Below are 1,153,433 nucleotides of genomic sequence, written 5' to 3' on the forward strand. Positions count from 1 at the left end.
TCCGCTGGTCTTTATTCATATTTGTAGAGTTGCTTTAATATTAAAAGAGGAGAGATAGAGAGATTGACATCAAGATTGTAGGCTCATAAAACATTCAAGGGAACTAGGAGATTGTCTGGTTCACCCTTCATATTACTTTATTTTAAAAATTTTATTTGATTGCTTTTATGCTAAAAGGTGTAAGTTCAGTCTGGCCATATTAAAGCACCTCGGAAAATGAAGAAAATAAAAAGGGAAAAATCTCTCATTGTCTTAATGTCCTATTGTAGCTGACATTATCAATTACCCTATTCATATTTTACTGGCCTGCAATTATAATAAACACAGAAGGTTGTTTCCTTTTGTTTTTAAAGTTAAAAGGACAGATGAAGTCACAGAAGCCCTAAACCCAAAATCTTTGCAATATCCACCATTCCAGGGATTTATTTATTCTAAAGCTGACTGAGAACGTGTTTCATTTTCTTCTCTTTCTCTCTGGAGGTGTCCCCCAGTGTGCTAGCTTAGAGCCAGATTCTAGAAGGAGACTACCGGGCATGATTCCTATCCATCACGAAATTGTTAGCCCTGCTCCTTCAACTTGGCTCGGCCTGCTCCTCATCTGTAAACCGCGGAAAGAGTCACGTCAACACACAGGTTGAGTTTGTCATTGGTTCCCATGCCTTCTGGCTTGCAGATCCCATCATTACAAACTTAGAGGTTACAGGAGGAAGCGGGAGAGTGAGGTCAGGGTAGGCATTCTCCAGGTTTTCTCCAGGACAACTAAGCTAGAGCTTGTTGTGTCCTTGGAGCAAAGATGTCTCCTGATTTGCAGGTATCCTGCTCTAAAGAATGCTTTCCAGCAGACAGCATAGCAGCTTCTTCCCTGCCCCTTCCTTCTCTCTATGAAGGTTTTGTTAAGCCACTATTAAGTTGCAGTCTGAGAGACCAACCTTCTGGTTCCCTCACTACCCACACACACTGAAAAGAATCTCTTTGTAAACAAGACCTTGTGAAAGGTTTCCATATTACATCTATTTCCTGGTAGGACCCTGACTGATCAATGCCACATGCCTTATCCTCTTTTGTTGAAGTGAAATTAGGAATTGTGAAAGTCTCACCATTAGCATTATCTCTTGAATGCTTCCAGGTTTGGAAAACAAATCTCCTTGCAGGATGAAGAGTGGGTTGACTGGGAATAGGATGTCTAGCAGGCACCTGGAGCTCACTCTCCCAGAGATGGGATAAGGGCTTCTTGGGGTATATTATTTGTAGCTTTCAATGCCTTGTAAATCTCAGTTTATGCTTTGCAAATGGCAACTCAGAGACTTGAACAATCTCCTGAATTCGGCAGAGCAGACTTCCCCTCCCCAGCTGGGCTTTCAACCACCCCACCTGTGGTTCCCAGATGGGTCCCGGCCAGTATCGGCATCAGTTGGAAAGTAATTCGAAATGCAGGTTCCCAGACCAGACCCAAACCCACTGAAACAGAAGAAACTTTAGGTAACCTTTATTTTAGGAGCCCTGCTGCTGAGCTGGGCACCACCTAAACTTGGGGGACCCTGCTTTACACAAAGATACCAATCCATGGCTGATAATCCCTCACCCGGTCTGCAGGTCACTTTGAGAGTCTGGAATTATACTCAGGATACCACATTTTGATAAATATAATATTTCTAAAAAACACGACTTAGTGTTTATCAAATGTGTTCATACCCCTCACTGATTCAAGATACTGTGTCCCATAGGGAAATAAGCAGAGTCCTTCTGAACTGTATGAATCCTGTCTTGTTTGAAGTTAGCTATCTAGTAGCTAAAAGCCCCAGTTTCTTTGTTCATAAAGTGAGGTTAATGATATTTTGTGTCCACTGAGATTACTAGAGGATTAAAAGAGAACCCCACAGGTACATAGTATTTACACATATGAGTTGCTTAATAAATGCCAGCTACTATGTTTATAAAACCCTAAGAGGAAGGGGTAAGGATGCCTATTGACCATCCATGGACCCGTCTTTAGCTCCTTAGCTCTCTCACGTCATGTTGGCATAGGAACACTAAGTTCACTCTGGACAGGGAAGGGGTCTTCTCCTGCTCAAAACTCTGCAGAGTCCCCAGCATTGGACTTTGTATTTGGGGCAGACAGATATGAATGTACTGAAAAACTAATAATTCTTAAAGTCTTAGTGCCTCTCTCTGGTAAAAACCGATTCTTAGGCTCTTTAGCTGATGTTTTTAAAAGATTTATTTATTTATTTATTTATTTATTATGTATACAGTATTCTCAGCACTCTGCCTGCAGGCCAGAAGAGGGCACAGATCTCATTACAGATGGTTGTGAGCCACCATGTGGTTGCTGGGAATTGAACTCAGGACCTTTGGAAGAGCAAGCGGTGCTCTTAACCACTGAGCCATCTCTCCAGCCCCTGATTTTTTTTCCTTTTAGTTTTTTTTGCATGCATTGTTTGGCAAGGGGATCATCTAACTTGTATGCATTTCAGACAGCATAAAACTTGCACCTACTGGGACCAATGTAAGAATTTTAGACTACTCTGGGGATGTATAATATAACTGTGTTTAAGTTACAATCCCAGGTTATGGGACAGGTCTAATCTATCAGGCTGCTATAACAAAATGACGTAGACTAGGCTGCCTATAGAAAACAGAAATCCATCCTTCAGGCTAGGGCCATGGCTCTGTGCTGAAGCACTTGCTTAGCATGCTCAAAGCCCTGTGTTCAATCTCCAACATTTGAGATGGAGGAGGCTGAAAGGAATTCTTTCTTCTCAGACTGGAGGCCAGAAGCCCAACATCAAAATCCTGGGAGGTTCTGTGTCTGGTCAGTCCCTGAAGGTACCTACTCAAAGTCCTCACACACTGGAAGAAAAACAGAGCCTGTGCCCCCTCCCACCTCTATCATCCAATTGGGACTTAAGTTTTTATATTCAAACTTAGAGGGACATAAATAGACAACTCCTTCCCAGGACTGTGTCTGCACAGCTTGTGTCTAATGTTTAACCCTTCCCCACTATCTTACCAAGCAGTCATGGAAAGGAGAAGTGGGACATTTACCTAGAATGTTTAAAGGTGGAAAGTGCCTTGCTACACCAACAGAATAAATGCCCATGGGAAATTGGCTTCAACTGTACAAAAAAGAACAGTGAAGAATGGGGACAGGGCCCAGATGCATACCAGTTCCCACAACCAGTACAGGCAGGAAGTGCAACATGGCGGGTGAAAATGTGGATTTGAGAGGACTGGAGAGTTGGCCAGTTAATAGGTTAATAATTCTTGTATCTTTCAAAAGACCCAAGTTCAAGTCCCAGCACCCACACAGGGCACCCACACAACTTCCACCTCCAGAGGATCCAGTGCCCTCTTTTGTCCCCTGTGTGCATCTACATGTGTGTCTATACAAGAGAGAAATAAATAAAGTATTTTTTAAAGTTCTGTGGGTTTGGAAGGTGGAACGTTTTCTACCTCTAATTCTATGACCTCCGCCACAGTGTAGCACAGGCTGGAGGTGTAACGTGGTGGCACAGCTTCTGCCGATTGTATTCATGGCTCTGGGTACATCTCCAGCACAGACACAAAACAGTAAGTAAATATGAATGCCAAATCCCATCTTGGTGGGTTTTGAAATGACAAAGTGAAATAACATTTGCACCACACTGCTCAGACTTCCCATCATTACTACTTGCTCTGGAAACAGTAGTCACTGATGTCAATCACTGAACCAGAAAAATATCAGGTTATCCCAGTGGTGTAGGTTTTGTTTTGTTCATCTTCTCATGTTACTCCTTTGCCCCAGCCCTTCACTGATGACTATTATGACTTCACAGTAGTCTAAATGTAGAAAACATGCCCTAAAACAAAGGACAGAAATTTATAATTACTTCAGGTTTACCTCAAATAAATCTCACAATTAGAATTAGGAAATCTAGTCTTAGGAAGCCCAAAGAATTCATGATGGCCGTCAAAATTATTTCACCCTATATTGACTGGTGATTACTATATACAAGCACGTGCTCAAAACACTGGGGAAGTCAAATATGAGAGATTCCCTATTCTCAATGAGCTTGCAGATTTCCGCAGTTGAGTTCTGGCTGTGAAATGCTAGTCAGTAGGTGTTAGAAAGAAGAAGTACTGTGCAGGCCAATACATTTCGGCAATGTGAGGTTTTGTGCACGGGTTTCCTGACCACACATCTGTGCTGTGCAGAGTGCTCAGAGAGAAGGAAAGCTATCTGCACTGCTGTTCTACATAATGGAATAACTAGCATGTTTCCTCATGGGTCTGGTGATCTAAGAAGACATTCTGAGGGTGTCTTCATATATATCATAAACTGTTCTTGATGGATAAGAATAGAGAAAGGAAGAAAAGGAAAGGCAAAGAAAAGGAAAGAAGAAAAGAGAAGAGAAGAAAAGAAAAGAAAGAGGACACAGAATTGGGTGGGAATGGAAGGGTAGGATTTGGGAGGATTTGGGGGTAAAAATGAACAAAACACAGTGTATGAGATTCTCAAAGAACTAATAAAAGAACTGAGAAAAAAGAAGAAGACGTTATGGGAAACACTGGAGCAGAGACACCAGAGAATATCAGATCCAGCTACATCCAGCATGTCGTAGATACTAGCAACAGATGTTAAGTTAGGAAGCATTCAGAAAGGGGTTTGCAAAGGTGTAGTTAGACTGACCAAATAATGTGTGATTATTGATACACAGACAAGAAGATCCCATGAGACAGGTATAGAACAACCAGGAGAGAAACAAAGTCAAGAGTGTGAAACAGTGGGCTGGGTCCAGTGGACAGGCAGAGAGGAGAGTAGGAGAAAGAGCATGGGAAACAGCATAGGGTACCAACAAGCCAAACTAAGAGGCGCTGGAGATACCCAGAGACCAATGTGTCCTTTAGCAGGAAGCTTTACAGAAACACGAGGACTGGATTAGAGCTTAGAAATTTAGGAAATGGGAAAGCAAGCAAAGGCATCTTATTCATCTCGGCAAGAAGTTATCTGTCCTGAATGAGGGACATAGCAACTAGGAAGCTGAGGCTGGAATATTTGGCAGTGAAACATTTTAGTGACAAAGTGGTGGTAGCTTGACAGTTTCTGCATCTTTCGCGACACTGAGTGACATCTTTTAATGGTTGTAAGTGGTCACATTGTGCATGTTGCATTGAAGAGACTGAACCTGGCTTAAGTTATTCTCTGCCAGCCTGCCATGGATAAAAAGAAGACGATGGAATCACTAATCGACCAGTGAAAGATTTCACAAGACAAGCCTGTGAGACAGTGTCAGGCCAGATGGCAGATTCTAGTAAGGGCCCAAAGAGATTCCTGGGTGGAACTAACCAGGAGGTAGACCTGAAATCCAGCATGCTGATACCCTGACACTCGGCTGTCAGGGGCTTCCCCGAAACACTGCTCACTCTGAATTCAAGGTTTTGGCATCCAAAACTCAAACTTAAAACTGACCTCCCCCTCCCCACTCCACAGTGTAGGCTCTGATGTCTTGTGGACTAATTGGACAAAGTAAAGCATGCACTGTTTGGTGGCTAATTGTTCAGAGGGGAATCCAACTCTGTGGAGTCTCCTGACCTGGATTCGGCAGTCCCATGGTGGCTTGCTCACTGCTGTTCCTGGGAGCGAGCCTGAACCAAGAGAGGCTGCCCGGCATCAGTCACAAGCAGACCTTTCTACCCCATATGGTGAACTGCAGATGTTTCCTCCTTAATTGTTGAATATTTGCAAAATAGAAGGGAAAAGCACTTCCTCCACACAACTTCAGCCAATCAAACCACAGGCCTTGGGAAGGAAGATGGTAGTTGCCACAGCCAGTTCATTTTTTTTTTTTGTGAGTGTATTGCTAATCCCTGAGTTTATGTGGTCATGCATTTATTTAAGTCACCTTCTGAGGCCATCTTCTCTCTTGAGACACTTCTGTCCTAAGGATAACTTGACAGCCATGCATCCATACCCATTACCAAGAATGCTCTTCCCTCCTTCCCTCCCTCCCTCCCTCCCTCCCTCCCTTCCTTCCTTCCTTTCCTCCTCCTATCTACCTCTATCTATCATCTATCATTTATCTGTCTATTTATTCTCAGTATATTATTTTCAGGGCCCTAATTAAAAACAACATCAATGAAAGTCAAAGCAGAAATGGGTGTATTTACACTTTTGTTCCTAAATAAGAGAAACCACAGAAGAAGTAACCCTTGGGTTGTGCTTGAAGACCATGAGGAAGGATTTGATAGGCAAACTTGAAAGAAGAGAAAAATAGTGTAAGAAAGCGATTGTCAAGAAATTAAAAGTCCTATTTAAGATCCAGCCTGGCAAATCAGATTGAAGGCACCAAATGAGTAATTATATGCCATTTATGCCTGAATTATGTGAGCAGATAAATAAGCGGATCTTGGATTATTTGCATGACTGATAAAACAGCAATAACCCTATTTATATTTTATGGGAAATTTGCACCATCTAAAAAGGCTTCAAAGAATTAACTTGCTTGCAGAACAATGTGCAAAATCAAATTAGAATTTAAAACACACCCACATACAGAAACTCTAATTGTCCTATGAAAGGGAAAAATTGATGCATCAGTGATCGCTCCTCGTCAGACAAGTCCACTCTGCTGTCTGACTCCCCAGCTGGCAGACACAGTAATCTTTGCATATCTAGACTTGGCAAAAATGAACTCTGGCTCATTTTAAATCTCTCAGTTTGTTTGGGGAGCATAGATACACACCCATTTGGATGTAATGAGATACGTTCTGAATGATGAATGTCAGTTGATTAACATACGCAGAGCTTCCATTTAATAACGTTAACAAAAAAAATTATCTGGCTATTGTTAAAGCTTAATAAATGTTTTTAAATAATAAAACATCCTGTATTTATGACTAGCTATTAGCTGTCTTACATGTTGTTATCTGCTGACATAACTCTTTAGATTTAATATGGAATCTATCATTGTTGATTTCCACAGTTGTTGCTTAGGCCTAGCTCTGTGTTCTTTTCCTTTAGAGTCTCAAAGTCCTTTGCTAAGATTAACAATGAGTTGTCTCTTTCAGAAGCTCAAATGATCTCCACCCAAACACAACTGCCACACTGGGCTTCTTTGAGGAATACCTAACCAAGTGAGGAATCTATTTCCTGGAGTCTGCCCTGGTGCCTGTGCTTCCTGCCCCTCAAGTCCCAAAGCCCCACCCCTGGCAAAATTTAACTTATTTCCATTTCAATCATGCTCCTGAAAGTAGTGATGCCTGTGTGTGAGTCCTGGGGAAGGGGGACTTCCTGCGTGGCTCTCGTCCTCAGTGTGAGCTTGTCTCCAGCCCTTCCATAAGCGGAAGGAGACTGCTCATTTTATATGGAAGAATCTGAGGTATCACAGCACAGTATTGGCTCATGGTACTTGTGTCCCTTGGTGCTAGCTTCCCCCTACACTTATTGGAGCACCCCCCACCACCACATACACACACATTTGAACCCTCAGAAGAGATCTTGGCTCCTTTAAGAACCTTCAGTGAAAATTCCATGATTGTCTCTGTGGAAAGTACGAGTTCCCCCTAGTGCAGCGTGATAAATCATGGATAATAATAGCTCTTTCCAAAATAATCTTGAGGCAGAAGTGAAATCCAACCGAGAAGGTTGTTCTGAGTCAAACCGAGGACCTGGCTCTGTCTCTTACCCTGCCCTGGAATTGCAAGCGCTGACTCGTTCCTTTATCACCGCTGTTGACAGAATGCATTCTTCTTCCTATTCAACTGTTAGTCCCTGAATGGCTGTATTCCTATCTCTTTATTTCTCACTATGCTTTCAGTCAACAGACCAACTCTTCACTGTCCACAGTGAACTCTTGGTCTGCTGCCCAGATTACAGTTCCAAGCCTTGCCACTGTTACCACCAAAAGTCAGAACCATGTTTGAGAGGGATGCTTCAAAACAACAGCTTAGTATGAGTGGAGCAGATGCAAGTTTTCTAAATCGCCCTCATTTTCTCTCCGTGGTTGCTGGAATTACTAGAGATGAGATTTTTTTCCCCAGACATAATCCTCATAGTATTTGTTTGTCATTTTCACAGTATAAAAACAAATTGAACTTTTTATGTCTAGACACAAGGACCCTCAAAACAACCACTGTTCTAACCACAGCTCATCATCTTGTACTGTCTGGGACTGTGATTTAATTGCCGGAGATGTGGAAATTTTTCCAGGAAAGTGTATCAATGGCATAACATATTATCCTAGTAATAATTCTGATTCGTAGTAAAGTCCATAACACTCTCTGGAGGGCCTGTTTCCCACCCTTGGGTTACTTAGATCTTACACGTTTCTGCCTACAGAATTCTGCTCGTTCTCTTGGGAACAGCTTCCTGGAATGGAACAAGTCATGCCCCAGCATGAAGCTTGCAAGTCATTAAACTAAGTTTCTTAGACCCCAAGTCATTGTCTTACCCACAAGCCTGTGCTTTGCGTCCTATTGATTTATGGTGCAAACCAAAATCATAATTCTATTTTAAAAGATCATAAGGCAGATTGTTTCATTTCCTCCTTTAGAGTATAATTACTCCTAATTCCACAATTATTTTGCAAAGTGACAGCACAGTGATTAAGATCGCTCCCTTTTAGCGAATTTTCTTATCACCAAACCCTATAAAAAATTTAACTTCCTCCCAAAATTATGACGTTGTCGGGTAATTTTCATTGGACAATCTGGGGGACTTGAAAATTCTTTGTGACTAGTTCTCTCATATTCTAGCATGTATATAATTATAATTAATTGCTTCTCTGCATATTTCCCTTTTCTGTGGGAGAAAAGAAATAGTTTTGGGAAAAATAAGAACAGTGAGAAAAGAAGGGAAGGGCCCTTTTCTTTGTTAATTACACAGAGCTCGCGCCTGTCTAGGGTACAGTCAGCATTTAAATCAGTCATCTTTTCAAAGCCTGGCTCCGAACAGCTGGAATGTGCAATGAGTCGTAGGCCAAGGTACAAAGCCATGGCATGGCATAGTTTCAAGACCAGCAATCCAACAGACACACACACACACACACACACACACACACACACCATGCAAACTGTGCATTGAATTATCCTAGGGGATGTTATTACAATCTGAGTTTTCCCTGCAAGAGTTGGTAAACCGAAGCTCCTGACCTTCTCTAAGCCTCAAGTCAAGTATGAAACCTCCATCTCTGTCTCCTTTCATTGGAGCACCAGACTGAAATCTCAAGGTCCAAATCAGGAGCAGAAGGAGAGAGAGCACGAGCAAGGAACTCAGGACCGCGAGGGGTGCACCCACACACTGAGACAATGGGGATGTTCTTTCGGGAACTCACCAAGGCCAGCTGACCTGGGTCTGAAAAAGCCTGGGATAAAACCGGACTCACTGAACATAGCAGACAATGAGGACTACTGAGAACTCAAGAACAATGGCAATGGGTTTTTGATCCTTCTGCACATACTGGCTTTGTGGGAGCCTAGGCAGTTTGGATGCTCACCTTACTAGACTGGATGGAGGTGGGTGGTCCTTGGACTTCCCACAGGGCAGGGAACCCTGATTGCTCATCAGGCTGACTGACGAGGGAAGGGGGCTTGATCGGGGGAGGGGGAGGGAAATGGGAGGCTGTGGCGGGGAGGAGGCAGAAATCTTTAATAAATAAATAAATAAACTTAAAAAAAAAAAAGAAACCTCCAAAATCAGAAGAACAAGTAGTCCCACCAGTGAGTCAGGGTATCTGCCAGGGACTCACTCCATCATTGTACACACTTAGCAGTGGGAAAAATCAAGCTGCAGGGTTCAGGAGCTTCGTTTTGCTCTGAGTCCGTGATTGAAGATGAGAGGAGACGTCCAGAGCACACTGCTGGGTCCAGTGAGCACGTAGCTGTCAGAAGAACAGATTGGCCTGGTCATTAGGCTTCTTCTAGGCACCACAACCAAATGAGTTCCTGTTATGAGACAATTGTTTCAGGTTAAAAAGAGACCCGTACTTGCTTAGACAATCACAAAGGAAGGCTTCCAGACAAAGAAGCAGCCTGTATTTGATGGAGATGAGCAGGACGAAAAATTCCTCATACTTGGGTCTCTTAATTATCTGAGATTCAACACACTCTGCTTGACCTCTCCTTCATTATTTCTAACCCTTACTTCCTGACTTTGGACAATGGAAGTTGACGCTAAAAGCCAGATGGAAGGCAAAGAACACAGCCACAAACTATTTCTGAAGGGAAGTGACAGTGATGTTCAAAAAATTCCAGCAAGTCATCACTGTAAGAATCGCTGTCCACTTCTCAGTGTGGGAGAGAGAAACTTACAATCGTCTCATGGGCATTGAACACCAACTATCAAAGGGTGTCCAAACAAAACTTAAGTGAACGCAAGGACAATGTACTGAAAGAATCGTTCACGGGAGACCATTTCACTGGCAAGAAGGGACATAATTCTTACTATGTGCCTCAAATTGTTTTCCATGAAATATTAGGGGAACTGAGGGTTATAGCCATTTTTCTTGAGTATTAAAGACTTTTAGGTCAAGATAAAAAACACTATACAAACATATGTAAAGGAATAGGGGAAGAAAATAGGGCCATACACCACTGTCTTCATCAGAGTTGGGGGACGGACGATAATTGCTATTGAGCTCTTTGTGCTCCTGGCCCCAAACCAGCCCTGGTAGGAGACAACTGAGCACCTCTTTTCAATGTCACAATTAAAGCACTGGAAGTGTGCGGCATCTGTCTGGGACTCTGTGGTGACTTCTATTCCATCACGAAGACTTCCTGGATGTTTTTTCTAAAACACGTTCTTAAGATTTGATCTCCCTCAGAGTCCGCAAGCCCAGACTTTACAAGGACAAACGTATGTCCTGGGAATGACTGGTGACCATTAGAGAAACAAGTTGCACCCACGTTGTTTGGGAGTGGGCAGACGGTGGCCTGTGGTAGCGAGGGCACCCATCTTCTCCAGAAATTGATGGCCGTGGTTCTTCCATTAATGAGCCCCAGGATCAAACCGAGAAGCAAAGGTGGAGCGTGCGATTCCAGCTGCCCTCAGCCTCTCACCTCAAGGTTTCGGAGAAGAGGCCCCAGTGGCCCAGCTGGGCGGGGAGAGGCGTTCCCCCCTGTCTCTCTGTCAAAAAATAAAATAATAATAATAATGGTGGTGATAGAAAGCCCATTATGGCCGAAGGGTGAAAACAACATTTCCATTCTAAAGCCCATATGAGGCATCAAGACATCTTCCCATAGAAAATGATGAACCTCACATTGGAAAGTGCAAAGTCTATTTAATCAAAGCCTTTAAGAAGATCAAACCTAATCATAAGATGTTAAAAAAATATATAAAAGCAGATAAGAAGAGCTTTTGGCTGCATGACCAGAATCTAAAACTCAGGAAAATGCCTTTTAGATTCTTCCACAGCAAAAGAAATGTATAGTGTTTTTTTTTTCCTCAGCAATTCAATTTATTCACTACAGTGGGTTCAAGATAGTATTTAAACAGCATGGCCAGTCAAAGAGTCTGGAGGACCAGTATGTCCTGGCCAGTACTACATTCTTCAGATAGTTTGTTGTTGACCATACCTGCTTTTTTATTTTGATTTATTTTGTATGGAATATTTAACAGAGAGGTAGAATAATGAGAGTCCACAATCTGTGAGTAGATGTTGTTAAGAACGAAGTCCGAGGAAGACATAGGACCATGGGCCCCTCCAAGCACTGTAGGTTTGGAATCTCTATTGTATTTTTTCTCCTTTTAAAGCATGTACTTATTTATTTATTTGTTTGTGCTTGTACACATGTGTACATGCACACATGTAGGCATGCCAGAGCATAGACAAGGAGGTCAGAGGTCAGCCTTCAGGAGTCCATTCTCTCCTTCCCCTTTGTAGATCTTGGGAACGCAACTCAAACCACCAGCCTTGGTGGCAAACTCCTTTACTCTCTCAGCTGTCCTACCAGCTGGTTGCTTTGTGGTTTTCAAGGAGCAAGAACAAGCCTCATAGGATCACTGCATAGACAGTGGGGCACAAAGGGAACCCGTAAGCAAGACAGGGTGGAAACAACAAACTAAAGAGTTTGAGCCTTTTTTATCTTTTTTGCTAGCATTCATATTTCAGATTCATCAAATCCTCTATATAATTTGTGTGAACTGCAGGAAAGATAAAATTGGGGCATACTAGCACCATTAACTACAACAAAACACTTCTGCCCACCACACCTGAGCAAGGTCTTTTTAAAACATATGTAGTTCTTTCAACCCCTTATGGCAGGCATTACTTTAGCTCATTTTGTCTCATTTGTTTGGAAGTTCAAATAATTCAGTCTGTGCCATGGAGTTAAGACAAACATGTCAAGGAAACAAAAGTTCTGCTCTTTCCCTTTCTGAGGACATCCCTCTACAACCAGGAGAAATTTCTAAAAATTTTACAGAAAGGCAGGTGTGTTTTCGTGTACCTGCTTGCATTTTATGTGGACATTTGGTAAGTGTTTACATTCAAAGGCCCTTGGCAATCTGTCCACGGTGTCTCTTGGTATCTTCCATCCCTCATAAAATAGTAATAATTTAAAAAAAGATGCCCTCCACAAACTTGAGTGACGGTCAAGTTTTCACACATTCTTACGTCTAAAGAAAGGGCCAAGGACCAAGAAAGACTCCTCAGAGGCTCTTCAGTTTTCTCTTGGCATCTTCAGCATCTCAGCGCCCTTTTTGTAATGTCTTCTTCTTCTAACATGTTGCCAGGTGACTGCTTCTCAGGCTCCTTTGATAAAGGCAGCTGATGTCGTTACTAAGAAATCCACGAGATAATTTTCTGGGCCTCTATGCCCAAATAGGTCTGTGCACAGTGAGACGAACGGACAGCTGTAAAACACAACAGAGCATGTGTAAAGAACATGTGGTCCACATTCATAGACTATACATTAACATAACCAATAGTCATATGCTATAATGTAAAGTTCTGATAAGGAAAAGAGCAGAACAAACAACAAACAAAAAGACAATCCTATGAATTTATTTGAAGAAACTTTCCTAGCAAGAGCTAAAGAAGAGAGATGCCAAAGTGAGCACTCATACAAAGGAAATTATTCCTCAAGTTACAGTGAATCGGGATATAGAACACAGATTTTGATGTATTTACAGCTTAACTGAGAAAAAAATCAATAATCCATATTAAACAAAAAATATTGTGACACAAACAAGAGAAGACCTCTTATAAAATGTACCACCAAATTTCAAATGTCATGTAACCTTTCTACCTCTCTGGGGAAGGGATTGCCCTACAGTATGAGGCAAAGAACCTAGAACACACACAGAGGTCAGACAAGCCCAGCAGACATGCTGGGCATTACTCAGGAAGATGCAGGTGTACCAGCTCCTTTGCTTATGCTTCTGTCTACCTCTCCGCTACTCAAACCCGCCACCTCCAAAGAAGGCAGTAAAGGCAGGTAGAGAGGAGCCTTTGGAGAGGAGGATGGATGCCGTAGCAGCGTTCTGCATTCTGTGAGTAGCAGGGTTTGACCTGACGCCTGAGCCCCTGGAGGCATGTGGATCTGAGGAACATGGGCTATTCTCGGTCTCTTGAGAAACACTCATTTTTATGATAAGAAAGTCCATCTGAAAACTCACGGTACATTAAAACTTTTCAGCTATTTTAGGGAAGTCAGAAGTCACCTTTAATCTCCCCTTATCATATATACATAACCCAAAGTACTTGGAGATTACAAACCCAAATCCCACAGGAAGCAATCAGCACACTGCAGACCAGGACAGAGAAGAAATTGTTCTGGATTCTAGCATATTCAGATACAGTGGTCACCTTAGTGCTTCTTGCTACTATCTTACCTTGGCCATGAGGTCTTGTTTGGGGAGAGAAGGCTCTTCAGGTGTTGTGAGTAGTCTCTATGTTTTCAACTTTTCCAAACTCATGACTTAATTTAATCCCCATAGCAAGCCTTCACTGGTGGCAGCATTACTCGATTACTTTGCCAAATCAAGATGGTCAATAATGGATTTGGTTTAAGGGAAGATGGGTCTAATCTGATTCCCAAACTCTTCGCATGAAATCATGCTCTCAAATCTGGAACACAGGTCTTCAGACATAATTGACATAAAGAAAGCATGCAAGATACCTGGCAAAAGACACTTAGAAAGCAAACGCCTGGAAAGTCCAGATTTAATGTTGTGCACTCAACACAGATATATAATTCTAGCAATCTCCCAATGGCCTATTGGGTCACACTGGCACCTACTTATCTCAGGGCCCATCTATTGTATTATTCTGGTTGTTTTCTGTTGAATTAGGAGCAGCGGGGCTGTGTCCCGCCACCCAGCTGCCCACACGGCTAGCTTTATACCCAAAATAATTACATGGAAACTGTATTCTTTTAAACACTGCCTGGCCCATTAGTTTCAGTTTCTTATTGGCTAGCTCTTACATATCGATCTAACCCATTTCTAATAATCTGTGTAGCTCCACGAGCTGGCTTACCAGGAAAGATCTTAACCTGCATCTGTCTGGAGTGGGAGAATCATGGCGACTCCTTGACTCAGCTTCCTTCTCCCAGCATTCTGTTCTGTTTACTCCGCCTACCTAACTTTATGTCCTATTAAAGGGCCAAGGCAGTCTCTTTATTTAACCAATGAAATTAACACAAAACAGAAGACTCTCCCCCATCAGTTTTCCATCAGGAAAAATCACCAGTGAAGCAAGATAGCTTGGTGCAAGCCTGCAGTCCCCTCATTACCTCTCTTTCTTTTCCTTAATCCTTCTCTTTACCACTGTTTTAGAGATTCAATTCCAACAAGATCTGCATCTGTGTCCTTTGCTGATATTTCACTTTCCTGGGTATTCACTCTTTGTTTCAGCTTACCTCTAACTTCGAATCTTGTTTTCATCCCTCTCATCATCGCCACCTTTGCTCTCTCCATTGTCTTCCCCTTCTTGCTCTGATTTTCTGTCTTCTTTCCTTTCCTGAGAGAACAAGAACAAAAGATTGAACATGGGAATAGCCCCTTGCATCTCCCTGAGTGATTCATTATCGGATTGAACTTCACAAGATCTACAGTAACTAAGAATCCCGTTTGTGTCAAATGTTCTTATGATACATTGGCACTGCCAAAATAGGCATTGCAGAGTACCTTCACTCTCTTCTGCAGTTCATACATCTAGTGGTTGGGTTCTCAGATGAAGAAAAGAGAAGATATAGAGAATGGGTCTGCAGGAAGGGAAGACACACAGAGAGCAACCCTTTACCCGTTCCCTAGTTTTTTTCTGACCTTTGTGTTCTTAGGGAAGAAGAAGTAGATAGCAATTTGATATTCTGTATACACACATACACACACATACTACACACACACACGTAGATAACAATTTGACATTCTGTACACAGAGAGACAGAGACAGAGAGACAGAGAGAGAGACATCAAGAGAGAGAGAGATGCATAGATGAAAAAATCACATTCATCAGAATTTTAGTGACCAGAAGCCACGACCCAGAAACGCAAAGTAATGTGTTAAGATCATAGAAGCAACCCATGGTTAACCCAGGTCTGGAGTCCTGGTATCCTGCTACCTGTTCTGCTGTGCTCTTTTGACTGACCCATCACAAGATGGAGCTGTGAATCTTCCTAACTTCCACCTCCAGACCGTTTTTTGGTTCTATTGTCCGGGAACGTGTCTGAAGTCTTCTTGAAGCTATTTTTGTCTTCAGTGTCACGCTCCCAAGCAGAGTCTGAAGCCACTGGGATAGAGGTACACGGGAATGAGGTGGGTTTATTTCTGTGCTCTCTCAGATCTCTGACCTCTTTCCTGCAGAGGGAGTCAGAGACCTTGGGGCTTAGGAGAAAGATATTGAGGTGAACCGGTCTCTGGGCAAGACATTTGTTTGAATTTCTCAAGAAATGAATTCTCTTTCCTTCCTAAGGAGGAGTTTGGCAGCAGAAACCAATATCAAAGCTACTGGAGTCCCACTCTGGTCAGGAGCACCCCCACACCACAGTGGAGACTAGCCACTGGCTTGTTTCAGCCTAGAGCTCCGCCTACTTCAGACTTCTGATTCGCCCCTGGCAGACGTGGGGACAGACTGCCCAGAGAGATCGAAATGCTTTGGAAATAGTCTGTGGAAACCAGCCAGTTTCTTGTGTATGTCCAGATCCTGAGATTCAAGACACAGCCCCAAGGGTCCTGACTCAGGCAATCAGGGCAAGTTCTGGCATTGTTCTGGGAGCGATTTTCTCTGCCTTTGCCAGCTGTTTAGAATAGAGATTTTCAAATTTCTCTTAGAAATCAAAAGTTAGGAAAGGTCTTCTTTTTTAATGATCTTGGCCCCCTCCTGTTAATTTCTCAGCAACAGTGGTTTTTTCATCTCACCTTGGGCTTAGTATAAAAGAGCCTGGCTCTGGCAGAGAAATAGACAGGAGGATGCAGATACAATCGCAGGCCCTTGGTGCAGGATTCTTCCTACTTAAACTACCAGATACTAGCTGCTGGAGGGATTTGCATAATTAAAGGAGCCTACCAATGCAAAAATTGGGGTGACTGCAGATCAGAAAGACCCTCTAAGGGGTGGGGTGGGGGGAGCGGAGAAGGTGAGGAGGGCTGCCATAAAGGGAAAGTGACAGTTCGTGCCATGGGGAAATGAACTAAGCTGCTCCCTTTCTTCTTAAGGAAATTATCATTTCAACTTTGCTCTGTCTTCTGTGTGGCCACTTAGAGGAAGGAAGGCTCCCAATCTGCATTTAAATGGAATGATTTCAGGAAGCCCAGAACAGGGCAAGTGCTTTTCAGCACCCCACCACAGCCCCTTTAGGAGGAGGCCTTAGATGCATTAAAATTGGCAGCTGCTCTCTGTGAATGCAAAGGGCTACACTTCACCCCCACCCACCCAATTCCTGCATCCCTGGTAGACTGCAGGCTTCTGTGGTTTGACTTAGGGGGATGGAGAACATCCCCTACTCCAAGGAAAGGATCCTGTACTAGCATCTGGGTTTCTACTACTCAATTTAATAAAACTCTTGTCTATGTCATTTTAATTTTTTTATACAGATGTCCCTGGAAAGGGGGCAAAGCTATAAGCTGCTGCTGTTCATTTACATCTAGATGTGACTAGAAGCTTCAGGAGGAGATTCTCATCCCAGGAACTAATATTTCAAACCCTGCAGCTGTCAAGTATGAACTATGCTAGTTTCAGGGACTGCCCCATTGAGCAAAGGAGTTAGGAAGAGTACTAGCCTCTCATCCAGATGAGGCTAGTTCCATTCTTACCTTCCATTGCAGCTGACTCTTGACTGCCTGTAACTTAAGCCCTTGGGTATCTGACACCCTTTAATGGACCCCTATGGGTGCCCCCATTCTTGTGAACATAACCACACAAAGACAAACATATACACATAAATAATGAAGTTAATTGTTTTTATTTTTAAATGGCCACAACTGGTTGGTTTTTCCACCAAGGAAAAGGAAACTTGAAATGGGGCCAGGGACAGGAGAGGGTGGCAGCAGGTCAGAGAAGTGATGGGATCCATGGAAGAGTGAGAGGAGCTTGAACAGGAAGCCCAGGAGCTCTGAAAATATGCATCTGTGGCAGTTTTATGATTTTCCATTTTTGTCGCAGGCAGGTCCTGTCTCTGATGGATGGCTCCCACGTGACTTCTGGGGATAGAAAGTACCTCCACGCTTATCCTTGCTGTCATCGAAAAGAGCAAGGAAGTGGGGAAGGAAGCATTAGCCTACAGAGGGATGCTTTTCCTTCCAACCAGCTGCCCTGCTGCTCAGAGCAGAAGCAAGTCAAGCGGCCCCTCTATTAAGATCTTCACTGCACGCTGCTTAGTTAGCACAAGAAGAACCAAGGAATGGATCTTCTCATTAACACTATTTTGATATCTGGCAGGTCCTTGGGTGGGTCAATGGGCAGATGTCTCTGTTCAATGCCTCTTGATGGACCACCCAGCTTGGTTTGTCCTGGTAATTACTGTGGGATCTAGCCTGCAGCTACTTGCATTACCTGGGGCAGAGGCAGCCCTGTAAACTCCTCTGAAGGTCAGCTGGGTGCAGGAAAGAAGAAGGATGAGTGAAGGGCATGTGGAGAAAGGCAATTGTGGGCTGAATGAGGCTGTGAGAAAGGATGCTGGCTGACTTGCACCCACAACAGCTTCCAGAGAGACAAAAGGTTCACCAGGAGGATTGGACCCGTGTTTCCCACTGTGAACCATTCACAGGAGTTAATGGCGGCCTTCAATAAGAGGCATTCATTGCATTCGTCCCATGGAAAGATCTTTATTCAGGTCTCTGAAGACTCTAATGCTAGACTCTGGCATCACTGCAGAGGTCTTAGCAACTTTCACTGGAGTCACGGTTTTCCTCTTGGGGGAATGTTAGTGATGAGTCCATTCGGATAGCCCCCAAAGGTGGCCATCCTTGCTCTGAGCTCCTGCTGAGGCCTTGCAAGAACTGACCATTTCTCCAGTGGAATTCAAGAGAAAAGTGCTGGTGGTCAGCAGCTAGGAAGAGCAGCTGCCTGGGAGACAAGATAGAAAGGTGGGGAAATACAAGTGCAGGGAAAGGGGCTCCTCCTTACCAAGTCTGGTTGAAACCTATTGGTTGAAACCAACGGAGAAGAAATTCAGTACAATTAACATTTGCTGTGAAGGTTCTCAGCAAACATTTTGTAATGGTCTGCTCTGTGCCTAGAGACAAGCCATGCCCACCCTCTCCCTTCTGCCCCACAGAGGCAAGCTGATCTTCAGCTTCCAACCTGAGTCCCTTCCTTTTCCCATAGGCAGCTTCTGTCTCTCCCTTCTCCCCAATTCTCCTCTTCCCGCTCTGTTTCTCTCTCTCTGCTCTTCTCTCCTTCTCCTCTTTTCCCTCCATAACCCACTAAATAAATATTCAACTTCACTCTGAATGGTGTACCTATCCATGTCTCTGTCTCTTACCTGCAGCGTGACTCCCTGCCTGGGACCAGCTGCCTTCAGAGACCTGTGATGTGGTCTTGTGGTGTGCCCATCCGTCTGTCTCTCACCCATTATGAGGCTCCCTGCCTGGGGCTGTGGCTCTCTGCCTGGGACTTGTAGCCCACTGTAGCCACTTGGGGAACTGCGTCATCCCTGCCTGGGATTGGCTGCTCTTGGGACCATCTGCCTACTGCTTTCCACTACTTTGGGAACCTGTGGCATGGTCTCATGGCCAGCAGCCTGCTGCAGCCACTCGGGGACCTGCAGTATTTTGCCTGTGGCATGGTCTCAGGACTGACTGCCTGCCGCCACCTCAGGAACCTGCGGTGTGATCTTGGGACCCGCTGCCTGCTGCCCACTGCCGCCACTTCCGGGACCTGCAGCATTTTATTAAACCATAACACATATTCCTTTGTTATATGGACATTTAATGTTCACATAGCAAGGAAACAGGCACAAGGCCTGAGTGTATATGATCTTGGTTAGGGCTCCATTCCTTTGCCCAGACATTTTGTGACTCACAAACAAGACTGATTTCAGTCTTGGGGTCTTGATTAGGTACATATTCTCTGGCGGTTAAAGAGTTGAAAGGCAGGAAAATTTTGCACATAAAAGGTAGCAGTGTGAAAATCCCCAATACCACAACCAGTAGCACACAGAATCATCAGTTGAAGATATGTGTTTGTTGGGGGAGAGGAAACACACAATGGACAGAGAGGGGAAAGGATCCTCTGCAAAGCAAATGGGGAACTCAGGAATCCAGAATCTCCAGTCATTTCTTAAGGCCTAAGGTTTAAGTCTCAGAAGAGTTTTTCTCCATTAACCTAGGGTTAATCAGTTTGAAGAAAGATAGGATGGTTGATGGGCCCACAGCTGTTATGATGCCTGTCCTGCTCAGTCCTTACTGAGAAAGTCTATCAGCAAGGGGTGTTGCTGGCCTTTCTCTTAAGAGGCCAGTCTTTTGTCTCAGTTCTAGTGGGTGAGGACGAAGTTGGCCATCTTGGAAGCTCATCACCTTTATTACCTAGTGATGGAGAAGGGTCATCTATTACTTAAGGTCATTTGTCTATCTGTTGCTTTCATTGGTTAATTAATAAAGAAACTGCTTGGCCTTTGATAGGACAAAAAATTAGGTAGGCGGAGTAGACAGAACAGAATGCTGGGAGAAAGAAGCCAAGTTAGTCAGTCGCCATGATTCTCCCACCCAACACAGACGCAGGTTAAGATCTTCCCTGGTAAGCCACCTCGTGGGCTATACAGATTATTAGAAATGGGTTAGATAAATATGTAAGAGCTAGCCAATAAGAGGCTGGAACTAATGGGACAAGCAGTGTTTAAAAGAATACAGTTTCCGTGTAATTATTTCAGATAAAGCTAGCCAGGTGGCGGGAAGTGGCCCGCCGCTCCTATAACAACAGAGTGGCGCTCCAACGCCACTTAAAAACCTGAGAGGGTTTTAAAAAAAAGGAGAGAAAGTTTAACACAGCTTTTGGCTGCTTGTGGGTGGCTTGCTGCAATGAAATTTTCCTGATTCAGCAGCAGGAAAAAAATGGCTGTTTTAAAATACCGGCTTTCTGGGCTGTGCCACCATTGTGATCTCTGTCTGGCTCCTGCGGGAGACAGAGCTTTTGAATGGAGCATTTGGAGTAAAATGCTATGGCTTGCTTGATGGCAATATGGACTGCTGTGTGCCTGGAACTGTGTGTGGCTCAGGGGCACCAAATGGCTCTGAGGCAGAAGCAGCTCAGCTCCGCCATGCTGAACTGTGCTGGTCTCAGGCAGGAACTATTGTAATTACCATAATAACAGCACAATTAAGGTTTAGACTGGCAGTAAATAGGCGGTATCGTATTACCCCTACATGGTGCAACTTAAGTTTTTAAGTCGTGCTTAACATTTTAAGAAATGCTCCTGGATAGTAAAAATTTACAGATTCACAGACATAGAAGACCTATAAATGGATCACAGTGTTGGATGAATGTATGTAGGCTTGAGAGAGAGAAGAAAAAGAATATAGAGAATCAAGTTAATGGTTTAAAAAAAAAGATAAAGTCTTTAAAGAGACAGAGTACAGATAGTTATAGATTAAAAGAAATAAAGAAAAATAAGCCAAGTAAAAATGGAAAATTCACAGAGAGTCTGGATTATGTACATTGTGTTTTCTTTAAAATTTTTGACTGTGAAAGAGCTAAGTACAGACAGACATTTCATCATATGGGCTGCCAAGTGGAACCAGAACAGAAATCATGAGGGTATGACTTCAGAATTTGTGTCTAAGGATATGATGCTTTGGAAAGGGTCTTCTTTTGTTTTCACAGAGGATGAGACCCTGTGGATTGCATCCATCCCAATATGGTATGATAGACCATGCCCTCCTGAAAGGTTGCTGTGAACACCCTCAAAAAATTACTTCACTCAACTGCCAACTGAGATGACCCTGGCACACAGGTTATACTATGAAAGACCTAATTAATGACGCCCCCATTCAGCAGGAAGTAGTTTGGAGAGAAATAACTGTGCCCATATTCCCAAATACTGTTTATAAATGTTCCTTTACATTTTAAGGGGGAAATGATATAAGTATGAATAATTCACATTGGTATGGATTTTAAGGTCAATTTTGTTATATGTATATGTATTTCTGATATTGACTAAGGTATTGTGATTGTGTAGTTCATTTAAAAATGTAATGTATAATTAGGAAATATAGGTTGTTAATGGATAAGCATCAATAATAGTCAAACTTGTAGTCATGTTAGATTTTCTAGATATATAGAGATATATTTCAGTTAGATAGACATTCTTCATATCTTTCAAAGACCGCAGAATATGGCATTTAATGTTTTAATAACTTAAGGCTTTTCATGACAAGGAGACATGTCTGCTCCTAGCAGCATCAATCTACTTTGAGAGGAAGATGGGCATCGAAGAGGATCCTTATGGAGTTGGTTAGCCATTTGGGCAAGAAACTGCTCTTGCATGGACTGATGCATAAACTGGACACAAAGAACCCACAGAGAGAGGACTGCTGAACTTGCCTAAAGGTGAGATGATTCTTTGGGGTTCCTGACTCATGAAAGCAGTGTTTAAAAGAATACAGTTTCCACGAAATTATTTCGGATAAAGCTAGCCAGGTGGTGGGAAGCGGCCCGCTGCTCCTATTACTGCAACCTAGCCATTTGCCCTCTCCCTATCTGTCTGCCTACCAGGGATGCTGTCTACCTCCTGGTCTCTCGAAGACTATGAAGTTTGTCTACAGGGAAGACGTCCTATCTCCTTTCATCCCCTCAACACAGAGCCTCACTCTACCAACTGGGATCCTATCAGAAGCCTGATCTCCTTTAGGTTCCTTAGCAACCCTTTGGAGATGACAACTCCAAAACTTATCACAACACGAGAGGTTTTGGAGAAGCTCACACCTTCACTCCTGGGTGTGTCTTACACTTTCCTAAGCATCTTCCTTCTTTTAAGCTTTGTGATTAGAAATCTAAGATGCCCTTAACAAACCCCAACTCCATTTCACACTGGCCTTCCCTTTAGGGAAGCCTTTCCTCCATCAAAGCCCAGGATCTGATTTTACCTGTGATTACGACCTATAAGATTAAGGTTATTCCTTGGCTGCCATAAGTTCTGTCTTCATCTCTGTCCCCACTGGCACCTGGAATAGACCTGCAGGCAGCAAGGAAGAACCATGAGATGACCATCTCAGTTTGTGGATTATTTTTAATTTTATCATTCCGACAAGTCAGATCCCAAGAGGCCCCAGGAACTGAAGGTAGCAGAACCTTGATTTCCTGGTCCCTCCTGCAGAAACCGTTAGAACCTTTGTCACTCAGGGTAGCACTGGAGGGCTAAAGGTGACCCAGGATTTGATGGTCTGTGCAGAAGCCATCCTCCATGTCTGGGTATGGAGATGCAGATGAGATTCTATTGAAGTGTCTACAGGGACTGCCCCATACCTTCCATACTCACAGAGGACCAAGGCAAGTTCAGGTTCTCGTGTTCTGTCAGAAGGACAGCGCTGGGTGGAGAAGGGGGACATTGTAAGAAAAATGGACCTTCTGAGACTGCTTTTCTGGAAGAACTGAATGTTTCTGAGGTTGCTTCTCTCATGCATTGTCTATACCTTGAGACAGGTATCAGAAGCCCTTCCCATGGGTCAGTGGACAGAACCACTGAGTTGACTCATTTAAGTTAGGCAGTCATTTGTGCTGGGCTGACCTCATGGGTAGATCGATACAGTCATATTGGTGGTTAAAGGAAGACTTGCCTTCTGGGAGCTTCTTACCTCACAGGGCGTGACATTGCCCTGCCGAACCTGAAGTTAATATTTATAAAGCAAACTCCTGGAGTTCCTGTTTCCTGTCATCCTAACACAGAGCAAACCCTCGAGACAGGGACTGAGTGGCCCAAGGTCACAAGGCTTACCAAAGCTAAGGTTTAAAGATTGAACTCTCTGCCTGCAGAGTGAGAGTTCCCAGCCATCTTCTGAAGGTAGGCAGATAAGCAGGCGTGGGTGGAAGGTAGAAGCCAGATGTCGGAAATCTCCAGAGGTAAAGAAAAGGAGCCGTCCCTCCTGCTGCCACCATCATTGCAGGGTGGCTGGAGAGCTGCTCCCCCATGTTCTAGCAATAGTCCTGGCAGCTTTGCTGATTTGGTTTATAGACGGGGAAAAAAAAACCTGCCAGATTGGCCCCTCGAACCGAAACAAAGACAAATATTCCATCCCTGCCTTCTCAGACACAATGCTTGGCATCTCCGCCTCCCAAAGGTCTGATAAAATTTAAACTCAGTAGGGTTATAAGGAAAATCTAGTCAAGGGGTCCAGCCCCAAGTCCAGATCCCCAGTATAAAGGAAGGGAAACTGAGTCTCAGAAACCAGAGGTAAAGTGGAGACTCTGGCCCTAGTCCCTGACTTCCCGACCCCTGGTTAAATGCAAAGCCCTTCTTCAGGGAGGGAAGTGGTTGGCTTTAGGACATAGCATCATTAGGTCAGACTGAGCCAGAAAGAGCTAGATATTGATTGTGAGCGTTGGATTCTTCACAATTGTCAATCTTGCCTTTCCCATGCCTGACATTTGCTAAATACTAGATTCTGACGATGTACATTAGAAGAAACCTCTCCACTCATTGGCTCTCACGTTATGCTCCCCAGCAGCCTCTAGTGAGAACACCTTGCCAAGCTAGAAGCCTCTAAAGAACGATTTGCAGTGTCCTTGCACATCACTCTTGGGGTTGTGTCTCATCCCTGAGAACACCTAGTCAGAATTCGTCTCCCTGTCCTGGTTTTCTCCTTGACTCTCCTCAGGCCCATTCAGAAGATGCAGGCAGAAGCAATCTGTGTTGAGAGAAGCAGCTCTGCCAATGTGGGCTGGATGCAGTCCATAGATGCAGATTTAATACGGACTCTCTGCAGCCCATGAATGTTTTGACTGGGGACCCAGAGCCAGCTGGGTTTTGCGTCTGGAGGTGAATACATAACTAGGGTCACCTCCTTAGCAGACAGGGTTCTGTAAATAGAAGTAGGAGCATAAGAGAGAAGGCTGTGGGGCTGATAACATCTCCATCTGAGGAGCCAGAGTGATGACTTCCAGGCCAGGAGTCTAGGGCCTGACTCAGCACCAGCCTTATTATATTGTGCCCAGTAAAACTTGATCATCCCCAGTGGGGTTTTGCCAGGGAATGGGGAGCCTTCAGGCCCTGGTTAGGTTAGGATTAAACTGCTTACTCTAGCAAAAAGAGAAGTAATGAGACCGACTGCTCTCCCATTTACAGAAGGTAAAAGGTCTCACCAGCAAAGGGAGATCGGGTGAGGTGGGGAGTTAGGTAAGTTCTTGGTTACCAACGCTCGTTAGACACTTAAGGACAAGCACCCTTACCTCTATGGCTGTGCCATTTAAAGGACAGAGCAGAGTGTCTTGCTGGGGCTCATTCTCTTTCTGTGTCATCACAGTGGGAGGATGAGAGTGAAGAGGAGAACTGGGGTCTTCAGGAATCATACCCAGGCATCCTGTGGGCTCTTATTCAAGTGGCAAGTCACTCTGTGCTGGCTCCATGCAGGGTCACATTCCTTAGGAACATGTCTACCTCCCTTCGGGTAACCCTCAGTTAGAAACTGTCCAGTCCTTGTTTTTACTTCGGCTGGGAAGAAGATGGCTGCTCTCCTTAGGGTGCATAAATTCTCTTCTTCAAGCATTTCCATCTGAAATGCAAATACAACTAAGGGCAATGCCTCATCAGGCAACACATTAGCCCGGCTTAATAACAATCAACTGAGAGAGGAAAAATGAGGCTTAGCATCCACAATAATGATATTATCTATCATTTATTGAATAATTATTATGAACTAGGCATTATGCTAAGCTCTCTCTCTCTCTCTCTCTCTCTCTCTCTCTCTAAAAGAAAATCCTTTGTTTCTTTTTTAATCTTCACAGAGTCAGGAGATTGACATTCCATATGCCATTCAACAAGGCCAAATTGTACCTGGGGTCACACCACAGGTTAAAGAAGTGTCCAATCTTGGCCAGGCCACCTTCCCCTTTAGTACAGAGGCTCAGGGATTCAGCAGAAGTCCTGGAAAGGGGAACACATGAGCAAGGAGTACAAATTGTTGGCCAGTTGTCCTTAGAGTCCCATTGACCCTAGCAGCAGCCTAGATTCTGACAAACTCTCCTTTGCTTTGTGAGATCTCAAGTGGTTTACTTGTCATTGATTGTCACTCATGTGATGGCCCAGATTCACGAGTCCCTCCTCCCCCTTATCTTCACGACCCTTTCAGAGTTGCCTCCTCTTAGAAACCTCCCTTTCCCTTCACACCTCTTTAGCCTCTTCTGAAAGACCATGGGGTCATTTTCCACCCTATGTTAGGGCACACTCAGCTATGCTCTTGAAGAAAAGGCATGGGCCCCTCCACTGTTACATATTCACAAATTCCAGAGCTCTTAAACATTAAAAAAGGAAGTGGAGTTACTGACCTAACAATAAGGTTCCAAGTCCCGTGAAACACAGACCATACTCAAGAGGTGAGCTACATTCACATCTCACAGGACTCAACCTCAGGATAGAGCCCAGAATCAAGGTCAGTGCTTGAATCAAGGTCACCCAGAATCAAGGTAAGAAAGCCACCAGGGACAAAGAAACTTTTGAAAGAAAAGTATTAGTCACTCTGGCTTACCTCTAGAATAGACAGTATGGGGCTCACCGGTCCAGCTTCCAGAAGGCTGAAAGGCTGTTTTGGGCTTCCCCTGGGTCAGTTGTGCAATGGAGACTGAGAAGGCCTGAGTGGGTGGCACTCCTGCAGAGGTATAGATCCATTCTGAACCAGTTCCAAAGCAATGGAGCAGTAGTGAGTCACCATGGCTATCCCAGAACAGTGTACATAGTCCAGTGAGCTAGCCAAGAGCAGATGAGTTTAGAGGAAGAACATGATCCTTAGAGCCATCCACTTAGGTCTTGACCCTTTCTGCAAAGTAAGATCCTACCAACAGCACTCCAGGAAGATACGGGGTGGAGACAGTGATGGAAGAGGCTTATCATTGTCCCGATATAAACATCCCTGTAAACAGATAATGTTTGCACCAACTTTTTCCTTTTGTGCTGACAAAGAAAGTGTGCACCCGTTTATCTTACACTTAAGTTTACCCCAGCCCCACTCCCATGCTGTAAAGCAAATATTATGTTTCTTTTCTACGGTGGAACACTTTGACACCTAGTTGGGCTCCTTACCAGTTAAGTGGTGACCAGGAAGGGAATGCAAGATTTATATTGATGTGTAAATGAACTTGGGACAGTGATCAACAGTAGCAGACCTTGTTGCTCCTCCAGGTTCATCCCTACCTGCCTTTACGGTATTTTACAACAGCTGTATTGAAATACAATAGAAGAGTGAAATGTGTATATATTCAAATTGCGTGGCATGATAAATTTGATTTGTATACATGTGTGAATCAAGCAAAAACATGTCTATATATATGGCATAAAAAATGATTCACACCATCAAGTTTATGAAAGCTTTTATTCTTACACATAGTTACATACCTGCTCACCAGGTATGTGGGCAGTTGGGTATGATAAGGACTCTTAAAATCCAATGTGTGGACAAATGTCAAAGGAAAAATATAGCATTGGTGTGTGTGTGTGTGTGTGTCTGCATGTGTATATGTGTGTTACAACAGATGTATGCAGAAGTCAAAAGCTGACATCAAATGTCTTCCTAAATCATAATTTTATTTTTGAGATAGATGTTGTAGAATATATGTGTTACATTTGTTTATGCAGTGGAACATTTGTTTAATGATGCAAATATATATTGCAGTCTTTTATTCTGCATTTGTTTAACTCTGTGAAGCCGTGTTACTTTTCCTGTCTAAAACATCTGGTTGGTCTAATACAGAGCTGAATGGCCAATAGCAAGGCAGGAGAAAAAATAGGCGGGGCTGACATGGAGAAAGAATAAATAGAAGGAGAATCACATTAGAAAGGAGGAGAAGGAGCAAGAAAAGAAGTAGTAAAGGACGTCAGGGGCCAGCCACCCAGCTACACAGCAAGCCTCAGAGTAAGAAGAGAAAAAAAAAGGTATACAGAAATAGAGAAAGGTCAAAGCCCAGGGCCAAAAGGCAGACAGGTTAATTTAAGAAAAACTAGCTAGAAAGAAGCCAAGCTAAGTCCAGGCATTTCATAAGTAAGGATAAACCTTTTCCATGTGATTTATTTGGGAGTGAGGTGGTGGAACACCAAAGAGTAAAAAAACAACCAACTACAGATAAGATTTTCGCTAAACCTAGAGATTACTAACTTGGCTTGCTGGCCAAGAATCCTCCCACCTCTGGCTCCCCGGTGCTGGAATTACAAGCGCACATGTTCTTGTCTATCTCTTACATGTGTGCTGATGTTAAAACCCAGGAATTCATGCTTACATGGCAATAACTTTACCAACTGAGCCATCTCTCTAGCCCCAAATACAGCATCACTCATTTCAGACTCCAGGCTCTACCTTAGGTCTACAGAAACTACATTCTCTTAATTTTCTTAGCCATAGCCGTTAGCATCTACCATTCTATTCTCTGCTTCTGTGAGTTCAATTATTTTAGCTTCTTTGTGTGTCAGTTTGGCTGGTCTACAAACTGTCCCGAGATCTGGTGACACATTATTTCTATGTCATGTGTGTGAAGATATCTCCAAGGACATGAACATTGGAATCAATCAGTATGCCACAGTTATGATTTGAATATGAAGTATCTCCAAAAGACTTGTGTGTTCAAAGTTTGGCTCCTCTTTTGTCCCTCTAACTTCTAGTACTGTGTCCATTCCCAACATTATGCCAGTCAAGTTCTCCCCACCAGGAAGGGACATCTTTCCACCCTCCTGAAGATGAATATAAACATGCTCCCTCACCTTCCAGCACCAGTGGGTAAAGACAACCATATTACAGTCTGTACATGGATTCTCCAAGATATGCTCATGCTCACTAAATTTCCCAAGACGCACTTCTTCTCTCTGCACACATACAAACGCGCGCGCGCACACACACATACACCCACACCCACCCACACACACACACACACACACCTTAGTCCCTGCCACATTACCAACGGCCACCCTTACCAGCAAGTGACCTGGGTCCCCTCGTGCTAATGGAACATCTCTTCTCCCTGAGTGTCTTCCTCACCTGCATTGGCTTTTGACAAGTAGGCAGATATTTTTCAAAGCACTTTTGTTTTTTACTGAACAAAGAAAAAAGAATGTTCCTGTCATTGTTCACTGTGCTGTTCCTTCCTCCTATTAGCTCTGCCGAGATGCACCCAAAGAAAAAAAATACAATTGCATACAATTAGCAATGGAAATTATTAATAGGAGCAAGAGATTCAATCCATTCTACAAGTAATTCTGCAATGATTTTAGTAATTGATAGTAATTAAACACTAATTAATTCATTTCCCAAGTAATGTATTTACTTTATTTATGGGTATTCACTTTAATTACACTTGTTTGCATTCCTTGGGTTAAGTAATACAAATTTGCTCTATTTTCTGAAAATGTTTATTTGGGTTTCTTTAAGCCATTCTTTGAGAACCTGTGGGAACAAAGACTAATTGCTTTCCATTGCGGTTGGGCACATTGATTTCTTAGTTTGGAATGCAATGCTAATGGAAGGTGAGGCTCCACTGCCTTCCCAGTATGGCACTTGGCTCCTCAACCCTGGTTTTTGGTTGATGTCTGGCAAATAGTTTTTTCTGGGTGTATCCTGGCAAACAATCCAACCCTTGGCTTTTGGACGAAGGAATCTCTGGGCCTTGTTTAGGAATGTGTATGGTGACCCTAGGGAGCTGTTTCAGGCTTGCTCTGTTCTTGGGACTGAGGGTTGGTGGCTGCTTCAATTAGGTTTCCAGATATAAAAGAGAAGTGCAGAATCCATGTATTCGGACCCTTCCATGAGCACTCACTTGTCTCTGCCACGACTGGCCATGCAGGCAAGCTTTACACAAGGCCGGAGGGACCCCATCCTTGCGATGCAACCTCTTAGCAACTCATTCTTTGACTGAGTCTAAATTGTTCCCTTTGAGAAGATCTTTTTTCTTGGCCCCACCTCCCTCAAGCTGCTCTGTGAACAGGGCCATGGAGTCTCAGTGTTCTTTCTTGTCCACGGGTCAACCTGTATGATCTGTTTTCATCTCTTCTAGAAGACATGAATGGCCGTGGTCTGAATATCATGATAAGTGGAACTGATCTCAGTCAAGATTCTATACTACTAATAATTGAATTTACATGGATTGAACACATAACAATAATGACTCATTTTGAACTGTTGGCCACCACTAGACCCAACAGGCAGTGTGCTGGATGTTTTGGAGATCTATTATGCATTATAGGTAGGTCAAAAGTTGGAAAGAGACTCAAAGTCATGAAGGAAGTTTGGATATCCCAGCCAGACATCAGCTGTCTAGGAAATGACATTTTCTTGGTCTAGTTTATCATGCTTCTCTTTATTTCTTGTTTATTTTCTTTTTAAAATTATGTGTATGTGTATTCCTGCCCAGTTGTGTACATGTGAGTGCCCTTCCCCAAGTAGGCCAGAAGAGGGCATCAGATCCCCTGGAGCTGGAATTACAGGTGGATGTGAATCACCCAACATGGGTACTGGGACACCAACTCTGGTCCTCTGCCATATCAACAAGCATTCTTAATGGCCAAACCACCTCTCCAGCCCCACCTCTTCCTTTTCCAGTCGTAACATATTTCATTGTCAAGTAAAGATTAAAAATATTCCAGGTATACAAAATGATGATTTGATATGCATATTATGCCTTGTATAATTATTTCAAAAATCAAGCTAACTAGCGTATTCATGACTGCGCCTCAGTCTCTACATCAATCCTCTGGACCTTTCCATATTATAACCAACTGTGCATGTCTTTTGCCCAGCATCTCCCTATATCTACCATGCTCCAGCCATTAAAACCATCATTTGTTCTCCTACTTCTATAAGTTTTTAAAAAATCGATTATTTATTTTATGTATATGGATGCTTTGGATGTATGTGTATTTATGAACCCCTTGAGTGACTGAAGAAGGCATCAGATCCTCTGCAACTGGAGCTAACGGTAGTTGTAAGCTAGTAAATGGTTGCTGGGAACCAAACCCAGGTCCTTTGGAAAGGACAGCAAGTGCTCTTAACCACCGAGTTATCTCTCAGGCCGCTGAAAGTTTGATTTTTAAAATTAGATTCCATATAAGTGAAGTCTTTCTAACAGTTCTTGTTTTTTTTTTTTTTGCATCTGGTTATTTACTTTAGCTCAGTATCCTCAAGGTTCATGAGTATCATGATGAATGAAAGGAGTTTCTTCTTTCCAAGGCTGAACAACATCCTATTATATAGAAAGACAATTCCTTTATTTATTTATTCCTATTTTAGTGGATACAGATTTTTCTGTCTCTTTGTTATTGTGAGTGAAGTTTCAGTAAACATGAGGGTACAGATACCTCTTTCAGGTATTGATTTCATTTCCTCTGTGAATATATATAAGTCTAAATGCAAGTTATATTTTTTTTGAGCAATCTCCTGTTTTCCATGACAGTCACAGAACTTTATAACCCCACCCACAGTGTATCAGGGTCCCTCGCAAGTGCTTCTTACCTCATATCTTTTTAATCAAGCCTCTCTAACAGGTACGAGGTGATATCCCATGGAGATTTTCACTTGCATTTCCCTGGTGGCAAGTGCCGTTGAGCCCATTTTCATATAAACAATGTTTTACTCCAGACAACTCAGGAGCAAATTGGTCAGAGGTCAACAACAGACGTACATGTGCCAAATGTGGGTAGAAATACGCCTTCAGTCTATGTAAGTTATCTTGACAGCAATACGTTGTCAGTGCATCTGTCTTTCCAGTCCCAAGTCTGCTCCTTTGTCCTGGGAAAAGCAGACCATGGCAAGAGAGCAGTGATTTGAGTAAGAGAGACAGAGAAGGGAAGAAGGAAGTGTCCTTTGAGAAGTGCTCAGACTATCCTCTGTGAAAAGTAGATGATAACTGTGCAAGATAAAATCTCGTATAGACTCAGTCCCTGCCTTTGAGGGGCTTCCCCATAACATTAAGCTAAAAGTTTCACTTTCCTTGCTCTGGAGCAGAGGGAGGACCAACCAGACCAGATGAAGGCACAACCAGAAATTGAGTCTCTGCTGCAGGCCCTTGGTTTGTTTACTGGTCCTTGCAGCCACAAATATCCTGAGCTCAAGTCTGGAGCCTCCGAGAGGAAAAAGTAACACACAGGAAAAGGTAAGGTCATGGGCACCAGCCCAGAGCTTTCCAGAAGGGCATGTGCCAATCAGACCTCACCTCTTGTCGTCTCAGGAAATAGAAACTGTGGCCTGGCCTGATTTCGGGTACTGCACCTCTCCAAGGAGGCTGCCCTCCTTGTATTGGAAACAGCCCTAGATTAAACATCCAGGATTGGAGTTGGAGATGTCAGAACAGTGTTGCAAAGCAGAATGGTTCAAAGTCATGGAAGAAATCCATTGCCAGTCCTAGAGGATCAAGCACCTGTAGGAAACTGCTGATACACAGTAGAGAGGATGGCTACAGTGGCTGACACCTCCTCACCTGGTTGATAGGGCCTAGTGTCTCCTGGGATGCTAACTCTTGGCTTCCAACTCCCCTCTTACTGCTATTTGCTCCCTTAGACACTCCCGCCATTCCACGAAATCACTCCTGCCTGGCCATCTGACGAAGCTGCAAAAGAAAGGATTCCCAACTCTGCAGAAGTGAACATAGCAGTCACAGCGACGTGTTTGCATCTTAATGAAAATCGTGTCCACGTGTCTACGCGCACCCGCAGCCTTGAGATGACCGGCGGGTGTGTGAGGCTTGCTGTCATCTGCATGCGGTGCAGCATTTGCATCTGCTCATCAGTTCGGGATCCAGAAAAGGAGCTTTTGATAGAAGAATCCCATTACTAGTCAGTCGGCTGTGAAATACTGTACCTGTGCCATACCTTGTAAATAAAAGGCTGTTTTCATTCTCTATATGTACAAATTCCCACCCCCACCCACTTGCTGACTGCCCCAAGGGAAATCAGCTGAGAATTTCTCAAAAAGTCACAGGGGAAGGGAAGAACCCATGATTCTTTGAATTTAGTTTTTCTATGAACTGGAATAGGATCGGGAACAGAAGGCTTAACATGTTTTGCAATTAAGGAAGGAAAGAAGGAAGGCAAGGAGGGAAGGAAAGAGGAAGTGACTACAGCAGATGTGAAAGAATTTGATGCCAAGTTACGCTAATGATAAAATAACAATAGTAGATATAAAGTACACATGACCACAGGTAAACCTGGTTGCCTTCTTCTCGTCCTGTATCCTGTAGTCTTTGAAGGACTGGCATTTGGGTACTGACTGGAGTCACATTCTCTTGAGGATTTGGCTCTGTGAGGGTAATGGTCACGAAACTTTAAGAAAATGAGACTCTAGTCAGGGCAACAGTGACACATGCCTTTAGCACGTGCCTTTAATTCCAGCTCTCGGCAGATCTAGCCAGGCAGATCTCTGTGAGTTCAAGACCAGCCTAGTCTACAAGAGTTAGTTCCAGGACAGGCTCCAAAACAACACAGAGAAACTCTGTCTTGAGAAACCAAAAAAGGAAAGAAAGAAAGAAAGAAAGAAAGAAAGGAGAAAGAAAGAGAAGTGACTCCTAATGGCTCCAATGGAAGAAGCGTGAAGAGTGATAGGCGTTATTGAGAATTAAGCCTGTTAATACATTTGTTGCTGATGATGAGCCTCTGCCTGGGTTATAGTTAGATCCCCTCCACATTCAATGGGAGTAAGTTTAGATACGGAGATTTCTGACCCAGAAAAAAAAAATGGGTGGAGTGAATACTCACTGTTGAAAGAGAGTAATCCAAATTAGCGATTGAATGGTGTTTCCATCATTTAGTCTAGGGAGCAAGCCAACAATTCTAACCAGCTTTCTGACCAAATTAAATTTTGTAAGCAAGAGCCTAATTACTGAAAGGCTCTCATTGCCATGAGAGAGACCTGGGGCAACTACATGGCCCAGTCATCCCCCACCCAGTGAAACAACACCACAGCCCTGCAGGGAAGCAAACAGCGAGAAGCCCAGGTTCAGATTCCAACTTAAGGGTTCAACAAATCAATATAAAAACCAAGAAAACTTTTAGTTCAATATACATTTGTCCTGATGCATGGTGGTTCTGTTCTTGCCATCCCTATATAAATGTCTTTATTGAGTTTCCTTCATCTCTACTCTTTCTGTAATTCCTGCTGCACCTAGGTGAGAATCAAGTGCCTGAGCACACACACGCTCACATACCTGTGTCCATACGAGCATGCTACTCCCCAACACAAGCTACCTGTCAGGTTTGTGCCTGACCTGTCTCTCTGTATGTGAGACCAATGATGCCCCACTTCCTCCCTTGATTACTGAGGTCCACACTCTCTCTTTCCTTTGTTTTCTCCCAACTATGGGGAATTTTGTGTACTAAGAGTCTAGATCTGTATCATCCAGTCTAAATGATCAGTGCTTGTGCTGACCCCGGCTGCTGACAGTACGCGGATGTCTCTTTGTTCTCCTTCCTTTTTCCTGTCTTACCGAGCATAGACAGTTACCATCCTCCCTGTATGTACCATGCTCCCTGTATGCTTCACTTAGAAGACATCTAACTGCCTCTCTGTAAATATGGTCATCAAGGTTAACTTCAGTCGTGTGATCATTCCCAAGCACTACTTACAGATATTCAATATCTTGCTGAACTTCTCTATTTAGAAGTCTGTATCAGCGTTTTCAACTTGAGCTAGCCCACGGTTAGGGAAGTGTTCTCCTAGCATAAAAAAAAAAAAACCCGGGTGCCATCCCCAATACCATATACAGACAAAATTCCTCCTGTATCCCATCAAATAAAAGGAGCTTCCCAGATATTATCCTCCCCATGGGCTATGATATTTCTATGGCCCCGACCCCAAATCTTTATTCTCCTCCTCCTCTCTAGCAGTAAATTTATTGCAACTCTTATAATACTGGCTTCGTGATGTTTTCTTTATCTACTCCCGCCACCACCTAAATTCAGACTCTCATTATGTTAGTATGAAGCACAATTAATAAAAACTTAGGTTCAGAAATTGGGGTTCAACCTGGAGATCTGAAAAGCAAAATAGCCAACCACTGGCTCTTACCATGACCTCAGTCTGAAAATGGCGATCCTGCCTCTCTCACGGAATCTTAGAATAAGACTGTGTCTGAGAGCTGTCCACCCCCACCCCCGCCCCATCTTATATTTCTCTCTAGGACTGGTATTAAAGGTGTGCACCACTGAAATTAAAGACATGCACCACCCAATTTCTATGGCAACTAGTGTGGCTACTGGGATTCAAGGTGTGTGTTGCCATAACCTGGTCTATAAGGCTAACCAGTGGAACTGTTTTCCTCTCAGATCTTCAGGCAGTCTTTATTTATTAAAATACAAATGAAATGCCACTACCTTATCGGCTATGAGTTGTTATGACAGAATACCTGGGACAAATAACTGAAAAGGAAGAGAGGTTTATGTTTGTTCACAATTTCAGAAAAGCCATACACATTTACTGTAGGCATGAACCCATTCACTTACCCCGTGGTCAGAGTAAGACCTGTCCCGTGTGTTTCTGATAACACACTCATCTGCACCCACGCTGTAAAAAAGTATAATGAACGCTTTGGGCCACATGCTCAGTGACTTGCTCTCCCTCTCTGAGTGCTTTAAGACACCTGAACATACATACCTGTCGGATGTCGCTCTGAAAATGTCTGGCTGCAGGAAAGGGCTGCTGAGGCCAAAAGAAATCCATGGAAAGTAGATAGATATAAAAACCGGGACCAGGGCCAACCCAGGCTGCCATCAGTGGGATTATGAAATCCCACCCAAGAATATGCTGAGAGCAAATGGAATAAAACTTCAGAAATCCCAACGTCGTTCACACAGACACACACGAGTGACCACACACACACACACACACACACACACACACACACACACAAACCATCTTCCCAGATACACAGCAATGATATGGCTGACATGTAGAACTCTCTCTCTCTCTCTCTCTCTCTCTCTCTCTCTCTCTCTCTCTCTGTGTGTGTGTGTGTGTTCAGGGCCAAGAGAAATATGAGAATGACTGAATGAATGAATTCAGGGCGCCCTGATAAACTCCCCCAGGGATAAAATCCAAAACGTCTGCTTCTCAGAGATAAACAGCAAGCTTTGCTCCTCAGAGGCATGGCCAGTGCCTGAGCACTATGCTAATCTTCTCTGCACCAGGTCTCAGGCACCACAGCAAATGTGTATCCAAAAAAAAAAAAATTTAATGGAGGCAAAAAAGAGAGATTCTTTCTCACCAAAGGCAGTAACGTGAATTTAAATGTTCTTTGCCGTCTGGATGAAAGCAACCAAAATTGATGTTGTTTCAAAGAGGGTGTAGGAGAACTAGCAGAGGAATAGATGAATTTGGTTGTGCAGATGAAGCCCACTCCCTAGGTAACAGGGTGGGGCTGGGCCAGCTGCCAGTGAGCCTGAAATGCCACACACTCCCCCCCCCACCCCCTCAGTCGTGTGCCCGCCTTCAGCAGCGCTTTCCTGGCCAGCGTGTCATTTGATCTTCCAAGCGCTGCCGTGAGCTACAGTGGAGAAGCTATTATTTCACAGCCACAGAAGAAGTTAACTGGGGCCCAAGTGATCCCCAGACAGGCATCCATTTCTGTTACACCAAATCGAGAGCCCTGGGCCAGTGATCCCTGGAGGACAGACAAACATCACCCGAGAATGTAAGGGAAGTCAGAGTCCCAGTCCTCAGGTGTGAGGTAGACCTGAGCTTCTGCATTGGAACTGGTTCCCAAGTGAGCCCGGTGCCACCAGTTTGGGAACACTCGGCTTCCGAACCCCCATCTATACTGAGGTTGAAAGACTGGTCCACAATATCCATTAGCAGACTCTTACTCTGATAGGACACGGTTTAAACCATTAAACACAAGAATAGTTGTCACATATGAATCTGGGGGAGGGGGCGGGGTTCAGTTCCCAGACACCCGGTAGTCAACTCAGTGACTCTGACAAGATCTTATCCCCTCCTTGGGCTTCTGAAGTTACATCTGTGCAAAAACCCAACACCCACTCTCTGGGAAGCAGCTGCTCCCAACCTCCGGATAAGGAGGCCCAGAGAAGACACCTGGCTTGGGTTTGTTTGGCTCTAGTGAAGCCATGTCTCCACAAAACAGCCTCAGCCATCCTCCAGGGCTTACTACCAGAAGACTCCCATTGGCACCATCATGTCCAGATTTTATTTTCCTTCAGGATCTCGACCCATGGGGCCTGGGGACAGAAAGCAACTGGCAAAGTTGCTTGTGTTGAAAGCATGAAGGCTTAAATTTGAACCACAGACCCCACATTAAAAAGTCCAGCCATGTTGACTTGTGCTTATAAGCTGAGCACTGGATAGAAGAGAGGAGGGAGAGGAGGCTTCCTGTTTGCCAAGTTCCAGGCCAGTGAGAGACCTTGTCTCAAAACAAATGTGGCCTGCATCTGAGGAAGGGCACCTGAGGTCACACACACACACACACACACACACACACACACACACACACAATCTCAACACACTTCATCCCAATCTTCACTCCCTCCTAGATTAAGAGCCTGGGCAAATGTCATTCATCTGGCCTCTCTCTTGGATGTGGGGATGCCTGAGGAAGAAGAGCTTTAGACCCAGCTTTCAAGAATAGGCTGAAGACTAGATCCTAGGTGTCCTGGCTTGTGACCACACACTTAGGTATTGGAGTATACTGCAGAGGCCTGTCCCCTGGTCCCCTGGTTCTTTCTCATTAACCAAATATGCCACCTTCATTCCATCACCTAAAGCAGATTCCTTTGGGGTTGTTTGTTCTTCCTAGCCTCAAAAACACCTTTGAACAACTGTACACATTCCTAAGACCAGTGTTTAACACCTTTGAACTCAAATTATCTCTCAGCATTGAGGGAATTTATAGTCTGTGACAGACAGATGATATAAAGAAAGTATGACTGGAATATGGTGTCTCCAGCACCCTTGGACCTACTCTGAGGCTTTGCCCTGACTTGAGAACTCCTATGTCTTCAGAAGGTCAGTTAGCCACCTAGTGCCCCACTCTCCATACCATTGCCTTACTGGGCAATGATTGCTAAGGCTGCAGAGCCACTGTGAGGCCGTCTCAAAGGAGGCCCAGTCAAGCCATGAGGACTCAGCTACCTGCTTTCATTGGCCTCCGTGCTGAGCAGGCTCCCCTCATGTATCCTGTCCTCAGTGGGCTCCAGGAGGCCAGGACTCCTGTACCCTGATCTCTACTCCAAAGCCTGTACCTTGGCCCCCAAGCCACCCCTAACTGCTCCTTCAGAGATTACAAACCTCCAGGAAAAATTAAACCCTTATCAAACAACCTTTAATTTTATCCACTTGCTTTAATGAAGGTTCCGGTGTTAATGACCTCAGAGGCTTTAGTCTGACAGTTCTCCTGCTAACTAAACCCTGAGCTACACCCCCCCAGCGCTGCAGCCTGGAATCTTGAGTGTTGCCTCTAATCTTATTTTCTATTTCTGGGCTATATTGCATTAGCACCTTTTTATTTCTCCTGGCATGTTTGACAGTGAGTTCAGGCTAGTGAGAATCATCTCTTTGTGCTGGCAAATGGGAACTGCATCGGTTGTTTTAGAATAATGACTTATAGTTAAAATTACCCCCGGGATGTCATAATTACATGGTCTCAGCTTTCTTCCCTGACTAGGTAGAGAGGCAGCACTCAGGTGCTCTGTAGGAAGTTGCTTAGAGTGGACGAGAGTGGGGGGATGTACAGGTGTGGAGGCTGTGTCCCCCAGAAAAGCAGGAAGATAGGGAACAGGACTAAGTGACATGCCATGGCGAGGCAGAAAGGAGTCCCTCACCCTTCTTGATGCTTCTCCATCCAGCAGGTGCATGCATCTGCTCACCCAGGAGAGCCAAGGCACTAGCCTAGCCAACGGTGGGATGGTTTGCAGGCTTCCCAACACTCTCTGGGAGTCATCAGCATCTGAAATTCACAGAGGAGGCTCACCTTCGACCTCACTCATTAAACATACAATCTCTGCTAAAAGGCAAACATTCTTTGGAAGGGCTCCCATCATCACCATGAACACCCGAAGCTGGGTTGATTTGCGTGTGTTCTGTTGGGATTTGTTTGACTTCACTTTTAGCGACTGAATCTCAGTTGCGATAGGCGCATGGGACTGTGGTGGGATCCCATCCACTTGGCCAGCAGCCCCTGAATGGACTTTCAATGAGGAAGGGTGCTATCTTCTGTTCTGACACCATCTCTCTTAACTTCCCACAGCAGACTACTCTCCAGAGTCAGGGATACAAAAAGGTAGAAAATGTTGATTCCTGCCAGGTAGAATAGCAAGGTCAAGATCCTGTCATCCAGCAGAGGATGAGGGCTCTGATCAAAAAGGGAAGTGATGGTGGCCAGAGAAGGACAGAATTGGGATGGGGATGAGGTCCATACTGTCAAGGCAAATCACACTAAGAGCCATGGGCTCCGAGGATGTGAACCAGCCCTGGAATCCCAGCTCTGTCACCACCACCTGTGTTCCTGAGGTATATTATTTAACTTCTCAGTGACTCCATCTCTTCCCTCTAAAAATGGGAACAAATGCAAAGCCTAAGTCCAAGTTTCTGCAGAATCTAAATGTGAGGTTTGACACTGAAAACAATGTTGGCATGGGGCTCACCTTTAAAAGGCAAATGTGATTAATACTATCTTCAGGTGGTTTTCTGAGGACTCTCCCTCTCTGTCCCCAATGGTTATTGTCTTGTTCTTTCCCTTTGGAAGAGTATAAAATGCCACATCCATCCCTGGGGAAGAGGGTTAGGGGAAGAATGGTAGCTGGATCGATTGGGTCCCAAGAGACCACAGTGAAGTGTGATGGGTGAGTCTGGGAGGGTCTCCTGGCTGTACTATTTGACAAGAAGGTGAACAGGAGACCAGCCAATGCCAGGAAGAGAGGCCAGATGTGTGAGGAAGATGATCAAAAAAAAAAAAACCTTTTAATCTGTGTAATTATGGCCGCTGGGTTCCAGCACAAAAGAGGGGGTGTCTTGAATATCATCTTCTCTTTGTTTTTCTCTCCATCAGAAATACCTAAGACTTCCCCAAGGTTTTTAAAACAAAATTACATTTTCCCCCCCGAAGCAGAGCAGACCTAGCCTACAGGGAGGAGATACCCCCCAGCCTCCCAGGACTGCAATTGAGGCTGGAGCCAGGGTGCAGCGGGCCCTCTCCGCAAATGATGCTAATTAAGACAGGGATTGCTGGGAAGGCGAATCTACCCCATCTCTTTCATTAAAACCTTGAACGTTCCCCCAGAGGGTCCCCATATGCACACATGAGCTACTGGGGCAGCTGTCTGTGAAAAGGAGTATCTTGCATGATCCATTGCTCCCATCCCAGATCTGTCACCTCAGCTAATGTGTCACCTGAGAGCCTGACTCAGGTTTCACCTGGCTTCGGGACTGCAGTCAGCACCCAAGAGGTGGGCAAAGAGGCCAATGTGATGTCATGCAGAGACCTAGGCTGGGAGAGGGCTCTGCAGGCTAGCTTTACCTGCAGGAGTCAGGCTTCCTGCCTTACTGTCTTTGCTGTGTTGAAAGGCTGTGTGTGCGGCTTGCAAGCTTGGGGTGGCGGAAGAACTGCGGTGTTAAAGAACTTTTAAACCTCAGACCTTACACAGATGCCTTTACTACACTGGCCACAGAAGGGGAATGTCTGCCTAGCAACACCAGCAGATCAACAGAAGTCTTGGGAGAGTTGGAGAGCATCTCCATGCAGTATGGAGGTCAGGTTCACAAGAAATTTTCCAGCAACAATGGATGGACAAGCATGCTACTAGAGAAGGCTCCCGATCAGGTTCCTGAGCCTATGGCTTATTTTTTTAAAAAAATATTTTACTTGACACATGAAAATTTTATCCACTTATGGGGCATGGAATGATGGTTCCAGACATCTGTATATTCTTTAATGCTCTGGTCAGAGAAAGCCTCTCTCAAGCATTTTTCATTTTTTTTGTAGTTAAAAACATCAAAAATTCTTTCTCATAACTCTTTTGGAATATATGACACAGTGTCACAATCTGTTGTCACCTTGGTCATAACACAGCTGAGTTTCTATGTGACGGTAGTAGATCATGTCCCAGTCATTTCCCCATTCCTCTCTCCCCACTTGTTCTCCTTGCTTCTGGCAGTCACTCATCTCGGCCTGTAGATCTACATTTCCCCATATGTGAGTGGGGAAATATAGAGCTTGATTTTCTGCGCCTGGCTTACTTTAGAAAGTATGATACTCTGGATGGCATCCCTGGGAGGAACTTCAGAAGTCCTACCTCTCTGTGATGCCACCCTGAGGACCCGAAAGGGAGTTCTGCCTCCCTCTCTAAAGCTGCTGCAGAAGACCCTCTGGTTCACCAATAAACTACAGCATCCTTTTCACGCACATAGATGTCTTGCTGTCTCTTGTAAGGTTAAGATCTTTGGGGCTCTGTGCTTTATATGTCTTTTTGTATGAATGCCTTTGTGGCCCCTAGCCTGGAACATGACACATTTTCTAGGCTACAACTCTGTTTTCTCCCAACTGCTTAGGTTGTGCTCTCTCTTCTCTCAATCTCTGGCTACATGAAGACCCTTGGCGTCTTTATTTCTCAGGATTGCTTCTATCTGATTCCCTTCCTACAGATACTGCAATATCCCTTTGCAGTTCGTGGAGGTGCCTGAGCAGAATGTTCTGCCTATGCCTTATTCCCTTTCCGTTTTTGGTTCTGAAGTAAGTTCCACGTTACTTTGATAAAAGACAAAGGCAGGAGGGGATAAGCACTTTTAGGATTGACAGCTAGTGTTCGTATCCTGATTTTCCACCAGCTGTCTGATTCAGGACAGGTCATTCCTGCCCTGATACTCAGTGAAAGCATTTGTTACCCGGATGAGGGACATCTGTACCTGCCGAATGCCTGATGACACCCTAAGTGCTGTGCTTAGCTGCTAAGTGCTCAGTAGACGGTAGCATAGGGATAAAAACAGAGGCCAGAACTGTGTTCGTGAGTCACATGGAGGCTACACAAAGGTCTAGCCAGTTCTCGTGAAACTGTTTAAGTCATTGTGTCTTAAATGGAAGGAATTTTAAAAAACGACCCCTCAAGTCCCTAAATTATAAGGGATCTAGTGACAGCTATACCAGCTTCAAGCCTGATATCCAAGGGCTTCTCAGGGCTCATTTTGTTCCCTAAGATGAACTCCTAACCCTTCTGTATTTTGGAAGCATGATCTCACCCCCACCCCCACCTCTCTGGAAATGCCCTTCAGGACTGTGCTGCCTCCTAGGTACCCACTTCAGGCTGGGACCCCCTCGTGCAGGAAAACACTTGTCTGCCTTCTTGGCATCTGAAAGCTGTGTCTTGCCACTCTCTCTCGAGATGGCAATTTCTCTGCCGTTGCTCTGTTGAATATGCTTTTAAAGAAGACTCCTTTGGCCGCAGCTGCCTCACTTTCTTTGTGGTTAGATGCAACAACTGAAATCTTGCACGTCGCTACAAGTCAATTTTCCTTTAATGATGATTTTACTTGCTCTGAAGCTTATCGAAAGGAAGGTTCATGCACCCGGGGTCTCGGCTTGCCGCTGTCAGTGGGCCGAGGCAGCTGTTCTATAGGCAGTTGCACCTGTTTTGAATGTCATCAATGTGGTGCTAATATGCAAAGCGATTCCTGAGGCAGGAAACCGGAACCGACAGTGAAAGGAACCGCATTCTGGATTATAAATCATTTTCCATCCGTCCAGGCACTTTCTTTGGGATTCAACAGAGGAAGTTCTGCAGGCAAAGGGACTGGGCAGAACTTCTGTTCTCGTGTGAGGAGGAGGGGATCCAGAGGGACACTGTTATGTCTGGGTAAGGATTAGATGGAGCCAAAGTGGCAGAGAGGGCATAGGCCGGGGCGGGGGAGGGGAGGTGGCATATATTAGTCAACCATGCTTGAGAAAGCATGCATTTGCTTCTACAGCCATGACCAACAGCATTTCCAAGAGTTTTAGTGGAAAGTTCTGTAAGGGTTCCAAAAGGGCTCATCTGAAACTAATTCTAATTTTTTTTTATTTTTCAGAGCTAAGGGTAATACCCTCCCCTTTGAGCTTGTGAGGTAAGTGCCCTGTGCCAAGCTATAAACCAGTCAGTCCCAAGGCATGTTCCTTTCACTTCGAATGGGCCTACTTCCTTTAGCAAAACACGAGAGGTAAAATTTTAGGCTCCAGAAAAGAACAGTAAGCACCTCCCAGGTTGTGAAGCTGGATTTCTTGGCTTCTGTGAAGTCCAGAGGCAGGTCTGCCTCAACTGTCATCCTTCTAAAATGGGTCCAAGCTGGTTGATGAGGTGCGAGGCCCTGTGAACTTCTCCCTAAGGAGGGCTTTGCTATTTGTTACAGCTATGTTCACTTCCTATGGTTTCACACAAGTGGCTGGCTGGATTCAGTGTAAAACGGTGAGCAAGGACATAGCTCTGAAAACAAGCAAGATGAGAGAGAGAGAGAGAGAGAGAGAGAGAGAGAGAGAGAGAGGTAACCCTTGGATGTACTATTGCTCTGACAAGGGTTAACAATTCAGGTTGCCGCAGGCCATAAGTTCCTGTGATAGGTGAGGCTAGACATTTCCTATGTGTGAAACTCCTGTCAACATCTCACCCACAGAGATCTTATTGTAGCCTCGTGAAGTTAAATACGGGCTGGGCCGCTGAGACTGGAGGCAGGGGTTGAGAGACGCCTTCGTGAATAACGGCGTTTGCTGTGCAAGGATGAGGGCCTGAGGGCTGATTTCAATGTGAAAAACGCAGGCTCAACAGCACATACCTAAAGCCCCAGGGCTGGGGACGCGAGACAGGAGGACTCCTTGGGGCTTGCTCAGTCTATAAGAGAATTTGTCACAAAATAGAAGGATGGAGAGTGATAGAGGAAGATATGTGACATTAACCTCTGACCCCTAACACTTACACAAATGCATGCTTATGCACCCCACACATACAACATGCACACATGCAAACATACCTCTCTCTCTCTCTCTCACACACACACACACACACACATGCAAACATACCTCTCTCTCTCACACACACACACACACACACATGCAAACATACCTCTCTCTCTCTCTCTCACACACACACACACACACACACACATGCAAACATACCTCTCTCTCTCACACACACACACACACATGCAAACATACCTCTCTCTCTCACACACACACACACACACATGCAAACATACCTCTCTCTCTCTCTCTCTCTCACACACACACACACACACACACACACACACATGCAAACATACCTCTCTCTCTCTCTCTCTCTCACACACACACACACACACACACACATGCAAACATACCTCTCTCTCTCTCTCCCCCCTCCCTCTCTCTCTCTCTCTCTCTCACACACACACACACATGCAAACATACCTCTCTCTCTCTCACACACACACACACACATGCAAACACACCTCTCTCTCTCTCTCTCTCACACACACACACACACACACACACACACACACACACACGCATGCACGAAAAGCTAAACGAAAGCACACATGCCTAGATGGCAAGTCACAAATTTAAGATGCCAGTGCCCTAAATGCTAGAGGATTTGAAGGCAAGGGAGCTTATTACAGTGTGAGACAAAAAGAAGAGAAAAATTGACCTAGAACATGAAGGACCGGAGAGGAAGCAGGAGGAATCTAGAGAAATGAATGGTAGACTCAAGAGCGGTGACAAGAATAAACATCTCAGCATCACAGTGTGGGGAGAACAGAGAGGCAGACGGTCTGAGGATACACACAGATACCTGGAGCAGAACAGATGACCAAAGCTGAGGTGGTGTCAACATGGAACCCCAAATTTAAAAACTCCAGAGCTCTGGTGGCATCCCTGTGTGTCTGAGACACAGGGGAGGAACAAAGAACAGAACCCACTCAAAGATGTACCATCCACACCTGTGGGTCTGTTCTCCTGCGGCAGATACTTATTTAAATCAACACTAGAGGGCGGGGTAGCTGCCAGCAGGTCAACCCACAGGTGTCTGGGCTTAGAAAAATCCCACAGGTGACTCGTGCCTGCGTTTGGTGACAGCTGAGTCTCTTCTGTCCTGATAATGACCCTCAGAAACAATCTGAAAGTCCAGGTGTGTGAAAAGTTTTCTCTCCTCCTTCCCCACAACCCTGCTTCATAGTACAATAGCAGATGAGTCCCTCTGGATTTCCCAGGGAGAGAATACAGATATTTACTTATTGGCTTTATTAAAAATGCACCTATTACCTGAATGCCTCTAGGCAACAGCACAAAAATATATTTTTGAAAAGATGAGAATTCAATTAGACAGAGATGTACATCCACCTTCAGCAAGTAGGCCAGCAGAGAAGCCTCCCCCAGAATGCATGGGAGCCCAGACAAAAGATGCCTTTGTCTGCAGGTCAGAATATCAGGCTCCCAAGCCAAGAACAGGGGAGCCAGGAGAGATGAGCAGCAACTACCTGGTTTCCTCTGTCCTGTTCTGTCCCAGTCCAGCCCCCAGCCCCCAAAGTGGCACTCAGATTGGGCATTGAGTCTACGATGAGGTCAGGAAATGGGGCTGGGTCTCAGGTAGCAGAGACAGAGACCTTCAAGTGGGGACTTTGGAGACACTTTTAATTAGCTGCAGTGGGTGCTATTTTGACTTCGTGCTTAGCTACAATCTGTAACGGTTTTATGAGTCGGCTGAGCCTGTTTCCTGCAGAAATCTTATGAGACAGGCAGTGATTTTTCTAAAACTCAAATCTAATGATGTCACTCCCTACTAAGAATATCCATAGCTCCCTATTGCCTTAGGATATAGAGTACCCGTATGAGAGACTTTGAGGTCAGACTCTGGTCTGTTTCTCCTAGTACCCCTCGCCCCATGCCTACTCAGTCACACACAACAATTTGTAGGTCCTCTGTATACAGTGACCTAATCCACATCTCCTAGTCTTTTAAACATCTCAATGTGTCTGGATGTCTGGAGCACCATTCAACACAAGGCCTTCTGCCATTGGGAAGCTACTGTGGCTTACCCAAGTCAGAGACCTCTCCTCCCAGAAGACTTCTCTGCTCATCCATTCAGAGACAAGTGAGCCTCCCCAAGTTAAGAGCCCAGTCATGGGCTGTCACCACCCTTTGCTGATATCTGTTTCTCAAACCAAATATATTCACTCAAAACAGAGCCCTAGCGCAAAAAGGCCAGCACAGAGTCAGAAGGCCGCGTCCCTAAGGTCCAGCTCTGAACTGTGAGCTCTTGAAAGCATGGACTCTCCCCTTCTGCACACTGGAGCTTGTAACCAGGCCCATCTCATTCATTTTATTTAAAGATTGTGAGGGTACAATAAGACCGAACATGAAAACATCCCAGACGAGTGTCTCATGCCCGATCCTTGACTGTTGTTGGCTGTTGGCTGTTGTTGGCTGTTGGCTATTGTTGGCTGTTTTTGACAGTTGTTGGTTGTTGTTGACTGTTGGCTGTTGTTGATTGAACTGAGAAAAAGTGGTATAGCAAGTGTTCTTGACATTTTACAGAAAGCCTAAGGTCAGAAAAAAATCTCAATTGTCTAGGGCTACCCCGCAGGTATGGAAATGGCTGCCCCATGACCCTCTGACCTTCAGTGTTGTCAAGGACTCTAAAAGAGAGAGACCCCATTCTCTGGCTGGTCTCTATTCAGGAAGCAAATCCAAGGTAAGGTGACTTCCTTTACAGAAAATCCCAGACTTCTGGGTTTTTCTAGTTTTCTCCATACTGGTCACCAAGGGCAGTGATTCCCAAATAAAGCCAACTGCTAGAGACATTAGTTTTTGTTTAGGAAGCAAAATGGTATTTTGAAATAAGCAACAAGACAGGAAGTGAGCAAATGCAGTGACATGGTGCTGTCTAGCCAGTTCCTTGATTCTCTTCGCCTAGTTTAAAACCTTTGGAACAAATCACCTTGTGAGCCCATCCATCTCTAAACCTCTGCGCCACCTGCGAAGTGAAACAACCAATGCACGCTTGAGCAAATGTGGCCCTGTGTTGCCAGCTCTCTGGGAGCACATAGCTTCCCTGATTGGCTGGGACATTAATGGGATCTGAGTGCACTGCTGCAGTCCAGCTGGGTGAGATCAGGGTACTGAGGTCAGCATCAGAGAGAGAGGACTATCACGCCAAACAAAGGTGGCCTAAGCCTCCCCAGGCTCTGCTGCACTCTTGGGGAAGACACAAAGCCTGCAGTCTCCCCCTGATGCCTTGCTGCCCACCAGGCCTAGAGAGACACTCGTCCTAGAGTAGTAAAGCCCAGGAGAGAACTGACTCTCAGCTGCCAGCCAGTGACGCTACTAAGAGACCATTCCCCACTGGGGATAGCAGCTGTGCTTGCACTAACTGTCTAGGGTGTCCTGCCCTCCTCTGAGGCTCCAGCATACGCTCAGCCCCAGAGCTCAGCTCAGAGAGGGCCTTGCTTTCAAGGAAAGAAGTGATGTTTACTGTGGATCATGCCGCTGGGAAACTGAGACTCGCTTGGCTTGGCTGCAGCTGTGTGCATGGCAGCCATTAACTCCAAGGCAGACTGGTAGATAACCCACCCTGCCTATCACACAGCAAGAAAAACAACCATCACCGTGGTATCTCCACTATAGGCTACCCTGTCAGAACCCAGGAGAAAGACCCAGGGGTTGGCACAACACAATCGGGGTCCAGAGATGCTCAGTGGGCTTCATCTCCATCATCCTTACCATCCATGCACTGCAGCACCTAACTCGTGGGCTTGCTGTTGGAGACTAAATGGATCAGCACAGAAAAAGCTCTCAGACAGCATCTGGTACCCAATAAGCTATAGACAGACTTTGGCTGCCATTTTTATTCATTCAACCCAATGAGCAATTGAGGAGCACCCACCAAGAACTACAGGGGCCCTGACAACCTGTGGGCAGCTGAGAAAATGCTTCCTCCTTGCCTCTGAGGAACTTCATCTCTTTGGACAGAATCCTCATGTGTCTAGGAAACATTCTCCATAGCATAGAAGATTGTCCTGTGGGGGGGGGGGGTGAGTGTAGGGTGTAGCAGGATACAACAGTTTCTCAGATCTCCACTTTCCTACATGCAAGCTCAGAAATTCAGTGGTCATTCTGCCTACAAGGTGGTGGCGGTGGGTCCTTCCTGCAGTTCCCAAGGTTCTTGGTGTCAAAGCTGGTCCCTAAGACTGACAGTCTGTCTCCTTTTATTTCAGCCCCATTGTGTCTTCCGGGAGGCTGCTTTTAGCCAGGCCTCAGACCCCATGTGCTCACATAGCCCAGATAAACCCCCCAAAGCAACCCTTTCGGCAAAGTTATCCTTGTTTGGGAAAAAAAAATCACTGAGAACATGACCCCATCACCTCCCTCAGTCTCCCCACATTGGCACCCCGTAAGACATTACTGGTGAGTTGAAAATAATAATGTCTTCCTCTGAAGCCAGTGGTTTGCCCTGGCCTCCTTTTCATCAGACTCAAGAACATTCACTTGGTATCCCCCAGGGAAAAACTCCAGAATAGAGGGGGCAACATGGCTGCAGCAAAGTCCAGGCTCCTCGGAAAACGGATCCTAATCGTCATTCAGCAGATATTGAGTACGTAGTGTTTGCCAGGCACCAGGGGTAAAAAGAATAATAGGAGACATCTCTTCATCCACAGAGCTCAAGATCCTGCAGGGAGACAAATGCAGATAGCTTACAATACAGTTGGATGAGTCTGATAATGGAAACATGCAGCCGGTGGCTCCTCACTGTGGGTGATTTGTTTAAAATGTTATTCCACCGCTGACAACCTTTTCATCCTCAGCAATTGCCACTCCATCTTCTCATCTGCTCTCTGGCAATCCCCTGGTTACTCCATGTTGACCAACACCCTTACCTGCTGTATGCTTCCCTCTTGCTCCTTGTCCTAGGATCAACTCCTATTCATCCTTTAAAACCCTTTTGGCAACTCTCCTAACACTTATAAGCATTCCTTATTTTCCACTATATTTTTCAGTTTTCATATTTTTGCTTTTGCACATATATTGTTCTATAGTTAAGAATGTATTTCTTCGGGCAGTGTGGTGGCACACATCTTTAATCTCAGCACAAGAAGATCTCTATGAGGTCCAGGCCAGCCTTGTCTACACAGTGAGTCCATGCCAGCCAAAGCCACATAGTGAAACCCAGTCTCAAACAAACAAAACCAAAAGAGAATGCATTTCTTTATGGCCTGATACAGTGTCTATTTTACCTTAAGTATTCATTGAAGTGAGCTGTGTGTAAGAAACAATAGCAAACCGGGTGAAGTGGTGTGCACCTGTAATCTTAGCTCTGGGGAGGTGGAGACAGGATGATTGCAAGCTGCAGGCCATTCTGGACTAGACAGGACCAACCTGTTGCTGCTGCTGCTGCTGCTGCTGCTGCTGCTGCTGCTGCTGCTGCTGCTGGTGGTGGTGGCAATGGTGGTGGTGGTAGTGTTGATGATGGTGGTGATGGTGGTGGTGGTGATGGTGGTGGTGGGTTTTAAGAGGGCTGCAGGCTGTAGAGGTGGCTCCTCCATTAAGAGTACTTACTCCTCTTATAGTGGACCCAAGTTCAGTTTGCAGCATCCATGGGGGCTCACAATTCCAGCTCCAGGGGAATCCGATGCCCTCTTCTGGCTTGAAAAGTCATTGCACTCACATGGACAAACCCATACACAGACACACATAATTAAAAAACAAAAAAAAATCCTTTTAAAAACTAAGAAAGAAAAAGCAGTATTACTACCAATAACCAATTTTGATCATTTCTGTGGGGCAGGAGCCACAGATTGGGAAAGTGCTCCCAATCCATTTTTCCGGTTTTTGTTTAAACATTGGAAACAGGAAGTGTCACAGATGACTTGTGTAGTAAGTTACAACTGTCCCAAGATTGTGTTAAGTGAGTTAGTACTTCCCTAATCTGTATGGTTGTTTCTGCTTATGTCTTCATACACATGTGAATGCTCATGGGCACACACACACTCATAAGTCATTACAGAAGCCCACTGACTATTTCTAGGCCTTGGCAATCTGGTGTAGAAGTTCCCTGATAAATCTTTACAGTGCTTCTATGTCCACAATCTAACATGCCTCTTGATGTGCTTGTCGCTTTCCTGCAAATTCCCTCATGTCAGGGGTGTCTCACCCTTTCTTCCGTTGTTCCAACTCTTGATTCTGGTATTTAGAGAATTGTATATTTTCAGTGAATACATATGGTAATTGAAGGAAGGAAATAAAAAAAGGAAGAATGAATGGAGACAGAAGAAGGAGGAAGGAGAGGGAGAAAAAGGGGAGAGAGGGATATGCGAGGAGAAAGGGAGGAAAGGAGAGAAAGAGGGAAGATAATATGTGTTCTGCACCAGGTAGGCTATTTAGATAGCACATCTTCCCTATAGACCCCACATGCTCTTCAGCCAGGCAAAGGAAGTGCAGACAGATCAGTGAATACCCCACTGGGATGACTTACTTAGTACATCCCTTGCTGTGTGTCAAGCACCCTTGCTTCCCAGCCTGTAAGTTAAATGCTTGTACCCACTGCTGTCTACAGCCAGCCAGGCACGCTGGCCTCCTGTGCTCTATTTTCTCAAAGAACTCTGTAGTGATGGAGTGGCGGGCTGCTTCCTGCCACCCAGCTCCTGGCCACCTGGCTAACTTATGCCCCGAAATAATAACACGGAAACTGTATTCTTTTAAATACTGCCTGGCCCATTAGTTTCTAGCCTCTTATTGGCTAATTCTCACATCTTGCTTAACCCATTTCTAATAATCTGTGTAGCACCATGAAGTGGTGGCTTACCGGGAAAGATTCAGCATGTCTGACCTGGTGGCTGGCTCCATCGCGTCTGCCCAGAGAGGAGAGGCATGGCAACTGCCTCACTTCCTCCTAGCATTCTGTTCTGTTTGTCCTATCAAAAGGGCCAAGGCAGTTTCTTTATTAACCAATGAAATCAACACAAAACAGAAGACCCTCCCACATCACAACTCCAGGCAGGACCCACGGAAACTGTGGAAACCTTTATTTAAGCAGATCTCTTACCCTTGGTTTTGTGCTGGGTACTCTGACAGGCCCTAGGGACATGGTCTCTGTCTTTTCTGAATTAGGACTTTAAAAAAAAGGCAACAGAGGGGCCCATCTTCATCCATGCATCCTACAACTTGCCCCATCCTGAGGCTGTCTGCTCAAGCCAACAAAGCTCTTAGCTCTTCATTAGGACCAAGGAAAGGGAAGGACCATAGCTGAGAAGTTGAATTCGCCTGTGAATTCAAGTGACTGGGGTTGGGGTATACAAAGAAAACAAGTAGAAAATGTGTCTGCATCTTTTTCCTGAATTGTATTTAACAATCATTTTATTTATGGTTAAAAAAAACTCTCTAGGAGAAGGTCTCCAAATTTATTAGAAGCTACATAAGGTGTGAAACCCAGCAACCTGTAGCCCCTCCAGTCATAACTTGCTCTCTGGCTTAAAGATCACATGACAGGAAGTAGTGGCCATGTGACAAAACTCAGCCTCCTGAAACGTAGGTATGATGGGTAGTGGGAGGGGCAGCAGACCTTGTGTTACTCTGTATCTCTGGCCCCATGTGCCCCTCTGACAGACACAGTAAGCTGGATATATCCCTCTCCTACTTCTCAGCTTCTCTGTGGGATAATTACACTCACCACTACACTCACCAAAGGGTCCTGCTGCCTCCTAGCTGGGGTAGTGCTGAACCTGAAGCAGCAGGTTGCAGTGACCTAAGAAGGAACTCTGCTCCCTCTTTGGTGAAAAGAGCCAGTGCTTCTCCCACCCAAAGCCGACTGCTCCCCTCTCCTCTCATCCTGACACACCTGTGGCCCCACGAGCCCAGGAGAGTATTCGCCTGTCACTTCCTGCTTTGATGCCCTAAGTGTTCCCACCCACTAGGGCTCCTTAGCCAGCAGGAAAGCGATTAGAACCTGTAATTTCTCATAGCCGTTAGCAGGTGACAGGCTCCCATAGCACGGCATCCATATGGCGTCACCCCTTCTGTTGAGCACAATTTTAGGGCAAGATTCATACCGCTTTTCTCCCTGCTCAAAATAGATGCCCAAAATTGGGATAGAATTTACATAAGTTGGCTGGAGAGACTGTGTTCAATTAAAAAGCTTTTGTTGCCAAGGAATTTTTTTAGTTGATACATATGCTCCTTTATTGCAGTCCTCTGAGGGGGAACGATCCTCTCTCTCTCTCTCTCTCTCTCTCTCTCCTTCTCTCTCTCTCTCTCTCTTTCTCTCTCTCTCTTCTTGTCTTGTCTACCTGCCCTGCAGTTGACTCAGCAGCCAGGCCATGCCACCCACTCACCACACAAAAATAACAGGGTCCCATGCTAGGTCATTCTAGGAGAAATAGAATCAGGGGTGCCCTCTTGTCTAGCCTGGATGGGCAAGCCATGAAGTTTCTTTCTGAGTCTGTTCTGGGCTCAGCCCCTGAAAAGATGGACCACCGCACTTTGGAATCACCATAAATTCAATGCAATGTGTTTCTAGTTGCCCAGATGCAGAAGCATGCATATGAAAACTACAAGATGTGTTTTGAAATAATACCATTCTTGGGGGAAAATATTTGGGAAACAGAAAAATATAAAGGCAGGAAAAATCCATTGGTAATGTTACCGCTCCCAGAACTTTTAACATTTCTGAGTGTTTCTTCCCAGCCTTTACTAAAGCTATGCATATTCACGCAAATTTGGGATTACAACATATAAGTGCTTTGCATTTCTGTTTAACATCACATCATAACTCCTTGAGCATTTTTTTCTAGATCAAGCACATTGCAGGAGCATCATTTTTAACATCTGCACGACAAGGTGTCTAACCCATACTCTGTTTGGGATAGTCATCTGTTATTTTAGAATTTGCTGCTCTTCTTAGCTAGATGCTGCAGTGAACATCCTTGACTTCTTGCGCATGCCTCGATGACTTCTGTAGGATATATTTGCACGGGTTGTGAGTTGAGGTGCGTATTCCACAGACGAGCTGCCCTGAGTTCTTCACAAGCTTGGCGAATGACTTATCTTATGACTAATGCATGCATTTTTTTTTACAATGCCTGTTTAGCATCAGAAATGAAATCAGTGTTAAAGAACATAATTTGCTGGTGGAGTATTTTCCCAGGAAAAGTTAAACAACCCTGGCTTGGGCATCTGCTGTTTGTGCCTGCTTAGCATCCACCCGCCTTGTCTTCTGCTTGAGAGTCTACACCTGTTCCCTCTCCCTGGTTCAAGTAGGGGCTCATGACCTTTCAGTTCAGAAGTGGCTAATCAAATTCATGACGAATAGTTGGCCTTGAATCTGTGTCAGTGTTCCTAGGAAAGGAGTTCTCTTTCCTCTAAGAGGTCTGAGCAGGTAGGACATAAGCCCAAGGATGCTGAACACCACTTCTGCCCTTCACTGCAAAAGGTGACCTACCTAAGAAGGGAGTCAAGGTGGTAAGCAAGCAGACCTAAGAGACAGGGATGGATGAGTTCCTAGCAACAGTTCTAAACTAGCAAAAGTATACTACTCTGCCTTGAGTTTGATGTCCTCTGACCTCAAGTGTCCAGTGAAGGCAGGCCACTTTGAGAATTAGAGCCTGGACCTCAGAACATGTTCTCCATGAACAAGTTCCTGCTACACTGTATGGTTGTCTACTAAATCCTGCCAGTTAACTCTGTGCTGAAGTCTCTAGATCCTGGCTTTGAGACAGTTAGATCCCAGTAAGGTAACGGGAAAGAACACATAACACTGTGAATCATGACATGGGTGCAAAGAACTTACCAATGTTTCAGAGGCTGGGCCTGTCTGCCTCTCTGAGAAGAAATGGGACTGGTTTTGCTTTACTAGGGAGGACTTAATGTGAACTTAACTCCAAGACAGAGGTAGAGGCTGGAGGACAGTTTGCCCATCACATAGCACGAGCCAAAGGGCAGAAGCTGAAAGCATCTGCGCAGGTCAGGATGAGTGCAGAGATTCCCACAAAAAGTGTCAATAAGACTAACTGAAGAGCCAAGTGTAGGCTGCAGTGCTATGATTACAGGATTGTTATTGTCCTGAATTACATCTCCCAGGCTTGTATCCATAGCTGTCAATCTCACCTCCTGAAGTGAAGGCTTCCCGAGACATGGCACAAGCTCTGTACTTCAAGCTTTCAGCATCTTAACCCATCTTCTTTTTATGTTCCCAAAGAATTTCATCGACCAACATTAGCTTAAAGTTAATTACGGCACTGGGTGGAACAGGATCTCACCAATAATGAGAATTATATCTTCACCTGGCACTAGCAATTTAACTTTAGAAGTAGGGTAGTTGGGCAAGCCACATTAGTGGTTTGAAATCCCTAAATGCTCCAAGGCTCTCATCATTGACTGCCTCTTATTTTCCCAGACGGCGTTGCTGACCCACCATGCAAGACTGGACAAAGTACCTTGTTTGTAAATATTTGACAAATTTTTAGTCCTGTGAGCTAGCCACCACAGAGTGTCCCAGCCTTCTCCTGACCTTATTAGATGTCCCTTAGGCAGCTAAGAACTGAGCACAAAGCTAGGTTCTCTGGGCCAGCATTCCCCAACTTGTCCTGAGCAACAGACTCATTCAGAATCCTTGGGAAATATACAAACTACAGTGTCTTTCTTCTGTAAATCCTGATTTAGAAAGCTTGGATCCTGTCCCAGAAATCAGTGATAAAGCAAACACCTGAAGTTATAGTTTGAGTAAATTTATGAAGGCCCAAACTCAACCCTTACCCTGGCTGGAGCGTGGTAATTATCCACAATCATAAGCAACCATTTCCCACGAGGACAAGTAACTCCATCAAGCAGAAAGACCACTGTCAAGGGAATTGAATATCTTAGACATGAACGCTTGCCAGCTGAGTGACTTTGAACAAATTATATAACCTCCTTGAAGTCATCCTTCTGCCTTTGTGAAATAAGGAGGGCTCCGCTCGCCTCTTTCCCTCTGAGGGAATCCAATTAGATGATGCATGTAAAAGAGTATCATCTATGGGAGGGATTTTTCAGTATGCCATCTTGGCTGCGAGCAAAAGTCATGTGACAATGTGCTCAGTGGAGGAGATCGGCCTTGTGACACTTGCCAGCAGTTTGTAAATACTAGCATGGCAAACCCCCTCCGTGATAGCACACTTCTCCTGCCTCGTGCCCATACACCAAAGCTGGAAGGTCATCTCCATAAAGAGCAATTAGCATTTATTGAATGCTTACTCTACAGAAGGCATGATTCGGGATTAATTATTCAGACCCATTCATTTAATCCTCGCAACGACTCTCTGGGCTCAGTAGTATTTGTATTGCCAGTTTGTGGTAGGGGAAACTGAGATGCCGGGAAGGCATAATTAAATTAACCTAATCAAGATGTAAAGGAAGTTTGGCTAAATAACATAAGAAGGGTCTCAGAGCTATGAAGGTGTACAGTTACCTTTATGCCCTTGTCAGCTGACCACAGGATTTCTCATGCTCATGAGAAATCCCTACAGAATACATAGGACATCCTTCAATTGTTGATCTCGTCATCCTTGAAAGGATGCAAAAGCTAACAGTTTCCCGTTGGCCCCTGCATGGTGAGCATTGGTTTCCACGGATTCCCACCTCACTCTGTATACCTCTTCATGGTTACTGCAGGAATCAGAGCTGGGGGCAATATTAGCAGACATTTCATCTCGGAGGCCTCCAACTAGAAGCTTCCATTAAACCCTGTACATTCTGAGTTCCTGTACTAAGACTAACCACACCCACCTCAGAAAAGGCACAAACTGGGTACCTTGGTCTGGTTTCCACCTGATTCTTTCACATTGGTGCTACCTTTCCAACCACAAAAGAGACTTGAGCTTGCTTTTTTAATCCATTATCACCCTTTTCAAGAGTAAACAGAGCCCAGACCAGTGAAGTGGACCCACCTAAGTTCAAAGTAAAGAAATGCCTAGCAGATCCTGGAATAGATCTCACACAGTTGCCCAATACTTAGGTCAGAGTTCTCTGAAGCCACCATGAGGGGCACTGCAACAACGCCCAAAACACCTCAAGAAAAAGAGTAAGAAGGGAGCTAGGGATGGGGGATTCCTCGGAGTTTCCTCCAAGTAGACTGCTTCTGCTCCAAGCCCTGCCTGGCACTCAGCAGCGGCCCTGTCACAGTCAGCCCATCACAAATGTTGACCCTGGCCCCTGAAAATATAAGTCCAGTCCATGGGAGAGGCCAGGCTGCCATTGTGATTGTGGGGTTTTAATGTGAAGCAGCTAAGAAGAGTACTGGAGACAGCTGTTTTCTCTTTGGCCTTGGAAGAAAGAAATGGGGAAAGAGTCACACAAAGCCATGCCTCCTGGTCTGCACTCAGGTTGCTGCCTCGGAGCGCCTAGAGCTCTGGAGAACTTTTAATAGAAATCTGCAGAATGAAATGGGCTACAGCTGTTTGCCTTGATAAATATATTTTATGCTACATGCCTCAGCCGCCATCTGTTTGCTGATACGAGCATTTCTTCGTGGCAACTAAGGAGAAGTCATCAAAAGGCATAGCGGGAGAGAGCTTCGGAGCAGGTAGAGGGGCTGAGGAGGGCAGGGCCATGGATTGTGTGCCAGCTGCAAGGGGCCAGCCAGAGGACAAAGAAGATGGGGCTGGGCGCAGAATAGGGAGGCCCACTGAACAAGTCAGATAACCCATCTGCCCAGGAAATACACCCCCCTCCCACACACACACACACACACACACACACACATGCACACCTCTCTTGGAGTCTTCTTTGCTTATTATGCCATCCATTCTCCTTCTGGATTTCTCTGGCCTCTACAGTTTAAGGCAAAGTGAAGATCCAGATTGCAGTAGTGTCCACATTCCAGCCTGCACTGACCAGCAAGCATGCTCCAGTTCCTGGGCAGAAACAGCTGCCCACTTACGTCAACCCAGGCTGCTTCGCTATACAGATCACACTGTCTGCTAGCTCACCTGACCTCCTCTGATCTGAGCTAAGTGCCCAATAGGCACGGATATGCTCAGTGGCCAGTGGCCCTAACAGTGATGGGGCCTAGTCTTGGGCAACACTAGCTTCAGAGCTGTTGCTCTGAAGAGCGACGTGAAGACGCAGCTCCCCAACCCTGCCGGCACTAGAAAAGTGGTCCACACTTGCCTAGGATGGATATGACTGTGTAAGATGTGCCCATTGTTACAGAGTGGATAAGGTTAAGCTCGCCCCTGAAACGAACATGCATTAGAAAATTGGTCCCAAGTGTGGTAGTTTTGAGAGAGAGTGGAATCCTTAAGAGGTGGGCCCTAGGGGGAGAGGAGTAGGTTGATGGGGGCAACATTTTCAGAATAGATTGATACAGTTCTCACCAAATCCAAGTTAGCTTCTGTGATGATCAATTACTAACAGCAACAAAAGAAGTGGCCATGGCCCCTCATCCCCTGGCTTCCTACGCGCTCCTTCGACAATGCCATCAGTCATGTTGCGATGGTTCCAGAAGGCTCTCACCGTACCCAAGCAGACACCAGTATCACGCTCTTCACTCTAGATGTGTGGACTAAGCCATCTTCCTTTATAAAGTGTCTAACCCCTAATATATCGTTATTACAGCAATAGAAAAAAGAACAATCCTCCCACCCCAAAATACGGCAGTACTTTCATGAATGGAAACATTTTCCTGGATTCAAGACCATCATAGCAAGGAAACACTGTGCTCACCTGAGAAGAAGCCAGCCTCCTCGGGGAATGACTCAGGTACCCGAAGATTTCCGCTGATTCCAGAGTCTGTGTGAATTAATCTCGCTACCTTCCTTTGGGGAAAATGTGTGAGCCTGTGTGACTCACCGCTGTCCTGAATGGATCCTGTTTTCTGCCGTCCCATGAGCATAGTTGGTCCTTTTTCTGCCCAGCTGCAGCTCTCCTGCCTTGTCTTTTTGAGAACACAGCCTGCCTGGAAGTGGAGAAAGCAGGGCAGACACAAAAAAGCTTTGCACAAAAGCAGAGGAGAACCCAACACATCCCCTCTGCACCTGCCCTACCTTAGCTGCTGCATCTAAGGGAGGGGAGGCAGCAGCTAGAGCTGGTCCTCTTGGCAACACAGGCTGCCTACACCCCAGCACCTCCTTCCATATCCAAATGGAGCAGTGAACCTCCACAATGGCTGGGTGAGCAGAGACTTACAATACGGGGAGTCAGAAAGGAGCACCCCTCCCAATGTTTCTGACCATAAGAGAAAATGGGCCTGGCAAACACCAAAGCAACAGAACCATTCAGAAGCTGAAAAAGTCATGTGTGTCCAAGGACTAATGATTTAGAAGTAAACTGACCAAGCACCTGCTGTCCAGTGCCACCTCCTCCCGAGGATGCCAGCTGGGTAACGGCTGGTGACATGCTTTGAGATGCTCCGACAGAAGGCACTGAATCACTATGCTCTGAAGACTACGATGTGGGGTCCAAGAAACCAAATGCTTTGGACAAGCCTCAGAACCGCTGGCTGCTACTTGGAGCCGAGCAAGCCGCTGGCTCCACTGGAGCCTCGGCCCTGGTACTAATAAGTGTTTCCATGGCACTTGGAGGTTTACAATTACCTTTCCTAATACAACTACCCCAGAAGAAGTGGCGGGACAAGTGTAAACCCTTCTGCCTGCCGCTGTTTGAGACGGGAGTCCTGGTCCCCCACGCAGCTTGGGGGATAGAGTCTGTTCATACTGAAGAGGTCCACACTCACCCTCTCTGCCACCCTCCCATCCACATTCCAAGGCCTGTTCTCGACAAACTCCATCTGCTCACCCACTTATTCATCCGGCAAGCACGTGTTGAGCGCCAACTGTGTGCATTACTCTTGGCACCAAGACACAGCAGTGACTAAAACAGAAACAAAGATCTCCCTCCCCGTGGGACTCCAGAGATCAGGAGTTAGATAAGCAGAACAATATTTAATGCTATAAATAAAAGCCGGCTTGGATGACTGGCAGAGAGTGCAGAGCAGATTTGATTGTAGATCTGGAAGACAAACGGTCTTATCTGAGCAGGAGTCTAAGAGGAAGGAGGGGTCATGTTGGCCATGCAAAGGCCCTGAGGTGGGATCACAGTGCCTGTGGAGAAACAGCAAGTCCAACTGGGACAGGCAGGATCCAGGGAGGGCGTGTGTTGTCGTGGCAACATTCTGTCAAAAGCCAGACTAGACCCCTTCCTGGATAACTGCAATAGACGTGTGTCAGGCGGTTCATTTGACCTTGTCCAGCGGCTGCTCCGGTGAACTAAGCAAGTCTTCAGAAGCTCTCGTCTTACTTTCTGTTGGTGATCCAGCAATCAGGTCAGTCTTCCTCAGTGTTCCACCTTAAGGAAGGTGTATATGTCACTCCACATTCATGAATATAGTCAGTTAGCATTTTCTAAATTTCAACTGTGGTGTGTGATATATGTGTATGGTGTGTGTTTGTGTGCTGTGTGATTGTGTGTGTGTGTGCGTGTGGGGGGCATGTGTGTGTGGTATGTGTTGTATCATGGGTTTATGGTATGTGTGTGGTGTATATGTGTGTATGGTGTATGGTGTGTGTGTGTGTGTGTGTGTGTGTATGTGTGGTGTGAGTGTATGGCGTGTGTGGTGTATGTGTGTATGGTATGTGTATGGTATATGTGTGTTGTGGTGTGTATGTATATAGTGTATGTATGTGTGGCAATATGTATTGATATATCGTATGTATATGGCATGCGTATGCATGGTATGTGTGTGGTATATGTGTGGTGTGTGTGTGTGTATGGTGTGTGTTTATATTGTATGTGTGTGGCACATGTATATGTGTATGGTGTGTATATGACATGTGTGTGCATGGTGTGTGTGGTGTATGTGTGTATATGGTGTGTGTGACACATACATGTGTATATAGTGTACATATGACATGTGTGTGGTGTGTGTTTATGGTGTGTGTGTGTGTGGTATATGTGTATGTGTGGTGTATATGTATTGTATTGTGTGGTACATGTATGTGTGTATAGTGTGTATATGACGTGTGTGTATATGGTGTGTGTGTGTGTGTGTGTGTGTGTGTGTGTGCAGGTGGAGGCTGGAGGCCCACCACCCCTAATGTTCTTCAGGATCCACCCACTTGCTTTTAAAAAGCCTCTCAGGCCCAGAGCAAACCAATTTGTCTAGACCAGCTAGCCAGTGAGCCTCAAGGATCTCCCTGTCTCCACCTCCCTAGAGCTAGAATAAACCTGTGCTACCTTGCACAACTTTTTATATGGGTGTTGGAGACTGAACTCAAGTCCATGTGCCTGTGAGGCTGGCGTTTTGCCAACTGGCCATCTCCCTAGCCCATATTTATCTTTCTTAAAGAGTTTTATAATCTACTCCATGCTATACATTGTCTCGGAAGCTGGGGATTAAAATAAAACAACTAAGACATCAGCGAGTCTATGAGCACAAAGACTGTGATCTGGGGAGGAGGTGCCACACAGAAGCAAAGTACCATGAAAGCAAAAACAAAACAATGAATATTTGATTCTTGCTTGAGAAGGTGGGAAGGCTTTCCAGTGGGACCTGACATTACCAGTGGGCAATGAAGTTTATGTAGGAGTTTACTAGAGAGAGAAAAGAGAGAAGGATATAAGAATAATGTTTCTCACCTTGGGAAATTTTACCACTACACAACGTTTGGCAGTATACAGAGATGTTTTGGTTGATGTGACCATGGGGAAGAGAGTACTAACTTGCAGTAGATAGAAATCAAAGGTGGTGTTCAACATCTTACAATGCATAGCATAGTCCCCCCTCTTGGTTTAATGTGTAGTTAGAAATGGAGACCCTGGGAATAAAGAGAACTCTATGTACAAAGGCATCAAGTCGCACACGGGTCTGGCAGGCCCAGGAAGTAGAAGAAGTTGTGGTGTCAAGCAGATACAGAAGAAATGAAAGCAGAGGGGCAGACAAGGCTGTGGGCTCACACAGCCAGGAAGCTTTCTCTCAGACAACAGAGCCAATTAAAGAGAGGCTCAGGTAGGTGGAAATAACAGCTGGCAATTACTGAGCCTCTGCTCTGCTCAGGGCTAGTGCTTTATGTAACTTCGGGGGGGGGGGAGAAGGCGGGAGGGAGGGTGGGAGGGAGGGATGGATGGAAAGAAGGAGGGAGGGAGAGACATAGGGAGAAATTTACTTCATTACAGATCGAAAAACAGAGTCAAATTTCAGAAGAAGCAAGCCATCTGTCCATTGTCCGCTGTCTGTCTGCCCAAGGTCAGTCAGGGAAAGAACTGCACTTCAATTTGGGTCCATCTGTCTCTTGTGCCAGGTACCTTAGGCAGACAGATCAGCATCTCTCGGCCTGGCCTCAGGTGAGGCTGTGGGCATACAGTGGCTGTCACAGACAGCTCCCATAGACAGTGTTACAGTGGTCTGAGCACAGCGGGTGTGCAGTGAGGAAGCAGTAAATGCTGGTGACACACAGGCCAGCCCTGAATCAGATGGCACTTGTTCTGCCCTTCCACTGCCTGGCAGGGTCTGTGTCTCAGAACACATTTTCTCTGTCTCCAGGAAGTATGAGCAGTTACTTGCCTTTCCCTCCCCTCCCCTCCGCTCCCCTCCCCACCCCTCCCATCCCATCCCCTCCTCTCCCCTCCCCTTCCCTCCATTTCCCTTCCTTTTCCTCCCTTCCCCTCCCCTTCCCTCATTTCCCGTTCTCTATTCCCTTTCCTCCTTTATCTTCTCCTCCCGTTTTCTTTCCTACGCCTTTTTGCTTTGCCACCCCCTTCCCTTTTTCCCTTCTTCCAGTTCCTTCTTCCCTTCTCTTTCTTTTCTTCTATTTTTGTTTTTGAAAATTCAGATACTTTCACCAGAACGTGTTCCTTTGCCCCAAGAACATATGCCGACTTTACTTTCCAGCCAACTTTGTAGCCCTGTAACTGAATTCCAGCAATAAACCTTGAAGAAAGCAGCATCCAGGACAAGCTAGCCTGTGTCCTTTCTGCTCAGTTATCTCATCCTGTGCCTTGTGGATGATCCTGTGCGTGGATTTACCCAGTGGAGTTCCAAGACATAGGAAGCACAGATTATCGTGTCCCAGGAAGGCATCTGCACTCACTCCTTCTGTACTGGATGGGAATATGAATAACCAGATATTATTGGGTTAAACTAGTAAGCCTTCCAAGTTGACTTGGAACAGCCAAGGAACTTGCTGCCCAACCTAATATGGAAAACAGAGAGAAGGCATGTATGTCCCTGAACCTTGAGGGCCACTGCATACATAAGATTCAAGAAAATGGTTTTCACACAGAAATTCTATTCCAAATAGACAGATTCAGCCAACCTCTGGACTGCTCAATACTCTTCTTTATCCATTACTAACCACCTGAGGAGGATCACACACACACACACACACACACACACACACACGGACACACACACACGGACAGACAGACAGCCGTATAGAAGTCGGGCATACAGGAAGAGGCCTTGGCTGTTTGCCCACCAATGGTTTTCCTAGTAGTCTTTCCTGATGATTTCTTATAGCTGGCTTTCAAGGGAGATCGTCAACTGCACCTCTGCCTTGGTGTCTTTCTACCCAAAATCAAATCGGGTTTGTTAGTAGAAAAGGGAGATTAAATATTGAGTGGAAAATTATGGGTCTGTTCAAGGAAGGGAAGTTTTAGTTTTGACTGGGAAGCACGGCTCAGATTTGTGACACACTGGCTAGTTCTTCCTTTCTGCCCAAGGCTTGTTTCTGACTTCCACAGCCCATGGGGTGCAGCCAAGCATGCTTAGCGGAGTCCCACCCAGGGATGAAGGCTAGAGGTAGGAGCACAGACAACTATCTCAGTTCAACTGAAGACCTAGCTGAGAGAGCATCTCACTCACCCCCTTTGTTCAGCCCAAACCCCTCACTCAGTCATTCTGTTTCCCAAGTGCCTTCATCCTTCTCAGGCAAGATCTCTTCTGCCTCTCCACACTGTTTCTAGCACAGTCTCTGCAGCACAAAGCAGCCTGGTAGCAGTCTCCATGTTCCAGGCTCCTGAGAAGGAGCCGCGCTGGCACCCTGAGCACCTGCGTCTTTCCCCTTCTTCATAGTTAACACCAGAAAAACACACATCTCCTTCCCTCCAACTCAGCCAATTTCCATGCGGAGCTAACGCTGCTCTCTCTGCCTCTCCTGCTTGGCATTGCTAAATGCCATTCCCTGTGGCACTCAGTACAGGCCTGCAGCGAGAAAATAACACAGCATTAACCTTGAACATAGGTGTGGGGGTGAACAAAACAGCTTTACCAAGACTAGAATAATAAATGGCCAGCAATCACCCCCTTAATGTTATCTCTTTGGGGAGCCGTGGGGGGGAAACACAGTGCTGGATTTTTTCCTTTGATAATAGAATTTAGTTCCTGGATTAGTCCTCCTGTCTTCCCACTCTCATGTCCAGGCAGTGCTGGCTGGCAAACCTGCCAGTTAAGAAATAAAAATCAGTAGCCCTGGCTTCTGTCCTTTAGGAACCAGGCTGAACACTGCCCTAGTAAAAAGCTAGCTCTGGTAACCCAAGCCCTTGGCACCTGTATGTTGGGATTTCAAGGATAGACTACATGGGTCTGCATAATCCAATGCTTCACAGAAGGTCAGACTGCCTCCATTTACCTCTCCAACTTCTAATTCATGAGTCTGACTCATAGAAACCATCTTGTTACGCATCATAAGGATACAGTATGGGGGTTGCTAAACATAGTGGTCGATGCACTTGTCTGGGATGGGTCTAGAGTGTAAATTCTGTCTAGCTCCCAGGCAACAATATCAATGCTGCTCATCTGTGGCTCATACTTTCCTTTGGTTGGCAAGTGAACTTCTATTGAGTTAAGCAGCCTGGAGGTGTATTTGTTAAAACAGGACTAAGAATGTATTTAGGACCCTGGGTGGGAAACCCTGCACCTTTCAGAACTGCTGATCTCTGCACCTCAAAAGGTCATGAGTCCAAACCTTAGAGGAACTTTAAAGTCAGGCACCCTGATTAATGGGACAGTCATGCAACATCAGATAGGAGAATGGACTCATTTCCAAGAGGCACCTGAGCTGTACACAGGCTATAAACAGTGAATGACTCTTGACTCTATAGTCAACTTGTCATGACTTTGCCCTTCAAATGGCCCCTCAAAAAGAGGTGCCAGAGAATCATATGTTTCCTTCCTCTCCAATATCACCAACTGACTCTCAGAAACATCCCAGAGAATTTGGAAGGAGGGTGGGGTCCAAGGTGCTCATCAGAAGGTCCCTGCCTTTTAAGATAGCATCACAAGGGCTTCCAGACAATGCTGAATAACTACCTAACCAGCTCTGTGATCTTCAAGGGGCTACGGATAGCTTTCAGACAAGCAACAGACATCACCAGGCGGTGTCTCTCAATGGAGAGAACTTTTCTAAAGATACTGAGACACTCCATCCACAATTCTTTGTCCCTCACCTAATCTGCTCCTCTTCTCCTAGATTCTTAACTAGCTCCTTCTGTCTTAAAGTTACCACTTTTGTTTGTTTTGTCCTTGTTTCACCCTTTTGTATTTGACACAGCCCATTGCCTTCCCATTTACAACTGTGGAAAGTCACTTTCTCCTGTGTCTATTTCTAACTTTAGAATGAGACAGGTATCATCAACCACTTCAGGTAAGACACTTTTCTACTTATACTCTCCCTCACAATTCCCAATCCAGTGTCAGTGACCATGTGTTCTGAGAGCACCCAAATCTGTACTGTAGATATTCCAGGTTCAAATACCAGAAGACTCCAAAAATTCCTGGTTGTTCTGGAGAATGCTGTCAGCCTGAAAGAAGAAATTCAACAAAGGAAAGAAAGAAAGAAAGAAAGAAAGAAGATGAAAGAGGGAAAAAGAGAGGGAGGGAGGGGAGTTGGGAGAAAGAAAGAAAGAAAGAAGAAAGGAAGGAAGGAAGGAAAGAAGGGAGGAAGGAAGGAAGAAAAGCTTGCTTCTGAGTCCCATGAAGCCTCATAAAATGATATAGTCACCTGCCAAGAAGCTCCAGTCAGACACCTAGCAATGGCCCCAGTCCCTTCCCTCTTGCATACCAATATCTCCCAGCTCCATCAGTTTTTAACTCCTAAAAGTTCTTTATTGTGAATTTCTATGGAACAAAAAACTCACTTTTGATTACTGATGCCTCTTCATAAAGCTTCTTTACCTAGTTTAGGTACATTTTATCCTTTTTAGTAATCAAATTATATTTTTATTTAAAAAGCTAAAACTTTATTAAATTTAACTTATTAAAATAGTTTTAAAATTCAATTAACATATATTGTACTAGATTCCATTTGGTAATTTTCAAATGAAATTTTTGGGTTTTTTTCCCTCTCCCTTCTCTCCCAAGTCCCTAGCTCCTCCTTGTACTCCCCCCCCCCCCCCATGACATCCTTTCCACTTTAGGTCTCTTGTGTCCTGTTGCCCTCTCCCTGTTCAACTTCTCTGTTTATCCATCTCTTTGCCCCTTCTAGTTCCATAGCCTGTTCCCACTCTCGCCCTCATTCACATACACACATGTAAGCTCTGAAAACTAGGATCCACATAACAGAGAGAACATGTGAATTTTATGTTTCTGAATCTGGCCTCTGACTTCCAATTCCATCCTTTTTTTTCAAATTTAATGTTTGTTTCTCTTTTATTAAAGATTTAAAATTTATTTGTTTTTTTGGGGGGACTTTTTTTGGTTCTGTGGGGGTTTTGCTTTTTGCTTTTGTTTTTGTTTTGTGTGTGTGTGTGTGTGTGTGTGTACATGTATGTATGTTGCACTGTGTACATGCCTATTACCTTAGAAGGCTAGAGAGGAAGTCAGATGACCCAGAACTGGAGTTGCTGGCATCTCTGACCTATCATGTGGAGGCTGAGAGCCGTACCTAAGTTATCTGCATGAGCTGCATGTACTCAAAAGCAAATTTTTGCCTGTACAGCTAAACAAAATTCTGATTTTTTTTTCAGTACTAGTGGTGACAAACAAGGTCTTGTATATGCTAGTTTCTCTTCTTTTACAACAACTTACCAGTAACCACCTCCAGCACTGTTTCCCAGTCTTCCTTGACCTCCTCCATGATGCTTTTTGCTAAGTCAGTGTCATGAGAAAGCAATGAAGGAATGATTGGGTCTGCCAGGACAGTCATGTTGGGAGTTTGAACCAGAGTCATATTAGCCTTGGCATTCTTGTCATTTAGGTAACACTAATATTTTCCCCCAGGAGAGTGACAGTCCCAATTACACTGAGAAAGAACCACCCCCATGACTCAGCAGTCAACAACAAACTCCGCCCATCCATGATGGTTTGGTTTTTTTCTCTTCAGGGATAAAATCCCTGAAGGTGAAAGTTTACCACACAAATCCCCTCTGATTTATTCCTGGTCCCTTGGGGAGACAGGAGCAACAAAAGATTGTTTAGAAAGACTTAATGAGCCCTTGTGCTGGTGGTTCAAGGGGACTGTTTTTCTACTTTCTATTGCCTCTCCCTCATCTGCCTGGGAATGCTTCTCATGAAGTCTTTCTAGTCCCTATAATGAGCCAGTTAGGAGCCAGCTTTCACGGAACCTTAACCTAAATATCAAAACTCTTTGCAGGAATCATGAAAAAGGTGTATGTGGTCCACATGTATGTGTGCACTCTCCAATATGAAATTTCTGCACAGGACTTTCAAGTCTACCACTTGCTCATGACAAGAAAGTGGTTGATTGAATGTCTTAGCATCTCCAAGCCATGAAGCCTTCATTAATAAACCTGACCCCTGTTCATCACAGCTATCATATTATAATTGGAGGTAATATCCAAATTTTATGAACTCCAGGTCATGTTGTAAAAATAAAGGTTATTATAACTGATGATAGTAATGTTATAAATAGGTTTTTTTAAATTGGTTGCAATGAACCTGAGTTATGATAATCACTGAATAATCACTGAAAAGTAAGAAGGAGGGGGAAATTGACAATGGATTATAGGAAGAGGGGAAAGACCCCAAGTTGAGTTTGGGGGACAGAAGGGACTGGATTGCAAAGGGTAGAAATGACAAGTGACAATGTGAGAAAATGAAGTGTCAAGTCACATAGACCTTGTAGGACAGCCTAGGGAGTATGGATATTTTCTGAAGACGATTGGAACAAGTAAAGTATTTTAGAGTAGAGGAAGATCATGGTAAGTTTTTCCTTCAAGAAAATCTTTTTCATGCAGTGTGGAGATTAGACCCAAGACAAGCAAATCCAGAAAGACACCAGCTTAAGGCTGTGGCTGTAGGAATCTAGGTAGATATGTCCATAGGCATCTTCATCATGACCACCGTGTGGCCATTCAGATGGCCCTAGCATGTAATCCAAATCATATCCAGTCAACACAATCAACAAAGCAGTTGAACACTTAGTGCTGGACTCATGACAAGATGGTGTCTTAATACATGTTAGTAGTGTCTGAGGAAACCGAGGTACATTCTGGTGGCTACGCGTCAATGCTATCTGGTTTAGTTAGCATAGAAGTCCCTTCCTCTTGCCTTGGGGAGAAAGGGATCCTCTTGCCTTGTTACCATTCAAGACACATGCCCATCTATCCTTCCATCCATTATAAATTGCACTGTGTATCCTTGTGTTTCTCTACCTATCTTCAGTCTCTTGGCACCTCCAGTCTTTCTTGGCTTATTCTTATATACTAGAATTTCCCAAAATTGAAAGTAATGCAAGTAAGAGAGGGCAATGGCCAAGCCTGGGAGGGTAATGGTGCAGATGAAGAGAGAGGGCTAGCTAGACTCGAGAACTAAATGGACACTGGAACCCATGGGTCCTCATGGCATCTGAAAAATATCTATCCAAATACTGCCTACAGGAAGGCGACCTGGATTAGCAGATGACATGGAACTCCAACCAGAAATTCTCTGTTTGATTCTCAGCCTTGAAATTTGTCAGTTCATTAGTTATGACTAGCTTTGTGGATTGGGTAAGCCACTTAACCTTTCCAAATCCCAGTTTCCTCATCAATAAGGTGGAGAATAAATACGTGCTTTATTGAGTAGTGGTAGACTCAAGTCAAATACAACACACTGAATGTATGTAAATTGCCAAATACTGCATAATGGTGGAATGACGATACCAGTCCTCAAGAGCCGGTCACATCAGATGCAAAAGAAACACAGAGACAGTCATTCAGTGTTTCTCCTGTCTGATGCTTCCCAGGCCTACCACGATTTGTAACCAGCCAGGGCTTTATTTCCATGCTTCCTTAAATTTTATAAAGCCTTCCATCGTGAGAAAACTTCACAAGAATCTTATTAGACACAGCAAAGACCCAAATCAGCACAAAGCTTACATAGAAAAGCTTTAGCCAAAAAAATGAGGATTTCTCTGGAGGCTCTATATGTGCTTAAATGGCGCGGAGAGCTAAATTGTGAAATTACAAATGAGATGTGGAATGGCATATTTGATTACACAGAGTCATCTGCGAAGCCTCATAACACGTAAGAAATCCGAGAGGCTGTTTATCTGGCAGGAAGCCCTGCCAGGGTCTGCAGAAGAACTCAGGGAGCTTTAATGGGACCTTCATGACTGCTGCCTGCATCTCATTCTCCCCCAATTCTAAAGGCTCGTGGAGACATTCATGGGGACAGAAATGAAAAGATCAGTGTTGTTTCATAGGCACGAAATTGTGTTATGAAGCGACAAGCAGGCGTGGTCTCTATTCTCAAGCAGTTTACCAAGGGCCTAGGGCCACCACACGCAGCCCGCTGTTGACTGGGACTTCCTTGCTTGCTGAAAACAAGTACCCCAGACAACTCTGGAAATAAATCCTGGGTCCACTGCTTACCGGCCTCGAGGATTTAAGAGCCCCTCTGCTCTAAAGCAGAGGTCACCTAGTGTCACCTAGTGAAATGACGCAGATGTACAGGCAGCACCTTCACACAGTGGTCATTACACAGCTAGTTGGGTACCTTATGTTTTGTAGGTGAGGCTGCGTCTCAAGATGTGGTGGAAGGACACCCAGTGACCTTTGGCCTCCTAGGAGCCCCAGATGGAGCCTGTGTTCTTGATACAGTGTCATGAGACAGGAGCAGCCAGGTATCCTACGATTTCTGCTTCCAAGAGCAAAGGCGGCATCCCTCCTCTCAGCCTGCCTCCCACCAGAGAATCCAAAGCTAGTCTTCTGCCCTCACCCGACCCTGCCTTCTCCCTCTCTCCTCTGGTGCCATAGACCTGCACAGTACTTCCTTCTGAGAGGGCATTTCCCAGGAGGTGTTGACATGGCTCCAGGCAGGTGTGCAGGGAGCCAAGCAGCTGAGAGCAGACTGAAGGGTGTGTCAGGAAGTCTCTGGTCCAGATGTGAAAGCAGAAGGGAAGTTTGTCTCTCTGTTCCCAATTCCAGCTCGGAAAACTCGGAAGAGGGCCAGGGAAATCCACATCGGGGCTGTGCTTTGCTTCTCTTTCTCCTAACCAGACCACTGGGGCTGTATCCCTGGAGGTCAATGTCAAGGTGTATTTAAACCCTTGTGCAGGGGTCCACAGCAGTCCTAACTACAAGGATTTATAACGTGACTATAAAGAACCCGGACGGATCCATCACAGAGGGCAAAACAAAATAAACGTGTGTGTGTGTGTGTGTGTGTGTGTGTGTGAGTGTTAATGCAAAGGTCCAGAAAACATGCTGAATAGAGAGGCTAGGAAGGCAGATGCTAGTGCATTTTAACTTGATTTTATTCCTCGACCACTGTTAAGTGGATGGGGCAGGGACAAGACATGAAAAAAATTCTCAGTGTGGACCTTCTTCTTTCCCTCACTCCATAAATCCTTCCCAGGAAGATTCTGTGCAGCATTTTCTAAAATATGTTCTGTTTTCTAATTCATATTCACACACACACACACACACACACATACACACATACACACGTGCACACACACAAACATATGTACGTACACACACAGCTTAGTAATGGCTCTCAGTTTGGGGAAAACCCTATTTGTCTACCCTTTTATTAGAGTGCTTTTGGCAGGAATATACCTCAGCAAACCTCAGTTGTAAGATCCTTTGGATAATCAACTCTGAGTTGCTTTAGATTCGGCCTAATCTCTAACCGAACTCCTTTAGTGGACAGATGCTAAATGGAGATCCAGGGAGCATACTATACAGTTCTTCTGAGATAACTCAGAAAAAATACAAACGCATGTACCATGCATGTATATCCAACCATGAAGCCCTACTGGCTCACTCTGCTAAATTTCCCTGTGGTGCACTAGTCTTTCGCACTGTCCCCCTTGCCTTCAGCCTCTTTTTCCCAGACCTCCAACTGGCCATCCAGACACCGCGTCTTCCAGAACTCTGGCTCACCCCACAGCTTTGCTCAGCGTCCCTCATTTATGTCCTCCAAGACCCTGGGTGTGCATTTCCCCAGCTCTCTCACCATATGGTATTAAAAATCATGTTTTCAGGGATCTGCCTGTGACATCAAATTGAGAGCAGGGCTTTGTCACCCTTAAGTTCCTGGTACATGTCTGCCACTCTCAAGGTTCTCAAGAGGTACTGTTGGCCTGCCGTGACTCGTCTTACCAGGCCAGTTGCTCATGGGTCTGCCTATCTCTCCTGGTAGGAGTTGGGGAGGCGGGCTCAAGGCCAAGGTGACCTAGCTTGGTTACTATAGTGTCTGGCACAGCTCTTGACACTCTGTTATGAACAGACCAAAAAGCAAAACAATATGAATGAATTTGTGCATGAATACGCCTTCAGTTTTCCTCGGCATTCTTGAAGGTGTTTCCCAATTCTAAAATACTTCTGGTTGCAGTACTTACTGTCTGCTCTGTGTGTGCACGCAGACAATAAGAACATGGGGAATATGGTTTTCTTGTAGAACAGATGGGAAGGGTTTTAAAAGACAAAAGAAGGTTTCACCTGAGCCTGGAGCAGGGCCATGTGTCTTAGTCAGGGTTTTTGTGACTGTGATGAAACACCATGACTAAACACCACGCAACTTGGGGAGAAAAAGATCTGTTTCCTTTTACAGCTTAAAATCCACCATCCAAAGAAGTTGTGGCAGGAACCTGGATGCAGGGTCTGATGCAGAGGTCATAGAATAGTGTTGCTCACTGGCTTGCTCCCATGGCTTACTTGGCACCCAGCACCACCAATCCAGGAATAGCACTGCCCACAGATATCTGGGACATCCCATGTCAATCATCAATCAAGAAAATGCACCGCAGATTTCTCGACAGAGCAATCTGGTGGAAGTATTTTCTCAGTTGAAGTTTCTTCTTCTATAACGTCTCTAGCCTGAGTTGAGTTAACATAAAACTAGTCAGAACACTATAATTTAGGGAGACTGATAGAGATGGAAGAATACCCCAGAAGGAAGGGACAGTGGCAGGAAAGGGTGGCCACTCTGGCCCTGGAACTTGTTTTCTGGATCCTGTCTTAACAGAAGGTAGACAATGGGCTTGGCTCCTTTCCCCCTTTTCTTTTCTCTGCATCCACTTGAAACTGTCTTATTTTTGGTATAAAATCCTTCACAGCTGAAGATGCTAGGATAGAGGTCAGAGGGTCAGTGGGTAAACAATTGTTTGCCCTGGACTAAATTTTTAGTAGTACTCAAGACTTTCAATGCAAAAGTCAGGTAAACAAGGATGGAGTAGTCTCTTTAATCCTATTAATGAGATGAAGAAGAGGGAATAAAAGTAAGTTAAGACAATTTTCAGAAAACTCACCCTCCACACATCCCCCATTGTGGACCCTGGTTCCTAATTGATTTTCAACTCTGGAAACAAAGTGAAACAAATTTATAACTGAAAAACAACTTTTTCCTACCAAGGAGTTTCTTTCCAAGACTCCACCCCAAGTTCAGGTTATGTGTGCCAGACCTTGGCACTGCAATAGGACAGTCACCATCATGGATTTGCACACTGTTGCATAATCACCTTCAGCAGTCAGAACTTCCCAAATATATTGTTCTGTAGATGCAAATTGCTGTCCCGCCTGGTCCCACAGCCATTCAGTTCCAAAGAACACACAAAGGCTTATATTAATTATAAACTGCTTAGCCTATTGTTCAGGCTTATTATTAACTAGATCTTACAACTAAATTAACCTATAATTTTGCCTATGTTTATCCATGTGGCTTGGTACATTTTCCTCAGTGAGGCATTCTCATCTTGCTTCCTCTGTATCTTGCTGGTGACTGCATCTCTGCCTTTCCTCTTCCCAGAATTTTCCTAGTCTGTTTGCCCCACCTATACTTCCTGCCTGGCTGCTGACCAATCAACGTTTTATTGAACTATTATGAGTGACAAATATTTACAGAGGACAAGAACATTATCCCACAGCATTTCCCCTTTTTTTCTTTTTAAAACAAGAACTCTGAATCTAATATCCTTTGTTTAGCTTTTTATTCTGACCATTGTCCTTAACAACTTGTAATCAACACTCTAAACAAAGACAAACATCCATAATCCATTTGGGGGGTAGGAATTCTAGACTATTTGCTGCTGATTGCCGGTGCTGGTAATCTTATGGGGACCTAAAGAAAATTTAGGATTATGATCAATTCCTAACTGAAGTATTCTGTGAGGCTGGATCATCTTGGTCTTGAGGCTGTTCTGGATGTAGAACTCAGAGGAAACTGCAAGAAACTTCCCTAGACATTGCTCGTCATTGGCACTGGTCCAACAGCTCCAATTACAAAATAAGCATTTAGCACATAAGCGATGCCTATTGTAGGTTGTCAGCTTGACACACTTGGAGAAAGGAAAACTCAACTAGGGGATTGCCTTCATTAGAATGCCCTGTGTACCTATCCATGGGGTATTTTCTTGACTGTTAGCTGACAAAGGAGGACCTAATTCACTGCAGTCAGTGCCAAGCTTGGACAACTAGTCCCAGACAATATAATAAAGATACTAAGCAGAAAAAAGGTTAGTCAACAGCATTCCTCCAACCTCTCAGGTTCAGTTTTGGTCTCCACATTTCTACCTTGGACTGTAACCTATAGACTAAGTACACTGTTTCCTCCTTGAGTTGTTTCCATATTATTTTTCACAGCCAACGAAAAGCATATTTGTTAAATGGGTAGGTTGCTGGCTTTTTAAAGAGTTGCAGATTATCATTTGACTATTTCAGTCATAATGAATCCATCTCAAAGTAACCAGTGTGAACCTAACTCTTGGAAATAACCAACTCTGCATCAGGTCCTCTGCATCTACATTATGGCTTTCAGTATAGTGTTTTTGTGGGACTCCTGAGTGTGTGAATGAATGGATATGAGATTCTTGAGCCTTTTTCTGGGCTCTTCCCCATGTATTGGTTTGTCTTGTCCAACTTCAATGTGATTGTGATATATATATATATATATATATATATATATATATATATATATATATTTGAATGGGTGGATAAATCAGTGAATGAAAATTCAACCATAGGGTAAAGGTTAACAACTGAACTGTCACACTGTCACATGTGCCTGCTGGGAAAGAAAAAATCAGTTTTCTCCAATAGAGTGATACTGGGTATAACAACCACTCTAGGACAGGTATGACACTCATGAATACTTGAGTGTTATATAATAAACTCCACAGTGCATGCTTGTGTATCTGTGTGTGTGCATGCTTGTGTACATGCATGTGTGTGTGTGTGTGTGTGTGTGTGTTTATTTGGTTACAGTCTGGTGTTGTGTCTTTTAGGAGATGTTTATTTGGTTTTCTTGGGACTTGGGGGTTGTTGTATCAGGTTTTTGGTTTTTGAGAAAGAACTTAAAGTGTGGGTAGGGATGGGAAGGGGATCTAGAAAGACTTGGGGCATGGAAATAATATGATCAAAATGCACTTATATTTAAAAACTGTTTTAAATAATAAAAAAAAAGCAAAACTCCTTTATGCTTGAAAACAACACTACTAACTGAGTCTATTTTCAGCCCTGGTTTAAGGATGTCCAGGTCTGCTCCAGCTTTTGAGCAGAACCCACCCCATTACATGATGCAGAGATGCAGGTATTCGTTCTGTAATCACTAAGGCTCAGCAACCTGAGCCTGGATGCTATCAGACATGCTCTTAGATTCATTGGCAAGCCAAGTAGATTCCATGAAAAATCCTATGGTTTAGCAATGCAGACCTGAGGTGATAGGGTGTGGCAAGCCTTCTCTGCTGATTTTGTAGACCCTGGCACCATTGGGCCTAGGTCTCAAGTAACTCTAGCTATGTTCTGCTGAGATCAAAAAGGAGGCCTGAGATTTAAGAGTAGGGATTCCAACCTGGATTTAGGATAAAGAAACAATTATTGATGAACTGATTTTAAATTTTTAAAAATTTCCCAAGATTTTACTTTAAAAAAAATCAAACCTATAAAAAGTTAAAAATAATACAGAGGAGTGGAAACTCTCACACCTTTCTTTCATTCTGTTTATAATATTTCCCCTTCATCAAACCATTTAAAAATGAGTTGTGGATATCTTGACAGTCACCCCTGAAATATTCACCATGTTTTTTTCTAAGGAGATCATTATTCCACATAAGCATGGTGATTTTGTATTCTCAAGGCTTCTTAGCTCCCATGATATTAACACAATAATATTATCTAATGTATTGTTCATATGCAAATTTTTCAAAGTGCATTAACAATGTTCTTTGTAGCCCTGTTTGATCCAGGGTACAATAAAAAATCATCTCTTGCATACAATTGTCATTCCCATTAGTGTCTTTAATATAAATGAATCTCTCTGTTGGGTTTTAAGTTGTTCCTTTGCTTGAGTTCTACTTTTCTTTATTTTTAAGAGTTTTTTTATTATTTTTAATCATGTGTCTCTGTATGACACATGTCATAAGCCCTCAAGGACAGAGCTGGAGTTCCAAGCAGTTATGGGCTTCCCAATGTGGGTGCAGGGAATTGAACTTGGGTCCCCTGGAAGAGCAGTATGTGCTCTTTATGACTGAATCATCTCTTCAACCAATGTTTTCCTTTCTTATTAGAGACTATTTATTGCACTCAGTATTAGATTCTATAAGAGCACTTTCATACAAGCAATTAATACATTTGTCTTGGCTTCTTTTTTGGTCTTTCGTGGAGCTGATAGTTCTGAATTTGGGGCTAGTTTTGCTATAGAATGTCCAGTAATCTGAACTTCCAAATGTATTTCTTCATTGATTTCAATTGCATACTTCTTGTTAAGTATTGCCTCAGTGGCATCTTCCACACCAGCATCTCAGGAAGTTCCAAATACCATTTTGTTTCCATAGTGGTACATCTTTGTGATCTGTTGAAGAGTCCGTATCCAGAGTTATGAAACAATTATTTTCTTCAGTAATCTGTGAGATCATGGGAGTACCCCTTCCCTAAGAGCTTTCTCCCAGTGGTGCTATCTTTATCTGAGTCAGCTATTGCAATGTGATTGTAAATGGTGATTTTTCTAATAATATCATATTTCCATATGTAGAAATGGCATTCTATAAACAATATCACCCCACCTTATACACACTTACACTCTATTTCATTAATATTTTTCTTTTATCTTGAGATGGTAATAGACCCACAAAACATTGCAAAACTAACAGGGGAAAGTCTCCACAAAACCTGCTTTTACAGAGCTCAAAACCAGGAAATTGACGTTGTCGTAATAGGATTAGATGGACTATGGACCTGGTTTGAATTACACACTTTTACATCCCTAATACCGCTTTGATTCTCACCTTATTTGTGGTATTATAATCTGTTGTCATTTCAATTCTTTTTGCTGCTCACACTGTCCTAAATTTAACCCCTTCAAGCCAGCTCATGATTTAACAAGTCGCTAAAGAAGCCTTTCCAGGTGGTTTTCCTTACACCACCACACAGGTAAGGATGCACAATCAGAATACCGCAGTCACGAGTTTTGGAAGCTTTTTATTTTCCATGGAGTTGTGCTGTAAATTTAACATGTGTGGTTGGCTTCTTTCATTTCAGCCAGTGTGCAGCTTTAAGATCTGTTTTGTATTAATTCCCCTTGGTTTCATTTAATTTTAGTTTAATATGCATAAAACAGTCCTACGATTTATAAGTCAAAAGTATATTAAAAGGTCTACTCAGAGAAGTCTCGTCCCATGGCTACCTTGCCGCCCTGTTTCTCCACTCCCCCAGTAGGCAAGCATTCCAAATAGCTTGTGAACCATGCTTTCCACCTTTATTTGTGTGTCTATAAATAAGCAAATAAATACGTGTCAGGAGGTACATTTCTTTATTTCTTCCACCAAAAAAAATGTATCACACTACCTGTTTGCCCTTAATAACACATGCTGGAAATCATTGCCTATCAATTCACGGATAGCTTCCTCATTCATTTTTACATTGTGTGCATGCTGTTGCGAGAATGTTCCAAAACTTATTCAGCAGATCTATTAGAGAGAGAATTTAAGATGATGCCAATGCTTTGGTACAGTAAACAATGTCTCGATTTGAAAAAGAAAAACCTATCCTAAGTACTTCATATTTGTGGAGTCCTATCTCAGGGTAAATCTCATCAAGGAAAATCGCAAGATTCCCAGGAGAAATGCATAATTTTGCTAGATATTTTCCTCCATGAAGACTGACTGTTCTACTTACTGAGTGATTTCTAGGGGCACCATTTCTGTGCAACCTCATGAAGGCTAAGTTCTGCCAGCCCAACAGGTGCAAAGGAGTGTCTAAGTTCAATTTGACTTTGCATTTCGTGAGTAAGTATAACTGATGTGTCGTTTCAGGCCTGCTGGCATGTATTTTTCAGCGAATAATAAAAGTTTGGGTACTTTAATTTATTGGTTCTTTAATGACTGCACATTAAGAAGGTATCAGTAGAGCAATTGTTTCCTCCAAATTTGTCACTTGTGTTTTGATTTTGTGATTTTCCTCACCATGTTTTGAAAGGCCTAGATTTTTGTCAGTTTCAAGTTTAGAAGAATTGAGAAGTGTGGGGAGTTGGAAGAGGAACTGGGGGAGCAGATATGATTATGATACATTGCATACATGTATGAAAGTCTCAGAAAATAATTTTAAAAGTTAAAAAAACAACAAAAGAAATGATAGTCTTTTCTCGTATCAAATTTGTATCTTATTTTATTCTACTACTTTTGTGTGGGGCTTTTGTTGGCTATTGTTTGTTTGTACATACACTTATATTTTTATTTAACTCTCTGTTAATTTCATGTTATTTTGGAGTCAGGATATGACATATTTTTAGCCCTATTCAAATGGCTGTGCAGGTGTTCAACCAAGCTATTAGCATTTGAAGTCCATCTATGACCTAGAACTTCTTCAATTCTGAAGCATTCTACACCAAATGAGTTTTACGATCAATATTGGGCATGTCAAAAGAGAACACAACACGCGCAGAATTTTCTTTCTGTACATGTTCAATATGAACTGCCAAATTGTGAAAGGAAAACACTGGAGGTACCAGAAATCAGGTATTCAGGATTTTTAAGCTTGTATGTTTTGCTTAATTTTGTTTTATTTTACTCTGAGTCAGCACCATGTAGTCCAAGCTAGCCTTCAGTTCATTCTGTAGCTGAGACTAGCACTGGTCTCCTGATCCTCCTGCTGTTAGCTCCGACGTCCTGGAATTATAACCATGTGCTGCCATACCCAACATGTTTTGCTTACTATTTTAATCAATACATGGTAATTATTGGTTTCAAATGAAAAATTATATGATGAAAATTAATACCATAACAACCTCTCTAGAAGCAACCATGTACTACCCAGAGGGCTCAACGATAGAGGTATATGCCTCCAAGTCACATGGTCTGAGTTTGATCCCTGAAACCCACATGGCAGAATGAGAGAATCAACTCATTCAAGTTGCTCTCTAACCTCCATGCATGCACTCTGGCATTCCCATGCCTCCCTACATTCATTCATTCAATAAATAAATAAATAAAAACAGCAATTGCTGTAGTTAGTTTCATAGATATCGACCCATAGGTAATGTATGATTCCCGTGCAGGTGGAAGTGAGGGCAGGGAGACAACGAGAGGGAGGAGCTATGAACAAAAGAGAAGGAATATTAATTAATTCATCATCACAATTTACCATCACATACTCTTCCAGGTTTACCGTATTTCTATTGTATTGTGTAAATGAAAAGCAGAGGTACAGAGGGGGGAAAGCAACTTTTCTAAATCTGTTAGCCAGAATCTGGGTCTGAATCCCCACTCTCTTCTCTGTACCTCAAGGTGGGCATTCAGCCTCGTACAAATGGCCAATTGGAACACAAGATGCATGCTAAGAGAAGTGATTTCCCCAAAATGGGCAGACCGCAGAAACAAAGGAATATTAAAGCCCTGAATAAGAAGTTAAACTATCCTGTCATGTTCACCAGTTGCTCTGGTCAGGAAGCCATGATGGTAAGGGTAGTTCACGCACGGGGTAAACTAGCCCACCCCCAAACACTCAACAACAGTTCCTTAAACTGTACTAGTAGAAGAAAAATATCAAAGGAAGAACCGAACTGTGTCAAGAAATGTTAACAGCTATGACTCAAAGATGCCTGGGAGGGGCAGAGCTGGTGACTCAGAACGGTCCATTTCTTAGTCACTTAGCAGTTTCAGCTGCACTTTAATCTTCTAGAAGAAAAAAGGAGAGAGGGAGGTTTGCAAAGCGGAGGGGGGAAGTAAAAATAAAGGATGGCAACAGAAGGATTTTGCTTCTTCGCAACAGCAGCTCTCCTGGCAGCATGCAAGAAAAATATAGAGGGCAAGCATTGTTATGCTGTTCCAGAGAGAGGGCTTTTGAATAGAGGAGTAGATGGGTGTCAATTTCTGTGTATTAAAACATTCAAAACACAGCTCCCTTCTAACACAAGTTCTCGCTATTGTAGTGGAAATGCGGTTTTTTTCCCCTCTCATCTCCACATATCATAGACTGTAGAGGTGCACATGTTAAAAGTAGGAGAGCCCAGCTCCCCTGGAAATGCCACATGCTGTTTTGGTTCTATTGGGGGGGGAGTATTGCTTTAGGACAAATGTCCTTGAATGACTCCATATCTGGATATCCTGCGGTGTTTGATTGGGATGGGACCCTCCCATGGACGCTTTATTAGGAAATGGCGTGAATCAAGTTCATGAGCAATGATCCTCAGCCTGCCCCCGTTCACTATTGCCCAGTTTCACCACACCACAATTGAAGGTTCTGAGATCTGAGATTTCCTGTCGGAGCTTCACTTGAACATGTTCCTTCTGCTTGGTTCGCCAATTGCATCTATATGTCTCTTGGTTTGCAAGTATTCTTAGTTGTTTGCAGGGATGCCCATCTTTAGCCAGGTGTGCATGGGTGCCCATCTTTGCATTGGTGTTGATCCTAGTATGGATTTTTACGCTAGCATCAGTGCCAACCTTTGCAGCGTTGGCAATTCTTTCATGAATGTCCATCCTCACATCAATATCTATTCTTTCAGGAAAGCTCACCTCTGCATGAATGCACATCTTTACATGGTTCTTCAAATTTGCATTGATTCTCACCTTTAAATTCAAGGCCACTCTTGCATAAATGTCCATCTTTATGTGCGCTCAGGGCAAACATACACTTTCACAGAAGTGTATCTTCGCTTGAATGCCCAGCCTTTCCTGGATACCTGTCTTTGCAGGGATAACCAGCCTAGCATACGTGTCCATTCTTGCGTCAATTCCATCATTACACGAATGCTTTCATGTGGATATCATTGTTACATGAATGCCCATTTTATATGCATGTTCATCCTCACATAGATGCCCAACATTGCACAGTTATCCATGTTTGCATGAATGCCTACCCTTGAATTGTTGCTCAGCTGTGCTCAGATGTCCATCTTTTCATAATTTCCCATATTTGTGTACATGACCAGTCTTTCATAAATGCACATCTTTATGTGGATATTATCTTAACACAAATACCCATTGCATAGATGTCCATTCTATTAGTACCAAATTTGCATGCATGTCAACATTGCATGTATGTCTATCATTGCATGAATGACTGGCTTTACAATGACACCTGCCTGGCATGTATGCTCATCTTTGTGTGGATCCCATCATTGTATACATCCCTCTTTCCATATATTTCCTGAAGGAAAATCTCTGCCTCTGCCTTCTCATTAATCCTTCCATTAATCCTCATTTCTCCATCTTTTACATTATGTGCTTTAAATGTGACTTTAAGAGTCTAGCCAGGGAAACTAGCCACTCCTCAGATTTTCTCTTCTCTATAGTGAAGAACATCCCTCTGCTTTTTCTATGTTTATTTATGTATTTTCATGTGTATGTACATGTCTGTCTGTCTGTCTGTCTGTCTGTCTCTCTGTTTGTGTGTGTGTGTTTGAGTAAGGGGGAGGGAATAGAATGCACAGGTAAGAGGACAATTTATGGGAATCCATTCTTTCTGGTCTCTCTCTTTCCACCATGTGCCCTCCAGGAATCAAACTCAAGTCATCGGATTTGATGGCAAGTGCCTTTGCTCACCGGGACATCTTGCTAGCTCCATAAATGTCCATGACTTGTAATAAATATCCCTTGAGTTCTCCAGATGTTAAAATTACTCTCTTTCCATTCCACAGCATCTGTCTACTGATCCATCAGCTAGCAGATTCAGTGGATACCTTGCTAGGTGCTAGACACAGCTACGAGCAGAACAATGTATCCCAATTTTGAAGGCATTTCTACACGATTGTTTTTATTAGCAGATAGGGGTTAAATACTTGTTAGCCCCATCGCAGATTTAAAAACAGAGGCTCAGAGAGTCAGCAAAGAAGAGGCAGGGTAGAAGTTTAAGCAGCATTTATTTAAAAGTTTAAGCACTGCGTATTTACCATGCAGTTCTGCGTGTGTTCACATATGCATCATCTCCTCCATCACGCTCCCCTCCCCCCAGCTATTTTTGTAATTACGTGTAAGCATGGTTTTCTGTTTTGCTAAAGTGTTTGTTATACCTTCACTTTAATCAATAATGTCCCTGTGGACCAGAGCCCAGTGTGGCTCTGTTGGTTTAATGCTGAAGGAGGTGACGAAAGTCAAGGACAGGCAGAGATCATATGAGGGAAGCTGGAGAAAGGCTTCAACAGGTGCAGCCTTATGAGACCAGAGCAGGGGGCAGTGGGAGCTGAGGCAGGTGGATTTCTTGGTTCTTTGCCTACTTACTAAGCATTAGCAGGTTTGGAGCGTCCATCCAGTCAACACAGCACTGAATGAATCTGAATCGGCTCAGTGCTCTCCAATCCAGCCCCACTCCCTCCCCTCGGCACAAAAGCCAGTGCACATGAAAAGCCCCCATAGTGGGCATATAATTATCATCAGACTGCAAACCCATTTCTCAAGGATCCTTCCCCATTGCTAGAGAGCTGGATTAATCAGCACGGCTCGCAGTGGTTTTGCATCTCTTAATTTACTACCAAACACCCCTTCTCTCCTGAGAGGAGATGTTTTGTTACGTGTAATTAGACCATGTACGCAATCCTATGTGGGCCTTGTTATTTTTGCACAGGAGGATTACGGAGCTGTCTCCAGGTGGGGATGGTGACATGCTGCAGGAACAAAGGTATGCTGTGTGTTCATTTGCAAATCTCCACCAGCCTGGCGCAGGCTCAGTTGGAGAAAATATTAGGGCTGGAGGCACACACTTGGGCTCAGTTCTTGCACCTAATTGTCTGGGGCCTGGAGGTTCAGAACATAATGGCTGAAACATATGCTCTCTACAGCTTCTAGGGTTTTGTGTCTCCCGAGGGCAAGGCTGGCAGCAGCTACCACCGAGAGCAATGGCTTGACGGTAACTTCACTGCCTACCCCTCCTAGAACACCAGTCTCTATGTGGGACTGGCTCTCAATTTAAGGCAGCCTGGGGTGGTTGAACTTTGGAAAATGAGCATCCTAGAGGGCCTTGATCCTTGATCCTGGGGCTTTCCTTGTGAGCATCTCACCCCCTCCTAACAGACAGCATCATCCGAGATGAAACTCTTGAAGTGCTTGACTGTACGAGAAGCAAAATGAAAATACGCTTCTGAAGCACTGGCTCTCCTGTTTCAGACGCTCTTCACCGTCAGCCTCAGACAGGCTCTCACAACTCGGATTGCTCTAGAAATAGCTGTTTAGCCTCAGAATCAGCTGGCAAAAAGAATCCAACTCTTACATTTTTCTTAAACTGTCCTGACAGTCCCAAAAGATATAGCGGTGAGAAATCCCGGGGATAGAGTGGGCTTCTTGGAGGCCCAAAGGATGCTGGCTAGCCAGGCAGAAAGATAACTTGACACCAACCACTAGGCCACCGTGAGGAGGCACTGGGTGTAGACTGTGTTCTGCATCAGAGACTCAAGTGGGCTTGTCACCCACTGCTGTGTGACCTTGGGCAAGTCACTGAGCTCTCTGAGCGTTCGTCCTCTCATCCAACTGAAGATGATAATAGCAAGACTATATCTGACCTATACTCCCAGGACTCAGCTGGGGATCAAATGGGATAATGGACGTGAAAGCCGTGTAAATCGTATTCCAATGTACAAAGGACCGTCCTTGTTATTGATAATAATGGCTCTTCCTGCTGATGATAGATTCCACCTGGGAACGGGGTGGGGTTGTTTTTCTCTGCTGCCACAGTCCATTGTGAAGAAGCAGCACCGCAGAGCTGCCAGCCTGTGCCCTGTCACTCGCCGGGCACGTCTCAGGAGACAGCAGTTGAAGGTGCTGGAGGAGAGGTGCCACGACATCCTGTCCCTCAGGTTTGACACAGCATAATTGTTTTGACATATGATGGAATTTGTCCTCTCGAGGGTCAGAAAAAAAAGCCCAATACTGATGCTTTTCATCTAATTTCAATTACAGTCATTAAAACCCTTACTCCTGAGTCAAACCTTTCCAAAAAGCCATCAACGACAGCCCATTACAGATGAGTTATTTATAGCAGCACATGTTAATTTTACAGTACCACAGACCAATGATTCATGGCTTGGCATTAGGGAGAGACATCATTCATGGGCTGAGTGATCCCTGACATAACAAGCACCACTCTGTATCTCTGAGAGGACAATTCAAGGCCTTCGAGGCCAAACCCTAGCAAGGGCTGCAGTGGAGCAACTGGGCCCAGCCCAGCCCATCCAAGAAGTGCTTCGTTGGGTGGGGAAGATGCTGCTTGCTTTGGGATTGGCTGGAGACATCCAGAGCACTCCTGAGACAGTACTTGGCATGGGCCCTGAGGTTCAGCTCCTCCTCTCATATTTATAGCTGTGAATATGGACAACCAGTTGACCTCATAGCACTTGCCCCTCCTGCTCGATAACTAGGAGGGGATGTCTGATACTCACCTGGACTTGATGGGGAGAAACGATGTCTCTGGAGCCATAGAAAGCCCAGCATCCTTTTATCCAAACGGCTTCAACCTCAAGTTCGTAAGTGCCACTTTGACCGATCAATACTGGGCCTCTTGATTCTTGGTCTATTTGTAGCTGAAACTCTCCCCCTTGATTAAAAATTCACCAGGAGGCAGCCTGATGTGACATTTATGAGTTCCTGGAAGTCCATAAATGTTGAATGTTAGAAATTAGCACCAAGTTGTTTAGATGATAAAAAAGCAATAAACAAGCAAGCAAGGGGGCTAATATTCAATACTCCTGTGTTTTTATAGCCGATCTATGTGATCTGATGGCAAAGGGGAAGTAAAACTTCATGCCGTGCACCTCCTATTGAGCTTCACCATCACACCAATCCCTCCTCCTCCCTTAATAGGTCCAAGGAAACTGTCTGGCCTTCCTACTTCCTTCCAGCATCGTAGCACTTTGTCAGTTGGCAGCTTGCTCTAGGTCCACTCTCTATTTTAATGTTGCCCGTGCTAACAAAGGCTAAAACGCTGGGCTCTTTTATCAAACAACAATAGCTCTGCCAAAGCAGGGGCTGTAGGTCACTGGTAGAAATAAATGTGTGACCTTGTTATTTTGGAGTTTGCAATGATAAGATTGGTCCATGTTGAACCCATGGATATTCATTTTCAAATTAGTTCCCACCCATCTGAGCATCGCATCCCTTATTTGAGTGATTTCTTTAGTTACTTTTTGCGATGGTCTTCCCATAGATCACTGACCATGGTTCTGGGAGCTTTACACACTTCTAGGCTTTGTCTAGTCTTAGCTGAGGTCAGTGAAGAAACAAAGACTAAATGACTACATCTCCAGTCAGCCAGCCCGATGGCTAGTCTCCCTCCTCTGCTAATGTCCACAAAGAGTGTGCCTTGTATATGGAATGGCAACGCCGTCAGGTTGCTGATGCATTTTACAGAACACAGTAAAACATCCTTTATGGCTCTTGTATGGGAAAACCAAGAACTCCGTTATTATCGTACGCACAGATAAAGGGAAGTACAGGGGGAGAGCCACAGCCAAGCTTCTTGGGTTAATGCCAAGCTCTGCTGTCTGCTAGGTTTCTGACCTCTTTCCTCCACCTCTTTCTATACCAATGTCATCTTCTGTGAAAGGAAGTTAATGAGAGCACTTTCTTCACAAGAATGTGATGGGACAGTAAATGAGCCACTCTCTGAGGCCATTGCTTGGCTCACAGTAAATAGTATAAGGCTTTATTAGATACAGGGCTTTGTGTTTTTTATGATTTTTCTTTTTATCTTAAGAACATCTATGGAATACTTATTGTCCACTGTAGGACATGGGTTAGACAATGTGGGGATAAAGAAAACTAGCAAAACAACACATCAACCTTTAAGGATAGTTCCTAGGAAGAGCTAGAATTCTCCTGAGATAACCGAGGTATTCAGGCTGGTACTAGCTGCATGCAGGCCTCGTAGGAACAAGTGCTCAGGAGATACAAAGAAGGGCAGGACTGGGAAGGTCCCACAGGACAGGAACAAGTGCTCAAGAGATGCAGAAAAGGACAGGACTGGGAAGGTACCTCTTCAAGGATGCACAACAGATAACTGGGCAGTCAGCACAAGGCATTGGTACCCTGAAGGTTCCCTTCTGCTCACCAATCCCACCTAGTCCACTTCCCTCCTGCCTCCATCCTATTCCTCCTCTACCTGCCTTTCTCCCTGTTTCTTTTCCCTTCTTCCATTTGCAAATTGTACTATTGCTCCTTCCCCTCAATTGAATTCCTCTTATTTTCTCTTTCTTGAACTCCTTGAAGCAATGTAAGCATTTTAAAAATAAATTAAACAGTGTGGAAGGTTTTATACAGTAAAAAGCAGAGTCCATCTCCTTTACCTCCATCTTTTTAGAAATATAGTCTATGTGATGGCTATAAAACATGGCCACAAACTCTTGACACCTCTCTCCAAATGGTGGAGTTTATATCCTTGAAGCTGAGCAAGCTTCTGATTACACCAACCCACGTAGGGATGCAGAAAGGATGCTATAACTTCCAAGAATACGTCATAAAAGGTCATGAAGCAGCTTCCTCATTCACTTGACACTCTTTCTGAAAGTCCCAGTTGGCTAGGTAAGAAAGTCAGCTTCCCTAACACATTTTTTCTGGAAAAGCCATGCTGTGGAACTCTGAACTCAGTTGGCCAGCTTCATCTAGTGCTTCTGAAGCATACACCTCTGTAACACTGTACAAGCATACCACAATTCACTTGCCCACTCTTTTAATAATAGATATTATAGACACTTCGAGTTCTGGCATTCTAAACAATACAGCTACACCTCTTCTTTTCTGTCTACTATTATGTGTTGCATGGGGATTTCTGCAAAATAAACCACTAGAAATAAAACTGCTGAGCCGAAGAGCAGGTATTTTTAAAACATTGCCAAGTGCTACAAATACACCCTATCAGCTTTTGCTTCTGGTAGTCCATGAGAGTGAAGGCTTCCCTCCACCCTCACCAGCAACGAGTATTATCAATCTTTTTAACATTTACCATTCTAGTATTATCTCTGTCACTGCCGCGATGAGCCCCACTGTACAGAGGGTACAGAAGTTAACCTAAACATAACTTACCCCAGCCTCAGACTCAAAGCTGAGATATGTGTGGAAATGAGGAGGGTTGCTGAGTACAGTGAAGGGCGAATAAAACACAAAAGGCCAAGCTATTAATGGCACAGGGGTGTGAGAACTCATTTACCATAAAGGTGAGCCGCAGCCCATCACAGACTTTCCACGCAAATGTGTCAGGACATAATGAAGTTCAGCTGGTGACACTCTGGGAGTGGCTGGTGCTATCCAAAGTCCAGAATAACTCAGCTGGAGGAAGATAGTTGGGGGCGTAGGAATGAGGGGAAGAAAGAGTGGAGGAGGGGAGAGGAAGTTCTCTCAGCTGGCCAATGCTTGCTAGAGAGTTGGATATAAACGGGACATTTTGCAATGGTCGATTTCAACCTAGATGAAGGAGGAGCTGGTCAGGAATAGTGGTTCTCAACCCTAGCTGTTTAGCATTGTTATCTGGAGCATCCTTTTAGAAAACAGAGTCACTCTGGCGTCCAAATGTGCACACCTGCAGTCACTAGAGCTGCAGATTGGTCTGCATTTTCCAGTCCACCCAATGATTCTGAGACAGAGAAAACTGAATGAACATTTTCTAGAACAGAGGAGGTAGATTTGCAACAGAAACGCATGGAAGACTTATAAACGCAGATGCTAGGCTCCACTGCCAGACCAAGGGTTTCAGCAAGTTTGGGGCTACAGGGGAGAATGGTTTCCTTTCCAACAAGCTCCCAGGTGATAGAGATCCATGCGCTAAGTACCTTTGTCATAGCAACTGCAGCAGCGGCATCTGGGAACTTTCTGGAAATGCAAAACCACCAGCCTACCTCAGGCCTAATGGATCCTAATCTATATCTAACAAGATCCCAGGTGACCGATGTGAACTTTTAAGTATAGTAAATGCTGCCTGCCAGTTCTGCAGGTAGCTGCTGGGGAGTAGAGAGGGGTAGGGGGAGGAGTCGTGGGGGGGCAATGGGCACGGGGGGGGGGGGTGTTGAAGAGGTAAGAAGAAGTGCCCTCTGGTCTAGTCTCAGCAGGATCACTGATGACCTTTATGCTAATAACAAATCCTTCCTCTTTGGGTGGCTTCACCTTCCTTGCTTAAAAAAAAATAGATGCTGGGTAAGGGAAAATTGCTGTCTTTAGTTGTGCATCCTATGACGAGCCCACTGGGCTCCAGTGGATAGTGAAAACCTTATGGTCCTGATTGATCTTGTTGGATCACAGAGCCAAGTGAATAGGCATGAAGCTGAGAGGGAGAGATTTATAATGAGGGGTTTAAAAAGACGGGCAGCAAGAATGGTCAGGATACATGGTGTTCTCCTACATAATCTCACACATGAGAAATTGCACAATTATTATTGGTTGTTATTAAATTTGTTTGCTTACTTGCTTGCTTGTATTTGAGATAAAGTCTCACTAGGTAGCCCAAAGCATGCCCACAGAACTCACTGTGGCCCAGGTTGGCCTCCAACTCTCAACATCCTCTTGCCTTAACCTTAAGTGCCTGGATTGTAGGTAGTCATCAGATCAGTGGTGAAGCTTGTTTTTCAGATAGACGAGCCTTGCTATCCAGTCTAGGCTAGCACCTCTCCTCAGCCTCTGCTGGAATTATAGCCATGTGCCGCCGGAGTCTCCTGAAGAGAAAGTTTTCATCCCTCCCTTTTTTCTTGCAACTCTAATTTGGTAATTTACACATTGTTCCAGACTGAATTATATCCATCCGCATCTGTATGTTGATGGCCTAACACTATCTCAGAATGTGATTATATGTTTAGATAAGGCTTTTAATGGGGCGATTAAAGTTGAGACATGAATTCATGTTTTTACTCCATGCTGATGGCTTTTTTTTTTTACAAGAATGGGAGATTAAGGGTCAGTAAAGACTCCTGCTGCCACTCCTAAAGACCTGTATTTATTTCCCGGGATCCCTATGGTGGAAGGACAAGACTCTCACAAGTTGTCTTCTGACCTGCACTTATATTCTATGGCATGCCCCCCATACATACATACATACAAAAATGAATTAATTGTAATGTAAATTGGAATTAAAAAAAGAACAGATGAGGACACAGGTTTTCACAGTGCAGGGGAAGCGACCTGTATGGACATGGTGACACAGTAACCATCTATAACGCAAGGAGAGAAGCAACCAAAGAGGCCAAACACAGCATCTTTATTTTGGACTTCTAACTCCTGGAACTGTGGAGGGAAACAATTCCTGTTCTCTAGGTGAACCAGTCAGCTGCGTTCACCAAGACAGCCTGAGCTGACTCATGCATGCCTACGGAGCTTTAGAACTAAATCCAGAGTAAACGCTAAATGCAGAAAGCTCACATTTTATTACAGAACACCCCATCATAGGGCCAACCTGGTATAGTAGCCAGCTTCTCCCATGACTAGACTTCCCTCATGCCCGTGCTCATGATCTATAGGTAATACCCATAAATGTGGGACATTTATTCCCCTGAGCTCCATATCCAAGCACTTAGAAATCCTTTCTTGTCACTCAACACCCATCCCACCTTCCCCTCTCAGAACACCACTCCCACTCGTCCGTTCCTATCTTCCCTTTTCACTCCTCCAGGATTTGGGCTTTAAAATATGGCCTCTAACCTCTGCTCACCCCCCCCCCATCCCTTCCTTTCCCAAGCTAGCCAGTTGCATTTCTGTTCCTTGGTCCTGATTGCTTCAGCCCCCTCCATCTGAAAACAGCCATTTCTTATGTTTTTATTTGATTTTTCCCCTCTCATCTATGTAGGGAATCCTTACAGTGCAAATGTAAGCTGGATGGTAAGAAAGGCCTGGCCCTTCCACCGCAGTCACCTGCTGAGTTTTTCCAACTCCCAGTGTGAAGAAGCCAGAAATCAAGATCTGAGAATCCCTTGGGTAAATGCAGAGACCCAGGCATCAAAACAGAAACACAAGGGCAATTACTGTTTTAAAAGCACTAAAAATGGAAATACTTTTTTTTAAAAACAAGCAATAGGATTTGGATGTTGGGGCTTTTTTTTTTTTTAGTAGAGACATGAAGCAATCAAGATACCACCAAATCAACAGATTTTTTAGAATTTCTTTGATTTATAAGAACACTTTCTTTCCACATCAAGATGGTCAAAGGCAGTGCTTTCTCAAATTTCCTAGTGGTTTGAACCTTTATACACTTCCTCATGTCGTGTTGATGCCCAATCATAAACATTATTTCTTTGCGCCTTCTTAACTGTAATTGCTACTGCTATGAATTGTAATGTAAATATCTGATATGCAACCCTGAGGGGGTCTCAACCCACAGCTTGACAACTGTTGGTCTAAGGCCATGATTTTTGGCTTCAAATGCACAATCATGACAATCAAGGTCTTCATAATGGATCTGCAGGGAGCCTGTTGGCCAAGGGTTTTCATCGGGACCACCAGTCAGCTCTGTCCCACCAGCCAACTCCCAAATAATCACACGGAGACTTCTTATTAATAATGAATGCTTGGACAATACCCTAAGCATGTTACTAACTCTTACAACTTACCCTCTATTTCTTATCTATGCTCCACCATGTGGCAGTACCTTTTTTCAGCACAGCATGTTCATCTCCTGCTTCCTCTGTGTCTAGCTGGTGACTCTGCTTTTCTTCTCTTCCCAGTGTCTTCTCAGTCTGACTCTCCCGCCTAACCCCTTCCTGCCTAGCTATTGGCCAGTCAGCTCTTTATTAACAATAAGAGCAACACGTCTTCACAGTGTGCAAAAGCATTATTCTACAGCAGGAGCCTGAAAAACTGCATTTTTCAAAAAGTTTCTAGTGGAAACCCAGCACAATATTTTGAATGACGACCACTGTATTTTGAATGACAGAGATTCAATGTCATAAGACTGAACGCATGGTTTCTAAAGATTCATTGGTAACAGAAGCTTGAAAACTGAGTGTGATGGTTAACCTCCCTTGTAAACCTGACTGGGTATAAGACTCACTACCACCTACACATCTCTGAATATGTCTGTCAGGACATTTCCAGAGCAGTTTAGCTGAACAGGGAAGAGCCACCACGGGTTGGCACCTTACCAACGGGTTGGACTAGGGTGTCAGATTGAGTAAAAAAAAGGAAGCTAAAGTGAGCTGAGTATCAACAGTCACCTCTCTTTGCTTCCTAACTGTGGATGTGCCCATCTGCTTCATGCTCCCAGCTACCACAGATAGAGCCACTCCACCCCAACGAGGGCCTGTGTCCTATGGAACTGTGAGCCAATATGAACTTCCTTCCTTAAGTTAACTCTGTCTGATGTTTTGTCAAGCAAGGAGAACAGTGTTGACAGGGGTGTAGGCCAGCACCCTCTATGCTGAGGAGAATCTAACAGACCTGCTCCTACTACATTCACTCAGAACTGACCATCACATACTTGGCTGTTGAATAGGCCAACGCCTCTAAGCAAAGGCCTCCAGCTTATTGGGTATAATACGATAGTCCACCTTCCTCTCCTGCACCAATGTCAATAAAGGGAAACAGAAAAGTAGGGCAGTCACATGCAGAAATTTTAGAACATATCCCTTTTCCGTATCCAAAGAGACATACTTGAAATCTGGGTAGAAAAGCTCAAGAGGCTGCCTGCTGGCTTCCAGCGGGGGCATGGTGGGCGCTTCTGTTACCCATGGCAGCCAGCAGGAGAGCCATCGCGGCCTCACTTTCCCCTCACTGTGTTTCAGAGCAAAGCTACAGAGCAGCGCTCTCCAACATTATCTGTGCTCTCCCGGAGAGCTTAGAAAAATCACTGATGTCTAGGCCACAAAATATTGTTATTTAATCAGTCTGGGTTGTGTCCTGGGCTTTGTAAAGACAATCCCTCAGGTGATTTCAATGTGCAAACAAGTCTGAGAATAACTGTTACAGTATATTGATTAAGTGAAAGCAATGAGATAGGAGAAAACTGGTATTCTGAAGGGCTCGAGAGAGCTGCCTCTCAATTGATCGTTAATTTAGTTATTTATTCATGCGTGCACGCAACAAATAATTACTGAGGACAGATTTTGAGCCATTGCTTGCATTGGATCCTTAAGATTTAAAGAGAAAAAGACATGGCCCTTATTCTCACAGGCTTTTGTTAGCAGAAGGAGTCCAGGGGAGTAAACAGATCAGCAGAACTGAGTCCTAGGTGACAGAATCACGCATCGCTTGATGATTGAGATGTTCTAAAGAATATTGTTGGTTGATTTTGTCGTGTGCACATCACAGCATACGCTCACATAAACAAAGAGGCTACTACAATGTCATTAGTAGGGAAATAATTTTCCAGGACTTTGATTGCAAGTGCAGTTCATAGTTGACCAAGATGTCCTCACACCGCATGTGACTGTCATTCTCTAGGAGTGTTGTGGATTATGTAAAGGATGTACACAGAGCCACAGGGCTCCTGGGCGATCGTGTTGCTCAGGTCCCAGGAGTCGGGAAGCAATGCCGGTGGGGAGAGCACACTGCACACATACACTCAGCTCTTCATTTTCTTGTCCAACAAATATTTAGTGTTTGGGTATCCTGCCTCTATCACTGAGATAGCTGCTGTGTGGCTTACAAATGAAGCAGTAGAATCAATAACTCAGGTCTCCTGCTCCTTTCGGAATTTTGGATTAGCTAATAAGAGCAGATGTTGCCTGTCTTTACTTGCTTGTCATCCATCCTCCCTCTGGGCAACTGGACTTGAAATCTCCTTAGGGAAACAATAATCTTCTCAACCCATGTTGTCTGGGAGACTCTCCTGGTCATCTTTGGAGTACCAAATCTTCCTGTCTTTGTTTTGCCTATGTGGATTAAGTCCAGGTGTGTAGCTAGGCATGCAATGACAGACTACCACCCTGCCTGACAAACAGAAGCTAAGGATGAAGCCGCCCTGGAGAAGAGTAACAGGAAACAGAGACTATATCTCACATTGTGACCTCACTGGACCAAGCCATGTGAATCCTTCTCTGTGCTACACTAACAAATCCTCATCATAGTCTCAGCAATGTAAGGTCCCCCACCCCCCAGTTTTTGCAACCGAAACTCCTAACTATGATACTTAAGATGGATTTATCTGGACTGTTTTCTTTGTGATTAAAATAAAAAAAAAAATAAATCCATTAGCATCTGCCCATGCACTGCTCAGCTACCTGTGTGGTAAAACTATGCTTAAAATACACCCTGTGCTAATATGCCTTGAGGCATATAAATGGAATTCTGTAAAGAAAGGCGGAGCAGGAGCTCAAGATATTCTGCAGGAAAGAATTTGAATGATGCTCCACCCGGTTAGCAGCTGCCAGCCAAAGGCTCAAGAGCAGATGGGAAGAAATGTTCCAGGTTGTTCAACCTGCCTTCTAGCAAGTGTCTGAGAAAACTTCTAGGTTTGAAGAGACCGACTGTGGCTTTTGACTCTCTGGGTAGTATCAATGTAGGATTGGGAGTCACAGATGCGGAGGAGGTGACAGGTATTTCAGGGGTTGTAATGTGAGCTGAGACACGTAGTAAAATTAAAGCTGTCTGTCCACAGGTTATTACCGTCCTTTCTCCTAAATGACTTTTGAAGTGTCCTCTTGTTTCCAGGTGTCCTCATGTGTTTGTCTAAATTCTTGTCATATGTAGCCTCAAAGAATACGATGACTTCTTAACCAACCCTGATACCATGATCCGTAGCATTCCCACCTGCAGTTACTAGCCGAACAAAGTGCAGATGTGTACCAAACACCCAGCAGATGTTCCATGGACCAAAGCGATTGCCTTTGTCCCTAAATCTGCACTGAAGGTGACCTGGAAAGGAATGTTCTAGGGATCTAGGGTAAGATGAAAATTAGGTTAAGACGGCATAGCCAGTAGCTCAGTATTTGAGATGAATTTTTTTTCACGTGTGATCTTCTCCAAAAGATTATTTGATTTAATATGTAAGGCTTTCCACATTCATCTTTTGCATTAGAAGTAATATATTGTAACTAATATCTAAAAGCCATGTATTTATAAAGTGTGTAGATTTGATCTGAAATCTCCATAAAAATTTCAAAAATGCGTATCTACTTACATCCAAACACCTTCTCATTCACTCTGGGAGGAAAGGGGAGATTCTAATTATCTGTCATAATTAAAAATATGAAAGAGTAAAGGAAAATTATTTTTAAAGAGGAGAGAGAAAAAAAACATTGCCTCAATCCTAAATATACAAAGCTAAAGTTAACTCCCTGAGCCCACAGACTGAATCCGAAAGGTGAATGTGAGTCAAGGAAGGGGCCAAGCAGCCCTCATTTCTACTCTGCCTGATTCCAGTGGCTTGCCCTCCTAAGCAAACACTTCAGCAAGTCTGTCCAGACACAGACAAGAATCAGGTGGTCGCTGGTATTTCTTCTGCTTCTCTGTTCACCCATGTTGGTCAAGTCTTACTGGCTGTAGGCTGTGTTCCTCCCTAGCAACAGTGTTATGATACCACTGTAAACTGGCTGCAGTATAAGAGGACACACACACACACACACACACACACACACCACACACACACCACCACCACTACCACACACACATCTCACACACACACACACACACACACACACACCACACCACACCACACACACCCGAGAGAGAGAGAGAGAGAGAGAGAGAGAGAGAGAGAGAGAGAGAGAGAGCAATTGCCTTGTAAATTGGCAAGGACTTTTGCTTGCTGTTTCGCTGGTGCTTTAAATTCAAGGCTGGGTTTTAATGGTCCACGAGTCCTATTTTGCTGCTAACTGACACTCAGTGGGAAAAGTAGAGCACTTAGGGGCAATCCTTTCCCATTTCACCTCTTGTTTAGCATTGCAATTTCCTTGTAAACATAACAAGATTAGCTGCAATGAGTGTGCAGCCTCCCCCATGCCAAGACCACCAGAATGTTCATAAGCACAACAAATAGGTTTATATATATATATATACACCTAGCAATCAAGAGACAAATGTAACAACCTGGAATTTCTGGATTTTCCAGCAATCTAATTACAATAGCAGTGAAAGGACATGTACCTAATTAAACTGCCAATCACATCAAAATGATATGCATCCTATTTGTACAAATATTTATTCGCCTGGCTGGAACCAGACATTTTGGCAGAGAGAGAAGCAACTGGCAATTAAAAAGCAAGTAGGTCACATGTCTCTCCAGCCAACTAAAACAACTTTGCCTTACCTGGGACCTAAAATGAGTCCTACTCCTTTCCCTCCCTGTCTTTACTTTTTAAAATCTTCTTGAGGCAAATGTACATTAAAGATGCACGTGGGATAAAACTGGACTCTGTGAACATGGCGAACAATGAGGGCTGATGAGACGCCAAGGACAATGGCACGGGGTTTTGATCCTACTTAATGTGCTGGCTTTGTGGGAGCCTAGCCAGTTTGGATGTTCACCTTCCTAGATATGGACGGAGGTGGGAGGACCTAGGACTTACCACAGGGCAGGGAACCCGGACTGCTCTTTGGACTGGAGAGGGAGGGGGAGAGGTGTGGGGGGAGGGGGAGAAGGGTGGGAGGAGGGGGAGAAGGGTGGGAGGAGGGGGGGAAATGGGAGGCTGGGAGGAGGTGGAAACTTGTTTTTTTTTTCCTTTTCTCAATAAAAAAAAAAAAGATGCACGCCTTTAATCCCATCATGCAGTGGGCAGAGACAGGTGGAACTCTGTGAGTTCAAAACCAGCCCGGTCTACAAGAGCAAGTTCTAGGATAGGCTTCAAGGCTACAGAGAAACCCTGTCTCAAAAAAAAAAAAAAAAAAAAGAAAGAAAGAAAAGAAAAAAATCCAAAAACAAAGCAAAAAAAAAAAATGTAGTTCAGTTTCCTCTAATGAAATACACCCATTTACCCCACAAGTCTATCTGTTTCCTTCCCCTGTAAGCTAGCCTTCTCCTTCCAAAGGTATTAGCTCTCCTAATTTCTACCAGCAAGGCTTGAACTTAAATAGAAGCAGCAGAAGCTATTGTTCGGGCATCTGCCTTCTCTCACTCAACAGTGGAACTCACCTTGACAACTTCCCGTACCCATTCTTCCCATTCTCTGGAACTTCCCAACTCAAGCATTAAAACCTTCTTTGACTTCCAAAAACTGAATGTTCCTTGTGCTCCTCCTCAATCCCTAAATGTGCAGTTGCCTACCCTCAACCCCTGGTGATTATGGTCATCATTATTGCTCCATATTTCAAATGCACCCACTCGTTGGCTTCCAGGAACATGGGTGGGACCCAGCTATGTTACTTTTTGATGCTTTTGTACTTGCACAGGGCTACCAGACTAGATGTAGACAATGGTTTGTGAGTAGGAGTGGCTGTGTCTCTTCTGAGCTTGGACATGCCATTGTGGATATCAGCTCTCCAGAATTCTCTTTTCCTACTGCCTGCTTCATCAGACTGGGTTTTTGAGTGAGAAAAAGGGACCAGGGTCTCCGGCAACCCATCTGGATATACAACATAAACAGGAAACAAAAATCCAGACGTTATAAGCCAATAATACCTGGATGGGGAACATACTGTGTTTGTATTAAATAACAAAGCCAATTGCAACTGTCACAATGATGACATTTAGATTTAGTTTAGGTATAGTGATCTATATTTTGACAACACCCAAATTTTATTTCCTGCCTAGTCTTGAGCTCCCACTATTCACAACAAATTCATTCTCAAAAAATAATTAAAATATGGGCTTGAGATATAACTCAGTTGATAGAGTGTTGGCTTAGCATGCACAAAGCCCTGGATTCAGTCTCCAGACCTTCATGAAACGAGATGCCTGTAATCTCAGAACTCAGGAGGCAGAGGCAGGAGAATTAGATACAAGGTTATTCACCATCTAAGGCTAAGTCATGTATGGGTTGAGTGAGAACTTGTCTCACAAGAAATAGCCGACAAATAAATGAACATATCACAAACTGGACAGATTTGGAATCCTGACCTTCTCCCACTTACTCCCAATGTAACCAGTCTCCAGCTGTCCGCATCTCGCTTAAACCCAAGCTTAACATTCCTCTTGCTCAGACTCAAAACACAGTGCTTTGCTTTCTCTTCTTTACCCCTGTCATCCCACATCACATTCACCAGCAAGCCATGGGGGCTGGCTTACTTTCAGAACACAAGCAGAGTGTGGCCCACCGCACTACACGCCTTGGTCATCTAATCCTAGATAGTGTCGCTCTCACAATGACCCTTCTCCCCCTACTCCCCTATACTCAAAGGACCATATGCCTTCCTGTTTCTCGTAGACTCCTGCTCTTTCCTCCCTCTGATACTCTTTCCCCTTACTCTAGTTTCCTGGTCTCATTATTCAGCTTCTATGGAAAAACCAGGGCTCCAGGGGGCTTTAATTTTCATATTTATTCCTCCTTCAAGAGATGGATGTATAACAATGGTGGTATTGGGACGATTTTAGAAGGTACATAGCTGAGTATTTTTATTTTAACAGTTATGACTCTGTTTTAATATGTATTAGAGAAATTCTAACTACCACATAAAGCCTGAGAGATGCTATATCTTAGAGGAAGGCAATCAAATCAGTTTAAGTCAAATTAAAGTAAAATAATTGGTAAACAATGCCACAGTGTCCGAGACAGGTGAAAATGTAAGTGGTAGGGGAATGACATGTAAGAAACACAGGATGGATTTTCAAATAAGAAATGAAATCAGTTTTCCTTAGTGGGCGGCTAGCTCTAATGGCCACCTATAGAGTCCACTTGGGTGGCCTACTCTACCCCTAATATCAGTAAACTAACCCCTAAATCAGTTCCTACATGGTTTCAATAGGCGCTTACTTGAGTCGGCAAGTCCAACAATTCTCCAGGCTTTTTGACTCATGCCTCTGATTTGTCCTTTTCACTCATGAAAGTTTGTAATTCTGAAATGTCTATTACTTTTACTCTTTCCCTCTTATGCTCATTAAAATCATCCCAAGCCATGACCCAATTACCTCATGCCCAGATCATCATAATGACCTCCCAACTCTTCTAATGACTCCATCAAAACTCAATTGTGTTTTGCCAGTGCCCCCAAAACACCATTATCATCTTCAAAACCTTCAATAGCTTCCTCTGAACACAATGTTCATGATCCCAACCCTTGGCCAATAGTAACAAGCTTTTACTGAGTGTTGTATGCTAAAAGATGTAGGGCTTTTCTTATTTATGCCGCATAACAACAGTATGAGGCAAAAACTATAGAAGGGAGTTAGAGCCAAGGAGTTGAGTGATTTGCCAAGAACTGTAACCATGAGAAGTAGAATTCTAAATGAATAGCCGCAGGTCAACCTTCTCTTAAACTGCCATCCTCTTCGTGTCCTATTGACAAGCTCTGTGCATTCTCAGCACAGACCATCCTTGTGTCCTCGATTCTAGTCCCTTGCCTTCATTGAGTGAGTCTCATTTCCATATCTTGGGACCTTTATCAAAGTCCACTGAGTCTTGAAGGTCTAACTCTCACCCACAGAAACACCATCATCTGATATGATGTCCAGATTGCACTTACCTTTCAGGACCTAATCCAGAGTCACCTCTGGAGCAAACAGATACCTTGCCTTCATGTCAAAATTGTATTTGTCCCAGGCTCTAAATTGCTCAACTGCAGTCTTGATCGCAGCTTGACACTGGGCAAATCACTTGAAGGAAAAAGAGCCCATTTCTCTGTCTTACAGAAGGCCCTGTCGCCTCTGAGGTAAGAACATTTTGAATTCATGCTGGTGTCATGGTTTAAGACATGGCTTCTCAACTTTTGAAGGTGAATAGTGTCTTTTTGGCTTTGATTTTTTTTCTTAGTATGTGCTTGGTAGACATTTGGTAACTATAATAAGCAGGCTGACTTTCAATTAGCGCTGTTACTTCAGGAACTCGGAGCCAGGGATGAGGCCTGCCCATTGTAGCATTTGATTGACTCTGGAGCATTTGCTTACTGATTCTTTTTTTCTCGATTGGTCAACTCATTCCTCAAGTCATTACCTACAAAGGAAACAGAGAAAGAAAGAAGTTGAACATGCTATAAACTGCCTCTTCTCTTCTTCCGTGTCATAAGAATGAAGAGGAAATTTAAACATGATCTCGTACCTTCCTTTCAGAGATGACAGCACCATGACACTGATGGGTGAAATGATCCACCAAGGATCATACATTTATAACTGACTAGATATGAAGTAGAATCCAGAACTTTAAGCATCAAGGCAACTAGACATTTGGTCACTCTGGGGCTCAGATTTCTTAATCTGTTGAAGGGGTAATGTCAATGATAGCACCCACTACAACAGAATAAGATTAAAAACTCATTGACATCTAGCCCAGTACATTAGTGAGACAGCATCTCACAGAGAGTGGGTGCTTACTGGGTGTCACTGTCTGCCGCTGTCAGCAGACACCCAGAAACTTCTTAGAAGAGACAGATGCTAGTAAGATAACTGAAGTGTTGAACAGCATACAAAATTTCTGAAAGCTTGAAGGAATCTAGAAGTCAGAGCAGGGAGAGGGACAGCACAGTAGGAAGGGGGAAGACGTTGAATGGAAAGGGTGCACTGGCTGCTTGCTTCTAAAAGGGAAAGATATATGTCAGCAGTGTGACTCATGGAAAACACTAATTACCTTTCTTATTCTTTTTCTCTCCATAAAACAAGCACACCATGTTAGCAATAGAGAATTCTCATAGACCCAAGAATATAATTACTTGAGTTTCCCATTAATTGCTTTTAAAATTTCTTTTTACATTCAAAGTTTTGGGTCTGCTTTTCAAGATGCTAAATGAGTGTTAAAACCAAATCATAAGTCATGTGGTGATCTCTATCCAGGGCCAAGGTGGGGTACTCCCAGCCTTGCTTCACCTTGGTAAGTTAAGATCTCAGCAATAAGACAACAAAAGAAGATCAAGGGGATACAAATAGGAAAAGAAGAAGTCAAACTCTCACTATTAGCTGATGATATGATAGTTTACATAAGCAACCTCAAAAATTCTATCAAGGAACTTTTACAACTCATAAACACTTTCAGTAATGTAGCAAGATATAAGATACAAGATTAACTCAAAAATCAGTAGCTTCTTTTACACAGATGATAAATGATAAAGAAATCAGAGAAACATCACCCTTCATAAAAGCCACAAATAGCATAAAATTTCTCAGTAACTCTAACCAAACAAGTGGAAGACTTGTATGACAAGAACTTTAAATCTCTGAAGAAAAAAATGAAGAAGACACCAGAAAGTGGAAAGATCTCACATGTTCTTGGGAAGGCAGAATTAACATAGTAAAAATGGCAATCTTACCAAAAACAATCTACAGATTCAATGCAATGCCCAGCAAAATTCTTCACAGACCTCAAAAGAACAGTACTCAACTTAATGGAAAATCAAAAAATCCAGTATAGCCAAAACAATCCTGTACAATAAAAGAACTTCTGGAAACATTACAATCCCTGACTTTAAACTCTACTACAGAGCTACAGTACTGAAAATAGCTTAGTATTGGCATAAAAACAGACAGGAGGACCAATGGAACCAAATCAAAGACCCAGATATTAATCCACATACCTACGAACACCTAATTTTTGACAAAGATGCAAAATATATAAAATGGAAAAAAGAAAGCATATTTAACAAATAGTGCTGGCATAACTGGATAGTAACATATAGAAGATTAAAAATAGATCCATATCTATCACTATGCACAAAACTCAAGTCCAGATGAATCAAAGACCTCAAAATAAAGCAGCCATACTCAACCTTACAGAAGAGAAAGTAGGAAGTACACTTGAATGCATTGGCATAGGAAACCATTTTCTTAACATAACCCTAGTAGCATAGACACTGAATGAAACAATTAATAAATGGGACCTCCTGAAACTGAAAAGCTTCTGTAAAGCAAAGGACACAGTCAACAAGACAAAATGGCAGCCTACAGATGGGAAAAGATCTTCACCAAGCTCACATCAGACAGAGGTCTGATCTCCAAAATATACAAAGAACTTAAGAAATTGGTCTCCAAAAACAAATAATGCAATAAAAAAAATGGAGTACATACCTAAACAGAGAACTCTCAATAGAGGGATCTAAAATGGCTGAAAGACACTTAAGGAAATGTTCAACATCCTTAGCCATCAGAGAAATGCAAATCAAAACAACTCAATCTTACACATGTAAGCATGGCCAAGATCAAAATCACTGATGACAGCTTATGGTGGAGAGGTTATGGGGTAAAGGGAACACTCTTGCATTGCTGGTGGGAGTGCAAAATGGTACAGCCCCTTTGGATATCAGAATGGTGATTTCTCAGAAAATTAGGAAACAACCTTCCTAAAGACCCAGTAATACCACTTTTGGGTATATATCCAAAAGATGCTCAATTGTACCATAAGGATATGTGCTCAACTGTATTCATAGCAGCATTGTTTGTCATAGTCAGAACCTGGAAAAGACCTAAATGCCCCTCGACTGAAGAATGAATAAGGAAAATATGGTACATTTACACAATGGAGTACTACACAGCAGAAAAAATAATGACATCTTGAAATTTGCAGGCAAATGGAAGGATCTAGAAAACATCATATTGAGTGAGGTAACCCATATGTACTCACTCATAAGTGGTTTTTAAACATAAAGCTAAGAAAACCAGCCTATGAATCAAAATCCCAGAGAACCTAGACAACAATGAGGACCCTAAAAGAGACAGACATACATGGATCTAATCTACATGGAAGTAGAAAAAGACAAGTATCTCCTGAGTAAATTGGATGTATGGGTACCATGGGAGAGGGTTAAATGGGAGGGTAGAGAAAGACGAGAGCAGAGAAAAAATAAATAGCTCAATAAAATCAATCAGTCAATCAATATTTTAGAAAAAATATCCCAGACCCCCTGCTGCCTGTTTATCTCAGTGTGTTCACGATGCCTGATCCTAGTTAGGATAATACACCTCCCCTCTAACTCTCAGGAAAGCAGTTTTTCTGAGTGCCTCTCTCTGCCCACATGCTAAAATCTGGCTGTGGATATTCCATGATCTGTGCACTATTAGCCTGGCAAAATGTTTTACGATCTTTACATATATTAAGTACAGATAAAAATATCAAAGTGATTCAACTAAGACCTTTACGCTGCCTGGACTTTGTATGTCAAGAGGCTTTAATCTATCAGTTTTGGAAAAATAATTAATTTCCTAAATGTAATTGAGGGATTGGGGAGATGGCATGAGGAGCTACCTTCAGTGCTCCTCATGTAAAAGGCCAATAATGAGAGGCAGAGACCGGAGGATGTCTAGGGCTCACTGGCTAGCCAGAATAAAAAAAAACAGTGAACTCCAGGTTCAGTGACAGACTCAATCTCACAAAATAAGAAGGATAGCAATAGAGGAAGGTACCTGACATCCAGCTCATTCACACACCGATGAGCGCACACACATACACCCACCCACCCACCCCCACACAAGGTAATCAAGTCCTCCCCTGTACCATTTACTGCTCACTTCTGCTCAAAGCTAATCACCACCTTGAAGTCTGCTCAGGTGGCTATAACAAAATCCTACAAACTAGGCGGTGTTAAACAACAATCAGCTCATCAACTAGAAGACCGAAGGAAGGGTGCCAGCAGGATTAGTTTCTAGTTCCTGGCTCAGAGCTAGCCAGCTGCCTTCTCCCTGGTTTATGCAACCTTGAAAAGAAAAATCTATATATTTTTTGCTCTTCATGTAGTCACAGAAATATATAATAGTAACTTGGTCTTTTTTGTTATATAAGTTACACACACACACACACACACACACACACACACGTTTTCCAATCTGCCCTTTTCACTCAGTATCAAGATCTTAAGATGTATTTATATTGATGCATTTAAGGCAAGATCATTCTACTAAGCTGCTAACTAGTAATTCTTCACATGAAAGAACTATATTTGTTCCATTAATTTACTGCTAACCTTTGAGCCTTTACCTAACTTTTGTGATCAGCAATAGGGCTGCAGTGAACATCTCTGATCATCCTTGACAAGATACAAGTGCAACATCTTCTTAGACCTCCCACCTGAAAGCCGGTCCCCGGAGTATAGAGTGTAGATGTTGAACTTCAGTAGATACTGATGAGGGATTCTTTGCATCAATGTGTGCTCCTATCCCCAGTTTGCCAGGATTCCTGTTCCCCTCCTCAGCGCTCAATATTCCAAGACTTTTAAATTGTTGTTCCTAATTGGAAAGTAATGCAAATGACCTTTCTTTGTTTTAAACATGCATTTTTCTTTTTTACCAACAAATTTTCACATTTAAAAATAATTTCTTGGCTGTTTGAATCCCTTCTAGATTTCTTTTCATGTCCTTTTCCAATTGCTCTTTTCTCAGTTTGTTTTAAAATGCATTTGCAGGAAAATGTTCCTAAAATCTGCAAATGACTCTTTGGTTGAGTGTGAGATAGTGACTTCCTTGTTTCTGAACTCTCAGTTTCTATTGGACAGACTCCAGTGTGAGAGTATCCAGGGATAAGGCCTGTGTTCGGAGTTTCCCAATTCAGTCTGAACTGAGCCATCAGGAGCCTCTAAAGCAATATGGAGATGGGCCCAGAACTTAAGCTCTGGAGCTCTGAGTTCTAGTTTCAGCATAACTTCTGATTAGCTGAGAGCTTTCAGATTTCCTTTTTCTCATCCATAAAAATCAGAGAATTCATAACAGCCATGGGACGTTGTTGAAAAGAATTCAAGATGCATAAAATCATCACACAAAATGTTCCACAAACACTAGCTGTATTAGAAGCAGCAGCCTAGACACAAGTTCTTGTATTAATCTGCTCAGGTGGCTATAACAAAATACCAAAACTAGACAGTGTTAAGCAACAGAAACCAGCATATCCCCCGGAAGTCATATACAAGGGTGCCAGCATGAGCAGTTTCTGGAAGAGGGCTCTCTTTCTGGCTAGTGGCCAGCCAGACACCTTCTCCCTATGTGTTAACAATACGCTCTTCCATGTGCCCAAGGAGAGATGGAAAGAAATAGGAAGGGAGAGCTCTCTGAAGTCACTTAGTCTAAATTCCCACTCTTATGACCTTATTTAACCTTTATCACATTTTACAAGTTTTATCTCAAACAGAGTCACATTTGGCATCAGGACCTCAACACAGGCACTTGGGGGGAGACAGTGCAGTCTACAGTGGCTGAGGCAGACTGTCATTTATTCCCAAAGAAACTTAAGTTCTTTAATCTTCCACTGGTGCTAAAAAACATAGGGCACCATGTTATTAATTCTGTATTTATGGCTCATTCCAGTCAAAGATATTATTGTTATTAAACCAAGGCTTGGCCATTCCTGTGACTGTTACTCATAAGAGACAAATTCAATTATCCATCATTATCCATGACAGTGCCTGCTTAAATCTGGTTGTGTGAAAGGGATAGATGAGCTCTGCCCAATAGACTTTCTGTGGTGATGGAAACAGTCTATAAAATAGACTATACAATCTACCTACCCACTATGGTCCTCACTAGCCAGATGTGGCCACTGGACACAGAGCCAGTGGCTAGTATGACTGAGGATTGTGAATTTTAGCTAATTGCAATTAATTTAAATGTAAATAGTCTTAGGTGGTTAGAAGTTACTGCCTCCGCAATGGGGTCAAGCAACTGTACTCCCCAACCAGGAAGTGACTGTTCTCACAGCTAATCTCCCCGCTTTTACTTCAGAGTCTTTATTCACAAGATCTGTGCAAGACGGTACCTGGTTCCACCCTCACATACAATGGGACAGATAAGACCATAGAGGAAAGGGATAAGACACTTGGAGCCAGCATGAGAATTCCAAGCCCATGTCGTGAAGGAGTAAGGGTTTAGAAGTCACACAGTAGAATGATTAAGAAGTAGCACCGAGGAGCAAAGTCCAAAGCTGCAAGAAATGGTCCCGTCCTAATTAGCTTCAGCTTATTACACCTATAGTCACCTGGGAAGGTGAGAACCTCAACTGAAGAATTGCCTAGATCAGGCTAGTCGGTGAGCATGTCAGGAGGGGCATTATCTTAATTGATGATTGGTGTGGGTAGTGCCATTCCCAGAGAGTGGACCTCAGACGCCTAAGAAAGCGAGCCGAGCATAGGTCCGTGAACAAGCCAGCGAGACAGCGAAAGTAGTGTGCTTCCATGATTTCTATTTTAGGTCCTGCTTGAATCCCTGCCCTGTCTTCCCTCAGCGAGGGGTTGTGACCTGGAAATGTAAGTCAAATCAACCCTTTCCTCCCCAAGTTGCTTCTGGTCAGAGCGTTTGATTGCAGCAGCGGGAAAGCCAACTGGAAGAGGCTTTGAGAAAGCACAGCCCCGGCATGCGCCTCAAAGGTCAAGCACTTGGAAAGCATCAAGTTTTTACCCTTCCTATTTCTCTTTCACTTTCAGAAAAATCTATGAAATATTCCTTAAGTAGAGAGGGCTTCCGGCCTTGTGATGGAGAGGTCCCTCTGCAACCACTGTGAAGTAAAACTCAGCATGCCTGAAATGAGAAGAGAGAAAAAAAAAAAAAAAGCAGCCACTTGTTACTTCAAAGGGTTTGAGCTTTTAAAATGATTTTCTCTGGTCCAAACAGCAGCAAGTCATGGTGGGAGATGACGAAGCTCAGGGCATTCAATCGCCAGTCAGGCCACGCTAGTCACCTCCTAGGCTTGCCATTTGCCCTCAGATCCTTTAACGGTAACCAAGGAAGATGGAGAAATGCAAACTCCGGAGCATCTGAAGGATGAGGAGGGCACTCCGGGCTCCTTAACATGGTGGGTAGCAGAGGAAGCCATGACTCCAAGTTATTGGTCAAGTAGAAGAGAGGGTTCCAAATCATCACTGGAAAATTGGGCTTAAAAAAATAGTAGACTTTTTATAAGACGTACCGAATCTTTTCTTTCTTTCTATAGAATACTTAACGGTAGCGTTAATAATATATACTAAAATCTTTTCTTAACTAATCGTATTGAAAACTTCACATAGGAAAATATTAGGACATATTAACATTCCAAGCAGTTACGTTATGTCATTTTCAACTATCTTCCTAGTGAGCTTTCTTTGTGGAGGGGGCTTCAATTTTTTTAAAGTGTACATTTATTTATATGATGACAAAAATAAATATTATAAAAATATGATACCATTATATATTCTGCTTACATTTTGCAAAACAGTTCAATTTCCATTTTGAGATATTTTTCCTTTTCTTTTTTATGACATTTTATGAAAATGGCAGCTCTCTGAGAGCTGATTACATAAAGAAGATAATGGGAACTTTAATTTTTATCCTTAGTTGACAAATAGATTGCATATATTTATGCTATATAGCAAGATGCTTTGAAATCCATACATTTGTAATGTGGCTGGCTTAGGCTAATTAACATATGCATTACATCATATGTGTATCAAATTTCTGTGGTGAAAACACCGAAAGTCAATTATCTCAGCACACAATGTATTGTCATCAACCACAGTCACAAGGTGTTCAGAGTCTTAAGAGCTACTTCTCTGTACTCTGAACCTCAATTTTCTCCCCCTGTCCTTACTCCTCGTCTCACCTCCGCCATGAACACTCCCAAATTGTACTTACTGTGCCCATGATGGAGCGAATGCTTTTGTGTGTCTGACAAGATAGGAGCCAAATTATAAAAAAACTGTCTACTGTGGTCAGATCAATGGGCCAAACCCACGCTTACTTTTCATCTCCTAAAACAGCTTCCTATTGTCCCTCTCCTGATGGCCTTTCACATCTGTGCCAAAAGCCATCGAGCCAGGACTAAATGTTATAGAGCATGAGCAAGGGATTGGGCACATCTTCGTACAACTCGTTAGTCTTGGACGTTGGAGAGCTCTCAAGAGACTTCTTTCTCCAGGCACTTTTTTCCTCCAAACAAACCACTGAGCCATCCTCCCTAGCTCTGCAGACACTCATGCCTGGACTCCTCTGAGAACTCTGCCTTTGCTGCGTCTCACAGGTCACGGAAGCTCCAAGACACTACTTGGATTCAGATTTCCTTCACTGACACAGTCTGGGCACACAGCACAGAGGCACAGAGGCCACAGTGTCCAGGTGACTTTTGTAAAGTCTTGTTCTAATCCTATGATTCACTTAACAGACCCTACCCAGTGGTTCTCCTTCTCTACACATCCTGGCTTCCAGTTTAAAAATAGCAAGAAGAAGCAAAGTTCACAGAATGATTGTTCACTGACCATGCACTTCCCTGAGAATGGCTTGCAAGTGGCCATCACACCCTGACTTCCTTGGGGAAATTCTTTAACCTCTCCCAGTCTGTTCCTCTGCCATCCCACGGAGATGTAACAGAAACTGGCCAGACCTCATATTGATAACGGGGCATTTAATGGAGGTGGTGAATATATTGGAGCTTAAAGGAGCCACCTGCAGGCTCAGGTGTTTGCTGAATTTGATTCCTTGTCTCTGTTAAAAACTTGCTACAAGGCCTGAGCTAAAACTGTTTTCTCACCCCCTCATCTTCTCACCTAGTCCCAAGAACTACAAATCAAAGCAGGCCTAACACCAGCCATTGGCGCCATTTGGGCATGTCTTGCACCTACAGATTTGAAAGAAAAGAAAAGAAAAAGTGTCACTTGACTAGCAACACAGAAAGACCAGAGCAGAGCCCAGCAGCAGAGCCCGGGCACCTTCCACCTGCGCCCTTTCCCAGCCTATTCCTTCTGATTGCTTTTCAGACTCACCTGCATGGAGGTGGGTGCCCGGGAGAGTTCCCCTTTGTGGGATCCCTGTTTCCTTGCATGCTTTCCAAGGATTCTAACCTTTGCCTGAACGCCAAGATGCCCTCTTTTCTGCACGAAACTGCAGCCCCACAAGCGTTTCCAGGTTTTGGCATGGAGCCCTCAGCAATCTTGTAGGAACAAGCAGAGACAGCTGGAGAAGACAGGAGTCACCAGGTCCTACTTTTAAAACCGTGTCACCGTGGAGTAAGCAGCTGGATTGTTTTATCTTTGGAAAAAGCAGTACATGTCCCTCTCTACCTTCCACCCTCACAGGCTTTGGAAGCGACCCACCAGTGACACCCCTGTGAACTTTTTAAGGCCACTGCAAAGACGGTGCAGAACCGACCAGTGAAAATGCCTGGAATCTCGCCTGTGCTGAGCAGAGCTGCGTCCATCTACTGGTGAGAGACAGGAAGATACCCACAATCAGAGCAGAACAGGGGACAGCTGGCTGCAAGCAGCTGAGGACACCTGCTAAAGCAAAAGAGCCAGACAGAGAAAGGCGCTTTCAGGACTGAAGACGGATGCTCAGGGGTAGAAGTCCTTGGTAGTCACCTGTTTTAGATGGCATTTCTTCCCCCAAAAGAGTTAAATTCAAAACATTTGAGAAGTGGGGACATCCAGGCCCCCCAAAATAAGCATAGATTATGAAACTAACCTATCAGATCATCTTTTCCGATTCTTTTAAGTTGACGAAAATTGAAAGAGTCTGTGTGTTTACAGACGTCTGGCCCCAGAGCATGTCCCTGTGTAGGTCTGTCTCTGGTCACACACCTACAGCACATAGACAAGGCCATTCCTGATCCCAGAGAGGCAAGAGGAAGAGGGGGCTCTTTTTCTCAACACATATGTTAAGATGCAGAAAAGAGGACAGCTCCTCTTGCTGCAAGCTGTCCTATTGAAGCCCTGCTTCCTGTCAATCTTGCTTTTTTTTCCCCCCATGAAGCTTTAATTTTTTTGCCACAGCGCTTTCTACATTTGAGTTTCCTGCAAACCTCAGGAAATAGACTGAAATTAATATCGTCAGATGCTTCTGAAAGTGCTGGCTTGGCGGCATTGCAGAACGCTTGCTTTCCGATGCCATTTTGGGATTAAAATATACCACTTCTGCCCCATTGTTTGTAAGAGAAATCTGGGGGAAGGACTGTGTATGAGATTGAAATGCGGTGAAATGTAGTTTTAAAAAAAAAAACAATTCTAAAAGGAGGGCTGACCTTTCCGAAGAAGTGAAATCAGCGGGTAAGCAAAGCAGAGGAGCAAGCCAGGAAAACGCCACCTCCACGGTACCCATCAGTACAGGGAACTGAAGCAGGGAGCCTAGCTTTTGTTCTCAGTGCAGGAATTTAAAGCTTGGGGTAAGATGAGAGCCTAAAGGTCCGACTCCAGAGAGAAGCCTAATGTATGAAAAGAAAGGAAGAGGCAGAGAGAATTAATTAGAATATGCATTCATAATCTCTAGTAAGTAACAAGGGAACAGTCAAATCTTAGCTTTTCTCACATTCTTTCCAGAGGATTCCCAAGGTCAGGGGTGAGACTGGGTTATTTTCTAGTGCTGGCTCTTCATTGTCCCTGCCTGGCCTTGGCACCTCGGGCAGATTCCCTGTTCCTTCAGACCACAGTCTCTGTCACTCCAGAGAGGTGACCCTGGCTCACTTCTCCTCTGCACAAACACAGAGCACTGATAAACTTGTACCAACTGTATATGCTTGCCTCGGGGACTTGGAGGGGTGGGGAATGTATGTGTGGCATGAATCCAAGTTTTTCTTGTTATTGTTACCCTCTGCATTCTGACTTGCTGAGAGTGTGAAATAAGGCCACACACTATTTCTGCATTTTTTATAAAAACGTCTATTCTAAATTTTTGTAATATTGAAGAATAATCAGTCTTCTGACATTCTTTGTGTTTTATTCACCTTTCTAGTCAGTCAACTACAGCTTCTCTGTACAACACAGCTTCCATCCAATTGATCTGAGAGACCCATTGATTTCGCAACCAGCTCTGTGTCCTCCATCCACCATCCCCTGGTTCACTTCCCTGTGTTCTGCCTCTCCAGGCGGAATAACCACGTGGCTGGCTGCCTTGCTTTATGTTCTCACTCTGTAACCAGCCCCTATATTTTCGCCTACCACCTTTCTAATACATTGGTCAAGTCGAGACTGTGGAGTTAGATGGTCCTTCTGAGACCTACAAAAGCCATGTCTTCAACGTGAGGGTACTGAGTGAGGCCCTGGATTCACCTGGCCTTTCTGGGGAAAGCGAAACTGGAAGAAGCCAGCCAGACCCTCTAGTGCCCATTCTAGACTCTTCAGTCTAAAGATAGGTCCACATTCTAGGTAAAATCCTCTCATGTCAGGTCTGCTCTGTTACTTCTCAGGTTCCAGTGACTCCAACGTATGTAACCTAGACTCTCCAGCATTCATTCATAGACCGGTCTATACAGTTCAATTTCACAAAGAGATGGCTATGGGCTTTATTTTCTCGTGAAACAAAAAGTCAAGAAGAAGACACTGCAAGCTTGAAGCAGCTGTTCCTGGAGTCGTTCATCCGGCTCTTTGTCCTTCTATTCCTGCCCTCCCAGGGATGCAAGATGCCTGCTCACATTTCACCCAAGAAGATGGAGGTAAGTGATAGAGGCAGGGGGTGTGGGCAACCGAGTTCCTTTATTATCCACACAACAGCTTTCCCAGAAACCTTGCCTTGTAAGTCTCTACCTACATGTTGTAGGTGAGGGTGAGATCACATGAAGCCTGTGTAGCTATCAACATACTTGGAAAATTCGCAAGTGTTTGTAAAAATCACACCACTCTGAAAAGGAAATGGGGGCTTTGTTAGTGTTACTCGGCCTTCTGTTACTGGACAATACTTCAGATGATCCACTTTCCAAGAGACAAAGGTTGCTTAACTCACACTTCTGATGGTTATAGTCTGTAGTTAACGGCCCTCATTTTTTTAGGGCTTGGAGTAATATGGCCCAGCATAGCAGGAGTGCCTAGCAGAGCAAAACCAGTCGTGAGCCACGAAGAGGAAAATACCAAAATCTTTTCCATAATCCCCTTCAAGGACACTATCCCAACAACCTAAGGACTTTTCACAATAATTCCCCACCCCCAAGACTTTAACACATTAGCCTTTAGAGACCACTTCTCCAAACAATTGCAACAAGAATAAAGAAGAGAAAAATATTGAACTAGCTGTCTCAGTCGCATACAGCTCAGAATTGGGTACTCTGTGGTCCAATCTCTACTGACTGAGTCTTATTCTCACCGAGCCCAGCCGCTCACTGGCATCTCAGCCTCTCCAGACCCTCCCACACATGACCTACATAGAAATCCCCACCTTTCTGCAGTCACATCACCGCCCTCCGCTTCTGAAATTTTTATCTGTTTTCTTTAATGTTCACAGTCAGAGTTAGCTTCCAACTTGGCTATTCTCCTGGCACGTGTTGCATTTGCCTCTGCTGGCTCACTAATCGGATCCCACTTAGAATTATAATTCCCTACCATACCTGGCTCATTCTGAACAATAAGCTCCAGAAGGAAAAACGAGGATCGCATTGTGTCTGTCGCTATATCCCGGACACAGTCGAAAACTCTGCATGCCAGAGTAAATACTTAAGTGCTTGTAATTACGATCATCCCTCTCCACTTAGCTTATGTGGCTGGTAATGTATCAAAAATGCGCATCCTCCTGCGTGTCAGGACAAACGCTGACATGCCCATCTCCCTGGAGTCTTCTAGCCTTATTCTTAGGGGCAGGGTCCTTGCGTCTGGAACACTCTAATCAGCCTGTGCTATGTACAAGGGATCAAGGCTCTGAAGATCCGGTGACAGGTGACTTACTCTGTCCCCTCCAGGCTCCTGTGACACTGGGTGAAACAGAGCACTCTCTTTGCCCTCTGTGTTTGATCCCTAGTTTCATGAAAGTCGACCATGAATCTCCACCCTGACCAATCGTACACTCCAGTCTGAATCCTGACTGTCCTACCATCACCACTAAAATACATTCTTAGCTTCTTCGTGTTCCTCTGAGGTATTGGCTGTATGGATTCAGCTTCAGGTACCTTTCCTGCCTGCCTTCCCCTTGGATTCAGTCATCAAGAGGCACCAGGAAAGATGGGTATGCTGGGAAGAGAGGCAAGTGTCTCCTACAGATTCCTTCCCTGCTGGTGGTCACAACTCAGTGAGCCTGTTAAAAGGTTCAGTACCTCCGGTCCCTCCCTTTCCTACTTCAGGGCATGGAGTGCTAACAGCTTGCCATTGATTCTGCACCTCTGATAGTGTTCACATCACCAGTCACAGGGTTCCTTTAACTCTACACGCCCTCTACAGCAGTTGTCCTCAACCTTCCTCATGCTGGGACCTTTTAATATAGTTCCTCATGCTGTGAGAACCACCAACCTTAAATTTATTTTTGTTGCCATTTCATAACTGATTTTGGAACTGCTATGAATGGAAATGTAAATATCCATTTACATGGTTTTCTATGGCCTTAGGCCACCCTTGTGAAAGGGTAGTTTGACCCCTCAAAGGGATCTCAACCCACAGGTTGAGAACCACTTCTCTAAAGAGTCATTTTACGAAATTTTATTTAGAGTCCCATCTGAGTGCTCTTTATCTTGAAGGATTACTTATTTGTATCTTATGTGTACATGTGTGTGAGTTTATGTGTATATGCCACATACACGAGGTCAGGAGGTAACATTGCATTGAATCCCCTGGAACTGTAGTTACAGGCAGTTATGAGGTGCCTTTGGGGTGCTGGAAACTCAACTTCTGTCTTCTGCAAGAGCACTAAGTGCTCTTAACAGCTGAACCATCATCCCTCCAGGACCCAAGTGCCAAATTCATCTAATCCTAGGCCAGGAATCACCACCCTGACTTCTCTGCCAAGGTCACCACACAACATCAACATTAAATTTCTTCCCCATGCAGAGACCATCATCATTTTCAGTTGTTTCCCAAGTGTATTCTTTCTGATAGCTTCCCTAGAAGCCTGGGTGGCATTTCCCCTGTGCTCCCCAGTGCTTTGTGAATCTTCACCAGGTACTTAAATTTTTTACTTGCTTCTCCAGCTGCATAATAAATAAATAAATAAATAAATAATAAATAATATTAACATATGTATGAATCTGTGTGTGTGTGTGTGTGTGTGTGTGTGTGTGTGTACACCATAACAGGTTGTGGACATCTGAGAACAACTTTGGGAATGTAACAGTCCTAGGAATCAAATTCAGGTCATCAGATTTGGCAGCAAGTGCCTCTAGCCTCTGAACTATTGCCCTAGTCCTCACACCAATATATTTTATATTTTGCGCATTCAAGACTTTATCTCCTTTACCGATATAAAATCAATACTTCTGTAAAGTTGATTGCTTATGTTTGGAGAGATAAGGAAGGGACACGGTGTCAGGGCCCAGTGGATCAAGTCCTTTGGTTAATTGAGTCTAAAACCAAATAAATTAGAATGCTTCCCAAGGCTCAACCCTCTCCACAGAGAAGAGGTTTGAGTATGGAGAGCACAGGAGCTTAGAACACGCTCCAGAGAAGTCTTCTTTCTTCCTTCTTCGACATGGCTGAGAAAACGAAGTCTCCAGTCCTACACAAGGGAGGTACCTGAAATTCACTACATGCCTGCAGATGGCAGGGGCCTGTTCTTCCTTTCTCTCCCCCTCCTCCCAGCCAACCTCCTCCTTTCTCCCCCATGTCCCTCTCCATCTAGGTCCCCCTAACTATACCTTCCTTCCCAGTCTTTCCCTCAGTAGAGGGACAGTGCTGGGAAGACCAGCTCCAAAGGGCTTGCACATTTTTTTGCACGTGGAAACCAATCAACAAATACAGGCTTGCCAGTGAATAGGTTGAGATCAGGACTATCTTACTCCCCAAGGCCAGGCAATTACTGTTTGTCTAGAAGTTTCAAAAACAAAAATAATTTTCAGTCCAATTTCCATTCCCTGTATTTGGACTAGATTTTAAAACCTGGAGACCTTTTGTGGCTCATATTATCTCCTATACCTTCACCTTCTCCTCCCTGCCCACATTCCCTGACCTGCCCAGCAATTGCTGCTTCGTTGGGAGGCTGGATCAGATATGGATGGCAGAAGGTAGTCTTCCCTGGGAAAGCAGGGCATGAAAGGAAATGAATGCTTCAATTTCTGTTTCCTCCAGGCATATTAAAGCAGAATATCATTGGAAAAAATCTATGAGATGTATTGTTAAATTCAAAGAAGATGTAATTGCAAAATAATACCTAGTAGGTGTGACTCCCTTTATGCGAGTGTGTATAGGCACTTATTTTTATGTGGGTACAAAAACTCCTAGCATAAGACTAGAAAGGTCCATACCAAATTACTAGTAGTGGTTTTCTCTGCAGTTGGATATAGGGAGAAGGTAGGTTTAAAAAGACATTCTCGTTGTAATCAATATGTCCCCATAATATTTGATTTCTAAGAAGGGAAAGTATCTTTATTACATTTTGCTTATATAAAAATATTATGTGGATTCTATCCCTGGTAGTAAATTTCTCAACAATTTTTTATACTGTTTCTTTCCAGTAGATTCTACAGGGGGGAAAAAAGACAATTATTCAAAAAAGAAAGTTTTAAAAAATAAGATTTCTTCTCTTGAAATACAGTCCCTGTCATCTTGGGGTATCATTGTGCTTCCTGATCATGATTTAAAATAGATGGTAATGAATCATCTTCCACAGTATATTTGACTCAGGCAAGTAAAAACGCTTCGAAGGAAATCAAAATTAGGAATTAATCTCCTCGGTTACGTGATACTTCTCCCACCCTGCTCATCACTGCGCTCTGGGAGAACAAGAGGGCAAAGTGTACCAGGGTCTCTGACTCAGGTGGGACAAGCGCAAGCTTGAATCCGGTCCTTTCCTGCTTCAAAGGCTCAACTGAGGACCTCCGGGAACAGCCGAGCGCCTGCCTTCCAGAGTACCTGCCTCCTGGGATCCTTTCTGGCTTCCTGCTGAAGTTTCTGTCGTCCCCCTTTACCTCTCCCAGGCTGCCACAGATCTCTAAGGACACATGTGCACTGTTTACATTTCTATATTGCCAGTGGCCACACATAGTGTCTAATGCAAATCTGGTGCTCAGGTGCCCCATAAATATTTATCGCAGGAACATTTGAATGAAGGCATAAATAGCAGCCAAATCAAATAATGCCTCTGCTTTTATAGCTTCATACTGGTTTGGAAGGTACTTCAGGACAGCAACCTGTGCATCTTGGTTTCTGTTATTTTCTGTCTTTGTTATTTATTTATTTAGGAGACAGGATCTGATGTAGCCAAGGATGACCTCAAACTTGCTATGTAGTCGATGATGACCTTCAGCTTCCCATCCTACGGACAAACAGGAGGAATTTTTTCATCTTTTATTGCAGAGAATTCTAATGAAACCCACAAAGGTAAAACATTTGCTCATGAAGAATGACCCCAACATTCCAGGCTGCTCTCCAAGTAACTTTCTGGACTCTTTAGAGTCCACAGTTTTCTTGTCATGAATTCTTCCCCCACACAGGGAGCATTACTAGAGTCTGTGGCAAAGACATCTCTGAATTCCAGGTAGTTAAAGTATAAAGCGGCACTTCTTAATTAGAAGGGAATAGCATAATTATTTGAAGGCACCTTATACTTACACTCCTCCCTGCCCTGAGCTTCTTTAGCCTCTTCCAATAGAATCTCTACTTCTGGTCCCTTTCCTGTTCTCTACCAACATAATGCCACTGGTCAATATCAAACATTCATCAGAGCTGGTTATATCTTATTAAGGTAGAAGCCTCCAATGGTTTCACTCTCAAAAACTAAAATCTCTCAGGTGACAATTGCTACCATATGCCAGACTCTACTTCAAATCATTCTGCCCAGATCTTTGGGATAGGAATCTGAGAAATTACTGCACAGCCATTTCAAGTTCAGTATAGTCTCTTGAGTATTTATCGGAAAGGGACTCCTTGACATTAGTAGACCACTCCAAAGATCCCCTTCACTGCCATGAGCAATTATTCCTTATTTCCAACTTCTAGTTCCCTGAAGAAAAAAAAAAGCTTTACTACTGCTTCAGCCGTAAAAGGAAAGAAAAATCACCACCCATTTCCACCACAAAAAGATTCTCTGTACTTTTCTTTCCTCTTGAGGTGTAATGAACCTCCCAAACCAACAAACTCTGAGCAAGCATCACACCCATCTGTAAGAGCAGGGAGCAAAAGCAGCTGCCTCTGGTGGGAGTAGTGTGGGAGCCTTTCGTCAATAGCACATATCCCCCCTCTGAAAAATGGCTGACTGAATGAGAATCCCATCTCAAGAAAGGCAGGGGAGCCATTAGTGAAAGCAAGAGACTCAGCTTTACATCTCATTGGGAAGATGGATTCACTGCCTTCCTCCCACTTCAGGTGGGTGAGTTAGCTTCGAGGAGAATTTGTCTGCCCTCACTGAAAACTCCAGTTAGGCAATGAATTATTCCAAGTAAATTGAGTGTATTGATCCCCTCCCCTTTCTGACACTTTGCAGATATTGCTATCAAATCGTGCTCCATGCAACTGTCAGTTTATGCCACAGACATCTGAAGATGGGATCAAATATTTACTTGAGCTTCTCGGCATCTAATAAAAACTCACAGGCACAGCAGGACTTGGAGAGACCAGACAGCACAGCCTTATGATGAGGTGTGTACTGGGGAAACAGCATATGTGGCCGATGAAAACATGGTAATCTGTTGGCCTCTCTTCATCAAATAGCTGCTAGTCAAGGTTATGGCTTTTGACTTTGGCCAGTTTTCATACAAGCAAACACATCAGGTAAAGGAACATGCATATATATTAGGAATATATCACAATTCTGGCAAAACAATCAAGTCACATTCCACTAAACTTTCATCAACTACCCTGATCCAGTCTTTTCCAGGCAAAAGACAGGCATCATTCCGATGGGGCCTGATTATTTGATGTGCATATATCTCCCTCCTAGGTATGGACTGAGGGTTTGTGTTCTCCCCAGCCAAAAGGAATCCAACTGAAATTCTAATCTCCAATTGAACTGTAGAAGGACACAGGACCCATAGGAGGTAAGTCACAAGTGCAAAGCCTCGTGGAATGGGACTATTCCATTGTCAAGAAGATGGCCATTGTCAAGCCAGGAAGCAAGACCTCACCAGACACCAGTTATATGGCATTTTGATGTTGGACATGGACAGAGTGCCAGTGTCCTGAATCGTGAGAAATATATTTCTGTTGTTTAAGGTACCATCTATAGTGTTCTATAAAACACCCCAGACTGACTGAGATACCCACCATAATGATCAGACATCCATCTCTATGTAACAAATTCTTTCTTTTCTTTTTCTTTCTTTGACAGGTTTTCCCTATGTAGCTCTGTCCTGGAATTCACTCTGTAGTCCAGGCTTGCCTCAAACTCAGAGATACACCTGCCTCTGCCTTCCAAGTGCTAGGATTAAAGGTGTGTACCACCACCTTTAATTTATTACCTATAGGTAATAAATTCTTAATCTTCAAATGTAAAAGAACCCTTTCCTGCCTTACCTAGTTGATCTGACTTTTGACCGAAAACTATGATATTAAAACTGTTGAGTATATTCTAAGAATGAATCATCTAAGAATAAAAAAGGGTCTATAAAATCTGGCCTATATCTAACAAATAGACTCAACAAAGTATTGTTTTTACCTATATTAAAGGCCCTGACTGCATGGGAACATAATTGTGGATAAAAACATGTGATATCTGAATCGAATTCGCATAAGAACAATCCAATGGGATGGAGGGAAACAAGGAAGATGAGTGGAATTGGTTTAGATATAGCTTCAGTATTACGGTACACAGGAGTGCCCATAGCAGTAGGGCCCTAATGCATCAAAATTTTATGAAAGGATTGTCAAAGCACAGGAGTCAGGGAGTCTGATTCTGGCAGATTAGGTGACAGCTTCAGGATTTACATTGCAACAAGTTCTCAGGGTGTTAGCCAGGGATTTTTTCATCTTGTTTTTGTTCCTGTACCTGTAACAAACACCCAAGAGCAATAACCTATGGCAAAAACAGATTTATTGGGGCTTACAGTTTCAGGGGCTTTAGTTCACTGTTTCCGAGCTGTGGTGAAGCAGAACAAGGTGCAAGGGCATTAGCAGAGCAGAGCTGTTCTTGCACAGAGTCGGGGGAGGAGGGAGGAGGGGCCAGGATAAGACGTACCCTTTATAAGCATGCTTCCAGTGACCTATTTCTTTTAGCAAAGCTTTGCTTCTTAAAGCCCCTTTCCCCAGTGGTAGCATAAACTGGGGACCAGGATAGGAAAACACAAGCCTGAGGGTAGAACATCCCATATTCAAAGCATAGCACAGGGATGCAGATGCTGTAGCCCAAGGACTTCACGTTGAGATTCACTGTATTATATTTTCCCTCTATTTTTATATGATCAAAAAAAGCCAAAAATCAAGTGGAGCTGTTGCTGAGCTGGCTCAGAAAAGCAAGATGCAAAAGGAATTGTCTCTGCTACTGACTACTTCCAATATCAAGCAGTCAGCAGCTGAAAGAATGAAGAAGAGACACAGACTTCAGGAAAACACTGAACCATCAACTCTATTCAAATTGGTTTTGGGATGGGGAAAATTAATGTTGGTTTTCCTCATTTACTTTGAACCTGTGTCTACACAATTGTTACAGAGTATGACAGCTTCTGAGCTGGTTAGGGGATGTGTGGCTAAGCGATATGAATAACCAGAGATTCTAACTCTTTCTGTGAGTGCTAGAGTTAGATGATGATTTAGACAGACCCTTGGCTTCACCTCCCATATATGCCTGAGACTCAGCTTGGGTTCAAAAGTAATCAGAACTTTTTCTCTTCAACCTTCAGGTGCATCTTGTTGCAGAAGATGAATGTGGATTTTTCTGGCTCCAGTTGGGTCTAAAGCCACTGGGCGATGAACAAAGAGAATTTCAAAGCACAGGTATCCAATGGGGTGGGTATATAAAGGACACAGGAGTTTTAACTGAATTCTATTTCCTTTCAAACCACCTAGCAAATTACCATATGCCAGACGTTGAGTTTTATATACTCTGGGATATGCAAATATAAAGTCAAAAGAAATGGTCTTAAACCTTGAAGATCTCACATCTAGTTTCGAAAATAAACACAATTGTAATATAACAGTTGTGTGAGAAGAGATTGTAAAGGCGCTAAAGAAACCTAGGTGAAGAAGCTCTTTATAATATACATACAAGCGACATGATATAAACGAAGCAGACTGTGTTTATATGTATAGATACATATATGTAATAACAATAAAAAAGAGGTCATGAATTTTAAAAACGAACAAGGAGGTGTATATGGGAGAGTTCAGAGGGAAGAAAGGAAAGGGGAAATGGTGTAATTATATTATCATCTCGATAAAAGATAGTTTTTACAAAGAAGCTATTCATTTTTGGCCAAGGGGGAGAAGCAGAGAAGCAACCCCCCCCCCAACCCAAGCGACATTAGCTGTGGTTTGGATGAATGTCGAACAATAGCCCATGTGGTAAGGTTTGGTCTTCAGCTCATGGTGCTAATGAGAGCTGGTGGAACTTTTGAGCAGTGGGTCACTGAGTCTTAAGGGTATGCTTTTATAAGGGACCCTGGTCTCACCTTCTTTCTCTTTGTTTTTCACCTCACAAGGTGAGCATTTTCCCTGACACATGCTTCAGCCATGATCTGCTGCTCACCACTGGTCTAAAACAATGACGCCTTTGATGGCAGAGCCTCCAAGACCGTAGAATAGAATAACTCCTGCCCCTCAGTAAGCTGACTAATACAGCATTCCCCCTGACTCTTGAGCAAGGAATATCTGCCATTTGTTAGAGGGACAGAATAAAGTGAAGGGGAGAGAGAACTCTGGAAAGAAGAAACAATATGACTGTACAGTGTAGATGAGTTGATTGTGGACCGGGATCAGTGACGTGATTCGATGCGATTAAAGTTCAGGTTGCAAAAGATAATGATACTGAGACCAGAGGCATGTTGGCTTGACCTGCCCTATTGCAATGTGATATAAAAATGTGTGTTCAGTTTTAAGGACGTGATGGGCTGAATTATGTCCCCTTGAATATTTATGATAAATATACTGTATTTAGACACAGAACCTTAGGGTAGCAATAAAGATTAAAAGGAGTTATAAAGTACAAGTAATGGAACAGTAAGATTAGAGGCACTTTAAGAAGAAAGTCCCAAAGCCAAAGAAAGGCCAAGTAAGAACAGAACAAGAGCATGGCTTGCTACAATGCAGGAAAGAGACTTTCACCAGAATCTGACCATGTTGGTGCCTTGGCATTGGACCACAGCCTTCAGAACTGTGAGGCAAGAACATCCTATTGTTTAAGTCATCGTTCTGAAAGATTTGTTATAGCCTCCTAAGCAGACTATGTTGGCTATTTTCTGCATTTTTAAACATGACGAGATAATACAGAATGAATTTCAAGTATATTTTTGTGGTAGAACAGCAGGTTTGACAGGGGAGGTACCTGTTTGTCTGGGGACTGGACCACAAGGAGATAGACATGAAAGACGCTGGGCCTTGTGCTGAGGAGTTTGATGTTGGAATAGGACATTCATTGCTAGCATGGAAAGAGAAAAGTGGTGGCTGTGTGTCTGGTGTGTGTGTTTTAAAGTTTTATATTCACATAAACTCATGCAACTTTGCACATTATAATTTGCATATCTTATAAATGGAAGTTATCATTTCCTTTTATTATGTGAAGATGGAAAAGAGGAAAGAAGGAGGAAGGGAGGGAAGGGAGAAAAAAGAAAGGAAGGAAGGAAAATGTGTGTGTGTATGAAACAGAAAAGAGAAAGTTTTTATATAGAAAGAAAGCTCATGGGGACTTCATGTAAAATGCTGCTATTCCCTCAGTTGCATGAAAGTTGATTAATTTATAACATAGACTTGGGGGCGTGAAAATAATAGAGAAAAAGAATAAATTCAGTATAATTTCTCTGAGTTTGAATACCAAAAATTAGTCATATAACAGGAATTTCATTTTGTCTTCCAATATTTTCTACATAATTAGCCTGTTCATGTACACAAAAAGAGCACATGGCATATTCCAAAATGACACCATACCTGTTCCAAGCTCTGAATAAAGATGCTGAGGCTTTTCCTCACTCTGTCCCTGGAGCTTGGATGCAGGTCTTGGCCTGTGTACTCAGCTAGCATTGAGAAAAAGCTTTGGGCACCACCACCTCCTTTTATAATATCCCCTATCTTTCCTTCCCTGTAAGGTATACACCCTTTGGACCTTTGCTATGGGAGATAAGGCTTCTCCATATGAACTGAATACCCAGTGCCCTGAATACGTGAGTGTGTCAAGGCTAAGCAGGTCTATTGTTCTTAAACAGCACTGCCAGAGAATCGTATTCTTGTGCAGAATGATGCTGAAGAGATAAAAATATCTTTCATTTCTATAGTGCCATGCATCTTAAAGTGTGCTCCACATTTCACAGCCTATATATAGGCTCAATTCATTACCCATCCCCATAAAATACAGCCAGAGCGTGGCAGGCACATGCCAGATGTTTGACAATGGTCTAATAACGGAGGGAGGATGAAGTTAAATTGAATTTAGTAAACAGGAAGCAAGATGTGGGCCACTAGGTAAAGCTTTGCTATTCATTCCACCGTGTGTTTGGTGTTTCTTGCCTACCAGAAGGAGAGCAGAGACACAAGTCAACTGGAGTGACACTCTCCCTACACTCGCGGAGCAGCCAGGGTGTCAGAGAAAATAGACTTCGCAGTAAAATGTGACGCATGCTAAGATGGAGTGCAAAGTGATGTGGTCTCCTCAGCAGTTAAAGGAATTCTTTTCCCATCAGCCACATCGCCATCATCATTCTCTTGTGTTAATAAAGGGTTTGCGTGCGCCATAATGATAGGATTTATCCTGGAATCCAGAAGCTAGACGTCATGTGAGCATGGTTGGGGGACAGAAGGCAATGAGGGAAACACATAAGCAAGCTGTGGACTCCGAGTAGAATGCCTATGGGGGAAAGTTGAGAGGCAGGGAATCGGAGGGGCCCCAGGAGATCTCACAGTTGCTGCTGACTTCTCGGGGATGGGCCCCTGAAAAATAATTGACCCAAACACGGAGACCATGGGAGAGAGTGTTGTAAATCTTTCTGTGTTGAGAACTGTGGCCTCTGGAAAACAGAAGGGTTTTAGGTTAGAGGAGGATCTCAGAGATCAGACTAGTCATTTTATGCATGAAGAAGTCATACTCACGTCCCTTACATATGTATAGCAGTTAGCAGTGTCCGGGCCAGAAACTGAGCCAGAGAACATGCTGGACAATGACCCACCCTGCTAGACCTAATCTTGGTTGAATCAGGGAGGCAGACGCCCTGTGCTTTGGAAGATTCTCTAAAAAGCTGAACACCGGATTCCTCAGGCCCTATCCACTACAACGGAAAGACCAACCACAGTGAACAGGGGTTAAGGTCTTATAATCCACCTACACCGATGTGAGCAAGAAATGTGGCTCAGAGAAATGAAAAAGAAATAGGCTAGAAGATTGTCCCTGCCCGGGTCAGATGGCTGCCACCCAGAGAGAGCCTCTGCAAACCATTTGGTTTCTGGGGCTGCACATAGTCTCCAGGCCTTATTAACTCCTCTAGGCATGGAGAGTCAGCTTACTCTGAACTCCCAGTGGGGACCCATTCGAAATGTGTTAAACCTCTGGGCAAGGTTTCCACCAGAACAAGCAGAACGTGCAAAAATCAAAAGAAGAGCGCGGTTTATAATGTATCTGCACAGCTACAGCAAAGATGCCATGAGCTGGGAATTCTGTGCCAGCGCTGCTGACTTCTAAGGAAGCCACTCCTTCCCCTTAAGGGTTCTAAGTGTGCACATGAGCCCATTAAGACGGTGTGTGCTGGGGGGACAGAAAAGCAGAGGCTCTGCCCTAGAAGATGCCCTGGTCTGGCATGTTTCAGCTTTGCAGTCTCCTGCAGGCCTTAGGCAAGTTAACCGGATCCCATGGAGAAAGGATGGTCTGTGATAGATGACCTTCAGTGTAATTTCTGTCTTTTTAAAAGGCCAGTATGGCTTTCTGTGGGTGCACACCTATGAATATCTCTCCCCCAAGTAAAGGATAAACTTTCCAAGAAGTGGGGTTCATTTACTCTTTACTCGTTACATCCTTAAAAACTCCAAACAAGCCTTTGCAGAAAAAAAAAAAAAACAGGCAATAATAAATTTTCTTGGCAGTGGATTGAGAGCCACAAAGTCATGAAAAGGTGGGCACTGGGGCAGGGATAAGCCTGAGTCTGTAGGGTCTCCTTGAAGGCCAGCCTGCTCAGAACCTAGAACAATAGTGCTCTCCTTTAATTTCAGAAAGAAAAAAAGAAAAAAACCTTGAATACATGCTCACTGCCAGAGAGCATGGATTGGTAGCTATCTGGTGTGGCTTGGTCCTTCTGCAACTTCTTGGGCAGTAGGCAGCAAGTAGTGCAACCAGTGTTCTCTGTGGGCGCCCAGCTGCCTGCGGCTCTCTGGAAGATCTCCCTCCTCTTTGCCCCGCAGGAGAGAAACGTGGAGGTGGCCAGGTGGGTGGGGGTTCAAATGACTTGGCCTTAAAGGCCTGGGGAAGGGGTCTGGACCTAATGAAATTCCCCCTCCCAGACTAGAAGCCTGGAGAAGAAAGGCTGGAGAGGGTGCCACCTGCTGGTGAGGGGCCAAGCCTTGCAAAGTGGACGCCAAGGAGACCTGTGCTTTGAAAGCTGAATTGGGGCAGCTTCCCAAGTTGCTGGTTTTCTGCTGTCTCTTGAAGGCTACTAGCTCCGTAGGGTGTGTGCTCTGAGACCCGCCCCCCCCCCAATCCTGCGTGTCACTCCCTTAGATGGTGAGGTTGCCTGCAGGGATGGTGCTCTTTCTCCCTGCATCCCCTGGACCCGCACTCTGGGGCTAAGGACTCTCCGCGCTTCTCCATCAGGTGGAGCCGTCCTCTCGCCGCCTGCCTCCCTCCTCCCTCGCAGCGAACTGCCAGCAGGCCATCCTGCATCGCCGAGAGGTTAACCGAGCCCCCGGAGGAGGTGAGACAGCCAGCCCGCGTGGGCGGAGATGGCGGGGCCACCGTCGGGGCTGGCGCCAGTGCCCGGCAGCCTGTGGGTCCTGCAGGTACCGCTTGCGTTCTCTCTGCCCCACGTGGTGGCCGCGGAAGATTGCCGTTGGTTTTCCAGCACTCAGGGATGAAACGCCTCCTGGTCCTTTTAGAGGCAGGCAGCTGATTACTTAATCCAAGCCTTTTTCCTATCTGCGGGAGACCGGAGGCTGCGATGGGAGAGGGGTGTGTGTGTGTGTGTGTGTGTGTGTGTGTGTGTGTGTGTGTGTGTGTGTGTATGTGGGAGAGGTGTGTGTGTGTGTGTGTGTGTGCGCGCGCGCGCGCGCGCGCGCGCTCACAGACCTAACTGGCTGGAAAAGGGGAAGTGCGAAACCAGCTTGAGAGTCCTGAGGTGGATCTTGGGGACTAGTGCCAAAGGAAAGCATGGTCCTCCCAACCTTGGACTCCCACTCCCCTCTTCCCAAGAGTGAGTTTTTTTTGCCAGAGTGGTGCACATACACTGCTATGTGTATCTGTTGACCGGCCCTGTATTGCACACTTCACTAGCCTCATGACCCTGTTTCCCCCAGAGGGGCTGAATTAAGCAAACCTGGGCCGCGGGCCATTTAGAAGCTTGCAAAGAAAATTAACCAACAACTGAGAGGATAAATCTTTAGTTAAAATATCAGATGCTGTCTGGGCAGGCACATTCCTTCTACATCCTAACAGTTTCACTCGCTGCATGGTTTGCCCTTTGAAGCTGGACTCAGACCTTTCATCTCCCCTGGCCCTGAATATTTAGTGGAAAACGACTACTGATGTACAGCACTATACATACCAAATGTTCACCCTTCATATGCTATATGGCACATAGTGCTAGGGGTTATTATCCATCTTTTGTGAGTTTCTGATTTACCTCTTCTGTTTTATTGCATTATCTCTTGTGCCAAGCTAATGGACCAAGGCCATCATAACGTTGCTTTGCTAATTTAGCTGATGGTGTTGTCCCTGTTATTCAGCATCTTTCCCCCCACCCCACCCACAGACACACACACACACACTCACACACACGTGCACACATTCAAACCAGCTTTCTTAGAGATCTCCCTCTGATATGTTTAACAGCCTCCAAAAGATGTGGTTAAATAAACTATTATGTTAAGAATGGAAAAGTCAACAAAGCTTACACCTACTAATTTCTAGATCTTGGCTGTCAGCTACCAGGTGTCAGCTCCAAGCAGTACACATTTTATGCCTGTGCCCCTGCCTCTTTCTTTGTTGTTCATAGATTCTAAGATCCGTATTTTTTGAGTTAACATCCACGTGGAAACTTAGAGTGTGCCTTGCTGTCAGCAAAGTGTGCCCCCCAAAACCCCATATTTGTAGTACTGATGGAAGGGTAAGAGATTCCTAAAAGGACTCCCTAAGGTCCAAAGACTGCAGAAAGTTATGATTGATTTTATAATTGAATATTGAATGGCACACATTGAGAGAGCACCTTTCATTTTCCCTTCAGTCCCCCTTCACTCACTCTATATGATGTTACATTTTTTTTTATGTGTTGCTTTGTAAGACACTTATAGTTTGTGCCTGGGTGTGCTCCACTTCCACTTTGGATCATAAACTCCTGGAGGCATGGTCTATTTTACTTCCCCCCATGGCCTGCTTATTCTAGGCATGCCTAAATGTCTAGCAAGTAAATAGACCTAGATAAATTCGTGTTGATATCCTGGAGGAAATGGAGTTTGATTTGAGTGTGGGTTTCACCACAGGTAAAAGACTTTGCAGGTTCTCAAGAAACGGTTGCCTGTGACCTTGGCCTCTCCTTCGCAATCAGACTCAGCACACCTTTTGGAGAAAAGGCATGCTTGGAGTGATGGAGTGCTCATTAGGGGAGAGGCTCCACATGCAAAGACGGACTGCTCCCTGTCCTTGTTAGGGAAGACACAGGCCGGGATAATAATAATAAATAGGTATCTGTCACAAACCTGCCTGCGTTAGCTCTTGCTTCTGTATTTTGTTTTCTAAGAGCGGTGCAAAGCAAACTAAAATCCAAACACTTAGAGATTATCAATTCCCCGCGCGCGCACACACACACACACACATACACACACACACACACACACACACCAGGAAAGTCCCCAAATGCAAAGCATACTTTTCTCTTCAACTCCCTCCTGGCACACACATTGGCTAAGTCCTTTCTGGGAAAAGATGTACCCATCCTGGCCTCTCCCTACTTCCTTTTAGCCCAGATGCCAGTCCCTCGTGCAACAGCAAGGCAGGCACATTTTGATGCATGGGCATGAGTCTAATCATCGGTAACTTCACTCCCGTTTAACAACATAACATCGTGTGAACAAAAAGTCACAGCTCCGCTCCGTGCTCACTATGCGTTCTGGTCAATAATGGTAACAAAAGCTGAATATCCCCTGTTTAGGGGAAAGAAGGAAAGCAACGCTTCTCTGCAACCCTCCCGTTTTGCAAAGCGTTCCCCTTTCCAAGTGTTTCCTCTTTAATTATGACCTGTTTCCCCTCCCTCTTTCCCCCGCCCCAGCTTCTGTGAAAGGAGCCCTTCTGTCACTCGTCACTCGCTAGCTCGCTTGCTCGCTCGCTCTCTGTGGGAGGAGCCCGCCAGAGGAAGCCGTGTGCCTGGGATGCCAAGAGCCAGAGAATGGATCTGCTCCGAGTGGGGACATTGCTGAGGATCCTGGCTTCCCGAGGAGGCTGAAAACAAGCGTTGGTTTCGACTGCCTGCAGATAGCCGAGACACAACAAGACCGAAGCGGACCGGAGGAGGGACGGACCGACGGACAGATAGATGGTCGGCAGGAACCCGGGAGGACCGGCGGCGGAGGCTGAGCACCGCGAGCCCAGCCGCCTCGCTTGAAGAGAACTAACTGCACGCCCAAGTTGCCCCGCCGGCTGCCCGCGCGCTGAGGAATGAGACCTTTCCAGCTGGATTTGCTCTTCCTCTGCTTCTTCCTCTTCAGTCAAGGTAGGAACCGGGCGCGCCGGAGTTGGAGCAAAGTCGGCGGCGGCGGCGGCGGTGGCGGCGGGGGCGCGGGAGTCAGAGGGCTGGGAGGTGGGTAGGCTCGGGAGCTGGCTCTGGCGGTGGGTCTCCGTGCCGGGCCAGAGGCAGTAAGTAGCGTCGCTTCTTTGCTTTTGCAAATGCAACAAAATGGTACTGTTGGTTTCCCTTCAGAAGGAAGGGGCTGGGAGGACAGGGGGCGGCTGCACTTTCTCCTCTCTCTTGTCCATGTCCAACTTAAACTCTCAGATGCAGATGAGTTCTTTATGCACCCGGTATGTTAATTAGGTAGTAGCCTGTGGCCAAGCCATTCGGAACTTCTGGGTGCCTGCTCGCCTTCACAGCCAGGTTGGAGAAGGGGTGCCTGGCGTAGGTGGATTTCAGCTCCAATAGGTCTAACTTGCCCGAGTGTGTTTAAAGCAAATGTGTGAGGTTTGCACAGTTTGCAGAAAGGGATGCGATTAACGGAACGTTCCGAGGCGGGTGTTTGCAGTGACTGGGGGAAAGAAAGCTTGTAAAGAGTTTCATTGAATGTCACCCGTTTCCCTGAGCAAGGCTGAATTCTGAATCCCACTGAGCACTGGATTCTGTGTATGAAATGGAATTTCGCCCCTGGTGCTGATTGCTTCCTTTCTGCAGCCTAGCAGGTGGACTCCCCAGAAAGAACTTGGCTACCTCTGGGCTCCTTGCCACTAAGAGTCATGGGGCTGGCCATGGTGGAGGGAGAGAAGAACTAAGTGCCTACATAGCTAAAGGCATCAACAGTCACCTGTGGAATTGAGATTGAAGGGGCCAAGTAAACCGGTTCCTTCCCACTCTTTTGGAATGCCAATGCCGCCTCTGCCATCTGAGGCAGCATTTGTGCCAGCCAGCACAGCTCTTGGAGGGACAGGACTCTCAGAAAAAAAAAAATCCACAACAGAGAACGTCCATCTGTTGATTAAATGAAGGGTAAAAGTTTTCGAGAAAGCATGAACATCACCATGGGTGGCTGCCTTTGCAAGCAAACAGCTTGTATTCCTTGCTTCTCTCCTCAGGAGAAGGCAAATATAAGTAAAGCCAGGCTTCCCTCTCTCTTTCCCCGGTCCTTGTTGTCACTGTAGATTTCCCCCTTATTCATTCAGGTCAAACTTTGCAGTCATCCCTCCTGATTAAACTTGCGGGGCCCCTTCCCCTAGGAGTATGTGTAAATCATGTCTATGCAGATTTATAATGAGTTTGTATACACATTCATAGGAATCCCTAGAGCATCTTGAAGATAAATAGCCCTTCTACAAGTTTTCAGGCTGGATGAAGAAGAGCCATCCCAGAATCCTGGTACAGAGACATATTTGGTGGTATTACCACTGGGATGTGTGCATGCTTGCATATGAACATTCACACACATACACACATACACTGACTCCCTGACTCCCTTTCTCCTTTGCCTCTTAACTAAATTTCTTGGGAAGTTTCCTATAGACAAGAAGGGACCTCACACACACACACACACACGCACACATAACGCATGCAACTCAAGCAAGTTTTTGTCAGTCTTTTGTATTTTTAGAAGCTTGGCCAGTGCTTCCTCAGATTGGCATAAGAAGCCTATAGATGTCTAAGTGCTTCCCTGCCTGTCTGCATCATTACAGAGTGTGTTTTCTACTGTGCTCATTCTTTTCTCAGTACCAAGCTATTTCTTTACTGCCTCATATGAATCTTTAAATGTTTACCTACTGAGGGTAAATGCTTTGTTTTGTTCATTCTTAGCCCCAGGGGCAGTAGAAAGAAGCCACAGCCCCATGCAATTGAATCATCTTCTTATTCTTGGTCTTCCCAAGCTTGGCTTGCAACATCCCACGGTGGGTGTGTAGTCCACGGAATTCCACATCAGCCTCAAGAAGATTCAGAGAACAAAGTAGACCCAGACAATCTGAGGAGCCTCCTGCTCTGAGCACTAGGAATCGTGAATATAGGAGCATCACCATAGCAGTTAGGAGGGAAGATGTTTGACTGGTTCATTGTAATGCCATATCGAGATCTTTTGACTTGATTCCTGAACATTTGCAATGTCCCTCATATGACATTTCTCTATTTGTGTGTGCCTGCTCTCAGGCAGGGGTACACACGGGGGCATATGTGCAGAGGTCAGAGGACAACTTGCAGGGCTAGTACTCTTCTTCCACCATGTAGATCCTGGGAGTGAAATTCTGTTCATCACCTTGGTGGCAAGCATGTTCACCCATTGAGTCATCTCTCTAGCCCTAATGAACATCTTTAAACATGTGAGTGTTGTTTGGAGTGTTGTAAGTTCCCCCCAGAAGATCCCATCTGACTCTCAATATATATCCTAGTGCCATGCTGTACCTACTATCACATACTGGTTAACTTATTAGATCGAGCAGTTCCACCTTCAACGGGACATGAAATGACTACTAGCCCGTATGGTTCTAGACGGCCCCTGTTGTGATTTTTCTAGCCCAAGAGTGAGGTCACAACCACAACTGACACACCTCCACACACAGGGAACTTGCCTGGACACTGCCTCCTACACTCGGAGACTTCTGGATGCTCTGCCACAGAAATGCATAAAGGGTCAGGACAGTCCTTCACTGGGAGGGAATGAGGAGTCAAGGATCTCGTTAGGGCCTTATCTAGCATGCTGATGACAGGGCCATCTGCTACCCAGCACTTCTCCCAGTGGGAACCCGTGTGTCTTCTTGGAGTTCTGGGGACGCAGTTCTCACACTCTCATTCCCAGAATCCAGATCCCCCACCATGTTGTAAAGTTTTCATTAGCATTTGGTTAAATTCCTAGAGTTTCCCTTCTGATCTGTTGACTGTGAGTCTCCCTGAGAGAGGACAGAATAGTTAATGTCAGTAATATTTCTGGCTCTTTCTCTTAAAGTTTGGACTTTTTATGTACACTGATACCAAGTATTTCTTTCTTTCTTAAGGTGGCAGTAGAAAGGGACAGTCCCGTGTTCCCGCCCTGTCAATGTCTCTGGGCTTGGCTCATGCTAGGGCATGGAAAGCTGCCAGCATATGCTGTTGGTGGGTTGCTCTCTTGCTGTAGAGGCCTCTCCCCCTCAGCTGTCAGGGTGGCCGTGCTTTGTATAGAGAAGGATAATGTCACAGCACAATTTACCTCCTGCAGAGAAACGGTATGTTCTGCCCCTGGGTGAAGAAGAATCGATTCCCTTGTCATCCAGATACTTAGAACTGGCTACATTTCCCCCTTTATCATTTCAGTTCACCACAACTACTTCCTTCGATGCCTTCCTTAATCTTCCAGCCTCGTTCCATCTACCCTGCACGGGCACCTCTTAGGCAACTTTGAAGGAATAGGGTCTCAGCAGGACTGGAGACTCCCTGCTTCGCTTGCATCTTATGTTCTGAGTCAGTGTTGGCAGCGTGCGGTGGGGCAGACACAGTAGCTTCCACTGCACATGCTTCAGGAAAAGTGTCCCCCCCCCCCAATGCAATGGCATTTCCAGACTGTCCTGTCCTACCCAGTGATGGGATGGTCACCGGATTTCAACTCTGCCCAACCCAAAAGGTGTGTTTGCTTTGCCTGTGCTTCTTGATGTTCTGAACATTTAGAGTAAAAAGAAACTCACATTTTCCCTGTGGGGGCATCTCCTAGCTGAAGATCAATCTAGGATCCATCTCCTTAATAGACCTTGCTCTCTTGATTATCTGGACACATCAGAAGGAGAACCAGGTAGCCATTGGATGGCAGAGTTGCAAGACAACCTGAATCTCCAAGGAAACAGAAAAGCTTCAAGCAGATAGGGGGTGAACGGAGTGGGTGGGGGAGAACTGGCCTTGGTGCACGAGCCATGGGGGTGATAGGAAGCATGGAGGGAGAGAGGCCACTGTGAGAAGCTTGAGTTTGTCAAGCGCTCTCGTGGGGAAGAGAAAGAAAAGAAAGAGCTTGGGTAAAGAGCACAAACCTGTCAGCGGGTGCCCCCAAAATAAAGGTGCGAAGGGAGGTTCAGGCAAGGGGAGAGCAGAAGAAGAACATGCAAGTAAGCAACACTAGGAATACTTGTCCTTACCCAGAAATGTCCTAGCGCCATGAGGCAAATGAGGAGTAGGAACCCCCACCCCTGCTGCTGGCGTCCCAGCGACATGACATCCAGGGGAGGAAGAATCACTTCTTTTATTTTGGAAACTCCGAGCACCACTGCCAAGGATGTGGGACTACTCCTTTAACAAGCCTCTGGGTGCAGGAATGGAGCATGCCTATAGGGATGATGTGGATGGCTTCAGTGGCTGCTGCCCAACAGGGAGCCCCGAGAGCTATTGAGGATAGAAAAGAAACGCCCCAGGGGCACGAGGGTGTGGGTGGGGTCAGCATCGGAGCATGGCACTGGGAGGATGCCATGGGTACAGGAAGGAAGATCTGACTCAGAAAAGCAGCAGTGAGCTAGGCATGGTACCAAGGAGCAGCCCTGCCTGGTGTGTGTGCCTCTGTTGGTAGAAGCCAGGGCCAGCAGGAGACGGGGTGGAGCCAGGGATTAGGCCTGAAGATGCAATTTTTCATTTTTGTTTAGCCCAGTGGGGGTGACTTAGGCAGTATTATATTGCAGACCCAAAAAAAGCACATGAATAATCCAGAGTGAATTCAAGAGATTTCAATAGCAAAATAATAACAATACTAATGATACCTTTGATTTGTGGAGTACTTTTCTTCCAAGGAGATAAAAAAGATAAACTGTTTTGGAAACAGGAACGAGGAAAAATAAAATTGCCTTTGATGGAGGAGTGGAGAGAAAGGCCAAGAATACTTTTTTTTTTAGGGTCTTAATGGAGATGGGGCTGATGGGAGGAGCAAAGTGGGCATGCATGTGACCTCAGCAGCAACCAGTCCTTATCCTTAGACGTCTTATATGTCGAGATGATTTCCAGGTGGAAAAACAGTTCATATATCTTTAAAATTGGGGTCAATTAAGAGACAGAGAGGCCCTGAAGGTGACCTGTGCCTGTTCCTAGTCATATTCTAATCCAGCAGAAGAGGAGGTGGGTGAGGCCTCGAACACGTCCTTACCCATGCTTGAATCACCATGGCGGCAATTCTCACTTCAGTGACGGTTCTTGCAGCCATGGGAGCTCAAGTTTTTCCATAAAGCCAATGGATACTCCAGGATCCTTAGACTCCTAGGCTTCAACTAGGGCTGCTTGGCTGGGGGCTGTCCATTCCATGGCGTTTCGAGAGCAGTCACTGCTATCACCAAGCCAGAGGGAACAAAGTACCAGCCAGAGCCCCGTGCCTGGGTTCTGGCTGCTACACCTGCACTGCAAATAGAATAGGACTTTATTTCCAGCTAAAAGAATGAAGCGAGAGTCGACTTCACTGACACATAGTGCCGTTCCATATGTCATTGTGTGGCATTTTCTTTTCCTAAGGGGAAATCAGAATTTACCCAGTTAGGTACGCACATCAAATGAGACTCTAGTTACCTTCTAGATCATTAAAATGCTTCTCTCCCAGGCATGCAAGGGATGAGGTATCCTGCTTTCTGCCAGAGATTTAGGATTAAGCACAACAGAGCTTTGACCCCACCCCACCCCAACCCACTTTGTGCCATGGAGTGAAAGGTCACAGGAAGTGAGGATACCAGCATGAACTTTCATTCACTTCCTGCTCTTTCAGAGCTTAGCATCAAGTGCCATGCTTATCCTTGACCTGTTCTCTCCCAGAGGAGGAAAAAAAGTACTCTGGCTGGCTGTATACTTCCAGAAGTCAGTAAATGTCAATATTGGATAAGTGTTTCCTTTATATCATGGCAATTTAGCATAAGCGGCTTGGAAACAAATATCTTCCGTAAGCATAGAGTGTTTCCACGAGTACACAGTCAACACCACTATGAGGATTAAATAAATGTCAGCATTCTCTGGGTACACTTGGAAACAAGCTTAGGCCTTGGAATAGTGGCCAGTATGGGTGGATTCTGTGCCTTACATAGTTCTTTTGTTGGGGCCCATATGTGCTGCGCTGAATGGGAGGGAGATCACCATCTAACTCCTTCCTGGGCATACTCGCTAACACCGTGGCCATGAAGACACTTCCTACATACCCTGAGAGGTTTCTCCTGGCAACCTAGAAACCTTTCCATGTCCCGTCCCCCCCATGTACACACAGACCTGCCCATGTCTCTAACGGCAAGGTCAAGCAAATTTGCCCAGTCCCGGATTTTGAATGGTTGAAACGGAAACCACCTGAGTTTGCTTGAGTCTGTCTTAGACACATCAGGCTGAAGAGTCTAGGTGGTTTGCTTCCCTGAAGAAAAGCACTGGATGGACAGCTATTGCAAGTTCAGATTCTTCCCAGCTGATGCTGACATGATGGGAACAAAATTCAGAGACAGCATTTCAGTGAAAAGAAACACACATGGCTCACACCCTTCTACATGTCCCCCCACCCCTCAACTCCATGGAGTTTGATGTCTCAGTGGGCAACATTGATTTCTCCTTATTTTTTGAGCAAAAGTATTTTGTGACATGGAGCTCACCTATTGGCCACTCGACAGTGCTTGTCGCAGGCCTACTGTGTGGTAGGTGTGGCATCAGGGATTGTTACAGAGCTAGGTGAAGCCAGATTTCTGGACAGGAAGCCAACCCTTCCACGAAGGCTCTCAGAATGGTGCTCAAAAAACCATCAAGGACAGACCAGGGTTTCAGAAAGTGGTATCCAGAGGAGATGCCATGTCTGTTTGCTCTCAAAGGATATGTGGGTGTGCTCCAGACAATGTGTAAAGCAAGGAGTCCAGGCTGTACCTGGAACGTGCATAGACAAGAAGATGTGTAGACTAGAATGTGACGGTCTCAGCAGCAGGGGCTAGAATGGGCGTGTTTGCAGTGTGTGAGAAACCTCAGTAGGGCAAAGCTGGCTGGCTAGTGGCTGAGAATAACACGATAGCTCTTTGAAGGATGGACTGGTAGAATGACGTCAGCATCTCAAAAAGATTGGAGCATAGGATCTAGAGTCTTCTCTGAGTCAGAGCTTTGGGGATTCTCTTGTTACTCTTGGAATTCTCTGTGCATCACACGAGTCTGAAAGCTTGGGGTATTGAGTGGAGGACACTTACCTCTTTCTAGTTCGTCTTCTTTCGTGGCTGGTATGCGCAGATAATGAAAAGTGGGCAAGAGAATAGCAATGAGGAACCTGGCTACCTGTTGGTTTCCCCCCACCACAAGAGAAGGCAGAGATGCGTGTTGAAGAGAACTCAAACACCCGAGACATGGAATGCTGAGGATACCTGGGTGATTGATTGGTCTGAGGAATGAGAGTTGACTCTTTCTGAAGACACCTGAAGGCTACAGAGACAGAGGGAGCACTGCCCTGAGAGGAAGGAAGGGATGTCTAGGGGCATCTTTCTGGCAAAAGGAAACTGTGCTAGTTTTGGAGAAAACAAGCTTGCAAGTTAGACAGCTCTTCCCAGATGTTAGAAAGGTCTGCCATGGCAAAGAACCTGCCATGCGGAGTAGAGACTGTTGTCAGACTCATCTGGGTCTTCCAGGGCCTCTTCTTTTCAGGAACTGATGGCAGCTGGCAGGAAGCTCAGTGGGGGGACAATATCCTCAAATGTCCTACAAGAAGTAGTTAGTGACATTTGCTAAGCAGTAGCTATCTGAGTGTTTTGCCTGAGGCTGGCCCGATGAGCAGGGCCCTGCTGCAAGTGTTCTCAGAAAAGAATTCAGGTCATCGGAAATGCAGGAGCCAACTTATAAGAAAGGGAATGAGAACGGACAAGGTGAGAGTCAAGGCATCCAGCTCTCCTGTTCCCAGGGTCTTATCTCTTAGCAACAATTGGGTGGTTTTGGCTAGTCCTCCCGGTAGGTAGATGATGTGTCCTAGATCCCATTGGTACCCAGCAAATTCCTTTGACCATTGTTGCTCATAGTAGTGGCAATAATTGATAATTAACATCTATGTAAATAGTCAGACATTGCAGAGCACAATTTTCACAAACAATACTTCATTTTCTCCTGGTATCAGTGCGGGCAGATTCCCCCAGAGAGGTGATGTCTGACCAGAGAGCTTTCCATTCCAGTTCACCATTTTGTGTGAGTTGATGCCTCTCAGAGAAGCTTGTGGCTTCCAACGACTATAGGTCATCCACATAAATGAGGCATGACAATAGCAGTGGCTGGAATGGAAGGAAAAGCATGTTCTCATATCCCACCCCGAAACCACCCCTCTCAGCACTGGGGGCAGAATCCAGGGCCTCACTACACAAATGCACTGCCACTAAGTTCCATCCTCTGCATGGTCACATAATTCATACTAATCACCCATGTCTGAGCATAGCAAAAAGGATTCTAGCTGTTCCCTATAAAGATCAGGGAGCTGAGTCCCAGAGGTGACCTTCAGAAGAGAAGCAGTCTTGTACTTCTAGTTCTCTATGATTCCACACTCTTGCTAAGTTCGTATGTCACATTTCTGGAAGTCACCTTTACCCAGAAGGCTCAAGACTTCCAGGCCTTTGGGGCCTGGGAAGGGGCGGGGCTGAAAAGTAATCAAGACGTTATTCGTGTAACTCCTTTTGTGTCTGCCCCATCCCCATCCCCACCTTTTCATATCTGCAAGTCAAGGAATTGAGGGAATTTTCAGAATCGGTTGGTTAAAATACCTTACATTTTTATCATCTGGTGCCTAGCACACTGTTGGGTACCTAGAAGTCTATGAACAAATGCAAGACTCTCAGATGAAATGCAAAGACGTATGAGAAGGGAGAACAACGCAGAAGCGTGGTGTCAGTGCACATAAAGATGTTGAGGCGCCCAGGCTAGAGTCGCGGGGAAGCTTAAGGTTTATTTAAATCCATTCCTCCAAGGAAGGCCTTGAGTGCTCACCAGGTCACCAGGGACACTGCCAAGAGAAGCGTCCCCTGGCAAGTCAGTCACTCCTGAGCTTCGGCAAAGAAACCATTGTGCCCTTCTGTTCTTCAATGCATGTCAGTGCCTATTTCTGTCAGTCACCTGCAAATGTCACAGGTGACTCCACTCTGGTGCAGGGTGACAGTCCACCTGTCACCCTCGGCAATGCTGGGAGCTATGACAGTTTCCGAATCACACTGGGGCTTAGTTGGCTCATTGGGCAAGCAAGCATTCAGGGGACAGAAAGTTAAGTGTGCATCCGTGTGCTGTAAAGGAAGACTCCGGTCCTCTGCGGCCTGGCTGAGAAACCAGCACTTAATCCCTCAGCATCTCTCTTCCCTGTATTGTGGGACTTGCACTTTTCTATTCCTCGGCTGTAGATGCGAGAGTCCACTCCATGTTTGCACCAAACTGCAACTCTTTGGAGAACTGGCTTCCGGAGCCATTTTCTTACACAAGGTGCTGAGTATGTGTGAGGGGCAACTGAGGAAACAGCAGTTGGCAAAATGTTTGGGGAATCTGATGTACCCCGAACGCTGCAGTCCCGAAGTCAGCCTGATGGTGGCAGCAGCCGCGCTTGCAAAGCCCTGGCGTGAGCTCAGAGCAGACTGCAGAGGGATGGATGCCCAGTGGTTTTAGACGCTGCAGGGTGACCAGCAGCTTGGGCCTGGAAGCCTAGCGGACTATCGGGAGGCAAGGAGTTTGGACAAAAAAGGAAGGGGGCGGATGAGACAACATTTCCATTTCCGATAGCCACAGTTCTCCCTCCCTGAGAGAGGCTGGACTTAGTTTCCCAGAACACACTGGGTTGTAAAGGTAGACTGTTCAGAGGAATCTTACACAGGGAGACTAGAGCTAGGTGGGTTCAATTAATAATAATCAAACTGGTTTAGAAGAAGCTGCACAAAGGGGAGTGAGCAATCTCATTTCACCAGCATTTTCCTGCAGTGAGGGCTGATACTCTGAGTTTACTGACGTCCTCCCCAAGAGGGGGCTGACCACAGAAGATCCTCCTTCCTCTGGTCAACACGCTCCTGTGGGTCCTACACCCTCCCTTCATCCGGGTGCCAACTGCTTCACATCCAGTAATAAGTGCTAGTGCACTATTCCCAAGCTGCAAGGAGACGTCCTTAGCCCTGGGCTCCTGAGCAGACTGTTGAGGGGAAATCTGTTTTCTTCTCTGGGAAGAGACACTAAATTCTAATGGCACTGTTAGAGGACACTAGCCCCCAACTGCAGCTGTTTAATAGGGTGTCTGTCCTTCCAGGCAAGTAAGCAAGATGCCAGTGTCGGGTGCAAGAAACGGGTGTTCTGTGGTCTACAAGATGGACGATCGGGGAGTATTGATGGCCCTAAAAGCCCTTTGAAGTTGTTCTTTCTATTAACTCCAATGTGTCAGTTTGTCCCTCGGAGTTATGACGTATATCTGAGCCCCTCAGATTTGGTCCTTGCAGCATCAGTTGGAGTTGTGGAGATGGGATGAAGAAAGGATGGGACCCCTGTGAAGGGCGTATCACAATCTTACCTGGTCTGTATGGCCCAAGTGATAGCACTGGCCACTGAGGCTTTGCCTCAAGGTCACACAACTAACCAGTGACAGGATGGCAAAATGGCAGCTAAGTTCCCGTGTGCAAGACCCCAAGAGCCCTTTCTTCCAGGTCAGGTGGGAAGGATATCAGTCACAGTGCCGCCTTAGCAGCTATGTGTTAGCGAGCCGGAAAGCCTAAAGGGGCCCACGATTCTCCTTTGGAGCTTCCCGCACAGAGTGGAAGAGCTGAGGAGGAAGAAGGACACCTCTTCCCCAACAGTGAGGCTGAAGATGATTGGAGAAGCTTCTAACATGGTTCCCTCCCTCCACCCTCAAGCTCCTGTTTAGCTTAGTGTTTGGAGTGCCCAATTCTTATTTCTTAATAAGAGTCTCTCACACCCAACTCCCCTTCAGTAGATTTTTAAAAATCATTCCCCATTTGGTTCAAGAAGAGGTTAGACTCCTGCTAGCTATGTGCAGTGAGAATGGAACTATTCTACATAAAAAGGCATTTCAGGACATCAAAACCCTCCTCTTTCTTTTTTTATTCTTTTTTTTTCTTTTTTCTTTCTTTTTTTTTGTCAAGCCTGGAATAGTAAAAATGTCAGCAGACTACATGGTTCTGAAATGATTAATAATGGTCATTAAGAAGAAATAAAAAGCGTCTTAGAATGCAGGAGAGCCTGAATGTCGTTCAGCTTACAATTCTCCTCGCTTTGGCTTCTGCCAGCAGCTTACCTGGTGTCAGAAATCATGTTGGAAGGTGGCCCCTATCTACCTAGGCTATGCTTAAAATCATAATAATGGCTTAAGATAGACACTTATGATAAACTAGAAAACATGGAAGTTCCTTGAGAGTTTAGAAACACCTTTAAGATAGAATCAGCGGCATCCAGAGGAAGAATGCATAGCAGATAGACGTTGGTGTAGAAGACATCAAATTCTGTCTGCTTATCCCACAGCCTGAGCCCCTCCCTGGGTCACACGGATCATATCAGGGCTGAACTGTCAGCCGGTGACTGTCAGGGCTCCAAATCCACACGAATGCCCATTTTCCAGGCTTGACTTTTGGTTTGCATTTTCTCATCACCAAACTGGGACAGTGGAGTTCACAGATAGAAATTCATGCATTATAGGCACAAATAACTGTTAGAGTTGGTCAGAATCAAATACCATTCAGAAACCTTTATTACTTTCCTCTCCTGGTCTCCTGCTAAAATAATATGAAAACTACATTTCTTTCTCATAATCGAAACACATTCTAAGATGAATAGAGCCAATTCATGCCAAGGAAAATGTTTAAAATTTTTGTACTGTGTTTTATTTATCTTTCAGTTAGAGTTATCCCTTTCTTTCCTGCCATTGACTTTCATTGAGATGAAATCTATTAACTTTGCTCATTCACAACTGTAGTGAAAAAGGGATCTGAGGGTGTGGCCACATATTCCTCTGTATATAGATAGCTAAGAGCTCTGACATACCATCAGGGGAGTACGAAGGCCTTCTTAGGGCTTCCAGTTTCTCTATCATAGTGCGTTTCAACCTGTAGTCTGCAGGCCAGCTGATCCACCAGTAGCAACATCCCATGGGCAGAAGAAAGCATTCCCAGGCCTCAAACCTTCTAAGTCAGAGACTCTGAGGCTTGTCCCAGTGGACTGGGTCTTAACAGCACGTGCACCCGCGCGTGCGCGCACGCGAGCACACACACACACACACACAAAACTGATCTGGATACACTTGAGGATGCTCCTCTATTTCTCTGAACCTGGCTTCTATACCTTCTTCCCTCCCTGGCCTTCACATGAACACTGCTGACACTGAGCCCACAGAGGTTTGAGAGATGTTTCTAACCAGAGGATTTAAGGTGACTCAAGGGAGCTACCACTAATGGTTCTCATATTACATTACCCTCGGGTGATTCCTAGCTAGAGAGAACGGAACCAAGAATTACATTCAGTCTTGAGTCTAGGAAACCAAACCTTACAGTGAGATCAAGCCCTGAGGACTGGGGACATGGCACTGTTGCCAGGTTGTCATTAGCATCGCTGCCTTCCTTACAACTTGGAAGAATGAAGAGCCCTTCCTCTCAGTATGACTTTCAGCCCTGCCCGACCTCCATAGAACCAGGGAAGCTGCGTGATGATCTGTGCTGACAGGGAAGAATGCAGCTACGTGCAGGCATAGATTTTCTTCACCTGCACTTTAGAATGTTTATTTTAAACTCGGCACTGTACACGGGAGATGCCCAGGTCCATAAAGGGAGATTTTCTGCTTTGTATTGTGAAGAGATTCAGAATATCTATCATAACGCACTGTGAGAGTTCTCGTTCTATTTTTTTTTTAGAAAAAAATCTTCAAGGTCAATACCACCATAGACATTGATATTCATTTCATTGTGAACTGGGATCTGCTGGCTGCTTACTGTCATTTTATTTTTCAATTCATAAAAAAAGATGTTCTCATCACTAGGCCTCTGGGCCTCTTTCTTCAATCCAAATCACCTAAGGGAAGTCACATGCCTGAGCTGCTGAATCCAGCAGCCACTAGGAGGGTGAGGGGAGCCAGTGGTCCTCAAAGGCCCTCTCATCCCACACTGCAGTGTGGATTTTGACTGCCTCACAGAGAACTGCGTATTAAAGTCAATCTCCAGGGCACTGCTGTACGGTGATGTTGTGACCTTTAAGAATTGTTCAGTAGGAGGCTTTTGGGTCTCTGTGGGGGGGTCATTATTGAGGGACATCACAGAATGGCTACCCCTCTCTGTTTTCTTGTACTTCCTAGTGAGGAGCTGTGTGGTTTTGTTCTACTGCCAATGCCCCATCATGATGTGCTGACTTCTCCAGACCCCAAAACAAAGGGGTGAGTCATGGATGGGACCACCCAAACCTGTAAGCTGAAACCTATTCCTGATGTAAGTTGATTGTCTCAGGTATTTGTCCCAGTGACTGAGAGTTGAGAAAAACACTCCAAGATGGCTGGGAGAGACAGGTGGACAGGAGAAAGAGTGAGCAGGCACACGTGAGAGACATTTTGGCCTCCAGATCTTAAGACAACAGCGTTAAAAAAAAAAAAATCACAAGATTACTTCTCCTGACCCATGAGGGATTATGAAGTGGTCCATATGCTCAAAGAAGCCTGGAAGGTTCCATAGCCAGGTGTGCAGACACAGACACACAGGGGGTCTGGCTTCTGCACAGGTATAGATGTCCCTTGGCTAGTTCCCCAACATCTTTTGGAGGCAACGTCATTCAGGATGGAGTTTTGGACTTGCAGAGTTCATCTAAATTAACCTGGAATTACCTAACTCCCCTCTCCTATTCTCCCCTTGTCTCTGCAGTACAGCCACTCAGAGCTCTTGAAGCCCTATTGCGTCTGTGCTCTTCCCCTCTGGAATGCATCCTCCTCCAGGCAGCTCTGGCTAACTCCCACCCCAAGCACTCAGCTTCTTCCACCAGGATGGATGTTTCCTATACCCCCCTCCCCATATTCTTGAGTAAAGTAAATGTCTTTCTTCCTCCCAGAGCCCGCTGTGGAACCCTCTTAGGGAACTTATCACAGCATGTCCTAGTGCCTTTTTTCCCCTTGCTCACCATCCTTCTGGAGACCCAGAAGGCAAGGCCTATTTTCTAGATTTTCTTAAGCTAGGCCTTGGTTGAACTAGGATGCATAATAGGCACCCAGCCAATATTTCCTGGGTAAGAAATGAATCTCACATATCCCATGTCCATTGCTATGGATAATGCCTACCTTCCATGGCATATGTCATTTACCAGTCCATGGAAGTGCTTTGACAGCATCCCTGCCCTATCCATCACTGTTATTGCCTTGTTCCCCTGGAGTACCTGTGAGCACCAAGTACTCCCTGGGGATGGGTGGTAATAATTTCATTCCTTCTGTGGGATAACGAATGCTCTAGTATACTGTAAAGATTTGTCATTCATATTAGCTTAATAAAATTCTGGCTGGCCAGTAGCCAGGCAGGAAGTAGAGGTGGGGCAACCAGAGTAGGAGAACTCTGGGAAGAGGAAAGGCAGAGACTCAGTCACCAGACAGATGCAGAGGCAGCAAGATGAGAATGCCTTGCTGAGAAAAGGTACCAAGCCATGTGGTTAAACATAGGCAAGAATTATGGGTTAATTTAAGTTGTAAGAACTAGTTAATAACAAGCCTGAGCTGATAGGTCAAACCATTTATAATTAATATAAGCCATTGTATGCTTCTTTGGGACTGAACGGCTGTGGGATCAGGTGGGACAGAAATTTCCGTCTACAAATTCCCTCATATGTTCATACACTGTATACAGTCTCTAGAGCACATGCACACGGATTATGTTCTTTGTCCCTAAATCAACTTTTATTCTCACTCTCAGAGATAAGGAAAATGAGCTTAAGTTATTCTGTGGCCTCTCTGAGGTCACACAAGGTACTAAGTGTGACAGTTTCCATGAAAGCCTAAGGACTCCAAATCTGAGTCTCATGCATGGTTTTTCCAGCCAATTCCTCCTCCAGGTCTCCTCTCTAGGTTCCTACACATAGGGTGGTATACACAAGGTGCTTGGGAAATTAGGAACCTAGGGGATTTCCTGTGTCATCACATGGAGGTAATGGGCTAAGCGCCTAACTATGAACAGAAAGATTCTTGGTAACAGTATTCATTGCTGATGTCCACCAAGGCACAAGGGTCCACACATAGCAAAGGCTGTGGAGAACCCCTCTTAACTATATCTGGGTGTTATAAATGAGGAAAACACAGAGAAAACTGCAGCCCATTGTCTTAATTAGGGTGTTTTGTTTTGTTTTGTTTTTTGCTGTGAATAGATATTATGGCCATGACAACTCTTATAAAGGAAAAACATTTTGTTGGGATGGCTTGCATTTCAGAAGTTCTGTCCGTTATCATCATGGCAGGGAGCATAGATGTATGTGGGTAGACATGGTGCTGGCCACATCTTGATCAGATGGCAACAGGAAATGGACTGAGTGTCACACGGAGACCTCAAAGTCTACCCCCACAGTGACACGCTTCCTCACTTCAATGAGGCTGCATCTCCTAATCGTGCCACTCCCTCTGGGGGCCTTTTTCTTTTACGCCACCATATTCACTGTAGAAACAATTAAAACCAATATCAAGCAAGAAATGTCAGGAAGATCCTCCCAGGCCAGGCTTTCACTGAGCATCTGGCCATGGTTCTCTGTCACGTGCAATTTCTATGTGGTGTCAGTCTGTCAACTGGCGAAAAGCTTTCTGAAGGCCTAACACTCCCAGTTCAAAACCTCCAAGCATGTAACCCCGGCTCTACACCAATGGTCAGGATGCCACTGACTCTGCCTAGTACGGGACTTCGGGGTTGATCCTCCTAAAATCATGGCTTCTCTCTTGCTTGCCTCAAAGAGTTCTTGGGACCCCTGAACATAATACTTTGGGGGTGGTGATTTGCCACACTGTGAAGGGTTTTCACCAGAGGAGAGGGCTTCTTTGTCCATGTTTCCAAGTGTTAAGATGGAAACTGAGTTCAGCATCAGAGTCCTCAGACCTGCTTTAGTCTCTTTGGAAGCTAGGTTCTGTGTGACTTTAGGGGAACCAAGGCCTTAGAGAAAGGTGAGGTGGTTTATCAAAGCCAGCTTCCTAGTGTTCTAAAGGCATTCGCTGTCTGTAAAGAATTAAATTATTTCCTGTGCTTCTGAAACAGCACCAGTAGCTCATGATCTCCAGGGGGAAGTGAGAAAAAGTTGCTCATAATATTTGCCGAATCCCCTACTAGAGAAGAGGAAGCCCAGCTGAGAAAAGACAGACAGTAGTGGGCTCACTTTCCTTTCATTCCCTGCCTTAACAAGCCCTGGAAAAGTTGCTGGCTTAAAATGGCATGAATTTTATCTGACATTTCCAGAGATGTCCAGTCTAGAACGGGGCCTGTGGGACTAGAGCCCAGGTGATGGCAGGGCTCTTTCTGGGTGCTGCAAAGAAAGAAAAAAATCCAGTTTCCCGTATTTTCAGGAGACTATATTTCTTGGCCCACAGCCCTTCCTCCCATCACCCCAAATGCAGCATGCTTTTCCCATCATCCATCACTCCTGTCTCCCAGCCTTGTACCTCTCTCTTATAATGAACCTTATATTTATATCAGGCCCAACAGGTTTGATATAATCATGGCAATTTTCTCTAGATACATAAGGCAACCTATTCTGGGATTAGGCATGGGCATCTTTGGGGTCCATTCTTTTGCCTACTCCAGGGAACTCTGCCTCAGTCTCCCTCTCTGTAAGGTAGAGAATTACACCCCTACTCTGTCATTTTTATCTATAAATAAAGTACTTGGGGATTATTAAATAAAGGTTGCTGAGTATGAAATGGTTATTATACTGTGAATTGGCATAAATTGTGCCTGCATTATTCAATGGAGTCACTGCTCTCATTGGGTTCCGTAGGGGAGAGATTAGGGGCGCATCTATTAGATTCTGTAGTTAAATCGCACTAAATGGTTCTTAATAGCAATTGACTTGGTCTTCATTAGCATAGAGCAAGAGAACTCCCCCTTAAAACTCCATATAGCAGGGGCCTCCTCCTGTCTTTGGAGTAATTGAAATGAAATAGAGATTCGGTAGCAGCAACAGTACAAGAGAAAGGACAGATGCTCGCTGTGGCTTTCTGCATTTGATCTGATACAGGTAGGAGCGAGCTTGCAGCCTGCACTTGCGATTGTCTCCCCTGGCTTGTGTTTGAGCAGCTGGCTTTTGAATGAGGATCTGGTGAGAGGAAGGAGGAGACTTCATGAACGTGATGGCTGGGAACTGGAGGATGGTTTTGTTTATCTCTCTTTACTCTTGATGGACCAGAGGCGAGCATCGGATGTCACTCAGGATTATTCTGTTTTTTGAGTTCTATCAATGTCTTTTAAAGGTTTTATGAAGTCTATTTCTCACTAGAGAATATTTTAGAAAGTTGAGAGTTTGTTTAGCTCGTCTCATCCAGGTGTCCAACAGGTACATCAAAACTCATGGCGATGTTTGGGACCCTGAAACCCCTTCTCTGGACAGTATGCCTTGCCAAGGGCTGGAGGGCTCAACTTTGGCCAAAGCCAGCTCCTGAACCTCTCAGAGTCTGCCTACACCTAACTATAGCTCCTCCTACTCTACCTGAAGAGCCAGAGAAAAACAACCAGTACTTCATTATATTGTCTTTAAATAAAGGGTTCGGCCCTCAAAGAACCTATGCCCTAAGTAGTCCCAGGTGGGAACATCAGGAACAACTCCAGGCCTGGGGGCCTTGGGGAATTAAAGGAGAGAGAGGAACTCTGAGAATGATTATAATCCCATTATGCACAGCTTCCCCTATTTATTTCTTCATATGGATGAATTTGTATATATTTGCATTTTGTTCTATCTGATAATATGCATAGAATTCAAATTGAAATGACTTGAATAGATTTGAATATTAATGAGGCGTTTAACCGCTGCCATCCCTGGCAGAGTCCCCAGCAAGGGAATGTGCCAGGCAGAAGCTCAGATCTGTCCTCCAGCACTACCACCAGGGGCCTGCAGGCACAGGGCTGGGAGGCACCCTTAGGACAGACTGCTTCTGGGGTGGAGCTGGAGGGCACCCCAGCTCCCCGGGCCTGGACTCCTGCCACACTGTAGGGAGCATTGAGAAAAGGCCCTGGAGCATGTGAGCCTTGAAGCTTTAGACATTCAGACACGCAGGTTTAACAGCACTGTAAAAGGTAAGCTATTTTCCAGACAAGCTTCAGTGCTCTCCCCTCGGGTAGGTGGGTGGTAGAGGACAAGTTCTTTTTGGAGAGACTTTCTGTAGCTCCCCTAAGGGTGCACCCTCTTCTGCCCGCATCTAGGACAGACATGACTCTTCTTCGCTACTTCCCTGCTGAAAGTGACCATTAGGCTGCTTCATGCTTACAGTGTGTCTGAAGGAAGTTCCTGTAGACAGCCAGTCTATGCCCAGGAACATGCCAGCATTATTCAGTAGCCTGCTTCAGTCAAGGGCTAAACCTGAAGGATAAATAAGAGAGGAGGGCTTGGAAAAATAAAGCCACCACTGGGATTCAAGTGGCCATTTCCCTCTCCCTTTGTAGGAAGGAAGGAAGGAAGGGAGGGAGGGAGGGAGGGAGGGAGGGAGGGAGGGAGGGAGGAAGGAAAGAGGAAAGGAAGGAAGGAGGAAAGGAAGGAAGGAAGGAAGGAACGAACGAACGAACGAACAAACAAACCTGGGTAATAGTGCATTCCAATATGTGGGCCTACGATACTAGGCTTCAAAAAATATTATAGTACACATCGGAAATGTTAGACCAATCATAGAAGTATCTAGTATCATGTAGTAATTCAAATAATGTTAATGGTAACCTATAGAGGAGCTAAGCATACCACGTTCATTTCTAAAAGTTAAAATTTCTTGGTAACCCCTAAATTATGTTACTTTATCCTAACCGATTTTTGTCTAGTTCCAAGTTCACACTCCGAACAATGCTCTATTGGAAAATTTTAAGCGTAACAACAAATATTGACCCGGAGGCCATTCTGTTTCATGCTCTATGATACTTTCTTGCATATATCTTGATGGTTTCATTGTAGTATTCTGAAAACCAAACTCAGGATTTCTTTCCCCATTGTCCTAATTCTGTCAGGAGACATCATCCTAACACTCACAAGAGAGTCTCTCTCTGTCTCCCAAATGCAGCCATCCCTCAAACGTAACACCCATTTCTCTGGGTCTCTTCATGCTTTCTTACATTGTCTTCCATCGCCCAAAGAGGTGTCTCTCTTTCCAAGCTGCTCATCCAGTCCCTCGGTTTCCCCAAAGTCACCCAGGACCGTGGTCATTCTTCAGTACTTGCGTCTTCCTAGAACACAATCAGACCGACATTCTCTTAGGAAGCTCACTTTCTACCCTTTGCTTTGACACACAGCCCCACGTGGGCTCACACTTTCGTCCTACATGGAAGGTCCTCCACCTCTCACATCAACAGCTTCCAGCAGCTCTGCGTCCTTTCTTGCTCTTCAAACTCTATCCCTAGAAAAGGAAAAGAAGGCATTCGTTCTTACCCGAATATTCTATGCACAGTGTCTTTGTTTATGCAATTCCTTCAGCCCCAAATAGCTTTTCCTCATCATTTGTTGACGTACTGACTCTGCTTAGATGTTCACATCTTCCATGAAGCTGTCTCCTGATTCCCCGCCAGTCATCTTGTTCTCCCTGGACATGCTGTATCTATTCTCCTGCATCATGTGCTCAGTTTCATCCACCTTGTTTCATTTTTTTTTTGCTTGATGCCTCCAATTCACCTGAGAGTGCTGAAAGGAGAGAAACTGTTTCAACGCTGGCTGCACCATCCCCCCATCCCTGATGGTGCTCAACACGGACAATGAGCAAACAAATGAGCAGAACGCTCGAGTGTCATGTGCGGCTCTTCCATTTCGATAGCATCTTTTCCATGCAGCTCTTGGCCACTGTATCATTACTTTACTCTTTGTTGTGATTAAAAAAAAAATACCTGACTAATGTAACCTAAGGAAGAAAGGGTTTCACTTGGATCACAGTTCAAAGGTATAGTCCACAGCTGTGAGGAAGTGATGAATAGCATCAGAATCTGCAGGTGGCTGGTCACATTATCTCTTCAGTTCCTTGGAAGCCATGACAAATGCTGCTGCTCAATCCCCTTGCTCCTTTTGAATATTCAGTTAGTGACCCCAGCCCAGGAAATGGAGACTTGTATTTAGAGTAGGTCTTCCCACCTCAACTAACCCTAACCTGGGGGGAAAATCTCTTGCAGACATACCCAGAGCCATGTTTCCATGGTGATTCTAAATCCTGTCAAGTTGGCAATCAAGATTAAACCAGCCTACCCCCTGTAGCACCTGACAGGCTTGGAAATACACCAGCATCACTAAGCAACCGCTAGCCTCTCAGACACCTTCTTACTCTGGCGAAAATATCCTTAACTCCATTTTGTAGCTGAGGAGCTTGGTCTCAATGAGGTTAATTTATTTGCCCCACATTTAAATAATAGAGGGAAAATGAAAGCGCCAGCCTTCTGTCTCTAGTCAAGATCTCCCCAGCCCCCAGGGCTGTTCTGAGTCAGCCAACAACAGCCAGACTCTCACCTTCCCCAGGCTCCCAGTCAGGCTTCAGTGCTCCGGGAGAATGAATTTCCTGCGAATCAATCCTGGATGCAGTTATTATTTTATAGGGATGTTGTAAGTTGATAAGGTAGCTGTTATATGCTAATAGCTATTGTAATGCTCTTCTTAAGGCCTATTACTTGGTGCTGGTTTGTATTTTAATGTGTGCAAAGGTGATTACAACTTTAATATGAATGTTAAACAGATTAGCTGATTTATATGTAAAATAAATAAATAAATGGAAACTCACACTCTCGTCTCTATTCATTTCGTTCTCCCTCTCTGTCTTCCTGCTCTGTCCAAAGGCAGATGTGGTCTGTGGGGCATTAACAATGGGACAGAAAGAGAGTGTTTGCTGGGTGATAAATAATCGTTCTACCCAGGTCTTTTGTAACTGGAAAACTCAGACTTTGTGTTCTTAATAGCTGCTTTTCTGAGAGCCTGTGCTCTTGACTGCATTTGACAATGGCAGATTTGTTTGAGCGTTGTTCACTCCCCCTCCCCACCACTGTGAAATTGGCTTTCCCACCTCTGCCAATCTGCTCTTTCTTTGCCTGGTGTACTCGAGAAAGTTTACCAAACTTTCTGAAAGGCAACCATAGCCTGGTGCATCCAGGAGCACAGGACATCACCCAATAAGCGAGTGAGCAATTCAAGAAAAGTGGGCGCTAAGGGACAGGGTCGATGTGTGGAGTTACTTCTGTGGTGGCAGACAGTAGGGATGACGGCAAGAGCTCTTGAAGGAAGCATCCTTACAAGGTAAAGCTCCAAGGATAAACTGAAGTTAGCCAAGCAAGTGGGCAAACAGTGGGGTGTGGAAACATGGAAGGAGACTATGGAATACCATGTGCTGGAGTCAGGGATGAGGCAGGAGAACATGAGCTTAATATGTCCTTGCCAAGGGATCAGAAGTCCATCGGCAGCACCGTGATTTAGACGCATTGTTCAGACTCCAAAGTCAGGAAGCTTCCCAGGAAAGTAATAATGTCTTCGATAGATGGAGAAGAAAGCCTTGCAAGGTCGCCAGCGGCTTCTCCTTAAAGGGTCATTGCTGCAAAGGACCAAGGGGGAGAAAAGAGTGAATGCAGGCTGTTTGCAGTGATTACATAGGTGAGGATAGAAGTGCTTTAAGGTAAATTTTGAAAAAGAATAAGAAAAGTGTGTCCAGCTTTCAGGACAAAATATGACAGACACATATGTGGAGGAAGACATGTGTGTGCCTTTCCAAGGAAGAGCTGGAGGGGAAGAGCAGAAGCAATTGCCTGAAAGACTTGCATGATTTATTACACGCACATGGTGAATAATAATAAATTAATGTAGTATGAAAGTCTAATGCTGCAGAGTGTCGACTGCAGTTACTTGGACTTGATGTCTGAGTTGGTAGGAGGCCCTCTCCTGAGTGCCACAGTGTTGGCAAAGATGTTTGTCCATAGACACACCAGAGAAGCATGGCTCTAGTACAGAAATCCCACAGGATGAGATGCATCATGAGTAGAAACTGAGTACGTACACAAACACACACACACACACACACACACACACACACACACACACAGAAGAGAGGAGGGAATTGAAATGATTTCCCTCTAATTGTGTCCTAGACTGGTTGTGGATGCTCTGTCCTAACCCAAAGAATCAACCGGCCCCAGGAGCCAGTTACGGCAGGGAGGGCCTCAGCTCTGTGGATGTGGGTTAGAAAGCTTACCCTGTTAATGCAGAATTCCTGACATATTTTTTAATTGCCTTACGGCAGCTTGATGGCTTAGAAAGTTGGGGGGAAATCAATGAGAGACTCTGTTCTCGGGGCTTAAGTCTAACTCTTTTTTTCACTTTTTCAACAAATATTTATTGAACACACAATATGTGCCAGGCATTGTGCCAACAAGGCATAAACCTCTCCACAAACTTGAAAGGTATTTAATAGACATTTGAGAGACGCGTATTGAAAGAATGTAGGAATAAATGAATAAATATAAATAAAAATAAATATATAAAAAATACATAGCAATCAGAGGGATTTGAAAAAGAACAAGGTACCAGGTATGGTCAGCTATCCTAGCTTTAGGGCTATTGCTGAAGTTCACAAAAAAAAAAAAAAAAAAAAAAAAAGGACAAAGCAAAAAGATGGGTTATATAGGGAAAAAATGTTCTAGCAATATGATAACTTCAAAAAATAAAGCCTGTTTAGATGGTAATATATAAATTATTCTGATGTAGAAGGTGAGAATGTGGTCTCTAGAGAAACCAAAATGGCTGCCCAGACCCGCAGGCGCTCAGATGTGAAGACCACATTCACAAAAGACGAAAGACCAGAGCCCAAGCAACAGATGAGGACAAAGATGGAGCAGGTGCCCGTGACAATGGTGCCCAGTGACACGAAGAGCCAGAATGAGCTGAGGCTAGCAGAAGAAAGAAAATGGAAATGAAGAATCATGGAAAGTGATGAAAGGAAAATTCTAGGTTCCAAAACAGGAGAAAATAAAACAATTCACCCTGAATGCAAACCACTTGCAAAGAACTTCTAATCACCTCCTTTGGTACCATTTGGGGGGGGGGGGGCGGGTTTTGTTGTTTTGTTTTGTTTTTTTCTTTCCTACAAATGTTTTTTTGTAGTGTAGTGAGAATACGCCTGGCACACTCATACACACATATTACACACACACACACACACACATATACACTAACAACAACACTAATAAATGCTTTCAGTGAGAACAACAAATCCACGTACTAGACCTGATGAAATAAGCTCCCAGGATTCTGAAGTGATTCAAAGACGTGATCTTGGGATTATAGAATCTGAAAATAATGCTGTGATGTTCTCTTTTAAGTAAAAGTGATTAAAGTCAGGCATGGTGATCTCATGCCTGGAGTCGCAGCACTCTGGAGTCAGAGGCGGGAAGATCTCTGCATTAGAGATCAGCCTAGTCTACAAGAAAGTTCTGGGACAGCCAGGGCTACTAGAAACACCCTGTCTCAAAAATGAAACAAACAAAGTAGCTACAGGGCAGTAGACTCTAGAGATGGGTGAACTTCGCATACAGCTGTAGAAAAGGAGTCTATAAGAATTTGTTGGGTCCTAACTACTCAGAAAATCGCCTATGATAGAGGGAAGCTGCCTTTGACTCACAAGACACAAGCACATCATCTTATGAAGAAAAAAAAAACATACCATTAGAATTTCATAATCTACCTCCCCTTTGTGATATTGTGTTGCTCTCAAATTTGATAAACACATCTCCTGTCAAGTGTATTTCAGAGTCCTGACAGTGAAGTCATTCTGCTGAAATCTTAACACAAGGCAACGGTGTGACATAGTTACATACAGTGCCCTTTTTGGCTTCCTCTATAGTAGGTAGTGCGTTCATGCTGAAGAGGCTCAAATCTGTGGTGCCCTCTGCTGATGTGCCCACTCTGAGAGTAACATCTGAGGAGCCTCTTACAAATGAACACAACCTGAGAATTATGTCACGTGAGGAAGGTTGGAAGAATTGGGGACTCATTCAGCAGCAAAGACAGGACATATGCCTCCTCCCCTCATATTTTGAGGATGTGCAGAAGAAGCACTTAGGGTGTTTGTTTAAACTGAAGATTCCAGGGACTTCATTCCCTCCAGTCATTGAGGTCTAAGTCGTTAATTCCAGGAGGAACCCGGGAAATTACATTGGAAGAAACATCTCAGAGATTCTAATATCAATGGTGCAAGGACTATGCACCTAGAAACCCTGGTTCAGAAGGTAGCCACATAGTTGTCCAATATCTAAATCATGATTCCGCATGTAGCTGAGAGGACAGACTCCTCACCCACAAGTCCCGAACTTGACCTTTCACCGCTAAAGGGTGGGAGTGCTCCGTTCTCGCTTCTATAGCCCTTAGTTCCGAATGCACTGTGCGTGTGGAACGCAGAAGGTAGTGAAAGTCGGTGTGGTGCAAGTACAAGGTCAGAGAAGGAAACTGACAAGAACAAAGGCTTCCCAAAGATACCGTAGGCCACCTTGTTAGGCAGCCAGCCGGCCATCCATGCCATCCGTCTTCTTGGGGATAATAAGGTGGCAGAGATGGCAGAAAGGCGCTTGCTTTCTGGAAGAGAGGTTCTGTGAAGGTGACCTCCAGGATGTTACACATTCTTAACACTCAGCCAGAGACACACAAATATATTGAAACATTCTTCGACTACAGCCCAGAGGTAAGAAAGCCAAACAGACATAGATAGGACTGGGATAATGGAGATGAGTGAGTGCTACAGAAAAGAACACGGAACAAAATCAGAACACAAGGAGATGGCCGTGGAGGAGGAAGCTCGTGGTACAGAGCTGCTTAGGTTTCCCTGATGGATGCAGCAGCATCTGCGGGGTTCCCCTGTCTGCCGTTCAATCCAGCCGCGTGCGTGGCCATTAAGCACCCACCTTGCACAGGCAGGAAGCAGCGTCTCACTGTCCCCCTCCCCCCTAGAAGTTCGTGAGTCTCATTCTTCTAGTTAGGAGACATGTGAGAGTAGCCCAGGGTGGGACACTGTCTGTCACACATGTCACTATATTCCTAATGCGTTGAATGCAGCCCGGCACCATGGGATGACCCATACGTACCTGCGCTAGCAAATGAACGAAAGGGGGAACCCGAGATGTACTGAGGCCCTCCTTGTCAGATACTGCAATGCAAACTTGGCGTGCTCATTACTTTTAGTTCTTCCAAACTCTGAAAAAGTATCGGTTCTTATTTACAGGCATTTAAATAAAAATGCCCCTGAATCATTAGAAGTCATAAACACTCAGCAATGGCAAAAGCTGAGATTTCTTAACTCAAGCCATCTTCCTCCTAAGTCCACATCATTTTACAACATACTGTTGTCCATGCTTCACTTCCAGACAATTCCCTTAAGACCAAAGAGGTGAAATGACATTTTCAAGGCCACCATGGAGTAGTGCCTAACAGCTCGGGGTCTAAACCCAAGTCTTGAACAGGGAGTTAAGCACCAGCCTGAATCCTTCATCGCATCTAAGTTGCTAACCTTGTGCATCCCGTGGCTAGTTTCTGCTGACTCCCTCACTCTGACTATCCACGAGGAAGGCCGTGTCCCCTGTGCAGCCCTGTAGAGCTGAATGGCGGCCCCTGAGGTGAGGTCTGTGTTGGTTGGATCAGTTTGAACAGGGTGATGTGAGATGGACAATCTCAGTTGACACTGGAGACCTAACAAGACCCCTCCACCATGATGATGAGCAAGGTCGTATGCCCGTATGCCGTAGGACATTCAGCCTTCCACTCAGAGGGCTATGACTAAGAGGCAGATTGACCCCGGTATTCAGCTTCTTTATTTATTCTTTTTCAAAACATAGATTTGGCAGTGGAATGAGTTATAAGTCGTATGCTAAATTGTTCTCCACTCCGACTTGGGCAATGCCTTTAGTGATACAAATACAATTCCCCTTGACTTTGGCCAGCGTCCTGCTTCAGTGAAAGGGCAAGTGGAATTTAAGGCTAGCAGCACAATCAGAGCAGAGTATTGCTCCTTCTTTTCCGTCAGTTTTTATGTGGATGATGGAGGAAAAAAAGGAAGCTATTTTCTTAAGTCCTCATAGTTATTTGGAGCTCTGCACCAAATATACATACAATGGAGGAGAATACCTACAATGGGAGGAGAAGCGGTGTATGCATGTGGTTCGTGGATGTACTAAGGTGGGTGGACACCCTGTCATCCAGGGACCTCAATGGTAAACAACAGAAGCCATCTGACTGATACAAATGGAAATAAATATGAGGCAGACCACCGAGTTCCTAAAAGAGCTGAGGGACCAGGCTCTGAGGTGGTTTAACAGTATCCCAAACAGTCGTCAGGACAGTTTCTGCCAGCTGACTCAGACAATGGCATTGTCTTAGCCTCCAGTCCTGCTCATAGTGGTGCTGTGACTACCCTCTCTTCTTTGCATTGCATATTTCCGTGGCTGTATCTGGGAAGTAGGACAGATTAATGAAGGAAAATTTCAGCTTCTCCGTAGAGCGAAAAAGGGCTTGTGTCCCACCAAGACCAATAAACTGGAGGGTTTTTCCCAAGTGTCAGAAAAATTACCACTGTTGGACAGTCAATAGGAATGATGAAGGTCTACCACTAGCACATCCGGAGCACTTAGCATCTTTAGGGGACCTTGGTGTAGACAGGGTACCTGTCTTCCCTGTGCCAGACTTTCTGCACAGTCTCTGATTTGGGGAGGAGATGTATATTTATTATACCTGGGATATTTTTCAATCGAAAAGGTGCCAAGGCCTCATGCCCACCAGCTCGGCTAGAGTTCTCAGCTGCCCAGATGAGAGAAGTTAGAGAAATTTGCCATTTCTGCAGCAGTGCCTGTGGCCACAAGCAGGAGAAAGGGCTGTGGAACTACAGCACCATTAACCTGTCTATCTCGGGCTGATTGAATCTTGGGCTTTTCCCTGACCTCGCCGAGTTCAGTTGCTGGCCTTGTTGTCTGTAGCAGATACTCAGCCCAAACCACCTGCTGCAGGCATGTTTGGGAATTCCTTGCAAGGGAACCATTAGAATCTTTAAAAGCAAATGATGAGGACTTGGGAGACACCTCAGCTGTTGAGGGATTTTCCCGGAACCTGCATAAAAATTTCCAGATGGGGTGATGCATGCTGTAAATGTCAGTGCTGGGGAGATGGGAACAGGGGGATGCCTGAGACTTTCTGTCCAGCCAGACTAGCTAACTTAGCAAGTTCTAAGCCACTGAGAGATTCTGTTTTGAAAATCAAACAAAAAAAATCTAAAGAATGATTTCTAAGATCTCCTCTGGCCTATATACATACATACACACACACACACACACACACATACACACATATGCACACACACTCACATGCACACACGCCCACATGATGCATACACATGCACATTTCTACCTGCACACATAGACACCCACACATATGAATATGCACATACCCTACACAGCATTAATTAATTAGCTAATTAATTAATTAAGACCCCGAGGTTAGTCTTGATGTCCTTTGCTCATCTTGGTTAGGCAGGTTGATACAAGCCCCAAGCAGAATCTCTCTGCTCCTTTCTGAATAACTCCCCTCCTTATGGCAGTATAATCCTACTTTTATGGTTGCAAACCTCAGTAAGAAAAGGACTCGGTGATACCAAAGGCCAAATGACAGCCTGGGAAAAAACTACCCAGAACAGAACATAAAATCCTGTCCAGTTCCCGGCAGCGTATCCATGTCTCATTTTCACACATAATTGTTATCGCTTGAGAGTTTCCAAGCAATTTGTAGTGATTGCAATCTTTTAGATAGAGTCCAGTACTCTGAGGTTATAGCTAGGGAAACTAGGCCACTGGAAGATGCTCAACAACCCCTCTGAACTCAGGAATCAGACACGTATCTTAATGATGTTCCGCTAACGGCTTACCCTTCAAAACACCACACTTCCTAATGTTTATTCAGTTTTGCTTCTGGAATTTCTCTCACAAGAAACGTAAACAATCTTTTCCATTCACAAATAGTCAAAACCACCTAAATAAAAGTCTGTTTCATAAAGGATGATGACAATAAGGAGCCACTAAGGGAGGCAAGTGTGGGCTAGGTAGCAAATAAAAAGGAAATTAAAAGTGATGTTTAATTAATGTGTCAAATCCTTTATCCACCCAAATCCTTTGCCGCCATTGTCAGAGAGTTGGCCTCCCTGGACTAGGAGAAACACCAAGGACCACAGGAACACCAAGCTTTTCTGACCAAGCTTTTCTGACTGTAGTTCCCTCAAACCATAGACATCTGGTGACCAATGGACCACATCGGAGCCTCATTTGTAAAGTTCCTAAAGCTCCTTGCTTGCCATTTGGAAGGCAGAAAACATTGTTTCCCTGGCAGCAGTGCTCTGAGATAAGCTGGGTCCCATTGCCAGCCTTGTGATTCTGTACAACTGGGGGTGTGGCCGCAACATTCTCTGTCATTTTATACGTCAGAGAAAACGGTCTGGTAGGTCACACTATCAGTGAACTTGGTGACGTTCAGTAACTAATTGAATGCACAAAGGAAAAACAAAAGCAAACTTTTCTGTAGTTTGATACTGAGTAAAAATCCTGTTTATTGGGATGACGTCATGTTTGTACAACAACACACTCTTCTAAACTCTGGGGGGCTGGACATGCACTTTAGAAAAGAAGGAAGTATAAAGTTTTACTATTGGGTTCTTTACATTTGATTTTGTTCCAAACCTACTGCTTCTGACTAGCTGATAGAGCTGTATTCTGTTAGTAATTGTCAGAGTACTGTCCAGTAAGGAAACCAGGAAAGAAGAAAGTCGGCAAATCCCCCACAACCTTCAGGTCACAGTTAGAGGAGTAGATAGGGTGTGGGGGTGGTAGCTGGAGTAGCTGTGGTAGCTGGAGTAGCTGTGGTAGCTAGAGTAGCTGGGGTAGCTGGAGTGGCTGGGGTACCTGGAATAGCTGGAACAGAGTATCTGGGGTAGAATTACCTTGTTATGAATGCTGAAAATATTAAAGAGGGAATTTTTCTGGAGGAATTTAGGTGCTGTCAGGGAGACCATAGTTTCCCATTACACCTGTAGATGGCAATGCTAACTTGGAGCAGCTGGGTCATTCTGTGCCAGGTTGGGGGTAAGGGGTGGGGAAAAGATTAATTCTGTTCATAGCTTTTGTTCGCATCATGTTATCTTAACTCAAGTGGGACTGCGCATTTATCACATCAGTAAGAAATTGCTCAACTATCCTATTGGCTTTGTTAGACTTGTCCGCCATATTGCTGGAACTGCCTGCCCCTCAGTGTATGTATCACACCCAGCAACTTGTAATGGCGTGTAGCATGGAGAAGACAAGGGAGGGAGAAGTAAAGCCTACGAAGCCCTAGACTGCCTGCTCCTATCAGTTCATGGAGTTGCTTTTAAAGCTACTCCTAGGTCTTTCTTCCCAGACTTTATTGTTCTCAAGTATGCCCCTTGTGGACATTTCTTGTATTGCTACGAGCCCACTGGATTTGCCCCAACAAACCACTGTTAGCATCTTAATCTCTAGCCTGTCAGCTCCCCTATCCCTCATCCCCGCCACACCTACCCAGTTCTCCATGCTTCACTTATCCCCCCACCCTGATTTCTGTAGCTTTCTCTCCTTCTCCTGGAGGTCCTCTACCATCACACATCTACTGCTACCTTAGTACGTGACACGCCACACAGACCTGCCCAGACATTCTCCCCACTTTCTACCCACCTTTCACGGAAGAGCAACAGACCTGAAACCTGCCCTTCATGGTACTCTGTGGCCATTTAGTACATGCCTATGGGGTAACAAATGAAATGAAATGAACCACTCCCTACTGCTCGCCTCTTGACCCCTAACCTTTTTGTTTCTTCAGTGAAAGCACCTGGAGGCCCCTGAGCACTGCCCTTCTGAGCTCTACTCAAGGCTAAAACAGGGTTTCAGAATCTGAAGGGACTGACAGAAATATCTGAAGGAGTCCGCCGATGGGGGATCCAAATCTGAGAAGTGCAATCTCTTCCCCAGTATCCCAGCAAAGTTGGTGTCAGGTTAGGAGTGGGAACGTCCATCCTCTGCCCTGACCCCCATTTCCATCATAACCTTCCTACTGTGTGTGTATGGCTCCCGGTTCGTAGGCTCCTCTGAAAGCCCACTCCAAGAATACGTGACATAAGGAGGGCAGAGTAATTGATGGGCAAAATAAATGAATACGCCACGGCTTCGTCTGAGAGAAGTTCTCTTCAGGAGGGGCTTGACGAGTTCTCCGGGGTGCTTGTAAGCAGCAGCGATTTGAATAGTTTCTCCAGTACACTGTTAACATTTATATGTCCCCCATTTCATCTGTAATCTGCTTTTACAAGGCGCTGGTGAGCCTTTGATGGCAGCAGCGAAATGACCCAGGCGGCTTCCTCCCACATGTTCAAACTGAGAAGAAAATTTGGGAGAACCTAAGGTTCTCATCTCTGCAGATGAACCCAAACCCATCAGCTGAAATTGCCCATCTCCATCCAGACACGTGAACTCCTTCGGCTGCTGCTTTCCACTCTCTTCCTTCCGTGTTTGCCATTACCCTGCTCCGGTTATTGCCCACATCTGGAGGGCGGCAGCTGTCCTGTAATGTGCAAGCTGCGGTATGTAATTTGGAGAACTTGAATACAAATATCTGTTAATTAAAAAAAATACAGACGCGTGTTTGTCAGCTTGTAATTATGGAAAGAGGAGCACCAACTCCCAAACTAATTTAGAAAACAAAAATAACTTTACCAGGGGCTTCACAAAAGATTCCACAAGTCTATGTGTAGTGGTTAACTTTCGGCAGAGGATCCCAAAGTCCTTTGCAAATGCCTGTGTCTGTAGGTGTAGCAGGTTGTGGTTCATAGCATAAGTAAGAAAACAGGACTGGGGCAATGGTTTTGTGATTTGATTCTTTTTATACCTGCTTATGATAAGAGTGACATGGGACTTCCCAGCCCTAGCAATGTTGACATGGAAAGGCTCATTCTGTCATGAAAGGTGTGGGAGAGGCCCCACTACATGACAGCAGTGTCTACTTCCTCCTCAGCTATAACACACAAAAATGCCCCATGGGGTTAAATTGCCCCCAGGTGCGAACTGTGTCATTTTTATTTGTTGTATAATATGCACGGGTATAAGTGGACATTTTCTCATTCCGTGTATGTGACCCCGACTGGGTGCCGCCACGATGGCATTTCACCAGGTTGCCATGAAGAGCATATAAAATGTGCGAGATTTTCCAGCTCCGGAAAGGACATTTGGAAGGTGAGGTTTTATCATGGCTATTGTTGCAAGATGGCCCCTGAAGCGCAAGGCTGCTCTGCTCCTGGAAAGCAGCGTGGTGACTTTGACCTTGGTTGCACAGTGCTCTCTAGCTCCCTGGAGAGACAGGTAGACCCATCTCTGCTCATGGCCAAAGAGCACAGAGGGAAAGGCATCTGCAGAGGAAAAGCTAAAAGGGAGGAAATATTCTACAGACACAAAAGACGTCTCTGGATAAGGGGCTCAGCCTCCCCTCCATGGATTTGGGACATCCAAGCTACTCTGTTACTGTTGGCTTGTATAAAGTATACACTCCAGGCTCACATTTCATAATCTTTTCTAGCCATTTAAGGCATCAAAATAGCATATTGTGCACAATACATGCAAATCATTATTATTATTACTTATAAAAAATTAAGTTTAGGAATGGGCAGGTGGCTCATCAGTTAGGAGCACTGGTTGCTATTCCAGAGGACCTGGATTTGGTTACCAGCCCCACATGGTGGCTCACAACCGTCTGTAACTCCAGTTTCAGGGGATTCCCAGGCTCTCGTCTGGCCTCTTCAGTCCCAAGCACACACGTGGAACGAACACACACACACACACACACACACACACACACACACACACACTTACTCACAGGCACGCACAAGAAACATATATATATATATATATAATAAAATGAAATAAAATAATTTTATGAAAGAGTAATGAAGTTGTTAACTGTCTGAGAAAGTGGGTGATGGAGAAGATGGTCTTCTCAATGATCTCCTAGCTCAAGAATTCTGGGGTTTCAAGCCAGATCTTGCCCTTAGATAATCAGATTTTGGTGCCCAGCATTCATTGATAACCATAACTATCCCTTTGTGATGACTCTTCTATCCAGAACATAAGTGGAGCACTTCCGTTTGTTATCTCAGCCTCCCCCACAGTCCTGTAAAGTATGTGTCCCCCTTTTACAGATGGGAAAGCTGAGGGACACCATAGCTTGTGTAACCTGCCTCAGAGCACATCTGTCAGTATGTTAACAAAAGCAGACAAAGAGAAGGATCTGAGGCTTGTCTCAGCAACTCCAGGGCCATGGAGCACAGCCCTCATCCCCAGAGTATCCACTTAGGACAGACTGAACTCTCCTATTCGGTGCACCCTTGGGGTCCCTTCCTCCACAGTCACTCAGCCTCAAGTGTTACAATGGCCAAGAAGTATATGAAGGTTTGGGGGATTCCCATGGTGTAGACAATAAATAAAGACAGGCAGGTGAAGCTGACGGGCTGCGTGTTGCACACGCAATCAATACGCCCAAGATAACAATTTCTGCAGAGCGGCGCCTCGCTTATTCAGGGCCCCTGGAGACACACACTGCTCTGACAATGGCAGAAATCTTGACTTGATACAGATCTTTCATCTCCAGCCTGCTTCCCGACTTTTTCATTTTCTATTATTAAATATTAAACCCTGTAAACACGTTCATTTGGGCATACCATATTTTCGGTCAGATTACCATTTTGTAACAATTTCAAATGGTATTGGCATCACTTGCTTCCCCGGGCAACAAATGCAAGCCCAAAATCCTACTGTAGATTGAAACCAGGTAGCATGGGTCAGGACACCTAAGTCCCCGTTTCAGATCCTGGCCTGCACTTACATCTCTCCAAGTCAAACTGTTTCCTTTGAAAGTGAATCTGATAGTCATGCGATTAAGATCACTCCTTAAGATTTAAAGTCTGTTGAAATAATTTTTAAAATTCTCAAATTCTGAAAGATGAAACCTATCCGTTAACCTAACTTGAGTGTTAATTTCATAAACCACACATCTCAGCTCCCGGCTTGACATCCAGCATATATCCAAGTCTTTCCCACTTCCCTCCTAATGTTTGCTATTTCTCTGGAATTACTCATTATTTTCTAATATTAAATATCCAGAGAAAAACATAATGAGACCAGCATGATACATGGGAAAGTAATGTATTCTGAAGTCAGAAAGAAATACGACCATTGAGTCGCTGATGGTCTCATTGTCCAGGGCTCTGTCTTCTCCAATAGCAAAGAAAATTGAAATTTGGGAAGACCTAAAGGAAGCATAATTGCATCAATGCATCCAACTGTGAACGACTTGAGTGTTTTTATCTCAAAATGTTTCTAAGTCTCAGCTCTCTAGGACTCCGCAGTAAAAGTCAAGGAATTCCTGAGAATTGGAATCTATAACTATTGTTCAAACAGAACAATGGAACAGGAGAAGTACACCCCCCAGTGACTTTGACCTAACCAATGATGTACTATCGCTTGAGAGTGGAGTGCTAAAGACTAAAAGTAAAATTTATGGTGTGTGAATACTCAAACCATCCCTCTGAATAATCAATAGAGCTGACCAGCCCAAGTGGGTTTGTTGACAATGGGAAATAAATTAACTAAATGAAAGTAACTCAATCAAGTGGGCTTATCATTTTTGCCAGAGAATTTAATCAAGGCACTCTCCTGGTAGGTCTTTGCTGACTTCCCTGGAACGCACCCCAAAGCATCTCTATGCCCTAGGCTGCTTCCTATGGCCTTGGTAAAATTATTAACCTTTTCATGACTCCCAGGATCCAGCTGTTGAGTGGGGAGAGCAACACTTTTACACATCTGGCAGAGGGTGATGCCCTTTCGTGAGGGTTTGGAAAGGACTTCACATGTGTAGTTCATATATTAATATTGCTTCCCAATGCCCTAGACAGCCTAACAAAATGGTATCTTAATCTATGTCACAGCTAATTCATTTTGGAACTGAGTCTACTGTATACAGATTTCAGTTTGGGGGGGGGGGGTCACTGTGAAGCTTTCTTTGCCTTGGGGGCAAATATTGACCTCCTGGGCTTCCATCAATATTTACCTCTTGAGTCAATAAATCTGTATTGACCTTGATAAAAAAGTCAACACTTCCCCCGAATCTCAGGGTCTTCCTCATCTGTGCAGCCTTGAGACCGAGTCTGTCACTTAACTCTGTTCTAATAAATCCTTATTTGCAGGAGTTATGAAACAGCTGTTGGCATGCCCTCCGGGGCAAAGTTGGAGGGTGTGTCCCTAGGCATTTGTGTAGAAATGCACGCCGAAGGGAGAATGTCACAGCACTTCTAAGAGACTTTCTCATCCTATGTTCCCACATTTCTCACTCGTTTGCAAAGATTTCTTTCTCCTTTCCGTAGCATAAAATCAGAGCAAGCAAGCAAAACTAAGTGCAAAAAGAACTGTCAATCAGGACAGAGTCAAGACCCAAGTGCTGCCTGGCTGTGTCTGTAGAAACCAGAGATGGCACCTTAATCTGGCCACCCTGAGGGCCGTCGGTAATGTTCTTCATAGCTAGACCCTGTGTGCTTCCAGACCCCAAATGTTTGATGGATTCTGCTGATTTAGAGGCCCAGATTGTGTCACTTGGTAACTGTCTGTTCATTGGCAGACAAACTACTATCTGTGTGACCTTGAAATGCATTAGTTTCCGTTTGCACAAAGTTGCTAGGTGTTGAGAGTCCACAAAGGTATAGTCAAACCCCTAGTCCTGAGGGAGCATCCTTTATTATATTGACAAAGTTAAGTGGCTTCCTCATTTTCTCTATATCTCTGCTTGCTCAAAACATTATAAATTCTGTTTTCATATGCACGAGGGCACATAGGAAAATGGCCCGTGTGAGTCACTTACAGCCATCTGCGAACATGCTACAAGAAACGTGTCATTTGTGGCTATTGGGGAGGTTGCGTTGGTTAAAGATGTAAGAAATTTGTACCCAGTAGTGGGAGCTACCCACCATAGAGGACATATGGGGCAGTGGAGGGACAAGGACAGTTGGGAAATGCCAAATCGATAGCACAGCTGCTGCGCCCGTCGTGGTTTGTCTTTGGGGTTTGAATTTAATTGCTCTCCATATAGATTCTAGTAGGAAGAATGGTTCATCACAAAACATTCTGCTTAGAAATGTTGCACAGATAAACAGATTTCGAGAATAAATGTATGTAAAACTCAAAACCCTGTCCAACTTGCCTTATGATAAATGAGACTTTTTATGCATTTTCCATTGATTTATCTGCTTTTAATGGGCCCATTTGCAAGCAGTAGTGCATCCACATTCTCGAGGATAGTGTGTGTGCACGCATGTGTGTGAGTGTGTGTGTACGTGTGTGGTGAAGAATAAGAAGGCCAGCACTTTATCTCTTTTCAGAAGACCGTTAGACGGCTGACTCTCCCCAACAACTTCCTATTATTTTATCAGCACCATCAGCAATTCAAGCCATCAAAACCCATTTTTCATTTGTTTAAATATTTTCAAACAACTCAGAAAAGAATACACTGATAAGATGAAAAGAAAGGGGGCTGGCTCTAGACTGACACTCAAGTTGGGTCCATTCTGTCTGAAGTTTTAGCTTCAACATCAGCTTTCTGGGCACATTCTGCAGGGCACTGTGGGTAGCATGCTTTCCAACTCACAGACAGCTCAGCAGTTCAGGCCTGGACTGTTGACAGCTGCCTGGAACCACGATTCCAATCAAAGCCATCTTGATGACTTAGATTAATTGAGCATCAGAAGTTTTCCTCTATTTTGTTCCTTTGACCCAAAGCTTTGAGACACCAGGCAGTGATCCGACAGTGAAGAACTTAACTATACTCACGGGACTCTTTAGAAAGACTACGCTTGCCTCAGTCCTTGGCTGGATTTCTGAAAACAGCAAACAAACAACAGAAGAACAGACAAACACTTGAACAGGACCCTCTTCCAACAGTTCATCCTGGCCCACAGGGGGTCGTTAGATGTTAGCTACCCTACTCTGTAGAAACTTGCTTGTTTCTGCTTTTTCTCACCCCAAATTTCATCAAAGAGAATAATTTGCCTTTTATTTATTTCTTTAAAAAGCAAATTAACTTCTCTTCTGTTTCTTGGCTCCTGAGTTAGTCTGTTCCTTTATAGGCTCTCCCTCCTTTCAGACACCCCACAGACTTCCAAGCAGGGTCATTCATTCATCAATTCATTCCTTAAGAAATCAGTTACTTCTTAAGCATTTGCTGTTTGCCAGCTCCACAGACTGAAAGTGATGGGTAGAAAAATGGGCCCCACGTCATTGCTATGCAGAACTAATATAGAAACAGACCTCAACAGGCAGTGGTGGTGTGGTTATGTGGTCATCTGTCCTAGAACTCCAGAACTCCAAGGGGGTTAGCAATAGCAGGAGAAATGGCCAAACTATGGTACTTGAGTGGGAGGTGGGACAATCTCTTCTGGGATGGTAACAAGAAGCAGCTGGGTATTGATAATGGCCTTGTCTTCTTCAGACAAGAAGAACGAGGAAAACCTCTGAGATACCCAAGGAGAGGGACCAAGATAACAGTTGACTATGAGATAGGCATCTCTGAAGGGATCTGGAACCACTGAGAAAGTTTTGGGATTTTGTGACATAAGAGAGGTTGTTGGGGGGGATGCCTCCACTGTGCAATGCTAAGGCTCACAGCCAAGAAGATAGGGACGGCTGTTAGCCACAAAGGCAGTGATATTACTCAAGCACCGTGTGAAGAGCAAAGAGAAAAATTCCAATAAAGAACCATGATAAAAAATAACATTTAGGGGTATATTCATTAGGAATAGATATAAAAATGGAACCAGTAGAGTGTGTATGTGTGTGTGTGTGTGTGTGTGTGTGTGTGTAAGACAGAGGGGCATATATCATAGATAGATAGATAGATAGATAGATAGATAGATAGATAGATAGACAGACAGAATCTATTGTAAGGACTTGATTTATGTGATTATAGAGGCTAAAAGATCCCAAACCCTGCATCACTAGAAACTAGAGACCCAAGGAAGCTGATGATGCAGTTCTGTTCTCTGAACCTCCACTTGAAACCCAACGACAGCTAATTACAAAAGGAAAGCTAAGACTCCATGCTCCAGGAGGCCTTCCATCTGAAGGAAGACAAGGAAGGATTGGGAGGGAGGACTCATTTCTTTTGTCCCACCCAAGTCTTCACCTGTTTGGACAACTCATCCACAATGGAGAAGACAATCTCCACCAGTCTACTGATTCAAATTCTAATCTCATTCAAATTCTCATCTATCTGAATATCTGAATATCTGTGGCCTATTGAAGTTGACACATAAAAGTAAACACTACTAGGCAGGGCAGAGGAGAAAGAAGAGATGCAGAAGTGGGTAAAAGAAAATAGAGAAAATGTCTCACTTGCATGGATGACCATCTAAACCATTGCATCCTCCCTTTCCTAGGGAAGGGGTGTGTGTGTGTGTGTGTGTGTGTGTGTGTGTGTGTGTGTGTGTATGAGGGGGGGGGACATGCCTCTGGGGAACAGGGGCTGATAAGTGTTGAATATGGCTAAGTACATCTCAGGATCTTGTCTGTGTGCCCTTATTAAACGCCATCACTTTTGAGAGCAGGGGCAAAGGATCCATTGAGCTAGGAGATGGGAGGTGGGGCCAGGTGGAAGAGATTCCTACAGATGCTTGCCTAAAGTCAGATGGATAGTATCTCAGTGGAGAGCCAGGCCACAGAAACTAATTTAGGACCTGGCTCCCCTTGGAACAGCCCAGCTCTTCTCCCAACTTTCTTGGTATTTTATTAGTGTTCACGATCACACAATTATTCCTTCCTAGCCATACTCTTAAATGTCCCTTGATTTCATTGGTTTTTTTTTTTTTAAGCCCAGACACAAGCCACTAGAAGGAGTCAGCTAGCATTTACCAAGCACCTGGCACCATGTTCTCCATCTACTGTCTCCTGCCAGCTGGCCCTTGAGATGCACCAACAAAGCCACAGGGTCAACCCACATGAGACCATAAAGAAGCTGCCAGACACGGGTGAGAATAAAAGGTCCCCAGTCTTCATTTGCCTTTGGCACTACAAAGTCACACACAAGCGAACCGTGCAATGCCCATTAAACAAAGGAGGAATCTGAAAATTCTTTGAGATGGTTTTCTGGAAAGCAATAATGGCTGATACCAAACCCAGGTCTCTGTACATTGCTCCTAATGGATACCACGTCTTCTACTTATATATCCTCATGGGCATAGGTCAAGGGAGCTTGGCTTCAGATCTCCTTCCTGTCCTGGTAGAAGTCAATACCACTCGGCCAGAAGTCCCCCTGCCCAACTAGGGACCAACTAGGTTTTCTGCTTCTTAGAATTATCTTTTGTCCAAGAACTTATGGAATCGTCAATTGCCCAGCCTTTCTTTGCAGCCTGAACTCTTCTTTAAATTGGGAAACTGCAAGCTGGCAAGGCTAGAGGCTCAAATAGGCCCAATCTGAGTTCTCACCTTCCTCTGGCAATGTTTGATTTAAAAAAATTAAATATTAATGCTTGACAATTAATCTCTGATTTGAAAGCACCATAAATACCATATGTGTAACCTCTGGACATTTCAATTTCCAATCTGCACACATAAGATAACATCCTGAAAATGGAATGCAATCATCAATTAGCAGTGTTCCTCAGGACAGATGGATCTGCAGAACCTGAGCAAGGGATGATTCAAAGCAGCAGAACCATCAGAGGAAGCAGAAAGATGAGCGGTCCAGCTTTATAGCAAGCAGCCAGGGCTGGAAGTTGAAAGGTCAATGTTGTGAAGCCTGAGTAACATCTGTCCTCATTCTGTCTTCATGGGACTGAGCTCTGTGAATCTGTTAGTCAGTGTTTGTCTGACTTGTGCTCCAGCACAAAGGTCGAAGGTCTTGACCGAGGCCCAGGAGGGACATGCCACAAAAAGGGCAACTCTGGCTCCTTCTATGCAGATTTTAAGGCATGGAAAGAGTGGTGGGCAGAATGCCTGCTTAGCATGTGCAAAGCCCTGGGTGTGGTCCCTAGCACCACCAGGAGGCAGAACCTGACATCATGTGGCAGTGTCCACTCATATGTCAAAAACACGCCTGAGGCAAGCACATGAGTTCATGCTCTGACAGCGCTGGATGGTCCTGGGCCTGGTTTTCTGTCTTTGTGTCACCAAGAGGGTAACAGCTAGAAGTGCCTGGCAGCAGTTGTAAAAAGTGCTTGTAGATCCTTGGTGAGAGGTCGTTGGACCAGAACAGCGCTTTGTGATTTCTTATTATATTTAATGGAAAACTGAAGCACTCGGATATTTCCAAAGTGTAATTTGTTCTGATGGGTAGGCCGACAGTGGATTGGGCTGCTTCGCCACGGAAGAGGCAAAAAATAAATTAAACAAATTAATGACTGTGACGCATTCCAGGGGAAAGAAAATGCAGTTGATAATCTACCCTTGCTCTGGTCCCGAACAAAAATCATCATTTTTATTGCACTCGCTTCTCTTTGGGCTGCTGCGTCTTGCGAGTATTTTTAAAGAAAACTTCCCCTCCAGTCGTTTTCTTTAGCCCAATAAGCACAGTTGCTAATTTTCTCTCATTTGGAGACTTCCCCCCTGGAACCATATGCCATTAAAATGCTTAGACATGTGGAAATGGACTGATGAAGATATGAGGAGACAGGGAGTTTCAGTTGAGGAGAGACTTTGTCAGATGGATGACTCTGACATCAGGTTGCCTAACTGAAAGAGAAAGATCCTGCCACCATGGAAGGGGGAAAGAGGGAGGGGTTTGTATCCAATCTGCGGGATGATCCAGCAGTCAGTGCGAGAGACGGAGGGAGGGAGAAAGGCTTTGTTTCCCCCCGCACCATCCCATACCTGGCTTTTAGCAAGTATATATAGACTGAGTGGACAAATAAATGGGTGAATGAACAAGACAGACTGAAGCAGAGTTTAGGGATGACTGAGACAGCCTTGCACACTGGTGGCTGCCCATAGCACCTGGCAACAGAGGGCAACCCGGAGTGAGCAGCAGGTGGGCTTTGGTGACTTTCCAGTAGCAGTGTGGTCTCAGAGCTCCTTGGCCCCTTCTTTATAAGGTATTTCCCATGCACATTTATTTGTGCAGTTACCCGTTTTGTACTTCCATGGCGATGTTCAACAGATTTAAGAATTACTATCTCTGTAGCTCACACTGATCAGAACAGACTGCATCTGATAGGGACGCCCAGCACCACTGTCCAGAAGAGAGGTCCTGATGGAGTCTCTCAGGAGAGTGAAGCATTTTGGGAGTACATATAGTCTTTGTCTTTATATCTTGTGGAAGCACCTGACTTGGGACTATGAGTTACATCAAGTTGGGGTTTTTTTTTGTTTTTTTTTTTTAAAGGTAAGGAGGTGTGGAGTCGCTTACACCTCCTTACCTTTGCGTTCTGCATCCATGGACTCAGCCAACCATGCCAGAAAATGTTTGTGAGAAAACAATTCTATCTGTAATGAATATGGGTTGATGTTTTCCTCTTGGTCATTATCCCATAAACAATATAATATAATGATTTCACTAGGATTTAGATTGCATTAGGCATTATCAGTAGCCTGGCCATGGTTCCAAGTGAGGTATTGGGGGTGTTTATATAGGCTACAAATGAACACTAGCATTTCATATGACGTGTTAGCGTTGTGGGAAGCCTAGAGTGGATCTGTTCTGCATGCCTACGAGTTGCTGATATGTAGACTGGGGAATAAATGATGTAAGGAAGGAATGATTGGGAGTGGGGTGAAACAAAATGTTTCAAGGAATGCTATTGTACCCAGATATTATCCTACCCAAACTATGGGGAGACTTGCAGTCCCTCTGGGGCCAGATGAGTCTCTCCTAGGACTTTGGTGTGATGGAGAGGGAGAGCCAGTACAGACACTGGGTCTACAGACATCCAGAGGACTTCCTCCAGAGCCTTCTCTGGCCCGGCAAAGTCAATCTGTTAATGCACTCCAGCCTCCTTGCCTTTGTTAGGGAGCCCAGTGTATTAATTAAAAACTGCAGGCAGCTGTAAGTATCTCCAGAACAAGGATTAAGCCAGCTTTCTGTCAATTGCTTTCACAGCCACTGCTATTTGCTGGAGAAATGCTTTCTTTGGGGTTAAAGCAACTTGCTTTTCGCTTTTCCATCTCCTCCACTACCACATCACCCTGCTGGCCGCCTTCCCTGGTTCGTGCCTCAAACCAACTGCAATAAGAAGACCATGCGCAAAAGACACAGCAGTGCCCTTCAGATAGACACACACGTCCTCAAGCAGAGCCGGTGCAGGAGAGGCCCAGTCCCTGCTCTGTGTGACGCTATTAGCCAATGCTCAGATGTGTCAGTGACAGAGAGAGGGACCCAGACCTTTATCCTGCATAACCCATTGTTGTTCATTCTTTTGTTCTCTTCTGTAACCTAAGAGTTGCTCTCTCTGGTAGTAAGTGAGCACTCAGGGGAGAAACGTGTGTTTTCCATGACAAGAGTGGACAGAACAAAGGTAGTCCTTCCGGGGTAAGCCAGGGTATCTACAGAGGCGGAGCCTGCCATGGCCGCGTGGTCAATCCTCAATATCCCATGACTGTTAAGATGAACTGCCTGCCAAGTTCTAGTAGAGGACCTTTAAGAGCTCCGCCTGGGATGGAAGACAGCACCGTGAATCAAAGCCGGCTGTTTTTAAGGTTTGTAAAGGTTGGCTTGAGGCCTGGGTCGTGGACAAGCAGGGCTGTGCACGCTCTGTCATTCCCAGCCCATATATAAGCTGGAGGAGGACATGGGGCAGGAGTTTGGATGTCTACAAAGGCAGGACGTAATTAAACATCTCAGAGCCACCAGACAATTTGTAATTTACAGATCTTTCATGTTATCAGCAATGAATATTAAGTAAATCAATAAATTCTTCATTGAAGTGATAAATAATCAACAATAATCGCACAAAATCAGTCTGAACTCAACTCGAATGTGACTATAAAAATAAAATGTCAAATCCAAAGCAGACTTTATTTATTTATTCATTTTGGAGACCAAATGGGAACTGCCTAGAATTTCTCTCTAATCCGTGCGCCATTGTTGACTCCACACCCTTCCATGCCTTTGGTGAGGCCCCCAATACCTCACAGCACCCCCATTTGGAAGCACATGGAAATAACTGGATAGGAAATGCACATGCCCACAGCCCTGTGTGGACACACATGCACACAAGCATAGCACTTGGAAAACGTATGTTTTACTGGTTCCGCAGAGTGCACTGTGAAACCATCCCCAGCAAAGAAGGAAAGGGGTAGAGAAAAGATCTAAATCAGGATAGCATAAATAAGCCTGTGGCAGGCCGGAGAAACCCAAACATCTAATAACACCAGGGGAAAATCACTGCTGAATCTATATAAAAACAGTATATCAGAAAAGTCATTTGAGAGACCTTGGAGAGACCAAAATCACACACACACACACACACACACACACACACACACACACACACACTTCTGTTTACTGGCGTGATGTTTAAATGTGTAAGAATTACTCTTTCGTGAAGAATTGGAGGTCAATTTGATTATTTGCTGCCAGCAATCAGTCCTTTTTATTTCACCATCTCTCTCTCTCTCTCTCTCTCTCTCTCTCTCTCTCTGTGTGTGTGTGTGTGTGTGTGTGTGTGTGTGTGTGTGTATTATATCTGGCCCACACTTGTAATTGCACAAAATTGTGAGTTTCATTGTGCCATGTTCACATTTGAATTTTCCATCCTTCTTTTCTGGATTTTACTGTCAGCATGTTGAAGTCATAACCACAGGGTTGGGAAAATGACTCAGTCAGGAAAGTGCTTTAGACTCCTGCCTGAGGACTTGAGTTTGATTCCCAGCACTTACATTAGAGCCGGAGGTGATGGCTGTGTGAGATGGTGACAGGAGGGTCTACGGGACTTGCTAACCAGTCACTCTAGCAGAAACGTTAAACTCTAGGTCAAGTGCTAATCTCGGGCCTCAGCAACACACACAGTTGCACATATAGAGATATGCACATACATATAAACATATACACACACAAACATGAAATAATTCACAAACAAAACTTCATTTATTCTTAAATCCTTGTATTTCCTTTACTTCCCCCTGCCACTCCCAGGATATGTAGGATAAGTAAACGTGTTTGTTCTAGCAATGCTTATTCATAGTTGGCCTAGTTTGAAGAATAATTTCAACACTTGCTTCCCTTTCCTTGGTCAACTACTTCTTGCTTACACACAAGTTCAATGTTGAAGATTGCGGTAGCATGGTAAGAATGTCAGGGAACTTCAGCCAGTCCCCCTGGCTCTATCAGTAGCGCCTGGACCAGGAGCACTTTGGCTAGGAGGTTTTCTTCTCCTGGTTACATTGACTCTTGTGTCCCACTGGCCCATGACTGTGCAGCTGTTTTGACATAATGCCCGACCCTCGAGGGCAGTTAGTCATTCTGTAAGGAGAGGGATACAAGCGTGGGTTTCACACGGGCGGGTGGGAGGGTCTGCCTCACGTTCTAGTCTCCCTCACCTGGTTACATCCTCTTCAGGATAGCCTACTGTCCTGTCTCATTCCTAAACAGCTCTGCATCCAACTCCCAGGAGCAGCTGGCCACGTGGTTTCCTAGAGACTCTGCAAAAACTCTGCTCAGTAAGATGTCGCTGTGCATCGACTGTGTGTCCTTCAGTGAGCCAGATGCTATGGGCAATAAACTGGAAAATGTAAAACATGGTTTCTGCCCCTCTGCAGCTTATGTTCTCATTAGAGAGAATTCAGAAATATGAAAAGCCATTACCAAACACCCAGAGCATCCCTCTTGGCTCGCCACCTTTGTTTTCGGTCTCAGCTCTCTTCTGTTTTGACTGAACGAAAGGGCATGTGTGATTCCTCTCCTCCAAGATGGTCCTTGCCATGGGTGGTTTATATCTGTGGTAGGCAGCCAGCGATCTTCTCCCAGAGAGATGCTAACATTTGAATCTTGAATGTCTCTCGAATACCCACATGTTAGAGTTGTGGTCCCTGAGGAGGTTTTATTAGAATATAATAAAATAATTGAGCAGAGGGTCATAGGAAGGGGTCATTGGAGAAGGCTTTTGACGGGGATTATATAACACATTTCCCCACTCACTGTTTTGATCTGGGCACTGTGGTGGGTAGTCTGTCTTTCTTTTTTGCCATACCAGCCAGTATTCTCCTCACAGGCCTCAAAGCAATGTATCCACCCAAGCTTAGACCGGAACTTCCAAAGCATGAACCAAAGTAAACCTTTTCCTCATAAGTTTATCACAGGCCTTTCATGACAGTGATAGAAAACCCACAAACACACAACTAAGAGGCCTTTGCTGATTCAATCTGGTTCAAAACTTGTGAGCATTTTTCTCTGTTACTGGCACCAAGAAACTTTTACTTAACTAGGCGCGTATCTTTGAATTTTTCTCTTACTTGAGAATGTTCTCTGGCCTCCCGTCTTTACTCTAACTGGGCTATTGGCAATTCCCCTTCCTCTATGAAGGTTGATCTTTGTTCCTAAGTAGACCTGACTTTCAATCTCTTAGTCACCCTTTAGGTAAAGAAGTTTGAGCACTGAATACAAACGAGATTCTTGATAGAACATCCTAGCATCCCAGATTCCTAAGGTAAGTATACAGACAAGGCTCATGGTTCCCCACCCAAACCTCACTCTGTGAGGTGAAGTAGGAAGAGGGAGAGAGAGGGAGTCATGGTTCCCCTCCCCACCCTCACTCTGTAAAGTGAGATGGGAAGGAAGTGGGAGGACAAAAGGGGGGTGAATGAGAGTGGCGGCGCATGAAGCAGCATTGCTTGCCAAAGTCTTCCCAGCTGTGCCTTGTGGAAGGCTGTATCTTCCGTGTGTAGGAAGAAAGCGAGTGTGTCGTGAATCATGCCAAGCATGAGTAAGGGCCTGAAGGCAGAAACAAGAATAAGTGGTGAAAAAAAAAAATCCTAGTGAGGAGGCAAACCTGACCTGAGCTGGACCAATTTTGAGTTCTGAACTTTGGGACCAGATTTTAAAGACCTTAACCATCAAACGGGACAAACAATGAAAACCAGCATTGTTGTCATGAACATTGGATACCCTTTTCTATTTTCAAGCTGAGAAATAATCTAAGGCTTAGGATGAGAACTGTAGCCAGATGCTTTCCACTCCTCTCGGGCCCATTGCCTGATCTATCTTGGACCCCATACACACTGACATGCAGATTTTCTGGGATTCTTTATTTTGCTTTGAATGTACACAGTGGAGAACTCGATGTGAGCTTGGCTGGTTGCTCTAAAGGGAAGGGCTGTGTTGTGCATGCATCTGTTGATGCAACTGGTACCCAGACCATCTGTGGGTGGTTCCTGCCATTCTTAGCAGCCTTCCTTTCTTGGAGAATGAAGGCTGCTACACTGAGTCACTTGGTGGCCACCGAATTTTATTTTAGGAATGTGTCCTAGATACAGCAGGCTTCCCACTCACCATGCAGAAGAAAATGCCCTTTTAGAAGAGGATCCCTATTTGTCTGACAACAGCACCCTGTGATAGCAATCTCTCTCTTTTGTCAGAGGCTGAATGGAGGGATACTCAGCCTTTGATCTCTGCCTGCAAGAGCTCAGGGGAAACCAGTCTGCAGATTCCTGCTGGCTTCCCCTGCACAAGACTCACCACCTCACAAAAATTCCTAACCCATGGTGCCCAGGAAACACACCATGTTCGTGGAAACACTGAACTACATGTATAGAGCTCAACCAAAATCCCTATAGATTCAGCCCACTCATGTCTAGGGATGTGTTTAAAGGAAGAAATGAATGAGTGGATATGGATAAACAAATGTGTGGTATTCCACTCCATGTGCACTAGTAGAGGATCATCTAGTAGGCTGAAAGTCTCTTGGAGGACGATGAAAGTTAATATAGGGAAGAAAGAATAGCTGACAGTTTTGGCCTTGTGTGCCAGGCACTTTCCTGAAAGCCTTACATGTATTACTTTATATATTTGCGGGCTTTTTGAGGTACATATCTGTGTGCTTGGAACAGTTGGTATGGAGTGAGGACTTCAGAGGTTTGGCTGAGCAGCTGGAGGTGCTCTTGCCCTCTCACACCTCCTCTGCAGGACTCCCAAATCTCTCTCCTTTCTGCCTTGATGCTGTTGAACTAACATGTTGACCCAGTCCAGTCACCTTTTCCTCCCATCCCAGCAAGGCAGACTGCCAGCACAGGTGGCATTTTCAGGGGCGTGGGAAGAAGGTGGAGAAGCACAGGGAAAGAAAGCACTGGCCTGTCAAATGTGGGTCTCTATCAAACGCATTTCCTTGCTTGTTTCCCTAGGGAAGAGCTAGCCCATGCTTAGCACACTGTACTGGGATCCAGGATCTCTACATGGCATGGTATTTGTTTTCTCCTGTCAGCTAACTTTCAGCCTAGAATGCAACTTTCCTGGACCCTGGCTAATTGCTGTGGTTGGAACAGGACTTAGAACTTTGGGGTTCTCAGTTGCACTAATCTCCCGCCATAAAGAAGAATGGGTTCATACATTAAGGGAGCTTTCTCTTTATTCTGATCTTGAAACTTAACTTTTTTTTTTTACTATTAAGTATAATTTCAATAATCTAGAATGGGTTTCTTATTAAATCATAGGAGAAAGATATCAAGCGTGGTAGGTATTGTACTTTAAGTTGATTACAAAAAGCATTTATTGAGGTTTAACCGCTAGGAAGTGGATAGAAAATCAATTACACGGTAGTTAAGCATCCAATAATATGTGTTTTAATGAACAATTCATATTTAACACCTCTTATGAAATAATGAGCTGTGTTGGAGTTTGGGGACAGCCAAGCAGCACTTGGGATATCTGGGCTAACTCTCAAGGAACAGAGAGCCATGTTTGATCAAAAAGCATCTCAAAGCCATGGTTTATGAAGACTGGTTCACTGCCCAAGCATGTACCATGCCTCAGGACTGTAAATAGCCACACAGTTTCTCTAAGTTTCCCCATGTAGACCGAGCAAAGACAGTGCTACTGTTCTGAAGGATTCATCAGAGCCCTCACGGGGTGGGGTGGGGGTGAGGGGGTGGATGCTGTGCTCTGAAATACCAGCATTCTAGATTCCCTGGGGCCATGGAAACAGCATGATTCTTCTCAGATCTTATCCAGTCCGCAACAGCTGCTGAGCCTCACCCTCCATTGCTGGCCACACAATCTCCTACATGATATGTCAGAGTCAGGTCCAGGGCTCTCTACATGGAAGCTCCGTCTACCTGTGGTGTGTGCATATGTAACTTGGCTCGTTCTAATCCAGTCATTTCCTGTAAGGCTGCCCTGACAAATCAAGTGTGAATTTAAGATGAGAAAGGAGCTGGGAGTTTCAAAACCTGTCAAGATTTTCAAATTTCCAGCTTCTGTGAAACTCTCTGTCTCTGCTTCCATCCTGGGCTCTATACATGTTGCTAATAGACATGAAAGAGTCCACAAGGTTTTGTTGTTATGTGTGTGAACTGTACGTATGTGTATGTACGTACGTATGTGTTCGTGTAGTGTGTGCATGTGTGTGCGTGTGTCTAGACAGACGTGTGTCCTTGTGCATGCGAAAGCCAGAAGCTGACATTAGATATCTTCTTCAATCATTCTCTACCTAGTTTTTTGAGAAAAAGTCTCTTACTGAACCGGAAGTTCTGCTGATTGGCTGGACTAACTGACCAGAGACATTTGCCTGTCTCCAATTCAGCCTCAGGATTGGGACTAAATATGTGTGCTGTCATGGGGGCCTTTTTATATGGGTGCAGGGGATCCGAACTCAGTCCTCTTGCTTAAACTGCATGCATTTTACTCAGTGAGCAATCTCCTCGCGCCTACTCATTCACAGTTTGCTACGCTCAAATCTCACTATAGTAGAGTTCTTCAGTTTATCCAATTCTCAGATATTGGGCAAAGTTAGAGCAGAGGTGAAGAAGACAAGAAGAAAATAGCTGTGTTCAAGAAGGCCATCAAAAAACTGAGAACCAGCAAGCAGAGAGAATACAATGCCCATTTCAAAGGGAAAAGGACCTCGTGGGGAAGGTTAGCCCACAAGTAAAAGAAGCTGAGTGGGAAAGGGGCTTGAGAAATGAATGAGCTATTGGTTAGAAACACTGGCGCCAGGCAGACCCTGGACCATGCAGCCACGCTGTGGTGTGTCTGAGAATTGGCAGATGGGATTGGACTCTCGTGCCTGGCAGATCGGCTATCAGGTTCTTTCTACCACTTAGTAGCTACATGGCTAAGAGGTCATCTAGCCTCTCTGTTCCTGGAAGTGGGATACATAAGTTGCTGTACCAACTGCCTAGTATAAACTCCCACACATTCCAGTTAACAAGAGATGGTGATTGATCAGTGTGTGTGTGTGTGTGTGTGTGTGTGATGGCATTTATCTTATATGGTTATATGGTCAATTTCTGAAGATAAATTGAAAAACCTCATGTTGGACATTTCAGTCATTGGACTGGTATATAAGCAGAACAAAATTAATAATAGCAGTTACTATTATTACCTTTATTATTAGAATATCTAATCACCTAATTTCTGCAGCCACTTAATCTTATTATCTACATAATGCCTTTCCTGTCATAGATATTGGGGCATATTTTATCATAGTGACTGACATAAAACATGTTCTCAAGGTGTGTCAAGTAAATGAATCAATTAATTCATAAAATTTTAGTATGGAAGAAAAACTTGTGGAGTGTCTTAATCTAGCTGTAGATTATGTGGACATAGCCTATTAACCCTTTTATGACTATGTATAGATAAGTAAGGTAGAATGAAATTTTATGAATGAAAAAGCTGGGCCCAGAAAGATTATGTACATTGGACAAGATGATCCAGCCCATGAATGCCAAACAGATGTGCAGTGCAGGTGTTGAATCTCCCAATTTGGTGACATGTTGGCTCAACCAAATCCTCTTTTTCCATGGACAAAGGTGGCTAGCTAGTTTCAAAGCCTCGGTACCACAGTCTGGACTGCCCACTCATTTTGCAGTTTCAAGATCTTCAGGCCATGAATTATAACTCAGTTCCTGACATCTATGCTCAGAAATGTTATCAGCGAGTCAAAGCACACATTTCAGGATTCTGTTTCAGACTGGAAACTTCAACAGTTATGGGTATGGTTTGTAACTATCTGAATTTTCTATCAATCAACTTCCAAGGGATTAATAGTTACCATAGGCTGTAGGAAGGGCTTGTGGCAGACAGAAAGTGGAGGAAGGTCACCACCGCTACCATGCCTGACCGGGTTTGTTTTTTGTTTGTTTTGTTTTTGTTTTTTAAGGCAGGGTTTCTCTACATAGCTCTGGCTGTCTTGGAACTCACTATTTAGACCAGGCTGGCCTTGAACTCCCCTGTCTCTGCCTCCCAAGTTCTGGGAGTATGTGCTATCATACATGGCCAGTGTCACTGGGGAAGGACATGATAACTCTGCTTAAATGGTGGATCCCTGCTGACTATGGGTTCTGTTGGCCAAAGGGAATGGTGTTCCTGTAATAGTTTAGCCAAAGGGATTGGGATTTGTATGTGAGTGTATGCATGTATGTGTGTGTATGTGTGTGAGAGTGTATGCATGTATATGTGTGTTGTGTATGTGTGTGTATGTGTGTGCGTGGGTATGTAAGCAACAGGAGAGAATAACAGTGGAAAAGAGAAAAACTGTGGATGAAATAAGAAAGGCACCTGGAGACCTGCATCCTGCCTCATCCAGACCTCGATTCAGCAGCTCTTACCAGAGAGGGCTTGACTCATGGGGAGTATTTGATAAATGGATAAATACACGAATGAAGGAATAACTAAAGAGACCCGAATGGACCACGAGTAATGAATATAGTCATGCCATTGCATTTGTTAATCCCAACAAGGCGATTCTTAAAGTACTAACAGAGGCTTGGGATGCAGAATGCATGGTCATCGACATGCTTAGGTTGTCACGGCATGGTGTGGGGGCCCACCTGGGAGGTTCTCCCTGTGTCTTTCAGCTGTCCCAAGGAAACCTGAAGGCTTAAGCACAGGAACCCGCGTGGAAGAGAGAACATCTGTTGGGCCTAATGAGGCCCTTAGGGTAGAGGTGGTTGAGCAGCATCCCCTGAGGCACTGGGGGAAACCTGAGATCTGTTTGCTCACAGCCTGGATTTGCTAAATTGCAAGTGCAGATTCAAACAGTACTGAACTGCTCCGGGCCACATTCTTCTAGGGACCTTGTGGAGATAGGGGAATGGAGAATGACATCTTTGAAAGGCAGTGATGTGGGACCTGGAAGGAGGGTGACAAGAAGTTTCCAGATCATCCACAGCCTGGTAGGTGGAGGTAGTTCCTCCTTTGTGACGGAGCCATTGGGCACACTTATGACTGATGTCTTTCTGCAGCTCAGCAGCCAACCACAGGTGCCAGGACACCCAAGAAGGATGGCGATGGTTTTGCCATTGCAAGAATCACAGTGGACAAGCAGAGGCGAATGGGAACATGGGTAGGGGCAAGGATACAGGCTGAGAAGCTATGCACATGCCAAAGCAGTTTTGTCATCGCCAACGCAAACTCAAAGCGAAGCATAATGGAGAACTCAAGGCGGATAGAGTCTGTCAGTGAGATTTAATTTGTTTCAGAACTGAGAGAGTTGCAGGGGCCGGGGCTCTTGATTGGAGTGGACAGCAGAGAGGCAGACACGTGCGGCACAGGAGCGATTCACTCCAGATAAGACTGGGGTAAACCAATCCGATAAATCTCTTCATTAGGGTCTTGAATAAAAGGCAAGTGGAAAGAGGGCAGAGCGCAGGCTGCAGATTAAATTTGGTCAGAGCCAATATCTGACAATCCCCCATGCTGTTATCCAAATGAAAGCTAATGCAACTATGAATTAGCAGCCCCAGGAGCCATGGAAGAGGGAATTCAATTCTCTAAACTCAGCTCTCTCCTAGACGGAGAGAGGAGCCACAGGAGGCAGTGTGACTCCAAATACACAGGTATTGCGAAGGGGCTGCAGGGTGCAGAGCCCCGTGTGGATCTCAGCTCAAGTCTTGGGACGTGCCTTGTTTTGAGTTGACGTGCAGGGTAGAAAAGCAGACCTGTGGTAGCCAAGAGCTTGGGAAGACCACACTCAAAGTTAGCAGCCAAGACCCATCCCCATCTTCTCAACTTCATCCAGCCAACCTTGAGGATTATTTTCTACACAGCGAACCCAGGATAACGTTTCCAGCCTTGTACCTCAATTAAGACCCTACCCCTTTGAATCAAATAACAGGGAGCCCCAAACCTTGAGACCAGCTGCTCCTTTACTTTGTTTTAATTTATTCAAATTGGATGGTATTGAAAATAAGGGGACACAGGGAGCATGTGTGACCTTCCATCACTTACAGGAAATCATCCCTTAATGCTTTTCTTATAGCACATGCCTGCCCTTGAATCCTGCATCTGTCATTCTGAGCCCAGTGACCTTGAAGTCCTGCCCTAGCCCCTGTTCTCCTGTCCAGATGACATACTCTGTGATGGGCTTGATATGAATGCATTACTATCCATTTATCTCTGTCTCTGATGACTTAATCGCGCCCTGAGCATGCCTGTCCTTCAAAGGTCCTCCATGGAACAATGTCAGTATGCCTGAATGCTTCTCATAGGCAAGTTCAGCCATGTCTAGGCTATTCTGTTTCTACAGTGCCAAATGGAAGCTTTCTTCTGAAGATGTGCATACTAAGGACAAATCATATTGTAGGCAGGTAGGTAGAGGAAAGCTATGATCCCTTTCAGGAGCCCTGCAGGCATGCCAAGCAGAGATGGTCCCTTCCTACTGTCCCCAGTCAAACCCCCCAACCCCAACAGAGTTTTCACTCTTAAGCCAGTTAGCGAAAGGCAAGAAAAGATGAAGAAAAATGCTTGAGAAAGAAAGGTGTTCAAGACCCAAACGCTTAAGAAAATAATTGAGACCTCAAAGGGAGTTAGTGGGTCATCAGACCAGCACTGGGTCCTCTCACTCCAGAAAGAACATCCATCACTGAATTCTCTGCTAGCCTGAGCTCAGGAGCAGAGCCTGGTCCCAAGAGACTTGGTCTGCAAGAGGGTTGGAGGTGGAAGTAATATCTCTAACTAAGCTCTTTTAATGCTATTCTCCACAGCTATATTGCCTCCTTAACATGACAAATTAGAGATCCTGCCTTACATTCCTGCTTGGATGTTAATGAGGCCAGCTTTGTAGCCATGGCAAGGGGAGTTTACAAACAACATGGCTTGGAGGTACTTAGAGAAGAAAGTGAAATTGCATCGAACAGCGGTCTGAAAGGGAAAGGTATTTTCTGCAAGCCTTGGATTCAAGGGGGACTCTATATAGAAAATGTCCCCAGAGTGACCAACAGGGAGTGCAGGGTGAAGGTCAGGGTGTTCCGACCTCTGAGATCTTATTATACTGAAGGGCTTCATTTATTAAAATAATACACGATACCCCCTTCAACACGATGACATTCCCGATGAATGCCACACCACAGTGCCTGAGTGACCCTCTCTAGCTTGGAGTACAGATTCTGCCAGTGGGTGGGGCTTTCACAGAAGGGAACCCTGGTTTTCTGAATCTGGGTTTGGGATCTGCAACCTGATTTTTCAGGCGCAGTGATCATTTTGAGACATGGGGCTAGTGAAAATTGGGCCAGAAAATTAGAGCACGAGAGATGACGATGATGGGGATAATGATGATGATGACATCATGGTAAATGTACCTGGCTTACCATGTACCAGTCATGATTCTAGGCATATAGGATATATTTCTCAGTTAATCCTTACTCCAGTGTGAGCTTGAGAAGAATCCTATTATTCCAATTAAAGAGAAAAATCAAGGCTGAGAAGTGAATAAATTGATCACAATTACAAAGCTCTTTAGTGACCCACAGTACAAGCATATTACTCAATAGGAAAACATGAACTGAGCTCCCCTTGAGCATGCTGTTTTCCAGAGTATTTGAGCCAGTGGGGAACCTAAGAACGACCTGGCTAAACCTTGCTTAGCAACTGAAGGCCAGAACATGGCAGTACTTCTCCAAGGCCATGCCACAGGGCTGTGGTAAGGCTAGTGTTAAAGTCTGGTTCTCCTGAATTGGAGCCCTCTGTTCTTTTCCCCTTGGCCCACTTATCGCTTCTTTGAATTTCACTTTGGAGCGTTGCAATATTTTAATTTTTAAGGAATTTGTTGATGGCTTCCAGTGAATGAAGAGTTCATTGGAAATAGAACATCTAAAAGCTGGAAGCTAACCAAGAAAACAATCTTGTGTCCACTGAATGATTATATCCATAGTAACAGAGCTAGGTGGCTGGGAGGCCGGCTCTCCTGCTCTGGTATATCACTTGACGTGGGGCCAGCTACCTCGGAGAAAACCATAGGGGTTGAAATATCATGTTCCCCTCCTGAGAGCTTTGCTCACCCGTGCTTTTGCCTGAGATCTAAGAAAGAATGACAGAGGGAAAACGATCCTTCTCTGATTTCCTTCCATTAGCCCACAGCCTGAACTAGAATGATGATATCAATGCCAGTGAATGCGCCATGCTGGGCTGGCTGGGTCTCATTCTGTAGTCCGGGATGCTCCAGACTAGCCTGGAATGAGGTGGAGGATCACTTCCACCTCAGTTCTCAGCACCCCCAAGCCCAGTGCTGGGGTTCCACACCTGGATCTAGAGAATGAATTTCAATGCATATTTTTGAAAACTCTGCTTCCGGAATTTCTGACTCCGTTTATGTGGTGTTTTGATTTCTTCCCAGATGTTTCTGATGTTGGCCCTAATTGCAGCCATTCCCAGGGGTTTTGATGCTCTCAGGCAAACACGGTGGCAGCCCTTGTGGTGGGCATCTGTCTGCTTGCTTTACTGAGAGGAGAATGTGTGCGCAAGATTCATTCTTTCCATGCAGAGGAAAAACTCAGTAATTACAACTTCTTGTCATACATGAAGGTTCAATTGAGAAAATCATGAGCGGTATTAGAATGATCTAGATCAACGGATCCTAATAGTGAACAATCAGGCTACCATCAAGCTAGGCAATTATCTGGATAAATGAGGCAACTCACCGAGAGGCAAAGCCAGCATCTCAGTAACAGAGACACACATGAATTCACTGTGACAACTGGAGCTGAAGGGACTGGGGGAGATGAAGGAGCCAGAAACCAAACAGCTCCATGACTATAATGGACTCTTCTGTGTATTTGGCACTAACTAACCGAGTCACTACCTTATAGGAGCAAAGACAGGCTAAGGTAGTGGTAGGCGCCAGACTCTGAAAGTGAACCATCCAAAGCCACAGGGTTGGAGTGAATAGGACAAGTTCAATACCAAGAGCATACCTTGGAAGGTCGCATGAACATCTGGTCACTCATAGAAGACAACAGTAAACGTGCATATGCTCATGTGTACATGTGCATACCCACACACGTACCCTACACAGAAATGGAGAGAAGCTTCTTCTCTCGGCTGTAAATTTAAATGAAGTCTGGAATAGTGAAGGCCATTTGTAAGGTCTGCTGAGCTAATGGATTCATAATGACTTTTAAAGCTTCACTCGGGTAAGAAATACTGTTCATTTTTTAATTGCATATAATTATACTTTTTCATAATCTAGAATGGCATAGCAAAAGTAAATCTTTTTGGCTTAATTATAAATCTTTTTATTATCTGGAACCCTGCTGAAATAAGAAGAAAAAGAAACAACTATTGTTTTTCTAATCGAAGAGAGAGGATTTAAACAATACATGCCCTCGGTGTTAAATGAGTTGGGTTGCTTTTGCTGGGGCAACGCTAGTTAATCATACATCCCTCAGTGCTCTAGGAGGCGCTGTGCAGATGTGCTGGGACATTCTGATCCGCTAGGATTAAGGCTGCTTCACTGCCTGGGGAATAGGGCATTCATGGTCTATTTGAGAGGCTAAGAGTTTGCCGCCTGGAGAGTCAAGGTGGGAAGCTTCCACATTGAAGGAGATAGGAGTTGGTACAAGCAACAGGAAGGTGTGGAGAAGTCAAAGATGATGCTCCAAGAACCGGATCATATTTCCCATCTTCAGACTTTTACCTAATCATTTCTCACCAAAATCCCTAGATTTATAGCTATTCATGCTGCTATCAGTAACCCTGGGGAGGGAGACTAGCCTCTCAGGAGTATAGGATGATAATATGACTGCGAGAATGCTCACAGAGTAAGAAGATCTGCTAAGGTTTCAGCTTCTTGTAAGTTAGAAATGCGGGATCCATTGTGTGTAGGGAAATAACACCATCTGGAAAGATGCAGGGCAAGTTTGAGTCTGAGCAGGGATGCCGAGGGGACGAAAGGGACACATACCTTATAAAGACACGGCCACGCTACCCTCCAAGCACAGTTCACTGCGGTCTCATCACAAAGGAAGCAATGCCTAACAGCCTTACAGAGGACTCTATCAGAAGAGAGTTGAAGGGAGCAGAGCCCCTACTGTGCTCAGGGGAGGTCCTTTGCACAGAAACCTGGGAAAATAAAGTTGCCACTGAGCATACCAGCCAGACATTGTGAAAGGTGCTGAGACATGTCTTCTTCCTAATTTAGGAATCTATGATCCTCAGAAAGGCTCTTCCATCAGTTTTGGATGCCCCAGTAGAAGTGAATCAATTATTCAGTCATTGTTGGCAGGTGGGGGGCACATGGAACCCAGAAATTAAAAACCAATTAAGTTCTTAAAGGTTGAATAACCCATCTGGGTCCAACAGAGATGAGTGATGTTGTTGCCCCTCGCAGAGGGAGAGGCTGCTTCTTGTGAAGACAGAGCACACTGTAATTAGTGTCCTCAAGTTCCTTGGATAGTTTTCTGCCACTCTCTTGTGAGTCAAGCCCAGCTCACACAGACCCTGCTATGACACAAGTACACTCCAAACCACCAAGGCTGTCCTTAGTTCCCAGAACTACTGTGCCAGGGACTTCCTTCCCATGCTGCAGCCTCTGTCCCAGCAGTCGCTGGTCTCTGATCTTGACCTGGAATCTCTTTTTCTTCTCCTTCGCTTGTTCTGGGTCCAAACTGTTGTCCTTGCACCTGGTTTTGCTAAGAAGTGGTGTTTGATTTTTATTTAAACCCTATCTCCAGAAAGAAGCAGACTCTCCAGTTACTAATTCCCTACCTCTTGTAGTTAGCGTGGGCCTTCTGGAAGATGTGGGGATACAAAGGTGATTGCTTTAAAGAGCCAAAAAGACCATTGTGTCTAGAAACTTCCCTTCTGGAGCTTATAGGATGGTAACTGCTGTAAACACACATGCAAACGTTTGAGCTTGGCTAGTTAATCTGAATCTCATCGTGGTACCACTGTTTTCTGTAGCATGTTTTCAGTCAGTGGAGACATAGAGTAGCAAGTCACTTTATTCTAGGAGACATGTTTCATCCCTTAATTCCCTCACAGCACTCCAGACATGTGTCAGTTTAGAATTTCAGTCCCTGGGACCTCCAACAACAGACTTGACCTCTCTTGGTCTCAGTGATTTCATCTAAAATAAATAAATAAATAAATAAGGATGAGGAGAACACCTCACCTGTAGAACTGTAAGAATCTGAGGACACAGGAAAGTCAAGTGCCTCCCAGGATCAGAGTCCTGGGGCTCAATGCCCAGTAGTTAGCTTCTACTGTTGCTGCTGTTGCTTCTTTATTAGGCACAGAAACCTGGCTACCAGTCCCTGCTTTCCCTCTTGCTGGTAGTCTGACCTTGGTTGGGCTGCCTAATTTTTCAGACCTAGCCTTTGCATCCGTTAGATATATGATTAATATTTTCTGTCTCACCCGTTATGTGTAGGTTTGGCAATAACGTACAGAAAGCCCAACCAAGATGGCTCCAGCATGCAGAGGTTCATTTGTCTCACTTAGCATAGGTTCCAGGGAGCTGCCACTTCAGCCCGCACAGCCGTGCCCCATCATCAGGACCTGCACCGCCTTAATGGTGACAGGTTTTTCAGCCTTTCTTACCCACCGCTGCCCCCTGATGTCACAGTATGACTGCTCTTCTTTGAAACTGTCATCCTTGTTCTAGGTGTGGAGGAGGAGGAAGAATCGGGTTCAGAATGTCTGCCTCTGTGTGTGTGTGCGTGCGCGCGTACCCACAAGCTTTCCCACACAGCAGATCTTTGCTTGCATCGTCTTGACCGGGACCGAGATAACTGCAGAGGCTTCCAGCCAACACTGTCTGTCACTTGTACTGATGGAGTTGTTATGAGGATGCACGCGCTAGTGTGTGTTAAAGCACTTTGTAAGTGCTTTACAAAAAGTAAGTTGTTATCCTCACCCAAACCCTGCACAAAGGAAAGGCCAGTCAAGTGGCAAGTGATAACTATATTGTTCAGGCCTTTTAACCCACACTGAGATAAATGGAAGGCATTTGGGAGGCGATGGTAGCTTTAGCACCAGCTGACGGGTCCTAGCCTCTTGTAGGCTAAGCTGGAGGTGATCCTGTTTCATTTTGCTGGAGGGATGATGCTTGGATTGAGCTTGGTGGATTCAATTGTCTCTGCTTGATATAACTGTGAGGCTATATCCTAGATAAATATAGAGAATCTCTGGGAACAGCAGGAAGTATTCCTGAAAGACTCATTCACCAGTAATGGGATTATGTTAAGTTAATGATAGGTAGTCCTTAATGTGTGCCCTCCCCATTCATGTAGCCTTCTGACATCCTTAATAAGCATCTGCTATTTTTTAACAGCTTTATTGAGGTATAATTTATGTACCACGAAATCTGCCGCTTAGTAAATGTACACCATTGTGTGACTATCACTACAATCCAATTTTAGAACAATCTCATCTCTTCCAAATGGTCCTTCATGACAATTTAAGGACAGCCCCCGTTCCCAGGCTCTGATGCAAAGGACAGTTCTATTTTCTCCCTCGATGGGACTGTCTTTTCTGGACACTTCATCCCAATGGAGTTGTACAAGATGTGTTTCTTTGCATCTGCCTTCCTTCACATGAAGTGATTTGAGGGTTTGTCCTTGTAGCCGATCACAGTTGTCTGTTACTTTTGACTGCAGACAAGTATTTGTTGCATAGGGTCACCCCATTTTATTTATCCTTTACCAGCTGGAGAGCATCTCTGCTTTCCCCCACATTTCTGCCATTGTGCTGTGGACATATAAGTCCCTATCTTGGTGGAAATGCGTGTTTTCATTTCTTGTGTGTAGATATCTGGGAGTAGAATTATTGATTCATATGACACTTTCAGGAACTGCCAAACCGTTTCCATCCCCTCCGTTGGCATTTTTGCATCCCTACCAGTCACTTCACACCCTTACCAAAGGTTCCTTGGGATCACAGCCATTTCGTTGGGCATGAGGTCTAACTTACAGCTTAAATTTTATTTCCTTGGTGACTAATGATGTTGAACCCTTTTCCATGGGCTTATTCAGTTGGCGCATCTTCTTTGGTGAAGAGCCTTTTCAAGATTTCTCCCTGTTTTAAAATATTTGGGGGCTAGGGAGATAACTCCAGGGGTACAATGTTTATTGCACAAACATGAAGACCTGAGTTTGGCTCCTAGGATCCACACAGAGCAGGAGCAAACAGCACACATCTGTAATCCCAGTGCTTTTGCAGTGATATGGGAGGCACAGACAGGAGAATTTGTGAAAGCTTATAAACCTGCCAACCTGAGACTCACAGTGGTCAACAAGAGAATCTGTCTCAAGGTGAAGATAGACACCAGGTTGTCCTCTGAGCTGCACATTTGCTCTATGGCATACCTGCTTTGCATACACACACACACACACACACACACACACACACACACACCTCTTTCTCCCTCTCCCTCTCTTTCTTATACATGTATCATGCACACACATATAATTAAGTAGATTTAACTTTTTAGAACAGCTTTATATTCACAGCAATTTTTTTGTCTTTGCCCAGAGCCCTCCATGCTGGAAGTGCCCATAGTCTCCCATTTGTATTAAGATTCACTCGTTCTTGCTGCTGTGTACATCCTGTATGTTTGGAAAACACATCAAGGATAGGTCCCCACCATTATGGTATCCTACAAAGCAGTGTCTCTGCCCTGAATCCTCTGCATGATGTCTATTCATCCTTCCCTCCCATAACCCCCAACAAACACTATTGTATGTACTGTCACCATGGGGTTGTCTTTTCCAGAACATTATAAAGTACGCAGCCTCGTTAAGATTGACTTTCTTCACTTACTAACATCTATTTAAGTTTCATCCTTGTTTTTATGGCTTGATAGGTCTGCTTTGTCTCTTTAGGGTGGGGTTGTTTTGGTTTGGGGGCACATTGGCACTGAAAAATACTGTATTGTCTGGGTATATGAACCATTTATCAAGGACATAGTAGCTGCTTCCAAGTTTTGGCAATTATGAATACCATCACTCTAAGCAAGCATCTGTGGGCCTCTGTGTAGACACAGATTTTCAGTTCAGTTGGGTAAATACCAATAAGTGCAATGGCTGTGTCTTCTATAACTGACCCCTCAAGAGAGGGTTTTCTGCATCCTCAGCATCAGTGACCGAGAATCTCCACCCATCAGCATTCACTGTTGATTCTCTTCTAGATGCTTATCATCTGGGAGCTGCTTAGCAGTGTCTCATGGCCTCTTTTGAAATCTTTTCTTAGCTTATGATGTTGAGATCTTTCCTTATGCTTATCTGCCCTCTGCTGATTTTCTTTGGTGAAGTGTTCTTTAAGATAAGGCACTAGGCCTATTTGTTAGTCGGCTGCTTGTGGTCTTCTTGCTAAGCTTTAAGAATTCTTTGACTATTTTGGGTAGCAGTCCTACATCAGATCTGAGTTTGGTAAATATTTTCTCTCATGTTGTGGCTTACCTTCTCATTCTCTTGACTTTTGCCCAGTTTTAAATTGGGTTGATGGCTTTCTTAGTATTGATTTGAAGAGCTCTTTCTAAGCTCTGGACAGGTTATTCATCAAGGATATAATTTACAATATGATCTCCCAGAGTGGGGCTTGTCTTTTCAGTTTCTTAATACGAGTCTTTTTAAGTGCAAATTATTTTAATCCTCATAACATCAAAATCTTGATATATTCTTTTATGACTTGTGTTTCTAGTGTAAATTAGAAGCCTCGAGTACACAATGGTTTTCCTTTAGAATGTTTATAATGTTAGCTCTTAAATTTTTGTCAATATCAGCTTTGGGTTAGTCTGTGACTGTGAAACTAAATCTAAATTTATTTATTCCCATGCAAACATCTAGATTTATCATCAGATATCGAGGGGACTATTCTTCCCTTACTTGCCTCAGTGCTTCTTTTGGAAATCCATGGAGCACATATATTGTAAATGCAAGAGTTTATTTCTGAGTTGTTGGTTCTGTCCCATTGGCCTATATGTCTATGATCATGCCAGTGCCACACTGTGCAGATTAACATAGCTTTATAGTATGTTTTAAAACTAGTTGATGTAAGTCTTCCAACCTTTCTCTTTTTTAGGTTTTGCTCATTTAGCTCTTCTGAGTCCTTTTCCATATCAATCTTAGGACTAGGTTGTCAACTTCTAAGAACCAATTATCTCAGGGACTGAGATTCTGATAGGACTTGTATGTAATCCAAAGATGATTTAGGAAAAACTGGCATCTTGACATTTTTCAGTCTTCCTGAATCCGTACAGGTTCATTGTCTCTGTTTATTTAGAATTACTTTAATTTCTCTCAACAATCTTCTTTAGATGGAATCACAGAAAATTTTCACTTCTTTTGCTAAGTTCATCTCTAGTCTTTTGTTATTTCTATGTTACTGTAAATGGAGTCATTTTCTTAATTTCTCTTTGGGATTATTGCTTGTATATGGAATCGAAATTCTATTTTTGCATACTGTCTTACATCTTGTAAACTTGCCAAATTTATTTATTAGTTCCAGTGATATTTTTGTAGATTCCTCGGGGTTGGCTATTTTTCCTATATAGGATTGTCTACAAATAAAGACAATTTTTCTTCTATCTGCCTTCCAATCTGGTTGCTAGGCATCTCTTATTGAATTTGAGATGTTATAAGACACTCTGAAAGAGTGCAGGGAGGGTCCCCAGAGCAGATAATGTGATCACTCGAAGAAGGAGAGGCTTGCAAATTGGGGCTGGGATGGCCAAGGAGGCCAGGGAGTCCCCACTGGGCTGCAAAGAGTTTAAGTTCACTGATTCATTTTCCAGAGAACGAAGAGAAAGGAACAGCACGAGGAAGACATGCTCAGACTTGAGGCACCTTGACAAGGAGACTGGAGAGGCTGGCTGCCTTTTCAGAGCTGTTGAACTGCCCCCAATTTTACTCTGCTCTGTGAAGAAAGGGGCTACTCTCTTTCCATTAATCTGGATGCTTATCTATTAAGCAGGGACAATCTACCCAGTCCTTGCAATGAAGACAGGGGGTCATAGTGACACAGGGCAGCCTCGTGTATGTATGTGAGCCCTTTTGCCACCACAGCAGTGATTCTGCACTTAACAAGCCTCCTGCTCTCCAGCGAGGCACCTTTTAAATATCTCATTACTTAATACGCAATGGCTGTTATTGCTATGTGAGCTGTTATCTGTTTATGTTGACTATTAATAAATTATTAGACCATATCATGTGGGTTTTAATAACTCCATAGGAAGAGAAGTGTGGCCAGGAGGTGAAATCTCAAGCAATTACAAATTCGTAGTTTGAGTGGCTTTTTTTTTTCTTCCTTTTTCCCCCCTCTTCTATTGCATAGAAGCCCCTTCACTTACATGGAAATTAAATACACATGCCTTTGCCCTTACTTAGGATTCTGTCCATGCACAGGGAAGGCGCTCACAGCAGACCTGCAGTACTAGTGGGAGTAGCCTGCTAGGATAACTATAGCAGGGACCACCCCAGGCACGAACCTGAAGCTTGTTAGGCTTCATGCCTTGAGTCCCAGCTTTTCCTGGTGGACTGCGAAGCTCTGTAAGGACAGGAAGGTTGCGGGCAGTCTGTGTGCGGCTAAGTAAGGCTTTAAAATGCATCATTCTAAATCAGCCTTGAAATAGGGCTTCTCAAGTTGGCCCGCTTGGCTGCTCCCAGATGAGACCCAGGAAGCTGTCCTGCACCCCCGCATGCATGTCCTTGCTTGTTGGAGACAAGCAGGCATGAGACCATGTAAAACCAGAATTGAAGTTATCAACCCAGGGAGGGGAGGTTCTGTCACCATGGTGCTGGGTGGTCAGACAGACAGAGCAGATGCTAGAACTCAGCCATGACATAGAAATAGACTCAGATCACTTTGGCATCAGCCATGATTTATAAAATCAACACCAAGCCTTTTGATACAGTCTTAATTCTTTTTCTTTTTCTTTTTTAACTATCCATGGAAAGGGTGATAGATTTCCTTCTCCATGTAGCTATGGAAAGAAAATCTTGCCCATCCTTGGCATTCTGACTGAGTGGCAGCATGCTTCTAGCTCCCTGAGTCCCCAAGGACACCTTGGTCCTCGGCATCCTTTGTCAACAGGTTTCTCTTTGCTTCCAGCGGTGGTTTCCACGTTCCCTACCTCATTGCTAGCATCTGGAAACTGGCGGCAATCGGTCCTAGGATGTCAGAAAGGTGAGCGAGTGCAAGGGTCTGGCAACCTACGTTCCAGATTGAATTCTTAGACATCTGCTCTGTTCAGAATCCTTGCACTTGCTGCCAGAAACCGCATGCAGAGATATATGAACTAGCTACATTCTCTAGGATGAGATTCTAAAGGGATGCATCAGTTCTATGATGGACCTAGCTCTGAGCGTTGTTGGAGCTTAAGAGTAAGGTGATCAACCCCCATACATATTTCTGAGATCAGGTATGTCTGTGTTTTCCATGTGTGGAAGTTGAAATGGGCAGGGGGAATAACCCATGCCAAGCTTGTAGAAAAACACTCAAGGGACAGTATTGTCAGGATGGCTGGGGGGAAAGGCATAGAGTGCCGGTTAGACAGTGAAGCCAAGATGATGATGGTGTGAGGCTACCTTGAGTAGTCTCACAGTCTGTGGGTAAGATTCTGACACAGCTCTAAGAGAAGAAATGGTCCCTTGAGAAAGGGGTGGCATGTGACCGCTGATTGCCTTGGTATACAATGTGCTAGAGGAGGCAGGAAGAGCACAGGGAGAGGATGAGAAGACCCTTGCAGAGTAGACAGAAGGCTAGATAAAGGTGATGACCAAGGGATGGAATCAGCTTTGATCCACAGCCAGCTTCTTTAGTTAAGGTCTAAGGTCATGGTAGGGATGGAGAGAGATCTGGAGTCCAAAAAAGCATATTAGCCATAGAGGCAAATTTTAAGTTGGAGAATCTTCACAAGCAGGGAAATGCCCTTGCCACAGACCCTTAGCGGTATTAGGGAAGGAGAGGAGGCCCTGCAGCATTGGGTATGGGCTTAGGAACCACGCCCAAAACAGCCCCATTCCAACACACCAAGCACAAGGCTCCCTTGGCAAGGAGGAACATGTGTGTCTCAAATAGTGGTGGAAGAGAGGGCTTTGTGAGCACAAAGGGGCTCATTCATGAACTCACCAAGTTGTGCCTGTTGCCACAGTAACGTGTCAAGGGTTTGGCAGATCTAGGAGGGAGGAAAAAAAAAACCCCACACAACTAAAACAAAAACAAACCCCCCTGAGTTACAGTACTCAAAGCAAATTAGGTCACTGTTACGAGTTATTAATTTTAATGCATTAAGAAAAGTGTGCGGGGGGAATGAAGGACTTTTTTTTTTTAATACGGCAAATGGGGAACAGGAAAAAGTACAACAATAATTACGCTGAAAGCAAAGTGAAGTGTTCCATAAAATGCAAGAAATGAACAAATTACACACCCCTCCCTCCTCTTCCCTCAAGTGTAGTTAGGGGTTGGTGGGGTGGGGGTGGGGTGGCTCCCTCACAACCCCCCAATGCAATTATAAGCTCTCATCTTGCTTTTGTGTGTGCGTGTCGCATGCTGTTACTTAAGCCAGGCTGAAATTTGAGGATAAAAAAGAAAGCACCGAGGACCACTTTCTGGGTCTGAGTTATGTTTAGCATGGAATCGCTCTTAGGCAACCATGCCGTGCGGTCTGGTGAGGGGAAACTGGATGCTGCTAATAGATTCTCCAGCAGTTAGAGACCCACAGGGCCTTCAGGCAGACTGGCATTTTGCTCTCTAGGCCTGGCTGACTCAATGTGCCACCAGCTTCCCCGGCAGAACACACTGACACTTAGGCTGCAAAACTGGGTCACGTGCCACTCTGGCTTCCTTGGCTTTTGTTCAAGGCTTTCCCAGGGCATGAAGAATCTCACAAAGGAAGCATAAGCCTCTCTCTCCTTCCAGAGTCACCTCTCTTGGGCTCTCATCTTCCATCTTTTGGTCCTATCCAGCCACCGTTCCTGAGCTGTCAAAGGCAGAACCCGAGAGCAATGTGCCTGATTTCTGAGCTATGTCCGAAAGCCCAGCTCACATCAGGGCCTTCCCAAACTGCAGTATTACTACAAAGCCCCATTGCCTACAGGACAAATTAGGATGCATTTCAAGCCCAAGGAAATCAGAACCCTCCCCCAAATTTCTGTCCTCTTTTCTGATCTACCTTCCCCAACCAAATTGGGGATTCAGCCAAAGAAATGCCTCTATGTTCTTCTGCAAGTGGAAAGCTTTGTCCCTCATCTCCCCTCTCCTGGGATCCATCCCAGTTCTTCTCTGCCAAGTCATCATTTGTCCATCCTCAAGGTCACTAACACTTTTATACAGAATGACACTCCCTTCTGGGGGCTCTGTTGAAAACACCTTGACCGTAGCACACATCAGGGGCTCATGCCTCGTCGCTCTCATCATCAGCCCCTGAAACCCTTGAAAAGCTCTGCCTTTGAACCTCTACCCGGCATGAGGAGACGCACAGGCACTCAGAAAAGAGCTGTGCCATTGATTTCCGTACCTACATCCTCAACTTATAAATGGAAAAGCTCCCAGACTTCACCGAATTGTATCTTAAACTGCAGATCCCCATGCAGTACCCCGGCCCCATGAAATCGGAGGGCTAGAAATTCTGCCTGGACAATTTCCCTAGAAGATGGTTTCGCCAAGGTCTGAGTCCCATGTAGATGAAGTGTTTGGCTCATACATCGATGCTGCTGGAAGCTCAGGAGAATGGGGCAAGTGGAGGACTGACGGACTCGAGTCCTGGATTGTTTTCCACTCTGTGGTTAGGGTGACTTCAGTAAAGGTCATGTCCACATTTTCTTGAGCTCCCAAGGAATAACTGTTAAAGCTGACTTTCCATTCTTTTCATTTGTTAAATTGTGTTATTTTTATGATAAACGGGGAAAGGAAATTGCATGCCTGGCAGGATCTCTTAGAAACCTGACTGATAGGCTTCCCATCCAGTGCTGACAACTAGGATGCGATGTGGAATGGTGTGTGGGTAAATGGCTAGTACATACACACATGTGAGCATGGCCGTGTGTTGTTGTAGCTGAGCTAGTGTTTACTGAGTCACCGCTACGTACCAGGTATGCAGTGTGTGTGTGTGTGTGTTTCTGTGTGTGCAATGCTTTCACACGCAATCTGTGTGCTAGAGTAAGGCGTTTTCACCCACTTCTGCTCCCCTTAGCATTTTCCAGGCTGTACAGGGAAGAGCAGATGTTTTCTCTAGAAGCTAATTTACTCTGTGAGGTGAGTGGAAGGCTCCATTTTAATTGATTCTATCTTTCAAGATGCAAGGAACTTGTAATCTTGGCCCAATTGTCAATGCTTTCCAGGCCTTTCCCCCCAGCCTTCAGCATGCAGATAAGGCCAGCAGGAAGCTACTGTCACAGCTAAAGATGAAAAGGAAGAGCAGCTCCTGGTAATAATCCTCTTTTGATTGCCCCCCCCCTTCTTCCCCTACCCCCTCTCTCAAATCCACTAAAACGAGGGAAAATCCATAGCGATTAGAAAAACTTCTGACCAAGACGTCTTTCTCCTTTTCCTTTCATTTCCTCCCCACCCTCTTTAGTATTCCAGAGCTGCCTGAATAGCAGAGGTTTCCACCAGGCTTGGCTGTGCATAGCATCCCAACCACAGAACAGGGAAAGAATTGCTTGCTAGGGAGTTTGTGGTGATGCCAGGTGACTTTGGTCACCTTATCAGGCAGTCTGACAGCAAGTCACAGAGGTTGCCAAGGTGCAGTTCAGGGTCTTCTACCAAGACAGGGAGAGTATGGGAGTCCCCTAACTACTGAGGCTGCTCAGAGGACCCTTTCTGTGGTCCCCTGACCACCATTGCATACCTTGGCAGAACCTAGAAAGGAAAGCACAGAGAGGAATGGCATGTCTCCAAGCTGACACGGTGATAGTCACATGATGAGAAGACATTCTTTCTAGGCCTCATTGTGCTCCACCGAAATGTGGGGTCGTCCTAGTCAGTGTTCTATTGCTGTGAAGAGGCACCATGACCATGGCAACTCTTATAACAGAAGGCATTTGACTGGGGCTGGCTTACAGTTTCAGAAGTTGTCATCGAGGCAGGAAGTGTGGCAGCAGGCAGGTAGATGTGGTGCTGGAGAAGTAGCTGAGACCTCTACATCTGGATCCATGGGCAGCAGGAAGAGAGAGACTCTGGGCTTGGGGTAGGCTTTGAAATTTCAAACCCTGCCCACAGTGACACACTCCAACGAGGCCATACTTCCTCATCGTTTCAAATAGTGCCACCCCTCGTGACCAAGCATTCAAATCTGTGAGCCTGTAGGGGACATTTTTTCTTTAAACCACCACAAGGGTTTGCTAAGTTAGGAATACTCAATGTTGCCATTCACAGACAATGGCCTACCTTTGCTTTTCCAGTAGCTCTAGTCGCACGCTTTGGATGTAGGGCAGTACACATCTCTGACCAGCAGTCTCCACTCCTAGGCTTCGTGTGACACTCTAAACATGGAGTCCGTGGGTACACAAAAAGAAAAGCTGTATGAGGGACAGTGGTGAAAGAGTATCTCTACACTTGATTAAGTCATAGTCACGGATAGGATATGTTACGCATACAGACATGGCTCATGAGCGAAAGGGTCCATTTTTAATTGATCCTATCTTTCAAGATCCAAATAGTCTGTAATCTCAGATCAAATGTGCATATCTGCTGCAAGTTTCACTCCTGGAGTGAGTCCTGCTCCCTGAGTATCTCAGTAAAGGGAGGAGGAAGGAGTGTCTATTAGGAAAAGGAGGAATCTTCCTTCTGCAATCCTGAGGAAGCACTGCAGTGCAGCCCAGAGGAGACACCTGACCTCTAAAATGGCCTAGGAAATGGCTAAGCACAGGAGGTTGGAGGGGAAGAGGCAACAGAGGGTGATCCTAATGCCTTCACCTTGCCCAGGTGCCCATGACCCCAGAGATTGTTAGCATTAGCTGAGTGAACAATGCAGCTATGTGACATGGGGAGCAAGAAATCACGATATCAGAAGGGGAGGGCAGGTAGGGCTCAATGAGCTACCTGTCCCTGAAATTAGTTCTCCGGTTCAGCCTTGTGCTGAGCTCAGCTAGAAATCAATAGCATTTTCTACTTAATCCATGAGTTCCCCGATCATCTGCAGGCAGCTCATGGAACTCCCGGTGTGCAGTGTGGGAGAACCTCTCCACCCATTGTCCATTCCCATACTCCCATCACTGACAGCAGGAGCTGCTGGGCAGGACAACTCCCCTTGTGCTGTCTATCAGTCAGGACACTTGAATATTAGGTGCCAGGGCCACCAGCAGCCTAGGGAGTGGGTAGAGACAATCCAGTGAACATATATGGCATAAGACAGTGAAGCTATAGCAGAGGAGGAATTTATCTAACCTTGGCAAAGCTTTGAAGGAGTCTATAAGCTCCTCCCCAAATTGTCAAGGAAAAGGGCACAGTTCTCTTTAGGGCAAGGGTGTCTCTTTTTCCATTTGCTTTAAAGGATTTGCTCTCATAGATTTTTATTTTACTCCTTTCTGGCCTCTTCCACCATATCATACTCATACACACACACACACACACACACACACACACACTCACACACACTCACACACCCTCATACACACACACAAATACACAGAGACAGAGATAGAGAAAGATCAACTCATAGTAAATAAGCATACCATAGCTACACGAATCACTCTACTAAACAACTTCATCCTCAACAGCACAGAAGCCAATCAGAGCACTGGAGAGGTGTGGAGGGCACCAGGGACCCAAGAGCAGCCCACAGCAGACAACTGATTATGTCCGTCAATACAGGTGAACAACAGCAGAGGCCAAGGTGAGCATGGGGATCACCATATTTGCTTAGAAAGGCCGGAATTTTAATGGAGCTAAAGTACTCCTTATCTGTAATTCTTCTTCCATATCACCCAACATTGCTGTCTTTGAGTGATTCCTGCTCTGGGGCTAGTTTCTGGAAGGGAGCCAACAGATGCAGACAAGCAGTCCACGGGTCTAATGTGTGAAGTCAAATACACCCTAATTGCAAGTGGACACACACAATGGTGACCAGAGCTAATGGCCATTTAAGCTTCTTGCACGCATGGAAATCCTCCTTAGTTTCGATTCCAATCATTTTTTGTTTCATTGAACAAATATTCTTGAGCACCTAATGAATGTCTTGCACTAGGACAGGTGCATGAAGGGGGCTTTCTGAGACTTGGTGTAAGCAGGAGAGTGAGAAGCGAATTTGTTTTAAAGACGGCTTCACTCTGTTTGTAGTATGGGGAGTGGGCAACTCAAAGTAGCTGGTCCCGAACAACCAGGTGGGTAGACTCAGGAAACCAGGTCAAGAGGTACCTGATCAGTCAGCCCAAGACACTTGTTCATTAGCGTCCTTGAACACAATACCATGGCAGGTGCGACAGAGGGAGTGTGGAACAACCTTTAATGGTCAAATAAAAAGAGTTTAGTGATGGGTTGGTGCCAGGGAATGAGGGATGGAAATCCATGGACTACGCTACATGCTTCAGTTGGAACAAATAGGGAAATCAAAGAACAGTTCCCAGTGATGATCAAAGGAGAAAGTGAAGGTTTGAAGGAAAAAGAAATGGACACCCCTCCCATTTGATATGCTAAAGAAGAATCTACCGCAGAATTTCTCCATAAGGTGTCCAGTAAACATTCGGGTATGTGGGCTGTGACCCAAAAGAGAAACCTCTCCTGGGATTAAGGGAAGAATTGAGGCCAAACCTGTAAGGGATCCAGGGAACAGGGTAGGTGAAGAGGGATACACAAGCCAAATGAGACAACGGCTCCAGGATGTGAACAAACCAAGACAGCATGCTGCTGCGGAAGCCCAGACAGGAGAGCAGTGTGTAGTGGGCAGAGGACACTGACTCTGGTGATGGTGGACCGGGACATACAGCAACAGGGTTACTAACAACCTCAGAGAGTCTTTTAAGAGGATAGGCCGACATCGACACTAGAACGCTCTGGGATGTGGGCAGAGTGGGATCTGAGAAACGAATATAAACTATAAGCCATGCTCTCGGGATGTTCAAGAGGAGAAAATAAGGAAGTAGTCACAGAAAAATATGGACTAAAGGCAAACTTTGCTGTTACTGCTGCCATTGCTGCTGGTCTTTTTTTTAAAAAATAACTAATACTATTTTTAAAATGAAAGGATAAAATGGCCAGAACAAACCGCTAAAAGTGGTAAAGAAAAAGTTCTGTGGATGGAACTCAAGTCCTTGCGGCAGAGCCTCATGATTAAATGCAGATGGCTTCACAAAAAGAGAGGGGCTATAAGAGACACACGCGGTCTCTATCTCTTACCCTATGATGGCTTCGCTACCTCCCTTGGGACCCTGCCATCAAGAAAACGAAATGCAGCTCTTTCACTGTGGATTAAGCCACGAGCGTGGGGTGGAGTAGAGCTGAAAATGCGTAGTGCATATGAAAGACAGGAATTCTGATTGCAAGAGTTTCCACAGGAATGGAACCAATAGGATGTACAACTGTGAGGCCCTGAAATGGGTCTTCTTAGGAGAATTAGCATGTGTGGTTGTAAGGGTGGAGAAATTTTATGACAGACTTTCTGTGATCTGGGGTTTAGGGAAGTCACTTGTGTGGCTCAACCCAAGACCAATGGCTGTGGATCTAGAAGGGACGAGTAACGCAATTCTCACCCTGAGACCACAGGCCCAAGAAGCTAAGAGACAGCTGTGCACATCCAAGTCCAAAGGCTGGAGAAACTGTATGTCCAAGGGTACCCCAGCTCTAGAGGAAAACAATTGCTTTTTTTTCTCTGTCATTTGCTCTCTCTGGGCTCAGCTAATTGGGTGATGCTCACCCAAGTTGAGGGCAAGCCTTCCAGATTCAGTCCACAGACCTAAATGCCAGTGTCTTCTCAATCATTCTCAAAGGTATCCCATCTGTGATGCTTCACCAACTAGCTCAGCATCCGTCAGCACAGTCACACTGAGATCTGAAGCTAGCCATCTCAAGGCCAACTGAACGCTGAAGTAGTGCTGCCAACACCTCTCCTCACCCCAGAATTAGAGAAGCAAGCTGGACTTTTGTGTGTGGTGCAGGGAGGGTGGCCTAGGTGAGGACTGGGGTGTGTATTGTGGTGGGGATGGCCTAGGTGAGGACTGGGGTGTATTGTGCTGGAGATTGCCTGGGTGAGAATTTGGGGTGTGTTTTGTGGTGGGGATTGCCTAAGTGAGAAAGAATTAGGTTGTGTATTGTGGTGGGGGTTTGCCTGGGTGAGAATTTGGGGTATGTATTGTGATAGGGATTGCCTAGGTGAGGACTTGGTATGTGTGTGGTGGAGGAAGGGTGTTACCTAGATGAAGATTTGGTGTATATGTATGTGTGGTGTTGGTGTGTCAACGCAATTGCCTAGGTGAGGATTTGAGGTGTGTGTGTGTGTGTGTGTGTGTGTGTGTGTGTGTGTGTTGGAGCACCTAGGTAAGAATTTGGTGTGTGTGGTATTGGCGGCAGAATGGGGTGTGTGTGCTAAGCTGAAATGAGAGACCATAAGTCCCATACTAGGAAAGAAGGTAAATATGCAGAAGTCTGTCTACAGGATAGGAAGAATGTCAAGGGGCCAAGTAGAGGCACTATAAAAATGATCAGAGAGAAGATGTACCTTAAAACATAATTTAGGAAATAGCCAAGTACAATCAGAAGAGTTATGGAGTGGTGGGCATAGAATATTAAAACTTCTGAACGGAAGTTATTAGAGAAAAGGACCCCCTCCAGAAAAATGAAACTGAGCAAAGGTAGCAACTTTTCATAGAACTTTTAAATCTGGAAGCCCAAACCCACAACAAATTGACGAAGTAGCACAGTGATAACCACATACTATCTGTTTAACTAGGAAAATTATTTAATTTTTAAAATATTCCTCCATATAGGAGGGGGATGATAAGTGCTCTGTGGGGTTGGTATGGATATTAAATGATAGAATTAAACGACAAAATTAAATTATATCATTATAAACACATTTAGCAGAATCCATGCATGTAGTAATTGCTCAATAAATGGCACTTAGATTAGTGATAGTACTCTTACTGTGTAAGCTAGAAGTCAGACTAAGGGTATGTGTCTTCTAATCATACTGCGCTAGTATGTGTCAGTGTCAGTTTAGGCCAGTCCCAGGCCTCTTCCACCCACCTCCATGCCTGCTCCAGCTACAACTCCTATGGTTTGAATCCATCAATTCAAAAACCCGTCTGCGTCTAGATGAAAAGCCACACGTGCCTCTGCAGCCATGCTTACACCAGGGAAAGGGCTTCTCTTCCAGACCACAAAGGCCTCAACGGGCTGTGCATTCAAAAGACACAACTGTCAACATGAAAAGCAAGCGCGTCCTTGGCCACTGCAGCTCCCGTGACAAGAGAGCACAGATTCAACACCGTGTTCTCTAACTGGAGAAGCAGGCTCGCCACAGATGTGTGGCCAGCCTTGGGTGGTGACTCTACATCAAGGACCTCGTTATCAATTATTCTAATTGTTATTCCTCACCATGGCTGGCACCGCCAGGCTTTAAAGTAGTTTCCATCCCCCCAGATCTATAAACTCGCCCTTGGCTTATTGAGCCGACCGTGCTCATTTAACAGAAGTGATTTTAATTACTTGACGGGAACTTCCTAAAAGGGGAAGTGAGGAGAATGTGGCTATGATCCGTCTTTAACCAAGGGGCCCAGCATTCTTCTGTCTTAGGGTAAAGCCATTAGTGAGGGTCCTATCCACCACAGAGCTCTCACCCACTTGTGGCATAAGAGATCCACACTGAGAAAACAGATTTAAGAAAGCAGAAAAAGGCCTTAAGTCTCTGAACAACCTATGTGTTAACTACCTCGAAAGTAGAAAAACCCTTTTCCTTGGATCTCTAGCGCCCACTCGCCCCTTCCCCTGGTGTGCAAAGAATATCTTACAAGCTGGTCCCTCACTCCCTGTAACATGCATAAAGTAGGAAGTCCTTGTATACTCTGTAATCCGCTGATCATGGCTGCCTGGCATCAAATGCAGGAAAAGATCCTGCAAAGCGATACTCAATTAGGAATGTCTGCATTGGCATAACGATGAAGAATGGAATGCTCTCTGTATTTATCTGCCACCTTTATCTTATAGTATAAACTCCCAGGAGGCATGGAAATTATCATTTTAATTCTCTGTGTAAATGTACCTAACGTAGGCCACAAGTCATTCGTGAGGACTGTAAAGAATATTTATGCAGAAACAGAAGGATTTAACCAGTTAACGGAAACCTCATGCTCGCTGTGTTCTCTGCAAGCTCACTCATCACCTTGTCAGAGAATAAGCAGATCAGTTTGCAAAGACTTCCTTACACTAAAACTCCTTGAGCAGTCTAAAGCACCATCGTAAATATTAGACACCAAATTGTCAAAATAAATGAAGGGGGGCGTTTTGTGGTGTGGCAAGCTCTTGTCTTCCACTGGTAAATCATGTTTATTTGCTTACTCGTGATTCACTGCCTCTCCCCAACATCCAGGATGCTACTGAGTCCAACTGGACCCGGGCAGAGGAGGGAGCGTCATGATGAGCTAGTAAATGATAAAGTTTATTGGCGTTCCCAACATCCATCTCACTCACTCAAGTCGTGTGTCCTTCATCCGCTGTGCCCAGCCTCTCTTCCCTCGGAGAAGCATGTATCATGATGTGCCAGTCTCATAATTCTGAGAACGCACAAAACTAGTTTCCTAGGAAGCAATAAACATGCCAGGGATGAGCGTGGAGTCTTGTGGAAGCCTGGCTCCGAGAGATGAGTCAAGGATCTAAATTCTGCCCTGTCACTGTAAGCCGTGAAATCACACATCAAGAGAAAGAGGAGTTGAGCCTTTGTCAGATGCACTACCAGGCTCCTGTACCAGGCACAGCTTGGGGTAGGAGAGCAAAACTCTCAGTTATCTACCAAATTCCCCCAGAATGTTCTCTCCTGTGATAGGGTCCATCCCCAAGGCTAGGATATAAGTGTGGGAGAACAAATGAGATCATGTGTGGCCACCAGCAATTATAACAACCACCAGAAACCTGGCAGAAGTTGGGATTGCAGAAAGCCATCGATCCCCAGTTCCCACCCAGCTTGGGGCTGCATAGGACTATACAGGAGGCAGAATGTGTGTCGAGGTACAACACAGTTTGGAAAGGAATCCTGATTTACAGGTTTGTCATTGTTCTTTTATTCTTTTATGTTTTTATTATGATGAAATGGATAAAATGCCACACTGTCACCATTTTCAAGTACACAATTCAGTGGTGTTAATTACACACAGAGACTTGTATGGCCCTTCACTGTTCTCTAGTTCTGTGTAGTGGGATGTTATTTGTATTTTGATAAATAAATCTAGCCAGAAGACCAGGGGCAAAGTTAAACCATTAAAGATCGAGTGATGGTGGCACACACCTTTAATCCCAGGATTTCGGAAATAGAGTTAGATAGAGCTCTGTGAGTTCAAATCCACCCTGGGCTACACAAGATCAATACAGAAAAAAATCCAAGTGGTGGTGGCTCACGCCTTTAATCACAGCACTAAAGGGAATATAAAATGGGAGGAGAAAGAGGTTTAGTCTGCTTAGTTTGCAGTCGCCCTGCCTTGGTAGAGGTTAAGACTTCTCTAATGGCTGGGCTGCTTTGCTTTTCTGGTTTTTGGGTTGAACCCCAATTTCTATCTCTGTGCTTTTTATTATTCATGCTACAGTTCTGGGATAATCTCAACATCCCAAACAGAACTTCTGTTCCCATTAAATAATAACTTTTTGGTGGACCTTGATAAGACCTAATTTCTTTTCTGTTTTCATAACTTTTATTTTATTCTAGATGTTGTATTGCATGGAGGTGGACTCATAGATTTGTCCTGATTTGACTTCACATAATTATTTTCATAGTGCATTCTTATGAAGTCTAAATCAGAACTTTTCTTTTGCCACTGAATGATCTCTGATAAGGCATATAGGAGGACCACACTTACTACTAGAGAAGTAGGCTGGTAGTCCTGCTTCTCTTTGATTATGGCTTGTAACTGGAAGATCAAATGTAAGGAGAACTTGGGGCTCTAAGTCAGCATATCTTTAAACCTTCGTTTTCTTTACAGAGGTGCAAAAATGGGGAGTTTGGTCCAGCTCCCTTCTGATGTCCTCAGCAGCTTCTATTCCAAACCTATTCCAAACTCATTCATGAAAGTTCTAGATGACATTCTTTCCAAGTTGAAATATCCTCAGTTTACAATATCCCCATGTGTGGTCTCTGTCAACGGAGATTTTGCTCGTCATCTTTATCATTCCTCCTCTTCCTCATCTTCTCCTCCTCCCGATTTCCCCCACTTCTTTCCTTTCTTTTTTTCTTTCCCTGCCTCTTGCTCCTGATCCTTCATCTTCTTGGTGGCAGTGGGAACTGAACCAAGGGCCCTCCCACGTTGAGTTATGTCCACAGCTGTTTTCCATTTTTGTGTTTATTTGTTTGAGACAGGATCTCACTATGTCGCCTTGGTTGTCCTGGAACTCACTATGTAGACTAGATCAGGCTGGTCCCCAACTTAGATACCAGCCTCCCTCTGCCTCTCAAGTGCTGCGATTAAACACCACCATGGCCAGAGCTGTTCTACCTTTTAATGAATAACCTCTTCCGGAATGACACACACCCTCTGTCTTCCTACACTGGTGAGGTTGGGTCTATGCTCTAGTCCCTGTCGCAGGGAATGTTAAGACTCTTCTGTCTCTCTCACACACCTTTTTTCCACACCTGGTAAACAGATGATTTTGAGGATTGTTTCTTGATTTGGTCCATGGTTTCAAAGTTCCCTGGGAGCTTTCCAGAAAGCAGAATATTGAAACTGGATCTATTGAATTTACACCTAGAGGGAGGAGCTCTACCTACATGCTAAACCTCCAGAAACACTGATTTGTATGAAAATAGTATTCATTGAAAATCAGGCAATTTGAAATCTCTAGTTTTAAAGAGTCATAAAGTCTCTTTATAAAGCTGGTCATAAAGACTCATGTTTAAAATAGGCCTCACTGACCTTAAAAGTCAACCAAGGATCCCTCTATCTTTGTTACAGAGTATATCAGGAAACTATTAATCTCTGGGACTAGAGCAATGACTCCTCGGTTAAGAGCACTGGTTGTCCTTGCAAAGGACTGGGTTCAATTCTAGCACCCACATGGTGACTTATAACCATCTATAACTCTAGTCACAGGAGATCTGACACTAGCTTCTGGGCCTCTGACAGCACGAAGCATCCCAGTAGCATACAGACATAGATGCTAGTAAAACACTCATATACATAAAACCAGCTTTAAAAAGCTACTAATGAAGCCAGGCGGTGGTCTCGCATGCCTTTAATCCCAGCACTTGGGAGGCAGAGGCAGGCGAATCTCTGTGAGTTCGAGGCCAGCCTGGTCTACAAGAGCTAGTTCCAGGACAGGAACCAAAAAGCTACGGAGAAACCCTGTCTCGAAAATTAAAAAAAAAAAAAAAAAAAAAAAAAAAAAGCTACTAATGAGTAACTATGGAAGTACTGAAAGAATGCTAAATATAATTTAGATACCATTAGATTATTAATGCTTCATTTATTTACTCAATAAACATTAAACATCCTGTGCTAGACACTGATCTGGGGACAAAACCTGCAGAAGGCAAATGAGGTCCTGATACTTGAGAACTTAGATCTAGGAGTGTGTGTGTGTGTGTGTGTGTGTGTGTGTGTGTGTACGCACGCATGCGTGCATGCATGCGCACACACACCCTTGTGTCTACAAATAATGATACGACTTATCAATATCAGGTTCAGATCTGTCAAAAGAATAAGAAAACCTGGGCTGTTCTTGCCTACAAGTAAGATCTGCCATGTTAGACAAACAGTGCCAGCTACCAGGAGCTGATGTAGGAGGAGCCGGAAGCGGAGCTTGTATGGATGAGGGTAGATGACACAGATAAATGCCACTCTGGGCCCCACCCACCTTCTAACACTTTGCTTCTACCTTCTTCAAACAACTCAGTGGTTGCAGCTTGCTAGGAGAAAACTGTGTACTGCAAAGAGTCAAGTTACAAGTCCAGCATGTAACTCCTGGACCAGTTCTCCACCATTTGAGATACTGGCCCAAAAAGAACAGGCAAACACTATCAGATTGGTGGATCCAGGATAAATTCTTAAAATTAGAGTTTTAATCCTTAGCCACTATCGTGGACAAAGAGCTGCCTTTCCTATCTTTTTTTTTTTTTTAAATCCCTTTTGGAGCTAGAGGTAAAATTCAATTTCCTAATTTTGGGGAAAAGATATAAAAAATATGCTGGGGGGAAAGGAGTGACTCGGGAGAGTTCTTGGACTTCAAAAATCCCTCAAAGATCTTTTAATGATTTACATGTAAAGGAATCGGAAGCATACTGATGAAACTCCCCTTGACAGCCACATGGTGCTTACAGATTCTGGAGGGAAGATTCCTGCAATGAAATCTGCTACTTTTTTTTTTTTCAAACGTAAAACATTTAAGATGCCTGGTGAACTCCAGTATGAAGTAATCATGTCTTTTTCACAACAATCCCTTCTCCCTAAAGGCAGTAGAGGAAGGAAAGGCCTAATTAGGGAGCATTGATTTTTAAGGTCAGCCTTAGGAGAGTGCCAAGTAACGCTACACTGAGTCGCTTGTGGTGTTTACATTGACCCACAGATGCGCTGTGAATACACAAAATTAAAATTATTAATTGTCTAATCTCGTGTTCCTTCTCCACATACATTTGGCAAAACTTGTCGCACGTTCGGTAGCAAAACAGTACATTTCTAAGCTGTCACAATATTGAGGTCTCATATGTATTACTTGCTCTGCAGAATTAATTGTAAAGTGATAATTTGTACACACGGATATTTTCACTCAAACATGGAAGTGAGTGTCTCAGCATCTTTGCCTCTGGCAGGCAGAAGACCGAAGTGGAATTCCTGTGCCGCCTAGGCACCTGCAAGGCCCCTCCTCTCATGGGGCCAGCTGGCAAGGAGGGTGGCTGGAAGGTCTTCAAGCTGGTTAGGTTAGGACCTGTACCTATTCTTAACCTTATCCACCACCTTTGAGGGGTCATCTGTCCTTGACAGTCATTCCAGAAACTGTCCTCCTTCCACCAACACTGGCAGCCCCTATAATCTACATGTATACTGTATCCCCAAGTTCTAATAGCCTCTATAATTCTTTCTTGTAATGTGACTATAAAATCAGTGCCGAAGCCATGCCTCGTCGTTCTTCCTCTCCCAAATCTCTCTCCAGTGTTACAGGCATACTATCATCCTTGGTGTATGTTTATAGAGTCTCAGTGGTCTACAGCGTGAACTCTCTCCGTCTCACTCATGCCACAAATTAGTGGTGGGCTGCATGTAACCCTGGTCCGTGTGCCTTTCCGTGTGAGGTGCCTGTTTGCAGAGTCCATCTCCCTGACAAATTCCTTCCTAATGACAAAGAACAGAAATGGACCAAGGCGAATCGGACATTCGTGCTCAAAGAACCTGATCATATGTGACATTCTCCATAACCCACTAACCAAAGAGAGATGTGAAGCAATGCCTAATCCCAACCGGCAGTCAGGAACAAAACATGGCCAACCACAATACTCCCGATTCAAGGTACAACATTTAAACAGGGCAAGTTACCTTAGGGTCACCTATGCAGCCTAGCAATGACTGCACCCTAAGGGACATATGTAAGGTGTGACCTGCATAGAGAGATCTTCTGTTTGGACCTCCCAACCCAACGCACTCCGTTCTGCCAGGCCACTTTTACTGCTCTGTAGTCAGCTCCTGTATGGTACCCTTTCCCCAGGCAGACTGAAGAGGACCTTCTAAACTTTATAGGAAGCTTTTGTTGAGCTTTTAATAACGATAACAGAACCAGAAGTCTTAATTTAGGCACGGTTCAAGGCAGGTATTGTCTCTCCTTATCTCAAGTCTTTCATCCTTTGTGGTTTTCCTCTTTCCCCAAGATAATCTCTTTCATAGCCATAAGGTAGTGGATAATGGAGATTTAGGCAAGGTGTGTCTGGGTTCACATCTAATGGGAGCAAGCCCAGCATGTAGCTTCTCGTTCTCTTTATTTAGGCTGAGCTAAGAAGCAGGCACCTTCCGGCCACCCTCTCTTGCATCCCTTTAGTCTGAATAGTCACTCAGTCTATTATAAATCAGTCACCAAGGGAGATTGTATAACCCCGAAACCCACCAGACTTGTTCAGTAAGCTGCTAGGACAGTAGCAGAATACCAAGCTGGGGTAATACTAACACTAAGGGGTGGTTAAGGCCACAGTTGATTCTAATGTTTCACTGCCTACCAGGTGTTAACTATATGTCCGTGGCTGAGAGCCTCTTTAGGTGAGCTTGTGGCTCCCTGAGGCCCCCTTCTCTTGACTTTCTGAGTGACTGGTGCACCCAGATGTCATGATTCATCACCTAGCCTTGTGTCATGAGAATAAAATAGCATCTCTAATTATGATAATGAATAGCCGGAGTGCCCAGGGAAGCTCGTCACGGGATCCATTATCACAAGTCCCCTCCCACCCCCAGTTATACTTGACTTGCCATGCCAGAGGGAAGAGGGAGAATATGGTAATTAGGTGGATAGAGCAGGTTGCTTTGTGGTACCTTGGGTTGGAGACAAAGACCCCAGGAACAAAATGGATAGCTACATAACATGGCAGTTCTTTGGAGATAAGTGAAATTTTTCCATGATCACCAGCATCTTATTAAAAGATGGGTTGTTTCTGCCTCACACACATGGAGGGTTGTTTGTTGCATGCATCTACAGTGTACTCTTGGTTGGTGCCTGGTATGAAAGGGGCGCAGACTGGGCTGTCAAAGTGCTGGAACCTTTACCTGGACTTGCTGGGGGAGTGTGAGCCAGGAAAAAGGGAAGTGGCAGATGTTAATCTGGGATGTAGAAAGTAAGAGTGGGTACAGCAAGGACTAGCTCAGGGCAGATGTGGTACAGGCAGTCCCTACAGGGACCAGGGGCTGCTCTGGGTCAGATTAGTTTGTCAGGGGTAAGATAGGGAGCAGCTGTGCCCTCCCAGGGAAGGTGTCCATGCTCTCTGGTGTGTGTGCTTTGCTGCCTGCCTTTGGACTTGTCTTGCTTCCTTTCATCTAGGCCTCTAGTGGTGTGGGACAATTCTGTATTCTGTCAATTATGTTTTAAATAAATGCTGATTGCTCAGGAACCAGGCAGGAAGTAGGTGGGGCAACCAGACAGGAAGTAGAGGCAGGGCAAGGAGAACAGGAGTATTCTAGGGAGAAGAATGCTCCCTCCCCAGTCCTGCCCAGACCACCAAAGAAGCAGGATGTGACCTGCCCCACTGAGAAAGGTGCTGAGCCACGTGGCTAACATAGAAAAGAATAATGGGTCAATATAAGCTACAAGAGCTAGTAAGAAGCCTGAGTTAATGGGCCAACCAGATTATAATCTTATGGAGACCTCTGTGTGGTTTTCTTTAGGACTTGCCAGCTATAAAAACTGGGCAGGACAAAAACCCCAACAAGTCGGCCCCTCATGTTACACTCTAGACTTGCCCTAGCTGTTGACGCAGGCCCAAATGTTGGTTTTTGCCACTGTATTGGTATGGTGACCACTCAGGAGGGCCTATTATTAGTTCCTACTGAATAGTCTCAGATATTATCAATATATTCACCACCCATCCTGGCCCAGAAGAGGAATACCTTTCCCAAAAACCTTTCCTCTCTCTCCCACTCTTCCCTCCTACTCCTAATACTTTCTGAGGCTCCTCCACCTAGATCATTCTTCTTAGGGAGACTGAAAAGGGGTAACACAGAAAACTGAGCCGAGCTTCCCCTTCACTGGCTGCCAGTAGCCACAAGGCCATGGCAGTAATTTAATGGCTGGGCAGTTTTAACACAAAGCCCCTGCTCCATCTCTGCAGCAGAGTACACATTGGATTGGGCCATATGGAGACTACTAGCAGATGCACTGGCGGCTTCGCTCTGTCTGCAAAAATCTCTATTAGGTTTTTTTTTTTTAATTAGACAAATGTCAGTGTTTTATTCAGGGTGGGAAACTGTTTTCTAAGTTTGACAACAATGCCATTTTCAGAGAATCTCGGGATGGCGTCTGCCTTTTCTTTGCAAGCCTCCTTCCCACTTTGTGTCTCCTACATAGATAGCCCATGCCTAGAACACAGAATTGTCATACGGTCACCAACAGCACCACCCTCTCTCCTTCTGTCATCCCTTGAAGCTTCCTATTTTCTGTAGTTCCCACCTCCCATACCCTCCTGCCCCGTCTCTGTCTGCTTGGGAAAACTTGCCTCACCAGAGAAGATAAAATGCAGAAAAGTCTTTAGTCCAGGGCAGAGTGTTTATGAAGCTCACCCTTCCTCCTGACAAATAAAAGACATCTTTCTTGCTTGGTCTTTGCTAAGCCCAAGGATTAGTCCAGAGCTATCTTTGGGCCCTGCTGCCGTCATAATCACAGGCTAGCTGGGATTCTCAACAGTGCTCCCTCTACAGACTTCATGAACCCTGAGTGTTGAAAATGTGCCCTATTGGAATAAACACCCTGTTTCCTGGGAAGAGGGGCCTGTTATGGAAAACACATCAAATGCATTGGTGGATTGAATCTGGACTCCAGCTAGCCCAGCTGTCTTACCAGCTATCAGGTTTTCAGCCTTTGACAGACTGTGAAACTCCCCCAATTTCCTTATCCGTGAGAGGGGGATATAATGATTTACTTCATGGAACTGTTCTAAGAGTTAATGAGTTGGTTTATGAAAATCTCTCAACACGGCATCTGGGCCTTTGAAAACTCTCTGTAAATAGTAGCTAGAGTTTTCATTAGAATGGCCCGGTTACTCACGGGTCTGACCATGATCCTTGCCATGCCTTCTGGACCCATATAAACTAACTACAAAGCACAAGATGATGATGTAAAGGCATTTCTGCTTGCCAGCTCCCAGAACCACAAAACCCTTCTGATTGCCCAGTTCCCAGAAAAGACTCTCTGTGAACAGCCACTGTCCCTTGACTGAGCTATGTCTCTTATAAACCAAAACTTCCTTCATCTGACGGACTGTGCGTTTATCACATAGCTGCACACCCCGCCCCCTGAGCCAGAAACTCAAACTCACCTCCTCCAGGAAGGGCTGGGATTGGATTCTTCAAAGCCCTGTGCCTTTGAGGAGTACAAGACTGAATGTAGGAAATCTAGAACACTGCTGAGGACGGTAATCTGCTGATACACACAGAGCTCAGTTGGGTTTGTTGCTCTCAGTTTAGACAGACAATTTAGATGGATTTTAATGACTCTGAAATGTTTTATCTTTTACAACCCCTGAAACTGCTGTGCACCCTTCCCTTGCTGCCTGTCATCTTCAGTTAATACAGGGTCCATTAGGACTTGAGAAACTTATTATTGCCATAAAAAAATATATCCTATCTATATCACAGATCATATATCCGAATCTTGTGTAACACTCTCCTAGGGATTAATCCATATTCTAACCAAGTATTTTATAATGGTGATGTTTTGGTCCCGTGCACAGCCATTTCCATGAATACTGAGACGGGGATGGCAAAAGGTCATTACTGAGGTCAAGACGCCTCTCTCAGGTCTATGGAGGACAAAGGGCATTTGCCTGTCTTCTGCTAGGCTTTCCAGGAGACTTCTGGCCAGTTTTTTAAAATGTGACAGATAGTAGAGACTGGTGTTGCTGTGACACCTTGGGGGAGCCCACTCTCCATTGCAGCTTACCTGCGGGGTGCACTTCTGAGTTCATAACACCAGCTCCTCATCAGAGCCATAGTCTGAGTCAACACTGAGCATGCCCAGAAGGAACAGGTTATTACACCCATTCTTTCAGCATTAGGGCTAGCAGGCATTGTGCCAGAAGCAAAGAAAAGTTACAAGGCTCACTTCAGTGAATCCTTGTGCGTTTGACTAAAAAAAAAATACCAGGCCAGTGAAGTTTACAGTGGATTCCACAGTCATACCTCTACACACATTCGATTTCGTTGGGACATATTTCTGTTACTATAACCTATAGAAAATACATCTAGAATCCTCTATCCTTCATGTCCCTATGTCTTCATAGTGCCATCTACCTTATAATGCAGGAGTGGGGCCCAGCATGGCAAAGCAAAACAAAGCAATAACAACCAAAATGCATACACAGGCTTGGAGATACAGCAGTAAGAAAAGCAAACAGGATCCTTTACTTCAGAATCATAAATAAAATCGTAGGAAGTTATCTGTTCAATGATGGTAAGGCTATGGGGAAGACAGAAGCGGGCAAGGGGCGGGGGGGGGGGCTTGTTGTTGGTGTTGTGATCTCCTGGAAGGTAGTCATGGAAGACGTCATGGGAAAGAAAGCATGCAGCAAAGATTTCAGGGAGTTCAGAAGACCACTGCACAGATCGTAGAAAAAGGACGGTCTAAGGAAAGGACAAGAGGTTAGGTGCCCTATAACCCAGAGGGTGGGATCTGGATATGGTGGTCAAACTTAGTGCTGTGTGGTTGGGATGGGTGGGGGAGAGGAACGTGAAGGGTGACGGGAGCTAGGCCTGCTAGCCTTGTCTGTGTCACTCTCAGTGCCACCTTATTTTCTACTTATGAGACTTGTGCATCTTCCCGGCTGATCCAAAGAGAGGCATGCTCAGGTCTGCAGCTGCAGACTAGCTCTGAGCCCTGCTGCACGTGGTTGCAGAATGCTTTCTGAACAGTTGCAGAGGAGCTCCGCTCTCCTTTGTCATCTCCCCAACCCACATCCCCCCACCTTTAATGATTTCATGAAGGTCTCCTGTACATCCCAGATGCCTTTCCAGTCGGAGGCTTCTTGGCTAGCCCCACAACTGCAGGACATCTTTTTCTTAGAGTTCACTGTTATGTTCTGTGGGAAATGATCTTGCCTTTCAATTTCCTCTCCATCACAACCATCATAAAGTGTTGAGGAAACTATGATACTCTTTGATGAAAGTAATCATAACTATATTTGACACAGATGATTATTTGATAAACTACAGACCCATCCTCCTAGCAGTCTGTGCAGTGTGCAGGGTGTCTCCACCAAGAATATGGGAGGCACATGGATTTCAACGGCACTCACAGTATTCCATCAGTGGGGACATTTCCAAGTGGAAGAAGCATAGCTTGACAGTCTCCTGTTTCACAAGTTCTAGTAGATCTTAATAATAAAATCCCGGAGCCAGATATTGGGGTAAATGCTGAAAGATCTAAGAGAGAAAAGAGCAAGTCACAGCCAGATCTTACCTTGCTAACTCCTCAGCCAAAAAGGGGCTGAACCCTGTCTCTTCTGGCCTTATATTCCTCTCTCTCGGCCCAACCATATCACTTCAGGTCTGTCTATACAGACCTCCAGATCTCTATGGTTAACTACTACTTAGCTCCACCCTCTGCTCTTCAGGCAAGCTTTATTTGTTAAAGCACAAACAAGATATCACCATGGTCTCCTTTAGAAATTGAAATGCTGGAACAGGGACAATACTGATGCTGTTTGTTAAGTTCATTATGTGACATTCTGTGAGATGTGAGCTGCTTTGCATGACAGGGGTTATCTTGCAAGACAAAATAAGGAAGCTGAGCATCCTTTCCTGGGTTTGCCTCCCTCTGGTCTTTGATTATTTATACAATGAGCCTCCTTTATGATCTTCTACTGAAGAAAAAGATTCAGAAAGCAAAAACTGGAGATTCAGCCAAACCACTCTGACTCAAGTTCATGAACCACAAAAGGTGGGACAATCCACAATGAAGGACAGCAGATATCCACAAGGAAGCAGAGGACAACCTGGAACATTGGGCTACAGAGGAGAGTATTAAGGACTTAATGGGATTGCAAACTTTCAGGTCATAGATTGTTTTAGGATACATAAGATTCACATCTTCTAGTTTTACCAGTACCCCCTGATTCCTAGGAAGTACGCTTCTTCCCATACATGCTAACAACAAGAAAATAAACAAGGGCAGAGAAAAAGAACTGCTTTTTTGGCTGCAGAAACCCCACCCACTTACCTGAAGAGCAGAGATTAAGATTACTGATTATGGGCTGGGGAAATAGCTCATTCACTAGTGCCTACCACAAAAGTATGAGGACCTGAGTTCAAATCCCTGGCACTCCCACAAAATTCAGTTGTAGTAGTACAGTCTGTAATCTCAACTTTGGGAAACAAATAGGTAGCTCTCTGGAGCTCAGTGGCCACCCTCTCTATCCAAATCAGTGACAGCTACATTCAGTGAGAGATCTGGCCTCAAAAACAAACAAAAAAATTAATGAAAAAATAAACAAATAAATAAGGGAGGCACTGGACATCAACCTTTGGCCTCCACATATCCCTAAGTACAAACCTATCTCCATGTGTGTGTACTTATAACCACACAAACATATATAGACAATGCACACACATGCATAAACATACGATACTAGTCAAAAGTAGTCATGAGATAGCACTTCACACTCCTGCCATCTGGTATTGGCTGGAACATGTCTCTTTTAGAGTCATCTTGCACTGATACAGGCAGTCCCAACTTATGCAATTTTCCAGCTTTTCAATGAGACAAATAAGATATTATTTCAGTAAAAAGCATATACTGAATTTTGAACTTGGGTCTTTCTAAGGCATAGTGTTATTCAGTGTGATCCTCTCTGGAGGTGCTAAACAGTCGGAGCAAGTCACAGTTCCCAGTCATTACCACTGCTATGATGGGCAGCCATCAAGAAGACCTCAGCATGCTATGTCATTCATCCAGGATGCATAGTGGGGCAGGTGTGTTAAAGGTACCTTCAATTTACAATAGTTCCAAATTATGATAGGGTTATCCAGCATAAGTCCATTGTAAATCACAGAGTACCTATGGGTTCTTTTTTTAAGCATCATCTTCCCCTTCCTGGCAAAAGACGGAGTGTCTTTCTCTGCATCTGCTGTCTTGTAACTAAACAAGCAATAGAGGAAAGTGCCTCCAAAGCCACACAAGGCAGAGGGACTTTGATTTCAGTGACTGGGAGACACAGCTTTGCGTGTGCTGCCTCTCGAGTGGTCAGCAGGCAAAAAGGGAACTCATCAGAAGGTCTTCAAAGGCAGTGGGGTGCATGGGGAGAAAAGGGAGCCTGTATCTAAGTAAAGGATTCAGAGAACAGCAGGCTGGAGTGCAGTCGCTGCCAAGCAATGGCAGCCCGGGGCTCTGCACACCTCCTAGCCTTGAAGTCAGCCTGGCATTTTGTTCTAGAAAGCATCTGCTTCAGAAGATAAAATGATTTTTGACCTGGAGACCGGAGCTGACAACTTTGTAGACAACCCCCCTCCCCCGCTCCCCGAGCAGAACAGCCCTGCCTCTCTCAGGTCTCATCCTCTGTATGCAGACGTTTTCGGGTTGCTCTGCAACACCAGGACTTGTCATGCGGTGAATGAGGCTGAAATAACCCCTGGAGGGCTTCAGGACCACATTCCCACTGTAGCCTTTCCTAGTGTGCAGCTTATCTACTGGGAGCCCAGAATGACCAGAATCAGGTAGGACTGATGCCAGGCTGTAGGGGTTTGTGAAGACTGTAGCTATCACACAACTCTGGTGTTCTGTGGCAGGTTCCTGAACAGACAGACTAAAAGATGGCTGAGACGCCTTTTAGCAAGCTCAATCCCATGCTAGCCCAGTGTTTAGAATGCGGCTCTGGATGTGCTTACAGATCACCCATGGAACAGGCCCTGAGCAATGAGCAGTGAATGTAATTAGCTCATGCATGATCTTAGAATCTTGATGAGAAGGACATTGTGAGACATCTTACGTACTGGAGGTCCCTCTGCTAGACAGATGCATTGCAGTTATATGGGATTCCTTACATCCCGGTGCTGATTTCTGGACCGGCAATAAGACGCAGGGCTTCCCTCACTGTCTCCCAGAGGCCTGTCAATCAAGAACCCTGAATTTCAAGCTTTTATAGGATCATATCTTTTGCTAAAGCACAGGAATCTCACCTCTCTGCCTGTGCACGGCAGTGGGCTGGGATCAAGACAAGCCCTGTCTTTGAGAACAGATGAAGCCAAATGGCGTCTGAGCCCCCTCTGACGGCATAGTTATTTTCATTGTACGATGCTGACACCAAGTATAGTATTGCGTTTTGTGCCAAATAGGGGCACCTCTAGGTCTCCCCAGCTGCCTCCTCCTCCACAGCATAGTCACACATCTAAAGAAGGACTGTTTTTGCCACCCACCGTTTCTGTGCCGCCACCACCACCACCATCATCTGCAATCAGTTATTTACCATCTATTTTTCTTGGGGCTGTCCTAGATACACATCTTCAAAGAGCATCTCCCAATTCCTTCTATTCTCCGGGGTTTGTTGTCTCTAAGGAATCATGCTGGTGCTTGTAGACACAAGGAAAACGTTACAAACACTTAGTGAAACAGGCTAAAGCTAGATGAGACGAGATTAAATATGTACATTGCGCATATCTCCTTCTTTGACCTCCTTACCCCAGGGCTGTAGCTCTGCGGAACAGATTATTTTCTTGGTGAAGTAAGAAGAGTCTTATGAAACATACGACTTCTTGTCCCGCCATCAAAAACATGTATTTAAAGACACAAGATGGGAGACATCAGAAGCCGAGCTCAGAGCCTTGGCTAAGAAGTTTTAAGAAAATGCTATTAGCGATGACCTCTTATTCATCGGAGATGCCGTGGCTGTACGTCAGCTGTGTTACTTCTGCCCTGGAGGAAGCCTCCTTTAATGGGAGCTGAACCCTGACTAGTGATCAGTCGGCTTGGTGTGAGCCACGGAGTAAATATCAAGACACGATTTAACCAGCAACCATGAGAGCAAATAATCACAACTTTGGGGGCTCTGGGCCATAAAAATACAGACATTTACCTTGAATGTGGATTTATAGCATCAGGATTTTGTGCCAAATGAAGCTTGAAATGGATCACCTGAAGTACGGTGTCCAAGTGGCAAAAATAGTCCTAAAAACTTTCCCTTTGTGTTAACAGGAGGCTTCAAAGGAAGTGGTCCTCTTAGAACAAGGCAGTTTGCTTTGTGCCTTCTGTACAAAAGCATAACATTTTCACGTTAGATAGGACCTTCGGGGTCTCCAAATGGAGCTTCCTCGCTATGCGGAGATCCTACTTGAGAGTTAGCCCCAGGCTGACTTTGACTTGTGACTCTACTAAAGGCAGGCCTGTTCCAGAATAATCGAAGGGACCGTGTTTTTTCATGCTTGGGTCTCTGGAGCTAACGCGAGCCTACCAAGCACGGTGCCCAAATAACCCACATTTCTACAGGGAGCAGTGGTAGAACTTTTAGTGGGTTGCATTTTCTTTGATTTAGCACCATCTTCTTATTTTTCCGACCAGCTACATCCATTGTAATGTTGACCTATTAAGGTGATTACAGAAAGCGTTGGTGGCCTTAGCAGATCTCATTTTCATCATGGCTAGCCTCCTGCAGACGCAGCTTCAGAATATGTCATAAATCCAATAGACTGACCATCTCCAGGAGCTCAGCAAAGAGGCTACAGCTTTTTTGTTTCCACTTAAAGCCTGGGTTATGGGTGGTAATAAACCCAGCAGTCAAGGCCAGAAAAGTGATAATGGTGGGAAATGAGAAAAGGGAGAAGAGGAGGAAAGCCAAGCCAGAAAAATGCCCAGCTCTCCCTGCTTTGCTGAGTTTTCAAATTCATTAGCAACCTCAATTATTCAATTCCTCCATTTTAATCTCTAATTAAACATTGCCTCAGACACTGTATCTATGGAGAGTTGAACTGAAGTGGCCTCTTTTTAATAATTGTGAACCTCTGATCTCTGTATTCTTAACCCAGGGGGAGGGGCAGAAAACTTCTTTTGAAACCGGAGAGAACAAAAAGAAGGAAAGCTGTGAGCCCCCAAACTTCACATGAAGAGGTGATTGCAGAAGAATACTATTTTCCCTCCAAATCTAGCAAATTGATTACACAGCTTCCAGCATTTTTCTATAATAATTTCTTAAATCAAAAGCATATTTGCTGACAAGAGAGTGCCTTAACACAGCCATTCTTCCTGCAATAATTAGACAAGCAAAAACACAACAGGCAGGTACAATATGTCGCAAAGAAATGATACTATTTTTTTTCTTATTTCACAAGGTCCTAAGGCCCTGAACTTCCTTTTAAAAATATATCGTTTAAGATGAAGTAATGAGATAAATATAGGCAAAGACATTGGAAGGCAGCATTTTGCCAACTGGATTTCTTTTTATTTAAAGAGAAGACCTTCCCAAGAGATGAGGGCACATTCTCAGAGCCTTGGAGGGGCCTATGATTAAGATACAGATAAGAAGGGAAAGTAGAATATACAGTAGGTGGTATGCCTCCCCTTATCATAGCCATGGACAAATGAGGTTTCTCTGGGCCTACCCACTTCCCAACCTACAGCCTTGTTGTCGATGGCTCTGATGCTCATGACCACAAAAGGCTGTAGGCACAGTGGGCTGGGGGGTGGGGCGGAATGGGGGGTGGGGTGGGTAGTACACCTGCTCTCTCTGGACCCACGGAAATCGGCCCCTACTCACAGAGAAAGAGCCAAACCAATGTTTCAGTGTTTGCTAGGCAGTTTCCCACACCAGGAAGGCCTACTTATGAGTGCCTTCTTTCAGTTCCATCCCCCAATTCTTAAATGAGTTACATAAGAAGCATATGTTTTTAATTTTTGAGATTATAATGAAAGCTTTACTGCCTTACCTTTCCTCCCTCCAAATCCTCTCATATACCCCTCCCAACTCTACTTCAACCCCATGGCCTCTTTTTTCACTAATTGTTATTGCACAGATGTGTGTGTGTGTGTGTATTCCTAAATATAATATTTTAAGATACAAAAAATATAACCTTTATATATGCACACATATAAATGTGTGTGCATATATTTATTTCAAATAACTAAATTAATTCAACAAAAAGAATCAGACTGCATAAAAACCAGAAGTTATAAACCAGAAGTGTCCCTCTACAGTAGACACAAACATGCATTCTGTCTGGCCCAGAACTAGGTCTTTTTTAATAAATTACCCAGACTTCTTCCCTACAGTAGTTGTTTTTCTGCCAATGTGACCCCTTCCAGGGCCAGCCGATGGGCACATGAAACCAAAGCCCTTGTATGCTCCAGCTGTCTCAACTTCTAGAACAATACTCCAAGGGCCTTTCTGGCTGAAGGGTAATGTTCAGAAAACTGCAGTCACGAGTTCCTTTGACTGCTGCTGAGATATTACAGTGTGGCTGTCTCCAAAGCCTCCTGGCAATCACTGGTACCATCTTAGTTGAATACTATTGTATGGCATCAATTCCAGGGAAACTCATTGGTCAGGTTTTCCGTCTCTGCTCTCAGGATGGTAATAACCATATAGGAGTGATAAATTACCATTTCCCAACACAGCGTTGTGTCAGCCCTATACATGGTGGCTTATACATCCAAGTCGTGACATAAATGGAAGAGTGCTGAGATTTGTATCTGATATGCTTGCCAAAAGCTGGTGTGTTGAAGGCGTCGTGTTGAGTTTGTGGTTTTAATAGGAAATGGTAGGATCTGAGGGAGGGAGATAGGTCCATGGCAACCTACTATTCATTGGAGAGACCCCGTCCCTTTTCTCTCTGCTCTTTTGCTTTCTGCTGCAGGTTTGAGCAGTTTTGCTTTTCTACTTGCTCCCTGCTATGGTGTGCTACCTTGCCATGAGTCCAAAGTGACAGGGCTAGGTAATCATAGCTGAAATGTCTGAGATCATGAGCCCCTGCATACCTACCCTCTTCAGGTATTTCATTAGTGGCCGAGAGCTAACACAGAAAATGATTCAAGTCACTGATGGGGTACCAAGAGCTTCCTGCTCCTGTAATAGTTTCCCAGAAGGACCACCATCATCCCATCAGCCTTTGCCTGTGTTTTCTCCAGTCAATACCTTCCTTCCTTACTGATCGAACAGTCTCTGTGCTCCCTCCGGCCCTCTGCACTACCCTCCTGAGAGAATGGGCACAGATTTGCTGAGACTCTGCAGATCTTTTTTAGACTGCCAAGTAACTAACTATCTCCTCTTAAAGTAGCCCCTGCTCCCCGAGGAAAAGGGCACAACTTCTTGCCGCAAGGATAAAGATGGTGCCTTTGTCAGTACTTACACAGAAAAAGGAAAAGAATAAGAACTGAGCTCAATGACAGTCAAAGCAGGGACATGAGACTGTCCCCAAGCCCAACATTTGGTACCATGCTCGGTCTTTACTGATGATGTAGCCTTTCCTGATGTAGTCTCTCCTAGGGTCCTATCTTCCCTCCATCTCCTACCAATGCGCCCTGCTCCGCATAGCCAAACAAATCAAAAGATGGTGATTTTAACTAGCAACTGTTTTGAACATGGCTTTAAACAGGTGCAGTGTTCCCCTTCAAAAGGAATGCCCTGGAAGATCCCCACAGGCCTGAATATATACAATCAATACCTCTCCCAAACCATTGATACCTTGCCCATCAGTTAAATATCATTACAGGAAAGATTTCAACAAGATCATGGCACATTATACTTTAAAGGTTGACTTTAAAGGATGCCTGAGCTATGCTGAAAGGCATTAGTAATGGAATTCTTTATCTCTGAGCTTAATTCGTTCTGAGGAAAATAGGGCCATTATCTTAAATCTATTTTTTTTTCCAACAGAGAAAACAGACCTCAGAAGTCCAGCATTTATAAAGAAATCATTGTTTAATTACCTTTTTGTTTAACCCTTTGAGGAAGGAGGTGCATTAGAAAATAAATGGCCTTCCTATTGGGCTGTCATTAATAATATAGCTTTCTTCTTTTCCTTTTTTCTTCTTCGTGTCCTTCTTCTTCCCATACTTCTTGCTTCCCTCTCTCAAATGAAGCTGAGGAAATGTTTTAATAAGAACTCTACTGAACCAGCTTTCCTTGGTCATTGGTGATGAGTGTGTCTATGGTGATGTGAGTCAGTCTAGGCATCTAGAATGCAAGATCCAGAACACTGGGAGACTCTTCCAGTATTCCATGGCTCGCTGTGTGTCTTCACACTCACCATGAGCTCCTTCACTCAAGGATAGGTTATCTGTATCACAAAACAGTTGACTCAAAGAGAAAAGAATGTAACACAATCAGCTACATCTTTTGCTAAACACCAGACACCAAGTAACTACTAGAATGGAGGGCTTGTTGCTGTCCTCACCAGCTAACTGAAGAGTGCTTCTGGCCTGACAGGAAAGCTGAGCACCGAGTGTGTCTCCAAGAAGATGCCATAGCTCCGGGATCTCCACTAGCTTGCCTAACCCCACACTCTTGACAGCTCCTCCCTGTTCTAGAATGTAAAGCTCAACCACAAGGCATCCAAGACTTGGGGATCACTTGTAAACAAAGCAATATACCCAGTTGTTGTCAAACTTTAGGGAAGCTGCTTCCCTAGGCCTGAATCAACCTCCCTATTCATCTTTTCCTCTTGATAGTGCCTTTTACTGCAGCTGCTTCTGGATCTTGTCCTAGGATCTGCCCGGCCTGACAAGTTGCATGACTTCTGAAACCCAATCATGAATGCAGCTCTCACTGCATCTCCCGCTGCATTGCTACACACAGCTTAAGTGGAAAAGTGGGCCCTATTATAATTCCAGGAGCTGGAAGCTAATCAGAGCCCCACATCTGCCTTTCAGCTCCTTCTTGCCTCTATCAAGAAGGATAGGTGACCCTTTCTGTAAATACTGCTGTTATCAGAGATTTCATGTTTAATGGTTCCAGGGTCATATTTTACAAGTATAAATGACTTTGAGGCCCTCTGTTCACTTCTTCTAAGCAATCTTGGTGTCTGCAAGGAATGAAAGACTATAAAGAAGCAACCTGGCTCCTGTTTTAGTCAGGTATTTCTGATATTCTTCATTACTTTCAGTCTGAAAGTCATTTGTTTCCTAAATCACACCAATGGGGAAGTTATTTCCATTTTGTAAGAAGGGAGCACACGCTAGAACTCCTGGTTCTGTTTTCAATGGGCTTGGTTTTGAACAAGCCCCTTCATTCCAGAAAGTACTTCCTTATCCACAAGTAGCTATTTATTTGCCACTGGCTAACTGGCCTTCCACCTTCAGTTAGTCTGTGTCAGCCACAGGCACAGGGCCCTCTGGAATGTAGAGGTCGCCCATTCTGTCTTTCCAGCTCCTCATCTTAGAGCATTCCCGCCGATAAGACAAGAGAGGTTAGAGGACATTAGAGGGGGAAAACGTTGGACCATAACCACGGAAATCACCACTTATCTTGGCATTTACTATGTGCTTTGAGTTATGTGCTATTCTTTTAAGTTGAATATAAACTAGAAAGAACCAGATTAGTCATATTTTTCATCTGATGGCCCATCATCACTTTCACATTTATAAAAAATATATGTCCTGCTTTTATCTCTGGTCCTCACTCCTACTTCCCTTCCTTATCCACAAGTAGCTATTTAATACATTCAATACATGTATTAAATATGTGTGTGTATGTGTGTGTGTGTGTTACTGATATATACCATATATGCAATGTATCATTAATACATTGATGTATGATACATGATATATATGCATCATTTATGTGAATTTTTTCCAGTTTACTCTGGTGAGGCTGTGCTGCAGCTACAGCACTGATTACTCTTCCCCCCTAAGAACCCTCAAGAAGTTCTCACATTGTTAGACGGTGTTTCTAATTGCTGCATCCTCGGAGTTTTATTTATCCATCCCGTTTGATAGATCTCTAGGTGGCTTCGATTCTCCCCATCCCTGAGGACCTGTGTGAGAATGCTAGCACCCATACCACCTGATAAGAGTGATTTCTGTGTCTCAGGATAGTCCCACGTGCGATTCTATGAAGCATTGCCAGACATACTGGAAAGTAGCTGACCGGTTTGCATTCTCAACACCGGACCACAGGATTCCAGTTTCCCCGCATGCTGGCAAGTCCTGGGTGCTTCCCACTTCCCAGTTCTCACTAACCTAATTGGCACCGAGCAGAGTGCACTGCCGTTTCCATTCCTCACTCCCCTTGCTATTAACTTTGATCCTAACTCTTTATTCTCAGCTGTCTCTATGACAGGAAACAGTGGCTTCAGGAACTGGACTCAGGATACACACTCCCTGGGAATGCCTGGATTAAAATAGCCGCATGGGGAAGGTGGTGACCCATACCCATATGAACTGCGGCCACACAGTGATGACAGAGAGTCTACAGGAATTCAATGGCTCAGTAGTATTGAACCCATGGAGACAACCTGAGAAGACACTCTCAAGTCTCCCAGCAGCACAGGTGAATCTGCATATTCATCCAGGCCCCGCTAGATTGGGAGGTGCCCTGCATCTGCAGGTCTGTGCAGACTCACTTGGCTTAACGCTTCTGACAAAGTCGCCCACAAGTGCCATCTTATCAGAGGATCAATTTTATATCAGAGGGTCATTAAATTCTTTTTCATGAGAATAAAATGGGCTTTCGCTGCTGCACGCTGTACGGCCGCTCGTCCGAAACTGAAGATGAAATCAAAGTGGAAGAGATTTAACCAAATTATCCGTCTTCGGAAAATAAGCTTGGCTGCAAATGTATTTTTGATGTGGTATTGTGCAACACAGAGAGAGGAGAAATAAAAATACTCTAATGGCCCTGCTATATACAAACAGGAGGAGGCTGTGGGTTTAACTCTCCATAGGAGCGGCTTCCTCTTGCCCATTGAAGGGAAGCAGGTTAAGGGATTTGAGAACTAAATGACCAAGGTACAAAGCTCATGATGGACCAGGCAGGAGTCCAACGGCACGGCACACCCCATTACGACTGCTATGTGTCTGTGGATGCCTGTTGTGCAGGTACATGTTCACTTGCATGTGGATGTGTGGATGGACACCCATGTGTACACATGGGCACGGATGCTGGAGGCCATTGTGGGTTATCCTCCTCTGACATCTTCCATATTATTTTTGAGACAGGGTCTCTAGCTAAACTTAATGATTCGGCTAAACTCGCTGGCCAGTGAGCTTTAGGGAGCCACCTGTCTTGCTCCCTTTCTGCCCCTAGATCTGGGATCATGGATATATACATTTATATAGACCCATCTGTGGTTTTTCCACATGGGTGTTAGATATATATATATGAACACAGGTCCCCATGTTGTCACTTCACGTACAGAGCCATCTCTTTGACCCCAACTTTTAAATGTCTAGGAAGGTTTGAATCCTTACCATATAAGCCCGTGCTCAGTTGTGTCCTCTCACCTCCCAAGACTTATCTCTTCATCATGAGACATTTTTCTAAGCTGTAAAAAGGACTCGGCAGGCTCCACCCACCATGGTGGTCCTTGTGCTTTGCTCAATGGGGGCAGGCGGCACGTGTGTTTACCCCATCCAACTGCCACACAGTCCTTCACAACCCTTGTTTATGAACCCCTTTTCCCCTTATTTTGGCTTGGCTGGTAGAAAGAGCGTGATACAGAGGCCCAGAGAGCATGTTCAGGACTGCTTAGCTCAGCACTGTAATGGACTTGAAGAGCCTCATCCGTTCCCACCACATCTGTCCCCCAGCCTCTTAGGATCCCTTGACACTACAGAGTCTGTGAGTAACAATGACACAGAGTCAGATAGAGCAAATGAACAACACATGGCAATGGCTATTAAAGTGCCCACCGTACGTGCAACACAGGCTTCCATGGGATTGGAGGCTGGGATAGAAAGAACGACAAAGGAGAGACTGTGTAGCCGAGGTGTACGTAGATCTAGAAATGAAATCAATAGTGAGAGTGAATGCCCACATGCCAGAGACTGCCACAGAGCATGCTACAGCCTTGCTACCTCTCCTCTGAGGGCTCGGCATGGTCTGGACCTCTACAGACGCCCCACCCAGCTTTCATAGTCTTCTGTACCCTAGAGAGGGGTCACTGAAGCCCATTAGACAGTCACCCCATTCTCTAGAGCTTCTATGCCATCACTTCATGCTCTAGAACATTCTTGGTTTCATTTGCTTTCAGATTTGGTTACATTTTCTATTCCCAGGAAAGATAAGAATTCTTTCTTAAGCATGCTTGCCAGTGGTCTTTGTAGGTCCATGAAAACTTGAGGATGCAAATCTGAGCCAAAAGCAAACCTAGGGCTGGGATAGCAGAAGCCCCTCACTTGTGTGGATTGGCTCAACCTGACTGCTATTTCTTAAGTATCATTTCGTCTTCTCGGACCAGCAAAGAGGCCATTCTGCCTCAGTCTAGTGTTAGTTTCTTAGGTGTGCAGCTGCCTTGCAGTGGATTAGAAGGCTCACAGGACCTTTGCGAATGCCTTGCCTCGGATGAACGGAGCCTTACCTCTCAGAGGTCCAACTACATTTTATATTTGCCATAAGCCACACACATGCACTCCTCGGGGAGAATGGGAATTTAAAAAAAAAAAACCTATTTGCAAGATAAGTAAAGAGAAATGTAATCCCTGAGTGGGATGAAGGGCGCTTTGAAATGAATGGGGGATAATCCTTTTGTTGGCTACCACAAATGCACTTTATTTCTATGTCATCTGGCTGTGAGAAGGTGCCATTCGCCCCAGTGACAAAGTCACTGCAGTTTCTTCTCTTTATGTCTTCTTAAGTGTGACTGCAAGTTCTGTTTATTGCCTGGGGTCTGAGGCAGCCAGCTCAATGAGGGCAGCTGGGTCATATGGTCACTGCGGCTCCTGACAGATTGCATTTTGTACTAGGCTCTGGACAGCAGTAAACAGGAGGTTAGGGAGGTGACTGGGCCACTGGTGACACCCACCAGCTCCGGAGGCCGTAATCCAACCTTCTACAGACACTCTGAAGAGTCAGACTCGTAACTCTATTCTTGAGCAGCCTGGGACCCATGACTAATGTCTCTCTTTCATGGTTTTGTATTCAGTTCTCTTGAAGGGGGTGGTAGAACAATTCGGAGGGCTTGCCAGAGAGTATTCAATGGAAGTTGTTCGGGTAGAGCACACAATTATGTGCCTTTGGGGGCAGGTCTGCAAATACCAAATACGAAGGCGGGAACGTGCTTGAATAAGGGCTGAGTAGAGGATGCCAGAAAGCAAACACATAGTGGGAATGAGGATCCCTCCACTGAACTCTGATCTCGTTTTCTTCCCTTTCTTCCTCCCTTGACAAGAGGGAAGCTTCCTGTGAGAAGGTATGCCTCGTGAAAGCTAGTATCAGGGACTGTCATGAGCTACAACCTTTGGGATTGGAGAGTCTCCCTTCCTAGAGGTAATCAGACTTGGGGATGGGGTGGAGCTCAGTACATGTTCAGCATGCATCAGTCCCTGCATTCCATGTTCCATCGTCAGCTCAGGAAGGAAAGAGGAAGGGAGAGAAGGAGGGAGGGAGAGAGTGCTCAGTCTTCTACCTAGTAGTCTGTTAGTGTCGGGGGATGGCTCTGGAGCCCCCATACCTTACAGATTCCTGGGAAAGACTGAACATGTTCTTAATAATTTTTGATCCACTGCTTTGGGCAGCTAAGATGATGTCAAGAGTGGTACCTGGAGTTCAAGAACTCTCTCCTGACCCTGGCCAAGAAAATGTCAGTGACAGAGAAAAGGCATAAACGTTCATGTTGCTCTCCTCCTCAAGAGTCCCTAGTCACTTCCCAAGACAAAAGACACAGAGGGCACACTAGGATGTGCACAGGAACTCTCCATGGTCCGGCCACAGCCTGGCTGGCCAAGTACATCCAGCACCACCCTCTCTTACCTTTGCTATTCTTGCTTTGGGACCCTTGTACATGCTACTCTTCACCCGAAATCAGCCTTCTCTCCCCCTGGCTTTCTAGTCACTGTTACTTCCCAGAGCTCAGCTGACCTATTAGTGCCTCAAGAAATCCCCTGATCCCTCTGAGTAAATAGAACAAACCAGTCACTCACGCATCCCGGATGTCTTCATTTAGTATAGCAGATTTAAAAATCAAAATCAGCCAGACGGTTTTCTGCTTTCTGCAGCTTCTCTGCACTATCCTGTGAGCTCAAAGCCCTAGGATGATGCCGGCCTTATTCAGCCCTGGGTTCCTCTCAGCCTTCGCTAAACCCAAAACACTGTCTACTTCATAGTTCAGTAGGAGTGGAGAGACACGGGAAATAAACGGAATGAAGACCACTTGAGTGTTTGTGTTTGTGTGTATGTGTGTTTGCGCGCATTGCCTGCTTGCCTGCCCGTCTGCCCATCCCATTCACCTCTTCTCTTTAGAAGGAAGGCAGGAAGCCTGAATTCTGAACTTAACCCGTATCATCCCACAAAGCAGTGTTTTCCAGCAGCACCGAGGAGGCCATCTGCTTCAGGGGCTTGAGCCTTGCCATCCTCAGACCCATCACCACACTGCAGATAGCTTGTCTGGCAGCCCACATAAAGTCCTGAGCCACAGAGTCACATCATCCAAGTTAGACATCTTATAGAAAAACTGATGGCTTTGCAGTGTGTCTCCTGGCAGCTTACAGTCTAAGGAGGAAAAAAAAAAGGGACTCCATCAAAACAACCAGAATATGTTTTCAGTAAGATTAAAGTCTGAATCTATGGATAGTCTAGATATTCAAAATATACACGCTTTAGTAACAATAATCAGTGTTCTGTTGCTATAAAGAAAAAAAGGGAAGAGGATGGGAGAGATGGTTCAGTTTTTAAGAGCATTGCCTGCTCTTCCAAAGGTTCTGAGTTCAATTGCAGGCAACCACATGGTGGCTCACAACCATCTGTAATGAGGCATGATACCCTCTTCTGACCTGCAGACATACACACATAATAATAATTTAAAACAAAAACAAAAAACTCCCACAAAAACCAAAGCCTGTCTCTTTGGGCTGGAGAGATGGCTCAGAGGTTAAGAACATTGACTGTTCTTCCAGAGGTCCTGAGTTCAATTTCCAGCAACCATATGGTGGCTCACAACCATCTGTAATGAGATCTGGTGCCCTCTTCTGGCCTGCAGACATACATGGAGGCTGGACACTGTGTACATGATAAATAAACAAATCTTTTTAAAAAAAGAAAGAAAAAACCCTACGTGCTTACTTACCACAAAGCCACAAAGTTCTAGAACACAGGAAATCCTGGCACTGACATCTGGTTGCTGCATCCTAGTTCAGCACAGGACAAAGCATGGTGAAACCAGGGCAGTAGGGAAGCTTCAGCCTCTCCTCTATGAGGCAACCGTGGGGCTCCACGCATATGACTTCACCTCACCCTCACAAGTTCCCCAAAGTTCAACCTCCAAATACTACTTTTGTTATTATTTGTTTTCAAGACAGGGTTGGTCTGTAGCTTTAGAACCTGTCCTGGAACTTGCTCTGTAGACCAGGCTGGCCTCGAGCTCACAAAGATTCTCCTGCCTCTGCCTCCCGAATGCAGGGATTAAAGGCATGTGCCACCACCGCTGGCAGGAATACTTTCAACTCATGAATTTGATGGTTCAAATTTCTAACACTTGAACTTCTGGGGGATACAAGCTGTGCTGGTTAGTTTCTGTCAACTTGGCACCAGCTAGAAGTATTTGGGAAGAGGATATTCAGTCGAGAAAAGGCACGTCTGCAGGGCATTTTCCTGATTAGTTATTGATATGGCAGCCCAGCCCACTTGCGGTGATTGGTCATGGGTGAGCTAAGAAAGCAGACTGAGCAGTCCATGAAGAGCAAGCCAGTAAGCAGCACTCCTCCATGGTCCAGTTCTTGCCTCCAGATTCCTGCCCTAAGTTCTTACACTGAGTTCTGCCTCGGCTTCCCTTGATGATAGATGGGTTAAAACCGTAAGCTGAAATAAACCCTCTCCTCCCTGAGTTGCTTTTGGCCAATGTTTTATCTCGGCAATAGAAAGTAAACCAGGCCACATGACACAGTCAACTGTATTTTTGTAAGAGGGAATGAGCACATTTAAGTGTATTTGGAAGAGGGAGATGGAGGTAGAACAGCTAGCAGATTCAACAAAGAGGATGCGAGGCTTCTAAATCAAAGGCAAACAAATGGTTAGCCTTGGCAGTTTGAATAGCTGGGCCAGGCAGAAGATGATTATAAGAGAGTCTAAAACTTCTGGGCTTTCAGGTGTCTGGTTCACTCTTAGGGCATGAGCTCAGCAGCGAATTAAGTGAAGTGTCCCCAATAAATGCTAAAGAGCCCCAAGAGGACTCAGAGACATCCCCCTGCATACCAAATGCACTCATCAGAACCCCTGCCACCATGAAGAATAGCAAAATGACCTTGCAGCCATTAGGAACTTAAAATGCTATGACTTAAGTTTAGAGGAACCCATACTAGATTTTAGAACCTAATTTGTGTTACCTTTGCTAATTGCTGCCTAGCCCTGAGCCTGTCTGAATGAATGCATGATGGACATTTGAAGCATCAGATATAACCCCATCACTATTTTTAAAGGTAGTGAAATTTCAGAGGAGCCTTTTGAAAAGGTGTTTATCCGAGCTGTTATGAGTGGTTTGAGCATGGGGTGGGGGCTGGGCAGTCAGTGTGTTTATTTGCATGAATGCTAAATGCTGGAATTTTCTCCTGAGAACACCATTTTTTCTCCCACCCTTCTTGAATGCGAATGCAGGGATGTCAGACAATGAGGGAAAATTACTGTAGCACCAAAATCCAACCCCAGCATGGGAACAGCTGCTCAGGGGTATGTATCCTACAGACAATTAGAATCTTCAGCTTTATCCCAGCACAGCTCTGCAAGGAGGCGTCAGGCAGGACTCTGTGGCCGGGAGCAGGCAGATTTGTTCACTAGATAAGCGCTACCCATGTCTGTCTTTTGTTCACGCTTGAGGGCATCCAGTGAGCTGCACACACCGCCTTGGCATTGGGAGAAAATGCAGAGCCCCTCTTGTCCAATCTCAGGGCTGTCACGGCCAAAGCACTGGGGACAGCACTCAAGCTATGGCACTCTCTGTGCTTGCTATGAAACCACAGAAATGTTGAGCCTACCAGCCACACCCACTCACTAGCAACACCTACACACACACATACACATGCACACCACTGAGCATTTTTTACTCCCAGCTGTGCTCAGAATTTGTAATAAGGGTGCAAAAGGAAATCATTTTCTCAGAGTCGTCATTTTTTTCCTTCTTAAGAAGAAAGGATAGCTGATGTTTCTAGAAAAAAAATGGCCATATCACTCTCAGGGCCCCTACTCCATATGTAGACCCTAAGTGGTACAGATTCAAATCAAGTCATAAACAATTCCATAACCAGGAACAGCCCTGAAGTCAGCAGAGAACTTTGAACTGGCACTGCAATCCGAGAGGAGTAGAGGTCCTCCAAAGTCCCTCAGCTGCCACAGGCGAGCAGGAAGGAGACAAAGTCAGAACTTTGTGTACTGAGTCCACCCATGCTTTTGGAAAAAGCAAGACACTTCCACTACTGAAAACTGCTGGAAGACCACCAAGAGGCCAAGGAGAACTAGGGACCTGTAGATCGTCCCTAGAGTTGCAAGAGCACACTAAGCCAGGACCAAATTTCAGGCCTCCTGAATCCAGCTTAACTGGCATTTGGGAGCCTGTCCCCCCATTACCTTGTCCAGCGTTGATACAGGAGGAGGAGCTCATTCCTGCCTCAACTTGATGTACCATGCTTTGTTCAAGCTCATAGGAGGCCTGCCCTTTATGAATAAAGGTGGAGGAGGAGTGGATGGGGAAGGGGTAGGTGAAGAGAGGACATGGGACGAGAGGAGGGAAGGCAAACTGTGGTCAGTATATAAAACGAATGAAAAATACAACAAAATAAAAAAGCCAGCCACTCCCAGCACTGCAATGGCTTAGAATTCATAATGGCAGCCTTCAGACTCTGACCTAAATTTTGAAGATATTCAAAGGTAAGATCCATTTTCTTATGCTGGATTCCAATGACCCTGTTCCTCTGAAGTATTAATTAGAAGATCATAGACACCTTGTGGGGACGGGAGGATCAGACGGTCCTGATGTCACTGCTTCAATGTAATCTGCCCCAGTGCCACGTTCTAGGGATGGCAGACTTGGCAGCCTTCCTCTTTGACTCTGCTGGTCAAGTCAAGATTTCCAAAGCTAAGTAGCTTCTAGGTGACTGACGTCTGTGTGTCCCTCACCCTCTCCTATCTCATGAATGTATATGTATGAACGTGTGTGGACTGATGCACAGGTACGCATGAGTATATGGAAGCCAGAGGTCAATGTCAGGTGCTGGCCACCTTGTTCTTTGAGACAGGGTCTCTCACTGGCCTGAAGCCTGCCGAGCAGTCTAGGATCCTTCTAGCTAGATTCACCTCGGCTTCCCCAGTGCTGGGATTGGAAGTGCTTCCCACCAGGCTTGCCTAATGTGGGTTCTGAGGATTGAACTCGCGTCGCCATGCTAGACAGCATGCACGTTACTTACTGTGTGAGCCATCGCCCTGAGCCCTAGGCATTTCTCTGGCCACTTGACTCCTTTCTAACAGGCTCTTGCTGTCTGACAGAGGAATGACTAGCAAGAAGCGCTACCCACTTCCCCACTCCTCTTCCCTTCCTCTTCCTGCTCCCCCGCCCTTCCTCCCAACTCCCGTCCTTTAAAATACAGAAAAAGAGGAGCTGCGGATAATTAAAATTAAATCTCTGTTGCCCTGATGCCTGAAACTCTGGGAAGTCATTATCAGAGTCAGACAGTGAAATTTTGATATCCTGGAATCTTTTTGATACAAGGAATAAAGTTCTATGTCATAGAAGATAGAGAGCCATGCTATTTCCTAATCACTCTTTCTGATTTGCTGTGTCTTGGGATGCTTTCTCAGATGTTTCCACCATGGCTTATGTACACTTCAAACCCATGTGCCATTAAACGCAGAAGCTCGGTGCTGAATTAATGACAGCGGCTTCAAACACCCACCTCGCTGGCAGGCTGGAGATCTAAGGACCAACTCAAAGAGGGTGATGGGCCTTTGAAAATTACTAAGCACAAACAATAAATCTCATTAAATAAAGTCAGCAGAGTAAAAATGCAATAAGACGTGTGGGGAAGGGAAGGGCTAGAGTCAGCCTTAGCTAAGACTTTTATCAGGGAACTTGGCAGGGAGGGCAGAGAAACCAGCTGTGTTTGGGGAGATCACGTGACCCAGATGGAAGCAATTCTGAGGACACTGGTCAGTAGGATGCTGTGGAGACGGGGTTATCCTTGGCAAGGTAGTGCACTCCAGGCTGGTGACTGTGTAAGAGTTGGGATCATTAGTGACTGCCACCGCAGCAGCTTTGGTTGAGTTCAAGGAAGGCAGGGGTTGTGAGCAGGGCTGGCAAAAGAAGAGAAATGCCGACAAATCAACGGTCCTCACTGTGAGCCTCTGGCCAACAAAATCCTTGGATGAAATATGTCGTCACTGTGTCCCACAGAGGCAGACCCCCTTTCAAGGTGCCTCTAACCATGGGGAGGGAGGGAGAAACCTAGGTACTCTTGATGAGATCCGGTAGGGAGCTGTACAAACACTGGAGGACAGCCATTGCACCAGATCAGCATGTGGTATTTCCTGAAGCAATGCCCCAGGAGTGGTAACATGAAGGCAGGCAGCACAGAGAAGGACTACCAGACATGGGGCATGGGTCCATGCTACTCCATAGACTCCATGAGGGCAGTGAAGCCCTTGACTGACTGCCATTGCTGGTAGAGCTGAAAAGTCCAAGCGTATCACTCTCCAGGAGCTACTAAGGGAAACCCAGGTCTCTCCTGTGAATCCGCCCAGTACAACTCCTTCCCTTCTCTCTCCTACCTCAGTATTCCCCTCCATCCCCTTCCCTCCACCCCCTCCAACCATTCCAACTCTGTTTTAATTCAAGAATTTAACTACAGAGATCACACTGACCCTTTCCCCAAGAATGAAAGGATGTGGGGTCCTCTACCAGAGATTTATCTGTGATTGTGACTGAGGGTTTATTTAAACTAATTTTATTATTCATGACACAGACAATTTATGCAGTGAATGCAATTAGGAGCCATGATTGGCTGCCACAGCTAAGGGCTAAAAGTGCCACTTCCTCGGATATGCAGGGAAGGAAAGCGAAGAGTATTAGAAAAATAATCAGTCGCAGCAATGTTTTTTATGAAATGAGCTCACAAACCTTCGTTTAAAAAAAGAAGAGCTAATTTAATTTCCCAAACACCCTGCAAAAGATATCTAATTATCCACTTCTAAATTGCTCTCATAATTTTTCCAAAGTTTTCTATTGTTTATGCCTTTGTGAGCCGTCCCTGTATACAAGTGAAGGAGCTGCCAGCTTGATGCCCAGGTCCCAATAAGCCCCTTTAAGAGGGTCCTTCTGGCGTCAGGCAAGAGAGCCCTGAGGCAGCCTCTTATGTGCCTGTCCATTCGAGAAACAAGGCTTGCTTGTAATGATTTACAGTTTTAAGTGGAGAAGAAAGAGAAAGAATTGACCTTTTTTCTTTTCCTTTTCTATGAGAAGCAGTCTTTAAAAGAAAAAAAATCAGGCATCAAATCAAAACAAATCTTGGTGAGTTCAAAAGATGGGTTGTTCCTAGCAGTTAAAGGCAATGAGTTGCAGATACAGTCAAGTGGAAGCATCCTAAGTTTGACAGAAGCCAAAGAAAAAGGAGTTACCAGAGTTACAAGTGCTACCACTTGTGGAAGGCACTAGAAAGAGCAAACCAGTCTTTAGAGAGAGGAAGTTGATGGATTTCCATGGTGAAACAGCAGAGGAAGGCGAACATGATGACCCTTAAGTGGGTCTGAGAAAGTCTTGAAGGTTTCGTCAGGCTCACTGGGCTAATTGTGGTGATGGTTTCCGGAGAGTCTGAATACCCAAACTGCCCACATTATAGAACATGGCGAGACCTTCTTTGCTTGCTTTATGTAGGTCTTATAAACAGCAATACAAGAAAAGAAAATGCACGGTTCAGGAATCCATCCATGGACACCATCGCTGCCATCTTTGTGGTGCGTAAGAAGAGGGGGCTGTTTTCCTAGGGTCTCCGTTGTCCCTAGCAATTGTGCTCGGACTTACATCTATGAACTTGAACTGAAGGATATTTAGTGGCATCACAGTCTACTTATCTCTTTATTGAACATCTTGTAGGAAGTGAGGGCCTGAAGAAAGTGTAAGCAGCATGTCTTATTGTCAAGGAGACGAAGCATATGCTGTCTGGTACCTGAATAGAGCCATATAGCTCAAGCTCTAAGAAAGATTAGAGAAAGAGAGAGGGAGGGAAATATCTTTGCAGGGAAAATACTATGTGTGAACAAAATCACACATGTTGCTGGCCTGGATATGGAGCGCAGCTAATAGAGTGCTTGCCTAGTGTGCACAGAAGGAACCCTGGGTTTGAGACTCGATCTTGCCACCTAGTCTTCAAAGTCTCTGAATTTTCTTCCTAGCTTCCTGACAATCAGTTCAGCCCTTTAGATCACACCTGCCTCATCCAGAATGCACCGAATGTGTGGTACATGACCCCTATGGACTTCAAGTGCTTTTATGGAATTACATCATAAGCTTCTCACCTTGGTTCTGTGGAGTACATGGGATAGGTCCTACTAGGACCCCGGTTGCTTGGATCTCTCCATAAATAGAGAAATAGAAGCAACGCCTTCCCTCGAATCTATTCCCATTCTCCCTCCCTCCTTCATGGCACTCTCCTTCCATCCCCAGTGCCCATACCTCTAGTATTGATGGAAAGGGGACTTACATCAAGTCATCTCATGGGAAGAGTCTGGATCTCACAAATGCTGCCTTCTTCCCTTTGTATTGATTCCCTGGTCTGTATTTGATTGATTTCAAATAGTATATCAGCCACATGTTTTGTCTTTCAGTTCCTTGGCAAGCTGGAAACCCTGGTAGAGTGGGGCAGAAAGGCTTGGAAATAAAAGCCCACTCATGGAATCCGCCCTCCACCCCGTCCCCGCCTCTCCCAATCTATACCAGCAGTGTTAGATGTATTACAGAAAATACAGCTAGCCAAGGTAGCAGTGACCTTTCTGACTTCATGAATTTGGAGGAAGAACAGCAGCACAGAAGCTAAATTTGGTCAGAGAGGAGGATCCGCATGGGAAAGCTTAGTGACTGTGACTGTAACCATACACATAGTCTTGGATGCCAAAAGCATCTCCTCACTGTCCTCACTTGTCTCCTAGTCTTAGAGTGGCGAATGCTTACCTGCCCCAGTCCTCAGAAGCTATGTTCAAAATTTTACCTGGGCAATTATCACGAGTGTGAGATGTTGCTAGTAACATTTAGCTTAATTATTCATAGGCTATCATTTCCAAATTGCCTTCCATAATCTCATATGCCCTTCACCTTGCATGGATCCCTACCTGCATCCTCCCCTAGTCCCTTCTACCTTTTCCCATCCTTCTGGGAGGGCAGTCAAGGTGAAGCAACGTGAGGCAAGGGGGCTGACCTCTAACTTGTGTGACAACCTCAGGTTTTGACTTTCCTCCTCCCATTCAGAACCATTATCCTTTTTTTCCCCTCCTCTTTCTTTCTTGAACATTGAAGGTTTCTTTTTTCCCCTGAGGAGACATTTCTAAAACTGATCATCATCGGTGTGTGAATTTTCCTGTCAAGAGTGGGACAGGCTAAAGAATGTGACCATTATTCTCTGCCTATAAAAGCAACCTCCTTCCAGCTGTTACTCGAAAGGCACGCTAACCCTCTTGACATCAGGTCACCTTGCACACTGGCATCCTAGATCCAGGACCAGCCTGATACTTAGGCCATGGGACCAAGTTGTTGGGAGATTGCAGAACTTGGTTCTCTGTCCCCACCTGTTCGATAATGCTCTAATTAACTACTGCAAACTTCAGAGGACCCTGCTAACTATAATAGAGAGATCAGCAGAGGCTGCATGGAGTTAGATGTGCATACTAATTACTGAATTATCTAACACCTGTTTGGGGATGTAACACTGAGACATGGCTCTGTTTTCAAGCAGGAGACCTTCCATTGAAGAAATTGGTCTTTGGTTATCAATGCGGAGTCTGCTCCTTCCCTGATGTCTTTTCTCTTGGTACTGGTTGGAGTAAAGACCAACACAGTGCCAATCAAACTAGTAGTGAAATATCTCTGTGGCCAGATCACAGGACCATTCTGAGGGGGCAGAGTAGAGCTGCTGGAAATAGACATTAATGAGCCCAGCGGCATCATGATGGAGGGAGCGACACTCTGGACTGGCACATTTAGTCCATATCTGAACTCCAACACGTTTCTGCATTGTTTGCATCTGCCTCCCTCCCCCGGAACTGGATTGGCACTGCCATCTAAAAGCTATTCATGGGTCGAAGCCACTTAGCATTTTTACTAAGACTAGCAAGAGTCTGCTGCAGGCAGGGCATAGCGGGATGCAGGCGGGGGAGGTTGTACCCAGTTGGGGTTTTGAGCGAGATAAGGGCAACCCAGCAAGAGAGCGTGTGGTTAAATTGAGAAACAGGTGGAGCATGGGAAGAAGAGAAACTTCACCTTAGTCCCACTTCTCATTTTCACTGATAGTTTCAATAACCCATACTCAGTAAGTTCAGACCAGAGTGAAAGCGGGGCTTAGCCCGAACCTCACACTTTTTTTAGATGAGGTATTTTGTTATCAAATTGAAAAATGACAACTCTCTTCAAAGCTCAGAGAACCTTAGAATTAGACAGTACAATAGAATATACCAAAGACCCGCAGCCTGAGATAGTGCTCATGCCAGCCACTCCCCTCTACTCCCCTCAAGATAGCTCACATTCTCTTATTCCCAAAAGAGGAATCTCCCAGTTACCACCTAAGAACTGCCTGCAAGAAAATTGCAAGGCGGATTCACTGCCGCTGGCTTTTTCTCAGTTGGAACAATTTTGATGACGATAATGATAATGAGGTTGGCAAGGATGGTGATAATGATTAATATGATCATCGGAATTCACAAACAATGCAGACAAAACTTAAATAGATTTTAGGGATGCTGAGATTCTAGCACCATCTAAACGTATGCTGTGTTTCCTAGAAGTGCTATACACTTGATACTTCTATGAACATCCTCAGAGTATCCATCTCTTGGACATGCTACATTTCCACACCACCGTGCTTCTTTCTCTAGGAAAGCTGTGCTCATCATGAAGCCAACACATACCATAGAAGAAGCCACCACATTGAGACTCCGTATGTTTCCACCAGATTGCTATGCTTGGGATTGAGTTAAACTTGACCATGATCTTTACAGATTTTATACACCTCTGCATTTGGGACTCTTCTCGTTGTTGACATGTTAAATGAAATACTGCCTATCTAAGAATGAAGAAGTATAGTATCCATAGTTATCTATTGGCACCAAATTCTTCTCCCATCTGGCAGCCTTTGCAACAGCCCTATTTCCTTCCACTGCCCAAGATGAATCTGTGGGCTCTCTCCTAACTTTGAATTTGCAGAAAGGTTTCACTATGCAAAGATAGAACATGAGCATTTTAGCACATTTCCTTCTCACCCATCATCTACTCACAAAAGGTTGAGTTAAATTCTCAAATCCAAATGATGTGAAGCTTAGGAAACACCGCCATGTGTTCACTGCGTAACATGAAGGGACCTCATTGCCAAGAAAGCACTGGCTGCATCTCTCAGATACCTACTGCCTTCACTCTGCCTCTGGGCTAAGTATGGCTGCTTTGCATTTCCAGATGTCTTGACCTCTTCTCCCTCATTAGCCTCTCCCGAGAGGTGATGTCATTACCTTTGAGCTCTCCCACAGTCTTGGTAGGTCTCTTTATCTCATTTTTTTAGGAAGCGTCCTCAAACTATGTCATCTAGAGGGCTGGCTAATGCATCTCCTGAGTCACGAACCCTTCTTGCTTGCAAATCCATTATATGACCTTGCTGAGCACTGTGCTGTCTTAGGCTGCAAAGATGTGAGACCTACATCACTTTTTCTGCACATGCCTGTCATAGATTGGCCCAGCATTTGTCAGCACCCTCCAAGAGCAGTTTCTAAGACAGCCCTTCATCTAGTTGGCTTGTTTGCCTCCCTGTGCTTGAACTTTAAACCCAGATCACAGTTTGTTCCCATACCTGTACTGGGAAACATCTACACATCGGGTTAACTTTATATCATATGAAAGAAAACACACTAAGTAAAAGAGGTTTAAGATCAGTTGACAAATTCTGGAGTGTGTGTCTTCAACAATAGTCCTAGTGCTGCGGAAAATGGAGGTTCACATGTGGTGAGATTGTTTGACGCGCTCCCTCCCGGTGTCTACCTACCCATAATGCTCAGTCTTTCCAGGGCTGGACTTCCACAAGTGAATTCTATGTCCACTAAGACACCATGATACTAGAGAATTCTATCTAACTAGTAGATTTAAACAAGTGTATCTATTCATTCATGATTCATAGAGCCCTGAAGGTCAAACATATCCTGACGATCATTGAAGTCCTTTGTGAACTTGTCCCAGGGAGTCAGATCCTCCACTGCCATTCTTCTATCACTGAGGGCCATGGCTCCCAAAGACTGCCATGATTGAACTGTTCAATGACCCTGAGATTCTTTGTGTTAATTCAAAGCTTATGTCTTCACCTCTCTTTTCCAGCACTGACTCTGAATAAATACATAACTCTTCCATATAACCCACGATCTAATTGTGCATATTTAACTCAAATGAAGGGTTTTGATCCCTTTTCATGAATCTATTGCCTGGTCCATCTTAGGCTTGAGAATCTCAATCCACAGTTTTGAGCTTCCTCTTTGTCCATGGTGACTGGGAAAGAGAAGAGTATATTTTTGTGAAAGCAAAAGCTAAAATAGAGGGGTTATGACAGTATCAAGGCAGGAGCCCTGAACTCGTCTTAAAACAGAGACGCCACAGAAACAGAGTCTCTCTGTGTAGCCCTGGCTGTCCTGGAACTTACTCTGTAGACCAGGCTGGCCTCCAACTCAAGAGCTCTTCCTGTCTCTGTCTCACAAATGCTGAGATTAAAGCTGTGTGCCTCCACCACCCGGCTTAGAAAAATAACTTTTGGAAAACTTGGAGCAAGTGTAGGGATCTTTCCAGGAAAAGAGAGGAAAGGACATTTGGAATAGAGATGATGACATGGACAGGTCATGAAAGTTATCATAGTAGTCATGTACTTTGTACTAAAGGCCTGTGTGTGCAGACCTCGGTAGACAAGGCTCTAGGACCGGGAGGTGGCAGGAAGTGAGATGAAGAGCTGAGATGCAGGGAACAAGCTGTAAATGCGAGTACCTAAAGAACTCACTCTTACCTTGTCTGGTGGATGCCATTGCCTTCCCAAGCTGGCCCACTTCACTTCTTACCTCCAGCTCATCACACAAGGCAGCTCACCAGTTCTAAAGTGCCAGGGTTATTGTGATAATTTCCAAGACCCTACTCATGCTCAAACCTGTTTTGGAAAGTCCTCCACCTATTTTTTTTCCACCTGGAAGAGACATGGAATAGTGCTCCTATCTCCTGCTCACTTGTTATAGTTTCTCCTTAGGTTCTTTATCTAAATCAATCCCTTCGGAGAAATAGGAGCAAGGTAAAATACAACTATGGTATTGCTTTAACCATGCATCCCCATCGAAATTGGAGCACTGGCAATCAGCCTGCAGCCCTTCGATGTCTAAACACTGGCTTCTTTTCTGTCCCATACTGTCACTGACTATCCAGCAGGTCAAATTGAGGGAGACCACAATCTCTGAATTCATGGTCTGTGAACCAGACACTGCCAAGTTTCTTGTATTCAGGTGAGTTTTACACTTACTGCAGAACTGGAAGGCAGGCATTCAACAGGTGCCCATTTATCAGTTCAGCAGAGAAATTCCTTCCACCCAAATCAACTCTTTGCTATGCTCCAGGAAGCCAGGGATTCCAGTGATTGCCTGCTGCCTTTGCAACATTTGTTGGCATCACCAGAAAGCACGAATATCAGAGAGATAAGATGGTAGAAGAAGGATGGATTGAGGGTGAGAGATTCTTCCTACCTTCTGCTTTCTACTGAGATGCCTCCAAGTCTTTTCATACCAAGTCGCAGAGCACCCGCATGGTTACAGGTCTATATTTATGCAAAGGGGAAGCCGAACAAGCCATTTCAGAATTGTATGATAGCAAAGGGCAAATACGTGTGACTCACGCTATAAATTCAGCTAACCAGGGAGTGAACCATGCAGAGAAGGAGGCCCAACAGAGAACTTAATCCCAACTAATAAGTCCAGTGTACACAAAGCAAAACTCCAAAACAAGCCCCACACTGACAAGTTCTGCAGTCAGAATTGAAGGGAGAATGACGTGTGCACCTGCTCACACTTTGAACAAGTGAGCGGCAAATTGTAGATGCAGCTGAAAGGACCCTTCAGTGAAAAGTGTCCTCAGAGAAAGTCAAGAGGGCGTGAGTTGGGAGGAACACAAAGTTTCCAGAGCCAAAGTGCTCATTTCCTAGATGTGCCAGAGGACAGGAAATGGCATTGCTGGAGCACTGATTAGTTCATCCCGACTCCATTTACAGTCTAGGCAGCTTTTCTTCCAAACCAGACCCCTCTTTGGGATGGGGGTTGTTTACTCTGGGCTTTTTGTTTTTTAAGTTGTACTAACAGCTTTATGCAAAACACATTCAGGTGATTGTAACAGTGCTAGCCTAGGACTTCTCACCCCCATGACCACAACCCAGCAAAGCACAGTCGGGTCTGCTGCTAGGGGACTAGACGAGGCCAGTTGGCCAAAGGACCTGGTCTGAGTGTAAGTCTCCTAATGCTGGCTCAATTATGGGCATTACAGATTTTTTATGAGGGTGCTGCTCTAGAATATCAAACAAGAGCAGATAAAGGAATCAGGATGAGGCCACCTGGCCCATGAGAAAAGCATGTGTTAGCAGAACACAAGACAGGGAGGAGAAGCCACGCACCGAGTTCAACCCATTCAAGCCACTTGGTTGCACGCCGGCCACAAAGGAAGATACTCCTCCCATTAGGTATATTACAGCGACGCGGTGATTGGTGGAGGAGAGCAAAATACTTGTCAGCTGAGTGAGTATTGGCTGTCACTCCTGTTATCAAGCTGCCTGCTTATTTGCGATTTTATTTTCAGATGTGATTGGCAGCTGGATGGCTCTGACATTCTCGGCGCAAACATACAGCCTGTTATTATGCTTGCATTAACATTTTGATAAACACACGGTGCCGCATTGGAAAAGTAATTACATGTCATCACTTCAGTGCTTCATCAAAGAAAAGTTTACTGTGTAATTGCGCTGTGATTTACCTACGTAGAATGTGTTACACTCCACAAAAGCTCTCTCTATTTAATAGTTTACATTTACTCTTTAAAATACACAATATCCCTTCCCAGGGGCTTCTTTGGTCTAAAATAAACTTGGCAATATAATTTAGCTTTCCATAAATATACTTAGATATTACTGTGGAGTACTTTTGCATAATAGTTATTTAATGCTAAGCATAAATAGGCAGTACATTATATTGGCTAAGCTATCAGAAAAAAAAAACCAAGGACTTCTGACGACAAGGAAAAATAGGATATTGTCACCTTGGCTTCTACATTAAGGAGAGGGACTTTTGCTCTCATATTTATATCCATGCTTTCCACGACGACATCTAATTTTACAATAAAGCGAGGAGCTCAAGCACTTTCCGGTAGAATCTAAAATATTGGTTCTTGTTAGCGTTTAGAGAGCTCCACGGATGTGGCACTGAAAGAGCCTTCTGGAGAAAAGTACAAATGATTGCAGGGTACTTGGGAGCCAGAGACGAACGAAGGGGTGATTTGACTGACGTTTCCTCGGTGAGCTCCATCTGAGCAACTGGGTATCTAAAAAATAAAGGGTGATGGGGGCTGGGCGGTAGCCAAAAGTAATTGAAGAGCCCCCAGCAGAATCCCCAGTGACGAATTACATTTTCATGGCTGATGTTGGGAGGGCGTTTTGAATTTCTGTGGGCTTTTGTAATTATTGATGAGCAAATCCAGACAGCAAGAGCCCAGGTCAAGCAGGCAAGCCTTTCTAATACGCTTAATGATGATGAGAATATTTGGGTTAGTCTCTATTCCAGAAAGAAAAGGCAGGGAGAGGGATAGAGAACAATGGGGTGACTGGATAGCTCTCACAACAGTCTATAAAACTTCTCCATAGGCACTGAATTTTCCTTCTTAAGTAACAGAGATGGGAGGAGCTGGGGGGAGGAGGAGCTGCTGTTCTATTACACAAACAGGACTTGGTGATTTCAGGCTATGGAGTCCTTGAGATGCCCTTCACCATTTCTCTGAATATTCTCTTTTTCCAAAAGGCTATCCTCTCAAATGAACTGCTCACTGCTGCACAGAGGTCAAATGACCAAACCACAGAAGTGGAGGTGAACACCTTGTCATTTCTGTTCTTATGGGAGACCTCATAGCTGCATGGAGCGTGGCCTAGCCATGGGAGAATTAGAACAAATTGAAGAAATCGCAGCCTGAACTTGAACATGAAGGTGGGAAACTTACCTGGAAGCAAGGATAAAGAAGAGGAAGAAATGGATATCCGGGAGTAAGGAGCATGAACTAAGTCAGAAGGCCTGAATGTCATTTATTCAGCAGGGGCCCTCAAAGCAATGGCAACCCCATCAGCTGCTTCCTCAATACATCTGGCAGTCGGGGTTGGGGGGGAGCTAAAACATGTATTTCCAGATGTGTATAACGGTTCAATAATTCCACGTTAGTGTATATTAATCCTCCCTGGAAATTGGCATTAACTCAGCTTTAGCACCAGTCTAAATAAACACATGAGCTCCGAGAACAGGCGCTTCTTTGCATAACAGCTGCGTATGGCATCTGCATCCTGCTTATAGGTTCCCTGTATGCGTGCTACCTCTGGAGCAAACTCCAGTTTCCCTCTGTACGTGGAGCTGGACTCGGAATAGTTTCTCCCTTTGCTGTTGGTGCTGGGGGGAGAAAAAGATACCATTGTAATTGCCAGTTGGCCTGCAGAGTAATGTCCTATAATTGACAAAGATTGCTTAGCTGCAAGGAAGAAAGACACACTGATTAGGAGAGATCGTCTTTAATATCGCATTTAACCTGCACTCTTTCCCCGGCTTTCTCTTCACCTGAGCCCTGCAAGGGATGTCTGGCTTTCTTTGCCCTCCCATTTCTCAGAGAGCGAAGCCGGAGGAGGGCAGCAAGGTCCACACGGGGACACTTGGCTCCCGAACAGTAATTTCACCGACTTGGGAGACTTAAAAGCTTTAATACGAATATATGCTGAACTATCCCAAAACAGAATTTGTTCCCCATCACATTTAACGTACCCTTTGACCCGTGGCCTCAGAGGTGCTCAAGGATGCCGCCATTTTTCTTCTTCACTTCAAATTACTAGGTCGGATCTTTAGATCTTCATTATTCTTGTTTTTATCCTTTGCTTCTGATTCGTGGTTATGTGGCTTTTTTCCTTGAGAATCACATTGGCTTTCTTTCTTTCTTTTTTTTTTTTAAAAAAAAAGAGCTTTAAAAATTGCTCTGTTAGAAAAAAATACGGGTTAAAATGCATTTTTCATGTCCTTTCATGCTCTATTGATTTTTTTCTCTCTCGTTTTTCTTACAAAAGAAAGTTTTAATGCAGTTTTAGGGGGAAAATAGTCAGCAGTTGCTCTCTTCCCCAGGAGTAAAAACACTGGACATCTCGCTTATAAGTGCAATGTAATGCTTCCCAGCTACTCTCCATCTAACTGTCAATCAGCTGTCTACCCATTATCTATATAAAGGCTCAGGAAGTAATAGGAAGCCCCATTATTCACCTGTATCACAATTCTCTCACTGTACCCTGTTTTACTAGCTACTGGGGACTTTTAACTCTCCTCCGTTTACAACCCTGTAGTAAGGCTTGAATAGCCTACAGAGGGTTTGGGGTGCACCCATGGAATAATCATTCTGAAGACAGAAAACCTGTGCCTAAAGACGAGCACCACCTAGAGAGGATGTCAGTTCCCACCCATATGCCTGAGTGTCTGTTTGTCTATGAATGGAAGATCATATGGGAAATGGAACGAGACAATTCAGAAGTCCAAAGCCCCAGGGACTTCATCTGAGACCTTACACAAGTCCTTTCCACTACCTGGGATGAAGATCCACCAAGTGTAAAATGAGAGGCAAGTGTGCAAGGGGAAAGCGAGGTGTGTTTCTCTGTACTGCTCTCTCCCATTTGCACAGATAGACTGCTCTTCTCTGTGTGAATGAGTGTGAGAGATAGACCCAAGATTTCCCTGTCAATGCATGCCAGTCAGTGTCGCTTCTGCATTGTATTTTTTCCTGTCATTTCTGTGGACTTGTTCACCATTCCGTACCCAGAGATATTTTAGTGACATCTCAACCAAATTCTTTCTGTATTCAGAGTTTTCCTTGCATACAGATGAGTTACCCTAGCCAAATACATTTGACAAACGGGGCTGATTTTCTAAATAAGTCAAAAAATGTTTACCTCTAAATCAATAGATGCAGAAATTATTTTGGCTCTAAATAGAACTTGCCTCGTCTTAAGGGGAAGGCAGCGTGTGCATGCAGGTGCACGTGGAAGGGCAGGGAAGGAGGTGAACGAAGGCGATCACTTTATAACAAGACGCTGATAGGCCACAAGCTGCATCTTCATCCACGGTCCCTAACATTAGAGCTTGGTGATGTCATAACCATAAATAAGCAGATGTGCAGTTTATGATGCTCACCAATATCCAAACTGCCTCAGACTGTATCTCTGCCAATGGTACACGGTCCTGCTTTCCATTGTAGTTGCTGACCCTCCCTATGGGCAACTTGAGATTCACAGATCACATGAGCTGGGCACACCCTGTCTGTTTACATTTGTATGTGACTTGAGCAGGCAGGAGGAACAGGAAGCTCCTGAAGTCTGTACAGAGGAAACCCAATTTTCCTGTCTGAGTTCATTCCCAGGAGTCATCCAGCTCTTGGCTGACTTTCCAGGACTGAGAACTTTTCTCTCCAATGGATCCATGCCACTTTCTGTCAACTAAGAAGCATGACCGCTCCTTCTCAATCAATGGTCTCTTAACAGAGCTGGGCATCTGCTTGGCTTCCCCGCTTCTCATTCAAAACATCTGCCAGGCTTCCTATGTGCCCAGCAAGAGGTCCCCAGGCCTGCCCTGGCCCAGTGCCACAACTTTTATGCTCATGCAAACTCAGCAGCTGCTGCCTCTTTTTTGTTCTCCTTCCTTCTTTCTTGGTGGACGTTAGTATGATTCTGTTTCATCACACGGGAGTCCATTTTGACGGCTTCTGTGACCTACTGCTGGAAGTATCCTTTATGATATTTGGACTTCATGAAGAATTTATTTATTTCTAAAAAGTTATCTTTAAAAATATATTTGCCAGACCTGGGCTGGTAGCTAAGCTCTGCCATAGGGGCCGTAGGACTTAAGTGAACAAGGGTGTTACAGTGTAAAAAGTGCCCAGCTATATGCTTGTTTCTCAGAATGTTATGAAAACTTAATTATCCCCTTAGCTTCAAGCATTTTGATAGCCCTCTCCTGCATTTTTATTTCTTCTGGTCAATGACCTTAGCCTTAGAAACTGAGTCCCAGTGATGTTGGCATCCAGGAGGTGTCCTTCTTATCACATGGCTACTCTCAAGTCCCACTGTAGCATACCGGAAGGTTCATAAGAACCTGCCCATGCTGATTCTTGAGAGAAAATCCCGAGCTTTATGTCAGCTGTTTGCTAGACAAGCACAGGGGCAGAAAGCTCTGAAGGGTAGACAGGAAAACAAATGCACTCTGAAGTGATCACTTTCAACATGAGGTCACCTCTCCCACCCCGTGTGCCCCTCCCATCCCCAAAGTCAGGCAGGGCCATGTTGCTCTCACTCCCTCTGGGGAGCCCGAGATTTAATTTGTTTCACCTCCAAGCCTTTGCCTGTTCCTAACGTCTTATGATATAAGCACAAGTTCTCTCCAGGGACGCCATGTTTCCTCTCAAAGTGTTCGTTTCATTAATGATCACACTGCGCTATTATGTTTTCCTTGCACTGTTCTGTAGATCATTTTTATTATGTAGATACAAACTCTTTGATATTGTAATTGTGAAGTACATATTATGAAGACAAATGCATCGGGCATAATGAGAATGGATTGCCAATAAAAGTTGAAATGCAAGGAATTTTTTTTTTTTTTTAAGGCTAGGCTCTATCCAGAGTACTGCCACTCCGAATGCTCCGTGGAAAGGCCCTTGCATGGAAAGAGCTTATTTTTAGTCTAATGTTGATAAAGACTTGACTTTGGCAGCATCTTAATTATCTGATAAAAGCCAGACTCCTCTGCCTTGCTCACCTCTAATGTCGAATGCCTTCTGCTGGCATTAAAATTATTGCCACAACTCCAGAGAGAAAAGTGGGAGATGGCTGTTGCGTTCTGTTTCCAAGAAGTGAATTAGGGTTTAAAGAGTCACTCGGTTTCATTTAAACAAATTACAAAAATAATGGTTTGCCCTTAAAAGGTCTGTTTCCTATATTGTCATCCCTCACTTGTGACACTTTTGACAGTGCCATTTCCAATCTGAAGTCTTCCATTAGTGGCTAGAGGAGAAGAGTGAGAGATACCTGGGGGTCCCACTGGCACTTCTCCACTTAGTCCCCGATCGAAAAAAAGAGGGAACAGTCAGTGAGTCAATGTGAGCCAATGTTCCTATGCAGGGGACACAGGGTCACACATAGAGGGTATACTGAATAATATATGGATTGATTAATTGATTGGCTGATTGAAATGTATTTGCCATCATAAGCAATTTAGAAACAGAGGAGGACAGGAAATGCTGTCGGCCATGTGACCTTGTTGTAAGATGAGGAAGCTGGCTGCTCTGGGGATTTCCAGCCCACTTCCTCCTTAGCATTTTCTGCGCCTCTGGAGACTGGGAGCTACACTGCTAGGATTCTAAGCACAGCCAACTGGGACACAAACCTCCCCTCTCAAAAAGAAAATGTGCCAGTGTAAGTATTTGAGGAAACATTTTGTAGGGCTGACCCAGTTCCCACATTAAGAAAATAATGCCCAAGCCCATATGGCTAATTCCTTCCCAAACTGTTTGTTTGCCATCATGCAGACTACCCTGAAAATAAAGCATCTAGGCGACATTCAAAATCCAAGTGGCGCGGAATGCAAATGAGCGCGATAACGGTGAAAAGTACATGTACTTGGAAAATTCTTGTGGGTGTCATCATCATCCACACAGGCACCAGCTCTGCTGGTGCAGGCTCCACGGTGCGGGCTACGCGGTGCAGGCTTCACCGTGTGGACTTCACCGTGCCAGCTTGTCATTTCCACCTTTTCGTTGCGTCGTTGCAGGCCTTTCCTACACTATCCTGCCTTGTTTATGCTTTGGCAGTACCTATCCAGAAAGCAGGGTTTCCTTTTGCATCTAAATAAAAACAACCTTGACCCTCACTCCCTACACCCTGGCCTCCAAGTCATGCCAAAGGGTTGAGAAAGCCAACTTGTGATTTCATCTCAAAATCCTGTTTGAGATTCCTGCCCATTGAGTGGGAGTAGATAAGAAGGAGAACCAGGCTTGTAGTCGGTGGTAAATAGTTTGCCTTATATTTATGAGACCCTAGTTTTAATGCTTGGAACTGCCAAAAGCTCAAGGAAAGGTGTGGGGAAGAAGGGAGCAGGGAGAGAAGAAAGGAGGGACCGAGGGATGGGAGGAAAGAAGAGGTAGAGAAAGCAGCAATGGGGAGAGCATCTGGAAAATACTAGAGACAGGCAACCTCATGTCACCTTGAACATCAGATCTGCACAGCAAGGGGGTGGGGTGGTGCAGAGACTTAGACAGCATTAGATTAATTTTTAACTGTAGGAGCACCAGGCTAAGAGGCCAGCGTCCTTAAGAAAATTGTCTTTAGCTGAGGGGGTGGAGGTAGGGAGGTGACCTGGGTTGTTCAATTTGTGGCACTGCTGATTGAATTAATCTTACGATTTCAGACCACACGTTCTTTAATACTCAAGAGACTGCTCCTGCTTCTTTGCTGGAGGTAACGCTGTGTTCTGGTCACCCAGCTAGAGACTGTTGCTTGATGTGTGGGTGAGACTGGATGGAAGGCTTCTGTTGATTCCTTCACTCCAGGGAGCAGGTCCTTGAGACTGAAGCAGTGTCCTGGAGGCTGTGGCGCTCCGTGGGACTCATTCCTCTCCTATGCTCTTAGCATACTGAAAAATAATTTTCTATGAGCTAGTAATTATATTAAAATTGCTTTTGCCTACAAAAAGAAATATGTTCGGATCTTTTGAGCAAAAAGAAAAATGTACAGAGGGAATCATTAATTTTGAATAAAAACAGGTACTTTTCCTGTAGCCAACCAGGGAGGGAAATGTGAAATTGGTGTTTTCTACAAACAGCTCAGCGTCACTCCCTAATCTGTTTGCTTGATCTATTATCCAGTTGCCTGCAAACTTGAATGTCTTGTTTGGCCTGAATCTGACTTTTATTCTTTTCCCACTACCTATTTTTTAAGGAATGTGTTATATGCATAACTCAGCCTTCATTTGCATCACATTAAAGTAAAACATTTTAAATTTCTGCACAGCAGAAGTAAATCTGACAGACTTTATGAAGCTATTATACCTGCAGGTATTTTATACTTTTAAAATACATTCTTGTCAAGCTATCTTAATTATATTATTATATGTACTTTTGAACTTGTATCCGCTATTCTGTGATATATTACACTTTTGACAGAGACGTCCTAAAAAGCTACAATTTATACTCAAGTTCCTTGGCTGAACAAAGATGTGTCTGTTATGGGTTCTGGGGGAGATTTGTTAATTTACACGTGGGAGTGCATAACCATTGTCAGAACAAGCTGCTTTTAGCTTCCCATTCGCTTGATTATAGGAGGCAGTGTGACCTCTGCACTGCTTAAAACCTTGGCATGAGCCAGTGAACACTGGGCCTCACCTAGGGTGCACCAGAGGCCTGCCTGGGAAGAGGGCTTACTTCCAAATGTTGTATCATTCCAGTATTGTTCAACAACACCAAGAGAATACAGAGCAGCCCCTATCCAAATGATTTCATCATTCATATTCAATACTGGCAGCACCCAGGACCCATACTTAGGAAAATGGAACCATACTTGTCGGGGGGGGGGGGGCAGCATAGAATGATGGGAGGGAGCTAAAGAAATCTGGCCACCTTGTGTCTTTCTCAAAGGTGTCAAGACCTGAACTTTCTTAGAGAAAGGCATCTATGTAGTTCCTCAGTGCAGAGAGCACAGCACAGACCACAAGGCTGGGCAGCCCAGCCCAATAGACTGCCTGATTGCAGGCCGTGTTTCGGCTTCTGCTCCCTGATAGCAGGTGTCCAGGAGTGCAAACTCCTCAAAGGTGGACCCAGAGCATCCTTCTCCATCTGTGTTTCCTGTCCCCAGTCCTTTGAGGAGCGTGCGTAATACAGGCAGAACTGGCTTCCGTTCCGATCGGCTGAACTCTGAATCTGCTGGGCTTGTTTTCGAATGGTCAGAGAAAATGCCTCCCTTTGTTCATTAGTCTTTCCTAGGGGTATGTAGCCCAAACCTGGGAGTCAGCATAGACAATGGAGTGCTCAGCATTCCCTGAGTGGCAGCACACAGCTGTTGGAGGGATAGATTGGTTTGAAAGAGTCCATTTGGTTGGTTTTAGACATCGTCTGCTTCTTTAATCAAGTAGGGCTTCATGGATGCTCTTGAAGTCAGCCCCTGGCTCCAGAGCCCATGGCAGGCCAGCTTCCAGGACCTGAGTAGCCTTCCTGTTTGGAGAAATGAGCTCTTTGCTGTTTGAGGCCAAGTAGAACAGTTCTGGTCCAACTTTTCCCTGTGCAGAGAATAGCTTTCCCAGTTCCCAGCACACGTATGGTGTGGCCCATGCAGTGTGGTGGCAGCCAGCCTGCCTTTGTTCACGGCAGACTTTCGCATTTAGTGAGCACTGTGCCAATGCCTCCACTGAACAACTGCTTTGGAAAATAGGAGGCAGAGGGTGTGCCACCATGCACTCCTCCTCTGGGGATGTAGGCAGGCCTTGGGGCCTCTTAGCGTTCTTACACACCTGACTGATGCCACCTTCCTATATGATCTATGCAAATGAGAGGGTGGTTTGGGGGGAGCATCTGTCCATCCAGTTTGGGGCCTGCCAAGCCTGGCACCATGCAGGTTGATTGGAGCCAGGAGGACCCGCCAAGACTACGGTGACATGGACTGGCCAGGAGCCTGCACTCTGCTAAGTCATTTGCCTCTTCCAATGTGGCCTCTGATTTATCACAAAACATTTGCCTTCCAAGAGATTGGCATCTCTAAAGTCCAAAATGGAAACCTCAAGGAGAACCCCGCGGATGTGGGGAGCAGTTTGGTTGTGACCCAGGCATCTCTGAGTGGCAATCATTTGCCTGGATGGGGACTCCAGCTGGACTCGGCACTAGAAATCAGCTTGGCTCAGGTGCTCCATTGCAGTAATTAGACCGTCCACTGTGGCCAGCTACCCTATGGGTCAACAATTGAGTGTGTGGCACAGACAGCTCAGCATGGGGGGAGGTTTCTCAGTGTGGCCATGATGCTGCAGAATGGCGAAGGAGATCCAGGGCAACTGAGCATGAAGCTGTGGCAGGAAGATTGTGGACTGTGGCCATGCATCCCAGGCAAGAGTCCTACCCCAGCGCATAGCCACCTGTGTTTCATATTGGCGCCACGCTCAATTATCAACTGCCCTCAGTCCAGTTCTCAAGGGCTGTACAAAGACCTAGTGAACCTCAAGTCCTACTAAGGAGTGTTTGAAATAGGTTTCAGAGGATACTCAGGAGACTGCTCGAAAAGTCCCCCAAAGGTAAATAAAGCAATGAACCCAGTATGAAACCCTAAAGAACCACCACTACTTTGGAAACTCATTTCCGTTGCTTGGAAAGTAGCGAGAGGTATAGGGACTAGCTTGCCTTTGGATGGAGGGAGTTGTTCACAAGATGGTTTACTGCCATTCTGTGCAACCCAATGCGACACAGCCCCTGCCCCAGGGCTTTATGATATTGGTTGGAAGAAGGTAGAAGAAAGAGGTAGACAATCTAAATATCATGATGAGTGCTGCCCATCCCAGAGCCCCAAAGCCCTTCTCCTGGAGCTCCGTTCAGCCTCATTGACAACCCACATCCACCCACAGAGCCCTCTACTGCCCCTCCTCTCTCCTCTCAGGCTATGTCTTCATCCAGGACTGCTTCGCCTCACTCCTTCTGCATCTTCTTCCCGCTGGAGCCTTGTTACCTTCGTGACGAAAAGGTTTTTTCGGAGCCCCGTGCATGGCCTGCACTAGTACATGCTTAGCATTCATCCAGGTGGTTTATTTGAAGTGGTGCAGAATGACATTCCCCTAATGAGGAAATGGTTATGCTTGCCCACCCCTGGCCCCAGCCTTCCTCCGGAGCTATATTACTTAGGCCTTTCTATAATGAGAAGAGAGTGCAGAGCCCAAGTCTGGGAGCTGTCTGAGCAATCAATGGATGATCAAGTTTATATTGAATGCCTATCGCCTGTCTAGCTCTGAGGTTAGGTGCTGCAGGGGATGCAGATGTAGAAGACATGCGTGGACTCCTTGGGGAGTCCACAGTTTTATTGCGGAACTAAACTGAAACCTAAAAATCAATTACCTTAGAAGTAATACTGGACTGAGAGGCAGTAAAAAATAGTGGTTAAAGGATCATAAAGGAGAGAGAGTGGGCAAGAGACCGAGAGAGAGTGGCAAAGAGAGAGGGGGAGAGAGGGTGGGAGGGAGATGGGGCAGAAAGCCAGAGTTCAGATTCTGTCAGTGTATTTACATCTGGTTGTAGGGCCAAACCCACCCCCCCCCCTGCCCCACACAGAACGAGGAGTTGAACCCAGAAACTCACACATACTCATGCATGTTCCTTGCCCCTGAGCTACATCCCCAGCCTGGGTGGGGCTATAGGAATTACCTTAAGCCTACTGAGCCTCTGTTTGTTTCCTCCACAAGGAAAGACTAATCACTCATCCTGGTGGGGTCACCATGAGAGGAAAAGGAGGTGCTATGCAGAAACCACTCAGCGGTCACCTTGTGAAATTTATTAGCATCATTGTCTAGGAATTTTATTGTTTGTTATCTCATTCATACTCTTTGCTGGCTCAAGAGTGGTTTGAATAAGTGGGAAAGGCTGGCCTGGTCACAGAGGGTGAGCCAAGTGACATGAGCGTTCAGTAGGTTTGAGAAAAAAGGTTTTGGAGTAGAAGAAAGGAGACACACAATCCAGGCAAGGAGAAGGCCGTGCATGGAACTTGATGGTTACGACATAAAGAGTGTGGTCCAGTCACCTGGACCCTGAGAAGGATAGGCAATCAGGAAGAGGCAGAAACAAGGGTCCTGAAGGCCTGACGTTGCTGGTAAACAATTGAATCTGTTTTGGTAAACAGCCTCTTAGCATTTAAGCGGGGCATAGCATAATAATGGAAAGGATTTGAAGATGTAAATCTTATCAAACTTGGATCCCAATGCAGAGACATGGACAGAGAAAGACCTCACAGGCTCTGGGGAGAGACACAGCCTTATTCTGTCACGTCAGGTAGAGAGGGAAGCCAGGTCTCTCTCAGAGATTCAAACCACTTTCCTCCCATTCTCTTTCTCCCTTAGTGCTGGGCTGTCTTTGGTCTCTTAGCAGTGTTTAGGGAAGAGTAAGACCCAGCCTGTTGGTCTCTCAGCCATGTTTAGGGAAATGAGTAAGACCCAGCCTGCCTTCCTCACCACCGCCCTCTTAGGTCCTGATGTACAAAAGGGCATGCATAGTTCTCTCTTCTCTCTCTTTGTGCTCAAAGACGGGCTGACATTGGTGATCACTGCAACGGGCTTTAAATGATGTATGAAATGAAAAATCCCTTCCCTGTGCATTGGGAGCTTTCCCTGTAGTCATGGGCTGTCTGGTGGGCTGGCTACTGTTTTATTTAGCTCAGAGGAGACAGCAGGAAACTCAACAGAGGTGAAGAGTTGAGATCAGAAAGAAAAATGAAGTTAAAGTTAAAAAAGACGAAGAAAATAAATTAAAACATAAATAAGCTTTTCTTACCTTTAAACCTTGAGGGGTTTTTTTTTCCTACTGAAGCATTTTAGAAATGAAAACACTTTCTGGAAATCTTATTTTTTTAATTTTAGGTACTTATTTTGTGTATGCTTATATGTATAAGAAGACTGCCCACATGACATAGAGGTCAGAGAACAATGTATAGGAACTGGTTTTCTCCTTCCATTCACCCTCTGAGTCCTGGGAATCAAACTCAGGACTTGAAGACAGGCACCTTACCTGCCCAGCTATCTCTTTATCCTTTTTTATTTTATCTTTCTATTTATAACTTCTTTACGCATTTTCTTCTACCCACATCTACACCCTTATTCTCAAACTTCATCAATAACAACAAAGACCATGCCAGACCCTCAGGGTCCTACACAGGCGGGAGTTCTTCTGACTGTTCTCAATGGTCACCTTTAATTTGACCTTTTCTTTGTGGGCTGTTTAGAGTGTGGTGATGGTATGAAGGGCTCCCATGATGAACTATCTCACAACAGCTCCCGCTCCAGAGAGCATCCTGAAGTGGGGTCCTGCAGGGCGCGGAAACATAGGGACTGTTACAGTAATAGCCCAAGTTGGCTGGAAGAAGCCTTCCTGATCTATTCCACACTATCTCCTGATGATCACAGACAAAACACATCAATGACTGCTCTGCCAAGGCCATCGCTACAGAAAGCAGCAGGCAGCTTCCACTCAGAGCCGCCGCTTCTCACATATCAGACTGAGAGCTTCCTTAGTCTGCAGGGAGGACAAGCTTGATCAATTTGCTTTTAGCCGATGAAATAATCATTGACGTTTAGACGGACTTCTAATCTTGACTCAGAGCAGTCATGAGGCATTTCAGCTACAGATGGTAAATGGGTTCATACAGGGATATATTTAGCAGTGTGGCCTGGGGGCAGCAGAGAAAACTACTTTGGAATCCAGGAAACTGGCAGGAGCTGCAGAGGCAAATGACATAATTCCCCAAACTTTGCCCCAACAACCTGTGGTTGTGTCCTGATTTCCTGCCCCTGTGTGGGGAGGCGGGAGATGAAAGGTATGACCACATGAGCTGGGTGCTAGACTTTGCATGTCAAAGCAGGAATAATATGCATGTCTTCTCCAACAATGACAGAGCGACAGAGATGCCATAGAGAGGCAGAGAGGCAGATCCTGGGATGATACGGGAGACAAGGTTTGAGCAAATTCCTAGTTAGGGCTCTGAAGCACTAAATCTAATTATTCTTTACCAATAAAAATTCAGTAGTCAGATTTCAGGGTACGAACCTGAAGGATCAGAGAAGCCACCACTCCTCTCCGGCCTGTTCCGTTCCTTCCTCTCAGAAAGCCTTCCTCTCCGCCTGCCTTACTACTTCCTGTCCTGTCTATAGTCCTCCAAAACCTCTGTGGTTTTGCCCTCTGACTCCAAGCAAGCTTTATTTATCAGAACATGATCAAAATACCACACAGCAGGGCTTAGTTTCTTCACGTGAGAACAGTAACCCACTTGCTTGATTTCACTGGAGGAACAGATAAAAAAAAAAAGGGCATTTATAGATGGCAATATGCTCTAACTTCGTAACATGTACCCTCCCATCAGACCCTCTCTCTTCAGTAAGCCATACAAGCCCACTGGGCCATCGGCAGGTTGCCATAAGTACAGTCACACAACAGAGCTTATTCTCTGTCGCCTGGCTCCAGGAAAGCTTTGGCATCCAGTGAACCCGAAGGCTCTCTTTACCACCTCCCCCCATGAGCTTCAGCAAGACAGAGTGTGAGAGGAGGCATAGGGGACAATTTTCAGCACCTCACAGGAGCCAGTACATACCATTCAAGTGTCAAGAATCTGAGCTTCACTGCTTCCGTTCCTCTTCCATTCCCTAACTACCCAGGGCTCACACACACACATCACACACATACACCAGTGCACATACACATGCATGTATACACCTGTACATACGTACAAAGGCAGATGTATACACATAAGTCTACTCACACATACACACTTCTGAAAACCCCAACTTGGTCTGCACTTTTTCTTTGTAGGCAGCAGGAAGCTTCTGGAAGCCCAACATAGGATGACAGGTTGAACAGTCCCCTCTCCCTCCCCCGGGTAGTTAGTTCCAAAGCAGCAGCCCAGGTGCTGTGGAAACATCCCACGGCAGCCCAGCCTGCGGCAGCAGCTGTCCATGGGAGTTGCTGACAGCCTTTCAGAGCCGAGGAGAGAAGAGAACATGGTGGGCCATCCCTGACCATCACACTTCCTAAGCCTTGAATTAGCACCTTGTCATTCACAGCTCTGGCTTCCCAGTGCTGCCTGTCATAGCCACTGAGCCAAGTGTGATGCTCGGGCTGTCCTCGGTCAGAGAGCTACAGCTAGCGGGTCCCAGCAAAGCTCCCCCTAAGTCTATCTTTTGAGTGCCTAGTGGTGCAGACAGGCCTCAAGGGTGTCCACTGTCAAACAGATCACTCTGGCAGCTTGGTTTCTCTGTCCCTAGTCTGTCTTTGGGCATCACGGAAGGCCAGAACTGAAGGGACCTTCAACATTATCCATAGAATAATGAGGCCCAGTGGAGCTGAGTAGAAGACAGGAATGCCTGGCAGGAGCTGGGGAAGCCAGGGGCCCTGCCTCTGCATAGTGTTAGCTTTGATGCCTTGTCCTAGAAAGCATGGAATCCCTGCTTTCATTGGATGCTCACGGCAAGGGAAGAGGCAAAGTGCTGTCCACGTGCCCATGCATGTTACATTAGTATACCAGGTGTCTGCCCAGATGGGTTCAGATTTATTCAGTGGAAGCAAAGCCACTCCCATGAGGGATGGGGGTTTTGTCAATACCCACTGCAGAGGGCTGGCTTAATTTCCAGTAAGAGTCAGTGAAGCTGGGAAAATTACTCATTACAGTTTTATTGATATTCACTTCACTCTGCAAATGACATGGGATGGTTCTGACAGGATGTCTTAATGGGACTGGCCGAGAATCCATTTGGGTGGATGTGGGTTAATGGGGCTGAAGAGAAGAGAGGGTTCAACTGTACCGGCCCCATTACCCAAGCTTCTGCTCTGTTGTCAGAAGCAAGAAAGCATGAGAAGTACCCAGCCTGATGCTGGGATAGAGCAGCTGCTCCAGACACCTGCAGGTGTCTGCTGCATCATCTGGGTGGCATAGAACCTCTTCATTGGTCTGGGGCTTCATTCCTCAGAAAGGATAGGTCTCCTTTCAGAGCCCAATGTGCCCAGGGGTTGTGTCCATGTAAGCAGAACTAGCCTGGTACTGAAGGCTTTGAAGCAAGGGGCTTGAGTTCACCTGGAGGAAAAATCACCAGCTGCGTTCCACCAGCTCCCAGATGTTGGTAACTGCCTGTTGCATGGGTAACACCCTGTGTTCTGGCCTCAGAGATACTCCCATGCGCAGCTCTGGGCAGGAAGACAGGCAAACTTGAACTTCCCTGACTTCCAGTCAAGACTCAGATCTACTAGCTTCTATTTGGGTAGAAATTTGTGACTTGTAAAGACTTTCTCCCATATTGTCACATTATTTCTCGTTGATATCTGTGAAACAAGGCCTAATAGCTTTTTCTGTATCTGTGTCTCTGTCTCTCTGTGTCTCTGTATCTCTCTCTGTTTATGCCTCCATCTCTCTGTAGTTGTCTGTGTGTGTGTGTGCATGCATGTGTGTGTGTGTTTGCAAGCACAATTTTCTTACATTGGCAATTTGCCTGTTTGCACATTCAGAGCCAGCCCCCATGCTTCCACTGAAAACTACACTCCCCAGAATTCCTTGCTAACTGGCTTCTTTGTAAGTTTGGCCAGTGATAGATACTATCAAGGGTAGAACCAAAAAGGATAGGAGATAGGAGATATGAGCTGAAGAAACCTGTGTTCTTTCTTGTCAGCTCTGGGTAACCTTGGGTAACCTCTAAGATAGTAGCTGTGTCTCCTGGTTGGACCGAAAGCCCCAGTTCTTCCAGGGTGGCCTTGGCTTCCAAGTTCCCAAATTGTTACCACGTTTGTCCATCCATCTTCTAACAGGCAGCTTCCTGTTGCTAAGTTTCGGCTGTCTAATCTTCCTGCCATTACCCGAATGTTTCTATGGTTCAGACTAAAACCTCAGTGGTTTGTTCTCAAAAACGATTACCCAAAACTCCAAAAAAGGGAAAGCAATTTTCCCAGGGCAATGGAACTACTAACTATCATATCCTTGGTAGAAGACAAAACCCTAAACTTTCAGAACACCGCTCTTTCATTTAACCATGTTGAGAGCACAGAACATGAATATTCTAAACAACATAAACTTAGGAAATCCAGAGACAAAAAGACAGAGTGAGCAGAGGGTACACAGCAGGAAGCCTGGAGGGAGGACTGGTTTGTACTAGGAGCACCGGGAAAGGCTTTGTAGAAGAAAACGCCTCTACCATGGGAGAGCGGGAACCTCTGCCACAACAGTAAAAGAGGCAATTTTTTTTTTATCAAACAACAATTTAAAAAATCAAGCATGTGATCACCCAGCTTTTAAAGTGTCCCCAGATGCCATTCAGCACCTGCAGATCTGCCTCCCACCTCTGACCATGGAGATTCTCATCTTCTATCTCTCGGACCAGTACAGGAGACATCACCAGCTTCTTTATCCAGTCTGCATCCCCATCGTTAGGAGGAGGCACAGAGATGCACATCCCACCAGGCCATCCTCTGGCCTAGACACTGAATCTAAAGACCTTGGTCCCCTGTCTGTGCTACCACCCCTCGGCTGGCTGTCTGAGCACACCTGGGAATGCTTCTAAGTCTGCTTGTTGGGACACATTATCTTACAAAAAGTAATTTAAGGAAAAGTCGGTTTCTTTTTGTCATGTTGGTTTGAGCAGTCTCAGCCGTGGTGACAGGGTGGTGAGACCTCTGGTCCACAGTCAGGAAGTGGAGAGGGATGGATGCTGCTGCTCCTCTTATTTTCTCCTCCTGTCCATTTCCACTCAACCTCAGTGCTGAAGCCCATGAAACAGTCTCGCTTACGTTAAGAGTGCCCCCTCCTCCTCAGTGACCTCTCCAGAAACATTTCCCCGCCCACAAGCCCAGAGGTGTGTCACCTAGATGATTCCAAGTCCACTGGACAGTGAAGATCAACGATTGCACCTCCCTCAGCTCAAGTTCTTCTTTCTGCCCCCAGCATCCCCTCCATCAGTACAATCCCTGCCGTCATTACTTAAGCCTTTCCCATGACTTCACTTCTATAGCTTCCCGCAGCACCTACACCTGAAACATGAATTAAGGTGCCTTTTTCTATGCTTCCAGACGCATTGCCCCCCCTTCATTACATTTTAGCAAACTGTTCAGTCATTACACAGTCATATGTCAGATCCCACACCCGAGAATATTCCAGACAAGTGTGTGAGATGTTTTCTGTATTCCTATCACCAACCAACCCGCAGATCCTATGCACTCACATGAAAATGAATCCCTACCTTGTTAGCCATCCTCACCTTCTTGCTCTCTTTGCTTTCTTTCCTAAATTCTCTCAGCGTGCATTATTTATCAAAAAGATGTGTTTTCAGCCAAAAGTCGGATAGAGCTCGGGGAACCCTGCAGAAAGGGGGAAGGAGTGTAGGAACCAGAGGGGTCACCACGAGAACACTGCACAAAGAACCAACTGAGCGGGGCTCACATAAACTGAAATGACAATCCCAGGTCCTACATGGATCTTCTCTAGATCCTCTGCTAATACATTATGGTGGTATAGCTTGGGTGTTCTCAGGGGACTCTTAACAGTGGGAGTGGAGATGTCTGTGATTCTTTTTCTTGCTCTTAGATCCCTTTCCCTTCCACTGGGTTGTCTCGACCAACCTTTATATGAGGGTTTGTGTCTAATTTTAACTGTGACATGTTATGCAATGTTTGGTTGATATCACCGGGTGGCCCGCTCGTTTTTTAAGGGAAATGGAGGAGGATCTGGGGAAGAAGGGAGGTGGGGTGAGTTGGGAGGAGTGAAGGGAAGGAAAACTGCAGTAGGGATGTAATGTGTGAAAGAGGAATAATTTTTAAAAAAAAAAAAAGTGTGCTCCCTTTGAGATTTCTCCAAAGTACCTGTGAAGCTGGGTGTGAAGATCATTGGGGTATTACAGATAAAGGGGACACAAAGACTCCTGACTTTTCAGACATTGGCAAGGCTAGTACAGCTACCAATATGAAAAAAAGAAGGCAGGAACTAAGGAAGAGACTCAGAAGAAAAGATCAATTTTGAGCTCTGTGAGGAGGGTCAGACTGACATAAAGAGCCTAGAAGGCAGAAGAAACAGCCATGCTCCAGTTGAGGTAGGCGCCGGAATGAGATAACAGCCACCAGGAGTCCCTTGTTTGGCCTCCATTCTTCCCAGGAGCTGGAAACTGGGAAAGTTAAGGTCTTCCTATCTTCCACAGGCATACATACACACATGTGCACATGTACTCTTGCATACATATGCCCAGATGCGTATATACACATACCTACACAAAGGAAGCACACACTCATACAAAATGACTCACTGCTGCTGACCTCATGAAATTCATACCTGAAATTCAAGTCTGTCTTTTAGGTGACATATGAGGACTCATACTGTGTGTGTGTGTGTGAGAGAGAGAGAGAGAGAGAGAGAGAGAGAGAGAGAGAGAGAGACAGAGAGAGAGACAGAGAGACAGAGAGACAGAGAGACAGAGACAGAGAGAGAGACAGAGAGACAGAGACAGAGACAGAGAGAAAGAGAGAGAGAGAGAGAGAGAGGGAGAGAGAGATTGCTTAAGAGCTTAGAACTAAGATTGCACTTCTTCGCTGATAGTAAACACTACTCAATAGAAAGCAAGATCACATCCTCCTGCCCCTCCCACATCCACATCCCTCTGCTCAGCATCCATGATGGATCTGTAGAGGGAAAGTGCACTTGGCAGCGCTAATGTCTGCTGTAAAGTCCTATTGCTTCATCGAACCTGGTCTCATGATCACAGAGTGTAGAGCAGCCTTCCATGGATATGTGCTGTCCTTCAAGGTTAACGATGGAAACGCTCCACTGTATGAGTGTTTGGGTATTTCTCTGCATGGCTTAAGAGCTGAAATGGACCTAGTTGCTTCTCAGAATGCGCGCATAGTCATATTTCTCTGGCTTTCGTTCACAAAGCTCCTGGTATGTCTGGCAGGCTAGTTTGTGTGGTAAGTGGAGTCCTGGCTGGGTGCCAGTGTGTTAGACTTGTATGTCTGCTGCTTTCTTCATCTTCAGATGAGTGCTGTCACCTTTGGCTGTCTGGGCACCAGTGTGAGCTCATTTCTCTGAGATGTGTATATGGGGGAATAGAAGGGACACCCTTTGGGTCTTTCTGGAAGCCTTCTTTTTACTGTGTAGAGCCTAGTCTACCCTCCTAGTCATATTCCAGACCACTAACTGGCCTAGCCTCGTCCCAAAAGCCAGAAGAATCTCCTCCCATGTGTACCTCCTACCTCCCTTGTAACCCAGCAAGGAGCCATGATGGAAACCTGCTCACTCTGAGGTCTGGAGAACTTGGAACTGCTGCTTCTGCTTTTAAGAGACACTATCAAGGCACACTGAACCAGAGGTTGAACTTGAATAAACGAAGCAGGCAGAACCTGGGTTCTAGAAAAGACAGGAAGGAGGAAAAGAAACCCAATAGAAACCAGGAAGAAGGCAGGCAAGCTTCAGTTTCTGAACCAAGCCCCAGGCTCAGCTTGATCTCGTGGGGCAGCTCTGGAGTGTAAATTACACCCTGGAGTTTATCTGACTTTCAGCAAACATTCATCCTCCCATGCCAGTCCTTGGCGAAAGAAACTCTCAAGCTTTTCTTATCCTCTGCAAGCTGGGGAGGAAGAGCTAAGCTACAGTCTCAGGAGTGTGCCCGGAGCAGCACTGGGGTTGAGGGCACCAGAGGCAGAAGAGAGGCAGGGGTGGCTGGAGCACAGCCCCTCCCTCTATGTAACAGTCCCACTGCTCTGTCCCTCTCAGTGTCAGAATAACACTAATGTGTATACCACAAAGCTGCTATGTGAATAAAACACAGTCCCAAGCGCCAGCGACCTATGCAGACACTCAGCATTGTTGCCACCCTTCAACTCCCAGCCCAGGGTGATCAGCAGCTTCCTTGCTTCCAGCAGACCACCAGTTCTCAACCTGTGGGTCCCAACCCCTTTGGGGTCACCAACCCTTTCAGAAGGGTCACATGGCCGATATCCTGCACATCAAATACTTACATTATGATTCATAACAGCAGCAAAATTACAATTACAAAGTAGCAACAGCGAAAATAATTTTATGGTTGGGGTCGCTACCAAATGAGGAACTGGATTAAAGGGTCGCAGCGTTAGGAACGTTGAGAACCATTGCTTAGACAGCCCCTACTCAGTTCAGAAACCCAATTCTTATGTGATGTTAAGTGGAGAAAAATCTGAATATTAAATATCTTTCACCATTTTATAGAAATATCTTGATATATGCATATATACTGAAACTATTACGTAAAATATTTGGTGTGATAATAATGATTATCTCTGGGTGTTGGGATCGTGGGTGGTTTTTCTATTTCTCTTTATGCTTTTCTGATATCTCTATCATGAGAAAATGTTATTTTTCTGTGAAAAATACTTTAAAACACCAAGGCTTAGAAAGATCAAGTAGTTTAATTAAATACTGTGAGAAAAATATTTAAAGGCCATCTTGTTTTCACTTGTTTCTGATTCCTGCATTTAGATGCAGAGGCAAAGTCCTGAAGAGGTAGATGCCTGCTTTGCTTCATAATTCCTATTCTAGTTGTGTTTTGCATTTTAACAGAGATCTTGGTAGATAGCAGGGCCTAAATAAAATGAAACAGGGTTTTGTGTGTGTGCAGAGTTTCCCAGAACCTTCACTGAATTAAAGTGCATTGAGACCTTCCTGGACATGGGTGACCCACAAAGTATCCCCCAAACATACAAGCATATTTGGTACCCTTTAATCATGGAACATCTGAAGAACTTTAACCCAAACAAGCCTTGGGATGTATCGAGTACAAGACAAATGGGAAGTGGGAGTTTGGTGCTCACCAAGGGGATGTTTGGGAACAATGCCCAAATCTCCCATATTGGCCCTTCCTGCACGTGACCCCTGCCCTCAAAGTCCAGACCAGGCTCAGCCAACTGATGGCGTTGCTCAGAGAGTACACAGCGGTAATGCTGGGAGGAGAGAGAGAGCATGGGCCATCACACAGAGGTATGGAGCACTTAGACCCGGAGTGGTTAGAGATGCTAAAGAGACTCCAGTCCCCAAGCTGAAAGGACCGGCGATAGGACTGGCGGGGGAGCAGGAGTCTGGACCTCCCACGCCTCTTACAAATGACTGGCCGCAATGCCACTGGCCATAAAACAGTCCTAAGTTGTAAGACAGTGGATTTGGAAAGTAGGATTGCACTCTGGGAGCCGGTTCCCCCAAGAGCTGCTGTAGCATTCTGTGACGATGATAATGGATCCAGGCCCCTCATCAGGCTGCCAGGGAGGACGAAGCCTGCTGCCACCCTGCTTCAGGCCCTCAGGCCCTGGCAGAACATCGCTGTGCCTCCAACTCCTTATTTACATCGCGGACATTGCTTAGCGACAAAGACGAATCTCCATTGCTTGTTTTAATGAGGATGACAGCCAGTTATTCCAAGTGGCGGTAGAGAGAAATGAAAATCAGAAGAGCAGAGGACTTGAAACTCTTGTGCAGTGCTGTCGGGAATGTAAAACGGTGCAGCCACTATGGAAAACAGCATGGCAATCCCTCAAAAACCTAAACATAGAATGACCATATCAATCTCACAATCCCACCTCTACATATTTACCCCAAAGAATTGAAAGCAGGGACGCAGACAGATGTTTGTGTACCCTTGTTTCTAGCAATGTTATTCACAATAGCTAAAAGGTGAAAGCAGCTCCCATGTCTGCAGCTAGACGAATGGATAAGCAACAGTTCCAGTCCGTGGAATCTTATTTGGTCTTCAAACAGAAGGAAATTCTGACGACATGGATGCTCTAACACAAATGAACCTAGAGGACATTATGCCGGATGTAAAAGAACAAATAGAGATGATTCTATCTCTGTGAGGTACCTAGAGTAATCAAATTCATTGTGGCAGAAAGGAGGAGTGCGGTTGCCAGGTGCTGGGGAGAGGAGACATGTGTGTGGCAGGGTATCCTTTATCAAGTGCAGAGTTTCAGCTGAGAAAGATAGTTGTCAGCAACGCGCATGCACGAAACACCGAGGCCCTGTACCATTAAATAAGAGATTGTTTGGCACAGGTACTCAGCCCAACCAAAAGTAATTCTCAAGAATTAAAGACAAAATAGGAATAATACTTTTTCAAAGGAAACCAATGGCCTAAGTTGGGGCCATATGTTAGTGGAAACTGTTCCTGGTAGGAAAGTCCACCATGGAGCAGGAAGAGCGCTTTTTCCTGGAATGATTTAGGAGGAAGTGTGTGTGAGCGAAGGTGGCGTCCCCAGATGGGGAGATTCAGGTACAGTTTCTACTGATGCAGAAGGTTGGTTAGCTGGCCATGAAGGCCAATCACCAGGCACTCATTCTTGGCCTCACTGAGAATGGAGTGGGAGAGAAGGCCCAGCAGTTAAGAGCACTCGCTGCTCTGGGGTAGGACTCACCCTTGATTCCCAGCGCCCTCGTCAGGTGGCTCACCACCATCTGGAACTCTAGTGCCAGGCCATCCCACACCCTCTTCCGGTCTCTGAGGTCACCTACACCCGCATGCACATACCTGCACACATCTTTAAAAATAAAAATTCATCTCTTGAGAAATTTAAGAAACGAAAGACTGAGGATGCAGCCTTTGTCTCTACAACATAAAGGTCCTGTATTCTACGAAATACAAAAAAATTCCCTCAAGACAGGTCTAGAGCTCATAAAGGACAGTCAAGAAGATGTTGATTTAAATTTGCATAAAATTATTATGAAATTGTTTTGTAGAATTATTTTATACCATTGTTGCAACTCCAGAAAAGCTTATGCATGGTGACAAAGACTTGGCAGAGGGGCAGGTAGATGTGTGTGGCTGTCTTCAACTAGGGAAGCTGTGGGTGGATGCATTTTATGTTTTCATTTCTTTTACGGTATCAAATATTGTATTAATAATAAATAAAATCAACAAAATAGAAAAATAACATTTGGGAAAGGAAACCTATGAAGAGCATATTAAGACTAACATCACTTTTTTTTTTTTTAACTCATTTAAGACTCAGAAATGAGGAGTGGGTGTGATAAAAGCAGAGTGTACCCACTGCTTATTATAAACAAAAACATTCTCCGCCTATTAGAGACTCAAATTACGGCCATGAGATAACTCCCTGAGATGGCAGTTCACGGAATCAATAAAGCTCCAGTTTGTTTGGAAAGCCAAGTTGCCTATGTGCCAAAATATGTATTTTGCAAATTGCTTCATTTACATTTGAAAGGACCAAACCTTAATTCTTGAAGAAGCTGAGTGGAAGGATTGAGAAAAACTGAAGGAGCAGCGCACATACATAGAGGGGGAGTAATTTAAACGTCTTAGCATCTTCTACAGGCCCTACAATAGGCATCATTTGACTGAAATGGATAGTGTTGGGGAAAAAGCACTCTCTTCCCCGTTTGTTTCTGTTGTTGTTTTGTTTCTTTAAGCTAGAAGAAGCTCAGCTTGAGCTACATGAAGTTCTTGTTGTCAGGGAGCTTTATTGTCTGCAGGAGTCGCACCCTCCCTCCCAGGCCTTGGTGCTCCTGCCTCCATTCACAAGGGCAGCCAGGAGAAGACCTGGATGCAAGCTTCTGTTCCCTGTACCTTCTCTGTGGTGCCTTGGTTTCAGTGCAGTTGAGGACCGCATGGCTTTGGCTCATAGCATCCTGTGCCTTGCAGCCTTGCAGAATGGAGCAGAGAGAGAGAAGCAAAGGAGCCAGGGTTGCATGTGCTGCTGTTTTGTTGGGGGCCTCCCTGCCTTCGTTTCCTCTGAGGAGAAAACACGGTGGATATTTTGAGTTCAGACACAACACCTTAAATCTGGGCGGGAATTTGAAATATATAATTTGCTTCTTTGCTGTCACTTGCTCACAACGCCCCTAGCAGGTCACATTCAATGGAGGGAGCACAAGCTTTGGCGTCACAAAAGCTGAGTCACCTTACCTAATGGCTTATCTAAAAGCATGAGTTTTAAGTTGTGGTGAGAACTGGGGAGAGGGATGGATGGACACACACACACACACACACACACACACACACACTATGCTGTCTGGCACATAGTGTGTACTCAGGAATAGCGACTTTTCTTCTCTCTGGCCATGCAAATCAAGGTTTTATGTAGGCTGGTTTAAGAGTGATTAGATGATTGGTCTCAGGCTAGACAGGTAATAAACAGCAGAGCTGAGATTCAAAAGATTAAAACTGTGGTTTTCTGAGTACCACAAGCCTGGGGGTGATTCTCCTGCTTCCCTCTAAAGAGTTGCTCTGCAAGTGACAGTGGCAGAGAGAAAGCTGTTGGACTTAGGCAAGGAGGCAGCCTCAGAGGGGCTCTGCACAGGACCCTGCCAGCAGCAGCTTCTACTTTGCAAGAGGCCAAGACCTGCTCTGAGGCCCTGCCTGGCTGAAGCAGCTGAGCTACTGCCCAGCCTGTTTATTGGAGCCACCTGCCCATGTGGACTTTGATGGCCCCAGGGGAGCCCGGGGGAAATGATTCAGTTTTGTGCTGTCCCATCAAGACTGAGCAAATAAAGAGCTAGCCTTCCTGCCAGGATGTCTTCATTGCTCTCACTAGGGACCTGAGTCCACAATTCGCATCCTGCTGTCTGGACAAGAGAGAGAATCCCTTGGGGAGATAGGGCAAGTGGCCTGAATAAAGGCACTTGGTGTGAGGGAAGGATACCGTCTGGGGTCAAAGGCAGGACATTCAGGATGTCACGTCCCAGATACACTGTGTGGCCTGCAACTGGACAGGAAAGCAGACGTTGGCCTCCCATCACGGAAAGTCCCACATGCAGCCTAGATACCACCCTTTTCAGACCCAGTGGCTTGTAAGTGGTACCCTGATCTCTGATCCAGATTCTTCCAATGACTACCAGCATTACCTCTATAACACCCCAGTCCAGTGACTCCAACACTCCACTCAGGCAGCCAAACCACCACCATCCCCCTCGATAGAGCACCTTCGAATGGCACGTGCACATGCTAGCACTCTGGGCTTGTGTGCCTGGACACTAGCAAAATGATAAAAAAAAAAAAACAATCTCTGTTCAGAATCCTTCTCCTCCCAACCCCGGGAACCCCTACCTAAAGCTGCCCAAGGCCACATCACGTTTAGAGCATGACCAGTCAGACCAGTGTAGGCTGACCACACTCACTGTCTCCACATCTGGGAACTAGTGGTCCTCTGTATTTGGATCCATTCTGTTTTAGGTTTTCCTTTGCAGTGTTTATATGGCTCAAGGGTTTGCTTTATCCTCATAACTTCTAGACGGCCTACTTCTTCGGCCGGCTTTGGGTATGAACCTCCTATTGGAGCTGCTGTCCCAACAGATATTTCTCCCAGTCAATTCTGGGAGTTTCTGTTCCCAGCATCCCAGTCTATACTCCTCAGATTTCCTGCAGAACCAGGGTTCTTCTCTGACTCCAGACCTGGCATTTCGACCAGTGGAGACATCCCTACTGTTTGGGTGATGAACATTGGCTGTGGAAAATCTTTTGAATTTCCTGGCTACAGTGTCCCTAATATGACAATCAAGAAAGTCCGTTCATGCTTACCCCTTACCCCTTGGGTTTTTCTAACAAGCTAGCTCATGGTTGCTATGTAAAATGTGAAATCACTGACCCCAAAGCAAGTGAGTATAAAAGGGAGGGTTCATCTCTGACGTCAGGCTTGACTTAGCTGTGTCCAACTTCTACCCCAGATCAACACCTGGCAATTAAAGGTTGTTCCCTAGAAGTCTCTCTAGTGTCCTTCATCCTTTGGATGGATAGGATGCTGGGCCGGGGGTGGGAGGAGCAGATGTCACTTCCTGGGCCAGTGGCAGCCATTTGTCCAGAGCTGCAGGTTGTCCTTTCTTCTAATTCCTCTCTGCTTCTCCTTCCTCTTCGGGAAAGAAGAGATAATAAAAACCACTTGACAGGTGGTTGGGCAGCTCAAGCGTGACAACGGGATGAGTCTGAAACATTTGCAGGAACTCCGAGGTCTGCACAGATCAGGGCTGCTGGATCTATGTGTGTGCTGCGCAACGCCGGATGATCTAGACCCAAGCTGTGCCGGATTTCAGTGGCTTCCCCTTTGTCTGGTGGCTAAAGAGAGATGCACTGTCGCTCCCTGACAAAAACAGATTGTGTGTGTTGGTATTCACCTCTTATTTTAGCAAGTGAAATGGATAAAATGCATGCAGGTCGTGGTGGCTGAAAAGCTTTCCATATCAATTTGGGAGGGGTTGTCAGCTTTGATTTATGAAGTAAAGTTCTGAGACAGGCTATAGGTGCGTCGTCAGTCTCCTGGTAATGGATGGACCTCACAGTTGGTTGTACATTTGATGAGTGTGTGCCCCAGCCCTTGGTCTTCGGTGGAGGTTTGAATTGAAAAGCAGGGTATACATCAATATGGCTTTAACTCCAGTATGGCCCAACTCCCAGTCCCCACCAACTCTGGTCTCCCCCAGCCTTTGGTGTACTTATACCATCTCCAATACTACATACCAGTGTGCTCTTTTATACTTCCCTTCGGTCAGGGACAAGGAGATATTGTAAGAGGTTCCAAGTCTGTCTTTTTGTCCCTGCGGCTGTTCACATGTCTGCAGAGGTATGGCAGAGAGGAAGGCCCAAGCAGAGTAGGCTGCCCCCAGAAACCCCATGGTTTTGCCTGTCTTGCTCTCTAATTCTCAGCACTCCAATGGTGACTTTGTACCCATTGGTTGTAGATGGTTGAGCGAGCGGGAGGAGCATGTTGGAATGAGACTGGGTAGATCAACCTCACGCGCAAGACTTTAGGGCTGGCAATTCTCCCTGTTAGAATGAACAGGAGAGTGAGCAAGCTTCCCAACACCTGCCATGAAATCTCTCTCGCTATACGTAATTCACAAACACCTTTACAGATGGACTTCTTCCAAATTCCCTCTAACTTGGAGCCAAGATCAAAGCCTTTCCCCAGGCCTGCACACTTGCCTTTCATGCTGATGGAGACACAGTTTGAACCGCACCAGTGGGTTTTTCCATTAGTGTTTCTTCTTGTTTTTGTCTTGCTCAGAAACCATATCTTCCTCCCAGGGAGCAACTCTGTGACCTTTTTTTTTTTTTTTTTTTTTTTTTTTGCTTCTCTGATCATGCAGTATATTGTCCTAAAGGGCAGGAGAGAACAAGGGCAGTACTATACAGACACATGGGGCCAGCCCCTTGGCTCAGCTCTGATTTGTGTGCAGTTAGGCAGGGAGTCCAGGATCAGATGAACTTGGAACTCTCTGGGTCTTCCCATCACCAAGCAAAGGGCTTGCATTTGCAGATAGACAAAAAAAAAAAAAAAAAAAAAAAATCTGTGATGCTTTGTCCTTCTGAACTTGACCCACATTCTCTCCTGATAGAGAGGTCAGCTTTAAATCTGAGTGAGAGGATACCGTACTGAGCCACACTTGTGGTCCAGTGGTCTGTCTATGATGAGGCCAAAGGGACACTGGCCCTCTGGGATATGTTAGTTCTGATTCTGAAAATAAATGTGTCTTCCTCACTCATAGTGATAACTTGCTCCTCACAACCTCTAATTGTGCCTCCAACACCTCTTCACTTGAGCAGAAAGGAGTTCTGTAACTTTGTTGTGGGAAAGGCAGAGCTATATCTTGCCCATGAAAATCCGAAGATTCTTCTACCTGACAAGGTGGGGACCATCTGTCCCAAACTAGCACTGTATTACAGGGTGTGACCCCAAATGAGGGGGACCCTCAGCAGGTGTTCGGGAATGTAATGTGAAAGGAAGATGGAGAACTTTAATCTAATCTTCTAAGACTAAGCGCTGATTACCAGGGAGGGGGCAGGATTTGGGCTTTCTCCATTTATTTTTTTTTATTTTTTTTTATTTAAATTTATTTATTTATTAAGGATTTCTGCCTCCTCCCCGCAACCGCTTCCCATTTCCCTCCCCCTCCCCCGATCAAGTCCCCCTCCCTCATCTGCTCGAAGAGCAATCAGGGTTCCCTGACCTGTGGGAAGCCCACCTCTATCCAGGTCTCGTAAGGTGAGCATCCAAACTGCCTAGGCTCCCACAAAGCCAGTACGTGCAGTAGGATCAAAAACCCACTGCAATTGTTCTTGAATTCTCAGTATTCCTCATTGTCTGCTATGTTCAGCTAGTCCGGATTTATCCCATGCTTTTTCAGACCTAGGCCAGCTGGCCTTGGTGAGATCCCAATAGAACATCCCCATTGTCTTAGTGTGTGGGTGCACCCCTCGTGGTCCTGAGTTCCTTGCTCGTGCTCCGTCTCCTTCTGCTCCTGATTTGGACCTTGAGATTTCTGTCCGGTGCTCCCATGTGGGTCTCTGTCTCTGTCTCCTTTCATCGCCTGATGAAGGTTAATATTCATGAGGATGCCTATGTGTTTGTCTTTGGATTCACCTTCTTATTTAGCTTCTCTAGGAACATGAATTATAAGCTCAATGTCCTTTATTTATGGCTAGAAACCAAATATGAGGGAGTACATCCCATGTTCCTCTTTTTGGGTCTGGCTTACCTCACTCAGGATAGTGTTTTCTATTTCCATCCATTTGTATGCAAAATTCAAGAAGTCCTTGTTTTTTACTGCTGAGTAATACTCTAATATGTATATATTCCATACTTTCTTCATCCATTCTTCCGTTGAAGGGCATCTAGGTTGTTTCCAGGTTCTGGCTATTACAAACAATGCTGCCATGAACATAGTTGAGCATATACTTTTGTTGTATGATAGGGCCTAGATACCACCTTACACCTGTCAGAATGGCTAAAATAAAAAACACCAATGATAGCCTTTGCTGGAGAGGTTGTGGAGAAAGGGGTACACTCACCCATTGCTGGTGGGAATGCAAACTTGTGCAACCACTCTGGAAAGCAGTGTTTCGGTTTCTCAGGAAATTCGGGATCAACCTACCCCTGGATCCGGCTTTCTCCATTTAAAGCAGTGGAGATGGAAATAACGTGTATTATGGAATCCTTGCCCTTGATTCAGTTAGTGATTTTCTCATTGCTAGGATGATTAGATCCTAAAGCAAGTTCATCGATGTTCTTAGTATTCATTCCCAGCTAAGATACAGCTAGCGCCAGGACTGTAGCTCGGTTGGGAACGTGTCTGCTCCGAGAGACTGAGATGGCAGTGTAGGTATGCAGGAGCTAATGAGTCTCAGATTTGTTGCCACAGTCAACTGCCACATGATGGGTATAGCTTTCTTTCGATAAAGAAACATTCATCAAATACTTATGTCTCTTGGTACTGAGAATACAGAATCAATAGAACCTTTGCCTTTGAGGACCCAGTTGTCTGGCAAGGCAGACACACATGTAAACAAACGATGAACCACAATAGCTCCTCTTTATCTACTGAGGATATGTTTTCAGCTGTCTCATAGAAACCTGAAGCCACAAATAATTACCAAACCTTCTTTATGTTTTTTTGTATGTGATACGACCTGCGATAAAGCTTCATTTATCAATTAGGTATAGTAAGAGATTAATATTAATAAAAATATGATAGAGCAATTGTAACAATGGTCTATAAACATTTAAGGGTATGAAAGCATGGCCAGGGCCTGGAAGTTCGGAAACTTGTTTTTTCCAACTCCAAGTCCATCTGCTCTTCAACTCAGACACTCTGTTGTTTCTTTTCATTGTCTGTTGTGGTTTTACTTTGAATAATGGGAAAACAGCATTGTTTTGCAGAAATATGGCTCTCAAAGATTAACTGAGATCGTCCTGCTTGATGTTGAGAACTGGAAAGTTTAGACCAGGATGAGCTAAGCTTTATGCCTGAAGATTCTGGTAGAACCTTATACTATAGCTCCACTCTTAAAGGTAGTACAAAGACCCAAGTGGCAAAGGCTTGGTCCCCAGGGTGAGCCTAGCAGGAGAGATGAGGCAGAGTGATCTTAAGGTCATTAGGGATATGCCACTTTGGTAGAACTCCAAATCCTTCCTTTGCTCCATCACATGCTCGGCACCTGCCCTAGTTAGCATTGCCAATTTGACAGAGCCTAGAATATCCCTGAAAAAAGTCTCAATTGAGTAATTGTAAACTCTCAACTGAATTGTATTTATCAGGTTGGTCTATGGGCATGTCTGGAAGAGAATGTCTCAATTGTTAACTGAGGTTGGAGGACCCACATAGGAGTCCAGCCCACTCTGGGCAGCACCATTCTCTGGAATAGTAGTCTTGGGCTATGTAAGAAAGTCAGATGAAAGGAGCCTCAGTGTGCCAGAGAGTGACCTAGCAAACAGCATCCTTCCATGGTTTCTGCTTCCAGTTCCTTCTTGAGTTCTACCCTGACTTCTCTCAATGGCGGACTATGACTTGGAAGTGTCAACCAAATAAGTCCTTTCTTCCCCAGAACTGTTTTTAGTTGGAGTGTTTTATCACAGCAAAAGGAAGAAAACAGAACATCATTATAATGTATTGCCCTCACCCACTGGAGGTTGAAAAGCAGCAGGTGCCAATCAACCATGGACTGAAACCTCCAAGCTGTGCACCAGAACAGACCTTTCCTTTCTATAAGTTGTTTGCTCCGGGTATTTATTCATAGTGCTAGGAGCTAAATCAGTAAGAAGCTGGTCTGTTTGCATCTCAGAACATTCTAGAATTGCAATTTGTAAAAACTGTCTGATTCCACTCAAAGAATGATAAAACCGATAACTTCCCACAAGCCCCGTGCCTCCACAATTGAGTGAAAGGCAGCGATTTCCCATGTCAGTAGACACCCATATAATTTAATCTCCATAATGGATCTTTTTTAAATGTATCACTATTCCAAGCCAGCTTTCTCAGTGTTCATGTCCCTGGTGAGGAGTCAATTCTGCTTCTCTAAGCCTTGTTCAATTTCTTTCCCGAAATCAAGAATGCAGAATACGCTCTGTCAGAAACATAGCAGGAAGAGGGTTCATTCTTGTCCACTTAAATATTTATGACAGCTTGCATTTTGGTTCAAAAAAGACACTTGTTTATTTAGATAAGATTTAATTTATTCATAATTTACCTAAATTTGCAGGAGCATGCGTGTACATTTTAGCGTGTAAGTAGCATAATACAAGAAAACATCACCAAGGCTTTGCAAGCTGTACCGTGACAGCGGCGGGAAGCGCCTGGATGTTTTAGAGAGATAACACATTTTCACCAGAGCAAAGACCTTCGCACAGTAGCCTGGGAGTGCGGGCCTGTGATATGCTGACTCATCACCGTCTTCTTAACCCATGACAAATTCCTCATTAAAAATAAAATGTGCACAGTGATACAAAGGCTGTTGAAGAATTGCCATTGGAGCCAGGGCTGTATTTCCTTCTGTGAATTCTGCAAGGAGCCATTTCCCTCACTGTTTTATATCCACCCCTTCTCCTCCTTAAGTCTTGCAAACAAGCAAAGCAAGTCTTTCCAGTGCCCGTTGCACTCCCCAAGCAAATCAATGGCAAGCTGACACGCATGCTCAATTAGTCATCCTGTTACTCATCACTGTCCATTGGTGGGTAACTGTTCTAGAGCACTTCAGCAGCGAGTCTGGGGCAGTTCCTCCCTGCTTGGCAGCACCCTGCCCTACCCAGATCCTATGGGATGTGGTCAGTAGACAGCCACAGTCTTGATCATCATTGTTTGCGGGGAGGATATGGAAATGCTTAGAAACAGAGGCCAAGGGTGATTTTCTGCCTTCTTTCTGAGCCTGACATGTTATTCACCTTGACCTCGTACAAACAAGGAAAAGCTAAGTGGTAAGAGCAGAGAGAGGACTAAGGCCATGCGTTTTTGGTTTTGATATACAGTCTCTCCAGCCCACAGGGAGCACCGTTTATAGGCTTTGGAGCAGGACTGAGGAAGCCTGTGAGGCTTAAAGAAAAGTATTTGTTTTGAGTCTTTGCTACCTAAAGGCATTAAAACTTTATAATGCCAAACAAGTCCCGTTTTTCTTTATTTATGGATCATATATTCCCCCTTTATTACCACTATACATTTTTCCAACCTGACAGCTGATAACACCAAAATTCACAGCTAGAAAATAATCCCATTCACCACTCTCCAAGAAAATAATTTTAGAGTAAAAGAGAAGTGTGTGTGTGTGTGTGTGTGTGTGTGTGTGATGTGATGTGTATGCAAAACTATTCATTTTTATTTTTATTCCCTAAACTCCCACTCACACCGAGTAAAGATTGGGGGTTTGAAATCACAAATTTTGATCAGAGGTGATTCTTTGAAAACCTAACCCTTGCACCACCTCTTGTACCTGCTAACTCCTAACTGGGAAGAACAATCAAAGCAACTCATCTGTGTTTCTCCAGAGCTGGTGCAATCTAATTTCAATTTGTCAGATGTAGCACGATGACAGAGATTTGTTTTTCCTCTTGATTTATTAGAAATACTTTAAAAGAAGCAGTCTGCCACACAGGTGATTACAGCCAAGCTTCTTGGAGTTTCTTTTCCTTGGGCTTGCCACAGAAATCCACAGGAAGGGTAAAAACAACCTAAGAGTTATCAAACCATAAAGGGGAGAAGGAAGAGAGAAATCAATGTGCTTTAAACATGACGACAGGATGGGTTGTTTAAATTGCTTGTGCACACTGATTTAAAGCATGCCCAGTAGAAACCTCTATTATATTAACCATCTTTCCCTTCGTTTCAATCATTGGAACAGCTATATCTTAGTACCTTTCAGACTGATGATGTCCAAATACAATGTTGAGTGGGATTTTTTATTATTATTATTTGTTGGAGGAATCATGGGCGATGACTTAGAGATCTGGGTACAAGATTAGTAACATAAATAACAGATTCGAAATAACCTAAGATAATGATAAATCAACTGTGCACTTAACCGCAGATTATACCCCAAGCATATTTCTACAAATGGCAGTCCTTGTCTGCTTCGGGAGTGTCAGGAGACATTATGTATTCCTGGCTGTAGCCCGTGAGGTGGGAGAGATGCAGAGCAGTAGCTGCCCTGTATTCAATCAACAAAGCTCCCCCCGTGAGAGGTACTACTGTGCTTTGACAAAATCATCATTGATAGTCCAGGTTGTCATGAAGAACCTCTGCTCCATCACTGATACCATGGTTAGCCTGCTTGTCATTAGGTTACAGGACATGGACCCGCTTTCCCACCAGTTGATAGTTTTGCACCAGAGTAAGCTGCTCAGTGCTCGGTAGGCTTGCAACCATGTGGAAGGAAATTCAGTTCCTTCACATCTGGAACTGGTATCTACTCCCTGTGGTATTACTGGAAGTGATACACAGTAGCAAATTCAACCAATCAGCACATTAGACTTCATTCCCGCTAAACCTACAAGAACCTGGCTGTGGCAGCTTCGTAGACTTGAATCCCAATTTTTAAAACGTTACCTTGACAATGTTCAGAAATTTTCTTTTCTTATACTCAAGGAAGAAGAAAGGAATTAATATTTACTGAGCATCAGACAAGGAGTAAGTGTTTTCACATATATTGCACTTTACAAGGTTGGTTGGCTGCATTAAACTCACTTCACAGTTGAATTAACTGGGTTTTAGGCAAAGTTTTCATCCAAGGACACACACCTGCTAAAGACTAAGAGTTGGTTTGAACTCAAGTGGGCTTTTCCTGCCAATCTCCCGCTATACCACACTACTCCCAAGCTACAGTTCCGTTCATTCATTCCAGTCCACAGTGTACTTCCTGAACATAGGCAGGTATATCAGTGTTTAAAGTGCCCAGAATATCAAAGCAAAGGCCACTCTGCCTCCAACGGTGGAGATTTTCAGATGTCACCTAAGCACAGCGTGCAGATAACGTCTGCCACAAAGGTGTGCCCGGAATGATGAAACACCATAGATGTGATCTTCATGACCATCAGGCTGAGAAGGGGCTTCCCAGAGGATGTGATCTCAAACCTCATCACACTATACCCTCACGCCTCATTCCCCAGAGGTAATCTACCATGTGCACCAGGTGGTCATAACCTTGCATCCACTCACTCTGCCATGGGAAGGTCAGGGGGAAAATGGCATTTCCTCTTTACAAGTCAAACACACCTAGAGGCAAGGGCTGTCTTTTTGTTACCATCTCCTTTCATTCGGTGATAAAAAAAAAAAAAAAAAAAAAAGAAGAAGAAAAAGAAAAACAACTCCATCTTGGAGGCGCCTCAGACAGGCATCTTTAACCAGATTGTCAATAAAGACTTTTTGAATTGTTTGGTTTAACTGAAGTTCAGGCAGTCTGTTATCTGCCGCCTGTCTGCTAGGCTCAGATTCTTATCAGATGCCTTAGGATCCTGGTAGGGAAAACAAAGGCTATTTATCCAGGCTTTGTTGGAGTCAGGATTTATACCAGGCAAGAGCATTCGAGATACCAGATTTAATAGTTATCCCACAACACCTTTATTCTTTCCGTAACAAACACTCATTTATCCTTGGGTGAATTAAACTGTATAGAGAGAAACTCACTTCTGACATCAAGTATAAAATCAGGAAAGATCCCAAAGCCACCCTAAGTACAACAGTTTCCTAGTGCTCTCAAAACCCCCGGAAGGGATTATACTCAGAGTGTGTAACAGAGAGAAGATTAAAATTGGCCCAGGGAAGATGAGCCTACCGCATAGAGTCTGCAGAAGGACAGAACGCAAAGCCTTGATGGTCCTCTTGCTGTCCAGTCTGGACAAGTTGTTTCCCTGGCATCAGCTTGTGATAGCACTCAGTGACTGCTGCCAGCCAGAGAGGGCATCTGGGCCTCCGCACACAGTTTTTAATGAGGATTCCCTGCAGAGGTGTGTGGGATTGACAGACTGACTGCTGCCCACGCTGTCTTAGCCTCCAGTTTAGTGGTGTCTTAAAACCCTAACCCTGGCCCAAAATCACATCCCAAACTCTCCAAATATAAGTCAAGGTATATGGGCGAAAGCCTAGAGCAGAGGTTCTCGACCTTCCTAAGGCTGCAATCTGTATTGTAGTGAACCCCAACCATAAAATTATTTTCATTACCACTTCATAACTAATAATTTTGCTACTCTTATGAGTTGTAATGTATCTGTGTTTTCCAGGGGTTTTAGATGACCTCTGTAAAAGGATCGTTTGTCCTCCCAAAGACTGGAACCCACAGGTTGAGACCTGCTATGCTAGAGACACTAGGAATGACACTGGCACAGACCAGATCCCTTTGGAGACAAGGTTAAATTCTTTATCTCACCCTCCTCTGTTATATATAGATATAGCCCTATGCTATATCTCCCTGGAGGCAGAATCTGTGCCCTTGGCTGAGTCTCCATAGCGGTGACCTATGCCTGTTGGCCTCAATTCTATTATAAAATTTGGAACACTGGGGATCAAATCTGAATTCTTCTGCTTCCAATACTGCGTAACTATAGAGTCAAGCATATAGTAGGTATTACTGTGTTTTAATTAGATTGAATTTTCCTCTTTGATGGAAACCACCTCCTTCCATTTATAAGAAGCTTGACTCTCCCTAGCTGCCTTTATTTTCATTTCTGGCATTTAGTTTATTTTAATGAAATTTCACCCTTACATCCAAGTCGGAGATTCTACAGATTTAACATTTCTTATGGTCAAAGATGGGAAGGGACTCACAAGTCCCCATCTCTAGCTGAGCTAGTTAATGACTGCTGGGAAAGCGTCTGTTTTCTCAGAGTGTATGGACCCATAGGTTACCCAAGCTCCAGTGGATGGTGACCCTGCACATATATGCATAGAGTAGATACTAATTGACTCAGTGGGGTATTCTTTTGTAAATGAATGAGGACATGAAGTTGGCAGGAAGGCATACTGGGGGGAGGTCTGGAAGGAGTTGGAGGGAGGACCCAAATACATTGCATGCATGTATGATATTCTCTAAGAATAAATAATTAAAAGAAAACTCATGACCATGCAAGTGGTATCAATCAGAGAAAATTGTTTTCAAACCCAAGAGGTATAGACGTCTAGGCAGCCATTTCTTTGTTATTGTTTTATCTGTGTGATGACATTATTAAAGATGAATCTATAGGAGAATGCAGCTCAGTGGAGATCAATCAGACAGGACTTTCGTAGGGAAAACTCCACAAAACCACAGGAAGGAGGAACGTGGCAGGACAGCCACTGTCAGAGACAACCAGATGCTCCCTTTCCCCTGCTTGTTGGCATGTGGGCGGAGCTGCAGTGCTCTGAGCCTGATCAGTAGGAGATTCCCTCACACAAACCAGCAATGATTGGCTTGCTCTGAGCTTCTAATTATGCGCCAGCTGTGGCCTGCAATGAAGGAGCAGAATAGAACCCACTCCACCAGCTGCGCATCTGATCATGCAGGCCAACATGACAAGCACCAGACCAAGGCGGACAACCTACAAGAACATGGTTACTGAGACTCTTGTCATAAGAATTCTCTTCTTTACGATGTGGGAGAGGACACATGGCTGGAAGATGGCAGTTTCAGACAGCAGCATCTCAAAGTCATACTTAGTAACAAGTGCTCTTAATGCCCCAGTACTTAGTAACGGTGTTCTTAATACTCCAGTACTTAATAACAGTGTTCTTAATACTCCAGTACTTAGTAACAGTGTTCTTAATGCTTCAGTACTTAGTAACGGTGTTCTTAACGCTCCAGTACTTAGTAACAGTGTTCTTAATGCTCCAGTACTTAGTAACAGTGTTCTTAATGCTCCAGTACTTAGTAACAATGTTTTTACACTCCTGGCAGTGTCATTTCTAATTTTCCTCAGCAGTAAATAACTAAGATGACCTACAGTATCTCTTAGTTGTTCTTTCTCCCAGCAAAAGGCCAGAGCCTGGTAGAGAAGAATCTCAGGACTTCTGAAAAAGAAAGAAATCTCCATGTATCTGTTCTCAATCCCAGTCATTCTGGTAGCTGCACTCATTTGAAAGGTACATTCTCAAAGGAAATCAAAAAGCAGGTCTGGTAGTTCACACCTATAGTCCTAGCCCTATGGAAAGAGATGCAAAAGGGCTGTCATGAGTTCAAGTCTTGCCAGGGCTATACAGTGATTTCCAGGCCATTCCAGGCTATAGAGGAAGACCCTTTTTTGTAACTAACAAATCATATCAAAACCTACCTAGTTTCTGGGTCATGTGAATTTTGGTGATAACTGTCCCCAGCCTGTTATTTGCTGGTCAAGAACTGGGATCCCAAGGTCCTAGGCTATGGCCCTGGAATAAGATAGTGGCCTGCATAATTACACAGTAGAAACAAGACTGGATAGAAGACAAACTTTCTCCTGAAAACTTATATATTTAGGTGAATGCATTTAGAGGCATAGACATTGAATGCTTTAGAAATTTCCAGAAAAAGGGGCTGGGACCATGACTCAGTAAAGAGCTTGCCATGCAAGCATTAGGGCCTGAGTTCAAGTCCCTCACTGCCCCTGTCCACCCACTTTTACCAAAAGCCAGGCATGGTAATACACACCTGTAATCCCAGCTCTGCAGAGCTGGAGACAGGTTTCCTGAAGCTTGGTAACGAGCCTGATGTTAGCCTGAGGTTCATTGAGAGACCCTGTCTCAAAAGACAAGGCGGCCGAGGAAGAATGTCTAACTAGTGTTGACCTCTGTCCTGCATCCCCCACACACGGGCATACAGAAATGCACATAGACATGCGATTTTAAATTCGAGAAAAAGTGTAGCTCCAAATGCTAGGAGAGAAAGCAGCCTTCCAATGAATAAAGCCTTAAGAAGCAGCGGGATGTTAATTCTTCCTCACAGCTCCAGAGGCAGATCTAGGCCAGATCTCATTTTCAGGCAGGTAAGACCTAATCAGACCTGTAAAAACAATGAGCAAAGAGAAATGTGAGACTCAGAGACGGGGCTGTCTTTGTATGACTTCTAATCAGGGTTTGCTAGGCAACTACAGGAAGCCCCAATGTCATCGATCTGTCCTTCCACCAGGAGACATGTGGGGCTGCGGGGCTAAAGGTGCAAGGGCAGACATTCTCCCACGTGTTATCGTGTCCCCGACTGTCATCACAAAGCAATCCCAATGTTCATGCTTCTTCTGTGGGAGGAAACACAGTTGACTCTCATCCCAGGGCCCTCAGAATGGAAGGCTGCCGCTCTTCAGAGGGTGGTGATTAAATGGGGGCACACACGAGTGCGCAAGGAGCCGTGCAGTCTGCTAACACAGCAAACACTGTACTGGCAGAAACATCCACACACGGGTTTCTCTCTGCCAATGGGACATTGTTCCCGCAGACCCACAGTGGGCAAACTGGTCCCCCTGAATCCCGAGCCATAAATTGTTTTAACTTACCTTTGCGTGTGTGTGGTTTTGTAATATGTGGGGGTGCCTGCCCATCCTTCCAAGGGGGTCATTACCTCTGTAAATAAAGCACTTACTTGAGGAAAGGAAAAGATAGGACCCCATTAAAGCGAGCTGGCTGTGCTGCTGGCAGCAGGGAGGGTGCCGCTGTGTGACAAATCACTTCTGTTTGAAACAGTTGCAACGGAGCATCTAGGAGACCAGATAAGAGAACGCGAATGATCCTATTATGAGGATAACAGCGGTGAGAGGAGTCCGCGGACGGCTGTACGCCGGCACATTCCGTTGATTTAAAGGCAGCATGGCAGCCTGAAACGTGGGACTCTCTGCCTAGGATGGCTTCACCGCAAAGCTTTGCCATTATTTTAACTTAGCTGGAGCTACACCGCGGTGAGGTCTACTTGAACAAATCCACAGTAAAAGGAATTTGCTGTCTGTGCACCAAACAGAAACACAAAATCATGCTCCCTTGGGTCCTCGAAGAATACCAGCAAAGAGATGAAGTCCAGATCACAGAGGCATGGCTCACTGTTCACGAGGCGGCCTCCTGGGCCGTGTAGACCCTTTCGGAATCCACTCTGCTCATTAAGATGTTCTCAGTCTGCTTGCTCAGTGCCACCTAGGGGAGGAGAGGACTTTGAAGCCCCCTAGGGGGGCTTGCGTTTGCAACACGGTGGCACCTCACACTTACTTATACTCAAGGGTGAAGCTAGCACTCTGTCTCAGAGCAGTTTTGAATGTTCAAGGAACCCACTGTCTTGATATTCACTCCTGCCTCACACCTTCTTGGGGAGAGTCTCTGCAGCCTGGAGAGGGAGCAAGCTGCCTCCATGCGAGCCTTCCTAGGGGTCTCCTTCAGGGAATAAATAGGCTGATGTGAAAACAATGGCAGTTTTCACCTTTGTTTATTTTGTCCATAACATTTAGCTCCCACGCATGTACTCATTGCAAGAGCTTCTTTTTCCAGCGAAACTTGTTCTGACCCGTGGCCTTACATTAGCAAATACTGGTTACACACATTTTAGCACAACACCGAGTTGAAAGGAGAGGCATCTGCTCACAGTGCACGCACCAGGGATGACTGATTTATGTGTGCTGGGGGGCAAGGGATATCATGACCCCATTGTTCTATTCAGACTCCCATATGGGACAGATAGCTCATTTCCTCATCTTAAAAGGTGTGAAAATGCTTGATAGGGAAATTGTTGAATTTTTTAGAGAGTCCAAGGCATAAGTAGTATGAAGCCTGTGACATACAATAATATAAACAGAAATTACTTCAACAGTCAGCTATGGTCAACCTTGGCATGTAGACTGTGTGGGGGTGAATGCAGTCGTGAATGTGGTCCCATAGAACGTTGTAAATTCTAAAGAATTATGAGATTTCGTTTGAGGTGATGTATTTGTAACATGGTTAGTAGGTTCTAGAGTGTGAACTGCAGGTGACAGTGTTGTGTGGTGCTATTAAAAGGTGTGACATGAGATTAGGCAGATGGAACAGTGGGTAATGGGCTTCCTGTGCAAACTTGAGGACCTTGGTTCAGATCTCCTACATACCACATAAAATCTGGGTATGGTGACACACCTATAACCCCTGCACTGGTGGAGAAGAATGAGGATAAAGGGGGATTTCTGCAATCACTGGCTAAAATTAAGGAGCCCAAAGTTCAGTGAGAGACCCTGCCTCAGAAAATAAGATGAAAAGCAAAAGAGGAAGACACTCAAAGTTGTCCTCGGTCCTGCACACATACACACACACACACACACACACACACACACACACACACACACTGCATACACACATGTACACACAAAATGTTGGCATGGCTAGATAATAGATTATATATACATGTATTAGAGATATGTTGATGATAGGTAGATAGATAGATAGATAGATAGATAGGCAGATAGACAGACAGACAGACAGATAGATTGATGATGGATAGATGATAGATAGATAGATAGATAGATAAACAGATAGATAGATAGATAAACAGATAGATAGATAGATAGATAGATAGATAGTTGCTTTAATAGCTATTTGTTGTCTAGTTTCTAACAATGGTTTATAAATCAAAAGACATTTTCAGGTGGTCAGCCATAAGATGAGTTATTCACTGATTGTTGTTAATCTCTTATGTCAACTCACCACCTCAAATTGATTTATAACTCAAATCAGTTTGTTAATAGGAGTCATCCCAGTAATTGCTACATGCCTACAACATTTCAAAAACAGTCAAGAAAACAAAAAAAACAAAAAAATTAAATGTTTCTGGATTTGTGTGTACGTGTGTGTGTGTGTGTGTGTAGCCCCTTTGCCAATTTGCAAGTTTGAGGTAGAAGTGATTTGGGAATACAGTACATAATCACTGAATCAACCAGGAAGGGTTGTGCTTATTGTATCTAAAGTGTCTTGGTACTTTCAGAATGGACTGTGAATATTTACGTGAAGAACAGGGTTTGAAAGAACATATTCAGACTGTGCAAAAGTCACCTGCCTAGCACAGGCGGCACTGGACAGGAGGGAGGGAGGGAGAGAGGAGAAGGGAAAGGATGGAGAAGGAGTGAGAGTGAGAAAGATCGAAGTTTAACAAATGTTGATCGAATCCTCCAAAACAACTGGACTCTCGCTTAATCCACCAGCACTTTGGTGTCTATCCCCTCTTCCTTGAGCATCTCCTTGGTGAAGGCAAGCTCACAGAAGTTCGTAGGTGGGATACTGGTGGTCTCGAAAGCGTGCCTACTGCAAGGACTATCAGAAAGTCTTCTGTCAGTGGTTGGAGTCTTACCTAGGAACCAAAGGTCAATGACACTGCTCAAATCTCACCAACAAAGACGAAGAGGCATATTCATAAATATCATCTCACTTCAGGCAGGAGAGTGGATAAGAGAAGTGTTGGATTCAACTTAACCCAAGTCCGTGCTCCTAACTAATGTGAGGGGGTTCAGCATCTGGGTGATCACATCCAAAGTGGTCCTCTAATATACGAAGGCGCGTGTAGACCATCTTTGTCTATTAAGCAATAATCTGGTTATTATAACATGGTATTTCCTCCAATTTCTCTATAACGAACTGGGGATGACAAAAATGTGTGGAGACGGGGTATCTAGACATCCGTGACATAAACAGCGAGGCTGCCACTTGGCACAGGAAATGTGCAGTTTGAGAAGAAATCATTTCAAGAGCTCACACATTCAGCTGCTATGCTAAGTTAGTTTTGCATCCAGACAGTTAGACAAAGAGTGCTTCTGGCACTAACACCTTTCTCAGTGCTTGCCCGTCCAATCAGTGCCTCGCTCGCTTCACGGCCGCACTAAAATTGAAACACTAAGAAAGGACTGTCACCACCAAGTCACCTGTAGAATCCAGGGTTGTAAAGGATCAGGCCCTCATTTAATTGTAAATGTGAGCTCCTTGCAGTCCAATCCAGAAACCTGTCACTTCGAACTGTTAATGCTATTTATTGTAGCATGTCTGGGATAACCGCATCTCTCAACATCTGTTTTCATTTAAAGTTTCCAAGCTGCCTTTGTGAGTACCACTCGGTGATGATTCAGCTCAGACTTCCGAAGGAAGACGATGGAAAGTGACGAGGGGGAGCCCAAACAAAATATTTATTAATGAACATTTGCAGCTGCTGGTGGGACTTGGTGAGAAGCCACCGGTGCTGGTGACAGAATTCATCTCGTAAAATATACCTATGATAAATATCAATTCGGAATGATTAGCAGCTGTTGATAATTCGTGAATAACTTCTAGGCAAGCCAGCAGTTTGATGGCCACTGGATCCAGGTTGATTTGTTTCCTTTCTTTAAATGTTTGGGATCATCACATGGCCATCATTGCTATGTTGTTGGCTTTCTGTTTTCTGCCTCAAGAAGGTTTTATGGCTAAACAAATGAAGACAATGAAGTACAAGTATCTGTGAACTTGGAGAAATAAACCAGAAACAGTAGACGCCGTTCAAGTGTTGGGTTAAAACTCACTTGTGCCCTACAGCCTTTCCTGGCAACTACAGCCTTCTGAACCCTCCAGGTTCCCTTTGCACCAGTCTAATTCAGTTGTCTTCATTCAGTTGTTATTTTATGGTAAAGCTCTTCACATGTGCATATTCCGTCTTTGAATGATGGTAGATACTCTCTAAGAATATCAGTTCCCATCTCCACTCCCCTTATTTACACTGTCTTCTTCCCATGCTCAGTTCCTAGCCTCTGGAATAGTTCTTTTGTTAATGAATGACTGAAAATTAACAGTGGGCAATCCCAATGTCTGGAGAGGATATACAATTCCAATGTTTAAGTGGATATAAAATCCAAGGGTTTTAAGTAACTATAGGGCAAAAAAGAAAGCAGTTTGACCCCCCCCCCACCCACAGAGAGCTTTGGCATTACATCTTGTCGACAAACACTTCCTACCTCTGAGCTAGGCTATGATCTTTAAATTATTTACTTATTATTTTATGTGTATGTACCTATGGATATTTATGTACACCAGAGCACACAGTGTCCTTGGAGGTCAGAAGTGGTTGTCGATCTAGAGTTGTGGGCCACCCACTATGAGGTACTGAGAAATGAAGCCTAGTCTTCTAGAAGAATAGCAAGTGCTCATAACAGCTACCCCAAGCAATGAGCAGGATCCTTTCGGACTGTTGAATATAGCAAAGTGACTATTAGTTAAGAACGTTAAGCCAGCTCTTTACAATCTAACAGGAGCGATTAACAAAAGCTTATTATTGATGGGTGGTTCACGCACAAATTCCCTTTCACATCTGTTTAATGTCATGTGACTTTTGTTCTGCACACTTCTCCACCCCGGGGCAGACCATCCTCTTCCCTTTGCAGTCAGTGCCCTGTGACATCTCCCGTGGATCCACTTCCAACTTAGTTAGCACAAGCTGGGCTGGACCATAGAGCTCAGATTCCACTCCTACCTCCACCTTACCCTTTCCTATCTCAGAGCCTTGGCCAACTCTGTGGCAGCTCCCACTGCCTTCCAGTCAGCTCTGCCGGAAAGCCACCTCAGCCTCTGGGAGGCTTTCTGCGTGCTTCCTGGGAGGTCCAGAAGACTCACAGCAGTGACCTCAGTGACCTTTCTCCTGCCTGCCTGCCTGCCTGCCCCTTCTCCCTCTTGCTCTCCCATCCTTTTCATGTCTATTTCTGGCAGACTCCTCCCAATCCAGCCTCTTCCCACTGCTTCTCTCAGAGGCACCACATCACACTGTCTGCGCTTAAAAACTAAATATAAAGAAATAAAATGAAATTCTCAGACCATTGACATCTAAATGGGGACTCATTCAAAATCACACATGTCAGAGGCTGTCTCCGCTGGGGTGTTCTTGAGAACGCCTGCATGCTCTGTCTGCCAGGGTACCGAATAGTAGCAGACATCACTAGCCAAGCAGGTTATTAAAGGGAAGTGGCACCTAAGATGGATGCTTCCCTGAAGATGACGCCTTCGGTTCCTACTGCCTCCTCAGTACTCCCCGCTTCTTAATAAACCAAGTTAGACAGCTATGCTTGCCGCCTGAATTCCATCCTGTGTTGAACCGCCACAGCCTAGGGAAATGCAGCGCCTTGTACAATGACCTTCAGGACCCCTGTATGAGAAAGACTAAGCGAAGTTCTAGGTAGAGAACGCCACCCCCGCTGAGGCCAGAAGACCCACCTTATGCGATGACTCCTCCCAGGCACCATCTCTACCACTTCACCTCACCCCTTGCCACCACCTCCTTGGCCTAAGTGTGGAAACAGTGTCCATTCTATGGGGTAGATGCTGGAATGAGCTGGGACTCTGGATGTTACTGCACACAGTATACTGTGTAGTAAGCCAGAGTCTGGTGATGAAGCGTTGGATGTTGAAAACAGCTCCTACTAAATGAGTGTTTACTGCTGTATTTAGTATTGTACTAAGTGTCTCACATTGCTTACTTCATTTAATGCCCACAGTAATCCTTAGAGGGGAGTAATAGTATCTGCATTTACAGAGGAGAAACTAGGGCAGAAGACGTAAGGAATATTACTCCCTGGAGGTCACAGAGCAGTACAATTGAGCCCTAGCTGCTGTAATTCCTCAGACCCTTTCACCGTACAAACCGTTGGAATTTTATGCACTGATGAGACTATGGCTAAGCAGGACCAGCTCAGCCTTTGGGCCAGTTCACACAGATAGAAGACAGTTGATGCAGCTACTACTTGAAGTTTTCCTATACCTGCATCACCTTCAATTATTCAGGTATAAGGAGAAGCGAGAATACACACCAAACCAGGGTCCTTGGCTCCAAAGCTACTTTGGAACATGCCTTTCCACTCAACAGAGTGTTCCAGTCACCCACTGATGTAGCAGGCACCCTTTAGAACGAGTTTCAAAGCTGCTTCAAATGAAGCCCCTCTACAGTACATTACTGTTTCCATCACCCTCCAAGAGGCGATCCTCTAAAGCAAGCCAAATTGCTCAAAGCAGGGAATTCAATAAAATGTGTTCGTCTTGGAAGGTTTCAGGGAGTCTTTAATAGCTGGGAACTCAGATGGCCGGATGGTACTCTGTTCTTCTGCATTTTTTATCTAAATATCAAACAAGAGAACAGAGAAAAAGTACGCTAACATTTAGACTAGGCTAAAGGTAGCTGGTGTGGGGAGTGCCCCATACACAGACCAAGGAGCCCCCACTATAGGCTCACCCTAATAACGCCTACAGAGTGAGATGAGGTAAACCCCCCACTAAGCAGCTCAAATGTCAGTTTAAAAGCTCCTGAACGGAAGACAAATGCCTTCCCTCACAGGAGGAAAGGGCCATAAATGAGATGTCCTCGTGAAGACAGGCTGTTTGCAGGGAAGCATCGTAGACACTGGGATTGACACCCGTCGGCTGCCAGCCTACACATTTGTTTCCTGTCTCTCAGCTCGTGCCTAAAGAAGGCTAGGAATGGTGGGATTGGTGGGAACCCTGTAGGCTTCTACCTCGCGGCAGACCAGACACATGGCTTTGGAAGTGAGCCAGCCTTTGTGCTTCACACCGTCTCCCGACACATCCAACAGATATTTCCCAGAACATTCAGCCCTGCAAGTTCAAAGTAGAAATAGCATTTGAAAAAATTGGAGGAGATTCAGAGGAGAGAAAGAAAGATGATCGGAAGGCTGGAGAGACAAAGGGACCCATCTTCTAAACAGCAGGAAAGACTGGTGCTAATGAGTAGTTAGAGGATAATGGAGGAGACGGAGGACCAAGAAAGTCCGTCAGCTTAATGAGGAAGTAGACTTCATCTCCGGGCTACAACGCACTCCTTCTTATTTACCCGTTCTGCAGATACTGAGCATCAGCCCTGGGCCAGGCGGTTAGGTGGTGGGGACTCGAAGCTGAGCCAACCAGGCAGAGTACTGCATCATGCATCCACAAGCGAGAGCAACACACTAGCAACTGTGTCAACAGTTGCACAGAAATAGAGGCTCACACGCCACAATGACAAATGACGCATGAGGTGCCCAGAGCTGTGGGTGAAGTCCACAGTGAATTCTGTTCAAGGAGAGTGTCTAAAAGGTGTCTTGGAGCCCACCAGGCACAGAGAAGGGATCAGCACTCCCCCAGGCCATCAAAAGATCTATAGGAGGGAAAGCAACTAGGAAAAACCTCAACTCTACTGGGATGAATTCAAAAGGAAGAGTCCTAGTGGAACCAAATTTCCTCAGTGGGGCTGTAGGACCCAGGAGACAGGAAGAAAAGTTGATTAGCTGAATCAGCCCAGCAACCCTGTGCAACCCTGAGAAAGTTCCTTCCCCCTCCAAGGCCTGTAGGGCGCTTCTCCTTGTTGTGAGTTGAAGTACAGGAGGAATTCAAGAGAGTCAAGAAACTTGAAAAGAAATAAAAAAGGATCACAAAGCAGGAACTTAGCATTCCCTTTAATAATAACAATATACAACAAAACCGACAGTGACAATTGCTTGTGACATGGCCACCGACTAAAATCACAGGTGTTTCCACATTACCTTGCTGTTTTTGCAGAAATCTCAAAATATTAGTTATCTCCTCACCACTGGGAATTACAGTCGTCTTTAAAGCTGTGGGGATTCTTTCTTTCTTTCTTTCTTTCTTTCTTAAGATTTCTGCCTCCTCCCCGCCACCGCCTCCCATTTCCCTCCCCCTCCCCTGACTGCTCTTCGAGCTGATGAGGGAGGGGGAGTTGATTGGGGGAGGGATTATTTCTTGTGTGTTAGATTAATCATGAAGAGGGTACTTTACCACACCTCACCCTTCAATATTTTTACCATTGTATTTCAGTGTCCTTGCTTTCCTTTGATACTTAAATGTCTTTTGCTTTCTTTCTTAAAGCATTGCTCACAAAATAATCCCCAGAGTTACCAGGATGCCAGGGCAGGTATGCAAGACTGGCTGACTAGTAAGGTCAAGGGAGATACCTGTCTCTGCCTCTCCTGTTAGGAGATTGCAAGCACTCTCCACCACACTGGGCTTTTGTTTATTTACTTATTTATTAAACATGAATTATGGGTTATGAGACTCAAACTCAGGTCCTCATGCTCAGAAGACACATCTTCCCTGCCTAATCTGAGGTCTTTTGATTTTTTTTTGTTTTGTTTTGTTTTTTGTTTTTCAAGAGAGGGGTTTCTCTGTGTAGCTCTGAATGTCCTAGAACTGACTCTGTAGACCAGGCTGGCCTCGAAACTCACAGAGATGTGCCTGCCTCTGCCTTCTGAGGACTGGCATTAAAGATGTGTGCCACCACTACCCAGCGAGGAACGTTTATAATTGAGGAAATGTGCTTTTGTTGCTCTAACTAGCACCACATTGTCTGAAGGCATTCTGCTGAGATTCAGAAGGCTGGAAACTGCGTCAATAGCCACCCGTGTGACCATGGGCCAGTTGCTGCTGCTCTCTGTACTCTAGTGCCTGTCTTACACATCCCTGGCAGCTTAGTGCCTCGCTGCCTCACAGAGCAGTGGCAGAAAGGCACTTACAGAAAGCGACATAGGAGAGGCAGGTACTCCCTGGCCCTGGTTTTGAACTCAACCCAGGCTGAAGACTCTCCGGTTGATTTGCATATTCCGACACCAGCTCCTGGGATGAGAAAGCTTCTTGTCTCCCTCCTGCTGGGATACTGGGAGAAGGCTCTGACAGCTATGTGCCAAGAGGAAACCTGGGCTTCCGTTTCCAGCCGCGTCCCCGTGGGCAACCCAGGCTGAGCCAGAGTTCACAAGGATCGGCATGAAAAGGGAAAACAATTTGTTCAGGAGCCCTAGAGTCAGGCACTCAGCATGCTGCGCTAGTGGGGGGTTTCAGCTTTAATCACCATCAAGTTAATCTTATTTCAGGAGATGCTAAAGAATCCAGAAAGATCTACAGGTCCTGGTCCCTAACTGCTGCTCCCTCTGGTCCATTGCTCCCTTCGTGCCTTCCAGGAGCCAGTCTGGCAGCAGGGGCCTGGCCCTTTCCAGATACAATGGCCAGCATTTGCCCCAGTCTTTATCTGAGCCAACTCAGCAACAGAGTTGCTTCTCTCTTTTTCTATTTTGCCACGTTGGTTGGGATTCTTTTTTTCTTCCTTTTCTTCTTTTTTATCCCCTGTTCCCCTACCCCAGACACACACACACACATTAATTAATTAATTAATTAATTAATTAATTGTAGCTAGTAAGATGACAGAAGCCTGGAGACTGATCGGCCCCTATTGGTTTAAGCTATCAGTCTGGTGCCATCAGCGACAAGCACTCCATCTGTGGCAGGGACCCACCAATGCCACTAACTAGCCATGGTTCTGCTCTCTGAGCTGCTCAAAACTCATCTGGGGTCTATTCTGAACCCATTCATAATGTCCTTGCCTGGGTCGAGACTAGGTAACAAGGAGAGATCATTGGGGGCGGTATAGGGGCCCCCACATCTCCCTGGGAAGGGAAAATAGAAGAGATTTCATGAGTGGACTGAGGGTAGGTAGGGATGGGACATGAGGTTGTGGGGGACACAAAGAAGAAGAGTATTGAGGGGGACTGCTGGAAGGGGGGCATTTTGGGGTTGGACTGAAGCCTGGTTCAGGAGAATCTGGCAAAGACCCCAGGCTAGATTCCTAGCAATAGCGGATAAGCAGCCTGAACTGGCTGTCTCCTATGACCAGATTGGTACCTGTCCCAGCTGTCATCAGAGAGGTGCCATCCAGCAGGTGATGGCGGCAGATGCAGAGACTCACAGCCAAACATTAGGTAAAGTTCGGGAATCCTGCGGAGGAAGAGAAAGGAGTGTAGGAGCCGGAGGGCTCAAGGACACCATGGGAAGGCTCAAACGATAGCTAACTTGGGCTCATAGGGACTTGCAGAGACTGAACCAACAACCAGGGAGTCTGCATGAGATTGCCCTAGGCACTATACGTATATGTTATGGTTGTGTAGCTCGATCCTCTTATGGGACTCCTAACAGTGGGAACAGGGGCTGGCTTCGAATCTTTTACTGGATTTGGAGACACTACTACTCATACTGGGTCGCCTTGCCCAGGCTTAATAAATGGGGAGGTGCTTAGTCTTACTGCAGCTTGATATGCCATGTTTAATTGATACTCATGGGCGATGTGCCCTTTCCTGGAGTGAGACAGAAGAGGAGGGTATTGAAGGGTGAAAGAGAGATGAGGGAGAGGGCCTGGGAGGTGATGATGGAGGTAGACCTCAGACAAGATGTAAAATAAATAGATTAATAAGAAAAACAAACTAACAAAGCACAGGGCAAGTGTCAAGACTTGTTTGACCTCTAGAGGGAAGTTACCAGGGGTGTTGTTATGGGTTTTGGGGCACAGTGACCTGTTGTTTTCTTTGGAGACTGGTGTGAACAGCCCATTGCAGATGGCGTAGCAGTCTGCTGAGTTAACCCCACAAACCTCCTGCCCCACTTGGACCGTAACTGGTGCCGCTAAAAGAAAAAGCCGCAGAGCAGTAGCCAATGCCCCTCTCCATGCATCTCTGTGAAAGGTCAGTGTGTTTGAAAACACGCCACACAGCCACACTACATGCCTTATACAATAGCAGAGATCCACAGTCAAACAATGTGCAGAGTGAGAGACCTTGGAACAGTCAGTTCTAAATAGAATGTCTTCATCAATTCCCTCCCTCCAGAGCTCAGGGAACCCTGTGGAAGAGGAGGCATAAATATCAAAAGAGCAATAGGTGGTGGGAAACAAGGAAACAAGGTCTTTCAAACATAGCAGAACCAATACACATATGAATTCACAGAGACTGCAGCAGCATGCACAGGGCCTGCACAGGAATGGGTCTAATGGAGTACCAGTATTGAGGGGTGATGTAAACATAATTCTAATTCCTAACCCAGAAACTATCTTCAATTGATAACTGCTTTTTTGCAACTAAGTTTTCCCTTGGTATACAAACCACTCTTAAGGCGAGGCCTCATGCCAAGCAGAAGATGCCAAGCAGTAGATGGCCAACACAAGTCAGTGACGTTTTGGGATGTTCATTTGTTCTGTTAGGGCCTTACTTTTCCCCCCTTACAAGCCCTTTGCATAGATATTCTGGTTTCTGGTTTTATGCTTTTATGAAATTTCTGTGTGTGCCAATGTGTATGAGAGTCTTAGTTTTTTCGTTAACTCTTTTTCTTCTGTTTGTTTGTTTTTTCCTGTTCTGATATGTTTGTGTTTTATGTTATCTGATTTTATTTTATTTATTTTTTAGATTCCTGTTTTTATCCTAATGAGAGCAAGAAAGAAAGGGTATGGATTAGAATAGGTGGTAGAGAAGTGGGGAGGATCTGGGAGGCATTTGTAGGTTAGAAATCCAACTCTGGTCTGGCTACCCTAAAATCATCAAGATGCTGGTAGGGCAGCAACACTTGAGATTTGAGGGTGAATTTGTTTTCCTGGTCGTATCCAGTTTCTGGAGGCAGTTCCTATTCCTGAGTAGGTGGCCTTCAACTTCAAAGCCAAAGTGGGGGTCCTTCTCACACAGTATTATCCTGAAATGATCAATTCAGTCTCCCTCTCCCATCGATGGGAACCCTTTTATTTCCACTGGGCTACCCCAATAACCCACAATGTTTGCCACATCTCAAACCTAGAATTCTAACTGCAACCTCAATTTATTTCCCAGGCAACAGAATACATCTTGTGGCCATGGGCATCTTTAGGGGGAGGAAGGTGGCCCATTTCTCTGCCTGCCACATCTTATATGACAGGAATGACTGGCTCCTCCATTTTCAGTGAGGGAGCTGGGAATGTTGTTAGTTAAATCATGTTTTCAAGGTCACACATGGAAAAGTCACCTAAAAAACAGTGGAGTCCTAAGTTAAAAAGCAGGAGGACTATCCTGGGAAAATAGCCAAGAATTCCTTCCTAAAAGCATGGGTATTATTTGAAAGGCAAAACAAGAAGAGAAAAAGAGAACAAAAGAACAGAGAGAGGAGAAAAGGGAGAAAGAGGAAGGATAAGACAGTGAGCTGGGAGAAGAACGAGGATGGAGGGGGAGGGGAAGCTTTGCACCAAACCTTGGGAATGGGTTTTCTGCCAGGCCAGCAATATTGCTGCCCCACATTATCCCCTGGCCAGCAGCTCCACTTCAACAAAGGAAACAGGAGCCTGGTCCAGGAAAACTCCAGAGAGATGGCTTCCTCATCTGCCCCTAGAATTGAAGAAGGAGCATCTCTCCTACCCTCTAAGATTAGGGACTAAATGATCAGGGGCCCCATTCACAACGAAGCCACAAACTGTCACATCTTGTGTAATAGAGACAGAGAATATTGTGAAACAATTTAGAAACACTTTGTGTAGAGGTGGTGGTGTCCCATACCACATCTCAATAACCCACTCCAGTCCAAGACCTCTCTCCTTACCCCACTGCATGCCTATGCAAGCACCACCCACATACCAAGCTCTGTGGCTTTTCATCATGGGGAAAGCCTTCAGCTCCTTAGCATTAACTTCACTTCCCTGTGCTTCCAGACTCGGGCCATATCTTTATCCCTTCCACCTAAAAGTAGTTTGACAGAGCCCTGTGGTTCCTATGATGCAACTTTATTCTTCTCTAGTCTTAGTTTTTATTCATTTTTCCTAGGATAGACAAACCTGTCTGTGTCACAGCCCATACTGTACACAGTCGGTCACTTGACGCCATCATGGGGTCACCCACAGCAACAGCTTCCCAGCTGTTCCCAGGTGTGTCTTTACTGCAGGTTGATTGTTTATCTTCACATGTTCTTGGTGGATGTGTGTGTGTGTGTGTGTATGTGTGTGTGTGTGTGTGTGTGTTTGTGTGTGTGTGTGTGTGTGGTGTTTTGCTTGTTGTTGCTTTGGTTAGTTTTTAAGACAGGGGCTTGCTATGCATCTCAATTGGCCCTAACTTGAAGCTCCTCCTGTCTCAGCCTCCTGAGGGCTGGTATTGCAGATGTAAGCCAGCATATCTGCCTGTGTTTTTACACATCACTCCAAAGCTTCATTTGGGAAACTAAGGAGGATACCTAGCATTTATAGCCAGTTTAACACTGAGGCAAACTAAAACTCAGAACGTCTGCCTCCTCTGCTTGCAGTGACTCTAAGCTTGGACTAAAGCACCTCCTAAAGAAAACAATCACATGAATGAAATAAGAGGTGCAGAGCATCGCAATCATTGTTATCTCTCCCTCTAGCTCCTGCGATGAGGCTTGCCAGGTTGGCAGGTGTTTGAAACAGGCTATATGATTAAATGAAAGACTAGATGAGAAGTACTGCAAACAGTTCGACACATCTGAATCTGGTAATAAGATGACCAACTTAATTTGCCATGAGCCAGTGGATCCCAGGTGTTCTGGGTCTCCATCATATGCAGGATCTAGCGCCAAGAGTCTGCAGTGAGATATGAAGTCTCTTCCCTGAACTATTCTAATGTCCATCAATGTTCAAATGTGATAGCCTTTGGGAACATTGCTTGGAGTAGGCTCCGAATCTCCCAAACACTCCACGTGCATTGTCAGGTTGTTTGAGGTTATTTTTTCTCACGGGTGTAGGCTTGGTCCTCTAGCCCATACCCAGCTGGAAATGTAAGGATGCCTACATCTTCTGGTCCATCTTCCACAGGTTGACCGTAGCTCCACCAAGGGACCTCATGCCGCTGTCGCTGTGGGAAGAGGCCTGCTGAGGAGCTCTTAAAACTGATTTGGAGGCCAGTTGGAAGAACAGTCTGTTAGCTCTGTGAGTGATAAATGGCAGGAAGGCACAGCCTCCATGTAATGGTGCGGCCTTGACCACTTACACTCTCCCACCGTGCATGATGCCTCAGAAATTAATGCTTGTATTGTTTTGTCTTGGTCAGTAGGTTAGAGTGATGTCAGGTGGCTGCTCCTGTTACCCCGCCCTCTTTTTCCATGTCTCCATGAGTAGCACCTGGCCTGGGGTCCTTCTGGGAAAGCTTGAGACTTCTGGAAGAGGAGAAGCTTACTGTCTGCAAGACTCCCTGGGGTACAGGGCTGAGCCTGGCCAGCTACCCCAAACTGCCCAGCATCCGTGATACCCCTTGTAGATGTTGTATCTCTGGAGTGCTGTCTCTCTCTCTCTCTCTCTCTCTCTCTCTCTCTCTCTCTCTCTCTCTCTCTCATTTTCCTCCTTCCCTAGGAAGGCTAGTAGAATCTACATACCTAAAGCTCCTTGTGTTCTCATCATGTACTCATCATTCATCTTCGTTCCCCACTCATGGCCCCCAGTGTCCTGACCACCATCTCTCTCTAGTTCAATTCAATAAGGCTTTGTGTATCGTCATGGGCAAGGTGTTATAGACCCAGTGGGAATAAAGGAAATGCCATCTAATATGTCCTACCTAAGAAAGCCAAATGGCTACAGGAATCCCAAGAGAACCTGGAAGCTGGAGAACAAGTAATAGACCCCAGACTGAGACAGATTTGAATTCAGCAAAGACAAGAATTTAGTAAAGTCTGTGTAATTGGCAGAAGGCAATGTTTCCAATGGCATAACCATCCATCAACGGGATCTCACTTATCCATAATACTTCCAGAGACTTTGGATGCATCTGAAGTCCCTTCCTTGCAACACACAGGGCAGCTACATAATTTCCACTTTAAGCAGCACACATAGTAAAGAGGAGTGGTTCACATTTCACCGGAACCCTACGGCATTCCAAATGTAGCATGAATGTGCTTTTATTTACTGCACACAACAACTCTGTGGAGGAGATGTTATCTTAATTAGGTGAAGAAACTGCAGCTAGGAGAGAATTCAGGAACTGGCCACACAGCTAGTAAATGACAGGGACAGGATTCAGGATCCTTCTGCCATTTTTCTAGTGCCTACTGGGCTGCTCATTCTCTCCCATCCTGCCTCCCTAAAATACATCTTTTTCTGTTCCTCGCCCTGTATCACTCTCCTGCCCTTTTGATGAACCGCATGTGATTACACAGAGCTGGTCTATAATCTGTGCCTTTCCTTCAACCACCTATGAAAACACTTCATCTGGCACACGGCTGGCAGCTCCCCTAGATGTGCGGTGTCCCTGGCCCTAGCCATTTAGATGCGCCTCGGGCTGATCTCTGACAGATGCTCTGAGCCCCAGAGAGCCGCACCAAGCCGGTGTCGGCTAAGATGAGACTTCCTACAACGGTTCCTAAGACTCTAATCAAGATTGATCCACACTTCTGTGGCGCTCAGTGACTGTCCTTAATCAGCCAGGACTCTTGAGTCTCTGCTTTTTCCAGGGCCACTGATTTGAAAGCCAACTGGCTCAGCAGAGGCACTGTGTGGGAGATACCCAGAGGCAAGCTGCAGGCATGCTGAGGTCTGGAGTTAGTACTCTGGGAGGCTTTCACCTGTGGGTTACAGTAGGTCCCATTGTGACCTCTTCTGTTCTTACATCCGGATGGAACTGGGACATCCAGAGACACCTGCAGTTGTGGATCTATCGTCCCCTAGCTTCTCCAGGTCGCTTAGAAATCGTCTCAATTTCTGAAAGCCTTGGGACAAGTGAGGCAAAGGAGCTCAGTGGAACTTGTTGGTTTTTCTGAGACCTGGCTGGCCTTTGATTGCTCTTCATTACGTCATTACACGAGAGCTGCTCTCACTGAGGATAGAAGGATGCAAACACAAGGCACCCATCCTGGGCAGAGTCACTGGACCAGTTTTCCATGGGCTCGGTGCTTGACTGGTCAGAGAGTGCCATGGCTGCCTTGCAGGCCTGAAGCCCTTGGCTCCCTGCAATGCTTAGATCCTACCTTAGCCGTGTCACCACTGGCACCTGCTAACTACCAGCACCGCCCGCCTCAGCATGCCACATTCTCTAGCTTTAAAACCCATTAAACTTAGGTAAAGCTTCATTTCTGTACTGTTCAGTTGACAGATGCAAAAGGGAACATCTTCGGTACAGTGGGAACTGGCCATCTCTTCTGCTTCCTCTGGGTCTGATAAGATGCTCCATGTACTAGGAATCTATGGGTCTAGCTGTTCATTTTTTTGATTTTGTTTTTCTTCATTCTTGTTAATTTCATTAGAGTTGGTTCTTTCATATATGGCATGCACACACAAACACACACACATGCACACACCTATACACACATGCACACACAAACACACAGACACACACACCGCACACATACATGCACACACAGCACACACACATACACACAGACACACACACTGCACACACACATGCACACACACACATACACACATATACACACAACACACACATACACACAGACACACCGCACACACATGCACACACAAACACACATATACACACACATACACATACAACACACACAAACACACAGAGACACACAGACACACACACACCGCACACACCCAGAGTTCTATAGTCTTTACCTTACTCCTGCTTTCAGTGCAATTGGCTGTCTTTCTCATCCAGAATCTTTTTAAATGGGTTTGACTGTGCTGAGGGATGTTCATTTGTTTAAGGAGGCTCTATCCATTGCTTCCCGTGGGTGTTCTGCCTGTAGTTAGAAGGACTGCCTTGTTTGGGCCATTTCTGAGGGCCTTTTCAATAAATCACTTATTTCTCTTCACCGACTTTGTTTCCTGGACAATTATTGATTGTGGTGAGTGTCCCACAGCTCCCAGAGCGTCTTCGGGCTATTGCAACAAAGAGGAAGGGCTAGGAGCAGAGATGAGTCTCTGATTCTGCTTTCCTTGGGGCCACTGACCTCTCCACAGGGCGGGGGGGGGGGGGGAGATTAGGAGGAGGAGGTGACCAGCATCCCAGGGACTTTGTGAGCACTTGAGAGATACGCTCTGCTCTTACCTTGAAATTTGGCCTGAGGGATTGTAAAATGGACTTTTGGATGGCTTGACTACAAAACAGCCAGGACTCTGGTTTCCCCAGTGAGTGCCTAGTTTAACATCCTAAACTTTTTAATACACTCCCTTCAGAATTGAGACAGAATCCAGAGCACAAAGACATAAAATCCACACTACCCCCGCTAAGCAATCCTGAACATTGTGATCCCGTCTGTGGTGTCCCCACTCACCCTCAACCAAAATGACTAGGAACTCAGAGAGAAGTCTTCTCCACAAGGGGAAAACCAATTTGCCTACTCTCTACACACTTATAGGATAATTGAGCTAGCAGGCGTTTGAATAATAAAGAATAAATGCTGCTCTTATTTGCTATTTACCTACTTTCTAATTTTAACATGTAACACTAGTAATAATTTGCATACTCTATATTTATAGAAAGCGATTCCTTCTTACAAATCCAGTGGGCAATTATCTCTGTACAGTATGTGTTGTTTTTGTATAAGCGTCGAGAGCTCAATAATCACGGCTAGCATGAGCTTCAGCTGTAGAAAACAGAGACATAACAAGGAAGGAGGTCTTCTGGTCATTAGTAGTTGAAAGCGCATACTGACTCCTCGTCTACAGAGGAGCTCACGTTTGGGTTTTCGGAGGCATCTCCTAAGTCAGCTGAAAGTCTGTAATTGTGTGGTTTTGCTTTATTAAGAGTCGATAAGAGCCGTCCCAAGGAGAAAAGAAAGCAAGCACATCTCACAATAAAAATAATAGCTGCCATTTGTGGAGTGTCTTTCCTGTGCCAAGTAGCATGTGGTTTCGGGGCGGTCCCTGCCCATGCCCCCGTCAACCTTACGAGATGAGCCACACTGGAAAGCAGGTCTGGAGCTCAGAAAAGATAGCTGTCCATTTCTATAGCCACCTCTTCACGTCTCCACCCTAGACACCGTCAAGGCTCAGTTGGACCTTGGATGTCCCACCGTTGACTCTGCCAGAAGTCAGCTACAGGTAGTTATGATTATGAAATCATAACCAGCCTAGGGAATAGCAAGACATGATCAAGCCAGATATTTTGCCTGCATTTGTGGGAGTGTACCACATGCCTGCTGGGCCCAAGGAGGCCAGAAAAGGGCATCAGATCCCCTGGGACTGAAGCTAACAGTTGCGTTAGGAGCTACTATGAGGGTACCAGAAACTGAACCAGTGTCCTCTGGAAGAGCAGTCAGTGCTCCTAACCACCTCTCCAGTCCCAGCTTTCTTTTTCTTAAGGCCTTAAAGTGGCCAAAAGAATATAGGTGGTTCTATATTGATGATGAATCCTCTAAATTTAGAGTATACTACAGGAGGGGGGCTAAAAGGAATCCCCATGCAGATTATGAATAAACATCTTTGGGGTAAGTGTCCTACCACTTACTAATAATAGAGATCTCTTTGCTTGAACTTCATCATCTTTGTACACCGCACCAGTTGACTACATTCATGGGTCTAAGTAACTAACGGGTTAATGATAGACAGGATGATTAGGAAGGTTCCATGCTTCCAAAGATGCAAGAGAATTCACTCTTCAATCATTCCTTGGATAAATTTGTCTACCTACTGTACACATCGGGAGGACAAAAATATCAGGTAATATTTTGATCCAGAATATTTATAACTTTTAATAAAAAAAATCATATTGGCAGTATGGATTGTGATGAGGAGATCAATGAGGAGCCGCCCTTGGAACGCCAAGCTGCAAGGGTCCCAGGTTCCACCAATTTATTCTCTTCTCTCACACAGGAGGTTCCAAGTGCTTTCTACTAATGACCGTGTACTTAATGCTTCTGAAGTGAATCCCAGTGCCTCATGAATGCCTCAGTCACAAAGGAAAACGGGGCTTCAGATGCCTTCATCTTCATGAGTCCCAGGCATCTGAAGGCACACAGTCCGTGAGTCAGGTTATTTCCATCTCAAACAGGTGACTGAATTATTTTCATTCAGTTTCTATAACACACACACCAAAAATCCTGGACATTATTACAAGGAGTGGGTCTTTTATCAGCGATGAATGTCAGTTCCTAGGTCTGAACTTGGCAAAACCAAGCCTGACCTACCATCAGCCATGGCTAGAGCCATGGAGAATGGGCATTAGTACCCATTATCCTCTGCAGTGCCATCCCACCAGGGCTGTGAACCGCAGCCTGGGGTCCTCTGACAGCCCCTTTCTCTAGACATTCTCGATTAAGTCCTCACGAAACGGAGAGGCATTGTCCAGACTAGAATGGGACGATTGTCAGGTTTGTCAAAAGCATACTGGACCCACTGCCTCAGCCTTGCCCCCCAGTAACAGTGACAATTAGTCAGTCATTCCAAGAACGAGACCTCAGCTCCCAGCTTTGTACTTGGAAGATGGAGATCCAAAGTCAAGGCAGCCTAGAAAAGCCTTATTACTAAGCCTACCACACCTTGCGGCCAAAATCCACAGGTGGGAACCTGGCCGGGAAATCATTGTTTGCATCTATGAAGTGTGTGTGTTTTGTGCCAGAAACCTTGTGAGTACTGAATAATGACTTCGTGTGTGTGTGTCTGCATGTGGACATACGCACATGTGCGTGTGTGTGTGCGTGCATGTGTGTGTGTGTCCTTACCTTACTAGTAGAAAAGTGTTTAGTGTATATAATTCTACCCCCTGAACAATAGTCACTGAGGGATGGGGTGTGAGTATCAGACTCTGGTTAAAAACTGAAAGATTTGTCTCCCAAACCAGAATGGTCACCTTGAAGATCACGCGCACACACACACACACACACACACACACACACACACCCAGAGTAGCGTCAGCCACACTTACAAAGCACTATTAGCAAAGACTTACTATATATATATATATATATACATATATATATATACGTGTATATATACAGAATGTGTATACATACACACACAAAAAAAAAACATGCACGCGCACATCTCTACTCATCCATCTAATCCATCTACAACTTTTTCTTGAGAATCCTGTGTGCCAGGAACTTTGTGAGGGTTTAAGTTACATGACGGGAAACAACCAGATGCCGTTCCCTATCCTTTTGGACCTTACAGGCCACAACAGCATGGACCAGGACTCTGTGGCTCTGTAGCGATGTCATGGGGTCAGAGTCTCTCTAGAGAAAGTGCATAGGTGCATGGGAGGAGGGAGAGAGTGCTGAAAAACCCGGGGAAGATAGGCTTGCCCTGGGCAGAAGGAAGAAGGCAATGTGAGTTCACCCATGGCAACAGCCATGCGGTTGCTAGCTGGCTGCTTCAGAGTTTGGCTGGAGCCAGAGCTTAGAATAAGGATTGCAGCCCTCTCTGCACTGGCTGGGCAGGGACCATTGGTTGCCCTGAGGAGCAGCCAGGGCAGGCAGAGAGCCTGGGTGGCCGATAGAACGGAGCAGATGGGGTCTGTCAGATGGTCCTCACGGCTCATTAGTGTGCCACCTCTTCCCCCACAACGTCCAGATGCACATCAGCAGCCCAGCTGTCAAGAGGAAAAGCAAGGGGCTTGTCGGGCTTAAGACAACCTTCGAACGGCCGTCACATTCTCAGGGACGGAGACTTGGACGGAAGGTGGAAGCTGCCCTCTCTGCTCAGCCTCGCTGATTAATTCTGTGTTTCAGACTCGGGAGCCCATGAGATCTTCATCTCTTTCAGTTACTCCTCCAAACAGATGTCCATCTTATGAGCCATTCCTGAGTCTTTCCTTAGGAGCCAATTTCTCCCCTTGTCAACACAAATGCCTCTGGCTTCTACTGGCCTCCAAGATGCTAGGGATGCCCAGGTGTGGGCCTGGGCACAGACAAGCTTCCGGGGCTTTTGGTTTCTCCTTGCCCCCACATTAAAACTGTTTACAAGGTACTTATCCTACTGGGAAGAAATGGGACAGGCTAGAAATGTGCAGAAATCTAGGATTCCGGAGGGACTGATGTGATCTGGGGGGTTATAGGAAATGTTTTTCAAGTCTTGACCAGAAAGAAGGCCTCTCCCAAAGTCCCCGAGCTCTGCCAAAAGTGAATATATGGTAATCAGCGCAGAATGGAGGCTCTGTAAGTTTCCAGGACATAGCAAGGAACTTATCGCTGTTTTCCGCTGTTGCTGCATATTCCTGGAATCCGTGCTTGCTGGAGAGGCGTGAATGGAAGATTTATTTTGCATTGTTAGACTGTCAAGGCACTCTAGAGCAACAACTTTCAAATGATAACTTCCCAAGCTCACAGAAGTTGTGAATTACATGCTTTTAGTCTGGTGTGAGCGAGGAGCTGACAGCTCTCTCCCTCCCATCATCCCTCACTCCGCCACTTTGATGTCTTGTGTGACCAGTGTGACTCCACACATTGCCCTTCCCAAACCAAACGGGACTGTTATTAAGAATGACAGAAATCTATTTCTAGCTATGAAACGAAGCTGAGGAACTGACATGTCATCACAGGAGGGGAACTTTTTCACACCTAAACCCCCAGAGCCCCCGGGTGAAACCTCTTTGCCAAAATTCAGAGCATCTCAAGTAAACTGGATTTGAGAAGGGATCCCAGAGGTTGTAAGGAAGGGAGGAGGGATACACCAGAACTGGGAGGAAGGGAGGGGATTCGCCAGGGTTGGGAGACTGTATCAAAGCACCTTGTCTCTATTCCATGTAAGCTTGTCGCTTGGTTCTTAGAGGGACATAGCTATTCCCTGTAGGTAGGGAAACAACAAAGGCTTGTATGGCATAGGAGCCAGCCAGGATATTTGCCCTTGACCTCTAAGCTTTCTGGTGATCTATCGAGAGCCTAACCTTTCCAGTTAACACGGAATCTTATAACTGGCTAATAAGCAATCTTGGGTGATCACCACCTCGTGTTTTCCTTGCTGCTGTTTCTCTTAGCACCCACGTGGTACTTCAAACCTTAATCATTCCACAGGTACTACAGCTACCCAAGCCCCCTCCACTCGCCCACCTCTACCCTTCTGCTAAACTAAGATCTTCATGGGTGCGGAGAGTCTGATTTGTCTGTACTCTGTGCTTCCTCGGCATGCACTTCCTGTGGGTCATGAGATTGGATCAGGGCCTCACCTGACAGTAAGGCTCGCCTGTCGCTTGTGAATGCCACCTTCCCTGCCCGCCCCCCACTCCCGCCTCCCCACGGAGGATGCTCTGCTTTCTCTTCCTTTGCTCCTAGCACATATGAGCCAGGGCTTGTTTTCAGAATGGCAAACGTCTTGTCCTCCAGCACCTCGTAATGAAAGTTCGGCCGAAGCCAAGGCTCCTGGTTGTGCGACTCTGTTATTGTAGACTGCACACGACTGCTGAACAACTGGCCATGCGTTCGAGTTTATTATCTGAGGCCTGTACACGAGAGCTGGCAGTTTGCCTGCTTTTCTTTTTCTTTTTCCTAAGGCAGAGAAAACAGAACAGACGCATTTGTTTGGGGGAAAAGAAAAACAAGAGATTTTTTCAAACGGTTATGAATAACGGAGAATTGGTCCATTTTGGAACCTCCCGACCTTGACAGTGTCCCTCTAATGCTGTATAAACATTTGTTTTGGGTATTTAATAAGCTGCCAGCTGACAAATTGTAGAACTTTTTTTTTCAAGAGCGCCTTATCTTTTCTAGAACCACTGAGATGGCAAAATAAGTTCTCCGTCTCAACAATCCCCTCTCTATTTGCATGTGGAAATTGAAAAGCAAGTTGTTTTTCTTCGTTTGCATGACAAAACTCAGACCCCAAAATACAATTCAGCATTTAATTTGAGCTAGTTAGAGAGTGCAGAAAAGGGCCCCAGCCCATTTGGCTCCGTTTTGCTGCTGATGTTTCTGTTGTCACAATTAAAAGTGATTTATAAGGCTAAGGACTTGAAATACCCTCTACGGCATTGCAGAGAGCCCGCGGAGTCTGCTTCCCCAGGAGGTCACTGCGGGGAAAGGTCCGGGAAATGCGTACATCTTAGGGCATCAGTCACTCCCACTATACCTAGCAGAGCCCCTCGACACAGAATGAGAAGGGGGACACTGCCCATCTGGGGAAAGGACGGAGGCACCGGGATGACTTTTCAAAGGCTTCCCCAACAATCACAGCTTGCCAAAAACAGGCCATGGAGCCTCTAGACAAAGAACTTAAGGCCTTTAATTTTTAACTATATGTTCTTTGCTAATGACTCCCCTGTAGGGATGTTTTACTACATTGATGCTGTTTTCCTTTGCTTCTAGACTCTGGAGAGGGCGGGTTCTCCAAGACACCTGCAGTTGTTCTCCTCCCTGTGGGCAGCTGGGTGGAAGGGAAGCCTCTATGTTCCCAGTCATCACAAGCTTGGGCATGCTGTTCTTCTGCATTTATCAGTGCTGACCAGGGAGTCAAGCACTGTGCCAAGCATTCAGGAAATGATCTCAAAAGCCTTATAGGAATGGAATAAAAGACAGTTTTGCAGAATCCAGGTAAAGGGTGAAGGGGAAAGACATTCCAGGTAGAAAAAGGGACATGCTCAAAGACAAGATGATGGGAATGAACACAGGATAATTGGGGACCTAGACATGCTCTGTATGACAACGCATAGACAAAGACTGAGTTTCACATCACCGTGACATCACTGAGGGACTCGAGGTGACATTTTTACCTTTCCACATTGAGACAGTTTTAAATGTTAATAGTTATCCGTGTAATAGAATGGCTATGTGCATAACTGATGATGTCCCTGTCGCTAGAAGGTAAGGACAGGTTAGACCAGCAGTGCCTGCAGAATCTCATTTGCCAGAAAGAACCTTTTTCCTGACATCTCTCTCCAGGTGTGTGACTAGGCTCCTGACTCACCTGACAGTCCCTGTACTACATCTACCATCTCAGCATGTATAGGTTCCTTTTGCAGACTGGAAGAGCTCAGACTCCTGCAGTGGGCCACCCTGAGGCAGTCAGCACACCTGGCTTCCGGGCCACTTCCCATCACAAACATGCCTCTGGCCTTGGAAAGCAGAAGTTAATTTCTCAGGATCAAAGGGTCACTCTGCAGTGGGAAACAGCGTGGTCACCAGCCAATCCTTACATAGGAATGACCTTCTAGTCCCTAACTGAACACGAGGCACTGAGGACAGAAACCCTGATCCGCGATCACTAGGCATCTAATATTTAAGCATCCCTGGATGGTCCATGGGGAGTGACTGTTGCAAGGAGCTGCCTTCGTCTGGCTGAATCAAAGACTTTTATAACTTAAGAAAACTTTGTGAGCTCTCTACTCTGCAATTAGAGACTCTTAGGGCTAGCTAGAGAAAACTAACTCCTCTTCCAGTCCACTCCTCCTGCAGACAGCTCTGCGGGAATAAGAAGTTGCTAGCCCATGGCCCCAAGGCTACCCCAAAGGATGGGGTGTGAAGGCAATATATTCCTTTTATTACCATCACTATTAGTACGTATTATTATTGTGAACACCTGAGGGAGTGTATCATTCATGTTTTTATTATCTCCACGAGGCTCATCAAGGCTACAAAATCGAGACAATAGCTCTCCCTGAAGATCTAAGCCGGGCTCTCATCTTATTGATTCCCAGCTTCTCTTCTTGTCTTTTTGCAGTTCGAATTTGAATTCGGATGCCAAGTCTGGATGCATGTACGATTGCCAGGCAGGTGACTTCTCTGGCTGGCATTGAACTGAGGTGTGACAGGTTAAGTGTGGGAATGAGGGAGACTGGGACACAGCACAGCAGAGCACGGCTAGAATGCAGAAAATACCTGGCAAGAAGAGAGAGGGCTGGGCATCCAGAGGACCAGGTGAGCTTGTGCTAGGATTGGCTCCCAGCTGAGGCCCTTGAGGAAGTGGAATGGGAACATGTATGGAGAAAATAGAGGGCACAATAACTCTTCCTCCCTCCCTTCCTTCTGTATCTGGGAGGAGACTGATGTGGGATCCTCCTTTGTATGTTGTGAGTACCATTGGTTAATGAAGAAACTGGCTTGGCTTGAGAGGGTAGATAGGTGGGGAAAACTAAACTGAATGCTGGGAGGAAGAAGGTGGAGTCAGGGAGAAACCATGTAGCCCCCCTCCCCCCCCCCCCCGCCGGAGACAGACATGCTGGAACCTTGCTGGTAGGCCACGAGCATCATGGTGATGCACAAATTAATGGAGATGGGTTAAATTAAGATGTAAGAGTTAGCAAATAAGAAGCTAGAGCTAATGGGTCAAGCAGTGTTTTAAATAATATAGTTTCTGTGTGGTTATTTTGGAACTGAGCAGCTGGGAACCAACAAGCAGGCTCCTACAACACCTTCCTTTTCTATTTACATCTAAATACATATTTAGTATCTGTCTCATACTGTGAATGCAGAGACTCTTAGTCATCCTGGAAATGGATGTTCTTTAAGGGACAAGTTGACAGACTGAGGAAATATCCTTTAATTTGTTCATTAATTAATGAACGGCAAGTTAGAGACAGTCTGCTCGCAGATCAAGGCTTTCTTCTTCTGAAAGGACACTCTGCTTTACCGAGCATGGTGCTCAGATCAAAATCAGATGAACCAGGACAGCATTAGTGAGGAACTGTCCAGACGGGTGCCCTAGGACCTGTGAGGAGGACGAGAAGAAACCACAGATCTACCCAGCAGGACTTGCAGCAGCCTCATCTCTTTGGACATCTCTCTTCAGACCTGCTACTGGACAAAAGGTTTTCTCCTGACATTCAGCAAGACTGATTTTTAAAATTTGTCATTTTACAGTTTTTAAGACACTTGTTATCAGGACACTGTTTAATGCATTTCTTTTGAAAGGCACGAATCTAAGTTCAGACGGTGTCTGAATGTATTACTGTATAAATACGCACATGTATGCTGGAAACGCCTTCATTACGGCCTAAGTCCCACGTACTAAGATGCCTCAGATTTTATGAATTGATTTCCATGAGTAAAAAGCAAAGTGTTTTGAATCCTAATCCCCTTGTCACCTCTCTCACAGCAACTGCCTATCAACCTCCTCCACTCTGAACTCCATCCCGAGAAACACGAACTTAGTGATCATGCAGTCACCCTGAGTACGCACGGGGAATAGCATTCGTGTTTTTATTCTCCATAAGGCTTGTCAGGGCGGAACGGATCACCACTAGAAGGTGATCTTTGACTAATTTTGTTGTACCTGAAACCTGTCAAAGACCTTCCTAAATCTGAAACCCAACCCTCAAAGTACAATTTTGGAGTTGTTCATCTGCTCTGGGGAATCTGGTATTCTTCAGTTGTGAGCCCCGTCCTTGGAAAAAGAGATTATTATATACCTATGACTTTTCAATTTCTGTTAGTATATGTTGCTGAGAATATGATCCATCTATGACTTTTTTTTTTCAGTCTACAAATGCCCATGAATTTTTTAAAACAAAAAGAAATGACAGATTAGAACAGGGAGGTATGTTTCATAGTTTCTTGCTTTTTTGTTGTTATTATTAAAAATGTTCTCTTCAAAAGGTATTTATCCAAATGCCACCTCCAACTCTCCAACCAAAAACCCATTTGGGGAATCGATTTCAGCCTGCCTTCTGCCACCATCCTATAAGCCAGTAACAAGATTGTTATCCTTCATCTCCCACAAATAAGAGGAGCTTGGCCATAGGAGAGCATCTGTCCGTTTGCAGACGCTTCCCTTCCATTCTCATGTATTTAAGGAGGAAAATTGCCCCTGATTTGTACAAAGTAAATTGGCTTATGTTCCATAATGGGCTTCTCCTCCCTCGCCTTTGCCAGGAAAAGGTCACTTATAGACTTTTGCTCTGCACACAATTCAGGGATTCTTGACAGCAAGTAGAGAGATCACACACTCCAAACTGTAATTTCCTTCTCTGATTAAGACCTCAGTGGTCACAGGTTTCTTGGTTTTAAAAAGTTTATTTCCTGCCATGTTACTGACTATTGACTGGGATGTAAATTGTACCTCACATGCCCTTATTGAAGTACAACCACACACACACACACACACACACACACACACACACACACACACGGCAGACAGAGACAGAGAAGCAGAGATGGCGGCTTCCAAGCAAACATGATATACACACATTTAAAAAGATATTAGCAAACGCACATATATGCAAACAAGCAGGCACACCCACACACCCACACACCACTTCTTCCCTCTTGAGCTTGGATGACTCTCTAGGCATCACTTATCTGTGTCTTGCCACAACGGGCCCTTCTACATTTTGCGTCTGTTGCCATCACCTTGACAATAGGCAGAGCCATGTTTGACAGTAGTGGAACTCTTACTCTTGAGTGTATCTTCTCATCATCTGCAACAAAGTGAACAAAAACAAGTTGAGGACAATTGGTCAAAGCCCCGGGGTCTATCCAGGGGATGGCACAGCTGGCTACCAGCAGCTACTCAAGGGCTGTGTTTGGAAACATAGCCTTCATGATCGGGCAGGCTCCTCTCATTTCTCCTACTGCTCCTAACCTGTGGATTGAGTGATTTGCTGAGAAGTTCGTGGGGCTAATAAGGATGCTACCAATCCTTTAGGAGACACAGCCTTTTCAAACAGGGTACTCACGGACCTAGACCAGTCTCCAGGGAGAGCAATGAGGCTTCCGTTCCCTTAAGCTTCTGCAGGAACTGTGCTCTTATATTGTGCTCCGTCTCTCACATGGTGTCCATCCCTGTGAAGCCTTCACCCAGTCCTCTAAAGAGCTATGATTGAATGACACGCTCTCGTGAGGTCCCATGCAGGGTGTGCTGGAAGAAACACATGTTGCATTTCCCTAGTTTGGCTTGGACACCCCAGACTGGGCTCCTCGGGGAGCTAGGTGTGCCCCTCTGGGTCTCTCCACTCTGCATGGCACCTGGCACCATGGACTGACACACACATCCACCGTTTCTGGATTAATGAATGAAGGGATCAATTAGATAACTGTACAATATCTATTTAGGAAGCCCCCAGGAAATGCAGCGCCTCCTCCTTGCGCTCACTCCATGTGTGAGATGAGCTGACAGTGTGAATGTCATGTTGCCAGGCTGCTCTTGCCCAGCTTCTGCTCCCATTTGCCAAAGCCACAGCCCACTCATCTGTGGGATACGAGGCAGTCCTTGGCTCACTTCTCCCACTGAGGTATGGCCAGAGACAAAGAGACACCTAGGCAGCAGCCCGAGGAAATGACCCCTGACATTATCGAAGTATTTGTTGTCCTAGTGCCATTTCCTCTGCACAAGTAAGTGACTGGCAGTATTGTCTGCCCATGAAATAGGGGCAGTCTGGTTTTGGCACCCTGAATTGGCATTTGAGGTAGATGAAGTCAGAGAGATAAAATATTGGCTTCTGGGGAAAAAAAAGTCGATGTTTCACTTTAGATTTACTGTGTGTGTGTGTGTGTGTGTGTGTGTGTGTGTGTGTGTGTGTGTATGTGTATGTGTGTGTGTGTGTGCTGGGGATAAAAATCTAGAGCTTCATGCATACAAAGCAAGCATTCTGCCACTGAGCTACAGCCCCAACCCTCGATTTTTATTTATTTTTTTTAAAGATTTATTTATTTATTATTATTATGTGTACAGTATTCTCAGTATTCTGTCTGCATGTATGCCTGCGGCCAGAAGAGGGCGCCAGATATCATTACAGATGGTTGTGAGCCACCATGTGGTTGCTGGGAATCGAACTCAGGACCTTTAGAAGAGCAGGCATTTTAAACAAAGAGTAACTAAGAATTGATTTCCTGGCAGGTGGGCACACGTGTGTCTCTTCGTCATTTCTCCTTTCCCACTTTGTAGGGCATCTGTTGTTGTGGTTTCGTGAGGAGGAAGCAGGCCAGGAGATAGGGTGCTGGGCAGGGTCCCACAGTGGATGGGTGATGTGGTGAGGATTGGCAGGGTCCCTTGCTGAGGACCGGGTTCTCTGCATGACATCCCCACTGTAACATGGCTCTGATTTCAATCAGAATGTCTCTCATCAGGCTTCCATGTCCTAGGGACTCAGGGATACCCTACAGTTAAAGGAGCTTTGATTGGAATCTGTGCACAGACGCTGTACTGTCCACATCATGGGTGTCCCCAGCTTGGCTTGGGACCTGTGCACAGATGCTGTACTGTCCACATCATGGGTGTCCCTAGCTTGGCTTGGGACCTGTGCACAGATGCTGTACTGTCCACATCATGGGTGTCCCTAGCTTGGCTTGGGACCTGTGCACAGACGCTGTACTGTCGTACACAGATGCTGTACTGTGTACATCATGGGTGTCCCTGAGGCTGTGGTGCTGTAGCACTTATAAGATGTTCGACTTTCACTAGCAACCGGAGAAATGTTGGAGCAAATGACTCCATGAAAACGACCTGTCTGGTGTCCCTGAAGACTCTGAAATCATCCATTAAGTATAATTCTTAGAAGAGAAAGGTAGTATATTTAAAGAATATTTTCTGTAAAAATTGAAATGTAAGAGGGGCGGAGTTTCTAGCTAATCCTCAATTATGCAGAGTACACTTAGCTAACCATAAATTTACATACTTTTCAAGCACTCGAGCTAATCAAGGTTTTCCTAAAAATCAGAAAGCCCAATGGGATTGAATTTTTTCCAAATATCAGATCTGTGGCCATGCATTCACAAGAGATATTAGCTGTGAAATTACTGCCCGGTGTTCCGAAAGTCCCTGCCCTCGCTAGCCACACATCACACTCCCAGCCAGCAGGCCTCCTATTAACCAGAGCATCCTAAAGCTGTGGTACAGATACAGCCACTCTGCTCTGCATCCCTATTACCGGAGACCAGCTGCACCCACCATCTAACGATACCTGGGCTTCTTATGCTCTCCCTCATTGTCCAAGAAATGAATAGCCCTATTCTGTTAGAAAGTGGAGTTCTTGCCTGGCCTCCGAGCTGTATTTATGCTGGGAAAAGCAGTGTTGTGTCTTAGTCACTAATGTGACTGCAAAGGTGTCTGGGGCTCATTATTCCTAAGGTGAACCTGAAGGTTGAATAATCATAAATTCCGCTTGCAGATAGAAAGGGGGTGAGAAGCATATCTTAGATATTTGAGAATCCTAGCACTTTTTGTGTAATATATAGGTGGTAAATGTTGCTGATACTCCCCTGCAACTGAATCTTAATTGAGGGAGAAACCCCTCTCTGGAGACCTGCATGCCTGTCGCTGGCTTATGCACCACTTGTGCAGAGGCCTTAACAAGCTTTCGTTTCTCCCGTTCCCAGCTTCCCACCTGGGTTATTTACAGTGAATCTGTCCCCAGGGCTTGCACAGGTGCCCTTGAGTTTAAATATGGACCTGGGGCTGCCCAAGAGTTCAGGAAGGGCAAGATGAAGGTCCTGGGTCAGATTCTAAGTGACTTGACTTCATGAGTTTTCTACTGGTCTAGGTCTCATCTCGAAGATCTCGTAGGAAATCCTGTGGGACCAGCCCTGTCTTCATAAACAACCCACCTCATATGCAGCCCCCTGAGATCTGGTTGGAAGTGGACGATGATAGAAAGTGGAATGACCCTTCCCTTTGACTTATTTTGGGATTGTAGCTAGAACTTAAAATTGCTCGCATCCTTGCAGCCTTGGGCAGAACAGGGCCAAAGATTGTCACCAGTTCAAACTCCTCAGATGTCTTGCCATAGAAACTGGCCTTGAAGCTCCTTCGAGCCATCCCCGAGACCCCAACCCCTCTTGCCCAGCTGTGTCTCTGCACTGGCAGGCGCCTCTGCTTTGTACTTGTTGTATAGTAGGCTTTCCTCCCAGCCTTCCAGCCTCCCACCGCTCTCCTGGGACTTCAGAATGAAAAGTGATCTGCTCTCCTCCTGGCTCTCCCTCTCATCCTCCGGCCCCTCCCTTTCTTCCGGCTCCCCTCTCTTTCCAAAGCAACTCCATATTCTCCACTAGTTTACAGCATGGGTTAAATCTGCCACAGCTCGTCCTGACCCCTTGTCAGGCTATCTTTGTTTGCCATCTTTGCTTTGCCAACACAGTCCACACATACCCTAGAGAAATCCTGGAGACGGATGACAAGGAATACCTTTCGATCTCCTCCTCGGAGACACATGTCTACACATACAGGTATAAGTGCATGCAGACATGTAGAGTGCTTATTCACACCATCTGTCTATGCATACACAGCAACATACCTATACACACCAGCACACATTCAAACAGCCACGCACAGGCAGGCACACACAGCACACACTCTGCAGTTCACAAACCCTTTCCTATAAGTCCTTACACACACCTCTGTGGAAGGACCTATTGTAATCTTCATTTTGCACATGAAAAAACTGAGGCACAAAATGAATTTTAAAAGATCACAAAGCCTCTAGAGACTTGAGCCTGAGTTTAAATCTCAAACCCACATTTTAAAACTACTTTTAACAAGGTCTCACTATGTGGCTCTTGCTGGTCTACAGCTCCTTGTGTGGACCATGCTGGCCTTGAACCCATGGAGGTCTATCTGCCTCTGCCACCCAAGTACTGTGATTAAAAGCGTGTGCCCCCACACCTAGATACGTTCTTTAGTTTTATAGCATTTTGCTTCCTGATCAAAAAATGCTTTTTAGTAGGAGCCATCCCACTTTGATATCTCCAGATATTATCATGCTTAATCAGTTAGAACAAAGAAATCAGAAGGAGCGTAAAAAGGAAGCCAGCGGTGGGATATTTACAGACTCTGTGTTTTAACAAGTGAGCCAGGCCACCATAGACATATAAAAGACTCAGATGCTTAGTGAGTCTATCATCCTCCACTTTCCTGAAGACAATAGTCTTGTTCTGCTCCTTTACCAACTGTCTGATGCCAGATTTTTTTTTCCAGGGCATGCTTTCCTAGTACCTTGGTTGCCTCTGTTGCTGTTCCTGCAGCCTTTTAGACCCAAGACCCTGAGCAAGGCAAATAGGGAGTTCTCTGAACATTCACGGGCAGTTTAGAAATCAGCAGTGTGGGAAGGGTCCTGGCCCAGCAGACGGCACAAAAGGGAGCTGGCATGTTGTAGGAGAGACAAGAGCTATGGACTTAGAGGTGGACCACCTGGGGTCTGTCCAGCACACCCTGGTATACCAGAAAAGTAGAGAGGGTTGTGCAGAAACCTGCCCAGGTCTGAGTGCCCAGAGAAGTCCTTTCCCTCCACCAGGCCATGGTGGGTGCCATGAGCCATTGCTTTGCACGGTCATCAGATTCTCACAGAGGAAGAACAGAAATCTAACTAGCTCCAAAATATTACCCTTTCTCCTCCTTTCCAGGTGCTCATGAGAGTCAAAATAAACAGCCCTAGGCATTACGTTGACGTGTCCATAGGCCTCAGATTGCCGAGTACATGCGGATGAATTATTTTGAGCGAGTCAGAATGCAATTATTTCATTTTCCTTCCAATTCCGAACTGTTGATGTTTAGAAATAAATTGCTCCCGGTGCTTCTGATTTACAAGGACAAAATGTGAATGCAGAAAACAGGTTCAGTGGAGTGATTTGAATTTCCATTACAATTACACTTCTTTTCAACCATATGATTCTGTGCTTTCCTCGGATGCATCAACCTGATGCTGACTGGGCTTGGATGCTGATGCTCACACTGCCCTCAGCATCCGCATCACATAGGCCCAGCTGCTGCAGGCCACTGGATAGATTAGAACTAAGCTTCCCAGTAAGCTACTAATAAAACTGGAGTACCCACTGGGGCTGTCTTCTGGGGCTCAACAGAGAGGGGGTTGTGAGCTCCTAGACAGTGGAGGCGTGTGGTGTCTGCAGACAGTAGTTTAGGGGGAGCCCAAACACTGACCAGCAGATTCTTCCAACTATGCGCAGCCATGTCAGCAAAGCTAGGAGGGTCAGATAATTCTCTGTGCCAGATGTGCTGAGAGCTGAGTACATGTGATTCTCACCACAGTGCCAGGAAATAAGGTTATTATTGTTAGTCTATTTTACATATGAGAAACCAAGCCTTGCTGAAGTCACCAACCGGTGGAGGCAAAGACTAAACTGAAATTAACTCGATATTCAGAACCCAGTTTCTTATTTCCTGAACAGTACCAAAGCCCCTAAATTCCATGGCTAGATGGTTCAGAATGTTTAAGTAGCACACCAGGCCGCTGCTCTAACTCCAAGCGCTCATAGCTATAAGCCTCAGGAAGTCAGGCGGCTGCGGCTACAGAGATGCTCAACAGCTAAGAGCCCTCACTGCTCTTACAGGGGATCTGAACTTGACTCCTAGCACCCACAGTGGGCCACTCAAGACCATCTGTAACTCCAGGGCCTGCAGTTACCCTCTTCTGACCTGTCTAGGTACCTACACTCACGTGTGTGCTTGGACACACACACACACACACACACACACACACACACACACAGAGGCACACACACTTTAAAAGTAATAAATCTCAAACCCCTCCCTCTCCTAGAGGACCCACCCCAGAAATCTGCTTTGCCTGCCCAACCTAGGAGGTTCTCTTTTCCACCCTCCTGCTCCGTGCTCAGTCACCCCAATCTGAGGCTGCTCTTGTCCTGAGTCTTAGAGCTCCGCTCATAGATTACAGAGCCTTGCATGCTCTAAACTGCAGCCATGCTCAGAGCAAACAGTGGAGGACAATGCCACTTGACAGGGGCTGGAGCTGTCTCAGCTTCTCGGGAGCCTTCTTACCCACTGGGTGTCCACTAGTGCTCCAGGTAATGGAGGAGGAGAACTTCAGGGCCCCTCAGGAGATGCTGGGGGAAGCAGATGATACTGCTTCAGCAACCTATTCTGCTTAAGACGAAGTCAGCCTCACCACTCGTGGCTGGGATGCCCCTCCTTCAGCAATCCTCAATCTTCCCATAGATTCAATGATACCCATACAGTGGGCACTGGGATAGGACCAATAGAATTCAGTCCTTCCATCCAGGACAGTCACCAACCTTGAAGTCCTGGATCATCTCAGGCTCAAACCAGGAAGCTAGGGCCCAAACATAGACTGGTCTTTGACCAAGTCTCCATCTTGTGTGTGTGTACATTCAGGCATGTGAAAGACTAAAAATTAGTGGCACATGTCTTCCTTCATCACCATCCACTTTACACACCAATTACTCTAGACTGACTGGCCAGCAAGTCCCCAGTGCTGGGGTAGTGACAGGCACCAGCAGGCCTGACTTTTTATGTGAGCGCTGGGGACCAAACTCAGGTCTTCATGCTTGTGTGGTGAGCACTTAACCTTCCAAACCATCTTCCCAGCCCTTTATTTTAAACGTATAATCAGCTTGTTCTTAATCTTTATCTGGCCCCCTTCCCTGCTGCTCCCCCCGTGACCTCTAGAGAAGACAGTGTGGCCAGGATGAAACTTGGAAGCATTATCAGACACGAAGTAAAGTCTGTCCTCCCTACCCCCAGGACACAGAAGTGTCCCAGGGAAAGGTTAGTCTAAATAACTAATTAAAAGAAGACAGGATAGCAGAGCGTCTTATTATTGGCTGAATGAAAAGTGAAATAACCAGACGCGATAATAGTGCAGCATGAAAAACGTGCTGTCATTTTTGATTCATGTTTTTCCTAATACCAGTGCGAGCCTTTGCCTGGGGTGGAAAGCAGCCAGCAGCACAGAGGCCGGGCAGGCCTGCAGTGGCTGATGTACCCTCACCTAAGAACAGGCTCTCTCAGGGTACCAGTGGTTGAAGCAGCTTTGAAATTAATGATTTTAATTAATAGACCTCATTTCTGAGTGTAGGTTTAGGCATATAGGAAGACTGAACAGAAATTGCAGGCGATTCTCACACACTCCACCCCTTCACTCCCCCGTTTCATTTCACCTGTAATTAACATTCTGTATGAGTGTGGTACACTCGTTACCACTGGCAAACCAAGACCACGTTGTTATCATTAAATAAACACAATTATTAATTAAAGTGCCTACTTGACATTAGGGTTTATTCATTTCATTGTATATCACATGCATTTGGATAAGCGCATTAGATAAGGGCATTATAGATCATCACAGTACCAGCCTGAAAACCCCTGGACCCTCTCCTCATGTTTCTCTTCTTCCTGAGTCCCATCTCTGGTAGCCACAGAGTTTTTTTTCCCATTTCTGTACTTTAGTATTTTCCAGAATGTGACATTGATGAAATCAATGAGCATTTATTTGCTTTGGGAAATTTTAGTACTTTATTTAGTACTGTGAATTTAAGTTTTTTTTTCTGTGTACTTTGATAGCTTGGTAGCTCATTTCTTTTTTTTATTATCAAGTAATATTTCACTATATGGACATACCACAGTTAGTTTATTGAAGGGCATCTTGGTTGGGATAACAATCACATCATAAACAATCACATCAGATGTGCATGTGGATGAGATTGTCACTGCAGGGTCCTATGGTAACGCTGTGTTCATTTTATAAGAGATCTCCAAATTGTCTCTCAAGTATCTACTTCCTGTTGTCTCACATCCTTGCTAGCACTGAGCCTTGAAAACCTTAGGAAACGCGCACCTTAAAATGTTTTTACAGCCACAGTTATTTGGCACTTTCCCACGTATTCTCTCGCTTGATCTTGGCTGCCATCTAAAAGCCACATTTGATGATGACCGAAGGTCAGAGTGATCCTTTAAAAAAAAAAAACCAAAATTATACACTAAATGTTGGTGAAGCCCGACAACCTGAGATTAATTCCTAGAACACATGCAATGGTAGAAGAGAGAACTGACTCCCCGAAAGTTGTCTTCGGACTCCACATTTGCACTATGGCATGTTCATGTGTATGCACACGCGTGTGCACGCGCACGCTCACACACACACACACAAATCACCTAATCATTTTTTTAAATGCATTCTTTTAAATATATGTTGTTTTCAGATTTTCAGCAAGCCACTATTGAACCCCAGGCCTTGACAAAGAGTGACAGGAGGTTATGTGAGGTTATGTGTCTGTCTGGGAGTAGAATTATTTCTCCCGAACACAATGGACTTCTGTCCATTCTAGTAAACAATGCTCGATTTGATCATTCACACATTACCCATAGTTAACTCACAGTCTCTGGTGAAAGTACATCATCTCTTAAACTACTCCCTTCTCCCTCTTAGGAAAGACTTCCTCGGCCTTTCACTGGCTCCTCTGATTGCTGGAGTCTAATGTCACCTACTTGGCACAGCCGTGGCTCTGAGCCTTTCTTTGGATCCCCTGGGGATATCTGAGGCTGGTATGCCCATCATCACCCATCTATCTTCCTCTATTTCTCCGTCTTTCTGCGTAACTCATCAGACTCTTGATTCAGCCAAGGAGCTTAGAGGAATCTAAGAGAGCAAGTCAGCCCTTCCCTACCAGCCCCTCATCCGCACAGAGACACCCTGCACTGTGGCTTTCTGTCTAAGACTCCTTTACCTGCTGTGACTCAATGAAGCATCCTCCAGACATCTCATTAATAATCCCCTTCCTTTCCTTCGCTACTGCCATACGGCATTGGTGAACCTCGTGTGTTGGCGTGGCAGGGATGAGAAGCTAAAATCATACCTATTTGCATGTGTAGAATAGTGAACACTTTAATTTTGCTGTGTAATATCTGGAAGGCTCTAAAGAAATATGCTCAACCAAGATGTGAGCCAGCAGCCAAGTGGCCGTGTGTGAACCCCTTTGAGAACTAGAACATGTCCACATCGCTCACCCTCATTGTCCCCCTCAACCGCCCAAGAAGCTGTTCTTATGTTTCCTCTTCACTTGCACCTTTTCCATAGTTCAATTGCATGTGCAGATTCTCAGACAGGGCATTTTAGCTCTGTTTGTTCTGGAACTTTATGAAAAGAAACTTAGATGTCATAAACTTGCCTTTTGCACTCATTATTGTATGTATTGTATCTTGGGCTGTCATTAGTAGCTGTCATTCAGAGCACTGTGTGAACATACCAAAATTTATTTGCCTGTTTTCCTATTACTGGGAAAATTAGGTCATGTTATGGTTTGAATAGGAAATCCACAGGCTCAGGTGTTGAATGTTTGGTGCCTGGTTGATGGCACTGTGGGGGAAGTTTGGGAAACTAGAAGATGGGGTTGCTTGGAGGAAATAGTTCATCGAGGGGATATGCCTTTGAAATTGGCACCTGGTCCCCAACACCTTCCTCACTCTGTTTCCTGTCCCCATGAGTTGAGTGGTCCCCTCTTTCACACACTCCAGCTGCCATGGTTTTCTGCTTCACAAGGAAGCAAGAAGCATGGAGCTAAGAGAGCACAGACAAGAGTCTCAGAGACCAGGAGACAAAGGAACCAATCCCTTCCTTTGTTTCCGTAGATATTTTGTCATGGTGACGTCCAGCAATAAGACAAGTCAGACCAAGCATGAGTTCTATTACCAACTGCACTGCTGTGTGTAGCTGTGTGGGTTCTGAGCCTGAGGTCTCATGCTCACTGCGTCATTCAGGAAGGAAAGCCCACAGTCTGATGGCATAAAATAGTCAAGGAATGGGGCTTAGCCCCAAATTTCCCATCTCTCAGGCAGTCTCTGTCACTGACCGGCTGTGTGACTTCAGAAGAATTAAGAACATCACTGAATCTCCATTTTTGTACCACTATAGGATGAGGATAGTGATAGCATCAGGATGAAATAAAGGCAGTCTTGCCCACACCACTCATGAGTTTGGCTGCTGCTCAGATATACCCCCATGGCATGACCGTACATCCTTTAGGGTAGGAAAAGCTTGACTGCAGCCACTCATTTTTCGAAGCACCCAATAAGCTCATTTTTTCTGCAATAAGTGGTAGGAAAGGGTCACAGATCTGTATGATATATACAGTTTTCTGAAAGTCCTATAAAAATCAGGAGTGACCAGGCTTTCTTTTTTTTAGAACTGAGGCTGGGATGAAACTCCCGTGAGCAGAGCCTGGTGACTTGGGAGCTGGCTGTGTCAGCTGGGACCAGTGATGACAAATTGTGGATTTTATTGTAACACCTGCCCTCCTCTCAGGATTTAATACCACGACTATTTGCCATCTCATCAGGTCAACAAATACCAATCAGTCGTGTGTGCAGGCCCCCAGAATGCACTCTTTTCTCAATGAAAGGCTTCCTAAAAACAGCGCTTTTCCGAGTCACTCGGGAAGCACTCAGGAGGCAATTTCTGGTCTTTTGTTAGCAAACATGCCTTTTCCTTTCCCATCCTAAAAGAAGAAAAAGGCAGTTTAAGGGATGCTTGTTGTTTTTATTTTTTCCTTCCAAGACCTAAGAAGTGACCTCATTCTTGTTTGAGCTCTCATTTGCAAGTCTCTCTTCCCACCCAACTCGCTCAGTCTATCGTCTTATTCATATTTTGTAGCAGAACACAGGCCATGTCGAAGCAGACACAATAAGCATTGTTCTTGATTGTGATGGCCCCATCCATCATTGAGTCTCCTGGCAGCTGGACTGGGAGGTGCAGAAAGTCCAGATGATGGCAGAGGTGGACACAGGAACAGAGATGACGGGAACAAGGTGTACCACACTCAGGGAAGCAGCTGATCCTCACCGTCAAGGACCAGTGATTGGTTCAGACATGGCAAAGCTGAGGCCAGGGTTGAACTGACTTTTTCCCTGACACCCATGTGTTCATTTCCTCACTGGGCAGAGGCTGCTCAGGTTCAGGTAATGCTGAGGGAGACACAGGCCAAGGCAACAGGAGAAAGGCAACTGAGACAGGACTGTCTTTATGTATTTTTCTTAAGTATGAATCAAGCACTGAACCCATACTGACCACTGGATATTTAGAATATTTCTGTTAGGGCTTGCAAGATGGCCCAGGGAATAAAAGCATGTGCTGCCAAGCCCCAGGACCTGAGTTCAATCCCAGAGCACTACATGGTAGAAAGAGAGCCCTGATTCCTACAATCTATCCTCTGACTGCCATATGTACATTGTGACCCTTGAGTTCACCCAACCCCAATAGATAGATAGGTAGGTAGGTAGGTAGGTAGGTAGACAGATAGATGATGGATGGATAGATAGATAGATAGATAGATAGATAGATAGATAGATAGATAATAGATAAATAGACAGACGATGGATGGATAGATAGATGATAGATAGATAGATAGATAAGATAGATAGTAAATGTATGGATGTATGGATAGATAGATAATAGATAGATAGATAATAGATAGATAGATAGATAGATAGATAGATAGATAGATAGATAGACAGACGGGGTGGGGGGTGAATGGATGGATGAATGAATAAATGAATGGATGGGTGGATGTAATTCTATGAAGACTAGAGAGATGGTTTAGTCATTAAAAGCACTGGCTTGTCTTCCAAAAGACCCAGGTTCAATTCTCAGACCCAAATAGTAGCTCACAACTCTCTACAACTCCAGTCTCAGGGGATCTGATGCCGTCTTCTGGACTGCGTGGGCATGAGGCACGCCCATGGTGCACAGACATACAGATAAGCAAAAACACCCATATGCCTAAAATTATTTACATTTTTAAAAATGCCATGAGTTATCCTTTATGACAATAAGTTTAACTGTATAGATCAAGGGACTGAGTATTGTGTTGATTTCTGTGACCAACGTCACCAAACTAACCGGGGAAGAGCTTCCTTCTCATCCTTGGCCACATCCCTGGGAGGCTCCACATCTGAGTGGGTCTTCTTTTGTGTGGATCTTCCACCCACTTGTGTTCCACCTATTTGTACAACAGATATCTGGGTGTAAACTGAGTGTGTTCAATGAGTGTGCGTGCCTGCCTAGAACCCAGTGCGGTCTTTGTTTTCTCAAGCAGAGGGGAAAGGAGGCAAGTGAACAGGACACACGAGAATGAATCCATAGGAACGGGGATGACCACTCCAGAGAAATGGGTAGGAAGAGCTAATGAGGACTGTGGGTTCATAGAGTCAATGGTGTACATATGCCATCATTACTTCATATCTATATATTATGTATGTGCCTGGGATGCCGGGCACTGGAGGTACACAGGAGGATGGGTAGTTTTGCTCCTGAAGAGCTCATGTTCACATGGAAGAGACAAATCTATGTGTTTCAACTTAGCTACAGGCACCAACAGAGGTATCTATAGCACGCCATGGGAGCCGGAAGGAGAAGGTCTCTTCTGCTCTCCTCTGCTGATCACTCGTGGGTTCATCCACTGCTCAGATGCACCCCCAGTATGTGGCCACATCTGTGGCCTATATCCCTGGATGGGGATTGGCTGATCAGATGCCCAGTCTCACCCTCCTAGAGAGGCTTAATAGATGGCTATGTTGATGATAACAGTGATTCAGAATGCTGCTCGCCTTTAAATGGAGGTCCCAGCTTAGGGACTGAAGACTACATACGAGTTTGTTATTTCTCCTTGTTTAGGATGCAGATGTGTCACGCAGCTGCCTGGATGACACCGGGTTGAACTATGATCATTCCCAGTTCCAAACAATCAGACCTGTGGCTAGCAATCACACAGCCTCTGTGGCCGGCGATAACAGAGAATTGGTGATGACGGATCTGGTAGGGCTAAGCAGGGCCAGGTCCCATGAGGCAGAGAAACCACAGATCAGCCTGGAAGATCACTGCTTTCCTCTGCTTCCTCAAAGCAGGCTTCTCAGAGGCTGCCTTGATGCTGCAAGTGTCTTGCCAGGACAAGGAAGGAAGGGGGCACCCTAAAGTGTCCACATTCACTTGGATTCATTTGGTGCGAATGTTTGCCAAGATTCAGAGCTCCTGTTAGGAAACCAACCTGTAAGGTGAGGAAATGAACACAGCCCCAAATCAGGCTCAACGCCAAGGGCATCTAACCCCACAGACACACAGAAGACAATTTGTATATCCTCCCTGAGTAACACAGTGAGAAAGACTTGATGCAGCGCTTAGTGGGACCCAGGTGAACGTAAGAATGGAGACTTGCAGAAAAGTGAGAAAGAGAGCTCCTGCAGGAACAGAAAAGACACAGATAGGAACAATGTCCTTCCAGATGTGCGCTGGTCATTTTTGTCCCAGTCCTAACTCCATCATGTTCTGTGGGAGGCAGGATGCTGTCATGGCTGAAAGTATAGGCTCCCAGGCCTAAAAGACAATTTTCTCACACTCCTGTGAGTTACTTGACTTCTCCCGGCTTACATTTTGTCACCTGAAAAATAGAAGAAGTAGCAATAACTATCTAGCAGAGTCACTGGTCCTCAGAGTTCCTTGCACAGAGCATTTAACAAATAAAACAGGAGTGCCAAGGGAAGCAGAGTGAGAGAAGGTACATTGAGGTAGACCCACGTCCACAGCTGGAAGTCTGCGTGAGGTGGGAGAGTGTGGACCCACATCCACGGCTGGAAGTCTGTGTGAGGTGGGAGAGTGTGGACCCACATCCACGGCTGGAAATCTGTGTGAGGTGGAAGAGTGTGGACCCACGTCCACGGTTGGAAGTCTGTGTGACGTGGAACAGTGCCTCCCATATGATGAGCCGACTTCCGGCTGAAAGAGCAGCAAGCTGAGACACAAGGCCTGATCACAGAGCATCCGTGCTTCACTGAGAAGTGAAAGGGGACAAAACTCACAAGAAGCGACGCAACTGCATGCAGAGACAGACTGCCCAAGCTACGCCACCTCTCCCGCAGAATTGAGGAACTGAACAGACATTTATTTTCATTCAAAATTAATCTTTTCTGGATGAAAGTAGCCCATCATCTTTTTGCTCAAACAAAACAAAAATGGGGAAAATGATGCCAAGAGTTTGCCTAACATTTTAGATCTCACCTCCTCTGCTTTGGCAGGAAAGGCAATATGAGGAAGGTTCTTTCATGTTTGGGGTGTGTTTAGTCTGATTTGGGGATGAAGTGTATTCTACAGCCTTCAGCATCTGGCAAGACGTTCGGTTGTGTGGATAACAAACACTGTAAAGTACCACCTCTTGCAATAGTCTTGCAACAGGTAAAGCAGGTTGTTTCTTTGTGATTCCAAGTCTGAACTGGGGACTGCTGGGGCGAACACCTACCCAACTGGAGGCTGACTGGCTCCATCACCTCATCCATGTCTCGTTCATTCCTCAGCTGTTCTTTTCTATGAGCAGACTCCCCGGCTGAGCAAAAATTGTATTCAGCTCACATCCCTCCCGATAATACAGCGCCGTCCCACCCCATGCTGTCCCTTTCCTTACATTAATACAGCCTAAAGCCCAAGTCCACCACTGTCTTCCACCACCTGTGACGATTTCCCTCTAGCTTAGATGAGGGTATCCAGAGAGAGCCACTGACCCCTCTGCTCTCCTACCCTCCCCCCAACACACCAGGCTGTGACCACTGATGGCTGGTTAGAAAAGCCCAGGTCTATTTTACTTCCACCACAACTGGCCACTTATCCAGCAGTTCCAGCACACTTAGGGACGCAAACCAGGGCTTCCTCCAAGGTACCTCTAAGCTGGAACAGACCAGCCTCACCAGAGCTCCAGAGTGCTGCCCCAGGACACGAAGGGTGGGCTCTCTAGCATTGGCAGAGACCTAAGCAGGACATGTGCCACCTGACTGCAGTCTGTAAACAACACACAAGCCTGGGATGACCTTTTCTCTTAGTCACATAAAACTCCAGTCCCTTTTGTAAGGAAAAGGCCCCAAATGCTAGAGGGGGTATGTCGCTCTGCGTTAGAGCTTACCATACCGTTCTTTCTCCGGCTGTGTTTCTTTTAATGTTATTAATTTTTATTAAGGTTCTTTTATTATTGATGACCATTATTATGTTTTTCTACAAACATAATAGAACCCTGTTCGACTATTCATACGCTTTGGGGGACAGGACTTGACACAATTTAAAAGTAATTTTTCCATTACAATGTGATATTACCCCATCAGAGAAAATTTGGAAACCAGAGAAAAGCAGAAAAGAACCCACCCCATTCCCACCAGTCTAACACAAACAGTTAGCGTTTGGGGGGACTCTCCTATGAGTCTTTATCTTATGCATATTTTAACAGGGTAGTAATTATCTCTACTTACATTTTTATTTTTATTTTTTCACTTAGTACAGTTATCATATGCAATTTCTACATTACATAATTCTCACAAATGATCGTTTTAGTGATTCCATAATATTCTATCAAGTCTCTGAACCATAATTTGTTTAACCATTTCTCAACTGTTGACTGTTTCGGCTGTTTTTTGCAGTTACGCTTATAGGATGTTTGTTCTTAGGGTTAGGATTTTTCTTTCAGAACAGATTGACAGAATGCAGGTTTTGGTGATATTGGTTAATAGTGGCTTTCCAGTCTACAGTCTAGCCTAAGCGTAAACCCTTTTCAATATTTGGGGGAGCATGGACACTTAATGGACAAGGCAGGAACAAATGAAATTTCTTCAATGCCACCCGTGCGGGAAGCCTCAGAAAAGCACACACCGTAGAATTTCTTTGTTAGGGTGAAAAGCAGAAGACTAATCCCGTATGTAACTCAAAATGCTTGCTCTGCTCTGTGGAGAGGTTGCCCTACAGGAAGGAACCTGGTCACTGACACTGGGGGCAAATAACAATGAAGACCTGCTCTCGGAGGGCAAGGTTTGGAGAGAACCCTCTCTCCAATCCCCTAATCCCCACCCCCTGTGTCTGCCACCCTCCATCCCCAGAGAAATTCGGAAGACTGTGCTGTAAGCCCTCCCCCTGTTTTGTCCTTGAGGGCATATGTAGTTTGAAGACATTTCTTTCCCCTAGGGTGCTTAACTTTTCCAGAGTCAAGACTGTGCTCGCCAGCTTCCAAAGGCCCTGCTCCTGAAGATGAAGCTGTTGGCCAAAGAACGAGGCTTCTCCTAACACAGGCATTCTCTCCTTAACCTACCCATTCATAAGGCAACTGCCTGTGCTTCTATTTCCAGAATAAATTAGTTCAGATGGGGGGAAAGCTCTAGGTTAAATGGTGCTAGAGGGTCAGTTTGGCTTTGGACTGCCTCACAGAACCATGCAGGTGGTTGAGACTAGGAGGCACATAGGGACAGACACCCAGTCTAGTAACCAAGTCATGCATTGTAGCTTGAGGCTATACCCACCACCGCCACCATCCCTCCTTCTCCTTCTCCTCTTCCTCTTTCTTCTTCCTTCTCTCCCTTTTCCTCTTCTTGGAGTACCATTTAAAAAATACTTTTGCCTTTGAGAATAGCTTCAGATTTGCAGGAAAAAAAAATAGTAAAGAGTTCTCATACACCCCACATGAAGTTTCCCTTCCCATTAATACCCTCCCTGGGGGTCGTGCCCTTGTCACAGTCAAAAACCCAATATTGGTGCATCATTATTAACTCAAGTCCATATGTGGCCAGGAATTGCTAGTGTTTACGTAAAGCCTTTGCATTACCTCATACGTGTGTGCCGCCCACATGCCTGTCTGTTGACCGTGGCTGTGACCTCATCACCAAGATGTTCATCTTTCCCCACTATGGAGCTGTCTGTTCTCCCCACCTCTCACAATGAATTTTTTAGAAGGCAATCATTATATGGTCGTGCTCAGACTAGGAACTCAAGTTCTCCTCCTCCAAGGGAAAAATAACTACACAAATAGTTCAGAATTTCCGTGCACTGGTTGTTTCCCATTTTGTATGTCCTGGAGGGGCGTAGTGCCTGTGGAGGCCAGAAGAGGGCATCAGATCCTGTAGAACTGAAGTTATAGGTGGTTAGCAACTTGATGTGGATGCTGGAAACCTAATTTGTAGTACTGTGCAAGAGCAGCAAATTCTCATGGCCCAGAACCTTCAATAATATATATATATATATATATATATATATATATATATATATATATATATATATACATAGATAACACACACACACACATTCAATCATTTATTTAGACCAAGGAAAGAAATCCATGTGCTGGAAACATACCATTGTGGTTGGAGTTATCAGTCAGTACTGTTTTATTTTAGACCTAATCACCCCATCTTTAGCTATTGAGAGCCTTTCCCATGACTTCTGTGTCCCTTTGGAATATCTCATCATCATAGTCTTTGTTCCTTTTTTTAATGGAGTTTATTATGGGTTGAATTGTATCCTCCAATTCAACCCATATGCCTCAAAATGTGAGTTTAATTGAAGAATGTCTTCTATAGATGTAACTAGTTCAGATTTGGTTATAGTGGAATAAGATAGGATGTTGACCCAAAATCACTGGTGTCCTTTAAAGAAGGGGTGACACACACAGCGAGAAGGAAGAAGATGACAATGGCAGAGACAGACACCAGACTGATTCACCTCCACAAGGAAATTCCACAGAGTGCCAAACATTGCCTGAAAAACACCCCAAAGTTGGATCCACACCTAGGTCTGAAAGGAAGGATGGCTCTGCAGATCTGAGTCTTAGTCTTTTATCCTGCAGAACTGTGAGAAGATACATTGCTGTCCTTTCAAGTTTCCTGGTTGGTTGTGATTCACTTCGGGAGACCTAGGAAAGCACCTCTTCACACAGGTGTGTGCCTGTGTTTCTAACATTGTAAGGTGCTCCACGATCTCGGGGTATACTTTCTGCCATGGTCACAGAATGTACTCCTTTCTCAAGGAACCCTAATTCCTTTCTTTAGAGAAAGGTATTAGAGAATAAAATTTGGGATGTGGGAATGCTTGTTGCTGTAAGAATGTCGCTACTTCCAGGCTTAGTCGGGAGCCAGAGCAGGGAATTACGTATGTGCGCACTGGCCCTCACACACATGCCCACCTCTAAATACTCCCATCTATATTCAGCTAAACATAAGTTCATCCTGATGTCTCCATCTCCAGTCCGTCACCACATGGATGCTTCTAGCATTTTCCTTTGGCTTCTCTGAAACTTCCCACTCCTGCCATCTGCCATGCATCCACATAGTCGGCCAGTTCCTGCGCACCTGCGTAGCAAACAGTATTCTTTCTAAATCGTACAAAAAAAGTGCTGTACGGTGGCCTAGCAGCACCCCGATGTTCGCCCACCCAAGCTCCGGGACCTACGCTTTCTTCCTTCCCTTCTCTAAAACCAAAACCGTCTCTCAGGAAAGGGTCTGTTTTCAGTTATTGGCATCTTTGTGTCATTCTGAACAAGGTGGTAAGCCGCAGGAACAATGAGACGCCAAAGAATGGGCGAGCGTGGCACGGGAAAGTTTTCTTTCTCATTCGCGCCGGAGGCCAAGTGGGCAAGTTTCCTCCGCGTTCAGCGTTCTCACTTTGAACTTGCAGCCTCCAGAGTGGGAACAGGAGGAGGACTAAAGGACAGCACACGGTTGCCTTTTAGAGCCAGGATCGGAAGTCATTTTAGTCCCTCAGCAGGCCTGTCAGTGGTCAGGACGGGGTTCCAGTTTGATCCAAACTTGTAGGCAGGTGGTGCCTCGGTCTTCTTCCTTGGAACCCACAGAGGACAGCCACATGCCAAGCTCAGGTCTTAGCCTTCACGTGAACTGCAATCAGTGTGTCAGCTTCCCCCAAATTGCTTTTATTTAAAATCTTAACTTTGTAACAAATGATCTTGCTTAATAATAAAGAAATTTTGAATATCTATAGCTGGGGGCGGGTGAGAAAGAGAAGTTCAATCGAAGTTTTAGGAATCTACTCTTGAAAAAAATCTGTGTCTAACTAGCCCCTCCCTCTTCCGATGCCGGGTTTTCCTGACATTTAAGTTTTAAAGAGCATATCCTCTAGCTGATGGCTCCCCCAGAACAGGTCTATATCCCCCTGTTCTCCTAATCCAAGCAGGTGAGCTTGGTGCTCTGAGGAGCCTCTTGGTGCCCTTGAATGACATGCAGGCCAAAGGGACTCCATAGCCACTGTGGAGGGGCACTCCACAAGGTGTCTGATGCTATCTGGGTAGTTAATGTTCTGAATAACAAAGAAAGCCCCCCTCCCTCATTCTTCTGGAAAGTTAACCTCAGAAGGAGATTACAAACGAGAGGCTCAAATAATGTTTTAATGACACCACAGCAACGCTTGTGGTAATTTAATACGGGCAAGGAAAAACATGACATCAAATTGAATGCAGTCTGATTTCAGTCTCTAATATTCTATGTACCAAGAAAACAGAAGACAGCGCAATATTAACTGTGTTTTTCTCTGGGTGGTGGGATAATGGGTGGTTTGAATGATCTTGTTTAGACTTTTGTGTGTGTTTTCCAAGCTTTCTGTAATGAGTATACATGACTTCTGTAATCAAGAAAGGAACGCCAAGAGAAAAATTGTTTAAAGTGGCCAATCCAGCTCACCTCCCCGTTGTAGGGATGAGGAAACGACTGTGCAGAGAGACCAGGTGATTTGCTCAACACCGTGTCATGATTAACTCGAAAGGTCAGGAGCCAAGGCACTCACACAGAGTTGATTCTTCCCCGCAGCTCCCCTTAGAGTCTGGCAGCGTGCTATAGCTAAGCCTCCATCTTATAGGAAATGTCACCCAACTCACACCATCCTCTTATCCTGACCCCAAAATCCCAGAGCAAAAAGTGCTTTCCCAGTACTTCCTTCTGTTACAGTCCAGGGGCCTAGGAACTCATAGCCACCACCTCCAGCCAGGAAGGAACCGCAAGCTTTTCTAAAGAAAAGCTTTACCACAGGCCGGTCATTATGTTGGAACTCAGAGGTCGCTAAAACTCAGTAGTGATAATGAGACAGTGGAGGACAGAGCTGGCAAACATGCAAATTCGCAGAAAACTGAAACACCAGTCTGGTTCATCCCTTTTTGTGGATGAAGAGACTCAGGCATGCTCAGACTGCCAATAGCAGAGCTGAGGGAGACTTGCTCCAGACTCTCTGACCCGAGGCCCATGCCTAATCTTACACCTGAGCATCATCCCTAAGCTAGCAGGTATCCAGCACTAATTAAAAGTCCATGGTGTATCAGTTGAATCCTCCAAAGGATCACAACTGCATCCCGATCTCGATACTGCAGCCGGCTCTCCAGCTCAGTCCCAGACACACCTGTCAGCCTCACCCAGGTGGCTTGTCCCGTGTTCTGAGGTGATGGATCTGTTGCCAGATGTAGACATCTGGGCTCTGGTTATTCCCTGCTTACCTTTGCACGGGACCGTCCCCGAGCCTGCTGGCCTGTCAGGAAGCTGCTCTGAGAAGATGTATACTGATGAGGGAGCTCAGCCCCCAAATTCATTTTTCAAAGAAGCCAAGCAAAGCTGGTGATTTATCCTCTGTCACTCTGATCCCAGCATATGTTCCACATCAGGTAAGTGGGATAGAAGGGACGGTTCAGCAAACATTAAGTGAAAAGAAACCCTGTCAGGCTTTCCCTCCAAGAGCTGGTTTTTATTTAAAGCCCCAGAGTAATTAATTAGATTGAGTAAAAAGCTAAGGCTGTCTCCTCCGCCGCCCTTCTCTATCTCCAGCAAAAAGATGCTCTCCTGAAGCAGTGACCGTGCACACACCCACACCAGCTCTTTGCTGGTGTGACTCCCCCATTTCCCTCCATCCTCGTGGCAAGCAGTCTCCCCTGTTTTCCCTTGACTAAATTTGATCCCTGGCTGCCTAGCCCTTCCTTCGCTTCTGCTTTGCTCTCCTCCTCTGCCCTTTTATTCTTTCATCCACACACACTTTCCCTTTCTGGTTCCACAAGTACCGCTCTTTCTTCCACACAGAGCAGGGATTCTTATCCATGCCAGGAAAGGATGTAGCACTGCCTTGTTCTCCACATGCCTTGTAGAGCTGGTGGTAGAATACTTGGTTCTGTCAATTTGCTTGATCCTAAGAAGAGAATATAATGCTTTGTCATTAGTTCATAAAGTGCAGGAAATCATTTGAACACGAGAAGTGTGTCTGTTAGCAGCACTAACACTGTGGACAGAACCCCACAGATGAATGGACACGTGGAAAGCAAGGAGGGATGAAAGGATGAAGGGTGGACATTATCATTTCATTCAGACAGGCAGAAAACACTTGCTGGGCACCTACTGTGTGCCAAGCTTGGAGCCAGGCATTGAGAAAGATGGACAGGAGTAACCCAAGGTTCTGTTTCTAAAGAGTCTGGCAGGGGAGACTCCCATGCAAACAATAAGTACAATGCAAATGCAGTGGGAGATGGATTCTAAATGGCGATTAGGTAAGAGCTTCAGGGATATCCAAGGACCGGATTGCATTGTTTGAGCCAGGGAGGTAGAAAGGGGTGTCCACCCAGGTTTCCCAAGGGATAATTGTTATAAACAAACAAGGCGGGGAAAGAAAATCAGGCATTTCAATGATAAAGTGTATCCCTGTGCTAAGGGACAAAGGAATAAAGGGATAGATCTTGCTGGGACACGAACTGGCAGTGCATGGCAGGGGCAGGAGTGACCTTGGCAGACTCAAGACCTATAGGCGATGAAGTTGGTCTCTTTGTAGACAGTAGGGCCTTAGAGGCTTTTCTGTGAAGTCCACTGTTAGTGTGTCATGGCAGAGAGCAACTGAAGGTGTTTAAGCATGGAAGTGGCATGCTCCATCTTGGATTTTTGATAAATCAGTCTGGTACTTGTATAAATTAGTATATTGGGTATCAAAGCAACAAGTTGGAGACAGCTACCAAGATGAGGTGGAAAGCCATCACCACAGTAGCAATCATAGGTGTGGATGGTGGAGGCATTGCTCCAGTCTCTGCCATTCCAGGCACCATGTCAGGTCCTGGTAACAGTATTTCCTCGTGGGTATGTTTAGAAGCATGAAAACAACTACATTACTCTCATCACCGCGATGGGTCACACACACCTGTTAACCCATAGCACAGCAAATGGCATTCATTCTGTGCTAGGGACATAGGCATGGGCCATGGGACGGAGTGGCAATAGGGAGTTCTATGTTTCTGTTTAGAAAGCTCTAACATAAACACTCTCGACGCACTGCTGGCAGGATGTTCATCGGTAGAGCCATTCTGGGGAGCCACGTGCTTGCACTTATCAAAAACCGCAAAATGCACATTTATTTTGCTCCAGCAATTTCAACGAGACAGTTGCAAAGTGGGAAAAATTAGAGATATGTGCAAAGATTTCACTAGGAGGGTATTTATCATAGCGCTGTTGTCACCGTGAAATATAAACGTAATGCAAACCCCAACAATTGAGGACTGCTTTAATACACTGCAGCACAACTATATGGCCGTCTGGTTTGCAGCCATTAAACACTACGGAGTGGAAGTGTATTTATAGACGTGGAAAGATGCTCACACCGATGGAGCCCCTCTTCAAAGACGCAGCTTAAATAAAAACGGGTGATTGCTATGCAAACATGACTTTAAGACAGATCTCTTGGCCTACCTCTGTACTAGCTTCCAATATATTTTTAAGTGATTAGAAGCTGAGTGCCAAGCAACATGTATAATATGAACTCATTTTAATTAGAGGAAAAAAATATATGCATGCGAATCTCATGAATACTCAGCCTCGGCAAAAGTGGCAGTGGGAATGGGGGGGTTAAATGCATTTTCCATGGTGCAGAGAGACCATCAGGGTGAGACCGTTTGTTTTGTTTTCTTGCGTTGTCCATGGCTTTTCTTTCTTTCTTTTTCTACAATGAGCATGTGTTTCTTACTTACTGGAGAGAAAGGGACCAGAGTCCAGGAGGTTGGTGAGCCGTCTCCTGTCATGCTGTTCCTTCCAGCATCACACAGGATGTGCCTCAGGGAAAGTGCTGGGGATGCAAGAATGACCAGAACTTAGGTCTTCACCTCAGAGGGTTCACAATCTAACAGAAAGGCTAACCTGCAGTCTAATTATGGCCCAGGGTGAGAATTTAACCACTGCATGGTTAACCTCTTCTGTAGGAGATAAAACCTGACTTGATTTGGGTTGCTACAGCTCTGCTCCACAGTTTATGCCCATCTAACAGTGGTAAGAGTGATCCGGGGAAAGAGAGAGCACTGTGCTGGGAGCTACCCTACTCAGGAAACCTTTGTGGTCTGTTGAGCAAAACTTGGTCATTTGTATATAAGACTCCTCTCCCTGGTCCCAGCCCTCTTTCCAGCTTCATCTCAATGATTGCCTTCATTAACTCCATATTTCTACTTCAGACCCGAGCTGCCACAGTCCCACAAACCTTTGGAAACCTTTGGATTAGTCCGTTTTCTGTTTCGTTACTGAAAATTCTAGAACATGGAAGTAGATGTGTGGAGATGTCCCGGACTGCCACAACTGTCTGTAGAGCAGTGTTTCCTGGGCCCCTCCCTTACAAAGCCTTATCTCAGGTGCTGAGAGCTTCCGGAAGACTTTGTGTTGTTGCTCTAAGGTGATGGGGAAAGTCATCTGCCCAATAGGTAGCACAAAACCACACACTGGGTGAGTTAGCAAGAAAGGAAGCTTACAAGGGCCCACTGTCCTTGGTCAAGGGTAAAAGTTGCATGTGGTGGTGGATTTCACTGCTGGCAGAGCCCTGAGGTGGCACAGGGTATCACATGGAAAAACCGGAAGCATGCAGTGTCCTCTGACCCTCTTTCTTTAATGTCGGCAGTGCTCCCTCCATCCTGGGGTTCCAGCCTCATGACCTTACCTACTCCCATCACCTCCACAGGCCCCACAGAATCCTCTTAATACCTCACGGTATAGATCCAACCAAGCTTGAGTTCAAGAGGCGACAGCTGCCTTCCAGTTCAAGCAACTTGCTTTCTTTTATATATTGTCTTTAACTCCAAACCAAGATTTTTTTAACGTCAATGCTGTTGACATTTTGGACCAGATAATTGGGGTGGGGTGGGGGTGCTGTGTATGAGAAAGAGTCTTTGCAGCATCCACAGTAGCAACTCTGTGGCCACGAAAATCAGAAATTTCTCAAGACATTGCCAAATGTCCCCTGGAGGTCAAAGTTGCCCCACGTTGAGAGCTGACATAATCACCAACCATGTAACCTGCAAAGGTCACTTAACATCTTTGTGCCCGAGTCCTTATCCAGAAAATCGGAACATGGAATTAGATGTGTGATGTTGTCCTGAGGGCTCCCGCTGCCCACAGATGTCAGTGGAACAGTAGCGTGCTAGAGGCTGAGGGCTTCAAGAAGGCCTTGTGTTGTTGCTCTGAGGTGTCAGGGGAGGAAACCTGTCCATTTCAGTTAGCGAGCAATTCATGCCGTGCAGGAGTTAGGTGTAGTTCTGTGGCTTTGAGAGCCCCATTGTTGCAGGGCAAATACTCCTGCTTCCTGCGGTTCAGGCCCTATGTGAAGAAGACGTTTCTCTCCTACCATGAGATACTTAGGTGCTCTTAAAAGACAGTGTTGCTGCCCCTCAGCAAGGCACCTGGAGCGCCTATGGGTATAAATCTAAAGTTCCTATGATCTTCTGAGAACCCCTACAGACAATGGGTCCTGGACTTCAGCCCAGCTCCAACAGGCAGAGCATAGATACCCGGATACTGCTGGCTGACTGTAAGTCTCGTTACCTTGAACTTCTTTGTGGATGCTGCCATGGGTGAAGGCAGACAGGAGAGGACCTGGTGAAAGAACTTACATATTCCGCAAGCAAGCCTTCCCTTCTCCCCTGTCACTGTTAGGTGTAGACAGCTAACCTCTGTCAGCCTCAATTCTTTGGTGTGTCTCAGAGACTTGTTCAGCTAAAGTGATTTCCCAGAGCTTTGGGAAGATACTCTGCCACTGGGTCATGCTAAGAGCCTATTGTTAAAAAAGGACTCTTGTCTCTGCTAAGGGGCCTCGGTTCATCTTGAGTGTTGGCCCAGCTACCGGTGAGACCTCTTCTAGACCTGTTCTTATGCTCAGCACCCTACAGCAACACATCTTTGTTAAGATGTCTTTCTGCTACAGTGTGTGGCCTCATGAAACTCTGATAAACGCCTTTAAAAGTCCTTATTCTGACAAGAGAAAACCGTGGTCCACTGAGGTGCCATCACTTTCTTAAGGCAGAGCTCATTTCCATGAGCATGGCTCCAGCAGAAACAGATCGCTCTGCTCCCAGGGTGATCAGCTCCTCCATACGCATAGAAGAAACAAAGCCCGGGGTGAAAGCAAAGTTGGCTCTGCAGTGGCAATGGGAGGAAAGGCTCTTGTGGACAGGACCAGCTTCTCTGCTGACAGCACAGCCTCTTTTGGGAGCCCCCAAAGTTAACATCACCCCCAAGCCAGGCAGGACTTTCTTGTGAGGTTCAGGGGAAGCTGCCACAGCCTTCCTGGTGCTGGCTTGGGACCGTGATCCATAACCTGGTCCTAAGAGACAGGAGTGACTGTTGTCTGTAGCATCAACCATCATTCTTACCCTAGCCACGGGAGTCAGGGGTCTCCAGGAGCCCTCCAGAGCTCTTCAAGCAGAAGGTCACTGTCAGTGTCCCATGGGAAAAAAGCCCGTGCTTAGCTTGAGGAGACATGGACTTGATCCCCATCTCTGCTTCCCCTATTTGATTCCCAGGTCTGTTATTGGATACCTGAGTCACGGTTTCACACTGTGCCTTAGCATGACAGCGCATGCCTTCAGTCCGAGGAAAGACTGACAGGGGAGAGTGGAGGCTATAAGGACTGCCTAGGCTACAGGGTGAGATTCTCCCTCAAACTAAAAGACCCACACTGTTGCTCATAAATACGCACAATAATTTTGTAATGATTAAAAAAGAACTTTCTAACACAAATAACACTTCTAACTCTAAGATTTGAGTTAGGCTAAAAAATTAACATATTACAGCATGTACAAAAGGAGTTCCAGCAAAGCTACACAGAACATACTCTTATTAAAGGTTATTTTTGATTACCTACTGTGCATCAGAAATGCTGAAGTCAAGCTGGTCCTAAACCAGGCTGCTCACACTAACTGGGAAGGATTCATGGGAACCCGGGTAGAAGGGGGCCAAGAAAGGCCAGGGCTGCCTAGGGAGGAGAAGGGCAGCGAACAATCCCAGGATTCATTTCTCTCCTAGGGGTGGGCATCGGCTCCCCGTCAAGGAGCTGCCAGCCTGCCTCCCTGAGCAAAGTTTACTGTACTGGAAATGTCCATGCTGGCAGGGAAGATATGTAACATGGTGCTTAACTCGGTGGGGCTGGGGAGAATTCCATTTTGCTGCCGGGAACCCACTTCTAGCACATCTATCTGAATTTTTTAAATCGATGGACTCCTTAAGTGAGTGCATCTGGCGCACAGTTCTTCTCTCTGGCCTCCCATGGCTTGAATATTCTCTTGCAGAAAAACAGGGAGGTGGAACGCATTGATGTCGAAGAATGGGATGCTGTTCTGTGTTTGGAGGGGGTATTTATTCAGCAACGTCCCCAGCTGCTTAGGAGAGGTGAAGGCTTGTGGATGGCAGCATGTTGAGCATCTCTGTTATTTTATTAAGACAAGTTCTGGGCTCCTGCAGGGGTTCGTCCTGGGGTGCTGTGAGGTGCAGAAGCTTACAGGCAATGTCCAAAGACTTGTTAAGGAGCAGACAGGGGCATCAATGTTAAAAATAGAAGCTTGGGGGAGTGGGCCTAGCAGGAGCCAGACTGTCAACTCTGTTTCCATTCAGACTGCATATCCAATTGGCTCAGCAGATAGGTCAGTCCCTCAGAGCCCTATCCTAGAGAAACCCACCAGCCCAAGGGCTCTGCTGTCCAAAGGAGACTCTTCCCAGCTGGCACTGAGAGAACTTGACGGGACTCCCTATTCTGCCTCCACCGTGGAGAGGCACAGGCGATGTGAATTCAGTAGCGGGGTGCAGGAGTACTGTGATGCAGTCTGCTGGCACCCCAACCGCTTTCACGGCGTGTACACACTCTGGACTCGGCTGGACCAGGGATGCATAGTGTCCTTACTGGAGCCCAGCCAGACCACTTTTGGGTCTCCCTGTAGCTGAGTCTCCACAGCAATCAAAAAGGCTACAGAAGCCCTACTCTTCTTCCACAGGGGATAAAGGAACAGGTTTAGGACACTCACTGGCAGTCACTGAGGTAGCCATTAGCAGACTTCCTGTTCTTTCTCCCTCCCTTATACATGAGTTGTTCTTTCCTGGGGCCTGTGTTTCTGCAGCTGTATTGTTAGGTGTCAGGGCCAGTGTCCCTAGTCTCCATCTCTACTTCTTATTTCTTTCTCATTGCTTCAGCTATATGCTTCACAGAGGCATGGATATGAACGATAGACAAGTATGTACAAACAAGTACCCCACAGTTTGGCAGCCCCCAAGAGGTACTTCCTATTCTTCTTTCTCTCTAACTTAGGGGCCACTCACTCTACCCAAAGGACTCTTGTCATTTCTTCCTTGAGTCAGAAACATCACACCACTCTTTGCTAACCTTGTTCTTGTTTTTGTTTTTTGTTTTTTTTTTCTTGTCCTTGTTTTTGATGAGGCATTTGGCATGGGGGTAGAAACTAGACATGCAAAAGAGCTCCTCAGATCCCCAGGATGTGTTCTGAAGCCTGGAGCTTTGGAAAGTCCCCGGAAGTGTCCACATGATTTAGAGACCCAGAATTTTTTCACCTGCCATCCATTTGTCTGCACTCACTAGACACTGCCCGCCACATTTGGTCTTCGGGGCTGGGGCAGTGGAGATGGGTAGGACGTGTGAGTCCTACCCTCCATGTCACTCACAGGACTAGAACGTGAACGCAGTTTCCTAACACGTGCACACGCATATGAAGCTGATGTCTTCCAATGGTATGGCAGAAGCTCGTGCTCTCCCCATGTAAGGAGAACCATTAACGATGCTCATTAATTCCACATCTCTATGGCGATCTGTCACCTAGATTCTTGAACCTCGAATCAGCCAGAGATTTCTAGAAACACAGGACCAACAGCTTGTGTGCTGGAACTTAAATCAAAACATCCTCCCATGTGTTAAAGGCTTGATCCCCACCGTGGCATTATTGGCAGGTGGTAGAACCTTGGAGAAGAGGAGCACAGTGGGTGGTATTTAGGTCATTGGAAGTGTATCCCCAAAGAGGATTGAGTGCCCCTCGACCCTTCTCCCGATCTCATTATATGAGTGGGCTTGCCCTAACACGATGCTATGATGTGCTCCCTCACCACAGGGCCAAAATCCATGGGACCTATTAATCATGGACTAAAACCTCCAAAACCATGCGCCAAGAGAAATCTTTTCCCTTTATAAGCTAATTAACTCAGCTGTTTGCTTACAGTGATGAAAAGCTGATTAGCACACAGTTATGTGTATATAGAGAGATTATTTTTAAGGAAGTGCCGCACACAATAGTGGAAACCAGTAAGCCTAAAATTTTACAAGGCAAATATAGTCTGGAGTCTCAGGAAGGAAATGGTATCACAGTTCCAGTGTGAAAGCTGTTGACCGACAGAGTTCTCTCTTGCTCTGTGGAGGTCAGCCTTTTGTTCCGTTCTGTTCCATCACAGGAGGCTTCCCATATTTTCAAAGGCAAACATGAGTCTCACCCAAAAGCAGCACCACAGAAATACTCAGAATGCTTGACCAAATATCTGGGCTCCACAGCCCAGCCAAGAAGCCATAAAAATAAACAGCCATAAGTGTATTCGGCACAGTGACTTTTCAGAGAACTGTGAGGGCCTTAGATATTTGCCCAAGGTCAGAGTTCCTCAAACTTCACATAGTACACTCCCCTGCCTCATCTAGGGATCTGGGTCCTAACACTGATGATGCTCATCTGAGGAGTTTCTCCACCAAGCAAATCCCCGGCCTACCTGTAAGCATATGAATTCTTGTGTATGGCATGGGTATTACAAGTCCCAACTCCAGGGCTGGAGAGATGGCTCAGCCGTTAAAAGCACTGACCAGTCTTCCGGAGGACCTGAGTTCAATTCCCAGCAACCACATGGTGGCTCATAACCATCCGTAATGAGATCTGGCACCCTCTTCTGGCCTGCAAGGCATACATGGAGGCAGACTGTTGTATACATAATAAATAAATTTTAAAAATTAAAAAAAAAATCCCAACTCTAACCCATGAGGAAGTAGCTACCTGGAACCCAGGAATACATGGGGCAGGGTGAGACTACACCCCCATGACTGCAGCCCAGGAGGGTGAGTGTAATTATGACTGCTAGTCTGACGTGCCCAAAGCATCCAACACTGAAGCGATGATGGGGAGAGGAACATACAGGATACAGGTGCCTTCGAATAGCACAAGTTAACAACCTGTCATTTGCATGGCTCTTTTCTACTCTCCTTCACTCTGTTCACTGCCCCTCCAGCCCTGTGAGCCTCATTGAGTGATTCAAAGTAGGACACTGCAAGTCCTCAGAACCTGCTAGAAATTCATCCTAGAACCATCTAGTCCTAAGAACCCACCCTAGTTAACTACCTCTTTCTTCTGCCCCCCCCCCCTGGAGTCTCCAGAACCACCCGAAATGGAGCCAGCAGGTAGATTTTATGTGTTCAATACACAACCATTTGGGAACATTTCATCTTTGACCATAGTACTTTCCTGCCCACATTTCACCATTTCTTGGGTTTTTCACTTGCCCTCAGCCAACATCTGGCACTTTCATCAAAATCTTCTACTACCATTCATGTCTACTTCCTAAAAAAACTGACCAGCATTTGCCTAGAGAGATAGTTCAGAGGTTGAGACTATATATTGTTCTTCCAGAGAACCTGATTTGGTTCCTAGCACCCATTTTTAATGGCTCACAACCACCTATATCCAGCTCCAGGAGATCCAACACCCTCTTCTAGTCTCTGAGGACACTGGACTCACATGATAGAGCCATGCACAGGAGAGAGACTCACGTGATAGAGCCGTGCACAGGAGAGAGGCTCATACGATAGAGCAGTGCACAGGAGAGAGTCTACCCGCTCTTGCTTCTGTGTGAAAGACACACTGTCACCCAGTACCTCCCTGTTCCCCAGAAGAGAATCTTTGCCTCCCCAAGTGAGTCCTTCCCTCCACCAGGCAGAGAGCTTGGACTTCAACTGAGAGCGTGTGAGCCCAGCAAAAGCGCTGCTTGCTATTGGTACACATAGTGCAGACAGACTCCACCTCAGGGGAAGACTCTTGCAAGACAAAGTCTATGAACGCCTGGATTAGCCCACACCAAATCTATTACTCCACATGACAGCATTTTTGTTTGTTATTAAAAATAAAGATGTTAGCTGATCATCAGACAGTCTTGTATTGGCCACTTCCGTGATTCATCTCAGCTGGAGAAAGCCAGTTATTCTTTTAGCCAATATTTATTAGCTGCCCTGGGGCACCAGCATCGCCACCGACTACACAGTACTGAATATGGAAGAGCATCTCCCTGCCTTGGAAGAACCTGCAACATAGCCAGACTAGGAGACCGACAGATGACCCGATAGGCACATAACGAGTGACAATTGAAAGGACTGTGACGGAGCGAGCATGGGAGCATCATCTAGCAGAAAAGATTGTAGGCTCCGTAAAGGCGTACTTCAAAGTTCAGACCTCGTTTCTGCTAACTGGCCTCCAGCAAGCCATTTAACCTCTCTAAACCTCAGTTTCCTCATCTATTTTTCAAGAAGTGAGGGAATAAAACTTCCTTGCCAGACTGTTTAAGGGCGAGCCGAAACATTGACTGTATAAGCAGCTAACACAACTTGGTGTGTAATAAATGCGTGCGCCTCTTTCCTCAGATGGTGCTGATTTTCTCTTCCCTTTCTGGCCTTGGGATCTAATGCGGAACTAAGAAAAGGGCTTTTTCCTCAAATGCTGTCACCGAGGAAGACACCCAAGGGTCACAGGTTGAAAGCTTAGGCATCAGCTATCGCTCGGTGTGACTGGGGGGAAGGATCAGGTCACTCAGAAGCTACGCAAAGCAGGCACCTCCATAATTACTTGCAACAAGAGGCATGATGTGCCTTGACTTCCGCAGTTTTGTAACCATCAAGGCATTTTAAAAGAGTCCATTAATTGCCATTTGCAGCTGATTATTATCTATTCAGAGTCCCCTGATGCAAATGAACCACCATACACCTCGCCTGAGCTCTCAGCCCACTCACTGACCTCAAGGGCTCCTGGCACTCTAGAGACAAAAAAAAGTGAGTGACTGGCGGGGTGGGGGGGGGGGCAGGAGGGTTGGGGGGGGCAGATCCAGAAGACAGTTCCAGTGTCAGTCGGTAAGGGGGGAATCAATGTATGATCTTTCTGGGGTCAAGAGAAGAGAAAGGAGGGAGATGGGTTGAACCTGTTTACATCTGCAAATGGCTGCCAAGTGAATCCTTGGCAGGTAGGACGCGTCCCAAGGCTCCAGGTGCCCCTCCCGAACAGAGGCATCCCACTTGCTCAGCTGGTCACTGTTCCAAGCTGAATCATACTTCACTGGAACTCTGGGGACTGGGAATTTAGAAAGAAAGAGTCTGAACTCACCCTAAACAGAGTTAAGGCAAGAATACTTTTAATGAGCTCTGTGAGTCCTCCACAATTTCCATTTCGTGAAATCCGCCATAGTTTGAAAAAAAATATGAAATTGGAATTCCAGAAATAACCAATTTCAGCTTCAAATTGTGTTTCTGTTGAATAACATGATACAGTTCCATACTGGGCTGCTTGCTCTTCTATAGGGCATGAATCATTCCCTTATCCAGCATATCCATGATGTATGCTTCATCAACATACTAGTCGCCTAGAAGCTAGAATTCTTATTACCAGTCTTATAGTGGTCCATGCCTGTGAATTCGTGAATCTACCAGCAGTAATAGACTGTATTTATTCTCCATGGAGAAAGGAAGGGCTGGTATATTACTACCCTAGTTTTCTAAATGTAGAAATGGTGGGTCAGAAAAGTTGAGCCCATTGCTTGAGATAATCCAACACCTCAGAGTGAATATACAAAGCCATATTGTCTAATTTCAGGACTGTAGTTGAAAACCATTGTGCCCTCCAGTCTCTCTCTCTCTCTCTCTCTCTCTCTCTCTCTCTCTCTCTCTCAGACTTTGGAATAATGAGTGTATATACCACTTGTTTGTCCTTCACAGGGCTTAGCAATATGCAAGATATTCAGGAGACATTTAATTAAAAATTTGTTAAATGAAGGAAAGAAAGGAGATTTGACATATGTCTGTCCATGCATTTCATTATAAATAAAATTATAAAAATTGCATGAATATCATATGCAAAGCATCACCTATCATTCTCTTTAAGTGCCTGTATTCCATTGTGTTTGCTCTGGAGAAAAAAGGGAGATCATGTGGCCTTCACTAGGATGTGGACTTTCCTTCTCCATGGCAATATCTTTCCAGTCATGTCTCACAATGACTTCAACAGATATTGCAGGATTTGGCGGACTCTGACTTTTCTTTATTGCCTATCAAAATACCATCCATCCACCAAGATTTGTTTCCATGGAGGCCACCCTGACCACTGGCCCATATCAAACTTATTAAGCCCCAAACATGTCCCAGGCCCTTCACTAGAAGAGACGCATGTAAGCAGGTAGTGGCAACAACTTGGACTTCATGCACTATTAGAGGTATGTAGGTAGAATCAGAGCAAGGAAGAGACAGCAGGAGACAGAACCCAGAGGAATGGCAGGGAAGGAAAAGAAGAAGTATATGAGCTGGCACTCTATGGCTATGCAGAGGGGAAGATAAAGGTCTGGCAAGGAAGACCCAGGGGCCACAGTATGTAGACATACAGAAATATACATATTTTAGAAACTGCAAGTAGTGACTTTTAAAAATGGTTATAAAACATATTGTGTGACTTCCTTGCTGAAAGCCTTTGCTGGATCCCATACAAACAGGAAACAATCTCAGCTGGTTTTCATGGCCTGTATTAGTTTGCTGGTCCTCTCCATCCAGTTCCACCTTCTGCCTGGATAGGATGCTGTACCACCTGCCACCCGGGATCTGCAGTTCCAGTCACAGCATCCTTCGATTTGTTCCCAGCAGAAACCAGACTCGTTTCCACCTCAGATCTTCATCTCGCTGTCCATCCACCTGGACCTCTTTCCTTCGCCGCATTTTTCCATTCAGAGGGACAGGCTCTCATACTCAGGTCTCAGCCCAAATGTCACATGCCTCAAGGATCTAACCCGACTCTTGTATCTAATCTCCAACCAAGCTCCAGTCACTCTGCATCTCTGTGTCTTCTTTCACTCCCTCCCTAGTCCTTGAATCTCTCCTGTCTAGGTCTTTCCACTGCCCTGCTCCTCTACACCTTTCAGTTCATCTGTTCATGAAAACTGCAGCCTGGCCAACTCATTTATAAACTCAAAAACAGTGCTAATACATACTTGGCATTCAATATTTGTGGACCTCAGTGGATAGGTAGATGGATGGATGGGTGGATGGATGGGTGGGTGACGGATGGATGGATGGATGATGGATGGATGATGAATGGATGGATGATGAGTAGATTAGTAGCCTGGAATGGAAGAATGTTAGTCTACTATGGGAAACTGTATAGTTGAATGGATAAAGAGACCTTCAGAGAGCCAATCACAGAAAATGTCATAATTGTTTGGGCTTCATCCTATAGCTGATGAGGACACTAGAGAAATGATCACTCTCGCCAATTAAAGTAGCTTGTGGTTATCTTTCTCCTTGATAGGTTGCTGACAGTTGCTCAGGCCTGAACTTTGTCTCTCCATTCAAAGTGTCACCTGTAACATCAACTATGCTTTCGCAGAGAACTCAACATACCCTTTCAGTATCCGCTGTTTTATTGGATTCACATGACAAGTTTCCTCTCTCACACTTCTTTAGCACTAAATTGAAGGTGTAGAAGGGTCTCCATAGATACCAATGGACTGATTTATATCTGAAGTAGCCCCTTTCATCAGTAAAAAGAAGCTGTTGTGGGGGTTTGAGTCAGAAATGGCCCCCATAGGCCATTTTAGATTTCTTTTGTTTCCCCCAGCTATCTTACTATTGGGGTAGGATAAGGGCTAGCCACTGCAGGCAGGCCTCTGGTCCCTGCTGTGCTCTCTGCTTCTCCATCTACCTTCACACACTTCTGCTACCATGAACTGAGCTGCTCAGTCATACACTTTCCCTCCTGATGGCTTGAGACCCAAAGCCAGACTAAACCTTACCCTTTACAAGTTGTTTCTGTGGGGCACTGTGCTCAGAGCAAAGTAAAGGAACAAACACAGAAATAAGCATGCATATGATGTCATAACGCTGTTGTCACGATTCCCTGGGCTCTAAGCTTTGAGTGTCTCTGTCCTCCCATGGGAAAACTAAGGCACAGCTGGAACCCAAATTCAGACCTGAGACCCTGAGACTCCTCTCCTTGCTTCTGCTGACCTTCATGGCTTGCCTCTTCACATCCAGGCCTGCTCATACCCTGGGATGTCGGCCCAGTGCTCACAGCTAAGGCAAGAGCTTGGTCATTAATGGTATAAACTCTGTCTCAAAAATGCTCTCAGCACCCCTGTTTAGATTGGTAGAAAACACTTTCAATTTCTCCAAGTCCTTTGATTCCTGGACTAGACTAGGTGTCTAGCAGGGAAGGCAAAGGAAGGAAGGCTGGTTGTGTGTTCTGCTGTGCGCTGATAGTCTCCCCATTTGAATTTGGCACCTTCTCCGAACAGTGTTTGCACTTCCAATGTTGTTCCTTAGTGTGCGGATTCAGCAGGAGTTTGGGGTCCTCTGAGTTTGGCTCATCTTACTGTTGGCTTAATCTGACTCTATATTGGCACAGAATACACAGTACCTGCAAAGCCACCTGCATGCCACCTCATCCCCTGTGCAGGACCTGGACCAGTCTCTTATGGTCAGACTGGACTATTGCTTGGTCCTCGACCGCAGCCCCTTTGTGCCTTGACTAGGCCATACACAAGACTGAGCCATCTCTTTGTCTTGCCTCCACAAGGGAGTCCTAGGGACTAATTACTGTAGGCAAATCACTTTAATTATCATAATTATCAACAGTATTTTATGATCCTCAGTCAGAAAGATGATCATTAAGTTTTGCAACACCCCATATCCCCCGGCCCAAGGCAGAGAGTTAATTCTGTGCCTGCCTGTTGAGATTTCCCAAGCCTCAGCAAAGAGCTGTGGTGTGTGCATGCTACATTTAGGAGATGATATTGGAACGGCATGCTGAGCACCACTGGGAGACACAATGATCTTTTAGATAGTTCCCCAAGACCCAAGTGATACTGTCACCTTCTTAAAACTGTGTGATCTGACTCGGTTACCTGGTTTTCTGCCATCTCTGTCTGTTTAACAGAAAAAAAGGGAAATCAAAGAAGAGAGGGCCGCATCTTAGGAAGAGGAGCAAGAAAGAAAGCAAAACAGCACATGCTCCCCCTCAAACTCCCCCCCCCCCAGTTTTTTCCCTTCCTTTCCTATGTAGGAGTGAGTGTTCTAATTCTGCAATGCTGTCATTACCGTAATGGGTTTGGCAGGCCCATATTACAGCACCGAGGCTGTCAGGAATGGATGACACGCTGTCTGTTATGAGCTCCTACTGTTCTCAGCCAACCGAGGGCCAGGAAGACAGGAGGGAGGAAGCGAGGGAAGGTGGAGGGGAGGGGGACTCCTGCTAGTCTCACCAGCCTTGGATATGATGGTTCTATCCCACTCACAACATCACACACGAAGCGATGCTAGATGCTACCCCAGCAGAGCACACGAGAGCGTGGGGGATGGTACCACGGAAGGAAGCACCAAGATGAAGTGGTGAGCTTGCACGGCGAAGGGCACCCTCCCAGAGTAGCCGAGCTAGGGCTGCTGAGTGGGGTAGAGCAGGAGGAGAGAGATGCCTCTTTTCCCAGGTAGCAAATCCGAGGTGGGAAAAGAAGGGATGAACTTGAGTCTGTTCGGAGAACCTGGCTGTAATCACATCCTCACTTTTCAACCAGGCTTCAGGAGCTTCAGCAGTTAGTCCCCGAAGGAGTGAGTTATATTTAACGCTTCTGACTGAGGTCAGCTGCAGGGGTGGGGAATGGGGGGCCCTTCTCAGAGTGTCTGACTCCCTTTGCCTGACCTTTGACCTCATTAAAGAGAGATGGCATAGGAAATTATAGTATTGCCTTCTTAATGGAACCAAGAGGGAAAGGGCTTTCTTCCATAAAGTAACTGTGGAAGTAAATAGCGGTGACCCAGCAATTTTCAGAGCCATGCTCATTCTGCAGCCAAACACAGGAAGGAGGCGCTTACCTGCTGAGAGATAGTATTCTAAGTAGTTAGCTCCAGGAAGATCAGAAGCGAGCCATGTGCTCTGTGAGGACAGCTGGGCGGGTCAGTCCATGGGGTTGCTAGTGTTGTATAGATGCCCATGTTCCCATGGCAGTGTGGCCAGTGTTGAAGTTTTGACATGGGTCATTTCTTTGCAACCTCTGCAGTATCTGCAGCTGGGAAGCCGGCCTGGGGTTGATGGGGGTGAGGGGGGATGGGATCACAGAGCATCTCTCTTTCCCCCACCTCTCAATTTCTCTCTCTGGCATTTCCAAGAGAGATTGGCTCTTATCTGCAGGTGCACTTGGAAATGATTTTGACAAGATTCTTCTTTTCAGCCCTGGATGACAGCTGGTGATAAGGCCATTCTTTTACAGGTGGCAAAACTGATATCTAGAGAGTAAGAACAGTTTGGTAGAATTGCAAATATGGTCGAACCAGGGGTACTTCGTGACATATGGAGCTTCTCAGCTTCTGTTCTCCTAGCCATAGCTGTTGTAGAAGGTTCCAGATCATTCTAGCACCCTCTGCTATCTGATGAGTGATCTCTTGCTCAATCTGTTGGAATATAACAATTGTCCCCTCTTGCACTTCACTTACATATATAAGGAACTCTTGCCTAGGGAAAAGGAGCTGGAGTACCCATAGGCAGTGTCCCTAGGATGGGCACTTGGGGAGCTCATGAAGGAGAATCCAAGCCAAGAGAGAGTGAGCTCTTAGGACTGAGCTGGTGCCCAGTGGAGCTTCTCCTGTGAACACTGAAGCAGAACAATGACAACATCCCTGTTTGCAGAAGCCCACAGAGTGACAGCGCAGACCCTAAGTGGCTAGGGCTCTATCTGTGAAACAACGTAAAACTAGCATGCAGAGCCTGTAGGAAGAGAGTAGGCATGTGTATACATGCCTCTCCACTCAAGGAAGCCAAGACGGGGAAAGAGACCCTTGGGTTGAGAAAGAACTGTTAGGAAGACAAAAGTCCAGGTGTCAAGGGTTCCCAGAGAGCTGGCAGATGCTTCATGATGCAGCCTGGGTCTGGAGGACAGGGAAGTGAGGATTGGAGACAGGTGAACACACTCAAAACCAGGCCTGCCTGCTCAGCCTCCGAGAGCAGACGGGGGGGGGGGGGGGGCACACTCTGGATGGGGTGGTTGTGGGCTGGAAAAGATTCTTTTCTGCAATCGCACAGGGACCACCCAGCCCCAAGCTCACGCTGCTGCCTGTGAGCAGAATAGAAACACATAGAAGCTTCTACGGGAGGCAGGACTCAGCACAATACAGTCATTTTCCTCTGTCTACATCTAGCTAAAAAAGAGGTGGCAAGAGGCAGGACGAATGACAGAAGTGACATTTGCCAAGAATGTGGCACCGCCACTGTCTGCCCACTGACCAGGATGACCTGCCTTCTGATGCCGTTCCTGGAGAAACTGAGTTATGCTTCATTTTGCCCCAGGGTACGTGGGTGAGTGGGTGAGACAGGGGAGACGCTAGCATTTTATTCATTGTGAGCTGAATCCCTTTTAAAGCTCAAATGGCATGCATAATCTCCCCTTAATTAGAGCTTCTGAAATATCACTGGGCATCTGTATAACCCCACCTCTCCTTGCCCTCTGTGAAGAAGGAACGATGGGAGAACTTTGCCGCAGGTAGAGAGGAGGCTGGGGAGCCAGAGGAAAATACAGAGAACAGAGGAGGCCAGCTCAGGGGGCAGAAGGCAGGGGAGCTCGCTTGGCAGCTGGGAACCAAGGACAGCCTTTAATCAGACAGCCAGTTGCTGTCAGAGGAGTGAGGGAACAGGAGCCGGAGTTCGCTCTGTGCCTGGAGCCTAGTGCCTGCAGGTGCCTTGCCAGCAGTCGCTCCCCACCTTTGAGCTTCAAGGGAGCGTTCCATTACCTCACAAAATGGGAGACTGTGGCTCCAGAGCTCGCAAGCTCCCCACAGTCATACAGTAGGGATGATGGAAAACTGGCTACAGCCTTTCACTGACCACGCCCACCTTTCCTCGCCTCTTGTGTGCCCTCGCCTTGTTTTGGTCTTGCACAGAGGGTCCCTTCCATCAGAAAGTCACTATGCTAGTCACACAGGTTCATGTGACCACACTTCTAGACTCCCCAGGGAAAGGTGTCACTGGACACTTGTACAAGGCATCCCACCACCTGAGTCCTCTCTATCCCTCCTCCAGGAGCCTGTTCCCATTCAATGTTGAGGGATCTAAAGAGCGTTAGATGAGAAGTGTTCCACCAAACTGTTTGCACAAACGTAGACTTTTGCTTAATGGATTGAAGGTGACACCAGAGCCATGAAACTGGTCATGGATTTGCCACACTGTAGGATGCTAGCACTGGACAAACCCCAGAAATCATTTAGTCTGGATCCCTCATTAGACTCAGGGAGAAGAGTTGCTCAAGATGACACAGATGTTGAGGGACAGAGCTGGGACTGGTTCCCAAACCCGTGTAGCCCCATCTTTTTTATGTCAGACAGTGAAAGGAATGTGTCTCAGTTTGGAACTGAGACCGTTCTCCAAGCACGGAACACCTGGACTCACCCTGCCACACCCTCACACTGAGATCCCCAGAGTCCTTAGCGTGAGTGGCCTCTGAAAGCCTATCTCTAGAGATGGGCACCACAACCAAAACACATAATAAATAATTAATAAATAAATACAGAAATAAATAAAACACAAACGAGAAATCCAGGGCCAAATGTGTGGTAGAAAGGTTGGTTGCAAAAGATCCTCCCTAAATTCCCTGGAGTGTGGTCCATACCTTGTTCAGTTTTTGGTCACAAAGAGCATATTGGGGAAGCTGAAACAAGAGAATGTGACGTGAGTTCATAGTTTCCGGCCCTTCACTGAAGAAGATCTGCAGGAAGGTCTCCATGTAGTGTGATTGGACAAAAACTCAATCACGTGGCTTGTCAAAAAAGAATGAATGTCTCAGTCATGGGCACTCTGGAGGTGAGCAGCAAAGCAGACTCCCATCTCTAATTCACAAGGCATGTTCTAGATTCCCACTGCCACGTCCAGATTTCAGTCGATGGGAAGAACAGAAACAGTTAGGAAAAGTAAAGTGCAGAAGTTACACACAACCCCACTGACCCACAGCCCATTGGCTAGGATGTGCTTACACAGCTGCAAGGGAGGCTGGGAAATAGAATGCTCCCTCCGGGAAGTCATAGATGCTATTAAGATCTAGGATGTCTTGTAGTAGAAAGTAAAGAACGGAAAATATTAAAGGACAGCTATTTCTTCCTTCCTTCTTTATCCTCTTCCTCCATTTCTTTCTTCTTTCTTCCCCTTCTCAGTCTCTCCCTCTCTTTTCTATTAGCATAGGATTTGCTGTTTTTCCCTGTCAGGAACTCCTGGGCACAAGAATTCTTCCTGTCTCATCCTCTTCTAGAGGCATGCTCCACAACACACCCAGCTGGATAAACGCTCTTTCTACTGACCATTACAGATCAGCTTTACAAACCAACCCACACCCCACTTCCAGATAAATGGCCCCACTATAGAGCACTCATCAGGGAGTCTACATAAGGAAAAACAAACAAGCCAAGATGAAAGTCAGGAGTCCCAGACCTCATTCAGCTGCAGGAAATTCAGAACTGCTTATCAGAAAATGAGATTGAAAGCAGGAAGCAACTTCTTGGAGAGGCTCCTCCCAAGAGCTTTTTATTAAAAAAAAAAAAAAAAAAAAAAAAAAAGGAGATAAATCCAGTGCAGCCTAGTAACTGATCATATCCCCTAGAGGCTGAATGGAGCCTAATGGCCTACCTCATAAGATCTGGGGATATATAGAAACTACATAGTAATTACATTTCTACAAGATGACTTAAGATTAACAGTAACTGTGTCCCAAAGCAATAGCAGGGCAACCTTATGGGCTGCTCTGAGAACTTCTTTCTGGGTCCTCATTTACTAATCTCAGTACCTCAGGGTGTTTGCATTCTATTTTCATCGGCAAGCCATGCACTGAAGGAGAAAGGAGCAGCAGGCAGAACTGGGGTTGCTCGCCCTTTCTCGGCGAAAATAGAGCATGGACGCTACACTTTCCCGGTCACTAGCAGGAGATGATGTACTATGTCCACATAGTTTCTCAAGGTCTCCTCTGAAGAACCACCAAGGTGGGGGAATCTAGTGACATCGTTTGCTTAGGAAGAGCACAAGAGTCTGGCAGCTAACTGATACCCCTCTTCTTGGAGGCCTTTCAATTCCATAGTCCTCTAAGTGGGCTGGAGGAAGAGAGCCACCTTCATGCTCGTCCTGTAGTCTCCCCACGGTCCAGCACAGCAGAATGCCCGAACACCTCCAGCTTCCCACTTGCATTGGCATTTAATGGTATCCTTTCTAGAAGCTGTAAGTGGGCAGCAAAATCAAGACCTCCCTAGTTGATTCAGCACAGAACGATCTCTGTTGATAGTAATTTCTAATGGCTGCGCAGCCCTGGCTCCCTTACAAGACATTTTCAAGAGCAGTGTTTCACTTCATCCTCAACAAGCATTACAATTCCCGTTGTCCTGATGAGGAAACTGAGACTCAGTGACAGATAGAAATGGCTTATGTGGGGGCACAAAGCTAGTCAGATACAGCTAAGACAGGAATCATGGTAGTCTGATTCAAACACTATCTCTAACAAGTCATGATGGCCTCCCAGCTCTCAGCAGGTACCCCCAAAGCTGCATTGCTCATCCTCATCTGCAATGTCACCTCTCTGTATAGTCTTCAGCTTGTAGCTAGTCTCTGTGCCGGCTTGAGGGAGAACAAGGGCAGACACAGGAGTTTCTTCAGATCTCTGTTATCAAGCCCAAGATGGAACATGAAGATTCTTCAAATGGGTAGCGTTATTCATTGCTGTTCTCCAGAAACGCAAACACTGATGCACGCCAGTCCTAGCCTGACACACCTCAAGCACGGACAGTGCAGGGAGCTCTGGGAGAGTTGTCACCTCTCCTTTGCCTGCCGCAACTCTGCTTGAAACCCGAGGGAGGATCCAGGTATCTCAGGAGCAGAAAGAACAACAAATGTGCCTGAGAGAAGCATCGAAAACCTCCAAATTGCCATAACAGTCTTAAAGACCGAGTAAATACATGTGGTTGAACAAATGAGGGACACGAACAGAAAGCCGATGGGGATAAGGACAGAATTGTGACTGTAAAGGAAATCTCAGGGGCCCTTTTGTCTAGGTACACAGTCCTGGGTTAGGCTAGGGTTGGCACTCAGGGGCTTAGAACCATAGCAACCCAGGGGCTTAGACTTACTTACCTAGCATGCTTCCAGCAGCTTCTCCATCATGGCAATTCTCCTCCCAAGAGGCTCCCTCCCATCATATTTGTACAAATCAGTTTTCTGTCTCTGTAACAAAATGCCTGAGATCTACAACTTGAAGAAGGAAACTAGAGAGACTCCCTTGTTCTTTCTCTCGGTGCTCCCTTCAGGGTCACACACACAATAGCCTAATTCTACAATTGAGCCCCATCTCCTCAAAGTTCCAGTCCTTCCCCAAAGAGCCAACCTGGGGACCAAACTTTCAGCACATAGGTCTCTGAGAAACTAAGTCCTAAATCCATAAGTAAATTATACCGTGTATCAGAGATTTTTTCTTTTCAATTCCAAAGAGAATTAAATCTGTAGTTCCTCACCGTAACGATAAGTGCCTAGTTTTTCAGTACAGCATATTTCTTTGCCTGAATAGAAGGAAACACAAATGCCAGCACTTTCAGCCAGGCTTCTCTGCGCCACAGAAGTGATATATTTGTGGACACAGCTTTCTCTAGGAAATCCTTTTTAGAATCAGACCATGTTCTTGACCAGGATCACAATGTGGTCTAACAATGGTCTCCAATGACTTTTCATTTATTGCTGACCAATAATAGGAGAAAAACAAAAAACAAACAAACAAAAAAAGCCCACATCCAGGATACACGCGTTTCTCCGCAGTGCACACATAGGCGCTCCAAGTCTAAAGATGTGTATTTCAAAAGATCCTTCAACAAAACAGGAATGATGGAAATAAAACATACAGTGGTTTCTCTCTGTACCCCATAAAGTCAAATGACTCCCTTGAGGGACACATAGCCCACTCGGGAGAGCACTGTCTTACACAAGACAGCAGCGGATAAACTCAAAGGAAATAGAGTTTTAGAAAACACACATCCAGAATTGTTTTCTTAGTATTTCCCTTCTCCAAATCTCTACTCAAACACCTCATTCCAATAGGCCCCATTCCATTTTACAAGAGTTTAAGAAAAATAATGACATGCCTCCCTTCATATGGGCCAAAGTTTCTTTTTTTCTGCTGCAGAAGCAGTTTGAGAGAGAAGCTGTCATCTAGCCCCACAGTTATGTAAATCAGATAGTTATTTTTGACACTGGTAAATAATAGTTCTGTGCACCGACACTGTTTGCCTACCTTATCCTCCAAGGTCTCAAGTCATAATTTAGATGCTGGTAAGCGATTAGCATTTGGGGGTTATGGCAAGCAATTTGTACAGTGTTCTCAAGTCTATCTTAAAAGGTGATTAGCAACTTTGGTGGAGAGAGGGGAGGCATGTCACACAAATTGCTTCTTTGATCAAGGCAAATCAAGATGTGTGATGAGATGATTGGCTGGTACACGTTCACCATCTCTACCCCGGGTGTTCCGCATTCCGGTTGGAATTAACGAGGTCTGCTTTTATCAGAAATTCATCTGACTTCTTTTCAGATGGTGTGAAAATTACTACCCCTACGATAGGATTACTACAAATTATTTGATGCCGAGCAAAAAATAGAATAAGAGTGTACATGTGACAATGGCATTGCAAAAACCATAGTAGTGTTATAAAAATGTCTAGAAGACTAAGACGGTGTCTCCAGCCTACTCTACAAATAGCTAATTGAGAAAGATTCCTTTATGCTAATGTTCTTAATTGCCAGGGCAGTTTTACAGAAAAGTCAGTTAGTCACTGGCTAGTGCTTTGAGAGTCTTAATAGCCAAAGCCAGGGGCTCCCTTAAATAACGTCACAGCAGGAGAGCCTTTCCCTTCCTGTATGGCTGTATGGGAAGTCTTTCTGGCTAATTAGTGAATCAGTCATTATGCAAATGAGCAACTCCTGATTGGCAACAGCTTGTATCTTTTCTCCACCACCCTTGCAAATGAGGCCAACTGAGTGGTTGTTTGCAGCTTTAATGCAGAATGAGAAAATGATAAAAAATCCTACAGATGGTCTCGGCTGGAGATCATGTGACCTAACATCTCCCTTTGCAGGTGGGGAGCGGCTCCAGAGGTTGGGGATTCTTGCCTAGAGTCCCTGGCTCAGCTAGCGGTAAAATTGACCTTAACCCCAGGGCTCTTAACTTGGAAAGGGCTCTTTTGGTTTTTTTCTGCCTTTCATTTTTATCTAAGTTTGTAAATTTGGTGTTGTTCACACTGACCCTGGGGGTGGGACTAGTTATACCACTGTGGAAGCAGGAAAGGCAGGATGAAAACTGACATCAGGTCAAGAACTCTCAAAACCTAAGCTGTTTTGGACTTGAACTTCTTTGGGACCTTGAGCTTTTTTGGGGGGCAGGGGGTTGCCTGTGTCTTAGATCACTGAGAAAAGTGATGGACGTGACATTCACATGACATTCCTGAGACCCTGACCGCCTTTCAGCCGGAGTTTGTTTTTCCCTAGAGATCTAAGCGGAGACCCATGTTTTAAGTCATACATAGAAATTTGTATCACGAAACCTCTACCCTTGTGAGCAGTTGTGGCTGTATTTTTCTTTCTTCTTTTTTCCTTTCTTTTTCCCATTCCCTTTGTAATCATCTGAAAGCCAAGTGCTCATTTCCAGCAGAACTTTAAACATTGTGCCTTTATGTAGCACCGCTTTTAATTTTCCTCCCTAACAGAAGTGATTGTTTATGTTGTAAATGCCACATTAGTCTCCATGAAATGGAGATGGAATTGATTTTCATTTCAGAGATTTCACAGCTTGCCCCAGAACTTTATGCTTGATTGCCAATGCTCTGAAATGCATGGGCTTCGGAGAGGTTTCGAAATGATGTGTGTAACACGGCGTAGCAAAATGTGAGGACTGGAGCCACATTTGCCATGGGGCAGACCCCCTCGGTCTCAGTGGATGAATCTGGCCAGGAAGTCAAGGAAACCAGTGTCCCAAGTGCAGGTGAGGTGACACGCATCAACTCTCCAAAAACAGTTCAGTCCAACATGAACTCAAGCCGTAGTACCATCTATTTTCCTGCCCACGTTTCGGGAGGAGGATTATCCACAGAGCCCGTCTTTCCTGAGAATCTACTCAGAGCCTCTTCACATCTTGGGAGCAAAAGAAGGTGACGTACATCCCTTAGGAAGCTTGTGATCTAACTGGAGAGAAAAAACACAGGATGGCATCAGAGAATTTGGCAGGGAAATGGGGACGCGCTCCAAGCTGAATTTGGAAAGTGTGCCGCTCGGAGCCAAGGAAGGCACTGGCTGTGCTGGCACACTGGGAAGCAGGGAAGATGGGGGCAGATGTCAGATTGACCCCAAAGAAAGGTTTCCTTGTTGCCTTAATACCCCCTCTGCCTTTGGATCCGCAGCCCCCACCTCCTGTGTGAGCCTGTTGCATTCAGCTGCTGAAGCCAACACGAGCAGATGGGGACACTCTCTTCCAGGGATGTGAGATTATGCCACTGGCATTCCATGGGCTTGGGCCATAATACATCTGTCCTGGTCTTAGTCAGCTGTTGGCCTAATCATCTCAAGACCAGGCCTTCCATACGAGCTACCATACTTGAGTATGGCCTGTTCTTGAACCCTCAGGAATCTCTGCATTTTCAAGAACTACCACAAAACTGAAGGTTTCTAGATACAATTGACATTCCATACAATACAGTACAAACATTCATTATCTGTCTATTTATCACTTTTTTTATATCTGGCAGACCACTTCACAGGGTTTATGTTTAAATAAGGGGCGGGCCGAGCCACATCACTGCTACACACAGTTTCCATGGCAGGGCTGGGGGTGGATCAGTCTGCTGGAAGACATCAGAGGAATCTCATTTTGAATGATTATCGTCATTGTTAATTTGAACATTTCTACTTAATTATGTCTAGCTCCATTGAGTTATAAATATGTATATATTAATGTTAACAATATGAGCTTTATTAGCCAAATACATAATCGGTGATTAAAGCAGATATCTCCTGATGTGTCTAAAACTGCCGCCCTCTATGAAAGGTAAGGTATAAAAAGAGCCCTAGTCTTATTGCCAGTCAGTTAATGACACCTTTCCTTCAGCTAGGAACAACTGCATGTGATTGAATATTTTTAGGAAAGGCTACAAAACTGGAGGTTGGTTCCAGTCTCTCTCTCTCTCTCTCTCTCTCTCTCTCTCCCTCTCGCTCTCTCCCCCCTCCCTCCTTGCATTCCTTCCCCTTCCTCCCTCTTCCTCCTCTCTCTGTCTGAATGGCATATGACGAACACATAACACACAGGGTGAAGTTAATGGGGTCAGGAAAAGGATGCGATTGCATGACACAGGAAAGATCTGCATAGAAACAGCAGGAAGACCCATTTTGACAAGAGTAGCTGGAATTAGGTCTTGCCAGGAGAAGTTCTCAACAGGCATAAGATGAGGAGAGGGTGGTGTCACCGGCATGCGGGGAGGTTGAGACCATCAACATGTGCTCTTTCTGTATTGCAGGGCCTCCTCCCTGGTTCTTCATTCATGCATTCATTCATTTTGCTACCTTTCCAGGGTGGAGGAAGCAGGAGGAGGCAGCTCTATCAGGCCCAGTGCTCATTTTGCATCAGAGAGCAGTATTGATTTTTCCACCCATGCCTACTGAAATTAGAATTTCTTCTTCATGAAGCAGGGCTCCTTTCTTGTCCTGTTCCTTATCTTTTTAAATATGATTACCTGCACTTCGGTGCTTCATGGCTAAAATTGTAATGAACTTCCCCACCCACTCCAGTGGAAGGGATCAAGAGGAGCTGCCTGCAGGCTTGTGTTCGTGGCAGGAGGAGGGCAGGCAAAGACCTTGGACTGGAATAAATTCTCCTCTGGTTACTTAATGTCCTATCTGTGGGCCATAGACTTATTGACTTCCTGCTAATTTTCTTGCCAGGGTAACTCTTCCAATCAAGATTTAAAACAAACTAGGTTACTAAAGTGCTGAAGATTAAAGCCTAATGCTTTTTTTTCTTTTTATATTTGATTAAGATACCCTTATCTGGGTTCTTTGGGCCCAATTTAAACTTCCACTGAGTTTCCTTAAAGAGCCAGGTCTGTTTGTTTGCAGTACATGCCTGCCCCACACATCTGCTTCTCCTGCTGTGTGTTTGCTCACCAGGAACAAGAAATAGATTATTCCCACCGCATCAGCTCTCAGACAGCTGCTCCGTGCAATTTTCTTCACTGTCTTACCATGTAAAAAGAGACCACTCATTTCCTAAGTGGTAATTTGGACTGACCTATATTTTAGGAAACTGCAAGATTCGCCATCAGCTCCTCTCCTTCCATTGTGTAGCCCCAAAGCCCTAATAGAAAGTTACACTTAAAGAGAGGATTGAGAAGGAGCAGGCAACTCAGGTAGAGCCCAGCACCTGATAAGGCTCCACATACCAGACTCCCTAGAGACTTTAAAGGTGATCTTTAGCTTTTCTCCTTTCTCCTCCTCCTTCTTCTTTGCTCCTCAAGTGAACTGATTGCCTTCCAGGCCACCATCTGAAGAAAGTTTTGTCCAACATCTAAGCCCTAAACCAGACAGACAATGGGCATTTGGCTGTTCGCTGTACCTGTAAATTTGTCAAAGGAAAAGAAAGGGTCCAAGCTAACACCCAGCTCAGCTGCCCGCTGTGAGGGGAAGATGGGTAGAGGAACAGAGGGCTCGGAAGCAAGTTCTCTGCATCTCTGGTTTCTGCACCAAACATCTTCATTTCCCACCAAGTTTTCTTTTAGTCTTGCTTTCTATTAAAAGTCTTCTCAAAGCTAATGCAATAAATTTAGATCTGTAGCCAGATGCAGAGCAAAACTTTTGGCAGGGAATACTCCATCAAAAGACATTGCAAATGAAATATGCATTCCCTTGGGGATTATTCTACAGTTTAATTTAATTTGAAATATCAAATTAAATTAATTCAAATGGTTATGCAGTTTCAAGGGAAAACAGACTTCATTTATGATGTTCTGCCACCAAACTGTTTAGCAGCCCATCATGTATCTTACATTGTTAACTAGGTGATAAATACTGACAGTATAGTGTCTTGCCCTCATTTCCCAGGCCTTGTCTTGCATAGAATGCATGCAAGCCCTTCCAACACCACACATTCACTCACTGGACAGCATAAATATCTACTATGAGTGTTGAGATGAATATTATCTATGGGCCCTTCTATCCACTCTTTCCAGGCAAATAATAAAACACAAGATTCGTGAGGACCCGGATGTGATGACTCTTCTTATGTAGGTAGAAGACAAGGGGCATTAAGATTTAACCAACAGATTCCATAACTATAACCTGCATGGGAGTTAGGAGCTCTGACCCTCGGCCCAGGGCCCCAAGCCTGTTTTACCCAGTGTAAAATTTTTGTAGCCAGTACAAAACCTGTACTGTACTTTCCAAAACATTAGAAAATTGAACCAACGAATCAACACAGACATCTGGGAAGCTGAAGAGGACACCCTCCTAATATCCTTTTAACTATTTTTACTTAATTTTTTCTATCACCTTGCTCTCCTTTGGTGTGTGTGCTTGCTTTTTCTTAAGCAATCCAAATGGAGACAAGGGGTCACCTCCATTCCAGCAGTGCAGGGTGCAAGGTCAGAGCCCCTACTGATGACCAAAGGATGCTCTGGCAGGTGCTGGAAGGTGCTACGGCCTGTGAGCTGGAGCAGACGCCATGGATGCCTCTCATAGCTGTGATCCAGGTCTCTTTGATTTGAGAGGCATCCTCAGGCATGGAAAACAGACAAGCAAGAACTTGTTGGCATCTTTATATTTTAGGAAATTCTTTTGTCTGCTTTGTTCTTTCTTTTTTGTTGGGAGTATAATAAAATTACATCCTTTCTCCCTTCCCTTTCATCCCCTCAAACTCTCCCATATGTCCTCCATGTTCTCTTCCACATTCATGGCCTCTTTTTCTATTAATTGTTATTAAATACATATATATTTGTATGTGTATGTACATATATATTTCTAAATATAATCAGCTCAGTATGTTTGTATGTATGTTTTCAGGGCTGACCATTGGTACTGGATAACCAATCACTGTGTGCTTATCTGAGGAAGACTAATGTTCCCACTCTAATATTCTTTAGATTCCTGTAGTTAACGGGTTGTGGTCTCCTGGACTCTCCCCCTCCACTTTGGCTTGTCTATTAGTGCCATCCTTATTCAGCCATGTTTGGGCTGTCATATTTGTGAGATACTATGGGTGTAGCTTCTGACACTACTAGGAGACACAATCTCAGCACAAACTCCCTTATCCTTTGGTTTATACTCTTTCCGCCCCCTCGTCAATGTTCCCTGAGTCTTAGGTGCCAGAGTGTTTAGTCATCGTATTCATTGGGACAGGGCTCCATAGCTCTGCACTTTGACTGATGGTGGTTTTCATAGTGGTCACCATCTGTTTCAAAGAGAAGTTTATTCTACAAGAAGTGAAGACTTCACTTAGAGCAAGTACAGGCGAGGACTCAGTGGGACCAGTAAACTAGACTACTTTGTGGGTAGAAAGAAAGGTTTATTGGAGAATTAAAATTGCGAGTGCTGTCTCAGATTGAGGGTCAGGGAGAACAGCAAAAAGCAGGACATGTTGAGGTGGGGCTAGGGGTGTGAGCTGGAACGACCTGTGGACTTCAATCAACAGATAATAATAGTTAATAGTTATAGGCTTATCTGAGGCAATCGGAAATGAGATGCCCTTGCTAGAGGTAGTTGTCAGCAGGGGGCAGATAAGGAAAGTAATGGCTTTTCACAACAAACAGAAGCCTGCCTTAGGAGATTTCTGGGGAAGGTTAAGCGTAGGTAGCAATCTTCTGTTTACCTGGTCAGAGGCTAGCCTGAGCTGAGCCCTGATGATCACTTAGGACGTTATCAGTGGCATAGCCATTTCTGAATGCTGCTTTGGACCTAACAGCAAGTTTATCAAATGTGTGCTTTTCCTTGAATCCATGATGACTTGAGGAAGCCAACTCCATCCCCTCAAGTCCTCAAGGAAAGAGACAGGACTGGTTGTTCCCTAGCCCACTCTCCTCTTCAGACATATATATTTCTTCAGGGCGGCTAGAAAAATCCATGGATTTAGATTTTTTAATCATAAGAAATGGAATTTGCATTCTTTCCCACATGAATCTTTGGGAGGAGAAAATAGCAGTGATTAGAGTGTCAGCAATAGGCCAGGTGCCATTCTGATGCTCGAAGACCAGCGAAGTGTCCTCTAATTCCGTGTCAGCTTCCAGGTACAACACCGGTGATTGTACTCTGCTGAAATGATAAGGTTATTATACTATCATTATTATTAACGCAGTAGTGATATTAATTCCACAACTACATAATTAACCCATCAGCTACTTAACACTTAGGAATCCCTTCAACTCGAATAAGCCTAACCCCGACCTTCTAAAACTCTCTTTCTCATTCTGGGGAGACGGAATCCACAAAATTCCAGAAGGACAGACTCCTAAAGATGGTTTCAAAACCCAAAGCCCAGTGATTGCTATTTGGTTTAGAAGAGTCATAAAAGCTGCAAGGTTCTGAGATGCTCCCACAGCCTAGGGGAGTCTTCAGTGCTACATCTTCCTGTGCTTTCATAGCTAAGGGGCAGAGATTGCAACTGAGGCAAAGGAGATGAAATAGCTGGGCCATGGTCACAGTCAAGGGAAAGTTGGGATTTGAAGCTGTCTTTCTGCCCTATAGACCACACTCTTTTTTTTTTAATTACTTATGTGCATGAATGTTTTGTTAGCTTGTTGTCTTTGCGCCATGTACATGCCTGGTGCCCATAGAGGGCAGAAGAGAACACAAAATCCTCTGAAATTCAAATTATGGATGACTCTGAGTCGCCCTGTTAGAGCTGGGAATCGAACCTGAGGCCTCTGGAAGAGCAGTCAAGCTTTTGGCCACTGAGCCAAAAGTCTCTCTAGCTCCTTAGACCACACTCTTACAGGAATGTCCTGTACTGTGGTTGACAAGGGTAGACTGAGAAGCATGGACATTTTGCTGTTGTTGTTTCTTCTTTATCCTCTTACATTTTTATCTCTTCATGCTTTTCCTCTTGAGCCTTCTTCCTCTCATAAGTTTCTGACAAACTCTGGAGTCTTCCGTTTTGCACTCAGAAGACAACGGAGACGAGACTGCATCTGCAGCGTGCAGTGCATAATTTCCTTACACAGCTTTTGAACCAATGGCCACTTTTGCCCCCTAAGAGCTCACCCTCTGAAATTACTGTGACTCTCCCAAGAAACAGCTAGATGTGGAGACAATCGTCTCTCTGTGTGACAAATGCCGGCAGAATCAAGTCGATTTGGCTGGAAGAAGAGAAGCTGCAGTAATGTCTTTAAAACAACTTTCAGGTTCATAACAGAGCCATCGAAAGCTTCCCAGCTGCTCTCGGTTGCCAGCAAGAACAGAGCAGAAGGAAAACTGACTCATTCAAAGCAATAGACATCCTGATTATGTATAGGAACTTTCTGGCTGTGAAGAGTTACAGAGAGGAGGAGCTGGTCACTGGAGCAGGTTGTCCTTGAAGATCTGGAATAAGATACTTTGTTTCATGAAGGATTGGAGACCTTAGGAGCAGGCTGAACAAGCTGAGAAGGAAGGTCCCACCGTACCAGCCAAAGGGTTCTGCAGGATGCATTCAGAACACGGGTGTAGACTATGGACATGAAGAGGAAGTGTTATCTATTCTCGGGTTACATCCACAGAACAGACACAAGATAGAACATATTTAGTCTAAATAATCCAGATTGATTTCCCTGTCGAAATCACACATGTATACATCCACATGGAGAAACTAGACAAGATCATATTAAGATAACTAACTTAATTGGATTTATAAAAATCTATAAATGTGCTTATCTCCAAGAGATAGGTTCCCTGCAAACTCAAGCCTTTTTTAGAGTGGCAACCCCATGTGTTTTATTGGGTACACTCGGGCAGGAAGAAACGTGAGCATCGGTGGTCCTGGTTCAGATGCCCGGGATGCCATTTGTCAGCTTGTGGTGTGTGGGGTAGATCTGCACCCTGTATCTTAATCTGTAAAAGCAGAAACATTGGACCTATTTGCTATGTGAAAATAGAGGTCCTCCAATTGGACAATACTTGTAAATGTCCCACAAGAAGGCTTGGGGCTTTTCCAGTTTTCTTTTCTTTTCTTTTTTTCTTTTTTTTTTTTTTAACATTACATGGGATGTTTTTGAATCCAGCTTGGATTGATGACCCCAGTCTGCCCAGTCTCCCTCCAAAATGCAGAGCTAAGAACTGTCATTGCTATCCCTGGCAAATTCATGCACCCTTCTCATGCATCTCAGACAATACCCTGCAGACAGAGCCTTGTTTCCAAAGAAGACAACAGAGTCTTTGGCTGGGGACCCTTGAAACTTCCCTGCAAGCTCCAGGATCCTGCACTGGAGACCAGTCCGTACACCCGCAGGCTCTAACTGATGGCCATTTTCCTGGTTCTTCCAGGAAATAAGATCCTGGCACCAGGGGGAGATGCTGAGGAGGAAGTACCGTATCAGAATTCCTGAACTAAGAAATAAATGCCACGGTTCTGGCCACCAGGTTGCTAGCATGGCTTTGGTCAAATCACCTCACTGCCAATGCCTCAGTAGAAACAATCATTTATTCAGTACCTACTGTGTGCCAGGGACCTATCCATTCCATCCTTTTTTTTTCAATAAACATGATAATTTTCAGAGTAGAGACTGTAGGTTCATTCATCAGTTGAGGAGGTAAACAACCGAGGTTTCATAAAGAGGCGAACTCTCATCGAGGGCCACTGATAGCTGCAGGGGAGTGAATACGTGGACACGGGAACCCAGCACGGGTGACATCAAAATGTGAACTCATTCCTTTATCTGGCTCCGACTTGTTTCTTCAAGTAGGAAACATGGTTCATCTATGATCTCCGGGGTCCTCTGTGGCTCAGATAGAAAAGTATAATTCTGGAAGCTTTTCGGTTCTATCTATCAACCAGATTGAATGTACTGATAACAGAGTCCAAAAACACAGAACAGGTGTCAATTCCTACATAGACCACCACTAAATATTTTCTGTCCCTTTACAGGCTGGTGTTGGGGACAGGCATTGTTGACTTTTAGTGGGTGAGCAGGGAGGTACATGGGGACAGGACACTTCTCCATGGGGCTGCGGTAGGGAACTGAACAGAGTACTTTGATAAACAAGCCGCTTGAAAAGGGATCCCGCTTCCTTCCTCTGGATCTGCACCTGTCTATAGTCAGGAGCCCTCTGTTAACCTCTTCCTCCTTGCATGATCTTCCTGGTACCCATCAACCCAGGGCCCCAAGAGAAAAGCCACACAAATGAGATGGTGAGCTCTCCTTATTGGCACGGAGGAACAATGGGACAAGCTGAGCAACGGTAGTCAGTGCAATTGAGAAAAGGTACAGGAGGACCCGAGCCCAACATAAACACCAACCAATGTTCCAGGGATTAGCCAATCAGTCATTATCTGGAGAGAATGAGAGAACCAAATGCTCACAGCTGAGAAAGGATCCGGCTCCGAGGAAACACATTCAGTCTATAAAAACCCCCACACAAACAGTACAAATGAAGAAGGAATCTCTGCTCCAAAGACTCAGGACAAGGTCCTGTAACCCTTGGTTTGGAGTAGAAGATGGAAGACCCAATAGAAGGAATTCCAAGCTAGGAGCTGCTCCCGCGGGGGGGGGCGGGGGGGGAGCAGGTACCAAGACAAGCTCTGGGGAACACGGTGGCAGCACCCCACTGCAGCCTGGAGACTAGAGGAGAGAGATTAAATGCAAATAGGAAGAGCAGCCAAGGCGGCCTGGGAAGGCTGCACAGGGTCAAATAAGATCTAAAGCCTTCTTGTGCCTAGGAGTCAATGACCTGAGGAGTAATTACTTGCTCTTGCAAATTGCTTGGTAAATACATTGAGTAAATCAAAGACGCCAGTTTCAGCAGTTTGCTGGCTAGGGACCAGTGCTGGCTAGATCTCGTGCAAGGATTCCTCTGTTCGTGAGATTTTATAAGCCCGTTGGATGGCTCAGGTGCCCAGTTTAATCCACAGTTACTAACGCAGAAGTTTCCCTTGTTGGTGAGGCAGCAGGCTGAGCCTGCCTAGGCTCGGCGCCCTCGCCCTTCCTCAGTCCTCTCTCCTGCCTCCTCAGGCAGTCTACTTTCTGTCCTTCCTGCCCCACCCTCCCCTCCAACAATATTAATGACTGCCGCCTGAGTAGTTGAGAGGAGCAAGGCTTCTCCTCCACAGAGCCTGTTTAGAGATGGCCCAAAAAGCCTGCTGGGAATAATTCTCGCCGTAGGCGAGTTCAAGAATTATTGATGAAATAACCTTTTGGGGCCTGAGTCTGGGTTTTTGCAGATGCGACGGCAAGATTATTGTTTAAGTGGGGACTTGATCAGGCGGTGACCTAGAAAACATTTAGTTCTTTTATTGCTTTCACAGCTTCCTGGGGCGAGCACAGCCTTCTGACTAAGACGCTGGGGCAGCTTATTGGGAAAGGGTGTGAAAGGCAGCAAGCGAGACAGGGTGATTGTCTGCACTCTGCCCGGAAGCTAGGACGCACCTGGGCGGGGTGAGAGCGATTCAAGCTTTCCCAGGTCCCCAAAACTAAGATCCTACTCAAAACAGTGCAGTTTTGTTGTTGTTGTTGTTGTTGGTGGTGGTGGTGGTGGTGGTGGTGGTGGTGGTGGTCGTGGTGGTGGTGGTGGGGGGGGGGGGGGTGTGAGTGTTTGTGTGTTTGATTTTTTTGGTTTTGTTTTGTTTGGTTTGGTGGGGGGGTGGGGGGATTGGCCATTTTTACCCTTAAAAGGCCAAGTCCCCTGGGATTCAAAGAACTGTAACTCCTTACCTAGGGAAGCTGTTAACGATGGAACAGAACTGTATAGGGCCAGCTGTGCCAAGCATCCTCACTGAATGAATGGAAGCTCACTCAGGCAGGCTACATCCAGCCTCAGGGACAGGGAAAGAAGGTACCTGATACCTCTGTGCTGGATAGGAGGCTTGGATGACTGACTTTCTAGAGACGAGGAGCCAGGAAGTCTTACCTGCAGCGACAGACAGACAGGCCTAGAATGGTATGCAGGGGTGTTGTCATAACTACCTTTCTGAACAGCCCTTGCCTCACCCCTTCCTTCATCTGCTCAGTGTGTACTTCAGAGCATGCGTGGCCGAGAAAAGGAATTAGAACCAGGAAACCAAAGCAGAGAAGCATCACTCATGCAACGAGAGTCTACACACCACTGGCCTTAGGGTCCACTAACCTGAGCCAGAATCTCTAGGGCAGGGGCTGGTGTCTTAGGGTTTCAATTGCTGTGAAGAGACACCATGACCACAGAACTCTTATAAAGGAGAAACATTTCATTGGGGTGGCTTACATCTTGTTACAACATGGTGGCATGCAGGCAGACATGGTGCTGGAGGAAGCACCCAGAGTCTCACATCTTGACCTGCTGACAGCAGGAAGTGGTCTGAGTGTCACACTGAGTGAAGTTTGTGTTGTCATTTTGCTGACCTTCCCTGTTTCCTGGGTACCCAGTCCCTTTAATAGACAAGTTCTGCCCACCCTCCATCTCCCCATCCTCCCACCAAGGCAAGCTGATCATGTGCCTTCTCTCCATTCCTTCCCTCTCTCTCTGTCCATCCCTCTCCTGAAAAAGTAACTACTGCCTCTCTTCCTTCTCCCTGTCCCCCTTCTTTCTTCTCTCCTCCCTCTTTCCTCTTTCTCTGTGCCCCTTTCTCTCTCTCCCCTTCTCCCTTCCCCTCTATAACTCCTTACTCTTATACCATTCCTAATATCCCCTAAATAAACTCTATACCCCAACTCTGCATGACATATCTGTGTGTCCCCCACCTGCAAGGGGACCTGCCCTGCCAGAGTCACACCGCCTTGAATCTTTCTGTTTGAGCAAAGGAAACCTCAAATCCTACTCCCACAGTGACACACTTCCTCCAACAAGGCCACACCTACTCCAACAAAGCTACACCTCCTAATAGTGCCACTCCCTATGAGCTTATGGGGGCCAATCACATTCAAACTACCACAGCTGGAGAATGAAGATTGTTATCGGCTCCATGGAAGGAGTACCAGCTCATGGAGGGTGGAGATGGTGACTTGGGAGGTAACTGTGATGTGGGATATACTCCAGACTAGAAGTCACAAAAAGCTGGGACTTGGGTAGCCTCAGGACCACATGCAAGGAGGCAGAACTTCTGCATAGATGTATCCAACAAGAGATGGTTGAATGAGAGAGTAGAAAGAGCTCTTGATCCCTGGGGTTGTGGTGGCTACTGGTGTCAGTGGCAGGGGCTTAGGGAGACATGGGAGGGGCTTAGATTTGAAGATCTTTAGTATGGTGCATCTGCAGGACCTGCCAGCAGAGATGCCTAGCAAGTCATTTGCTATTTGAATGTGTGGCTTGAAAGATAGAGGTCACTCATGGCTGGAGATGGGAGTTTTGAAGTCTGGATCCACAGCCATCTCCTGCATAACAGGGTCCTTGTTATGGTTTAGGTAAAATGCTGCAGTTCCCCAAGTAGCCCATGGGCCATGAGGGCCAACAAGTCCTAGGCAGAGAGCCAGGCAGCAGGTGAGAGACAGAGATGGATAGGCATGCTATGCAGAGAAAGTGGGTATTTATTTAGTGGGTTATGGAGGGGTAAGGGAAGGGGAGGAGGGAGAAGAGCACAGAGAGAGAGAGAGAGAGAGAGAGAGAGGGAGAGAGAGAGAGAGAGAGAATATGAGAGGGGATGAGAAGGGGGGGGGGAGGTAGAAGTTTCAGAAAAGAGACCAAAAGGAAGGAGCTCAGGCTGGAAGCCAAAGGAAGATCAGCTTGCCTTGGTAGAAGGGGGAGAGAGTGGGAGTGGTTTGTTTCTTAAAAAGACAGGACAGACCATTACAGTCCTAAAACACCAGGCCAAGGCAATTCCTGTCTCCTCTGCATATAGAACAGGGTACAACTCTTCCTCCCTGGTTTGTATTTGTTTTCTGCAACTGATTCTCTACCAACAAACAGGTTAAGAGCAAAGACAGGGTCATATTGCTAACACCTCTATTGGATCCCACAAGACTATACACAGCTGACAGACCAATAGACTAATCCACAGGAAGTGTATATGTACACGTCCACATGGGATAATCCATTTTGCAGAGCTGCAGGAACACTTGTCATTTGGAAAAGTTGCTGTCATATTTGTGGAAACCTTGTGAGGCCATGATTCTCCCTTCAAAATGGGATTCATTCCCAAAACACCTCAGCAGTGTAACTTCTCCTACACAGACAACGAAATGACCTTTCCATTCCCCCGTACAGTGAGGCCTTAGAGCAATAGCATTCACTCTTTGTTCTAACAGTCAAATTTACATAGAGTCAATCCCACAAAACTGCCTGCTAACAGACCACATAGAAATTTCTAAAGAAGACAGGCACTGAATAGGAAGGTAGGTGTGCCTCCTTTGCTAACAAACAAATCTGGGTGTCCCCAAAGCTGGATATCACGAAAGAGATTGGGTGAGGAGAATGGGTGAATCCAGGACTAAGGGACATATAGTAACTATCTAACAGTTTCGAATATCAGGCATTTCTCCGTGGATGCTGGCTCTTTCCTGGGTGCTGCTTTTGTAATGGTAAAAGTAAAATGCTACAGGCCATGAACATCCTATTCTGAGCCCTGGGGGGTACTGAGGCTGGTACTCAAGCCTCCCTGATATGCCTCAGGCACATGAGTTGTTGGTTGTTTTTAAGTTGTTAAATAGGGCTGGGTGATAACTCTGCCAGGAAAGTGCTTGCCTTGCAAGTGGTGGACCTGAGTTTGAATCACAGAACAAAAGTCAAAATGTAACAACATGTACTTATGATTATAGTACACCAGTGGGGAGGCAGAGACAGAAGCATCCTTGGGGCTTACTGGTCAGCCAGCCTGAGATACTTGATGAGCTCCAAGCCAGAAGAGACACCATCTCAAAATGGGGGGTGTGTGAAACCCAAGGAACAAGTCTCCAAGTCTCCAGGCTGACTTCTGTCCTTCACACACACACACACACACACACACACACACACACACACACACAAACACATAAATAGAATTAGTAAATTAGTGAAGAAAAAGGACATAGGCAATAGGGAAAATAGCATGGGCACAACTTCAGGGGTCACTAACATTTAACAAGCAGGTAGAAGATAGATCTACCATTAAATAAATAAACTAACAAAAAAGTGGGGCACACTATAACCCCAGAACTCGGGAAGCTGATGCAAGGCTCTGTCTCTAACAAATAATCTGACAGCATTTAAGAGAGTATAAAGAACAGTAGGGGTGAGAAAGGGTGGAGTGAAAGAACAGAGTGACATGGGAAAAGAAAAATAGTACAGCTTCCATCAGTTGCTACCAAGAGGCCAAGCAGAGCCTCTTTTGACTGCATCCCACCATGGTGAGTGGATACCATCATGGCCATGGCAGGGGCAATGGAGTGGAGACAGAAAGAAGGAAGAGTAGAAAGTAGAAGGAGGTGAGACTGAGACAAAGACCAGGAGATACTGCACAGAAAAACAGAAAGCCAGGGTCTAGAAGGGACCAACAACTCAGCTGCTCTTTCAAAAAAAAAAAAAAAAAAAAGCCTAAAGGATCCCAGGAGAACTACTTAACAGTTTCAGAGGGCAGCACGACCAATAACCTCAGACCTCCCACTAGACCCCATCTTTTAAAGTTCCCACCACCTCTTAACATCGTTGTACCGGAACCACGTCTCTAAGGCATAAAACCCTGGGGGAGAAACCACACCCAGTGTTAGAAACAGGAAAGCTGGGTGGTAGGACTGACCCGACCTGCCTGGATTCTGTTTGTATTATCTCCGTGATCTCTATTGGCCTTGTCTTGTTTTGGTGCAAGTATTTGAGAATGGAGATTGGGGGCAGGGACGACAAAGAACCCATGGAAATGGCTGTTCCAAGTATTTAGGCACATGCAGTCAGTCCTCTGGGGGTGGGGACTGCCCGTGGTTTGTTTCCTTTCCCTTCTTTTTTTCTTTCTTCCGTCTGTTTCCCCCATCTTGGTCTTGTTTCACTAGCTTCAGTTCATGAGGCCACATTGTAAAATTCCGTTTTGTCTTTTTCTCAGATGTTGAGATGTGAACCAAGGGCTGTTTTTAATAGCTAGGGAGTCGTTTAGACTTTTTCGCCTTCTTCTTTTGAATTACAACAAGGTTTACTACAAAACTTGACTCAGAAGCTGCAATTTCAGTGCACTATTGTGTATCACAGGGATGTTGCCGCAGATCCAATTTAGAGAGTCTCTGGTGCAGAAGCCTGGAGAGTAGAAGCAGGCTTGGAGGGGGAGGTCCCTGTATCCTCTCCAGCTAAGAACCAGAGGCAGATGACTGGGATGTACGTAAAGAGTCACCCATTGGGGACCAGGGTCTCCCTCTCCAAACACAACTGCTGATGGATTCCACCCAGATGGGCCTACCACCTCCAACCTGCTGTGTGTTTTAAACTCAGCTTATTGCATCTTCAGTCAGACAGGGCTGGGACATAACCAACCGCAGGGCAGGCTGTCCCTGCCTTACAAAGTTAACATTCTAGCAGGAAGCCATACTCAAAATGTTATGCCCAGTTCGTGAGGACCCCAAAAGACCACTAGGGAGACCTACTCACTGAAATGCAAAAGCAAGGTTTATCGTGTGCACGTTACAAGCATCTGGGACCTTGTCTGAGCAGCGGCAAGAGGTGGTACACTACCCTTCTAGAGGGCATTACTTAAAGGTAAAACTCAGAAAAGTTACATTAGCAGGGTGTGTGCTGGCAGGTGATTCTATCTACAACTGTAGGAACACTAGGAATTTCCTTCGGGTGGTCTGTTCCTGGGTGGTCTCAGTTTGTGGTCTTTATCGGAACCAGGTATTGCCTCAGGGTAAACTACTGAGACTCGGGTCTCTATTGAGCTTGTCATGTCTGGGTCCTACAAAAAACCCTAGTGATGTGGGCATGAGCGTTATAATCAATAGAAGAACCTTCCTTTCTCTGTGATTTCCACACAGTTTCAGTTACCCCTGGTCAACCTTTTGTCTCAAAGGTTAAAAATTCTGGAAGTAATTCATAAGTTTTGAATAATTTTTTTAAAAGATTTATTTATTTATTTATTATGTATACAACATTCCTTCCATGCATGTTTGTATGCCAGAAGAGGGTACCAGATCTCATTATAGATGGTTGTGAGCCAGTATGTGGTTGCTAGGAATTGAACTCAGGACCTCTGGAAGAGCAATCAGTGCTCTTAACCTCTGAGCCATCTCTCCAGCCCCCTTAAATAATTTTTATTATAGTACATTACCACAACTGCTATTTACTATTCCTTGTCATTGTTAATTTCTTATTTCCTAATTTATAAATTATACTTTATCATAGATGTGGATGTGGTAGGAAAATGTAATACATATAGGCTTTTGTGTGAGCCATGAGTTCAGAACTTCACTGGGGATCGTGGAATACATTCTCTGAGGGAAGGTAGGGGGCTGATATTGCCAGGTGCTTGCTGCTTGACAGGCTTCACCGTGGGGTGAAATTAATGGTCTGCTCTGTTCCTTTAAGACACAAGCCACACCCATTCCCTCTCCCCCATCCACTGAGTCAAGCTGATCTTTAGCTTCCAGCCCAAGTCTCTTCCTTTCTGACTCCCTCTTGAAGAGGCAGCTTCTATCTCTCCCTTCTCCCCACTTTCCCCTCCCCCTCTCTCTCTTTCTCTTTTTCTTCTTCTTCTTTTCTTCCTCCTCCTCCTTTTCTTCCTCTTCTCCCCTTCTTCCCTTCTCTCCTTTCCCCTTCCATAACCCACTAAATAAATATCCAACCTCACACTGCATGGTATGCCTATCTGTCTCTGTCTCTCGCCCACCACGTGGCTCCCTGCCTGGGACCCAGCTACCTTCTGAGACCTGTGGCTTGGTTTCATGATGTGCCCATCTGTCTGTCTCTCTACATGGGACTGGCTGCCCCATTGAGGTCTCTCACCCACCACATGGCTCCCTGCCTGGGACTCATGGCCTGCTGCAGCCACTCCGGGAGCTGTGCCCTCCTAGCCTAGGACTGGCTGTTCTCGGGACCACCTGCCCCACCACTTTGGGGACCTGCAGCATGATCTCATGGTCCGCTATGCACTGCAGCCACTTGGGGATTCACCTCATTTTACTTTTACCATAACAGTGAAGAACAGGAATCTCCAGATCACTGGAGACCTAGAAAACTTTTTGAATCCCTTTCCTCAGTCCCATTGACCCCATTGGTACTCCACGAGATCTGCAGCTCCATCCTGCTCCCGTACTTCCTTCTATCCCCTACTTCCTCTCTAATCCAGCAACCTAGACCTCTTTACTCATAAAACCTTGAATGTATAACACTCTCTGGCCTCCCTGCCTCCAGCTTCCCTTCTATATAGCTTATATAATACTTCCAGATGAATTTTACAGAAAGGCAGCTCCCCTGTTCAATAACTTAGTGATTCATTCAATGAATACTTATCAAAATGTGTTTGTTTCAAAGGAGAAGCTGGTGTTGCTTGAGCTCATTGACTAAAGATAAAGCACCTCTTCATCTGTGAAGACCTTTAAAATACTCTTTACTGACACTGGTAGCCTTTCTCCCAAAGGCCAGTTGTCCAGGGTCATCTTCATGAGTTGCTCATTTCCCACCTCCCCAAACATAGCCCTGGCTTGCTGGATCCTCTGTCCCTTGTCTTGTGCCCTGCCTCCCAGAACACTTCCTGCCATTCCTATTTATTAAAATTGTACCCATCAATCCCCAGTCTCAGTTTCATGCCACCTCCTCCTCATGAAGCCAAGCAGAAGTACTAAAGTAGTCACCGCCATGGATAACGTTCCCAGTAGAAACTCCATAGCCTTATGTCTCATCCACACGTACATGAAAGGGCCCTGCAATCTGTGTGTATGTCAGCCATTGGAAAATGGCTGTGCTGCAGAAACAGTGTTAGGCAAGTCAGCCTTGTTAGCTGAGGTAACGATCACAACCATCATGTGAAGTAGGTCCCATGATTACAGACGAGAGGAGTTCAGTATGGAGACGAGAAGTGAGGTGACTTGCTTGCATTGAGTCACACATGGAGTTACTGGGAAAGCAAAGAATTAAACCCAATGTTGAGGAGCTCTTGTGCGAATAATACGACACTGCTGTTTATCAGGCAAGAATTCTGTAAACAGGCATGCAGTTATTTTGCAGTATTTTGTGTGCAATACACCTTCACAGTTATATCCCTACATCTCCCAGATGTGCAGCAATAAATACCTGTGAATGAAGCAATAGGATTCCCAATTCCCTGACTCCTCCTCCAGGGTGTTAGGTTACAGGCAAGCGCCCATGCCCATCTCACTTATACGCGGGTTCTGGGGATCCAGACTGCCATCCTCAAACCTAAAAGGCAAGCACTTTACTCATTGAACCATCTCTCTAGCCCTACTATATGATTCCTATATAGCTACCTACCTCCTGTCTACAAAGTGACTCTACGAAATTAGTGTCCCACCAGACTACAGGAGGAACTGTGGTCACACTGGCCAAGTGACACAGCTAGAGTTATCAGCACCAGCCCCCACTCTCAAGTCATCTCACTGGCTGGGTTTTTGTTGTTGGGTTCTTTTTTTTTTTCTCTCCACCAGCTCCTCTGATTTTTAGCCTAGCTGAAAGATAAGATATAGTCTCAACATTGGGCAAGAAACAAGCCCATATCTCCATCTGCCCTGGCTAAGGGGATCTTAAATTGGTTTTCCTGACTCCTCTCTCTGAGGAGGTCTTTACTGATGGCATCATATCAGATAAGCTGAGCAGGAGACAGCCCCTGGGCAGCTGACCTAGAAACTCCAAACCGCAGAAAACCATGTCTTTGACCTGCAAGTGCCTTGTTATTGGGTTTTGTTTAATGCAGATCTATCATCATTGGGATCTCCTTCTTGTCTCTTTAGAAAAAAAGTCATGTTGCCCAGCAACCAGCGTGTCAGTGATGCCCCCAAAGCTGTTGATCAATATGGTGCTTGCTGCCTAGCCTTTCCTTGAAGTCGCATTTGCCTCCCAGTTCCAAAATCCAGTGTCCGGTGATTTCTTAACAGCTGGATAATGTATGGAAAAGAAAATAATAAGATTTGGAGTTGGACATTTCTGGATCGATGCCATAGTTCAACCACATCCCGACTGTGTGATGTTGAAAGCCGCTTGCCCTCTCTGAATTTCTGTTTCTTAGTCCCCGGGATGCAAGGGCTTTCATAGGAAATCTCTGGTTCCTTTCCATCCTGAATCCTGTGACTTGGGATGAGAGCTGCTCCTTACTGCCCAAGTTCAGTGCAATACAGGGACCGAGTTCTGATTTGTGGTGGCCGTGTTATGGTATCTGCACACCTCAGTGTAGCATGGACAATGGGCCTGGGCCATGGAAAGGGTAGGATATGTTGTCTTCCCCACGGATACCCCTTTTCCCACTTTTCTTGCTTCAATGACAAAGCTCCTTTGCATACAGACAGACAGCCACTCTCTGGGAAATCCCCAAGAAATACCATCCATATGTTTTTGAGTCATTTACACTGAACCCATCATAATATTGTTCTTTGAGGATCCATTTACATTTGTTCTAAAGACTTATTTTAAAGCTTATGCAAATGAGTGAGATTAAGGTTGCATTCTGGAAGCCGAAGCTGGAAAATGGGAAGTTCAATTTAAAGCGGATGCAAATAGAGCTTCTCACGTGTTCCTCCTTGGCCTAAGTGTCCTCCATTCAACCCCCTGGTGCCCGCAGACCCATAAGCTTCTCCACCCGAAAACTCTGAGTGATGGAGTTAGGAGGAGTAAGAAGAACAGCAGATTGGGAATCTAACTCTTCCCCTCTTAATAGACCTGTGGCCCTATGTGTGTGTTGCAACTTCCTGGGCTTCGGTGTCTTTATTTGAGAGCCACCCAAGACCTCCATGACCCCAAATATCAGATACTAAAATTGCCTAAGAAGTAGGTCCTTTCATTCTGTGTCCTACTGACAGTCCCCAAGAATAAAGCCCCAGAATCTGAACCACGCATGATCTCCCCACTATTAGATATCTCCTCTCTAGCCACACAATGCTTGAGTTTCCTGCTGAGTGTGTTCTTTTCAACCAGCATTTCTCTCCCTACTATATGCTGAAAGTTCCATTCTCTTCCAGCCCCAGGACAGACTCTTTCTTGGGTGCTTTTGTTTGTTTGTTTGTTTGTTTGTTTTGAAGATTCGTGATTTATTAATTAGTCAGCCTCAACACACTACGGTAGAATACTAAGATGTGAGTCTCGGTATCAAAAAAAAGTTAGAACCCCTGCAAGGGTTGGTGTACTTTCCCTGTGGGTGGATTGGTGGAAAAACACAAAAATATTAAATGAGAGAACAAAAAGACCACAAAGGCTGTGTTGTGAAAATTATAGGTGTTGTTTTCATACGTGTGCACCTGTGGCCATGTGGAGGGGTGTGATGTGGAGACCAGGGGTGTGATTTCTCAGGGACCAGCCACCTTGGTTTTCGAGACAGGGTCTCTCATTGGCTTGGAACGCACCAATCATATACTAGGATGGCCTGATTAAATTAATTAGTGATCTGCCTGTCTCCACTTCTCCAGTGCTAGTATTAGAAGCAAATGCCACCATTCCTGGTTTTTCTGCATGGGTTCTGGAGTTCAGACTCAGGTCTTCATGGCAAGCACTTGACAAAATAAGTGATTTCTCCAGCCACCATCATATATATCTACACAAGCATAGTACCAATATGCTTGTGTAGGTTACAGTAGCACTATAGAGATGGGAGCTAGAACGTGGACCTGTGTTCCATGGAATGGGAAAAGATAAAACAAGGTCAAAGGGTCCAGCTCACACCAACAAAGAAAAAGAGGCACAAGGTCCATGTGTGGAGAGGACACTCTTTCTTGGACGCAAACTACCTCTTCCTACTGTTAGGAAGAGTCACCTACCTTGTGTGACGCAGGAGGTAACTTCCCATAGCTTTCCATCCTGGGCTTTTAGACATGGTATCCGATGTTGTCACCTCATCCCTAGCCTGCTACTCTGACTAACCCCATGCTCTAACATAAGCACTGCCCAATGACACCTCCAAGAGCCTTCACTTGTTATACCTTGGGGAATTCTCAAGGAGCAAATTATATCTTCTGCTCAGTTTTCTTTATTCAAGGAGTGTGACCTCATTTTAAATGTAAATCTATCCTAGGGGTGTAGTTCAGTGGCAGAGCACTTGCCAAGTGAGAGCAAGGCCCTGGGTTTGATCCCTAGCACCACTAATTAATTAGCTAAATTAATTAATTAAAATGAATGTAAAGCTAGCCAGCGTTACATCTATACTCCCAACCAAAAAAAAAAAAAAAAAAGATTGCATCAGAACCTTAGCTATGCCAAAGTGCCAAAGTAAGAACTCATTCTGTGTGTCTTTGTACACTTCTGTGCTGTGTGTACCACGCTGTCTCTTGCGCTCCCCTGTCAGCTCTCGAGGCTTACTTAGATCCTGGGTCAGGCAATAGTAAGGATATCAAGAATATCCTCCAAGGTAAAAGGAAAAAATGCTGCCGGAGAGCAAAGCTCTGTCATAGAAACAAGGAACAAATACGCAAGGTGCTTCCAGGAAGGAAGAGGTCTGTGAGTTGGGTGTGTGTGTCACCTCTACCTCAGGGCACCTAACGGCCACTGAAGGCTGGCTTGGCATGTCCACGAGGACCTTCTCCACAGGAAAAGGAGGCCGTCTTCCCTGACTTTCACACCCGAGCACTGGAACCTCTTTCCGTCCTATTTATAAAACTGGACGTAGATTGCTGCTTCTCTCCAGCCCTACGTGCGTTTCCTCTCATTAATCACAGTGGAACTCCCTTCTGCAGCCTGCATTACCTGCCCAAAACGGATGTGGGGAGAAAACAAACTAGATGCTGCTCAGAAAAAGAGAAACCTTGAAAACAGAAAGCGGCCGCTTAACTTTCTTAAAAAAGAGAAAGCTGGGAGACACATAAACTAATGGGCCCCATCATTTCGAGGGAAGCTGGATTTTAAGTCATCTTTGCTTGCTTTCTGCCCCCGCCCCCACCTCGTCCCCTCTAGTGAATTGAGACAAATCTGTAGTTCACCTGGATGGACGATTAGATTTCCCCCTCTCGGTTGCAGCAGTGAAATATTTCTATAATATTAAACCTGTCAAACTGATCAAAGTGCAGTGTCAAAATTTTAAGCATGCCTCCTTGTCCAATCCCCTCCGCTCCGGCAGCACGGAGCACATTTTATTTGCCTGCCCCCGAACTCCCTGAGGTTTTTAAAATCTGCCACACGTTGTTTCGTCGTCGGGGGCGTTGGCGGCATTGTTGTTGCAGGTGTCTGCCACGGCCGACATTGATGGCAGGAGTACTCACTCATTCACTGCCTGCCAAGCACGCCGCACACCTCCGAATGCCGCTTGCTCTGCCACACTCCTGCCTGAATGAAATACGAGTGTCAGTTGCACGTTGCCACTACGCTGTGATGTGGAACCACCCAGCCAGGTGAGCATAGGCGTGGGTCCTTGTTAGCAGGGGCTGCCTCTGCAGCCTGCGCACTGAATATGCTTTGGGCGTTATCTGACTCCACCAAAGCCTTAGTGCCTCCGAGTCCCAGTTTCTCCCTATATAAAGTGAAAGAGTCCCACGGATACCTGTCTGCTCACATGCGCAACATGACGCGGAAGAACAGGAAGCCTGTGACTAGGCCCAGACAAAGCCAGATGAAGATTATTATGGCTTGATTTCCCAAGATGCAATTCGCACTAGAGGACCCATGCTTTCCAAGCTGATGTGAATCTGAGGGAAGGGTTCTGCATAGAAGCTAGCTAGCCTCATGTGAATCTCAATGTTTCCATTCTGTCATTTTCTACCCATGTGACCTTGGACAGATGACTTTGTTTTCTCAAAACTCCACTTCTCCATTTGAACAATGGAGATGTCTACCTGGCTTTTGATTGTTACAATCTTAAGAGAATTATGTGAAATTTATGCACAACACACACAGAGAAATGTGTATAATATGTGTTATATATACACGCGCGTGTCTATGTGTCTATGCCTGTGACTATGCGTGTGTGTGTGTCTGCATGTCTGTATGTCTGTATGTCTGTGTGTCTGCATGTGTGTATCTATGTGTGTCTGTGTGTGCTGGAACCTAGTAGGCACTCAGTATACAATAGCTTTCTCACGGAGGTGCCTTGTTTACCACCCTGTCTGGGAAAAAGGAAAATAGTGAGCCCACAGCCGAGAGGTTCCCAGTCTAAACCAAGTCTGGCCTGAGAGTGAGGGGAGAGTCTGTTTCTTTCGGATTTTCATAAACTCCCTTTTTCCTGGGTAACTACATTTCTCTGTTTTAAGCTCTCTGTTCCTCAAACTTGATAGGGTTGCTGGGAAGGACGATGGAGAAAAAGGAGCCAGAAGGGGGGTAGCTCTGTCAACCTCATTTCTTAACAAATGAGAAGCAGGCTCCAGACTTACAGATTAAGTGCTATTAATTACCACCCATCCAGCAGATATTGAACCACAGAGTTGCACTCTTTGGAAAATAATCAGAAGCTCAGCCTTATTATGAAAGGACTCTATTAACACCCTATAAGCCCTGCCTTGGAGACTGTACTTCCACTGTGTGAGTTCCAGGGAGACACAGGCAGGAACTGGTGTGTGGCATCCTCCATGAAGCCCACTTTCTAGGAGCCTAGGGAGAAGAAAGAGTGAGCTCATGGGCTTGGAGCACCAGGTGGAGTGGGCGGGACTAAAGGGATCTCCTGGGTGTGTCTGCTAAACAATGATAGAGATGTTTGGTATTGTTTCTGGGCGTGGCTTCTGGCTTCACATACTTTATCTCGACCACATTTAGGTAGATTTGGGCATACAACTGATTTATCTTCTCTACAGTTACCAAAGTCTGAGCGTGCTTAAATTCTTTACTAAATGGTGGAGGATTTACATGGCTCTTCCTTGTGTAAATACATGCATGGGTAAAATATTTTAAGAAATAAGTATTTTTTATTGTGTTTAGCAAATCTGTGGATATGGAGTCCACAGATACAGAAAGTCAAATGCGTTAATAAAATGTCTTGCCTTGGACTAATGTTCTGAATCTCTACCATGTCTAGGGGTACCCTCACATACTCCAGGGAGAAGCCGAAACATGATGGGGTTCACGGGTCCTTGCTCTTGGCTCCTTTCACAGGGAACTAATTTCTGCAGATCCTAGTATTACAGTCATCAGTGAACCAGTAAGGAAACTGAGACCCAGAGAGAGTATCAAGATCCAATGACCTTCTCATCTCAAAGCTGTCCTGGTCCCCAGGATTTCAGGAGCTGCCTGCACAGTAGGGCAGGACACTGGATATTTGGGTCTAAAGGGCTAGCTAGCTGCTCTGAGCTTTGTATCTAGATGCTAATGGTAGGCCATGCTCTGCCCTGAAGGTGTGTCCCTACCCCTTTCCCCAAGACCTGGGCTCCAGCACAGTGGGCAGCTAATCACTATTGTCTTTAAGGTCAGATCCATCAGGTGACGCTTCTGCTTTTCCTTCAGGAAGCTCATCCCACTAAGCATACTATCTGGTTTCCACAGGGAAAGAAATTAGGAAACACACCAAGATAACCTTAGCTTTCACACCCTAAGTCCATATGCAGTGTTGCTCTGAAGATAATGCTGTCAGATGTAACAAATGTCTGGCCCCTTGGACAGCTAGATGGTGACTTTTCAGATCTGATACTCACTGGCACCAAATGAGGGAACATCCTCTGACATCTTCCTGGCTGGCTCTCAGGAGCATGTGGTGGTCTCCAGCAGGCTCTGCCTTGTGAGTAAGCATGACCCTGACTCCTACCTACCTCAGTCTCTCATCTGCAGAGGCAGGCAAATGCTGGAGACCTCAGTACTACATTGTTAGTCTAGAGACTGTCCCGTGCCTTTGCAGGATGCGCCACAGCATCTTTGGCTCTACTCACCAGAAGCCAAGGGCAGGTGCTCCTCCTATCTCTCTACCCAATTGTGACAACCTAAGTATCTTCTCACATTGTCAAATACTCTTGAGGCAAAATTGTATCATTTGAGAACCTGTGGCCCAGATGATCCTTAGGGGTCCTCCTAGCTCTTGGGGTTTGGAGTCGGAGAGTGGTTTGTGCACCCAGAACAGCTGGGGTTGAGTCACCGGCCATCATCACAAATGCCAGCTCTGGCATTTACATTTCAGTTGTACGTAATTGGCCAAATTGTTTCACCTCCCCGAGCCTCACTTTACTTATCTGCAAGGCAAAGACAAAAATGCCAGTTGTGCCTAGCTGGTTGGAGGACTAAATGAGGGAACATGTATAAAACTTCTGGCACGTCGAATAATGTCCCATCGACGGGGCTGCGATCGTCATGACTAGGATTGGAAGTGCACCCAAACCGTCTGCTCGCTCCACAATCCCTCTTGAGACTGAATCCAAACAAATGCAGGGCTTCCAGCAGCGATCGCTATCCAAACAGAAGAGCTAATGGATGTGTGAAACATGCACTTTGTGCTGGGCACTATGCTAGGCAGTTTTTATAAGATTCCTTAAGCTAAATCAGGGCCCATGAGGACTGCCAAATGCAGAGGAAAACAGTAGACCAATTCGGAGCGCAGCCACATCGCCAAGGCAAGGCAAGCTCCCATCAATACTCAGGTATTTATATACCACCTTCATAGCGGGAGTGATTCCTCTTTCTTTTGCCATTAAAGTAAGGTGACCCATTCATCCGTTGTGCGTGATAAATGCCATATATGAGGAAGAGGTGATGAGAAAGGAATTTTTAGCTAGATTTGTCCCTTTGCAGCACATTCATGTCTTCTTTTCTCTTCAGCTCTACCTAAATGGCAATTGACTTCAGCTCATACAGAAAGAGACAAGGAAATAATATCCGTCCTTAAGTCTGAGTTACAGGTTTCGATTTCCACTACTCCCCGGTTCCCATTTCTCGGGCCTGACAGCTGCCTGCTCCTTCCAGAGCTACCTTAGGCAGTAAGCCCCAGATCCCCAGTGCATGTTCCTGAGCTCACATCCCTGCTCTGGCCTGCCCCAAGAGAGGTTTTATTCTTCAGTGGAGTATTGATCTGCCACCAGTTACAGGCCTAGTTTTTATATTAACTGTCAACCAAGAGGAGATAGGGGAGGGTATGGCCTGTGGAAGGACTCCCTTCTCCTCTTCTGTGTCTACTGTCCCTCAGGTCTTTGTCACTCCAGGCCTCTGTGGCACTTCCTGGATTGTTCTTCCCCTGTCTTTGCTATTATCCCCTTCCTTATTTGCCATCCTCGACTTCACGGTCAGCTGCGGTAGCCTACTGACCACGTCCTCCAGTCACATATTCTTCCTCAGCTTCACGGCAAACATGGGATGGCTTTGGTCAAGGCTCATGTAGTGACACACTCAAGGGCTGAACCGAGTCCCAGGGTCCTCTCTGTTATACACCCAAACTACAGGATACTATCCTACAGAAGCCAGCTGTGACCACATGGGAAACCTTTCCCTTTTTAATGTCCACCCTGAAACACCCCACAACAGACACTGTAAACATACCAGCCAGGGCATCCCTGTCCCATCACAGACAGACAGGAGATAATACCATCCCAGCCCCAAACCCCATCCTGCCCCGCATACCACTGTCCTTCTCAAACAATCCTGTCTTTCTGCTTAGGGAACTGTGGTGGTTTGAATAAGAATGTCCCTCATTGGCTCACGTATTTGAACACGTGGTCCCCAGTGGAGCTGTTTGGGGGGAGGGTTAGAAGGTGTGGCCTTGTTGGAGGAGGTGTGTCACTGACAGGAGAGAGGCTTTTGAGACCATAGAGCCTGGCCCTACTTCCAGTTGGCTCTCTGTTTCATGCATGTGGCTCATGGTATGAGCCACCAGCTTCCTGCTCCTACCGCCAAGCCTGCTGCTTGCTGCCAAGGCTCCACACGATGACAGTGGTGAATCCCCATCCTTCTGGAGCCTTAAGCCCAAATAAACCCTTCCTTCTCTAAGTTGCCTTGGTCGTGGTGTTTTATCAAAGCCACAGAACAGTAACTAGTACAGGAATTACTTTTCATCCTTTGATAGTCAGTTCAGAGGTCATCTTTCCAGTGAAAATACCTCTAACCTGGGACTGGAGAGATGGCTCAGAGGTTAAAAGCATTGCCTGCCCTTCCAAGGTCCTGAGTTCAATTCCCAGCAACCACATGGTGGCTCACAACCATCTGTAATGGGGTCTGGTGCCCTCTTCTGGCCTGCAGGCATACACACAGACAGAATATTGTATACATAATAAATAAATGAATATTTAAAAAATACCTCTAGCCTACCCATTATTGTCCACAGCTGCATGTCTTCAGCATTTTGACACATCTCTGGTTATTTTGTATATAACCACACACTACTTTCTCTCTCCCTGCCACGTGGTACCAAGTACAAGGGTTCTTAATTGAATGAGTAGATGAATTAAAAACATTGGGTGAGGGACATGCTGGGGGCAGATAGTGATCACAGTATCAAGACCACAGTAGTCAGGAGATGAAGGCAGGAGAATTGCTTTGAGTTCAAGGCCAATCTTAGCTATGTAGAGAGACACTGCAGGAAGGAAGAGGGGGAGCAGGAGGAGGAGGGAGGGGAGCAGGAGGAGGAGAGGGAATAGGAGGAGGAAATCATAGTACAGTGGTGTACACTTGTCTTCCCAGTACTTAGGAGACTGAGGCAGGAAGGTCCCTTCAAGTTCAATAACGACAGGTCAGGTCTACAAAGGGCATTTAATTGTTTCACACTTGATTCCTTTAGCCACTGCTTCTCAAACTTCAGTGGTCAAGCAAACCACGGGAGGGGTTTGCTAAAATGCAAATGTTGACCCAGGGGTCCCTGCACGCGATTCTCTAGTAATATCACGCTATGAACTTCCTTTTGAGAAGTGAACCCTGCTTTATTCCAAGTTATATCCCATCTGGCCTGAAGTCGCCGTTCTGTCACTCTGAACCCCCAGCAAAGTCCAAACACCTCAGCTTCTCTGTGCCAGTTTGGCAAAGCAGCTGTCTGTTGGTTTATTTTGTTCCTCCCATTATCACTGGGAGCGGGTGGGGGGGGGGGGCTAGAGACATGACATAGCTTGTTTACAGCAAGCTCAAGAAAAGTTAAAAGTGCAAGTTTTTTTTAAAAAAAAATGTGTTATCAGTTCTTTAGAATCATACGTGTGGGGAAGAGGGGCGAGGGGGAAATTCATAAACTATTAAACGGCACTGTGTCAAGACACAGATAGGGGCAGAGCAGTAATTAAAGTAAGCAACACATCAAAACCCTGGCTAAAACTGTTATTTAAATTGAAAGTAAATGCAGGAACTGATCATGTAGCCTTGTATAAATGTGTTTCCAGAAGCCTTTTAAGAATCTTAATGATTATGGAAGCATAATGGCTGAATATCAATGATTGTTTTTACAACAAGTGACATCTCAGAGGGAGAAGAAAAGAATCCAGATCTTTCTAAAGATGTGCATTGGTGTGCTCCTCCAAGCACACGCATCCCTTCTGGGGCTGGAGGGAGGGCTGGGGACCATGATTAAGTGTTGGGACTTAGAATGGGGATTTTATATGGTGTGGGATGAAGGTCAATTCAGAGGCAGTGCCTGGCCATGAGTGTGAGCCTCTTCATCCACAGCATCTGTGGAATCCCCAGAAGTCGGGGAACCCCCTGCGTGCAAACCTCTGATTAGTTGTCACCATCCCCCAAACACCTTCCCATCTTGCCTACAACCTTCGAAAGTCCTGAAAATGTAAACGGACTTCTCAACACAGACGCTAGGAATTAGCATAGGAGCCCTTACTTCTGAGGTCCAATGTTCAGAAGACAAGGTAGTGCCAAGCCTAAGCTCCATTTCTTCAGTGGTCACTTTGGGAGCCGGTCCCTCCTTAGGCATGGTGACTTACTGAAAGTCACCTGATGCATCTATGTCTGCAGTGGGGGGACACACTGCCAGGAGCCTGGAGCAAGACACTGCAGCGCTGTTTCTTAGCATAGGGTCCAGCCTACCTTCTGATTTGCCTATGATGATGTTACCTCTCCCACCGGCAGTTCCCTGAGGACAGACCTCAAGACCGTCCTTGGACAGAGTATATCACAGCACAAAAGTCACCCTCTTTAATGCCCCCCATCCTGGGCTTTCTTCCAAATGGCTCCAGCATGGAGATGATGCTGCCTCAAGACTGACTGCCCAAGTCATGAAAGACCAGTAATTGAAGGAAAACATTCATTTTCATGGCTTCCCTGTCTCCAGCTACAGGCTACCACCTGGAGTCAGAAGCTGCCCTGAATTGCTGCTATGACGCTGGTTAGTTACTTGTCTAGTAGCTGCTGCTTAGTCAGCTGACCAAAGAGCTCTGAAGATGTGAGCATATGTCTGTCTGTCTGTCCAGCATCATTTTGCCTTCCTTTGTGAACTTATTTTCTTGGGGGACCTCATGAGGACATACGCGGCTATTTTGATGGAAGGATCTGGATATTTCTGCATTCCGGGGCTTGATACACTCATTTATTATATATGATATAAACTAAAAAATTTTATATTGCTGATAATTTCCTATTAATGATTCTGTTGTTCTAACCATCACTTCTAATCCTCCTTCTCAAAGCTCAGCTCAGATTGCTATTCCTGTAGGAATCCAAAATCTCCTAATGGAGCAGATTGTGAAGGCCTGAGGCTGGGCAACAAGGAGGGGAGATTAATGAGAGCCCCCTCACCAACCGCTGTGCTTGCCGGAAGCCTGCAGAGCAGCTAGCAGCCCCCTCCCCGCCTGCAATGATTCTGCTCACCTTCTGGCAGCTCCTTCTCCTCACTGCTGGGGGCACCATCCCTCAAAGACTTGCCTGCATCAAAGTGGCTACTGTTTCCAGTTCTTTCTTTCGCAATCCCTTTTGTTCTTTGGGTTTGATGTGGCATATGCTAAGGGCCAGGCTCTTGTCTTTCTGCTTGTGAATAAATGGAGACACTTAAGGAGGCAGCAGAGCTGGGCATGTTCTTGTTCTCTTCTAATGAGGAGCCAGAGGGACCCCATTACAACCTCGTGTTTTGGGTCTGGCTAAGACAGGATATAGTGCAGAAGGCCAAAGACCTAAATCTGGTCCAGGCTTTATAGAAGCAAAGATAAGCTTTGCCAGAGCCACCTTTTGTATCTGCTCTGTCCCTAGGCCCCCGGGTCTGTAAAGATGAACACCATCCCCTGTGTGACCTCAAGGAAAACTCAGAAATGTGAGGAGGAAGGCAGGTGAAGGTAGACAGGTCGGAATGGAAGCACAGCGGACAGAACGCCTCGCCTGGGAGATGCTACTGGGCTGTGCCTGTAAAGATTGCATGAGCTCCAGTCAGAAGCCAACCATGGGCGGGGTATGGTAGACCCTGAGATAGGGTCTCCCTCCAACTCGGGAGAGATCAAGAGGCATGCAAGTGCACGATTCATGTGGAGGATTGTGCTGTCTGGTCTTGCAGGAGAATGGAGTTGAAGGGAAGGTGGGCCTAGGAAGGTCAACAAGGCCTCAAGGTGGAGTCTGGCAAACTTGTGCTGAGAATCTGGCAGACAGCACTAACTTCTCTGTACCAGTTCGTTTGTACAGTAAGAATTAGCCTAGAAAGCAATGAGCAGAGTGGTGTGAAGGGGAACTGGCTGTTGCTGAGACCAGACCATAAGCTTAAGCTTCTTCACCTGGGCTGACTTAGTCACTCAGTGCTTTGTCCAGCTGGGGCTTGACTGCGGAGGGACTCTCCCGGGCTGTCCTGCAGTATCCCTGACCTCCAATCACCTGGGAGTAGAGCAGTCGTTAGGTAGGGTGTTGGAAAATGTTGCCAGTGCTCTCCGGGAGAAAACTCGACCCTGGTAGGAATCTCCAAGCTAAGCCTGCTCAGAGCTGGGGATTGGGTGAGTGCAGAGATAAGAAGACAAGGCAGACTGAAGTCGGCTTCAGGAGCTGGGTCAGGGTGGCCACTTTCTTCTGGTGAACACATAGGGTGTGCTCAGTGTGCCAGGGCTGCACAGAAGACCAAGCATGAAGAAGAAAAGATGCGATAATTTGGGCCCCAGTGGAGAGACTATTGGTAGTGGTGCCTACAGTTCCTGAGGTCAGAGCCAAGGGCCGGGTAGAGACCCATATGGGAGAACATTCTTGTGCATGATGAGCACCTGGAACTAGAAGAAGAGGGCTGAGGTGAGAACACACGGTACCGGCATTCCGTGTCTGTGCAGAAGAAGGGCAGAAGGATTGGCATAGGTACCCAGGAGAAATAAAAGCCAGGAGGAAGCATTCCAGAAAGAATATGGCAAAAGACAGTTTCCAGACGAATTTATCCAAATGTTGCAGAACCGGGACGGGAAGCAAAGTGGGGGAGGGGAGAAAGACTCCGCTGGATACCTCGAAGGTACGGCTTGGCAGCAGATGGGCTCATGAACATGAAGGATGTGGAGAGGTTAAAAATACTAGACAGACATGCTGTCGTGTAAATGCTGTTCAAACACAACTTGTCGGGTCCCTCCCTTGAGCCTCAAACTAGCAGTGTGTGCTCCGGGGGCTGGGTGGCCAGCCTCATCCCTGCCCTAGAGAGTGTGTGTTCAGGGCCCTGTGAGTGTCCACAAAGGATTCCTAGACACCCGCCTGTGGGTTCTCTGACAGCCTGTCTTCTGGGCGCAACAGCAGAACACCAGGGTGCTTCCTCCTGCCCCACCAGTTGGCCCCATTGTTTATCCAGATGGTCCCCTGGCGCATTAAGGCAAATCGCTCCCTGATGCCGTGGAGGAGAAGCACCTATTGACCCATCGATTCGCCCGTGTGGTACTGTGAGGCCCTGGCTGAGGTTGGTTTGCCTGTCTGTCCTGCATGATGTCCCTAAATGGACTTCTGTTGACAGTTTTTCTCCCCAGACCTGGGGGATGGGAGCCCAGGCTCTGAGCATATTAGTGTGCTATGAGGCTAAGCTACATCCACGTCCCTGCCACAACACTAATCCCTCACCAGGCTCCACTCGCTCTTTCTTTCCACACTGCATCACCCGTTCCCTTCCATACTGCATCACCCCCCTCCACACTGCATCACACCCCTCCCTTCCACACTGCATCACACCCCTCCCTTCCACACTGCATCACCCCGCCTCCCTTCCACACTGCATCACACCCCTCCCTTCCACACTGCATCACCCCGCCTCCCTTCCACACTGCATCACACCCCTCCCTTCCACACTGCATCACCCCGCCTCCCTTCCACACTGCATCACACCAAAGCAAAAGATTTCTTATTAATTCAGAATCCTGCATTTCTTAGAAACCTGTCTCCCAAGAAAGACTTAGCCAAGCTCTAAGAAGCCATTCCTTTCTTGCTGTTTCGTTGACCCACTCACAGTGTTTTTGGTCCGCCTACCAATTCCAGCAGCACTCAGGATAGATGCAGATGCCCTGCCAGAGGTCAAGGCAGAGGGCCCAGATCTTGATTCTTGGCAGTAGGGCACGTTTCCCATGGCCTTGGTCCACTCCAAGCCTTCAAACAAGCATGCCTGTCCCCCAAAGCCACTTCCCTCAATATTAACTCAGGAATTGCAGAACTCCTTGCCCAGCCAGCCCGTTTAGCTTTTCATCCTTTAAACTCCACAGTCTGGCCTCTGTTCTCTGAATATAGATAGCCTCCTATAAATGGGGCAGAACCTTCAAGGTGAAGGATTCAGGAAGCAGCTGTAGCCCTGCTCTGCTTGAACTAGTAAAAGGGCTATGGAATTAATGCTGGAAGCAGAAAGACCTGAGGTCTCACCTTTCATCCTAGGGCACTAACTTGGCCCCATCCCTTACACCTGAACTGCCTACTCCACTGACAAGCATTCAGGGCTTATCTCTCACTCCCTCTCCTGCCCAAGATGACAAGGTTGTTCAGGTTCCTGTCAGCCTTGCACGGGCATCACTTTAGCCAGGAAACCCATAGTTGTGGGCACTTGTTTATCACCTTGGCTCAGGGGAGTGGACACCACTGAATTCCATGGGGGCAGACGGGACAAGATGCTCAGTCTTGGAAGTACATCAGGAAATGAGATGCAAGCAGGTGCTCTAAGAAACCTGCACTGGAATAGGGAAAATAAGTGTATATGACTTCCTTGAACTTGATGGGTAAATGTGTCCCTGCGTGCCCAGTAGAAGCACATGCAACATGCCATGGCCAGAGCAGTGATGCCGATAACACCTGTGAGGCATGCTCATCTTCTTCTGCAAGCGGGATAATGGAGGCCCATGGCTTTTATCTTCATGGGATTCTTCCAGAGCTCCAGGGCCACCAAGAGGCGTCGAGTCTGTGCCTCCTGTAGTCCCGGTCACTTCATGGTTCTGATAACCACTGGTCGGGTACCCACACTTTTACACTAGTGGCAAGGGCATGCAACACAATGACTCTGGTGTCTCCAGGCTGTGTCAGACTTTTCAACCGTGTCACAAACACTGAGAGAAACTGTTTAAAGGAAGACAGTCGTATTTTCTCTCATAGTTTTAGCAGTTTCTGTCCAGGGTTTCCTCTTCCTTTTTTTCCTGGGCCTGTGGTGAGGCAGGGTATCATGGCGGACATGCACGGTGAATCACCTGCTAGCTACTCACCTGATGAGAGCCAGCAGAAAGAGTCAGGAGGTGATCAGAGACCCACAGTGACCTAATTCTCCCATTTAAGCACACACACACCCCTCCAGAACTCCCACTACCTCTGAAAATAACGCTGCCAGATGGGACACTAATGTCTGCACACATTTGGGAGGACATGTCAGAGGTAGGTGGCAATTCGGGCTGGGAAAGCTAGCCTTCCCATCTCTGTGACCACAGTACCTGAGAGAACAACTTAGGGGAAGAATTTATGTTAGTGCATGGGTTTACGGAGCTTAACCCGTTGTGACAGAACGTGATAGTTCATTCCATAGCAACCAGGATGGGAAGAAAGGAACACAGGAAGTGGTCAGGGAAGGGCAGAGCTGCCAAGGACACGCTGCCCTCCCATAATCTATTTCCTCCTAGGTCCTACCTCTGCCTTTCACCACCTCCCAAAACATCGTCTTATTATGGATCTATCAAGGATTAATTCATCTGTTACCCCAAAGTCTTCAAGATCTAGTGGGCTCTGGAGACTACCTCAGACACACCCAAGAGTGTGCTTCTAGACAGATCTTATCCCATCAGGTGAACAGTTAAGGTCACTGATCCCAGAGCTCTCTGGGACTCAGGTTTACTCTTCTGTATATTGATTGCCTTTGCCCCTCTATCTAGCAAGATGTCCTTGGAGGGGCATACAAAGCACTGTCCTGATTCTCCCACAGCTCCTGGTGGGTGGGAAATGGGTAAGTGATGCTCCCATGTGGGATGACTCCCTTCCCAACCCCTTCCTCGTGGTCCCCTCATCACTGGATTCTGAGACCCAGGACTTCAGGTCCTCGTCCTTCTGCCTACAGACGTTTCTCCTGGGTCCCTGTGCCTTTCTGCACTGGGAGGTCCTAGTTTGGTCCTTTCATTCTTACAGAGACACTTAGTGTCTCAGAAGCAATTGGGAAAATGGATCGAGCCAAGTCAAATCTGATTTTCTTAAGAAAGAAAATCGAATTCTCCACTTGGTGAGGCAGACAGAGATGAGAAGGAAGAGGATCAGAAATACACAGCTCACCCAGGGAGGGAGGGCCAGAGACCTAAAAGGTAAGAGAGGGAGCTGAGCAGTCAGAAATGCCAGTGGTGTTCATGCCCACAGCACAGCAAAGCGGTCTTAGCTTTAGGCCTCTGACTTACGTGGATGTCCAGTCTTCCAAATTTAGAACAAGCCCAGGGACTACTGTGCTTCTCCTCACTGGTTTTAGTTTTAAACTCTGTAAGCTCTTCTAGGGTTGAGGCCACCACAAAGTCGTCTGGGGAAAGCAGCACCTTCCCAGAGGGGACAGAAAGGGAGGGAAAGAGCTGAGATTCTAAGAACCTGGTCCACCGTGTGTGAGCCCCCAACTTGAGATGTGCCAGGAGCGAACATCCAGTCGGGCCTCCGAAGATGCTGCCCCAGCAGCTGCCTCTTCTGGGGAAATACCTAGACGCATGCTTGTCTTTGCTATATCACCGGCATGGTGCCAGGAAATCTGGAGTAGTTTCGAAGCATCAAGGCCTAGGAGAGTTCAGAGCTCTGAGTGCTTCGTGGTCTGGGGAAGGTGGCCATGCCTAAATTAGCCAAGGTGAACTGTGCTCAGGTCTGTGACAGAAGTGTGTCTCAGAGGACAAGGCAACTCAGGGAAAGACGAAGTTAACTGCCCCGTGTGAGCGAGTAGCAGGTAAAAAACATTGGGAGAGCGGAGACTCTGAACCAGATCCTAAAGGACGCATGAGGATTTTACACTAGGAAAGTGGACATGGGATGTCAGAAAGAATAACAGCACAAACTGAGTTTCAGAGACCCTAAAATGCATATGCTCAGAAATTGCAGACAGTCTCACATGGCCTTGTCAGGAGACTGGAATTGGGGATGGGGAGAAGAGGCTGGTAAGGTGGGCTACGACTGTTCACAAAGAGACATCTTGAGAAGCTTGGACGGTTTCGTGAAGCCAATACGAGAGCCTCCTGAGAAACCCCAGGAGAAATGCAGGGACATTTCTGAGAGAAAACTCTAGAATGCCCATGTCGGAGATCTTCCATAGGTTAGTGAGGCGTTCAAATCTAACGCGTCTCCTAGGTGACTGAATGTCAAGGTTTTAGGAATGAATGAGGGTGGCTGTCATACCGGACCCCATGGCACAGTATCAGGGACCCATTCTGGGCTAGGAGAGCTAGGAGGTATTGGAGTAAAGAATGTAGGGACACTCGTGGCTGGTCTCCTAGGCCCTCTCACTGGGTACCGGAGCAGGTCCCTCTCACCTTTGCCCCTTTGCTTTGAAGCATTCAGCAGTGGACTTGTGATTCCATTTGGCAACTTCTGCCGCCAGAGAAGGTGAAAGCGACAAAGGCCGATGGGCCTGAGTTTGTGGCAGGACACTGAGGGAGGAAAAGCAAGCCAACTAAAGCTCGCTAGCTGGCAGCAGTTGCCAAATCCTGCCCTCATGCTCTCTGCAGGTAGGCCCTGGCCATGCCTTAGCACAGGTTAGACCAACCAACCCTTCGCTCTGCCAACCCTTCACTTAGGCTGAAACAACAACACTATTCACAATAAACAAGGTGCCCCCCACCATAATGGCCTAAGGAAAGACCTAGAACATGAATATACACACTCAGAAGGACGCAGGAAGCTGCCCAGCTTGGGAGTTAGCATGGGAAGGCTCATAGGCATGGTAGGGTGTTTGTGGACATGCCACAGTGAGATGTAAGATGCGGGGGAGGGAAGTTAAGTTGAGTGTGAGCACATTTCCCAAACTATGGCGCCTTGCTTTGGGCCTTGCCTCAGCCAGGAAGTCACTAGTGCACAGAACACCAAAAGGAGCCCTTTTGTTTGGCTTTAATCCCGTCTGATAGCTCAGTCTGGCACAGAGACCCTGTCGTTGATCTCTCGCACCGAAGTGAAGTCTCTGGAGCTTACAGAATCTCCTTGAGTTTAATTCTTCCTGGCGTACCCGGCCCCACGCTGTCCTCTCCCATATATCACATGCTGTCCCAGGTCCTTCTGGCCTGTTGCCTCAGTGGCTACCACAGACTGAGGGAATGACACAGTTTCCTCACCTCTCCTGACCTCCCACACCTAAGGCTCAGGTTGGCTAAGCCTGGGAAGTCCATTACACCAGCATAAGAAGACAGGGGTTTGACTCCTGATGAAAGAATTTTCTAGACTGAAACTCACCTCTCTGAACTTCAACCTCTTCCTAGGAAAAGCAAGAATGCATATGCCTATCTTGGCACCTGGAACAGTGTCTAACCCCAAGGGCAGGCACTGTAAATATTATTAAATGGAGGACCCATTGACTGCCTGCTCTAGGACAAGGGAGAACGCAGGAGGCGTGATCCTATTGTTACCTGAAGTGTAGTAAGGGCTCTTGGCACATCAGCGGGGCTCAGACTTGCTTTTCAGTCTCAGTATACAAATTAGAACACGAGAAAGGGAGAAGACTCCAGAAGGAAGGCAGCTAAAGCATAGCCCTGGATTCGTTCCCAGCGTGGCCCATTCACAGAGCAGCTCGGGAGATTTCTCCATCCCTCAGGGAGAGGAAGGTTTTGCTCCAGCTGGAAAGATGTCGAGCCCACCTATTTCCACAGCAGCCCCTCCCAGAGGCTGCTGGGATCTTTGGAGAGGCCTGATAAGGAGTGACATGGCTCAGAACCTCCAGGGTGTCCATCTGCTAGCTCGCTCACTCTGCATCTCGTCCATAAGAGGGATGAACTGTGACAACCCATCTGCTTGTGCGTGTGTGTAAGTGTGCCTGCGTTTACGTGTGCACCGGGCCAGGAGGGAAGGGATCTTGCTTAGAATGGAGAGCGCCACAGTGCTGACTCAAACTAACCTCAGGGAGACAGGAAGGAGTAAGATGGTTCAACAGGAATCGGTCTTCCCACCACCACCACCACCACAGCAGAGCCATGGTGAAAGCAGCGTGTGTTGGCCATTGGCATCTCCAGAAGTCTTGATGGCCCCAAAGTGCCAGAGCCCAGCTAGACAAAGGCTGCAAAGAGGCCTCAGCGTTTCTCTTGTAATCACGTGAGCCCTGGGTCTGCTCACGTCTCTTCTCCTCATCATGGGACTTCACAACAGCAATCAGATCATCAGGCTACTTTCTGACAATTGTGCTCTTGAATAGGAGAAAATTCCCAGGAGCCCCAGCTGGGGAGAAAACAAAGGTAGTTTTTTACCTTCTCTGAAGGATTCTGTTGATTGTCAGACTTGTTACCCAGGTTCCAAGTCCCAACAAGCATCTGTGAAGATCTCTCCCCAACCCCACCCGCCTCCTTCCTCCTTCCCTTTTCAGATCGCGGCGTTTATGTAACCCAGCAAAACTTAATTATGCATCTGTGATAGGATCATGGGCTAGGTACCAGGAATATAAATGAATTAGACAACTGCTACTCTTAAAACCCTCACAAAGGAGAGGGGTAGGGAATACTCTGTTTGCCTACTTGGGATCCACTAGGGGCTTTTAGTTTTATAAGCATTAGAGAGAAAGGTCCAGGAAATGCTTTCTCAGTAAGGAGGAGATGCAGCAAAGTCTGGTTTCTCGTGGTTGATGCTGCTGCAGGGCACATGTGTTGGAAGACAAGAGTAGCTCATTTTCACAAATGGTTACTGTATGTATAGAGTGGGTGACAAAATATGTCCTCGGCTTCTTTGCCTAGGCATCCCCAGCCCCATCTACATGTCCCCTAGCAAGACAGTGTCCTCGGGCTCCACACCTCTCCCTTTGCTTTCCACTCTCTTCCAATTAGCCATATCTACCTGGGCACATCTCTACTGGGAAGGCAGTGGAGGCTTCAGTGAGGAAATAGTCTCTGCTCACAGAGGCCTGCTGTGTGCCAGAGCTGCAGGCTTTAGCTAGATGCTGGAGACAGCAATAGCAAAATCACCAGCCATGCCCATGTGAATCTCAGTCTGCTGCAGATTCCTGCAAGTACCAAAGAGGACAGTCTTCCATGATGTGAGGAGCTAGACTATAAAAGGTGCCGAGAGGAGGGTCAGTTCTGTCTTGGGAGACAAAAGAACCGCTTCATGATACAGAGACACCTGGAGCTTGCCATCTAGTGGGGAAAACGAGATGTTGTATAGAAATCATGTCAATATAAGGAAACGTTAAAACATCATGGATACAGAAGGCAGAAGGATCTGTTTAGCTAGACCAGAGGTTCTCAACCTTCCTAAGGCTGCAATCCTTCACTAAGGTTCTCTTGTTGTGTTGGCCTCCAACCATAAAATTAGTTTGTTGCTACTTCATAACTGTAAGTTTGCTACTGCTATGAATTATAATGTTTCTATTATGCAGGATCATAATGTAAATATCTATTATGCCGGATATCTGACATACAACCCCCAAAGGAATCACTACACACAGATTGAGAACCCCTGAGCTTAGACGATCAGGGAGTACAGTACTAACGGGTGATATTTTACTTCCTCTTTGCCAGTGGGTAGAAGTTTCACCATTTATTCACTCCATAGATATTTACTAAGTGGTCCATATGTTACTCTAGAAAGGGGAACAGCCTTGTCATGATGGAGCTTACATTTTAGTGGGAGGTGACAAAAAAAATAAACAGAATCAGTAAGTTAGAGCATGGGTGAGTAAACTTTTTCTGCAGAGGTCTACTTAATAAATATTCTAGTCTTTATAGGCCATATGTTTCTCTGATGCAGCTCCTCAGTTTTGCCTTTGTACCACAATACAGCCATCAGTAAATAAACATGACAGTGTTCCAATAAAACTTTATTTGGAAAAACAAAGGGTGAGCTAGATCTGATCCACAGGTCATAGTTTGCCAACCCAATAGTTGGAAGTGCTAAACAGAAAATGAATGCAAGGCATGTAAGAGGAAGGGCTTGAAATTTTAGTAAGGAGAGAGATGAGGCTTCCTACAGGAAATAGAAAGTGAGCCATGCAGGGGTCCCCAAGAAGAACCAATGGGAAAGAAGAAGAGCCATCAGGACAGAGGGGAAAGTAAGTATGAACCATGGAAACAGGAATAATGATTCTGCATGTTCAAGTGCAAACAGGGAGGGAACCACTGGGAAGAGGGTGTGCTCCAGCAGAGAGAATGGGCATGGAGGGCAAAAGTGACAGCAGGTACTTGAGGACAACAAACCACCCTCAGCAACTTGGCAGGAGCATGGGATGATAGGCCAGTGTCACAGACAGAAGGGGAGGCTGGAAAGGAAAAATCCACAGCTTACTGTCAGGAGCCTCACCCTCCACACGAAGGGAGCCCCGAAGAGGCTCACAAGGAAGGACTTTCCTGGGAATTCTCCTCTGGTCCAAGTGCGCACAAATAGTTCAAGATCCCAGACAAGCTTTGGTGCTGTGAGATGCATCCCTCCATCCACCATATCGAGCTGTCCTAAGTCAGGGACAATGCCTATGAAACTATAGCCTGTCCCCAACCCCTCTGGCACATAAACCTCATGTCAGCCCCTGGAAGGCGGTGCAGTTAGAAGGTTGCCGGGTCATCTCTCTCTTCTCTCTGCAAGTCCAATGCAGAGCCTTCCTCTTCAGCATGTCCTTGTCCCAAGGAGGAGTAGAATCCTTCTGAGGCCAGAGAAGCCCCTACTATGTGCACACAGTGCTAGCTATCTGCCTTGCTTCTCTTACTTATCCATCGAGATTTTTTAAGGAAGGTGTTTTAATCTTGTAGAGGTGGGAGCGGAGGCTGAGTACTGTAAGGAACACCTCCACGGTCAAAGTCAGTGAGCCTGAGATCAAGACCATACCAGTTCCAATCCAGACCTGAAGATCTTTCCCTCACCAGGATGCTTTCCACTCAGTCTGTCCCAGAGAGCACTTTGGCTCCCTCCCAAGTTCTCCTCATTTCATGGCCCCCTCCCTTGCCAGCTCAGCTGGTACCCAATTAGCTTCTTCCTCGGGAATCCCAATTTCTCCTTCCTTTCTCAGGCGCATGGCACAGCCTGTGTTAAACCTTCTCGAATGAGATACTAGACCCTTCCTGGCTGCTCCTCCTGTGAAGGTCCCTCTCCACCTCCTCCCATCCTCTCCCAGGCCTCTCCTCCAACTCCATCCTTCCAGCACCCATTCCCCGTCCCCAGGCCTAGCACCCTCCATCCCTGCTTCCTCTGCCAGGGTGATCACATGCTGTTTTCTAGAAGGCAGTGCTGGTCTGTGCCTATTGTCCTCACATAGCTATTGATGACTAAGTCTCATTCTAGAAGTGCCTCTGTTTGAATGGTGACTGTCTATACTTGCATAGAGAATGGGTACAAACACCAATTTAAATCTTTGGGATTAAAGTTGGAAGTACTTTTCAGTTTGTCGCAAACTTCTTTTTCTCCTGGTTTTCTCTCTCTCTCTCTCTCTCTCTCTCTCTCTCTCTCTCTCTCTCTCTCTCTCTGTGTGTGTGTGTGTGTGTATGTGTGTGTGTGTTTGTGTGTGTTCCCACAACATGCAAGTGGTGGTAAGACAATATGTAAAGAGAATTGAACTCAGGTCATCAGGCTTAGCAGCAAGCTCTTTTACCCACTGAGCCATCTCACCACCCTCATAATGTTTCTATTTGCTTCTATATGTGTGCCCTGCAATCTAATGTGTCTCTTTGGGGGGTGGTTACTAAGTGCAGTATTGAAAACTTTCTTGGAGAGGGATGTAGGACCTTGATGGCAGTCACCGCTAGACATCATGAGGGAATCAGAAAGATGCGCCCTTACCACGCCCCCCTCTGTGCCTCCTATGTGTGACTAACTCCAGGCGGACCAGTGATAAAGTCAATGATTCCTAAGACAGTTAGTGCCCTCAGCAAATATTTATTGGGAGCCTAGTATATTCCTGGTATTGGCACCTCAATTCTAAACACTGGGGGTTTAGCAGTAAAGAAAACAAGCAAAGTCCCTGCCCTTGGGAAACTTACATTCAGGCTAGACAAGACAACCAGTTCACAAAAAAAAAAAAAAAAAAAAAAAAAAAAAAAAAAAAAAAAAAAAAAAAAAAGAGAGAGAGAGACACAAGACAACATAAAAAGGGTAGCAGGAAGAAAAGACCAGTAAGGGGAAAGATCCTGAGGAGAAGTCTGCTTGGTGGCTTCGAGAAGCAGCAAGGCCAGATCAGTGAACAGAGAAAAAGGAGGGGAGGGGACCAGCAAGGAGAGAGCTCCAACTTACAGTGTATAAAGTTGTATGGGGCTGTAGATTTGATAAGAGACCCTAGATGACAAGAACAGAAGCATGGCTCCTCCTCTTCTTCCTGCTCCTCGGTGGGAAGAGTCAAACTCAGGGTCTTGTACATGCTAACCAAGGGCCCTACCACTAAGTATATACCCAGTCAATAGGGCCCATCTCAGGAGCTAAGGCTCCAGCCCTGGTACAGAGTGGTGCTGTTTGGGATCAGGTAGCAGCCTGCAGCAGAGGTGATGCAAAGCAGTCATTTTCTGGATGAAAGATTGAATGGCAGCGTGTCAACGATAACTTCTGAGTGGTAACATGAGCAAGAGGAAGAACGATGTTCCTATTGCTTGAGATGGTGATGATTTTGACAAGACCAGGCAGGAAGGCTCTGGAGGTAGGATGCAGGCTGGGAACCAGGAGTGGTTTAAAGAGGATATTTTGAGACGTGAATGAGATGCATAGGGGTTAGCATGTTGTGTTGATAGTCCTGAAAGCCGAGGAACTAAGATAACCTAGGTAGACAGAACAGAGAGCTCTGAGATCCTCCAGCATTCCAGAGCAATAAGGGGAAGAGCCAACAAGAGGGACCGAGTGAATCAACCATGGGATGAGAGCAGGTCCAAAAAAAAAAAAAACACTCTACCATGGGCTTTGGAGAGAAAGAGCTCCAACAGGAAGAGTGGATATTATTTGGTATGTTTGCTACCTTTATCATAACTGTGGCCAAATATCTGACAGCACTAACTTAAAGAGAAGAAAGCTTGTTTCAGCTCATGGTTTCTGAAGTGTCCATCAATCATGGTGGGAGGGTATACCGCAGCAAAGTTGTTTATTCACACCATGATACCGAGGAAGCTGCAAAAAGAAATTCAGGAAGGGGTCATGACAAGATATAGCCCCCAAGGACATACCCCAACTCCCTCAACCATGAACCCATCCCTCTTTTCATCATCTCACACAGTGCCATCAGATTCCCCATCCATTAAGAGATGAACCCATTCATTAGGCTAAAACCATAACAGACTGATATTCACTGCTATGATAAAATGCCTGAAAGGAGGTGTATTTTGGTTCACGGTTTCTGTTCATGCGGGGCCTATGACAAAGCAGAATATCATGATGGGGAGTGTGTAGTAGCAACTAGAAAGGAAAGAGAAAGTGAAGAGGATCCTATATCTTCTCATCACACACACACACACACAGAGAGAGAGAGAGAGAGAGAGAGAGAAGAGAGAGAGAGAGAGAACCACCCATGTGACCTAACTTCTTCCTACAGCTCTCACTTCCTTAAAGCCCTACATCCCCAAAGAGCATTGCAAGCTCAGACCAAGCTTTTGGCTCATGGACTCTGGCAGCCACTCTAGACCCAAAGAATAATGCTGAACAGGTCTGCCCACAGGAAAGCTTCCATTAGAAGGATTCCTTGGTCAAGCTTAGAAAGAATCAGTGAAAGATGAGACCACACCTACAGGATGGGCTCAAGGAAGGGCCCAGAAGACGAAACAGACCATGAGAAGAGGGACCGCTCTTGTGGGGTCCATGAAAGGGAAATCAGGAAAGAGACAAGCATGGAGGATAGCAGCTCTATCTAAAGACCCTATATGTTTGTGAGATGCTGATTAACTAAAAGAGCATGTCAGTGGTGCTGGCTAGAAAGGGATCAGACGTCCTCCGGAGGGAAGGTTTTAGGGCTAAGCATCCCAAGGGTATTGGACCTCCTGGAGGACAGAGATGCCCCTGTAAGGTCACACCAGTGGGAGTGTCTGGCCAGCAGGAAGTAACCCAGTACCCAGGAAGCTTCACAAGAGAGCCACAAGCAACTGCACCCATGCCCAAACCCCTGCCCCTGGTAAACTTTGAAGGTTGGTTATTATCGAATTCTCAGGTTCTTTATCTTAAATATCAGCTTACCATGCCCACTTCAAGTAATCATGTGAAGACAAAATCATATAGTAAATCACAGGGCTTATCTCTTCTGGGGATAAGCTGAAATAGAAGCCAGCTCCCTCACCACCCCACCCCACCCCCAGTTTGACTTCCAGGGGTTCTCTGGGAACATCTGACTCACCTCTCACAGTGCAATGGCCTTCTGCTCCTATGGCTACTCACAGGCCAACCACAATGAAAGGACCAAAACCAGCCAGTGTCCTCAAACACCCGCCACACGCACACACATACACACCCACACATACACACACACACACACACACACACACACACACACACACACAGGCTTTCTACCAGTGAGAGTAGGGGGTCATTTTTCCATGATGAATTCTCATGTCTCTGCAGCCTCTTTGAGCTGGCGCTGTAATTCCCACCTGTGTGCAGCTAAGATCTTCAAAGAGTAGCTTCCCGCTGAGTGGAGCTCAGCCAGCAAGATCCATTCTTCCCTCAGAGCTACAGATAGGAGAGGGGGACATCTGGCTGCAGCTTCAGGCCACCCAGCCTGCAGGAGGGTGAGGCAGGAGATGGATTACTCTCTTGACACAGCCTCAAGGCAGGCAGCCTGGGAGACAGCCCCTTCCTAGGCCTGGCAAAACTGCTTCTTTTGTGATGCTGTCTGACCCAGGTGGGAGATCACTGAAGTCCCCTGACCCAGAAAGATAGCGCTCTTGTCGTAGGAAAAGGGATGTTTTAACTTCTATCCACGAACCTCCTGAGGGGAAAAAAAAAGTAAAGTTCTGTCAAAACAGGTTAGCACATTAGCAATCACGACTAACTACCATCTGTATTTGTTCCATTTGTGGCATTTATGACGGTTATCCACATTAATTATTTCTCTGCTAAAGTCCCTTTTAATTTCTGAACACTGTTGTTTCTGAGAAAGATGGATATTGGATATGCCACGCACCAGCACAGGGTGGCATTACAGCATGCTATTAAGTTCAGATGCTGAGGCCCAGCAGAAATAACTCTGCTATTTGTAATTGCAATAAAATATTTTATGCCATGGCTCAAAATGAGAAACAGCACTGGTGGAAACGGACATCTTCCTTTGGCAAGGACCCTGTATCCACCAAGAAAGACAAAATCTACTTAAACTGAGTTGGTTTGGCACCTAAGGGAAAGCCATGATCAGGGTGCTACGAATATACTTCATTGGGTGGAGCACCAGCCTAGCAAACTTGAGGTCCTGGGTTGGGTCCCCGACATTCTTAAAATGGGATGGTGGAGATGCATGGGTCTGTAATGTCGTCCCAGCCACTCCAGAGGTACAAGCTGGAGATGAGGACTTTAAGGTCATATAAAACTGGCCTACATTAGACCCCCATCTCAGGACAGCAAAAGGCAAGCTAGTTTGAGAGCCCTGAGCAGGACAGAGGGAAGGTGTAGAAACAGTCGGTCCCAAGCCTGGGGAGAATTAGCAAAGACCAGTTCCCAATGAGAAGTCCCCGATGTGCCCACTCAAGAGATATAGGGTGAAGTGCAGCTCATTTCTAGCACATTCTATCACTGCTGATTGACACCCACTCGAAGAATGGCAGCCAGAGGACGGTAACCTACCAAAGTATTTGGTTTCTAAATGCCGACCACACGTCCACACACCAGTCTTGGAAGGCAGCCTTTTCAATCCTCATCCCCAAGCTGTATGGGAACAATTAAAATTCTTCCCAATTTCTGACCATCAGCTAGCTCCAACAAAAGGTGCCCGTGGGTTAAAGAGCTAAAGACCAAGAAGGGCAGGAAGCCTTGAATGGAGCCAAAGAGGAGATAGAGGGGAGCAAAGAAAATGTCCTCTGTGGAGTTCTCTGCCAGAAATGACATTGGCAGTTCTGATTTGAGCTGGGCTAGGTAGGGACAGATGCCTCCTCGAGATTCCTTCCCGCTCAAGCATGCCCTTGCTTTCCCATTTGCTCATTCGCTTGTCAAAAATATTCTGACCATCTGTGATGCACCAGGCACTTTGCCGGCCTGGGACGCTTGGTGTTAGTGAGCAGACATGCCTCTGTTGTCAAGGGTGACAGACGGATAACTCCCCGTCAGCCACAAGCTGGAAAAGGAAACAGATCCACCATGAACAATGGGTAGATCCCAGTTAGGTGAGGTTCGGGACAAAATGAAAACCAGCTGATGGGAATCAGCTTACTCTAATGTAGTCTGCCTTGAGCACCCCCAGGTGCCCTACATCTTAAAAGTCAAGCTAGCAAATAACTTACCTGTTCCATAGTCTAAAGCTTGGAGAAAGTGGGTTCCTGCTTCTACTGGGGACATAGCTCCCCCTGGTGGTCGGAGGCCCAAGTACTTACTCACAGGCTGCGATCTACCCACAGTCTGTTCAGCAGGCATGCAAGGCTTGGATAGGAACCTAAAGTCCAAAAGGCAAATACCTGCCCGTCTCCTTTAGCGTGGGGGCGCTCTTGAGTCATCTGACACCTTCATTAGTACTGTTCGAACTGCATTATCCCATTTCCTTGATATTGTGATTTCAGGCAGCCACTGAAACTCTCTCCGAACCCCGTTTTAGGTTATTACATTTGTTCTTAACAAAATATACAACCAAACAATCCATTACAGGGTAATAGGGTCAGTGAGGAGCTGGTGTGAAGATTAAATATGACAACAAAATAACACTCCGCTTCTGGCAGATCCTCCGCGCCGCTTTGTTTTTAGCTTAAAGTTTCAAACTCTTTTCTTCTCTGCATCCTGCCTTCCCCCTCCTCTGCCTCTCTCAACCCCTTACCCCGTCCTCCTCTCTTGCACAGCTCTTCCCTCTTCCCTTCCCCTTTCCTTGCCCCCCTTTCCATCCCTGTTCTTCCTCCTTTAGAACCACCTCCCACACACACCCGTTCTCTTTCTGGCTACGTTTTTCATCCCCAGCCTCTTGTCTGCGGGTCTCGCACCTGTCACTGGGCACATAGAGCGACTCTGTGATGAGGATTTGCATGCTGTGCTGTCAGAGAGGAGCCATTTTTCCAGGAGCAGTGAACACCGCAGCTTCCTGCCTATTCTTCAGAGGGCACTGGAAGCTTCTCTGCTGGGATCACATCAGAACACAGGTCCCTCACCCACCTTCACCTGTGCTGGTATTTAAACACACTGCCTCTTCTCCAGTCTGTGTGAGTTTTTTGATATTCGCAGCCTCTAGTCTCCTCATGTTTGGCCTCGCCTATCCTCCCATTTCTTCTTTCTTCTGCCATCTTTCTCTCTTTCATCACTTTACAAGCTCCAGCTGCTTCCCTCTTGTTTTTGATTTGCACAATGGCCCATGTTTCTCCCTATTCCCAAACTGCATTTTCTCAAGTAACCTGCAGGAGCAGCTCCTCCCTGTCACTGTAAAAGCTTTTTCATCTCCATTTGGAGCCATTTGCCCTAATCGTGCCTCTCTCCGAGGCCACGCTGATGAGACCGTGTGGTCTTTGGCTGTCAACAATTCCCAGGAAAGATAACTGCGTACTTAAGACGTGCATTTTAATTTAGAGAGCCCTCAGAGGCTGGTGGGCGCAAGCAGAAGCTGCCAGCGGGCCCATCCTGGCCCCCATCGCACGCGGTGCTCTTTGAGAAAGAGGCTGAGAAAATGCTGAATAGGTCTCTCTCCTTCCCCCTCCCCAAACAGATGGGGAAGGGATGAGCAGGCCAAGGCTGGCTTTCTCGGTTGCTTTCTTTCTTGGCTCAGTTCTCCGCGAGGAGGAAAGCAACAGAATTATCTGATGACAAAACAGAAAGTAGCCTGGTTGTCTGGGCATTGTTCTGGAGGTGAAGGGGTAATCGGCTTGTGGAGGGTATGATTGTGGGTGGAGAATCCCCAACCACTCAGTTCCACAGAGGGCTGGTGTGCCAGTTTGAATCTGAAAAGGGGATTAAACTCAAGTCTTCAGCCAGTGGCTTGAAGCTGGGAAGGGATTGAAAGAACTCCTATGAACAAAACTCTGCGAGTCAGTCAGGAACCTCACTCTCGTGGTGGGACGTGGTACACAGATCCTGCCTGGGGCAGTTTTGGGGATACCCCCGCTGCTTTACTTAGGCTCTGCACAAAGCAGGTTTGGAGACAGGGATTCACATGTGAGTCCTTGGATGCGGGAGAAATCGAGGAAACTGTGGAGAGGAGGGAGGAAGGGGTCAGGAAGTGGAAGAATGAAGCTGACAGATGAGCTAGGCACCTGAGTGCAGCTCGCTCTCAGCCCCAATGGGCACTTACAAACACAAGGCCTTTCCTGCTGAAGAATCACCCCCCTGCGCATCATTTGAGGAGACATGTTTCCCGGGACAGCAGTTCTTCGGTGCATATCACTTGCCCGAAACATGAACCGAGCATGCTTCCAGAGCCACAGAGGCACCTCCCCAACACACCACACTCCTCGCATAATACATTAGGCCTGACCCCAGGTACCAGCTTTCTAAGCGAGCGCACTCAGTGCAGCAAGGCATGGGGACCTAGCCCAGCCATGTGCCCTGACACACTGCTTTAAAACCCAGGGTCAACCAGCTTTTCATATAAAGCCAGGGAATAACTATGCAGCCGGAAGATTGTTCCTATGGCTCCTCTATTCTGTCATTGTCATGCAGTGAAGGAGGGAGATGTATAAAGCAAGGCAGGCATTCTTGGCTGGCACTTGCCTCTCCTCTCACTGGACCTGACCCCGAAAGCACACACAAGTATGCAAAAAATAAAAAAAAAATTAAAAAGAGTGTGGCTATGTGTCAATAAAACTCCACTGATCAAGCTGCACTGGGCCACAGACTACGGTTGTCCCATGCCTACTGTAGCCAGACTGACCTGCTAGGCCTCTGAAGTAGCCTGTTCCTCCTGTGCCCATATTTCCAGAAGTTGTCCCCTACCCCATGCTTGTCACCTCACATGGATATTTCCAACTCATTCCTAACTGGTTGCTCAGGCAAATGTCACCACATCAAGGAAGCCTTGCCCACTCCCTAGCCAGGTTAGAGCCCTCTTGACAGGCCTTCAGCCCTTCAGTCTTCTTGAGACCACTTCTCACGGTGGCAATTGCATAACTAATTATGTAATTGGATATTTAATGCCTAGTGCTCTCTCCAGCATGCCTGCCTCCCTCAGTCACTAAGGAAGGCCCATCCCGTCTGCTCCTACTGTGTCTGTAGCCTTTTCCATCCTAACTGCTACAAACAGCACAACCTCTTTCTAAGGCCTCTGCAGCCACCTCCTGTCCGATATCTTGTTCCTCTGCCTGGAAGTACCCAGTGGCTCTTTGCCTTCATGAGAATGCCTGGCTTCTAAGGGCAGCATGGAAGGCCTTTTATCAATAGGCCTCTCTGCTCAGTCACAGCCTTTCCTCACACAGCTAAGCTAATTCCCCTACTTCCAACCAGGTCACTCTTCCACTTTCCCCTGACTTTCAAATGCAAAATGTGTTCTCAGGCACACCACCAGGCCTCCTCAGCAGCCCTACCCCCTGTCTAAAAACCCAGGGAGGAGGCAGGAGTGTTGAAGCGCTCCCCACCGGTTAGCATCTGCTTCCTGGGATCTCTGGTCAGTGGGTTCGTTAGCGTGTTGACTGTCTAAGTCATTTCCTTTTTGGTACTTTCCAACATCACTCTTTCCAAGGAGGACCTCAGGACCATTTACCCTCGCACCCCAATTCCTTCAGTCTCAGTTGGTTATCAGAACCATGGATTCTTATGGACCCTGGGTGTTCCAGATTTTCTGTTTCATACTGCATTATGGTAGCCTATCTGCCTATCTGTTGCTTCTACCAAACTCCGACCAAGAAGCTAGCACCATGTAACCCTGAGAACCTAGCATCCAGCACCCATGTCTTAGCACCATGACAGAGAATAGGAACTACTCAGTAAACAACTACACAAATGCTTGGAGCACCTACTATGACTTCTCTCTGATAACTAGGTGGAGGGGACTTCAGGACCTCAGCTCTTACATTTTGTTGAAGGAGCCTAATGGAAAGGGGGGGGGGGTCTTAATCAGCATATACTACCTCTGTGTCTCGTCAGCTTCACAACAGTCACCCACCCCAAAAGATAACACAGTGACCAAACAGAAACGTTGGCTCCCAACACCAGGCAAACAGGGCACCACACTCTCCCACCGCCACTTGCAGAGATGCCAGTACCAGAAGAGGGACGTGAAGTGACCACGGGCCTCCACTTTCTCCTCTCCTTCCTTATCTTTAGCAGGCAGAAAACAAGCTGCCTCTGGACTGCGGTCCCAGAGCTGCAGAGGTGGCCAGGTTGCAGGAGAGACCCCACAGCCTGAGAGGGGACTGTGAGAGACGCATCCCCCAACCCCACCTCCACCCCAGCTCGGTTTCACTCACTGGGAATCTGCTTTGGTGAATAAGGACAGCCTGCCCCCAGGTACACACTCATCTACACACAGGGGCACTCTCCTCAGTTCTCTGAAACACTTCCTTCAGGCTTTCCGCAGCTAGCCGGGCCGCCACTTTTGTGACTGCAGATAATTCACATTCAAACCAAGGGGCTTGTCAGGGACACAGCAGGGGAGCAGGCTGCCTGAGCAAGAGCCGCTGCAGCTCGCAGGTTTTGCTCGCCTACCTCTTTCCGGTCATCTTTCATGTCCAAAGAGGACCACTGGTGTGACCAGAGGATGGCTGAAACATGGACATGGATGCGGCTGTGAAACTGCAGGCCGGGCCACCATGACTTAGTAGCCTCATTGAACACCAGAGGGGCGTTCTCACCGGAGTGCCAGCCTTTGCTTCCCGCCACGCCTCCACGTTCTTTGCTCTCTTGCATTTTCTAACCAAGTGGCTCCTGTAGTGGATTGTGAATTAGTTCACCTGGAGAGGAAGCCTAGGCGGGGAAGGTTTGTGTCTACCTGGCTTTTGCTTACAATAGCAGTTCCAGGGGGATAAAGATGCAGGTTCCCAAGCCGGTGACATCCCTACCTTATAAAATCAAACCTCTCAGCCTGTGCCAAATGAAGCACACTCTTTAATGGCCAGGACTTAGATCTCAGTTTATATATATATATATATATATATATATATATATATATATATATATATATGTGTGTGTGTGTGTGTGTGTGTGTGTGTGTGTGTGTGTGTGTGTGTTATATCTTTCTCACTCAGTTTCTCCCTCTTTCAGCTAACCTGGTACTAGACTAAACAGAAACCATTAATTTGATATATCAAGAATTCTCCTTAAACCTGGTGGGTTGCCTGCACAAACATCAGGCAAGATGGAGATCATTATTTTGTCGAGAGTCCATCCCTCACTCACCCATTTGGTCTATGAAAAGATGGAAGGAGATTTCTCTAAGGATCTCAACTCAGTGCATAGTCTCCTGAGGTTTGTCTTGGAAGCCTGGACAGCCAGAGTGATTGACAATGGTGTGCTTAACTTCATTAGTACAGACCACAGACTTTCTTTCCTAGGAAAAGTGAATTGGCCCACTCAATCCCCCAGCTAAAGCGAGGCTGCTGCAGCTCTCCTGGTCCCAGAGAGAGGCAATGAGACCATGTGCTTCCCAGGTCTGTTCTCTGATGTGAGTCTTCCTGGCAGGCTGGAGTCCAATCGAAACCTGAACCTTGTGAGATCTATCGAGTTGACATTGTTGCCAGGCATTAATTAAAGTTCAATTAATTATTAAAATGGCATTTATTGAGGTTTAGCAACTTGGAAATAAGATTCACATTGGTGGCAGCTGCAGACTTTGGTAATTCTAGTCTTAATAATCACTTGTGATCTGTTTGACTTGGAATCCCTTTTCTTATTAAATCGAAATCAAACCTTTCTTTGAGACACCTAATTGTAAGTGAAACTAATTTGCTTCCCCTTGCGGTACCAGGGACTCTGATTCTGTGCAGGATGAGGAAATCCCACATTAGGGCAGAAAAGGCAGCCCCTCCCAGCCAGATATGAAGGGTGATGGTTATTCATGGAGAGCAGCATTTAAAGAAATGGTCCCCCAAGCTCCCATCTGCACACACGTTAACTGGAGCTTTAAAGACTGCGTTCCTATCTCATTAGAAATGTCAGCATACCGTGGATGTCTCCTCCAATGATCCTGAACAGTCTCAGACTTGCTTCTTCATTCAAGTAGCTTCTGGGACTGTGTGGACCTTCAATAGAAAGGGAGGAAGAAAGAGAGGGAGGGAGGGAGGGAGGGAGGAAGGAAGGAAGAGACATAGGAGGACTGATTCTTTTTTTTTAATATTTTTTATTTATTTATTATGTATACAATATTCTGTCTCTGTGTATGCCTGCAGGCCATAAGAGGGCACCAGACACCATTACAGATGGTTGTGAGCCACCACGTGGTTGCTGGGAATTGAACTCAGGACCTTTGGAAGAGCAGGCAATGCTCTTAACCTCTGAGCCATCTCTCCAGCCCAGGAGGACTGATTCTAAGGGACACACTTATTCCTCACTTCTCCAACTTCCTGAAGACCTGTGTGTCTAACCTCAGGAATCCAGTGAGCATGACTGCTTCTAAACCCTTCGTGGTGGCTAGGTAGGGCCCTGGACAGATCTTAGATCAACTGGCCACCAAATGACACAGAGAAAGAAAGAGAGAGAGAGAGAGAGAGAGAGAAGAAGAAGAAGAAGAAGAAGAAGAAGAAGAAGAAGAAGAAGAAGAAGAAATAGAATGAACATAGGCTTAGTAGGGAGAACACAGTGATTGAAACCCCAAATCTGATGCTCAGTATCTGTGGCTCCTAGAGACATGTCCTAACATTTTAGCATTGAGTCCCAAATTGACTGTGACAATAGCAACCTCACAGGGTATTTACAAAGGCCAGGAAGAATGAATGTGAGGTGCCTGAAGAGTAACACAGAGCCTGGTGCTTAGAAGATGCTCAGTGATGGGGCAGTTCATCCTTCTTCTTTTTCTTTTTCTTCTTCTTCTTCCTCCTCCTCCTCTTGTCTTCCTCCTCTTCCTCCTCCTCCTTCTCCTTCCTCACGCATGGATCATCAAAAACACCTCAAACGGTATCAAATAACATAAACACAGAGCAGAGCACAGTGGCACATCACTCTCCCGTCTTGATCAGGAGGGATGAGCTAAGCATGGTGTCATAGAAAAACACACAAGATCATGATAGTGTGTCAGAAACTGTTCTGTTAACACAGATCAGGATAGTAAGTATGAGTTAGGGAAACAGAGCCAAGAGATGCTCTGAAGGAAGAAACCCCAAGTTCAGCGACCACCAGCTGGAAGAGAAGAGGAAATCAGAAAGAGGGGGTAGGTACAGTGAGTGGGCTGGGACATTTGACAGGATTGGGATCTCGAGAGTGGAGGGTCAGGAAGGAAAAGATAGGCGAGTCCTTTCTGGAGATCGGGTTGAACATCAAGCCAGGCCCCTGGGGCTGCTGGAGACTTGAAAGAGAAGGTCTATCAATCAAGGGTGCCACACTGAGCTATTGCTCCTGGCTCTATATACATGCAGCCTCCTCAGGACATGGTGGCTTGCTTCAACCATGGCAAGCTCAAATAGAATCAGTAACTTGTTCATGATCCTGTGCTAACTAGATGGTGAGGACTCCAGGTCCTGCGTGCCCTGGGCCAAGGTTTGAGGTTCATGGATAAAGGACTCTGTGACCTGTCTCCCTTCTTAGCTATTCTCTTAAAAAAATAAATAGGACAGTCAAAGTGAAATTTCAGGTCTGTGGTCACATTTTTCAAGGGGAAATAAATAGGATTCCTAAACAGGCCTGGCTTTCTGGCTAACGGCCTTTGGTGAGTAGGATATTGTCATCCAATCCTGTTTACTCAGATTTTCTGGGCCTTCTCCCATGCTTGATTTCGCACACTCATTTTGGCTGCTTTAGTGGCAGAACAGCGTCGTAAACTGCTGAGCAGGAAAGAGGAGCAGCCCAGGCAGATGGAGGTTTCCTGACTCCTTGGCCAGGGTTCCTTTCACATATGAAAAGCAGGTGGAAGAGGGAGAGAGTTTCTTTCCTGATAATCAGGTGGCACAAGGCCCGTGGAAACCCTCTCCTTCAGGGAAATCTGTCCTCCTTTGTCCATCAAACTCCTGTTTTCCTTTCCACTCACTGGCTAAGTTGCCCCTAAGTGACTCTGCAGGTGAGTTAATTCCTGGGCGATGGGGGTGGACATGTGTATGCGTGGCCCACACACTAGGTGAAGAGTTTAAGAGCCATAATTAGAAGGAATTTTTTTTTGTCAAGGAGAAATGGTCCAGATGAAAGAGTTGCTATAAAGAAGTATAGAGAAGGATGGATGAGGGGGTTAAAAGATGGGTTAGGTTGGAATTGAAATGCATTAGAACCAACCCATTGTGTTGGCTCGCACCTGTAAGCTTGTACTCAGGAGACTGAGGCAGGAGGATCTCTGATTGGTAGCCTACCTGGGCCAAACGACGAGATTCTTTCTCAAAAAAAAGTCTTTAAGAAGAATTAATTAATGAATCGGGGCATGTAGCAAAGGTGCCTGGATCCTAAGGAAAACATCGGTCCCGCAATAAATGCAGACTAGAATCCCACCTAAGCAGAATTTAGTACAAACATTTGAACAAGGAGATTGATCAATGAACAAAAAAGAGGGTGTATTAATAGACCTAAATATACATATGATGAGGCCGTAGGTGATAAAGGGGCGTTTCTAAGCAGAGAGCCACCAGCTGATTAGCAACCAATGCTCTTGAGCGGCAGACTAGGTTAGTTAGGGAGAAGGGAAAAAACTGAACAAGATCCCCTTCTTAGCTCTTCCAGCAAAACAATTGCCACCTGTAAAAAAGTTTGACAAGTTAAGTTGTAAATTAAGGAGAAGAAAACTGTATCATATGCTCCATGAAAACATCTGGGCACTGGTGGATAGGTCCACAGTCAAAGGCAAAACAAAACCCACAATCCATACAGCACAATGGCAGTTGAAGAGACCGCTTATTTCTAACTTGACATCTGAGAATTACAACCCAACAAGAAAAAGGGACTATTTAAGATTCAATAAAGATAAGAGCTCGTACAAACCATTAGGAAAATGGACAAAGGACATCCTCAGAAAGGGGGAAATTTTCTTATAAACATATCAAAAGACAAACTACTTCAATTGTCATAGAAAAGTGAAATCAATGATATTTTTGATCTATTAGACAAGATGAAAAGTACAATTATGTCCTCATGCCCTTGTCGACAAGGAGACAGGAAATCAGACATGTTCTTACACTTTTGTGGAGGAGCAATATGATGTGGCAGCATTGGAGGATAAGGGTGGAGCAACAGTCATGAAAAACTTAAATATCCATAGCAGTTATATCTAAATATACATGGCTTAATACATATCTAGGCCACAACACTTGCTCTACAGCAAACACTTGCTATTCTATCTAGTATCCATTCCATCACCCTCCCAAAGAACTAGTTACATCAACATAAACGTATTTTTCCCACAAATATACACTGTGCACTTCTATTTTTCTGTATAACCACCCTAAAATGTAGAAGCTTCAAACAAGAGTGTTTACCATCCATCATGGCTGTATGGCCAGGCTAAGTTCAGTTGTGTGCTTCATCAGCTCCATGTGATGTGTCCTGGGAGGGCAGTCACCCAGAGGCACTGCTGGGCCGGAAGGCTCCAGCTGGCTCGCTCGTATGGCCATCAGTGTTGGTGATAGCTCAGCTCGCATTTCTCTGTGTACAGTATAGATGCTCACAGTCTATCAGTCAGATTCCCAGAGGGAGTTTCTAAGCACCTGAGTACAAAACAGTAACTCTGGTAAGGTTTGTCTTGTGTGTTATGTACATCGCTTCCTGCACATTCCAGCAGTTGGAGTGATTCTCAGAGACATTATGGCCATCGATAATCCAGCACAGAATGCTTTCTGTTTCAACTCAGACATATAGATGTATGCAGACATGTCCATGCATGTGTACATATATGTACATGCACATACACACATGTACACACATGCATACCACACCACACACACACACACACACACACACACACACACACCAAACTCGTACAGTGATTCCCAGAAAAACTGTTTACAGTTTTGGCACCAATGAAAAAGGACCTGGCATTTTAATGCTATTTGTATTCTTCCTATGGGAAAAAATAAATATATTTTTAAGAAAACCAAACTTATTTATTGAGATACTGCAAGCTCTACTCAGTGGCTCAGGCATAGATTCTCCCCGAACATATAGACTGTTGCCAGCTTATGAAGGTTCTACCTAGGATGACTTGACTTCACAATGCTGCCCAAACAGAGTACATTTAGCAGAGACTGTATGCCAAGTTCTGATCTCTTTCCTCGCCTGCGATTTGTGCTGTGGTACTGTCTCTTGCCTGGGCAACAGCAGCATGTCACTGGCCCACAGAAAGACACAGCCAATGCCTTTTCTTGCACTCAGCTAGGATGCTCTGTAGGTTATAAGTTTCCAACTTTTGATGGCTTCTCTTACTTTATAGGGACATAGCCACTGATGGGTTGAGGAGTTTCTGCAAAGATCTTGTCTCCCAATTCCTTTCCCTTTAATCATGGAGTTCCACCTGGGGAGGAGCTGACTGGTGGCTTCTAGAAAGCTGATCAGCAGCAGGAAGCAGGCCAGCTGCCAACTCACACCTCCATTTAGGATGCTGCTGCTTCCCATTGGATGGTAGCCTGCTGTAGACCCTGATGTCATTCTTTAAGAGAACCTATGGATTGTTCCATTATTGATGTTCTTTTCTTTTAATTTTTTGAGACAGCATCTCACCATGTAGCCCTGCCTGACCTAGAACTTGCTATGTAGACCAGGCTGGCCTCAAACTCGTAGAGATCCACCTCCCTTGGCCTCCAAAGTGCTGAGATTGAAGATATATTCCACCGTACCTTGCTGCTTGTGCCTAGTTTTGATGTGGTTCCTGAGACAAACCTCAGCACCGTACTAGGGCTTAAAGGAACTTGCTAACACAGAGAGCCAGAGTTATCATGGAAGCCCATGTGCCAGAAGAGAACCAGACATCTCACTTAGCCATAGTCTGTGAAAACCAAAAGATTCCCCAAACACTGCTCTGCCTGTGCATGGAGAGTTAAATCAAGCCAAAGATCCACATAGAGTAGGCACAAGGCATAAGCAGGATGGGCTGATGGATCAGTAGACCATCTACGTAGGAAGACAAAACCCTTGAAGTCATCAGGCCTGACGGCTACAATCTCACTACAATCTCACTTTTCCTGCCATGCCTCCTCCACTCTCTCCTCACACATACTCACATGCATGCATACATGTGCACGTTCAGAGGGCACCTACAAGCTGTTCTGAGCTCATGGGCTCACTTGACTGTACAGTAAAATATGTCAGGGTGTGCATGCAGGCACAGGAACATGTGTGCAGAGTTGCATGTACTATGTGAGTGCCTAGTGCACAGCTCTTTGGGAATATGTAGATATCTGGGTGTTAGCAGGACTGAAGAGCTGCTTTCTTGGTCTATTTACCATGAACAGGTGCTGTGTTCAAGTTGTAAAGCGTGCCAAAGTGTAAAGTATGCCAAAGGTGTGCGTGTGTAAGTAGAGGAGAAAGGCATTTACGTGGAAGATAGATGTGGTAGTTCTGGAGAGCTGATCCAGATGACCTGCAAGTTGACTCCATTGCTTCTTCCATCTTGAAAAAGGGGAGCAAAGCCATGAGTGGATAATTCCTCAGCACAACCACATCTCGCCCTGGCCCTCAAGTGAGTCACTATCTGTGTTAAGGGAAGAATCCCAAGCCAAGGATGACAATCCATGCAAGGACCCCTACCTCTGAGAAGAGCTTCTGGTCCGGGAGCACTGGCCCATCAGTCAAAGGGCCCAGATCCATGAGCCCTACTTTCTGATCCCCTCATTTACAAAAACAGCAACAAACAAACAAACCAAAAACCAGACAGCTATCACACTGAGGAAGAAGTGAAGGCAGACTTCAGTATCCGCAGGCCCTACAGGATCACAGCTCCCACGCGTGCTCTCTGACTCATGACTTCTCTTTGGTCTCAGCTTCTTTTCTCTGGTCTCAGGTCTCTAGTTTCTGAAATAGGTAACTCAGTAAGGTGTAAGGGAGAATACAATGAAAGGGCTTAGCACAGAGCCTGGCACCAAACAGGTAATAGATAGCTGATTTCTTTAAAGGAAAGAAAAGGAAAAGGCAACCTGGGCTGCTGCTGCTGCTGCTGCTGCTGCTGCTGCTGCTGCTGCTGCTATTGATGGTGATGATGATGGTGGTGATGATGATGGTGGTGATGATGATGGTGATGATGATGATGATAGTGATGGTGATGATGATGGTGCTGGTGGTGATGGTGGTGGTGGTGATGGTGGTGGTGATGATGAAGGTGGTGATGATGATGGTGATGATGATGATGATAGTGATGGTGATGATGATGGTGCTGGTGGTAGTTGTGGTGGTGATAATGATGGTGATGATGATGATGGTGGTGGTGGTGGTAGTGGTCGTGGTGATGATGGTGGTGGTGATGATGATGGTGATGGTGATGATGATGGTGCTGGTGGTAGTCGTGGTGGTGATAATGATGGTGATGATGATGGTGGTGGTGGTGGTAGTGGTGGTGGTGATGATGATGATAATGATGGTGGTGGTGGTGGTGGTGGTGATGTTGATGGTGGTGATGGTGAAGATGATAATGGTGGTGATGATGATGATGTTGATGATGATGATTTTGTGTCAATCTTGCAATAGTGATATGAACAAAGCTGCTGTGTGGTCTAGATCTAGGGAATCCATTCAGCCACAGTGTGTGCAAAAGGAAGTTGTACAATACACAACCTATACAACTGGCCTAGCTAGCCTGTGATGCAGGCCAGACAGAAAACAAGAAGGAAGTGACGATCTGGAATGAGTTCAGGTCTCCTGGGTCATCTTGCCATCGCACCTCTCATCTTGACCCAGCCATCATGCTAAACTGATATACATAGCTTGGAAAAAAGTACAATCTACTCAGCTTCCCATTTGTTCCATATTCATTTAAAATGTCCTCAGAGAGAGAGAAAGGTAACATTTATCCTGCAGAACCCAGGCAGAAAAGAAGTCTGAAGGTGAGACAAGCTTTGACAGAGTGGCCGAACTGGGAAGTGTTTTCTCCTGCAGGCTTGTCTATCCTGGAGACAGGTTGGGCCCAGGATGGCACACAGACCTGCCTGACTTTCCTTGGGTACAACATGCCTCCTTGTCAAATGGGACACTTTACCAGTTGCCCAGCTTCTAAGATCCCTGTGACCAGTGTGATCAGTGTGGTGCCCATGCAAGAAGCTGGCAGCACAGAAATGTGCAGAAAGTGACCTCGTTGCTGGCAGGGTAGCATGAGGCAGGCTGAAGGCCAATTCAGAGAGCCGGTGTTCTCCAGCAAGCGGCCTCCTGTGTCTGGGTTTTCTCTGGGAGGAAGTTGTTGCATTTGTTGAGGTTCTAGGCTCTGTTACTATCAAAGCAAAGGTGAAGGATTAGCCTTAGTACTGACTTCAGTCTCAGAGGGAGCTCTTGTCCCTAGGTCATCTGGGCCTTAGCAGTGCAGCTGCCACCCTGACTCCCCTTTGCACAAATGTGTGACATTTTCAGCAGTGATCAGAGTGACCATAGCAACATGATGTCAGAGATATGTAGATTCTTGCATAGATTTCAGTTGATTCAGCTTGCTTCCCAGGACAAGGGTACTCTTCCACTCCCTCGGTATGTTCGTAGAGGCCCATGCTTGAGTATCCTACATGCATGCACCATGATGGAAATCCCACAGCAAACCTAAGAGGCAGGTGTAACTTATCTCCATGTACAGATGAGAACTAGGGTATGAGACCGTGTTCTTACCTGGCTTCTGAATGTGACCCAACAAATCCCCATTCCAAAGTCAGCTCTCTGGCTCCAAACAAGTTCACACTCTTTGCAGATGCATTACATGAAAAGGACAGAGGAGATTGCTCAGCGGGGAAGTGATTGCCTCACAAACACGAGAGCTGGAGTTTGCTTCCAAAACCCATGTAAACAAAATGCCAAGGTGTTGTCTCTTACTTGCAAACTCAGCACAGAGGAAGTAAAAGCAAACAGATCCTTGTGGTTCACTTGCGAGCCAGCCTAATCAGTGAGATACAGGCCAATAAGAGGACCTGTCTTAAAACCAAAGTGTGTGGCACCTGAGGAATGACACCCAAGGCTGACCTCTGGTTAGACGTGTATACATACATACACATATGCATACACCCCTGCACACACACACACACACACACACACACACAACTCTTTGGAGAGGTTGATTGTTACACTGATGTAAAGAAAGTAAGACCTATATAACTTTCTCAAAGTTACGCAAACTAATGACAAGCCTAGAACCCAGGACCTAAAGAACACTAATCTAAGAGGCTTCCTATGATGGAAGAGAATGAAAGGTCTTAATATACAGCCCAGACTGGCCTTAAACTTATGATCCTCCCACCTCTGCCTCTGTAGTGCTGGAATTACAAGCATATACTACCTTGCCTGGTTCCATATGATATATTTTTAGATAAAATGATAGCTTAAAGTATGGGATAACGGGGGATGGGGAAATTGCTCAACAGATAAGAGCACTAGCTGCTCATTCAGGTGACCTGGGTTCAGTTCCCAGCACCCACACGGCAGCTCACAACTACCTGTAAGTCCCGTTTCAGGGAATCTGATACCTTCACACAGACACACATGCAGGAAAAACATGAGTGCACACGAAACAAAAATTAAAGTGATTTTTTTTTAAAAGTATGTGATAATAGCTTTTTGTGGAACGATTGTGTTGGAATGGATGGAATGACTCTAATAATAGTTCAGCTTGCCCAGGTAAGCTGATGACTTCAAATGTGGTTGAGAGACATTCATTCCAAGATTTCTTTGAGAGGACCACAATAAGTTGGGAGACCGTCATGTGTGGTTTCTGGTTGTCTCTGAGAAGACTGTAACTTCTCAAACTTAGCACATGTCCCAGGCATTGTAGAGTTGTCTGGGGAAGGGCTTGGGAGGCAAGAAAGAAACTCTTGTTGGAAGGAAGACAGCATCTGTGGGGATGTTGTAGAAATTTGTTCATTTAACAGGTATTATCATATTTTAAGACCCACTAAGAATTACTTATGGCACCTTGTGGTGGTTTGAAAGAAAATGGTCCACAAAGGGGAGTGACACTATTAGGAGGTGTGGCCTTGTTGGAGGAAGTGTGTCACTGTGGAGGCTGGCTTTGAATTCTCATCTATGCTCAAGTCACACCCAGGGTGTCAGACCACTTCCTGTTGCCTGGGAATCAAGATGTAAGAACTCTCAGCTCTTCTCCAGCATCATCTCTGTCTGCACGACACCATGCTACTTCTACAAGTACCCAGCATATAGTGACTTTCCAAGGTGTCACCAGCCTCAGGATGAGGGGCCCCAGAGCATCCAGACTCTTAAGTCACAGAGGTGAAAGTCTTTGTTTCTCAGCACTTGTGCTAGATCTTTCCTTGCTGCTCTTCATGGATGCCCCTTCCCAGCAGGATGAACAGTCCACCCTCCCTCTCCCACCAGGCCTGAGAAAACTCAGGAGCTCAGGCATGCCGTGTTGCCGCCTGGGATCATTGCTGAGAGATGGGCGTGCAGTCAGTGACAGCAACTCATCTAGGGATGTATCAGAAGTCTCTCTCTCTCTCTCTCTCTCTCTCTCTCTCTCTCTCCCTCTCTCTACACACACACACACACACACACACACACACACACACACCCCTGTTGTGCAGTCCATTCATTGTCAGAAGGACTGTGTTACTGAGAAACAAACCTTGATGTTGCATAGTGATTGAAACACATCGCGATGACTTCGCTGTGGTTACCTTGTTCAAATGGTCCTTTCATGACAATGTGGTGTCCCTCTGTAAAGGGACACTGACGTATGCCCAGGCTTTCATAGGCTATTTTAGGATGAATGGGCTGCTGTGCCGGCTTTTGTAGGTTCTCATGAAATAAAATGAATCTGGAGGCCTTAATTCTGGGCTTTGTCTTCACGGAGGGACACAAAGCAAGGAGGATCTGGGAGGGGCTGAGGCAGTAGCCTGTGTAAAGGGACTGGATTCATTAGCCTGCCACAGCTGCTGGGCTGAGGGTATCCAAGATAAAAGACGCATCTGAAGGGAAGAGCTCACAGAGATCTATAGACACTGTACCTCAGGCCTGGAAAAACATTGTGGGGCCAGATGAGATCAGAGGGGAGACCTACTGTGCTGAAGAGTGAGGTGAGCTCACAAAGAACACAGTGCCTGGGCCCCAGCGTGGCTGCTTCCTGAGCCCACTCTCACCCTCCATGAATGGTAGTCACAGGGTATGCTTGGAGCAGAGCCATGCTTAGGCAGCCATGGCGGGAGCTCAACAGATGCAGGAATAGTCGCTGGGATGGTTTGGGAGAGAAGGGTGTGCATGGAACACAGTGTGGTGACCTTGGTCTTGCAACTCTGTTGCTCACTGTGTTCTTGAAATGAAAGTGAGGTGCCTGGAGAGATGGCTCAGCAGCTGAAAATACCTACTGTCCTTGGGTTTGGAGACGGAGCTGAGCGTCCATCCCCAAACCCAGTCTGGGTGATTCCCAAACCACCTGCAATTCCAGGGGACCTCACATCTTCTGATCTCCATGGGTCCCCACACAAACATGGCATCCACTCACACAGACACACACATTTACATATAAATACAAATAAATCAAGGAGGAGAATGAGACTGCAGAAAAGGCAAAAAAAAAATTAAGTGAAACCAAAAAGTTATGGTGAATACATGTCATGGTCACTCTGCAAGGCGACCAAAGGGACCAAGAAGCGCTTACTTCCACTTTGAGACTTTGTCAGGAATAGAAATACACTCATAAGCCTCTGAGTTACTCGGCTGACCCCTTGAACTAGATGGATGAGACTGAAGGGGTCACAACTATAAGCAGTATCCCCTCATTACAACTGCAGCAGGGTGAGACATTGAATTCAAGATGTCTACATGAGCTCAGCCCCTGGTGAGCAATGCTTCTGCACATGGTTCCTCGCGGTTCTCTTCATTTATTCCCAAGCACTAGCACGCGCTGGGGACAGCATCCGGGGATGGATGACTCAATAATAAGCAAAGGAGATATGTTCCCTGCCCTGGAGGAGCTCACAGTCTAGGGGCAGATACAGACGCATAAGTACTTCTAATACCAGTAAATGTGTCGACAAATCATCATGAAAGAGCGAGGTGCAAGTAAGTGGCTAGCTATTGAAGGAAAAGGATCTATGTGTGAAGTCCTTACAAAAGGCTAGAGCTGATCTTAAGGGATAAGTCAGCAAGGAAAAGATAAAGGGAGGCTATCCCCAAAGAAGGAACAACATGTGTACAATCTCTAAGACCAGCATGAGCAGGAATCGGGAGGTACGGGGCTGGGGGTGGGGGGCAACCAGTATTCTTCCCTCACTCCGACCATTCAGCTGAAGGAAAAAGTAGTAATGTAGGGAGCCACAACCACCTTGCCATGGAGCCCATGAAGGCTCTCAGACATAGGAGGTCATTTGATTGGATTTTCAGAGCAGCTCTGGGGGTTCCAGCCCCATTCTACAGATGAGTAATGAGCTTGGGTTAGAAACAACCCATTAGCTGCTGTGCTAATGAGACAGGCAGGGAGGAGGGAGCCACCACAAATCCATATAGTCCTTCCTTCCCTCCAGCGTTGGTCTGGAGGGGAAGGACATGGGTGAGAGAGCAGGAGGCTAGAGTCAGGCCAGATCGCCTTTGCATTGATCCTAGGAATAAACTCCACCTCAGGAAGCTAGATGTCTCCCAGTTAGCATGAGGGGAGGTTTGGGGACTGCTTTCTCTTAAACACTAGAAGCAGAACGCCAGAAAGGCAATATTAAGACGTCACTATGCCCACCTCTGCCCATGCTGGAGAGTCTGGAGAGTGGGAGGGGTCCTCCCAGGGAGGACTTCTCAGCAATCATGCCTGCTGGGACTGGCCTGCCTGTTCTCACAGAGTGAGCTTGAGCCATCAAGCCCTCTCTTCCTTCTCCTTCTTCCTGCATCCTCTAGTCCCAGTGAATCTTTAACACCTCTTGCATCCATTGTTCCTTTTCCATTCCTGCTTTAGGCCGACACTGCATTAAATGGGCTTCACTTTCTTGTCTCTCCCTTGTCTCCGGTCTCCAGTCTCACTCTACCCAGCAACTGAAATGACGTCACTTGACCTAAGGCAAAGCTCTGGTTACAGCAGCACATTCCAAGTTCTCAACTGATTTTGGATCCATGAAAGTCTGCCATGGCTCTATAGTGACTACTTTGTAAAGTCTGTATCCACCCCTCTGGAGCTAGTACTTCTAATCACCAGACCCTAAGTCCCCGTTCCAGCCTGCTTGTCCACTGTTCCTTCTCTTAGTCTGCTCTACATATGAATGACTTATGTGGAGCAAAGCTTACTCAGTTCTGATCAGAATTTTTTTCAAACGAGAAATCTCATCACCATCTTCTCCCACTTCTCTGTAGAACAGTGGTTCTCAACCTGTGGATTGCAACCCCTTTGGGGGTCGAACAAGCCATTCAAGGGGTCACCTAACTCCATCCTGTATATCAGATACAACATCATGATTCATATCAGTAGCAAAATTACAGCTATGATGTAGTAATGAAAATAATGTTATGACTGGGGGTCACCACAGCATGAGGAACTGTATTAAAGGATCGCTACATGAGGAAGGTTGAAGGCCCTTGCTGTAGAAAATGCCTTCCATCACCAACACCTATGGGATGCCCGCTCCAATGAGCCACACTGGAGTCGTTCCAGAAAGGTGTGTCTCTGTATGTGCTTAAGAAAGAAGGGAAAGGGCTGGGGAGATAGAGCAGCTGGTCAGGAACTCATCACACAAGCATGAGGACATCCATGTTGAAAACAAAACAACAACAACAAAACGGGCATGGTAGCACAGGCTCATAGTCTACCATGGAAGAGGCCACCACAGGAGGATTCTTGAGACTTGCTGGCCAATCAGCCTAGCCTACCTACTTGACAAGCTCCAGGCCTTAGCAAGAAATCCTGTCTCATAAGACAAGGTGGGCAGCTCCTTGGAACGATACCTGAGATTGACCTCTGACCTCCACAGGCACACTCATGTGCACACATGGGTCATCGCACAAGAAGGCGCACATGCACACATACATACACGTTTACATCTTTAAAGTCACAAGCCACTGCCGTGCTCTTGAGCCTCATGTTTATGCATCTGCTATAGCAATAACTGTCACCTCACAAAATTGTTGGGATTAAATGAGATAACGCATGTGGAAGTGTTTAGCAAGTGGTTTTCTGGAGTTTAACTATGGTAATTACGCATATTTAAAGGTTACCATTAAGAACACATTATTTTTCTTCCCTTCGAAGGCCTAAGTAACCAGTGGGCTACACTCAACCAGTGAGCACTGGAAATCCGTCCCATTCCAAATGGCATATTGCAGCTATTCCAAATTTTGAAGGCTTATTGTCTCAGCAATAGAAGAATACCGAATAATTTTATAGTTGTCGTATATTGAGCCAATGTTGCAGATATGTTAGCTTAAATGAAACCTATTCATAAAATGAATTCACATGTTTCCCTTTGCTGGCTATGGCTACTAGAGGATTTTAAATTGCAGATGGGACTTGCAATGCACTTGTATCCAACAAGACTGCCCTGGAGATTTGGACGTGTGCTACGGCTGTCTCTTACAGCATCTTTTGGGAACACTAGCAGCGTTTGTCCACTGAATTGGGATGCGAGCAAACACTCGTCTCCATCTGCTTGGCAGTCATGGCAGAGGATAAGCTGTGCTCTTGGCCTGTGGGAGGATAGGTTGTGCGGAGGCTTTGGCTATGCCATAATCACCTCCTAGAATGCTTTCCTGGTACAGTCCAAATCTAGCAAATAGCTCACAAGCCACCACGCCACGGCCGCTTCACCTCTCAGCTGTAGGGAGACACTAGGGAACTGGTCCTACTCCCCTCTTGGCCATCAGGAACCTCTCCCAGTAACTAGTTGTAATAAGTTTACTAGGAGAAGGGGGCAGATTATCTGCCTGAGGAGCAGCCTCAGAAGCTTCCTGAGAAAGCCGCTCCTGCCTGTGCAGCAGGGGTGCTGTGTGTGCTCCGCCTGCACATGAGAGAATCAGTGACTTGGGGGGGAAGCACAGATTCTTTTCTACTGAGCTACCAGACCAGGCCACCTGTCTTCTCTGGGACTCACTGCCAGAATAGGAAAAGGGGCCAAAGGCTCACCTAAGCTCAATGCTGTCCAATATTGTTCAGAACTCTGGCCAGTGGCACTAGGGAGCTCTCCCTAGCTAGCAAGCAGAGTGAGCTACAGCCTGGACTGTGGGCAGACCCAGCACCCCCTCCCCTTGATTCTTTCTTTCTTATCACCCAGACCCAACCCAGATAAATACCTGAGACTCCCTCAAACCTACCTATTAGGGCCTGCCACTTGGGAACACAAAGCTGCGGGTTCTCTGGCAGAAAGAACAGAGGGCAGAGCTGGACCCACCAGACTCTCCCTGGGACTGAGCCAAATGGTGAGCATCCAACGACCAAGCCCTCCCTCCTGGACACCGGGGAGAAAGCAGGAACTCATTTAATGGTATCAGTCAGGAACTTATATAGGCTGAGACAGGAAGCCTGGAATGGGTCGAGGCAGAGCAAGGAATAGGGGCCAATGATATTCTGCCATGCTAGCAGTGGTTGGGCAGAGGAGGGCCTAGGTCAGGTAGCCAGAGACAGGTCTCCAGACTCAAGCTAGGCTCCGCAAGTTACACTAGGCCTCACCAAACTCAAGTTAGGCTCAGGAAGTGACACTGGGCCTCATGCCCAGGCCTCATGAGACCCAACAACAAAGCCACTGTCCAACAGACCTAGCTCCTTCCATGGAGTACTGATCTTTCCAGTATGACTCACCCTGACAAGTCTACAGAGGAGGACACCTAAGCAAGAAGACCACATGGCCCAGCCACCTTAGACCCAATGAGAGTGTGTGAAGCAATGAGACGACTTTTTTAAAATAGAGTCGTAGAAGGCCCGGGAAAGGGATTCGTCTCCCCGGAGTGTCTTTTCTTCGGGATCTGTGTCAGAAGGGTTCTTAAATCTTCAGAAAGCCCTCATCTCTCCGCAAGCCTGAGAACGTGGTAGCAGCGAGGCACAGTAAAAAACCTGCTGATAGACAGATGGAATGGTGTAATTACACGCAGGAGGGAGAGAGGGAGCGTTCGCTGAAATTATTAGTGTGGGCAGACAATTAGAGGCTTTTCCAGAAGATTACACTTTTCCCTCCCATCTGCGCTCCATTTAGGAGTTTTTACATTCACAATGCTATTTCCTCCTCAGCTGTGCCATTTGCCATTTTGCCCAAATTATTATTGTGCTTGACTTTGCGTTTGCTCAGACTTCACCAACACTGCCGTCTTTCTCTGCTTGGCACTGGCCGTGCCCGCTCCCCAAACCGCCCCACATCTCTCCCCTCTTTCACGTTTCATCCCTTCTTCCCTCCATCTCCCGGCCTTCTGTTACCAGGTTAACCAAATGCGATCCTCAACTGCCTAGCAAGATTGCAGCCGCTTGTTTATAGCAGAGTACAGGCTAGCACGTTGTCGTCATAGGTGACCACGGCTCTGAGGTCACTCAGAAGCCATGGAGAGAACTCCTGAGCCTGGATAAAGAGTTTACTTTTTTTTTTTTTTTTGACTATGGCATCATTTTTGCAGGTGTTATTGATTAGCATATGCTAATGATGCATTATTGAAGGGCTACAGGATGCACTCACTAGATAAGGGTGATCAGCATTTTCATCTTCTTATTGTTTCCTTTTGCTGGCAGCCTTCGCTTTTCTGTCTTCTAATTCCTAATAAAACACACACTAGCTTTGCTGAACTATAGACACCCACTGCACTACATCTCCTTCTCCCTAAAAGTACTTTGGTGCCATTTAGAATCTGTGGCCTGCAGTGGGAGGTAAGAGCCTGTGTCCCCCCGGCTGTTCAGTCTTACCTGGATTTGGTCATTGGGTCCGAGTAAGATTCTCCCATGGGCCTGAGATTCTTAGATTCTGGGGCCTCATTCATGATCACTTTTCCCTCACCCTTGCCTTTAGCAGAGAGTTCCTGAGAGTATTCTATGCCACTGCAGAGTTTGACACTGGAAAAGGCTAAGGACAGCCAGTGTTGCTCGTGCCACTGAAGGGCTTTTCCGAATCTGTGTCTGTGGAGGATGCTTTGGCAAGTGGGAATTAGTGTCCTCCTACTAGAGACAGGGAAAAAAGAGAAGATTCTGAGAGGATGAATTGCTTCTTCCAGCTACAGACATAGCACTGGGTCCCCTAGCTCCAACCCTGCTGAGTCAGCCTGCAAAGCCGGTGCTGTGGGCAGTAGATCCCCAGGTCTAGGAAAAACAGAAGAGTCCCGCCATCCTGAAGTTATCACATGCTGGATAAGGGAGCATACACAACTGAAGAAGGCACAGAGGAAGGCGTTGAGCTCACTGACCACAGCTCTGTGTGCACCCAAGGAGGACATCACCATTCTAGTACACTTTTTGTTGCTATAACCAACGATCTGAGACCAGATAGCCTATAAAAACTAGAGGTTTGTTTGGCTCATAGCTCTGGATGCTGGAATGTCTAAGGACATGCTACTTGACATCTTGGCAAGGGTCTTGTTGCTGTATTGTAACCAAGTGGAGACTGCCACACAGTGAGACAGCATTAGCTCACGTTTCTCTCCTCCTAATAGCACTAATGCCATTCTGGAGAGCCCACCTTGATGGCCTCATTTTTTTTTTTTCGAAACAGGGTTTCTCTGTAGCTTTGGTGCCCGTCCTGGAACTAGCTCTTGTAGACCAGGCTGGCCTCGAACTCCCAGAAATCAGCCTGCCTCTGCCTCCCGAGTGCTGGGATTAAAGGCATGCACCACCACCGCCCGGCTTGATGGCCTCATTTAATCCCAACTATACCCCAAAGGTACGAATTATACCCACCCCAAAATATCACTGGCATGTGAGTTTAGGGGCTAAGTTTCTAACATATGACCTTCAAGGAAACCTTCAAAGCATTTGTTCTCAAGAGGGGTGAGAGGATGCCAGGCAGCTGGCAGGGGAAAAGACTCTGAGCAAAGGCAGCAGCATGGAGCAGGACTTCAGGAAGAAGCCACCACTGGGCAGAGTCTTTATCTAGCCCTTGTATCTACATCATCTCATTAAACCCTGGGCCTGCCCTCAGGTGGTCTTCTTCAACACAACTGAAGAATGCAAGGCTCAGAAAACATGCATCCTGTGCCTGGAGAGCAACAGGGGAATGGAGAGCCAGTGCAGGAGGATGGTCAGCCTTATTCCAGAATGTAGCTCACATTCTCAGCCTGGCACTTAGCAGCAGGCCAGACGGCAGTGCCTGCAGAAGGGTGGTGGATCTCTGAGTGGGAATCAATGCCTGGTGGCAATCAGTAAGGGCCTTAGGAACCACTCGTCAGGGTTTGGATCATTCTGGGGTCATGAGGCACCCTGGTGGATTTTCAGGTAGGGTGTGATGATCAGTGGTGTTTGGCAGCTAAGTGAAGTCACAATGAGGATGAGAACTAGCCGACAGTGCAGGTCCAAGAAGCAAGGCAGGGGATGCTGTGTCCTGTCTGAAACTGAAGGTGTTTGGAGGAAGATTTGGTACCTGATTAGAGGTTTGGTTGAAGAACCAGCAAGAGATGATAATCAGAAGTTGCAGCCTCAAAAGAAAAAAAAAAAAGGCTGATGGTGTCATTAGCCACTCTAGGGAATCAAGGAGGAGGAGCAGGACGAAAGGAAGAGAAAAGGATAAATTAATCAGGAAGGAAGCCATGGCCATAGTGGCCTTTGTAGCCCAGATACTCAGGGAAGGAACATGACCAGGAAACTGTGCTCTTCTTACATGTCTCTTTGGGGAGTCAACTTCCTTCTGCCAGATCACTGTTGCAGTTCCACGGACTCCCAGAGACTCCCAGAGAGAAGGGAGCCCATGCAGACACAGAGGCATGTCCCCACCAAGGCACTGGCTTAGCCTCTGTATCTCAGAACAGGAGCCAGCAAACTGTCTCCTAAAGCACTCTAGCTGGGGGCAGGGGCAATCAATCTCTAACTTAAGAGACTGTGGAGAAACAGGAGCAGTGACCAGGGGAGCAGAAGGGCACTTGGGAAATGGGAAATGGGGAGAGACCAATGCCAACTTGACCAGTGAGACTAGCTGGATAAAACTTGAGTGCCATATGACTTTTACCCCTCTCCCCAAAAAAAGGACAGCTCCAAAGCTAATCCTGGTAGGTTTGGGGTCTCTATGTAAGACAAATTTAAATGGTATATATTTTTAAGCCTGGTAACACTCTAACTCAGGTGCCGACTGTGTAACAGTGGACAATCCGCTTGACTCAGGGTTAGCTGTGTAACAGCGGACAGTCTGTTTGCTTCCCTGCTGCCCAGATCCCTTCTGCTCTAACATGTTAGGTATTAACATCTCTGGTCACACACAGAGATCCTGTAAACAGAGACTGCACATTGGTTTCCTGTTTTTTGTAGGTCTAGAAGCCTTCTTCTTCTTTTTTTTTTTAAGCTTTTTTAGGTCTTATGTGGATCCATGCCCCAGACGGTGGGTGCCATTTGTAAATGAATACTGTGCTTTTGTTTCCTGGCCACTGAGACCCAAATAATCACACAAAAACTATATTAATTACAACATTGTTTGGCCAGTGGCTCAGGTGTATTCCTAGCTAGCTCTTACATCTTAAATTAACCCATTTCTATTAGTCTATGTATCACCACATGGTTGTGACCTACCAGTAAGTTTCTGACATCTGTCTCCTTCAGCAGCTACATGGTGTCTCCCTGACTTTGCCTTGTTCCCTCCTCTATCTCTGCTTGGATTTCTACCTATCTATATTCTGTCCTGCCATACATTAAAGCAGCTTCTTTATTAACCCATGGCAATAAAACATATTCACAGCATACACAGGGGAACCGACATCAAGATCCCCAGGAACACTAGAGCCGGAGTAGGTGGGGACAATTTTCTGAGATAGACCACACGGTAAACATTTTGGTATTGAAGCTTCTAAGGTCTCTTTAGCCAGTGCTAACCTCTGTCACTGCCCTGACAGCAACCAAAGACAGTGCAGAAATAAACGGGTGTGACTGTGTTCCAATAAAGCTTTATTTCCAGAAACATGGGCCAAATCTCTCAGGTTTGCCTAACTCTGGAATGGAGCACTGGACAGTGAGCTGTACAAAAAAAGAAAGTGGTCTTGCATTTCTGTGGGACTGCATTGCCCAGAGAGGAGTCATATTAAAACTTCAAAGACTTCAAAAGCCACAAAATCTCCAGCGTGCACACTTCTCTTCCTCAGAAGGGCTGGTAAGTGTCCCCAGTGATGCTAGCCCTGAGCCCAGCCAAGGCTGCTGGAGACTTGAGCTCCATTCTTCCCTTACTGCTTTGGCTCTATTTTATCCCTCCCTTCACATGCCATGGAGTATGCTGCTGATAGAATCAGGCAGAATCCCCAGTCCAGACAACCCCCAGCCAGGGGAGACACAACTCTGGCACCCGCTCACTAGGATACAATGGAAAAGTGCAATTGACTTTAAATAGATTCCCATAAATAAGCAATAAAACAAGAACAGCCATTTGCAGTGAGCATTTCCAAGGTTTGATGAGCTAGGAGTTCGGACTGGGGGGAAAACAAAGAGCCTTTTTCATTATTTCCCCATCCCTGCAATTTTCTTTTACTGCCTGATGACTTTGAAAAGGAAGAAGTGAATGTGGCTCCCATAGGGATGGAGCCCACATGCCCATTGCCTCTGCATCGGCCAAATTGCCCAGGTATTACTTTGAGCTGAGTGTCTTTCCTCCACCTCCTCGGCCTGTGACTTGGTGCTGTGGCCCTGTCTCTTCCTTCCACCATACATCTAAGCCTCTGTCTTTAAGTTCCCAGGGTCCTAGGAGCAGGAGGAAGACAAGGTAGGATCTGAGGGAGGAGGAGAGTGGATTGGGTCCAGATGCAAAGTTGTAGCTCCATGGTGCCTGGAGCATGATGCATCCCAGGCTAGAGCATGCTGGGAAGTGTCTGCTCCTTCTCATGTTTACTCAAATGTCAGATGGGACTTGATCACCAAGAGTGACCCTACCTCAGTTTACCTTAACTGTGTAAATGTACCACATTTTCCTTATCCAGTCTTCAGTCGAGGGGCATTTAGGTTGTTTCCAGGTTCTGGCTATGACAAACAATGCTGCTGTGAACATAGTTGAGCACATGTCCTTGTGGTATGATTGAGCATCCTTTGGATATATATTGCTGGGTCTTGAGGAAGTAGTTTCCTCATTTTCTAAGAAATCATCATACTGAAATCCAAAGTGGCTGTACAAGTTTGTATTCCCACCAGCAATGGAGGAGTGTCCCTTTACCCCACATAATTCCAGCATAAGTTGTCATCAGCGTTTTTGTTCTTGGCCATTCTGACAAATGTAAAATGGAATCTTAGAGTTGTTTTGACTTGCATTTCTCTGATGGCTAAGGATGTTGATCATTTCCCTTAGGTGTCTTACAGCCATATGAGATTCATCTGTTGAGAGTTCTCTGTTTAGGTCTGTACCCCATTTTTTCTATTGGGTTATTCTTTTAGTGTCAAGTTTCTTGAGTTCTTTGTATATTTTGGAGATCAACCCTCTGTCTGATGTGGGGTTGTGCTGTGGGACAATGGTATTCTACCCTGTAAAGATTTGTCAGTTGTATTGCTTTAATAAAATGCTGATTGGCCAGTAGCCAGGCCAAGAAGTATAGGTGGGATGACCAGGCAGAAATACAGGAGGGGCAACCAGAACTGGAGAATTCTCGGAAGAGGAAAGGTTCAGTCTGCAGTCATCACCCAGACCCAGAGGAGGCAAGATGAGAATGCCTCATTGATAAAAGGTACCAAATCACATGGCTAACACAGACAAGAATTATGGGTTAATGTAAGTTATAAGAATTAGGCTGCCATTTTGTGTTGTTGACCATGTACCTTGCTTTACAGAAGCTTCTCCATTTCAGGAAGTCCTATTTATTAATTGTTTCTCTCAATATCTGTGCTACTGGGGCTATTTTTAGGAAGTGGTCTCCTATGTCAATGCGTTCAAGTGTACTTCCCATTTTCTCTTCTATACAGTTCAGTATGGTTGGTGTTATGTTGAGGTCTTTAATACATTTGGACTTGAGTTTTGTGCATGTCAATAGATATGGATCTATTTGCATTCTTCTACATGTTGATATCCAGTTATGCCAGCACCATTTGTTGAATATGCTTTCTTTTTTTCCATTTTATAATTTTAGCTTCTTTGTCAAAAATCAGGTATTTGTAGGTGTGTAGATTGATATCCAAATCTTCAATTTGATTCCATTGGTCCTCCTGTCTGTTTTTACGCCAAATACCAGGCTGTTTTCATTACTGTAGCTCTAGAGTTCAAAGTTAGGGATGGCTGTAGGCAGAGACTACTTGTTTGTATCCTGGCCACCCAGACCCGAATAATCACACAGAAACTATATTAATTACAACACTGTTAGGCCAATAGCATAAGCATGTTTCTAGATAGCTCATATGTCTTACCCATTTCAGGTATCACCATAAGGTTGCAACCTACCAGTAAGCTACAGGGTGACTGCCTCCTTTGGCAGCTACGTGGCATCTCACTGACTCCACGTACTCTCTCTATATATCTCTTCCAATCTGGCTATATTCTGCCCTGTTATAGGCCAAAGCAGTTGTATTCACCAACCAATAAAAGCAACACATATACAGAAGGACATCCCACATCAGATGGTGATGTCTCCAGATGATCCTTTATTGTACAGGATTGAAAAACAAGCATCTCTTATTGCTTATCTCTCTGTGTAAGTTGGATTTGCTGATGTGAACCAAGCTCCATGGTATTAGCTAGGCTCATTCATCTACCTGTATTACCCAAGGGTCAGCAGGTGGATGGTTAGTCTAGGATGATGCTAGACTGTTCTTGTGGTGACAGAGTGACTAGGCTGTATATCTGTAATTGACTCAGTTGGCATCATAAATGCCAGGTCACCAGATAGCTAAGGGAGGAAACAGAAGTACATAAAGCCTAGTGAGGCCATGACTGGTGAGGCACAACCTCACTTTACCATATTCTATTGGCCAAATCAGGACACCAGGACAACTCAGTCTTCAAAGGAACCAGTCTCACCTGTGGGCAGAAAGAGATATTGAAAAGGGCATGGATCCAGAGAGAAGTTAGAATTGGAGACATTTTGGCATTAGCCCATAGTACTCACCAATAAATGGTTGCAATTCCAAAATCCACGAGTTGTGACTACATATGCGTCTACAGACTCATCCTCTTTTATCTAGCTTTGTCTCTCCAAGTGTGGCTGTGAGAGGACCACCCTCATGCTAATCACAGGAAGAAAGACTTGCCACAATTAGATAATCTAAGTAAATGAAGTCAAGGAATCAATTTTATCTCTTGTAGTGTGCACCAAAGTATGAACTCTTAAGATGGTAATAAATCAGCTCTAAATCCAATAACTTTCACTATTTTCATTAATAAACAATCAAGAAACACTCAAATCTTCTTCAATCAAAACTTTGATTTGACCATTTCCCAGAGAATAGCCCTCAAATCAGTAGCTGTAGAGGACCCTTTGGTCCTCTGGTCACTTTGGCCCCTGGTCACTTTCCCTGCTTCCTGGTAGGACTCAATAATCACGTGATTTTGAGGTCATCTAGGATGTTGCTATTTGTGGCCTCTCGCTACCAGATATGGTGACACAAGTCTTTGATCCCAGCACTCAGAAGGCAAGGCAGGTGATCTCTTTTAAGTTTGAGGCCAGCCTGGTCTAGACAGCAAGTTTCGGGCCAGCCTGGTCTATGTAGCAAGTTTCAGGCCAGCCATAGGTACAGAGTAGGACTCTGTCTAAAATAAAACAACTGAATTACATCCAGTTTAATTTTTGTGGGGGGGGGGGGGCGGGACTTTCACAAGTGATTTAGTGAAGGCCTACAATACAGATCTCACTTTCAAAAATCTATTTTAAGTGTGGTTTAACCAACCCACATAACAAACCATCCTAATCATTTTTGAATGTGTGTGTAGTGTTTAACATAGTCACACTTTTTCATATTCCAGTTAGAAAAATCTGTGCCCATTTGGGAACCAAGTCCCTACTTCCTTCTCCCACAGTTCTTGCTTTCTGCTTCTGTTCACACCACTCCTTCAGATTCACAGACGTCTAGAGATTCCTGAGATATTTGTTTTCTTGAGAATGACTTACCTCACTTAGAAAACTCCCCTCCTGTTACAACATATTGTCGATTATATCAGGATCCCCCTGTTTTTTTTTTTTTTGTAAAGGTTGTTGATAGTCCATGGTGTGTATATGCCATGTTTGTTTGTATATTCATCTTCAATGGCTACCTAGTTGTTGTCATTTCTTGGATTTGAACACTAATGTTACTTTGAACATAAGTGTGCAAATATCACCCCAATATCCTATTCAAATGACTTTGAGTATAATTGCTGCATTCTATAGCAATCCAGTTCTTATAGCACTTGCTATAACTTGTGGTTATAGACACATTGTACCTTTCTATGTGGCTATTAAGGAAAAGAACTCAGGTCTTCATCCTTGTATAGCAAGTGCTCTCACACCCCAAGCTATTTCCCAAGTCCCAACAGGGTCTCACTGTGTATCCTCGGCTGGCCTGGTACTCACAGAGTTCCTGCCTCTGACTTCTGAGTTCTGGGATTAAAGACATATGCAACCATACCCAGGCCCCTCCATATATTCTTTAGAAAAGAAATAGTTTTGGGTTGAGTTTTTAACTTTGTACAAAGGAAACCATGTGGTATGTATTCTTTTGTGACTTTTTTTTCACTCAAATTCTATTACTAAGGCTAATCCATATTGTTTCATGTAGCCATTTTTCATTCAGTTTGAGGTTTATTATTCTATTATATACACACCATAATATAGTTATCCATTCTCCTGTCAGAGTGCATTTGTATTAAGTTTGTTTTTTACAAATAGTACCGCTGTGAGCATTCTCAAACATGTGTACCAATGCTCATATGCAAGAGTTGCCCTTGCAAATATTCCCAGGAATGGATTGTCTGAGTTATGAAGTAATCAGATGTTCTGTGTCTCAAGATAGCGCGAAAATTTCACACACCTAACATCACAGACAGAAGGTTCTAGAGGCCCACATTCTCTCCAGTGTTTAATGTTGTTGGGCTTCTTCCTTAACTGGAGAAGTCAGTATCTCGTTTGCCCTTGATACATCTTCCTCTAATTATTTATGAGGCTGGCCATACTCTTTAAATGTTTATTGATCATATGCGTTTCTTTAATCAAATTAAAAATTCTGCTCATCGAGACACTACAAAGAAACTAAAAAACAAGTTACAGATGAAGATGGATTCCTTACACACATAGCTGACCAAATGTCAGAAAAACATATACAAGGAGAGGATATTTCGTTTAATAATTTTAAAAAATGGGCAAAAGAAGTGACAAAATTTCACAGAAAATCTCCAAATCATTACTGTCAGTTGCAAAGATGCTTGTGTTTATGACAGCAGCTGGCCATACAAAATGTTTTCCTCAATACTGAATGGGAATACCTTTTTGTGGGGACACAAGCTGTCTTGTTGGACTGTTTGTTTATCTGTTTGGTTTTGGTACTGTTTACAGGATTTTGCTATACAACCTAGGATGACCTCAGTATTGAAATTTTCCTGCCTCTACCTCCAAACTGCAAGTATTATATCCCAGGCACAGCCACATCAAACTATAACTTTCTAGTCAGTCCCTAGTTCCTTCTGGGATTCATCCCCAGAGTCTCATGCTTTCTCCTTTGCTGACTCCATGGTCCATGTGTATCCAGAGAAGGTGTTGACATGGACAAAATCTTGAAACTAAGATGTGCGTGCAGATTGCCTAAGAGCACTCAGATTTAGAGTGCCCTGAACATAAGAGATGAAATAGCTGGGAATGGAGAGATGGCTCAACAGTTAAGAGCACGTGTGTGCTCTTGCACAGGAGCTGAGATCCGCTCCTAGTACCACATCCAGCTGCTCATGATCACTCTAAGTCCAGTTCCAGAAATATGTGCTGCTTCAGGCCTCTGTGGGCACCTCCTCTCACGTGCACATACAAACACACAGGAACACACACATGCAGATGATGAAAAAGCAAACTTTCAAAAAGGAAAATGAAATAATTATCTTTCCTGAAGAGAAACCAGCAGCAGTTTTCCCTCCACAGGAATCCTGGGCCAGTGGGGCGGGGCTGGGGAGAGTGTGCCACCACTAACTAGTCCACTCACTAAAAAAGGAAAAACCAAAGAAAAAATACTTAAAATATATATAAACCACTACTCCCCTACTCAGAACTAATTTCTCTCAAACATTCCCTGGAGCAAAGAAATGGTTAAGCATTTAGACTTCAAAGAATTTCTCTGCTGGGGGTATGAGATATTCCTGGAAGGTAAAAAGACAGGGGAAGCTTTCAGCAAACACCTGGATCAAGGACTGTACACCATGGCTGCCAGTGACTGAGATATAGCCTGTGCTGAACACTGGGTCCAAATCATCCCTTTTGCAGATGCTCCCCTGAAGCAGGGCATGATGAGTGACTGCGTGGAGACATCTCAGCCACACATGTGATGGCAAAGCCTTTTCCCCTGCTGGGGGAAAAGTGCAAGAGGGGAGATTGCCACCGGGGGCTGTGCGCTCACACTCCTGTCCCTGCCTCTCACTAACTATCTTACTAAAGTGTCTCTTGCCGTTTGCAGGTAATAGTAAGTGTCTCCCCACATGAATTCTTCCCCCGTCACAGGCACCTATTCCCTGTGCAGCCATGTGGAAACCGACTGGCAGATTATGCTTTTGTCCTAACTTGTCATCCCTGTGAGAGCCTCTGCTGACACCCAGGTGGCCAGAGAGCAGTGACAGGCAGGCAGGTAGCTAGGTACACTGGCGTGAAGGGCAGGACATCGTCAAAGGTGGTGCTTTCGGTGGAGGACACCAGAGGAACTGGCTAACAAGCTGTCCCTGCCCATCTCCCAGCTGGATTAGGATAGGATAATTAGAGATGTCTGCCTAGAAAGGGTCAAGGTGAGAAGGAGCTAGGTGACAGGAGGCTGGAAGCAGGGAGCCTGTCCTCCTTCACAGCATAGGAATGTCCAGCATTGCCCTGTGGTCTCCTACACACACACACACACACACACACACACGAGTTAGTGACAGATCATGAGTTCAAGACTGGAGTTCCTAAGGTCCCAGGTCCCACATTTAGCTCCATGGCCTGGTGAAGATCATTCTCTGGGGTCTTTCATTTTCCCCTAAGACTGCTTAAAACAAATTCTGATTCTAAAACTTAATCTCAGAGGCATTGGGAGAACATGTTGGATCATCGAGAAATCATTTTCTTAGCCATCTCGAAGGCTCTCCCCAGTTGTTTTGACAGTCGTCCTCAGACAGTAGATGTCTGCTGTAAGATCACAGAAAAGTCAGTTTTTCCCTGATGAAGATGAGATATACCCTCTCACCCCGCTCTCTTTTGCATGCATGCATGTGTGCACACATACATACCCACACACACAGAGTTCTGCACAATATCCACATGCCAAGCCATAAACGAGATGAGGAATAGAGGAAAAAATACCCCACAACCATTTTCTTGCTTTTATCTCCTTCTCTCACATCATCTTCTCATTGCTTTGTGGGGCCCAGAGAGTCCAAGGTGGTTAGTGTTGGATGTTATTGAGAAAAAAAAATCCTTGTGACAACTATCATGTCACCTCCATGTCTCACAACACTGACAAAGACGGGAACAGAGTTTGTAAAATACACACATCCCCTCCCTCACAGAGAACTGGGATGGCAACAGCACTGATAAAACACGCGCTGCCCCTCCTCACAGAACACTGGCTGCATATATTCAGGGCAAGCAACTAGCCTTTCCTTTATTGTTTAATTATGAGCTGACGCAGTGAAGATAAAGGCTGGACCAATCCAGGGCTCCAAAGTGCCAATCATTCTCTGGAGAGAGGCTGAGGCTTACTCGCTCCCTTTTATTATATTTGTTATGATTTTAGTTTGTTCGGCAGCAAATGCAATATTGACATTTAGAACCTCAAAAAGGAAAAAAAATTATAAAGGAAGAAAAGAAACAGGCAATCACAACATCATTAGCTTCCAATATGTGAGTGGTTCCTAACTGGCAACCATGAGAGCATTTCCACTCTTCTTCTTTTTTTTTAATTTTATTTCCCCTCCCCCCCCCCCCACTAACATGTCCACAGAGGCATGTTTTCCCGTCAACAATGCGTTCACAGTCAATACCTCTTATGTACAGCATGCACGCGATCATGTTCCAAACGGAAGGGGAAGGTTATTGAATGAACTCATCAGAGAGCATCTGACTGTGGCCAGAGATGGGTGCGGAGCATCTGAGGGAAGCAAGCAGGGCAGGTGGGAGAAGGACCTCTTGGAGCTGACTTACAAGGCTGCAGCATCACCTCGTTCATTAGCGATACTTTCATCTTCAACCCAAATGCTTCTCTGCTCTCAGTGCTGACAAGCTAGCAGAAGTAGGCGCCATTCTGAAGGAAGTTATGTATTTCCTTCCCCTTGACATTTTCACAAACAAAATTATTTAGCCGTCAAATTTAACAAGTGCCTAGAATACTTTTATGGGCGTTAAAGCCTGGATTTTCTTTTTCTAGAAGCTCCGTGTCGGGTGGGTAGGGAGGAGTCCTCCCTTGCTGACTGTAGAGCCTTCTCACTCAGCCCCTCTTGTAGGCCTTGCTCACTGCCACGTATGACCTCAATCTCTGGCCGCTGCCATCTCAGGGCTTTTCCAGCTTTCCCGATAGAATAAATATCAGATAATTATGAGGTCTCGTAGCTTTCGTTTTTTATCCCCCACCATCCGTAACTGTGCTTGGTAACGAGAACGTGAGAGTGGTATCAGGATAATGTCTCCGAAAGAGTAAAACCTCTTGGAAGTTAATAGAAAACCCTGCCGATTTCCCCATGTTGTCTTTGAAACTGGCAGCACTGTAGGACCATGGGAATTCCTGGAGACTTCGGTGTGCGTTTCTGTGGATCCCCCGCAGGAAAGATTCCAGCTGGGTGAGATTGCCTTGTTTTCTGCGTTAATCATCCAAAAATGAAAATATTTTAAGTATCTTCAGGCTAGGTAAATTTGGGGATATTAAGACTATAAGGGGTGGGGAGAATTTGTCTGCCTTTGTGTATGTATGTGCACGTGTGTGTGTGCATGTGTGTGTGTGTCTGTGTGCAAGTGTGCATGTGCATATGTTTATGTGCCTGTGTGCTTGCCTGCCTATGCTTTCATCTCTGGCAACTCTGTTGACAGCTTCAGCAAGGACGCCAGAAGGGCACATAAGAGCTAGGTCACCTCCGGGTTTGTTAGCTCCTTTCTGTGTCGTAACTCATGAACTTGTGCTTTCTCAGAGATGCCTTCACCATGCTTCACAACGTTGGCCCTCGCCACCCCTCCAGTGTTGGTATAGCTCTTGAATTCTGCCCTTGGCCATCCTCTTACAGTTCCAGTAGCGCTGTACTTCCGAGTGTGGCATGTGATGATGGGACATGTGGATAGTGCCCCTCACCGTCCCCGCTGGGTCACAGGAATGGGAAACTACATTTTGCCAGCCTCCCAACAGTCTGGGTCAGACCCCACCCTTGCAGTCCACACCAGCTGGCGCAGACGATCAGAAGAGTGGCCCTGAGAAACCCTTGGTGAATCTTACATTGTATCCCACCAACCCATAAGGTTCACAGAACTGGGAAGGTGTCTGTCTCCTACTGTTTAAAATGGTCCATAAATATTTAAAATGGTTCATAAATGAGTAAAAATACATGGCCAGATTAATGAGAGATTTACTATAGTTAACTCTAGAGATGGCCTTGGAGAAGCTACCGACACATAAGATGTGAGCCAGGGGTCAGAAGTCACCAGAGATGGGTGAGCTGTAATCGAGGAGCTCAAAGTGGAGGCAGAGACCCCAGTCGGTAACCAGACTGGAAGAGAAGGAGCAACCGACAGAATCAGAGGCCAGCCTGGAACATGGTTTGCTCAGCCTCCTGGCATGGTGCCCTTGGAGCCAGAGCACAGAATGTCTTCCATAGGGATAGCCTAAGAAGAAGGAAGCTGCAGGGAAGAGAGGCTGGCTGGGACCAAGCGGAGGCAGGCTCTGCGTGAAGGACATAGACATGGCTTTTCTTAGGCACCAGGTTCTGTGTGATAGACAGATAGAAAGTAGGAGACTCGAGAGGCCCAGAGGACTTACGCTTTGTTCCGAAAGGTGTGAAACTCCTCTGGAATTCACTGAATGACGTGTAGGCAACAGCTCCGAACAGCCAAGCTGCTGCCAGCAGTTGGGAGGCATTTGTCGTCATCAGCGAGATCTTAGAACGAGATGGAAGCGACATGTCACAGCATTTTAATCAGCCATTGTATTTTGGAATGTTTTAATTAAGGTTTATCTGTTACCATTATGACTATAATCCTGAGAAGCGCCAAGCCTGCCCTGGCAGGGGGAAGAGGGGAGGAAAACGTGTCACAATTAAAATAATTATTAATTTAATCTCATTAAGTGTGGATTATTAATTATTGTTGCTATTCTCATGCACAGGGGGCAAGCCCCATTCCTGATCAGATTTATCAGCTCATGAGGAGGTAGCACGTGTGGCTATGCTGGGGGACCCACCCTCTCTGGAAAGGCCGGGACTGCACCCCCTCCTTGTGGACTTTACCCCAGGTCTCCACAGAAATCACCCTACATGAAATGTACTTGATGAAACCAGGGATGCACTTACCTAGCATGCATGAGGCCCTGGATTCCTTTCCCATTACTTACAAAAACATTCTGTTTAGTGCTGGGTGGCAGGAAGAGAGAGAGAGAGAGAGAGAGAGAGAGAGAGAGAGAGAGAGAGAGACTCTATGTGCACCTGTTTCACGAAACAAGCACCCATATCCCCCTTCTCGCCCTTGTACAAGATGAGCCCCTTGTTCTGCTCTTGGGTGTTTGAGCACGCCAGCCAGAGCTCTCTCACACTGGCCTCCTCCCAGGTTGCCTCCCACATTTGGCCATGACTTTGAAGAGCTTTTCTGTGTCCTTCGTCTTTGTGTGTCTTCCAGCAAGGGCTCTTTCCACCCCAACACCTACAGGGAGTGTGTGACTAATATCACTTCAGGATCAGAGGGGGAAGAGGAAGAGGGGGCAGAAGAAGAGGGTCTGGAGCGGGGAGAACAATCCCACGATGAAGGCTTTCCTGTCGAGGCTCACTGGTGTCAGCACTGAATTGCCAGCTCCTCGCTCCTCCATCTTCCCACATGCTGCTGCAATGAGCCAACCCAACACCTTACCCCTCCACACACAAACAACCCACTCCATCTGTATGAAATGACTAATGACAGACAAAGCGAAGCGATTAGGTGGCCTTTACAAGCTTCAGCACCTACCAGGTCCTACTATAAGTCACCCTGACATCATAAATGACTTCTCAGAAAACATAAACAAGCAAAGAGGCCACCTCAGAGAAATGAATTCAGTACTAAAGCCTCCTCTTGCTTGGTTGTCATTGGGTCACATTAGACTGGCCTGAGGAGAGACATTCATCAGAATCGTGCAGTGATACAGCACCCCACAGGATGGCCTACACAATGAACCTTAATGGTTTCCCAAACATCCCCTAGACCCCAGAGTTCTGTGCTGGTAACTTAGGACCACTTTGGGAGTAAGGGGAAGCCAACTAAATTGGTATAGTCACAAATCTCTGCTTTGGCGTGCTTTGCATATTTTCTTTGTGTAGCTGATACTTATTAAAAGGATTTTGCTGCTTAAACAAAAAGCAGCCTTGAGAGTCCCTGACCTAGTCCAATACCTTCTTTTAGAGAGAGAGGCTGGGGAACCTTCCCAGAGTCTCTCAACTGTCCAGTGACAGAGATAGACTCAGACACTGTGTCTGCATATTCTGGCTCCATTCTTTCCACAACAACACACACGTTCTTCCCCATGTCCCTGTACAGGGAGCCTCCTGGTCCAAGGCTCACAGTAGCTGTCCAAGGCTGGCATCTCACTGACTGGACCATCAGGCTCGGCTGGGCCCACAGCTGTCGGCTGGTTAGACCACACCACACGGAGCTGCCTTCCGATGAAGCCAGAGGGCTCAGAGGTCCTTAGCCCAACCTCAGTCTCCTGCTCTGTAGATGCAGCCCACTGCAGTTCTTGGAAGAGGACCCCAGTAGACCAATGGTAGGCAGACCCACACATGTCTGAGGCCTGGTCAAGTGTTTTGAGACTGCTTCTTATTTGTACCAGGTTTGGGTTCACCTCCTGAAAAAGGAAGCCACAAAAGCTTTGTCAAGCAGAGCTGTTGTAGAGACTCCTCACAGACTGTGTTTCACTCATGAACGGAAGGACAGCAGAACTTAGTTTCCATATCCCATGCATCAGGCATACGTCACTGCAGGGCCATGGTTCCCCTCTCTTTAGCCCCAGACCACCAGGGAGCTCTCTTCAGATGTCACACCGTCTACCCACAAGTTCTGTCACAAGACATGTTACCTTTTTTTTGGCAATTTTATACACACACAGCATGATAATAAATACTCACAATTCCCTCTGAGCCTCATCATACTCCTACTGACTCCAATTTTCTCAAACAGTCCTCTTCCCACATCCATGTCCCCTTTATGCATGCCAGGTCCTGTGTGGGTGGCCACAACTGCTGTGTGTTTTATTGAATGCCCGTTATATCCCTAGACCCAAGTCCTCCTCTTCTCCGACTCTCACAATTTTTCTGTCCCCTCTTCTATGATGCTTCCAGGGTCTCGGAAGAATTAATATAGATTTCCCATTTAGGGCTGAGCAATAAGCAGTCACTTTATCTCAACACTCGGGTCAGCTGCAAATCTCGGCATTAACCAGTACTTACTACAAAAAGGCGTTTTCTAACCAAGGCTGAGAGTAGCATTAATATATGGGTAAAAACACAAATATCGGAAGGCAATTTGATGGTGGGTTTATTTAGTAAAAGAACAAGAAAGTTTCCCCCTTAGACTTTGACCTCCCCAGCCGTGTAGTGAGCCTCTAACAGAAAGAAGTTGGTTACCCCCAAAACACGCATGCCACTGTTGCCTGCTGGTATTGTAGCACCCAGTGTTCTAATACTGATTTTCCCCTCCTCCATCAGCCCGCACAGCACTGGTGTTATGAACCCAGCCGACAGGGCGGAAGCTTTCAGATCAGTTCCAGTTCTATTTCTCTGTCTGTATCTAAAGCAATGGTGTCTTAGGATCTAGTTCTTGTGGGCAACCAAGAGCAATGCTAAGAGCTTGCATTGTCTGGGGAGTTTCTAGGGATTCCCTAGAACAACTCGTAAGGAAGTATTCAGAGCCCAGCACTGGGATGGTTTCTGAGAGCAACAACATCACCCATACAGGGTACTTACGTTGAAACTCTTCTTTAAATTATATTTTAGTTAGCTTATGACGTGGTAGGTTTCCTTGTAGGCTTTTTTTTTCCCGGCATAAGTTCTTAGTTCGGTTGATATGCACACCCTCACCTTGGCCCATCTCCCACCCTCATCCCTGCTTATGTCATTCGACTGCTAGCGTTTGTCCTCTCGAATTCCACATCATGTATCTTACTGCCCACCCCCCTGTGAGCTCTTTCTAGCCCTGTTTGATTTAAAATGTTTTACCTCTACTTGCTGTTCTTTCTTCATTCCAGCGGCCTAAAGCGTAGTGGAGTGACGTCATGGCCTCTTAAGGGGAAAGCCTTTTGCTGGATTGTCTATCCTCTCTTAGACTATAGACAACCTGCTGAGCATGTAGGGACCACTGGTCATTGTGGGTAAGGCCTGAGGGTGGTGAGAGGTTAAAGAGAATCCTCGCCAACCAGTGTCTCGTGAGACACCTGATGCCCACCTCTCTGACACCTCTCAGGTCAACCCTGAGAGCAGACATCCGCACTCTTTTAACAGATGAGGAAACTGTGCTTCTGAGAGGCTGAGTGGCCTGCCTAGCATCGCCACTCTGCTCTAGAAAGAAAGCGTGTGAAAGTGAAAGGGTGAAGGGGAGGGAGGGAGGGCATTCAAGAGATGCCACCCACTGTCCACCAGCTCTGCAACACCGTTCTCTTTATTCCCCAGCTCCTGAGTATGACCTACCTTTTCAGTGGCTACAAGTCTGAGGAATATTGTGTTACTTTGCATCAAATAATACACAACATAGAACTTTACATCCAGAAACCGCTGCCAAGATGTTTCTAATCTTGTAACCTAATCTTGACATCTGGCCTCTGATTCCCAAACAAATACATTCTTTGTCCTTTCTAGATTATGTGACTGAATGCATGAGAAAAAAAAACCAGAAATATTTGTATTGCCTGATTTCATACTTTTAAGGTATATTTGATTTTCTTGCAAAGTATTTCTTGTCTCTCAAGGCTTGGGATTCTGAAAGCAGATTCACCAGGAATACCAATGCAATATTGTTAGCCTTGAAGCCCCCTGAGACAGAGAGCATGGGTGTAGGGTTAACACGACAAGAAAATCAACTAAACTAGCATTGATCGAGCACCTACTACGGGTGAGAGACAACAGTTTGTAAGTCTGAAACACTGGCCTCCAGGTTATACTCCGATGTGGTGGGCGGTGAGTGTGTGCACACATACACACCTGTGCATAAATTCCCATGGGCATGCATTCAGGAAAGTGTCTGCCCACTCAGTCCTCCATTTTCCCATAGTGAATTGAAATGAATAAATCTCTATAAACAGCATTCTCTGTGTGAACCCTTGGAAATAAGTCCTATTTACAAATATTCCATCGGCCCACCTACATCAAGCCCCACGCTCCCTGACGACCATGGGCAATAATGTGAATACCACTCAGAATGACTTATTTCTGCTAACCACCAATCATCCCTTTGCCTGGACAGGTGGGCTAGTGATCAGGCCCATGGCTGCTCTTGAAGATACTGGGAACTGTCTGCAAATTCTAGACACAAAATTCCCAGGGCCTCCGACTTTGGATCCTAGAGAGCCTACCCGGGGAGAGAAGGGAGCATCCAGGCAGGGCATAGGGACTGACTTTGGGAACCTCCCAACATGATTCTTTACCTTTTGCCACCCAGAAGGGAGATCTCAGCCCCTTTAGTCATCGCTGGAGGAAAACGTTTTGACATGAACTCTCATCTATCATGATGGAGGTTAGTTACCAGAGTGCGCACCCTCGCCTTAGCTGGATCCATTTACTACCCTTTAAATTATTTCTCAGCGTTGCAAATCTTGCTGTGACAGACAGAGCAAGGAGGGAGCGCTAAGTGTTCATTTTTCGTATAATATATTCCAATCCTGTTAGGTCGTGCTGCTGAAGGTAATATTTCTGGCATTCATTTAATGAAATTGACATTGATGAATGGTTAATTATACAAATTACATTCTTATTAAATCCCTTAGAATCAGTGCCTTACATTTTCCTAGCTATGGGCTCCTTACGGTTTATACCTTTTTTTTTTTTTTATGCTTTGCTCTGAGTATCTTCTCTGTTGGCTGCTACAGAACTCACCCTGCATATTTTTCCTCCTCTAAGAAACTTTGAAAAGCATTAAAAAAAAATCCCCTAGTTTAGGCAATTAGGGAAGATAAGTTAATCTTCACAGGATGTTTAAGCTCCGGTTTTCGCAAGTTTGTGCTGGTTTTTCTCTACTCTCTAGACAGCTCCTGCCCTGGTGGAGTTGTAGGGAGGGGAGACTGTCTGTCTCCTGCTGAATGAAAGGTCTGATGGGTCAGGAAGCATGCAAGGAGAGAGAATTTAGCTGTGTGGCCAAGTCCCTCTGCTGGAGGCTGCAGATCTATCTATGTATCGTCTGAGGAAGAGTGAAATGAGCCCGACTAATAGGAAAAGATCAATAAGTGGCAATGAGAAGTCCCTCGAATACTAAGTCCCTCTGGTTGGCATGTTTCCAAGAGAGCTGGCTTGGTTTTGCCTTCTCACTGGGGAGTGGAAGGATGAGTCATGTTCACCGAGTTCATTTTTCCATTACCTGGCTGGTCGTGGAAGGCAGCACTTACTGAACAGCTGTCGTGGAATAGGCTCACACTAGCCAACACCAGAAACTGAGGACAATCTCAAGTAGTTGGCCGTTTTGTGGCAGGAACTCCCTATCAACGGATCACTGTCTACCTGGATTATTTTCTCTGAATAAGAAGTACCAGAAATATTCCCTGGGTGGGGGGGATCAGTTTTCAAAGCTTACTTCATCTGTCAAGGTTTCCCAATATATGAAGAAGCTAAGGCACTTCTTGCTCTGGGTATAAAAACCATAGGTGGGGCTCCAGGGGGCTTCAGAGGCTCAGGTCTGGAGCCTTTAACCTGAATGTTTTCCCTGAACCTTCCATTCCCACAGCAGGCTCAGTCGGTGGACATCCCATTGTGAAGGTTGGTTAGTCTGGCTTGATTAGGTTCAACCTACAAATGCATGCGTCATGTCAGGGCTCCTCGGCTGTGCGCTGTGCCTGAGAGTGGCTCTCTGCACCACTCATCAGTCATCCTGAACCTCATGGCTTCAGTGGCTCCTTTGGACAAAGCTCATGGTTGATGCGAAATACTGTGAAGTCACCCATGCTCGAAGAATCGGCCTAAGGGTCAGTCTGTTTTCTTGAGCATTTCCAGGGCTTAATCAAAAAAGTCATAGGTGAGTGGTTAGTGGTAAACACTTTTGGTCATCAGAGAGACCTGGATTTAAATCTGAGCTCTGCTCTTCCTGGACATAGGACCTTGTCCACACACCTGTGTCCTCATCTGGAAAACGGAGGGAAGGGGTTGTGACTTCTCAGCTGCAGGAAACAGACTGTCCCTCCAGCTATAGCTTAAACCACAAAGCCAGGCATCGTTTCTTAACAAAAAGTCCGAGTTGCCTCAGTGTTGTTCCACCAGCCAAGTGATGTAATCAGTAAGCTAGACTCTTTCCGTCTTGGGATTCTACCTGTACCTATGACCGTGGTTCTCAACCTTTCTAATGCTGAGACCCTTTAACACAGTTCCTTACATCATTATTCTCCTTGCTACTTCATAACTGCAGTTTTGCTACAGTTACAAATCATAATGTAAATTATCTGTGTTTTCCGATAGTCTCTAGAGAGCTCTGAGAAAGGGCCACAGGTAGAGAACCACTGTTCTAAAGCGTGTTGCCTTTCCATCCTATTGTTTACAAAGTGGCTGCCAAAACTCGAGGCAGAGCATCCACATCAGGAAGGAACCATGGGTGGCACCAGCTAGTCTTCGCACGGTACCTTGCCTCCACCACCCCCCAAGAAAACAAAGTATTTTCCCCAGAAATCCCTTAGCAGTTTCATACAGAGATCATGACTTGGCAATATGCCAGCTGTTTGGTAACAGGCTTGTAAGAGAAGAAGAAATTGGAAGTGGCTTTTGAGTGTCCAGTTCAGTTCTGTGCCCTCTTGGAAAGTGAGGTTACATTTAACCACATCTGTTTTCGCTAACTCTGTGCTGACAGCCTCGGTATTTGTGTGTGTTGCCACACTCCTGCCTGATGGCACGGGGAACGGATAGCACAGAGCTTGGAAGTCACATGGGGTGGGGGGAGGTCCTGTCCTCTAGAGTAGGTTGTGTTCTGTAAGGACTCTCCCCTTGAGGCTGTCCCCCATTCAATCTTCATGAGTTCCGTTCTACCTCACAACCTAGGAAGGAAAGTCCTCTTGTCTTCGCCTCTGATTCCACCTCCATCTGGGCTAGAGTCTGCCTGTGCAATCACCAGCACCAGTTTTAATTGTGTAGCGAGAAGAAAGATGGGCGATATGAATCAGGTGCCATAAGCTCTGAGAATGAATGTAATAAATAGACTATTAAGTTAACCAAGTTTTCAGCTTCACTAGTGAGAGCTGCCATCTATCTTGTGTGGTTTTCTGCATGCTTCATTACCGCACATAACCATACTGAAAAAATATGTCTTATCCTTTATAATGAGATGATGAGTTCCTGTGGTAGGCAGGGTGCCCCCCACCCCCATTCTGAAGCGCCATGAGAGGGGGAGGATAGATTATTGCTCTGTGTCTCAGGGGTGACAGTGAGGCCAGTGACTAGGTAAGACTCAGTGGTGATTATCCCTTTAATTGTATATTCTGGAACACCTCTAGAGCCCCAAGTGCCTAGGGACTCAGCTGTTGTCCACACAGTAGAGAAGTCATACAAGAGGGACTTTGACTCTGAGCACTGGGCAAGTGTGAAGCTGCTCCCAGACTCAGCCCCCCTGCAGCTCTAGACCATCAGATCTCACAGGACTCCTCCCGGGAGCCCAAGGCAAATGCTGCATCTGTGTCCTCACTTGTCAGCCCAGCCCTCCTGTAGAACTATGCCTAAGAGAATCCATGAATGTCCGCAAGCCGACGGAACTGGGTGCCCTTCCCTGGGCGGCCTCTCTGTCCAGGACCTTTGACACATCATTCAGCCACTCTGACCTTGTCTTTCATCTGTGAGTGAGGTGACTTAGGACATTATTGAAAAACACTCCTGTTACTCTGCCCACTGCCAGCGTCTTCACTCCAGATCTAAAGAAAGCTTTGAGATCAGACAGAGGAAAGCAATAGAAGTTACAAGAGACCACGTCCACGTCCATTAAAGAATTCCTCTACTAAAATGCCCAGCACAGAAAAAGGTGTTGTCAGAAAGTGGATTAGTGGTTGCCCAGGATTTAGGTGGCTGTCTTAGCTCATTTTCTCTTCCTGTAACAGAGTACTTGAGACTGAATCGTTTATAAAAACTGGAAGTTGCTTTGACTCATGGAAAGGCTAAAGGCCTGGCTCCAGAGAGGGCCTTGTGCTGCCTCAGTTCACAGCGGAGAGTGGAAAGGCCATGGGCATGAGGAAAGCCAACATGCTGAGTGCATGCTTTGTGCCCCACCACAAGAGAGCCACCCTCCCTGTAAGGATCTGCTCACTGCTCTTAGCCCCGCCCCCAGGACCAAATGAGTGTCAGCATAGACAAGCCATGTGCAGACAACAGCAGAGGTGAAGACTAAGGGGGAGCTATGGGGTACTGGGTTTGGGGAGAGGTAATAACTGTGTCACTGACAGTACATATTTGTGAGTCTACATGAAACCATTGGATTGTACACTTTACATCGCGAGATATTGCAGGAACTGTGTCTTAATGCAGCTGATTTTATTTATTTATTTATTTATTGATTTTTCGAGACAGGGTTTCTCCTTAGCTTTTGGTTCCTGTCCTGGAACTAGCTCTTGTAGACCAGGATGGCCTCGAACTCACAGAGATCCGGCTGCCTCTGCCTCCCAAGTACTGGGATTAAAGGCGTGCGCCACCACCACCTGGCCTGATTTTTTTTTTTTAAAAAAAAGTAATCCAGTCATGGTAGCTCAAACTGGTAATCCCAGGACTCTGGAGTTCGAGGCAGGGGAATCTCCATGAGTTTGAAGCAGCTTGGATTAGATAGTGAGTTTCAGGCCAGTAATTTGTTTTAAAAAATTATAGTAATAATTACCAGAGCTCTTGGTGGCCAAGAATGTACACTTGGGCCCCAGCCCAGCTGCACCTCTGGGTGAGGCAGGCACCGCAGGTCTAGGCAAGGAGAGTCGGGGTCACATCTGGAGCTCCTGAGCACCGCAAAGGCTGCTGTGTCTTCCCAGACCACTGAAGATCAGTCTCCAGGGAAGTCTTAACACCTGTCCCGAACACAAAGCAGGGTAGCAGCTGTACATGCAAGTCTGAGGACCATGGCCGCCTTGGTGAGGTCATTCTCTAGAGCCAGCCAGGGTGGTTGTCTGAGGGGATGAAGGGGCTCGAGAGGAAGAGAAGATACATCCCTGGTACCACAGCACATCTGGGACAGTGTTCAGCACAGAACATGGGCAGCACTGTTTCCCACCGGAGCTGCCTCTCTGCCCCTCCTGCTTCTTGGGGATGCACTCCCGACAGTTCTGTGCCTCCCCACCTGAGGGTTCTGACCGCATCCTGATGTCATACCCTGAAGATAGTCTCTAATGTGCTCTCTCTCCAGCATCACCACTTCCTAAACAAATCACCTCCTTTCCCTTTCTCCCACCTCTTCGTATTGCTGGATTCACATGTATTACTAGGAATATTTTCCTAACGCGAGCTCTCTGCCAACGCAAAATCCCAATCAAGCCAAAACAAAACAAGGCAAATTAAGAATTACCCAGGTTTAATGGGAGTTCTGCACCCTCGGGTGATGTGACCACCAGGAGGAAGGAAAAGAGACCACGTGTTCCTCTTTTGGGAGTTCATTTAACTATTCTGTGGGAACGGTCCTGACCCCCCCACCCAGGGAGGGGTCAGGACCTGGCCTGCTGGGATTTGGAGTCCAGACCAATATACTCTCAGGCCTAGGGGCTGGGATAGATGTGAGGGGCTGGGGCCTACACTCCCAACTTAACATGTATTAATAGGTAATTATAAATTAATAAATGATTGCAGCCTCCCAGTTTTCAAAGCCAAAGCATGGATGATGAGACTACCTCCTCTTGTAGCCCCTTGGTCAACATGCTGGGTTGCTTCTGCCTACTGGATCACTTCCTCTCCGTGTCTAGGTTTACTGCAATGGCTTCCTAAGGGTCTCTGGGCTTCCAATCTCCCCTCATTAATGCATTACCCATACAGATGCTTAAGTGATCATTTTTCTGCTTCAAACAGCTTCCCATTGACCATAGAATAAAGCTTAAACTCCTACTCTTGGCTTACAAAACCTTTCATGAGTTGACCCTGTTAGTGCATCCTTGTAATCCCTACCTATACCAGGCCAGCCCCCAGGCATCCAGGAAGTAAGCTCTTTGTTCTTCAGAATGGCAAAGACAGATGGGAGGCATTGGGAAGCCCCCATATTACTTGCTTATTAACCTCCTTTGTCCCCACCACTCCCAGGCTCCCAGCTTGATCATTGGCTAAGGGCCCTCCCTGCAATCTTTGATTCTATCTCTCAGACTCCCCTCCCTAACACCCCACTCCATCCCTCACCCCCATGTGAAGGCAGATGCAGGGGCCTATGCAAAACATTTTTGTTGTAGCCTCAGTCTAAAATGGTAGGCTGTTAAAATATAGAATAGAGCCTTAATTAATAACATGTTCAGTGCATAATCACAGAGCAAAACAGGGAAGGTCCGGCCCATTAGATCAAGCGTGCTGAGCGCTGTGAACAGCAGAAATCCATTTCTAAAGACTTGAACAGTCACTGGGAACATAAAAGGTCAACTCATTGGCTCAGTTGGACTTGATAATATGAGACCAGTGTGTAAATAAAGGTCATGATACTCAATAGATAGACGAAGACAGCAGGATGAAGGCTGACAGCCTTTCCCTTGAAGATCAAAGAGGCTGGTGGAGGGGGCCTGGGCATATTTGAGCCCTAGGGTGGGGTGAGGGTCCCCTATCAACACTGACCTAGGAATGACCCAGTAGATCCAGGTGCGCCTCCTTTTCACAAGGTTGGCCCTTGGTGTGTTTACCGATTCCCTGCAGCTCGCCTAAGCCGGCTTTCAGTTTCTGCTAGAGGTGAGACACACTATGCCATCACCTCCAGTCATATCAACCATGAGATAGACGTGTTCCCACTCTGGCTGGATCAGGACTCAGGGCAAGTGCGCTGAGAAAGGACATCAGCTCCTTAGAACCTGACACCTATGACCATCTCTTAGGCCAAAGGTAAACTTAGTCCCCAGGGAAAGGTGAATTGCAAAGCCCGCTGACCTTCCTGACTGACTTTCAGAGGCTATTCCAATGAAACCTGAAGGGTAAAGGAATAGATCCTGTTTGTGAATTCTTAAGCAATAGCAGGGCTTGTAGGTAAAGATCTGTACCAGAGGATAGATTCCCCGGGTTAGGGAAGAGAGTGTGCCCTGGGTAACAGCGTCTTGATTCTGAGGAGGACCTGGCAGACATTGGAAGCCCTGGCTCCGAAGTGAGCTGAGCAAGCGCCTTCCTCACACTTGAACTGGCCTGAGCCCTTTCTTACAACACTTTTTGTCTAACTGTCTTCAATGGAGCCAGGACTGAGTGGCACAAGGTTTTACACGTGCATTCAAAATGTACTTGGAATAACTGGTGAGCCTGACTGGAGATTTCGTTGCATGCCTTCAAACCGCCAGTCACCTTGAGATATGGCCTGGGATTGCTTTGGTCTGAATGTTTGTGTCCCCTCAAAATCTAGATATTGAAACCCAACTCCCCATGTCATGGCGCTCATGGAGCACTCGGGGTTGATTAGGTCTCTGCTGTCTTGAATGAGATAAGCTCCCCTGTGAAGGAGGCCTGAGGGAGTGGGTTTGTTCCTTCTCACACTTGAGGACACATAAAAGGCACCATGAATGAGCAGCAAGCCTTTAGCAGACTCCCAATCTGCTTGCTCCTTGATCTTGGCCTTCAGAACTGTGAGCAATAAATCACCCAGTTTAAGGCATTTCGCTGTTTTAGCCCGAACTAACACAGGGATAAATCTGACATAAAGGTAGAAGATAAAGCCTTTGAAGTCTTTTTTAAGCTACAAAATTCCCAAAACACTCCTCAAAAGCACATTGCTCTTGGACTGGGAGTGTAGCTCAATGGTAGAGTACTTGCCTGCCGTGCATGAGGTCCTGGTGATGCCCAGTCCTGTAAAATGTAACAAAAACAAAAACAAAACAGAAAAACAACAACAAAAACTTGTTCTTGCCTTCTTTCTGGAACATCCCAGCAGAATCATGTGACTTTTCATAAATCTCTTATCCACAACTCAGGGTTCTGCAAGCCCAGCCAGGGCTAAGAGTTCACTCAGAACCATGATGGTTGTGGCAGAGTCTTAGCCAGAAGCAGTTTCATTCTCAGAGAAGACCTTATACAAACAGCCGCTGCAGGTGTCCACTGAGACCAGTTCCCTCCAGACACTTACGTTAGATAGGGAGAAACTAAAGGACAGGAGCAAGCCCAGTCTACTGTCTCCAGCTTGTTTAAATGCTTCTGTGGACAGAACAAGAACTCGGGGGCTGGAAGATAGGACTTTTTTTGGTATCCCCGCTCCTATCCACACACACACACAGAACTGCCCTTGGACTAGGGAGATGCTAAACCTCCTCCCTGCTTTGCTCCAGGACAGGTGTCAGAGCGAGCGTGATGGGTGAGGCTCTGGGCTCCCGTTTATTTTTTCCTTCGTGCAGTTTCGGAGCCAACCTTAATGACAGGCAATGAATGAAAAACACAGATGAGTCTTGGAAACATGTGAAGAAGCAATTATAGACTCCTTCCCTTCCCTGCCCCCTCCTCCCTGTTGGCCCCTGAGAATTAGCATAAATTCCTTGGTCAGGAGAAACTATCAAAATACCATCCATCTGGATCTAATTTCCAGAGCTTCTGGGCTCCAAAGTGACCAGAGTTAAAGGTCTATTCATAAATTTTTCTCTTGCAGTCTGCCAGACCCCAATTCTGCCTGCAAGCTGTCTGTCCGAGGCAGATAGCAGATGGGACTGGCTTGGATTCTGCACACACAGCACAGCTCTCTCACTGACCAATCAACTCTGAGCCCTTCCCGGCCAGCTGTGGCCTTGTTGCCTTGAACTTCATTTGTCTGGGTCTTCTGCTTCCTCAGGTCCTCTGACTCAGCAAGCTGGCTACAACCGAGCGCCTACCTTGCCCAGATCTGCTTCAATGGTTATCGGAGCCTTCATGACATCCTTCCCTTCTGCCTTCCCAGATGCCATTTCTTTCCCTTTTTCAATTGATTGATTTGGATCACTCTATATGTGCATGCACTGTATAGATCCATGGCTTTTGGTTTGGTTTTGTGACCCACCTGTGTGGCCATTGGATTGGAGTTATTCACTGGAGCCCCGTAGGTCACCAGCAAGTAAACAATGGAGAGCAATGATTTTCCTACCCCTGATCTTATCAGTGAACAGTTCACCAGTGAGGTGTACTGGGAGGGAACCATCTCTGCCTCTTTACCCCAGAGAATGAGGAAGACCACAAAGGGGGCGGGGACACTCTTGCCTTATTATACTACTTTCCATGATTTGATAAAGGGCAGACTACTACTAATTGGCTTTTTTTTAACATTTGAAACTTAACACGAAGAAAGTATGGCATTATTCAAGCAGAAGTGAAAGAAATGGATGATGGATTAGTCAGCTAGTTTGTTATTTTGGAGGAGTAACAAGTCAAGGGAAAATTCATTATATAAATCAAGAAAAGAAATGGGTTTTGTGTTTCTCCAACTAGAAAACAAAGTCCCTAAGTACTAGGAGGCTGTTCGAAGTATTCTTTGTGTTCCTCTAGCTCTATGCACAGAGTAAAGGACATGTACCATATACATAGGTGTGTGCATGCGTGTGTGCTTGTATGCATGCATGCATGTGTGTGTGTGTGCCCATGCATGCATGCATGCATGCATTCTATTCTATTCTACATTAGTTATTCACCTTCTCAGGCCTCTCCTGTCCAGGTCCTAGCAATGACTTCCAACTCTCTATAGCTGCACTTCCTCCGATATGATAGAGATGGAACTGTACAGTATGTGGTCTTTTTCAGAATGGCATCTATCATTTTGCAATGGACCTGGCCATGTTGTGACCTGCTAACTCTTTTCTTTCTATTACCCCTGGTCGTTCATCCTATGGGTTTGCCAACTCTTATTTATCTGACTTCCCTGCTGAGGGCACCTTGTTGCTGTCTGGTTCTGACAGACACAAGCGTGGTTGTGATAGAGCTTCACAAGGAGGTCTGAGTGCACGCACGAGCTTTGAAATCAGCTAGGCAGATACCCAGGGGTGTGAGTGCTTGGGCTCATGGCAAGACTGTGCCTAGCATGCAGAGTGGCTGTGCCATGGTGCTTCCCTTCAGCAATCAGGAGAGTTTTTCTCTTGCCGGTGCCACCAGCTCTTTGGATTTTAGCCACTGCAGTCTGTGTGTCAGGGTACTTTGTTGTACTTTTTAACTTGCACATCTCTGTGACAAGTGAGAGGGACCATCTTTTGTCATGCTTCCTTGCCATCTGCTTATGTTCTTTGGAGAAACGATGCTTGTATCTTTTCCTCGTTTTCACACAGAACAGCTTGTTTTCTCACTGGTGAGCTTTAAAGAGTCTATTTGGGACACAAGTCCCTTTGCTAATATGTGTTTTATCAATATTTTTCCCTCTGTCAATGGTCTGCCTGTCCTGAAGACGGACACTCTCAAGAGTGTCTTCAGCAAAGAATGGTTAATCAAATCTAAGATGACAGTTTTTATTATTATGGATTATGCTTTAGGTGTTAAAAACTCATTCCCAAACCCAAGGTCAAACAGATCTTTCCCCTATATTTTCTTTAGAAAGTTTTATGAGTTTTGTACTTTATGTTTATCTCTCTAATCCATCAGGAGTTAGGTTTTCATGTGCTATATAAATCTGTATATATTTTTTTATGTTTACATGGCTAATTATTTTTGTTGACAATACTACCTTTTCTTCATTGAATTGCCTCATACCTACATTTTGTTTTAAGCAGTTGACTTCACCTGTGTATGTCTATTTCTAGGCTCTGCATCCTGTTCCACGCATCTATTGGTCTGTTAGTTCACAAGAGGTATACTCTCTTGGTTTCAGTAGTTTATACTGAGTCTTAAAATCAGACTATATGAGTCTTCCAACTTGGTTCCTTCTTAACATTTTGCTACTATTCTGGGTCCTTTGCCTTTCCATAAAAATACTTATATTTACTCTGCCAATATCTTTAAAACAATTTGCTTGGATTTCTATTACAATTATGTTGACTCTAGATTGGTGGAAAGGGGTAATTGGCATTGTAACAAGATTGTCCTTCAATCTGTGAAAATGGTGTGTTTCTCCATTTATTCTTCTCTGCTTTGATGTCCTCCATTAGGGTTCTTAGTTTTTGTTGCCACCTCAAAAGAGGAGACTTGATTGCGCGAAATTGACTCTGACCTTCGTACCCCCTCCACACACAGCTAGTGACATATGTACATCTGCATTCACACTCATCAAACACACAAGTACACAATAATAATAATAACGACAATAACGATTTAAGTTAAATTTAAGAAAACACGGTAACAGAAAAGCTAATTTCTGATTATTCTCTTTGGATCCTGCTTTAGTGGAGCAAGAGGTTTGGGGTGGAATATTTAAGGGTGTCCTACAGAAATAATCATGTCATCTGTAAACAAGGATGGTTTTAATTTCTTTCCCCAACCTGAGTATTTTTGTCCTTCGACACCAGCTAGAGCTCACAGCACCATGCTGAATAGGAACTGACATGCTCATCTCCTCCCAGCCTTAGGGCAGAAGCCTCCAGCCTCCTGCCTGCACGTATGATATCAGCTCTGGGTTGTCCTTTTATTAAGTTTAAAAAATCTCCTATTACTAGTCACTTAACAGCTTCTACTACAGACGTTGAAACTGTAGCATACTGGAGTGCTTGTTCAGTTGCTTGTTTGTTTCTTTACAACATCTCATTGGCAGTTATATGGAGCGTATATGCTTTAAGGAGTCAGAAAAATAATATCAGACCTTTGGAAAGTTTAAAGCAGGAATTAAGACAAGAACTGGAGGTGACCTAACGTAGAGGAGGCAGTGTGGAGAAACCAATTCTGGATGTATTTGAGGGAAGTGGGGGAGGGGGCAACAGGACTTGCTGATTTGTTAAATATGGTAGAAAAAGAGACACCGGGAGACTTTCAGACAAGGGCCTGGACTAGCTAGAAGGATCGTGTTTAAATATGTCAACTCATTAAAGACTGGGAGAGACGTGCCAGCAGGGTAAGGGTTACCAGTGTCTTTTGGACAGGTTACAGTTTTCAATAGCTATAAGACATCAAAAAAAAAATCCAAGAAAGCAGTCAAATCCACAGATCTGAGTTCAGGGGATAGGTCATGACCAAATTTATAATTTAAAAAATCATCTCTGTCTCAGTGGTATTTGAAGCCTTAGAATTTTGTGCCATTACCTTGGGAGAAAAATATAAATGGAGAAGAGAAGAAAGCCCAGGAGCCCTCCAACATTTGCTGGCTGGCTGCGTAATCTGACTCATGGGAGGGCTTGAGCGAGTGAACCACACAGCGAGCAGGCATTCGGCACGCGCTGCTGAGGTCTGTAGCTGTGTGCTTGGGAAGACCTATTGCTTCCAAACCAGGAGTTAAAAAACCTAACTGCCTATGGTTAGCAAAGCCCTTAAACGTCCACTGAGAGAGCCCAAGAGTCTGTGGAAGATGTGCAAGGGCTGGGGACTGTGTTCATGGTTTAGTAGGTGCTGTTAATAGCAGAAAGATGTCTGAACAGGGAGAACAGGTGATCATTCAAGAAAAGACGAAAGCCCAGCCTGAGGAGAGCAGGACTCCAGGCAGGGAGCTTAGATCTCCAGACCTTTCTTTTCTTTTTACAATGGATCTAGCAACTCCCTTCATCAGTCAAAACAGGGAATTCCTGTCCCAAGAAACAAGAGAAAGGGCCTCATCCTAGAGAAACGAGGAAAGCAGATGAATTGAAAGGTCAACGTGGCCTTCTTAACTGAGCACTGTCAACACTTGTGCCAGGAGTTAAGACGGATGGGGAGTGGTGGTGAAGGAGAAGTCAGGCTGTCCCTGGAAATTCCCTCCGTGTTCTCCCAGTACACACACACACACCCCAATTGTGAAAGAGTCAAACACCCTGGGAAGGGCTTCTCAGCTGCGGTCTAAGGGCCAGGGGGTTAAAATGGAGCTGAGAGTTATTAAAAGACCAGGTGAGCCACTGAGGGCAATTACACTGTTTTTAAAAATGAATGACCTGCCAACAGCTCATTAGAGATTTGGGCAGCAAAGGCCACCACTCTTTACTGGATGCAGTTGAAATGGGCCTTTCCCTTAAGGAATAATTTTCCAAGCCTGGATACTCAATCACACTAAAAGAAAAAGCCCCTGGGAAAGATCACAGCGCAGCCTCCTTCCAAGGCCAGGGCTCCATGGCCTGAATGCTATGTTTCCAGGAAGTTCTAGGGTTGAACTTCTCACCTCCAAGGTAACAGCAGGAGGCAATGCACAAGAGGCAGCTAGGTCTCGAGGACAGAGTCTTCATGAGCAGGATTGTTGCTTGTGTTTGTCAGCTTTCTGTTACCATTGCCAAATACATGAGGCAGGAGAAAATAATTATGAAGACAAGAGCTTTTTTCCCCCTCACAGTTTGGAAGATTCAAAGACACGGTGGCTCCATTCTGTGAGGCGCTTCTTGGCTACATTATATCATGGTAGATGGAATGAGAAGTGTATGTGTGGGAGCTACGATCACATCCCTGTACAAGGAGACAAGGGTACTGGGTGGTACCATGTGCAGGCCTTTACATCAACCCTCTACGGAGCACCCCCAACAAGTTGCACATGAACTATCATAATCTCTTCCAAAGGCGGGGTCTCCAATGACCAACCAGAATCTGCGAGAGGAGCCCTAGCAAAGTCTCCTAGTAACAGGGGATATGGAGCCCTAACTGTCCATCTTCTATAACCAGGCGAGACTCCTAGCAGTGGGACCAGGCTATCAACCCATCCACAAAAACCTTTGACCTACAATCTGTCCTGTCTGCAAGATGTACCGGAGTAATAGTGGTGCAGAATTTGTGGGAGTGGCCAACCAATGATTGGTCCAACTTGAGGTCCATGCTATGAGAGGGAGTACATGCCTAACATTGCTTGGATGACCAGAAACCAGAAGCAAGATAGCCCAGAGACCCACCATAGAACCAAACATGACTGGCAAAGAAATGTCAATGAAATGATTCCTAATGATATTCTGCTATACTCAGATCATTGCCCAGCCCAGTTATCATCAAAGGGGCGTCACCCAGTAATAAACGAGAGCAGATGCAGAGACCCACAGCCAAACATTAGGCAGAGCTTGGGGAACCCTGTGGCAGAGGGGAAGGAAGGATTGTAGAAGCCAGAGTGATCAAGAACAGCACAAGAACACAGCCCACAGAGTCAACTAAGCAGGGCTCATAGGGACTCACAGAACTTAACGTGACAAACACAGACCTTGTATGAGCTAGGTCCTCTGCACATACATTATAACCAAGTAGCTTGGTGCTCTTATGGAACTCCCAACAGGAGTGGGACTCTTGTCTGTGCTGAGGATCCCTTTCCTCCTACTGGGTTGCCTCACCCAGCCTTGATATAAGGGTTTGTACCTAGTTTCATTTTAACCTGCTATGTATGCTGTGTTTGGTTGGTACATCTGGGAGGGCTGCTTTTTTTTATTTTAAAGGAAATGGAAGAGGAGTGGATGCTGGGTATAAGGAAGGGAGGGTAGGAATTGGGAGGAGTGGAAGGAGGGGAAACTGTAGTCAGGATGTAATGTGTGAGAGAGAGAAAGGAAAACAGTATGGTCAAACAGTCCTGCCCCAGAATTATCAGTCATGGGATGTCTTTCCAGGCTACAGGGGCTCAAAATAGGAAACATTAACAGCTGGGGCCTGCACAGCATTCAGGGGGCTACTACCCCAGGTTACCCCAGTCCTATCAGAAGAAAAGTCTCCTCAACACCGCTACTTTTGTTTCGCTGTGAAGCAGCACTGCATATGCCCATGGAAGTTGTAGAGATCCATGATACCCCAAAGTGGGTCTCAGGACCCAGACAGACACCCACGTAGCTGGGCAGACTTGCCTTGAGAGAATGTGTCTGGAAGAGGAACAGGGACTGGATTGTTTACTGAGGCTATCACAGCAAAGTAGAAGTCGTTGCAGGCACAGCTCTCTGGGGAAAGCTGTTGCTGCAGACGCTGCCCATCTCTCTCTAGTCTCTGCCATTCTTCCTTCTACCTTGCATTGCAAGTCAAAAGTTCACCCTTAAAAACCCCTGTTTTCCAGGCAATTCCTTCCCGCAGAACTCCATTAGACGCGGCGGCAATGCGTGAGCGCTTGTATGCGAGCGAGCTGGCTCTTTCTAAGGCCGCGTTATTGCTGTTGCCGCAGCCGTTCCCAGGCAGGCAGTTTTGATCCAAACTGTTTGTGGAGCAGCTTAATATCCAGCCGCGTATGTACAGTACTTCCGAAAGACACTTGCGAGGCAGAAATTGTTTGTGTAGAATTCAAGGGAATAGAAATCGACTTTGCTTTGATTGAATTCATTAGTGATATACATTCCAGGATTTTTTTGTTGGTGGTGGTGGTGTTTTTTTTTTCAACTGGGACTGCTGGCTTTCAAAGTTATTCCTTGAGCTGCTTTGTCCTCCATCCTGGAGTCATCCAGATCTTTGTTCTTTTGATTTCTCTCCCAAAGTGATATCTCTCTGTGAAATAAATTGAACAAAAAGATGCAAAGCTATTGGCAAACTGAAGTGTCTTGTTCAAAATGTTTCCTAGTCACCTGAGCATTTCCTGGGATGGACATTAGCTGTCTGAATTTGTAGGGCTAGGAGATAGGACCCTGTGACTATTATCAGAGCCTTTCACTCCTCATGAGTCTCTCAACCAACATTAACCCATTCTAGACCCAAAGAGCATTGCCACCCCAGCAACACGATCAGATCTATGTGTCTGTGACAAAAACATGAAAGACCTCACTGCCAACACAAGTGAAATTGGTAAAAGCAAAACCTTCAGCTGAGAGAAAACAGAGCTGTGTTCAACCTCAGAATTAATATCGGGGCGCAGAAAAGTGTTGGGAGTTGGTGAAAAGAGCTGAAAACCAGGCGACATAAATTACTAATGCATTTTCCTGTGCCCAGGAGGAAGACTATTTCTTCATTGCTTTAGGTGAAAGGAATGGGCTATTACTCGAAAGTAATTGGGGGGGAGGGGCATCTTTGTGAATTCCTGAGGCATTTCAACAACCCCAGAGAGCTCCAGGGGTGATGGACCAACCCTCTAACTGACTCCACAGGTGGTGGTGAGCCCACTCCTGTCTTCTCTCTCCCTGCCCATACACATCTCTACAGGAAGAGGAGGTGTCTGGTCAGGAAGTCACACCCAAAGCTATCTCTTACATCAGCAAGGATATTGGTGAGATCACTTGAAACAGCCTAATGAGAACTGAGTGCTGAGAATCTCTGCTCCCGCTGATTAAGCACGATCTTACTACACCGACCTATTATTGATCTGTGTTTCCTCAGTTTCTGTAATAGATGAGCCCCAGTCAAGAAATGGTACCAAATTGAGGATACAAATCAGAATCTTCCAAGCAGCACTTTCCAATAAAAGTGCCCAGATCATACCTGCAGGGTTTCTGATTCCATAACAAAATCCCTTAGATCAGTGGGTATGTTGGTCAGCTTGACTTAGTCATTCCATATCTTACTTTCTAGATATATACAATGATCATTTGTCAATCAAAGATGATATTAATAATACAGAGAAAAAAAAGCAAGATTTATGGACATAATTAACTTGCCACAAAGCAAATAACAAGTAAGGACAGAAGAACCCAATTTAAGAAAGAGGGCAAAGTAAATACCAGAGTGATTGCATGTTTTTTATTATAAAAAAGTCATGTTTTCCATGAAGCTCCTCCCTTTCTATACAAAATAGATATTGCCGAATCAAAAAACAACAAAAAACCTTACCCTGGTGAGAAGGTGAGCTATAATCCTCAACTTGACACAATCAAGAATCTTGTGGGAAGACAGCCTTGATTGGGACCTGTTTAGACGGGTGTGGCCTATGGGCAGGCTTAGAAGGAGTTTTCCTAATTGCATTAAATGAGATGGGAAGAATGTGGGCAGCAGAGTTCTCTGGCTGGGTCCTGAATAAACAGGAAAGAGGGGCTACGCACTGACAAGTATGTATAGAAGTCATCTTCGCTCTTCTGCTTCACTTCGGATGTGACCTAGCTTCTTCAAGCTTGTGCTGCCTTGACTCCCCTGCAGTGATGGACTGTAACCTGAGTTCTGTGAGCTAAAACAAATTCTTTTTGTCCCTAGATTGCTTTTGTCGGGGTATTTTGGGCAACTTGGAAACAATCAAACCTTATTCTTTCACAGTTCTGAAAGCTGGAAGTTTGAGATCCAAGTGTGAGCAGACTTGATCAGGTGACGGCCCACTTCAGGCTTCTTAGATTCTTGTTTCTTGGTTGCTGTGATAAAACACTGATCAAAAGCGTCTTTGGAAGTGGGTGAGTTCAAGAGCATGGGCTATTCCCCAGAGTGTGGCACCAGGGTCCAGGTGAGGCCTTCTTGCTGTGTTCTGACATGACAGAGCACATCACAAGGTGACACGGGGGAAGCATGCCAGCTCTAGAAAGGGTTAATTACTTCTTACAGGTCCCAGTGTATCATTGTGGGCAGCCAGAGCAGAAACTCAGGGCAGGAGCTTGAAGCAGAGAGCACGGAAGGCTGCTGCTTACTGGCTTGTTGCTTTGCTCTTGTTGAATTACCTTTCTTATAAAGCCCAGACCTTACCTGCCTAGGGTTGGTGCCCCCCACAGTGGAGTGGACCTTCCTGCTCTCGTGAAAAGACTCACAGACATGTTCACAGGACAGTCTAATTGGAGCAACTCCTCCTCAGAACTGGCAGGATGGGGCAGCAAGTCACGAGTGTGGCTCAAACCGGATGTGTCTAGTGTGCATCGCCCCCACAAATACCACGGCAGACTGTACTAGCTGGGGTTAGATTTTCGTTTGCATGGGACATGCTTTTCTGCACACACATTTCTTTGTCAGTAAGAACACCATGAGGCTCCCCTCAAACAGATGGTGGGAAGTTTACAAGTTCAAAAAGCTCTTGTAAGTAACTATAATATGGTTTCTCCTTCCCTTAACATAGAAGATCCAAACCCATGGTGTAAAAAAAATTATCCTACTATAAAGAATATGCTGAGGGATAAAAACCTGCAGGAGGATTGTGTTTCCGTCTGGGAGAGGCAGGATAATGATTTTCTAGCTAGTCATTGAATGATGAGCTTCGATTGCCTAGAGACAAACTAGGAGGTATATTCCGTTCATCTCAGTCTAGTCTCTATTGCTATAACAAAGTATAGACCTTATTTTATAAATGAAAAAGTTTGTTTAATATTTTAAAGTTTGTTTACTATTTTAAAAAAATAAATCAAGAAAGAGATTTATTTGTCCCACAGCATTGGAAGTGGGTAGGCTTAAGAGTATGGTGTTTGTCCAAGAGCATGGCCACAGGGTCCAGAAATGCCTTCTCACCCTTCCCTGACCTGCCAGATGTCTTACAGGCATCCTCCCATCACAGGTGAGCCAGACCAAGCACACCAGCTGGGATCCCTTTGTATCATTGTCTAAAACCACCTGTACCATCACGGGGGCCCTACCCTCACGATCTACCTAGTCTTGACTACCTACTGCTTTATTTACTAACTTATGGAAGAAAAGGTCTATTTTAGATCACAGTTCAAAATACAGCCCATCGTGGCAGAGAAATCTACGCGGCGAGAGCTTGCAGAAGCTGGTCAATTGTGCCCACAAGCAGGATGCAGGGGGATAAGTGCATGCCTCTTGCTCAGTTCATTTTCTCTTCTTTATATAGTTCAGAAAACCCTGTCCAGGAAATGATGTCACCAACAAAAGGTGTGTCTTCCCACCCCAGTTAAGGCAATCAAGATAATCCCCCACAGGCACATCCAGAAGTCACTTTCCAGCTAATTCTAGATTTTCTCGAGTTGGTCCTTAACATGAGTCATCACGCAGACCATGAACACATGATCTTGGAGGCTAAATTTTCTGTACGCAAGCTATGGGGAAATTCATCCAACACACTGAACTGTCAAAGAGCACGGGATGTCTGTGGCTTAGGAAACAGAGTCATAAGACTACAATGAAGGATGGTAAGAGAAACAGCTCACTGAGTCATCCCTGAGCAAGCCTTCAAGAGCCCTGAAACTAATACAGCCATCCTCAAAATGCCCCCCAGACTGGCTTGAGGTACAGGTAGGGTCCACACAGAAGGCAGTCCTCTGGGTGGTTCTGCTATGGAAATGTCCTATGAGTTGGAACTGAACTCTTCTATCTACATCAGCGTCCTCCTTCTCCACAAGCAACCCGGTGTCTTTCCACCTTCTCAGACTGCCCTGTCACACAGCAGCGGTCTCCTTTGAAAGATGCAGACTGGCGTGGTACCTCTATGAGGAGAAGATAAAGCCTTGGCCCGTGAGACGCCTTGTGCGTCACCTTCCACCTCCACCTGCCTCCTCTTCCGTACTCTCCTGCCTGTCACCGAGAAGGAGTGGGGGGAATTCCGGGTGATCCTCTTTGTACTTTGTTCATTCTACCAAGCAGGTGCTGGGAAAGATGATACCACCACAGGGGAGATGCTAATGGCCCTGGCAGAGGTGCGCAGCCTCCCTCTGATTCTCAGAATGGTAATAGAGTATGGAAGGTGCATTATGGATAGTCTTATTCAACTTGATCTAAACAACCCCAGTATTAATGGAAATTTTAATGAAAAACTAAGCCTTGATTAGGTTGCCATGCACAATCCCCAGAACACACAGAGTCTGGTTAATTTCCCTGATGTCAGGGGCCTGGGCTCAGAAGCATAGACACAAACACACTCAGGCAAACTCCCTCCATTACCAAGCCACATGCATTCCTCCTCTGGCCAGGCCTTGGCCTCTTCAGGATTAGACTGTTTCTCTAGGCTTTTGCCTGGCGGGGCAGCGGGGTCAGGGGAGGGATGACAGGGGACTGGTTCTTCACCTCTGGCCTTCCCACTCAGAAATCCAGGCAGCTCCAAGAGCAACATGCAAACCTCTGACTCTCCTGCTCCTCCGATGGAATGGGAAGCTGGCTCCCGGGAGTTGTAGGCTCTGAGGTTAGAAACCCCGGGCTAAGATAGTCTGCCCTAGGGTAGCGTGTGCCACTTCTCTGGGAAGCTGCCATCCTCAGCTGATTGTGCATCTTCCACAGAAACCCAGATGCACCTGCTCTCAAGAGGCGTTTTAATCATGATAGGCAGATCCACCTATTCTGCAGAGAAGAAACCACCCTGGGAAACACCAGGGGCTGGAGGAAAGCAGCAGCCAGTGACTGTCTTCATGAAGCACGCCATGTCAGGGACAGGTTTTCCATGTCCTTCATTCACAACTATGGGCCCCCATATCCCATCCTTGTGGATCCTGTGATTGAGGACAGTTGGGCCTTTTCCGTGTTTCCTGCCCTGTCGAGAGAGTATAGCAGACACAGGAAGTGGGTCTGAAATATGTGAGGAGAAAAGGATGGGTGGAACAAAGAATGAAGACATGGCCGGGCCAGAGGGAAACCCTCCGCCCAGCAGCTGACACTGAGAACCTGCTGGAAGCTTGGGTGACCTAGCCAGTCTCCTTATTGTTCTGCTCCACCTCACGTCTTTGTTAGGTCACACACTGCTGCGGCATCGGCAGCATTGCCAGCAAACAACATTCACCAGCTTTGCCGTAGTGAGGTTGTGTCCCCCAGACGACCATGTGGTGATGGTTTAGTTGTCAGTCTAGTGCTACTAACGGGTGGTGACTTAGGAAGCAGGACCTAGGAGAAGGAATTTGTGTCACTGGGGAGATGTGAGAACCACCTCCTCCTTACCACTCTTTGCTTCCCAGCCGCCGTGGCAGGAAGGCGTCCTCCATGTGCTCCCACCATGAGGTACTTACGGCGCAATCACAGACCCGAATGTGAGTCAAAACCTTTCCCTCCTTCCAGTTGGTTGCCTCAGGTATTTTGTTACAGTAACAGACTGCTGGCTACTGCAGCCTTTGGTGTTCTCCAGAGTCCCCTCCATTTCCATACTCTGTTTTCTTTCACAGCCAAGACGCAGCTCCCCCCAGAGTCACTGACAATGGTCATGGGGAGGGACTTTCAGTGACAGAGATGCTGTGGTTCTGTTTTCAGTGAGTCTTCAGAGTTGTTGTTCATCAGTCACCTGACTCCCTGGTGACTGCAGATGGAAACAAGGCTTTCTCACAGCCATTGTCTTTCACCGGAAACAACCAACAAGCAACAACCCTTCACCTTTAGCATCTCCAGCTTATTAAACACCCAGGCTTCCCAAGTCTCTTCTTTCTTCTCAACTTTCGCTCTTTCCATCCCTTCCACAACCCACCCATCTACTGCTTGCTGTCTCTAAAGATGAGAAATATTGCTTCACTCTTGGCTTGATTCCAGCAGAGCCTCCCAGGGCTCATGTTCCCCCCACCACCATGGAGACTTTGGGTTGGTTTTTGTTCCCCTTATGCCTCAAATTGTCCAGGTGCTGTATAAAATGACCCAGGCTGGGTAACCCAGAATCTTTGGTAGGATAGTTTAGGATTTGGGGGTCCTCCCAGGGGAGTCTGATATGACTATATCTATATCCATACCCAAAACTTTGATAACTGCCTTCAGAACCCACCATGCAATGGTCCAGTTCATGTCCTCAAGCAGTGATTAGGAGGCAGGCACAAATGGAGTCAACTGACCTCTGACTGACAGAGGATGCACGCACAATCCTGAGTCCCCATTCGCACAGTTTAACCGTGAGCATCGGTTTGCTAGCCCTCCTGAGAAGCATGCCAATGCCTCTCACTGCCCTCAGCCCAGGCTTTTCATTTCTTATTGTTTGGGACAGAACGCAGAAATGGGAAAGTTCTGGGGGACTTCTCCCATTCTCTCAAAAGGCAGCTGCTCATGAGTCTGTCTGACAATACTATCTGTTGTCTTTGTGATAAACAGCGTACAACCAAACAATACTTATCAGAAACCCACATGAGGCATGACCCTCTGCAGCTTGCTATTTATTCCAAGAGACAGGGTCTGTGCCAGCCGGGAGCTTATGTCATAAGAAAAATGACACCATCCAAAATGTGGTTACAATTTTGTGCTTCTTTTTGCTTTTGTTTTTGCTTCCATTTCTTGGTGGTGGGGGGGGGGGTGTGGGTATTTTTGTTGTTTGGGATTTTGGGGGTTTGTTTGTTTTTTTGTTTTTCTCAGCGTATTTGAGATCTATTTGAGGTATTTCACCATGATGTTCTAAGACAAAAGAATGGGACTAGGATACGTAAGTGGGGGTTTCCACACAGAGTTGGTTTCTATAGATGTTTTGGTCAGTCTGGTCTACGAAGTGAGCTCCAGGCCAAACAGACAGAGCTGCATAGTGACACCTCAGGTGACTTCCCCTAGCTCGCCCTCACACACAAAGTCAAATAGAACATCTAGCTGCGTGCCCTGTCCCTTGTAGCCCCCAGGAAGGTGCTGATATACAGCCTGAGGAAAGCCACATAGCATTGTTTATTGGTCCTAGGATGCCTTCATCCTTCACCAGCCGAGCCTCATCTTTCTCTGAGTTGTTGCCTATTCTAGCTGGGGGACAGTTTTACAGTTTACTGACTTGGAAATCAATGTGACACACCAAACCATATTGCTTCTCCAGACTGGGACTGGTCAGATCATCCTGAAACCCGTACTCTTCTTCCTATGGACACGTCTCTCTATTGACAGTCTCTCTATTTGCTTGGTTCTCTTGGAGGAGCCCACACCATTCCAGGCAATGGATTCCCTGCTTGGAAACTGTCCAAGACACATAGTCAGTTCTCAATTAGCCATGCTAATGGAGGGAGCAGCGGTGCAGAGGATCCAAAGCAGCAGATTATCTGAAAATCACTCTCACTGGCTTGAGAACAAAGGCAGTGGCGTGGCATATGTAAGCATGTGTACACACGACCATGTCCAGCAATGGCACAGTTTGCACCGACTGCCTCTGTGTTTACCATCACTGACGGAACATTGTTTGAAAGTGAGAGTAAATGACAAAGGGGAGGATGGAGTGAGCGTGTTCCATTCAGAGAGACCGTGAAAAGAGCGGGACCCCTGCTACAGCAGTGATGTGGACACCCTTGGCCTCTCTCCTCCCAGGTTACCCCTGGAGTTAACAACTGCCTGCTCTCTGTCCGAGATCCCACAGGGACTGTTGGGAAGTCTCCAAGTCACACTCTGCAAGCTGTGCACTTGTCTTTGTTTGGTAGTGACCCCAAACTTCCTTTGTTGCTTTCAATACCAGAATGTTACAGGGATGTAGAGGTTACTAGATGCTCCTGCAAGGTAAATATTCTGCAGTCTCCAGCCGTTCTTGGGGGTTTATTGCAAGTTTGGAGTTGACTTTGGAGGACCACTTATTGGCATGTGGCAATTTTCAATTGTGAATGCCTGGGACCCTGGCCCGGTTAGTGTGACAGAGAAACGTGTCCTTTCATTTGTTATGTTATCTGGCGTCTCACCCTTTGGAAGTCACTCTGGGGCCCTCTGTTTAGACAGCCATTCTGATTGGCTTACTTTTATATCCTGTAAAGCATCTTAAGGGAGAAAGGGTTTATTTGGTTTGCAGTTCCAGGTTACGGTCAATCATTGCAGAGAACGCAAGGAAGCTAAAACCTGAAGCAGCTAGTTCCGTTACACAGAGCAGAGAGCAATGACTTAACGTATGCCTACTGGTGCTCAGCTCTCTTTCTCTAGATTCCCTGCCAAGGGAATAGCACCACCCACGGGGGTATATCTTCCCATAATCAAGATAATCCCCCACAGACATGACCATAAGTTAGTCTAATCTTCATTGGGACTCTTCTCAGGTGCCTACCTATATCAAGTTGTCCACCAAAACTATCACATTGACTAGTCTTCCATATGACTTTGAGCCTTATGAATCTTCCTGTATGAAGATAAGCATTTGCCTTTTAGGGGCCTCTTTAACTCCCCAGTTCACTCTCTTTGGTCCAAAACTGACTTGTCATAGGGAACTATGGATACTAACATGTGGAATGAGATGGTTGTCAGGAGCCTGGGCAAAGAACTTAGTTACTCAAGCCAGGGTTCCATCTCCCCCTGCCTGAAAATATTCAGAAGTTCACAAGCAAACCATAAGTCATCAAGCTGACTAAAATGATACAATAATAATAGCTTCTATTTATTGAGTACTTACTAGGTGGTAAGAATTATGGTAAGTGTTCCACATGAATCTCCTGATTGAATTCTCTTAATCCTGTGAGGTGTTATTCTCAATTTGAAAGAACTCTCAGCATTTGTGGAGACAATTTTTAAAATAGGAGAAACAAAATAAACAAGCCCAGCATGTTTGAGACTCTTGAAGCAAAGACAGCATGTAAATCAACTAATTATTAACATTCATGATTATCTTTGCATGCTAGGGTGGGGAGCCTGATTTTCTGCTGCTTTCTGAGAAGTTTAGGGTAGAGTGGTTAGCTAATTGGCCAGTCCAAATAGCTTCCTATGAGTCCTCTGATGGATGCCCGCTTGCCTCTCCTCTTCGTGAGAGACAGGTAAGGTTAATCCAACAACTGTGACTCATACTCTCAGGCAGGGCTGTCAACTGGGAGGAATCTCTGTGCTCGAAGGATCTTGGAAGACAAAGTAGCAAATCTTATTGCTGATATGACCAACGACTTTCTAGAATAATCAGTAGGAGTCCGGGCTACACAAAGGATGCCCACCACAATGTCAGGCTCCAGCAGAAGCAAGTTGACATGAGAGAGGACCACAAGGTAGAATAAAGGCCTAGGCTCAACAAGAAGAGCAAGCTGTTGACAGGGAGCCTTAAAGGAAAGAAAAGAGCTTAACAAGATGCAAAGCCTATGCAGGAGAGCTCTCCAAGTCAGTAATTAAAGTATATCCAGCAATGCAGGGCTGGCAAGGTATGAAAGATCAATAGGTTAAATACTTTATGTTGTTTAATCAGATACTTAGCACAAATCAAATATTACCTTGCTGAGGTTATTAGGCTAAATGAGGGCACTGCTGTGGTGAACATTCATTACCGAGACACCAATGGATCATGAAAATTGCAAGGTACATCCTGAGTCACCTCCAGTCCTAAGACAGGAATAAGGAATGCAGAAAGCCTTTCTCCTTGGGACTGAAGTGCAGTCTGAATTTCTTCATATGTGCAGCTTAGTAAGTTGAGGCTCTGTATTTTCCTAGAGAATTGAAGGTGCCGTGACTTGAAATATATAAAGCAATCATCTCATTGAAGCTGGGAATACTTTGTGTACAACTGAGGTAGATAGACACACCCTTTAGGACCGTGGGAAGTTTGTAGAGGAGTGACCATGATAGACGCAGCTGTGGTTGGAACTTGGGCACTCAAAAGAGCCCTTTTCCTGGGAAGGGATCCCATGGAAAGAGAAGCTAACTGGACCTCTCCGGAAGCAGAACATTGATTGAGCCACAAGATGACTGAAGGAGTCTCAGCATACGGGTACTCACAGAAAACCTTTAGACTGATCTCCAAATAGCCTCATCAGGTTTGACCTTAACCTGGTTAAATTATTTCCTTGTCTTTTCCCCAATCACACGGAAACCATATTTGGGATTTCACCAAAAGCAAAGAGGAAGTATAAAGGACAGTATAGATTTGTCAGAGCATCCCCAGACTAAACATGGCTCTGCATGGATGAAACCAGAGACCACCTAACACTGCCAACAAGAAGCACAGGAGATCCCCTCCCATGCCGTAGTCCCCTCTAGTCCTCTCTGGGAAGTGTGTCTTCTTTCTCCCACTTCACCCGTCTGCACCTCAGCATTTCCACACTTCCTGGCCTTCCTCCAGATAAGAAAAGAAAAAGGGCACTGCCCTTCCCTACCAAGCAGCACATTCTCCTGGGACAACATTTCTGCCAGCACACACCCTGCCATCCTGTGCCCACCATGCCTGCAGGTTTCTCCTGCACCCCTGGATTGGTTTGCTTAGCTAACCGAAGCATGCCAGCCAGCTGCTGGGATGCTATGCTGGGCTCTGCCTCTCAGGAAATGATCCACCCACTTTAAGGGACTTTTCAGTACTCCTCAGAATCTTGGGGTTCTTTTAAAGCCCAAACTGCCTCCTCAAATAATTATCCAGTGCATAAGATGAGTAAGAATGCCTAGGACCCAGTGACTTGCCCTCACTCCATCAAGCCCCTTTGTAAGGGAACCTAATACCGCTATGAGCATCCCTTGGGGCCTAATCACCTGGCTAGGGCCCTGTTGATACTATTACGGTGGTAAACTTGGACTTTAGAGGAGATACATTCATAGAATGAAATTGTCTATTCTACTGCCTTTTCCAAACATGACAAATAGCTATAATTATAACTCATAACATTTACAGGCTTATTATTTATCCAATATGTTGTCCTTTTTTAAAAGTGTTTTGTCCTTGAGGTTTTTTGTTATATTTGCTTATTTGCATGTGTGTGTGTGTGCCCACATGGACACATGTGTGCAGAGAGGCATGCATGGTGCATATGTGGAGGTCAGAGGAAAGACAACCTGCAAACGTCGGTTCTTTCCTTTTACCATACGGGCGCCAGGAGTCAAACTCAGGAGGTCGGGCTTGTTAGTGCCTTCACCTGCTGAACCGTCTCACCTGCTTGTGGTGTCTCATTTAAATCATTTTGCAAATGACAAAACAGACCCAGATGGAGCGACTAGCCTGAGATCTAACGGAGAGTCAGCAGACATCCTCCAGCCTCCCTAGAAAGAATCGCTGCCCGCGCACACCTTCAAATACATGCCTGGCCTAGGTCTGAAAAAGCATGGGATAAATCCGGACTAGCTGAACATAGCAGACAATGAGGAATACTGAGAACTCAAGAACAATCGCAGTTGGTTTTTGATCCTACTGCACGTACTGGCTTTGGGGGAGCCTAGGCAGTTTGGATGCTCACCTTACGAGACCTGGATAGAGGTGGGCGGTCCTTGGGCTTCCCACAGGTCAGGGAAACCTGATTGCTCGAGCAGATGAGGGAGGGGGACTTGATCGGGGGAGGGGGGGGAAATGGGAAGCGGTTGCGGGGAGGAGGCAGAAATCCTTAATAAATAAATAAATTTAAAAAAAAAACAAATACATGCCTGGGAGTAGCCGATGTTTTTCTGGTTCTAGAAACGTCTCCATTTTCCCTCCTTACAGAGCATAGGTAATGGCAGACTCAGGACAGGGTGGGTTCACCAGACCTTCCTAGCTTAGGCTCTCCTTTCTATTTACTTCTTGAGGTGGGGGAAGGCTCTTTTTAGCTTCCAATACCAGTCACCCCTTCTCCAGCCACACTCACTCTGTAGAGCTATGAGTTGTATTATCAGATGCTTGATCAGCACCAGCACCGTATAAAAAGTCACACTGTCCCCGAAACTACTGTGTTGTGATCACCACTGTGGCCACATCCCCATCTTAGCAAGATTTCACTCAAGCTTTTACCTCAAAGAAATATGGGTTATGACAAGCCTGCAGCCACTGAGAACCACAAGGGCTCCCCTGATTCCCAGGACTTACCTCTGACACTGCTGGCCCTGGCAGGTTCCTCTCAGGCTTCCTAAGACTCTGAGTGCAGATCACACACCCTGCTGAAGGCGTGATAAGGGTCCACACCCTCCTCAAAGTGGCTTCCTGTCCCCAGAGGGATAGCACAGCAGGAAAGGAAGCCAGTTCAGAGGAGGAAGGAGAACTTGACAAGTGGGGATATTTTTTTTTTCTTTACAGATTCAGTTGTCTGTGGGGAGACCAAAAGAAAGAGAAAGAGCAGGCAAGGCGCTTCAGCAAGTCAGACTTTTCAGGGAAACAAAGGAAGCATTTGTCAGAGCAGAGCGCAGAGCGAGCCCACAGAGGATTCAGGCAGTTCACACCTTGGCAAGCCCCTGCCATCACAAGCCCTGACCTAATTTTCAGAGATACTGCTTGTATTGTTTTCCGGATAAAAGCAGGCAACAGGGAAGGCTCTCCTGGGTGAGGCTTGACATCAGGAAAAATTATCCTGACTCAAGTCACTTATCTCTTCCTACCCCTTCCCTGAGCCCCAACCCCATCCTTCGCTCTGCCTCTCACAAACCTTCCCAGAGCTGCCAAATCACAAGGCACAAAATGGGAATGCATAGATGGCCCTGCCATCACCTGCCCACAGTGGGCAAGACCCACCCGGACCAGAGTGCAGCCCGGACCAGAGTGAGCTAGGAATAGTCTTCCATACGTCCTTTCCTCCTCCCTAAGATGAGGCAGGTTGACTCTCTTCAGAAGGCCAAGGAGATGAGAAGTGACGTCTGGAGAGTCCTCGCTCGCCATCAGTAGATTAGTGGTAGCTCTGAAGGACAAAGGGATAAAACCTTTAAAGGAAAAATTGCTGCAACGTCCTTTTTTTTTTTTTTTCAATTAAGAGGTTGGAGGTAGTGTGGAAAGGAAAGGGAGTAGATATTTAGATATGCAAGGTCCAGGGTATGTCAGAGTTGTAGGAGCTCAGACCTTGTATGGCGACCCTCTATGGCTCCCCCCACAGACAGGCAGGATAAGACAGAGCCGTTTTGGTGACACTTGATCCTCCTCATTTCTTCATGAACTCCTCTTCTGAGGTTCTTCTGGAAAAATCAATCCTGTCTCCATCTTTAGTATTTTAGAGGCAACTTCCTGGAGAAGAAGCGGGGGGGGGGGGGGGGGGGGAGTGGGGGGGACATGCGTTCCTCATTGAAAATTCCTTTCGGTTTAACTATCCCAGATCCGTCTCCCGGGGGGTTGATTCTTCATCCTGTCACTGAACTGGTGAAAGTCCTGGCTACAAAGAAGAAAACTCATTCTCAGCAACTTTCAGCAATAAATCAGTGTCCCCGGCTGAGAAGTCCCTCCTTACCCTACTAAACAGCCTAGCCGTGAGCCCTCACTCAGGAAGGCTCAGACTCACGAAACAGGGTGCAGGCATCCAAAACCGTCAGATGTCTCAAAGGAGAGATGAGTGGGTCAGCATTTAGAACCGCAGGCTCATGACAAGGCTTAAGGGTATCAGACTGGAGAATGGAGAGCTGTCGCCTAACTGGTTTGTAACAGGCTTGAAGCTTAGTAGTGGAGGACAATATGGTATCTAAAATGTGCCTCTTCCCCCAAGGAAGTGACCCTCCAGAAAGAAACTGTCCCACATCGCACAATCCCACAGGGGTGTTACATGCTTTTATTTTATTTATTTCGTGCCGCTGAACATGGCTATCATAGAATTACTTGGCATATTCTACTCATAACACAAGAGACAAGAAAAGCAGGAAGCCCCTCCTCTTTCTCAATCCCAGGTCCTACCATTGCCTCCAGTAGAGTATCAGTGAAGCCTCAACTGGCTTTGGTCTTATAGAAGTACGCCCTCATTGTTTTAGCTTCACCTCCTCAAAGTCTGCACCCGTAGAGTTGAGGCTCAGTGTTCATGTGACTTTTGAAAAGACCTTCTTCTCCCAAGGATGAACTTAGAGACTGGTCTTTATTAAAAAGTGGCACCTGTGGCATCGGGCTTTCTTCCACTGGGTGTGGCATTTGGATTGTTGTTTGTATCGTTCAGAGTCATTTCATGAGTACTTCTCTACTGGGGGGACCCTGTGAGGTATCCTTACCCCCATCCTGACATGAAGATATGAGACAATGATTTCTTCCCAAGGTCAAACCCCTAATTATAGACCCCGGAAGGACAGGGCTTGGTTTTCTGACAGACTCCCACTGGGGGTCACTCTGCCATCCTGTCCCTGTGCATCCTTCACTGGATAGTCACATTCCGCTCCCCCGAGAAAACCTTAATGGCCCACAGCAGGCCCCAGTGCTATCTGCTCCATTTTGCTGAAGAAAGCTTGCTGTCTGCATCTCTCAGTGGCCTGGTTATTCAATCACTCCCTTGTTTACTTAACTTTTCAGCTGTGTACATATATTCTTCACAGGAAAATTATAAACAAGGTGTCTGGCATACGCTTTATTATACCTGCTCTCTTTCCTCTCCTCCCCCCACCACCTCAACAAAACCCAATTAAGAGTGGAGGAGACATTTAACAAATACCGGCTGCTGAATGCATGAATGAATGACTTTTTTAATCAAATATAAATTAAACTGGTGTCTCATCCAAAGCAGAACTTCTTTTTGCATTAACCCTTGTGTGGCTTTTCCTAATAGTAATAGGGGACCAGTGAGGTAGCTGGTCCTTGACTTTCATTCCGTGGAGGTCCCCAGGGAAGAAAATGGAAAAGACACTGTTTGAGAGTCGTGATGGATTTTCTAAAAAGAGGCACTCCAAGACTAAGATTTCAAAGAAGTGGCAGGTCTAGGGGCGCAATCTAAAATTCCAGCGCTCTAGAAATTAAAGCACTCAGATCATGAGTTCAAGGCCAGCCTGGCCTGCATAGTGAGCTTCAGGCAGTCAGAGCTGCGCATTTAGTCCCTGGGTCAATAATGGCAGCAGAAAAGGATGGGATTATAGTAGCAGTCCTGTTGTTCAGGGAAAGCAGAACATACTAGAAGCCATACAAAGTAGGGCTCCAGTGCTACCTTCAGAATCAGACACAGCGAGGCCTAGCTCACTACCAGGTGACATGCACTCTTGCTCTTTCTCCCTTGACCTTTGGAAACAACAATAGTGTCTACCCAGAGACCTCTTACAGGTGAAACGGCACATGTATGAAGTACCTAGCACTCACTTGGCACTTGTGTGTTCTCCGTTTTGTCATGCCAAGAACTGAGCCCAGAGCCTCACACATACCAGGCACCCACTTTACCATGGAATTATATCTTAACCCTTCCCAACTCTAGGAATGTGCCCAAGGTGGGGCCCCTCTTTCCACTGTTCCCATAGACTCCTAGCTTACCAGAGGCCTCCACTGCCTTGCTTCTTCCTCATTGCCACACGCAGTGACTACAGGTGGGTTCACAGTCCAGAGCGAGCCAGGGTCACACAAATAACAACGGGGCCAGCAGGTGCTGGGGGCCAACCAAAGCCTGCCTACTGTTTGGAAGGACAGAAATCCTGGCTTGCCCATGACCTTCAGAATTTCTGATTTTTCTCACAGAGTCCTCTGAACAGGTAAGGCATGAGTGTGTACCTTCCTTCTAGCATGGAACTAAGAAGCCCTGCATGGTTCATCTTTTCTCCTTTGCTTAGCACAAGGTCGAGCTCCCCTTTTTGCCTCATCTTCCCGTTGGCACAATGGCTTCTCCCACCTTCTTTTTAAATATCTGAATTCAGAAATGTTAATTAGGGACTTCCCACGACTTTATGGAGGTGTCATGATTAGACCTATTATTACCACCGCAAATGGGAAAATTGAACATCTACTGCTTTATGAACCCTTTATCACAATTAATGCTGTCTCCAAAGCGTCTCATTTATTGAGTTCTGTAGTATGATCATTCCTTATATGTGTTCCAAGACCTTGTACAAGTACAAATAATTTAAACTAATTAGCTTATTATAAAAAAGGAACGAAAACAAATGGCACATGAATGAACTGTGAGGTTTCATATGGAATTAATATTTCCCTAATACCCTCAAATTTGGTGAGTTCATTATGCATCTATAATCAAACCTGATGAATCCCCTAGATTATTCAGAAGTAATTACGCGTGAACTTCTGCCACTTATTTCAAAGTGCTACCAAAATAAGAGATTTATCCTCAGGACCCAGTTAGGCTCCCAGATAACTAACTCTAACCCGACATCTCCTGTCAAGATCAGCCAGGAGAAACGACAGGACTTTCCTTCCCCCAGTGCTCGCCACTAACATCTGAAGATTCCAGCCACAGGTCCTCTGCAGGATGCTGTGCAGGATATGGGGCTGATGCTGTACTGGTGCTAGTTAACGAGAATCAGGCAGGGTGGAAAGGACTGACAGCTCCATGGCCACCAGGCTTCCATGAGATGCCACACAAGGCACCCCCAGTCACAGAATCCCAAGAATCTAAGTCCAGTCATAGACTGCAGTAACAAGAAACCTCTGCTACCCTTCCACAGGTACAGCAGCTCTTTCCTGACCTAACACACCCATGACTCTAGGGCCCTGCTTTTGTCTGGCTCATTCAAGATAAAAAGAGAAAAAAAAAAGAATTTTCTACATTTTGAACTACCATATCTGGCTTTCTTGAAGGATAGCTCCTGTTTATTTTTAGATAAAGCTTCAGCTTCATTGCAAATTCTGTGAAAGCCAGGATAATACTATTTATTACATGTATTCATTATATACGCATGTATAGATATTCCACAAATATTTTTTTAAATATCTGTGTGCTAGGCCTTAGTATATCAGTAAATAAAACAGAGAAATGCCTGTGCCTTTGTGGAATTTACATTCCAGTGGTGGGAGACATACCATAAATAAAGGAAATAACATGTCACATGGAGGACACCACAGGGACAAAGCAGTACAAGTAATATGGCAACCCAGTGCAGGACTAGGTGAGCCTCTTAAACAGACCAGCCAGCCCAGAAAAGCTGACAGTGGGGCCACGTCCTGAAGATGGTAAGGAACGAGACATGTGTGTAACTGAGGAGAGAATCCCAAACAGAGAGAACCACAGATCAGCTAAGGCCCTGAGGGAAGAACAGAGACCAAGATAGAGAGGCAAAACCAGGTCTTGCCTCTAAGTGAGAAAGAAGAGATGGCTCTGCTGTGTTGGGAACAGAGTGGGAGACAAGGGCAGAAACAGGGTGGATTAGTTAATTTTCTCATTATTTTGGCAAGATACCTTTCAACAGTAGTTTGTAGAAGGGAGGGCTTGATTTGGCTCACAGTCAGATGGGCTCCAGTCCATCACATGAGCTCACATTGCTCCCACAGTCAGGAAGTGGACTCAGCTTCCTAATGCTCAATTTGACTTCCCCGTTTTTTCTCCTTTAACTCCCAGAAGCCCACACGACAATGCTGTCCACATTAACAGCAGATCTTCTTGCTTAGGTGACCCTAAATAACAGCCTAAAAGTCAGTCAGGTTGACACAGTCTCCCTTATACATAGAGACCAATAAGAAGGTTCTGGCCACACACCAGGCTCAGGGTCACTGTGATTAGCCCAGATCAAAAGCCATGGAGAGTGACAAAGGACTAGATCCCCAGATTCCTGACAGAGGCCTAGTCAACAGGATCTGCCGACAGATTCAATCTTCTTTATAAAATGTGGAGCTCTCTGAGGAGCAGCCCATACCTCGAAGGTGCCTGCTGAATGTTTCCTGAATGGCTGGGGCAAACATACGTGTAAATGAAGTACTCAAATCAGTTGGAACCCGGTTGGGGGAGTTGGAGCTAAATTTGATTAGGGAAAAAAGAATAGGCCTGGTACATCTCGGCTCTCTCCTGGGGCTGAATTTTCTTACCTAGTAAAAAAAACTCATTAAATATTTGTTGAAGTAGTGAACAAATGGGTTAATTAAATGTGTGTGCAAGTCCTGGGACCTTGTTCTGACATCCACCTGAATCCTCAGCAGAGAAACACGGGGTCTGGGGGATTCTTTCTCCCCAGCCCCTGGCAGAGGAACAGGAGTAAGTAAGTCTGGCCTTCTAATCAATGTGGCGGTCCAGAGAAGTGACTGAACCGATTGTCTGGCCCCCTGTTTATCAGAGTGGGAAGATGAGAAATATATCCTAAGTACTTAAGTGCCATCATCATAACTAAATTGCTGTAGGAATAAAAATTCAGTTTATACCATTGAGGATCATTAAACTTTCTTCTGAATCTGATGCCAAAATTGAAATAATTGGCTCACTGGTGATACGGCACAGCGGATAGCTGCATGGGCTCCCCAGGAAAGCACAGGCACCACGTGAAGACAGGGACAGAAGCTTGGGGAGGCGCGCTGGCTGTGCTGGCCAAGGCTCGCGGTGCTGCAGTGGCAACCGGCAGTGGTAATTCTGATTAAAAATACTTGGAGCACAAATTGAGAGTCGGAGGAAAATGAATGGATTTTGCAATTAGACAAGAGTTTCAAAAGCATGGGATTTTCCAAGGGCCGGTGGGGACCTGATGCGAGAGAGGTCACCTGCAGATCAGACAGCCTGATGCCGAGTCCAGGGGAGGCACTCAACGAGAGCAAAATAAATAACGGTAATAATAGATGGAGCCACCGTCCAGGAACGAAGATGTGCTTTAAATGAAAATCATTACTCATAGATGCTGAACACAAGCCCAGCCAGGTTCACTTGCTGACTGGAAGGTAGGAGGGGGTCCCGCTGGGCGATTGTATCTCTAACCTGCAGATGCTAAGGCTGACCTGTGGGGGGTGGGGCGGGTTAATTAGCTGCTGGTTGTAAAGCATTATTGCCTTGCTGAGTATTATTATTTTAATAAAAGAGGCTCATGAAAATGTCTCTGGTGGTAACTCAGGAGGAATCATTTTGAGGACAAGAGTGCTCATACATCACTCTGAGTGCCGCCTATGTATTTGAGTATCAACAAAAAATTTACTGTTTAAACATAAATCTCTGGAAGAAGTTGAAGTTAATTAAAAAGGTTTAACAGCATATGCATTAGTATTAGCCATGGCCCTCTTTAGCATGGAAGGAAGGAGAAGAAATAAAACAGGGTATGTGTGGAAGCAGCCAGTATAGGCATTTAATTAAATGTGGTCCAACCAAGTAGCGGTCCAGACACCACCTTATCTGCCATTCAGGGCAAGGAAGAGAATGCAGGGAGACAATGCCCTCTGGAGAACTGGGAGGGTTTTTAATTAACGATGGCTCTGAGAGCTTCCTACAGTGTTTTCTTTAGAAATCTAGAGTTTCTATTTGTACCATGGAGATGTCTGGCCAAATGAGGGAGGCTCTGGCCCAACCCTGGAACCCAGTTCCAGCACTTGCTGTCTGACTGATGCCCACTTTGCCTGAAGTGTGACACCCTACAGGGTGAAGGAGCTGCAGAAACCAGCTGCTGCTGTCCGCCTTAGGTAGGGCAAGTCCAGTGTACCAGCCACCAGGATCATGTATCAATGCCACAAAAGATCTATGCATTCAATATTGGCACTGTCATAATTAATCTTCATTGTCATGTATGGGCTCTGGGATCACCATGGAAACAAACCTCCAGATAAAGCCATGAGAGATTACCAAGATTAGGTTAAGTGAGGTGGGGGGACCCACTCTAAACGTAGGCACTGCAGCCCATTCCACGGGCGGAGTCCCAGACTGAATATAAAGGAGAAAGTGAGCTAGCTCTCTCTCTCTCTCTCTCTCTCTCTCTCTCTCTCTCTGTCTCTCTCTCTCTCTCTCTCTCTCTCTCTCTCTCTCTCTCTCTCTCTTCTATGCTTCTTGACTGTGGACTCAGTTGCTGGCTGCTTCAGGCTCCTGCTGCCATAACTTCCCTGCCACAATAGACTATAAAACTAACGAGCAAAATTAAGCCCTTCCTGCTTGAAATCGCTCTTGGCCAGAATTTCGTTGCAACACTGAGACAAGCGATAAACACAGGTGCCATGGATAAGGATGCTTGACATATGTATAACTAACTGTGAGGGTGGCCCAAGCCTATGACAAGAGGAAAATCACCACTGGCCCTTGATTCCTTGGTCCAATCTGCATACCTGCATTGTCTTGTCCCATTGGGTACTCCCCGGACTTTTCCCTTTATGGTGTTCACCTTGTATGAGCTGGAGGACCTCTTGCACACTCTCTCACCCCCATTTATACATTCACTCTCCTGTTGCTGAAAACGTTCTGCTCTCTTCCTTCCAGTCCATGCCCTCCATCGAAGTCCACACAAGCTTACCTATTCTGAGATGTGTTCCTAATTCCCTGGGCTGCCGTGGTGCATCATGGGACCTGGGATGCTTGCTGCTTGTTGAGATCAAAGGTGCCATATACCTCAATAAGCTTTGAAACCTATCGATCATTTTTTGTTGAATACTCCTTGTCCCGCCAATGCTAACTCTTTGAGGTGCCAAGTAGGAAATGAATCAGTGGATCCTATCTAGAGCTTTCTCCACATTGACTTCAACTCAGGCAAGTTCATCCCTCAGTAATTCCACCCATCATAGCACGTCTTCATTCCTCTCATCCCGTCTGCAGATTTTCCAGGTCATCATGCTCTTCTTAAGGTTTTGAGCACGAGTTCTCAGCTTCCCTGACCCAACCGAGCCTGCCACCCGCTGCATGCATGGTGACTTCAGACCCCACACCCACCCAAGAGTCTGACCTCTTCAGCTCCAGCTGTCACTCAACTCACAACTGCTAAACATCCAATTGACACACGCTTGCTGTGTCCTCACTTGTCCATCCCCTCTTGGCCTGCTTTCTAGTTCTCCTTGGCCTTCCATTTTCTCACCTTTCTCTAGTTGCCCATGCCCCCCTCCCCCCCAGGCTTCAGTGGCTCTGTCTGAACTTCAGGACCACGTACGCCAGCACTTTGGAATTTCTCACCTTTTTGGTCATTCCATTTGATTTTCCAGAGGCCTAATCAGCACCTGCTACCTACTGAATCCATCTCTCCTTAGCATGCTGGTTCCATAGATCAAGAGTTCTTTTAGCCCTGAGCCCCTTTTCAACTGGATCTTTGTCCCCTTTGCACCCCTAACCCTATGAAGATGTCCCCATATCCTTGCTCCAAGCTTTAGACTTGGTCCTAGACTGTAGGCTTAGTGGCAACTTACTGCATCTGCATATGGATGTCCTACAAGGTCTCTAAGGTGTCGCTCACAGCACAGATTATTTTCCTCTAAGAGCTGCTGCATTTTCTCTGTGTTTTAAGAACAATGGTAGACACTGCAGGTGCCTCAGTTCTTTCCCTGCATGCTCAGCACTGACGCTCGCTGTCTACATTCCAGGTCACTGGTGCATGTAAGTTGTTCGCAGTGCCCTCCTTTCTTCTGCTATCAGCTTTGTTAGGAGCCTCACTTGGTCTCCCTGTGATGATCAGCATCTCCGTGCTCCTCCTCCATCCTCAGATCTTCCTCACTACAATCTCACCAGCCTAATTGCCACCTTGACCTCCCTAAACCTCTAATGATTCTCTTTTCCTCAGCATCGAGTCCTTGTCCCTGGCAGTGCAATCAGGGCCCAGACTATCTCTCCCACTCTGGTCCCTCCACAGACCTCTCCAGATGCATGACTTTCCCTTTCCCATTTTGGCCCTCAAGCTGTTTCTGTTCAAATGGCCTTCATCTCTACACCCTAATCCTCCCTACTCCTCAAAGTGTTCTCTAATACATCTCCCCTGTGGGCTTCCGCCTGACCTCCATCCAATGACGAGCTTTCCTATGCTGTCTCTTACATTTTCCTAGCTTTCCAATTCATTCTTTCACCACTGTTCATTAAGCATTTACTGTGTCCACAGAGCTTTGCTATACATTATCTTTCTAATCCCCGAGTTAACCCTGAGAAGTAGAAAATCTTACCACTCTTATTGCAGAACTGGGGGAATTAAAGCCTTGTGTGCAGTGCCGGTGAGTGGCAGAGCCAGTTTTCAAACCCAGTTCCCTGTGCTGCTCCAATGCCGTCCATAGCTGCACCTCCCTTACAGCAAATGTGCTTTGCAACGGGTGGAAAAAAAGGGAGGAGAGAAAAGGAGGGAGGGAAAGCGTGGAGGGAGAGGGGGACCAGAGAGAGCAGAAGGACAAGAAATGGAGGGGAACCAACTACCTTCCTGCCATTCTAGATCACAGATTCGCGGACTTTGAAATTCTGTTTTGTTTACCTTTGAATTCTTTGCCTCAAACCTCACACACAGGAGATGCTTGACAAGCGTTCACTCGGGGCTGAGATCAGCAAGTGCATGCTACACCAGCACAAGGACCTGAGTTCAACTCCCAGAACCTGCGTTAAATGTCAGGCATGATGGCACATGCTTACAGTCCCATAACAGGGAGGCAGGGATGCAGAGACAGGTGCATCCCTGGGGCTCACTAGTCAGCCAGCCTCGCCTAACAGAGGAACCCCAGGTTCCAAGACAAGCTGGATGACTCCTGAGGAATGGTGCTTGAGACTGACTTCCGACCTACACACACACACACACACACACAAATGTGTACCCACGCTCACACGTGCACTTGCAGGCATGGACATGCAACTTAGAGATTTTCACATGCAAAACCTTAGACCTACAGGGGGCGTAGTGACATGACTTCACTGACCCTTGCCTGCAGAAGCCTATTGCTCCTGTGTCACCCTTCTATGATGACTCCCTGTGGCTCCACTCTGTCCCCATCCTCTCCCTTTCCCAAGGGACATTGCCAGCACCTCTGAGGCTCCTGTCTTGCTCCTGGGCTGCTCTTAGCTTGCTCTGTTGAAGTCAGTGGTCACCAAGGAAAATGAACCTGCTCATAGCCTGAGAGTTTGTTTAGGGAAGTCAGCGGAGGGCAGAGTTTGCATTTCTCGTGAATCTAGGTTACGCTTTCACAGACAGGCAATTTCACCCCCGTTGTGTTCCCCACAGGAATGCAGCGCCTGGTGCGGGCACAGCCAGGCATTTGCAACAAGCCATGGCACATACAGAGCCTCTCGCTGCTCTCCGGAGAGGAAACAGTGAGAACTAATCACCAATCCCAGTGAGACCAGCAAGGAAGGAATGCAAAGAAGGAACTAGAAGGCAGGAAGGCATCTGTCAAAAATCCATTACTCGATGTGTTAACAAGATTTTTAGGGCCCCTGCCATCCTGTTGGTTATAGAGACATGCCCTCCATGGGACTTGGGGAGACCTGGGGGCTCTCTCTATGAACAGTTCTGCAGAGAACCAGGCTCCTACCAGAACACCGCAGGACACCTGCCAATCTCTGCCCACTTCAGAGGGAAGCTTCTCAGTGCGTGTCCTACCAGTGTGAGATGGAGAGTCTTTTCACAAGTGCCCCCTGGAGCCTTCCTTCTGCAAAGGCTGGGAGGCTCACAGCCAAGCAAGAGGACTGTGATTGGGATTGGCAGGTAGAACATGGCCCTGTGTGGGACTGGATTCTCTCTGAATTCTCAGATACCCTACACATTCATATGTAAAGGCATTGTGCTCACTAAATACAGTGGGAATCTGGCTATAGGAACTAAGCTTCTGGTGCCCAAGAGGGAAATGGAGCTAGCTGCAAGGGTCAGTGGGACCTCATGCAGGCCCATAAGATGCCCCAGAGGAAGCCAAGAGTCCCACGTTGAATGCAGCTGGCAAATGTCTTAGTAAGGCCGACCCTGCCAACTGCAACCTTCCTTGCCTGTGGTCCAAACGGAAAGAATGACATTCTCCTCTCTGACTGGTACTAGAACCAAAGGTGGCCTTCGCTTCAGATCTGTGGATCAGGAATCTCTGAAAGTCCATGTGACATCCTGATCCTGATTCAGTGAGGTCACAGATTGCCTTACAAACACCAAGTGGCTCTTGTGAAATAAGGCCTAAGATGAAGACTGTGCTAACTCAGAGCTTGGAGGAGGCCATAGCAACCCCTGGGGAGTCATTGATAATGGCTGGGCCAAGGTGACATTAGGGAAACTTCTCAGAGGTGCCTGGCTAAGGACTATATTCTAAAACCACAAGGCTATGGTGACAGACTCTATGTGGGTGTGACAGAATGAGACAAGTCTAAGAGTACTCTAGGGTCGGTGGCCTAAGGAACAGAGAGCTTTAAAACTCCATTTACAAAGATGGGGAAGATTGGGAGGGGCAATTCTGGAGTGCAGAGGTGCCCCAGAGTGGATGTAGACTTTGGAGACATCAGAACAAATCTATTGAACTTACAGAAGATCCAAAGAGTGGAGTGGAGCTCTCTAGTGTGAAGATCAAGGACACAGGAGGAGATCAGTTACCTGGAAGCATGACCAGGAGCATTTCTTCACCTGTGTCCCCAGTCCTCCTTACCAGAGTCAAGTGTAACCTTCAATTGGGAGGACCCATGGCTAACCCAGAGCCTTAGTGAGAACCTGGGGGAAGCAGTGGCCAATCACAGAAGGAGATGCATCTTTGGGCCCAAGTCACCATAGCATTCAGACTAAACGTCACACAGAGTATCCATTTGACCATGGGACCCTCCTAGCCATCCTTTCCAGGAACAGGAAACCCAGAAGGAAAAAGGAAGACTCGTTCAGAGACCAAATTCTTCTGTCAGATCTGTAGCAACCTGTGCACAGGGAGTAGACAGGAAGGCTTTGATGTTGCTAATCTGAACTGACAGTCTGTTTGCGGCTTCCACTAAGGGACTCTTCAATTCTCTCTCTCTCTCTCTCTCTCTCTCTCTCTCTCTCTCTCTCTCTCTCTCTCTCTCTCTGTGTGTGTGTGTGTGTGTGTGTAATGTTCAATCAGTCTTGACAGTCTTCTTTTCCAAACCAAAATAACGCACCTGGATTCCCACTACTCTTTGTTCATGGCCACTCCTTAGGGTAGCCCAAGAAACTTACAAGGACCTCTCAGTGGCTTACAGGAAGTGACAAATACAGAAAAAAAAATCATGGGCTTGTTTGGGAGGATTTTTTTGGTCAGTGCTGGGGGAAATAAAAGAGTAATGGCTTGGGAAGGTGGGAGATGAATTGCCTTCTCTGGGCGCATTCATTTCATATTCATTGTCACAGTGCTGATCGTAATGAAGTTATTTAGTATTCATGCAGATGTCACATCAAGTTCCTCCATAGATGTTTTACTGTAATTTAGCATAAGTTAATGGATATCTGTATTAAAGTGTTCCCAATTAAGCCAGCGGCCTTTCTATTCTCCAGGCCAGATCGGATTGGATGGCCATGAAGTGTAAGCAAACCAAACTCCTCAGATCCCAGCCGCAGAGGTCAAACCTGAAATGAGTTTAGCTCCTTCTTGTGTCTATTCCACAAGAATCCTAGTGGCTCAAATATAACTTTGTAATTGACTGATCCAGACAGATGAGTTGGAAAGTGGGTGATTGATGGGCCCAATATATTTGAAGAAAATCAACACCAGGGAGCATGCTAATTGCATGGTTGGGCCAGCTAGCAGAGCAGACGCGAAATAGAGTCGGGATTAGCGATCGCATCTCCAGCTTGTGGAGCCCTGAGACTTTTCCGCAACTGTCCTGGGATGCAATTGGTGGTTGTTTAGCATCTGTCTTCTGAGCTCTCCTGGATTAGAAGCTGCCACATTGGAAATGGTTTATTGAGCTCAACAGAGGTTACTTTTAAAGGCTTAAGGGATTGGGTTCCATTTAAAAAATACAAACAATTTTTAAATGAGATTTGGTCAAGCAAAGGAACTTTCTTGCCTTTGTGCTTACTCAGAAGTACAAAAAGAAAAGAACCAAGAAATTCAAATCGAAGTACAAATAGCCGTCTAGACCTCCGCTGAAGATAGGGCTGATTCGGTCAATACCTGGGTTTCTTTTTTTTTAAATGTTATCGAAAGGTCAGAGCAAGTGGCCTTTGAAGGCAAATCTTATGTGACAGGTGGCCCTCCAGAGCTTAAGTCCCCAGATCCATTAGCACTCATGTGTTTCGCATGCCTGGTCTTTGAGATTATTGGGGGCTGGCCACCACAAAAAAAAGGGGAGGCAGGCTCTGTCAACACAGCCCAGGGCTGAGACTCCAGCAAGACAAATGGTAATTCCGCTCACATTATTTGTGCATTTTAATTCATGCAGCAGAGTTATTAAACAGTTTAGTCTCAAGTCCTGGGGCTACAGTGGCCAAAAAAATAAAAATAAAAAAAATAAAAAAAATAAAAAAAAAAAAGATCTTGCATCATCTGGCAAAGGAGATGAGAGGTATTCCAAATCCAAACACTGTGGCCCTCTGCCACTGGGGATGTAAGGAAACTGGGTGATGCTACAGGCATCACCTAGCTCTTGAAGTTACTGCACATAATGTTCTACATACAAGCCTAAACCTTTTCACTAGGGTTCCCAGACTAAATTAATATCATACCTTCAAACTGGGTCCTTCTCACCAAAGCTGATCTGTGATGACCACTGTTCATCATATGAGCAGTGGTGAGAATGTGCTGGGTAAATGAAAAGCAGGGGAGACCACCCATGAAACAAGAGACTGATGTAGCAATCCCCGCTATCCATCGAAGGCAAAATGGCTGTCCCAGCAACGGAATGTCCAGCTTCTCTGTTGATGTGACTTCATATTCATGGAGCTGCCGTGTTGTGGGCAGCTTCTGTAAGACCAGGCTGACCCAGTGTAGACTCCAAACATTCTAGTCACCATGAGCAAGAGGGAGAATGAGCCAGCTAGAGTTCTGGGTGGCCTAAGGAAGACGATCACTCGCCATAGCCAGAGGACAGACGAGAGTTTCCCCAACCACAAGAGGGGATGAAAAAGAGTACCCCGAAGCTTTCTGCTCCTTAGAAATGAACGAGATGCTTCTATTCCAATCTCTGACATGTTTCAGGAAACTCTTGTCAAGAGGAAATGGGTAGTAAGGAAACCATGCTCTTTTAAATAATCCCTTCTCCAGAGTCCTGTAACAAACACTAATAAGGGCCAGGAAGACAGCTCCACAGGCCTGAAGACCTGAGTTTAATCCGCAGAACCCCTGTAAAAGTGAAAGAGGGAGGGAACTGACTCCAGACACCTGTCTCCAGCCTCCACATGCACACCATGGCATGTGCACACGCACACACACGCACACACACACACACACACACACACACACATACACACATACACACACACACACACACACATACACACACGCACACATACACACACCAGACCATAAAAAATAAATACATTTTATAAGAAATACTAATAAAATGTAATGGGTCACCAATTTTTTCTAAATAATGTATTTGTTTTTATTTTATATAAATTGGTGTTTTGCCTGAATGTATGTCTGTGTGAGAGTATCAGATCTTGGAGTTACAGGCAGTTGTTAGCTACCATGTGGAATTGAATCCAGGTTTTTTTGGTAGAACAGTCAGTGCTCTTAACTGCTGGGCCATCTCTCCAGCCTTGGAAAGAAAAGAATGAAAACAACAAAGAGAATGGCAGGAGAAGGAAGGAGCTCATTTGGAGAGGAAGGGAGAGAACAGAGGTAATGGAGAGAATATGATTTAAGATACATTATATACATGTCCAAACATGCCATAATGAAACCCGTCGTGTATAATTGTGTGCCAATTTTTTTTAAAAAAAAATATTAGTAACTAGAAAAAGAGGAACTTATGTTCTGTGTTCTTAGAAACTGAAAAATTAGAACTAAACAACCCCAAAGCAAAAACAAGTTGTCTTCTTGTTCTGAGGTCCCCACTCCCAGAACTTTCTAACTCCATGAAAACCTAAGAAAGCAAAAGCAATGTAAGATGACCAAGTTTGGGCTGGAGAGTATCCCGGCAGTGAAGAGTGGGTACTGCTCTTACTGGGTGCCCAAGTTCAGCTCCCACCACCCTAACTTCAGTTCCAGGGGACCCACTACCTTCTTCTGGCTTCCATGGCAGCTGCACTCACGTGCATATAACCACAACTATGTACACATGATTTTTTAAAAGATGCTTTATTATATTGACTCCGGTGCTATGCATGTAACAATTAAAGACAACTACAAGGCTAAATTTTAATTCAAGTGTCTCTTCTAAAAAGCCATCCTTTTCTCCCTCTGATGCAGATGCCATTGTCTGTGCTGCATCTGTGTTCCTAGCATAGCCCACACTGTGCCGTGATCATTGGTTTAACTTGTCTGTCTTCCCATTGCCACCCCTGGGTTTGGCACATTGAAGATATTACATAAATGTGTACTTGATGGAAAGATGGATGGACTTGTAATTGGGTGAATTGATGGACAGATGAACAGATGGTTAGATAAATAGATGGGAGTTATTTATTAATAAAATTTTGCTACATACAAACCTCTTTTGCATTTTAACCTTTTTGTGTATTTTAAGACAGAGTCTTACTGTGTAATTACGTATTCCTGGCTGGCCTTAAACTTGCTATATAGACCATTCTGTCCTGAAACTCAGAGACCTGCCTGCTTCTGCCCCTCGAGTGCTGAGATTAAAGGCATGCACCTCACTTTTTTTAAGTGACCAGTCTGCAGAGATATCCATCCCAAGAGAGAAAAATAACTCCCTCACCCTCCAAATATGATTCCATCAGCCTAGACAACACTAATTATATTTTTCATGGAAATTTAGACATGATTCTTTTCCCTTTGAATGGAAATTCCTATGGGTGGCATTTGCAAGGGGTGACCTAGCTAAGTACATCTGTTAGAGCTGTGAACAGACAAGGGTGGAAGCTTGGGCTGAAGATAGTTGAGGAAAGGAAGGGGGCACAGAGGTTGGGACCTGGTGCAGAGGAAGAACCATGACGATATGTGCTAGGTGAACAGACACTGCTGGGAATGGCCTTCAGCTTGAAAAGCAGGTCTTAACATACCACTTATGGGAAGCTCTGTCCTTCACCCTCAGAGATATTCCTGGCTGAAAACCTCCTTCACCGTGGGTTTTCTGGAGCATAATGAGGGACTCGAGGTCGCAGAGCAAGGGTGATGATAGAGGTGAGTTATGTTGTTGAAGGAGAGGCAACATGCTACATTGGAGGAAAGGCAATGTGCTACCCTTCCTCTACCCTTTCTCTATGAAGGCTTCAAGCCCAGAGGAAGAAGGGCTTTAGGAACTTTGGCCATAGCAAGCATCTATCTTCCTAGGTACTTCTGTGTGCTATCTCTGTTTACCTCTCAGTGATGCCCCGATGTGACCTTTGCCCTCATTATACCACTGTGCTAAATGTTCCCTGACACCAAGTGACTCTCTTAAGAGTACACATGAAGTGGTCGATCCAGGATTCAAACTCAACATCAGAGCACCCAGCCTCACATCCAGTACCTCCTCCAGCTCTGAGGAGGTCCAAAGGACTCACTGTAGCCCCTCAGACCAGAACCACAACAGCAGGAAAGCAAGGGTTCCGTGGATGATGAGGGGGTCTAGCCTGGTCGGGGGTACAGAAAAGTGAGTGACAGTATAGGAAGTCAGGAAGACAGAAAGAAACCGTGAGTCAGAATGCTGCGGATCCAGGAGGCAGCATCAGCCTGCCTTGAAGGCATAGCTCTCATACAGCTGATGACATCCTATCCATTTCCCACTAGAGTTAAGAACATCAAGAGCCCTCAAGAGAATACGCTTCAGGAAGGAGTAAAAGAAAGACGCTCAATTCCTGGGCATCTGTGGTTGCTGCCAGCTTGTCTCCTCATTTCATCCTTCAGAATCTTTGAAAGGGGTCCTTCCTCCATAGCAAAAAAGATAATTGGCTCAAAAATAAAAATAGCAGTAATAATAACCCACGCGTACTGTGTGCCTGATGCATGCCTTGCCTTGCGTCTACCCTGAGCATCCATTATCCCAGTTCTAAGAAGAATGTGTACCACTCCCATTTTACAAACAAGGAAGCAGAGATGCAGCTTTATGTGATTTCCCCCAAAGTCCTAAAAATAGCAAATGACAGAGTTGGGTTGCATCCTCTCATCCGTCACTCTGGTGGGGACTGGATTTGGGGAACAGACTTTAAATTGAAGACATTTGTGTCTTAGAGGAGTCATTTTCTCCAGCCTTACCTATGCAGCCAATCCCCTCCTCTAGTCCACTGGCCCTTAATGATCTAGCCTTATAGTCCCATTCTTCTTTGCTGGGAGTCTGGAGGCAACCAAAAAGCCCAGTCCTCCAAACATTGACTTTCTTCTGCTCCCCTAAAGCCACAGTATAATCCCAAACTCTACATCCCCTGGGTATCACCCACTTATATTTGTGACAGCAGTTTCCTCTGTGACCCTTCCTTTGAAAAAAGCACCAGAATCCCCCAGGAGTGCCTCCCTTGCACAAGGCAGACATGCCTTCCTGTGCCTGCCTTGAAGTGAGTTATCCAGCCCAGCCTCACTGCAGGCTGGATCTGGACCCAAGTTCAAGGTTGAGTCCCACCTACTGAGCAGAGAAACAAAGGTTAGTCTTCAAAAAGTGCTCTTAGCTCCCATGCTCAGATCAGAACAAGTCCTGATCTAGAATTTTAAGGGTGAACAAAGCCACAATCTGGACTGTGTCCCTCACTGAGTGGAGTGACTCCGACCACCAGTTCATAAAGGGCTTTTTAGAGACACCCTCTCTCCTTGCTTTGCCTGTGGTCTAGGAGACCAGAGAGGGAGTAAGGCGCAGTAGGGTGGGAAGAATACCAGCAAGGCCACCAAGAAAACCCAGACCTGGAACCTATAGCCCAGGACATGATTTTGGATAGTAGGGTCTACCATGAGGGCTGGGCTGCTTGTTGGGGTTTCTGTCCTGTCCAGTTCCCACAGCCGGCAAGCCCCAAAGAATCACACAGAGAGTCTGCATTAATTATAAACTGATTGGCCCATTGGCTCAGGCTTCTTATTAGCTCTTGTAGCTTATATTAACCCATTATTCTTATCTATGTTAGCCACATGGTTCGGTACCTTTCTCAGCCAGGCAAATCACATCCTGCTTCTTCGGTGTTCTGGGCAGGAAAACTGGAAGAGCTTCCTTCTTCCCAGAATTTTCCTGTTCTCATTGCCACGCGCTCTACCCCTTGTTTGATTGACCCACCTATACTTACTGCCTGACCAATCAGCATTTATTCAAAACATGATTGACAGAATACAGACAATTCTCCCACACCAGTAGGAGATAATGCTACTTCTTTTTAAAATCAATTATTTTTTATTGGTTTTTATTGCTCTGCGCATTTTTCTCTGCTCCCCTCCTATCCTCCCCTAAGCACTGGCCCTCTTCCAGAGGCCCTGAGTTCAATTCCCAGCAGCCACATGGTGGCTCACAATCATCTGTAATGAGCTACTGTTACTTCTACACACAGAGTAGATGGTCCAGGCTGGTGGAAGACAAGTGTAAGAAGGAGTTGTAGAGCGAGCACAGTGCTCCACCCCAGCACATTACTTGCCGGGTATACCCTGTGTACTGCCAGCCAGAGAAGCCAGATTCCCTTTATCCTTCGCCAGAGGAAAAAGTAAACCTTAAACCCCAGGAACTAAACGCAAGTCTCCTTCCTTTTGGAATCCTTCCCATCCTCTCCAATCAGAGTGGTCTTTCCCCTGAATACTATGGAGAATTGTCCTGCCCCTCCCCAAGTGGCTCCACCTCCCAAGCCCATCAGCTGCTTCTACTTAATGGTGTCTAGAGGTGTCCCAAGCATTAGCAGGGAGGGTAGACATTTCCCCAGGGAGATGGTCATCTGTGCCCTGGTGATGGTGCAGGCTAGGAAGTCACCATGTCTTGCTCTACCACTGGTCAGTGATGTAAGATGGAGAACAATGCTATATTTGCATCTGGCTGTGATGAAGACTGCATGGAATATTCCTCATGAAGCACATCATAATATAGGTGCCCTACTGGCTGCTTTTGATACCCTCCCCTTCTGAAGTGGGAGCCAGGTCCACTCTTTCATAGCTTCTAGTGTGTGTGGACAGGGCAGCAAAGAAGACATACCCTCAGTCTGCCTGAGGAGCTGTACCTGAAAAAAAAAAGACATCATTTTCGCTTCCCACTGGGGCTTGGAAGGGAATTAAACCAGGTCACCACACCAGAACTCAGAACAGGATGGGGAAATCCTCCAGAGAGCACTTCTGAATCCTACGGAGTGCAGTTTCTGAAGTGACTAGAGGCAGGAAATGGCGTCTGAATAGGAACATTGCGGCAGGAACATGACTAAGCCATAGGAAACAGCATCTTAGTCTGTTATACCCTCCCTGTCTTCTTCATGTCTGCACTGTGGGTGAGCTGTCAGCACCCAGGTTCTGCATAACTAAACGTGTTTGCTGGTGTGAAAATCTACACCGATGGACGATGTAGAGCGAAACATGATAATGTTTAAGCTGGATTTGAACAGCCAAAGAGTGATGTAAAAGAGTTAGACTTCAGCTGGCTGGAGATAGGTATGGGTGGGGCGGATGGGGCCTTACCAGCATGGTCCCCACACTGTCCTTGTGCAGCTGAGGAGCCTCCAGGGGAAGACAAGTGCAGGAGCTGTCCCTGGTGCTGATGGCTGCTCTCTGCAGTGTAGGTGCCCAAGGCTCAAGGGAGGGGAGGACTTCTTACAGAGTTGGACAGTGGGAGATGTGGGCTGAGTTCAGGACAAAAAAAAGGGGGGGTAGAAAATAAGAAAACAGAAATACCTACCTTCATCAGAATGCATGGACCTTGTCACATACTGCCACAGCAACTACCTCTCAAGTCAGCTGGAAGTGCACCTGCAAAAGACATGCCAGAAACAGAAGCGTGAGCATGAGTTCAGGTGGGCTTTGTGAGAGCTCCTAGCAGCTTCATCCTTAGTCCCTCACCCCGTTGCCTCTTCCTTAGAGATACTTTTGGGGCAGGTTTGAACAGAAACTGCCACGGAAAGGAGGTTGTTAACTAAAAGGGATGAGCAAGGAAAGAGACAAGAAAGGAAATGCTCGGAGTTGAGAAGAGGGGAGGGAGGGAAGGTGACCTGTGCTATTTCCAATGTGTCAGTCACAATTACTTGCGAGCTAGAAAAGTAATAAAGTTACATTATTCACACATTACGTGGAACAAGCTATTCAATGCTGCTTTCCTCCGAGCCAAATATTGTGATAATTTTAGAGATCATAACTTAATTGAACAATGAATTAATAATCACATGTGTGGACATTTTCCTTTTGCATGTGAACCAAGAAGCCTGGGGTTTTCTTCCCATTTTGTAAGCCACACAGGCATCTGTCAGGGAGGCGAGACACACACTAATTCTTTACCACTGGGAGAGGCGTGCATGAGGCAGTTCTTTCTGTTTCTTACTGTAGCTGATAATATGAGCTCTGGTAAGAACATACATGAAGCACTGCTCTAGCTCAGAGCCTTTTAAAGTGCACACCCCCAGGACCAGCAGCGTCAGAATCCATTAGAAATGTAGATTCCAGACTGCAGAGAGAGCATAGCCGTAGAGAGCTGCCTAGCATGTGCATGGCATGGGTTTGACCCCATGAAGGAAGTAGAGAGACAGAGACAGGGATAAAGAGGAGAATCACAGAGAGAGACAGAGAGAAAGACAGACAGATAGAAAGACAGACAGACAAGGGAGAGGACTCATGGGCTTCAAGTAGCAGTTTTGAGTCGATACCTCTGACAGTAAAGTCCAAAAGTCTGATGCCAAATATGAGAACCACTAAGTTATTTATTTATTTATTTAAGTTAATGCGTTTGTGTATTCACATGTTCTCATGTGTTTGGCACAAGTGGTAGGGGCTGTGTGTGTGTGTGCGTGTGTGTGTGTGTGTGTGTAGACCAAAGTTGGCATGAGGTGTCTTCCTCCATCTTTTCACTTTTTGTGGACTCAGGCTCTTTTCTTTCCCTAAGCTGAAAGTTTGAGGATTCCCTTGAGTCTGGCTGGCCTGCTTGCCCTGAGGATGTCATCGCTGCCTCCTGAGTGCTAGAATCACAGGTGTCTGCCACACCTGCCAGCTTTTACATGGGTTCTGGGAGACTGAACTCCAGTCTTTGCTTGTGATATTGAGATTTTTATCTGCGGAACCATCTCACAAGCCTGAGAACCATGGCTTCAGGTAGTCCGACTGGCTGGGACTTCAGGAGCTACTGATCTGGGGGAGTTGTCCCATTCCTACCTAGAAAATGATGCTGAGGTTCAGTACATAAACTAGGAATCAGAGGTCCAAGTTTTCATCCAAGCTCTAGGACCTCAATTAAGTTACCCAGATCTTGAGCCTGTTCATCTGTGAAGTAAGGATAACAGTTCCTGCCTCCTTGCTAGATTGTGGTGGGGATCAAATGAGTTAATGGATCTGAAAGGGCTTTGAAAAGTACAAAGTGCTAAAGGAAAGGGATTGTTATTATGTGAGCACAGGAGAAGGCTGTGACAGTGTGACATGTCCCCTCTGCTACAGATGTAAATCGTGTCAGGGTGAATTGGTCACCTGCCCCACTTCTCCATGGGCATCTTCCCACCTCCTCTGCTTCTCTAAAGTGCACGGGGCTCTTTCTGTTCCGGACAAAGTCAGAAACTTGTGGTCTGCAGAGAAAGGGGGTGACATCATTTCAGGGGCCTCGGACTCCGCATATGTAGTCTCAGGATGCCAATAACAAGATGCTGGTGTTGGAGACCACAAGTGCTCATGCGTAAAAATGTCGGCTCCAGCCAGTAATGTGACCTAGGACCTTTAGCAAGCAGACTCCTCCTCTTCCTCTTGGAATTCCATTTCCTCAAATGTAAGATAGCAATAATGATGACACACATCTGGCTGAGGTTGTCAAGACGAAACAGGATGAAGTTTGCCAATCCTGGCCCCTTGAAATTCCCCATAAGTTATAGAATGAATGGCTGAGCCAATGAGTGATTAGTGACTGACAACTAAATGAAGAATGGAAAGGCAGTAGAGTCCCCGTGTGTGAGATTTTAAAGGTTTGTTTAGGATTTTTATGAAGAGAATACCAGGCAGATGCTGACCCTTGGGGTAGGGCATGTTTGGGAGAGAGTGTTGACCAGGCCTTCCACTAGAGGTGGAATGGGAAGAATATGACAGACTGTCCGGAAGGAGAGGGTTCAAGAGCATGGTGCAGCTGATCCCAGGGTCAGCTAAAGAGGGAGTTTCCCTGGAGCCTGCTATGAAGAGTAGTCCTGATAGGTCCAGTCCTGCATGGATTTGGACACCTGAGACAAACCTCAGGCAAGATGGCCAATCAGAAGTAAGACAAGCTTTTTTGGCCAGCATGGACCTTCTGAAAGTTCAGGAATGAGGTACAGTCAGCGTTCAGTTCTCAAAGCTGGGTGATAGGCAAAACTCCAGGTCCGGAGGGTGACAAAAGAAAGCAGTCAAAAGAAGAAGTCCAGCATCCTTCAGAGAAGCCACCTTGACAGGGAGCATGCGCTCCAGCAGTGGACATATCCGCGTGGTACCTCAGACAAGAGAACCACAGTTCACCTCACTTTCCTTCTTCCTACACCCCGCCACAGCCTCCTCACTGATCCCACCAGAAACTTACGGTAGAAATGTCCTCACAGCTCAGCCTCCTGCGGTACAGACAAGGTGGGCATGCACCTGGAGGAGCAAGTGCAAGGCTTTCAAGGAACAGTTGCTCTCATAACCAGTGTGGCAGCAGCTGCTCTGACACATACTCCCCATTTAGCCACTTGAAAAGGAAGGCTCCCCAGGGGCTCAAGAAACACCCATTTGGCCCAGGAGGCCCTCAGCTGGTCCCTAGCCCTCACCCTCCAGCTTCACCCCAGGAAGCTCCCAAGGCTGGCAGCTGCCACTCATTCATGAGTACTCTCAGACCCCCTACTGGGCTTCCTGAGGGAGGGACATCTGCTTGGCTTGGCCCCCTGCAGAGTCCCACCTGAGCACATCTGCTGTCAAAGCAAACCTTCCAAGCTTAAGGCTGAAGGAAATCTCCAAGACCCCTCAGGAACAAGTTCATGGAGGAAAAGTTAAGACACTAGCTTTTTGCTGGTCTAGAAGTAAGACAGGCATCACGGAGGGAGTGGAGGGGAGAAGGTGAAGAAGGGGGAAGCGAGGAAAACAAGGAGCATTGTAATTAAAATCTTCTCCAGCCCGCATTTCCTGGCTAGTCAGTGCCGAATCCCTTCATTAGGATGTGCCCTTTAAATGCTCATTATCCAAGATTTACAAATTGTGTGGGTTTGGTGCTGCTGAGGGGCTGGAAAAGTCGGCCTCCCTTCTGCTGCCAGACGCTTCCACAGCATCCTCAGTTGCTCAGACTTCACCCAGGACAGATCCTACACAGGGACAGAGTGTTGGAGAAGGCAGGCAGAGAGCAGGAACTGGTTCCAGGCGGCAGACTGCACTGGACAGACTCAGCAAATCCGATGCACATAGGGAAGATGGGGAGAGACAAAAGTCACCCTGCATGCAGATAGAGAGAATGGCAATTTTGAGTCTTCGCTAAATGCCCTGCTCGAAGAAAGATGAGGATCAAAACCATAGACTTCTAGAAGAGCTGGCAAGGAACAAACTGTTGAGGGAAACTGAGTTCACCACTCCTGTGCAAGTTGTGAGAAGGTGATCTAATGCCTTCTCGGCCAGCAGACATTGACCAGTTGCCTATACACACTCTCATGGATGCAGAGTTTACACACACAGAGCTCAGGATCCAGGGGGAAATGGGCTAAGGCACTCAAGCCTCGGTCACTGACAGGCCGGGCCGGGTGAGGAGAGTAGGGTTGTTCGGTAATGTTTCAGGATGACATTTTCTCTGCGATTTTCACGTTCCTTTTGAAGAGAAGCTGGCTGGGCCTCACAGAGGGAAGGAGCTGGACCACCGTGAGAGGGCAGAGAGCCAGTACTTGATCAGATGCGGGACAGATACCACAACCAGTAGGAAAGTTTGAAAGCATGAATGAGGTGTGTCCCAAGCCACATCATGGAGGCAAGCTCAAGATTTCTCCTTGTATCCCTATGGGATGCCATTTGGAGTAGGGGGTTGCTCCTCAGAATAGCATGAACCCATAAGACCATAAGACCTACTCAGCGGTGTTCCCAGGTAGGCCAAGTAGAGATAGCCCACATTTTCACCGCAGCAGTCTGAACCTCCTGGGCTTGGAAGAGACAGAATTAAAAGCTGCCTCTGGATCCAGGGTATTTTCCTAACCACACTGCCACCCACCCTGTCTTCAAGGAGAAAGAAAGGTTTCTGGTGCTTGAAGCCAAACTCTCCACAGGACTCTCAGTTCTTCCCCAGCATCTGACATCCCTCTTACCCCACTAATACCCCACAGAGGGCATTTCTGTTTTGTCCCCTGCTGCTGGTGCCACCTCCCTTCTCTGCACTAATGAGATAGCAGGTCCCACACAGGGTCCCAGTGACAGCTGCTCAGAGCATGTTTACTGAAGCTGGCCGCTGGACCTGACAAGATGTGTTAATTAGGAGATGACGGACCAAGTAGGCACACTGGCCACGTGGCAGTCGGATGGGCAGCATCAGTCACCATGAGCCAGGGAGCTGCCATGACAGTCTTAATTAAGGGAAACTTGCTCTCATCTTCAGGTGACAGCCTCGGACTTGGTGAAGATGGCACCACTGGTTGTCCCAGCAGGGGCCACCCTGAAGCCTGGCCCAGCAAAAAGGATAGGCTAGCAGGCTGCCTGAGGCATCACAGACATGATAACAACTCAAAGCTGCTCCTAGCCTGGCTTTGGGTGATCCTCCTTCCTCTTTTCCCAGCAGTCCTAGGAATCCTAGGCTTGGCTCCCTCAACAGCGCCATTCACAGCTCCCTCGGAGCTCAGCTTGCTCATTCCCTGAAGTCCCTCCTCTTCATCCCTCAATATACTAAAGTTCAATCACAAAGATAAGGTTCTTCTCAAAGGTTTCTTGCCTACAAAAGTATCATTCCTGCACACACACACACACACACACACACACACACACACACGGTTCACTTTTGTGTTTGCCCTTTAAGGGGACCTATCAATAGCTCTTGTACCGGGAGCAGAATCACCAGGGCAGCTGTTGACACCCTAAAGTGATTTCATACTGGTTGGTCAGTGACCTCTGCTCCCAGTCTCCTCACCCAAGACTGTTTCTCCTTCTGTCTCCTGATGCTTCCCCAAAGACACCAGTCAATTAAAAACAATGTTTTGCACAAAGGAGCCTCTGCTTCTCTGCTGTCTCCCTGCGGCCTTTGTAGCTGGCACTTGCGCCTACACATGTCCTGCCCATTATTGAACACCAGACTGCTACTACGGTTTAATGTCTGTCAACACTGAACGTGCCACCTCGTTCATGAGAATGTCAGGTGCTGGTCCCCAAGGTGGCACGAGGATACTAATTTCAAGGAGCATGGTGGCAAGGACCCACCCAGTCCTCTAGACCCCCTCGAAGATGCCCAGCATATGCTAAGGTGAGGCACTGTCTTTCTGGCCCCAGTTCTCAATCCCATGAGGGTCTTATGGGATTTTTTTTCTATAAAAACCTGTATCTCCCAAGGTCAATGTGTTCGCCCTAAACCCTCTTTAAAAACTCACACGCCAACAGGCTTCTGACTTCAGATCCATTTATCCAGTCGGTGAAGAATTATCTACAGTGCACCTACTGCCTGTGCCAAGAGCACAGACATTCTCTGAGAATTTCAGACATTTATACATGAAATATGATCAGATGTAGCCCCATTTCTACTCTCCAGCTATACCTGCATCTCCCTTAACACATTCTCATTCTAACTTCATGTCTTCCTTTTGGGTGGCCTACTAAGGTCAGTTAGTGTTACGTGTGTGTGTGTGTGTGTGTGTGTGTGTGTGTCCACCAACTGGGTTATATAAAACCTACCAGTGGACACAGCCTAAAGAAGAATGATTATCCCTACTTCAGCAGCCAATAGCCCCTCAGTAAGGGGTGGTTCCTGGAGGTCACCCCTCACCTATGCAGGGATTGTCGTTGGCTTGATCTTGAATGGGTCTTGTGCAGAAGATCACAGCTGGTGCATGTGCTAAGTGCAATGGCCATGTTGTTCGTATGCAGATGACAATCCTTCAAGGGACTCCTCCCCATCCTCCGGCTCTTAAATTCTGCTTCCTCTTCCTCAGTGCTCCCTATCTGGGGTTGCAAGGCTAATAAGATGGTCCCCTTATGACTGCACCCTCAGTCTCTGATTCCCAGTACTTCCCCAACCATGCATCTTTCCATCGACTGCTATGCACTGTACAAAGAAGCTTTTCTAGTCAAGGTTGTGAACAGCCTGGGCCTATGGTAGAAACAGAAATACTTAGAAGGCAATTTCACAACTATGTCCATTAAAAAATTAACAATAGCGGGTTTCGCTTTATGACTTAGGACTTCCCCACAATATAAGCATAAAATTCCCTCCCGTTGAGCAAACTTCAAACCCAGCCAGGAAGCAGCCAATAGCCTCATAACGGTCATGCCACTATTGCACCAATGGGCACATCGTAGCTGGTAGGTCAGTACTGTAACATGGAGTGTCCAGCAGTGGGTAAGATTATTAATGTCTTCTCTCCCGGCAGCCTGCTTAGCACCTTCCAGCATTATGAAACCTAACCAGCGGGGCGAAAGATTGTCAGTCAGTTAGAGATCGATTCCTCTGTGTCCTGAAGCCAACGTAAAAAAAAACAATTCTTGACCAAAGAAGTTCAAATTAAAAAAAAAAATCAAAATGCAGTTTCATAGGCAGCTCTGTGATCAATAACAGATGGGCAGTGTTCTGTGGCCCTACAGAGAAGCGGCTCATTATCTGCCAGGAGAGGCTGGTGGGGTAGATCTGGCTCTTGATGGATGGGTGGGAGTTTCCTGGGCAGCAGGCAGGAGAAGATAGTCCAAACATAGGGGATTGCTTATTCTCAGTGTTAGGAGGTTAGACGGGCCTGGAACAGCCGTACAGCTCCCAGAGTACTGGGAAGAAAGGGGGCCAGACGTGACACTGCAGACTGGGAGGAAGGCTGAACCAGGGACACATTTATTCTGAGGAGAGATAGAGAGGCTGATGGAGGTCTTCATTCCAGGGAGTGACAACATCGGATTCATCTTGCAGCGAGATAATGTGAGCAGAAGCGGAGAGGATGAATCCGAGGGTAGGAAGGATTGGGCAGCCTGCAGAATTTGACTGAAAGGGGGGATTTGTTTGAGAGTAACTGATTCCTTCCAATTACTGACCCTGAGTGTTTTTGTGAAGCTTTTTGGAAGAAAAAAAAATCACTTGTTCCTGGCCATATATTCAAGCAGATTTCAGAAATCTTACGGACAAGTACCAAGAAGAGACTGGGTATGGAATTCTGAGACCCGACTTCTAGCCTGGTCCTTGAGTACCTGAAAGACTGACTTTCAGCAAGTCCCCTGCACCCTCCAGAAGCAGTCTAGGCAGTCTTGTATACTCTAGCCAAGCTGGAGCAGGGTTGGTTAGGATTGCAGTGACCCTGCTATGTTGCTATTGCAGCTGTGGACAAGACAAGGAACTCGCCCCATTCCTGCAACACGGCAGAGTCTGAAGTCCTCTCCACTTAGCGATATCTCGGCACTTCTTCCACCCAGCAGCCCCATCCTCCACGGTTGTTGGCCCCAAGTCTTAAGGTCGCCCTGCATTACATCATGACAGATGTTATTGATGTCTGGGAATTACTCAGCCCTTTGAAAAATCACAGCCACAATATTTGTCTCCATTAACATCCATGGCAGCTTTTCAGTGAATCAATAAGATACTTAAAGCTGAATTACACGACTTGTAGCCTGGGCTTGGTGAGCTTAATCTGTCAGGTGACTAACCCAGGAGAAGGTGCCTGGCCACTCTGAAGCCACCTGAACGGGAAGGGGAAAGGGTTTGCACACTGTAGAATCGTGCCCTTGTTTACCCACTAAAAATAAACCTCCAGTTCTTGCCCTTTCTGGTTATAACTGCATTTTAAATACCTGACGGCGCTTCCTTCATCAGTCTAGCAGGAGTGATTCATGCTTTGTATTTTAAGAAAGACCTCGGGTTTTGTTCTCCTCCCTTGCAGAAATCAGAGAAGAAAGGAATAGTCTGTTTAGGGAGAAAACAAATGATCCAGGGCACTCAAACTTCACCTCACTCTCTGGCCCTCCTGTTCGACACATTCGTGTCCTACTTCTTTATCCCTAGTTGAATAAAGAATCCAAACAGCACTGTCCTTGTTGATGCCCTGACTTGTCTTCAAGGGATCTCAAAGCGCTAAGTCCACATCACCAGCAGGTGGGAAACAGCATGGCAGGCGAGAAGACACACCGTCTCCTCTTTGTCTGTCACTCTGGCCGGTGTGTGTATTAATTGAATCTAGAGAACCACTCACCACGACCTCCTCAGTGTGCAAAGGCATCTGCCAGCAGCACCTGTGGTGCGGGGCGGGACAGACACGCTCTGCTTAACAGAGGCGTCAGCACAGGGAAAGGGTGCTTTTCTATTTAGTCTGTTGGTTTTCTCGGGGTTTGCAATGGGTGTGCTTGATGTCCCACAGTGACTTTCTTCTCACCATGTTGTTTAATTTTAAGAGAGAGCTGAACTGGCAGCCCCTGACCATAGGCGCCCCCTCTCCTTCCTTACAGGCTCATCAGCTGTGGTCCTTCATGTGTTACTTGCTCCTTCTTATTGGGTTCCCTCTCCATCAAGATTCACAGAGGCGCCTTCATTAGCATTCCAGCCATTGCAGAGGCTCCAGAATTTCTCAACCTGGGATAGATACATCATCCCTTCCTCCCACAAACTCGGAATGGGAGTGAAGTGGGGCACACAGAGGGGAGTAGGTCAGAAGCAATGCCCAGAGATGTGAGAAACAAAGAGGTTCCCTACATGTATTTATATAATCTAGACTAAGGCCGCATGCTGATTTAAGCACTAACCCCTGGGGCTTGCCTCAGACATGGCAAGCAGGGGCCAGCTAGCTATTGAAGCAGTCTGCCTCAGTATTTGGCTTCCCTTCCCATGACGTGGTCATAGATCTTCCACTGTGTGGGTGTATTTAAGAAAGGGAGAGTTTGGGCTATGTTGCCCTAGACAAATGACTGCCTATTTCTGTTTTCTTATCCTAAATATGGCCTAAAAGGTTGTTGGGGAAAGCAAGTGATTTTAATCTTTGTAAATTATAGGTATAATATACCAATGGTTGTATACTATACCTGGAAGCTGAAGGTATATTGTTGGACCATCTCTAACTACATTGTGACCTTAGGCATGATAGTGGACAGGCATGGAGCTAAGAGGATGGTGAGGTCGCTCAGCGGTTAGAGACATGCACTGCTCCTCCAGCAGCCCCAGCACCCACATCAGGCAGCTCATAACTCTCTGCAATTCCTTCTGACCTCTGCAGACACCTGCATTCCCCATGCACATACCCATACAGAAACACACACACAGACACACACACACACAATTTGAAATAATGAAAAAAATATTTTTTAATAAATAAAATGAAGTGAATAATAGTGTCTGTCTCAAGGAATGTAATATTAGCAGTTGGGAAGGTGAGGCTGTAGAATTGAGAGTTCAAGGCTAAGCTCAGATTATATGGTGAGACTTGATGTCAAAACAAATAGCATCTACTTTGTAGGCGAAAGCTCTTCATTTCTTTCCCGGCTACCCAGACCTAAATAATTACACAGAAACTATATTAATTACAACACTGGTTGGCCTATTAGCTTAGGTTTCTTATTAACTAACTCTTATATCTTAAATGAACCCATTTCTATTATTTTGTATTTTACCACAAGGCTTGTGTTTACCAGCAAGGTTCCCTCTGGTGTCTGTCTCCTTTGGTGGCTACATGGCATCTCCCTGACTCCGCCTACTCTCTCTATATCAGATTTCCTGCCTGGCTATACTATGCCCTGCTATAGGCCCAAAGCAGATTCTTTATTAATCAATGGTAACAAAATATATTCACAGCCTACAGAGAGGAGTCCCACATCACTAGTTTATGAGCTCTACTGTGACAGTTGAGGGACTTGCTGCTGATGACGCACTGGGCACTGGCCCTGAGCACAGTGAGAAGTGGGGTTAGCATCCTACTGTCTTTAACTCGTGTAGACTCTGAGCCCTCTGTTGTCAAGAATCCCGTCTCCTCTCGTATCATGAAGAGTTAACTGCTATCTGGTTAGAACAAGACACGCGGCTCCCTGTGTCCCTCAGTAACAGCCAGGAAGGCTCTCAGGAGCTGTTTGTTCTTCCTCTCCTCTCAAGCTGGACCCCACTCCTTTCCCAACTCCTGCACACCCGTGACTCTCCTCCTCCCTGCAGACCCAAAAACCTTTCTCTAAAGAATGGGTGTGTCAAGTCAGCCTCAGATAAAATATATCACCATTTTTAACAACATTTAGAAAGCACCTTGAAAAGACATATTGAAACATTACTCAGAGGTTCCATAACTTTCTCTTGAAAGCGCTGAGTTCTCCACAAGCCAGTTCAGCATATGAATAATTGCCATAAACAAAGCACTCTCTGTGAGCTACACACCTCTCAAAAGGAAAGCAAAACCGAAAGACTGATGGAATCTCTCGAGCCCCCTCAGAACGCAACTCGCCATGGTCTTCCCAGCCTACTGACAGCACCTCAAACATCCTGGGATAAAGCAACGTCCAGACAGGGCCCCAAATCTGACTCCAGGAATGAGCGTTTTTCACCTACCCTGAGCGAGGTCATCATCTACAGAAGGTTGGGGAACCATGATAGCATATCTCATTTTGTCGAGCACATTAAGGCTAGCGCATGGCAGTGAAGCATATCTAAAACTATAGGGTAATATAATAAAATCAATAGGGATTATTAGAAGCAAGTTGTTATATCTGAGGCAATAAAGCCTTGGAAATCCAAGAAAACAATGTTCTTGTAAAGCCGTAACAAATGACGGTGATTTAATCACTAAGCAAATAACATGGCATTCCGATGAGTTTTAGACTTTCATGGTATGAAAACGGGCGCATTAGGGATTCATCCAAGATGCTTCCCGTGAAGACTGTACCTCCGAGCCGCATCATTTTGACAACTTGTGCTTTTAAATAATCGCGTATTATTTTCTTTATAGATCCGATTCCTAAGCCTCTGGCATACTTTTAAGATATCATTTACTGTTAGTCTATCACAGAATTGCAAGCCTTTGAGCACATGAAACTGTTTCTCAGAACTTTTTTCCAACTTTAGAGAAAAGGCAAAAAGGCTTGGGAATTCCTAGAGGAACTTGATTTTTTTCTTAGCTGCTTTCCCTTCCGCTGGGTACTAATTGCAAGACATCCAAATGCTGGCTTAGAACCTAGGAAGCCATTTTGCTTGAAGTTCTCATCACCTATTTAAATAACCCAAATCAAAAGGGGCTCTCTGCACCCCCCCCCCCACTCAGAGCCGCTCTGAATAGTCAAATGAAGATTAAACTCTTGATTTAAGTAGCTACATCTTAGCAGTAATTAACACGTACATCAAATACTTTTTTCTCCTTTGATATGATATGGTACTAGAATTTAAACCCTGATGAAGGTGCCAAAATTAAATGCAATGGGAAATGAATAATAATTCTTTTTCAGATGACTTTGCCCTTTGCATTAGCTATGTTCAAGGTCTTTGCCAGGTTCTGTCCCTGCACATAGGAAGTTTGCAAAACAGTGACACGGGTCAGTTCCCAAGACCATCCGTCCAAAAAGGAAAGGAGAGGCAAAAACAACCTCCCCTGCTTTGTTCTCCAGCCATCTCCCCCTCCTAGTGGGGGCAGCCTCCCTTACCAACCCCTGATCTAAGAAGAAAGCAGAAGTTGTCTTCTTTGGGTTTAGATGATTTATAAGAGGCTAAAGAAGGAATTTTAAGTGGGGTGTGAGGCGGGAGGAGATAAAGAGATCTGCGAAGGCATTTGAAGCAGGCAGGAAGGGAATGAATGGGGGACCGGTGTGGGACTCGCTTCTGGTTCTAAAATCCCTTTGATTTAACTTTCTGTGGCTAGGAGGAGAGTTTACTGAAGACAGAAGTGTATGGGGCAAACGGAGCATCCCTAAACCCAGAATCCCCACACTGGAGTACCTGTCCCATAAAGATTTAGTCTAATATTCTTCATTACTGAGCATCCTTGGAGCCACAGTCCTTTGGAGTCCTGGGCTGATCAGAAATGTGTTTTAAATCTGTACATGGATGCGCACTCCTATATTCTCAGCAGGAGACTTAGGCAGGAGGCCTGCGTTTTAAGCCAACGTAGATTATATAGGGAGTACAAGGCCAGCCTATCTCAAAAACAATAATGGTGCCTTTAATACTGGGTGCCACATTTTACTAAGGACGGGACAAACTTCATCAGGCAATTAAGATGGTGAGTCTAGATATCCAAGAACCCACCAAAACATCAAGAGTTGTTTAGAAAGAACTCCATGGAAATGTCACAGAACTAAGATTTGGTGGTTTGTCTTGGCCTGGTTTGCTTTGGGGCTTGGTTCAGAGGTCATTGGTCATTACGAGAGCCAGATTTGATCAATAGGAGACAGAACAGTCAGGCCAATACTTAAAATTTTCTCCTGCAATCCAACCTCTGTATGGCAGCACTTTTAAGATTTTAATCGCATTATATCACTCCCTCATTCAAGTCCATCCCTGCCTCTCTTTCAGTCTTTCCTAGTTGATGGTTTTCCAGCCTATCTACCATGCCATATTCAAGTCTCCTCTCAAAGCCTGATATTGTCTTGACTCTGCATCAATTCCTCATCACCCCCAGAGCTTTGGAGCATTGGTCCTTGCTGCTGTTGAGGGCTCTACTCAGCAGACAGCCCTCACACAGGATCTTCCCTGACCCTTTAGTCAAGGCTCTCCCCATACCAGACATACTCTACCAGCATCTCCTTTTCTCTAGTACCTTCAACCCTTGTGTGTTTGCTGTTATAGTTTCTACTCCTTATTTATCCCACTAGAGATCAAGACCCAAGGCTTACTGGCTTCCAGAATAGTGCCTGACACATGGCAGACATTTATTAAATATTCTGTAGCTGGACCAAAAAAAAAGGACCAAAGAGAATAACTGTAGCTTCATATCCTAATCAATGACTTCCACTAGTAGATGTGGCTTCATCAAATTGCAGATCTTATCAGAGATGCTAGGGAAGGTTCTTTGGATTAACTAGGTAATTTGAACTAAACAATAGCCTTCCAATTTGCACATGCATAGCTTCTGTCACAGGGCAGAAAGATCACCAGCTCTGTGTTTTGTGTGTGATTTGAGTTTATACCTCAAGGTATCGTACATGGGATCTTGGTCCCACATAGAATATTTAGAGGTAGTAGAACCTTAAAGAGGAGGGGTCCAGTGGGAGAACTTTAGATCATTCAGGGCCCTGCTTTTGGAAGAGGTTAATATATGCTATGATTGGGATCTGAAGTTCCCTTCCAGAAGGTTCTTGTGTTTTGGCTTCATCCCCAACTAGTAGCACTGCTGAGATGAGACTGGCTTATTCCAGTACTCACTTCACCAAGAGATCAACTCATAGATGAGTTCAGAATGGAAGGGGCTAACAGGAGATGGAGACTACTACCATGAAATAAGTCACGGGAGAGGGTATCTTTGAAGGAGATAGCTCACCCTCCTTTCCTGGCCACCATGATATAAGCATCTCTGCTCTGTCCTCTGCACCCACCATGGTGGTCTGTCTCACTCTTATCCAGGAACAGTGGAACCACATGACACAGACCGAAACAATGAACCAAAAGAAGTCTTCCATCCTTCAAATTAGTTTTCAGAAGTATTTGGTCACAGTAGTAAAAAACTGATTAATATACTCCAGCTGTCATGGGAGCCCAGGTTGGTTCTAGCCAGAGTAGGCTGTTTTTAAAAGCAGCCTGGGTCCTTCATTGTTCTCTAGCTTCCTGTCCTATACTGTGATCTCATAGCTACGTGAATTCCAGTCATGATCCTATTCACTGCAAGTCCTCAGCTGTAGAGATCATAGGGCGTCCTGATCTCGGACTGGATTTCCAACCTCTAAAACTGCAAGTCTCTTTTTTTCCAAAAAGTTCCCAGCTTACTTGTATTGTGTTATAATAATAAAAAACTGGTTAATATATCCCTTAGGAGTCAAACGAACCTGGGTTCAAATCTCAAGTTCACTGGTTGTTTATGGAAGGTTCTGGAGAATTTAGCTAACCTCCTCAGACCTCAGGTTCCCAGTCTGAAAAGTAGGGGTAACATCGCCTTGCTGAGGTACAGGAAGCATTTATGGAGACATATGTTCCGTTTACCCCACACAGTGTCAGAACACTAGGAAGGGTTCAAATTGCCTCTTTAGTTTGGCTTTCATAATTTGTTCCACAGCTTATAACATTTGATAAGGAGGCTGATTTGCTACCAATGCTCACACAAGGAAACCATCTAGAGGTCATCTTTTACTTTCTTGAGAAAACAGCATGCCTCTTCAAATTATTTTTGAAAGTAGATCAATGTAAATTCTGAAAAAATACAAATGAAAATGAATATCTAACCTTGAGTTTTTTGTTTTTTTTACAAAAAACAAAAAAACCTCACCCAGCCACTAGAAACAGTTTCCAATTCTCTTCAGGGGATCTATTGATCTATTGCACTATCCTGCCCTGAGAAAAGGCAATGCTTTCCATGGTCTGCCATCTATTTTCAGGGGCATGGCCACCCCCAAACCCACATTTGTATAGTGAAAAGAACACCTTTGCAACCCACACAGCCTCAACTTCTTCTGCTCTAGGGGGCAGAGTTTAGCAGGCGAGCAGGTCTACCAGCAGCTATGGACTTCCCCCAGAAGATAAGTAGCGAACCCACAAAGTTGTGGGCTCTTAAGTCCTCTGCTCGCTCACTTTGCCCTAATGGGAGATGAGGAGGAGGAAACGGCATAACAATGAAATGAATATATATTTACAGGGCATGATGGGATAAGACATGCTCCCTTTAATTTCTAAACATCATCACCAGAAGACCCGTGAACCTCAGTTTCTTCACCTGCAAAACAGAAATACGATCACAGTCACCTACCTCATGGGCTTGCTATGAGCTGCAGTGGGACGGCAGACACATGTTCAAAGGCGTGATCCTCAAATGCTTCTCCCTTCTTCGGATTAATAACAACACCCACCTGTTACCCCTCTGTAACAAGAGTGCCCTGAAACACCTCTAAGTCTAACCAGTAAACAAGAGGGCCGTAACTGCCTCTGACTCTATCCTCCCTTTCTAGACAAGCCTTCCTGTGGCCCAGAAAGAGCATGTGACCTTCAGGCAGTCAGCCCCATTCTAAAGAAATCACCCACCATTCCTTCCAGCATCTCCCTCCCCCTGTTTTTGTCTTGTCTCTCCCTGGCCCATTCTGGCCTTTCCCCCATCCATTCTCCCAGACCTCCATTTCGCAGTTCTCCTTGGGGCTGTCCACTAATTGGCAGTACCATCTCAGTAATATCCCTGCTATGCCTTTAGCTATGCCATCGCTTTGATGAACGATTTCCTTGGAGCCACCTGCTCCCACCCCTCGACTGTATACCCTGGGCTATGCAGTAATGCGATCCCAGAGTCTGTGTGGAAGGAAAGAAAATGCCGATGCCATGCTTCATGGGCAGAGCACTCAAGCAGCGATGCCCCCTACTCCCATGCTTGCTCCATCCTGTCCAGTTGCCAAGGTCATATCACAAAGAGATCTGCTTCCCAGACGTGTGACAGAGAAGGCCTGCTATAAGTTAGCAGGAGCCTTGTTTAGCCTTCGTTTAGTGAGGGAATCAGCAAAGGCATGTGTAATAGACAGCAACACCCAGGCACATTTACCTGTCCCCCAAGAGATACTTCATCGACCTCAGCATTCAGTATTCTTTAAATTTGTTTCTGTAGAGAATGTCATACATGAGTACGGTATCTGTATCCTTTCCACCCCTCCCTGTTCTTCTCCAACTCCTCCCATGTCTCTTCCACTCCCTCTCAAATGCATGACCTTTTCCTCTTCAATCATTACTGATACACACATGTGTGTGTATATACATAAACATAACCTCCTGAGTCCATTTAGTATTGCTCACACATACCTGCTTAAGGCTGACCACAAGGGATTGGATAGCCTGTCAGGGGCTCATCCCTGAATAACACCCTTGGAAGTGGTTCATTTCTGGCAGCTCTTCATCTTAGACGGGGTCTTGTGAGGTCTCCCCCCATCCACGTTGACTCAGTATAGTTTTCAAAGCTCTCCAGGGAATTCTAACTCACAGGCAGGATTAAAAACCTATCTAGTCTCACTTCACATTTTCTTTTGTGCTTGAGAAAACAATCCGAAGAGTGTCAACAATTCCTCCAAGGTCACAAAATACTTGGAAGAGAGAGAAAGCCCAACAGTCCTGACTTCTGACTTCTGGGGTAGGATCTTTCACAATGAGTTACCTGGAAATTAACATCCTGACTTTGAACTAGAGAGTAAAGTATATGCATTGGATGCAGTAAAAAAAAAAAAAAAAAAAAAAAAAAAAATCATAATAGACTTAATTCCTCCAGCCCCTAAAACCTACCAAAATAATTGTGTGTGTGTATGTGTGTGTGTATACACTAGAGATTGATCAAAGGGCTTCCTACATTCTACACGCGTGTAGCTGCACCCCAACCCTACCCTCACTCTTTCTGAGTCTTCTCCGCTCCCCCCTCAGCTCCGTACCCTGTCTTTAAATGCAGTGTCAAAATGCCAGCCACAAAGGGAGACCTCTATTCAGTTTTCAACCAAAAGAATAACACAGAAAAGAACCTCATCGTAAATCAAGAGCCAAAAGCAATTCTTAAAACCAAATTAAGGCCCTGAGCCTTCAGCGATGCCTCTTTAGAAATCAGCTCGTCAGGTTCACTCCCCTGCCGGAGAAAGGCTACAGAAGTTGGGGGTGGGAGATCAACAATATTAAAATTCCAGAAATGTAATCTGAAATAAATAAGTGATATTTTCTGGCCAAGGTAATGCAGGGGTTTTAGTTCCCAATATGATGGAGCTACTTTACATTTTAATAAATGCACATTGAGAAAATAATATTATTGCTCTGATATTGGGAGATTATTTGTGAACATAAAATATTAGAACTTGTCAGGAAGGCATTTATTTTCTTTTTCCTTCTTTCTCTGCTGCAATATTCTTTCACCTAATAGAAGATGATTGCAAAAATAATTATATCAAACTGTGGCCAACACATACAAAATAAATGGGAAAAAATGAAGGTTATCTGGCATTGGATGGGAAACATGAGAAAGGGGAAGTGCATGGAAGCAGGGGAGGTAATGTGCATCAATCAGATGATTACTGAGTGGGTGGGAAAATTAAGGTGACTGATTGGCTGCTCGATGTTCTGATCCCAGATGGAAATCAGAACATGGATCTGAACTCATTAGCCAAATTAGTCACTTCCTATATTCACGTGGAGAAGACAAACACGTAGATGGAGGTCTGTGTTTTAGAGAATAGTCTGACCTTATACCGTGTGCCTGCATGCACTTGTAATCACAGAAGGCAGGGCCAGGCTTGATAGTGCTTTGACCCCCAAGAGGAGGCATATTGGCATGTGTGCATTATCTGTAGTGACATTCCATGATTTTTAATGTGCTTCTAAAGAAGTTTATATCAAAAATAAATAAAAGTAAAAACTAAAACATCCCCCAACTTATATATTCATTGATTTAAAAAAAAATTAACTTGTAGGTACCAACCTATAATCATGGCTATTTAGGAGGGTGAAGTAAGAGGATTGCCATGAGTTTGAAGCCATCTTGAACTAGTTTGAGGCTAGCAAGACTAGAAAAGACTAGCAAGAAAAGAAAACTTATCTTCAGTAATTTACAAGTTCCAGACAGTTGTTAGCACAGCTGGATAATGGGAAAGCACGGTGCACATGTGTATAAGACAGAGGACCAACACACAGAGATCATGAGTATAAGACAAATGATCAACACACAGAGAACATGAGTATAAGACAGAGGATCAACACACAGAGAACATGAGTATAAGACAGAGAATCAACACAATCAACACACAGAGAACATGAGTATAAGACAGAGAATCAACACACAGAGGACATGAGTATAAGACAGAGAATCAACACACAGAGAACATGAGTATAAGACAGAGAATCAACACACAGAGAACATGAGTATAAGACAGAGGATCAACACACAGAGAACATGAGTATAAGACAGAGGATCAACACACAGAGAACATGAGTATAAGACAGAGGATCAACACACAGAGAACATGAGTATAAGACAGAGGATCAACACACAGAGAACATGGACAGAGGATCAACACACAGAGAACATGAGTATAAGACAGAGGATCAACACACAGAGAACATGAGTATAAGACAGAGGATCAACACACAGAGAACATGAGTATAAGACAGAGAATCAACACACAGAGAACATGAGTATAAGACAGAGGATCAACACACAGAGAACATGAGTATAAGACAGAGGATCAACACACAGAGAACATGAGTATAAGACAGAGGATCAACACACAGAGAACATGAGTATAAGACAGAGGATCAACACACAGAGAACATGGACAGAGGATCAACACACAGAGAACATGAGTATAAGACAGAGGATCAACACACAGAGAACATGAGTATAAGACAGAGGATCAACACACAGAGAACATGAGTATAAGACAGAGAATCAACACACAGAGAACATGAGTATAAGACAGAGGATCAACACACAGAGAACATGAGTATAAGACAGAGGATCAACACACAGAGAACATGAGTATAAGACAGAGGATCAACACACAGAGAACATGAGTATAAGACAGAGAATCAACACACAGAGAACATGGACAGAGGATCAACACACAGAGAACATGAGTATAAGACAGAGAATCAACACAGAGAACATGAGTATAAGACAGAGAATCAACACACAGAGAACATGGACAGAGGATCAACACACAGAGAACATGAGTATAAGACAGAGGATCAACACACAGAGAACATGGACAGAGGATCAACACAGATAGAACATGAGTATAAGACAGAGGATCAACACACAGAGAACATGGACAGAGGATCAACACACAGAGAACATGAGTATAAGACAGAGGATCAACACACAGAGAACATGGACAGAGGATCAACACAGATAGAACATGAGTATAAGACAGAGGATCAACACACAGAGAACATGAGTATAAGACAGAGGATCAACACACAGAGAACATGAGTATAAGACAGAGGATCAACACACAGAGAACATGAGTATAAGACAGAGGATCAACACACAGAGGACATGAGTATAAGATAGAGGATCAACACAGGAATGTACTTGCTCCGGTCCTGAAGGCGCAAGCACTCATCATCACATGCCAGCATGCTTAAGCCTGCACTGCTCTGTGTTCATATGGACGTGGTCCTCACTCCATTGGAGCCTGTTTGCTGGTGGGAAGAGACAATCCACCACACAAACTGTAAATCCAGGAGCCTGTACACTGTTGGGAAGAGACAGTCCACCACACAAACTGTGTAAATCCAGGAGCCTGTACGCTGGTGGAAGAGATAACCTACCACACAGACTGTATAAATCCAGCAGTAACAAGAAAAAGGCCAGGTGAGATGAGCATTATGCTTAAGTATTAAGTGCCACCCAAGAGTTAGTATTGAAAGCTTGGTCCCAGCAGGTGGTGCCTCTGAGAGACTGGACCATGAGGGCTCTAACCTATCGATGGGTTACTCTATGGATACACTCACAGCTGAACTGGCTGTTAGGAGGTGATGCCACAGCTGAACTGGCTGTTAGGAGGTGATGCTGGACTGAAGGAAGTAGATCTTTGAGCGTGTACGTTGAAGGGTCTGTCTTGTCCCAGACTCTTTCTCTTTCTCTCTCCTGCTCTCCGTTTCACTCCTATTCTTTCCTGTTCTCTCTTGCTCTGCTCCCTGCCTGTCTAAGGTGAGCAGTTTTGCTCAGCTGTGCCCCCTCTGCCTTGAATCCCTCCTTCCAAACACACAGCAACTAAGCGTGGTTGATAGCTCTGAAACCAGGAACCAAAACAAATCTCCCTTTACCTTAAGCTGTTTCTTCCCAGCATTATTTCACCATAATATACAGTTGACCAGCAGAGGAGAAGCGGGAATATGCAACAGGCTCACCAGAACCAGGGTCAGGAGACATCTTTGAAGATGTAGGCTCTGAGAAAGAACCAGAACAGAACAGCGAGTGATTTCTAAAATCCAGCAGTAGCCTGCAGGCAGGGGAAGGGCAGAGTAATGCGTTGTTTGCAATCTAAGACAGTGAGCCAAACTCAGACATAAACTTGGCTGAGCCAGATCTAAGACAGCAGATGGGAGAGAGACAGCCCTGATGATCAGGGAGTATGTAGGAGGCTACTGTGGTCTTGGCAACCAGAAGACAAAAAGAAAAAAAAAGGCCTGGGGTCTGCCATCTCCATCACAGATTGTCCAGAGGCCTCCATGTGTATCTGGCTTCTTTCTATCTTAAAGATGTATAACCAAAAGTCCCAACTTCCAAAACTGGTCCCCAGTCACATTGCTAAGGCTGCAGCATCCAGGGTAGGGTTCTTGGCTTTCTGAGAAAATAACTCTGTTCGGACCTGCACAGGTTCAGGGGGCCGCTGAGGTCAGTTCCAATGACCTAATAGAAGCTGCTCTGAGGGCTGTGGTGAACCTTCTTAGGGAGCCCAAGGGAAGATGCACCCCAGCAGATCCCATCCTCCCATATCCTATCTGCAGTCCTAGCCCTCAAGGGCAAGGAATGGCCCCTTCAAACTCTCATTATTGACTCTTGCAGTCCCTTTGGCCATAGCACCAGGTCATGTGTTTGCAGAGTGCTCTACAAACCACGGCTTCTCTGCAGACTCAGTAAATAAGACATTGGTCATTATCCTTCCCTTAGTGCCATGAGGCAGGACAAGGCCATCATCCTTGAGCCTCATTGCTTTGGAAAGTGTTCACGAAAATATTCTTGCGGATGGCGCATCAAAAGGACCCCAACCTCTGGGCAGCATCCTCGGGCTGTTTTGAAGCAGGAGACAGAGTGTCTAATGGCTAACAGTACAGGCCTTGTAAGTAGGTCAGACCGATCTTTGCAACTGAACACCTGTGTCACACTGGACCAGCTTACTTAACTTCACCAAGTCTGTTTCTTCCTTGATAAACTGGAAATTGTCAGAGCATTGAGTGTTCTGTGGATTCAATGAAGCTATGTTTATAAAATTCTTATCTCGGGGGTCTGTTATACAGTAAATGTTCAGCTGATGTTACCAGCTACATAACAGAACAGCTGGCACAGCAGGAAGAGTGGGGACCGTGTGTGTGTGTGTGTGTGTGTGAGAGAGAGAGAGAGAGAGAGAGAGAGAGAGAGACTTTCAGCCCTGACTGCACGTTGGATCACCCTGGGGCCCAGCACCTCAAAGCCACTCCTGCATTTCTGGCCAGGAACTAGGAGCCAGAGTTTTACAAAGCTCTTGCAGAGAATTCCAACATGCGAGCAAGGCTGACCGCCACCAGCATGGAGCCCACTACCCCAGGTCTTTCTAGGTGCCCTGGTACTCAGGTTTCTGTAGATGAGCATACTGCAAAGGTCCCCAGACAGGAGCTTTGTGCCAAGTTGTCACCTTGCTCTACTTTCAGACACATTTGCCCATTGCTCTCTCCCACTCAGTGACCCTGCACCTGCCTTTCAGGAAGTTATTCTGGTTGATTTCTCTTCAGTCACATGGGGCAGACTGAGAAAGCAGGCCTCATACGTGTCCCAAGGCAGGAGTAGCTTTGCTCAATTGTCCCTGCTCAGGAGAGTAATGGAAATCATAAACAATAACTCCACCTCCACAATGGCCAATTAATCCAGCCACCAGCCCCAGGGAAGATACACATCAGTCCTCTTGCCCAGAGAACAAGCAGAGTCAATTAGGAGGTTGCCTGGGGCCACACAGGTGTGGCTCTTGATTCTATCTGGTCATCAGAAGCTGCCTCCTCCCCTAAACACACACACACACACACACACACACACACACACACACACACCCCAGAGAGAGAGAGAGACAGACAGACAGACAGACAGACAGACAGACAGACAATCTTCTCGGCATTTGTCTTCAGCAGAAAAGATGTACCTCCAAGTCACTGGAGTTCTCAGCTTAGCACCATTCTGTGTAGAGTTTAAGTTGGCCATAATGCTGCCTCTATCAGCCAGTTAGCTCCCCCACCCCACCCCTCACACTCTCCTATGGTAGTAATTGCCCTCCATGTTCCTTCCACAACCTCTGGAGTGAATGATTCTGCCACCAATCCAGAGTGTGACTCCCTTGTCTAATAGGATGCAGACTCTATGAGCTGCCTACCTACAAACCCTCTATGGCCATGACACCTGCACAGTTTGTTCTCCTTGTTGCAATTCTCAACCCCCACGCCAGATGCATCAGGTCTGAGGCTCCAGGAAAGATAAGCTGGAGCTGGCTACTAGGAGGCAAGTGACCCCAGCACTTCCCCTCTATCTAGTCTCTCTGCCCCATCCCCAAGCCCTAAACTGTGGGGAGTGGAGTAAGAGAGATCTTTTGGCAGTCTTGCCAGGTGACTGGATTAGCACAGGGTGCTAACAGCATGCTCAAATACAAGGTGTTTGGTGATTAACAGAGCCATTTGGGGCGGGGCAATCCTGCTTAAACCTGCCTGGGAAGACCTGGAGGAACGCCAGACAGGCACCTCCCACGGACAGAGGAAGGGCACCAGAGGCTAACTGTAGCGGAAAAGCAAGGTTAGTGAATTTAACGAGGTGATCTTAGGCAGCTTAATTCAATAGATAGCCTGGAGCTAGAGGAGGTGCCCTGCTTGAGAAATCAGGAGTTGGGTCTGTACTAATTAGATCTCACGAAGTCTTAGTTTTTGGAGCCTTGTTTGCCCAGCCTGCCAGGTGGGTGGAAGGCTCCTTGTAGAGATTTCTCTAATCTCGCCCGTTCAGCTCTCCAGCCTGTCTCCCTTTCCAGTCCTGACAGGGATGCCCCACCACCCTCACTCACCCCACCAGCATTTCTGCAATGGATACACAAATCGAGCCTCCACACCCACACGACTGGGCTGGTGAAACACGGGACTGAGAAAAATTCCAGAGACAGCTCACGTGGGCTCCATGTATCCCCGGACTCTGTGATGAGAGTGAGCAGCTGCCACGGGACCCAGACAGGTCCCCTTTCCCTCACTACACCACCTCCCCATATCACAATGACAGCCCTGCCTTGCTGCATCTGTGGGCTGCAAACTCTCACTCGGAGGAAGATGTGAGAGATCCAAGTCACCAAGTTTCTCAGTCTGTAAAATGGCTGGCGGAAAAGGCCATGACAGGAAGGACACAGAACTGGAGCGTTGCTTTGGCTCTGGTGGGAGGGTCTCTGAGGGTTTTATCTGGACTCTGAGGGCCGTAGAAGCCAATGAACACCTACATAATTAAAACAGCTACCAATTAAGAAACAACAATAAGATTTCTTTGAACCTGGATTGTCGCTGATCTCCAGGCAGGAGCTGAGTGCCTGCTCCCGGGGGACAACCCACCTGTGGAAAGCCTGCTCTCCCCAGTGGAAGGAGGCTGCTATGGCCAGCCAGAGGCCTGTGACCCTTTCTTTAGGCAGGCCTGCCCTCCTTCTCCCACTGAAGGGCTGGCTAGTATGGCTACAACAGAAAACAGACCAGGCCCCATCAAACCTGATGCTGCTGCCCAAAACCACATCACAATTTTGCACTGGAGCAAAGTCTGTACCTGGTCACTCTGACTTCCGTTTCCTCCTCTGTGAAAGAGAAAGTGGCCAGTCTCAGCTGCCCTGTCACTGACCTGGGCTCAGGGAGTGGGCTGCCCAACTCATCCTCATGGGTGAGCCCCATAGGCTTTATGGCCTCCTGGAAGGCCTTGGCCACTCTGAAGATGCCAGAGAGGCTCTCCTCTCAGTAGGGAATAATTGTTTTAATGAGGCAAATCAGAGGGCATATCTTTATAAGTACCAGGCCCAGAAGAGCCAAGCTCCAAACCTGCTTACTATACCTGGTTACCTCTCCCACACCCCGGGAATCCCCACCCCTAGACTCCTTCCTATCCTTGATCAGCCTGCACTTTGGAGAAGAAATAGTGGCCAGGAGTTGACGAGGTAGGGGGAGGGAAACATGGAGATAAACAAGCATGTTGTGTGTATTCGTTTGAATTTAAAGGCCTTGACAGAGTTCAAAGGAAATGTCAGATATAATAAATGTACCCTGAGGCCCCTCCCCTCACTGCCACCTGTGAGCAAAATTACAGATGCCAGAGACCTGGACCCGCTCTCTCCATCCTGAGGCCACCTGGCTCTCTTCCACTCTGCGGTGTGTAAGATCTCAGTCACTGTCAGGCCCTACACAGTGTAGCTTCATCTAGGACGTGGCCCAGTGGCCACCCTAAAGTGGTGACATGAACAGCAGATCCCAGAATGTCTGGATTCCCCTTTCCCCATGACCCTGTGAAACTAACGATACTATTCGTAATTTCTAGCGTTTTCTGAGTCATGGCTGCATTCTTGCCCTAAAGTTTATCTGTATCCCTATGCATTCAACCCAACCAACAGCCCGAGGAGATAAGTGTTATCCTTCTCCTAGAGTGCACAGATTAGGAAAGTAAGGCCCAGAGGGGTTAAGTAACTTGCCCGATGTCACCCCGCAGGGATCTAAACCCAGGCAGCATGGCTACAGAGCCCATGATTATACACGCTACACTAAACCGAAGCTTAGGACGACTCCTGATACTGTTCTGATTGGAGGGCTTCCATGCTAGGCACTGCTCCGAGCTCTGTCTGCCTCGTGTTGAAGAACGCTTCCAACAGTTCTGTAAGGTGAATGTATCCACCTCCATGTTACATGTAGGGAAACAGAGGCTCAGAGAGATGAAACACATGACGCTAAGTCACAGAGATAGTAAGTAGTCAACTGGGGTCCCTTCGGAAGTCAAATAGGACCCGAAGTCTATATGCCTTTGGGTCACATGGCAGCTCCCTGTGTCCTGCCCAGAGATGCTGAGTGAGTGCCCACTTCTCCAAAACTAAAGAATGCGTGGAGAGGCAGTGAGGTTCCCTCCTGCCTGTGCCCCTGGTCTAGCCCTGAGAAAAGGGGCACTACCAACAGTCTGCACACTGCCCTTAGAGGGCCATGTCTGCTCCTCCCACAGCTCACTCCCACTGTGTCCCTTGCTGGCCTCTCCCCTAGCTCCAGTGTAAGGCACGGATGCACAGCAGGCCCAGCACGATGTGACATATGGCCAAGAATGGCGATGTATTTATTAAGTGAAACCGACAACTTTCATTAACCCAAGTAGACATTATTAAACCACGCTAGTTGTCTCTGAGAAATGGAGGGCCCAGCTCAGGCTGTGAGCAGAGGCTGTCTTGCATTTTCTGAGGTGGAGAGTGGGCTGGGCCTCTCTTCCAGCCGTCAGCAGTCCATCCATCCTTCCTCAAAAGTTGAACCCCCATATCCCACTCCACTACCCTCTCCCAGCGACCACAGGCTCCTCTTCATTGCCCCCCGAGCCATGAGTGTGCACCCCGGCAGTCTCTGGCTAGGAGACCAGAATGCTCCCTTATTTTGCCTGTGCTTGAAGATGCAGCCGCCCCTGAGTCCCTGATTGAAGACATTAACTGCAGCATATTGAACCTGGCCAGAAGCCTGGCAACAACTGACAAGGTACTAGCTGGAGCTGTGGCTTAATGGGATCCCATATTTTCAACCTACTGGAACCCATTCTTGGATAACCTTATCCATGGGAACCCCTTGAGGGAGAAAGCAGAGGGTGCAAAAACCATAGAAAGAAGATAGAAGGAAGCCAGAATAGGGGAGACCAATGGGACTACAGTCAGAGACTACCTCGGTCACACACTAACCATGACTAGGAGTCTTAGCTGAAGTGCAGGAAATAATAATGATGATCAAATCTGCTACTTTGCAATTTCTAAGACACTTTTACACACGCTAACACATTAGCTCCAAGTTCCCTGGCCAGCCAGACAGCTCAGCCTGCTCTGCTTTCCTTCGCATGGGGAGAGGCTGCAGGGGTGAACACTACGGCACAGTTAGGAAGTATGTTGCAGGGTGAGCCTGATGCTGCTTCCTCCAGGCCCGACTCATCACCAAGACCTCTTGCTTTGTTACGATCCAAAGACCACTGTCTGCCTTAAGAAGAAGCCATTTGCTGGGCGGTGGTGGTGGTGGTGCATGCCTTTAAATCCAGCACTCACTTGGGAGGCAGAAGCAGGTGGATCTCTGTGAGTTCAAGGCCAATGAGCCCAAGGATTGGCTCAATAGCTACTGGTGAGAAACTTTTGTCTTAAAAAAAAAAAAAAACAAGGCTGTTCTCTGCCCCCCAACCTGCCACCATGGTCACCACAGCTCCGAGCAAAGTTCTGGATGTGGCGGGTCACACATGTTCCTAAGATCACTGAGAGAACCTTTGCTCTTTAGTGTAGTAATATAGGGTCCTCTCTGACTCTCCAGTCTCCAGTGGGACTGCACATGCTGGGCCCTTGTTCTCAGTAAGGAATAGAGTGGGGGATATCCAAGAACACGTGGCAGCCTCGGCTTAGTGAACACTCTGGTTTCATAAGGCCCCAGACCTTCTGGGGGTCTCCATGACCATCACTTGGGTCCTCACCCTTGTCGGCTCTGGGCTCAGATAGCCCATGGCCATCCCCTGAGGAGACAGCACAAATCTAGGGGTAACTTAGTGACCTTTTTTCCCACTGCCTTGCATCTTGAAGATGTTAATGGATGACTAAAGAAGGAGGAAAGAGGGAGGGGCCAACTCAAAGGTGGGTGCTAAGATTATTTATCCATCCTAGACGATCTGCTCTTGTCTAGAAGCTCCTCTGAGGAGGGAACCCATGTTGTGGGCATAGACAAAGCCCTGGCCTTGGAAGAATATGGACTCTCTCAACTTTCTGGTCTCTCATGCTTCTCTTTCCTTTTGCATTCTTATCCAGCTCTGAGCCGCCAGTCTTCTGGGGCCAGGAAAGTGACTACTGGCAAAACTTGCCAGTGCTGTAGTTCCCTGGCATGCTGCAGAGCCTGAAAAGTCGGCCCAGGTAGCCACATGTCATCAGTGGCCAGTACCATGCTCAGACTCAGCCATACAGCTCCCCCAGGGGCTCAAAGATCCAGGGCCCATCGTGTTCCCTATGGTCCAGCAGTTTAGCTGATCCTCTCTCCTGGATCCCCCTCCCATCCTTGTCAAAGCTCCCATCCTGTCTCCATCCCCAGTTGCCCCCAGGCCTGTGCCCAGTGCCCCTTCCTTAGACTCGGGGCCAACTGTTCCTGAAGTCATTAGGAACCAGGGTCCTGTCACGGGAGATAGATCTTCCCTCTCCAATGCAGCTGTTGTGGAATACTGCCAGGAGGTAGATGGAGTTGGCATGAGTCTTCACCTGTCAATCTGGGTTCAATGTGGATTTATTGTTTTAATCAAAGTACTAAGTGAATCGGGCCACCCTGCCTCTTCTCCCTGGTGTGGTTACAGCAGCTTGGAATCCAAGTGTCCAGATACCTCCTGTAATGGCTAATCTTGGTTGTCTTGACTCGACTACAATCAACTAAATGAAAGCAGCTGGGCATGCCTGAAAGGGATTTTTCCTAATTGAATTGTTTGAGATAGGGAAATCCACCTTAGATCTGGGTCATGTCTTCTGGTTTCATGCTGCATTGGAAAAAAAAAAAAGACGTAGAACAAGGAAACTTTTCTTTTTGCCTGCTTGTTCTCACTCTTGCTGGCAAGTTCATCTATCCTACTGCTGAGAGATCCCTTTCACTGGCATTCCAAAGTGTACCAAACACTAGCTTAGACCGTAGCCGACCGAACAGCTACCTGATTCTTGGCCTTTCTGTTTAGAGATAGCCATTGTTGGACTAGTTAGACCACAGCCTTTCAGTCACCCTAATAAATCTTCCATGTATGTATGTGTTGTGCATTCATGCATGCATGCATTCACTCTATCAGTTCTCTCCCTTAGAAAATGTCCCTTGCATCATGGCACAGCCAGCACATGGACATGCATTCAGGTCCCTCGAAGTCAAAGTTCACAGACAATGTCTTATACAGGTTATCTATGTGTTTGCCATACCTCCAACAATGACTTTCTAAGACCCCTGAAGATCCGACCAAGGGAGAGTAGCTGCTCTCACTTTAACCCTTGACAAGGCCTTTAAGCGTATCCAGAGTTGTTATGGAATATGGCCCCAGTTTCTTGCCTGACTTCCAGCCCCATAGACTTTCCCAAACAGCACAGCAAGCTGGGGCAAATGAACATATCCAAGCCATGCCTCTGATGTCAAAATGAGGAACACGAGCCAAGTGACGAAGGTCCAGAGAGATGGCCAGTCTTCAACACTAAGCCCGGAGACACACCTCATCCTTTTTGTGATGAACTAGGGTCCAATGACAAAATCAGAGGCTTTGAAGTTCGAAGGACTCAGACGCAGGGCTCACTTTGGTCACTTAATAGCTGAGTGGCTTTAGAGGCAGCACTTGACCCTTTGAGGCCTCGCGTTCCTCTGCGTCGGGAGGACAGTGGTGAAGATCAGATGAGGTGATGGAGCACAGGCGGGCACAGGCGGGAGACACCTGACAGAGCAGGAGGCTCTGTTAGGGCTCCTCTGGCCTAGTGCAGCCTACAGGAGTCCAAAAGGGAAATGGGAAGCTGGGTTCCTACAGAGGACCCCTCGCACCACAGGTGCCACCTCAGAGGCCCCGATGGGGGGCCCTCTGCACCCCTCTGCCTGTGGGGGGCCCTCTGCACACCAGGAGTCCCCTTCCTTGGCCTGAAATTGATCAAAAGGCAAACAGCGAGTGCTGCAGGGTTAACCTCCTTGTACTGCTCCTGGGGACAGCCTTTGCTTTGTAAGGAAGGAGGGAGCGGCCCTCCTCTCAGTAAACAAGCTCAGTCCTTCAGTCAGCTCCAGCCCTGTGTTGATCACGCTACAGCAAAGGCCACAGCCCTACAGCGCCTGTGTCTCTGACTTTGCCAGGAAAATCAAAGCACAGCCTTGGGTGACCCCGTTTCATCTCAGATCTCTTGTCTCCTGTAACTTGTGCTGCTTGCCCCCATCCCCTCCAATGCACCCCACCCCTCCTCTACCCTCCCGCCCCACCCTTGCAGATCTTTAGCTGAGGGAGCCCCTTCCAGCGCCTTTAAGACAGGGACAGGCAATGTAATTCTGCAGAACGCTCCGCAGAAGCGTGGACCGCCACCACCTGCTTATCTAGGAACATGAACAGCAATGAATGCACAGTGACCCAGAAGCATGGACTAGTGAGGGCTACACCAGTTGCAGGAGTCAGGGGCCTCTTCTCTGGCTTCTCCCAAGCACCCAGGGAGAAAACAGCTGAGCAGTGAAGAAAAAGCTGGTTCTGTTTACAGCCATCTATCTCCCATAATTAGCCATTTAGGAAGAAAATAGCCTTCAAATTCAAAGGTAAATTGACTTACATTGGGATAATAACGTTTGATTGAGCACGGGAAGTTCATCTTCAGAGTCTGAGAGCAAACAAATTGCTTTTCTTCCCCAGTGCTTGGAAAGAAACAAAATGAAATTGCAGGTGCTCCCCAAGCCGTGTGCCCGTTCTACTGGGACCTCAGTGGCCCCAGGCTCCACGCAGAAACAAGGGCTATGGCTGTTGCTCGGTCTCCAGACCAGTCCTTTGCTGGGCCTCTTTCTGAGGGTCTTAAAATTATACTGCCTCCCATCAGTGTGGCAGTCAGTTATTACTGTCAACAAGAGCAGGAAGGGACATCAAATCCCTCCCTTCCATGGAGGCTGCTCATAAACGCACTGCTTTATTGATTCCTCAATTGCGGAGCTTGCTCTGTGCTTTAGCGTCCGGAATCACTGGGGCACTGGGGAGGGATGACGAAGTGAGGGAGGGTCAAGAACCGAGATTCTGGTCCAGTTAGGTCGGAGCCCCGGGGTGATGTCCTTCTGGAGGCTGAGCCCTGTGCGGCCGGGGATCTGTAGAAGGGAGAGCAGGTAACCAGTTGTCATGCCACTATGGAAACAGATCTCATGAGCGAGGCTGTAGAGGAGAGCCTGAGCGAGTGCTGCCAGAGGCAAGGCCTCACCAGCCATGCCCCTTCTTACACCTCGGATCCTGGCAAAATCTCCCCTTGTATTTGGGTTCCTAAAAGAACCTGATTGCTTCAATGGAGTCTTGCTCCAGCCCCATTATCGCGTGAGTCTGACTGTGAGTCTCAGGCTTGAAAGTCTGTGCGCATGTGCACTGGCTCCACCGTTAGTCAGTGCCCCCAAACCCCTGAGGAAACCCTGAGGAAAACAGCTTAAGGGGCGAGAGTTTTGTGTTGTTTGCTTGTTTGTTTGTTTACGGCTCCTGGACTTAGAGGCTTCAGTTTAAAGTCACGTGGCTCCATCTCTAGGAGCCTGTGCCGAGCCAAGCCTGTGCTGAGCCATGCGTGGTGATGGGAGCCTTTGGCAGAGCTTAGGTGTTCACTTTTCCGAGGTCGGGAAGCAGAGAGAGGAATGCAGCTGAGCAATATGCACCTTTCAAAGGCATGATGCCCCCAGTGAGACACTACCTCCATATAGGTACTGCTTCTACGACCTGCCAGCAGTCCGTTCGGCCATGATCCACCCATGAATTAATTCACCGATGGAGTCAGAATCTTCACAATCCAGTCACCTCTAACCAGTGCGATTCTAGGGACCAGGCCTTCAACAAAGGAATTGGGGTATGGGGGCTGGGGCATATTCTAGATCCTGGTATGCTCATGTCGCCAGACTCCCAATGAGACCACTAAGAAGCTGGTTTCTGATGCAAACACACAAGGGTTTTTTTTTTTTTTAAATCGACAAATGAGCTCAGTCCACAGCCCAAGATTCCAACACAGCTGAGGGAGGGAACGCAACACTGAAATCAGAGGAGGGTGAATTTTTAAAGGGAAGAAAACACCAGCAGGGAGTTCCATGTCTCGGTGTTTCGGGATTGGATTTGGGTGGGGGGATATGGGACTTCGCTAGTCCCTCTCTAACTTTAGTCATAGATTTTCTGACTGCCCCTGAATGGTCAACACAGAAACATTCTTCACCCAGCACTACACACAGCCCCCTTGTTGGAGAAAGATGAGATCCAGGCCCCATCTAGTCTGAATCACGACTTCTGCTAAAGGTGACAAAGACTTTTGGAGGTTGGAGATGGAGTCTTCTAACCTCTCTAGATCTAAATAAATGGCTTTGCACATGCAGGAGTAATGTTAATTTTGGGTAATCAGGGAGGCAGCCCCTGTCCCCGCCCACTAAGCTGGCTCCCAGCAGTATGCTCAGGGTCAGGGCTGTCACAGGTTCTCTCTCAACCTTGGAGGAGGCCCCTTCCAGTTTGCTATATAAGTCCTCCTCTGTGTGCTAGACTAATCTTGGGACCAACTGCACCATCACACAGAAGCCCTTAGTCTCCTTTAGGACCACTGCATGGGTACACGGTATCCGTCCTGTGGAGCAGGCCCACCAAGTGTCATTGTGGGAAATCAGGTATTCCTGGGAGCTGGGGAACATTAGGGTCCGATTGCAGAGGGGCTGCCATTCAGGGGTAACCTTCTCTATACAGAGGCCTTGGTCTGAGATCTGCTGGAGGGTCAGCTGTGCCTTGCATTGCCAGTGGCACTGGGTAGAATGTGAGGTCTGGGCATAGGTCCCCATGACAGCAATCCCCTCATAATGGTGGGGGGACTGTGCCACAGCAAAACCAGCAAACAACAGTCAGATCAGGTTTGGCAGTGTTCAGAACTAGGAATGCTTGGTCAAGAGGTCTTTGGAGTGGGTCTTCTGTCTGGACTGAGTTAGCATGGCGGTCTGGGATCACTGCAAGGACGAATGAGCTAAGCCAGGTCTCCAAGGGCTGTGCAATAGTCAGACATGGGACACTTGTCTTGGATGTGGGTGCAGGGGAATTAATCACCTGATTGGGGCTGGGAAGTTTACTGTGTCAGTCAGACCATGAAGGTGGCACCTGGGTCCCAGGCTGCTGGCAAATTTTGCCATAGAGCCATACACCCCATATGATTCCTGTCTCTCAGTTTTTGGTTTTACCCATCAGGGTGGACTGCAGTTGTATTAGGTTACACCGACCTCTGACATCCCCCTCCCCATCCTTGTTCCGCCTGCAAGAGGAGTTCAGTTCTTGTTTGAGGGTGATATAGTCTGAAGTATATGGTGGGGTCCACCAGGTATGTCAGGTGGAAACACAAGACCAGGTAGCACAGAAATAAGAACCAGCTCCTTTTCAGCATTTTCAGTCCTGCTTTGAGGCCAAATATCCCAGACATATGTAGAAGTGGAATTTTTGGAGGGGTTGAGAAGCATAGGCAAACTGGAAGAGCTCCCCTAGGACAAAGTCAGGGAACCATATACCTGCAGGACCAGTGTGATTGGTTTGGCTCAGTACTTCTCCCGTAGCCATACTGACAACCCACCATGTTAAGTTCCAGGGAGCATGTGCGTTCTTTGTGGCTCAGATGCAGATGAGTGCAGTCACCAACAGGAGTCCTCTTACCCATTGCTCCCCACTTGAAGTTTGAAGGGGTTATCTGTGTCTCTTGCCATCCTTGACTAAGATCTTCCCATCCTTCACCTTAGTCATCCTTCAGTGTGAAGGGATCAGCAAGACTGGCATAGGTGTAATGGACCCAGGTGGATATTACATCAACCTTGAAGGCCATGGGCATGGTTAGTAGGATGACATATGGTCCCTTCTATCTGGGTTTCAGTGACCCCAGGCAGTGTCTCTTAATGTAGACCCAACCCCTAGTTGGAACCCTCAGCCATATTGTAGGCCCATGCAGGACAGATCAGGGGAAAATCTGCATCTATGAGAACCTGGTTAGCAGTGGACTTTCCAGTGGGACCCAGAACCAGTTTCTGGGCCTCCATCTGTATCCAGTTCCTCTCCTCCCTCATGAAAAGGACCTGTAAGAGCTGCTGGCCATCATCCCAAGTGGGCGGAGGAGTTAAAAAGGATCGTTTGAAAGAGGCTAATCAGCTCCTTAGGATTGTCAGAAAAGGGTATATTCTGGGCTCCCCAATTATACAGTATACAGGTCAACTAGTGGTGTAGTTGATTTCCACCCTGGTTTGGGGGGCCTGCTGCCCTAAGGAGGAGAATTGCTGTGCCAGGGTTGGAGGTGTCTCCCCTATGACTGTGTGTCCCATGGGCTGGTTCTGGGACTGGCAGAGAGGGGAGTGGCTAAACTAGCAGCAAAGCTGGCACTGGAGTAGCTGCACCAGGGCCAGGGGTATAGGGAAAAGGGAGGAAAATCTCCTCCTCTGTGCTGCCTTCTTGAAGGATCTCCAGTCTAGGAGCCCAAAGGGGTCTTGACAGGTGGGTCCTTCTTAGCAGCAGCCAAGACCTTAACCTGCTGGGGCAAGAATGGTTTAATCCAGGAAGGGGGAATCCTCTACCAAGTCTCTCCAGATCACTTTGTAGGGCACTTGGTTGGGGTGCCCCAGCCATGGCCTAAAGACAATCTCCTCCTCTGCTCTTATGATGGCCAGGTCGAAGGATCCCCCAGGGGACCAGCCAACATTGAAAGCTGGCCACCCCAACCTGCAAAAGATGACAAGTTTAGACTTTTTCATCAGGACTGAGAGTTTGCGAGCCCGCACGTTGACATCCACGCAGGGGGGTCAAGAGTACGTCTAGGGGAGAAGACGTCATCCGTCCCATAGCGTCCATCACAGTCAGGAACACAAATACAAACTCAGACAACACAGAAGACCAAGGGACAGGAAAGAGTTTGCCCCAACAAGACTGAAAGCAAAGTAGCAAACAGGAAGATGACTGGTTGGCACCCCGTGGGAGCCACCCACACGTGCATCCGAACACCATCCAAACCTGAGGCTCTTCGTTCTTAAACAGATGTAGGGCTTTCTGTCCCCGTCACCGGGGTCTGGAACATCTTGTGATGGATCACACAGACCCTTGTGGTCACAGTTGTCCAGCCCATCTGCTCTAAACACTGTCAAATCACAATTACCGATTTGGGCGCGCCACCAAAAGCTGAAGTAAGGGAAGTGAGTACAGACAGACAAAGACACTTACCAGCCAGGCAGAGACCATTCCGGTCGGGGTCCGTGAGGTCGTGGGAGTTCCTGAAAAGAGCATCAGATGTTAGGTCCGTGTTGCAAGACCCACAATGAGACCACAGGGAGCCGGTTTCCGATGCAAACACACAAGGGTCTCTAAGGACAAGCTCCAGCTTGGTCCACAGCCCAACGCTCCAACACAGCGATTGGAGGGAACAGGGCCCCAAACTCAGGGGAGGATGAATTTTTAAAGGAAAAACACCACGAGCAGGGAGTTCCATGTCTTGGCGTTTGGGGATTGGGTCAGGGGGTATGGAGCAAGGCGATTTTGGTCAGGCTATTGCTGCAAAACCACAACTTCCGATGGGATGTCTGCAAGAACATCCGAACCTCATAAAGTTTATTGCCCTGTCTTTTGATTGACTGTGTCTAGGGTGTTTATTCAAATTTTGCTGCCACAACACAGTCTGTGATTTTTTTTTTCTGGAACTGAGTTCAACCCTCAGTCACCAGATGTCTTAAGATGGAGGACCTTTTTCAAAATGGAGTCTGTGAGACCAAGTAGGATTTCCTAGGTCCTCACAATCCAAACCATGGCACTGATTGGTAGCATGGGAGTTAAGAGAACTTGAGTCCAGATCGGGAGAAAAACCACAGAAGCACACTTATCTATGCTAATAAAGTCCCCACATTCATCTATGGCTGGGTTCAAATCATCAGCTTAAGACAATGCTTATTTCTTATCTCCAGGTTTATGTGGGTTTAATGGTTTTCCACTTCCGCCTCCTTAGGCTCCAGTGGTAGTGCTGGCCAGGGCTTATCTAGGCAGGGTGAGCTCCACGCCTGCTCTTGTAGCTAAGGTCTGGATTTGGTACTGTGGATGTTAGTGGCCTGGGTGTCACTATGGCTCGCTGAATATCAGATGTCTCAATTTCAGCATCCTTGTCAATGCAAGCAGCCAAGAAAGACCAAGAGAGGGAGAATTCCAAGGCAGTGTGGAAGTGACAACTGTCACTTTTGCTCTGCCTCTTATAGGAAATCAATAGTTGGACCTTGAATGTCCCAACACCTTATGACTTGGCTACCAAGAGAAGATAATGGAACCTTTAAGAGGTGGAGCCTAGCGGTCAGTCTTCTGGTCACTGGGGGCACGTCCTGGAGGGGTCTGTGGAACCTCTATTGCTTTTTCTTTCACTTCTCAGCCTTGAGAAGGGCTTTGTGCCTCCTCCGTGAAGCACTAAAACCATGGTCCCAAGTCACCTCTTCCCTTTGAAAACTGTTAATCTCCTGTGTACTTGTGACCAAGGAAAGCTCAGCCAGGGCTTTGTGCATAGAGCCAGGGTGTTGAACCAGGAGGGAGATTTCTGGAGAAGCTGCTGCCACAGGGCCTTGGTTAACCTGTCACACCCAGAGTTTAGACTCAGATAGAAACCAACTGGAAGTCCTGGTCTTTGGGCTCCTTGGGGGACCCTGCAGTCCCTGAGAAGGCTCTGCCTTAGAGGACCCTGGATGTGGGTGTGAGAACCCAGCTCTGTAGACGAGAACTTGATGCCGTAGGCAGGCGACTGCAGAGGCTCACAACAGCTGCAAGCAAAGGTTCTCTCCCCAGACCTCTGTTGCATGACCTGGACCAAGGCAAATGCCAGGAGAGAGGAAAAGATGTAGCAGAGAGGCTGTGCAAGGGATTGAGGGGAATAAACAGCTCAGAAAGGACAGGGACCTTTCCATGGGAAGTGTTAAAGGAAAGGAAGAAGAGGAAAAGAGGTGGGAAATGGAAAAGCCAGAGCCGCTCAAGGCTTTCTTGCGTCTGCGCTGGTCCATCAGGGGCCAAGACACCCAGCGGGGACAATGCAGTGGAGACAATGGAAGACGCTGAAAATAGGGGCCCAGCACAGCTCCCCGGACATCTTAGCAGATTAATAAGGCTTTTGAGGATTCCAGAACCGTCTTTGTGAGTCGGAACCTGACAGAGGCCAATATGGAGTTCTTTGAAGCCTCTTTTTCAGCCGCTTGAAACCACAGTCGCTCTGTGCCCCGAGAGGAGGGGCGAACCCTGGGCAAGCCAGGAAAAGCTATTGTGTCTCTAGAAAATGGGAGCCCACAAGGAGAGTTCATAACAGCCGCGAGCAAGCCATTGAAGCTGGAGCACAATGGTCTGGCCAGACAATGAGAGGGAAGCAGCCACTTCTTACACACAAAAGCCATGACAGGGCTGAGAACATTCCGGGAAGACTAAGAGTGGGCTCGCCGCACCAAACAGGAATATCACTCGCACTATACTAAAGAAACCGAACCGCCACGACATTAAGAGCATTGCCCAAAGTCCCTCAAGGGTAAACGATAGTGTGGGTCGGCAATCTAAGTCCGTTTGACATTCAGAAATTTACAATAGGGATCCAAAGTAATGGGCAGTAGCCTAAAGCAAGAGAGGAACTAACTTTTCTCTCATGTGACAAGATGTCTCGGGGTACACAGGAAACCACTTGTTGACAGAAGCCTCCAACTCTAGTGACAGCCTCGCAGGGCATAAAAAAACTGCTGGAGCGCCAGCTCTCAGCTCCATCCACGTTTCACAGAAGGGGTGCACTTTTCAGGAGAGTTCTTGTTTTTAAAGAAGCTCACCCTATTTTATTATTCTCTTTTTTGTTGTTATTACACCCCGTTAGCCACTCATGAAGCTAGGGCATTTCTGCTTTGGTAACTGAGGGGTGCTGTCACAACAGGGGAAATATCCAGGTGGTTAACCACTTGTAGATAACACGGGTGAGCAAACTTCAGCCTAAGACCTCAGAATCCTTTCCATTCTGAAACAGCCTATGGCTACCAGGGACAGCACATGGCCCAGCCCCCCACCTCCGCCCGGTCTTAGCATACAGTGCTGAGTGCACTGAACTATTCCCACCCAAGGTCTGAACCCCTTGAGCTGTTGGCCAGGCCAGGCGCTCTTTCTCTCTGGGATGCCACACCCTCCACTCGGGTTCCTGTGAATCTCTTGCTGCCCCGCGGCCTGTGCAGGACTTACCCAATGTTGTCCACTGAAGATCTGATTTGTGGTGAAGGGCGGTGCTGCCTGCTGTAGACAGATCTGCTTTTCCAAATGGTCATATTGACCAAAATCTACAAAAAATGGTAGAACAATTGAGCGCAGAAGAACCAGGATGGCTGTGTAGGCTTGTGCTATCTTCCCATGGCGCCCCACTGAAATGCTCTGTTTCTGGGCCATGGACATGGGGCCAAAGGGGGCAGCATAGAGGGTAGCAGGATGGGGCTTGCCCTTTGAGACCAAAATAGTTTGGAGCTCCCATGTGAGTGAGTGGCAGCTGTCACCGTGTGACAGAGCTGTCCTTCCTGCCAGCCTCCCTTCTCCACCTCCAAATTCCTTCTTGTGACATTTCAAGTTACAAGGCTCCCGTCTCAGAACCCTGACTTTGAATGTCTCTTCATATTGGCCTTGAAGAAGATGGTGTCATCAGTGACCTTTGGAAAAGACCATGGGGGCTTAATTAAAAACTAAACTCGGCCTCTTAATTCAGAGGGTCCTGACGACTCCCTGGCTCTGATGTGTGCTCAGCCTTGTCACGTTACAGGGGGCTTGTGGCTCTGCCCTTTAGTGGCCCCAAGCGATGGAGCCATAATAACAGACAGGCTATGGCCCAGGACCAAGAGACCTCACCTCTGCCTTCACCGTACAGCTGCCACACCCAAAATGAACATGCATCCTGGCTTTCCTCAGGTGGCTGTGTGGAGGGACAGGGCCCAGGTGATGTTTCTCTCTGCTTCCTCACCACACTGACGATTCCCTTAGGCCTGCCTCTCTCACTAATCCCCAGAGGCCATCAAACTAGTAGAGGACTGGAGAGGACAGAGCCCTCTCCCCCCATACGTGCCTCTTAGGTACATGGTCGGAGAAAAGTGTCAGCAAACAATCTCATTCGCACACAGGCACCTTGCACTCAAATCTGGCTGGTGTCACCTGTGACACACCTGACTGGGTGTGTGTGTCATTTACGATAAATTTGCATTTTTTTATAAGCACAAGAAACACACACTATACCTAGGAAAGACTATGCTGCATAGTGGCCAGCAGGAGGCACTGCATGCAACCACGTATGCTGGCTGGTGTGTTCACACTGCAAACCTGTGAGTTCTGCTCTGTGCTGCAATGCCAGGGACAGGGACAAAGCCATAGTCACAGTGTCATCAGGCAGGAGGAATCGGTCCCGCTGATCACTGCTGTACAGGTGTGTGGCCCATGGTGGACAGACGTGCATGACTTGCATATGACTGTCACAGCTCTTAGCACTTTCCGGGAAGAGGAACACAGGGTGCAGGCACACAGGTGGTCCTGGAGGGTCGCATGCTCCTGAGAAAATGAGAAAACCTGGAGATGCCTCTGCCCCTTCCTGCACGCCAGCCTGCAGAGAGCTATTTCCTCCAGATAAGTCTGTTCCTTTCTTCGACCACATCTGCTCACCGTAGCCTCAGCGCCACTATAAAACATGGAAATAATGTCGCAGGGGACAGATCAGCTGCTTGGCCCTGAAACCAACATCACCACATCACTGTCTCCCCCTTTAGAAAGAGAAGGGACAAAAGATGGCAATCCTTTGACTAACTGACTCTCCATCCACCTGACCTTAGGTTGCTGAATCTCTCTGGGCCCCAGTCTCCACCTCCGTGAGTTCTAGCTTCTCTGCCGACGATCATTTTCTATGCTTCCTTGCATTTTTCCCAAGTACTGATTTACTGAGCATCTCATATGGTGCCAGATGTAATGCAGTGGGCGGGGCATCCCACTAGGTCTTCATGGGGCCAGCAGACAGGTGCTTGAGGTCAGAGTCAGCCTCTGAGGAGACAGCTTTGCTGTAGGCAACTCCATGGGCCAGGACTCTTCAGGTTCGCAGGGCTCAGGAACCTCAAACAGAGACCATTCTCCATCCTGGATGCTTATAACTGCATGGAGATCGTGGCCACACTTCTGCTTCTGCAGGAACCACAAAGCCAGCTGTGCCTCTGTGCCTTCAGTCAGACACTGCCCGTGCCAGCCAAGCTCAAGAGGTCTGGAAGGATGCCTGGCTCATGCCCATCACTGCAGTCCCTGAGCCCCACATGTTTCAGAGCTCATCCGTCTTGCTGTTCTCTGTGTCCAAAGTGGGCAGTGTGGCCTCGGTGCAAGGCTTTGGGAGAATGATGGCCTACTGGGTCTGCTTGAGAAAGGACACCTCAAGTAGCCTTAACTTTGCCACTGACTAGCCATGATGTGAACTTGGGCAAAGCCCTCAGACTCTCTGATTCACCTTCCAAGGCTTGCATAAGACAAAGCTTATATGTTTTGTTTTTCACTCAATCAAAGACTAGGATTCATAGTAAGAAGGGAGGAGGCTAAGATCAGAATCACCTCCTACCCGCCAGCAACCCCTGCTCCTCCTTGCCAGGATCTTTGCTGGGTCCACCAGTCTGGGAGTCAGCCTTGCATCAGGGCTCAGCCAGAGCCTGGCTCCCGCTCCTTCACTGGGCCACAGGGGTGCCCTCCCCGTCAGGCCCTTCCCACCACTCCAGTGAGCGAAGAGCCTTGGAAAGAAAAGAGAAGGTCGATGAAGTGGTTTTCTAGAGCTCTTCAGCCGGGCTGATAGCCCACAGGCCTTGCCGCTGTGCCCACAGCTGCAGGGAAACAGTGGTACAGCAGCTGAGGGCACTCTGCCTCCTCAATAAAGGGCACTAAGAGCCTCGGATCTTCTCGCCAGAAAACCCCAAGGGTGCCAGGGTCCAGGCAGCTGTGAGATGGCTTTGTCAAACAGCATCCATCTTCTCTGTGGGTGCCAGGGGCTGCTGGTACTGAGGACTGAGAAGCGTAAAGTGGACAGCCAGCAGAAAACAACAAGCAACTCCTAAACAAAGACTCCTTCCTTCTCTGGGACTCCATGGGCATGTGTGTGTCCTGACCCGAGTGGCTATCTGTGAGACCCTGGCTAGCTGGACAGAGAAGAGATGCCTGGGGTTGTATTAAAGAATGGGGCTGGCCTTAGAGACACTCCTGCTAGGACTCACTGTCCACTTCACTGGACCACTCCCCAGGCCTCTGAGGCCTGGAAGGGAAGAGGGGCTAGCCTGGCCTCAGCAGTCGAGGGCTATGGGCTATGCTATGGGAGATAGCCTCCCACCCAGAGCAGTGCCTGCCTCAACATCTCCCCAATTCCTCATACTCCCCCATATCATTTTCTCCCTCCCTCTTCAGCCGAGGAAGCCCCACATCATCCGCAGCCCCTCCTAGAGAGCAGATGTGAAGGAAACAGGACTGTGACCAGTTAGGGGCCAATATGCTAGCACTCGGAAAAGACAGAGCAGAGGAACGTAATTCCTTTTGTTCACTAAAACCGGAAGTACAGGGCAGGGCTCTGGAGACCAGCTAAGCATCCTCTGTTGTTTTGTGTAGCCTTCCAATCACCAGTATCACCTGCATCCCCTCTGAGTAGGTGGGGTGTGGACCCAGACCTGCCCTCCAGGAGGGAGCCCCCATCCTGTCACCTGGCAACCCCAATGTCAGCTTAGTGAAAGTGCCGGTTCAAAGGATTATGGGATGTCTTCTTTCACAGATGTCTGAGAACTGCCACTCAGAAGTGGGCATCTCAGTTCTAGAGAGTCACAATATCTCTTGAGAACCCTATGGAAATCTATGGAAACTGAAAACAACACTCCCTAACACTGCATGCACAGACTCCCAAAATTAGGGTACTGCACAAAGCCCACAGCTCCTAAATCCAGCTTGCCCAGCCTCCCTGAGGCCCTCATTTCTAGAACACCTCCTGCGATCAGGGCAGTGTGACTTCTGGAGATAACCAGCAGGCCAGCTTTCTGTGCCTAACAGATCTTTACAAGTAAGTGCCCATTGCCTGTCCAATCCCCAGAGAGTCAGGCCTCTCCCACTTAGTATTCCACCTAGCCCTTGGTCCCCACAGGGAACAACGCCCTGGTCCCTAGTGCCCACAGGACTCAGGTGGGATAGGACTTAGGACTCAGGGCTCTGGACTGGAAGATAAGTTTGCTGGTTGCTACCCGCCAGAATGAGGGGGAATAGAAGAAATGCCAGTGCCCCGCAGCCTCCCAATAAAAGCGCTAAATAACGGTTAATTTCAAGTCACCAGTTAACAATGGCTGAGCAAGTGAGCAGTGAGCAGTGTCTTAGTCAATTACCTTGTGAGCTGAAGAGCAGCCTGACCAATGCCTTGCATCCACACAGGGTGACCTAGAGAAGCTAGGCTTTGGTCCCCGGGGAGCTCCTTGGTCCACAGCGATCCAGTAGCATGGGCTTCTGCAAAACCCTGCTTTTCTATGATGGGAGAACCATTCCAACAGGTAGCTCAGCAGCAGAACTGTAGGATCTGTGGCTTTAGCAGAAACACCCTTTGTGCAAGCTTCCTCATGTAGCTGAACCATGAGATCCTCCCATCAGTATCACAGGCCCACCTCCCTTCCAGGAAAAACAGCAGCTCCAGGCCTCTGTGGTACCTTCTACCAAAGCTGAGTCTTGTTCTCTCGTTCCTTCCTATCCCAGAGCACACAGAGAATAGAGCCTGGGATGAGAGCCAAGTTCTCCATCTCCCCGTGGCCTCCCCTTACCCTCCCAGCCCTTATCCAAATGCAAGGGCTCTCTCTTCCCTCGCTTCTCCCAGGTCCATTACTCAGTACAGCAGGCTCTTTGTGGTTCTGGTCAGACCACAAAAAGCAGACCTGGGTGGTGATCCCTGCCTGTCCTAAACCTAGAGGTGATGTCACTGTCCTTCCCATCCCAGTATGTTCTGTCCTAGACCCAAGGCTCCCCAAGGAAACTCTGTCCCCTCAAGACCCTGACATTTCTGGAATGCTGTAGGGTGAATCTGGAATCACTTGACAGTCAAATCTCAACCACTCTTTCTTCCTAGTTGTGAGTCCTTCACCCAGTTTTCTCGTAAGGGAATGACAATACCCACTCCATTGTGTTATGTGAGAAAAACACCTGAAATGGCCGGGAGTGTCACTAGACTTCAGAGCAGCAAAGCCCCACCCAAGGGACCCCACAGAAGATTCTGGAATTTTATTTCACTATCTACCCATGTGTGTGAGCAAGTCCTCAGATACATTAAGGCTGTGTCTCTGGAAGGTCCAAGAGCATGCAGCTATATCCATAGCATTGCCATGCCATCTGGGGAGGGGGAAGGGACCAGCAGGAGGCAATGGGATTATGTGGACTCCAGACAGGAAGTGGGCATGAATGCTGATGCCAGCCGCCTTTATGACTTCTAGGACTTGCAGATTCATGGCCATGTGCAAGTTACTTGAACTTCTGATCCTCAGTTTCCTCGCTGGTAAAATAGAGTGTGGTAATAAATACTACGGTTTGATCTTGTCACAATACCAGAGCTCTTGCTACCTGTCACCACAAACAGCAAGGAGCTGATGCAGGAGCTGAATGTTGAAGCTTTATTCAGAGAGTCAGCAATCTGAGAAGCTGAGGTGAGGGTGGGGGTGGAGGGGAGTGTGTCAGGAAGCGATGTGTTTAGTATCCATCCCCAGATTATCTCCCTCATCTCCAGCTGACACCTCCTATAAGAAATAGGAACAATGTCTAGCTGTCAATCATCCCAAAGTTAAGTTGTATCCCTCTGGCCAGATAGTCAGTGCCAAGTCTAAGATTCACAGCTTTGATGCTTTTCTGTCCATCCCTCCCCCCTCTTTTCTCATTATCACCTCTACACGTGTGTGTGTGTGCAGTCCCAAGGTCACTGACTCTCCCACTCCTCCCAAGCTCACACCTCAAGCTCACACCTAGGCTAAAGGCTGGCTGGGAACAAACAGTAGCCAGCAGCGTGTGGTGCTGGCTTATTTACAATGTGTACATGCTGGTTCCTAGTGATAAATGAAGTACAATTGTGCTCCTCCAGTACAGAATCTAAAAATGGACTCCTGCAGCGCAGTGGTGGTGTACACCTTAATCCCAGAACTCAGAAGGCAGAGGCAGGCAGATCTCTGTGAGCTCAAGGCCACCCTGGTCTACAGAACAAGTTCCAAGACAGTCAGAGCTACACAGAGAAACCCTGTCTCAAAAACCAAACCAAAAAAAAAGTACTCCTGTCTGTCTGTTTTGTTCCCTATCAATACGAGTATCTAAAAAGGGGGACACACTGTCAGGGACACGTTAGATGACCAAATATTCCATGGCAATGTTGATAGTTCCCTTGCTACCAACGCTCCCCTGCCTTTGACAGAAGTCTTTCTGAATATACCAGTCTTTCCAGCAGTTTTATCATAGTGGTAGGATCTACATTATCCAGAGTTCTACTGCTATGACAAAATACCTACATAGTCTGCCAGGTGGTGGTAGTGCAAACCTTTAATCCCAGCACTCGGGAGGCAGAGGCAGGAGGATCTCTGTGAGTTTGAGGCCAACCTGGTCTACAAAAGCTAGTTCCAGGATAGGCTCCAAAGCTACAGAGAAACCTTGTCTTGAAAAAAAAAACCTATATAACCAAGTTAATGGGAGGAAAGGTTTATTGTAACTGGCTGTTTCAGTGATCTCAGTTCATGGTGGCTTGGTCCTGTTGCTTTGGGCGTGTTGGTGGCTGTGGTGGAAGTACATGATAAAGGAGGCTTAGCCAGGAGGGGGCTTGGGCATGCTTCTTTTAATCCAGCTTCCTTCCACTTTGTACAGCTCTCCTTCTAAAGAGTCCACCATTTCCCAATGGTGCACCAATCTGGGAACCAAGCCTTCAGCACACGGGCCTCTGGGGATTGTTCAGGATCCAATCTTTAGCAGAACCTCAGAGTTGGCCTTAGATCCAGTGGGGTGAAGCTGTGGGCAGGATGTGTAAGCTTTGCACAGAAGGAAGAGCACCAGCTCTGACTACTCCCCTACTCCGCCACCCACAAAGAGTGGGACTTTGGGGGAACATGCAGAGCTGCTGCTTGGAACCTCTGACTGAGCAGCCCTGGGAAGTGCTGAGAGCCAGAGGGGGGCCCACCCTGCACAGGCTACCCTCTCTTCAGAGTCTATGCAGCTCGCCCTACTATATGCTTGCCTTTGGGTTAAGAAATATGCATACCCTTGGGGATGTGGCTGGCCACTGCCATCAAACCAGCTAGAACTGAACAGCTTAATACCACATTAGAGCTCTAGATCACTCACTAATAAGACAAGACCTCAAGGGAACAGGGTAAATCAATTTTGCTGAGAGAAATGGGAAAAACAGGGGGGGGGAATCCTGGGTCTGTTGTCATGGGAGAGCTGTCCTGAGCAGTTGGGTGGCAATATTGAGACATCTCAGGGGAGGAAGACCTCTATGTGCCCAGCCTCTGTGAAGGGCCCAGCAGCTGCTGAAGGTACAGTTCAGGCCCTCATCACACCCTCCACCACCTTCCCACTGAGGCTGAAATAGGGGCAGCTTGCTCCCCCAGCAGCGGCATTTGAAGGCTTGACAGTGGCAATGACCTTCACTGCCTGTTTTGCCTTCTCCCAGAGCCCACCGGCTGGGATATTAGGTTCTCTTCTCTCTACTGCCACCACTGTAAACTATAGCTGAGCTGAATGCAGTCCCAGCAGACACAGCCTAGTAAGAGGTTTGACCCCGGTAGCCATTTCTGGGGCCCTTAAGGACATTTTAGGGCTGGCTAAGCAGTTTGTTAGGAGGTTCTAGGGGCAAGGAGTAGGAAAGTGGGCCAGAGACCATTGTAACTGCAAGGTTCCAGATGGAGAGAAGTAACATTTTAGACTTTGCTTGATCTGTCTGTCTGTCTGTCTATGTGTGTCTGTCTCTCTATCTGTCTGTCCATCTGTCTGTGTGTCTGGCTCTCTCCCTTTGGAGATATGAGGACAACCTTGGGTTCCTTAGGACCTGTCCACCTTGTTTTTGTGAGACTGGGTATCTCACTGACCTGAGGCTTGGGGATTAGGCTCAGCTGGTTCCACTCCCCAGAACCCCCCAGAGGAGCCACAGGAGGCTGACACCTTGAGAAGCTGTGGCTCACAGGTGGCAGTGACTGCCCAGCATTGCTCAGATTGTCTGGCTGCTGGGAAACGGATAGAGGATTGTGCTTGTGGCTGTCCCCAGGGTTTGGAGAAACTCCTGAGGGCTGTGGCTCCCTTGAAGAGTGTGCACCAGGATGCACCCCCCAAGGGCTGCTCTTTCTTCCTGCAGCAACCACACAACCACATCTGACTCTTTTTAATGTGGGTTCTAGGGATCAAATCAGGTCCCCACGCTGGTGTAGCAAACACTTTGCCAACTGGCTGTCTCCCCATCCCTGGACTCAGGTCCAGAACGAAGTCTAAGGAGGGATGTTGACAAAGCAGAAGAGCACTGGAGTACGTACAGTCAAAAGACCACGTGAGACGAGACAGGCTGAAAGGTGATTCTAGGTGACCCCCCTCCTGAGTTCCCAGCTGAGCTTGGTAAATGCTCAGCAGTGCAAGTCAGTTCTGGGGTCACTCTCAGCATCCGAGGGCTGTGGTGTGTTCTGCCATGGTCAGACCTGATTGGAGTCCCATCCTAAGGATAAGACACAGTGGAAGAGGAACCCCCACATAGCTACTGAAATAGGGCATCACCCAGCCAGCAGTGGAGGTATCAGGGCATGGTGAGCTCCAGCCCCAGGAGACAGGCTTGAGGATGCTGTTAAAGTCTGGCAAGGGAGCAGGATAGAGTAGCCTGGGGAGCAGGACACCTCCATCAGGTTTTGATAACTGCTACATTAGTGGGGAAACTGAGGCTGGAAGGTAGGGCTTGTACCTTCACCCTGTGGGGGGCACACACATCACAGAGAACTCGGTGTGCCTGGAAAGGTATGCTTGGGTCTCTATATGCAGCTTTCTTTTGTCAGTAATGACGGTAATGAACCAGGCCTCTGCCCACCAGTCAAGGGGTGAATCCAGGATCCCTCTAGGTTGGTGCTCAAGTCCCTTGAATGGAAGCGCATATAATTTGCAAAGAACCTGCATAATCTTGAAATCATCTCTAGTTTACTTACAATACCTAATACAACATAAATATCATGTAAATAGCATTGGAATATATTGTTGAAGGGATAATGACGAGAAAAAAATTGCATGTCTTCAGAGTAGGTGTGGTTTTTTTTCAAGGTAACTTTTAGCTGTGGTTGGCTGTACCTGCAGAGGCAAAGGTGAATAGGAAGTGTGGTGCAACCTCTGCCAGCAGACACTTCCTTACTTGAATGGGTGTGTAGCTACTTCCCGGGCGGAGCCATGAAGAGGAAGGCAAGCACTTAGCAAAGTGTCTGGGGCAGGTAGCTCCAGCAGAGTGCCAGTTCCCTTGTCTTAGTGAATGGTACCTAGTCTAGGAACCTGGGGCTCCACATGCTAGCGGGTGACTACCTGCTACCCTTCTACCTGCCCCAGCCCAGAACAATATGGACCACCCACTGTAGCGCCCAGAAATGGAGAAGACAGTTACAGTTACTCCTCCCCTCCCCAGCAGACGTGGCTGCCAGCCCAACCTCCTTCAGCTCTGGAGGGTTTGGAGGGTCCTTCGTTGCCGTGATGTTATTTGTTGTCCCTGTTGTCACGAGGAGCAGAAGAGAAATATTGTCTCCTACCAGAGCCGCAGGAGGCTGACCTCGAGAGGCTGTGGCTCAGGGGCGGCAGTGATTGCTCTGCATTTTGTCTGGCTGCTGGGAAGTGGGTAGGGAATTGCACTCATGGCTGTCCCCTGGGTTTGGAGAAACTCCTGAGGGTTGTGGCTCCCTTGAAGAGCGTGTGCCAGGATCCACACCCCAAGTGTAGCTCTTTCTCCCCGCAGCAGGCTCCCTGCCGGCATGGCTTATGCCTTTGGTTTCCCCTGGTTCCCCAGACTATGCTCAGTTATCCCCAAGAGGCAGAAGTCAAGCTTCATTCAAAGGCATTCACTTGGCATGCACTGTATTTTCCTGAGTACCTCGAGACCGTCCAGGCTGTGCGCTGAATGAAGCAGCTCCCTGTCCTTGTTCATCTTACCTTTGATTCAGGGATACCAACAGCAAAACAAGAGCATGGTACATGGTACAGACTGTGACCAGCACCGATGGGCATCACAGTAGGCAAACCAGGAGAGCCCTGAGCATGCATGCTTCACCGAGCTCGAAAGAAAAATCTCACCCTGGGTTCGTTCACACTCTGGGCCTCAGCAATTCTCCCCCCGACACTATGCTAGCCTGCTCTTCCAACAAAGTAGACACCCCCACACACCTGTTCCCTCCTGTCAGCCAGACGTCCCTCTCATATGGCTAATGCATTGAAAAAAAAATCTCATTTAAGACTCTCTAGTAAAACAGTAGCCAAGTGCACTCGCTCCTACTGTTGTAGGATTGAGTTGAGTGGCCGAGTCACAGAGGCCAAAGTCACACAGACAAAACTTGACCAGGAGTTCAACTCTCCGGGAAGCTCTGAGTTGTTCTGCGGTGTTGTTTTCATATCCCTGACCTCATTTCACCTGCACGCAAGCTCACAGCCAGGAGCAGCACAGTCTAGTCTACTCACCGCAACTAAGACTCAGAGAGATTGAGTATCTTGCCTCAGGTCACACAGTTGACAAACCACAGACCAAGGACTTGCCTCCTGTCTGCTTCACAGCTCTGGGCTTCTGCCTATATCCCAGACCCTGAGGCTTCCTGACAGCCTCCCCATCCTTTGGAATCCCTCCAAAGACAACACCCCCACCCAGCCAGCCCCAGCTCTTCTTGGAGACCTTCCTTCCTTGCATTCAATCAGCCTCATGAACACTTAAAGAGAAGAGGGAAAGATAGATGGCAATAAGAATTGTGTTCAATTATTTTACTTAAGTCATAATCATTCCTAATCTAAATTTGCTGGAATGTATTACACAACCTAATCATTCACATATATTGTACTGCGGTTTCAATTTAGTGAAAAGTAAAAGCCATTCAGAAGGCAGAAATATGTTAAATGAACATCTCACAGAATCCATCCCTCTGTTAGATAAAGCGCACAGTGCCTTTTGATTCTAGGCTGGAGCAGCTGGCTTGGATTCGGCACATCTCTGGCTCCTCCCAGCACAATCAGAGGCTGAGGGAGTTGGAGCAAAACTAAGATGATCTGGGCTCTAGGGTTGGGCCAGGGAAGGGCTGGCGGTTTGAGGACATGGTGGCTCCTTGAATAACTACTCTGGATTAGACCCCATGTGTGGATCTACTGGCTATCCCTGCTCTTCCACTTCCCAGCTGTATCTATGACCACTTTCCCTTCAACCCCGCTTCCCATTGGGTAGATGTCACCTCAGTTTAATGTGACACAGAGAGAGAGAGGTAAACAGAGACAGAGAGACAGAGAAAGCCTCTGCACATGTTGTGCCCTTAGCATAGAACACCCTACAGCCACAGCCCCATCTCCATCCTCCTCCCACCTTTCTCTGGGTTCTGGTTCTGATGCCACAGTCCCTGGAAATGTCCTGAGAGAACAGCATGCCTAAAGAGTGACTGCGCCTAGCATGGTGCCCGGGCCTCTGGTCACTGGGATACTCTTTTCATCACACAAGCTGAGCATCCCTTAGCCAAAGTAATTATAACCATAAGTGTTTCAGATTTCCTATTTTCTATTGTGTATGTCTCACGGACAAGAACCAAATCTAAGCACAAAGCTCACACGTTTCACACATACCTTTGCATATAGATTTAGCTAATTTTATGTAGTATTTTAGTACACCTCTGTCTTGACCACGACCCATAACATGAGATTAACTGTGGAATTTTCCATCTATGACATCACACCAGTGTTCAAACGTGTTTCCTATTTTAAAACACTTTGGACTTCAGATTTTTTTCAGACTGTAGATGTTCCAACTATTATGTCGTTTGATCTCCCCTATGAGACTGCTATCTCCTTGATGTAGGGACTCTATATGCTTTAGAATTGTGGTCCCCTGTTTAGCCATAGTCTGTGCCCAATAAATGCAGACTGACTGAGCCAACCATCCTGAGTCTGGGCACATTGACTTGCCTTCTCCCAGGACAGCCAAGGTCTGTGCCACACACCTGCCTCAGCCCTCCTTTGGAGGCTTATCTAGGTACTGGCCTCAGCTAACTGCCAGCTTGTCCCCAGCAGATCGGTGGCCATCAGAAACAATACCATGTCCTGGCTATTGATCCAGCGCCAGCCTGTAACAGCAGCTTTGATGTGGGCAGGTGGCAACACCAAAGTCCCCACAGCTCAGAAACAACGGTAAGGCTTGGGGCATTTTAACTGCTTACCTCCTACTTCCGCCCTGTATATTTTGGGGCCTGGAATAAGTTATTTAATTAATCTCATTGAGAACCGGCTTTCAGTCTTATGAAAGAGAGGGGAGCTATGACAGTCAGCTCCCAATGATGTGCCACCGTATCCGGGAAAAAAACTAAAGGAAGAAAAGCTTAACAGGAGAAGGTGCTTGCTGCCAAGTCCCATGGCTGAGCTCAATCCCCAGAAGCTTTAGGTAGGAGAGAAACAACTCTTATGAATTGTTTTTTGGCAAGCATATGTGCTCAATAGCACATGTGGGTTTACACACACACACACACAAGTTAAATAAATGTAATTTTAAAACCTAAAAGGAGAAGAGGTCTATTTTGGCCTCCTTTTCAGTCAGTCCATAGTTGACATCTTGTCTGGGGGCTGTGGTGGGACATCATGGCGGAAGTACATGATAGAAGGTGCTGCTAGCCTGGTGGCAGCCAGGAAACTGAGAAAAAAAATGGGCAGGGACCTAACATCCCCTTTAAGGACATAGCCACCATGACTTAACTTCATCCCGTTAAGCCCCATCTTGGAAAAGAACACCATGACCTGGGGACTGAGCCTTCAACCCGTAGCCTATAGTGGACATTTTGGGTTCAATCCCATAATAACTACAACCACTCCTTCTCCCAAATGATGTAGTAAAGAACTAAGGACAGTCAAAGTTAAGAGGGATGTACTTGAGGGCAGCAGTGTCCACACTAGCGGGACACTGCATTCTCCAGCACGGCCCTGCTATGCTCGGTGACAGTGACAGCGAGAGACTTCACGGTACAGCTGCACACTGCTGCGGAGTGCCTGCTCAGGCTGCATTGCCCGGTTACCTGGTTAGCCTGTGTTGCTTTAGACAAGGCAAATGGCAGCACGGAGCAACGTGATCCTTAATGACTTTGGCTCTGTGTCTGTCGTAAAGAGCGGCCACCATCACCAAGGTCTTCAGGTGCCTTTTCTGGGTCCAGTGTCTGGCTGTGCTCTCCCAAATGTGCACTGTAATCTGAGCTCATCCCTTATGTCCTGCTGTGGGAGGGATCCTGCGGCTGAGTGATGCTCTCCAATAGAGAGTTTGTTTGTAAGGGGAGGAAGTAAAGAATAATGTTCCCGCTTGGAGCTGCACAGGGAATTAGGAAGGCAGACGGCCATTACTCAAGTTGGAGAGCTGCCAAGGCTCATGATATCATATTTATTTGCCAAGAAAAACACCTCCCCTGTATCTATCAGGAAGAGAAAGGAGGGAAAGCCCAACTCCAATCAGGTTGTGGGTAATGGGTTTAAGACCCACAAACAGGGCTTAATGACAATGACGCCCATTCAGATTTATAGAGTACATTTTAGCAAGATGGGGCCCCAGAGTTTGACACACATTCTGGACAGACAGACAGACAGACAAGTTGCAAATACAGATCTCTTTCTTCCCACACTTCTCAGAGGCAGCCTCCTTCTGGCCCTTTTGGCCATTTGGCTCGAAGAGGGAAAGCAGACAGCTTTCCTGTCCAGCCCTTTATTTCCAAACACTGTTAAGAAAACTGTGGATGGAAACTCACCATGCTGATCCAGTTCCACAGACTGCCTTGGAATGGCTTAATCTCTTCCCACTGGGTCCCCGGGGATTCCAAGTTATCTGACACCTGACGGTATTGAGTCTAATGTCCACAACTGGTTTCCTGGCTTATGGATTGTGACCCACATGTAAAATAGGTGGCATATGACCCGCAGCTTGAAGGATGGCACAGTGGGAAACTCTTCCCTGGAATGTAAATTAAATCCTTTGAGCTTAGCCAGTGTAACCCCTGGGAAAGAGAGAAGCCAGGGTCACAGGGCTCACCTTCCATTCTGAGCACCTTGCTGTCGGAGGATATGAGATGAACCCAGTTGAAAGGTATGGAAAGGCTCGGCCATGTCCGTGCAATGTGGAAACAAGGATAAGATGAGCTTTCTGATCACTGGAGAGACTTTGGCCAAGGAGAAGGAAGAGACTATCCAGAATCCAGGGGACTAATGGCAGCTGCTAGCAAGGGCAGCGATCAGATGCTAGGGACAAGCAAGTGAAGAGCGATGGGTGGATGCTGGTCATCACTAGATCTGGCAATAAAGGAGGGCAAGACCCAGAACCCAGCTTCTGGGGCCCATACAACCTCTCTCTCTCTCTCTCTCTCTCTCTCTCTCCATCAAATCAGCTACACTCCTGGGCTCATGCTTATTCCTAGCTTTGTTCGCTGGAGCAGGCTCCCCCACTTCTGTAAGCACGCACAGGGTACCCTGACTGCTGCTATGTAGTTCTCTAGCTCTCAAATTTCACTCCCGAGGACAGCTTTGAGGCAGATACATCATCTCATTTTCCTGGAGGTCCTCAGGGGCAGCCACCAGATTGCACACACTGAATGTCAGCTACATTAAGCTAACACATTCACATCATTGAAAAAACCCTATTTACACATAATAAACATGGGGATAGATGCCGGAGAGGAAATGATATAGTATTGATTAAAACAATGCCCTGTAATGCCTTCTGAAAGGCTCCAGTCACTAGCAGCTGTTGAAGCAGCCCAGAGCAAAGGCAGCCTCCAGCCTGCCTGGAGCTGTCATTCTCCAAACTAAGTTAGTAGGTAATGATCCCACAGGCCATGGGCACAGTGGCCAGCGGCTGCTTAAATAGAGTCCTCAGTCCATGCCAGGCATGTCCTCAGTGTTTGGTCTCACCTTAGCCCTAGAAGCTCTAACCCAGCTGACAGGGACGGAAGCAGGTTTGCTGAGGAGCTAAGTAAGTGTTGGGGCTGGGATAGGAGCATATACTATTTCACATTGCTAGGTGGCTTTGTATATTCCACTCTTATCTTCATAAATACATAAGAGAGAGATGCCCTGGTATGCTAGCCCATGCACAAGGCACCAGACCCTCCACAGGTTTCCTTCTTTGGTTTGGTGGGATTGAGGAGGGGTTTGTGACCAGCTTGGCCTTGGCTACGATCCCAGCTATCTAGAGTGAGGAGGAGAGCCCGTATCTTGGCTCACTTGGAGACTTCAGAGACTGAAATGGACAAACCTCACTTTAGAATGGCAGCCTGTTACTGTAGAGCTGCCGGCAAGCCCGGAGCTTCAGCACGTTTTCCTTGGTAACCTACCACACAATTCACTCAGCACGGAGGCTGCAGTCAGCTGAGGACAGCAGGAGCAACAGGGCCTACAGACGGGTGTGTCCGATGGTAGAGGCTCCGGCTGCACACAGGGACAGACTGACCACCTCAGAGTCATGTCCCACGATGCTGGTAACAGTTTCAAGGCAGAGGAGAGGGGGGCCATTGTCTGCTAGGAGCAGAGAGCCATGTCCCCATGGGCAGGGAGCAGCTCTGTCACTTTCTGGTTGCACTCATCACAAAGTCAAGGCTAATCCTACTTCTTACGTCAGTCCCCGGAGAACTAAATGGGAAAACGCGCAGGTCACCGTACCAAGCCCTGGCCTGCTCTGCGCTTGGCACAAGGTCAAATTGTCTCCTTTTAAAAACCTTTCTGTGAATAGCCATCGACCTTCCCCATTCCTGGAGTTTTAGGCCTTTGGAGATTTAAACCCATGGATTTCCATTCTGCTCTGGCTCTGTCCCTACCCTGGAAGGTATCCCCTGGCTTCTCGGGCCACGCCGCCTGGATTTGGAAGGTAAATGGGCAGCTTCTGCATCTGCTGAAATCCTCACTTCGCTGGGTTTCACTTTCTTCTGCTACAGAGGAGGATTTTCACTAAACCCCTGAACCGTGTCTGGATTATTGCTCCGGGCCAGCATCAAGGGAGTGAGTTCTGATTACCAACTCACGCAGGCAAAACACAGGAGACAGAAACACAAACCAGGGCTTAGTGAAACCAGTGAGAAGCCACTGGGCTGCAACTCCGTAGATGCAGTCTGCCTAGCAAGCTGCCCGTCCAGGCAGTAGGCAGTGGGAAGAGGCCCCACCTGGTCTGTCCTGAGCGGGGAAGACAGCCCTGTGGGGTGCACTTGCTTGACATGTAAAACTGACGCCCATACTAATCACACAGAAAAAAAACAAGGCCAAACCAGTACAAGGAGCCTGACTGTGAGAACCAGTTTCAGTTGCCAGACTGACACAGTGTAGAACCACCTCGGGAAAGAGCCTGGTGTATGAGCATCTAGATCAGCTTGGCCAGTGGGCAAGTCCTCGGGGGATTGCCTTAATAATTTTAATTGCTATGGAAACACCCAGCCCACTGCAGATAGCACCATTCCCTAAGTTTGGGTCCCAGATTGTACCAGGCGTAGAGGGAAAGCTGAACACAAGGTCTCGGATTCATTTCATTTTCTCTCTGCTCTGACTGTGGCTGTGACCAACTACTTCATGCTCCTTCCTTGACTTCCCCACACTGATGGACCGTAGACTGGAATTGTAAGCCAAGTATCCCCAAAAGTTGCTTTGGACAGGATATTTTTAGCACAGCAACAGAAATGAAACAAATACACTGGCTTTGGGTGGGTATGGGCTCCAGCCCCTTGGTGGAGCTGTGAGCCCTTGGGGAGGTGGCTTAGGCCTGTTTCCTAACCCTCCCCTTATACCCTCCAGGGCCTTTCTCCCTATCATCAAAACCCCAGCAACTATGCTAGCTGCTCAGGATCTAATGCCAAATCCTGGTTCAGAGGAGATTCCTGTCTCCTTTGATCAATGGTATGTTACATAATTGAAAATAGCTAAGAGGGTAGACTTTGAAAGTTCTCACCACTCAAACATAAGTATGTGAGGTAATAGATATATCCATTAGTTTGATTCAGTCAGTCCTCGATACAGACATCTTACGAACATATACATTTCAAGATATATATAATGCAACCGGCTTTAGAGCCCCAAAGCAAAAATTACTTTTGGTAATCTAATTAATGAATAGATGACCCGGAAGTCCAGGTTTCCAGCTTTATCGCAGAACGTCCATTCATATGACCACCATCCTTCCTTTACAGTCAATAAACCTGTCCTGGGGATAGGCTGAGCCTGGGCCCGTCATAAACAAAGGCGTGGTATTCACATGCGTGGCTATTTAACAATGGAATGAAGATTTACACAGTGGAAATGTTTATGAAGCGTGTGCAAAGACTGAGGAGGACACAGAGGGACAAGTGAAACCAAGTGACAATAGCATCAGAAGACCTGGAGAGAAAGAACCAGACTGGAAAGGAGGGTTCCCTCAGGCCAGAAGAATCTAGCTGGCTCTTTCTTCCAAAGAGAGGAAGGCAATAATAGTACATCCCTAGGTCACTCATAGCCCAGTTTGCGCAGAAGCCATGCCTACCTCCTCCCTGAAGAATATTCCTGTAGAGAACAGTGAATAGATTTGCCTGACACCTGGGTAGGCCTGGGCAAGCTAGGGCCCCTCTGTAGCAGGAGAAATCCCAAGCTCCTACTTCTATGTCAAAGTCTCTCACAGAATGCCTCAGCCTGCCCAGATGTCCCTGCATAGATCCAGTCCTACCTGGTGACCCTTTGCCCAGTCCTGCCTTATCCATTCCTTTTGTCTACAGTTGAGTATCCCCTCTACCTGACCATTCACCGAAATAGTCCAGGTGGCTCACCATCCTCCTACCTACCCCACAAAGATTCTGGCCAGAGAAACCATGATAACTTGATTGCCTTTTCATACACATCTTATCTTCTAGATCCTAAGGACTCTGGGAAAGTAGAACTGGAGTCTGGAGCCTCCTTAGTCTCTAAGTTTCTCATGTGACTGGACTACTCAGCAGATGTACGTCCTACGCTCTCCTTTTAGAGTAGGCACAGTGGCAGCAGTCAAGGACAAGGCTTGGTTTCCACTTTCAAAGACTTTGCATCTTGAGAAGACAAATATATAAACAGATCGTTTGCGCTCAGTGCTCGAGAGAGGCAGGGGGATTACGGACAGGGTAGGGATTGTGATCAGCAGGGTAACCTGGGAGATCAGGCCAGATCCAAGTTCAGATCCAGATGTGGAGAACAACAGGGCTCCGAGAGCGGCTCTCCGGGCTCTCCTCTCTGTGCCTTGTTCTGGCTCTTCCACCCCTGCCCTGTCTTCCCCAGTCCCCTCTTTCTCTTACTTTCTACCCAATCCCATTGTTAAATTAGAGATGGTTTCTGGGGACACTGAAGGCTCAGCTGAGGAGAGGCCTAGAAGAAATCTAATAAGTAAATCAGAAGAAAGAATGCCCAGGCAGCAAGCGGGAGGATTGAGGAAAATGAGGAACTATAGTTCCGGGCACCTGGGAGAGTCCTAATTGACAGGGCAGCCTGAGTTCCATGGCCTCAGACAGAATTTAGAATTTGGATTTTATGCTCACTTGTATTTGAAAACCAGCTACTCTTCTCTTCCCTCATGGAAGAGGGAATTCCCAGGGTTCATGATGGGACCCCTGAAACCCACATTACCACCGCCTGCTTTAGGTGACATGTTCAGCCTCCAGTTCCATAGATGACTGGAGGGTAAGGAAGAGCCTTGCATAGCTATTGACAAATTCAGACAGGGAGCCCTTCTGTGGCCATTGGTTCCTGGAGGTGACATAGGGAGGTGGCAAGTGGTGTAGGGAGAAGGATGAACTGAGGTTCCTTCATGTCTGGTCCTATTTCTCTCTAGCTGTGTGGCTTCAGGTGACTGGGGCACCTTGATGGTCCTCGGTGTTAGCTGTGCTGCCAATAGCATAAGGCTGCATGGAAAGGATCTCACATGAGATGCCTGCTCACAGATGGTCCTCAGCACATGGCTGTCTCCCCACACAGGAAGTAGCAAGCCCATAACCTTGTGATATGAATGGATAATTTTTATACCTCCAAGAACATGATGGGTCCTTGAGACAGAAAAAGAACTTGGGCTTGATCAGAAGCACAGCAGGCTATTGCTATACACTGCATTATACAGCTTCCTAGGTTCTCCAGGAAAGAGAGGCAGATGCTGGAGTCTCCCCCGGGGGTCTGCATAAGGAATATACACACTTGCAACACCCCTTCACACACAAACACACACACACACACACACACACACACACACACTTCTGCAGCCCTCACTGCTCACCACATAAGGGATGTACCAAACTCCACAATCTTAACCCACCTCCCATCTCACTGCCGTTCATACTGTTACAGACACACCACCCCAAGGGAAGTCACACCAACACCCAGAGCCATTCCCTTTCCCTTCCAAAGCTGTGAGTCAGGCTCCTGTGGGAGCAAATTCCCATTTCATCTTATTTCTCTCTTCTGAGACACGAAAGGACAGTGGGAAGCCAAGGTCTCCCAGGCCAGGGAGTGTTTCCTGAGCTGCAAGCATCCAAGGGCTCAAGGGGCCAAGGGACCTTTCTCTTACAGAGCAGATTTCTGTTGAACTTGACTTTAGCTATTCAGAGACAAAAACCACAGGTTCCAGAGTAATGAGCTTCCTGTCTGCAGAAGGATCTAAGGGGAAGTTATGTCACTTTCTCAAAGCTGCTACAAAGGAGGTTTTCCGCTGGGTATGACAGTGAAATTGTGTGATCCCCAAGCCCCTTCTGTGCAGAGAACCTGATGCCAGGAGGTCTTCACTTAGCTGCTTACCTGAAGGGCCCTGGCAAGGATGATGTGTACAGTGGATTCTGGAAAAACGCTTACCAACTAGGGTCCCTTCACCCTTGAGTTAATAGACACCCCACAATGATCCAATAGAAAGTCCCAAACCTTCTTCCCAAGAGACCTGGCATTTCCCAGGTTCTGCCCTGCCCCTAGCCCTCCACCTTGCTGAGTTCAGAAGTCCAGAGAGTAAGTTTGTTTCAGATGATATTTTGATGAATTTAGATCCCATCTCACTCAGTTTATTGATCCTGAGAAAACCACCCAACTGCATTCTTTTTTTTTTTTTTTTTTTTTTTTTTGGTTTTTCGAGACAGGGTTTCTCTGTGGTTTTGGAGCCTGTCCTGGAACTAGCTCTTGTAGACCAGGCTGGTCTCGAACTCACAGAGATCCGCCTGCCTCTGCCTCCCGAGTGCTGGGATTAAAGGCGTGCGCCACCACCGCCCGGCTCCAACTGCATTCTTAATCCATGTGCCAAGCACTGGGCCAGTAAGAGGCGCTGCCAAGACAAACATGTTGCTGAGCCTCTTAGTGACAGAAAATCTAGAAGAGTTTCCTTCTCCCTTCCTTTCACAGCAGGCCCCCACCAACACGGGGAGAAACTCAGAAAACTGCAGGGCATCACGGGAAAAGTACAGGTCTTTATGCACACCTTAGGTCTCTAGCCATTGGGCACTGAGCTTAATTTTCCCATCTGAGAAGTGAAATGAGAGTTCTCTCCATGGGTACAGTGTGGTGTGAAGGTATCACAGTCCTGTGAAGACATTGAGCAAAGAGTGAGTGCATGCACCACACCATGCATGTGTAAGTCAGAGGACGGTCTGTGGAATTTGTCCTCTCCTTTAGCTTTACGTGGGCTCCAGGGATGGAACTAACCTCGTCAGGCTTCCAGCTTTTAGTCGCAAGTGTCTTTATGTAATGAGCTACCCTACTGGCAGAGGGCTGCTCCATTTCGTGTATTTAAAAAGCACTGACGGTGGATAGCAGTAGTCAGGAGCCAATGGGCCATTGGAGGATGGGGCAGCAGCGTGAGAAGCCCCACAGACTGGGGAGCAGCCACTGACTCAAGCTTCTTGAATTGGCTTCTCTTGGCCTCCAATGCTAGGAGAGACCCTAGCTAGTAGGCCTTAAGTCGGTAGCTCAGGGCTTCCTGCTCAGCAGACCTTCTATTTGAATGATTCTGCCTCTTAGACCAGACTCCCTAGCTCTCACCAGTCTAGAATCATCCTTCCTTTGGGCACTGTGCCTCCAGCCTCCGTGATTACCCTACGATCATCCTCAGTGACCCCACCAGGGCCTGAGAAGAAACCCCAGGTGGTTTCACCCATGCAGACAGGTTACAGACGCACAGTCATTCCCACCTCCCGCCTCCCTGTAAGCCCTAAAAGCTCTATTGCCTCTGACCAGGCCTGAAAAACACCAGCACCAGTCAAGACCTCTTCTGGCCCTACTCATTCCTACAAAGCAGCGCCTAAGTGAGCTAGAGATGAGGCTATGGGGTAGGGCAGCACGGGTGGAGGAAATGAAGACATACCATTATCTCTTCGAGGAAATTACATCTAAATTGTCAGCTCAGTCTGGAATTCCTTCCCACTGTTACAAGTAAGCACGAACACATGCATGCAAGCGTGGGCACGCGCGCGCGCACACACACACACACACACACACCCCTTATCTTCTGCCCTGGTGGATCTGTTAGGTGGTATAGCCCTAAATGGGTCATCTCTCTGGAACCTGGGATTGCTACGCAAGGCTCGCGTAGCCCCTGTTGTGCCCCTTCACAATCAGCCCCCTGCTGAGCCCACCCAGCAGGAAGTAAACTTTCACATTCCAGTTAAGTGGTGTCTGGCTGCTCTGAATCACCCTCCTGGATCTGTTTGAAGCCAAGTTCTTAATCAAAGCTATCAGGCTCTCCTTGGCCCCCTCTGCTGAAAGGTTGCCATTAAAGAGGAAGGAAAAGCCTTCGGTTTTGAGGCGAGGTCTCCCGCTTTTATCTGGAGATCTAAGGGAAACGGAGGGGCTTGGTTTTACCCCAAGCTCCATGTTCAAATTACAATTCTGCTGTTAGCAGCGTCAGACAAGATGTGGAGCATCTCTGACGTCAGCAAATGCTTACAGGGCGAAGGGAGACACACATTTAGTGAACACGTCCTCCACTGCAAGGCTCCACCCATGTGTTAGTTGCTGGTCATTTCCAGTCACAACCTGGGTTCCATACCCTCTGAACTGCGGTCTAATCACCCTAGAGGAAGTCCCTTGCCTGGACCTCCGTAGATCTTTCTGTAGAACTTTCTAGAATTAACAGGTCTTCTAAGGCATCTGTGTCCACAATGATGCTAGTAGCATCAGAGCAGAGACATTGCCTGGCAACAAAGCCTCTCCTGTGACCTTCATTGTAACCTTGACCCAGAGCAGCCCTGCAGTCTTGTCAAGGGAATCTACATTTGAGGGATTTGTTTGTTTGTGTGTATGTTTGAGAAAGCAGAAGAAATATTGAGCTAAAGTCTCCATCCAGCTACATGGGTAGCTGGATAAATAATTACTAAATAAATAAATAAGGGAAAATAAACAAAGAAAGCCTCCAATGAGCTTGAATTGCTGCCGTGCTGAGAGGTAACTGGCAGATTCAATTTAATTATAAGATACAGAATTGTAATGGAGTGTGCAGGGCTCTGGGAGGTTTTCCGCAATGCATGGGCAGCAGGGAGCCCTGACTGTTCCTGGACACATTCTAACCTGCCCCCACTGCCTTCCTTGCCCCGGTAGGCATGGAGCGGGAGACAGCGCAACTGCCTGCGCCCTGGAGGCCCAGTCTCCCTACGCTCTGAACCTAGTCCACGCCTGGCTAGCCTCTGCTCCCAAGGTGGCTCAGATGAGAATGCCCTGGAGGATGGTCCAGGCCAGCAGGAAGGAGGCGGGAGAAACTCTGTCTGTGCCTCACACCTGCCCCCTTCTCCCCAGCAGAGGTGAGCAGTGTGAATGGACAAGACCTACCCTGCAAGGCCAGGCATGGCCACCAGATTGTGAAGGCAGCAGCTCTCACTGGGCGATGACCAGGGACAACAGCATGACATCACCACCCTTCTGTAGGATATGACCCATGACCCGCTGTCCTGCAGGAACCTAGTCTGCCCTTGTGCCATAAGGTCCCTGAAAGCCTATGCGCTATAGCTGTTAGGACAGTTTTTCTTCTCCCTTTCCACCTTCCCTCTCTCTCTGTCCCCATCACGTTTGGTGGGAGGGACAATGGGGGATGGGGGTAGTGAGAGCAAATCTGAGTACGCTTGCCTGACTCCAGTGATACGTTCTCAGGGCACCTTCTCAGTCCTCCACGGTCAAATTTCATTTGGACCATAAATGTGTAATCAAGGGGTTTCTAAGTACATCACCAAGTCACAGCCATGCCTCTGCTGCTAGCCCACCCTGAGCAGGAGCCTAGATGCAGTCTTGCCTCCTGCACCCCTATTCACTGCCTGTACCCCCCCAGCAACTTTTCCTTCCCCAGGTCCCGACCCCCACAAAGGCTGCTCTGTGCACCCCATCTTTAAGCAGTGATGCCTCCCCCATCAGCCAGCACTCTGCTGGTCCCCTCTTCCCCAGGTGGGTCTTCAAGGCAATATTTGCATTCTCACGCTATGTCCCAGGAGAAGGGCCCAGACCTGTGTTCTAACCAAGCAAGCCTATGTTTAATCATGGCTTCTCTACCCCGCAAATGCAAGTTCAGAAAAATTAATCAGCTTTCTGGGGCCCCACTTGTGCAGCAGAGCTAATGTTCATATCTTCACTAATCTGTGTGAGGTTACATTCGCAAGCCAAGCTGATCTTCGAGCATCATTAGGGGGCTCTGCCTTCCCAAAGATCTGGGCCTCAAGGGACCTATAGGTGGTGGAACAGGACTCTTAGAGGTGAGGTGGAACTTCCCAGAGCCCAGACTACCCTTATGCTTAATTTTTTTTGAAAACTGTTGGTCATATTAGAAAAAATAAAAAAAACCAGAAGATTTCCTCTTTCTGCCTGGCCTGCCAGCCATGATTGACAGGATACCCTGGGCTGAGAATCCCCAGGGGCAGGACACACAGCTGCCATGCATCTGTCCCCATTCAAACAGTAATCACAGACATCCAACTTTCTCACAGAAAAGGATAAAAGCTTTCCAGGCATGTGGCCCTGGGCAGCACCTGTTCCTTACAGGTTAAATGGACTGCTAACAAGCCAGGGGAGGAAGGGCTAGGATGGCTTTCAGGATCCTATTTCTCTATTGTGTGCCTCACAGAGCGATAACTCACTGGAGCTTCCATCCCGAGTGAGACAAGCTGAGGAATCCTTATATCTGAGCTAAAACTGTTGCCCACAAAATTCTTCAACCCAAACTATTAAATGCCCCCCTGCAGAAATCCTACCAGAGACCCAAAGAATGGAGATTATGTTTTGGTTTACCGACCTCAACGCTTATTGACTGTATGGCCATGAAGATGTTATTAATATTTAGCCTTTTGGTTCCTCACTCTCCTTTTCCATCAGATTAAAATATCATATAGGGGGGCTGGAGAGATGGCTCAGTGGTTAAGAGCATTGCCTGCTCTTCCAAAGGTCCTGAGTTCAATTCCCAGCAACCACATGGTGGCTCACAACCATCTGTAAAGAGGTCTGGCGCCCTCTTCTGGCCTTCATCCATACACACAGACAGAATATTGTATACATAATAAATAAATAAATATTAAAAAAATATATATCATATAGGGTTTCAGAGGACTGACACATTGTCCACAAAATAGCCTAAAAATTAATGAACTGGAGTCCTTTGGCGCCGGGCAACGTTGATGATGATGAAGGTGAACTTGGCTACCATGAAAATAGACAAGGCTCAGCTGCGTCCAGAATCCAAGGAGAAAGCCTAGTCCTCACTCCAGTATGTAAAGGGTCATGGTGGACTCTCCCAGCCCAGAGTCCTCACTGATAGCAAAGCACCTGAAGGCGGCACCTTCAGAGCCAGATGGTAGCCCTGCCGGAATTCCAGGCAGTTCATCAGTTGACAGAAGGACCCCAGGCAGGGTTGGAGGGAAAGTGCCAGAGAAGAAGGGTAACAGGAGCCAGGCATGGCCACAGTGAGCAGCCATAAGGATGAAACTCAGACTCAACAGGGAGTTGTGTCTTGCAGAGAAGAGATTGGAGTGCAACACATTGTGCCCAGAGTGGGGTCAGCCAGATCACATGGTGCCAAGTCTCTCTGCTCAGCTGCAGCAGGCTCTGCGCAAACTGCTTGACCCTCTAAAATGTCAGTTTCTGGGCTGGAGGTAGAGCTCAGCGATAGAGTGTTGCCTGGATGTGCAAAGCCCCGGGTTCAATCCCAGTAGGGGTCGGGGACAGGGGAGTCCCTTTATAAATAAACCAAACGCATGACGATGTCTATTTCTATGATGTGAAAAAGTAAAACAAGACAAAAGGACACCAAGAAGGCTTAGCAGGTAAACACACTTACCACATGTGACGAGCTGCGTTTAATTCCTGCAATCCAGAGTGGAAGGAGAAAATTGACTCCTAGAAATTGTTATCTAACCTCCATGTGCACAGTGCCGCGCACACCTGTGTGCACACACACACACACACACACACACACACACACACAATGATGCCCATGAAGAAGAAGTACTTTTAAAACAATGTACGAAGTCCCACGCCTACAGCTGTGCCATCATTGTTGGCTGGCTTTTCCCTCCCTGAGAGTCAGAGGCTTAAGCCTGCAGGACAAAGATTTGGAGGAGTCAAAGGACTGGCGACCACATGGCCATCCAGATTTCCTACAGGCAAATGGGATGTGGGGCCAATAGTAAAAGACTATTCTAGATCCCACAGCGGGTGGCGAGGAGCTGTTAATAACACGTCTGCCTTAGTGGATAGGGCTAAGCCAGCAAGCAAAGGCACAGCTGAGGCAGGCTTAGGAGGACAGGAGGAAGCAAAGGCCACCCACTGTCAGTGACTGTTACCCTGTACAAAACCACTACGAAGTTTTGATCAGCAGGTGTCCGGGGAAGCCTTGTTTCCTGCAGGAGCAAGTGAGGATGGACTGGGGGACACAGAAGGTCCTTGGAATTATCACCACTGAGTGTCAACTTCCTGAAAGACAGGAGCTCAACACAGCTTTTTATGCAATCCATTATTTAAAAAAAAAAAAACAACTCACTGTAAGAACACAGCTGTTCCAAGTTTCTCTTATAAGAATTTAATTGGTATGTAATAGCATAGTTAATTAAATACAAATCAATAGTTTAAAACAACTAATTGATACTTAATATGAATGGGGGAGAACTTGGTTCTAATATAATTAACTCATATTAAATTAGCTATGAAATAACAATTATGTCTTTACAACAATGTAAAGTTTATGGTTCTTTAATAAACTTAGATTAGCAAGCAATGAGACTCAAAAATTATGAAACAGGTATTATTGGCCTATTAAACATTTATGATGTGTCCTGGAGGGCTGGGTCCAGGCATCTAGTCAATACGAGCAAAGCTTTCTGAATCTTCTCCTTGGGTCTCTTTATTACAGGAGTTGATCAGAAAATAGGGATCTCGCTGATTTATGGGCACCCTAATTGCATGTGATGTGAGAGATTATACTGAAAATAGCACCAGGTAGAAGTGGGGCTGGAAGCTGGAGTTCAGCAGAATGGAGGCAAAAACTTCCCAAACACATGACCTGCAGTTCTGCAGATGGCAAGGCATCCAGGGACAGAATGGCTAGTCATGGCTACAGGTAGCAGCCACCTGTGAGATGTCGCTGGGCACACACACCTGAAAGAGAGCCCCAGGGCCAATTGCAGCCCTTGCGACCTCTGGAAGAGGGCATCTCTTGCCATCTCTCCCAGATCTCATCTCTTGCTTCTTCCTCCGACAAGGACCACCACTCGTGTGGAAATGACATGATGTCACCTTGCGACGCCGCCTTACTGAACATTTACCTGTCTTAGATTTTCGTGTATCTTTCACAAGTGAGGGCTGCACATTCAGAACCCCAAAATCCAACATGGAAGATTCTCCAACATCTGAAAATTCATGTCCAGGAAGCTGAGGATGTCAGAGTTTTTCAGACTGGGGGCTTCCTATTAGAAATAGTCAAATGGGGAAAGAATACACAAATATTCTCTAAACCGGAAATTCCAAAATCTGAAGCACTTCTGGCCCCACGCATTTGGAGAAAGACTGCTCAACACATATATGCCTGTGTAAACCAATTGGATAAGTATTTTGCTGGGGTAGGAAGCTTGCCTTATGTACGGTGGCCTCTGAATGTTTGTGGAGTGGATAGTATTACCCTGTCAATTTTTGTTAATATATTCTGGCTGGGGAGGGTAGGATTTTTCCCTACAAGACTTCCATCCTCTCAGCTAAATACGGCTGATTCAAAGTTTACTTCTTCAGACTAAAACCCCTGCTCAAATTATTACCTGGGTCTCTTTTGTTTGGGAACTTGATGACCACAGTGCCCCATCACTGCCCTATAGCACAGTCAGCCCATTTTGTGATCACACAAAATCTGATACAGACATAACAGTCCTTTGATCTTTCCAGTGAAGAAGACACTGTGACCACCTCTGCCTCCTCCCTTGAGCTAAACATTCCTTTAGTTCCAAGGTCTCATCCTGAAGAACCTTTTCAGACTCACTAGCTTCTCCTTGTTTCCAGGACTCCTAGGCCCTAAGTCTCCCCTGTAACCGCGTCTTTCTAACTCTTTCCAACTTTTCCAGTTCATCTGACTTGTGGCTACCATGCTGACCTGAGAGTTCAACACAGGATTTAGTGAGGTCCTTTTCTCCGCATGTTTCCGTTTCCCTGTCTGTAAGGAAAGAGGAGGGTCCTTGACCTCCAACCCTGACTAATGTTTGCCCTCATCAAACTCATCCTTTTTAGGGACTTTATTCTCACCTCTTTTTATCTTACATTGGCTTTTTGGATTTTCACGTAAATCATGCAAGGGAGATATTAGAAGAGGTAATTTATAGATGGAAAGGGTGAAGAGAAGCTCAGGGAGCCTGTGGGACCATTCGCTGCTGAGTGCTGCATCGCCGTATCTGCCAGCTCTGCTCATACGGAAGCATCAGGACCTCCCAGCAACTCCAACCAGGTCCAGCTGGCGTTTCCTCCATATGGTCCGAGGCACCATCTGGGGAATTCAGGCTATTTTCAGCCATTCTGCTGCTCTCTGTGTTGGGATGGCAAGGATCTGGAGGCTCTGTGCATCCCCCTTCTACCTGTTTCCAGATCTCTGCTGTGTTCTCAGAGCAAGAAGGGGCAGCAGATGGAAAACCATCGTCTCTCACCTGGAGCATAGCAGGACTCTCCTGGCTGGCTCGCCATTCTCTGGGCTTCTCTCTTCCTCATATCATCTACACTGGGATAAAGTCTTCTTTAGTCAGGGCATAATGGCCTCCCATTCCCAGCTTAGCCATTCTCAGGGCTCCCTGCACCCTGCAGGAAAAGGTACAGACTCCAGGGAGGCTCCTCAGCTGCCTCATGGATCTGGCCTCAGCCTGTTCCTCCTCCTTCAACTCCCCTCTGTCCTGAAATCTTGACAGCTGCCCACCAGCAATACTCTAGTTTCTGTTTGGGAACTTGTAGAAGCTTGCTGGAGTCATAGTTTCAGGAGGTAAAGTGCTAATCTCACTTTCAATGTTTTACTAAGGATACATTAATTGTACAAGGTAATAGGTTTTATTTTGATGTTTTCATACACACATATAATGTACCTCGATTGTATTCTAATTGCCCTCTTTTGAACCCTCCTCCATACCTCTGGTCACCTTCCTCTTCCCAAATAACTTCCCTTTTGTTTCCTTGTCTTTGTAAACATAGAGTCTGCACAGAAGAGAAGGCATGTGATAGTTGTCTTCCTGAGCCTGGCTTATTTCACTTGATGTAATGATCACCAGCTCGACTGGTTTTTCTCACAAGTGACATGAGTTCACTCTTCTTTACGGCTGAATAAAATCCAATTGTGTGTGTAACACATTTTCTTCATCCAGTTGTCCTTTGATGGTCATCTCAGAGATGATATTATAACTTGGCTATTGGATGTGCAGATGTCTCTAAGGTCTGCTGACTTAGACTCCTTCAGGTATAGTCCCAGGAATAACACAGCTGCAAAATCTGGCGTTTCTCCTCTTAGACATCTTAGGAGCCTCCATCCTGATTTCCCTAATGACTGCCCTATCTTGTATCTCTATCAACAGTGTCTAGGTGTTAGAAAAGGCTAGTCTTCAGCAACCGAGTGAGATAGTGACCATGTCAGCATGACCAGAAACTAACTTAGCCACAGATGGGAACTTTTGTCATTATTCCATTCAGTTGCCATGAGGAAGTAGGCTGGGAACAGAACAGAAGTCCCCCTACAAACAGCCATCCACTCACATGCGGACAAAACTCCTTCCTGCCTATTGCTCCCATTCTAACTAGCATTACTTGAGGGCTCATTGGTCCCTAGATGGGGAACAACAAGCAGAAAGCAAAATTCTCACAGCATCCCAGACGGTCCATGAATGCTGCTAGGCACACAGGCATGCAGCAGCCTTCTCTCCCTGCTGCTCTCTTCCCCATTGTGTTTTGTGCCCACCAACACTACAGTCCAATGGCAGCACCTCTGATCAGTGTTCTCCCATCATCTGGAGCCCAGTGAGTGTGTGACACTCTAAGTGTAACTCTGTGACCAAGTGAAGGAGGTGAAGAGAATCACAGACACTGGAAATAACCGAGTCACACTGAAAAGCCAGCCCCTCCCCTTCCTGTCTGCAGCAGTTAGCCAGCGCTGCTATAACGAGACCAACACTGAAAAATGCTTTCACAATTCCAAAGGCTAGGACCGCAAGATCAAGATGCCAGTGGGTTTCGGTCCTTCTGAAAGCTGTAGGGAAGGACTTGTTAAAAATCTTTCTCCCTCTGTCTTAGAAATTACCATCTTCATGTGCGTGTGTTATTCCCTCTCCCTTCTTCCCTCCCTCCCTCCCCCCTCATATGTTTCCTTAAACTTCCCTTTTTATAAGGACACCACTGATATTGTACTAGGGCCAATCCTAATGACCTTGTTTTAACCTGACCACCTCTGCAAAGTCCCAGTCCACATAGGGATAAGTGCTTTGGTGGTAAGGGGAATGGGTGAGATACAAATAGAAGAGGGTGTACCCAATTCATCTCTGGTACTCTTTGGACTGTTTTGTCTTGCAGCATTTACAGGCATGGCATCCCTAAGAACTAGCCTTGAAACCAGGCCTTAGTTCTAGGATGAGAACCAGCAGCAGCTAGGTCTTTGGCCCTGAAGCATCATTTTTAGTTCTCTAAGCCTTGGTTTCTAAATTCAAAATGAAGGAAATAATTTGCACCTTGCTTACTCCGCCAAGCTACTGTGAGCATCTAATGAGACAGTAAATATGCCAGCATTGTGAAAAAAAAAATAAGTGTGCCCTGAATGGGATACAGCATCGCTGGGTCATGATTAGTAGAAGCAGTGAGAATAAAGGATCTGGAGCCTAGGAAGAGCCCCAGCCCCAGCCTGCGAGCTGAAGAAACCTGCTCCACTTAAAAAGTCATCCTTTTCATTTCTCCCTGGAGAAAACCCCACAGTGTTCCCTACTTGTGGAACAGTTCCCTGTTTGGATGAATTACAATTTTCATTCACTCCGCAAGCATCCCAACCCAACCTACATGCATCCTGCTACAGCCAAGCTCATTCCGGCTTGAGTTCCAGGGAACTGCTCACCCCATCCCTGACATTTCTGAATCCGCCCTTCCTTTAAGTCAGCCATCCTCTGGCCCAGCACTTGCCATGAGCAAGACACTGAACCTGGTAGGAGGGGCTCAGGGCTGGAAAAGGACATTCTGGATCTTCTGTTGCTCACAGTCCATAGCCCAAACGTTCCCAGGGTGCCAAACATCCCTCTCCTTAAGAAACATCCCTGTTCTGATACCTGTTTTTGTGCACATAGCATTGATTAAGTCTTTGCCCTCCTCAGACAGTGCCCTTACAAGCCAACTACAAATGACCTTAAACTTTGCTATGAACGGTCTACCTAAGCCAAGGCTCCCTTCATTCATTTTCCATGAGGCCTTTGGGGAGTCTGAGGGGTACTGACACTGATGAAGCCAAAGAGAGCAGCCTACTTGAAGCAAACCTCATATCCCCCATACCTTGAGGTTCAAAACTAACATCTGTGATTTCACTCTCCTGTCCATCTCAGAGACAAGCAAGGGGACAGGCTGGTGCTGGACGACCTCAAAAAGAAAGATCACGTTCTCTCTGTAGTGTTGTATTGTAGTCTCCCCTAATAGCCTCATGGGGTGTTTTGTTTTGTTTTGTTGGTTTTGGTTTTATTTAACTTGAATGTTTCCCCAAGCCCACATGACTACTTTTTGCTTCCTCCTTGGTCTACATATGATCAAGTATGTCTGACAATGCTCTTCATCCCCAGAGGGGCACTCACATTCCCCTGCCTCATCCACTTCTGTCCCTGCCGTGGGCTTCCATGTGTGGATTTGGTGAGTTCTATTTTGGCTCCACAAGTCTCTCAGAAGAGCATCCCAGATTTTGCGTGTGACAACCTAGCTACTCCTCACTTCAGCGGTCCTCCAGCTCACTTGTTCTCAGAGGGATCCCCATGGCTTCCCCCCACTTCTCAGCAAAGACTCCGCCAGAGAGCCCTCTCACTTAATAAATTTCTGCAGTGTGCTTATTAGCGCCTTGTAATGTAGCCGCCTAAATAATTAAGACTAACCCACACGTGTCAAATTAAATGAGCCAAATACATTGAGAAATTACCTCGTCCTCAATTTCTTTTATTAATCAGAGCTTTTTTAAAAAAAAATTATTTCCCTGCTCATTTACAAAAATCAAGTATAGTCAGAGAGACTCTTGCTTATAATAACTGTGTGAGTGTTCAGCCACCCCTCCACCACTCACTTGGGAGGGATCCTAGTACGGAACACATAAAATATAAGTTAGTTCGCATCGTCAAGACAGACACTGTGGACAACTAGATAAGACAGGTTGTTCATACTCCAATCTTTATAACTTCCCCTTATGTTCACCTGCGAGTGTGGGAAACTGCTCAGAAGAGAGAGGAAACATCAGCCACATCCTTTCAGCTTCTGCCCTCCTTCCTCAATGCACCCATAGAGTCCCTGCTAGGCTCAATCTAGTAGCCCACCCTCCCTCCTCCAGTGGAAGCCACCACTGATGTGCTTTGGGCAGGTGTAAGCCAATGATAAATATAATAGGAACCATCAACCATCGTGTCCTTCTGTGCCTGTCTTCCTAACAGTCAGGCTAAGTCTTCCTATTGGCAGCTCCTGGACTTTAGATGCAAGCTCAGGCAAAAAGCTTTTGGTAGCTGGAGCTAGGAGCCTCCTCACAGCGTGTGCGTCCGCTGGCCCCTCCGCACGCTGCATCCCTGCCTTTACAGGAAGTAAACATCAAAGGGGCTTTGATCCACACGGCCCTCGACAGGACAGGAGCCCCTGAAGAAAGGGCCAAGGCCTTGGATGGGAGAACTTAACGTGTCAGTTTGGGCGCGGGAGATATGAAGCTGTTTGAAGTGAGGGTGGTTTGGCTGCGCCTTCGGATGCGTGAGCGAGTGTGCAGGGGGAAGGCAGGGAAGGTGCCTTCAGGAACAGCACCCCTGGATCTGCCTCTCTGCTCTTCACTGATACTCAATAACTCCCTTTAAAGGATCAGGAGATCAAAGCTGGTGACCTCCCTGGGCTGTGGCATCCTACCACCACCTGCCAAGCTTTGTTTTTTCCTAGGACATGAGCCCCTACGCTTGAGTTATCTGTTCCCGGGGGTCCTACACCCTTTTTCATGCTGTTGTCTTCAGAGGCTGGACCTAAGCAGCAGCAGAGAGAGGCTGAGCATCATGAGCAGAGGCAGGAGGACTCATCCCACTCTTCCTAGTCTCTGACAAAGACACCTGCAGGTGGAAGGCCAAGGACACACCCAGGCCACAGATAGTGTGGCACGGCTCAGTAGAAGCCTCCTTCTCTGAGATTGTGGGTGGAAGCAGCCGTGTAGCAGGAATCCTGACAAGATTCTGTGGGGTGTGATTGCAGTCACATGCTCTCTAGGACAATATCAGGTGCCCATTTGCCCAGTTTAGGGCAGCAGTCACATTTGTTGGGTTTCCTAAGAAACAGGTGGGAATGAGGAGGCAAAAGCATCAAAGGCAGTCCCTCAACACTGTTGAGCCCCCCACCCTCCGTAGGTGTCATGTGAACATCAATGGCTTATCCACATAGGGCAAAGCATTGCCTTGGAGTCAAAAATTAAAGTGGATGTGAAATTGTTTCAGAATTCTTAAAGCACCCAAGACAAGTCAGGACTAAAAACCAAATACCAGAGTGTTTAGCTTGCCTTCTAGTGAAGCAGATGAACTCAAGTCCAACACTCACACATAACAGAAGCTGGTTTATAAAATACTCTGCAAAAGACAGCACCCGGGATTTGCTACCCAAAGTTGCTCTTCTTGTTCTTCTGGAAATGTCAACCAGGCTATGGGTCCTCGTGTCTCTCAATACTGCTGATCCCTGTGTTCTACGTCTATACTTCCCAAGTTCTAGATGCTGCTGCTGAACAGTGCCTGCCCATAGAATCAGCAACTGCAGAAACTCACCCTTCCAGAAGGTTGAACACACCCCGCCTATCCCTCGTCTCTGTCTTCTCCACTCTCTCTTTTCATCTTGAGTCACCCACTGTGTCTGGTCATGCTATTCCACTCTGGACACTACCAGAGGCTCCTGTTCAGCTAGTCTGAGCACAGTTTCAAAGTGACTTAGTCATGGTCCCCAACCCTAGACTATAAAAATCCCATATAACCCAGAGTAATAGTTATGAGAATGGATTCTAGAGTCTAATTTCAAAATCCTGACTCCGGCACCTGCTTACTTCATGCATTTGTAAATGAAGACTGTAGAAAATGAAAAGCACAATGCTCTGTGCCTTACACGCTATTGTGGGCATCAAGCAAAGCTACAGACTCTAAGTTATGCCTGGGACATAAGTGCTGTAGAAACATTTATTAATTATCCACAGCCTCCTGCTAAGAAGTCTCCTCACACCTGACCCATTCCCAACTCACCTACCTATATTTTCCTTCCAGAGCTTGGCCTCCAGAAGAGAGGATGCTGTCTGGTGCTGGGCTACATGGCCAAGGACAAGTTTCGGAGAATGAATGAAGGTCAGTGAGAACCCCTCCTCCCGTTGTGGGTCAGACAATGAGGGGAGGGTGTGCCTACCACTGTGGTGCAGAGGAACCTGCCCAAGGAACACACGACAGCTCAGGAGGGAGAGTGGGAGGCTCAGCTTGATCTTCATGGTGCTGTTGACACAAGGAGGTAGCTGTTGCCAAAGCACTGGATGATAATGCATGCTTTTCTTTTGCTATCTCCTCTTCCCCCATGTGTCCCTTACTTTTCTTTCTTTCACTTCCCTGCCTTTGCTCTTCTACCCTCTTACCCAGCCCAGCAAAATCTGTTTCCATCATTCTATTTCAAAGTTCTCCCTCCTTCTCTTGAATTGACAGCACCTTATAGGGCACTCAGGAGAATCATAAAGCATAAGACAACATTATACTCTAAGAGCCTGCCCTTAGAAACTTTCCCAACTCCACAGACTGAATTCTGTCTCCCACCCAGGGGTGGTTCTGCCTTTCTCAAGCATGGGGTCTTTCCTGAGGATCACTTGTGTCCCAGAGAACTTGGGAGAATGTATTGACTTTGACATGGGGGCTGGTATGAGAGAATATCACTGTCACTTATGGGTCTGCTGTAATAAAAAGCCAATCCTCTCCATCCCCAGCCATCTGTCTCCATGCAACTAATAACCCTCTTCATCAGATGCCACAGACTGTTTGTCAGGGTTCAAAGGCAGCTAGACAATGGCTGGGGATACCATTTATTCATTAAAGTCAGACAAATGAAGCCTTGGCTTCTTCCCACCAGCCCAGCTTGCCATGAGCTGCTCCCTCCCCCCATCAGGGCTCATAGCTCCAGTTGCTCCCTTCCCACTCCAAGCTAAAGAGAGGCAAAACACCCCTATGATCTGGCTGTGAGTTACACGGTACACAGCCCAGTGCCTCCTCCCTACATTCAACAGCTGCCTCTCCTTCCAAGTAGCCATCCATGACACTCATGCCTCTGTATGTGGCCCCGACCAGAACCCTGGCTGGCTGTTTTCCCGTCACCAAAACCCATCAAGATGACAGTCTGCTAGGAGTTAGGTCCTAGTAAGTAAGTCCAGGAAGCTCGTATCTCTTACATTCACTGCCTGCCTGTTCAAGAAAACAGCAGCTTTCAGAAGCCACTTATCATCTACAGGAGCCCCATGGCTGAGCACAGCCAGGGGTTTGGGCTGCATACTTGTGGCAAGGCCATCAGTCTTTTTCATTGACTTTTTTTTCTCTCATCACCCTCTCTGTTCTCAACACAGCCGTCCAGAAGAGAGTGGTAGGCAGTAACTTCTAATTTGTGGGAACTGACAGCGTGGCTCTGTCCGTGGTGCTGAATAGACATGCTCTCTTGCTGAAGATGCTCATTAAAGAAACAGGCTGGGCTCTTAGGGATTGGGAGAGAAAACAAAAGGGAACTGGGCTGCCCTTCAATCTTGAAGCTCCAGGTGTCTGACCCCAGCTTCTAAGTGGCCAAGAATCAAGGGGTGTTGAGCAATCTGAGCCAAGATGTGTGATGAGTCTCAACTAACAAAATGGAGACAGCTAGGGGAGCCCCACAGTGTGGTAGAACAGTCATGTGCAGTCTATTAGCTCTGATTCTGGAAGAGTCCAAGTCACAATGGGAAGAGGAGCGAGGTGTCTGCTTCCAGGTCAGACAGACTTGCTTTGCCAAGTGCCAGACAGCACATTTTCTCTCTTCTAAAGCTCATGTGCTCTTTAAGGAAGCAAATGAGAGGCATAGTCTGCTTGGGTTTCTCAAACCTCAACCCATTTTCAGATAAGAAAGGCATCCACAAACACAGAGACTGTTTATGGTTTATAATTATCTCTAAGCAATATTCAAAAATAATTATAACCCCTACATGTTAATAATTGAACAGGAATAGCAGCCATGACATCAATCAAGCAACAGACTTCTTGGCCCATGCCAGACAACACACCTCGGTATGATTTGAACAATTGGTAAAATAGAAAAAAAAAATTCTCCAAGTGGCCAGAATTCAAGAGCTATTGGTATAATTATCTGCTTCTTCCATTAGAGATAAAGTTGGAATCTCTTTATTTCCATTTCAGAATAAATATAAAAGCTTTCCTTGTGCTGTATTAAAGCATATTTGTTTTGTTTAACAGCATCTAATAAGATGTCTGTCACCCAGGGAGAAGCAATCCCCTATTTCATTTGTTTCCCTGTTAATTTCATATCTTCTTGTATTTTATTTTTTTCTCCACTACCACCCCCTCCTCCTCACTACATTCCAAAAAATAACAAACATTTGAGAAGGAGCAAAAGGAAAATAATGAATGAACAAGAGCCTTAGAGATCTGGGGCTTGTCGTATGTTAGAGTAATCGCAATTGGTGCTGTTAAACTATACAAAGCAATAAAAAGAAAATGCTATTCAAAAATCATTTAAGGAAGCATCTGATAGTCAATGAGAGAGTTGCTCTATTTGGGAGTGCTTAATAGCTTCTTGAAGAAAATCTGTAGCATTTGCAGGAATGGGGGTGGCTGGTAAATGTTGGGGGAAAGAGTTCTTTCCCATTTGGACTCAACAATCTGGGTATCCAACAGGGCAATAGGCAGAAATAAGCTAAGGGCAGACAAGGATGAAGGGATACAGATGGGCGGGGCCCAGGATGTCGGGGTTGTCTGATATCATTGTCTCCCGGTGATTAAGAACTCAGGACTTGAAAGGAGCTGTTGGAAAGAGGTTGTTTATTTCTTCATCAAACATTCATTGAAAACCATAAAAATGATACCAATTTTTCATAATAAGTGTCAGGCTCCATTGTAAGCACCGGAGCTGTTAAACTGAATAAGACACAGTCCCTGCCCACAAGGACCTCACAGGAAAATCACAAGGCATGTCTCACTAAAAAAACAGCTCCATGAAAAGCACCTGCTCACGCCTCACCTAACCCAGAGCTCACACACACACACACACACACACACACACACACACACACACACACCGTATGTGCCACCTGGTCAACCAGTCTGGTCTCTTTGCCGTGTGTATCACAGTTTGGGATGGCCCATCAACTTTCAGCTTGTGTGCTGTGGGGCCCCAGCTGTGGAAGAAGGAAGACCTCACCTCCATCTTTTCACATTCTTGGAACATAGTTCAGTGACTCACACATAGGGAAGAGTCGCTTACGATAATTCCTTAGGTAAATGTTTAATCAGAGGCTGTGAGTCACAATAGAAGAATATCGAAAGTCTCCCGCAAGTATCAGCTGGGTCTTAAGAAGGAACAGCTTCTTATATAATGTATCTCTAGGCTGACCATGCTTTAATACCAAAACTTGGAAAGCAGGGGCAAGCAGATCTCTGTGAGCTCTAGACCAGTGTGGCCTACATAGCAGGTTCCAGGCCAGTCAGAAACATAGTGGGACCCTGACCGGGGTTGTCTTTCCATCTTCAGCAGCACCCCAAGTCTCAGGTTCCCCTTAGTTACAGGTTTACAGGCCCCTCAGAACCCAGGCAGAGTGGAAGGGAAGGTCAGAAAGATTGCCCTTGCCCATTGTGAAACAAAGGCAGAACATTATAGGGAGATCTAGATGGAGGGGCACAAGCCCCTTAGGAACCAGAGAGTTCTGTGAGGCCCATTCTGAGAAGGATAAACAAGGAAGAGTGTGATTAAAGGAGGGAGGGGGCTAGGAATCCTCGGCCCCCTTTCTGACTGGCCCCTAATCCTGTACTGGAGTGGGCCTGCCCAGGTAAGTTTCCTACATAGAGGTGCCCTCTTGAGCTGCAGAGGGAGGCAGACAACAAACTTCCGGGATGTTCAGAATCCCAGTGTGTGACTGCTTCTCTCAGTTCAGTGAAGGTAAAATAGCAATGCCTCCCAATGCTGGAGCCACACCGTGATCAGTATAACACCTCAGACTGACTGAAAACTCTGACCTCCTGGAGCACCCAAGAAAGATGAAGCCAGATGCTTGGCCCCCGAGCCAGTTCATAGCTCCTGAGTACAGAACAACACGGATCCCCTAATAGAGACATTCAAAAAGAGAGCTGTCCCATAGTTGGAGCAAGTATGTGAAGCTTATCCTGACAAGTCCCTGGACACCTAGAGTTCAGCCCTCAAACACAAAGTTGAACAGTTTGGATAAGGTCGCCTGTAAGGCTTTATATCAGTTTGCTTTTCTATTGCTGTGATAAAACACTGAACAAAAATAACATGGGAAGGAAAAGGTTTATTTGCCTGACAGTTGAGGGAAGGCAGGGCAGGAGCTCAGGGAAGGAACCTGGAGGCAGGAACATCAAAGAGGAGCGCTGCTTACTGGTTCATCCCTTGCGGCTTGCTCAGCCTGTTTTCCTATGTATAAGAAATCCCCAGGACCACCTGCCCAGGGTGGCACTGCCCATAGTGAGCTGGGCCCTCCCACACTAATGGTCATGAAAATGCCCCCACAGCCTTGCCCACAGACCAAGCGGGCAGAGCAATTCTTCATTTGAAGTTTCCCCTTCCCAGATGATTCTAGCACATGTCAAGCGGACAGAAACCAAGCAACAAAGTCTCTAAATTGTGGTGATGAGAACTCTAAATTGCCTCTCAACTCACTGCCCACACCTTTCTCTCTCTCTCTCTCTCCCATCCCATAATGTTGCATGCTCTGGTGACCAAGATGGATCCCTGGTCACCAAAGGAGTCGGTTTTAAGTAGAGTGGTTTTACCAATTGCCCCAAAGCACTTCAGCGTTTCTTTCTCCTGCCTCTCCTTGTAGAGAAGATTGAAGTCCTGTTGACTTCGATGCCACCCGACCTGTAAACAAACTGTGCTTCTATCAGTGCAAAGAGGAGACAGGAGTAGGCAGGCTGGGACTTCCGCCCAAAGCCCAGAACCTAGGAAGGGCAAGACCCACTTGTGGGGGCAGCTCTTGCCACAAGACTCCTTGAGGCCAGTTTGGCTCATGCAGAGGATGCACAATCATTTTCCTGAGAGCATTCCTGAGGTGCCTGCCATGGTCCCCAGGACATTGGCTAATACTGTCATTTTGTTAGTTGGAGCTTTGGGGCGCATATTTTTTTCTTATTTCATTTTTCTTGATGATGTGTTTTCCTCCACTGGGGCTACAAAGCTGGTTATTTGTATAACGTCCCTGTCTATTATTTATGGCAAGACCCAGGTTTCCAGGGCACTTTACGATTGTTATTTAATTCACTCAGCATCTTGGAACAAGAGACCAGCTATTTCCATTCTCCTGCCACAATCTGATGGAAGATTCTCAAGCTTATTCCTCCAGCCATCATTCCTACAAAAGACCTGTTTATCCAAGGCCAGAGGGTTTCCTTGTCTGTAGACCAGGCCAAATTACTTTGTAAATTTCCCCTTCCTCACATTCCTATCGAGATCTCACAATGTCCTGGGGATTTTACCTTCTGAGTATCTTCTGAATTTGCCCCTGCTTTCTCCATCCCCCTCCTTTTCCTACACTCCCATTCTCTCTCTCCTTCCATCCCTCTCTCTCCCTCCTCATCTCTCTCCCTCTGTTCATTGTGTCCAACCACCACCCTCAGCCCATTTCATCTCCACACAGAGCCAAAGCCTTGCTTCAAAATGAAAACTTGATACTGTGTTCTAGAAAATACTTCAGTGATTCTCCAATGCTTTTAAGACTATTTAAACCCATTCCATGTTTTGTAAGGTTCCACATAATCTGATTCCTGCCACATGACCCTTCATTTTCCCCCTCAAGAAGCCATTCTCCCCTATGCAGGACTTTGGTGCCCTTGATCCCTCTTCTTAGAACGTATGTCACTCTCAACCCATCCATCTCTCTGCTCTTTGCATGCTAATTCCTGCATATCTTCCAAACCTTAACATCAATCCCACTAAGTCCTCTGATCTGCTCTCCCCGGGCTAGGTCAACTTTGTGTACTGCACACTCCTGCAGACCACACCCCTGCCCTCTGTGTACAAATGCATGCTCATAATGCAGCTGTTTCTCTAACAGCTGCCTGCTCTCCCCATCAGTGAGCCCCATTAGGTCTGTCCTGTCTCAAGGGGCTCAAATGTTTGCACAGAATGCAAAATGGCAGGAAAGTAAAGACAGGGGCTGGTTTTGGCCACAGGGTGCTGGGACTTGGTGAAAAGGAAACATGAGCCTGCACTTAGAAAAAGAGGAAAATGCCCCAGAAAAGGCATGTGACTTGCCCAGCATGACACAGCCAGCGGGAAAGTTGAGCCTAGGATGGGTCAGGGAGAAGTGCCTAATCAAGTTGTTTGGGGAGCTCTTTGAAAGAGACAGGCTGCTAGAACCTCCAGGGAAAAAAAAGTAGGCTGTTGAGACAGTGACATGGGAGATCATGTTGAAGTCACACCCACCCTCACCCCTCAGCTCAGCACTGTGCCAGGCTCAGTGCCAGGCTGGACATGTGCTCTGTCCCCAGCAACACTGTTGGCCACAAGGGAAAATCAGCCATTCTTCATGCCGGTTGCTTTGATGCCTGTTCCGGTTTAAAAACTTCATTTAGCACTGCTACTCAGAAGCCTAATGGTCAAACACTGTAGCTTGGGAGTCAGAAATCTAGATGCGATTCCAGCTCTCGTCATAGTAGGCTTAGAAGCAAATCATAGAGGCATGAGACAGAAGGGAGCCAAAGGTCAAGGTCAGCTCGTTTATGGTCCCTTAAATTTTCTCCACTTGCCCACCTTTTGCTGAAAAAGAAATTATGTAACTCCAGAGATATATAAATGTTTACAGTTATATGACTCCAAGTATATAGGCTTGTAAACCAAGCATTTACTGATGATAAATCATGAAGAAATTAATACTTCTTAATCTTTGATACACAACCTAATTTTACCACTTATTAAAGAAACAAAGGCAAATTTGTACACTAATGAGATAGGTGTGCTCGTTTATTTTTACATAAATAATTAAATCTTGACTAAATATTTGCTGCTGCAGGGTGTGGAGCATTTTTTTAACGATTTTCAGATCAGTATTTTGATATTAAAATTTTCAATGCTAAGCATCCTGCTTTGCATAAACATATCATATGACATGGCAGAAGTACATTTTTTTTAAAGATTTATTATGTACCTAGTGTTCTGCCTGCATGTATGCCAGAAGGCCAGAAGAGGGCGCCAGATCTTATAACAGATGGTTGTGAGACACTATGTGGTTGCTGGGAATTGAACTCAGGACCTCTGGAAGAGCAAGTAGTTAGTGCTCTTAACCTCTGAGCCATTTCTCCAGCCTCATCAGAAGTGCATTTGCTGCACTTCAGAAACTGTCCTAATCCCAAACCAAAGTCCATTTCATGTTTTGTTTTTATGTAAAACTCAAACCACCCATTTAAATAGGAATTTTTTAAAATCAAACACTCAAATTCAGTCCAACCCAAAAACATACTACTTTGATGCTTACACACTAAGAAATGATGATAGAAAAATATTGACACCATTGTCTTCCATAATTAAATGGGCCAAGTTTCTAACAAGAGCCAAACCTTTGCATGCACAGCAAAGATACCACAATACATATCATTCAGTGGCCTCGAAAGCAAGCTAAGGGAGTATCCGGAAAACTGTATGGCATGACAGTGTGTGCAGTACACAGAGTGCACACGCTGTGTGGTCAGAACCAATGCCTTGCATATGAGTGATGCAACACAGGTGAGTGCGCCAGGCACACCTGGTCACTGCATGCTTGAGTTCAAGTCCACTTTTTGCTCATTGGATGCTCAGAAACCTTCCATTAATACCAAATTCTCTATCGCCTCCACCAACAGCCTATACCAACCCCCCATAGGGGTCATGATCCACAGTTTATAATAAGCTGGGATGTAGTCCGCACCATGTCTTGATGGTTCAGCATCCTTGTCCAGTTCCCCTGGGTGGAAAGACTTCATGAATACTATGGATCTGGCCACTTAGGACTGACCACCATCCATCCAGTGGCTCTCTGTGCCTGGCACCGTGCCAACCCTGTGACATGTGGAAGTGGTCTCTGCTCCCAAGGCTGTCAAGCACAGGACATCGTGGCACAGTTTCAGAGCTACCTTCATCAAGTTGAATAATCAGCTGTGGCCACAGAGAGGGGAACTCCATTCAGACTGTGAGCAAGGTGTACTGAGGGTGGCTTCTTGGAGAATTTGACACTTGGCTACTTTTCTTAAAGAGCTCATTGCAACCAATGCTTGAATCCTCTTATGAAAGGGGAGAGAGAGACAGACAGAGACAGAGACAGAGACAGAGAGACAGAGAGGGCACTGTGTCTCCTCGGCCAGGTTCTTATACAGAGGTTCCAAATATTGTGCTCCTTCCACCCAAGGAGTCTTCATCCTAACATTCCAACTGCCCTGACAAGGGACCAAGTGACCTGGGGAGCAGCTGCCATTGGCAAGACATTGGTCTCCTCTGTGCTGTGTCCTGAGGAGACCTCCTCTCCCCTCTCTGCTCCTGTACCCTCACTCATCCAGTCTCGAAGTTCCATCATTGAATTCACTGAGTGCTGAGACCCTCCCTCCAGGTTCCTCCCCCCAGAGTCTGGAGAATGCAAAGAAGAGTGGAAATAAATGAGGTGCCTAATGACCTGTAGTGCCATAAAGTTTTTAGAGCTGCGCAGCAGAATGAGTAGGTTTGGGGCTGAGATGAATTACCCAGGACTTTACAGAAGGAAAGTCAATAAAAAGCTGATGGCACTTGTACCACCTTTGCAGGGTGGTCACTGCACAGCGCCAGGTCCGGCACTCTGGAAGCAGCAATGGGGTACCGTGTTTTCCTCTCTACTCCATCTGCTTCTTCCCTGTGCCTTTCTCGCTGAAATATATTTGTTTCTATGGAAACGGTGTTGTTACTGGTATGGGAGGAGTTTAATGACATTCAGAAGTACCAAATCAAGTCCATTTATATAATGGTTTGAAATACACATAATAGCCTATGGAATATAGGACACGGTGACAGTTTCGGTAACTGCATACTGAGTGTGGGATAAATAGAGCAATGTAACAGTCCCCCACCTCTGAGTCAAATGGACCAGGAATAACCACCATTCGTGTCAGTAAAGAGTGGCACGTCTCAACCTCTGTTCATGAAAGGATCTGGAAACACAGCACGAGCCCTCTTTTCTCATTGAGGAAGAAGAGCACGAAGTCATGGTTCCTCTGTACCTGCCGAGGTGTGGCCCATAATCAGGTACTGTGGGTGCAGAAGTGAGGATGTGGCTGTGGATGCTCTCGGACCCAAAAAGAGGCGAGCTTTCCATCCAACACTCCTTAGACTGCCACTCTCGCTAGCCTGCATCTCTTACTGCCCTGATAGCTGCACTCGGGTCTGTTCTGAAAGTTCAATTCTGTTTGATTTGGGGATTTATCAGGTGCTGACTGTGTACTCGGAGCTGTGGGAGACATGGGGGAATATCTTTACTTTGCTTAGTTACCCCAGAGGCACATTCTATCTAAGAATTCAAATATGATCATTTATCTGCAGAAGAAGAGGGTACCAGAGTGACTTTAAAACACTGACATGGGGAACAGAGACCATATAGTGTCTCGTCCAACCTGGTGCCAACTATCAACTGCGGAAAACTACAACCCAGAATCGTGGGACCTTTGGGACATGCTGTAGAATACTGACTCAAAGTCAGGAGTCCCAAGGAGTGGGGCATTTACACACAGGCTCTTGAGAGAAATGGGTTGGAAGATGTTTGGATCTCACACACAAAGGGTAGGAGTGCTAGCTTCGAGCTCCGCTTGCTTTGCCTGATTGGTGTGAGTACTGCCTGAGAGAGAAAGCCCCCACCAGCAGAGTTCTCGGGTACTGGTGATCAGAAGCTGCTCCAACAGCCTCTGAAATGGTACAGCCTAGAGATTCAAGGGGGTCCAACATAGCTGGCAACTTGCATCAGAAATTGAGGTTTAGTGAGTGGCTGGTGACAGAGAAAGTGGCTGAGAGAGTCAAAGAGATGTACAGAGAACATTCTCTTGGGGCACAGCAGTGGGTAAAGCCAGTCGATCTGGCTGCAGTTATACTGAGCAACTTCAAGAAAGAGAGAGAAGGACCAGAGCTAACCCACTAACCCATGAGGGTGTAAGATCAAACACCACTTTTGTATGCTTGTATCATTTACCACCTACCACATCAAGAGTGTGGTCCCATTTTTGAAAAATCTGTGTCACGTGTATGGGTGTTTGCCTGCATGTATATCTGTGAGCCTGGTACCTGCAGAAGCCAGAAGAGGTCATCAGAGCCCCTGAAACTGGAGTTAAAGATACAAAGGCATTAGAGAACCTTCACGTGAGTGCTGGAATTTGAGCCTCAATCCACTCAACCTGTGGATGGAGACCCCTTTTGGGGTCACATATCAGATATGCTGCATAGCAGATATTTACATTATTATTCATAACAGTAGCAAACAGTTATTCAGTAGCAATGAAATAATTTTATGGCTGGGGGTCGCCACAGCATGAGGAGCTGTATTAAAGGGTCACAGCACTAGGAAGGCTGAGAACCACTGATCTAGAAGAACAGAAAGAGCCCTTAACTGCTGAGCCATCACTCCAGGCCCATGCCCCATTTTTTAAAAACTTATATTGAACTTAGAACTGTATAAAGTGCATTCTCATGACTTTAGCCTCCCATCCTCCTTAATCTCAGCCCCAACCCTCAAATCCCTTTCCTACATTCCTGTATTTAATTTTCATTTTGTTTTGTTTATTTGTGTGTTTATTCATGTATTTATTTTTGAGATTCCCTGGGTTTAACCAGGATCATCTGTGTGACCATGAGTTTGGAACTATGCATGGGAGTCTGGTGAGCTCCTCAAGGGGTACATGCTGGAGACAATGGTTGTCCCTCCCCCAGAATCCATCAGTAGCCAATAGTTCTTCAGGGAGGGCTCAGGTCTAATGAGTCCCTCCCTGATCTATGATTGACTGATAATAGACCCAGTCCTGTGTAGACCTAGTGCAGGCAGCCGCCGGTACTATGAAGTCATGGCTGCATTAGCTGTGTCATATCTAGAAGACAGCATTTCACAGCCCTTCTCCCCGTCTTCCCGCTCTTACTGTCTTTCCAGGCCCCCTTCAGTGTTGATCCCTAAGCCTCAAAAAAGGTGACATTTATGTCTTAAGACCGAGCATCAGCTGTCACTCACACTCAGCATCTTGAGCAGCCATGCATCTCTGTAGTCTCCACTACTCATTGCAAGAGAAGTTTCCCTGATTAAGGCTGGGAATGGCGTTTGTCTATGAGTATGAACATAAATGGTTAGGAATGACTCGATGCCGTGACAATTCACCTAAACAACAACAATAACGCTACTCTTTGGACTTCAGACCTCCTCAGACCAGGGGTTTTGACTGAGTTTACAGTATCAGACATGCATTTCTCTCTTGTGAATCAGACCTTGAATCTGACTAGAGAGTAGTTAGTTACCTAATAGATGCACCAGTATTGTACCAGTCAGCGCATCTTGCCTGGCAGGCTGCTGTTGTAGCTGATAGGATTCACAGCCGAGCTAAACCTTTGATGTCTTTTCTTCCCTGGCATCTCACACAACAAGCTCCAGGACTACGGAAGTTAGCCAGCGTGAGGAAAGCTCAGACTCTGCTCACTTTGTATCTTGCAGCCAAGGCGTGTCTCCACCCATGGGGTTTTTATCAGCTAGTTCTGGGACAACCAAGAGGAATGGCAAGAACTTGTATTGTTTGGGGGCCTCTGGGGGTCTCCCTAGACAGTGACTCCCGAGGAGCATCTCACACCCACCGCTAGAGTTTTTGTTTAGCAGCCCTTGGCTTTCTCTCACCTAACAATTTCTGGTTTTTAACTTATGGTTTTTGGTCGGTTCATAGATTTTCATGTGGCATTATCATACGCCCTTGGTTTTAATCAACCCTCCCCCTCATCCTCTCATCCCACCCCTGTTTAAGATTTAGACCTCCCAAATTCCTCCTCTTTATTTTGGTGTCACCTGTGTTCTGTTATCCCATTTTGAGGATGAAGAAACTGAGGCCTAGAAAGACTGAAACATTAACCTAAGGCATATGGCCAGGAGGTGAATTTGGCTTCTTTATCACCACTCTGCTTACTTCCATAGGTGATAGAATTGGCAGTATCCCCAACATCAGGAATGGCAGATGTGACTAAAGGTCTCCCACGTGTTCCTGTGCACTCCTCCCAAGGTTCAAACCCACCACCTCATTCTCCATTCTCTGAGTAGCATCCACTACTCAGAGATCCTACTCTGGTCTTACCCTGAATCAAGACGGGGTCTGGTATTGAGTGAATTGACTAGGCATCATTGCCCAGGGTCACGGGAAGGAGAGGCACATCCTGGGGAGAGGGCTTCAGCTCTAATGGTCCACAGAAGAAAGCCCCTTCCCCATCCCACCCTCTATGCCATCCTCTGTCAGCCTTACACCTGAAGACACCCGGGACGGATGTCAGCCCACACTCGCCCCGAAGCAGTGTTTCTATAGCCCGTTTGTAGGATGACTTGGGTTGTTTTATTTTGTTGTAAAATATAGCCTTGATGCTTAGACAAGGGAGGTGAAGGCTGAACAATCCCTCATTAAACAAGTCCCTTTCTTGTTGACTATCTAGGAAACTAACTTGCCAAAGGGCACAGTGAGCCACCAAAAGTGGGGAACACAGCTTCCAAATCATCATCCATAAAGCATCTTCACATGGTGTGTCAGGCCTTGTATTCCCTTGAAATCCATATTGGGAAATGGTGCTTTAAGGCCCCTACCTGCCACCAGCTAACTGTGTGAGCATTGTCAGACAAGAAAGAAACATTAAAGCTGCCCCATGAGGACCAGAAAAGTAACAAGGGTAAATCTCATAAATTGTAAAATATTGCACATTATACAAATATGATTGTGTGTTATTATATGCATGAAGCAAACACTTCCATGGGTAATGTTTAATCAGGAATCAAACAAAGAAACAAATATTTTAGACATTAGTCCTGTTCTTGATGAGGAAAAAACCTTGACTTTGATCTCTCTGGACCTATATTTTCTCATCTGCAAGATGGGTATATTCATGACCCCAGCTGTCTTTGTTGCATGCATCTGCTGTAAAGACTGTATATACATAATGGCTGTGCAGGAGCTTTGGGAAGGGATTAAGTTTCATAGTCCCTTACTGTTCCAAGTGGCTACCCTAGAGTGCAGAGGTCAAAACAGACGTGTTGAGAAAGGAATGGCCTGTGGGAGGAATTACGATGATGAATATTCTTCACCCTTATTCCCGAGGTAGGAGCCTTGCACATGTGTGTTACCTGGGGAATCAGGACTATTTATGAGCAAATGGCAGATGCAATATTAAGAGGAAGCAGTTGGGGGAGCCCCTGGTTGTGCTGGAGAGGTCAATGTGAGCTCTATACAGGGCAGCAGGACAGCATGGATGAGTTCAGCCTCCCAAGTCAAGTCAGGGGCTGCCATGGGAGGACTCATAGAGGGCACTCTGCCCTGAGATGCAGGAGAACCAATTCTACATTCACATAGGAGCTGGGGAGCCTTGAGCAAGTCACTAGCCATGCTGGGCCTCATGTTCACATTATACACCAAGGATAAGAAAATCAGCCCTGAGCATGGTCAAGGCCAAGCTTTGCCATTTGGAAGAGGATTTTGCAGTGCTCATAAGTGGAAGGGGACGTGGTTCACCATTCACTCAGCTGTCACTGGGCAAACATCTATTGCATGCCACTCACTGCCACCGCAGCCAGCTCTTCAGCATTTAGTCTCTGCCGGGCACCATGCTCATCACCTTAGACACGTCAGCTTATTTAATGATCTCCACAGTCTTGAGGGATAGCTATAGCTATGCTGACTCCCATGGCCCAGATGAAGAAATCAAATTGAGGAGAGAAAAATAACTTACCCAAAGCTATCTAACCAGTAAATGGCAGAGACCAGCCCGGGATCAGTCAAAACTCCGAACTTTATAGTAAATGTTTCACCCTTCTGTAGAGCCAGTGGTGAGCCTTGTATTCAGACCCTGCCAGCCAGCCCTTCCTTGACTTATGTCCTCCTCATGCTTCCTACCATCAACCCCACTGGGGGCTTCACCCTCCCCTCCTCCTCTTCTACCAGGCCTTCTGTGACTATCCGTCCTCTACAACACAGTTTGAGACTCTAACTTCCATCCCAATTCAAGACCTCAGCTTCCCGAGACCCTGAGCACTGAGTCTCACTTCTCTAGAGCAGCTACCAACAGCTACTTGTTGTCTGAAAGCTGGATACCTCCTGGAACACAAAAGCCTTCAGAAGACAGCCAGGCCAGATGGGAGAGTGCTGGGTTAACTGTGGCTGAGTCTCACCCACTCCTGATCGATGTCTCCAGAGGCAAAGCCAAATGACCTTTGGTGCCAGCTCAGAGCTCCTGGCTCCCTCTCGTCAACCACACGGCACAAGGACATAATGCTTCTGCAAATCTCTTCTCTTTAGGGCACTGTGGTGTTATCTTGGCTCGTTCCTTCTCCAGAGATGAAGAAACTGTTTTAAACCTGCCGCTCCACCAGCTCTGCTCCTAGCTTCCAATGCCATTAAGTTTCATTATAACGAATAAACACCACAATGACATTTATAAGTTACCACTGAGCACAGAAGCACAAATATGAAGCAGATAAACTGCATTTGATCCAAATAATTACTGCAGGCAATATTGGGCTTAGTCTGAGCTGGCAGCCGGCTACGGAGTAATTTATTAGATTGCATAAGGCAATGTTGCACGTTCAGTTTTTCATTATTGTGTCTCTTCCCCTCTCCGTGGCCTAAATAGGTTACAGGAGTTTAGACAGTGCACGGCCAAACAAAGACAGACTTTGCTCAAGCAGATTAGGGCTGGGAACGCCATCCAAGGTCCAAGGATGGCTGCTTCCCAAGCAACACGCATACTTGTGAGAGAAGAGAGAACTGAGATTATGTTGATGCTGCCAGCCAAGGACGGCTCCCTGCCCTCCCCACCCACTGGCCCAGATACAGAAAGGGGCCCCATGGAGGGAGTCAGTGACAGGCTAGATGCATAGCCTGGGTTTCTGCAGAAGACTCTGGCCAAAGACCCTCTCAATCAAAAGACCCCTCCTTAACCCTAGGTGGCCCTGGGCAATCCTGCAGCCCAGTCTCAGACCTGTCCTTCTGCAATGAATAAAAGAAAGGAAACGATCTGCCGCCAAACCCTGCAAAACAAAGCAAGGAGAGCTGGCGACAAGCAGCATCTCCTCTGCCAAACCTGAACTCATAAAGTTTGATTCAAGGGGTTACAATACCTCCTATTCAGCATCCCTCCTGCCCCATTCTCCCAGCCTTAGTAAATTACCCAATAAGCAGCAAGGACCTGTAGTTATTGTGCAGTTAAATGGTATTTGCCCAGTAAATCCTGAGCAGAGTACTCACGGTGATATACAGTAACTAATTACGGACATGAATTCTCTCCCCAAGACGCCAAGTGTTACCAAATATTGCTGCGTTTAGGGGAGGAGGTCTCAAAGCTGCTCCACTCTCTCCGGCGAAACCATGAGTAACTCTGCTATTATAGGAGCCATACGCATCTCCAGAGGCCTTGCAGCTGGAAAATAGAGATGTCCTGAGAGGCAGGCAGGCATGGACCACTCTCCCAAGATGGTGGCCAACAGCTGCCCCTGCTCTAATGCCCCAGCGGAAGGGTTCGGGTAGGTACCAGCCTGCCCTCCCTGGGTTGGCGCACAACAAATAAGGATCGCAGCACTGTGGTAGCGACTGCAACGGCCCACGGCTCCAGCAGTGCCGGAAATGGAAGTCATCAGTCACTACACCAGACCTGAGCTGAGAAAGCTGTTGTAGGGGATCCATTTCCAGAGCTAAGAACGAGCCAAGAAGGAGAGTGGAAGTCGCCATTCTAAGCCAGGCATGATGGAGCATGCCTGCAATCCCAGGACTCAGCAAGTGAAAGCAGGGGCATTCTTAGTTCAAGGACAGAGTCTGGGCTGCCTGATGAGATCCTGGAGAGAAAGAGAGAGAGAGAGAGAGAGAGAGAGAGAGAGAGAGAGAGAGGGAGAGGGAGAGGGAGGGAGAAATAGGGAGATAACTAGTCAGAAAGGTGCTTCCCATGAGTTTGATCTTGAAAACACACGTCAAAAAGCCAAGCAGGGTATCCCGCACTTGGAACTCAAGTACTGGGGAGGTGGACGCAGGAAGGCTACTGGCCTTTGAGAGCTCCAGGTCTGAGCGGTGCTCTCAAAAAACAAGGTGAATGGCACTGGAGTTTGGAGTGTGAATGCAGGCTTCTAGACAGGCACACATACACACAAAGAAGAATGTAACAGTCACGCCTTAGCCCGGGTGCAGAGAACATTCATCCTAAATTAATGTTTATGGGGATCACCTCAGCCCCGAGGGCACATGAGAGTATTACCCTGATTTAGAGTTGGGCAGGGGCTATCCGTGGAGGGTATAAAGCAGATGGCCTATCGCGTCACATCTGTTCTTGGAGCAGAGCTGGAGCAATTAGAGGGCACTGTCTCCAGTCTCTGCCCTCTAAAGAGAAAACCCAGGATTCAAACTCCCGCTATATGCAGTACAGTTGTATAAACAAACGCCCGCATTGGAAGGAAAGAATTCAAATCCTAGTTCTACTATTCATCACCAATGACCAAGTACCAGTTTCTTAACCTCTCTGAGTTTCCGGTTCCTCATCCATGAAATGGAAAAGGCTCTGTGTCTCAGGATTGCAGTGGAAATGACCAGCCTGTAGGCGGAGCTGTTCTTGTATCCTAGAAGTTCTGTCTCTACCCACTCCATCTCTACATGACCAACCTATCTTCCAGGACACCAGACTCAATGACCCAGCCTAATCCCTGTTGGAAAGAAGAACCCAATTCTAACCCCCGGAAGCCCGAACATCCCCTCACCTTCTTCCTAAGTGCTTTTAGAATAAGCTTCTCTGCTCTACACATCTATAAACTTTTAAAAGACAGGGGTAGCTATTGCAAGATAGCTGTGTTTTCTTTGCTGATGCCTCTTTGGGTGGAAACAAATAGTGAAAGACCTCTCAAGGTTGTCTCTTTGATGGTGACAAAAAAAGGCCAGAGTGAGGGAGAAGACTGAACTGGTTATGCATGGCTACAGCGGAACAGTTGGCTCTGAGCGTTAGCCACTCAAGTCTCTACTTGGGAGACTGATGATCAGCCCTTCTCCTTGGCGAACTGAGAAGATGGATTGAGTAAGATAACGCATAGGAAGTGCCTTGTGAAGCGTAAAGTGTATACAAAAGTTAGCTGTGGCTAATATCCCAAGTCAACCAGAAGACTGGGCCCAGAATCCCAGGGCAGTGAGGAGAATCACTTTTTTAATTAGGACATATATATAGTCAGCTCTCAATTATCTGCTGGCAAATTGTCCCCATTCCTGGCAAATGCTATCACCAGGATTGCTTAATGAAGTCCTCTGCTAACATTTCACAGCTTCTTGTTCTGCTCTTATTTGCATGAGGCCCAAAGGGAATGAAAGTCCTTTAAAGGCAAAATCAGTTAATATCCACGGCCTCTCCTAGGGAAGGTGTGAGCCAGAGAGATGACAAAGGGGGAGGGAGCGTGTGGCTAACTCTGACTTTGGACTAGGACAGAAGAGATCCTTCCCACCCAGCTGAGGAGGAGACAGGGAGTCCTCCGTGTCCATCATCAGATTGTGAGTTTGTTTTTTTAAAAAATATGTGCTTGTGTGTGTGTGTGTGTGTGTGTGTGTGTGTGTGTGTGTGTATATATATATATATATATATATATATTTCCCAGAAAATCAAATTCATATTCGCACAAGAATAACAAAAGGCATCCCAAAGTGAAAGTGCGCTCATTACCTGAGGCCACAGGAATTATTCACACCCCTGCTCCTCTCCATTAACAAGGATTGTAAAGAGTTGGTTTCATTTAGGGGACAGCAAGATCGTTCGGTGGGTAAAGGCGTATGCTGCCAAGTCTATCAGTTTAATTCCTGGGACTCACATGGTAAAAGGGGAGAACCACTTTACACACATACAGAGAGAGAGAGAGAGAGAGAGAGAGAGAGAGAGAGAGAGAGAGAGACTGACTCTGCGTAAGTAAAATTATTTAAAAATTTGAAGTTGATTGTATTAATCTCTGAGAGAGGAGGAACTGAGGACATGCACTAGAGTGGCTTACTTGCCGCTGGGAACACCTCAAGAGGCCACTAAGTGCCATATTTGAGCTGTTGTTCTCAGCATAAGGTTTGTGCACAGGGACAAAAGCACTTAGACTTAATGCCAGCCTGTCCCAGCCACCCAGTATTCCAAGGTGCTAGGCTTATGCTCCTGTCAGTGGGACAGAGTCGATCTGTCCTTCATGGAACCCCTGCAGACAATCTAAACTGAACCAGTCCTTCTGAACCCTTGAGCATTGCACACAGAGACCTTGGGATCCAATGCAGGACCAAGGGTAGGACGTGGTTCCCAATGCAGGACCGAGGGTAGGACGTGGTTCCCCAGCCCTGCCTTTGCAGCACCACTTGACATTTCGTGGATAAAATGTTTGCACACATTTTCAAAGGTGTGTGGAAAACTGTTAACTTTGTCCAATGCCTTCTGTGCTTAGTTTGCGGAAAACAGGGCACGTTCAGAAAAAGACAGTAGCTGGGCAAGAATCTGATAATTTTAAGAATAAAAAGAGTGCCTACCCTGAGACAAATGTTGTTTATATATGGATGCACCCCAACTGTGGTCCCCCAACTGTTGGAAGCTGTTAGCCACAGGCTCCTTGACACCATGCGAATCTACCATCTCAGCTTCTCTAAGCTCGAGTCCAGGAAACTATAATTCTTACACACATAAAAGTTTTAGAACTATTCCAACTGGCAAGGTCTACAGCACTATAAAATGATTATTTAAATATCCTTGTTTAAAAGAAATAGTATTTAGGACACAGATCTTCCCCCCAAACAGACCAAGAGTCCCTGGGGGTTTGTTTTGACTTCCTCGTGCCTAGGGTTTTATTATTTTCATCTTTTGGGCTTGTAAAAGTAAGGATGTGGGTAAGTTAGTGAATGCAGCATCTAGGTTGAGAAGAAGGGGGCTGAAGGGGGATGATTATCTAGTGGTCCAAATTCTGCATCTCACAGGTGATCAATCTGAGCTTGAGGAAGGGTAGGTAGGTCCAAAGGCACACAGCTAAGAAGTGGCAAAGCAGGGTCCTCAGGACAAGGATAAGATACAGCTTCATGTGTCCATCCTGTGACCTTCACAAAAAGTGAAAGACACTAGGAGTCATGGGGCAGGCTAATCTGTGGCCCGGTCTCAACCTCCCAGTGGTACCCATGGCCAAGGTCTACTTCCCCACCTGGGGTACAAACACAGCCCTCTGCCTGCTCTTCAGTCCACTTTCCTATTGCTCACCACCCTTCCCTGTTTGAAGTCACCAAAATCCCAGTTGCAGCCAGAGGAACCCAGTCTGAGTCCCATGACCAAAGTGCAGCAGGTCTGGACACCATCCAGGGTCCTGCTTCATGGCAAGAATGTCGCCTTTCTACACCTCCCACTTCCCCTACAGACCTGTATCACTCTGCCCATCCTCATCCTCTGAGGGTGACTTCAGACAAGGATGGATGAACTCCTTCATGGGCATAGAGGATTCCCATTTGCTACAGCACTTATCAGCATCTTCTTGGCACCCAGGCCTTGGCTGGATGGATGGAGGAGGCCCCGTCCTGCTGCTAATGAGCACAGGGCAGGCTCTGGCTGGAGCTGCAATGCTGATAATCAGCAGGCACAGGATTTATTGCGACTTTGGACTCACCCTGCCTTGGTCAGCCCGATTGTTCTTCATTAGAGACCCATCGTGTCCCGGACAACCTTGGTAGATTGTGTCCTGAGGACAGAGGTGTGAGGTGGTCAGAGTCACAAGCTGTGTGTGCTGTCCTAGCTCCTGCAGGAATTAGGAAATGGAAGAATAAACACTCCTGGGAAGAGCAGCGGGCAGGTACTCCCATACATACCCAAACAAAATCCTCATGTTCTTTCTAGAACATTCACGACACTGGCAAGTTTCTCCTCACCTGTGCAATAGAACCAAGCTTCCAGTGTTTGCAAATGATGATTTTGGAGGTGAAAGTGCCTTCAAATCTCTATCCCAGCAAAGGTCAAAGAGAAAGGGACAACTAAGTTCTCCCAGCTTCTTTCTCCCAAGAAAGATGGGTTAGGATGACCTCTGGCTAGCAGAACGCAAAACCTGTATGAACCTTGACCAGAGTTAAATACCTGATTCCAGACAGCTGGTTCCTGCAGGCCCTGACTAAATAAACCTTGGCCTACTTAGATAGTCACATCAATATATATGGCGTCTCATGTTTAGAGATGAATTCTCAGGTTCACACCAAGTACTATATAAGACATGAAAGTAGAAAGAACTCTTTAGGGGAGGGGAGACTAATAGAAGTGGAGAAGAAGAGACTGTAGTGGAGGCATGGATATGATGATGGGGTGTGTGTGTGTGTGTGTGTGTGTGAGAGAGAGAGAGAGAGAGAGAGAGAGAGAGAGAGAGAGAGAGAAAGAGAGAGAGAGAGAGGGGGAGAATAAAACCCATTGTTTTGTATGCTCACTAAAAATAAATTTTAAAGAAAAAGCAGCAAGAAGGTTTTGGAAGATAGTTTTCCATGCAGCGTGAACTCTGAGTTCAATCTGCAGCATCTATGTAGAAAGCCAGAACCAGTGGTGTGTGCTTACAATCCTAGCACTAGGGAGGTAGAGACAGGAGGATCCCTGGGGCTCAATGGCTAGCCAGCCTAGCCACCTTGGCAAACCCCAGGCCCTAATGAGTGCTGTCTCAAAAATAAGGTAAAGAGCAATCGAGAAAGACATCTGAGGTCCCCCTCTGTCCCCCATGTGCCTACACACACACACACACACACAAACACAGACACACGCATGCACACATACACAAGCACACAGGCGTTCATACATTTAAGTACATGTACACACCTGGGCCAGAATAAGTGCCCAGTAAACATGAGTTATTTATGCCTTCTTCTCACTTCCAGACCCATTGACCCAACTATGCCTAACATGCCTTCCTTGAGTGATTCAGAGTTCTCCCAATCAACATGCTTGCCACAAAACTGTCGCATCTCAGACCAGATTCACTTCTGAAGACAGCAAAGAGACTCCACCATCACCGACAGTAGCCTCCATCACCCACCCCCCGAAACGCTATCAGTTCTACCTCCAAGAAGATGCTAAACGCATTTTCTTCATCCTACCAATACAGCTTTAGCTGAGCCCTTCTGACAGCACAATTTTAATGATCAGTCCTCCTATCTGTGGATGATCCTTCTCCATCCATCCTCCCCACCATTATCCTGTGATCTTCCTAAAACGGAGGTCCGAGTAAATGGGTCCCAGATCTTCGATGGCTTCTCATTAAGTGCAAGCATCTCAGCACAAATTTGAGGACCGGTGCAGACAGCTCCCCTCAACCCTTCCCCTCCCCCATCTCCCATTCTTACCCCCAACACTCTCTCTGTGTCTCTCTCTATGTGTACCTCTCTCTGTCTTTCTCTCTGTCTCTCTGTCTCTCTGTCTCTCTCTCTCTCTCTCTCTCTCTCTCTCTGTGTGTGTGTGTGTGTGTGTGTGTGTGTGTGTGTGTGTGTCTTTCTCTGACTCCCTCTCTTTTGGGTTAGTGTCCCCTCCTGACTATTTTTTTCCATACATACTCCACACACCAGTTCAAAAGGAGAGTGATAGCCATCGCTAAAGAAGGCATGAAGGGTTCTGTGTACTTTAGACCCAATGTCTGGTTCTGTTATCTCGGATAACTCCACAAGCTTCCAACACACAGACACTAGAGCTAGAGAAACTAAGCAACTGTCCCAGAGCAATGTCCCAGCTCTGAGGAGATAACAGAGCATAGCCTGGGAGAGTGTGGTTCTAGAGCTATCCCTCCCTGGCTACATCCTGACCTCCAACCTCTGCATAGATGATCAACATTCCTGGAGACAGCCCCTCCCTATCCTCATCTGGCTTGCCCTGCAGACCACTTCAGAATCCAGCTCCCTGTGCTTTCTTCTTTATTCCTTGCTTTGGGCACAAATTTGGTGTTGCTTTTTATTCCAGCTCCAGGCACACACCTTTGCTTTCTCCAGGCTCTAAGCCCATGGCCAGGGAAAACACAGTCCTTTGCCCCACACACAGCTGAGGTGGTTCCTGTCCCTACCTCGGGCCCTGAGGTTGCTATAGTCACTACCACCCCACCCACTTAAGTCCTCCATAAAAATCAGATTTGTTATTTGTCAATCAGTGAACTGGCACCAGCACCAGTGTTGACAGGTCAAGGGCGGGAAACAAATCTGTGCCACACACTGGGTCCCTTCCCTGTGTCCCCAAGTACTATTCTGGTGTCATTAGGAGCCACTGGCTCCCGCTCTTCTCCTTCTCCCTTGCTTGCCTCTCCTGACAAGGACAGCTTTCTTTAATCTCCTAAGAGGCAATTTGCTCTGTGCTTTGTGCTGAGAGAAAACTGGTAGTAAAATATCCCCGGAATGAGTATTCTTAAGCTTCCTCCAATTGGTCACTGATAGAGCAGATGGCCACACTGGAGCCCTTCCTGTGCTGCTGGCCAGGTGCTTTGGGAGCCTCCAAGGCTGGCTGGGAAGGGATGCTCTGAAGCAGTCAGGAGGGCTCAGTTCTGGTCTCTACCTGCTGATTTAACAGAGTCCCACATCAGAGTTGCGGGAGTTCCATTCTCGGATCGTGGCAGGAGCTGCTTAGGGTCCAGTTTGTATAGTCCTGGACTCACCGAGATGTATGGACAGTGGTGACAGGAGCCCTTTTTGGAACACCGCATACAGGATGACTTGTGTACAAGACCTGCATCCTTCTAACGCTTTCATTGCTGTCATCCCCTCTGGGGACATCAGGAAACTGAGGTTCAGAGAAGGTAAGGAGCTTGTCCCAGTTATACAGGTAGTGACAGAGTAGAGTTCCTTCTAGGACCAGATTGCAGCTACATCCTTTCTACTGTGCAGGACTTGGGCTCAGGAAGGTGACAATATTCAGGCGCTCTGGGAGGTATCTGAGGAGCCTCACCCTTCCTGTCCCAAAATGAGTTTATCCTTAGCATCCTCCTGTCACCACACACTCCAGGAAGCTTCTCTGTACTTCAACTGCCATCTTAAAGCAGGCCTTTCTCTTTTATATATTAGCAGTAGTTGTATGTGTGTGAGTGCGTGCACGTGTGTGTATGTGTGTTTGTGTAATAACAATACACACGAGGACGTTGGAGGACAACTTTGTGGAGTCAGCTCTTCCCACCTTTATATGGGGTCCTTGCAACAAGTTCAGGTCATTAGGTTTTCACAGTCAGCACCTTTACGCGCTGAGCCAGCTCACCACCCTCCTAGAAGCAGGGATTTCTTAAGCTCCACATAAACTTTATATGACCTGTCTAAGATGGTTGCATGACCCTTTATATCCTAAGGTGACCATTCAGGAGCTCTCAGTACATCCCACCAGCAGTCTTGAGTTTTGAGACAGGAATAGGCAGGATTTTATTGATTTCCACCACCCACAGGCATGATGCTGGCCATGCATGCATGTCTACAGTACAGCTCACAGGCTCTCACAGCAAGAGAAAGCATTCCAGGGCCTCTGATTTTAAGCAATGGCTACATTCTCTCAGTCCTCTACCTGACAAAGGCAGGCCAAACTGTCCAGGCCGAGCATGAAAAAGAAGAAACTGAGAATACAGCCCTGAACCTCCAAGCTGGGCTCCAAGCATGAGGGGGTTCCAGTAGGAGTCAGGTGTTTAGATTGCATCTCTGACCAGGCTCAAGGCAGAGAGCGCTCCAGGGCTAGATCTCCTCTGTGGTGACAGCTACCAATCCCAAGCCCAGTGTCCTGGTCCATGCTCCTTTTTCTACCACCAGGAAAGCACAAATCAAAGACCTTTCCTATGAGTGACAATGGAGTTAAGACACTGAAGGACCGGAATACATCCCCAGAAGACTTGGGACTGGCATCTGTGTGCGGCCGAGCTACATAACAACCATGGTGTCTCTCCAAATGCAGCATGGGCCTGGAGACACTGGCCATCTTTCTCTCTGCTCCTCACCCAGAGAAGTCACAGCACCAGAGACTCTAAGCCCTAGAGCCTTGGCCTTAGAGGATATGCAGCCTCATCCCTTACAGACCTCCCAGGTGGCCCTCAGAGTAGAATGGGACCTGGGCCTGTAGAGAGGGAAAAAAGACCCAGGGAAGTTGCATGACACCAAAGGAAGGGGAAAGACATTCTATACAAAGCCCAAAGTAGAACAGGGGTAATGACACGTGACTGCTATTCCAGCACAGAGGAGACAGATACAGGAAGATTGCAAGTTCAGGAGTCATACGGACTACATAACAAGACCCTGTCTCAAGAGGAAGGGAAACTTAAGGTGGTTAATTAAAAAGATAATGGAAAAGTTCTGCAGAAGAAGTGAAGCCTGGAAGCCAGTTCTTTGTTCCTAAGCATGCCACATGTACGTGCACCTTGGGAGGGGGTGACATGGAGTCAGGGGAAGCCCAAGGAATCTCTACATTCCAAAGGCCCTTGGGAGATCTGAATGGTGGTGTGAGCACTAAGGAGAATTGGACTAGGGTCAGGTGTTCTGCTCCTTAGCCACACTGGAGTAGTACTGAAAGAACGATGTTGCACAGACTCTCAAGACCGAGTTTTGCCTGGGGTAACAGTATAAAGTTGTAAACTTGGGCAAACTTCTTCATCTGTGTGAGCCTCTGAGTGTTCAGCAGCTTTCTGACATGTGGAAAATGCCTAAGACAATCAATTTATGAAAACAAAAGAGCTGTTATGGCTCATGGTTCTCCAGGGCTTGGTCCAAGGGGTTTGATTGCCTCTAGGTAATTGGTAGAACAAAACTATTCACTTCAAGCTGAGAAACAAGGGAGAGAGAAAAGTAGGGTCCCACAATTCCTCCCATGAGCACACCCCCAGGCTGAGGGGATGCCTCAGAGGGAAAACACTTTCCACTTAAGCATGAAGACTTGAGTTTGAATCCCCAAATTCCTATGAAGACAGGATCTATAGGACACATCTACATCAATCCTATGGCAAGATGGGAGGAGGAGACAGAAAAATGCTCGGAAGAGAGACAGGGCAATAGCGTAAGCACAAGCAAGTGCATGCAAACTTACAATGAGTAAGCAAAATTGGCCAAGACAACCTGTCAGTGAACCAAAGGCATGGTAACTAATGATGCATGCTTCTAGCTAATCACAACCCGCCAGCCATGACCATCAGTTTCCAGAGGACCAACCGGAAACGTTCCTGTAGCAGTTTAATTTCCCTAACCCCATAAACATCCCCAAACTGTTATCAATAGAAAGCTTCTGTATTAGAATCTCCCAGGGTCTGTACCATTGACTTTGCATCTTCTCACCCCCTGACTCCAGGAAACAGGGACTGCACACAGGCAGCAGCAACAAGCCAGCAAAAACTACAACTGGCACCCAACATGGAGCTCGAAACCATGACTCTGAGATCAAGAGTTTCATGCTCTACTCTAGGATTCCAACTTTCAGTGACTTTTCTAATCTACCAAGTTTAAGAGCCATCATTAAAAGCATCTCCACTTTCAAAGAAAAAGTATATTTATTTATTTTTAATATCTTTTATTTATTCTTTGACAGTTTCATATATGTATACAAATGTATCTTGATCCTATCTACCCCCAACTTGTCCCTCTGGCTCTCCCCATTCTGTGTGCTGGAATGCTGGCTGATTTCATGGCTTGCTCCTGCAGTCTTGTGCAACCATAGCCTCAATGAGCTCATGAGTGCAATGGCCATCCAGGCCCAGAAGACAGCATGCCATAGCACACCTCCCCACCCTCCAGCTCTAACATTCTTTCTGTCCACTCTTTCTGCTCCCTGGGCCTTGAAGAGTGGGGGTGGGAGATGATATAGCTATACCTCATTTACAGATGAACACTCAGCAGTTGCTTATTCCCAACACTCTGACTGGTTATAAATCTATATTAGCTGCTGACTGCTACATACACACACACACACACACACACACACACACACACACACACACAAAAGCTTCTCCAACAAACAGTGAAAGCTAGGGCACAGCCATAAAGATTTAGAAGACAGTCTGACAACTTGCCCATTTAAATAGTTTCTTTTGGGGAGTGGGCCTTAAATCCAATCAGAAGGCAGTTGGTTGCCCCTATAACCATCATGCCACTATTGCTCCAGTGGGCACATTTTACCTGGTACGTTAGTATGTATCATTCAGAGTACATCGTTGGATAATTCCATTAGTGCCTTTTCTCCTGCAGCCTGAATAGCACCTTCTAGCATTCCCAAATGGAGCCAGTGGAAACAAAGTTCTCAGTTCAGCTCTGGCTTGATCTCTAGAACCTAAGTCTGTGTGTCATCATAGTGTCTATTTTTACTATCTAGTTACAGTGAGCAGCTAAGAGCAACGGCAAGAGCCGATGCTGTTTGCAAGGCCTTGTATCCCACACCTGGCACTAAGAGACACAGTAATTTTAGTGGCTTGAACATAATGCAAAAATATTAAAATTGAACCAAAAAGACTCTTGTTTGGGGGTGTTCAGTCTCCACCCCTCTCCCCAAAATAACTTCCAAATCACATCTTTTGGATGATTTGAGACTTGTGTGCCCTCTCCCCCTAGAAACATGCTTTTCACAGAAAATCCAAGGGGGTCCCAACATAAACAGTGGGTGACTAATGCTCCATTTACCACCATCAGAACTGCACCTAAGCAGTTCTCTGACCTCTCCTGCCTTGCCCTCCAGGTGTGATTGGGCAGATCCTGTATATGCTCCGACTCCTGGTTCTGAGAAGCCCTCCAGTGTGGCCTTGCGATTACCCCTAGTTAGCTCCCCAGTGTTGCCACTGACCTCTTCTCCCAGTGTCCCCTATCATCCAAATGGCCTGACTTCCATGATGATCATCTTGGACTCACTCTTGCCCTGAGGAACGGATGCCCCAAGCATCTTCAACAATCTCCTGTTCCTTCTACCAAGCATAAAAAGGATGGGGTATGATGGATAGACAGCCACCTCCTTGGGAAGTTCCTAATAAGGGACATTTGGAAGCTTGGACCCCCTTCCTTTAGGGCTTTCTCCTTGAGCCCCTTGCTGACAACCTGGTAATTCTCTCTGATCACACCATCTTTGGCTGCTCCTGCAGCTGCCTTGACACTGTCCTTGCAAAAAAACATTCCAGGATAAAAGATTGGAGCATGAAGAGAAGCCTAGGAAAGATGCCCTGCCCCCTTCCTCCTCCTCTTCTTTATATCCCCACTTATCCTCACCTCTTCCTACTTCTGCTCCTCCCGTCTGCTCTCCATCCTCCTTTTCCTCCTCCCTTCTTCCCTCTCCTCCTCTCCTATTCCTCTCCTCCTTTGCTCTCCATTCCATTCTCTTCCCCACCCTCCATCCTTCCTCCTGTCCTCTTCATCTCTCCTCCCTTCTCCTCTTCTCTCTTTCCTCTTCTTTCTTCCTCCTCCTCTGTTCTCCCTCCTTTTCCCATCTCCAGTCTCTTTCTCCCTCTTTTTCTGCCTCTTCTTTCTCCTCTCTTTTTCTGTCTCTTCTCTCCCTCCCTCTCCCACTCTCCTTCTTCCCTCTCTGGACCCCCACTTTATGGCTGCTCCCTTCGGTCCTCTTTCTCTTCTGTCTCATCTTTCTCTCTTGTTTTGGTGCCAGAAACAGCCTAATTACAATGGAAAACTTAAGAGACAGAGTAGGGAAAAAAAACACTACCCAGAGCTGATTAAAATATCCTATGTAATCTAATTTGTAAAGTTTAAATTAGAAGAAAAAGTGTTACTCCCACAATTCCAAACCAATTTGATTTTTAATAAGACTCCTCAGAGAGGTTGCCAAGATCCCATAAGGTTGTCAACTCTAGAAGTTCCTGCTGCCCCTACTGTCTGCTGATTGGGACCCCATGCCCTCCCCTGCACCTCAGCTCTCCATGTGCCCATAGTTTAGCCCTGTATGGGGCAGCAATTCAAGTCCAGGTCATCTGTGGTGATACGGAAAGGAGGTAGCAGCCGGCTCCCAGCCTCTTTTCCCACCATTCAGTATCTCTCTCTTTGGGGATGGGGTGGGAAAAACTGAGGGCTCAGAACTCAAGTGGGTGTCATCCCAGCCCCAGCTCTGCCACTCATTATCTGTGTCATCCTGCGTAGACTGCTGTGCCTCTCCGGTCCTGGTTTCTTTGGTATAAAATAGTGATTTTTTTTTCTGCCCTGAAACATTAGATTCTCTCTAGGAGAAGGGAGTGCAGTAATCCCAGGTCGTCGGTATCAGTTTCCCACGGTCTTTAGTGACTGTCCCCAGACTGAGGCTTGGGGAGCTGCATGGAGCCTAGCTCAGCAAATAAGAACAACCCTCAGAACCAGAACGAGACAGGTTCACAGCCTCCGACCTGCCTCAGATAGCCATTGATAAATGCCTCAGTTCCCAGTCTTTGCAGAGCTGTCTGCAGGGGGGCACTGAGAGCATAGTACACCCAGGCCGTACACCAAGCATTGCAAGTACAGAGTCAGCTCAGCGCTACTCTCCTTTGTCCCCTACTTATGCCAGCCTCCCGATCTCCACATAGAGATGGTGCCTGCTGTGGTTAGGTTGTTAGCAGGATGAAAGAATTCATGAGCTCATGTTTAAAATCTCAGCACAGGGCCTAGTATCTCATGTGTGCAGCAAACTATTTGTTTAATAAAATATGAACCAATAGCTTCAATGGTTGTGGCATCTTGCTTTGAGGTGTGGATGAGAGGTATAGACTCCCAAGTGATTTCCAAGGGGGAGATTGTAAGAGCTAACTGCAGAAAAGGATAGAATAAGAAAGATGTGGGTAAACACAGCTACCAGGTCCTGCCAAGGCCCTACCAGCCACTCAGATTGTCTGCATTGCCAGGTTGAACTAGAGCCATCATCACTCCTGAGTTAGGTGAGAATCCCACAAAAAGAAAAGAGGTATGTGTCCCGTGGTGGCTGAGGTTCATCTCCAAAGTCAACATCAGGGTTGGATAAGGGAGGGGCTGGAGTCTGGAGTCCAGAGACAGCCCCTGGAAGATGAGAATGAGGCTGGTACCTTCAGGACAGCCTGACTCTGCTTAGAGGGTGTGAAAAGAGTCATCCAGACACTGCTGCCTACGCTGACTGACCACTGTGCTTCCCTCCCCAGGCCAAGTCTACTCCTTCAGCCAACAGCCCCAGGACCAAGTGGTGGTGTCAGGACAGCCAGTGACGCTGCTGTGTGCCATCCCAGAATACGATGGCTTCGTCCTGTGGATTAAGGACGGCTTGGCTCTTGGTGTAGGAAGAGATCTCTCAAGTGAGTACTTCTAGACTCTCCCACTCATACACAACGGCCCAGCGCCTACACTGCCTCACCCCATCTTCACCACTATGGAACTCCCGTATTCCATCTCCAATGTCATTAATGGTTCCAAGTCCCAGCCAGCTCTTCAACTTTCCAGACGGGTGAGGTCTGGACAGAGATCCCTAGGAGTCTAAGGGGCTCTGGCTATGAGTACTGATCCTCACTCTTCTGGGCAGTTCTAAACCTAGCACAGCATCCGTTCTAAAATCAACGTGATTCCCGTGAAGTCTGATTTCCAAACAATAAGTGCTCCTGTTTGTTGGCCCGATATAAATCCTCATTTATCAAGACATGGTCTAGCTTCCCACCCAAGGAGACAGCCAATGAACTGAAAACTCAGAAGAACGCCTGTTTCTCCTAAGATTCATCTCATGATGGGGAAAAAAAGACAGGAAGGGTTTACACTAACTGCCAGCCTTGCTCAGCCACCCAGGCAAGCTGCACGATGGGGGCCTCCTCCAGCTGCTGCTGACTGGCATGTCAGCTCTGCTGTTGGTGCCAGGCCATGTCATTTGGTAACTCTTTTGCATGGCTACCTCAGAATCTCATCCAAACACCTTGCCAACCCCCACTTTCCCCAGGGCATAGAGACTGCAGACATCCTCATGTCTCTTGCCTGTTCCGTCATTATTCTGTCCTGGGATGGGTAAGAAAGGGGCTGACTGCTGGGCTGAAGTGCATGACGTGCAGAAGGACAGATCTGAGTGTCACTCCCCGGCCATCTGGGAATGGCTGGGGATGGAGGATGTATGAGAAATGCACATTTGAATGGTAAGTAGCTTCGCCTCGTTCATGCTGTACAGCTGCAGAAAAATAAAAATCAAAGTGCACTCAGAAACACTGGGAAATTAATATTTTAAAATGTGAATTATGTCTTGCCAAACATGTATATTGAAACATTATAGCAATGGTCAATAGTAGTCCCGGGGCCTGATGCTGCAGCCCAGCTGAGCATAGATAAAATACCGGAGAATATCTCCAAAATATACTGTGTTGCCATAAAGTTTAAGTGTTATGGGAACTGGCCAACTTCAGAGATGCTCAGCTCCGGTACCCTAGAGATATGAGGGGACGCTATGACCTTCCCAAATGAGAATTGCTTATGCCCTGGGCAGCTCTGAGCCTGGACCAACACCATGACTGATGAGGGGGACAGTCTGGGCTTTCTGGTTAATGATATCATCGGCCTTTGGCCAGGGGCAGTGTCTTATCAGGTCAGTGGCCAAATGAAGGTCACTAGGGACAGATTATAAAGTGATTATCAAGGCATAGATAATTGCATCTCTGATCTGAAGCTCCACACCTCGCTCTCTAGGATCCAGGATCTGGGCCTGTGGGTGCTAAGGACAAGTCTGGGCTGGCTGCCTCTCCAGCCTGACCCAGTCACTAAGGAAGACAGGCCCTGGACTCTCTCCTGCAGAGGCCACAAGCTCAGGCTCCTGAGAAATATCTGCCCTGTATTTAATCATCTATCCACAAACGTTATCCTGACAATAATGATAGGTTCTCACGGGCTCCATAAACACTGCTTGCTTGCCTGGTCAGTAGGGACAGAACAGAATACAACTGAATTCAGCAAGATCTGCTGAGTGCATAAGGCAGGGAAATGGAGGGCCAGTCAGGACTTCCTGCTGCTGTAGCTCCATCCTCCTCTGTTTCATGTCACCTTCCTAAGTGCACTAGACATGAGTCTCTCGCTGACACCGCAGTGTCTTTCTGGCCACTAAGAATGAGACGCTAGAAAGAGAATATTTGTCAACACGTTCTCAGGAGCAGACAGAACATTTTTCTCCTGGGAAGATCGGTACTTCTCAGATGCCTTATGAATCCATGATTGTCCACAGGGAGAAAAAGATTCCACCCTGCCCCACTTTATTTGAAAAGTAAACAGTAACGGTTGAGGAAAAAAAAATGATTTAATTATGTTACTGATCTCAGTCCATGAAACCCTATCTGTTCCCTTCCAAGATGAACGCCCCAACTCTAACTCCCTGACATTGGCACTTTTTCCACAGCGAATGAGGGTGTGTGTGTGTGTGTGAGAGAGAGAGAGAGAGAGAGAGAGAGAGTGAGAGAGAGAGAGAGAGAGAGAGAGAGAGGGGCATATGTATGCATGTGTGTGTGTGCGTGCGTGCGTGAGAGAGAGAGAGAGGCATATGTATGCATGTGTGTGTGTGTGTGTGAGAGAGAGAGAGAGGCATATGTATGCATGTGTGTGTGTGTGTGTGAGAGAGAGAGAGAGAGAGAGAGAGGCATATGTATGCATGTGTGTGTGTGTGAGAGAGAGAGAGAGAGAGGCATATGTATGCATGTATGTGTGTGTGAGAGAGAGAGAGAGGCATATGTATGCATGTGTGTGTGTGTGCGTACGTGCGTGCGTGTGTGTGTGTATGTGAGAGAGAGAGAGAGGCATATGTATGCATGTGTGTGCGTGCGTGCACGTGCGTGAGAGAGAGAGAGAGAGAGAGAGAGAGGCATATGTATGCATGTGTGTGTGTGTGTGCGCATGCGTGAGAGAGAGAGAGAGAGAGAGAGAGAGAGAGAGAGAGAGAGAGAGAGGCATATGTATGCATGTGTGTGCAGGTGAGTGTGCCCATGCACATTGTCTTGTGGTTTTTTTTTTTTTTTGCTAAGAAGAGACACCATGTCCATGGTAATTCTTATAAAAGAAAGTATTTAATTGGGGCTGACTTACAGTTCAGAGGCTAATCCATTATCATCATGGTGGGAAGCAGAGTAGAACACAGACAGACACGGCGCTGGAAAAGTAGCTCAGAGTTCTACATCCAGATCTTCAGTCGGCAGGAAGAAAGGGTAACACTGGCCCTGACTTGAGCATTTGAAACCTCAAAGCCTACTCCTAGTGACACATTTCTTCAAAAAAAAAGAAAAAAAAAGCCTCACCCACTCCAACAAGGCCACACCTCCTGAAAGTGCCACTCCCTAGGAGCCTATGGGGGTCATTTTCATTTAAACCACCACATGTGTGCATATAGAAGTCAGAGATCAATAATGGGTGTCTTCTTCAGTCAGTCTCTACCTAGTTTTTGAGACAGGTTCTATCACTGAGCCTGGGGCTCACCAGTGGGCGGGGCTGGCTGGACAGTAAGGCCCTGGGATCTGTTGTTCTCTGCCCCTTTCCTCTAATCCAGTCATGCCCAGTTTGTGGGCTGCTGAGGAGCTGAACTCAGATCCTCATTCTTGCACTGTAAGACTTTACTCCCTGAGCCCAGCAGGCTCCTCAACTTGTATTCAAATTAGCGGGTATAGAAGATAGGAGTGGATGTTGGTAGCTGACCCCTGTAAATTTGGGGAGGTTCGTATAGACTTGACATCAGTTCAAAGCCAGCCTTAGCTACAGAGTGGGCTCCTATGTCGAATACTCAGTATGCAGGAGGCACTTTACATAGACTACCCCGTTTTAATCTTCACCCATGAGAGACCAGCATTGTGCTCAACTTACCAGCAAGGAAGCTGAGACACAGAGCTGAAGTGCCAGGGGGAGAGAGCGAGGAAGAGATAAACTGGAGTTTGAACCTACACAACGTGACTAGAAGCTAGACACTCTGAACCTCTGATCCCGTGGAAAAGGCTAGAAAATTCCTCAGAAGCTCTACTCCTGTGTGTGTTTTCCAAAGATGCTGCCAATCCTTGAGATAGCATCGCGGCTCTAGCTGTCTAATTAGGCAAATACAAACAAACCCATCACCGATGTTTTCCACAGCTAGCGAGAGTGCAATCCTGCTGCTGATGGCTTGCCAGACAACAGCAGCAACATCAACAAAAAAGACACCTCTTCCATCCAACATGCCTGCAGGGGACAGACCTAATTGCAGAACAGCAGGGGGTGGAGGGGAGGCTGGAGGGCAGGGTGGCCAGCAGCACAGAGGCCAGCAGCAGTCGGAAAGCCAGCTTCACCTGCCTGGGCTTACTGCCTTTGCCCATCAGAAGGCAGGAAAGTGAGTGAGAGGTGAACAGTGCCCTCCTTTGGTGCAGCTGACCCTGGGCAGCATTTCTGGCCGGCCCTGATCAGCTGCGGAGATCAGGGTCCTCCCGTGTCATGATGAGGATGGTCTCAGTTGTACAAGAGCTCACAGAACCTGTTGGTTGGTATTTGGGGAGACCGTGGCTACCCACGCCCCCACTGTCCAGGAATAGGCACCCCCAGAGAGCCCTGCCCCATCTCTCAACCACCCTTAGGTTATCCCGAGTGGTCTCTAAGGAGAGATGGGCAGAGTCAATAGAATCCCATGGAGCAAAGGATGTGAGAAAAGCAGAAGTCAGGTGAGGGGTTAGAAGGATAATAGCCGACAGGATAAGAGGCTTCTAGCCCAAGACCCCAGAAAGGGCAAGCCCCAGTCTATGGCTGTGGCTGTAGCCAATGTTTGTATTCAGTCAGCCGGCTGGCCGCAACAACTGCTGAATGATTCAGCATCTTCAAACTTTTATTTAATCTATTATTCATCACCAGTGTGTCTATACTGAGGCCCCAAATTCCTAAGTGTCCTGAGTGCTTCCTAAGTGCTTAATCAGGCCCTGGGGCTTAGGGATGGGAGGTAGGAATGCTCAGAAATGGACAGCCATGATTCAAGGTGCACAGTGCGTTATGACTGAAGGATGAGGCTGCACGGCCATATCCTCTGCTTCTTGGGGACCAAACTTCTCCCCTTGATCCTTTCCAAGTAAATCTCTCCCTTTTTTTTTCATTCCCTTTCTCTCTTGCTTGGTGCACTTGGTGAATTTCAGAATCAGTCTCTCTCTCCCTCTCCTCCCTTCCCCTCCCCCTCTGCCCCCTTCTCCCCTTCCCCCTTAGTATCCCCTTTAGCAAACTCCACTGAATACAGACAGCACTTCCCAGAGCATTACCCCATATCCAGGTCTGCCTATCCAACATGCCCTATACTTTTGCATCCAACACTGGCTTCTCCCGTTTTCCTTAGAGTTTAGAACTAGCATCACACCCACAGACACACGCGCGCGCACACACACACACACACACACACGCACGCACACCACCATCCTGGGAAACTACTGCTTTTGTGCTCCTTGACACACACTGAGATTAAAGGCCTGATCGCGTGCCAGAGGGCTCCCACGGCTGTGCCTCTGCCACCCGTGCCCACCCCACCACGCGAGCTCCCCCTGAGCTAGAGAGGGAAGCGCGACTGCTCTCTTTTCCCTCTGGAAGCCCAGTCATTTCAGCCCATGAGATAACTCAGCAATGCACAGATGAACAAAAGGAAACACGGGAGTCATCCATGAAGTAAGAGGCTCAGTAAGAGGTGGGGGGCGGGGCTCTGATAGAACACTGAGCTATACAAGCAGAGAGCCAATGAAATGGCTCGGCTCTGCCTGATGACCTGAGTTCAATCCTTGGGACCAACATGATAGAGAGAAAGAACTGACTGCCACAAGTTGTCCCCTGACCTCTGTGTGGGTGGCATGTCTGTGTCCACACACATGTGAAGAAACAAACAATTAAGGAGAGAAAGAAATGAATTAAAAAAAAATAAAGAAATAAAGGCTTGTGTGTTGGGGCTGGGCGGTCCAGTAAGCTGGGTAAAGAAGCAGCAGGGAGCTGCTCAGAGGAAGTCTTGTCATATAATAAAGTGTCCTGTGTATATGTCACCAGAAGGCCACCTGAGGTCAGCTCTGCCCAGGCCAGATATCAGACCCCTAGCCCACCTTCCAGAAAGATCTTTCTTCCACAGAAGGGAGGAACTCTGACAGGAAGACCTCTGCCCGAGCCACCACTCACTAGATGCGCATTTCCTTTTCCAAGAGAGTTTCCTCCGAATAGGCCCCAGTAATCAGCCACGGGACTACCTCGATCTCTCATACTTCCTGCTTTTTTCTCCCCAGGTTACCCCCAGTACCTGGTGGTGGGGAACCACCTGTCAGGAGAGCATCACCTGAAGATCCTGCGGGCCGAGCTGCAGGATGACGCCGTGTACGAGTGCCAGGCCATCCAAGCTGCCATCCGGTCCCGCCCCGCACGCCTCACAGTCCTGGGTAAGTCACCTGCGCACAAACATAAGGACTCAAGGAAACACCAAGGGCTCGGCTACTGGCGGGGTCCTTCTGACAAAGCTAGAGGAGGGACGCTCTCCATTGGCTATCGTCCCGTCTGGTCCTCCCCGCTCCTGCCCTCTCCTCTTTCTTCCCATCGAAGGGGGATTAAAAAAGACCCCCTCCTTGGGAAATCATATTGCCACCCCCTGTCACTGTCCCACCCAGCGTGTTTGGCTGCACACTGGCGAGCAGTTGAGGATCCTGGGTGCTCAGCTTTGTAAATAAGGCCAGGCCCGTAGCAGCAATGCAAGCTCAGAAGAGAGCGTACACGGTATGAGTGGCCTTTCTTCCAAGGCCGACCACCAAAGGGGCCAGAAAAGCTCTGCATGCCCTGACCTCTCTGAAGAAGAAGCCTCGGGTTTGGTCCTCCATGACTTCATGAATCACCAAAGACCCAATCCCAGTTCTTTCAGGTCATCCCAATGAGATTTCACCTCGGGGCCTTATTCTAACCATTTTCCCCCTTGGTCTTTGTTTCAAATGTCCCCGGGACAGCCCTCACTGGGACAGACCTGTCTGAAGATGTGGGGATTTGCTCAGTGGCTCCTTGAGCTTCCCAGTTTTAAGAGCTCGGCCCTGTCACCTCCTTCCTCTGGCCAGGTCTTCCAGAAAAGGGAACTGTGGGGAAAAAGTTCACACATAAGTGATGCTCATTCACAGCTGCAAAGCGGCTCCCAGCAGCTCTCAGAGCTCCTCCAGACTGGATCAGGGATTGTTATTGCAGGCGATAAACTGAGGCTCAGAGAAGCAAAAGGCCTAGACCAGCATCCCCCTGCCGGAACTCTTGGTTCCACCTCCCCAGCCCCATAAGGTTTCATCTCTGATCTCCAGGCACATGTAGATGAACCCTGAGCCGGCAAGAGAGGGAAGCCCCGGCCTGGCCTTGGCAGCCTGCTGGCAGCTGCTATGGAGCTCCGACGACAGGGTCAGCAGCTGGGACACTGCTCACGCTCTGAGACGAAATATTTAAGAGTGTGTCAGGGTACCGTCAGATCTACACAGCTGAACACGAGGGGTGCAGGATTCCAAGTGCAGCAGCAGACAGACCACAGAGGACCAGATAGCAGCTCGGCCTACTCACCCACCTCAACCCAGCCTGGCCCAAAAGGGGCGGGAAAGAAACCTTCTGTGGAATAGATGGCCTGGGGGCCGCGGCCAGGCAGGGTGTGTGTTAGAGGACAGACAAGGACACTTTAGAGAGCAGTAGCTGTTTTCTTTCCCCCCGTTGAGATGCGGCTAAATTGAGAAGGGGTCCACAATTGTAGGGTTGGGGGAAAGCTGGGGACCATGTATGTTTCCCGATTTGGGCAGAACACATCTGCCGAGTGAAGCTGTAGGATGTTCACCTTCAGAGACCGTTCAATCCCTGTGTTCAAGAGGCCTTCCCCTGCCCCCTCACACCCCTCCATGGGGCTGCCAGAAAACGCTAGAAAGAGAAGACCTAAGCACTATCCATTCCTCTGAAGGCTTGCATGCAGGAGCTAAAACAGGACACCACCTTGTCCTCAGAGTACAGACGACTCACCAGTCAAGCCTCCTTGTTCCCTGCTATCTCAGTTCATCAACAAAGTATTGAAATTCCAGATTATTCCATGTGCTTTACTGATACGCTCATGGAGAGACTCAGAGAGGCAAAGGCATGCCCAGGAGGTCACACAGCTTGATTAACATTTAAAATCGATTCCACAGTTCCAGCTCCTGACCAGCGCTCTTTGCCCAGGCTTCTGGTCTCAAACGCCAGCAGGATGTCATCTGTCCACCTGGTTAAAAGCCAGGCTTCTCAGGGCAGGGCCTCAGAATTCAACCTAAACAGGCCCAAATTTGTTTTGGAGGTCACCTCTAAAAGACATCCACTCTTCTCTCTCTCTCTGCATCTGTCATGGCCTTGGCCTGGCATTGTGCCTGGGGCACAGGGCTGGGTTTGTGTGGGTGAGGTGTTTATTCAAGCCTGGAGGTCAACCGGAAGGGTGACCAGTTACAAAGGCCCTAACGAGACTCTGAGACTATTCCTGCAGACAGAAAGGAAGCTCTAGCTGGCATCTCCTACATAGGCCATTCTCCTAAGCAAACTGGATTTGGGCCAGAAAAGGCTGCCAGGCTCTGCCTGTAGGCCTCCTTGATGCTTTGAGGCTCCACATTCCTGGCCTCAGCTGTTTTCCAAGGGTGAAGAATCCCCACTTCCCCACCCCAGGGAGTCTCAGGGCCTCTCCCAGTCTTGTAGATTGCCTCTAGGCCAGCAGGATTCCGTCTGGCTAAGACTCTACAGATGTACATCCCCTCATACTGCCCCTAACCTAAAGTCAAAATGGTCACTGGAAAGGGTCCTGGTCTCAGGATGAGACAGATGCAATGGCTATTGAGGATTCTTAAGGTTATTATAGCCTTCCCGACCCACAGAGCCCCTCCACCTGCTCTGCTGTGACATCTCAGCCCAGGAAAGTGTCTGGGCCAGTTCCCTGAGGAGGGCGGCCTTCCCTGTGTTCCAGGAATAGGAGAGTTTCCTAATTTACTCTGTATTTGCCTGAGATAGATTTTTAATTAAATAAAGTAAGAGCTTGATTAGAACCTGCGGAAGATGTGAGGGCAGAATCAGATGGTATTCCGGCAAAATCGCAAAGCAAACACTCTGGCTGGAGCACAGGCAGGCCCCGGGAGGTCTCCCGTCAAAGCGCCAAGTGAGGAGGGCAAATACGAGAGATTATATAGCCAGCAGATGTGCTCCGTTAGAATATGCGTCTGCCAGCAGCACGCTCAAAGAAGCTGGGGGGCCAGCTCTCCAAGTCTGCCTGGCTCCGGGGAGGGCATGGGGACCAGCCCAGCAGCCAAGCCTAGAGTCACAGACACATTAATTAGTGTTGTGTTTCCAGCACTCAGAAGCAATCAGACAAGAAGCAGCTCTGAGTAGAGTTTTCACTACCCTGGGAGGCAGAGGAGGCAAAAGCCAGAGAATGAGGAGGAGGTGGGGAATGAACTGAGTCTATGAGGCCAAGCACCCCAGACAAGGAAGCTACAACCCTGGTGGTGGTCAGCTTGAGTTCCCTCAGAAATCCAGCCAGCTGCCAAGGGCTATGTTTGACTCAACCTGTTTCCACACGCATGTCAACTCAGGAAGTCTTGCCACCTATGGAGGAAATGCCCTCAGACTTAAAAAGTCAGCTGTGTGACCCTGACACCGTTACTCAACCTCTCTGGGCCCCGGTTTCTTGGTGTGCAGAACGTGAAGTGATGGCTGAACACATGATGTCTAAGAATTCAGCTCCCAAAAGGCCTTCTTTCCAGCCAGAAGTCCAATATGCCACATCAACTATTTTAGGAAAATGGGCCATTCCCCACCGGAGCTGAGATTCGAGTGATGCCTGAGGCTGAGAAAGTAACCGATCTGGATGGCTTAGACAACAGCCACCTTGAAGCTGGGACACAGCACCTCACTAAGTCTTGCCAGGCTTCTCTAGGTACCCCGTTTTCAGACACTTGTAGCCATCTCTGCAACAGCTCAGCTTAGACGGACATTACAAGGCCACACACACATACACACGTGTGAGCAGAGCTGTGGAGGAGAAGGAGGAACCCTCTGTGAGGAAACAGAGCACCATCTGACAAAAATTGTGTGATGCTCCATCCATTTTAAAGCAATAGCACAGGTATGCATGACGGCACCCCTGCTCTGACCTCACGCAATAGCTCAGGGTCTGTAAGGCATCATTTCACTTGATCTTCCCAAATGCCGGAAGACTCGGGTAGTAAAGACTGGGAGGAGCCAAAGGGGAAGTGGAGGCTGCAGATTGGGTCAAGAAATTTTTTCTGGATGCCTTTCTAGATGTTCAAGATTCCTCAGTAAGTGGAACATAAAGCCTTCCCTAGCCTGGCGAAGCTTGCGTGTGGCAGGGTACAAAAACATCTGGCAAATGACGATCAGACTCAGCGAGTAAACTGTGTCAGTAGAATGTTCCATGGTAATAGAAGCCATGGGAAAGGAAGCATAGAGCTGGGAAAGGAGGAACAAGAGAGAAGAAGGGCTTGGATGTCAGATCAGTTATTAAAGGGACTTTGCCCCAGCTGTTCTTCCCATGTCCTCTTCTTCCTGGCCCAGCCTAATATTGACTCTGTTGTCTTGGAGTCTCCCATTAGAAATTAGATTTCCTAATGAATTATTTAAGATGGCAACTAAGTCTGTTCAAATAAAGCAGGCATCTTTTACAGCGATGCCAAGCCCTGATACAGGGCAAACAGATATGCTCCTTAACTTTCTCCCAAAGAATGGGCAGCAACTCTGTAGTCATTACGCCCCTTGCTGCTGTGACAGAGATCACAGACAGAAGAAACTTACGTTGGGGAGGTTTTGTTTTAGACTAGGGCTCAAGGGGATGAGGCGTGGCAGTTGGGAACAGTTCAGTCCAAGGTATGAGCGTCACCAACCACTTTCCTTGTTCCACTGTGGGACACATGAATGCTGATGCTCGGCTCCTTTGTTCCTTTGATTGTCTGGTCCCCCATCCCATGGATGGTGTCACCCACATTTGGGCGGGGTCCTTCCTTCTCCACTAATCCTGTCTGGAAATACTCTCACACACATGCCCGGAGGTGTGACTCCTAGGTGGCTCTAAGCGCAGTCAAGTTGGCAATGAAGATTAGTCATCCCGAGCTCCCAGTTCTCAACTCCCAAACTGCAGATGGGTACAGAGAGGAGCTGTGAATATCCTGAGCATGTCCAATCATGGACGCAGAGCTGATATGGTGCTTAAGAGTGCTAGCTTCTGGATGGCTCTGAGTTTAGGTACCCGCTAGGACAAATGAGCTCCTTAACATAAAATGGCAAGTATGTAGAAGCATTTTGGAGACATAGAGGAGAATTTATCTCTATAAAACAGAACCTAGAATCCCAGCCATGGCCCACAAGGTCCCTGATATGCCTTCTTCCTTCTCTCCAGCATAACCACCCTGTGCATGGTGCATAACCCCTGTTCCGAGGTGACTCTGAGCCTGCCTCCGCCCTTCCAACAGCCCTGTTTGAATCTTCCGTCAGCTAACTCCTGCATATCTGACAAGATACACTTTAGGCATCACCTCCTCTAGGAAGACTTTCCCAAAGGCTACATACAATAGCCTGAGTATTATTCCTTCTGACATCTGTAGGCTCCATGACACCATATTTTCTATCTGCTTCCCCCACAGAGTCAGTCAGGAGCATCTAGCAATCTTCATGCCTGGCCTGGCTGGGAGTACACACTAGGTGCTCAATGAATGTTCACTGTGGCCATTAAAGCAACTAGAGGAAAGACAGTACAAGCAGATAGCAGTGCTAAGCACACGTGAGGGTTATATGGTATAGGGCGGCATGGTGTTATATGATATGGTCTTCTGCCATGTGGTGTTATATGACATTATGTCATATGGTGTTGTGCGGTATAGTGTTGAGCAATATATGGCATGGGGTGGGTGACATTGTGGTGTGTAGAATGTTGGGTATTATTTATAGAGGCACTATATAGCCTCCCGTGGTTTGGAGCCCAAACTCTGGAAGCCAGATTGCCTGCACATAGAACCTGGCTGTGCTCCTTCACCAGCGGTATAACCTGATCACGTTACTCAACTTCCTCTGTCTGCGTATAAAGTGGGAGACAGAACCATAGTGCCTCCGTGGTGACAAAATGATCCAACGAAAGAACATATGCAAGCACATCTCAAAATAGCGCCTGGTACACAGCAAGACTTAACAGCATATGGCTGTTATTACATTAGCCGGTTCTGTCGCCGCTATTACTGTTCAGTGCCCAGAATCACCAGACAGTAGCCATCCTTCCCAGAGTACCAGCTTCTGGCCTGGGGACACTTGTTCACAAGAGACAGCAGGCAGGAAGCTAGATTCCCAGAGGCCCCACCCAGGCACATGCACAGAAGACAAGCAGAATTGATTCTTTATCTCCTTATTAGGCCTGTTTAGCTGAGCTGTGGCCTGGTCCTAGGTGCTGTATCTCATTTGGGCTGTGTGCCTATTTCCTGCCACATTCATTACCCTCAATCACGCCCCAAATAGGGAGCAAACAAGCCAGCGATGGGAGAGGAGAGCGAGAAAAACATCCTTATCTCCCAAAGTTCCATATGGCAGCCAGACTCAGCTAGTCTGCATGCATCTCCTACACCTTCCACATGACACCAGGTCCTTCCCTCTCGTGTGCCACCCCGGGTGGTGTCCAGACCACCCTCAGTGTCACCTCCACTCCCTTTCTTTGGCCATTACACACACCCTTCTTTGCTAGTCTTCTTGCCCATCCCTCAGGTGACAAAGTGAACTCAAAGTCTCAGGCTTAAGAGCTGGGGGCAACGATCATTGAGATCTATAGTTGAGTTCCATTCCACCCTGGGTATCTGCACCACAGTCAATGTGGGCCAAGGGAGATGAGGGAGCTCCTGGGTTAGAGCTGATCTGCAGAGTTGGTTCACTCTATAGTCTCCTTCACTATGAGATGTCCCTCATTTCAGCTTCTTTGGACATGGGGTGCTTTCCAAACTAGGCCATCTATCAAGGAGATGAGTGAAAAAGGAAGTGGGGGACTCAGTCATGTCCCAGGCTCCAGGAGGCCTAGGGAACCACCAGGGGTTGAGGCAAACATGAGGCTTCCATTCCCTGCCCACACACAGGGCAGACTGCAGAGGCAGGCAAGCTCTTCTTCAAGAACTTGGAAGTCAATATCAGGCCTGTACTTCGTTCCCAAATGGCCTAGAAGCTTGACACTACCTGTGCAGGGTTCACTATTTATAAAGCTGGAGATGACATCCCAATGGACCTCTCCTCGGCTTTTTGAACCTTCAAAACCAGGACACAGGAAGGTAGAAAGATTCTTAGGAGCTCAGTCAGGATCCGCTGAACTCACAAGACACTCAAATACCTGCTCTGAGCTCCCACAAGCCTTAGTACTTCCCACCCACCCGCAGTGTTCCCATCCCCATCTCCAGGGAACTGAGAACCACCAGGTCATTCCCCATGTAGTCCTAAAGAGTGATGCCACCATGCCCAGAGCAGTGGCAACTCTCCAGGTCCACATAAGAGAGGGGGGCCCAGACTATGACTCAAAAATCACACACTGCTGCCCCCCGCCCTGCCACTGCCCAGCATGAAACATGGGACTGTAGTGTTTAGCAGCCGCTCTGACAACCTTCTCCCTGGTAAAAGCAGGAGCTGGAAAGGTGAAGTGGAAATCCATCCCACCGTTTACCTGTGATTTTCCCATGACCACTCATGGCTTTGGGTCCACACAAAGGCCATTGTTCCCTGAGTCCCTCTTCCCTTGCTTCTAAGAGCAAGGATAATGTGTCCTTCCGCTGTTTTAGTCAAGCGTGACCCTGAGCCAGGCTGAGCGCGCTCACCTACTCAGCAAGTGTCACACCCCAGAGATCTGCAAAAACCAGGACCAAATCCTCTGGTGTCTGGATTCAGTCTGAGACCAGCAGCTTCATGGCTTCTCTGTGCAACACAGGCCCCTTTCCCTCAACCTTCAGGGTCAACTGCCTACATAAAAACATGGTCCACTTTACTATTCACGGGACTGGTTCCTGTGGCCTGGGTTGCTTCCAAGCTTCATGCAATACAAACAAGAGATCTACCTCCGCCTTGGTACCCACCCTGCTAGACTCTTTGTTCCGGATGTCCAGATAACTACCGGCCATTTGAAAGAAATCTTGCGTATGCACCCATAACCATACACACAGTCACAAGGGGACACACCTGCACCTGTGCGCAGGCAGTGAGAGTGTGGTGAAATCATTAACATCCACCTAGAAAAGCAGGAGACAGTTGATCAAAGAAATCAGTTGCTCAGAAAACAGGCAGAGGTATCAGCTGGTACCCCTCGCCAGCCCCAGAGAAGAAAGGGGCAGTTAGAGCGTTTTTTCATCAGCTTGAGTCCTCGTCTCTATCGATGCCACCAATGACAAGGGAAATGCAGAGAAAGAGTCACCGCAGCCAGGAGTAGAGCAGGGAGACCAGGTCACCCATGAATGATCTGCCTTTCCTGTCCCGGCATCCCCAGTGTCAATCCCGAAACTCCGTCTGAGCCAGCCCAGGGTTAGTCTAGAGAGACTGAGTTGGACAGGGAGCCCTTTAAGAGCTAAAAATAGCTCATCATTGCTCTGCTCTGACCTCAGTCCAGGCCCGAGATGAGGCTTTCATGGCAAATTATGGATTTAAAACTGGCAATGAATCCCCATTACAGCATGAAATGAGAAAGGAAAACGCCGCTGAACAGAAGCCTTCCCCCAGCAGCCAGTGGGCTGAGGGAGGGTGGGGCTTAGGAAAGGCTTAGAGGCGAAGTCACACATCCACACACCGCACTCTATGAGCAGACTCATAGAGGTCATAGACAAGGTGAGAGGGGTCCTGGGGAAGTGGGCAGGGTCCCAAGCCTGAGAGGGGGTGCACTACTACACACCAGGCCAGAACACACAGAGGCGAGGTTCAGTGATAGAGTTTCTGTATTTTTTTTTTGAAGGGGTAAGCAGGTGTGCATGTGAACTTGTATGTACTCACCAGCTTATTCAGGCCGGCTAACCATGAGTTTCCAGGGACGCATCCTCTTACCCCGGAGCTGGGGTTACTGATGTGCAAGCCCAGCTGTTTATATTATTGCCAGAGATCGATCTCAGGTCCTCAAGCCTACAGAGGACACCTTACCAACTGAGCCAACTCTCCAGTCTCCAGTGATTCATTTTAGGCCAAAAGAATACCATGCCATGGGCTGGAGAGATGGCTCAGTGGTTAAGAGCACTGACTGTTCTTCCAGAGGACCTGAGTTCAATTCCCAGCAACCACATGGTGGCTCACAACCATCTGTAATAAGATCTGGCACCCTCGTCTGGCCTGCAGGCATACATGGAGGCAGACTGTTGTATACATAATAAATAAATAAAATCTTTAAAAAAAAAAAGAAAGAAAGAAAAGAATACCATGTGGAGAGACAGCTCAATGGTTAAGAACACCTGTTCTTGCAGAGGACCCAGGCTCAGTTACCAAAACCTCCATTGTAAGTTACACAGCTTACAACCCTGTGTAACTCCAGTTCCAGGAGAGGTGGAACCCTCTCTGGTCTCTACAGACACTAAGCTCACACACAATTCACAAGCATTCATACAAGCAAAACACTCATGCATAATTTTTTTTAACTAAAAGATGTCCTGCTGCTTCTGGAGTGGGGAGGGCCACTGCTCTGTTACTGTGTTGCTTCAACTGGTCCAGCCATAAGCATGTGGGTGTCTATTATGCCTTTATGGTCTTCCCAGGAATCACTGCAGTTCCTGAAGAAGGCATGGGTGTGTGCACACACACATACACACTACCACCACTACTGCAAATACTTAGCAGACACAGATGACCCTCACATGTCCCTCCATCTCCAACCTTCCACTTTTTACACTGACCTAAGGACAGCAGAAGGATTGTCATCACTTTGAGAGTAGACACATAAGAACAGCCACAGAGAGCACTGAGGGTCAGTATGTGAGCACAACGTCCTGATAGACACAGACTTAATCCTTGGTCTGGGCATTTACGGGCATAAGGTATATGCTGTGTGCACAATTAAAAGAAGAGGGGGAGGGGCTGGTGGCTACACACTTGCTGTGCATGGGTGAGGACCAGAGGTCTCACCCCCAGAATCTGTGTAAATGCTGAGTGAGAGTGGCGTCCCACCTGTAATTCCAGCTTCAGAAAGTAGAGGTGGGGGATCCCCCACAGCAAGTTGACTGGTAAAACTAGCTATATCCGTGAGCTCTGGGATTGTTTGAGAGACCCTGCCTCATTGAATATAGTTGAAAAGCAGAGAGGGATCTAGAATAATTGCCAGCATCAACCTCAGGCCTCCATATGTATACGCACCCACATGTCCATATACCTATACACATGTGTGCCCACACACATGCAAACACATATGGAAAAATGGGGGGGAAAAGTAGGGAAGTTTAAGTTGCTACAGAAAAAACTTGAGGAAAGGAAGCTTCCCCTCAAATATTTGAAGAAGGAAAATAGATTTATTTCACAGAGCTCAAGAGTGGAACCAGGCCGGGCAGGATGTGTTTTATCTTAGCAATTAAAACTGAGAGCCTGAATGCAGTGAAGTGGTAAGCACTCTGTCTCTCGGAGTATCCAAGCAGACACTGCGCTTCCCACGTGCCTGTTTCTAGAGGGATGACATTAATTTATCCACAGTTGTGAGAATCTGATTGTGGGATGGAGCTCCAGGAGTTAAGGGGGTGTCCTGCGGGAGGGGACAATACAGAGAAGTCCTAGGATCATGCCGAGATGTTCCCTTCCAACCAGTGTCTCCACAACATGGTGTGCCATGGCTCTAGAGAGAGCGCTAGCACTCTAGATGGAATATTAGCCTAGATCAAAAGTCGGTGAAAATGCAGAGACACGGCGCTACCTCCAGGGCCGTGACCTTGTCACAAGGGGGAGTCACAGACAGTAGAGGTCACTGGATAACAATCAAACCCTGTGCAGCCTGAAAACCTGTCGACAAAATCTTGGTGCGCCGTGGGAAAGTCATGATAGGAACCAGAGAATAAAGCCTGATAAAAGGGGAGGTAGGGCCTCATATGACCTACCTAATGTCAACCTCATGCCATACAAACCAGCTGCAAAAACAGCTTGGCATCCAAGAGCATCCAAAAGTCCAGGCAATAGCAGTGAAACACAACCATCTCCCCAGAGGAATTCCACATGAATCCAAGCTTGGACAGCATCACGTATGTGGTTTAATAAGGAGCAGGAGGCCTTTTCACCTAGGTGAAAGGCAAGGTGAGACTTGGTACAGTCTTAACGAGGTGAGTCAAGGCTCGCAGAAGAAAAAGTAGGGGCCAGGATGGTGCAGAACATGGCAACATCTCAGAGCAAGAGAAGCAGCTTTGTCAGAGCTAATATACCCATGTTTAAGACATTGGCATTCCCCAACAAGTTCTGGTCAGCAGACCAGATTACCGATAAGGACAGGGATGGGACCTAGCTTCAGACCTCCAGTCCTGAATCTAATGGTAGCAGACTTAAGGAATCTGCCACTGGGCACATCATCTGTCCACAGATATGGCAGTGTATCAGCTGCTTCTAATTGGAGAAGAAAAAGACAACTCTAGTTAGTTGCTCTGTGTGCCTGCCAGGGCCCTATTTATTAGTCCACACGTGAGCATTCCCATACCCTCTTGCCAACTCTATCAGGTGGGTCCAGGTCACCAGAGAGGCCCGTTACCATGTCCAAGCTCACATAAGAAAGTTAAAAGAGCCAGAATCTGAACGGATCCTTTTCAGATTGTACTCCAAGTCAGCTCCCTGCCTCCCACATATAATCACGGATGGTGGGCGGGTCTCCATCTGGCCTCTGGGAACTGTAGAAGCCTGTTAGAACCCTCAAGGCATCTCAGAGTCCACAGAGCCAGAGTTTTGTCCTGGACAGTTCACTAACGGTTCCAGAAATCCCTTCCTGTCACACCTTGTCCCTTAAGCCACCTTGGAAGCCAGGTGACCTACCATATCCAACCTCCATCGTGCTCGCTCATAGCTGCTTTCCTATCTCTTACCCCATCATGCAAGGTTTGACCACTGTCCCGTCTATGTGGCTGGAGCAGGTTTTCCCAGGAGACTGGTTCACAGGCCAGGGAAATGCATAGAGCCTCCCACTTCTCACAATAACGAGCAGCTGAGCCCTGCAACCTGAGAAGACTGACTCACAAAACACTCACCATCAAGATGAATACTCATATAAGAGAAGAACTTTCCATATGTAATTATGTCAGGAAAGGTTAAGAGATCACCCAGGTGATGGCTCTGGTGATGGAGCTCAGAAAGAAAAGTGAGGGTCACGTACCTTCCCCCCAGAGGAGCAGGCTCTGCTCTAACCCAAACAAACCACTTCTCATACCCTCTGCTCTCTTTCTCCCACACAGTCACAAGGATATTGGAGAAAACCCATTTTACAGATGGGTCAATTGTAGCCAGAGAGGAAAGAAAATATAGCCAGCTTCTGCCTCTCAGAGTTCCCTATCCACAAAAGTATCTGAAATTATTGCATCTATATATATAGGGCTTTTTTTTCTTGTCATTATTCCCTAAATAATACAGTGTAATAGGTATCCAAATGGCATTTCAATTGTATCCAGCATCATGAGTGATAGAGAGAGGATACGCAGGACACAGGAGGATGTCCGTAGGATATATATGAATATCGCATCATTTCATGTAATGGACATGAGCATCCATGGATTTTGATATCCAAGAAAGTCTTTTGTCAAACATATTCCTAACTATTCTGTTAGGAATTTGTTTTCGGCATTTTTGAATTATTTTTTTAATCTCATTTTCAAATCGGTCATTGCTAGTATATAGAAATACAATCGCATTAGTACGGGGTGGGGGGGAGCCACATGTCAATCAATTCCTCCATCTGCTAAACGTGCATTTACGATGCCGGAGCTGCCACTCATCCTCACTTAGCCGCATGGTGCGTTGCAGAGTAAAGGTGGCTTACCTCCATCAACATGAGGCTGCTTGGAAACTGTGGCTCTCTGCCCAGCCTCTGAGAGCGAGGGACCACACTAGCCAGCCCAGGAAAAGGCAGCTCCAAATGCGGTTTGCCCTGGATGCATGATGCTTTCACACCTTCATAAAGTGAAAAGCAGTCATTCGTTGAGTCATCAAACCGTGAGCCAAGGACCGTCTGTAAACGTTTGGATCCCATAACCTCGCTAACTACTTTTTTTCTGATCTAATTGGGTTTTTTTTTCTGTATGCTATATGATTTTCAGGATACAGAATCATTTTGTCTGCACACAAGACTGTTTAGTTCTTTCCCGTTCTGCAGCCTTTTGTACCAGATGCAACTTCCAGTCCAAGGTTGAGCACAAGCGGTTAAAAACACACTCTAGCTCAGTTTCCAGGATTAGAGGGAAGCATCTCACCACGCTATTTCACGCCAGCTGAACGGTTGCCATCCACGCTGGGAATCGGGTTGAAGTACCCATATGTCCCTACTTTGTCGAGATGGCTTCTTATTTCATTTTTAACTGACATACAAAGCGGTGCATGTTCATGGGGTACGACGTTACACTTCAAAACATCCGCATGTGATACAGCGATCAAACCAAGATAATTAGCATATCTACCACCTCAAATATTCAGAATGTCTTGGTGGTGAGACTACTTGGTCTTTCTGGTCTAGCTATCTTAAAATGCACATGATGCTATTGCTAATCACTGTCACCCTACTGTGTAACACAGCACCAGAACTTACTTGTCTTATCAAATTATAACTTTGCGCTGACTACTCTGTTGAGCCTCTTTATCTCAAATAGTGTCAGATCTCGTGACATGCTTTTCTGCTTTCTTAACATGATCGTGTAGGGTTCAGTCCTTATTCTATTAATATGTTCTATTAATTGGATTTCAACTATCCAACAACCCTTAAAGTCTCAGGATTAAGGCATCCTGTTTGGTCACGGTGTGTGGTATTTTTTTACGTTGCTGCAGCAAATTTGCTAACACTTTGTTGAGTGCTTTTTGTCTATATTCATCATGTACAACATCCCCTAGTTCCCTTTTCTTTTTTTTTAAAAAAAGTCTCGTTTTACTTTACATATCAATCCCAGTTTCCCCTCCCTTCCCTCCTCCCACTCCCCCATCTTCCCTCCACCCCATCCACTTCTCAGAGAAAGTAAGGGCTCCCATGGGGAGTCAACACAGTCTGTCACATCACACTGAGGCAGGATCAAGGCCCTCCCTCCTGTATCTAGGCTGAACAAGGTATCCCTCCATAGGGAATGGGCTCCAAAAAGCCAGTTCATGCACTAGGGATAACTACTGATTCCATGCCAGTGGCCCCACAAACTGCTCAAGTCACACAACTGTCACTCACATTAAGAGGACCTAGTTCAGTCACATGCAGCTCTCCCAGCTGTCAGTCTGGAGTCAGTGAGCTCCCACTAGCTTGGGTCAGCTGTTTCGGTGGGTTTCCCCTTTTGCTCATATTATCACTCCTTCCTCTCTCCGCTGGACTCTGGAAGTTGGTCCAGTGCTTAGCTGTGGATCTCTGCATCTGCTTCCATCAGCTGCTGGATGAAGGGTCTGTGATGACAATTAAGGTGTTCATCAGTCTGATTACAGGGGAAGGTCAGTTCAGGTACCCTCTGCATTATTGCATAGAGTCTTAGCTGGGGTCATTCTGGTGGATTTCTGGGAATTCCCACAGTGCCAGGTTTCTCACTAACCACATAATGGCTCCTTCTATCAAGATATCTTTTTTTTGCTCTCTCTCTCTGCCCTTCCCCCAACTCAACCATCCATGTCCCTCATGTCCTCTTCCTCCCTCCCTCAACACTCCAAATTTACCTGTCTTTAGAATTTGGGTACTTACTGGTCTTGTAGAATGAGTTGCAACGATTCCTTTTTCTATTTCCTGGAATGTTCTGTGAAGTATTCAAGTTGCTAGAATTCATCAGTAAAGCTAATCTAAATCCAGGACTGTCTTTATGAGAAGGCTTTCATCATGAACTGATTTGGTCAGTTCAGATTACTCTATGGGACCGTGGATCCACAGGAAGTTAGATCCCTCCTTGAGAAAAGCAGAGTCCTGGAAAGGTTCTTAGCAGAGGAGCAACAGGATCTGGCATATAAAAGTTTCCCCCCTACTGGGTTGAGGTCTGTAAGGGGACAAGAGAAGGAGACCTATGGGGAGTCTGCTACCATCACAGAGATCAGTATGGCAGTAAGGGTGGAGAGAACTGAGCTGATATTAAAGGCAAGGAACCTAACTAATTGCCAAAATTTCTGCCATGGGCCTTTAAGCTCCATAAAATGGGATGCAAAATTCAGAATGCTTGCAAGCATTTCTAAGACAGACTCAACATTTTCTCCCCTCTAAAGTTTAAGAATGATTATTCTAGATTGATCTAGAATCTAGACCAGTTTGATGGTCAGTCCAGGCTGCTATAACAAACACCACGGGGTGAGTGGCTTAATTATCTATTCTACACAGTTCTGAAATTGCTCTTCATACTAAGAACTGAGCACCAGCAGCAGGGTCACTTGTTTGGGGTCCTTTCTGGGGACGTTCCCACAGACAGGGATTCCCTTTTCTTTTACTAGGGATACTAACGCCATTAGGAGAGTACTACTCTTATGACGTCATCTGGCTTGAATTTCTTGCCAAATGTCTCATTTGTAAATATTTTTTCAAGGGTCGGGTCTCCTTAGTACTTGGTCAGAAGAATTATATCATATGAGTTGGGGTTCAGGGGCTCCACGGACATCTGGCCCACAGCAGCCCACCTCCACAGTTTGGGGAAAGTGTGGTAGCTTGAGTAGCTGCCTCCACAACCACCTAGCTGAGCAGACATAAAGCCAGATTTACTCAAGTGCTGTGCACACCGTGGAGGGAAAATACTTCATGGGACGCACAACCAGAACTCCTCAACCTATGCAAGCAGTTCTCAACCCACAGATCGAAACTCCTTTGGCAAGCCTCTATCTCTAAAAATAGTTAAGTATGATTCATAGCGTTAGCAAAATTATGGTTATGAAGTAGCAATGAAAATAATTTTATGGTTGTGGGGTCACCTCAACATGAGGAACTTGTGTCACAGTGTTGGGAAGACAGAAAGCACTGGCCTAGACCAATGAGACCATGTGCCCCTCCTTGGGTGCCGTGAAAGCAGGTGCACCAACCTGCTCTTCCTCCAGCTTCTAGCGCCCGCCTGCCTCCCAGGCCAGGATCCCACCTCAGTGTTCATGCCACCTGCACAGCTGTGTCCTCCTCTTCCGTTGCCTCTGGTCCCTCCGGGAGCCACTGGCCCCAAACCCCACCCTCTCCCAGGAGATCTAAGAGCAGGCCTGTCACCAGCCCCGCTCCCTTTGAGCTTAACGGTTTAGCGAAGCAGTGGTTTATCTGCCTATGAGAATGACAGTCTTTGGTTATTATCTACATGGCAATCTTATCTAAACAGATTCAGGTGGCAAGAACAAGGGAGAAAAATAATTAAAGGGGAAGCAGGTGAGATGTTGACATTATTATTACTTAAGTGTCGTAGAGCTTTTAGTTCGCGTATTTATACTGGTGATGCCAATGGGGGGGGGTGGTTTAGCTAGGCCGATTATCTAAGCTGTACACACGCTCACCCCACCGCCTCGCTGCCTATAAATCTTATTAAACAGCTTCCATTGGCAAGACAGAAAAATAATTAAGGCGAAGGTGAGTGAAATGTTGATGTTATTGCTAGAACGCAACAGCCTGTTTGGCTTCCGCGCCAATGAAATGCATTGGAGGGAAATCGGTTTGCAGCATCACCTCTCTGAGGTGAGAAATGGGGTTTCAGGAAGCTGCACTCAGCAGAGCACAGTGACAGGCCAGGAACATTTCCAACCCTGCGCCCGTCTCTTAGGAGCCTTTAAGCCCACAGTTTACCTCTTGACTGTGTTCTGTTTTCTCACAAATTCTTTATTTCCCACTTACTTAGTGACTAGAGACACCACACCAAAAAGGAAAAAAAGGGAGAGTGATCCTCCAACCGCTGGTCTTAAAAATCCATAACAGAAAACGGTTCTCTGGGGGAGTCAGTTTGAACACTCACTGGGAACCAAGGGCTTAATTGAATTACTTTCCCTCCAAGGTGTGCCCACCTAGAGGCAACGACTCCTCCTGACTGCACACATCTCAACCTGCCAGGGGGAGAGAAGGGGGACGTCAAGACAGCCCCAGACTCAGACTGAATGTTCTAGGACTCTGTCTTTCCCATAGACACGCAGGCCAAGGGAGGTGGTTATCAGGCGTATCCTGGACTGGGCAGCAGAGGTTTGCAGCTGGGTCACCTACTTATAGCCTCACTTTCAGAGTAAGCGGGAGCTGTTTGAATTGGCTGGCCCCAGCTTCATGAGCCACAGCTGGCAACTAGCAGGCCAGAGAGCAAGCTCAGAGGGACTGGTTAGCTCCTGGAGTGCCACCGGGCTTTTTGGTTTTTAGTTTGTTTTTGTTTTTTGTTTTTGTTTTTTCAATTATTGCCAGTATTTACGATTCTGGAGCTTTTGTATGAAAATTCAGATCTCTGATTTCTCTTGCAAAGGCATGGCAGGGGTAGGCCCCTTTGCCTGTTTGGCAGCCATCATGTAATGCCTGCTCTCTTTAGCAGAATGTGACCTTCTCGTCCCTTCCCACCCCTCACCACGGCTCACCTCTCCTGCAAGATGCATGCATGTCACCAGGTTAAGGTGGTACCCCTGATCTCACCAACCCCAGAGGAGAACCACCCTGCCGAGGGATTACACAGTAGGTGAGGGATAAACCAAGAGCAGAGCAGGCAAAAGAAACAAGGGGTAGCAGAGACAAGCGGTGCCCTGTTGTACCAGGGGAGATGGCAAGGTCAGGCTTTGAAGAGGTTGTAGGTGAGGTGTGAACATGACTGAATTTGGACAAATTAATCAAATTGTCACGGGCGAGTGGGCACGAGTTTGTTCCTGCTAACAGCTGTCCTAGTTCAAAGAGTCCAGCATTTGGAGCAGTCCTGGAGCAAGAGGCACTAAGCAGTGGGGGAGAGTCCTTCCCTCTGTTTAGGTCAGGGAGTCCATAGTAATGCCTTTAACCTGGTTGAGTCCAGCAGTAATTGCAGAGGTTAGTGCCCCATGCTGTGTTGTGCGATGTGCAGTTTCTTTGATGTTCTAAAGGTTTCCAAACCTGTGTGTCCTGAGCCCCTGTAACAGGGCGTTGGTGGAGGGACTGAGTAACCACTGTCTCACTAGAGACATAGAGAGAGAAAGCATGTCTGCTTGGGCCTGAAAACCTGGGCACTCGCCTACCTGGTGGGTTCCCCGAACTGCTCTCTCTGGGTCTGTCTCCTTCGCTTTCCAGAAGGTCGGGGATGAGATACGAGGTGGCACTATCCTCACAGGCCCCTTGCCCCGTGGCACTCAGCATGCCCTGGAGACCATTAGCGCCTCTCAGGGAATATTTAACTGCAAACGGTTTCTAGTCGGGATCTGTTATAATTACTAATTAGATCTGATTATAATTATCTTTCGCTGCCATCCCTTACCTGACACACGGGGTAGTGTGATGCCTGGCAACAATTAGCGGCGAGTCTTTCCTGATACACTGGATGATTAGAAACACAATTGCAGGGTCGGGGGGAAAGAGCCTGGCTTATTAAAGGGAGGCCGCTGTTTACCAAGGAATGTTGTGAGCAAATTAGATTAAATTAATGAGGAGAAACTCGGAGAGAGGAGATGGGCTCTTTTTATTTTTCCTTTTTGTCTCTGCTGATGACATCATTTGGGGGCGGGAACTCCATTCCCTTTTATGGTCCCCCTTCTGTAACCCACCTCAGGCTCTCAAGGTTTAATCGGCACCATCATTCGGCTAGCCCAGTCTCGAGCAGTGTGATACAATGGACCACATAAGCAAACTTATTCACTGTGTGACATTGGACAAGTAGCTCATACTCTCTGAGCCTTAGCTTCTATGTCTGTATGAGAGGGAAGACAATGTGGGCTAGATGTCAGTCAGCTGTCAGCAAAGTCCCTGGGAGGGTGAGGAAAGAACTGTGTATATATAATATACAAGTGGTCCACAAGCTTGCTGGGGGAAGAGGCCACATCGAGGCATTTTGCAGGTCCCAGGTTCAGCCCCAAGATTGACAGAATGATAAACTAAGTGAAGACTTGCAATAAGCCCCCACTCCAGGCCGTTAAGGGGTTTCTCCCTCTCCAAGGGCAGCAGGTGCAGAAGAAAACCAAGTCAAGATGGCCCATCCCCCAGCCGGCACACTCCCGGTACATACCAGTGGGGCTTCATGGGTGAATGAAATGAGGGGTTTTTCAATTAGTGTTCACGGTGAAGAGGGAGGCTGGGAGCCTCTTGTGAATCCAGGGTACGTCTGCCCACCTCGCTAACCCAGAGCGTCTCTGTCCATAAAGACATCGGCGTAGACTCTGAACAAATGCTGAGAAGCAAATAACAGATCTAGCCAATTTGGGGACAGGACCACGTGGCTATTGTGTTGTCAAGGTGGCCACTGTCCTGACAGATTCGAAAAAGCCAGTATATCTGCTTCTACCCCCAGATTTTAGGAAAGGCTTGCCTTTGACCCTCTATACAGAAAAACAGTCCCTCCGCCACTTCAATGGGAAGGAAGACACACATGCATGTATGTGCACACATAAAACTCAACAGAGAGAGAGGGAGAAGAGAGAGAGACGGGCAGGCAGACTGACTGACTGACTGACTGACTGAGACTGTTGGCCTAGTCTAACCATAAAGTATTCTTGTTGTCACATGCAAGGGGGTCAAGGTCATCCCAAAACACATTTTCCTTGCCTGTCTGGCACCCTTTGTTAGGAGACATCAGGATCACAGCCAGGGTGACTGGGCAGGGTCTGGTCCATGCTGAATAGTGTCTCCAGCACAGGGCTTTAGGTCTTAGTTACTTTTCTATTGCTGTAACTGAACACCTGACCCAGACAACTTAAAAATGAACGCATTTAATTTGGGGATCACAGTTTCAAAGAGCTAGAGTCTGTCAACTATCATGGCGGGGAGCAGGGTAGGAGGCAGGAAGGCACAGGGCTTTAGCAATAGCTGTGAGCTCACATCCTGAGACTCAACCATAGGCAGAGAAAATTAACTGGAAACAGTGTGAGCTTGTGAATGCATTTTCTCCAACTTTTCCACACCTCCTAATCCTTCCCAAACTACTCTACCAACTGGGGACTAAATTTCAAATTTATGAACCTATGGAGGGTCCTCTCATTCAGACCACCGTAGGGTAGCTAACCTCTTGCTTGGCTGCTTAGGGCTCCAAATATCATGTAAAATTCCCACTTACAAACTCTGCAGGGTTTGAGCCATTGTCTGTAATGCAATTGGAACCAGCGTTTTCTCTCCAGTGTGGACAAGTATGTCAGTGAAGGAGAAGGTCCTGCAGAACAGGGTGTGTTTGACCTCATCCCCTCTCCTATCACTCCTCTGAGTGTGACCATCCCTGCTCTGCCCTTTCTAACATGTGGTCTGCCTTGGTGACTCCCCATCCACGGTTTCCTGTCACCAGATTCCAAACATGACCATCTGTGAGCCCCATACTTCATCCTTGCCTCTCAATGACTAGGATCTTGAAGAAGGCAAAAGCAAGGCAAAAGCAAAGCAAATATGCCAGGCATCCCAAGCTCTACTGGGCCCTGGGAGCCAGGAGTTTAAGGCCAGTTAACATGCAAAGGTCCCACACTCAACTGTGGTCCTGGATGGTCAGATCAGCACCACCAGACTGCCTCCCAGGTTCTCAGAAACAAACTTACAGAAACGACACTCAGAATCATGGATCCCCAAAATGTCAGACCTGCAGGGGCCTTAAGGACAACCCAGTATGGAAGTAGAGCACCTCCCTTCCTCCAGGAGGGTTGTGTCTACCCCGATATCTGCCCACAGCTGCAGCCTCTATGTCCCAACTGCCTGCACCAGCCTGGCAGCCTCCTTTCTAAGTGTTTATACCTAACTCAGCTTCTTCTACATGAGACACAACTCTCCCTCACCGAGTCCCACCCACCAGCACCTCAGGGACCCTCTGGCCTCAGCCTGCCTCTCTCAGCCTCCCTGGCCTCAGGAAGAGCACATACATGTTGCTCCCTGTCACACTTACCTAAGTGGTTACACACGTACTCTAAGCATCTCTCCCCAAGCTGGACAGTGTCCTCTGTAGTCAAGGACCATGATCCTTTGTCCTCTGTTTCCAAGGCCCAGTGTTGCCTAGCCAACTATAGTCCTCAGTGAAGATCACTGAGCAAATGGATACTCTGTAAGGTCACCCACAAACTAAGGGAACCTTAGCCTCGGCAGCAATTCCCTGTGTGCTCTGAAACCTAAAGCTGGCCCCCTGGGTGGGAAACTCCAGTGAATCTTGGGGAAAGGACCGGAAGGGTCAGCCAGGAAGGATTTCTATCATGCCTTCCCTGCACCAACTTCACCTGCCCAACCCCTGGCCTCACACAGTCTTTTTAAGCCTTGGCTTCATCACATAATGATAGCCGCCCATCCAAAAGGGTTGCTATGAAACAGGTGAGGGCTGAGCATGGCCATGCTTTATGAACTAGAAAATTCTGAAAAGAAATTAGAGGCTATACCTTGGCACCGTGCAGAGCAATGGCTTTCAGGTGCTGACGGGGTCTGTCGCTGCCCAGCTTTCCTCCATGTTGGTACTCGGGAACTGGTCATAGTGGGAATAGTCACACCTGGGTAACTGGAAATGCCACAGAGCAGGGCTTGGTTTGCTTGACTTGGCTTGACTTAGCCTGACTCAGTTTGGTATCACTCAGTTCGGTGTTCCAGCACAGTTGCCGAAATCTCAGCCGCGAGGCGAGGTAATGTCTCTCTTGGACCCAGCGTTCCTTACCGTACATCAAGGGCAGGCATTGTTGCCTGCCTCCTGTTCGGAATCAACAGAGCCACCCTGAGCTCTAACAAAGCCAGGCTGGAGAACCCCCAAGTGTGAGCCACCATGCTCCCTGATTAATGTCCTTTATTATAATCATCCTTCATTGGAAAGTAATCAAGAGCAGTGACAGTGCACTAACTGACAACTGGAACTGTGCCCAGCCCGGAGAGACTGAGATGGCACAGCCGCCTCCCGAGCAACCGCCCAAGAGCAGGCCCCGAAGAACACACATCATTTTGACTGCCAGGACCACCCTGGAGGACCGGATGGCGATGCTTGGCCAGGAGACCTGTGCTCCAGTCCAGCCCTGGATGCAGCTCAAGCATGGGCTGAGCATCTCCCTGTACCACACTGTGAGCCTCCAGGGGCCTAACAACATCTTTATAGGACTGCCAGGTACATGAAATAAGATCATGCATGTGAAAGCCATCAGAAGCGTAAGTGAGACTGTGGGACGTAGGGTGAGATGTGACCGTTCCTATAGGACTGAATTCTAGACACGCAAGGAAACCAAGGCATTTTCCCCTACCCTGCAATTAGCAACTAAGGTGCCCGTGTTAAACACCTAATGTCTGTCATTGCCCCTCGGCACGAGGAAGGAAACAGCAAGTAGAAAAGAGTATCTTCACAGTTGTTCCTGATACAAGGGTACAAAAGGAAGCCAACATTTGCGGAGGGCCATCACCCCAAACACAGAAAAACAAGGAGGTGAGAGAGTGTCCCGGGGGTGCCAGTTCACACAGACAGTTGGATAAGGCCTTTCGGGCTGATGTGACCAAAGACCCCAGGAAAGTGAAGGTGAGGTAAGCAAATGTTCCGAGAAAGAACACTCCAGAAAGGGACTCCTCAGAACATGGTCTCTGTGGTGTGAGTGGTCTCGTCACTTTTCAGTCACAGCAAAGAGGCCCGTGTGATTAGGGCCACCCATAGGGCTCTGATTTGCCACAGTGGTCTCTGAGTTTTCCTTGTGGTCTTGATGTAACAGCAACGTGGATCTAGTCCCAAGCAGGGATGCCCTGAGGACACAAGGTCACTTGATGCCTTGTCTGTCAGCATGACGCCTCTGTCCCTAGTGTAAGCCAGATGGGCCAGACAAGAATTCAGAGCATTTTCGGGAGATGGCTCTCCCACACATGTCGGCTCACAGGGTCTGCACATGCTAACCCACACGGACACTGCTCACATATCCACCCTCACAGTGCTCACTTGATCCACACACCATAGTCATGCTTATCCACATGCAGTGGCCCTGTGTGCTCACACATATATTGGTTATACACCTCCATGACCCACAGCCATGGGGGGCAGAGAGGACTGTGCCTAGTCAGAGAGAGAGGTGAAATATCCAGGGCTTTGTGTGGGAGCAACACCTGGGTCTCAAAGATGAGCTTTTCCATGGTCTACCAACAAGAACAAAGGCCCTGAAAGTGAGACACAGAGAGGGTCCAATGTGGAGAGATGTCAAGGGGACGAGGACCCAGGACCACCTAAAATTGGTCAGTACATAGCCTGTCTGGGCCTGAGCCTATAGAAGCCTTTGTTTGGAGGGCTTCATCTCTTTATCTTCCTGGCCTAATGGAGACTGATAAATGAGCTGGGAACCAGCCGCTATCTAGGGAGCCCATCTTTCTTTCTTCCCTCAACCCCCACAACCCAGCATAGTGCCCATCTCTCCAGGGCAATTCTAGGCCCTCCCCCTATGACCCAAACTCCTGCATCCCCAGTGTCCCAACCCAACCCCACCACCCCCACTCCCCTCAGATACCTGAGAAGGTCTTGCATGTTGCCTTCTGTTGGAACAGAACTGATATTACAGCAGTACACCATTCTCAGGCACAAAACGTACAGGGCCGAAAACAAACACCACCCATCCACCAGAAGGGTCGTTGTTAATGCAAATCTTTAAAAATCGAAATGAGTTCAAAAACCCTCCAATGAACAAGGCATCCAACATTTAAATAGAGATGGGGTCACTTGAGTCTGAGCTGAGCCCTAACAGAGCCTGAGGCAAGAGGAAAACCCTGTGCCCCATATTATTACATACCTTTTAATGGGTAATTTTTTTCAAGAGCATTAAAGCAGTGTTAAGAATATTGAAACAGTTAAAGCCAATGTATTAAGGCTCACAACCTTATTTTAAGCTTAAGTATTTCGTTTACAGCAAACCCTGAATGAATTGGTTCGACTTTCCAGGCTAATACGGTTGCAAAACCCATGTGTGGTACCAATCCTACACTAGTCTAGCCTCCAATGAACAAGGCATCCAATGAGGGTCTAGCCTCATTTCCCAATGTCTGGTTGTTTCACTCAGCTGAATGTCCAGCTTCAGCACCTACACTGACCTCAGCTTCCTGCTCTTGTTTAATTGTGTTGGAGTTTGGTTTTGGTTGTTTTTTATGGGAGGGGATACTTGTTTTAAATTTTACATTAGGACATTTATCTGCTTTCCAGAGGTTTGGAGCATGCCCTTAAATCTTGTGCCTGAGACAAATGCCTCCCTGGCTTCCCTGATCCAAGCCTCAAGTGGGAACAGAAATGCTGGGCCCCTGCCCACAGCCTGAACCAGAAAAGGATCCTAAGAGTGAGGCTGTCTTGGCTGGCAACTGGCACTCATTGACTATGTTTGTGCAAGTGGGGCATTCAAGGCTGTGAGCGCTGGGGCTGTGGGAACTATACATGCCTATGATTCAGGTTCCAACTCAGATTCACATCATGCATGTAGGCTGAACAAATCCCTGCCTTCACTGAGCTGCCTCTGGATCATGGGAGATGCTGACGCCTGCACCAGGACCAATGCCTGTGGCTTGCTGACCTGTTAGGCTACCCACAAATCGCAGGAATAGGAAGTCCTTCTTTGTGTCTGACTTCATTCCTGCATCCTGATCAGTCTTTATTGGAAGGCCAGTGTCAGGGTTTTACATGGAGGTCTCTGTCCAGTCTTCCAATTATCACCTCTCCAGCAAGGGTGATGGAGAAGGTCAGAGGGGCTCTAGGCAGGGAGGGAAGGAGCCAGTCTCTCCTGTCAGCCCACTAGAGGGCCACAAGAATGGTGATGGCCTACCATTGACAGGCACTGAGACACAAGTCACTAGCATGGAAACCCTATCTGGAGTCTGTTAATTGAAGTTTGAAGTGGAACCAAGGAAATTGTGGTGTTAAGAGGGGCCTTTTCCACATAGCTGCCTGGCAGAGCCGCCCGCAGCCTCCGCCTCTACCTTCCATGGCTGCTTATTCCTTTCTAGTCCCTCCATCCACCTCTCCCACTTCCTCCTCTACAAACAGAAGCAACCTGTCAAGAGCAGACAAGAGGCTGACCCGGAAAAGGCCAGCAACTCTAGAAAAGCTAATGAGCACATAAAGTAGACATGAGCTAAGAGGGACTCTGAGAAGCCACCAGGTCCAGCCCCCTGCCTCACAGTTGCATCACCATGGAACATTCAACACATCCCCAACAAGCAAAAGTAAACATAGGTTCTGGGGGGGGGGGGGGCCTGGACCTCTCTCCCTCCTAGTGTGTTTCCGGCCGCACTTGCTACCATCTAGCTTGTCTCTTTTATGCTACGTCCTGAGTCCATCTCCCTCCCCTACCAGTGACAAGAAGACTACATAAAGAACATATTCTCTGTAGTTACCAGACACCCATCTGTAAGCTACTCATGCATCTTATGAGATGTGAGGAGATGGAGGCGTGTGTGGGACGGGGGGAGGGGGAGGCTTTTGACTCAATGAAGGCAAGTAAGAAAATAAAAGTCTAGATTCTGAACTCATCCTTTCCAACCCCAAATCTATGCCATCGGACCACTTGTGCGATGACAGCTTGTTGTGTGGATTTAGATGCGTGACTTAACTCTCTGGGCTAGCTTCCTCATCTGTCCAATAGGAGAGGTACTAACTGCTTTAGTCCTGAGGGACATCCATGCTGACTGCCAGGCAGGCCCACTCTGAGGCACCAATGGCCTCTCTGTGAGACACATGTAGGCAGGTACCTTTTGATGGCCTTACCTGCAAAAGACCTGATGAGAGAGTGCTTCATGGGAAGGTCAAAGACCAGCCCTGAGGGGGTCAGGGCGCCATAGCAGGCTTCAGCCCAAGCTTCAGGTCCTGAGCTCATCCTTAGCCTGCCCAGTAGGAATTGAAATGAGAAGCTCCCAACTGACCCCCTACAGGGGCCCCACACCTCATGCAAATCTGCAAAACTCCACATGTGCATGAGTGCACAAGTTCCTACAGATGGTGCTTCCTGTCATGCCCGCTTTGCAGGCAGAGACACTAAAGTTCCTAGAAATGACTGTGCCCATAGCCAGGAAGCAGCTGCTCTGAATCTCAGGTCCATCCTTAGGATTCAGTTTCAGGACAATCGGAGGTGTCTCCTCTCTACTATGAGATGGACATGAATGGATACAGAATCTGCAACTCTACCTCACTCTCCAGGGAACACCTGCCAATCTACCCAGGGCAGGAGGCCTGTGGATTCCACAGCATCTGGGTATCACTCCTGTTTTGTAGCATGTGACTACTTCCTCCGGAAGGAGAAAGAGCAGAGACAGAGGGTCTTCCCATCTGATCCAAGGCCCGCGTCTGGCTTTACGTGACCTCTTGGACCCAAGAAGAACCGTAGAAGGCAGAACCACTGCCTGGATGGGAAGAAGGAAGAGAGGAGAGAAATGGGCACTAAACATGCCCACTGGGCATTTTCACATGCCATCTCCTAGAACCTGCCCACCAATCCTCCCCAGAAAGCAGTCCATATCAGCTTCCTGTAGCACAACCAGGCTCAGATCCACCTAGCCATGGCAGTAAAGTCAGGAATAGTCTGATAGATCAGTAGTCTGAGCCAAGGCCAAAGGCGATCTCACCACTCCCTGAAGCAACAGCCGGACTTCTGGGGACTGAAAGCCCTGGTCCATTCACAACTACCTGTCTCATGGACAGGCCAATAATAAATGCCTCCTGCACAGACCTTCCTGATCCCCACTCTCCGGGAAGTAGCTGGGGAATGCAAATTAGTGGTGGGAGTCTGAACCAGGTTCAGAAAGAGAAGTTGCTTGCTTGCTTGCTTGCTTGCTTGCTTGCTGGCTTGCTGGCTTTCTGGCTTGCTTTCTCCCCCCTCACACTTCCAAAGTGAAATGCAAATGAGATTTCCAATTGTGTGCCAGAGTTGGATTGCCCACACCTCTGGCCACAAGCACACTGATGTTGGGGCTGCCAGTGCTATTAAGACACATCCAATCCCACCACCCAGCATAGAGCCCTCACAGGCCCCTCCTCAGAGCAGCTCCCAGGCAGCTCCCAAGCAGCACGGTTTCATGTGGACCAGTATGCACAGCCCTACACCCCAGGCTTGGCCTGGCGACAGTGCCATAGATCTGAGCTGATGTATTCTAATGCAGCCTGATCCCAGAGCACACGCAGCAACTCGATGCTATCCTGTCTCTTTTTATAGAGTGTCCACCCTGCGTGGAACACATCCCAGGGTATGTTGGCTGCTAACCAAAGGGAGAGGGAAGGCCTAGACCCTAGGCCCTGGAGGGACACAGCAAATAGAAGCTGAGGAAGAGTTGTTTGGCTTGGCTCATGGGCCCTAGAGAAGGGAGTAGTTGAAAGTGGAGAGGGTAAGGTACTTTACCAAGGTTTTGGCAAGGCCAAGGGACATCAGCTGTCTTTGTCCCAAACCCACAGCAATTCCAGTGCCTGCAGATATTTTGGAAGTAGCAATACCCTATGGATTTAAGTCTGGCTTCTCAAATTGGACTGTGAGTCCAAGTTACAGTATAGCTAAGGGAACTTTCTGGAGCAGAACAGGTACTCAGTACCTAGAGTGTTTCCTGCCTCTTGCAGGGGGGTCCTTTCTGGAAGTCTTGCTTCTCTTCCCAAGCTACTCTGCATGAGGGAGCCTCCTCCTCTCCATCCTGCCATTTATTCAGTGCTCAGTTGCCAATCACCTATTCAGTATAGGCTTTAGCTGGAGCAGGAAGTACAAAAGGGAACAAGAAGGGTGCCTTCTTAGAAGCTTACAGATATGCCATTGCATGCATGCAGTTGTGAGACAGAAGGAACCCCCGACATCTGTGCCTATGGCTTTGGCACCATGCTTGGTAACAGGTTATACATGTGGACCAGACTGGTCTGCCTCTGCCAGTCACAGACTGGAGCTCAGCGGAGGCATTTTTACAAAACCTGAGAGTTACATAGGGGTCCACAGGTCAGAGCAGGGAAGCAAGGCCCTTCCAAGAAGAAAACAGTGCAGAACTTGACTCCAGGGCCTAGGACGCATGGCTTTAATCTGCTAGGGACAGCCACGTGGGTCCTCTGCTCACAGGGTGAGACTGCACACATTCACTAGGCCCAGGTGTCATGGAGCTTTGGGTGCCATAAGCAGGTTCGCGGGAGGGGGGTAGTCCTTGGAGGCTGTGGGAGCAGATGGGTTAGGAAGAGCCTGAGAAGTGAGGTATCGGCCGACTGTGTCATTCATGAGAGTCAGCAGAGCCTGAGATTTCCCAGAACACCCCTGGGCAGCAGATCAGGAGCAGCTCTGTGTGCTGCCCCTCCTGCTTCAATACCTCCGCCGTGCCTGCCCCTCACCGGGTCCCCTGCTCCAGAGGCCCTCACGTCACTCAGCTCCCAGATGAGAACCAGAGTCCACTAAGTCATCAAGAAGGCAGGAGAGTCACGGGAGAACCAGGAGGAAACGATCCTTTGTTCACTGCCTTCGATTCCTCAGACCCAGAATTTAAATTTAAAACAAACAAAACATAAGGGGCTGGGAGATGGCTCAGAAGTGAAGAGCACTGGTTGCTCTTCCAGAGGTCCTGAGTTCAATTCCCAGCACCCACATGATGGCTCACAACCATCTGTAATGAGATCTGGTGCCCTCTTCTGGCATGTAGGCATACTTGCAGGCAGAACACTGTATACATAATAAATATATAAAACTTAAAAAAAAAAAACAGCTTATATTGGGGCTGGGGGTGGAACTTAGTTTATAAAGTACTTGCCTAACATGCATGAAGCCCTGAGTTCGGTCATCCTTGCCATATAAGCTGGGTGTGGTGTGGCGGTACAGGGGTACACGTCCAGAATCCTAGTACTCAAGAGGCAGCAGTGGGAAGTTCAAGGGCATCCCAAAAACATAGTGAACTTAAACCCAGCCTGAGTTACAGGAAGAACACCGGCTCATCTGACAGCTGTGCCAGCTACTTGCTGGTGTGAACTGGTGTGAACTGGCATCATGAAGGGGGACAGCAGCTTGGTCCCATCAGGGTCCACCTTTGCCCAGGGGCATATGTGCTCAGACTCAGGCCCCAGAATGCCAGAGAAAGTGGGTGTCTGTGGCATAAAGAAGTGAGGAAGGCTTGGCACTCTGCCTTAGAAGCAGGGCGGGAGATCTGTTCATCCATGAAGTCGCTAACCAGGCAGGAGCCCTCCACCTTATGGCCCTCACATTCCCAGCTTCCTTGGCCCCCACTGGGGAAAAATCAAATAGGCAGGCCCCTGTGCTGAAAACCAAGAGGGCAAGATTGAAATCTTCTTCCCAGGCTGTCGAGAAGGATCCGCAGGTAAAAATGCTACCAAGCCTGATGACCTGAGCTCTCTCCAGGACACATTCTGTAGAAGGAGGGAGCCAGCTCCCAAAAGTCGTACACACACACACACACACACACACACACACACACACACGAATTAATAAATAATACAACAATAATTATTTTTAAATTCTGATTTATTCCCTTGAATCCTCATCATTAGAACAGTCCCACCCTCCCGGGATGTGACATGATTAGGGATGAGCCCAGCCCAGGGCCAGCATCTACTGCTACAGAATAGAATGTCAGTAGAAACATGAGGACCATCAAAGGAGCATTTCCTCCATGTAGGCCAGGCTCCCCAGCCAGCCCTGCCACCCTGCAGTCCAACAGCCCCCCATGGCATTCCAGGTAGATGTGATGTGGTCACCCATGGCCATTGTCACCAGGCGACATGGCTCCTCCCACTGTACCTGTGCCTCTGAGTTGACTTTCCCTACCCCCCAGCTCCCTGAAGGAGCAGCTCACTTGGCCAGAGTGAGCAGTGGGTGTTCAAGCAGCAGCTGGCCTCATAGGTAGACCAGCTGGCCAGATCGACAGCAGAACACAAACATGTCCTAGCCTGGCCGGCCGGTCTCTCTCTGTTTAACTCCCTTACCATGGGGGCACATGCTGGCTCTACCTACCTACGAGCTCACGAAGGCTCCAGAAAGTGAATTCTGTGCAAAATTTCCCTGCTAAGCTATGCCTTTTCCTGCTCCACTCAGGTAGCCTAGGTCCATCAATGCTAGAAATAGAAGTTGTGGGGATAAGGGACCAGGCTGGGAGAGGCCACGGAGGAGGTTACTCACTTCACCCAGCAACCAAGTTCTGCATATCCAGGGCTTATGCAGATGGAAGGGCACCCCCAGCCCACCTGAAGAGAGATGGATAACAAGTGCACACTGTCTTCCGCCCTTGGAGCCCAATCCTGTGGCCAAGACTGTGTGCTCTGCTTGCCACCCAGCTTTCCCGTCCCAGAACAGAAACATTTGCCCCCACTGCCAATGTGTTGGAGGCCACCCAACCACTGTCAGACTTCATGTTGGATTCTTCCTGTAGACAAAAAGTCCGCTTCCATAACTGGTCCCATGGGACACAAAGGCTAGCATTTCCTGTCCCAGAATGAGACCACTCTCTGGGCCACTACAATAAATATCTACTGAGACCTCTTAGCTGTCATCTTGACTCTCATCTTTGCACCTGGTTCTGCTTCCTGGACTCACTCACATCGGGATTTGTTTCTGAGGCGGGCATAGTGATACGCAGCTGTAATCGCTGTACCCGAAGGGAAGAGGCAGGAGAATTACAAGTTCATGGTCAGCCTGGGCTACATAGTGACTCCCAGAATCTTGTCAGAGAAATGGAGGGAAGAGGGGAAGAGGGAGAAGAGAACAATGGCAAGGAAGAAAGGGAAGTTGGGAAAAGAGACATGGTCCCAGACCGTCCCAGGTAACCTTCTATCTTGGAGTCAAACTGTGGTAACCCTGCAGCAGACACATTTGGTGTCTTCAAAGATGTCCTGAAACTTCAAAGAGCTACCAGCCTTTTGAAGTCTCCCATCACAGCACCCGAAAAGACTGCAGAGCTGGCCAGTTCACCCGTGAAATGTACCCTCTCCTTGCGGAATGAGGCGCAGCACCCACCAGCCTCCACAGAGAAATACTGGCTCCTGCCACAAAATGCAAAGAGGCCCGGAGAGCTCAAAAAGATATCAGGCCAAACTAGAGATGGGAATTAAAACCTTGCCTCCTAATGAATTATAAATGCATCTCTTACCCTTTTCAAATTCAGAGATTTGGACTTTGAGGGAGAAAGACTTGCGTCTTGGATAAGGTTTTGACTCTTCTTAGGATTCTGGCAAGTCGTGGATTTGGCAAATTTGCATGAGGTTGAAAGGTACATTTAAGTGGTTTTCTGGAATTCCCTGAAGTGAGTATCTGTGGCAGGAGGCTTAGAGAGCATACTTCTGTGGCTTCCTTCCAGGGCATGCGGACATTGCTTTTACGGTCGCCTCCCTTCACATCTGACTTGTCCTTGGGTGGGTGACCTGCACCTGCCTGAGCCGCCTTCTTCTGTGCCCGACTATCTCTGTGTCCTCCTCACTCATGGTCACTCCTCCACCTCCCCCTGCTGTCTTTTAAAAAGCCCAGTTTTATAATGCAAAAAGCAATGTTCCTCCTAGTCACCCTTTCCAAGGACCATGACGGTGTGTCCTGTGTTTATTGTTTGTGTCTTTTAATGCGGTGACCCTTTCTCCGGTGCCCTTGGATTTCTGCAAAGGCTCCAGGGCTCCAGACTGTGGGTGAGAAGGTCCCCACCTGGCTCAATTTTCCTCTGTCTAAAAGCCGCAGCACTCCTTGGGAGGTGACTGTGCTGGGTGGGAGCCCGTGGTGGGAGCCCGTAGCAAAGCCAACGAGATCAGTTCTGGTTTCTATTTATGGGACCAGTGGGGACTCCGGTCTCAGGCTGGCTTTTGTGAGGCCGGGATGACTGCCTCAAGGTTTTAAATCATCTGAAGAACAGCATGGTCCTCCTGTGTGAAGCTCCTTCAGGGCCACCATTAGGAGTAGACCAGATTTCTGGCTCCCGGTGACAGCAGCGTGACTTGCCACAAGTAGGCTAGCCAGTCTCTCTCTGCATCAGTTTTCCCATCTGTAAAATGAAGATACTTCTATAGGACCCTCTACATGAGGCTACTGTGGGGATTAAACTGCCTTTGCTAGCACCATAGTGCACCCAAACACACACGCTAATCGAGCTGGCAACATACTGAGCAGAAGACTCTAATATTAAAATAAGGTCAGGGTCAGGAGTAGACAGAAAGCACAGAGCCCTGGGAAGGAATGTCTTAGGAGGTCACCATGATTACAGGGGTGCTAGCTGTAGCGAGAAGCCAGCCTCTTCTGCATCAGGGTTTAGAGGGCTGTGGGACCCCTCTGACTGACTGCTGCTCTTCCTTCCCCTCCCTACCCAAGCCCTTCCTCTCTCCTACCCTCTCTCTGCTGTGCTTCTGCACTTTCCTCAGGGGACAGAAAGAACTCCTTCCGGCTTTCCCACGCTTACTGCCCACCCAACATCCACCACCCGGAGCTGGACACAGACCTGACCTCCTGCACATGAGCGAGGGCTGTGGGTTTGTTTGTGGTTTGCTGGGCAGCCCTCTCGGGCTCCCTCACTCTCCTTCAGCCAGCCCCTCCCCGATGAGGCAGCTCCTGTCTCCTTTCGAGGTTAAACAGAGAACTGTTGACTCTGTCCCTGACAGTACCAGTCTCCCTTGGCCCTGCTCCCTGAACCCCCTGCTGCCTCTGCTACCTCCTCATTAGTACTGTGGAAGTTATGTGGGTGCCCTGTGCTCTGATGCTTCTGTCCTGGTGGGAGCTGGGAGGCTGGATGGAGCCAGGACACAGAACGAGGTTGTAGGGGTCCTCTTTCCCACTCAGCCCGTCAGCTATCAATCCACCAGGGGAAAGAGGCAGAAGGGGCGACAGAAAGTTTTGCATGCAGCCCATGAGCATGGAGGGAGGCCTCCAGGAGACAGATTCCAGTCAATCAACTTAACTTTATTTCACAGTATAAGGAATACATAGGATTGGGAAGCTTGGAGACAGACCCTGATTGCATTGGTGGCAAGCTCCTAAGGCAAAGCTTAGTATGTGGCAGTGTCCTATAGCAGAGTTCCTAAAACAAGTCTTCTTAGCAGGGATCGTTAACAGGAATCTGGTTTAGAGACAATGTTTAGATAACGTCAGTCCTCCAGGGCCCAGGACATCCCCCAGCAAGGCTAAGTAGAGACCAGGAAGCTTTGCTGGGGAGGGAGGGAGTTTCCATATTGCAGAGCGTAGAGAAAGTGACCTCTACCAGCCAGCAGCACCTTCCAACAGAAGGTAGTAACAGAACAAGAGACTGGAGCGAGGCTTTTTCACACGTCTGCAGATACCTACTGCGTATGCAATAACAGCACTGGGAGCTCCGATGCACGAGTTCTCACTGCGGTGGCAAACTCTAGGGACAAGAACATTTCTAGATGTTGCTTCAACTCATTAATCAGTGTGTCAACCCTGTGAATCTGCGACTGCTATGTCTCCGACAGACATCTGGCACAGGCAGCTAGCCTCCCCTTGCTCCCCCCAGCAGGATGAGGTCTGAACCTAAGAGGGCTTCCCAGTGTCCTGAACCTCTGCAGGTGACCTCAGATGCCTTCATCTGTGATAGGGACAGAGCGGAAATGCAGCCTCTAGCTCTCCATCCTCAAGTCCATACAGCGTTACCTCAAGCCTAAATGCCATTCTCTCTCCACTCTCCCCTCTGCCCTCAGCCCCAGAAGATGTGTTTGTGCTACTGTGGGACAGACTGACTGACAGTAAGCTTACTGCCACTAGAACAATCAGCCAAGAGAAAAGAGGCATTTGGGGTTACATGTCAGAGGTTTTAGAGCATGACCTGTTGGTCCTGTCACTTTGCCTGTGGTTGACACATCATGGTGAGGCAAAACTATTTACCACAAGTCCAGGAAATGAGAGAGAGGAAGAGGATAGAGCCCACAAGCCTTTCCTCGAACATGCCCCTGATAACCTAGAGACCTCCCTCAGGTTGCTACCAACTCCAGTAACAACTAATGTAGGGACCAATCCTCGAAAGACACATGCATCACTTAAATCACATATGTATGCCCAACTCATCTACAGGGTTGTCAGATAAAATACAAGATGTCCTACTAAATGTGAATGTCAGGTGGAGATGCTAACACTAAACGTATTTTTCTGATGTCTACATTTTGGGGTATCCTCTGCTGAATCTGGGAACACAAAACACAGCCCAACTCTGCTATTCATGGGTTGTGTGGTGCTGGGCAAGAAACTTAGTTCCTCTCTTGGTTTCTTCACCTCTAAGAGGTGCATAATTGCTGCACGTACAGCCTTGTTTCGAGAGACAAATGACCCTTATAAAGGATGCAGAAGAGCTCTCGGTATTCTGTAAGCCAATGTTCACTTTATGATCACTTCCCCTTGATTGTATCCAAGGCAAAGCACTATGTAATCAGAGAAAACACAGAGACAAGACCTCTGCTCCAGAACTGTAGAGGAAACAAATCTACACATCAGTGTCACAGCTATGAGATGAGAGCTATGAGGCAAAAGGGAGGCTCTTGTGGGCCTGGGAAGGAGCTTGTTTTTGATGCCGTAGAGATGGGGCAAGGCACAGGCTACAAGCATCAGCTAAGCAGAGGCCAGTCCCACTCTACAAACTGGGGACAGAAATTCAAGTGTGCCCAAGTCTCGTCAAGCAGCTCACAGACCAGTGAAGCCAGCAGATGGCAGGAGCACCCAGTGCCACATGCACTAACAGAGGAGATGTTAAAGCACCACATGTACCTATGGAGGCGGCACAGGGTCCCAAAGTAGGGCAGAGGCCGGAGGGGAAAGGAAGAAAAACTAAGACTGACTGAGAGAAGCACCAGGAGTTAAGAAGGCCAGGAGTAGCCTCTGGGCTGATAGAGGAAGATTATGGAAACCTGGCTAGGGTAGGCTCATGATAAGGACCCTCCCAGGAGGAGCAGCACAAAAGCAGGCTACTCTAGAGACAAGGGAACTGTCCAGTTCAGGTAAGGCCGCAAAGAAGAAAACCGGAGACCTTGTAGCCTTAAATGCCCTCTTTGACAACCAGCTGGTGTTTATGGCCTTGGGAGCCATTGAACATATGAGTGGCAGAGAGTGACTTCCAGAACTTTCCCCTGGCCACTGTGGAGTTAAGATGGATTGGAGTGAAAAGAGAGTAGATAAATACTGGGAGTCTATTTCTGAGGCTAGACAAGAGCTCAGAACTCTGGGCAGCCAGACAGCCCGGGGGCTGTTAATTCGCTTTGCCAACTGAAAACACTATATCTGTTTTTTGTCTATCAAAAATATCTAGGCTGACATTCCTACAACAAAAGGCGGGTTCTCAAGAGAAACTGTAGCTAAATATTTAATATTTTACATGACAAGGCAGCCTTCAGAAATGAAGCCCCAAAGACCAGGGAGCACTGCTTAGGGGTCAATGAAGAATGAGCACCATGTAGAACTATGATTGGACGAAAGCGGGTATGACCTAACGGAGAGCAGCTGGGGGGACTTAGCAGGACCTTTTCAGATCATTCTTTGGACCTTGTGTAACATTTCTTCCTTTGAGATACTATGAACACCCTCTAGGAGGGGAGAGGTAAGTCCAAGAAATCTTATGGTCAGCCTTCACACAGAAGAGCTAAAAGTCAGCATACAAACTTCTGCCATTTCCTTGGTTGCTAAGGTACGATAGCTGGGGGGTACTGTGCCTAAGCCCAGACCTTGTACAATAACCCCCCAACAGTGAGTGGACAGTGTGGGTGGGCTCTCTCTACATGGCACAAACTCACACTCACGCCTCTGAAGCCTGGTGGCACTGAGGCTGCCCTCTGTGAGGAGATAGGAGGGTGGCAGGCAGGGTAACATCACCCCTGAGGAGCAGTCCATGTCCAGCTCCTAATGAAGCAGAACAGGAGAATAAGAGACAGCCCTCTACTTCTCCAAGGGGCGGAGTCCTAGCTGCTTGGCCCATCTTCTTAGCAGAGAATGAGCACAGACTGCTTAACCAATCGCATTCCACATCCGCCCATCAAACTTTCCCACGTAACATCCCTCTGTCCTGACAACTATGGACCCTGGCTTTGTTGGTTTAGCCCCTTTTACTAATGAGGAATCTGAAGCACAGAGAAGCTAAACCACTTGCCTGTGGCTACAAGCCATTGGCTGTGGGACTCAGGATCTGAACCCATACTAGCCTTCAGATTAGCCAAGAGAGGGAAAAGCCAACTGAGGAAGACAGACTTTGTCCAACAACAGTTATAGGGAATGCGCTATGATTTGAGGAGATAGGGCATGATGAAAGATTGAGGTATAGCTCAGTAGTGAAATATTTGCCAAGCATGAGCAAGGCCCTGGGTACAATCCTTAGCGCCCACCCACTCGTAAAAAAAGGGAGGAAAGGAGAAGGGAGAGAAAAAAAGAGGAAAGGAAGTGGAAGAGGAAGGATGAAGGGAAAGAAAAAATGAAAAACAAAACTGAAGAGATTGGCAGAGGCCAAAACATTTGACCACACAGATGACAGCGAGGGACCCTTGAAGGGTTTTACTACTAGACAGATAGTCAAGCACAGGGAGTGAGAGAGCAGACTGATGTCACCTTCACTTTGGAGCAGTGTAGAGGACCAGAGGGAGGATGGAGGTCTTGGGGAAGAGCAAGGTATTTTAATCCAAACTAGAAACCATGACTTCCTGAGTCAAGAAGAGTGTGTGGAAGTAGAAAAGAAAAAGACAAACCAGAGAGAAGTTCCAGCGAATCTAGCAGGCTGTCTAGGCGTGCAGATTGAGGGACTGGGGTGGAATCCAGAAAGGCGACTCTCGGCATTTGGCTGTCTTCATAACTGAACGCTGAGGTCATTTCGCCAGATAGAATGTGGAGAAAGAACAGGTCTTGCAGCAGAGATGGGGGGTTTAGATCAGACACGCTGATCTAAGGCCAAGAGCAGCTAGATCTTGACTCTCGAGATGTGTCTCAGCCGGTAGAGCGCTTGCCTAGAATGCATGAAGCACGGCATGAAAGCCGCCATGGTAGCACACGCTGCATTTCCAACCCTTCTTGTAGGAAGATCCGAAGTTCAAGGTCATCTTTCCTTACACAGAGTTCAAGGCCAGCCTGGGATACCTGAGACCCTGTTGGGGATGAGGGTTCTGAGCTCAAATTCCTGCCTGGGTTTATTTTATCAGCATAAAGATGGTAACTGAGTAGACCTTTGAATGCATGGTGTGGAGAATGAGACATGCCTGGCAAGAGCAATCTAGGGAGGGAGCCAAAAACCAAAAGAGCCAAGGAGTCTGGGAAGATGACTCAGTGGAATAAGGGGCTTGCTGTCCAAGCATGGAGACCTGAGCTCAGATCCCAAATGCCCAGTGTTGAAGCATGCCTATAACCTCAGAGCTGGGGGGATGGTGTACCAGAGACAGCTGGGAGGACGGGGTGCCAGAGACGGGCTCTACCCTAAACAGCAAGCTCTAGATCCAGGGAGAGACTCTGTGTTAAAATATAAGGGAGGTGGCTGGAGAGATGGCTCAGCAATTAAGAGCACTCATTGCTCTTGCAGAGGACCCGGCTTTAGTCCCCATCCATGACGTGGTGGCTCACAACCATCTGTAACTCCAGTTCCTGGGGATCTGATGCCCTCCTGACCTAACACGCACCATATGTATGTACACATAAATACACACAGACAAATACTTGCACACATAATACACACATACACACACACACAAGTGTGTGTGTGTGTTTGTGAGAGAGAGAGAGAGAGAGAGAGAGAGAGAGAGAAGAGTCCTAAAACTATCATTGTAAGTAGGCTGAACTTAAACGCTCAGTGCTCTTCCTGACTCTGTTTTCCAAGGTATATGCCTCCACTAGCTAATATATTTTCTCCTTAATATTTATCCACGTTGGAGTTTCAATTTACTTATTTTATAATTTTCACACCAGGCCCATCGGTTTGTATCCCTGGTGTTTATAACAGAGCTTGACACATAGTAGGTTTCCCATACACATTTTCTAGGTGGAACATTTGGATAACACTAAAAGGCCACCCTGAAAACCAAGTCCAGGCTCTTAATCTCCTGCCATTCTAGAGGGTGGCCAATAGGTGGCAGATCTGTGTAAGTGAAGAAACTGGCAGCTGGCATTGCTTGTGACTCAGACGGGGAAAACCGCAAAAGTGAGCAATCTGGCTCTGGCCTGCAGGACTCTCTATCCATTCCCTTAGCAGACGTCGCTAGAGCACCAGCCACAAACCTGGCCTGGCCTGTGCTTTCTCTGAAATCCAGGTTAGAGGGAAGCAGCAAGAAGGGTGGCGGAGGGAGGGGCTAAGGGGGAGGGGGCGGGGATGTCTGAAAGCCCTGCAGGCAGAGGCCAAAGCTACCTGGGAATTACAGGGTCAAGATGAGGACAGGAACACAAGAGGCTGCGGAGCAGGGCTGCTGAGCCACAGGGAAGATCTGTGAGAGGCCCCCACTCTAAAGAATATGCCTTAGTATCCACCAAGCCCTAGTCTGGATTCTGATTCCGTGACCTTCAGTTATACAGTTTTACCTAAGCAATTTTCCTCTTAACTCAGTTTCCTCGCCTGTAAAAGAGAGGACTGAGCAGATCCTGATTCAAAGGGAGTTAACAATAAAACAACAGTGGACATAGCCAGCGCCTTTTACATAACCACAAAGCAAACTTGGCATAACCTGGTAGCTCTTTACAAACCCTCGCCTTGTCCTTTATGACAGAAACCTAATCTTAATAACCCCACAGGATAAGTAGTTTTATTACCCCACTTCTCAGATAAGAGGGCTCAATTTGTCAGGTTGTTTAACTTGTATATCATAATAATATTAAAAAAGCTCATAAAATGATGAGTCTTTGCCAAGTTCGGCTAGGCTAACACACACAGCACACTGTGTCCTGTATTACATGTGCTACACTGGGTGCAGAGAATCCGGGACCAGGGAAGTTACTGTGGAGGGGAGAGGCAGAGAAAACAGATATTTCCCTGGGACATGCTAGATGTCGGGCTAGAAAGGTGTTAGAATACTACAGACTAGAGGCAGGCGTTACTTGGCCCAATTGGAAGATTGCTTGAAAAGAGTGACCTCTTAGTTGGTCTCAAAGGTTGGGGGAGCACAAGCCTGGAAGAAAGAAGGGGCTGGAGAACTCTTACAACCTCAGCTAAAGAGATAATATTTGCAGAGGGCCTTCTCTACAACAAGGTCCTTTGACTTCATAGACAGTGAAGGGGCTGCCTGCTCTCCAATCTAAGCTAAGAAAGAGTGGAGCCAACGGAGGGATGGGGAACCCCAGAGCGATGCTCATTGTCCAGTCCTCCTGCTTCGCCCTCATCCGTCTGTGAATTCTTCTAGCAGACCCTAGAGCAGGGCTCCTCAAACATGGATACGTACAAATGTCCCGGGTCTTTGCCAAGCTCATGAGTGAAAGTGAAGCCTCTAGAAGTAACTGGGGTCTCACTGTGAGCCTCAAGAGAGGAGCTGTGTCTGGCATTCCTCACTATAGAACCCACAGTTCATCACACCAAGACGACGTGAAAGGAACGGAAGGGGCAAGGTTCTATGTAGTAAGACGAAGAAGATTCTGAAGATGTGACAACTGACCTCAGAGACCCCAGCTGTTCTTCTCCAACTCCAGTCAACACTGAGACTCACAGCACAGACCCAAGCTGTTTCCTGGTTCTTTCCCAGAGCTTCTGGTGCAGAGGCTGGGGTAACCTCTGAAATAGGAAGTGCATACTGCCAGCAAACCTATATTTTCTCAGCCAAGTATCACTGAGTTTACCCTGAGCCTTTTCTCGAGCCTGTGAATCGGGCAGACCGGGTTACTGCCCCTACTCTGCTAAGATGCCTCATGATGCCCCAAGGAGACAGACTAAAAGCCACTTCGAATTTAAGCCCCCCCCCCCCCAGTTCCAGCTCCCTTCCTAGGAATTTTATAGAGGTTCTTCATATCTACTTAGTCAGATCAAGAAAGTACTTTGCTCACCACTCCCCTGAATGAACACACCCACAGGGGAGGGAGAGGGGAGTCATGAAGAAAGAAAAGGAGAAGAAGGAGAGAGAGATAGAGAGATACTATAAAAACATGGACCTCATAAACCAAGGTCCACTCTTTCTCCCAAGGGAATCTTTCATTACTTATTCAACAAATGTATATCAGGGGGCCTCTTTGAGTTGGTTACTAACCTAGGCATAGTGATGCTAGGAGGGCCATGGCACATGAGATCTTTCCTATTCTTCTGTCATGAAGAAGACACAGTGAGAAGTGTAAATGGAAGGCCATGGGCTCTTACACAGGATGGACAGGGCAAGCCTCTCTGAGGAGGTGATGTTGAAATGGTGCCCTCATGGGTTCTTAGGCAGAGGAGCTGATGGGCTAGGATCTGGGGAAGGAGGAAGATGGATGGACTGGCGTCTCCGGAGCACCAGGAACCATCATGGGTGAAGGTGTTTGTGGGCAACTCTGAGCCCAAATCATGTTTCAAGTACAGTAGGGGAGCCCCAGGGGTTTCAAGGCAGAATAAGGACATGACCCATTCAAGTGTTTCATAGACCACTCCATTACAGGACGGAGAACTCACTGCTGATCAGTTAAAGGCCCACTCTGCCCCGCAAAGCCTGAGTTCCGTGAGTGTTCCCCCATGTTGGTTGAAGGCAGGAAGAGCGGCTGGCTGGCCTCCCACCCTTCCAGCTGCCACACAGAACCTTCTGTGTGGATGCTGCTGACTCACGAGGCAGTTGTGCCCAGATGGCCATCTGTGGAGCCAACCATCTGGGTTGACATAGTATCTGAGGAATTCCTGGAAACCCAGCCAGGAGTCCACTTGGGTGACCACTGGACTCTGGAGGGAACATCGTCAACATCACCCCACGACTGTACCTGGGCTATTCAGAGGGTTTGGCCAAGCTGATAAGTCAAGGCCAATGAGCCAAGTGAACTTAGCTCTGTACAGTCAGTCAGTGGACATCAAGCACATTCTGAACACTCCAGAATGGGCAACAGCCCTCTGTCCCAAGTCCCAGGCAGTCCTCCATCAAACTGGCACTGCAAAAGAAGGGAAAAAAAGCTGGTCACAAGCTCCAGTTCCAAGTTCAAGGCTATCGCAGGAGAGCTTGAGACTCAGGGGTGTTTCCTCAGCAACTTCTAGATGTAGAATCCTGTTGAATTGGGCGGGGGGGATTAATTTATCAAAAAATGTAAAAGCTTTACCTCCCTGGATAAATCCACTTCCTTCCCTTCTTCCTTCCTCCCTAATAACTTCAGGCCAATCTCTCTCCTTCTCACCTCAGTTTCCTTGTGAATTTACTGTGTTGTGTCTTCCCAATCTCTAAAGAGACCCCCTTGTTCTCCACAGCAAAGTTCGGAGAGGGTTTTCAGGGGCTCCCCACCCACACAGAATGAGAGATGGGTGCCTCATACTGCCCTCTGCAGAACAGGTACCAGAGAAAGGGCGTAGCAGGGAGAGAGATGCTAGGCACTGCTCCAAACCCTGGGTGGCAGGAAAGTCAACTAAAAGAGCTACCACCCCTGTGGTGGGGACCCATATTAGGAGGGTCTGCTCCCCTCTGTTCAAGCCAACTGGGCAAGATACGTTCACCCTGGCCAGTCCCGAAGTCAAAACCAGAGACGGCCTGGGCTCTACTGGGTCTTCACCAGCCCTCAATCCCCCAACACTTAATGCAAATTCAGTTCCTGACTGACAAGAGCAACACCAAAACAGTCAACTATTTTTATCTCCAGATTAATCACCAAAAGGCTAACGCTTCCACCTTCCTTGTGATTAAAAATTAGGAGACCAAACTCTATAGTGCTCGGGATAATAACCAAGCCTGTGAGGGGATGTATGAATAATGCATCTCCAGGCCTGGGCTTCTCAGAGACTTCCTCCCCTCCCCACACGGCCCTAGCAATGGGCCTCCATCTGAATGGAGAGGTAATGAGTAATCCCCCCCAACACACACCTCCCATCTGAGCTACAGCTGCCAAGAACGAGTGTTAATTTCTATTCAGCCAATAGCCCCCAAATGTCCTCCCTCCTCACCCACCCCACCCCACCCACCCCGCCCCCACCCACCCCTCCCACCCCCATCTGGTGTGCAGCGAGGCGAGGGCCAATCAATAATGCATGGCTACATGAATAAGCAGCATGATAACCACTTATTTGGGAAGATGTAATCAGGACCCATTCTGAGGGTGGATGTTGTGTGTGTGAATGTGTGTGCGTGCCGGAGAAACTCCCACAACACAGCCCCCCCTCTGCTCGCAGCTCCCCTCATCCCCAGTCCTGCTAATGCAGTCTCCTCAAACACAGCACTGGTGAAGCAAGGGAGAAGGGAAGGGAGGGGCCTTGTGGTATGAGTTTCTAGGAAGAACACTCATATGCTGACACACACTCACGCACACACCTGGATCAGCATATAGAACAGCTCTAGGAGAAACCCTGTCTCAAAAAAAAAAAAAAAAAAAAAAGCCCAGACTACTCAAACATGGTTACTCTCCCATATCCTAGATGACAAGCTCCTCACTCTGGGGTCTTATTGGTCAGAGAGCATGCTGGCAACAGGATTGATGAACCGTCCGAGAAGGTTGCCAGCGAAACACACTCCCCCCCCCCCCTCTTATTCCAACACGCATCAGCACTAGCGGAAGTGTTCACACTTTCTGCCTGAGGACACTGCCTTGCTGTCATCTTCTGATCCAGGACACCTTCTGCCATGCATGTCTCTTGACCCATCATTGCAAGTCAGAGGATGCCAAAAGGGCTAGGTGGTCCTTCTGCTCCGGGACCAGTTGTTCTAGCCCAGGTCCAACTCGGGAATGCGAGAACTGAACAGGAGCACCCAAATTTCCACAGAATACTGCAAGTCCCAGCCCTCACTGCCGGAGGGGCCAGCTCAGCCCCACCACAGGAAGCTGAAATCCTTTTCATCAGTCACTAGTCACACCCCCACTGATGGTAAGCCTTAATTAACCCCCATTTGCTCTCTGGCCACGCCTACCCCAAGGAGGCTACAGGCACTAATAAAAGGGTATAGTGGGCACAAGTGGTCGGTGGTTATCTGCAGTGTCCAGCCCATACCCCCATGCCTCCTCCAGCCTGGCAGCTCCAGGGCCTCCTGGAGAGGCCTGGCTTCAGAGCTATAGCATGGAAGGGTTAGATAAGGCCAACTTTCTCCCTGGGCCAGGATCTTCTTGACATCCAGAGCTGGTTTGAGTAAAAAAGTGGTCCCATTTCCAGTAGCCCTACAAAGTTGAGGTTCCTCAGGAAATGGTTCTTCAGGGCTGTTAGAAATGAGCCAACCTTCCATCGGGATTATACAGGGATAGGTGAGGTGACCAACTTAAAGGCTTGCTGCTTTGGGTACTGGCTTAGCCAAACATGGGACCCTTTGTCTGTTAGAGAAGTCCAATGGACTAAATCAGGAGCTGACAGAGGGAAGGAAGGCAAGCAGGTTCTGTAGCTGGGCGCCACTACAAACCACAGGCATAGGCATTTGTTTGCCCAGGGTCAGATTGGAGGGATGCTTTCCCTAAAAGCCCATAAAAGATCTCTGCACTAGGTCCCCAAATCCTGAGGACACGCCCACCAACCTGACCTTCATTCTGAGAACTTGAAGAGTTCTCACCTCTGTGTGTCAGGTGAGTCCCTGAGCCCCCTTCCATCCTCTAGGGCTAATGTAATAGGTGATTGCAGAAAAGATAGAGGTTCCTCAGGGGACAGTCTCTTCAGATGGTCTCCATGAAGCCCTACCTCCTGCATGGCTTGTCCATGGAGCAATAAGGGCCTGGGAAATTTAAATATGCCCAGAAGCACCAGCCTCAGAGGCAGCCATGTGTCCTTAGTCAACTCCTGGCTTTCCAGGGTCATCTTTTTAAATAATAATGGATTACCTCCATACCTGTGCATCCTACAGTGTGGCCTTCACGGTAATCAAACATGGTTCATTGGAGCCAACAGGTGTCTCTGCAGATGCTTCAAGGCTTGAAGTTCAGTATTGGCCCTGCAGGGACCTTGCTCCACAGGGAAGGGGACAATCCTATGTTCGTTTCCCTTTGGCACTATGGATATGGGACCACCAGCCACTAACCACACTGTTACTTGTAGAAAAAAAGGGGGGTAACTCCTTCTGAGTGGGAATCAGGGTTCAAGAGCTACTATAAAGGACAGAGCTCAGGAAAGGCCAGGGTAGAAACTCCAAAGGACCAAAGACCCTCCCTGTCAACTGAGGGAGGGGACCAGGCTGATCAAGGGTCAAAGGTGCAGCTCCCAGCCCCAACTCTGCCATACTTTCACCATGTGACCTTGAATAAGTCCCTTGGTGGTGACCTTCAGTTTCCAGGTCTATGTAATTGTGATTTTTTAAAAAATAGTGTTTTTCCTTCAAAACTGTTGTGAGAGATGCAACAAAGCTTGACCAAAAAAAAAAAAAATGTTGAGGCTGGATTAATGGCTCAATTATTAAAAGCAGGTACTACACTTGTAAGAACAAAGTCTAGTTCCCAAGACAACTATCAGGCAGCTCACAACTGCTTGTCACTCCAGCTCCAGGGGATCCAATGCCTCTGGCTTCTGTGAGCACTGCCATCCATGTGTATGCACACACACAACTAAAAAATAGGATTCTAGGCCAGGCAGTGGTGGCACACAACTTTAATCCCAGCACTCGGGAGGCAGAGGCAGGCGGATCTCTGTGAGTTAGAGGCCAGCCTTGTCTACAGAGCAAGTTCCTGGACAGCTAGGGATACACAAAGATACCCTGTCTTGAAAAATCTAATAATAATAATAATAATAATAATAATAATAATATCTTTTAAAAGAGATAAAAATAAATCTTCACTTTTTGAAGTTGAAAATAAAGATCCTTCTGGTCCCTGGTATCTCAGTTGAAAGTACTGCTTCTTCCAGGTCTGTGAGACTAGCCAGGGACACCGCCTGTGCTCACACATGCTTATTCCTGCCATGAAAGACAAAGAACTGCACATCCTTTTACTGTTACCATCACTGTAACACAGAGGGCGACACTCTTTATCAAAGTATAACAATTCTTGCTCATCATCCTCTGCCACTTCAAGCAGAGACCTACCCCAATCTGACCTCTCTGCTCCTCTCCCCACAGTACCACCAGATGACCCCATCATCCTAGGGGGGCCTGTGATCAGCCTTCGGGCGGGGGACCCTCTTAACCTGACCTGCCATGCGGATAATGCCAAGCCCGCAGCGTCCATCATCTGGCTGCGCAAAGGAGAGGTCATCAATGGGGCCACCTACTCCAAGGTGAGCAGGGAGGAGGAAATGGGGATGGGGGATGGGCAGTGGGACAAAGGATAAAGGGAGGCAAGGGTGGAGGGGTCGGGAACATGGGGACCAGCTCTGTCTTCCTCCGTGTGGAAGCGCCTCTGTTGTTTCACTCTCTCTGTTTTGTTGGTTTGTTTTATTGGTCACTTTAGTTCTCAGACTGTTTCTTCCACTAGCCTCCCTGCTTCTACCTCCTCGTCTTACCCCCACCCCCACTAGGATAATTATATGTAAAAACCCTAGAGCAAGATACGGTCAGAAGAGCAGACTTGAGGCAGAAGTAACCGAACCTAGAGTTGCCACAGCTATTATGTGCTCCCCTGAATAACTGTGTGCCACCCCCATAACTCCTGTGTTGAAACCGTAAGCTCCAAGAGAGTGGAAATGGACCTTTGGAAGGTGGTTATGTCATGAGGAAGGTACGTTCATGATTGGAATTAGTGACCTTATAAAAGAGGCCCAAGAGAGAAGAACTCTGTCCTTTCCACCATGTGTGGACATTGTACGAAGTTGGCCACTTACAATGTTGTTTGGCCCTTGCCATTCCCAGTCAGTCTGCCCTGTCTTGGGCTTTCTAGCCTCCGGAACTGTGAGAAATGAACCTCTATGGTTCTGCTGCTCTCCAGCTTACAGTTGTTTGTTTGTTTGTTTGTTTGTTTTCAAAAGAGCCTGACTTGAATAAGACTTTTTTTTCAGAAAATGTAGTAAGTTAATTTTTTAGCATATATCTCCCAAGTTATATGGACTGTACCCATGCTAAAAAATTATGCATTGTTCATCTGACGTTCAAAGTTAATAGGCCAACCTGTGTTTTAATTTGCAAAATCTGGCCTGCTTTCCACGGCTGCCTACTGAGATGCCGGAACAGGGACCCAGAAGGGCTAATCTAAGCCTCTGGCCCTGATGTACTTGCCTATGGACCTGTCTCTAACCCACGCGGTAGCACTCAAAACCAGCCCCTGTGGTACTCGTTGACTTTGTTTTCTGTCTTTTATAATGTTTTGGCGGCTTGCGGTCTCAAAGACCCTGGGATATGAAGCTGACCCAGGTTAACCGGTCCCCAGAAAGAGTTAACTTACTGTTCACTCTTTGGCCCATCTAGAGGCCACAGCCCCATGCTCGCCTTTCTCTGCCTCCTGTAGTCTAGAGTGGTAACTCCACAACCAGGAATCAGAAATGGCAGATCCCTCTACAGCCCAGAGCCCACTAATGCTAGTCAAGCTAACCAACCCTAAAGCTGTGTGGCCCCTACCCTGCCTCCCATCCCTTTCCCCACAGCAGAGGTTCATCACACACACACCCTCCACTCCCAGTGGCCCTATACGGCATGGTTTGCCATGCCCCTCCTCTTGGGGACTGTGAATAGCAATCCATCTCTGCAATGGCCATGGCTCTCTCATCTGTTGGCCACACTGTCGTGAATATGGTCAGAAATAACCAGTGCCACAGACTACCCCAGGAGACTTTTATACAGGTCCAAGCAGGGTTTACATCTTGCAGAACCTTCAAGATGAAGGAGACCTTTGGAGGGCCAAACTCTTCTGTCTAAAGACAGAAAACAGACTTTAAAGGGAACTGTCTGTCCTAGGAGCACCAGGACCAGAACCAAGGTGTCCCTTCACCTAGACTCTCCCAGAATAGGCTCAGATCTCTATGGGTCCCAAGAAAACCACCAAAGGCTAAATCAGAGGACCAGGCAAAGCAGCCTCCAGATTCTGAGGTTGGGGTATAATCTTTCAGGGCCCTGACTCAGGGTCCTCCATTTCAGACGGTGTCAAGACACATGTTTGTTTTTTAGTTCAGATGTCCAGCTGGCTCCTCCCCGTGGGCCCTACAAAGAAAAGAAACGACTTTTCCATCCACAGAGGATGTAAAGAAAGGCCTTTTCTATTCTAAGGACAGTTCCTTCCCATCCCAAACTGACTAGACTGCCAACGGCGGCGGCTGATCAAAGTTTGGCTTACTGCGCAGTTCCTGGGGCCAGATCCCCAAACAAATGGTTTCTCTTAGACCTGAATTCACCCTAGGAACCATGCTTTCTCTTGGGAGATAAGTCCTCCACTCACATCCTGGGTGGAGCCACACTGTGGGGATGTCCGGAAAGGCAACACACAGCCCAGGAGCCAAGGTCATCCAGAGGAGGCTGGGAAGGAAGAGAAGGGTGTTCCTACATTGGAGGTGTCTGTCGCTGGTGGCTCTGAAGCTGGGCCAGCCTGACCCGCCCAGGATATCTGAACAGAAGGGGACAGGACTCATCTAGTGAAGGCAGGGGTCAAGGTCACTCTATGAGACCGATTCCAGGCTAACCCACTCAGAAGGCCCACACAGTGGATGCCTCAGCAAGCGTGGCACACTGCCTTCTGGAAAGGGTACTGTGTGCCAGTCCTTGCCCAGTTCCACTCCCATTCTGACTGCCGCAAAGGGAATGGCAGCCAGGCCAGATGCCAGTCCCTGCCAGGCCCTGCTCTCTGTAACTCCAGGCAAGTTATTTCCTGGGCTCAGTTTCCTCCTCTGAACATGAAAGCACAGGGAGAGACACTCAGGGAGAGCTCTAGCTACCACAGGCTGTAAACCCATGGATTGGAGCTCAGTGCAACAACAAGCATTCCAACAAGAGCCATAGGCCCAAGCTGAGGAGCTGTCGGAAACTGACTCCCACCCCACCCATCTCCTCCCAGAAACTCAGTCCAGGCCATTTCTTCTCCAGAACTGCAAAGACGATTGTCACCAGCCAAACAGTATTTCTGGCTTAGTTACAAAGGCAGAAACATCAGAGGGAGACAGAGAATACACAAGTACACACCCACAACCACTCAAACACAGTCCACAGCGAAGTCCCCAGGAAGCAGCCTTGACAGATTTGGACATAAGGCATTCATTCAGCATTTGCCACTCGGTGGCAGTTAAGTCCACTGACGCTGGGTGGCCAAAATGTGAGTTCGGCCTTCACCACCCTCTAGCTATGGGATCTAAACTTTTCATGTCTGTCTCATCTGTATGCTGAGGGTATCGTTAGCACTCAGGTCTCGGGATGGCTGGGGACACAACCAAGAAACCTTCCTGGCAGACTGAACCTGCAATAAATACAGCCGTTGGGACCATCACCGGTCTTCCGGGTCCTCACACCTGGCCACCTGCATGTTCTAGATCCTGTGGCAGTGTCCAAACGGCAGGCCACAGAGTCCTGCAGGCTGGGCTCCCATCATGCCATAATGTTGCCTTAATTGCTCCACATCAGTTTCCCCAGCTGCAAAATGGGACTACTTGTTAGGGTTATTGTAGGACTCAAAAGAAACATACCAAAGTTCCTTATAGGGCTGGCGAGACTGCTCGGCAGGCAAAAGCATTTGCTGTCAAGCCTAACTACTCAAGGACCCACACGGTAAAAGAAGAGAACGATTACCCACAAGTCGTCCTCTGACCTCCACGTGCACAGTATGGCATGTGTGCACGTATACATAATACACAAACAAACACATGAGTGTAAATTGCTTACTTTGTTTTGTTCGGAGACAGGGTCTCACTACATAGCCGTGACCAGCCTGACGCTTACCTTCCAGACCAAACTGGTCTTGAACTTAGAGAGATCCGCTTGCCTCTGCCTTCCCAGTGCTAGGATTCAAGGTGTACACCACCATGTCCAGCAAATGTAATTCTTTCAAAGTTCCTTGTAAGGAGGATGGAAGAGAGGAAGGACTCTGCATTAGCGATTTTTCTCATTGTTGCGACAAAATGCCTGACAAAAACAACTTAAAGAAAGAAGGTTTATTCTGCCTCCAAGTTTGAGGGTAGCGTTCCCTACTTATGGTAGTGAACTGTAGGGGAGGGTATACCTGTGGGGAAGGCACACGCTGGAGCGTGAGGCTGCTCATGTTGTGCTCTGTCTACCTAGCACGCACCGCAGAGCTTGTCCCTGTGGTCCAGTGCTAGTGTGAGTCGCTTGACTGTGCTGCAACTACACTCGCTGCCTGCCAGATCTGCTGAAAGAAGAGGAGGGAGGGAGAGGGCTGCCTCTCTCCCTGTCACTTCACGGACACACTGTCTAGGGAATCTGGGGACAGCTGGGATTCTCCCTTGTTCCTCCTGCTTCTCTGGGCCTGATACAAAAATGGATGTCACAGGGCACGCATATGAAATGCCAGCCAATCTGCAAACCCTGGGAGGAAGGAACAGGTGATAGAAATGGAAGATGAGTATGGCCTTAGCTGGAAGGGAAACCTTTCCTGGGCGCTCTCTTCCCACTTCTGCTACATCTCCAGGGAGGGTGATGAGGCTCTGACCTGCTAGGGGCCACAGAGAAAATGCTGTTGTCTTAGGAGATACAGACATCCACTCTCAGGCTACCTGCCTACTCCAGGGGTCGTCAACCTGCCCCCCCCCCCCCCCCCGGTATCTACTGGGCCTGGGCTAAGAGGAGCTCCAAAGAGTTTGCTCAGAAAAGGATGCTGGCTCACATCCCCAGGCCCTCACTCTCCCTGCTACACAGTGTCTCCTCCAGTCACCCCACCACACTGTGTTCAGTCCGTCAAATTTGGAAGCCCAGAGTCTCTACCCTATTCTATGTCATGTGATAACCACCTCTACTCACCTTTTCAATGAAAGCATCTTTTCTAGCTCTAGGGCAGAGGTTATATGCAGGGTCTCAGGCAAATGACACTGTGCAGACCTACATTATATATGTAACTCCTATTCAGTCTAGATAACAACAGGCCTATATGGACCCTCGAGTGTCTATAAAAGGGGAAACAGAGAAATTATTTAAAAAAAAAAAACAAAAGACACAGCAGGTGGGGGAGGTGAGTGGGGAGGGAAAAGAGAGAAGGCCTTGTTGCCAGGCAATCAGGCCTGCTCAAGGCTCTCCAGGCTGTTTGCATATCAATGAGCAGCCCATATTTAGCGCCAGAGTTGGGGCACCCACACACTGCATTGCCTTCAGGCTGCCCATCTCTGAGGGCTCAGCCCAGCTTTCTACCTCTCACCAGAGGTCCTGAGAGGGTCGGAAGGATCTACCACCTACACCAAGCAACTGCCCCAAGAGTGTTCCCGGCCCCCAGAGTCCAGCCTCTCAGGCCAGTGCTGAGAATCCAGATGCCAATTCAGTGACCTCAGGACTATAACAGTGAGGTTGTGGGCACAAACAGGAAGCTTGCACCGGAGCCAGTTCTCTTCAGATGGGCACTGGGAACCTTGCATCCTCAGTGAAGCCCGTGAGAGAGTTCCTTAGGTGCAGTTACTGGGCAGAAGCCTGTGAAGGCCCACAAACAGAGGTGGGCACACACACACAGGAGAGAGGTGGAAATCCACTCTCGGAGAACCATGCTCCAAAGCAGTCATTCCCAGCCACACAATGCTGTCTATGAAAGATCCACAGCTTTCACTTTAAAGGGACTAAGGGATGGTTTATTTTGGAGCCATTTCGAACAACCATGGGCCAGGGACACTGATTTTGGTTACCCCAGATTTTTGATTCCAACATGAAATCAGTTTCATGAAGTTTTTATAGTTTCAACAGAATAAAGACAGTCACCAATAAAGGCAAGTTTAAAATGAAGGCAGATTTCTTTGGTGGGTGCATCAGAGAGGTAGGCACAGTAAGATGGGTATACTTCTCTCTAGGCCCAAGATGTTATCTGAGCTTTTGGGTTGGAAACTGGTGGTCTGCTAAGTTAACAGATTCTGAAAAGTTTATCTGTTAGTCCCAGGATATTAGCTCTGACACAGAGTGGCTGTTCCGGAGGATTAGGCTAGAATCTCTCCACCATACTGAAATGCAGTCAGTCTCTGCAGACACGGCTGACTTTCAGGAATTCAGTTCACAATGCCTATATGTTGTATATATGCCCGGTCCTGGCCCCTATCGGTTGGTATGCCAACATCGCTGTAGATGCTCAGGGTTTATCATCAAAGTCTCGTCAATAAGCCTGGGTTCAGAGTCTGATGCCACATTAGTGCCCACCACTCTCCAATGGTGAGTCAAGAAACTAGAGACCCTGTATAATCCTTCCCCAGCTCCAACCCCAGAGCTGATTTGCACACTAGTGGAAGCCTCGGTGCCTGAGGTGTGACCCCAGAGCCAGACTCCCTGAGGAGAAGAGGAGGGGAGAGAAGTGAGGGGCACAGAGGAAACCGGTCTCTGATAAAAATCAGCAAATGGTAGACAATCCCACTTGGCTGACACCTTCAAGTCCACCAAGTCTCAAGACCTCATTTGCCTATAAGAAAGGTGATAGAGAAGACTCACAAAGGAAGAACAAAGCAAAAGATAAAAGAAGGAAGAAGTTCAAAAGGGAATGCGGGAAGGGGAAGGGGAACCATGGGCAAGGGGGACTTGGATGCACGCATCTGTCTACTTCTCCCCATTCAAACACAAAACTCAAGATCGCCCATGGGAAGGAAGTCACACTTAATCAAGGGTCAGCCCTGAAAAGATGAGGGGGCTGTTATCTTCACAATGTCATCGTAAGAAGCACGGGTACATGAAAGGCCTTTTTAGAGACGGAAAGGAAACACAATGGGACAATAGGCAAAGCCGCTATGCTCTGAGGGTTCTGCTCCTGAAGGCAGCATGGGCATCCTGGATCTGTAGACATACATCTTGGTTTCCTACCATGTAAACCTCACAGCCATTTTTTACTCACTCTACCAGAGCTGATGCCCAGGACCAGAATAGGAATATGTCACCCGCGCCCATTCTGGGGACATCCAAAGATCACCAGACGTTCTGGGTTCCATCAGGCTAAAGAAACATTGTAATCATTTGGGTGCATTATTCTTTGGGATTTAGGGTACAGTGCAAAGGGAAAGGCCATAGAAAGGGGCTCTGCCAAGAACGGCTCCCCCACGGAGCTAGCAAAGTACACTCATGGCCACCTCACACCCCTCTGGGCTTGGAGTCTCTGGCTTCCCTCCCCATAGTCATTCCACAGCTGTGTCAGCAGATCTGTCTGAGGGGCCGACAGACACAGCCCTTCTCCGCGGGGCTGCAGCCCAGGCCCTGAGCTCTTTCGAGAACTGAGGGCCAAGGCCGGGTACGGAGCCGGCCTTCTACGCCGTGGTTTGCTACTGGGACACTCGCCTTCCCCTCATTTTCCTTTTTGTTTAATGAACACATCTTCCTTTTTTTCTCTAATTAGGTGGAACAAACAACTTGAACCAGAATTTTTATTTCCCAGAAAAGCACCCGCCTGGACACAGTAAATATGTCATTAATCATCATTCCGAGGCGGAGGAACACGCTGGGCTAGGGAGGAAGAAAAGCAGTCAGAAGGCCTAATTAGAGCTAGGCCTCCCTGCTCTCTCCCACCCCCACTCTCAGAGCCCCACTCCCACCACCAAGCCCTGGGCCCAGCCCTTGGAGTGGTGCTTGGCTCAGTCAAACTTATGTAAATGTCCCTCGTTAGCACCTCAGAAAAGGAAGGGATATAGAGGAACTATACACACCCTGTCTCCTCCCCTTCCCTCCCCTCCTCCCGCCATTCTACCCGGAGGTCTTATTTTCATCCAGGAAATTGTTCTTATTATCGCTTAGCTATTTATAGAGGTGACGAGGTCTGCTGAGCAGCCCCAAGCCAATGTGGTAATAGGGCGCAGGCTGTAGCTCCCTGCTCACACTGGCTTTGGATTGGGGCTAAAATACACCCCCATCTAACCCTGTTCTGGGACTGCCAGTTGTGCCTCTGGCCCAGAAGCTGACCTGCAGACCATGGGCTACTAAGACTGGCCCTTGGACCCCTGGATCAGGCCACACCCCTCTCACTAGCCCCTCTGCACATGGTTAAGACCAACACCCCTCCTGCCAGGACAGAAAGTACTAGAAGGTTTCAAGCCCCAGAGCCTACATCTGGCCAGCTGTAAAAATTACAGGAGAAAGTGCGAGGCCGCTCTTCTGTTCTTCTGCTATAGACTGGCTTGACCTACAGTAGAAATCACTTACCCAGAGGCTCACACCAGGCTCTACACATCCCAGAGGCCACAAGCTTGGCCCCACGTTAAGAAGGGCCACGCTGAGCTGAGGACATAGAAGAGGACCGCAGCCCGTGAGCTGCTGTCAACTTGCTCAGTCACTGGCCTTTGTGGGACTCGATCCCTGTGTTGCCAGCTGTAAGGCCCAGGTCAGGAATACCAGAGTCCATCCTCAGGGTACCTACTCTTAAGTGTGAGTCCCTGTTCTGCCCAGCAGTTCACTTTGAACTCAGCAGTGACTTGCAAAATACAGATGATGTTTCTTCCTTGCAACAAATCTGACAATGAGAAAAAAAAAAGCCATTGTTGTTTTAGGAGAGCTGTTTAGTAAGTAGAGTCACATATTCCTTGGCTCCCATCCAGGTAAAACAAGGTTGCAGCCTTCCCTGTAGGATGTAAAGTTCCTTCCTAGAGGGGACATCTTTAAGTCTGAACAGACTCCAGTGCCACCCACCTTGGCCACTCCGCCTTCATTCGTTGTCCCTCTGTGTGCCTGCCTATCTTAATGGGTTCCAAAGTGATGGGGAAGTCTCTGGAAAGAGGGACAGAGGAGTGAAGGGGGTGGCAGCCATAGGGGAGGAACCAGGTACGGGATAGCACTAGGCTCCAAGAAGAGAGAGCAAAGACCCATGGCTTATGCGCACGTCTTGGTGCCGCCATGGCACGGCACCACACTAGGTGCTCACTGCACTGATGAGGCTGTCGAGGCCAACAAGTCTGAAGCCAAGCTGCCAACCAGGCTGTGCTACTTCAGGGGTGCAGAGGCCTCCCTGGTCTCTCCTGGTAGCTCCCAGCATTCCTTGGTTTGCAGAAGGAGCATCCTATCCTCTGTCTTCATCCTAACAAAGGCTGCCTACGTTGTGTCTTTTCCTGTACCCAGGATGGTCTCATCTCAAATCCCTTAACGGACTAATCAGCAAATGAATCCCCCTCCTACAACGGGGGCAGACACAAATGTCAGAGGGCAAGGTCCACCCACTGCAGAACCCCAGTACTCCTTCCACCACTACCACTTGAGCAGGAGTTTGGTAGTTTTGCTGCCTGGATGAGCCTTGCCTGTGTCCGCCTTGTCAGATGGAAAGCGCTGGCATCGTCTCTGCTGTGGTGTGGAGGAGATTTAATGAGATGAGGAAGTGCAATGATTTGGGAAGGTACAAGGCTTACATGGGGAAATAATCAAAGGCAGGTAGTGCGCACAGACTGCGGATGTCCTACCTGAGCCTGCTCTTAACTCCTTCTCTCTGTCTACTGCAACCCCTCCCCTTGCTTGCTATGGATCCAGAGTCGCCAACATCAGGGATAGAACACAGAAACCAGTTAAGTTCTAAGGAGCAGCTACCTACCCAAGGTCTGGCTTCCAGTCAGCTAAGCCTGGTTTCTGCTGAGCTTTTGGCTTGCAAGTATGGGCTGTTTTTCACACAGCATGGCAATCTCTCTAGTTCCTTTTTTTCTTCCACCATCCAGCATTCAACCAGGTCAAGACTGTAAGGGAACTCCCCCAGGAGTTCCTACCGACACTCACCATCGACAGCTCTCTGTTCTCTGACCAGAGGTCTGTCTTTCCCTCCTGGGCCATCTCAGTTCAGTAACACGAGACCTTCTATTCCTTCACCACCTCTCTCCCCAGACTCTGCTTCGCGATGGCAAACGTGAGAGCATTGTCAGCACCCTCTTCATCTCCCCGGGAGATGTAGAAAATGGGCAGAGTATTGTGTGTCGAGCCACCAACAAAGCCATCCCTGGAGGAAAGGAGACCTCAGTCACCATAGACATCCAGCGTGAGTACCGACAGACTCTGTCCAGCCCGGCCAGGCTCGGGGTTGGAGCCACACCATGTGTGTGTGTGTGTGTGTGTGTGTGTGTGTGTGTGTGTGTGTGTGTGCACGCTTGTGTGTGTGTGTGTGTGTGTGTGTGTGTGAATGTGTGTGTGTGCGTGTGTGTGTATGCAGGTGCACAGAGGCCAGAAGAAAGCAGTGGGGGTTCTTCTCTACCAACGTGGCCTATTCCTTTGAGGCAACTTCTCTCCCTGAGTCTGGGTCTTATGTTTCCTATGGCAGCCTAATGGAGCGTATTAGCTCCAACCATCCTCAGTTCTCTGTCCCCCTTGAAGCTGGGGTTAAACATGGATGTGGGATGCCCACCTGCTATGTGGTGCTAGGATCCAGAAGTTCATCCTCATGATGGTACAGCAAGTGGTTTCTCCAGTCTCTCCAGTCCCCTAAAGATGGTGGATTTAAAAACGCTTTCTCACAGCCTTGACGAATTTTGGGCTTCCATGTGCTCTGCTCTCTAGAGTTATGGGGTCCATAGGAACTGTGTCTTAGGGCTCTCAGAGTCTGCTTTCACAGCCAGAGGGCAGAAGTTCCCTCTTGGTGACACAAATCCTAAGTGACAACCTTTAAAGTACAGTGGGAAGAAGAGATATTTGTTAAGTATTGGGTAGGGTCCGAACATCCCACCAAAACAGCAGTGGTCTGGAGAAGGCTCTACTTTCCACTATTTTCTATGAACAAACCCCCATCCCCACCCTTCTGCACTCAGAGACAGTGAGAGCAGAGAGTTCTTACCAAGCCCAGGGCTAGGGAGATCAAAGAAGCAGGAGAGAAAGACCTAAGGCAATGCTCCTTGCCCCCTGGCCCTGATCCCACCCTGGGTCTTAGCACCACCCAGCCAACAGGTAAACAGCTGTGGCTAGAGCAAAGCCCAGCTCTAGAAAAAAGGTAAGACGCTAGCTTGGCATGTGGTCCAGCATCCAGAAGGATCTGTCACCATGGACTAGCTCAGCATGTGATCCAGCATCCAAACCAGATCTGTCGCCATAGAACTGGCTCAGCATGTGGGCCAGCATCCAGACCAGATCCATCACCATGAGCTAGGTGGCCCTAAACTTGTCACTTCACTCTGATAATTCCAGTTTCTTGTCTGATTTGCTGATGCCATCCAAGGTCTCTTCCTATTCTAGGAGCAATCAAAGCTGAGAGCTCTCTCTCACACACACAAACCAAATCTGGGGGAAGTGAGGGTGGGAGACAGTGAGTGTCTAAGTCCCTTGCTTCCTGCCTGCCATTTGTGACATTGTGGCCTTCCTGTCCTGTTCCATAGCCGCACCCAGGCAGAAGGCTATGCCAGCTACAGTGTCCCATGTAAACACAATTGGCTCCCCTAGACAGAAGCAAGGAGAAGCAACATTTCTACTCCAGACCACTGTCCACTGCCCCATGAGAAGCTAGTGTCAAGGCTGTCATCATAGGCTAGTAGATGGTGGTGCACACCTTTAATTCTAGCACTTGGGAGGCAGCGGCAGGTGGATTTCTGAGTCTGAGACCAGTCTGGCCTACAAAGTGAGTTCCAGAGCAGCCAGGGTTACACAGAAAAACTTTGTCTCAAAAAAAAAAAGTCATCATAATAGCATCTCATGTAAATTTAAATACATCCTTTCTCCATACGCACTCCAGACAGAGGGCTGGCTGGCCTGGCTACCTGGATAACAGGGTTGTACCTGAAATGATGCAGGAATGAGGCCAGCGTGAGGCTAAGACCCAGGCATCAGGCTTCCTGGCTGGGATCCTGCCAGTGTAGTACAGAACAGCAATTGGGGTCCAATATTCTCCCTGGTTTGAGTTCAGGCTTTGCCAGTACTGATTGGCCTCATTAGTGAATTGGTTTGGGCCTTGGTTTCTTTATCAATGCATGAAGAGGATTATATCTGCCTGCCTCTTAAGGTCACAGTTCAATGACATCATTCATGCAACCGCTAGCCCCGAATGCAGCACATTCTGATTAAAGTACAGGCTGTGGTTGAAATCCACAGTGACAGGTGTTTGGTGGGCCTTTCCCAGATGTCATCAGACCCATCCATTTGACCCTAGCTGGGAGGTGTTTATATATACCTAACAAGAAAAAACCCAGCCCTTCTCCATGCCTCCTTCCTCCTCTTCCGCCTCCCCTTCCTTCTCCTCAGATCCACTTACTCATTCAGTGAGCATCCCACTGTTTGCAGTGGACACCACAGGCTGGATCTGAGCCGCCTTTGCAAACCTGCTCATTTTCTCAGTCAACCACGAAGTCTCCAAACTCAGCAAAAGCGCATTTGTTGTTTGTTTCCCTTGGTCTTTATATGTTACCCAACGGAAGACAAAGCCCCCAGATTGAGTAATGGGAGAGAAAACGCAACACCCCCAAAGCCTCACCACATCTGGACTCTGTCCAGCTGCCAAGTTTCAAACGATGTGCTCTAAAATCACTGAGTCATGAAGTTTCTCTCTGCTCCCCCACACTTTCTCTGAAAATACACATGTGCATGTACACACACGCACACACACACACGCAGGTTGCTGATGGAAACACTAACAGACACTCAGCTGTAACATCTGTTCAGTGTGATCTCAGTTCCACCCTCCTGCAAGTTATGCATCTGACATCTCCAGTGGGATTAAAATCATGTTTAATAGTTGGATATGACATAAACTATTTATACCTCTGAAATTTGGCAGACTCCTAGAAATGCATGTCATGCCCATCCCGAGGAGAGGGGTGGAAACAGGGACATGGTATCCCTGGATCTAGGGGTAGAGATGGAAGTGAAACTGAGTAGAACCTCCTGGGTCTTTTCTCCCGAGGCCTTAGGGACCGAGGGTGCTGCAAAGAGTGAGGGAAGAAGCAGAAGAGGCATCTACAGAGTGAACTGATAACAGGGTGTAACTGAGCGTCCAGCAAGTGAGGACCCGAGAAGAGTCCTCCAGTAGGTACACGCTCCATCTTCTCGCTTCCCAAGGGATCATCACTTTGTAAAGGACACTAGGTGAAGGATGAGCCTTTGGAAGGTTACCCCTGAGCTCCGTGAAGGGTTTCTAGAGATTTTTGAATAGACACCACCATCTCAAACAAGAGTTAGACTGAGATCACCTATCGCCCACCAAGACTGGATTTCATAATGGGAGGCTAGCAATGCTCAGGAGTCCTGACAGCAGCCAGGAAACTCCTCTGGCCAAACTTTTTTACCAGGAGGCATGGTCAGTTGGCCTGCCCGCTCTGCATAGGACCATGGGATTCCTGAGTCAGCCTTACCTCGGAAGTCACTGGGAAACCACTGGGAAGATGCTACAGGAATTGCATGGGGAAGTGCAATAACCCTAAGAAGTGGAAAGAGAGACCTCATGGTGGTCCCTTGCCACAGCAAGCCCTTGAATCTCGCTTTGAAAATCAAAATTGAGGTGGATGAAATAGCTAACTGCATTATTCAGCTTCCCACCATTATAGCAAACACATGAGACGACAGTAAAGGGGTAAAAAAGAAGTTCACTTCAGTTCACAATTTGGGATGAGCCACTCCATAATCAGAGCCCCATTGCTTTGGATGGGGGTGGGTGGGTGAAGAGAGCACATCCTGGACGGAGTGTGTGCTCTAGCAGAAGCACTCACCTGAGGGCCAGGGAACAAGGGGAAAGGAGGAGACTAGGATCCCACAAGACCTCTCCTAGACTTCCCACTGCCTCCGCCCCCCAAAGCTCCCAATCCCCCTCAATAACACGTCTCTGAAGACCAAGTCATTAACCTGTGACCCTGGGGATGGAAGGAGGCTTAAGTTCCATGTTATACTACCATGATGTTCAGATAAAAAGGTACACAGACCAGCTGCTCCTGTACCAGAGTAGATACTCTCTTTCTCTGTGTGTGTCTATGTACTCTTCCTCTGTGTGTGTCTATGTATCTGTTTCTCTCTCTGTCTGTCTGTATCTGTCTCTCTGTGTGTCTGTGTGTATCTATCTATCTATCTATCTATCTATCTATCTATCTATCTAATATCTGCCTGTCTGTCTGTCTTGTGTACATGTGTGTGTAACTCTCTGTATGTCCGTGTGTCTGCTTGTGTGTCTGTGTGTATCTGTCTGTCTTCTGTCTCTCTATCTGTTCTCTCTCTCTCCCTCTCTCTCTCTCTCTCTTTCTCTCTGTCTCCCTCCCATCCCTTTTCCTGCGGTCTTCAGTGTTTTGTGTTCTCTTTCTCCCCAGTGTAGTGCCCTATCATTTCCTGTGTGCTAGGCTCCCTGGCTGTCCTGCTTTCCTTTTAGCATCTTGTCTGGGTGTGTGTCTGTGCACAGCTCCATCTCACTCTTTATCCCTCTCCTACCCCCACCTCTAGGTATCTCCTCTTCTTACCCTTCTGCAATCCTCAGTGGGCATATTTGGCATGCCTTTCCATGTCTCTGCCTGCTTCTCTCTCTCTCTCTCTCTCTCTCTCTCTCTCTCTCTCTCTCTCTCTCCCTTCCTCATGTCTGCATCTGTCTCTGTCCCTCTGGGTTCTCTGTCTCTCCCTGTGGTCCTCACATCTGTCCTCTATGTTATACGCTTTGCCATGCCCACCCCAAACCCTTCCGCGTGCTCTTTCTGTGGCTCCCCATCTCCCAGTTTCTGTCTTTTCCACCTCAGATCCCTTAGCACTTCAGAGTGTGGCTTCCTATCTTGTCAGAGGAGAAAACGAGTGACCCCCGCACAGGATGCTGAGGGCCTGGTGACACCAGCCAGGACTCAGCAGAGATGATTGCATGATGAAAGGGTGTAGATGCCACTTTCAAGTTACCTGGAGCCCCACAACCTTTACGTGGAGATAATAAACAGACATTTCACAGACAGAAAGCTTGTCCTGAGGGCTGAGTGTTCCTTCCCACCACTCCCCTCGAGTGGACTGGATTGGAAGCTAGGCTGCACACACCTGGGGCCTGGGAAATCGGTGCGCCAGAGACGTATGTTCACTTCCCTTCAAACCTTGAGTCACAGAGAGACTGCACCCAGCACCCAGGGCTACCTGAAGCAGTCACTCCCAGACTCCGGGGACCCATCGTGATGGTTCCTGGGTGGGAGGAACTCTGGCTTTGACCTTCCATGCCTTCCTGCCCAGTCCGTCCCCAGTCTGTATGCGACTCTCTTCTGCCTGCAGATCCCCCACTTGTCAACTTGTCGGTAGAACCACAGCCGGTGCTGGAGGACAACATCGTCACGTTCCACTGCTCTGCAAAGGCCAACCCAGCTGTCACCCAGTACAGGTGAGCTTCGCTGCTGTGAAGACAGCTTGGTCTAAGGCTTCTCCACCCCGTGCCTGACACATGGCATATCACACGTGTCCACAGGATGTGCTTCGCAGCAGGTGTCCAAACAGACTTCTCCACCCCTCCCCCACTCCAGCCCCACCCGCGAGCCAAGCAGACCCTCTGTTTTCTTCAAGCTCCCCTGCACTCCCTCTGCCAGGAAACCACGGGTGCCTCTCCTGTTTCAATGACTTATTTATTCCATACTTCTGAAATTACAGAGCAAGGCTCAGATAAGTGTTGAAACCACTAGCAGAATGGGTAAGTTAGTGTACTTAGCACTGGATACCTGGCCAGAGCTCAAAGGGCACCTGGGATCCTGCAGAGCCACCACCCCGCCCAGCATCCTCATCCACAACACTAATAAAGGCATCACTGTTTCTCCCATGTTTGTCTCCGCCTTCTGACCAAGTTTCTCAGAGGCAGGAACTGCAATTTAGTCACTTACGGCTCTCAGCATGCAGTGTATCGCATGGCATACACTAGGCATTCCTTCCATGCATCTGATGGATCAAATACGCCTTCGGAGCTGCCGCTCTGGGCAGCTTTCTGTCTGTGCATATCACCACACAGCATTCCAGAAACTAAGCGGCCTCACAGGATGCTCGCTCCTTTAGATGTTTTGCAGAACTTCCAATGACCCTCACTTCCCAGCAGCCCAGGCTTGATGGCAGAGCCCAGGGCATCACCTCCACTATGGATACGAGCTATTAAGCTGCCACTTCTGCAAGTGGCACGAATGCTAATGGTCCCAGACTAGGAAAGCAATGACTAGGGATGTGGAGGAGAGGGAAGACATGAAGCACGAGGCCGAGCGGTCCCAGCAGGTGGAAGAAAGGGCAATGGACCACAGAAGATGCCATAGCAGGCTCAGGGTGGACATAGTGAACTGCTCTGGCTCCCTGTGGTGTGGATAATAGAGCAGCAGTGGGGCCAAAAGTCAGGGAGGCCCACAGTCTCTCTATCCATCCCTCCTGAGTTAACCCTTGCTGCACTGGAAGCAAGAAGATCAGACAGCCTCTGATGCCCACCACAAAGGTGAAGAACCTCCCACTCCCAGGAATCCTGGGATCCACTCTGTCCCAGAGACTGGTTTGGCCTGGATCTGGCACTGGCCAGAAGTGACAGAATATGCAGAAGGAACTAAAAATGGTTCCTGTCTCTGGGCTTCTAACTGCACCTGCCATCTCTGTGCTTCTCTCCTGTCTGCCCCTAGCTCTCAGCTCAAGGTCCCTAGACAGGTATCCTGTACCCAGGAGACACTTCAAATGCCAGTTCCCTTCTCATCCATAAGCATCCCCCACCAGACAGGCAGACAGCCCGTCCACTGACCATCACAGCAATCCCCCAGATGCCTATGGGGCCCTAGAGACTGAAACACTCGACCCCCCATTTCCATGTCACTGCCAGACTCCCTGTGACCCGAGGGCCCAGTGATCTGTGGAACAAGCATGGCAGCATGCCCTCCACCTGCCATCTGACCTCAGTAGGGCACCCAGCTGCTAGGGATGACTCCCCTGATCACCCATCTCAAGGACACAGAACAGCAAGGACAAGGAGAAAGTGTGAGCCTACACCGGAGGTCATTTTGAAACACGTGATCCAACGTGAACAACTAGCAAATCTAGGTGATGAAAGATGACAGCTAGTGAGAATATTAAAACTCTTCTTTCAATCCGAAACTGGAGTTTCTTCAAGCTAACAAGTTAGTAAATGAACACAGAGAGAACATGCAATTTCCCTGGACCAGTGTGTCCTGTGGGACTCCTTCCCTCCTTTCCTATCCTACCCTGAAGCGTATTTGAATCCCACATGAGCTCCTGGTGTTAGAAGAGACACAGAGTGGCTAGGCTCCCTGCACATGACCACTGTTCTTGTTTGCTACTAATTCTTAGGACCTTCTGATTAACTGCTGGTTCTAAAAGTGTAGCAGTACCAGCTCTGGCTTGCTCTAAGACTCAGAAGACCTTGGGAGCCCTTCTGGCTCCCGGGAAGTGGTGGGAAAGCTAGAATGGTTGGCCTGGTCTGTTGAGGCAAGAAGAGGTTTGGAGCCCCTGTTTCGCCCCTTCCCTCCACCAAAGTCTTGCCAGCACCCCACTTCCGTTTTCATGTGGCACTTGTACCCAGGAGGAAATGCCCTAAGCAAGTCTATAACAGAAGTACATTAATATTTTGTCCCCAAATGACGTTGACAAGATTATAGGAATCTTTGCTTCTTCCATTCGTTCATCTTGATTGTTTCCCCTCCCGCCCCCCATCCTCCTAAGAGGCTGTAATCTCTGAAATTAAACATGTTCCCTCTCTCAACCCTACCCTGAGATGGCCCTGACTGAGCATGGGCGTTGCCTCTTCACTGTCCGCAGGGACTCAGAGCCTGGGTTAGTAAACCAGGCTTATACACAAGAGGTGCTCTGGACTTTATCCACTGGAAGTCTCCAGCAGATACGGGATAACAGAACACAATACAAGATAAAGCATACAGGGCTGTTTGACACACCCGCCTGCAGATGTGACATGTTGGGCCTCTTGATTCTGTGATATAAATAATTAATCCTCTTACATTTGTTCAGACCAAATTAGACATTGATTGAAAAGGCTTAAGCTAAAGCAGTCCGGCAAGGGCCTGGGGGAGAATGTGAAGATGCAGTGGTGGGAACCAGGCAGAGGGGGCCGAGCCACAGACTATGAGGGGATATGTGGGTTAGGAAGGAAACTGCTCTTCGATTCTGGAACCCTGAGGTCCAGTACTGGAATGAGATATTCTCAGGCTGAGTGCTTCTGGAAGGGCTTACAGGGGGCTGTTTGATGTACGAAGGGAGTAAGAGAGGGGAAGGAAGACTGGATAGTCAAGATAAGAGATCCCTTAGTGAGTTTGGAGGGGGTCCCCTTCCAAAAAAAGCCCAAGGTTCAGCCTCCTGAAATCCAGTCCTATAGACAACTCCCTCCTTCTACCATGACCCTGAAACAGGAGATTCAGACCATCCTTCCTGTCGTCTTTCCTTTGGAGACTCGACTCAGATTTCACCTAAAGTAGAAAACTTCCCATGACCAGCCTTTCCTAATCTTTCTCCTTCTCTCTGGTTCCTTTGGGTGTAAAGAAATGCCCACCTGGCATGCAAGGTGCAGCCACAGGTCCTGGAGTACTGGGTTCCAAGCCTATTGGACCCCAGGAGTTCCAACAATCAGATCCTGGGGAGCGTGACCCTCCCTAAGCTCACCCCCAGAAAGAGAGGGAAGAAGATTCCATTTTCTCCAGGGTCCCCCAAAGAAACACAGCCTGCCTGTCTGAACCGATATCCCTGGGCACAGACACAGGCCCAGCCCCAGCTATATGCTGTGAGTATCAAGTGCATAGAAAGCTTACCTGGGCCTCTCCTTACTCCACCCCCTCAGCAATCAGCTCCTCACCAGAGTCCCCACCACTTAGAAGCCCTCCCTCCAGCAGGGTAGAAGGAGTAGAGGCTGGACACTGATCCCCAGCTGTGTGTCTGGAATGGAATTAATCCACCTCAGGCAGGGGCCATGCCTGACTATTAAGTCTGGTCATTAAATTAAAGTTAGGAATTGAAACGACTCATGAATAACTCATAATGGTTTGCTGGGAAGCTCCTTAAGCTCTCAGGGAGCTATAGTTTGCTCTGTTGTTAAACTGTAATTGTTATTATTAATTGTGTTCTTAATAGTTACTCGATATTAATTTGCGATAACAACCACACGGCGCCAGTCTAGGTGTTCCTTGGGATGTGGAGAAGTAGCCATCTCTCTAGGGGCTAGACAGGACACATTGGGCCGAGAACCAGTGGAGAGAGGGAGGAGATAGGATCAGTATCACCAAGAAAGGGCCGGGAGCAGCGAAAGGAAGGGAAGAGGAGCAGCAGCGGTCACGAGGAGGGGCAAGTACATTCAACAGCAGAGGAGCCCAGAGGCTCTGGAGCTCTGGAAACATCCCAAGACCGGCTGCAGAGTCCCAGGGGCCTGGTTAGAAGTTTTGTGTTTTCAAAGAGTGAATGTTGTGTACAATAAGTTTAAACCAAAAAGCTGTAAATGCTTTCCCTTTAGGGATCTATAATCTACATCTACACAAACACACACACACACATATACATTCATACTCACGCATGTAAACCCTCATAGGCAAACATACACACATGCATGTACACCTGCACACATACAAATCTTCACATACACAAACACATGCACATAGACACACACACACACACTTGCACACATTTATATTCTCACATGCGCATCTATACACATATCTAAATATTCATAGACATTTACTTACCTGCACTCATCTGCATATGTGTATATGCATGCACATATACCTACACACATGTAAATCCCTTATATGGACACAAAAACACATATCCACATTTATATTTATGAAACTCCCTTATTTACACAAGCACGCAAGCACATACTCACAAGTGCACACAGGCAAACCTTTGTGTGCACACACGCGCACATTCTCACGCTTACAGATGCACACATATATACATGCACATATTCAAACTTGCATGCAAACACACTCCTTCATGTACATTTATACACACATGTACTTGCACACAAATTCTCGTGTACACATATGTAAATATAGGCATGCATGCATATACTCACACTTGCACACCACACATGGAAACCCTCATGAGCGTTATGTGCATACATTATATGTGTTTTTGCACGTGTACACACATGCATATGTACATGATGGTCATCTGTGACCTCTTTAATATGGTGATCACTACTCCAGGACTAAGACCAACCATGAAGCCTGAGACTTCACAGTTTCTTCCTTTTAGTACGGTACTGATCAGCTCATGGGAGAATTTTTCTACCCATTGATCCCCACTCAACCTGGGCTAATGGGTCTGTGGCCTCAAAGGAACAAAGCCAGGGTGGAAGGACAGAGTTAACAGTAAAATCAAGTCCCTACCCTAGAAGGGAGACTGAAAAGATTTCCAAGAAGACGGGCACAATGAAGGATGTGCACAGGGGCAGGAGATGGGTCAGAGGTGAGTAAGAGCATAATGCAGAGGTTCAGTAACCCCGTCCTACATCTTCTTGCTGGAAACCAAACTTGTGTGTATAGGGAGATGCACACACTCACGTGTGTAATGTACGTGTATATAGAGGGCATGCACCATTAGCCCTCACCTCAGATGCCATGCCCTCAGTCTCTTGCCTTTCCCTACAAGATCCAGGAGAGGGACCAGAATAGAGTATGGCCAGGCTGTCTGGTCACGAGAGCTGGATTAGCTAATGACCTGGATACCATGGAGTGATCAGCCAGGTAACTCTGCCACCTCCAGCGTGACTTACTTGTCAAGTGTCTCCGACTGTGTGGTGACCACGGTTCAGAGCCAATCAACTGCATAACCACGTTGTGGGTACAAGATCATCCCCTCCTTGTTTCCTCGAAGGATAGATATGTCTAGCTTCCCAAAGGATGCCCCCATCGACCTCTGACCTCCATTGCAGGTGGGCCAAACGGGGTCAAATCATCAAAGAAGCATCTGGGGAGCTGTACAGGACCACCGTGGACTACACATACTTCTCCGAGCCTGTGTCCTGTGAAGTGACCAATGCCCTGGGCAGCACCAATCTCAGCCGCACGGTGGACGTCTACTGTGAGTGTGGGGACTCAGAAGACCCTGTCAGTGGGTGGTGTCTCACTGAGACTCATCACCCACAGCCTAGGGTACCACATTTTGTGCTTACGTCTTCCCCTGCTACCACTCCCACTTAGATCTTTGACTGTCCCAGCAGCCCAGAGCGCAGTGACTAGTCACCATGGACTGGGGGACTTGACCAGCAAGAATTGAAGGCCAGCATGACTGTTAGAGCACCCTTGTATCCCAATCTCTACCTCCTAATAATCCACCCTGAGGATTTCACCATATAATTCTGAGGGAGACACAAACATACAGTCCATGCGTATATCTTAATATTCCTATTTTCAAAATGAGGGAGATGGACACTCAAGCGCACATAGTGACTAAGTCGTAGGGTGACGTACGACTTAACTGAGACCAAACAATGGCCAAATCCATTACCTGTGCACACACACGCCACCGTCCCACCAAGGGGACCCGTAGCCCCCTCTTCTCACCAGTGGCCCAACAGATGAGGCAACCTCGTTAGTGGGGTGCATTCAGAAGCAGTTACAAAAACCAGAGTGGTGGCACACGCCTGCGATCCAAGCCCTCAAACGGCTAAGGCAGGAAGACTGCCTCGAGTTGGAGGCCAGCCTGAGCCGCCATCACAACAGCACGTGTGGCCCGCTCACATGTGCCCTTTAGTTTTAAAAGCACTTTCACAAACTTGACGTGGCCCGACTCTTTCGTCCCACAAAGACTCAGCAGGTGTGTTGTCTTATCTGTTACATCTTGAAGCGAGTCTCTATCTCCCAATTCTAGCATTCAGGCTTTATCCCTTCAAAGAAGTGCCCCCAAGGCCTTCCTGGGCAGCTCTCCAAATACCCTAGCCACTGTATGAAACAAGGCTTGGTCTATAGGCCAGTGTGCTGTAACAGGGCAGAGAAGGACTCACACATACTTAGTAGAGGTGTCAGAAATGGGGCCAGGAGCTAGTCTACTTCTAGAAGGATAAGAAGGGTGTCTGTGGTGTCTCGGATAGAAGACACCCTGAAAAAGTACATGATGGAACACACTCTAGAAGGGTTCCAGTTAGGCCAAGTCATTTCAAGTCATGGTCCCAAAGCCCAGGATTCTGAAGCAGGAGATTCCCCCCACTTTCTGCAGCCAAACAAGACAGGGACAAAATGGAAGGAGTTGAGAGGTAAACCAAGGCAAAAATTGGCTCAAGTGCATTCATCCTGTGGCTGGTACTGCCTACTCTGTGGGCCTGAGAAAAGTTGAGCCTGGAGAAGGGGGATCTCATCCTCACTTCCGGAGTCTGCTCCCATACTGCGTCAAAAACTTGAAACAGAGGTGACGAACCCAGTGCCTCCCTCCTTCCAGTTGGGGTGGGGGTGAAAAGGAGAAGAGAGAAGAAGGCTCTCCAGAGCTTCCCAGCCCTCCTGAGCCCATCTCCTCTTCTCTCCCCATTGCAGTTGGTCCCCGGATGACCTCAGAGCCGCAGTCCCTGCTCGTAGATCTAGGCTCAGATGCCGTCTTCAGCTGCGCATGGATCGGCAACCCATCTCTCACCATCGTGTGGATGAAACGAGGTTCTGGTGTGGTGAGTCCTCAGGCCAGACTTCTGGGTTCTATGACAGAAACTGGGGGGGAGCAGATAGGGAAGCAAGCAGGAGACTTTGGGGAGAGTCAATCTCTATAATAAGTCAAAGGGGTCCCAGAAAGAGAAATAGGAGTTCAAGGGCCTACCTGTACCCATATCACTCTGAACACACTCTGCCCAGGCAGTAGAAAATCTTCCAAACTTACCCTAGATAAATTTACCCTTAGCCTTAGCACAGTCCTTTAGGGACGGCAAAGGGAGCCAACCTTTGGGTAGCCTATTATGTTCTCCGAGTTGCAGCACTGTTCCAGGTGGGGTCACTGCCCCCATTATACGGATGAGCCTCTGAGATAGTAACTGACCTATACCATGGAGGCATCCAGGGCTGGAGCCAGGAATAGCTAGTGTCTAAGAATGCGGTCATAGCATCGCCTCCAGCTGTCTCCCATGGGGATAGTAAGCATGACTCTGAAAACCTGGATTCAAGGACCCTCCACATTCAGTTGTAGGGTAATTTTACCCATGGGCAGCTGGGAGGTCACAGGAGAGTAGCATCCATCTCTCGGTATGAAAAAGCCAGGGTCCTCGGTTAGGGAGTCTCATTCTCCTAGTACCACCATGCATTACACTCACAGGCCTGCAGCTGGAAGAAGGGGGTGTCCATGTTTGGGGGGAGGGAGTTTCCTCTCCAAAGTCTAAGTGGTACCGTCTGCCTCCTAACTGCACGTCACCTTGGTGTTTACAGAGATGCTGGCCTCTGTGTCAGCCAGCGACCCCAGGCAGATGCAGCCTTCCCTTACTCTTTGTGTCTGATCCTCCCCCTCCTCCTAGGTCCTGAGCAATGAGAAGACCCTGACCCTCAAATCTGTCCGCCAGGAGGATGCCGGGAAGTACGTGTGCCGGGCTGTGGTGCCCCGGGTAGGAGCTGGGGAGAGAGAGGTGACCTTGACTGTCAATGGTAAGGGTCTTATGCAAACACCACAATGTGAGGGGGGAACAGGAAGGAGGGGAAAGAGCTAAGGCATCTTGGTACCAGGCATTGTCCCCAAAGGGGTAGTCACTGACTCTAGGCATTGTTGCCCCTAATATAGCATTCTGTCTGTCCGTGGAGGCAAAGGCAAGCTGGTAAGTTTGTGGACAACCTCCTCCTTTCCAATACCTTCAAACGAATCCCAGCTGAGGAATGATTAGGTGATAAATTTTTATCCTGGCCAAGAAAAAGAGGTCAGAGGTCACAGGCCCTTGTGTGAGGCTTTAGGGTCCTGATCCGAAAGCAGGGTTTGAGCCAAGTTCTGGAAACGAACCGAACCGAAGTGACTTTATCTCCACCTAGGAAACCACCCATGGAAAACCATCTATTCTCCCCCTTTTCTGGAAAAACAAGCCCAGCTGGATGCCTCCCCAGCACCCCTCCACTGTCCCCATTGCTCAGTTCCTGCCCAGTCGTTCTTCTCCTCTCCTGAGAGAGGCACCGGCTGCAGAGGCATGGACCGGGTCTACTCAATCTGCCCAGAGCCCAGAGCACTCACACATCAGCTGCCCCAGGCAGAACCCAGGCTCCCAAGCCCTCCTGCCTTTCCTGCGTGTCCCCAGGATGCCACCAATAAATTGGCACTGCAGGGCTAAAAATAACAGCATCTGATCGCGCCTCCGTATATCCATGGCAACACAGGCTGCAGCCTTTTCCTGCCGCGCCGTGTCTGACACTCGGCTCAGTGAGCCAGGCCACAGCGAAATCGGCCGCCCTCCCCACTGCCCACTCTGGGGAGGGCGCTGAGGAGCCACGCTGCCAGGCCTGTTGTCAGCTGTAACCCGGAGGCTAAGGACCCTCAGACACACGTTCCCACCAGAATCCCCAAACCTGGAGCTATTAACTGAGCATCCTTGTGTCTTGGGGAAAGGGTATGTACGGAGGGGCTGGCATTTTTACTGTTGCTCTAAGACATCCAGGCATTTCTCAATGGGGACTTAAAGAGACTTTTTTGGGGGAAAGAACTCTTCCTTTGCTCCTGGGAAACACACACATCTCGGAGGGACCCACATTCCAGGGCAGGCTCTGGCATCCAGCCAACATTTATTCTCTCAGCCTGCACATCTTCCCTACGTTGCTGGGTGGAGCACAGCTAAGGAATCAGCCGGAGGAAGGAAGCTGCCCCATGCTTACTTTCTGCTAATCCCACTGAGATTGGGGTCTGGAGGAAATGACTCTAAGGGAGGAACCTGCACAGGGGTGGGACTGTCCATCTGCCTGTAATTGAACAACAGGTGGAGGGGTGGTGACCCTGGTACATAGGAACCTGGGTGCCTAGAATACAGCCATCTCCAGCTCTGCCAACCCCTTCAGTGAGTGACAGCCAGGCCAGTGACAGCCTTTGGGACGTGAATTGACTCCGCTGTAACCTGAGCTGGCTCTCTGGGCCCTGTTTCCTTTACCCTAGTTTTTTTGTTTTCTTTTAAGAAGCCCATAAACTCATATGTATTTGTTGACAGCTTTTAGAGCCCTGCGAACCCCTGGGGGATTCCTAGTTCCTGGGAAATGAGAGGAAAAGATTTTATGGTATCATCACTTCTCAGCCCAGCTGCAAAGCAAAGCATTACCCGGGGTCCTCAGAATGTAGGGCCGCTGTGGCTTGGGGCCAAAGGCTTCTTAGAGCCAAGGAACTTGGAGGAAAGCAAGAGTCAGCTCATCTTTAAAGTCTTCTGAGGGCAAAACCTTGTACCTTGAAGTCACCTATATCCTGTGCACCAGATAGAGTTGTTTCCATTCTAAACTCAGAAGCCATCTCTCCCAATACCTCTTTCCCCCTTGGCTGAGAACTACTCATAGAAATGCAAATCTGTTTTAATTAAGGTGGTTAATAAACAGCAATTATGTTTGCAGCAATTTTTGTTTTGTTCTCGGCATAATTTTGCCTGTTCTCCAGATCTCTCCCTCTGTTCTGCGGTCTAAATCCCAACCATCACCTCAGGGACTGGGAAATTGTGGGAGAAGGTTTTCACCCCCACCCTCAACCCCAACCTTATCTTCCAACTGCCTAGCCCAGCCCAGGAAGTCACCTGCAGATAAGGGACACTTAACTGGAAGTTTCCTGAGACAGGCTTCATTCTGGATGGCATTTCTTGGCTGCCCAATGGGATAAATGAGACTGAACCACAGAAGTGTGCGCTCTCTCTCTCTCTCTCTCTCTCTCTCTCTGTATCTCCATCTCTCTCTGTCTCTCTCTCTCTCTGTCTCTCTCTCTCTCTGTCTCTCTCTCTCTCTCTCTCTGTCTCTCTCTCTCTCTCTCTCTCTCACACACACACACACACACACACACACACACACTGTATGGGATAATTCTGGGTCTGTTGGAGCTGTTTTTTTTACCTGGCCTGGCCAACTGTTATGTGGAGACAAACAAGACAATCAACTACAGGATCTTCTGAGACCTACATAGGACTAAGGTCTACGAGCTCAGCTAGTACACTTCCCCTTTGCAGGGTAATTCCCGCCCTTGGTGAAGGAACAACATCACTTTTCTTCCCTTATCAACACAGCAAAGAAACCCGGTTTGTTAGGCAAGTGTGCCCTCTGGTGGACAACTGAGAAATGACTTGAATCCCAACAACAAAGCAAGGCTAGATGACATTCTTTCTCTTGCAGTCCTCTCTCAAGCTGGTGCTTGCCTCGACTCCCTTCCCAAACTCACCACCTCCTTTGCAAAACATTCCCCATCTGCAGATAGAATCATTTTCTTTCCTCTGAAGCCAGTTGGTACTTTATCTGCATCGCTCCTATGGTATGAACACTCGCCAACTTTTATTATTTATGCCTTCTGGGGATTCTGACTTGGGAGCATTCACTCAGGATCCCTGGAGAGGTTTATGACTAATTTATCTTCAGGTCCCCTTCCCCGCACTCTGTCTTGCATGCACAGGCCTTCTGTAAATGTTTGCTGAATGTTTGGATTGGTGAATACACTCCCGAACCCACCAAAGAGGGTGCCAGCTGGGGCTTTGCCCTTCCTGCCTCCCTAACATGATGTCATCTTTCCAACAGGACCCCCCATCATCTCCAGCACACAGACCCAGCATGCCCTCCATGGTGAAAAAGGCCAGATCAAGTGCTTCATCCGGAGTACACCGCCGCCTGACCGAATCGTGAGTGTTCCAGGGAGGGAGGGTGGTGAGGGCACCAGCGGTGTACCTACTCCCAGTATCCACGGGTCACCTCTGCCTGGGCAGCCTGCAAACTGTGCAGGCTCTGGAGCTTCCCTTCCCACTGTAGTGGGAAACGATACATATCTGTGTCTAGAGAACACACCCTGAAGACAAAAAAAAGGGGAAGGCAGCCTCTTGTCTCGGAACAGGCAAGCTTGGGGGTGCTCAGGCCTCCAAGCCACCCATGCCTGCGTCTCCCAGGATCATCCTCTTCAGACTCTTCTGTCCTAATGTCCAGGGCATACACTGTGCCTTCCCGATCCAAACAGTCCCTCTAAAATGGCCACTGCTTTATCCTGTCCTCCTTCAACCCCTCAGCCCCTAAAGCAGACCAGACAGCCTCTGGAGTTCACCAGCATTTGCAGGGTGGTGTTTGCATTTAAGAAAGACTTAAGTTGTTTGATTTCTTATCATTGTGTGGGTAGGACCCGGAGGTGGAGTAAATGCCATAGTGCATGAGTGGAGATCAGGGGCAACTTTGTGGAGTCAGCTCTCTTCTTTCACACTTAGGTAGGTTTTGGAGATCCAGCTCAAGTCATCGGGGCCCCTGTGGCAAGCGCCGTACCCACTAAGCCCTCTTTTTAAATAGAAGATTGGACACTCCAGTCTATCTGAAACTGATAGCTGTTCCAGTAAGAAAACGAAGAAAAGGGAAGCTTATTGTAGCTCTTCTGGGGGAAAGTGTTGTTTTAGTAAGCCTCTGCCCAGTGATGGTGTCTAAGTTACTTTATATCACTGTAACAAAACACCAAGACCAAGGTAACTTGGTAGCATAGGAAAGTTTTTAATTGGGCTTACAGGTCAGAGAGGTGGAGTTCACAATGGCAGAGCAGGGCATAGTGGCAGGAACAGCTGAGCGCTCCAAGTCTTGATATACAAGTAGGAGGCAGGCAACCAACTGGGACTAACACTAGCCTTCTTGAAACCTCAAAGCCCACCCCAGTGACCCACCTTTTCCAACAAAATCCCCCTTTCTAATCCTTCCCAAACAGTTTCATTAATGTAGATCAAGTATTCAAACATAGGAGCCTATGGGGGCAGTTCTCATTCAAACCAGCAGAGATGGTCTTGCTAGAGGACGGCCCAGAAGCCAGCTCCACAGTGCAATGGTGCAGGAAGGCTGTGACGCAGATGGGCACTGCTCAGATAAGAGCCTTGGTGTGCCAGAGATGCTGTCTGATAAACTAGGACGTTGTTAAAGAGCATTGCTGTTAAATATTGTCTCAGGCATCTGGCTCATTTACTGCCTCAAAGAGTCATATAAAATTGCAAATAATTGTACATGGTAACTATTACCTACGCCTCCCATTCACTCCTTAGGATTTTTGATTCTAAGTCTAACACATAACAATTGTAGATCTCCTTTTGTCACTCCTGAGCGTCGGTATGCCATCCTTCTCTTTATAGTTATTTATCTCTAGGCTAGTGATTCTCACTAGCTCCCCTAGAGGCATCGGGCAGTGTCTGGAGACCCTTGTGGTCGCCACAGTGGTGAGGGGTGCTAGCCTTAGTGAGCAGAATTAAGCGTGTCACCAAGAGCCCCCCACTAAGAAGGGTCTGGTCCAGAGAGAGAAAAGCCAGGCTCTCACTTCTGTCATTGAGCATGGAATAAGGTTACATTTATGGCTGACTTGATAAAATTCATGCAAAGACATCCTGTAAATAAAGAGATGGAGATGATGGCACATGCAATTCTAAACATACTCCTGTAAAAACGGCGTGGTGGCCCATACCTGTAATCTCAACAGTGGGAGAGAAAACAGGGGAATAAGCAATTCAAGGTCACCTTGTTACAACGAGAGGTGGAGAGCAGTCTGGTAATCACCTGCCTTCCAGAATTTGTAAAGTCACTGTGAACCATCTCTCCAAGGCCCAGCACTAGGGAATCCCAGACAGGTGGCCATGTGGAGGACTACATGGCTGCCACGTCTAGTGAGTGCTCCCAGTGAAGCATCACATAGAATGCCCTTGAGATGTCCTCAACCTGGGTGGGTGTGCATGTACATGGTCAGCTAAAGATGTGTGCATGCATTGTGTGTGCGTGACGTGCTATATACTGTGATGTGTGTGTGATGCACGTGTGTAAAGGTGTGTATATATGTGCATTTGCATCAATATGTGTTCTTGGTGTGTGTGTGTTATGGTATGATTACACAATGTGTTCTGGTATGTTTATGTGTACATGCTGGTGGAATTCAGTATCTGATGTGCTATTGTGTGCCATGGTGTGTGCATATGTATATGTATTTGAGGTATACGTATGTGCAGATGTGGTTTTGATGTGTGTTTATAAACATGAATGTTTGTAAGTATGGTATGTTGAGTATATGTGGTGTAGCATATGTTTATATGGTGTGATGTATATTTATGCATACTGTGGCACATACACACATGTACATTGTGATGTGATGTAGTATACGAGTTCCTTTGAATACCTGGCTTGTGTCATGTGCTTGCGTACAAACGCGTTTGTGGTGTGTGTGCTTATATGCATGCATGTGTACAATATACTGTACATGTGTGTTTATTTTCATGGTATATGGAATAATGCATATACATACCATGTTTGCACATGTTGATGTGTATGTGTGTGTTGAGCATTCATATGTATTTTATAATGTGCACGTGTGTCTGTGCTTGTGGTGTGAGGTATGTGTGTGCACACTTAGTGTAGACACATGTTGTTCATATGTTTGATATGGTGTCTATGTACCTGTATGATAATGTGTTTGTATGGGCTGATTGTATTTGGGACGTGTGTTTAGGTTGGTGGTGTGTGGCAGTGACTGTAGACATGAGCCTAACTGTGTCAGCATGTTGGAGGGGTGATACCATCATCCCGATATGGACTCTCCTAACCCTGCACAATCTGGCAGGCCTGGTCCTGGAAGGAGAATGTGCTGGAATCAGGGACATCAGGGCGCTACACGGTGGAGACAGTGAGCACCGAGGAAGGCGTCATCTCCACGCTGACCATTAGCAACATTGTGCGTGCTGACTTCCAAACTATCTACAACTGTACAGCCTGGAACAGCTTCGGCTCTGACACAGAGATCATCCGACTCAAGGAACAAGGTGAGAACTGCCAGGGTGCCCAGGGAGCAAGGAGAGGCGTAGTGCTCTTCCTAAATGCCACACAGCCTCACATAGCTACCTTCTGCAGCAATGGGCATTGGCCCCAGCAAGGGAAAAAAACTACTCTGAGCGTTGGCCTCTGAGGCTGTTCAGGAAAGGGTGACCACAGGGTGAGCTGGGCTCCTGGCAGTGATAAATACCCAACGGCTTCCAAAGTCCCTGGCTTCCACACATTCTGCCCAAGGATGAGCCAAAGCTAAGGCTGAAGGGCAGCCCTGCCCATGTGAGGGCGTGGGGGCTGGGCTCAGAGCACTTGCAATCCCCAGGAGACACCTGGACCACTGTACCCTAGAGGAGACACTATTCAATTCTGGAGCACCGAGCTGCTAAATTTTGAGAGAGAGAGAGAGAGAGAGAGAGAGAGAGAGAGAGAGAGAGAGAGAGAGAGAGAGAGAGAGAGAGAGAGGAAGAAGAAGAGGAGGAGGAGGAGGAAAGATGAAGTAAGTTTACTTCACTATGCCCCATCTCTAGAACCCCATACACCCATTGCTTAGCTCCTGGTCTTAGCTAAGAGCTTGGTCTCATGCTGCACGTGGTGGTGTGTGCCTGAACTCTCAGTTACACGGTACATTGAGGTAGCAAAATCACTTGAGCCCACACATTCAAGACCAGCCTAGCCACCACAATAAGTCCTTGTCCCAGAACAAACACTAGAACTCCAGTCTCCATTTAAAGTTCTCTGGCTCAGACTACCAAATGGAGAGTCCCAGAAAGATGAGAGCTGGGCCAGATAAGCTCCCTTGGCACATAGCAGCAGCGTGTTGGGTCTTGAAATGGGCTGCAGGTCTTCCCTTTGCCAGCCAGTGCCCAGCCCTGGGGCTCAGGGGTGGTGTTCAGCAGGCCTGGGCCTCTGCATCAGAGGTTGGAAGCCCAGCGAGTGGTCCCCAACAGACCCCTCAAGCCTCAGTAAGTCACCTAGGATCACAAGTCTCAGTGTCTCCAAACACCTCTTCCTAATAGGTGTTGCTTTGCATAACGCTTTGCATATAATTTGCATAATACCATCCACACATCATCCAAACCTCCCTGGTACCCTGTTGCCTACCCTCTTTGTCTTCCCCTCGATGCCCTCACCCCTGTGCCCTCCTCTAACACTCTCACCCACCCCCAAAACCTCTCCTCCAGGTTTGACTTTTCTCTGTCCCTACCCATGTTCCGGAGGGCCGGAGTCAGGCTGCATGAACTCAAGTTCAGCTGGGGGAACCTGGATCTGTGGGTCGGCCCCAGAGACATGACAGAGGAGGGAATCCCCCTTTCACCCCTCCAGGTGACCAATTCCCTGTCCCACCCTACCCTGGCCAGCCAGGCCCTGGCTATGGACGCTTGCTTTATTTCCAAACAGGTTCGGAAATGAAGTCGGGAGCCGGGCTGGAAGCAGGTACGGAAGGAGGAGCCGATGAGAACTGCCCGGGATGGAGGGAGGGGCTCTTGGATAGTAGGGGAGGGGCTCAATAGGGGGCAGGGAGGCTGCTAAGTTCTCTGTCCACCCCAGGTCAAGGATTTAGTGAAGTCAGAGCAGTGGGAGAGGGGCTCCCCACAACTGGCGTCCAGGCACCCCAGACACCTGTCTAATACTACAGTCCAGGGCTCCTTCCTCCCCAGGACACAGCTCTAGCACCCCACCCCCCATCCCTCATCCTCAGAAACCCTGACTCCCATCCCTTCCCTGGCCTCCCTCCACTTCCAGGCCCTCCATGACTCTGCTCCTCAGTACCATCCCCAGCTCAACATTGCTCCCCAGGGGCCTGGGGCTTGTTTCATTGATGCTTGCTGGCTCACCACCTTCCCTGTTCCTTGTATCGCCCATGGAAGCATCATCTCATTGTCAAGTCAAGGCTGCTGGACACTACCCCTCCAGGGCTCCCATAGAAGAGTGGTCACCAAGCTCCATGGGATGATTGGTTCCATCTAGACAACTGTCCCCTCTGCACCCCCAGGCAGGACACCAGAGTAGAACAGCAGGACTTGGTAAATCCTCCTCCGCAGGAGTGGCCATGGGCCTGAGGATCCTCCGTCTCAGTCCTCTGCCCACACTGGTTGTCCAGCCTATGCCACTCCATTAATTAGCTACACGTGGACCCCACATTCTCTATTCCCTGGACACACATGCCCTTCTCAGAGCACCGGTCTAGATCACAACCACCCCGCAGAGGCCCCTGTGGTCCGTCCAGATCTTCAGACTCTCCAGGAGTCCAGGTCCTGTGGAGTTACTCTCTCCTGTCTCTATGTCATGCCCCTTCCTCCTTCAGTGACTAAGACCCCTCAGGCCCAGTCCCCTTCCTTAGATGGAAAGGAACAAGCAAGGGAACCCCTCCCCAGTCCTTCTCAAAGGAACGTTCTGTCTAGAAAGAAGTAGCCTTAAAAGATGAACTAAATCAAACTTCAAGGGCCAGGAGAGGAGGAGACATACTGGGGATCTGGTAAGGGATGCCACCTGCCTTCACAAATCCCTTCTCCTCTGCCACTGCTTACCCAAGACCCACCCATCCCCAGTTGTTAACAACCCAAGGCAATGTGGGCTCAGAGGGCACAAGGCAGCAGTGACCACCATTCTGCCGCCTTGGTTCTCTGAGCTATGGATGAAAAGTTGAAACCTGGTGGTTTTAAGAGAATATGCACTGGCTCTGAGAGGAGCTGAGACACCCCTGAGTTTCCCCTAGGAAATGTACTAGGAATCCCAAGAGTGCCAGATCTAACACAAAACAAAGAAATTCAAACCACAGAACCAATGAGGTTTAACCAGAAACATCTGTTTGTCAAAGCCAGCTTGGCTGAGATCGCATCTTTTTTTCTCAGTCCTGTTTTCTGAGCCCAGCCCCCACACTTCCCCTTTCAGTCTTGGGGATTTGCCATTCTTACCTCCTCTCAGTCACCTCCTGTCACCTCTGCAGTAGTCTTGGCCACGAATAGGTAGGTAACAAAAGAATTCACGTGAGAACCCTGCGGTGGTGAGATACCAGATCTGCCTAGTAGGTGCCCCCCACTTCACAGCAACAGCTTGGGAACCAGAATCTCAGTGTTTCTTTCTCTTTAGTAAACTGGGGTCAGGGTAGCAGGGTACTTGCTTAGTATGCATGAAACCCTAAGTTTCATTCCCAAAACAGCAAACGGGAAAAAAAAAAAAAAAAGAACAATGATGCGGTAAGCAGAGCTCCAGAGCAAACACCTCACCTTCTGTGGGTCAGCCCAGCCGCACAGGTGAATGTGGGTGGGGAAGAAGCTCAGGCATTCAGAGGAATTTCCTCCCAGCTAAGGCTTTTGTCTACCGCTGTCCTCCATACACACGGAGTAACTGGACCAAATCCTTGATGAGAGCTGGGCCCCTGGCTCTGCTCCAAGACCTTTCTCCACAGTCTTTCACCGAAAGCCCTTAACAACCCCTGACTTCACACGATGACTACTCCACTCTACAGATAAGAGACAGGGAATATGCTGCTTGAAAGGTGGGATGGAGCAAGTGGGGACAATGAGCAAGCAGCCTGGGCTGGATGGAGTCCATGACACCTGTAGGACACCATGTGACCCAGAGACCAGAGCAGGATGAGCTTGGGAGTCGCATGAGGAGACCTGGGTTGAGCTTGTTCACACACAGTAACCACACGTGCCCTTGAACAGATCGCTTGACTTCTCTGGACTTCACTATATTTACCAGATGAGAGGCTTGGGTTCATTACCACCATTTCTCTCTGCCTCAGAATCTCCTAGAGCTGTTCCTGGTAGACGACTTGGGCCTAAAATCATGTGTTCAGGGCTCACACGCATCCATAGGATGAGCAGAGCTTTATGGGAAATCAGTCTCCCTCCCCGCATCATCACCTACCATTCTTGCCCATTTGGCAAGAGCCAGAGACAGGCTGGAAAAGGAGCAAAGTGAGGCTCCCTGGGCCCTTTGGGGCTGGAACAGGTGGCGGAAGTTGGAGGGCTGGCCTTGAAAGAGAAGGTGGGGAGGTCCAGGGGAAAAGAAAGGCTTTTTCTCCTGAGCACTGTGGTAGCAAAGAAAGATGTGATTGACCTCCCTAGTCCCAACACTTTCACATGTGGGTTGTGGGTCCTGAGTCCCAGCAGGCTGGAAGGGGAAGTCGCCTCAGAGCTGAAAACCTTAAGAGTTCGTTGTGTGTACTCTCCCTGTACCACGGAAAGGGAAGTACAGAAGGAGCCGAACAAACAAGGGCAGGGACCATCACCATGTTTTTTTTTTTCAAAGAAAAGCCATGGACTTATGACTCACCAGCTGCTGCATGCATTATAGATCCCTTCCTCAATGCTGAAGAGAGCTAAATTAGGCTAGCCTCACCCTGCATCTCTAGTTTTCTTCCCCACCCCACCCCCTGGCCCTCCACTGTCTGGTCTAGCATCTATCTACCCCTTCCCCTGGCTCCTCTTACTCTCCACCTACCCTATGTCCTCTATCCAGCCTTAGCATTCCTATCCAGAGCTGACCCCTATTGGACCATCTATGCCTGCCCAGGCCTGACCAAGGCATTCCCAAGAGGGACCCACACAGCAGTGGTCTGGTCCCAGCTTGCCAGGGGCTGCACCTGAGGGACTGGGTAGGGTCCTAGCGGGACAGTAGGTTTCCTTGTCCCTCATCAGCCTTGTCTGTTTCTCTCCCACAGAGTCTGTGCCAATGGCCGTCATCATCGGGGTGGCCGTAGGAGCTGGCGTGGCCTTCCTCGTCCTAATGGCAACCATTGTGGCCTTCTGCTGTGCCCGTTCCCAGAGAAGTACGGGAGGGAGACCCGGGATCTCAGGGAGGGGGACAGAGAAAAAGGCCAGGCTTAGACTGCCCAGGAGAGCAAGTAAGCAGGAGTGCAACGAACGGGCCATAACAGTGTTGTGAGCTCCTGGGGCAGGGATGGGTACGATGCTCTGTTATGCACCTGGAGGGTGTCTGGCAGCAAGTGGGAACTCCACTGAGGCTGAGCCAAACCCAGCTGGCCTCCATCTAGAAGGACAGGCCACAGCGCTCTGGGTTGGACATCTAGCATTCTTATTTGGGGTGGATAAAAAATCTCAGAGGGAAGGGGGTGGTTTGACCCTCCTTATTCTGCAAACTACTAGCTTAACCTGAAAAGCAAGTCAGCCACACAGGGCATGAAAGCATGTGAAGAGTTGTTCTGGTTTAAATATCTTTCATCATTAGCAGTACAGTTCAAACGCCAGCACACTCTTAAAGAATGTATGTACATAGGGCTCAGGTCCGGAGTTACACCTTACCCGTGTAAGGGAGAAGTAAGACAGCAGAGTTGAGTTGGAGATAGGTGTGGTGCAGTCTTCTACTCTGTGACCCTGGGCAAGTCACATGTGTTTAAGACCCCAGTTTCCTCATTTGTGATATTAGAGGGTTGGATGGCAAGACTCTGATGACTCCAGCCAACTCTGAGCTTCTAGAATCAGGATGCGTTGAGTCACCAGAACAGGTTGCCATCACCTGGCACCTTTCACTTGTTGGAAAGAAGCCTCTGTTTTCCCTAACATATTCTCCACTCCCATCTAAGCAACCTTACCTACAACCTTACCCAACAAGATGGCCCTGCTGCCTCTGCATAGGAATGATAGGAGAGCAGATTTCAGTAAGATTTGTCTCACAGGCTGCTCCTCGTTCAGGGAAGCCAGACCTCTGTGTGCTCTGGATTGCATAGGAGACCTTATAATCTTTTTATCATTAAGATTTGTAACACTAGAAATGGGGAGTTCAAATCCAGGTAAAGAAGGACAGAGACAACTTCTCAAAGAGAATGGGGACTCAGGATGGCAGGGCCTAGCTAGGTGAGGGGAGGGGATGAAAGAGGACAACCTCTCCAGCCACAGGAGATACTGATGCTTCTGTACCCAGGAGCTGGGCAGCCTGCATGGGCAGCCTTTGAGACCCATTCTAACCAAAAGGAGATCTCCAGAGAGGGTCTGTGGGTGGGGAACCCTCAAAACTTCAAATTCACAGTCTGAGGGGAGGGTAAATTCTGAGGTGGGGTGGAGAAATGGGTGGCGGCACGGGGCTGTGGGGAAGTTGACCTCTCTTGCCTGAGGATGAGAACTGAATTTTTTGTCTACACTTTCTCTTATCTTATGTCTAGATCTCAAAGGTGTTGTGTCAGCCAAAAATGATATCCGAGTGGAGATTGTACACAAGGAGCCAACTTCTGGTCGGGAGGCTGAAGATCACACCACCATCAAGCAGCTGATGGTAAGAATGCCACCTGTGCCCCACTCCATCCTGAGAACAGAGATTCTTTGATCCTCTCCATCCTGCTGTGAGGCAACTCATCCAGAAAAACCCCTCCTGCCCCAGGCCTACGCTCAGCCAATGAGCATTTTGCCTGTGCATCTGTGAAGTAATATGGGAGATTCAAAGACATGTATAATGCATGTAAAATGACCTGGATCCTGACCACTGAGAAGGGAAAAAAAATCCATGCTTAAATTTACATGTGTGCCTACATGCAGTCTATACACACACACACACACACACACACACACACACACACACACAAAGTCCTCCAGGAGCACTGGTTCCTTCTTGGGAATTGGATGTCTATCAGAAGCAAATGTAAAACTTCTCCAGCAGCACCAAGCCGGCACCTCCTCTTCCTGATCCTCTTTTCAAAGACCAGAATGAGCCTCTCTGTCCAGGCAGAAGCCTACTAAGCTATGCCAGAAGCTCATAGAACGCACTTTAAATGGTAGGAATATCTGGGAACAAGAGAGCAAGGATTAAAGGACATGGGCTTCTCTGAGCCTCAGTCTACGAGATGGATACAAACACAGTGATATGCAGGGTCATCAGCAGGATCACAGGGGTAACAACCTGAGTGATATGGGCTACAGGAGGGTTTTCCCTTGACCTTTGTGTGGGATTTGGTCCCATGATTCTCAGATACTCAAATCTGAAGATGTGCAAGTCTCTTGTATAAAGTATGTATAACATTTACCCAGAAACTACCTGTATTCTCTCCTATACATAAATCATCTCTACTTATAATATGTAATGTATTATAATGTGATATAAACAATTACTGTACCATATTGCTTAAGGATTAATGATGAGTAAAATATGCTTGTTCGGTACAGGCAATTTTCCCTAAATATTTTTGATCTGTGATTGGTGGAATCCACTGTGCAGAATCCAGGAATGTAGAGCTTCTAAGAGCCCAAGAATTTCTAACTATTGTGTTGCTCTAAACATACCCACTAGATGGGGAGCAACTGCCGCCTACTTCATCCCTGGCAGAGGCTCACCAATGTTTGATGAATGGAGCTGACTTTTCTCTCTGCTACACTTTCTCTAGTCAACTGATTTTCAGGGTCTGTCAATTCTGCTTCAAAAATACATCTCAGATATGTGTCCCACCTCTCCTCCATGGTTGCTTCCCTTTTGGGGGCCTTGCCAGTACTCCCTGGACCTCTGCAGCAACCCACTAATGGACCTTGGCTTCGGCCACTTGTCACAATCAAGCCTCTGGGACCTTGCTAAAAGAGCCTTTCTGAACTACCAATCTGGCGGCACACACCTGGAACCCCAGCACTCAGAAGGTTAAAGCAAACAGCAGTGCCTTTGTGACTTCGAAGCCAGTCCGAACTAATTAATGAGACTCTGTCTCAAACCAAATAAAATATTAAAGGTCAATTTGCTCCTGTGATAATCTACTGAAGTCTCTCAGTGGTTTCCACGTCTGCTGGATGAAGTCCAGCTGCCCGACATGTCATCACTCCCTTTGCTCCAAGGTACCTGCCAATCTTTCCAGTCCCATCTTCCAGCCAAACAGATCTGGCTTTCCAGATGTAAGGATGGGTGATCCTGGTCTAGGAGTCCTGGGACCCATGTCCCCTCTCCCTGTTGACATGCCCGCTGAGTTTCACGTCCTACAATAAGATATGTTTCAAATGTCATCCATCCCAAGATTTTCTCAGCCTGCCCCCTCCTCACACAATGGCTAGCCCTGCCCTCTTTGCTGCACTCCCTTGAGCCCCTTTGACAGCCCACTGCTGAGGACAAGGAAACCTCTTCAAAGACTCTGAAGCTTTTCAAGGGCAAAGGTCATATATTTACCCTGGGGCCTCCCTGACAGGGTAGCTAGTACCTGACGTAGGGAGGTGTTCCTTCTCGCAAAAGGGAACTCACATCCCAGACCTAAAAGGAAATGATGCTGTTTACGCTTCCTCCTTTTCTACCCTCTCACAAGGAGGCATTTCTTTTGTCTCACAATCAAGCCCTCAAAAGAGGAAAGGTGTCCCTGAGTATTTGGAGAAGAGCAGAGGGGGTAATTTGGAAGAAGGGACTTGCTGAGGTTCTGGAACTAGTCTCTCCCTTGGGAAGATGCTCTCCCAGTCCCCTCCTCTTACACCCTGTGGACTGGGAAACACTCCATCATCAAGGGGAAGTAGGCTTAGATGTTTTATGGGAGGGGGGAGAAGAGCAACAACAATCTAGATAGAACCAAAACATTTACTGGAAAAACGGAGAGGAAAAAAGTAATGCAATTAGTGAGAGAAAAACAGGATATAAGCACATTGGCCCATTCTGTGGACCTCCAAGACTGAGACAATGCAAGAGGGAGAAACAAAACACCTCTCAGAGAGCTGGGTGGGAGCCTGAGCTGGAGCACCACTGCTGGGGTGAGGTACCTGAAGTCTGGGGAAGCATCCCTGTGTTCCCTCTGCACCACTGTGGAAGCTTCCTTCTGATCTTACACCTCATCATTACGCTCAGTGATTTAGAGCTCAGCCGCCATTCATTCTCAGATAACAAGCCCGGCACTCACCCTGGCCAGAGGCATTCTAGTCAGTGACCACAATATACACATTCTCAGCCAGGTGTGGTGGGCATTCAAAGAGAGCAAGGTCTCTTCCCTCTTCCCTCTTCCCTCAGGCTGGTTGGCAGATGTTAAGGAAGACAGTCACTGCTGTGAGGAACAGGTGTGACCTAGCCTCTCAGTCTGCTTTTTATTGCTATGACAGATACTGAGAAAATCAGGGCTGGGGGGAGGGGGTGATGGCTCAGTTGACATGGTGTTTCGACACACAAGCATGAGGACCCGAGTTCAATTCTCTCAGAATTCATGTGAAAAAGACCCAGTAGTCCCAGTCGTGGGGAGGTGGAGACAGGAGGATCTACTGGGCTCACTGAACAGCCACGCTAGCTAAATTGGTGTGCTCTGGGCTCAGTTAGAGACCCTGTCTCAAAAAATAAGATGGAACGTGATTTTAGAAGATACTCAATGCCAACCTCTAGCCTACACACACATGTGAACACACACGTGCACACATACACATGTGCATGCACACACATGTGCGTACACGCACAAAGATACATATATACACAATATACTCACAAAGAAAAATCCACAGTGGCTCATACCTCTAAGACCTGGGAAGCAGGAGAATTGCTGAAAGTTCCAGGTCAACTCGAGCTACAGAATGAGTCTCTGTCTCATAACACCACCACCAGCCCTGGCGAGGTGACTTGGAAGGGAAAAGCCAATGATGCTGAAGTCTACAGTCTGAGTCTGAACTCTAGGACCACAGAGGAAGGAGAAAACCAACTTCTGGAAAACTGCCCTTTGCTATCCACACACACACACACACACACACACACACACACACACACACACCGTGACGTGCATTTATGTGAGTCCATGGATGCACACACACAGAGATCAATTAATTAATTAATTAAAATAAAAGAGGAACAGTTTCTTTGGTTGTGGCTTCAGCCCACGTTCGTGTGACCTTGATGCCTTCAGACCCACGTCAAGGCAGAACATCACAGCAAAGTCTGCCTCAGGGAAGACTGTCTACCTCATGCTGGCCAGAAAGCAAAAAGAGACAAGCGGGACCAAGGTTCCAGTGACCTCTTCTAAGGCACACCACCAGTGATCTCACTTCCTTCAACTAAGCACTATGTCCTAACAGTGCCACACAAAGGGTGCCAAGCCTTGAATACATGGCCTTTGTGGAGATAGTTCGCCTATGTTGCCAGCATCTCGACAAAGACTCCTTCCAAAATCCCGGCCCCAGTTGACAGACTGCCCTAAAGAGCCTGTTCTCTACCCAGTGTTGATATTCTGGGGTTGCTTACTTACCTCGGGTACATCTGTCTCCCTGGTGAGCAGAGAGAACTCTGTCTATTTGCATCGTACTCTGTATACACAGGGCTCTTAGTGCATGGCTTGGCCTGAATTTTTCAACAAATATTCAAGTGAGAAGTCTGGTGAGGATGTCCCTGCCCAATGGAAGAAGACACGGCTTTACAGTCATACTGATGCTTCATCCGCTCTCCCCTCCTGTCTCTGTCCTGGAATGAGGGCTCCCAGAACCTTACTGAGGTCTGGAATTGTATCCTCTTTACCCGCCTTTCTGCAGTTCAGGATGCGCAGGGGAGACATGTGGCAATCCTTGGAGCTCATTTCTTCATCTTCTCCTGGAAGGAGGTGGAGTTGAGCCCACCTTCTCCGCACTGAGTTAGCCATTTTTGGGTTGTAGATGGACCGGGGTGAATTCCAACAAGACTCGGTGCTGAAGCAGCTGGAGGTCCTCAAAGAAGAGGAGAAGGAGTTCCAGAACCTAAAGGTAGGGTTAGCCACAGTGGGGCTGGACCATAAAAATGATGGCCCCATGCCTTTGGCAAAGAACCACAACAGCATGCAGAATGGAAGTGCCCAGGGCCGGTTGGGGACAGGTATCACTGAGGGTGAGGGGCTGAAAGTTCCTGCTCTCCTTGCCCCTGAGTTGAGGCTGGATTCCTACAGGTTTCCCTTCCCACAGCCTTATCACATATAGATTTTAAAAGTCAGTATTCATGTTCTGGACAAACACACAAAAACAATTAGAGACCGCTTTTCCAATGATTTGCATCCCCCTTGTATAAACGGGGTCTTGTACAGCTTCCCCTCCCCCTGCTGACAAATGAGCATGCGCCAGGCTTGGCTCGCATCCCTGCCATGCTAACCCTTCCGGTTTTCTGGTCAATACCCTTCCTCTCCATCCCTTCCTCCCCTCCATGCCTCCCCTGTGCAAAGAAGGACTGGTCAGCCCAGCCTCCTGCCAGTGAAGGCTCCCTAGTGAAATGCCTCTTGTTCTTGCCCTCCCAGGACCCCACCAATGGCTACTACAGCGTAAACACCTTCAAAGAGCACCACTCGACCCCAACCATCTCCCTGTCCAGCTGCCAGCCAGACCTGCGTCCTCCAGGCAAACAGCGCGTGCCCACAGGCATGTCCTTCACCAACATCTACAGCACCTTGAGTGGCCAGGGCCGCCTCTACGACTACGGACAAAGGTTCGTGTTGGGCATGGGCAGCTCTTCCATCGAGCTTTGCGAGCGGGAGTTTCAGAGGGGCTCCCTCAGCGACAGCAGCTCCTTCCTGGACACGCAGTGCGACAGCAGTGTCAGCAGCAGCGGCAAGCAGGACGGCTACGTGCAGTTCGACAAGGCCAGCAAGGCCTCTGCCTCCTCTTCCCACCACTCCCAGTCCTCTTCCCAGAACTCCGACCCCAGTCGACCCCTGCAGCGGCGGATGCAGACTCACGTCTGAGGATCCCGCACTGTGGTGGGGACGGGCCAGGGAGGAGGACAGGGCACATTTTCGTTCTCCAAGGACTGGGGCTACTTTGCAGAGGACCCTAGAACTGGCCGCCACCATGGTGGCCTCTGAGCACCTCTGTTACCACCTTCCTCCAAAGCTCTAATCAAGCACAAATCTGGCTCCCGGGTGGAAAATGAAGAGGATGCAGCAGAGTGCGTAGTGCTCAGGGCTTTGTCCCCTGCTCTTCCCTAAAGGCCCCTCAGCCACCTTGTCCTTCCAAGGGCACTAGTGGCAGCTAGAAGTTTGCTTTTATGAAACTGCTGTCCACTCTCCTAGCTCCTCTTGCTGCCCATAAGCCATCCCTGGTGCCTGTATTCCTTACAGCCTTGGGGAACGGAGGACTATTTCCTAGCACTGAGTTGCTCCAGAAACCCCACCTTCCCCACTGTGCATAGCCCATGCCACAGAGGCTGAGGGTTGAGAAATGACCCTGGCTAATGGAGCATCTGCCTGGGAGCCCACCCTCAATTTGTTTGGTGTTTTGTGTCTATATTCTGTTCTTGGGCTTGATGCCTCTGAGCTTGGTGGTGGGACTGGCCCGTCAGAGTCTGGTGTCCCCGGAGCTGAGGAAGGGAAGGAGGGAGAACGGAATGCCTGGAGAACACCTGGCCCGGTACACCCTGAGCCAGGCGGTACAATTCGGAACCCTCACCCTCTGCCCCGCTTTGTGTTCTCCCATCCTCCCTGCAGCACAATCAAGCTAACGCAAGGCGTGCGAGAACTTCTCTAGCCAGGGTTTGTTGAGTGGTTACTGCAGAGTGCTTCCTGGGAGATGCGGATTTGAGGGTACTGAAGGACGGGCGGGAGGATGAGACAGACTTTTGCAGCTGATGAACGGGAGGAACAATCACCTGTTCTCCAGTAGACCGGACTCTGTGTGCAAGAGGGAACGTTTTTCTGCGCCTCTCCCTCCCTTCACTCCCCACTTAAGAATAAACGGTAGGGCCATTACCCCCATCAAACCTGCCTGTGCTTTTGTTCCTGCGTAGCCACAGGAAGACCCCAGGAGTCCAAGTGCATTGTGGGAACCAAGGGTTTTTTATTGTTTGTTTTTGGCTGTTCTTCACTTGTGGTTTGTTTTTTTTTTTCCCCCAAGCAAGGAAGGTCATTGTTGGGGCTCATTGTGGTCATAATCGAACCTACAGATTGACTCTCTGTTTGTGGATGACATCAGCCAAAAAACAAGTCTTGCCAACCTCAATTCTTGCCAAATGCAGTAAGTCAATACCATCACTCTGGACATCAGCCAGATCCTGCTAGCCTTTTATCTCAGTCCTATTCCACAGGGGAGTCTTTCTCTACTTTGCATATAAGAAGGAAGGTCTCTTGAAAGACCATAGACCACCAACAACACTCTAACAGTTAAGTATAGGACTCAAAAAAAAAATTAGAGAAAAAACATTTTTATTTTTTGTTTTTTAAGACAGGGTTTCTTTGTGCAGCCATGGCTGTCCTGGAACTCACTTTGTAGATTAGGCTGGTCTTGAACTCACAGAGATCCACCTGCCTCTGCCTCCCAAGTGCTGGGATTAAAGGCATGCACCACCACCGCCTGGCCAGAATAAACTTTTTTTTATTGATTTAATTGAGCTATACATTTTTTTCTCTGCTCCCCTCCTTGCCTCTCCCCTCCCCTTCAGTTCTCTCCCATGGTCCCCATGCTCCCAACGTAATGGACTTCTAAACATCATCAGAGCAGAGGGGATGGATAAATAAATTAGTGTTCTAGTACAGGGAGTGGGGTTCAAATGGAACTCTGAAGAACCAAATTGTTCCGAAAGCTGGAAGGTCCTCACTAGCTTTTGACTCTTCTTGGAATCAAAATCTTGGAAGTTCTTACCAATCATGAGATCTTTCATCATCAAATTTATGCTCCTTCCACACACTGTTTCCTTGATATCTTCTTCTGCAACCCCCAAACCAGAAGGATTTGAAACTCATTAGAAATGAAAGTGGCTGGGTGGCGGCGGCACACGCCTTTAATCCTAGTACTTGGGAGGCAGAGGCAGGCAGATCTCTGTGAGTTTGAGGCCACCCTGGTCTACAGAGTGAGATCCAGGACAGGCTCCAAAGCTATACAGAGAAGTTTTGTCTTAAAAAACAAAAAGGAAGGAAGGAATGGAGGGAGGGGCAGAGGAGAGAAAGAGAGAGAGAGAAAGAGAGAGAGAGAGAGAGAGAGAGAGAGAGAGAGAGAGAGAGAAAGTGTCCACTGGAGCCCTGCATCCTGCTCCTTGTACCATTTTGGCTTGTAATCGACTCCAGGATTGTTGACCCCGTCCCTTCTAGGTTCATCTCAGAAAGCTTTCCCCCTTCTCAATGGAAAACAAGGACCCATGACTACATGTAAACTGTCTTGATGTGCTGGAACAAGAAAGAAATGACTTAAGAGGATTGTTCTATTAATTTCTCCTGATCTTTCCCACTGAACCTGACCACAGCTTACTTTGCCCTAGACCCTTCTACCCTTCTCTCTCTCTCTCTCTCTCTCTCTCTCACACACACACACACACACACACACACACACACACACGAACTAATAGGGTGACAATATCCATTCTTTCCTGGAATCAGGGATTATGACACAAAACTAGAACAGAAAAGAAAACTACCCCATGCAACGGATTGAGGCCATCACCCTCCAGGACCTTGACACTCACAGAGTGACCACAATCAGACTAGGTTGTGTGATGCCCACCTCTCCCGTGCACAAACACATTGAGAATCGCAGAAGAAACAGGCCATCCGTACTCAGTGTTTGTAAAAGAGTACAGCATGGACAGAAAAACACATACAGTGAACTGGACAGTTTTCTGTAGCTGAATCTCCCTCCACTTCAGGTTGGGGGAAGGTCTTCTCTGGAGCATTGAGGAGTTCAAACATGTTCATCCCTCAGTTGTCTCCAGTCTTGCTGAGTCTCACAGGAATGGAGGCAGAGAAAAGGTGGTAAAGGAAGGTAGGAGGGGGATGAACTGGGAAGCCCTGAATTCCCCTGGAGGTGTTTCCCTGTGCGATGCAATGAGTGCTGTACACTTGCCCCTTACTGAATCCTCACAATTTGATAAAGCGTCCTCATGTTTTACATGTGTGGGACTGAAGCTTAAAGAAGAAGCCAAACGGCTTGCTCAAGATCACAGAGATAATAAGAAGCAAATGTAAGATTTGGACGCACATGCCAGTACAGGATGTCTCCGTAATGCAGGGCAAGCTCAAAGCCACCCTCCAGAGTACTGGTAGAAGTGGCTAACAATAAAAGCCACATGCCACTCAAGGACTGGCTGGACAAGGACAAGCCTCAGCCCCATCAAGGAGGCCAGCCTTCATCCTCACTCTACCTTAAGTCCCCAGATGACCTGGAAAGACCACAAACTCCCTGAGAAACAAAGACACTCTGTGTATCACCCCCCCACACACACCCGAGCCAGGATCCAGTTTTCTGATAGCTGGGACTTCGTTATTGGCTCGTAGCACTGGACAGAAGCCCAGTTTCTCATTCTCAGGCTTGCTATCAGTATGCAAAGGCCAGGGTTATTTCCACCGCCTTCAACTTCCACCGAAAAGGAAGTGCTCTCCAGTGAAGAGCTAAAATGCCACACCAAGCCTCTTCCTGAGACGCCTGTTGAAACAAATCCTTATAAAGCACAGGCCTGGAAGCCACCTTTGCGTTTCAGGGATCCAAAGGACTCAAGGAAGTAAAAGCAACCAAGCGATGCAGACAGACCTGATGTAGTCCTCGGATGGTTTCTCAGAACGGAGGCGCATTAACAGGAAATTCGCCCCTCACTTCCTGGATGAGGAGGGAAATATGTGGGGTATGATATTTGCTATTATGGAGCAGGAAGCAAAGCGGAAGGGTTCACATCCACCGGTTTGATTGGAACTTCCCAGGAATGTGTGATTTGTGATGACATCCATCAAGAAAAAACAAATGAGGGGAAATGCTGCCCTTAGAGTCCTCTTTACAAACTTTCCCCATAAGGCAAACTTTTACTATTTTTTTTTCTTTAGCAGTATTAAGGATCAAGCCCAGGGCCTTGAGCACGCTAGGAAAGTACCCTACCACTGGCCACACTCGGCTCTCAAACTCTCACTAAGTGTTTAGATACTTAAATACAATGAGTTAAAGGGCCGGAAAGTTTACCTATTAGGGAAAACCATCTAGACATAAACTAATGACAAGGATACGGAATCTCAAGTTCCTGTCCGCTTCACGAAGGTCTTTAGGCACATCTTATCTAGTTGGGTTTGAACTCTGTAACCGCACACCAGCCATTGGCAGTGCTAGCATCCAAACCTGCAGCAATCTCTGAATCTCTGCTGATAAAGAAGGCTCGGTGCCCCGTGTTTCAGTCTTCCCAACCAGGTCACAAACACGGAAAAATGAGAAAATGTCAAGTTGCTCTTAGTTCTACCCACAAGGATTATTTTCTTGGACAAGGCAGTGTTTGCTGCTGGATCCATCACGTCTCTCCCTCCATAATTGCTCTTCTTCCTTGAGCCACCTCCCCTCGTGTCTAAACCGGGTCTGACATGCACTGAAAGCTTTCGTCACAAGCCTGGCAGTTTTAATCCTACCACGGCTCTTCTCAAAAGGCCCTTTGTAGGGGATGAAGGTATAGCTCCGTGCCAAAGTACTTACTTAACTTGTGCAAAGCCCTGGATTTGACCCCTAGAACAATAAAATAAGTAAACAAATAGCCTTTTGTGAACATATACCATTCACAGGAGCTATGGTGTACAAGCTTGATTTTAGATGCACGGTATGTGTCTACTACCACATGGGGGATTGAACTTCATGCCTGGCATGTGCTTTCCACTGAGGTATACCCTTCGCCAGTCCTGGCCGTATGTGTGCCTATGTCACTATCCGCCTGCCACTCCATGTTCCCAGTGCTCTTCTTCAAGACAGTCAAGCCACCCACAGGGTAGGGACATCCTGAATCCCTGATCAAGAGGATCCCTTGAGCTCTCAGACTAGGGAACACCAGACAACCACAGGCATCTCTCTCCGATGCCTTATGATCCTTGGAATACAAGAGTTCCTTATATCTTGGGATGCAATGAGGACATTCGAAGGATGCTCTTTTATAATTGTGGTGGTGGTGGTGGTGGTGTGTGTGGATTTGGGGGGAGGTGAGTCTAAAGAATTAACACCCAAAAAGATTTTTACAAATGAAGTCTGGAAGCCACAACTTCATTGGGAGAATGTGAGTCCTGTGAAATCTATCCCCAATTAAGTAAGAGGAAAATACTAATCTGATAGGAAGCTGAATTAGGATGGGATTCACCCCCCAGAGTCACTGTCAATCAGGACAAGAGGAGTTCAAGGGGACTAAGTCACCACTTTGCCATGGAAATTTAAGAACCCAGGCTTTGTTGCCTGGGCACTAAGAAATCGTACTCTTGACACTAAATGGGTACTGAACTTTGGAGAAATACGGAAAAAAGACAAGGATAGACAAAGCGATGCCGGTGAGAGCAACAGCAGGATGTTCATGTAACTTAACTAAAAAGTTTCTCTGGCTCGCCTATCACGCAAGGGCTATATCAGTGTGGCGAATCCACAGAAGAAGGACGAGCCCAAGTCCCCGTCAGACTCCAACTTCTGCTCCCGAGATTCACCTCCTCAGGTAGAGAAGCTTGACACTTCATAAAGAGAAAAACTCGCTTTGAGACAAGTGAAGTGTCACCATTCCAGGCAGATGTGAATGGTGAAGAAGTGTCACAGTTCAGGGCAGATGTGAATGGTGAAGTGTCACCGTTCAGGGCAGATGTGAACAGTGTTCCAGGAAGTAGCTGAATCACAGATGGTTCCTGAACAGCCTAGTTCAGTAACTACAACTTTGTCCTCAAGGGATGTTTTGACATCTGGCCTCCCTCGTTCTCTCTGCCCAGCTCCACCCAGCTCCACCCTCTCCATCCTCTGCATCTTTCCTAGAGGGAAGACACGCCTCTGGATACTGTATAGTGTCAGCCATCTCCATGTGACACCTGCCTCCCAAAGTTCAAGTTTCCCCAACCCTAGTGCCAAACACTCGCTCTTCTTCCTGCTGTCCTAAGTGAAGAAGCTGAGGCTTCCAGGCATCTGTGCTCCTCCCAAATAAGTCGCCTCTTGAGTTTCAAGGTCATTTCCCAACCTTGCTTTTACAGTTTCTTTCCTTTTTGAAACAGGGTCTCATGTAACCCAGGCTTGATCGGCCTCAATCTGGCTATGAACCCAAGGTTGACCTCGAACTTGGATCATCGTGCCACCACTTCCCGAGTGCCAAGACTGCAGGTGTGGGCTGGCCATGTTCTGTTTATGTGGTATTGAGAACCTAAGCCAGAGCTACTTGTGCGCTAGGCAAACCCCTACCAACCGAATTACATACTTCCCCCACCCGTCTGCCTTATTTATTTTTTCGTTTTGTTTTTCAGACAGGGTTTCTCTTTGTTGCTCTACCTGTCCTGGAACTTCTCTGTAGACCAAGCTGGCCTTAAACTCGGAGAGATCCACCTGCCTCTGCCTCCAAATGCTGGGATTAAAAGAGTATACACCTTGAACTCAGTATAGAGACACCCTGTCTCAAAAAAAAAGGGGGGGTGCACACCATCATATCTGGTCAGCTTATTTCTTGGGCACAGAAATCCGAAGATCCTAACTGTATAAAGTGAGGTCATGGCTGCTCCCAGATATGGCTGAGGGGAAGGTTTCTATTGTAGCTGTGAAGCACTGTATAGCCAGCCAGAGCACAGGGAGAGAAAGCAGAAGACTGAACCAAGACCAGCAGAAGGGAGCGGCCGTGAGAGGAGGCTGAGAGGAGGGAACCCAGAGAGGAAGAGAAAGGAAAATGAGAGAGAGAGAGAGAGAGAGAGAGAGAGCGCATAATGGAGGACCAAGAGAGAGGGGGGCCAAGAGAGGAAGATCAAAGAGAGAACCAAGTGGGTACATGGCCAAAACAGCAGGATCATATAGGAATGAGAAACTGGGGGGAAGGAAACTCCTGACCTGGAGACATTTAGGTAGAGGGCAGGCTGGGAAGAGCAGGCAAGAGTCAGTGGTGTGAGTTGTGGTACTCTGAGAAGGCCTGGAGGCCAGCACGCACTTTGGTGTGCTAATAGGCAGCACAGATAGCCATTTGTCTCTACTTTTTTCTTTTTTCCCTTCCTTCCTTCCTTCCTTCCTTCTTTCCTTCCTTCCTTCCTTCTTTCCTTTCTTTTGTGGGGGCAGGGGGTTTGAGACTGGATTTCCTGCCCTCACTGTCCTGAAACTCACTTTGTAGACCAGGCTCAAAACTCACAGAGATCCACCTGCCTCTGCCTCCTGAGTGCTGGGATCAAAGCCACCACTGCCCAGCTGCCCCTACTTTCCTTGGACCTGACACTGAGTAAGGTTTACGTTGATGTTTTTGGTTTGTTTGTTTGTTTGTTTGTTTTGACAAAGAATGGGACAGGAAAAAAGTAATGGAGCATACACATACACACACAACACACACACAGCACTCTTTGATTTATAATACGGGTATCTCCTGATACACTTCTTTGTTTGTGATAAATAGTATAGCTAAAAAGTATGCATTTAAGCTAGGTATGATGTAAGCCTAGCACTGAACAGGCAGGAGGACTGCCATGACCTTAAGGACAACCTGGGTTATATAGTGAGTACCAAAGCTAGCTTAGAATGCACCGCAAGTACATGCCTCAAAAAAAAAAAAAAAAAAAGGAGGGGGAGAGAGAGAGAGAGAAAGAAAGAAAAATAAATACACCTAGCCACAACACAGCCCAGAGTGGAGCACCATGGGTTCCCCCCATGACCACATGACTGGCTCTATGTGCTGTGGGTCACTGCCCCTGCCCAGCATCAAGGGAATACTGCTCCACATATCATTAGCTAGGAAGATCAAAATTCCACTGAATGTGTTTTGATTTCACACTGGAATCCTCATTAGTTGAGGGCCATCTGCATTCACCTCCAGCTTAAAAGTCAGAGGACAGATCTAATTCCCTAAAACCATGGCCTGTACAGAATCAAGGTGATTTTGAACTGCCAAATTATTTTCTGTAGCTATAATTAAGATTACAAAAACATCAGACGGCTTAGAGGCACACACATCAACTATGAAGTTGTGCTTCTCAACTGTGTTTAGGGAAGCGACTATTACATTCCACATACCACTAAAACCGAGTGACTTTTCTCCAAGAATCCCTAGAGGTGTCAGACTGTAACTTGAAAACCACAGTTAGAAAGGAAGTTTGCAAAACCTTCGTTTCTGTCATCTTACTGACATACTCCTAAGTGTGTGGGTATGATTCAAGATAGACTTTCTTACCAAGGGGTTTAGCTCAGTATTTGGTCGCACAGATTTCCAGCATTTCCCATTACACAAGGCTGCTTTACAATCCTGTTATTTGTAACCCACTTTACGGTCCACACAATGTCGTTACAAGCATGTTCCCATTAGGTCCCTAGGACTTCAGTGTGAGACAGGCATGGGCAATCGGTATTTTCCAGATGGTTTCCTGGGCTAATTAAATGACCACAGCAGGGAGGGGTTGTTTTTTGTGTGCACACTACACTTAACTGTCTCGCAGACAGTATTGTTTCCAAGCTCAAACTTTTTGTAGACTAGACAGTCTCGGGAGGAAAGCAATGGGATATATACTTATGTCCTCTGAAAGTGTAAATCAAAACCTCAAGTCGGAGGGGCCGAAAAAGATGGCTCAGCGGTTAAGAGCATGCAGGGCCAGACGACCAGAATTCCGTTCCAAGGATCCACGATGGGCAGCTCACAACCACATTTAACTTCAGCTCCAGAGGGATCCGTCGCTTCTGGCCGCATATGTACATACCATTCAGATAGATAAATTTAAAATAAGACAATTTAAAAAAAATACAAAAACCCAACAACACCCTGAAGTATTTGAAATTATGACATCATTTAAACGCGTTAGATGAAAGCCCAATACTCTGTGTTGCCCACGACGGTGGTCTCAAGCTGGGAGATCTTCCTTTCGTTCTAGAGCCTCAGTTCCCCCCCCCCCCCGCCCCAACCCACCCCGAAGGAGGACTTGGTTAGTAGAATCCAACGTAGTGGTGAAGACTTCTTTGGCTCCCCCGCAGTCCGTCTGTTCTCTCAGGCCTCGTGGGGCGTGGCAGAGTTCCGAGCAGTGATTACACTCCGACTCCCCACTTCCCGAGAACCCGGAGACCCAGGGCTCAGCCTGCTGCAGCAGACTAGGGCGGAGACCCGCAAGCGGTTGAGAGCCGGCAAAATAAACCCGATGGCCCCGCCCAGCTGCGGACGCGGTTTAGACAGACTCAGGGCAGTAAGGCTCCCACCCCCCACCCCTCCTGGGACGGAACCTGCGTGTGTGCCTAATTTAATGCCACTCAAGGGCACCGGGGATTAGGATGGGTTTTACTGCAAACCAGACTGGAGGGTTGAAAAGAGGCCCATGAGATCTTCCTAGAGTCTAGACTTAGAGCGGTGGATCTGGATGCTTGTTAGAATTTGATGCTGGGTCTCACACCCAGCAGCGTGAGAACCAGAAATCTCCCATTTTTCAGTCACTCCAGGTAACTGAGATAAGAGGATGAGTCCTCTGGCTTTAGGGCCAGAATCAGGATTGCAGCCTGGAGCGAACTGGCAGAACCCGGCCCAACCTGATGTAAACTCAGTTGTGCCCCTCCCCCCATTTTTTCTTTACCCTCCTGCTGTCTTTGCAGGGCATGGTTTAATCAGTACCAGGCAAGCTGGCAGACACTCCATTCACATAAGTTGGGCTGAAAACATCTTTCCCAGAACACCAAGGAACCCTATCCAACAACTCCACATCAAAGCCCCACTCCCAGGCCTGACCCTTGCAGGGTATTGCCTCAGCTAGCAGAATTTGGAGAGAGCTAGGCCCATTTCCATCCCCAGAATGATCTGGGTGGATGCCCAGATACACTTTGCTATGTATACGATTGTGAGGGTCTCGCTGTCGTGACTATAAACTCCCCCATGGATGTGAACTTGTGGAGTTGGGAGGGGCAGTGTGACCCAGTGTGTTGGCTTCTGGCTCCAGTTGAGGCACGTTCAGTATCAGACAGTGGCCTCGGTCCAGGGCAGCTGGATCGTGTGTGCAGACAGTCACTTGCAAAGGCCTTGGATGGAGAAACAGACACTCCCTTTTTGGGATAAGCAAAGTTTAGGTGGTAGAGGCACTCACAAACTCCTACAAAGACTTCCCGGGACAAAGCCTATATGTAAGCCAGCTTGTTCCAGTGGGTAGAGAAATGAGGGGACTTCAGACACTATGGCCTAGCTGCTTTTCAGAATCCCCTCAGACCACACACAGCTCTACTTGAGCTGTCCCCCAGGAGTGCTCTGCTGGCTGAGGGTGGCTGTTCTCTGTCCTGCTCCAGTGGCTGTCATCCTCCTCATTCCCTCCCAAGCCACTGCCCTTCTGTATCTACCCCCATCCCTGCTAGGCTGGTCTCAAAACCTCAAGGCTGTGAATCTTTCTGAGAAAGCCAGGGAGACAGCTGGGAGTTCCAGCCCCGAGGGGCAGTTCCAACACTCCCTCCTGGCCCCAGATGTAAAGGAACAGCTGTGGGGGTGGCAGCAGGCCCAACTGGCAGTAGAGCAGGGCCTGGAAGGTGGAGAATAAAGGCCAGAGAGCCAAGCAAATGGCAGGGCTGAAGATTCAAGGGACCTGGGAAAGAAACAGTCTCATTCCCTGGACCAGTGACTAGCTGACAGGACTTGCCAAATCCCTCCAGTGCGGTCCTCCAGCCCTGCTCACTCCGACCTTGGCAAACTAAACATCTGCACTCATAGGATCCCCACTGTCCCCTTAAAACATGCAATTCCCAGCCCAGAGGGATGACCGAAGGGTGCTGCCACTTCCATTTGGCATCCTTCGCCTCTCCTCCTTTCCTCAGTCAATATGCCAGCCAGGTTAGGTGTCTGAAGATAAGGCTGATCTAGGCATTGGTAGCCACTCTGCCAGGGTGGTCATGCTCACCTGGGCACCATCTCAATAAAAAGATTATTTGCCAAAATGACTGTGTCCTACTATAACTTTGGTCTGTGCACTATCACACTCCCAGAAATATTCTCCCCAACCTAGAAAGACACAGAGCCTCACAAGTGCTTCCATTTTAGGAAAAAAAAAATATTTTAATGGTCCTTTGTAATCTCTTTTTCCAGGTGAAGCCCCTTCTAGGCGGAGCTCCCTTGTCAATGTCCTTCCCATGCCTGCTGGGAGGTAGCAACCCCTCTGGAGGAAACCCTCCCACTCTTGATGCCTCCATCCTCCTGGGAGGTCAGCTCTAGGTCGGGGCCTTAACAGGCCAATTTTACTAAAAAGTGGGCAGAACACTGCATTGTGTCCCTTTCGTGAATGCCATGGGACCAGCCCACAGCATTTTTCTACCTCTTCATTAAATAGTATGTTAAATAATCTCTTGTTGCTGGGGCCAGGCATGTTGGCACACACCTTTACTCCCCCAACACTTGGGAGGCAGAGGCAGGTGGATCTCTGTGAGTTCAAGGCCAACCTGGTCTACACAATGAGTTCCAGGAAAGCCAGGGGTACACAGTAAGACCCTGTCTCAAAAACAAAACAAACAAAAAACCAACAATAACAAAAAACTAAACAAAAAGGACAGACATACAAACAAAACTGAAACAAAAAAAAAAGAACCCCAGAAAACCAAACTTCTTTGTGCTGGCAGACAGGGGGTGCCACAGCAGCAAGTCCCCCTCCCTCGGCCAGGCTCCTGTGGTCTCAGTGTGTCCACCCTGTCTGGACTTAGATTCCACAGAGTAATTGGAGACATAGCCTCTCCTGAGACCTGGCCCGTCCCAGAACACCCTCCCCATTGAGGGTGAGTTCAAGTGACTTGCACTGGCCCCAGGCATCCCAAAGCCGTAGACAGGGGCCATTCAGATGGCAAAGCTGGGAACTGACGTGTTACAGCTCTCATCCAAGTCAGAAGTACGTGAGGTTCTTGACAGCTCCCATCTCTAGCATCCGCTTGATGGCTAGGGCCTCCTGGGAGACATTGTGTCCTGAACCCTGTGGAGACAGCCAAGGAAGTAAGTGAGAGGCCCCAGGTAGCTCTGTCTTTAGAAAGGTCTCCTCCCCCTTTCCCTGATCCCTCACTTCTTGGGAGTTTTCTTCCTTACGTGGCTCTCAGAAAGGAGACAGAAATCACATGGCGAATGCGGAGGGTGCCAGCTGGGGTGTCCAGATGCCTAGGTCCCATTCTGACACCAAATGACCATATCCTGAACCACTCTCTGACCCCGCGCCGTCCCCTCACCCGGCATTCCACTAGCTGTGCAGTCCCCTAGCTCACTGGGCTCCCAGCAGGGCTGCTCACCGCCATAGACTTAAGTGTGATCTGTTCGTAGTAGTGGATGGTCTGCTTCTTGTTGTAGGCATCGGGGTAGCCAAAGCCAGCGATGTGCACTAAGTCACAGAGGTGTAGCGCCAAGGTGATGGCTAGCAGACCTGTAGTTGGCTTCTAGGGACAGAGCAGGAGAGCATTTGAAGGAGCCCCAATCCCCTCCTCCTCCACCACCCACCTCACACACACTCAGGCTCAGATCCTTTCCCATAGCTGCCCACCAGGGCAACAGCTAACCAACTGAGCATCTGGGTGGAGCGAATGCAGTCGAGGAAGTGATTTACTACTCTATGAAATCCTAAACTCTGTGCCATGCAGGAGTCAGACTCTTGGTCTCATGTATTCTAGGCAAGTACCTGCACCCCTGATTATTAAGGTTTAATTTTAGAGATTTGACTATTTATTATTTTTATGTGTATGCGCCTGCTTGAGCTATGTGCACCATGTGCTTGTAGACACTTCCATGGGCTGGAAGAAGGCACTGGGTTCTCTGGAACTAGAGTTCCAGGTGGTGGTGAATTGCTCAAAGTGGATGCATGTAACTAAACCTCTGCAGAAGCAGCGAGTGTCCTGAACGTCTAAGCTACCTCCTGGGCTCCTAAGTTTTAAATTTAAATTGTTATATGTCTAGTGGCTACTGTGGTTATCTTGTCAAACTGCTTAGATTGAGATGTACCTAGGAAAGTACACTTCTAGGGGTGTCTGTAAAGGACAGAAGGATTAACTAAAGCATGAAGACCCACCCCAAAGGTGGGTGGCACCATGCCATAGGTAAGGGACCTGAAGGTATTTTCTCCCTGCTTCTCTCTCTTCGGCCACATGTGAGTGCTCCGTTCCACCATGTCCTCCTGCCATGACCGACTAAAACCTCTGAGAGTGTGAGCAAAATCAATCTTTCCATTTGGAAGTTGCTGATATCACAGCAGCATAATAGATAACACAACTCCACAGATCTAGGTCTCCAGGGAGGATCAGGGCAGACAATCACCACAATCAAATCTGTTGCTTGAGTGCTTACTATGTGTCAAGCATCATGCTGAGTGTAAACAGTATCATACACGGTCACCTTCAGTCCCCTTCCAAAAACATGTGAACAGACACCATTATCGGCCTCATTTTATAAATGAGGAAACTGGAGCTTGTAAACAACTTGTTCAAAGAGGGGAAGAGAAAAGAGATCTGCCCTCCTCCTGGGACCTGATGGTTTGACACTCCTGGCTGTGTGATCTTTCGTGGGATGATAGTCCCCTGTGTGAAGTAGGGTCAACAATACCTTGCCTGCCTGCCCACCTTAGGGCTGCTGTGAGGATCCCATTCCCTTCATCCCCAGTTTATCCACAGCAATGGTCAACCTAATATTAGGACTTCAGAAAGCACGCCCTGCTAAACTCCAACAGCCAGCTTCATAGAACATTTCACTGCCCATTCTCCCCGAGAGTCAATTCCTGGACTCCATCAGGCCTCTTAAAGTCAACTGTCTTCCAGCACCTCTTTCCATTATCTTTGTCCCCACACTGCTTCTTAGTAAGCCTTCTTTTTCACCCTTGTTGTCTTTTAAGACAGGATCTCATGTAGCCCTAGCTGGCTTTGAACTTACTATGTAGATGAGGCTAACTTTGAAATCCTACCTCTACCTCTCAAGTGCTGGGATAACAGGCATCTACTTGGCCACCCCTGCCACTTTAAGCATGCTCTCTCATCCAGTTTGTGGTCCTGCAGAATCACATGGTCATCATTTCCTCACCAGCTCTATTCCGTATAGTCATCAATCACACTGCCCCTCCTCCTGGCATTCTCTGTATTAAATAAGTATAGCACAACTGCCCATTCCTCCAAGCAGGCAACCTAGAACTGCTTATTCCGCTACACACCATCTCAGCAGGGGGCACAGCTTACTCTCCAAGCATGTGGGCTCAGGCTCACCACTAGACAATCGGTCTGCAGGCATTCAGTGCATGATGCTGAATAACACAGATAGTCAAGAATAAGCATTTATTTATTTATAATTTGGCTAATATTACCTGGGTATAGCGGCTCATACTTGTAATCCCACTTGGGATGATTACCATGATTTTGAGGCTAGTCTGTCTCAAGAAAACTAACAAAACAGCAAGGGGAATACTGATAGAGCTGTGTTCCAACTTTATTATCCTCTTATGTCCTGCCATAGACTTCAGAGGTCAGCACAGATATTATCCTCACCATGCAGATAAGCAATTGAAATCTCCCAGTACTAGACCTGCCTGATAACCACAGCATGTGGAATATTCCTGCCGCTGCCTGCTGGTGACCTCCTGCTGTCTCACATGCCCCCATGAGAAAGACACATGGAAATATTGTCTGTAAAGCTACAGTACGGGGTAAACCCTGACAGCTGTGGATTACCAGGAAACAGAGTGCTGAAATCAAAGCTGTGACAACTCCCAAAACTGGATCACCACCCCCATGACACTCAAGACAGACTGGTGAAGTTTAGTCTCCACTCACTCCATCAGGTCAGTGTGTTCCAAGATAAGATTGCAGGCTAAGAGTTAACAGTAAGCACATTGACTCAAACTGTTCTCAGAGATAGGGCCAGTGAGTGAGTATGCCAGCAGCTCCCAGCGTACAGATTCTGACCAGAACCTGCCAAAGGCATCTTAAAGTCCAGCGCCCAGGTCCAATCCAGACCTTTCTCTACTCTTCCTTTCAGGGTGCCCCAATTCTCCAGAGTACACTCTGTCCTTCAGGGCATCACACTACGAAACCTATCTGCAAAGGTCACACGCAAGCTGCACCCATGATTGTTCTTCCCTCCTGAGTTCCTCCTCACTTTCCACCCATGTCCCCAATCTCCTCCTAGCTTGGTCTCCCAGCTTCTCTCACCTGCTTGACCTTCCGTGCCTGTTGCTGAATAGGCAGACTCAGGAGCTTGTCTGCTGCAATCTCCATAAAGAAGGGGTTGAGAATCCGAACCTGTTTGGGGTTGACGTCCCAGATGAGGGGCGGCTGTTTCCAGAAACCTTTTCTTACCTATGGCGCAGGGTCAGAAGGGAGAGATGAAATTAGGTAAAGAGCTGTTTCTCAACTCTAACCCAGCTGGTGCTCTTCAGGCAGAGGACAGGGCCCAAGTCAAGGTTGACACCTCAGGCATGCAGATTCCTCAGAACTGAGGTAAGACTTGTGCCAGAGATGAGAGACTAGGAACGAAGGGTAATACCATGTGGAGAGTGTGGGGTCTGATCACTACCTGTTTCAGAGATATGCGGACAAGAAGGGGCCTGCGCCTTAGGCTCTCTGCATACTGGGCAAAAATGCCAGATCAGACAGTTCAGTCTTCAACCAGACAGCCAAGTGAGGGAGTGGGCTCTTTGTGGGGACCATCAGAAAAGGTACAAAAATGTTGACTGTTCCAAGGTAACTGTGAAACAGCTCCCCTGTTCCCGGGCTTCTCATACATTCTGACCGTGCTCCTACTCCAGGCAACCCTCAAGCCCAGAGGGCCTCTGGCTGCCGCCCCAACTCCTACAGGCTCTTGAGGTATAATGCAGGGCAGCTTATCAGCAGCCCTACAAAACAATTCCCTTGGCAAGAAGCCCAAGGCTCCGGCTGTCAAGAGCCTGATTCGCCTGTCCTTTCACCAATTTTTGAGGATCATCACACAGCACTCTGTGGGACATGATGCTCTGACTCGGATAACGTTCCCAAAACCCTATCTTTTTCCCCATCTGTCCCAATTTACCCGCTTCTTATCACTCAAGATGGTCTCAATCCAGTGGAAGTCCATTGCCTTGAAAGCTACCAGGACCAAGAGCGTGTCTGGGTTGTTTTCTATTTTGGGGTCGAAGTGGGCCGACTCAGGGTAGAAGAGACGTATGGTGGTCTTGGAGCCCACGTCTCCCTCGTAACCAGCCACGGGAGCATTGTTCAATCTGGGCCAGGGAAAGAAGATCCATTACTAGAGATGTCAAGCCTTTTGGGAGCCCCCTGTTTGGGACATCCAGAACCCAAAAAGGAGGGACGGTCACACACCTGATTACCACATCATACTTGTTGATGACACTTCCCAGTGAGCTGTTCCGCAATCGGTGCCCATTTCCCACCACAACACAGCGACGACACTCAAGGCTGCAGCGGGAAGAGGAGGCGTCAAACCCAGAAGTGGCCCCTGCTTTGCATGATCTGCCTGGGGGTCACTTCGGGTCAGTCCTCAGTCCCTGATCTGCATGAAACAGGCCTGCTAAATGGCCCTGCCAATGGTCCTACTGACCTTGAAGTCTTGGGCCTCAAAGTGAAATACAAACAAGCCAGGCATGGCAAAGAGCTAATGAGAGGAGGAAAGGCACACGGGAGTACAGCAAGAAACCCCAGGACCAGAGCTGGGTAAGGTGGCACAGACCTGTCATCTCGGCACTTAGGAAGTGCCAGAAGAAAGGTGCAGATTTCAAATCTAACCTGTGCTACATAAAGGGGCAAAAATAAAAAAAAAGAAGACTAGAGAGAAGGAAGGGAAGAGACACCCTAGGACACAGCTCCCTTGCCTGTTGCCCAGGTCTGTTTGTTGCCATGGTAATACCTTCAGCAGCTTCTGCCTACTCTGACATGTAGATGCTCAGGCTAGGTTGCTGTGGTTTTAGAGTACCTATAGTTCCTGGAGACAGGCAGGCTAGGGAGGGTCAAATTAGCCCCAGTGAACCAGTGACCAAAGGCTGGTTGGCATGGCACCAACCAAGATGATTTCACGCCGGAGCAGGGAAAGATGAAGATGCCCAGACTACAAGGAGAATACTTCCTTACCTCTGTATGCTGTCAGGTATGGCATAGCTAGTAATGGCCAACACCCGGAGAAGCAGGTCTTCTACAAAAAGAATGAACAGAAGAAACGGAGACTATGGTCATCAGCATTCTAAAGGCTGCTTCCACTCCACTTCCCAGATTTTCTCTCCTTGACATAGGTACCCGGGTCTCAGCAAAAGAACCTAGGCATGGAGCCAGTGGAGAGGAGTGCCCAACAGTGATGTTCACATGCAGTAGGGCAACTCATCAGTTTACCACTTCCTTTGGTTCCATAGAAAACTCAAAGGCAATGAGCTACTATCCACCGAACTGACAAATAACTTACCACTCCCTTTGGTACCAAAGGGCAATTCATAGGCAGATGGTGTCTTTACCCAGAAATAATCCTTCAGCTGCAGGAAGATGGGCTGTTCCCTAGAACGGCTATATAGGGTAGGGGTGAGAAAGAGATTAATCTGATTGAATGAGGTCAAGCCTCTGACTATTATGTAACCTTTGTCCTTCCAGCTTCATCCACCCTCCAGCCAGTTAGCAACAAGTCAAAACAACCTCAGTCCTGCACTTCCCATGCCCTGTCCCGCCACCAGGTGCTTACTTGCCAAAAATCTTAGAGGCCTGCCTCTCTGCCTCACCCTGGAAGCACGGCTCTTTCTTCTCCGAGATGGGGAAATAAAAGCTGGAGAGAGAAAGAAGAGTCAGGAGGCCCCTTCAACTAAGGTCCTGAGGCCAGCATCCCAGGCAGGGTCCACCTCCCTGCTGACGGCACAAAGGCCCTATGGTACTAGAGAAGGATGTACAGAGTTAGCATCTCCATCTCCTCAGCCCAAGTTCTCCTCTGAACCCAAACCATAGAGGCTGCAGATCTTTCTGCCGTAACATTTCGTCTGTGGGAGATCGCAGAAACCACCGGGATCCCCACCCCACCCATCCCACCACCCTCATGGAAGGACTCTGAGCTAGCAGCTGAAGAGGAGAGGTCAGGCCAAGGGTCTCAAAAGTCTCCTGCCTTGTTAGGCACCCTGCCTCTGTGTCAGCCCATCTCTGGAAAGAAACAATGGATGGACACAGAAAGTGTACTCACAGTTCAAAGTACTTATCTTCTCGGGAGATGGAGTACCACACCATGACCACGACAAGGACCAGAGCCAGCATGGCCAGAAACTTCCAGCCTGCAAGGTACATGCACAGAGGAGCTGGAGGCAGAGCCAGGAAGGGACAGTTCCAAGCCGCCTCCTCCTTTGCCCATCCTGGGCCCCTCCAACCCCCAGCACAGCAGACCCTAGCCAAGGACTGGGATCTAAGCATTTCTGCTGTCAGGATGAAGAGAGGATCCCTGGCTCACAGTGTGACAGTCTACCCGCTCTGAGGGTTTCACAAGATGTTGCTAAGGATGACTGCTGGACCCTCCAGTGTCGGGGAGCCCCTGGACAACACTCACGGGACTTGCTGGTCATGTTTCTCAGCAGATAGCAGGGTTCCTGAGGAGAAGTGTCATCCCGGCTGCCTCGGGCCACCTAGGAGACAAGAGTTCTAGGTGATCAGTCCAGGCTCCACCTACAGCCCCCATCTAGACACTAGAACAGATCACACCCCTTGCCTGACCCTTTCCTCCTGCAGGAGCACAAAGCCATTCCCCTTGGGCAGCCAGCCCCAGGTGACCTTCCTCCTCAACTCGCAAAGTGCAAAGCCAATGTGAGGGATCTAGGTGGAGCCCTGCTACAGGAAGGGGAACTGAGGACCCAGCCCTCTTTCAGTTCCCATGCCAGATTTACTGACACCCGTCTCCAGTGTGATTCTCCAGCATTTTGACTCAGAAAGAATCAGTCTTGGGGATAAGAAGGTGCATCCACTATTTCTGACACAAAAGTTAACTATGCCAGATTTTGACTGGTACTTGATCCAGCTGAAGCTCATTTCGTCTGGGGCCACTGCTGCCTCTGCCCCCATTAGCAATCTCTGCAGACCTCAACCAGCCAGACACACTAGGACAGATACTGAGAATAAGAATGGGGTTATGACAGTCCTCAAGAAACCCTCTTCCCAGCTCTTCCAGACTCTGGGAGTACCCAGGCCTCACCTCCTAAGATGCATGGTAAACTCAGTAGGGAAGTCTGGTGCAGGAGAGGAAGGGTCAGGGAGACCCAAGGGTATGGCTTGACAAGGAGTTACTTGGGTTACTTCTCTTGTCAGTGGGCAAAAGCCAGCAAAGTAATACAGGAGGTCAGGAAGCAGTAAAGTGTTCTAAGGACCAACTGTAAGCATGGAGGTCAGATGGAAAAGGATCCTGGCAGCCGGGAGCCAAGGAACACTGAGGGTTACAGCTCAGATGGAAGAATGATCTGGCAGTCAGGAATCAGGGAACAGCACAGGGCACAGGAAGCATCGCAGCTTACAGTCCTGCTCTAGGGAAAGGTTTCCCAATGCTTCCAGCTTTGCTCTAACAGGAGAGGAGTTCCCCAGCGAAGTTGTTATAGCCCGGCTCCTGTGCTCCAGAGTGCAACAACTCAGCTCCGGGAGGGGAAGGTTTCCCCAGCCAAACTTACAGCCCTGCTCTGCTCTCTCTGGCTTTCCCAGCGAAGTTGTAACAACTCAGCACTTCTAGGGGAAGTCTAACCCTGAAAGTGTTACAGCCCTCCTCTGTCTCTGCTCTGGCAAAATAAGGTCTTCACCCAAACCTCATTCAAGAGATTTATTGGGAGAAAAGAAGCGAGGAGAGCAGCTGCCTCTACCAGAGTGTCAGAAGGGCAGCCACAAACCGACCGACAGGCACAGGGCTTATATAGATAGGGTTTCTTAGAGGCAGAGTCTTTCCAGGGAGAAGATTTTCAGGGTGGGGATTGGTCAGATTTCAGTCCCTTGAGCTCAGATTGCTAGATCTCTGCTAAGGGATTGGTTGGTTTTCCGTTCAAGGATTGGTTCGTTTTCCTGCACAGGGATTTGTTGGTTTTCTGCTTAGTTACTCAGGGGAGGATTTGGCTCTGGTTTAAGGGTTAAAGTGTGTTTCTTTCACTGGTCCTTTCAGCTTTTAGGCTCTAGTTTTGAGGCTAGGGCACATTTCTTTCACTGGTTCTGATTCTAGGGCCCAAGTATGTTTCTTTGGCACTGGTTTCAAGGTCAGGGTGTATTTCTTTGGTTCTGGGTTCAAAGCTAAAGCATTTCTTTCATTGGCTCAGGTCTCAGAGCCAGGGTGTGTTTCTTTCACTGGCTCTGGTTTCAGAGCCAAGGTAGGTTTCTTTGGCTGGCCCTTTTACCCACACCAATTCCTCTAGGACCATACTGCTAAGAGATCTATGTGGCTTAACAGCCATAGGGAGATGTATAGATGCCAAGTGCCAGCTTCTTCCAGCTTATGTCCCTTCCATCCTGTCTTGTTTCTCAAATGGTCAGGAACAGAAAACTCAGAGCCAGGCACTCACTGAACACATGCATTCCACAGACTTGAGCCGTCATCAGTTTGGATGGATCCGAGGACATGGACATGCATTTTCACCTACAGAGCAAGCGACTCATGACTGACTGAGAAAGAAAGCTCTCCTGAGGCCAAGTAAAACATCTTGGATTATTTATTGGAGGCAGGATCAACATCTAGAGGAAGTGTTGTCTATCACAACCATAAATCTAGGATTCTCAATGCAGGCCTATTCTGGTGTCAAGGCTGTGACCCCAAGTGGAGATATTCCCCAGATCCCACTATGAGATCAAGAACCATGACCAAACAAACTAAAATATACCAAGAAACAAAACAAACAAACAAAGCCACCAAAAACCAAAACAATGCAAAAACCCCAAAGAATTGAGTAAGACCCAACCATACAAGATATTTCCTCATTCCTCTGTAGGGTTACTAGTAGCCATCTGCAGAACCCTGGGGGAGATTGAAGATGCCGCCCTCCACAAAAAAAGAAAATGGATAATTTTTGTTCTATTTTGTTCTCTCTCGCCCCTTCTCCCCCCCCCCCTTTTTCCCTGAGAGAGATTCTATAGCCCAGGCTAGCCTACAACTTACTATATAGCTCAAGCTAGCCTCAAACTTGAGTTCCTCCTCTTTCTGCATGCTGAGATTACAGGCAGGTGCTACCACACTGACTCAGCCAAAAGTGAGATTTGTAGTCCTAAATTTCCAGTTAAAGTCGCCCTTGATTCTTAACAGCTCTCCTAAAAGCGAACACACCTTCCCTCGCTGCCCACAACAACCTCCTTCCCTCGCTGCCCACAACAACCTCCAAAGCTATTCCTCATCACATGGGCTTCTTCACCTGCATGGCTGCCTCCCATGGGCTACACAGTGAGACCCTGTCTCAAAAATTAACTACTTAATTAAAAGCATTAAATGGATAAGTCTTCTTTGAGAAACTCACACCAATGCCCTGGGGTGTGTCTTTCTTTGTGAGCACCTCTCTCTAAGCCTTCATGATAAAAGTTATATTCAAGTATCTTTATTAAACCTCAATTTTTCTCCCCCACCAAAAGTTAAAAGCTAAAAGCATTAAATGAATGGCATGTTAGGTGACCATGGAACATCATACATCCTTCTCGGGATCTCATTTTCTTCAGCTGTCAACATAGGAAGTAAATCAATAGCTAAATCCCTGGTGCTCCAAATGCATTTCTCAGCTCAGCAACACGGGCACACAGGGACCCGTATCAGCAAAGTGGAGTCGTAGGCCTTCTGCAGACCTACAAAGTCAGAATTCTGAGCCTACATTTAAGTTTGAGAAGCAGTGCTCAGGGAAGAGGTTCTGGATGACAGCTGAACAGAAGAATGGCCTGCTGCTGGAGGGACAAGACGGACCAGCAGGTAAAAGTGTTTGTGGTCAAGCCTGGAGACCTGTGTGCAATGTGCATGGCAGGAGGAGAGAACCAACTTCTTCAAAGTGCCCTCTGTCCTCCATACATGAGTTCTCTCTCTCTCTTTCTCTCCTCCGCTCTCTCCTTCCCCATCTCTCCCTAAAAAACAAACTAAATAAACATAAAAATAAAACCACTTAAAACTCTTAATGAATATTTGTCTGAGTCCCTTATGAAGAAATTCCGGTTCGCTGGTCTAGCCCAGCCCTGGAATGTGCTTACACATGGCAGGTAATTCTAATGTGCAGTCACGGTGGAAAATCACTGGATTAGACAGACTGCCTCCAAAGACGACTACTTAACCTTTGATGAGCACATTCTGATTCGGGGGGGGGGGGGGGGGGGGATGGGTGAGATCTGAGGATCTATCATCTTACCAGCTCCCTTGGGCCCTGCTGCTAGGACCACACTTGGAGTTGCAAAATTCCATATCAGGATTCTTCCTTAACTGTCTCCTCTCCTACCTTCCTTCCTCCAGATCTTTTCTAAGGGGGAACTTTTCCAGTTAAAACTGGCTACACAATGCAGTCACCTGAGGGGTTTAAAATACCCAGATGTCGAGGTTCTGGCCCTCCACGATTTTTATCACATCAGTTAGAGGCCAAGCATCCTTAGTAAAAAGGAAAGCAAACAACAAAGCCACCTCCTCTGTGACTCAAGCGTGTCGACAAAATGGAAAATTCTGCATAGATCGGGTTCCAGAGTAAATGACAGACAACTACTCAGCCAGACTCGGACACTGACCTTTAGGGAAGAGACTCTGGCAGTCACTGGTAAGTAGCTTAGAGTGAACCCAAATAACAAGACGGCTACTCCTTCTTTGGCCTCTTTCCCAATGCAGATCTACACTGGGACACCTTTGTTCCAAATCAGAACCAGAACAGTTCTAAGTAGCCTGGCTCGTCCTAGGGTTTGTTCCAAGGTGCCCAACCAAGGATGTATACATCCTACTTCCTTTTCTTGCTGGGCCAAGTCCAGAGGATTATTTGTGTCCTTGGGTACTTCAGGGGCACAGGGCTTCTCAGACCGGTTGCTTCAAGGACAATCTGTTGACGGGAAGCCTGCAGTTGATCTATCCCGCTCCAAGGCTCAGCAGCATCTCCTCTGACCCAGCTGCCAAGGAGAATCACTCATCCAACCTGCTAGACAAAGTTAGCCCAACGTCAGGAAAGTTGTCTGCATCGTTGGTATTCTGCCATGAAACCAAGGTGTCCTCAGCTTAAAGTGAGCTGATGAGCACAGCCAGGGGACTCTCAAAGGGCAAACAAGGGACACAGGAAGAAACAGCGCCCTGCAGAAGTACCTGCTATCAAAAAGGAGTCCTATTCGATCAATATCCCCCCACAAGGGCTGAGTCCACCCAAGGGTCAGCTTAATGACACTTCTGAGAGGAGGCTCTGGGAGTGTGGTGTAGTAGTAGTAGTAATAGTAGTGTGTGTGTGTGTGTGTGTGTGTGTGTGTGTGCGCGCGCGCGCGCATGCACAAACACGTATGTAGTAGCAGTAGGGGGCAGGCAGAAGGCCAAAGCTTGCTGAATGGTTCTATGCTCTTAAACTCTTGGATTTCTGTCCCCTTCAGAGTGTTTGCTTTTGATTTTTTTGTTTTGTTTTTTATTTTTTTGTTGTTGTTGCTTAGATTGAACCCAAGGCTTTTGGCAAGCTAGGTAAGTGCTCTACCATGGAGCCATATCCCTGATGGCTCTCAGTTCTGTAAGCAAAACAAAACAAACAAAAGAACCCAGAGCTACCTGCCCTTTTAACACCCCTCACTTCTCTCTCCAAACACTACCACCTTCCCAGGACCTGATCCAGCCAACTCCCCACCCCTTTGCTCTTCCCACCTCTAGTCCCAGTTCTGTCCCTGACCAATAAACACGGCTTCCTTAAAGCAAATATCTACATTTGCCTCGCCTCATCCCCCACCCCCCCCCAGGCTCTCCTTACCTCAGGTTTTGCTCCAAAGGTCAAACTTCCACATTCCACTTCCTTACTTCCCACTCCACCTCTTCCTGAGAAATGATACACAGCAAACCCTGCTCTAGCTTAGAATACTCCATCCCAAAACCATCTCAAAAGTCACTCTTAGGACCACAATGTTGGCACTGTGTCGCCAGGAGCCTACAAGTTCAGGCCTCGTGCACTGCAGGCACATCCGAAGCATGTGTGGTGATTAACACTGTCAACTTGACAGGTTCTAGAATCACCTAGGGCATGTCTGAGTGATCTTTCAGATTAGGGTAATGGAGCAGGAAGCCCAACCATCCCCAGAGGCGTCGCAGTTTCGTCGGCCATGGCCAGGACTAACTAGGAAGGAGTCAGTCTTTGCTTCCCCAGTCTGAATGTGGTGTGACCAGCCACCTCTCACCCTGGCTGCCATGCCTTCCCCCAGCAAATGGAGAGCCAACACAAACCCCTCCTTCCTTAAGTCGCTTGTGCCCGGTATTTTGTCATGTCAACTAGGAAAGAAACTAAGAAGCACTGAGTAGCTGTACCCACGAACAGAGAACACACATCCTGACTGCCCAGGTTCTTTTACATTAGGGTGCCTCATGTGGTTTAAATGTGAGCCCTCAAGTTCATGCATTGCAAACTTGATCCTGAGTGTGGTGGTTTGGGAGATGAAACCTTTAAGAGGTGGGCAGGGCTCAATAGTAGAGAACTTGCCTACCATTCAGTTCTCAGTACTTTGGGCAGGGAGCTCTGCCCCCATGAGTGGTTAGTGCTTTACCACAGGAATGGATTCCATAAGATGGAAATGGAGCCAGTATGAGAAGACAAATTCAGCCTCTTACCTCTCCCCTACTCCCACTCTCTGCCTTCAGTCTGCAGATGAAACAGCCAGAAGACCTCATCTTGGACTTCACACCCTCCAGAACCATGATCCAAATGAACTCATATCCATTATACATAATCCTGGCTACAGAATTTGGTTAGAGCAGCAGAGAACAGACTAAGAACAACCTAGTCTTAATAAGTGGGGTCCCTGCTGTAACAAATACTTGAAAATGTGGAATCACCTTTGGAACTGGGGAGGCTAGAAGAACCAATACATGTGGGCTAGGAAAAGTCCTGTTAACTGGAGGGGAAATCTCTGGGCTTTCCTATTACACAAGCGTTGTCAGAACTAAAGTAAATACTATCCTGGTAATAAAGTGGCTGACAACTTGGCTGAATTGTCTAAAACTTCATGGGAAACAGCAGGCTGAAAGAGGATATTTGGTGGAAGAAACATGTTGGCCACAAAGCACTCAGGGTGCCGTGTGGCTTGACTGTAGCCGGTGCGTTCAAAGACAGGATTTGAAAATGGAATCTATAATTAAAAGGAAACAGAATTTAGGGATTTGAGGGATTCTCAGCCTGGACTCTATAGAGAATTAAATGTTTCATGAGAGGAAAATGTAGGTGTGGCCAAGCAATCATCTGATAAGATTAGTATAGACAGAATGAGGTCTGAGGCTATTCATCAGGACAATGGGACAATGACCCCAAAGGCCCCTTGGAGAATTCTACTGAGGTCCCTCCCATTTCACACCCAGAATGCCAAGCTTATGAGAAGAAAATAAACAGAAGAGAGGCCAGACCTTGGGGCAGGTAGCCAAGAGCTATGATAAGCCTTGATGCCCCACATTCTTGGGCAACCTCCTGCTGCCTCAGCCACTACTCCGGAGCAGCTTGACCCATCCCTCCAAAGGCAGCGGGGGACAAGCAGTGGCAGTGCCCACAGGGTGCCAACTCTGTAGTTATAGCATTTAAGAGCAATGGGACATGACTTGCTCTGCCTGGATTTCAAAGGACGCCATGGCAGCCTGGGCCAGGACATAGATGGAGGCAGCAAAGAAGACTCTTGAGGAGGCAAGGCCCAGCGGAGCTATGGAGTCAGAACACAGAAAAGTCCAAAAAGGCCTAGTGGAACCAAGGAACCCACATGTAGGCAAAGCCTTCCACTGAGACACCAGAATTGCGGGGCTACCAGAACACATTATCGGCCTGAGAGCTGAGGGCAAGACTCCAACCTGCCACCCAAACAACACCATGGGGTCAGTGGGTTTGGGTCCCAAGGTCTAACGCCTCTCACCACTGTCTAGAAACAGGGCACGGAATTAAGGACAATTATTTCGGAAGGTTTGTTTTCCTTGTAGGGTTTTACGTACACATGACTAGTTATCACTCTCTTTTTACCAATTTCTCCTCTTGTCTATCCCATTATTCTAATTGCGAGGTAGCTTGCGTAATTTCACAAGCTGGTGACTAAATAATTCAAGGTCAAAAGTGAACCTGCTATGAGAATGAGGAGATATCCCAGAGTCAGGCAACGGTAGCGTTTTAGTATGCAGCTACAGCGGTAGCTAGAGGAAACTGTATAGACAAATTCAAAATAGGAAAGAAAACCTACAATTAACTTTCCACCCAAAATAATATTAGTGTGTGTTTCAGATAGAATCTCACTACATAGCCCTGGCTGTCCTTGAACTCAGAATAACGCACCTGCCTCTGTCTCCTGAGGGCTGGGATTAAAATCACGGGCCATCACACCCAGACCCAAAATACTATTCTTAAGCTACCCAGTAAACTACGGATAGAAAGAAGAAACTATGGTATAGGAAGAAATGAAGAGAAGGAAAAATACATTATCAACAAAATCAAACGTACAGTCTCTTAAGAGGTAAATCTGCCTTGAATAGGTCTCTACTCACATTCGATTCCAGAGACCCCAGACTTTGGAATTTTAAAATTCAAATTGGGAGGTGGGACCCTTAAGATGTGTGTAGGTCATGGACAGAGTTATGGAGGGAAGGGATGCCTCTCTGTGAGAACAGAAGAGAAAGAGTCCTCGCTACCCCCACACATTTGCCTTTCCACCTTCTACCATGGGATGAGGCAGCCATGAGCCAAACAACTTCAGCCCATCATTAATGACTCCATCTAGAGTGTGCTATTACAGGGGCATATAGGTACTAAGACAGCACCCTCACCCCTCTCTAACCTGGGTGGCTGGACAATTCCATTCCTGGGGCACCCAGCTCAAATGGCCCTGTTCTTATGAATCTTTTCCAGTATTTCTGAATAACTCATGCTTTTTCCCCACAAACTACAGTTTATACACTGATTCAAGCTCTAAACAGATCATAGAATCTTATGGCTTATAGTTACTGGTTTATGTTAGATAGTGATTGTATGTCTTGCTCAATATCTTTTGGCCTCTGAAATTGGAGACTTAGAAATTCCAAAGTGTAATTTCATATTATAGAATTATAAGCTTTTATATATTGCCCATGAAATAATAACTTCTGATCAGGGATTTCTTTGTGTCTCTGGACCATATTATCACAGCTATTATAGAGCAGATGTTTTACCAAAAAAAAAAAGTGGTAATAAAATACTTGTGTGTATGTGTGTTTCTGGGGTTCAAACTAAGCAAGAATTTTATCACTGAAATACATCCATAGACCTTGATTTGTAAAGCTGGCCTCATCAGAGAATCTTACAGTAGACAGTGATTAACACAGTGACTGTACAGGGTTGCAGAACGCTCAACCCTAAATGGGACATCTGTATCACATGCCCTCCTACCGAGGACCAGAGATTATTGCAGAAGAGTGGGTATAAGAATGGGTATATAAGAGGCAAAGAAAGTGAATGACAAGATGTCTTCAGGACACATCAGGCAAGTTGTGCAATAACCTTAGAGAGATTGTGACAGCATGCATAAGCCTTGTGCATGATCAACCCAGACCAAATTTCGGTAAGAAGCGTGGAGATGGGCATGGAGTCCCACTCCTAGCCATGGAGCTGGCCACTGACAGCTACTAGGAGAGGAAGAGTCAGTTTCTTTTCTCTCTGTAGCTCCTGTAAGTCGACTGCATCCCAGTGGAAGGCCACACAGCCAAGACTATATAAAGAGCACAAATTGAATCTGATGGATTTGTTTTAATGACACAAAGTTGGGTATACGGAATGAGGGGTGGATCTAGGAAGAGTTGAGAGGTGAAAATGATCAAAACACATTGTATAAAATTCTCAAAGAACTAATTTTTAAGAAATTAAACAAAAATTTAAAACTGAAAATAAAATCAAGTCTCACTCTTCTGCTGTGGCTGACTTTAAACTCACTATGAGGACTAGGTTGGCCTGGAACTCCTGATCCTTCTGACTGCCCTAGAGTGCTGGATTATAGACGCAGGCCACCATGTGTCTGTGAAAGATGTTCTATGTCTCTTACTGATAACTGAAATTCATGGTTACCAAAGGCAGGATCTGGCTCTCTCAACCCGGGCACTGTTGGTTTTAGGAGCCAGGCAACTTGCTGTTGCAGCATCTTGTGCACCATGGACACTCAGCAGCGTATCTGGACTGTAACTGCTAAACTCCATTAGGATCTTTCCCACCTTCCCTGCACTGACATCAAGGTGAACCTCCATTGCATCTGCTAACTCGCAGTAACTTCTCTTAGCTTATATTGTTGCCAGTAACCCAAGGAGATTCAAGCCAGACTGAATATAATGTGATTAATGCAACCTCACAGGCTCTTTTCAGTAAAGGGTCAATACCCTGGTTCTGCTATACGATGCTCCCCATTTGATGGCCTTACCTTCTTCCCACACCAGCAAAAATCCACTGACCTACTTCTACTGAGCTCCTGGGACCCACATGACAATGTTCCTCTCTTCTTCATCACCTAACTCTCTTGTGTGTCCTGCCTCCATGCCTTGGTGAAGGAAGCTAGGCACACACCTTCCTTCAGCCTCTGATCTTGCTGCATGCCAGGTAGGAAGGCTTTTGTCTTAGACACAGGCTTGAATATCTATGCATCTAACTCTTCATTCACTTTTCCACACTTCCCAGCAGCAATCCCCACAGAGCCAATGCTTGCCTGTCTGCAAAGATTTGTTTTAAATTGTCTGCCTACTGCTGCACCACCAATAATTAGAACTGTGCCTGGCACACAGCTCTCAAAACAAATCTGTTAGATTAGCAAATGGATCTGTGGGCTGGAGAGATGGCTCAGAGGTTAAGAGCACTGACTGCTCTTCAGAGGTCCTGAGTTCAAATCCCAGCAACCACATGGCAGCTCACAACCATCTGTAATGAGATATGATGCCCTACTCTGGCATGTAGGTAAACATGCAGACAGAACCCTGAATACATAATAGAAAAATTAAATCTTAAAAAAAAATGGGAGCTGAAGAGATGGATTGGTGGCTAAGAGCACTGGCTGTTCTCCCAGAGGACCCGGGTTCAATTCCCAGCATCCACATGGCAGCTCACAACTGTCTATAATCCCAATTCCAGGGGATCTGACATCCTCACAAGGACAAATGTGCACATAAAATAGAAATAAATAAATAAATAAATATGTAAAAAATATATATTTAAAAAACAAATGGATGTATTCATTGTCATAATGTAGGTGGTACAAGAATGGGAAAAAATAGTAGCAATCGGTCAAGTCCCTTAGTCACTTCCAGCACAGCCCCCAGTAATGTCCTGGCTGGATGTCAGTCCCCATCCCTGTCTAGTGTGACCACAGGCAGCCTGAGGTGAGACTGTTCTTCCAGGCCACTGAGAGACTGCAGAGGACAGAGAAACTGACCAAATGCTTAGGGCCACCTGCGGAAGGTGGGGCATCCTGCAAGAGGAGGCAGACAACCTTCCCAATGTAATCACAAGACTCTCCCTGGTGCCTGCAACAGTGTCAGGCCATCATCTGATGCCTTGTCACAAGACATCACAGGGAGCCTCCTGAAAATTATCCTTCTGGTGTTTGCCTAGAGGAGCAAAGGCCAAAATCCATAAATTCTCAGAGTTAGAAAGCTGAAGTCCACATGCCTAAGTGACCAGTCTGGAGGCCAGGTCAGGGCCAGGATAAATAAAGAAGAAATGGTTTCTAATAGTGACCTATCCCAGGTTCCTCCCAGCCAGGGCCTCTGGAGGACAGCTCTCTTCCAATACTGCCCACCCAGGAGGCTAACAACACTGGAATCTGGGGCTGGTTCACCACCAGCACAGCCAGGACCTCTTTCCTTTGGCCCCCAGATGTCTTATCTGAAAGCAGTGGATTATAGTAGCCCTGGTCTGGTCAAACAATACCACCATCCCAGCTAGTTTAAAATATTTGAGTCAGGTCACAAGATGGCTCAATGGGTAAAGGTGTTTGTCACCAAGCCTGATAACATGAACTTGATCCCCAGGACCATATACTAGAAGGAAAAAAATCAACTCTTAAAATAAGCTGTCCTCTGCAGCCTTGGCTAACCTGGGGAAGTTCACGATGGAAACTATGCAGGGCTGAACTCACAGAGAACCCCCTGCCTCTGCCTTTTGAGTCCTGGGATTAAAGGTGTGTGGTACCATGCCCATCCTTAACTCTTTTTTTAGTGTTTTAGTTTTATGTGCTGGACTGTTTCACACGTGTGGCTGTGTAGCATGTGGATGCTTGGCACCTGCAGAGGCCAGAGCTGGGTATCAGAGCCTCTGTAACTGCAGTTACAGACGTGTGAGCTGCCGTGTGGGTTCTGGGAATCGAACCTAAGTTCCCTGGAAAAACAGCAAGGGCTCTTAACCACTGAGTCATTTCTCCATCCCTGAGTAAAAATCGTTTTGAAAATGCTGGGCTGTTCTTGAGACGGCGTCTTATCAAGATGTCCATGAGTTTAGACCCTTCTGCCTCAGCTTCCTCCACGCTGGTGTTACCGGTCTAGGCCCAGGATGGTGGCATACACCTGTAACCTTAGCACTTAGAGAAAGCGCAGGCAGGAGAATTAAACAGGAATTCACGGTCCTCGCCCTATGCACATCTAATTACTCTCACTGTACACATCTTCCTTCCCCAAGGAGAAGAACTTTGGCTGCATGCCTCCCACCCAACCTGCACACAGAAGAATGAAGCCTGGCAGAAGCATAGGCAGGAGTCAAAGCCAGCAGCTTCATGCTTGGGTTTGTGTTAGGACCAGATCAACAGTGTGGGATCTGGAAGCAGTGGTTAGGACCAAAGACCAGACTCTCCTCCCTACTCTCTCTTTCCTGCCACAGCATCCTCCTAGCTACCCAGCTGCCAGAGGCCTCCTCACTCCCACATTCGACTTTATCACATTGGCTTGTTTCGGTTTCATTGTGGCAGCTATACCATGCTATCTCTAATGTCCACTAGACCAGTCTCCCAAACACCAAACATCAATCGGCATATTTTAAAATAAACAAATGCCTAAATTATTATCATTTGTTCATTCAAGCAAATAAACAAAAACAAAACACTATGAGCAGAAAGTTTCATCAAGTTAGAAAATTCCAGACCCTCTTTTGTGCCACCCAAGGCGCTGAGCTTGCTAGTTTCACACAGGCAACTCACAGGGCCAGCGGGAAGACTACTATTGGCCAAACGGCTTCTTTCAGAAGAACACCTTTCCCACCAGGCACCTGCGGTTTCTGCAGATAAGGCAGCTGCCATCTTCCACTCAACTCCACCCCCTCTAGTTCCAGAGTGCTGAAAGAAACCAGCAGCCAAAACCAGCAAACTCTGGGCGGCCCGGGAAAGATTAGAGCCCAATGGCACCCTATTCTCTTTCCTCCTCACACGTTCCTCAGGACGAACAGTTTGGCACAGGATACCAGGACCAGCTGACGGGAAGCTCAAAGCACTGGCTGTAGATGAAAGGGCTACGTATGAACTCTGAGAACCCCAAAGTTCACCTCAGCCTCTGCAGCCACCAACTGAAAACTCAGCTTCAGATTCCTCCTCTGAAAACAGGGATACCAGGTTCAAGTGTATACCTTTAACTCTGGCATTCAGGAGACAATGACAAGCCAGAGATACACAGTTAGAGCCTGTCCCTCTCCCCACAAAAAAAGCCAGTGGTGAGGTAGTACACTTTTAATCCCAGTACTTGAGGGGGGTGGCGGGCAGAGGCAGGCAGATCTCTAAGAGTTCAAGGCCAGCCTGGACTACATAGTAAGTTTCAGGACAGTCAGGGCTATGTAGTGTGACTTTGTCTCAAAACGAAATAAAACACAAAAACATCTTACATAAAAACCAAAAACAACAAAATGAGAGTACCAAGTTCCCAGAGATGTCACAAACTAAAGACATATCACACCACTTAAAGCCCACAGCTTCAGGGCTGGCCCCATACGGAGCAAGCACTTGGCACGGCTACAACAGCCCCTCTCCACTCCACGTCTGCCCCACTCCAGCTAAGGGAAGGAGCTCAGTCACAGCTCCTCCCCACTCCCACACTATGCTCACCTGTCCTCAGTGGCTGGCTCCTTCCTGAATCTACAGCACAAGATTACAGTTGCCTGGGGAGATGGTAGGGATACCATCACCCAGACTCCACCCAGCTCTGAGTGCAGCTACCTATTGGCCTAGATTCACAGGAACATTGGTGGGGTGGAGCGGGCAGGAAGGAGGTAGCCAGAGGAAGTTGTGATCACTGTCTCCAGGCAGCACTCGTGGGGCTCCTGAGCAAAGTATCTCTCTAGGCAGCTGTCTTGTCCAGAAGAGACCTTTCCAAAGCCACTGCCTGCCTCAGGTGGTGCACAGTGCGCAAGATCCTGACGCCAAATGAGTCACACACAAGACATGTGATCTACAAGTATCACTAATCACGCAAATTGGAAAAAAAAAAAAAAAACCAACAACAAACCAAAGAAAAACAAAGGGCAAAATCAGATCCAACAATTCCACTTCTGAGTATGTACCCAAAGAAAGTGAAACCATGACCTCCAAGAGATACATATATACCCACGTTTACAACAGAACTGGTCAGTCACAAGATCCAGAATGTGGGGACAGTCCAAGTGTCTATGGAAAAGTGAGGTGATCAGCAACATTTCGTACCCATGTATCATACAGCCTTGTGCAGCCACACAAGAAAATTCCAGCACTTGCTGCACAGTGGATGAACACTGAGGACAATATGCTAAGTGAGATAATGCAGTCAGAAAGATAACACTCTAGGATTCCACCTAAAGGAGGCACTCCGTGGTCAACGTGGTCAAAGCACAGACACGGAAAGTAGAGAAGCAGTTGGTGGGGAGCAGGAAATGAGTTGTCCAGGGGGTTCCAAGTCTCTACTTCACAAAATGAAGAGTTCTTCAGTTTGACGGTGGTGACGGCAGGGAAAACTGTGAATGTCCTTAATGCCCTTGAACTATGTTAAGAAAGGAGTTAGGGGGTGGCTCAATCCATAAAGTACCTGCCCTGAAACAAAAGAACCTAAGTAACCTGAGTTCAAATCCCAAATAGTCAGGTAAAGATCATGGCTCAATCTGGATAAACCTAACAAAGCAAATTAACTTGTGGACATGCTAGTATACACCCAGCCAAGCACGAACTGGGTGATTTCCAGACTAATGAAAAATCCTATCTCAAAAATAATAAAGAAAGAAAGAAAATGAAAAAAAAATGGTAGACAGTGTTCCTGAAGGTGACCCAAGGAGTCATTTGAACTCCACCTGAACACACACACACACACTTCAAAGTCTTTAAATGAGTAAGATAGAAAGTATGATGTTATGATTATGTACTTTGCCATGATAAATCAGGGAGTCAGGTTTGATAGTACATGCTTATAATTCTAGTCTATAATTCTAGCCTTGGTTGACGCAGAAGACCCAAGTTCAATGCCAGCCTGGGCTACAGAGTTAGAACATGTATTTTAAAAAAGAGAGAGGGTGGGAGGGATCAGGGGAGTAAGGACGAATACCTACTACGCCTGAAAGCATGCTGATGGTTGGCGACCACGCATGCAGATGAAATCCCAGTATCTTTGGTCACACAAACACATCGTTGGCTGGTAGTGAGATGCAAACCGATAGGAAGGCTTAGCAGAGCACTGCACAGTGTGAGCGATGCTGAAGCCTGAAGCCAGGCACACCTTCAAATCCAGAATTCCATTTCCGGGTACACCCCAGAGTAACCTCCCTTTCACATAGATCCTTCCATTGAGAGCACTTATTCAACACTGCTATAACAGCAGAACAGAGAACTAGTACCAGGCAGGGAACTGGCTAAGTAACCTCTGGTCTAGTTACACAACTGAGAACTCCTTTAACTGAAGTAATCAAACCATATGGATTGATTTAGATAAACATAAAACTACAAGTTTAATTTTTTTTAAATAGTTTTCAAGACAGGGTTTCTCTGTCTGCCTTGGAACTCACTCTGTAGACCAGGCTGCCTTGAACTCAGAGGTCCATCTGCCTCTGTCTCCCAAGTGCTGGGATTAAAGGCTCAAATTTAACTTTTATGTGTTACAAACAGATAAAGTATGGATCAGAAAACAATACTGCTCTATCATGTGTGTATAAATTATACACATGTGGTAAAAGAACAAAACAGAGGTATACCCAGCTTTAAGTGAAAATTAAATCCTGGGCATATGAGAAGAACAGAATAGACTGTGAGCGCACATCTTTAGGTTTACACGTGTCATGACCTGTCCTCTTTCCCTTCCCACCTGCCACTTTCCTTCCTTCCTTCCTTCCTTCTTCCTTCCTTCCTTCCTTCCTTCCTTCCTTTCTTCCTTCCTTCCTATGCTGGGATCATACCTAATGAGGAGTTGGACTCTCATCCTCTCCCTCACCCCATTTCCTCCACCTTCTTGGATGGGAGCTGGTGTAGCCTAGGACAGACTTCCAGTCCTGGACACACACACACACACACACCCGCCTCACCCTTGTATTTCTTTCTTTTCTGGCACTATAGAGGAATCGAACCTACGTTCTCCTCTAACCTAGTAAGTGTTCTACCACTGAGCTACAACCTTAATCCTAGTAAGTGTTCTACCACTGAGCTACAACTTTAAGACCCTTTTGTGTCTTAAAGGGAGAAGAAAGTGTAACATAACATGGGGAAATGTTCACTTTTACTAACTTGATGATCTGGATGATTAACACCAGCCTGTTATGTTTTTTTTTTTTTTTTTTTTTTTCTGTTATGTTTTTAAAGGACTGGAGATGTGGCTCAGTAAGAAGAATGTCTGCCTAGCACGCGCAAGGTCCCATGCTCAATCCTCATCACTGTATGTACCAGGTATGATGCTTCATCCCTGTCCTCTCAGCTCTCAGCACATGAGAATTAAAAGCAGATCAGATATTCAGGGCGATTTTTGGCTCCATAGTGATTTTGAGGCTAGCCTGAGCTACATGAGACCCTACCTCAAAAAATAAAACAAAAAAAAAATTTAAAGCAGAACTAGGGTGTGAGTATACAGCTACTGTGAAGAATACAAATGGCACATATGAGAAGATGCTCATCTGCGTGTCAAACCCCAGCGTGGGTAGAACCCTTGTCTAGCACACACAAGGCTCTGAGATGGAGCCCCAGCACCCGAGGAAAAGCTCCAACTCCAGCATGCGTGGGGCACCGCTTTTTCACTCATCCTGACAAAGGTCTGAGGCGCACAGTAATGGGCGGTATAAGGGAAACAGGGCCCCTTAAGTGGAACTGAAAACCAAGTCAACGTTGTGGGTAGAGATTGAGCAATAGCTCTTAACATTCTTGTTAGAGCCTGAGGAAGTGATGCTCAAAAGACAAATACCATCGATCGGTGGTTTCTAAGGAACTGACTGCTGCACCTGTTGACCAGCTCGATGACTCTGACTCTAGGACTGCTGGCTAGAACCCCGAGTGCAATCACCTACAGAGCAGCCCCATATGGCCACAGCAGAGCCATGAGCAATGCCTCCCTTACCTACTCCTCAGAAGAGCTAGTCTAGAACAACATTCCTGTCCCACTGCAATACTGCAATATCCCTAGGCTTCAAGAACACAACAAGGGCCAGGTGGTGGTGCTACACGCCTTTGATCCCAGCATTCGGGAGGCAAAGGCAGATGGATCTCTGAGTTCAAGGCTAGCATGGTCTACAGAGTTCCAGGCTAGGCAGGTCTACATAGGGAAACCTTGTCTTAGGGGAGAAAGACAGTAAAGTTAGGTGCACAGCAGAAACAGCAGCCCATTCAGACCGCAGCCTCCTACACCCAGGGCACTGTCTTCCGTGCCACCAAGAGCTATAAACAAGATGACAGGCCCACAGGTATAGATCTGACACATAAGTAGAGACAGACATATGGCAAACAGAGACATTATGAAGGTAATGTAATGATGACTCATATTATGAAGCCTCTAACCAAAGGCAGTGATGTATACCTGGGCAGGTCCTCTACAGTCTGGTTAGAACTATCCCTCTCAGAAGCTGGCTTTAACCTGAGCTGTATAAGGGATAGGGACAGAAGGTTCTGGACTGAGAAAAACACAATGACCCCGCATTTGTGAGGCGGAGAGAACAGAAACAAGTCCAACATGACTGCTGGTGATTAGAGAGAGCCAACTCAAGGATGCCACGTGTACCAGGGGCTCTAAGACCCTGCACGGGCCACCCAATGAGCAAGGGTCGTCTAGATGTCATAGAAAGTCACAGCAGGGTATTAGTGAAGGAATGACACCACTGGGTTAGATTTTAGAAGATCCTGGAGCAATTCTGCAGCTTCTGGGAGGGCTTTCTTTCCATTCTGAAGGCACTCTCTGTGCTCCTGCTCCAGTACACTCTTGTTCACTGATGACGAGTGTCCAGGTCCCCTGCCTGGGATCATGACCCCAGGACCATATTCACACCCACACCTCAGAAGACAGCCACTACCAGGTGAGGGAGGGATGGGGCAATGCTGGGGGGGGGTCACCCCACTCTTTCCTCTCTGCAAGTGCAATACCTCTGACAGCTGATTGTCAGTGCCCGGGTTCAGGGCTGGTTCCAGCTGACACAGCCAGGCAGCTAGACCTTGGACAAACTTTCGTAGCCTGGGTGGTACAGGCACCAATACTCCAGACAGTGCCCATTACTAAGTTGCCTCCTTCAAAGTAGCGTTGCTACCTCAGTGAATGATCCTCTCTAGCTCAAACGGAGGTACCCTGACTTACAATGGGACTAGGTCCCAAAACAGTCTCATGAGCTGACAATACTACAACTCTAAAATGCAGCTGATATCCATGCTCTAAGAGCTGAGCATCCTATCTTAACAACCCCGTCTACTGCTGGGCAGGCAACAATGTCCATCCTGTGATCGCTGGGCTGGCGGGGTTCCAGTGCCTCCCCTTTGCCAGCATCACAAGATAATCATCCTGCACACCACTGGGCTGGTAAGGGGCAAAATGCAAAACTCTAACTATGGTTTCTACTCAGTGTGCACTGCCCTGACACACTAAGGTTGCTTGTTTTTACTCTTTGTAAGTCTTCGCATGCCATTACAATTCTTTTCCCCTTTTCCCTTAAAGCAAACTTTAGTAAGTTGAGAACCATCTTTGTTCCCTAAGTCTCCAAGCAGGAACAAGGTAGAGAAATGTGTAGTCCAAGAATCCCCACAGATGTGAATAGAGGTTTGCTCAGAGCTCCACACCTGCTACTGGCTGTCAGCTCTTATCTGGGAGTCACTGGGAGAAGCCTCTCCCCACACCCAGGTCATTTCTGTAGAACTGTACTCCCTCTGCCCTTCCCAGGACATAAGTCGGCTCTAAGTGGACTCATGGCCTTAAATGTTCTTGAATCAGGCCTCATAAGGAAGTCTATATATCCATAGGGAGAGCTCTTCAGAATTCCTAGGAAGAACTTGGAGTTAAAGGTAGAAGGAAATGTGTAAAAGATTGGGCTGGAGAGGGGTGGTGCAGTGGGGTCAAGCAAAGGCCTCCTAGAAGGGATGTGCAGAGTGAGGTAGGAAAATTGAGCCCTTCCCTTCCTGTATCAGTTTGTCTGAACACAGACACACACACAGACACACACACAGACACATACACAGACACAGACTTACACACACACACACACTGGCACGCACACAAACACAGATACACACACAGACACACATAGACACAGATACACATGCACAGACACACACATGCACACACATAGGCACGCACACATACACAGATACACACACAGACACACACATACACAGTTACACACGCGCACACACACAGAGACACACTTGCACACAAACATACACACAGAGACACACACACAGACAGTTTTCCTCAGAGTAAAGGCAGATGATGAGGGCAGGGGAAGGACGGGGCTGTTGTTCTGGGTACTGTGGAAAAAGACCAGGCTTTGAAGTCCTTTAACAACAGACCCTCTGGGTTGACAGGCTGGCTGGTGCTCAGGTTTACAGAGGCCACCCAGGGCCATCTCTTACCCAGCTGGCCACTTGTGGGGAGGGTAGAAATAACTGTCCGAGCACCGACAGCTCCATCACACCACAGAGCCAGCCCCTTCCCCAGCCAAACTTGTGTTGCCTCAGTAACACCTACACTTAGCCCCACATGGCAATAACTTGCACATATCTCTCAGACTGGCCTGGCTGCTACTATAAACACACACAGCATCACAGTGGCCTCCCACATACACACGAGTGCTCACAAACACAACTCTCACTCCTTTCCTTCCCTACCCACTCCACTGCCACATACAGCTTCTGCGGTCTGCTGGGCCCCATCGGCCAGTGAACCCTCTTCCGCCATTCCTTGGTGGTGCACTGCTCTCTGGTTTCTTGAGTCTCAGCTCTGACTCCAGCTGTTTGTTTGTTTGGCTGCAGGTCCCTGGAGCTATCCGCCAGGGAGCCTGGAGCTTCGAGGAGCGGGGAGTGGTTACATCTGCTCTCTGGGGACCTCTGAAAGTTGGAGAAAGGGAATCCCTGATCCTACTGCCTCTGTCCTTCCAAATCCAGCTGTCAAGAGGAAAGGTCACCTCCTGTCGTCCTCAGAAGCAGTAGGAAGGGGGACACCAAAGAGGAGGCCGCAGGACTATAAACAGAAGGAAGACACAGGGCACAAGTCCCGGAGAGGCATTTCAGCCACACTAATGGACTCCTTGAGGGTGTCCCCACAGGGCTGGAAAGTCCTAGTAAGCCTGTGCCCACAGCCCTGCACACGGCAGAGGAGGGAAGCTCTTCCCGGCCTGACATCCACAGCCTGCACTACCATCCTCCAGGACTGTTCAGCTCTCTATCTGTGCCTAATCTAGACGAGGGTCTGACCTCTCAGCTCACTGAACACCAAACCTAGAAAGTCCTAGGTCCCCTAGGTTCTCCCATTTGCCTCCCCCACCCTCACCCCCACCCACCCTGCTCAGCATCCACGGGATCATCCCAGCACCCAGTATGGAAGCAGTAAAAGCCCAAGACTCCAGCCAGTCAATGCCTGGGGTCTGAGGATTCTAGTGTCCAGTCTTCAGCAGATCTGGGCTTCACCCCACACCACGTCCCCCTAGAACAGCAGTGTCAAGAGTCCTGCTGCATAGCTCTGGGCAGAGATCACAAAGAGCTGCAGCAATGCCATGGGTCAAGACACATGTCCAAACTTCCATCTATGAGCCCCAAACCCACGCTCGGGATGACCAGCATCCTGGCCAGCAGCACTTCTCGCCACCCTTGAAGGAGCCGTACTTCTCCACAGGCTGGATGTGCACAGCCTTCACAATACTTTTCCAGATGCAGAAAAGTTTTTTCAAAGAGAGAAAATAAACAACAGGTATCAGGAAAACCAGAAATTGAGACACAGAGAAGAAATAGACCTGGAGATAATCTAGAAGGATGAGTCCCCATAGGAGTGTAGGCATCCCTGTAAGGCAGGAGAGGCCAGAGACCCCACATATTCCCCAGGCCTCTTCTAGTATTCATTAAGTGCTCGGGTCCCAGGCTCGGCTCTGGTCCCCACCCCTACTCCAGGGCACACCTAGCTCTGGCCAGCTCACCTGGCCTTGCTGGCATATCAGCCCAGCTGCTCCTGAAAGAGGATATTTTCTTCCCTCTCGATTTGTACAGCTGCTGAGAAGAGAACAGGGTGATGCAGGGGACAGGGCCACAGATGGAGTTCATCAGCAGGCTGAGTGAAGTGTAGGGACAACCGGGTATGGTGCAAGGAAGAGCCACTTTCTAATCATTGCAGAAGGAAGTAGCCCAGGGTTCCAGAAACAGGGCTGCTCTAGGACAAGGGAACAGAAGCCCAGCGGCAAGGGAAGAAAATGAATCACTTTTTATTTTATTTATTTGTTTGTTTTTAGACAGGGTTTCTTTTTTTTTTTTTAAAGATTTACTTATTTATCATGTATACAACATTTCTTCCATGTATACTTGCATGCCAGAAGAGGGCACCAGATCTCATTATAGATGTCTGTGAGCCACCATGTGGTTGCTGGGAATTGAACTCAGGACCTCTGGAAGAGCAGTCAGTGCTCTTAACCTCTGAGCCATCTCTCCAGCCCTTAGACAGGGTTTCTATGTGTAGTGGTGGCTGCCCTGGAATTCACTCTGTAGACCAGGCTGGCTTTGAACTCACAGAGATCCAACTGCCTCTGCCTCCCAAGTGCTGGGATTAAAGGAGGCCTGGCTGTGCAGAATCTATTCAGTTCAAAGGTGAGGTCAAGGACTAACTTCTCAGGCCTCACTCCCAAACAGGTCCCACAGTCCTTTCTTAGCTGACATTGACTGATGGGAAGGGACCAAGGGGAGGAAGACAACACAGAAAGGAAGGGTGCAAGACCTGAAAGTCACCCCCTACCCACTGCTGGAGGCAGGAAATAGACCGTGATGTCAAAACCTACCCTCCTCCCCCTCAGTCTTTCTCTTCGTGGTCTCACCAGTTTTCTCTCCCAAGCCCCTTCCTGGTGTCTCCTGGTCTCCATCTCCACCTCCTCTTGTACCTCCCCTGCCCCCACTCTAGTTACATAAGGGGCCTGAGAACACACAGAGGGAGCTTTGTTGTCAAACCAAATCCATACGGAGCCGCAATCAGCCAAGGCAGCTGTTCCCCATTCCGTCCGCCTTGGCAGGACTGAAACTCTGGGCAGGAAGCCCCTACACGCCTCCATTTGGGAAGACAGGGGACAAACACTGGCCCCAGGGCCCCTGGGCAGCTGAATGGGTGGCCGGGGATCAGTCACCACTGTGTGGGACCACTGCAAGGAACCAGCTGGTCACTAAGAGAGAACAAAGCCTCAGTTCAAAGCCAAGGTCATGAAGACAACAAAGAAGCAAACTCTAGAGCAGGAGCCAGCAACATAGTGCCAGGCCCTGGGTAAGGAGTGAAGAGTCAGGCGAATGCATCCCAGGTTCTGCTCACACACGGACATATGCCCCTACACTCTCTTACACAAAGGTTACCCATGCACACACACACACACACACACACACACACACACACACACACACACACAAAAGGTGTGCTCACTGGCAGGGGGCCGGGAAGAAACTTCTCTGCTGTGGCCAGATCTCTCCAGTAGGTGCCTCTGAGGCAAGACTGGAAACTCTGAAGAGCTGAAAGAGATAAAAGAGGGGGCCAAAGAGGGACCCAGAAAGGGAAGAGGCAATGAATCTGGAGAGAAGAACTCACAACGCTGTGAGGACAGCCAACACTCCAACAACACACCCTCTCCCCCAGCCCCTCAGCTCTCGCTCTGTCAAACAGACAAGGCCAGTCGAGTCTAGTCCAGGCCACTGGGCATTTCCAGAGCATTCATTTTAGCTCACCAAGTCCTAGGGGGCCACCATGCCCTAGGAGAGATTACCCTTAACAACTGGGAGCGTGTTAAACAGATGGGCTGAACTAGAAAGGCATGTGGGGGTTCAGGAATGAGAAAATTGGGGTCACACCAAGGCTAGGCCTGCACCTCCCTGCCTTGGGGAGAGATGGCTCCTGTGACCTTGAATACGGAGAGGCCTTTCCGGCTTCCACTCTATCATCTGCAAAAGGAAAGATTATGGTGCGGTCCTGGGTACCAGGCGGGTGCTAGTGCTGGGGATGCGGTGGTGACGAGGTCCCAACCTGACAGTAAGACAACACTAACGCCTGCCTCTGAGGTTTCTTCCAGGGGAAGAAGTGTTGATCTTGTGCGTCACAACCCTTGAGCGAGGCAGCTACTATACCTGGACCTCAATAAACAGACTTCTAGTTTAGAAACCCAAATCAAAAGCAAGATCTGCCTGAGCTCACATGTGTGAACAGACGACACAGAAATGGCTCTGGGTCCTGCCCAGCTCAATGCTCTTCTTCTCCAGGGCCCAAACGCAGTCTCTGTGGAATAAAAGAAGCCAGCCAGCTTTGGTAGCGTGCTACATTCCAGGCACTGGAAGCTATCTGAAGTGCTATCTCATTAAGGAGTGTTAATTTCTTGGAGGTGTAAATAATGCTAACAAGGTTGCTGAAGGTAGGAAAGGAGAGAAGCTGAGAGAGCCGACAACCTGTCCCCAAGGACACAAATCCCCTGGCTTGACAATCCTGACAGGGGCACTGCCTTCGGCTCAACCCACACTCAGAGGTCCCCCCGAACTCAGAAGAGTGAGATGAGTGCAGGGTGGTGGAGGCAGAGGGCCTCGGGAAACGTTCACGGAACACTGGCTCAAGGTGACATGAAGGACAAGGGCAATTCAGAATGGTCATTACCAAAGACGACCAAGTCATGTGACAAGACTGTGGGAGCAAAGGAGACAGAACCGTACAGTGTGCTCCCAGGAACAGGAGAACACTCTTGGGGGAGACTAATAGAGGTTTTGAAAGGAAAAAAAAAAACCAAAAACTTTTATTTTCTTTAAGTTAAGAAGCCTCTGTCCCAGTTTGAGGAGAGTTTAACTGGAACCCAGTATGTAGAGATGAGAATAAGCCGCTTACTCCACAGACGCCACCCAACTAAGTGCTCAGCCCCCAAGGCGCCCTTCTTGGGCAAATAACAAGAAGTTGACACAGGAACAGGAAGTGAGGTTATGACTAGTCTATGCGGGGATCTGAAAGTTACTAAAAAGGACTGACTAGCTGGACTTGGCGTGGAGAATGGGGCATGTTCTCCTAGGGGGGACTCCTGCCTGCCTGTGTCTGAATACAGGATGCTCACCCCTATCCTAACACACGACGGGGCTGGGCAGTGTAGAGACAAGCTAGAAAGCCTGAACTACATTTTTTCCATTAACTCCTCAAAGAAATGTTTACTAAGCAATTATCTGCTAGTCATCATTCTAGGCAATGAGAATATAGCAGCGAAAGTCAAGGGTAGTGCATTTAATCCCAGCACTCTAGAAGCAGAGGCAGGCATAGTGACGAGTTCGAGGCCAACTTGGTCTATATAGTGAGTTCTAAGACAGCTAAGGCTATGCAATGAGATCCTATCACAAACAAAGAATACAGCATTGAGCAAGGCAGACAAGTTCCTAGAGCTTGAAGTCTTAACCGTCAGGGAGGAAAATGCCTTAAAAGTGTTCCGATCCATTCAACACCATGAGCATACCTCCTGGTCCTTGGTCTTCCTCTCCTCTCTACGGCCCTTGTTTCTGTCAAGGTCACTGGTACACCTCAATGACATGCAGTGGCCATCAAACGGGAGGTTTCTAAAGCTTTGCATGTGGCCACCTGAAGGTCCCTAGCTGGCTTCTCTCCCGGCCCAGGGAGTGACCGGAGTGCTGTGTGCTTCAAGTGTGCATTTTATTTTACAGCAAGGTAAAAACAGGCATCTCTTCTCGCCGGCTCTGTGAGTAAAGTAACTATAGCTCTATTTTCCCATTCCCAGAGCTCCAGGGCCCTCCAGGCTACGCCACCAATAATTCCAAGCATCCCCCATCACCAAGGCATGCCCAGCATCCCTCCTCCTGAGCCAGGCCAGCGACCTCAAAGGGACAAGATGGGGTCTTTGGAGAGTCCCTCTGGCACTCACAGAGCACGGGACAGCAAAGGTATCCTTTCTAAACCAGACACTACGGGGAGCAGTGACACGGGCAGGTTCCCAGCAAGCAGAGCCCCTCCCCTTCCCCATGGGTCCCAGTGGTTGCTTGAGGAGGACTTTCAGCCTTGTGGGCGGTGGCCACAATTCCAAGGAATAGGAGCAGGCAGGCGGGGCAGATGGAAGCAATTACCCGTGCTGGGAGAGAGGCGTGGGGTTGGGAGGGGCCTGAAGGGAAGGAAGGCGGCAGTGAGAAGTAGAGCCTTAGCCTTCCCCACTGAAAGGGTTGAGAAGCCCAACTCCAGGCTAGACTTAAGTTCAGGCAGCCTGGAGAGGCCTGGGTTTGTATACCCACCCCCCTTTGACAGTAAATCACCGTGACCTTGACATCCTTCTTGTCCGGGTCCCTGATGGGACTGGTTAAGACAAGCTCCAGCTAGGAAGTGGGGAAAACAGGGCTGAAAAGTGTGCGTGTTGGAAACAGGTCGGTCCCAGCTCCACAGTTTAGAAGTGTTGTGACCTTGGTATAGTAATTTTCATTTTCCCTGGACTGTTTCGTTTACAAAGAGGCTTACAGGAGGTGACACAAAGTGTACTGAGCTGCTTCTCTTCCCTCTCTGTTTTCCAGTTTTCCATTAAATTGTGTAAATCCGTGTCCATGAGCTTGTGCATGCGCCCCTGTGGACACATACCGCAACATATATGTGGAGGTCAAGGTACAACCTCAGCCTCTCACCTGGTTTGAGACAAGGTCTCTTTGTTGTTCACCACTGCATATGCCAAAGCTAGGTGGCCCTCCAGCTTCCAGCGATTCTCCTGCCTCTGTCTCCCACCTCACTCTAAGAACACTAGGATTACTGAGGCACACACTCACTCACTCAGGCTCTCATGCTTAAGTAGCCCCCAAGTCTGGCTTTAAGTCCCTTTTCTTTCTTTTTCTTTTTTGGGAGGGGGGTGGAAGGGCATTTGGGAGACAGTGTTTCTCTGTGTAGCCTGTCCTAGAACTCGCTCTGTAGGTCAGGTTGGTCTCGAACTCACAGAGATCTGTCTGCCTCTGTCTCTGTTGGGATTAAAGGTGTGCACCAGCAACGCCTGGCCAAGCCCCTTTTCATTATAACATTCTGCTTCGCTGGGAGAGGACACGGGGCAGACCATGGGAACAAGTGGCATCACTACAGCTGCTGTAGAACTCAACTCACACCTGGAAGATTTCGGTCCAGAGCAGAAATACTGTGTCTTTTGACCCAGCACTTGCAAAACTGGTCCCGGGACTCTACAAGCTGCTTCCCTTCAGAGATGAAAGCAAGATCCTAGAGCCCCTGACCCTAGAACAGGCCTGAGCAAAGCTGCCAGCAGGAGGAAAGGACTGTCCCAAAGCTCCAACTGCTGCTGGACTTCCTCACTGAGTGAGCAACTACCTCAATCTTAGCAAAAGCATCTCCCTCCCTGGCCAGTCTAGAGCAGAACTCCAGGGCTTCAGATAGAGACAATCCTATCACCTTCTGCACAGCAGCTTTGGGGGTCATGTGGGGAGAGCTGCACCTGTGGGCACCCATACTCTAAAAGCCAAAGATCAACATAACCCTTGGGTGGATTTCAGAATGGGCTCTGCCTGAGACTCAAGCAATCCTTGAGCCCACATGTGACCACCACCTCCACCTGCATTAGGCAGACACACCTCAGGAGTGTAGAAGATGTGGGGGTGTTGGGGGAGAAGGACAACACTCTCCTCCTCCTAGGGGGGCTCCGAGCACCCACACAACGTTCTCTGGGAAAGGTTGATGAAGGCAGGTATAGGCTAATGAGGACAGCCACTTCCTAGTCATCCTTGTAGTAACTAAGAACTTCCGGTGTTTAGGAAGATGGAGGATCTTGAGGGCCGGAGGGCAGAAAAGTGGGAGCTATGTCACCCAGCACCAGTTCAGTGCAGGGAAGAAGACGAAACGATGTTATGGAACTCAACGGTGGGGAGTGGAGCAGATAGAGTGAACCCCACTCGCCCTGCCCTCCGACATCCAATGTCTATCTCCTAGCGGCTGCAGCTTTGCCTTATCAAAGTCTGTTGGTTCAGCCTTCTGACCTTCCTAGTGCCCCATGCTCCCTCCCGAAGCCCGAGCCTGGCAGCTTGCAACTGCTTGGTATCAGCTGAGGCAGAGTGATGTCCTCCGTCTAACACATGGTGCAAACCTTGAACCACTGTGACAGGAGAGGTTCCCTACTTCATTGGGCAACCTTGGGAGAGGTACTCTGAGGAGAGAACAGAGGCCTGAAGTAGCCTGCAGAGCAAGAGCAGACAGCAGCCCCGGGGGAGTAACTGCAGCCTGGCCATGACTCTACATGGTGCTATGAAGTGGAACTGACCTCTGTTCCTCCCTACCAAGGGAAGAAAGGAGTTTCTTCCCGGGAATTTTGACAATTCCAGAAATGGGCAGATTCTTAGCTCTACCCGGAAAATGAAATTCTGTGAGGCTAAAACAGCTGGCAGGGTAGAGGGGCCAAGCACTCTGTGGGTGAGTCAGTGCTTCAGGGAAGGGAGCAAGGGAGCGAAGGGACGATAGCCTAGAGGGCACCCCGAGCTTCCTCACCCTGGGCATCCACTCCTGGTGAAATGGGGGCTTCCTCTCTTCCAGCAGCCCCCCACTCCCAAGCTAAAGATGCATTTTCAGTCTAAAGGCTATGCAGGCAACTTGGGGAAAAAAAACCGTGTATGAGTGCTTTGTCTGCATGGACGTATGTACACCACATGCATGCCTGGTGTCTGTAGAATCCAGAAGAGGATTCGGATCCCCTGGAACCGAAATTAGCCATTATAGGGTGTTCAAGAATTGAGTCTGGGTACCCTGCATGACCACCCAGTGCTCTTAACCACTAAGCCATCTCTCCAGCCCCAAAAGGTGGTTATTGAGACTGGGTCTCATGTAGCGTCGTTTGGCCTCAAACTCCATAAGGAGCAGAACCGATCTACCACCCAAATGCTGGGATCCCATCTCCTGAGTGCTGGAACTATAGGCATGTACCACCACCATAAGTTTAAACATAACGGGTTTAGACAGCCAAGCACCTTGCTGAGTGCCTCCCTTATCTCCCCACCCCACCCCAGTATTACTACAGGCAAGTGCTCTGACACACCCCCGGTTCCTAATTTACGTTTATGACTTCTGTCTACACCCTTCTCTTTATCTCCACTGTCACCCTGAAGTCTCTGGGGGCCGGCCCCAACTCCTGGCTCACCCTGGACAAGCACTAAGCTCCCTATGCTCTGCCTCGGCAACAGCACAGGCTACCAGGGGTGCTCAGAGTAGGGGACAGGGGCAGAAAGTTCGAGAAAAGTGGGTACCCACTGCAGTCTCAGAGGGCATTTGCAGGCCAACTCCCAACAGAGCAAAACGTGTCTAGTTATTTCCCAGACTCTATGTAACCGGCACCTCCTAGGAAGCACTCTAGGGCTGCTTGAGAAAGTAAGGTAATAATACATGTAGTTTCAATAGCAAGTACACAACTCTCTGCGCCAGTACTTTCCCTGAGTATCATTTAAAACCTCCTAGGCTGAGGCCTGGGGCGGGGGGGACAAGTAAGGTCTGTAGAACTGTTCCTGTACCATGGTACAGGTTCATGCCCCAGTAACAGATAACCTACACTGTGGCACTGCTTACACCCCTAGCCTGCAGGCAGTCTTCTCAGCCTGGCCCTGAGGATCCAGCCCGGAGAACGAAGAACACAGCAGATCAGGCCTTATAGACCAGAAAAGTCTACACCCCCCGCCAATACTGGGAATGGCAGACACGTTGGCATCTCAGGGCTGCCCAGAGGTCCCAGCCAGCAGGGATCTCGGAGAGGCACCCAAAACAGACATGAGAAGGGTTTTACTTCCCAGCTCAGGCTCAACCTATTCAGTCCTATTCCTTCCCAATGACCACCACCCAGACAACTTGGAAACACAGCTGCCTAGGCCCAAAGACCCCCTCATATCGCGGCTGACTCCTTGGACACAGCCGGTCTGCGGTTGGCAAGCCCACCTTTGGGCTTTGCTCAGCGACCTTGCAACTCCAGCACAAGACAGACACTGCAAAGCTTGTCACCTCTAGCAAAGCCGGCCCACATGTTCTGGACTTCGGGGGATGCTAGAGGTGGTGGACACCTATTCAGCCCGGGCGCAGGAGCGACAAGGGTGGGGGTTAGAAACTTTCCGGAGAATTGTCCCGTTTGTTCACTGCAAAAGAGCGGGACGAATCAGGCTTCCCGCGAAAATCGAGTCCAGAAAGAGACCCAGCTCCCCAGGGCTGTGGCCGCACCACATCGACCCCGTGCAGCGTGGCGTCCACGTGCCGGGCCCGACCACCTCCCCGAGCCGTGGCGCGAGGCTGGAGCCCCGGCCGCCCCGGCAGTCCCGGCGCTCCCCGCCCTCCGCCGCGGGGCCCCAGAGCCCGGCCGCCGCGTACTCACCCTCACGGGTGGAGCGGGGCGGGGCGAGGTAGATCCGCGCGCAGCTCCGATCCGCTAGGCGCCCGGGCTGGCGGGGCAGCACTGGCGCAGCGGCTCCGCTCGGCCCGGTCCCTGTCCCAGGAACGGGGCCGGCCTGGGAGCGGGCAAGTCCGCCTCGAGGGGAGGCGGGGGCCGGGGCTCGGGCGGGGGGCGGGGAAGGGGCCGGACACGCTTGCGCACACGACCGGGAAGCCAACAGCCGAAAACGCCGCGCTGGAGGGAGGGTGCAGAGGAGGGAGGGGGCCGCCGAGGGAGGGAGGACGCGGAGGAAGGAGGGAGCTGAGGAAGGAGGGTGGGCTCCGGGGAGGGAGGGCGCGCGCAGGAGGGAGGGTGGGGGCGCGAGGCCTCTCGAAGACTGGGGTTGGTGTGGAGGCCTCCGAGGTTCGGAGAGAGGCGCCCGGAGGCCGGGGTGCGGGAGGCCGGTTCGAGTGAGGGCAGGCCCAGGGCAAGCGCTGCCTGTGACTGGCGCCAAGATGAGTATGCCCAACGTGGTGATCCCACACTCTCCTGGGAACAATAAGGCCCAAGAAAGGCTTCTTAGCTGTCCCCGCGCGGTGAAAAGTGTCCTTTTCTCTCTACAGTAACTGAGGCGCAGAAGCCCAAGCTTGGTTCCAATATACCACCTTGCCCTCATGGCAGTCAGCTGACCTAAAGCGATTCGTGGGCCTTTCCCCTGCCTCAGGCTGGCTCGGGCGCCCCAAACTGCACCCTCCCTTGTATACCCTGCCTTAGCCTCGGATAACTTCTCAGTTTCCGTTCTTGCTGAAGGCGCCAGGCATCCTGTCTCCAGGGGAAACCCCATCAAGTCTTTAACCCTGATTCCTTGGGCTCTAGAATTGCCGGGACGGAAGAACAGTGCAGAAACCGCCCTGCAGGACTGACCTTTTCGGGAGTCAGCAGTTTCACGGAGTTTCTAGCATGAACACGCTGGGGCACCAAGCAAAGTGTCAGATCCAGTCCCTGTCCTCGGGAAGCTTACTACTGTCCAGCTGCAGAGAGAGGACTTAGGGTGGACTCCCTTCAAGAACCAGGCGGCACAGGATGTGACTAAGTGCAAGATATGAAAGCTGACAGAAAGCGCCCAGGGTTCCAGTGAGCTTCGGGGGAAGCTGGAGGTCTCCGCTGGTGGGAACTTCCAATTCACAAGTCCTGCTCAGTGAGAAGGTGAGAAGGAAGAGCCAGCTTCTAGCTTCTTCCATTGGTGGCGGCTCCCACCTAAATTATACCTTGCATAGGCAGAAGCTGTTTGGCATCTCACCAAAACCTAGTTTTATTTGAATGATGCACTCGGCCTGTCAGTCACGTATTCATTCAACAAATATTTATTACATATCATGTCCTGGGCTGGAACTAAGCTGGGAATAGGGAACACAATAACTATGTCTCTGTGTTGGGCAAGTCAAGAAGAAGAAGGAAGATTCCTATTTTGCAAAAGAAAAACTGCCCCAGGAGAAACAACAACTCCTCTGAGTGAATAGATGTGTCTGGCCAGCTGATCCAAGAAATAGCCCGGCCTCCAAAGCTGGCTAACTCTTCACCAAAGTAGGTTCGAAGACAAGTTCACACTGATTTCCATGGATAAGGGTCATGGAAGAATCCTTCTGCCATTAAAATTGAGCTTAAGAATCAGCTTTTTTGCTTCTCGAGACCTGAGTTCCAACCCTGCCTCTGCTGCTAAATACCTTTCCTTTTCTTACTGGAAAGAGAAATCAATGGAAATAACTAAGCTTATTCAAAGTGATAAACGAGGCAACAGAGGTGAACTTGTCCTGAAACCACAGAATAATAACTAAGCTCTTACTAACATGCAAAAGAATACCTTTTTGTTGTTGAAAAATTTTTTAGTAAAGATACATTTAAAATTTTATGAACATTTTTTTTTCATTTATTTAACATACCAACCAGTTTCCCTTCCCTCCTTCCCTCCTGTTCCCACCCCCCATCTTCCCCCTCTCCATTCACTCCTCCTCCATCTCTAGTCCCGGCAAGGTAATCCAGCATGGGAAACAGGTTCCCAGAAGCCAGCTAAGCACCTCACTGCTAGGAGCCTTACAAGCAGACCAAGCTACACAACTGTCACACACATGCAGAGGGCCTGGGCTGGTGCCATGCAGGCTCCCTAAATGTTGCTCCAGAATCCATGAACTCCCACAAGCTCGGGTCTGCCGTCTCTGTGGCTTCTGACGTCATGACCTTGACCCCAGTGGCTCCTACAACCCCTCCTACCTTTCTTCTGCAAGACTCCCGAAGCTCAACCCAGTGCTTGGCTGTGGATCTCTGCATCTGCTTCCATCAGTTACTGGATGAAGGCTCTCTGATGACAATTAGGGTAGTCACCAATCTGATTACAGAAGAAGGCCAGTTCAGTCACCCTCTCCACTATTGCCATGAGTCTTAGCTGGGGTCATCCTGTCTTCTATGGAAGAAAGGGGAGCAATTCTAGTATACAGGTACTCCTTCTTCCTCCAGTCTAGATTCTAGGCCCTCACCAATCCCACTGTACCCCTTGATAGGACACTACAAGCTGCTTGCCAAGAAGCAAGGGGTAACAAACTGGGCTCTGGCCTGGAGGGACTGCTCCAGAGCTTAGCTGTGCTGAGGTGGGCCAAGACAGCCTTCAAAATCACAGCAGGGTGTCCTATTCATTTGGCAAGCAATACCACCTCCATCCCCATGCCTTTACCTCCTCTTTGCCCGTCCTGTTCTCCTATGGTAGATGTGGCAAGCAAACACCTGACTCCTGGGACGGCCATGGGAACCTCAAACAGAGGGAGGAGACAGTGGAGGGTGTGAGAAGGGGCAGGTGCTTCTGAGCCGAGGAAGCTCTGTCCCTGAGGCTCCTTTTCCTGGACAGGCCTGACAAATGTGCCTACCAGACTTCTGGCTCCTGTCCCTCACATGTGCCACATTCATATCCTGCCTACCAGGAGGGGGGGACAGCAAGATGCCATTTGAGGAAGAAATAAACCCAATCCTGCATCTCAGACTCTTTTAAAAATAGCAACCCCAGGATGGTATTTCAGCTTCTATTTTTATCAGTTTATATGGCCGGACCATGGAGCTGATTTGCTCTCAGGGACCTCAATCGCAGGGGAGAGACATCTCTCTTGTAGTATTAGAAACCTACCAGAAGGCCAAGGTTAAAATGCATTTCAGGAACCTTTAGGTTGGAAGAAATTCCAAGAAGTCATTGCATGTAGCCCCTGCCTATTTTTCGGGCCACGGTCAATTAACCATAGTTTGTGAATTTTTTTCCTTAAAATCTAAGCTGGACATAATGGCACATGGCACACATCCCAGCACTCAGAAAGCTGGGGCAGCAGGATCATCAGGAATACTAGGCTGTGGTAGTCTGAATTTACATAATTGGCCCCCATAATCTCATAGGGAATGGTACTATTAGGAAGTGTGGCCTTGTTGGAATAGGTGTGATCTTGTTGGAGGAAGTGTGTCACTGTGGAGGTCTCAGATGCTGAAGATACTGCCAGTGTCTCAGTTGACTTCTTGTTACCTGCAAGATGTTGGACTCTCACAGCTTCTTCTCCAGCACCGTGTCTGTCTGCATGCCTCCATACCTCTCCCACCCCCTCCCATGATGATAATAGACTGATAATAGACTGAACCTCTGAACTCTAAGTCGCCATCTCAATTAAATGTTTTCCTTTATAACTGCGAGTTGCTGTGGTTGTAGGGTAAAAGGGCCAGCCAAAGAAACGCACCCTGGCCCTGAAACCAGTGTCAATGAAAGAAATACACCCTGGTTCTGAGACCCAAGTCAGTGAAAGAAATGCCTTAGGGTCAAACCCAGAACCAAAGAAATACACCCTAACCCTAAAACCAGTGCCAAAGAAACACACTTTGGTCTGAGATTCAGAGCCAGTGAAAGAAACATGTCTTGGCCTCAAAACTAGAGCCAAAAAGCTGAAAAAAGGCCAGGGAAAGAAACACACTTTGACCCTGAAACCAGAGCCAAATCTGCCTCTGAGCAACTAAGCAGAAAACCAACCAATCCCTGTGCAGGGAAACCAACCAATCCCTGAGCAGAGATCTAGCCAATCTGAGCTCAAGGGACTGAAATCTGACCAATTCCCACTCTGAAAATAGTCTACCTGAAAAAACTCCACCCCTAAGAAACCCTATATAAGCCCTGTGCCTGTTTGGTTTGTGGCTGCCCTTCTTCCACCCTGGTAGAGGCGGCTGCTCTCCTGGATTCTTCCCTCTCAATAAATGTCTTGAATGAGGTTTGGGTGAAGACGGTCTTTGACTGGACAGAGCAGAGCAGGGCTGTAACACTTTTGCTGGGGAAGCCCTCCCCTAGCAGCACTGAGTTGTTACAACTTCACTTGGGGGAGCCAGAGATGGAGGAGCAGAGCAGAACAGGGCTGTAACACTTTCACTGGGGAAACCTTTCTTTAGTGGAGTGGAGTTGTTACACTCCGGGTCACCAAGCCCAGCTATAACAACTTCACTGGGGAAGCCTTACCCTAAAGCAGGGCTGTAAGCTGTTAGGCTGAGACTTGTGCTATTCCCTGGCTCTTGACTGCCAGAATACTCTTCCCCCTAAGCTGTAACACTCAGTATTCCTGTGGCCCCCAACTGTAACATTTCCATCCAGCCTGTAGCATTTAGTATTCCTTGGCTCCCAACTGCCAGGATCCCTTTTCTTTCTTTTTTTTTTCCAGGATCCTTTTTCATCCAAGCTGCAATGCTTACAGGGTCATGGAGTTTTATCCCAATAGAAATTCTAAGACATAGGCCAACCCAGTTTATAGACCCTGTCTCAAAAACACCTGGGCATGGTAGTACAACATTAATACCACTGAGGATGCTGTTTTTCATGACCTAATCACCTCCCAAGGGCCCTGCCTCTAATACTGTCCCCCAAGGTGTTAGAATATTAACATATTGAGGCTATAGCAAGTATCTAGTCTCCCAAAATCTTTCCTTCTAGGTCACTTTCATGGCAGAAAAATAGCTAAAATTTAACTATGCTTAAAATATTTTAAAAAACAATTATGTGTATAGATGTTTTACCTGCACACGTGTCTGTGTACCACGTAAGGGCCTGTGGAGGCCTGCAGGTGTGGGATTCCCTGAAACTGGAGTCACAGGTGGTGTGAGCTGCCATGTCAATGCTGGGAATCAACCCAGGTCCTCTGGAATGGCAGCCAGAGCTCTTAACCAGTCGCCTCTTCAGCCCCGCCGCAATCCTTTTATTTAATCCTCACAAACCCTACTGAGGAGGCATGGCTCACAAGCATATGTAACAACAGTTCCAGGGGATCTGATGTCTTTTCTTGCCTCCAAAGGCACAGCATACACATGCATACAGCGACATACATGCAGGAGAAACTCATACATAGTAAATTTTAAAAATGTAAAAGTATAAACAAAAAAATGTGTAAGTATAGACTTTTTCTTGATATTCTCTAAATAAAGTAAAATAATATTGCACATATAAGTAATCTAAGGCAAGTCAGCATAAAGGAGGATTTGTATTGACAATATCACACCACCTGAGATACTTAAACATCTAGAGTTCGGGTCTCAGGGTGTATGTCTTGTAATCGATTCCCAAGGACACCTACGTAAAGACTATTCAAATGCTCTGGATAAGGAACTATCACAAGAGAAATGTTTTTTTTAATTTATTATGTATACAATATTTTGTCTGCATTATGCTTGGAGGCCAGAAGAGGGCATGAGACATCATTATAGATGGTTGTGAGCCACCATGTGGTTGCTGGGAATTGAACTCGGGACCTTTGGAAGAGCAGGCAATGCTCTTAACCACTGAGTCACCTCTCCAGCCCAAGAGAAATGTTTTTGAAATATTACTTTGTGTGTGATTGCTTCTTGATTTCTCACTTTAGAGCTCTTTATTCAACAGGGACAAGCAAAACGGAGCTTGAATATATTCTTTCTTTTGGCTTTGTGCTGATTTTGCTCTATGTGGCGGCTTTGGAGTACACAGAGAAGCCGAGGAACAATAGCAGACATGTGTCCTTTGCTTCTCACCTCCAACCAGACTAGGAGGAAAACAGCTACGCATTGGAGACTGAAAGCTATCTGGGAAGGGTGACATCTGCGATTGCCCCAGCATGCATGTGAAAATCTCACTGCGAGAGCAGAGCTGGCATTTGCACTTGGTCAGGAAAGGCTAAGCATAATGTGCCCTGCTCAGGAAGCTCCGTCCCAGGAGACAGGACACTGAGCTCTGGAGTGACAGCAGGAGGCAAGCCTGAGGCAGAGGGATGGCTGTCACTCCACGTTGCCCTGGTCTGGGAACTGAGGCCCATCTCCATTCCTTGCCTTGACCAAATTTAATGAACCTATTTCTACAGGCTCTTGGGCAGAAGTTTCAGCTTCCTGGGGCTGGCACTCACTCTGTAAGAAGGCACCAAGAGTGTTTCTCGGTAAAATAGAGGACGAGAGCTCCATGAAAGGATTTGCTCTACAAAGTGTCACAAGGTTGATTTCCCTTTAACTGTCTACCCAGTCAGACAGAATTAAAGGCATTGGGAAGTCAGCCGAGTAAGATGCTCTTACCTTCAAGATTCTCTCAGTCCAACAAGAAAGACAAGCCAGCAGCAGCTACGGCAGCAATGGAAAGAGGCCAAGTATGTGAAGCTACCCAGACAAGTCACGTAGTAGAGTGTCAGTAAAGGTTACCCCATAAACACATAAAGGGTATTGTTAGGACCTCAACACCACCGGACTGCAGCTAGGCTGCCTGGCAGGAGCCTCAGTGGGATGAGGCATTGGGGGTTGAAGATGGGGTGAGTACAGGGGTCTAGGGGCATAGCTGCCATCATCTTTGGTGGACAGTGCTGAAAACTGGCTGACTCTGCAAAGGCCCTTACCAGACCTCAGGCAGAGGTTGGACCAGGATAAGAAAGTAGTATAAGAAAGTATAAGAAAACTATACTTCTTATACTTCCAAGCATAAAAAAAAAAAAAAACAAAAAAAAAACTAGGCAGTGAGGCCTGGAGGAGACCTCTCTGAGATATCATTTAAACAAAGTATATGACACTATCCCAGACAGGCACATCCTTGCAGAATAAGCCAAAAGGAAGACAGGATTGGTTAAGAGGAGTGGGGAGCCAGAAAGTCATCCACAGCACAGGTCTATGCCCTAGGGAGGTATACCTGGCCTTTCCAGATTTAATTACTACCCTTGCAACTCTAACCCCGTGACCCCTCTAGTTTGTCTACATGAATGAGCAGGCTGCTCCCTCCCTTCAGGTTGTGTATCTATCTAGCAATCACCCCACCCCATACAAGCCAGACAGTGATATTATTGCATGTAACACAAAGTCAGCCTGTAGGAGCCTGAACCCACAGGCAGTATAGCTGGTATGGGGGGAGGGGGAGGGCAAGGAACATGTGATGCAGTAGAGGGGTTATGTGATCTGGAGGGAGGCCGCATCTGGCACCTCTGTAATGTATTTCCCACCCACAATGTCTCATCCCTCTGAGGCTCCAGGGCCTATTCAGTGCCATTTGCTTTCAAAGAAGAGGTTAACTTTTCTACCCTGGTACCCGGAAAAGGAGCGAGTGAGACCCAGGAAGCAGCCCTGCAAGCTGCAAGCGGCTGTACGAAGAGGTCTCCGTCAGCGTCCTCTCTGCAAACCCTCAGCACTGGCACACAGCCCTGTCTAGCAAAGCATTTGCTTTCTGTTCAGGAAACCACTAGCCTGTGTGGCAGCCATGAAAAGATCTGGCCTACACTTGTAAAAGACACACCTGCTCTGGTGACCACCAAAATAACTGCAAGTCCATGTGGTAGTTGGAGACAAACCTCAACCATGTGGTAGTTGGAGATAGACCTCAACCTGGGTTAGGAGAGATGGCTTAAGAGAACAGCAGCTCTACGATGCCTCCCCTGGACTTGCTGGAAGCTAGAGTGACCTCAGGTTCTCTGACTACCTGCTCCAACCCTCTGCTTTTTATAGGGAATCTCTTTCCCAGGAACACCAAGGTCCAAGGGTTCTCCAACACAGGCAGTGTGGGCCTTGGAGTGACAAGATCAGGGCTAGCACTGATGACCTCACTTATAAACATAGTAGTTGGGCACTGGATCATGTCTCTTGGTTCTCAGGCCAGGGGATGCAGAGTGACAGCCACCCTCTTCCTTATGCTTTCTTCCTTGTCACTTCAGAGTTCAACACCCTGCACCTCGGAGAGAGCTTCCAGAACAGTATACAATATCGTCAGTAAACACTGGCTCTGCTCTGGCCATTGGATATGACTGTCCTCTGTGCTAGAGAGTGACCTCATGGTGCTCGCTGTGGCCCTGTTCTGCTCATCAGTGGCAGGTGTCACTCTTCTGAGGTAGGCTCTTGCCAGCTCCATGAGTGGTCATCAGCCTCTGATACCCCAAAGTTCATTCCCTGCCTGGAGATTCCGTGAAGCAAAGCTCTAGCACACCCTGGCCCCGACCCCTCCACTGCAACCAGATCATTTTGCCTTGACAATATTTTGAACTTTCCGGTTGCCCCATAGGAGTTTGTTTTGTCTTCCTGCCAAGATAACAAAGTCAAGGCCAGGGGCTTGCTGACCAAATAAGAGAAGCAAAGGCCGCCTTTTGGGGCTTGCATCCTCTGATTCTCAGGAAAACGCTCCCTGTTCCAGGCATCAAACCCCAGCCCCCTCATCAAATGTACCAACAGCCTTGACACACAGACAGGGTGTAACCTCACTGGGGAGGGAAGGAGGAAGTGGCATCTAAAGACTCCACAGACTATTTCCGGAAAGATTTTGAATTTGGTTTTAAGGGTGGGAGTGAACTTGCCCAAAAGGGGAGTTGGCAAGAGAGGAACACGGCCGAAGAATTGGAAGGAGTGTATACCAAGCAGTGGAGACTCAGGACAAGGGAGTCAACAGGTACAGAAAGCATGGGGAGGTAGAGGAAATTCTTGAATTTCCTAGAGGCTGTGACTCACTGACTATGGTGACACCCTGAAACTTTCCACCCTTCCCACGAGGTCCCCGCCAGCTCTGTCCACTCACCTTCCCTACCACCCTCTGCCTCCGCCGGGCTACACCACCAACCCTCACCAATAAGAAAGTACTTTATTCTCCTGTGAGGAATAAAACAGTACAAAATACACCTTACACTTGACCTTTGCTGAAAGGCCAAGAAACTACAAAATACAATTTAGGAAAATCCCTCAGAGATAAAACCCAGCCCACACTACCCAAGCCCCGGCCCACTAGCACCCTCTCTTCAGGCTCTCTCAGCAACTCGGGGTCGCTGGGCTTCCTTGCAGGAGCTGAAGCAGGGGATCATCGGTCCTAAGCGCAAAAGTAAGAGTGCGCTGTTGATAGTGCTTGGGGTCACACTCCAGGTTCTCAATCACTTCAGCCAGCAGGTGTGCCCGCTCCACACCTGAGCCGGGAGCCTCGAAGCCCAGGGCAGTGAAGTGCACATGTAGGTGGTAGTAAGAGGGCAGGTAGTGTAGGTACACGCGCAGGCGGTCTCCTGTCACCTGGTAGCGCTTCAGGATGGCTTCCTGGTAAGGAAAGACAGTGGCAAAGGGTCATCAGGAGCCAGCATCCCGTCCTCTGCTCACCCCAACTGGACCTTTTGTATTATTGCTCCAGTTAGCCTGGGATGGCTTACAACCCCCTCCCCGCACCAGCTCTCTGCCCCTTCTGCCATCTATCCTGGTCTTCTCTCTAAGAAACTGAAAAAATGCAGTGATGCAGCCAAGCTGAGAAATTCCCCAATGAAAATGGCTCTCAGTCAGTCACACCAAGCCCCAGAAAACATGGGCTTCTTCCTTTGACAGTCCAGGAAGCCCCAGTTCCTAAGGTCAGTCCAGCTCTCTGTAGCACCTATCAATTTAAAGTAGGCAGGGAGGGGGTAGGATGGGAGTAAGGAGAGATGGGGAGAGGAAAGTAAGAAGGGGAGGATGGGGAGGATGGGATGGTTGGGATAAAGGAAGGATGGATATGGGAACAGGGAACATATATCTTAATTAAGGGAGCCATCTTAGGGTTGGCAAGAGACTTGAACCTAGAGGGGCTCCCAGGTGCCCAGGGCGATGTCCCCAGTTAGTTCCTTGGGCAGCTGAGGATAGGGACCCTGAAATGGCCCTATCCTATAGCCATACTGATGAATATCTTGCATATCACCATAGAACCTTCATCTGGTGATGGATGGAGATAGAGACAGAGACCCACATTGGAGCACCGGAATGAGCTCCCAAGGCCCCAATGAGGAGCAGAAGGAGGGAGAACATGAGCAAGGAAATCAGGACCACGAGGGGTGCACCCACTCACTGAGACAGTGGGGCCGATCTATTGGGAGCTCACCAAGGCCAGCTGGACTGAAAAAGCATGGGATAAAACCGGACTCTCTGAACATGGCGGACAATGAGGGCTGATGAGAAGCCAAGGACAATGGCACTGGGTTTTGATCCTACTTCATGTTCTGGCTTTGTGGGAGCCTAGCCAGTTTGGATGCTCACCTTCCTAGACCTAGATGGAGGGGGGAGGACCTTGGACTTTCCCCAGGGCAGGGAACCCTGACTGCTCTTTGGCCTGGAGAGGGAGGGGAAGAGGAGTGGAGGGTGGGGAGAGGACTGGGAGGAGGGGGAGGGAAATGGGAGGCTGGGAGGAGGCGGAAATTTTTTTTTCAATATTAAATAAATAAATAAATAAATCCCAAGCTAAATTTGAAAAAAATAAAAATAAAGTAGGCAGGAAGAAGCACCCTTTTGGGATGAGGCTGTGTGGAGATGGGGCTGTGCTAGGAACTGGGTAGAAGGGAAAGGATGCAGGGAGGAATTTCAGGAAGGACTCTCGGGCCTCAGCAGCATTCCTTGCAAAAGAAGAAAGCACTTAAGTTAGCCCTGGTTCCCTTTCCCAACTCCACCTTTCTCAGAGACAGAGAGAGTTCTACCAACCCCACAGCTCCCTCTGAGGAGAAAAAGACTTAGGCCTCTGTGGGCTCAGAATTTAAACCCAAATCATACTCTGCCTTTGGTGCTATCAGTGGAGAATCACAGTGGCCGGGTGAACTGGGGGGAAGAGGAGAACCTTCTGGGATAAGCAGAGCTGATGGGCAGGACAAGCCTGCCCAAACTGCCAGGGCAGGGAAGTGAGACTCCCTTCCTTCCTGAGAGAACACCGCTCTGTGCCACTGGTCGCATCCAAAGGCTACTTCTTGAGAGAAACTAGTAGCTCCAGGAAGGAAAAGACACCCAGAGAAGGACACCAAGGGGGAGAAGGCAGTTAGGGCACAGGGGCAAGGGAAGCAGTACCAGTAAGCACACAGTATTGTCCTGAAAGAAGCAGAGTGCTTCCTGGCTAGGCACCCTTGTGACTGTTGGCCCCAACAGGACAGGTATCTAAATATTTCAGAAAAAGGGTTGAGACTCAGCTTGTAGAGCGATGGTTTCAAAGGGGATCCTAACAGACCCTGAGGTCTAGGGACTTCAGAGGCAAAGAAAGTGACCTGTTCAAGGGCCCGGATAGCTACGACCCAAACATCAGGCCAGGACCACACACCCAAGCTTCTGGCCATTCTTCTCACACCCTCTCCTGCCCTGATGGCTCCTTTCTCTATCCTAAAATGTCCCAGAATATAAGGTGCTGCAGAATTCAGCCTGCCTTCAGTCCAGGTGAGAAGGTATGTGCATATATACAAGTCATGTGACCAATATCCAAGGAACTCGTCTAGCACAAGGTGGTTGTCATGAATAAAATAGGTGATTCTGGGATAGGAGGGATCCAATCTATGGGGAAGAGAAGCATCCTACATGGGACCTGCAGACAAAGGCACGAGGACAAGTCTTGAGGCAAGGAAAGGGATAAAGTAGAGCTGGGGTGCAGGCCACGGCTGCCTGTGAACCAATTTAGTGAGTTCTAGTAGTGTTCACGACTGAAATCCAGACAGACTCGAGAAGAGGGAGGAAAAAGACCCAGGGGAGACACTGGAGTCTGCTAGAATCCTGGGCTTCTGCGCTGTGAAGCAACTTACTTGTCCTTCCCGGAGAATGTTCCTCAGCAGCGGCAGGTGCTCTGGAGTGAGGTCCCGAAGTGATCTGATACCCCGGCGATGGCAGATGGCGATCAAGTACAGGTCATCAAGCTGTGCAGATACCAATGGAGGAACAGGACAATGCTAGGTTCAGCAGGGAGGCTAAGCCAGGGCATTCCTACCCACCAGGCTCTACCAGGAAACCCTACAGCAGGACCAAAGAGCAGGTACTATAGGTGGCTGTCTGCCCTGGATGACAAGACCAGCTGAAGAACAGGATTTCCGTGTGTTCTTCCTGTTAAAGCATCTTAAGGATCTAGGTATGGTGGTACATGCCTGTAATCCCAGCACTGAAACAGAAGGACTGAGAGTTCAAGGCCAGCCTGGGCTATACAGCAAGATTCTTTCTCAAAAAGTAGAAGAAATCAGAAAGAAAAGGAAGGAAGGAAGGAAGGAAGGGAAACAAAAACAAAAACAAACTTAACAAAAGCTCACCTTTCAAAAAACAAAAAAAATCATCATCTGGGAATGCCTATATATATAAATACTCTGCAGAGTGGACAGGGAGAGATGGGCAAGTTCGGGAAGAGCCAAGCACAAGTCTTTGTCCTGAAGAATTTACAACTTAATCCACGTCAATCTACTGTATAAAATAGAGCATGGCAGCTTTTTCTTTCAGTGGTACTGAGAGGTCTTCTGCATGCCTATCACAAGCTCACTACTGAGCTACTTACTACTCCAAGACATAAAGGGACCAACACATGAGAAGAAAAAGGCTCCAGCGAGCTGGGTGATCCAGAAAGTTCTAGAAAAGGCACAGGAGCAGATCTAGAAGGCTCAGAGAGGGTGGCAGCTCAATGTATGTGGAGTCAAAGGTGCATGAAGGGTGTGGGGGACACATGGGAAAAAAAAGAGTCCAGGGGTCTGAGTCTGTCAGCAGCCAGCACCACAGCAACTGTCAGCTCTTTCTCTCTTTCCTATCTCACTGGTTCACAGAGGCCCTTCCTGCAGTCCTTCCTGTAAATGGCGCCTGGCTGAAAACCTGGAGGTCACAACAGAGCAAAGAACCAGTGTCAACAAGATCTCCTGCCAGAGAGCGAACAAACTCTTTCTCTTGCCCGGAAACAATCCCCACACCCTCCCTGCTCCCCAAACCTTGGCCTTGCTTGGTTATCACAGTCGTGTGCCAGGCTGCGGAGTGAAGTCCAGAAGGAATCCAGTGCCTCTAGTCCTGAGGTCTGACCTGCTAGATTCCTCGACGAGATAGTTTGGAGACCATGAGTCACCCCGCCAAATCCCCAAGAGCCCCAACTTAAGAGCCGGGAATGAGAGTGTCCATATAATGCCTGCTGTCCAAGTATGTCATTCTCCCCACGAGAGTTCCGAAAATCTGGGCTCTGCCCCAAGGCTGCTATCTCAGCTGTGCCCATTAGCCCTTTCTTTTACACAAGTTCCCTCTGGATTCTCCCTTCACGTCTTGTGCCCAGGTAATGTACTTTCACATTAGTGAGCAGTCCGAGGGGAAACCAGGAAACACAAGCATGTGATTTTTGGGGGGTAGGGTGGGGCAGGGCTTCTCTGTGTAGCTTTGGAGTCTGTCCTAGAACTCACTCTGTAGACCAGGCTGGCCTCAAACTCATGGAAATCCATCTGCCTCTGCCTCCCAGGTGCTGGGATTAAAGGCATGTGCCACCACTGCCCAGCATATAGGCGATCTCTTAATAGAATTCAATAGAACTGTGGAGGTACACACCTCAGGAAGGCTGGGGATCGAAAATCTGAGGTTAGCCTGGGCTAGAGAACAAGGCCCTGTGTAAATAAAACAAAGCAGGGGTATGACCTAGGAAGGCATAACCTCTGGCAACACTGGACACCTGCTGCATATGTGCTGAATGGATGAAAGGAAGAACAAATGAATACAACCAGGGTCACTAGTTTGAGGACAACAAATAAACTTCTAAGGCTAGAGACACAGCTCATGGCTAGTGCTCTTGTCTGATACGTTTGGTACCTTAGGTTTGATTCTCAGCAGAAATGGAGAGAAGAAGAGAGAGGAGAACAATATGTTTCCAGGAGACATGGCAAACAAGACTTAAAGATGCCAGAAAGGCTCCTTAAAGCTGGAGGACTCCATTTCCTTAATTCTTCCTTTGACCCTCAGCCCAGAACAAGAATCAGAAGCTCAGATTTGACCTGTCTTACTCCTGGGGACGCTGCCAAGTTCTAAAGGAGCATTGACGTTCCCTGCTGTCAGAAGTCAAGGAGCTGAGGCACTGAATAAAATATGGCCCCATTAACATACAATTTAGCAAAGGTCAGGAAGGGCCAACTTTCACTAGCAAGCAAGGTGGAACACTTAAGTTGGCCCCTTCACTACTGCTGCAGCGAGGAGTTCCAGCCATGCAGCTAGTCTCAGCGCAGTATCCAAAGCCTTTCCCAGCTTAAAGGGGATAGGAAATGGCTGCTCTGCTGATAGGTCAGATCCTGACAACCCTGGGCCAGATGGCCGATGATTTCTGCTCTCTGCGCCATGGGCTCAAGAGCATCCAGGGCTTCTGTAATGGACATGTGCAAGTCTGTCTTCACGTCTCTCTGTGATCCCTAGGCTGTAACTGCCCTGAAGTCACAAGCACTTCAGTCTTCAAGAATCTCATGAGGCAGTTCTTCCTGTCCACACCTACTTCCCATGACTAACTAGGCTTTAACCCAGAATTTCCAGGTGCAAGGCTGCCAGAGGGGACACACAGCCTACAGCCATGGAGGCAAACATCCCTCCATGCTACCTTTCGGCTAAGAGTGGAGTCAGAAAAGGCTTTCAGCTGATCCACGGAAGCAAAAGTGGTTGCCTATAACAGCTATGTAATGTCAGTTGGAGGAGCACAGGCCATTCCTTACTGGGTAACAGTAATCAGCACTGTAAAGGGACAAGATCCCCAGAGGCAGCCCAGCAGCAATGAGGCTGGAGTTTAGAGGCTGGACTGCTCCAGCACCTAGTCTTTACCTGCTGCTGGTTCCACTTGAGGTCTGGGATGAGGACGAAGCCATCAGAAGGGTCCGGGTTCTCAAAAACAATCCGGTCAGCTTCAGCCTTCTTGTCAAGAATATTGTACACCCACTGGAAAAAGAGAAGAAAGGGTTTACAAGCTCATTCTAGCTGACTGGGGCCTTCCAAGAACAATGGTGCTACTATAAAAGGCTACAAACTCAGGATGGACAATCACTGGCTCTGGAAAATTCTCCACTTCTACCATAGCTGAGTCCTGGCTCTCACTGTCATCATTCAGGTCTCTGCGGCTCAGACAGGGATGGGCCCTTTAGGTTTCTCCTGGTCAACATAGACACCCACACTCCATCCCTGCCCATGTGCTAACCTGTCCAGTGCCTACCAAGGCAGGGGAGACACTGTATATCCATGACCATTCAAAGAGGCCAAGAGCACAGAAGTTTCTTTCTGTGGCAGTCAGCCACAATGCAGTAAAGCCTTTGTTTCTACGGGCCAATGAGTGAGTGAGAACTGTCACCTGGAGATGTTGGAAATGCTATGTATCAGCAGGCCTTGCGGGCAGGCCCCACAAGTCAAAGCAGAACAGAAAAGCACACAGACACAGCAGGTTTCAATGGTACTCTCACAGGATTTCCAGCTCTCTTACTACCTTCTGAGTAGCAGTTGACAGTCTTTGGAGCCCCCTTCCCTGGTTCTGAATAGACTCCAAGGACATGTGAGAAGGGGAGGAGGGCACTTTGTAAGAAAACCATACTGAAAGGGGGTTAGGCTGAGGGGCTCCCGAGCTCACAGAACTCAAGAACTGAGGAATCAGCCGGGCGATGGTGGCGCATGCCTTTAATCCCAGCACTCGGGAGGCAGAGGCAGGCGGATCTCTGTGAGTTCGAGACCAGCCTGGTCTACAGAGCTAGTTCCAGGACAGGCTCCAAAGCCACAGAGAAACCCTGTCTCAAAAAACCAAAAAAAAAAAAAAAAAAAAAAAAAAAAAACCAACTCAGGAATCTCTGGTTCTATATTTTTCCAGCTGTGAGAGTCCTTTGCACCCAGGAGTGTCCCACATCCAAAAGACACAAACGGGATGAAGTGAGTAGCTGGGGTCACACCTCTACCCCTTCTTCCTCCAAGTCAGGACTTCCAGGTTCACAAAGAGAGGAGGCAAGGCCCTGAAAACCCTCTTCCCACTCTAAGAAATGCTGGCGTAGGCAGTGTCCCCAAAGGCCAAAAGCAGGGGGCTGGCCTGGGGTCTGCACCCATATATTCAGTACCCAGATGGAATGGGGGCAGGGAGTAGAGGAATCTGCTGGAGATACCTTGGCTTCTGGGGTCCCAACAATTATTCAAGGTGACATTTCAGTTCAGAGGGCTTGCAGACCCCACAACTAGATTTGGAGGGACAGATCAATAAGTCACATGGCCTCCCTAGAACAAGCTAAGATGAGCCACTTCTTAGAAGTCGTCTGGAGACCACTTATGAAGGAACCAGCTTGCATACAGCAGGATGCTCCCTCCTAAACCCTGGATTAGGCACAAACCATACGCAAACATCTATTTTCAGAGGTAGATTCTTGATCAAGTGGGGAAGTGGCTGATTTCTGACTCAGGCAGAAAACAGCAGCAAATGGCCTTGCGGGTGTGTGTGATTTTTTAAGGGGGAGATCTGTATTAGAATGGGTCAGGATGCAGTACGTTTTGATTGAATATTAATTAGGGTAGCCAAAAAGGGAGCTTTTGATTGCTGGACTTCAATATTTTGACAGCTGGCCCTTGGTGATCAGCTTTAGGAATGAGTCCAGCAAAGAGAAAGTATCCAAATAGACCTTGTTGGCTTTAAGGATGTAACCTATGGTTTACAAGGGAGAGGTAAAGGAGAAGGGCGAGGCCTGCTAGCGCCACATTCGCCATGCCCAGGCCTGCTAGAGCCCTTCAAGTTGGAGATGGCTTCTCCACAAAGTACCTGCGGCTTAGCCACACACAAGCTAGGGCCAAGATTCTTCCAGAAGCATTTCCTCGGCCACTGACTGAAGCCTCCCAGAAATGGGAAAGAGGAGACCCCGAAGACTTCTACCACAGAAAGTCCTGGTGCACCTCACAGCTGGCCTCTAGGACTGTCCTTGCCCAGAGGCACACACCTCCCTCTGGAGAGCAGCACACACTGTTGCAAAGCACAAATGAGCTCTGGAGCACGACAGTACCTCCTCGGCTCCACTCTGACTTGCTTCCATGGGCAAGCAACTGAATCCTCTTGCCCACAACAGCCTCCTAAGATCTGTGCATGAGGCTTGTGGGGAAGAGTTTAACCAGAACATGCACATAAAAGCCCTCTCCCAAAGCCTGCATGCAAAGGTGCCCAGGGAATAGCAAGTGCAGAAATGACAATGGGGCTGTTTAATGGAGGAGGCAAAATGAGAAAGGCAGTGGCCAAGTGGCCACAGCAACCTGCTGTCATCATCCCCGGTCTGCAGGTGAGGAAGAAGCAGGCGCAAGGAAGTTCAGGAAAGCCCATGAAATTCCAAGCCTGGGAACCTGGACACAGCATATCCTGCCTCCTGGGAAAGGCCAGGTCAAGGGCAGGAACCTGCATCCACAGGAAGTCTCATGGCCAGCAGCCCAGAGAAGAAAGGCAGGGAAAGGGAACAAAATTCACACAAAACTCCCACAAATGACAGAGTCAGGGGATGGGAGGCTGCCCCTGAAAGCCAGTCCTGGTGGGCAGTGTAGTCCTGGTGGGTAGTCCATGGAGCTACAGCGTGACACTGACAACAGCTTCTAAGTCCTCTTTCCTCCCTGGACCTCCCAAGGGACATCTGGTCCCTTTCCATTTTCCCTCTGGTCTTCACTCCACTCATACACCCTGCCGCTCTCCTCTGGCCATGCTTGCCTGTTCCTCTGTACTATCCTGTGCGGTAATGGCAGCTCCACGCAGGATCCTTTTCTGTATGGGCAATAGCAGTGGGCACATGGTAAATGGGATGCTTCTTAGGTCCCACAAACCTAACTGAGAAGAGCTGTAAGTCACAACTTCCAGACACCAGGTGAGAAACCAAACACCAGCGGACGCAGAAGATGAATGCGAAGGTTTACAAACGGACTTATAGTCAGGAGATCTTGAAGGCTTCAGGTCAAGGCATACCACTGCCATTTTGTGTCTTCTATTAAACTTCTACTAGGAGGTTATAAGTATTTCAAATCTGAGGAACCAGACAGAGTAACTTGCTAAGGACCCGGACACTGGAACCAGACAGCCTGGTTTTCTGTCTTGTCTCCAAAAGACCTGTGTGAAGACTGAGGTAATGCATGTAAAATGGCTACGGCAGTTCTTGGCACCCAGCAGGTGCTCAGTAAATCCTAAACTGAACATGATGTCTTCCACATAAGCATCCCCCACCGAAACAGTCAACATCCTGCCCTTGTTAATGGAGGCTCCCCTATTCACTCTTCACTCCAGTATGACCCAGGGTCGCTCCACAGTCATTTGTCTCTGTATCACCAGTCTGAGCCTTGTAAGCCAGCTGGGGCTTCCCCCTGAGTGGCTTCTTGTCTTTCTCAGCTTTGGATCTAGGCTGGTTTCTAGTCTTGCTCCATTTGCACTTGTTAAATTTGATCGCGCTATCTACATTTTTAGAAACATCACAGATACTTGGGGCTGGAAAAACAGCTCAGGAGATAAAGCACCTGTCACATAAGCAAAAAGGCAAACCAGGAGTTCAGATCCCTAGCACCCACAGAAAAAAGTCGCTGGTAGTATTCTGTCTCAGTGCTCAGGAGGCAGAGATAGGGAATCCCAAGGGCAAGTTGGCTAGCCAAGTTAGCTGAGTCTACACTCTCTCAGTTCAGTAACTAAAGTGAAGAATGATGGAGACAGACATCCAATATCCATCTCTGGCCTCCACAAGCAGCAGACATGTGCACCTGCATCTATTCACATGTGCAGCCACACAGATGTGAATTATCTATATACAAACGTGCACACACACCAGACACCTGTACACATGCCAAGAAAGAGCACAGAACTTTTTAAAAGATTTATTACATATATAGTGTTCTGACTGCATGTATTCCTGCATACCAGATCTCATTATAGATGGTTGTGAGCTACTGTGTGGTTGCTGGGAATTGAATTCAGGACCTCTGGAAGAGCAGCCAGTGCTCTTAACCTCTGAGCCATCTCTCCAGTGCCCAAGAGCATAGATTTGGGGCTGCCAAAATGGGTTATTGATAAAGGCACCTATTGCCAACCCTGATGACCTGAGTCTGACCCCTAGAATTCCCGAGTGTCCTCTGGCTTCCACCTGCACACACACTATGGTGCACATGTGTGTGTGCACACACATACATAATAAAATAAAAATAAATTAATTAAATGCAAAAAAATTCATTAAGAAAATAAAATGTATATGCCCCAGGTTTAGTCCTTGAAGGGCCAGACAGTGGATAAAAAACAGCATCTCCTGCTGCTATTTTTAAAAATGTCCTTGAGTACCTGTGCACATCTGGTCTCCTAAGCACAGTCCGCAGACCTCCTCCAGGTCACTCAGGGCCATCCCCACTAAGCCCCACAGAACCTGTGCCTAGTCACACCAGTACGAAGCCTCTGGACCTATTCTCCCTCTGCCTTGTCCACCTTGTTACCGTTTACATTTCTCTTACAACTCAAGGGGAGGCTCACTCAGGGCCATCCCCACTAAGCCCCACAGAACCTGTGCCTAGTCACACCAGTACGAAGCCTCTGGACCTATTCTCCCTCTGCCTTGTCCACCTTGTTACCGTTTACATTTCTCTTACAACTCAAGGGGAGGCTCACTCAGGGCCATCCCCACTAAGCCCCACAGAACCTGTGCCTAGTCACACCAGTACGAAGCCTCTGGACCTATTCTCCCTCTGCCTTGTCCACCTTGTTACCGTTTACATTTCTCTTACAACTCAAGGGGAGGCTTCCATGTGTGGACCCCATGTCTACAGTGGCTCCTCTTACAGCATCACCACTGCGCTCACACAGCCCACCAGTGGCCTATGTCATTATCACTGCTGTCTATCTGCATGCCCATCTTCCCGACAGACTTTAGACATTAGCTAGGGCTTGTCAGCTGGGAGCCTCCTTAAAGGCCTAGGGCACAGCAGATACTCAATAATACAAAGACTACTGCCAGTGACGCTAGAAGCTTATGCCAATCAAGATTTGGAAGAAAGGAGTCTGCTGAATTACTTTTGTTTGCAAGTGGAACTGGGTAATGGTGCACAATAAGGTAGTTACAAGACTCACATCAGTCAGACGAGGGTCTCTTCTCTTGAATCCCACATATACACAAATAGCCTCACAAAACTGATGGTCTGGAAGGTTCCTCTAGGACACTACAGAGAAGTTATTTATCTAGGAACGTAGAGAGACACCTCCTTTCCGCCAAAACAGAACAAATGCCAGGATGTCTTTTTAAAAAGGGGGGCTGGGATGTAGCTCAGATGGTAGAGTGCATGCCTAGCAGTCCCCAGTACCACGTAAATTGAGTGTGGTCATACATATCTGTGGCCCTAGCATTCCGGGGAGTGGGGCAGCAGAGGCAGGAAGATCTGAAGCTCAAGCCCATCTTCTGCTATGTAATGAGTTTAAGGCCCGGACTACCTGACATCTTGTGTGATGGTTAAGTTTTCTTGTTGTTCGTTTTTGTTTCTCCGAAACAGGATTTCTCTGTGTAGTCCTGGCTGTCATGGAACTTGACCTGTAGACCAGGCTGACCTCAAACTCAGAGAGCCCGGCTCTGCCACCTAAATGCTGGGATTAAAGGCGTGTGCCACCACTGCGTGTTTGTTAGTTTTAATTGTCAACTTGACATAACCGAATATCACCTGGAAAAAGAGTCTCAATGAGGGCTTGCCTAGATCAGGTTACGGGCACGCCTGTAGGGCAGTGGTTCTGAGCCTGTGAGTTGAGACTCCTAAGGTGTCTGATGACCCTTTCACAGGGGTCACACATCAGATATCCTGCATACCAGATATTTACATTATGATTCATCATAGTAGCAAAATTACAGTATGAGGTAGCGATGAATATTTTTATGGTTGGGGTCAGCACAACATGAGGAACTGTGTTAAAGGGTCGCAGCGTTAGGAAGGTTGAGGACCACTGATACAGGGAATCATCTCGATTGACTTAACTGATGTGGGAAAATTTAGTTTGAATGTGGGCGGCAACATTCCCTGGTTTGGAGTCTCGGAATGTGTAAAAGCAGAAGGCTAAGTGGACACTAAGTACGCATGTATTCAATGTCTCCGCTCTTAACTATGGATGTGATATAATCAGTTGTCTTGGCTCCTGACACTGACTTCCCCACAGTGGTTAACTATAATCTGGAATTGTAAGCTAAAATAACCCCACCCCAGGTAGCTTTTTATCAGGATATTTTAGTCACAGCAGCTGAAATGAAACTAGGACACCTTGTTTCAAATTTTAAAAAGGGGGAAAGAATGAAAGATTTTGAGCCAAGGGAATGGTGAGCAAATTCTGCTGGGGGGTGGTCATGACTGGACTTCACAGTCTTATACACTGGCAAGAAGGCTGTCAGTAGCTGGTCTCTCAGGGGAACTGCTTTCCTCGGGCACTGACAGTCTCCCCTTTCTTATTCTCTCTGAACTAACAGAACAGCATCCTCAAGCCTGGGGTCCACCCTTCCGAACTCTAGAGGAATGGCTACGAGCCTCCCATCTAAGAATATTCTCTCCCATGTACCGCGAGCATGGAAACGGCCGTAAAAAAGACCCAAAGAGAACATGAGTGAGCGACAACGAGAAGGAACCAGTGGATGCCAGTGAGTGGGCAAGGAAGTGACTCATCAATATGCATCCATCATATTTAACTGTGAGTATCCACATGGGGCCAATTCCAGGCAGAGGCTCTGGTTGGCACTTGGCCTAAACCGAAGACCTGCCAGGATCTCTGAGCTAAGCATCCTGTATCTGGCTCAGCCAGAGCACTCTGTCATCCTGTATACACAGGTCTATACCAAACACACACTGGGGACAACAGAGCAGTCTGCTGTGGAATGAATCAAGGAGAGAGAGGGACAGGGAAGTTTTTGCTCTAAGACTTGTCTCCTGCAGGAAAGATTAGGGATAAGAGGCTGGATCAAGGTCACCTAACCCAACAGAGGATTTTACCCACCCACAGATCTTTAGTGAGGACATATTCAGACTATACAGGACTACTGCAGAGCAGATAAAATTTCTCCAGATTCTCTGGAATCTGGATAAAACAGCAAGCAGCCTACACCAGGAGGCTCTACTCCACAGATCCAGTCCATGCTCCTCTTTGCAATCTCACAGGCACACATACTGGGCAAGCCCTAGGTCATCTCTGGGATGACCCCAACAAGTGCTTGCAAGAGAAACCAGCTACAGGATCAACAGTTTATGAGTCCTGGCAATTAGTCACCTGGATGCTGAGGCTTTGGGACTCCAGGTGGGGTAAAGTGATGTTCCTGTAGTCATCTCCAGTCTCTCGGATCAGGCGGAGGTCCTGACGCATGTATTTTTGCAGGTGTTTCTCTGTGGCAGGGTACACCACAGTTGTCTTTATATCTACAATGACAGAGCATAGTCTAATAAGAAAGAAGGACCATCAGATCATGAGCTGAGCCCCATTCCTTACAGAACAAGGCTTTTGCTGATGGCTCACTGGCCCCTCATGAAATTAACTATATCCACCCCCACCTCCATGTTCCAGGCACGGTGACCAGAGGTTTCTCACTTCTTACACGCAAATGTCTAAGAATGGGGCTTTCTGGATGCAAAGCTGCAAGTGTGGCTTGAAGTCCACTGGCTCTCTTAAGGAGGGGTAGCACAGCACAGCTCAGAGGCTCAGTTTAGACGACTCTGGAGCCAGGCTGTTTGGGCTCAAGGTCTGCCTTTCGGTGTGGGACTGTGGCCCTAAATTGGGAAATTGTACGCCCTGACTGCCCCGTATATCAAATGAAGATAGCAACAGTTCTTATGTCACAACACTGGAAAAAGAACTGAGTTTATCACCCGAGACGCACTTAGAACAATGTCTGCTGCTAGAACTCTTCATAAATGCTGGATGGGGTGCTTGTGGGACAGCTCAGGAGGAAAAGGCACATGATGCTAAGCTTGATGGGTTTAAAAACTGGGATCCACATGGTAGACAGAGAAAACCAACTCTTGCAAGTTGGTTTCTGACCTCCACACACACACACACACACACACACACACACAAACACATACAGACACACACAGACACATACACACATAAATAAAAAGCACTGGACGGTCAGTGCAGGCTTCTCAGGTGGCACCATCAATACTTTGGCTTGAATGGCTCTATAGTGCAAGGTACTGTGGCATGTCTACTGCAGAAGCAGCCCAGCCTCAGTGTGAAGGTCTCCTTCCTCTGTAACAACCAAAAGTCTCCAGGCATTTCCAAAACATCCTTTGGAACTTTTCAAGAGATTTTAGGTTTTCAAAGAGACTTTGGATTTTAAAAGAGATTTAATTTTAAAGTGTTTCAAACTGTAAAGAGTGTGGGAATTTTTAAGTTTGTAAACTGTTTTACACTGAAGTTTTACTAATATGCGGTTTGGAGATGAGTAAGAAAGGAAAGGTTACAACTTAACAGTGACGTGTGTGTCAAGCTGACAAGGCATCAGCTGTGCTGGACGGTCTTATGTCAACCTGACACAAGCTAGAGTTATCTGAAAGAAGGGAACGTCAGTTTTGTTGCGTATATTTTTTTAAAGGCCCCCATAAGATCTGGCTGTAGGGCATTTTCTTAATTAGTGATTGATGGGGGAGGGCCCAGGTGGGATTATCCTTGGGCTGGGTTCTGTAAGAAAGCAGGCTGATCAAGCCATGGGGAACAAACCAGTAAGCAGCTCCCCTCCATGGCCTCTGCATCAGCTACTGCCTCCAGGTTCCTGTCCTGACTTCCTTGTGATGTGAGAGTATAAGCCAAATGAACCCTTTCCTCCCTAACTTGCTTTTGGTCATGGTGTTTCATCACAGCAATAGCGACCCTAACAAGGACACTGTTTGTCTATCTGTGTGTCTGTTTAATTGATACAGTCTCACATTGTAACCCAGGCTGGCCTGGACATCACTGGGTAGATCAGGCTGGAGTCAAACATGTGGAGATCCTGCCTCTGTTCTAAGTTTTAATTAGCAAGAAATCCTGAGCCAGGTGTGAGGGCCCACGCCTTTAATCCCAGCACTCTGGAGGCAGAGACAGGCAGATCTCTGTGAGGCAGACTTCTATGCAGTCTGGCCTACATATTGAGTTCCAGCTCTTAACATAGAGAAACCGCACCTTGAAAAACCGAAACCCAAAGAAATCCTGTGATTTTCCTTAGCAGATTGTATTTGGATGCCCTGGTCTAGCACCAGCTGCCTATGGTTAAATCCTTCCCACTATTGCCAATAAAATCTGGCACAGCTGGTGCTTCAACAAAGATTGCCAGGGGAGGGAAGGATGGTGACCTGGGTGTTGCAAAATCAGTTGGATGTTTCCAAAGAGGCTCATATGCTTCCCCCCCCACCCCATTGTGGGATTCAGATGTGTTCTTCCAGGGAATACCTTTGCTGGAATACATTGGCTCTATACATCAGCACCCAGCTAAGAACCAGCAGCCTACACTTTCAGATTGGATCTGAGGACGCAGGTGGTTCTATGGCACTTTTGTGAATAAGACAAGAGAGTGGCAGGAACTCAGCTCTCATCCAGTGTGATGCTGGAGACTGCAGAAGCAAGACTGGAACAAAGGCTGCCTGTAGTGGTTTGAATGTGGTGCTTTGAATAGGGAGTGGCACTATTAGGAGGTGTAGGAGGTGTGGCCCTGTTGGATGGAGTGTGTCAATGTGGGGATGGGCTTTGAGGTCTCTTTTGCACAAGCTTTTCTCAGTGTGACTTTCAGACCACTCTCTGTTGCCTTTAAGATGTAGGACTTTCAGCTACTTCATCTGTGTATTAGCAGACTCCCTGCCATGATGATAATGGACTGAATCTCTGAACTGTAAGCAAGCCACCCCAATTAAATGTCTTCTTTTAAAAGAATTGCCATGGTCATGGTGTCTCTTCACAGGAATAGAAACCCTAACTAAGACACCATCTTAGCCTAAAACTGGGTGTTCTCTCAAGACAATGGCCCAATTCTTCTAAGCCAAGTCAGTAGACATACGCAGGTTACACACCAAGCACATGACTTCCAGTGAGCACCAAGCATCATATTCCATTACTCTGGGCAAGGTGGGGGGACCCAAGCTTGGGTACCATAGCAACCAAATGGCTCACTTTTTCTGCTGGGTGACCCTGGGCATATAGCCTCCTACAGACTCATAAAAGGGTGACCACAAAAGTTGCCCTCCAGCTGTTGTTAGCATTAAGGAAAGCATGTCATCTGGACCACCAGAGACATTAGCCCAACTCTCTGGACCTGACCCTGAAAAGAAGGCACAAAATCCTCACAACCTCTTGAAAAAAAAAAAAAGACTCTTGCTTTTCACTCTTCATGACTCCCTAGTAACCTATGGTTAGACACCAAGCACATAAATTTCAAGAAGCAAGAGACTGCCTGAAACAGACTAAAGGGCACCATCCTGGAACCCTCAGGGGCCTCGAGGAAAAATACCATGGCATCTATAGTGCAAGGCAGAGAATGAAAACAGAGGCTTGAGGCCAAGCAGTCAAGTGTCAACCCTGAGTCTGCATTCCCTAGCTGTGTGACCAAGGGCAGAGGCCAACCCTCTCTGTTGCTACAAGCCTCACCTATATAACCCAGGGGCAAGAACAGCAGCACATCCTGGCAGTATTAGTATGAGAACTACAGAGGTAAGTGGGTAGAAGACCTTTAGGAACTTACACACAGAAGCGCTAGACTGACAACAGTGTCTGCCTACCCATGTTTCTGCTGGGCTGTCAATGGCCTGAACAGGAGAGAGATGTGCCCTGGCATGAGAATTCTCTGAAAGTTGGGAAGAGATCCTGGAACAAAGGTGAGGTTGACACTGGAAAACAGCCTGACACTGTTGGCAGGGGACACATGGCCCTGGGCATATAGCCTAGGGCTCCTAGATGTTCCTGAGAGTGAGCCCTGGTCTGCCCAGGCTTGTCAAGAATCCAGCCCAGCCACCCAGGGTGCAAGGAGACAGGAATCTTACCAAGCCAGCCCTCACCTGCCTTCCACCCACCTCAGCACTGAGAAACTCCAGAGGCATCGACTATCCTTCCCCAGAAGCTGCTGGAACCCCACAGGTTCTTGGAACCCTGCCTGCTAGTACGAGGCTAAGGCCCGGTTACTTCATTCACCCCTCTTTCCTGCTGCCTCTGCTGAAGTCACCTACACTGCACTGACAAGTGCCTCTCTCTAGGCAACTTCCAGTGCCAGCCAGATCCTCCCAGCAGAGCATCCCTGAAGCTTCTTGGCCTCCCTTGGGGTTCAGGCCAGCTTGACAGCGGGGTCAAGTTCCAGGACCCTCCTTTGTCTATTCTCCCCTGACTTACTGCAGTTTTCCTGTCTACCTCTCCGTGAGAACGAGTCCAAAAAGAGATTTGCCTTATTTATTTTTACCATTTATTCCTAGCACCTTGCAAGCGGTAAGCACTCAATAATAATCACTGCACAAATGGACACATGAGCTTGGCTTTTTCTGACTTTAAACCTTGGAAGGACATTTGTGTCCCAAATGGAATAAAGTCTCTTTGATTAAAAAAAAAAAAATCAATGTTTCTTTCTCAATGCTGTTTTCCACTGGCAGCCTCCAAACCACCTCCAGAGTCTCACCTGCAGCTGAACTTCAGGAGTTTGGTCAAGGGTTGATGATCGGTAAACACACAAACGCCTATTAAAAATATGCTGGGGAACAGGAGACACCTGTGCAAGCTCTACATTTCCCATGGGTCACTCAATAATTACATGAGCAAACAATGCCCTCTCCTCAACCTCACCGCTAATGCAGACTCCAAATCAATCACCGAAACCCCAGCAAATCAAATCCCAAGAACATTTCCCATCACAAGTGGCTTTAACACTCTCCCAAAAGTCGATGTTAAGGATGCAATGGTGCATGCTTGCAGCCCCTCCACTTGGGAGGCTGAGCCCAGGATTCAGAAGCCAGCGTGAACAATATAGAGATCCTGTCTCAGTAAACAAAAGAAATCCAAAATGTTTTTTTTAATTTTTTAAAAATATTTATTTATTATGTATACAATATTCTGTCTGTCTGTATGCCTGCAGGCCAGAAGAGAGCACCAGATCCCATTACAGATGGTTGTGAGGCACCATGTGGTTGCTGGGAATTGAACTCAGGACCTTTGGAAGAACAGGCAGTACTCTTAACCTCTGAGCCATCTCTCCAGCCCAAGAAATCCAAAATGTTAAGCTAGAAAAGAGAAAAGCTGCTGTATTGCTCCAGAGGAGACTAAATGGATGTAGCTGAGGGGGCTGCAATGGATCCTGTGTGGGACAAGAGCCCTGCTTTACACAGGGCACTGAAACAGTTAATAATGGACCCTACAACACGGAACAACTTTGCATAAGTGTGAAATCTGGGAGCATATTCTTCCAGAAGATCCAAGCTCATTCAATTTCCAGCACCCAGAGCCCGTGGCTCACAACTGCCTGTAAATGCCAGCTTCAGTGGGATCTGACTACTGTGGCCTCTGCAGGCACCTCTGTGTGTGTGTGTGTGTGTGTGTGTGTGTGTGTGTGTGTGCGCGCGCGCATGCGCACGGATACATATACACACACACACACACACACACACACACCTTAAAATAAAAATAGGAATTAAAAATATGAGATTTTCTGAAATTAACAGTTTGTCCATTTTCATACTGTATCTAAGTGAAGGGGTAAGCAAAGCAAAAGGAGACATAGGGAGGGCTCTGATCCTTTCCACTACTTTCCTGTAGGATGTTTTTGTTAGTCTTGTCCTACTTTTTTCAAAGTAAGTGCTTAAGGAGTCAATATCCTTTGGAACCTTGGCTCGAGTTACTAACAGATGCACCAGACTCCATGGTAAGCAAGTAAGTGTATTAACACATTTGTTTCTCACACGCAAACTGACTGGGAATTACAATGATCTCATTTTACATATGAGGAAATAGATGCAAAAGTTTGAGTAGTCCAAAGGCCCTGGCATCATAGTGGCAACCTTGTCTAGGCACCAGACGAAACTACTTGGGATCCTTCTCTGGCAAATGCCACCAAGCAAGTTTGCTTAAGGGATCACCTGCTCTTCTTGGCATGATCAATACCCTGCAATTCTTGCACCCCAATCCCTTCCTGTTTATGTAGCGTGAGAAGTAACAAGGAATTCCTCAACCACACCCTCCTGCTGGCATTCTTAAATCCTCCAAAAGCCCACCCCTTGAACGTTCCCAGTATAATAAATGATCCCATGGTACTCCTCACAAAGACTCCTGCATGCCATGTTTTGTTAAAGTTTGCTTTTTATGCTGTACTCAAGCTGCCCTTGCAGAGGCTGAATGAAGCGTCAAGCAGAGCTTGCTTCACAGTTTCTCACTATTCCCTGCTCCCTAGCCCTATAAAGGCACCACCAGGAACTCCACTCACCACACTTTTGACTTTTCTCATTCCTACTTGACTTTCGAGATTTGCTATCTCTGGACTGGCCGCTCTTTCTGGAAGACAAAATGTATCTCAGACTGGTCCTCTACCAACTGCATATGTGATGTGGGAAGGGTTGCTTTTATTGGTTAATAAATAAATCTGTTTCGGCCAGTGGCTTAGCAGAATAGGGCAAGATGGGAGTTCCGAGCACAGAAGAGGAGCAAGTAGGCAGAGTCAGAGAGAAGCCATGTAGCCTCTGCCAGAGACAAGACTCACCAAAACCTTGCCGGTAAGCCACAGCTACGTGGCAATACACAGATTAATAGAAATGGGTTAACCAAAGATATAAGAGCTAGCTAGAAATATGCTTAAGCTATTTGCCAAACAGTATTACAAATAATATGGTTTCTGTGTGATTATTTTGCGTCTGGGCGTCCGGGGACAAACGTGAGGGCTTCCCCTACACATATGCACACACAAACACATCTAGCCACACATCTCCCAAGCCCCCTTCTCACTGTAGCAACATCAGTTTTTGGCAAACTGATATTCAATGCTACCACTGTTTTTCCTTATTAGCACAATTTCTAACATTCAAAAGTAGTAATTACTTTTTGACTTGGTTAATTTTCTGTTAAGATAACCACTTCAAGAGTTTGGTCAAGAGTCAATGATCAATAAACACACAAACATCTGTTAAAAGTATGTTAGGGAGCTGGGCGGTGGTTGAGCACCCCTTTAATCCCAGCACTCGGGAGGCAGAGGTAGGTGGATCTCTGAGTTCAAGGCCAGCCTGGTCTACAGAGCAAGTTCTAAGACAACCAAGGCTACACAAAGAAACCCTGTCTTGAAAAACAAAACAAAAATGCTGGAGAAGAGGAGACATGCAATCTCTGCATTTCCCACAGATCACTCAATGATATATAGGGGGGAAGATAGATAGATAGATAGATAGATAGATAGATAGATAGATAGATAGATATAGATATTTATTTATCCCTCCTCAACCTCACTGCTAATGCAGACTCCAAATCCATCACAAAGAAACCACAGGAAACCAAAACTGAGGGCCATTTCAAGACTCACTTTCCTGTTTACATAAATCTTCAGACATGTTAAAACTCATGAGGAACATGAGCAATGAATATGTCTTCCTGGAGCCTCTGTCAAAGTCAAAGTACTACCATCCTGGTACTGTCTTCCCCTTTTCCTGGAACTGGGCATTAAAAACAGTCTTCTTCTTTGGTGATTATTTCCTTATTTTGCTGAAGCAGTGATCAGGCAGAATTTAAAAGCACATATAACAGGATATCATTCAGCCATTAAAAAGATAAAGTTGGGCTGTGGGGGGTGGCCCTGGAGACATCTCAGCAATTAAGAGCACATTCTGTTCTTACAGAGGACCAGTTTGGTTCTCAGCACCCATTATCAGACAACTCACAACTGTGTGTTATTCCAGCTCCACAGGATTTGATGCCCTCATCTCAACTCACCAGCACATGTCTATGTGCACAAACCCACACAGATAGAGACATTCACATAATTTAAGAAATGTAACTAGGGGCCTGTGGGATGGCTCTGGGAATAAGGGTACCTGAGGACCCACATGGTGGAAGGAGAAAACCAACCAGAAGCTGTCCCTGACTTCCATACGTGCCCTCTGGCACAACCATACACATACAAAACAAATCTTAAGGGCTGGGTATGGTATTACAGACCTTTAATGCTGGGATATGGGAGGCAAAGGCAGGCAGATCTCTGAGTCTGTGGTCCAAATAGGGATTTCCAGGACAGCCAGGATTACATAATGATACCCTGGGGCGGGGGGGGGGGGTCCTTAAACCAGGCTCATATGTGGCTCTATGGTTGTGTGCTTACCTAACATGCAAAAAGTCATGAATTTGATCCCCCAGGAACACGCGCGCGCATGCACGTGCGCGCGCGCGCGCACACACACACACGGCAGAACAGAGAACAGCTGTCCTCTCAGCTCCTCTGAAGGCTAAGGCTAGAGTTATCTGAAAGAAATGCCTTTAAGAAAATGCCTCCAGGGCTGGAGAGATGGCTCAGAGGTTAAGAGCACTGGCTGCTCTTCCAAAGGTCCTGAGTTCAATTCCCAGCAACCACATGGTGGCTCAAGATCATCCATAATGAGATCTGGTGCTCTCTTCTGGCCTGCAGACAGAACAGTGTATATACGTAATAAATAAACAAGAAAGAAAGAAAGAAAGAGAGAGAGAGGGAGGGAGGGAGGGAGGGAGGGAGGAAGAAAGGAAGGAAGGAAATGCCTCCAGAAGATCTGGTTGTAGGACATTTTCTTAATTAGTGATTGAAGCGGGAGGGCCCAGGTGGTATAACCCCTGGGCTGGTAGCCCTAGGTTCTATAAGGAAGGAGGCTGAGCAAGCCATGGGGAGCAAGCCAGTAAGCAGCACCCATTCATGGCTTCGATATAAGCCTGCCTCCAGGTTCCTGCCCGGTGTGAGTTCCTGTCTAGGTTTCCTTTGGTGGTGAACAGTGCTGTAGAAGGGTAAAATAAACCCTTTCCTCTCCAACTTGTTTTTGGTCATGGTGTTTTATCACAGTAACCCTAAGACAATATATTAAATACATGTGTGAGAGTGTCCTAAAGAAGCCCATTATTTTTATTAACATAGGTTAATAAAACTTTTTTTTTTAAACACTGTCTTGCTATATAGCTCTGGATGGTTTGAAACTCACTTTGTAGACCAGGGTGGCCTTAAATTCAGATATCCACCTGCCCCTGGCTAGCATTAAAGGCAAGCACTAGCATGCCAGGTACAAAAATCTTTTAATACCAAAATCTACATCATATATACACTTCATTTACCATTACAGAATCCCTGTTTTAGAAATACATGGAGTCAGTGGCATATGCAAATTAAAAGAATTATTGTTGTGAGATATTTTTAATCACACTGCAGCCTGTCAGTAAAGTTTACCTTGAATCAGGGGGCAGAGCCTGTGATTAGCTGACTGGAATCAGCCACAGAGAAACCTGCAATATGAACAGAGAAGGTGCACAGGAAGGAAAGGGCAGGAACTAGAGTTTGAGCTTCGTCTCCAGCCAAAAAGCAAGGTCAGCTGGTTGCTTCTCAGCTTCTCTGACCTAACAGGTTTTCACCCCCACATCTGACTTCCAAGTCTTTGTTGGTAAATAGAAAGACAGAGACTTAATTTAAACCTACATATCAGGGCTAAGGCTGGAGGACCAGAAGCCCCACTGGGCTGCAGACAAGAATTAAAATATTAGTAGCTTCATGTGAAGCCACTAAGTTGAGAGAAAAACATTATATTATTACTGTTGTTAATTTGAGAAAATAACCTTGCTATGTGGCCCTGGTTGATCTAGAACTTGCTATGAAGGCCAGGCTGGCCTCAACCTTGCAGCAATCCTCCTGTCTCTGCCTTTCAAGTGTTAGGATTACAGGCCTGTGACACAACAGATGGTAGTTATTCTCCTTATTCTGCTATATTGGAGAATGAACCCAGACTCTCATGTACGGCAGATAAGCACTCTATCACTGAGTTATATCCCTTCACCAGCTCAATGTTTTTAAAGCTGATTTCTACTAGTCAAGGAAGAGAAAATGTATTTTGAACAGCTTCCCAGATAAAAGGATTAAAATGCCTCCTGTTACTATTGTTAAGAGTACAGGGGCTGGAGAAATGGCTCAGCGGTTAAGGGCACTGGCTACTGTTTCAGAGGACCCAGGTTCAATTCCCAGTACCCACATGGCAGCTCACACTTGTCTGTAACTCCAGTTCCAGGGGATCTGACATCTTTCCACAGACATATATGCAGGCAAGGCAGCAATGAATGTAAAATAAACAAATTACATTAAAGAAGAGTATAGAACCATCAAATTTGTAAATCAGGCATCGTAGGTTGTTTCTTTTTGCTGTACATAAAGCTGGATATCTTCATCAGCATGTTAAATGTAAACACGGAACATTGATCAGTCAAAACACTCCCAAGGCTTCCAAGTGCAGCACAGCCACCTGACTTGTGAGTCAGCCTGGGGCCGAGCAGAGAATCTGTATGTCTAACAAGTTCCCAGGTGGTCTGATGCTGCTGGCCCAGGACCACACATGGAGAACAACTGGGCAGAAGCACAAACTCAGGTTGCTTCCACGGCGATGGTGCAATGAGATAAATATGCAACTCGGAGAATCTCAACATGTCTTTATTGTCACACTTCTGACAAATCCTAGGATGGAGGGCTGCAGAGATGGCTCAGAGGGCAGGGGTGCTTGCTGACAAATCTGACGACCTGAGTTTGATCCCCAGAATCCACACGGTAAAAGGAGAGACGGACTCCAGACAACTGACCCGTGATCTTTACACGTATGCTGTGGCACACCCGACCCTCTTCTACACACAAAATAAGTATGAAGTGATAATGACAACAACAACAAAGCCAATCCAGGGGAGCTGGAGAAAGGCTCGGCGGTTAAGAGCGTGTACTGCTCTAGAAGGGGACTAGAGGTAGATTCCCCACATCCTTGGTAGACAGCTTACAGCCACCTGTAATTCCAGCTCCAGGGGATCTGATGCCTCTGACCTCCACCCGCACCTGCATTCATTTACACAGACACAGGCGCGCTAAATGAAACATTTTGAAACAGAAAGAATTCTAAGAAGGAAAGCGGTAACTCGGAATCATAAGGCTGCTGTTGAGGAGTCTAAGCCTGTTCAGATTCTGTCGTGATCTGTTTGTTTCCATCTTTTCAATACCCAAGGTGCTACTCACATTGCTGGGCACTACACTGAGTTTATTTTCACCCATCCCGATAGCCAACTGCTGGGCTCTTTCTTCCTCTCTTTTTATGGGCGGGGTGTGGGGGTGGGGGATGATAACAGGGTTTTGATCTTAGAAGTCATCCTTCTTCTGGAATTCTCACTTGGATAGTTTATCCTCTTGGATTTGTCATCCAGATTTTTTTCACTTTCCTCTCCCATTTTTTCTTGGGGCTCCTCAGTGGTAGAACACTTCACTAACAAGTTCAAGGTTCTAGGTTCAATCTCCACCACCCCCAAAAGGTGGCCAAAGAAAGATTGGGGGAGGGGATGACATGACTTCATCTATTCTTCCAATTTTTTTAGATTTTGTTTCTGCTATATTTTAATTTCTAACTCCCTCCCTCTTCTGATCTCCATGAGTACCAGGCAATCATGTAGTATGCATACACACATATTATAGGTAAAACACTCATTCACATAAAAATAAATAAAATGTTAAAAACCTTATTCTCAGTATTGTTTGATATAGCCCCATTTCCCAGACATTACTAATAGCTTTGGAAACTTTCCTTTCACTGTATAATTCTCTATTTCCTCTAAATTTTGTTTTACTTTTATCTATCTTTTTCAGCTAAGGCCTTACTTGGAGTTCTGGCCATTCTTGCCCATTCACTCATTCAGGTTTTTTTTTTTTTCTGTCTGTTTTGTTTTGTTTGTTTGTTTGTTTGTTTTTTATTTATTAACTGGTGTTATACAACCTGGAATTACTGAATTCCAATAAATAAAATTTCACTTTTGGACATTTGATCTGTTACTTTTTAGCACCAACAGACTTAGTAACTGCCTGATGCTAACCTGATACATTGACCACTCTTTCTCCACTGGCCATTCAATCTGCTCAGTAACAAGTCTTTTGGGTCTTCCATCGTTCTGAGGTATGGCCTACTGTCCTCCTTTCTGTACAATCTGGGCAAACCGACCGGTGATAGCAAGAGTAGTGTCAATGAAGCGGTCCACGCAGCTAGAGAGGCAGTTTTCAGTGCGGGAGTCTAGCCGATTTCCTGGCTTCTCAACACACTTATCCCAACATAGTTCCATGAAGTGATGCACCTGCGCAGTGAACTGCGCCTTCTGCTGCTCCGCTGCCACCAGGCGCTGTAACTCCGCTTCGTCTGCTTCTCCTAGTTCGGCCATTGTCAGCGTGAGTTACTTCGTTCTGTTTTTGTTTTTTTGTTGTGTTTTTTGAGACAGAGTTTCTCTGTGAAACAGTCCTGGCTGTCCTGGAACTTGCTTCATAGACCAGGCTGGCCTCCAATTCACAGAGATCAGCCTTCCTCTGCCTCCTGCGTGCTGGGATTAAAGGTGTGCGCCACCACCATCCAGCCCACTCATTCAGTTTTAAGAGTGGAGCACCCCAAGGCTGATGGGTTTCTGCTGCCTGAGTAGCTCGCATATCTGTTAGGTCTGAGTCTCCTCCCTTTGTTTCCGAAGCTTGAAAATTTTGTTGTTTCCATCATGAGGCCTGTAACGCAATCTTAAGCACAGCTCCTCAGAGGCAGCAACTTTGCTGTGTGCTAGCATCCCAGAGAAGGTGCTAGGGAACCCAGGTGCTTTCATGTGCTAGGCCACAATCTACCTACAGAGCTGACAGTGCAAAGAAGAGAGAATGCATTACAAAGCACATACAACTGAATAACACACATGCATCAAGAAGTCTGAAGGATACGCTCCAATACGTTGAGAGAGAACACCTACTGGCAGCAGACTTCCTTCAATAGAATCAAAAATTAAAAATCAATTTATTATTGCAGTTTTCCAAAACAAATGAATCACTATATAAGAATACATTTTTAAAAAATACATCCCAGCGGGGCAGTGGTGGCACACACCTTTAATCCCAGCACTTGGGAGACAGACTCAGGTGGATCTCTGTGAGTCTGAGACCAGCCTGGCTTACAAAGCAAATTCCAGAACAGTCAGGGATATACAGAGAAACCCTGTTTCAAAAAAACCAAAAAAAGTGACTGGAGAGATGGCTCAGTGGCTACTCTTCCAGAGAACCCAGATTCAATTCCCAGCACCCACATAGCAGCTTACAACTGTCTGCAATCCAGTTCCAGTGAATCTGACACCTTCATACGGACATACATGAAGGCAAAACATCAATGTACATAACTTAAAAAAAAAAAACCAAAAAACAGTAAACAAACAAATAATCAGAAACAGAAAAATAAGTCATCCTTTTAAACAGTCCCAGAATTGCAAATTCAAAGCCAACTGGGCTACACAGCAAGACTCACCCTCAACAAAACAAAACAAAACCCAAACAAACAAACACACCACAGCCGGGCAATGGTGTTGCATGCCATTAATCTGCACTTGGGAGGCAGAGACAGGTGGATTTCTGTGATTCCAGGCCAGCCTGTTCTACAGAGCAAGTTCCAAAGCTAGAAAGAAACCCTGTCTCAAACAAACAAACAAAAACACCACACCAAAAAAAATTTTTTTAAAATGAAGGGTGTGGTAGTGTACATCTAGCACTAGGGAGGTAGACACAGGACACAAGTTCAAAGCTGCCCTGGGCTACCCAGCACTAGGGAGGTAGACACAGGAACACAAGTTCAAAGCTGCCCTGGGCTACCCAGCACTAGGGAGGTAGACACAGGAACACAAGTTCAAAGCTGCCCTGGGCTACCCAGCACTAGGGAGGTAGACACAGGAACACAAGTTCAAAGCTGCCCTGGGCTACCCAGCACTAGGGAGGTAGACACAGGACACAAGTTCAAAGCTGCCCTGGGCTACCCAGCACTAGGGAGGTAGACACAGGAACACAAGTTCAAAGCTGCTCTGGGCTACCCAGCACTAGGGAGGTAGACACAGGAACACAAGTTCAAAGCTGCTCTGGGCTACCCAGCAAGGCTCATGGCAAGTTAGACTATATATTGAGACCTGTCTCAAAACTACAGCAGTCTTAGAGAGGTTAAGGAATCTGCCCAGGAAGGGTTGGGGTTAGAATCCAAGTCATCTGGCTCCCTTATGCAATACAGTCTTCTCTTCCCACAGGACCACGCTCTTCTGTGCTATGGCCATGTTTTCCAAAAACAGCCCTATCAGACAGGAGAAACACGACAGTTTCAACCCGACTCCTAGACACAAAGACAGCTGTCACTAAACCAACAGACATGAGATGCCAGGGTGAACCAGACTGCAACCAGGGGGTGGCTGGTATTGGTCAAAGCGTAGAGAGAAGACTACCACTGTGCCTGCCTCACCATGATGTTTCCTGGGGAACATCCAAACCCAACTCCCCTCCTTGCTCGGGTATGGTACACAGACTGTAGCCAGCTGTGACTGGGAAACAGGCCCTGGAGTATACAGAGTAGAACCGGAAAGGACCCTGCTCTAGCTGACTGTTCATGGCAACGACTGTGGACACAGTTACCATTTGTGACACCGTGACCCCCCGCCCGTTCCCCATCACTAATGGGAGCCCATGAGGATAGAGGCATGGGGTAGAGAGGTTGAGAAGTGAGCCAAGGGGTTGTGTTTCCAGCCCTTGGGCTCTGGCAGCAGCTTATTATCCACAGGAATGTTCCAGCAGTGGGAGGGCCACACTGATGCACCCCAGCTGAACAGGAGCGCACACAGCCCTTCTATCTGTGGCTCACATGAGCAGGCTACCGAGGCTCTGAATAGGTTGGTCCCACCTTGACTGCTAAGACCTTGTGGATCTGCCTGGCCTTCTCCAGTAAATAAAGTCACCCTGTCTCCAAGCTGGATGCAGAAACCCATCTGCTCTCAGAGGTGGGAGTCAGGGCTCTCCAGAAGAAAGTTAAGAGCAGCTGTCACGACACTGGCTGCCAAGGCTAGCTTAGCCAAATCCCCAGGAAAATGCTGCAGCACATGAACATGAAAATGCAGACCACAGACAGTCTGCTTTCCTTCCTATACACATGTTCAAACAAGGCTGCTTCCCCCGCCAAGCCCCGGACTTCGGCGGGATGAGGTCATTTCAATGGCTCTGTCTGTGGCTTTTGCTTTCCCTTCATTCTGATGAGCCAGTTTCCACTGATTTGACCCAGATGCAGCCCTGGGAGAGCAGAGAAGCAAGAGCAGAGCAGAGCAGGACTGGAGTGTGATGCCTACCTCTTCAAGAGCCCCCCTGAGCCAACCAGGCGAGGGAATGCACAACCCAGCAGGCCCATAAGGCACTGGGTCACAGGACTCCTGAAGGAAGCCTTCAGGAGTGGCAGGTGGGAGGCCACCTGCTGGATCTGTATTCACATTCCTCACTTAGAAGTCTCCTGGCTGGATCAGAGGCTGGCTGCAGGTCACAGGCTTGGGTGGGGTACCACCATTCTGCACTTTGGGCTGCTGGAAGTGCTTCAGGTGGAGGATTAAAGACACCACATGAAGGATAAACTTGGCTGAGGGCGGGGCTGTATCCTGCAGGAACTTCAGATGCTAATGAGCTGTCTCTGTGAAAGAGCAGGGAGGCTGCTGGAAACAGAGGGGGGGCAGAAGCTGACTTTAGCAAGACCATCAGCAAGACTGTAGCCAACTCCTCCCTAATAACAAAACCCCTAGGTGTCCTTGTCCCTAGGCAAATTTGGCAGTTGTAAATATGGCTAGTTGGGGTGGTAGTCTTTGGAACAGGAAAGGCTGCCAAGGGGCAAAGAGCTCTCTGAAAAGCTCCACTTTAACGGAAGTCAGAGAACTGATCCATGGTGAGATTATAGAACTGTTAAATGGCAGCTCTGGCCTTAGAGCTAAGAACTCACCTGCTTACCCACACGTAGGAAGAAGCTATTTTTGGTACTGTGTACACCAGACCACAAGAGCCAAACACGCCAAAATATCACCCTTCTTTCAACTTTCCTATTTAAAGTATTTGTTTGGTTCACTCGGAGGGAAATGGATGTCAGTTCTCAACAGAGCAACCCTGGACACTATGTGGGAAAGAAGGCCAAGGAACAGGAGAAATCCCGAGACGAGCTGGGAATTCTAGGTTAATACCTACTAAGACAGTTGAGTGAGGAATGCAAACAGAACCAGCTGCCATCACGAGTGCTGCAAAGCTGTGTGAAGGGACTGGCTAAGGGTAATCAGCTTTCACCCACTGGACTGGGTAAGCCAACTTTCCTGCTGACTGGTGCCTTACGACACCAAGCGTCTTGGGAGCTTGTCCCATGTAAGGGAGGCAAGCAAAGAGCTCACAGTTCTTGCTACGGTGGCTACTTCTCAGTACTCTAGATCTATTCATTTTAAAAGTTGTCTGAATGCAATGGTTCTTCCAGCACTTAAAGAGAGTACTGAAGGGAGATGCCTCTGCTGTAGGAGGCTAGTGGAAGCGGCATCAGTCAAACGATCAGTAGAGGCACAGATTGTGGGTCAAGACTTTGAGTTGGGCCAGGTGGTGGTGGTGCACGCCTTAGGCAGGCAGATCTCTGTGAGTTCAAGGCCAGGCTGGTCTGCAGAGCGAATTGTAGGACAGTTAGGACTGTTGCATAGAGAAACACTGTCTCAGGAAAAAACAAAACAAAATAATTTGAGTTGGGTAGCAGGGACTCTCCTACCTCAGAATCACTCTGCTTATTATCTTCCACTGTCCCACTAAGGCCAGAGGGCCCTGGCACACTCAGGTTAGACACTTGGAACACACCAGGGAAGAGCAGAAGAGAAACCTGTCTTCTTTAAGTAGTGACACAGCCCCTGCCGAACTCCTTTCCAGTCCTGTTAATAAAGCAGCATTGCTACCCTATCTATCTCCAGCTCTCCACATCATTAAACAACACAGTCCAACTGGGAGAGGCTGCCCACACCTGTCCCCAGGGCAAGAGCCTCCTAGGAACACTCCAGACCAAGGATCTTCCAGGGCTGCTCACTCTGCAACCAACTCACTTAATTTAGCATCTCACTGATACATAACCTAGAGCAGTGGTTCTCGACCCCTAACAGATATTTGTATTACGATTCATAACGGTACTACAGTTACGAAGTAGCAACAAAAACCAACTTATGGTTGGGGTCATGACAACATGAGGAACTGTATAAAAGGGTTGCAGCATTAGGAAGAGGTAGGCATGAGTCATCATCCCAGCTGGAACACACATGGTTTGGGGCCATGCAATACTTAGTGATCAACTGATAGGTTCCACCTGACCGGAGTCACAGGCATGCTGAAAAGGAAGCAAAAGAAGCGTCAGACAGGCCTTTTTTTTTTTTTTTTTTTTTTTTTTTACTCCTTCGTCTCGCTTGCTGAGTTAGCAACTTAAAAATTATCTACGTATTCAAGCATCACATAACTAGTCTCAAAGGACTTGCAAGTATAAATATAGCCCCACTCTTTTTCTTTTCTTTCCCTATTTATTAATTTCTTAGACAGGGTCTCACTATGTATCCTAAGCTGGACTGCATTCACTATGTAAACCACACTTGCCTCAAACTCACAGAGATCCACTCACTTTCCAAGTGCTGGGATCAAAGACTAGGGCCACCACACCCAGCCTGCCCAGTCTTTTTCAGTACTAATACAGATTAGATGTTCATTATTTTGGCCTTACCTTTTATGAGTTTATATTAATATGAGCATACACTTATTCAGTTCTCTTTAATCACAGTGATCACCTGAGATTTCCAGGGTCCATATGGATCTTTCTCTTCTCTGTAATACTATGGAGTAGCCCATGATATGCGTGCATGATCCTTTACTGACCTCACAAACGATGCAGCAATGAATATATTCCACCCTAGCATGTATACACATGAACATGTTTCTATGCCAGATATAAGGAGGGAAATATTTTTACAAAGGTGGATGTTCATGGAACTGCTCATGTCTAACGTTCATCTACACCCACTGCACAGGAGCACCTGGGAGTCTGTGCATGAGTTAGGGAGATGCTAAGGTCTCCATCTGTCTTAGTTCTCCCTCTCGATGAGGTAACTTGCTTGTGTGACATGCTACAGAGACCTACAGGGCCCTCAGTCACCAAATGCAGACATATGTGGGAGACAGTCAACTCCTATTTAATGGTGACTATTTGGTCGTAAAAAGCCCAGGACAGTCAGGCAGTGGTGGTGCAAAACTTTAATCCCAGCACTCGAGAGGCAGAGGCAGGCTGATCTCAGTGAGCTTGAGGCCAGCCAAGGCTATATAGTCTTTAAAAATAAAGAAAGGTCCACTGCAAGGGCAGCAAAATGAATAAAGCCACAATGATGACAAGAACAAGGGAGGGAGGCAGGAGGAATGGGACCGATTCATTTCTTGAAGTTACATGCGAATGTGCAAGACAGCACAGGAGGAAGCTGCTACATGCGCAGCCAGCGGGTTACACGGAGGTGATCATCTGACCTGCCCTGGGAGTCCAGGAGGGACTGAGATGGTTCTGAGAAACAACTGCTGAGGATGGGAAGGGAAATGAAGCTGAAAACTGAGATCAGCTTGAGGGCCATCTGCAGAACAAGTGTACTAATTGGCTCCATCGTTGTCAGATCCCAGGGGAGGCAGCAAATGTCAGGTAAAAACAGGAAGGCTGGCCTCCAAAATACTAAACCAATGGACTAGAGCAGGAGTTGACAAACTTCTGTAAGAGTCAATTAGTAAATCTTCAGGCTGTGTGACCAGAAAGGGTCTCTAGCTCCTATTATTTTTCATTTGAGAGCACGAGCTAACAGTATCAGTCAGACCGCACCATTCAAGCCCAGTCTGGTAGCCAAAAGCCCTTTTCCCAACTACTCGGTACCACAGTAGCTCCCATCCACTACTGTGCCAGCAGCTGATATATCCGCTCTCAAGAATATCCACCGAGGCTTCATTTTATAGTATGAATGAACTACCGTGCATCACCAGACACTGAGGGAAAACAGAAGCCTGAGCAAGAATGACCAAGATAAACAAGGGAACCAGATCCCAAAGGAATGAAATGGTTTCAGGGTCAGGAGATAATTTAAAAACAACAACTCTAATTAGCGTGTCAGAGAAACCCAACACAATTTAGCTTTCACAAAGCAAGAGCAAGATGCTATGAGAATAAAACTGGAGAAACGGAGGAAAGAGAATTTAAAGTACCCCTGCCAAATTAATACCTACACTGGAACACCTGGAAGACAAAGTGAAGACAATGCATCAAACTACAGCAGGAAAAGACATGGATGGGGAAAGACAACTGAAAAGCACATGGGCTCAATCTTAGACGTCTATTCATTAACAGCACACACAAGAACCTGAGTTTGAGCCTAACATGGGAGGAAGGTGTCTTAATTAGGCTTTTATTGCTGTGAAGAGACACCATGACCATAGCAACTCTTATAAAGGAAAACATTTAATTGGGGCTGGCTTACAGTTCAGAGGTTTAGTCCATTACCGTTATGGCGGGAAGCATTGTGGCATGCAAGCAAACAGGGTGCTGGAGAAGGAGCCGAGTTTTACATCTTGATCCACAGGAAACTGGAAGAGACTGTGAGCACTAAGTTTGGCTTGAGCTGCTGAGACCTCAAAGCCCACCCTGACACACTCTGAAAAGGCTACACCCCTAATAGTGCCACTCTCTATGGGCCTATGAGGGCCATTTTATTCAAACCTCCAAAGGGGCTGTCAAGAAAAAAGAAATGGGTGAGAAGAAATCATCAAAGAAGTAGGAAGAAAAAACTGTGCACAGAAGAATGCCTGAAGACCTCAAACTGAATGGTCCAAGATTAAGCCGTAGTTGAGAAAGTTCAATGTAGCTAAAAAACAAAAACAAAAAAAATCCTTCAGAATCAAAGATCAATAGAATATATTGTATATATCCCATGAAGGAAACAAAATAAAAATAACTCACCCCAAGGTAACTTTAAATCAATGAGAATCAGGCCGGAATTGGTTATGTTATCTTCTTACTTATGAGCCTAGCCTTGAACGTCTGAGCCATCTCTCCAGCCGTGGTATCAGATATCTTAATAGTGACACAGATGGCTTGAAGTGAACAGATCGATGCTTTTAGTGTTATGAGGAAATATAAATTCAGTTAGACTAATTCAACCAAAAGCAACAACAAAACAAAAGTTTCAGGATTTACCTCCCACATATTTTTTTCTGAGGAATTATTTAATAATTGCTTCAGCTAATCAAGAAAGGAAAGCAAGAAAGAAAAAGATACAAAATTTAGAAGACACTGATCTAGGGAAGTTGTGAAAAGAAGCTTCTGGGTTGAGAGCGACATAGCTACCCGCAGCATCAGCAATCCAGACTGGAGAAGCAGGGAAGAGTCTTCTGCAAATGGAAAGGGGATGCCATGTAGTGAATTTTCAAACTAAAACCAAATGTATGATCACTTCAAGAGCAGGGAGAAAATGCATAGTGTTCTTTCAAACACAATGAAGAGAGGCAACCAGAAACACCATGAAAAACGTAAAAGCTGATAAAAAGCAGTGGTTCAAATATTACTCAGACTAAAAAGCAATACGTTTTAGAGCAACTGCTGGGACCACTGCACTTGGATATCACAAGCACTCTGCACGGCACGGTGATACTCAATATGTAGGTGGAAAAGACGCTGCAATACTAGCACTGTGCTCGGACATGCAGCAAATAGTAACATGCCGAGATAAGGCAAGCACTGTTCGGTCGTTTTCAACTTAGAACCAACGCTGAGACAAAGCACGGAAGATCACCCAACAGGGCCAGAGATATAGCTTAGTGGTAGAGCACTGGCCTAGCATGCTTGAGGCCCCAGGTTCAATCCCCTATGCTACAAAGGCAACAAAAGACCATGTAACAGAACACACTGACAATGTGAAGTAAAGAAAGACGAAAGCTAAAAAGACAGCGAGGGAAGTTAAGAGACGGTGGAAAAGCTGGTCATACTCATATTTTCACCTGATTTTCATAAAAAAGGATAGGTTTAAAGACACTTAGGAGTCCAAAGGCAGATATACAAAAACTGGGAATTCAGGGCATGAGGACAAGGAACGGGAGCTGATACTTTTGTCTCTTTCCTTCTCTCTCTTTCCTTCTTCCTTCTTTCTTTCTTCTCTTTCTTTTTTCTTGAGACAGGGTTTCTCTGCTGACTGTCCTGGAACCCACTCTGAAGACCAGGATGACCTCAAACTCAGAGACCCACCTGCCTCTGCCAAGCGTTGGGATTAAATGAGTGCACCACCAAATCTAGCAATACTTTAATTGTTTAGTGAATCAAGAAAAAAATTGAGTAATTGCCGGGCGATGGTGGTGCACACCTTTATTCCCAGCACTTGGGTGGCAGAGGCAGGCAGATCTCTGAGATCGAGGCCAGCCTAGTCTACAGAATGAGTTCCAGAACAGCCAGGGCTACACAGAGAAACCCTGTCTTGAAAAACCAGCCCCCCCCCCCAATTGAATAATTGAATATTTAGAGTCAATGTTTGAAGGGAGTCACCGGAAGTACAAACCCCAGGAATGTCAGTGCTTTTTTTTTTTTTTTTTCCTGTAGTGGTGGTTTAATTTCTTTTCCAGACAGGGTCTCACTATGTAGTCCAGACTGGCCTCTAACTTTAATCCCAGGAAGGTGGGTGTAGTAAGGAGGAGGCCACTTGTTAGTTCCTGGCCGCTTAGCCCCGAAATAATCACACAGATACTGTATTGATTAAATCACTGCTTAGCCCGGTAGCTCTAGCTTCTTTTTTTTTTTTTTTTTTTTTTGGTTTTTCGAGACAGGGTTTCTCTGTGGTTTTGGAGCCTGTCCTGGAACTAGCTCTTGTAGACCAGGCTGGTCTCGAACTCACAGAGATCCGCCTACCTCTGCCTCCCGAGTGCTGGGATTAAAGGCGTGCGCCACCACCGCCCGGCCTAGCTCTAGCTTCTTATTGGCTAACTCTTACATCTGAATTTAACCCATTTCTAGTAATCTGTGTATTGCCACATGGCTGTGGCTTACCTCCTTTCTCCCAGCATTAACTTTAGTTTTCCCCACCTAGCTCTGTTCTTTTGCCGTATCACAGGCCAAGACAGTTTGTTTATTCATTAACCAATAAGAGCAAGACCTCCCACACCAGGTGGGTGGGTATTGGGGGTGGGAGTGCCACACAGAGACTAAAATAAAAAGAATACCCATGATTCAGAACAGAATGTCACCTAAACTTCTTGGCCCTTGCCCCACCATTCTGATTTCAGGGTTCAAATGTATTCATGCCTAAGTAGCATATTGTTTAGATCTGCTGTTTATATCACCAGAATCACATCATGTGCACTTCTTGCTTTCTTGCTCTACCTGGTGACTTAGCCTCCGTGGATACACGCAGCTATAGGTCATTTGCACTGCCAGAGAGAGACAGTCCATGTTGGGACTATACCTTGGCTATTCACCAAGTATTGACCTTGGCTACTGACTGCTGCAACTTAACTAATTCTAGGGGTTTCTTTGTTTGTTTACAGCTCAGCCAGGAAAACTCTTCTGAGAATAGCTAATCTTTTAATATGTCCTTCTCCCAGCCGAGCATAGTAGCAAATGCCTTTAATCCTAGCACTCTTGGGAGACAGAAAGCAGGAGGATCCCTGTGAGTTTGGGGCCAACCTGGTCTAGAGAGCTAGTTCCAGGACAGGTAGGGCTGTTACACAGGGAAAGCCTGTGTCAAAAAAAACAAAAAAAGTAAATAAAATAAAATACAACAAAATGTTCCTCCCAAACAAATCCTCCCTCCAGAGTTTGAGATCTGCTTCTGCAAAGAGACAAAAGTAGAAAAACCTGGCCTGTGGCTAAAGTACCCAATGTTCTAGGCAACCAAGAGAGTGATTCCCAGGATCCCATCTCTCTGCTCCCTGTCCTTGCACACTCAGACTTCTGTCTCCTCCCATAAACCTGAGATTCCATACCCTGCTTTATAACAGGTAAACAAATGGCCTTTTTAAAGGCAGTCTGTACTTCTGAGCCACACCTCAGAACAGGGAACAGGGAACAGGGCTCTTAGAGAAAGACTCCATTAACAGGCTGCAGGAGCCAACACAGTAGGAGGAGCCAACACAGGCTTTGCCCTACGAGGATGTCACAGGAAGACCAGCAATGTCAAACGCCAACAGGCTGGCCCACAGGCTCTTCATGTTCACCACCTACCGTGGCTAAGGCCAGCCACACTTCCTGTGTTATCTCTCAAGGGTCAGATAAGAGAAAGCTGAAAAACAGTAAGAGGTAACACGAAAGCGGCAATCTTAGATCTGTACCATATGGCTGCTGTAGTGTTAAGAGCTTTGTACCCCTTACTTATCTCAGTGGACTGGAACCCATGACGTCACTTTAGGAGGTTAACCCAGCATTTCAAAGAGGAAACAAATAAGTAAAAACTACCACTTGTGATTATACTATAAAGTCTTGCTAGGTCGCTAGAATAAACGGTCCATCTTTGGCCTTTTGTTTTGTGAAACTTCTGGTCTGCTTATATTCATGCGCATTTATTTAGATGTACGGAATCATAATATAAAGTGTACCTCTCACTGAGGACAGAGACTAAATACTTTGCAAAATACTCCCTTATCTATTTCACAAGTGTCCCATGGAGATGCATTCGGTTACTAGCCCAGTTTAACGGAGAAAATAGCTAACGCCCCTTCACCAACTTCCCCTGTGCCCCACGTCTCAGGCAGTGCTATCACCTGCATCTTCAACAGAACAGCCTCCTTTCTGTTCCTCTTTCCACTCCGGACCACGTGCCACGCTCAGAACCTGGAACACTCTCCCCTTGTCCTTCCTGACCTGGTTCTTTCTCAGCCATCAGGTCTCTGCTTGCACACGACCTCCACTTGCAGAGCCCCCTAGGACCCCTGGTCTAGGCAGCTCTCGGCCCAGAGCCACTGAGACACTGTTCACTTGCGTGCCGTCTGTCTTCCCCTCCAAACTCCAAAGAGAACTGGCACATGTTTGTACTCACCCTCTAGAGCAAGCAGAGCAGAACCTCACAACTGTTAAGTGAACAAAGACTGCCCCAGGCCTTTTCATTGGCCAATGTCAGAGCCAGGACTCCAAACCCAATCGGTCTGACCCAACACTTACTCCTCACCCTGTACTATTAGGGAAAGTGTCAACGCTAGGATAGAACCTAAGGAAGCCTAGTTCCTAAGCCCATGCTCCCTCCATGGTGTCACCGGTGTAAGCAAACCAGAAGTGGCTTTCAGAGGCTGAGAATCTAGAGAGAATAAATGAGAGAGAAGATTACACACGCTCAGATTTGAAAAAGAGGAAGGCATTACCAGTCACTGAAGAAATAACAAAAGAAATCAGTCAAACATATAATTTATGCTGAGTCCAGGACAGCAATCAGCTGAGAAAATAAGGGGCGTGGTTCTCCTGGTAAAGATGGGAAGGAAGGCTGGAGAAGCAGCCGAAGATCAGCAAAAGACTACAAAGATACGGGGGCTGGAGAGATGGCTCAGTGGTTAAGAGCACTGCCTGCTCTTCCAAAGGTCCTGAGTTCAATTCCCAGCAACCACATGGTGGCTCACAACCATCTGTAATGAGGTCTGGTGCCCTCTTCTGGCCTGCAGGCATACATACAGATAGAATACTGTATACATAATAAATAAATAAATATAAAAAAAAAAAAAAAAAAAAGACTACAAAGATACAACTGTGTACTTGGCACAGAGGACTAAGGCTGCAGGAACTTCACTTTAAGGGTCATGGAGTAGTAACAGAGAGCTGTCAATCTGGAAAAGAACAGAGGCAGGGGGGGCCATACAGGCCTGGAATACTTTGGTAATGCTGCCACCTTGTGGCTATGGCATGACTGTCCCACAAAAAAAAGGAAATCTGTGGCTACATCTCCTGTACTATTGAAATCTGAAAACTGATGTCAGTGCTAATAATAATTTTTGCAAGTCTGTATAGTAAACATTACTTCTGATGTTCATTTTTCTGCAAATAAGTCAAGTCACTGGGTAATGGGGCAACCTGATTCCATAACTGTAAGCTGCGGGGCTCCTGCTGCCCTAGCTGCCTGAAGCTGGCCAGCCACCCAGCCAGCACTAACCCTTTTAAAAGCTCCACAGATGGCGTGAAGAAACTATGCAACACTTACAGCTAAGGGGGCCTGATGAGCAGCCTCACTCGACTAGCTTTGGCTGTTTCAAGTCATTTATAATAGACTTTTTGCTATCACAAATTTTGCTGAACCCTAGAGGACTCTGAAATCATTTACTCATAGGCCAGAGACGGAGCACTATTCTAGCGACCTAGCAAAAGGAATACTTGTAATTGGCACAAACACAAACCTTCATTTGCATGTGAGGTGTGCTGTGATTTTTTTTTTTCCATCCCCTCTCTGGCTGTGAGCAGCAATGCAGTTCCCTTAAGTAAACTGAGTGACAACTGCCAGTTCTTGGAGGTACAGTCCCAGCCACAACTATTTCAAATAGTTCGCACCAGGCTTTTCGCCATCACAACCCTCAGTGGACTGGGATATCCTATAACCAGGTCTATTCAGGCTGGAAAAGGAGCATTTATCCTGAGGGGCTGGCAGAAGGACTGCTGTGACTGGTACAAAAGGGACAATGCCATGATTCAGAGAAACACAAACCTTCATTTGCATAATTGAGGCACCATCCCCTCTTTGGCCATATAAGCAGACAGGCTAAGAGACACTCTTTTGCCCAATTAGACCCAATAAATGTCTTCCCATAAGTGGTCTTTTCTTGCCTACTTTTGTTAATGCAGCTGAGCTGGCAACACAAGGAGAGAAGCAACGGACCCAGCAGAGTGGCAGCAACCACAGAGGGAAGGGCAACGGCAGACCAGCCCACAGGCCGAGCTGCAGAAACAGCAAGGCAGCTGGCGGCCCGACAGCTGAAGCAGCAGCTGGATAGTTCAAGAGTGGACAGGGTAAGAAAAGAAGGGTGAGAAACAAGAATAAGAGAGAAGGCGACTGGAGAGATGACTCAGGGCTCTTCCAGAGGGCTGGGGTTTGTCCCCAGCTCCCACCTGATCCCTGCAACCATCTGCAATTCCAGTCCAAGGAATCTGATGCCCTCTTCTGGCCTCCAAGGGCACTGACCACACGTGGTGCAGACATACATGCAAGCAAACATCCACACACATAAAAATAAACCAATCTTTTTTTTTTTTTTTAAGTAGAGAGACAGCAAAAGGGGGGTAGAGGATAAAGAGGGATAAAAGACTATAAGGGGTCAGAGAAGAAAACCTACAGACTCTGATTGCCGGAAGAGTTCCAGAAAACTGTCAATTCATTTAAACCAACATTCTCAAGCCACCCAAGGCCAAAAGACGGCAGACTGGCTGGTACCAAATGCTATGGAATCCCAACTTACACAGCTCTCTGACCCTTGTTGAGCTAAGAGTCCTGATACCGGAGGCCTGAACAAGGACTGGCACGCTAAACTCTAATCTAGACGGTGCGTGTGCTGCTGGATCTGCATGCCTGCTGCCACTGCTCACAGCTCTCAAGCACTGGGGGATAGAAAAACTGCCAAAGACTCCCATAGGAAGAGTTTCTCCTCAACCGCCCATGACTTGATTTCTTTCCTTCCTTTCTGTGGTAAAGGGGATTAAATCTAGGGCTCCACACCTGTGCAAGCACTCTACTGCTAAGTTATACCTCAGTGTTCTTATTCTTATACTACTATTTTGAGATAGAGTCTTACTAAGTTATCCTGGACTTGCTATAAAGTCCACACGGGCCTTCAACTTTTGAGCCTCTGCTTCAGGTTTCCAGTAGCTAGGACTACAGGCCTATGCCCAAAGCTGGTTTCTTACCTACAGTCTCCATCCAGGCAGAAAGAACCACAGCAACTGTCTATCTATTCACAGTAACTTGTGACCCTCTTGCCGCTACCCTAAACACGCCTCAGAGCATAGCTGGCATCTTACTGGACTCCAAAGCATTGGTACTTTGTTAGCACTGGACCCAGCACACCAAAATAAAATAATAACCACTATGAAACAGGCACTGACTGCTTCTGAATAAACCACATACTATATTCTTAAAATTCACCTAAGCAGTACCTATGAGAATTTCAAATGCAAGCCATAAGTAGATGTTTATTTCAGTACCACTGGGAGTCCTTAAAGAGGCCAGTGACTGAGGAATAAAGGCAGGCCTCCCCAGAAAACAGTCTTTTAAAGACCAGTATCTTTCTAAGCATAATGTGAATACGACTTGTAGAAAATCTGGCTCGCACACAGGCTCCAGTTCTGTAGTCCACAATAGGGTCTAGATTCTGTGCAGGAAAAGGTCCTAGTCTATGCTTACAGTACGGTTCCACAGATCACATTCTAAGTGGGCAGAACCCTGGAAACTGGACTGACAGACTATGGCCTACAGGTTCCATTTGATTCACTACCTGAACGAACACCCAGTAAGCTGGATACATTAATTTTTAGAGAAGTGGAAGAAGAGAAGGAATAAGCAGGAGTCTGAGATCACATCTACTTTGGTTCTTTACAATGGGAGTCAGCCAACTCACTATGAAGTCACCCATCGACAGGATAAATAGTCAAGCAAGGGAAAAATACAGATTGGCCCTGAAGCCAGCTGTTGTGACTTCCAAATCTCTAGGCCAGAGTCAGGTAGGGAAAGCAAGCCACAAAACACAGACCGTGTGCGAAACAGGCAGGGAAAGAAGAGCTCCCACCCCAGGCTCCCAGGCAAGTAGGGGTGATCATGAGGAAAGGGTTATGGAGACATGTCGGGCTGGGTGCAGAGGAGCCCTCACCGACAGCCACTATCAATGTTCACCTTGGAAGAGAAACAGAGGGCAGCGATGACTGTCACCTAGGTGCGGTGTCACAGGAGTGCGATGGAAAGAAAGAACAGCAGAACAAAAGAGGGCTTTGTGGATGCCGCAGGATGCCCAGCAACAGAACCTACTGAATTCTGGCTGGGAGTGGGAAGGGTAGCGGAAGGACAGGAGAAGGGGGAGCCAGGATGGTAGTAAACCAATGGCTCACAGTTTACAGTCTGGTGGCTTCTGTAAGTCACGCCTGCCTACAGTGCCTTCTGCCACGCTTCTGCGAACCCGTGTCAAGGAATACATTTACCTAAAGGTCAACGCTTAAGAAAATAAAGACAGCTGCCCATTTCCATCAGCTTAAACGAAAGAATCCGGCTGTCTTTGAGTGACGTGTAGGATCTTGTGCTGTCTGTCCTGAAAGGTTTGCTTGTCTCAAGTCAAGCGGTCACATGGATTTTCAAAGAACAATAGCCCTCATTTATAGAGCTGTGGGAAATACTATAAAAAAAAAAGACACAGGGACAGGATATCTGGGAAGCCCAACTGTTCTTATAATGCCGAGGGGCAAATGAGAATACACAAGGACATGACCAAATCACCATGTACGTAAAACAAACTCTCGAATTTCCTGGTTGGGAACCATTAAAGGCAATTCTTTCCCCTCGTGCATTGCCTATAAATCTTGACACATCATGTCCTTGACTGGGGCATGGAATGTTTGTCTTTTTAGTGAATTAGAAAAAATGCTTTCAGAGCTGGAGAGATGGCTCTGTTTAAGCAATGGCTGCTCTTCCAGAAGACTCAGGCTCAATTCCTAGTATCTTTATGGAGGCTCTTAAGTCTCTTAACTCCAGTCTCACAAGACCTAACACTCTGGCCTCTGTGGGCACTGCATAGATATGATATACATACATGCCCATATACACGCGCACACACAAATTTCTGTTACCCGTATCTTTCTGCCCTACTCAAATTTATCCTGCTTGATACAACAGTTTGTCTCTCCTACCAGGAAGTGGGGTTCTTCAGGGAAGCGACTACCTGCACAGCATCCAGCACATTGCTACAGACCAGGTGTAAGAGTATGGTGAGATTTCAGTCTACTGAAATACTTTGTTTCCATGCCTTTACGGCTGTGTGGTTTTGAATTGGTGACTGACGCTTTTTCTCACCTGTAAAGTCCCCAAAACAATAGTGCTATTCTGTGGATTAAACATATTTAAATATTATATCCTGAGTTAGTATTTTATGAATTTATTGCTGGGCCATGGTGGCATAGGCCTTTAACCCCAACACTTGAGAGGCAGAAGCAGGCAGATCCCTGTGAGTTCAAGGCCAGCCTGGTCTACAGATTGAGTTCCAAGACAGCCAGAACTTCACAATGAAACCCTGTCTCAGGGAAAGAAAAAAAAAAAGGAGGAGGAGGAGGAGGAGGAGGAGGAAGGAGGAAGAGAAGGAGAAGGAGAAGGAGAAGGAGAAGGAGAAGGAGAAGAAGAAGAAGAAGAAGAAGAAGAAGAAGAAGAAGAAATGACCTTATTATTCCATCCACTTACTCCCCCAAGTATACTGCACCAGGAAGTATTTATCAACCTTAGCAGTCATGGTAGGCCATCCTGTGCCTTGTGGGGTGTTTCACAGCAGGCCTATCCTCTATATACTAGATGCCAACAGCACACACACACCCAGGTCCAACAACGAACATGGTCTTCAGAGAGTGCCGGTTCTCTGGAGGGACAAGCCCTCCCTCTGTCTTTTAGAATGACTGTATCAGAATTTTCAGATTAGAAAGAGCCCTCAGTTTCCTAGCACCCCATCCCCCCGCACGCAACCACGACAGCCACCATTTGCTCACCGCTCAGCTGCTTCGGCGGAAACAGGTTATAGGTGCTGTAGATGTCGTTGGAGAACTGCAACTTGAGCTCAGGGCTCCCCGTTAGGAGTTGCGCCACGTGTTCGACCTGAAATGGTGTCTTCTCCAGGATCACCACAGCATCTTCTCCAGGCGAATCCCCAGAGTCCTCATTCACCTGCAGGCAGAGATAGCACCAGTGGGCCCATGGACAACGCCACTAGAAAAGCCTGCGCACAAACAGAAGCTTCCAGAGCCTATAAAATCCCAGCACTGAGGCTAGGAAATAGTCTTGCTGATAAAATGCCTTCCACACCAGCATGAGGACCCGCATTCCATCCCCAGGACCCATGTAAAAAAAGCTGGTGTGATGGTGTTGCTTTAAACCACAGAACTGGGAAAGCAAAGATAAGTGGACCTTTGGGGCCTGCTGGCTCCCAGCCTAGCCTAATTAGTGAGTTCGTCCTCAGTGAGAAACCATATATATACTAAAAGGCAAGACAAGGAAGCAAAAAACAAGACAGAAACAATACCTGAGGTTGACTTCTATCCTCTATGTGAACACACAGACGCTAATATAATAACAATAAGGCGTTCTATATTGGGACTGGAGAGATGGCTCAGCAGTTACGAGCATTGGCTGCTTTTCCAGAGGGCCCACATTCAATTTCCAGCACCCACAACTGCCTATAACTGCTCTTCCAGTGATTCCAACACCCTCACACAGATGTTGGCAAAACACCAATGTATATAAAATACAAATAAATTTTTAAAAAGATGATGCTCGGGCTGGAGAGATGGCTCAGTGGTTAAGAGCATTGCCTGTTCTTCCAAAGGTCCTGAGTTCAATTCCCAGCAACCACATGGTGGCTCACAACCATCTGTAATGAGGTCTGGTGCCCTCTTCTGGCCTGCAGACATACACACAGAATATTGTATACATAATAAATAAATATAAGAATTTAAAAAAAAAAAGATGATGCTCTATATCCTGCAGAAGTAAATATTCATCAGAGATCTCATTCTTTATAAGCAAAAGCATCCAATTCATTAGCATGCAAATTAGTTTACATCTTTAATAAAAATTACATATAAGCCAAAGAATTGTTTAAAAATTAATGCCAAGGCCAGGCAGTGGTGGCACATGCCTTAAAAATTACTTTCCTTAGGAGTCATTACCAATAAGTGATTTGTATATCTATTATATTCGCTTGTATTCCCAGGGTCATGTAAAACTTTCTCAGCAGAATAAAGTCATGAGTGGAAAAGTCTGGACAGCCCATTCTAAAGAAACCTTGACATCTGCCTTGACTAGGCCTCCTCAGTGGTTTGGGGCAATCTCCAGCTCTGCAGCTGGACAGCTAAGCACGAGGTGTTAGAGCCAGCAGCCTATGGGTCTCCACAGACACCTTGCAGTCCAGGAACTATCGTCTCCTCATCCCATGCACAACCAGGGGTCCCTGTCACAAGGGAGCGCACAGCGTGTGGAATGGGTTAACGACCTAGGCTGACGTCATGGGAAGCAGGGACCACATCTCTTCATAGTTATCTCGTCATTTCCAGGGACAGGGCCCAGAGCAAGCATCTGCTGAGTTCCTGGCGCCTTTATACGTAAAATGAATGATGATAGATGACTTGGGGAATTTAGCACGTGGTTTTAAAACTGGCAGATGTTTGTAGGGAAGAAGTTGGGGCAATTAGACCTAGATGTGTGCATTCCTTTAATTCCACGGGAAATCCTGTCACTCCATGCACAGCAGTGGTGTAATTCCACCTTCCCCGAAACGTGATTGGTAGTTCCCAGAGTGGAAAAAAACACCGTTTCTGTTGCGAAGACTGGTTCCCTCTTTCCCGCGCGCCCCCCTCCCGGGCGCTTAGTGGTACCTTCCCGTGCAGGAAAATGATTTTGTCCCGCGCAGACTCCCTCAACACTTTTTGGACTCTAAAGCCGGAGAACGGTAAGCGGACAGGGGCAGAAGCACCATTGCCCACGCCTGCTTCCTTCCCGTCTGTGCTGGGGGTTTCTGCCTCCTCTGCTTCAGGCTCGCGCTTTCTCTTGAGTTGAGGGGCCGCATCCGCCATGCTGCCCGGGAAGAGCAGTACCCGCCTACACGTAGGAGCCGCTGCCCACGCCCCTTGCGCTTCCTCGCAGCCTGTGAGGGGCTGGACTTCAAATCCCGGCAAGCTCTGGGCAGGCAAGGCTGCTACTTCATTTCCCGACTGCTTTTCGTCTTAGTCGAATTTTGCAGGTTTTGCACCCGTTTGGCTGAGGGTCTTCTAATGACCTTTGTGGCGGAGCAGCTACAGCTCGAGTCACTGAGCTCCTGGTCCTGCTGGCAGGCTGTGGGGAAGGGAAAGAAAGAAGACGAGGTCCTAGCAAGGGGTGTGTGGACGTGGGGAAGACCCATCTTAGCCCAGCGCCTGGGGCGGGAAACCGAAAACTCCTTTGGGCTCTGAGTGACGTTTACATTAACATCCCTACTCAAGAGTGGGCGTGAAAGGAGTGGTTTTTGGTTTTTTTTGCTTTTTTTCCCCCCAAGTTTTAAATTGATTTATTTTATGTGCATCGGTGTGAAGGTGTCAGGTCCTCTGGAACTGGAGTTACAGACAGTTGTGAGCTGCCATGTTAATGCTAGAATTGAACCCAGGTCCTCTGGCTCTTAACCGCTGAACCATCTCTCCAGCTCCGAAAGGGATATTTTTAAAAAATAAATCTACAAGCCGTTTTGTTTCTTGGTTGTTATTTTTTTAACAATGGGTATTTAAACCATTTTTCTCCCACTTTTGTAATTTTACGTCTGTTTTTCTTTTTTATGCAGACTTGGCGTTATTTGCTGAGAAGAAAAAGTAAGCTCACAGGATGGCTGGTAGTGTATTTCCATCACTTCCTCCCACCCTGGAGGCTTCATCCTCTAAATCTTGTTTGCCTGTAATTGTGCCCCGCTACCTTGGGATATGATTAGTATTATTCTTTGATTGCAACTGGAGGAATGATAATAAAACTTGCAGTTTCTGATTCTGTTGGTGTCTTCTGTGGTCATTCGTTCTGGCTTCCCCATTTTTCCTTCCCTTTTGTGAGACCCTCCACCCCTTATTCTCAAAGGGAAGAGAAAAATCTCCTAGCACCATGTTTCAAAATTAGAAGCCCAGCCTAGCTTTATGTTCCCAGAAAGATGGTGCTCCCCCCCCCCCAACCCGGGAAATTCCAAAGCACAAGAATGCTCAGACACCTGGTGATAAAAGGCAGGGGAGGGAGCTGGAGAGATGGCTCAGAGGTTAAGAGCATTGCCTGCTCTTCCAAAGGTCCTGAGTTCAATTCCCAGCAACCACATGGTGGCTCACAACCATCTGTAATGGGGTCTGGTGCCCTCTTCTGGCCTGCAGGCATACACACAGACTGAATATTGTATACATAAAAAAAAAAAAAAGACTGTGCTTGGCCCCCCAAATCTCGTTTTCTGTCTTTCCGTGAGATCTTATAGCCACATACTCTTGTTATTATAATGGTGTGGCCTCCTGATCTGGGACTTCAGTTTCTAAACCCAAGCTAAATAAACTTCCTTACAAAGGACCTAGGCTCAGGTATTTTATTATAGTGTAGAATAGATCAAGATGACTTCTTCTCAAGTAGGTTCTACAGTTAGAAATTTGGTAACAATTTGTACATTTTCAGAGCTGTGTATGATGGTGTACACTTGCAATTCCATCACTCTGGGGGCAGAGGCATGAAGATCAGCCACAAGTCCGAGGCTAGCCTGATCTATACCGTTGGGTTTCAGGGCAAGGTAATGAGATCCTATCTCAAACAAACATATGCACATTTTTTTTCCTGCTGACTTCTGCCAGTTTTTCTAGGATTTTAATCTGTGGGTCCCAGAGTAAATGACACATTCCAGAATCTCCTGGCTGGTTCGCCAAATAGGAGAGAAAAAGATATTTTGGTCCTCTGAGGTTTAAATGATAAACATATATAATTACATAGGACTCTATATATGAAAGAATATAGTTTCTGGCATTGAATACTTGATTCCTGATTGATGGAGCTGTTTGGGAAGGATTGAGGTATGGCCTCGCTTGAGGAAGTATGTCACCAGAGACAGGCTTTGAGAGCTTAAGGCCTCAATGTATTCCCAGTTGCTCTCTCAAATACCTGCCCGTGGTTCAGGTGTGAGTTTCAGCATCCTGCCCCCGGCCTTCTGTTTGCTGCCAGCTTCCCTACTGTAATAAACCTGGAATCCAAAGTCAAATAAACCCTTCCTTCTGTAAGTTGCTTTGGTCTTGGTGTTTTATCACAGCAATAGGAAGGAACCAATCTACTCTCATACATTTAAAAATATCTGTTATGTATTAGTGTTCTGGGCACCAGATCTCATTATAGATGGGTGTGAGCCATCATGTGGTTGCTGGGAATTGAACTCAGGATGTCTGGAACAGCAGTCAGTTCTCTTAACTTCTGAGCCATCTCTCCAGCACTCTCCTCTCATAAATTTATACTTGGGAATATATCTGTAAGAAATAACAAACTGAACGGGTATGGTGGCTCACACCTATAGTTTCAGCATTTGGAAGTTGAGGTGGGAGGATCACCATGTGCTTGAGTCCGAGAAGTCTTTGCCTCTCATGGAGTGGGCCTTACATCCATTAAGATCCTGGCTGTTACTCCCACAAGCTTTGTGCCACTGTGGCATTAGAAGAGCTAGTCCACTTTGAACTTCACCTTAGGTGATTTTGGAGTAACCAGCATCAAAGTCTGTGAGAATTCTCTCTTGTGCAGTTTTGATTCCCCAGGATAGTCCTCTAGTCTTCTGCTTAGGAGACAGAAGCAGCTCACTTCCAGTCAAATACAAAACAATTCTACTAGAGCCCGGAGGGGCAACACTTGAGCCTGCTCTAAGAAGAGAAAGTGGAGGAACTGATGGCTCCACAGACACTCATTCAACCTTTCCATCATGACTTTCAATTGTAGACACGCAGAATCCACTGACATGATTTGGCTACCACTTGATTTCCAAGTCAACAGTTATTCAACAAAAGGGTAGTTCAATCTACTTTTTTAAAAAAAGATTTATTTATTTATTATGTATACAACATTCTGCTTCCATGTATGCCTGCATACCAGAAGAGGGCACCAAATCTCATTATAGATGGCTGTTGGCCACCATGTGGTTACTGGGAATTGAACTCAGGACCTCTGGAAGAGCAGTCAGTGCTCTTAACCTCTGAGCCATCTCTCCAGCCCCAACCTACTTTTTTTTCTTAAGACAGGCTTTCTCTGTGTAACTGCCACGACTGTCCTGGAACTCACTTTGTAGACCAGGCTGGCCTTGAACTCAGAGATCCACCTGCCTCTGCCTCCCGAGCTGCTGGGATTATAGGCAGGCACCACCACCACCCAGTTCAACCTACTTTTTAATGCTTTTAGAAATAAAAACTCACAGTTTAGATTGTCCTAATTTTTGTCAACCAGCTTGTAGAGTCTTTAGAATAAATAAAAACATAAAATTAAAAGAAGTCTGAGCTACAGAGTGGGACCCTGTCTCAGAAAAAAAAAAAGTAGGGGTGGAAACATGGTTCAGAAGTTGATCATGCTTTCTGCTCTTCCAAGAGACCCAAATTTCGGTCCCATCCTCTAACTCCAGTGGATCTCTTCTGGATTCCAAGGGTTCTTGCACTCATGTAAACATACTGCCCTTCCCTCACATAAAAACCCACAGCAGGCACATTTTAAAGATAAAATGTTAGAGCATTCCCTTTAAGCAATATGACATCAGTGCTTGAATGGCTGTAGCTGTCAATTCTTTCATAATTGCACTGGAGGTCACAGGATGCACAGAAACCAAGTAAAATCTACAGTCATTTAAAATGAATAATGTAGCATGGTTCTTAATGTTAGATCAACAGATTATATGCTTTTGATGGCATATATATATATATATAAAATTTTAAAATACTTTATAATAGGGCTGGAGAAATGGCTCAGTGGTTAAGAGCATTGACTGTTCTTCCAGAGGACCTGAGTTCAATTCCCAGCAACCACATGGTGGCTCACAGCCATCTATAATGAGATCTGGCGCATTCTTCTGGCCTGCAGGCATACATGGAGGAAGAATGCTCTATACATAATAAATAAATAAAATCTTTAAAAAATACTTTATAATAGCAGCAGAATTATGAGGTGAGAAAAATAAATCTAATAAAAGATGAGACTATTAATGTGAAAAATATTATATAACTTTATTGAAATACATTTAAAGACATAAGTGGAGATGTTCCTTTATGGATAGGAAGGCTTTATCATAAAAGTACCTGTTTTTCCTAGTCAAATCCATAAACTAAACGTAACTCCAATAAAAATACCGACTTTTCCCTGGCAACTGACAATATGAATAAACAAAGCAGAGAAGTACAAATTAAGACAAGATAGAGTAATTTTGATAAACAAGAAGAGTGGGAAGAATTGATCCTCAGGGTATTAAAGCTTTTTAAAAGACTTGTGGTACTAACACAGGGTCTACTTGAAAGAGACCAGAGAACCAGCAACAGACACGGACATGCGACAGAATGCAGCAGCAGTGGCTGGGTCTAATGGCACACACCTTTAATCCCAGCACTGCGCTGGAGACGCAGAGGCAGACAGATCTCTGAGTCTGAGGCCAGCCGGGTTGACATAGTGAATTCTTGGCCAGTCAGCGATACACAGTGTGATCCTACCTCAAATAAACAGAAGACAACAAACAGCTATTAGTGGAGACAGGATGTAACTGATAGAAAAGAATTGGATTTCTGACTTGAAAACCAAGAGCAAACCATGCATGATAGCTTATAATGTGTGAAATCCCAGGGCTTGGGAGGCTGAGCTCGGAAGATCTCAAGTTTGTGGTCGATCTGGGCGACAGACCCTGTTTCCAAAAACCAAAAGAAAACAAGTAACAGACAAATAAAAACAACCCCAAGTGGAGGAAAGATCTAAATATTAATAGAAATACTTTGGAAGAAGATATAACCAGCTTTTTTTTTCTTCAAGATTGACTGTAGAAGGTAGGAATAACACAGGAAAGACTGTGTAAGACACAAAAGCGCTGGCTACAACGTCATACTTCATAGACAGCATTTTATATTAAGATGAAAATAGAACTTTATCGTGCTCAAAAAAAAAAAACCCTCATGATTTAGAGGAACGTAACTAAATGTTTAGGGAGAAAGGACCTAGAATTTGTTTTAAAGAGATCTTAGAACAGTGGTTCTCAACCTTCCTAATGCTGTAACCCTTTAATACAGTTTCTTGTGTTGTGGCGACTCCCAAACATAAAAATTATTTTTGTTGCTACTACATAGCTGTAATTTTGCTCCTGTTATGAATCATAAATATTTGACAAGTAGAGCATCTGACATGTGACCTCTGTGAAAGGAACGCTCGACCGCAGACTGAGAACTGCTGACCCAGAACAAGAGGAAGCTCATGAGTGACATATCATAACATCAACGTACCTCACAAACAGGTCAAACAACGGAAACACACATTGTGATGCAATGTGTGTAAAAGATAAAGTCATAAAAATAAATAACATTTTGCTGGGATGCATCTATCTATAGAAACCTCATACCGAAAAGCTCACAGTAAGTTCAAAATTAATTCAAAATAGTGGTTATTTCTGTTAGGAAACACGAGGGGCCTGGAACTCAGAACACAACGGAAACAAACATGTTGGGAATAAGGTTTGTTTACTGTATTTTTTATATTAAAGTGGTAGGTGCATGAGTATGCTATAGCATCCTTTAGATATTTTGTATGTAACAAAAAAATAATTTAAAAATAATTTGTTTTCTATAAAGGGACATGGCAAAAGGAAGAGAAGAGGCTAAGGGTATACACCAGGGGAGACAGTGACGGCTGACCATGTTTCTGTTCTCATTGAGAAGATAGGGATGCCTTGCCTCTCCCTGGGAACACACACTGTGCTAGATTGAGAACATTGATTCCTTTCAGTTCATCATAAAGACAGGTGCTATGAAGCATGGGCTCTAGCAGATGTCGGAGGAGGTCCTATGTGTCAAAGGATCCAGGTGAAGAAGCTGAGTCCTGCACCCTGCTTTTCCTTCTCCCTACTTGTTCATGTGGTCAGAATGGTTTCCAGGTTTGTTTTGTTTTTTCATTTTGATGGTGCCAGTGGTCAAAGCCAAGCCCTCATCCGTGCTAAGCAAGTATTCTACCACCAACTCCACCTATAACCCTAGATTTGCATTTCTAACCTTTTAGAAAAAGATTTCTTTATGAGTATGACTGTTTTGCCTGCAGGAGTGTGTGCGTTCCATATGTGTGTCTGGTGCCTAAGGAGGTCCTGGTCAGAGAAGGCATTAGATCCCCTGGAAGCAGAGTTATAAATAAGCACGTGAGCCTTATTTATAACTACCATGTGGATACTGGGAATTGAACCTGGATCCTCTGCAAAGGCAACAAGAGTTCTTAGCCACTGAGCCATCTCTCCAGCCCCTAGGCTTGCTTTTGTTGTTATTGTTGTTGTTTGAGAGAGGGTATAACAGCTCTGACTGTCCCGGAACTTGCTTTGTAGATCAGGCTGACCTTGAACTCACAGAGATCTGCCTGTTTCTGCCTCCTAAAGGCATGTGCCATCACCACCTGGCAAGGTTTGTATTTCAAACCTTTTTTGTTGTTCAGTAAGTGGTATTCAGTGTGGGGCTGGACGTGCCTTTCCTCCAGCTCTGTAAAGTGAGTTGATGTCTCTGGGAAAGAGCTACAGTAGTGTGAGTTTGAAGGACTTGATACCTGCCATCTCTCCCCGAGTTTCCCAGGCAACTGAGAAGAGCATTGACTTCTAGTTCATCAGTCAGGTTCACCCCTTGGTGAGGAGTGGTACCTATTTACTCCGGTGCCTGACTCCGGAGAAGAAGAGCACTGTGTGTCAGCTTCCTGTTCAGTTAAGCAGCAGACAAGACACTGCTGCCCCTCCTGACGTCACAATCTCTTGACAACTCCAATTTCTGACTTCCTCGTTGCCTTCCTGGGAGAGTCCCTGGCTCCTTCTGCCCTTCTTGGGGAATCCCCATCTTCCTCCTGGTTTCCTTGGTGGTGGTGGGGAGCATCTTCCACCGGGCCTTCTTGTGGAGCCCCCAGTAATGGAAGCGGTGGCAAGCTGACCCTGTGCCAGGTCCACAGTGCAGCTGGCGCTGGCGTCTGAGGCCATAGCTACTGGAATCCAGCACCTGGAGTGAGCTATCTCCAACTTTTCTCATGAAAACTCAAGTGTCAACTTAGTGTTTCCAGATCTGAAAGAGACCGAAGAGAATCACAAGGCTTATCACTCTTACCAGACCTAGCATCTGTCATTTCTCCCCATCAGGCCCTCCCCTGATACAGGCTGCAGTTGGTTTCTATCACCTTTTTTTTTCTTTACCATTTTGCAGTGTTAAACTGATGTCACTCCTTGCATCTGCCCAGCTCCTGGAACATGCCTCTAATCCAGTTTCAGAGAGAAACCTATTACGCTCACTAATACTACCTGCTAATTGATGACTCAGTTTGTGCTAGGCCCTGCCTGTTATAAACACTTGACACGTACTCATTCTACACTAATGGAGTCCTGATGAAGAATGAGAAATTCAAGGTTCAGTGGGGCTAAGTGACATGCCCAAGTAACCCAAATGCTAGTGGGTGAAGGAGCCAGGGTACAAACTCAGTCTTCTCCGGAAGCTTTCAATTACTGGAGCTACAGAGACTGCGTCCTAAAGTCCTTACACAGACACTGGTTGACACTTTACCCCCTCCAGGCCTGCCTGTAGCTTACAGCGTATGACAGCCTCCTTGACTTGGTAAAAGCCACCATCCTGGCCTCTGCCATCCACATAGTACATGAATCGGAGTTCCGGCGGGTAGGCGGCTCTGGTCAAACCGGATAGCAGGGGTATGGTGCAACCCTCTGCCCCGGGGGCCTCCGTCAGGGCCTGCAGCATCTGGTACTTGCACCAGGGGTCCCGGAGGAAGCCTGGGGTGATGAGTAGCACACGGCAGTGACTACTACTCAATGCCTGGCATAGTTCAGAAACAATGGCGCCGCCTGGTGTTGCATCCCGAAGCTGCAGGAAGCAGCGTAGGCTGGCCCTGCTACCCTCCAAGTAGGAGACCAGCTCCTGGGCGGTCTCTAGGTCCTCCTCACTGTGGCACACGCAGACGTCATAGTCTTTGCTCCAGCGGCCACTGCTGCAGCTGGTGTCCATGTGTGTTGGTTGCAGGGTAGGAGACATTACTGAGCTGCAGCTCGGGGGTGAGCTGCGGTTGGAGGGTGAGTCGTGGCTCGGGGGTGAGCTTCGGTTGGAGGGTGAGTCGTGGCTCGGGGGTGGGAGACCGTCCTGTGTGGCTTTCTGTGAACCATCACTTGGGTGGCTTTCCCGGGGGGCTGGCATCTTCTTAGGCTTCTTCAACAAAGCCTGCCTAAACCAGTCTACAGGGGGAAAACACAGAGCTGAGACTTGCTGCCTGCAAGTTGAAGCCCCACTCCCAAGGAAAATGGGCGGGACTCTGCCAACGACACCTTACCCGCTGTCCTACTGCCTACTGCCTTGCTGTTAGGCACACCCCTGAGGTCTTTCCTAAGAGTTCTTGCTATCTTTAAAGGTTCCCCAATACTTAGAGAACTTGAATCCTGACCAGGCGGTGGTGGTGAACGCCTTTAATCCTAGCATTTGGGAGGTGGAGGCAGGCAGATCTCTGTGAGTTTGAGGCCAGCCTGGTCTACAGAACTAGTTCCAGGACAGAGAAACCCTGTCTCAGAGAGGGGATAAAAGAAAGAAAAGAAAGAAAAAAAAAAAAACAAAAACAGGGCGGCTTTAATGGAGTTACTGTGGTGAGGGAGTGTTTGTTATAATCTAGCTACCCAAGAAGCTGAGACAGTAAGGGGTAATTCAAGGCCAGACTGGAAAAAAAATATGATTGCCATAGAAATAAAGTAAAATTTGCTGTGCGTGATGGCACACGCCTTTAATCTCAGCACCTGAGAGGCAGAGGCTGGTGGATCTCTGAGTTCAAGGTCAGCCTGGTCTACAGAGAGTTCCAGGCCAGCCAGAGCTGCATAATGAGACCCTCTCTGAAATATAAAATAAAATTTTAAATTAGAATAAAACAAATTATTTGATTATAAATTAATAATTTAATTATAAAAATAATAAATATAGATGACCTTGTTCTGTTGTAGATCATCTGCTACCCAGAGGCCACCTTAATCAGAAGGCTCGGCAGAGTAGTCAACTGTCTATGTTAGTGCACATCCTCAGATGGGGACTAATCAGACTCAAGGCCTAGCTGCAGCCCTAAGAGGAGGGGAACTGATCAAGGTAAGAATGGAAAGGGTGAAGGAAAATGGGTACAGTAATATATGCCTGTAATCCCAGAATTTGGGACACAGATACAGAGGACTGGAAGTTTAGGGTCAACCTCTACTACAATGATAAGTTCAAGGCAGCCTGGTTAATACAAATGAGTAGCTAAATAAGAGAAAAAAGCAGGCGATGGTGGCACTCGCCTTTAATCCCAGCACTCGGGAGGCAGAGGCAGGCAGATCTCTGTGTCTCTGTGAGTTCGAGACCAGCCTGGTCTACAGAGCTAGTTCCAGGACAGGCTCCAAAGCCACAGAGAAACCCTGTATCAAAAAACAACAACAAAAAAAAAAAAAAGAGAGAGAGAGAGAGAGAAAAGGTCCAAGGGTCTGGAATCTGTTGTGTTGTTCAGAGGCCGAGGGCTGCTAGTCCGAGCTCTCAGGGAATACAGAAGCCACACTTGCCCGCCCCAGATCTGACTGCAGACCTGTCATGCCTCTTGCTTGGTGACCTTAAGCAAACTGGCCTAGATCTCCATTTCCTCATGTATCAAATGAGTTTGTTAGTTCTTTTTTTTGTTCTGTTTTGTTTTTGTTTTTTTTTTCAAGACAGGGTTTCTTTGTAGCTTTGGAGCCTGTCCTGGAACTAGCTCTGTAGACCAGGCTGGTCTCGAACTCACAGAGATCCGCCTGCCTCTGCCTCCCGAGTGCTGGGATTAAAGGCATGCGCCACCACCGCCCGGCAGAGTTTGTTAGTTCTTGAAGTTAAATTGTAAGTACTCTATAATGTTAAAACTCAGCTGTACTGGGGATTGTTACATTTTTTTCTTTCCTTGTTTCCTTTCTCTGAATAGTTCTGGGAAAGAATTCAGATGTCAGGATACACACCTCAAGCCTTCGGAACAATGGTTGTCAGGCCAATAGGCTGGAAAACATCTGAATCAAAGGCCTGCAGAACCCATCATGCATCCCTGATTCCTCCCTCTCCTCGCAGCTTTGGGTCATCTCACCAGCAGCTCTGTTCTCCATCCCAGACTTTCCGCATCTCTCCTCTGCATTTGGAAGAGTCCCTCTTCTCACCTCACCAGCAGACTGGGAATTACCCTCTCAGGGACCAGAGCGTAACTAGGAGACAGGCTCCACTCACCAGCTAACTTGTCTCGAGGCTTCTTGGACTGAGTGGAAGAGGCTGGGACGGAGGAGGACGAAGCCATAGTGCAGGCCTCCAAACTAACCCTGGGAGAGCAGGCATTGGGGGCGTGGCAGGGTGGGAGAGAGCCATGGAGCAGCCATCCTGCAAAGGACAACAAAAGTTGTACTTACCTACCTGGGAAGTTCTGCTTTTCTCCTAGTCCCTAAGGGTTCAGTCTCTCACCACGTCCATGGGACCAGGGAAATGACCCAGATCTGTGAAGTGTGACCAGACTTACAAGGTACAAACTTGGTAGAGTGACTGTTCTCTGCTGCAGCTGGCCAGGAATACATCTGAGATCTAGGAAAACAGGGAGGACAGGCAGCTCTTTAGAAGGACTTCCTGTGTCAATGCCGAAACAGGAGAGGGACTGGCCATTTGGACAGGTAGATGAGTGTTAAACAGTCTTGCTACATTTTCTCTGTCTATCTTGCTCTAACCCCATCCACCCACTCACCTAGCCCTTGCCTGTCAGCTAGGGAAACAATGTCATAAAACGGTGAAGACTGCCAACTACACATACATTGCCGGGATTTGCACTTCATGCTGATCAGGGCCTTCAATAATCTTTCTAGGCTTTGGTGTCTCCATCTGTGATACTAGAAACTGCAACTCAGCATTACCATGTGAACAACATGAAGAAATTTATGTAATGTACTAACAGCACCTTGTGTGTAAAAAATGGTTAAGAAAGTATTGTGGATTAGTATGTCTCAGGTACACAGGAGGTTGAGGCAGCTGGATTACTTCTATCTATGAGTTTGGATCAGCTTCAGAAATCTTTTGAAACACCTCCCCCCCCCCCTTTTGTTTTGTTTTTCAGGACAGAGTTTCTCTGTGTAACAGCTCTGGTTGTCCTGGAACTTGCTTTGTAGACCAGGCTGGCCTTGAACTCACAGAGATCCACCCACCTCTGCCTCCCAAGTGCTGGAATTCAAGGTGTGTGCCATCAGTGGTCTTGAGATCCCGTCTTAAAACAGTGAGGTGTGGTGGTACATGCCTGTAATCCTAGCACTCACAGGAGGACTGCTGCAAATTTCAGGTCAGCTTGGGCTACATAGTTAGTTCCTGGCTACCTAGGGATATATAGTGAGCTGTGGGAGGGAATTTAGTCCTCAGTACTTTTGTTTTTATTTCTTTAACTTATTTTTTATGTTTTGTTTTTTTAAGAAGGTTTCTCTCTGTAGCCTTGGCTGTCTTGGAACTCAGTCTGTAGACCAGGCTGGCCTTGAACTCAGAGATCCACCTGCATCTGCTAGGATTAAGGTGGCACTGTCTGGCAGTCCTTAGTACTTTTAAAACCCAATTCCTAGTTCGAGTTTATCCCTTAGTCCTTAATTCTTTTAAATTGTGTGTGTGTGTGTGTGTGTGTGTGTGTGAGAGGGGGGGGGGTGAGGGAGGTGCAAGCACATGGTATTCCACAGCCTATGTGGAAGACAAAAGGCAGCTTTTAGAGGCTGATTCATTCTCTCCTTCCAGTACAAGTTCTGGGGGTTGAATTTAGATCACCAGGTTAGTACAACAAGCAGAGTTACTCACTGTGCAATATTGTCATATTGCCCTTTCATGTGGGAAGAATATATTTGGTTTATAAGATTCAATATTATGACATTAATCTTCCCAAAATTGATCTTTAGTTCAGTGCTATCTCTGACTAGCAGGTTTTTTAAAAAAAATTTTCTATTTTTATTTTTATTTTGGGACACGTTATCAAATTGCTTAAGAATTTGTATGAAAACACGAAGGACCAAGAATGCTCTTCTGTGTTCTCTGCACACCACAAGGATAGAGTGGTTCTGATGCTGGAGCTCTCTTAGCTTTGGTTTTAGGGAGAAGACTCTGTGGGAGCAGAGCCTATTCGAATGCAGGGGAGCCCTAGCATTCTCGAGGCAATTCTCCAGCTGAAGGAAGGTAGAGAGCTGGGTTTGGGAGCTAGTAATAATGAACACAGGGTTGTTTTCTGGCTTTTTGCTGAATCTGCAGGCGTCATAACAAAAGTTTCCTCTGGGAATCCATACAGAAACAAATCTGTAATCAGAAGTTTCAAAATTTTAAAAATGTAAATTTTGTCTGGCAGTGGTGGCACATGCATTTAATCCCAGCACTTGGGATTAACGTGCTGCAGAGGCAGGCACATCTTTGTGAGTTCAAGGCCAGCTTGGACTACAAAGCCAGTATCAGGATAGCCAGGGCTACACAAAGAAACCCTGTCTCGGATAACAAAACAAAATATATAAATTTAAAAAAATGTAAGTGTGTGTTGGACATTAATGAACAAGTACCGCAGTTGAAGGAACTGCACTATGTTGAAGGTGCTGCACTATGAAGGCAGTGTGGTGACCGATCCTAATTGCTGGTATGTTTAGAATGAGACTAGCAAGGCACTCCCTCCCATGGGGTATCTGTGAGGCTGCTCTCCGAAATGACTGGAACGCAGAGCGCTGATGTAATGAATGCATCAATCCCTTCCCAGATTCATGATCTAATGCCATGACAGGGAGGCGTGGAAGTGTAGCCTAGCGGAGAAATCAATTTTTGTTTTAATAGAAAATGTATTGTTTGCCCTTGATAAAAACTGGAGAATAACTTAATTTTTAAAAATGATATTATAAAGTTGAAGATAACATAAAAATAGTATGAAAACAAAAACATCATATAGTATGATATTTAACTTGAATATCCAGATGTAAGTTTTATGAAACAGGGCTGGGGATAGCTTAGGGGAGAGCAAACACTTAACTGATAGAGATATTTGTGTTCACCTACACTTAACATGCACAAAGCCCTGCATGGATCCTTAGTAAAGGAAAAAAGGAGGAGGGGGAGGGGAGGAAGAGTGTGTAGAAGAGGAGTAGGAGGAAGGAAGGAAGCAAGTAAGGTTTTTGAAATAACTCACCCTTTTATAGCACATCCTGATTTGGGGCAACTGCCTTTTTTTATTGCTTTAGAACAACAAAGACAAAAACAACAACAAAAAAACTATGGCTGGAGATGTAGCACTGGGGTAGAGTGCTTGCTTAGCTTGCACAGATGAGGCCTAGCGCCGAGGTCAGGGGAAGAAGGGTGAGAGAGAGGAAGAGGAGAAGAAGATGAAAAAGGAGCAGGGGAGAATTAAGTCAATAGTTTAACAGTACATCCATTGGAAGCAGGGGTGGGTGGGTGGAGGGGGATATGCCCATTAACTGTCATTATGGAAAAGTGTAAGCATAGGAAATAACAGCATTTCTGACAGGATAATTGTGCGAGATGGCAGACAAGTTCCTGTAAGCATGTATTTCCCAGATAAAACCTCATGCACCTTCCTTTTTTATTATAAGTTCTTTTGCAGCCAAGGCTGGGGAGCAATCAGACATGACTAAACTTTTCCCAGATGCAGAGGGACCGTCACCCCAGTAGAGCAGATAAGATACTGAGTCCAGGCCTCCTTCTGGCAGATCTGATCACCAGCTCTGTCTAATCTGACTCACAGGGACTCACAAGAGGTCACGTTCCCTTTTTAAATGCGCACAAAGCAGAATGACATGCACCTCAGAGGCCCACTTTATAGAGAATGACACACATTTCACAGAAAGCTGGCAAGGAGCTCCCTCAAAAGAGAACCCTCTAGAGAACTGGGCATGGTGGCACAGGCCTATCATCCCATTAGGGATTTAGGAAGCTTTGGCATGAAGATCACTTCTAGTTCAAGGTCAGCCTGGACTACACAGTGAGTCCCAGGCTAGCTTGGGATATAAATTGAAAACCCTCCTCAATAAAAAACAAAACAAGACACACACAGACACACACACACAACAACCCCACTTGAGAAAAACAAAGTAAAATGTAAAGACATTCCTGGAGATTCTTATTGGGTGGTTTAGAAGAGAAGCCTAAGTTTTATGAGTTTTCTAGAAAATTCTAATGCATGGAAGCATTAATCTAGATGTTAAACTATATATATATATATACACACACACACACATACTTGATGTGATATTTTATGTGTATATGAATATATAATATACATGCATATATAAACACATAAAATACACATTATAATATATATTAAGACACACACACGTGTGCACACTTACACAATACTAATACACTTTCTAATTTTATTTTATTTTTTAAATATTTATTTGTTATGTATACAATGTTCTGTCTGTATGCCTGAAGGCCAGAAGACGGTACCAGATCTCACTACAGATGGTTATGAGCCACCATGTGGTTGCTGGGAATTGAACTCAGGACCTTTGGAAGAGCAGGGAATGCTCTTAACCACTGAGCCATCTCTCCAGCCCCACTTTCTAATTTTAAAAGCAAATAAATTGTTGATATTTATAATCAGTGAAATTTACTTATTTATTTTTATTTTGGAGGGAGTTAAGGTAGGGTCTCTTATAGTACACACTGGCCTCTCACTCTCTAGCCCAGAATGACTCTGAACTCTAGATCTTCCTGCCTCCACATTCTGTGTGCTGGGATTACATGCAAATATATTGTGTATGTTCTAAATATATATGCCTAAATGATGTGTTTCTTTTGTACTTATTATGCTGTGAATTTTGTGTAAATATGCAGGTAGTTAATATAGATTGTGTCAGGAGCATTCAGGAGGCAGAGGCAGGAAGATCTTTGTATGTGTTTGCGTGTTAAGGGCAGTGTGGTCTACATAGTGAGTTCCAGACCAGGCAGACCCGCAGAGTGGAAACCCTGTCTTAAAAAAAACCAAACCATGGGCTGGAGAGATGGCTCAGAGGTTAAGAGCATTGCCTGCTCTTCCAAAGGTCCTGAGTTCAATTCCCAGCAACCACATGGTGGCCCACAACCATCTGTAATGGAGTCTGGTTCCCTCTTCTGGCCTGCAGGCACACACATAGACAGAATATTGTATACACAATAAATAAATAAATATTAAAAAAAAACAAACAAACCATGGGCTGGAGAAATGGCTCAGAGGTTAAGAGCACTGATAGTACTTCCAGAGGTCCTGAGTTCAGTTCCCAGCAACCACATGGCTCACATGAAATCTGGTGCCCTCTTCTGGCCTGCAGGCATACATGCAAATAGAACACTGTATACAAAATAAATAAATAAATCTTAAAAAAAAAATCAAACCATCTGGATGGTGGTGGTGATCACCTTTGATTCCAGCACTCAGGAGGCATAGGCAGGCAGAGCTCTGAGTTGGATGTCAGCCTGGTCTACAAAGCAAATTCTCGGACAGCCAGGGCTACACAGAGAAACCCTGTCTCGAAAAACAAAACGAAAACCTGTCTTCAGGCATTAGCTACCCCTGGAGCTTAAAAATGGCTTTCCCCCCTCTTTTTTTAAGTAGTTCTGGAGATAGGGAATCTAGCTCATTGTAAGCACTCTACCGCTGAGCTACATCTTACAACTCCAATGAGTGCTTCTAATACACTTTCAAAAAAAATTTATTTATTTATTATGTATACAGTGTTCTATCTGTATGTATGCTTGCAGGCCAGAAGAGGGCACCAGACCTCATTACAGATGGTTGTGAGCCACCATGTGGTTGCTGGGAATTGAACTCAAGACCTTTGGAAGAACAGGCAATGCTCTTAACCACTGAGCCATCTCTCTAGCTTCCTAATACACTTTTTTTTTTGTTTTGTTTTTTGAGACAGGGTTTCTTTGTGGTTTTGGAGCCTGTCCTGGAACTAGCTCTTGTAGACCAGGCTGGTCTCAAACTCACAGAGATCCGCCTGCCTCTGCCTCCCGAGTGCTGGGATTAAAGGCGTGCGCCACCACCGCCCGGCCCCTAATACACTTTTAAAAGGCACTGTAGATAAAGGTAGTGAAAAGTACCTACGATCTTAAAGACAAGTGCTGACCTGTGCACTACCAGAGTCGTAAGGATTTACTGTAAAGCAACAGCAGCTGAGGCAGAACGACTGTTGGGGAAGGGAAAGCAGACAATATAAAACCAGAGTGTCGCTATGCAGACCTGCATCCCAGCCATCTCCTGCCTTACACAATGGACACTGAGATGTGCTATACAGACCTGCATCCCAGCTATCTCCTGCCTTACACAATGGTGACACTGAGGTTCAGTAGAGAAAAATTATGGTCTTTCCACCTTGTCCTCCTATTTTGAGATAGGGTTTGTTTTAGCCCAGGCTGGCATTCAATTGTTATGTAGCTGAGAATGACACTGAGCTTCTGGTCCTCCAGCCTCCACTTCTGAAGTGCTGGGATCATCGGCAAGGGCTATGAAGCCCAGTTTTATGCCATGCTGGGGATCCAACACACGGGTTTGTGCATTCTAGGGAAGAGTTCTACCAACCGAGCTACACCACCAGTCCCAGAAAGGTGCTCTTTGCAATCCATAGGATTAGGTCTCCTTAGTATTGTGGGGAACTTTAATCTCAATTTACATCTCAATATATACAAACTAAATTTCAAATAGGTATTAGAGATAGCTGTGACTAGCAAGACAATAAAGATCTTATAGGAAAACATATGACATGATTTATGACTTTGGAGTAGACAAAACAAAATATTGAGATATGGTCTCATTTTATAGAGGCTGGCCTAAAACGCAGTACATAGGCCAGACTGGTCTCAAACTCACAGCCATCTGCCTGAGTGCCAAGAATACAGGTGAGAACCATTACATTTGGCTTAAAAAAAAAAAATTCAGATGTGATACAGTCTGTATAAGGGGAAAATGATAAATTGAAAAACATTAATGTAAAGACTTTTGCCCCCAAAGATATCATTAGGAGAGTGAGGACAGAATCTGCTGAAACAGAGGTGATGTTTAAAAATATGTATCTAGCCGGGCAGTGGTGGCGCACACCTTTAATCCCTGCACTTGGGAGGCAGAGGCAGGTGGATCTCTGTGAGTTCGAGGCCAGCGTGGTTTACAAGAGCTAGTTCCAGGACAGCCAGGGCTGTTACACAGAGAAACTCTATCTTGGAAAACAAAACAAAACAAAACAAAAGTATCTAATGAATGCCTTTAACTCCCAAATATTTCTAGAACTCCCATATGCTGCTGAGAGGCATGTATGGAGAGAAGACTTGAACAGTCATCTCACAGAAGGGATAATCAAATGATCAGCAGACAGAAAGATCGATGCTCGGTTTACCGTCCTCAGAGAAATGCAAATTGAAACCTCAGAGCATCAACACTGGGCAGTGAGCAGAAACAGCTACAGAAAGGACACTGGCTGGAGCTTAATAAGGACAGAAGAGTGAGCATGCTCACAGTGCTGCTGGGAGTGCGGGGCTAACCCAGGCTGGCCAGCCTTGACCTCACCTCCTCTCCGCTCCACTGTGCTGAGTACAGGGGTCTGCTGTGCTACCCAGGAAGCATAGCCTTCTTTTTTTTTTTAAACTTAGAAAATATTAATGTGTTTGGATGTTTTGCCTGTGTGTATGTCTGTGTACCACTTTCCTGCCAGGTGCCTGCAGAGGCCAGAAGAAGGTATTGGATCCATGAGGGTTCTGAAGATCGAACCAGGGTCCCCTAGAAGAGCACCCAGTGCTCTTAACCGCGGAGCCTTTGCTCTAGCACCCAGCACAATTATTTTGGAAAGATGCTGCACACTATATAATCAAACCGAGCAATCACACACAAGTCACACTACTCAAAACAGGCCAAAGATGAAAACAAGCATGTCCGTCAGTAAAATGGATAAACAATATGCAGTCCATCTTTCTGACAGAATATCATACATCATACATACGCGCATACAAAGACTTGCTGTTCTGGATGCAGGTTACACAAACAAGCCTGTGAAAAGTGGTTTGGCGGGACTCAGGATCTGTGCACTTTTCCATATGTTTGTTATGTTTTGTTTCTTAAAGTCTGAAAACAAAGCAGGCAAGATTTCCACTGAGTCATTCCCGGGTAGGTGTGTCAGCTAGAGTACTCCCTACTTCCTTCTCTAGTTGGCACTTCTCGGGTTTCTAGATTACCTTCCACCCAGTGGACCTAAGTCCAAACTATTACTACACCCCCCTTGGTTCTTGGCACGACAGTCGTCCCTGTGACTGTGGTAGCGACAGAACACCGCCAGAGTCAAGCCCAAGAGCAGGGGCCAGGCTGTGACCAGAGCGAGACTGCCAGGAGCCAGAGAGAGCCACCTGATGCGGCCAGGCTGCTGAAGCCCAGCCGCACTAACGGCCCCGCGCCCGCTGCGGTGCCACAGGAAGGTGGCGGCATTCCGGGAGTGCAGGACGGCGGGTTGGAAGGGGCGGGGCAGGGAAGCGGGTGTCCCAGGAAAGAAAGGAGCGACTCCCAGGGCCCGGCCGCCCACCGCTCTGCGTCCCCACGTCCCCACCGCCCGCTCACCTGCGCGACCCCGCGCTGCCGGCTGCAGGCTCGGCCGGGAAGTGCCAGCGCCCCGGCTCCCGGAAGCTCCTCGGCCGCCGCCCTCCTGCCCGCACCAGCCGCCCTCCTGCCCGCGCCCGCCCGCCGGTGTGCCCGCCCGACCCTAGGGGGCGCTCGCCCGTCCGCGTCGCCCGGGCTTCACCCACCCGCTGCTGAACCCTTGCCGCCGTGAAGTTCTCAGCCCAGGTTTGCCCCTTCTGAGCGCGTGGGAACGAGGGGAAAACTCCTCCAGCAAGGGAGGCACAGAAAAATGAGGCATTTTCCCAAAAGTCTCTCAAGGTAGGTTAAATGGTACCAAGTAGACGGACCAGCCCCGGGGAGGTGGATACCTTTATGGAAGGAGGGTCCTATTAATGTTGACGCCCACAGCCTGGAATGAGTCTTGCCAAAAGTGTTTGCCCTCAGGGCAGGGATTTCCGGATGGATATTCAACTGCAGTTCCCAGGGTACCAAACTACTGGGGGGAAAAAAAGGTGGTTAGGCAAGATGTTGGCACGTCCTGATGAAATACTTAAGTTCTTTGCACCTACTTCCTATAGTTCTTGCTGTGAACTTTGTGACCCTCCAAGGGAATAACACAACATTTCCTTCCACAGAAGTCTTCTTAAAATGTCAACCTCAGACTGAGCGGTGGTGGCACATGCCTTGATCCCAGCGCTCGGGACACAGTCAGGCGAACCTCAGTTCCAAGACAGCCAGGGCTGTTACACAAAGAAACCCTATCTCGAAAAACAAAAGTAAACAAAGTCAACCTGAAAACAACACATGAAATGCTGGCAGGTGGGAGTTTAATGGGCAGGTGTAAGGCCTTATCTACCCCTCTAGACTGATTTCTTTTGCTCTCCAGCCAGTCAAAAAGGATAACTTGGTCTGAGGGAGACAGTTTGTGCTGTGGGGGCTGTTCATGAGTGATCTTTCTAGGCTTACTCACCAAAATTACACTCTTCTGGTTGCTGATGTTGAAAGAGATGAATATTCATCAGGAGAGCACTGGCAACCAGAATTCCTGGAAAGAAGTTGTGTCTGCAAACGCGGATTGATTAGACCTGTAGTGATGTGGAGAGGTTGGGATGTTGCCTGTCCAGAGGCTAATCACTTCATCCCTCTGAATAGCCATTCCTTGAGCATATTCCTAGCTGCACAACCCAAAAGCTAAGGATGTCATCAGAAAACATCTGAGGCCTTTAGGAAAGCTTCTCCCATCATTACATTGGCTTGATTTATGAATTTGTTCTGTAAAACTTTAAAACTTTGTGAAGCCATTTCCACATTGGGACATGTAATTTGGGGTAACCTAAATCTGTGTTCTTGAGCCTTGGCCAACTCAAATATGGCTCAAGAATAAACGCTTATTCCCTTTACGGAAAGAGCTGTCCTGTGTTTTTGCTGTCAGCATCTTCGTCGTCTGTGTTTGTGTCTCCTACAGTTGCTCACACTTGGTGAACGCTTTTGCTCCTTGGTGAGGACGTCTCTATTCTCCCTGTGCCTAGCTGCGTTTGTTAAAAAACAAAACAAAACAAAACCCTCTAGCCAGGCTCATTTCTGTGCCTTAGGAAAGTCTTTCTTCCTCTTTTGTTTGTTTTTGAAGACAGGGTCTCCAGTAGCCCTAGGCTAACCTCAAACTTGGCTACGTAATTCAAATGACTTTGGATTTTTCTGGTCTTCCTGCTGCTGACCCCAAATTCTGGGATCACAGGCTTGTGCCACTTCACCTGGCCAGGAAAACCCTTAAAAAAGAAACTGAGGCTGAAGAGTGGTTAATATCACCTCCTGCTCTTCCAGAGGAATTGATGAATCCCAGCATCCTCATCAGGTGGCTCACAATTGGCTGTAACTCCAGTTTTCCAACTTCCTCTTCTGGCCTCCACTCCCCTGCCCCCACAGCATAAATGCACAGACAAAATACAAATCTTAAACATTATTACTATTGCATATGTATAGGTCATAGGACAGCTTTTGGGAGTTCTCTTCCACCTTGTTGAGGCAGGATCTCTCCTTTTAGCCATGCTATGTACTCTCAGCTGACTGGCTCTTTCCCTACTTCCCTTCTTGACAGGCTGAATCCTGGGAATACTGACATATGCAACCGTACCATGTTTTTTTTTTTTCCTTAGGTTCTTGGGATTTAAATTAAATTGTTGGGCCCAAATAGTGTTTTGAGCCCTTAGAAAGCCTTTTAAGTTCTGCCCTCCCCAGTCCTTCCCAGAAATCCCTTTGCCTTGGCCCTACCTCTCATTGCAGTATAGACTCCCTGGGTCCAGGGAAGGACCTTTGGGGTCCAGCAGGAATGCTTAGATGGACACTCAGACTACAGGACAAGCTCCGGGATGTCTGGGTTTGAGGGCAAAGTTGAGGTCTTGGTCCAGCTCCTCACATAGTTTAAAGGGCAAGACAGATGTAATCACATGCCCATAAAGGCTTTCCCATGGGATCAAATTAAAGTCCTGCAGGAACAGAGGATTCCTTAGGCATTAATGTTTATAGCACCTATTTCTTTGGACCCTTAGACTGTGATGGCTATACCAGATCACTATGGGGCACCTAAAGAGCTACCATCCAGGGCTAAGGAGTTAATTCTCTGGCCTGACTGACCCCAGGGGCTAAATAAAGCCTGTTGGCTATGCTCCTGACAAGTCCCCTCTAACATTTCAGTACTACCTGCTGATAGCTTTTCTGTTGCTTACTGCCTCATGCCTGGCTCTCTCCAAACCACACACAGACTTAAGGTCTCCCAGCTGGCCCATCTCTCCTGTACCCTTCGCTATATGATGTCTGTTAGGAATTTTTCCTAGCAAGCTTTTTGCTGATGCAAAAATCCCAATCAAGCCAAATTAAGAAACATCCAGGTTTAATGGGATTCCTGTGCTCTTGGGTGGCCCCGAGGGGGAACCGGGAGGCAGCAAACAGGGGTGGGGGTGGAGGTGAGGGGGGCACAGGGGACCACCATGAGGGGACTTTCCGGGGAAGCAGTTTAAGTAGACTGGGGGAATGGTCGAGATTTTGGCGGGCTCGTCTTGACACTCTTCCCGGGAGGGGTCAAGGCTTGGTGGGCACAGGGATGGGGCCTCCAAAGACGGAGACCAGAGACCAGGGCTTGGGACTTACAACTTCTACCTTTACCTTTTACTTTTCATCCTCTCCAAAGGACTTTTGATGGAGCCATTTTCCCAGGAAGCTCTATTCTAATTCACTCTTCTGCTGCTACCATCTATGCCTTAAACTGCATTCCATGGTCACCTCTGACCCGCTGGGTGCTGAGTTCAGCTGGCACGTGACATTTCTTCTGGTGCCTACTTCTTGGTTTTCACGATTCTACACTCCTGGATTTTCTCCTGCCTCATGGGTCCCTTCCGCATTCATTCAGTTCTCTCTAAGTGCCAGTGAGTGGGTCCCTCCAGCTCTCGTGTTCTCCTTAACCCTTTACTCTCCTTTGATGATGCTGTTGTTCTATAGCCTCTCTACAGCCCAGTCACCCATGACTGGTGTGGGATGTCCTTCTGTATATGTGTTGTGTTTATTGGTGGATGAATAAAGCTATTTGGGCCAATGACTTAGCTGAGTAAAGCCAGGCCGGAAATCAGGACAGAGATAGAGAGACAGAGTAGGTGGAGTCAAAGAGATGCCATGTTGCTGCCGAAAGAGGAAGACACCCACTAGAACCTTACCAGTAGGCCACAGCATCATGGTGACACACAGATTAATAGAAATGGGTTAAGATATAACAGCTGGCTAGAAATATGAATGGACCATTGGTCAAACAGTGTTGGAATTAATATAGTTTCTGTGTGATTATTTGGGGTCTCGGCTTACACATGACACCTCCCACAGGTACTTTCCTTTCAGCATGTCCCACACCAGGCTACTCATTTTGCTGTTCTTCCCTGTGTCATTTCTGTGAGAAACATGGTACCCATTTGGCTGTTTAGCCGGAAACCTAGGAAATAATGGCTCCATTTCACATTGTCATTGTCACTACATTGCTCCATGTGTTATGTGTTTCCCACCATGACTGTCACCTGCTATTTGGGCTGCAACAGCCTTCATCTAGAATTGTTTTCTGTGACTTCCCCAGATCACCTCTTGTGTTGTTGTTGAGGATCAAACCCAGGGCCATCCACATGCTGAACGCTCTGCCACCAGGCTGCACCTGAGTCAGAGGGAGTTTTTTTTTTTTAAGATTTATTTATTTATTACATATACAATGTTCTGCCTGCATGTATGTCTGTTTTTGGTTTTTTTTTAAAGACAGGGTTTCTCTGTGTAGCCCTGGCTGACCTAAAACTAGCTTTGCAGACCTGGCTGTCCTCAAACTCACAGGGATTCTCTTGCCTCTGCCTCTTGAATGCTGGGATTGAAGGCATGGGCCACCACCACTCTTAGCAGGAGAGAGATTTTTACAAGGGAAATCTGATCATGTTGCTCTCTGTTTAAAACTCTTCTGCTAGGCTTCTGCCAAGAAGAAATCCAAGCTTCTTAGGGTGACTCTTCAGACCCTGGTTCCTCTTCTTTCCCGCCATGATCCAGTCAGAATGCTACTTTGAATCCTGCGATAGACTGAATGTTGGTAGCCAGAAGCTCGGGCTTTATAGGTTGACTAGACAATTTCATTTCTCCTGTTTGGAACCATCTGTTCCTGTGGAACTCAGGGACAGGGCATACTAGCTTGCAAACAGGATGCCTCCCACAAAGGATCTGAGAAACACTCCTGAGAGGATGAGGCTGCCTTTTTTTTTTTTTTTTTTTTTTTTTTTTTGGTTTTTTCGAGACAGGGTTTCTCTGTGGTTTTGGAGCCTGTCCTGGAACTAGCTCTTGTAGACCAGGCTGGTCTCGAACTCAGAGATCCGCCTGCCTCTGCCTCCCGAGTGCTGGGATTAAAGGCGTGCGCCACCACCGCCCGGCTGAGGCTGCCTTTTTAATGGCATGATACTTCAAAAGTTTCTGCTGTACAAGAGAAGCAGAAAGAACATAAGACCAGAGGGAAGGGGTTAATCACATATATTGATTAAATAACAGACGAGTCCATACATTTGGGCCAGGTGATCCTAGAATGCTGTGTACCTGGGCTCTGGTCAGGGGGTCAGAGACCCATTTCCTCTACCAGGAAGGAGGCCAGTCCTGGGCCCCATACCCAGGATACCAGCCCAATTTTTTTGGATGATGGCATCAGCCTGGGCTACAATCAGTCTGGAGTCCCACTTCACCACTTTCCATTGGCCTGGGTCTCTGTGCCTATGCTCATACCATGACCAGAGACACACACAGGGAAGAGTGGTCCAGCTAGGAGGATGGTGAGGAAAGGGATGCAGCCATGACATGGTCCTGGGGAGACTCAGGCAGTGACCACAGCCAATGTGAGGCAAGGACAACAACTGGGCTGGCGAGGCCCAGAGAAGAGTTTCCATGCTCAGAGGATATTGTACTCCTGTAACTTCTCTCCTAAGTAAAAGCGGGTGAAGAGGAAGGGGCTCATGTCGATGGTATTGAACTGGCCATCTAGTACCATTTCTGCCACTGCTCGGCCGATGCCAGGTGCATGCTGAAGTCCATGACCACTGAAGCCCGTAGCAAAGTACATGTTGACAACTAGTGGGTGCGGGCCCACCACGCCATTCTGGTCAAAAGTGTTATAGTCGTAATAGCCAGCCCAGGATCTCTGCACCTGTAGGTGCAAAAGATGCTGAAGGTTTTGGCAAAGCTGCAGACACGCTCAACCCACACCCTTGCTTAGGGATTAGCTGCTAAAGGGTTCATGGATGGGACAGATCCACAGATTCCTTAGCGACTGTTAGGTGGAGGGAACACGACAGGTCAAAGGGACTAAGACGCTCCAGCATCATCAATCTTTTTTTTTTTTTTTTTTTTTTTTTGGTTTTTCGAGACAGGGTTTCTCTGTGGCTTTGGAGCCTGTCCTGGAACTTGCTCTGTAGACCAGGCTGGTCTCGAACTCACAGAGATCCGCCCGCCTCTGCCTCCCGAGTGCTGGGATTAAAGGCGTGCGCCACCATCGCCCGGCAGCAGCATCATCAATCTTATTTGATTCCCAGGCCCAACAGGAACATTTATTCCCTGTTAGTTACCTTCAGAGTCTTAAAAGATGGCACCCTCTGGGCCAAATGGGGCCACACTTTGTTCTGGAAGAAATCATGGTCCACTTCCAGATTTGTTGGGTCTGGTTCTTCCTCCTAAGTGAGCGGTAGAGGCAAGGCTTATATACTGCTTATAATATGAGGGCAAACCCAGATCTGATTCCTATAATCAATCCCTTCAGTGGATTCCAGTGCTAACCTCAGTAACAACATAGAGTGCTCAAAGGCTTCCCTCTTTAATGGCATCTCGTCTCTGTCCCCTTGCAACTTAATTTACCTCAGTGGGGCTGTAGCCACCTATGTAGTTGCTGCCCAATCCTTCTCGCCGAAAATAGACTCCACTGATGTCTGCAACCAATGGTGTCTCCAGACCTGGTCCCTGGGGGCAGTGCCATAAGTGCACATACCTGTCATGATCAGGGGGGTTAAGACATTGCAGGAATAGCACCAACCCTCTGTCCAGACTACACACACACACACACACACACACACACACACACACACACACACAAAACAAAAGTTTAGGAACTTTGTATCATTTCTTTCTCATCCTTAGCTGCCCTGAAGATAGTTACCTTTTCCTTGGCTCCACAGGTAGCTTGGTGCCCTGAAGGGTGCCAGGCAGTCCCTTACCAATACCAGCCAGCTCTGCAATCTGCCCAGACCAGGGTCCTGCAGCATTGATCACTGCAGCACACTCCACTGGCTGATACTCCAGACTCTTGTCCATTTTTACCTATAGACAACAGAGGGTAAGAGGAAGGAGGCTGGGGTGTGTGTGAGAGATATAGTACAAGGGTACAACAGACGATATGACACTCAGAGTGGACCCTGAGAGGTTTATTTCCTCCTAAGCCTAACTTCGTCAGTACTGGGAAGCAGACAGAAGGCCTATATCTGGGCAGATTACTACCCTTCTTGCCCCATTACTGGAGTAAGGAAAACACTGGAACTTGGTACTTACGTGGACTTCGTTGATCCTTCTCAAGACTACCAGTTCCCCACTTGGGGTCTGCATTTGGCCAGATGAAGTGATGAATCCTGCAGGAAAGAAATTAAAAAATAAGTCCTCCAGGAAAGGTTATTTCAGCAGTAGGGCATGTGCTTACCATGCATGAGACCCTGGGCTCTATCCCCAGTGCTGCCATCAACAGAGGCACGCACGCATGCACACACAGAGGTGGTTGGAGAATGGCCCCCATAGGCTCATATATTCAATGCTTAGTTCCCAGTTGATGAACTCTTTGGGAAGAATTAGGAGGTGTGTCCTTGTTAGAGAAGGTGTGTCACTAGGGAGAGGCATTGAGTTCAAAAGCCCACACTAGGACCAGGGTCAGTCTGTCTCTCTGCCTGCTGCCTGTGGATTAGGATAGAACTCTCAGCTACTTTTCTAGCACCACACCTGCCTGCCCATTAGCATGATCTCCACCATTGCTGATAATGGACTAACCCTCTGAAGCTATAAACAAGCCCTTAATTAAGTTCTTTTATAAGAATTGCTTTGGTCATGGTGTTTTTTCAAAGCAACAGAACAGTAAGACACACACGCACACGCACAGTCCTTGAGGGAAAGGGGGATCACACTGGTTTCTTTTGAGAAAGCATCTCATGTATGACAGACTGGCCTCAGACTTGCTATGTAGTGGAGGATGACCCTGAACTTCTGATTCTTCTGGGATTACAGGCATGTATGACAACTGTGCTCAGTTTCGGTGATGATGGGAATATAACCTAGGGGGATGGATCGTAGGGCTTTATGCATGCTAGGCAAGCTCCCCACTAACAGCTACATTCCTAGCTCCATGACCAACACTGGTTTCTCAAGGAAAGGAGATGGGAAGGATAAGTGCTTTCCCATAGGTACCCAAGTGAACAGATATCAAGAGACCAGAATGAACTTGGCCACACAGGAGCAGGGCAGCGCAGGGAGGAGAAAGCTGAGCTGTTTAGCAGTACCCCTCTCACAGAAAACAGCCAACCCTGGGTGTGCTGTGAGCAAAAAGGCAGAGCCTGGTCTAGGCCTTGTCCTGGCTGCAAGACATAAGTTAAGGGAATGAGACTTCGGACTCACGTGTCACCTCTCCCTGGTAGAGTAAGACTCCCATTGATTGGACCTTTCGACGAAGACCCTGGAGCAAAGACCAAGCATCAAACCAACCTTCATCCTCCATCCCTGACATGAGGAAAAACAAATTCATGAAGCACTGGGACCCTCCTCTTCCTACTGATTACCCCACACACTTTTTTAGGACTTTAGAAGCAGAAAAGGTCATCTTGACCAGCTGTATTGGAGTCTAGTCATGCTGAAGGCCAGAGATGTAGCATGGTCTTGGGAGGCCCTGTTGCTCGGAGGAATTGGTCCTCCTTCAGTGTGGAGAAGTCACACTGAGACTTCCAACCCAAGGAGATCTTCAGTGCCCATGTTCAGGGAAAGCAAGCACGTGTTCTGCAGATGAACCTCACCATAAGAGGCCAGAGCCACTCCTTCTGTGTTTATCCAGGGAAACTTGTTCTGTAGCTGCTCGGGAGATATCAGGCAGACTTTGGCTCCTTCCTGCCTAAAAGAAATGTGTGCATCTCAGTTAATGTCTTAGGAACAGTATTCAGAGGGAAAGAACATAGACCCCCCATTTCTCCTGACTGCTGAATATGAAGGTTCATCTTTCCTTCCCTACACTCTTCCTCCCTTTAGAATTCTCAACTCCTTCTTGCCCAACCTACTCCATCTTCTCTCACAACACGGTGAGGAACCACGTTCCGTCTACTCCTGTAAAACCCTCTTTTCTCTACCGCCTAGCACAACCCGGACCCTCAAGTGAGCATCTCCTCTGCAACACTTACGGGCTGGGGAATGAAAGTGCTCAGAGATCCTGCTCTGAGCCAGTGTCTAGCTTAAACTGAGCCACAGTGCCAGCTCTACTAGGTCTTCTTGCCTCAGTTTCCCCACATGTAAAGTGAGATGTTCTGATTAAATGAGTTAGCATCTGCAAACATTTATCTCTTGTCACCAGTGAGATTTATATCATATCAGAAGAGAGCCTGTGAGTAACATATTACAAAGATGTCTGACCCTTAACTGATGTGAAGCTCACATGCTAAAGCGAAGCCACTGCTTACTTTTATATATGGGCCATACTCAATTAGTTGTATTTTTTGTCTGTGGCTGCTTTTGTGCTGTAATGGCAGAGCAGACAGGTTGTAACAGAGACAGAATGACAAGCAAAACCTAAAATATTTACTGTCTGACCTTTATAAAAAGAACTTTGCTGACCCCTAAATTAGGATTCTTATTAGAAGCCCAGTTCCCAAGCCATTCCCTAGAAATTCTGGGTTGTTGGGCTTGGGGTGTATCTTACATGGGTGTTATGATTTGGTAAATGCAGGAGCCACATTCTGTCCATGACTGCTCATGGGCCGTGAAGGTCTGAACAAGCCTATCTTTCCTGGTAATATGAGCCAGTGGAGAGGAGGTCCTTGTGACATCACCTTTAGCTTCCCCATTTCTATCTTGGCACAGGAGCTCATCAAGTATGGAAGCCAAGCAGCAGCTCAGGGCAGTGCTATGCACCCACCTTTGCATTTTCACGTTGTTTTCCAAGGTGGCAGCATCCTTTTCTGAAGCTAGCAAGAGACAGCCTGAGGGGTTGAACCGGAGGTCTACAAGAGGGGCATCCACTACAGCCAGGTGTTCCTGTGTGCAGAGAAAAGCTGCTCTCCAAAGAGGCTGACATAAAGGGGAGTCCCCTGGCCTTCTCACTATAGCTCCCAGGGTCAATGCCCCAGATCAGGACAAACCCTTCTCTAGGCATCAACACTGGAAGATGGTCAAGGATCACAATGTCTTGCTGCCTCTAAGACTACATATTCTTTTTTTTTTTAAAAGATTTATTTATTTATTATATATACAACATTCTGCCTCCATGTATGCCCACATGCCAGAAGAGGGTACCAGATCTCAGATGGTTGTGAGCCACCATGTGGTTGCTGGGAATTGAACTCAGGACCTCTGGAAGAGCAGCCAGTGCTCTTAACCACTGAGCCATCTCTCCAGCCCCCAAGACTACATATTCTTGGTTCCCCTTGCCAGCTAGGCTTCTGCTCTTTATGCTAAGGAAGGGCTCCCCACCCAACCTCTCGAATCTCACTGTACATACATTTATGTTCCGTAGAAAGTCGATTGAAAAGAGGGAGAGTTGGACATTCTCAGGCACAGAAAACTGCTGCCAAATCCCACCCACAGAAGGCCCCGTGGAGGTAGCCTGTGAATACTGTGAAAAAACAGAAACAAAAAACAAAACTGAGGTAGATTGTCATGACATTGTATGTAATGGAATCCTGCAATGAAAAGTTCTCAGTTACATATCTAAACTTAAAGGGGAAATCCTTTCTCAAGAAGCAAGGATGTATAAACCTGTATGCAAGTCAACCCACAGATCATAGATGAATATAGCATTTTCAATTGATGGCAGATGAACTGAGCAGAAGTCAATTGTCTTCATAGGGCTGGACATAATAGAACAAAATAGTAATGGCCTGGAAGCCCAAGGGTAGGAAGTTAACCTGCAACACATTTACAGAAGAGTTTACAAAAGGCTATAAATGAAGACAGACAGGAGATCTGCAGCCATCTGCCAATCGCAAACAAGAACAACTAAGACCTCAGAAATAATGGTCCCTAACAGAAGGCAGAGGAAGCTGCACTAATTAGTAGCCCAAATACAGGCTATCGTGGACAGACCTTCAAACACTGAAGTACAATCAGTGTAGAATCTGCTTTTATAGGGAAACGTCTGGGCAACTGTGCTGGAGCACACTTGTAATCCCAGGACTTGTGAGCCTGAGACAGGATGTTGACTTCTAGACTGGCCAGGCCAGTCTGTATTAAGACCTTGTCTCCAAAGAGGTTAACCAACTGTAACACCACCTCCTCCCCTCCCCACACAAAACAATCTTGTTGCCAAGGGTCTTCTTGGCGGAAGAATCTGGAACTACTTCTCAAGGTCCAATGCACAATCCCTGTCCTTTGAATGTACAGGCTGTGTCCTCAGTAAGATTAGCATCCTAATCCCTCATCTCACCGTGTGGTCTTGTTCCACCACCAGCACCCGAATGGCACCTCGTCTACTTTCCAGCTTCTTCAGCCAAAAGGCCACGGACAGACCAAGGATCCCACCTCCGACGATGACCACATCCGACTGTTTCGGGGGCAGGTGGCTCGTGTCGTACGGCTCTTCCCATTGCTTTCCAGGCAGGAGGCACTCAATCTTCTTCTTAAACTCAGACACCTTTGCATCCCAGTCTGCAGGGCATAGTTCCAGTTAGAGGGACTTATGTTTCCTTCCTACGTGGTGTGGGCTTGAAGGGCAGGCACAGGAAAAGGTGGGCTGAATGGACTAGTGGGTTGGCATGACTCCAATGTCATCCTCGCTCCCAAGATCAAGGCTCGACTTTTTAAAATACGCTTTCTACTTCCCTGGACAAGCTAGGTGACCCACATATTTAGCTCCTGCAGATCTCTCTCCCTCCTGAACCTCATTCTCAGATATTCAACTGCAGTCATCTCCAACCCAAGTATCCCATGCCCAGGGAACACGAGTTCCTAGTATGTTCCATACTGCACAGGCTTGTAAAGCTGGTCACCCTTATCCTTAATATCCATTACTACCAGCAAGCTTCCATTTATATGGAATTGTCTCTGGGAAGGGCCTCCTTGAGGTCCACATACCTGCCTAAAATCTTTAATCTCTAGCAGGCAAGTCTACCCCTTTCCCCAGCTAACTCGGTGTCCCGCCAGCGTGAGACAGGGTGTCAAACCTTGAAGGTCACATATGTGGAGGTTATGGGTACCCCAGAACCACTCTGTATAGTATAGTCTCTGCTGCCCTCAGCTTTACCCAGAGTAAAGCCTCCTCTGCGTGTGCGTAGGCCACGGTTTGAGAGGCCCGAGCCCAAGCCAATTCGCAGCACTTTGCGAAGCATGGTCTCTCAGAGCCCGGCTTCTTCCAGCTTGAAGTGCCGCTCAGCCCCACTCCCGTGCCACTAGTCATCGCTCCGCGCCACAGGGCATTGACGTAAATGCGCCGATTAGCCAGCACTGCCTTTCGGGCCCCACCTCTCCACGCTATAGGCACTCAGCGCCCCGGGAGCCACGCCCACACCCGCTATTGGTCGGTCTTGCTTGCGTCAGTCGCCCGCGCCCTGGGCGGGGAGGGGGCGGGATCCCGGTGGCTCGTAGCGGAAGTGCGGTTGAGCCGGTTTCCGGGGACTGCTGGTGTGACGTGTCCCGCGCTTGGCGCAGCAGGAAGCGGCGGCGGACGCGGCCCGAGTTCCCGGCGCCGGCTTCGGCCCCAAGTCTTCTCCCGCTCCAGTCATGCTCGACTTCTTCACCATCTTCTCGAAGGGCGGGCTTGTGCTCTGGTGTTTCCAGGGCGTGAGCGATTCGTGCACCGGGCCCGTGAACGCGTTGATTCGTTCCGTCCTGCTGCAGGTACCACCCCCGCGGGGCAGAACTCCGGGCTAGCCCTCAGATCCAGTCTGTAGTCCCCCTTCCAGGCATCACCCCGTGCCTTTCCCCCTGCCCTCCGCATACTGACCGCTTACCGGCCCCTAGACTCGACCACCTTGCCTGCCTGCCATCACAGTATCCCGAAACTTTACGACGCCCCCCACACTTCCCGTGTCTGGGGCTGTAGCCGTATTCCTGCTTATTAGGAGGCTCTATTCCTCTCTTCGCTTATCCGGGGCAGCTTGGTTTCCCGTTGCTTTGATGCTGGGTGAGACTGTGGATGAGAGAACACCTTTTAGGAACATTTAAGTGGTTCCCAGCTGCTAGGTCTGATTGTTTATATATGATTGTTTGTTTTCCGACTCCAACGTGTCATGCCTTCAATCCCAACATTAACCCCTCGGCTCCAACTTGGTGTCTCTCTCTGTGGCGGGTGCTAGAGAGAAATGTCCCAGGACTCCTTTGCTGAGGCCAGGAATAATAGCTGGTTGTTGCCCAAACGTAGTTCAAAGTCTGGTTTTGCTGTCGATTGCCTGAACGCTGAAACACTGTTTTTCCAGGAACGGGGAGGTAACAACTCTTTCACTCATGAGGCCCTCACACTCAAGTATAAACTGGACAACCAGTTTGAGCTGGTGTTTGTGGTAAGTGAAGGGTGTGCTAAAAAGATGGGTTATGTTCTCTACAGGATCCGCATTGATCAACCCAATTAGCTCTATTGTGTGTGTGCTGTGTGATGAAATAATAGATAAAACATTTGAAATTTGGAGGGGAGAAAGCAAGCAACTTCTGGGCAAGGTGGGAAGATTGGCTACCTCTCAGGACGGGAAACTTTTATCTCTGGAGGCCTGGGTTGAGTTGGCCTCGTTCCATTCTGGGCTGCCATGTAAGGAGATCTTTTGGCTTTGTTTCCTTCCATAAACAGGTTGGCTTTCAGAAGATCCTCACACTGACCTATGTAGACAAATTGATAGATGATGTGCACCGGCTGTTTCGGGATAAATACCGCACAGAGATCCAACAGCAAAGTGCTTTAAGTTTATTGAATGGCACTTTTGATTTCCAGAATGACTTCCTGCGGCTCCTTCGGTGAGACTTCCCCATTTTAAAACCAGTGATGGTTTGATAAGTGCCTTGCTTGCAGGTGGCTCAACAATATTAACTTCCAGGTTCAAAGCAGCCACATTTTGCAGCTCATTTCTGACTGTCTCTTTGACGTGTGGGACCTTTTTCTGGAGGCAGATTTTTTTTTCTCCTATGTGAGTTGAAAGACCAACCATTCTATTTTCTCTTTAGTGAAGCAGAGGAGAGCAGTAAAATCCGTGCTCCCACTACCATGAAGAAGTTTGAAGATTCTGAAAAAGCTAAGAAACCCGTGAGGTCCATGATTGAAACACGGGGGGAGAAGACCAAGGAAAAAGCAAAAAACAACAAAAAAAAGGGGGCCAAAAAGGAAGGTGTGTTTGATCTTCCTGAACATGCTAGGCCATCAAAAGTGTTAAGATGGTGCTATAAAAGGTGTGTGGTGGCCTCTTGTCATTGCTGGCCTCCCTCAGTGTAAGTGCTCACTACCCTGTTCTTCCATCCCCCTGTGGTCCAAGTTTGCTCTTAAGGATCTGGAAGAAGTGTAGTTATTATCTGGGTGGTTAGGGCTTGTGTTGTTGGGTTTGTTTTTGTTTTTCCTTCAGTGAGGTTTCTCTTTAACAGGTTCTGATGGCCCTTTGGCTACTAGCAAAATAGCCCCTGCAGAAAAGTCAGGTGTATCAGTGGGACCTGAGAACGGAGAACTTTCCAAAGAGGAGCTGATACGCAGGAAGAGAGAGGAGTTCATTCAGAAGCATGGGAAGGGTCTGGACAAATCCAGGTGAGCACAAGGCTAATCAGTCTCTGGTGACTTACCCAGCTGTGTTAGATGTTAGGGAACTCCTTTTTTTTTTTGTTCTTTCTACTTTCTTACCATAACCGTTTCTCATATGATCTTTTGCAGCAAGCCTACAAAGTCAGATATTCCAAAGGAGAAGGGCAAAAAGGCACCCCGGGTTTGGGAACTAGGTGGCTGTGCTAACAAGGAAGTCTTGGATTACAGTACTCCTACCACCAATGGAACCCCAGAGGCAGCTTTGTCTGAAGATATCAACTTGGTAAGAGGCATAAAGATCAAAGGTCACCATTAGCCAGAAAGCCTTGGAGGGTATACCTGGATTTGAGAGAGGAGTGAACTGTATTTGGAGTTTCTTCAAGGTCTCAGACAATGTTGACAGGGTATGGGATCTTTCCTTAGCTGTTCAGTGTTCCTGATCCCATCTTCTTCCTTTACCCATGTCCTCCAGATTCGAGGAACTGGGCCTGGGGGACAGCTTCAAGATCTGGATTGCAGCAGCTCAGATGATGAAGGGGCCACTCAAAACACCAAACCTAGGTAGAAGACTTTCAGGTGGGAGGTGGTGTGGATGGCTGCAGAATTGATGAGCCATACCTTCTACCTGCTGGCCTTATGTGTATTTGTGGTCTTCTGTGCTTGTAGTGCTACCAAGGGAACTCTGGGTGGCATGTTTGGGATGCTGAAGGGCCTTGTGGGTTCCAAGAGCTTAAGTCGTGAAGACATGGAGTCTGTGTTAGACAAGATGCGCGATCATCTCATTGGTGAGTTTGGAGGACTGGGCTGACTTAAGTGGCATAGAGTCGATAATGGGTAGAACCGTTTTCTAAACTGTACTCTGAGAACAGATCACTGTTAACACAGAACTCATAGCTGTCCCACTCTCCTCAGCTAAGAATGTTGCTGCAGATATTGCTGTCCAGCTCTGTGAATCTGTTGCCAACAAGTTGGAAGGGAAAGTGATGGGGACATTTAGCAGTAAGTATCTGATCAGAAAGATGTTAGGTATCAAGTATGATACTTGGTTTTCTGACTGAATCCCTACATCTCCCCTTTAAGCTGTGACTTCCACAGTCAAGCAAGCTCTACAGGAGTCTCTGGTACAGATTCTGCAGCCACAGCGTCGCGTAGACATGCTCCGGGATATCATGGATGCCCAACGTCGCCAGCGCCCTTATGTTGTCACTTTCTGCGGTGTTAATGGAGTGGGGAAGTCTACCAATCTTGCCAAGGTCGGTTCAGATCTCCAGCCTGCTGCTTTTACTTTTTCACCCTGTGCTTTTAGAGTCCTGCTTCTTCTACATGACAGCTTTTTTTGTTTTTTTTTTTTTTTTTTTTTTTGCAGATTTCCTTTTGGCTTCTAGAGAATGGCTTCAGTGTCCTCATTGCTGCCTGTGATACATTTCGGGCTGGGGCTGTTGAGCAGCTTCGTACTCACACCCGACGTCTCACTGCCCTCCATCCCCCTGAGAAGCATGGCGGTCGTACGATGGTGCAGTTGTTTGAAAAAGGCTACGGGAAGGACGCTGCTGGCATTGCCATGGAAGCCATTGCTTTTGGTAGTGTGGGGACCAAGAGGGCTTACGGTGTCATTTTTGTATTCCCTAGGAATTTGCAGACTTAGGCTTACCAGAGAAGGCAGAATAAGTTACTGGTATGGGTGATGTTTTTGGGTGGTAATATATGTAGTTGAAGGGGAAAAAAGCTAGTGTATCTTAACCACAGCCTTTATCCTATTTATATCCTTTCCCTGAACGGTTTTGGTGGTGACCAAGAATAGGACAGGTTTTTTCTTACATTACCTTGTAACCAAATCCAGAGTCTGAGTAAGTATACAGGATAGGCTTTTCAAATAGCCAGACTGGGACATCCCAGGAAGCTGGCAGTAAACACGAGTGACAGTTGGGTGACTTCACAGAGAGTAAGAAATCTTATTAAGTTGGCAGTATGAGTGACAGTTGTGTGCTTGGAGTTAACTATTTTTCTCTCTCTAGCGCGCAACCAAGGATTTGATGTGGTGCTGGTGGACACAGCTGGCCGCATGCAAGACAATGCCCCCCTGATGACTGCCCTGGCCAAACTCATTACTGTCAATACACCTGACTTGGTGCTGTTTGTGGGGGAGGCCTTAGTAGGCAATGAAGCCGTGGATCAGCTGGTGAGGGGTTGGGCCTAGTTCCCCTCACAACTTAAACCTGGCAAATGAGATGGTTTCTTATGTTACTTTTTCCCTTTTCAGATCAAGTTCAACAGAGCCTTGGCTGACCATTCTATGGCTCAAACACCTCGGCTCATTGATGGTATTGTTCTTACCAAATTTGACACCATTGATGACAAGGTAAAGGTGGATAATACTGGAGAATGAATGTGACTGGAAGGTGGAATGAGCTTCTTTACAAAAGGAAGCTGAGGTGTTTGTGTAAATAGAACTTGAGTTGATTGGCTATCCTCTTTTCCTTCTTCAGGTGGGAGCTGCTATTTCTATGACATACATTACAAGCAAACCCATCGTCTTTGTGGGCACTGGCCAGACCTACTGTGACCTACGCAGTCTCAACGCCAAGGCTGTAGTGGCTGCCCTCATGAAGGCTTAACGTGGCTTTGCCTAATACCAAATTACCGCTTGCCCGAAGTCCCCATTCCTGTATCAAGAATGTGCTTTAGAATATGTGAGCAACTTGTCTTCAGTGTAGTGCAAAGGCAGAGTGAGGGGACTTGCAGCTCCTAACTCTACTCCATGTTCAGCCCTACCTCCTGCAAGGAGGGCCTAATCATGTTACAATCACTGCCCGATGACCCCCCCTCCCCCTTATTACCACAAGCCTCCCTCTTCCTTCTCAGGCATCTCCTTCACTCTGCCTAGATTCAGTATCATAGCTTTGACCAATGGTTGGAAAACCCAACACCTGGAGTATTGCTAACCAGTGTGATCACAGAGCCATCTGAGATAAGGAGCATTTTGAAGTCCCAGCTCTATTGGGTTACTTCCAGAGCCAGCTCTGGGTCTTAATGGCACCTCTCTCTAGAATATACAGCTTTCGGGTCCCTGGTGCCAGGGTGACAGCCACCTCACTGTGGCAGTGATGGTGGTCTATTCTTAATTGCTGCTAATTCTAAATCTGATGATGAACTCTATACCTGATTGTTGCCCCAAAGCATCAGTTAGGCCTTGTTACAAATGAGTGAAAGGTGAGTGCTCACTTCTCTCAGAAACAAAGGGAGCTGAGTTGCCTTCCAACTTGTCCCTGCTCCCAAAATCCAGATGTAAGCTTTGCATGTTTACCTTCCTGGGAGAAAACCAGTTGTCCGAAGGGTTATCGTTGTCCTATACCCCATTCCACCCAACCCTTGGCCTCCTGAGCAGGTCCTGGCTTTTCCCCATCCTCTTCTACAGTGCCTGGTAGACAAGTTGAAGAACACAAACCTCTTGTTAAGACTTGTCCTGTAGTTTGGTATTACAGATGTGCTACTAGTGCAATAAGGTGAAGGCTGTCTGCCCAGAGAAATACATAATTTATATAAGAAAATAAATTTCATAAAGAAATTGCCTCTTAGATCTATATTTACATATAGGATTTTAAACTAAAATGCTAACTCATTCTTGGGTTTCTTTTTGGCAAGAAGGGCATGAAAGGAGCTAACGGTGCTCTGAGGAACTGGACAACTTGTCCTAAGAAAGATCATCCTGTCTAAGATGAAAATAGAATGCAAGTTTCATGTTTAACAATCAACTCTTAAATGTAGAATCAGGGCCCTGGCATGTAAATGAACAAGCTTTTAATACAGCTCAGTTATGTAAAATACTGTACACTGTAAAAGATCTAGAAAACTAGAGCTTCAAGTCATGTTTTAAAAAAGCCATAGCTCAATTGGAAAAACCAAATAGAGTACAAAACTGCAACACAAGCCCACGGACTCCACGACTTCTTGCTCCCCAAGTCCTGCAGAGCTGCCAGCCATAGCCAGGAGCCATCATATTGGTCTGCTGTGTAGATAAGGATGCCCTGCCCTGGGGTGGGTAGGGGCTGCATTGAGTCCTGATGTCACTGGGTATTAAACTGAACCAGGCAGAGTATCAAGAAACAGCCAGCATGAAGGGAAGGTGCAACACTGCTACCCCTATTCTACCCCAAGCTTCAACTTAGGGTGTTGGTACTTCCTGGGAGCTGTTCTGAGTTCTTGTATGTTTGCTTTTGTCACACACATCCACAGGAAGGGCCCATAGCATGGTCTAATGGTGATGTCTCCAGCTTGCTCATGTACTACAGCCTATGGGGAAACAAAAGGAAAAGAATGAAGTTCACAAAAGAAGTTTATGCATCTAAAACTGCTGGTGCTTGCTTAAGTCACTCAGTCCTAAGTTTTCAGAAAGCAGATTCAGAGAATTTCAGATAGGTAAGGAAAGGCAAATTTTGATTTTCTACAGTCTAGAAGTTTCAGGAAGTTTCTCTGCTGACTGATAGAACAGGAAGTAGTATACCTCTTACTCCACCGTGTGCTGCAGATGAACCATTTAGCTGGCCTTCTCTTGCCATCCCTGCTAAAAACAAAATGTTGGTATAGGCATTAGGTGAAGAAGTGGAATTTTTCTTTTCCATTTTTCTTTGTGTGTGTGTGTGCACATGCAAGTCAGGGCTACTTTTGGGTGTTGGTTCTCTTCACTGTGTGGATTGCAGAAATACAACTCAGGTCGTCAAACTTAGCAGCAAATGCCTTTACCCACAGCCGTCTTAGCTGTTCCTGGGAAAGCTAAAACTATTAGTGGCAAAAATGAAAACTAAGGGGAGCTAAGGGCACAGGGTATAACTAAAGATGACATGATACAAGATGAGGTAAGAGTAACTTTCAGACTCAATACTAAACAGAAGCAGTGGATTCCTTACTGCACTAAGATTGGTTTTTGTCTGAATGGATCTCACTGTGTTACCACATTAGGCTTTAGCTGCAGATCCTCTTGCTCTGGCCTCCCTGGTAGTTAGAATAAGTGTGTACTACTTCATAAGACTTTACAAGACTGCTTGTAAACTTTCTTTTGTTTTTTTTTTTTTCTGAGACAGGGTTTCTCTGTAGCTTTGGAGCCTGTCCTGGAATTAGCTCTTGAGACCAGGCTGGCCTCAAACTCACAAAGATCCACTTATCACTGCCTCCCAAGTGCTGGGATTAAAAGCATGCGCCACCACCACCCGGCTAACATTTTTTTTCCAATTTAATTTTCAGACTATTTTTTTTAATGTGCATGAGTATTTTGCCTGCATATATGTTTCTGCACCGTGTGCATAGCTGGTGCCTGAGGAGGCCAGAAGAGGGTGTCAGAACCACCGGAACTGGAGTTACAGTGGTTGTAAACCATCATATGGGTGTTAGGAGTTGAACTCAGGTCGTCTGCAGCAGTCAGAGCTGCTTTAGTATATATATACTAATAAATACAAAGGAGGGCATGGTGATGCATGTTTGAGGAGGGTGAGGGTGAACGCAGCCTGAGCTACACAGCTATTTTCAGACAAATATTTTCATAGAGTGAAACTCGTGTTTTTATTTATTTATTTATTTTAAAGTGTACAAGATTAAGCTTTGTTTACAACTGTGAAAGAATACATTGGTGAAATCAGTTATTTAGTTAAACTGGTTATTTAGCTAACTTAAGTAGCTGAAATAACATTGTACTAAGCTAGGTGCTGCTATAGTAATGCTGTACACTTTTCTGTTCCCCTTGATGACATCTTAGCAGCATGTATCAACTGAGACAGAAAGCATAATAGATGGAAGACAAGCTTGACTCCACATAAAATGAAGAAAAACTGCTCTGCTGGACTGGAAGTTACCTGACAGGCAATTTCAATAGAGAGCCCCATGACCATATGGAAAACCTGTAATTTAAAAATAAACAGGCTGGGCGGTGGAGGTGCATGCCTTTAATGCCAGTATTTTGAAGGAAGAGACAGGCACATCTCTGAGTTTGAGGACAGCCAGGACTATACAGAGAAACCCTGTCTCCACAAACAAAGATCTAGTATGGATCAAATAACTGTAGAGCTTATACCTTATCTCCAGTTTATGTAATCAGAGTACATGAAAGAGAAAAATTCAACCCAACGTTGCAAACATCAGCCTAAAGGTCTGTCACACTGAGGGACACCAGAAAAACTGTCCTCAAGAAAAGGAGAGATCATTTCACAAAAGAGAACCTGCTGGGGAGTGGTGACGCACACTCAGGAGGCAGAGGCAGGTGAATCACTGTGAGTTCGAGGCTAGCCTGGTCTGTAAGACCTAGTTCCAGGACAGGCTCCAAAACTACAGGGAAACCCTGTCTTGAAAAACCAAAACAAAAACCCTGAATGTTTTGCCTTTCTAAGTGTTTTCTAGGCCTTTGGAGAGAGAGAGAGAGAGAGAGAGAGAGAGAGAGAGAGAGAAAAGAAGAGTATGTGAAACATTTGATGCTTAGTTATAGTAATAGAATTTTGAATAAAAGACAATTTTGTCCGGCAGTCGTGGTGCACGCCTTTAATCCCAGCACTTGGGAGGCAGAGGTAGGCTGATCTCAGAAAAAAAGAAAAAAAAAATAAACAAATAAATAAAAGACAAGTTTCCTACTTTAGCCCAGAACCTGCTTCAGCCAACCAAGCACTGCCATGACAGAACACAAATTTTTTTTTACTGGGGCTGGAGAGATGGCTCAGAGGTTAAGAGTACTGCCTGCTCTTCCAAAGGTCCTGAGTTCAATTCCCAGCAACCACATGGTGGCTCACAACCATCTGTAATGAGGTCTGGTGCCCTCTTCTGGCCAGCAGGCATACACACAGACAGAATACTGTATAAATAAATATTAAAAAAAAATTTTTTTTTTTACTATAATTAGAATCCTACTTGGAGTCATCTCTGGGAATGATTAGATTTAGAAATATATACTAGATCACCTGTATTTTAATGTGTTATTGAAAATACATTCAAATTGGTAACAAGAACACTTTTTAAAAAGTTAGAAGCAAGGCTGGAGAGATGGCTCAGTTGTTAAGAGCACTAGCTGCTCTTCCAGAGGACCTGGGTTCAATTTCCAGCACCACATGGCAGCTCACACCTGCCTATAACTACCGTACCAGAGCTTTTGACACCCTCACACAGATAAACATGCAAGCAAAATATCAATGAACATAAAGTAAAATTATCTATCTATCTAAAAAGTTTGAAGCAGGCTGGGCAGAGTGGGTGTGTGTTTGTTTATATAATCACAGTACTTGTGAAGTTGAGATAGGAGGATTCAGAGTTGGTTGTAGGCCAACCTGGACTATACAGTGAGTTCAAGGCCAGCATTCATGGGGCAGAGACGGGTCTGGTCTACAAAGCAAGTTCATCTCAAACAAACAAAAACCAAAAATAAGACAACCCCCTCCCCCCCAAAAAAGAAAAATTCAAAAACTAACCAACAAAGCCAGGTTCTTTATCAACAGTCTGTAACAAACAGCAAGAAAATTCCTTTAGAATTGGGTGGGTGAGTCAGAATGACCATACCCTAGACCTGGCCTTATCCCTCCCCCAAGGCTCCCAGGTTTTCCCCACCTCAAGTTGGGGTCTTGCTATGCGGCCCTTTTGATCCTCCTGCCACAGCCTCTGAGTGCTGAGATTATAGCTGTGCACCATCATGGTTTGTCACACTTCCATCTTTAATTCAACTGTGTGTGTAATCACATTGTTTCTTTATGGAAACTTTCTTACAGGATAAATTATATCAGAAGTGTTTCTGAAACAAAAGGTTCTGAAATTTTTGATATATACATGAAAGAAATTTCCTCATAAACTTATCTCCATTTTGAAACCTGAATTTTAATTGAACCTCACTTGAACTAAGCATCTTCAAAATTTTATGATTTATTGTGCGTGCAGGTATGTGTATGTGTGCACACACGTGTGCACGCACGGAGACCAAAAGAATGAGTCAGATCTAGAACTGGAGTTACAGGAAGTTGTGAGCCTCCTGACATGGTTGCTGGACCTAAACTTGGGTCTTCTGGAACAACAGCAAGTGCTCTTAACGAGTCATCTCTCCAGTACCTCAAAGATTTTTTTAATTCTGTGTATGTATGATACATAAGCAGGGCATGCATGCGCCACAGCACAGGTGTGGAGGTCAAAGGACCACTTTCAGGAGTAGGTTCCTTTCCATAGTAGGCTAAGAGACTGAGTTCAGGTAGTCAGGCTTGAGTGGCAAGTGCATTTTCCTACTGAGGAAAGCTGGCTGGCCTGAAGCTAAGAATACTTACGTGTTTTTCTTACTCTCTATGTGTATGATGACTTGCAAGGGTATATATTATGATTATTTCCCATTATCAAAGTGGTACTTTGGCGTGACCTGAAGGCTGACACTTTTTCTTCTTCCCAAACTGGTCGACACAACACATCCTCATCTTGTCTTTAGCGATTTTATTCCTCACCAACACAAAAAGCCAAAGGGTTGCTGCTTTTTGACCTTCCCTTACCTGATCTGCCTCTTGTGGAGATCTCACATGTCAGTCTCTTGAAATATTCCGGAAGATCAGCATAGTCATTTCCGTAGGAGATGACCTTGATCCCCTTGTCCAGCATGTTTTCTCGGAGCTTCTTGAACTCATCTACATCTCCTCTCCGGACCAGCATGAAATGCTCTAGGTCAGATTTATGCTTGACAGCCTCCAGGAACAGGGCCTGGAAAGTGGTGTCGTCCACCGTCCAGCCACAGCCCAAGAAAAGAAATGACTTGTTTTCATAGAGTTTCTGAATCTCTCTCTTCCAGGAAAAGAAAACAACAGATTACTGACACAGAAGACAGACAAAAGATTTGGCTAAAGCAAAAAAGGTCAATAGTCTGTAACTGCTACATTTAGCAGACTGAAGTGGTCCACTGACCAAAATTTTATTTATTTATTTATGTATACAATATTCTGTCTATATGTATGCCTGAAGGCCAGAAGAGGCCACCAGCCCTCACTACAGATGGTTGTGAGCCACCATGTGGTTGCTGGGAATTGAACTCAGGACCTTTGGAAGAGCAGGCAATGCTCTTAACCACTGAGACATCTCTCCAGCCCCCCACTGACCAAAATTTAAGAGGGAAAGAGATCACAAGGTTTGATTTCCTAGTTATTATTACAATAATGCTGCTTGATCTAAAACTTCTTATCTGACATTCATCTGAAGGTCCTTTTGTTTCTCTAAAAAATATATATTATTTTGTATATATGATGTAAGTACATGAGTGCATGCCACAGGATGCACGTGGATATCAGAGAACAACTATGAATTTATTTTTCTCTGTCCTATCTTTACATGGGTTCCGGGCACTGAAGTCAAACTGCAAGGCTTGCACAACTGAGTCATCTCACTGATTTTTCTGTTTTGTCTTTAAACAGTTCACCACATTGGCACTAGTTTACTGATCTTGCACGTTTAATTTTTTAGATTTATGTTCTTGGTTGATTAGACAACCAACAGGTCTTTGATGTATCTTACCCCTTTCCACTTTCTGGAGAAAAAAATTTGACAACTGTAAATTTTTATTTGTTTTTTGAACGTGTATGTGTACATGCATGTTACATGTAATCTGTGGAGGCAAGAAGTTGACGTTGGGAGTTCTTTTCCATTACTCTCCATTTTATGTACTGAGGCAGGTCTCTTATTTGAACTCTTAACTTGCAGATTCAGCTGATCCAGATGGTCTGCTCCCCTGTCTCTACCTTCCAAGTGTTGGGATTATATACACATGCCACTGTCTTTGACATTTATGTCAGTGCTAGGGCTAGAACTAAGTTCTCATATTGTGGAGCAAGTGCCTTACCCACTGGGCCATCTTGCCAGCCCTCAAATGTTTTTTGCTTTAAAAACTGAACCACTCGCCAGGCGGTGGTGGCGCACGCCTTTAATCCCAGCACTAGGGAGGCAGAGGCAGGCGGATCTCCGTGAGTTCGAGGCCAGCCTGGTCTACAAGAGCTAGTTCCAGGACAGGAACCAAAAACTACAGAGAAACCCTGTCTTGAAAAAATTAAAAACAAAACAAAACAACAACAACAAAAAAACCAAACCAAACCAAAAAAAACCTGAACTACTAGTCATCAGAAAACATAATTCTATCATTAGATATGGTCAAAGAAACCTTACTAAAACCATCACCGTGAGTGTATACATAATTTGTGTCTGTGCATATAGTACACACACACACACACACACACACACTCAGTATCAATAATGGATATATTTATAGTAAATATTGGGGAAGGATATGGCCCTTATACTTCAGAAAACATCATGTTTCCTGGTCTTTCTCTGGCCCCGTCCCGTAAAGATTCCATGTGACCCTGTTCTGAAAATTTGTAGCACTGAGCTGGACCAAAGAAGCATTTCCAGTTTAAATATGTATATGTGAACAAGTTCAAAACTTGAACCCCAAAGATCAACAAACCCAAAGAAGAAAACCTCCATTTTGTCATCCAATCAATTTGCTTTTCAATTTTCTAAGTAAAGAATTAAGTGTGAATAAGTGGATAGTCTTTTTATAATCTATGTCCCAATTATAACTGCTTTTTAAAAAGTTGCCTAAATTATTTTGGACATGGACTTATTAAGAAATCAAATAATGAAGAAGGAAATTAATATATTCTTGGTATGTGAAGGTACCAACGAGAGAGTGCCGTCTGCTGGCTGATCACCAAGCATAGGCAAATAAATACCTGTCCTTTGATCTGACACCTGAAGTAAATTGTCTGCGTTTCTCAGGATGGCATGCAAACTCAGGGATAAAACACAAGGGAGTAAGGTCTAACTTTCTTCTTGTTTTGATTGAAGTAAATGCTCCCATGTTAATATTTAGAATATGCTTAGAAATGTCTGCAGGAGTGAAAGCCCAGCTAGATCAGCACCACTTACCATAACTTCAGTGTTCCTGAGCACGTTCTGATATCCAGCTGGGTGGAGGACAATGCCACTAGGATTGGTATAAACCCCATGGATGTGTAACACACTTAGCTTCCGCTTCTCCTGAGCCCACTCCAGAACCTGCACAATACATACATAGCTTGAAAGGATGGCAAGGCGAGCACCTGCTTCAAAGTCACAATACGTAAGAGGCTGCCTAAGGATTAGACTTCTGACATAACTGTCCAGCTTCACGCTATCATAGGGACAAGAATTCAAAAACTTGATGGGCCCAAGTTCCTATGTTAAGACTGTTAGGAATGATGGCAACTAATCTAGTGATTTCTCTTTGAAAGTAGCTGTCAGCATTTAGAATCTGTCAGCATTTGCAACCCAATACGGATAGTTTCCTCTGGTAATGGTTCAAGCACTGGTACCATTTTCCCATCTCTCCCTCATGGATATCTCTGTGAAGCCCTGGCTGTCCTCAAACTCACAGAGATCCACCTGCTTCTGCCTCCTGAGTGCTGGGATTATAGGTGTGCACTGCTATGCTATACCCAGCTTATTTTCATTCTTCTTTGCTCTTTATTTAACCCAGGCTGGCCTTCAACTTAAAATCCTCTCACCTCAGCATTATGAGTACTAGGATTACAGGAATGCATCCCCACACCTTGTTCAATTCCCAATCTGGGTCCCAGGTCCCAATCAAAATAGTATTCCAGCTACTACCCTAGCAGAGGCAGGTCTGTGGCACTGAGGGAATCATTTATTCAGACTATTTATTTGGGCACTAACTAAGCTGGACAAAAAGGCAGGTTCCAAGGAAACAAAACAATGAAAATGACAAAATCACAGAGCAGGGCAAATGACCATAAAGGAATCATCGCTTCATCAACACCTTTCAAATTTGTGTGTGTGTGTGCGCATGGTGTATGTTGGGGGGGGGTGGTATCATGGCACACATGCAGAGGTCAGAGGAAAACTTGCTGAAGTCGGTTCTCTCCTTCTAGCATGTAGGTCCTGGCAACTGAACTGAGGTCGTTGGGCTTGGTGGTAAGTGCCACTGAGCCATCTCACAGCTCACTCCCATTTGTCTTCTTAAAATTTTGAAATGGGATTTCTCTCTTTGCCTCACTTGCTGGAAACTCCCAAAGTTTGGTTAGATAGCCGACCTGTTGAACCACTGTTCCAGTATCTTCAAATCACTAACCTCATCCTTATGAATGGGCAAAACTGCAATACTCATAACTTTAAAATCTTTGTATTTTATTGTATGTATACTGATTTTACCTAAAAAACCAAACAACCAAAAAGTACAAGCAAGGAAAGCAGCTTTCTTTCTCACTGTTACAGCTTTAACTGGAGATGTCTATCACAGGTTCATGGTTTAAGTGCCGGCCCCCAATTCATGATGCTATTTGGGGGGGGGGGGGGTCTTGCCAGTAAATAGAGCACTAAGGGAGAGCTTTTATGAAGGTTATAACCTGGTCGATTATGGTCCACTCTCTTGCTCTGTTCTGCTATGATGTGAATGGTCTCTACCACATGCTCCAACCACCACAAAAGGGAGCCTCTCCACTGTGCTCTTCTTACTGTGATGCCTAAAGTTCCCTGCACTAGTGAGCTCTAAGAAGCCTTTCCTCCTTTAGCTGGTTTCTGTGGGATATTTTAGTCCTAGCAATGTGAAAGTATTACTGATACTCTTCTGCTACAGAAGGTACATTTTCTGAGGAAGATAAAACCCATTACCCTAAGAGAAGACTACTGGTTAACATTTTACCTTTTTCTCATCAGTAAGGTCAAGGGATTCAAGCTGTTTTCCCTGGTCAGCTGCATAGAGTTCTAGGAGATTATCAAAATTTGTAGTTAATACTAGGGCTCCATTTTCCATCAGATGGAGAACAGACTGAAGGAGCTGTTTTCCCGAATCTTCCATCTTTGACTCCAGGTCATCAAATACTTCATATAAACAGTCTTTGAAAAATGTGGACCGCACATTACTGGTACGCTGCATGTGTGGGAGATTTGAAAAACAAAACAAAACAAAAATTCGTAAGTGCTTTGTTACTTGTTTCAGTTGCAGAAATTATAAATTTTGAATACTTTATAACTTAAAACGTCATCAGCTCACATTGCAATAATGCAAATAGGATGGTACATGCCAAACACAATGTCTAGCAAACAGTAAGTGATCAATACTACCACATCAGACAGAAATGAGCACAAGCCTTTTAGACAGACATTTTGAATCTGGAAAAATGGTCTGGCTGTGGATTCCTGGCTGGCCTAGAATTCAGTTCACTTTGACTAAGCTCGCCTCACATTTTCAATGATCTTCCTGTCTCTGCCTCCCTAGTGCTGGGATTACATGGGTTATCATGCCCACCCAACTTCTAAGTTATCATTTTATAGAAGGCAGAAAATGGACAAGGCTAAGAGATCAGGACTAAAGGATGAGGGTAGAAAGCAAAGTACCAACTACCCTTCAATCAGGCTTCTGATCAGAAGGCAGCACTCAGACCTAAGGTGACTTAGTATTTTCTGCCCCCTTTATTCTTTTAAAGAGTCTGCTTTTTGACAACTTGACACAGGCTAAAGTTATTTGGGAATAGGGACCTCAACTGAATAAAAGGCTTCATCAGACTGCCCACAAGTCTGAAGGGCAGTTTCTTGATTAATGATTGATATGGGAGGGCCCAGCCCTCACTGTGTGTATGGAGTGGGGTGACAACCCTGAGGCGGGTGGTCCTGAGTGGTAAGAAAGCAAGCTACAGCACAGTGGTGCACACCTTTAATCCCAGCACTCAGGGAGCTCTGTGAATTCAAGGCCAGCCTGGTTTTCTACGGAAGAGAATTCCAGGACAGATAGACTATATTGAGACTGTCTCAAAAACAAAAAAAACAAACAAACAAAAAACAAAAACCATCCTGCCAAAAAATGAAAAAAAAACAAACCGAACCAAGCAAACAGAAACAGCAAGCGTGCAGCAGGCTGATAAGGCAATGAGGAGTAAACCAGTGAGTGACACTCCGTCACGACTCTGCTTTAGCTCCTGCCCTGTTCACTCCGTCACGACTCTGCTTTAGTTCCTGCCCTGTTGGAGTTTTTGCCCTGACTTAACCTGGACAACAGACCTCAAGCTGTAAACTGAAATAAACCCTTTTCTTCCCAAGTTACTTTTGGTCATGGTGTTTTCATTATAGACAACACGCAGCTCATGCTAGCTTTGAACTTGTTCCATAGTCAACTGACACTGGTCTCAGACTCATGATCCTCTAGCCTCAGCCTCCAAAGTGCTAGGTTACAGGTATGTATTGCCATATTCAATTTAGCATCTCTTTTTCAATTACAAATACTTGGTTGCTTATGGAGTTAGGAAAACCACTTAATACTTCCTTGTATTGTCTTGCTCTGACCTAATTCAGCAATCTGTTTATAGATTTGCTGTGAAGAATATCTATTAAACGACAAAATTATGAAGAGATTTAAAATAAATTTCACAATTAAAATCTTGGCATTTTGCAATTGTTTTAACAGGGCTGGGGATAAAACCTACAGCTTTGGACATGCGTGACTGGACTATATCCATAGCTATCAATTACTAAAAATACTAAACCCAGGGACTGAAGAGATGCCTCCAAGGTTAAGCTTGTGTTCTACTATTGCAGAGGATCTAAGTTTGGTTCCTGGTACCCAGACCAGGTGGCTCAAACTGCTACCTGTAGCTCTAGCTCCAAAGGATTCAGCACCTTCTGGACTACCCAGGCATTTTCACTCACTCATACACACACCCACATATACATAATTAAAAATAAAATTAACCAGGTTAGAGAGATAGCTAGTTGGCTAAGAGCACTTGTTGCTTTTCCAGAGGACCTGAGTTCAGTTCCCAGCAGCCACATTGGGTAGCTTACAACCACCTGTAACTCTACCTCTAGAGGATCTGATTACCTCTTCTGGTCTTTGCTGACAATAGGAACACATGTGGCGCATATACATACAAACAGGCAAAACACACACAAAAATAAGTAAAACTAAAAAAAAAAATTAAAAAAGAAAAGAAAAGAGGGGCTGGAGAGATGGCTCAGCAGTTAAGAGCACTGGCTGTTCTTCCATAGGACCAGGTTAAATTCCCAGCACCCACATGGGCAGCTCACAACTGTCTGTAACTCTAGTTCCAGGGGATCTGATACTCTCATACAGACATACATGTAGGCCAAACACCAATGCACATAAAAATAAATAAAACTAAAAAAGGTTTTGGGGTTTTTTTTTGTTTTCTTTTTATAAAAAAGAAAACCAGGTGCAGTGCCACACACTTTTAATTCCACTATTTGAGTCAGAGGCAGGCAAATCTCTCTGAGTTTTAAGTCAGAATGGTCTAATAGTGAGTTCTAGGACAGCCAGGGCTTTATACAGCAACCCTTTCTATAACAAACGAAAAAAAAGAAGAAAAGAAAGAACAGTAATAATTACTAACCACTAATGAATTTGAAATAAACCATTTAAACATTTGGTTTAACTACCTCTCTGGCTTCATGTGGAATATATGCATAAATAGATTTTGTGCTGCATAACAACTGCACATTTATAGTTGGTCCTGTACTATATCATCTAAGTAGTAATCTTGATTTGAACAAGTACACTCTACCAGATTTTCTTTTTTGTTGCTGTTATTTTGTTTTGTTTTTGTTTTTCGAGACAGTGTTTCTCTGTACCTTTGAAGCCTATCCTAGAACTTGCTCTGTAGCCCAGGCTGGCCTCAAACTCACAGAGTCTGTCTGTGCTGGGAATGAAGATGTGTGCCACCACTGCCCAGGCACTCTACAAGTTTGTACAGCAGCAAAACAGCGTAAGAATGTGTTTCTCAGCATGTACCCACTGTTAAACAATGAATGAGCATATTTCTGAGGATGGAGGAAATACAATGCCACTCTAAGGTGAGAAGTTGATTTTACAACCAAGAACACAGTAACTCCTGGGACAAAAGAAATCTGAAATGGGAAAGTAATTAGGTGAAGTGTTTTAACAAACACGGATCCCTAGTCTATTCTTGATGTTATTCCATTAGATGAGCTCAGAGGAAGAACTGCTACACTGCTCAAGCTGCCCTTGAACTTCTATACTCAAATGACCTTCCTTCCTCAGCATCCAGAGAAGCTAGAGCTCCTGGTGCAAGAGATGAGTTGCTGCATCTAGCTACCAGGGCATAGATTTCAAGCTCCTTGGAATAGAGAGTTCCTTCTAGGTTCCCTCAAAGCAGCCCTCTACACCTTCCAGGTTTCCTTGTCTCACAGGAGTGAACCATTTAAGCAGATACAGGACATTCAGTGTTCCTTTCCTACTGTGACACAGTATTTTATAAAATAACCTTTTTTCAGAATACTTACTAAGTAAGGGTTATTTTCTCAGTGAAAACAGAGCACAGTTAAAATTGTCCCTCAGTCTGCTGGAAACAAGCCATTCCTCTGGGCTCTGTTCATCATGGTTCTATGCAGCTCTATAGGACAGCACAGAGTTCTTTCTGCCACCTGCTGTCAGCAGCTGCAAGATTCTTTTCTAGTGTGTAAACAGATCTAGAACTCATTTAGCTAAGAATGCAGGTCATGGTCTTAAAAGTTTACCTAGCTTCGTACACAATCACATAATTATATCACACTAATGGCGCAAGGCAGTCAACAGGAGACTCTAATACTACTTAATTAGATGAGTAACCCAATCAAAAACAGAGAAAGGAGGCTGAAGAAGAGATGGCTCAGTTATTAAGAGCACTTGCTGTTCTTATAGAGGATGCAGGTTAGATTTCCAGCATCCAAATGGCTCACAATCATGTGTAATTCCAGTTCCAAGGGATTTGAGAGCCTCTTATGGTTTCCACAGGTCCTAGTCACACACAAAGTATGCATACATACAATCAAGCAAAACTCATATAAAATTAAAAATAAAAATCTATCACCTACTAAAACAGTGATGAGTATTAACTCTAGTTACTAAGTTCACGACACACAGCAGTCAACTACTATAAATGTTAGCACTAGATTTACTATTAAAGAAACATGATGCCCCCTTAGTTTATCAAACTCACAAGTCTATTCACCCAACCCAACATGCTGCAGCTATTTTATTTCTTGGATGGAATCCTGCAAATATAACTGCAACTGGATAAAATGACATACACAAGGCTATCACTGCTTTGTTATCTTCAATAGCAACAGACTACGCACCCATATACATGGAAGACTGGTTTGGTCCAGGACCATATCTTATCATTGAATGTATCCCAAAAGTCCAAAGTATTAAAGGCATGAGAACATGGGTTGTTCCGTTAAGAAATTATAGAACCAAGTGAAAAATCTTTAGAGTCATTGGGGGCATATTCTAGGAAGGTGAGTCTGGGGCCCCAGCCCTTCCCTTTAACTTTTTAATTTTTTAAGTATTTTTGTTATACTACATGCTCCTGTCATGAGGTACTGCCTCACCACAAGTGCAAAGTAGTTGGAAAAACTGACCATAAAGTGAACCTCCTCCTTTCTTTTCTTTTATAAGGCAATTAGGTATTTTGCTATAGTGACAACACTGACTTACCCTCTATACAGGAGAGCAATGCACTGCTAGGTAAACAAACTAGAGGATAGTTATGCACTATTTTTTTTTTATTTTGGAGATGGCAGCAGTGAGGGAAGGATAGATATGTTGCTGCTTACATTTGCAAAGCTGGGAGGCTACCTAGAAATACATACGAATGCTGACTTAGGGCAGAGAGGAAATGAGACACCAACAAGAGCAAGATATCTCAGTAGATATAAAGAACTACATCCTTTTGATTTTTGCAATGTGTATACCAATACTTCTTCAAAAAATCAGAATTAATCCAGGTGGTGGTAGCACATGCCTTTAATCCTAGCACTCCGGAGGCAGAGGCAGAGGCAGGCAGATCTCTGAGTTTGAGACTAGCTTGGTCCACAGAGTGAGCTGTTTCAGGACAGTCAGGGCTACACAGAGAAACACCATCTCCACACACACACACAAAGCAAAATTAAGTTTCAGATTAATAAATATAGTGACTCCTTACTAAAAAGATTTTGTTGTGTTTTCTAACTTTGTAACTCCGATGTGTACTTAGCTCCTTGATACTTACAATCACACATGCTATATTCCTACACCGGTCTGCTTACCATGAACACAAGTAGAAGGGCCTAGGTAGACCATGAGCTAGACATGGGTGAAGAACATGAGGTTTTTTTTTTTTTCTATGAAAAGACTAAAACTTGGAAATCCCTTGAGTCACTTGTTTTAGCTAAATATCTTTTAGTTCCAGTTCTGTGAATTATTAAATCTTCTATAACAATATGGAAGACTGCTGCTTCGAGATGTGGCTTCACTACCTAACCCAGATTAGTACTGAGATGTGATCTCTAGCTTCTCAATGCTTGAATTACAGGTGGTAGCCACCACTCTGTGCTTGGAAAGATGCTTTTGTCATTGTGTTGATTTCCTTAGATTTGAAATCTGTTTTTGTCCGAGAACTAAATTTCCCACCAGTGGCCTCTCTAAGCTGAGACAAAGGAATGAAAACATAAACAGGGAGTTCGGAAGTCAAAAGGAAATGCCAGACTCCCACACAACCTCTAAGAATTTTCCTCCTTCACTTAAAACAGTGCAGTGAATCCCAAGCTACTTCATCTGTTTTACCCTGTAACTCATCCTTCCAGTCCCACACAGAGTAAAGGGAAACGCAAGCACCCTTGGTCACCTCTCTCCAAGTCACTGACATTTCTACCGCATTTACTTTGAGCACTCATTTAACTGAAGTAAAACTGATGTTTGATGAAAAAAGGTGGCTAGGCTGCTCCACCCTTCCAACACTCAAGCCTTGCTAGTGCCATTTATTCTTCATAAAACCCCATGAAGGGGGCTGGAGAGATGGCTCAGTGGTTAAGAGTACTGACTGCTCTTCCAGAGGACCCGGGTTCAATTCCCAGCACCCACATGGCAGCTCACAACTGTCTGAAGATCCAGTTGCAGGGGATCTGAAACCTTCACACCAATAAACAATTAAAAAAAAAAACCCATGAAGTAAGTAATACCACAAGTTGTTGGAACTCACCGAGAAGCTCATTCTGGGAGTGGGGTCTTCCCTATTTCAGACACTTGTTTCAAACTGCCCTCCAAGATCTGGGCTAGGCAGGCTCACTTCCGTTATTTTGTGATGGTGAAGAGAACAGTAAAAGAGCCCAAGAATAAAACACCGTGCCCTTGAAATGAGCTGTCATAAGCCTCTTCTAACAGAAGTTACTACTGTTTATCCCTTGCTATAAGAGCATCTGCAGGGGAAAAGAGAAGCTCAAGTCCAGAAGTTCAGCCATGGAAAGAAAGCTCAGCTGTTAAGCATTTGTTGGATTTAATGTTTTCTTTGATCAATAAGTCTATTTCCTCTACAGTATCTTCAACACCTGAGATTCTTCTATCTCTTGTATTCTGTTGGTTATACTTACCTCTGTAGTTTCTGTTCGTTTACCCACATTTTCCATACCCAGAATTCCCTAAGTTTGTGTTGTCTTTATTGCCTCTGTATCAGTCTTCAAGTCTTGAACTGTGTTTTACCTGTTTGATTGTTTTTTTTTTCTTGGTTTTCTTGAGTTTCTTTGAGGGATTTATTAATTTCTTCTAATTTTTTTGTTTGTCTTTTCCTCAATTTCTTTCTTTCTTTTTTTTTTTTTTTTTTTGGTTTTTTTCGAGACAGGGTTTCTCTGTGGCTTTGGAGCCTGTCCTCTATTTCTTTAAGGGAGCTTTTCATTTTCTCTTTAAAGGTCTCTGTTATTTTCATAAAGTTATGTTTAAAGTTGTTTTCTTCTTCTGGGTTCCCTCCTAATTTGGTGGTGGTGGGATTGAGACAGGGTTTCTCTGTGTAACAGCTCTAGCTGTCCTGGAACTCAATTTGTTGACCAGGCAAACTCAGAGATCCACCTGTCTCTGCCTCCTGAGTGTTGGGATTAAAGGTATGTGCCACCACTGCCCAGCTCCCTCCTAAGTTTTTAAAGATTTATTTTTATTTGTGGCACATGCATCTATGTATATTATGTGCACATGTATGTGATTGCCTGAAGAGTCCATAAGAGGGCAAAGATCCTTTGGAACTGGAGGTTGTCTAACATGTGTTCTAGAAACTGACTTGAGGTTTTGCAAGAGTAGCAAGCATTTTAACCACTGAACCATCTCTCTAGCCTCCTTTCTATTGTTTTTTGGTTTTTGTCTTTTGAACAGGGTTTCTTTGTGTAACAGTTGTAGCTCTCCTGAAACTAGCTCTGTAGACCAGGCTGGCCTTGAACTCAAAGAGATACATCTGCCTCTGCCTCCTGAGTGCCAGGATTAAAGGCGTTAGCTTTTTTTTTTTTTTAAAGATTTATTTATTGGGGCTGGAGAGATGGCTCGGTGGTTAAGAGCATTGCCTGCTCTTCCAAAGATCCTGAGTTCAATTCCCAGCAACCACATGGTGGCTCACAACCATCTGTAATGAGGTCTGGTGCCCTCTTCTGGCCTGAAGACATACACACAGACAGAATATTGTATACATAACAAATAAATAAATAAATATTTTAAAAAAAGATTTATTTATTATATATACAATGTTCTGCCTGAATGTCAGACAAGGGCATCATATCTCATTATAGATTGTTGTGAGTCACGATGTGGTTGCTGGGAATTGAACTCAGGTCCTCTGGAAGAGCAGTCAGTGCTCTTAACCTCTGAGCCATCTCTCCAGTCCCTATACCTGGATTCTTATTAGCCCGCTGTATCTATTATTCTTGGGAGAAATGTCTACTCAAGCCTATTGTCCTCCTAAAAGAAGATCATTCTGTTTGTGATAAAATCACTGTCAAACTCTGTTTTGTTTTCTTGGAAGAATTTTTAAATTTTACCTCTGATAATTAGATTTGGGATACATTTTGAAGTAATTTTACATACTGAATAAAGACCTCATGGGCTAGAGAAATGGCCCAGTGGTTAACAACACTGGCTGTTCTTCCCAAACACCTGGATTTGGTCCCCAGCAACCACATAGTGGTTCACAACCATTTATAACTCTAGTCCCAGGGGATCCAACTCCTTCTTCTGGCTTCTGAAGGCACTGAACATACAAAGTACACATATACATACAAGCAAACAAAACACCCATACACACACACACACACACACACACACACACACACAATGATAAAGGTGTGTGCTACCACCTTGGGCACAGCACTGGAATTAAAAAAAACCTCATGAACTCTTTTTCTGTTTGTTTGTTTGTTTGTTTTGTTTTTTTGAGATGGGGTTTCTCTGTGTAGCCTTTGCTGTCCTAGAACGACTCCGTAGACCAGGCTGGCTTCGAACTCAGAGATTCATTTGCCTCTGCTTCCTAAGTGCTGGGATTAAAGGCGTGGGACACCACTACCTGGCGTGTGTGTGTGTGTGTGTGTGTGTGTGTGTGTTTTAATTTAGGTTTTTGTTTTTTTTTTTTTTAAGTTAAATTAGTCTAAGATGGTCTCAAACTCTCCATTACTCTAAACTGGCTTCAAACGTAGCAATTCTCCTGCCTCAGTCTCCTAGTGTGGGAAGTATAGGCATGCACTACTTATATCTGATTTCTTTAAAACCCATTAATTCTTTATGTGGTTTTAAGTTAGTAACAGTTTGTTCCAGTTAAGGACAAGGAACTGAAAAGAGGAAGTAAGAAATCCTAAGGTCTATGGTAAGTTTTAGGCACATTTCTTTCTACAGTCTTGAGAAAAGGGATAAAAATTACTGACAGTTAACTTTTAAGGGGTAAGTGTCCTATTTCTTCCGAAGTGTATTTAAATTATTAAAATGTGGAACATGTGGGCTCAAGTACAGGCTTGTGGTTCCATTCCAAGCAACACACAGCCTGTAATTCAGCACTTGAGAGGTGGCGACTGTAGAATCAGGCATTCTAACCCATCCTTGTCTTCACAGTGAGCTTTAGGCTGACCTTGGCTACATGGGACTGTTTCAAGTAACATACAGTACCAATAGTTCTAGCATAAGTGAATCCTAATTTTCAAGTAATTTTTCAGGTAAAGCAAGAAAGACAATTAGGTTCTTTATCCAACTTAGTTGAATAAAATTCTTTGTGACTATTTTGAGTTACAGCCTCTAAAAAGAACACTAAAAACTGGTTTCATTTTATCCCTCTGATGATAAAGAATTATCTGCAGCTGGGCAAGGGGTGCATGCCTATGTTAGCACCCAGGAAACTGAAGCAGGAGGACTTCAAGTTTGTGGCCAGCATGGGATACACAAGATGCTTTCTCAAAACACAAAAACAAAACCCCAACTTAAATCTTTCTAATATTTCCTTAAAGTCATGGATATAAGGGCACTTTTTATAATGAGCATAGAAAAGTCAATTTGCCGGGCAGTGGTGGCGCACGCCTTTAATCCCAGCAGTCAGGAGGCAGAGGCATGTGGATTTCTGTGAGTTCGAGACCAGCCTAGTCTACAAGAGCTAGTTCCAGGACAGGCTCCAAAGCTACAGAGTAACCCTGTCTTGAAAACAAACAAACAAACAAAAAAGTAAATTCACAAACAGAATGAAATGGGCTCAGGATAATTACCCTGAACAGGCTCTATAGATACTTCACAGGTTATAAATACCCAAGCACTATACAAATATTCCTGCTTGAGTAAGAAACTAATCCTATTATGAGGAAATTTCACAGGCCATGGCATACAGCAGACTACTCACGGGGGAGAGTTTCTGAATGAGGTCATGGGCAACATGGACAAGGTTCTTGTCTTCATGGAGACACTTTTGAAACTTTTTGCTTTCCTCGTCTTCCAGAAGATCAAAATCAATAGCAGCATCCAGCAAGGCCTGAATTAACCCCTTCCAGGATTTCAGGGCTGGGACCTGTGGTGCAACTGCAGCGCTAATGCCTGTGCCAATCACCAGCACGAGTTCTCGAGGTTTCTTGGTTTTCAAGCTTGGAAGCAGCTTCCTGAAAAGGAAAAGGCACAAAAAGATTGGAGCATCCAGCAGACAAAGCACACAAGCCAAGATGCCTGACAGAGATGTAGCTGGCTCTCATTATTCAACAACTCAACTTGTTGTTTGCTTTGTTCTGTGAGACAGGGTCTCACTGTGCAGTCTTAGCTAGCCTACAACTCACTATGTAGACCAGGCTGTCCTTGAACTCAAGACATCAGTTTGCCTCTGCCTCCCTACTGCTGGGATTAAAAGCATGCACTTACTAAGTTTTAGTTGTAAAACCGAGGATTCCAATTTCTGACACTTTTCCAAAGTAGATGAAATGAAACACCATAATATTATTCCAAGTTCTTGTAGGAAGACAAAGCAGTAGCTATTTCAGGAATCCTGAGATATAATCTTAAAATCAACTTTCTCCTCCATAGTCATCTCTAGCTAAGAAAACCACTAACATTACAGCAGGTTCAAATGTATTACAGCTGAAGTTCTGCCAACTAAATTATTCTTTAAGCCAATGGTAATTTCAAAAGGACACGTTTGATTTGTTTTCAAAAAGAAAATATTTTCATACAAATTAAGTTGATATTGTTTGTTGAGATATGAATGTAAAACAAGAAAGGCAATAAAAAACTTGATTCCAGATTTTATAAGCAAACATAAAACTCAGCATGAAAGCCAAATCCAGCGGACAAATCTGCATGGTTTGGTTCTAGACATCACTGGTTTAAAAAAAAAAAAAGTGTTCAGCAGGCCTCATGTTTTTGTCACAACAAAATAGCCCGTTCTCATGGCAGTGAGCAGAGTCCTGCTGAGAGACAGCATGTTTCAGCTCCCTTTCCCCTCTCACTCTACAGCTACATTAAAATCATTACTTACCTTACCCTTCTTTTTCAAAATAGTACAATGAATAGAAACATGACCAGCACTTAGACAAAACCCAACAAAGACACACTTTGAAGTCCTGGGAAACAACCTCTAGAACTGCCTGTCCTACTCCAATCTCTACACTCAATGACTTAACAAATAGGAAAACCTGCAAACATGCAGAGACGAGAGATGGCCCATTTATAAAATAGCTCATATGCTGGGGGTAACCAACAAAACTGTTCACAGCTATTAGAGACACATAATGGAGTACGCTATAAAAAGGAGAATCAAGATAATGAATGAAAATTGGATGTGATAACCAAGGCTGTACACAGCTATTAGAGACACATAATGGAGTACGCTTTAAAAAGGAGAATCAAGATAATGAATGAAAATTGAATGTGATAACGAAGGTCTATAATCCCAGAATTTGGGAGGGAGAGACAGGAGGATTGGAAATTTAAGGTCAGTTATAAAAATGCACACACCCATACAATACTTTCACAAAAGGGCTTTCAGTAAAAAAGAAAAAAAGTCGCAGTTGTGTTTTATGATTTCTGCCTAAATCACTAAATAACCTAAAAAATCCCCAACATATTTATTTAGTGTGTGTGTGTGTGTGTGTGTAGGAGACGGGACAGCCATGGTGTGTGTGGGGACAGCCATGGTGTGTGTGGAGGTTAGAGGACAACTTTGGGTGTTGTGTCTCTCTTCCCACCATGTTGACGCAGGGACCAAACTCAGGATACCAGGGTTAGCATCATCTGCAGAGCCATGACAATGGCCCTAATAGTTATTTTTAAAGACAGAATTAAGGCAAGATAAAAAGGGAAAATCAAGGGGACATGGGAAGGGAAAAAGCCTTTCACTGAAGAATCTGGCTGGGTGTCAGAAACTTGGTCACAAATGACAAAGACAAGATTCTCTATAGACACAATATTCTCTTTTCTAAGAGGTATGTCAAATGAGGATGTTAAAACAACAAATGAAACTATATACTTGAGATTAGGTTTGTCATCTTGACTTTAGATAGTAATAATACCCAAATATCAACAAAATACCTTATAAAACTACCTTACAAACTCATTTGTAAAAGGAAGCTCAATAAGAAGAAAAATAAGAAAACCAGCTCAATTTAATGTGTGTGTGTGTGTGTGTGTGTGTGTGTGTGCATGCTTTTAAGACAGTGTCTCAAATGACCTGGGAGTCCTTAAATTCTTGATCCTCCTGCCTCCATCTCACAAATGTGAGAATTACAGGCATACACCACCTTACTCAGCTCAAACTTTACTAATTTTTAAATTTTAAGTAATCTTTAACTGCTGGTATAAATTATACTGAGAAATTTAACATAAAAAAGCCATAGACTCATATGAACAGCCATTGTAAAGACAATTCTCAAGCAGCTTACACTGAGCAAGTACTATCCTTTCCCTAAAAGCAGCCCCCTCCCACAAGTCTCCAAAGTAAATGAAAATTATGTACCTACTACCCCTTGTCTTAATAAGATCAACAGCTTTGCTTGTACCGAGATTCTTTGCTGCTGCTTTCTTTTCCTGTACAGAGGTCTCTAAAGTGTAACTCCTTGGGCTGTTGGCAGAGGTGCTGGGCTGGAATACCCTGCCACAGCACGTATAAAAAGTAGGGTAGAACAAGATGACAGCAGCAAGCAGACAACAGACATCAGAAGGCAGCATGATTTTAGAAGTTCAGAATAAAACCCAATTCCCTTCGCAGAAGCTCAGCAATGTTGAGGCATATGCTCAGGTGGGCAGGCAGGTTGCACTAAAACTCAGCTGTAAGTCTGGAGAAAGTCAGCCAGAGGACGCTGCATTTGAGAACACTGTGTACAGTGCCAGGTGGGAGGGATTAAGGAAGAATCTCCGTAGGAAATCTAAGACTTCCCCAACCAGTCTCCCAGTCTCTAGGATTCAACCTTTTCTCTGCACCCAGTCTCCATGCATGTAAGAGATGGGAAGATTTCTCTCTGTGGAAATTGCCATATGACAGAGAAGGCCTCAACTGCCGAACTTGCTCCAGGATTCATATTCAGAGGGAAACTCCTCAGCATGTTGGGATGATGAATACTGGTTCCCAATTTGACAGAATCTGCTGGAATCAACTAAAAGAAAAATCCCTGGGCAAATCTGTAAGGAATCTGCTTGATCAGATTATTCAAAGTGGGAACATATACCCGAAATGAAATGTACCTAATGGCAGCCAGGTTAAAAAAAAAAAAAGGTGAGCATTGCCCTCCCAGCCTGCTAACAGGTGCATTTACCCCGTCCATGCTTCAGTTCTTCACCTCCTTCTGTCCTTCAATGTGAACTGAAGACCAGTGTTTCCAGGGATCGAGTCCTTAGGCCTTCAACACCAGACTGGGGCTGCTGAGAAGCTACGGGAGTCTCAGTCCCTCCAATGTGAGTTGAACCACTGTTGGACTACTCAGACTACACCATGCAAGCCAATCTAATAACCCCATTAAATAAGTATTCATCCTGTCAGTTCTAGTCCTCTAGAGCAGTGGTTCTTAATATGTGGGCTGTGACTGACTCCTCTGGGGGTTTTATAACCCTTTCACAGGGGTCACATATCACATGTCCTGCATATCAGATAATTACATTATGATTCATAACAGTAGCAAAATTAGTTTTGAAGTAACAATAAAAATAATTTTATAGTTGGGGAACACAAGGAACTGTATTAAAGGGTCCCAGCATTAGTAAGGTGGAGAATCACTGATCTAGAGAACCCTGACTAATATCCATACTCACATAGACTCCTAACTGCTTCTCAGTAACTTAAATATGAATGGACAAACTATATAGTCACTTTACATCTGCAAAAGGCCCACATAAGCCAGGCGGTGGTGGCGCATACCTTTAATTCCTGCACTTGGGAGGCAGAGATAGGTGGATCTCTGTGAGTTCAAGAGCTAGTTTCAGGACGAATCCAAAACTACAGAGAAACTCTGTCTCGAAAAACCGAAAAAAAAAAAAAAAAAGGCCCCCATGATAAGAGGTACAGAGGTACGTATAAACAAGCTAGCAGGTAGTCAGGAGGCTAAGGTTGCAAGGTCACACTTGTAAGACAGCCCGACACCCTGTCTTCAAAAGGACAAAAACAGTAACAATAACAAAATTGAAGAAAATTAAAAATGTAACCGCAATTTTTAGAAATCCCTAAGAAAAACTGAGAAAAACCTTTAATAAAGTAGAACTGAAACAAAGAACAGGAAAAAACAGAGCCAGGCAGAGGTGCATGCTGGTAATCCAAGAACTCAGGAGGCTGATGCAGGAGGATAGAGCTGGAGCTCAGGATGGGTTACCCACAAAGACCTTGGCACCAAATAGTGAGAGATGGGGTGGGGTGGAGAGAAAACATGAACACACAATGACAGACGGTTCAACATCTGAACAACAAAAGCTCCACAGACACAGAAATGTTTAATATCAGCTTAACACAAGATAATTACTTCAAAATGAAGTTATCACGAAGTAGCTTGAAGGTACCATACTATTTAGTTTGCCAGATATGGTATTGCACAACTTTCTGCGTTCCTGAGAATAATCTATTTTTGTAAGATTCTAGTAAGCAAAGGCAAAAGATCACACAATACAAAAACGGTTGTTTTGATTTGGGACCAAACACTCTCTGGTCAAGTTCAACTGCAAAAGGTTTGGTTCCCAAGGCAAGTGTTCAGAGCTGGGGTTTTGGAAAAGTAACTGGATCAACTTATCACCGGGTTAATCCACTGGTGGGTTCAGAATGTGAAAGCATTTCTGACTGGTAGAGACTCTCAGTCACTAAAGATGTGACCTGAAAGAATGCTATCTTGTGTCTGGACCCTTCCCTCGTGGCTCTCTGATTCCCAGCAGGCAGAAGGTAGGCCACTCTGTTCTACACGTTCTTGAATGGCATTCTACCTCACGATAGCCTTAAGAGCAATGGAGTCAACAGACCATAGGCCAAAAATCTCTCAAATTTTGGCCAAATCACCATTTCCTCTTTCAAATTTATTTCTAAAACAACTGCTAATCAGAACAGAGTGTCTATCTTGGTAAGAACACTTTTCTCTCTTACCAGAGAAATGAGTGGTACCATCAAAATTCTAAGAAAAAAAATGTTTCATACCTAAAATTCTATTCTCAGCCAAACCATTAAATAAATGTAAAGAAATGATAAGGCCATTTAGTATCTCCAACAATTACTCCTATGCATTCTTACTAAGGAAGGCACCTGAGAGCATGCTTCAGTAAAATGAGTACATTAAAATCAAAATTTTAATGAGTACATTAAAATCCTAGTCCAGGAGTAAGAATCCACAGAATCAATCAGCATATGATTAATTCTCTTTTTAGCTTCTAAAGATGAAAATGACATAGAAAATAAAAAACCCAAGACACACTTTAGTAATATGGAAGTTTAAAAAAAGTCACAAAAGGGAATAAAATTCTAACACTTTAGGCTTGGCTATTAATATTATTTATGTTTGTTTTGTGTTTCGAAGCTCTGGCTGTCTTGGATCTTGCCACTAGACTAGGCTGGCATTGAACTCAGAGATCCACCTGCCTCTGCTTCTGTCTCCTGAGTGTTGGAATTAAACCACCCAGTTTACTAATACTATGTAAATATTGAGAACTGGTTGATCAAGTAGAGAGATAAACATGAGAAGATAAGGGTTAAGCCGGTAGGGCAGCAATACACGGGGAGGAACCAGGAAAGCAAACAGAGTCCTTATCTGTTACATGTGTTGCTTGTAGCAGAACACAGCATTTAAAATGTGTGCTGTCAGGTGCATGCCTGCAAACTCCGCATCTGGGAGGCTAAGACAAGAGTTCTAGACCAGCCTCGGTTACATATCAAGACCCTGTCTCACAATCAAAAACAAAACAAAACAGATGTCAAGGTTAGAAAAAAACAGGAAACTATTATCTCTGCTGAGCAGGACATTTTAACCTTTAAAGTAACAAATTTTAAAATTATGTATTAGCTTAATAAAAAAATTAAGTCCAATGTAAAAATAATTTAGTCTTTAAATGAAGGCTATATTAGTCAGTGAAATCCCCAATAGTTCAGGGTAAGTACCTCCTACTAATGGTAATTTTCTGTTCCTTTGATTCCCTTTCTCTTGTTTACCTGGGCTTTTTGGTGGGAGGTTCGCCATCATTGAAGAATCCAAAAATCTTGTCTATATCAGAGGCCTGGCTCCCTGTAGAAGCCATCCAGTTTCTAAAACAGATTAAACATCATGTACCATGATTAGATCTGTAAAGTACACCATTTATAACAGAACATACATTAAGCATTTTCGTAAGTCATATGCTCATTAAGGTATTGAGGGGTATCCTCTACTTAACAGAAACCCATTTATTAATGAGCACACCATGCTTAAGAAATGAAATTAGTCTAAGGGAAATAGTCTTGACATTATAACTCATTGATAAGTGCTCCATACTGCTCCATATGGCTTCTGTTCCTCAGAATCCCTTGCTCCCCCTCTCCCACTAAAATCCAGCCATGTCAACTCATGTAAGTCACTGGCCATCACTCTGTACAACTTACTGCAGAGGACTTGGGAATCACTGAGGACATCAGACAACCCAGAGATCAGTATGCTAATAGTGCTTAATCATCCATTACACTCAGCAATACAAGCAGTACCATTTGTTCACTGTCAGACATTCTTCGTTAGCAACTGTCCCCACAGGCTGAAGACAGGTCTCTCTGACTAAACTAATCACAACTCACTGTGATTAATGGAAGGGGTATTAAGCAAAGATATGTAAAGACAATGAACATCAGTTGCTGGGATACCCAGCATAAGAGTCACTACAGATTAGAGTAAAAACTACCACGGATTCTAATTGCTCAAAACTTTAAATGGTGACATTTAAAGATTGATATTAGCAACTTTTCTTTTGTTTTTTGAGACAGGGTTTCTCTGTGTAACAGCCCTGTCTGTCCTGGAACTCACTTTGTAGACCAGGCTGCCTTGAATTAGAGATCCACCTGCCTCTATCTTCCAGGTGCTGGGATTAAAGGCGTGCACCACCACCTGGATTTTTTTTTTAAAGTTGTGTGCTTTTGTGTGTGAGTATGCATATGTTGGTGTATCTCAGCATGTGTGAGGAGGTCAGAGGACAACTTTCAGGATCTGGTCTCTTCTTTCACCATGCGTGTCCGAGGGATCAAACTCAGACAGTCAGTCTTGGCAGCGAGCAGCTGTACCTGTTGAGCCATCCCACTAGCTCACAAGTAATATTTTAACATTGACAATGTGGGAGATGATAGAGTTCTGGACATGCTACTATGCCCTACTGTTACTGGGACTTTATATTAGAAAAACTCCTTATTTATTAAAGTCATGTGTAGAATTTTTCTTGTAAACAGAAGCCCCAGTTCCTTGCCTCATATTCCATTCCACATAATGAACTTCTCATTGATACAGTCATCAGGACACTAGGAGTCATAAAATCACAAAAGTTTGGACGGATTACCTTTCTGGTAAAATCTTTGATTGTGTCACGAGAAAGCAAGGCCTTGGGCACACAGGTCAAACACCAAAGCTAGAAATCATGCCTTTACATAATCATCTGGTGTGACAGTTAAAAGGATACTGTAAATTCCTAAAAATAAAGTCAACCCAAAACAAAAGTACATGTTTTCTAAAAAACAGACTCTCTGGGGACTTCTTCCAGTATTTCAAGTAGGAAACAGCTAAATAAAGTCAAACGTAATTTTTCTAGACCCCAACACTGTGAATGTTGGGCACACAGCAGGCACACCACTGTAGTGATATGTAAAGTAAAGCCTTTCTTTATGTCTGGCTTTGAGTGGAACGCTTCAGAAAGCCTCGCTATGTTTGGGTTAGTCAGCAGAGGCTGAGTCTGCACTTGGTGCTGCTGCATGACAGTCTGCAGCTGCACCAACCTTGGTCCTAAGACACTCCTGGCAGCCCTGGAGTTCTTACTTTTGATTATGTCTCGCCATAGTCAAAAGGCAATGAGATTTGTGTGGGTTGTCTGCTCTCACGGGCAGCAAGAGCAAGATGACTTTGGTAGTTGGAACCTTTCCCAGCCCCTATTAACTTCGTATATTTTTGAATAAAGTAACTGAAGTGAGCTGGCTGGGTGTCAGTCCTTCGGAAGCTTAGCATTTTGGTGAGCTTCTCTCTCTACTGAGATATCTATTCTCTTAAGTGTGCGTTTCATTTCTTAGAGTCTAAAATTGCTGATAGTCAAGAGTTGACCATCACTGAAATGATTTTCATCAAATTCTAACATATTATAAAAGACATTTTCTCTCTAACATTAATGTTTTATGGAGAACCAGTGATTTAAAAAGTGGTTATATCTTTCACACATACCACAATCTCTCACTTTGGGTATATGATTTAAAACAACACTAAAGAAGGCAAACATATTAATGCCCCACTCCCATAAACATGGTTCTGTAGACCCATCATTTAAACAAATTAAACCCAGCCAGGTGCAGTGGCATACACCCTTAACCACAGCACCCAGGAGGCAGAGTCAGGCAGATCTCTGAAACCAGGCAGCCTGGTCTACTAAGCGAGATCTAAGACATCTAGGGTTACACAGATAAACCCCATTTGAACCCCCCCACCCCCACCAAAACCAAACCAAAACAACAAAAAAATTAAACACACAGAAAAACATGAAGTAAATGGAATTTAACATACGTTTTGAAGCCTGGAATAGTCAGAACTTAGTGCTCAATTCAAATACTAACCCAGTTTTGTTTAAAAATTAAAGAAAAAAAAAAGGCCAGGTGGCAGTGGTGCACACCTTTAATCCCAGCACTCCAGAGGCAGAGGCAGAGGCAGGCAGAGTTTGAGGCCAGCCTGTTCTACAGAGTGAGTTCCTGAACAGTCAGTGCTACACAGAAAAACCTTGTCTCAAAAAACTCGAGACAGGGCTGGAGAGATGGCTCAGAGAGGTTAGGAGCACTGACTGCTCTTCCAGAGGTCCTGAGTTCAATTCCCAGCAACCACATGGTGGCTCACAGCCATCTGTAATGAGATCTGGTGCCCTCTTCTGGCCAGCAAGCATACAGACAGACAGAACACTGTATACATAATATATAAATCTTTAAAAAAAAAAAAACTTGAGTCAAAACAAAACCAAAAGCAAAATTAAAAACTGCTGGGCAGTAGTGGGCATAGCACTCAGGAGGCAAAGACAGACAGAGCTCTGAGTTTGAGGCCAGTGTGGCCTACAGAAAGAGTCCCAGGGCACTCAGGGCCACACAGAGAAACTTTGTCTTAAAAAACCAAAATAGCAACAAAACCAAATTCAAAACAAAACAAAACAAAACATACTACTTATCATAGGCCATGTAAAATTTATAAATATTAGCTCACTTAATTCCTACAACTTTATTATTAGGTATTATAGATTGAATATCTGTTACCTGAAAATCCAAAATGTTCTAAAATCTAAAACATCTGGACCACTGACAAAATGCCATCAAGTGGGGGCTGGAGAGATGGCTCAGAGGTTAAGAGCACTGACTACTCATCCAGAGGTCCTGAGTTCAATTCCCAGCAACCATGTGGTGGCTCACAACCACCTATAATGAGATCTGGTGCCCTCTTCTGGCCTACAGGCAGGATACTGTATAAATAAATAAATCAAAAAAAAAATTGCCGGGCTGGAGAGATGGCTCAGTGGTTAAGAGCATTGCCTGCTCTTCCAAAGGTCCTGAGTTCAATTCCCGGCAGCCACATGGTGGCTCACAATCATCTGTAATGAGGTCTGGCGCCCTCTTCTGGCCTGCAGGCATACACACAGACAAAATATTGTATACTTAATAAATAAATAAATATAAAAAAAATGCCATCAAGTACAAAATTTCACATCCATCTGACATTATGTTATAGTAAAAATGCAGGTACACTATGAAATTGTACACAACACCATCAGGCTAAGTGTATATACAGAATAAATTAATACTGTGTTTTAGGCTTGTGTCTCATCTCCAACATACCTCATTATGTAAACCCAAATATTAAAAAAAATAAACGAAAAACATAAAACCCTAAAACTTGAAATATTTCTGGTCTCAAACATTTCACATAAAGGAATCACCACCTTCATTATTAACCTACTTTATGGATGAGAAAGCGGTGACACAAAAAGGCTGGTACTTAGTTTAGTTGTCCCAGAATTCAAACCACAGCAACTCTGCCTTGCAATGCCATGTTCTCAGCAGCAGAACTACTAACTAAAATGTTCTCCAACTAATGTTTTCAGCCTTAAAATATTTTTGAAGCCCAAACCTATTTTTTAAGTGCTGAAATTGTAGCAAGCAGATTTACTTGAAATAATTGTGTGTAGAGCTCAAGGGCCATGTCACAATTAGTTATGGTGGAGGCATGCACTCATGCAGCCCGCTCAGTTTGCTATACACCTCTCACACCGAACTCGAGACTAGCTCTGCCATTTTCTCTGGTTAATTTCTGATGCTTTTCTTTTCAGAACCCTTCATATGAGACATCTCCCAGTGTCTATCCCAGTACATCTGTTATAAAAATCGTATCTTATTCATTCTAGAATATTGTTTTCAAGGGGGAGGGGTCCCTTTTAGCATTTATCCTCAACAGTACGCAGTGCTGCTAACAAGTCTCAAAGCTAAGTATGGAAATGTGGTATGGAATTCCCAACATGAATCAACTAGCTAGTCCACACATGAATTTCTCTATATGACTACTATTTCAGCTTCTGTTTCGGTGGAATTTGCTGTAAGGAGTGAGTGAAGTCCTGAGTGAATGAATGTGTGTTGTTGACATGGGTACAGCCATGCCAAGGGCCTGACAGGAACCCCAACAGGAGAAAAAAGCCTTCCTCTGATCTAAGTATGGATGTTAATAGCATGTACAGAAAATGTCCACTGTAGCTTTCCACCCCAAACACTTATGGCCTGAAGACTTCTGTCCTACAGAGATTAACTAAACCTGCCCCCTTATTCAGCTGGATGAACAGCTGTATGTCTCCAGGTTCAGCAATATAACAGCAAACACACTGAGCTTGGAGGTGAGGAGATGGCTTTGGCTTCTCCATAAGAGAGTCTAGACCATCCAATCCCAGCTTTTCTTTCTGTCTTTCTTTGATTTCCTTACTGCCCTAGTAAGGTCAATCCCTGGAGCCATGAAGAGTACAGGAACTACGTACAGCTTTTGTGGGAAACACTTCTCTGTCACAAGTAAACAGGACCTGTGACAGTGTCCTCATTACTCAAACGACTGTTCCACCACTGAGAAATCCTTCAAGGCTAACAGAGTATTGCAAAGTCGGTCATATGCTCAGTGAACACTGAAAACAGTGTCATTAACAAAACTTTCAGGCCAAAATCTTCAAACGAGAGAGAACACTTAGCAACCTTGTAATCCCTGATCGTGAAAGGCAGAAACAGAAGAATCATGAGTTCAAGGCCAACCAGGGCATATGAGACCCTCTATTAAAAATCAAGAAAAGACAGAGCATTTATAATTTGCAAACTATCGTTTGGGCAGAAATAGAGCTGGGGATGGGGCATTCAAGATAACCTAAGAAAAACTTGAAAGAAATGGGGAAAAGAGAGTGGAGAGAAAAGGGACTGGTTATCTGGTAACAGAGAGGTTGGCATTTAATGAAGGACCCAGGATCTGAAACCATCAGAATCCCAGCAGTTCCTGCTTACCCAGCGTCTTAGAGGTAGCACAAAGGGCAAACTCTGGCTCTTCTCTGCACTCAGCATCCAGCTGGTCTGTTAGCTGCTTCCTCATTCTCACAGGCTCCCGACACACACGCACAGCACTCAACTCAGCCAAGCCCCATGCTATAGGGAATAACACCATGTGATAGACAGGCAGATGGAACAAGTCAAGAGGAGGGAAAGTCCAATATTTTGGGGGGTTTTGCCAGAAAGCAAAGGATTTACAAATAACTAATATAAAAGACTGGCACATTTCTTGCAGCAAGCTTCTCCATCTTTGTTTATAAAAAATGAGACAGTAACTAGAATAAAGAACACTATTTCTTCTGCCGTAAAAAGGGTTAACTTTTTTTTTTTTAAAAAAAGGAAAACAATAGTCATCCTGTATATCTTGAGAAAAACCCAAACCCCTCTAATTGTGGCTATTGGACTAATTCCAGCATATCTGTGATTTAACAACTGTCGAAAAAGGGAGAAAAAGATGCCCAGTATAAGTAAGGTACCACAAAGGAGCATTCCACAAGCTTATTGACTGGAACACACGCAGTAAAATATTTGCCTGGATAGTTGATAAATTCAGTCTATAATGTGTAGTGCGGCTTTTCCTATTGGTATATAAAAGCAAGCTTACTGTGTCCTCCTAAGACTCATACAGAGATAGGAATGATGTCCAGTGAGCAGGGCCAGGCTTAAAAGGTTTTATCTACCCACAGTTAACTTAGCTCCTATCGTTATTCTTGAGCAGCCTGCTAGAAACCTCTGGCTTTTGTCAGATAATCTCTGCATCAAACTCATTTCTTGAAAACTCGCACTGGTAACATGCTAGATTGATGCTGCTTATTTTTTTACCAACAGTCACTCATATTCAATGTGAAAAAAGCCTCATTAGTAGCAAGGCTTCTGAAAGAGCCCAAATTCCAGCGAGTCATTTCACTCAAACCCAAAATAAATCATATTGATATTTCAGGCTCATAATCTTGGATGGTCTTTTTATCACCATATATATGTATATATACATACACATATACATACACATATATACATACATACATGTGTCTGCATGTATGTATGTGCTTGCTCTCAGAAGCCAGACGGCGTCAGATCTTCTGGGACTGGAGTTACAGATAGTTGTGGCTGCTATGTGAGTAGCGGGAATCAAACCTAGGTCTTCTACAAGAGTAGGCAGTGCTCTTAACCACTGAGCAATCTTTCTAGCGCCTTTATAATTAATTATAAAGGCAAATTGATAGCTCAGTTGATGAAGTGCTTACCTTGCAGGCACAAGGACCTTAGTTCAATCCTCCAGAACCTACAGTCTTAAAAAGCCATTATGGTGGTACACACTTGAAATCCCAGAGCTGGAGAGAAGGAACGCAGCATCCAAAAGTGGTGGTCCACACTGTAATTCTAGTACCAGGAAGGCAGAACAAACCTAGCTTACTCAGCCAATTGAGGAAGGTCAATGGGAGATCCTGTCTCAACAAACAAGGTGGAAAACTCCTGAAGAAAAATAGCTAAGGTTGACCTCTGGCCTTCATATGTAAGGGCAAATGTACCTGTGCATCTAAACACGCATTCTCATGGGGGGATGCATATATGTATATATACAATCAAGTCCAATTATTTACATTGAGTTCATCTATCTATCTATCTATCTATCTATCTATCTATAAATATAACAGATAAGTAAAATTTTATCACACGTTTTCTCTGTATAAAAACCAATTTCCAGAACACACAAAGAGTTTTACTAATGAGCTTATTTGAGTACAAATTTTTGTTTTCGTTTAGCAGTTTTAAATGTCTACTATATGCTAGGCTCTTGAATTCTCTACTTCAAATGGAAATAGAACTGGAGGCTAAAGAAGTTGTTACATGTCCTTTTAAGGAAAGAGGGTAGTCAGGCATGATGGCACATACCTGTAACCCCAGCATTCCAGAGATGGAAGCAAGAGGATTGTGAGGTGGCGGCCAGCTTGGGCTTTGTAGAGAGACCCTATCTCCAAGAAATTACAGCAGGAGAACTATTAAGCGTCGGAGGTGATATCTGTAAGTTCTGTCTGGAGGAGAGAAAAGGCATGTTGAATTTCAACAGTCCTTCTAATTTGTGCTTATATGAACACGTACCACTTTCTTTCTTTTCTTTTTGCTATTAGCAGAAAGTATAATGTTTTGTCTCAGACCCGTATTTCTGAACACTCTCTACTAATTTTATTTCAGCTCCAACCACCTAGCAAACTAACCTAGAAACTGAATTGCAATTTGCAGAACAGGATTCCAACAGAAAACAGTGATAAATGGAGAAAGAATAGAAGTTTTACAAAGTACAAAAGGCCACTCTAGCCATGACACAAAATTCAGAGCATCAAGAAAAGATGAGCTGTGGGCCACGAGGGCTAGAACAGTCCCAGCATCCTCTGAACAGATTATAGGGCATGGACATTTCAAATGAGGCACTCCAATGCACAGAACCCACTTGATACACACAACTCTGCCAATTTTCTATTATGGACAGTGACGATAGTGTGACCAATTCAAAACTTAAGGAGCACATAGAAAATTTTACTCTATGAAAATAGAAAATATTCATCACCAAGTTAAAAACATTTAAAAGATTTGGTGCTACTGAGCTAGAAAGAACAGGGAACATTAATAAAACCTGATTATGTATATTAGGTAACTGCTCTACCAATGAGCTATATGTCCAGCCGTCTTTTTAAAACTTTTGATTGCATATGCCTGTGCACATGTGCGTACACATTCAAACATACAGGAGTACAGACAATTGTGGAAGCCAGAGGCATTGGATTCCCCAGAGCTGGAGTTACAGGTGGCTGTGAGTCTGACATGGGTGGCAAGAACCAATCTCACGTCCTCTGCAAGAACCCACTGACTCATCTCTCTAGCATCCCCAGGCCTCTTTTTCACTTCCTATTTGAGAGTCTCATTAAGTAGTCCAGACTTGAACTCACTCTATAGCCTAGACAAGTCTTGAACTTGTGATCCTCATGACTTAGCCTGTAGAGTAGTTGAAATTACACAGCTATGGACAGTCAAAACCTTCTTCCCCTCCTTTTTGAGACAAGATCTCACAAATGTGGCTAAATATGACCCTGAACATGAGGATCCTCCTGCCTCTACCTCCCAAATATTGGAATTACAGGCATGCGTTTTCAGTTCTGGGGAGTGAACTCGGGGCAGTGTGTAAGTTAAATACTCTTCTACTGCCGGGCGGCGGTGGTGCACGCCTTTAAACCCAGCATTTGGGAGGCAGAGGCAGGCGGATCTCAGTGAGTTCGAGGCCAGTCTGATTTAAAAAGCAGGTTCCAGACAGTCAGGACTGTTACACAGAGAAACCCTTTCTCGAAAAACCAACCAACCTGTGGGTGACAGTTGTATGGGTGGGCAGACTGTGGGGCTACTGGCAGTGGGAACAGGATTTATCCCTACTGCTTGTACCGTTTTTTTTTGGGAACCTATTCTCTTCGGATGGATACCTTGCTCAGCCTAGATATAGTAGGGAGGGCCTTGGACCTTCCCCAAAGCAACGTGCCTTACCCTCTCTGAGAAGTGGATAGGGGGTGGTGTGGGGGGCTAAGTGGAGGGAAGGGGAGGAGGGGAGGGAGTGGGAACTAGAATTGGTAGGTAAAATGAAAAAAAGATAGTTTGTTTTCTTTTTAAAGAAAATAAAATAAATTAAAAAAAAAAACCAACCAACCAACCACCACCAACAACAACAACAAAAAAACTGGACTACTAAAACCTGCTCTTAAAAGACAGTTTTCCCATGCTGAGCATAGGGGAGCAGGCCTTTGATCCCAACACTTGGGAGACAGAGGCAGGCAGATCTCTGAGGTCGAGGGCAGCCTAATCTATAGAGTGAGTTCCAGGACAGCAAGGGCTACACAGACAAACAAAACAACAAACAAAAGGCAGTTTTCCCCTTTACTAAACCCAATCTTAACTCTTTCATTGTTTGTCTTAGCAGCTTTACCATAAAACAGACTTTTGGCCTCTAACCTGACCATCTGTAAGCAGAAATGATCAAATCCACTTGTCTCCCTCTGAATTATGGGAGATGAAAAATAGGACCTTGGGCACATTAGGCATATACTCTACCACCAAACTACATCCCCATTCTGGAATGGTAAAATTTTTAGTTTTGGGATTTTTTGTTTTGTTTGTTTTTTTGTTTTTAAATGTTGGGTCTATAAGCATGGTTTACTTACAGAGATCCGTTTGTTCAGCTGCCCTATGAAGTGAACTTAGGAAACTCTGCATCACTTTGTTAAGATTTCAAGTGAAGGCATGAGTGTAGGTATTTAAAGACTACATCTGGAGGACACTTGTGGAATGGAAGGTCCATGCCTAACTACTGCTTTATTTTGGCTTAAAACTCAGGAAAAACTCATTTCTGGAAGCTGACACATTCAATCTCCCTGCAGCTTCTACAGAATTCCTCAAACAGGCTTGTGCATGCTAGCTTTGAGGTCTGTCTTTACTCAGAATGTTCTCCCCATCTATATGCATAGGCCACCAAACTTATTCAAATCATACCTGATGGTCTGAGCTACCCTACTTACTGTGCCTAACTTATACAAGCCCTGGAGATCTTAACACTAGCAATCATGCATGCACATCCTCTGAGCCATCACCTCAGCCAAGGGTGGATTACTTACTTATTTATTTATTTATTTATTTATTTATTATATAGACAGTGTTCTGCCTGCATACCAGAGGAGGGCAGCAGATATCATTACAGATGACTGTGAGTCACCTTGTAGTTGCTGGGAACTGGACTCAGGACCTCTGGAAGAGCAGTCAGTGCTCTTAACATCTAAGCCATCTCTCCAGCCCCAAGGGTGAATTCTTAAGAGTAGAACTCTTTCTGTCAAGAGACTCAGGAGTATTATTACTTGGGGGCAAGAAACTAGTGTTTCTTATCTCAAAACAAATTGGGTTAAATAAAAGTACTCCACGACTTCTCATCTGTGATTAATAAAATTAAATTCTTCAACATGGTATAAAGCCCTAGATCTATCACCATCCGCTCTTCATCCTTGTCCTCCATCACCCCTGTCCTTTCTGATCCCCTCGTTTCAATGCTACCAGTAGACTGTCCATCCTTTTCCTCTAATTGCCTTTGCTATACTTTGACGTCTTATTTGTATCTTTTAACACTTGCAATTATTGGCCACGCTCACAAGAATAACTTCTTTCAGGATAAGGAGAAGTTCTATTATCCTGTTCTTAGGCCAGTTTCTATTACACAGTGTAAAACAACAGAGTAAATGTTGAATATGTGCCGACTCAACAACTGTGTACCTACTATGAGTTAAAGTCTAGAAGATAAACTGATATGTTTAATGTTCTAAACTGTTAAAACCCAAGATGAATAGGTAAAGTTACAGTATTTTCTTTCAAGCCAACCAAAAACCTCCTGTGACTAATGCTATCAATCACCAGTTTAAGCCACCACTGCCGGTAAGTGGTGTTTTTAAGGGTGGAGGCCAGTTTGTTTTATATAACAAGACCCTGTCTTGAACAAACAAACAAATATGATAATATGGTGAGATCCACCTATAATCCCAGCTATGCAGGTAGAAGCAAGAAGGTCAAGGCCAACCTGGGCAATTTAGCAAGACTCTCGTTTCTATGAAATAAATGGAGGAAAGGTCTGTACGGCTCAGCAGTAGAGAGTGTGTGCGGTCTCGGGTTCGCTCTCCGCAGCTACAAGAACAAAGCCAAGCAGTGGCGAGACTGGGCAGCAGTGCGCTTATGAGGGCCCACAGATGTGAGCCTGTTCCAGCTTGACTGGAGGTCAGAGAGTTTGAGTTTATTTTTGTTCTCTTGAAATTGTTGACAACAGGTGTGGCTACAAACAAGAGATCCTGACCTAGGGTGTGGTTAATTAGTATTTGGGGTATAGAGGCAAATCCACTCCACCTGGACCAAAGGCCGGAGAATTCAAGTCTATTCCTTATACCATGTTAATGAAATCTGTTGTCTCCCCACTCCCACTTTGAAGTGAAGCATGTGGAAATTAAAAAAAAAAAAAAAGATTCGGGATTCTGTATTCACTGAAATGTCCCTCCCAATACTGTTCTGTATTTGTCTCTTATATCTCTGTTCCTTTTGCTTAATAATTCTAATCCTCACGCTCCTACCTCGGAACGTGGTCTTTGACAACAGCTACAGGAACAAAAACAAGCAGTGACAAGACAGGGCAAGAGTGCACTGCTACCGCTGGCTGGGGGCTGTGAGGCACCAGAATGAGCGGGACCCCAATGAGAAGGTGGCTGAGGAGCAAGCGGTCTCTAGCGCTGATCCATGGGTGAGATGCCGATGGATTCCGGAACACTGTAACAAAGCACTAACTTGTAGTCTAATCTCAAGCTTTCCAGCCAGAGTTAAAAAGGCTGGCTGACCTTCTGAAAACAGTTAAAGAAATTTATGGGTAATTTGTGCTGCTCTTTGCAATGTACAGATATCATTGTGCCCTCCCGACTTTGGTCCTAAAGTAATTAATACTTTCTTTCCCAGCATTATCATCAAAATGACAAGAATTCTGTAAACTATAAAGCCAAAACTGAGAGAGGGGAGAAGACTGCAGCAGCTAAGAACTTTCAGTGAATTTTTAGAGATGGCAAACAGAAACTTTAAAGGCGGACATAAAGATATATATAAGGATTATCGTGATGTCTGCTCACTGCACAAATTCTTCACCCACTGCTAAGTCAGAAAATGATTTTGTTTTCTCCACCTCCCCATTCTAAGGTTTAGAGAAAAACAAAGTGAACTTTGAAATGACTTGAGTCAGATACAGTCAGGACCATTACACATCCAAAGAAATCACAAGATAAAGGAGCTCATTTGTTTCTCAGATTACTAAGTGCAAAGTCCCTCTCTACAAAGGTGAACAGAAGAGACCAAAACCAAACCCTGGGGAAGTCCATTGTAGCAGTGAGGTTTTGTCAGGTAAGAAATGCTGGAAACAGGGAAGGAAAAGAGAGATGGGTCTGACTTTAAGCAGAGAGGGCACCTCATCCAGGTTCTCTGAGGCCAGCCTATGAAGGAACACGTCATTGCTATCGGAGGCTGAGAATTTCCAGCAAAAGCCCTCCAGTCACTTGCAGGAAATGAAGCTAAAGCAAAGATCTGAGAAAAAATCTAAAGAACTATAAATGGACCCACTTGTACCCATATAGCAAGAGTAGATATTGTTAGAAAAACAAAAACTCAGACCCTTGCAAGGTAGCACATACTTGTAATTCCCAGCACTTAGGAGGTGAAAGGAAGATCAAAAATTCAAGGTTAGACTCAACTACTTAATGAATTCAAGGCCATCTTAGGCTACAGAGAGAGGAAGGAGGAAAGAAAGAGAGAAGAAGGGGGAGAAGAGGGGTAAGGAAGAGAGAGAAAGGGCTAGAGAAGAAAGAGGAGATGTGGGGGGAGAGGAGGAGAAGGGGCAAGGGAAGGAGAAGGGACGGAGAGAATAGCAACAAAAGAATCAAAGAAAGGATGGGAGAAGAGTCTGGCAAATGTCACAGAATTGGAGGCTATGAATGAGCCCACTATAACAAGGCAACACTGGGGAAAGCCCTATCCCATCGTACACCACCATGAAACTGCATAATGCCAGGGACAGAGAACATCCTAACAGCTTTAAGGAGGGGGAAAAGGTAACAAGAGCATGTGAAAAGGATGTGAAATAGCCAACTCCTGAAGAGAGTGCAGCAATGTCTCAACCTCTGGGGGAGAATGACTTTAAACCTTCATTTGTAAATGCTACTGAACCAACAAATGGGCAGGCAAAATCCAGTCATCCAAAGACTTCTCGGGAAATTCCTGGAGTGTGTGCCTCAATAAAACAGGGAAACAAGCCAGAAAAGGACATGGCTCCACACAGGAAGGAGGTGAAAGAAGCAGGTCCAGTACAGCAGCTGGGCAGCGTGCCTAAAAAAGAGTGAAGGCAGGAGGAAGAGGCCGGCGCCAACAGGCAGGGTGCTACAGCGGGGCTCACAGTGTTACTGATAAATATGTGAACAGTATGTTGGCACACTTGGGGGAAATGAGCAGCAGGCAGGTGGAAACTGAAGTGCAGGCCAACCTAAACACTGAGGAGCACAGGTGAAGAGACTGTACGGCTGGCTCTACAGCCAACGCTACTTGACAGAGAAGTGAAGAAACAATATTTAACATTAGCTATTCCTTTTCTTACATTGTTCAGGAGCCTGATCTTTTTTGTTTTGTTTTGTTTTTGGAGACAGACTTTCTCTGTAGCTTTGAACCCTGTCCTGGAATTCGCTCTGTAGACCAGGCTAGCCTCACGCTCATAAGTCCCCCTGCATCTGCCTCCCGAGTGCTGGGATTAAAGGCGTGCGCTACCATTACCTATCTAGGAGCCTGATCAACTTACAAGTCCCAATATATTGGTCCTGCCATTTCTGACGTGGTAAGAGTTACTGGGAAGCATGGGGGCGATGACTCAAGTTTGTTATTCAAGCACTTGGGAGGTTGAGGCAAGAGAACCGCTTTAAGTTCATGACCAGCCTGAGCTACATGGTGAGATGGTTTCAAAAAGGAATCAATTGATGAATCTCTGCTGTAGAGATTCTGATTTGGTGAGTTGGAATTAAGTAATCAATTCCTTTCCTTTCTGCTTCCCCAAGCTGACACTGAGACTAGTAATTGAGTACCTACTGCATGCCAGACACTACACATATTTATCTTGCTTGCTTATCAAATAACCTTAATAGGCAAGTATTATAAATTCATTTTACAAGTGAAGAACGAAGATGTGGAGCTTAAATGCTCAACATTTAATAACTTTCAATTTAATAAAAAACAAAGTCCCCAACCCCCAATCTATTTTCTTTTTGTGAGTATGAGTATTTTGACAAAATGCATATATGTGTACCATCTGAGTGCCTGGTGCTGTGTAGAGGTCAGAAGCAGAAGCTGGATACCCTCAAACGGGGGTTACGGATGATTATGAATCACCAGGTGGGTGCTCAGAACTGAACCCGGGTCCACTGCGAGAGCAACGAGTTCTCTACATCACTGAGCCCTCCCAATCTATTTTCAAATCTCCTCACCTTTCTAAATATCAATCTGTTTACTTCAAGTAAACACGGAAATTCCAGTACCACACAGTTGTTAACCCTATCTTCTTCTCTGGTGAGAAACTGAAGGCAGAAAACTCTGAAGTAAATAACCTAAGAGACAAAATTAGAGTGAACTCTGTATTTTTTGACTCCTAGTTCATTTACAAGCTATCTGACAAGTATTTATGCAAATATATATGCAAGTGCTATACTATGTGCTGAGACAGCGGATATTGTTTCAACACTGGCAATGGCTGGGCTTTACAAGAGTACTTTAACATGCATTAACTTATACCTCAAGCAGCTAACACTGAACAGTATAAAACACACTAACGTAGGCTGCAGATGTAGCTTAATGGAGAGGAACATGTTTACCTTGTTTAAAGACCAAATGACATGACATGCTTATTCCAGCATGATGGCTCAAACTTGTACTCCTGGTACTGAGGAAGCTAAGGCACTGCGTTTGAGAACAGCTGTGTAGTAAAATTTTGTCTAAAACAACAACAACAACAACAACAACCAGCTACGCATGAGTAATCCTAGCACTCAGGAAGCTAAGAAATAAGAACCATCTCAAGGTTGAGGACAGCCTGTTACATAGTGACTATGAGGCCCCACCATGGCTAACCACAAGCCCCTGATCTTAATATACAAATAAATTAATACCCCCCAAAGTGAAAGATGAAATTATATAAAACCGCACAGACTGAAGCCAGTTTGCCTATCTCCACATGGCTCTTGGCCACCATGTACTCTAGTATCTGCAAGGCTTACAGACCACAAGTTTAAAAAGAAAACTATGAATGCTACCCCTCTTCTAATTTTCATACTTTTCATGCTATAACCATTACTTTTTATAACAGAAAGCATAAAATAAATTTTAAAGAAACATCCATTCCTTGTATGTCATCTTTGACTTTAATTTAGGTAGTCTCTACTTTTTCTAAATAGGCAGACCAAGATTGTCCACGGTTGCACATGGTCAAGCTTAACAGCAAAAACCACTTTTCATCTCTTTATCAGCTACTGCTATGCACACACTTTTAGAAAGCCACTATACTAGAACAACTACGACCTTAAATAGAAACTAGCCAAGAGTAACTAATCAGGGCACAAGCATGGCAAATGAGAGACCAAGCTGAGAGGAACAATGGATGGCACAACACCTCTGCGTGGTCAGCCAGCTTTCAATAAGGACCTTGAATGGGCAAGGTCAGACGTATCTCACGGGAGGGATGTATTTTATCTCCTCAGCCTTTGGTGCCACCAGGTTGGAGACTGTGAACAGAGAGAACTAGGTCGCAGCTTCCTAGGTCCACCTCTAGCATCCTCTAGAGACAGAGATGTATTTCCATGCTTCACGAAACACCAAAGTCCAGAAAGCACTGGTGTAAGGTACACCTCTGGACCACTGGTCAAAAGGTAGATAAAAGTATGAGGCGACAGAACAAAGGAATTTCTTAGAAATGCCTGTCAGAGGCTGGGTGTGGCAGCAGGCTTGTAATTTTGGCATCAGAAGACTGATTCAGGAAGACAAGAGTTCAAGGCCAGTCTGGGTGATACAGTGAGCTCTAGGATGGCGTGGGCTCCATATTGGTAAGCATCCTGTTTCAAAAATAAAAAAAGTAAGATGGTTTGGAAAAAATAATTACTATCCACAACCAACATTATAGGGTTATAGGATTCTCTTTTTAAAAAATGGGGTCCCACTATGCAGCCCTAGCTAGCCTGGAGTTCACGGTGGAGACCAACTAGGCTGGCTGCCTCTGCCTCCTTAGTGCTGGGATTGAAGGTGTCACCACACCGGAGCCTAGGAAAGCTTCTCTCTCTCTCTTTTAAAATTATTTATATGGGGTGGAGGCGGCATATGTGCCATAACAAGCACATGGAGGTCAGAAGACAACCTGGCGGAATAGGTTTTCTCCTTCCACCTTTATGGGGTTTCAGGTTTTCGAAGCAAACATCTTGTGCCATCTTACCAACCACCACTTAAGAAATCCCCCAATACCATTCAATTAGGTAAACTCCAATACTTAAGTCTCACTCCCAATATCATTCAATTAGGTAAACTCCAAATATAAACATCAGCTCAGTAGAGAGAATGCTACTCTCTGGGGTGGGTCACTTGGGAGGAACACAATCTAGAGTCTTTATACTGGTGCTAAATACATTCAAGGTAAGTCTGCAATAAATTTCACTTGTTAAGAGGCTTTTCACTTATTAAGTGCCATTTGAAAACCTTCACAGAACAGATACTTAAAGTTGTATAATCAAAACCCAGAACCCAAATTACCTGTTAAATTCTTAGCAACTAAACTGGGACTAGTCCCCAGATCGATCGCCTGGCCCCCAAGACCACACTTTCCAGGAAACTACCAGTGAGTTCTTGCTGATTGCTCCTCCCAACCTCCCTAAAATCATAAAACAATGACCAAGTACTTCCTGCTCCTCAGGCAAGTGGATCCCTAGTTAATCTGCAACCGGCAAATCTTTGTTTCAGGAAGCACAGGTTAGCACTCTGTGAACTAATCAATCTTCCATGTATGGGGCTTAGGGTTCCTCCTTACTAATTAGCTATTCTCTATATTCATGAAATACTAAGGGAGCTTTTTTTGCTTCTCTATAGAACAGACAACATCTTTAAATGGTTCTTTTAAAAGATTTTTAAAATTATTATATTTATTTAGTGTGTGTGCGTGTGTATATGTGTGCGCGCATGTGTGTGCATGTGTGCCTGAATGTGCTCAAGTGCGCACACACACACTCTTGAGGTGAGAGGACAAGTTGTGAGAAGTCACTTCTTCTATGTGGGACTCAGGTCGCCAGGCTTAGTGGCAAGCACCTTTACAAGTCAACAATCAAGTTCTTTATGTAGTTACATAAATAAGCCATGTTTGTATAGTCTGTACTCTGTAAAGTTGATGACACAGTAACAGAATGTCCTTCTACTTCCTTCCTTGGACTGAGAAAATCAAAAGGTGCCGCTAATCAAAAAGACATCAAGTTGGTGAGGAAGTAATAAAGAGAATGCCTGAAATAGCTCTGACTGAATAAGGAAGAGGAAGAAGACAGGACAGCTTGGAAGGGGAGAAGGATGTAAGAGTATAATTGTTCACAAACACTAACTCTATTCAGTTTTTTTTTTTTTTGAGACAAGGTCTCTTTATGTAGCCCTGGCTGTACTGGAACTTGCTATGTAGACCAGGCTAGCCTTGAACTCACAGAGATCCGCCTGTCTCTGCCTCCTGAAGGCTGGAACTAAAGGCACACGCCCAGCTATAACTCTGTTTTTTAGACTGTGAAATGCCAAGATTCATAGGAGAAGCATTAAGGGAACCGCAACTTTTGTAACCACATGTAGAGATAAATAGCAAAACTGAATTCTTTAAATTCTTCCTAGAAAATTGCAGCAAGAAAAACCCTAAAAGTCTCTTCTTTTTTATTTTTTTATTTTCGAGACAGGGTTTCTCCGTAGCTTTTGGTTCCTGTCCTGGAACTAACTCTTTTAGACCAGGCTGGCCTCGAACTCACAGAGAGCCGCCTGCCTCTGCCTCCCGAGTGCTGGGATTAAAGGCGTGCGCCACCACCGCCCGGCAAAAGTCTCTTCTTTTAAGACAGTGCCTGGCGTCTTTATTTTCAGGCATTATAGTGTCCCACAGCACTATAGAGCGTGCCTTGCATTAACCTGAAAACAAGAACATAGCTTTGTCTCACTAGCAATGACATCTGAGTTGCCTCTTTGCTTTGTCTCTTGCCATGGAAGGCCGATTCTGTAAAAACAAGTATTAATCTTGAAACATGCAAGAAAGGTAATGGTATAAACAGGTTTTTCCACTTTCTCCCAAACCATAAAGGTACTCCACCTGGTATAGGTGTGTGATTAAATTCACTTAAAGGTGTGAAGTTAAACCCTGATGCCCCTTCTCCCAAGACACGGTGATACTCAACAGTTTAGTGACATTAGAATCTGCAACTGGAGCTTATCAGAAAGGGCAATAATTCTCAAGTGGAATTTCTCAACTTTTGTAGGTGTTCTACTTGTGAATTTATTGTCGAGAGGGGACAGAACCACTGACAGAAGAAACGGTGTTTCCCAAACTGTTCCCAGGGACTCTATATTCAGACCTCTTATTTCAGAAAGACAGATAGGTCTCCTTTCCACCATTCTCTGCTTTCCTTCAAGACAAAAACTGACCGTAGTAAAATAGTTCAAAACACTCAGAAACAAGCTGGGTGTGGAGGTATAGTCTTTAATCCTAGCGCCAGGGAAGCAGAGACCAACAAAACTCTGCGAATTAAAGGCTAGCCTGGTCTACAGTGTGAGCCCCTTAGAACAAATCAAGTGACAAATAAAAAGCCCAAGCCAACTCAGTATTGTTCCAATTTTAGTATATGTGCTGCCAAAGCAAGCAACCAACCCAACTCAGGAACACTGCAGCCAAATAAATAGTTGTGAATTTACTATATTAACAAGCTTGGGGATTAGGGGAAAAAAAGCCCTCACGCAATTCTCGTCACCAGCAGATACCAATGGACAACTGGACTGCAGAAATGGCAATTCACATCCCAAGGACAGTACTGGGCAGCGGGGGGGGGGGGGGGGGGGGGGGGGGGGGGGAGACTACGGAATGGGGACCGTGATCTTATCAATGACCGCCTACACTGCAAGAGCCTAGTTGGTTTCCCGGCTACAAACCCTCTTTTCCATCTGTCCAGCACTGCATTATCAGATTCCTATCTACAATTCCACTTACAAGGAATTTCTCAAGAAGTTTCAAGGACTCTCAACTACCTATCACATTAAGTTTAAACTCCTCAACTTTTAGTCTTCTGTAAAATATCTACCTGCTCAACTGCTTCACACGAACTGTGGTCTCCCTTTGCTAACCCTGTTTTGGAGGGAGAAGGACCCAAGCCTAATTCAATTACTTATTCTCCAATTGAAACGCAATCCCTCTATCGTCAGAGAAAAGTCACTAGTTTTCATGACATCCTTTTAGCATCAGCTTCCCCAGCAAATGGCATGCACATCCCAAGTATTTTCGAAATCACCATTCCAAACAGCTGCTCATACTTCCAGCTCCCCTTTGGTGATAGGCAAGCCGTAGTTTGCAGCTCGACATGGGAGTCCCTTGTAGGAAAGGGAGAGAGGGCTGGACAGTTTCAAGCTGTGAAGGGAAAGACTAAAGGAGGCAAAAGTGAAAGGTCTGGGCTCTGCACTTTCCGCCCGTTCTTTGGGAAGAGTGGAGAAGCGACAGCAGAGCCAAAGAGGTGAACTCCAGAGGAAGGTCAGAAGAAACCCGCGGTGCTCTCGAGGTAGGTCATATGGGGTAGGGGTCCTGGATCAAGGAAAAGAACCGTCATCCTCGGGAGAAGGGACTGGTTACAAACAACGCGAAACAAAGGGGCTGGCAGTCGCAAAGTGAGAGGATGGAATATGAGAGATCCGGGGATCTCCGGAGGGCGAACGGCAAGAACACGAAAGGGGACACGACATGTCCCTCCGAGGACCCGCCGAGGACGTGGTTGCTAAGAGGGACGAGACAGGTGCGGATGAAGGATGAGGAGCCAGCGTCTCCCCGGCTTCGCTTCTAAAGGGCGCGGGGGCGGGGAAGTGGTTTTGAGTGGGATCGCGTCCCCAAGCGAGACTCGGTTCCCAGGGCAGTGCTCTCCAAGAACGGAGGTCCGGGCCACGAGGAAACCGTTGAGGCACCGGCATTTCCCAGCCCCAGCCCGGCTTCCCCAACACACTCACCGCGTCTGCTCCAAACGCCACCTCTCCAGCTGCAGCTACCGGCCGGCGCAGCCGCACAGAGCGCGCACTGCCCACGTGACCCGCGGGCTTGATACCCACGTGACCAGCAGAGCCCGCCCCCACCCCCTCCGGGCGCTCTCCTCCGTGCGGCGTGGTCTGACCCCGCCCTCGGCAAGATGGCGGTGCCCAGATTGGGTACGCCTGGTTTCCGGGTCCTGAGTGGGACGTCGCCTCCCGGGAGACCGTTCATTCCCGGATCCAAGCAGTTTTGTTCCAGCGCTTCTACCTCTAGGCCCTTGAATGCTCAGAGATTGGCGGAGAAGCTCCGAGCCCAGAAACAAGAGCAAAAGACGAAGAAAATGCCGGTGAGCCTGGGAAGACCACAACTCCCAAGAGGCAATGCTCTCAGGATTTCCCAGGTGTGGGGTGCGGTAGGCAGGTTCTGTATCTGCCGGTAAGTCAGTGTTGGGGGGGAGGATATACAGTGTGATAGTCGGAATACCTCTGAGAAAAAAGGACAGTGCTTGCGCAGTGTCTTTGTGGGCACTTTTGCTACTGCCAGGCTCAGACCCAAGCACCACGTGGGTATGTAGGTGAGATAGATACCGATATATGGTCCCAAAGGAAGGCATGAATCTAATTCTACAACACAGCCATTCCCCGCACGAATTTTCACTTAAATCTCATTTAGGCCACCCCCAGAGCTTCGCTTCCTCATTAAGATTTTGCCGCCCTTCTCTCTCCTTAGGGCTCTACAAACCTTGTTCAGCGGAGGGTGCAGGAACTCGTGCGATTCACGCAGCAGCTACAGCGAGTTCACCCCAATGTGCTTGCTAAGGAACTGAGCCGAGGGATTCTCCACCAGGACAAGGACATTCTGGTCATTAATAAACCCTATGGTCTCCCTGTCCACGGTAAGAACCACGTGGGCAAGGGAAAGGAACCTGCTGCTGCTTCTACAGCTAACGGTACCTCTGAAGCCTTACTTACATGTGAGGCATTCTTGAATTCAAGTTAATTAAACCTTTCTACAGTATTATCCCTTGTATATGACTACTGGTAACACAAACCAGTGCCTAGTCCCCACTTCTACATATTTGACAGTGGGCTGTATGCCTCCCACAGGGATCATTGCAAAGAAATACAAACGCTGAATTCTGACTGTGGGTTGTGTGCAGCCTCCCACACAGATTGCTGCCGAGAGATACAAAAAGCCGTGCGCTGACAGTTTAATGGTTATTTTCTATCAAAACGGGGGAGAGGGAGAAAAGCTGGGTGCTAGTGTTCCACTGTCATCCCAGGTCTAGGAGAGTCTGAGGCAGGAGGATCGGATGTTCAGACCAGTCTCAGCAACTGCAAAACCTCATTTCAAAATGAGAGAGCTAGAGAAACAAGAACAAACAAAACTGGGAAAGAGGAAATAATATAAGAGGGGATGTGTTTGTGTTTAGGATTATACCTAACGTGAAACCCCAAAGTGTCAGGAACTTAATGGATGTCCTGAGTCTGTTGAATGCCGTGATGAGGGACAGCTGAAGGGAGACAGAACTGAAAAAAAGAAAAATAGGGAATATCAAAGACTTATAGGGGGAAAATAAATATTTTAGCTAAAAGTATTTTGGTTGAAATAAATAACTCCTTTGGTGGCAGTGCAGAGAAATAAAATAGGCCTTGCCAAATGCATTCTGTGATTTTTTTTCCCCCTCTTGATTTCCTAACATGTTTTTTTCCTTACTATTCTCTGATGAGGTTTTTGGTTGTTGGTGTTAATTTTTCAAAGGTATTTTTAGATAACAAAGCAGAGTTGGAAAGATAGTGCTCTATGTTCGGTCTAATGAAGAGTACAGAGAGTAAAATCTAGGAATATCTGTTCTCAGAGCCCCTCACCTTAACCTTTCTTCTATAATGGCTCAGTATAGCTTCCCAGTCCCCCAAAACCAGAAGAGAAAGCCACAATTTTGTCCAGACTTCAGTTACTTTTGAGTCCTCGGGATGCTTGTTAGAATATGAGTTCTTACTTAGTAGTCTCAACTGGGGACCTCGAGTTCATTGTCTAGCTAGTGAGTTCTCTAGGCCTATTATTGTTAGTAATCTCTGCCATGTTTTCATAGCACAACTGTAGAAAATGGGGACAATTTCTTACTCAGTAAGGATTGGTCTCTAAGAAGAGTTCCTCTGGCTCTTTGCTTCTTAGGTGGCCCTGGAGTCCAGCTCTGCATCAGTGATGTACTGCCCATCCTGGCAAAGATGCTTCGTGGCCACAAGGCAGAGCCTTTGCATCTGTGCCACCGTCTGGACAAAGAAACCACGGGTGTAATGGTGCTGGCTTGGGAGCAGGATATGGCACATCAAGTGCAGGAGTTGTTTAGAGCCCGCCAGGTGGAGAAGAAGTACTGGTATGGGCCTGTTAGTGGAATAAATGAGGGCCTCTCATTTGTCTGTCTGCTGTACTACAGGGACTAATAATGGAAGGCATTGTACTAGGACTCATGAGGATATAAAGAGTCTATGAAATAGCTTACTGCAAATATTGAATGATAAAATAGTCCGTGTCTATGTGCATGTATGTATGACTGTGTGCATGCACACCTATGTATACATGTTGAAGTCAAGTAGGATGTCAGACTTCATTCTCTATCACTCCTTATTTTATTTTACTAAGCTAGGGTATCCCTCTGAACCTGGAATTCACTGATTGGTTAGACTAGCTGAAAAGTTAGCTTCCAGGCTGTGCCTGGCTCTGCCCCCTCGAGCCCTGGGATTACAGATGTGCACTGCTGTACTGGGCTTAGCATGTCTGCTAGAGCTCCAAGCTCATTATCATGCATGTGCAACCAGCTGAGCTATCTCCTCAACCCTTTTTGTTTGTCTGGTGTTGAGATGAAGTTTTACTTTGTACCTTTGGCTGGCCTGGAACTTGCTACATAAACCAGGATGGCTTTGAACTCTCATCTTTCTCTCTCTCTCTTTCCCTCTCTCTCTACCACTCTCTCTACCTACCTATTTACCTATCATTCATCTATCTACCTACCTACCTACCTACCTATCATTCATCTGTCTATTTACCTATCTACCTACTTACCTATCATTCATCTATCTGTCTGTCTGTCTATTTACCTATCTATCTCTTTGTCTATCTACCTATCTATCTATCTACCTACCTACCTACCTATCATTCATCTGTCTGTCTATCTATCTATCTATCTATCTATCTATCTACTTCTGCTTCCCAAATGCTGGGTAGAAAGACCTGCACCATTATATCCAGTGCTGTTTTTTAAATATTTATTTATTTGTGTTTCTGTGTGTGTTTGTGTATGCATTTAGCCACATGCTTACCACTGTGCATGTGTGGAAATCAGGACAACTTGGAGTCAGTTCTCTCCTTCCATCATGTGAGCGCCAGAGGTCAAATCTTTATCTGCTGTGCCATCTCAATGGCCTCTGATTTGTTTCTTGAGACAGGGTCTCAGGTAGCCCAGGCTAACCTTGAACTGCTCATTCTCCTGCTGGGATCATCACCACACCCTGTTCCGTAGCAGTGTTTTTAGGATATATCCCTTTAAAAATAGGATTGCAGATTTGAATGATATGCATGCTTAAAATGTTTTATCATTTTTTGAAATTTATCTTTATTTCATGTGTATGTGGGGATTTTGGTTTATGCACCATAGTCATGCAGAGCCTGTGGAGGCCAGAGAAGGGCACTGGGTCCTCTGGAACTGGAATTGCAGATGGTTGTTAGCCGCCATGTGGGTGCAAGGAGTTGAATGTACATCCTCTTGAAGCCCAGTCAGTGCTCCTAACCTCTGAGCTGTCTCTCAAGCCTCGTGTGTAAAAATCTGGTAGTATTAAACTGCTGTCCTAAATAGTTGTGTCAGTTTCCACTCTCACCAGTGGTGAGTACACACACCTCAAGTTATTTTAAAAAGCCTCCCAGATAGGGCTTTTGTGTTAATTTCTGTTTGAATTTCCCTTTCTGAGAATAGACTATTTTTCCTAGGCTATTTTCCTATTGGGTTATGATTTAAATTTGATTTATAAATTTCATTCTATGCTTTAGATATACAGTCCTTTTTTGTTTTAGAAATTGTGCATTAAGTCTGTGATCAAGGGGGCCCTTTAAAAATTAGATATGGGAGGTGGGTGGTGGCAGTGCACACCTTTAATCCCAGCACTAGGGAGGTAGAGGCAGGCAGATCTCTGTGACTTCGAGATCAGCCTCTTCTACAGAGCAAGTTCCAGGACAGAAAGAAACCAAAAATTAAAGTCTCAAGAATTAAACCAAACCAAAACAAAATAAAAACAAACAAAAAACTGGTGAGGGACCTGTAGAGGTGGCTCAGGATTAAGACCACTTGCTACTTTCAGACATCTGTGTTTGGATCCCAGTACCCACAACAGGCAGCTCACAACCACCTGTAACTCGAGCTTAAGAGGACCTATCTCTGACCTCTGTGGGTACCTGCACTCATATGACAGATGTAGCATACCGAAATAAAAGTATTTTTTTTTTCTTTTGAGAATCTATTTATCTCTGGCCCATCCACAATGGTTCTCATTCATATCTAGTAGCTGTGGATTTGGCATCTGTATCTTTTAAAGTTTCCAAAAGCTTAGTGATAGAGCTAGGGCATCTAATATGCCTGAAGCCCCAAGTTTGGTCCTCGTACTAAGTATAGCAAGTTCCATAAATAACTAGAATGTGCAATCAGATTTAAGAGCTACTGGAATAGTTGGGGACGCTCCCATATGATTTTCATGATGTAGCGCCTAGCCTGACAGCTGGATACGTCTAAGCTGAAGTCTTCTAAGCTAAAGTTATACATATTGATTGTAGAATACTTTGAGAAAAAAAATTAAATGATCTTGCACCGATATGTACAGTTAAAGGAAAATTGAGGAAATAAGATTTTGTATCCCATTTCTCTTTTGATTGATTATAAATAGTCATTTGGGGTGGAGGGCAGATGGGGGTTGGGGGAGATGGGTAGAATCGAGATGCATAATGTGAAAACCACAAAGAATCAATGAAAGTTAACAAAATAAATGAGTAGGAGTGGGTTCTAATCACATACTACGTGAAAGAATGTGGCTGAGTGACAGAATGGATATGGTAAAAACTCACAGGACTGTCCCTCTCCTCGTTAGTCAAAGAAGTCATGAAACCACAGCCATCATTCAGTGACCCATTTTAGATCTCTTTTACATAGACAAGAAGTTGCAAAAATGGTAGTAAAGATGGTCCATTGTGAGGTCTTAAGTGTCTAACTCCCAGCAGTCCCTCTCGGATTTTTGTGACTTCAGGCAGCAATCTGTGTGTTACCCCCAGGGCCATCACTGTGCGTACCCCCTTGCCCTCGGCAGGAATCATAGAAATCCCGATTGTGGAGAAGAAAGTACAAGGCCAGCAGCAACACCACAAGGTAGGGGAGCCGCCTCCCTGAGGCATGGGTTTCTGTCTTTTCCTAGGAATCACATCTTGATTTCTCTGGCTGCAGATGACACTGGCCCCGAGTTACCGTATGGACAATGGGAAAATGGTAAAGGTGCGGGCTAACCGGGATGCCCATGTTGCTGTCACTCAGTACCAGGTGCTCTGCAGCAACCCTTCTTCCGCCCTCGTGGAGCTGCAGCCTGTTACTGGTAAGGATGCCCCCTTCCACCATGCTCTGCCCAGGGCCTTGTGCTGGATTTTCTCCTTATTCTGAGCCACTGATATTGTGCTTAGGCTGAGGGTACAGCTGACTTCTGTGACTCTGTGTTTCTGATGCAGATCTGAAACTAGGGTCCCTGTGGGGATGATTGTGGGGAGTAGAATAGATGAAATGACACACTATGTATCCCACACTGCTGGAGCTTGTGAGCCTCCTGCCTCAGCCTCCCAAGTAAGGAGAACACAGTTTAAATGGCTTTATTGAAAAACATACAAAGCATTTCTTCAAAAAACAAAAAAAAAAAACATTTCGTCCAGCAATTCTATTTTTTAGTTAAAAACAAAACAAAAAACCAAAAGCTAAAACTAAAGGCAGACATTTGCATCCTGTGTTCATAGCAGTAACCCCGGATGGATGAATAGAGAAATGACATGGGATGAGTATGTGTGCACAAACAATGTTATTTTTAGCCTTAGAAGAATGATGGAATTCTGCCATGTGCTACATGGATGAACCTTGAAAACATTATGCTAAGTGAAGTAAGCTACATATAAAGGGTAGATTCCGTATGATTTATCTCACATGATGTACTTAGAGTAGTAACATTCATAGAGGAAATAGAATGATGCTTGCCAAAAACTAGTGGTGAGGGGAACCAGAGGGGAGGAATGGTCAGCCATTGTTTCAGTTGGTGGGTTTTAGATTGGAAGAATAGGAAATTTCTAGATGGGCAGTGTTGATGGCTGCAGACCAGTGTAACTGATGCTACTGAACTGTGTCTTTAAAGTGGCTCAAGTGAGAAATTTATATAGATAAATATATTTTCGAGAGAGAGAGAGATGGAGAATTAAGAAATGTGGGAGGCCAGGCAATGGCACACAACTTTGATCCTAGCCTTTGGGAGACAGGAGCAAGCAGACCTCTGTGATTTCAAGGCTAGCCTGGTCTACAAGAACTAGTTCCAGACAGCCAGAACTACACAAAGAAACCCTGTCTCGAAAACACCCTCCCAAAAAAGAAAACTGGGGCTGGGTGTTTAGCTTAGTAGTAGAGTACTTGCCTAGCCTCCACAAGACCCTTAGTTCAATCCCTAATACTGCAAAAGAGAAAAAAAGAGAAAGAAATGTACAAAATAACAGTTTACCACCATATAGTAAAGTTGTAAGAAGTTAGGGTAGTCATAGACATAAATGTCATGGGGTGATGGCTGTCCAGAATAGGTATGCTTATTTCCCCAGCTGGCTGGTACTGCGTAGCTTATAGTTTCCTCCATTACTCCTTTTTGCATTTGGTGCTGCCAGTTTACTCTGCTTTAATTTAGAATGTGTTGAAGCAGATGTCAGCATAGCACCGTTTCTATTGCTCCTCATACATATTTCTTTCCTTTTTCTCCTAAGGAATAAAACATCAGCTTCGGGTTCACCTGTCTTTTGGGTTGGATTGCCCGATCCTTGGTGATCATAAGTACTCAGACTGGAATAGGTTGGTCCCTCAGGTAAGACTGATTATATTAGTTTTCTGTGATAAAATACCATGACCAAGGCAACTTACATATGAAAGAGTTTGTTTTAGCTATTGTTGGAGAGGGATAAGAACCCATCATGGTGGGGAAGCATGGCAGCAGGAACTGGGTGCCAAGAGCTCTTATCTCAAATGTAAGCACAAAGCCTTAAGTTCCCAAAGCCTGCCCTCAGTGACACACTTCCCCTAGCACCACCTAAACTTCCCCAAATAGCACCACCAACTATGGATCAAAAACTGAGTGTTCAAAAGCCCAACCCTGTGGAGGCACACTTTCAAACCAGCATTGGTTTAACTCTGTGTGTTTAACAGGTGAGAGAACGCTTCACCACCACCACCACCACCACCACCCCACCCCTGTGTTTTGTGGTTTTGGAGATAATATTTATTGAGATAATAAACAAATGAATGGCCTCACCCTAATGTGTCAATGCCGGGAGTCCCCTTGGTCATTTTGAGACAGGGTCTCATTGCGTAGGGCCTGGAAACCCCTTTGTAGGTCAGTCAGGCTGGCCTTTGAACTCATAGGGATCCACCTACTTCCACCTCCCCAGTGCTGGGATTAAAGGCACGTGCCACCACTGCCTAACAAGGACGTCTTTCTTCCATTTGTTTCCAAGTAACAGTGAAGTTTACTAATAAATGATTTTATTATAAATACAAATATGGGCATCAAGAGACAGGGAGAAACACATTTAAGAAGACATCCATTAGAGCAAGGGAGGGTTCTCAAGGAAAAATGTGACATTTAAGTGTCTTAATAATAGCTTCTGAAATTACATTGTTCAAGAAGATTTAAAAACAGATGTTTTGGTAAACTTACTATTTTTTTTTTTAAATTAAAACCCTGAAGTAGGTCATGACAAAGTATTGTCACCAGACACGGGAACATACTTCTAACTTTTAGAGGCATCAGAGTAGTTGTTGTCTTCATGGAGCCACAGGATGTACTGGCAGAGCCTTAATGGTTCATTTGTTTGCTTTCAGATATTGTTGGGAGGCTGTGATCAGATAAAAGCTGCCTTTCCTGCTTTCTAAAGAACCTCGGAGAGTCTTTTTCATTAGCTGATAGTAGCATCCATTTTCTTAAAAGGCCAGAAAATGTTCCAATAGGAGTTTCTCTGGTATGGTTGTGTTTTTCTTACCTAGGTTCTAAGTCCTTACTAGATATGTCCCTGGAGCAGACTAGGCATTACTGGGTTATGAGTTATAACTTGCAGAGGTTAGTGTGGTCGCTAGTTAAAGGTCACTGGCCATGCCCTTAAGGTTTGTCTTTGCTCTCTTTAGAAGCTTTCTGCTGGCACACTGAAGAAGCTGGGACTGCAGCAGACAAAGGCCCGCTACATCCCCCTTCACCTGCATGCCAGGCAGCTCATCCTGCCTGCTCTGGGAGCCAGAAGAGAGGAACTCCTCCTGGCCTGCAAGCTTCCTCATTTCTTTGCGAGTTCTCTGCGTCGTCTGGGTTTAGACATGCCAAATCAGGATCAAAGCGGAGGCAGTGAGGCCAGGCGTGTAGAAGCAGAGTGAAGACTATTGGCCAGGCTGGCCCCAGAGCTCTGCTGTATTTCATGGATTCTGTGATCTTCTCACTTGGAAGAGACTACAGAACCACTACCTGGCTAAGTTGAAGGAACTTGGCCACTTCAGACTTTTAATGGAGAATGAAGTCGTATTTACTGTCAGTTTGGCTGTGATGTGGAAAAGCCTACTGAAAGTCTCTCCTTGATAGGTCTCTTTGCCAAAATGAAAGAGAGCCTAGGACCAGACAGATTGTACCAGTAAAGGAGAACCACAGGCTGGAATCTGTGGCCAGGAACTGTCTTCATCCATCAGGAAGAAAAGCTTCTGAGCTGTCAAGAGTGCTCCCTTGGAAAGAATGGCTTGGATAAACGTGTATCATGGGACCCAGGGATTTTGTCAACTAGAACATGGGTGCCATACTGCCTTAGCATGAACCTGTGAGAGGGTTGTTCAGCTGAGACAAATGATGGGCAGCTAATCTAAGAGAGTGAAGTTGGTAGGGTGGAAGGTAGTGGTTGGGTCAACAGACCAAGCACACAAACTGTCTAACAGCTCCAGCTGATTGTTGCCCTGTGGGCAAATTTTCTATTTTCTTTTAGAGAACCAGGAAAATCCAGATATTTCTGTGAAATCTCCCAACCTGTTACCAACTAAATAAAAACATTCTAAATTTTTTTGAGATTACAATTGCATCATTTCCCTTTTCCTCTTATGTTTCCAGACCCTTCCATGTACCCTGCTCACTTTCACATTCATGGCCTCTTTTTCTTTAATTGTTATTTTGTGTGTGTGTGTGTGTGTGTTCCTAAATAAATACAACCTGCTAAGTCTATATAATGCTGTGTATATATGTTTTCAGGGTTGACCATTTGTGATGGGGAAGCCTTGTTAACCAATTATCTTTAAGAGATGGGACCAATGGGCTGGAGAGATGGCTCAGAGGTTAAGAGCATTGCCTGCTCTTCCAAAGGTCCTGAGTTCAATTCCCAGCAACCACATGGTGGCCCACAACCATCTGTAATGGGGTCTGGTGCCCTCTTCTGGCCTTCGAGCATAGACACAGAATATTGCATACATAATAAATAAATAAATAAAATTAAAAAAAAAGGTGGGACCAAGTTAGGGTGTGGCTTTCTGGGACTTGGAGAAAAACAGGTGCATGGCCCAGGTGTGCGCTCTCTCTCTCTCTCTCTCTCTCTCTCTCTCTCTCTCTCTCTCTGTGGTTCCCTTGCGGCACAGCTGAGCTTGAACTTCTTGTTCCTGTTCTGTGAGTTTTCCCCTTATAATAAGTACAAATATAGTCGTTTCATCTTTTAGCTAGTCTAATTATTTCCCAAATTGAGCTAACTTCTACACATTTGGTATTGGATAACCAGTTAGTGTGTTCTTCCCACTATTTCTCCCAATCTCAGCATTCCTTAGGTGCTCGTAGTTCTTTGTGTAGGGTTAAAGCCTCGTGAGCTTTCTCTCTTCCACATTTGCATGTCCACTGGTGGTCATACTTAGGCACCCACAGTGATAAACCCTCAACGATGTAGTTTCTGGCATTTCTAAGAGACATGATCTCATAGCAAACCCGCTGACCCTCTTGCCTTTACAGTCTTCCCTCCCCATTCCACAGTAATCCCTGGCCCTTAGAAGTTGGAGTTGTGTTGTAGACGTTATTAGTTGGAACTGGCGCCACCACTCTACTTCTGATTGGTTGTGGTTTTCTGTAATGATTTTCATCTAGAAGTTTCCTTTACGAAGGGTAAGAACACTTACCTGTGGGTATAAGGACAAATACTTAGAATGTAGTTAGGGACTATGCTGCTTTAGTAAAGTGGCTACACAAATATTGAAGATAGTAAGGCTGGGAAAAGGCACAAGCGAAGTGCTTGCTGTGCCAACGTGCAACCCTGAGTTTGATCTCCAGCGTCCACGTAAGTGCCAGGCACAGTAGCATACCCAGTGCTGAGGAGGCAGAGCTGGATCCCTGGGGCTGGCTGGCCAGGCAGTTCAAATTATCAAGTTCCAGATTCAGTGAGGTACCCTTTCTCAAAATGTGGAGCATGGTTGAGGAAGACCGTGTCACTGTCTGGCCTTCACATGAAGATGCACCTGCATGTACATACACATGCATAGATGCACAGATACGCACATTCACCAGCATGCACACATGGCATGTGCAGGCAGCCAAGCCCATATTTGCAGGTTGAGTTTGATTTTTAGATTACTAGTTTGGATCTGTTCAAATGAGTGATTTGGAAGTTTAGGGAGAGGCATCTTGAGAGTTGTGATTGACATTTCTGCTGCATGCAATGCTTGGCTTTCTCGCCAAGGGATGGCTCTGGTTAATTCGCGACTGTGCTTATAAGGGTGCTGCTTTCAATAAGTCCTTGGTTTGCAAACGAAGGAGATGGCCATGCTGAGCACCCTAGAGATGGAAATTTCATTGGCCTCCCTGTCAGTTGGTATATCCAACTCTTATCTTGGTCTTTAAACAATCTTTTACACCAGTGTTTCTCAACCTGTGGGTTGCAACCCCCTTGCCCGGGGGGGGGGGGGGGGGCGTCAGCCCTTGGACCGGGATCACCTAAGAACATTGGAAAACAAATATTATGATTCATAACAGTAGCAAAATTACAGTTACGAAGTAGCAATGAAAATAATTTACGGTTGGGGCCACCACAACGTGAGGAACTGTATAAAAGGTCTGCAGCATTAGGAAGATTGAGAACCACTGTTTGACACAGATGTAACTCATAACTGCGTCTGGGCTGAGCTGAAGAAAGTTGGAGTGACAGCCTCCAGGACAGCTCTTATGTGCCCTCTCTCCGGAGTAGCCCAACCTTAGCTGTGGCTTCTTCTCCCACGGTTTTGGTTACCTATGTGTAACTGTAGTCCAAACAGATTAAGTAGAAATTTTTAGAAATAAACAATTGGTGAGTTTTATGCTATCCATCATTCTGAATAGTGTGATGGATTCTTTCAGCACCCTGCTTATGCTGCCTGGGTGGCAGATGTTCCCTTTGCCATCATGGTGTTGTGTAGACTACCACTCCCCAGTGGTCACTTTAGTCAGCTGGGGTATCAGATTTGATCAGATCAGTCATGTCTGTCATAGAGTTTGTCAAGTAACATTTTAGAAAGATCGCATTCACTTGTTTTATTATATTATATTATAATTGTTTTTATTAATTTCTTTTTTTTGGATCCTGTCCTGGAACTAGCTCTTGTAGACCAGGCTGGTCTAGAACTCACAGAGATCCACCTGCCTCTGCCTCCCAAGTGCTGGGATTAAAGGCATACGCCACCACCACCCGGCTTTTTTGTTTTTATTAATTTCTTACTGTGCCTGGTTTATAGATTAAACTCAGCTACAGATATGAAAAGAAAAACAGGGTTTTGTAGGGTTTGGTCACATCTATGCTTTCTTTCTACTTAACATAAAAAATTCTGAAACTGGGAGTGGTAGCACACACCTTAAACCCCAGCTCTCAGGAGGTGGAGGCTGTCGGATCTGTGATTTTTGAGGCTGACAAATGAGCTCTAGGACACCCAAGGGGACATAGACCCTGTTTCAAAAACACAGGCAAACAAAAGAAAAATTGTGAGTGTGTATGCACGTGTGTGCGCCACAGCACATGTGTGGAGATCAGAGGATCACGTAGGGGGTCAGTTCTCTCCTTCCACTGTTTGGGATCTGGGAGCTGAATTCACGTTGTCAGACTTCGTGGCAAGCATCCTTACTTACCAAGCCATCTCATTGGCCCCAATCTCTGTGATTTTGAGCATCCACTGAGAGTCTTGGAATATATCTTTCAGGGACAGAGGAATTCTGGGTTGAATATGCAATTTTTTAACCCCCTTCCCTGTTTTCTTGCTATCGATCACTCTGCACAGTAAATGTAATAGCCCACCCAGGAGAAGTGGGTGACTAACTATCTTCTGTTAGTCACTTACATATTTTGTGTATTTTTTCTCGAGTTTAGCACACCGTGTTTCTCAAGATAAAGTGATAAGAATGACACTTGGGAACTACTGATGACTGCTTTGAGGAATTAGTTGAACAGGAATGCCCTTAAAATGGAAACGTGCAGAAAAGAGCAGGTGATAGAAATAAAAGTTCATTGGAAAGGAAAGAGGGAGTGAGTACTCGGGGCATGCGAGAAAAAATGACCAGATTTGTGTCCTTGTTTATCCTGTTGGTGTCTCCTCAGTGAGACCCTTTAGTTTGGCAAACTGAATAATTAGTAGTCTCAGAGCACCTGGGACTGTTCACAGTTCTCGGGAACTTTCCCGAGAAATGGGAAAATGTGATTAGCTCCCTGATGTCCAAACAAGGGAGGGCCAGGAAGATTGTTCCCTAGGCTCTGGCACAACCTCAGACTGGTCTGAGAACTAAGCTTCATTGTCTAACCTGCTCAGTATCACCATGAAATGCTATACTGCTATTTTCTGTCAGCTTTCAAAAATTAATCTTGGATTTTTTTTTTTTTTTGGTTTGGTTTTCCAAGACAGGATTTCTCTGTGAAGCCCTAGATGTCATAGAACTTGTTCTGTAGACCAGGCTGGCCTCGAACTCAGAGATCTGCCTGCCTCTGCCTCTCAAGTGCTGAGATTAAAGGCATGGGCCACCATACCTGGCAATTTAATTTTTTGATATAAAATCTCACTGTATAGCCATGGCTGATGTTGAACTCATGGCCTTTCTCCCTCAGCCTCCTGAGTGTTGGGATTAAAGGTGTGTGCACCCACTCCCTAGCCTCCATGGCTAACTAGTGTGACTAGCTCTACACTCTTATCTTCAGGCTATTTGTTAAAGCACAAGCAAAATATCACCATGTCTTATAGTATTTAGGATATAATATTAAGAAGTATCCTTTAAAATTAGCACTTAAACATACTATAAGAAATACCAACTATCAGATGGTGCAGTCCATTTGTAATTATTAACACCCAAACATTAGCAGAAAGGAAACCATTGCTGACCAGCCCCCAACACAGGAAAGGATTGTTTTCTTAGCGTTTCTACTACCGCAATGAACACCGTAACCAAAAAGCAGGTTGGGGAGGAAAGGGTTTATTTGGCTTACACTTCCCTATTGCTATTTAGCATCGAAGGAAGTCAGGACAGGAACTCAGACAGCTACAGGAACCTGGAGGCAGGAGCTGATGCAGAGGCCATGAAGGAGTGATGCTTACTGGCTTGTTCCCCATGGCTTGTTCTTTCTTGTAGAACCCAGAACCACCAGCCCACGGGTGGCCCTATCCACAATGGGCAGGACCTTCCCATTGATCACTAACTAATTAAGAAAATGCCTTACAGCCAGATCCTATGAAGGCATTTTCTCATTGAGGTTCCCTCCTTTTAGATGACTCTAGTTTGTGTCAAGTTGACAGAGGCCAGCCAGCACATCTATGTTCAGAGTGTGGCAGTGACTTACAGGTCAGGGTGTAGTTTCAGGAATTCCAGGGGCCATCTGGTGTGAGAATGTACTCTGCTTTGAATGTGTGGGGAAGATAAGATATAGTCTTATTTGCTTATCAGGCCATCGGGCAAAGGACATTTCTATAGTGCTGAATCCCAGAGAAGTTGGACTTGGAACCTGGTGGAGTAGTTTGAAGGGACCCCTGGATGCCAAATGCTGCAAATTGGCAATGTGCGTGAGATACCAGGAGGAGTCCACAGACATTCTCTGCAAAGGACCAGCTAGCAAATATTCCAGACTTGGCAGGTCATACAAGTCATTGTACCAACTGCTTGATTGTTCTGACAAGGAAACCAACACCAGACAAAATGTAAATAAATGGGTGAGGTTGTGCTCTAATAAAATTTTATTAGTGGACTCTGGAATATGAAAGTAACATAATATTCAATTACATGTCACTAAGTATACTACCTCAAGCTGCCAATGCAAAATACCACAGATAGATGGATGCAGTAGCCCACAGTTTTAGAGGCTACAAATCCAAGATCCAGGTATAGGCAGGTCTGGTTTCCCTTTGGTCTTCGTCTCCTGTCTTAACAGACAGCAATCCTGGGGGGGGGGGGGTTCTTTTCTTTTAAAAATTATGTCCCTGACATCTCTTTCTACACAGACACCAATCACATTAATCAAGGTGGTGTCCTTATTGTATCCTTGACTATAATTATCCCTTTAAAGAGCCTTTCTACAAATATAGTTACATTTGACCTTAGAGCTTGTATAAGCTGCTTTTTCTGTTGGGCTAAAACGCCATGCCCAAAAGCAGCCTATAGAAGAAAGATTTTATTTGAGTTACTGTTTCAGAGGATTAGAGTTCATAATTGTATAAATTGACGACATCACCATCAATTTATACAATTATGGTTATAATCATACAATGAGGGCTGAGGGAAAGGTTTTTGTTGTAGGTCTGAGGGAGGGAACTGCCAGAGGCATCTGGAAGAGTCTAGGACAGAGAAAGAAAGCAGTAGACTGAACATGGCCATCAGACTGGGCCTGGCCAGGAGAGAAACAGGAACAGAGGAGAGGGGTCAGGGGAGATCAAGAGATGGAGACAAAAAGAGTGCAGGCCAAAGAGAGGGGATGGACCGAGAGAGAGGCCCAAGAGAAGGTATAGGACAGAGCCAAGCGTGAGCAGAGTGAAACAGCAGGGCTAAAAGGAGAATGAGCAGCTGAGGGAGGAAAGCTCATGGGCTGGGGGAAGTCTAGGGAGGGTGGGGACAGAGAAGAGACAGGACTCTGACTATGAACAGGTACTGAGGGAACCTGGAGGCCAGCACGCGCTTTGGTATGCTAATAGGCACCACAGATAGCATTTGTCCTTTCCCCCAGAGGTAGGGGAAAAGCCTCCTTTTGGTAGAGGGGAACCAGCTTCACAAGTTCCTGAAGAAGGCTGGCTTTAGTCTAACCACCAGACTTTGGACCTGACAGTACTGGGCAGGAACAGCATTGCAGCAGACAGCTGAGAAATCTCATCTTTAACCAGGAGCCGGAAGCAGAAGAAGAAACTGGAAGTGGGGTGAGGCTATGAGCACTCAAACTCTGCTCCCAGGGATGCAGTTTCCTACAGCAAGGCTGCACCACCTCCCCAAACAGTGCCATCAACTGGGAAGCTAGTGTTTAGATACACTAACCTATCCTATTGGGGACATTTCTCATCTGGACCACTGCAGGGCAACACATGAATGGGGGGCGGGGAGCATGAATTTGTTGTATAACATTGTCATTCTTTTATTTTTTTAAAAAAATATTTAAAAATCTAAAAACTAGAACTAATTTTTGTCTTCACTTACAGTACGTTTTATGTTCTAGGTTCCTTTTTATTTTAAGCAATCCTGGGGGGGGTTCTTTTCTTTTAAAAATTATTTTTATTTTATGTACACTGGAATTTTGCCATGGGTGTTGAGTCCCCCGGAATGGGAGTTACAGACAGTTATGAGCTGCCATGTGGGTGCTGGGAATTGAACCTAGGTCTTCTGGAAGAGCTCTAAGTGCTCTTAACCACTGAGCCATCTCTCTGGTTCCTGTAGTTTGCTTTTTGTTGTTATGATAAACATCATGACGAACAGCAAGTTGAGGAGGAAAGGGTTTCTTTCATCCTATAGCTTACAGTGCATCATTGAGGGAAGCTAAGGCAGGAACCTGGAGGCAGAAAATGAAGCAGAAAAATGATTCTTTTTTTTTTTCCTTTTACACACCAGTGGGGGCTTTATTGGTGGGACTTAGAACTGTGGCAAACCCCAGCATGCAGACTGTGAGGGCTGGTACAGGTGCTAGGAGATCATGATGAGAAGCCTCCGTGGGATTTGCTGCTCAGGGCCCCTTTTCTCCTCTCAGTTCTTCCGGGGAAAATTTGTAGTAACACAATTCAGCACTTCACAAACTGATGGGTGACCTCGAAGACTCCTGAGCCTTCTCGTCATAGTCTGTTCAGTCCTTTTCTTGCAGATTGATGTCACTGAAGACTGTCCCTGACTCCACACCTTCAGAGGCAAACCCGGCTTGGGGCTGGAAGTCAGTTTGCTCAAGGCCACGACACTGACACTCAGACTCTACTTTTGTCTTGAACTTCTCATTGTCTTCAGCACTGTAAGACGTGACCGGCGCTGCTCAGAATTGCAATGGAGTTTCCCGGTGCACACAGTTCGCACTTCTGGACCCTGGAGGTACGGCCACAGCCTCCTTTCAACGCCACACTGTCCATCAGTCGGATACACTGCCACTTCTCTGAAATCTCACCACAGTTGCCACATTTCATTTTCAGATACCACCGCAAGTCCTCACCCACTTCTCCCGACAAATGACTCTTAGAGGCTTCCTTTCCATGGCCCTCGCTTTCTTGTGCAATCCAGGCCCACTTGCCCAGGGGTGACATAGCCTACAGTGGGCTGAGCCTTCCCATGTCAATCATTCATCAAAAGATGCCCCTCAGCCTTGCTTTTAGTTGATTGCAAAAATTAGTAAGTTTGGTGGTCACATAGCTGAACAATATGTTGGTAGTCTCTCCCAAGCTTAGAAACAGGTGTCAGTTTGCTGTGGGTTATGATGACAATGGTTGCTTAAGTTACCTTTCAAGGACAAGATGGCTTTCTTGTTGATAGCATGCCCATTTAGACACGTGTCTACTGGATGACAGGATGGTTGAAAACTTGACATTCTTGTGTTCTTACCGGATCTGCTTGGCATCTCTGCATTCTTACCAGATCTGCTTAGCATCTCTGTGTTTTTACCGCATCTGCTTAGCATCTCTGTGTTTTTACCGGATCTGCTTAGCATTTCTGTGTTTTTACTGTATCTGCTTGGCATCTCTGCATTCTTACCGGATCTGCTTGGCATCTCTGCATTCTTACCGGATCTGCTTGGCATCTCTGCGTTATTACCGGATCTGCTTAGCATTTCTGTGTTTTTACTGTATCTGCTTGGCATCTCTGCATTCTTACCGGATCTGCTTGGCATCTCTGCATTCTTACCAGATCTGCTTGGCATCTCTGCATTCTTACCAGATCTGCTTAGCATCTCTATGTTTTTACTGGATCTGCTTAGCATTTCTGTGTTTTTACTGTATCTGCTTGGTATCTCTGCATTCTCACCAGATCTGCTTGGCATCTCTGCATTCTTACCGGATCTGCTTGGCATCTCTGTGTTCTTACTGAATCTGCTGCTTGTCTTGCCGCCTTCAGCTTGGGGCCAGATGCTGCTCATCTCAGCATGCAGACCTGTTAGACCCTTAAGAAAATGTTTGTCCAGGACCCAGAGTCCTAACCTTTTCTAGTCTCTTTTCTGCCCCTTAAAGGACAGGGAAGTTTTTGGCTCCGAAGGTCAATGGATTACTTCTATCTAAAATATGATGCTTTCAGTGTTTACGGAGGCAGCATAAGCTTGTGACTACATGCTAGCAACCTTTGGGATAGTCCCACTGGAGATTACCCAAGAGACAACTAGACGTCCCCAGGAACTGAATATTTCTTAATATAAGCCTCAGGGCTTCCCTTTAGCTAATGATAAAAGGGCCACAAACAGGGAGCTGAGACAATCTTTGTCGGCGACAAGATCTTTATGATCTTTATTTTTAAGCCTGATATCTTTTCCTTTTGCTAGCATTCTGGATAAATCTTTTTCCTTGTCCCTGTCTTCAGTTAATTAGATACCTTTCTAGTAAAAAAAAAAAAAAAGTTCAGTAACTCTGGGTCATCTAAAATCATGGTGTCCCTTCATCCAGCAGTGGGTTATAGATATAAGGGGCAGGGAAAGCCATGAAGTTCTCTCTCTCTCTCTTTCTCTCTCTCTCTCTCTCTCTCTCTCTCTCTCTCTCTCTCTCTTCTCACTCTCTCCCCTCTCTCTTTTATGACTAAAAAAGGAATTAAATATTTCTCTTATTCTCACTGGGTTGGCCTGCTAAGCAGTGGGACTGGCTGCATAAGGTGGCATCTGTAGTTGCTGCAGTTACAGTGAGAGTCCGTGTTATGTGGTATGAGAAACTGGAGTCCCACAATACAGGAACTTATAACATGCCTAAAGTGAACTTCAGCTGCTTAGAATGTTGATCAGCAGCAGTTAAATGAGTGTGTGAAGATGGTGTTTCATTCTTTTTGTTCCCTTTAAAGTTCTACATGCACATAATTGAAAATAAGAACGAAAGGCTTATGATGAAAATGGCAGTTCATTGCCCAAGTGGAGCTTTTGTCTTTAGTGTTCTATGCAATGTGTTTGTGCCTCTGAGAAGCACTTGTTCTCAAGATGCTGGAGGTGTGTGTTGCTCTCCCGGCGCCCACTCTGAGAGCAGTACCTTGCCTTCTGTGTATTTAGGAGTTTTGCAGCCTGAGCATGCTAAACCTAAACCCACAAATCACTTTTCAGACTTCATCTCCTGCGCAGGGGCTCCTAGCTGCTTCGATTGATTCAAGAACCATGCTGTGCCTTCTCATTTGATTTGCATCTAGGCTCCTTGCAGGGTTCTATGTGGATACCCCACTGAGCTCCACCTTCCCATCCTGCCTCCCCCCCCAGTAGTTGTAGGTACAGGTAAACTTGGAAATCTCTGCCTGAGTGCTGTTGACCTCAAGTCTGTCTCTTTCCTTGGTCTGTGAGATCATCTGCAAGGTCATGTCCCTTAGGGAGCTCCTCATTGGCTTCCTCACGTCCTGCAGATTGCTCATCAGTCCACCCCAGGCCTACTTCTCCTCTTCTATCACCTGCCATAGCTAAACTTGTCACTAGAGTCCTGGGGATAACTCCCTTCTTTTCCCTTACGTCTGTCCCTAGTCGTATAGGTAGTGTATTCTTTTCCCCACAAGCTCACATCCTGAAAATTTGGTCTCAACTGGTAGAGTTATTGAGAGATGATTAGATTGGGAGAGATCTAGCTTCATCAGTGGGTTAATCCACTGATGAGTTCATAGCCAAACAGGAGTGGGTGGGGAACCAACAACCAGGGAACCTGCATGGGATCAACCTAGGCCCTTTGCATATATGAGACAGTTGTGTAGTTTGGTCCTCTTATGGGACTCCTAACAATAGAGTGTAGGAGCCAACCATGATAAGCTGATAAGCTTAATAGAAACAGACCACCCAAAGGAAGTTCTTCCAACCATTACCATCTGCCAGTGTAGGTCTTCAGCTTATGAAGGCCTGAGTCTCAGTAGTTTACCCTGAAGCAATACCTGGCTGCAGGAAGAACCACAAACTGAGATTACCCAAGCACCACCCAAGAACAGACCATCCAAAGGAAATTCCTAACATTGCAACCATTGTAGATAGGATCACTTTCCAGCACACTCTCATCAGGACATCCCTAGACAAATGTCAGCCAACCAGGGGTTCTGAACCTTAGAAACCCCTCATCCCCACCTTTACTACTATAAAAACCCAACTCTGGCTGAGCTCGGAGCTCTCTGAATATTCCAATACATTGGACATGTGGACAGACCGAGTTTGTATAAAATAAAGGCTCTTTGTTTTTACGTACGGGATTTGGTCTCTTTGTTTTTTGGGGGACTTCGCGGATCCGGGCATAACAGAGTGCGGGGTTATCCCTGGTGCTTTGGCTGGAAACCTGTTCCTATTGCTGAATTACCTTGCCAAGCCTGAATTCAGGGGGAAGTGCTTAATCTTACCACAGCTTGATAAACCCAGCTTTGTTGATGCCCATGGGAGACCTACCCCTTTTTGACTGAATAAGGAGGAGGGGTGGATTAAACTGCAGAAGAGGGGAGGAAGTGAGAGGAGAGGAGGGAGAGAAGGCTGCAGTCAGGATGCAAAATAAATAAATAAACAAACAAATTAATTAATTAAATTTTAAAGAAGATAAAAATGAGGGGGTGGGGTCTTGATGGGGAAGCAGGTCACTGGGGGCCTGGTTTTGAAGGGTCTATCATGTACCTAGCCCCTCTTCCTACTCTTTATCACTTTTTTCTGGCTGCCATTAAGTTGGCAACTTTGCTCCACCACGTGTTCTCTGCCATGCTGTTTTGCCTCAGAAATCGTAGCATCAAGTAACTGTGGACTGAAATGGTGAACTAAAAGAAATCTTTTTCCTTTTGGTCAGGTGTTTTAACACGGTAACAAAAACTAATCCAATTGCTAAGCTTGTACTGTTCACTCTACTTTGTTTAATTAAAATGAACTCTCTTTCATGCTATGGCCCTGAAGAGCACCGCCTTCACTGCCCCAACCCCTCACCTGTGACAGAATAGCTCTAGAAGAACGAGGGCACAGTGGCCTAGAAATGGCATCTGAGATGGTTGATTCTGAGTTGTCAACTTGCCACAACCTAAACCGCCTGAGAAGAGGGCTTCAGTTCAGGCATTGCCCAGATCAGGTTGGCCTGTGGGCACATCTGTGGGGGATTATCTTGATTGCTGATGTCAGAAGATGCAGTCCTTCGTGGGCAGCACCATTCCTTAGGTATGGGATCCTGAATTATATAGGACAGGAAAACGTTAAATAAAACAAGCAGGCAGTGTGGGTGCATTTGTTTCTCTCTGCTTTTGATCTGATGTGACTAGCTGCTTCAGTTTCTGCTTTAAGTTCCCTTCAATGATGGCCTGTAACCTGGGGTTCTAAGTCACATAACCCTTTCCTCCCCAAAGGTGCTTTTGGTTGGGGTTTCACACAGGAACAGAGAGAAATTAGGACAGAATTGGGCTCACAGATATTTCGTGTTTTCTCTCTTGTGGACTCTATGGGTGGAATGGGGGGCACGAATGATGTCGCCAGGAGGAGAAAAGGGAGCTAAAGGGAGATAAAATAGGGAAATGTTGAGAGATGGGTGTGAATCTGATCAAAGTTCATCACATGCATAAATGACGTTTTCACAGCAAAATTTGTCTCTTTGTGCAACTAGTCTACACTAAAAGAAGAAATAGGAACATAAGCAACCTGTCAGGTCTCTCTAGTCAAACTCAGAAAGAGTGATGAAGCTTTCCCCAAGTTCCCTGGGGCTTTTTAACTAGGACAGACAGATGGAACACCTCTCTAAGTTTCTATTTGGTTGCCCTTGACTTTCCAGGCTGCTCTTAGCATGAACTGCACATACACAGACAACCATCTGTACCCATAGGAAACATGTCGTATAGATGCAGATAGCATCTCCCCAGTCGGGTGCAGAGTTTGCTGGCTCAGAGCAATGCAGTTCCGACAACAGCTACTTAGTTGGGCCACATATCACAAGCTAAGCACACACTTCGCCTAAGCTCCCCTCACTTCACATACCAGCTGTGGTTTAGGACCTACTCTGACAACTAGCTACAAATCCAGGAGTTTCCATAAACCTATCAGATTTGATTGTTTTCTAGAACGACAACCAGAACTCAGCACATTGCTATGCTTATCACAGGTTTACTTTTGGCCATTCAAGCAACCAAAATGGAAGAGCTTTACAATGTTGTAAAAATGGCTAACATTCCTGATTTGTTTATATTAGATGAAAAAAAAAGTGTGTGTGTGTGTGTGTGTGTGTGTGTGTGTGTGTGAGAGAGAGAGAGAGAGAGAGAGAGAGAGAGAGAGAGAGAGAGAGAGATCCTTGTGATTCCTTTCTCAACTAAGGGGGGCATTGTCATCAGGGTGGTCTTGGGGAAGACTCTGGTATCAGAAATCTTGGAGAAGGATCCTGTGTGTGTGTGGGGTCCCTTCCTCATTGTCTTCCTAGCCCATGAATATCTTTCTAATATCTAGCTAACATTTTTGCCTTCAAAGTTGAGACTCTAAAATAATTGGGAAATGGATATCTACTCAGTCTGACTGCTTCTGGCTGACGATAGGGAGATACAGGGGTTTAGGGTCTTCATTCCTGCTGACTTTCAGACATGGAAGGTAATTAGGGGCCCCAGACAGATGGAGTGAGATCATAGCACCTTCTAAGTACAGATCAATTGTAAATGAGAGTGAATTCATTATTCTTTTTTAAAAAAGGTTTCTTAAAGATTTATTTTATGTATATGAATGCTCTATCTGCATATATGCCTGCACACCAGAAGAGGGCACCAGATCTCACTACAGGTTGTGAGCTACCATGTGTTTGCCGGGAATTGAACTTCCAGGTCTTTTTAACCTCTGAGCCATCTCTCCAGCCTGACCTCATTATTCTTTATGGAATAATTAAACTTCATTGTGGATATAATAATATAGTACATTTTCTTTCTGTATTCATCTGTTGATGATCATCTAAGTTGATTTTATACTGTGGCTATTAACAGTGCAGCCATACACATATATACAGTGCAGTGGAGATATTTCTGTGATATACTGACTAGATCCCTTCAGGTATATTCCAAAGTGTTGATGGAGACTGCTTATTTGTTTCCTGGCTACTCAGACCTAAATAATCACACTGAAACTATATTAATTATAACACTGTTTGGTAGATGACTCAGGCATATTTCTAGCTAGCTTTTACATTTTATATTTTTGGTTGTGAGTCTAGCCTTTAATGGCTGAGTCATCCCTCCAGGCCTAGTTCTTACATCTTAAATTAACCCATTTCTATTAATTTATGTATTGCTATAAGGCTGTGGTCTACCAGTAAGGTTTCAGCCTCTGTCTCCTTCTGCAGCTACATGGCTTCTTCCTGATTCCACCTACTCTCTCTGTATATATCTGTATGGATTTTCTGCCTGGCTTTATTCTGTCCTGCCATAGACCAAAGCAGCTACTTTATTAACCAATGGTAATAAAACATACTTATAACAGACAGAGGGGAATCCCACATCATCTCCCCTTTTCTGTCTAAATAAAAAAGAAGGTTCTAACTTTAACATAGTAAAATTACATGTAACAAAACAGGTATCAAGCAAGAATTACACTTACAATATTTAGTCTATTTGTATCTGGAAAGCTTCATATCTAGTTTATCTTTTATCATAACTAAAGAAAACTATAATTATAACTATTTAGTCTTCAACTCCATCAAAGACTATAGAAGGATATAATATTACCTAAGTAAACAGGAAGTGCATTATAAATAACTTTCAAAACTCTAGAGTTGACAGAGACATTTTGTTGCCTGGACAGTCATTCAAAGTTCTTCTGTAATGTTGGGGCATCCATCTTTAGCCTACAGGCCCATAGTATCTGGCAGACTTTTCCATGAAGCAGGAAATTTGAAAAGCTGTTTCACTATATTGACAGTTTGTCAGTCACTTTCTTCTGTGTCCTGCAGAATGTCTAGCAGGCTCTTTCGTGAAGCAGAAACCCTAAAGAACTGTCTCATCTTCTTTAGGAAAATTCAGCAGTCACTTTTCTGTGGGTTCTGCATGTCCAGTTCATACAGCATACTGTCAAGCAGTCCAGGTAAGAGCAGTTTCTTGTCTAAATGCCTAGCAAACTCCATAAACTCTTTGACACCCATCATTTTCTTGAAGTAGATTAGTGTTACCAGGAGCAGAAATGTCTCATTGTCATGGAAAGTCCTAAGTTAACAAAACATTTTAAATGCTATATTTTGTAGGTCTTTGAAAGGTTTGAAGAATACCTATCCCTCTGAAATATATTCTATATATCTAGAAAACCTAAATAACATGGCTACAAGTTTGACTATTATAAATGACTATCTATTAATCTGCAATTTTTAAATATATATTACATTTTTAAATGAGCTCCATAAACATAATACCTTAAACAAGAGTAGAAATATATATATATATATATATATATATATATATATATATATATACATTACAGAGTGTAACAAAATCTACCTTAAATTTGTATCAGTAGACCAAGATCCAGGTCAATACAAAGTATTTATCTCTATATCATATCTCCCTTATTATTTTGTTTTTTAGAAATTGGCCATGACCATTATCATTTATAAACAACCCTTTTAAAATGAAAATAAACATTTATAAATAATCATTTTGGAAATTTAGGTGTTGTTTTCTCCAAACTGCTTTCTGCTGTTTGTTAGATGAAGTATTTTTAGGGTTCACAGAGACCTTTTGGGGAGTTTTGTTCCATCAAACCACATTAACCTGGAAGAAATTCATAGGTTCTCATCTGCTGTGCAAACAAAAGCAGAACCTCTTTTACAAAGTAATATATCCTTAGACTCAAATTTTGAAGTCAAGATATCTTAGCATAACAGCCTCCAAGTCAAATGTCTCTCTGCAGTCAAAAAAATCCAAAGAAAGCACAATAATTTACATAACCCAGACTCTGTGTATTTTTCATTTTTACGTGGCTTTTAAAACCTGTATTACTTTTTACTCCTTTAATATATGTCTGTCTGTTTCTTTATAACTGTCTATATATTCTTTTTGCTCTCTCTCCCAAGCCTATATACATTTTTTAAACACACTGTGACCTGTTCAAACGTCTTTTTCATCTGAATCTGCCTTTATTGTGTATCTGTAATCATTTTCTGACCAGGAGCTCCTTTTTTCCCCTAGATGCTAAGTGGGCATGGCTAAGACCAACTCTGCTGCCCTGCCTGTTTGATCTGCCCAGTCCAACATGGTGGAGGTCTGTTTAATGCCTCTGCAAGCCATGCTTACCACCCCAGCTCCAGGGACACAGTAGATCTATGTCACCCTCAGTGGGTCTATGTTACCATTAAGCAATTTGTAACACACTGCCCACAGACCCCATTTAAGTGCTCTGTAACAAGACCAGCACGAACCAGGAAGCAGGTCTTAAAGGAGCAGAGGAGTTTTTGCAACTAATGCTGAGTCAGGAAGCCTTCTCTTAAAGGAATCATATCTCTGCTTGCCTCTAGCAAACAGAGCCCACCTGAGAAAATGCTGCTACCAAGAAGCTGTGCTTAACTTTCTTTTTTTGTGTCTATAATTCCTTCCCAAGCTCTCTCAGGTTTTATGTGGGTATAGTTGGTCCACATTGGTGCCATTTTGTAAACAGAGACTTCTTGTTTGTTTCCTGGTCACCTACACCTAAATAATCACATTGGTTACAACACTCTTTGACTGATGACTGAGGCATATTTCTAGCTAGCTCTGACATCTTCAATCAACCCTTTTCTATTAAACTATGTAACGCCATGAGGCTATGGCCTACCAATAAGGTTGGCCTACCAGTAAGGTTATGGCATCTTTCTCTTTCAGCAGCTATATGGTGTCTTCCTGACTCTACCTACTCTTTCTCTATATCTCTGTTTGGATTTCCCACCTGGCTTTATTCTGCCCTGCCACAAGCCAGAATAGCTATTTTATTTACCAAAGGTAATAAAACATATTCACAGCATACAGAGGGGAATTCCACATCACTGAAGAGTGATAGAACTGAATTGTATGATAGTTCCATTTTTTACTTAACTTTTCAAAAGATTGTGTGTGTGTGTGTGTGTGTGTGTGCATGTATGTTTGTGTGTGTGTGTGTGTGTGTGTGGTTTTTCTATATGATCTGATCTGATATGGGATCTCCTTCTGCATATGTATTGCTTTTATTGGTTGATAAATAAAGCTGTTTTGGCCAAAGATTTAGCAGAAAATAGCAAGGCAGGTGTTCCAAGCAAAGATAGAGGAGAAAAGAAGGAAAAGTCAGAGAGACACCATGTAGCTGCTGAAGGAGACAGATGCTGGAACCTTACCAGTAGGCCACAGCTTCATGGTGATACATAGATTTGTAGAAATGGGTTGATTTAAGATGTAAGAGCTAGCTAGAATTATGTCTGAGTCATCAGTCAAACAGTGCTGTAATTAATACAGTTTTTGTTTGATTATTTGCATCTGGGAGGCTGGAAAATGAACAAGCAACCTTCATTTACAGGATATTACTCTGTATCCCTGGCTGTCCTGAAACTCACTCTATAGACTAGGCTGGACTTGAACTCACAGAGATCCACCTGCCTCTTTCTCTTGAGTGCTGGGATTAAAGACACGCATCACTGCTACCCAGCTAATTTCTGATATTTTTATTTTATTTTAAGGTATATGAGTGTCTTTACTCCAAATAATTACATGGAAACTGTATTCTTTTAAACACTGCCTGGCCCATTAGTTTTAACCTCTTACAGGCTAGCTCTTACATATTGATCTAACCCATTTCTAATATTCTGTGTAGCACCACGAGCTGGCTTACCAGGGAAGATCTTAACCTGTGTCTGTCTGAAGTGGGAAAATCATGGCAACTGCCTGATTCAGCTTCTTTTTCCCAGCATTCTGTTCTGTTTACTCCGCCTATCTAAGCTGCTGTCCTATCAAAAGGGCCAAGGCAGTTTCTTTATTAACCAATAGACATATGATCCTCCTCCATCACATGTGCATACAATGTCACAGAGGTCAGAAGAGGGCCTAGGACCCCTGGGCCTGGAGTTACAGATGGTTGTAAGCTGCTATGTAGGTAATGGGAATTGAATTTGGACATCCGGCAGAGCAGCCAATGCTCTTAGCCTTTGGCTATCTTTTCAGTCCCCTCATCTTAGACTTTTGAGGACCCTCCACATTTATTTCCACTCTGGCTATTCTAATATACACTGCCAACAGCAGTGCAAAAGGTTCCCTTTTCCCCATATCTTCACCGGCATTTGTTTCTTTCTTTAACATTTTAAAGCTGGGTGGTGGCGCATGCCTTTAATCCCAGTACTCAGGAAGCAGAGGCAGGCAGACCTCTATGAGTTTGAGGCTAACCTGGTCTACAGAGCTAGTTCCAGGACAACTAGGGCTATTGCACAGAGAAACCCTGTCTCGAAAAGCAAAAAAAGCAAAAAAATTTAAAAATTTATTCTTTGACCATTTCATACATGAATGTAAGGTATTTTGATCATATTCTCCCAGCATCCCCTTATTTTATTTGCTTCTCATTCCCAACAGTTCTACCTTTCTACTTGCATGTCTTAAAGAAAAATAAAGCAACAATTGGCGTTTCACCAATGGCTAAGGCCCCTGAACATCTTTGCTGCAATTCAAAGCCACTCATGTATTTTATTTACAACAGTTACTTGAACTTTTTGTTAATTTTTAGTCGGTCTGCTTTCTCATTATTGAGGTGTTCCTTACCTACCAGTAGCATGTCAGGATAAAACTTGCAAATAATTTCCCCTCTTCTGTAGCTTGCGCTCACTCTCCTGTTGATACCTTGCACTCTTCTGTAGCTTGCGCTCACTCTCCTGTTGATACCTTGCACTCTGAAAGCGCTGCTGTCTGTGTGGACCAGTTCCCTCTGTCTTTTGTCAACTGTGCCTTTTCTCAGCAACTACTGACTAACACAAACTCATAGTAGATATTTGCCCTTACAGTTTTAAGGCTCTTTTAGCCTAGGTCTATTATCCCCTTTAAGCCCATTTCTATGTGTGGGGGAAGGAAGCTGTCTAAATAGGCAACTGATCATCATAAAACCACTTGTTGAAAGAATATCATTGTCGGGGGCTGGAGAGATAGCTCAGAGGTTAAGAGCACTGACTTTCCTTCTAAGGTCCTGAGTTCAATTCCCAGCAACCACATGGTGGCTCACAACCACCTGTAATGAGATCTGGCGCCCTCTTCTGGCATGTAGGCATACATGCAGCCAGAATACTGTATACATAATAAATAAATCTTTAAAAAAAGAAAAAGAAAAAAAAAGAATATCATTGTCACACGGTGTTGTTTTGGTAAATTTTGTTTTGTTTGAAAGTTATGGTGGATTGAATATAAAAACATTGTCAAAGGACAAGATTTCATTTTACTTTGGCAGTGAGCAAGTGACAGGACTTGTTCAGTACTACCACCAGATGGCAGCAACGCCCCATATGTGCCTATCTCTTGTTTCTACTACCCCCAAAAGTGGGACTAGGCTTTAACCAAATAACAATACCCTCACAAGCCATTCTTTCTCTTTCTCACCCTCCTGATGAACTTGACTTTGGCTACTCCAGTGTTGTGAATCTTGTTCCTTTATCTTTTTTTTTTGTTGTTTTTTTTTTTTTTTTTGTTTTTTTAGATAGCGTGAACCTGGCTTTTCTGTTCCATGGTGAGGAGGTGAAACTCACAGGGACAGGCCATGCTTCGGGTTGCCGGAGAGGATGTGAATAAAATTTGATACAGACTCAGTGATAAGAGGCTCATGAAATGAAAATATGGAGAATTTGATCCAGCTGTTCTCAACTAACCAAAGGCCTAGCAGGAATGTGCTCTCACGGTGTGTGACACGGCTTAGGTCAGAGGTGGAGTTTGCGGCTCCTGCCTAGTTAACTAGGGGTTACTGTCTAAAAGCTGCCTTTTCTGTTGACTAGATGGACTAGCTGATAGGTAAGCATGATTTTGACTTAGTAATGTGTAGATAAATCATTAGTTTATCAGTTAGTAAACAGCAGAGGGAAAGCGAAGGCGGCAAGTTCAGAGACTCTCGTGGCTCCAGGAATGGGTTTGGGTGAGGAAGTGAACGTGAGGAGCTTGCTTGCTGGGTGAGGACGTCTCCCAGGCAGGCCTCACTGTGTTTCTTTCCCCAGGATCTTTGTTGCTCCTAATGCCAGTCTGACATGAACTTAGGAACCCTCAGCTCCTTAGACCTCTGCACCTCTGCAACAGACTTCTGCATCTGTTGGCCTTTGACCTTGGGGTTCAAGGCGACCTATGCACTCCCTTCCCCAGCAGGAGCTAGTCAGATTGCCCCAGGGCACTCAAAGAATGAGCAGAATATTCAGCAGTGGAGACAGTGGCTTCCCCCAGCACAGGACCAGGCAGGGGCTGGCTCTGACCTGAAGTCTGCATCCTTCAGCACTCTGGGAGCTATTATCATCTGTCCGTCAGTCAGTCAGCAACATCAAGGAGCCGGGAGTGATGACCTGGACAGTTCAGGCTGTGGGAAGAGGTCCTGGCTTTGATGTGAGCCACAAGGTCAGGGAGGGAGCAGGAGGTGAGGGGTGCTTCTGAACCCAATCTTCTCTTCCATCCTTGGCTTTTGGGGAAGACGCCAGTCTGTCCTCATCGCCCCTTTCATCTCTTGATTCTCCGTGAGCAGCTTCCTCCTCCCTGACCTCGGCATTGCACTAGGCAGTAGTGTGGGACTCTTGGTTCTAAATCTCCAGCCTGTTCTTAGTGGCCAGACCCACCTGCCTATTTCGGTTACAGTGGACATTAGGTGGCACATGGTGAGCATTTTATCAGGAAACACCCAAGTCTTAGAACCAGAAAAGATGATTTTCCCTGGAAAGTGAAGCATCCTGGTGCATGGAGGGACTGCAGGAACTGGTGCATGGAGGGGCTGCAGGGGACTGGTGCATGGAGGGGCTGCAGGGGACTGGTGCATGGAGGGGCTGCAGGGGACTGGTGCATGGAGGGACTACAGGGGACTGGTGCATGGAGGGGCTGCAGGAACTGGTGCATGGAGGGGCTGCAGGGGACTGGTGCATGGAGGGGCTGCAGGGGACTGGTGCATGGAGGACCTGCAGGAACTGGTGCATGGAGGGGCTGCAGGGGACTAGTGCATGGAGGACCTACAGGGGACTGGTGCATGGAGGACCTGCAGGGAACTGGTGCATGGAGGGGCTGCAGGAAACTGGGAACTTTCTAGCCTTGGACTTTGGGACCCTTTGCTTCTGTTTCTAACCAGCACCAGCTAGGCCTGATCTCACAGGAGCAGTTGCAAGGAACTCACCAACTGGAGAGGCCCCCCAGCCCCACTGGTAGATAGAGAAGAGGAGTAGTGAGGGAGGTGGAAGGACAGATAGGGAGGGGACTGCCTCTGGGAATTTGGCCCTTTCTCTGTCTAAGGTCACAGAAATTTCCAGAAGTTTCTCCTGATTTTTTTTTAAATTTATTTTTATTTTTTTCATTTTTAATTATTATTTGTGTGTATATTCAAGTATATGTCACATGCGTGGGTACCCATCGAGGTCAGAGAGGATGTAAAATCTCCTGAAGCTGGAGTTAACAGGCTGCCTGTCCTGGGTACCTAATTAATCTTCTGGAGAAGCAGAAAGCTCTCTACTGAGTCAACTCTTCGGCACCTCCCTGCCCCTTCCCTCCAACTAAAACCAAGTTTTTCTGCCAGCCCCCACTTCTGTGATCTAGGAAGAAAAAAAGAAAGGAAGAAAGCTAACAGGGCCTGAATTCACAGTGGAGCCTGGCCTTCCCCACTCACCAAGACCTGGGAAATTAATAGAAATGGGATTTCAGTGCTTGGCATCCCTTACCTGTCAGAACATCCTACATGTATTAGCTTGCTTAAAGTTTTTGATAGTAGCCGTGCAAGGAATTTACTATTCCCTTTCAATTTCACTGAGGGAAGACACAGAGCCAAAGAAGGACCAAATGACATCTTAAGGCCACATCTGTATGCAACAGAACTAAGTCTGGGCTCACTTGGGAACCCTTCCTCTCAACCTGTGCTGCCCTGATGATCCAAGCATCTCAGGAACTAACAAAGGTTTCCTGTTATTTTTCCCCCAACTGTTCAGATCCCAGCCTTGGGCTGGATGGACAAAGCCCCCTGCAAAGCTGGAGGCACGTGACTAGAGCAGGAAGGGGGATCACACCCATCATGGGTCTCTGTGTCCATTATGCCTCTAGCTGGCTGTACCATGGTCTCTCTTGGCCTCACGGTCCTTGTTCATCAAATGGGAGGATGAGATGGAGGCTATGATCTGTGTCTCTAGACAGTACGATCCCTGAGGTTCCTTCTATTTCCAGGACCCTGAGTTTGATAGCAGAGATTATTTATTTGAAAGAAGGAATGATAACCTCAACCATTTGCCTGGAGTTCACAGTTCCATCATCTCAGAGAACAGAGCTGGAACTGATATTTCGGTTCAACTAAGAATTCCAACTCCATGTGTTTCCAGAAAGGGCTCCAGATACAAGGCTGTGGACACTTCTGTGCAGTTCCTGGATGCCCCTCTGTTCTCAGCACTGTGGGTTCACATTGTGGGTGACACCTGGGGCTGTTACAGCAAAATATCACATCAGGTGGTGTGTACCATATCTGTGCAATCTCATGAAACCTTCACCATAGTTCAGGAGGGAGAAATTTTGGAGACGGGGGGAAAAAAAGCTGGACAAATTGTCTTCTGGCTTGCAGCTAGGATGAGATGCAAGCTTGTGTACTAAGGTACTGTATTGTTGTCCATCTTGAGAAGTAGCCTAAGATTTCCACCAACTTTCCTAGAAAGGACAGGGATCTCAGGGCTAGCTTCTTTGGGGGTATGGTGGGTCTTTTTTTTTTTTTTTTATGAGTTCTGTGGAGAATACAGAGCAGCCCTAATAGATTGGGAGAGAAGCAGAAAAAGCACAAAGAGAAAGGAAGAGGCTCCGCACCCCACCCCCGTGTGTGTGGAGTCTAGGATTCAAACTGGTATGCAGTATCCTTGATTTGGGGCCATATGTGATGAACACCCAAGCTCGCTTGGGAGATAGCTCTGAGAACAGGAATCATCCACCAAAGATGGAGCTGAGGAGGAGAGAGCCTGGGTGACACCCAACAGGTCGCCCCGACTCTGGAAGCAGACGATGTAATGATGTACACAGCGTCACCAACTATCCTTGAGATATGTATTTGGGGGCAGGAAGATAGTTTGAAACTACTGTCCCAAACAGGCACTTTGGTTCTGTTTTATGTTCAGAGCTCAAAATACTGGGGCTAAGGCAACCCTTACCCGAAGACTTGGCTTCAGTCTCTCCCCTATTCTCTGAAGGGTGGGATGGGGGAGGGTTGAGGTTGCTATGTCAAGCATGTCATGGTTTTCTTCCCATCCTCCTAAGCACGTAGCATCACTCATCCCTGGACAATTTAGCTGTTATCAGTGCTTATTTGGAAGAGGAAAGAGAGGGCCACAGTAGGAAGGAGAGCAGAGGGGACACCAGGGCCTTTGTTCTCCATGCCCAGTTCATAGGGGAGGAGGGGCAGGGGTCAGTTCAACCTCACTCTATCTGGCAGGCAGCCCTATGTCTGAGCCATGGAATTAAACTGTCCTCCCCTTTCCAATATGAATGAAACAGGGGCGGACTGTGACAAGAACTGTCAGTGCTGGTATCTTGTCCCAGTAATCACTGAAAAGGCCATACATACAGCTCAACATGCCTGGGAAGGACCACTGGGAGGAGGGGTGGGCAGGAACACAGTCACCTTTGTACACCTCTTCAGCGAGGGGTTCTAGCCCTGTCCTAGGGACGCTGTGAGAATCCAGGCCTGTGGCCACACGTGACTGCACACTGAGTAAAGCCCCAGAGTTGGTCGGAGCCAGAGTCTGAACTTCCATGAAAAGCTCACTCACCCTGGAGAAGATTTTGGGATCTTCTTGCCATTGAGTGCTGCCAACAGAGATGACAGAAGCAAGCTTCAAAGTTAAGCAGATGACAGCAGATGTCTGAGACTTGGAGCCAATGGGTAAAACTGCTCAACACCAAGCCTAATGATCTCTCTCTCTCTCTCTCTCTCTCTCTCTCTCTCTCTCTCACACACACACACACACACACACATTCTTACTCTCTCATGCACATAAATAAGCAAATAAAACTGCAATAGATGTCTGAACATTGGGAAGGACACTTGCTACCTTTTCCTGCTGAGCCCCAACCAGATAGGAACTGTGTCTATATCCTCTGGGCTACATACCTGGCAGCCTTGATCAAACAGGACCCACCTGGAACTCCCCTTCCCTTCTGCCTACCCAGAACACTCTGGGTGCTAGGAGCGCTTGGTTCCATGCTCAGTTATTTTCTAAACCATCTGGCCAGGTAGCCACCCCAGTGTAGTGCCCAGGTGAGGGCCAGGCAGCTGCAGGCAGTCCTCTCCCCAGAGACATCAGAGCAGCATGCCCACTGTGGCAGAAAGCCCCACCTCTGCGAAGGTTCCGCTCCTGCTCTTCTAATGGCCTCATTATTTTCAGGAAAGTTTTCCCTCACCAGATCAGATCGGCAGTTTTGTCTCTTTCTTAAGCCTGCTCTGAAATCTCAGTGGCCTCCAGGCCAGGCTCCGGGGTACTAGAAAAAGGTTGGAGGCATGTCTTCAACTTTGCAGTCCGTAGTACAGTGTGAAGCCCCAGCAAACTTGACACTTCCCTGATGCCTGGAGCTCGGGGTCCTGGGAAGATCTGAAGAATTCAGAGAGATCCTTTGGGTGCTGCATAATCTAGATGCCTCTGCAATGATTATATGACGAGAGAGAAAGAGAGAGAGAGAGAGAGAGAGAGAGAGAGAGAGAGAGAGAAAGAGAGAGGCAGAGATATGCAATTTCTGTACCAGGGACTTGCAGTCCATTTGAAAAGATAGAAATTAAGTAGAGAACCAACCACTGAGCGGTGGCTTATTGTCTTATTGGTTAACTCTCCATCCATCCAGTTGTCCAGGGTCCTGGCTCCCTGTGGGCTGTGTGGGGAGTGCTGGGGGAACCAGCAAGAGAATCTGCTTCAGATATATCTTAGGAGGGACACCCAGGACGAGGAGACGTCAAACAAGAGCTGTTCAGTGTGGGTGGGGAGAATTCAGAGTTTTCTAGATAGAGATAAGGGAAGGATACCCCGGAGGAAGGGGCTGCATAGTGGGTCTGCAAGCCATTTAATGCTACTGTGACTTAGCTCCTGGTCTAGCTCACCTTTCCCCAAACAAACAGACTCTAAGGACAGACTGAGCTCGGGCCATTGGTTCAGCAGCCCCTCTGTAAGGGGCCTTCTGTAAGTGCTCTGTGCCCCTCTCCACTCTGACAGCGGCCCTACACTGAGCCCCAGGAGGCAGAACTGAGATAGTATTCTCCAGCTGTGGGTGTGTGCGGCTTGGGAGGAGAGGGCGTTTCTTTTTTTTTTAATTGATTAATAATTTTATGCGTTTTTCACACCATGTGTCTTGATCTCATTGATTTCCCGTCCCTTCGCATTTACTCTCTATCCCTGCAACCCCCATGAATAAAATAAAATTTAGGAGAAAAAAAATGAAGAAAAAAATGAGCAAAATAAAAAAAGCGGGGGCAGAGGAATGAAAAATCTCATGGAAACTGCAGTGTGGCCTGACAAGTCACGCCGTATACTCACTCCTTGGTCCATACATCTCTACTTGCAAGTGCTCACTGCAAAGACTCACTGGTCTGGTTCAAGGCCTCTGGTCTCCATTACACGTTTGATGCTGGACCCCCACTAGGACTCTTCCTGAACATCCCACTGATGCCCTGTATTGTGGAGATTCTGCAGCTTTGGATCCACAGGTCAGGTCTCTTTTACACACTCCAGCAGATCACAGATGGGGTGGATGTTGGGGCAGGCTAACTCCAAACCCTGGTTCTGCAGGTTTGGTTCACTAAATTGGAAATGGGGACAGCTCTCCCACGGTCACAGTTTTGGAACAGGCTCACTTACACCAGCACTGACCGTGGTGGCTCAATTGTGCTGCTCCGATGAGGTGCAGGGCCTGCTCTCCCAAGTGTCACAACTGGTGGGGGGCAGGGATGGCTCTTCTACTCCTAAGACTACAGAGCTGTCTCTCCCACCTGCCTCCAGCATTGGTGGGTGGAGGTGCACTTCTCTCCCACCCATCTTACCTTAAGGCAGATGGGTAATGGGGACCACTGTCCCATGCTCAGTGTTTCGAGGTTGGCTCACCCACATCTGTACTACTTACAGGGTTGACCCTATCGTGCCATGCCACTTGGGCAAGGGGCAGGGACTCCTCTCCTGCATGCTGGAGAGGGCATTTCTCTACCCAAGGATCAGATTAGTGCTTCTACAAGTGTGGCTGACCCAGAGTCCTTGGTCAGCTCATGGGCTGGCATGAAGACTAAAAGGCGTGGGGTGTGTGTGGGGGAATCCATTTGTGTCATCGCCCCAGCTAGTGCACTTCGGCAGCTTCCTCTACACGCTGACTGCAACCTGGAGTTCTTCCTTAGGTTCTGGAGGGACTGTGAGCATCTAGCTGTCCTCTCTTGACTTTCCCTTGGTTCAGGTCCGGTCGCACACCTGTCGCTCACAGGAGACACCCAGGTGTGCCTTCCCCAAGTCCAGCTCCGTCCTACCCAGGGCCTCACTAATGACTTCTTTGCACCAACTCTGCCGTTGCCTGGCCAGGCTAGCATCTATCTTTCTGGTCTCAACTCAGGCCTCTCTGGTCTTTCTGTATCACCCACCAGCCACAGGGGCCTTCTTGCAGTCTCAGAACTGGAGCTCATTCTGTGTGATGCTCTGTGCCCTTTAAACACTCTGAATTCAGGGTATAGTGTTCACCCACTAGTGACACCCACGCTAAGCTGGGTTCTTTCCTGTGAGCTGTTTCTTATAACTGTCCTAGTGCTTTGCCTTCATAGACCAAAAGGGTCAAGCAGGTGAGAAGTCAGCGCAGGACACATAGCAGGTCGCCAGGGTCCAGTCCGCTCCAGGTATTGTGTCTTTTTCTTGCTCTATAAGACTCTACTTGAAGGAGTCCTTGCTGAGGCCCACATCCAGGTTGTGCTGTGGCTATCATACTACCACTTGTATACATTCATAGATGCTCGAGTTTAACAAACATCTGTTGAGTGCATTCTCTATGCCAGTTGGGAAAGTTTGGAGGTGGGGGTGAGCTTGCCAAAGGAAGTGTGGGGAGGTGTCTTCATGAGTTCTTCTGTCTGCCTCTGGGCCCCAGAATATCCAATCCAGTTCTGTGTTGCCACCCAGCCAAGCTGAGGAAAGAGAGGCCTGGGTGTGGGATGTGAGGGGTGGGCTATGGGGCGAGGGAGGGTGGGGAAGAGAGAGCTGGTTTAATGCGGTGACAGCCACTCGTAAATGAAACAGAAGGTGGTGCAGCTTTGTGAACTTCGACCCCTCCTGTCCATCTTGCCTTTTGTTACGAGCGGTGCCTCCCTCAGAAGAGACCCACCACAACCTGGGCCAGGATGCCAGGGCTGGAGTGGAGAGGGCGTAGGGAGGAGGCATGGCCTAGCAGTTGGTGGATCTCCTGCTCCTCTATTGTCCCTCACAGGACTTTGGATAGACAAAGGGCCATTTTGGATTTGCGAAGAGGTACTTGTAGACCACAAACCCGGAAACTTCCAAAACCATAAATTCCCATGCTTCTTGCAAATAGATTGGGGGTCGAGTCTTGGAAATTTACATTGATTTTTCTTTTAGTTGTGTGTGTGCAATGTATATGTGGTGGGTGGGATGGTAAGGGTAAAAGTGTCCATGCATGCACCTGTGGATACTAGAGGGCCATGTTGGGTGTCTTCCTCTATTGTTCTTCACCTTCTGTGACACGGAATCTCTGACTGAGACCCGAGCTTACAAGTTGGCTAGACTAGCTGGCCAGAGAACCCTGAGAACATCTTGTCTCTGTGCTCTCCCAAGCACAGGAATGACAGGTTTGCACTGCCATGCCAAGCTTTCCACGTGGGTGCTGGGTCTGTGAACAGGTCCCTTCGCATGCTCCAGCAGATCAAAGATGGGGTGGGTGCTGGGGATGTGTCTCCATGCCTGTGCACTTCCCCTGCTGAGCCATCTCCCAGTTCAGAAATTTGTAATTAAAAAACAAAACAAAACTCCCATGTGATTCTTCAACCAGCCATACTTAGCAGTCATGACGTTGGGTCCTAAAGTGGACCAACTGGCCTTAGGCTAACTGGTGAACTGGGGGTGCAAAAGCCCAGTACTTGCCTCCTAAGTGTTCTGGTGCCTGACTTTACACTCCATGTTCTCATCAGAGCCTCCAAATAACCCCATGCGATAACAACATTATCAAAATTGCAAAACAAGATGGAGAGCCAGCAGCTTGCCAAGAGCAAACAGAACTGAGAGCTGGAAACAGTTCCACATGACTCTGGAAGTTCTCCTGCCAAATTGTGTCATAGATACTCCCCACTCCCAACACACACACACACACACACACACACACACACACACACCCTAAGAGTAGCCATTAGCATCCAGGGATCCACTGTTTGTGAACCAAAAAGTCATTGTCTTAACGTATTCTAACTGTGCTCCTGGGGCCAGCCATGAACCTTGTGATTAAAGACAACCCTCCGTGACTGGACACAGCTGTGGTGTTCACAGTGGCATGTTAAAATCAGAAGAACCCTTGACTGGAATCAGGCAGTCCCATCTTTGTTGTATGCCTCTTCAGAAAGGAGCACTTGCTTTATGGTTGGAGCAGAGGAAACAGGCTTTGCTGAAGGGTTCTGCGTGAGACAGACAAGCAGCTCTGAGAATAGAAAATGATGTCTCTTCCTTCTGCCTTGCAAGTCCTTGCCTGGCCTACAGTGTGGTGGGGGTTCCAGTGAGCGCTGCCCCTTAGTGCTATCTCCATGGAGAAGATGGCTTTGTACTGCCCACACCTAGAGGTCTAAGCTCTGCAGGGTTTGAGGTCTTGTGCAATAAGTTGGCACCTTTAGCTTAACCAAGCCAGGGCTTCATTTGTCCAAAAATCACGTACTGAGAAGAATTCTTAGCTGGACGTGGTGGTGTGCCTTTAATCTCCAACTTGGGAGGCCGAGGCAAGAGGATTATCACAAATTCAAGGCTAACATAGTCTGCATATCAAATTCCAGGCCAGCCGGGGCTACATAGCAAGACCCTGTTTTGAAAACATAAGAAAAAACAAAAAAACACAAGGCCACCCACTTTTTACCAGGCACTAGAAAAATAAAATAGATTATTTTCTTTTGTTTTCCTTTTTTGGGTGTGTGTGTATTTGAGATAAGGTTTTGTTATGTAGCCTAAACTAGTGCACTTGCATTAATCCTCCTGCCTCAACCTCCAGAGTCTTGGGATTATAGACATGTGCTACTGTGCCTGGCCTGCATTATAAGATGATAGAGATGTGGTTTGTGGCCTTTAGGAGAAGAAAGGCCTTTTGGAGAGTGGAGGGGAAAAAAAAGGGTTGAGACTTTTGAGCCTGGGGAAGAGAAGGCTAGCTGTTGCCAGGACTACTGAGAAATGCTACCCTTGTCTTTAGGTAGAGTTGCTTTGCTCAGTGGGAGGCCGAGGACCCTCCTCCATGAGAACCTTCAATGAGGTGGGAGGTGAGGCCTGGTGAGAAGAACAATCCTACTGATGCTTAGAATGAAACCTTGTGAGGAAGATGAGTGAGTCGACTAGGGACAGCTGCGAGCTGCTTGCTCCATGGCCATTCCCCTTTGGCTGAGGAGACAATTAAGTGAACCTTACACAACGATTGTGCTTTTTTGCAAGAATGAGGATTGAACTCCTCAGTCATGCTAAGTTAGCAGCCTTGAAAGCAAGAGTGTCTGCAGCTGACCAGAACTGTGACCCTACTTCTGGGCCATTCCAACTCTAACGTTGGAGTCCAGGGCCCTGGAGCTAGATGTCTACATGTCTCTTTCAAACTGGAAAGAGAGCGGCTATCCATTTTTGGGGAGCTCGGCAGGCAGGTCTCTGCAGGCACATCTGGGAGAAGGCTGAGTGGCAGAGTGCCACAGAGGGGACGGCGCTGGGAAGAGCAAGGGCCTGGGCTACTGGCTAACCCAACTCCACACAGCTGAGTGGAGATTAAACAGACAGGAAATGAGATCTGGCCTTGAAGCCTGTCCCTCCCACACCAAGCCAGGAGGAAAATCCGAAGGGGCTTCATCAGGGATGGAACCTCCGAACCACCACCACTCCAGGCCAGCTTGAGGGCGGTAATTCTGTATTGTGGTTTGACTCTCTGGAAAACATGAGGAAAGCTGCCGTCTTAAAAAGAAAACAAACAAATAAACAACAAAACTGTACAGATGCCCTTCCTTATATGCTGCTTTAGAGAGTTCAGGACCCCAAGCTGAAAATTGCTGTCCTAGGAAAGTAAGCCTGCCTTGATCTCGTTCTTCTTCCTCTGAAAAAGCCTTGTGGATTTTAGGGTGTCCACAGAATTATGCAATCATCACCTTCAACCCTCCCATTTTCTTCAGTTTTTCCTGCCTACAGCTCGGCCTATTTTAGACATTTCATATGAACAGAATCATCTGCTTTCACTTAGTGTGATGTTTTCAAAGCCGAGCCATGTTGTAGCACCCATATGTACTTCATTTCTTCGGAATATTTCCCCATCAAGTGGATAAGCCCAACTTTTCCTCATTCATCTGGGATGCGCAAATGGACAGACAGACATGGGAAAGGCTCTATTTTGGGCCTTTTTGAAGGAATGCTGCTTTGAGCTTTGGTGCATAGGATTTTGTGTGGACCAAAGCTTTTAGGTCGAGTCTAGGAGTGAATCAATGGGTCACACGGTAAGTTGGTTTTGCCTTTGGAAAACTGCCTGGTTTTTCCAGAGAAGCTGCACCAGTTTATATGCCTGCCAGCAGGTTTACACTGGCTCTAATTTTACATACATTCTTAGCAACACCAACACCAGCACCTTCTCCTTCTCTTCCTCTTATTATTATAATTATTTTCCTTTTGACACTCTTACAGTGTAAAATATTATTTCATTATGGATTTAATCTGAATTTTCATGGTTGCCAGTGATGTTGAGAATCTTTGGGTGTACTTATTGGACATGTGTTCATCCTCTGGAGAAATGTCCACATGATCTTTGACTTATTTCTAAATTATATATTTTGTCTTTTTATTATTGGGTTATAAGAGTTCTTTCAAAACTGTTTTAAATATTTATATGCATTGGTGTTTGACATGCATGTCTTTTTGAGGGAGTTGGAGCCACAGGATGTTGAGTTACAGTCAATTTTGAGCCACTATGTGGGTGCTGGGGATTGAACCTGGGCCCTCTGGAAGAGCAGTCAGTGCTCTTAGCTACTGAGCCATCTCTCCGGCCCCATAAGAGTTCTTCACATGAAAATTCTCTGGATAAATGAATTGAAGACATTAGCTCCCATTGTGTTGGTTATATTTCCCAGAACTTCCTTGCTGCTATTCTTTGATGCACAAATATATACTGTTCCTATTATTATTTGTTGCTGCTATTTTGTTTTATTTTCCAGGCAGGGTATTCCCTGGCCTCAAACTGAAAATCTTCCTGCTTCAGGCTTCTAAGTGCTGGGACTACAGCCTGTGTTGCCATAGGCAACAAAGATTTAAATGTTTGTGATGATCAATTCATCCACATTTCCTTTGGCTGCCTGTGCTTTCAGTGTTTTAGAAAATGTTTAGCTCAAAATCACAAAGGGACTGGGAGTATAGTCAGAGAGACACATGCCTTAGCTTCATCCTATCTGCTGTGAAAACTCCTTCAGCCAATAGCCTTTAAGATACCGGCCCACTTTGGGCGTGGTCTCTAGTACTATAAATGTAGATGAAAAGTGTGCTTCTTGGCTGCTGGATTCAGTTCCAGTTCCCAACACATGCAAACAACTTCAGATTGCTACTCTTTCTGTGAGTTTATGCCTAGATAAATAAACCTTTTTATATTCCATTCCGGGCTATTGTGGAACTCTTTTGTGTGCCAACAAATTGGCTCCCAACCCCGCAAAAACTTCTGCTTATTTCTGACTGTTTCATCAAAGAGCCTTGTAGGTTTAGCTGTTGCATAGGACTTTGATCCAACTTGTGTTAATTTTTGTATATTACATGAAATAGGGGGGCAACGGTGTGTGTTTGCCAATGGGTACCCAGTTGTTCCAGCACCATTTGTTGGAAAGCACCCTTTTTCTGTACACTTTTTTCTTCCCGTTCATATCTTCACACTGGAGCATTGCCTAAGTCATGCAACTTTGGTCAAGTTAACTCATCAGACTCCTGAGTTTTCATTGTGAATATAAGACAGACATATCTACAGCTGCTGTCTGACATGGCAGGGTGTGAGGAGCACTCCAGAAGATAGAGGAGACCACGGATAAACATGTAAGTGCTCCTTGTTTGCTACAGTCTCTGTTATTCTTCCCCTTGGCATTTGATGGACACGCCCTTGGAGGCATAAGCCCTTCCACTGGAACTCTTTTGGATCCTTCCTTCAAAAAACAACTCCCTTTTATATTTTGAGCTGCATGAGAGTAGGCAGCTGTTTGCTTTTCTTTCTATTTTAAAAAAGACTTATTTATTTATTTATATGTATATAGGGTTTTGCCTGTGTGTCTGTCTGCACACCAGAAGAGAGCACCAGATCTCATTATAGATGGTTGCAAGTCACCATGTGATTACTGGGAATTGAACTCAGGACCTCAGAAAGAGCAGCTAGTACTCTTAACCTCTGAGTCATATCTCCAGCCCTTGCTTTTGTTTCTTAAGCATCTCCAATGTGTTGGGAGCACTCTAGACTCAAGAACTCCTTTGATAGTCTATGACATATATTGTGTGAATTAGAGGTTTGCCCTTGACATTGAAGTTTTTTTTTTTCCCAGATAACTGTAGCTTAAAACAAGTTGGGGAGAGAGAGAGAGAGAGAGAGAGAGAGAGAGAGAGAGAGAGAAGATGTTTACTTTGGGTCTCAGTTTCCCGCACAGAACACACACAACTTGTGGCAGACAGCTTCTAGAGAGGCCCCCCAATGATCCCCATCTGCTGGTATTCACATTTGCACACTTAGTATGCGTGTGTACCTTTGAGTATGGATGGGTCCCCAAACCTCACTTTTAACAACAGAATACATCAAAGATGACTGCAATTGTAGCTTACCCCTTGCTAGCTGACTTTCTACTGCCCTCTTGGTTTTCACTCTCTGATGAAGCAAGTGAACATTGTGGGGAGTCACACAAGGCATGATAAGAGCTGTCTCAGACTGGCAGTCTCCAGGGATTGAGTCCTGTCAACAATCCTTCCTCACTTGAGTGTCAGATGAGACCCTGGACTAAAACTTGGTTGTTTCTTTGCAAGAAGCCTGGATCTAAGAGCCTGACAATGCTGTGCCTAACCTCCTGATCAAGATAGGCTGGGACATGATGAACGAATGTTGCTCTGAGCCACCTGCTCCACAGTAGGTAGGCAGCTCCCGTATTACTCCATATTGTTTGCGCATGTCCCTGAACAGTTTGTGTTCTGAAAGCTTGGTCCCCAACATGGTGATGTTCGGACGTGGTGGGGTATTGAAGAGGTAGGGCCTAATGGGAGGTGACTAGGCATTTAAGAGGGTGTGCTGGCTAGTTTTTACGTCAATTTGACGCGATCTAGAATCATTTTGGAAGAGGAAACCTCAACTGAGAAAATGCCCCCTTAGATTGTTCTGTGGGCAAGCCACGGTGCATTTTATTGATGAGGGTGATGCTACCCCTGGGCAAGTGGTCCTGGGGTACATAAGAAGGTGGGTTAAGCAAGTCTTGAGGGGCAAGCCAGTGAGCAGCAGTCCTCTTTGATCTCGGCTTTAGCTCCTGCCTCTCGCTTCCTGCCCTGTTTGAATTCCTGCCTTGACTTCCCTAGATGACGAACTGTGATGTGGAAGTGAAATAAACCCTTTCCTCTCCAAGCTCCTTTTGGTCAGGGTGCTATCACAGCAACAGAAATTCTAACTAAGATGCATGAAGTGTTTCCCTCTTTCTGTCTTTGTCTCTGTCTGTCTGAATGTCTGTCTGTCTGTCTTTGTCTCTCTGTCTCCAGAGACTGAGTTGTCATAAGAGAAACTGATGCTCCTTCTGAATCTTCTTGCCTCCTGTATCCCCGTGTGACTTTCTTCTCCCTCACCCTCTGTCCTCCCTTGTATGGACCCCGCCCCTTTTCACGTACTTTCAGTATATTACACCATCTTCCATGAAGCCATGCCAGAGTGGACCAGCCATGCTCTTAGACTCTAAAACCATAAAGAAAATGGACTCCTTTCTTCTAGAAATGACTCAGCCTCTGCTATCTTGTTATGGGACAGAAAACAGACTACGCTAGCCCTCCCTAATGTCGTGCTACTTTATCAAAAGGGTCGTTCTTTCTAGAAAATGAAACATTTCTAGATATTGTGGCTTTAATGGTAGTAAGGTTTTATCTGCAGAAGTATAGATCCTTGGAACACAAGGAAATCAGTAGACACATAACTACTTTAAAAAAACATTTATTTCTTTGATGTATTTTATTTATGTTTATTTGTATGTACATCTGCACACCAGAAGAGGGCATCAGATCCCACAGAAAACTGTGAGCTGCTATGTGGGTGCTGGGAATTGAATTCAGGACCTCTGGAAGAGCAGCCAGTGCTCTTAACTGTTGAGCCATTTCTCTAGCCCCTGAATTTTTTAAACTATTATGAACCATTGACCTTGGAGGCATTCTATTCATCTTTATTCTGTCCATTCATGTCTGTAGAGGACTTGTGAAGGCCCTGGGAAAGGGTCTTAGAGTGATCATGTTTACCCAGTGGCCCCCCAGTTCCACATGTTGATTACTGGGGTGGGAAGTGACGTCTTTGTGAGTCCATAGGCAAGGCAGTCCCACCATGCAGACATCAAGTCCAGACGATGTAAGATCCAAGCTGTGTTGACATGTGAAGGCATGCTTCTTGTTTTAATTCTGCTCCATATGGGGCATTCTGTTACAACACAATATAAACAGATCATGGAGTGCCTAAAAAAAAAAAAAAAACCAACAAGAAAGTGTATATCCTGGCCTAATGGCATCTGTGTGACAGAGTCTTATAGTAGTTGAGTTACTGAGCCACCCAGAGAATTGTGACTGTGTGGGCAGCCCTAGCATGGGAGGACAGAAACTGCCAATCTGCTATGGTTTATGAGAGAAAAATAGGGCTGATGAGATGGCTCAGTGGGTAAAAGCACTTGCTGAACCAACCTGTTTTCCTGGGTTTGATGCCCCAGAACCCACATTAAGGAAGAGAACCCACCCCTCCCAAACTCTTTCCACATGTATGTACACCATGGCACACCAACCCACCCATAGTCACACATGCAAACAAAATATCAATTAAACTGTTAAAATAGAGAAATAATAATATTCTATGTTTACTTGTATCTTTCTGCACAGTAGAGACCACTTTATATTCTTTGGCATGTAAGCCTGTAGTTAGTAATCACTCAGTCAATGTTTGCTGGTTCACCCGATATAATCACCCCTAAGTTAAGGCTGGGGCTAATGAAGGATAGCAGACTCCATCAAAGGTGACTACTACTTACGTTTAAGGTTTTGCAGAAAGACTGGATGCAATTTTATCCCCATGGAGAAAATTTGTGCTGAAAACATAGAAGAAGGAATTCAGGTAAGAGAATCCAGGTAGAACATGTCCCAACTTGCCATCAAACCGGCAGGGAGACCGCCTCTTACCTTGACTGGATCCAGAGGCGAACATCAGAATGGTTCTGAAGTGATATCTTTGCTGCCTCCCCTGGGTGTTCAACAGTCTAAGGAAAAAGAGACTTGCTGGGTTGAGATCTTAGTCATCATACATGACTCTGCTCGTAGGTAAAGTTCTCTTACTTCCTCAGAAATCATAACTAGATGCAAAAAACTATGCAGTCTAGGTCAGAAATTCAATAATCTTGTTGCACGGATTAAAAGACAAACCAAACCATTCAAATAAGCAAATGAAAACCTCAATATCCACGGCTGAGGGTTGAGCCTGAGTGGTAGGCTCAAGATCCATGGCTGAGCATGTAGCATATACGTTATGAGTGACCCCTGGGTTTGCTTTCCAATACCAGGCAAGAAAAATAAAGAGCATCAACAAAGTACCAACCACAAAAACTAAAGTTACAGAAACCTGAATAGACTCACCACAGTCTCATGGTTGGTAGGTTGCATGGTTGGTAGACTAGAACAAAGTACCCTCTCCTTACCACCCTCATAATCCGCCCTGGACTGAGACAATCTGTAAGCACAGGACGGTTTCTAGCAGTAGATGCCAGAGCAGCCAGGGACTTCCCACACTCTGGGGGTGAAGCCCAGCTGAGAACAAACATGGGAGTGCCTGGGATACTGGCCCATCTTCCTGCTTTCCCTCGAGGCTCTAAGAGTTGGGAGTTCATCAACAGCATGAGGCATCTTGTTCCTATTCTCTCGACTGGGCGGTCCTGGCAGAACTCTTCATTTCCTGGAAAGGAGTAAGTTTTTAATCTCTGAGCTCAAATTCAATTTGGATAAGAGGTAAGAGAGCTGAATCCCTCCAAAGAGGATTCTTTCTTCTTCCTACGTACCTCTGATGTGTCCAGCAATGGAAAATTAGGGTGTCTGTCCCTGTAGCCTCGAGCAGCCTTGAGTGGAAATCTAGAGGGTAGCAAGAACCCAGGCAGAGCCAGACTCCTTCCCTAAACCCTGTCGGCACAGCCTTGGGCTCCCAGTGAAGAGCTTGGAGCTCTTTGCGTGGTACCACCTGCATCTTGAAAACAGTCTTTGCTCATTCACTGCTCCCCATGTTGGGTTTCATATCAACTCACCTCTTCTAAGAAGCCCCAGTGCCTCAGCTGTGTTTTGAATGAGCCCTGCCATGTTCACGTGTCCAGAACAATAATTGCCGAATTCATATGTTAATACATCTGGAGGTGGAACCTTTGGAAAGTAATAAGATTAGTTCATAAGGGTCTGGCCTCCACAATGGCATTAGAGATTTGTAAAACAAAACAAAACAAAACAAACAAACAAACAAACAAACACCAAAGAGAAGCCTGTGGTGGCATTCCAGCTGTCTTCCATGTAAGATAAGGCCTGAGTAGGAGCAACTGAAGCTGACTTTTTTGTACTTTCCAGCTTCTAAAAGCACAGCACATATGCACACACATACACATGTGTATGGTTGCTTTGTTCTACATGTATGTCTGTGCACCATAAGCATGCCTGGTGTCCCCCGAGGCCAGAAGAGGATATCAAATCCCCTGGTACTGAGTTATAGACAGTTGTAAGCAGCTATGTTGTTGCTGGAGTCAAACCTGAGTCCTCTGGAAGAGCAGCCAGTGTTCTTAGTTGGGCTATCTCTCCAGCTGCCCTAGCTATGTATTTTTTTAAAAACAAATTTGTAAATATTTATAAATTATCCAGTTAGAAGCATTGTGTTGTAGCAACAAGAAGTTGATTAGACAATTCCCTGGCCCTGGATTAGATGTCTTTCCTAGGTGCACCTACAACACTCTGTTCTCCCCATTCCTAGCCTAAGCTGTGATGGCTTGCTTGTGTGTAGCCCTTGCACTTGTAAGAAAATGGAAATGGTGGGATTTGGCAGAGGAGAAATAGACCCCATTAGAGTTGCAAATATGCTCTCCAAGGCATTCCGAGCTGGGTCTCAGCGTGTGACAAGGAGAACAGGCTTCTCTTTTCCTTCATATAGAATGTAGCACCACTTTGGGTGTTCCCAGCGAGGCCCAGAATGATCCATAAACTGAAACTACTAGAAACTGGGAGATGGGACTCTCTCAAGCCAGGTGAATAGCCACAGCACCCACCAGCACCTTGAAGACAGCATCTTCTCTTTTGTCATTATTATTATTATTATTTCTTTTCTCAGTGCTGTGATTGAACCCAGGGCCTTGTGCACATTAAGCAAGTACTCTACCTTGAGCTATAACCCAAGTCGGAGAGTTTCTGGTTGTTGCGGTAATACATCAAATGTGACCTGACACTGAGCTGGCATTTCACGTTAATGAATGACAGCATTCTCAGAGCTGCAAACACCAGGTCCTCCAGACTTCCTTGTGCAACCTGCTTTTTCTCTGCTGCACTCCTCCAGCCCCAGCTGCTCCAAGTCTCTTCGTCCTAAAATGTGACACCAGAACTTAATGCCATTTTCCAGAGTGGCTTGAGTCATGGCTCATAGAAATCACTTTCCTATGCATATGAAACCAGTAACCTCTTGTGCTTATATTAATAAAAACCAGGTCTTTCTCCTAGAAACATTGCTTTTTTTTTCACCGTCTTTTAAAACTCTTTGTATGTATGCACGTGTGTGTGTGTATATACACATATGTATGTATATATGTATATGCGTGCACCTGTGTACATACACATGCTCATGTGTGTGAGATGATGAAAGGAAAAAAAACTAAGTACAGGGCCTAGCACTTACTACATTTTATTCAATGTCATCTTGACAGACTTGACCACAGATCCCACCCGCTGAGACCAGCAGACAGACCAGTGAGTTTGTGGTTACTCTCAGCTTGTCTGTCACTAGGGCTCCAGAATCCCCAGCCTGCGTGTTCTGTGTACTCAGCATCTGCCAGTGCTGACCTCACCACCTCACATTCGTCTCTCTCCCTTTGATCCTCACAATGCAAGACAGACATTGGCAGGAACTTCAATATACAGGTTCTGGAACAGGACTAGGGAGTTTTCCCCAAGATTAGAAGAGAAGCAGAGATCTGAACCCAAGTCCAGTTCCAGTGTATACCCTTAACTACTAAAATATATAGTTCCCATGTTTTTATCCACATTAGTAGGAGGATGGGAAAGAAAGCTCCAGGGACTATACTGATAAAGAAATAGACATTAAAAGTGGAAATGCCAGTCAGGAAGGATCTCACTGTTTCACGAACAACATTATTTTTCTAAATATATCTTGTTACACACTGTAATTTTCAAGGAGCCCAGAAACCCAAGATATGAGAGAGAGAGGGAGAAAGGGAAGAGGGAATGAGAGAGAGAGAGAGAGAGAGAGAGAGAGAGAGAGAGAATTTATAAATCTTTACATACAGCAAGGTCAAATGAAACACACAAAAAATTTTCTCCAAGCAAGTATGTCATCCTCGGCCTTTGCACGTGCAGTTCTTTAAGCCTGACTGTTCTTAGCAGTTCCCCAAACAGTAATGTTCCTTTTCCTAGGGGCCCCTTGATGCCCAGACTCAGTTTAGATTTCACTTTCTCCAGAAAGCCCTCTTTGATTACCAAGGTCACAGAGGCCGGGTGCTGCCTGGAGTATGTGCCCATCTTCTTCCCTTCCAAACGCTTGTCACATTTGTGGTACCTGTTGCGTTATATGCTCCTTGAAGGCAAGGTCCTTGTGTGTTCTGCTCTTCCAGGTTCCCATCCAGCTGAGGTTAGGCTGACAGTCTGGGCACAGACTCTGAAAGCACTAGGTGGAGGCAGTAACTCCCATCCTTTTCTGAAGAAAGACAGTGAGCGGCCAAGTGCCATACTGAAGCCGCTCATCTGATTGTGCTGGCTCTCCCCATCCCCATCCTCATGTTCTTGCTTAATGTTTATTCATCATAAATTTTATATTATTTATATTTTACATTACTATGTATTAAATGCATATTAACCAAATGTATATTACATTAAATATATATTACATTTTCCCAAAATCAGCCCTCACTTTAAAAGTCATTAGTGGACGACTGAGAATTTGGGTGACATCTTTAAGTGTTTTATTGCATCCAGTTATTCAGTGTGTGCGTGTCCACACATGCCACAGCAAATATACAGAAGTCAGAGGCCAACCCACAAGTTGGTTTTCTTCTTCCATCATGTGAGTTCTAGGGATCGAACTTGGGTCGTCGGACTTGGCGGCAGTTTCCTTTGACTGCTGAGCTATCTGGCCAGTCCTATTTGTCATGAAGAAATGTTAATGGGGAAGTTGGACCCACAGTGGTCAGGTGTGTATCTACCAGACCTGGCTCTGCTACAGAAACCCAGTCAGACTTTACCTGCTGCTCTCTAGGGTGGGTGCTTCCTGCCCCAGGCCTTGTCTGCATGGTTCTGCTGGGACCCTGAGGCATCTTTGTGTGCCAAAGCAAGTGGGTGTTGGATAGGTTTTAAAGCTGTCACCCTGGGTCTTTAACTAGGCTGGTAACGGTCCTTGTTGCCAAGCCTCATGACCTGAGTTTGATCCCTAGAACTGACATGGTAGAATGAGAGAGCCAACTCCTTCAAGTTATCCCCTCCCCACCACACATGGGCTGTGACTCTTGTGCCCCATGGCACACCTATGCTTACACAGTACATGTGTGCACACCTATGCTTACACAGTACATGTGTACACGCCTATGCTTACACAGTACATGTGTGCACGCCTATAATCACACAGTACATGTGTGCATACCTATAATCACACAGTACATGTGTGCACATCTATGCTTACACAGTACATGTGTGCACACCTATTCTTACACAGTACATGTGTGCACACCTATGCTTACACAGTACATGTGTGCACGCCTATGCTTACACAGTACATGTGTGCACACCTATGCTTACACAGTACATGTGTGCGCGCCTATGCTTACACAGTACATGTGTGCATGCCTATGCTTACACAGTACACGTGTGCACACCTATGCTTACACAGAACATACTCACACACACAAATAAATAAGTATATGTAATAAACAATTGTGCTCTCAATGACTTTGAAAGTGGGTCTGGCCTTGGGGGAATGGGGGACCGCCACTGCATTGAGAATAAATGTGTCCTCCTGTCATCGGTCAAACCTTGTTCTTAGGGCAGGGGTTCCTCCCTACAGTACAAAACCAAGGAAGGATCACGCTTCCTGAATTCTACTGCCATCACACTGAAGCAGTCTCAACTACTCCTACCAGGAGGGACAAAGGAAGACAGCTGTTGCTTTGTTCTTCACAGAATGTGAGGTATCTGGCTGTGTCCTTCTATTGCTGTTCCTTTCAGACCGATGAATATTGGCTGCGTGTCTTGGGCTGGGTGCCGTATAGTGTCCTTCTCATTTATCCACACATTTTTAGCAGAGACCGAGCAAGGCCACCTTGCCAGTAAGGAAACTAAAGCTTATGTGCTTTGTCAGTGGGAAATTTTGGACTAGATCCTGGCCTCAAATCTTTGCCTACTCCCAAAGTCCAAGTTCCTTTTGCTTCTCCGCTGCCAGGCCCAGAAAGACAGGTTCCACCTCCCCAGGCCTCCAGGTTGCCGGCTGTGGGATTTCCGCTTGAACCGGATGAGATACAGAGGGCAACAGAAGAGCCACCAGGCATGAGACTGCCCCGAGGAGTTGGGCGGTTTTCTGCCTGTGCCACGTGAAGTTTTTCCAAATATGGGGAGCCATCTGTTGATGATGTGAGAATTGGGCAACTTCCACCCTCATCACTAGCTTGGCAATGGAAAGGGAGTCCAGAAGAGCCCTTGTGTATCGTGGAGGAAACTCAAGCCGTATGTTTCTCATTCATATACTCTTAAGTCATCAAAATGTTGGTTTTAAAGAGGCTTTTGATGTCCAACTTGCTTTCTGCTTTTTTTTTTATGGGGTAGAGAAGGGGAAGTCATAATTCTTTGGCTGTAAATTATCAAGTTTTGGGAAAGCTGGGGATGGTTTCAGTACCTCAGATCCCAGAAGTCTAGAAGGAACTCCAGGTGGGGCTCTGCCTTCAGAACAGGGGCAGAGACATCTGTTGTCTTTCACCAGAATGTACCCTGAGCACCTGACAAGTGCTGAGCATAGTGGCAGGCACCAGGGACACACGGTCACCTCTGAGGCTGAACCCTAAACAGCATCTCCAAGTGAAGAAACTTGACCTTCGAGTAGGTACTAGGCTCAGAGCCTCCTATGCAACAGCTACAGTTGTGTGGTTGGGATCAGAATATGGGCTGTTTTGCTCTCGGGGGTGTATTCTTAACCTTTCCTGCCTGGAGGAGGAACGGGGGAGGTGTAGAAGGAGAAGCTGCCTAGGCAGGGAGAAAGGGAAGACATCTGTAGAGAGGAAAGGACACGCAAGAAGGCTCAAAGAAGGGAAGAATGCATGGAACACAGCTCATTTCATATTCTACTGCTGTAACAGGATGCCTGATGCTAGGTACTTTATAAAGAAAAGAGATTCAGCACATACCTTTAATCCCAGTAGGCGGGAGGCAGAGGCAGGCAGATCTCTGTGAGTTCGAGGCCAACCTGGTCTACAAGAGCTAGTTCCAGGACAGGCTCCAAAAGCTACAGAAAAAACTCGGTCTCAAAAAACAAACAAACAAAATACACGCCGCCCCCCCCCCCAAAAAAAGAAAAGAGATTCATTTAGTTCACAGTCTTGGAGGCTGTTGTGGTTGAGTGACAATGGCCCCTAAAAGCTCATCCATTTGAATGTCTGGTTCCCAGTTGGTGAAACTGTTTTAGAAGGACTAGAAGGTCTCTTTATTGGAAGAGGTGTGGTCTCGTTGGAAGAAAATGTCACTGGGGTGGACTTTGAGGTTTCCAAAGCCCAAGCCATTCCCTGTTAGCACTCTCTCTTCCTCTTTCTTTGCCTTGTAATTGTCTCAAGACATAAGTTCTCTGCTACTGCTCCTACACCATGCCTGCCTGCCTGCCACCATGCTTCCCACCATCATGGCTATGGATTAACCCTTTGAAACTGTAATCAAGCCCCCAACAACCTCATTCTTTCCTTCCTTCCTTCCTTCCTTCCTTCCTTCCTTCCTCCCTTCCTTTCTTTTTTGTTTTTTTTGAGACACAGTTTCTCTGTGTAGCTGGCTGGTTGTCCTGAAACTCACTCCTTAAACCAGAGTGACCTCAAACTCACAGACATTTGTCTGCCTCTGCCTCTCAAGTGGCTGGGATAAAGGTGTGTGCCACCACTATAAGTTGCCTTGGTAATGGTGTCTCTTCCCCACTATAGAACTAGCGCAGAACATAAGTCCAAGATTAGCCCTATGTACTTGGCCTGTAGTGAGCATCCTTTGGCTGTATTGCAATATGACAGGTGACTTCATGGTGAGAACAATGAGCTCTCTCTCTCTCCTCACTGTGTATCTAAGGACAGCACAGGCCTCAAGATCTTCCATTTCAGCCTCCAAAATGCTGGGATTTCAGGTGTTTGCCAACACTCCCAGCTACATCCTTGTCTCTAAGATTCTGTTTACAATCCCCCAACATCTCTAAGCAAATACATGAGTTTCCAGTGCATGAACTTTTAGAGGACAGACTCAAACCACATCCAAATGATGGCAGGGACACAGAGTCAGTGTGGTTCATAAAAAATGAAGCCAGAGTTAAGGCAGGAGAGGCTGGTGAGGACCAGACTGCCAGGGCCTTGGCCCCAAAGTGGAGGGGTGGTCTTAATTTAAGAAGAGAAGGAGGCATGGTTTAGTATCTCTCTGGGTGAATTTGCGCTAGAACCAGAACTGAGAACCACAGATGAAGGTAGTGGTAGTCAAAACGGTGGGAAAACCTTAGGTTTTAGTTTGCAGGTTTTTGTTGCCATTGATTGCAGGGTGGATAGGGCAAGGAGCGATGTTTAGGATGCAAGAGCCTAGTGAGGGATGTCAGTGGAGAAGCTCAGGGGAGGCACCAAGCCACAGGCTGCCAGGGGGGGGGGCTGCTATGTAGGTGCTCTTACTGTACTATTTATTGTACTTCCATCTGCTGCGTGAGCTCAGCTGGGCCCTGAAGATTTTCCGGGATTTTAAAGCCCAGGCTTTTCTTCTTATTGCCCAAACAGCTTAATTAGTGTGTATGCAGCACAAGCTGACGAGTGTCACCGCAATGATACAAATGAAATGCAGAGTTGCCAAGAGGGCTGAGTGCCTGCGTCTACCGGACAGTGTTGAGATATTTTACTGAAATGAATTGGGACTTTAAGGAAGGACTGCAGCTCTCAGATGAAGAGGGACGGGCATCTAAAACATGTGGAGAACTTCTTGAGTCTAGGTAATGGCGGAACGTTCAGAAGGGCAGCAACTGAGATATGCCTGGTGGTGGGGATATGGCTGGAGGGAGTGGGGTGTGGGAGGAGGATGTCTAGCTGACGATCCTTGTGGAAACCGAGCCAAGGATCCCGGTCTAAAGGGTAGCACTCCTTAAGCCTGCGATCCTCCTCTCACAGCATCTGGGCATCGCCTTCTCATACCAAAGGCCTTCGGAAGTTTTCCGTAGTCTTTTGTCCTTATGGACCACTATATCTAAATTGTCCTGGACACAGGAAACACTTTGCTACGCTTGAAGCTTTTATTTATTTATTGCTTTTGGGACAGGGACTCATGTAGTCACAACTGGTTTCAACTCACTATTCAGGCAACGATAACTTCTCTATTTTTTGTTATTTGTTTGTTTATTATTTTGAGGCAGGGTCCATGTAGTCCAGGCTGGCCTTAAATTCACTATGTAGCCCAGGATGGCCTTGAATTTCTGATCCTTCTTCCTTCATTTCCAAGTCTTGTCTTATGTACTGGGTATCGAACCCGGAACTTTGCGCATCGTAGGTAAGCATTCTAGCAACTCAGCTAAATCCCCCAGCCTTACGTGAAGCGCTTTAGAGGAGACAGACAGCTTTACTGGGTCACTCGCAACTGACTCAGGAGGCATGGTCCCAATTCCTTTCCTCCTCAGTTGCAGCCTATTTTTGTGAATTCTTCAAGGAGTGAAAGTGGTCATCGCCTGCTGCAAGGCAAGATCCCCGTGCTCTTAGGCAACCACCAGTGAAAACCCATGCTCTGGACCCCCAGGATGTGATGTCTGTAGCCAAGAAGAAAAAGAACTAGAAGACGCATTCTTTAACCACAGGTGGTTCATACACGAGTGTAAGGAAAGGACAAAAGCAGGCCAGCGCGGGGTCTGTGGACACACATGTATATTTCCAGGACAGGAGAGGCAGAGGCGGAGGCAGAGGCAGAGGCAGAGGCAGAGGCAGAGGCAGAGGCAGAGGCAGAGGCAGAGGCAGATGAATCCCAAGTTCAAGGGCAGCTTTCTCTTCGGCCAGGGAAGTTCATTGCCTCTCAGAGAGCCCTTCTCCCAGGACTTTGCACTGTTGGTCTCTGTTTGTCTCTCTGGTAATAGATTAAGCTCCTTAAGTAAAGCCACAGGGTCAGGAACCTTTTCCTCTTGGTGTGAATCTCTGAGTCCTACCTCGTGACCAAGCTCTTAACAGGTGCTCCGTTCACGCTAGTGAGATTGATGCATGGGCAATAAGAGAACGAACTTCCCTTAGACGTTCAAAAGACACAGGGATTCCTGAAGGCCAGGGCAGCCAGAAAGTTTGTCCAGGGCAATGAAATACTACTAGATGCTTAGTTTTTTGGTGTGGGAAATAGGAACCAAACTAATGAAGTTGGAAAGCGGTAAACTGGGGAGGAGAAAGGACTCATAAGCAGCCCTGGTTAATGGCTTGCAGGTGGCAGCCCACGGCCCCTGCTCTCCACCGTGAAGCACAATGGGTTCTCTGGGACAAATAGTCCACAAACCTTTAAAATTTGAGACCAGGTGCTGGGGCACGAGGACCCTGCTTCATTCTGGGTGTTCTCTTGGGCACTGGAGCACCAGATGAATCTAAGTTGTTTTTTTTTTCTTTTTCTGGAGGCTCCTAGGACCCTACTCTCCACTGGAGCCTGTGCCCCCTTCTGAGTCAGTCCTTTCCTTCTCCCTCAAATTAAAACAGCTAATTTTAGACACTTCCTGATGACTCCTAGCTGGGTCTCATTAGCAGATTGAAAACGGGTTGGAGTCTCAGCTGGAGAAGGGACAACTTTCATTGGTGCCGGTCTGTTTCCCATCTCCACATGGCTGTTGATGTTGGCTGCCTTGGAACAAAGCGAAATGAACTCCTTCCAAAGAGAGTGGGCCACAGGCTCCTGGCAGAGAGCCTGCCGCAGTGGGAAGGGGTGAAGGAACACATGGCCCAGGGAATATGACCACCACTGGTGGCGGGCACATGTTTTGTTCATACCCCATCTCAAAAGTGCGCAGGCGTTCATTTTTCATTTATATATTCGTGCAGCGTTTTAACTTAGCATATACCAGGCTCTGAACTGGCCCCGTACTCCACTTCCCCTATTGCAGGGTGTAAGGACACAAGCGTGTTCAATGAATGCTTGCCGCTAACCAAGATCTCACAGTCAGTGAGAGCAATGGACTAGCACATGACCACCAGCTACTGAGGTTCCTATTGAGGCTCCAAAGGGAGTGTGTGATAGAAGAGACTCAACAGCATGGTGTCACAGTAACTGACTTGCATTGCCTTCCTTCTAAGGATCTTGCATTTGCTAACTCAAGAACCCGAGGAGCATAGAAGAGTGCTGCCCAGCTCAGTAGGGAGTGGGAAGCAGGGAACAGACAATTCAAGATGAGAGGGTCTTCCAGGAAGATGGAATGCACGTGTATACTGCTTAGTCTTTATTGTCAACTTGACACAACCAAGAGTCACCAGTCAAGAAGGAGCTTCAACTGAAGAGTTGCCGGAATCAGGTTGGCCTGTGGAGAAGTCTGTGAGGGACTGTCTTAATTGATTATTGATGGGGCAGGGCTCAGTTCACTGTGGGTGGTGCTATCTCTGGGCAGAAGGTCCTGGGCTGTATAAGAAAGCTAGCTAAGCAGAAGCTGAGGGGTAATCCAGCAAGTATCGTTCCTCCATGATCTCTTCTTTGAGTTCCTCCCTTGAGTTTCTGCCTTGGCTTGTTTCGGTGATGGATTTGGGGCCTGGAAGTGAAAGCCAAGAAAGCCCTTTCCTCCCCAAGCTGCTTTTGGTATGTGTTTATCGCAGCAACAGACCGCAAAGTAGTCCAATGTGCTAGACTGGAGGTGTGGAGAACAGAATTTGGGCATCGATACACCTTTCCTTATGTAGATGGAGACTACTCATTCGTTTCCCAGCCAGAAACTATATTAATTAAAACACTGTTTGGTCAGTGGCTCAAGCATATTCCTGGCTAACTCTTATTTCCTAAATTAACCCATTTTTAATTAGTCTATGTACTGCCACAAGGTTTGTGGCTGACCAGTAAGGTTCAGTCCAGTGCATGTCTCCTTAGGCAGCTACATGGCATCTCCCTGATTCTGCTAACTCTTTCTATATCTCTGTTTGGATTTCCTGCCTGACTTTACTCTGCTAAGCCATTGGCCCAAACAGCTTCTTTATTCATTAACCAATAAAAGCAACACATATACAGAAGGACTCCCCACATCATCCTTACAATTTTTTTTTTCTCTTGCCGTGGAGAAAAAGGTTCATGTAGATATTTTGGAGTTGTTCAAGCCTCTTGATTAGACAGTAAATTTCCAGCATCTCCTGGGCATCTTAATTGTATTGAAAATGATCTCCAGCAATAACTATCCTGCCCAGGTGGATTTACATCGTTAGTCAATAGGGGCCTCTTAAGGCCCTTCTTCTACCTGCCACACTCTCCCTCTTTCTTGCTTCTTTTCCTGTTTCCACAAATGTTTCACAGCAACATCTGCCTCACTTTTAGCCCTCTATAGATCCTTTTGGCATTGCTCTTATCCCTCCACTAATAGCTTAGTTCCTGGCAGGATAGATCATGCATGTCTTTCTCCATTTTTCTCTTGCAGTCCTGTTGTAACATGAGCGGTGGGCTACGTCCCCGGCACCCAGCCGCCCGCAAGGCTAGCTTTACCCGAAATAATTACATGGAAACTGTATTCTTTTAAACACTGCCTGACCCATTAGTTCCAGTTTCTTATTGGCTAGCTCTTACATATCGATCTAACCCATTTCTAATAATCTGTGTAGCTCCATGAGCTGGCTTACCAGGAAAGATCTTAACCTGTGTCTGTCTGGAGTGGAAGAATCATGGCGACTCCCTGACTCAGCTTCTTTTTCCCAGCATTCTGTTCTGTTTACTCCGCCTACCTAAGGGTTGGCCTATCAAATGGGTCTAGGCAGTTTCTTTATTAATAAGAAATGACTCCCACATCACAGTCCCAGTAAACATGTGACTGTTTCCAAGAAGGATGTGTAGTCAAGGACATCACCAACAAATACAAGGTAAATCACCATCATCCTCAGCAGAAGCAGCATCCATCATTATGATCCCCATCATCATCCTCAGCAGGAGTTACCACAGCATCCCCATCATCGTCACCATCATCATTCTCTGTAGCAACCACAGCACCCATCTCCTCGTGACTGGACATCACACAGAGCTCAGCACTCCCATGTCCCCTTCTGTCTGACAATCTGGTGTCAGAATCAGGACTGATGAAATATATTAACAGAAGACCTAAATGATAGTATGGGGGCATATAGGAGAAAGAAAAATGCTAGTCTAATTCGGGTTATAATGGGATTCTTCTGGAACAAAAGAGACAATCACATCCCTGAAAAGGACATCAAGGTCCTCCCTAGTGAGTTCCAATCCCTAGGCAGCAAGAGAACCATGGCAGTCCTGGTTTTCACTATTACTTTCCGATGACTTGAGGCTACTTCTTGAGCTCAAGATCAAGGGAACATAGCTCCTTTTCTTTTATACATCTTCCTTTTTTTCTGTACATCTTTTCTCCTAAATCAGGAGCATAGGAGTTGGGCAACATGCATCTATCCAGTCAGAGGGAAAAGGACAGTGCCTCCCAAGGAAACCTCCTTATACATTGTATTTTGGGGCTATAGAACGATCTTTTCTAGAGTGCTTGAGGCCTAGAGCTCTTCTTTTTTTATTGTTTTTATTGAGCTATATGTTTTTCTCCACTCCCCTCTCTTCCACTCCCCTCCCCTTCAACCTTCTCCTATGGTCCCCATGCTCCCAATTTAATCAGGAGATCTTGTCTTTTTCTACTTTCTATGTAGATTGGATCCATGTATGTCTCTCTTAGGGTCCTCATTGTTGTGTAGGTTCTCTGGGATTGTGAATTGTAGGCTGGTTTTTCTTTGCTTTTTGTCTAAAGTCCACTTATGAGTGAGCACATTCTATACTTGTCTTTCTGGATCTGGGTTGTCTCACTCAATATAATGATTTCCAGATCCATCCATTTGCTTGCAAATTTCAAGATGTCATTCTTTTTTCTGCCATGTAGTATTCCATTGTGTAAATGTACCACATTTTCCTTGTCCATTCTTTAGTTGAGGGACATTTAGGTTGTTTCCAGGTTCTGGAGATGACAAACAATGCTGCTATGAACATAGTCGAGCACATGTCCTTGTGGTTATGATTGGGGCTCTTCTTTTTTAACAGGAACAAGAGACTCGTAAATACCAATGCCAGACTTCCTTGGAATCTCTTGGCTCAGCTTTCATCTCTGGGCTCCCTGCCATAGCAGTGTCTCCCAAGCTGCTTTCCCTCCTAGCAGCCTCCCCATGATGACCTCTTGTTGTGCTGGGCACTCTGGGCCCTGGCCTGCCTGCGATGTCATCCTGCATGGGGTACTGTGGATTATCATCTCTGGGCTAAAGTTGGCACTCAAGTTCTTCTGAAACTCGAGTTCAGAGGAGCCAGTCCAGCATCATGGGGAAGCTCTAATAGAGGAGATTTTGGAACACTCCTAAGCAGCCAAGGTTTTGGCCTGTGAGGTTATGTGAGGAGGAAAACTAAATGTTCAGCTGCCGTCTCCCTATGTCACCTTTCCTGAAGTGGAGACTCTGACATCTAGGTACTTCCTCCATTCCTTGTGGGGTCTTTCTCATGATGCCAGTCCCGTGAGTTCTAACCAGCTCTCCAGGAGGCTGTTTCCCTCTCCAGCTCTAAATGAGGGGGCTCCTGACCCCTCTTCTCATTCTCTTCCTATTCTAGTCAACCTTCTGTGTCTAGGAGTCATGAGCAGAGACCTGCAGGTGAGGTCTGTACTGGGCTGCAGGAATCTACCCCACACTCTCAGAAAGATCTGTCAAGAGAGATTTTGGGCTTTTAAGTAGGAAGGTCAGGTGGCCTCTTGCTTTAGTCTCCTACTGCACCCCAAACCTGACTTACAATCTGACTTCTTAAAGATGCAAGTGGGGTGAGGAAGAAGGGACGGCTAACCCTAGCCTTCCCCTTGCCCTGCAACTTCTTCCTTTCTGCAGGTTTGAGGGCGAAGGTTTCTGATGGTGCAACGTGACTCCTGGGAGTCGGATGAGGAGCAGTGTCTTTCCTCTGGGTGTTGGCAGGTCAGGCTAGGAGCTGAGCCAGAGGCCAGGGGAATAATTCGAGGCCACTGAGAGCCCTGGGGGCCGATCATGCTCAGGCTGTCCCCTTCAGGACATCTGGACAAGAGTGTCCTCCTCCTGGCCTTCCCACAGGAACAGGACAATCCTGCTTTTTGAGCTACCCTAGAAAGCGGCTGCAGAAAAGAGGTTCATGATGCCTCACATTGAGACCAGAGGGCTCCAGCAGGCGTTGGTGGCTCAGAAGGACCTAGTGTTTTGGTTTAAGGGTAGCAATGCCTGGGGAGGATGCTGCCCTCAGTGAACCCAGGCTGACGTGACAAAGCTGCAGACTGGAGGATGGTAGTGGGACAAGGACAAGCAGCTCAGCAGCTTCCACAGGCTGGTTTTGAAGGTTTCTCTTTCAAGCCAAGGCAGAGAAAGCCAGAAGTGGTGGGTAGTCTTCATGTTCTTATGATTGATCTGAAGACACTCTTAGGGGTGCCCTGTGTTCTTTCCCTGTCTGCCTAATGCTGTCTCCGGATGTATCTGTACCTTCGGGCCTCACTGTCTTGAGGACCCAACTTTTGGACCCTCCAAGAAATTTTAATTGTGTATATGTATTAAAAGTAGGAGCCAGAGCCTAGGGCTCTGATTAGGGGATGGTGTGTGTGTGTGTGTGTGTGTGTGTGTGTGTGTGTGTGTTGTGTGCGTGCGTGTGTCTGCATATGTGCATGTGTGGACAAGAGAGAGCTCATGTTTGCTTTTCAGTACGGATTAGAAACCTCTAATTGTGCAAGGAGCAGTGATCCTTGGGAGGTGGGGGAGATAATGAATTCATGGTTTGTTTTCCCACCAGGCTGCCCTTCTTGCTTCAGTTTTCTAGCAGGGAAAAGGTTAGGACAAAAGGGCTTAGAGACCTGCCCGGCCATAGCCCACTCGGGCTCTACCTAGGTTTCAGCAGTGGAGACGATCTGCAGCTACACCTAGAGGTAGACATAGTTGTACAGTGTATGTGTGTGTGTGTACATGTGTGTTCACTTGTGTGTGTATGTATGTGTGCGTGTACAAATGCCTCTGTGCCTGTATGTGTACAGTGTTCAGTGTGTGTGTATACATGTTTGTTCACGTGTGTATGTATGTATGTATGTATGTGTGTACACATGCCTCTGTTCCTGTATGTGTGCAGTGTGTGTGTATCTATGTATGTGTGTGTGTGTATGTGCCGATCAGGCCTTGAGAGTTTGATCATAAGGACCTCTATGGAAGGCCCTTGGCCAACTGTGCACCTGGGAGAATGTCTTCTGGAGATCCAGGGACTTGCAGCTGAGCCAGCCATATGGGTGGGTGATTACTGAAGCTGAAGTACATCATCTTCACCACCCTATTCTTGTAGCCAAGGTCCTGGCCTTCTTTTAGGACAGCAAACAAAGGATTTCTGGGTTCTAGATTCATCCAGAGTAGAAACTTAAATTCTTTTGCCCATCATCCTGAGGCCTCGTGGATATTATTGCTTCTCTTTCTCTCTATTGAACTATATTTTTTCTCCACTCCCCTCCCTTCCTCTCCTCTCCCCTTTTACCCCCTCCCATGGTCTCCATGCTCTCAATTTACTCAGGAGATCTTGTCTTTTTCTACTTCCCATGTAGATTTGATCCATGTATGTCTCTCTTAGGGTCCTCATTGTTGTCTAGGTTCTTTGGGATTGTGAATTGTAGCCTGGTTTTTCTTTGCTTTGTGTCTAAAAGCCACATATGAGTGAGTACATTTCATACTTGTCTTTCTGGGTCTGGGTTGCCTCACTCAATTTGATGTTTTCTAGATCCATCTACCTGCCTGTAAATTTTGAGATGTCATCATTTTTTTCTGCTGTGTAGTACTCCATTGTGTAAATGTACCACATTTTCCTTATCCATTCTTCGGTCGAGGGGCATTTAGGTTGTTTCCAGGTGCTGGCTATGACAAACAAAGCTGCTATGAACATAGTTGAGTTTCCTCTTTGTTTTATTCTATTCTTTTTTTTTTTTGAAGGATGTTGAGACAGGATCTTTTGCCTCCTTGAGTGCTGAGACTATATGCATATACCACCATGCCTGGCTACTATCACCCTCAATCTGAGCAGGATGTGCAGAGGCCCTAGTTCCCCTGTCTTGTCCTGAATCTCCCAGAGTGGGGGGAAGGACAGACTGGTGCACTCATGCTCAAGGTCTCTACTAGGAGGGAGAGCTGCTCTAGCCAGGGATTTTAAAGTTCAGGACAATTGGGTTATATCGGTCAGTTCAGGGCCACACAGATACTTCAGGTACTGCTGGTTTGCAAGGCAGGTTTGTTGGTCCCCAAAGCTCTTCCCTATGAGCTGGAAAGCAGGATGAGGGAAATGTGAGTGTACTAAAGGACCAGCAGCGGTAGGAAATTGATTTACCAGAGGTGGGCAGTCCTTGGGCTTCCCACAGGTCAGGGAACCCTGATTGCTCTTCGAGCAGATGAGGGAGGGGGACTTGATCGGGGGAGGGGGAGGGAAATGGAAAGCGGTTGCGGGGACGAGGCAGAAATCCTTAATAAATAAATAAATTAAAAAATAAATAAATAAAAAAAAGAGAGCCTGAAGAGGGCTGTGAAGTCACCCTGGTGAGTCACAGCAGTTTGCAGACTGTGTGTCCACCTCAAGTCTATGCTCCCTTTCTTGTGCCCAGTGCCACTCTTTGCTGAGGTTTCAAAAGCTGCCATTTTTGAGACACCTAATGTGTGTGTGTGTCAGACCAATTCAAACTGCTTTACATGGGTTGAACTACCTGAAAGAATTGAGAACTTTTAAACTTTTATTTTTCACATTCATGGCCTTTTAAAAATTGTTATTACACATGTATATGTATACTATATATGTATATACATGTATGTGTACATCCATATATATATTCGTAAATGTAACCTGCTCAGCCTGTTTAATATTACAAGGAGTGGCATATGGGAGTGTTTGGAGAGAGGAAAGAGAAAGCAAAAATATGTAATTATAGCCTCAAAAGTGAAAGAAAAATATTTTAAAATAAAATGAAATTGTAATTTTTGAGTGTGTGTGTGTGTGTGCACGCGTGCGCGCACCTTGGCACTCACGTGACACTCGGGATAACTCTCCAGAGTCACTCTCTCCTATAAGCTTTTGGGATCCAGGAAAGAACTCAATTTGATAGGTCCATGTGCAAGAACCTCTATCAGCTGGGCCATCTCAATACCCAAGAATTGAGCTCTTTATCACAATTGTACGAGGAGGAGACTTTAACGTACAGATAGACAGCCGCCTCCATTTCTGAGCATTTTCCTATGGTCAGAGCATCTCTGAGGTGTCTGCTACCAGCCACTCTCCTGCCTCTGTTTCTCAAGAAACTTAACAAGGACTGGAAGACTTGGAAGGGATAAGATCTCATGCAGTCGGATTTTTCTTTGGGCCCCCAGCTCACAAATAATGACATGGAGATTTATTATTAATCATGAAATTCAGCCTTAGCTTAGACTTGTTCCTAACTAGTTCTTATAACTTAACTAACCCATGTTATTTAATCTACCTTATCTCCACTACTACCTATCCTGCTTCTTCCCTATCTGTCTGGAGACTCCACCTTTCTTCTTACGTCTCTTCTCTATCCACATTGCTGACTTTTTTATGGCTAACTCTGATTGTCTAGTCACTAGCTCCAGCCCCTGATTCAAGGTAAACTTTATTGACAGTCTGGAGTGTCACAGATCAATCAAAATATCCCACAACAATCACATCCTCTGGTCCCACAGACCAGAGGAGATAAGGTTAATTCTACCGTGTTTGAGAGCCACCTTCCTCTTTTGGGCCACCTTGGAACCTGACAGCAGCAAGGTGAGCTGGGTGAGGCATTCCCTTAGCTCCTCCCAGCAGGAAGTCCGGACCATCCTCCATGAGAAGGGTTGGGACTTTGCCTTTTTGGTTTAGGCTAAGTTGTAGCCTGGTGGTCTTCTGAGGTCCCTGTCAAAGTTGTCTGGGTCTAGCTCCTGTTCCCTATCCCCCTCCCACAGACCACTCTTCTCTCTGGGCTCCTTCCCCAAATAGGGGCTCTGTTTTGGTCCATCTACCTTAGGGAAGGTTCTCTGAAAGCAGAACTAGGGAAGTGGCTGAGATGGTACAAGGGAAGGGCAGGAGGGTGCCTAGATTCAGGATCTCTTTTTCCGTCACTGAGGCTCTAGTTGCAAGAGACTCATTTCTGGCCTGACCATTCTCAAACTCTGTGTTCCCCTGTGTTTATAATTGGGTATGAGAGGGACAGTAGAGAGAGGAGACCCTTCAATGCAAAAGAGTGGGAACACCCGGTAGGGCACTGAGTGACAGACTCAGGAGGTCAGGGCCTGCTTGTTCTCGCTGTCTATATAGACATTCTCTTTCCAGTTCTCACAGGAGCCCAGCTTGAGCCCGCTGCTGAGGCCGTGCAGGCAGGGAGGATCTGGGCGGGCTCCCTTTGTGCAAACAGTAGTAGGAAAATGCAGCTGGTTGTGTATAAACTAAAGCTTGTTACCATTCTGGAAGCTTCTGACTCAGGGGCCCACAATCTGGGAGTAGAGAGTGCTGTGGAGAGAAGAATCACGTGTAAGCTGTTACTGCTGGGCCCCAAGCGTCTGCCCTCTGGCCACCCTCCCTCGGCTCTCCAGACCTACCCTGCTGACCTCCCTTCACCCCTGCTGGAGCCCAGACACAACCAGCTGCAGCCACATGGGCCTCTCATTATGTCCTCTGGGGTTTTGCACAAACACAGCAGGTTTGGGGGCAGGAAGGGGGAGGCAGCAGGCTAGGGTTTGGCTCTTCTCAGGGTGACGTGAAAATACATTAAGGGGACCTGAGGCCACTGGTAGATGCGCCCCTGGGCCGTTCTCCACAGATTCTGCCTTGGCAGGGGTAGTAGACCTGTGCCACCGTAGCCCCAAAGCAGTCCTGTGCTGCTCAGGGCCAGGAGAAGGTGGAACAGCCTTGGGGAGAAGCAGAGATCAGGTCCACTGCAGTGGTATGTCATCCCGACATGGTATTGAGTAGCTGTGTAAACAGCATGCAGATTGGCCCGTTTATTGTGTCTTAGTCAGTCAATAGTCCAGCATTTTTCCTCTTTGGCCAGAAGCCTTGGTCTCCCTGGATCCCAGCAGGTCACCAGGTGGGAGGGGGAGGCTGTTAGCCTTGGAGAGAGGCTGGGGAGGGGATCATCACTTTCCTCCCTCAGGAGCTGTCATGAAGAAGGGGCAGCCAAGGGGGAGTGGCGGCAGATAGACCATGGGGGTCCCTTCCAGTGAACCCAGACCTTTACTCTGTGTGGCGGGGGCAGCAGAGGAGGGAGGCTGTGCTGGGCCTGATGGATAGGCCCTGGCAGTAGTTTCAGTTGCCCTGCTGGAGTCCTGGGCCTAGCTCTACAGCAGGAGGTCAGGCGAGGGCCAGAGAGCTCCTGGGAGCTTGGGAAGGGCTTGGATCAGAGGAGGGTGTCAGCATCTTTCCGGCTGAGGAGCTGAGAGGAGGGGATGGAAGAACAGGCTCCTGGTAGGAGACACTCATCTAGGTTGCTTCCGTTTTCCTAGAGTGTCCAGTCCCTGGATTGTGGGGTGCAAGTGGAGGGTGGGGACAGGATGCAATGGGGCATGATGGCAAAGCATGTATTGCCTATCTGGTCACCATCCTGTATCCTGTATCCCAGCCTAAACACAACCCTGCACACTCGGCTACCCATCTCTCACTTACACACTCACCCACCACTCTTGTACGCTCTCATGGACACACACTGGTTCAGACACACGCCACACTAAAATACACCCATTCACACTCATATAAGCATTCACACTCACATACGCATACTAAACACATAAACCTTCCTTTCAAACATACAAAAAAATAAAAAAGGGGGGGGATGGTGTGTGGGAAATAAACCTTCTCATTCATGCCTTTCTGGTCACAGAATTGGGCCCTAACTTTCTGTCTTCGGAGGCCATCCACTCATCCCAAGGAGGGGCCAGTCCTGGGCAACATCTCCATATGGCCAGTCTGGAGTGGAGAGTGTGTGGTAGATAATTTGAACTATAGGACAAAGTGGTCACTGTCCCCTGTGTTGCGGTTCTGTGTGCATCATTTCCCAGAAGCCCCTTGGAAATCTTGCTCCACCAAGGTGAATACTTAAAACTGGAGAGGAAGGAGGCTGAGGCCACAGCCCTGGGGGAGGGGCCAGCTGACAGCCTGTCAAATGGGCTGCCTCCTCACTTCATAAATTCCCCTGCCCTTCCCCTGGATACCTGGAGTTTGACCTCGGTGCAGGGAGCAGAATTCTTTCTTTGTCTCCTAATAAACAGCCCGGGCCATTGCTAGCTTCCAGCTGATCTGTCTCCCCTGCAGCCCCGCCCCCACTCTCCCAAGAGACACTTTCTTCTGGGGAAGTCTCATTAACCCTAGGCTTGGGGCCAACACAGTGCTCTGCACGTCACCTCTGCCCTTATTAGAGCAATCATCTCCGTCTGGCGTGATGGCCAAGCTTCTCGGAAGCTTGTCTGCACACAGGCCCTCCTCTGCCCTCACAATGGCTGTGCGCACGGGGTGTTTTGTAGGTCTTTACAAGGCAGTAATGGCTGCTATTGACGGGTCAGATCCAGGATGGCGACTTTCTCCACCCTGTCTCCTGAAAGGCAGCTTCAGTTCCCTCTCCACAGTAATACCTCAGCCCATCTGCTGATGGAGACACAAACTCAGGCTGTCCTAAGATATTTCTAGAGTACAGAGTTCTGTTTCCTGGAGTAGCTCTTCCCTGCTCTCAAACTCAGCACAAATTCTGGGTTGGTTGGGGAGAAAACCTCTGAAGAAACCTGGACTGTTCCTTGCTGGCGGATTTCTCAGTATCATAAGTGGGAGACTGGGTTTCATGCTCTTCTTTGGGCAGATCCCCTACTCCTCTGTCAACTTTACTCTGCAAGATTCAGCATGCATTCTATTTCTTTCTAGAAACAGTTGTGTGGTAGTTAAGATTCAGTGATATGCAGTCAGATAGACATAGGTTCAAAGCCTGGTGTTGCCTCCTACTAGCTGGGTGATGGGGAAAGTACCTGCACCTCTGTTTGTACATCTGGAAAATGGGGATGATGATTGTGACACTGGCCATAAGGTTAGTACAAACATTCCAAGAGGGGGTGCACAGAACCCAGCGTCAGTTGTTACTACCCTGAGGACAAACACGGCATATTTGTATTAGAGCCTGAAGAAAGATTCTGCTTTTCTATAAGGGTCAAGAACTGTGGAATTGTCCCCTTTGCTCTCATACAGGGAAGTTGCAAACAGCCCCCCCCCCCCCGAAAATTGGTTTCTATGGGGGAAAGGTATTTTTTTTTTAAGAAGACATGCAGGAGGCTAGGGCTATAGCTCAGTTGGTAGCATGCTTGCACAGCATGCTGGAAGCCCTGCATCTGAGTTCTCCAGCTTTGCATAATGGGTTGTGGCAGCACATACTTATAATTCTAGTCCTCCGGAGGTAAAAGCGAGAAGATCAGAACTTCAAGGTCATTTTTGAATGAAAATGAGGGTATGAGATATGAGGGAAAGTACAGCCAGAGGTCTGGACGGGACTGAACCAGGCCCCTTGAAAGAAGCAGGGGGCAGGCAGGGGGCTGGTGGGGTGGGGTGGATGAGACAAGAAGAAAAGAAAGAGGAGAGAGGGACAAGAGGACCAGGAAAGATCCAAGGGAACTGAGAGAACAAAGACCAAGAGAGCATGCGACTGAAATGGCAGGTTCTATAAGACTCAGAAGCTTGGGGGAGGGGAAGCAAAGCCCCTGGGATGGAGAGATAGGGGTCATGGTGAGCAGACCTGAGAGGAGCCACAGGTAGAGTGAGCCTGGCAGCCAGCATGTGCTTTGGTATGTTAGTAGGCACCACAGTGAGTCCTGAGTTTCTTTGGGACCTGACAATCTGCAGCCACACAGCAAATCTGAGGCCAGTCTGTGTTGTCTCAACAAACATGTGAAGAAAAACAAGAAGAAAGTCTTAGAAAAGACATTCAAGACCTTGATAACAAAAATCAGGAAGAGAGGCGGTGGCTGGTTATAGGAGCAGATACAGAGATGAGAAGAACGCCTTTCTGAAAGTTTTTTTGATTTTTGAGCTATGTCTGTGTCATACGAAGCCAATTTTAAGCCAAGCATGGTAATCCATACCTATAACCCTAGCACTCAGGAGCCTAAGGCAAGGGAATTGCAAGTCAGAGGCCATTCTGCACTACACAGTGAGATCTTGTCTCAGAAAACAGAATTATGGGGCTAGAAAGATGTGATTAAGATCACTGACTGGTCTTCTAGAAGACTGGGGTTCAGCTCCTAGCACCTGTATGATTGCTCGGAAAAGACTGTAACTCTTATTCCAAGAATATGATGTCTTCTGTTCTCTGTGGGGACTGCGTGAATGTGGTATTGATACATACAACGAAGGCAAAACGCATAAAACGAAAATGCAATAAAATGATTTTTTTTAGTTAATTCTCTTTGGGCTTTGGCTGGAAGGGTCGAGGTGCAGCATTGTTAGTAACCCTGAAGAAGAATTAACCTGACAGCTGCCACATCTGTCATGCTGCCCAAGTCTAATGCCAGTCAGAGCAATGCCAATGCCATGTGTGCACCTGAGCTACCCCAGGGCTGAGTTTGATGTCACATCTTCCCCGGCTCTAAGATGAGTTCTAGGTCTGTCTCCAAAAGAGGTTGCCAGTGTCATTGCCAAGGCAACTAGTGATACAATTCAGAGCAGGCATCATCATAGCAAAAAGAGACAGAAAACCATCACACACAGTGAAAAGATCACTTGGCGAGATTGTCGACATGGCTTGACAGACAACAGTCAGGTTTTAGTCAGAGAGCTTTCTGGAACCATTAAGGAGATGCCGAGGAACACCCTTGCCACACCACAGATGACCTCAGCAGTGGCACAGTGGGACACCCAGATGATGCACAGAGGAAAGTGTTCCGATAAAGTCTCACCATGTCACAAACAAACTAACTCATAAAGACATTTAAAGCTAGGGAAGTGACAAAGCAGATATGCAGAGATCTAAAGTACGCCAAGCGTAATGGTAGACCTCGTGATGCTTGACTGTGAAAGATTCCCTGTGAGGGGTCCTCAGAGGAGCAAAGGTAGGTAATCTGGGACTCCAGGGTACAGACCCTGTGGGGAGTCCTGTGCATATCCTTGAAGTAATTTCTGCAGATGGCTGCTTGCTATCTAAGTGTCTTAGCTCAATGACTGTCCTGCAATCCAGTGTGTGCTGTATGTCGAGCAAGTACGGCCTCTGCTCTGGAGTCACTCATGGAGGCATGGGAGTTCTCGGGCTGCTATTGATTTTCTAGTGGGCTTTTTTCACTTTTTTTCTGGGCATGGTAATCCCAGCACCCAGGAGGCAGAGACAGGAGGATTGTGAGTTTAAAGCTAGCCTAAGCCTTAAGTTTAAACACAGACCCCCCCCACCTTGCCCTGCCAAAAAAAAAAACCACACCCCAAAACAACAACAACAACAACAACAAACCAGGAAAATCTGTCTTTTCTTCTTCCTTAAGACACACGCATCCCACCCTTCTGTAAATCTCTCGGACGTCTAGGGTACCAGAATCCACCCTCCCATTCTGCTCTGCTGCCTGCTCAGATAACTTTTGGTCACTTACCTTCCTCTACCATGCTTTATAATATCTCTGTTCTCTTGGATGCCATTTCCCACTTCTAGAGCTGAAAACCTAGGACCCAGACAGCTATTCATGCTCATCTCCACCTACTGGAAGCCCTAGGAGCACCCAGAATGTCACGCATTCTCCAGCATTCGCAAGCGAGGAAGATGCTTTTGGATCTCAGGCCTCCCTAGAGGGATTGCTGTGCCCTGCTCCTCTGAACCTCAGGTTTCCACCTGTATAATGGGCATTGCGATAAAGGACCCCACCAGTGAGAGATCAGCTAGGCTACTTTAGGAGTCTCTTGCTGCTCCGTACCCTTGCCGGGTGCACGCTCCACTCCTCTGCAGCCATACCCCAAGATGAAGACTCCCTGTATTGTTGGCACTACCTGGAAACATTCAGCTAGAGGTACCTGGAGATAGAGCCCGAGGGGCATAGATGAGGCCTTTGAGGAACACCCATTTCTAAGAAGGTTAATGGTACTTGGAATACTGATCTCACAACTTCCCCTCTGTTTTGGTTAGTATGTGAGATGTTTCCCACCAGAATTATTTGTGTTTGAACACTTGGTCCCCAGATGGCAGTGGTATTGTGGAAGATCGTGGAACATTTAGGAGGCTGAACCTCACAAGGCAGGTCTCAGGGTAGGCTCTGAGGTTTTATATCGATCAGCCCCACTTCCTGTCCTCCTCCTGCCTGCACTTGTAAACACAGTGTGACCAGTCACACTGTCTTTTGCCACATTTCTTCGGCCCTATGATGGACTGTATGGCGAGACATTTCCCCTCCTTTGAGTTGCTTCTCGTCTAGGATCCTATCACAGCATCGGGAAAGGAACTGGCCTTCTGTTATGCTTTTCTTTGGTTTCCATTCTTTCCCTCTTTTTCTCCTCCTCAAGTCATCTTAATGCGAAACTGCAGGTGGAGGAGTAGGTGGCAAGATCACCTGGATTTGAGGAATTGGCAGTCAAGCAGGGACCTTTCCTGTTCTCAGTAGGTGCTCATGGTTTATGCTACCCGAGAAGGTTCTCCTTTTAATCCCATCAGTATTCCCCGCTGGTTCCCCAAGCTCTGTTCCTGAGACTCACTGGAGTAAGAACTTTCTGCACACTGTGTTAAGTTTACACTTAATGTCTAAACGATCCATTAATTCCACTCCAACACGATCCTGAGTTGTACTTTTCCCAAGGAGCCGGTCACTTCTATCATTGGACGCGTGGGGCTGGTGATAGCATTATAGAGTCACCAAGGACGGAGCCTGAGCCATCATATTGTTCTGCCTTTCTTCTCTAGACGCGAGGCAGACACCCCAGGTCCGTGGAGTAGGAAAGACACAGGATAGACATGGTGGTCACTGATGGGGTATGGCTTGTGCATCATTGATTCCTCTTCTCTGTGTTCTGCTCTTCCCTGCTCCACAATCCTTGGGTCCAGTGGAAGCACCTTCAGATTTATATGGTGCTATTTACTGGCCCACTGCCAATTAGTGACACTTTGAAATTCCCTTATATGATGCACTGCTGCTCTGACAATAAACAAGTCATTAGCTGGGTCAGAGGGCAGCTTCCAGCTGCTTTTGATTCATTGTCTCTGAATCTGGCTCAAGAAACTCCTTATAATGTGAGGGCTCCAACCCCCAGAGCTGGAGGCAGATTGGGCCTCTGTGCACCTAGGTGCTGGATCACAGCATCTGCTGTCTGGAAGAAACACAGACTACCACCCTGCTCTCATCGCTCGCTCTTTTTTTTTTGGTGGGGGAGGTGTTTCTCTGTAGCTTTGGAGCCTGTCCTGGAACTCTGTAGACCAGGTTGGCCTTGAACTCACAGAGATCCGCCTGCCTCTGCCTCCTGAGTGCTGAGATTGAAGGCATGCGCCGCCATCACCTGACTCATTGCTCATTCTAAAGGCAGGGTCACAAGACCAAAGCCTTAGCTGAGTGCACAGTAGAGCAGTGAGGACCAGGGACCTAGGCCAGGTAGAAGGAGAGGCAAAGGTGACAAAGGACGGGGGAGAGCAAGAAACTTCACTGGGTGGTTTGGGATGGGAAGAGATGGGAGACGCCTGAGTCAGAGAGTCTGGCTAATTATATCCAGTATGTGCCCAAAGGCTGTTTGGCTTGGGAGAGCCTTGGACATCTCATCGGCCAACCCTGTCCCCACTTCACAGATGTGTATCTGATGCCTGGGAAAAGTGAAGTGTCTTTTCCGAGTTCACCCAGCTGACCTGAGATCAGACTAGGGGTAGGTAAAGCTCCCAGTCCCAACGTTTTCTGTAGCAATCTCTTTGGATCTTAAGAGACCATGATGTGGAAAAGATGGAGGAAACCATTCCTTACTTAGGTGCTCACTCCTCCCAGGCCTCCTCTCTACAACCTCTCACAATGCCTGGGTTTTGGGATTCTGCAGCTATTCAAGGGTTACTGTGGGTGTCTGTGGATGTGTTTGAGCAGACAAAGCAGCCAAAGACACAACACTCGGCTAAGCGCTGGGAGAGAAGTAAGAGCAATCTAGACAAGCCTTTTGGTCTATGTTCACAAGCTCATGAACTAGGATGTGAAACACAATGAAGTGGCCAGTAGACAGGCGTAGAACTTGGAAGACCGAGTGGCAAACTCTGCAGCTGAGGCCATGGCAAGCACCCTGGGAGTGTCAGACTGACTTTAGTCTAAATCCTGGGGTCTGTGGGGAGGACTCATGATCTCCAGTCCACATAAAGCAGATGGCTAATGTAAAGAGAAACTGAGACCCAGTGGCTATGCCTCCAAGAAACCAAGACCAGGAGACTAACACAAACGTAAGGTGATGTTTTTGCTAGGACTCTGACTAGAAAATCAAGTCTTCTGTGAGAAATAGAGATTCCAGGCTTGGAACACACATGACTGTAGTGTCTGTTGCAGGCTGAGAAATCAGTGTAAAAATAGATTCCAGACCAGTAAAACTCGGAGAGTATCAAGAGAAGGAAATGTAAAACCATTCAGAAGAAATGTACCTCAGAAGAACAGCATTTTCCCAGCAAAACATAATCCCCTTTGAAGTTGCTCTAACAAAGAAATTGCAAACCACACAGCAATGGCTTGCTGCTAGGGGATATCAGACTAGCTTAATATTTAAATGACATAAATAATAACTGTGAAGAAACTAAAATGACTATTTAAAATAATTTAAAAGATCGGAAAAGAAATACAGAAGAGTCTGTTGAAAGATAGCGTGTAAATTTGCAAAAATAAATAAACAAAAGCCAACTAGAACTTTCTAGAAATGAAACTGATAATCACTGAAATCAATTTTGTTCAGTGGGTATTTCAGAGAGCAAGGTTGAACTTTCTGGGAAAAAAAGCTAACAACAAAAAGCTCATCGGATGTATCAGAGAGATGACCAGATAAAGTTGAGCAGAAAATTAGTGAACTGGAAGAGTCGAAGAAATGACATCGATTGCGGCACAGGAAGAGAGAGAATGTGTGAAAGAGAAGCTAAGAGGATTCTAGATGGACCGAGAGTTACACTTGTAAATAACCACAGAAGGCGAACAATGCAGAGACTAGCACAACAGTCGTGTTCAGTGTTCTAGGACTGATGGAAAGCATTTATCCCCAGGTTAAACAAACAAACAAAAACTATTAGAAGCTTCGAGGTGGGTAAATAAGAAAACATCTGGAATATAATATGCATTTAAAGAGGCACAACTAGTATTTTAAGCAATCAAAGCAAAAGGAGAGATTAATTTTGCCCAGGAATATTCTGGGACATTCATAGAAAACAGACTTGAAAGTCAAGCAATATTTTCAGAGTTAGAGAGTCCACTAAAGTAGACGGAAGACCTAAGAAATATAAGGTTCCAGTTTCAGCTGGCTTTAACCCAATTTGTTTTGAATTAAGTTACCTCAACTCTAGATGCCTGTGTGTTAATAAATGTTTGGGGGACACTTTCCTGGCCTGAGTCTTTACTTCATGCCATGTCTTTTTGCTCTTCCTCTGCCCTGCTCATGACTGCAAGTAAGCTAGCGATCATGAATTTACTCATAAATCCATCCAGAATCACTCTTTGGGGCCACACCCTCCCAAGAGTCAAGCTGAAACCAGACTACCCCACTTTGCTTTTCCCTACTATGGTCAGGGCAAAGGACGCCTGCTCTGCAGTGAATAGCAGGGCTCCAGCTTCCAGCATTTGCGTCTTGTTAGCAGTGTCAATGGCTTCAGAAGGACGGAGAAACCTGGGCATGGTAATTGGCTCATGAAAGCTGTGAGTTGCTGGAGGGGCAGGAGGGTCTAGAGAGCAGGAGATTTAATGGGAAGCAAATGCTGCAGCCAGGTCTCTGTGTTCCCTCCCCCAGCTCACGCCAGCAGCATTCTTCAGACACCTGTAGGCCATGGGATGTGCTAGCTCCTCCCTGATGTGGAACAGAAAGCCAGAGTTTGGTTCTGATTAAGAGGGTAGGGAGTAGGGGTGGGTGTGAGACAGGAACGGTTTCTTGAATCTTTTAAAAGCACATACTTCTTTCGAGGGGGGCACGGTTGTCAAAATCTGCTTCACCTTATGATTGTGGTGTTGGGGAAAGAGCACCGGACTTAGAATCTGATGAGCTTGGGGCTGAGTGCTAGCACACCCTTCTCCTAGTTTTATGACGATGGGAAAAGTGACAAGAAGCTGAGGGGATGGCTCAGTGGGTAAGCCAGCTTGTTGTGTGAGCACAAGGACTCCAGCATCTCCAACAGATCTCCAACATCTACGTGAAAAGCTGGACATGCCTCTGTACATGTGACCCCAGTGCTGGGGTGGCAGGGAAGGAGAGGAAGATCACTGGGGCTTGTTGGTCACTGATCTAGGTGAAGAACATCAAGCTTCAGGCTTAGTGAGAGATCCTGCCTCAAAGCAATGAGTCAAAGAGTGATGGAGGTAGACATTTGATGTTCTTTGGCCTACACACACACTCACACACACTCACACACTCACACACACCCACACCCCCCCCCACTTACTTACATACACACACTCACACATGCATTCACACACACACTCACATCCACTCACACACCCCCACACTCACACACACACTCACATGCTTACACATGCATTCCCACACATACACTCACACTCACATCCCCCCCACTCACACACACACATGTTCACACAAGCATTCACTCCCCCCTCTTACACCCCCACACTGAAAAACTCTTCTTTCTAATCTATAAGAAGAAGGAGGGAATAATTTCAGCTGACCAGGATCCCTAGAGTCATATGTAAGGTGCCCAGCTGGAAGACACGGCAGAGCAGAGCAGGTCAGTGCTGATTTGGGGGGGGGGGGGGCGGCGGGGAAGAAAGCTCCTGGAGCTGCCGGAACTTGCACGGGGAAGTTACTCAGCTTTGAGAGCCCAATGGAGCCTGTTGCAGTGTCTGATACACAACGTAAACTGTTGGTAGATGAGACGCTGAGCATTGAGCTCTGCTGCCTCTCATGCTGGCAGGGGGGGGGGGGGGCGGGGAAGAAAGCTCCTGGAGCTGCTGGAACTTGCACGGGGAAGTTACTCAGCTTTGAGAGCCCAGTGGAGCCTGTTGCAGTGTCTGATACACAACGTAAACTGTTGGTAGATGAGACGCTGGGCATTGAGCTCTGCTGCCTCTCACGCTGGCAGAGAACACGATCAGACCAGAGGCTGAGATGCCAAGCAAGAAGACTGCATGGAGAGTCACTGAAATGAACACAGCCATGGGCTGTTGACCTGCCAGCCAAGAGACAGAGATGGGTAAGGCCCTTCGAAGATCTTCGCTCAGCACTGGAATACTCCCGGCCCCTCTTAAAGGTGGTAGTCCTCACGGACTTATCCCGGAGAGCACGTCCTCTGTTTCCGTGACCCCATTTGCACAGGTGTCACCTGCAGCAGTGGGTCCTGCCTGCCTGAGGCTGCAGTGGCCTCCGTGGCTGACTCTCCTCGACTGTGAAGGGCCTTCTGGCTGAGGTCCTGCTCCACCTGCTCTCCAGCTGCTTCTGGTGGAGTCTTGGCAGACTCTGGCATCTTCCACACATCTTTCCTCTGTCCTCACTCTGTAAAACATCTGCAGACCGACCTACTGGCTGTTTGTTTTCTGTTTGTCTTGGGGGTGACACACTCTCCCTTCTTCACTTTAACGACTCCTTCTCTTCACTATTATTGCCTCAGCCACTCTGTTTATTTGCTTCTTCGGAACCCCAGCCACTTTCCCCTCTGCTTTCCTGGGCCAGCCGAGGCCTGTGCCAGTACCCTCTGCTTCCCTCCCACAGCAAGGGGGCCAGTCCAAGACCCCGTACTCCCTGCTGGGAGCCTCACTCAAACCAGATGTGGCTTCCTCCTTCCCTTCCTCCTCTTCCCCCTGAGTTGCCCAGGGCTACAGGGAGTGAGGGAGAGGAGAGGCCCTCCGCCCACATCCTGTTCTTCCCCTCTGCCTCCCTGCCCAGTCCTGCTACCCTCACCAGGGAGTGAGGGGCGGCAGTGCATGGCAGAGCCCGTATCCAGTGCCAGCAGTGGGTGATGCTGGGTGGAAAACAAGTTCCCAAAAGCCTGGTGGGCAAGGGTGCGGTCCCTGACCTGCAGCAGAGACAGGCCTATCTTGGAAGTACTTGACGTGATCCACGCATGACCCATAATACTAGGCGGCTCACACTCTGACCCTGACTGGGTCAAGTTGCCTCTGCCTCCGTATCGCCCTACAAGCAACATCTCAAACTGTGCCTTGACACTCACTTTGCCCAGGAAAACTGCATTATCTCTTCTTGGCAGAGGAGTTTTAGGCGTCCCCATCTCTCAGTTGACAGTAGGCCAAGAATTGAACACAAATCTGGTTTGATACGAAGGGTAACTGATTAGTCAGGACCTGACTTTCTGTTTGGCCTAGTCTACAGTCTGACATCTGGGAACTCACTCTTCCCAACAGAGACTGGGTTTTGTCTATATCAGTGAGCCTGGAACATGTTGTGTTTCTGGAACTGGCTATGCCACTGGTCACAACAGGTCATCGAAATTTGGTCTCAGGAATGATCATTGTGAGAGCTAACGATGTCACTGCTGGTACTGTGCAAATATCTGACTGCAAGGGGTGGGGAATGTGGGAGAAACGGAGGAGCAGCCCAGCCTTAGAGACATTCTGGAGTGATCATGGGTCCCGACTCTGGGACATGTCACCTCTCCACCTTGTAAGGCTTTGAGGCTTACGCTCTTACACTAGGGTGGTGGGAGTGGGAAGCGGTTTAGGAACGCACATTAGATAAAGGGATTCACAGACGCGAACCTGGAGTTACCAGGACTTCTCTCGGGTCCTTGGGAGGAGCCCGTGCACGTTCCAGTTGATCGGGGGACAGGCCCCAGAAAGGAACTAAAGCAGCTCTGAGCACACGGGCAGATTGTCAGTTACTGCTGCCCTCTGGGAATGACGAGAACAGCCGTTCCCAGTCATCAGGCAGTCTGATTCCCACCTGGCACTTAAGGTATGTTTTACCCCAGAAATCCTGCTTTAGTTGAGGGTCTGGTGGGAGAATTTGAGCCCGCATGCTTCAGAAGTCAAACAGAGGTCTGTCCTGTAGGACAGCAGGAGACTACCCTGTTGAACGGCCTGGACTGAGTATAGCACCCATAGAAAGAGCAGAAGGAAGCAATGCAGAATGACAGGACAGCCCTGCCCAGGCCTGGTGCTCTCCCGCCCAGCTGGGCTCTGTACCCTATCTATCCCAGTGAGCATCCTTTGTCTTGTCAATGAGTTTCTGTTTCCTGGGAAAAGTCAGGGCAGGGCAGTTGGGTGGTGTGAGGTGTAGGTATACAACTATGAGGTATAGGTATACAACTGGGCTTCCTTTAAACAGTTTTCAAGACACCTGGGTAGCTTGGCCTCTAAAGGGTGAAAGGCCTATAGAGTGGGGTCTTGGTCACTGGCCAGGGGATCTTTAAGTGTCAACAGGTGCCTTAGGAGGGAGCTAGGATTTCTCCCTCCCTGGAATGATCGTGGAATGGCGGCTCAAAGCCTTTCAGAGTTCCCTAGATCAAAAGTCACTATCCAAAAGTTGAGATGTAAAGACAGGCTCTTAGTAGTGGAAGCCTTGGTCCTATCTCAGTATGGATTTTGTTGGTTTGAGCCATTGTTCTAGTCTTAACAGGGGGATAACTGCCACTTGCTTGTTAGTTAGCTTCCTTTCCCTGGAGTCTCTTCTGAGAACGGTTAGAATGGCCCCGGCGAGAAGACCAGAGGTAGAAAGGAGAAGAGACACGTCTCCTCTCTGAGCTGAGGGGAGCCCAACAGAGAGCAAGCAGCTAGACTGTGCAAAGTGGAGAGCCCTTAAATGAAGAAGCGTAAGGTTGTGGTCTGCACCAGGGGACTGTATTGCTGATGCTTGTGCCAACTTCCTTCTCCTCCATCCATCTGACAGGCCTGGAGGGCCCTCCATGGAGGAAGCCGGAGCCACCCCTGGTTAATGCAAGAGGAACCGTTCAGAATTTGGGAGAGCTGAGGAGTCTGGTAAATTTAGATGGTCAGGCTGAGCTTCTTTTGATTGGTGTTGCCCTGCACACTGGGTTCCAGTAGCCAGCTCTGGAGAGCCCGGATGCTCACTCTGTACAGTCTCAGGCAGAAAGAGCAAGATCAATGGGGAAGGAGGGAAAGATGGGTGGAAGGGGAGAAGAAGGAAGGAAGGAAGGAAGGAAGGAAGAAAGGAAGAAAGGAAGGAAGCAAGGGAGGGAAGGAGGGAGGGAGGGAGGAAGGAAGGAAGAGGGAGAATGGAAGGAAGGGAGCAAAGAGGGAAGAAGGAAAAAAGGGAAGAGCAGGACCCTTTCTGCTGGTCAGGCCTTGGATCTGAACTGTCAGGTGGGCCAGAGAGCTAGTGGCAGGAGCCTGGGGCTTGGAGGGAAGCTGCCAGAGGAGGGCCAAGCCCCTTGAAAGCTGCTATTGTTTGAGGTCTCTGCTCAGAGAAACCCTCAGTAAAAAGAGCTTGTTAGTGAGGCCCAGGCTGGAGACAAGCCGCTCTCAGAGAGCCAGTGAACCGTGCGAAATGACTTAAACTAACATCCCTGGCTGCACTGGGCTGGGACCCAGGAGTCAGGGCCTTGTGCTCGTCAGAAATTCATAGAAGGTGCCCCGCGGCTCAGCTTTCTCTGGCCTCCTTGTTCATTGAGCGTTTTTTCTTTCCAGTCCTGCGGCTCTGAAAGGGAGACAGGAGCTGCCTGATGGGGAAGATCAAGTGGCCTTTGAAAACCCCTCTTGGAGTTTATTAAACCCTGGGGCTAGGGCAGGCCAACCTGGAGGCCCAGCCAGGCCCAGCTCCACTCCTCCCCCTGATCCCCCCCCCCCCCCCCCCATCGAACCTCCCAGAGAGGACCGGGCCAGTTCTCTTACCCTAAACTTGGCAGGTCTGTGCTGGAGGATGAGGGGATTGAAAGTAGGATCCCAAGAACTTAGGGTAGATACCAGCATCATTTTCAAAGAGGGTGGGGCAGACTGGTCATTTCCGCACACAACCAGGGCCCTCTCTCCCTGGGTCACTCAAAAACATCCCCATTCTCTGCAGGGACTGTCTTTATTAGCTTCCTCAAGTGTTTGCTTGAGGCACAGAGAGGGGAGTGGAAGGGAAGCCACCGAGGGTCTCTAGGCTAGATTGCAGCTCAGTGACCAAGTAAGGGCAGGAATGAAGCTGAGCAGGGCGAGCCTTGGGTTTCTATGCTCCGAAAGGGCCTGGGAGATGGAAGGCACAAGAATGTGTGCTCAATGATCCCTGGAAACTCTTGCCAGAACCCTCCCTGTCCTCGGAGGACAGGTCTGCACCGACACTGTGCCTCCCCCCCCCCCCCCACCACCAACAGTGAGCTAAACATGGCCATTCAGCACAGGAGCAGGCTTGTAAACACCGAGGCTTGAGTCAATGTAGCTACACTCTCGGTCTTACTAGGGCATTCCGTGTGTGAGCACAGAGGCCAGTCAATCAGTGGACCCATGTTGGGGTTGGCAGGGTGTGGGGATCTGTAGGTGTGGCCACTCTGTGCTTGACACCTGGTGGCTCTGAACCTTGAGGAGCCCCAGGAGAAGTGACAGAGACCTGGGACAGGACTTTTCTCTGCCGCGTCAGCTGCTTCCACTTGATGAATGTATATCCCGAGACTCTGAGAACAAGGTCTTTTCAAAAGACAATTCTGCTTGTTTAAAAAGTTAAAAGGGTCAAAACCCCATTGCCATTGTTCTTGAGTTCTCAGTAGTCCTCATTGTCCGCTATGTTCAGCAAGTCCGGTTTTATCCCATGCTTTTTCAGACCCAGGCCAGCTGGCCTTGGTGAATTCCCGATAGAACATCCCCATTGTCTCAGTGTGTGGGTGCACCCCTCACGTACTGGCCTTGGGGGAGCCTAGGAAGTTTGGATGCTCACCTTACTAAACCTGGATGGAGGTGGGCGGTCCTTGGACTTCCCACAGGTCAGGGAACCCTGATTGCTCTTCGAGCTGATGAGGGAGGGGGACTTGATTGGGGGAGGGGGAGGGAAATGGGAGGCGGTGGTGGGGAGGAGGCAGAAATCCTTAATAAATAAATAAATTAAAAAAAAAAGTTAAAAGGGCTGGTGAGATGGCCCAGTGAGTAAAGGTGCTTGCAAGTCTGGCAACCTGGTTTGACCCCTGAACCTCAAGTAAAGGTGGAAATAGAAACCCAATTCTATGAAGTTTTCCTTGGACTGCCACATGGCATGACACATGTGCTCACATCTTCACATACACACTCACATCTTCACACACACTCACATCTTCACACACACACTCACATCTTCACACACACTCACATCTTCACACACACACACATCTTCACACACACATCTTCACACACACTCACATCTTCACACACACACTCACATCTTCACACACACTCACATCTTCACACACACACACATCTTCACACACACTCACATCTTCACACACACACTCACATCTTCACACACACACTCACATCTTCACACACACTCACATCTTCACACACACTCACATCTTCACACACACACTCACATCTTCACACACACTCACATCTTCACACACTCACATCTTCACACACACACACATCTTCACACACACACTCACATCTTCACACACACTCACATCTTCACACACACTCACACTCACATCTTCACACACACTCACGTCTTCACACATACTCACATCTTCACACACACACTCACGTCTTCACACATACTCACATCTTCACACACACACTCACATCTTCACACACACTCACACTCACATCTTCACACACACACTCACATCTTCACACACACACACTCACATCTTCACACACACTCACATCTTCACACACACTCACATCTTCACACACACTCACATCTTCACACACACACACACACACTCACATCTTCACACACACTCACATCTTCACACACACTCACATCTTCACACACACTCACACTCACATCTTCACACACACTCACGTCTTCACACATACTCACATCTTCACACACACACTCACATCTTCACACACACTCACACTCACATCTTCACACACACACTCACATCTTCACACACACACACTCACATCTTCACACACACTCACATCTTCACACACACTCACATCTTCACACACACATCTTCACACACACACACACTCACATCTTCACACACACTCACATCTTCACACACACACTCACATCTTCACACACACTCACATCTTCACACACACACTCACATCTTCACACACACTCACATCTTCACACACACACTCACATCTTCACACACACTCACATCTTCACACACACTCACATCTTCACACACACACTCACATCTTCACACACACACACACTCACATCTTCACACACACTCACATCTTCACACACACACTCACATCTTCACACACACTCACGTCTTCACACACACACTCACGTCTTCACACACACACTCACATCTTCACACACATCTTCACACACACTCACGTCTTCACACACACACTCACGTCTTCACACACATCTTCACACACACTCACGTCTTCACACACACACTCACGTCTTCACACACACACTAACGTCTTCACACACATCTTCACACACTCACATCTTCACACACACTCATACCTTGTCCTGTTTCGCTTACCCTGTCTCCTCCAGAACTGCTCCAAGGCCCCCTGCTCCTCTCATTGCCCACCTCCAGGAGAGGGTGCACTTCCTCCCTGGATGGTTCTGGATTTGGAATGCGGCTCAGTCTCTGCCCCCTTTTATGCTTCCCCTCTAAGCAAGTTCAAAGTCCTTTACAGGTTTCCTGAAGAATCTCTTTCTCCCCAGCTGTAGAGAGTAAACACATGGGGGTAGTCTGAAGACATGAAACTGGAGTTCAAAGCTGTATGCGTCAACAGTTCCTGAACCTGGAAGAGATTGCAAGGTGTGAGAAATGGCCGTGTTCTCTCTGGGCTACAGCTAGGGAGGAAGCTGGTGGTCTCATCTAAAGGCCAGGTAGGGGCTAGAGAGATGGCTCAGTGGTTAAGAGCATTGTCTGTTCTTCCAAAGGTCCTGAGTTCAATTCCCGGCAACCACATGGTGGCTCACAACCATCTGTAATGAGGTCTGGTGCCCTCTTCTGGCCTACAGACATACACACAGACAGAATATTGTATACATAATAAATAAATAAATATTTAAAAAAAAATAAAGGCCAGGCAGGCATAGCTGCCTGCTAAAAACAGGTTCTGCCTTCCCAGGAGCCTAGAAGGATACCAAGGTGGGTGGTGAAGGTGCGGTTTTATTTTTAGAGAAACTGCCTGGATCTGAGTTTGCCGACAGGGTTTTAGCTTGTGGAGCAATGTTCCCCTAGGGTGGGTAGCTGTGTGCCTGTTCAGAAAGGGCCCAAGACGGTGTGGCTGGTGCTTGCTATTTACTATTCCAAGTGTTATTACTGACTCGTGGTGCCAGCTGAAGGCCCAGTTCCGGGGAAAGTACTCTGTACCATCCACGCTGTTTGTCTCATTCCTGAACCAAGTGAGAACAACAAGTACTTGTGCTAGGTGTGTGTGTGTGTGTGTGTGTGTGTTTGTGTGTGTTTGTGTGTGTGTGTTTCTGAGCCATATACAAGCACCAGTGATCCGACCACAGGCTGGAATGTTTGGCTTGGGACCTGGGCCCCAAACTTGTTCCATGTGTTCCCCGCAAGTCCCCCTTGGAGGAGGGTAGTTCTCCCAGCTGGTGCAGACTCCCAGGAGCAATCATACCTTTGTGGTTTCCAAGCAATCCTTTTATAGACATACAGTAGTAAGTCTTTCCTACAAGGCCCTGCTGCGCAGGTGCACAGTCAACTACGACAGCCCCAATGCAACAGCTGCGACTCAAGGGGACGGGGCACGTGGGCCCCACCTGCTGTGCTTCCTCCCATCCTTCCCTCTGCTTCTCCCTGCATCCTCCTGGCACCTAGCAACCTCTAGGGCTCCATAGGACTCATTAAAGCTACTAATCTGTGTTACTTCCTTGGCTGTTTTTATTATTATTTACCTGTGTAAAAGCTCTCACTCTGCAGCCCAGGCTGGGCCTCAAATCCACAACAATCCCCTTGCTTTTGAACACAAGTGCTGAGCTGCCATGCCCAGATCCTTGGCTATTTTTAAATCGCTGATTAGAGATGAAGACATGGAAACCCAGGACAATATGATTGAATGAATGGAACAAAAATCTTAGCAGCCTGAGTCACCTTTCCAGGCTTGCACACCCCTCATCACTACCCTAACTAGCACACTTAAATTCTCTCTCGTCTCCATAACCGCAGTCAGAGAATGCCGCCTATGTTTTGTTTGTTTTTATTTTTTGTTTTTAATGCATATGTGTGTTTGCCTGGAGCATCTGTGCACCTGTGTGTGCAGAAGACAACTGGATTCCCCAGGATTGGGGTTACAGGTCTTTGTGAGCCACCATGTGAGTTCTGTGAACTGAACCCAGGTCCTCTGCAAATGCAGAAGTACTCTCAACTGCTGAGCCATCTCTTCAGCCCCAACATCTGCTTTTTTTAAAAAAAAATGATTAAAAAATATGGTTTTGAGTTGAGCATGGTGGTATATACTTATAAATCCAGCACTTGGGAGTTTGAGGCAGGAGAATAGCTGTGAGTTTCCGGCCTATCTAAGCAAGGCCTTGCCTCAAAAATAATAATAAAAAAATGTTTTTCCCCTTTGCCTTGCTGCTCTTAGACCCTGAGAGGAACATCTTGGCCATATTGTCTTCTTACCCTTTCCTCTTTGTGCCAAGCCCTTCATAGGGACCCCACCTTCTGGTCATTGGCCTGACTGCTGCCTGGTTGTCATTGCCACCGCTTCTCTTCCTCACCTCAGGGTAACTTGCTCTCATACTATGGTTCTAGAGTATTCTCTGTTTTTGCATACTTGCAATGGGAATGGGTAACAGTTGCCCAGAGATACAGCCTCTGCCACGCCCTTCCTCACTCATCCGGCCCATCCTCATCATCCTCAAATCCTCCTCTTCCTCCTTCCTCTCCTCATACGCTGTGCTCTGCTGCTTTTTTCCATCCTTACGGTCCGAACAGTACCCACTCCTCCGAGGTCCTCTCTCTTTCTCCCTGTCTTCACTGGATGGCCCTTCCATCTCAGTTTCATCCTCTGTGCCACCAAAAAGCAACCGTTTCTTTCCAGGAGTCTTCCTGGAGAGCAGCAGAGTTTCTATTCTCCCCAACACTCAACACATTCACCCTAACTTAGTGCAGAACCCACCAGTACATTGGACTGGGCGTCCTGCCAGACTGAGTTTATTTTGTGATTTCGTGCTGAGCTCTGGGGTCTTCCTGATTTGTTTTGTGGTCTGACCATCCCCTGCTCAATCCACAGAACTATGCTGCCTGGAGACAGACTTTCATACAGAACACAAGGAGAAGGGTCCGTGTGCTGGGCTGTGCTCTGCACAGGGTCAGAGCGACTGTGGGTACCCAGGCCCAACCTGGACGAGTGCGGTGAGGGCACCAGCTTGCCTTTCAGGCTCTCTCATTTTCATGGACTTCCGGGCTAGGAGAGCTAGATCTTTCCAGCTTGCATCCGAACTGGGCTCAGCGATGCTGACTTTCCCGATGGCTCTCTACCTCCTGTTCCATCCCTTTCTTTCCCAAAATACAGAAAGGGGCCAACGGCATCTCAGGGCCTGTCAGCCAATTCAGTGAGAAGGAAACATTAAACACTCCAAACGCTGCTTATTGGAGCTGGGTAAACTCAGCACACCACAGTTTACTTTGCTGTCAGAAATCCCTGAGCTTGCCACAGAGCAGAACCCCAGAGGCTGAGGGCTCCCACCATCCCTGCTTTGCATCACCACCCACCAGAAGGGACCCACTCTTCCAGCCCAGGCTCTCCTCAGTCCCTCCGCCACTGGTTCTTTTCTGGTCTTCCCTTTTCTTCCCTTTACTCTCCCTTCCTTTCCCCTCTGGTCCATGAAGACTTGGTACTGGGCAGGAGACGTGCATTCCTGAGGGTCAGCGAGCCTAGAGCACGTGCAGATGAGTTCCAGGGACCCGCTTATGCCCCCTCCCCATCACCCTTGGGCTGTGTGTTGTTGATTTTGTACCGGTCAGAAATTCAGGCCAAGGGAGGAACTGGTACCAAGGGGCTACAGGCATGTGGGGACATTTGGATAAGAGCATTCACGTAGGTTCTTTGAGGACTTGAGGATGTATGCATCAGGAAATCAGGATATCACTGATTTGAGACTTTGCTTCACATAAACGCAAATATCCCCAACAAAAGAGCTCCAACCTCCCGGAGGGCCTCCCTGACCCCCACCTCTCTGGAGAAATTTGCAGCCTGGGCCAAGGTTTTCTTTCTGGCTCCACTTGGAAGTACAAACCTTGTGGGCTTGAGATGAAACATATGCTGCTCCGGAATGTGGCTAGTAGCCAAGGGTGTACTCAGAGGCCCCTGCAGAATTCTCAGCCATCTGCCTGAGAGTGGACTGGGAATGCGGGACAGAGCATCCGAGGCTAGGAAAGGGCAAAGGAGGCTGGGGTCACCTTCCTCCTCGGCATCCCACTTAGCACCGGTGCATCTTTCAACACTAGAGTGGATCTTAATGCATTGTACTTCCTTTCTTGGCAAGCCCTAAAACCAGCTTCGACCTCAGATGCCATGGCCTCCAGGGGCTGGTTCCAGAAGGAACAGGTGCCGATTAGCATGGCATTTTGCACAGTCCTTCAATGTTATTCATTTCATGCCAAGTGGCACAAACCGTTTCCTCTCCTCCTGCCACCTCCCCTGGGAACCCATACCATTTTCCACCATCTCTTCCTAGCTCCACAGACTATCCTCACCTGCCAAGGCTTTGCTTCGCGTTCCCATTGTTCTTCCCAGTCCACCTGGACACCTTCCTGTTAGAGGAGTGCTTGACCCAGCCGTCCCTCACTGGTGGGGCTGGAGAGCATGCGTTTAGATCCATCCTCATCCCCAGAAAGACCCTGCCTTTCTTCCCCCTTCAGTGGGGCTGGGTGGGCTATCACAGGAGAGAGGTAGCTGGCCGAGACCCAACAAATACATGGGGCAAACATCCCCGATCTAATGTGTTTCTGGGATGTCGTGGGGGTGTGAATCAGGTGGGAAAGGACAAACAGCCTATTAATTTTCACAATAGCCTTATTATTTATATATTATGCAAGTCTGAGAGTTCGAGGAAGAAAGCAAAGGCCAGGCAGTTCTGTGGGTTAAGGCCAGCTAGATCAGAAGCTAAGCTCCAACTCCGTGCTCTTTTCACCGGACATCTCGGGAAGTGCTCTTTAGAGAAACATCACCATTTCCTTCAGTGGCAGTGACAGGGCAGCTGCTTCAGTAGAACTGTGCATTACCAGCATCCGGGCTCTGGCCTGGTGTGCATTGAGATGGGTCAGTCACTCGGGGTGGATGTCAGCGTTCTGTTTGGTTGAACCCCGAACTGTAAGGGGGTACACCAGACACACTGCTGGGAGGGTACCACTCAGGCTGCTACTCAGAGCATAGATCATTCTCCCTTTCAGGCTTTGTTATCTGCTTTGTTTGTATGGTTTGGGTTTGGGTATTTTTGAGATGAGGTCTCACGGAAGCTACACTGACTTCAAACTCACTGTGTCTTTCATTTCCTGATCCTTCTGCATCCACTTCCCAAGTGCTGAGGTTACACCTGTGTACCACTCTCCAGGCAGCCTCCTCTATCTATCTTAAACATGTTTTGGTTTTTAATATCTTCTTATTTTATTTTCTTTATTTTTTTTTTGTGGTTTTTCAAGACAGGGTTTCTCTGTGTAACCCTGACTATCCTGAAACTAACTCTATAGACCAGTCTGGCTTCAAACTCACAGAGATCCGCCTGCCTCTGCCTCCCGAGTGCTGGGATTAAAGGCGTGTGCCACCACCACCGCCCGGCTATACCTTCTTATTTTTGTTTTCATTTTCTTTTATGAGTATGGGTGTTTTGCCTGCTTGTATATCTATGTACCACTTGTATTCCTGGTATCCTTGGAAAGCAGAAGAGGGTGTTAGATACTCTAGAATAGGAATTACAGATGGTTGTGAGCCACCATGTAGGTGATGAGAAGTAAACCTGGGTCCTTTGGAAGACCAGCCAGTGCTTTTAACTACCGAGCTAGCTCTCCAGGCCCTTAAACAAGTTTTCACATGTATTTATTTATTTAGCATGTATATACATGCATGTTTGTCACATGTCTGTGTGGAGGTCGGAGGACAGCTTGTGGGAGTTGGTTCACTCCTTCTACCATTTGGGTTCTGAAGATCAGCGTCAAGTTGTGAGATTTAACAAGAGTAAGGGTCTTTACCTACTGAGCCATCCCTCTCACCCCTTAAACATGCTTTTACCATGTGTTCCAACCCTGAACCCCAGATATTTCAACTAGGAGTGATACTCAAGACCAGCCAGTATGCTGGCCAGAAAAAAAATATTATTTCGTTTTTTCTCTCTTAAGAATTTAAAGTCAGGCGGTGGTGGCACATGCCTCTAATTCCAATACTCAGGAGGCAGAAGCAGGTGAATCTCTGTGAGTTAGAGGCCATCCTGGTCTACAAAGTGAGTTCCCAGACAGTCAGAGCTATAACATAGAGAAACCCTGTCTCAAAAAAATTGAAGTAATAAAAACATAAATCTTATAGTCATTGGCATGTAGGGAGCTAAACGAAACTTCCACGACAATAAGGACATAATTTAAAGCCACACTGAAACCTGATACTTCCTTTGTTTAAAATTACTTCATTGTTACAACGATCACGTTCCATATGAACTTTTGGGAACAGGCTTCTGCACCTTGTGACCGGAAGCGCTTTGACCAGAAGTGATGTGGTAGAAAGCACTTTAGCATGGGACTCCACAGAAACTCAACTCAAGAAAGGCTCATTCCTAATGTGAGGCAAGGGATGTTCCTGCTTTGCTTAGGCAGCGACCTGAGCTCTGGGGTAGAGAACTGGGAGTTGATGCTATCCAATGGCATGTGTTACCAAGGGGGACAAGGCAGGCACGAGCAACGCTTCTTAAGTCTGTTTCCTTCAGGAAAAATACCCTCTGTGTCATGATGCTGCTTCCTGAGATACACTGTCATGAAGGATACATACACCCAGTGGGTAAACAGCCAGCACGATTATTACTGTGACTAGCATTGCTCTTTTCCTGGCAGAGAGAGAGAGAGAGAGAGAGAGAGAGAGAGAGAGAGACTATTTAAGATAGAGGGTGGAGGTTACAAGGAAATTACCAAATAGTTGACTGGACATAAGTTCCAGGGGTCAAAGGCATAGCCCACTGTAAGTTGCCTTAAGTAGGGGCTTAGAAGGAGGTCATGTATACCCCCATACTGGCTCCAAGAAGAGACAGGCTAGTCCCAGCTCGGGTCTCCCAGGCACTTTCCATCTGGAAGACAGAAGTGTGTCTTGCAGCAAAGCTCCATCTGCCCACCAGATGAACAATACCTGTAAAAACATCCCACATCAAGCCTTGTGGCGTTAATGCCTCTCCCAGAGCCTACTGGGAAAAATGATGCCAGGCCTGCCCTTCCCAAGCGGCCCAGAGACTCCCGCTTTGGAACAGGGAATGGGGAATCGGCTGCCGCCCACAGACATTCTGGGGCAGGTCAGAGGGAACAGGGTAGGCAATTAGAGAATAAAAGCAATTCACAAACGTGTCAGTAGATATGGGCTAATTTTATAGTATTAGTTAGAGTCGTGATCTCCTAAACCTTGCCAGGGCCTCAGGAAGCCAGGCCTCCAAACAGACACAACTTCACTTGTTGCCGCTCTGAGGAGCGTGGAATTCTTTCCTGGGTTTACAGAGGAAGGAAATGCAGCTCCCAGAGGGTACATTTCAAAGATCACAGGGCTGCCACCAAGCCTGCCACTTCGTATCCGAGTGAAACAGAGCAACCTTCCAGATATCAGGGGCGGGTAAAGGGAAGCAGGGCTCAAAGGGAGCAAGGAAGCAGCAGATTCAGTCCTAGTTCCTGGAACTGAGCTGCCGAGGACAGAAAAGCTCAGCGTGTAGAGTTGCTACAGGCGCCGTGAATATCTTTTTTATTAAGCACGCCAAAGCTTGACTTTCCAAAAATGCATGCCATGCCTTTGAGAGCGGGCCCCTTGGAAAGCTGCGCTCCCTCGGAGCTGCTCTTTGGCAATGGCCTTCAGGGCTCAAAGCACACTCCTTTGAAAGCCTTCCGTTGTAGCAAATCTCCCTTTTCATCCTCTGAGCAGATCTGATTATTGGGCAAGGTTCCAGGAGTCATTGCAGATTTGGGTGAGTCATCAAATTGGGTTGTCTTCTTCGGGGTCCAGATGAGGTATGACCCTAAGGCAGAGGCACAGCGAGAAACAACCATGGGGTACTTGGGACGGAGTTGAGAGATGAGCACCAGAGCCCTGGAGCAACTGAAATGATGAGACCCTGCAGGGTGAGGTGGGAAGGCCGTGGGCAAGATCTAAGGGTTCTTCGTGCAGAGAGATGCGATCAGACTCAATCAAGGCCTAAGTGGAAACACACATGGTCCCATAAAGTGGCCTGGGAAGGATGCCACATTAATAAAAGGGAAAAATGTAGAAGAATGTGTGAGTGAGAGGGAGCTGTTAAGAAAATGCGAGTGCCTATAAACTCCACTCTGCAGCCCCCGCTCCAGACCCAGCCGTGGCTCCAACTTGTTTTCATTAGGACTTGAGAAAAGCATTCAGAAAACTAAGCTGCTCTGGAGGCCGCGGAGAACGGAGCTAGACTCTGGACTTATTATGTCTAGTCTTCGCTCACCTTTCACATCCTTACCTGGCTACTCCATTCCATGAGTCTCCAGGTCTGAGGGCCACTTAGCTGTGGTCCTTATTATACAGCCCATTCTCCAATCCTGCAAGAGAAGACGAGATCAGAATGGACTTGGTGGCAGCAAGGACCAGGATATTCCTCCCCTGGGTCATTTGGAAACATGGTTCATGTGATAGGAGTCAGCTCCCCTTACATATCCCTAAATTGACCTTGGGTTCCAACTGTAGCCACAGGGTTAGCTCCCAGATGGGACTTCTTGAGAGTCAATAATCAGGAAGCGAGAATCCCCCACAGAGCCAGGCAGTGGTGGCGCACGCCTTTAATCCCAGCACTCAGGAGGCAAAAAAGACAGGCCTGTGAGTTCGAGCCCAGCCTGGTCTACAAGAGCTAGTTCCAGGACAGGCTCTAAAGCTACAGAGAAACCCTGTCTTGAGAAACCCCTAAAAAAACAAACAAACAAACAAAAACAAAAACAAAGAAAAAAAAGAATCCCCCGCAGTTCAAAGGAAAGGAGGAGCTGTAACTTACACACTGGAGGGTCGTTCTCCCAGGTATGTGGTGGAGGGACACTAATGAGAGGTGGGGGTTGGGGCAGAGGCTGATAATAATTACTAGACCAGCCACTGGGAGGATTGGGGTTTAATGTGGAGATGGGAGATGACCCTTAAGCTTGGGGACAGCTGAGCTCCACAGGCAGGCAGGACGCGCCTTGCTGAAATAGACGGTATTCACTAGCATAAATATTTTCCACGAGTGTATGACTGTGGGGGACACTTGCAAGAAAACTACCGTCATAACCCAAGAGACTCTAAAAGTACGGCCTCAAGGCTCCTGAACACTGAGTTTTGCTTTTATCCCTGGGTCTGGCCGACATGTGTGAAAATAGAGGCCTTGGGCTCTTGGTCCCTGGGGCCCTTTCCAATGGGAGACATTTATGTTATGAGATGATGCTGAAACTTTTCGTCTCCCCAGCTGCTGGGGGCTCTGGTTAGATGAAGACCCAAGTTGAGCATCTTTGCTAAGGCCTCTGTGCCGAGGCTCAAGGAACAGGAAGCAGCTGAGTGGCCTCCAGTTAATACTGCAATCCGAACAACCCTGAAAGAGGGCTCAGCTGGGGACCTGACAGGGTCTGCATTGTTCAGTCGACAGCTGAGAGCAGCTGCAGGCCTCCCCTGGGTCCCCTTGGGCACTGGGGATTGTGACTAACCTTCAACCCAGGCGTCCAGACTTCCGGAAGAGATCAGCCAAGTGCCAGTCTGTCTGGAGTGTGACTGACTTGGGCAATAATCGCTGGCTGGTGACAGTCAAGGACACAGGACATTGGGAGCTCACCTTCTTACCGAAAAGAGGTCTCAATGACATGCTGCTGACGGGGAAAGGAGCCAGGATCATGGTTAGGGAAAGTTGAGGCACAGGGTTCTCCTGGCCTCTTCCTGCTTAAGCTCCAAACGGCATCGATTGCACAACGGAAAAGCACTGCCCTTTGAGTTGGAAAACTCTCTTTTCCCAAGAGGAAACTGAATCAAAGCATCCCGCTTCGGGTCGAGAAGTGACTCAAAGGCTGTCCAGTTTATCAGCTTCAACCCTTTTGTCACTTACAATGAAGGGAAAAGCGACAGCTCAGAGGAACTCGGATTCCCACAGTAGCACAGTGAGCAAGGGCTAAAGCAGGTCCTAGGCACAGTCTCCTGACCCACAGCCCCAGGCTTTTCCCACCACTGTGACTCTCAGATCCACGGTACCCACTTGCCTCTCACTTCCCTTCTCATTTGCATGCTGATCACTTCCTGCTGAAAGGCACTTACTCTATATGATTGGACCGTTCTTGCTCTTTGGCCAGTCAAATGGAGTTGACCACTCCAAGTCATCACACATTTTTAGTAGCAGGCCCAGAACTTAAAACCCAGGTCTCCAGGCTTAGAGAACAGTTGTCAGTCCACTCCACATAAGGCTTCTTAGCTCATCTGTCTAGAGGACAACATGGAAGAAAAAAGGACAAAGGGCAAGCATGGGAGAGTATAGCATGAGCTACCATATTTTCTTTTACTAAATGGGGCTAAAAGTTCTGTAGGATCCTAGGGAGAAAGAACTAAGGTGGAGTGCTTTGCATCCAGGAGTGAGGTGGATAACTCTCAGCTGTTACCGTTGTTGAAACTGTAAAGGGATAGGTTGGGCTTGGAGGCTGGAATATGTTAGAGACCCAGTTGGGAGATTCACTAACAGAGAAATCTCCACGTCTTCTTTGATGTGTTCACACTTGACAATGGGACCTGGGTGAAGCAGGGTGAGACCCAAAGCCCAGGGTGGAAGCTCGGATTCGTGGTGAGGAGTCTTTGTTATGAGGATTTCCAGTCTTTGGTTCCACTTTAAGAGTCCTGGCCTTTCCTGGAGGGTGCCCCTCATTGCACTTGACGAAGGAACAAAGTCCCTCAGAACTGTCAAGGGGGGAAAAGGGAAGAAGAATGAAGGTCAGCCATGAGGCCCATGTCCTTCAACCAAAGTCACAGAAAATAAGCCTCGTGGCATCCTCTCAGAGTCCTGCTGGTTCTGCACCCCTGACTTTGAGTTCTAGGTTTGAGATATATTGCGCCTCAGGCACTGGTGTAGCGGGTGTATCCTGAGGTATCTAGAAGGAGAAGGATTTAGGGAAGGAGACTTTTGTTGTGATCTAGCCCAGAGCGGCAGCTTTTCATAGGTAAGAGCCTGCTGTGCAGGCTGAGGTCATTTCTGGCAGGGCTCAGCACTCAGAGCAGACGCCAGCAGGTCTGTTTTAATATCTGCAGCAGCCACATTCCTAAGCAGGGCGGGTAAAGCCTTTCTGGACAAGACTGCTTTCCATCAGAAATCATTCCAGTTCACCCGGATCAGATATTTTAGAGAGAGTTGTATTTCTTTTTCTTTCTCGCTCTCTTTTTTTAAAGGAGGAAAATAAAAATTCAAAGAATGATTAAAGGCCATATGCTGTGCTGAGAACACAACTTCTATTTACTGCTCATCTTTGTGTAGTAAATTACTTTAGTGTGTGTGTGTGTGTGTGTGTGTGTGTGTGTGAACTGAGTCCAGGGCTTTGCACTTTCTATCCCTGAGCTGATTTTTCTGAGACAGGTTCTCACTATGCAGCCCAGGTTGGTCTCGAACTTGTAACTCTCAGAAGTTGTAGATGTTCAGTAGTATACCCTGCCTAACATGTAGTGCTTCAGACAAAGCCCAGCTACTCTCAGTTCCTGTGCTCCAGGAGTCCGGGTAGAGCTTAGGTCCTCTGCCTTAGATGTCTCACAATGTTGTAATCCAAGCTTTGTCTAGAGCTGCTGCCAGCTCTCAGGTCTCAGCTCGGGAAAGATCCATTTCTGAGGCTACCTGGTCATCTACAGAATTTGGTCTTTGAGAGACCTCAGTCCTTAACTTGCTGCTGATCAAGGCTGCCCTCAGTCCTGGCTACATGGGCATCTTCACTATGGAGGCTTGCTCCATTAAAATATTTGTATTGAGATTGGTGGAGGGAGGGAGGGAAACAGAGAGAGACACAGAGTGAGAGACAGAAAGAGGTAGAGAGGGTCAGAGACAGAAAGAAAGACACACAGAGAGATAGGGACACACATAGAGAGAGACACAGAGAGAAATAACAGAGAGAGACAGAAAGACGGAGAGACAGAGGGGTGGAGGTTAGAGTTACACATTCCCTGATGATGGACACCATACTCCATTGTTTTTGTCATAGCTAGTGGTTTAGTTGCAGGTGCTACTCACTACTCACACTCAAGGGGAGGGATGACACAAAGGCGTAAATACACAGAGAGAGACAATCAAGGTCTGCTTAAGAGGCTACCTGCTCCTTGGGCTTTCAGTAACTGGCAGCCAGTATAAATGGCAGTTAAATAGTAGTGTATGAACAGTAATAATGATAATGGGAAATGCCATACATTAATCACTTACAGACTGTATGCATATACATATATATATATACATATAAACATATGTATATGCACACATGTTTGCATGTTCTAACCCTGTCATGTACATGTATCACAATTATCCTCTTTTATGAAGAGGAATCTTATTGCTGAGTTGTCTGTGCTTCAACTTGTCAGACATCAAAGGATTCAGCCAGATGGATGGCCAAGTAACCTGGGAAGTGCTGTAATAGCTCTGCTGCCTGGACTTCTCAGAAGGCGTCTTACAGCCATAGACCTGGGAGAAATAGCATACGTAACAGCGGCAGAGTCCGAGAAGGGGTGCAAGGGATGGAAGTGACACAATCCCTGGCTCTTGAGGAGCCCTTGAGGCTTAAGTGGGGACCCAGCCCCAAGAAGACGTCTTGGCACTTGCTAGGCCAGCAGCAAGTGCAAGGCGAACAGCTGTTCCAAAGTGCTCTGAGAGGAGCCAGGAAGCCGGTGGCTGTTTAGATTAGTTTTCTAATTGGCCGAGTGTTAGCAAAGCCTCTTGTGTATACAATGGGGATAGTTAATCTTGTCTATTTGTATATCCACTCATGTTCTGTCACTCCCTGATCGTAGCTGTCTGCCTCTCACTGTCTGGTTTCCACTAAGGGAGGGTGTCAGTCCGTGTGCCTCTGACTTTCTTCATGGTGTTCCTAGCCCTAGTAGGCCGCAAAAGGAACGCTAGAAGGAGGAGGATAGCTCAACCATCCTCCAACCCCACCTTATTATGGCTGAGCAAGCCCTTCTCTCATCTCCAGAGGTCTTTCTTACAGTGGCCCTCCCAGCAGCACACCCATCCCCATACATTTGCATAAAGTAGCCTTTCTTGCCACCTTATAGCTTCAGGACAAACCTCAAAACTAGGCCCTGTTTTTCCAAATGATAAACCCAAATGAAGAGTTGGCTTGTCCAGTATCGCAAGCCAAAATTTGAAGGCAGGCCTTGGGATTGCTCTCCTGCACTGGCTGCTTGTCCTGCTGTTGCACTGACGGTTCTGTCAGGTCTGCACTGCTTTTCTCTTCCCAGCATTCTTCATGAGATTTCCCATGCAGGCTTCTCCTCACTGCCACATCAATCCAGCCTCCCGATGGCCTGTCCTTTCCAGCACTTCAGTACTGGTCTAGAGCCTATCTCAATTCCATGGAAGGTTTCAGGGAATGAGGGCAGGTTCCCTGACTCCCCAGATACCCCAGGTAGGGTTGTTTTTTCTCTAGTTGGACAGTAGACAATTTTAGAGCAGGAGGCACAGTGTAAATGTCTTCCATCACACTCCAACCCAGGGCCAGAGGGAAGGTGTGTGGCTTAGTGGATAATAATGAGGGGGCAGGTGAAGGCAAGACTTGGAGCATGCAGAGATATGTGGGTCCTCTATTTGGGGGACCTCTTTCCTGTATTATTCTTTACTTTTCTTAGCTGTCTTCCCAGACACTCCCTTCCCTCAAAGCCTCTTGGCCTTCATGTGGCCACCATGATCTTCTTCCCCTTCTTAACCTGAACCTTGTGGTCAGAATGCCTCTTAGTAATCGCTCTGGTCTCAGCCGGTCAGGTGTGTGTTCATATCCAGTTTTGAAGATAGGAAGAGTTCTTGTATTTGGGAGCGCTTGTGACAGTGACTCAGGAAGAGAGGGCAAAGGAACGATCTACTGCTTGATAATGTTCCACAAGAGGGGCTGATGTGAGCAGATTTGTATGCTGGGAGTAGCCTTAGGAGCATTACAAAGAGAAGCCCATGCAAAACCAAGGAGACGAAAAGTAGGTTCCTGTGTTCCCAGTCTCTATGGGCCTCGTGTCTAAGTAGGGTTCAAAGGATCAAGCTCTTTCCGTGTGCCAGTCTATTAAGGGCTTTACAGAAACGATCATGTTTAGCTTTCAAGCCAGTTCTATAAAGTGGTATTTACTTTATCCCTATCAGAAACTAAGGCTCATCAAGATGAAGTAGGTTAAAGGTTACACATAAGGAGTAAGACACGGAGACACAGCTCTGGGGTAGAGTATCTGCCTGGCATTGGTGCAGCCCTGACTACTGTTTTTGCTTTTGAGATTCTCTTGTTATGTAGCCTAGACTGGCCACAAATTCATGTTCCTCCTGCTTCTGCTTCCCAAGCCTCAAAAGTGCTAGGATTACAGGCAGGACCCACCCATGTCCTGATAAAGGCCCAGGTTTGATCCTTTTTATTGGGAAGAAGGAGGAGGAAGATGAGAAGGAGAAATAAAATTTAAAAATTAAGCATTTAGATTCAAGATTTGATTTCAGACTGATCTAAACCTAAACTTTCATTTTTAATCTTTCATGTCAGTGGATATGCTTTCTCTCTGTCTGTCTTTCTGTCTGTCTCTCTCACAGAGAGAGAGAGAAAGAGAGAGAGAGAGAGAGAGAGAGAGAGAGAGAGAGAATTGTTGAGAAAGTCCAATAAAAATGCCGTTGCTCCTTCCAGATGGGCCTGGGGTTAGAGGGAACAGTTCCCTCCCACTTTTTCAGGGAGGGGGCCTGGGTCTGAGCTACTTTCCCCCTAACCTTTGCTTTGCAGCTCGCAGAAGTGGACAGCTGGCAGGAGAACTGCATTTTTCAGGCCCCAGGCTGTGTCTTCTTATCTGGGGAGCCTTGATTTACTTTCCCTATCTAATCTCAGTCCCCAGCACCGGTGATGGATTTCACCTTCGGCACTGCACAGGGAGCCTTGCCAAGAGCACTCCCCACAACACACTGAGAAGGAGACAGCTTTGGCTGGGGCTCTGGGATCCACCCTTAACTTTCTGCTTCCCTCAGCTCAGGTGGAAAGAGGAGGACCTTGCTTTTTTAATGCTTTGTTTATTCGTTGACAGCTTCATATATATAATGTATCTTGATCATATCACCCTGCCTACTCTCCCAGGACACCCTCCAACACGTTTTCTTCGTGTTTGGAACCCTCCGAGTCCAGCTGGGCTGCCCGCTGGAATGCTGACTGATCTGGTTTGCTTACTCTTGTGCAGTTGTGTGCAGGTAACCTCGGCTGCAGGGAGTTCATGAGTGGTGTGCCCTTGTCATGGCCAGAAGACAGCTGGATGGTGGTGGTGCATGCCTTTAATCACAGCACTCGGGAGGCAGAGGCTGGCAGATCACTGTGAGTTCAAGACCAGCCTGGTCTACAAAGAGAACTCCAGGACAGTCAGGGCTCAATCTCAAAAAACAGAAACAAAAATAAGCAAACAAGCAAGAAAAAAGTTGTTCTGTTTAGTGCTGTGCACCCGAGTCATGTACCCCAGCACTTTGAGCAGTTATGAGTCACTGCATCAACTCCTGCCCACTGCAGGAGGACACTTCTCTGGCCAAGATTGAGAACAGCACTGACTTATGGGTATAAGCATAAATATAAAGGAGGTGATTTGTCAACATATAGCCTTGTTTTTGTGGATTGGAAAAGATGAGGTAGAATACAGCTGCTTACTAAGAATAAGTAAGACTGCTTTTTCTAACCCACCTAGGCCTGTTTGTATTCGAGATGTGTGGAGGAAACAAGAGCACAGAACATAATAGAATTTATGGATCACTCTCCTCGCTGGGAGGACATTCATCTGCCTTTTCAGATTTCACCCTCACAACCGAAAGGAGCATCTTTGGTATTCTCATATGACAGATGAAGGAACAGAGGCTCACCAGGGCTATGAGACACATGCACGGCAAATGTAGACTTCTGCACCTTTTCCACCATGGATAACTTTTGTCGTTAGAGACTGCATTTCCCCCACAGCTTCTCACTTGGAAACAGAAATATGGCTTAGATCAGAGCAGCTCTGTCCTTCAGCAGTGGGGACAGAAGCTGAGCCAGAAGGTATGTTCCCTTTACCCAGCTGTAAATGGAACGTGCTTATCAACCCTGTGCCTCTGATCCAAGGCTAAGGGACATCATGGGAGAGGGCGCAGAAAGAATGAAAGAGCTGGAGGGTAAGGAGGAGTCCTGTGACATGCTGTCTTCTGGTCATGACATGGGCACAGCATCCATGAGGTCACCGCAGCTGTGGAAACCTGCCCACAACTGCACAAGAGTCCTGCGGCCTAAAGGTTAGGGCATACCTGAGGTGGAAAGTCAGACTTAGCAAGAAGAGGGCAAGTCAGCTTCTCTGTGCCCTGGCGGGGAATCAGCTATGACAGTTTCTCACAACTTCTGTGTCCATCATACTCTAGGTGATACCTGGTCACTTGATCTGAGCCCTTAAGAGAAAGGATGGTGTGTTGGATTCACTGAGGCTGCCTGTGAGCCACACATGGAGCTGGGGAGGTCAGTGGCTGTGTTTGAACTTCCTAAGAGTTTTGTAAAGTGGGTGCCAAGGCTCAGAAATGCGAGGCAATTTATCTGCTGTGTTCTTCTTGATAAAACTATAATTCAAATCCAGGCTAATTGTCCCTCCACGTTAGGAAACTAGAAGGGTCCCTTTTGTGTTGCTAGCTTTCTGTTGTGCTGACAAATACCCAAGGAAAAACAACTTAAAAGAGAGCAATGGTTGATTTTCACTCGTGGTTTCAGAGGCTAAGTTAATGATAGATTGGATCCATTGTGTTAGGTCTGAGGAAAGGCAAAACACTGCAGTGGTCAGAGCATGTAGCTGAGGCTGCTCACCCCATGGTACTCAGGAAGCAGAGAGAAGAAAGGACAGGGAGTAAAACAAACCTTTCCAGTGTATGCCCCCTGTGACCTTCCTGCCCCAACTAAGCCCTACCTCCCATTTTCTTCTGCCTGCCAATCATGCTATCATATAATGAATCCATTAAAGATGAATTCATCATTTAGGTCAAATATCTCAGGACTCACTGCTTTCCCAAAATACCAGTAGCGGGCACCCAAGCCCCCAGTACACGTGTTTGTGAGGGATGTTCCATACCCAAACCACGGCACCCATACCTGGAGTAGGGAGGAGGTAAGTGATTCCCTTCTGGAAGCCAAAGGAGCTCTTTGCAGGCTGTAGCTTACCTCGGTAACTTATCCTGCCTAACCCGCTCTGCACGTGTGTAAAGATTCAGGCCTGGATGTGGGGGTGGGTATGCTTAGTCAAAGGGGTCAAACTATTTGTCAGAAAGAACTCCAACCCTTTCCTTGCTGGCTGTGCGTAATCTTGAAGACTGGGGTCTGTGTCCTATTTGCCTGAGAGTTATTGGTTGTTAACACTTTGCCTGACAAATAACAGGGGCTCAGCAAGTATAAACTATGGACTTGAACTGTAGAGACTTTAAGATTAAGGTACGGGAACTTTAAAGCCTTAGCAGCTATGGCTTCAGACTAGTTGCACATAGGCAAATGCATAACTTGCTGGAAAATGGTGAGAAAGGGGGAAGTGGCTTCTTAGCTGGAAAGATTGCCGGTATCTGATTTAGAAGGCACATGTTTGTCCTGGGGTTCTGGAGAGCTGGGCTCTCAGCCATGTTGCTCACTGGGTGAGGGATCTTGTTCTTCGGGAGCCTGAGTTCATTCATTCGTCAAAAGCCTGGACCTGCAGTCTATGTACCTTTTCTTTCTTTCCTTTTTTTTTTTTTTTTTTTTTTAATTTTCGAGACAGGGTTTCTCTGTGTAGCTTTGGCGCCTGTCTTGGAACTCGCTTTGTAGACCAGGCTGACCTCAGTCTCACAGAGATCAGCCTGTCTCTGCTTCCCAAGTGCTGGGATTAAAGGCATGCGCCACCACTGCCGGGCTCTACATTTCTTTTCAGTGCCAAGACACTATGAGGTTAGTCTCTTTGTCCCCACCAACGGATTCCTGCAAGGCAGATGAAGGTTGTTTCTTTTTCTTTTCTTTGTTTTAACTGACAGGTTAAAAACTGCTCATGTACCTGTATATAACATGTGTGTATGTAACATGATGGTTTAATACATGTATACATTACAGAATGGCTGGATCGAGGCATTTAGCAAACAGACCACTTCACACTGTTCTAGGGCACCTGAAGTTTACTCTTGGAGCAGTTAATTTTCTAATGAACAAGAAGATACTGTTTCCATCATTACTGTGATTTCTTTTCTTTTTTATTGCTTTTATTGAGGTATACATTTTTCTCTGCTCCCCTCCCTGGTTCCCCCTTCTCCTTCTACCTTCTCCCATGATCCCCACATTCCTGATTTACTCAGGAGATCTTGTCTTTTTCTACTTCTATGTAGATTAGATTCATGTATGTCTCTCTTAGAGTCCTCATTGTTGTCTAGACTCTCTGGGATTGTGATTTGCAGGCCTAGTTTTCTTTGCTTTATCTTTAAAAACCACTTATGAGTGAGTACATATGATAATTGTCTTTCTGGGTCTGGGTTACCTCACTCAAAATAATGTTTTCTAGCTCCATCCATTTGCTTGCAAATTTCGAGATATCATTATTTTTTTCTTCTGTGTTGTACTCCATTGTGTAAATGTACCACATTTTCCTTATCCATTCTTTGGTCGAAGGGCATTTAGGTTGTTTCCAGGTTCTGGCTATGACAAACAATGCTGCTATTAACATAATTGAGCACATGTCCTTGTGGTATGGTTGATATATACCCAAAAGTGGTATTGCTGAGTCCTGAGGTAGGTTGTTTTCCAATTTTTTGAGAAATCAACATACTGATTTCCGAAGTGGCTGTACCAGTTTGCACTCCCACCAGCAATGAAGTGTTCCTTTTACTCCACATCCTCTCCAGCATAAGTTGTCATCAGTGTTTTTTATCTTTGCCATTCTTACAGGTGTAAGATGGAATCTCAGAGTGGTTTTAATTTGCATTTCTCTGATGGCTAAGGATGTTGAGCATTTCCTTAAGTGTCTTTTAGCCATTTTAGATTCCTCTGTTGAGAGTTCTCTGTTTAGGTCTGTACCCCATTTTTTTATTGGATCATTTGTTCTTTTGGTGACCAATTTCTTGAGTTCTTTGTATATTTTGGAGATCAGCCTTCTGTCTGATGTGAGTTTGATGAAGATCTATTCCCATTCTGTAGGCTGTCATTTTGTCTTGTTGACTGTGTCCTTTGCTTTACAGAATCTCCTCAGTTTCAAGGGGGTCCCATTTATTAATTGTTGCTCTCAGTGTCTGTGCTACTGGGGTTATATTTAGGAACTGGTCTCCTGTGCCAATGTGTTCAAGTGTATTTCCTATTTTCTCTTTTATGAGGTTCAGTGTGTGATGGAGGAAGGTCATTGGCTAATAAAGGCACTGCCCTGGCCCATTTTATTGGTTAGAGGATAGGTGGGAGGAGTAAACAGAACAAAATGCTGGGAGGAAGAGGAAGTGAGGTCAGAGTCTCGACAGCTCTGCTCTTGGGAGCAGATGCCTGAGAGAGATGCCATGCCCTGCTCCCGGATGAAGCTCCGACCCAGGATGGACATAGGCTAGAATCTTCCCGGTAAGCCCACCTTGGGGTGCTACACACAGATGATTAGAAATGGGCTAAATTAATATGTGAGAATCAGCCTAGAAGAGAATGGGCCAAGCAGTGATTAAAAGGATACAATGTCCGTGCAATTATTTCGGGGCATAAGCTAGCCGGGCAGGCGGCTGGGGTGTTGGGGACGCAGCCCTGCCACCACCCTTATTACTTCAAGTGTGGTTATTTTATGTTGAGGTCTTTGATCCATTTGGACATGAGTTTTGTGCATGGTGATAGATATGGATCTATTTTCATTCTTCTACATGTTGATATCCAGTTATGCCAGCACCATTTGTTAAATATGCTTTCTTTTTTCTATTTTATATTTTTTTGCTCCTTTGTCAAAAATCAGGTGTTTGTAGGTGTATGGGTTGATATGTAGGTCTTTGATTCAGTTCTATTGGTCTGCCTATTCATTTTTATGCCATTACCAGGCTATTTTCAGTACTGTAGCTCTGTAGTAGAGTTTGAAGTCAGGGACTGTGATGCCTCCAGAAGTTCCTTTATTGTACAGTTTCGGCTATCCTGGGTTTTTTGCTTTTTCATATGAAGTTGAATGCTGTTCTTTCAAGGTCTGTGAAGAATTTTGCTGGAATTTTGCTGGGCATTGTGTTGAATTTGTAGATTGCTTTTGGTAAGATTGTCATTTTTACTATGCTAATTCTACCTACCCAAGAGCATGGAGGATCTTTCTATTTTCTGATGTCTTCTTCAATTTCTTTCTTCAAAGATTTAAAGTTTTTGTCGTACAGGTTGTCCACTTGTTTGGTCAGATTTACTTCAAGATATTTTATGTTATTTGTAGCTATTGTAAAGGGTGATGTTTCTCTGATTTCTTCCTCAGCTCATTTACCATATGTATAAAGGAGGGCTACTGAGGTTTTTGAGTTAATCTTGTATCCTGCGATATTACCGAAAGTGTTTATGAGTTGTGGAAGTTCCTTGGTAGAATTTTTGGAGTCCCTTACATAAACCATCATATCATCAGCAAATAGTGAGTTTGACTTCTTTTCCAATTTGTATCCACTTGATCTCCTTTTGTTGTCTTATTGCTCTAGCTAGAACCTCAAGTACTATATTGAATAGATATGGAGGGAGTGGACAACCTTGTCTTATTCCTGATTTCAGTGGGATAGCTTTGAGTTTCTCTCCATTGAGTTTGATGTTGGCTGTTGGCTTGCTGTATATTGCCTTTGGTATGTTTAGGTATGAACCTTGTTATCTCTGCTCTCTCCAAGACCTTATAATGAAGGGATGTTGTATTTTTTGAAGGCTTTTTCAGCATCTAATGAGATGATTATGTGGGTTTTTTTTCAGTTTGTTTAATGGTGGATTACATTGACAGATTTTTGTATGTTGAATCATCCCTGCATCTCTGGGATGAAGTCTACTTGGTCATGGTTGATGATTTTTCTGATGTGTTCTTGGATTCCGTTTGCCAGTATTTTATTGAGTATTTTTGCATTGATCTTCATTAGTGAGATTGGTCTGTAATTCTCTTTCTTAATAATGTCTTTGTATAGTTTGGGTATCAGGGTATTGTAGCCTTGTAGAAAGAGTTTGGCAATTTTCTTTCTGTTTCTATTGTGTGGATCAATTTGAGGAATAGTGGTATTAGTCCTTCTTTGAAAATCTTATAGAATTCTGCTTTGAAACCATCTGGTCCTTTTTTTTTCTTTTCTTTCTTTCTTTTTTTTTTTGGTTGGGAGACTTTTGATGACTGTTTCTATTTCTTTAGCAGTTATAGATCTATTTAATTTGCTTATCTTATCTTGATTAAATTTTGTTAAGTGAATATTTATCCAGAAAGTTGTCCATTTCCTTTAAGTTTTCCTATTTTGTGGAGTACAGGTTTTCGGAGTATGACCTGATGATTCTCTGGATTTCCTCCATGTCTGTTGTTATTTCCCCCTTTTTGTTTCTGAATTTGTTAATTTGGATATTCTCTATTTCTCTCTGCCTTTTGGTTAGTTTGGATGAAGGTTTGTCTATTTTGTTGCTTTTCTTAAAGAACTAACTCTTTGTTTCTGTGATTCTTTGTATTTTTTAGTTGTTGTTGTTTCTCTCTTGTTGATTTCAGCTCTCAATTTGATTCGTCCTCCTGGGTGAGTTTGTTTCTTTTTATTTTAAAGTTTTCAGGTTTTGATCTTGGCCATTCTAACAGGTGTTCTGTTAACTACTAGTGTGGGATTTTTCCAGTTTCTTTATGTAGGCATTTAGTGCTATGAACTTTCTTCTTAACACTGCTTTCATTGTATCCCACAAATTTGGGTATATTGTGTGGTCATTTTTGTTGAATTTTAGGAAGTCTTTAATTTCCTCCTTTATTTCTTCCTTGACCCATTGGTGATTCAGGAGAACATTGTTTAATTTCCATGTGTTTGTGGGCTTTCTGAAATTAGTGTTGCTGTTGAGTTCTTATTTTAAGCCATGGTGATCTGATAAGATACAGTCCCTTTGGATGTCAGTGTGGCAATTTCTCAGAAAATTAGGAAACAACCTTCCTCAAGACCCAGTACCACTTTTGGGTATATATCCAAAGGATGCTCAATCGTGCCACAAGGGCATGTGCTCAACTATGTTCATAGCACTATTGTTTGTTATAGCCAGAAACTGGAAACAACCTAAATGCCCCTCGACCAAAGAATAGATAAGGAAAATATGGTACTTTTACACAATGGAGTACTACTACACAGCAGAAAAAAATAATGACATTTTGAAATTTGCAGAAAAATGAATGGAGCTAGAAAACATTATTTTGAGTGAGATTACCCAGACAGGAAAACAATTATCACATGTACTTACTCATAGGTGGTTTTTAAACATAGAGCAAAGAAAACCAGCCTAAAAACCACAATCCCAGAGAATTTAGACAACATTGAGGACATTAAGAGAGACTTACATAGATCTACATGGGAAGTAGAAAAAGACAAGATCTCCTGAGTAAATTGGGAGCATGAGGACCTTGGGGGGAGGCCTGACGTGGGGAGGGGAGAGGCAGGGAAGGGAGCAGAGAAAAATGTATACCTCAATAAAAATCAATAATTAAAAAAAGATACATGGGGTTACTCTGATTTTTTTTTGTAGCTGTTGAGGTTTGCTTTGTTATGTAGTATGTGGTCATTTTTTGAGAAGGTTCCATGAGGTGTAGAGAAGAAGGTATATTCTTTTATGTTTGGATCAAATGTTCTATAGATGTCTGTTATGTCCATTGAGTCATAACACCTGTTAGTTCCCTTATTTCTCTGTTAAGTTTCTATCTGGCAGACCTGTCTAGTGGTGAGAGTGTGGTGTTGAAGTCTCCCACTATTAGTGTGTGGTATTTAAAGTATGATTTAATCTTTAGTAGTGTTTCTTTTACATATGAGTGTGCCCTTGTATTTGGGGCATAGAGTTCAGTACAGATATTTTTTTCATGATGGATTCTTTTTGGTGTATGATAAATATGAAATGTCCTTCTTTGTCTCTTTTGACTGATTTTAGTTCGAAGTCTATGTTGTTAGATATTAGAATAGTTACACCAGCTTGTTTCTTAGGTTCACTTGATTGGGAATTTTTTCCCAACCCTTTACTCTGTCTGAGATGATGTCTGTCTTTGAGATTGATGTGTGTTTCTTGTATGCAGCAGAAGGATGGATTCTGTTTGTATATCCAATCTGTTAGCCTGTGTCTTTTTATAGGTGAGTTGAGTCCATTTATATTAAGGGATATTAATGACCAGTTATTGCTAGTTCCTGTTATTTTAGTTTTCATTGTTGATGATGTTATTGTATGTATTTTCCCCTTCTTTGGGATTTGCTGCTGTGAGCTCATCTATTGTCTATTTTTTTGGATGTTTTTGGATGTTCCGTGGGTTGGAGTTTTCCTTCTAGTACTTTTGAAGGGCTGAGTTTGTGGCTAGGTATTGGTTAAGTCTGGTTTTGTCAAGGATTATATTGCTTTGTCCATCTATGGTGATTGAAAGTTTTGCTGGGCATAGTAGTCTGGGCTGGCATCCATGGTCTCTTAATGTCTGCATAATGTTTGACCAGGACCTTCTGGCTTTCACTGTTTCCATTGAGAAGTCATGGGTAATTCTGATAGGTCTGCCTTCATATGTTACTTGGCCTTTTTCCTTTGCAGCTGTTAGTATTCTTTCTTTATTCTGTATGCTTAGTGTTTTGATTATTATGTGCTGAGGAGACTTTTTTTTTTTTTTTGGTCCAGTCTATTTTGTGTTCTGTGCTTCTTGTATCTTCATATGCATATCTTTATTTAGGTTGGGAAAGTTTTCTTCTGTGATTTTGTTGAGTATATTTTCTGTGCTTTTGAGCTGAGCTTCTTCTTCTATCCCTATTATTCTTAGGTTTGGTTTTTTCATGGTATCCCATGTTTCCTGGATATTTTGTGTTAAGCTTTTGTTAGATTTAATGTTTTCTTTGATCAGTGAGTCTATTTCCTCTATTGTGTCTTCAATGCTTGAGATTCTATCTTCCGTCTTGTATTCTGTTCTTTATGCTTCCATTTGTGGTTCCTGATCATTTTCCCATAGTTTCCATTTCCAGAATTCCTTCAGTTTGTGTTTTCTTTATTGTCTCTATTTCAGTTTTCAGGTCTTGAATTGTTTTTTTCATCTGTTTGATTGCCTTTTCTTGGTTTTCTTTAAGGGATTTGTTGATTTCTTTCATTTTTTGTTTGTTTGTTTGTCTTTTCCTCCATTTCTTTGAAAGAATTTTCCATTTCCTCTTTAAGGGCCTCAAACAGTCTCTTAAAGTTATTTTTTTAAGTCATTTTCTTCTGCCTCATCTGTATTGGGGTGTTCAGGTCTTGCTGTTTTAGAGTCACTAGTTTTTGTTAGTGTCATGTTGCTCTTTGTGCTGTTGAGTGTGTTCTTACCATCTCTACCCATCTTTTTATCTGATTGATGTAGTTGGGGTCATGTTTCTGGTGCTCACTCTTCCAGGGGTCAGTGTCTCCAAGCTTCAGATGGTTGCTCCTTGTGGTGGAGTCAGGATCATGGTTCCAGTCATCCTGAGATCACTTGGCATTCCTGAAGTTTGTTTGGCGCTCCCAGAGGTCTCTCTGCAATCCCGGAGGTCATTCAGGCCTGCTCCTACGGAGGTTGCTTTCTTGGGCCTGCTCCAGCAGAGGTCACTGTACTTGGGCCTGCTCTGATGAAGGCCATTAGCTTGGGCCTGCTCCAGTGGAGGCTGCTCACTCCAGCCTGGTCCCCTGAAGGTCACTGGCCTGGGCCTGGTCCCGCGAAGGTTACTCGCTAGGGCCTGTTCCCAAGGAGGTCCCTGGCTCAGGCCTGCTTCCTCTCTCATTTCTGCTCCTGTGGAGGTCGCTGGCTCCCATTACTGTTATGTAAAACTTATCTCTTGAACATCTTCCTCCTGTCCTTTGGCTGGCATTTCCCCGGTGCCCCCTGTTCCCAGTAGTGTTAACCACCTTACTCCCTTTTCCTATGGCTTTGATCTTTCAAATATTTCACACATAGGGGAGGTCATGCTGTATTCACCTTCCTACACTTGGCGTCTACTAATCAAAATACTGGTTTTCAGGTTCATTCAAGATTGTTTCTTAAGTAAGAAGTGAGGTTCAACTGTAGCAGGGTAAATGGGTGGGGGGCAATCCTACCTGAAAGCCTCTTGGATGAGCTACATGGCTCTGGCCAAATCTTCACAGTCACAAGGGAATGGCTTGTTTTATGACTTCCCCCATTTATAAGCCCAAGTCTCTTAGTTAAGTTCAGCCTGCAGTCTACAGAAGCAGCCCCTCCCAGAGGATGAACCAGGCCTGGAAAACCACTATTCTTGTGGGCTATTTTCAGTTCCCCAGTGTACTGGCCAGCTCCTACCCAGGCTTAATTTGCACTGCTAATCTGTTATGTCTTTCTTGGTAATTTAGCACTTTCAGACAAACAGTTATGGTTAGATTCTGTTTATTTTTCTAAACCTCATGAAAACCCCATAATACAACAAGAGAAAGCAAGAGAGAAGAGGGATGGGGAGGGGAGCTTTTCTAGAAATATAAACTCAAGACTTAAATGCTCTTCCCCATCTGCAGGACAGCTGTTGTGGAGCCCCATCCAATCCCAAAGTTCCAGCATTCTGTTTCAAGGCTCTCTTTCTGACTCCTACCATCAATCCTTTGAGAGGATGTAGCCTTGAGATCAAGACATGGAGAGCTGCCAATTACAGCCACCTGACATGAATCCTCATTGTCCTGACCACCTCCATCCTTACCATGGGGCCTAGATGTGGGCCATTCCTTCTCTTTACCTTGGATAATTATCATGGGAAGTGAGAGGCTGAAGAGAACTCAGTGGGTGACATATTAAGAGGAGTTGGGGCGCTCATGGTCAACCGCTAACCCTATATTTTTATTCAATCCTTTGATCCCTGGATTCTTGGAAGACTTCTTTTTCAGTAGGAGACCACAATGTGTCTCTTTGCCCAGTTCTAGATGGAGTGGTGAGAAAAAATAGGTGTCAGTGAACGTCTGGTAGCTTAGAGAACTGCCCAAGGTTTGAGCAAGACGTGGAAGAAAAAGTCAACGTCTTGGCTCACCTATGCCTTCACATCTTTTGAGAAGAAGGAAGTGAGCCCAGAAGAAGCCCAAAATGTTCGAAATGAAAGGTTAATTGTTGTCATCCAATTCAACCTTTTAATCTTTCAGTGGGTGACACAGGAAACAAGATGGTATTTACCTTCTTGATAGCAGAGGACTACCTATCTTGGCTCTTTAATATATTTTAAATTTATTTCATTGTTAATTATGTGCATGTATGTGTATCTGTATGTGGGATTGTGCACATGAGTGTTGATGTCCGTGGAGACCAGTGGCATCAGATCCCCTGGATCTGGAGTAACAGGTCATTGTGTGCTGCCTCATGTGGGTACTGGTAATTGATCTTGGTCCTCTGCAAGAACAGTAAGCGTGTTTAACTGCTGAGCTATCTCTCTAGTTCTCAGATTCTTTATTTTTTCTACACTATAACATTATTAACTCTTTCACACTCACCTTAAACTCATTAACTCAAGGGGAGCACCCATTACCTAGCTTGTTCTGGGAACTAAGGAAGCCATCTAAACAAACCCAGAGCCCAGTGTCATTTTGGCATTTTCCTAGTGGCCTCAAGCTGTCCCTCACTTAAACAGAAAGGGTGAATGAAGACAGCAAAGCCACACCATGCCCTGGGATAGCCCCATGTGAAACTGGGCCCGGGTTGTTATCTGGGTGCCCAGTCTTGCCTTCCCAGTAGTCTGTAGTCTTAACAATTTATGTAGACTTTAGCAGAAGTTTTCAGAACTTGTGTGATGATCTGGGACTAGAAAATGAACACACATATCACTCCTTTTATTACAACTTGGGTGTCCCAAATGGGGCCCATCAATTCCAAATCCCAGTCTAGGATTTTCTAATGGAGTGTGTAGTTAGAGGAAAATTTAATCCACATGTATCTGACTCACCAATCTCTAAATCATTTTGAAGTTTAATTCTGGGAATGAATTGATATGTACTCTGTATTTTTTGTTTTGTTTTAACATTTGGATGGCTGCATCAGCCAAGGCTTGATAAGTAACAACCCTGAGAGAGAAGAGGAAGTTTCAAGTACAGGCCTGACCTGCAGGCCCCTCCCTAGGCCTGACCTGCAGGCCCCTCCCTAGGCCTGACCTGCAGGCCCCTCCCTAGGCCTTCCTGGGGACAGGAAGCCTGCCAGAACCTACACATGCAAACCTCTCCCTCCCCCAGCTTCTTTTGCTTTTACTCCTGGGAGACTGAGCCCTGCTGAGGAAAATAACCCTGCCTAAAAGTTGGTGACACCACAGATTTTTGACATCTGTTCTTTATTGGTGTCTCAAGGAGATAGAGTGAGTCTAGTGTGTGATTCCTGTTTGTCACCCAAGGCTAGTCTATTGCTACACCAGAGCCTCTGCCTTCTTTCTGTTGCTCCCTCATACGAGGCACTCCCAAGATAGTGGTGCCCTAATAGTTCTCCAGAAAAATTTCAGCCTCTCAGCATTTTCTGGTGGAGCCAAATCTAAGGAATGCCATTTCAGGCAGAAGTAATACACTGTGCTATCCTACCTGGGGGCACCTGCTCTGCTTTTGTTTGTTCTGTTTTCTAAACCAGACTCCATTTCTTCTTAGCATATACATATATTCACGAGTTTTTCCAACTAAAAACCATCAAACTTCTTTTCCACTCCAGTCAGTTTGCCTCTGGGCCAAGTTTCTTTCTCAGAGGAGTAATCCGCATTGTCTCCTTTCATCTTGTATTCCTCACAGTGGTTTGGCATGGGTTGGCACCGCCAACAGCTGAAGTTACCAGGGAACAAATGGCGTAGCTTTATTAGGTCTTCGTAGTAATCCTTAGCATTCAATCCTGTTGGCTTTCCTTCCATCCTGACGGGATATCTTTTCTGGACTGTTTCCCCCTGCTACTTTGGAGGATTCTTTTCAGTCTTCTATGCCTCCCCATCTCTATTAGATCCACACACATTGGTTGGAATGTCTGATAGCTAACCCTGACTTTCCCACACTATTTTCTCTTGTCACATGACACATTTCCTTCTGTCTCAGCTATACCCTCAAGCCTGTAAACCCAGACCTACACTCCTAGCCAGTGTCTCTCCTGACATCCAGCTTTAACAGGACTCATGGAGGCAGGACCCCTTCCTCTGTCTAAACTCACTCACATTAGCATATATGCTTCCATATACATTCTGTGAGGATCTCATCTGAGAGAAGGGTATCAATATTTCCCCAGGCTTTCTCTCCTCTTCCCCCAGTATTCAGTTATTCACTATGTCTTGCTTGCTTGACTACTGAAGCATCCATCTGCTCTGCCCAGCCCCGACCCTGTCTCCTTCTTCAGGTTCTTGTTCTTGCCATAGCTCTTGTCTCTCGCCTGGTTTCCCTTTCCAGTCCATTCTATGTATAGCATCCAGAGTGATAGTTCTCTAACACAAAACTCTCTCCTTGTTAAAATAATTCAGTGGCTTCTCATCACTCCCAGGAAAGAGGAAAATTCTTCAACAACACCAGATAAATATCCTTTCTGGCTCGGTCCCCATCTGATCTCTGCGTGTGCTTTTAAAGAGTTATGGTTCTTTTCATACATTTGTTTACATAAGATGAGAGTAAATATGTTCACAGTGACCATCTGCATGCTACAGAGCCAGTGAAGCCAGCAGCTGCTTGGTCCAAGAAGTCGGAAGCCTCAGAACAAGAGTGACCAGTGATACTGGCCAAGGCCAACGCTGGATGTTTAGAAGCCCTTGGAGAGTCGCTGATGGGGGTCCACATTCAGACTGAAGGAGTTAGAGTCTGATTGACGCAGGAGGTGGCAGTGATAATACATGCATCCTCTCAAGAAGATTTGAGTTTGAATATGCTGATCGGCTTTCTTCTGTTAGTTTACTCTATCCTGGGACAGCCTATGATTGGTGCCACCTTCCACATTCAGGATGGGTCGTCCCACGTATGGTCATCTCTGGAAGCATCTGCAGAGACACACGGGGAAGTGTGCTTTGATGATTTTGTTGAGCATCTTTCAAGACAGTCAAGTTGACAGTTGTTACAATTAGCCCGTACGCCATCAGTTTTTTCCTCCAAGCCTCCTATCTACGTTCAACCGCTCTGCAAGTTCATCATTTGACTCCGAGCTGGTTCTCATGGCTCTTTGTCTTTGTTTCCACTTCTTGATTGGTCTCCCAGAAAAACTCCATTTTTTCCAGACATTTCCTCCTGGAAGCAGTAGCTGATTTCTCAAGACAAGCTAGCTGAAGCTCTCTCCTACCTCCCCTACTCTGCTCCATACTATGGAAATATCATAATTTATTATAGCTGTTCATTTGAAGCAGAAACCTCTGCCCAACCTTAAGGTCTAAACTCCTTGAGAGTAGTGCTCATCATTTCAACTCCAACATAAAGCGTAGGGTGTGGCCTAGAATAGACAGTCGATTACTATTTAATTGGTAATAATGCCTAATTTTTATTGTACACTTCCCTTAAGGCCAGGCCAAATGCTAAGTACTTCAACATCTATGACGCCATGTACTTCACACAACCACAATTACCCTATTAGCTAAGTGTCATTATTTTTATAATGAAGATGAGAAGACTGAGGCCGAGAGAGGGTAGGTAGCTTCCCCCCCAAGATTTGGTTTCTCTGTGCAGCCCTGGCTGTCTTAGAGCTCGCTCTGTATACCAGGCTGGTTTCGAACTCACAGAGATCCATCTGCCTCTGCCCACCCACCCCCCCCCCCCCCCGAGTGCTGGGAAGGTGCCCCATGGCACAGAAAGGCTGTAAATCATAAACTGTGAGGATGTTTAGCATTTTCGGTCACTTGCTCTGATATGGCTTTGGAATAGGGGTTTCTAGGTGAAGGCTGCAGGGCTGCCTTAGACATTGTCTCCACAGCCCAGTCCATACAGTACTCCCATGGACCTTTACCCATCAACTCAGACCTGGAGACGGGATCTAGAAGCGCCAGCATTCTCGGTTCAGTGGGTCTTCAGCTTCTCATCAAAGCAGCTCCTCAGATCTGCGACCCGGCTCCTGGCGGTGAATCCTGTGTGAGCGATCCCTACCCAGGTAGAACTGTAATAAGCGGCACACTCTCATGATTGTTTTTCTTTCCACACTTGGTTGACCAGCAGTGGATTGGGTCTCCAGCCCCAGGGAGCAGGCCTGGTCTACGGATCAGGTGAATCCTGTGTGAGCGATCCCTACCCAGGTAGAACTGTAATAAGCGGCACACTCTCATGATTGTTTTTCTTTCCACACTTGGTTGACCAGCAGTGGATTGGGTCTCCAGCCCCAGGGAGCAGGCCTGGTCTACGGATCAGGTGAATCCTGTGTGAGCGATCCCTACCCAGGTAGAACTGTAATAAGCGGCACACTCTCATGATTGTTTTTCTTTCCACACTTGGTTGACCAGCAGTGGATTGGGTCTCCAGCCCCAGGGAGCAGGCCTGGTCTACGGATCAGTTCAGAGCTGAGCTGACTTCTGTGGACCCAGTGTCTTGGCATGGTGGCGTCTTGTGAGTGTACACCCTGATACTTGCTGAAACCGAATGCAGCTCACATGCCGTGCAACCGGAAGTGACAGAGAGCAAAGCAACCTCAGCAGAGGTCCACAGCATCACTTAGGAAGAAGAGAGAAACTGAAGAGTTCAAGGTTAAAGAGCCCTGCGTCTCGTCACCTCTCACACCTGTCCCGCCCTTTGAGTGACACGCCAGATTTCCAATTCAGTGTCGGGCCTGCTCGGAGTACTATCTGCGTGGCCACTGTTAGATGTTTTTATCCTGGCAAAGGTCCAATGAAAGTAAAAACGACACTTCATTGACTAATAGAAAGATGGCACTCTGCTCTTATTGTTATTGATCTTTAATAGATCACCTGTATTTAACTACAGTCCTGTCCTTTTTGGTCCCCAAGTTCCGAGTCCAAAGCTTCACCAACTTCAGATGGAAACTGTATTAGTACTGAACGTGAACATACTTTGTTTTTTCTTGTCACTATTCCATAAATAACATAGTACAACAATTATTTATCTGGCATTTGCATCTCATTAGGTGATTAAAAGTAATTTAGAAATGATTTAGAGGGTATGGGAGGATGTGCATAGTTTGTATGCAAATGCCACTCCAATTTTCTTAAATGACTTAAGCACCAGCAGAGTTTGGGATCTGTCTGGTGCCTGGAACCACTCCCTTACGGGCGGTAAGGATAAACTATATTATATTAATATGCTCTCCTTAATAAATAAGACTCGGACTGAAGACATATACAGAGGTCAGATTAATCCAGACCGTAAAACTATTTTAAATGGAAATGCCTCAGTTTTGCAAATTATTTTATTATAATGATTTTGCTACATACAAAACTGTTTCAACTTGGAAAATCTGTTTTTCTCCTTCAACAAAAGGGGTGTGTGAGCTCACTATGCCATACCTGTCAATCACTGTGAGGGTGACAGGGCCATGCTGGAGATATAATAATATACATTATTTTACTGACCTTGACAGTGACCACAAAAGATGGGCATTTTCTTCCACTTTGGAGACAGAAACAAGCAAATCACCAGAGCCACAACTCATAACAGAAAGGCTCAGCACTGAAACCAGATATGGCTGGTGTCAAGGCTTGCACACTGCTCTGCCCAGCACTGGCCTGTCTGGTCAGTAAACATTCCACTTGTCTTCCTCTGTGCTCTGGCCTTCAACACTGGATTAAACACCACCACAGCTCCTCCTCAGTGATCCCTGTATCACTATACAATCCTGGGCTCAGCCTCCAGGGGCTCTGCCTTACCATGATCGCCTTTCTAGTTACCCCGTAGTGGAGGTTCTCAGTAGCTGGCATTCCCAGCTAACTTGTGGGTGGGAGGCTACTGGCCCTTAGTTGGTGAATTGGATGTCCCAAGAAGCCACCCCTTTCCACGGAGAAGACAAAAGCAGATCCTGGGAAAGTCCCGATGCCAGTGGTGACTTGTTGAGAATGTTACTCCAGTGCTGAGTAGAAGACTTAAATACCATCATTCAGGAATCTGCTGCTTGCAGTCCATGGCTGCTGAGAGAGGAACTCTGCTTTGGCCATACGGCTGCTAGTAGTTGTGGCTAGCCCACACCCATACACACACAAGTAGCACTCATTGGAGTTGGGAAATAGTAAACAATGAGAAGAGGAGGACGTGAAGTTCAGAGGGTGTGGCGCACCAGGGGCCATGCGAGGGGGGTAATGGCGGATGTATATGATTAGAATACATTGCACGGATGTGTGGGGTTTTCACAGAATAAATAGAAACACTTTAAAGACCTTATTCAGCTTTTATTTGTGTGGATGTGCGTGCATGTGTGCTTGTGTGAGGTGTGCAGGCGTGAGAATGGTTGTAAGCTGCCTCAGGTGAGGGTTGGGAACCAAACCTGGGTCCTCTGCAAGAGCGAAAAGTGCAATGAGCCATCTCTTCAGTCCTGAAAAAAAAATCCTATGTAAATATAAACATGCATCTTCTATATTGATGAATCACCTTCTCTTTCTCTGATCCCAACCCCAAAGAGACACAGGTAGAGAAATGATCCAAAGGCCGGAAGGGAGGTTTTTAATTCCAGGCACTGTAGAGTTTGACCTTTAAAAGTTGTTTTGGGAAAGCCGCATTTCTCCCAGGATTTCTACTACTCGGACCAGTTGTGTGTCATCTCAAGCCCCCTTATTTATGCAGTGTTCCAAAGGTCTTACTCTGGTACTCCCTTCAGAATGAATGGATCGTGGAAGAGGGCTGGGTCATTCTGTAGGCCCATGGACTCCCTCTGGTAGCAAACCAGGGTCTGAGGCCTTCTTCTGCACCTGAAGTGCCAGGTGGTCACACCACCCTGGAGGAAAGTCACAGTCTCAGTCGCAGCTGGGACTGGAGGGAAATGAGGGGCTGTGTGGGGGCAGGGAGCAGGCGTGGGTTCCAGCTACGAACATGAGCAAGTGTGTCTGAGCGTGTGTGAGTGAGTGTGCAGGGGCAGTGTTTGTTTATTCTGGAAGAGGTTGCTAAGTTGGAGGTGTTTGCCAACAGAGTGCAGCTGAGTGCCTTTTGCTTACCCAGAGGAGTGCAGAGAGGGAGAGAGGAGCATAAGCCGCCGTTGTCTTGGGGACAGCAAGCATGGCAGTTGCTGGGGGCCACTCTCGGTTTGATCTTGAGCTTCTGGATGGAGTCTCTGGCTCACCCTCGTCACTTACCAACTGCTCTGCTCCTGGGATTCCTGTCACAGAGGGTGGAACTGCTTAGTCTCCGCAGGTGGCTGCCCTGTCTTCCCTTCTTGGGGACTGTCTGGCTGCTAAATTCTCTGGTTTCCACTCACCCAGAGCCTGGCAGTCAGCAAGTTCCTCGGCCTCACTGGGCTTTCCATTCCCTAACTACAGACTAAAGTTGTTTTAATGTTTCCCTGGCTACACAGTGTCAAGACAGAGCGTAGGCTGTAGGTCCATGACAGAGCCTTGCCTACCATTCCTCAGAGCCCAGGCTTAACCTTCAGTCCTGGAGGAAAGAAACAAAGAAAGAAAAAGGGTGACTGAAGCTAAATATCAGCTTCTCTGCACCCTACGGGACCTGCCAGTGCAGATCCTGCTTTCATCTGGGTCCCCTTCCACACTGGGCCCCAAAGCACTTCCACCCCTTGGCTAGGGCTCAGCCTTTCTAATTGGTGATCTGGTTTTGTTTTTTTAAGACTTAACCCACCCCATGATCTTTGTAATTTGTCATTCAAGTTATAGATCTGCAGTATATTCCCTATTGCCAGGAGAGAGGAACAGAAGGAGGAAAAGAAAGGGAGGGAGGGAGGGAGGGAGGGAGAGAAAGAGAGAGAGAGAACACAACCAGTAAGAGGCTCTCTTTCTCTTTCTCTTGTCTATAACCACTTTCAGGCCAGGGACTGGGACAGGCTGAGTTTCAAAGTCAGTCCCTCTCAGCTGGGTGGGCCAGGGACTCCCCCAAAGGTCTCTACCTCCCTCCCCCTTTCCTAAGGCCCCAGCCACACGCCTGCAAGTCTCTGAGGGAGCACTGGCTCCCAGACACAGGCTGGCTGGCAGCCAAGGGTGGTGTTCTGGCTCCAGGATCAGCCAGATGGGGTGGCAGGAGGGCTCTGTTAATCCCCTAGGAGAAAGCTCCTTGGCACACAGAAAAAAAAAAAAATGAAGGCTGCCAGCACTGTGCTCCTACCCTGGAGTCATGGAACACCATACCCCAGAGTCTTCCGGGCAGGCTTTTTGCCTCTGCATTCTGCCTTTACTCTTCGGAGAGCATGGACTAGGGGCCCAGCTGGGCACATGAAGGTAGAGAAGGGAGACTGAGTCCCACTTCTTAGGCTAAGTCTCTTATGTTATCTTTTGTCTTTTCTTACTCCTTTTAGAACCAGGGCATTATGAAGCCTGGGCAGGGGTGGGAGCTGATGGGCATTTTGACCCCTACAGGCTCCAGACCTCTCTAGCTTTGATTAGCCTGTAGATGTTTGGAGAAAGAGCTGGGGTCGCCGGGTTCCAGGCTACCAGTTCCATCTCCTCTCACCCCATCACGTCATCACCTACCTGCTCAAGGCACACACATGTGATGCTCATACACACATACACAGCCAGCCTTCTGCCACCGAGGTTGCCTCTTTGGGTGCCATATAGAACTAGATGGAAAAATGCTGGAAAAATTACCCCAAGGCCAAAGAGAATCTGTGGAAAAACCGGGAGGAGAGCGAAAGCAGATCTAGAGAAGGCAGCCAGCGAGGGAGGTGGTGCTCCACCCACTAGACCTCCCTCTGGCCTCCTTGGAGCCAGGGATGGCTGAGGGGCTCAGACCCAGCCTTGGCCTGTGTTTTCCTCTGCATGCCTCTCTGGCATGTCACTTGCAAGGGGCTGCCAGCTCCCACTTCTCCAGGGGTCTTACTCTGATTCCAGGTCTGGTAAATAAGATTCCTGACCCCAAGCCAATCCCTCCCCATGTTTGGCTGTCACCAGTGAGTTAAGCATCAAGCATTGAGCCATTTCTTTTTTTTTCCCTCATTTCTTTATTCCCCATACCTATCCCTGCCTGCCTTTCCCTCACCGTCATCCATCACTGTGTGGTAGTGAAGAAAGGCTTTGAAGTTGAAGTGAGTGGGGTGGATTTCACTCTTCCTGACAGACAAAATAGAAGCAAATCTGCTCTGGACTGCTAAGAGCTCTATGTTCCTAGGTGAACTGGTGCCATGAACATCACTAGGGCCTCAAGAGTCATTTAAGGGTCTCTCTCTGTGCCTGGGTCTGAGCAGGCATCAAGGAGGTACTCTATTACCTAGAGAGGGTCAGCAACGAGGTGCCACAGACACAACAACCAAACCGCGGCTCCTCAGGTCATGACTTGGTTTTGATATTCTCTAGGGGAATGCTCCAAGACAGCCCAAGTCCTCTGCGTCCAGGTGGATCCGTCCCAAACCCATTTTTATCACGGATCATTTCACAGAAACTTTCCGCGTTGGGAACTCATGGCTGAAGCCGGTTGTTTAGATCGGAAAATCTGGGTGTAATAGCATTAGCAAGCCGAGTCTCCTCACACGAACCCTTTGCCTGCAGCCTCTCCCTGCTCCCTTGGCCTGTCCACTCCTCTCTGCCTGAGTCACGACAGCAATCAACAAGTTGGACGCACAGCCTTGTGATGTGCCAAATGCTCCCACGTGCGCTGTGGCATTTACTCCTCTTAACAGCCTCGCCAGACCTGTAATTGTTCACTCCACCCATCAGAGGCCGGACGGAGGCCTCTGGAGGCCACAGAGCCCGATCAGGCAGCCGGCATGGGGACCTCTAACTTGAGATCTTACGTGTTTCCCGTGGAGTCTGCCAGGAGGATTCTGAGCACTCCGCTTGAAGGAACAGGCTCCTAAATGGGCTTTCTGTGGTGACCGCAATCATCCCATATCCTTGAGGTGACTTCTGGGAATCACCGTTCTTTCCCGAGACTCTTTCCACGTCTCAGGTGCAAGGAGTCACCTCTGTGGGTGCAGGCCAGGTCAAAGGTTCTCCCCTTTTGCCTCTTTTCAGCTGCCCGAGAGCCCAGATCTCCCTTTCTCCGGCTTCTGCTTCCCCGCAGTGGCTATTTATGCCCTTGCGAGGGATATGGGGGACAGAAGGCACCTTTGTGGAGGTACCAGCACCCCCATGAGGCCTCACTGGAGTTCTGGCTTCTGATGTAGATCCTGAAGGCCCAAGGGAAGTTTTCTGGTCCCCTGTTCCCCTCTGTCAGACTGGCTATATGACTTCAATCAGGAATCCAGGCGCCTCATGGCCTCTGTGCTTGGACTGAAGCATCTAGGCATCCGAATCTGGACCGAGTGACACGTCAAACGACAAACAGAATATACACCTCCGTATCCTGACCTTGGGGTCCCAAAGGCTTTGTCCTGTGGCCTTAGAACTCCCCAGCCTCAACCACTCAGAGAAGGTCCTTGTATGACAGCCGATTTTATTCCAAAAAATGTGCTGGATACATGGGAGGGGGTAGGGTAGGGGAAGTTTATCCAAAACACATGTTATTTCCACTATTCTAGTTATCTTGGATATTTCCTGCATGTTTGTCACTATGGCAACTGACTCAGCACGAAACCCTGTTTGCTGGGCTCTGGGGTCCAGCTTGGTGGCCATGTGGAGTCAATTTGGGTCTCTCGGTGCCTTTTGGTCTCTATGTCTGTCTTCCCGGGCTAAGGCCTTCCTGTCTCTCCTTTTTCTGTCTTTACTCTCTTTCCCCAGCCTTTCTCTGGGTCTCTCCTTTTTCTTCCTTCAGAAAATAGCTGCTTCTGTGTGATGTAGTGTCGTGGGTAGAGACATCAACCTACTCTGTCCACCTCAAACCCTCCCTTGACTGAGGCTTTGTTTAAGCCTGCCTCAGGACTCAGGATGACTGCTTGTGGAGGAAGATCTTTGCTCAGCTAGCCATGCTACCTCAGGGAGAGGGACTAAAGCCTCATGGGAAAAGTGGGCTTGGGATTTGGGTAAACCCATCATGAGGGTTTGGACACTTCATCCTACTTTCCTGTTGGTGGCTGGGGACTTTCCTCTCAGTGACTTCAGGAAGGTCAAGGAAGGTTCAGACTCAGGGCAGTGAAGAGGGTGGTACCGGCCCTGGAGGGCTTAGATCTGTCCCAGGGACCCCCATCCTTCTCAGCTCTGTCTCCATAGGCATTGGGGTGTGGCAGTCCATGTCAGACAGCAGTGTCCCTCCGTGAAGCACCAGGCAACAGGGAAGGTGTTGAGAATAACAGCATGTGAGGGAGCCGGGCCAGCCGTCTGGAGAAGGCACTCTGCGCAGACAGAATGTAAACAGGCCGCTTCGTGGGAGGTGAGGATGGCTGCTGGCCATCTCTACTCCAGGTCTTGCCTCTCTTCTTGTCTCAAGTCAGTCCTGGACGGCTCTTGCCAGTCACATGCTACCAAGTTTCTGGCATCGTCTTAGCCCATCCTTCCAGCTTCCTCAATTGTTCTAATCAGCCTTATCCTAACTCCCTGAACAAGGTAGGCCTGGGCATTGTGAGGAGCCCAGATCACCAGCGGGCTGGTAGCCTGCAGCGAGAAGCATTGAAGAAAGAGTGGGATGTAGCATAATTAATAAAAACCCAGAGACAGATATTGGGGTTCAACCTAAAGGTCAGAAAAGCAAAACAGCCAGCCACTGGCTCTTACCTCTACTCAGTCTGAAATGGTGATCCTGCCTCCAGGAATCTCAGAATGAGACTGAGCTGAGAGCTGTCTCCTTCCATTTTATATTTCTTTCTAGTGCTGGGATTAAAGGCATGCACCAGTACCGCCTGGTTTCTATGGCAAACTAGTGTGGCTACTGGGATTAAAGGTGTGTGCCACCACTGCTTAGTCTGTAAGAATGACCAGTGGGGCTGTTTTACTCTCTGATCTTCAGGCAAGCTTTCTTTATTAAAACACAAGTGAAACGACTACAGTGGGGAGATAAAGGAAATGGTGCCTAGAACTCACGTCAGGGCACGGACTGGTGTGGGACAATTCCGTATCTGTCAATTATGTTTTAAATGAACACTGATTGGTCAGTAGCCAGATAGGAAGTATAGGTGGGACAACCAGACAGGAAGTAGAGGTGAGTCAAAGAGAACAGGAAAATTCTGGGAAGGAGAAAGCTCATTCCTCCCCAGTCCTGGCCCCGCTGAAAAAGGTATCAAGCCATGTGGCTAACATATACTAGAATAATAGGCTAATATAAGTTATAAAAGTTAATAAGAAGCTTGAGCTAATGGGCCAATCAGTTTATAACTTATGTAGACCTCTGTGTGATTTTCTTTGGGGCTAAATGGCTGTGGGTCCTAGTGGGAAGACAGAAACCAGGTAGGACAGAAACCTCAGTCAACAACGAACTGTCCTCCTCAGCTCCTGTAATCCCAGTTTAAGGCACACGTGGCCTGGGGCGTGAAGTAAAAAGCTGGCCTAGGCAGCCCTGCATGAAACACTGAGAACAGTCTTCTATGGTCCCCGGGTCAACATACTGATCTGCATTTTGAGTCAGTGTCTTCTCAAGAACGTCCAACCTAATGGATAGAACAGATCAACAAGGTAGTTAGGAAGGGCAGCAGCAGCATGATTATGGGGTCAGATATTAGAATACAGAGACCCTAGGGGCTCTGAGGACCATAGGGAGCAAGAGAAGGAACTGTTGAGAATTAGGTAAGATATGGTGGTGATTCAGGCATACTGGAAGGTGTCATAGCCCAGATGTCTATGTGTCTTTAAGATTCCTGTGTTGAGAACCTAATCATCAATGTGATAATGTTAAGAGGTAGGCCTCTGGAATGTGACTATGATGGTGGAACTCTCTTGAATAGGATTCATGTCTTTATGGCAGAGGCCCAAACTAAATGTGGTGGTAAACGGCTCTAATCCTAGACTTGGAATGTAGAGGCCGGCAGATCAGTGATTCGAGTCAGCCTCTGGTGACACTGTGATCTCAAAACTAGCATAGGAACCTTGTCCCCCAATTTTCAAAAAAAGATATATTTATTCTTTTATTTTGTGTGCATTAGTGTAGTGCCTGCATGCATGTCTGTGTGAGAGTGCGAGATCCCTTGGAACTGGAGTTACAGACAGTTGTGAGCTGTCATGTTGGGTACTGGGAATCAAGCCCAGGACTTCTGGAAGAACAGTTAGTGCTCTTAACTGCTGAGCCACCTTGCCAGCCCTTGTCCCCAAACTTTAGAAAAATGAAAATGAAAAATAAATAAATGGACTAACCTCAATGTGGGGATGCAGACACAGGTGCATCCCCGAGACTTGCTGGCCTAATGGGTGAGCTTCAGAAAGACTCTGTTTCAAAGGGAATGAGAGTGTCCCTAAGTATGATACCCACGTGCACACGTCTTTGTGGATGCACACACACACACACACACACACACACACAGAGTCAGAATACACAAACAAACAAATTAATCAATTAATAAGAGGCTGCCAATTCCACAAGGCTGTTGTGGAAAACAGACAAGAGATTCCATAGGAAAATTCTAGAAGCAGTGTTTGACAGCAGGTGCTTACGACAGTTCTCTAGTCCTAAGAAAAGAGTTTCCAGACTCATCTAAGACTGGTGCCCTTCTTATTTTCAGGAAAGCTCCAGAACTTATCTGGGTCACAGCAGGAGGAGGAGGATGCCGTTAGCTGAGGAGAGACAAGGGGAGTCCTTCGAACAGACAGAGGCCAGGGGTTCAGTGTCTGGTGTTGGTAGGGAACACACAGGGAAGCTATAAATGGGAGGAGTTAGCTAGACTGTCTAACTGGAAACTGAGTCACAGGGCAGGATTACTGGGTGGGTCTGGCTTTGCCTTCCTAGTGCCTCCAAGTCTGGGTGTGGAATGGTCACTGGTCCTGACTGTGTAGGCTGTAGCACCCTAGCTCCCGGGACATCCCTCTCTCCAGTGCCAAGGATACATCCAGAATCAGCAACTCAAAGTCCAAGGGATGAACTGTAGTTCTCACAGCGCTTTGTGCCCTGGCGAGCCAGCTGTTCCCATGGACCTCAGAATCCCTGTTTGACGAAGGCGGCTGTGTGAGGAGAAGACGGGTTGGGTTGTGAGGAGGACGAACTGGGTGCTCTAAAGGACCTGGTAGGGCCTGGGGGGCACAAAGAAGAGCAGTGAGATTTGAGTTGGTCCCGGAAGACTGCAAAGCTAAGGACACAGGCATCTAGCTGCCCTCACAGTGGGCCATTGAGGACTCTGGAGTGGAATGAGGTCATGTCACCACTGCCAGACTCTTAGCCCTCCCCACAGAGACCACAACCCTAGACTCATCTGTCCCGTCCAGTGACTCAGGCTTTTGACTGGCCTGTTACCCACACCCTAAAACTGTCCAGTGGCTCAGAACAGGAAGGACTGTGGCACTGGTGTAGAGGAGGGGGCCCACTCTGCAGAGGTCTTGACAGCCAAGAAATTATCTATCTGGAGAGTGGTTTGCACCCAGGAACACCTCGGGAATGTGGGCTTCGGCAGTGGTGGGCTCTGCCCTCCTCCCTTTGCCTTGAGCATGACAGGTTACTACTTGTTTCTCCCTAACAAACAGCAGGCCATTACTACCATCGGGTGCATGTGTATTTTTATCCTTTCTGCTGAATGGTGGGTAGGCCGTTGTGGGATCATGTGGGCTGAAATAGGGGCAGAGGAAGCGAGAAGAGCCAACCAGGGTCTTGTGGGACCCAGGGTGGGAGCTGTGGTTGTGTGGGGCGAAGCCATCTGGAGACTACAAGAAGCCAGTGTCCTGTGCTCCAGGACTGAAGGCCCAAGAGCAGCTGTGGTAAGATTCAGGGAAATGGGGAAAGTGGAATCAGTGCCTCTGGGTGAATCCGTTGCTGAGGTCAGCATCTATGGTCTAGCCACCTCTCTAAGGCTCTTCTGAACGGAGCAGCACAGGGGACCACGCCTTCTAATCACAAACATTTAGAAGGACATTTAAGATCCAAATTTTAACAAGATCTTCTCTGAAAAATGTGTTCCTTTAAAACATATTTTGGTACAGGGCTTCCTTGAATGTGTGAGGCCCTGGGTTCAAACACCAGTAACACACACACACACACACCAAAATTAAAAAACAAACAAACCAGATTTACAAAAAACTCCAAATATTATCAAATAGTTATGAAAGCATTAAAGACATGTGATATAGTACTGTGTGCTTCTAATACACTATCTAATACTACTGTAATTTCAACAGAGTGATGGATAGAGACCTAACATTGGTAAAAAACTGTAATTTGACTTTATTTCTTTTGGGACAAAATCTTGTATATCCCAGGTTGGTCTTGAACTTGTTTCGTATTCAAGTTTGATCCTGAACTCTTGATTCTCCTGTATCTACCTTCCAGGTGCTGGGATTACAGATATGTGCCATCATGCCTGGTTTACGTGGGTCTAGGGCTTGAACTCAGGGCCTTATGTGTATTAGGGAGACGCTCTACCAACTGAGCTATATCCCTATCCCTGTAATGTGATTTCTATTGATGATGGATGTACAGGAGCTGGATAATTTGTCATCTCTCATGGTTATTTCTTTGTGGGGCTATGCCTTCATGTGGTTACAGTCAGGCATGCACTTGCTTAGCTGGGTGTGCGGGGCATGGTTCTTGAGTGCCATCCTCCTTGAAGTTTAAGAACCTGGGCGTAGTGCACTTGGGAAGCAGAGACAGGTGGGTCTCTGAGTTTGATGCCACCCTAGTCTACAGAGGCTATTTACAGGACAACCAAAGCCACCTGTCTTAAAAAACCAAAAACACTAAACAAAACCGAAACCAAGCCAATAAGTGATAGAGTTCATCATGTGGGGAAGGCACGGAGGCGACAGTCAGATGGGTCCTGTTTTCTAGCAGACAGGAAACAGGGTTGACAACATGTAGATTATTTTTAAAATTTAAATATATTTTAGTTAGCATACATAGTGTTAGATAGATTTCATTATGGTTTCTTCACACAAAATTTGTTTTTGTTGATTCACCCTCAAACTCCCTTTCATATCTGCATCTCATGAGTCTATTTTTCTCTCTCCCCTTCCTAAACCTCTCCCCCTCCTATGGCCTCTTTCTAGGTTTGTATTAGCTTGTAGTGCCATCATATAAACAAACCCAGGGACTTCATCTTTAGGGTGTACCTTGTTCAGAGAGCCAACCATTCAGGTGGTCGGAGCAAATCTGCCGTCCTGATTCTTTTCTCTTGTGATAGAGAATCAGAACTAACAATAAGTCAATTCATGGCTTAGTCTTACCCTTTTGGCCAGGTGGGTGTTGTCTCTGAAGTCTCTCTCTCTCTCTCTCTGAAGTCTCTCTCTCTCTCTCAATCATTCTCTCCCTCCATTCCTCCCCTCCCCCCTCTCCTTGCAGACATAGAGGGCACTCACTGAGTCTTGCATTCTTTCTCAATCAGCAGTTTGGAGAATAATATCCACACTTTAGATTAACTCTGAAGAACAACAACAGCAGCAACAGCAACAACAACAACAAGATGTTAGCAGTGTGTACATGCAGACTTCCTACAGATGAAGCCCAAGCATGCGGTTATGCTATGGGATACTTAGTGCTCCGGTCACTGTGCCCCTGTCGGTTTCATGGTGTCTACCCACAGTCACTCCACTTATGCACATGCATACAAACATTGTAAGCTAGGATCTGCATATGGAAGAGAACATGTAGTTTTGTCATTTTGAGTCTGAGCTACCTCAATTGCAGTTTTGTTCGTTTTTCTGCAAATTCCATTTTCCTTTACAACTAAATAAAATTCCATTGAGATACCTATATTTTTAAAGAATATGTGTCAGCTAGAAAATAGCAAAAGTAACATTTCCGTGTTATGATGTCGGAGGGAAGTTGTTCCAGCTTGTGTGGGGGTGCTAGCTGGGTGCATCAGAGCTTTCTTGCTCTCCTGGATGGGATGTGCAAACCATAACCATGCTGAGACTGCCAATTGGGGCCATTCCAGTGACTCTTGCTTCCAGTTCCCAGCTAGTCTGCCCCACAACCTCCCAGAGATTTGTTTTTGTGATTTTTGAAACAGAGTTGTGTGGTTGGTGGTTTGAAAGAAAATGGCCCCCAAAGGAGTGTCACCATTAGGAGTTGTGGCCTTGCTGAAGAAAGTGTGTCTCTGTTGGGGCGGACTTCGAGGTCTCTTTTGCTCAAGTTTCCCTCAGTGTGACTGTCAGTTGACTTCCTGTTGCCTGCAAGATGTAGTACTCTCGGCTCCAGCACCACATCTGCCTGCACGCTGTCATTCTCCCCATCATGACTAAATCTCTGAAACTGTAAGCCGACACCCCAATGGGATGTTTTCCTTCTAAGAGTTGCCATGGTCATGTGATGGAGGAAGGTCATTGGTTAAATAAAAAGAAACTGCTTGGCCCTCATTGGTTAGAAGATAGGTGGGAGGAGTAAACAGAACAGAACGCTGGGAGGAAGAGGAAGTGAGCTCAGACTCCACAGCTCTCCTCTCGGGAGCAGAGGCCTCAGAGAGACGCCATGCTCCCAGCTCCCAGGCAGACGCATGCAATGAGACCCAAGATGGACATAGGCTAGAATCTTCCCGGTAAGCGCACCTAGGGGTGCTACACAGATGATTAGAAATGGGCTAAATTAATATGTGAGAATTAGCCTAGAAGAGGCTAGATAGAAATGGGCCAAGCAGTGATTAAATGAATACAGTTTGTGTGTTGTTATTTCAGGCATAAGCTAGCCAGGCAGCGTGGATGCTGGGGACGCAGCCCCGTCGCCCCTATTACTACAGTCATGGTGATTCTTCACAGCAGTAGGAAACCCTAACTAAGACAGGATGTGTTATGTAGCTCATGATGTTTTCAGGCCTTCCATCTTCCTGCCTCAGCCTCCCTAGTGTTGGGAGAAGAGGCCACCATACTCAGCTTACTCCTTGAGATTAAAAGCAACAAGAATCATCAAATAAAACAATAAAAACCCCAGTTTGTTTGGAGAGGCTGCTTGTTCATTCCTGGCTGTCCAGATCACACAGAAACTATATTATTTGCAATACTGTTTGGCCAATAGCTTAAGTGTATTTCTAGCTTACTCTTATATCTTAAATTAACCCATTCCTATTCATCTGTGTATCACCACATGGCTGTGGCTTACCAGATAAAGTTCCCTCTGGTGTCCAGCATCTGCCTGTGGCAGGGCTACATGGCTTTTCCTTGACTCTGCCTTCTTTCTCCCAGCATTCAGTTTAGTTTTCTTCACCTAGCTCTGTTCTGCCTTATGCAGGCCCAAAGTAGGTTCCTTATTAACCAATGGTAAAAAAAAAAAAAAACAAAAAAAAACATATTTACAGCATACAGAAGGGAATTCCACATTACCAGTTAAATTTTAATCATAGATTTGCAGTGCATGGTTACATTAGTTTGTGTCCCTGCGATATTCAGGACACAGGGCATTATTTTTCTATTGCAGTCAAAGGGGTCACTGCAGCAATTAATTGATACAGACTGCATAGCTCAGATTGCCCTGAGTCAGAAACTGATCCTAGTTCCTTCCTCAGTTCTGCAGGCAGAAATGGTGGTGTTAGCAGCATGCTGTATCCTTTTGTGAAGATCTGGGAATATATCTGGTTCTTAGCTTCATCAATTTCTTGGCCAAACTCAAGTCCTAGTAGCTGCAGTATATGAGGCTTTTGCTTCCTTACTGTCTCTCAGCTAGGGCTGCTGTCAGTTTCTGAGACCATCCATATTCCTCAACAAAGATTTCTCCATCCTTAAGCCAACACCTGAATGTAGAACCCTTGACTGGGAAGTCCTTCCTCTCCAGGACTAGAAGGACCTCTTTACTTTTGAAGGGCTTTTGAGGTTAAATTACACTCAGCTAGATTTTTTTTGCCCCCAACATAATATAATTGTAAATAGTAATTGACCTCAGAGAGCTCAGTTCTTTAAAACCCACATGTAGGTACTGAGTACCAGACCTTGTTTGTGCATATCATGGACAATATCTAGTCTAAAGATTAAGATTGAAACATGGATGTCAAAGGCTGATGAAGAAAAATGTCATAGCAGTCAAGAAGATTTGGCGGGTAAAAATGCTTGCTGCCCCAGCCTGGTCACTTGAGTTTAATCCTAACCTGAATACATGTGGAAGGAGAGAATCAACTCCACGTGTGCTGTGGCAAGTGTCCGCCCCCACCACCATCATCTGTGCAGGTCCACATCATAATAGTAAATAAAATTTAAATTTAAAACAGAAAAAAGTCACAGTCATAAAGGGAGAAGTCTGGGAGTGGAAGGAAAATCAATAATCCACATACAGCAAAGACAGACAGACTGATGATGAAGTGGAGGAGAAACAAGGACGCTGAGAAAGCCACTGGGGCAGGTAAACTTGAACAGGTTGTTAAGGACTTGAATAGGTGAGGATACAGAGGTTTGGATGGAGGCAATGGCACCCCAAAGGCCTGGCAGGGAAAGGTTGAGGTTCACCTGGGGGTAACTTGTGCAGCTGTAGGGGATAGGGACCTGGGGTAAAGGAAACTAGAAAGAAAAGGAGAAGGGGAACACGGCTAGAGAAATATCAGAGGCCCGTTTGGAGGCCTTGGCTGCTGTGGCCTCTGTGGAGAGAGGGAGGGTGCCCAGGCTGTTCCCTCAGGGACTGAGCTGATATGGAATTGCTGCTGCACCTGAGGCACCAACAGGAAGTAAGGCCAGGACAAGCAGTCAGTGACTGGGACTTTGCCAATCACCCCTGATCAGGGACTCTGGGGCACACCAGGATGTCTGAGGGGCAGCTCGGAGCCAATGTGAGCTGAGCAGAACAGATAATGGACAGGGTGCATACCAGTAGCCGATCACCCAGGGCCTCGAAGGCTGTTTGCTGGGCAGCTGGATATCTTGAAAAGGCAAACGACAGAAGTTGCCTCTTGAGTAGAGTGGACAAGATGTGATTTAAGCACTAAGTGGCTCACGAGGGCTTCTCTGAAGAGACTATAGCTGGTGCTGCTGTGCCGGGCAGTACCTACAGAATACCCGAGAACCATAGTGTCAGGTCTCTGCAGGAATGTACAGCACCCTAGAGGAATAAGAAAGGACAGAGGTAGATCAGACAGAAGAACCTGCATTCCAGGTTCCTGCCCCCTCTCCTTAGCCTAGAGAGTTACCTAGGGTCTCCGTTCCCTTGACACTGCTGAGTTTACAGTAGTTCCTGCCTGAGAAGGTTGTGGTGAGGGCTGGCTCCCTCCAGAGGGATGGCGGAGAGGGCGCTGTGAGAAATAGCATTTTAGGTTATTATTTAAATAACAAATAATAATGGGACCCATTCTCACTAGGGCTGTGAATGATAAGTGCTAATGGGCTTGGGGAAGCAGGAATGAGGAGGCGAGAGGTAGCTGGGAGGAGGAGAGCATTTAGAAGCTGAGAGATGGCAGGGATAAGCCCCATGTGCTCTCTATGGAGACACAGGAGAGTGAGGTCAGCATGCAATCTCAAAAGGAAGCCCCACAAGCTGGAGGGCAGGAAGGGGGAGGCAGGGCATGGGCAGGTGCCGAGAATTCAGCTGGTGGGAAAGCCCCATTCTGAAAAGCATGAACATGAATTGTCTAATTGGAGGTGACAGGGAGAGGGAGAAGGACTAGATGGAGTGGGTGGGAGCCTGACAGCCTAGTTTCCCTGGCTCTGCTCTTTCCCATTCCGATTGGGTAGGGAGAGGGTGGACTGGGGTGGCCCCAGCAGGTGTCCAGGCTCTCAGAAGCCCAGGCCTGCAGGCAGGAGGAGCAGGCTTGCTTTTCCTGAAACCCAATCTTGCGGGCAGCTGTGCCCCTCTGCCTGATGGATCTCAGGACATTTCTTTCCAAGGCACCATTCCCACCAGGCTTCAGCCAAGCTGGCTCTGAGACTGGGGCTGGGTGGGTGTGGGGGGTTCTGTCCATGTCATGGGAGAGATCGAGGAAGGGAGCGATGGGATACAGCCTTCAGTGGGGCCACTTCTCTTCTCTCTTCCTACTTAGGGTCTGGCTGGGAGGGGAAAGTCCAGGCCCCCATATGGAGGTTTGTGCCCCCTCTTTGTCCTCTCAGCAAATGATTCCTAACGTGGACATGCTCAGGCTCTGAGTGTCAGTGGTGGTAACAGTGGCAATGGAGGAGGCACTTTCATATGTGCTTTTAAAAGCTCACAGTGTACTTTCTCATTGCTATGGCAAAATACCCCCACATAGCAACTTAAGAAGGAAGGACATATCTTAGTTGGCAGTTTGAGCGTGCCCATCACGGCAGGGGAGGCCTGGCACTAACCGCCGGCCACATTGTGTCCACAGTCATAAGTAGAGGCAGGTGAATACTACTACTTCATTCACGGTCTCCTTTCTGCTCAGTCTGGGACCCCAGCTGCACACAACCAGGGTAGGTCTTCCCACCCAGGGATGTGTTTCGCAGTCATATAAAATCCAGCCAAGTGGATGCTGAAGATTAACCATCGTAAAGACTAGCTTCCACTCACCCTTCAGCTTAAGTGCCAGCCGTCTAGGACACTTCCTTTCATTGCTTGCGTAAGTCACATTCCCACTCAAAAAGACAGCTCAGTCTAGCAGGGCCATGAAGGAGAGTGTAGGAAGGAACCAGTCATGTGCTTTTAACAGGATTCACCGGCAGAGACGAGGGGCAATGGGCACCACCCACAGCAGTGTCTGTGTGAAGGGATGGTGGGGGACAGGACAGAACCCTACAATTTCCATAGCTATAAAAAAGGGACAGGTCCTGTGCTGGTTTTGCTTGTTTTTTTTTTTTTGTTTGTTGTTTGTTTTGTTTTTGTTTTTTGTTTGTTATTTGCTTTTTGTTTTTTTTTCCAAGACAAGGTACCCTGTGGTGTTTTACTCGAAGGACAGAGCCATAGCAGCCCTAGGCCTGTGGTGGCTGATCAGAGAGGGAAGAGACCCCTTCCTCCTCCTCACAGTGAATTCCATTAACAAACCCCAAGCAGAAACAAGAAAACAGAGAACTCTATTCATACTGTCCTACGGTGCTAAGAATTGGCCTGGATACAGAGTGAGGATAAAGATACCTGAGGGGACAGAAGGGAGCATTTGGCACTGTCCTAAGGCTTTGTGGGGTGCTCCTGTCATGCCTGCCTATCCATCCCTGGTTAACTGAATGGGTGGCGTCATCATAGCACAGGAAGGTTTCAGGCTGGAATCAAATCATCTCCAAGTGGAAACAGCATCGATCTGCGATCAACAGCTCAGGTTAACAGTTTCCTAGACTTGAGCAGTAAAACACGAAGCAACGGAATTAATTAGTAATTTAGTGAATTTGGTTAGTTTCGTAAACAATAATTCTTAACACAGCTCATGGAGCTGAGAGTGAGAACAATGAAAAGGAGTAGTGAGTGTTGTAAATCTCTGAAGTACCCCAGCAGCAGAGAAGAACAAGCCATTCCAAGGGGGTTTGGGTCTCTTGCTTATCCAAGCCCAGGCCAATGCATGATTGCCAGGCCAACGTGTTCCCTCTTACAAATGGGTGCCTTGGTGTCTCATCCGTGTTGTTTCTGGGAAGCCAGACTTAGCCGAGCATCCCCTCTAACAGGGACTTGCCCCAGTAACACACCATGTCAGCATCTTTCTTGGGCATCAGACCTTCCACTCCTCTGCCCAGTGATGCTGGTTCATACTGTGCTCCTGCCGAAAGCCCTACAATGGCTTCTAATTTTACTTAGAACACAATTCTGGTTCCTCGCTGGCCTGTAACCCACTCCCATTTTAGGCTGTCTCTGGCCACGCCTATTTCCTTTCCATTTGCTCCGTTCCCCTAGCACCCCAGTCTCAGCTTAGATTTACTTTACTCAGAGGACCCTTCCTAGAGTCTCCTGCCATGTTCTCTTGATGACTGGTGATTCTCCATCCTCTTACTCACTGTAATTGGAAAAACAAAACAACAAACATACAAACAAAACGTAAAACCCACTGCACCATTAACTAGGGCCTGTGTCCATCCTGGACTGCTTTCTCCACTTTCTCCATCACTGGTCCCTAGTAGCCTGCACAGCTCTACTGATCCGGAAATGCCAGCATGTTTGTAAACATGTAAAAGATTGACATGAAAATATTCAAAATAATACAGGATGATTTGAGCAGAGCTGCATCTCCACAGAACTTGGCTCTTTTTCTTGAAGCTTTAGGAATTCAGTGTAAGCAGGAAAGGGAGTGTAGGGTGAAGTCTGTTTGAGGCCAGGTATTTGGAGTGATGGGAGGGAAGAGGGCAGAAGAAGTAATTTCGGTCATGTAGCCATGACAACTGAGTTATCTATGACAGAGTATCCTCTAATGAAGTCTTCATGGTTATAATAGTGTTGAAAACGAAGAAACTGAAATCCAGAGAAGTACGTCAAGTCAGCCAAAGTCACACAGCAGAGCCCACAGTCCAACCAGGCAGGTCCCTTCAAGGCCAAAAGGGCAGTGGGTTGAATGGGGTGGGGAGGCACTGAGGACAGATAGCATCTTCTCCATGATAACAATAAAGCTGCCTTTGTTCTGCCCCTGCTCTTGGGTCTGAGATGCCATCAGTTTGTAAGCTGTATGGAGTTCTGAGCATGCAGGGCAGTTGGGTCCAATTGAGAGCAGCTGCAAAGCCTTGGAGATGGCCGGAAATTGGACCAGCCTTGGAATTAGGGTCTGGGCACTGCTCCTGGAAGCTGCACAGCTGTAGCTTAGCATTTTTCTTACTCTAAAAAGACCCAACTTGGACTGTTCTGAAAAGCCAGCACAGGTAAGTGTAGGGTAAAGTAGGGGGGTAACATAGGGCCAGGGGCTCTGTCTCGGGGAGGTGGGGGAGGAGTAGGAGGGGGTCATTCCTGCCGGGCTGACCTCAGCTGGGTAATGTGATCATCCTGTCATGGTTCTGAGCCCTGATTTGGGAAGAACAAAGAGGCCAGGGCCCTCTGCCTCCTCTAGCGCAGGAATGCAGCTGGGGGCCAGGCCGTGACCAATTGGGAATGCAGGTTGGGAGCGCAGCGAATGTGGTTTGTTGAGCAAGGCTTTCATGCATTGATGGGAGTCCAGTTCACAAAGCTGGGCTGACATGCCCCCGCACTTCCAACTTTGATATCCCAGCCCCTCCTTGGGGGAGCCGCACATCCCCAAGCTGTCTGGTCAGCACTGCCCTGCTGTGGCCCTTGAGGTAGTGATGGGGTGTGGAATAGAAAGCTCAAAGTGATGCCCCTCCTCAATCCCACAAATACTCTTATGAGTCAACATCCCCTGCCTATCTATCTCGACCCTGGGAAGCCTTAGAACTAGGCAGCAGGGAAAGAAGCGGCTCATGCTGAGCCTCCTCTCTGTTCTCAGGGCTGGGGGAGATAGATGGAAAGACAGGCAGATGCGCCATGGGAGAGGCTGCCAGGCTGCAGACGGCCACTGCTCTGGGTAGGCCACCACCTCCTGGGAGATGAATAATGCTGGGGCTGGGGGGCCCGGACTCCAGGCATGAACATATGAATCTTGCTGCATTCCAAGCTCCTGGCTCTTCTGCTCCAAGCCCCATCATCTCTTCCACTTAGTGTGGCGTCCTTAGGGCTTGCACTTTCAGCCTTCCCAATTACCCTGTTGATCCCTTCCCCTGTCTACTCCCCATCCCTTTTCTCTGCTCCCTGCATGCCCTTTCTTCCTGGGTACTAATATTGATTGCTCTTTAGAGGTTACAATGCGCTATTGATTCATTGGAACCTCTTAGGTGCCCTATGGAGTGGGGTGCCTTCCCTTCCTTGTATGCAGAAAGGAAGATGGCAGGTAGTACAGGGAGGCTCTGGAATATGCTGTACCTTTGGGTGGAGCAGAATTGGAAAGATGTCAGTGATTAAGGGGGTGAAAGAAGTTCACAAAAAGGGCAGGGCAGTAGTCGAAGTTTGGAAGATACTTTGCCCGTTTTTCCATCCCCAGTGTCTAACATGGGGCTGGGAGATGTGGAGGTATTTAAGGAACCTTCGTGGACCACCTGAATGTCTCCCCTGCTCCACTCTATCTCCTTTCCTTTACGAAAGTTTGCTGTCCCCAAAGCACTTGACAGTCACAAGAAAATATAGATGGCTCTTCCCGATGACCCTTCTCAAAGAGCCTAAGCTATTATTACAGCATAACTATAAGCTACCTTATGCCACAAATGCAATTTCAGGAAGCAGAGGCCTTACAATGTAGAAGACCCTCATATGAGGAGTGGGGATGGAGGGAAGGGCTTCCCTCGTAGAGACACAGGTCTTCTGAGAGTTCACGGGTGTTGACAGGATTCAGGGAGAAGTGCTAAAATAGTAGAAAGAAATGACCTCATCCTGTGGTCTCCTCTGTCAAGGTCAGAGAACATTAGAGCAGGGGTGTGGGAGAGGGCTTAACAATAAGTTAACTTCTGGTTAAAAAGAGACTAAGGGCTGGAGAGATGGCTCAGCGGTTAAGAGAATTGGCTGCTTTTTCAGAGGTCCTGAGTTCAATTCCCAGCAACCACATGGTGTTTCACAACCATCTGTAATGTGTTCTGGTGCCCCTTTCTGGCTTGCAATGCAGGCATACGTGCAGGCAGAACACTGTATACATAATAGATAAATCTTTTATTTTTTATTTATTTTTATTTTATTTTGGTTTTTTTCGAGACAGGATTTCCCTGTGTAACAGTACTAGCTGTCCTGGAACTAGCTCTTGTAGACCAGGCTGCCCTCGAACTCACAAGGATTCGCCTGCCTCTGCCTCCCAAGTGCTGGGATTAAAGGCGTGCAGCACTACAGCCCGGCATAAATAAATCTTTAAAACACACACACAAACACACATCAGACTCTCGCAGCTGTAGTGGCCCATGCCTTTAATTCTAGCCCTTGGGAGGAAGACTATAAACCAGTCTGAGTTATCTAGTGAATTTCAGGCCTGCCTGGGCTACATAGTGAGACCCTGTCTCCATAAAACAAAATAATTTGCACCTGGATGTGGCTTAGTGGTAGAGCGTTTGTTTAGCACAAATGGAGCCTTGAGTTAAATCATAGCACCACATAAATAGATTATAAATTAATTAATTCGGCTTAATAAAGATATTGGCCTATCCTCAACTGTTTTCTATGTTGACTTTATTCTCTTGCCCTTTGGATTTTTTGTCATCCCAGATGTCTAAAAAGAAACGAAAAAAGAAAGCCAGATGCATGGTGGCTCACACCTGTATTTCTAGTACACAGGAGGCAAAGGTAGGAGGATTTCATGAGTTCAAGACCAGCTGGACTACATAGTGCATTACAGGCTAGCCTGAGCTACAATGTGAGCCTGTTCCTCAAAAGGGAAGGGAAGGGAAGAGAAGGGAAGGGAAGGGAAGGGAAGGGAAGGGAAGGGAAGGGAAGGGAAGGGAAGGGGACTCCTTGTGCTGAATTTGGGCAAATGTTCCCAGGAAAGATTCTGCCTTGGCTCACTCTAGGACCATTCCCGGTGATCCTGGAAACACGATGACCCAGTGAATATTTGGACTGCAGATTAAGGAATTCTGAAAGAGAAAAGTTTTCCAGAAGACATTGCCCCCAAGAATATCATGATATTCTGGATAATCGCCCCAATTTGAGTCTACTCTAGAGCAAGTTCACCACAGCAGGGCTTGTGTCCCAGTTTGCTTTGGTGATAAACACCATGACCAAAAGTAACTTGGGAGTAAAAAGTTTTATTTTATCTTATAGCTGCCAACCACAGTCCATCACCGAGGAGAGCCAAGGTAGGAACACTGGGAATGAACTGAAGAAGAGACCACAGAGGGCTGAAGCTAGGGAGCTGGGGCTTCCTCCCTAGGCCCTGCTCACCCCGCTTTCTCAGGCAACCCAGGAGTAATGCTGCCCCTCCCCCAGCTCCCCACTGAGGACTGGGGCCTTCCACATCAGTCAGTAATCAATCAAGAAGATGCCCACAGACTTGCCTATTGGCCGTTATGATGGAGGCAGTTCCTCAACTGAGGACCCCTCTTCTCAAGTGACTCTCATTTCTGTCAAAGCCTAGCCAGCACAGATTGTGACAGTGAATCTCAAACAAACAAACAACAACAACAAACTCACATGTATACCAATAGGGAAATAGCTGAAAACATTATAGTATCTTTTAGGGGATCCCATGCAGCTTTTGAAAAGTCTGTATCATCTCTGGATGGAAAATCTCCATAATGTATTAAGTTTTAAAAAAATGTGTTTCAGAATAGTCTATATAGAATAATTTATAGATAGATACACTTAAAATTATAAGAAAGGTTTTATAGTCTTAATAATTTTTAAAACTTTTAAAAACAAAAAGTGTTGGGGTTTTTTTTTTTGTTTTCATTTTGTTTGTCTCATTTTGAGATAAGATCTCATTATTTAGCCAGGGTAGCCTTGTACTCACAATACTGTCTTGGCCTCCCAAGTGTTGGGAATGTAGCTGTATACCACCATGCTCAGCTATATGTTATTTCTTTATTTTAAAAAAAAATGACTGTAAGTGGAAAGGAATGTTCAATGTTTGTATTTTGGGTAAGGAACACGCAATATGAAGAAGCTGAATTACCTGCATAAGATCACATACAGAAAAGGAACCTTCAGAACCCTAGAAAGTGGACCTTCTCTAAGGATCTTTTGGTACAGCTCTATGCCTGGGGTGAGCTGGGAAGGCCACAGAGGAATACAGGCCAGGGGTGGCAGGGGCTTGTCTATGAGGAAGGAGCAACGTTTGGAGTTGGAGAACAGATTCGGTGCTGGTTCTGTGTTCTGCCGCTGTCATTACTCCTGTCCTGCAAATGTTTGCTGGCTGGGAAACACAGATAATCTGAGGGTCAGGAATAGGTTAATCCAGACCCTTGGCAGGAGGGGAGAAGACTTGGTCTCTCAAAACATGAAAGGGATTCAGTGACTCCAGGAGGTAATGAGAAGCGAAGAGGCTCAGGTCAGAACCAATTAGAATCTCTGTCTGAAATACAAACCAGTCTCTAACTCCAGCCCCTTCCCCTTATTCTGGTCCTGGAGTCCCAGAGGAAGGAAAAGAGAACAGGCCAACTCTTAGAGTTGTTGCCTTGTAGAGGCCACAACCATTTTCTTTGGGGGTTGGGAAAGGCCCCATTTAGGAATACTGGCGGCTTAGCCTGGCTCCCTCTTGCCCTTTGGTTCTACTGACACTGAACCTTCAAGGGCCAGGATGGTCCATGCTGACTCCTCCTCCCTCTAGAGCTTTTGTCAGGCACTGTGAGACTAGGCTGGGGGGTTGTGGAGATGGTGGCTTTGATAGGCCATATGCTTGGGGAATTATGGATGGAAGTACCCAACATGAACAGATGCTCAGATCCCTCTCCCCACGTAGCAATGGTTCAGGGACTTACATCATCTAGCTAGTTCAATGTGGCTCTGATTTCACTACCACCTTGGCAATTAGGCTTTTCCTGGGCCCCGCTGGGCCTCCTTATCATGAGCCCTTGCAGGAATTTCTATCTCTTTTTGATCTGCTCTCAACTGTTCCGAAACCAGATGTGAAGGAAACTCCGGTTCCCACGTTTTTCTGGCAGTGGCCGTGTGGCACTTACAGCAGGTGTCTTAAGCAATCATCCTGAGCTTCAGTTTCCCACCATGCAAGGGGAGATTAGAGAGACGAATAGCCCAAGTACTATCTGCTTGGTGCAGACTGCGGTAGAGCCAAACATTAGGTCTTACCTCTTAGGCCCTTCTGGGCCTCAATCCTCAGTTAATGAAGGGAAGGGACCTGCTGAAGGGCGAGGCAGTGGCTAGAAAGAGAGGACTGGAGGGCTGAAATCAGGGGGTTTTACTGTGAGAGAAAACAAGCGTCTGACTTACGACTTTCCCAGAGGCAGGCTACCCGAAGAGAGAAGGCGCGACCTGGGGTCCAGCTCTGCAGTTGCCTGGTAGAGGGATACAAGTCATTGAAACAAGAGCACAGGCAAATCACTGAAGGGGCGAACAGAGTGAGGACAGGCTGAACAGGGTTAGAGCCGACGGGGCCCATCGTGAGCTCAGCATGCTGGTTGTCTCAGGCTAACACTTGAAGAAAGGCTTTGAGGCCTTAGCTACCTCAGAAACAGGACTGAGGAGGAGAAGAAGGTGGAGTTCTCCCACGTATCTATAGTGAGACCCGCAGCAAGAACTCTTGTTTGATTTTCCTCTTCCAGAAGGCAACCGGAAGCACGAGCTCCTACACTGTGGTTTGGGGAATCCCACCTAGAGGGCCTTTCCGGTAGCTTAGTCACATCTTAGACTTCTGGTACTAAAGTGTTTGTAACCCCACGGGAAGCCAGGAGCAAGGTGAAGCGATGGTTCATTCAGGAGAGAGGCCTGCAGAGAAGAAAAGGCAACCAATGAGGATAAAAACAAAACAGTCAATGGATTGGTGATAGAAGGGGCCCAAGGACAGATGGCAAGATGGTGGAGGAACACGAGGCCAGGCTGGGTAAAAAGCAAATACTCAATATCAAGTCACCAATTCCAAGTGTTGTTACCACGTGACTTAGCATTTGTTAACTTGTTTCTGTGACTCAGTTTCCTTATTAGAAAGGGTGCTAACATTTCTGTCCTTGACTACACTGGGTTGGGACTCAGATCAGTGCCTTGCTCAGTCATCATCCCAGAAGCTTCCTCTTGCAGTCGACAGGAACCGACACAGAGACCCACAGTTGGACAGTGCGCAGGGAGTGAGAGACTTTGGAACACTCAGTCCTAAGTGAGATGTTGTCCTCAGACCTCTCCTCTCATGACTCAGGGATCTGTTAGGAAGAGCAGGAGGAAAGACTGGGAGAGACAGAGGTGATGACTGATTCCAAGGAAACAGTGTCTTCTAGACGTGACAGAATGGACACATATGAATTCACTGAGACCGTGGCGGCACACACACGGCCTGCCCAGGTTCAAGCCAGACAGGGCTCCAGCACTGAAGGCAGGAAGTGGACACTCATCCCAAGACAGGTCGATGGCTCTCATGAGAAAGGTCCTCCTGTTTTCTTGATCCTAGTCCCCCAACATTTGTCTAGATGCTCACCATCTGAGATAGTGTGAACTCCATGCTGAAAATTCACATGTATTTGATTACAAATGCTACCCAAGATCGTGAAAATCAAGACACAGTTTAGGGGCTGCTTCTCTTAGGTCAGCTAATAGAGGCAAAGTCAAAGTTAGGACTTGACTGGAGTGTGGTCTGCTCTAGGTCATCCCACAGACAGAATGCGTTCTGCTGGTCTTTCAACTCTCCCAGTATCATCACCATTAAACGTACCCCTCCAGGCTTCCTGGGACCACCAAGCTGTCACCATCCTCCTGGCATGAGGTTAGTGCCCATGCTCTTAAAATAGTGTCCAATAGATCATAAAAGCTTCAAAATTGTTCATCGGCAATATTTTATTGTATGGGTCTGCTTCTGGGGAGGCAATATGGAGTTCAAGTTCAAGCACTGCCTGGAACTTCCTGCTAAAGATGGAAAAGTGCACATGCCCTTTAACTTCCTGAGACCTCATTAAAACAACAACAAAAAAAAAGACATATAAAAGAGACAGCAGGCACAAAAGTCTGGAAGCTTGAAAGCTCACTTAATAAGAACCATATTAACAAGTGGAAAGTGACTTAGCAGGCCTGAGAAGGTTAAGTCCTGAGCTCAGCCACGAACAGCCTGAGTTCTGTCTTAGGAGCCCCAAAGACTCAAGAGCTAACAAAACAGACACTTTTAGAAAGGGAAGGGGAAGACTGGTTGACCATCTCTCAAAACACAAGCGGACCTCGGGTCCTTCCCTTCCTCCATGCTTTTGTCCCTAGCAAACCTAGATCCCCATTCTGCAGAGATGATCAAACGTGCTGTTTCAGACCATGGACTAGGAAGCACAACTGGAGTTGTGGGACTTAGAGAAAATATGGAACTTAATGCAAGTTTGCACAGCAAATGCTGAGACTGCCGATCTTCTACCTCTGAACAGTCAGAGCTATGCCTGCCTTACACAAGCAGGAGGCTTGTGTAAGGATTTGATAAAGATTAGATTTGACACAATGGCTGCATCAAAGGACCTCAAGAGCTTCTTGAAGAAATGGCACTAAGAGGCCACAGTTCAGTGAAAGTAATAACAGACAAGGTCTGCCCTAGCCAGCACCATGCCATGACAGTTTGGTATCCTGCTTATAAGCAAACAGTCAAAAAGCAGTAGACATGGGAAAACACTGATAACATGAAAACAAGGACCACTCGAAAGGTAAACCATCTTGGAGAAAGCAGAGACTGGGCATGAAGAAGGAAGCTTACATAGTGCTGGTTACCTTTTGTCCACTTGACACCAGCTAGGGTCGTCCGGGAAGAGGGAACCTCAACTGAGAAACCGCCTCCATCAGGTTGGCCTGTAGCAAGCATGTAGGAGGCGTTTTCTTGATTAGTGATCAATGTGGGAGGGCTCAGCCCACTGAAGGTGGTGCTAACCCTGTCCAAGAGGTCCTGGGTTGTTTGAAAACGGAAATTGAAAGCCCTAAGGACAGCAAGCCAATAATCAGCATTTCTTCATAGTCTTTGCTCCAAGTCCTGCCTTAGCTTCCCTGGGTGACAGACTGTAAGCTGTGAGACAGAACCAACCCTTTCCACTCTAAGTGTTGTTGCTCATGGTTTTTAACCACACCCACAAAAAGTAAACAAATGCAATATACTTAGAAAAGTATATTACTGGGCCAGGGAGAAGGATTGGCAGGTAGAGTATGCCAGATGACCTATGATAAAAAGGAGAGGAGTGACTTCTGAAAATCATCCTTTGACCTCTACATGTGTGATAAGGCATGTGTGCACTTGGCACACACACACACACACACACACACAAAACAAAACAATAAGAAAGTCAAATTTTAAGAAAAGATGTGATATTGCACCTAAAAGTTAAGAATAGGATGCTATTAAAAAGGAATTCTCAGGGAACAGAAGAACAGCTTTTCTAAATCAAATATGATAGGAGAACAAAAAGATTAAATCAGTAGAAATGAAAATTAAGGGGAAGAAAATTACTCAGGGTAAATGGAAGGGGGTAAGCATGGTATCAGGAGGTAGAAGCAGGAGGACCAAGAGTCTGAGGCCAGCCTGGGCTACCTGTAAAAGGTGTGTGTGTGTGTGTGTGTGTGTGTGTGTGTGTGTGAGAGAGAGAGAGAGAGAGAGAGAGAGAGAGAGAGAGAGAATATTAGACTTGTTCATAAAAGCACTCAAATTATGGATTATGGGAACTCAAAAAATAAAGAACAGAGAAGAGAGATAATCTAAGGAAATTTCCCCCAGTCTTAATTGAAGAAATGATTTTCTAGGCTAAAAAAGCCCATTAAATGCCCAGAATAATTAATGAAGAAAACAAATTCTGTAAAATAAAGGTTTATTGTTATGGCATTTTAGTATTAGTTAACGAAGAGAGCATACTAGATATTGGGATTACAGAGCAAACAAGCAGGTTTCACTGAGAAGGAGAAGAGCAGAAAGACCTTCCAACAAAGCTGAGCCAGAATGGCCAACTACTCCAACCCAGGATTTCCTTCTCCCCCCACTCTCAATTCCGTGGGAGTGTAGAATGGCAATGTCTTCAGAGATGAGCAGTCTTAAATGTTGTCCTGCTGGGACTCTGTCTCAGGAAGCTACTGTGACAATATCATATATTCAATCAAAGAAAAACAGCAGAAGGCATAGTCCCTGGGGAAGAAGACCCCACACAAGAGGGCAGGCATGGTCCCTGGATAATACGGCACTGTGCAACCAAGGAGGCAGCTCCAGTCAGAGGGCAGAAGAGATCTCAAACCGGCCTAGCCACAAGATCCAGGACTGTCTCTTAAAGAAAATGAAATGGCCAGAATCCTGAAGGCACAGCATTTGAGAGACTTGAGAGCACATCACACACTCAATCTGAGGAGAGTTTGGGAATAGATTAGGGTCAAGTATATAGAAAGCTAAGCAAATAAACAAAACGAAAATGATTTTCAACCCTAGGAAGAAAATTTAGCAAGAAAAGAAAAATAATCCTTACACACTCATGAAGTAGTTGGCTGTGAAGTATGTTTATGTATTCTTGTGAAGGGAAACATTGAATGTTGATCTAATGAGAATTATGATCTAATTATACAGGGGAACCACAGGCTGAGAGGAGCAGGAGACATGTGGTGAGGTCCGGAGTGTTGGTGAGGCAGAGATAAAGCCTCCTTTCCCACCTGGGAAAGAAAAAAAAATGCCTAAAATAAGGAAATCTAAGAAATTGGAAACACTGGAAAATTAAAAAACAGAAGCCCGTTATGTAACTTTGGGGCATTATGACATACTATTGGGATTGGGAGTTCAAGGCCAGTCTGTGTTTCATAGTGAGACCCAGTTAATAGAAGTGGTCAGGGGGAAGGAAGGGAGGGAGGAGAAATCCATGAGCAGGAGTTAAGTATGTCTCCCCGAGGAACCCAGGTATAGGAGCTGAGGTAGGAGGTGGAAGGATTGCTGTCCTCCTTATCAGTGTTTGCAGAACTCCCGTTGTCCTTAAACTGCATTAATGAAAGTTTCTCATTAAGAAAAAAAAGGAACAAAGGCCAAGAGTGCAACAGCTTGGATCAGAGTCCCCAAAGGGCCCATGTGTTGAAAGCTTTGTTTACAATCCACGGCTGTCAAAGGTGGGGCGAAGGTGGAAGTCTTCTGGTCATAATCGGGTGTGCTTTTCAGGGGACTCCTGGGACCCTAGCCCCTTTCTCTCTCTCACTCGACTACAGGATGACTTCCTAATATGGGTTATGCCTTTTATGGGTATGGAAGCAAAGGGCACTCTGACCGTGGACTGAAGACTATTGGTTTTATTGTATGTTTCACGGAACAAATGAGTTTAATACACACGCAACTCACTTACCATAGGTACGAGATTTCTTTTCTCTTGTGATCGACACCGTAACCAAAAGCAACTTGAAAAGGAGAAGCCTTATTTCTGCTTACAGGTTACCATTTACTATAAAGGGACGCCAAGGCAGGAGCTTGCAGCAGAAATAGAAGTGGAGACTGTAGAGGACACTGCTTACTGGCTTGCTCAGCTTCCATTCTCAGTATACAACCCGGAGTCGCTTGTCTGCTGCCAGAAAATGCTCTACAGACACGTATGAAGGCCGATATGAAGGAGATAATTCTTTCAATTGACAGTACCTCTTCCCAGGTATGACACATCAACAATCAAAATTAGTCGTCACATGCTATAAAGAGAAGCTTTGGGTGTGTGGCTATAACTCAGTGACAGAGTTCCTATCGCAGGGTCCGGAGTTTCAATTTTAGCATCACCCCCAAAGCTCATGTATATATACATATTTATGCATGTATATAATGTAAATACATATAATTACTGGTTAATACAGTGTTTTTCACTTAAATAAAATTATATAACGCTTTATATGTTTTACATACATGCACAAAATAAGTTATTTCTACATACGAAATATAACTATATATAACACATTATATATACATATATATGTATGTATATGTGTGAGAGAGAGAGAATTACACTTTTAAAAATTATGGTGTGTGTGTGTGTGTGTGTGTGTGTGTGTGTGTGCGTGTGTGTGTGTGTCACACACCAAAGGTTGATTCTGGGATGTTCTTAATTGTTTCTCTACTTTATTTGTTAAAACAGGGTCTCTCATTAAACCTGGGAGTCACTGTTACAGCTAGTCTGGCTGGCAAGTGCGCTCTGGTGATCTCCCTGTCTCTACCCACAAGTGTTGGGGTTACAGGCACCTACTACCAAGGACAGCTTCTCTGTGGATCCAAACGCAGGTTCTCAGGCTGCTGCAGTAGGCGCTGTCCCCACTGAGCCATCCCCTAAACTCTAATAACTGTCTTTCTCTGGTTGATTACTACTGTCAAAAGAACAAATGTGGGCTTGGGAAAGGTAGACTCTTTAAAAGACAGCTCTCATTGTATGGCCCTGACTAACCCTGAACTCACAGAGATGTGCCTGCCTCTTTCTTTCTGTGTTGGAATTAAAGGCATATCATCCCAGGCATATCATCCCATTGTGCCGAGACAGACTTTTATTCCAAGAGATTGCTTAAGGTTGGCAGAGGGAAAATGACTATTATACTAGGGAGGCAGCTTTGACTCTTAGAGCTACAAGTGGCTTACACATTGGGTAGAAAGGGCTTCTCTTTTGTGGGGAAGCAAGGAGTGCTGAAGGGGCTTGTGTGAGGAAGTGGGCTGGATGATGTGGTCTGATGAGTGTCTATACAAGAAAGGTTTAACTCGGATACTCTGGGATGCTGTCAGCTGGCTTGGACAGGGTTGGCCACATTCTGGAGACCTGAGAAAGAAAAGAATCTTAACTGAAATTTGGTTAAGGAATACACTGTTCCGACTGATCGATGGGAACAAGGCGTTAGACTACTCAGAGGGGGGCTCATATAAGGGGGGTTGGAGGGTCTATGCCTTCCTTGTCGCAGCTAAACAAGGGCACAGTGAGCTGCCTGGTCTATGTCAACTTGATACAGCTAGACTCATCTGAAAGGAGGAAGCCTCAATTGAGAAAATGTCTTCATAAGATCTGGCTGCAGGACATTTCTTTCTTTCTTCTTTTTTTTTTTTTTTTAGCTTGATAATCAGCGTAATTATTTTAGGGTTAAATTTTTTTTAATTTATTTTATTAAAGATTTCTGCCTCTTCCCCACCACCGCCTCCCATTTCCCTCCCCCTCCCCCGATCAAGTCCCCCTCCCTCATCAGCCCAAAGAGCAATCAGGGTTCCCTGCCCTGTGGGAAGTCCAAGGACCACCCACCTCCAACCAGGTCTAGTAAGGTGAGCATCCAAACTGCCTAGGCTCCCTCAAAGCCAGTACCTGCAGTAGGATCAAAAACCCATTGCCATTGTTCTTGAGTTCTCAGTAGTCCTCATTGTCCGCTATGTTCAGCGAGTCCGGTTTTATCCCATGCTTTTTCAGACCCAGGCCAGCTGGCCTTGGTGAGTTCCTGATAGAACATTCCCATTGTCTCCATGTGTGGGTGCACCCCTCGAGGTGCAGGACATTTCTTAATTAGTGATGGGGAGGGCTCAGCCCATTTTAGGTGGTGCCACCCCTGGGCTGCTGGAACTGGGGTCTATAAGAAGATGGACTGAGCAAGCCATCGGGAGCAAGTCAGTAAGCAGCATCCTTCATGGCCTCTGAATCAACTCCTGCCTCCAGGTTCCTGCCCTGTGTGAGCTCCTGCCCTGAATTCCTTCAACATTAAACAGTGATATGGAAGTGTAAGCCAAATAAATGTTGTCTTCTCCAAGATGCTTTGGTCATGGTGTTTCATCACAGCAATAGTAACCCTAGCTAGGGTATACAGGAGTCCTATCTAAATCACATGATGATTTAGATAAGAGAGGATGGTACTGTGTAGTAACTTGTTTTGGTTTAATTTTTAACATAAAATCCAAACCCACACTTTCCCTTATGTATTTACTATGATATGTGTGGCCCCTATTTTAAGCGGATTCACTTTCTGTGACGATGTTCAGGGATCAGTTACCCTCACATAACAGGAATCTCCTGTGTGGCTTAAAGGTCAGGCTTACAGGTAACAAACCCACCATTAGTGTGGAATTACTTCATGGTTTCATGCCTTATCTTAAGATTGTGTGATAAACCTACCTCTGAGAGACTACTTTCAGTTTCCCTTGAAGGTCTTTACTAAAAGGATCCCCTTAGAAAAAGCCATTTCTCTCCAATGGCTTTATATACCCGCTCTGGCATGTTGAAAGTGTCCCTGGGGATAATGAACTCCATTTGCCAAGGCAGACCATAAAAGAGTGGTGTGATTTATTTGGGTCTTGACAGTGTCCAGAGGGAAAGCCTGCCAGTCAACAGCCACACACAACCACAGAAGAAAATCTAAAAAATTCTCCCTGGAGTACCTAGCCCAGAGTTGCGCTCTGATGACTCTAGGAGAGAATTAATTTTAAATGTCCTCTTAATTGCTAAATTGATTAATAACCTTAAGTCTTTCTGAGCATGATTATAATGTCAGGACCCAACGTCCCATGGGTGTACTCCTGGGCTGTGTCAATCAAGAAGAATCACGCCTCCATTCAAAGGACTCCTTGCCCAGTGATGAAAACAAGCTTGTCTTTTGCTGGGCTCTATGAATCAAAAGCAGGCATCTTTCGTTTTCCATGCTATAACTGTAGATCACATGAGCCTACAAGGTTGTTATTGTACTCTTTTTACACATGAAAGAAAAGATAAATGATTTTGCCAAGGCCACACACTGTAAGAGCACCATGTGGTTCATATGGTGAGAACACCATGAGGTTCACACCCTTCTCCTAGAGCCAAGCTGCCTGCCTCAGACTTTGTACCTGGATTAGGTTATAATCTGAGTTACTAGTAGGCTCCTAAGCTTGTCATCAGATTCCCATGGCCTTAGCCAGCTGTGGAGAAACAGACAATAGGTAGTTGAAGATCCAGCTCTCAAGCGAGTATCAGGTCTCAGACATCCCTTTCTAGTTAAAGGAAGAACCAACAACTTTCCATAATGTCAAACATAAACTCACTTTGGCTGAGGAAGACCTTGAACTTTAGGTCCTCCTCATTCTCTATTGCTTGAGTTCTGGGATTCCAGGTGTGTACCAACACGTCCTCTTTATGCAGTACTGGATTCCAACCCCAGGCTTTGTGAATGTTACCATGTTGCATTAGCACTCTGCCAACTGAGCTATGTACTGTGACAAGCTTTGTTGCTGGTTGCCAGCTCACCAGTAATGACAGGGAGACTTCTTATCAACTATGAAAGCTTAGTCTTAGCTTAGGTTTGTCCCACTAGCTCTTATTGTTATGATTGTCGTCTCTTTAAGAGACAAGCCATGCCCACTCCCTCCCCCATCCACTGAGGCAGGCTGATCTTCAGCTTCCCGCCTGAGCTCTCCCTCTTTTCCATCTTCCTCTCGGAGAGGCAGCTTCACTTCTGCCTCTCTCCCCACTTCTCCACTCCCCCCTTTCTCTCTCTCTGTCCTCTTCTCCTTCTCCCCCCTCTCTCCTCTAAGTAATAAATATCCAATTCTATTCTGTACGATGTGTCTGTCCATGTGCCTTCTACCCACCGCCTGCTCACACCGCTGGGCTAGCTGGGACCAGCCCGCCCACCATGTGTCTCCCTTCCTGGGACCAGCCACTGCTCAGGGACCAGCTGCTGTCTCTGCCTTGGACTGGCTATTTCTGGGACCCATTGCCTGCTGCCACATGGCCCGTTACCACCATTTGGGGACCTACAGCATTCCTGCTGCCTACTGCCAATGGGGATCTTGCAGCATTTTTAAAAAATCATAACACTGGGCTGGAGAGATGGCTCAGAGGTTAAGAGCATTGTCTGCTCTTCCAAAGGTCCTGAGTTCAATTCCCAGCAACCACATGGTGGCTCACAACCATCTGTAATGGGATCTGGTGCCCTCTTCTGGCCTGCAGGCATATACACTGACATAATATTGTATAATAAATAAATAAATAAATAAATATTTAAAAAAAAATCATAACACTTATAACTTAATTTAACCCATTTATATTAATAAATGTCTTGCTTCATGGCTTCTTACTTTTCTTTCATTCTGAATACCTCCCTCTGTGACTCCCTCCATGTCTTGTTGGTGTCTGACATGGGCCTAGATTTGTCCCCTGCTTCCTTTCTCAATATTATACACTTTATACCTCTTTTTTTTTTAGTTTCTTTTTTGTATTTGTTAACAAGGAAAACTGTATCTATAACCATCGCATCAACTCCATCAGAGACCCGAGAAGGATATATTACCTGAGTAAACAGAAAGTGCAGAGCAAACAACTTCCAAAACTATAGAAGTGACAGAAGCAGTAGGCTGCCTGCACAGTCACCCAAGCTTCCTCTGCATCATTGGGGTATCCATTATCAGCCTACAGGCCTAGAACATCTCACAGACTTTTCTGTTAAGCAGACATTTTGAAGGACTATTCTATCTTGCCTTGGTGAAGTTAGGCAGTTGTCTTCTTTTGTGCCCTGCTTGTCTAATTTGGACAGCATACTATCAGGAGTTAAGGCAAGGGCAGGTTTTTTTTAACCAGTGGCTAAGTTTGCCACAACAAAAGCAAACTCCATATGGAGGTTCTTTGACGCCCATCATCCTTTTTTGAAGTAATTCTTCCAGGAGCAGACATATCTTACTGTCATGAAAAGCCTGAGTTTGTTGAAACATTTTAAATTCCATAATCTTTAGGTCTCTTAAGTGTTTGAAGACCACCTATCTATCTAAAATATATCTCTGTTTAGCCTTGAAAACATATTTAACATAACTATATTATTATATTGATTATTTAACATAACTATATTATTATATTGATTATTATAGATGACTAACTACTAACCTGTATTTATTAATTACACATTACATTTTTAAATGAGCTGAATAGGTACAATACCTTAAACAAGAACAGAAACACATATACAGTATAATAAAAATAACCTTAAATTTGTCTCAATATATAAAAATCCATACCAATATAAACTGTTTGAGATTAATAGTTATTTTTTAGTTTAAAGTAGATTTAATAATCTATCCTTTATCCTATACTTTCCATTTCCCCCCTGTTTTTGAGAGTTTTTTTTTTTTTAAATCTAACTTCCCTTGTTTCTCCCTTATCCTGATCAGTAACAACTTGCAACTCCTCCAGTTGGTGGCAAGCATTCATAACCCACCAAATAACCAAAAACCACCCATGCTACCTCTTGGGAATGTGGATGTTGTGTTCTCTAGACTAATTTTTGTTGTCTGGGAGCAATGACATCTTTAGGGGACCCTGAGAAAATTGGGATAATGGTCAAGTCCTGGGAGAGCAGCTGTATTATTTGTTGCCCAGTCTCTGTGTAATGGGAAACTACAAGGCTTATCTGAAGTCCTGTCTGGAGTAGCATATGAGGCTGGACAATCATAGCAAGCATCTCTGAAGATGTTCTGGGTGTAGAATTTTGAGGAAACTGTAATAAAGGCATTTCAAGAGGCTGGGTCTCCTGGGCTACTTGTCTTCATTGGTGTTTGTTTCTTTTTTTCTTTCTGAAAACACATAAACTTTTAAAGGTAACATATATATATATATATATATATATATATATATATATATATTAACACAAGTATGAGATGTGTAGTGTACACAAGTCAGTTAAAATTTTTTGTTTTATGTTTGAACAGGTAAAAGTCATCTGTCAACTTTATAAGTCCATTTAGACTGTGTAACTAAACTTATATCCATGCCATATGAAAGGATGACATGTACTAATAAGTCATGAGAATTCTATAGCCAACAAGATTTACTGTGTATCATTAAATCTCAGAGCTGTTCCCATGCAAAGGATTATCTTACAGATCACCTGTCTTGTAGTCTTTCTTGTTTTTTTTTTTTCTCATGTCTGCAGCCAAGATCCTCAGGAGGTCTCCCCCAATCAAATCTGATCTTTATTAATTTTTAAGAGAACCGTAACTTTTTGTTTCCTGTGGAAACAAAAGCATAACCTCTGCCCCAACACAAGACATTTTCTGACTTTTATTTTGAAGTTAAGACATTTAAAAAATATATACATTGGTTTAATTTAGAGGCTTTCATAATCCAATATCTACTACTGGCTATTGTTTTTTGCACACTAACATTTAAAAAATTCAAGGTCAACAGAGTACCATATAGGATCCAGATACTCTGTATTCTTTTTTATATTACTTTACTCTTCTCTTTAAAGACATTATTTTTAAACTATTTCTTTTTATGATTGTCTATAAAAATTTTCCTTTCTTTCTTTAGTATCTAAGCAAAATTTTAAACATACTATATTTGTTCAGAGATTTTCACAGTCAGGTCCTGACTTTACTAAGTTCTTGTAGCCACACACTGGTGAATTTCTCTGACATGTGAGCCAAACATTAAACTGTTAGGTTACTGCTATGAGACTCTGGTGATTGGCTCCACCCCCTTAGCTTCCTAGCCTCATACCAGTGGTAAAGGTGGGAGCCATGTTTATCACCCCAGGTCTGGGAACCTGCTGAGTCCTGGCAGCAGGCATTTTTACCCAGTGCACCCACTGCTTAAGTAATCTACTGCACAGCAGGGCCTCTTTAAAAGATCTGAGCCTCTGTAGGCTGTGAGCAGTGGGCTCTGTGTATGTGCCCCATATTGGGCGCCATCTGTAGCAAGCCTTGTTCTCAGCTGTCAGCTCACAAATGACAAGGAGACGTCTTATCAACTATAAAAGCTTGGTCTTAGCTTAGGTTTGTCCCACTAGCTCCTATAACTTAAATTAGCCAATTTATATTAATCTAAGTTTTGCCTCATGACTTTTGCATTTCTTTCATTCTGTATATCTGATTCCCTCCATGTCTTGCTGTTATTTGATGTAGGCCTAGATTGATCTCCTATTTCCGTTTTCTGTGCCCAGAAGTTCTGCTATACCTCTTGCCTAACTATTGGCCTTTCAGCTCTTTATTAAACCAATTGCAATAATATATCTTTACACAGCATACAACAAAGTACCCAGTTCCCCAAAACTTCATTCTTTTTATTTAATCTATTTATTTAACCGTTTATTTATCATTTAATTTAATTTATTATTTATTTTAATTAATTTATTTATTTATCAATTAAGTTATTAATTTATTTAACTATTTACCCTTCTATATTTACACTAATTGCTACTAATTAGCATTGCTAACTAGTTGGTTCTTTATTTTTTTCAGTCCTGGGGATCAAACCTAGGGTCATTTGTATACTACAAAAGTGTTCAACTCCAGAGCCTTTTAACTGCTCCTCTCTAGTTTCCCCTTTACCTATTTTGGGGGATAACATGGAGCATCTTTCCTGTTACAGAAATTAAATGGTAGAGAATGAAATTGTAGTTCCTTGAGTCTGGTGTCTTGTTCTGAGGAGCAGTTAGAGTTTTCAAACAGCTATGCAATTATTGATCCCTTGTTTACTTTCAGTAGCCAGTGCAAGACTGAGGATTTTTTCCCCCTCGTTTTGTTTTGTTTTTCTGAGACAAGGTTTCTCTGTGTAGCCCTGGCTGTCCTGGAACTCACTCTGTAGACCAGGCTAGCTTCGAACTCATAGAGATCTGCCTGTCTCTGCCTCCTGAGAACTGGGATTAAAGGTGTATGTCACCACTGCCCAGCTAAGATAAAGATTTTAATATCCTTTATTTGGCCTTGACTTGATGGATATGAAAAGAGTATAGCCCCCTGGTTGCTAAGGTTCAAAGCAAAAACCTGTGTTTTGATAACATCACAAGATTCTCTGTATACAAGGATTATTTCCTGACCAAAGTGACATTATAAACATTTTTAAAACTAAAATAACGTAGACATTATAGTTATAACATTCTGATTCCTTTAATTATATTTTATACTTTTATGCTTTCCCTATTTAAATTTTAGACTAAAAATGCATACCTTAATAACCCAGAACAGTGTTATCTCTATTTAGACACCCCTGCATCTAGAAATTAAAAAAAAAAAAAGATGGATCAGTTCCTCAGGAACATTTTTTTTTCTTGGCAAGTACCCCCATCCTTTCTCCATGCTGAAGTGCAATGACCTCTGCACAGCTGAGCGTCCTGGTCCTGAAAATCCTCAAAAATGCTGCCTGCTCATCTGCTTTCCAAACGCACCTATTCCCTTTCATCAGTAAAGAATACCAGTATCCCAGGATCTCCCGATGAAGCATAGTGTCAAGCTGCTGGCCCATCAGCAGCTACCAAAGGTAACACCTGGGAGAGGGTAGTTGAAAAACGTGGGATTTTCCCATTTCATCCCATGTTTAAACTGTCATCATTTGGAAGGTGGACGCTCAGCTCTCTTCTAGGTTGTATCAACCACTGCGATTCAAGACATTTTAAAACCAACTTGGCACAGTAATAGAGCAAGCCTTGAATTTGTACAAAGGAGTAAAGTTTCTTTTAGGAAATAATCCCAAGTGTGGTAGAAAAGCGTTGTGAGAGGGGAAGAGGAAGGAGTATGTCTGAATATAGCCTGTTGAACAGAAGCAAGGGCACTGTGCAGAATATTCTTTGGGTTTGTTCCCTCCAAAGAAGAAATGGTCATGCAGCTAGCTGATCATTAAAGCCACAATCAACTAAATTATCAAAGAATAAATAAAGTGTTTTAAAAAGATTAAAATCTTGACCAGCTGTACCCCCAGCTACTCAGCCTGAGGCAGAGAAATTACTGGAGTCCAAGAATTTGAGGCTATATTGGGCTACGTACTGAGACCTCCCCTCGCCGACACCTCAAAATGAAAAAACAAAAAACCACCATTCACTATAGAGACACGGGACTGTATGTAACTGGTGAGAAGCATTTTAATTGGGAACACAGTGGGATGTTCCGAGCAATTCTGAGAATTCCATGTCCCTCTGAATTGTGAGGGAAGGGTATCCATGATGCTGATTATTGGCTGGAGGAGCGGAAAGACCTCCCACAACACCTTGTGGTCTCTCAGCGGCTATTGGCTGGAGGAACGGAATGACCTCCCGCAACAGCTGATCTCTTTCTCTCCTGCCCTGTGAGGGTACCAACACCAGGAAGAAGAGGCTGTTGACCTGAGAGTTAGGACAAGCTATTTAAGGCAGGTGTTAGAGCCTGGTAGATCTGACAGGGTAGTTGGTAGCTGGCTGGGCTGCCCAGTGAACAAATGGGGGACATTCCCTGAGTTCTCCCAGGTGTTAATTATGGGAGGACTTCACAGAGAACCTAGAGTTCTGCTTCAGTAGGTTTGGGCAAGAGCTCAGAGTGTGTGGAGTGGTATCTGATGTGACTAGAACGGAACGGTTCAGTTGGTACTCTCTGCCTCGCTGCCTCCCTGTGCCCTGCACTGTTTCACAGGATGCTAGTTGGCATTCTGGCATCATGACCCTATATCTTACTGTCTACACTGCTCTGCTGCTGGAGCCTGCACTGCCTATGTACTTGGTAAACTGGAGGTATCAGAAAACCAAGGCTTCCTAAAGTGGATCCCCATCAAAGACCGATGGGAATTGGTTAGCTCTCTGTCTCTTGTTCCTTCCTCCCCTCTCCTTTTCTTTCCCCTCCCACTCTCCCCATCTCCCCAGAGATCGGTCTTCTGAAAAGTCCAGAAGCCAGTCTGGAGTCTAAGAGGAGAGAATAAATGCTCATATTGCTTGTCTTTCTGTGTGTGCTCCTCTACCCTGCCCTTAACTTTGCCTCATGTCTGTTTGCTCTGGTTTGGTTACTTTGTCTCCATGTCTACTGGCCCTGTTTCATTGTGCACATCTCTTTCCAAGCTGCCCCAAAGCCTCTGTGGAATTAGTAGGCATACAAATGAGGCGCTCAATAGGCACTCTCTGGGTGAATTAGGTTGGATACCCAGACTCAGTGGTCCTGTGATGGAAATGGAGATGCAGGAACCTTCCTTCTAGTACATCTTTTGATTCACAGGGCAGTGTCTTTTGAACATTCTGGGCTACGGTATAACAGCTTCTTCAGATGAAGTCTTCTAAGGCACGTACAACAAATCAAAACGATGCTGCTCCGACTGAGGTGTGTGAGTCTGAGCGCAGGAGACTCTTATTCAGCTTGAGTCCCCCTTCCCCATCCACCTTACTCCTTGGTTCTAGTTCCTAAGCCTGATGTCTCTAAAGGGTATCAGAGAAGCACAGCTTCAAACTCACCCGCAGGGCCTGGGACTTCAGCACCATGGCAGTCTGGGAGCTATGGAAAGGCCCTGGGCTGTTCCAAAGAGAGACAGTTCACTTGCCCACAGGCTGTGGGCTGGCCTCCTGTTTACCTTATCCCAGGCGCTAACCTCAGGTCATGAACCAGCCTAGGGCAGGTTCATTCCCCTGCCATCTGCTTGTTGTTCTCTCTGGCAGAGTGGAAACATCTCTCACATTCCTCTTCAAACTGAAAAGAATGGGCCAGAGAAGGTTTGGGACAGAGGTGACAAACCTCAGTGGTGGCTGCATCGTTTCTGGAAGTTCCTGTTCTAAACGTCCACGTTCCAACCCCCAGCCCTGTGCTGTGTGTCTAATAAGGAAACTTTTTTGACCTAGTCAGTTAAAAGTCCCAGCCCTTGCCTCATTACTGCCAAGCCTAGCACTAAAAAGGTGAAGGTTGGCAGCTTTCGCTGCCTTCAGCTTGGCAACCCCCTCAGGGTCCATGCCTCAAAGCCCCAGCCTCTCAATGGGGCTGTGTTTTCAATCCTGGTTAAACAAAGCCCGGCGGTCTCCCTCCTGGGCTGAGAGCGCCATTCTCATCTTTCCATGGGGATTAGGGGCTGGCCTCTTGTTTGGGTGTCACTCTGCCTTTGAACTGCTGGGGCTTCGTCTGCTTTCAGGCTCTGCTTCCTGCCAGGAAGTGGATTTACCTGATTTGTTGTTACTCTCTCTGCGCGACGATGAGCGGCTCCATCTCCACGGCTCTCTCTCCCGTTCTCGAGAGACACCATTACCAGCTACCTCTTGCTCCTTTTTCAGAAAAAAAAGTGAGGGCTTCATAGATAGACTCTCTCCCGATCAAGCTCAGGCTGGGAGCGTGGAGGCAGGGGAAATGGGGTCGCTTTGGCTGCAGGAGAAGAAGACACTGACTTAAACGAGAGGATGTGTTTTTCTTCCTCAGGGGTCAGGGAGCCATGAAGCAATTCTTGATAGTTCCGGAAAATGAAAAAGGGATATTATAAGACAGACCTGAATGCAAGTCTAGGGTCCAGTTCATCCTATCTTATTGCTTTAAATGTGTGTTTTTATCATTAGTGATAGAGGAACTATGGATACAGCTCTCTCTCTCTCTCTCTCTCTCTCTCTCTCTCTCTCTCTGTGTGTGTGTGTGTGTGTGTGTGTATGTACACTTATACATGTACGGTAATAAGGGACAGGAAGGAGGCTGGACTTCAAGGATTAGAAAGGTGAATGAAGAGACATGTCTCTTCTTGGAGAGAGGCTGTTGTAGAAAGTGGACAGAAGCCCCAAGAGAAATACCAGAGTATAATTAGGTGAATATCATAGCCAGTGCATAGACAGTACTTGTCCTTGATAACATATATTTTTTAAGTTTTTTTTAACTTTATTTTATGTGCACTGGTGTGAAGGTGTCAGATCCCCTGCAACTGGATCTTCAGACAGTTGTGAGCTGCCATGTGGGTGCTGGGAATTGAACCCCAGGTCCTCTGGAAGAGCAGTCAGTGCTCTCAACTACTGAGCCATCTCTCCAGCCCCTAACATATATTTTTTAACACTGGGGAGGATGAGTTCTGGTGAGGATCCACAATGGCTCAGAGTTCGACAAATCCACTCAGGCATTATCTGTGCAGTCATTCTAATATGTCTTTGTAGACCTCAGAAAGTGAAGCCATGAGGCTGCCATCTAACCCCAGGAGAGATGCTGTCTTTGGGTCAGGAAGGTGTGTGTGTATGTTTTCCACATTGCTGTATGTAACAGAAAAATGAACCCCCAAAATGCGAAGAAGCTGAGGTGAGATTGATTCTGAGTCAGATGTGTGTGTGAGAGAGAGAGAGGAAGGGTAGGGAGGTGAGGATGGGGTCAGGCAGCTAAACCTGAAGCCCAGAGTGACAGCCTAAGTGTGCAGACAGAGGCAAGAGAAAGCCCTTGCATAGCTTCAGCAAAAGCCACCCTCCAGGGCCTGGCTTTCCCAGCGTGTGGGGTTCCTGGGCCCCAAAGGGCACTGGCTGGGGCCCTGTCTGCTGCTCCCCTCACAAAGCCTGGGTTGTGCTCTTGGCCAGGCTGTGCCTCTCCACCACTGAGGTCCTGGCTGAGGCTGCTGCTCCGGGAGCCTCCCTTCCCAGCCGGAGGCCCCAGACTTGTACAAGTGCCAAGGGCTAATGAGCAGCTCATTTGAATCCATGCAAAGTACCAGGGAGCAAGGAGACATGCTAATTAAAGTGATTGCTGTTCTTTAATTAAGCAATAATTCCCCCAAAGAGGGCATTATCATGCAAATGGAGCCCTCTCGGGTGAGGTAAGGGCTTTGGGCCACAGCTGAGGTCTGTTAATAAGGCCTCTGAGGGCAGGGATCCAGAATGCCCCTTTGAGATGGGTGATGGAGCAGGGGAAATAATGTCCCTGCACCACGCTGCCTTTTGTCTCTCCAGGTTTGGCTGCGGAGATCTGGGAGGCAGGGACCCTGCATCCCCTGCTTTTCCCCTCCTCTCTTTGCCTTCTCTCCAGAGACACTTTCAGAGCTGTGTGAGGTGGATTTGGAGGAAAATGTCTGGCTTGGCTCTTCATGTAATCAATGCTCCAATTACCAGAGCATGAGAATGGGGAGGGTCAAAATGAGATGGGAAAGGTGGTTTAGATGTTCACAAACATACAAGACACTGTGAGAAGCTGCGATTCTCTGAGCTGGAGTATTGGTAATGAAAGGCACTGGGAGCAGTCATCCATCTGGGTGATGTGCCAGGCTGCTGTCCCTTGTCACGATTTAGTCCGTTCATCTTTAGAATGACTGCCATAGTTGCTCCACACTGTTCCAACACAGTAGGCATTTAAAAAAGTGGCTCTCGGCCGGGCGGTGGTGGCGCACGCCTTTAATCCCAGCACTCGGGAGGCAGAAGCAGGCAGATCTCTGTGAGTTCGAGACCAGCCTGGTCTACAAGAGCTAGTCCCAGGACAGGCTCCAAAACCACAGAGAAACCCTGTCTCGAAAAACCACAAAAAAAAAAAAAAAAAAAAAAAGTGGTTCTCAACCTGGGGTGACATTTTCTGCAAGAGGAGGGCTACCGGATGAAATATATTTTTATTTGCTGAGTTTGACAACTGTAGTCTAAGGATAACGTTTAGAGAACCTTTGTCACTACTGGAACAATGGGTACGGCCCACATCTGGTGTGTGGAGGCCGGCAATGCTACCGGACAGTCCACAGCGCACACTACAGTCTCCACAACACATATTCTGTCCAAATATGGCCATCGTGCTGAGCTCACGGGTTTTTACCTAAATACCTCTTCATGAATCTGAGTTGGACTTTAAAGGGCTACCAAGATGGATTAGCCAGTATAAAGGTACTTGCCACCAAGACTAGTGACCTGAGATTGATCACTGAAGCTCACGGGGTAAGAGGTATGATGACAAAGTTGTCTTTGTCCTCTGACCTCCACACAGGCATTGGAGCATGTGCACCTCCCACAACATACATGAATAATCAATCAATGCTTTAAAAAAACACATAAAGAGACTGTACCTTTCGTAGCAGGATTATAGTCCTGGAGTTCTAAATCCAATTCCCTATGTTCAGGTGTTGATTATGCTTTACTAGTTGAGCAAACAGGGCAAAGGCGGTACTGGGAGCCCCACACAAGAAGCAGGACAGAGACAAGCTGGACGGCTGGAGAGACGGCTCAGCAGTCAAGTGCACACACTGCTCTTGCTGAGGGTCTGAGTTCACCATTGTCAGGCAACTCATAGCAACCTGTAATTCCAAATGGCAGGAAGCCAATGCCTCTGGTCTTTGAGGGCATCCGGACTCCCATGTACATACCCACACAGACACACAGACAGATGTGTATACACACACACAAGTGGGAATGCCAAGTTGTAGGGTGGATGTCTCCCGGCCTGTGGGTAAATGTGCACACACAGGAGTGGTCAAACAGTTCCCACTTGTATTGAGTTTATAATGATTATTAGAATAAATAAATTTATTTATTATTTATTCTAGTAATAGCCCCCAAAGTGGGTATGGTCCTTATCCCCATTTCAAAGATAAAGAATTGAGGCACAATGAAGGTTAAATGACTTGTCCAGGGTCACCTACTGTCTTAGTTAGGGTTTCTATTGCTGCGATGAAACACCATGACCAAAAAGCAAGTTGGGGAGGAAAGGGTTTATTTGGTTTACACTCCAGCATTGCTGTTCATCACTGAAGGAAGTCAGGACAGGCACTCACACAGGGCAGGATCCTGGAAGCAGGAACTGAAGCAAAGGCCTTGGAGGGATGTTGTTTACTGGCTTGCTTTCCATGGCTTGTTCAACCCACCTACTTATAGAACCCAGGACCAGCAGCCCAGGCATGGCTCCACCTACCATAGGCTGGACCCTCCCCCAATGATCACTAAATAAGAAAATGCCTTAGAGCTGGATCTCAAGGAGGCATTTTCTTAGCTGGGGGTCCTTCCTCTGATGACTCTAGCTTGGGTCAAGTTGACGCACAAAACCACCCAGTACACCTACTGAGTTAAAACCAAGATGTTCACTAAGCCATAAGATGGTGTTGTCTTCATGCAGCGTCCCCCTAAAGTGCTCTGTATCTTCCTATCTGCTCAGCGAGTCTCCAAGCTGTGTCTGCCTAGGGAGACATCCATCCCTAGGTCCTTAAGTCCCTCCGTGGACAGCTAGGGGACAAGGCAGAAGGGAGTCACCACCCAGTCTGATCTCATTTGCTTAAGGTTGGCTGGGCTTCTTCTCTGCCTCTGCAATCTCCCTAAGGAGTTTTGGAGAGGTCTAGAATGGCCTTGGCCTTCCCAGGAGCACCACACACGTGCCTCAGGTGGCGCTCCTGCTCGGCTTGGGAGGTGACAAAGGTAATGTCAACAAACCTAGGGGGAAGCCAAGTCTCCTCCTCCCAGAAATTTTGCCCCCCTTTCAGTTTTGGGTTCAGTCGTTGCAAAAATCGATGTTTTTTGTTACATGGAGAGGGAGACAGCATCCCGCTAGACTACCAACTGAGTCCTGCCTCTGCCAGCCTCTCGTTCTACATTTGGCAACGGGGAAGGAGCTTGGGGGAAAGAACAGGACCCAGCTCTGTTTGCAAAGCATTTTCATCAGTCAAAAAGCTGCCAAGCTCGTGAATATTAAATAAACCCTGACTCATGGAGACATATACCTTGCTTGCTTTGCTGATGGGTGGGGCGATGGAGTTACGTTACTTTCCAAGTGACAGCCCTAACATTCTGCAGACTTTCTCAAAGCTGTTCTGGCTTTTTCTGAACAAAGAACAATCCACAAAAACGCCCATGGTGTGCAATGCATAGGAGTCTGTTTACAGGACCACAGACAGCCCTCTCCTCAGTCAAAAGGGACTCGGTGAGATCATCCATTTAATTGCCTTCCACCTCCAGGTGGGGCCGGGTGGCTCAAAGGTCTTCCGCCAGAGGGTTTAGAGAGAGTGTGGCTCAAGTCTCAGGCCTGTATAGTGAGTTCCCTAAGGGCTAGCTTCGTTTTTTCCATTGCAGAATTTATAAGTGGGATTGAAATGAGAGCATGGAGCGGCTTTGCCAGGAACAAAGATTTTCAGTGTGTTTCAGTCACTAACCTAAGACACTATAATATAAGCCAGGCTCCCTTCTCCCCAACTCTAATGGGTCCTGAAATGAAGCAAGTCATCCAAGAACAACAATAGTAAGAGGGCAGCCAACACCAGCCTAGAAAACTCCTTGCAATTACTGCGTGCAAGGCGGTATTCTACACCGGACAACTGTGGGGCACGGCAGGGTGAGGATCCCTTACCTGGTGTGTTTGGATTGGGGCATTTGTATATCCATAATGCTCTATCTTGGCGATGGGAGCCCTCTAAATATGAAGTTCCTATGTTTTACGCACAGCCCAAAGGCGATGTCATCCAACTTTCAGTGTGCCTGGGTTTTGATTGTGAACTGTCGCGAGAGGTTAGCTGTGGAATTGTCTACTCACAGCATCATGCTGACAAAGAAAGAGTTTAGGGTTTCTGGATCATTTGGGACTTTTTGGATCAGGGGTAGTTACTCTATACTATCGTCACTGACATTTTGCAGAGAGGAACTTTTCTGATTTCCTTTTTCATAACACAGGCAAGATGACCATCCGCTTCTCAGCTCCTCTTTGTAGGTTGCCCATCCCATCCTGACTGTGAGTGTCTTCAAGTACCTTTGTATCAGGCAAAACCCATTCTGTCTGTGGTTCTTTTCCAAAGAATGATGTCTTATTCTTCAAACCCACAACCTCAGTCTACACCATAGACAATGAGTGTTATGAAATTTAGTAGAATCAAAATGGAGTTACTTATGCCAAACCCTAGCAAAATAGGGCCAGGAGATCATGAAGTGTGTGTATGTGTGGGTGTCTTCATGTATACTTTCTTGATAATAGGAGCTATCAAAAATATTCAGGGGACAGGTAGAGAAGTGGTTCACTGAGTAAAGGTTCTTGTTGCAAAACCTGACCACCTCTGGGTTCAGTCTCCTGGATTCACATGATAGAAAAAAAGAACTGACTCCTTCAAGTTGTTCTCTGACCTTGGAAGGCACATTGTAGCTTGTGTCCTGCCATAAACAAACAAGCAAACAAATAAGAAAAGATTCCGTCAAAACTACAACATTGCACAAAGGCCAGGGCAGTCTTACACACACACACACACACACACACACACACACACACACACACACACACTTCTGCAAAGGCACCTGCTCAGCCACTGCCATTCATCCTATCAATTTTTGTGGCCAGGCTCTTTCAAAAGTATTTACATGACCCCCCTTGTTTTGCCTTTAAAGCTATTGTCTTCTTTTGCCCTAGTGTTTGCTTATACGACGCATCCCTTCCCTTTTTACCATAGCATGTCAGTCATGGTTTGCAATTCCTCTGGGACTCCCCAGCAATCTTCTTTAGAGACTCTCCCCATGCCACTCATTTTAGTGTGACTTGGATAATGTTTACTTATAATGGTGTGCAACCGAGAGCCTCTTAATTGTTTGACGGTTTGATAGGCTGAATAGCACAGTGGCTAAGGACGCCAATGCTGAAACTCAGTTGCCTGGGCTTGGGCCCAGCTTCCCACCTTAACTGTGTCACTACATTAACCTCTCTCACTTAGTCTTCTTCATTTCTAAAGTAAAATCAACAAGATGCCTCATTCTCAAAATTCTCGAAAATATGATATACATGTTTATGAAAATGGCTCTGTGGCTGGCACTTAGAAGGTACCATGGAAGTTTTTTTCTGTTTGTCTGCTTGAGACAGGGTCTTGGTATGTGATCCAGGCAGGTTCCATACTGGCCTTGAATTTGCCACCCTCCTCCCTCCACCTCTGAGTGCTGGGATTACAAGTATAAGACACCACATCTAGCTGGTATATATTTGTTATGCCCAAATCCGCAAGTCTCCCAAAAGCCAACAAAGAGACCGAGTCCCTAAAAGCAAAGATCCTTTATTTTATGCAAGTTTACAAACTCGGTCCCTCCACATGTCCAACGTATTGGATTAAACAGAGAGCCCCAAGCTCAGTTAGAGTTGGGTTTTTATAGTAGTAAAGGTGAGGGTGAGGGGTCTCTGAGGTTCAGGACCCCTGATTGGCTGACATTTGTCTAGGGGTGTCCTGGTGAGTGTATGCTGCCAGGTGATCCTATCTACAGCGGTTGGAATGTTAAGTATTTCCTTTGGATGATCTGCTCTTGGGTGGTGCTCAGGTAATCTCAGTTTGTGGTTCTTCCTGCAGCCAGACATTGCTTCAGGGTAAACTACTGAGACTAAGGTTTCTATTAAATTTATCGATGGCTGAGTCCTACAGGCGATAATGGTTAGAAGTAAAGAACTTTCTTTGGGAGATCTGTTCATATTTAGCTTATCATGGCGGGCTCCTACATTTCCTCCTTCATAAGCAACGATGACAGGACCCAATCTTGGGTCCTGCTTGCGGCTCCTACATATTTATCTCACCGAAAAGAGTAGCTGTGTTGCTAGTGATGGTCTTGTAGCCTTTCTGCAGGTGTGATGCTAATGGCAAATAAAGAGAAGTTTGATAAACACTTGTCTGAGTATTTGGCTGCTAAAAAACAGTGGTGCAGGGGCAATATGTGCGGAGCCCTCTTAGAACAACAAGCAAACATGCGGCAAACAAAAAGGCTCTAGAAACACTACATTTTACTTGACAGTTTCTTGAGCATACGAGGTGATTAATGGGTGACCATAATTATTTTTCTTTTTGATGAATAATTTTCTAGTTTGTGTGGATGTTTTGTGCACATGTATGTCTGTGTACCACATGTGTGCCTACAGAAGAGGGCATCAGATTTCCTGGAAATGGAGTTACAGGTGTTTGTGAATGGACATGTGTGTGCTGGGACAGAGCCCAGGGCTTCTGGAAGAGCAACCGGTGCTCTTAACTATTGCGCTACCTCTCTGCTCCACAAATAATTTGTTATATTTAAAATTACTAGCAATTTGACTAAAATTAAAAACTATGGTGATTTCAGGGTTTTAAAGGTAGACTAAAATGAAGAATAGGAAGGAATGTTGCCTTTGAGGACCTGGGGTGCAGCTTGCTGAGGAGTAGGACTGTCTGAGCCGTTTTGTAGAAAGCCTTAGAGTGGAAGCCTGCACCCATCTAGACGAGAAAAACACAAACCACATCTCAGACAGCAGTGGTTTTATTTTATTGATTTTTATTGACCTCTATATCTTTCTCTGCTCCCCTCCCTACCTCTCTTCTCCCCTTCAACTCTCTCCCAAGGTCCCCATGCTCCCAATTTACTCAGGAGATCTTGTCTTTTTCTACTTCCCATGTAGATTAGATCTTTATATGTCTCTCTTAGGGTTCTCATTGTTGTCTAGGTTCTCTGGGATTGTGATTTGTAGGCTGGTTTTCTTTGCTTTATGTTTAAAAACCATTTATAAATGAGTACATGTGATAATTGTCTTTCTGGGTCTGGGCTACCTAACTCAAAATGATGTTTTCTAGCTCTATCTATTTTCCAACAAATTTCAAGATGTCATTATTTTTTTCTGCTGTTTAATACTCCATTGTGTAAATGTACCACATTTTCCTTATCCATTCTTCGGTCTAAGGGGATTTAGGTTGATTCCAGGTTCTGGCTATGGCAAACAAAGCTGCTATGAACATGGTTGAGCACATGTCCTTGTGGAACGATTGAGCATCCTTTGGATATATACCCAAAAGTGGTATTACTGGGTCTTGGGGAAGTTTGTTTCCTAATTTTCTGAGAAATTGTCACACTGACATCAAGAGGGGTTGTAGCAGCTTGCATTCCCACCAGCAATGCAGAAGTGTTCCCTTTTCCCCACAACCTCTCCAGCATAAGTTGTCATTAGTGTTTTTGGTCTTGGCCATTCTTATAGATGTAAGATGGAATCTCAGAGTTGTTTTGATTTGCATTTTTCTGATGACTAAGGATGTTGGACATTTCCTTAAATGTCTTTCAGCCATGTTAGATTCCTCTGTTGAGAGTTCTCTGTTTAGGTCTGTACTCCATTTTTTTTTATTGGATTATTTGTTCTTTTGATGACCAATTTCTTGAGTTCTTTGTATGTTTTGGAGATCAGACCTCTGTCTGATGTGGGTTTGGAGAAGATCTTTTCCCATTCTGTAGGCTGTCGTTTTGCAGCAGCTGTTAATGTTGCCAGAGAAGCAATGACCACCCTTCTGGAAACACCTGCCCACAGACAGGAATTCAGATGAGATGAACATCCTAAAGAGGCTCTGAAACACCTGGGTTAAAGATGATGAAGCCAGACTTCTGGGTCTGGAAAAGACCATCAAAGTCGTGTGTCTGGAGAGGCAGAGACTAACGTGTGAGAGAGTAGAAGTAAGGCCTTCCAAAGTACAGTCAGTCTTCCCTAAGCCATCCTCGTTTACAGAGGCAGGAGATTGGACCTGATGCTCTTCACAAGACACAGCTCTCAATGGTTGGTAAACAAATTGGATTATCTCATTCTGGAGAGAAGTCCTATAAAACTTATGTCCCAAGTTTCTGTGTCAGTTTAGTTTCTTTGGGACTTAGCTCATTATTCCCCCACCTCCACTCCTTCCTTCCAAGGTTAGGGCCCCACTGCCTTCCGGGAAGAATGTTGAACACATTCTTCCCAGGCAGAGCCCTTTAATCAAGGTGGAAGCCCTTTGTGAGGGGCCAAGAGAAGTTTGACTGCAAGAGGAACGAATTGGCTCAGTGTTGAACTCCTGACAAATCCGTGAAATGAATACCACATCGGAGTGGGACAGAAACAGAGGAGGGGGTTGGGAGGGGGTGGGGAGGCTGGTGGGCATCTTGGAAGGAATGAGGAGCTGGTGGGCAGGCTCTTCTCCAGGTCTTCTCTTGCCCCTCCCACTCTGGGACCTTTCACACAAGCAGGATTCTCACTTCTGCCCCTGGAGCACTGCGGCTCCTCAGGGAGGCTTTTCTGTAAGATGTGCGAGTAGCAAGGCCTTTAAATGTAGGCAGCACAGAGTGCCAAAGAGGTGCTGAGTTCTGAAAAGTGGAGCGACAGGAGGAGGTCCCCAGCCAGGGATCTGCTACAGCCCCTAGGAGTTACTCCTACAGTGAAGCACCTATCCTTGGATGCTAGGAGATCAAGCTGTAAAGCGATTAGCAGTTCCATTACCTTAAATTCCTTCATGTGCGCCTTCTCAGTTAGAAAACGCACAGAGAAGCCAATTCCCAGCTCTCTCCTGGAGAAATCTGGCTCCATGGCACTTCCTCATTAAAGAAAGAAGATGCTAATTGAAGCAAGGAAACGAGGGATGACACCCATCGTGAGGAGTGGATTGGAAGAGGCAAGGGGGTGTCTGTTTTCAGTCTTTGCCACCTCCTGTAAACCTCCCTTATTTAGGCGTCTAGAGTCCACTGTGCACATATATGTACTATATACATGTGCGTGTATGCATATGCAGTCTTCTTACTTACTTCCCTTCCTCTAGCATGAATGTGGACAGAAAGGACGTACCCTAAACCACTGTAAAATATTAAGTCCATTTGGGTTTCTATAGCAAAATACCCGAGACTTGTGGGATGTGGTGGTGCACCTGTGATCATAGAACTAGAGAGGCTGAGGGAGGGGGACCAGGAGTCTGAATTAAGTTGGGCTATGTATAGAAATATCGAGTCTCAATACACGTGCATGCATGAAAGCTCAACGTAGACAGTTCAGTTTTCAAACCAAAATTTATGGTCCAAGCCTGGGAAGTTCAAGAATAATACACCACCTTCTACTTCCTCCTTACTTGGTGGTAGGACAAAGAGAGATCACTTGAATTTTTTTAATTATTAAATAAGAGTACTAATCCCATTCATCCATTCATGAGACAGCAGAGGCTTTTCAAAAGCTCCCCCTCAGTAATGTTACATTGGTATCAGGTATTGGTATCAATCAACATGAATTTCTGGGGACACTGACATTCAAACCACAAAGATACGGACACGGAGCTGGGCAACAGCTTCACTGGTTTCTTCGTCTCCCACCTCTGCCCCTGTGGAGAGAGTTTGAAGTTCTCACAATATTCCCTCGCCAGCCATGCTCCCCACATGCCTGTGCTCTCAACAGCCTCCAAGAGAGCTGAGACGGAGGTGTCAAGTTCACAGTACAACACTTCCATCTCTCCAGAAAAAGACAGGTCTCCAAGAAAGTCCATGACTAGACCAGAGAAGAGGAAACAAAAGTGGGAATTGATGGGCTGGCTGGAGGGAATATTACTGGGGAAGACTCAAGAGCCTGACTTGGAGGTCTGTTTCCTTTAAGGGTTCTCGGCATTGATATTATCTGTAGGTACTTTTAACTGACATCAGAAGAAGAGCTACTTGCCTAAGTAATGAAAAAGCACAATGAATGGTGGAGAGTCGTGAGATGTCCTTGTCTTTTTATTTATGTGTTCCTTTCATGTATAAGCACTTAAATAATGCTTACCGTGCATCAATGCATCAAGCTTATCCAGTCGGCATAACTACAACCTAAGCCTATGTCCTCTATGGATAAATATTGCTAAACAGGGCAAACATACATATTAGTAATAGAGACAATTTTTTTAACCACAAGTGATGATAGTGGTAATGGTAAAACTAAGGCAGCTTTTATTATTGATTATGGACTTCTTAATGTATTGCTTTATTATTGATTGCATCTAGGCAAAGTGCTTCAGAAACACCATCACACTGCGTTCTCAGAATGGCTCTAGAGGGACATTACTACGTCACAGACAAGCACACCAAAGCACAAAGCTTGTGAAGGGACTCATCCCAGGTGTAATTTAGTTTTAATGACATTCTTTGCATCCCAACTAAGAAATATTCACAAGGACTAAGACACTGTGGTTATTTCGACCGAGCTGTGATCAGTCAGAGCAATTGTGCATTCATGTGATACACCCTCAGTCCTCCAAACATGCCATCAACCAACTGTGTATTTATCCCTGTTTTACTGACAAGAAACCTGCTTGAGTAACTACAGTAAATGGTGGGGCCATCAGAAGATCTCCGCTACCCCCGGAACTGCCTCAGATGGTGGATGTCCTGAGGGCCTTACAATAAAATTCTCTAAGTACAGCTAAGACATTATATCAAAATCCAAAATCCTGTTGGTCCAACCTACACTGGAGCCATTGTGGCTGCAGGACTTTTCTCTGACAATGCAAGCCCCTTAGAGATCTTGATATACTGTAGTTTATTTTCTTTGGGGGGAGGAAAGAAGGGAATTTGTACCACAGAGACTAAGGGTTTGGCCCAAGTCCACAGAGCAGACAGGAGGATAATGAGGGAGCTGGGAATAAATTATACTAGACAGGTTTCCCAATTCTCAGCTCAATGCTTTTTCTATGAGACCATCGAGCCTCAAGTAACTAATTCGTTAGCTGCCTCTCCTTTGCAAATATGCCCAGTTACTTGTCGTTCTCTTTCAGATCCTTTGCTTCCTTTGCTTTCTTTCATATTTCAGACAGGGGCTCCTTTGCTGAACATTCTGAGCGACATGGAAGGTGGCATCCACGTCTGTTGAGCCCCGGGCTTGGTTAGGGACCCGTCTTTCTCTTTCCTGTAAAATGATCTGCACATTCTTTGCGAGTGCAAAGGCGATGTGGAAAGTCATTTTCTCCGACCTGGTGTATGGGTAAATTAATCTAGCATTACAAACCCATAACAGCGTTAGGTGAGCTGTGTGTAATAGGTTTAGGCAGTGAGTCTCCGGAGCTTAGCCTGTTCAGCATAAAAAAAGCCTTAGAAATCCCTCTCTCCGTGAAATCCTCCAGCACACAGTTCAGGAAATGTACAAGACAGTGAGACTACAGCCAACCTATTGGAATTCCTTTTGAAAAGAAGACGGAGAAAGAGGAGGAGGAGGAGGAGGAGGAGGAGGAGGAGGAGGAGGAGGAGAAGCCGATCACAGAAGCAAACTGTTGATTGCCAGCTGCTAGCCTTGTTAGGAAGGTTCTCCTGCAGTCAGGATTCTGCAGTCATTAGTCACGGAATTCCAACGGCTGTGTGCTGGGGGTGTGGGGTGTGGGGGTGGGGTCAGGTCATTTAATAACATGTCAATATTAAGTTACATCATAAATAATCCGAACTTCCTGCATATTTAAGGGGAACTTTGTTGTATAAATTTGGAAACGATCCAAATTGGAGACAAGTGACTTCTGTTATTGTTTAGCCCTCTGGGTCCAACTTACTGTGGGGTTTCGCTGTTGTTTTGAACTTTGGTACTTTCAGCAAAGAGTGAAAAGAAAGGCCATAAAGCAATTGACTTATGGTTATCCCCCCCCCCCCTGCCCCTTAGCTTTAAATCGACTAATGCTTTTTTCTTTATATAAATAAGATCAAGTGAAATCCAAAGTCATGGCCAAGAGCTAAACATGGGGAATTGCTGTGTTGTTTGTATACTGTTAACAGACTGAGTCAATTTGGCGATGATTACCGCTGACCACACTTGCTGTCACTAAAGGGGGCCCCTTCTGATAGTTGCCACATTTCCCCCATCATTGGCAGTCTAAGGATATTTTAAAGACGTGGAACTCAACCTTCCAAACGCTTCAATCCTTTAATACGGTTCCACATGTTGTGGTGACCCCCCAACCATAAAATTACTTTATTGCTACTTCATAACTGTAATTGTGCTACTGTTATGAATCATAATGTAAATATCTGATATGCGGGATCTGTAATATGTGAGCCCCAGAGGGGTGGTGACCCACAGGTTGAGAACTGCATTTCTAGAGGCTCAAGACATTAATCTGAGTTGGCGTCAAATTGCAGACAGTTAGATTTGCATTCCTACTAGATAAGGGAACAAATAACCAGGTTTCATAAGCCATACGATGCGGCGCGAATGTAAAGATCAATTATCCTGGTTTGGACTCCAAGAATACTCCTCTCACCCACAATTCAAAGCTCGGCTGGGCAGCTCCACCCTTTCTTGACAGCTTGTTTCATCGCTCAGCTTCAGCCCCTTTGCTCCAGCTACAGGGTCACTCAGGGTCCAGAGCCTTCGCCTCCATCCTGCCCGCACTCTTTGGCTCCTGTTGTTCCTCCCAGAGCTCCGTTTTTGAAGAGCTCCCAACTTCTCTCCCTATCTCTTGGTTTAGGCTAAGGTCTCCTTCCTTCTTGAGGCTGTTCTTCCTCCACGGAAGTCACCTGCCTGAGAGCTGGCTGCGCTAGGAATTTGACACGCCTACTTTATTTCAGCCTTGAAAGACAGGCTGCTGTACTTTTGGTTTGGAGCGCCCAGAGAGCACACATTGGAGGCTTGGATCGCCGGTTAGCACTACGGGGGTGGGGGTGGGGGTGGGGTTGGAGCTTTGGGGGTGGGGCGTTCAGGAGAAAGGAGTTATGTCATTGGGGGTGTGCCCTTAGAAGGGGCATTGGAGTTCTTGCCCCTTCTGTCTTTCTCTCTGCCCTCCAGTCACCACAAGGAAAACTATGTCCACTCAATGATGCAACTGTGGCACCCCTGGCCCAAAACAACAGCGTCAAATGACATGGTTCACGGAAAGCCCCAAGATTATGAGCCATAATCACCCCTTTCTTTTATAAGGTGATTATTTCAGATATTTTTCTTTGACGTTTAGATTCCATGTGCCTGTTTTTCTGTACCAGGTTTGTTTCACTTAGTTCCACCCACATTGTTGTAAATGACAGGATTTCCTTCTCTTAAAAATTCTGTTGTACTAGAAGTGTTGGTGTACATCTTTAATCCCAGCCCTTAGGAGGAAGAAATATGTGGATCTCTCTCTGTGAGCTCCAGCCCAGCCTGGTCTATATGGCAAGTTTCCAGGCCAGCCAGTGCTACATAGTGAGAACCTGTCTCAAAACACCACCACCACCAGTGTGTGTGTGTGTGTGTGTGTGTGTGTGTGTGTGTGTGTGTGTTTATGTAAAGTACTTGAGTTCTGTTGTGCACATATGTCACAGATTTCTTGTCCACCTTTCCATTAGTGGGCATTTATGTTACTTCCTTAACTATTGTAAGCAATATTGAAATGGGCACGGAGTGTAGAAACTTTTCGAGCACACTGATTTTATTCTGTGTGTGCACAAGTGCTCACCTGTGTATATCTCTAAGCGGAAGTGCTAGATTTTCTGATAATTCTATCTTTTAATCAGTATAAATTAATTGTAGAAAAATGATGGCTTTCATATGACATTTTCTTGCATGCCTACAATATACTTTAACTATATTTACCCCCTATACTTAGCCCCATTACCTCTTTCTCTGGTCCCCTCCTCTGACAACCCCTGTCCCATCTTCATGTCATCTTTCCTACTCTAGATGCCCCAAACGGAAAAAAAAAAACCATGGATTTGCCCTTCTGTATTTGGCTTAGACAATTAACATGGCAATCTCCAGCTCTATCTATTTTCCTGAAAATGACCCTATGTTTGTTTTTGCAGCGAACCTCCATGCTGTTCTCCACAATGGTTTCGCATCTGCTCACACCCTCGCCAGCAGTGCACAGGGTTCTTTTTGTCCCATGCTTGCCAGCACTGCCGTTTGTCTTCTTGATAACAAGCATCCTAACAGCTGTAGGCTGATTCTCGTTGTGGTTTTATTAGCATTTCCCTGAGAAGTAGAGGGATTGAGCTTAAAAACAATTAATCTGTTGGTCACTCATATCTCTTCTGAGAAATTTCTAAGTTATTTTTCTTTGTTTTTTAACCAGATTATTTAATTTCTTGAGTTGTATTTTGGATCTATAGCCCTTTGTCAGGTGTATGGTTGCTAGGAATTCCTCTGACCCATGGGACGTCATCTTTTCATTCTGTTTCCTGGGCTGTGCAGTTCTTCGGTTTGAGGCCGTTCTCTTTGTCTACTTGTGCTTTTGGAATTCAGGAAGTCAGCACACAGACCAAAGTCATGGGCTTTCTCCAACTTTGTATTCCATCCACTTTGAGTCGATCATTATTCACGATGAGAGATAGTCCAGTTTCCTTCTTCTGCAGGTGGAGAGCCCGTCTCTGACATCCTTTGTTGCTGAGTTCTTTTCTAGTCTAACTGCAAATTTAGAGCATCTTTGTTAAAAACTAATTGGGTTTTTAACAGAATACCAGGGTTATTTTTAGAACTTTTGTCTTGTTCATTGGCTGATGTTTTTGTCTTTATTGCCAACGCCACACTGTACCAATTACAGTATCTTTACACGTATCTTGAAATCAGGATCTACGATGATTCTAGTTTTGTTTTTTTGCTAATGATTATTTAGGCTATGTAGGGTCTTTTCTAGCTTTGCAAATACTATCCATAATTCATTTTATTACTTTAATTTATTATTATTGTGTGTATATGTGAGTGTGGTTGTGCCTGTACACAGTATGGATGTGGAGCTTAGAAGAAAAGTTTCAGGAGCTGGCTCTCAGTTCTTTCCTCCCACATCTTTTAGGAGTCTGTTCTCTCCTTGGACAGAGACATCTGGGATTTGAATTCTGGTCATTAGGCTTGCACAGCAAGTGCTTTTATTCTCTGAGACGTCTCACCGGTCCAATCTTTTAATATTAATTTTATAAACTTCAACTTTACTTAGTTTGTTTGTAAGTTCTAACAGGAGAATACACACACAGAGAGACACACAGAAACACACAGACACAGATGTACACACAACAAGAGAGAGAGAGAGAGTCATCAGCAAATAGGTAATTTCACTTCTCTTTTTTTATATGCCCTGTCCTATCCTCTAGTTAGGACTTCTACTATTATATTGAATAGATGTGGTGAGTGTGGGCTTTCTTGTCTTATTTCCGATCTCAGGAGGAAAAATTCAACCTGTTTCCACTGACTGTTAACTGTGGAATTGTCATATATGCTGCTCTTATGCTCCTTCTGCTATGGAACAATCTTTATACACTGTGAATTTGTGTTGTTTTCTTTGTTAATAAGATGATTGGCTGATACTTGGGCAGGAAGTGTTTGGGGGAGACAGCCTGACATAGTGATGTGGGATTTCCCTCTGTATGCTGTGATTATTATTGATTAATTAAGGAGCTGCTTTGGACTTATAGCAAGGCAGAACGTAGGTAGGCAGGGAAAACTAAACTGAATGCTAGGAGAAAGGAGCCAGAGTCAGGGAGAAGCTACGGAGCCGCCACTGGAGACAGACATGAGGAAACTTTGCTGGTAGGCCACGACCTCGTGGTGATGTACAGATTAATGGAGATGGGTTAAATTAAGATGTAAAAGCTAGCCAATAAGAAGTTAGAGCTAATAGGCCAAGCAGTGATTTAATTAATACAGTTTCTGTATGGTTATTTTGGGGATGAGCAGCCAGGATCCAAGAAGCGGGCTCCTACAACAACATAGAGAGGAAGCTGGGAAGAGGAAGGGCAGAGTCAGGAGTTACCAACAGATACACTGGGAAACAAGATGGACATGTTGTATTGAGAAAATACCAAGCCATGTGGAAAAGCATAGATAAGAAACATCTATGAGAGTTAATTTAAATATGAGAGTTAGCTAGTAACAAGCCTGAGCTATTGGTCGAGCTTTTATAATAAATCTTGAGTCTCTGTCTCAGTTATTTGAGAACTGGTGGGCAGGAAAGAAAAGTCCACCAACATCCTTCTCTACCTATTAAAAATAGTTTTTAAACCACAGGTGAGTGTTGAATTTCTTGGATGCTTTTTTTGAATGAATTAAAATAATCCTGTGGTTTTTGTCCTTTGTCATTATGACATATCATAACTGATTTACATCTATGAAGTCATTCTTGCATCTTCACAATACATCTCACTTGATCAACTCGACCATAACGAATGATCTGTTTGCTAGTTGTGCTATTTAGCATTGAATTATTGTGAGAAAATACTTCAGAGAAATGATTTTAAAAAAGGAAGGTCTATTTTGGTTTATTGTTTCAGAGGTCCTAGCACATGGCTCCATTATTTTGGCTTAAGGCAAGGCAGTGGCAGTGTGTGGAGGAGGAAGTCCACTTCATGGGGCCAGGAAGCAAAGAAAGAGACACAGGGCTGAGGACAAAAGGTTCTCTTCCAAGAACCATCCCCCATGGCCTGTCCTCCAGTCAGGCCTTCATACAACTTTCCACTTTGCTCAAAAACGCCATCAAGTTGTGAGTCCATCAGCAGATTCATCTCTTAGCTGGGTCAGGCCCTCATGATACAACTACCTCAGTGCTTGCTCCTAGACAGGGGCCAAGCCTTCGATACATGACCCTTGTGGGAGCACATGGCCTAGCCTAACTCTAACACTGTTATGTGTTGAGGATTTCTGCATCTGTGTTTACCAGGAGTATTAACCTACAGCGGCTTTTCCCTTTCAGTGTCCTTGCTTGGTTTTAAAATCATGTTGCTTTCAAATAGTGGATGCTTGGATTGCTTCTGAGCAATAATGTAGACAATGCACTTACACATGAGTGGCATTTACAGGATGACTTTCCAAACTGAAATGGCAGTGACTGTTGGATCAAAGTGTAGAAGCACGCCTCGTTTGGTACATATTACTACTTATTTTCTTCCCTCAAGAGTTACGTCATATTATCCTCCTAGTGGCAATGCATGAGATCCAGTGTAGGTATTACTATTTTCATTTTATGAAAGAGGAAACTGAGGCATGGAAAATGCTGATGATACTCAGGCTGACACACTTATAGCTACTTATTTTATACATATAAATAGGCCTAAACCGTCCACCGCTCTATTACAAGCTCTCTGTGCTCAAAAACTTCCTAATGAACAGACACTGAGGTAAGAATTCAGTTAACCGCAGGTATCAGTGAGGGAAAAGAGAAGCAGTAGAGGAAAAATGGAAAATCAAATATAAAGCGGTGTGGCCATTGGAGCCATGGCCGACCCTGTGGTGGGTTCCTCCACTCAGCCATGAGAAGGTGTTTCCAGACAAGCTGCAAAGAAACCCATGCCTGGAGGAAGGGAAAAATAATTTAACTGTTGCCCTTCTTATGTTTTATGGGGAGAGAACACTTATACATTTGAGTGATGTCTTTTGGCCCTTGCAGTAGATCCTAGGAAGCCAGACCCTAAGTTCTTTAGTGTCTAGAAATAGTGTTGGGCAAGGCAGACATGATGGTGTGTGCCTTTAATCTTAGCACTCCTAAGGCAGAGGGAGGGTAGGTCTCTGTGAGTTCCAGGCCAGCTGACCAGGGCTACACAGTGGGGCCCTGTCTGAAAATAAAGGGGAAGGAAAGGCGGTGCCTAAAGCAGCTGAGAGTCCCAGACAGGTCAGGCTACCACGAAAGCTTGCAAGTCTTGTCCCCTAAGGCAAGTTTAATAAAAAAAAAAAAAAACATTCTCTTCTACCTCCCTTTACACCTAAAGGGAGTCCCATAAATTGTATTTATTTTTTATTACATGTCTATTTATAGTATAAAATTCATTATTTCATTCTGATGTTTTTATATTACATACCACAGACTTTGACCATACTCATCCTCCGTGCTGGTTAGTTTTTGTTTGTTTGTTTGTTTTCCAGTTTGACGCAAACTAGTTGAAGTTCCTGAGAAGCGGAAACCTCGACTGAAGCAGCGCATCCATCAGTCTGACATGTAGGCAAGTCCATGGGACATTTTCTTGATTAACGATTGATGTGGAATGGTCCAGCCCACCGTGGTGGTACCTCCCCTGGGCAGGTAGTCCTGGGGTACATCAGAAAGCAGCCTGAGTAAGCCATAGAGGGCAAGCATCCTTCCTCCATGGTCTCTGCTTCAGCTCCTGCTTCCGGGTTCCTGTCTTGAGTTCCTGCCCCAAGTTCTCTTAATTTCATTTATTTATTTATTTATTTATTTATTTATTTATTTATTTAGTATACATTATTCTGTCTGTGTATGCCTGCAGGCCAGAAGAGGGTACCAGACCCCATTGCAGATGGTTGTGAGCCACCATGTGGTTGCTGGGAATTGAACTCAGGACCTTTGGAAGAGCAGGCAATGCTCTTAACCGCTGAGCCATCTCTCCAGCCCCCCCAAGTTCTCTTGATGAAGAACTTGATAATGCATATGAGAGGAAAATTTGCAATATTTATATTTCTGAGTGTGGCTTGTTTTGCTTCATACAATGGCCTCCAGTTTCAGTGCATTTTCGTGAAAGTGAGACAGTATTTCTTTTTATGGTTGCATAAAACAGCATTTGTGTGTGTGTGTGTGTGTGTGTGTGTGTGTGTATAAAATGGGGGAGGCATTGTTTATTCATCCATCTGGTCTACAGCTATTGTGAACAGCGCACATTCACTAGTATGCAGTTTTCTCTGCTGTGGGGTTAGGTGGCTGTAAGTATGCTCCCGATAGTGCTACGGCTGGACCGTGTGGCAGTTCTGTTTTTACTCTTTGGAGGACCTTCCCCACACCCTTCCACGTTGGTTGCATATCTACAGCAGTGTGTAAGGTTTCTTTCCCCTCTGCTCCTCAATGACATTTGCTCTCATCTGTTTGCTTGACAATCGTTGTTCTTACTGGGACAAGATGGAATTTCAATGCAGTTTGGATTTGTAGATCCCTATTGGCTAACAATGTTGAACATTTTTTTAAAGTCAATAAAATTTTTTAATAAAGCAATTTATTTGAATTGATAACAAAAACATTCTTTGGTAGGAGGCCAGCCTCCAGACCCCAATTTCCTAGATCTGCATACCAGCTCTGACACTGGCTAACTGTGAGATCTACTTAAGGGACCTCACATTTTGGTGCTTGTTTTCCAATCTTATGTGGCACTAAAATTTAAGCTAATACTTGCCACCTACCAAGACGTATATGAGTATCATAATGAATATATCTAGCTTTTGAGGATGTTACTGGTATATGTAGCTTTTGAGGATGTTACTGGTATGTCTAGATTTTATTGGCTAAGTTCCATATTAAGGGCTTTTTGAGTTTCATCTCAATTTCCCATTATTATTATGGTCTTCACTGTATTATTTACAACACTGCTTGGTCTATTAGTTTATGCATATTTCTAGCTGGCTCTTACATCTTAAATTAACCTATTTCCATTAATCTGCATATCACCAAGTGGTTGTTGCCTACCCATAAGTTTCCATTTGGCATCTTCATGGCTTCTCTTTGATTTAGCCTACTCTCTCTATATATCTTTTCCATTCTGGCTATATTCTGTTAAGCCATTGGCAGAAAGCAGCTTCTTTATTAACCAATGGCAATAAAACATATTAACAGCATACAGAGGGGAATCCCACATCACCTCTCCTTTTTTGTCTAATTAAAAAGGAAGGTTTTAACTTTAACATAGTAAAATTACATATGCAAAACAAGCAAGAATTATAGTTACAATATTTATATCTACTTTATCTTTTATCATAACTAAGAAAAACTATCTATTCTTCAACTCCATTAAAGACTCCAGAAGGATATAATATTACCTAAGTTAGCAGGAAATGCATTGTAAGCAACTTCCAAAACTCTAGAATTGACAGACACATCTTGTTGCCTGAACAGTCACCCAAAGTTCTTCTGTAACATTGGGGCATCCATCTTCAGCCCACAGGCCCATAGTATCTGGCAGACCTTTCCAGGAAGCAGGAAATTTCAAAGACAGTTTTACCTATATTGGCAATTTGTCAGTCATTTTCTTCTGTGTCCTGCAGAATGCCTGGCAGATTCTTTTATGACACAGGAACCCCAAAGGACTGTCTCACTTTTAGGCAAGTTCAGCAGTTAATTTTCTGTGGGTCCTGCATGTCCAGTTCATAGAGCATAACACCAAGCACTGCAGGCAAGAGCAATTTCTTGCCCAAATGGCTAGTAAATTCTACAAGGAATCTCTTTGATGCTCATCTTCCTCTTGAAGTACATTGATGCTTCCAGGAGCAGATGTTTCATTGTCATGAAAAGTCCTAAATTCCTAAAACATTTTAAATGCCATATTCTCTTAGTCTTTGACAGGTTTGAAGAATACCTATCTATCCGAAATATATCTCTGTACATCTAGAAAACTTAACTAACATGACTACAAGCTTGACTATTATAGATGATATCTATTAACCTGTATTTCTTAATTATACATTACATTTTTAAATGAGCTGCACAAACACAATATCTTAATCAAGAGCAAAAATATACATATAACAAAATTGACCTCAAATTTGTATCAATAAACCAAGATCCATACCAATGCAAAGTATTCATCTCTATATCATATCCCCCTTTAAATGTAAACAAACATCTATAAACAATATTTGGGAATTTGGGCAAAGTTCTCTCCAATCTGCTTCCTGCTTTTTGTTGGGTGGAGTAATTTTAGGGGGTTCACAGAGACCTTTTGGGGGGGGATCTTGTTCCATCAAACCACATTGTTCTTGAAGGAATTCACAGTTTCTCATCTGTGGAAACAAAAGCAAACCTCTTTTTCAAAACAACATATCTTTAGACCCTGATGTAGATGGGTCTTCTATCTATCTGTTGTTTCATTGGTTAATTAATAAAGAAAACTGCTTGGCCTGATAGGTCAGAACATAGGTGGGCGGAGTAGACAGAACAGAATGCTGGGAAGAAGGGAGGTGACTCAGACGCCATGGAGTCCACCGCCAGGTCAGACATGCTGAATCCTTCCCAGTAAGCGACCGCCTCATGGTGCTACACAGATAATTAGAAATGGGTTAATCAAGATGTGAGAGTTAGCCAAAAAGAGGCTAGAACTAATGGGCCAGTCAGTATTTAAATGAATACAGTTTGTGTGTTATTATTTCGGGCGTAAAGCTAGTCGTGTAGGAGCCGGGTGGGACAAAAAGCAAGCCTGCCTGCAGCTCCATCTATAAGACCCAACTTTTGAAGTCAAGATACCTTTAAAGTATACATGTTGGTTCAGCTTAGCAGCCCGTACAATGAAATGTCTCTCTGTACTTAGCTCGTTCATAGTCAGAAAAATTCAAATAAAAAAATAATAAACATAAACCAGACTCTCTGTTCCATCTTTACATGACTTATTTTTCTTTACTCCTTTATCCTGTATATACTATCTCTTTAAAGACTTTGTTTTATTTTTTAAACCATTTACTTTCTTTTATAACTCTCTATATTCTTCTCTCTCTCTCTCTCTCTCTCTCTCTCTCTCCCCCCCCTCTCTCTCTCAAGCCTATGTACATTTATCCAACACTGTGACCCATTTAGAGTTCTTTTCCATCTGAATTTGTCTTTATTGAGTATCTGCAACAATTTTCATAACAGGAAAATTGCTTCTTAAAAATGTTAAGCACCTACACAAGGATGACCCTGCCTAAGCCCCTAAGCAATAGAGAGGGGCCCCAATCTTGACTCGCCCTGTAATCAGACTGATGATTATCTTAAATATCACCATAGAATCTTTATCCAGCAACTTATGGAAACAGAGGCAGAGACCCCCATTGCAGCACTGGACTGAGCTTCCAAAGTCCAGTTGAAGAGTGGAAGGAATAAGAATATGAGCAAAGAGGTCAAGACCATGTTAGATTCACCCACTGAAAGAGTTTACTTGAGCTAATAGGAGTGAACCAATTCCAGCGAGGCTGGGAAGGAACAAGCATAGGACCAAACAAGCCCCTCTGAATGTGGTTGACAGCTGCATGGCTGGGGCAGACTGAGGGGTTACTGACAGTGGCATCAGGATTTATTCCTACTGCATGTACTGGCTTTTTGGGATCCTATTCTTTTTGGATGTCAGCATAGATATAGTAGGAAGAGCCTTGGGCCTTCCACAAGGCAATGTGCCTTACCCTCTCTTAGGATTAGAGAGGGTAGGATGGGAGGGTATATAGAGGGAATGGGAGGAGAGGAGGGAGTAGGAACTTGGATTGGTATTCTTTTTAAAAAAAATCTAATAAAAAATGCTAAGTGGCTTGGTTAGGACTAAGGCTGCTTTTGCCTTTTGGCTCTGCCTAGTCTAACTAACATGGTGAGGGTCTGTTCACTGCCTCTGAGACTGCCAGGTGGGAGCTATCCTTACCAACTCAACTCTGGGTAGCACCATGCAGCATAAAAATCTTTTTTTTTTTTTACCTGAATAAAAGCTAAATCTGCCATGCAGCGAACTGCATGACCTGGAAATATCTCTGTTTATGGCAGCGGGAATTCGCCATGCCTCCTGCCTGTGCACTCTAGCAGACCTGATCCCATCGCCTTCCCAGGCCAGGGTGCTGAGTGACAGGCATGCTTTCAGCTACTTTCCTCCTAACCCCAAGTGGGCTTACAAGCATCTGGGCCCACAAACCCCATTCAAGTGCTCAGCCTCCTGAAAGAGCCATAGCTGTTCCTGCAACTATCATGAACTAGGAAACCGCCGTTTCTTAAAGAAGCCACAAGGTTTGTTTGTTTGTTTTTGCTGCTAATGCTGAATCAGTAAGACCTCTCTTAAAGGAGCTGTGGCACCCCTGCTTGCTACCAGCAAACAAAGCCCATCTGGCAAAAAAAAAAAATGCTGCCTATCAAGAAACCATGCTTAACTCTGTTTTTGTATGTGTCTAGAATTGTTTTCCAAGCTTCCTCAGGTTTATATGGATGTAGTCAGCCCCATGTTAGCATGCCAATCTATCGTTGGAGGCTGCTTGTTTGTTTCCTGCCTGCCGAGACCCAAAATAATCACATAGAAACTGTATTATTTACAACACTGCTCAGCCTATTAGCGCATGCATATTTCTAGATAGTTCTTACTTCTTAAATTAACCCATTTATATTAATCTGTGTATTGCTACATGGTTGCAACCTTCTGGTAAGGTTCTGTCTGGAGTCCGGTGTCTTCCTTCTGTGGTGGCTACTTGGCTTCTCTATGACTCCACCTACTCTCTCTCTATATCTTTTCCAGCCTGGCTATATTCTGTTATGACACTGGCTGAAATCACTTTCTTTATTAACCAATGGTAATAAAACATATTAACAGCATACAGAGGGAAATCCCATATCAGGAATGTAAGTGTACTTTTATTTCTGTTCTCTCTCCCCTTGTTCATAGTCATCAGGATAGTATCCAATCCTGATCATTCCCCAAAGACCCCACTTGCAAATATATAATGAGTATTCATTCTTGGTGCAGGATAATTGTCTGTATTCTCTCAATCATATTTTAAATAAACGCTGATTGGCCAGGCAGGAAGTATAGGCAGGTCAACCAGACAGGAAGTAGAGGCAGGGTGATGAAAACAGGAGAATTCTAGGAAGGAGGAAGCCCATTCCCCAGTCTTGCCCAGATCATGGAAGAAGCAAGATGTAATCTACCTGGCTGAGAAAGGTACCGAGCCATGTGTCTAACAGAGATAAGAATAATGGGTTAATATAAGTGATAAGAGCTAATAAGAAGTCTGAGCTAATGGGCCAATCAGTTTATAATCTTATGGAGACCTCTGTGTGATATTCTTTGGGACTTGCTGGCTGTGGGAATCGGGCAGGACAGAAATCCCCACAGCCGGCCCTCATGTTACACATTCTGATGCCTCAGAATAGGGATTAAATTACAACACATAAAACCTTGGGGGTACACTCATACCACAACAGGAAGCTTCCAAAATCCCTCAAACCCATTCTTGTATCGATGCTAGGTGATTGTTCTAAATACAGTTATATTACATCTCTCTCCTACTCTAAACCCTGTACTGATTCCCTGATACCTGGAAGGCCTGTGTCCTTCATATAATCCACATGGGTTTCTGTGGCCTGGCTTGTGTGTCTTTCTGCCCAGTCTGCATTGGCTAATTCCTGCCTGTTCCTTAAACATTAGCCTCAAAAGAGAGCTTGAACTTGCTTTGAGCTTCATTCCCTCATCTATTTATTTATTGCCTCGACACTTTGCTCCCTGTCCAGACCATCTTTGTATTCTTTACCACTCTTAACCAGATGATTCCTTCTCTCCTTTAAGACTAGATCCAAGAATCACTTCTTTTGGGAATTCTTTTTTAGAAAGAGCCACACGCTCAAACTCTGGACAGAGTTAGCCTCACTGGCCTTATGCATCACAGTTCATTTCATGGAAGATGATGTCACAGTGTGCTTGGCTGTGTATTAGAGTGTGTGTTCTGCAATATTATTTTAGCCATGTAAAAATGTGTTACATTTGTTTATGCTGTGGAATATTTCTTTAATTGTGTAAAGATGTGTTACATTTGTTTCTCCTGCTTTTGTTAAGGATGTAAAGATGTTTTACTTTTGTTTGTACTGCATCTGTTTAATTATGTAAAGGTGCATTTGTTTCACCTTGCCTGCCTAAGGCACCTGATTGGTGGAATAAAAAGGTGAATGGTCAACAGCTAGGCTGAAGGGGGATGGGTGGGGCTTTCAGACAGAGAGAATAAGTAGGAGGAGAAAGCTAGGTTTGAGGAGAACTTTGAGAGAAGATGAGAGAATGAAGGGGAGAGGGACATGCCTGAGGCAAGAAGCTGGGCAGTCACCAATCAGCAAGATGTGAGAAGCAGTGGAAGTAAGATGTATGGAAGGAAAGAAAACTAAAACATCCTGAGGCAAAAGGTAGATAAAGAGAAACAGGTTAATTAAAAGAGTTAGCCAGAAACAAGCCTGAAAACATTCAAAATTAGTAAGTCTTGATTTGGGAGCTGGTTGGTGGCCCTAAAAAAAGCCTGGTGCAATTGTGAGTTCTCTAAGCTTGAGATATGTGATATTTTTCTATGTACTCCTGTGTCTACTAGTGGCATGAAGTACCATAATTTAAACCTCTACGTGAACAAATGAACATGGGTTCATTAATGAAAAACCATTTTGCATCTGCGATGACTTGTCCAATTTACAAAGAGTCATTAGAGGAGGAATCTGATCTACAAGTTTCATTCTGAGCAACATTAGGCCTAGTGATATTTGAATAGCAGTGTTAGATTTAGGGGATGGGAGGTGCCCCGAATCAACGGAGCCCTCAAACAAGACGCTGGAAGTGTTTGTGGGGAGTTGGTATCTAGGGATATAGAGAGTTCTTTACAATGCCACCAGACTTCTACTCCATGTGCACAAAATTTACTTCAGTTAAATCTTATCTTTTTGATAGAAAGGTGTCTTTGCTGAATAAAAATATTTTTTTTCTCTATCTTGCCCGTATAACTTAAAAAATATGGGAACATAGGAAGGAAAGCCAGATTTAAAGCTTTTTTCTTCTTTTTCTTTCTTATACTGATTTTCTTTCCAAAGTATTCAGAAAGACGGCACTCCAACTAAAGCGAAAGGCTAAGTTGTATTCTTCTGAAGCTCAGTATAGAGTAGCTGTGACCAAGTATCATTGTCATTAAAACTCTTTTTGAAGTTAAACTAATAGTAATGGTTATGGGCTAAAATCATCATCATCATCATCATCATCATCATCATCATCATCATCATCATCATCATCATCACAAAAAGTTACAATCCCCGGATGCCCAATGAGTGGCAGGTACTTCTCACAGAATATCATAATTACGCTTTTCACAGTCACCTCCGAAGTAGGATTTGTTTTCCTTCTTTTTCTCTCTGAACAACTAATGCTCATTGAGCTCGAATAATTTGGGGGCAGGTCCAGCGGATGAGTTGAGAAGACTGCAGGGCCAAAAGCCAAGATGCTTGCACCGGGCGACCCTGAGCCTTTTCCGATCTCAGAATTTTGTCACTTGCCCCAGTGAAGGCAGAGCGGGTGACCTGGGGGAAATCAAAGGAAGCTGCCTAAGGAACTGAACCCTAGGAGTCGTGGAAAGGCAAAGGGAAGTGGTTGAATCGCAATCACAGGGTCACCAGGGAATAGCAATACTAGGTAGCTCCTCAAAAGGTAGGCAGGCGGGGCGGGGCCTGGGCGGGAACCGGGAACGTGTTGTGAGGTGCACCAGCCAGAAATGCCGCCTCCCCGGGGCGAGCGAAGGTGAGGGGAGAGTGAGTGTAGACCCGACGGGCGCCTCCGTGTCTCGCCTAGGCAGCTAGTCCTTACCGGGTCTACAGCACCCGACGCTTCAGGTGCATTTGCCCGCGGGGGTGTCGGTGCGGAGCGAGCGGACAGGCGGCGAGCGGGAGCCAGCGCGCGGATCATTCCCCCCACCCCTGGAGGAGTGGTACGGCCCTGCCCGCCGCTGATCTGGCAGGCTGCGCGCGCACCCCGCGGCAGGGCGCGGGCCGGGGAGTCCCGGCCTTTGCGGCCCGCCTCCGTCTCCGCCGGTGCCCTCCTCTCTGGGCTCTGGTGCCGGGCGTCCGCGCGCTCCGCGGGGGAGGAGCGCGGCCGCGGGGGCGCGCCCCGGGACTCCGCCCCCCAGCTCCCCTCCCGGAGCCCGGGTGCCCGGCTCGCGCGGCTCGGTACGAGACGGGGACCTCGCGCCGCCCCAGCGCCCCCGCCCCGCGTGTGAGGCGCCGCGCCCTCCGGCCGCCCTGCCCGGTGCATGGAGGGGCCCGTTCGGATCGCAGCCGCCGCCGCCAGCGCGCGGGGGGATGACCTGCGGGTGGCTCTCGGAGCCGGCTGCCGAGCAGGAGGTCTGGGGGCTTAGCCAGCCCTGCGGAGAGGTGCGGGGGTCCTGCTGTAGGGTCCCCGAGGGTGACCCGGGGTCGCGGGCTCGGGAGCGGGGGGTCCTGGGGAAGCGGAGGCCAGCTTGCCCTCAGGATGCAAGGGGTCCGGGTGGAAGGGCAGTTGAGGGATGCCCCGCAACCGGCCCGCCGCCGCATCCTAGGGCGCTTGGAGCCACCTCGCCGGAGGAGGCGGGGTGAGGTGTCAGTGACACGCTGAGGTCTTCTTCCGAGATCTGCCAGGGCAGGTGGGATGCCGCTTAGCCGAGGGCGCGGGCGCTTTTCCCAAGGGAGCCGACTCTGTCTCCCCTCTCCATGCCGGGGAGAGACAGTGATTTATGTGTAGGGAAAAGCAAGAGAAATTTCCTGCACAATGTATCTTTCTCTGCCTTCACAGACTCAGTGACTTCCCAGCCCCAGGGAGTGTATTTTTCCTTCTCTTCTGTAAAGCTTTCTGTGACTCGCATTATCATTTACTAAATACTTTAAATACATCGCTATTTATTTCAGCCTGCAGCTTCAGACCTTTGTTGCTTTCTCTCCACTTTTAGGAATTTCAGTAATAAATCACTGAGGGGGGATAGATAGACTCCCTTGCCCTTGGCTTCATTGTTCTCCCTAACCCCACCAAATCAGGTGGAAGGCCCTCGAGAAAGGAACTTTCCATAGAAAGCCTGCCTTTCCTCATGGGGACCACAGAGGGTGGCAGGTGTTTTAAGGGCAGGCTGCTCCCCAGTTGGGCTGTCGAATTTAGGGAACCTCATTAACAGAAAGCCAGCCTTTGTGTCCTTAATCAGACACCTTGGGAAACGGGAGGTTGGACTCAAAGGTAATGTGAGATTTGGTCTCCGGCCAATGCCAGGAATGATGAAAGACGCTGAGTGAATTCAGAGTCCATGCCTCTCTGATACCATACCCCTCGGATTCCCAGTGGACGGTTGGCATAGCTCAAGGGCTGTCTGCCAGAGAAGGTGGGCAGGGGGCTGCAGAAGAGGTGCCTTATTTTTAATATGATTCTACATATTCTGTTACGTTTTTCTAACTCGTCCTTTCCAGTCTACTTATAGATGAAAATGTGGGATACAGATAGTTTAACTTTTAGAATAAGACAAGAGAAAATCTTCAGAATTTTTCTGGGGAATCTTAGTTTAGTGTTGAACTCGAAAGAATTCTTAGAAACTCAAGAGAGGCACAAAATACTGTAGTCTCTGTTACGCACATGTGGAAATAAATTGCTGCGTGCTTTAAGCTCTGTGAGGAGGATGGAGAAAACCTGTTTCATTTTGTAAAGAAGAGCCTGGGGTGTGTGTTTGGCAAGGAGAAACGTTTATATTTCTATAAAATACACAAATGTATATTGTTTAACTTTCTTGCACAAACTCGGGTACAGCATTTGGGAAGTCTTTCTTTGAATAGTTTAATCACCTAGCAAAATCAGTCGCTAGAGGTGCTGTGCTATTGTTTGTGTAGTAACTCACTTGGGATGCTTTGATTGACTGCTGCGGTTCTCATCAGCCTCTACCATGCCAAGTACTTAAACAGCAGCGACTTTCGAGCCCAAGTACAAAGAATCTGAGGACCTGACATACACTCCTGAGCTAATCTGTGTAGGCTGCTTCCTGCATCTCCCTTACTTCTGGCAGGTTTTGCAGGTGGCTTGACTTTTTTTTTTTTTTTTTTTTGTGGAAGGCGTTAACTTCACTTTAAGACAGGACCCTCCCCCATCATCAAGGCATATATAGAGGAGTGCCCAGGGATAGGACCTTGTGTCATAGGGTGGTGCTCCTCAAAGGTCAGGTAAAATTTAATAACTTGTTCTTACGCTTTCCTCTTGTGTTTCCTCTTGGTTTGCATGCTCTCATGGTTCTCCAGACAGTTTCGCTTAGTTTCTTCTTCTCTGGAGATGTTGCTCTTGTGAACACATAGATTAAAATCTGATGGGTGCTTCTAACTAAGATACTAGGGAAGCGATTTCAGGAATCAAACACCTTTGTGAAATCAGGGAAGGAATCAAAATTATCAAAGATAATGAATTGGAAAATTTGGTGTTTTAATGTGTGTTATCAGTTAACATCAGGGAGGTGGTCAGCATCTCTACTGTGTAGAATTATAGCTAGGACAATACATTAGAAATGTAGATGAATTGCCTACAGGTAGACTTTCTTTAGCTTAGTGATCTTAATACAAACTAATTAAAATAGGAATTTGGAGTCTGGTTGCTAACTGTACTGCTTTGAAGGAGTTTTTTTTTTTTTCCGTGTGTGTGTGTGTGTGTGTGTGTGTGTGCCGCACACTCTTTTATTTGTTTTTGACTGGCGCTTTTTTCAAGAGATTTTTACTCACCTAGATTGAATTAGAAAATGTTACATTGTTTTTATTTACACTTTTACATTGTATCTAAACACTCCAGTGTGCTAAATTTTTATTGTGTAGGTGGCACGGAAGGGCTATGCCTAGGAGGGGAAGGCTGTATTTATTTATTGTTAAAATTAAGGGGTAGTATACAAGAATATACTTAATGTCACTTTTAAAATACTGAGCTACACTGAAATGAAAAGCTGCGGGTGTTTTTTTTTTTTTTCTTTAAAAAAAATCCTTCAAGCTTTCCCCATTGTTTGTGCACTTTCCCTCCATTGTCAGGCTTAAAACATACAGTATCATTGTCATCTGTCCCCTGAATAATGGTCCCGAGGTGATATTATTAATGTGGCTTTTTAAAATCAAACTAATTATACTTGCCTAAAAGAGCCACATGTGTGTGATTCTAGCTGCCTGGTGCCTTTTGAGAGCCCTGGAGACAAGCTAGTGAATAGAGCTGAAAATTCATTCTGTATTTGATTAAATGGAACAGACTCGCTGCTCCTTACCCCAGCAGGGGCTGTGAGATCTCTTGATCCCCGAAGCGGCTCCTAGACCCTGGGAATTCCATTAGCGAGCACCTGAGGAATTTCTGCCCTGCAGTGCCTTTTTTGTATGTGTGTATGTGTATGTGTGGAGAGGGAGTGGAGCTGAGTAGTGATGGGGAGGAGGAGGAGAGGGGGTGGCGGGCAGGCTGCATTAGAAGGCTCCATATGTTAGCAGCTCTAAAATCAAGGCATGACTTAACAGCTTATCTTGTAAGAGAAAAGCCCAACCCAAAGGCGGACTGCTAGTTCGGACTTTATTGCAGGCAGGGCTGTGGTGGATGTACTTTTAGCACTGAAGCGAACCCTAGTGTAAGTACAGAGAGCTGCTCTGCTTTCTCTCTGAGCACAAGCAGATACACGTTTGCAGACTTGGTAAGTTTTCTTTGAATGATCTTTGGATAAATAATGTGAAATTGTATTACAGTGTGCTCTTGCCTGTAAGGGCCGGTATATTGTGTAATGACTTAAAATTTGAGAGCAAAGTCAGGCTTTTATGGCATGTCGATTGCCTGTGCAAAAATGAAATGCTTGTTTGAATAGGCATAGTTTAGTTTATACCTTGGTTGCCATCTGAGCTTGTTATGTTTCTTCTTATAGAATTTAAAGTCATTTTGTCATTCTTTTCTGTTAGCATTTTATGGAATTCTGTTGACTCTCTAGTATTTGGAGCCATTGCTCCGCAGATTTGCCAGCAGCCCCAAGTAAATGAAAGCATAATTTCCAAAAACATTCTGGACAGTTTCTGGAGCAGATTTGTGGAGAAGCATTGGTGTGTCTCCTTCTGCTCCCTCTTCCTCTGTCCTCTGTATAGTTGGAAACATATTTTTTTTCAGAGTACTAACCCAGTTCACTTCTTGTATACTTTTCACAGAGGACGGCGTTGGGTCTGTGGGTGGTATCACTAATTGATTTTCATCTTTTGAGAATGTGAACCACAGTGTGAGCAGTTTTCAGCTGGCGTAGAATGTGGCAGCAGTTTGATGGCTGTGGTATATTTTATTGCTAACTAAAATCATGTAGATAGTGCAGTCCTTTTTTTCCCATTCCCATGTAGTGCTGTACCGGGTTCTCACAATAAAATGTTTAGGATATAAAGAGCCGCCTTTGAGACTATGTTTACTTATTTTCCTCTTTCACCCAGTGTATGCCTTCTAAGAAGTAGATTAAACTCCGAAGTCAACTTCTGTCTGAATTAATAGTTTAGTTACTGTGTAATATCTTTTGATGGCATAGATACTTAAAAACAAACAAACAAAACACGTTTATAGAACATTTTGTTCTGCTGTATGTGTGTTGGAATATGAGTAGGAGCTTCAACTCTTGGATGCCAAGGATGTGCTTTTAATAGAGAAAAAATATGTATGCTGCTTACATTATTGAACTTGCCTTACATAATCTGCTCATCTTTCCTTGCTTGAAGCTGTGTGTTGATTTTTATTTTTATGTTACTTTAATAGAAATTGAATTAAGAGGTTGACATAGAATTTGCTTTTTAGCTACGCTCATTATTTATGTGAGCTCTCGTAGAACAATGATCTTGACCTAGCCTTGGGTTCTTATCTGTAAAATGGGGATTAAATGGATAGGATATTTCCCCACCGTGAGATTAAATGAGTTAATGAAAGCAAAACATTTGGCAGATAGTAAAGCTTCTATAAATGTTAGCTGCTGTTATTTTTATTGATTCCTCCTGTGAGCTATTCCTTTTAAGTTCCAAATAAGGAGGAAGCCTTGGAAATTTGTAATAGTGTGTCCTATGTAGTTACTACAACTTGATCTGTTAAAATTTTCTTAAATTTCCACTTGAAACTTAGAAAGCGTTTGGAAACAATGTGTGGAGTCTTTTCTGATCTAGGCAAAGGTCTGCACAAGGGTCACCCCTGTATGCAGTGAGCAACAAACGAATGGTTAGGTCCGCACTCACCTGTTCCATCATTAGCTAGTCCAGATGCGTGTTTTTTTTGCCTGGGAAGGCTCCTTGGTGCTCTTCCTCAGCCTTCCTCTCTCCCTGCAGGCAACAACTGTGCTGATGAATCTCGCCATAGGATAATTTCACCTGTTGAACTTGGTGGAAGAGTCATTCAGTGACTGCATTCCTGCCCAGCTCCTTATGCCTGTACAGTTTATCCATGCTGTTGTGAGCAGCACTTATTCATGCTTTTAAAGCTGTTACAGAGTCTTTTGTGTATTTTGAAATTTATTTTATTGCTTCATGGGTATATGGTCATTGGCAGAGAAAAGAAAAGTAACATTTCTTCATGAATTTTTAGAAAGCCAGATCTCTGGGGGCTGGAGAGATGGCTCAGAAGTTAAGAGAACTGACTGTTGTTCCAGAGGTCCTGAGTTCAACTCTCAGCAACCACATGATGGCTCACACCCATCTATAATGAGATCTGGTGCCCAGAACACTATACACATAATAAATAAATTCATGTAAAAAAAGAAAACCAGATCTCAGTGGCTATTTTAGAAAAAATAACCATGACATCATTTTTTTTTAAAAAAAAATGTAAAACTGAGTCGAAAGTAATTCATTTACCTTCCTTTTCAATTCCTTATAAATCTTCTGATAATACGTTTTTTTTTTTTTTTTTTTTTTTTTCTGATTGTGTTTTAGGAGGTAAAGGAAGGAGCTTCAAGATAGAGGGAAAGGAGTATGTGAGATAGTGTATTATCTTCATGTGCAGGATTAAGCACCTTGATCAATACTTAGAATTGGCAGAATAACCACCAGTTCAACTATAGTGTCCTGTTCTTTGAGTTGAAACTGTAGCTGCAGAATGTTCATAGAAACATACGTGTTTTTGCGTGAGGATTCTGTTTTTTGATTTTAAAAAAGCTGATCAAATATTGGGGAGAGTAGAGCTAAGATGTTATGGTCTAGGAAGACTTTGAAGAGCAAGGCCACACACTTCTGTTGTAGAGAGTGTTACCCACTGTCTGAACAATCGCCGTACATTGAGAAACTCTGTTTGGCTTTGTGAAATTCCTTAATATGGGGAATGAAATTTATCTCACAAGCAGTGAAACAGAAAACAAAGTGATAGCAATGGATATGAAGTTTTTCTTTTTTAGACTTTGTAGGGGACTATAGTTGAGATGGATAGCTTGTCCTGTGTTATTAGAGATGCTAGCTGAAGGTTTTCTGGATGTTTTGCTTGGACATTAGCCATTTTTCCCCCTCGGGAGACATTGTAATTTTCAGCATTTGTGAGTTTATTAAATCTTTCTATTCATAGCTCCGTGACACAGGTCATTTTTCACACACGGCCATGGGTAGACAAAGGGTCCTCCTGACTCCAAGAGCCTGTTATGGCCAGGATGTCATTGGATGTGGGGACAGCTACAGCGGCCATTTGTGACTTTCTTTTTTTTACAATTACGTTTTAGATTTATCTTTTGGGGTTATGACTATTTGCTTGTATGTGTGTGCTCTCAAGAGAGATTGTCAGTTCTTTGAATTGGCATCACCAATGGTTGTGAGCTACTATGTGGGTGCTGGACAAATGCACGTCTTCTGCAAGAGCAAGTGTTCTTACTGCTGAGCTGTCTCTCCAGGCTGCATCTTTTGTTCTGTAGGGCACTTGTAGATGCAGACTGTGTTACAGAGGAAAGAACTGTCCAACAAATGGAGCCGCCTCATGCAAGGTTGTGCTGTTGGAAAGACTGAGTCCTTCTGGACTATTCTAATGGTATTTGCCAAGGATGATGCGTATGAGAGATTGGACCATTGACCTCCAAGGGCCTTCGTGGAAGTGCCAAGGTTCTATAAAATAGGTTTTCATGCTGTAGCTAGGTCCCATACCCATCATAGCATAATTCCAAAGGAAGAAAATGTGTCCTGTTTCCAAAGACCTGCATTTTCCTCAAATTAACCCTGGCTTAAAATTGGAGACTGCTTCTACTTGGCCTGCTCTTTGCATTTTAAGTACGATTCCCAGTTTATTTGTAACCATTATGTCAGTTATTCTTTCTTTCAAAATTTTTTATTATAAGGGAGAAAAGGGAGCCAAGTATGGTGGTGTACAGTTGTATGTCAGCCTAGGCTACATAGTGAAATGCTGTCTTTAAAAGCAAAACAAAACAAAAAATGGATATTTCTAATAGCTGGATTTATCAGTATCAGAAATGGTGGCACTTGGTATGTATACTATTTCTGTCAGTCTAGTTATTATTCACTTGCTTCTACAAATTAGGTGCAAAGAGTATCGAATACTCCTCTTGTCTTTCCATCATCCAAACTTTTCTAAACTCAATGCCGAGAGAGAGAAAAACTCATAGAGGGAGAAAAACCAATGCCAGTGACTTAACAAACAACTCTCTGGGATGGGTCTAGGCTCCACTTGTAGCTGTGTGTGTAACTCCTGTCTGCAAAATGGCATTTTATATTAGTAATTGGTGTTCAGAAGAGTGGGCAGCACTGTGTGATCCTGAATCATCAAGGTAGTATTTTTTTTTATCTCTTTTAATTTAAAAAAAATTAAAGGAAAGAATATTTTGTTTTTTTACCACTTTTAAATTTAATCTATTATTATCGTAAGTGTGTGTGTGTGTGTATGTGTGAGATAGCATATGTGTGTGTGTGAGAGAGAGAGAGAGACAGACAGACAGACAGACAGACAGAGACAGAGAGAGACAGAAACAGAGACAGAGAGAGACTATGGATTCTGGGATGGAACTTTAATCACAAGGCTTCCGCTGCCAGCTCTTTGACCTGCTGAACCGTCTCCAGCCCAAGCAATTACTGTTTCATATTTATGTGTGCACATAGCTGCCCTTCCTCCTCTCCTGAAAGCAGGTCTCGCTCATTGTCTTTTCTCTGTGGCTGTGGCCTTATCTCTCCAGTTTCCATTTCAAAATTCAAGAGGAGGGATGAAAAGTGTGTGGGGACTCCCCCAAAAATAAAATCCCGAAAGAAATAAACTCCGCGACCCTTTCCTAAACAGCTACTAAGTCTTCCCCATGCTCTTGGCTCCCAGACTGTCCATTGTTTGCCTGAGTAATGATGTTCCTTAGCCCTAAGTCTGACCATGTGCCTGCTCCCCGTAAGTCTGATTCCATTATTTTAATCATGTGTCTTTTGTTGGTTAGGGGTGGGTATATACTTGTGAGTGCAAGGGGGCAGAAGATAACATCAGATCCCCTGGAGTTGGAGCTACAGGTAGTGGTAGCATCCTGACAGGAGTGCTGGGAGCCACTCAGGTCCCCTGCGAGAGCAATGACTTCTCCTAACTGCTGAGCCCTTGTTGCACTAGGGACTGAACCTTGGGTCCCATATACACTAAGGCAATGTTCGACCACTGAGCTGTGGTCCCCAGAGCTTGGATCCTTTTTGGGGTGTGTGTGTGTACAAGATCAGTTGTATACCCGTTGCTTATGTCATCCCCAGATTGGCATTTTGTGAATACCATGCTTCAGTGCCCCCCCCCCCCCGCCTTTATTTGAGCTAGAGTCTCTTGTGGCCTAGACTGGCCTCCAACTCACAAACTTCTGATTTTCCTGCCTCCACCTGCTAAGTGGTAGAACTCTAGGTATGTGCTACTATGTCTGGTTTATGGGGTTCTAAGGATGGAACTTAGGGCTCTCTGTGCTCCAGGCAAGCACTCTGTTCTTAGCTTGCTGTTTCTCCCTTGCAGCTGGGAGCGTGGCTCTCTTTGAACAGTTGTATCATAATTGTATCTGCCTCTGCCAAACTCTGACAATGGAGTTTCCCCCACCATCTTCCATTTTTTACCCTACCGATCATCTGACACTAAAATGCCTTGAGAACTTGATGGACGTTTGAATTCTTGGGAGAATGTTAAAGTGTATAGGATGGGCAGAAGTCAACATTTTTCCTTTCTAACAAGCTTCCGCATGTTATGGTTGGGATCTGGAGTGTGCTCTCCACCCTAAATTCATGAGTTGAAGGCTTGATTGGATTGTGAGGAAGCTAACTTTATAATGGGTTAATTCATAATGGGTTCCTACAGATTGGGCTATGAGGAGGCGGAGCCTAGTTGGAGGAAAGGGGGTTGCTGAGACATGCCTTTGAAGAATGGAGTTCGTGGGGGTCTACTTTTCTCTCTCTCCCTGCTTCCTGGCTGCTAGGAGGTCAGTACCCTCCTGAGCCATGGACGTCCACTGTCATGATGTCCTCCCTCACCGCAGGCCTGTGGAGGTTGAGCTGGCACCATGATCAGTGTGCCGAAGTGAATCTTTCTCCCTTGTGTTTTTGTCCTTTTGTCTTACTGGCGAGGAACACAATGTTGAGCAGTTAGGTGGAGCACAGGGCACCATACTCGGCTCTTTCTTCTAGATCTTCGGATCATCTCAACACACAGTGTTTCTTATAAAAATCAAATGAAATCATAGATTTTCAATTCAGGGAAATATCACATAGCTCCTAATCATGAAGATCGAAGAATTTTCAGAAAACAATGAAATAGAATTTAAGGTTAAGAACTGTGAAATGTCAACTGTTGGTACTCTGATGCATGTCAGGTATTTTGAATAGTTTAGCAATTTTATGTATTTAAAATATGTTTTTGTTCTGTATAGCATTAGTGCCTAGGGAGTTGAGGTCATGTTTTGCTTGTTTGTGTTTTAACTGGCTATTATTACAGGGGTTCCCTTGAGTGTGTAAATACTAAAAAATACATCCTGGCTTCTGTCTCTTTGCCAGGGAAATTTCTGACAGTTATTGGGCTTTTGTGGTATCAGAATTACTGTAATTAGTATTCTCTGTTTTATAATAATTTGGTATCTGTATAGTGAGTAATTGTACACATCGCCTGGCTGGGAGGTAAAATTGGCAAGGGAAATGAATGTTTAATGGGTAAAATACTACTTTTATCAGGCCCTAAGATTACTCGAGTGACATCAGAACTTGGCAGCCCTTTTTAGTCCAATAAAAAGAAAAAAAAAGGCATCATGCTCTGGGGAGGAGACATTTTCCCCTGCCCATTTCTTTTGGCTTCTCTTCCTATTTTTGCCCTCAGGGAGTATGTATAATAAAATAGCAAATCGGTGTGAGCTGCAAGCGTAGGAACTCGGGAGTGAACGGTTTTAGCTGGAATAGAAGTCCCACTCACCTGTGTGTCAGTGTGCACTTCCTGTCATGATGGAGATTGGATAAACCTCATTCATAAAAGGGGCTCCCCCTCATGGCTCAACGTTCTGTAGCTCAGGGCTTGCAAACATTTGGTGACCTTGTGAGACAATGTTGAGAAGGTGAAGTCTGAGTGCAGCGACGGAAATGACTTCGGTTGTTGGCATTCTAGCGTCTGAGCTTTGGATCCAGTCAACCTTGGCACCAGGAAATTCCACAAAGAAAATTTAAGTACTTAATAGCTTTAGAAACTCGAGTGGAACCACACTGACGGCTTATTACTGTGCCATGTTCATGACTTACCTCATTGGTACATCCTTCTGCATGGTTGCCACCCTATTTTATTATCACAGTGTTTGTTAATTTCGTGTGTGTATGTGTGCTTGTGTGTGCATGTGTATATGTGTATGTGTGTGTGCACGCATGCGTGTATGTGTCTTTGTGTTGAGGTATGCATGAGCCATGTCTGTGGCATGCATGGAGGCAGAGGGCAACTCTCAGGAGTCTATTATCTTCTACCTTGTGGGTCTAGGGTTGAACTCAGGTCTTCAGGCCTGTGTACCGACACGTCTACTGGCTGAACTGCTGGCCTGCTGTTTTTGGGATGGGGTCTTCCTATATACCAGGCTAGCCTTTACTTGGAGCTGCTCTCCCATCTTCTCCTGAGTGGTGCCGATACTGGGGGCTCTAGGATTCCATTTCAAAGCAGTTGTTGAGGCTTTAAGCCTAGGAAGCCCATGCAGAAGGAAGTGCACATTGTTCTGTGTTGAGCACACATTTGATGGTGCAGATAGGTGTCTTTCTAAACCAGTTCTACTCGTGGACATCTTAATTTTTTCAAGCTATATTCTCATTGGATTTGCCCTAATTCTAAATTGGTATAGTTTTATTTATATTTACTGAAAAACAGTACTTTAAAAAGACAATAAGTCCCTTTTGAGGTTATAACAAAAATAAACATCCATTTTCTCCCCAGTCCTGATTCCAAGCTCTAGTTATCATACTTTAAATTATTTTGTATTTTAGTTGGATTTCTCCCTTAAAATAAGTTGTATTAGTCTTGCTTTGATTGCCATCATCTATAGGTCTTTCATGTAAATTTCATCATGTGTTTGAGCTAAGCTCTTTTTCCCTGCTATCCTGGCTAGCTGAAGTTCATTTTGAGTCATTTTGAGGCTGGTTGTTACCCATGGTCGCCTATGAAGCTGGCAAACACAGTTGTCATGATTTGTTATTTCTTTTGTGTTTGAGGATGTATTTTAAAAAGAACTATTGTCGTAGTGGTTAGGTCTTAGAATAATTTCACATTTGTTGCTATGACAGCAGCCACAGTGGGGTTTTAAATAATATAATGCAGCTTGCAGAGGTTTGCTATCTGGCCTTTGTGGCATCAAATAAATTTTAGCTCAGGGATTTGCCTATGTGCATATTACCAATGTTAATAGGAATCTTTTAGTTAACTCCCAGAGTGGGTTTCCTGAGTGTGAACTTCAGGGAAGTCCAGACAAATGTGTCCTCCCCAACCCCTGGACATGAGCATAAACATTATTTAAAGGGCCCGTTCAGTGAGGTGCTTCTTAGTTTGAGATTTTCTTCCCAATATATAGTAGATTACTAGAGAAAAGAAAGAAAGTGGTTAGCCCTGCAAGTAAACACTAGGACATTAGGTTTGGTTCTTGTTTTCTTAGCCTGCTATATATGTGTACACACACACACACACACACACACACACACACACAGAGAGAGAGAGAGAGAGAGAGAGAGAGAGAGAGAGAAGAGTAGGGAAAACGTATTTTACTAGTTGGAATTATAGATGTTAGCAAGCATGAAATCAAACCAGGAGGTCCCACGTATAAAATTCTCTAGTTCTTCAGCAACCCAGAGTGAGAAACTGTTTTGAGCTGTTCTTTTGTAAAAATACGGTTCTTTTTTTCTCTCCATGTTGAAATGTGAGTTTTTGGGATGGGGGTGGATGGGGGGGGTGGGTGGGCTTTAACATTTAGTAGGCAAACAAGGTCCCCATTTGCTTGTAAAGGTTCTTTCTCATTCATGGAGAAATACTAGCGTCTTTTGTGTGTTCATTCACCTAGAGTGAATGCTGCCTGTGCGCTTGGGGAGTCCGACAATAAATAATATGCTGACAAAAGAGTGAAGTATTGCTTTTGCAGAGCGAGGCTCTTGTCTGTTGGGGTGCCCTGCAGACTTATAAGAATGGTGCCTCCAGGAGATTGGGAAACAGAAGTCCTGACCTAGTCTGGGCCTTGCATGCAAGACAGGCTGAGGGGGAGCCACAGACACCCTGTCCTCAGTCCCCCTGCTGAGCAATTACAAACTCTTGTTTTGTGGTTCTTTTTATTCCTTATATAGAATGCGTTTCTCCTGCCCTGATGGTTTCTTAAATAACCTCTGCAGAGCCCTTTCTGCTTTCCACAGTGGCTCACAGCTCTCTTTCCCCACCCCCTCTACTCATAAGAAATGCATGAGCTAATACAGTTTTTGTGAGCAAGGAGGTCTATGAGCACTGGTATCAGATGCAAAGGTTTTAATCTAGTTCAAAGTCAGGTGGCCTTTCAAAGTCTCCCTGTTGACTGTGGGGAAAGTGTTATTTGAAATTTCTAGCTTTCTTTTAGGACTTACTTTAGGTTCCAAGTGCACATTTGTATGTGCTTAGTAATAGATGAGAGTTGTTAAATTCTGTGCTTTTCTTTTGTCTTTGATAATTCTAAACCACAATTTCTACATTCTTCAGCCGATAGACCTAATGGAAAACACCGAGATGAATTCTGCTAAGCTAAAATTGAATCCCTGGTGTCTTATTCCATTTCCTCGCCTAGTTACTGGATCCTGGCTTTCTGACTTTTTCCTTTGGAACAGAGAAAAATACTTGGATGTTTCGACACTATTTTACACTGTTATCTTGGTGGAATGTGCAGCTTGAAAGGCTTTCCCAGTTATAGTAAAAGCAAAAAGCGAAGGGGACGTTTTAGAAGTAAAGTTCACTTTTTCCTTTATGTTTTTGGTTATAGAACAAATGCAGTCTTCAAATTGATGCATTCTGTCTCCAATCTTACTGGTTATTCTCTGGTATTCCTTGTTTCTGAAATGTGACTGCTGATATTGAGACCAAATCTCGCTTTTCATTTTCATGTGAGGATGGCGTTTCAAGTTTTGTGGGTTTTAAGTAACTCAGTATTACTTTGGTCAATTTCAGTTTTGTTTTCTATCACAGTAATGCTAGCCAAGCTGAAAGCCAGTGTTGAAGTACCTTACCATGTCTAATGTGTGTTAATTTAGGGTAGATCATCAAAATACTCCTTAAGTGCTTAGTGACATGGTTTAGAATAGTTGGTGGCCACACTGAGAAGCGGGAAGAGTTGCTGTCCTTCGGACTGGAAGCTGCCCTCCTCCTCTATTGGAGAAGGCTGAGTTGTAATCTCAGTGCAGTGTGGCTCCCAGAGCGAGGTGTGAGGTTGTTTATTTTCACTCCGGAGATGTATATACTGCAGAAGGAAAACTCTGGCCTGGCTTAACCTAAGCAAGTCATTACTTATCTACGATCTGGCAGGCAATTTGATTAAGGCTGACAGAGCTCATATAATATCAGAACCAGACCCTCCTGGTGATTGATGACTCTGGGCTGTGAGGTTTTTTTTTTAGTTTTTGTATTATTATTATTTTTAATTTGAAAAAAAAAAACACTGAACAAGAATGAATAATAATTCTGATTTGTATTTGCCAAGTATAAACTGTCTGATATAATTTTCTATAGTAACATGCGTTTCTTAAGTGACAGTTAAATGGTTTTAGAACAATAGTGGCTTAGTTTTTGTCTGCAAGGTAACGTGCAGGTTAATACTGTTTCTGGTGCCCTGTGCATGGTAGGCTTATATTCTGCACTCCATGTATCTTCAGTCTCTTCAGTCTCTTACTTGAGGTCCTGCTTCCTAGCATAACATCTTTAACATGGATTGCTTTGATATTATATATTTCTTAATATAATGGGATTAGTCTAAAAAAGAAAAAAAAAGTCCCCTTCATTTTCTAATGAAATTAAATCAATTTGGAAATGTTTGGCTTTAAGGCATTTTCAATTCCTTGCTTTCCAATTACAAGAAACCGACTTGACCTTTGTGATAGCATATCTGGACGGTGGAGTGTAGCTGCTGGCCTCTGTGCTGGCCTCTGGGTTCCATGTCTCATACCTGGACGGTGGAGTGTAGCTGCTGGCCTCTGTGCTGGCCTCTGGGTTCCATGTCTCATATCTGGACAGTGGAGTGTAGCTGCCGGCTTCTGTGCTGGCCTCTGGGTTCCATGTCTCATTCCCATTCACATGGTGTGACCGGAATGTGCCAAATGTTCTACCTGCGTTCGTCTGCCAAGAGAGTTGGGTCTAGCTAAGGAAGAACTCCCCTCCCTCTCCCCACCACACACAGAAATCCAGGCATTCAGGGAAGCATAGTAATTTTTGTAGTGGTATTGAACTTGTACTCTGGAGAAAACACTGTACCGCAGTTCTACCAATGCACAGGCTTTATGATGTCCCATTTGGGGCCTATAAAAAGAGGATAAAGTTTGGCTGTATTGCATTTATAGAGTTTTCATAGGGTCGTGGTCTTGTGGTTTTGGAGTTGGGTAGCGTTTACAAGATTATTTTAGCGTTTATAATCTTAGGGAATGTACATCTTGCATTTTTGAAAATATAATTCTTGCTTCATCTCCCAGCACCATTCTTAACCCAGATCTGTGAAGATGCCCTACCCCCTCCATCAGTAACTTACCACTGGGGGTGTGACATAAAAACCGACCAGTAACTCCGGACTACAGTTAAGTCTTTCTTTTTTAGCTTTGGTCTAAATACAGCATTTTAACTACTGACTTCATACCTACTAATGAAAGTGGAGTTTGTTTATGTAAACAGATCATCAGATTGATACTGCCTGCACTGACGGGAAATAACTACATCTTCTCTTGTAAGTGTAAGTGAAGTTGGCATTGTAGCAGAATGCTTAATACATGTACTTGATTTCCCTTAGATTTTTACCACATTCAAGACTGAAAAGTAGGTGTTGGCAGGGAATAGAAAGATCCACCTAATGATTTTAGGGTTTTCTGTGGCTGGAATTTTTTGTGTTGAGTCACCTCCCTCATATGGACTAGTGTCACTATTCCAGAGCCCTTGACTTCCCATGTTCCCTGCTTTGTGACTTTGACTACAGTTCGTATATTATACAATACCTGGCCATCATGTGTGATCAAGTCCTGCTATTTAGCCTGTACTGATGTTCTGTGTCATAAATATCCACATAAAGGTAATCATGCATGTCCTGTGTGTGTTTGGCTGCAAGGCTTTATGGAGTAACCCTACTGTTGAGTGTCCATTTATCCACTGCTGTCCCTTGGCCTTCTGGTGACTGTGTTTCAGACTAGCGATTCAGGTGCTTTGTTGTTGAGTCTCTTCCTCAGGCTTAACACACCTTGTGAGGACAGTTCCCCTTGAACCTGTTTTCACTCTGCCTTCTGGATTTCCTCAGTTCCATATCATGTGCTTCACTAATAATCCCCTTGGAACTGTCTTAAATTATGTGTAATGAAAATGCTGGGTATTAAGTTTTAAAGATTGATATAAAACAGATAAGTAAGCACCAGCATACGAATAAGTGAAGACAAAAATACGGCTTCTCACTAGAAGGCAGAGTTCAGTGGCCAGGTCAGAGAGCAAGAATGCTGGGTCTCAAAAAGCATCTGTCTGATAATGTTCAACTATTTTTTTACTATTTCTGCTGGCTTAGCAAAATGTTTTAGCACGGGAATTTAGTAGTTTGTCAACTGTGCCATTTTCAGAAAATACTGCTGGGGTTCTTGCAGTGTGGGCTTGTTCATTTGTCAAGTATGTGAAGACTTACTTCGTGACAGCTGCTTCCCGCGTTGGGCTCAAAGTGGTGAGCTAAACAGATGGGAATGTTTCTAGCACGGAGCTGACCAAGTGGTTAAATGGTTTTTAAAGACTCTTTAGTTTTTAGAACAGGTTCATGTACAGGTGAGTGGAAGGGATAAGGGCTTCTCACCTCCTCTCATCCTCAGCCTTACCTGTGACCTGAAAATAATCTAGCCTAGGTTCTTCATTTCCCTAGTAGTATGGCAGGGCAGGTAAAGTGAGGCCTGCACTTTCCCCTTGTGACATCTGTTTAGCTACAGGGTTTCTCTGTGTAGCCTTGACTGTTCTGGAACTCGCTCTGTAGACCAGGCTGGCCTTGAACTCACAGAGATCCACCTGCCTCTGCCTCCTGAGTGCTGGGATTAAAGTAGTGCACCATCACCGCCTGGCTGTAGGCTACAGTTTTTACACATGGGAAGTCATTAAAATGAGAGTCAAGGCCATTGTTAAGGAAAGAAAGTTTAAAACCCCACATTTTACAGCAGTGTGTAGAGAGTTGAAGAGGCCAGCAGGGCCTTCCTTGAGCTGAATGTAGGCTTGGGCATGGCGCATCCCTGCAGGGAAATGTTTGGCCAAGACAATCATGATGGTGTAGGTGGGGCGTCTTGTACGGCTGGTTCTTTTTGAGTGGCAGAGACCTGTTCTGTCAAGGAAAGCAGTGGTGCTGGCATGAGGACCAAGGTCTGAGAATCTAAAGGGAAGAAGGGAAAGCTGCTTCATAAAGAGTGATATCTAACTGGTAAAAGTGTACACCAATTTAAGATAGTGAGAAACCAAGTCTTCAGTTGTGTCTTAATGTTGAGATAATTGAGATAATTCTATACTGACCTGGAGAGAATGAGAAACAAAACAAATAGCCAAGAGGTAAAATGATTGCTTCTGAAGCTCCATTCTTTGTGAAATTATTTCCCTCTTGCTTTTCTGTCTGGTTTGAATGGAACAGTTATAATTGGTAACAGTTCTTAGTTTAAAAAATGCTAATATTCTTGCCTGGCAGATTTTGACATTCATACATAGAACACAGGTGGTTTAAACAGTTCTCCCTCCCTCCCCCACTATCATTATCTCCTGCAGTGACTGAACCCATGACCATGTTCATGTTAGGTGACTGTCCCAAGACAGCTACACTTTGAACATCCAGGCACCTCCTTTTTAAATTCAATCACCATCATCAGAAGCCTGGAATGTATAGCTGTTGTGTAAATTCAGCAGGTCATGAGCACAGTTGTTGATGTTAGGATGTGGTTTTTGGCTGATGCCTAGGCTAGGTGTTTGTTCACATAGGAGCTGCATGCCAAGAACATGTGATGCCTCGGTGTCAAGTTTGATTCTGCCTGGCTCCAGGTCTAAGTTGCTTTTTATCCTCCAGCAGAAACTGGGACAACTCATTTAGTTTTAACAGCATGCTGGTTGTTCTGTATCCTGAGGTTGGGAGGCAAGCTCCTAAAAAGCCTCTCTCTATAAAATAGTTGCTTTTTAGATGTTTTATTAGTACTGCTGCTGGTTATTTTAATTAGCAGTATGTTTTATGTGCACCCGCAGGCCATTTGAGCAAAGATTGTAATTCAGATAAACAAAACAATATCTGATGTTCTGGAACACCCACACCTGCCGTCTGGCCTTCACCCCTGAGCTGCTTGTGTTGGCAGTGAAGGCAGCAGGGAGAAAGGAGGTGATTGTGGTGTGATGAGATGCTTCAAGGGTAGATCCCTGAGGGCTCGGTACCTCAGTGTTTTCCTCCCTAACCTTCATTTTAAAAACTAATATCATTTGTTTTGACTTCCCTTATTAGCATGTGTTAGTTGTATTCATTGCATATATTAATGTGGTTCTAGGTGGTATTTCCATACACACATGTGGCGTGCATGGATAAATCCAGCTTGCTCTCTCACACCTGAGTAGTTTTCGGATGGGTACTTCCCCCTTTAAAGATAAGTCCCCCGTCATGAAAAGAGCTTTGTTTTCACTACCTGCACACTTCTGACAGTCTGCAGAATCCTGGGACTGCCTCGTGGATGGTTTGACTGTGAGGTGGTAGGCGCTTTGACAGAACAAGGGAACCCCTTCGCTTAAGTTCTTGCAGTGAATCCATGAACATCATGTCTCTTACTTAAGAAAAAAGGCACAAAGCCTATTATTTGTTTCATGAGTAGACACACATACTCGTTCTCTCGTCCGTGGAAGCACTATGCTTCAGTTTTAGGGCTGAGGCTATGGTAGCTGTGGCTTCTCTCCCTTTTCCTTTTGTAAGTGTGGTGTCTGCCAAGAATGAGGCAAGCTATAATGTGAGCGGTGCGTGCAGACTTCCGTGTCTTCTTCTCATTTAAGGAGAGCAGTTGTAAAATGCTTGTTATAGGATTCTAAGGCTGGGAATTTTTTCTTCTGGAGAGAACTCACGCCACACTAAGTTAGGGGATGTTCCCTCTGAAAAGTCTTTTTTTTTTTTTTAAAATAAAGAATTAAATTGTATATGTCTGTAAGTGGTGTATACATATGGATGTGCATGCTCTGCCATGTATGTGGTTGGTTGTCTCCTCCACTTACTCAGGTTCCATGATTGAACTCAAGAGGCCTGGTCATGTAGCAACTGCCTTTACCCACTGGGGCATCTTATTGGTCTCTGTCTGAACATTCTTTTGTTGCTTTGTTTATACAATTATTTATTACATTTCTCTCTCTCTCTCTCTCTCTCTCTCTCTCTCTCTCTCTCTCTTTCTCGTCTATCAAGAATGAGAATATGGGGCTGGAGAGATGGCTCAGTGGTTAAGAGCATTGCCTGCTCTTTCAAAGGTCCTGAGTTCAATTCCCAGCAACCACATGGTGGCTCACAACCATCTGTACTAAGGTCTGGTGCCCTCTTCTGGCCTGCAGGCATACACACAGATAGACTATTGTATACATAACAAATAAATAAATAAATATTTAAAAAAAAAGAATGAGAATATGCATGTGCTTTATGTCCACCTCTAGATCAGGAACAACCTTTGAGGGTCAGTTCTCTACTTCCACTGTGTGGGATCTGGGACCTGGGGATTTGAACTCAAGTTGTCAGGCTTGGTGGCAGGTGCCTTTCTCCTCTAAGCCATCTTGCCAGTCCCTGCCTGAACGTAATTAAGGCAAGGGAAACATATCAGCTTAGATTACCGACCAGTAATTTTGTTTTAAAATATTTACAAATGAAATTCTGTCTCTTTGGTTGTTTTTTAACACTGAAAATGTTTGAAATTGATCATGAGTGCTAATGTGAGAGATGTAGCGTTTTAGGAGACAGGGTCTCTGCTACCTTCTACCTTATTGCCCCAGCCCTTACCCATCCTTTATTTCTGAGCTCCTTTGACAGCTTGATGTGGTTTAAATATATGCTCAGAGCTCACTTGCTGGGGACTTAATTTCCAGGGCAGTAGCGTTGAGAGTGGGCTCTCTAATGGGAGGGTAGATGTGTGAAAGCCCAGCCTTCATGATGAACTAATGCCACCGTAGGTGTGAGCTGTCACGAGTTTGTTTCAGACGATGATGCAGACTGCATCTCTTGCTCCCCTGCTCTCTTGTTTTCTGTCACAGAATGATACAGCACAAAGACCCCATCAGATACCACACTGATCTCTTCAACTTCTAGCCTTCAGTGCCGTGAGAGCCAAAAATAGAGCCCTGCTCTTTATGGATTACCCAGTCTCAGGCATTTTGTCATAGCAGCAAAAACAGCCTTTTTGTTATAAAAGTTAGTGAAAATTGTTACTCTTTAAGAGTTAAAGCAATTTAATGTGTTATTTGTGTGTGCATGCATGCATGATGTGTTCATGGCAGAGCTCACATGTCATGGTGTGCGTGTGAAGGTCAGAGGATGACTTTATGGGGTCTGTTCTCTCTTTGGACCTTGCTGAGGGTTCCAGGGTCCATTGGACTTAAGCTGCCATGCTTGTGCTGTGACTCCCTTTACCTGCAGAGCCGTCTCTCTCACTCTGGCCCTCTGTGTAGTTTTTAGTCTAACAGATTGGCACCCCATTTATACCTGTACTTAAAATAATGGGATGCATCAAGAGATGTTGGAAGAGTTAGATTATCAGTCAACTCTACAGCTTTCTTGGTTTTATAAACAAACAAATGAACAAAAACTTTGTGTGTTAAAAAAAAAACCTCACTACAAAACAAAACCCCTTCATGTTATACATGAAAGTCAGTAGTGACAAGAGGAGTCAGAGCCCACAAGACTTTATGTATTCTGGCATGTGGAAGTGTGTTCTCCAAACGCAAGGCACTCCTGATCCAGTACTGGATGATAATTTCAGAGTTAGATTTACGCTCATATTGCTGCTCTAGAAAACTTAGGGTTTGTTTATTATTTACTGACTATAGTATGTTAAAAATTTTGATTTTCTTGATTGTGTTTGAAATAACCATTAATGAAAATATTGGATCATGATATTGAAGCTGAGACTTTATGAGGTTAAACGGAGGTATAATAATGAGAGTGATTTTTGTACCTCATTTCTACATCGATGTTGTAAACAGTAGAGAATCTTTAGAAAAGTTTCGCACCAAGAAGCATCACTGGAGTGTTTGTCTTCCATGCTGGCCCCCGTATCTGTGTGTGTCTTGTCTCTGTATGCTTTGGTTACCCTGTTTATTGGCGCCCAGTGTCATATTACGATGCAATAGCCTTTGGTTAGTTTAGGTTGAGCCTAACAGCACTGTTCTAGCAAATTATGCCTCGTTTCTTGTAGACAGGCTGTTCCTATGTCATTGATGACTTCTCAGGCTTTTCTGGTTAGATCAGGCTTCATGATCTAAAGTGCTATGTGTGTAAAGACACCGTGAACTTAATTGGCTGTTTTCCTAGTTTCTTGTTCACCAGCACATTGTAGCCTGATCATTACTTTGTTTTTAACTGCCTGTGGTGATGTAAGGTTTTCTGAAGTGCAGGTTTTCTTGGTATGGACCATTGTGAGCTTTTATTTATGTTTAGACTTATCAGTCATGTTGGGCCTGCTATGTGCTGACTAGGTGGTAGTCTGTGATTGACTTGTATGTCAACTTTTGAATGAGCCTGGAGAGCCCTATTGTCAGTGCACAGCTGCTCATCCATGGTAGAATGGCAGGTTTGATGAAGCCGTGTCTGACCAGATTCTCATCACTAGACGCAGCAAAGAAATCTAGGGTTCTTCAGTTCTTTTGTATAGTAAGTTTAAAGGTGAATAGATAACCTGAAACTAAAATCAGTATGTTGTAGATTAAAGAAAACTTATAACTCAACAGGTAGAGAGGTGTGAAAGTCACCAAGACTGAGTTATCATTCATGGGCACTGATTTGAGTTTATATGCAGCAAAGGTACTCTTCTTAGAATTCTGATGTTTTCCCCTCATTTGCCCTTCCATCAGTGCTTGACTGTATATATTAGTATATACTTCATGGGCGTTAGTTTCTCCGTAAGCCCTTCCCCCAGTTATTAAAATGAAATCTAAACCCAGTGAGGGTCGTGTTTTGTAACTGCCCAGGGAAACTGTTGGCTCAGTATCGTTTGGTCTCAGTGAAGCTCTGCACTTTTAAACAGCAATATTAATAATATTACCTAACCACTTCTTTTTCAACTCTTTCCATGTTCCTCCTTCTCATCCCCCACCAAGGAAAGCTAGCCAAGTGTCTGATGGCATCATTACAACACCAGTCTGTTCTAGTTTTTAGCGAACTTAAAAAAAAAACAAAAATCTTCTCTCTGAGCATTTGTTTTGTGGTTACCATAATTCTGTTATTTTTTCCCATGAAGCCACTGCCAACAATAAACCCCAATCCACGGAGTGGTATATTTGTGGCAAGTGTTGACTCTGTAGGATTGCTCAGTAATTCTTTGAGATTTGCTGTATTTTATCTTTATAGTAATCTTTCCCAAGATTTTTTTTTGTGTTTCATGATTTGCATACAGCTATGCTCTTAAATGTTCATAACCCTCCTGAACAATTCCTGGTGGGTGCCAGAATTATCTGGTCTCCGCAATTTTTGGTTTCCATTGCTCAAGAGCAGGAAGAAGTCGTCTGTTAGGAAGAGTGGCAAGTAACTCTTGATGTGACTTTTTTAAAAAGCACACAAACATTGTGAATAGCTCCTCACCCTGCACTCAGAGGTTCTTCTGGTGTCTAATTAGGACCACATTGATGCCTGTTGCAGCTGGCAGCCCCTGGCTGTTGCCTTTTTTTTTTCTTGTGACCCTTGATCCCTGTGACCTTTTCTGGGGTTAGTCCTAGGCCCTTTCTATTGTGTCAGTCTTGGAGTGGCTCATGTGGAGTTGATTATTTCTTTGCTCACTTGGCCTTTTTGGTGCCACACCTCCCACGACATTTCCATTTTCTTCCTCCGCTCTTGCTGGTCGTCAGTGAAAGGCAGCAGGGTCGTGTGTATGTTTGGCTGGTTCTACTGAAACATGGGGAGGTGGGGGGAAGGTTGGAAAATCTGTAGGCGCCAGCCTTTCAGAAGAAGGTTGACCTGAATGATGGCAAGGTTATTAATAAGTGTGCACAAATGACACTGTCTGTATTTTACACCCGGAGGGCTTCCTTAGTGAGAGGAGCAGGACTTGGGAGTTCAATAGCTTGAGACCAACAGATTCCTTCTCTCAATCTCCAGGCTACGCAGCAGGTCAGAGGATAAATACGTCATTGTCACATGCACATGGCTGTTTTAAGGGATGCTTTAGTTTGTCATCCCCCGAGCCAGAATGGCAGACCGTTAGATAATATATCTGTTGTGGCTCATAATGATGGTACGCTCTTTGCTGCTTCTTGCCTCACCCTCTTTCAGTCCTTCCTGTGAAATTACTGAAAGATGAATGCCAGCTGTTCTCTCATTTTGGGAGCCCCCGTGCACACAGCAAGGAGACTCATCCATCAAAGCCTTAGTAATTATGAAGGAGTGACAGTCTGGGGGTGTGGGATGTATTTGATTACCTAGCTCATGGCACCTTTGAAAAGTACATTAGAGACTGGAATGGGGGGGATTGAGATTGATTAATGTCGTTTCAGGGCTGAGTTTTCTATCAAGCCTGTTCAGTCTCATCCCTGGATAATCAGTTCTGCCTCCCTTTTTAGGTTCTCCCAGCAGAAGCTTTGTTGGGATCCGTAGTTTTGAGTGGGGGGAGTTCCTGCTTCTACAAATGAGGTGCCTTTTCAGGATTCAGCCTGAGGTAACCTCCTCTGTGGGGCCAGCAGTTCTGTTAGCTGTTGGTCTCCACTAGTGCCCACAGAATCTGTGGGGCCATCTGCTCTCTCTTTCCCCCCCACTTCCGTCGGACTCAGCATCTGTACAGGTACCCGGTTCCCCGCGCACCTTCCAGACAGTACGCACAAAGGCCTGCTGTTTCTCATGGATTTCCTGTCGGAGAAAGTGCAGACGACCTGCATGGTCACTTGTCTTAGTCAGAAATATAGACAGTTACTTCAGTTCCTTGACTATCAGAGCAGCAGAAACAGGAAGTGGGTAGACAAATGGGTTCCGGTGATGTCTGAGCGGTGCGTTCTCTCCCAGACCTGAGCTCTGTGGACTGCATCCCATCAGTTCTGCCGTTTGCATCACTTAAATATGTCAGGCCTTGGGGATTTCAAATCTTTAAAATTTCTGACAGTTTCTCTAATGCGAGTTCCTTTCTTGCACAGCAGCCTCCTCTTACTGGTCTTCAGCCTTTCTCCACATTCCAGTGCCAATGGCTTTGCAGAGGTGCAGGTTTGAGCTTGCCCTCTCCTGTAGAATATAGTCCTTCTCTCAGGATAAAAGCCAAATACCTTAATGTAATTTTATATATATATATATATATATATATATATATTATTGTACTCTAGCCCATGTACTTCCTTACTCTATATGTAGATTCTACAGATTCTATACACACTGTCCGTCCTTTCTAGAAGCTGTCTCTTCCATTCCTTCTCCCTCCCTTACCATTTTCTCCTTGCATTCTCTGATTTATTAATTTGATTTCATTTATGTATCTTTTCTTTCTGTGAAGAGACAGAGTCTCCTTACATATATGTAGCCTAGGCTGGCTTTGAACTTGCAGTAATTCTCCTGCCTCCGCTGAGAAATCTCAGCCCCCAGGTCTAGGTGAAATAAGTCCTTCCTGTGACTTGTATATTGATTCCGTTGCTCACCCATGTCTTCCACATGTAACTGCTTTACTCTCTGAAAACTCAGTCACTAAGTGAAAGTGATCTTTATTGATTGTGGTGGAAACGTTAGGTTAGGCTCCAGTCAATACAAGCCAGCTTTTGTACATAAGAAAAAAATACCTGTTGAGCAACGAAAACAAAACAGATTTCTAGAGGCAATAGACAATAGGAACCAAGAAGAGGTTCTTTGAAAGTTTTTTTTTTTTTTTTTTTTTTTGGAATCACTCTTAGTTGTCTTGTTTTCAAAGTGCACTTAAAGTTCTGGCAAGGAAAAAAAAGACTCTACAACAAAATAAAAAATGAAGTATGAACATTTCCTCACCCTTGGAAATGGGGCCATGGCTTTAGACAGATTAGGAAAGCATCCTTACTGCCTTTCTACTTGGCATCTGTCCACAAAGTCCCCTGTTTTGGGAACCATCTAATCAACATGCAATTCAATTTTTTAGTATGACGCTTCTGACTAAATGAATCATAACTGGTGATTGTATCTTTAGAACCAAGACACAACTTTCTGAAGGTTTTTCTTTAACCTCTGAAAAGTACTGCATAGAAAGAAGTCATCCACCAAGTGTAAAAGATGTTGAATAGCTGCTCTGACAGAAAGTGGCTCTTTGGACAGTGCTGTTATAGAAGTTCGCATTGTAATTGCTTCTGCACCATCATCCCTCATCTGACCACCCCAAGCCCACAGGGAAGACACCATATTGTCCTCAGTAGCCTAGCACCTGGCAACAGTAAGCATGCATCCAGGATCTGCTGAGTGAAAAGTACATTCCTGTGCTTTGAACTTTCAAATAACTTTTGCTTGCTGGGGTTGTGTCCATGTTCATTTTTCTTAGTTGAGCTGTGATTTGCTTCAGTTCAGGGCTTACTCCTTCCTCATCTTTGCTTCTCAGAATATCTCACCCAAAGACGTCCTGTGTGTTGACAGTTCAAAGGGTGCTGCTGCAAGAGAAAGAAGGATTCACAGGAAATGATGTTAGTGTCTTCACTAAACTATTTAAGTGTTTTGAATGAAGAAAGACTTAACAGGAGACTCAAAGTTGTATATGATTAATATTCTGGTAGTTTAAATGTGCTCTTTTTGTTTGTTTTTGTTTTTTAAATGTCTTCTGTCTGACTTCCATGATTGTAACTGTACTAGATTAATCTTACACCACATAACCAAGTTTTTTTCTCTAAGCATATCCTAGGTTTTAGTTACTGCAGAAAAATATTTTTTTCTCAACAGTTGCTAAATGGTACATTTTGAAATTGATTGAAAATGGGAATCAGTTCTCTTTTTTAAAGATTACTTTTCATGAAGAAGAGGATCCCTTTAAAATGCAAACTACCTGAAAACTTTTCCTATTTTGAAGAACTATACTGATCCCAGAGCCAAGTTTTTGTTCACAGTTAGAGGACGGGAGGCAGGGAGGGTTGGGGAGGGGTGTAATTCAGAAAAAGAGCCTTGATCAGCCTTAGGAAAGCAAAAAAAAAAAAAATGCTTCAAAAACAAAGAAATCAAACCTAAAATCTCAGGAAGGGCTTTCCCCAAAGGACTGTCCTGGCAGCGTGCTGAAGAGGGGTTATAAAAGCAGTAAGTTCACAACCCGAACAATGAGTTAAGCAAACGTTAGGGAAGTGTTTCCTTTCCGAGCTAAGACGAGGCATACCTCCAGCCTCCCGCTGCCAGCAGAACCTCTGCTGAGCCCAGCATGGCGCAGAAAGTGTGGCACACACAAATTACCTGTGCAGGGAAGGGAGAGGCTTCAATCTTGGTTACTTAGGAAATAGCAGCTCTTCTTTGAACCTTGAGACTCAAGGAGCAGAACTTTGCCAGATGGCATTACGGCTTTCTTCAGTATGGAGGAGAGTCAACCTGATTTGTGGACAGATGGGCCTGTTTCTTGTAGCTGCTTTCCCTCTTCCTGGCACTCTGCTGTCTGTGGGAGCATCCGCACCACCAGAGCCTTTCCTGGGAGCACAGTGACTGGGAAGCGTCTCTTCAGGATTGCAGTGGAAGGACGTGATTACACTGGAAAGAACTCTCTGAACGTAGGAAAGCAGTAGAAGGGCTTTCTCATGGTCCATCAGTTCCTTCTGAGACCAGTGAGTTAGAGGAGCCTTGGTGGGTGTGCATGTATCTCTGCGTGTGTGTGTATGTGTGTGTGTGTATGTGTGTGTCGGCTGCCTAATTAATTGAGCCTAGTTTAGTTTACTACCTCCCTAAGTTAGGAAAATAGGTGTGTGTGTACTTCTATTGTATATGCATATATGGTGGATAGACTAAAAAAAAAGCACTATGGGAGGGAGGCTATATATATATATATATATATATATATATATATATATACACACACACACACATATATGTACAAATATGTCTCTATATAGGTATGTATATCTATAAAATTTTATTTTTTCTTATTTTCATTGGTGTTTTGCCTGTGTATATGTCTGTATTAGTGTGTCAAAAACCCTGGGACAGTTATAGACAGGTGTGAGCTGCCATGTGGGTGCTGAGGATGTGGGTACTGAGGATTGAACCTGGGTCCTCTGGAAGAGCAACAGTGCTCTTGACCACTGAGCTATCTCTCCAGCCTAAGAATATATTCTTGAACAGAAGTTTAACATTTTAAATGCCAACAGATAATTTTTGCATATAAATTTATTTTTAGAAGAATACATGTTATAAATTAAAACCACACAGTAACTACAGTGACTCTTTATCCTCCTTTTTGATGGATTTAGGGTAAAAATCAGATTTTTATACCATGATCTTCTTGTCACTGGAAGGTCAAAGGTAAACAGTGTGACTAATGTGACTGGAATGTCAGGTTCTTTAGTGAGTGGAGCACTTATGTTTCATATTCACATTTGGTTTACGTAGTACATGGATCTGCACCTTAAACGGAGGGAGGAGTCACCTTCCTGTGCTGATGGTGGTTTTGGAAATGTGCTGTACTGTGGCTTCTTAGAAAACGCCTTGATGATATATATATATGTATGTAAAAATCCTTAAAATGTTTCTATCCTGGATGTGGGAATTCTGCTTCCAAGAATATAACCTCAGGACACATAATTAAAAGAGTATCTAAACATTTTATGGATGAAATTCGTTCCTACACATGAGATGTATGTGCACATGTCCTCTTGGGATATATACGTGTATATACACACGTACATTTTATATTAAAATAACTATCCAAAAAGGGTAATTTAGTTAGATTATACATGTGTGTGCGCACATGCACACACACACATGTAGTGATGAGGTGAGAATCCATTGCTGCAGAGGACAATTCACCGGACCCATAGATGACATCACCACCATAGTCCTCTACCACTGAGCTGTGTGGTAGAGCCCACCGATGTTTAGTAAGTGCCTCTTATGGTCATAGCTTCTTTCTAACTTCCAAGATCAAATGAGATCTTGCCCGTAATCCCAGCGCCAAGGAGGTAGATACAGAGGATCACTGCAAGTTTGAGGCTAGCCTGGATTACGTAGTTAGAGCTAGCCCTGAGCGCACACTGAGAGCCTGTCTGAAGCATAGACGAGCAGCCCGTAGGCTCTATCAGGGAGACTTCTGTGTGGTCGTGTTTAGGTAGAAATAATGAGCTGTGAAACTTCAAAGAGCAGCTGTAAATTAGGTCGTGAGTGAGGGTTAAAGTTTATTGTAAAATCCACGCTGCTGCCTTCTAGTAAATAAATGGTCGGAGAAAGATTTGACAGAAGGAAGAAGCCATCCTCCGTGTGCACATTTGCTCCGAGAGTGTCTCCTGTTACCAAGTCTTATGAATGTTTACTCTGCTTTCATGCTGCTGCTGTGTCTGTCCTTAGCTGTAAACTAGGAGAATTGAAATGAAACCGAAGGTTTCCACACCACTGATCCCTCCTGCCCATGAGTGCTAGGGATCTAGACAAGCTTAGGTTTGTAAGCTTCCAGACTCTGGAGCAGGAGAAACAGGAGCGCACGGAGACACGATTCCAGAACCCTCAGCACTTTGTTTTGTATTCCTAATGGGTTGTTAATGTAGCTGGCCATTCTGTCTTGTACTCCAGAGTCATAGACTCTGTTTACAGCCCCGGCCAAGCAGGGACGCAGGGCAGGATCTGCAGTGGTTACTGATAACCTTGACCAGCATAATACCTCGCATGGTGTGTGTGTGGGGAGATGTTTATAGATTTATGCCGATTTTAAAATTAGATGCACCAGTGACTAAATGAAGGAACAAAAAATGTAGCTAGAATTGTTCAGAAATCAGTTTTTATTAACTATGATTGCACATATGGGTATTTTGTTATATTAAAGTAGTACTTTCGTTTTAAGGGACATTATAGTGTTTCTAGAAAGTAGAATTTTATATTGAATATGCTGGCTTTTAAGGAGGAAACAGAATGTTGCATGGAAAAGTGAGAGCAAAGTAGGAACTTAGCAATATCTGGAGGATGCACAGACATTTTAAAACTTACTTATCTTGCTCATTGTCCACTCCTCCTATTAGAATGTAAAGTTTAAATTTATGTCTGTATTATTTATTTTTATTTTTGTAATGGAAACGGCCCTATGTCTAGCCCTTAGGATGGTATCTGCTACATAATAAATAATCAAAAATATTTGTTGCATAAATAAATGGTAATGCATACATGCATACACACATATGCATACATACATACATACATGCATACATATATATTGTCTCCAAAAAGAACTCATTAGTTCTTCCTCCACCCATCACATGCATGGTGATTTGTCTCCATGTCCTTGCCAGTCCTGTGATTTATGGATTTCTTAAACGTTTTCTAAGTGTACTGTACTGTCTCCAGCCGAAAGGAAAGGAAAGAAAAGGAAAAGAAAAGGAAAAGAAAGGGAAAAGAAAAGCAACACAAGCCAGAAGCAACCCTTCCCTCGGGTGGCGTCTGTCAGAATTGTTCATTTGTCTGCCGCCATTTTCTTCCTGTTTTTCTGCTGCATGGCAAAACTTGGGAAGTCTTTCTCCTCTTTCCTCATTGTTGCCTGCTCCCTTATGGTTCCCGCTAAGTTAGCCTTTCTCTGCTGACCTACTCTTGTCAGTGTTATGAGCCGTCTGCATTGCACCGTTCGGATGACAGCTGGACTTGCTCTGCTTCTCACCTGGTTTAAGACAGCGATGACTGGAAAGAGTTTTCTCCTGGATTCCATCTCTTTCATTGCTCTGCACTCCCACTGCTCCAAGGTCCTTGGTGGAAATGTCTTGTGCTCTAAGCATGTATTTCATAGAAGAGTCTGAGCTCGTGCCTGACTTTCTTAACTTCTGAAATCTACATTCTCAGCTCTAACTTTTCCCTATGACTCCAGACTCATTTAAGCAACTCTGGACCTCCTGGGAGCAGCTGGATATCCAGTAGACTCCTTCCTCACTTTGAATCCCTTTCTCTGGATTTTTCTTCTTTAGTAAACGGGCATTCTTTCCTCTTTTACACCCAAACCCAAGCGTTATCCTGGACATACCTGCAGCACACTCATACTTCATCTCTGTGCCTGTGCTTTCGTTGGCTCTGCTTCAGACTGTCCTGAATCCACTTGTCATTGTCACAGTTCACAACTCACCATGCCCTTATCTGTCTCCCAAGGGTTCAGTGTCTCCTGATGGCACTTCATCTTCCATCTTGACCCACTCCAGTGTGTTATCCATCAGTTCTGAGTCATCCCTAGTAAAAAGTATCCTAGTCCCTTGGAAGGAAGAGCAGAGCTTCTAACCCTAGTTTAGTGTCCAGATGTGTGTGTGGGTTGAGAAGACATGGATCATGAAGAGTCTAAGATAAAGGGTTCAGTTTAAAGATGTTAGTGGTTCTTGTGGTTAGATTGTCTTCCTTCATGTTTTCCAGTGAGCTGAGGCCTGGGCTTTCTCTGGAAGTCATCCCTGCATACTTCTGTAATTGGGCGCTATGCATCCAGACCTCGGACCTTTATGGACACTGCTGTATGTTCTTGTGATTCTGTTTTCTTCTGTGAGTTCAGGTAAGAGGAGAATGATGGGGCTTTGGGTGAAGTCTTTCTTCAGCTCAGTCTTTTGGCTTTATACTTATGTGATGGTGGATATATATGTGTAGTAATGTGTAATCATTGTGTAGCATTTATTACGTATTAAGAGTACTCTAGGGCCCTGGCATAGTGGCACACCTTTGATCCCAGCACTTGGAAGGCAGAGGCAGAAGGATCTTTGTGAGTTTGAGATTAAGATGGGCTTATGATTTTTTAATAAGCATTAAGAACTCCATACCACATATAGAGATAAGAGATGGCCTTAGTTATAGACTCAGCTGAAATGTATTTAATATACTTTCTTGTTCTGCTTTCTTCCCCTTTCTCCTTCTTTCTTCTTTTGCACACGGGAATGTTCCCTTGCAGACTTGGCACCTTATTTTATTTCTGAACCACTCTCTGCGGTCCAGAAGCTTGGTAGACCCGTAGTCCTACATTGTTCTGCTAAACCAGTTACTGCCCGCATCTCATGGTTGCACAATGGGAAACAATTGGACAGAAACACGGAACAGATTAAGATTCATCGAGGGACTTTGACAATTCTGTCTCTTAACCCTTCCCTTTCTGGTTGCTACCGGTGCATTGCCAACAACAGCATTGGTGCTATTGTGAGTGGCCCTGCAACAGTGTCCACTGCAGGTGAGTTTACAGTGAACCTTGTTACCTGTTGTTTGTCTTGAAATCTATGGGTTTTCTCTTCGTTCTCGCAATTTCCATAGTGGGAAAACCTTGGGCACTGATGCCATACATGTAGGGGTCTGAGAGTTCTTATCCTAACCTCCTCTTGATTTTGAATAGTTGGGGAAAGATGCTGGAACCTCTATAGCCCAGCCTTGTTACTTAATCTGTATTAATAGTGTGGAAGTGATTTTTGTTTTAAAAATTAGCACAGGGCAGTTTTCTATTGTGAATTATGGGCAATATCCTTGTGAATCTATTTTAAACTCCTTAATATCAGTACAGGCCAAAAAAAAAAAAGTTGACTTTTGACACTCATTTATTTCATGCAGTCCTCAATCTTTCTTTCACATCTAATTGTTTTATTTCCCTTGATTACCAGGGGATTTTAATTTATGTAATTGAAGCCAGGCTAAAGAAGCTGGGGGGGGAGGGGGGAAAACTGACTGTAGAGAAAGGAACGTGAGGAATTGAACTCATGGAAAATCTGGAATGCGTGGTTTTTCCCTGGTAAGTTTGAGCCATCTGCCTTTCAAATGGCAATGGCTTCCAGTAATGGAAAACGGCTTTGTGAGGGCACCCCTATTTACAGAACAAATCTGGATTCCCCTGGAGTAGAGAGTTTGTCATAACTGAGAAGAGTAAATGTTTTTGTAGAGCTGTGACCCATGCGCAGTTCCAAGACACACACTGGAGGGTTGATTTCCTGGAGGCCGGCAGCTGGCGTCCTTGGGCGGTGGGGATAATAAAGGGCCCGCTCAGTCCACAGGGAACTGTCTAAACTGAAAGGAATCAATACCAAGCCGATGCTTCCAGGCTCAGTGGGCTGCCGTGTTTTATAATGTCCTGGGTTCATTCCCAGAAGCCGCTTTATTGCAGGGAAAGTGAGTTTTGATGAAGACCCCTCTGGACAGGGAAGAATTCATCTTGACAGAGTGGGAGTAAGTGTGCTCTACAGTTCTCTCTGGTGTTTTGGGTCAGTTTGTTTTCCTTACAGATCCCTGAAGGGAAAACCTGTGTGCCCTGACTTAGCTGCATCCCTCAACCACTCACCTCTGCTGCAGCCCCTTTCTCAGATGAGAAACTCTCATTGCTGCGTGTGGTGGTGCACACCTGTAATCCTAGCAACTGGGAGACTGAGGCAGGAGGATCACAAGTTCAAGGCTAGCTTAAGCTGCATAATGTATAATGAGACCTGTCAAAAAGTAAATTTTTTGGTTAAAAGCGTGGTGGTGCATACTTTTAGTTCCAAAGCTCGGGAGGCAGAGGTACACAGATATCTGGGATTAATCCCAGCACAGGCAGATTCTGTGAGTTTGAGGCCAGCCTGATCTACCAAAGCAGTTCCAGTTCAGAGCTACACAGAAACCCTGTCTCAAAAAACAAAACAAAACAACAACAACAACAAAAGATCCTTCTATTCCTGCTATTTTGGGAACTGGTATCAGCTGCCACAAAAGGCCATTCTCTGTTTCTAAGTTTTAAGTTTCCTTTCAATTATTTTACATTCCTTTGTTTCCTTGTTTATTTCAGCTCTTGGTGACTTCGATCCATCAACAATGCATGTTATTACTGCAGAAGAGAAGAATACGGGTTTTGTTGGCTGTAGGGTACCAGAGAGCAACCCCAAAGCCGAGGTGCGCTATAAGATCCGGGGAAAGTGGCTGAAGTATTCCACAGGTGAGTCCTGTTGGGGATGTGCTCTCAGAGGCCAGGGCACGTGGTTACATTAGACGGCTGACCCCAAAGGCTCGCTCCTCAACCACTTAGGGCCATATTTAAACGCTACTTCTTAGAGGAGATGGACCACATGGATGTGTATAGACAAGATGCTCTGTCACTTTCTTCCCCTTTCTTTGGTAGAGCTTATCACACCTGGCGTAAGCTGGGTATGTTTTGTTTGTTAGTCGTCCCTTTATCTGCCACCTCGTTCTGCCTATTGGAATGTCAAATGCATTAATGCAGGGATTTTGCTTTCCTCATTGCTATGGCATGTGTGCCAGGCCATGGCTGGCGGAGAATAGCTACTCCGTGTGCATTTACTAAGAAGCGTGATGAGTAGCCAGTGACTGAACACTGCGGTGGCCATAGGTCAAGATGTGTTTACTACGTCTTTGTCCAAATGATGTTCTTGTGTTTCAGACTCTGACTGTCTGCTGAAGGTTTTGCTGTATAAGCACGGTTGGGCTTGACTTTCCTTTCTTGGGTAATAATGCTTCTTTGGCTGCACATTTGCTGCCAGTCTTCTGTGTGAATCTCAGCAGTCTCTGCTAGTTCCAGGTGTGTGGTAGGGGTCTATAGAGCCTGGAGCTCTGTAGGTGAGGATGACTTTGGCCTTCTGGTCCTCCTTCCTCTACCACCCTCGTGCTGGAATTATAGTCATGTGCCACTGTGCCTGATTTCATATGATGGGTGCTGGGGTTGAGCCCAGCTTTGTGTCAGGCAAGGGTTCTACAAACTGAGCTGCATCTGTAGCCCTGACTGCATCCCTCTACCTTCCCCAGGGAACTACGTAATCCTCCCCTCGGGAAATCTTCAGATTTTGAATGTGTCCTCGAAGGATAAGGGATCATACAAATGTGCTGCTTATAATCCTGTCACCAGCGAATTGAAGGTTGAACCCATTGGCCGGAAGCTCCTTGTGAGTCGTAAGTATCTGGGAGAATGTTGGTGGCTAGGGAAGGAAGATTCCTCACAAGTGTGGCTCAGGAAGCCTTGGTAAAAGAGAGTTCAGCATGTTTTTCAACACTGGTTTTATTTTATTATTATTATTGTATGGGTATTTTCCCTTATGTATGTCTGTGCACCATGTGCATACCTGGTCTTCAAGAGGCCAGAAGAGGGCATCATATCCTCTGGAAATAAATAGATAGTTGTAAACCTTAACTTGAGTGCTAGGAGTAGAACCTGAGACCTCTGTAAAAGCAGCCAGTGCCCTTAACAGGACTATACTTGCTTTTATTTTATTTTTTAAAGAGCTATTTATTTTATGCATATGAGAGTTTTGCCTGCATATGTATGTGTATGCACCACATGTGTGCTGGATGCCCAAGGGGTATATCAGATTCCCTGGCACTAGATTTATGGATGGTTGTGAGCCATCATGTGTGTGCTGAGAACTGAACCTGGGTCCTCTGCAAAAATAACAAGTCCTCTTAGCTACTGAGCCATCTCTCTAGCCCCCATGGACTTGTTGGAAATGGAAGCAGCTTCCTGGGGTGTTCACAGATCAGCTAAGGGAGAAGGTGGATTTCTAATAGTCATTTCTAATACCGCTTTGTGTTCCCTTCCTTTTCCAGGCCCTTCCTCAGCAGACGGTTTTCACATTCTTCACCCTGCTCTTTCTCAGGCATTGTCTGTCCTCCCGCACAGCCCTGTTACCTTGGAGTGTGTGGTGAGTGGGGTCCCGGCCTCACAGGTGTATTGGCTGAAGGATGGACAGGATGCTGTGTCAGGAAGCAACTGGAGGAGGCTTTACTCTCATCTTGCCACGGCTAGCATTGACCCAGCAGACTCGGGAAACTATTCGTGTGTGGTGGGCAACAAGTCTGGAGATGTTAAACACGTCACTTACATGGTCAATGTTCTGGGTAAGGTCTTACTTATTCAATACAGAGATTTCATTTCAAGTCACATCATTTTCCTGGTCTAACTGATGTTGGATGGATATTTGTGAGCTAAAAATGAGATACAGAATATTAAGAAATATCTACACTGGTAGCTGGAACGTGGGGAGAGCTTGGTGTGCCTGTGTGTGTGTGTGTGTGTGTGTGTGTGTGTGTGTGTGTGTGTTCATGCATGTGTGTGTGCATGTGTGTGTGTGTGGTCCTTCAGCGGCAGCTAAGATGGAACTGACTAGAGGTATCACCTCACAAAGAAATCCAGCTGTTTACTTCTTACCTTTTTGTTATGTTTGGCTGATAAAATCTTTCCCCATTTCTGTAGATAGTCTTTATTTCAGAACCATTGCTGTCAGCAGCTGCCATCATTATCCTGTAGCATTGGAAAATGTTTCCTTCATCAAAACAGAGTCTTCTGAAAACTAGAAAGAAATGAATAGGAACTGGTCTTGTTAAATAGGACTTTTGTAAATGTTTTTTTTTTACATTTGATTTATACTCATAACCTGATGTAGGTTAGTTACACTGGGATTAATATAAATATGGCAAGTGAGCTTTAAAAATTGGTGATGGGGCTGGGTGTACAGTTCAGTGTTAGAGTAGCCTAACACATGCATGACTTTGGCTTTGATTGCCAGTGCCAGAAAAACCGACCAGACAACCAAACAAAAAGTTCCCCGAAAACTCTAAACCCAGTGGTAATCGGAACTGGATTAATACGATCACTGCTTATTTGGGGCAGATACTGAAAGTGTTGGGGAATGACGTACTTTCAAGACTAAGAAGTGACTTTAAGCCAGGAGTCCCAGCTCGGACCTTTGATCTCAGCACTGGAGCCAGTGACAGGCAGATCTTTGTGAAGCTGGCATAGTCTCCATGGCAAATGCCAGTACATAGAGGCAGCGCTGTCTCAGAACAAAGCTCTGTGGAAACTAAAGTATTTTGCCTGTTATTCATATAGTGTCAAAGTAGAATTGACTGCAGACAGAATTTATGGATTTATATAGTGAGGCTGGGTAGGTTTAGTCCACTTAGTGCTTCCTCTTCACGGGGATATGCACCTCTACCCTCTTCTGACTGAACTTGAAAGCCTTGGCTTGGGGACCTTGGGCAATGTCATAGCCATGCAGCTAACAGGATGCCACACACATCCTGGATAATGTGGCCTACAAATTGGTTGTGTTTGGTGAGGTCCCTGATGCACCAGCTATGGCTTGGCTTGCTGATGTTCTTCATCCATTTTGGCCCCTGTTAAGACCCACAGCCAGAGGTACCCCAGGGCCATGGCTGCTGCTCTTTAGTGGTGGTCACAACAGCCCCATCATCAGAACTTAAAACAAAAGCATTATTTGATGCATTTAAAAGATTCTCATTTTGAATAAAGCTTTGTTGTCTCCTGTTTGGTGTACGATCTAGAGAAACTATTACGTAATGTTAAATGTTAAGAGAAGAGCAGGGTAGAAATGTGTGTGTGTGTCCACGTGCACGCATGTGCACATGCACACGAGGTATAAAACGGGTGGGCCAATATAAAAAAGATTCTAACTTAGTAGCACTATACTTATTCTGCTGGTGAACATTAAAGTGGATTTCTTAGTGTTTCTTGACCACATAGATGGGAGTGTCAATAAAGGACACAGAGGGATTTCACACTCAACGCTACAGACGGGTGCTCCATGACTTGTGTGGTAGTGAAACACGCCTGCTTTCTTTACAGAGCATGCTTCAATTTCTAAAGGACTACAGGATCAGAAAGTGTCTCTGGGGGCCACTGTGCATTTTACCTGTGATGTTCACGGGAACCCAGCCCCCAACCGCACCTGGTTTCATAACGCACAGCCTATTCGCCCCTCCCCACGGCACCTAGCTGAAGGAAACGGACTGAAGATCACCAGGGTTACCATGGAAGACTCTGGGCTGTATCAGTGTGTAGCAGACAATGGGATTGGATTCATGCAGTCTACTGGAAGACTTCAAATTGAACAAGGTGTGCTTTTAAGTTGTGTAATCACAAGCAATTTTCCTTCATAGGTAGGCTTGTTCAGTAATTAGAAATGAAGTTATGTTATTGAAAGAAAATAATCCTACTACCATATAAGAACCATATTTTTCATGATCTTTGTAGTGGTAGACTGGCATTTCCATGATAAAGCTGTCTTATTTAATCAAGTTCATTTAAAAAATTGTTTTGTGATAGAGAGATGGCTCATTGGTTAACAGCTGCCCTTCCAAGGGGGCCCAGGCTCAGCTCTCAGCACCCAACCCTCAGCTCTCAGCACCCAGCCCTCAGCTCTCAGCACCTAGTACTACTCAGCACCCAGCAATCAGCACCCTATGAGTAACTCCAGCCTCAGAGGATCCACTACCCTCTTCTGGACTATGTGGGCACCAGGCACACAAGTGATACCACAACAAACATGCAAACAACAAAATTGCTCTCCTTATTCCTGCCAGCATCTAACGGTCAGAAAGTCTTTTCTTTAGAACCAACTGGTTTTATTAGTTTCTTGAATAGCCTTCTATGTGCATATGCAAGCAGTTATATACCACAGGTGTGTTTGTGTGTGTATATGTTTTTATTGTCTTTTAAAAACATAAATAGCAGCAGAATTCTTTCCTTTAAAAGTTTTACTTTACCTATAGTTTGAATTTTTTCTCACATGGCACATCAAAGCATATTTTTATTCTTTAAGAAAATTGGCTGCTTACTATTCCATTTTATAGTTGCAGAAATTTGACTAGCATCTTCTTGATAGCTGTTTGAGGTGTAATGAGTGTCTTAATTATTCTGCATATGTGCGAGTATCTCTAAAAGAAATTCCTAGAAGGGAGCTTGCAAAATAAGACGATATATATATATATATATATATATATATATGTTAGAAATTTTAATAGATGCTATTATCAAATTTCCCTTCATAATTATCATAATTATCAAAGGCCATGGAGGGGAGCTGCTTACTTCCTATGGCTTGCTCAGTCCACCCTCTTACAGAACCAGGACCACCAGCCCATTGGTGTCACCCCCCAATGAGCTGGGCCCTCCTCACCAATCACTAGTTAAGAAAATGCCTTACAATTGGATCTTTTGGAGGCATTTTCTCAATTGAGGTTCCCTCCTTTTAGATAACTCTAGCTTGTGTCAAATTAACGTAAGACTAGCCAGCACAATCAGTCATGTCCTGTGGGAAGACGGCCAGCATGGAATTTAGGGCTATTATAGTCTTGTGTGCTTACCAAAGAAAACGAGTGAGGTTGAAAATTATTAAGTAAATCAAAGGAACATTAGAGTAGGTTCAAAGAAAGCAGAGGACGAGAGAAGCAAAGCCAAGAGCAGAAAGCATCAAAGAAAGGTGAAGCACAAGATTAATAAGCATAGAAATTGGTTCTTTGTAAAGTCTAATAAAGTGGACCAATTGTTGGCAAAACTAAGTAAAGAAATAGGTATAAATGGACAGTTTGGGGGGGGAGTTGTAAATCTCACTATAGAGATTAAAAAAGTATTAAAGTAATTGTTAGGGCAGTAGATTACAAATATAAGCAGAGCTGTGGTGTTAGCTTCCTACCACTGTGACAGAATACTTGAGGTGATTAGTTTAAAGAGAAGGCTTTATGGTAGCTCATAGCTTTAGACTTGGTCCTTGGGCCTGTTGCTTTGGGCTTATGGCAGGCAGCACAGTGAGTGGGTCATGGCTGAAGGAAGTGCTGAAACAGACTTGCTTACCTCCTGGCTGGGAAGCAGAGAGACGGACAGTGTGTGTGTGTGTGTGTGTGTGTGTGTGTGTGTGCACGCACGTGTGGGCGTTCCCAGTCTTCCCTCAAAGGACACACCCTCAGCATCCTAACTTCTTTTCAACCAGGCCCCGTCTTGTTCAGATTTCATTGTTACTCATGGCAGGCTGGTGACTAAACTTTCAACTCATGGGCTTTTGTGGATTCAGACTATAACATGTGTAAAAACGAAGGGAAACTAGAACTTAGCAAGGCTCTGACTTAAAGTAAATAAAAAGCCTGAGCAGTTCTCCAGCTCTGACAGAAATTGAATTAGGAGTTAAATTCCTCCCACAAAGAAAACACCAGACCAGATGGTTTTGTAGATTCTACCAATTTGCAAGTAATAGACCTTTCCAGATATTACACAACTCTCCCAGAGAAAGGGGGCAATGGAAAACCTCCAGTCAGTACAGTCTTGAGTCCCAAATCACAGCAGGGTGGGATAAGAAAGTGAGCTAAATCAGGTCTTATTTGTGAACATAGTCATAAGAATCATAAATAATATACCAGGAAGCCAAGCCAAGAACGTATAAATTATATATATATATATATATATATATATATATATATATGTATATGTATATATATATATATATATATATATATGAAAACAGTATTGTTCACCTTGTTTACTGTATAAAGGAGAAAAACCATCATTATTTCATAAAGAGTAGGAAAAATGAGACAAAATTGACAGAAAAATGGGAGTAGAACTTGATAAAAGGTATCTAACAAGGACTTGGATAAAACATCTCTTACCATGAAAGTGTAAAAGGTACCCTCTTTAGAGTTTACTCTAGGTATCCATGTACGAGAGAGTTCAGCCAGGACAGAAAGAAACAAAAGAAATCAGAAGGAGGATAGGCTCCAAAGAAAAACTTGCTCAAAAAAAAAACCCAAAAAAACAAAACAAAACAAACAAACAAACAAAAAAAAACACAGAAAAAAAAGAGTAAGTGCTCTTGCTAGGCAGCACTTGGGAGGCAGAGGCAGGCAGAACTCTGTGAGTTCGAGGCCAGCCTAGTCTACAGAGCAAGTTCCAGGACAGACTCCAAAGCTACAGAGAAACCCAGTCTTAAAAGACCAAAAACCAAACCAAGACAAAGAAATTAGAAGGAAATAATCCAAATAGTTATTAATTTATAACCAACATTGCCATTGTATAATATCCACAGTGCTTGCTAGCTCTTATTTATTATACATTTTCTGATTAAAATATTAACATTTAGGAAGAAATTAGGTGTAGACCTAAATAAGCACAAATCATTTGCCTTCCTGTATACTAGCAGCAAACAGAAAATATTATTTAAGAATCACTTTTTATATTAGTAACAAAGTTTCATAGAAAGACATTCTAGGTCATGGGTAGCAAAACTTGCAGTTATACAGTTATCTGGTCTTTTCAGACTTTTCTGTAGATTTTTGCTGCTTCAAATGAAATCTTATCAGAATAGTTTGAAGACTTTAGCTGGGCTTTAATGGCATCTGCCTGTAACACCAGCACTTGGAAGGTAGAGGCAGGTGGATCAAGAGTTCAGGGTTATCCTTGACTGCATAAGGAATTTGAGTCCACCTTGGGTTACATGAGAGTATATGTGCCTGTGTGTGTGTGTGTGTGTGTGTGTGTGTGTGTGTGTGTGTGTTTGTGTATGTGTGTGTACCCTTGAGAAAATGATTATAAAAGGTATAAAGATAACCAGAGGCCCAAGAGTAGCTAATATACTCTAAAAGCATGGGGCACTTGCTGTAAGCATAAAAAGCCAGTACAGTTTTCAAAAGTTAGATTGCTACAGGAACAAATAAACTCTTGGACATGGCAGAGACTGATGAAAATAGATTTACTTGGAAGGACCTGACTGAACTGGTATTGTATACCCCATAGCGGATATTTGCTTCAAGTTTTGACTTGTGGTAATTATCAAAATGAAAACAGAAAGCAAAAATTGAATCTCTAACTCACACGGAACATAAAGATAAATTCACAAGGGAAAGTTTTTGAGGACTGGGTTGGAGGGTATTTGTATGATCTATTGAGTCAAACGTTTTAGCAAGTCATGTAAAGCATTTATGAATGGCACATAAACCTGCCAGGAGATGTTCAGCTTCATCAGTCCTCAGGGACATGCATGTTAGGGCTCGTCAGAGCGTTCATACTCATTCACTTGGCAAAGATTCAGAAATCTGTGAAGATGGAGTGTCTTTAGTTTTGTCAGACATGGTAAATAGGTCTGTAGAAAAAGAAGCATGCTGGGAGAAAATGTCTTCTCTGATGACCAATATTTTATTGTGGCCTCACTTAAAAATCTCTTCAGAAAAAAATCCAGAACTAGAAGGGAAGACTTGGTGCCATTTTGATTTAGAAACAAAAATGCTGTTCGTGTCCATGATAAATAGTATGCCAGTTTTCACTTAAAATAGGTTTTCTTCCTCTCAGATTTTCTCTAATTGGATTTCACCAGAACCATCCATTTTCTTGAAGGAGTATTATGTGGTTTATCCTTCTTTACTTTTTTCACGTTATGGTCTGAGGTTCTGGCTTCACCTCTTCTGTCTTTACTGCAGTCAAGTAGGCATTGTGTACCTACTGGAATCTTAGTAGATTTGTTTATATACATTTCTTTCAGGGGAATAGAGAATCTGTGTGGGGAATTTGAGGAACCTACAATTATGAAAGATTATACTTTTTAAAAATTATACACTGCAAGCCTGGTGTGATGGCTCATGCCTTTAATCCCAGCATTCAGAAGGTAGAGACAGGTGGATCCCTAAGTTTGAGGCCAGCCTGGTCTACAGAGCAAGTTCCAGGACAGCCAGGGATACACAGAGAAACCTGTCTTAAAAAAACTGCTCTCCCCCAAATTACACACAACATCATGCATGCATGACCTGATATTGGAAGCCTAACAGGTGGCAAGGGAATGGAGAAAAGGCAGACAGACACACAGACAGAAAAGCTGGCTTTGGATGGGCTGTGTGTGCTCTAATAGAGAACCCCTAAGATGCAACAACCCAGAAACTCAGTGCCTCTATTTGTATAGCACAGCATGGGGGTTAGCTGGTCTCAGTAGGAGGCTCTGTAGGGGAGCAGTCTCAGGTTGCAGTCATCCAGGGCGACACAGCTGCAGTTCTTTGTTCTTTGAACACACTCAACATTGGCACAGGGACCAGAGCAAGGCTTGGCCAGTTCCTATGGGTCTGAGGCATGGAGGTACTTGTCAATAATACACGTTCACTCAGGATTCCATCCTCTCCTTACACATTTACTTGGGGCTTCCTCTGTACTCCTCAATTATGTTGATTTGTGTGTGTGTGTATGTGGAGTTGGATCCCTGGAACCTACATGGTTGGAAGAGATCTCAAGTGGATTCCAGGGATCCAACTTAGGTTGTCAGGCTTGGTGGTGAGTGCCTCTCCTGGCTCTGAAACATTGTATTTTTCCACTGTCAATTTTACTTGGCGAAAGTCAAGAAGGGAGCCAATCGGAGGGGATATCTTTGCAGTATCGTTTTAGCAACTGGATGAAATTACTTTAAAGAGCAGATGTTATCGTGTTCCTCGTTTTGATTCTGTGAATTGTGTTTCTAATAGACAGTGGACTAAAGCCTGTTATAGTCACGGCACCGGCAAACGTAGAGGTGACGGACGGAGACTTTGTGACCTTGTCTTGCAATGCCACTGGAGTGCCTGTCCCAGTCATTCATTGGTATGGCCGCCATGGATTGATTACCAGCCATCCATCTCAGGTCCTTAGGTCCAAGTCCCGAAAGTCCCACCTGCTCCGACACAGGGACCCGAACCTGGAGCCTGTCTACTTCATCATGTCCCGAGCTGGCTCAAGCTCTCTGTCTATTCAGGCAGTTACTCAGGAACATGCTGGGAAATACACCTGCGAAGCCACTAACGAACACGGCGCCACACGGTCCGAAGCATTCCTCACAGTCGGTGAGTCGCTTTCGGCGGTCTTCTCAGTACAACACTGCCTTTTATAGTGGGGAAACGATGATTTGAGATGTTATTTTAATGAATGTGTATTTTCCCTGTGGCAATGAAATATAGGGCCGTGTTTGGGGGTGTTTTGCTGTATAGGAACCAGGTGGGCCTGCCTGGGTCTCCATTTCTTGTTTAAGTCTTACTTGGGAATGAGCTCAAAGTACAATCCGTCTTTGTGACTAATGGCTTTGGGTTGTGAAGTACTGAGGAGATTATTTCATGTAGTTTTCAGAGGCGACCTGAGAAGCAAGATTTAAGGTATGAAGGGTTGGCTTGTATGTAAACGTATGGTCCTATCAAATGCCCATATGTGGCGATGTAAGTTATGTTCCTAATGGGATGATTAGTAGAATTTCTGTGCTCTTGGTTTGTCATGATGATGATGACTTAGTGGTTTCACATGACTTTTGAAGTACTCAAAGTCTGACCTTACTTCAGTGGACACGTAAAGCAATGCTCCCCAAGGTTCAGTCAGCAGATGGCTGAGTTGGTTTGTTAAGCCTTCAAGTCAGATGAGTAGGTTGTTGCTGTGTTCGCTGAGACACGGTAGGCTATCCAGTACTGCTTGTTACAGGGACACAGGTTTCTGCTCTAGGCACACACTCCTTTTAGGGTTTCATGTGACCTTTTTCTGCCTGGATCCTCTGATGTCTTTTCTGGTCATAAAGTGGGATCCAGTTCAGTGTTTATCCTGGAGTTCATGTTCTTCTCTGCAGATAGCGGCTGTGGGGCTCCAGAATTCCCCGCTTTAATTAGTTCCCAGTCCAGGCTTTCATGGGTGTTCTTGCCTCTCCTGTCATTCATAGATGTCCTTAAGGCAGAGGAGGAACCTTAGGGTGGTCCTGGCAGAATAGCGCTGGTGCTAGAGTTTGGGTGTTAGCATTGCTGTTTCTCATGTAAGCAGGGTCTCTAGCTCTGGGTGAACCCAGAGGCTAGAAGAGAAGTGTGGAAAAGCTAGGGCCTGCACTCTCACATGTGCTCGCCATGGCTGTGAGAGGTGGACTGGCTGCTGAACTCTGCTTGCTTCCCGATCTGGGTCACTGACGTCCTGTTCACATGCGAGTCTAAGAGGCCAGGAAAGCTGTTAGAATGGTGCTACAGGTGCTACAGTGTCACAATATAACATATCAGGTTACAGTTATTGCTATCTAATTACTCATAAATTATAGTTATTCATTGTGATATTTGTTGCAGGAAAAGGTAGTTACTTACTTTAGTAATCTTAAGTAGAGGCAGTTGAATGTTACATACATACATTCAGACATATGAGTATGTATGTGCATATATGTGGATGCATTTGTATATACATATTCCACTGGGCAAAATGGAGTGGCACAGCTTAGAATTATTAGCTGCTGATAGGTCACAGGAGCTGCCTGGGTAGAATGTGGCAGGCATGATTATTTTATGCAAATGTACAGCAGCATAAGGAGATGTAGATGTTATGATTATAGCTACTGGAACTAGATATTTTGTTTTTCTCACTTTATATATGTGAAGTCTGAAACACTTAAATTTCATAACCTAACTTGCTTAGATTAGATCTTTCACAGTCTCCTAAGCTCCAGATCCTGTCCCAGTAAATGCCATATTAATGAGCAGCAACCCCATCAGTTACATCTTACCCACCTGGGCATTCCACGCCCCAGAAAATTATTACGACCCAGCTGAGTTTGCTAAAGCTCAAATACTTCATGTTAACACAGTTCTTTGCATAGAAATCTGAGCCCAGTTCAGCTTCGGTTACTTTGTTTAGTGTGGAGAGGGAGAGTAGGGTCTGGAAGCAAGGTGACACCTCCCTCTCTTCTCTGTCCAGAGACCTTGAGCTTTTGAGGTCTTGGACGTACAGTATTACAGGGTGAGTTGTATCTGTAACTGTAATGGGGGCTGGCGCAGTGTCCTACAGTGTGGTGTGGATGTGAATGGTCACCATGGGAACGCCTTGGTCAGCTGTGGTTGTGTTCCATGTTTCATTAGTTTCTGTGTAGACTCGTTGAATTCATTGACGTGCCTATAATTTTTCCTAATTCAAAAGCAGTCTACCATTAAGCTGGGGGTAGGGGGGGTTCATGCTTCTAATCAACAACAGGGCTAGCCCAGACTGTGGAGTGAGAACCTGTCTCAAAGGACCAAACCAAAGCAAATCTGTCCAAAATGAGGGCATGAAATTGGGAGACTGGGGTGGGGGTGCTCAGGAGAAATGGAGAGAGGTAGTGATAGGCAGATATGATCAAAATGCAAAGTATAAATGTGTCAAATTTACAAAGAATAAACATTTTTTTAAATACGGAAATAGAATTCTGCTTACTTTACAGTGTTGTTTGAGGATAAACTGAGATAATAATAACGATGAGCACTTTCAAGTATCCACCCTTAACTTACAGTGATTTTATCTACAGGTTTTCAAGAAACAGTGGTACACTTTCAGTAGAAAAAAACATTTGCCGGGCGGTGGTGACACACGCCTTTAATCCCAGTACTTGGGAGGCAGAGGCAGGTTAATCTCTGTGAATTCGAGGCCAATTCTGGTCTACAAGAGCTAGCTTTAGGACAGGCTCCAAAGCTACAGAGAAACCGTGTCTCGAAAAACCAAAAGAAAAAAAATTGGATTTAGGCCTTTTCCTGGGCTGGCAGGACGAATGTGGTACTCTGACCCTGGGCAGTACAGTCAGCCATTCCAGACAAGGAAGACATGAATACTGTAGTGTGCTGTTGCTAAGTGATGGTGTCCGGTGGGTGGGAATATAAATGTACCTTTTCAACTTAATATTTTTAATTTATGATGAGTTTCTTGGAATAAAATGAAAAGCATTGTATGGCTAATCTTCAGACAATATCTAATATAACCTTTTAACTACTCAAAGTATATTCTTTGCAATAGTAGATGCTAGTTAGTCCCCAACCCCCATTTTAAAAGTCGTGGCAGATTGCACTGCAGGAGTAACAGAAACCGAATTGTGATGCTCTTGCAGTGGACAGGCTGCAGAAGAGCGTTTCTCTTACGCTTCTGTATAAATCGAGGTATATGGTATGGAAATGCTTTTGTGGCCAGATACCACTTCCCAGTGGTCAGCTGCCTGGAGAATCCTAATGAAACAAGAGTCCTTCCCCACCACCCAAGCCACAGCTAATCCCCTCCTGTCAGAGCCCGCTTCTCTGCACTAGAAGGCACCACATCCACCCTAAATGTCCACTCCATTCTGACTCACTAGGTAAACACACTCCTTCCAGGAGCAATATTTTCAAGTTGTCTCAGCGAATGTAATTAGTTTTCTTCTGCAGCCTTTCACACTAGCTTCTTATTTTCTCTGATGGAGATGATTCTAGGACATCCTTTCTCTCTTATACTAACACTGGTAGTCTGTGTCTTTTGGGTCTTTGTGTGTGTGTGTTCTAAAATCACACCCACCTTTGGTGAGGACTCTGACTTCATTGTAGGGGTAACTATTTCCTCTGCTCACTTCCTTCTCAAGGGAGTGAATAACGGCATCTTTTGTTGTCAGTGTTAGCAGCACTGGAGAGAAGCCAAGCTGTCGGTCCTTGGGTTTATTACACTGACAGCCGTTTTTCCTGCAGATCTCACTCACACTCCCCCTGTTCTTCTCACAGGACCCTACTGCATCCTTCCACAGCCCTTCCCTAGGGTTTCAGAACTCCAGCACCTCCCGTCTAAAGCAGGGGGAAGGTCTCCTCTCTACCTGAGAATTAAATGAGATGGTTCATATTAAATACCTTGTATAATTCTTGGCACAAAAATGGTCTCAGTTGTTTTGGATATATGCCTCTTTGTGTGTATAAAAATTATTATTTTTACCTTGTTTTATATGTTATAAATTCTGTTGGTTGTAGAAGCTAAGCTTTAGACTGTCAATTTTTAAATGATATTTGTATTAATTCTTTTGAGACCTTCATAGCACTTTTTGAACATATTCACCCTCCCTTCTCCAACTATTCCCATGATGACCCTCCACTCTCCCATCACTTCCCACCCAACTTTGAGATTTCTTTTTCCCCTTATCGAGTCCAGTTTGTGTTGCCCAGCTAGTTTTGGGAGTGGGGCCTGCCCTGCTATGTGGTTAACATTTAAAAAAAAAAAAAAAAAACCTGAGTCTTCCTCTCCCAGAAGTTATCCTGGCACTAGCTCCTGGCTAGTGGTGGGATTTTGTGCCCACCTTACTTCCTCAGTGCTGGGATTTTATCTGGTCACATTGTATCTTCAGCCATGAAGGGGTGTTGGAAATGCTGGTACCAGCTGGCATTCTGTGCGTCCAGCCCATAGAATGGTGCTGGTGCTACCCATTTTGGGAACGGGTCTTCCTACTTCAGTTAATTCAGCCTGGAAATTCCCCCATGAGCATGCCCAGAGGTTTACTTCTGTGAAGGTTCCGGATCTCATTAAGATTAAACTTCATAAGTGCAATACCTGTTAATGAGGACTGACTGCTCAGATTAGTGGCACAGCCTTTTGCTGTTTCTTCCCACTCTGTTCTGTTCTGCTAGTTAGCTAGATGCAGATGGGGTGTTCTTGCTTTTGCCTTGCTTGGCGTCAGTGATTTGTAACTTGACTATAAGAGGACACAGCCAAAGTAGCTTCACTCTCCTGTGGACTTTTGTGGAAGTGGGCCCTCATCTCCATTTCTGTTGTCCATGAAATCTCTGCACGAGACCAGCCGGCACATGTCTGTGGGGCAGCCAAACCCTGAGAACAAAAGTAAAAACAGAAGGAATAGGGTTCCCTGAAGCTTAAGCTGAGATTCATTTATTTGTCATGTATGTGGAGATGGGTGTGCATGCCATGGTGTACATATGGGGGTCAGAGGGCAACTTGTAAGAGTTGTTTCTCATCTGCTATGTGGGTTCTAGAGATGGAGCCCAGGTTGTTGGGCCGTTGTCGACTGAGCCATCTCACCCTCCCGATGTTCTTTTTGGTCACTTTGTTCCCAGTAGAATGCATCATCGGCTGTGTCGGACTTACCAGGTTCTTTTAAACTGAGTTACTAAATTGTTACTGAAAAAACTGAATATTAATACAAAGCTAAGTAAAAATGAAAGTATTTTCACTAGTCAACTATTGTGTCCTGCTACTGGTTCCCCAAACGATCCCTCTGCTTTCCCATGAGTAGACAGATTGATAATAGAAGTTAGATGCCACTCTGAAACAGTAAAATGTGGCTTGTTTTTGTTTTGTTTTTTGATTTTTCGAGACAAGGTTTCTTTGTAACAATCCTGGCTGTCCTAGATCTCACTTTGTAGATCAGGTTGGCCTGGAATTCACAGAGCTCTGCCTGCCTCTGACTCCTGAGTGCTGGGAAATGGTACTTGTTTTAATGTCTCAGATTCAAGTTGTGCTTAGAATGTCAGCATAAGCACTGATATAACTTTGTAGAAGATGCTGGAAAAGTGAACTTCTTCAAGCCATCTTCCCTTATTCCTGTCCCCCTCTATGCAGTTCCTTTTGAAACAAATACCAAAGCAGAGTCGGTCACACCTTCTGAAGCGACTCAGAACGATGAACGAGACCCAGGAGATGCTCCAGAGTCTAGCTTGCTGCCCTTGTTTCCAGTGAAGGTGCATTCTAGTGGAGTGGAACTGCCAGCAGAGAACAACGCCTCCGTCCCCGATGCTCCTAACATCCTGAGCCCCCCACAGACCCACATGCCAGACACCTACAACCTGGTGTGGAGGGCAGGGAGGGATGGCGGACTGCCCATCAATGCCTATTTTGTGAAGTACCGAAAGGTAAAGCCTTACCATTCATTCTTAATTTCTCATTCCTTAACCCTGTGTATGTGTGACACATTTGCTTATGTTTTACGTTTGTGGGAGGGTAGAAAGGTGAGTGTTCTAGAGTAAGTTTGTTGGTGGTCTCTCCACCAGTCAGGCTAAATTGACAGATCTTAGAAAACCAGTACGGATGGAGTATAAATACCCCCCAAATTGAAGTATGAATCCAAAGTAACCATAACATTTCCCTGTCTTTCCCTCCTTCCCACCCTGTGCTGGGGACGGAACTCGAGGCTAGTGATTACCACTGAGCTCTGGCTCTAGCCTTACCACGTAACCATCTTCTATCAAACCTCTTGTTTTAACCCCCTGGGCATCAAACCTGTAAACTGCTTTGAAAACCTTAGTTCTGTCCTTTGCTAAGATTGTAGAATACTCGTCAAATAAAGGATACCTGCTAGAGCAAGGCCCTCGGGCCTTGTCTATGACCATCGTGTTGCAGTCTGGCCTCTTGGGAGTCGAATTTTAAATGGTTTGGTTATTTAATTTGGTTGTGCTTGGCCCTCTCTATCTGTTGATAGATTCTCTGGGTGATTTTTTTTTTTCTGCAGGCAGGCTTGTATTAAAGCAAAATCTAACAAGTCCTCTTATTTAACGACAGTAATACTTTTCATAAGACAAATGGCATTTTATCTGTTGCTGACAACAGTGCACCACTTCTGCAAACGAATACCAGAGTTTTGTAATGAGGGGGAAGGTTTCTTGCCCGCCATCTCTCACTTTCTGGGTCTCTCTTGAGCAGCTGGATGACGGCACTGGTGCAGTGGGCAACTGGCACACAGTTCGTGTCCCAGGGAGTGAAAACGAGCTGCATCTAACTGAACTGGAGCCATCGAGTCTGTATGAAGTTTTAATGGTGGCCAGAAGTGCAGCTGGTGAAGGCCAGCCTGCCATGCTTACCTTCCGGACCAGCAAAGGTGAGCGTCGTCTTCCAGCAGAGTGAACTGGCTACTTCATGTCAATTTATTAGTAAGAATCCTGTTGGAGGGCTGGAGAGAGATGGCTCAGAAGTTAAGAGCATTGCCTGCTCTTCCAAAGGTCCTGAGTTCAATTCCCAGCAACCACATGGTGGCTCACAACCATCTGCAATGGGGTCTGGTGCCCCTCTTCTGGCCTGCAGACATACACACAGACAGAATATTGTATACATAATAAGTAAATAGAATCCTGTTGGAGAGTAGAAATACAATATACAAATCCATTATGCATGCATACTGCAGCACCTTTTGGTGGCTACACTTAAGGGGTTGTACTATTTATTCCATTGTATTGTATTGTATTGTATTGTATTGTATTATGTATGTTGTATTATGTCTACACACATTTTTGCAGTTCATGCTCAGCAGCATTAAGGTGGGCACGGCAGGTGTATCAAAGGTAGTCAGGCTGAGATCCGACCCACTGCAGCTTACACTCTGATGAGGAAGGTGAAGTGCATACTCAGCTTACATTCCAGACAAAGTCCAGTCTGGTTCTGGGACTTATGAAATGCTGTCCGTGCATTGGGCAGTACAGAAAATCAACAACACTCATCTTATGGAGTTTATGTGCTCGGTGGGAGGAGCACGTGCTCAAGTTCTAAGCACCTTGGGGATGGTGTTAACAAAGAAGTAACTTCAGGGATGGACTTGGGAAGTGTCTGAGTTATTGTAAACAGTTGGCCAGGGATATGGGCAGGATTAGTCAGCAGTGAGTTGTTTAGAGAAGGGGAAGTAGAAAACCCTTACACATCAGGGGAAACGAAGTGCTTGGTGTGCATACCAAAAATACCAAAGGGCCACTGTGATGAGCAAAGAGGGACGATGTCTGTCTCTCTGTGTGACAGTGTGGTTGAGTCACACTGCACTCTGCGGAACTTGACCAGTCTTTGCTGGTGATGCCCAGTGAGCTAGGAGGAGCTGAAACATTTGGGCTGGAGTTATGGAGTCAGGTGTAATGGAGGAGGGTAGGGTGGGGGAAAGACAATGTGAACAGCACCATGACAGAATTCCAGAAGGATCGTCTTGATGACCATCTCATGAGGGGAGTCCAGGTAGAAGAGGCCATGCTGGAGTGAACCAAATACAGGGAAATAATTCAGAAGTAGAGAGGAGAACCCCAAAGAATCATGCTCTACCCCAGTGTTGTAGGTGGAATTTGGACTGCCAACTAGCTCCCAAATAAAAACATGGAGATTTATTATTAATTATGAATGCTCAGCCTTCGCTTAGGCTTGTCCCACTAGCTTTTTATTTTTTATTTTTTTTTAAGATTTATTTATTTATTATGTATACAGTGCAGGCCCGAAGAGGGCACCAAGCCTCATTATAGATGGCTGTGAGCTACCATGTGGTTGCTGGGAATTGAACTCAGGACCTTTGGAAGAGCAAGCAAAGCTCTTAACCACTGAGCCATCTCTCCAGCACCCCCCCCCCCCCCCCCCACACACACACACTAGCTTTTTAAACTTAATTTAACCTGTTCCTAATTTATCTACATTTTGCCTCAGGGCTTTTTACCTTTTGTTCTGTATGTCCTACTTTTCTGCTTCCTCTGTCTGTCTGTCTGGCCCCTGCTGAGTCTAAATTCCTCCTCCTGCTTACTCTCCTGCCTGGATGTCCTGCCTATACCTCTTCTCTCACTCTTGGTCACTCAGCTTTTGATTAGACCCATAAGGTGCCTTATGCAGGCAAAGTAAAACAGCAAACCAACACATCTTTCCATAGTTAAACAAACATTCAATAACACAGTGCTGTAAGGTAAGTGGCCTCTGAGGATTGGGAAGGACACATCCAGTGCCTTTGGGAAAGGACTTTTGTTTAGTCACTGTTGGGTACTTCCCATTTTAAATGAATCTTCAGTTAGTTTTCACCACTTGGTCCTAGTTATTTATAGTCTGGCCTATAACCACTGAATAGCTAGCTGTTCCTGTTTAAAAACTAAAAAAAAAAATCAAAAACCCAATTTCACTTTTACTTGTTGAAACATTAAAAGTCAGTATGGCATTTTTCTGTGGAAAAACAACAGAAGCTCCTTAATTATAAATATTATTTTGGAATGAATACATGCAACAAAAAGGAAAATGGTCGAATCAGAACCTTGGTTCAAGTCCCTATATGGCTTCTTTCTCATGTTGTTGTATTAGTCAAGGTTCTCTAGAACAGAACCAGTACAAGTTCATAGACATAGATATATACATACACTAGACAAACATAGGTAAAGATGGACATAGACATGCTTAGATAAACAGACATACATATATATATATACACATAGACAGACAGACATGGACATATACACAATCACATAGACATAGGCAGAGACATACATAGACAGACATAGACAAAGAAGGACATAGACATGACATAGACTTTTTAAAACTAGCACACATTAAGTGGTAACACCAGTGTCTCTCGGGCTGAGAATCTCGGGTGGTTCTTGGTCCTGGAGGCCCAGTGGCTCAGCAGTTGGAGCAGCCTCACAGTGCTGACTCTCACTGGAGAGCTAACAACCTGGTACTTTCTCAGCCAGGAGGATTGTGGCCTTAGCAATCCCAGTCTGGTGCTGAAAACCTGAAAGGTTCCTGGAAAGCGTTTGTCCTCAGTCAGCAATGAGACTGGAAACACTGGAATAAGCAGTAGCAGCAGCTGGTTGAGTCTACTCAGCTGCTACTGGAAGGCCTGGGGTGGGTCTTCCACACCGGTGAGGACAGCAGGGCAGTTCTTCACTCAAGGCTCCCTTCTCAGATGACTCTAACTTGTGGCAAGCTTACCTCAAAGCCAAACATCACAGTTGTTTCTTCTGCGTGTCAATTCAAGTAGTACCATGAAGAAAGACATTTAGCTTTCTTTTAATGATACTAGAGAAAGACAAAATAATTTTGCCCCAGTTGTTGACATGAGCTAAGTAAAAGGGAGGTATTGTGTTTAGACAGAGACACAGATATCTTTATAGCTGGTTATGTTTCATAATAATTTTTGTTTTGGTTATATATATATATGTATTCTTATTGGCTTATTGTTTCTTTAAAAAATACTTTACAGAAAAAATGACATCGTCAAAAAACACCCAGGCATCCTTTCTACCTGTGGGCATCCCTAAACGTCCTGTTATTTCAGAGGCTTCCAACAGCAATTTCGGAGTTGTGCTTACGGATTCCTCTAGGCATAGCGGAGGTAAAGAATCTTCATCTTGTTTTTATAATGTCAGTGTCCTTTTTCACTTGGGGAGATACGATAGAATGGGACATTCGTTATTTAGGTTATGTTCTACCCTGCATAGCTACTTTGTGTGTGTGTGTGTGTGTGTATGTGTGTGTGTATGTGTGTGTGTGTGTGTGTGTATGTACATGTGTGTTTGTATTTGGGCACGTGTGTGTGTGTGTGTGTCTGTGTGTGTGTAATGTACATGTGTATTTGTATTTGGGCACGTGTGTGTGTGTGCTTGTTTAGGCCTGAAGTCAAACCTTACTTATCCAAGGACTTTCACTTCAGAGCTACTTTTCAGTTACGTTAAGCATACTACTTATGTGAATATCAACTTTATAAGTGTTAAGACTGCACCTCATAGGTGAATATTTTACTGTTTACTTAACCCAACATGTAGACGTTACTGACTGCCAGTACAGCAGAGATAAAATAATCAATCCTTGCTTTCAAGGATTTAAAGCCTAGTGGGTGATACAGACATCAGAGCACACACACCAGTAAACTGACTGCTAGAAAATGAAGAGACAGCTCAGCTTATAGGAGTAGAATGGATATACACAGGCACACCAGTCACAGCCAGTTTGTCCATTCCGCCCGTGCTTATACTCCTGGTGATTTGGAACCTCAGGAGAGTATGCAACTCGCCTCGATACAAAGGAGGGCACATGGTGGTTCACACGGCTGCTTGGCAACTTGAGCTGAGCCTCAGGAGACAAGAATGATGCTCAGATGAAGGAGAAGGACAGGCCAAGATAGCTTATGCAGATGGGCAGATGACATGTTGTGTTCAGTTAGTGTGGCTTATTGCTGTCAGGGACGATAGTAGTATAAGGAAGCAGGTAGGTGTTTTAGGATACCTGTGGGTAAGGACACTTATTGCCTGACAGCCCAAGTTTGACCCCTGGGACACACACAGTGAAAGAAGACGAGAAATGGATTGTGCAAATTGTCCTCTGTCCTCCACACATGTGCTGTACCATATGCCTCTCTACCCATAATACATACATACATACACACAAATGAATAAATATATAAATAAACTGTAGTAAGAATTATTTAAAAATGTAATCTTTTCTTGGGAGCTATGAGGAGTCCTCGTACTTAGCCTGACAAGGGAGATTCCAGAATCATGAAGTGGTTTCCTCAGGGCAAGGTTCTTTTACTATACTTGGGGTGTGTTGACCCCTACGAGTCCCCCAAATCCTAAAAACTTTATAATTTGTGGTAGTAGGGGGACTACATTCATGCTACCCCCTCAAAAAAAAAGCCCTAAAGGATTTTAAAGAGGAAGAAATGCAAAAGACATACCTAGAGAAGTAGGAAGATGACACCACTGGATGAAGAAGAGGGAGGAAGGGTAGAGCCAAGGTCAGAGTAATGGAATCTGTGCTGAATGAGAGGGAGGAAGTGTGGGAATGGACACAAGGAACCATTTCAAAGGATTGTAGGTGAAGCTTCTGAATTTGGAGTCCTCCAAACTGAAATACAGACGTGAAATGATTCGTTTGTTGTGTATAACTGCTTCTTGAGGAGAAGAGCTTGTGTGCTCTTCAGACGAGGTAACAGGCTCTGAGGTTTCTGTGTGCTAGCCAGTGGAGCTGCTGTGTGAAAGGGACAGTGTGCTCTTCCCTGTAGACATGCTCTCCCCAGTGGCTCTCCTTCCTGTCTGACCTGTGGCACTTGGTGAGTTTGAACCTTGCGCAGTCACCCTGAGAAAGTCGCTTGGTTTTCGGTAAAGAGCTGCATTAACACTTCTGCTCCTTCCGTTTCTTTCCATTGCTTTCTACTGGAAAGGAATACAGTAAGTACCGCCCGCAGTTGCCTGCCAGTACCTCCGTCTGTTTATCCCGCAAGCCATCTGTTGTGTAAAACACCCTGGTTTTCTGCATGCACGTGCCATGTTCAGTGTGACTTCCTTCGTATGCCTTAGAAATGAGGGTTGAGTCCATGCTGAGTTGTAACAAGTTGCTTGAGAAGCACGGACTCAGAAAGATAAGGCTTCTTTAGTGGCTGCCCCAATACCGTGGCCCAGGGCAGCCTTCCGTGTCCAGCTTTAGCAACTTACTACCAGCACTCCAGAGGCCCCACTGGCCTTGAAAGCCAGATGTCCACAGGATTCACAGGCGGCTGATGTGCAAGAATGGCAGTTTAATGGGGTTCGGTGTAACTATTTTGTGGGCCATTCTTGTAGGAGTCACGAAGGAAGCCAGTTACAACCACCGGCTTGCTTGTTCAGCAAGGGAAGTTAGGCCCTTGGTTTAAATGCTGGGGAGCTCACTCCCGATGTTTCCATCTGCCACAAGGTCTAGTCCTAACCTGTGTCTTGTGGTCGTGCCCACAGCAAGCCATTGTGCATGAGCTCTCTGGCCCACTTTTCTCTGTTAGTGCCATCGTCTCTGTGCACTGCTTCTGTCTCCCTCACATCCTCTCCTTCCCTAGTTACCATGCCAGTGTTGGTTTTCTCCTGGTCTCTCTGTGCATGTGCTGACAGACTGTTTCAGAGCAGCAATTCCTGAAGTCTTGAGGTGTATTCAAGGAGGGTAAGAGTTACAGTTACTGTAATCATCAATAGATTCTGGGGTTTCTTTTACGGAATTCTGAAAACATTTCAAATAAGAAAACATTTATGAGAATTGTTCATATACCATAACCAAAATTAAATAATTGCTTGCACCTGGCTTTAGTCATCATTCTAAAATAGAATGGCAGAACCTATCATGTTCATTAGCTCTTTCTTTGTGAGTTATTTATCATATCTGTAATCATTCGACTTTCCTTCCTTCCAGTTTCCTGTACATTTTTATTAGCTTTTAAACAGGACAGGGAAACAGGCTGTAAATTATTAGCTATGACAGAAAGTTGGTGAGGGACCTTTAACACAGGGCTTGGGCTTTATCCCTCATAGTATTTGTAGGTTATTCCTGTCTCTGACACCATGGTGATGGTGAAATGAATGTTCAATTTTCAGTCCCAGAGGCGCCGGATCGGCCTACTATCTCTACAGCGTCAGAGACCTCCGTCTATGTCACTTGGATTCCCCGGGCAAATGGTGGCTCACCCATCACAGCCTTCAAGGTGGAGTATAAACGAATGAGGACTAGTGATTGGCTGGTGGCCGCCGAAGATATCCCTCCTTCCAAACTTTCTGTCGAAGTTCGTAGTTTAGAACCAGGTAATTTTTTTTTTTTTTGGCTGTTATTTGAGGTAACAAATGCTTACTGTGGAAAAATTTGAAAAGGAAAATATAAAGAAGAGAATAAGTTGTCTGAACTATACCCATCCATAGACTATTTATGTTTTGGCATATTTCTTCTCTGTGTCTTTATATGCCCTGGAATCTTGCCATAAGTACAGCGCTGCATCCCTCATTTTATATTTAACTTTTAAGTGTGTCATACTTTTGTTGCTGTTGCTGTTGTTTCAGTGGTGGAAATAGAAGTCAATGCCTTGCCCGTGCTAAGCAAGCACTCTACCACTGAGCTATATCCCCCGCCCCTTAACCATTTCATTTCTGGATTTTTAGTTGTTACTCTAATCCCATTTACCCCCAAGCCTTGAGACTTGTGAAAAAGTGAGAATAAACTTATACTTTTGTTTGAGTTTATGACCACTTCTGCTCCTGGAATTTTAAATACACAGATGTAACAGGTATCAGTGTCTAACTCTCTGCCGTGGGGAACAGATGTAGTTAGTTGGGAAATGACAGCAGCTTTAGATATGGGTGAATCCAAGTGACACATTCCAGACTGAAAATCTTCAGTGATTGTATTTGAGTGATGAGGACACTCGCTTTAAGATTTTATTTTATTCTTTAGATGCAGCATAACATCATCATAGGGTTTTATGAAAAATGTTTTGTGTTTGCCCGTTTTCTCAAGGTTCAACGTACAAATTTCGAGTCATTGCTATCAACCATTATGGTGAGAGTTTCCGGAGCTCTGCATCCCGTCCTTACCAGGTGGCTGGCTTCCCAAATCGCTTTTCCAACCGCCCAATAACCGGACCTCACATTGCATACACAGAGGCTGTCAGCGATACTCAGATTGTGCTCAAGTGGACGGTAGGTGAATGGGTATCTTGTTAGTGAAAGTTCCTGTCATTGTAATGCCCTTGTGATGTGATGTTATGAGCCACCAGTTGTTGGACTCCTAACTGTGGGGAAACGGAAGGGCACTCATGTTTGCCTAAAGCACATATTCTAAGAGACAGGGTTAAAGTGAAATTATTGTTTCTTCTGCCCTCATCCAGATATTAACCTAATTGATACTTTATTATTTATTCTTTTTTGAATCAAGTGTACATTTATTTTGAAAGCTAGTGAAGTATGTGCTATTTTTCTAGTGAAGTGTATACTGTTTTAGTTTTGTTGAGTTCTGCAGTAAGCTAAATGCTCATATACCTTTAAATATCTCTGCATCAGGTTAAAAAAATGGCCACTTATTCCAAAACAAAGCTAAAGAAACATTACCATACACATAAGGAAATGTGGTTGTTACTTTTATTTTTGCCTTTGACAAGTCTTTGCTTCTGTTTTCTAGTATATTCCATCAAGTAATAATAACACTCCCATCCAAGGATTTTATATCTATTATCGGCCGACAGACAGTGACAATGACAGCGATTACAAGAGGGATGTTGTTGAAGGTGAGTCCCTTGGTAAGCCGGAGCCCCTGCATAAGTGATTTTGTGGGGAGGGGCTAAACATCATGACCCATCATCACAGGCTGAGACCGAGTTAGAAATGATCTGGTTTTTGCTATTAAGTTTGTTCCAATGAAACCCAGTTTCTCAATATATACACACACACCACACACACATATATATACATACACACATATATATGTGTATATATACAGTACATACATATGTGTGTTGGTATATATGCATATATTTACACATTTACACATATGTGTGTTACACACATATGCACACCTATATGTAATATATATTATAGCGACCTGATTTTGTTTTACAGACAGGTATAAAAGTATGGGAGAAGATGACTGGTCAGTATTTCATCTGAAAAAAATTTTGACCTTTTTTTTTTTTTTAGTTACCAGTGACCTGAACGCATAAATCAGCTGCAGCTTGTTACTACATTATAAAGCAAAGTCTCCTCAGTGTCTCTGTACTAGGATGATCACATCTTAAGTATGATGCAAACCTTTGGTGGCAGGAACCATTCTGCACCCACCGTCCCCTTTTCCTAACCCTCTGCATGGGTATTCTCACTCTTCTCTGTTGGGACTTTACATGCCTCTTCCTCAGACCAGGTCTTCCCTGGAGTTCTAACCAAAATAAGCCCTTTGTGTTTATTTCGTAACATTTTATCTAAGTGTACATACGTGAGCACCACTGTTTGGAATTATATGTTTCTCTTACAAATAGTAACTTCCTTTGGACATGGGATCTCTGTTCCCTCTGCTGTGTTCCCTGCACCTTCTGTGGTGATGCGTTTGGTATTGATGGACTTGTTCAGAGGAAGAGCAGTGGAGTGTCTGGTGACAAGCAGGCTGGGGCAGGGACCAGCATGAGAGCTGGCAAACCAGCAGACCTTCCTGTGGGGTGGGAGCTGCTTCAGTCGAGACGGGTGGTTCTAAGGAATGAAATAGGAAAGAGCTTTCTGACATAACTGTCTAGGTTCCCTCGTAGGTGCCTGGAGTCTGGAAGCATCAGGTACAAACCAGATGCTCGATTCTTGGTAGTATTATAGATGGGTTTCTTGATTTGGGAGGAAAACTTCTTCCAAGCTCTGTCTTCAGTGTAAATTCTGACCTTTTGAAATAGTGAATGTCTTGATTGGATGTATAGTAATTCAGACATAGCACATGTTCTTAGCATGTGCTGGGCCATGAGTTCCTGCACACATACATATACCCCAGTATACATAAATATATATACATGTAGCAAATCTTGTCAGAAAATTGTCCTAGGCCTAGGATTTACCATATTACTTCCTGCCATTAAATACATAGGTTTTTTAAAAATTAGTTTAAATATGCTATATAATATCAAATATTACAGATTTTTTGAGATTTTATATGTTTTTTATCTTACATGGATGAATATTTCCCCACATGTATGTATGTGTACCAGGTGTGTGCTTGGTGCCTTCGGAGGTCAGAAGAGGGAGTCAGATCCTCTGGAGCTGAAGTTGTGGATCAATTGTAAGCTGCCATGTAGGTGCTGGAACCAAACCATGTCCTCTACAAAATGGCCAAGTGCTCCTCACTCTTTCCAGCTCCTGTAGGATTTCTTTTAGTACTTATTCAGTGGAATTATTTTTGTAACTTAGTAAAAATCTTTGCAGTCTGGGTTTTTATGCTTAGTAGGGTAACTGCACATGACTATATTTTGAATGGAGGAACAGTTCTTTCTTTTCTGTTGTAAGGTTAGTGGCACTCTTATTCTCTGCTCTCAGAAGTCATCAGTAGCCATCTTGAGGGAGAGAAGTGAACCTAAGGAACATTAGGAGACAGTGGGAAGCCAACGGCATTCTTTGGTGGCCTAGACGTCCGTGCCTTGGGTGTGTTTGGTTTGTGAACATTCAGTGTGCTATACATAGTGTGTGGCTCTTCAGTTTGCATATTTTCCGTCAATCAAAAGGCTGTTAGAAAAAACAGAAAGATAATTATGACTTCTGCATTTTGTTCTTTCCAAGTCTTTGTTTTAGTTTAGATGATTTAGAAGAATGGGGATATCAGATTTTTATTTTGAAAACTTTTGACATTGGTTAAACATTTGGCATAAGATGGCTCTAAACAAAGCCGACGTTAAGTGGCATGAATAGCTCTCTGGGTCCCTCTCCCACTTCCTCACCTTCCTCCTTGTACTTTCTAGGAATCCCGGTGGGTTAACAGGTTTTAACTGTGCTCTTCAGAGGAATCTTTGACCTGATGTGAGCCTGGGACTCGAAGAGCGTTTACTGCCACTCGAGGTCTCGCAGCGCACGCAGATGGAGTTTCCCCGGTTCTTGGCCAGCTTGTTTATAAATGTAGCACACTGAGCACTTGGATGTTTAAGTGGGATCCAGTGTGCTGTGTAATTTGCTTATTCCTTATTTTCAAGTTTATTCATTTGAAATTCTTCCTGTGGCAACTGGAGCTATTGGTCTATTCTCTGAAATCCAGGAACAAAATGTTCATTTGCAGAATGTACTTACACTTTTCTCTAAAGATTTTGGCTACTCATGTGTGTATTGATCCAAAATTTAGGTCTCACCCCTTTGCCTCATTCTCTCTTTAGTGACCAGACTACAATAAGAACACTTGCATTTCTTACATTATTAGATCTTCTAAATTCTTTGCCACATTTGGGTAAACTACAAATGTTGTCAGCCTGCCAGTGTTTTTGTGTGGAGTACTTTTGTCTTGTTGAGAGGAGTTCCAGATCCCCATGTATAAAACTCATAGTGCACTGCAGTGCTAAGCCTGAGGCTGAGCACAGGGTGTACACTCATTGGTTGGGTTTAGACACAACAGTGCACATAGCTATCTTACTTGTCAAGGATAAAAATGACTTCTGTTTGCCAACCTGTAGTTTTTGCTATTGGAAAGATTGGCTATAACGCTGAAATACAAATCCAAGAAGGTGTCTATTGTTTTCTCCTAAAAACCAGAACCCCATTACTGGAAGCATTGCTAGAAGCTGAATCCCATTACTGGTTCTCTGAAGGGAGTGCCCTGGGTCTAGCGGAGACGGTTATAGTCGGGTGTAGACTCAGAAGAGGCTAAGGGCTAGACTGAGAAGAGTCTTAGCGGGGAATTTTTGCATTTTAGAAATTGTCCCATTCCAGCTTTAACCAGTTCGTCGTTTAAAAAAAAAATTGGGGTGTGAGGGGAGTTATCTCTTTACAAGTCTAGAACCCACTCCTAACAACTCCCAGAGACACTTGATCTCAGACAAGCAGATTTTCTCCCCTATAAAATGCAAGTCTGTGTGAATGAGGGGTTTTTGTATGGTGACTTGGAAAGGGGCTGAAGTGTTTTTGTCTGTGTTGAATTAGAAAGGAGCCTGTGATCCTGGTCCTGTCAGCCAAGCACATTTGACTTATGCGTGTGGTGCGGGTTTTTTTGTTTCTTTCTATCCCTTTAATTAATTCTTAAATCGGTCGGTGGTATGCTTGGATTTCTAGGAAACACTGGAAACAGTTTGCAGAGTCAATTTCTAAATGGGATTAAGAGTACTTGAAGAGTTAATTAGAGCTGGCAAAAGTGTCCCTGTTTATGAAAGTTTGTCACAGATCCATGAAAGTGAGAAGGGGGCTGATTTACACTGGCGTGCTCAGTTTGGGAGTATTTCTAGATGAAATGTTGGCCGCATGCCACAGATAACAAGCCCTAATAGTGGAGACACTTGTGCAGTTCTGGGACTCTGACTCAAAAGGACAGCGGTCTTGGGCACAGCAGCTGTTTGCCTTTTGTGGCTCCACGGCAGCCGGCGATGTGTCCATGGCAGTGGCCGAGGGTTCTGTGAAAGGCTTCCCTGCAACTGCAGGGTCGGGCATGCACTGTTTGCTGAAGTTTTAGTGGGCGGGTATAGTGGCCAGACTTGCGGGACTAAAATGAGGATTTGAGATACTTTTCCCCCATCCAATGTATTTTTATTAAAGGCTCGCCACTAATTTTTAATAACAACCAGTATTGCTGCCAACACCCAGATACCCTTTGGTATCATCTCTTCACCTGTTTTACGTGCCACTTAGTAGAGATGCTGTTCATCCATGATGCAGTCAAAGGGCTCACATGGCGGATGCTTTGATCTCACAGGCTGTGTGAAATGCTGAGCGCTGCTGATAAATCTCATTCTGAAAGAATGGAATGTGCACATTTGTGTCACAATCCTGTGAGGTGTCCACAGCTTGTCTCTCGCATCTCTTTTCTAGGTTCAAAGCAGTGGCACACGATTGGTCACCTGCAGCCAGAAACCTCCTATGACATTAAGATGCAGTGCTTTAATGAAGGCGGGGAGAGCGAGTTCAGCAACGTGATGATTTGCGAGACCAAAGGTAGGACATGTGCAGAAGCCTGCGTTCCTTCCTGACCAGTGTTAGAATCCCAAACACTAGATCACATTTTAGAGCTATGGGGATATTTCTACGTGCAAATTCTACTTTGGACGTGTTTCTAGTTGCATGCATTTATACTGCCCCCATAGAAGTACATTGTGTTGGATAGAACACTTATCTAAAATATTGTCTATGTAATGGTGCCCATTACTTTCCATGTGACCATATATACATCACTTCTTTTTTCTTATTCTTCATAAAGAGAGTAGAAATATTTGCTACTTTCTATGAAAATTAAAATATAATTAAAACTATAAAAGATTAAGAAAAAGTACTACCCTAGTGTTACAGTTATGATAGTGCAGTGTCTGAGGCTGGGGACTGCATAAGGAAAGGGGGTGTGTTGAGCTCCTAGCTCTTCAGGTCTGTGAGGACCTGTGACAGGCAGCATCACAGGGATAGGAGTGCACACGAGAGGAATTGGTCATCTGGCAAGGAAGAAAGCCAGGAAGGCCAGACAGGGGCAGGCCTGCTCTTTATAACATCTCTCTCATGAGAACCATTAGGACCTCACAAGAAAGAAAGCAGTTCCTTCTGAGTCGGGAACCCTGGGAGTTCCCTCTAGGCCCCAACTCTTTACATGGCCACACTGGGGACCAAGACTGGAGGATACACTGAGGCCATGGCAACCTGCTGAAAGCAGTTTCTTGAGTGATGGATGCATGTACTAGCTACATGTTTAATACGTGTTAAGTTTAAGATAGCGGTCACAGATTTTAAATTGTCATTCTCAACTCTGCCTGAACACAGAGAATGACTATAGGGGGATCTTTAAAAGGAGGAAACACCACATGGGGACAGAAGAAATGGTTAATCTGGTTGTTCATAAAGCAGATTGGAAGTCTTTATACCTCATTTGGACTCTTCTCAATGGTCTTTAACACAAAAGTCTCCACTGCGGATCTCCGTTGTCCCATTGCTTAGTGAGAAGTAGAGAACCACCTTTGAGATAATTTAGGAAGTTCTGTGTCTTCTCCTTCCTCTTTGCTTCCTCCTAGGTGTCAGTGGGGCCCTCAGTGCAGCACTGCTCATAGCCAGCCAGGGATCTGGCTTTCAGCTAGTCATGTAGGCATGCTGAGATCTGGTAATGCCTATTTTAGAAGATAATAATCATCATTAGTTTACACAGTGTCTGATGTTTTCCTATGTAGCCTTGAACTTCCGGCCCTTCCTGAATGCTGAAATTATGGGCACACAGCCTCATACTCAGTTTATGTGGTATTGGGCTCAAACCCAGGGCTTTGCATTCTGCTACATCCCCGGTCCTTAAGAAGGATCTTTTGAAGAAGGTTTGGGTGGTGTGGAAGAAGAAAGTTGAATATTCCGACTAGCCATTAGTGTCGGCTACAATTGCTCTTATTTGATGATGAGAAGAGGAATAAAACAAGGAAACAAAGACTCAAGATTGAATTGCAAAGCCAGGCTTAGTTCCTGCTGAGAAATTCTCAGTCATGTGTCTTTCTGCTGAAAAGCTCTCCTATGAAATCTGCATTAGCCATCTGTCCACCTGGACCTTATCTTGAATTTCGTTTGGATTCTATCTTTCTGAGTACCTTTCTGAAGGCAGCATTGTGATGCACTTAGGAGTTCTTGCTTGTTTCTAGACTGCTGTGACATTCAGAATAATCAAATGAAGTATGTCATCTCTTTACCCAAAACATTAAGAGTCTTGCCTGACCGGGCTACAGAGGTTGACTATTCTTGCAGAGCACAGAGCAGTTGGTTCCCAGCACCTATGCTGGGTGGTTCACACGTGCTATAACTCTAGCTCCAGAGGATCCAATGCTCTTCTGGCTTCTAAGGGTGCCAGAACACACATGTGCATATATACACCCAAAATTATTTATATAAATCTTAGCAGACACCAGGTGAAACAATGTTGGTCTGTGGTTATAGGTCAGAGAGAAGGCACCTGCATAGCATGTACATAGTGGTATGTCTGTCCCCAGCCCTGCAAAGAAGGAATCATATGAGACGGTATCATAGTGTGTTCTCTGGTCACGTGGCTGTGTTCAGAATAGCACCCCTCATTATCAGCTGCAGGTTACAGCCGGTGGAAGTTTATTGAATGAAGGCTGGGAAGTCGGACATAGTGCTGACAGTCAGAGCCTCCAGTCTGTGTCATAGCATAGTGGAAGAGCAAGTGAATTAGACCGGACAAAAAGAGTCTACATTTAAACCCACTCCTGTAATAATGGTGTTGATCCATTGGTGGAGATAAGGTCCTGACTACCTAATCACCAATTACATTTTTTAATGTTGTTATCTTGTGGTTACATTTCTACGTGAGTTTGAAGACAGCTATATTCAGACCATAGCACTTTTTGTTACAGCCTTAAGATGAAGCTCTTTTTAAATCCATTTTTCTGAACACAGAACAGGTTAATGGAAGTGAACGTGATATAAGTGGGAGGGTTGAGTTTTAACCTGGGGATCCTGGTTCCAGAGAATGGGCCGTCAGCTACTATACTCTGCTTACGACGGAGTGGGACTTTTCTGACCTTTAGAGCCATAAGAACATGTGACTTGCAGATGGCAAGAATGGAGTTTGTGTCCCATTTGTTAAATAAGTTTGTGATCACAGTTGCCCAGAATACCCATGAAGTAGGAAAGAGGACCGTGTTTATATGGACTCTAGTGGCCTTGTTGGGGGTGCTTGAAGGATACATAAGGTGTTTAGGGTTATATGCAGTTGCTATCTTATATCAAAGTTAATTGTCTAATGTTCCTTTTTTACATGATAGGAGAATAAAGCACTAAGTCTAATTTAGAGGAAAAGATATCACACAGACTTAGTTTTGTTTTGTGTGTTTCTTTTGTTTTTGTTTTGTTTTCTGTCCATAAGTTGAAGTATTTTAGTTCAACCTGGGGAGTCTTCTGTGAGCCCAACCCAGCAGATCATCATACAGCTGTTTGGGTCAACCCAATTTGTATGTTTCTTGGCTCTTAGAATTGCTCAAAAATTTGAGGACTAAAACTCTGGCTGATCAGAATTTCAAATTCTGGATCTCTCCTTGTGACTCACTGGTGGTCATATCATCTCCGTGAGGAGTGTAAACAGACCAGCCTGCCTCCCCAGCCAGACCTCCTTCGGAGAGTCCATTTCATAAACTCTGTATTCACTCTGACTTCATTTTTTTTTTTTTAATATTTCATCCAGTAAAACGTGTTCCTGGAGCTTCAGAGTATCCCGTGAGAGACTTGAGCACCCCTCCCAGTTCTTCGGGAAATGGAGGGCATGTGGGGCCTGCGACCAGCCCTGCCAGGAGCAGTGATATGTTGTACCTCATCGTTGGCTGTGTGCTTGGTGTTATGGTCCTCATTCTTATGGTTTTCATTGCGCTGTGTTTGTGGAAGAGTCGCCAGCAAAGTGCCATACAGAGTGAGTCATAAGTATTTCCTTGTGTTTTTCTAAAGATGGGTAGAAAAAATATTGTCAGAATAAATATTGATTCCTAACACTTTCATGTATTTGTGCCCTGGAGTGAAAGCTGTTAGACTCTCCACTCAGAGGGGGTGGGTGACTTTAGAACCATTCGTGCTGCCAGCCAAAGTAAGTGGAGCATCAAATTAAATTTCCCAATAGAAATAAACACCAAAGCCCAAGCTAAGCAGGTTTCTGAGTAAATAGCTGTCTTGGTGCTGGGAAAGCCTGACTTTGTTGGACCACCAAAGAGGATGAGTGCTTGAAGCATCGGTTCTGGAATCACTGTAGGAACATCTTCGTGCTGGTGCATGTGATGGTCAACAGGGAATGCCTTGACAGAAAGGAGCACAGTGGTGCCTGTTAGACACCATCAGTAGGTGTCATGAGCAGGGATAGCGTGGCCCTGACTCTAACTGCTATACCTGCACAACTCTGAAGTGGCATAATGCCTCCCAAATACATCAAGTAAGAGGCGTGATTTTAAGTTGATGATGGTACTATTGCTCCTGTCCCCAACCGTTTGAAACACTAAAACCAAGTCAAGCAGGGTTATCAGACATCGGTGAGGGGAAGGTTTTCCAGTTTGGTCCAAGAATAAGGAAATAAAAGCAAGGGGAAACCCATAGTGATAAGTACTTGCAGGGACCATTGTCAGATTCTCCCCCTTTAAGTTAGTCACTCTTGGGGGAAAACATTATGTATTTTGATTGGACAGTGCCTTCTAAAAGAGGCATGACTGGATTGATGACATCAGGCTGCAAAGCTTGTGACCATTTGATTGGGCCTTTAAATGGTTCTAAAGTTATACTAATTGTGTGTGTGTTGAATAGGAAAGCATTGTTCTGGTTATCTGAGCAAGACTGATCTGATAAGAAGTCATTTTCCTTTGTGATCATAATATCTTTACAAAATGGAAAATTATCATGAGTATTTATTCAGCCATTTATGCCACCAGAAGAAACTCATTGTCTGCTGCCTGTCAGACACCTTGCTAAACAATGGAGATCTACTGATAAGATAACCAGGACCTGCTCTGAAGGAGTACTGGTTACCAGTGCAGGAGGGAGCCACCTGTGGGGAAAGCAGGACCAGGAGAAACTTGGAGAGCATCTAGCAAGAGCCTGGCACCAGGGCTGTAGAGTTTCGTTGCTAGGATTCATAGGAATAGCTTTTCTTTTTCTAAATGTTTCTGGCAGATGTGCCTCTGGAAATCAGAATTTGCACAAGTGTTTTTAATATAAGGAATAAAATCACCCTTTTGCCTTTGGAACCTCACACCCTTGGCATGCACAATGACAGGAGGAGCTATTGAATGGCCAGCAGATGGACACATGTCATCATCCTTTTTTACCTAAAAATGCTGCTTACTGCTGTTTAAATCCTTCTCGACTCAGTATTCTGACAGCTGTTTTCAGCTCTCTGCGGTGCGTGGGAGTCTAAGCACTCCTACTTAAGCGTTGCCTTCGCTTCGATGATTTCCTTTTGCACATTATTCCCCTGGGAGTAATTCTCCCAGATAAAATTTTCCTTCTATTAGCAGAGTCTGAGTTAACTCGGCATGCCAAGCTACTCTTCACTCTAAAGAAACAATAGCAGCAACTCTACCAGAGCCTTGTGGGAACAGTTTAGCATGTTTTATTTTAGCCTTGTTTGTAGCGTCTTAGTGATTTCATTAATAACATTTCTTAGCAGGAAGATTTTTCCTTCAGTATCTGACTTTGCTTTTCCTTCTGGGCTTGTTTATTCTTTTCAACAGAATACGATCCTCCAGGATACCTCTATCAAGGGTCAGAGATTAACGGGCAGATGGTAGAGTATGCCACGCTCTCAGGAGCAGCCCGGATCAATGGGAGTGTTCACGGAGGCTTCCTCAGCAATGGCTGTTCTCATCCCCACCATAAAGGCCCCGGTGGAGTCAATGGGATCCTGAATGGAAGCATCAACAGAGGGCTTGATTCTGCACACACAAACTCGCTAGCCAGGACACGGGTCGAGTTTGAGCATTCCCACCATCTATTGAATGTAAGAGACCTCATTGTAAATGATAGCTTCTCTGGGCCTCAGTGTGGTGGGTGGGGTACAAGAACTGGTGGTGGTCACTCCACTTCTTTCACTGTAGGCACCCCGTAAGTCGTGGATGTGGGCATGGCATGTGTTGCCAGTCGCTCCAGATTTAGAGGAATCTTCATCAGTTTTCTGTCATCAGTAATAGCTGTAGTTGTCAGCTTGGTCTAGCTTTAAATTATTTACCACAAAGTGGAATGCAGGAAAGAACACATTGGGAGTTATTCTTGAGACGAAATGGAAATAGTGCTGAGCAAAGACCAGGCCAGATGGTTCACATTTCATTTACTTGGAGCCGAGTCTGAGAACTGCAATGCTGTGAAGTCTGGCAAACAGAGAAACATTCTACAGCACACTGGGGTGCTGTGGTAGAAGGAGGTGGTGGCCAGCGCTCCTCATTGAAGAAGCAATTCCAGTCTGTACCTGCTGTTGTTGTGCACAGTGCAGGACCTGGTGCTGCTTAACTTTTGACCGATCAGTACACTTGTAAATGTAGATGCTAGGACAATACTGAGATCTTTTCCCTTAGAGCTGGAACCCGGGGCTTCTCCTCTAGTAGGCAAGTGCTCCCCTGACGAGCAGCACCCCTAGCTTTATGAAGACCGTGAAGAGAGCTCACAGGCTGCCACATCGGGACTTCGTTTAGCCCAGTGATTTTTTTTTTTTTTAAACCCTGTAGCATATAACCCTTTTGGATTTTAGAATAGCATTTTTAGCCACAAGGAGTTCAGTTGCAAAACCTTGAAATTTCCTTATTTCTGAGACAGTTTCGTCCCTTGTAAATGGACTGGAATGACCGGCACAGTTTAGGTAATACTGTTTGACGGGTTCTCATATGAGGGAGTTTGATTTATTATGTTTCTGGCCTGGACATCCATATTGCCTTTTAATCAGATAATTGTTCAGTTTATCAAATTAAACACTTATTTCATTTTTACTCTTATTCTGATTACCAAGACCTTTGCCACAATCTGGAAAAGTTAGTTTTTTTTTTTATCTTCAATTTAGTAAAGATACTGAAATATTAGATTTGCCACAAAAGCTAGAAGGTCCATTTGTACCATTAAGTTAAAAACCTATAGCTTTTGTGGGACTGAATTTTTGTACGTTCTATAAAGTGTACCGTCCCCAAAAGGTAGTAATTTCATTCTTCCATGGAGGAAGTCACCATCCCCAGTCCACTCCTCACCTCAGCTGAGGAGCAGAGAAAGCTGATGGAGAAAGCATTTCACTTGGAACATCACTGGCTGTTTCTAGAAGGAGCCCTGTGGAAGACCAGCTCAGAACTCTGGCTTTTCAGAACTGACTGGCCATTTAAATGAGGTTGTCAGTGTGACTGTAAACTTTTCATCCTCTTACCCTTCTGAAAGGGAAGACATAAAGAAATTACAACCTTACCTGGGATCGTGAAAATCACTGATTTGACTTTAACAGTTCAGCAATTCTCACAAACGACATCATTCTTCTGAACTTCCGGAGTTTGCCCTCATGGACTCGATGTAGTCCAGGGTTATGCTTCCTCTGTTGTTAGGTGGATTAGGATTACTGAGAGAAATGTCTAGTCTTGGTTTGTTTGGCGCTTGTTAAGATAAGGGACATGGAAAGTGTAGCAAAAACTGCCTGAACCTTCTCTAACCTCAAAGGCCTGCCTGAGGTTTGAGTGCTGTGTGACAACCCTTCCCCCTTCCCAGTTCAGCCCTACTGTTTTTCTCCAGAAAGCAGAACTCTGATTCTAAGGCCAGTCAATCTTTAACTTCCTGTTTGCCATTCTGTATGTCAAGTGAACATTTTACAATGAGGTATGTGTTAATCTGGGCATTTTCCTTAATTGCGGAGCAGTTCCCGCCAAAAGCAACACCAAAATATTAATATTCCCTCCAAGTCATTGCTGGCTGAGAGTCTGCTCCATCTGGAAAAATATGACGTTTTAAAACAGCACAGTCAAGTGAACAGACCTAACCGAAATAATTACAGGAAAATGAAGATGGGCTGATCTTGTGACATCACTCAAACAAACTTTACACCCTGTGTCTCTAAGAGGCGTCACATGAGCTCTTTCCATGTCTGCTAGAAAAGAAAACACGAGTGGGCGCTTATGATGCATAATATATTTTAAGGCATAAATTTGAAATACTGAAAGGAAGTGACTAACCTCCCTCCATTTATTTGCTTTTTTTCCAGTACAAAAGTACCTGGAAGAATGTGGCAGCTCAGCTTTAGGGGTGCACGGTACCATTGCTCAGGGCTCACTTGTGAATGAGTAGCAAGTATCCCATTGCTCAGGCAGTGTGTGAAAGTGTACTACCTCCATTGGTTAGTGGTGTGTATTTGTGTTTATTTAACAAGTGAACTCTGCCCGTTCAGCTTCTTCTTTTCTTTTTCCTTGGATGTTGTCCTGCCCAGGGTGGAGGAGTGTACACAGCAGTGCCTCAGATTGACCCACTGGAATGCATTAACTGTCGGAATTGCCGGAACAACAATAGGTATGTTAGCGTGGGCCCAGCCATACTGCTGTGACCAACACATTCTGGGCCACCTCCTTGTTTTTCTATACTTTACACAAAACTCCACCGTCCTTAGTTTAAGGCTGTGATTTTTTGTTTCTGTGCCTCGGTTTCTTTAGGCATGGAGTGACGATATTGAAGGCTTTGTTTTTGAATAGAGTGTTGTTAAGGGTAGGGTTCTTCACCATATTGCAGTTTTTGTCTTTTCCCATTTCTTATTTGCATGTCTGTGTTGGGGTGAGTATAAACAGTTAAGCAGCACACAAAACAAAAACATCTCCTATCTATAAAGTGGTTTTTCCACAATAATATTGCTGGAATGTTTTTATTAGACTATGCAGTGTTTCTTTTCTCTTTTTTTCTTTAATTCTTAAAATCTTATGATACTTAAGAAAATATTTACTTGGGCTGTGTGGTGTATGTCTTTGGTCCTAGCACTCAGCAGGCAGAAGCAGGTGATCCCTATGAGTCTGAGGCTAGCCTGGTTTCCACAGTGAGTTCCAGGACAGCCAGGCTACATAGAGAGACCCTATCTTAAAACAAAACAAAAACCACAAGAAATTTTGCATATGTATGTCCATGCATGTACATGTGTGTACATGAGTATGGTACACATGTGTGCATGTGGAACTTAAAGGATGACCTCAGATGCCCTTCCTTAGGTCTGCCTTGTTTGTTGAAACAATCTCTCGTTGACCTGGAGCACATCTGATAGTCTGTGCTGGATTACAAGCCCTGAAGATCTGCCCTTTCTGCCTTCCCAGCACTGGGGTTGCAGACACACAGCACAGATGTGGGTCCCTCCCCAGCCCAAACCTTGCTTTTCAAATCTACAGTTTTCACTAGTAAAAGTGATATATACAATAGTTTAAATAAGATAAAATTCTGTAGAATAATATGTAAACTTAAGTCTTGACACATAGGAAACTGGCATGGCGGCACATCTCTGTCTATAACCTCGGTAACCTGTAATCCCTAAATTGGGGAGTATAGTCAAGACCAGCCTGGGCTACATGGTAAGACCTTATCTCAAGCACAAGCAAACAAAATGCATCAATTTTGACACACTGAATATAAGAAAGCTTTCATACTATTTCTATATGTATTAATTATTAATATATTAAATATTAATTGCAAAGAACTAGCAGACAGTTTGCTAAGAAACTTGAATTTTAGGCTGATAGTGCAAGCCTTTAATCACAGCTAACTGGAAGGCCGAGGCAGGAGAATTGTAGGTTCAAGGCCAGCCTGACATGGGGTGGAGGCTCTTAGTTCTTCCATGTACTGCTGTACGTATCAATTCCAAAGGACTGTTGAAGTTACATCAGAAATCTTAGTTCTTTTCTATAATGATTGTATTGAGTTACATAATCCTAAAAATTCATCCTACTTCTGAAATTCTGCAACTAGAAAACTTAGTACCTAAGATAGCTGGAGTGTAGCTTGAAGTTTGGATCATGCATTATTGAGAAGCGCTGTGGGATATTTTTTGTGGGATAAATTTTGTCCACTGTAAAGATTTGTCACTCATACTTGTTTAATAAAGTGCTGATTGGCAAGTAGCCAGGCAAGAAGTAGAAGTGGGGCAACCAGACTAAAAGAATTCTGGGAAGAGGAAAGACTGAGTAGCAGTCACCAGCCAGACACAGAGGAAGCAAGATGAGAATGTTACACTGATAGAAGGTACCAAGCCACATGGCTAAACATAGACAAGAATTATGGGTTAATTTAAGTTGTAAGAGCTAGTTAATAATAAGCCTGAGCTAATAGGCCAAATAGTTTATAATTAATATAAGTCTCGGTGTGTTTATTTGGGAGTGTGGGACCAGGCGAGACAGAAACTTCCATCTATAGAGAAGGGTTTCCTTTGTTGCTTTTCAATGAAATAAAAAGTTAAGAGTTATCCCTAGAAATCAGTTGCACCAGAAAGACCTAGCTAACCATAAATCAAAGTACATCTTTTCAAGGCAGGAGAGCTGGGTTTGTACTGGAATGAAAGCAAGCCTGGATTGCATAGTGAGACCTATCTCCGAAAACAAACAGTACATTGTTTTAGCAATTCTCAGAACAGAGCAACAAATTATAGCTACTTTTTGTTCCTTACCTAACTTGTAAAGGCTTATGTATTAGCCAGAGCTGTCTCGCCTAGTTTGTATACTAAGAGTTACATGTTTCAACTCTGTGACACTCATTTTGAAAATGTGTATATATCAAAGCCACAGTTTTGCTCAGATATTTTCACAGACTCTCATCACAGATGGTTAAGAAAACATGGAAAGGAACTTGAAAACCTAGGTGCGGTAGCTTTTGCCAGTAATCTCAGTGCTTGAGAGACTAAGGTGGTCAGATTGCCATAAGTCTAAGGCCAGCTTGGGCTGCAGAGCAAGACTGTGTCTCCAAAAACTACAGAGGAGGAGGAAGAAGTTAATGAAGCTGGCTCACACACTTGGCAGTAATCAACTGGGTTAATTTAACAAGTGGTCACGAGAGTTTTTATGTCTCGTGTTGTCCTTGTGTGGTTCTGTGGTCATTGCAGATCTTGACTGTTAAGAGTGTTGTAATGAGGGGGCCCTTTGGTCTACGAATAAGTAGTCCTGTGCCTTGGCACTGCTTAGGTTTGTGATCTTGGGAGACTTACATAGTATTAGAGTTAGCACCCTTATCTGAAAGGTAAAGAGTTATTCTCAGTAGTAGAAGACTGATCTGAACACAGTACAATATCGACTTTAATAAAATGTCTTGATGATGAGATTCTATCTTATGCCCAAAATAGATCTCCTCCCTCCCTCTCTCCCTCCCTCCCTCCTTTCTCCTTCCTTCCTTCCTTCCTTCCTTCCTTCCTTCCTTCCTTCCTTCTTTCCTTTTTGGTTTATCAAGACAGGGGTTTTCCATGTAGTCTTGGCTTTTCTGGAACTTACTCTGTAGAGCAGGCTCGGTCAAACTCACGGAAATCCAACTGCCTCTGCCTCCCAAGTGCTGGTATCAAAGGTGTGTGCCACTACTGCCCAGCTGAGATCCCATTTCTTTAAAAGAACGTAAATGACCTCTGCCAACTTCAGTTCGGTCATTTGCATGTTTATCTGTGGAGAATTAGGAGGTTTTATTTTAAATTATAATGTATTTCTCTTAATTTTGAGGTTAATAACTTTCTGCATTTCAAGTTTGTTTTTCTGCTGTCTGGAAACAAGAGAATTCTCTTCATCTGTGTTTCTCACTTGCTTAAGTGTTCTTCCTGCATGAAAATCCACTTGTTTAGGGCAATACACACACACACACACACACACACACACACTAGTAGCAGCAACAGTAGCATTGTGCATCTTACAGCCTTATGTTTAAAGAGTAGAAGCAAACCTTTGATTCTGTAATGTAAAGGACAGCAGGATATGTGTTAGAGGAGGAGGCAAGTGTGAAATGTCGGAAAACACAGTGCAAGTGGTGTCTTACCTCATATGAAGGTTTCTGAAGAGTGTCATGTTTTCAGGGATGGGTTTCTGCTTGACACATAACAGTGTGCAAAGGTGTTGGAGAGGAGAGACTGTTAGACATTGTTGTAAGCAAACTTAGCTTTTGTCCCAGGAATGAGGAAGCAGGGGATGAAATTCTAGAGTTGCTGTCATCATTACTCTGCCGTTGTCTGATAGGGGCCCCAAAAATTTAAATTAGGACTGGTGAGATGGCTCCACTGGCTAAGGTGCTTGCTGCCAGGCCTGACTACCTGAGTTCAGTAACTAGGACCCACTTGATAGGAGGAGAGAACCGACTCCCACAGGTGTCCTCTGACCTCCACACATATGCCATGTCCCACGTATGCATACCACACCGACTAAACAAACATTTTTAACAAGTTTTTTTTAAATGAAGATTCCAAATATGTAAACATTTTTCAAGTGCAAATGACCTGATTGGTAATTGCCAGGGTGGTGGACGTAGAAATAAGCAACCTAATAAAGCAATTCATTGAGAAAAGTGATGACTTTGGTTTCTAGTACCAATGGTTGTTGCTGATCCAGGGAGACAGGCAAGGATACTGTTGTTTGGGTGGAGATACTGGGACTGCAATACAGATGTAATAACATCGGTTGCAAAGTTTTCCAGGCTGTACCTATAGTTGCAGTTTGATATTTTTAAAGGAGACAATAACCTTGACTGGCTAATTTTAACCCGTTACTTGAGCTGTTGATTTGCTTTTATTTATTTTGGAATTTAATTACTCGATGTTGTTTATTTTTTTTTTTTTTTGCTCACCGCCTTGGTAATATTGTCAAAAAATAAAAGAAATGAGGAAAGGAGAGTGAGAAAGGACAAAGAAGTTGTGTGCATCTGGTAGACATTTGCTGCGGGTCTGCAGTGAGCCAGAGGTGCGGGGATACAGGACTAAGCCAATGGGCTCATCCTGCGTACATGGGGCTCATGGTCTGGTGTTTTTCAAAATGACATCATAAAGATTAATAAATAGTGAAACTAGGTCTTCTAAAAAGAAAAGAATAAGAGATATTAGAGCTTCCTAAGCGGAAAGCATTTTGTTAACGATGAGGAATTTACAAAATGAGGTAAAAGGGACAGGTTAGGTTTGAAGCTTTCCAGGCAGAGAGTACTATTTATGTGGAATCTCTAAGTCAGGTTGATGTTCCTAGAAACTATTTTTAAAAAGGGTCAGAGGAGAAAGGTTAATGAAACCACATCATTCAGAGCCACAGCAGGTTCGCAAAAGATTTTTAAACAGCTCGTCACCAGCTAGACCTACAGTCATCAAGAACACTGCAGGCGCAGTTTGTGAAGTGAGAGGCAGAGTGGGTGTGGGATTTCATAAATGAGACGCTAGTTTGTTGAAGAGGCTGGGGAAGGGTGAGTCTTGGTCACCAGTTGCAGTCATCTCCCTAGGAGTCAGCTTTGATGAAGGCTCCTTGCCCAGCAGTGTGCTATAGGACACCTGGTGTTAGCCCTGGCAGTGTCTTCTCTGTTTCACAGGCATTTACGACCAGGCAGGGCTCATTCGGAGTCTCTCTGTGCAGCATCTCACCTGCCCTGCAGCTTGCTCCTCCTTTTCCTCTGCCTTCTCAGGGTTAAAACCCGAATGCATTTCTTAGAGCAGGGCTTTTAAGAAACCGGTTGTTAGTAACCCTCAGTCAATCCCTTTTCTCATCCCTCTATTTTAGCAGTGACTCAGAGGAGCAAGGGTGATGCTATTGACATAACTGGAGTTCTGATAGAAAAAGATCTGGGAACAAACCAGGTGCAGAGACACGTGCTTTTAATGCTCGCACTCAGAGGCAGGGGCAGGAAGATCTCTGTGAATCTGAAGCCAACCTGGTCTACACAGTGAATTCCAGAATAGCCAGGGCTATATGAGAAACCCTGTGTCAAACAAACAAACAAACAACAGCAACAACAACACAATGGAACAAGTACGAGGGAAGGCACCTTAGCCATCTGTGGGAAAACTGTCCCAGGGCTCTGTGGCATGTAAATGACTGTCGGCTCTCCTGCGTTCTCTTGACTCAAAACATTTTCTGGATTTTAGTGCTGTGTAGAAAGAGGCCTGTTAAATGCAGCCTTACAGGGAGCCCGTTTCCTCCACTGAAAATGTCACTGAGAAACCATTGTGCCGTTCGTATCCCCTCTGCTGAAGACAAAATTGAGAAACCATTGTGCTGTTCAGCCTTTCAAGAGTTAAACAGATCGTAATCAAATAAATCAAATTCTTTCTGCCTTTCTCTTCTCCTCAATTCAGACAGAAGAGTACAGTTCTGGATATGCAATCAAATGTGGTTTGTTAGCTGCTTGGCTGGTTTAATGGGAAGGAACTGACATTAAATTGGGCCCATTTGCCATCAGTCTTGATCATCTGTAGGAGAGAGTAGAGGAGACACTGATGAAATCCACAGATGAGCGAATAGAGGTCCCATCAGGAAAGAAGGAGAGATTAACTTAAGGGTCCTAGAGAGACTGGAAATGGGCAGGAAGTAAAAATCAGCATGAAAAAATGTCTATAATTCATCTGGGGGGAAAAAAAGTCCAGGCTGAATGGCTGATAATCAAGAGAAAGAAAGTCACTGGGGATAATGTCTAGAGAATCAGTTATTACAGATGGCTGCCAAGTTTTTGTGATAATCCTAAATGTCTGTGTGTTCTCGGTCTGGGAGTACCCTTCCACACTGATGTCAGCTGCGTCTGTGAGACGCAGAGATGAAGCGAGGATATAAAGTTATAGAAGGAGTCTCCGGCGAGGTTCGATGGACCCAGGTGGTTGTTAATTGTCTAGCATACTTAAACTCTTCCTCTTAGTGGGTAATTTTTTATAACCCAGCCCCTCTTCTATTTTTGACCACTTAGCAACTTGAGAACTATCCATAATGCTAAAGAAGAAAGCACAAAAGTCCAAAATTCCGCTTTTCCTTCACCTATGTAATCTGTCCACTTTGAGGAGAAAAAAAAAGTCTTATATATTTTTCTTTCAGATTTGCTTTTTTTCATGCGTATGTGTCTTTGTGAGTGTGTGCCACGTGTTTCTTTAGAAGTCGGAAGAGAGTGTTGTATTGCCTGGAGCTGGGGTTACAGGCAGATGTGAGTCATCTGATTTGATGCTGGGAGTGGAACAGCAGCCATGTTCTCAACCACAGATACATCTCTAACTGCTCAATACCTTTTCGGAAAAATTGTATGTCTCCCCACATTTGCCCCTTCTAATATGGAGGCTGAGAGCCTGTTGTCATGGAGTATTGTGTTGCTTTTGGTCTTTAAATTATAAGCCGTCTGTGAGTCTCTTTGCCCCGTTCATTAGTGCACTCCATCTTTCACTGCCTCCCAGCACCTATTGTCACCTTTTGTGTAATCATAGCTGATAAATTAACTTCTTAAGGAACACCCCACCATCACAGTATCCCACAGTGTAGACAGTGAGAACTGCCATGGACCTGCAGTAGGGTTATCACAGTATCCAACAGTATAGACAGTGAGAACCGCCATGGCCCTGCAGGAGGGTTATCACAGTATCCCACAGTGTAGACAGTGAGAACCGCCATGGCCCTGAAGGAGGGTTATCGCAGTATCCCACAGTGTAGACAGTGAGAACCGCCATGGCCCTGCAGGAGGGTTATCACAGTATCCCACAGTGTAAACAGTGAGAACCGCCATGGCCCTGCAGTAGGGTTATCACAGTATCCAACAGTATAGACAGTGAGAACCGCCATAGCCCTGAAGGAGGGTCATCACAGTATCCCACAGTGTAGACAGTGAGAACCGCCATGGTCCTGCAGGAGGGTCATCACAGTATCCAACAGTGCAGACGGTGAGAATGAAGGACGTCATGGCCCTGCAGGAGGGTCATCACAGTATCCAACAGTGTAGACAGTGAGAACCGCCATGGCCCTGCAGGAGGGTCATCACAGTATCCAACAGTGCAGACGGTGAGAATGAAGGACGTCATGGCCCTGCAGGAGGGTCATCACAGTATCCAACAGTGCAGACGGTGAGAATGAAGGACGTCATGGCCCTGCAGGAGGGTCATCAGAGCGCTGTTATACAGCAGCTCAACTGCTCCCACAATCCAGGAGTAGAACAGCAAGTAAGAGAGCTCGCAGTGACGAGAGGAAACAGCAAAGATGAACTAAATATGAGACAAACTGTCACCAAGATACTGTTATGGAATTCTTCAGAGCACGGGTGTGAAAATAAAGGTTGACTATTCAAGGATTCATGAGTCTTTACTCCTTGCCTTCAAGGCTAATCAAGAGTACCACTGACTGGCTTAGTGGCAGAATACTTGCTTAGCATGCATGAGATCCTGGGTTCAATCCCCAGGACTGCAAAGAACTTGGGAAAAGGACTTTCTGTAAAACTTGTCCTGTCATCTGATCAGAGTAACTGTCATGATTATGCTTAATTATATCCAGCCTTGTAATCAGAAGTGAAATACTTCTTTAGAAGATATTTGTGTGTATAGTTTTACAGAAATAGCTAAATTATGTTTAACTAACTACTCACACGCCTTGTCTCCCAAATGCAAGCTTATACAAATGGTCTCTTCTCCTTTTCATTCCATTTGTGCTGTTCCTGTGGCTGATTACAGAGTATTTCATTGTTCCTGTGATTCCTACAATAGTCATTTTTCTTTCTCCTAAATCCTCAGACAGGTGGGAAGGTTGTCTTGTAAACTGGCGAGTCCTAGACCACCTGGGCGCTTACTGGGTAACCCAGACTTTGTATAGACAGGAGTTCCCTTTACTTGGTGCTGATACAATTAAGACACCGAGTTTCTCGGGCTGGAGACAGCTCTGCAGAAGCGTCAACTCCACGGTTGGCAGCACTACATTTGAAGGCTGTGGAGCCTCGGAGTGTAAACGTTGCTGAGTTGTGTGAACTGTAAAGTGCCTTTTAAGAGTCTCAGCAAATGTTCTGTTCTTTCTCACTCTGTGGAGATTTGGTCTGTTAATTTCATATTCCCAGCTACTCTGTGGGTTTTGATTGCCTTAGAAAATGTCTGAGAGCATGTTCAGTGACAGACTCGCCTCCTCACGCTGCACCTGGTCACATTCAGGAGAGAGGTCGTATCCCTCTATGGCCCATGGCCCATATGCTTTTATCTCTGCATGCCTAGCCTAAGTCCCAGATGGTCTTGTGCCGACCGACACACAGACATCTGGAAGTACACTAACCGGAAAGCGATGGAATTGCTTACATTTGGTTAGCTAAGTGGTTAATTGCTGATTCTGAGTTAAGATTCAATGTACTAGAAAATTTTAAGTCAGTGTGGTTTATCATGGTGAAATCTGGATCCTAGCTACTTTACAAATGTGTATTATATTACTGTCACCCCCTCTGATGAAGGAGCGTTCAGGATGGAGTTTTTGAGTTCCTGTTACTTACATGGAAAGCATACGCTAAGGGAGTTGTACCTTTCTTTCCCCTGCTGAGAATCTCATTTTTGAATGTCTTTTTAATACCTGCCTGTGGCACAATGCCACCGATGACCGTCCTTGTAGAAGCTGACCCTGTTCTTCTGTCTCACTGACCCCGGTCCTGCCCTGTGAGTGTAACTTCCTGCCCCTCTGGCAGAGGATCTTTAGAAACCATGGTGTGGAAAAGCCCTTAGACTTCACTCAGGAATCCCATCTACAGCCTGTTTTAAATTCAAGAAGAGCACAGGACAGAGGAAGCCAAAGGGAAGGAAGAAGGCCTCTCACTATCTGGTGAGTCCCTGGCATTTTATTACTTCAGCATGATGCAATTCATTCACATTAGCTCTGCAAACTAATTAATATTTGTAATGTTTATTTACAGGGAACTGCCTTGGTTTTTTCAGATTCTGGTAAGTATGGCTTTTCTTTCTCCCTCAATTTAATTAGACTTCTTTAAAATGAACTTCTCTTTCTGTTTCTTCTTTGTTGTCTAAGTTCCTGGCACCTTCCATTAATTTTCAGATTCCTGCAGAGAAAGGGAAACAGGAACCTAAAGTTTACTTAGCACCTGTGACACAATCAAGGTCAAGTATCTGGCTGTGCTTTTTGTCTTACTGTCCTTAGCTGTCTCCTGTGACAGTTGAGGATAGTCATTCACTGACCTCTAGACAACTCTGACATCAACAGATAGTAGAAAAGTATCTAGCCAACAAAATATCTATCTATTGAACAAGGGTGGACAATCAGTATTGTGATGCAAACAGCCGGAGGATCAGTGTGCTGGGTTCTCCTGCCTTAATATCCATTTCTTCTTACCTCCTGGGGTGTGGACTGTGAGCAGCAGCTTCCAATGAGCCTGATGATGTTCCTTAAGAGCTTGCTTGCTGGAGAAAAGGTATATACAAAAGTCCAATTTTCTAATGTTAATAATTATTTATTTTACATTGTTTAAGTCCTTCCTTACTGTATTTACTATGTGCTTGGCACTGGGCTTATGACTTTAGCTACACTACCCTTCTGCTGCTACTTGTTCCACTCTGTATTTTCTCTCTTCTGTGTGTTGACACTTGTTTTCCTTCAACCTGGAGACCTTCAACACCACTGTATTGTCACTGTCTGCCAAGGGTCGAAAGAGGGGTCAGATCCCCTTGAATTGATGTTATGGGTTGGTTGTGGGCCACCAGGTGGGCGCTGGGAACTGAGCACAGGTCCTCTGCTAGAGTAACAAGTGCTTTTAATGGCTACGCTATCTCTCCAACCCCAACTTGTTTTCTCTTGTTCTTGTTTAATGCTTGACAATATTTCTTTTTCATATATGCCATATAACTGGTATAAACTCTAGAAAAAGTTTTCTTCCAGAAAGGATTTACTTTTATGTTTGGCCATATAGTTAGATCAGGGCCAAATCACTTGACGCCCAGCTAGGGTTGAACAGATGTAATGCTGAATTTTAGGCTTTGTAAAAACCTAGTCTAAAAGCTGGGAGATGACCCAGCAAGGAAGAGTGTTGTCCACAGAGATGAGGACCTGAGTTCAAACCCTAAGACCCATGCAAAAAGCTGGACACAGTTGCAAGTGTACTTATGACCCCAGTGCTAGGAAGGTGGAGACAGGGGGATTGCTGTGGTTCGCTGGCTGCCAGCCTAGCTCCAGATTCCATGAGAGACCTTGTCCCAGAAGAAAAGGTGGAGAGTGATGGAACAGACACAGAACATCCTCTTGTCTCCGCATGCACACAGGGCCATATGTGCCACACAGACGTACATATACCACACTGTTTCACATATACACAGTAGGCCCAGTCTATTCCTGATTCACACGTACTTTTAGGAGATGGTCCTTTGAGAATCCCATGTCAAAGCCTATGTGTGTTTCCAGGTCTTTTCTTCTTGGCAGGCTCTGAACTCCAGTATTGTCTTCCTAGCCCCAACGATGCTTCTGAAAGCTCAGCTCAGCTCCTTAGCTCCTCCATTCTTGATCTACAGAGCATCATCTGCACTCAGTTGAGCAGGTACCTCAGTAGCAAAGGGAGGCTGAAGGTCAGGTTCACACTCACTTCTCGTACCCTTAGCCATATAAATGCTTTAATAACTCCTGATACCTTGAGCAAATTTAAAGTAAAATTCCTTCATCCTTTTAGGACAGATATTCTGATATAAACTAAGCAGCCAGAGCTGGGAGCCTAGAATTTAAATTTTAAGAAATTCTTTCAAACCAGGTGGTGTTGGCACACGCCTTTAATCCTGCCCTTTGGGAGGCAGAGGCAGGTGGAGCTCTGAGTTCAAGGGAAGCCTGGTCTACAGAGCAAGTTCTAAGATGGCCAGGGTAATAAATACAGAGAAACCCTGGGGGGGGGGGGGAGAGAAGAAATACTTCCAGTTAGTCACAGCAGCCATACTGATTCCCCCAACCAGAGATATTTCTGAGTTTAAATTCCCCAGTTCCATGGTTGAACCTAATGTCAGGTCCTCAGCTATGAAGTCAGTAGAGCCAGACACAGCCTGGGAAGTACATGCAGTAGCCGCAGCAGCAGCAGCAGCACTTCCTTCCACATCCCAGCATTCAGCTGCAACTCTGGTTTGCTTGTTTATCTCCTCTGCTCTGCTGGGAACAGGACCTCTGCTGTTTTTACCTTGTTTTTCCCAATGTCTACCACAGTGCATCACAGTTGGAGGGATCTTCTGCAGGAGACCCTCATGCCCGTTAAATTCTCTCATAGTAGTTTGAAGCTAGAAAGATTTTCCCCTCAACATCACCCCATGTTTTAACATGTTCAGAGTCTGTGGGTACCATGTATCACTCAGTATAGTCCGCTTTGGAGTCCACTGAGTATGAGAGCCGGAGAGGCTAACAACATACTGCACTGTGGGAGGAAGACATTGATCACATGAACACTGTTAAAGTTCTGAGTTGAATCAAGTAGCCAAGAGAGCAAATCAGAATTAATATCATACTCTTCTGAGAGGTGACTTGTCCAAGCCAGGGCTCTGGTTCCGACTCTAGTACATCCATGTCTATACCTGCTTGTAATTTGGGCCAGTTGTAGACCTGCCTGGGAAAATGTGGGTCATATTCATATTTTTGTCATATTTTCAAAAGTTAATTAGATCCCTAGTGTCCTTTAACTGTGCAGTTAGTGTATTTTTTTTTACTAGAAGTTGGGTTTATTTAAGTTAAGGACTTGATTTCCTGACATGCCTCTGTTCTCTTTCAGGCTTGTCTGCATCATCTTGCTCAGAACCGGTCTTTCCAATGGCTTGAGCCAACAGAACTGGACCCTTTCCTAATTTTTTTGTCCCAGAAACCTGCCCTGCTATGTGTAAAAAATGAACATAAAGAATTCTGACCTTTATTCTTTTGAATGACCTATTTCTAGCACATTGCCGTTTTCTTCTGTTTTCCTGTCTGCCTTACATAAAAGTCCATCGTTTTCCAGCTTTTCTTAGTCCCCATTTTAGAAATTAAGAAAAATGTACCAGGAACAGAGGAACAGCTTGATCTTACAGGTGGCGATGATAAAATATAGACAATTTAGCACTGTTGGGGGGTAACTGGAGCAGGGAAGCTGAACTAGAACCTACCCTTCAAAGGCAGACTGGGCTTCTCCAGAAGGCATTCTCCAGTCCTGGAGTAAGGGCCCAAGAAAGAGCATGTCAGAAGACTGAGTTCAACGGCAGTAAAACAACCAGCAAATTCAAGGGGAAATGAAGAAGAATTGGGGTACATCCAAGGAAACAGGATCCTGGTGCTTCTTGGGAAACCACGAGACAGTGGAAGCAGATCGGGAGATGGCCCGAGCATCACCGCTAGCAAACAGTGGCATTAAGCAAATATTATAAATATGTTCAAGCATTTACAGGAGAATAAACACTCAGGAAATGAACGTGTGGATGTTTCAGCTGTGAAAAAAATCCAAATGGAAGCTTCAGGGCTGAAAAGGCACAGGAAGTTGAATGGCAAATGTGCAGGGTGAACGTGGCAGCCATTGCAGGAAACAACAGAAGAATCGAAGAACGAAAAGGTCGAGTCAGGATCTACCCCGTTTGAAAAGACACTTCTTAGCTGGAGGCAGGAGATAAAGGTCGAAGGGAATTGAAGTGGAATGTTCAGTGCTGGTAAATTCCAGCCACTTAATTCTACAATGGGGAAACTATCTTAAAACTCCTGGCATCTAAATGGCTAGTCTCTATCCGGTTTCCTCCAAGGCTGAGAGGAAAGCCACCTGTGATGGTTAATACTGACTGTCAGCTTGACAGGGTGTAGCATCACCTAGGAGACAAACCTCTCAGGCGCGGCTGTGAGGGAGTTCCTGGCTTAGGTTAATGGAGGTAGAAGGACCCTGAATGTGGGCAGTACTGTTCTGTGAACTGGAGTCCCAGCTGAATAAAAGGGAGAAAGCAAATGAAACACCAGCTTCTTGGCTTTAGATGCAATGGACCAGCTGCCTCCAGCTCCTGCCGCCATGCCTTCCACACCGTGGTACATTGTCCCCTTGGACTCAGAGCTGGAATAAACCTTTCCTTAAGTCGCTTTTGTCGGGTGTGTGTCACAGCAAAGAGGAAAGGAACTGATGCGCCTTCTGGGTTCAAAGCTGTGCTTTTTTATTCCGACCGTTGTTCAAAGCCATGCGTTTTTATGCTGACCGTCATAAGGTCATCCCTCTTATGCGGCCACGTGTCTTAGCTTTCCATCCTTCCTTTCTCTCCCTCGTTCCTTGCGGTAGCTGGTGTTTCTTGCTCCTGTGTTCTTTATCTGGGAACTAGTTAATGAAATGGGAGATGTCTGCTGGCAGTGAACTGGGAGGAAGTACATAGCTTGGGTCACCACAGAAGGTTCTGCCCTTAGGTTTGCCTTCGGTGCATGACCTATCGTTGTCCACTATTGCTAGCTTTCAGAGTTTTCCTATTTCAAATTGCAATGAGCTGATTAGTTATTTTTTAAGCATAATTCTTAAGAGTTTGTGAATTTAAAATATTCATTATACTTTTAAATGAACTTATAATTATTGATGTCTCTAAACACTCAGTTCTGTTTCTTCTCACTCAAACTCTGCAGGTGTTTCACCAAAACCAGCGCTCCCCTTCCTGTGGTCCCAGTGGTAGCGCCTTATCCTCAGGACGGTCTGGAAATGAAGCCCCTCAGTGCCGTGAAGGTACCCATGTGTCCAGCTTCCACAGTTCCTGACTGTGGCCAGTTACCTGAGGAGAGCATCAAGGACAGTGTGGCACCAGCACCTACCCAGCACACCTGCTGTCAGGACACGCTCAGTGACATCAATTCTCATTCCACAGAAGATACAGCCGAGTTCAGCAGAGGTACAGGGAGGCGTTTAGTTTCTGGTCTCCAGTGGGCTGAGAACTTTATCAGGAAGTTTTCTACCGTCAACTCACTGTTTGCTAGCAGACTGGGTGGGAGCGTTGGGAACTTCAAGAAAAGATAAGGATGGATAAGAGACGCTGGGAAATTCTGTTATTACATCCAGTAGCTCATGTTGTCTTTTCCATCTGAGCACTAACCAAAACTGGCCCTGCTTAGCTTGTGGAATCGGATGAGCGCACACATTCAGGGATGGATAGCAGTAGATAGCTCAGGCTGCTCATTCCATTGCATTAGGGGATGAGCCCTGCTTTTCTCTGGCTCGGCTGTACAAACTATAATCTTTCTGTAAAGTACTATTTGTAGGGGCTCTTAAGAGGATCATTTTAATCTCAAATAACTTATATAGTAAGTGACTCAAGAGAATTGTTTTTTTTTTAATGTATTCTTCTTCCTCGGATTCAAACCAAACTTAAGTGGGACTTACTTCTTTGTGTTTCTTTTTTTTTTTATTTAAATTTATTTATTTATTAAGGATTTCTGCCTCGTCCCTGCAACCGCTTCCCATTTCCCTCCCCCTCCCCCGATCAAGTCCCCCTCCCTCATCTGCTCGAAGAGCAATCAGGGTTCCCTGTTCTTTGTGTTTCTTTATTATTCAACCTACTGTTTTCAGAACTGCTGTATGAAGACCGTCTATTAGTCTATAATGTGCCCAAATCTCGTGTTTTTCAGGAGATAGCAATGGCCCTTCAGACGCAGAGGACAGAGCTTTAAGTTGGGATCCTCTTATCTTGTCAGCTGTCGTGGAGGACTGCACGGAGAAGACAACATGGTCTCCTGGCCTTCCTCTAGAGGGGCTGCCAGTGGTCCTTCGGCAAACCCAGGAGACCTGAGAAAGTACACAGGCCTCCTCATGTTCCCACTGTAAGCCAGTGACTGTACAGCACAGGCTGGGGACAAACTGTGTGAAGGACATTAATTCAAACCAGAGAAAACCGTTATTTATTTTTGTAGTAGTAATGTCATGAATGTATCTTAAAAATGTGTGCCCTTTTATATTATTTATGTCTTAAGTATGCCCTTTTCATTTCTTCTTCCCCTTCAATGGGACCCCCACACTACCATCTATAGTTTCAGTAATTGGGAGAGCATAGGGATCATTCTGTTTTCCAGAACCTTCAATGGCAGTAGGAACTTGTGCTGGGTCCCGTCTTCTGGCCTATTCAGTTGTGGGGAGGAGGATTGCCCAAGCCATTTGAAGTTTGCCATTGTCACCCCCAGATAGAAAACTGTCACTTATCCCATGTTACCAGACTTTCAGAGAACTTTTTTTTTTTTTTTTTTTTTTTTTTTTTTTGGTTTTTCGAAACAGGGTTTCTCTGTGGTTTTGGAGCCTGTCCTGGAACTAGCTCTTGTAGACCAGGCTGGTCTCGAAAGAGAACTTTTAAAATCAACCACAGTTGTGATCTTATATTTATAATAGCAAACCCAACTGACAAATTTTATGGCTGCCCTCCTGAAAAGTACTAATACTGACTTAGTTTCTCTCTCTACCTGGGTACAAGAAATGATCAACCTTCTGGGTAGCAAATTAGCCAGTGTTATGAACAGAGAAGCATGTAGGGCCTGGTTGGATTGTTGGATTGTGTAGAAGGGGAACCAAGTTCAGAAGGAAAATGAGTGCCTTCGTGGTCCACCGCTTTAATCATGTCAGCTTACAGATTGGGCGCCATGTTTGCAAGGGTGTGTGCAAAATCAGGCTTGTAAAGGGATAGCTTGAAAAGAAAGCTGCCACGTGCCTCAGGAAGAAGGGACCTAAGTGAGCTCTGTATTCCGTAGTGCTCGTAGTGCCTCACCACTTGAAGACGGTCCGTTCTGTCACTTCCAGCATGCACAGTGTCTTGGATGATAGCAGCAAGCATGGTGGGTCAGCCTTCTGCCACTATGGCAAGTTACCTGAGATGATTATCTTACTCAGGAAAAGGTTCTCTTGGCTCACAGTCTCAGAAGTTCCAGTTTGTGATTGAATGGACCTGTGGCTCTGGGCCAGTGCTGAGGAAGCACATTGTGATGGGCATGCATGGGGGAGCAAGATAGTTTATACCATAAGCCTGAGGCATGGGGAGAAAGGGAAGAGGAGCAGAGTGTACACACCCCCTCCAAGAGCATGCCTCTAGATCTGGAGCCCTTGCACTTGTCCCCTGTTCAAGCTCTACCACCTCCTAAACATGCCACCCTGGGCACCAGGCCTTGGGAAATGGAGCCAAACTATAGCAGATGGCAGGGAAGGCTAAGCTTGAGGAAAAGGTTTAGGGGCGTTTTCTGACATTTTTCTGGCTGCCATCATTGTGAACTCAGTCTTTGGTCCACAGAGTCTCTGCATCACAGTTACTGTTTTCTGAGTGGCAAGAACATTGCAGCTATCTTTGGAAGGCTTTTCTCCATGTGTAGAACAGAAACCCCAGGCACCACAAATGCATTTCATAGCTCAAACAGGCCCTGATGGATCACTGCTCTGTTTTTGAATGGTGTATCCCTTGGGGTGGGGGGAGGGGGAACGACAGAAAATTATTCTCCTTTGTGGAATCCAACAATTGCAGGATACATTTTGTTCTAGTTGCCCACAAATCGCAGTGGAAGATAATCAGATTCTGTACTAATCAACTCTGTGTAGATGTGCCAATGTTCCCTTTCACACATTTGTATCTTTTATAAACAGAGCTGTTAGTAGGTATGTGCTGTTTCAGCAAGGGCGCTATGCAAGTTACTCCCGGTAGAATGCAGCGACTGGAATTCCATAGCTGGGTAGTGGGGCTGCTGGAGAAGCAAGTTCTATGATCTCGGAGTTCATGTCTGTAGCGAACGAGATCTGTAGTTAGTTTTGGAGACAGTTAACTGCAGCCCTTACATCTGTGACTAGCAAAGGACAAAGTCCTAGTACATGTGACATAGAGACATACTGTGTGTTTTGCCAGTCTAGTTAGAACAAAGCTGTCTCATCTCGGAGTGGGGGTTTAGGAAAGCAGGAAGCAGATGTCTGTGGGCGGTCAGTTTGTTGTGACTCATAAAGCTTGAGCTTTAGGTCAGAAACTGCTTTTAAAGATTGAATTTGACATGGGGCTTGCCCATGATGAAGAGAAAATGACTTTACCTTTAGGGCAATCTCATTGTGGACTGCTTTATTTATGATAGTAACGCTGTTTTAAGTGTTATCCGTTTTATTGTATTTTATTTATAAAAATGGCTTTATATATTGAGATATATAAATATAAATATAAATCTATATAATTGCTTTTATATTTAGGAGTTTGAATTCTCCTCAGTGTGAGTTTCTCTGAACTTTCATGCCCTGCACAGTCACCAAAAGTGGTCCTAGCAAGTGTCGCTTCCCCCAGGAATTAAGAGGCCATAGGAAAATAAGGGGGTGGCATACATTTGTGGGGTAACTACTGTGTTTTAGACTCCGTTTGTTAGTGTTATCCAACCCCTACAGCAAGCAGAGCAGGCATGAAATTCCCGGCTCACGCGTACACAAGAGGCTGCACTGGAGCCATTTCCCCGGTCCATCACCCGTGTTCCCATTTCCCTGCTCTCTGGAGGTGTTACACTCTCTGTGGGACCAGTCCAGAACGTGGGCTGTTGGATCCCTACTGCGCTCTTCCTCTGCAAGTCTCCCGCTGCAGCTAGTGGGGCTTCCCCCTGTCCAGACTCATCCCAAACTGGCAGAGCAGAGCCAAGTACTCCATCTTCAGGAGTCTCTCATTGACATCCCGCCCTAGCCCTCACCCCACTCCTACCCTGTCCCTCTCCCTTCCCCCATGGAGGTTTGACCTTCAACTGACCTGATGACTATGAAGTTGGTAGGTCCTCTTCATGTTTTGGGTGACTGTTTAGCATTAAACTTACTCGAGTCCTAGTGAATCATGTCGCCGCTCCCTGGTTGTGTTCTTCAGTTACGTGCTGACTCTGGGGATAGGTACTGTACAGGGTACGGGTTAATTGCATTATTGAAACTGTTGGTGTGATCTCATCATCAAGTGGTTTGCTGGATTCGCTTTGTATAGACTGAATCTCTGAAGACCAAGGCATCGTACCAGGCTGATCCTATCACTTCTCTCCGCCAGCTTCAGTGCTGCCCAGAAACTGTTCGGAATTGTCTTTACCTGTATTGCTCGCTCTTACAGCCTTGCCTGTGAGATGCACATTTTGTACTATATTGAAAAGTATGTTTTATTTTCCTTAAAGTTGTGATATTATGTTTGAAATTGTACATACTTTAAGTGATGTAGTTTTGACAGGTTTTATTTTGTTGATATGATTTTATATTAAAAGAGAATGCTGCTTTCACACACAGTAGCCCTGTGAAGAGGGGTACTCGTGCACTTGTGTGTGCACAAAGTAGCCCTGTGGCTTGTTTCTAGGTTATGTAATGTCCTGTTTGGAGACTTTTCAGAATCTCCACCTTGTTGCTCTGCAACTCCCCTGTGAACACCCAAGGGCCCAGCCACCTCTCACTTGTCCTATCGAGATTGGGAGGGAGCAGAATCATGGGCAGCTGTCTGCTAGGGAAGATAGCACCGGGTAGACAGGTGGATGGGGAAAAGCGAAGTGAGAGGAAGCCCTTCTTCCTTGGGGTGTCTGTTACTGCAACCTCAGGATCCTTGGAGTGTAACTCCAGGATGGATGCAGCACCTCCAAATAAACTTGCTTCACCGCTTTGAATAGTGGAAGTGGTTCATCTTCCCTGACCAGAAAAACAACAGAACCCTCCCCATCGGGTGTGGCCGCCATTTTGTACTTCATTTCCCATACTTAAATAAACTATTTTTTACTCTTAGATGCAGTCCTGAGAGCTGTGAGGAAAGCTGAAACCCTTTCTAATAAACTCGAAGTGTGTGAGAACCAAAGAAACTGAAGTTTCTCCCAGTTTTCTGTCTCCCGTCAGGCGCCACTTTCCTTGTTACTGGCAGATCAGCCTTGGCTTTGCTGCTCTTTTCTTCTCATCCGAATCCTCTGCGGAGGCAGCTCTGAGTCCCGATTCTTCCAGTCAGCCAAACAAGCACTCGCTCGTGTTTCACCCAGATCACACACGCACACGCACACTCGGAGCCAGTGACTCATGCTGGCAGCTAGCAGAGTGTGACTTTGGAACAACCCTCACTTTCTGTCAGCCAGCTCCCCCAGGCCTGGTGGCTGGAGTGTTGCGGAACACTCTGCTGGCGCAGATTCCAGAAGTCTGACCACTGCTGGGTCAGAGGTGTCCCTAAGCTGCGTTTCAGCAAAGAAACACATATCTAGGCACCTGGTTCTTCCTGCCAGTAAAACAAGGTCCAAGCAACCAACTCAGAAGTTTGGAATTGAAATGATGCTGCAAGACATAGAGAGAATTGTGCTAGGAATTGCTCAATCCAGCGCCTCCCTCATCCCTCTTCTCGAAAGAGCTTAGAGCTGTCTCTTAGTGTCCTGGCACCAGGGACATTCCCTGTACCATATTCAGCTACTTTCAGATGCCTTCCGTGTTTTCTTCAGTTGTGTAGTGTCCTCTCTCTGCCACAAGCCGGCTCAGGGTCACTTTTATCACGTGAGATGCTGCAGCTGGGACACATCCACTTCCGCAGTCGGGATATTGAATGGGAGGTAGTTGGTATCTGCGTGTTGGATGGGGAAGGGAGAGTTGCCTCCTTGCTTTTAAGACCACAGTCTGATGGGAACCTTCCACCCTCTTTGCCTGCCCTCAGCCTGTTTGCACCGTCATTGAACTCCTGGTGTTGCGGTCACCGTGAGGGTGACTTTCACTGGCGCCTCAGTGGGTTCTTGCACAGGGTCTGAACTTGAGGTGGTAGTTGCTGTTTCAGTGCCTAGAAAGGGCACAGGTGGGCAGAGAAGAGCAAGCAGGGGTGCTGAGGCCGCTCTTGGGACAGCACAGAACCCAGCACTGGTCTCTGTGTAGCCATTAGCACAGACGCTGCCTACCTGCTGGTGCCTCAGTGCTTTCCCTGGATCTCCTCTGATGCTGCCTGTGCTCCCTGCGGTGGGCAAGGGAGAGAGGAGTGGCAGAGGGTTCTGTACCTTCCTAGCCTGCCTTCCCAATTCAGAAAAGTCCAGACCCCAAAAAGATAGGCTGTACACTCACATGGGAACAAGCAAGCGGCTGAGGTCTGTGGGGAGAAATGCAAGAATATTACTTGTCCAATGCAGTGTAGACCCCGGGAGAATGGCCCTTCCCTTCCTAATGGGCTTCATGCAGAGTCTCAGAAACCTAGGGGAAATGGCCTCAGAGCTTGAGGCTGGCGGGGGTCTTGACTCTCAAAGGATGACAACCTAACAAGGGAAGAGACTAGATTCCCCTTTGGGTAGGTCTACACCAGACTGCCCTATGGGGTCAACAGCCCATCCTTTCATTTTCCCCACTCACAAGGGAAAGTGTGTGGGTGCCGAGCAGCATACTGGAACACCAGCAGAGAGATCGCCAATGCCACCACCATTCCTGTGCCTGCAGCACCCAGTACAGCGGGGTAGGCACTGAAGGCAGGGTCCACTAGGAGGTGAGAGCATGGGTTGTATTAATTAGCAACAGTGGCCCACAGGGCACGGAGATGGTACCCTGCATATCCCAAAGTCTCTGCTGCCTATTGTGGGAGGCCCGGGGAATGTGGTGGAGTTCAGTTCCTTCCCATTGAAAGAGGTGATCTGGCTACCTGGTGCTGATGGTTTGATTCCCAGCCAAATACCCATTTCTGGCAAAAGATACATAAGGTTACTTATCTTGATGCATCAGGCCTGAAGGGATAATATATATAGGCCACGAAGTAAGGAATTCCCAGGACAGAGGGAGCAACAGGAAGCTGAGCTCTCCTGTTCCTTGAGAGGTAAGACTGAGGCACAGAATGGGCTCCTCTTAACCCCTAAACATCATTCTCTCTCCAGTTTCTTCAGATTGAAGCTGGAGTAGGTCTGCTCCTATGCCTGGGTTCTCCTGAGCTGCCCAGAGAGATGGTAAAGGACAGTAGGAAAGAAAGAATAGATGCATACATAGGCTAAGGGACCCATCAGGATGGAGACAAAGGACTGGAGCAGGATACCCTGTGAAGAGGAGGATAGGTCAAGTTTCAGTTCTTTGGGAAAAAAGCAAGTTCCTCCCTGCTGCCAGCCCAGCACCTGGCGTCTTCACCTCCGAAGGATGTCCTGCGGTGTGGTGGTTCATAGCCAGGATGCGGAAGGCGTAAAGGACTCCTGGGTCCAGCCCTCCCAGACGCCGGTCCCTGCTCTCTGGCTCGATGTCACTAGCGGCTACCTCCCAAGCACCAGCTTCTGAGCTGGAGACACTGGCCCTCTGCTGTACCAGGAAGCCCGTCAGGTTTCCGGGGCCGTAGATGGCCCACTGCAGCTGCACCTCTCTCCGTTGTCGCCTGTAGGTCAGGCGGCTGATGGTGACATTGGGAGGGGCTGGATACCCTGGAGGTGAGTGAAGATGGGGATACATACAGGCATCTGCCTAGCAATAGCTATGTGGGTTTCCCCCATGGATGAGAGTCTGCAGAGAGGACAGACAGGATGGCGTATGTATCCCTAGGCGTCTGTAATCTCCACTTTCCCTTTGATAAAATGAGTGGCGTTCTATGTGCCTGTATTTGAGATTCCACCAGATTCACACTCCTATAACCAATCTGGTCACTTTCTGGAAGGTGCCTAAATTTTGGAGAAGGTAATTTCCAAAGCCTCCTGCAAAGTCCTCTGCAGCCATCTGTCACTTATGTCCCTTGCCACAGGAGCACACACCCCCTTTACACTCACTCAGGACCTCCAGCAGCACACTCTGGCTGCTATTGCCCACGGCATTGTGGGCCACACACTGATAGGTGCCCCTGTGGTGTGCTGGGTCAGCATCTCGCACTTGAAGGCGCAGGTGGGTACCCTCGGGGTGTAGAATGAATCCATAAGCACTTTGTTCCAAAGGCTGTTGCTGGGGTCCGAGCCAGAGGAGCTGAGCAGGTGGTGTGCCCTGCTGGAGAGCACAGCCCAACCAGGCCTCTTCTCCCTCTAGCACCGACACTCGGGGTTCAGCCACTGCCAGCTGTGGGGCTTCTGCAGAAACAGAGAAGATGATGCTGTAAAAAGTAGCTGCCCCCAGCTGTTGGGAATAGCTGTTGGGAAGCCTGAGTGAATAGAGAAGGCAGCTTTTCCTAAGCCTCTCCGCCCTCCTGTTCAGACTTCTGATGTGGTCCACTCCGGGTTCTGCCAGTCATTGCGGTGTTCCTGAGTGATCCTCCACCTTCCCATCCCAGCCTCTGTTACTTCAGGCAGGGGTCCTGCTTACTCATCCCCATCCTCAACACCTAGCAGGGGCCTCCTTCCTGCAGCAGCCTGCCATCTCCCGGCTGGCACTTTGCAGAGCCATAGGAGGGATTCTGAAGGCCCCTGACAGTCAGGTGCCAAAGGATCTCTTGGAGTGGGATTTCTGAGTCTGGAGCATCAGGAAGGAAACATTTTGAGCTGAGGATCTCCTTAAAGCCCCCTAAAGTGCACTAGTCTCGAAGACTTTGGAGAGCAAGTGGAGAACCATTTTGTGAGACCTGATGCATGCAATAGCTCTTGTTTGCTTTCCCCACCTTTTAAATCTTTCAGTTTTGAACTCTTGTTTTCAGTTGTTCATAGACTGAGAAGGGGTGGGTGAAGACGGGGAGTGGGGGACCAAACTGTAGATAAAGCAACACAAGAAAGAGAGGTCTTTGATGCCTGAGGCACTGAAAGTCAAGAATATGGCCAGGCACCTCCCTTGTGCAAACGATCAAGTGAGAAACGCTATCGATGGACCCACACCATCTAGTCCAGTGTTGCCCCATCCCAGACTGTAGCCAGCAGCCACGCATGTCCACTGAGACTTGAAATGAGGCCAGATGTATGGTAAATTACAAATATGCTTCATTTTCAACATAGTGTGAAAAATGTTAATTAACTCATAAATAACATTATTACATGGGAATGAATTTTAAATAATTAAATGTTTTACCTCTTAATGTTTTAATGTGGCAACTAAAATTATATATAGCTCATATTATATGTTTATTAGACAACACTGATCTTGACCAAGTTCTCTCGTTTTATGGATTAAAAAGGGGGGGGGCTGGCAAAAATGGCTCTGTATGAAGGAACTTGCCACCAAGCCTGAAAACCTGAGTTCACACGGAATCCACATGGGAGATGGAGAACATTGACTCTCACACATCATCCTCTGTCTTCGACAGGCAGAGAGTGGCAAGGGCACACACACACACACACACACACACACACACGGAAATAGTCTGAACTCCTGGAGAGAAAGTGAATCAGTCCCTCTCTTGATTCACTTCTCAGCACAGCACTGCACACCTCCAGAGCCCCTAACCCCTGAAGGGGTCCCCATGCCCAAACCCCAGCACCATGACGGGTTCCTGCTCACCTAGCCTTAGCCGGCAGTGGGAACCAGGGCCTTTGAGTGGGTGAGAGCCCCGGCAGGTAAACTCTCTGCCTGCCAGATCGCTCTGAGCCTGTAGGAGGTAGACAGCCGGAGAAGAGCTGGGCTCACCCAGGGACTGCTGATGTCCGTCCAGCCAGCTCAGCATGGCAGGAGGTTCACCTCCAGGCCACTCACAGCTCAGCATGATGAACTGGTCACCTACTGTGGCTGTGGTCCCACAGGTGGGGCTCCTGGGAGGTTCCCCTGGAAAGGAGCGATGGGATCTTGTGGGCAGGGGAAGGGCCTGGCAGACACACTTTTCCCCTACCTTTCCCTCCACTCTATCACATTCCTTGTCTTTTATCCAGGGCTGACCGTGTGGGAGGACAAAGGCAGCAGCAGACGCTGAGCAGCTATTAAAGTTGGTGAGCACTAGATTATAGGTGGAAAACAGTCTTGGGCTCTGGGTGGTCTTTGAGACAGAAACACATTGCAACCCTCACTTGGGCATGGATGCACAGAGGAGGATACAGAATAGAACATTTGGCGAAGACAGCTTTGAAGTCTATTTCCAGATCAACATGTAACAGGCAGAGGCAGAGTGTAAGATTGAGGGTGTCACAGGTGGAGGCAGAGAACATGATGGACAGGAAGCTGAGAACGGAATGTTACCATCTCTGTGTTCCCTGAAATGCCTGGGAGCAGGAGATCCAGAGCTTAATCCCAGACCCCAGGTCCTTCTGGGTATCCTATGATTCATGCCCACACTTTCTGGAGCCAGCACTACCAGGGTTCTGGATGCTAGCTGTGTCTACTTACAGAGAGTGACCCTGCAGAGGATGGGCATGGCCAGGGTTGGGTGCTGTCCCATGCAGGTGAAGATGCTGCCATTCATAAGTCCAGTGGCTGTATAGCTCCAGGTGACATTGTTGGGGGCAGTCGGGCCAATCCCTTGGGGCCCTTCCCAGTGAAGCTGGGCTTTTGGAAAACCCCCAGACCAGGTGCAGAGCAGAGTCACAACCCCAAGGGTGGGGAGCACAGCACAGGAGGGCTGTCCTTTGGGGGGATCTAGGTAGAGAGGTGGGTGAGAAGGAGCTGAAATGGCTCCCCTGTTAGTGCCCAGAAGGCCTGGCCCAGGTGGGGGCTTGGAGAACCGGGGTGACGAAGGGGGAGAAAATGGAAAGAGGAAGTTGGCAAAGAAAATATAGGCCTTTGAGTCAAGGAACAAGGAGTTCAAGGGATAGGCAGTTCGGAGCTCCTGTGGATTCCCAGAGGCCCCATGAAAGGCCTTTGGTCTTCATGTTTGCCCCAGGAATCTTGCCTCTCTGTCATTGTAGTGCCCTTCTCTGTGCCTCAGTCCAGGCCTTGGGACCACGGGAGTAATGACTTGGAGAGGGTACTAGGGAAGTCTAGGAGCTTCCTGTCCCCCGGCTCTTCCCATCACCTCCCTTGGCCTTTCTCCAGACACACCTTCCCCAACTCAAATAACTTTGACATCATGTCCCCCAAGGTGGCTGGAGGCTGCCTGAGCAGAAGCCTGGGTAAGCTTCAGATTTGGGTGCCCTCCCCATTCAACACTCACAGTAGATGGTGAGCTGGACAGTGGACTGGGTGTGGGTATCTAGGTGGTTGTTGTGGGCCAGGCAGGTGTACAGGCCTGTGTGGGTGCGGCTAGCTCTGGCAATGATGTAGGTGGGTCCAAAGTGGATCTGAGAGTCATCACGGAACCACACATAGTGACTAGGAGGATTGGATGCAGCAAGGCAGCTCAGGGTCACCTCTTCCCTCTCACTGGCCCAGAACCCGTCCTCAGTGAATCCCAGGGGCTCCACAGTGATCACAGGCTTGTCTGGACCATCTGGAGGACAAGGAAGGTTCGTCACATCTCTCCATTCTTTGTCCTTCCGTTCGCTCATGCTGTTGTTGCTGATTGTCTTCACCCATCCTGAGGGCACGTAGTACACACTGGCTAGCTGCAAGCCTTGTTCCCTGTGTTAGAGCCTCCGGAGACTGGGAAGACTGGGACATAGGCACGGTACAGCACAGAGTGGACAAGTCTCCTGGAGACAGGAGCCTCATATTGTGGGAACTGAGCTTGGCCTATAGGGTTGGATTGAAGCAAGGGGCCTACTAGGCAGATGATCGGGAATGGTTGACCACTCCAGACTCCAGAAGGAAGGAAACAGAGGAACAACATTCTGAGCAAAAAGCCTACAGCCAACACTATTCACCTCACTGAGTGGCTGCCCTCCCTTCTCTGGATTTCCGAAATGGGGCTCTCCACTCCTGCCATTCTTTCCACCTTCCAGAAGGGAGAGAAGTCTGCCTTCCTCCTTCACCCTGCTTCCCCTTCTTTCCCCAGCTCTCCTGCTCACTCTACTGGACCCTGTCTTCAGTCTGCAATCCCCACACGCTATCTAGGTTACTGGAAGGGCACCATCAGTCCTTGCTCCTCAAGGTCTCTGGACCAGTGGGCAAGGTACCATTTTTAAGAATATCAGTCTCCAGAGGTAGAGGGAGAGAATTAGGAACTCAAGACGAGTCTGGGCTACACAGTGATTGAGGCCAGCCTAGACTAAGACCTTGTCAAAAAAAAAAAAAAAGAAAGAAAGCAAATGAATAGCTCTCTCTCTACCTAGACCACCACTGTTGGGGGTCATTGTGTTGTGGGTTTAAATTTACGATAATCAAATCTTAGCAAAAACAACCAAATTCAATCAAGCAAACCACACACCAGTTTTTACTTTAATATTTATGTCAAGTAGATATATCTAGAATATCATTTCAATATCTATTCAATTTAAAGGTTATATTTTCTTACTTCAAATGGGTTTTTAAAACCTTGGGTGCATTTCCCCCTTATTCGTAGAGCTCAAATTGGCCACATTCTCAAGTAATCAGAGACACTTGTGGCCACCATAACGGGCACTGAAAGTGGCTTTTTGTCTTCCTCCGGCCTTCACTTTCTGTTTTCTGACTGGCAGCTCTTGGACCAGCTTGCTGTCCTCTTTGCTCTATGGCCCTTCTCCCTGCTCCCCCAGGGGTCTGCTGATCAGTTAAAGCCCACACACTCAAAACAAAGACCAACTTTTGAGGTCACTCCCCAAGTTGTAAGTAAGATCATGAATGCAAATAGATGCCCCCTTTCCTGGAAAAACAAACTCATTACTTTCAAAGGTTCAAAACCTTGACGTGAGAGACACATTTGGCCCCAATGGGAAAAGCACCCTCCAATGTTTGGAGTCTCCGGGGGCGGGGGCTGGAGCACTCTTGTGAAAGGATTTGGGAAGCTCTAACATGGGACCAGAGGCCAAATTTGGGCAGGTAGGAGCCAGCCAGGTCCCGATTTGGTTCTACTCACAGATGACATCTAGGAAGGCCCCATCGCTGCTCAGCTGGTTGATTGCATTGCTGGCACTGCACCTGTACCAGCCGAGGTGGGTCCGGTTGACTGGATCTAGCTGGAGCCTGGGCTCTGAAAGGCCCACTAGGACCTCCTCAGGTCTTTGGGGTGTGTGATGGCGCCAGGAGAAGGTCAATGGCTCTGTGCCCTCCCTCACAGCACATGTAACCACCACGGAACCGCCTTCTATTGGGGATGGGTCACTCAGGTGCACCCGAGGCTTGGACACAGGCACTGATTAGAGAAAGAGAGACCTTGGGTTTGTTACATGGGCCCTTGTCCAATGGCCCATGCCCTGCTGTCCATGGGCTTTTCTGGTCACTTGATTTGGAACACCCCATTTTCTAAATCCCAGGATTCCCCACTCGCGGGAATTAAATCTGGAGCGCACCACGCGCCAAGAAGTGCATGCATAGAAGCTGAAGGCTGGCGACAACAGCCTTGGCGCCTCACCCAGCACGGCCAGTGTAAGATACAAATAGGTGGTGTGGACTTGGCCATCGGATACAAGCAGGGTCTGGCATAGGAAGTGGCCACGGGCACTCTCTCGGAGCTCCTCTATCACCAGGCTGCTGTTTCTCAGACTCACGACTCCCAGAGCTTTCGCCCCGGACTCCACCCTCGAAGAGGCTCCGTTGGTGACTGCCACAGGTCGAAGAGCCAGGGAGCCCAGAGGAGTGAAGCTCCAGAGGACCGCCACTGGGGCTGGCCCAGGACGGCAGTCTAGTTCCACAGAGCTGCCCCGCACTCCTTGGATAGACAAAGCCTCCTCTCCAGGGTTGTTGGAGGTTGAGTGGGGTTGGTCTGGGGACATAAGAGACAACCATAATGTCTATGTTGTCCTAGATTCCAGGGTGTATTCCACCCCATTATCTGAAGTCTGTTTCTGGCTCTGTAGGTCCAGGGAGCCCAATGGGCTTCCGGGAGACTGTGGGGCCAGTAGGCAAGATTTATGGCAAGTAGGCAAGAGACAGTCCCGGAGGGAATCTGTGGGGGTTCCCTGTTTAGATGCTTGGAAGGGAGTTTAACTGACATAAAGGGGCATCCTGGAGCAGAGTCTCCCCCTCCCACCTTCATGCCAGCCTGTCTACCCTCTCATCCATCCATCAAACCATCTGCTAAAAATACAAACTCATGGGCTCCTCAGACCAATGAGTAAGAAACCCAGAGTCTGAGAAGGGGTCAGGGACCAGGAGTCTGTTTTTTGTTTATTTGTTTGTTTTCAGATTTAGTGTGTTTATTTGTGTGTGTGCACACATGTCTGTGTACGTATATGTGCACTTGTGTGTTTGCAGGTGCACATGCAGGAACCAGACGAGGGTATTGGATCCCTCAGAGTTGGAGAGACAGATGCTGGCAGGGATGCCCAGTTTGTTACATGAGCCCCGGCATCCAAGCTGGGCTCCTTATGATTGCTTAACCAGCAACCCATTTCTCCATCTCCAAAACAGGGTTTTCAACAAGCATCCTAACGTCAGTCTGATTAGACTGGTGACAATGGCAATCCTGGGGACACAAGAGAGCTAGACAGGGTCTGGAAGTTTCTCTGTAAGGATTCCAGTCTAGGACTCTAGCTTCCTCAGATCCTATTGTGGCCCAGGGAAAGGAGAGCAGCCTTTGCCAGTCCACCCAGCTCCATTAATTTGTCAACCAATCATGGTGCAGCGCATTAAGGATTATAGTTAGTACATGTTAATTAAATGTCTAACAGATGGATGACGGGAATGAACGCCATCAAATGACCACGAGTGTGCAAAAGGGAAGAAATAATGGGATGCAAGAAGGGGATAGGAGAAAGTCTGAGCGTCACTCACCTGAGGCTCCTGGATGCAGTAGGCAGAAGAGTACCAGGAGCTGGCAGCAGAAAGGTCTGTGATGGGCACTCAAATCCAGCATTGCCCCATCAGGCCACTTGCAGCTCCTGCCTAACTCTTGAATCCCTCTCTTTAGGGCACAGGAGTCCTGGAAGGATGGAGATCAGGCTCAGGTTGCCAACCTCAGCCCTCCTGATACCCCTGCTCTCCTATTACCCTGACTGCCCTGATAATTCATGAATTATTTACCTGATAATTCACCCTATCCATAGCGCAAGGTTGGTGAGGGGCAGGCATGACAGAGAGGACCATGGCCCCTGCATTTCCTGCTGAGTGGTACCAGAGTGTCACCAATTGCGGTGGTGAATGAAGCCTCCAGCCTCAGAACCTGTCAACTGCTCCATGTCGGGCTTCCAAGGAAGGATGCCTAAGGTTTAACATTTTAATGAATGCCATTCATCCCTTCCTGGGTTGTCCGCATATTTTGTGGGAAGCTAGAGGTGTAGGAAGAGGAGTCAAACAGAGATGAAGGACTATGGGATTTCAGGAAGTTTCTAGCTTCTTGGAACTTTGGTAATTTCATAGATAAATGGGATTACACTCTAAGTTACAACATATTGTGTATGTTACATGAAATTTATATCAATGTGTGGTGGACATTTGGATGCTAGTAATGTTCTATTTCTTGATTTGGATAGGGTCACAGTTCACAAAGCCTTAAAATTTTATGCACTTTATGTTTGATATGATTTACACATGTACACATATACAGCTGTATGTATATATACATGTATATATACATGTACATATATACAGGTGAATCCTGCCTAGCATGCAGTAGGTGCACCATTGTCTGGAGCTACAGCAGAACTCAGCATTTTGTTCTCCAGGGTTCTCTGACTCCTCCTCTTGTGTGTCTCCTATCCCGTCCTGCTACCCTCATGGTGTTTGAATGACAGTCTGAGACGGGGTTGGATTTTTCCATTCTCTGTGGCAGGGTTGAGGGGAGGGTGAGATTTCTGGACCCCAGCGAGAAGGGAGATCTGATGTCTGGTGTCAGGTTCTGGTGACAGGATCGCTGTCAGAGGCAACTGCTAGGCAGTGGGGTTCAGAGATACTCTGACCTTTGTAATTTTGCCCTAGGACAGTAGCCCTGTGAACAGACCCTGTCTCTTCCCATAACCCATGGGCAAGGTTTCCTATCCCCCATCCCCTTAGCCCAGGTAGTCCTTGAAAAATCTGATTCCACCTATGTAGTGAGAACAAGTGTGCCTGATCCTAGAGACTAGTTCATATGGATCACTTGTTTTGATCTCTGACATGTTTCTCAAAGCAGGATTCTTCAGAACTCCATTAGAAGCTGGAGAGACTGCGCAGTGACTAAGCACCTGCCATGTAAGCCCGAGGCCTGGAATTTAGATCTACAGAACGCATGTAAATGCCACATGGGCATACCAGCCCACCTGTATGCTGTGGAACAATGTTTTTGGACACTGCAAGGATTTGTCACTTGTATTGGTTCAATAAAATGTTGATTGGCCAGAAGCCAGGCAGGAAGTAGAGGTGGGACAACCAGACTAGGAGAATTCTGGGAAGAAGAAAGACCAGACAGTTGCCATCCAGACACAGATGAAGCAAGATAAGAATGCTACACTGATAAAAGGTACCAAGCCACGTGACTAAACATAGACAAGAATTATGGGTTAATGGAAGTTGTAAGAGCTAGTTAATAATAAGCAATAATAAGCCTGAGCTAATAGGGCAAATAGTTTATAATTAATATGAGCCTCTGTGTATTTCTTTGGGACTGAATGGCTGTGGGACCAGGCAGAACAGAAACTTCTGGCTACACCTGTAATTCCAACCTCAGAAAGCAGAGATGGGGATCACCAGAGCAAGATGGAGAGACAAGTTTTTTTTTTTTTTCCGAGACAGGGTTTCTCTGTGGTTTTGGAGCCTGTCCTGGAACTAGCTCTTGTAGACCAGGCTGGTCTTGAACTCACAGAGATCCGCCTGCCTCTGCCTCCCGAGTACTGGGATTAAAGGTGTGCCCCACCACTGCCCGGCTTGGAGAGACAAGTTTGATGGATATGTTCTTACTCATTGATCATGTAGAAGACCTCAGACTTCCACATGCACAGGCATTGCCCCCTACATGTGTGCTCCCACAAATGTAAACACAGATGTACACATGCAACCAAAATGGAAAAAGAAACTCAAATAGATTTGGGGACATTGAGTGGAGAACCTCGTACTGCCTTCTGCCTCAAGGTGTTCACTAGCCTGTCTCTGGTGAGAGTGTAGAGCCGAGGCAGTGTGAATTAGGAAACTTTTACAGGATGCTCCTGCCCATGAGAAGGGTTTGCTCTGCAGCAGAAGTTACTCTATGCTGCATGCAGAATCAACCCCTATATCTCTTTCTGATCTAGGGGCAGCAGGATCACAGAAGACTCAGGCGGGCTTCTCAGTTCATGGGATACTGGAGGAGAGGAAGTCAGGAAGTCAGGGAAAGAGGCCTATTCATTAGTTTTCTCCAGGGAACTAGAACCAACAGGATATATGGGTATATCGCAAGAGGGTTTTTTATTTTAACTTTTTGTTGTGCCGGGCCTTATACATGCTAAGCAAGCACCTGAGCACTGAACCACACCCAAGCCCCTCAGGAAGAGATTTGTTCTAAGGACTCTCCACTCGTGTGATACTGCAGCTTGGTAAGTTGTGGTATCCCAGAGAGCTAGTTTTTCACTGGGAATCTGAAGGCAGGAAAAGATGGATGACATAAGAGTTTGCAACACCATGAGAGAGTTCTGCTCGGCACATTTTCTAAATATGCCCAATTCTCTCCACTTTTGTTTTCCATGGGCCCTATTGCTCTCCAGCTCTGGATACCTTCCTGTATGTCTCTGTATGCTCTGATACAGTGGTTCGTGCTGCCCAGCCAGGGGCCTCCAGAAGTGGTAAATTCCTTCTTTTCTGATGGGGCTACTCAAAATCCTTTTGGCCATATACAGTGTGAGGCTGTTGTTGCTTCTCTTAGGTAACCTGTGTTGACCATTAAGGAAATGATGGCACACTACACCCTGAGCCCTTACCCAGGCCTGTGAGGAAGGCTGGGAAAGCCTTCTTCCATCTGCAAGGACATCCCAGCGCTTCCCTGTGTCTCTTGACCATGTCTGTATCCATGCAGGTGACACAGGTGCCCAGGTTTCCTACTACTGCCTCCCATTCCTCCTCTCCCCTGGCACCGGCAAAAGCAACACCAACCTGGCTGCTAGTTAAACTCAGAGCCAGGTGACGCTTGTGCTTTTGCCTCTGACTCTCGCCTCTCTGCTTCCTAGAGGCAACCGCAGGCTGGGTTCCGGCCACAGGCCTGTTGTAACCATTTTGGAACTTGACTCTGCAGTCTCAGGGCTTTAGAGAGAAGCGGAGTGCGGAAGGATAGGGACAGCTGGAGCAGGGGCAGCAGATGCTTCTGGAAGCTAATAGCTTTTCCATACGCACCTTTTGGAGGCCAGCACGAGCCCCTGAGGACGCCAGCAGGAGATGAGCTGAGGAGCTGGAAAGGACATGGGTCAGAGGCTCCACGCTCGGCACATCCTTGGCTGTGCTCAAAATGGAAAGAAGGACAAGAGGGACAGAGGACCAGCTAGGGTCAGTGATCAGTCACTTTGTAAACTGCACCTTGGGGACTGGAGAGGAAATGAAGGAAGCCCTGCTGGAGCGGCTGGGGAAGGGAGATGAGTGTGTCAGGGGAGGAAGGAAGAGACGGAGAAGTGCAGGGTGTGATAGGAGCTAGCACACCTGCTGGGGTCGAGGGAAAGTCTTGTTTCTGGGGCCAAAGGGTCTGGAAATGAATGACCTTCCACCTGCTTTCCTGTTCCAGGGACCTCTTCACATCGGGCCTTTCCTGGGCCACTTTGTGTAAAACCTTTCCTTTTTCTGTCCCCGTTTCCTAGTAGGTTAAAAAGCGTGGTTACAGAATCGGCGGGTAAGTTGGAGAGCATGTTTAAATATGCAAGGTTTTAGGTTCTGTCCTCAGTAAACCACACACACACTTTACTTATTCATTTTGAGTCTTAGTTTTTCTTCTATAATATGGGATTAATCATTTATTAGATCATATCAGGAAATTATTGTTAATTTGATCACACGAGTACTTTTGTGAACATGCATTCTTTCTATTTTAAAATAAATATTAAAGTATTCATTGATGGAACATAATAACATATTCCATATACCTTAAATATATCTACAAAGATAAAATTGATGGTGCTTCTACCATGTGTCCAGTTCTACACTGCCGCAGGGATTATGAACAGAAGCTAAAATTTTCCTAATTTTTTAGAAGTCTGAATTGATGGAATAGGTGTGTGAGGTGTGTTGGGAGCCAGTCAGGAGCAAGGCCTGTGGGGGTGGTTAGAGCAGAGACGAGGAGGCACCCAGGAAAGAATGGCCCAGGGCAGAGAAACGAATGCCATCTTTGATGCCCAGGCCCACTCCAGTCAGGGACGAGGACAATGCCAGCAGCCTGGACTGAGGGGAGTGGAGGCCTGTCCCTGTTTATGGTGTCTCTCAAGGGAGTTGGTAATTTAGAAGGAGCAGTTCAGGGGTGTTTAAGATCAGGTGCTGGGTGGCTTGGGTGTCTGGTGAGGGCTGCTCTCTGCCTCTAAGACTGTGCCTGATGCTACGTCTGTGGAGGAGATGAGCACCGTGTCCTAACGTGGCAGAAGGGCGAACATAAACTCTGTGCACCAAGCCCCTTTATAAGGGCACCCAACCCATTCCCAGTGAAGGAGTCTAACTGCTTCTTATAAGCCCATCCCCTAATCATGTTGCTCCAGAAACACACAAGTTTGCAGACTTCTTCAAAGTATAGCAATGCAGCTCCTGGATTCTGGTGGACATGGGAAAGGAGAGGAAGCCCCTGCCATCAATTCTGATTCTAATGAAAGAAAGGAATGTGCATTTTAGTGCACATAAGTTTTTAGAGTAAGATTCTTCGTTGTTGTAATTGGCACTGATGTCATTACCATCAAACAGAACGGGCTGTGACATTAGGTCTCAAAGGGTGTTAAATGCTGTTTGGTGCCAACAAAGTGTTCAAATTTCCCTCTGCAGCCTTCGGTTGCCAGGTTCTTCCCTGGATTTTCCCTAGAAAGAAGTGGCAGGGGCTTCTCTTAGGCCTGAGGTGACAGTGTAGGGACTGTTTGTGTGTGTGGTAGGAGGCCTGTCTAGAGGACACAGTTGACACCTGAACAGATCCTGACGAACGTGTGTCCACACAAAACAGAGGGGCATCCATCAAGGCCGGCCCTTTGCCTTTGACTGCAAGCCAGGCACCTGGGATCTGTGGAGAAAACCAGAGACCACAGAAACCTCCAGTCTCTCTCCATCTTTCAGTACTGGCTGGCTTCCCTTGCCTCCTTCCAAAGCCCTCCACCCCAACCTGGCCCGGTGTTTCAAGTTTTCTGGCTGGGGTTCAGGAAGGACTAGGGAGTTCCCAGAATGTCTCTGCAGGCTTCAGGGGGAGGCTTGGCAACTGGAAATTGTCAGCCGTCTCCTTGGCAACTAGCAGCCAAATAATTCTGGGAATGGAGGAGGGAGGGGAGCTTTGTGCAGGGCAGCCAAGAGAAGCAGCCTTCAGCCCCAGAAAACTTCAATTCCTCATTACTTGTGCCAATTGGGTCCTGTCGGGAGACAGAAACCATGCATTCGCTGAAAAAGAACATTTAACATAAGGAACTGATAACGAGGCCTAAGGTTAATTAGGTAAGGGGCGGGTAACAAGAAAAGACTAGGGTATAGGAAAGCCACACCTGCAAGCGTGCCTCCCTCTCAGGGCTGGGAAAACCAGAGGAGAAGTTCTCAAGAAAGGGGTCTCTGAAGAGAGGGGCTCTACCCAGTTGCTGGTGGGGACGGGGAGTGAAAAGGAAGGGCTTGCATGCCCAGACCTTTGAGTAGCTGCCAGCTGGTGCTGGGGTCTGTTGGGTAGGAGGATAGCGTGGTCGTTGGCAGTGAGGTAGATGATGAAGACACAAATGTGGAAAATCTGCAAACTGGGTTCACCTGACGCTGTTAGGTGGGCCGGTGGCTGCTGGGGTGAAGAAGGCTCCATTTGCGTCCTACTTGCTGTGAGCACAAGTAGGAGCTTGTCCTGCCTTCCGCTCCAGACTACACACTCCCTCTAGTGGCTGAGACCAGTAAGGAGCTGTGGCAAAGCAGAAAGAGGTTTGCAGTTCCTAAGGCCTGTGTTGCAAAGCTGAGTGTGGAAGAATATAAGCTTGAGCTATTATGGATCACGATTGGGAAAGTTGGGTCTTCCAGCCTTGTTTTTTATAGAAAGAGCAATGCTGTGCCTTGTAGTTGTTGATTCCTGAGGAACCACATGAAGTGTGGGCAGCTCTGTCCTGCCTGGATTGTTTTGAAGGGTTACTGGCATTCACAGGCTCTGAAACCTGGGAAGAATTTATGCTGTCTTTACATTGTTTTAAAATTTATTTTAAATTTTGTGTGTGTGTGTGTGTGTGTGTGTGTGTGTGTGTGTGTGTTGGAGAGAGAGAGAGAGAGAGAGAGAGAGAGAGAGAGAGAGAGAGCCGACAGGTGCCCTCAAAGATTCGAGGTATGAGCTTCCCCTGGAACTGGAGCTATAAGGAATTGTGAGCTGCCTCCTGTGGGTGCTGGGAACTGAACCTGGGTCCCATGGAAGAGCAAGAAGTTTGGGGAGCCCCACCAGTACACATCATATGTGTGTGTATATGTGTCTATGTGTTCACACATGCCTGAACTATGGTGTGTGAAGTTAAGAGGATTTTTGGGAGTCTGGTTATCAGGCTTGGTCACATCTTGCCAGTCCAAGAATTTTTTTTAATAGTAATGATAAAAATTAACAGCAGTCAGATACTCTCTCCTGAGGCAAGAATGGCCTTAGGGAAACAATAAAATCACTTTGAACAAGTCATATATTAAAAGTAAAGGACAAAAAGAAAAAGATACAATAAACATCAATTCAGGATAGAAATAAAACCAAGTCCAGAAATACATACCAATGCATATAGATCACAGGGAACAATAAAGGTGGTATTTTAACCACGGTTTATTAAAAACTTATGCAAACACAATTTACTATGTCTGCAATGAAAAACAGTTGAGCTTTCTACCTCACCTTATTTTAAAGAAATGCAAGATTTAAATGTAACATTTAAGGCATTTTCATGAGAAAATGATGGTAGGTGACTGTATAAACTAGAGTTTGAGATTTTTTTCCTAAATAAACTAGAAAATCTGGGATCTATAGAGCAAAATCCAGATAGCAGATATAAAGAGGAGAGAGGAAATATCCGATGTGTATCGTGAGTAAAGGGTGGGCATCTGCACCCCACCGAGCAGTCCCCGGACACATCAGTAAGAAAAGCTATAACCTAGCAGGGAATAAGGGCAAAAGACGCAAATAGGTGATTTAAAGAAAAGAAAACCCAAATGGCCAATGAATTTATGGAAAGATGCTCTACCTCATGAATAATCAATGCAAATTTTTTTAAGAAACGTGAAACTGTTTCTCATGTGCGAGTAGGCCGTAACTTCAGAATGATCTTAGGTGGTGCTAGGGGAGCTGAGGGAGAAACAGCACTCTTAGAAGTTATGGGTAGTGTCTCAACCTTTGGAGAAAGGCACCTATCAAAGCATGTGAAAACTGAGAATATGAATCTCTTTGGTCAATTTACACAAAATCTGGAAATTAAGCCATTGGGAGAGAAAAAAGCAAGATACTATGTGTGTGTGTGTGTTTCACAGAATAGTGATGGCAGAATGATATGTGTATGCATGTTCACATGGGCATACACACGTATGTGCAGGTATCCATGTGTGAGCACATGCATGGAGATGCCTCAAGTGAAGAGCCCCTTGTTTTTTGAAGCATTCTTTCTTGATGACCTGAGGCTCACAGAGGAGGCTGGACTGTCCAGAGTCACAGCTCCAAGGGTCTGTGTCGTGACTGCATCCCCAGAGGTGGATTAAAAGTGCAGCTTTTCCCGTGGATTCTGGGCATCAAACCCAGGTTCTTGTGTTTGTGCCACAAGCGTTTTGCTGACTAAGCTATCTCTCTAACCCCCATAGAAAATACTGCTGAGCAGTTATGAAAACAATAAGTCACAGAAAGGAAAATGCTGTATGGATTCCCTGATATGAGGTCTCTGGGGCAGTCACAATCACAGACATGGAAAATGGAGCGGTGCCTGCCAGGGCTAGGAAGAAGAGGCAGCAGGGAATTGTTTAACTGAGAGAGAATTTCAGTTTTGCAACAAGGAAACAGTCTAGAGATGGGTTACACAGCTATGTGACTATACTTGCAACAATCCTGTCTCCAAAAAGTCTGTGCAAGACAGAAAATTTTACTTTATATGTATATTACAATGTTTTAAAAGAGCAAATTAAGTTTTTTTTTTTTGGTGAGGTGAGAAAACCAACTATGTGGCATTTATTAAATAACTAACAATAAGTGTAACTAAATGCCTGCTGGATAATAGAGACCCGCCAGCCTTGAGGATGTCCTCTCTACTCGCCTCGCAGCCTGGTGCTCCAGGTAGAAGCTGGAGCTGACCTGAGCTTGCTGATAGCTCTGTCAGCTTTGGTGGCTAAGCACCTTTTTAAACAGTCTCCTGCCCTCATCTCGAATCCCTCCCCCCATGCTAGGCCCCCACAGACTCTACGGGGGCCAGTGGAGGCCCACAGCTGTTTCCAATATTCTACACAAACTTTATTGAAATGAGAAGCCCCGTTTATCATCCCTCGGGCCCAGCTCCTCCTGATTAGGTGCAGATGACCGGACAAGCAGTGGGTGGAGCCAGCCATCAAAGAGGAGATTGTTCTGAGCCTGGAGGTGAGAGGGGCAGAAGTCTGGGGAGTTGAGGAGGACTCAAAGGGGGTCCCAGGCAGCCAGGGAAGGATGGGTGATTCTCAGACTGAGGGGAGAAACACACGGTGGGCTTGAACCAATTCAAGGGCCACGGCATGGTGGCGTCTCCTCTCTGGCCATATCTTTCCTTCCTGGCCTCCTAACCTCTTTCAAAAGGCATTTCCTATGTCAGCGGCATCTTCCACTTCTAGACAGTGTTGCCTACTCTTTGCCTTCAGTGCAATGCTCTGCCAGACCTCCTTCATGAGCATATAAGGAAGGATATATTTCTCTGCTCGGCCTCTCCAGGATTCCACTCAAATGCTGAAAATAACCTAGAAAATCAAAGATTTGGATGTGTTCTAGGGGACACTGGGGCAGACTGTTGAGAGTATAGAGTTTATTGGAAGAGTTATTAATGACACAGACAGACGGGGGCTCTTAAGGGAGGAGATTAGGACCCATGTGGCAGAAGTAGGGGGATTTCTTTTATCTTCCTGTGTGTGAGGGTAGTTTCACAAACGAACCCTGTAGCCAGGTTCTTTGCTTCCCAGGCAGGAAGCAGGTAAGATGGGAACAGGAGGGTGTTGGTGCAGGAGAATTGTCTTTATTCTGTCAATCATGTTTTAAATAAATGCTGATTGGTCAGGCAGGAAGTATAGGCCGGTCAACTAGACAGGAAGTAGAGGCGGGGTGATGAGAACAGGAGAATTCTGGGAAGGAGGAAACCCATTCCTCTGCAGTCCTGCCCAGACCACCAAAGAAGCAGGATGTGACCTACCCCACTGAAAAAGGTACTGAGCCATATGGCTAACATAGATAAGAATACTGGGTTAATATAAGCTACAAGAGCTAATAAGAAGCCCGAGCTAATGAGCCAATCAGTTTATATTCTTATGGAGACCTCTGTGGGATTTTCTTTTGCTGAGTGTGGGAACTGGGCAGGACAGAAACCCCAACAAGCAGGCCCTCGTGTTACAGGGTGTGAGCACCAATGCCGCCTTTGATGTAACTCACTTCCCCTGGTGAGAAACCTTGGCACATGGATATCTGTTAGCCCGATTCACATCCATCACAGTATCTGTGAAAGGTGAAAGATAGCTGTGGAGGGACTGTGGCCTGAGCAGGGGCTGTATTCTAACAATGCATCCTTACTAGACAATGGTTCCTATATTACACTTACATCTCAGAGTGGCTGTTCCCTGACCAGTGGCTACTCTCGTTTATGCAAGGACGTTCCATACCATGCTGTTGTAAATGGTAGATCCTCTCCAGATGCAGCCTTTAAAAATGATCAGCACATTTCAAATGCTCAGTTGCTGCAATGTAGTGATGAGTCAAGAAACAGATGCATGCTGTGGGATACTGTCCTTGTTCACTGTAAAGATCTGTCACTCGTATTGGCTCAATAAAATACTGGTTGACCAGTAGCCAGAGGCAGGGCAACCAGACTGGGAGAATTCTGGGAAGAGGAAAGGCATAGATGCAGTCACCAGACAGATGCAGAGGAAGCAAGACGAGAATGCCTTACTCCAAAAAGGTACCAAGTCACATGGCTAAACATAGACAAGAATATTGGTTAATCTAAGTTGTAAGAGCTAATTAACAATAAGCCTGAGCTAATAGGGCAAACAGTTTGTAATTAATATAAGCCTCTGTGTGTTTCTTTGGAACTGAATGGCTGCGGGGTCAGGTGGGACAGAAATGTCTGTCTACGGATGCAAGCAGGGAATGGTGGTGCATACTTTTAATCCAGCACTCAGGAGGCAGAGGCAAGTGGATATCTGTGAGTTTGAGGCCCAGCCTGGTCTACATAGTGAGTTCTAGGACAGTCAGAGCTACACAGTAAGACCAAGTCTTGAAAAATCAACACACACAAAAAGAGAAATAGGAAGGGTCTTTTGTTTTACCCTGATTTCAAACTTAAAAAATGGAAAATTTGTCTTCTAAGGCTGCCAGTTACAGTAATTCTCCTTCAGGCATTCAGAATACAGTCAAGGCGTCTGCTTTTAAAAAATTATAGGTGGCTTAGCTTTGTATTTAAATAGCAAACAAAAAAGGAAATAAACTTGAAAATTATTTGTCATCATAAAAATAAAGTGAAAAGAATTAAAATATTTATTGCCAGGCAAAAAAAAAAAATAAAAAAATTATAGGTATGTAAGAGACCTGTAGAGAATTGTTCCTCAACACAGTGCAGGTTTAGAGCTTTTCCATCATTGTAGAATGTTCTTGAGAGCACTGATGTAGGTGTGGGGAGCTCATTTAGTTCTTGCATTCTCCTCTCACCCTCTGAGTTCTGACCCCAGAAGTCACAGGTAAGTAAGAAAAGTAAGCAGGTGTTATGCCCTGCTGTGGTAGGCTCCAGGATGTTTGCCCTAATGAAGAGGCCATTACGTGTGCTTTCTCTTTCTCAGGCAAACCATAAAAGGCTGCATCTGATTTCATGAGCATAATGACCCCAAGAGAAGGGGCAGGGGCTTGAGCCGTGCAGGAAAAGGTTAACAGCGTTGGCAAACACTCAGAGAGAGGATCAGCAGAGGAGGCTGGAGCTGCTGGCACACACAGAGAAAACACCCAACCACTCTAAAGCGGTCAGTACTGGCTAAGAGGTTCTCAGTAGGTACACCAATCAGCTGTAGGATTTGAGAGAAAAGACGGTTAGCCCTCACCCAAGGTTTCTGATTGAGGTGGTATGTGCTGGGGTCCATGGTTTTGTATTTCCTTGTGTGTATGCATATATGCTGTGTGTGCTCTCTTGTGTACACGCGGAGGCCAGAAGTTGAATTTAGTCAGCATGTTTTCAGTGAACCAGCAGTTCACCCTTTCAGTTACGCTGGCTAGGTAAACGAGCTCCCCACCCCCACCCCTACTCTCAGCCTCTAGGATGTGTTTCTGCCCTTTGTTGCTGGGACTCAGGAGGCTGGGAGCCACACCTAGCTTTTGTATGGGTGCCGGGAGAGCTGAACTCAGATCCTCATGTTGGAGCAGCAAGCACCGACAAGCACTTAACCACTGAGCCATCTTCCAGTTCCAGAATTTCTGTTTCCTGGCTCTGGAGCCCACACGGAAAGCCACTGCCAGAGTCTGACCTGTGTTCAGAGACCAGGTCACTCAAAAAAGTTCTATCTCTTACGGGATTTAATGCATTCTGGCGTGCAGATATGTTTACCTGAACACACAGTGGGAAGATCAGCAAAGATGGCCAAGCAGCTGAGGAGTAATGGAGGTTTAGGTAGTACTAATGCAGGAGAGACCTGAGTGGGCCACAGTTCACATGAGGGACACTCATTGTCCCAACTTCATTTGTACAATGGCACAATGTGCCCATAGTGTTTCTCAAAACTCATTTTCTTCTAAACTGGCACCGTTCTTTCTCTTGGACTATCTCACAGTCATGGGCACATGGTCAGTTACCCAAGTGCAAATAACTGTAACAGTTCCAAGACCCCCCAGCCATCAGAGAAGATTCTGTAAGGGGGAACCAGGCTCAGCACATGGGAGGAATGGAAGGTTATTCAGGTGTGTCCTTGAATGGGCAGGTATAGAACCTGACCTCCAACTTGCTCTTTGTTCTAATGTTCCTTTGCCTATGTCTGTGTACTATATCCATACCCGGTGCCCTCTGATGCCAGAAGAGGGTGTCAGATCCCCCAGGAAGTAGAGTTACAGATGGTTGAGATCTACTATGTGGGCGCTGGGAACCCACCCCGGTTCTGGAAGAGTAGCCAGGACTCAAGGGCTGCGTCATCTCTCTGACCCCATCTCTGTTTTTCTAGTTTTGCTCCCTTCAGATGACAGACAGCAAAGCTGCTTGGCTAGTCCTTTTCTGCTTATTTTACACTTTAATTTATTTCTTGTGTGTGTCTGTGTGTGCACATGAATTCAGTGGCGCCACTGGCAGCAAGCAAGAGTCAGAGGACAACTTGCAGGAGCCATTTCTCTCCTACCTTGTAGGTTCCAGGGATGGACCTCAGACCATCAGCATTGGTGACAGGCACCTTTTCCCCCTGAGCCAGCTTGTCAGCCAACATGAGAGGGATGGGCCTTGGTGAGGCCCCAAAAGTCCATCCAAAAGGAATTCATATTCCTTTTTCTGGATAGACTGACATTGTCCCAGCACTTAGTGATACAATGGTAACAGGTCAGAGGAAAAAAGAAAAGATACAGCTTACACAGAAAGGAAAATTTATGCATTCTAGAGATCAGCAAATGAAGAGAACTTCCTCATTTTGTTTTCTTCCTGACGTAGATCACATGATGAGAACTAGGCCAGTTTGCAGCTTACTGTGTAGACGGGGCTGCCCTGGAACGTATGACCATCCCCCTGCCTCTGCATCTCATGTGCTTGATGTGGGAGTGATTTCTTATTAATAAAGAAACTGCCTAGACCCATTTGATAGGCCAACCCTTAGGTAGGCGGAGTAAACAGAACGGAATGCTGGGAGAAAGAAGCTGAGTCAGGGAGTCGCCATGATTCTCCCACTCCAGACAGACACAGGTTAAGATCATTCCTGGTAAGCCAGCTCGTGGGCTATACAGATTAATAGAAATGGGTTAGATCAATATGTAAAAGCTAGCCAATAAGAAACTGAAACTAATGGGTCAGGCAGTGTTTAAAAGAATACAGTTTCCGTGTAATTATTTCAGGTAAAGCTAGCCGGGTGGCAGGACACAGCCCGCCGCTCCATATTTCAACATGTGCTGTTACTATAAATGTGTGCCCCAGTGCCCATGTGAGTAGAACTTTCTGAAAGAGCTTTCCCTTAGCTAAAACTCAAAGCAACCATCCTTGCTCATGTCCTAAAGACTCACGACAGGGGAGAGACAGGGTAGGAGCGAACAGCCTTCTAAGTGAACCCCCATATCCAAGCTCTTGGCTTGTCCCCTTGACTTCAGCAGGAGTTTCCATCACGCCATTCAGTCCTGAGTCTCTCTGCCCCCTGCCTACCTCTATTTAATGACCTCAGATAGACATAAAACCGGCTGAGCTCAGAGTAAGTGACTGAGACATGAACATTGCCTCAGGTCCCCGTGGACCCCAGCTGGGTACCAAGCCGCCCTAGGCTCCACTTCGACAGGATAAAGTGAACTCATTTATTCAGTTATTTTAAGTGAGCTAACACGAACCAGTGCCAAAAGACCAAGACATAAATCTTTCCTAGAACCCAGCTTCGTTGCCAAACACCTTGGGTAATACTTTCTGCTTGCTCAAGACAGTTTTCCCACCCCCCCTCAAAGTGAGGAGGGAAAAACGCTAAAACACTAAGGCCATGGGGATGGGGTGGAGCGGCGGTTCTAGCAGGTTCTGGGAATAACACAGTTGTCAACACTTGAGTCTCGTAAAAATTCTTCCAGTAAGAAAGGAAAAGAAAAACTTTCCTCATGGTACTGAGGATCGACCCCCGGGGCTTAACCACTGAGTCCCACTCCTCAGGGGCTTTCTCTTTCTCTTTTTGATAAGGTCTCTCTATTTGAGCTAGCCTCAAATTCATGATCCTCCTGCCTCAGCATCCTGAGTGTTGGGATTACAAGTGTGTGCTACCATGCTCAACTTAGAGGTGAGTGTATGTGTGTGTGTGTGTGTACACACGGGTTGTTCCTGGATATTGAAGGTAGGGCATCGGACATGGTAGGCTTTACTCTTGAGCTAATCTCTGGCTTTCCTTTTCCTTTGGGACAAAGTCTCACTAACTGCCAAGATTGGCATTGAACTTGTGCTCCTCCTGCCTTGGGCTCTTGAGTAGCTAGGATTTCAGGCCTGCGTGAAAATAGGCCCAGTAGTCAGATCTTTAAAAATGATGCCCTTGAAAGGTGTCCTGGTCAGCTGCTCTGGCAACTTTTCTTCTTTCTTCAGGCTTCTTCTACTAGTGGGACAGCGTGTCACGTGTCACCCTCTGGGCTATGATTATATTCTTTTATGTTTGTTTGTTTGTTGTTTTGTTTGAGACAGGGTCTGTGTAGCCCTGAGTGTCCTGGAACTCATTAACGTAGACCATGTTGGCCTCGAACTCACAGAGATTTGCCTGCCTCTGCCTCCCAAGTACTGGAATTAAAGGTGTGTACCTCCATCGCCCGACAGTGCTTCCAAACTATAGTAAAAGTCAAGCATGCTATTCTCAAGCATTTTGAAACTTCATAGATTCAGAGAGGCTTTCCCCCAATAGCACAGAGCAGCTCAGAACAGGGGGAGAGTGCTATGTGGCACAGGCTTCATGACGCTATTGGAGCTGTTTCCTCCCCTTTGACAAAGCTCTTTCTTCAACGTTTCCGTTCTTTGCAGTAGACAGCAACAAACGTGCAAGAAGTCACCCATAGCCTTACAACTCCCATAATGTGTCAAGTAGTTTTATGTTTCCAAGCTTGTCCATACCCAAATTTATATAGGATTTAAGTATAGTTGTGACCAATACTGAAGTAAGCTCCTTCTCTCTTTGGGAACCTAGGTTCAATGTTACCTAGGCAAACATTCTGAAACTGAACTGTGGTCCAGAAGCTTACACAATCCCCAGGAGACCTGATTTTATACTGGAGTCAGTGCTGCAAGATGCAGTGGTCCCCACGAACCTCTTCTCCACCCAGGGGCTGCCTGCTTTCCCTCTCCACTTTCTACTCTCTCCCCATGTCTGGGGAACACATGTTGGGTGCCCAGCCCTGGGAAGGGCATTGGTCCCAAAGAGGAGGAAATACAGGAGACATGGCTCTGCTGTCTCTAAGCCAGGGAAGCTGAAGCAGAGGTTGAAGCTCAGGGCACAGGGGCATCACTAATGAAAAGGATTGCAGAGATGGACAGGACAGGTAAAGATCCTTCATCAAGCCTGGAGCTTCTGCTGGGGCCTCTACTTGAGCATGGCCCTCTGAGGATTATCTCATCCTTGAACCCGTCCGATCAACAGCCACGGGTTCTTGAGCTGGTGTCTGTGTGTCTTTATACCTACCATGGCTCCTGATGTTTTCCTTAAGACAGGACCGACTGATCCAGCACTTGGTCAAAACGTGTAAAGAAACCAAGATGTGTAGTGCCCGGCTGTCACCTCAGCAACCTGGGAGGCTGAGGCAGGAGGATTACAGGTGTGAGACCAACTGTATCTATGTAACGAGACTTTGTCTCATAACACAAAACAAAACCCAGATGCAACAAGAAACAGATTCTCTGCAGAGTGATATATGGACTACATTAATTATTATAGCCAAATGGTGTAGCCAAAACCCAGAGGGTTTGATTAATAAATTCTAAAGTTAATCTTGAAGAATGGGTGAGGATTTTGTTAAAAAAAAAAAGAAATGGAGTAACCTAGAGGAGAAATAAATATTTAAACCACAGTCTGTACTGGTTAATCTTTCAACTGATACTAGGGAAAAAAAAAACCAAATACAGTCTGTAATGGTTAATCTTTCAACTGGTACTAGAAAAAAAAAACCCTAAATCAATAGATCACAGAATTCTATGTGTTCAGGATATAGAAATGTATTATGAAAAAGGAGATAGCAGAAGAAATGCAGAACAGATTTCTCCACAGCAGAGGTTAGGCTTGCCCCACCCTGGCTGCAGGACACACACACTAGGCAAGTGCTCTACCACTGGGCTAAGCCTGGAGCCTCACAGTCACTGTTTCTTGAGCAGAAGAAGATGGGAAGATGTTTCTGGTGGGTTAAAGCAGAGTGCGGGCCCTGGCTGCCAAGCTGGTGAACTTAGTTTGGCTTCCACAAGGTTGAAGGGGAGAACTAACTCCTGAAGATTCTCTTTTGACCTCCTCGTCCATACCATGGCATGGATACACACAGACACTAAACAAATAAGTGGAATCAAATATTAAAATCACAAAATAACGTAGCATAAATCTGAAATGTTTCTAGAGTATTATTAACATTTAGAATCAATAAATGAAAAAGATGTCACAGGATTATGAACCTATTTCATTACAAGATTAAAAGTTATTTTTAATTGTGTGTGTATACGTGTGTGTACGTGTGTGTGCGTGCATGCGCGTGTGTGCACAAATGTGAGTTTATATATTTCAATACAAGTGCCTGAGGAGGCCAGAGGCTTTGAAATCCTAGGAACTGAAGTCACAGGCAGTTAGGAACTACTTGATGTGGGTGCTGAGAATCGAACTTAGGTCCTCTGCAAGAGCAGTCTATGCTCTTAACCTCAGAGCCACATCATTATATATTGGACTGTAACCTAAAATTTAAAAACGCAGGCATGGGAAATATATTCTCAATAATAAGGTTAGTATCTTCATTATATCTGGGAAAAAATCACACAGGTATTTCATACAACTTGATAGCATGATCTTACAAGACAAATGATACTATAGATGCTTTCCAAATGGTAAATCACATACAAATAAGTAATCCCATTTGCATGGACAAAATGTCAATCAAACCCAGTGAGCCTGCAGTGTGAAAATGAAACTCTCCCCTGATCGCAAGCTGAGGCTAGACTGATGGTATTCTTTGGCCTCGGGAAGCAGCTTGCTGCCATCTGTTTACAGTCATAAGAATCCTTCAGTTTGGCATTCATACTTAACACCTTAAATCCTAAGAAATAATCCAGACTATTGTACAGTATTACTTATAATGTTGGAAAGCTGGGTACTACATGATCATGAGCAAAGATTTATGTGCATATTTCCAGACAAGATAATCTAGTCAATTATTTTACTAAATAATAATCCCAAGACTGGTAACAACAGGCAAAACCACACTTCATTATTTTACTATCAGACGTGCACTATGGTGAACTGTGCTTATGTCAAGACGAAAAGGGTGTATCAAGGCAGCAACCGCTACAGCGAGGGAGAGTTTTGTTACCAGCTCTTGCTTTTTATTGCTTTTATAATAGAAATATCAAACTAAAATAACCCATATTCTGCATAAGCTGATGGATCATGGTGTAAAGGCATGACCACTTGAGGAAGAATCCAGCGGATCTGAGACATAGAAGCTAATACCCACCCACCCCTCTCATTTGAAAGCCACAGTCTGTACAAAGCCCCCATAGCTTATATTTGTCATGTGTGTTGCTTCTTTGTGTGGTCGCAGAAACATGGTG

The 1,153,433-nt window shown here is 46.0% G+C and overlaps 11 protein-coding genes, 2 long non-coding RNA genes, 1 other non-coding gene and 1 pseudogene across 26 annotated transcripts; 6 read left to right on the forward strand and 9 right to left on the reverse strand.

Annotated features, from left to right (window-relative positions):
* The first annotated feature begins 121,990 nt into the window (after nucleotides 1–121,990).
* On the forward strand, nucleotides 121,991–673,921 carry Kirrel3 (kirre like nephrin family adhesion molecule 3). 5 transcript variants are annotated; one of them, XM_041657584.1, is made up of 18 exons: nucleotides 121,991–122,098; nucleotides 124,664–125,104; nucleotides 550,878–550,955; nucleotides 580,109–580,258; nucleotides 586,169–586,318; nucleotides 631,112–631,269; nucleotides 640,880–641,030; nucleotides 646,187–646,292; nucleotides 651,816–651,964; nucleotides 653,410–653,537; nucleotides 654,369–654,495; nucleotides 657,577–657,677; nucleotides 660,614–660,812; nucleotides 662,215–662,250; nucleotides 665,489–665,671; nucleotides 666,947–667,056; nucleotides 671,352–671,438; nucleotides 671,960–673,921. In XM_041657584.1, the coding sequence occupies exons 2-18, from the start codon at nucleotides 125,050–125,052 to the stop codon at nucleotides 672,401–672,403; spliced, it is 2,412 nt and encodes an 803-aa protein (XP_041513518.1). In that variant the 5' UTR covers nucleotides 121,991–122,098; nucleotides 124,664–125,049; the 3' UTR covers nucleotides 672,404–673,921. The 5 variants fall into 5 exon arrangements, with proteins under 5 accessions (XP_041513518.1, XP_041513519.1, XP_041513520.1 ...); XM_041657586.1 differs by having other exon boundaries at nucleotides 121,993–122,098; nucleotides 665,489–665,596; XM_041657585.1 differs by lacking the exon at nucleotides 662,215–662,250.
* Nucleotides 673,922–683,576: 9,655 nt separating this feature from the next.
* St3gal4 (ST3 beta-galactoside alpha-2,3-sialyltransferase 4) lies at nucleotides 683,577–720,736 on the reverse strand. Of its 3 annotated transcripts, none has more exons than XM_041657428.1 (11): nucleotides 720,584–720,736; nucleotides 691,045–691,120; nucleotides 690,688–690,775; nucleotides 690,202–690,282; nucleotides 689,932–690,029; nucleotides 689,607–689,667; nucleotides 688,842–688,937; nucleotides 688,552–688,741; nucleotides 687,696–687,842; nucleotides 684,804–684,944; nucleotides 683,577–684,496 (listed from the first exon to the last, which is right to left on the reverse strand). In XM_041657428.1, the coding sequence occupies exons 2-11, from the start codon at nucleotides 691,058–691,060 to the stop codon at nucleotides 684,410–684,412; spliced, it is 1,005 nt and encodes a 334-aa protein (XP_041513362.1). In that variant the 5' UTR covers nucleotides 691,061–691,120; nucleotides 720,584–720,736; the 3' UTR covers nucleotides 683,577–684,409. The 3 variants fall into 3 exon arrangements, with proteins under 3 accessions (XP_041513362.1, XP_041513360.1, XP_041513361.1); XM_041657426.1 differs by having other exon boundaries at nucleotides 684,804–684,947; XM_041657427.1 differs by lacking the exon at nucleotides 720,584–720,736 and adding an exon at nucleotides 704,694–704,722 and having other exon boundaries at nucleotides 684,804–684,947.
* An 8,945-nt stretch (nucleotides 720,737–729,681) lies between these two features.
* Nucleotides 729,682–774,605, reverse strand: Dcps (decapping enzyme, scavenger). The gene is made up of 6 exons (XM_041657256.1): nucleotides 774,377–774,605; nucleotides 772,496–772,670; nucleotides 743,040–743,185; nucleotides 735,614–735,727; nucleotides 732,613–732,723; nucleotides 729,682–730,138 (listed from the first exon to the last, which is right to left on the reverse strand). The coding sequence occupies exons 1-6, from the start codon at nucleotides 774,572–774,574 to the stop codon at nucleotides 729,863–729,865; spliced, it is 1,020 nt and encodes a 339-aa protein (XP_041513190.1). The 5' UTR covers nucleotides 774,575–774,605; the 3' UTR covers nucleotides 729,682–729,862.
* On the reverse strand, nucleotides 754,672–755,183 carry LOC121451259 (mitochondrial import inner membrane translocase subunit Tim8 B). The gene has a single exon (XM_041656730.1). It carries the CDS (start codon nucleotides 755,142–755,144, stop codon nucleotides 754,893–754,895), a length of 252 nt encoding a protein of 83 aa, XP_041512664.1. The 5' UTR covers nucleotides 755,145–755,183; the 3' UTR covers nucleotides 754,672–754,892.
* A 6,413-nt stretch (nucleotides 774,606–781,018) lies between the features above and the next one.
* Nucleotides 781,019–793,433, reverse strand: LOC121452013 (TIR domain containing adaptor protein). 3 transcript variants are annotated; one of them, XM_041657879.1, is made up of 6 exons: nucleotides 793,317–793,433; nucleotides 792,709–792,830; nucleotides 785,250–785,311; nucleotides 784,967–785,113; nucleotides 782,296–782,949; nucleotides 781,019–781,777 (listed from the first exon to the last, which is right to left on the reverse strand). In XM_041657879.1, exons 4-6 carry the CDS (start codon nucleotides 785,031–785,033, stop codon nucleotides 781,758–781,760), a joined length of 741 nt encoding a protein of 246 aa, XP_041513813.1. In that variant the 5' UTR covers nucleotides 785,034–785,113; nucleotides 785,250–785,311; nucleotides 792,709–792,830; nucleotides 793,317–793,433; the 3' UTR covers nucleotides 781,019–781,757. The 3 variants fall into 3 exon arrangements, with proteins under 3 accessions (XP_041513813.1, XP_041513811.1, XP_041513812.1); XM_041657877.1 differs by lacking the exon at nucleotides 781,019–781,777 and having other exon boundaries at nucleotides 782,103–782,949; XM_041657878.1 differs by lacking the exons at nucleotides 781,019–781,777; nucleotides 792,709–792,830 and having other exon boundaries at nucleotides 782,103–782,949; nucleotides 793,317–793,414.
* A 4,901-nt stretch (nucleotides 793,434–798,334) lies between these two features.
* On the reverse strand, nucleotides 798,335–805,484 carry Foxred1 (FAD dependent oxidoreductase domain containing 1). Its single transcript, XM_041657332.1, has 11 exons — nucleotides 805,336–805,484; nucleotides 804,520–804,740; nucleotides 803,596–803,709; nucleotides 803,014–803,132; nucleotides 801,905–801,999; nucleotides 801,513–801,614; nucleotides 800,406–800,482; nucleotides 800,017–800,177; nucleotides 799,719–799,848; nucleotides 799,433–799,537; nucleotides 798,335–799,014 (listed from the first exon to the last, which is right to left on the reverse strand). Exons 1-11 carry the CDS (start codon nucleotides 805,418–805,420, stop codon nucleotides 798,760–798,762), a joined length of 1,464 nt encoding a protein of 487 aa, XP_041513266.1. The 5' UTR covers nucleotides 805,421–805,484; the 3' UTR covers nucleotides 798,335–798,759.
* A 211-nt stretch (nucleotides 805,485–805,695) lies between these two features.
* Nucleotides 805,696–811,369, forward strand: Srpra (SRP receptor subunit alpha). The gene is made up of 14 exons (XM_041657068.1): nucleotides 805,696–805,928; nucleotides 806,507–806,590; nucleotides 806,872–807,035; nucleotides 807,243–807,403; nucleotides 807,654–807,810; nucleotides 807,934–808,087; nucleotides 808,277–808,365; nucleotides 808,471–808,589; nucleotides 808,717–808,803; nucleotides 808,885–809,057; nucleotides 809,171–809,384; nucleotides 809,820–809,983; nucleotides 810,065–810,163; nucleotides 810,291–811,369. Exons 1-14 carry the CDS (start codon nucleotides 805,812–805,814, stop codon nucleotides 810,417–810,419), a joined length of 1,911 nt encoding a protein of 636 aa, XP_041513002.1. The 5' UTR covers nucleotides 805,696–805,811; the 3' UTR covers nucleotides 810,420–811,369.
* A 75-nt stretch (nucleotides 811,370–811,444) lies between these two features.
* Nucleotides 811,445–857,228, reverse strand: Fam118b (family with sequence similarity 118 member B). 4 transcript variants are annotated; one of them, XM_041657070.1, is made up of 9 exons: nucleotides 857,154–857,190; nucleotides 844,209–844,348; nucleotides 836,709–836,801; nucleotides 830,460–830,712; nucleotides 820,487–820,714; nucleotides 818,716–818,844; nucleotides 816,297–816,582; nucleotides 812,306–812,365; nucleotides 811,445–812,094 (listed from the first exon to the last, which is right to left on the reverse strand). In XM_041657070.1, the coding sequence occupies exons 3-9, from the start codon at nucleotides 836,792–836,794 to the stop codon at nucleotides 812,081–812,083; spliced, it is 1,056 nt and encodes a 351-aa protein (XP_041513004.1). In that variant the 5' UTR covers nucleotides 836,795–836,801; nucleotides 844,209–844,348; nucleotides 857,154–857,190; the 3' UTR covers nucleotides 811,445–812,080. The 4 variants fall into 4 exon arrangements, with proteins under 4 accessions (XP_041513004.1, XP_041513006.1, XP_041513003.1 ...); XM_041657072.1 differs by lacking the exon at nucleotides 844,209–844,348 and having other exon boundaries at nucleotides 812,306–812,362; nucleotides 857,154–857,228; XM_041657069.1 differs by lacking the exon at nucleotides 844,209–844,348 and having other exon boundaries at nucleotides 857,154–857,228.
* Nucleotides 857,229–857,315: 87 nt separating this feature from the next.
* Rpusd4 (RNA pseudouridine synthase D4) lies at nucleotides 857,316–866,674 on the forward strand. Its single transcript, XM_041657326.1, has 7 exons — nucleotides 857,316–857,518; nucleotides 857,902–858,067; nucleotides 859,348–859,549; nucleotides 862,486–862,579; nucleotides 862,655–862,799; nucleotides 864,208–864,305; nucleotides 865,619–866,674. The coding sequence occupies exons 1-7, from the start codon at nucleotides 857,330–857,332 to the stop codon at nucleotides 865,856–865,858; spliced, it is 1,134 nt and encodes a 377-aa protein (XP_041513260.1). The 5' UTR covers nucleotides 857,316–857,329; the 3' UTR covers nucleotides 865,859–866,674.
* Nucleotides 866,675–873,691: 7,017 nt separating this feature from the next.
* LOC121451374 lies at nucleotides 873,692–874,198 on the reverse strand (annotated as a pseudogene).
* Nucleotides 874,199–945,024: 70,826 nt separating this feature from the next.
* On the reverse strand, nucleotides 945,025–947,387 carry LOC121451282. Of its 2 annotated transcripts, none has more exons than XR_005974722.1 (3): nucleotides 947,304–947,387; nucleotides 946,100–946,178; nucleotides 945,025–945,634 (listed from the first exon to the last, which is right to left on the reverse strand). It is a non-coding gene; the product is annotated as an uncharacterized LOC121451282 (long non-coding RNA). The 2 variants fall into 2 exon arrangements; XR_005974721.1 differs by having other exon boundaries at nucleotides 946,085–946,178.
* Nucleotides 947,388–1,037,225: 89,838 nt separating this feature from the next.
* Cdon (cell adhesion associated, oncogene regulated) lies at nucleotides 1,037,226–1,122,173 on the forward strand. Its single transcript, XM_041657216.1, has 20 exons — nucleotides 1,037,226–1,037,425; nucleotides 1,067,362–1,067,494; nucleotides 1,067,885–1,068,157; nucleotides 1,069,730–1,069,876; nucleotides 1,070,701–1,070,844; nucleotides 1,071,496–1,071,786; nucleotides 1,073,534–1,073,803; nucleotides 1,079,179–1,079,532; nucleotides 1,085,030–1,085,319; nucleotides 1,086,107–1,086,281; nucleotides 1,089,387–1,089,518; nucleotides 1,092,520–1,092,723; nucleotides 1,093,430–1,093,611; nucleotides 1,094,090–1,094,195; nucleotides 1,098,436–1,098,558; nucleotides 1,101,779–1,102,000; nucleotides 1,103,802–1,104,067; nucleotides 1,106,513–1,106,592; nucleotides 1,120,569–1,120,828; nucleotides 1,121,562–1,122,173. Exons 2-20 carry the CDS (start codon nucleotides 1,067,422–1,067,424, stop codon nucleotides 1,121,720–1,121,722), a joined length of 3,753 nt encoding a protein of 1,250 aa, XP_041513150.1. The 5' UTR covers nucleotides 1,037,226–1,037,425; nucleotides 1,067,362–1,067,421; the 3' UTR covers nucleotides 1,121,723–1,122,173.
* On the forward strand, nucleotides 1,090,649–1,090,808 carry LOC121452034. The gene has a single exon (XR_005974773.1). It is a non-coding gene; the product is annotated as a U1 spliceosomal RNA (small nuclear RNA).
* Nucleotides 1,115,751–1,116,628, forward strand: LOC121451564. Its single transcript, XR_005974739.1, has 3 exons — nucleotides 1,115,751–1,115,804; nucleotides 1,115,896–1,115,923; nucleotides 1,116,036–1,116,628. It is a non-coding gene; the product is annotated as an uncharacterized LOC121451564 (long non-coding RNA).
* Nucleotides 1,122,174–1,126,580: 4,407 nt separating the features above from the next.
* Vsig10l2 (V-set and immunoglobulin domain containing 10 like 2) lies at nucleotides 1,126,581–1,135,564 on the reverse strand. Its single transcript, XM_041656832.1, has 12 exons — nucleotides 1,135,483–1,135,564; nucleotides 1,134,122–1,134,472; nucleotides 1,133,627–1,133,902; nucleotides 1,131,848–1,132,123; nucleotides 1,131,085–1,131,333; nucleotides 1,130,269–1,130,529; nucleotides 1,128,624–1,128,914; nucleotides 1,127,988–1,128,284; nucleotides 1,127,245–1,127,367; nucleotides 1,126,963–1,126,987; nucleotides 1,126,803–1,126,855; nucleotides 1,126,581–1,126,687 (listed from the first exon to the last, which is right to left on the reverse strand). The coding sequence occupies exons 1-12, from the start codon at nucleotides 1,135,562–1,135,564 to the stop codon at nucleotides 1,126,581–1,126,583; spliced, it is 2,391 nt and encodes a 796-aa protein (XP_041512766.1).
* Between the last annotated feature and the right edge of the window lie 17,869 nt (nucleotides 1,135,565–1,153,433).

The sequence above is a fragment of the Microtus oregoni genome, unplaced genomic scaffold (assembly GCF_018167655.1).
Source record: "Microtus oregoni isolate MIOR12 unplaced genomic scaffold, Mior012 000008F_ref0000371, whole genome shotgun sequence".
Taxonomy (NCBI): Eukaryota; Metazoa; Chordata; class Mammalia; order Rodentia; family Cricetidae; genus Microtus; species Microtus oregoni.

Excerpts from the sequence above, each read along its gene's own strand:
- LOC121452013 (XM_041657877.1), bottom strand. The coding sequence starts at position 785,033 with ATGGCTTCGTCCTCCTCCGTCCCAGCCTCTTCCACTCAGTCCAAGAAG. Across the intron at positions 782,950-784,966 it reads GCCTCGAGACAAGTTAGCTG|ACTGGTTTAGGCAGGCTTTG; the intron begins GTGAGTGGAGCC and ends TTCCCCCTGTAG.
- Dcps (XM_041657256.1), bottom strand. The coding sequence starts at position 774,574 with ATGGCGGATGCGGCCCCTCAACTCAAGAGAAAGCGCGAGCCTGAAGCA. Across the intron at positions 743,186-772,495 it reads TCCGCCGAAGCAGCTGAGCG|ATATAAAGACAACTGTGGTG; the intron begins GTGAGCAAATGG and ends CTGTCATTGTAG. Across the intron at positions 730,139-732,612 it reads ACATTCTCCGGGAAGGACAA|GAAGCCATCCTGAAGCGCTA; the intron begins GTAAGTTGCTTC and ends TTTCCTTACCAG.
- Kirrel3 (XM_041657584.1), top strand. The coding sequence starts at position 125,050 with ATGAGACCTTTCCAGCTGGATTTGCTCTTCCTCTGCTTCTTCCTCTTC. Across the intron at positions 657,678-660,613 it reads CACCGCCGCCTGACCGAATC|GCCTGGTCCTGGAAGGAGAA; the intron begins GTGAGTGTTCCA and ends ACAATCTGGCAG. Across the intron at positions 660,813-662,214 it reads CATCCGACTCAAGGAACAAG|GTTCGGAAATGAAGTCGGGA; the intron begins GTGAGAACTGCC and ends ATTTCCAAACAG.
- LOC121451259 (XM_041656730.1), bottom strand. The coding sequence starts at position 755,144 with ATGGCCGAACTAGGAGAAGCAGACGAAGCGGAGTTACAGCGCCTGGTG.
- Rpusd4 (XM_041657326.1), top strand. The coding sequence starts at position 857,330 with ATGGCGGTGCCCAGATTGGGTACGCCTGGTTTCCGGGTCCTGAGTGGG. Across the intron at positions 859,550-862,485 it reads CAGGTGGAGAAGAAGTACTG|GGCCATCACTGTGCGTACCC; the intron begins GTATGGGCCTGT and ends TGTTACCCCCAG. Across the intron at positions 862,580-862,654 it reads GCCAGCAGCAACACCACAAG|ATGACACTGGCCCCGAGTTA; the intron begins GTAGGGGAGCCG and ends CTCTGGCTGCAG.
- Foxred1 (XM_041657332.1), bottom strand. The coding sequence starts at position 805,420 with ATGCTTCGCAAAGTGCTGCGAATTGGCTTGGGCTCGGGCCTCTCAAAC. Across the intron at positions 800,483-801,512 it reads CTACCAGGGAGAGGTGACAC|GATTCATCACTTCATCTGGC; the intron begins GTGAGTCCGAAG and ends TCTTTCCTGCAG. Across the intron at positions 799,849-800,016 it reads CCTGTGGAGCCAAGGAAAAG|GTATGTGCACTTATGGCACT; the intron begins GTAACTATCTTC and ends TGATCATGACAG.
- Srpra (XM_041657068.1), top strand. The coding sequence starts at position 805,812 with ATGCTCGACTTCTTCACCATCTTCTCGAAGGGCGGGCTTGTGCTCTGG. Across the intron at positions 807,036-807,242 it reads GACTTCCTGCGGCTCCTTCG|TGAAGCAGAGGAGAGCAGTA; the intron begins GTGAGACTTCCC and ends TTTTCTCTTTAG. Across the intron at positions 809,385-809,819 it reads CATGGAAGCCATTGCTTTTG|CGCGCAACCAAGGATTTGAT; the intron begins GTAGTGTGGGGA and ends TTCTCTCTCTAG.
- Vsig10l2 (XM_041656832.1), bottom strand. The coding sequence starts at position 1,135,564 with ATGCTGGATTTGAGTGCCCATCACAGACCTTTCTGCTGCCAGCTCCTG. Across the intron at positions 1,131,334-1,131,847 it reads TGTCCAGCTCACCATCTACT|ATCCCCCCAAAGGACAGCCC; the intron begins GTGAGTGTTGAA and ends CTCTCTACCTAG. Across the intron at positions 1,128,915-1,130,268 it reads CCACTGCCGGCTAAGGCTAG|AAGCCCCACAGCTGGCAGTG; the intron begins GTGAGCAGGAAC and ends CTGTTTCTGCAG.
- Fam118b (XM_041657069.1), bottom strand. The coding sequence starts at position 836,794 with ATGGCTTCTACAGGGAGCCAGGCCTCTGATATAGACAAGATTTTTGGA. Across the intron at positions 818,845-820,486 it reads ACCTTACTGATGAGAAAAAG|GTTCTGGAGTGGGCTCAGGA; the intron begins GTAAAATGTTAA and ends TGTATTGTGCAG. Across the intron at positions 812,366-816,296 it reads CTCCACAAGAGGCAGATCAG|CAGGGATGGCAAGAGAAGGC; the intron begins GTAAGGGAAGGT and ends TTTTGTTTTTAG.
- Cdon (XM_041657216.1), top strand. The coding sequence starts at position 1,067,422 with ATGCATCCAGACCTCGGACCTTTATGGACACTGCTGTATGTTCTTGTG. Across the intron at positions 1,098,559-1,101,778 it reads GATGATTTGCGAGACCAAAG|TAAAACGTGTTCCTGGAGCT; the intron begins GTAGGACATGTG and ends TATTTCATCCAG. Across the intron at positions 1,104,068-1,106,512 it reads ATTCCCACCATCTATTGAAT|GGTGGAGGAGTGTACACAGC; the intron begins GTAAGAGACCTC and ends TGTCCTGCCCAG.
- St3gal4 (XM_041657426.1), bottom strand. Across the intron at positions 690,030-690,201 it reads GCCTCTAAGATTTTTGGCAA|CCGTTCTAGGGAACAGCCCA; the intron begins GTAAGCACCTGG and ends TACCCTATATAG. Across the intron at positions 684,497-684,803 it reads TCACACTTAAGTCTATGGCG|GGTTCAGGACACAATGTCTC; the intron begins GTGAGCAGCCCT and ends CTGTCTCCACAG.